The sequence below is a fragment of the Dromaius novaehollandiae genome, chromosome 5 (assembly GCF_036370855.1).
Source record: "Dromaius novaehollandiae isolate bDroNov1 chromosome 5, bDroNov1.hap1, whole genome shotgun sequence".
NCBI classification, from domain to species: Eukaryota; Metazoa; Chordata; class Aves; order Casuariiformes; family Dromaiidae; genus Dromaius; species Dromaius novaehollandiae.
The window spans coordinates 61,526,101-62,498,600 of NC_088102.1; the positions used below are offsets into that span (position 1 = coordinate 61,526,101).

The 972,500-nt window shown below is 40.7% G+C and overlaps 16 protein-coding genes, 5 long non-coding RNA genes and 3 other non-coding genes across 64 annotated transcripts in view; 16 read left to right on the forward strand and 8 right to left on the reverse strand.

Moving 5' to 3' along the window:
* LOC135328515 (uncharacterized) overlaps positions 1-7,530 on the forward strand; it is a 10,693-nt gene extending 3,163 nt beyond the window's left edge. The window contains exon 3 of the long non-coding RNA XR_010389491.1: positions 7,310-7,530. This is a non-coding gene — a long non-coding RNA (uncharacterized LOC135328515). The remainder of the gene's footprint in view (positions 1-7,309) is intronic.
* SWAP70 (switching B cell complex subunit SWAP70) overlaps positions 1-36,183 on the reverse strand; it is a 41,526-nt gene extending 5,343 nt beyond the window's left edge. Inside the window, exons 1-9 of one of the 2 annotated variants that reach the window (XM_064513026.1) lie at positions 35,980-36,183; positions 28,267-28,407; positions 21,616-21,789; positions 11,307-11,534; positions 7,560-7,706; positions 7,018-7,126; positions 5,690-5,871; positions 1,720-1,827; positions 253-419 (exon numbers count right to left, since the gene is read on the reverse strand). In XM_064513026.1, the coding sequence (XP_064369096.1) occupies positions 253-419; positions 1,720-1,827; positions 5,690-5,871; positions 7,018-7,126; positions 7,560-7,706; positions 11,307-11,534; positions 21,616-21,789; positions 28,267-28,407; positions 35,980-36,078 (1,355 nt within the window). In that variant the 5' untranslated portion in view covers positions 36,079-36,183. The remainder of the gene's footprint in view (positions 1-252; positions 420-1,719; positions 1,828-5,689; positions 5,872-7,017; positions 7,127-7,559; positions 7,707-11,306; positions 11,535-21,615; positions 21,790-28,266; positions 28,408-35,979) is intronic. The other variant, XM_064513027.1, reaches the window with a different exon arrangement.
* Positions 36,184-44,594: 8,411 nt separating this feature from the next.
* Positions 44,595-56,589, reverse strand: WEE1 (WEE1 G2 checkpoint kinase). The gene is made up of 11 exons (XM_026104398.2): positions 55,756-56,589; positions 53,334-53,542; positions 52,760-52,826; positions 52,506-52,678; positions 51,406-51,527; positions 49,886-50,032; positions 49,355-49,450; positions 49,185-49,270; positions 48,718-48,888; positions 48,483-48,628; positions 44,595-45,963 (listed from the first exon to the last, which is right to left on the reverse strand). Exons 1-11 carry the CDS (start codon positions 56,311-56,313, stop codon positions 45,813-45,815), a joined length of 1,926 nt encoding a protein of 641 aa, XP_025960183.1. The 5' UTR covers positions 56,314-56,589; the 3' UTR covers positions 44,595-45,812.
* Positions 56,590-57,075: 486 nt separating this feature from the next.
* ZNF143 (zinc finger protein 143) lies at positions 57,076-106,056 on the reverse strand. 9 transcript variants are annotated; one of them, XR_010389489.1, is made up of 20 exons: positions 105,940-106,056; positions 92,645-92,775; positions 91,763-91,855; positions 91,163-91,246; positions 90,874-90,957; positions 89,573-89,769; positions 85,212-85,286; positions 80,372-80,491; positions 79,066-79,141; positions 77,520-77,645; positions 74,231-74,410; positions 72,798-73,025; positions 71,366-71,514; positions 69,519-69,680; positions 68,545-68,691; positions 67,193-67,311; positions 65,749-65,910; positions 61,623-61,688; positions 57,917-61,208; positions 57,079-57,839 (listed from the first exon to the last, which is right to left on the reverse strand). XR_010389489.1 is itself a non-coding variant. In XM_064513024.1 (17 exons), the coding sequence occupies exons 2-16, from the start codon at positions 92,766-92,768 to the stop codon at positions 67,228-67,230; spliced, it is 1,929 nt and encodes a 642-aa protein (XP_064369094.1). In that variant the 5' UTR covers positions 92,769-92,775; positions 105,940-106,056; the 3' UTR covers positions 62,770-65,851; positions 67,193-67,227. The 9 variants fall into 9 exon arrangements, 6 of the variants coding, with proteins under 6 accessions (XP_064369094.1, XP_064369093.1, XP_025960278.1 ...); XR_010389488.1 differs by having other exon boundaries at positions 57,076-57,839; positions 57,917-61,688; XR_010389487.1 differs by lacking the exons at positions 57,079-57,839; positions 57,917-61,208; positions 61,623-61,688 and adding an exon at positions 62,770-63,266.
* A 2,627-nt stretch (positions 106,057-108,683) lies between these two features.
* Positions 108,684-147,636, reverse strand: IPO7 (importin 7). The gene is made up of 25 exons (XM_064513028.1): positions 147,403-147,636; positions 138,531-138,612; positions 136,430-136,583; positions 135,884-136,042; positions 132,937-133,093; positions 132,225-132,314; positions 131,701-131,795; positions 131,524-131,608; positions 126,984-127,118; positions 126,028-126,127; positions 125,000-125,076; positions 124,501-124,617; positions 123,602-123,691; positions 122,902-123,067; positions 122,168-122,328; positions 121,136-121,264; positions 119,541-119,607; positions 119,334-119,459; positions 118,915-119,012; positions 117,368-117,463; positions 116,105-116,325; positions 115,800-116,005; positions 114,438-114,644; positions 113,950-114,066; positions 108,684-111,642 (listed from the first exon to the last, which is right to left on the reverse strand). Exons 1-25 carry the CDS (start codon positions 147,484-147,486, stop codon positions 111,545-111,547), a joined length of 3,117 nt encoding a protein of 1,038 aa, XP_064369098.1. The 5' UTR covers positions 147,487-147,636; the 3' UTR covers positions 108,684-111,544.
* Positions 123,221-123,402, reverse strand: LOC112985723 (small nucleolar RNA SNORA23). Its single transcript, XR_003259814.1, has one exon. It is a non-coding gene; the product is annotated as a small nucleolar RNA SNORA23 (small nucleolar RNA).
* Positions 147,637-147,837: 201 nt separating the features above from the next.
* On the forward strand, positions 147,838-180,184 carry TMEM41B (transmembrane protein 41B). 3 transcript variants are annotated; one of them, XM_026104429.2, is made up of 8 exons: positions 147,838-148,101; positions 157,947-158,056; positions 169,133-169,250; positions 170,494-170,622; positions 172,736-172,829; positions 173,707-173,811; positions 176,272-176,410; positions 177,294-180,184. In XM_026104429.2, exons 3-8 carry the CDS (start codon positions 169,213-169,215, stop codon positions 177,461-177,463), a joined length of 675 nt encoding a protein of 224 aa, XP_025960214.1. In that variant the 5' UTR covers positions 147,838-148,101; positions 157,947-158,056; positions 169,133-169,212; the 3' UTR covers positions 177,464-180,184. The 3 variants fall into 3 exon arrangements, with proteins under 3 accessions (XP_025960214.1, XP_025960212.1, XP_025960211.1); XM_026104426.2 differs by lacking the exons at positions 147,838-148,101; positions 157,947-158,056 and adding an exon at positions 167,568-167,839; XM_026104427.2 differs by lacking the exons at positions 147,838-148,101; positions 157,947-158,056; positions 173,707-173,811 and adding an exon at positions 167,567-167,839.
* Positions 154,247-167,475, reverse strand: LOC112985653 (uncharacterized). Of its 5 annotated transcripts, none has more exons than XR_010389494.1 (6): positions 167,235-167,475; positions 166,688-166,770; positions 161,060-164,021; positions 160,758-160,978; positions 157,697-157,980; positions 154,247-156,413 (listed from the first exon to the last, which is right to left on the reverse strand). It is a non-coding gene; the product is annotated as an uncharacterized LOC112985653 (long non-coding RNA). The 5 variants fall into 5 exon arrangements; XR_003259796.2 differs by having other exon boundaries at positions 154,248-156,413; positions 166,688-166,902; XR_010389493.1 differs by lacking the exon at positions 167,235-167,475 and having other exon boundaries at positions 154,247-156,410; positions 166,688-167,206.
* On the forward strand, positions 170,629-172,628 carry LOC135328516 (uncharacterized). The gene is made up of 2 exons (XR_010389495.1): positions 170,629-170,865; positions 172,564-172,628. It is a non-coding gene; the product is annotated as an uncharacterized LOC135328516 (long non-coding RNA).
* Positions 180,185-186,170: 5,986 nt separating the features above from the next.
* On the forward strand, positions 186,171-256,834 carry DENND5A (DENN domain containing 5A). 2 transcript variants are annotated; one of them, XM_064513030.1, is made up of 23 exons: positions 186,171-186,501; positions 207,485-207,556; positions 208,166-208,275; positions 209,012-209,672; positions 217,155-217,342; positions 226,047-226,364; positions 228,320-228,535; positions 229,428-229,662; positions 230,133-230,283; positions 230,853-230,946; positions 234,262-234,393; positions 236,082-236,234; positions 239,417-239,501; positions 240,622-240,706; positions 241,734-241,862; positions 246,330-246,451; positions 248,689-248,834; positions 249,419-249,537; positions 250,670-250,851; positions 251,701-251,783; positions 253,029-253,152; positions 254,187-254,355; positions 255,073-256,834. In XM_064513030.1, exons 1-23 carry the CDS (start codon positions 186,186-186,188, stop codon positions 255,254-255,256), a joined length of 4,074 nt encoding a protein of 1,357 aa, XP_064369100.1. In that variant the 5' UTR covers positions 186,171-186,185; the 3' UTR covers positions 255,257-256,834. The 2 variants fall into 2 exon arrangements, with proteins under 2 accessions (XP_064369100.1, XP_064369101.1); XM_064513031.1 differs by lacking the exon at positions 207,485-207,556.
* A 7,277-nt stretch (positions 256,835-264,111) lies between these two features.
* Positions 264,112-311,415, forward strand: SCUBE2 (signal peptide, CUB domain and EGF like domain containing 2). 4 transcript variants are annotated; one of them, XM_064513034.1, is made up of 23 exons: positions 264,112-264,346; positions 266,962-267,084; positions 268,702-268,827; positions 271,913-272,047; positions 277,792-277,917; positions 278,309-278,425; positions 279,540-279,629; positions 281,287-281,403; positions 282,414-282,536; positions 284,335-284,451; positions 287,799-287,921; positions 288,443-288,559; positions 289,167-289,253; positions 289,997-290,101; positions 291,368-291,523; positions 291,887-292,090; positions 298,127-298,297; positions 300,470-300,637; positions 303,250-303,411; positions 304,618-304,815; positions 305,830-305,982; positions 307,157-307,236; positions 307,945-311,415. In XM_064513034.1, exons 1-23 carry the CDS (start codon positions 264,244-264,246, stop codon positions 308,095-308,097), a joined length of 3,054 nt encoding a protein of 1,017 aa, XP_064369104.1. In that variant the 5' UTR covers positions 264,112-264,243; the 3' UTR covers positions 308,098-311,415. The 4 variants fall into 4 exon arrangements, with proteins under 4 accessions (XP_064369104.1, XP_064369103.1, XP_064369105.1 ...); XM_064513033.1 differs by lacking the exon at positions 298,127-298,297 and having other exon boundaries at positions 264,190-264,346; XM_064513032.1 differs by lacking the exon at positions 266,962-267,084 and having other exon boundaries at positions 264,192-264,346.
* Positions 311,416-324,777: 13,362 nt separating this feature from the next.
* On the forward strand, positions 324,778-338,488 carry NRIP3 (nuclear receptor interacting protein 3). Its single transcript, XM_026104377.2, has 7 exons — positions 324,778-325,005; positions 331,945-332,115; positions 332,765-332,847; positions 335,197-335,336; positions 335,682-335,734; positions 335,837-335,934; positions 336,463-338,488. Exons 1-7 carry the CDS (start codon positions 324,832-324,834, stop codon positions 336,476-336,478), a joined length of 735 nt encoding a protein of 244 aa, XP_025960162.1. The 5' UTR covers positions 324,778-324,831; the 3' UTR covers positions 336,479-338,488.
* Positions 338,489-344,517: 6,029 nt separating this feature from the next.
* Positions 344,518-351,149, reverse strand: LOC112985638 (uncharacterized). Its single transcript, XR_003259789.2, has 4 exons — positions 350,550-351,149; positions 348,493-348,570; positions 346,874-346,935; positions 344,518-345,992 (listed from the first exon to the last, which is right to left on the reverse strand). It is a non-coding gene; the product is annotated as an uncharacterized LOC112985638 (long non-coding RNA).
* On the forward strand, positions 351,084-362,075 carry TMEM9B (TMEM9 domain family member B). Its single transcript, XM_064513039.1, has 5 exons — positions 351,084-351,293; positions 353,762-353,853; positions 357,517-357,625; positions 358,610-358,744; positions 360,893-362,075. The coding sequence occupies exons 1-5, from the start codon at positions 351,210-351,212 to the stop codon at positions 361,046-361,048; spliced, it is 576 nt and encodes a 191-aa protein (XP_064369109.1). The 5' UTR covers positions 351,084-351,209; the 3' UTR covers positions 361,049-362,075.
* A 1,147-nt stretch (positions 362,076-363,222) lies between these two features.
* Positions 363,223-366,857, forward strand: ASCL3 (achaete-scute family bHLH transcription factor 3). Its single transcript, XM_064513040.1, has 2 exons — positions 363,223-364,930; positions 366,287-366,857. Exon 2 carries the CDS (start codon positions 366,304-366,306, stop codon positions 366,844-366,846), a length of 543 nt encoding a protein of 180 aa, XP_064369110.1. The 5' UTR covers positions 363,223-364,930; positions 366,287-366,303; the 3' UTR covers positions 366,847-366,857.
* Positions 366,858-366,960: 103 nt separating this feature from the next.
* AKIP1 (A-kinase interacting protein 1) lies at positions 366,961-382,155 on the reverse strand. Of its 3 annotated transcripts, XM_064513037.1 has the most exons (8): positions 382,055-382,155; positions 381,807-381,884; positions 381,471-381,593; positions 379,838-379,948; positions 379,476-379,526; positions 378,457-378,552; positions 375,127-375,368; positions 366,961-374,185 (listed from the first exon to the last, which is right to left on the reverse strand). In XM_064513037.1, the coding sequence occupies exons 1-7, from the start codon at positions 382,124-382,126 to the stop codon at positions 375,363-375,365; spliced, it is 537 nt and encodes a 178-aa protein (XP_064369107.1). In that variant the 5' UTR covers positions 382,127-382,155; the 3' UTR covers positions 366,961-374,185; positions 375,127-375,362. The 3 variants fall into 3 exon arrangements, with proteins under 3 accessions (XP_064369107.1, XP_064369106.1, XP_064369108.1); XM_064513036.1 differs by lacking the exons at positions 366,961-374,185; positions 375,127-375,368 and having other exon boundaries at positions 378,135-378,552; XM_064513038.1 differs by lacking the exons at positions 366,961-374,185; positions 375,127-375,368; positions 381,471-381,593 and having other exon boundaries at positions 378,135-378,552.
* Positions 372,636-374,923, forward strand: C5H11orf16 (chromosome 5 C11orf16 homolog). The gene is made up of 3 exons (XM_064513029.1): positions 372,636-372,852; positions 373,478-374,248; positions 374,727-374,923. Exons 1-3 carry the CDS (start codon positions 372,636-372,638, stop codon positions 374,921-374,923), a joined length of 1,185 nt encoding a protein of 394 aa, XP_064369099.1.
* Positions 382,156-382,435: 280 nt separating the features above from the next.
* Positions 382,436-571,521, forward strand: DENND2B (DENN domain containing 2B). Of its 8 annotated transcripts, none has more exons than XM_026104458.2 (21): positions 382,436-382,660; positions 427,911-427,999; positions 467,878-467,982; positions 496,310-497,527; positions 501,738-501,874; positions 516,284-516,432; positions 518,911-519,126; positions 522,494-522,590; positions 523,557-523,601; positions 525,934-526,118; positions 526,780-526,889; positions 528,520-528,589; positions 538,413-538,490; positions 542,573-542,713; positions 545,768-545,916; positions 565,213-565,390; positions 566,499-566,540; positions 567,579-567,690; positions 568,608-568,847; positions 570,281-570,367; positions 570,746-571,521. In XM_026104458.2, the coding sequence occupies exons 3-21, from the start codon at positions 467,903-467,905 to the stop codon at positions 570,778-570,780; spliced, it is 3,369 nt and encodes a 1,122-aa protein (XP_025960243.1). In that variant the 5' UTR covers positions 382,436-382,660; positions 427,911-427,999; positions 467,878-467,902; the 3' UTR covers positions 570,781-571,521. The 8 variants fall into 8 exon arrangements, with proteins under 8 accessions (XP_025960243.1, XP_064369118.1, XP_064369115.1 ...); XM_064513045.1 differs by lacking the exon at positions 382,436-382,660 and adding an exon at positions 385,697-386,181; XM_026104457.2 differs by lacking the exon at positions 382,436-382,660 and adding an exon at positions 425,550-425,617.
* Positions 571,522-573,453: 1,932 nt separating this feature from the next.
* RPL27A (ribosomal protein L27a) lies at positions 573,454-576,733 on the forward strand. Its single transcript, XM_026104463.2, has 5 exons — positions 573,454-573,601; positions 573,817-573,880; positions 574,271-574,346; positions 575,173-575,347; positions 576,540-576,733. The coding sequence occupies exons 1-5, from the start codon at positions 573,599-573,601 to the stop codon at positions 576,666-576,668; spliced, it is 447 nt and encodes a 148-aa protein (XP_025960248.1). The 5' UTR covers positions 573,454-573,598; the 3' UTR covers positions 576,669-576,733.
* Positions 574,692-574,823, forward strand: LOC112985724 (small nucleolar RNA SNORA3/SNORA45 family). Its single transcript, XR_003259815.1, has one exon. It is a non-coding gene; the product is annotated as a small nucleolar RNA SNORA3/SNORA45 family (small nucleolar RNA).
* LOC112985725 (small nucleolar RNA SNORA3/SNORA45 family) lies at positions 575,701-575,832 on the forward strand. Its single transcript, XR_003259816.1, has one exon. It is a non-coding gene; the product is annotated as a small nucleolar RNA SNORA3/SNORA45 family (small nucleolar RNA).
* A 3,683-nt stretch (positions 576,734-580,416) lies between the features above and the next one.
* On the forward strand, positions 580,417-636,398 carry TRIM66 (tripartite motif containing 66). 7 transcript variants are annotated; one of them, XM_064513044.1, is made up of 23 exons: positions 584,152-584,285; positions 586,878-587,106; positions 589,132-589,209; positions 590,313-590,596; positions 594,672-594,775; positions 599,127-599,274; positions 605,569-605,701; positions 607,203-607,319; positions 608,120-608,234; positions 608,723-608,869; positions 609,015-609,132; positions 611,162-612,042; positions 613,249-613,410; positions 623,248-623,520; positions 623,724-623,952; positions 627,118-627,178; positions 627,954-628,128; positions 628,963-629,267; positions 630,889-631,012; positions 632,587-632,661; positions 633,499-633,651; positions 634,246-634,464; positions 634,783-636,398. In XM_064513044.1, the coding sequence occupies exons 5-23, from the start codon at positions 594,767-594,769 to the stop codon at positions 634,840-634,842; spliced, it is 3,504 nt and encodes a 1,167-aa protein (XP_064369114.1). In that variant the 5' UTR covers positions 584,152-584,285; positions 586,878-587,106; positions 589,132-589,209; positions 590,313-590,596; positions 594,672-594,766; the 3' UTR covers positions 634,843-636,398. The 7 variants fall into 7 exon arrangements, 5 of the variants coding, with proteins under 5 accessions (XP_064369111.1, XP_025960241.2, XP_064369114.1 ...); XM_064513041.1 differs by lacking the exons at positions 586,878-587,106; positions 589,132-589,209; positions 590,313-590,596 and adding exons at positions 580,417-582,705; positions 583,029-583,091 and having other exon boundaries at positions 584,111-584,285; XM_064513043.1 differs by lacking the exon at positions 589,132-589,209.
* Positions 636,399-636,532: 134 nt separating this feature from the next.
* On the forward strand, positions 636,533-713,623 carry STK33 (serine/threonine kinase 33). 7 transcript variants are annotated; one of them, XR_010389499.1, is made up of 24 exons: positions 636,533-637,190; positions 642,448-642,489; positions 642,585-642,677; positions 644,323-644,465; positions 646,064-646,261; positions 648,277-648,362; positions 652,437-652,464; positions 666,875-667,232; positions 667,990-668,125; positions 671,681-671,860; positions 675,980-676,096; positions 676,746-677,164; positions 680,256-680,372; positions 682,815-682,928; positions 684,219-684,323; positions 685,527-685,665; positions 686,714-686,802; positions 690,099-690,177; positions 696,302-696,377; positions 700,608-700,720; positions 701,001-701,086; positions 708,205-708,450; positions 711,055-711,241; positions 712,295-712,459. XR_010389499.1 is itself a non-coding variant. In XM_064513056.1 (24 exons), exons 13-24 carry the CDS (start codon positions 680,256-680,258, stop codon positions 712,460-712,462), a joined length of 1,416 nt encoding a protein of 471 aa, XP_064369126.1. In that variant the 5' UTR covers positions 636,533-637,190; positions 642,448-642,489; positions 642,585-642,677; positions 644,323-644,465; positions 646,064-646,261; positions 648,277-648,362; positions 652,437-652,464; positions 666,875-667,232; positions 667,990-668,125; positions 671,681-671,860; positions 675,980-676,096; positions 676,746-677,213; the 3' UTR covers positions 712,463-713,623. The 7 variants fall into 7 exon arrangements, 6 of the variants coding, with proteins under 6 accessions (XP_064369126.1, XP_064369121.1, XP_064369125.1 ...); XM_064513056.1 differs by having other exon boundaries at positions 676,746-677,213; positions 711,158-711,241; positions 712,295-713,623; XM_064513051.1 differs by having other exon boundaries at positions 711,158-711,241; positions 712,295-713,623.
* Positions 713,624-811,637: 98,014 nt separating this feature from the next.
* Positions 811,638-972,500, forward strand: part of LOC112985718 (uncharacterized) — a 176,130-nt gene continuing 15,267 nt past the window's right edge. The window contains exons 1-4 of the long non-coding RNA XR_003259807.2: positions 811,638-811,704; positions 897,193-897,286; positions 946,210-946,291; positions 962,586-962,653. This is a non-coding gene — a long non-coding RNA (uncharacterized LOC112985718). The remainder of the gene's footprint in view (positions 811,705-897,192; positions 897,287-946,209; positions 946,292-962,585; positions 962,654-972,500) is intronic.

The following is a 972,500-nucleotide window of genomic DNA, read 5'->3' on the forward strand; positions in this document are numbered from 1 at the left end:
AGAGAGAGGAGAGAGAGGAGAGAGAGGAGAGAGAGGAGAGAGGAGGAAGAAGGAGGAAAGGAGAGGAGGAGGAAAGGAGAGGAGGAGGAAAGGAGAGGAGGAGGAAAGGAGAGGAGGAAAGGAGAGGAGGAAAGAGAAAGAGAAAGAAAGAGATAAAATCTCTTAACAATATGGCAGTTAGTTATTCATTATTACTTGGTGGGGAGGAGAGGAAATCAGTAGAAATAAGTCTCTGCTAAGTAAAAGCCCTACCTGGCTTGAAGTTTCCTAACAGTCTCTTCATCTTGACGTGCCTGTTTCTCATCCTCCAAAGCTTCCTGTAGCTGCTTATACATTTCTTCCAGTTCACGTACTCTCTGCAAATACTGTTCCAGTTCAGACGACTTCTGAGCAACCTGCTCTTCCATTTTTTGTCTTACCTGGCAGCATAAATTGAGGACACAGATGAGCTACCATTTAACTGAGGTTTCCAATTTTTAAAGGAAGTACCAGGTTTCCCTCAGATGAGATTTTGCCAAAGACAGATCTTTTCCTGCTGCCTGCAGAGCAAGACTGGCAAAGTGTGTGATTAACAGCATAAAAAATTGGAGGTCGCTTGAACTGGCCAACTTCATGCAGTGCAGGATTTTTACAGTGGTTTAAACCAAACTTCTATGACTATGGTCATGTAACTTTGGAGGAAAAAAAAAAAAAAAAAAGCTGGTAAAGTGTCCAGAAGCAAAGGTCAGGCTGGTTTAGTTAGGCTGTTTCAACTCCTTTCCTCTGGCAAGCCCTCTCTCAGTAGTGTATGTCACAGTTAAATTTGGATGATGGCACTGCAACTTGCGATGGATAAAGGGATTGGAAATCCGCTATGGAGGTAAGTGACAAACTGAAGGTGAGGAGGTGAAGGCCTCATATTTAAGGTCGCCCAGGCTCCTCCTGTCCCACCCTTTAACCGATCAGAGCAGGACAGACACAAGGATTGCTCACAGGGTGCCAGAGCCATCCTTTTTATGCCTGAAAAAATCCTTCAAGATTGAAAGTTAGTTCTTTTGGAAATCTGGATGTAAATTACAAAATAACGGCATTTTTCAAGCTACCATGCTTTTTTTTTAATATATAATATATATATGCCCCACCCATATATAAGTTTAAGAAGCATGGTAGCCTTAAAATGCTGTTACTGTTGTTATATATATTATATATATATGTATGTAGGTGTGTGTATATACATATACACATGTATATGTATATACAAAAAATACATCTATACATATATAAAGTTTGAAATAGATATATGAACCACATGACATAAAAATCCAACAGTTTTAAAAATATAATTAATTCCAAAAGTTCCTAAAATGTGTTTTAATGATGCCTATATTCATTTTGCATATTCACCTAATATGTAATGGCCTTAGGTTCTCCATCTTTGAAAAGTGGAAGGATATATTCAGTCTGCATTTATCTTGTAAAACAGGTCATTTTATTCCCAATTTTCTAATAATATTTAAGCCTTGAATGTTACCCACATTGTATGCAGGCTGTTCCACTATTTGTATTCACTAGGAAAAATATTTTATTTCTGTATTTCTAGTAAAGGCAACCCAGGCTGCATTCTGATACCTCCTGCAAAATCCATCTGAATCCTTTCAGTGATTGCCTATGAGTGAAGTCACTGCTGAAAGCACTGCTCGCTATGTGTAATCATGGCAAAAAGCCACTTGTGCTACTCACCATTTTTTCTCTCTCCAGCTCTAGGCTGAATCGATCTTGTAATTCCACTTGAGTCTGAAGTCTTTTCTTCTCCTCCTCAGCAGCACGTGCAGCTGCTGCTTCCAGTTGCTGTGGAGAGAAGGGGGGAAAAAAAGGAAGGAAGGGAAAAAAAATTGGTCAAAACTAAACAATTTTGGGAACATGGAATTTCATTTAACAATTTTTTAAGGAAGAAATCTTCAGATTTGTTTTCAAAAAACAGTCCAAGTCTATTCTCAATCTCTAAATATCATTTTAAATATAATTTTTATTATTGCAAGCTAATTTTAAATTTGCAAATTAAAAATCAATTACCAGACCTCCTCCAAGTTACCTGAGTTCTGCTTTGCATAGCCAACAGAAATCACTGTCTTTCCTTCTCTAATTCATATGGGGTAGGATACAGTTATGGAAAACCACATCCCATTCATTTGCATGCAGGACTAGACGGTAATTCCAGCAACAGTGAAACCATGCCGGAACGCACAGAGCTCACACAGGAACAGAAGTGAGAAGCATTAAGTTACTATGGAAAAGCAGAAGTGCCACAAAGTTTGACTATAATAAGCGATTATGCTATTGTGAATCACATCCCCTTAACATCTCCAAAATGGCCATGTAAGGTAAATAAAATTATAGCCATTAATCACCACTTGAAATTAGGGGAAAAAGAGTAGCCTAATCAGAGTTTCGGACGGGAGAACCAAGATGCTGGTACCTTCATGACTTCTCACAAGTTACTTAGCTTTTTTTTGCATCTTCATTTCACAAATAAAGATGGTAACACTTTCTCCTTTCATCAGGAGTTTGATAGCGTGTAGTGTTAGAATGCTTTGAAGGCTAGAAATGCAGTACTAGTGTCAGCCAAAACTTTAACGATACTGAAAACAAAAATAATCCTTTTGCAGAATTTTCCTAAGAAATTGACCTAATGCTTAGGAGCAAGCAGAAAATAAAAAGCAAGCACCTTTTTGTAATATGCGAGGCTACTTCTGCAGGCGTTCAGCAAGAGAAGAACACCCACCTTCCTTAGTACTTTGGAAAGGTCCCCACATTTAACTCTTCTTCTTCACACAACCTAGATGAACTAATTAGAGGTCTAAAGGATCAAAAGTGCCAAGTCAACACTTTTATTCCTGTAAGTGCTTGCAATATCACTGTAGCCTGAGATGGACAAACTCAGAGAAGGAAAGAAGAAGAGTTTCTGGTTTATGTTGTAGAAGCTAGTATGTACTTACTTACAGAACTGCTGTCCTTGAAAAGACTAAAATGATGCTACTAGTTTTTTAAAGTTCCTCCTCTGCCTCCTCCTAAGCATATAATTATGGTCAAATCCAAGATGGCTATTTACATGAAGTGTTCTTTTCATTTCCTGCCCCACTTCTAAATTAAACAAACATTGCCAGTTCTGATCCGAGATGGAGAACGTGCCCTCACAAAGTCCCTGGTAGACTCCTGCTAGAGAGCTCAACAAGAAAATACACTGCAAATACAAAAAAAAACCACTCTTCAAAGAGTGAAAATATACTCTTTATCATCAGCTGCCTGATTAATTCATGCCAGAGGACATCAATTCCTGGCGGGTAAGGTTATGGGTACCAGGATAACTATACAGTTTAGGGAAAAGCCCCAAAATGTGGGTCGGGAAGGGGTGTCAACAGGCCCCACCATTACAGCAGCAGTTAGCAGAGCGTCTGAATCGCATGCAGAATGCCAAACTGAAACAGAATGGGTGCACATGTCTCCTGCATGGCTGCTTCATAACAAAATTTACCTTCTAAGTTTGTTCAAAGTATGCATCTCCAAAATTCTATTAAAAATATGAAAACTAAAACCCACCTCTTTTAGACAAGCAGTCTCATGCATCTGACATTTTCTGCAATAGGAGCTATCAAAGCGGAAGCCAGTCTCAGGGTGCACTTTGGCAGCTGCTGTGGAAGTGCTGGCTCACAGCCCTCTGGAGCAAATCAAACTCTAACACACTGACACAATTCAGTTTCCCCCAACCATTCTCATAGCCTTTTCCTTGAAGCACATTTTTTTCTAGCTAATCAAACACAAAATTCCTCCAGTACAGTAGCTCTCCAACACTTCTACTTAGCAGAAGTGCAGTAATTCATTTATTTTCCTTGAGAAATCACTTTAATCCAGTTTAAAAGATGCTTCTTACCTCAGTGCTCTTTAGTTTACCAGTTGGGACTTTCACGAGCCTCACTGGAGCCTGTCAACACCCTACTGCGCCTTCGGGGTTGCACTCATCTTATTTCCCCTCTTTCTCTCCACAAAGTAAACTTTACACAGCAAGCCAGCCCTAGGATTTCTCTTAAGAGGTATATTACATACCAGTAACGAGTAAGTAACACAGGCTGTCCTTTAAAGCATCTTTTATATTCTGAATCTTAAACATGTGGTAGAATATAGGGGCTAAAATGAAATCAAAAGATGGTTTTTCCCCAGTGCTAGACTTCATTTAAGGCAAACAGAGCCCACACCAAACACTGTCAACTCAAGCTTAATTAAAAAAAGACAACAAATTGTTCCTTGCCACAAATTGTGACTTAATGACAAGATTTTTGAAAAGATATGGTTTAGGATGTTTTTCATTTGCTTTCTGGTGTCCACATCAACCTGCTTTCATTGTATTTATAGCTGTCTTCTCAAGATCATGGGTTTTTTTCTAATTGAGGGCTAAAATTAATATTTGTCATTTATGAAAAGCACAAGAAATGAGTAAGAATTGTTGTAAATGGAAATGAAAGAAATAATTAATTTAGGACAGTATTGAGCAGAACACTCTTTAGACCAAGCATAGAGTGAAGATCTGAGCTGCTAGCAGCAGGGAGTCTTCAGCGGCTGAGATGTTAGGCAGCAGCAATGAGAAGAGTCTGATGGCACTGTAAGCTATTTTCAAGGGATACACCTCATTAAAAGGCATCACAGCAATAAAAACAGTAACTCTTCTTGTAAGCTTTTTCAAAAGAAAATTAAAAAATTGGAAAAGACCGTAAAATATAAAAAAATGAAGCATAGCTGAACACTAATCAAGTGTCTGTGGAGAGTTACTTCAGAGATACCAGCTGTTCCAGCGTACAAAGCCCCACCAGCATCTTCACTCCAGTCAGTGTGCAGCTACAGCAAACGCACCTTCATGCTATTTGCAGATATTCTGCCAGTCTTCAGACTTGGACTAAAAAGCTATCTATGAGATAGTGAATTTATTTAGAATGCCTTTGCTAATACTCAGATTTCCAGGGCAAATATCTGGCTTTGAGAATTCAATACAGTATTTGTGGTATTCAAACAACTTACAAATGGTTATGTTTCTCAGCTCTATAAATCTCCCCCCAAACTACCCCAGTAAAATTATACATTTACACACACACACACGCAAAGTGTGATTTGGCATCTTTGGAATCTCTGGAAATTAAACTTGTATCTCTGGAAATTAACTATGTGCCAAGAGAAGTGTTCCCCCCCCAGTTCACACAACATAACAGGAAGACTACCTAAGAAAATCTTAATAAAAAGCACTGTTTGTTAGATATGTCCAACAGGAAAAACACAAAACAAAACCCTCAATTAATTGTGCATACCAGATTCTCCAGTCCCTGAACACCAAACACACAGCTGGGCTTTTCTTTGCTTAGAGGCTACACTAGCTTACAATACCTTCACATGAACAGGGGCTAGGCCAGGTCACTTCCATAATCCAGGGCCTGATGAACAGTCCTTAGAAACAGTTGCAGCCAACACTTAAGGTTTCACTGCAGGCTGAACAAGCAGGTGTACTAACTTAAGGCCTCCTACAGATACACGCTCGCCTCCCCTGGAGCAGTTTGCTCAATGTGTCTGAACAGCTGAACAGCTAATAGATGCCTAATATACTTCAAGAAGCTCACATCAATAACGAAGACTGAGCTTGAAGGTTGGCAGCTCCCACTCCCACTCTCACCTTTCTCACAGTCTCCAGCTCCTTCTGCTTGTTCTCGTTGGCCGTTTGCAATTCTTTCATCTGCCGCTCTAATTCTTCTTGCTCGGCTAACAGTTTCTGGCGCAATTCTTTACGTTTTTGGCGTGCTTCTTTGTGGGGTGGAGGGTTCCCCCCTCTAAGCAGGTTTACAGTGGTCTGTATGGCTAGAAAGGAATGTACAAGACACAAAGGAAGAAGAAAAGTAAGAGAACACCAGGGAAGGGAAATGCGAAACTTTCTGGGCAGCCTTGGTAAATGGCTGTGGGGTTTTTTTTTTATGCATTTATTTTAAAATCAAAAATAACTGTGTGTGTTTTCCTAGCTGTCAACACAAAACAAAAGTAAAAGACACTTGGCATTCAGTGTTGTCTGTGTCCCACATGAAGACCATCAGGCAATTCCAGTGCATTACGTCAATTCTAACATTGATTTCTTTCTAAAAGGCAGTGGACACACTAAGACATTTTGAATGCAAATCATTTGCACCCCTAGCTAGGAAAACCAGCTCCAAGATTTCCCACTACCTACATTCAGTAATTCTAATTGAGAAGTAAAAAATGTTATCTAACATATAAATTCACTTACTTTCCTATAACCAACCTTTAACCTTTTTTTTTCTTCTTGTCATAAAATGGAAAAACTTTCTCTCAGGAAGAAAGTAGTTCTCATTTGTTTATATTCAGTGAGGAAATATTCAGAAAGCAAAGTTGAGAAGTGGTAAATTATTTTGATATTTTATTCATCTGGCACAACTGTGAAACAAGATCTAATTTTGGAAGCCAGTAATCATTACTCATACATGAGACTTTGGTGTAATTAAACACATGCTTCCGGTAAAAAGGGAAGAGTGAATGAAAGCATGCAGCTCTAAATATTTAAATGCCATACATGTTTCAATGGTATTGCCCACACTGTCTTTGCAAGGGCTTCTACCTCACTCTGCAAAAGACGTATATACCTATCACTCAGGATGTATCTGGGCAAGGTATCACAAAAGAAATAACTTCACTAGGGTAACAAAAAGGAAGCCCCAATATTCCCAGCCTTATTCTGAGCTCAGAGGTACAACCATATAGAAAAAGCAAACAATATCCATTTTCTTTTCGGTTTTGGCTGCCTACACTGAGGCACCTGATAAAAGTTGATTCCCATCACATGGCCTCCTCAAAGATCTCTTTCCATGTGTTCAACACGGAGACACCCAAAGATCACAAGACCAAGAATTTCATACTTGAGTAAAGCACGTCCTAAGACTTCAGCTTAGCAAAACACTTAACTTTGACGTAACTTTAGAATTTCTGAATCCTTACCTTGAATCCACTCCTGCTTCTTCTTTTTGTCGGAGGCACTGATCTCAAAACTTTTATCAAGACATTTTATGAGAAAAAGGCATTTCTTTCCATCTTTATCAGGCAAGGCCTAGAATGGATAACAAAGGATTATGCTTCCAAACGTTAAATTCTATTTTATATTGTTAAGACCCCTCTATTCAGTGTTCTGTTACTATCTACAAATACCAGCTTTAAAATAGTTTATAAAAAGAGTGTTTATGGCCTGTTTTTCTATAAAGTATGTTTATGTTATGCATAATGTCTTCAACAGGAAATCATCAGATGATTTTCTCATTTTGAATGCAAGCACCCACTTCAGTACCAAGAGACACTCTTAATAATGGCTCTTTATTCAACAGAAATCGCAGGACAGATAACCAAGCGAGCTACTTATACAAAAGGAAAAAGAAAGTAATGACTTCAGTGTTAATGATAGATATCAGGAGTCCATCACAGATGCACACACAAAAAAAAGAATAAATTCTTATCTTTGGAGAAATGTAAAATTTTGTCATTTTTACCTCTACACAACAGTTGCCATCCAGCATGATGTCTCCCTTCTTGTCTCTTAAATCTTCACTTACATAGTAGGAAATAATATTGGGTTTTAGCACAAACCATCGTTCTGTCCAATTTTTCCTTTTGTGACCTTTCTTCAACATATAGCCCTGCAAAAAGCAAGGGATCGACTGAAATGCCTGGCCTCTGTTGAGCCACTTGGTCTTTTAGTTATGTGGCTTAATGACCCATTGTGCTCAGAAAAGTTGGATCATAGTCCTAAAATGCTTCACCTAGACATTTCCACTCCCAGTACCAGAACACTGCTGTTTGTTGTTTAGCCCATAAGAAGCCATGTACCATTCTTGTGTCCTATTTTTAAGTAACAGGGTCATCCGAAGAACTGAACAATTGCTATGTAGTCTTTGGATCCTCTTTGATGACCTTTACAATTTAATTTTCTTCTACTCATCTGTAGTGCTGTAACGATAGACTTTATTAAAACAGTCCCCCATGGATGCACATCCTACTGATAAAAGTGGGCCTGCAGCGAGGCACCGTAAATCCAGCCCTTTATGTGCCTAAGCCCAGGGCCAAAGCGAAAGCACCTCTGGCGGGGGAGTGGCTCCACCCAGCCAACACACTCACTGAGCCGCACCTTGTTGAGAAGTGATCCCACACGCGAGTAACAGCAGCTACTACAGTTAGCGCATTAGCAAAAGGGATAATGGAACCGTACTCCTGGAGTCCTCATGGGATGGGATATGGGAACACTGGTAAAGTCTGGATTTTGCCTTAGGCATTGTACCACTAACTTAAATAATACCACAGTATTTTATTTTTCCTGACAGATGATTCACTCAGCTTTCTGTATGAGACAGACGCTTGTAATCAAGTCATGGACTTTGTTATTAACCAGAATATTTCAAAAGAAGGAAGAACATTGCTGCTGAACTTTATACAAACAAAAGAATAACAAGTGTGATGTTCTATAATGAAAATAATTAGGCCTGATTAAATCCTCCAAGTTTGTCTCAACTGAATATTAACATTTACAAAATATAAGCACCAATATTAAGTACAGTAACTAATAACCTTAATCGAAGAACCACCTTATTATACTTTATTCCGTGTGGCTACAGCAATTCAAAAATGATCCCGCAGCAAAGAGAGTGCACAGTGAATGATATAATATTTGGACATTGTCAGACATTGGATTTTTTATCTGGCCTTAAGTAGGGGAACCTGGCTGAAATCTAGTCAGTTTGCAGGTATTTCAGCTATACCTGCCATTTCTGCAACCGCATTCCCCCAGTACTTACATATTTTTGTCTGACTCATAATTTAGAAGAAATTCAAATCACAGAAGAAACTGAACACCTATATCAATTTAACTTTGAACCAGCCATACAGAAAACACTGCCATGCTCAAAGTATTCCAAATTAAGAGGATCGAAATGTTGGAAAGGAGACCAAGGAACATTCTTCTGTAAAGTCTTTTAGCTATAGTAATTTTGGACACCAGCAAAAGAATAAAAGTGCTGTGACATATTTAAGTCAGAGGTGCCTTTGTAAAAAAAAAAAAAAAAAAAAAAAAAAGTATGTACGATATATACACATTATTTATGTATATACATATATATATATATATATCTGCGTATATATATTTTTATATGCGCACACACACAAACACATATATCTGAATGAAACAACCCCCCACAACTTGGCTGTGCTCAGCTTTTCTAGTCAGTTAAATGTGGCCGGAGCCAAGGCCGTGACTATTCCCTTGGCACTCCACCCACTTGCTCCGGATCAGGAATGAGCAAACAGCTTTGCCTCCTCTGCACTCAGGTCCACAGCCTGGGTGGTCATGTATGGGTGTGCGAAGGATTCCCACAGTTTTACTCTTTCATGTCTTGCACATTCTAAGTCAGAATCAGGTGTTTTTCTCCCTCCTTATATATTTAGTGAATTTGCTTTCAAGGTCAAGTCAGACTAATATCTTCCCCTCAAAATTTATGCTAAATCTATATCTATTATTTTTGTGCATAAGCTTCTTCTCATCTTCTAATAGCCCTCTGGCAACTCTTAGGGATCTCTTTTCACACCAGCTATCACACGAGGGATAGATGCTGCTCAGAAAACTAGAATATCACAAATTTAATTATCATTGCTATCCATCACAAGGCTTGGAGATTACAGGACAAGCGTTCAATAAAAACGGTAGTATGAGACTTTGCTACTATATGGTATATCATTAATTAAACATTGATGTAATCTTATACTGCACTAAACACTCATGACAATTCTGTCAGTCAACAAGCTATCAGGGTACAAGCTGGGACAGAGCTAGATAGGTGCAAGTCACTCAGAGAACACCATTTTCCACTTGGCCACTGGCAGTCCAGGAGGACTTGGGTCAAATCTTGACGCAATCTATTTTTACACGTCAAAGATCTATTTTTAAAGGTACTCAGACATCCTTGAAAAAGAAGCCTAGTCACCAAAAGAGGAAAGAATGGAGACAGTCGAGTTAAAAAAAAAAAAACAAAAAAAACAAAAAAAAAAACAAAAAAAACCCCCACAGAGATAATGCAGCTTAAAAACTGAAAATGTTTTACACTTCCAAAGAAATCAGATTTCCTCACAAGTTTCAAGAGGAAGGACTGACCTGACACTGGTTTCTTTATTTTGATGTTGTTAATAAGCAGAATGACTTCATTTTGTCCTCAACTGATTATGTCCCCCCTCCCAGCCCTCACCTCCAATAAGCAACGAGGAGTTAACAAAAATAGACTTTTGCATTGTTCTGTGGATATTCTGAAAGAATTTCCTGTGCCAAGACTTTCTGATGATTTCTTCAGAATGGTTTTGGAAAGGCTGCCAAGAGAGTTTTTGTTTCTCTCCTACTAAGAAACAAAGTTGAAAAAAAATACTCCATCGGGTAAAAGTCAAGTTCAACTAGCTCTCTAGGTTAACTTGAGCTGTGACCCCTTAGAGCTTTAATATATTTATACTTCCTCTGAAAAAAAAATGCAGTTTTTAAAACCATTCGTAAACTTATAACCCATGCACTGGAGATCTGAAACAAGAGAAGATTGATAGAAGTTTGCTAAGAATATTAAGGCTAACATTACTTTTCATATTTGAATACAGGAAAGTAAGTCACTAGTCAAATAGCCTGCTAAGCAGAGTAAGAAACAAGCCTTGGAGCTCCTGTGTATCTTTCTGCCCTGCTAAATTGTATCAACTTAGAAGCAGATACTCCAACCTTTCTCCTGACCATGTTGTATGAATATAAAAGTTGTATCAGTACAATCTATCGTTCATTTGCTACAGTCTAACTGCAATCGGAAAACAGCATTTTCAAAAAATTCAAGAGTTGTCATAAATTTAAGAATTGGCAAAAAAAAAAAAAAAAAAAAAAAACAACCATATGTTGTAGCTATTCTGTCAGCTACTGAGTAATTGACACTGGTATTTAAAAAAGGTTATATTTGAAGTCAGAAGCACAGTTCCTTTACTTTCTAAAAACAAGTCCTCCCAGTGAGCAACTCATTCATAATACTGTGACAATTACACCAATTTTAACAGCACCACAACTTCTCGAATAATAAGGTCATATTATAAAGAACCCTTAGAAGTAATTTATCTAGTTTTCCCACTGCTATTTACCCATCAGGTAAGGAAATGTCAGTACTAAGTTTAACATTTTCTAATTATTCAATAATTTGTTCTCTTTTAAAATAATAGCTCTCCATGTTTCTTACCTGTTTGAGTACATCTAATATAAGCTCATTAAAGACTTCATTAATTGCCATTGATACTGTCTGTCGGTCCATCCCTTTACTGAACTGTCCGCTTCCGATGAGATCAATCAGCTGCCATGCAGAAAGACCTTCTCGACTGGTGTTGAGAGCAATCTTATAGTGGTCAAACTGCTCTTGCTGCCAGCCTGCACCCATGGCTTCAGTGAGTTTTTTAAGCAAATATTCGATCTGTACAGAAACATAAACAGAAATTAATAATTTTCAGACATGGAAATGAAGTGTTCCAGATCTGTAAACTAAGCTTCTTTAGAGGCTATTTTGTATACCCGGCTATTCTATAGCCAGGTTCCTACACTCACATTTAGGCCCCTAAATGTACAAGGTCTACTGAGCAAACAATTTAGGCTCCTGTAGCTTTCTGCCTCATGAGGTTGAACTTTTGACTGCTGAGCCCATCTGCAGCTTCTCTGTTCATATGAAAGAAAAAAAAATGACTGAAACAGAGAGCCTCTCTTCTAATATTTCAGATTCCTACAGAACACGTGGGATTTCTGTAACAGCTTCAAAACTGTGATGACTGACGTGTGAGAAAGCAGGAAGTTTTAAAAATCCTTCTTGTAAAATAAAAAGCAAACAATTAGAAACAGGAAGAAGAGTATGATGACAGCTTGGACAAGAAGTGAAGTGAAAAACTACCAATATATGTTAGACTTCACTTGACACCTCTTCCCCATCTCTACCGTGCCATTACTGGACACAATCTTGGCAAATGTATCCAGAGAGGCAAAAGGACACATTTTTCACCTCTGCTTTCATTGCTTCCAAAATAAACTCTCCTTTTCCTTTCATCTTTCACCATTCCATACACATTACCATACCACAAGCTAATGCTTCTAACAACACTAGTCAAAATAAACCCAAGAATGAAAAAGAGGGAAAGAAGGCTGGGTTGTTTGTCTAGTTTCTATTTTTATTTGTTTTTAGCTTACCACTGTTTGCTCTTTAAACAACACAGTATTTTAAATTAAGCCCATCTGCAGCTTTAAGCACGCATAAAACATTTTAAATGGGTTTTTAACCAAAATAATTTGGGAGAGCCTTCCTACAAAGACCTCTATACAATGAAGCCAAAGCTACACCTCTGAGTTTCTATGACTGTAGTCCCCTGATGCCAATTACAGAGTTTAACCATTCTGAAGACAGACCAAGTCAATGTCACCTTCTGCTATTTTGGGTAACAGGTCACTGTGTTTCCTCACCAGCTTCACACCAAGGTGCACAAAGTCACACATCATCTCCAGACTGTCCCCTCCGACCAACCATGGCACTGACAGCGAGTGCACCTACACACTCCTCTGGGAAGCCCAAGCGAAGGCTCCTCAGCAAGGCCCACCTGGAGCACCGCTCCCAGCTGGAGGCCAGTGCAGACAAAGGGGAAACCAGCTTCCCCAAGGGCTGACCATTTTCTCTGGGGACAAAAAAGCCAGCAGAGAACCACTTCCTTTTACTTCAGTGCACCCAGACTTCAGGCAGCGGTTCCTCCAGCTGCCCCCTTTCCTGCATGCAGCAGGACTGCAGCTCCAAAAGCGGGACGCCGGGAAGGGCAGGCTCCAAGGTGCAGCCCAGGAGGGAAGGTGGCCTGACCCAGCCAGGTTCCCTTCTGTGCACACAGAAGTGAACACGTCCCAAGTGCTGCGTTTCTGATGGTTACAGCCATAGGTTAACTTTAAGTGGACTGATTTTACGTGATGTTTTTGGAAACACTACATGGTTTGGGAGTTTGAATCCCATTATCAAAAATGACAGGGTATTCAGCCTGAATGTGCCTTCTTGAAAAGTGGCAGAAGGTGAATGCTTTCAAAGACTTCATTTCTTCAATCACTATGCTGGTTCACTTCCCCTGCACAGCAGTGCCTGAGAACAAAATGCAATTTCTCCTGTGGACAAGAAAATCCTCAGCTAACAGAGCCAGAGGATGTTTCATCACAGATTAAATGAACTTTTCAGCTACATTTTATCATCACCTTTCAACTGGTCTAACAGGCTTTTGAGAACCCAGCAGTCTCTACACAGAAGTCTGGGCGTACAAAGAAGTGAAGAAAAGCTTTTCCCCACACATTTCACCACAAGGACTCCCAGGCCTCAAGCATTTGATGCAGTATACATGCTAATTTTGTGGCTGCAGCTTCTCTCTTTTGCAACTGGTACACACAAACCCCCTCCTTCCCCTCACATCTGTGATCAAGAAACACAAAGTATGCAGCAGAGCACACTCATCTGGCAAAGCACTAAATTACTGGACCTGAAATTCACTCTACAGATGGGTGACTTATTACTCCTATTTCGGTTTGATAACTATTCTTAGTCTTATAGCCCCTGTTCTAATAGTATGTGAGTTAGGGCTAGGGCAAAATGAGGAAGCTCCTTAAAGCCACTGTACTGTCTAGAATAAAAGTTCCCACTGTAAACGGGCAGGAAGCACATGCTCCTCTGAGACGTGGCTGTCATCCTCCTTGTCAAGAGTATCTTAAGAGAAGATATAGTAGCCAGGCACAGAATATGTCTTCAAGGTTGGCACAGAAGCTGTAGATAAGTGTTGGTTTTCACTTCAGCTTCACCAAGTAAGGCAGGTAAGTTTGGGGTTTTTTTAAAGCTCTGAACACAATTCTTTTTAGTGAAGATACAATTTGAACAGAGGCCTTTGGAAAAAAGTGACATTTACATTTTAGACAAGTGCAATGAGCTGAGGGTATAGAGTGGGATCCCTAAAGCTCAGCCCAAGCAGCTGAGCTCGTAGCAGCCCTGGGCTGCTGTGGCCATGGGAGGGAGGGCCGTGCTGCGGACTCCCGGCCCCGCTCAGCACCGCTGCCGGGGCGGCTGGAGGCGCCCGGGGCCCAACGGGGCGGGCTGCCTGCTGCACGCAAGTACAGGCCTCGGCTCTGCAATACTCACTGCTGTAACTGTTCGTTTCGCTACGCTGCATACGCGAACGCAACAGGCTGTTCGTAAGAACAGGTCACAAAACTTGGCTTTTCAGTGGTTCTATGTACAGCTTTGAATCATTCAAGGTAAAATAGTCAGAGGATAACATGAAAATTTTAGCATGCCCTCCCCCAAGCTACGCACTTACAACTTGTATTGGATCTTTTTTTAAAATTCAGTAATTAATTTCTTTTAAAAATAATGAAAATATGTTTTCCTGATTTCCACTCTCAAAAGTCCTTATGATAAAAGAGTAATCTATGTACCACTAAGGCTGTTGAGCAGCAAATACCACAAATCCTCAGCATTCGGTTAAAGGCAGGAAGCAGCTTACTTCCTACTTCCAGACAACTTTTACAGAATGGCAAAAAAAAAAAAAAAAAAAGAAAAAGAAAAAAAGGAGATATTTCACAGCATGCATGAACAGTAGCACTGACCACTTGTTTCAAAACAAGACTCCTAAAACCTCAGTTTGGTGAGCTGAGCTCTGGCATCAAAACAGGAGCAATCTTTTTCCCCCTGTATAAAACACCTTCTGCCCCTCACAGCTCAGGCTCTCTGAACGGCATGCATTCTGAACAGCGATCCTGAGCTTTAGATGCAAAGGAAGTGAAAATAACTAAGGCTTAATTAAGCCGGTGATATCCCTGCCAAGATGCAAAACAATAATAAAAAAAGAAAACTTAACGAATTTAAACTTTGTAATTTATTGTTCCAAGATTTCACAACTTCTTACACTGTTTAAGGAATGCAGCTCTCAAATTCCTTTGGTTAATTATTTCAAAGTACTAGACTCACTAGCAGAAAAGGGACAAAAAAAATCCCCCACATATTTGAACAGTTTTTTCCTCATTTTTCTACTCAAACCGTGTCAACAAAATGTACATCAAACTAATGGGCTGGAAGAGGAGTAATGCAAACTGTTGGCTATTACACACATCCTGTAATGCACTAACATAAGTCAAAACACCCTTTAGTTACATTTTTACTGTATTTTTATTCTCGGAACAGATTTAAACACTAATGACTACTAACCAACTATCTACAAGTCACTAACATCACTGCGAATATCCTAAATCCCATTAGAGTATGTAAAATACCCAATTATTTCTAACTACATCAAATCTTCTTATAGGAAAAAAGGACCCATGCATATTACAGTTTAATTTCTAAAATTACAAAAAAATTTAAAGGCTTTATCTTTTATTCAGACAAGCACATGACTAACCAAGGTCTGCACAGAAATTTTGTCCAGTATATCCACTCTATAGTGACAATGAGTGTTAGGGATGGAGGGAATATAAATGTAGAACAGTGTGAGATAAACGAAGAAATGCGTTGGATTTGGTAAATATGGAAGCAAACAAGAGACGATTCATTTTGTGCTCAAATGAGGAACCTCTGAGAGCAAACTGTATTTGCCCTCCTCCACAAAGAGACATGTCAACTCAGCAAATAACTGACAAATTAAGTCTACTGGCTCAAACAATTTACTCTTGTGGTTAAAAAGTTGAGTGTCAAAAAGCAAACACAAAGCAACATTTGCTGCTATTCTGACTGGACCTTATTCCCTTTTTGATACAGATGTAAAGACATAAGGCTTTTGTTTTAGGAAGAACTAACACTACACACACCAGTATGCACCAACTGGTACCACCAGTATGAAAAACTGGTTCCATCCCAAATCAACAGAAACTTTTCAGCTGGAATTAGAAAGAAAAAAGAATATAAAGAACAGAAGCTCTTTAAAAGGAGATATACAGCCTATTTAGTATCTTTTCAGAAGATAGTTTCTTTTCCTTCACTTCAATGCCTATTGTCTTTCTTTTCCAGGTATTCTTGGCACCATTCTCCATGGAGTATGAAGTATCATACCTGTTTCACATATTTTTCTGATATACAAGTGGGTCTGTTAAAGGATGAAAAATTAAAAGCCAAGGCTAAATGTCAAGGAGGCTTTCACGCCCAGCAGAGCATGGCGGACACAGCTATTCTGGTTCACACCATTCAAACAAGGTTTGCAATATTAACACAGCAGACTTGAAGCATATCCACATTATACAAAATCCTGTGGGAGCACACATTACTCGGCAAGAGACATGAAAGCAATTAGATCTCATTTCACAATCATCATCAATTCCTTTTTTCCCCACCAAAACGTAACTTCTTCTTAACTCAATATTTGTTTCTTCCTTTCCACCAATAAAAAAATCCCCATACTAGAATTTATTAGACTCTTGCGGATAACTACTACTCTGGTTCAATTGATTTTATTAAAAAAAACAACTGTATTCATTGTCCAGCCTAAACCATTACTTATTTCTGTAAAATTACACTTGCATTAAATAGTACATAATAAAGTACAACTGAAAATACAATACTCGTGATAATCCTAAGGACAACCTGCTGCATAAACTGAAAATTCTCTTGCTTTTTGCAGCAATCAAGGAATAGAGTAGTGAAATGGGAGGAACTGACGCAAGGCATAAGTGACCAAGCATCTAATCCAGATCAATTACGACCCCACTCAAGTGGTTTTCGTTCTAGTTATATCAGTTTTGATTCTATTTCTCTATATATAATGAATTATTTAATTAATGAAATACTGGGAATTGTATTTAGCCTATTTCTGATATTAGAATACACAACAGGAAAGCAAATGCGGTCAGAAAAAAATCTTTTTCTCCAAGAAATGCCTCTAGAAGAATCACCAATTCTGTGAATCAAGAATTACCAATTGGTAACTTCAGATTTTCATCTCCTCAGTCTAAAAAGGAAAAAAACACCTAACTTTCAAATGCACAGAAAACCCACACAAGATTTGGACCCTCTTTGTCCTACATTAGGAGGGTTAGAAATGCCACTTGTTAAATGTTGGAGGATAAACAGAGAACTGTACAAATCTTGCTTCCTCAAGAAGCCAAGCAAAAACAAAACAAAACAAAAAAGACAGTAAATGTATTTGGCTTATTTAAAACAAGTTACTGGTATGCTCCTTGGGTATTGTAATACAGCGTTCAGCTTGCAGCGTACAGCTCTGCAACTTTTACGATTAAGGACATCCCAAAAACACAGCTAACCACATACGACAGCTTTCAGGCGATAATGCCTTCCCACAGCTACAGTCACATGTTCAGAAATAAGGAAGGGGAAGTGTTTGGAAACTTTTTCATAAAACAGAAAACGTCTGGTTAAACAATACCAAAGCATACAAAGGAGTCTAACAACTCAGGCGGGAGTTGTAAGGAAAGCTCATGACAAATTAACAAGTAGAAACTTTTTTCTTCTTACAACTACAGATGTCTCCACCTTTCTTCCCTCTGTTTTTTCCTTCTCAAGACAGAGAATCAGAAGAAAAGGCGCTCTGGATGCCCACATCTCAGACGACCTCGAGGAAGAGACTGGCTTTGGGGATGGGGGACAGTCCCAATCTTGGCTCCCAGTTCAGAGCACACTGCAGATATTGCTGCTTTTGCAGCCCTCCCCATGGCCACAGAAGACAACTGTGTCCCTAGCTAAGGATTCTGCTAATTCTGAAAACTGTCCATCAGTTGAACAAACTGGACAAACTCATTTTAACTTGAGCAAACAAAACACAGTGTTGCTCTTCTCCAATCTATCTGTAGCTCTTCAAAATACCACCTTCACCCAGTTTTCAGAAACTTTTCGCTCTGTGCAGTACGAGGGCTCTCACCTGAAAGAAGAGAGCTTTCAGACTCGGTACTGCTCCCCTCTGTCCTCAGAAGAGGGGACATTTGCAGGCTGAAAAGGGGACATATCCACATGTCCCTAGGGACAGGAACACCTTTGCAAAGAGACTTTCGTGGGCCTGTGTTTCTTTCCAGCTCTCCTGCTTGTTCTCAGCCACCCACCCGCAGCCAGCTGAAGCGGCATCAGAGGCAAGGCCGTCACCAGCTGAGCACAGTGCCCTTCGTGGCCAACCCAGACGGACCAGCGCTGGGCCCTTCCTGTGCACGGTTGTACTGACCTGATTCCCTTGCATCTGGGCCTGCCCTGCCAGCTGCCACCTCGGGACTTCACCCAAATGAAACAAGCCTCAGCCAAACAAGGAACTGGGCAACTTCTGTCCCTCATGCCCTTGCACCACTGCTTCGAAATTCCCACTTTGTCACTGCTTTCCTTGCTTTACTCTTCCTAAAGCTTTCCTCAGCCTGTGTCTCTGGAGCCTTTCCAAGGGAGCCTATTTTCCCTTTTCTGATTAAGGAGCAGCTGCAACACTCCAGATTTGCTGCTGTTCATCAGCTGGACAGGGAATCATGCCTTAACACTCTGCAGGTGGGAGGCACACCACCGCCATAACTAGCTTTCTAATATGAAAGCCTAATACAGTGGCCCTCAAGCAAAGGTACATAACACTGGCAAGAAGGAAAAAAAGGAGCCTCAACCTTTAGTCAGAACAGTGCAAAGAAAATGAAATTGCACCTAAGCAGTAAAGATATCCAGGTATGTAGTTATTCAAGCAAGTGCAGAGACAGCCTTCACCATTAAAAAAGAAAAAAAAAAAACCCTCAAGGAGCAGCTCCTCCTCTGAGGAGGAAGAGGACACATCCTTAGTGACATGAAGTTGTATCAACACACTGCAGACCCAAGAAGTTCCCTCCTTCCTATCAGTCAGATTTTCCCATCCACAAAATGGGATGGAAAATCTTCAAGGGACTGATCACCTTTCTCACCTGAAAGTATGAGGCATGTTTCCTAATTACATAAAAGGAGGAGGGGGAAAAAAAAAAGGAAAAAGACTAACAGGTAGAAGGGAAGGAGGAGGGGAAACGGCTGGCTTCCACACAAAGGAGTCTCAACCACAGCCTCCAGCAAACTGTGTGTTGCAATATTCTCAGCCAACGATAACAGAAACAAACAGGGAAGAAAGGAAAGCTCACTCCCTGGCTGGAAAATCATACCAATTCATGAGAGAGGTTTACATCTGTCTTACCAAAACATAAACACAGAATTGCAAGTTATCCTATCTGTAAACCACTTAGCAAACAATCCCTGTTCGTAGCTCATTTAAACACGATGTACAAACCATTTTTTTAAAGTAAATGACAGAAAACACTATAAGTGGTGAAGACTAACTTTATAATCAAGCTTTATTATGAACTCAAGAGGCATAAAAAGTAAATGGAAAAAAAGATACCTTAACAGTATTGTTCTGAATACTACTGAAAGGAATTATTTTCAGCTAGAAATTCTCAGCACTAGGACCACCATTATCAGTTTGTATAAAAAAATGCTTTGAAAATTTCATCTGGCATTTAGATTTAGTTTTTTTAAAAAAAACACACAAAACAACTTCAAAGGCTGATATGAAAGGTCACACAGAGAAAAAGCAAAACTGACCGAAATTAAGACTTCACATTTCTATTTTTGGAATCCTGGGTAAAAGGATAAATGTGGTAAATGTGAAATTTTTCAGAAACACAGAAAACCCAGGAGGCCTGGTGCAAAACAGAAAGCAATGCATTCAAAAGACAGCATTCCTCCACTGACTGATTACATTACCTGTGTGGTCTAAGGCAAAAGGTTAGAGTGAATACAGGCATTGTACATGATAAGAACAGAGCGGCCTTTCTTTGTCAGGCTTTATAAGCTTTCTGTAAACTGTATTGCACAACTTAAATCCTGCTGTAATCAAGAAGACACAGACACAGGTTCGCTTTAAGAGATTTAAAATAATCCAGGGGAAAGAGCAGTACAGGTTAACCCTGGACCTCAAGGATGGGAAGTAAAGAATAACGCCAACTCTGAAACCTGGAGAAATTCTTTCAGGCCTGACCTGACTCCGCAGCCCATCCGACAGCAACAGACACACTGCAATTACCCAGCAACACCTACCTATGGCAGCATGAATCTGGGGGTTTCTTTGGTAGAGGGAGAGCAAGTGAGCAACACCAGTGCCCAGAGTTGGCAGCTCTGAAGCTTTTAATCAGGCCAATGGATAATGAGATGCGAAATACCTACCCCCCAGAAAAGCCAGGCAGCCCTGTGGAGAACACAGTGACACACCAGGGAAGTGAATCTGAGTCCCAGGTTCTACATTCATGGTTCTGACCTTCTACCGTGGCCAGATCTGGCACCATTAAGAAAGGAGCTGTCTTAACTTTCAAAAATGTTGTCCCCATCTCCCAAAAATTACCAAAAAAAAAAAAAACTGTCCCATTTCTCATGGAAACAGAAGCATGCCAGGTAGGGCCCTGTCATCACCAGTCTGGGTAAAATCTGAAATGTTACAGAGTGAAAGTCTCCTGCTCAAAAGTAAGTGATAAGGCAAAGCCGAGCTGCTCATTTTGATAGGGAAAGGGAGCTATCTCTGCTATACAGTTTGGCATAACAGCTTAGTCACACAGTTATGCTGTTGTGGCACATAAATCAGACTGTTTTGATCTCTGTCTCTTAAGAGTTCACAGAACGAATTAATCAATACTTTGGTGCTGAACTGCAGAGCCCTGGGATTTCTGTATAGGGTTTTGCATGAGATTATTTATGCCTACAGTTCTGATCTTCCCTGTCTTCCCTCACCCCTCTCCACGAAAAAAGCACTAAATTCACCTCTAGGGTTAAAATTCCTATTTGAGCTTTGCCCATACTTGTTCATGCACTTAAAGTATAAAGAGATCTCTCTGGTGTTCTGCTCACTACTGTTATTCCTTCAACCGTTTCAAGCAGGAGGAGTTCAGAAGCTGTTTGCTTTTGATCAGAAACAAACATCATCAGAAAAGTTCATACTTCTCCTTTTCAGCAGGAGGGTGACATGAGAATGAACACTCATCCTGCAAATCATGATAACACAGAGCAGAAAGGAGAAAATTTTTCTCCAGAATCACACCCATGCGCCAACCATGCAAAACACATGTACCAACATATAAGCAAGTGCAGTGATTTAGAGACCACACACATGCATTATTCATTAATGAAATGACAACCTCAACAGCTTGTGATTTGAAGCCGAGTGTGGTATTGGAGCTAGCCTCTCCAACATCAGTCAGTCTTCACAAAATGCAAAATGAGCTCGTTACTAGGGCCAAGCAGCACGTCCTGTTTAGTCTAGGTTGTTTAAAAGATAACAATATCTAAAGTGTCCTGTGGGGTTTTCCCCATATGCACCCTGGAAGAAAAAAAAAAAAAAAAAAAAAAAAAAAAAAAAAAAAAAAGCACTTGAGGCCTTACATTATTAAAAGAGAAGAATAAAAGTTTTACATTCAAAAATTATTTTCTCCTAAAACTCTAGAGAACAGCACACACTAACATAGCTCAAATGGAACATTAAACAAACTGGTGTTAAACAGCACAAGATTTTGTTTCTTACCTCCTCAGGCACAATGATTAAGGGGTATTTGTCCTCTGACAAAAAGTTAAAGATAACCCACACTTTAAATGCATCTTCATCACTAATCAGCAGAGGACTCTTAGAGAGGTTCTTTTTAGCGCAGAGCGTCCAGCACATCCTATTGAATTCGACTTTGTCAAAGTTCCCTTGAACCTAAAAATGAAGAAATTGAAAAAAATATTTTTTTAAACATGCACAGACAGACTCATAGTAACAGACAGACAAAGTCATACAAAAAGCACTGAGGAAATTCCAGTTTTCAAGAAAAGTTAAAGCCCAAACAGAGCACTGTAGCAGCCTTGTCTGACTTCCTAAAAGGGGTAAGCTGAAGAATTTCTTCCAGCAAAACCTGCATCCAACCTCCAACTTCTGGTTCAGTTAATCACACCTTGCCTTTACGTGAAGCAGGCTACACTGTATTCTGCATTCACTCTAGCACATTAGCTTTAGCTTCCAAATCATCATCATAACTCTCTTAGTTCCAACTGCCCTTCTGTTACACTGAGTTATGGAGATATAGTGGTTTCCAAATTTACTATATTAAAACAAAAACTACACGTGGCTATACTAAAAGTAATATCGGAGCAGTAGTTGGGAAAGACCTTTATTATATTTTTCTACTTTATATTACCTTAATGTAACTATTGTAGGAAAATAGTTACAAACATGTAATCATTTTTTCTTGAACAGCTAATCCACTTAAACTCTTTCATTTTTCGCAGACTCCCAAATCTTCACCTTAACTGATTTTTAGACACTTGTTTTTGTTATCTTTTATCATATCTAATATTTGTACATACACATCTGTGAATTATTTACATATGCAAAGCTTTCATTTCCTCTATTTTGTTTTAAACCCTCATTTATGTTAGAGATGAAACCTATATATCTCCCTACAGCTCTGCCATGCTATTTCTTCGCCAACATGAAGCTAAAGGCATCCTTTGCATTGTAATGGAAGTCTCTTGCGGTTTCGGAAAGCATGCATAAGAAACAGGTTCTTGCACCTCTTCTGGTAATGATACCAGTAACATTCAGTGCAAATCTTCTGAGAGACCAAACCACGTTTTAAATGTGTGAAGGACATGATCAGTGAACTGTATGATTTCCTATCCAGTCTGGTAAGTGGTCAAATGTAGCTGAGGATGAGCTACACTGGCTAGCCTAAAGTTTGACTAAGGAAGTGGATGAACTGATGTGGGAGGAGAGAAAAGGCAGAGGTAAACAGGAAACCAACCCTATGCCAACAAATACTTCGAATACAGTTTCCAGGACTAAAAGTGAGACCATGGAAGAAAACCATAGACTTTGCATGCTGCCAGAGTCAGATACCAGCGCAGGTGACACTGCAAGAGGCAGGCCACAGGCGACAGCTGCCCTTTGAAGAAGGTGGAAGCTGCAGGAGCTCCAGCTTCTACAGCCACAAGTTCAGCATCCAGGTTATTCACATGAGAAACACAAGGTTAAATGAAACACTGGCTAAGCAAACTGCAGAAACACTCTTTGAAGGCAGGACCAGAACCAGGGTTTCTTTCTATGTCCTCCCGTTTGCCAGTGCCTCATCCTACAGCTGCATTTGCCTGTGCTTTTCCCTGCCTGTCCTCACTACCTAGCCCAGTGAAGCTCGACTCCTTTTCTAAAACAGTCGCACCAACCCAGGTGATGAGCACTTCTGCCTTGGAAATGCCTTGCGGTTATGCTGCTCCCAAGCAATATAGGGGTGGAGTGGGAAATCTCCTTTCCTAGAGCCACCAGCTGGCAAGTGCTCTAAGCACCATAAATACAGGGTGCCTCTACAGCCAGCTCGTATTTTGAAACAAGGTAGCTATCAATGATCCACAGGGAGAGGGTAGAGAAATACCTTGTGCACGGACCCCAGACCAGTGCAGGGTAACCGGCTGCTCTGGCCTCAGCAGGAACGAGGTGGTTGTTATCACATGGCAAAGCAGGACCAGGCACACCTGAGCAGCTGCCATTGCAGCCCGAGTCACCCGCGGTGTGCTACAGCCACCAGGGCCGGCAGCAGCCAAGCAGGAAGTCTGAGGATCATTTTGCTCCAGGGGACTAAGTTCCACCAGAGCCTCAGTTTAGGTAATAAGTCCTTTTCTCAGAATTCAGACTTGATTCTGAAATGAACTCAGGAAGAGTGTCAATGTGGCATCAGTAACAGAGAGACTATTTAGAAATTATTCAGGAAAAATAAACAGATTAGTGCACAAGCCCAGCTCTCCAAAATACCTATGATTCACCTCTGTTTTTTTTCTAAATGATTAAGCTGGCTGTTAAATAAAGGATATAATTCCAACATTGTTCTGGCGTGCGTGGAACTAAATAGTTCTCTTTATTGAAGAAGAAAAGTTTTCCTCAACAATTTCATGTAGCAATGCCAACTTCTTCTGGTGTACCATTTCTTCAAGAATATTTGAGGGGGTGGGAGGGGAAGGAAGAAGAAAATCCTACAAGTAAAAGCAAACTAAAAACAAATCACTTCAGAGCTAACTCCATAGTACAAAACTCTTGGCTGTGCTACTTTGACCTGCTTGGCTGGCAATGCTCCACTCTACGTGGCTACGCTATAATCACTCTGAAGTAACAATTACTCTGAATGAATAATCTCTCCACATTTATGAGAGATTATTTCTAATCACCATTTTATAAATTGAAGATAATTGGATAGATTTTCAAGTTACACTTGAAATTATTCATGAAGGTACCTCTAACTTAATTAAGAAGCTTTAAAGGTAGAACACTTTATAAACAGGAGGAACTGAAGGCAAAAGAACACACAGCCGCAAAAGCATACACAAGTTGCCTTTTCATGACATGAACAAAACATGTATTTATAAATTCAGACTGGGCCAGAGACAATCCTGGAATTTCAATTTAAAGAGAATTATAAAAAATAGCTTTGATTACTATGAGACTTGACTATGAACCTTACACTGAAATCATCTTGATTTGAAACTAAAATATTAGGTTGATGAAACTCTATTGAGAAAACAATATTTCAATTTTATTTGCGCAGAATACTCATCCCGCTTGCAACCAGTATGAATATCAAAGAAGTCAATCACTTGATTAACAAATGAATCGAATCCTTGTACAAGAAATTTTTACCCTGCACTAGTACATGCTTTTTTTATTGTACTTCATAGGGTTTGTCCAAACTATTTTAAGTCTCTGTTTCATCTGAACATTTCTATAGTACCCCACACTATTAACTGTATAGCAACGATCACTTATTTATGTATCTGTCCAAATTATGAAACATGCAAGATGAACTGATCCTTCCAACTCCAAAACAGCATAAACTCATAGAGATGGAAACACCGTACTTAAAAGACACCTACCGTCCCTTTCCAAGAAGTTTCACAAAATAATCACAAGAAAAATACAACAAGATCCATAAAACTTAACAGATCTTAAATTTATACTGCTATGCAAAGTATAATTTACCAGTATCAGTATCTTAACCAAATAATTCCAAAATATAAAGAAATACAGAAAATATTTGGGTTAAGTACCAACGATGGGATCAATTCCAAAAATATACTAAAGATTGGTAGTATAATTAGTATTCAATAAGTTGTCTGTAAGATGAAGTAATCTAAGCTTTAGAAAGATGTTCTTTGTTTGCCCCCACTATGCCTGTTCCCTGCTAAGTAAGGTATGTTGTAAAATACCACCATCAGCATCAGTGTAAAGGAAACATTTTTAATTGGTACTGAACAACATACATTAGAAAATGGAACGTGTTAAAATACTTATGAAACAGAGTAAAACAAATCATGAAGACATGACATTGGCAAGTGACAGTTCCCTCCTGAAAAGGACTCTTACAGGAAAAGAATAGATTTTATTTCAGACGCAGGAAAATCCCAGATACATCTATCTGCCAAGTAACAAGCAGCATGGTACTTTCAGGCATTATTAGTTATTCAAATTCCCTATTTGAATAAAGGAAATTAGTTGCTACGGACTTCCCTTTTTGACCTACCAACTTGTGCATTTCTTGATGATTCTTTGGCTCTATATAAAGAAGCTTTATTGCAGGCTAATGCCATCACTTTAAAAAAAAATGACGCATTTGCATTCAAGTGCACAGGAGGAGATATTTCAAAAGGTTACAAAGTCCTCTCAGTGAAATTATACAAGTTGAGATGTTATGTATCTGTTTAAAAAGAAATGTAAAGATTTATTCTGTAAATAAAATCTTTTGCTAAAGTTTTAAAGCAAAATATCTCGGGATCAAAAAATTCTCTCATGAGAAGGCTGTTTTTGCTCCAGTCAGTAAGAAGCTGCAAGGCCAGAAGAGTAACACACAAGAAAATGCATGACTAGAAATTGAGATCTTTCTCTGTATTCGTGGGTATAAAGCACTGATCCTTCTTTAGTAGCTTCACTTAGTAGCACAAGTTAATAAATTTTGGTCTGGGATCACCCCACCTAAGAGAACAGATTACTCCTTGGAAGAAAGAGAAAAGAGGGTGTTTCCTCTGTGCTTTCTTTGTTTGTTTTAAACAAAGGAGTGTTTGTTTGTTTTAAACAAAAGTCTTTTGGTACTGATTTAAAATCATCTCTAAAAGATGACATGTCACAACCAAGATTTTTACAGTCCACAAAGATAGCCTTGTATATACAGAATTTGACTAACTTATAGTAGGACATATCTAAACTGTTTGAAGACGTTTAATCAGGATTAAGTAATGTGGAGTTACAGGCAATTTAATTCTGTTCCTTAACATTTTCATGTTTTAAAATAAACTAACGGTATGGGTATATGAGCCAACTATCATAAGACAGATTAGGGTATGAATAAAACAGCTGAAGAAACTACATGCAATCATACTATTTCCATTGATGAAAACAGTAGCCTGTCCTTTGTTTCTACCATGGGGTAAGAAGGTATGCCAGAGCAGCCAGGAACTGTAAATTCACACTTTTGCTCACTTAAGTTAGCTTGTTTATGTAGCCAGGTCTTTCATTTTCAATTTAAAGTGTTATTTAATTAACAGAATCGCTCCTCATTTCCCTAACTCTCTCCCTATTCATCCTATAAACATCCTCTAACAACAAAGCATGTTTATATTCAAAAAAGCCTTCCATCTCCATCCTTTTTTTTTCTCCTTTGACTTAACCGCTTGCTATTGCCTACGAATGACATAAAAAAAACCCCTGTGGTTCAGACTCTACAACTGTCATCCTTCAGTCAAAATAAAATAAGGCCCTTTCTTCGTCTACAAAGTCTGATCTCAAGAGAATCTTACAGGAGCTCGGATAGCCAACGCTAAGTGGAAATGAAATGATAGACTTCATAGGGACTAAGCAAGGTGCTTCAATGGCAAATAGCCAAGACAGTAAATAGGTATCTTTATGTGTAGTAATGGCCAACAGCTCCCACGCATAAAACAGGACACTATTACTGAGCATGAAAAGAAACCCATGCTAGGGAGGCAGAGGTTGATGACTGGTAAGAACAGCACAGATGGGCAGAGATAAACCTCACAGCTCACACATCTTGGCCAGATATATGACGCTTCTCCTGTTTCCAGGCTGCCAGACTGCATCTCAGGTATGTATTGCATTTTTCACCAGTATTAAATATTAAACATAGACTAAAAACTTCAAGAAGCAGAAAAATTAGCAAACTAGGTTAAGGAGTTAGCATAATCTGCAACTGCCAGATAGAACTTTTCAGAACAGATCAGTTCAGGACTTTTTAACATTATAAAAGAAAGCATGTATATATCTCTGCAGCCATAGCATCAACGTTTGAGGCTTTATGGTGTCAGTCCCCAAGTGTAACAGAAATCAGTGGTACTGAGACTGATATGTTCCCATCAGCTATTTTCTACTGCTTCCACTAGTCTCTTATTAGAGGTTGTCAGACAAAAAAGCAAAAAGGTCATTATTTACTTTCAAGAAATTCAACCTAAATCTCAAATAGAGAGCTCCCAGAGAGCAGCTCTGGGCCAGTGACCTCCTCTGCTTAGGATGAGGTGGAGAGGGGAATGGGGGAATCACTGTGGCTTTCCAGAGCTTCCCCCAAACAATGTACAGTACAAAAGCACAGACAACTGAACAGTGCTCAGACACTACAGGAAAGAACCTGGAACACCAAACTTACCAGCACTCCCTGATGTCACCCGCTATGACTATTTTGGGGGATCTGTTAATCAACATAGTTTGTGAACCCACATTAAAGATATTTCTGTCCTTCCTGTTTGCAAAGGAGACTATGACACCACTCTATTAAAACCACAGCATAAAGCAGGACAATCTGTAGCTCCAAGACACTTTAGAATACATTCAAACTGAGGCTGTTTAGTAACATGAACACAGTTTTGCATGAGCAGAGCTTAGAGAATAACCAGATATAACAGGAAATAAAAACCAAAGAGAGAGAGAGAGGAAAAAACAAAAAAAGTATAAAACTATGCAATCTTCCATTTTAAAGTGGAGACTCTCCTGAGTATTTGTCCTGCCCTGACCAAAACAGACACGCTCACAATTAGATTTTCTTCAGATCGGTACGCCTCCTGCGAGTAAAAGTCTATTGTAAAGATAAGACTCTGAGTTAAAATACTAACACAAAGCCTGATCAGAGGAAAACAAGAATCCAAAACTTACCTTTTCCAAGATGAATTTATTTAAATATGGCATATAACCCTGATTGGAAACTGGTCCTTCATCATCATCCCTAAAGTGCTCTTCCAAGGCCACTGGGTCATGGGGAACATTCAACACTGTGCACAAATTGTGAGAGAGGACCTAAGAACAGAACAGAAATCAGTGATACCACTGTTGACCTTAACTCCACTGCATTTCCTCCACAGTAGATCTGTGATTCCTGAGACCACGCACAGAAAGTGACACCTTCTTGTCAGCATGAGTTTTTGCCCTGGGTAATTTTGTTGGAAGGCAAAATATAACTTAAAAAGTCAACTTCTAAGTATTCAAATGCTTCACACAGTTACACTTTTACAGAAGCACTGTGATTATGACAGGTCCTTTACTACATAGGTGCAAACATACCTACAGAAGCCACCCTATGTATGCATATACTAACGCATTTGAAAACCTGAAATATGCAAAAACACCAAAGTAATATTTGCACAATGAAATTAGACACTTGGGGGAAAATGACTAGCAACCTCTAGCCTTTGAAATTATAAATATTCATTATCTAGTGAAAACTAGTCATGAAAAAAAACAGTTCAATATGTTCCTTTAGTTTACAAAGAAATGACCATTCAAATTAAATGCTTGCTTTTTGATTACTTTTCAACATTCACGCTGTGTTTCAGTCGGTAGGGGAAAAGCAGTATCACAAAAAGGGGAAGGGTTTAGATGTGCTTCTTAAAAGTTTTATTTTAAAAAAGTATTTGCATGAATTATGCCCACCACCCTCAAGCCTTTCTTGAGAAATGACCTTCAAGAAGAGGCTACATGCTTGATTAGTTTTAAGGAAGTACAAAATTACTGAAAACTGACTGGTAGTCAATGCGTCTTAAGTTCTTCAACTTAGGCTGAGTTTTGCACACACAAACTAACACCTTGATACCAATGACAGGAACGCAGAACATGGAGAATAGCTATTTCTGTGCCACTAGCACATTTATAAGACAAGGTGACCCTCCTTTTGTTTTTCACACCTTCTTGAGAGTTAGGTTAGTCCTGTGACCTGCTCCCTAACGGGCCTTAGATGTGCCAGCATTGAGGACCTCTCACTCTTTGGGATAATGCTGGGCTAAGCCTCTACAGACTATGCACCAGCTACGGGAACTGGGTTAAGGATTTAACCTCACATGTCCAAAAATGGGCCACGTTACAAAATGTAATGAAGCAGCAAAGGCAAAAATAAACAAAAAAAAAATATGCAGAAGTAAAACAGACTGTATTGTTAAAAATACATGTTGCTTCTTACATTTTTTTAAATCAAAAACCAGTGAGAACAGACTGCAACTGAACATTTAGTATATTTTTTTTTCACTGTGTAGTGCAGAATTCAAAAAACAGGTCCAGATGAGGCAGAGGGAAAGCAGTAGAGAAGGGGTAGCTGCAAAACAAGTGGAAGATTAAACTCTTCAGAGCCTAGAAAAACAGATGTATGCCACACACATAAAAATCTGCTTTTTTCCAAAATAAAACAAATCTCAGTGTAAATTTACTTTTCTTATATATGCTAGGAGACATGCAAAGTCTAAGCACTAATTAGCACAAAAAACTCCAAAGCTAGCCCAAATACCAGTTCAGGGGACCATTCCTCTACACACACCTCCAAAGCAGCATTTTCCTTTAGAAAAGCACACATTTCCACGAGAAATATCTATTTTCTTACTCGTACAATAAAATTAAGCCACTAGGTCTAGCCACATGCAAAAATTTAAGAACAGGAAAACAAGAGCATCAGCAATATTACAAAAAAGCTGCATTTTCCAAAGTAGTAAAGTTTTATCAATAAGATTTCACATCTCACACTTCTCTCCATCAGGGGTCTAATCCCCTTCAATGTATCCTTATTTTTAACAAAAAAATAAATCAAGCATTTGAGTCCATGTGATTTACATGTGGAGGGAAACTGTATTATTCCCTGCTTTATTTAAGGCTTCTGTTGTTATTTATGGAAGATGAACGGATTCTTGAATTTCTGTGAAATAAAGGTGAACTCAGTTTTGCTGAACTAAGATGTAACTAATAAAAATATTTTAAAATGTAACTGATTTATTAGATTATTACCAAAATTCCTTAAATTCTCAATAAAACAATTCCTCATTGTGTTCTTTCTACCTATTTCTCTTCCCTCCTTCTTAGCTTTCTTGCTGGGCTTGGACTGTCAGAAACCTATGTGGTTTCAGCACCAACCAACTAATTACCATGAAAGAATTCCACTTTCAATCATTTTCTAAAATCCACCTTATCTGCAATCTCTCCTATGCTCAGTGCTCTCTTTTCATAACTCAGGAAATTCCTCAACGCCTGCCAAAGCTTGCCATTCTTTAACGCGGCCAAGCTCCAACTGAATTCTTCAGGTTAAGCTTGAAAAATTCTGCACTGAGTTCTCCTTTGCTTTTCTTTTTTTTAAAATCACATTATATGGACGATCATACAAGCCATTTTAATGATCAATACTAAAAGAAAAAAAAAAAGTAACAGTTGAAAACTAGTTTAATTAGGGTACACAAAATTGCCTTGTCTTGCAGAGGTTCTGTTGATCATGAGGAAGTTTTCCACCCGTAAGGATTATTCTCCCCGTGCCCACATGGTTGCTAGGCAGCTTTTTCTTTCAGCACTTATTATGCTCTGGATGCCACGTTCAACAGTCTACCTTCACACCAGAGCCAGCTCATATCCTAAGCCAGAAACTTGTCTCTCTGTGCTGCAAGCAAATTGTAGTCTATAAGACTACACAGTGTGGCCTGCAAAGGGTCCACAAAAACAGTGTATTATTGGCACTGTTTTTCCATTTTCAATGAAAAGTTTCATAACAAAGATGCCTAGTGGTCCCCAGGAAATACTGAAGTTTGTCAGTGTTTTGCCACTCTGCTGTAAGCAATCAGATGAAACAAGTAAGCTGAACACCAAAGGTTCAGAAAGCACTGTGGCACCTTGCTACAGACTTTGGATCTACTTTATTTATTCCCATTTTCATGCTGCTCAATCTGGAGCACTGAACACCAGCACAACTCTGCTTCTCCACAGCTGCTCCCTTCTGAACTCTGATCTTCCAAGACGTTATCTTCCAAAACTTATAAACACATGCTGAATTGTTACCATCTGAGTAGTTCCATTTAACCTTGTCCATAAAACTGCTCTGCATTTCTAAAAGGGAGAGAAAAGTCTGCTAGACTATTTATTGCTCACTGACAAAAATTTGGCCCAAATCAGAGCATGATCCTTAACAGATGAGATTAAAGGTACAGTGGCTATTGACATTTTCTTCAGTACTTTTTTCTTTTTCCTTTCCATCTTTCAGGGGCGTCTCCTCCCTCCCCACCTCTTTTAAAGATTTTAAAAAGTCAGTGTTACAGAAGCTGACAGCTCCATTCAGTGGCTCTGTGCGAGTTCATTCCAAGACATTCTTGGCTCATCTCTCCACGACATCCATGTCAGCAGCTAGCCAGCCAAATAAGCCTACTCACAAGCAGTTTCCCTTTTCCTTTTTTGATCAGAGTGGACACCATCACCACGTAGGCCCACTAGCACAAGCACAGGCTCTTTTCAATCATATATCTAAGCATTCAGTTTCTTGCTACGTAACATGTCTAAGAGACAGCCTTCTTATCCATCCATGTAGCAGACACTTTACTCAGACTTCTCACAGTTAACATCTGGGTTTCTGCGATGTCCTCTTTTCTGGCCCTGCAGAGTGCAATCATGCCCAGGCTCTGCCAGCTCAGAGCCATGAAGCTAGGGCCACTCTCCTCACCTCTGCTGCCATCACCCCACCGCTCAATTCCTTCATTTGCTCCCCCTTCTCTAGGGCACTCATAGATCATTTGCCATCATTTTCAGCCTCACCCTTCCTCTTCCCCCCCGCCCCCCCACCAAAAAGCTTTCTTTGGATCCCCATGATACACTGGTGCCAGTTTGCATCTGCTGAATTGCTGTTGGAAATGCCTTTCTCTTTTACAGCTTCTGGCACTTAGGAAGAGCTCCCAGTAAATATCACGGATCTAACAGGCCTTTCTTCAACCTGTTCTTGGAAATCAGTTGACGAAACCTCAACAACAAAGGTTAAAAGGGCTACTGATCTACCAAAAGCCGTTCCACTCAAGCTCAGTAACATGGCCCCATCCTTTCCTAATGCTCCCCCTCATTCAGTCTACAAGCTCTCTTCATTTGCAAACTCTTCTGGATGTGTGGCATCCCTCCGCAGTACATTTGCATGGCACCTAGCACCTTATCACCAGGATTCCCAACTGCTACAATACTACAAATGCATTTGATCCCAGTTAATAACATAACAGTACAACTCTCTCATAATGAGTCATAATGACTAATTTCCTACCATCCTTCTATGTTGTACAAAGTCAATTGTCTTACCGGGGTCCTGCCCACTCGTCATAGATTCTCAACCTTTCCAGTTCTTTACTGCATTGTTCAAGGTCTTCCTCTCTATTTGGACAGTCTCTCTTGCTCCTGATTATACCATTCTTCCTCTTTCCACCAACTACTGACTTCCCACTTATTAAAAAAGCAAAACAAAGATAAGAAGCATAATAAGCCTATATCATCCTACATACAAATAAAGACTAGTTTACGTTTTCTACACTTGACTAGTAATTTTGGTCACCCCCATTTTATGGGCTCGAATGAGATTGGATTTTCACAGGGTACTCACCATCCACATTCTGCAGCTATCAAATTAGGAATCCCAGACTTTGAAAATCTAGCCCAATGGTTGCAAACAAAACACAACAAGAATGGCCAAATAGTCCCACTGCCAAAACATAGACAAATCACAAAGCAATGCAAGGAACAGCTCCCGGAAAAAGTGTAAAAATGATTTGGTATGTATTATTTCCAAGATCCAGTCACGCTAATATACTAGAAGGCCACTAAGTGTATTGACATTTAGAACTATAGTAAGCATTTCAAGATCTGGCTAAAAAGCAGGCTGAATGTTGACACATTAGAGAAGCTTTTAAAATAAGTCATATTTGAAATTGCAGATTGCAAGAAAGGTGAATCCAAGTTAAATACAGGAACACAAGTATTTGCATGTAGCTCATACTAGAGCCATGACAGCAGCTATAATTGCATTCACAAAAATTGTAACTTTAACCTTGCCATATCGTTGTTTGAAAGTGCTCCTGAAACACACGGACAAAATAATGATTGTGTTCATATGTAAACATATGATTTTAGATGCACAACAGAACACAAATGTTTCTGCTGATGTAAAAAAAAGGATAAGATCTGCAGCCATTGTAACATTAAAACTTCTGGAGATTACTGATTAGGGGGAAAAAATCAGTGCACACTGGAAAAAGATAATATTCAAAATTACACAAAGAACTGATCTTGCTGTCTTTTCTCTTAGTAAGTCAGACCAAAGGATACGAATGGATAAAGGACATCTCATGAAATTCTTATTATTCCAAGCAAGTCCCAGTTTTTCCTGCAAGCTTTTGTTCTATCTCCAGACTAAGGAACAGAAAGAATTTACTTGGCTTCATCATTTTGCTCTAGGTACATTAAAAACAATGCATGATTTAAACCCTTCATGGTAGGGTCTCAGCTGCATAACACACACTGATTTTTCTCATAGCATTTTAGTGCCATTTCATGAAAGTGATTCATTTTCACAGGAGAACCACAGATCACTCTCTAGGTAGAGAAAGTAGAAATAGCTTTCTTTAACAAACACCATGTTATAGTTAGGACCTTCTGTATGATATGATCGCAATAGCTTATACTGGATTATACCACCCAAAGATCCAGTCTCAGTAAGTTTTCTTTTTTTTTTTTTTTTAGAGTGATGAGGTGACAGTTCAGCAAGTCACAACATTTTCATGCTGTTCTCAGAAAGCAAATTCTAACAAACTTTTTGATAACAGAAGTTTCACTAAGTTATTAAGCAATTATTTCTAATGCCATAGATCTCTACTAATTCATTCATCTCCAAGCCTCATCGCCAACTCGTATGGGCAGTACATCTCACTTGTGGTAACACGGATTAAAAAAATGCAGTATTGTGAAATAACTTCTCCATACAATATAGCTATAAGTCACCTTGTTGGGAACTTCTTTTTTGCTGTTCTGCCCACCCTTTCTGCTGTGTCAAGTGCAGCTACTACCATAACAGTGCACTTTGTTTCCGCTGTAGGAAAGTCAGTTTGACACTGACATTTACCATTTGCCATAAAAAGCCTACAAGAGAGGACTCTCTATCCCTTCCCGTGTTCCCTGAAAACTAATTCTTGGTAGCCATGGGGAGGAGCCTCACTTCAGAATTGCTTCTCCATTCCCAGATCCTCCACTTGACACTTCCCTCAGGAGCATTGACACAGTAGAGAAACCCACACTAAGGCTCACTATTTTTTCCCCTTCTTTCTCTCTCGCACACAGTATGAAACATCAAAACTGTTTAAAAAGATATTTGGTGGGTAATAAGGGGACCTATTTCATTTCCTCTCTCCTTTTCATTTTTTTTACTTTGTTTAAACACAAGCATTTGTAGACATAGGACTCTATTAAAGACAGCAAAACACGACAAGACAGATACCGTCTGTGCTTCGGTTGGAAATACAACCGTTGCTCTAATCCAGCTAGTTCATCCAACGATCTTAGAGAAGAAATAACAATACAGTCATCAGGACAAGCTGCACAAGCCCACCAGGATCCTGACTTCTTATTTAACCGTTTAATTCACCCCAGAGCCTGCATCACTGAGACAGCTTCTTCATCGACTGGCGTGCAGACACGTGCGACACGCACCTCCTGCCTGAGCACACAAACCAAGGCAGCCCGTGCAAGGTGTGGCAGCAAAACAGGAAAACACAATTCCTTTAAAAAACATGTATCTCCGCAGTCTAAGTCAGTCCTACAACGCTGCAACAAAAATACTGACTTTCATGACGCTATGGACTACGAAGGGCACGATGGGCCCAGGGCTCGCATTCATTTTTAGCCTGAGCTCACAGCCAAGTCTGGCTTTTATCCTCCTCCCTGCCCCTCACGGCTTCGGGCCAGGTGAGGTGGTATCGTGCGCCCCTGTCACTCGTGGTGAAGAAAAGGAGAAGAGGAATGGGTTGCTTGCAGCAACCAGCGTGTTGCAGGCACTTATTACACAATGCCCCGAGCGGAGCTCACCAGCAGCCAGACAGACCCCTCTTCGAAACACCGCCGCGGCCACCCTCGCTCACGGAGTTCAACCCGCCGAGTGCTCCAACCTCAGCTAACCGCCGCAGCTCACACGAGTGCCCAGCACCGAGCACGACAGCCCGCGGTCTCAAACGTCAACAGGTGCCGAGCTCTTACTCCAAGTATTTACCGAGCGACATTCCTGCCGCCAGCGCCGGGCGGAGGCAGCGCCGCGGGCACCCCGGCGGGGCAGCCTCCCCACCGACCCCGTCCGCGCCCGCGGGAGGCAGCGCTGCGCCGCCCGGCCGGCCCAGCTGCGCCGAGGGGCCTCACGGCCGCCCCTCGGAGGCCGGGGCCAGAAGGGCACCGGGAACAGGTTGGGGCGGGGGTGGCTGCGGAGCCTCGCGCTGACCAACCGCCTCGCGGCGCCCGCAACGGTCAGTAACGGCCACACGCCCCGCCGGGGGGGAGGGGGCAGCGCCGCCGCTAGCGCCACGGCCACCCCGCCGCGCCGCCCCGGGCCGCCGCGCTTGCCTTGAGCTGCGACTTGGAGACCTTGCCGCTGCGGTCGAGGTCCAGCGCGGTGAAGGCGTGCCAGATGGACTTGAGCAGCTCCTCCTTGAGGCCCACCATGGCTGGCCCGCCCGGCGCCGCCGCCGCCCCGCTCCCGCGGCTCCTGCGGCGCCTCTGCCCGCGCCTCTCCCGGCGCCGCCGCCCCCGGGCCCGCCCCGAGGCCGGTCCGCAGCGGGGCCCGCCCCGGCGGGGCAGGGCGAGCCGGGGCGGCCCGCCGCGGCCCGGGCGCCGTTCCCGGCCCCCCGCCCCTGCCCAGGGAAGCCGGAGCCCCGCGCCGCGGCGGGGCAGCTGCACCCGAGGTGAACCGCGTTCAGCTGAAAGCACTCAGGGGTGCCCTTCCCACTGCTGCCACAGCGGGGTTGGTGCAAGACACCCCCCCTCTTTTTTTTTAACTTTTGTTTTGAACCTGACACAACCCTTCGTAGAAAGTGCAGGCTCAGTAGAGGCAATGCCGAGAGCCAGCAGTGCTGTGGGACCTTAGAGGGCTCGAAAGTCTTGGTGCGTTCCTGCAGATCTTGAACAACACCTTCCCCTTCATGATGGGGGCAGTCGCAGGTAGGCACGAAGCAGAAAGAAGATAATGGTACACGATATAGGGCTTTGAATGCACCGCCGCATCCAGCTCCTGGTCAAATAAAAAAAAACACCAGCCACCCACACCACAGAGCAAAGCCCCAAACAGAACCATTTTAAGATGCCTAATTAAAGGCACCTGGCAAAGAAGAAAAGGCCAAATTTTTGGCTTGTGTTCAATTTTAGCCTTCATTCAACTCCACTGTCAGAACAAAAAAAGAAAAAGGTTGTACACCACAAATGAAATATTTTCTGGTAGACCAGATATTGGTATTCATTGTAGGAGTTGCTTTTAATTTTCAGGTATAATAAATCACAAAATGAGCAATTTCTACATGTGCAACCCTGGAAACCTAGAGTTATCCAGAGATTTCAGATGATCATTTTTATTCTCTAGTATTTTCTATTTTAGCTCAGAGCAAGGAAAAAAAAAAAAAAAAGGAAAAAAGTATTTTAGCAATGCAGACAAGCATAGTAGTCTCACAGTAGCACAGTGAAGTCAAAAATAACCTGCCTTGTTCACAGGAACTATCCTAGCAGCTCCCCCCCCCCCCATTTTTCTTAACCCATTTCCCCCATTGTGGATTCTGAAGTCTTGAATACACTAACAATTATTTATGCCATCTCCTCAAGATAGATGGTATGAGTTACACAGTCAACATCTACCAAGATTCATGAGGAACGGGAAAACATTATGGCTGCTGATGTTGCCAGAAACATTTATAATCTTGAAATACATTAGCATTTCTCCAATTTCAGTGACCACAGCTATTCCTCTTCAGCAGTAAGGAGGCAAGTTTTGAATATGCCAATAACCCACCAAATCATCGTATTTGGTAGCTGAGCAACCACACGGTTGTCAGTAAATACAGAACATCTCCGTTAGAGTGTGCTAAATACAGCCATGATCTGTTAAATCTCACTGCAGAAAAGCAATTTGGAGATTTGGACCCTTGTTCATGTTGTGCAGGAATCTCCTCAGGGCAGGGACTTATTTTCCATTTTGCACAGAGTTCAGTGATTTTTAGCAGCTCATTTTTACAAAAATGATAGAGTGGAAAAATGAAAACAAAATTCCCCATAGAAAATAGTTGTAAGGAAAAACCCTGCATGCTTCTTTTGGTTCTTTTTGGTGGTTTCTGTTATTTAAGTTACATATGCTTAAATCCTTTGCCAGAACAGGACTTGTTTTCCATATAGGTAGTTTCATTCAGGTGAATAGGGTTATAGCCCATGTTTAAATGTTTCTTTAAAATTAAGTTTACATAAGCATCACCTACTCCAGCTTCTGCTACATCAATCAAAAAAGTACGTAAAGTTATTATTAAGCTAGTACATGATTTTTATATAAACATTCATTCCAGATTTAAGTTTTTCATAGCATTGAACTGATTGAGCAAAAACAAACTGAAATTCTTTAGTCTAGACACAAACTTAGGCATCCACTGAACAAGACTTTTTGAAGTTTTCTTGTAAGTTAAAAAAAAAAAAAAACCACAGGTTTACCTGCATCTACACCAAAAGTATATCTGTATGGTATATTCTATGTAACTCACCCATTTTAGGGTACTAGTCTGGATTTTTTTCATATCAAACATTTGACATGTAAAACCTTTTAAGGTAAGATTGACCTATAATTTGTAGATCATTAACAGTAATCACACTTAACCACAAAGTCCTTAGCAGCACTATGTAACAAGCTTGAATTTCTTGTGTTATTGATAATACAAAAATAAATTCTGATGCAACTTAACATACTTCTGCTTTTCTTGAAAGTTCTCTGAAAGCTCAGCAACTTTATTTCAAGTCTCTGCTTACTCACATCTTGTTTGCTCACTATGGCTAAAAACAGGACTGATGGGCAGTGGGGAGATGAGGTAGGGAGAGTGGCTCAGTCTCAGAGCAACTCATCCTCTCATGAGGGAGCTTTGGTTAGACCCTGCTGAGCTCAGCCTTAAGATGTCAATCACTTTTCTCCTCCTCTCCCCACACCTCCCCCCAAGAAGCTTAATTCCTTTTTTTTTTTTTTTTTTAAGCCAAATAGTAAGTATTTGCTAGGCAGGTTCTAATCAGGAAAAAAAAAAAAAAAAAAAAAAAAAAAAAAAAAAGAGATTAAACATTTTCTTTTCCTTTTTTTTGCCACAGGGGTACTTAAATTGCCACGGAGGATTTGGATTCATCAGCAACTTACAGTTTGGGATCATTATTACCCCGAAGAAAGCGTTCTTGAACTCTGGCTAGAACAGTGCTTTTCCTTCTCCACAGCAGAGGTAGACTGAAGCAAACAAGGGGCAGAGGGGAAGACCACATAAGCCAACTTTGCAGCCTTCAATGAACAAAGTTGCTTCCACTATCTGTCATTTCACATAAATGTTTGATTAGTAAATAAGACAAATACCAGTGTTAATGATCAACACATTATACTTGCAGAGCAGATTAGTCCTACCCCAAAACATCAAGAAAGTACAGGGGCAGGAGGTTTTTTAAAAACACCCCAATTGTTAAGTGTATTCATCGTTAAACAATAACCTAGTCCTCTTACTCTACGTTTGTATTTGACAAGGTATTTCTCACCAAGGTTACAGATTTCAGCACAGCACAGAATTTTTCTTCCTTTCTGCAAGTAAGGTGGCTGTGGCAATTAAACCCCAGGTGTGCTGCATTAACCACCTGATACCATATCTTGGGAGGGGATCTGCAGAGAGAACTGGGCAATGGAAAAGCTATGTAAGCAAGGTCAGTGTAGAAGCCGATCAAAAAATCTTAACCAACTGTCTACAGGACCAAAAGATTATAGTCTCTTTTGTTAAGGCATGGAGCAAATACCTGGGAGAGTTGACCCTAAACATCCTGACATCTGATTAGCTGAGAGTAAAAAGCAGCAAAAGGAAACAGAGGTAGAAAGACTGAAAGTAAACACTTAAGCAGCAGTGATTAGCAAGAATTAAAGGGGAATTAGGTCGGGAATAGGGTGTATTTCAGCCATGCCCCCTATCTCTGTCTTGAAAAACATCTTGCCTCAAATACATTCATTAATGGCACATTTTTGTGTCTGTAAATCAATACTCAAACAAGATCTTTTTCCATCTGCTTCTATGCAGAACATGCAGAATCTTTGCCCTTGCATAAATAAGAATGGTAACTGTGTAACAGCAGCAATTTTTATGTCCATTAGCCCACCTATCTTGCAGTAATCATGCTAAGACAGAGAAGATCATAAATTAGAACTAGGCCAATTATTCCACTTTTAGCTTGGATCAAACAGGGAAAACAATTCAGATTAGCATGGCTAAGTATTGAAGCTACATGTTCGAAAGGAGTCAAATTATTAGGGAAAATGAAGATCTTTGAAACTGATTCTGCTGACTCTGGAAGGGTATCCAGATTCTCAGGTTAAGGCTGTACAAACTAGGTCTCTGAGAAACATGTCAAGCAGTAATGAACTGCTTCCTTTAATAAGGCATGGTAGTATTCTCTCCTCGGAGGACCTCCCTTTTCCATACCTCAATCCCATTAGACTTCAGGGGATAGCATCTTCACCCAGTTACAACTTTTCAAACCTCAAAGAGGTCCGTAAGTTCCTGTGTACTGGCCTGGCCAGTCACACCCTCCTTTCTCTCTGCAGTGTTTCTTCTTTAAAAACACAACTAAGAACTTATCTGTCAGGTCAGCAGCCTCCAACTGGAACAGCAAGCAGTTTTCTCTTGGATAATTTCCGCGTTTCAGTGACAGAAGATAAACTTTGGGCAGAGAAGTGCTATGCTTTTGACTACTACTGAAGCTGAAGGGCATTGACTTAGACCTGAGCCAAAAGCCACTAACTGTAATTAAACATAATTAGAGTAAGGGGGGGGGGGGGAAAACCACATACACACACTCCACCCCACCACCACACACTCCAGCCTGCTCCTCCAAAGTTACTTCAGCTTCTCAATTCTGTGCCTTATCTTTACTAAGTGCCAAACAGTTCCATATCCCGCTGTCTCATGCGTCTTAACGAGAAAATGCATCCCCAGTAGAACAGCTTTTGTTTACTGAGACATCCTTAGAAAAGAAATATGACACTGCCAGCTCCAATGCTTGCCCCTGATTTTCCAGCCAAACCAGAGAGGAGAGGTCAGTGCAGATAGACTCATTTCTTCCCTAGCACTGTCACCACCTCAGAGTGGTTATTCAGGTAACCTGGAGCAGCTTTATGCTTCTGCTCTTTCTGATCAAGGTGGCACCACTAAAACCACATACATGCCAAATCGGGGATGGAGAAGAGCAATCGCCAGGCAAAGATCAGGTTCTTGTACTGCGGAGTTTGGTATGCCAAGCCCTCCAATTGCTTTTGATTTCATTTTATGTTCAGATCTTGAGCTCCCAAGCACAGCTATAACAATATTCATAGGTAGCGTATGCATGTACAGAAGTATTAAGCCCACATTTGTTATATACCATATCACATATCATAAGAGGATTCCTTTTCCAAACCCTGGGGGGGGCAAATCAACACTTACCTATGCTACTGTTGGCAAGAATGCTGAAGTCACTACTGCAGATTAAGATAAATACTTTTAATAATCTGTGTAAAGTGTCATACTGGCATACAGACACTTCCTCTAAAGAAAAAAATAATTAGTTGACTATTTTGTCCAGCAGGTGTTGCTGGAGACTGAGCACATTAACAACAAGATCAGGCTGGTCAGCTTCTGGCAGGGTGTCACAAAGACCACTTATTCAACAGGAAAAATAGGGTGACAGTTAAAGTGTACTTCTGTTTATGAAATATTTAGGTTCTATAGTCTAAAGTGACATTTAGAGTAATGTAATCTATTAAATTGAAAATTTTTTCAAATATACAAGCAGTGCCTACCTCCATTGCTAGGTGAGGGTGACAAAGTTGTCTGACTTCATAAGAAGCTAAACAGTCAATAAATTTTTCAGGTTCTACATCTTATTACAGCAAGATTCATCCTAACTGAAATAGAACATATTATTAAAACAGCAACTTTGAAGTTTTTAATTAGGTCTGTGGTAACCAACAACTTGTACCAGGAGTTTGAAAGAGATAATCATAGTGAGTTGATAGGTCTTGGAATCTACAGAAGAGTCTGGAAAAAATGCTAAGGTATTAATAACCAAAAAAATGAGAGTAAGATGACTTTGACAGTGCAAGATCACTGGGAGTTTGATATGGAAGATACAAAAGAATGACAGTAATTTCCATCTACATAGCAGTTTCCAAATGGAAGGTGCTAATTTCTCTTTACAAAACTACTACTCTTCCATTTGTTGGCCTTCATGGCTATAATAGGCCAGCAGTATAGCATGAGCATCACTAATGTTTTCTGGAAAAAGTCTTTTCTAAGCAAAGCTGATTTTGTTTAAAGATGAAAGTTTAGTAATGGCATAAACAGAATCCAAAATAGTATTTAAATACTAAATAGCATTCTGAAAATAAATATTTTAAAATATAGCATTTGATTGATTACAATGGCTTGGTTCACAACCAATTATGTGCCAGTGATGTTTCCAGAAGCATTCCATGGAAAGGTTTTGGTTCACATGATCTATTACGCAAAAGTTATATCAGTCTGATGCTAGAAATTTACCTTAAAAAGGCTTTGGGGGTTTTTGGTTTAAGATAAATTTCAACAAGAACTGGTTTTGTACAGCCAAGAGGAAGACAATTCACCTACAAATCAATCATTTAGGTGAAACAATAAGAGAATTTTTTTTTTGAAAGAAGCATTTATCAGTGTTTTAAGTATCACATCTCAATTGAAAATTAATTCTGTAAGAGCACTAGCCCACCACACCACCCAACTTTTGGGCAGAAGATGTGGCAACACTAAGCAAGACTAGACAGATTGTATTATCTAGTAACAAAACAGTAAAACATTAGAAGACAGATTATAGGTAATAAATTTAGTTTCAGATATGAAAGACAGAAGCAGACATGTCTAGAGAATGTAGGTATCTAAAATACCTGGTTTATGATTATTTTTAGTTTTTCATTTTATGCAAGTTTTTCAAGAAGTCAGGTACTCCAGTCAGGAAGTCAAGGCACTATGAACTTCCTCATGCTACCTCTGAACAAGAAAACAAAGCTAAATAAATTCACATGACAAATGATTAAAGTTTAACATTAAATGTAGCCATTTAAAATAACTTGTAGCTCTCATGAGAGCCATGTAGCTCTCATACTTGCTTTTTAAAAAAGAGAGATACAAGGTTTTCTTAGAGTACTGAAGCTCAACTTGTTACACCAAGCTTAATAAAGTTTCTCCAACTGACTTCCATATTTTTAAAATATTTTGCAATAGAGAAGTCATTATTTCCTAGACTACCTGAAAAGATGACTTGCATAACTATGTACAGCTTTTAACCAAATGTTTTTGTAGTAAATTCATTCACTATTGAAATTACTGTAAGACTATTTCCATTTAAAAAGGAAAAGAAGAAGTCTTCCAAGGGCTATAAAACAGATACCACTTCTGACTTGGTTACCATCTGAACCATATATCCCTGTATGCAGGGAATGGTTAAAGGAAGCATTAAAATATACTTTCCAAATTCTCAGGCTCATCCCACTGGCCACTGTTGGAACCAGGATTCTCAGCCATACCACTGGGCTGACTCAGGAAAGCCATTCCTATAAAAGTTTTATCTCAAACTTCACCATTTTTACAGCTCCTGCAAACCTCTTAAAAATACTGAAGCTCATTTTTAAAAGTTGTCACTGACACAGGAAGAAGTTTGAACAGCCAAGACCATTTCAATCAAGTGGTTTTAGACTGGGCATCCCTCACATGGCAGATATAAAACCTGTGGTCAGCAACAGGCTAAGTCACTATCATCTATGCCTTGCTAATGCTGCAGGACCTGTAGTGATGGTACAAGCCTCTGAAAATGAATGAGGCAAGAAGAGACAACAATTGTGGTTGTATCCAATTTACACTGGGCCGGAGGGATCGCGAAGTTTGTTGATCCCCTACTAATTAATAGGTATAATCGTTTAAGAGTATGCTTTACAAGAAGCCTCACTTAGCATAAACACTCAATTGCTCCAACAAAACTATATGAGTTACACTCTTTTTACACTTGGGTATTCACACAAACAAAACAGAGGACTATCATACAACGTCAAAACTTCAAGGTATTCCAATTTAGCAGCTTATAATAGCAAGAAGTGCTTATTCAGAGTAAGATTACCCATAACAAGCATCTGAATTTCACTGTCTTTTTATAACCAGCTTTATAGATATTCACACTTAAAGCTTCATGATTGGACAAGTGCAAATACATGAATAGCACTGAGAAACCTCTCAAACAGGAATACTTGGTTTCCATTTGCTAAGTTAGGTTTTGTGAACATCCATTCAATTCAAGTATCTTTAGTCAAGTAAAGAAGATAGTCACTTGCAGCTCTCTGATACAACAACAAAAGAGCTACCTTAAAGAGGCCAGGCTATTAAGTCTTCTCTATTAATTTTACTGTATCTTTCCTCTCCTACAAGATATACTACACATGCATAACTTCTTTACATCCACACCACAGAACATGCTATCATTGCATTCCAGGCTACTCCATTTATCCCACCATTTTCTACCCAGCTTCTAAATAAGCAGTTCTCCATTAGCAAAAATGCATTACTTTTGCTCCTTACCCCAGATCTAGCAGGTCTGTTTCTTCATGTAGTTTCATCTAGTCATTCATCTTCACAGTCACAGGTTCCACTGCAGGTCTTCCAGGGAATTCAGCTTTTCAGCTTGCAGTACCATTTCCTAAGTGGTAGAGCCAGAGCACTGTAGATACCAACTTACACAGACTTTTGTGCTTCTCTTGCTCAACATAACTATCAGTGAATATGGTGCTCTAGGTCCCAACCCCATGAGAGGGAACCACTGGCATTAAGCAGGAACAGGAAGCAGATCTAATCAGGGCTTGCCATAGTACAATCCTCAATCAGCATTTTATTTCTACAACTATAAAGTTAAGCAAGTGTTAGACACTATTAAACACAACTTTTAACTTTAATATTCAAATTCAACAATAGTAGAACAAGTAAAGCACAAATGGGAAACATTGCTGGTTAAGCCAAAATTAATGGAGACAAGCCAGTAATTAGATCGGTTCTATTTTTTAGTAACATCTGTCAGCCTAAATCCAACATCAGTACAAGTTTTGATGGCCACATTCTATTCATTTCAGGACTTAGAACTGAAGAGTTAAGTCTCGTCTGTTGGCATCTCAGACTGCAGTTTTAGTATAGTATACTGTGAGCAAGATCAAACTTATGTACATAAACAATGAAGAACCTGAACACTTACACTAAACAATTATTTACAAGTACTCCAACATAAAAAATATACAATAGCCACAAAAATGAAAAACTGAAGAGAATACCAACATTTAGAGAACCTTATTAGAAAGAATTACAAAACATCAATAGCCAAGACATTAACAATTGCACTACACTAATACAGAGTTCAAATATTAAATTGGTGCATTATTTCACAATGCACTAGCTTCAAGAGAGAGATGCTGCCTTCACTAAAATGCAGCTTAGATTTGTTTCACGTAATTGTTTTAACAAGAAGCCTATTAACACAATAATGATTGTTTTAATGCTACAGTTTACAGCGAGGACAAAAAACTAAGATAGCAGCAGTTCCACATGGCACTTAATTCCACAGGTTTCTAAACTGTGGTTTATGCAATGCCTACAAAGTGCTCCCAGTTGAATATACAAATAAATTCACAATAAAAGTTTACCTGACATCAGGTACATTGAGTGTAGGTGGCCTTAAAGCCTGTCTTCCAAAATTTATTCCCTCTGTTCCAAAACCAGTAACTAACCAAGCAAGGCCCCCTCCCTCCCTCTTAAAGATCATTAAGGATATTACTTATTACAATGCCATAACACTAAAAAGCAGCACACCACTATAGTGGTTAACCCTGGGATGATGTAACATCTAACAGTGTAACCAAAAGGTTTATGGATTAACATCCAGGATCCTCTATAGACAATATAGTAGAGTCCAGTATCTCAAAGGGTTAAATACAGCTAATCAGCTGTATTGTACAATTAAAAAAAAAAAACTGTAAAACTAACGACACTGATCAAAGACTGGAAAGGAGACGAGGAATTGAATGCTTCCTTCAATTCCTCAGCCTTCAGTCCAGCAGAGACCCTATAGACATCCTCAGTAGTTCTTTTGGACTTCATAGTTCAGTATATAGTAAGACTAACTGAGCGGTTCATTTTCTTTCCAATGAGTCGAGATGGTCTATTCTGCGTTGTAGATCTAGTTGTCATTCTGTCAGTGAACAGTGCTCGCTCCTCAGCTGCAGCCTTTGCCATTTGTGCCTTCTTCAGCTCTCTGCAAGACATTGAAACAGTCACACAGGTGCAGTGTATCAGTAAGGACTACAGCTGTATCACAGCAAAAATATTTTAGAGGAGTTACAGCAGTTCAGAACTTGAGACTTGCCATCAGTTCAGGTCATACTACAAACGTCATTCACATCCACCTGTTTACAACCCCTGCAGGACAGAAGTAAGAAGTTCATTATCTGTCTAAATGTTCTTTCTTTTGAGAGAGAAGGGAAGGAAGTGAGATTCACACAACTTATATTTTGAAATCCAACCCTTTATACACAGCTCAACAGCTTTAAGCTGAAAATCTGTGATAACTACCCAGTGGCACCTGCTGTTGCTCATATTTGCACTAGCTGAAACATTAACTATCACTAGATGTGTGTATGCAGTTAGCACACTGGCATTTCTAACCTTCAGTGACTTCTCAACTCAATCTGTCACCAGTGATAATAATAAATAAAAAATAAGTGGTTATGTTTTATGCTTGGGGGGAAGGGGGTAGTGAGAGGAAAAGAAGTCACTCATAGTATTTGCTGAACTCAGATCAATAGATTTTATTCCCATTCCCTTCTCATGCTGCAATTACCATAACACAGTAGGATGCTGTTTACTTTCCACAGAAGCCTTGAAAAGCCACTCAAGAACTAATTACAGAGGTTTGCCCAAATGAAGTGTTCAGCCACAACTGAAACTTCCACAGAAGATTTGGGCAAGTAGACACACACTCAGATGAACATAACTGGCAACATACAACTTGGGCAGCATCCTTTTCTTTTTGTACACCCACATCGAAAGTCTATCACCAAAGTCTTGTTTGCCTAACATAACCTGAACCCAGAACTGCAAGGCTGAGTCACTGAAGAAGGCACAAGCCGTTACCCCTGTTCAGCATTCTATCAAGTGTTCTGTTTCAGAGAAATGCCAACACTCAGCCTGTAGAAGTAGTTAAAATAAAGTTCTCAAGATAAAGTTATGAAGTAATCTCACTAAAGAGCAAAGCTTTTTACCCCCGTTATCAAGGTTTTTCCCCTCTTCTCCTTTCCTTAAGGAGACATATATGACTAAGCATAAGGATCTCCCCTCCCATACCCTTTTCCTTCCCCTGTCCCAAAGTACTCCTTATGGAATTTTCTCTATCCATAAGAATGAGTATTTTTTAATCTCACTTTGCACCCAGTCTCGAAAGCAAGAGCAAGTTTCATAGAATAGTTGTATATTGGGGTAGGTGTATTTAGTTTTAAGTTATCACTTTGGCTTACAAGAATAGGGGTGTCTGATTAAACTAAAGTACTATTTATTAACACCAGTGCCCCAGCTAATTCTCTCCATTATGTCAGTTCACTACAAGAGAACGCAATCTGTATTTAATCATTTTTCCTAAAGACCAGAAGTCATTTATATTTTATATATATATATAAAATATATATATATATATACACACACACACACACTCCCCCACATCGTATCAGAAACTACTGCATGGATAAGTATTTTTCTAAATTGTTCATTGTCTTTATATGAGCAAGCAAGTTATCTCAGCAAGTCTGCCCTTAAATACCTGCTGAAACTGTCAAATTATTCTTTTTGCAGTAAGTGTAATTCATAAGGGGATTACAGATAACCTTCCAAAATTGCAAGTCTGGCTACATTCAGACTGTAGCAAAGACAAGATAAGTAGGTAACAATGGAAAGAGTCTAAGAGAGAAGGTACAAGAAATGTCACATCTTCATTCAAAACAAGCCAGTCTGAAAACAGTCAGTGTTCTATGTTCCCTTAGAAACTGCTGTCTGTAACGCATAATATATGCAAAGCTACTGCAGTGAAAGACTCAAATGATGGATTTCTGCCATGTTTTAGAGAATGACCTAATAAGTTAAAAAACAGACTTTCCTAAAGGGAATCTCTTCTTTGAGGCCTTAATCCAGTGTTTACTGTTTGAGCAGGAGGCAGGACAAGGTGACCAAGGTCTCTTCCAACCCGAATAGCTTAATTGTATACAAATCGAATACATCCAAAAACATTCTAGACATGCCATTTCATTGCAGTTTAAGATATCTGAATTCAGACATGTTTTGCGACAGTCCAATTTACAAATGACCTAGGAATCTTCCACTGAAAATGCAGACACACACAGCGTAAATTATTATATATGTGGCAAAAGTATGTATTGTGCTTAAAACATTCCAAGAAAACCAAAGGCTTTGTATGCTCATAGTACTAATAACGTAGTTGAGATTGCTTTAACAGCGTTCAAGTAGTTCCTTCATGAGGAAAGGAAGTTTCCTTATGAAGTTACATAACCTCTTTATACTCTCAGGTACATAAGGAATGTTTGAACCAATTATACTTCTTTGAAGGCCTCTGAAAAAAGGAATGCAATTTTACATATGTAGATGCATAAAGATTTGTGGACCTCCTGTTTAAACAAAGAGGACAGTCTTGAATTATCATCACTCTACTTCCACATGAAAAATCATTAGAAATTGAGTTATGTTTAAGAACCCCAAGGAATTACTTACTTCTGCAAGAGAGAGTTTTTGAATTTTTCAGCATTCAGTTCTATCCGCAGCTGTTCTGCGCTCTTTTTTGCAGCGGACAGCAGCACTGAATGCTTGACGAGTGCCACAGCTGAAGGCCTTTTCTCAGGATCAGAGTTAATCATAACCTTGGAAAAAGAAAATAAGGTATTTTAATAAAGGCCAATAGTACAGGATATCACACTAATCAATGGGCCACCCATACAAGAGTTCTTACTTTTAGTAAGTCTAGTAATTCTTGAGAAAGCACTTGCGGTATTCTAGGAAGTTTTCCTTGTCGAATTTCGTGCCATTGGTCCCCATTAGTTGGAAGCGGTTCAGCACCAGCAGCACAGACGACAGTCAGAGCAAGAGCAAAAATATCTGCTTTCGGCAAGTGAGTGTAGTTCTTTAAAAATAAAAAGAAGTTTATTCTACATACCATACAGTATTAAAAAAAACAAAACAAAAAGCCCCCCAAACTACACACACATACACACACCACAGACAGACAGACAGCTAGACTATTCAGCAATGAGCACATCCAGAGTATTACCTTCCCATTTAAGTACTACCAGTATTTCAGGGATTTACGATACTGTTTATGAAGTTTCTCCTCCAGCAAGGAGGAGGCAAACAGCGATGTATTCTAAGAAAACAGCATGCAGACCTAAAATTAATATCTTCCACTAATAAGAGAGGTACCTCTTGTAGGACTTCATTTGCAAGAAAACGGCTGTCACCTTCCTCCACTTGTGGACTAGATACTCGAGTTACATGACCAAGATCACCTTCAAAAAGAGGACAAAGTTATTTTTTAAGCAGACATATATAGGCAACGTAGTTCTTTTAAGCACAAGCATGCTACTCCTCACCTATTTTAAATATAACTCTATCAGATGACCAGTCATCATCATCACCTTCTTCTGAAGTTGTACTTGGGACAGATGTCCTAGATATGAAAATATTACCTGGAAAAGAGCAGAAATTTAGAATGTGTGCAATTTCTACCTCATCTGGTTTCACAAAGTTTGCTTTAGCTATACAGAAGTTGCAGTTACATAGCCAGCTCCTAGAGCAAGACACATAAATATGTGCGTTAGAACATGCACACAAATATGCATGCACACGCACACACACACACACACACTCTGCCCCTCTACTGGAAGGGGAGCCAAGTATTATGCAAGTCAGTCAATTACACAAAAAGGACCCAAGACAAACTCAACAACAGCTTAAGTTTGCTAGCCAGTTTTGCAACTGACATCTTTGCTTTGCTATTTAGAACTTGGACAAAGAATTTACAGTTAATAGGGTGTGGCAAACTGCTCATTTCTCTACAACAGATTAAACCAGCTGAGGAAGCTGTCAATACATATTCAGAGTAAGGTAGTTTATGCACTTACTAGGTTTGATATCCATATGTACCAGTGACATTGAATGAATGTACTTTAAGCCCCGAGCCACCTGAAGTAGTAGGTCTTTCAGCTCTGGTTCAGTAAAGTAACGCATATTCCTGTAATTTTCACTTATGGCATCTGCTAAACTGCCACCTAAAAACAACATTACACAAAGCAACTAGTTATTTTACATCGAATATTTCAGGAAGCAAACAGAACTTACTTCTGAAGGTACTGCTGACTCCTAAAATTAGCAGCACATGTATCGCTAAGATCTTGCTGATGGTCCACAGGAAAGGTGAAATCAAATGCTGCATCTCTCCTTTATAGCCATACAGTGTATTAGAGTTACTTTACTCCTGTAAAGTCTGCTGCAGTTGCCATGCAGATTAATAGTATACCAAGTGTGAAGGGAAAAGCCTCCCCCTCCCCTCCAAATCTGCAAGACCTTAGTATTTGCTAAAACCAATTTAAAAGGCCTCTGGGAATACTCTTTACCCTTCCCTCAACCTTCACTTACTTTCTCAGTAGCATCCCTTAAGCCATCCTTCTCGCACTGCATAGCTCAGCTCATGGCCACTATAATGCTTTTAAATACAGGACAAGCATAATAGCTGTACCTTTCAAACAAGTGTCTCAGTTTTGAGGGCACTTTCATTGCAGAAGAGGGAGGCACATGCCTTCGTTTTGTGACCACTCTAAGTGTTCACACACACACACAGTCTATGAAACATGTATTGTTTTACAGTGAAAAAGGTCTTTCATTCTGAGGCAAAACTGCAAGTCATACCAGAAAAAGAGCAGTCTGATATGACAATACAGAGAAGAAACTGAAGTTATGGTCATCTGACATCCACAGCTTGAAAAAAGCTGTTTCTGAAGGTAACTGAGTAAGGAACTCTTACCTCTGAGATTTTAGTCAGTTTAAATGCTAAAACACCCCCTACACACCCCACCCTATTCATAAAGGTTGTCCAAATAAAGTGGCTGGAATAAGACAGATGAAGGAACAAGAGAGCATGCACTTTTTTATTTCCCTCAAATGGGCAGCAACAGTAATATGCTAGCATTCCTTGTCATATCCGAAGCACGTACACATCTTAACAGATAAAGATGCCTTTTGGTTTCTTAAACGGGACAATTTCCCCAGGTATATGTTATTCAGGAAAAAAAGCAGTAAATATTGCAATATTTTCCTTGCTAAACTATGACTGGTGGTACCAAGCTGAGGTTTCTACTAGGCAGAAGAGAAAGAATAGTCTCACTGCTCATAAATGCCTTACTGTACTTCCAATATCCTGGAACACTTAAGACGTTGTTTGCAACTTAGCAATTATTGATTTAAATATCTAATACAGCTTTTCGAACAGAAAGGAACATACAGGTATATTTGAGACAAAGACAGTAGGAGCTACCTGTAGGGCAACGAATTCCTACTTAGTGCTAGGAACGTGTAGAGATACCTGTATATCTTCAAAATTCTAATTTTTGAAGCAAGTGCAGAGTAAATGATAAGCTTTACTTACCATTACAATATTCATTCTGTATAAGCATATGATCATCTTCTGCCCATGCAGAGTAGTATCTTACTACATGAGAATGCTGTCCCAGAACTGCATGTGCATAGACTTCTCTTAAAGCATTTTGCCTATTACAGTCACACACACAAAAACAAAAAATGCAGGAGTATTGTGAAGGAATGTTAGTACAATTTCAGCTTGATATAAACATTTAGAGTATCACATCCTTCTGCAAGCTGAAGTTTATAATCAAGTCTTCATATTTGGTTCTTTGACACCTTAAACTATCTTTGTATTCATATCCAAACATAAAGCCATTTACATTGTATTAAAAGACTAAATATATGGAAAATATTGAAATCCCAGTTTTGCTGCAGATGATTCTTGATAGAGCTGCCATATCCATTACATGCTTTCCAAGCACTGTCAGCAGCAGGCTTTGAAAGGAGTCACTGAAGTGTTTTAGGAAAAACTAATGATGATGATAAACCAAGAGCATGACCGAACTTCTGGTGCATGAATATGACTGAATTCAACTTCTTAGCTTGTGCTGTTAAGTCTGGTACGTAATCCAGAGCAACACAGACATCCAGAGTTTTAGAATATAACCATATTCTATTAGAACATTGGAGGAGGGAGAGTCAGGAACCCCAGGCTCACTCACAAAAGCCAAAAAAATCCCAAACTGACTTAACTAATTTGCACATCACTCAAGTTCAACAAGGATGAGGACTTTGTTTAGAATTTTGTCTTCCCTTCAGATATCTCAAAGGATGATCACTGCAGAGCTTACTCCTGTAACATCTCCTTTCGTTACTGCAAAGGAGTGTCATTCTTACAGATGAGAACCTGATCAGTTTTATATAGAATACTGGGACAAATCTGTGTTAGAGCCAAGTAGCCTTTTCTCCCCAGTTTCTTTGCATAGTATACAGGAAAAAGTGATGCAGAATAACTTCAACATTTTATCTGTTTTACATTTATTAAATTGATGCATATATATGTTTTTTCTCTTAAATGCATTCTCTAGACACAAACACAAACAAACATGGGAGAAAAAGCATAAAAGAGGTGGCTTTTAACTCTTAATAGCAAGAAATACTCACTCATCCACTGAGCCAGCTAAGGGTTTCTTGGACCGCTTTATAGCATAAATACAGCCATCAAGCCTTTTCACACATTTAAACACAGAACCGAATTCACCAGATCCAATCTTCTCCAACTCGTGGAATTCAGTTGCATACCGTGACTTCATATTACTTTCTGTTATTGTAATCCTCTGCAAAAGTTAAAAAGAGCAATTTAGATCTGCAGACACACAAACTCACAAACTTAACACGAAGTTCTAAAAATTAATTACCTTAGCAGGTCTGATAGTTTCATCTTCAAGCTCTCCATCACTTGCTTCCATGTCCTCTCCACAAGAGCTGAAATTTACACCAGTTACTTTTGCAAAATTAGTATAGTTCTGGCAGCTGTTTGATTCCTCCCCCGCCCAGCCCCCCAAGATCCACTTTTCACATTCTACTTGTGTCTAGTCTAACTGAAAGCCAGACATTTGCAGGGACAAAGTCATAAAATAAAGGTATCATACTAACATCTTTGTCATTTTTTTTTAAATGTTTCAAGCTAGTATTGTTCTTCCCTCCTCAAGAAAGTCTGCAGGCATAGTCCGTTCAGTGAGGTAAAGAGCCCTTCAGACACAGTTAAGTTTACCCACTCCATATATAAGCCCAATCAAAAGATCTAGTACTAAATGGTTATTTCATAATATCGTACATCACAGAGCAGATAATTCAGATAGTTGCATTTTGCAACACTAACAGATTTGCAAAGAAAAATACTCTCACAGAAGCAATTGGTACCAGAACTTTTGCAGCCAAAAGTAGTTCCAAGTGTAAGCTTAAATAAAGGAAGATATTCAAGTTACTCACTCATTCCAGTGAGTTCTCTTTCTCCGACGAACTTGTCCTTCAGAGTTGTGAAGGAACATGGAATCAGGAGTGAAGGGATTAATGTTCACATGAGGTGTTTGTCTAATATCAGAATCTTGCTTCTCAGATTTCCCAACATTCATAAAGAGAGAGCCACCTCGAAGTTTAACTGAGCTGGAGCCCATCCCTTGTGCTTTAGAAAGCAAACTCTATTAAAAAAAAAATTAAAATAGACACTTATAGGCTCAATGTTGTTTGAGACACAAATAATCAGGTCATGCTCAGGTACATTTCTCAGAAAGCCATTACTACAGTATTGCTTAGTCAAAATTACCATGAGTTGATTAAACAAAGCATGCATTTCCATCAAGAAGTTCCACAGAAACTATTAGGCTTTACTTTGACGGCTTCTGCGTGGATGTAAATATTGCATGTTAAAACCATAATTTAAGCTTTTTTTTTTTGGGGGGGGGGGGGGGGCAGTGTTTTTCTGTCTTTATTCAAGCCATCACCTAACATTCCTAAAATGAAATCTTGGACCATTCTGTACTACAGTGTGACAATGATTTGCACATATGGAAGTAAGACCAGACACAAAATATAGATTTAGTAGCTTAGTTGACAAGTTTGAAAAAATTAGATTTGATGCACAGACTCCTCTTTATGGGCCTAGAAAGAGCTGCCTAAGAATTGACAGCACTTTTCAGTGCTGTCAGCCTCTGAAACACCACAGGACAATGCATATTTGGGGTGATAATCTGTCAGACCAGGCATTTTCCAGGCACATGATCAAATCTCTCCAGATCAGGTTTGTTCTCGAGTCTCTCATATCCTGGTGAGTATGCTACTCACTGACAGATTGGATCAAAAAGCAGGAGTATCACACCTCATCCTAGCAACGCCTTACAGAAGAATTGACGTATCTAAGGCCTAAAATATCATGGGGAAAGAGAACTCATACTTGGGAATCTTGACTGTACTATCCACATCTAGACTAGATGAAAATCTTTAAGTCACATTGAGGTATGGAGCCTTAACACACGTTAGTATTTTCATTGGCTACCTTAGAAAAATGAATTTGCAGATCCCTAGGTGCCAGCTCTCCAAAATAACCCAAAAGGAAACTGGGCATGTAATTTAGGAATTCCTCAGTACCGCACAGTGGTTAGACGTTGTTTTTACTGTCCTAACAACATCTCTAAAGTGACTGATCCTGAACCAGCAGAACACCACCTCCAATTTTACTTTTTCTAAACAAGGCTAGGCTATCAGTAAAACCTCATTTGAGGCAGAAGGCTGAAGAAAGTCAGTTAACAAGTACAGGTTGCCTTCCTTGCACCTAAATTCAGTTGTTTTCAACCTGTAGTCTGTGGACCCCCCAGGAGATTATCCCTGGGGATTATCCCTGGATTACTTCTAAAGGGTTATATGAAAAGTAAGGAAACAAAGCAAGCCTATTATCACTAAATTTAAACTCGCTATATAGTATTTCATATGAGTCTGAAGTCAAAAGCTGTAAGTACTTTCCAAAATCTGTTATCCTCCTAAGATCAACCTATCCTTTTAACATTTAACAGCACTGACTACTCAGACAGCCTGCTTTACATTTGATGCAGAAAAGCTCAGGCAGTGAACTTGTTTTGAGCGACACTGTGGCACCGCATGCCAGTACAAGACAGAGCAATTTACTGATTAGATACGGAGAAGCAAATTTCACTTTGAGTTAACGTCTAGTTATAAGCACGCAAATACCCTCATGATAGTAAAATACTAGGGCTTTTGTAGGAGTTTAATATTGTACTTCCGTGGCCTTTTTTGAACATTTTTATGCGTTTCAAAAAATACAGAAGTTTCCTGAACATGGGGGGGCTCCTAGACGAACATTGCTCTCAATCTTCTATGCTCCGGGAGCAACACTTCCCTTGGAAAAACGTCAACAAAAGAGGGAAAAAAGAAAAAAAAAAAGAAAAAAAGGAAAAGGGGGGGGTGGGGGAAGGAAAGCAGGAAGAGTGGCGGCGGGGGCGGGGCAGAGGCCGTTTCAGGCGCCTGGTGCCCAGCGGCCCCGGGGGCGCGGCACCGCCTTCGCTCCCGCGACCGTTTGCGCCGCCCGGGTTCGCCGCGGGGCCGCCGGCCCGGCCCTCGCTGCCCTCCGTGGGACGGCGCCGCCTCCGCGGCCCTTTAACTGCCCCGGCCGCACCCGCGCGCGGCCGCCGCCAGCGCCGCTGGTTACATAACGCAACGGCCGCCGCGGGCGGGGTGACGCAAGCGGCCGCCCCGCGCGGCCCCCGGCGGGCCCAGCCCCCGCCGCCCCGCAGCGCCCGCGTTTAAAATGCCGGGGCGGCGAGGCGTTCTGCGGCGGCCCCGCCCGGCGGCGAGGGGCTCCCCGCCGCCCACTCCCTGCGCGGCGGGCCGGGCGCCTCACCTTGGGCGTGTGCGGCGTGTCGAAGAGGCGCAGCTTGCGGAAGGTCTTGTGGGGCGGGGTGCCGGGGTAGTCGGGCAGCGGCGAGCCGGGCTCGTCGCTCCGCACCCGGTAGCCGCCCGGCGCCAGGTGCGGCGGCGAGCGCCCGCAGTAGCGGCGGCCCTTGTGGGGGGGCGGCGGCGAGGGCGAGCCGGCCATGAAATAGGCTCCGGGCGACTTCACCGGGGACGAGCCGAACCCTTCCTCCTCCCACGAGTCCCCCTCGTCCGGCAGCGGCGCCGCCGCCGGCTCCATCTCCTCCTCCTCCTCCTCCAGCAGGGGCGGATCGCCCCGCGCCGGGGTGCGAGCCGCCGAGAGCGGCGAGTCCGCCTCCTGGAAGGCCGAGTCCTCGCCCGTGCTGTTGCCACTGCTGCCGCCTTCCTCCTCCTCGTCGTCCTCCTCCTCCTCGCAGTCGCTGTGGCCGCTCAGGAACAGCAGCTTCTGCCGGATCGGGGCGGCCGCCCGCCGGGCCGAGACCCGCCGCGGCGGCGCCGCTGCCTGCTGCAAGCTCAGGAAGCTCATGGCGGCTGGCTGCGAGCCCCGCTCTCGGCCGCTCCCGCCGCGCTGCCCCGCGCCCGCGGCGCGCTGCGCCCCTCGCTGCGGCTCCGCACGGGCGCTGCCCCCGGGCACGGTCGCCTCGCGCTGTTCGGACTCCGCGGCTTTCCCGCGACCGTTAGTCACGTGGCACGCACGCCAGCCAATCACGCCCGCCCCCTCGGTTTGAAAACACGGAGGGCGGGGGCAGGGCCGCACACCTCCGCGTCACGGGGCGCTTTGGCGCGAACGGCGCGAGCGGGGTGCGGGCGGCGGGGACCGCTCCTTACATGGGCCGGGCCGGGGGCCGGGCCGTCGCCATTGGCGGCGCGGCGGAGGGGGGCTGTCGGAGCGGGGGCTTGGGCGTCACTGCCCGAGACCGGCCCCGAGGCGGCCATGTTTACGTATGCAACGCGGGGCGCGGTTGCGCGCCTGAGGCGGTGCCCTGTGACTTGCCGGGGCGGCCGCGCACCGCCGCGGGGCGTTGGGGTGACCGGCCTCACCCCGGCTCTCGGTGCCGCCCGCCTCCATGTTGTGGCCCTCGCCCGGAAACGAGCTGGCCTTTAACTTCCCGGGGGGCGGTAACGGCGGGGCGAGGCGCGGCGCCATCTTAGCGCCGGCGCGGGGCGGCTCCCGCCCGGCAACGGCCGGCGCGTGGCGGCGGGAGCGCGCGGCTGTTCGCTCCTGCAGGGCAGGGGTTGGGCTGGGAGGGGGCTCCTGAGTCACAGCGCGCTGCGGCTCCACAGGCGACAGGAGCTCCATTTTAAAGCGAGCTTTTTTGCTCCAGTTTGGTCATTAGAAGACTGCTCAAGAACCCCGATTTCACATACCCTAAACCAACAGTAAATCCCTTCGGACTAACTAAAGACACATTTTTCAGTTAAAATAGCAAATATTCAAATACACTCCAAATGACTTGATTCACAAATTTCACTCAGAAACACACCTCAAATACAGCAGCCCAAGTGATTAATAGTCACTTCCGTAAGAACTTCTTGCACAAACCAAAAAGTTAGAGCAGAACAACTATGATTTATAGTGGATGCCATTAATCAGGCTCTCTCCCTAGAGGTGCACTCAACTCTGCCTCTCCGCTTCATTTCAGGATTTGTACTACCTTTCATTACATTTAACCCAACAGCCTCTGTTAGCTCAGGACCCCTGTCAGTGTTATCCCCAAATCACACTGGCAGATAAAAGATCAGTCTGCAAATGTAACATCTCTACCAAGAAAAGCATGGGCTGACTCCGACTCCAGAAGTTTATAATATAATGAGTTAAAACATGTAAGACCCAGTCAATAAAAAATAAAGTTTGTACTTAACCATGTTTCCGTTGCTCCCTGTTTTCCTGTGGATGGGCGACTGGTCCTCGATTCCTAGGAGCAGAAATCTCAGATTTCAGGCACTTTTTACCTCACACTTCCACTTTCTCAAGTCAGGAATATTCAACGTTTCGCAATTCTGAATGACCGTAGCCAACAGCAGGTCTCAAAGGCTCTTTTCTGCGGCCAGCTGAAACAAGACACCTGTATTTGTAACAGGTAATGATTTTTAGACAGATTTTGCATTGAGGCCTAAACCAAAATTACCTGGATATGTGTTTCTCCTCTTTTCTATGCTGTTGCTGGTCACACAGCTGCTGCTCTCCCAGTCTGTATTTTCGAGACATAAGAAATGCCACAGGGACACTGGTATCTCAGGCTAGGAGTGGCCCCGTTCGCATTACCTCCACTTCTGTTAGCGACCAGTCCGTTCTTTAATCTTGTTCCCCGCAACACCTGTTGCTGTGCGGAGGGCGGCCGAGCACCTCGGTGCCGGCGCGGCACAACTGTCACCAACTGCTGCAGGCTCGGCCGGGCCTCGCGCCCCCTGCCCCTCGCTCCTCCGCCGCGATGAAACGCGCACCTACCCCGCGCCTTCACGTGCCGACAGTACTGCACAAACCTGAGAGCGTTTTAAAGCAATGTGGCCGGACAGGTCAGCTGTCTACTCAATACTTGCTTGCACTGCCGGCTGATGTGCAGGGGAAATGGTTTTCCTTGAAGCACGGTCATCACTAGAGACATGGGTAATGAGTCTTTTTTCTCGTACGGTACACGTAGGAATATTTCCACTTAAATACCATATACCTATGCATTTCTCGTGCTTCTGATGGCCTGAAAACTTAAGAGAGTTTTTGTTTTCAGGACGAGCAATGGCAAACCACAAGAACATAATCTCTGAGATTATAGAAGCCTCTTGAAAACTGTAATTTCTGAAAACTGGAAGTAGCCAGGTAGCCAATAAAAGCTATGAAAATGAGACAGGATAGCATTTGGAGAGAGATGACTACATCAAGCCAAGTGTTATAAAAATGTCTGGCTTTCAATAATTCAGAATCTCAATAACATCACATTCAAAATACTAATTTAAAAAAACGAAATGCACTGTATAGCAAATACTAGCTGAAGCATTCCAGTTTCAGGACAGATGATGTAAGAAAAGGCTATTACAAAATGTAACCTCCATCTGTTGCTTAATTAATAGCCGACAGAGGAAAATGCAAAGAATTCCTAATAAAGGACTCAAACATCCTAGTCGCTAGCTTTGGCTTGCACGAGTCATGTATGATGTTTTTATTTTCTTAAAAACAAAGAGTTTAAGCTTTCGGTAAAAAACTTTTTTTTTCCCCCTAGAAATGTCAAAGCTGCAGAGTTTCCTTCTCAAGCTCAATGTAAATGGAACTGGTGCTGCATTGCTTTCTGGAGTCTATAGATACTGCCATGCAATGAAGATAAGCAGCAAAGCAAAATTCAGAAGTCCTGTTGTATAGACTTTAACTGTTGAATTGCTGATCACTGTAACAGTTTAAGTGGGACAAAAACAAATGACACAATTCAGAGTTTCTGCAGAAACAGAAATACAGAAGGATGAGAAGACAGTAAAAGAGATACAGGAGGAGACAAAGGAATGCAGAAAGAAAGAAAGAGCAGAAACACAATAGTTTAAAAAGATAGTTTATTTCCAAACTGAGACCAAATAAGAAAATGAAGTACTGAATAAATATGTAAATATAACAAAATGTGTAGTTACTCTATGAAGACCTTGTACATCAGCTCTACATATGTGCCATCCCGCATTTACACCAGTTCTTCTTTTGCTATCATTTGAAGGGATTACAAACTGTTGTACTGAATAGAAGATGACTTTCCCCAAAAACAAGTATGGTAACTGCGCTATCCTGACCACCATGAAAAAAAGTATGACTAGCATTAGGATTCCTGTACACAGCCTGACTAAAAAGCACTGCAGAGCAAATTCCCTTAGACAGACACATTAACAATGGCGATTGAGGAACAGAGGAAGTGGGGAAGAGCTGTGCAAGCTTCCACTGGTTCATACTGACTGAGCCAAAATAATTCCAAATTCTCTGGTTAAATTGCATCTTTGATCCTCTGTAGATCTTGCAAACTAAAGCCCTGATCCTGCAAATTGATTTAACAGTATGTAATGTACCTTTATGTCAGGCAGTGCCTGACTGATATTCTTAGAAATTTGGGTGGTTTAAGGGGTTTCAGAATATATTTGCACATTTTTTAAAAAAATACTTGATTTTAATTTAAAGTATATGCAGTGTGGTGCATTGAAGCTTTTGCTACCAGAAATACTTATCTGGGGCAGAACACACTCACTGGCAAATAGCTACTTTTAACTAGGAGTTTTCAAGCTCAAGGGGAAACAGTTGTTCTCTCTTTTGTGGGTAGCAAGGGAACCCAAATAATGATGAACGAGAAAGAAATGAAACAATGGGCAATTTGTCTGGCTGTCAGAGGAAACTGCCACAGAAGTGGGAACACTGCCATCTTGTCAGGATTTCCTGCACTTACAAGTTCAGCTACAAGACCCCCAAATCATTTTGATCAAATTAAAAGAGTTCTGCCAAAAATCCATTCTACAGCAGCCAACATAAACTTGAAACTGGTTGAACTTATGAGAAACATAAATGGAGTTAAAAAGCAAGAGAAAAGAGGAGGAAGGTCAAGCTACTAATATGAAAATCAGGAGCAACTGGCATAAAAACAAAACTCAAATTCCCAATGTCTCATAAAACAACAAAAAAAATGTTTTAAATGGTCCGTGCCTGTATCTTAGAGTTATACAGTGCCTTAAAGTCTCTTAGGAGGAATAACAGACCAGCTTACTAACTAGAAGTTTGAAATCTGTTCCCCAAAAGATATTTAAAAAGAAGGATGAAGCTTCAGGAAACAGAAGTTAGTTCATGCTCTCAAGCACCAAAGCTTCTGGAGAGTATCCATGTACCTGTTCAGAAATATCTGCTACAGTGCTATTTAAGCCTGTGATGCTACAACCAATTAAGTCCATAAATGACTGGAGACTGGTACTAAGAATATGGTTGCTGGCCAGCACAAGGCTTCTGAGAAAAGCAATGGAGCATTATATTCTGTTCTGAATGTATGAGCGTTCTTGACACTGTCCATGCCTTAATGGATGATATAGTGGTGGAGTCAGTTGAAAAATTATTTTTTTTAGAGGTCAAATTCCTTTGGACTGTAGATCCCAAGTCCACTTAACTTCCTTTTGTCAGAATTAAAACTGTAAAGATTTTACCTTGATTCATTTGGTTACAAATGTAAAGGAACTCCTTTGCAACACTAGTCCTGGTTCCTCTTCCTGTTCCTTCCTGAGTTTCTTTCAACAGCTGCCTGAGGATAGTCTCATTATCGGTTGAATTGTGAAAACTGATAGAAACCTAAAGGTCATTCAGTTCCAGGAAGGAAGCTGGTAGCAACGCAGGTGGTCTTGGAGCCAAACTATCTGATATTCGTGCAGAATGTTCCCCTACAGCTGCTTGTAGATCTGGAGCATGTTCCTCTACAGGTACTGCTGAAGTAAAAATTATCTAGCTAATGATGTTTCCATAAGCATATTCATAGCATTAACGTACAGTTTCACAGTCACTCAAAAGACAATCTTTCTTCTCCTGACATGGCCTAGGCAAATACGAATCCATCCCTACAATCAGCAGTATATTACAGTTTTCTTCTTCTTTGTTCTATTTTGCACTGAAGGTAGCCTATTTGTAATAGAGGTTGCCAATTCAAAAAGTTTCAGTGTTTAGAAATTAAAACAATCTCCATGCCACCTATATGTAAGCTAATGAATACATACAAAGCTTATAACTTACACAATTCTTAAATATTTCTCTGTGACTATGATAGCACATACCCTAACAATTTTTAATGACTCCATTTGTGTCTTCATTTCTGCCTCTTAACACTTTAAATCTTTACTTACAAAGAGAATGGCAACAGGATCTGATCCTGAAAGTCGTATTCAGATCAGAAATTTCTGTCAAAAATCCTAAAAGTTGAAGAGAGAGAATGATTGTCATGGCTGAAAACAACAGGTACAATTAGAATGCTCCATTCCTCTGCTAAAGCGAGGTTAAAATGATAGAAATCAAGACTTCATATCTGCAGTTAAAACCCTCAAAATGTCCAATGCACATAATACTAACTACTCACTACTAATTTACTGGTATCACTAACCTTTTTCTTCTTTTCCCTCAGGGTATATGCAAAACCATAAAAAGGGCATTTTACTTTTTTCAGATTTACTAATACTCATTTTAATCATCTCTTAGGCACATCATCTAAAATAAGACATTTTGCAAGCATTTTTTAGAGATGCAAGTCAGAGCCTTGTAAGAGTTTCAAGAAGCTCAGCCACCTTCCTCCCATTAAAATCATCCTCAGAAACCTATGTACATTCAAAAATTGGTCTCTTAAAGCAAATAGCAGCTAATCCTGTCTGCCCCACAACCATTCTTGTACTTGCTGATTTTTCAGAGTCATTACAACTTATATTCAAATCTAAATTAGCTCTACATCGAAGCAAAAAACCCACTGGAGATATAACTTTGGAGCATCGCGGTTTCTCCAGAAGCTTTCTACAGCCATGTGGTGGTTTCTTTTATGCCAAGAGACCATCCGGGTTTCAGGCCGTCCTGTTTTCCTTATCTTGCCTCACTTAGATGCCTGCTCAGAATCCTCTCAGCCAAATACTACAAAACACTCAAAATCAAGCAGTAATTTTGATGGAGAGCCAAAAACTCCCCAGAAAAACAAGTGAAATACAGCAGCCAATCAAAGAGGCTTATCGGTTTGTTAAGTCTCAACCGAAAGGCTGGTGAGGAACTTAAAGGACAGGGTAACATGCTGGGGCTTTGACAGTAACATACAGGACACTTCTTTCTTTTAGAAAAAATTGCGCACCATCACTTGTGCCCTGAAAATGTAAATGTTTTGCTACTCCTTTGGGAGCAGCAGAAATGATCCAAATAGAATCTGTTATTCCTTCAGAACCCGAGAAGAGGGAGATTTAAGGCGGTAACATTTCCAGTAGAGAAAAATACACAGAGAATGGAGGACAGAATGCTCGCTTGTTGATATAAGCTTTTATGTTTATTGGGATAATTGAAGTCTTCTTTGATTATAAACCTCAGTTGAAAAAGTCTAGTATCACATTCCTGATGGGGTTAGGTGTCAGCCGGTTACTATGGTGACGGTCTAATTGCATTGTCTCCTTTGGACAAGTGAACTTTGCTAGCAGAATCAAAAATAACATCAAAGGAATCTCAGAACTGTTGGCAACACCTGAGCTACCTTTTTAAATACACATGAAACATGGCAAGAAAAAAAATGCTCATTTATATTCCTTATGTACAGTGCAATTTACTATTTATGTATGACAGACAAGAATTTTGGTAAGAGACTGGCTCTTGATTTTTTGGTCTCTTGTCACATTGGTCCAAACTTCAGAAGGTTTTTATCATTGCAGGAAAAACATTTTTTGAGGATCTGATGTTGAAATATACATTGCTTTGCAAAAACAGGAGTACCTCAATATTAACAGCCAGCTGGAGTTTAAAATTTGCATCTGAAAAAACAATGCGCGTATTAATTTTTATATTTTTAAAGACAAAAATGATACAGGCTGAATAAATATATTTTTCAAGTTTCAAACAACTGAAAAGTGATAGCTGAACAGGACACAAGTTACCCTTCACTTCCATTTTCTTTACTCCTTATTGCTTACGAAAATCAATTTGCTTCCCACCCAACTGTCAATAAAATTTCAGATTTGTATTATATTTAATAGCTGAAGAATTTTACGGAACACTTTAATTCTTCTGTACATTGAATGATAATTCAATGACCAAGTGAGAGCGACAGAATTGGAACAGGTTGTGTCACAGGGCACTTCTGCTTCTTGGTATGTAGGACCTGTGGTCAACCTAAGGTGCACTGTCTTAACTGAGCTCAACGGCTGTAGATGCCGGATTCAGAAACTTTTCCTCATACTCTTCCCTCCCTACCATCTTCTCCTGGTGGTTAAATACTGATTAAATAGCTTCCTGTCCCTGGGGAAGGCTCACCGACTCTGCACTCCGGGAATAACACAGCATACAGAATGATTTTTCAGTAATATAGTACAGCATAATCATTACACAAAAAAGCATCCAGTCAAACTAACTTCTCCCTGCAGTATGACTGAGGGTTAGGAACTAAAATAAAGTTTAGGAAGAACTGCCTTCCAAGCTGAGACATTTTATCTGGACTATTAGGTCTCTCTCTGTTGTATGCTAAGCAGACACCACATGCCTTTTCTCCCACACTGTGCCTGAATATCTCTGGTATCAGTCAGCTGATTTGTTGCTGAGATTAATTATGCCATCAGGGATTATGGCTTTTTAAAACTTTGTTGTCAGGCTTCAGGATTTACTCTTATAAAAACACAGTCTCCCAGCTTCAGCCTATTCATGTGTGCTTTGGCATTAGCTCTTTAAGGTAAAAACTGCCCTTTTGTTATGTGCCCTGTGTCTGGCACAATAGGTCATCAGCCGGGAGCACCAAAACAATTACCTCTCTCTTTTTACTATCAAGACAGGCACTAAGCTACTGTAAAAGCAAAGCCTGGAGGTGGTGAAAACCTGTAAGACCATTTAAAAGGGAAAAGCTGATTTTAGAAGGGAAAAGTTGAGTCTAGAGATGTTTTATTTTTATTCTTTTAAGGGATGAGTTGATGTAGGCCTGGAATTTGAAAGGAAAAAAAAATTGAGAGTGGGGAGTACTGTAAGTGTGGGAGCCGATTTCTAAGAGGGAGTGATACAGTAAGTTGCTTTACTTCATAGGATCCCTCTTTTAGAAATGAATTGCTTCCCCTACTGTGCCAAAGCATTCACTTTGAGACAGAACTTTCAATAAAGAGGAGTAAAATCTATGGGGAAAGGCAAAAGTTTTCTACTGCCAAACACCCAGTCCTTTCGGGAAATTCTTTGTTTCCTCCTCCTGAAATACTTTTTGCCAGTCTTCCTATCTAACATAATTTCATTCTGTATGACCTCTGCTGCAGAACCTCCTGATACTAACAACCAGTATCTTCTTACTCAAAAAAGTTCCTTCCGTTCCTGTCAGATTGGAAGCAGGGAGGAAAAAAATCACACAATTTTCTCCACAATGAAAATAATATTGTCTATTATGCATACAGACCTCACAGCTAAAATACATGTAAGCACCTCTGCTTCTCTTTAAACACAGAGCAGTCTAAGTTGGCCTGTCTTTTTTATTCAGCACTTAAGTTTGTTTTCCTTTATAGAGGTAGCTAACAATATGGAAGCAAAACCTGTGACTTGGGAGTTTTAAAAGAATAACTGATAAGATACAAGTCAGAGAAATCACTTAAAAGAAGTTACAGCTTTTCCTAACAGAGCTAAATTTGAATGCCTTGCAGCAAACTAATTGAAATATGAATGAGGAAGGAATATTCACATTGTACAGTGATCAGAAAAACTCTTGGGAAACAAGAAGAAATAAGGACTGAAGTTACTTCTTTGCTAAATCATTTCCAGTCATTTCCAAAAACCGTTAGCAATGAAATTTAAGAAAAAACTGTTTGAGCGTTCATGTCAAATATTACATCTTTAATTTATAAAATGAGCTAAGAAACTAATCTAGTTGACAGGTAATTAATCCTTTTTGCATAGTATATTTATCTTCATGGGATATCAGATATTACCTAAGACACTTCAGGAAAACTAGTGCTTAAGTGAGTAAGCAGCCTCAGTCCTATACTTAAACTGCACATTTCCAGGTTTTACTCTGTAGTGGATCCAGACAACAGTCTTTGTTTTATCCATATCTGTCCCACTGTACTGTAAACATTCACTGCATTTTTCAGTTGGCTATCTGTATGAGAAACCCAAAAAGCTATAACCAGTTTTGATACAGTTAGTCACACTAAATCAGCTACATACTATTCAATGTTGGCCTTTTTGAGGTCAAATACTTCTAAGTACATAGTTAGGGACTTTTATTTTTATGGTAAAATGTGTACCTCACAATACTTATAAAATGCTTACTTGATAAGCACTTCATCCGGAAGATTTTTAATTCTTCTCTTGAGACGGTAAAAGATGAGGCTTCAGTTTCAGAAGCTGCCAGACTTGGGCTCTTGACACTCATCTAAAACAAACACTGAATCTTACATGAAGCCAAAAATTTTGACTTGCTTGACGAGCCTACTAACAAGACAAGAATAAAGACATTTTTTGGTATAAAAAAGTTTAAAAGGTACCTTTTACTGTATGTGTTAGACGTATCTACAATGTTTTTTTTTCCTTTACAGAATGATAGGTGAAGAGCGCTGTACTAACATCATCATTAATTAATCCCTTTTTTCTAGTAACTTAGGTCCTGATTTTCAAAAGCACTGATTATCGGCATATCCTAGGTAGTGAATGGTGGCTGCAGGCACTCATAACTTGAAAATTAGACTATTAGTGCTTGTACTTATCCGGCAAACACACCATTTGAAAATACTACTTTTAATAACAGGTAGTTTACTTTCTTTGTCAAAATCAGTTGACTAATTACTATGTTAATCATTCTTGTAGTGTTTTAGAATGCTTAAAATTAATAGCCATTAATACTAAATAGTTAACATACTATAATGGATTATGATCAAAATTCATATGCCAAAAAACTAAGCTTACGATAAATAAACTTTGGAAAAATTTATACAAGGCCGTAAATAAAAACTTCATTCTCACTAAAAAGTAAAACTGTATGTCACATGACAGTATCATCCTATCTAGACAATATAATCTTGTTATACTTATTGCATCATAATTTGAGGGTAACATTTGAAGTAAAATATGTAAAGAAACGAAATCATTAGATTTACTTCCTTTAATATTGAACAACCAAAGTTTCTCTTTTGTACATAATCCAATTTAAAGATAATATAATTAGCACTTCCAGCATTAACAGTCTGTATTTACAATGAATGAGATGGGGTGGATAATCTAAAGAGTATTCAAATCTGTATGAAACAAATCAAAATATGAAGATTTACAGTAGGCTCAAAATCCAAGACTCTTCCATTTCTGGAAAGCAATTTAAAAGGCTTTTGTCTTCTTTATTACTTGTAAGGGTTCCTGAAATGATGATTTTGTTATAGTATTTTAAACATTTGAAATCTTCAGTAATGCCTTCATTATTTGTACATGACATTAAAAATTCATTCCAATACTTCTATTTCACTTTTCACTTGCTTGTAGACCAGTCTGAAATCTGATGAAAGGATAACAAGGAAATTTACTATGTAATCCTAATTCCATATTCCTGAATATACAATGGTTGGAAGTAGATGATGTCAGTCCATTCCAAGGGTTATGTACACAAAAGTTACAAAATGTTCTTCGCTCTTGCATAAAATGTGTACACGGTATCAATGAGCGGGGAACTTCAAAGTTTTTATGGATTGCTGCTGGCATGGACCTTTGTTGATTGAAAATAAAATACCTTTCAATCTATTGTTCTGGTAGCAGTGTTAGAAGTTAATCATCAATCCCTGGTGTTTCACCCTGCTGTATTCTGGAGGCTATTCTAATGGCTTCTTCCAAAGACTGCTGTTCTCCAAGCTGAAACAAACGCATTTAAACATAAATAAATCCAAAATGTTGCATAAGATAAAGGATATAAATTTATAAGGAAAAATTAAAAATGAAACCAAAGACCTAGATACCAATCGATATTTTAACACAAGTAAGCAAGATCAGTTTTGTCACACCTCTTTTGAGTAATATATACTAGCACCTATCTAGTCAGTATGAAAATACAGATACCCTCTGATAGCAAAATAAACTGAGTTTCGATACATCTACAAAATACATTTTCTTCAAAGAATTTAATTTAAATTTAATTTACTATATCTTCTAGATTTAAAATTTGCAAAAGCTTCTACTTACCTACCAATATCATATGTAACAAAAGTAATATACAAACACAGTTAAATTGTTTGAGGTAGCATACTGTCAATCATTTACTCTAGATGTTTCCCTCAAGCTTCCAGTCAAACATGATTTTCTTCCCTCTAAAAAAACTATTTACAAAAATACTTGTCTTAGTTTTGTTTTCAGTTCATTTCTAGCCAGAAGTCCAATTTGTCCAATTGTGCTTGGTTTCTACCTTTTTCAAAACTGGACCAAATTAAATTAAACTTCTCTTTCATACCTAGAAATTACTTTCATTGCAGTGTTTAGACAATGTGAGGGACTGCTTATGGAAACTGCTGCTTGCACTGTACTGGTTACACAGAAAAACAAAAGGTGACTTTCCAGAGATTTTTTATTTTTAATCTTTCTGCATAACTGCTTACGTTTTAATTTTCATTATTAGCACTTCAGGCTTCAAATAGCACAGATGCAGTTTGCCAGATGACTTGTTTTATCTATATAGGTAAATTCATAGCAATTTTCCTTTGAGAGTTTGGCATTCCTGATCAGCTTAATATGCAATGTTGAAGGATGAATGAAACTGCTTTTCCAGTGGAGACCTATGACTCTGAAGTACCATCTCACTGAATATATACGTCATTCTTCCATAAAAGATTCATTTGGCCTCAAGTTCGGCCCTCTGCCCCTTTGTTCTTTTTTCTGATTTTTTTGTTTCTTTTGAAGTTATACTAGTTGATTTGGAAAATAAGGTGCTTATTATTCCTCTTCCTAACCCTATATACTATTTAAAATATAAGATGATATGGTTATGTGACTATTTTAGCAGGGGAGCCAGATTTATTAGATTCATTTTGTTACATGACTAGGAGCTTCTGTCTCCAGAAATAAGAAACATTCCAAAAAAGGTCATCATCTTACCTGTACTGCAATCTGCGTCCCATTGGATGTAGCCAACAATGTAACAGGTCTAGTTTCTGTAGTCACTAAATGGTGCCCATGTTGCTGATGTCCCATTTCAGATGAGGCACTATGAAATGCTGCTAAGTCTTGAGCCACAATAGCAACCTTCAAGACCAAAGGAAGAGAATTAACTGGGTTATAGAACTGTTACGATTACTGACCTCATACAATAGTTAACTTCAAAGCTACCATTATTTATGAGAATAATTTTATTCTGCAAAACACATCAATTTTTAAGAAAGGTTACCATCATGTTGTTTCTTAAAGTTATCTATTAGGTCTCAAAATACAAATATCCTCAGAAGTTCACAGAAATTCAGTATCTGTGTCTGTAAGCCTGTGATTATGTATGTGTACAGAGCATGCTGACTAACAAATACTGTCATTTTCACATGGCTCATTTTTACAACATTGGAATGAGTTTTAAATAAAAGAGGGATTAAAAACTGTATGACTGTTTCTACTAAAAAGTAAGCTACTGTAGCTGTATATTAAAAGCAAAAATGCAAAAAATATACTTACAAAAATGTTTCCTCTCTGCCAAACAAACTACAGTCCCATAATGATAAGTGATAAAGAGCGAGGATTCATACTGGACTGCGTTTTTAGCTCTGCCACACATTTGTTTTGTGACTTAGGTAAAATGCTTAGCATCTCCATGTCTTATTTCACCTATACCTAAACGGATTATTTGATTGGTACCTAAGAAATTGTTCTTGTTCTTAATGTTTCTAAAAAATTCTGAAATATTCTGATGTACAGCACTAGAGAAGAACACGTCATATTATTATGAGGAAAATGCTAGGGCCAGGTATGGGAGACTGCTCTAATTAAATAGATCTATGCGAATGGTAATCCTGTAATTGTTTAGGTGTCTATTTTATGTCATATTACAATGGAACATTACATATATACACAGAAAAACATCTGACCTGCTGTCCTTCAGTGCCTTCTGCAGTAACCATTGCTACAGAATGTGTTCCTGAAGAAGAGATGACGGCATCATGGGCAGGGACTGTGATGGTGGTGCCATCTTGTGTTACCATAGTGATAGTATTTCCAATGGCTTGCATATCAGCCTGAGATATGTTGACCTGAAACACAAAATCATTTCTGAATTAAAAAAGGTTTAATTGCTGCTTGAGTCACACCCGAGTTTTAGCTTTCGGCAACATAACATATGTTTATAGGTAAAAACCCAGGATCTGTAAATGTTTCTATATAAGTTTTGAGAAAAGATGTCACACATTTAAAATATAACAGTATTTATCAAATAAAGTCCTGCTGGTTGGTAGTGCAGTTTCTTCATTTGAAACAAAATGTGTAACAATCCAGCATGAAAAGGCAACCTGTTCATTACAGCACTGATAAAAATATTGTAAGCAGTGTTTTCAAGTAACACATTGGCTATTGGCTTTAATAGCTACTATTCCACTTCCTGATGGGCATGCTTTCATGTATTTCCTGAGAATCACAGTCCCTCTTTGGCCTAGTCTTTCTTTCTTGAACAAAGAGCCCTCACCACATTTATCATACTGATGGGGATCTACTATTCCATGATCATTCAGACACATAAACCTGTTTATAGAAATAAAACTACGGCTCAGTAACAGCAAAACTAGGCATACTTGTCAACAGAGTCTACAATTCCATGTTCATCAGATCATATCCCAAATAACTGCATGAGAGATTATCTATGGGTATGTCTTACATAGTGGATAGTACAACTCACAGTAGTACCACGTGACATATTTTTATCTTAATGGAAATCTTAAAAAGGCCTCTATTGGTTTAGAAGTTAAAACATGAATAAAAATAATGATATGAATTTTTTATGTCTCCAGTGCAAGATGCATTAGGGCATCAGATATGATATGTGATTTGACATGATGTATGATTTATAAGGCAATAAAACATCACAGAACTAAAGTCAAGCTGAAAGGTAATTTAAATAAATGTAAGAACTCCATGTTAAGGATTCTGCAGGCCTTCATTTTAGAGTGGAAAAACGCTGGTTACTTAGCACTGCTGCAATGTTTAGGGCCTGTAATATAACAGCCCCCCTTAATATTTTGTCTCTGATTCTGATTTAGAAGACATTTTTCATATGCATTTCAACTACTTTCTCAGCTGAAAGATAATTTTTCCCCATACGCCAGGGCTAAACAAGACGGTAAACAATTATGTCTGTGTTGAAATCCCCCTCAATGAAATTGCATATAAACTCTTTAAAGAAAACAAATTTTCCATAGGAATTATCACAGCATTCCTTATCCTGGTCCTCTCTTGTTTATGTTAGAAATGGTAAAGGACTGCACACTAACAAGCACCTTTTAAGATAGGCAGGTGGGCTAAAAGATTTTATCTACCAAAAATGTGTGCAGATAGATGACAGAGAATATAACAACCAGATATTAATTATTTAGGGAATTCTGGGAAATCTCAGAAACTAGACTGTATACATAGCAATTGTTTTAATAGCCTACTGTGTGAGCAAAATGGACTTGCAGAGTTTTCAAGACTGACAAAGGTAAACATGTATAGCGGAAAAATCTAGCTTTGTATTAATACAGTTTCAGATGTGATATATGGCTTAATTTAGGTACTCCAGAAGAAGCCCAATCCTAACATATGCTGACCCAGCTCCAAAACCATAAGAAATCTCAGTATGTATTTATCAAGGATCCTAACTGATGTTAGAGAGCAAGTGGCGTATCTACAAAGAGCAGCCTCAGTTCTCAGGGCACTGCTGCCGTTCTCCAGCACGGCGGGTACTTACATGCTGGGTTCCATCCTGGGAAATGAGCGCTACTTGTTGACCTAAGCCTGACTGAGTAACTGTAGCAACTTGTGCAGAAATGACATCTTCTCCATCGACACCTGTCACATAGGTTATCTGGGAGCCTTTGAGAACATCTTCACCTTGACCTATTTGATACAACAAAGGCAAGAAGGTAGTTTACATACTCTAAATACTGGCAGGAAAGCTAAATGACAAGGATTAAGTGGTAGTCTGGGTTGAAGGTTTTAAACGCTACAGTGGAAAAAAGAGGAAAAAAAAAGAAGGAAAGATACCAAAATCAAATCATAAAGTCCCAAATGACTGTTTTTGGAACCTGGGGTATAGCCTTTTAGCAATGAGTTATAATACATATAAATACTACACATTAAGAAAATATGTATTTAGTTTATAACCAAATAGCAAAATGGTAACAAACATTTTGGATGAATTCATTAAATGTTAACTTCTCCATACTAGAGGCTTCTTGCAAGCACAACTGGCAGCTTATTAAAAGAGTTATTCATTAACAAACATACAGAAGAATACAGTGATGCCTTTGTGCGAAGATTTAAATAAGTTTACTATCTTAATAAATGTTTAACCTCAGCAAATGCAAATCTTATCACTCCCTTAAAAGTTGGCATCAGAATATAGCAATTTTTTTGCTTAAAAGGTATGCAATGCAGTTTCCCAAATACACGCAGTAAAACCACTTTTCAGACCAAAACCGTTTACGTATGTTTTTCCTATCCTCAGCCACATCTAAAATCAGATTTTGGCAAGTTACATTTCTTCTCTCACAATATATTCTTCAGTCTGATCTTTTATGATCACAGAATTCAATACCCATGATACCATGAAAAATATTTTCTAAAGAGTACTACAGCACGTGAGATTATTTTCATTATTGCCTCTACAACAGTCTATAGAAGCTGCTATTAACTTTACAGCAAAATAGCTCAGTATCAGAGTGCTGCACAGACAGATTTTTCCTTCTCTCAAGGCAGTGCCTTTAAACCTGCACAACAGACTGTCACCAACTATGGTGTTATACATATTCTTGGAAAACCCACTCAGAAAAATCTGGTATACTGCAAGTATAAACACTTCAGACTCTTGCAGGTTCCTTCCCACGTTCATGTTTATAGCAAATCTGTTTATAGCAGGTTTGCTGGGACCGCAATTTAAATTTCTCTTGTATCCTTAGCCTCTTACAAACTGAGTTTATGATCTGCTCAATTACTCGCTCAGTTTCTGTTTACAGGTTACCTACCATATTAAAAAGTCCCATGAAGAAGTTAAATAACTTTATTAAACACTTCAGATTTTTATCTGTGGTTTTCATTTCCTTGGTTATGAAGAACAGCAAAATATTATCCAACTCATTTTTACTGTTATAACAGGAGATTCAAAGACTACAAACTCTAACCTGGAGGTGGCTCGAAAAAGGCCTCTTGTTCTTCTTCAATGGGCTCTGTGTCATTGTGTGCTGTTCGCTTGTGCATAGCAAGTGTGGAAATCTGCTTGTATGTTTTTCCACAATGATTGCAGTTATATGGTTTGGAATGAGTATGTACAACATGGTGTTTGTATAAACTGGAATACTCTGTAAAACGTTTATCACAACCAGGAACTGTACAGACGTAGGGCTTCTCCCCTATATGAAAAAACAAAAGGCATAAAAACAACTTTATCTAGGATACACACAAAAAATTGTCAACGAATTTGTAGGCATTTAGTGACACACCTAAATTACCAACCATACTCCAATTTCAGTGACAACAGTGAAGCTCACCAAGTACCAGCACAGCATCTTGCTGTCTCTTTTTAAAACTACTGCCAAAAAAAGTTGGGCCTTTTTCTCTCCCTATCATTCCATCTAAAAATGTCCTTCAGATGAAGACAGAATGATAGTCTGAAAGCTGCAAATTACAGAATCTTTAGAAACTGACACTAAAGATGAAAGCAGATGCAAACTGCTTCACTGAATGACACAGCACTCCGGCCTCCTGCGAAGTCAACCTTAACATCAGTTTGGCACAGTATTGACAATTTTGTCCCTTCTATTCTTGGAAGCCCCATACTTTTCCTCAGTTATCAGCTACATTGTTACACTAGCACAATTTCACTTACTTTTGAGACTTTATGCTCTAAAGAAATCTATAGGAAGCATATGTTTCAACAATTACGGTTTAATATAAAAACTTAGCACTTAAAATCAAGGAAACAAATGCAAAAATACATTATAAACTAAAGACATAATCTGAGATATAAAACTTATCTCCATTAAACTTGTCAGTGCTTCTGTAAAACATGTAAGGCTATACAGATGGTGGCTGTCACTAACTTTTATATTTTAGAGCCTTCTAATTTGTGCATAAGACTCTCCCTGCCAACCAAACCAGGTAATTGTTTTCACCTCTAGTCTAGGAATGTAAGGTTTTGACCACCACTCCAGCAGTAAGGAAAATATAACTGGAATGAAAGAGTGACTCACAAAGGCAAGCCAAATTCCAGCTCAGACTTGTACTTTACTGTTACTTATTTAAGAAACAATTTACAGTAGAGGCAAGCCCCAAAACCATATTAAGAATTTAGCCCAATGTCCACCGAAGACAAGGTTTTGCATTGGTTTTAAAGAGCTTTGGATCCTAACCAAAATTATTCTGCCTTGAGAGCAAGGTGCGAAAACTAACTGCTTAACTACAAGCAGTGGAAGGAAGATGAGGCCCAAACGAAAGCACCAAGCCAGGACACATAAAACTGTCTATAGCCCAGTTACAATGCATCAAAGTACTGCTCACAAAGGAGAATGACACAGCACATTGCACTTCAAAATACTCCAAAACATAACTCATATACCTGTGTGTATTCTCACATGATTCTTATAATTAGTTGCACTGGCAAAAGCTCTCCCACATCCTGGCTCTGTACAGTAATAAGGTCTTTCGCCTGTATGTGTCCTGATGTGAACCTTTCTAATATTAGATGTTGTAAATGACCTGCCACATCCTTCAAATGGACACTTAAAGGGTCTTTCACCTGGGGGAGAAAAAAAGAAAGAAAAAGCACACATGCAAAAGTTATAAAAGAACACAAAAATTATTAATTACACTTAGACTGAAGGCAGGAATCTAAAGCTATGTAGTTCTCTCTTTGAGAGTCTCCATCAGAAATACCATGAACATGCCGCTCGAGACTGCTCTACTTTTTAGCCAAATCTGGCAAAGCTTAGGAAAATCGTACAGATGGTAAGCTAAATTATCATGCATTTAATTAGTATTTTATGATGTATAAAATAGACTCAATTGTTTGGAATAGCTTCCACACAGTCTGTATTCTAATGTGCATTTAACTCCCCCAAAATTCATATACATATTATACAAAAGAAGTGTATCACACCATTTGTACATTTATCAATTTTACTTCATAACACGAAAAGAATCCATTCATGATTTAGCATATAACCAAAATATGGACAGATTAGTAAAATTCATTATAGAAAGCACTTAACCTACAGAAGCAAAACCAACTTTTTAAAAAGACACAGCCCAAAACTCAAATTTCAAACCCCCAAACCAAATCAATTACAATTGTCTTTTTTAAAGAAATCTATTTGTGTAATATAGATTTAAATACATTAACTTATATCATTCCACCAAAGCATTTCATCATGAATGATAAGGCTGATCCCTGTCTACTATACCCTTCAGCTCTATCAAACCACACAGAATCACCCACACGGGGCGAGCGCAGGGGCTTAAGGCAGAATCCCCACCTGACATGCTACCCCATTGCGATTTCACCCTTCCCAGAGCTAAGTTCGCTCCACTCACTGTACTGTTTACCAAAATGAAGAATCTGAGAGCAAGAGAGGGCAGATCATCACTACAAATACAACATTAAGTAGTTAAACACAGAAACAGAAAAGTCCTGATAGAGACATTAATACCACGAAACTCCAAAGTAGTTAGCTTCTTGGCAGAGGAAACTATAACTCACTCCTCAAGGCAGCTATTAGGGAAAGGTTTTTCAGTTTCCTGCCAAGGCGGTGTGCGTGTGTTTAAGTGCACACGCCTCAGTGTTGTGTTGCCATGGCTCCCCTAATCCCTGCTTCAACACAGAACTTCAAATTACAGCCCGCAAGGAGCAAGGCTGTGCAGTCCACCCTGCGCAAGGCCAGCCCCTCCCCGATGGCTACAGCAGGGTTGTTCCTAAGGGAGGCCTGCAGGAATGTCACCCGGCAGGTCTGGGAAGCTGGCCTCATCTTTCTAATGCACTTCTTAGAAGAGTGACCTGTTTCCAGGTGACTGCAATTTCTGGTAGTAGAAATGCAAAGCAAGTCAAAACACTTCCAAGCTCTACCCAGGCCCAGCTGCAACACACAATAGCTCAACACTGATCTCTGAAGACGCACTCTGCCACGTGGCGCAACTTCCCACACGACTGGCTTTTCTGACACTAGGATGTACCAGAAGACAGGGGGGAGATATGTCTGGGGATGTCGTGGAAGAACCTGATGCAAGCATTTAATGGCAGCAGAAAGTGATACTGGACTGCTTGTAACAGAGAGGGAAAAATCACTCTGGGCTCAAATGGGCAGAAAATCAAGAATGCTAACGCTGCTCTACATGATAAAGGAATGAAAAGGCTCCAAAGCCAAGGCAGAGAGGGGAGAGAGCCCAGACCTGTTTGCCTCCATCAGCTGCACTGTTGCAACCTGCAAAGCGTACAAGTGTACATTGCTCCATCCATCCACAAAAAGGACTTCGTGCAATTTTTCTCTTAACTTCTTGAAGAAATCCCTGAATTCTGATCCATGGACTGCTGGGAGTCCATGTTTTACTAATACTGTTCAAAGGGGTGAATGGTAATGTAAAGCTGGCTTAAGTCTCATCTCAACTACTAAATTAGAATAAAGTGTATTAAATTTCCAAGTAAACTTGTATGATCATAAAAAAGTTAAAAAAAAAAGTCTACAAATAATCACTGTTGTCTATACTATAGAAATCTTTCAGTTTATAGTTTGTACTTGATCATACTACACAACAACTTCAAACAGTTCTGTTCTACAATTGAAAAGAGATGATACTTTTATGTCCTCATCCTGATGTCCAATTTGACATCAACATAGCACTAACCGCAACAGACAGTCTTTAAATATGGAAGTCTAGGAAAGCAGAATTATGTTAATGTAATCAACAGCTTTTATAATTTTTACTGCTTGCATTCTTTTGTTTTTTCCCTGGGCATTGCCCCTCTGAATCTGAGAAAAAACTCTTTCTTTCATTCTTTTTTTTAATCTCTAAAATTCAGAGAGATGAGTGGAAAAACTTGCAGGTGTTCTAGCAAGCTAGCAGGTGAGTTAATATACTTAATGGAATAACATAGGTTAGTAAGTAGTAAGAGGTTATTCTTCCTATTTTTAGGCTTTTTTGTGTTTTTTTTTTCCAGCTCTCAGGAGCAAAGGAGACATTGCACAAACTTGTTTGCACATATGTTTGAGCGCCTACAGAGTTTTGTGGAGTGCAGGATATGCTATCCAGAATTTATTTCTGTCTTGGCTTTCAAGTGACTTTAATTAGACAAAACATAAGATTTTATTTTTTATACAATTTGGAAGTTTTAATAACAGTTGTTTTTGCATTATATTTGTATTCATTTTTCTGCTGTCAGAAGATAAGGGAAATCAGGATAATAGCAATCTGAGAACTGTCAGACTTCATAAAGCCAGCATGCAAGTTATCTGAAGACACCAAAACGTAAAAATATTGATGGAATTTCTAAAAGGCGAGCTGCATTACTGAGGAAAAGTTCCTTGTTCTGTTACAGTTGCAATATGAATACCTTCTATCTACAAAGAAACTACAGAGGCACCAAGTGACTCAGTGACAATGCAAGGGTTACACACATTGCTCAAAGTTAGTGCGTTTGTAATGGCAGTGTGAATGCTTAAGCACTTTTCCAAGATACACTGCATGCTGGATTTGCAGTAAATGCTTACCATGCTGAAATGTTGTTGAGCTCACTGGGCTTCAGAAAGAGAATATACATAGACTGATTTCATAAGTATAAAGTTATAAAATGATCAAAGAGAAAAAAATCCACCTAATTTTAACCAAACAAAAAAAAAAGCAGATGATAATAGTACCTGTGTGTGTTCGGATGTGTTTCTGCAGGTCTCCTGAAGTCTTGAATGATTTGGTGCAATTTTCTTCTGTGCACCGATAAGGTTTTTCACCAGTGTGTGTTCGGACATGACTTTTTAGCCCATACCCTGAAGATCAGAAAGGATGTTACAATAGTATACATACCAAATTAAGATACTCAGAAATCACCATGATCAAAAGCTATGCTTGCCATTCCAATCAGGAAGCTCCCTGATGAGTAAAATTTTTTATCCTACTCTTCACATGCTTTTCATTCCACCACACAGGACTGCAGAACTTTACACACAGTTTGGAAATTCTTTCTTCCTTTATTTATGAAGAAAGTATACTTCCATAATGCTTCTCCTTCCCTTCAAAGGGATACATTGTTATGATTATAACATGTAGACAAATATTTATTCAGTCTTCTGAAGAATTTGTGTTTTCACATGCACTTTTTTTCTGTCTCTTACCACTTCTATCATCAAAATGGCCTTTAATTATTAGCTCATACAGCGATCAATACCATTAATGAGTCAACAGTAAGAGTTCTACTGCTATCCAGGCTCTGAGTCTATTCTAATTTTTCTAAACCATATTATTAGCATCATCACATATACAGCTGCCAACAGACAGTAGTCATGAACAATCTTTAGCTTTAAAATTACTTTCAGGAACTCATCATCAAAAATACCACTAGTCTCAACAGGCTAAGGCCCCTGTAAATTATTTTGCAGAGACTATTTTACCAAGATCTTCCCTTCTCTACTTTTCGGGAAAGATTATGACCAGAGAACCCTAAAACAGCCATTTAAGAAAAGGAATTTGAATCTTGTGTCCACAAGTGATTATATATTTCTACAAGATAAAGTCAGTCTGTAAGAAGATGGCACCTGCTTTAATTTCACAGTGTGCTCTCAATACATCCCTATAGCAGCTGAAATTTTTAGTTCTGATTAGTTATTAAAAACATGAAGGATGTCTACCAAGCTGCACACACACATCTAAAATGATCCAACCCAGTAAAGTTTCTGCTATTTAACCCAAGAGCATTCAGTACTTAAAACGTACTTGATCAACAGCAAGGACTGCTGATCTAAAGTGGCACAATAGCTCTCCTCAAATGTATGATATTAATAGACAGAAAGGTGGTTATAGCCATACACCAGTCTGCTGCAATGGGAGATCAGATATTTATCCACAGCCAACAGGTTCAGCTTCCTATTATCACCTCATTTAACTTATGCCATTAGTTTCATGTCAAAAAAAACCTGTTTCTTTAAACTGATGGTAACATGACAGGTGAAAAGTAAGGAAAAAAAGTGTTTCACCTCCTTCCTTCTCCAGTAACTAAGAGTTAAATCCTCTGTCTTTTCTATATACTGCATTAGCTGGAATGTTGACTTTTTTTTTTTGCAGTTCTCATAAATGAACCCCAACGAGGAACACGTTCTTTACCCAGCAGTTAAAAAAAAGGCAATATTAAAAACTTATTTTTTATAAAGACAAACACTAACAGACAGGAGGAACTAGTGTACAAAACATTACCTGTTGCAAATGCTTTACCACAGCCTGGATGTTCACACTGATATGGTCGATCTCCTGTGTGTGACCTTTCATGCACCTACCAAGACATCCAATACACTGACTCAATGAAATGTTTTATCCAATTCCATCACCCCAGAAACCTTATTCTCAAAGACAATATATTTTGTTTCTCTTCCTAAGATTCATATTCAAAAAGCATCTTCTTTTTAAATGGATGATAAAAATTGATGAAATAGGATAACAGTGTTTTCCCTAAAACTAAAAATGTCTCTTTTCAAGGTCTAACCTAATGCTTTCAAGTCCGTTTTACAAAAAACATTTTTATAAATACATGCAGAGCAGCCATCAAGCAACGACATTAAAGACAGCATGCATGCATGCCACTCTGATTTTTGACTCCACTGAGGCCTTCTAATGATCCTCTTGTATTGCATGAAAGAGTGCAAAGGTGTGCTCTACAGCAAGCACACCATTTTAATGTATAATCCATAAAGCGTCAGTTACTCACTGACTGCAGACAGTGTTATCAGAGGCAAAGATTCACTGCAAGGAGTTTACCTCATCTGCATGTGATTAGCTCAGCCTAAACTGGTATGTGGACTGCTCTACAGCTTTACTGTTTCGGTAATTCCTTTACTGAATTAAAAAAGAAGGGAACTAAGGAGCTGGCAGCTGTAAAGAAAAAATGCTCCAGCTTTTCACTTTGAATATTGGATTGGTTTGAAGAATTAAACTTCGTGTTATGATGATAAAATCTTTCAAAAATTTGTAATTTTTGCTGGATCATACAAAAATGTAAATTAGAGCTAACAAAAAGTGAACACTGAATTTCCAAATTTCTGTGGCGCTGCTGTCAGAAGCTATTTCAACAGCAGATTTCTTACATGCTGGCAATATATGAGCTGAACATAATGGTCACGTATCTGCCTCTATCCTGCTTTGACAGCCAAATGAATAACATGAAGAGTCAACATTTTTTCCTCATCATTCAAATTATGGTGCGTGTGTTTTATATGACATTGATAGGCAAAGAGGGTATTTTGCTTAGTCAGTGAATGTAGTCTATTTGATGATCAGTTTTCAAAACCAGCCTCATCTCAGAACACTAAGCAAAATCAGCTCAACAACTGGGACAATCAATTCTTGTAAGATCAGCCCAATAAACATTTCACAAAACAGCATCATTATGACTGGCTCTTTGTTCACTTTCGTAACTTAACCATATACTTTGTAAAAACAACAACAAAAAAAAACAACAAAAAAATCATGCCTGCACAGCACCAATGCTCATTTTACATATTGTCACCTTAAGATGGTGAGCTGTTGTGTACAGTTTTCCACAGCCATCATATTCGCAACGAAAAGCTTTCTCTCCACTCTGCTGAGATTTTGCAGTCACTCTTGTTCCATGTCCTTGCAAGACAATCTAAGTTTAAAAAAAATCATAAAAATCAAAAGAACAATATAACTGATCAGAAGACTCATACATTGTTATTTTCTAGTCATGTCAGAGCTAATTCTAACAGGTTTCTTTTGTCTGTCTTTGCTAGGCCAAGTGTTTCTTAGTCTTCAAGAAGTAAAATACTTTTGTTTTTTTGGTCAGCATAATTTTTAATGAAAGGAAACAGAGAAACTGTAAAAAGTAAAAAGCCAGTAAATTTAATTACATAAATTAATTAGTCAAATAACAACAAAGACAAAATAATTTAAAAAATAAGTCCAGTGGTAAGATGACCAAACTAGTAGATAGAAGAGTAGATACATCTACTGCACAGGTTCAGTTCCTAAGGCAGATCAGCCATATTTCAGAGCACCTTCACAGATAAGTTCATGCAAAGGCCAAACAATAATTAAATGAACTTAGAATGAGCATTTTTTGAAAATGAAGGAAAGCATTCTTGTACTTTGTCAGTGATGCATGTGTTTTGATCAAAGGAGAGTAGCATGTAGCACAAGTTACTAACTGTAATAATTACTACAATTAGTAATTTGTGCTACATTCTACTCTCCCCTTTTTTGCATGTTACTTCAGGAAAAATGTAGGAAACATTCATACACTGACTCAAAAAAGAGGCAGAAGAAACCCAAATGTAAACATTTTAATTCAACTGTACGCAAAGTAACCAAAAGAATTTTTAAAAGTCTATCCTTATTTTAAACTACACCCCTTTGCATGGATCTAATTCCATTCGAAATTGTCAAAAAACATTTCACAGAATCACAGAATGGTTGAAGCTGGAAGGGACCTCTGGAGATCATGTAGTTCAACCCCCCTGCTCAAAGCAGGACCAACCAGAGCAGGTTGCCCCATACATATCCAGTTGGATTATGAGCATCTCCAAGGATGGAGACTCCAGAAGCTCTCTGGGCAGCCTGTTCCAGTGTTTGACCAGCCATCCTGGACTCCTCTTCTATCCAGGACCTATCTATCCAGGATCCATTCTATGCCATGGGATTCTTCCAAACATGTCCCTGAACAGGCCAGAGTCTGCTGTCCCGAAGTCCAGGGCTGTGATCCTGCTATCTGCCTTCTTCCCTTCTCTCAGGATTGTGAGTGCCACCATCTTACGGTCACTGCACACAAGGCAGAGCAGAGTTGACCTCCTCATCCCCAACTAGTTCTTCCTTGTTTGTAACTATCAGGTCTATCAGAATCTCTTCTCTTGTTGGCTCCTCCATCACCTCTGTTAGGAAGCTGTCATCCATGAACTCCAGATGCCTCCTGGATTGCTTGTGCCCTGCTGTGTTGCCCTTCTAGCAGATATGGGGTTGGCTGAAGTTCCCCATAATGCAAGACCTCCTCTGGTTGTCTGAAGAAGGCCTCATCTACTTCTTCCTGATCTGCGGTCTGTAGCAGACAACGTCACCACCCACATTGGTCTGCCCTCTAATCCTGACCCCTAAGCTCTCAGCTGGCTCATCACCCTTCCCCAGGCAGAGCTCCATGCATTCCTGCTCCTCTCTCACATAAAGGACGACTCTCCCTCCTTGCCTTCCTGTCCTGTCTTTCCTAAAGAGTCTGATCCAGCCGTTGCAGCACTCCAGTCCTGTGATCTATCCCACCCATATCTCTGTAATCCCAATGAGACTGTAGCCCTGCAACTGCACACAGACCTCTAATTCCTCCTTCAGATAAATCAGAAGTTTGAGTCAATCTTAAAACAACTTCCCTAAAGCATTCTTCAGAGAAAGTTGCCCTAACACCTTCACACTGTTCTTAAGACTAAAGATGCAAAACTGATTAAGAAATTTGAAGTCCACTCAGATGTACAGCAACAGTTCAAAAAAGCTTCTCCTGAACCACAGGGAAAAATATAACCTCATGAATCAAGAAATCCATTACTAATACTACTATTTAACCCACAATATCATTCTCCATTAATCACAGAAGTCACTTTATTACATAAAAGATACATGGAGAAGATGCACTGGTAGTGCACTCTTGGTTAAACAACTGCACTTAAGCATTTTTGGATTTGACTTTCCTGTCAGTAAACTATCTGGTATTTCTTTGCTGTTTCAGTATATAAAAATATTTACATAGCTAAGATCAGCTATAAAGCTGAAGTATTCTAAAGTTTAAAAGAAAACTAAAATATTTCTGTAATCAATATGTTATTTCTAATATCTGTAAGGAAATAACCAGAAATATTTTACCAATATTAACATGGATACAAAGAGCAAAAAAATCTAAAACAAATAGAACACTCAGGAAAAAAATCATTTGGAAATCATGAGCATTTGTTTGTTCAAACAACTATCTGCAGAAGTATGCATTACCTTTGTAATACATTAGTTAATGTGAGTTGAGGATTATTAAGAATTCAGTTAGTGTTATCATTCAACAAGGACAGATGTAGTGTTAACATTATTATTCTTAGAAGATAATTCTGTCTAAAGAAATTAAAAAGTTCACGTTAGACACAAAATCAAAGAACACAGCAAATAAAGCACCTTTATAATGTGAAACTTCTCAAGAGGAACTGTGTCCTTCAAAATACTTTTAAATGGATAAAACAAAAAATAATTGTAAAAGAAATCACAAATACATCCTAACTGAGTTCAGAGAGTTAACAAAGGAGAAAAACAACAAAAAATACAAAGATCTCAAACAAGATTTTTATATTGTATACATATAAACGTCATTTGTCTGATTCTGCTCTTATTATGAACAGATGGGTATGACAGCCTTGAAAGGAAATAGCGTATCATATACATTTGGTCACACATATTCTTTTGTCCTCACACACACATATCACACTAAGATTCACAAAGAGGTTTTCTATTTTTCCTTTGGTGTGAAACCTAACCATATGCAAGAGGTTTGAATGATTACTCTGCAGCATGACATCTGTTCTGTTCTTGTGTTACTGAGGACTTAAAAAGTTTATAAACTTATTTAATATTATATCTAAACATAAGATTATCTCAATATATTATCTCAAAAGCAGGTACAAGTAGATATCTACTTGCATTAAGATATAATCATGGTTAAGATTTTCAGAAATTACTGAATTACTGAATTTTGGGACACTCAATTTTTGATTGGCCAACTGAGGTCACCTTATTGGGTAAGAATTTGAGACTAAGCCTCAACATCTTCTGAAATATTAGATCTTTTTCTGTTTGGAATACAATGCTGCATAAGATTGGCACATTTCCATGTGGCATACGGCTTGCCATATATGCATAAGATTAAGCAACCTCCGTATTTACTTTAATTTGTGCTGGGGCTGAGGTTGGAATCAATGTGTAACTGGATATTAGTTACAAGTCACTGTGCTTAAGAGGGTCTTATTACTTTTAGGCAGAGCCAACCAAGACCTTATCCTACTCTTCTTTGAATTTTGCATTTTGACAGAGTTGTATCCCCATTCCAACTGACAAGTGTGCAAAACCCAAAGATTTCTCAATTTCATTTTATGGAATATGTTCCAATACCGTAGATAAAGACAACTGCACAGCAAAATGTGCATGTGTTAGCTATTCTGTCTTTTCACTTTCATGCCACACAGCCAACTGGGGAGTGTCTTTAGCTTTAAACACTGTGGTACCTAGATTTTTAAACAACTTACAGAAAGAGAATTTTGAAGTCACTTTCAGAGGTTAGCCTATAATTCTTTCTTGGGTACTGTATCATATTTTACCTTGGAAGAGAATTCTCCTTCCTACCTAGTTCATACCCTCATAAATTAAATGAAAAGGAAAATCAGGGCTACTTTGATGACCAAATCTTTCTCTGTGCAATTACTTTTTCTCCTTTTGATTTTGCCATTTGAGCATGTGAGGGTAGAAGGTTTTTTGTAATTATTTTTGTTGTTGTTCATAATTCTTTGAAGACAAGAATACTTTTTTCTTTCTTTTCCTTTTATAGAGTATTTTATGATAACAAAGACCGCTTTCCTTATGTAATTTTATGGATCCCTGGTAAAAACTTGAAACTTCACAAATTTCACCTGAATTTTCCATTACCCTTAGAACTTTTAAGTTAACACCTTCATGTTGAAAAACTGTTACAGTTCTATAGTAACACCACAAAGGCAGCAAACAGAACTGGAAGTATTGCCCTGCTTCTTTAAGGGTTTATTGGGAGCAACATCCTCCTCTACTGATGACTTACAAAACCTGCAATAGAAGTGGGGGATTTAACAGAGCAAATGGAATCAAAATAAAGCACCAAAGAAAGAACAGTTGGAGGCATATGCCTGGAATTGGGTCTCTGAGAAGAAAATAATTCGCTAATTGATCCAGTGTTGCTTATGGTTTAAGGACTATAAAAAGTAGGTTCATCCTCTGGAAAAGAACTTTTGCATTACTTAACCTCTCATTGATGAAATTCTCAGGGGAAAGAGTCAGCCTGAAAATCTTGGAAATTCAACATGATTTTTTACTTACCTTTCAAGAGAAAAGAAAAAGAACAGAAAACAAGAAGTATTTGAAGATCTTTATAAAATCCTGTGAATGGATATTCCACAAAGTGAAAAATAAAACCTAGCTGCATAGGTTTGAGGTGAAAAATTCCTGAAGGGTAACAGCAGACCCTAGTTCGTGGCTAAACAGAACTCCTACTGTACAGGTTGCTGGGCACAGAGAAGATAGAAGAAATAGATATATTTGAATTAATTATTTTGTATTGTGCTACATACCTGCATTTTTTTATCTTGTTCATTTTCACCTATCATTCCTGTGCCACTTACACTGTCATTTCCATCAATAGACACCTGAAAAATGAAGTCAAGATGGCAAAAACATTTACAGGCTATTTTTATTTATCTGAAAAACAGAGGGTTACAGACACTTCCTAAGGGCTTACTATTCCACAGCTCTCTAGCTCCCTCTTGAAACATGGTTATCCTATAGTACACTAACTTTAATGAAAGTCATCACTTTGAACAGCTGCATTATATAATAGGTATAAAGGTGAGCATCTCAAGGTTGTCTTAAAACAAGGAAGAAAAGACTGCAGGAACCAAATGCATTAAATTAACAGACTGGAAAAAGTATTATAATAAATTAATAATACCGAGTTCTGATGGGAAAAAAATTATCTCTTTTAGAAAAGGGATATATCTTTCATTCTCTGCTTAGCAGAATTTATTTGTTTCAAACAGCACAACTCCTTTGGAATCAAAATACCTGTACAATATATTACATCTCAATTCAAGATAGTAAAATTATGACAGCTAAGTAAAGACTCACACATTGCTCCAAAGATTTATTTTTTAAAGCAGTCTACATGAAGAGAAAGATGCCTCTGCTTTCCAAGGAGCTTATAAAAATATTGAGTATTAGACATTAATTTGAAATTATTCCAATAAAAATATAATTGCCCTAGTTAAAAAAACCTCTCAAGTACATCAGCTCAAAGAGCAATGTCTTCTTAGTCACTGTAGAAAAAAATAATTTAAAGTACACTTTACACAGTTTTCCAATCCCTTAACTGCCTCTGGATTGAATACAGGCTTTTACAATACACTATGCATTCATTACACTGAAGGCTGAGACTGCTGCATCTAAATCTAGTCTAAGTGATCTTATTCTCCTTTCAGACAGTTTGGCAGGAATGCTAGCTCAGCTGGTAAGCCTATGCCTTTTCACTAAGGAGGTCGCAGCAGGCTTCTGAGAAGCTTAATGGTTGTGTAAAGGGTCCGCTCAAAGCATCAACTATCAAAGTTTCCCTTGGAGACTGAAGATGAGATTGTCCAGTAAGAGGTTCTCAAACTGCAGAATCTTTCTAAATTAGATGATTTTGAGCAATATTCTTTTGCTTATGGAAGGGAAGTATGGATTGCAACTTTTTCACAGTTTCATTATATATCCTCTGACTTGTTCAACTAAGAGCAGTAATCTCTTTTCTTCCTCTGGTTACTCTGGGAGGAAGGTGGCATTGCCATAGCCTCAAATTAAGAGAACTCTAGTTAAATCTCCTTTGCTCTTCAAGCGTTACACCTAAAGCAGAAGGAAGAGGCAATGAAAAATGTACATGTTCCAATACTGCCAGTGAGCTTCTGCGTAGCCTTCTTGGCTCTCTCTGTACGCTCTCTCTCACAGAGTTCCTACACTGATCTTGTGCTGCCCACTTATCTTTGCTGTTTCCACCTGTTTTGTAAGGAAGGAGAATGGAGAAGAATCACTATCCTCCAAATACTCCTTATTTTCTTCAAAGTGGTTTTTTTTTTAATTTTGAAGAGAAAACCTTCAAAGCTAATGAAAAAAACAAGACACACATGATCTTAAACCTTTCTGTAGATTTGGGAGAATTCTGCCCCAAAGGAAGACCTCTGTTTGCTAGGGAGATAGTTGCTATCTGAGAAATTTAAAGAGTTCCTCTTAAAAGACTGTCTTAGATTCTGAAGAAAGATTTAGTCTGCCTTCAATTAAGAACAGAAGAACAACTAAAGGTCCATCTAGTGAACCATCTTGCTTTCAAAAGCAGCCAGCAGCAGATGCTAGAGAAGAGTTTAAGAACACGCCAAGCATATAGTGATACATTCCCAGAAATATTCTCCCAACCTTCAAGCAATTTGTGGCTTAGGAACTTCCTAAACTACAAGTCACATGTTTGTATTTAACAGCCCTGGACACATTTTTCTTCTATGAATTTATCTAATAGCTCTTTGAATCCATGTTAGCATCCACAGTATCCTACAAGAAGTAGTGCCATGGCTTAACTTTGTGCTGTTTGGAAAAGCATCCTTCCCTTGTTGCTCTTGAACCTGTCATCTACTAGTTTCATTTGATGTTTCCCAGTCCTCATACTGGTAAATAAAATGACAAGTCACTACCCTTCTCTGTGCCACTTAAAATTATATCCTTGCCTCACATATTCCGCATGTTTGCTCATCATTGTTGTCCCTTTTTGTACCTTTTTTGATTTTCCTATACTAGCCATGATGAATACTATACACTACCTCACCATGAATTCTACATGGACATAGAGTACAATCATTAAGCCACATTTCTCCTTATAAAGAAAAGGGGTATGATAATTGAGGTATTATTTGGTTTTTCACATAACACAGATGCAGTATGAGGAAGCTCATTTCTACTGTCTTTCCTTGAGGAGTTATAGCAGTACTTTTCAGAGTAAGTCTCTTAGATGAAAGCTTAAACAAAACAAATACAGTTTTTCCTAGATATACATAAATACACTTCAGAATATAAATTCACACTACAGAATTCAGAAACACATGTTGCAAAAATTAGGGCAAAAATGCAAATGTGTTGTTTCAAAATGCAAAATATGTCTGTTTCTTCTCAAAACAAAACCTTATTCCTTATTCTTACAACAAATTAAGATTAATATAGCTCCTTCTTAAAAAAAAAAAAGAAAGAGTAATGATTGCTTTAAACCAAAATGAAAGAACAGATGGGGAATTTGTAAAAGTTTGTCACTACAGCTCAGCTGTGCTTGAGTTACCTTTCCGTTTTATGAAATCTTAAGGCACAGGCAAATGTAACACAATCTGACTGGCTCTCTTAGGATCTCCTCAATTATAGCAAATAGAAGCATAGTGTTAAAAACAGTGTGTCAACCATTTAATTTTCCTAACTGGCCTTCTACCAAAATTTGACAGTACTGACTGATAGTAGAAGACAGATTTTAAAACTAATTCTACTCTTTTCCAGAGCAATATATGCACTGATGGTAATCATCCAGGAACTGGGACACTGGAAAACTAAAAAGTCATGAAAATTGCACTGCCTATTATTACAGTTACATCATGATTTACAGTTGTCCTTAAAGTATAAACTTTAATATGAGAAGTGCCTTGGAACTGCTGAAGTTCATTAGCAAACTACATGAATTTTGAGCACAACACTACACTTTTATTATGAAAAGTATGCATCAAAGAAGCTGTTCCAAACTCAATAGCTGACTAACCATTTATTTTACACTTTGTATCATGTGTTGTCCTTGTCAAATACACCAGGCCCTAGTTTTCTCAATGAAAAAAAAAAAACCTTAAAAGCTTTCTAATGGTATTTTTAGAGAAAGTAATTTACTTTTCTAAATCACTTTTCAAGTTAATCTGAGTCCACATCATTTCAGTGTTCAATTCCTTGATCCTTTTATGCAACACTGCACACTGGAGCTGCTCACGACAATGAAGCACTGTCACAACAATTTGGTGTCCTCTCTTTTGAGTCTAAATACACTCTTAATTGTCCTTTTATTTCTTAGTGTTATGGAAATTAGGCTTGTTGGCCACCATAACAGGGCCCAACCCTAGGTTCCCGCAGAAAAGTTCAGAGCCGAATCAAAGCAAATTAAATAATTAAATTTTAGTTACACATGTGCAGTAATTACAGCTCGAGCTGGGTGCCTCCGAAGAGGGACCCCACCAAAAAAAATTCCGGGCAATTATAGTTTTTTCAACTTAAGTTTCCCACACCTCACGCGGTAGTTAGACCAATAGTAATTTTTAGGTCTGGGGTCTCCTGCTCCTCATTGGATCTCATCGTTGTTCCTAGGTAAGCTGTTTTTCTCCTTATCTTTATTTTTTGCAGTCTCTGCTGACGGTTGTACCTTTATTTTTGTTGGGTCTTACTGTTTTCTCTCAAGGTCCTGAGGAGGAGGAGGAGGTGATTCTAAATCATAACAATTAACACTGCCCCAGCAGTGAGCTAAGGCTTTGCCCCTCAAGGTCCTAATGCCCTGCACTGGTCTTATTTCAAAGCCTTGACATCCTCCCTTTTGGAGTGTGAGACACAGGAATGCAGACTGCTTGTAACTTCCTTATCCTCCCAGCTGGAACCAGCTCTGAGGCCCTTTTCTTACTGGATTAAGTAAAAGTTCATTATTTTATCTAAGTGCGGCCTAAGGCTTCAGCAAATATAGCTACTCATGCTAAGCAAGTTTTATGTAAGTTGTGCTAAGCGGCTACCTCTAGACAGTTTCAGTTCGCTATTCTTTAACACTTATATCACAACTGGCGCTTGCTGCCAAGTATCTTGTGATGCTACATTAAAATCTTATGGATAGATAAAAGGCTTTTTAGTATACCTTTGCTGCATATTGCTCCAAAGCACTGATGGTATCTGGATCGATGGCAGCATCTCCTGTATGAAGACCTGCCACTGTGCCATCAGCCTGAATAGCTAAAATGGTATCTGACTGTGGCATTTGCACTGTGTGGTGTATGTAGGCGGTAGTACCATCTTCCAGCTGGACGGCTTGTAATGCACTCTGGTCATAACTGTCTGAGAAATAATATTACAAAATGTTACAAAAGAAAAGGAAAAGCTGTGTCTGCATGTCTTCAAAATAAAGATGTTACAGGAGAAATAACTGTTTAGGAAAAGGTCTCTGAGAAGTATAACCACTTAAAATATTGCTATCAATAGCACAGATTACATTTTTCAGAACAACTCTTCCCATAACTTTTATTTCTGTCCACTTATAAAAGTGCAAAACCAGTTTCACGTTGCTCTAGTTACTTACAAAATATACTTGTTACTTACAAAGAAAAACATGTACACAAATATACTTTCAATTTCTTATTCATTTTCAATAAAATGTAAATAATATAACGTATGTACTAATGTCTATACTTCAGATTTTAACCATTTTAAGAACTGAATCATGCAAGTAACACATATGCAAAAGAAACACATAAAATATGAGATGACTTTTAAGGAAGAAATTCTTAAAAGATCATTATATTTGTTCCTCTTTGCACTGCTGTGTGTAGAACATAATTCTTGTCATACCGATTTAAACAAACTTAAAATATTTACTTGTTCACTTTTCAATGAGAAGTGGGCCTATTTCCACGACTAGTGTCACCAGCTTCTGCAGAAATCTAAATTATCATTTAAAATAAATACATTTGCATTTTGGACTGTTAGCTGTGACATTTTCTGCATTCATTACCACTTAATGACAAAATCATCAGTAGCATGATCTTTAAAATTTAACTCAATCTCTACATTCTTCAGTTCAAGACAGATTGATTTTTTTCTTACTTGCTTTCTCTTCTCATTTTCACATGCAGTCATTACTGAAATCTATTCAGGGGTTTACATTTCTATTAACAGCACATCTACTTACTTTACTGAGATCCTGGACTAAAAAATAACGAAGTATGCTGGCTTTTATTCTGTTTATAACTGCTATATAAGGTCCAAATGAAGAACTGAACTAGTCTTATTTTAATAATTTCCAGATGTCACTAAGTAAAAGCAACAAGTAATCTACAATGGGAATCATATTAAATGATGTCATAGTCTAAATACAGTACCATGTTTTCTATTGCTGAAGTTCTGTTGAGCTGTAGTAACAAATCACACTTCAAAAATATTTACCTTTGGAAGTGTGATGAATAAATGCTGTAGTTCCATCTTCCAACTGAACTGCTTGTCCGTCTTCCAGACGCAGGCTGTCTCCTGCTCAGAGGAAAGAATTGCAATGTTTCAAAAACAGTTTGAAAAAGCCATTAGTTAGAAAGATTGAACACTAAATACCTAAATCTCTTCAAGATTGTTTGCATTAAAATAAGAAATCAAACTATTATAATGACAGGTTATTAGTTCATATAAATATTTATCAATAATACAGTATTTTAAAATATACTTCTTGTACTATTACACTTACTACTTTTAGGCATGGGTACATGTTGAACATAGGCAGCAGAACCATCTTCTAGTTGAATCACCTGGCCATCCATTAATTTACCATCTGAAATACATCATTAGATTCCTAAAAAATATTCTGTATGACACATCACACTTTAAACACATAGGTGTTAATTCCTGGATTAAAATGACAGTAAAATATCACAGAGAAATAATGTTTAGGGAAGAGTAAGCACAGTATGACTATGTAACAAAGGTTTTAAAATTCTGAGATCGAAAAATGGTAAAAAGTCTGATGGTTGAAGTACATGTACCTCATTTAAAAAAATAAAAACTCTATGCTCTCTCCAGCATGCAGAATGTTTGGTTTGAAATGTAAAAATCATCTCATTTGGATTGACTTATGTTCTGTATTTGATACCTGCCTCCTATTAGTAGCAGGAATAATTATATATTTTATAATGTTACTTTAATATCCTAGCTGGAACTGGAGCTTCATGAGCCTCATACAAACATGAGAAACATATTTTCCCTGCCTTTAGGGGTTTACAATCCAAAGAGATGGTTAAAACAGGGGAATATAGTGTTAAGACAAATCAACTTTTAGCCAATTACCTACCTTTAGAATTGTGCTGTATGTAAGCAGTGGAGCCATCAGCAAGGGTAACTGCTTGCAAACTTACACCTTCCATATTTTCTAAGTTGTCACCATCTAGTAAGGAAAAAAGTTCATATACATTATTACCAGCATCTAACCTTAAAAATCACAATTTAAGCACCTCCAAAAATTATGACAGCCCCTTAAAACACAATGATTTTAGAAACAGTGGTAAGTAATAGTTTTTATTTGCTTTCTGGTTTTTGAACCTTTAAAATACACTAGGGTCACATGTCAAAGATTTTGCTATACAAACATGAAAGCTAAAATGTTATTTTAAGTAAAACAGTGAGAATGCCATTAAATAACTACAAAATTGAGGTTTTAGGACAAATATTAATTAGGTCATGAATCCCAAAAATGAAACCATGATATATACTTGTATCAATGATTTTGTTTGCGCACTGCTACCTGTCATTAATAAAAACAAAACCACTTAGAATAAACTACAGAACTAGGAAAAATGTTTTATCGCTTAAAATCATATATGAAGTGTCAGAAAACAAAAATTTAAACCAATCCTAAATCACCAATTTATTTTAAAGCTCAACTAGTTTAATACATACTTAGATGTAAATTGAAGTTACAAAGCATAAAACAATAAAATGACACTGAAATAAAGTCAGATTTTATAGTTCCTATTTTGGCACATTTGTGCTCTATTACTTTAATTAAGAGATCACTTAGTTCAGAATTAAATTAATGAACTTAATCAGTCTCAACTAACCAAGAGTAATTTGCTGACTTGTGCTAGATTCTTCATTTAGAATACACTACATGCATTTTGGGAGATTTATCTGAACTTCAAACATAAGAGACACAATGATGTAGAGATATTTTAACCTGAATGTTCACCTTGCACAGCTACAGCTTCTGTTAAACAAAGAGTCACATGCTGGGCCTCCATTCCTCCTCCAGAAAATTCAGTCATTCCTTGAGAGTCTCGATTTATCTGAGCTAATAACATCGTCTACCTATAGAGAAAGTATACACAAAACATAAACAAACAATTCAAATACAGACCTAGAACTAGTTAAAGACAATCCAAGTTTAATTATATTTTTATGCAGCTGTTACAGATATTTTATGTTACCTTCTTCATAAAGATGATACAATGAGTGATTGACTTATCTGGAAAGTAGTTCAAAGAAAAAAAACATTATTTGAAATGTATGTTATTATTACCTCAATTGACTAAGCTCTTAAGAACTTCAGGTAGCAGTTGCTAAATTGTAAGTGCATCAGCCACATTTAGATTTCAGTCAAATATGAACCCAGGAAGGGTTCTATAAAAGAAAATGTACCAGCTAGAAAACAATAATGTACTTCACAATAAAATGTGCTAATAAGAAAACAAGAAAGTGACTGGTGAGTGAAAGTTACAACTTTCTGTTTCTGATAGAACCATATATAACCATCCCACTGGATATGATTTTTTTTCCTCAGAAATGTTTCACTATGGGATATTAGGAAGCCTACTGAATCTGAAAGGCTGTTGCTAACTTTCAGTGTTACTGGATTAAGAGGCTATAAAGGAAATATAAAACATTGCATTCTGCTAACTCAGATGTTGGCTTTCATCACAGATATAAAAAAAATGAGTCACTGAGTTCTGCAAGCCCTTTAGTTAAAATCATATACAGAAATACGTGGATATAAAGAAACAAAAAAGCCACATGGAACTGTGATTAGGCTATGCAGCATTAAAAACAACTTTTTCCCCCAAATCTCCTTAGTCAACAGGTTTGCTTTTTTAACAGTAAGTAGTAGTTTAGATAATCTCACAAAAAGGCTACAGGTAAACAATCCAGTCTTTAATCTTAGTATGGTTCTATGATCGACTGTTTTGTAATCCAAGGCTGAGAGGAACAATCTAAGAATTTTAAACTATTTGTGATTATATTTCTGAATAACTAAGCTATTTTTAGCCTCGGCAGTCTGGAAGTATGCCTTTGGATGAGCAATTCATTAACGGTCTCACAGACCACTGAGAAACTCACGCTTATTAGTTGAAACTAGAGAATAACCAAAACACAATTAGACCATTTATATACTCCAGAATGCCTGCAGTGTTTAAAAAGTTCAGTACATTAATTCAGTACTGCCAAACTGAAAATTATATCCAAATAATATTTACAGAATACGTCCAAGTGACTTCAGAGCAGATTCCATTTCCTAGAGCGGCAGGCAGCTACAGCAGTCTCTTAGTCTCAGCAGAAAAAGTTAGCCCTCTCTGAGCTGCTGCAGCTCTATTATTTTCATTATCTCAAGTAACTCTAAACCTGAATGCGGTGCACAAGGCAAACATATCACTAACTTACAGGCCTCACTAACTTTTAATGTGATGTTATACCAAATATCCACATTACTTCTCAAAAGTAGAGCTGGACTCTAAGTCACCTTGGCATGCATAAGAATATCATCGACAGCTTGGTTAAGTTTCCAGTTAATGGAATACATATAGTTTGATAAAGAAAGTGAAAGGAATAGCTTTAAGAAGGTTCTAAGTTTCTTCTGGAAAAGCTATTCTTTTCATGTGTTACTTTGAAAATTGTGCAAGAAAAAAAAACCACCACTAGTGATCAATACACAACTGAGCAAGAAATATGCCTTCAAAGATTAAAATCTTACTTATTATCTAACTGGAACATCAAGGAGATAAGCTACAGGTCTGAAATAGAGAATCTGAACCTTGAACAACTTTGAGCATCAAAGAGAAGATACAGTTAAAGTGGAAAGAAAATAAAATTCAAAACAGGTGCAAGAGAGAATTTTTGTATCCAAGGGAAGATGGGATAGTCTATCCTCAGCATACTTTTCAAGAAAAGTAGCTTTTATAGAAAATGAGGTCTTGAAAAGATATGTAATACAACAGAAAAACATCCAGTGCAAAGAAGCCATTCAGACTAAATAGCATTCATACTAGGTGTTTCTGAAGAAAATGATATAGCTCCATTCTTTCAGACAGTATAGCCTAAGGGACAAGGAGTTGTACTAAGGCATAACAAATCTTGAGTTCAACTCCTTGCTGTCATCTCCTACTTAGTGACTGGACAAGTAACTTCCTGGCTAGACCATTGTATGTATTGGAGAAGGAACGCTACACAGCATTTGTTTTCGACCAGAACTAAAGTTTTGAACTAATTCTAGCTGGGACTGGAACTCAAAGGCCTTCAGCTCTGCTCTACTTTGAAGCATTCCCTCTCTTAGGCAAAGTATCTTTTAAACTCATTGCACACTGTGAAAAATCAGAGTGAATTGCTGCATTCACCAGCAGAGTATTCATCACACTCCAGGCTCTGAGTGAGCATGTCCCCTCATGGACACAGACTGCTTTGCCATTTTCTCCCCAGTTCTGACACCTTTCACATCATCCCTTCCAATCTATCTTCCTCCCAATCCTCCTTCCTTCCACTATCTTCTTATCCCCAACTCCGTTCCATCTCCTCCAAGTACCAGTTTCTTTCTTCAGCCAGTCCTATTATAGTACCAAATTTCCAGGATGTCCCCCTTCCCAAACATAATCCCATCCTTCTTGTCAAAATAATCCAGAATACTCCTCTTCCCCCTCCAACTCCTTGTGCAACTAGTCCCCAAGTCCTCCCTCACTGCCGGTCTGATCTGTGTCTCCATCACACCATTGCCTCTCAATGTTCTGCCTCTTTCTCTCAAGACAGTCCTTGATGTTTCCTTAAAATGGTGATGTGCAAAGTAACTGGAATTTTTCACAATACCAAAGTAAAATAACACACATATCTCACGGGTGAGAGGAGGAAAGAGTTCAGACCTGTTCAGACCCGTCCGCCTGCAGTGGAGCCCGCAGCAGAGCGGCGCTGGGAGCCTCTCAGACAGCAAAACCCCAGCCTTCACTCGCCTCTCTGCGATGCAGTGCTGCGGTGCAGGCAGGGAAAGGAGTGCCTTCAGCCAAAGCAGGATGTGTGGCTCACTCTCAGCCTCTCTTCCTCCTCCTCACCGGTGAAGAGAGGCTAAAGCAGATAGCGCTATGAGCTCTGAGGAAGACGATGCGGAGAGATCCAAGGTAGACATAGAGCGGGCCTATGTTGTTCAAAACTGGGTCAGGCTAGCGCAGAGAAAATGTTTTACAGATACTGCTGCTACAGCACCACTGTCTTATCTTTTTTTTCTATGAGAGTGGTCAAACACTGGAACAGATTACCCAGAAAGTTTATGGCATCTCCATCCTTGTAGGTGTTCAAGACTCAGCTGGACAAAGCCCTGGGCAACCTGGCCTAGTTAGACCTGCCTTGCAGGGGGAGGTGGGGTAACACTAGATGACCTCTGGAAGTCCCTTCCAGCTTAAACTATTCTATGAGCCTGTGATTATCTGATCATTTTGATACTGCATACATTTAGAGCAGTATCACCATGCTGTTCATACATCATCTATCATCGCTCTGCAAATCCAGTCGCCTGTTACATTTTTCTTCATTCACCTTGCTTTTATAAAGCATGTCTCTTTGACATGCTCAAACTCAGTCTTCTCCCTTACCTCATAATCTTGAGTCATTTTTTCTCCCTCTTTTCTGCTAACTGGCTTATACATTGCTCTCTCCTCAGCTTCCAGTAAATTTGTCTTCACCCTTCTTCCAGCCCAGATCTCACCAGCTTCCTCTCCTAATCCACCTCCCAGCTTTTATTTCCATGCATTTGCATCACCAAGTTTTCTCTTTAAACCTGTCTGCCAGGAGTTTAGTCAGTGAGAACCTGAGAGAGAAAGATTTCCTTTACCCATGTCTAATATTGCACCTTGTAAGTCAAAAAGCTGTTGAAAGCAGCTGTTTTTAGGAAAATATATGAAGCCTGGTCTGGGGCCTATATGGCTGTTCAGTGAGACTGATGCATGTGTATTCTGGTTGATCTCAAGAGCTCTCCTAGAGAAAAGACACAAGTACAGCCCTGCTCACAAGGTACTCACTGAAGCAAGAACTGAGGCTTGACTTGGTAAACTCTTGCAGATTTTCATAGATCATGTACAACTCGTGATTTTCAAAGGCACATAACTTGATGATATTTGGGAAGACTTTCACAAGGACACTAATGCATACTGCATTCCTGACATGATCGATCACTGAAATATTCCTATGGTACTCACAAAGACAAAATCTTACTGTTTTTATTGGTTAAAACATTTTCTAAAGAAAAAAATCAGCCTGAGACAGAAAGCATTGATTAAAATCTGACAAAAACACTGAACTGTAAAGCAGGCTCTGATAGAGAAGGAAGCAACAGCCAGCCTCAAGAAGTGACATTGAAACAAGCCTTGTGCTCCCACTTAGGAAGCAAAAGCAGTGAGTTAGTGACATATGCTATTGACTTTAAAATGCTTTTTGGCAAAAGCTGCACAGAAATGTAAAACTCCAGGATAACTTTGATAGATAAAATATGCCACCCACTAGGGTACATAGGTGCAACTTTTTATTAAAAAAAAAATTCCCTCCCCACCAAAGCACAAAAGACTGTAAACTCAAATATGGGTTAGGTTCTGAACACTCAGAAACCGTGGGGGAAAAACAAACAGGATTTTTCATGAAGTTGCCTGTCTAGAGAGCACTAACTTGTATTTTTCCTTCCACCAATACTCAAGCAAACAGCAGAGTCTTTCAGGTGCTGTCGCTTGTTTTGGAGAAAAGATGAATTGCTAACAGACATTTTTATGCAGACTAGATATAGCTGCTGGAAACAGAAGTGACAGCAGAAAACTAGGAATCAAGCAACTGTGGAACAGCACTTGCAATTTAGGCAGTCGAAAAGAAAAGCAAGAGCTAGTGGAAGGCACACTGCAATGGGACAGAAACTGAGTCCTGGGCACTTGGGAACTCAGGCAGCTGAGAGGACAGCATGACGGGACCCTATGTAGTTCAGAGCATGGCAAGTAACAGATGAAAAATAGCTGGCATTTTAAAAATGACCATACCATTTTTTTGTTGGACAAGGAAAAAGAGGTGTAGTAACAGTAGCAGGAACTCCTTAGATGTGGGTGGTTGTGGGGTGACACTTAAGAGAATGATTAATAGAAAATTAAATGAAGTTTGTAAAAGAAGCCATAGAAGAAAACTTGCAGTAATAATATGTACAGGAAAAAAAAAAAGAAAGAAAAATCTAGCATGTGCAGGAAGAAAAAAGAGGGAGAAGTCAGGAAAAAAAAACTATTGCAAACGTTAAGCAAATCTCTGATTGTTTCCCTCCTGGCGCAGACAGCACTGAGAAATTTGAAATAATATCAATTTATTTCATTTGAATATAAATATTACTTTTATTTAAAACAAACTTCTATTAATGTACAAAAATATTGTAATTTTATAAAACTTATAAAAACAACAAATAACAAAAATCAAAAAAGTAAAATGGCAAATGACACATAACCCTACAGTATTTTCCCTACAATACTGGTGGAACTTTCACTAAAGATTTTTAGAAAACTGCATTCCTTACATTTGACAAAACTGGATCCCAGAATCAGTGCAAGCATGTCTGCACACTAAAACAATTATTTTTTTTTCTGAATTAAATATTGGCTGCATTACAGTCCTTACCAGCTGATATGACTGCAAATATCAATACAGTAATTTCCCAAAGGGAGCTTCAGGAACAAATATTGGAGAAGAATCAAAATGAGTACCTACAGTTAACATTCTGGTTAATTAAACATCAATTTACAATTAATATGCACTACAGCCCCCAGGTCTCAATGTAGAAAATGACAACTGACAATTTACGGACTTGCACAGCAAAAGTTAGTGTTAGAGGACCTAACGATGGCTTACCAATTGCAAAAAATCATCTGACGGCTGCAAGTTCAGAAATAGGGACATAGCAGAACTAATGCTCTCTAAAAGCTTACTTCTGTTCCTATACATACCTGTATGATAATCTTTCCCAGTGTTACACTGGAAATCTGTAGCAGGGTCAGAAATGAAATCCAGATCCTATGGATGCTTTGCTCAAATGCTTCAGGATGAGACATGGATTTCTTTCTCCTCCAACAGCCCTTACCGCTTTCAGTACTTTACTAGTGCACTGAGTGAGACATGGATTTCACACTATAAACCCAGGGAGGTCAGGTTCACCTTTAGTGAATATACATAACAAACTACTTATTGTTAGGCATTTCCCAACTTCTGAGTGCTTTGGTTTATAACTCTAACGTCTTTTACTATATTTTTTCTAGTTCTTGTAAAGGCTACCAAAGCCTGATTATATAGCAGTTCCCATCACATCACACCAATCACCCACTGCATAAGATGGAAACAAGGCTGAAATCCAAAACAAAAACTTTTACTAAGGAATCTGGTAACTACAATTGGGTTCAGATAGACTGGTCATTAAAGAAGGTGCAGATAAGCAGTTTAGTAGTATATCATAATTATTTTCTAGATAGCGAAGAAGTGTAGCAAATTATGAATCACAGATTCTAATCCTGGCCCTGAAGAGGAGCCTAATCAGGACAGACGGCACCGTCAAGTGCATAAGCATGATATTCAGACTCTGAATGGCAGCACAGCTAGCCTGAAAAGACTCATGTCACCCAAAGCAGAGGCTTGTAGTCAAACTCTGCACTCCATACTCTTTTTGCAGTATTTCAACCTTTCTGTTCCACAAAAGATGCATCTTAATTATGATTCAGTTCAAGACAAATTCATTACCACAGTCTGTGATATCTCTTAACAAGTAACACGTAAGTGCAAGATCAAATTTATCACTGCCATAACCAAATGCGACTCTTTTGACTTCTGTGTGAGCACTGAGAATTGCGTTTAAGCCCACATAATTACTTTGTGTTCCCGCTGCCTTTTTTTTATCCCTGCAAAGACTTCACCATATATTCAGTTTACACTGTGAATCACATCTACTAACTATGAACGTACAAGCACTGCAAGTAGTCAGTGCTTGCATTTTATCAAAAAATAACAGGATTAACCAGTGCAAAATATGATTTACAAGTCCTCATTCTAATCAGTATGACATAACACATTTATGTGTAGTTTTACACTGTGGCAGTGCTGAGAATGCTACAATTTTCAAATAGGTGGCATTTAGGAGAATGCAGGCAGATCAGAAAGCCACCCACCCACAGAGATGTCCTACACATGTGGAGAAGATTCAGGTTGATCCCAAAATCAGACTACTTACTTCACACCTTTCTTGAACATATTAGAGAACAAAGAAATTACTGGTTAATCAATGCAGATCAGAGTAGTTCTATCACTACATTAATTGTCAGTGCTGACAGAAAAATAACTAAACTCATGGTACAGCTCTGGGACGAGCACCTCACCAGCAAGATGCTTAGTTCAATGATCATATTTGCCTTAGGTGGCACTATTACAACAGTACTGCTTCTAGGTAACTATCCCAGTGACCAGCACGGCTTCCTAAGCCAGAAACTTGAAATGGATTTTGGAAGACTTTCTGAGATCAGATTCCGAAAATCCTTCATGGAAGGTAACGAGTAATTGAGATCCATAAAAGATAAAGCACCATTTGCAGGGTTGCATAAACCATGATTCTGAAAGCTGTATAGAAGTACAGAAAAGTATACCACGCTGCTGGTCAATGATCAATACACGAAGGAGACAGCTATTCTTACTGTACTGCTGAACAGACGCAGCCTGAGAGAGGGCCATGTAATCTGTATCAAAACATCAAATTCAAATGAGACTGAAGACACCTATGTAATACTTGTGGGCACGCATGAAACGGTCTACAGGTATATAAGAATAGCAGCAATGTAAATCCATCTAGCAAAACAGGCCAGCCAACTTCTCTGAAGTCAGATGGTCTTCCCTGTTCAAAGTTAAGACAGATTTCCCCTTTCCCAGACAAGCTTGTTTTACCAATGCTTATGCATACATTATTTTCTAAAAATAAATAAATAAAAAAGACTGTTGCAGGCTAATAAATTAATTTTACTAATCAAAGAACTCAAGATAAATAATAATGTGCAGACCCAGAAACTATTAGGCCTGAGATCAGAAAAAAGCTGAACTATGGTAGCTCATCTGATTTTCCATTTTATACCGGAAAAAATTGGAACATGATTCACAAAGCTAAAAACAATCTTTTAATAATTTTTCAACACACATGTTAATGAAATAGAGCACTACACATTTAATTCCAAGCGGAATTTTCCTGAGGAAGTCACAAAGTGAGAAAGACAGGTGAATAACTCGATCAACCAATGAACCACTGTGTTTACATATATACTACTTTTGGGAGGTTTTACAGTGAAATATATACACACAAAATACTGGCTAGATAAAAAAGGCATCCAGATGACACACACGTCAAAATCCTGTTCAAATTACTCCTAGAAATCAATAGTAATGCCTCTATCTGGTAAAAAAAAAAAAAAATCTACTCAACTTCTAAAGCACTTCAGGATGCTGCATCTTAATACGTCAAACATAAGAATTTTAGTTATATCCATGAGTTAGAGAAGTTAATATTTAAAGAGGTGAAAAACTGAAAAACACTGGACCATCTATTTCTATCAGTGTTTTACTTTTGTGCCAAACAGACTCCCAAGTCTCATAATTGTCAAGAATTCACAGAAGTGTCCAATTTGAATCACCAATACAATTAACACTGGCTTTGACCGTTCAAATCCTTCAATCAGCTGAAACAGCCAAAAAAATAGGGAATCTTGACTGGGTTGTGTTGTGTGATATGAGTTAATTAGTAATCTCATAACTACATTACAGAAGCATCAGTATTAGGCATGACAGTTAACAGTAGTGTTTTAGCCCATGATCTGTATTTCAGGAACTAATCAGTCTTCTGAATCGTCCACCTTTATCCTTAATTTGAAAAAAAGTGATTATGAATGTAAGTTAAAAACAGTACATCTAAATATATTTTAAGAAACTGAGTGCAATTCTATATTATCTGAGTATGAATATACCTAAGATAGGGGCTACACCAATGAACTTGCAAACATAGACAGGCTGTCTTCCAATTCTAGAGGTCTGTCATCACTAATGAAGTCCAAAAGCATTAAGCAGAAAACAGAATATTCCCTCAGCAAGAGTTTATAGAACAAACCATTCAGTAGACAATTAAAATACAGACTGAAGAAAGCAGTAAATAGTTGTAACTGTAATTCTGATGTCAACTTTGAATACTGCAGAACTTGATGGAACTGTAAATTCCCTTCAAAACTGAGAACTTCAGTTATTTAGCAAGTGTCATCTTGGTTGACCAAAGTACAATCCTACTACAAGATTAAGAAAGCAGTGTAACACAGAAAACTTTAGCAGACCAAGTCACTGGAAGCATTCACTAATTTAGTCCAATTCAATTTTTGAGTAACTAATCAGTAACTTCTGGTGCGCAAAGCACACTGTAAAAAGACCAAACCCATGATTCCCTGAGTAGGGACACCTAAGAACACATTAAATTACAGAGATCTGCTGCTTCTAATTCTCTTTTCCAGGAGCCCCATAGATGCCAGTTGCGCCATGACGGGCGCACATCTGCTCATGTCAGAAGGCTTCCTTCTCCCCTGCCCTGGAAATACGATGCGCAGGGACAGGCACCCCCCTCAGATCTTCTCACGCCATCCTCAGAACAATACTCATACACATCTCAGTTTATGGAAACTCGTGTATCAGGGCTAAAATCTCATATTCCAGAAGAGAATCCATCCGTTGGGATCAGGATCTCAGGAATCCATAAGCTGAGCAGAAACCTTCCTTCAATATATTGATACCCTTGTGCCACAGGGCACAGAAACAGGCTACTCATTTCGATGTTCCCTTTGCCAGGTCTGCAAATTTCTTTGCAGCACAGAAGAAAAAAAAAATGGCCAGCTAGGAATGGGGAAAGAGCAAAAAAGGATGCAGATGAACTGCAGAAATGTGGAAGAAAGATACAACAGTACAAGTCAAAAGCCAGTGGCAAAGAAAGGCAAGCAAAGGTTGGCTGGGGATGCCCTGATTATCAGGAACGTGCCTGTTGCTTTGTGTGTGGAAACTCATCCAAATTCAGCTGAGCCGTAAGCTTTGGAAAACAAAATTAATTTCACACATGCCAACTAAAGACTCAGAACTTAATAACAATGTTCCTCAAAGACTCCACCTATGCCGAGCATGTTTTAACCCAAAACTCTAAGGCCAAGACTTGGATGTGACAGCAAGGAAAGATCAACATCCTGCACCCTAAATGAAGCCCAGTTATACTGGGAGAAGCAGCCCAGGTCAAAACTGTTTTCTTTTTAGCTTTATTTTAAAGCAAAACAAGATACATCTTAAGAGATCATTACAATAAGCCTGCAAGAACACTCCAAATTTAGCAGTTACTAAAGTTAACTGAATCTTAATTCAGACCCACTTGTTCATTACAAAAGCTAACTACAAAAGTGTATATGGCGCACAAGGACACCCACTCTGTTAAGAACTATCCTACTCGGTCAAACCAATGGTCCAGCTGGACCAGTGCAGTATCTGTTCTAATCAGTTTAATATCTGCTAGGTCCTTGCTATGACGACTTGCTATTAAATTGCTTTGTGGACCCAGATGGCCAAGGGACAGGCTCAAGCCAGGTGCTGCACTACCTCACTAACGTAGTGTCACTGGGTTCACTGCCCTGTCAGTAAATATGTTTAGAAGTGCTAGGACAAACAGTTTTTTCAGGAGAGCACATTAGCTTGGCCACTCTCTGCAGTGCAGTCCCCCAAATCCTTGCATAGGCTTAGGCACATTATGGGGTACACCCCAAACCCCTTCAGTATTTGCTGCTGCCTGTTTTTGGCTACTGACTTGAAGACCCTCAAAAACAGGCTGAAGGTCAGATGAATTGTTCTGATGCTTCTAAATATCTTTCCCAGATGTCCAATAAATTCGACCCTGTCAAGTAACAGATGTACGTTTGACGTTTTAAGGCAGGCCCAGAAAAGACAGTGTCCAGGGACAGACCACAACCACCACCAAACTTAGCTGATGCACCCTCAGTCTAATCCCTCTGTGCATGTGAACAACCTCTCGGCGGGCAGCCAGCCCGGAGGCAGCACGTGGACCAGTAACGCAGCTGTGAGCAGGCCCGGGCAGCAGCAGCCTGCCGTTCACATCGTGCTCACTGCTCAAACTCCCATCAATTCCCTTCTTCTGCCTAGCAGAGGACCATAAAACACAGGGCAGCAGCGATCAGACATACTGAAGCAGTGTATGATTTGAAATATTATAGAGAAAAAACAAATGTACAAAGCCAGCCTAACTTGGGCACCTATTATGAAAGAATATTCATCATTTTATTCTCTCTGAAAGGGGAATACCACATCATGGCAAAAATATTTTGATGTTTAAGTATTATATGCCACACAAGCATGAAGACTCACAGTGAAGCCTGTATGACTTTTCAGTTAAGTAAACTTCTACACTTGCTTAAGCATTTCCTTTATTTGAGGTTGACAATGTAAAGCAAAGTAAATCTTGCATAGATCAGACACTAGAAATAATATGTTATTCTATTACTATAAAGAGAACAATATATGTAAATTATGTTATCAACTTCAAATACATCTCAAAAAAAATGTTTATTTTACATAGCTCATTTACACTGCAACCCATTACCAAGACAATCATACACTATTTGACTACATACTCCTGAGTTTCACTTTCTGTAGTGATTCAGATGAATAGCTTCTGACATATAAACAGCATTAAAGCCTTGATCTTCCAAGCATTAAATACAAAGAAATAAGCCATAGAAGATGGTTACGTTGTACTCTGCCATTCTAAAACTGCATGGCAAGTACACTTACACAGAGATAAAATATACTACACACATGCTCCTTCTCTTTGAAAAAAGTACTACTTATGACAAAAACATTTCATTTTCCAGGTGCTATCAACTTATACAGTCCTCTAAAGCGCTACAGATTTACAATACCCGAAGCAGAATTTTGAGAAAGCTTTATGATGGAGAATATGTTTTGTTTGAAAGACTGTAAGGTTGCAGCTTCTACAACACTGGAAACAGGAATGTGTTTTGTTAAAAGCACTACTACCACTCTGCATACAATGGCAAATTTAAGCCTTTGGCCATTCAAAACAAACCTTTAAGAAATTTTGTACATGACAGCAGCGGCCAAACTGGATTTTTTAAAAGAATATTTAATTTGCATGAAATGCACCATTTTTTCTTGATGAACAAAAACCACAAGCAAGAACTTACAGAAAAAATGAAAAAAATCTTTAGGTTACTGCAAACGTGATTTTTCTAGATGAGTATCTTCTAGCTACTTTTGTTCCATTAAAAGTTCTAGACCAGAAAAGCTTCCCAAAAAGGAAATGACAAGAGAGAACAGGTTACAAAGCATGTAAAATAACTTGGCATGCTATTGCAATGAGTTGAGAGGGATGAACTAAAATAGATCATTTCACAGGCTCAGCCCAAGGACCTTCGCCTGTGCTAGCACAGCAACAGCCACACGTGTGCCACTACGCTACAGCAACATTAAAAATAAGCGAGTTCACGTTTGAATAGCAAAGTATTCCTTCCCAAACGTGTCTAAATCGAGCCCCATCTGCCAGGGCGAAAGAGCTCGGCACCTAAACGTTTTTCCTCGAACGCCGTTTGGCGGGCTTAGCTTTCTTGAAAACAGGAATTTCAGGCAAAAATAAAATAAAGAGTAATTAAAAAAACAGGCTGGGGGAAGGTGCGCCCAGCAGCGAGCCCTCACCCCCCCCCCCCGCCGCCCCCAGCCCCTCCCGAGCCCCCCCGTGACGCAGCGACTAACGGACGCCCCCGCGCCGGGGCCGCGCGGGGTCCCCGAGCGCCGGGGCGCCGCCGGGCGGGGAGGGGGCGCCAGGGGCCGCCCGCCGCGCCGGGATCCCCGCGGCGGCGGGCGGGCGGGCGGGCGGTGCGGGGCCGGATGGGCAGGGGGAGGGCCGCGCTGCACGGCGGCGGCGGGCGGGCGGCGCGGCCGCGGCTTTATTCGTGTCAGTCGGTGCCGGCGCTGCCCGGCTGCCCCCGCTCGCCTGCCCGCTGCCCCTGGCCACCTCCCCGCGCGCGCCGCGCAGGGCGAGGCCCGGCCCGGCGGGTCGGCGAGGCGGCCCCAGCCGGAGATGGCGGTGGTTAGAATAAGGCACACTGGGTAAAAACACATTTATATACTAACCTCGCCGAGAAATTTTCCAACAATTCCTCCGTCCGACCACCATGCACCAGGACAGGAAACGGCCGCCTCAGCGCCCGCCCGCTCCAGCACCGCCCCGAGCCGCACGGGCGGGCCCCGCACCGAGCACTCCCCGCCCTCCCATTGGCCGCGCCGCGCCGCGCGCCGCCGCCTCCGCTCGCTATTGGCCGCCTCCAGGCCCCGCTCCAGTGCCCATTGGCTAGGCGCCCAGGGCCCCGCCTGGCGGCTTCATGGCGCCTCGACTATGCTGGGTTCGGGGCCGCCGCCGCCGCCATTTTGTACCGCGGGCGTGAGGCGCTCCTGCGTCAGCGAGGGAGCGGGGCGCCATTTCCTCCTCCGGGGAGGGAGCCGCCGCCGCCGGCGATGGCCGCGGCGCTGGGGGCCGCCGGCTGCGCTGCCGCGAGGCGGGCAAGCGCCGCGGTTCCCCGGGCTGTAGCGGCGGGGAGGGAAGGGGGGCGGCCCGAGGCCGGCTGCCCGCACGGCGGGGCGGCCCGAGGCCCCCCGCGGCGGCACGGAGCGGCCGCTCTCCCGCGATGCCGGAGCCCCGCGGGGGCCGGGCGCCGGCCGCCATGTGCGCGGAGCTCCGCGGCAGCCGCGGGGCCGCGCCGGCTCTGGCTGCGGCTCCCTGCGGCGCGTTATCTGCCGCCAGCACTTCAGCCCGGTCCGAGTAGATAAGAGCTCCGTTTTTATAGGAGCGCTTGAGGATACGTTTATCCTCACCTGATTTTAAGTACAAAAACATGCCCTGGTCCAGCTAAAGGGTATGAGGATTTTTCAGTAGGTAGTTCCTCAAAAAAAAAAAAAAACAAAAAAACCTGCATAATTAGGCAAAATTATTATAAACTGTTAACACTGACATAGTAATACGCTATCGCGGAGCTGTTCGAACGTGACAGGTTTAAGAGTATTTAGGATCTCTTGCCTGGAACTCCAGAATACCAGTTTTAAGGTCCTGCAGTCATAGAAACAGCCAAAAATAGATCCATCCTGAGCAGGCCTTGTACACAGGAACAATTACAACAAGCAATTTTCCTTCTGTAGTTTCATGTTTTCTTAATGAACAACTTTCACCCAAAGTACAAATTAAAGCCATCCATTTAATCTGAGCTCCAGCAGCAGTATAATACCCAGGACAACTATTTGGGGTTTACCAAAACCCTTGTACTTCAAGAGGGATTGTGTGTTTACCAAAACCCTTGTACTTCAAGAGGGATTGTGTGTTGCATCCATCAGATCTTAAAACAGTGTTTCCTATTCTGAACTGCTTTTTCCATTTCTTGTGTCAACAGCTGAGAACATGTGGTTATAAAAAGCAAAACTATGCAAACCCGTGACTTACCCATGACTTAAAATACCACTCATTGATTGCAAAGTACTTTATAACCAGGCTACACAATACCAGACAAATGGACCTTTTTAAGGTGCATGGTTGAATATACATGAAAGGTACCACTAAAAACGGAAGAGAAAAACTAGGCTCAAGGAACTCAACTCTTCATGTTTTTACAGTTCATAGCAGCACAATAATCAAGCCTCCAAGCTCCTCTCATCTTTTTTTTCTTTTATAATGCTTTCAGGTTATTACTTACATAGTGGATTGAACAGAAATGCAGAACTGTAGTGCTCTTTGTGACTACATTTTTTAAAATAAATCAAGTGCTCACTGCTGTGTAGATTTTCAGAAGTTCACCCGGTCAGAACATGCTGGTGATCACATACCAAAGATAAGAACCAAGTTATGAGACCCCAGTTAGGCCTTTTCAACATGAAAAAAACTGGACCAACATATCTGAACTTAACGAAACCTGTTAAAATCTGTACATAGACAAATAGGTTTACAACTAATATTGAGCTAGGCATCATGTCAGTCATGACTTAGGGGATTCTTAATGCATCGGCTATGGACCTGGCAACTTCGATGCCTTGTTCTGCAGATTCCCCCCAAAGTGACTGGAGTTGTCCATATGGATCCAGTTGCTGAGACTCCAGAGGAAGGAGGGAATCATTTATCAGGGTGGTGAACACCAAGGGTCACCTAGGAGTTTGAGTATAAACAGTTTACCATTTCTGAGCAGTATTCTCAGGGGAGTTAAAAGGGTACAGATTCAGGCACAGAAAACAAAAGTGATTAGCAACAGAGAAAACACATGAAGGACTGAAAGGGAACTTGACAGAAGCATGCAAAAATAAAGATACAAAGAAGATTAATGATGTTTCTATTCTCAGTGCAAGACTTGACAGTCACAGAAGGAAAAAATACTTTTTTTAGAATAATACAATTTAATCTGTAAAACTTATTACCAGGTATCAAGAGATCCGTTGCTGGGCAGTTAAACACCTACATGTTTATCATCAGGTATTCTGTAATTAATCCACTGCAGGCTTCTTGAATCTTGCAGGAGTAATTCTAGGTTACTTACAAGACATTTGAACACAGCTTTGCTGCACTATGCCAAATTAACATTTCAGTAAGTATTATCCCTATTAATATCTTTTAAAGTGATTATCTAGGGGGAAAATATTAAACTTACCCAACATGTCAACATGAAAAAATCATATATAGCATTAGACTTCTGTATTTAATGCTTGTTATTGGTTGTGCCTAAAATCTCTCCTTGAAGAAATACTTGAGAGGAAAAATACAAATCTTAAGTAACTAGAACAGGACTCACATGTACTGTAAGAATACAGCTACATTCAAAACAACACACTGAAATAAGTGAAGATAAGGATTTGCTTTAGATGTTTATTAATCCAAGGAGATCTTCCATAATAGAAAAAACAGAGGCTTTAAACTTCCCAACTCTTCCTTTAGAGTTGCATTATTCTTGAAAAATGGAATTGGATAACTGCAAGTTCCAGGAGGAAGATCAGTTCTAAATTTGACAGAAGTGTATCACTGAAACTGATATATTGCATCACAAAATGCACTATCACCACCAACAACAATGCAAAATTGTTTTGCAATTTATATAAATACATTTCTTGGAGCAAAGGAAAGCAAAGTTCTAGTTCCATTCTTAAAAAAAAGATGCTCCTTGTTAACCAGTCTAGCAACACATAAAAGCACCCTTGAAGTAAGACTCTACTCCTCTCACAGCAAGATAAAATTTCTTCCTTGACTGGTGACTTGAAAAATAACTGTTCCAGAAATGGCCATGGCACTAAATTGTTAGTTTTCTCTCCCCCACCCCCATCTGTTTTGTATACACAGCCTTCTCACTGCTGCTCTGTCATATCTTCTACCATGAGGCAAAAGTACCTGTCCTAAAAATTCTCATTTTTTTGGGGAAGCATAACAAGATAAGCAGTTATGCAACACGTAGATGATCAGAAATGATTTATGTAAAACTGGGCATTTTCCAAGGTCAAGGAATGCACAAGAAAATGCATGCTGTACCTATGTCACCTTTTTCTACAAAAATAAAACCTCATCTAGAGATTATCTTGGGGCCAGAGTACACATATACGTGCTCATGAGTTACACATTTAAAAAAAAAGAAAAAGCTTTGCTATATGTACTTGGCCAGTCAGCTAATGAATTGAAAGTACTATTGTGGTTCTCATACCACTACTATAATGGATACTCAGGTTCAAGGCTAATTTTTATGCTTTTTCACATCAGGTGCAATATCCATCCTTTTAAATCCACAATTTGCTTTAAAGTATCCCTTTGGTATTCAGGTAGGGCAACATGGCATTTACAGTCCTGGCTCAGTCTATCACATTTGATCCCTGTGCGCAGGGAAATGTATTTTCTAAGAAAGGCAGTCCAGAGAGGAGCGAATGGAAAAACATGTTATATTTGCTTAGAGAAGCACTAGGAACTGCATAACAAATGGAAGGCTGGGAATTGTGCTGGACAGCTCATCAAGGAAACCCCAAACCACACATTCCTGCTACTCTGCTGATGCAAAAAAACACACCACACAAACCAATTTTCTGAAGACTGCATTTTGAGTATCATAATATATATATGTGCATTTCATTTTTTACAGATATAAACTCAGTTTATTTTTAACCTGTATTTAAATTTTGGAGGCTTACATTAAATTAAGGTAGCTTGTTTAATATCAATTGTAACAGCAGGTGACATTTTTATATAAAAACAGCCAAAAGAAAAAAAAACATTTGATTTAAAAGACCTGACACCAATGATCTCAAGGCAAGATCAAAAACCTATGGATTTATACTTTCAGAAAAGAAAAAGGGGGCACTTAAGCCAACCCATTCACAGCATCTCCCTGCTGGCTTCTTCATACAGTGGTTTTGATAGTGGTCCCAGAGGGAACTGTATTTTGCCTCTCTAGCTAAAATACTAGTTACTATAGCAACTTTGAAGGAAGAAAATCGTGGCTTCAAAGATTGGCAAAACTTCAAATACACTGTCTGGATCAGGCAGACAACAGCACGCACTAATGCTGGGAGTGCAAAAAGAGGGGCAATGAAATGCAAGACTAGTGCACCTGCAATGCAAGGTGCCAGGAAGAAAAAAGCATTAATTGTTCTGCAAAATTAGGGGAAAAACCCTGCATTCATAGATCAAGCCCAGGTTAGCCGAATTAATTTTTTTTTTAATAGATTCCATATATAGATGTTTCATCCACATACTTCAATCAACTCCTTTAAGAGCAGAATTTAATATCTAATTTACATGCTTCAGAGAAGGTAATTTTCTCAGTGCTTACAATAAATGTTTGTATCCAAATTTCCACTTGTACAGTGAGATCTTTAAGAAAAACAAAGGAGACAGAGGGTGTTGCTTTTTTTTTTTTTTTTTTTTTTTTTTTTTAGCAGCAATGAAATATCACTAACCCCTTTTTACATAACCGAATTCAAGTCACAACCAGAGGTGACTGCACCACAAAGTCACCAGGTACAAAACTCCTAGTTCATTTTAAATTAATAACTTGAAATTATTTTCCCCAATACATCCCTTTTTTTTTTTTTTTAATAAACAGCAAACATTTTGCTATTTTTGTACATAGGCTAGCAGGCTTGTTTCAATATGAAAGTGCTAATTCATTTACAGATTTCTCAGTTATGTAGTGCTACATTAAGTGTCCGATATTCTACATATGAACAATCTGGATAAATGGAAATGATGAAGATTAAGTAAGGCTATCTGATTACCTTATCTTATTTACATTGAAAGAATAGACACCCAATAGGAAGGGAGAACAGGGAAATAAATTGGGCAAATACTCATACTGCCACAGGTGTAAAAATTAAGTCTGCCTTCTAGCTTGTACTGTAAATGAGACATTTTAAATAGTCCTGCAGCCCATGCCTATTTTTTTCCTCAGAAAAAGAAAAGCTGCCTTCATGACATCCCCTCTTGATTTCAGATTTCCAAAGCGTGTCATTTGAAGCTTTAAATTCAGATTCTTCCTATCTTCAAAAAAACCTCTGGTTTGCTTTCCAGTATTAGGTTGCATGATCAGGTCCCACTTCTGGGGCTTTTGTCCAATCTATTTATCAATTAGTTTAGAGTGAGCTGTAGATAACATGAACCAGTTCTGGAACCACTATTGGGAGGAACACAAGCTCTTCACTACAATCACACAGTAGCAGGAAAAGTGATAATTCAATTCATTCCTGGGGCAGGGCCTCCAAAATTAAATGAAGTTGGCACAACTGGAGCATTGAATTTGTATCCTCCATGCTTTTCAATCATTTTGGATTCTAAAAACAAACAAAAAAAGATTAAAGTTTTGTGACTACATAGTATTTTGATTCTCTCAGTGATAGAGGCTTAACCCAGTGTAAAACCCAAGAAAGCAACCAGGACCCACAAAGTGGGTGGAAGCGCGGCAGGCCCCACCAACATACAGAATGAATTTAGGAAGTTTCTCAGTATCATTACAATTGTGTTTAAATGCAATTATATTTAAAAAGAAAAAGCAAATCACACTTTAGCTTTTGGGAATGAATATGTAATTTTCACATTTCAGAACAGGACCTAAACAAACGCTGGATGTCTAAAATTGCTAGCAGATGCACAGTGCTTTCTGATTAACACTGATAGACTTTTCAGTCAAATCAATAAAAGAACACATGTACACTACACAGGTATTAGTTAAATTTTCAGCATTCCTGTATGGATTCAACAATATGAGCAGAAATAGTAATAAAGCACCATCTATGACATGCCATAGCTCAGTGTATATATGGATACACACTAAAATTCCCTCCAAACTCAAGCATAGTTTGGAGATGCTAAGCAGTTTTGAGAGGTAACACATAACTCGACATAGTTTTGAGAGAAACCACTAAGTCTGTCACTTTTCATTTTCAACCAAACCTTGGAACCTTTAGGCATTTAAGGTCCACGTTTCCATCACTAACAATTATAGTTGATCTCTCTCTGGTTTTACTAGCTACATATTATGGCCTGCAAGGATTACCACAGGGCTGACTTTTTTTTTTTTTTTTTTTTTTTTTTTTTTTTTAAATACAAGCTGTTACACACCGACAACTCAAAAGTAGTCCACCATTCCATCCACCTTTACTACAGTCTAGATCATATAGCAAAAGTGTTACATTGTTCCCCACTCAAGATAAGGAAACTTGTGAGCTTTTCCTTTCCAAAATGATCTTTCTTCTCTCTGAAAAAGGTAGTGCATTTAAGACTTTTCTCCTACTTTGACATATTTGCAATCTCTCTCTTTCTGGAGATATAGGACAGCTCATATCATCTACAAGATCTGCATTTTGTCCATTTCTTTGGAAACACGATACAAAAATGTTGCCATGGAGGGGAAGCAGGGGAAAACCTGGGGAGCATCATCTTTGTCCATTCCCTGCCCCCACAATTTACAAAAGTCTCTTAGCTTATGGAAATTCTTATTATCTAGATTAATGGGAGGTAATTATATTCCAAATCCTTCTAACAGGATGTGTCCATGTGTGGTAGGTGGCCTAGATGGAGTATCAAGATGCTCTGATAATACCAAGAATTTCCTGTAAGGATCTAGTTGCTTAAGTTAACCTCCATAATCTGAACCTAACTTGCTCTATGAATAAGCAGCTGAAAAAAAAAATGAAGAAAGTTCATTTTCAGAAAATGCACAAATAGTGTATAATCTCAGTGTCTAGAGCTTGACAGGGATCACAGTGAGACTGGATTTTATATCCATTAAAAGTGGATCATTGTGGACATTTAAAAGCTTTGAGATAATTTAGGCTGTTCTCTGACATAAAATACTTATAAAATGATTATTCAGAATACCAGTCTTTTTACAGAAAGGTTTCTGAACTTCTCTTTTGAAACACCTTCCATTAACTGCTCCATAAGGAGCAGGATATGAGACTGGACAGGTGACTGACTCACAGTTCAGCCTTTAACCCAGCTTGACTTCAGAAACAGTGATATACATATATACACATGTATATACGTACACACACAGGCTTACCCTCAAACACCTGGGAAAACTAATGGAAAGAAATGAAGAAAGAAGATTTGCCCCTTTTCTGCATTTAAAAGCCTTAATCTATAATATCTGTATTGAAGAATGATAACCTGAAATATTTTATAGGCATAACAATGTGGCTTTATAGATGGATACTACATGCATGAGCTGGTATTTTCCCATCCACAGAATCACTGGCTATCCCAGGTGGCCTAGGTCACATCAGGAAATAAATTATCAGCCACTTAACGTGTTTGTCTGATATCACATGCAGTCCATCTACCTTTAGGCCATCAAATCAGTTGTTCTCAGATCCATGCAATTCTGACAAATATGCCTTTACTTACTGGGTCACTTCATTAAGATATTCCTACCATTCCTTACATCATACGGTATACAATTTGTGCCTTGAGCCTTTGCATTACCTGACAACCTTACGTCTCTCAAGTGTAAAACAATCCTGCTTTGATGAAGACATTATTAGACTTGAATTATAAGCATTTTTGTCTTGTGATTCCTGAGCACGTTAACAGCATTTAAAGAGCAAAAAGCAATTAACAGTATAAAGAGGGGAAAATACCATGTGCTGCCCGCCTCTGATCTGCCAGAGTTGCTATGTCCTGCAATTGTTTTCTTTGTTCTTCATTAAGACCCTGTGTCAAAGTTTGGTACCACACAGGGTTACGATTCTGAATTGCTGCAAGAGAAGGAAAATGTTCATTGAATATTCCATAACTCAAAACTTGTTAACTCACTATCGTTTTAATCAGAGTAATATTCTGATCAACCCCATTATTGTTACATAATTTAAGAAATTTAAAAACACTAATATAACCTCTAACACTTCTTCCTTCTTTCCAGAAATCTACTCCAGTGTCTCCCCCTGCTCTAAGAGTATGGTGCTCTTTTTCCCTTTCCAGAGAAGGAACTCATTTAAAATACAAACTGGAAAGCCTGCTTGGAAGCTTTCAACAAGCTCTAGTTTACAGTACTAGTCCTATAGCTGATTTTCCAAAACACTAAAATTAAGTTAAAATATAACTTTTTGGCCAGGAAAGAATTACTTACTCTGAAAAATTGTTTTAAATATTTGATATTCATCAACAGGGTTGTCCTCATCATCAATAATTGTTGAATAGCCTTCCAAAGCAGTCTCTTCAGCATCATCTTCTTCCCAGTCTTCATCATCTCCATCTTCACCGGCCTGTTTTGCCAGAATCTCTAGATATTCTTGACCATCTTCATCAATGTCATCTTCATCACTCCCCAATTCCTCTGAGTTAAATATCACACACACACAAAAGTTTATCCCAGTAGTAACAGCAACTCTTTAGGAAGTTGCCTGATTATGTGAAACAGGCAATGGCATCAGACTAGAAAGGGAGAAGCTCTTTTAACAACTCTCCCAGTGCCATGGTCTACTCTACTGTTCCTTACTTAAAGCAACAGTGTAAGTGGGAACAGGAGATTTTGTCACAGAAACAAACAGAAAAACGTGTATACAAATAGTTTGAAAGAGTACTTCGTGCAAGATTAAGCAAGGCATCATTCCTGCTCAAAAAAAGTCTGAAATAATTTGATGAAAATGGACATTTAAAGGGGTATTTAAAAGTGCCAGGAAAAGAATGCTTGAGAAACACAACATGTAATGGCATGAACAAGTTATAACAAGAATAGCTTGGAGCCCAGAAGTCATTAGCAGAGATCAAGAAACCTCGCTTAAAGTAGATGGAAGAAAACCAACAGGTATTTTTTGTATGAGGAAAGCTGTTCCAAATAATCATTCCCAAAGACACAAGCTGATGATAGAAAGACAAAAATAGGGAGTAAGAGTGGAAAGCTTATGCAGACTATAGGGCAAGGTGGACAAAACAGAAATACAGGGGAAGTGGTACATAATGTTGAGCTTCATATAAGGATGGCAAAAGGAGTGGAAAACTTGTGAAAAGACTTTATGGAGAAGAAACTCTATAAAGGCTGATGAGGTTGAGGTTAAATTAGTCCAGAAAAAGTTACAAGAACTGTCATTTTCAATACACAGCTAAAAACCCCAGCAGTTCACATGACACTTTGTAATATATAGTTGAAACTGTGCAGTGGAGCAGGATTCCTGGAAACTTCTTCTAATAACCCATAACCATCATTCAAATGGGAAACGTACCCCAACAACAATTCCTTTCAGAAATGACAGCAGCCACACACAAAAGTTAGCTTGACAGAGCTTCAAAGAAATTCAGTTTAGGAAACTAGCTTGTACAAGAAATCAGAAATAAGTCAAATATGCTTGAAAGGCATTAAAAGGATGCCCCGTGTCTTACCACATGGTTGCCTTTTGGAATTAAGGAACTGTGAAGAGTTGCATGAAAGAACTGATCATCTCCAACAGGAAAAATAAAAAATAGAACATAACCGATATTTCGGTTTCTGTACCTGTTTCCTCATCTTCTTCAGCTTCATCATCATCATCGCTGTCATTTTCATGCTCTGCATGACAAGCATATGCTCTTTTCAATCCATTAAATAAAAGAATAAAAGCTGGCAGGATCTGTCCAGCAACTTGATTTAAAACCTGTGGTATTTGCTCCAGATCAATAAGAGCACACAAGCCAAGCACACACATTTTTCTGTCATGAAGTCTGCAAAACAAAATAGTTACAAATTTTGTTATGATCTAGAAGCAGGTAATATAGTAATACACCACAGAGGATAATCTTCAAAATTAGAAACACACTTACCCCAAGAAACAGTCTACATCATTAAGCCACTGTGTTATGAAGTGATTAGTGACAGGCTCCACATTATTGGGAAAACGAAGATTTTCCAAGGTATTTAATAGTAGATGAGGATTGTAATACAAAGCAGCTATGGCAACCTGGAGGCACATTGTTCGCAGTTCACTTGTTTTCACTTCTCTGGTCAATCTCTCTAAAGCAGCTTCCACAAATAAGGGTATGCACTGGAAGAGTGAGAACCATTACAACTTTAGTACTCAAAAATCAGTAATCAGTTCTGTAGTTCTATATTTCACACTACAGTTGAAAGGTGGCACATAACCAGTCTGGTAGATGAAAATCTTTTCCCCTTTCTAGTACATCTTCATATTTGACCTGTACTAGCAGTTAAATATTATTCCAATTTTACATTCCCTGTATTTATCTACCAATCTACTCTGAGGACATGGGTTTTGTGACATTATGCACAGTATGTTTAATTCCTGGTACTGTAATTCTGCATTTAAAAAAACAGAAAGAGAAAAACCTATAAACTATGAACTCCAGAAAAATTATTTTTAAATATCCACCCCAAAAAAGAGATGGCATTAACATAAGCCATTCCAAGAAAAAAAGCTATTCAAAGGAGTAGCCTCTTCAGATATGCCATACTAAAAAAAAAAAAAAACCATCTGCTATAGAAGTTTTTGCTTCATATAAATTAAAAATAAGAATTTGCAGGGAGCATATTCACAAGTATTAAAAAACGCATACAAAAAATGCTCAAGTATCATACAGAGCTTGGCATGTACATAAAGGAAGGGCAGGGACATTTCTCTCTCAAATTCAAACTTCCATATGTGCTTAATGAAATCTGATTCCCTCTGACATTAACTGGGATTCTAGGAACTTCATTTTTATTTCAAAGTTAACAACTTGACAAATTCAATCATTTTCATGAATATTCACTAGAATCAATTTAGAATATAATTAATCAAATTTTAGAATTAATATGCTCCTAAAATGGTACTCTTCCAGATTCAGGCAAATGCTTTACATGAAGAGTTTTGTAACATTTTAAATTCTGGAGGCAAAGTATGCAATAACCATTTCTTCAGTTCTATTACTGCACAGTAGTACTTGCAACACTGAAGTAAAAGACAGGATTATTAGTCAAACTGCAAGAACTTCTTCTTAACAGAACTCTTCATGTTAATGCATAATCAACTCATATTGAAAGTACGATTCTTTCATATATTACTTACAGTAATCAGAGTTGTTACTAACCTGATCAATACCACGCCCTTTACACTGAAGAATAATTACTTCTAAAAGCTTTGCTGCATGACATTCTGCATCTTCTCCAGCAACTCCTGTAAGGACCTGAAAAATAACAATTATTGCTGATATCGCTTTAAGAAGTATTTTATATATGCTGCATGGCTTTGAAAAACTGATACAAATTTAGATCCTCTATTACAATACTAGCATAAACATCCATCAGTGAAGAAGCCAGATCTACAGCAATGGCTCAGTGTCACAACTACAGATTGAAACATTGCTCAGTGTGGCTGCAACTAATCTACCTGTACAAATATTAAACAGAATGGATACAAAGCTTACACTAGTAACTGTTTAAGCATTAGCTGCCACTTTGAAAGGCTTTATTTTCATACATAGAATGAGAAATCTTAAGCATTCATGTATCAAATCTTGTAGAAACTGAACTTGCAGTATTTGGGGAATTCAATGGGAGACCACACAACAGTACCCTATAATTTCTGTGTCAAAGATTTATTGTGCTCAGGTAATAAAACATTAAGCACTAAGGCCAATTTTTTTTGTTGTTTGTTTAGTAATAAAGTTTAAGTATTTACAGTTGGTCTAATCAACCTGGCTGCAACTTCTTTTCAAATAAAGGCTGGCAAGAGTTGTTCACAATAAAATTCAAACATCTTCAGAAGAATTATTATGGAGAGGGCAGGTGACTGTTCACCACAGAGTTAGACACATGACATACTGAAGTGGAAAAGTAAAATCCCTACAGATTAGTATTAGAGATTGTAAAATATTAACACCACCTTATAGAGAAGCATTCATATGCTTACATAGGGCTAGCATTCTGGAAAGCTTTGTCCTCTATGTATCAACTGGATAAAGAAAGCTCACTTGGCAGCTGCCTATAACATAACGGAACTGAAGAACTAAGTTAAATACGGAAATACTGCCCAAAGTAGTCACTGCACTGAGACAGAATAATTGGATTCTGCTCCAAGCTTTAGATACTGATCTGGCATGAGCCCGGGAAAAATAACTCCTTATTCCTATGCCTCTACTTCCCACCCCTACACACTTGATTTAGAGAATAGATTTAAAATCTTTAGCATACATATGTGGTGTGGGGTATCACAGCCATAGTGAGGCTACAAATCTCAGATAAAGGAAAGTAGCTACCTTTTGCAATAGGCATACACATCTTTTGCCAGCCCATATACGTATGATGTGTATTACACAAATATATATACACGAAAAATGGAGTGTTTAATTTGCTTTTGTTGTATATGATTTATTTTTCCCTTTTAGCAAAAACATACTTCTAGAATTTGATTTAACCTCTTTTCATTTCTCTGTAATAGCTTCATAATTCATGGAATCATAGAAGATGCTAAATAGCATAATGCTTTAAGAGCAGACATCAAACCTCTCCAGTTTTACAGCCTGCTGTTATGAAATAAAGTACCCAGTCTAACAATGTATAACTTCAGAGATTGCAGGTTTGGTATTTTCCTATTCCCTGAGTAAGCATCTTCAGATAAACAAAGGAATCTACTTACCTTCTTGCACATACTGTAAATCATTTCAAGGTATTTTGTGTCTGACAGAAGTGTATCTGTATCAACAGTGACATAATTATGCAAGAGAGGCATCATATCTGTATTAAAAGAAAAATAATCAAAGTTAGATACTGTTTTCACATTTTATGAGGCCAGGTGTTAAAATCATGTTGAAAGCTATATATTAATAAATTAACCACAGTTCTTGCTTAGTGTTTTTCAAGATAAGTGTGCATCTAATCATAGATGCCTTAAAAATTCTGGTTGCTAGAACAGCAGAATAAAGTACTGCAAATGTAACCTCATTTGAATATTCTCCTAACATTTCAATCAAGATGCAATTTATTTTATGCTTGAAATCAAATATATGAAAACATTAATTTTATTATATATGAAATAAATTTATTAGTATTCCTTACCAGTAAAATAATCAAAGCCATCCTGCTGAAAGACTTCAAAAACAAGAGGAAGAAGCTGCCACATTTGTGCAGAAACTTGTTGACAGGTCAGGCTATGAGCCAAGGAAAAGATCTCCTCATAGAACTCTAAAACATAAACAGAATGACATTAAATTTAATGTCAATCACATACACTTAAATAATTAAACCAGACAAAAGTATACATACCTAATACATGCTGCTGCAAAACTGTTCCAATCACTTGCAAACAGATCCCCTCCAGCTGCTGGGTAATCTGAAAAATGAAATTTATGTCTGTTTTCAATCCTCTGAAATTGGAATTAAACACATTTTAAATAAAATTACTCAAAGCTGTTTCTCTTTAGAGAATATTCTAAAATAACATTGAAATTTCTATTTTAGAGCACTAAATGTATAAGAGCAGCACTTTTAACGATCTGTAAAATAGTTTAACATGAGGTGTTTTTGGAATACTTTGAGTATTGGAAAAATCTCATTTAGCAGTATACTAAAAAAAAAAAAAAAAAAAAAAAAAAAAAAAAAAAAAAAGCCCAACAGTAACCTTACACAATGCTTCATCCCCACTAAAACACAGTCAGTGTTATGTCAGCCATGTAAGCAATGAAAGTTCCAGGAAGTATTTTACTATTCCAGAAAGTTGAGATTTCAAAACCCCCAAAACCTAATTTAGACTGATTGTCCACATACCATATGAACATCTCAAGTGCTCATCTACAGATTCAGACACTCTTCCTAATGAATATTTATCTGTGGAACAGCTAACAGTCAGTAACCCGATGGCTAAGGCACTCACCTTGCACAGAAACAAATAAGGGTTGAGTTCTGGTCTTAGCTAGATAGAACAGGATTGGAACACTGGTCATCTTGGGTGAGATGTCCCTAAAGCTAGGTATTTACTGATCAACTTTTTCCAATCAGGTTCATCAGGACAAGCACATTGTTACAAAAACTCTCCATTTAGATTAAGAATTTGTTGACAAAAATAAGTACACAAAAAAATCTGCTGAGCAGCTTTAGCAAGCATGTCAATAGCCAAACTGTTCCTTGGTTTGTTGCATGGCAGCACTCGGTTCTGACCCTGGGCACACAGAATTCCCACTATGCTTCCTTAGTCAAGCCTTCAGAGCTCTCAGAGAAAATCATTTAGTTACTGAAAAACTGTAATGCATTTATCAAAAAAACAGTAGCTGACTTTGCCAAGAAGCATTTTGACCAGCCAAAGAATCTTTTGAACAAGCTATATTCTGGCTAGAAGTTAGTCTGCTCAGTACAATAAAACTAAATAATACAGTCTGCATCACACTGGAGAGTTCAGCAGTACAGATTAGGCAGGTAAGCTAAACTGTCATTTAGCATAGTTACAACAGCTATTTTTGCAGACACTGATACTGTTAAAAAGAACAAAATAAGGAGTTAATACTCAAAACTAACTGAAGTTTCATCTCTTTTGTTTCAAGGGCAGACACTATCAAATCAGATATTTTTTCAGAAAAAATGACACAGTTCCATTTGCTAGAGACAAGCTGATGAAAAACAGCTTCCGTCCATTTGAACGAGAACCTGGATTTTTACAAGAAATACTGAGGCAACATTTATGGTGTCTGTGACGTGAGAAACATGATCCACTCTTACATCTTTGTGGCATCATAAGTACTTCACTGTTTTAAGAGATTTTTGGCTGAAAGAACAGATTTCCAGATAATGTCATGTACACAGTAACTACGAAAGACTTTTCAGTGTCTTAGACAATGAACATTGGCTTTAAAGTAATTTTTACTCACTTCCTTGTGATCTTCAACTACACTTAGAAGTGTGTCAATAGTATTCAAGATTCCCATTGCTGTCACTGCTTTGTCATCACTGCCCTCTTCATCTGGTCCAGTTTGTATCACCTGGTTAAATGTCATTGCCTAGATGTAACAGGAAAACAACCCATAAATGTGTCATTCAATGCGGATGTGCTTGAAGATGAAGAATGATTGCACAAGTCTGGTATTCTACACAATGAATTTAACAAGGACCTAAGAAAATGTGCATGAATATTAGAAGTTCACTATCTCTATTCCAGAGTTTGTTTTTGAAGTTGATAAAACTTGAAAATTAAACCATTTGCACAGTTACCATTTATCCATACATGAATAAGAAGATTTGCCAACTATAAATGGCATAGCTTTCCACATAAAGGAATAAATTTTCTACAAGTAAATTTTTCTGACACAAGGTTTAATTCGTAGCTGAACTGCACCACTTTGCAGGCATTCCCAAAAAGGATATACAAACAACTTCGATGTAAAGGCCTTTTATAAATAAGCACAGAGCTGACCTCTCTGCTTTTGAAATCATTAGTACAACTTGCTAGATATGGACACTCAAGCTCTGAATCTCTCCTGCAAATAAACTTCATATTCAATTTTATTTTCACATTACATTCAAGATCACATTATTTTCACACCAAATTTGTTATTAAAAATCTGTTCTTTATTTCTCATTTTAAAACAGAAAAAGTAGCTAAGTCATATCAGAAAGATTATCTAAAACATGCTACTAAAATTCATTACTAACACTGTCAGGATAAAATAAGGATAAGGCTTTCTTGTACATTTCTACTATCATTCTTAGAAACTTCCGTTTAGTTCAAGTTATGAAGCCACCTTTGAGCAAAAAACAAACTAAATGTAGAAGAAAACTTCCAGTATTAATGCATTTAACCAGGCTGGCTTGATAGTAACTAATGACTGACTGCCAGCTACTTCCATTTTAAACACCAATCTCCCACATATTAAACAACTTTCCAAGTCACCAGAAAGTCTTACCAAATGCTGTGTCATTTCTACAGCAATTGGGGTAACTTCTTCACTGTATTCACAGATCATTTTCTGAATCACATTAGTAAGATCATCATTTTCAGTCTCCCTTATAATATGAAGTAAAGCTTGCATTACAGGTCTAATGAATGGAGTAATATATTCTTTAGCTGTAAAACAAATAGAAATTAATGTATGAATTGACATAAATCTTACAATATCACAGTATCGGTATAAGAAAGTCAATATAAGCATTTTTGTCAACTTAGCCAAAGCATTTGATAGAGAATTTATGCTTGCTTCGTGGATTTTATGCCATCTTCAGGAATACTAAGTAATGAAAAGCCTGCCAGAACAAACCTTTCTTTTCTTAATAAATTTGGACATGAAGAATGAATGTATGCTGAGTTAGATACATTCATATGGCCACTATATTTCTGATTCAATAATTAGGAGGTGTGAAACCAGATATATTCTATCATGATAAATTTCATTCATCTGAACCTTAGAAAAATGATTTTATTGTTTATAAAAACAGCAGCCAGCTGGAAAATTACAAATAAGTGACTACAAATTACAATTGTGAGGAGCGAATTAACATCACAGAACCATATAATAAACCTCTCTGAGTGTAGTTACATTAATGCCTATTCCATTAAAACAATGAATTAAAGTAGTGTATGTTTCTAAAGAAAACATCTAAGTACAGTAGGTTTCCTGTGGTTTTATGAAAAGAGGGATACCTTTCTCTTGATTACTGATGAGAACTTGAAGTGCTATGGCAGCTTCCACTTTCACAGGCATTTCCCTATCATCTATCAGACATCGTCTTGTGAGTTCTAAGGCTGTCTGAAGATTCTGGTCACTCTTAAATTTGACTTCGCAAAAATAATGAAGGACCCAGCAAGCCTGAAAAAAGACACTGATTGAATTCAGAGTTACATAAACTACAAACTGGATTATGACTATCTGTATACAAAACCAATAGCCTAAGCAATTTATTATTCAATTTGAACTACAACTATGGCTAACTAAAGATACTAGAAAGTTTTTAACAGATGAAGATGTTTGAGAGTTTGGAGGCTGGTCAGTGGGAGGCTTGTCTTTCAGACATCACTAGACCAGTACTATGATCTCAAGCTCATCTTTGGCCACAGGTTTTGTGTGAGCAGTACGGTCTAAATGCAGAACACAAATAGACCATACCGCTAGACACAGACAGAAAACTATGCACACTGTTCTGCAGCCATTTTAATGCTAAAACAATTGCTATTTAAAAGCACGCTATGTATAAAGACTGATAGTAATTACTGAAATAAGCATACAATTTATTACAAAAAAGGTGCAAATAAAAGCATCTCTCAGAGGAAAAAAATGATTAAGGAAATATCCCTAAACTCTTCAGTTGGAAGAGACAGTATCTTAACAGTAGATCTTTCTTACCCGCGCTCTCATGTAACCCAGCTCACTGCTGAAGAGAGGGAACACATGATTCTGCAACATATATTCCATCTGATCTTTGTATATCTTCTTCTGTCAGAATATCAACACATCAGTTTGTGATTTTACAGGCAAATGCACTTCTAATCCAATAAATAATGACATATATTGACGTGTGAACTGCGTAACAAAACCCTTACACTTTTAACCTCCCCCCTTACTAAAAATCTATTAAGCAACATTAAAATTCCACATCAGTAATTAAACTTGAATGCTACATGTTTGGAACTGACCTTCATCATTTTCAACAAAAATAAACACATTATTTTTCCTCTCATTTTTGGACTCCTAAAGACAACTTTTGCTTGGCAGTATGCTACTCTGACACCAAAAGCAAAAGTGGTCAGAGAAACTTCTAAGTCATGGTCCAAGCAACACAAATCTATGACCTTCATCTCATCCACTACCATTCTAATTCAGCAATGTTGCTAATTTTACTTTATTTCCCCTCTTCTATACACAGAAAAGATCTCACTGAAACATCAGCTTCTCAATGGATCTTTTTACTTCCTTCCACTAAAAAAAAAAAAAAAAGTAGTTAAGTAGGACAGGAAACTGTGCAGCAATTCTTATTAGAAGCAGCACATAACTTAAGAGCTTCAAACAACAAGTCATCTGTTGAACAGGACCTGATAAAACTTATGTAATTAAGCTGACAATGTTCAAAAATGAAATAATAAAGTTCAACAGCTAAAAAAGAACCTGTGATGTCTGTTCCAAAAGTTGTAAACTCAACATGCTGTTCTCACTTCTTCTAAACCATTAGGAAGGAAATTACGTGGAAAAAATGAAAGAAGAAAAATACAGAGAACCAAGAGAATCGCCAGACTGATTTTGCTTACTTTCAGGAGAATTTCAGCCAAAGAGCCGATCATATGTAGAGCACCATCCTTCTTACGAGGGTCAGCATTTGGCTCTGTAAGGATCTGATAACAAAATCCCATTGTCTTCTGCAAGACCTAGATTATATGCAAGGACAGTTAGTCAAAGTATTTCAACTAATTGTGTCATGTACCATTGGAAGCGCTCTCAAATGCTCAAATTGTGTAAATCTAAATCTCCTCCAAGCCCAGAATTTGGCCAGCACTTTATGTCTCTACTATAACACACAAGATTGCTGATATACTGGCCTTAGGGGAACTGGCAAACACAAACTCAAATTCACATAAATAGACTAGTGCCAAATAAATTTGAGAAAAATTATAGATTTTAGTGTATTATGATATGACATACAGAGCAAAAATTTTATCAATTGCTCTTTCAGCAAAAAAACCAGAGAATATCAGCTAAATCAGGGTCACATATGTGTTTAATGCAAAGTGAAATACTTGAATAGCTTACCTCTTTCCTTTTACTACATGATGTAAACAATAGTGTCTGAGCAGCAGTTGTTGGAGAAATGAAGTCTTCAAATACATCTATTAAGTAAATGTAACAGGTAAAAATTTTTGTCCTTTAATACAACTCATGATGCTAAAGTCATCTAATAGTCTAACGTAAAACAAAGAAGCAATAATTTTCCAGGTTGTTTAGCTGGTTAATTGTGCTTTCCTATTACAGATATCAAGACCAAAAAACTGTGACACAGGTTTGGAGTTTTATGACATACAGCTGTTTCATCTTTTCCATGATCACTGCCTCCACGTCTAATTTCAAATTGCAAGGCTTCCCATTTTCAGAATAAATCTTTTGTAGATATAGAAGCAGACATAGTGATACACTGAAATACGTTATTTGCTGTAGTCAAGCACACAACTGGTTGAGTCAAAAATGCTTGGTTTCTTATTTCTCTGCAAAGAGAATTATCAGAGCCCTGTATAATACCTGTACTGTTTTATAAGTCTGCTCCTGACCTGAGGGCAACCCCCCTCCCCTCCAAACCCATCAAGATTCCTTGTTTTAGCCACATAAAAGTCCTAACGGAAGGAGGACTATTGTGGTATTTTATTTACCATGATGGTAAATCTATTCTCACCTATGCCACATTTGAAATTCCTTAATATAGTAAAAAAAATATAAGGCCTGAAAAGCTACTGTAAAAATTTAATAACATTAAACTTATGTAATTACTGTAAGCTAGACCTGGATTGTTTATCTAATGAAAACTACATAATAGTCAAAATTAGCTACTTTTTCAAATGCAGAAACAACTGTACCATGGTTGAGACGTAAGTTACCTGTTATTCACACCAGGATATCCAAAGTTAACTACATGAAACTGTATTACTTGGTTAATACAACCCCCCCCCCCATTTTTTTTTTTTTTTTTTAAGGCTTAAGTTATCTTTGCTTTCACAAAAAACTACAGAAATACTCTGGCTCTGTGTGAAGCTGTATTTTAACATGAGAAGTAGATTTTAAATTCTCACCAAATTTCATGCGAATATATTCATATGGATCTTCTTGCCAAAGCTCTTCATCAGCATCTGTATAGCACATCAATGGAAAAATAACATCTTGGATAATTCCCTGAAATAAAAAAAAAGTTGAAAGCAAGCTAGTTCTTTTTAAAGCAATCTCTATATTCTGTCCTGTATTTAACACAAACCAGATTTTGTACCATCTATCAGTTTTGATACAAAATGGTAACACTGTGAAATTATTCCAACATACCATTTTATGTACTGCCTTAAAGAAAGAGAACCCAGTATATTTTAACTTTAGGTAGAAACACAATACAATGCAGACTATTAGGTTTGCTTTGGATAACAGCACGTAGAGATGATTTAATGACATAAATTCAGTAGCTATAATCTTCAAATTTGCTGTGTTGTTCTATTATATTATATAATCCTTAACAGTAAAACACCAAGGATTGACACCAAATCATTTAATTTGGATGTCTCATGTACAGTGTCAAGTTTTACTTAAAATTTTAAAACTTTGGAGTACTTCTCAATCTCTCTGCTCAGGCAGCAACACTACTTTGATGCTGCAAATATATGTTGAAATTCTGTTCAAATTTCAAGAGCGCCACTCAAACTAAGCTGTATATTGGCTAATGGGAAAGTCTTGTTACCACAATCCCACTAAGAGACAGAACAGAAATCAATGATAGTACTTAGAGCACAGATATAAGCATCTAGAAATAATTGTATCTGCACAAATGTTTGCAAGAAATATCATAGTTTGATCCAGAGAAAAGTAAATAGACACCTTTCTAATGTATCTAGATAATCTTCAAACAGGTTTAAACTCTCTTCATCAGTAATTTATAATAGAAACCCATAAAAACTTAAATTCTAGCAAGGCTAGAGATACTGTAGAATAGGCTGACTAACGTACTGTTGAGTCATTTAAGTATTAAACCCAGAAAATGGTTTACTTGAATATGAGGTTTCAGATTCTTCCAGGTGACAGCATGTGACACTCCTTGATTGATGTAATTCAGCGTTTGCTGCAGAACTCTAGGAGCCATGTACTGCTTTTCCTTGTACTGATACAACACCTTCAGCAACACCTAGAATAAAGAATTCATCAATAGCTTATACAGCACACAGACCATTTTAACCTGAAAAATTCCACCCTCCCTTACAATCCAACATAACAGCCCTTCAAAATCCAACTAAAAAAATTGTTTACATATTAGACTAAAACAGATGATGATTTAATCCATCAACTAAATGCCACTGTTTATTTTACAAGGCAATTCACAGCTCCTATCAGGAGCTGTGCCTGTCTGCTGGACAGGCATCCCTTAAGAATACAATCCCCTATATAGAAAAAACTCTAATGCTAATTCATTCCTACCATGGTTCAAAGGGTCTGTCTCCCTGACGTTTATTATTTCTTCTTAATTCTTTGAGGGCAGATATACATGCCTAAATACTGGATTGGTAAAACAGTCCAGACTCTGGCAGTCTACCAATTCATGCCTATGTGCAGCATTACAAAGGTGACACCAGGTTACGTATGAATAATGTCAAACCAGCCTCTTCTTTGCTTTCTAACCCAAATTTTTCTGCTGAGGCAGATTTCAAAATTAACTACAGGGATTTAAATTCTTGAAATTCCATGTCTCTCCACAGATAAAGACATGTAATTCATGGAAACATTAGTATTTAAATTCCATCTCATTGGAAAAGTTTGGTATCAGTATAACAGGAGGCTTCCTTGTAGCCCAATCCAAGCCAGTGGCAATACTGCTCTTCAAGAGAAGCAACACAAAACTGGAGAGAAGTGACCAATTCAGTTTCTGTGCTTCCATTTAATTGTTTACGTAAAACAAAAACAGTGAAAAGACCCCAAACTGAAGGCACTGAACAGACATATCTATCAATCTGTAGTATCACCAAAAATATCTGGGGAAAACGTGATTCATTATTTTGTAAAGTAATTACATTGATAAGATTTATTACAAGAGCACTGAAGCATTTCTCCCAGACGAGATGCTCTGCACATGAATTTAAAGGGGAAATGTATCATGTATTCATTCATCATGAATGTCATAGCTTTACAAATGGTTTTATGGTGGTTCTAGATCCACATATTAGTCCTCAAAGGATAGCAAGCCCTGATCCACTCATGTTTAAGCATCCTGCCTTATGAAAGCAGTTATCAGTTGTTACCCCCACCTGAGTAAAATGCTTTGGTGGCATTAGATACTGACTTAGGATAGGACAGGACAAGTTATTAACTGCTCTGAGACTTGAAACTATTTGAAGTTTATCAAAGAATATATATGCCAGAATTACTCTTTTTGTCTCTTGTGAACTAAAAGAGAAAATTTTCTGCAAAAGAGACCTTGAAGTGACAGATGATTGCTTGCAATGTTCCGAATTAGTGGAACATTAATAAACGATGAGACTAACATGCTTCTTGAAGTTACAACAACTCAGCAGAATGTTAGTCATTAAAAAAATCTGAAATATCTGCATAAAAATTGATAAACTAAACACCCAAGTCAGGGGCATACTTTACTGCCCTGATTTTATGCCTTAAATATGATCTTTCCAGAAATAACTTGAAAACTAAGGAAGACTGAAAATCCTCGTTGTATTACATTGAGTACATTACAGTACATTTTACAAATTGGTTGCCTGTATTTATAAATTTCAGCATAAGCCAAGACATGACCATATTAGTAACATCATATACTGAATTTTTATAGTACATGGATTTGAAATGGGCTGCATTGCCTAAGCCATACCACAGCAGCAGCTCAAGAAAGGTTTACAATATAAATTGGAGGTTCTTTATTCTAGGCAGCCGAAATCATCCTGTGACTTAAGCAAAGTAAAACTTCATGTATAGTGATACTATCTTTTCTGTGGGAAAACTTATGCAAGAAGCACCAGTTTCCTGGTATATTTGAATTTTAGAATTATCTGAAGGAAAATAAATTTTCGTGTTTTGAGGGGAGATCCTTGAGTGTAAACAAGACAGTACAGAAAAAAAGCCTGAATTCATCAATATTTAATGAAAGAATGGGGAACACTCTTCAAAAATGAGGACAAATCTGTGGCCCAAGAATGGGTCTTTGCAGTCATATTTTGAATGAAAATCTCTGGGAAATAATTATTTGAATGGCATACAATATTTTTCAGGCTTAAGAAGTGAGCCTGAACAAGTGTTTTGAGCCTCTCTCTCCACAGATATAAGCAGCTACCTTGTATGGTTCAGATGCAATAAGAGAAGAATAAGAAAAGATATAAGAGCTGAAACGAGGAAAAGCAGGATGTGGGATGCAGACTCTAAGACAAACAGAAGAACAACTTCTGCAACTCTGCAAAGGAACAATAGGGTGTTACAACCTGGGCTCAACTGGGGCTGAAGTTCTGGCTCATCGGGTCTTTCATAATGAACAAAACAGACTGCTAACATGAGGGAGAAGAATTGAGGTGTTTCAGCTAGGTAGCTTAGCCTGTTTTGGCCAAGCTTAAGAAAGTTCGTCTAGAACTAATGGTGAGTGCACTAGAGTTTTCTTTTTTTTCCACTGGTGACAAGCCCATATAAAAGAAGATTTAGGACAGACAGATGAAAAGAATAATGAGAAATAATCATAAAAAACAACATAGTAGTATGTTTCAAGTTTATACTCAAACAAGCTGCGATTCCACACTGCATATTTATCTATTATTCCTTTGGTAAGAGGGTGTGGGCACTTTGGAGAATAAAGAGAACTCAGCTGAGCATATTATCAGGTCGGAAATTATATTCTTCTGTATTTCAGGGATCTCTAATTTTTTGTAAAGAAATTCATCCTGTTTCAAAATCTTCCCTAGTGTTTATCTGAAAGATTCAATTCCTTGAGTACATGTCCAAGATTCACGTTCTGCTCAGAAATAGAGAACAACACTTTAAAAATCATTTGCATCTATTTACAGCTTACATTATTGTATAGGAAGAAGCTGTAAGGACTCTAAAACGCTGCTTTGCAGCAATTTTCTTTAAAGACTTGAATTCCTGGTGTTTCCTAGATACAATAACAAGAAGGAAAAAAATTGATTTCAAATTAAACCCAGAAAAAAAAATTGTTGTACTGTTTATCTTTTTGAAAAATTTTTTTTTGCATGCAGTCTTTCTCAGAAGTGGGTATTATCTGAGAAGAACAACACAACCAACACGTTTTTAAGGATATGTAATAATTCTCTGCTAGTAGGATTTCATCCACAGGTACCAGCATCTCAGGAGGACACAGACTCCACTTGTCTGAGTAAAACGTTGAGACTTGTTTCCTAACATCCAGCGTTACAAATTTTGTGCTCCTTTCAACACTGTGGATGACCTTCAGAGTGCATGTATATTTGGAAAGAGTTTTCCCTAATTTTTCTCTTTTAAATGCTAAGTCCTGTAACTTCTTATAATTTCTTTCGGAACGAAAAAAGTTATTTAAGAAACTGAACTAAGAATTATTCTTCTCATGATTAAAAGGTCTTTTAGGGAAAGATTCAGCTCCTTGTTGTTTTCATAAGTGAATTGTCTGTTTACATTTACAGTCTAACCACCTTCAAATAAGCAGATTTATGAGCCAAGTATAAAAATTTTTACAGAGCTACTTAAAGTTTTATGAGCAAACTTGTTTCAATAGAAGAGGAACCAGCAGTACAGCCATGAGCTGCAAATCAGATCTGTAATTTTCCTGATTTTCACAGGAATTTTCTTGCTAGTTCAAAATATTCAAGTTACTGACTCATAACACATGCACTCTAAAGAGAGGTAAGGTGAGAATTACTGCACCACCAATCCATTCTGCCCTTTTCCTGGAGGTTGATGATATAAGCTAGGGCTGACTGTATCCTGAAGTTACTCCAGTAAAGGTAAAGCAAGGGTAATTTGGCATTACTTTAATATTCCAGGTTATAAACTGTCATGGTCCAGAAGATACCTTGTGTATAACTCAGCTCCTATAAAAGTGTCTCTAGATAACGATAAGGGTGAGAAGCAACCAGACTTACCTGCTTGTATACTAGCCCCTCTTGGACCAGGCCTTTGTAGAAAGCTAGGAAGCTTAGTATCAACGAACAATCACTGACTTAGAGTCAAAAAAACCCCCTGTATCATCTGAGCTAAAAGGAGTAGCTAAGAGGGTCAACTACACCATAAATACTATACCTCTCTCTTCCAGAGAGGGGAAAAAAAAAGATAGTCCTTATCTAAAACTCATTTGCGAGCCAGCATATACTCTATTTACAGATTATCCATGCTGCACAGGCTATTTTCAGTGGATTGTCCTAGGGTTCACATTAAAAAGCTTTTTTAATTTCTTCACTTTTTCCCCACAGACACCAATGCTTCCAGTAATATCCCACTAACAAAAAACAACTCTGAAGAGCAGCAAGAAGTTTTTTCAGAAAATAAGGAAAGAAGAAATCATTATTAACTCTACATTTATCCTAATATCCAACACATTCAGCGTTTCTTACTTGCTGAACACCAACAGCAAATGCCTTCAGGAACACTTCAGCAAACTCATTGTACTCCTTGGAAACATTACCAGGACTTCCATACCTAGAATTAGAAGCAAGTATGGAAATTCAAGTGTGCAGCAATGTTACCAACTTAACTGATCTTTTGTTTAATAGTAACAGAAGAGAAATTACCTCTCAAAAAGTCTAGCCAAGATATGCAAAGCCCACTTCTTGCATTTCCACCAAGGCAACTCAGGTCTATCATCTTCATCAACTTGAAGGGTTTCCTTCAGGAAGAAGGCATTTATTTACCTACTATTCATTAAGAATTCAAATTATGCTATCTAGTTGCTCAAAATGTATGTGTTTGGCTTTTCTTTTACATTGACAGTTGTATATATTTCTGGCTTAACGGAAGTATAAAGTACAGCAAACCTACAATAAATCTCATGATACATGCAGCATAAATAGTCAACAAATTATTTAATCAGGAAGCCAAAATAAATTATGCTATTATTCAAAAACAGAACTACCATTCAAGCTACATATTTTAAAAATTTATCCAGTCTGTTTAAATCACCGTATTTAGATTACAATTTTTTTTCTTGGTATCTATAGAGAAAACAGAATTCACAAATGAAAAGTTAAACTTTCAAAATTCTTAAGAAATTAAAAATATTTAGGCTTAAAGAGATAAATATCCAAAAGCCACTTACAGCTGGTACATCCCTATCCACAACAGTCTTCAGGATTTCTATCCATTCAGTCAGGTTTTGCTGATTTATCAACTCCAAAGGTAACGTATACTTATTTTTAAAAATAACAAAAAAAGCAAATTAAATTTAGTAGAAAGCAATTAGAAAATGTTTTTCAGTTTTAATTTTAGCTTTTTCAAATATTTGTGTATAATTAGCTACCATGAAAGATTAGCAAAGCACCCCAAAAAACACACTGAAGAATATATGCAAACTATTCTATATCCTCAATAGTGCTAGAGAGCTTTACTCCAACTCTGCTTCTGCAATGCTAAGAGAGTACTTAAAATGGATGTTACTCGAATTTCTGAAGCAATCAACAGCATATCAACAGTTTCCTTCCAAACTGCCGCATTTACTTGGGTAATTCTATGTAGGCTGGCCTCTATGATCTGGCATTAGAAAACTGATTTTGTTTTCTAGCAAACACTCTGGCTTAGGGGATGGCATGCGTAACTTCTATTTAATGCCTTACTAGGAAAAAGTATAGTATTGATTTCACAGCACAATTAATCATACCAAAAACCTGCTATTCATACCACAGTGGAGCAGTAGTGGAAAGTGACTCAGATGTAATTTAATATCACTAACATTTCTATTATTTACTACTTAAAGGAAAAATAGTAAGGCTTCAAATTCAACTACTGATCAAGAATATATGATTTATTTTTACCTGGACAAGTGCATAAAATATTTTAAAGATCTGTTTCTGGATGAGGACAGACTGATCAGATGGATCACTCAAGAGCTGAATAAAACTGTCCTTCAGAACTGGTAGAAAATGTTGCATTGCAGCTATCAAAGGACTCCGCTCCTCTGGTTTCTTGTACCTTTAGACAAGACTAAAGTTAGTCTTACAGATCTTAACAGCTTTTAAAAATTTGAAGCTCTATTTTAAATGTTTTCTAAATTAATGTTTTTTAAAAGTTCACCTTTCCCCAGCGTAGGCAATAATAGGTCACACTACAGTTCATAAGAACATAAGATTTTAAAAACCCTAACAACATCTTGTTACAGAACTTGAAAATTAAGCTGTAGCCAGGCAACATTACTGTCAAAAAGCAAGTAAGAAAACGGCTCGGCTTCCATTACTCTGCTATAGATTCGCATTAGTCTTCTGCTGGTAATGCACTCCTGCTGACTTACTTGGAATACTACACACCATGTCCTGCCACACCATTACAATGGTGAAATGCAATCGAAGCACTATAAAAACTGCAAGCAAAAGAGACACATCTATAGCCAGGGATGGCAGATGTTGGGCTAATCGGTAAAATTCCAGAAAGACATTTATCCAAGTGCAATTTACCAAAATATTTCCAGAACCTGGATTACCTCACTGAAACTGAATAAAGTAAACTGAGGGGTCTTTCCCACACCCTACCATTTCATTTGCCCAACTCTAAAATTTGATAGAGAATGAAGGCTTTGAGGGACACAGGGCAGCCTTGTATTTAAAAACACCCTCTGAAATAGGACCCCTGAGCCTTCCACACCAGTGATAGTTCACCAGTTTGCCTATGCTGAAAGCAGGGCTCCATTGCTTTTTTCAGAATATTTCAAAATTTCTGAAAGGAAATGAAGCCACATTTTGAAATCTTCTCCCTAACTCTTAACTTACAAAGAAGAAAGTCTTTAATGACTCTAGAGTTAGCACAGCAGACTAGGATCCAGTCTGTACCTGTGATGACAGTAAGAACAAAGTAAAATACCACTTTAAAAATGTGCAGCTTAATTTTTTTGTTTAATCAATTAATACTGTAACAGTCTTTGGTTCTTGTGGGAGGTTTTTTTTTTCCTCCCCACAAATGCATTTTTGGTAGACTTTCCACTAATAAACATTAATCAATGCTCAGTCTCCTACAGTGCCACCATGGAGAAACATATGATAAATTCTATTTGCTCTCCTGCCAAATGGCATGTTCTGTTAAAACTACTACAGAACAGAGAGCTCCAAAATCCTGTTCAAATAATATAGTTTCTACATTTTTAATGAAACAGAAGCCTATATAAAAAGACTAAATGTTGCTCAATAAACTCAATTCCTAATTTCCCCAATAGATGTAACTAAAAAAAACAGGAAAAAAATGACTCTACAAAGAGTCGTTTGAATTTGTTTGCTGGATCTGGAGAAAAGATATTTAGAAGTCCCAACATACTTACCTTCCACATTAAGAAAAAGGCGGGGATGGGTTTTCAACAGCAAAAGATTCTCATGACTCAAGCAGCAACAACTTGACCCAAGTCATAACATTATGCAGAAAGTTTTGTTTGTTTGTTTTTTCCAAAAAAAAATTACATGGATTTTACAGACCTGCTTACACCCATATTGTCCCTCAATAAAATATACATACTGGTACACAATTTGCAAAACTGACCCTTGTTGCCTTCACTAGAAAACTAATCAAGTACAAATGGTTGTTGGCCTCAGCTAAAGTGTTTGATCAGCTAAGATTATGAACAAACCTGATAACTACACTTAATCATGTGATGACTGTGCTCATATCAAAATTCTTCCTTAAATAAGGATTATGGTAAGCTTCATAATTCACTACCTTGCCAATAAACACTTGATGTTTTATATCTCATAGATCTCTGCTGTGCATTCATATAAAAACATTTATTTTGAAAATCAAGTGAGAAATTATGAAGTTTATTTTCCTTTCCTAGCAGAACTTGCAGTTTTCAGCACCAGAAAAGACTGAAATGTGTTATTATGGTCTTTATAGCATCCCTATAAATAAGGATTTTTTGAGGAATCAATATTCATCTCTTTTACACTAATTCACATGCAATACGACATTTTAAATAAAGTATCTGAAACAATAATGTTACATATAACAGTGTTTCAAATGATTTTAGGTTGTGGACTCCTCCAGCTGCACTACCACAATTCCCAGACTCCAGGGCTGCACCTCTTCTCTCTGAATGAGCCTCCTACATGCCAGCAACACCTGCTAAGCTCCACTTAACTCCTCAAAGAGCAACTTCATCTTTAGAGCTCTGAGCAACCACAAAATACAGAGCAAAGAACGTCCTCCTGCATCCCCGCCCAGTGCCACGCATATAGGAGAATGGTGGGCTTTGATATAGATTTCCTATGACAGACTGGATGAGGCTATCAAAACATATGACAGAACCAAGGTCGGAGTCAACTAATTCTGACATTTCTTAGAATTCGAGATTTCACACTCTGAAACCTTTATATGTTAACATTTTCTGCAGATACCTAGAGTACGAATTGCTTAAGAGTCTAAAACTAGTTTGAAAAAATAACTGTTTTCTGTAAATGTCATGGTTTTGAGCAGACTTTCTTATTACTATGCAGCTTATATTAATATACCACTTCAATCCATATAAAGCAATTACCAAATTACGCTTTCCAGACACCCTTTTTTTCTGTTCTCAAACCTTTACTGGAGGCATTTTTCTGGACTCTCCTGGTGGAGACAACGTATAAGCCAACATCTGTGTAGCAAGTAGTCAACAGTAGTTACTAAACTTGGACTTCTATCACCTTTGCTCAATCCAACATGCAATTTTACACTAATATACATACAGAACACAAGAAATACACAAGCGTATCCATTCTGCTATTTTAATTGGTAAACACAACTTACTCATAGTTTTTCACAAGTTGATAAAGACAGAGAAGAATTCCAAGCCAACAAGCACTGTTGTCAGACTGAAGATAAAAACCAATTTTCTCCACAACTGCAGTCCAACGACTAGGATAATCATGCTTGATAATATGGTGAATGCAAGTAGTAAGCTGTACTCTGGAAATCAAATGCACAATGGTTAAATTAACTCCTACTATTATTTTAACAATAATTTTGTGGTGATGAAACAGATAATTTTGCCTGAATTCAGACTTATTTCAAGTTTTGTTTTGAAGGTGAAGTTAGTCCCCCACTTTGGCTTCTGCACTTTATGCATTAATCTCCATTTGAGGAACTTCATAAAAGGAAGTGATAGAGAGTTTAAAGGATTTTGTATTAGTAAATTTCTATATCCTGCACAAACTGAAAAGTGTTTTTCTGTCTACATTATTTCTACGCTTAAGATACAACAGTGTATGACAATAATACTTTAAATGTAGGTGATCTTAGTTACAAAAAGGTCCGAAACCATGACCAATTCAGAAAAAGGTTAAAACTGTATACCTAATCAGCTCGGGAGAGTGAATAATGGCTTCTACAATATTTTCACGAATACAGTGTCTATCTTCTTCTGGGATGGAGTAAGGTGGAATCTCTCCTGGTGCAGTTTCCCGATCGGGCCAATACTGGGTTATCATATTTTTCAAGTAGATAACCCCTGTCAGATAAAAGCAGCAAATCAATCAATAGCCATTCAAAGTACAAAAAAAATCACTCACTCTGCAGATGAATCTATTTTAAAACCAAGCATATTGAAACAGGCAACTGCACTGGCCATTTCTAACAAGGAATACATATATAAATAAAACATGCATACAATACATATATACATAAAACAAGCAAATTATTAACCTATTAATTTACTATATTGCTATTTCTTATCCATTTATTGTGATGTCTACATATTTAGTCCAGTAAAGAATGCGTTTTAGTATGAAAATACTAAACATTTTGCTTTCATCTGTGCTACAGATAAAAGCTTGTGGAACTTTGAGCAATACACCTCTGTAAAACCGTTTATAATTATTTTCTCACTACTTTCATTAAAACAAAGCTAATGACTATCTAAAATATTCCCTTTTATTCTGTAAGCAAAAAAAGGTAACTATATTTGGGATATAGGAGGGAACATTAGAGAAACAGAACTGCTCTATACAAAGATTATAGGCCACAGCATTTTGTAGCAATCAGTTTGCTGGCATAAACGCCTGCTTTTGCCATTCGTCAACCAAGTCCAAACTGCTTATGTGGCAGAATATAGATTACAGCACTTGAAAAGAAAAGGACTTACAAAATGCAAAAAGAAAACTCAAATTACAAACAAACTTGTAGCAAAGCTACTATTAATCTAATTCTATATACAAATCCATAAACTGAATTCTCTTCCCAAATTTTGCATGCAGTTATTTCACCACCATAAAGATTCAGAAACCATGCCCTACAGTTCTGTTCATGTGGAAATAATGCAGAAATTAACCTTTTCAGCAGTTAACATGCTGAATCAAGCCTGCCTATGTATATCTGCTTACAAACCAAAATTCTCATCAAGAATGTTTCTTCTGCTCTTTTCACGTTTTCTGCAACTAGGAACCACCCTCCTTCCTCAAAACAAACTGAGCTACAAAAGAATATATATAATGATCCAAGTCCCAGAAATACAGATCAGAGGTTAATTAGTTCTAAGTTAAAACTAAAGGTAAAAAGATCAAAAGAATCAGAAACCTCAAATACAAAAAATATCCAAACTTTTTCTGAATGTGAGTCATTCTAAATTTCACACTAAAACATAACCACAATCATGCACTGCAGTGCAAAAGATAAGAAACACTCAGCAGATATGTGCCATGACAACATTTAACTGATGCAGACTTCAGTTTGTCCTCAGTGGAATTTATCAAGCCACTAACTGCTTTGCAAAACGTGCACTGTTTGTAAACAGTGAGTTATATGAGTTGGCTCCACTCTCTACAGACTGCTTCATCTTTTAATTGGCTTACAGTGAGAGTGAATTTTCAGAGCTTTTTTCCAAATCTCCTCCTTTTTTTTTGCATTTTAAATATGTTAATTATGGACCCTTTTGACACTTATCTTCTAAAAGCTATCCGAAAGTAATAAGATAAAAATGCAAGCTAGGCTCATGTTACAAACTAGAATAGTTTACTAGCTGGAAGATCCAAATAAGTGACCAAGATCACATTACCTGAACTGTCTGAAACCAGAGTATTGTATTAGAAATCTCCAACTAATCCTAATAGCTTTAAGGTGATTGCTAAAAATTGCCAGCATTCAACATCCGATTTTGCTGATGGCTCATGTGCAAATCAACAGGGTCTCACATGACAGAATTTTTTTTCTTCTACTTCTAATATTTGAAAACATTGAAGTTGCTAGTGCAAGGTTACATTACCTTCCTGGGCCAAGGGTAGTGTCATTCTGTTTTCCCAAAGATCAGAACTAGTTTCTGAGAAAGACAACTAATTCTGACAACTCCTAACTTTTGAGTGTTTGGGATTACAACCATAAGTGTTCTTTAAACTGTATCTGCATGTGTACTTGTGTGTATGTGCAATTAAGGGATACAATGAAAAAAGATTTGAAAACTTGCCTGCCTGTCTCACTGGTAAATCCAGTTGCTCCGACATAGTGATCTGAAGCAGAGTTGAAACAAAGTTCACCGACTTATGAGCCTGCAGAGCAAAACAAACAAAGTCAAAAAAATCGAAACATTATTTAGTCATAGTTTGTCAAGTTTTAGTTGTAGAACGCTCCTGTAAGCTTTGCAGTATTTTTATAATGATGTAGCGCAATCAATACAATACCAACAATTCAAACGACATCACAGTTCTTCGCTGACACACAAAGCATGCCAAAATTTTGTGCTCACTATATTCTGAAGACAGAGTGGTGGTGGAAAAATCTTACTGCTTAAGAGGTTAGAGGGGAAGAATTCACTAAACAGGCTCCAGAATTCAGCCTTTTACAGTCACTGAAAAAGTTCTTCATTCGGAACAAATTCTTGAAAAAAAATATCTAAATAGCCACAAAACCCCCAAGTGTAGCAATTTTACATTGTGACCTTAAACATCAGGTGAATTCATTATATAATAATCTAAGCAACAGATGGCAACTATGTTTAAAAACTAAGCTCAGCCTTAACCAAGCACATCCAACTCAGTTCATCTTGCTGATAAAAATGGCTTCAAGTGACCATCAATGTATTACTGAGGTAACTGTTAGGATTCCTATACAAGGGCAAACCAACAGTATGGAGGGACATCAGAGTGATGAGTTTGCAAGGATTTCCAACAGTTCACTTAAAAAAACATAACGGGATTTTTCTTACAATAATGAGAATGTCACTGATACTCCAAATGTTCTATTCTATTTTCAGTACTAGGAAACTAACCTTAACATTATTACAGCATCCTTTACTCTCTTTTCATAAGCACCAAAACCACAATAGATTAAACGAATTTCCCTGGAAGAAGTGAATTTTAATCCTTAAAAAACTTCTATAACATTTTATACTTAGAAAGCAATGTCATCTTCCTCAATGTCAACAGGCAATGGACGCAAGCTGCTGCATAGAAAATTTGGATTTTACAAAAAGAAAAAATTAAAATCTTCACAATAAGACTGGTCAAGCACTGAAACAGGCTGCCCAGAGAGGCTGTGGAATATCCAGCCTTTGAGATATTCAAAACTCAACTGCATAAGGTTCCTGATCAACCCCATTCAGCTTCAAAATTGTCCGTGCTTCAAGGCATTGGACCAGATGATCTCCAGAGGTCCCTTCTAACTTAAATTATTCCAGCATTCTACGATTCAAATCGCCAAGATACATTTCTGCCTTCAGTAATTTGTCAATATGGTTTCACATGTTCTTCGAAGCACTTGTATCAGCGTAATTTCATAGGTCTAAACTCCTTAATCCATGAAATTCCTAGGAAAATATCTCTTGCCTACTTATTATTCAGTTCATTGCTTCCTATACCAACCAAAGGAATTAGTACTTTGAAAACCATCAAAATAACACTATCCACTTTATCAAAAATAAAAGAATGTCTCAGTTACTGCAGCAGGGCAAATCAACACCATAAGGAGAAACAGACAATCAGAAATTATCGTTCCCTTCCTTTAGGAGGACTAAGGACCCTTGTCCGTATCAAACGATGTCGACATCCCTCCTAAGCACGTGGAGGGCCAGCAAGCTCCTGCAGCACCAGATGTTTCTCTCCAACCTCAGCTTCCTCCAAGAAGGATCTCCTAAACATTGTAACGTAGATGTATGTAAAAGGGACAACACAGGACTTGAAATTCCTTCACATATTTGTACTGAAATTAGTTTAATATAGCTTGTCTTCTAGTCATCCTCCTCTCATTCAAAACCGATTTTAAATGAGGAATGAACTTCACTTTTAAAAATCTCCCTGAGATGCTAAAATGGTGTTTTGCATATTCATTACATGCACTCAAAATCTACAGACTACAGAAAACCCACAAAAGCAACACTAGCATCTGGTGCAACTGAAATGTTTATTTGTAGAGTATGCCTTGATGAATTGGGAGTAACTGATACTGCAATATGAGCATGCATCTTTCTGACTCATGTCTCGCTGATAACCCCCATGTTCTGAGAAGCAAATACATTTTCAAATGAAAATAACCGTTTGCTTTGAACTATCAAGGAAATGGTAGAATAAATAAATTTTGAATAAAATTACTTGTACGAATTTCTATCACAACTCTAGTATTGGTCAGTTCCTTCTCCACTTAAGTAGCATTAAGACATATTTCTTTTACAACATGTACCAAATAACATTAGACTGTAATTTAGCATGGTACTCAAAATTACATAACTAACATTAATGTGAATGGAAGTGCTCCTGTACTTAAATGTGTTATTATGATCTTGCTGAAGCAAGATTTCAGTTTCAATAACCTTTAACTCACCTATGACTAAGGTCATATTACAGTCTACATAAAGAAGACTTAAAACTGCAAAATGATGTCTTTCCACAATGAATGTGATAATCTGACCAGCTACTTTTTTAATAATGAAAATTATTTGCAGTGTACTTCATGTTTGGAAATTAAAAAGGTTATACTGTTATTTAATCCTAGAATTTTGAAAATGAAGGATTCTTCTCCTTTCTTTGTGATGAATGACAATTATTCTTAAAATTAAAGCTGCTATAACAGGGCCGTTTCAATGAAAATTATGGAAATTACTTAAGAGCTATCAAGAAACTAAAGGGAAAATAGAAACAAACTGAACACAAAAATTTAAGTGCTTCAAAATTAAAAAGCAACTAAAAGTTAAGACAGCAATGTGGAAAGAAACTGCCACACGCTGAAGTTTAATACTATCAATACCAAAGAATAATCTTTCCTTCATTAAAAAAAATCAGGACTGAGACTACAATTGTAGCAAGCTGCAGAAGCTTCCTAAAATACTGATTATATTAGAATGTGGAATTGATACATTTTCACTGGTTTCTATGAGCTATAATGAATTTAAAAGGCTAGCACCACAACATCTATACCATCATCTTGCTTTTCTAAAATCTTACAATTAGCATCCTTATTAACATCTGGAGCAGCAGCCACCAAACCGACCAGGAAGCTGAGCCACCTTATCACCTTTAAAGTGGTTCAAAGTCGAGATTCAGACTAGATGCGACTTTAATCCAAGATGACATATAAGATAAATTGTACTTTTCAAACATATCTCCTCTTAATCCACTCAGTTCATAACTAAGTTCAGACAGCTACATGACTTCTATGCATTCTTTGTGAATTATAAAGGATTCCCAAAGTCTCCACAACAACACTTCCCATACCACTGAATGGAACGTAGATTCCCAAACAACAAATTTGGAGAGGAGTAAGGACCACTACTACAATTTATGAAGGTACACGTGTACTGAAAGGTCAAGTTAAACCTCTGACTCTAAAAAACCAGTCACTCGCTCCCTCTCTTCAAAAAAATCAAACTGGAAATTACCAGATCAGCCAGCATTTTCCTGGTACTCAGATACAAATCAACTGTAAGATGAGAATCACCACATACGTGCAGAGTTCATAACTATGGCATAAAAACTACTGAATACACATCCATTTTAGCCATTGTAATTTTTAGAATTTTCACTCTCCATGGCTGGAGAGACGGCTGCCTCTCAGGATACCATGTTCCTGTTCACTGACACCATTGCTTAAAAAAAAAGTTCTGTTTTAGGTATTTATTCTGTACAAATACTGGCTTTTGTTTTAAGAGCATGTGATCAACCAGGATACATGATTAAAAGCAAGGTGAGCTGCAAACAAAGATGCATTAAATGACCATCAGGCAACTATCTGCACATAGAGGATTCTGCTGGCATATAAGTGCCCCAGTCTTCAGAAGGATCAGACACATTGATAGCACAGAAGTGAAAGCCACTGGCAAGTACCATCACTCTATACAGAATTTGCATGGCTCCAGCAAGCAAGAATTAAAACCAGGATTTCACAATGGTTTCTATTACATAACCTGAAGTGTATAGAGAACAGAAACAATTTCTATGACTTTAAAGTTTTGGCATCAGGAAAACTTCATCTCTTATTCTCATGTTCCTTGTTAACAGATACCCTTTACATACATGCATTTTATATAGATATATATAAAAAATAGTACAGTGAAAACTGACTGTGGCAGAACCATTTTTCTTTTTTTCAAAGTCTATTTCCTGACATGTAACTCAACATTTAATAAAAAACTGATCTAAAGTCTTTCCCCCTTACAAATGCTCCAACATGCCGTGTCACTGGTATGACTTTCTGTTGTCTAAGAGCCAAAGAATTCAGGGACTTTTCCCAAGAGCAATCTTTGCTATGCAGCCTTACCAGCTGAGGAATGTATTCTATCAGACCACAAACGTTGCACCACTGACTGTTAATATCAATCAGTTTTCTAGAACATACAATCTTTGTGCATATTTCATTGCACTTTTTCCTAGCAGAGCTGGTTCCTTAGGTATGTGCTAAAACACAATTTTATTATGACAATTGTCATGCCAGCTGCACAATCTGAAGTTTGAGGGAAATATTAAAAAGACCAACATATGGCATACATAACTACCCACAGTCAATTATGACTCACAAAAGCACCTTTCCCACTAATGATATCCACTAAAGTCAGTTACATTCATCTTTTATACCAGAATTAATATTTTACACAAAGCCTTCATGGTGCTAAATGATAAAAACAAGCAGCTTCATCTCAGCTGAAAGACCTCCATGTGTTCTTCTTATATGTTAAGTATCTAACATACTGTAATCAGACACCCCTATAGGTATCTCTTCACCTGTTACCAAAAAAGTAAATCAGAGAGGTACTAAAGTATTTGCTATAGGTTCCTGAACTTGAACACTAGGTTATTTACACAGTTATTTCAAAGTAGCACACATTTAAATAGAGATTACACTTTTTTTAAGAGACGAAAAATACTAATCCAGTACATCTCCTCCGTCCCAATTCTGAAAAGTCTACATGAAATATTTTATCTACCCCATAACAGTACTAGGTGAACACAACTACTACACTGAGATAAAACAGTTTTGTTTTCTTATAGCAAGGTAAGGTCAGGAACTGAAAGGCCATGCTGAATCAGCAAACTACGCTTTCAGTTCTGTTTTAAGAACTCAGCAGGTATGGAAGTCATTCTGACCTCAGGTTTTCGCAAGCCATTTCTGCCAGCTCCTATGCAGCTACGCTTTATATGTAAAACAAAGTTTAAGGTCTAGAAAACTACACACACGCATATCAAATCTTGCAAATATATTTGATGCTCATTTCACTGAAATACTGCCTGCAAGTACTGAAGCCTGTTAGTTCTTCTGTTCACAGAGGAAAAGGAATGTGCTCTTCGCAAACGCCAGCTAAGCACACACAGCAACTATTTGCTAAGTTATGAGAAAGTGACAAGTTGCCCTGTCTCTGCTAGGATTTTACCTCGTGCTGGCTAACATGAGTCAAGAAAATAACTTTTTCCTAATGAAGACAAAGCTCCTTTGGTTCCTTACTGCCCCCAAGGGGATTTCTGGTGTTGGACCAGCCTTGAAACGCACAATCTTCAAGCCATTTTTTCCCACCGCACCTCTCATCTAACGCATACCAAAACATATAAACGGAAAATAAAGGAAGTGAAAATAAGGGAAGTGAAAACAGTGAAGTATTTTTAGTAACATGTCATGCTAACATCTTGAAGGAAAAAAAATGCATGATCTGAAAATCAGACAGAGCCTGAATACTCGTGCTCTATTCTTGGTTTTATATATACTATAGTATGTAGCTATAGTCATACCTGAAAACCATGTTAAAACTCCCACGTAAAATAAATGCAGACAACGCTACAAATACCTAACCCAAAGTGTCCGAAACATAGCATTTGGTCAATATTTGGAGATTCTTGGATGAAAGTCATGAAGAAAGGAGCTTCCTTTTTCCCTTTTATAACCTTTCACTCCAAAGCTCCCAATAGCTAGAGTCCAATCACTTTATTTAATTATTCCACCATTCTGACATTTATATCAACAGAGCAGGAAATAAAAGACACTAAACTAGACCCTGCAGCACTCTGCTAAACTGATAGCATGCTATGGTGACCAGTCAACAAGCTCAAGCATTTTTCTTTCCCCTGTTGCTTGCATTTTAGAATATGAAAAAGGCAATATATAACCTCTGAAAAGTACTTTTTCAGTAGAGCAACAGAATAAGTTTCCTAAACAAACTGTTAAACTTTGACTTACCAAAACAAGAGTTACAGGCAGCTACTTTTTTTAAAACAAACAAAAAAACATTATCAGGCACAAAATTTAGGTTGCTACTCTAAAAGGATGCCTTAGTAGCTCCTATGCACAGGGGTTAATCTCAGACACTCACAAAATTTACATAATAGCTAAACTATATATATAGTGTGTGTGTGTGTGTGTGTGTGTGTGTGTATATATATATATATATATATAAAGTAATTAGATTAAAATACATCATCAATAATTCTCTGGAATTACAATGTAGAAACCTGCAAGGATGGTACTGTCTACCAACTACATCTTCATAAATACGTTGATATGAAGAGATGAAACAACACTGTGTATTGTTTTCAGAGTGTCATTCCATAGCTGCATTGTTAAAAATATCTATTTTCATCACCATTTCTGGGAAACACTTTATTCACACTGTAAAAAGACTGTTTCAAAAGGCAATGAAGACTTCCTGCTGCTTTCCAGTCACTTACTTGAAGAGTCTGCTTCTAAGTCCCTGTAAAACATAACTTTCCTCTAATACAGAGACAGGCAAACACCCAACTCCTAAGGGTATACCATCAGCTGGCAATTAGATGAGAAGCTGCAGGATACAAAGGCTAGTAGTATCATTCCCTAAGATTATTTTCCTAGTGAAGAAAGTAAAACCAAAGAAATTAAGAACCCTGATACCTGCAATTTTTTTAGCACCTTTCAACTCTGAAAGTTCTCACAGCATCTTACATTCAGTCAATAGAACTCAATAAAATTTAGTGGAAAAAAAGAAGAAAGCATAGAACAATTCATGACTTGGCCAAGGTCAAAGAAGGATTAACAAGGCCTGGATGAATCAAAAAATATACACCCCAGTCCCTTTCTCCAGTCTTTGGAAACTTTGCTGGTTGACAGGATACAATGAAGGCAGAACTAGATATTTAACTCTTCCACTAATTAGGAGTATCAATTATTGACTGAAACTCATTCTCTTTTCTGATAAGGTAAAACAATCATTCTACTGAAAACTAGTCTCGTCAGCCCATAAGAGGCACTTCAGCCAAATTAAAATGAAAGGTCAACTAGCAACAACCATTAGACTTAAATTACAAAAATGCTTGTGTGTCCCTGCTCACCTGCAAGAAGATTGTTCACTGCTATATGATTTCATCTTGACAGATGAAATTATTTATCTAAAATATTAACTGAAAACACAATTGCTCTAATGGGAACAAAGTTAGACCAGCATCCTGCAAGCAAATGCATAGCTGACTTCAGTACAACTATCCAAAACCAAGACCACACATGAATAAAACTACACACGTGTACAAGAGCTTGCAGATTTAGGGTTTAACGGAACTATTTTTTATCACAAAAGCTCTGTGAAAGATCAGTGAAACTACATTTTAAATTATAAAGGATTTTTACACACTGATTCACTGATGGCCAGTGTTTTTAAGGAGGCACAGATATTTATACTTATGTACCAATTTAATACTTTTGTAGTACGGAATAAATAGACGGCCATGTTTTCATCCAAAAGTGTGGAGAAAAAAAAGTCAGTTGATGGTGAGCACGATGCTTCGCTGAAGAACCCCAATGGCAGAGTGTAATTTCCTGAACGTTCAGCAACTCAAAGCCTGCAGAAAATAGCTAGAATAGATTTGAAGCAAGTTACTATGTATAGATATTGACATGCATGGAACACACACTCCAAAAAAAAAAGCATTCTGGAGACAGTTTAAGTTTTTACATACATATTATTTGTCTTCATAGGCAATTATACTACTTTCGGTTTAAATAAGAAACACTAAAATGGTTTGTACACAAGTAAACGGAAAAGACAGCCAATTACTTTATGCAAACCTAATGTAGTCACTGAATAGTTTCACAGCTACAGATTTCAAATGCACCTAGCATATATCTGTCACTCGCTTATTAAATGACTCGCAGGAGATTGGCCTAATTACTCTTTCCCATAGTGTGAGGAGCAGCATGTTCAGTTTTTGAAAGTTTTCCTACTGCCAGCAGATCATGTGGCCCACTTTTATCTGCACTCACTAAACATCTGCTCCACCAGAAGTACGCTGCGAGGCCCGAGGTCTGCTCAGGACCAACAAAGAACAGCGTTTATGGAAGAGCCCGACCAAAGGCAACACGAGAGCGGCCGCACGGGCTCAGCCTTGATCTCGGCCGCCGCCTGCCAGGGCGGGCACCGGAGCGGGGTCCCGGGCTGCACCCCGACCGCGGAGGAAAGTTCTGTCTCTCAGGCGGAACGACACAAAACGGAAAGTCCTCCCAAACCCAGACCGCGGGACCGGGACCTGCCGGTTTCGTCACGGCCCAGCCCCACGGGGGAACGCGGTCCGCCCGCATGACACGTCTGGCCCGGGCCCTGTCCGCGCTGCCCCGCACCGCACCGCACCGCACGCACCGGCGGCGCCCGCGCCACCGCACCGGGCTCCCCGCGCCGCCGGCCCAGCGCGGCCCGGCCGCTGCCATGTGCGGGGACAATGCGCGCCCCGCCGCGCCGCGCCGGGCCCGGCCGCCGCCGCCACACCAGGCCGGGCCCGCCCGCCCCCGCCGCGCCCCGCTCCCGCGGCCTCCGCCATCCCCGCCCGGCGGGCCGCGCCGCGCCGCGCCGGCCTGCCCCGCGCCCCGCCGCCCTGCCCGGCGCGCCGGGCCCGCGCCGCCCTCACCTCGTTGAGCTGCCGCTCGGCGGCCTCCCGCAGCGCCGGGTCCATGGTGCCCCGCAGGGCCTCGATGATGGCGCTGGGGTCCATGGCGGCGGCGGGGGGCGGCGGGGCGGAGGGCAGGGGCCGGGGCCGGGGCCGCGCCGCGCCGTGCGCACATGGACCCGCCGCCTCGCAGCGGCCGCCGGCGCGAAAGGAAGGGGAGCGCCAAAGGCCCGGATAGAGCTGCCCCCCGCCGCCGCCACCCGGCGACGCCCCTTCCGCCGCGCGCCCCGCCCCCCCGCCGCGCGCGGCGCCACGGGAGCTGTAGTCCGCGCGCGCCCAACGGCCGCCGCCGCGCGCCCAACGGCCGCCCGCTCGGCCAGCCCGGGCGGCGGGAGGCCGCGGGCCTTGTAGGGGGCCGCGCCGCCCCGCCCGCGCAGGGGAGGGGGGAGGAGGGGAGAGAGGAGGGGCCGCCGCCCTCCCCCGCCGCCGAGGCGGCCCTGGAGCTCCGCGGATGGCGGTGCGGCGGCGGCGGCAGCAGCAAAGGAGGGGAGGCCGGGCTCGGCGTTTAGCGGCTCGGTCACGTTAAGATTAAGCAGAGCCAGGCGTTTTACCGAAAATACCGCCCGCAGCAGGTGTGCTGGGCGCGCACGCTGTTTCCGGAGTGATTTGGGGGAGTTGTGAGGAGAAAGGGACGTGCGGAGGCACAGGTCTCCCCTAAAGGTATGTGCGCAGGATGCAGACAGCTTTGGAGCGTTTCGGGAAGGAGATCTGGCGTTGTGTTCTGCTAGTTTTAACAAAAATACAGAAAAAAAAACCTTTTAAGATCACGAAAATGCGTCATAGATTGTGAGCAAAATTCAATAGAAACAGAATCATGATTTCCAGAGGGGTTGAATTGGTCAGAAACTTGGAAGTGGACTACCTAAACTGTTCCTCCGTGGGTCACCTCTGCAGCCTTTATACTGCAAGCATTTAGGCACTGAGCTAATTTTACTTACATGAGTAGTCACTGTTACACAAGTAAAGCTATTTATGTAAATAAGTTATGTGCACAGCTATTTCTAAAACTGGTCGTACACAAAGTCATTAATGTATTATTTGGAGGATGACATTCAGCGATATACTTGAAAATTTTATTGTTAATTTTGTGAGAGGAGTTTACTGGACAGTTAGATAATACAATCAAGAAAAAAAGAACTGTCACTAGAAGCTCATCCCGGAAGAGCTCTCAAGTGAAGGCACACTTATTTATAAGAAACTATGTATAAAATGGAGAAGCAGAAATGCAGGTACAGATAGGAATTAATAACCTTTAGAAGTGATACAAAGTAGAAAATTGGTAAAGGACACTACCGCTATACTAGTTAAATTAAACTCAGCCTCAGGAAACGCCACAGTAAAACTTGATTGCCTTTATCGTCCCAACATGCTAGTGCTCTTCCAAACATTTCCCGTACATGGAGCTAGCATGGGCCAGGGGCCATTCCCAGCAAGTACTCTGGATGTAGTCAGCCTGCTTTTGAAAGCCATCCTCTCTCCGTTGGCCTCCGTCCCAGAGAATGGCCTGAAACTGGGTGACTGGTATCATCTCAGCCAGCAAAATTTGCATTAGTCAGGTTAATCTAGAGTTTCCTTTGTATATGAAACAGCTTAATGGAGTTTCTGTCGTATGTAACTTTTCTGTGATTGTTGCTGGACTGAAAAATGGATTTCACAGTTTCTCTTATTACTAGATTTATCTACATAATGCTAAAAACTTCTGCAGTTTACACTACGTAGCTTTTTTTTTTAATTGTAAGTATGAAAATGAGTGCCTCATTTCTGAAACTAAACTGGTTTTTGAAATAAACTCAGAAAAAAACATACATGACAACCAAATTTAGCAGACCCAAGTGGTAGTGTAGCATCATTTCAGGACATAATGTCATACTCTTCTGTGAGCTGCCCCGATCTACAGTCACACTCCAATTCTGGATGTTGCCAAAAAATTAAGTAAAAGTGAAAGACTGTAGATTCAATATCGACACAAATGCTACAACAACATTTTTTCCATGCTTTTGTGTCACAGCACTGATAACAAGATCAAATCTTTTCAGTGCTCATTCTATGAGAAGAGCAAAGCAATAATGCCTGTAACTGTGGAGAACTTGCTTAGACTCTAAGCTGATCAACGACTTATGAAACAGAATATATCTTCTCTCTCTCAAAAAATATACTTCAAAGGACAAGGGGCTCGTGATGCGCTGGCTCTATGTGATTCTTCATCAGATATACAGATGTGAAATGCTGCAAAGACAAGACGCACAACAGGGCGCTAACCATTGTTAGCAGAGATGCTGTGGTTGCAAAAGCTTATCACTAAAGCCATTGCCATTTCTACACAAAAGTGAAGAGGACAAAAGATAACTATGCAGAAGATTGTGGAAGTAGTTGTCCAGAGTCTGAGTATTCTGAAGTAGAAAATACTATATGTTAAGGAATGCTTGCATTCACAAGAATGTTTGCATTTGCGTCTTTGCCAGCCCAGAAGTAATTATAGTGACTAACCTCACAGCAGGATTAAATGTATAAATGGTTCACAGAAATTAATAAATACAAGACTCAGTCAGGATGGACATTTTGTGTGGATTGGGCACCAGCTCTAGAAGAAACATCCATGAGGATAACAGGGAATTTATCACAAATCCAAACAATTTGTTGATGGATTATGTTTGCCATGGGTAGCTTATTGTTAAAGAGGGAGATGAAATAGTAAGTATCAAAGAAAATACATGTCCTAGCGGTTAGAGTGGAGCAGCCTAACAGATGACAACCAACATCAGAGTATAGGGAATTAGTGAGCTGTGGCATCCTAAACACGCAAATTTTATCAAGATTGAACGTACGTGCTTCTGTCGGATGCTTTCTTTGTATCGTATTAGCACAACAAAATAGAGACTTAAGCTTAGCCATCAGGGCAGAGCAATTGGTGAATACTTCAGCTAAAACAGCTTATGCAGTCACAGAAAGGGAAAAAATCTCCTACCAAAGCATAAATAAATATCTTGCAAGATGCAACACATCATTTGATATAGGAATTAATTTAAAAAACAAATTTCAAATCCCAGGACTGAACAATGGAGAAAATTGTCCCTTAGGCAGTCAGGCCTCATCAAATGCTTGGTCTCAGAATGGAAAAAAATGCATACATGCTACAGAGATTAGCCTGCCTGATAACGTTCCCTGTTACGTGTGAATACTTGTAGATAACCAAAAAGTGCTATGACAGAATTACTGAACTTCTCAAATTATCTCATAAAAGATGGACATGTTATGCTGCAGGCCTTAAACGTCATGTACAAATTACACCTGAAGATACATATATTCTCACACATTGTCTTGGGATTAGCAATCATGTCTTTTTCCCAGAAAGCTGGAACAGTAACAAAGATAACAGTCATCAGCTTTAATAAAGTGGCATACTCCCTTGGAATTGACCACAAAGCGTTGGCCTGTATGCCTTTCTGGGGTACGACTCGGATCTCTCTAAAAAATTTTGGAGAAATTTACATGCTATCTACATATTCAAAAAAACGTAGTAGCTGATAAATGCTGTTATCAGTTGTTCTGTGCCAAAAGGGGTGTTTTGATGTCAGCCAAATAGACTCCAGCTATACAAACACAGTGTACTTCTTTATGAACAGCATGCAAAATATCAAGCAGAAATTTGGAAAAAATCCCTACAATGTGGACATACTTACCAGGTCCCACAAATCCAAAGGGAGTTTTACATTAAGTGAACGGCTGAATCACGAGCACCCCAACCTATCCTGGAGCTAATTCTGTTAAATCAAAGATGATAATAAAAAGGAAGATGGTGTGCACAGAAATATTGTGCCAATATGCAAAGTCTGCAAATAGAATAACAAGATTTATCCTCATATCAGTCACAGGAAAAAAAAAAAAGGAAAAGCTTAAATAGGATTCAGACATGAAATTATAAAATGAAATCGATGTTAACACAATTTGATGTAAAATAGTTATCATAAAACAAAGGTAATTAACCGTTTGATGAGTTTTCAAGTTTGGGTGATAAAATGGTGCAAATAAATATAGACTTCCTTGCATTAAAAATATCACTGTAGGCTATAACCCTGACTATACATTTAATGGATTCAGAACTGGCTAAATTACAGTTCTCAAAAAAAAAAAAGTGATAAGTGAAGAATGATTATTTAAAGGACCAACTTCTATTGGATTTCTACTGGTATCACTAGCAGAGTCTTTGCTATTTGATACTTCAAGCAGTCTTGAAATACATATAAAGTCACTGCAGCAAAATGTGAGGATGACACTAGATTAGCAAAACGGCTCCATATGGATGCAGCAAGGTGGTAACTTGAACAAAAAACAAAAGGCACTTTTTAATACAGCAAATGCAAAGTTAGATATTTAAGAACAAAAAGTGCAGGCAAGTTCCTCTAGACTGAAAGGATTGTCGGGGTACAGCGGGCATACAAAGTGACATGAGCTCTCGGTATAATGTTGTGGCCAAAGACCTAATACGATCTTTGAGTTGCAAACAGAGGTCTGAAAAGTGGGAGTAAGGAAGTGATTTGTCCCTGCCTCTGATGTTGGAGAGACAGATGCTACATTACCAGAGCATAGCTCTAGCATTTACATTTTTTAAGCATTTACAACCTACGTTGCATAAAATAGCCACAAAAATTATCTGAGATGAAGAAAATAACCTTAAAGAGACATATTTGAAATGTCCACATTTGATTCAACATAAAGGTTGAGAGGAGTCTTGATTATTGTATATCACTAATATTATGGTTAAATAAGGCAGAGATTTACTGGACAATTTAAGGGAGGATCTTTCCTAATGTCTCTGCTCTGATGTTAGGAGAGGATGATGCCATAGCGCGCCCACTGTGTGGTTGCACAGCTCCTTTCAATCCTCCCTAGTTAGTTTGGAGTTGACTTCACTCCCAGGTTAAATTTTGCTCAAGTTTCATTTAGGATAAATACAAAGAAGCCACTAAGTTCCTTCATGTAGCCATGAGCTGAATAGTTCCCCTCCCCATATTATTCCTCAAAAAAAAGGACAAATCACACCTCCAGCCAGATGGCAAGGCATGAGCAGATGCTAAACCTCATATTCAAACCAGTTTCCCAGGGGACAGAGATTGAAAACACAAGATTAGGTCATGAATCGGTGGAACTGGAGTATCAGCGTATGTAAGTGGAACAGCAGGAGTGGAAATGCTGAGAGATGATGCAGCAGAGAAACGCTACTCACTGTAACAGAGCCAGTGATATTAAGGCCTTGAGTAAATGCCAAGAGGTAGAGCTTTTATAGAGCTTTTAGGTCAAGGGCTTATCAAAAGAAAAAAAAAAACAAACTTGAGCAGCGTGTTTAAAAAAACTGTAATGTCTGATTCTCCTGAGTTCAGGAAAACTGGACTTTGAACCTTTTTTGCATAAACCTCTTCTCAAAGGTACAAGACTCCGTCGTCAATTCTTACTTTTAACAGAGCTAACTCTGGATAGCAAGCTGGGGAATAAAGAGTGACAGTATCTCCCAGGAAGAAAATGCTGGGTACTAAACAGCTCTTTCCTGAAGAAAGATGTAACAGGATCAAATATCTAACAGATGAAACCAGAGAATCATTGAAACAAACTCCCAGTGGAAGTAACCAGTTCTTTATCTCTTGATGTCTTCTGACTGAGACCAGACGCCATTCTAGAAGATACATTTCAGTAAAAACCACAAGCTATGCTTTAGTCAAATGAACAAGATTAGAGTTTTAATAGCGAATACCTGGATAACACTTGAATTGTCAGTGTATACAGGATGTCAGACTAGATGGTGTGATCTTAAACTGCATGAAGGTTTGGGGTTTTTTTGCTATGGGCTTTCGAGCTGGATGTATCTGTAAGTGAAAGCTCTGTTTCCACATTGTGGAAGTGCAGCTCGCTCCACTAGAGCCTGCTTCAGGCTCTGTGCAGCAGGCAGTGGAGCAAGACTGTCTGTAGCCACAGCAGTTCATCTCCTCCTACCTCATGTACTGTTTTCCAGCCTCTGTAAGTCATGTGCCTATGCTTTGAACTTCCTTTCATTGCCATGTGGAAGATCTGCTCTGCTACTCTCAGATCCAGCTCTGTTACTCCAACTACCCCAGCCAAGCTATGCAAAAAATGCACAGTAACCAAATCTACTTCCCTCCATGTGGGGAAGATGAAACAGCAAGTGGCAGTTTCAAATAGGCCTCAGTGGCACAAAGAAACAGAAAATGAAATGTCAGACTCTAGAAAATAGTGAATTCTATGCAAAAAGCATTGAATTACGTGTCCATTAGGAAAAATGCCAACTTACAAAGCTGCAGAATGGTGGATCTGTGGCACCCAATGATAAGCAGGAGATAAGACCAGCTACTTGTGAAAACTGGTAAGATGGCACTAACAGTTTATGCTCTTTTCATGTTTTTAATTCATTTCCACAACCATAAAAGTTAGAAGTGTATCTATTGTGTATTTAAAGGAATGTATTGTATTATTTTGAAAAGAAAAATCATACTGAAGATCACAGAATTGCTGCAAGTGAATACAACGTGTCCTCAGAATGACTATGATCACTACGCTCTTCAACAGTGTTTCCTCTTTATATACATTATAGGCATGGTTTACTTTATTTTTGCAAGAAAACCAGTATGCCCTGTTCTTTCCTTACCTTTCCTTAATTAGGACCCCATGGGCATCCCATTTTTCATGCCTGCACCTAAAGTGGACACCCACGGATCAAATGAAATGTAGACTTTAAATTCTGAGGAAGCAAATTTCTAGAAAACCTAAGTATAGAGGATGTGAATCCATGATTTATTAGTGTTCAAGTGAAATCTGATTTTAAAATACAGGCTTTCTGTTGTAATTTTTATGATTAGACATAGCAATAAACCGAAATTGTTCAGGAATAATTGTGATAATGTTCAAACTGGAGAACATGCAAAAATTCTGAATCTTCGTAAGAGTGAAAAATTACAGTTCAGCTGTTACTATAGTGGCATTATTAATAATATGTGGTGAACTGAGGCTTAAATAAGCTATATGTAAATTTAACAAAATATAATATTTCTGTCTATTTAATAAGACAGAGAGGTCAAGTTAGTCCAGTTTGGAGTAATTTTAGTCTTTGTAATCGTATACTGCTTCCATTGAAATTTATTAAATGACAGTGATACAATAGATCAGGACTAGAATTTTATTATATTAAAAATTCTCTCAGCACTTAGGAGAAGCTTTTCATTTGCAAAGAACTGCATACATACATTAATAATTTTAGTAATTTAGTAATGTAACATTCAGTTTGTTGAACAGTTCTGGTCTGTACAGTTGTAAGCAGTTCCCTCAGTGCACACAGCTGCTTGGGAAACCTTCTGGCAGGGCCCCCGCCAGCAGATACAGCTGCCCGTAAAGCACCCTGCACGCTGGCACCGTGGGGCCTCAGGAGCACCATGACTGTGCCCCAGAAGTCTCTGATATTCTCCCGCTGCCCACACGCCTCGCCATCAATTGGCAACGCTACTGCTAGGGAACACTTTTTTTCTACAAACCAGATCAGTGCTTTGGGAAACTTTGTTTCCTCTCAGAATCTTAAATTGTCAGTAGTTATTTAGACTATACAGAGTTTTCCATAATGGTGAGGAGCACTGACATAATCAGTAGCATGAGGATGTATACGAGAGGGGAGAGGAGAAAAAGATGACTATGGAGGCAGCAAAAAGAGAAAAAGATGGAAAAAAGAAAATAGAGGTGGAGAAGAAATGATGTATCAAGAGAAAGTATAAGAAATAAGGTAGAGGCAAAAGGGATGAAACTGAAAAAACAAAGTTGAAGAAATCTGTTACAACTGTTATGCAACTTAAATGATCTCAAATGGCTGTGGTAACATTCATCTAAGCATGAGAAATTAATAACTATGATCAGCTGCTACTGATGACCACTACCTTATTTTCATGAATTCATCTATTTTGGATTCATTATCTATTTATTCAAAAAAGAAAAAATATATATATTTTTGGCATAATATGATATGCTTTTTTTTCCCTTCTCCAGCTTTTCAGATCTGCCTTTCTTTCTATCTTTTCTAAACTTTAGGAGATAGTTATATATACAACTAAGTCAATATAATGAGTATAGTGTCATTTTTAAATAAAAATCTAAGTTCACATCCTTAAAAGTTTCCTGTTTAATCTTCACAAATAACAAGTTAAAGATGACAGTCCAATGCCAAGACAGATATGCTTAAAATCCATTTTAATCTGAATTTTTCAGATTAAAATTTAGGCCAGGCAATTAGGTATGTTCTTTCTACTCCCTTCCTGATTTGATATATATACTTTTGTTTTAGAAAAGTAAACTGAATGGAATGTACAGTTACCAGATAGATGAGTATTACTGGAGAACAGGTAAAGTGATATCGAAGCAGGTAGATAGAAGAGAAGCCTTTCATTCAGGAAAACTGGAAATTCAGTTTTGTTCCTGTATGGAATATACAGTTGAAAACAAAGGTCCCATGCAAAGCTGATGAAGAATCTGAGCTGCATGGCCAAATGCATTTCTTTGGGTCTGAACTGAAATAAAGGAGACTGACTATTGCTTGGTGAATTCTCTGTCTGAGAGAAAAATTGCTATTAAAGCATAATAAGTGCATCAAAAAAATATGCGGATACAGGCAGGGAGGCACTTAGAGCTAATTGACTGGGAGAAAACCGAAGCTATAGAGAGCTTGTGAGTAAAAGATAAACTCGAAAGTTGTTTACAAGTTGTAAAAGAAATATATTATCCCTTTCTATTTGATTCTAGCTAAACTAAGTGAAACAACACTTTAGATACATATTTTTTAAATAAATAGGATTTCATGAAAGTACCTCAGGCTCTCCTAATATACCTTGATTCTGGCTTGCCAGGACTCTCTCTTGTACTCCTGGCCTTTCCTGAGCAGAGTTCCTCGTTTGAGAACGTGAAGTGGATTCTCATTTATATTTCTGCTGGGGTAACAATATAAAATAAAGAATTACTACAGCTGAATCAAGCTGCAAGTTTATTAAAATATTTGCATGAAATTATATCACCAGTGTAGCAAGTAATTCCACATTAAAACAATGCTGGTTCAGCAACCATACAGTTTCTACATAATAATGACATATCAGAATAATGACATAACAAGCTTTTTAGTTCTTATAAAACAGCTTATCAGTGTTTCTGCGGATTCCTTTTATTTTCTATCTTGCTTATTCAGAAATTATTACATCATATTAATTAATAGCAAGTCTTTTACAAGCATCTGACATTTCTTTTCTGCAGTCATTGGTTTTAGTCTATTTTATTGTGGGAAGTGGGCCAAAAAGCTGGTCCTGTAGTCTGTTCACAGGCAATAAGGAACTAGTACCATGCACAGTAGAAAAAGTGTGTCCTTAATCACAGACATTTGTAGATCTGGCTTTCTGCATTCAGCCAGGCTATTCAACAGGAAACTTGTCTAGGACTGGATGCATAATGTTCAAGATTAGAATGATGAGGTTTCCTGCAAAGGACTGCCTTCGATAAAAACAGTCTATACTTATCAGACCATCCCCATTTAATCTCTAATCCTGATTAACAACTGACTCTGTGATGCTCGTTATTACAATAGTGCTATCAGTCATATTATAGCCTTTTCAATTAATTTAATAATTTCCCATAGGAATAGATGTATAGCAATTCATTCCTCAGAATGTTGGCAGATTTTCTAAAATGTTTCAGTTAAACACATTCTGACCCCTTTGATGTTGCCCTGAATTTTAATTATTTTCTGTTGCAGAATTCTGGTTTAATGATGACCTGAATATATTTCTTAAAAAGTAACTATATGTGAGGTTGCAAATAGCAAGGATGAACGGTTTGTTCATTATGCATTGGTTATCAGCCCATTTGTTATGACTGGTTAGTTCCTAGAAAAGCTTAGACCTTAAAGGCCATAAGAGGAGAGGTACTGAGCACTCTCACTGCAGATTTTTTGTATCTCACAGAAAAAGCAAAACAAAGGGAAATTTGACATGACATTCACATATATTCTGATTAGACTATGCATTAGTGAAACACATTGGAACAGGAAAAAAAAAAACATTCTACTAGCCTTTCCCCTCCAAATCTCAAATGCATTCGTGCAATTGAGCTGAAGGTTTCAGGGACACCTCACATGGAAATATTAGCTTGGGAAATATTTAAATGTTTTTAACTTTTCCACTGGAAGTTTTGGTTTTCTGGGAAAAGTAGTATCTGTTTTTCTTACCCTTCCCTCTTCTCCAATCTGTTTCACACTCCCACTGCACCGGAACACACTTCTCCATCTTTCTTTTCCCTGTTAGAATTTTTATCCTAATCATTTTCTTCACGAACCACATGTCTACCATTTTGTCATTTTTTTCCAACTCTTCTTCTGTCTGGTTTCCACCTCTGAAGGTCCCAGATTTTTCATCTCTTCTTCCTCTGATATAGAAGAAATCTTCAGTCAAAGTAGAAACTCTGACCTCTCTCTTCAGATCTTCTAAAGCTTCTGAAAACCTCGAGGAACACCTGGGAATAAAGCAAAGGAACAACTAATCTGCCAACTTCTGATGGCTGACCACCAGCCAGTGGTTCATTGACTACTGTGAGTAACTGCTGATCAGGCTATTTAAATCTGATAATTATTAATTCTGAAACGTAATGGGCATTTAATTGGAAAGGAACCATTTTGATAATCTTTGTTTAAGTTTCCATTGCAAGCTGGAAAAACCTGCAGAAATAACCCTTCAGCTACCTGATCTTACCATTTTTCTGCCGTATTTCAATACAGCAGGTGCTTTTGACAGACCACTTTCTTTCCTGGGTGGGGGCACCACCTCTGGTTTAGTCCTTTTTGACCACTCCATCCATTCTGTGGCCACTGGGAAGAGGAGAAGGAGTCTCCATATTTGTATGACTGTATGATGAACTACATATCCCTCTCTTCATATCCCACGTGTGTATACACTTTCCAGACTGATGCCTCTCCTATGATCCTCTTCAGCAATGAAAACAATCTCTCAGAGCGTGAGAAGAGAATGTCTTTGATCATCTAGTGTGCTGCCATTTTTGGGGTGCGCTGGTGACTAGAATAGATTCAGTAGCAACATTAAAAGCAGCAGAACTCCAAGCTGATGATTTTATGAGGGCTGGAAGAGGGATGAGTAGCCTAGTGCCCCAGTCCTTGATAGCACTGCCCAGTACGGGTATGCAAGGTCTTGTGTCACAGAGCATGCTGCTTCTGCCACCAGACCAGATGTGTGTTCTTCCGTGTGGCATAACATTGCTTACCAAGGTATGTAGGTAAGAGGGAAAAGTATTCCTGGAACATAAAACCCTAAGAACACAGTGTTTTATGATACTGTGCTACACTGGGACATTCTGACCCTGGACTTGAGAGAAGTTGAGGTCAGAAGTCAGATGCTCAGCATTTCTGAAAAGCTCTATCTTTGTAATTTCTCCTGTGTCAGGAGTGGTTACCATAGTCTGGGTCCCATTTCTTAAGGTCATTCTGTTGTTTAGGTAATTAGTGAGAAGACATGCAGACTACTTCTTGTAGAAAGTGTTAACTTTATGGTTTACTGGTCTGTTGTAAAAGTTCACAATTATTTGCCTGTTTGGTAACTGTACTGCTGACTTGCTCATCCTTTTCCAAGCCAAACGTGTTTAACGCGTAACAGAAAAGGATTATTAAAACTGTAGTCAGAGTACAACATGGAAGATGATCACTGATAATTGGCCACATGACTGCAGTACCATTAGGAAACTGGCTGTTGACATAGCCTTTTTGCTGGTAACCTGGTTGAGGGCTGGTGGCTCATTGTGTAAAGACCACATTCCAAGAGAGCTACAGAATAAATGAGGAAGCTAAACTGGTTTCTGTTCAGATCACAACAAGTTCTCCTTCCTTTTTATCTTTCAGTGTTTCTTTTCTGGTTTGTATTTTACTAGTTGGAAGTTTTTTTTGATAAACGTATTATCCCCTTTAGCTTCCTATTTTAGCTTTAGAGGATACAGCTAGGACCTCAGTTCAGGGCAAATCAGAATAAAGAACCTTTCTGTATGACAGCATAACCTGCTTAGCCTAGTTACAGTGAGAAAGGAAAATGCAAAAATGAAATGCCAATAGACAATTACAATGATCTGGCCTCTTGTCTACTTTTTAAGAACCTGGGAGCAAAGGGAGATCACTTAGGTCTCGGTGAATTCCACATGGGTGGTTCCACTTGGGCCTATGTGGACTAGTTGAAAAAGCAGCTTAAATACACCTGATCACACTCTGCAGCATTAATTTCTGCCATTACTCCAGCACATTAGACACTGTCAAAGCAACACACCCCAGTATGTGTTCAGTACTGGGAGGTGGCATGAAGCTGGCTCTCCAGATGATCTCTGTGGGTTACCTTCATGTGAACCCCAAGCTTTCCAGATAAGGCAGTGTTACAGCCACATATGCAATATGGTTATATCCGGAAAAATGACCTGGCTCACAAAGGTGGCTGTAAATGATGGGGGTGAGATTGGATGAAATGAGCCACAGACATAGGCTGTCTAAACAGGCATAAGAAGTCCCCACTTCTGACTCCTTTTTTCTGCCATCATACCATTCCCACTGTTACATTTAAACTCTGTGTGGCCATGCACTGAGCCAGTTTGAGAACTAGTCCATTAACAAATAAACCAGCAAAAAAGAAGCAAAAAAAAAGATTATTATTCAGTGAGATCAAAGGTCCCTGCTCAAGTTCCCTATTCAGCCCACCCCCTTAAATTCATGTGCCCTTGATAGAGCACATGAACAAGAAGTTAAAGGCCAACCCCACAGTATATAACTAAAGCCTCAGTTTAATTTAGCTGAAACTCCAATTACCACATTTGTAGAGGTAGAATCTGTAAAAACAGTCTGGAAAAGTATGTAATGGCATTAAAGAGAAATTAAAACAGATCTTTGATCAAATCAATGTTTTTATCAGCATGGAATAACTTCAATTTGGGGACTTTTGGCCTGTGGACAGGTATGTCCAACTGTCTTATGGCTGTAAATGGGAAGGGACCCTTGAAGGAACACATTCCTCCTCTGTAGGAGGAAATACCTGAATTTTCAGGTACGTTATTTTAAAACAATTATAAACTCAGCTGCAGACAGGATAGAAATTTGATCATTACATTTAATCCTAACCTAGTGTTAAATACAAATAATGGACTAATGGGTGTATCCCAGGATATTGGCACATACAGTCTCTGCCTCAAATTTACAAATGTGATAGCTCTCACAGGCAAAGGAATAAACACCAGGAGATTATACATACCTCAACTGCAGACAAGTGTTGCCTGGCTGAAGTCTTGCACAGCTGTTTTTCAGTCAAGCAAGTACCCTCCTTCTCGCAGCTCTGCATATGCACTCTCTTCTTGTGCCGTATCCCAGTTATCTGTCCGTGATTTGGACCGTTGTTCATGTTGGCCTCCCCTTGCAGCACCCTGGTCTGTTAGGCATGGGCTGTGCTGTGCTTCAGAAGTGCCTGCTATGAATCTGAAGGAGACATTGAGCAAGAATAAGGTGTTAGGAAGATTTTCTTGCTTTGGAAAGATTTTTACTTCCATTGCAACATACCTTAAAGAGCTGAAATTGGCTGAACTTTTTGACATATTTTCTGCCTGAGTCTGTTCCCAGAACTCAGATGCCAAAGGCTGGACTAGAAGTTGGGATGAAGCAATTGGCAGGGTGAGGTGGAGTTGTTCAGCCCTCTTCCTGTTACAAATAGTAAGTTTTTTATTTCTGTTAGAACACTTCAGATTCCTTACACTGTGATGAGAACTCCCTTCTTTTCTTGGTATTTTTAATCAGAACTTTGTCTTCTTAGAGGGAGTGCTTCCTGAATTTAAAAAAGGAATGGGTCTGAAGTAAGACCTCTGAAGGTTGCCCTGCATTTATGGGACCTGACGGGCTTCCATGAGGCTTAGTTGGGATGGTGTAAGTTTATCACAGAGTAGGTTTCTCTCTACGATTTGCAGCAGGACAAAATAGCCCTTAATTCTTGCCTTCTTCCATTAGAATATAAGGTATGAGCAGGCTAACCAGAAAAGTTTCTTTCCTTGTTTTCTTGTTTCACCATTGGAGGATGCAGTAGAAAAAATGTAGGTGGCTATTTAAGGTGATCTATGAAATATCAAAGAGGAACTAAAGAGCTCTATCAGAGCTGAGAATCTGGCCTTTATTTTTACCTTTTGGGATAGAAACATCATAACTATCTATTTTACTGTGTTTCTAGTTAATGAAGCAGTAATGAAAATATGTACATGCAACTAAAACCAGAAATTGCCTGAGTTATACTTAAAATGTATATAAAATTAACAAACATACCTTCTATAAATAAACTACTGGGAGAGAAGCAAATCTGAACTTTTATGATTCCTGAGCTCAGACTCAACTGATTTTAATATTTGAAAGGTTTGCCCTCACTTGCTGTTTAATTCCTTTTTCAGCTCTTGCCCTTGAGCACTGATTTTTATGAATAAAAGCTTTCATTCACCTATGGGTCTGGCTCCAAGATATTTCTAATCCTTCATTCATATAACCAGAGCTATCCAGCTACAAATATGTGCTCATTTATATTTACCTCACTTGTTGGTGACATTTTTCTATTAATTTTTATCAGTATATTCCATCCTAACTTTTCTTCCTGCTTACTCACCAGTTATATCCTAAAACTCTTTACCATAACTAACAAAAATAGGAGGTATAAGCTCATCAGAATACCCAAACCCATTCTTTACAAAGGGCAAATGTTTATTTGGTTTAAATTATAATTTGGATAGAATCACAATCACATAAATGCCAGAAGTTTAATTTCTAACGCATATTGCTTAGTTTACAAAGTACTCCAAGCATTTTTAATTGTATCCCAGCAAAACCATACTTAAGAAAACTGTGAGAAGCATACTCTTTAAGAATTCTTGACTCTGTTAAAGCTTGTTTATATACAAACATTGCACCCATATAGCTAAATTAATTTAGATGTGCTTTAATTACATTAATGCCAGTTCCTTGGAAAGATGTTCATATACCATACTGATAGTGTCTTTAAACAAATTAGTTGAAGTTGGTAAAAAATATCAGTAAGGCTGTACAAACCTAGGAGTAGTTTACCAGTTACATCAATATGGTCATATACATGATTTTGTTGTCTTATTTGAATTCCTTCCCAAGTGATATAAATTACACTGTGGAAGGATCTTCTTCTAATACAAAAGAACACCTCTACAAGTTGGGGAATTACAATGATGCAACTCTATTAGTTAAGATTTATGCCCCAGATACAGGTTTCATAAGACTGTAAATCCTTCTTTAGCACCTGCAGAGTTGGAATAAAAATGCAACTGCCACAGAATACAAATTCCTCCTTTGACCTAAAATGGATCTGCTGGTATAAATTTGTTCAAAACTTTTCAAAAGGTACTCTTACTCCAGCAGACCTCTGGGTATTGCATATATGCACTGCTTTACTGCAGACCTCCTGTAGCTGTCTCAGAATGACTGTGCCAGCTTCTTCTTTGCCAGCCTCCTTCCACATCTGTGCTCCAAGAGCAGGGCCTGTGGCTACCCTCCCTTTGGAGCTGGTTCAGGCAGTACTCTCTCTCTCATTAGGATGCTTGTTGGATTTTCACCTTTCCTCCTTGCTTCCAAACTACTACTGTTCCAATCACCTCAGCACACAGCAGCTGAATTCACCCATTCTGGGAGACAAGTTGGCACCATCACTCCATCGTGCCAAACCCAGAGCCTGACTCAGAGCCATTTAGATAGAGATAATATGCTGAGTGCTCATAACCTTCAGACCCTATCTGTCACAATCTTAACCAGATCAAGGAGGAAATACTGGGAAGAAAACGTCTATGCAGAGTCCTTTTTCAGAAACATAAGGAATGCTGTGACCTGTTGTGCCATCTCTGCACATTTCCGTTGGAACAGTGCTCAGGCTCTGTGATCGCTCACAAGGGGCGTGCGGGCAGCAGCGGGCACTCTGCGCCTGGCATGTTGTCCAGCTGAATGGTAGAGCTGGGTCCTCCACCACTTTCCTTGGAATAGTCTCAGGTGCTGACGTGAGCTCTCCGGTGTTTTCTGCCCTTCAGGTTGTTACAGCTTCTTTTTTCAGCCTACTACCTCTTTGAGCTATCGGCAAAGTTGCTCCCCATTCTGCTTCCAGCAAAACTGGCTGCATTATTCTAAACTTTAAACTGTTGGTCCAGAGTAATTTCTTGCCATGTCTACATACCATAAAAATGCTAAAACAAGAACAATTCAGTTTTCTTTGCAGTGGTCAGAAAGACGACAATAATATGGGAAATGATTCTAAATCTGCACTTCTCCACCTCAGGAAATGATACCTATGATGTAGCTATTGATTAATTCTCCTGGTTTTGATAAGGTTCAGCTAGAATCTCTCAGGAGCAGGATCACTCTCTCCCCATCTCTCCTCTTGCTGACAGTCCTCATGACTCACTCTGCAACGGCATCGGCAGTGTCAGTGACTCAGCCATGCAGCACGTGATCCATCAGTCAGTCTAGGCGTGATCTAAAAAAGAAGCAAATATAAGTTTTGTGTGCTGTGGGAAGCCAGCTCTTTCAATTTGATAAAAATAAAATGTTCCATCCAATCACCCACAGAAGGAAGTGACTTCATATAGCCGACCACTTAGCTACAATTACCCTCGTAATTGTCAATGTATTTTGTTTCTTTTGAGCAGGTCAGAAAAGGGTTTTCCTTTTGGTGCTCATATATTTGAAAGATCTCTTATGTTCCCAATTTAAGGTATATTTTCCAAAAAACAACTCATGTAAAGCTTGTGAGTACTTGCCTAATTCAGTCTATAGGGATGGAAAGTGCTGTTCCCACTGGCAAAGCCAGTGAGCAAGCTCTAACTGGAGACCAGAGCACTTTTATTATTCTTTCTCTGCTGAACTAAGTGCTGTGCAGTATGTCTCCTATATCAGGAGGTGTTTAGAAAGGAGCTCCAAGACAGAGGAGATTTTACATTGTAAGAAGCACAACTGAACTCTGCAATGAACTTTGAAATTATATATTGTCTATAGGGGATACTTTATACATGAAAAGAGTAAATCTGTTTTCAGTCCACAGCTATCATTCTCAGCACCTTGTGGAGTGAAGCTGTTTCCAGCATTGCTGATCCTAAGCACATGTTGAAAGAGTTGTCTTGATCACTCATTGAGTTCCAGTTAACAAATTCCTTTCTCCTTTGAACACTAAGAGATTCTCAGGCTGAGCGGTATTGTTTCTTTGCTTTCTTTTCATTAAATGAACACAATTTAACCTTTTGTAATATAGGTTCTGAGTTATTTTATTTACAGAGTGAATCTTAAGGAACATTCTCCAGAAACGTCTCATTTTTTCTTTGTGAACACAGAGGTTCTGCAGGTATTTGATGGTGTGGGCATTTTTGGAGGTGACTATTTAACTTGTCAGCAAATACTAAACACCACTGACAGTTTCAAGGTTTTGTAAAATAGCCAACACATTCACAACAGCAGTATCCCCCCCCCCCAAGAAACCAAGAACAGCATAAAACAGGAAGTCTAAGAGTTTTCTGATAATCTAGTCTAACAAATACCACTTATGCACTATAGTTCGACTTCAAAGTGATCTAGTTAATGAATCCTTGCATTTCACGCTGGCAGCAATTCAGAAAGCCAGAGCTCCGTAACACAGAGTTGGTTAGATTTATCTTCTCTCTTTTTAATGAGATATATACTAACACTGGGAAGCTACTGCAGAATCAGTGTCCTGGGAACCATCTGCAGGCCATGCATTTGTATTAAATAGGAGGTAAAAACATGGAGCAAATTTGTATTACTGTAATTATTTGTTGTATGTCTCATGGTAGTGTCTAGAAAAATGGAAACTGTAGGAGGCTTTAGCAAGAGTCAGTTGTTAGATTAGGCAGCCTAGCCTGTGTTGTTAGGTTACCTGCATTTATTTAGGTAATAAAGAGGGGCTACACAATACAAAGCGCATTAGTTAGAAGTCAGACATCAACTGAAGCATGCTCTGTTTGACTCCTTTGTTCTGAGTGATTATTGGACAGCAAACATGCCAAACTGGTATTCATGCCCCACTGTACAAACTACTATACCAAAATAAAATAGAAGACAGCACTTGCTCCCAAGTGTTCAGAACCTGCTCTGTGGCTCTTAAACCATAGGCCGCATTTTATTTACCTCTTTTGGTAAATGCTTTTTCTTTTCTGTTAAGGATGACTTGGGATAAAATTTGCTGTATAATAGTAAACAGATTTAGAATTTTACTTCCAACATTTTTCAGTTTAGTATCTATTTCATGTTATGTCAAAAGTTATCCAGAGAACAAAGAAGTCCCAGTGTTTGAATCATTTTACCCAGGGTACCAAAAGCAATGGAATAATCAAAGAGAGATGCTGAATATGATGTGCATTTACAATGGGGGAAAAAAGCTATCTATTATGGTGTCAGCAATTCCTATCTCACTAATATGTACACTTTTCTAGTGGAAGGGCTTGAAAAAACAAAGCATTCTCTCATCTGGGAACAATGCCCAGAGTAACAAGTCCCCAGTCCTGACTGGCTCCATAGGGCACTACTGTTTTGCAAATATCAAATAAAAATGTTGAGTGAATTACACAATTTAATGAAATCATATGAAATAATCTGACTCTAAGCATCTATGAAATTCCAAGTAAATTAAAGCTTTATATGGAATTTGGTATTTCTCTTGGAATAGGATCATAATTTGTAGTTTGGATTATTTCCTCCCACTGAATTTGGCAGGGATTGTACTTTGCACTATTTAGATCTTAAAATAAATAGCTTCCTACACAAGCGTTTTTTTAACAATGTAACAAAGCAAACTAAGAGTACTGCCGTGTGCTAAACCAAATCTTCTTTACTGCTTTACAAAGATCTGTGATCTCAGGAAATACTTATCTGTAAAACACTACTATAGAATTATTTATCTGTTGTTTCCTTTACAAGCAAGCTCAAAGGACGTGCTTAGACCTGGTGTGAAGTTAGTTGCAGCCAGAGTACGGGGACAGATGAGGCCGAGGTCGGGCCTCGGGGCAGGCCCCGTGGCCTCCTCAGAGATTCCCCCTGCCAGAAGGCCCTCAAGCAGGACTGGAGGTTTGCGAGCAGGTTCAGCCAGGCAAGGGAGAGAGGGTGCCGCACCAGCTCGCTCAGCCAGCCACCCACCTAAAAGCTTGTGCAACGTGTGTGGCCAGTTGCATAGCCTTTTCTCTGGAAAACGCCATGGCACTTCTGGCTGGCAGGGAGAGCTGAAAGGTGAAGAGGTGTCGCGTTGCCAAAGGATCGTATGAGGAAGGAGGAGCTTCAGGGCCAGGTGCAGCTTGAAGGTCAAGGAGCCCATGAACACCGGGACGTGACCCTCGCGTTTTTCAGAGGAATTCCTGACTCCCCACCGACACAAGAAACACGAACAAATCCGGTGGCAGCTTGGCGAGCTTCCCCCTTGGCCAGGGGAAGGGAGCGCAGGGGAGGGGAGAGCAGCCCAGCCCAGCCCAGCCCAGCCCAGCCGCGCCGCGCCTCCCCACGGCGCCAGGCCCAACGGTCCCAACGGTCCCAACGGCTGCCCGAGCGGCTGCCCCGCGTGGCGGGTGCCCCCGCCCCCGCCGGCATTTGCAGCCCGCCCCAACGGGCGCCGCCACTCCCGCGCCGCCACGGCACGGACGCAGCCGCCGCCGGAACCGTATTTGCCCATAGTTAGCGCGTGCCTGGTTACCGTATATACCCCTACGGATAGGCAAGCCCGGAAGGACGTCGGCATAAATACGGCGTTAGGCATGCCCTCTTCCCTCGCGGTTACCGCGCTCCCTGACAGCCTCGTTTCAGCCTGCGCCTATACTCAGAGCGGGCCCTGCTGTCCTGATGTGGTTAAAACGGTTTCGGATGGGCGGTCTCGTATTTATTTCGAAAAACAAACGGCTACTGCACTGGAACAACGCTTGCTTTCACCGTATTTACACTCACTTATCGCCGCCATTTTGGAGGCCGTAAAGCAAAGGGTAGGACACGTGCTACCGTATAGCATGGCGCTTAAACGCAACACCCTAGTGCGGCTCTTATCCCGGCCCAGCGGCGGCAGCGCGCATGCGCGGCGGGGGCGGGAGCGGGAGCGGTGGGGTGAGGTGAGGCGAGGCGAGGCGAAGAGAGGAGGAGCGGCCGGTGTCGCTTCCTCCCGCCGCTCTCCGTGCCGGCGAGGCCTGGGCTGGGCCTGATCCGGCGGCTCCGGGTAGCGCGGAGCCATGGCGCAGCGGAGGACGGCGGAGCGTGGGCCCTGCCAAGCGGCGGCGGAGGGCGCCAAGCATCAGCGGCAGCTTCTGGAAGGTGCCGGGCGGGGGGGGCGGCGGCGGGGCCGGGGCGCGCGAGTCACCTCGTCCGGCTAACGGCCAGCCGCCGCCGCGGGGCCGCGTAGCGCTCCCTGCCAGCGCTGCTAGAGCGCTAAAGGCGAAAGTGGCAGAAAGTGCGCTTCGCTGTATTGCCCTTTCCCACCCTCTAGGGTCTTTTGCTCTAGAGTGGGTGGTATTAAAATACCCGGCGGTGGAGCATTCGTGCTTGTAGCACGAAAATAGGCGGGATGGTTGCGCCAGCCTCACAGCGAAAACCTGAAAGCAAGTAAAATCGAAAACGAGACCTACGAGCTCTGCCTTAGCTGGGCGTTTCGTCATCTCGTCGCTGCCTTTCACAACAGGGAGATGGCAGTGCCACGGCTTGGACGCTCCACGTGAGCGTTGCAGCGGTGCCGCCAGGGTCCGCAAGTGAAAACACCGCTTCGGCGGTTTTGTCTTGCTCAGGTGGCTGAGTCTCACTGAGAAGTTGAGCTACCCTAACAGTGTCCGGAGGGAGGGAGTGCCTTAATACGTATGCACATGCACACCCTAGTGTGGATGCAGAGAACACGTGTTAAGTTGTATCTGTGCTAATCAGTAAATTACAGAGGTGGTTATATTGCTAAAATGTTCAGCGTGAAAGAGACCTAAAATGTAATTGCAGTTATTTATGGTGTTCCTGTAAATTCCTCTGCACAAGGTTTGAAAACACGAAGACTAATGTTTAGTTACATACATATATGTGTATATATATAAAAAGTATAAAATATGCGTAATTCCCAAGTCTGACAAAGTGGAATTTTTATATCCCAAGTTGCTGTTGTGTGTATACATGTTTTCTCCTGGTGTCTCCTACCTAGTTGTGGCTGGTGTTCATTCTTAGGAAACAATCTCTTAATAAGCATGTTTCAAAGTTGAATTGTACATACTGAAATCTTAACTTCAGGTGTTTTCACCAACTTTTTGGAATTAACTGGACTGGCAGGTGACTTCTGACAAAAAGAAAAAATACATAGAGTTTTGCTGTTCAGGCTGTCTTTTCCCTTTACAAATGTAATAGAGGGCTAAACTATTTACGGATCAAAGAAGTTGACTTTTGTGGGATGTTTGCCTATTTAAGAAGTTCAGATTTGTTTGAAAGCTTTCACAGAATGTGAGCAGTATATTGTGTATGTTATGGAAACCATTGGTGGGAAGGTTACGTTCACAGAGAACTTGCCTTATTTCTTGGGAGCATAACTTTGAATTCTGTTGCAAGTTCTTTCTTAACTTTGGTTTTGTTTAATTTCAGGGAAAGCCTATGCAGAAGGTGGATCAGCTGGAACGTCTCTTCTTATTTTAGTGTGCATCTTTTTATCAGCTGCTTTCCTTATGTTTTTGGTATATAAAAATTTTCCGCAGCTTAGTGAGTAAGTATGTTGGGAAAGATTAACATATTTGCTTTTCTTTCAACATCAAATTGTAGAGGAACCTACATGGCATTAGTTGATCATAAACCGACATGAGTTAAATAAATTATAGACATAACTTGAATCAATCTCTCTCTCTCTCTCTCTCTCTCTCTCTCTCTCTCTCTCTCTCTCTCTCTCTCTCTTTTTCCCCCCTTCCCTCTTAAGGGACTTCTAGGATTCCATCTACAATATCAGAATGCAAAATTTTATATAGAAATACACACTAACTTGTAGGATCTATTTAAACACGGAAGTTTAGTTTTAACTAGTGTTCCTATTGTGTAGCTGAGAGATGATGTTCTAAAAAGTTACCATTGTCATATTGGAAATGGTAACTGGCAATGTTGGTTCTTAGCCTCCCTCAGCTGAGGGGCAAAAAATGCTATGTTAGGGCTAGATTTATTTTAAAATTCCTGTTACTCAGGTGTAACTGCAGGCTGACACCAAAAGGGGACATTCTTCTTCCTTCATGACCAAGCTTCATGTTCTATTTTTCTCCCATTTGTTGTATCTAGTACTGATGTGTCAGGAAGGTAGGTAGTCTGACAAGATGAAAGTTTGCTTGTCTGACAGTTTTATTTTCCTTTTACTAGTTAATTTGCTGTCTGGTTAACTTGCTCAACAAGTTCAGTTTGTGACAGTCTGTGTATTACGTCTAATACAAAGGAGGAGGGAACACTCCACTCTGCAGCCTGGAGTTGCACCAGAAAAAGATGTGGTGTGGAATTTCACTCTTAAAGCTTTGTTTATTTGCTAGGTGAAGCTCCACCTGTGTTCCTGCACTCTAAATGTTATGACTTTATTATTGAGGCAGTCATACTTGGGTTTTGGCTGAAATATTGACCACTGCACAGTTGCCAAACTTAGGTTTGAGTAATTATTTTGTTTTGAACAACTTCTTTTTGGTAAGAAAAGAAATCTTAGAAATAAAACAGATTATTTAATGAGTAGCAAAAGAGATGGTTTGCAAACTTCTAAAATAAATAAAAAACTTTATAATTAAAAAAACACAGGTATTGAAAGAGTTTATCTGAGACTGTTATCGCAGCAACAATAATGTGGTTTGTTTGCAGAGATTATAGTTCACTGATTAAGTACATCTTACTATCTATATATTCAGCAAGTAATTTTACTGTAGTGTTTGCTTACCTTTCCCTCATTCCTGATTTTTTTTTTGTTTGTTTGTTTGTTTCTTTTTCAGAGAAGAAAGAGAATTTATAAAGATTCCTAGAGACATGGATGATGCAAAGGCCTTGGGAAAAGTCCTGTCCAAATATAAGGACACCTTTTATGTGCAAGTATTAGTGGCTTATTTTGCCACATATGTTTTGTATCCTTTTTCTGATATGAAAATCTTTTTTTGATATAGTCGTATTTCTCTGAAAGAGCTAAAGGAAGAATACAAAGTTACTTTAAATTCCTGGTCAAAGATGAGGGAGACTAACTAGCTAGGTGCATTTATAAGATGCAGATATTCCCAGAACTCTAACTTAAAAATATTTCTTCTGTGTCACAGTGTACTTCTTGGACTGTAAGGATGGACCGCAGTAGAAGGAATTTGAATTAGATGCATGTACGGTAATAAGTACTATTGAAGGGTTTCCTTGCAGTTTCGTATTGACTGCTTCTATCCTGGAAAATATTTTTAACTTTGCTACTAGACTGTGTCTTATTTTAATGTTACGCTAACTTTTAAAGTTATCTTGAATTGCCAGTTGGAGATTACTGTTAATTCTAAAAGAATACTGAAACTACTGCTTCTCTATTCCTGGGACATTCAAAAGTGCCCAATATGAGAGTTGATTACAGAAACTTTTACAGCACTTATTAAGGAAAGCATTTTAAGCCTTCTTCAAAAAACAAACATCTTACTCATTTTTTAGAGAGAGCTAAATTTCTGAGATACTTTCTGCCTGAGGAGACACACAGGCTGCCTGTGTTCTATGTGAACTTTTTTCTCCAAGTGCTGAATATATTAATTAATCATTAAGCACACTCTTCACTGGAACACTTAACTAAAGGTTAATAACTTCTAAAAGGTCGAAGACTTTATAGGAGGTCTGCTTCACAGTTTGATGCAGGAGGCTTTCTGTAACCCATTGAAAAATCAATGCCAAATGCAGTATGCACTAACTTGTGGCTCATTCTTTTTGAGAGTAGTTCAGGACTAATAGATTATATATGAAGAAAACTAAAATGTTCTGTTTTTGTTTATACAAAAACTTTAACACACTTGACTGTTTAATAAGCTACTACAACAGCTGATGCAACAACATTTAATGCCTTGGAATTAGGAGCAGACTGTGATCAGTACACAAGCATGTTGTAATTATCTGAAAACTTTGACGCTTGCTTAGAAAAAGCTGTACCCTTAGTAATGGACTTCATGTAAAGGAAGATTGTTTAGCTTTTTGATACTTTGGTCGATTCAGCTCAGACAGAATAGTGTTCATGAATTTCTTTGCTTTACAAGATTTCCATTCAGGAAATGAAATTTGCATGGTAGTCCCAGCTCTGCTGAGCAAATCTTAAGCTCAGCAGTCTGTTCTTGTGCGCTGCAGGATCTCTGCCTCTTTGAAAAATGCGTTTAGATACTACACAAAGCCTACAGTGAAACAGTAATGTCCTAATCTGTCTCTAGGGTTTACTTGGCCATATTTTGGCAGCATGGTACTTTAGCCCAGGTCTAAGAGTAAGCAGGAGTCTCTTATGATCAATGATCCAAGAAAAACATTCTGACTGAAATTAGTGATCATGTAAGATAGTTATCTAGTGGTTGCACCATACTTGTTTATAAACTGAGTAAATTTAGTGCTGATTTATAGAGATAAGTTGTAACCTTATATACTTGTTTTTAAACTAATTTCTGGAAAGACTTTGAACTGAGTTCTGGGATGGATTTTACTGAAATAGCAGTCTTTAAAATCAGTAATGTTAATAAGGAAGTAGCAGTTTCCTTGACATGTCAGTCTTCCATGAAATTCATAGTGGTTATGGGCTCTGAGGGGAGTTTTCTGGATCTTTCAGAGAGAATGACTGAAATCTGGGTGCGTCTAGTCTGCATTGTAAAATCAGAACTACATGTTCCCTTTGATGTCACAATAAATCTCCAGTGTCAATTGTAGCACAGAGATAAAGGGAAAAATGTAGTACAGCTTCTATTATTTGGTGACTTATTCTTTTATCTGTCCCTGGAACATTTACCCCTTGTTGTTCGTTCTTCTCTGTTTTGAATCACCATACTTGGATTTCACTCCTGTTTGAGGTGCAGCCGTGTTTGGGCTTCCTGTGCTACTCTGCAAAGCTATTTTGAAGTAAAGATCTTTTGAGTCTGTATGTACTTATTTGTATTTTTTCACAATTGTAATATATAGCAGGGTTTTTTGTAAAGTTGAGTAGCTTCTTAAATATATATTTTTTTCCCTTAACTAAGATGTATCCAGCTTGCAAACATTTGCTATCCCTGGGTCTATATTTCTCAGTATCCTCTCAGGGTTTCTCTATCCCTTCCCACTGGCCTTATTTCTTACTTGTCTGGTAAGTATAGAAAATAGTTTGAGAGGGCATATATTTCTATCCGTTTGGAATACAACCAAGCATCCAAACGGTTTCCTGTCTGCCATGATCAGAGACCAAGTGAAATAGCCGAGTGTGCTTTAGCCTGAGGAATGAATGAACGAATGAATTCCCATTGAGCTCCATCATGAGAATGACATTACCCACAAAATCCACCATAACATTGGGTGATGGTCCAAACTACTAAAATGTTTCTCCAGGTTTTCTTAATAATGGAGGCAGATGGAGGTATATATAATGGAGGTACTACAGTTGTCTTCACTGTAGATTTGTCTAGCATCCACCAGAACCTGACTGTAATTTCAGAATATTACAAAAGTACTACATTTTTATTATTACACTGCAAGATGCATCAGTTTTTAAATCACTTAAATAATCAAGAAGCTTAAATTAAGATATGGAATGTATGTTACTGACAAATGTCAAAAAGTCCTGTCAGAAAGATGCAGTCATAGAGATCCTTAGTACTAAAGAACTAGGTAATTGAGTCAGTATGGAGGACCAAGGTGATGAATTTTTGAACTTGAATCTCTGAGTGCCATTCTGCCCCTTATTTGCAAAATTTTCACTGTTTAGGATCTTAAACTACGGAAACACTTAATTGATGAGTAGTAAACGTGGTCTGTTTTGAACATCAAGATTGATCTAAACACGTGGGAATAAAGAAACGTTTTTGTATCAACAGCATTCTTAGAAAATGGGTACATACTGCTGAAGGAGAACCCTTCAGCCTAAATGGAGGGTTGCATAGAAGCAGGCTGCATCTGGCTACTCTAACTACAGGGATATAATACTAGTATTAATAAGAGCTTCTGCTCATTTGTTCATTCTTTTGCAGTGCTCAGGACTCGGAGCTTCGTTCTGCTATATGCTTTCATACCTAGTGGGACGGCCTGTTGTATACAGATATTTATCAGAAAAGGCAGTGAAATGGTCAGATCAGGTAGAGTTTCTATAGATACTCAATTTTATGATAGAAAATGTATAGTGGAATAAGATGGAAAACTAGGGGGTGTCATGCTCGTAAATATAATTACAAAGTGAAGATTCTGTCTCCTTTCCGACACTGTATAGTTACCTTCTCTGAGTGTTCTTAAACAGTGGGGAATATTTGAGTTTATAGTATTCTGCAGTGTGAATGAGAATAAATTAGACATAAAATGAATTAGTCAAGCTGGGCTAGAGATGGAAAACAAATATTACCTGTAAGCAACTTCAGATAAAGCAGTTAAATAGGTAAAATTTTAAATGATTTCCTGTTGGGAAACTCTTTTCATGTAGGAAAAGTTTGCAACTGATACATGCAACTTTTTTAATCTCCCCAGGTTTAGCTAATTGGGAAGAGTAAACCTCTTCAGTTTCAATTTAAGTAAACAGGCCTATTAGCATCACAACTAATGAAAGCTATTTTCTTTCCCTGTGTGGGGGGGAATAGTTGATGTCTGATTGCAAGCTCTTAATTTGAAGATGGCATTTTGGTTGAAGCATTTATTAACTTGAGGTGGGTTATCTGGTGTTTAATAGCATATAAAATTCACACAAAAAGGATATGACTCCTCCCCTCCCCCTGCCCCCAGCCCACCTTGGGGTACTTAGAGGGTCTCTTCTCTGTCTTACTACTGGCTTGCATGAAATTTACAAGAACTTTAATTACCTATAAATTTTTGAAATTGGCCTTTTCTTACTGGGTATAGATAGGTAGTTCTGCACCAGCTGCTTAATCCCATAATTTTCATTTCCTTGTTATGGCAAAGGACAATATCTGATAACATAGCTGTCAGCAAGTGTTATCACTGGATGAAATCCATTGGCAAAGACTTTGCTATACAAAATCAGAGCATGCTTAGTATTTGACTTGTGGTTCCTGGTTTGACACTCTTAAACAGGTTCAAACGAATTCTTTGGCAAGTGTGAACCACAAGTTAATGGACTGCACTCTGTTCAAGATTTTTAAATCATATGAATATTTTAAACATCTTCCTCACTGGTTGAGTAAGATGTCTGATCTCTGTTGGAATGGAATAGATTAAGTTGTTATAGTCAGTTGTTTAGCTATAGTGTTCAGCCTTTTTGTATTGCTATTTCAACACTGTTAAGTAGGTGAGGATCTAATTACAGAGTACTGGTTTAGTAACTTCCATAATGGAGTGTAAGAGAGTTGTCCTGCACAGTTGCCTTTATTAAGTAATAAAATAGTATCTTGGATCTTGACCCAAATAAATATTAATATCACAGTATAGTCTTGAAGTTATTCTCTAAGTGGCGGCTGCTTACTATTTCCTTTAGTAGGACTGGCTATGTGATAAATAATTACGTAAATGGTATGTACAGCTCAGATTGCACTGGGTAAAGTGGACTATATCACACTTGAACTATATGTTATGTGCAAAACTAAGCAAAGTAGAAATCTTAGAACTTCATTAAGATAGAAACTGTGATTAAAACATTAACTCTAGTAGGGCTACTGGCTTAGTTTTACTGTGGCAGTTAGAGCTGAAGTTGGGAAAAAACAGAGGGTTGGGACTGGGGTGAGTTGCTGGACTAGACTTCAGCTGGAATTAAAATCAGACCTGATATGGTTTGGACTGTCTGGGGCCACATGACCAGGCTTAGGCTTAGTGAAGGGCTGCCAGGATAGGTCAGAGATGATGGGATGCTTTGCTACCATTAAAATTTGGTTTAGAGTTATGGTTCTTATTTGAAAGGTCTGATGTGCTAAAGCCAGGCTGGTGTGAGAAGAGGTTTTGATGTAGTACTAGCATAGGAAGCTGGGCTAGAGTTAAGAATATAATTAAGAATGCCAATAAAGTTTGGGCTATTACAGTTGCTCCTGGGTAATATAAATGCTAGGTGTTATAAAACATGCAGGTGGTTAGGTAGACTGTGCTAGCAGTGGCTGCCTGACTAACTTTGGAGCCGTGAGTTTCTGAGCTAGGATACAGCTGTGTTTCAAGTGTGATTATAACTTAGGACAGAAGAGGCTGAGGAACAACTTCATTGCTAGTTTCTGCAAAAGATTCTGTAGTAGGGCAACAAGCTGGTAGTGTTGACTGGGTTACAGTTAGGTGGAGGACAGGCAGAGGTCAATGAGTTAGGGTTAGACCTGCCGCTGCGCAGAATTACTTGTTTAAGTTAGCTGAATCAGACACATTGTCAGCATACTCTACCACAGACTAACTTATTTCCAGGTATTTCCGGACTAACTTTAGTCCTATTTAACAGATGATTCTGACTGTTGCTCCAGTCAGTCACTGCTTAACTGATTATTTTTTAACGTTTACAACTTGTAAATTTCTACAGAAGATATACAAAAAACTAGTAGTTTCTAGTAGTGAAATTGTTCTGTATTTTCAAGGCAGAGGTTTTATTGAATTTTCTTTTTCTTTTTTTTTTTTTTTGGCAGGTTGAAAGACACAGAGAACACCTCATTAACTACATAATATTTCTGAGAATAACGCCTTTTCTTCCTAATTGGTTCATCAATATAACATCTCCTGTAATAAATGTACCATTGAAAATATTTTTCATTGGCACTTTCGTAGGTAAGAATTCTGATCAATGACCTTAAATTTTGGGGCAGCCAGAAGGGTTATTGTTGCTTTTCTCTTCATGCATTGTATAGCAGATATCACCATCTACTGGATTACTGAAAGTTTACACAAATGCATTATTTCATTCTTCTTGGTGTGTGAAACTTAGTGTCAAAAGGTTTCAGTCTTCAGGACTGTTATGATGTATTAGATTTGGGTGTAATGAGAAGTGGCTAATTTACTTGTTTAAGGAAACATGCCTTCTATGAACACATTAGTAACCTCCTTTGTTCCAGTCCATGATTATTATACTTGTATGAAGTTTTCTATTAAGATAAGAAATTCCTTTGTTGAGTTCAGCTTAATTGTGTGCAGATGTGTGTGCCTTTGTTCAAAGGATTGTTTCTCCTCTTCCCTCTCCATCTTTATCTTTCTCCATCCTCTCCATCCATATCTTTCTGGGAGTAAATTTGTAATTTAATTACTGTAGTGCTAAATATTTTAGTTTTGTATTTGACATTTTTAAGATACTTTTTAACCTGGTTAGGAAACCATATATATTTTTTTTATGAACTTGAATAAGATTAGTTTGTAGAGAGAGGATTTGAAATCTACACAGTCTAGATAGCAGGGATTTTCTTCCTGGTGTCCTGTGTTTGAGTTTACATGAAGCAGTATAAACATAGCATAAAAGCAGTTCTTACGATAAAGGGTTCTTGTTTTTGAATTTTGTATTTACAGCCTTAAAAAAAACAAAAATACGTAGAAGGTACTGAGGTCTGAAACTTTGTTAAAGTTAGGTGACTAATTTATGATTTTTTTTTGTTTGTTTTCCCTAACAAGCTGTTTTGTTTTCTTTCTTCACCATCTTACCCTTCTAATTTTCCCCCTCCAGGTGTGGCACCACCATCTTTTGTAGCAATTAAGGCAGGAACAACACTGTACCAACTTACAACAGCAGGGGAAGCTGTTTCCTGGAACTCTGTGTTTGTCCTCATGATTTTAGCCATCCTCTCCATCCTACCAGCTGTCTTCCAGAAGAAACTGAAACAGAAGTTTGAATAAGGATCAGACTGGATCAGAATTTCCCATACTTCATCTCAGGATCAGCACTTCTGATATTTGTATGTTTGCTTTTCTATTAGATCTTCAGCAATTAAAGGGGAGGCTTGCAGTGGATAAGAATGTCTTTAAATGAACACGTGGCCTAAAATTGAAGAAACTGTGTTCAGAAAAGTACTACACATAGTTTTGTAACCAAAGCATCAGTGTTTTACTTTGGGGAGAGGGGCAGGATGAAGGAAGAGAAGACACATTTTGCTCTAATTATGTGCAGAGCAAAAATGGTAATGTGGACACAAACTACAGATACTGCTTTCTAAAACTTGCAAAAAATCCTCAATTGTTCAGTCCAGTTTTGTAACACTACATGTCTCATTTGCATGTGATCTGGTCTGAGTACACTTTTCGTCAGAAATATTTTTCGTTTTGCCTTTTGTAGTTCCAGAAAAATAGCATAATGTAATAACAACGCTCACTGAGAAACAAAGATTTTTTTCTGAGCATTACTTTAACTTCAGTGATATTCTTGACATCCTGATTGTTTACTTCTTTATTTATTAGTGCTGTGTGGATTTAAATACTTGAACCTACATCTGCTTTACTAACTGGATTAACAAAGGCAGAGGAGTGTCAAATCATTCCTCCTTGTCCTCTGTAAATTTTTATTCTGGAAGAGGATATAGGAAGGGCGAGAGCAGGCTAAAACTCAGTCCTGGCTGGCTGATGAATTTAAGTTCTAATCTTGCTTAAATTTTTATGCTGATTACTTTTCCAATATTTCACCTGCATAGATTTTTTTTTCTTGCCGATTTAAGACAGTTATTACTATTAAAAAAAAAACTTCAGTTCTCAACTGATTTAAACATGTATAACTTTAAGCAGCTTATTACAATTTCTCAAACAATATGTAAAGTGTATAAAATCCTCCATTGCAGCTTGATTGGCTAGAAGAAATATCTGGTACACAGACTGGTACACATACTGTTCAATGAATCATGTAACAAAAATGTAATATGTCACTGCATATAGATTTAAAAAGATGATGCCCTTTTCTGATAAGTCAGTAACTGGTGATGGGCAGTTGGCTATGATTTGCTTTTAAGGAAAAACATAATATTTATTTTATATATATATATATATATATATTCCCTAGATAGGGTATATGATACCCCTGCTTGTATAGTTATAACAGTTGCAGTCTGTTGTATTGTCAGTAGCATCCCATAAAAATTAGGTCCCAATCAGCAAAGAACTTGGGTGCATGTTTAAGCTTATCCTGCTGAAACCAGTGCTGCTTATATGCTTTAGGTTTCTGTTCCTCTGAAGTATCTTTCAGAAATGGGAGTTGACACATTAGCTCCAGTTCAAGGGTTTACTTGTCTATATCCTTATGTTAACTCATCATATGATTAATCATTTTAGATGTAAGAGAATAGTTCCATAAATGTGATAATATGAAAGGTCCTGGTACCTTAAAGAGTTTTGTTCTTTTTGTAACATAATCTTGATTGATCTCTTCATTTTATCACAGTATTAAATGTAAATATATAGTAAATATTATTGATATGCTATTTTTGTCTTTTATTTAAATCTGGGCTGCACATTAAATGGTATTTTTATGTTGCTAGATAAAGGAACTCGTATAATTTACCTCTGTTTACAAGTTTACTATAAGAATGCTTAGTTTCAGGAATTGGTTTCTTTTTTAGAATTGACTCTAAACCTGTACTTTATTGGCATTCAAAACTGAACACTGATCACTTTTATTGCTGTAATTCTAATCTTGGAGCTCACCTACCTGGGGAACTTACTCCATAGTAAACTAGGGTATGAATTTAGCTGTTGAGAGCTATGTATCCACTGGATTATTGAGTGAGAAGTAGCTGTAGGTTTATTTACAGCCTATTTTTCTGCAGAATAAATTGCACTCTTATTATTGTAGTCCAGTGGCTTTTCTCAAAAATTCTCACTTGATTTTCAGTCAATAACAGATGCTGTTGTAAAATTCCTTCTACACTATATAAAACTGATGTTTTGGTGCAACCTTGGCATTAAAGAAGGAACTGAATTACCTTTTGATTTCACATAAATCATGCTATTGCTATCGCTTCAGATTTTCCTTTAGTTGTATTTCACTGTGTGGATGGGATCAGGCTACCTCGTGGGAGAAAAAAGTTCCGTTTCAGCCATAGTCAGTCAGACTAGCTTCCCCACACAGTGGCTTTTAATGTCACAAATAAGGTTCTTTTCTTTTGCAAAACCTTAGGTGTTTTTAGTTTTTTTTTTTTTTTTTTTTTTTTTTTTTTTTTTTTTTAACCCATCTCTTCAGTTTTTTATCTGTAGCTGCCAACTGCCTTAGGCAGTTTCTTATCACATGAGAACTACTTATGAGCATTCTAAAGCATAAGGAAGGCCTTGTGCAAAAGGCAAAAAGATGTAGGGTAGAGCTCTGCTGTAGAATATTGTACTAGCCCATCCTTTCCTTTATGGGAATCTAGCAAATGATCCAAGAGATAGCCATAACTTTCTGACAGGAAAACAGTGTCTACCATGAAGCAAACAGGGAAATCAGGAACATGTAGCTTTTTTTAATTGCAAGGAACTTTGAGGTGTTAGGTGACCTGTTCATCTTTTAGAATTTTTTGTAAATGATGATAACTGCACAGCATCATTACTAAATGTCTCTTACCATTTGATAATAAAGTTATTATAAAAAACCTGAAATCTTGTATTTTTTGAGTGAACTACCCTGAACTTTCCCCTAAGCTAAATTTTTTGATTAATCTGTTTACAAGGGATGAGTTCTTCTAACATGGTGACTTAAACTAATGATGTGGTGATTACATTTGTAGATGAGATTCATTCTATTTGTACTTCTGCTATTTCAGAACATCTAGGTAAGCGTGGCTTCCTTCTCTGTCTGAAAAGTACTTTTTTAGCATGTACAACAGTAACCTTGAAGAGCTTTTATACTTGGCACAGGAAGCCAATTGCATCTGGTTTTATCTCCTCAAATTATAACTGTTTGCATAGTTTGTTATGGTTTTTTTCCATGAATTCCTGATGGAAGACTTGCATGCCGAAGTTAATACTACAGCCTCATTCAGATTCCCTTAATGTTACATCAGTGATGGAATCCAGTTTGTGGGATCCTTTTTTTTTTTTTTTTTTTTTTTTTTTTTGCATTCTATAGAATGCTATCAATGCTGTGTGTTGAAAGCTTGCCAAAAAGTTAAGTTTTTTTCTTTTAAAAAAAAAAACACTTCTGCCTTTAAAATATCTCAGACAGTAAACTATGCTATTGTGCAAAGTCAAAGATGTGGGTTTTGTTGGCATATATTTTAGATTTTTTTTTAATATACCTTTCCTGGAAATATTTATGATGTATCGTTTCTCTGATAACAGATAATCTAGTCTTACTATAGTGAATAACTAAAATGCAATGTGGATGAAATATATTGTCTGCTATGCTTTGTATTAGAATTGAAGTATGCTGCCTGCATCATACTATACAATTATTTACTCTGGATTAAACTGAAGAACCAACAGAATGAACTCAACCAGGTAGCTGATCAAGGACAGAAATATCCAGCTGCTCCTGCAGGAGTGTTTCTTACAAAAAGCAGCCACTTCATCCCTCATCTTTCCTGATCCTACAAAACATGTTGTAAAGAGCCTGGGAACCAAAATTTTTGACTGCTGCATACTGAAAACTAGGGACTTCACTGAGATGACTGTCTCAAGACAGTGCAGTCTTCCTGTCATCTTACTGGCTTTGCCATGTTCTACGCTGTAAATTCTCTTGTCTCTCTCTTTCTCTCTCAGCATCTTACTGTCATCTTCCATCACTATTAACATTCTTTCAATTACATACTTGATTGAGTTGTATTTACTTGTGACCTTGGGTACTTGTATTTCAAGCCTGAAGAACAATTTGTACTTCTTCAGGGTTAACTTTTTTTAAAAAAAATATTATTTCCTAAATATGGTAGAAGCAATAAAACATGTATTTACCTGTGAACATTGTATTGATTGTAACATGTTAATGTGTACTCAAATTATACTTTTGGAGCCTGTAGAACAAAGGAAAGCTTCCCTTCTGCCCTGGAAATTACCACTCTGAATTATATATAGCAGGGGCAACTCTGCAGTATTTTCCTGTGATGATTTGGTGATATTTTATTAAAAAGTTACTGTAACTTTCAACTCAGTTTGAATTTTGTAGTTGCAAGTATGTTATTGGTGATTTGGGGCAGGGAATGTCACTTGGTGTACGTGACTTTGGTCATTCTACAGATTGGCACTGTTCCATGAGTAACAGTTGATGCTGGAATTGCAATACAAAGATAGATCTATTCTCTTTTTTCCCAAACTGAAAGGAAAAAGGTGTTAAATGCAGGTGTCAGACTTTTGCAAAATGTTTAGGTTAAAGCCTGCCCACTGGATTATTGAGTTTGAAGTAGCTGTAAACTTATTTACAGCCTACTTTCCTGCATAGTTAATTTTTCATGCAGATGAACTCTCAGAATAAATTACACTTACTACTGTAGTCCAGTGGCTTTCCTCAAAAATTCTCACTTGCCTGTCAGTCAGTAATAGATGCTGATGTAAAATTCCTTCTCCTTTGCTGTTAAGTTCAGCAGATATGACTTATACAGGTATAAATTTGCTTCCAGAAGACATCATGTTAAGTCGGTTCCTTAAACATAACTATACTGTAGACTGAAGGACTCATGTCTAAAACACTTTGAAAGAGTGAGCTGATATATTTGCCTTTACTTCATATGCCGTAGGTGTGCATGGGTTTTTGATTTTTCTGATGAGTTTGAGCAGATACTGTAACTCTAGACCTTGCTGTTATAAATGGACATTAAATTCTGTCATGTGAGGTACTGCTGGTGCAAAAGAAACAGTATTAATTGGTCTAGTTTAACTCTATTTTAGGTATATTGTATGATGCAGCTGAAAATGCAAGTTTGAATGTGGTATGTAATAAGGTAATTGCTTCTGTACTTAATGGTGCCTCCAAAGAACAGATTCCAGCACTGCCAGTGAAAAAGGTGCTTACTGGGCAGGTTGACGTAAATCCCATTACCATGGCTTTGCTAGCATTTGGAGGGAGTAGAATGATCTAATCCTCCAGCCACATATGGGCAACATATAATCCTTTAAAAAGATGCAGTACTGAAGATTATAGGAGGTGTTAAGAGAGAAATTGACACTTGGAAATATCTGGCAGTCTTGCTTGAATAGACTTCTGAGATTCCTCAAAGCTGGATTGTCTGCAAAGCACATTGATGCTAAAGCACACTAATATCTGTGTGTTCTCAGGGCAAGAGCAATATATCCCCTGGAAGAATGATCATAAATACGAAGATGAAATATAGCCAAAATAAAAAAAAAATATTAATTAGAGAAATTTTGTATTAACTAGATTATAAAATGCAAGAGTGTCTTTAAAACTTGTAACAATTTTAGCAAGGGAAAATTGAGGAGTTAAGTAATCTTTTAATCTGTGGACCAGTGCGATAACAAAAACACCCATGAATATTGCAGGGAAAGCTAACTGTGATCTCTGATGGTGTATACCAAGAAAATATAATGCATGGATATCCCTTATACCAAACACACTTTCATGAAAATCTCATCCAGTCTCAAGTGTCCAGTTGAAAAGATTGCTTTAATGTTAAGTGCCACTGATTTTTAAGATGCCAGGGTAAATCTCTTAATCTAAATACTTAAAGACGCTATATAACTAGCACCCCTACAATCGTAGCAATGGTTTTGATTTGAGCTCTTTCACCTTTCTGAGCTTCCTTCATCTTGAAAAACAGCCGCACGAAAATAGCGCAGATGCCCAGGCTCAGACGTCTTCATTCCTCTGAGCAGTGTTGAACAAAACTGTAATTTGCTGTTTGGGTATTTTACTGTTTACTAAATGAACACAATAATCATGATTGTGATTGTTGGCAAACTACATCGAAATTAACTACTTTTAGGAGTAATCAAGATATGTTCACATTGAGTTCTGATTTCACTATTTCTCTTTTTCTTTTTTTTTAGGAAAAGATTTGATTTACTCTCTTGACGACTTAATGCTTAAACTTGAAAATCCCAGCCTTTGCCATTGAAAACAGCCACTGAATCAAGAGTGAGAGTCTTGCCAAAGACAATCTTTTAAATCACTGTTTATTTGCTAATGTGTCTTTATGATTCCCTGGCTAAACAGTCATAGTTTCCACAGATATCAGACTTCACATACATTTTGTCAACATCACAAAGAATTACTTTCAAGAATTTACAATACAATTTTGTGTTACCTTACTCAAGGAAATCTAGTCAATTTACAAGGCCTACTGACAAAATTGCCATGTGCTTCTTCTGATGGGAACAAAGCTCTTCAAGACAGCTGATAAAAGAAAGCTACTGGCCTTTGAATTAAATGTTACAGATGTTGCTTGTGGTCACTTGGCAAGGGTATTCCAGAAATGAAATATTCAGAGAACAAAAAGGAACAATGGAAAAGAGACAGAACAGGAGGAAAGCTCTAGCTGTTTGGACACGGCTCTTGAATGCCTAGATTTAAGAGAGACTAGGTTATCAGCTAGCTGTGAAAGCAGGGAATTTATCTGACATTTATCTTATTCCTTTCTTGTAGTAATTCAAAGCAAATCTGAACTTCTTAGTCTGAGTCTCTCCTTTTCTGAAACTTTTATTTTCCCTTATCCTATTGCACAACAAGGCATGTCTCCTATTAGATACTGCTGTTCAACAGCAATTGTAATAATTTTCTACTTTCTCGCTGGTCCATCTAACTTTATTTATAAAATCTGCTAAATATATGGTTAGTTATAGCTGCAGCAGTTGAAGTGCCAGCCTAAAGAAAGATTTTTATTTCCCCATTTCACTATTTGACAAAAACAATATCTATTCTACTTCCTAATTTACACATGAGACTTTCTTGCAAGTCCCTGTAAGACCCTCAGGCTCTGACTTTTGTTTATGATGGTTAAACCGCAGTTCAGTCTTACTCAGATAAAGCTTACCACGTGCTGAATTGTTTGCCCTTCACCCACTTTGAAAGAAACAGATGGAGAAGGAATACATGCAGGAAATGGCTAGAGAACATAGCAGAGTAACTATAGTAGCACTTCAGTGATGTTTGAAATACAGTATACATCATTTGAGGAGACAGAAGCAATCAGTTCTACCTGCTCTGTTTTCTGTTGCTGTCTAGTAGAAACGACCAGGTAGGCTCAAAATATTCTCAATGTATGTGTTTACTGTAGAGTTAACTTGAGACTTTCACTCCAGTATTGCCCCTAATTATCCTCCCTCAGGTTCAGTAGTCGTTTAAAATTGAACTACTACAACTGTCATTCAAACCTAAGCAAGATTCCCATTTATGGATAACACATTCTGCAGACTATACAGCCTTAATCGGGTGAAAAATCATAGCACCAGTGACTCTTGCAGCTTTTCCTGTTTCTAGGAAGGAGGGAAAAGCTCTCCACATTTCACTGGGAAAACTAGTAGAAGTGCATAGTTACTGTACTGCAAAAGCCTGTGGAATACTGACAGAAAAGTCTTACTGTCTTTACCGCCCACAGGGAAACAGTAATTCAAGTTTGCAGTGTAGCTTCAGGTATGAGATGTTTCAGATATTTGTTAGCATGTTAAGTTAGGCTGGCACCTGGTTAATTCATCATTATTGATGCAACCTTAACTGCTTGGGTAGTCCTAGATATATATACATATATATAATATATATATATAATCCTGTCAGATAGGGAAGAACTCTGATGTGAAAGCCAGAAATAGAGAACTGGGTGAGGAAAGGAAGAGGAACTGTTCACTGAACTAATTTTAGCCTAGCCCAGCTCCCTCTATGGTCAGTGGAAAGACAAGCTCATACCTCAGAGAATGGGTACACATTATTAGTCTCTCTGCAATGGACTTGGTTTAAGTCAAAGTCATTCCCCTTCTTCCCCCACTCCCCAGGGGTTTGTTTCCCTGCTGGAGGGGCCATCTGACTCAGCTGTGCAAGCTCAGCTGCTAGCAGCTGCATTCATGAAATTAGTTCAAATAGAAAAAGAACAACCCCACCCCAGCCGTTTCCCATACCAGCTTCAGGGGATGGCTGCTCCCCACAGCAGTGGAGTCGGGATAACCAGGACAGCAACTGGGGCAGCAGCCCCGTGGGGGTGAGCAGCTGTGAGGGAAGGGGGGACACTCAGCCCAGATGTGCTTTCAGAGGGCCACCAATGCTAAACCCTCCTATGAGGCTCCTGGAAGGGCCTCCTTGTCCCCTCTAACTGCGGAGGCCAGAGCCCCTCCTGGCTGAGGAGAGCCTTTGTCGGAACCCTGTGAGTGGTGCTGTAGCCAGAAAACAGGCAGGGCAGAGCCGCTGTCCTGCGGGGCAGGCGAGACGGGACCGTGCGGTGAAACCGCATCCCGGGGGCTGCCCCCGGCCCCACCATCCCCGCACAGGGCGGGCGCGCGCCCCGGACACTCCGGCCTAACGGCCGCTGCGCGCAGGAAGCACCCTCTCCCGCCTAACGGCCACCACGCGCGCGAGACGCCCCCCTCCCCCCCCCGCCTAACGTCCGCTGCGCGCGCGAGACCTCCCCCGAACCAGCCGCCCCTGCGCGCGCAGCATTCTTCCCGCCCCCCCCCGCCTCAGCTGGACCAGCAGCATCACGTCATTCCCTTGAGCGCAGGGCGCATGCGCAGCATTGCGGTTTCCCTGCCCAGCCCGCCGCCCCCCTGCGGGAACAGCTGGGGGCCGTACCCACAATGCCGTGCGGCGCTGCCCGCTCCGCTCCGTCATGGGGAGAGCGGCCGCAGCTGGCGCCGCTGGCGCAGCCCCGGCGCCTGCCGCCGCCCCGCGGCCCCGCACCCCGTGAGCCCCGCGCACCCCTCGGGCTCCAGCATGAGCGGGGGCGGCGGAGGCGGCTCCTCGGCACCCGGCCGCTTCGCCGACTACTTCGTGATCTGCGGGCTGGACACCGAGACGGGGCTGGAGCCGGACGAGCTCTCCGGTGAGTGGCGGCGGGGAGCTCGGGCGCAGCCCGGCCGTTGGGAAGGGGGAGGGGGAGGGGGAGGGGGAGGGGGGGGGGCTGCCCGGCCCGCGCTCTGCCCGCGCCCTGCCCCGCGGCCGTTAACGGCCCGCGCCGCGCCCCGGGTGCGGATCCCGGGGGCCCCGCGTGCCCTGTCCGGCGGGTGAGACGCCGTTAGCTGCCTGTACGGGCCGGGCAGCGGCTTGCGCGGCGGGGGGAGGCGGACGGAGCCGGCGCGGGTGGCTCCCGGCTCGCGGGGTCCCCGGGCCCGGCAGGTGTGCCCCGCAGCTCCAGGGCACCTGAACAGCCCCGCGGCGCCGGCACCGGGGTCTCCGAGCTACAGAAATGCCCGTCCGTAAATAAGCATGAACGTGTAGGTCTGTGTGTAACTCCTTTTTTAAAAAAGAAGTGTTTTGAACAACACTTTCAAAATCAGCGTTGCGTGGTGGTGGCGTCATTTGCAGCCGTACCTGTCATTGAAGTGGCGTACTTTATTGCACTCTCTCTGGAGCTTGGTTGCTTCTGTCAACTTTCAGTGAGGTGCCTGGACGCTTGAAAAATGATGGAACACTTCTTGGAAATCTTAATGATGCATCGCGTTTTGGAGAGAAAGTGAAGATACTTCTACTTGTTCTGTGTTAAATCTTGCTGTAGCCTAGGATAAGAATAGCTGAAAAGAAATCGTGTTAAAAAGCATGTAATTATACTGTTAGATGAGAATGATACAGCTTAGCTGTGTTTTTTGTGTGAACAATCTGTCTTACAAAGGTGTGTCAAACCTGTGTTTTTAAGGGTCTTCTTTTTAGTTGCATCTTATTTCATCTTTAGTTTCGCTGTACTGGTTTTAGTTGGCTTAGGTTTCTGTTTAGCATTTTCATGTGTTCAGAAGGGTGTAGGACTGTGGTGGTGAATCCCTGGCCTGACTTCAGTGCTACATCTGCGTATGTGAGCTCAGAATCTGACCCGTTACATGCTTTTTTCATTAGCTCACTTTTATAATGTGTCTTTTTTTTTTTTTTAACATGATTGTCTTAAAAAGAGCACTGATTCTGAAATGAGTACTTATTTCTTGTAGCATGAAATCCATATTGATTAGAACTCATTCCTTACATTGGACTTTCACAGTTTTGGTTATGATGGAAACTTTTTTTTTTTTTTTTTTGGATATTAATCACTTCCTCATCGTGAGTAGTACCTTACTCTCTGAGAAGTCATGTTTAATTTTCTCTTAAAATGTTAAAAAAATAAAATAAAATGAAAAAGACTATAGACTAAAGTATGATACTCGGAGAGTGGATATGGCATAATGTGTTATTTTTTTACCATTAAATTTGTGCTGTAGCTTTAAATGCAAGAAATGAAAATGCAATATAATTCCATTGAAGAATATGTGAGATTTTCTTAATTAAAATCATGTGACCAAAATTTCTATGTTGAAAACAGTTCAAGCTTTCTGACATTAATTTTTGTAATTAATTTGCTATATATCCATTTGTGCAATGCAGTGCAAGGTATATTCATTAATACTGCCTGATCTCAACAGGAATATCAATAGCTCTCCTCTCAGATTTAAATTTAATAACATCAGTGTATTACTTCACGCTCGCTATCTAATATTTAGTGAACTGGAAGAAAGATTGGTTACTTTTTTCATATTCTGTCTGAATGTGCAGTCCTGAAGGTTGGAGCGTGATGCTGTATATTTACTTTCTGTGTCAAACACTGCGAAGATAGTGCAAAAACTGTAGCATGCATATATGCAGCACACTGGACCCTGCAGTTCCACTGTGATACCCTCAATAGTGTTGCTTGTGACAAGGTATGGGTTTGGGGGGATAGGTTTTAGTATTTATGGGGGAGACTGATTTTTTTTTTTTTTTTTTTTTTTTTTTTTTTTTTTAAGATTTGAAGAAAGGATTAAAAACAATTGAAGCACATTAAAACAAGAGGGAGGAGGATATATTTGTGATAACATCACAGCATATGAGCTAGCTGGAATTCCAGTGTGTCTTGCTGAGTTTGTTGTGCTGTCAATAACATACAATGGTGTGACTGATAATGCTTTCTAAATCGTATCTTAGGTTATAGGCTCCTCCAGTGTCCCCTGATATAAATGGAAAGGATCTCTGTTGATTTTGGTGGTTTTGGATCAGGCTTTGAAACACTTTGTACTTCCCGCAAGGCTTTCGTGTTTGAGTGAAAGGGTTATTGTGTAGTGTTTTTTCTTCCCTCCTTATTTCTGTGTTGAAAAATACATTCTGAATCCTCATACTGTTGAAACAAATTGCTGCATAAGTGCCCATTGTTGGAAGAGAGACACTGGCCCTTCAGCTGGTGCGTGCAGTGGTGGGGGAGCGGGATGCTCGCCCAGCGCAGCCGGGCCCTGGCAGGGGCCGTGGGGGTCTGCAGGGCTCCTGCGCCGGAGCGCAGCCTGGCATGATGTCATCGCAGCCCCCCCCCGCACCCCAGGCTGCCTGTTGCTGCCGGGGCCCCCTGGGATGCTCCTGGCAGACTTTGTTCTTATTGGGCTAGTGAAATTGTGCGTCTCAGGTATTCAACGGTAATGTGGATAATACGGCATTTTCTGCAGACTTATAAATGAAGCATAAGATTAGAGCTGATGCTCAGTCTCGTTACTTTGCTGCGAGAGAGATCTCTGATTAGTGTTTTTCCTTTGTATGTGGGAAGCTTACTAAATAGAACAGCTCCAATACCTCTTCCTGAACAGGTTGACTGGCTGATGGAAAGTGCACAGTTGATGCAAAAAAATATATTTTAAAATCACATTTATTTTCTTGTAATACGGTGAAAAAATACCATATTTAGGGTTTTGTGGTTAGCATGGTTTAAAGATGATATGTTCTCTATTACCATTTTTTGTTTTATCCCCAAATTCGTATGTCCTGGCTAACTGGGTATCCTTTATTTTGATGATTGTGATCTCACTGGATGTCCTGTTAAACCAGTTAGAAAAATTTTACTAGTTGGTGGTAAAAAAGACCCCTGATATCTTGATCTTATTGAAGTTCATCCAGAGGTGGCTGTGATGCCAGACAGGAGAGGAGCTGAGGTACATTTCCACAGGTGGTGAAAATGTGCCGGAAAGGATGATAGAAGATTTCCTAGGTGCTTTGCAACAGTCTGTTACAGAAGCTTTTTCTTCACAGAGGAAATGAAGTAAATCAGCTGCCAAATGCTTCCGTCTATAATATTACTTACCATAATGCTGCAACAGTATGATAGGATTTCTTAATTTGGGTTGTATGACTGTGCCTTGAAAAGGTAATGAGGAGGAAGTGGTGCCTCATCTTTTGGCTGGAATCCCTTGTGTGTTGAATTGGTTGGATGTGATCTGAATGATAGTGAAAATAGTGTTTGCACTATACGGAACTGTTGGAGTTTTTAGTCTACCTTCTTTTTCACTAAAGATTTAATTTTCTTTTCCTTCTCTGATATGTTAGTTTTTAACAATCACTTGTCAATATTATTTGTTTATTACGTAGTGGCAAACCAAAAGATGAACTTGCCATTGCATTACACCTATGTTTAAATGTAGTCTGGGAGCTGCTGTTACATAATGGGAAACTCCCGACCCAAGTATCTGGGCACCATCTTCTAATTACATATTGTCTGTGTTGCACATATACTAGATCTCAGTAGTCTTGAATGTCATCAAGTTGGTAGATATTTCAGGAATCACAGTATGCAAAGAATAAGTAGTCAAAAAAGTGAAAATGCTTATAGTCTGTGAAGAAAAGATTGTTTTAATAATAGGACTATTAAAATGTAATCTCATTCTGGAAGACCAAGGCCAGTGATCCGTCTGTCACCTGCATTTCTTAATGCCTTTCTTCTAATCTGAATTGGTCTCTTAAGGTTTGGTCCAAAAATTAATTTATTCAATAGATGGGCTCCTGTTCCTCTGCCAAGGTCCATATTATGTTGCTTTGAGTTGTCTGTCTGATCATAAGCTCTATTCTTAAGGAAGATGAAAATGGGTGTTAGGTGACGCCCATGTATCCAAGAAATGTCCTTTCTGTGTACACCCTCCACATACCTCTTCAGAATCCATATTAAATAACCATTCACTCCAGTATATGATGATGTGACACTATTTTAATTATTTTTAGTCTCCCCTACTTTTATTTGCATTTTGTTTTTAATGGTGTTGAGGAAAGGTCTGTGTGTTTGTAAATAGTGTAAGGATAATGGGACTAATTCCGAGTAAGGCATCTATATGCTCTCATACCAGCTGCTTTATTAGTGCTGACGTATGAAATTTTAAAGGAAGAGGATAAAAAACCCTCCCTCCAAACAGCCATCACATATTGAATAATATTCACTTAGATAATCCCTGGGTGTGATTGGGGAGGGGATGTGTTTAAGGAAGTTGTGGGGAAAAAAAACACTGTACAAAATCACCTTACTTAAACTTTTTTGGGGGTGGAGCTCTACTTAAATTAATTTGACAGACTGATACTAGAATGACTGTTTCTCCTCGCCAGTAAAACAGAAGTGTTCTCTCGCCTCATATCTCTGTCTATAATGAAAATGTGTCTATTTTTGTTGGCTTCAGCTTTAAAATGGCAACTGATCTTCAGACACTACCTGTAGGTAGTGGGTTGTTTTTCTTTTTTAAGCTATTTATCAATATAAACTTTTAGAAAATTTGGTGAGATGAAGTGGTTGAAGGAATTAGTTATGTATATAAAACAAAAAAATGCTTAATATTTCAGGATCAGTATGGCAGTTTCCTTTGTTGTGGTAATGCTGCTGTCAGCACCTGTGTTGGTTTGCAAGTTCAATGCACTTTGAAATAGTTACAGGCTTTTATTTTGCCACAAAGGTATTTGTGAGGGGCAGCTAGAAGGAAGGAGGAGGAAGAGGTTCAAGCTTTATTTAGATTGGCAGATATCCTTTTCCATGTATCTTCTGTTTTGTATTTACCTCTTTTGGTGTTTTTCTCCTGGAATTAGGATATGGGATTTGGAGTTGGAACCAACTGTGGTTCTTGCAGTGAAGCTGTTTCACAGTACTGTTTATTTCTTGGGCTAATAGTGCATGAGTAAATTTCTCTAGCGACGCTATGGTGGTGGTACCAACACTTGTAGCAGAAATAAGTTGCACTGGTGGGAGACAATGTCCGATTTTTCCAAAGGCTGAAGTATTCTTTTTTTCTTTGTCCTTAACGTGGATTGTATCAGTGGAAACTTCCCACAGTTCCCTAAGGGTGTGCTTCTTCCCTGGGGGATTTATGCTGCGGCTGAAAGGGAGGTTCGTCCCTTTCTTTGTTTCTCTGAGATTGCAACCAAGGTGTTGACTCTATGTGGGGGGCCTCCCCAGTAACACCAGGGCTGAGACCACACACTGTTTTCACACAGGTCACCATGGATGGGCATTAGATAGCAACAACTTTTGGCTGGACTTGTACTGGCACATGTGAAACATTTTAATCCGGTTAATAGTTTATTCCACTCCCCCTACCCCCTCCATCTTTTCCCAAGAAGCCTGAGTTGTTTGCCATGTTTGAGTGCCAAAAAGATCTTTTGTCTCTTTGGGAACTGAGGCAGACGTGCTAGGGTAGCTGATATGTAGAGTAAAGAATGGGAGGGCTGATGTAAGGGACAAGCAGCTGTGCTTCACTAAACTACATTTGAAGCCACAGTTTATTAGGTGAAGTTTTTATAATGCCAATTTGTGATTATCGTATCTGTATTTTAAGTTTAACTATGGGCTGTGTACTTCATAAAATCCTCCTCCCCACTAGAACTCTTCATTCCCTCATCCTCCAGTATTCAGTTACGCATTTGGCTAATTTGGAAAGGTCTTTAGAAAGGCGTGGGGGAGGGGAAAACTTACAGATTCTGTTCTTGGTTAAAAAGTGGGTTTAAGATGCTAAAACAATTTCTAAAGAGAGAAACTATGGAAAGAAAACCTCTTAAATGGATTGTATGGGAAATACTGCCATATGCCAATAATAAAGCAATTTTTTTCTAAAACTTCAAACTATTGATCTTGTAGTTACAAAATACTACAGCTGTCTTTATCTGCTTTTCAAATTAGTGGTGTCCTACTTGAGTGTTCTTGGTGATGGCTTCTCATATTTATCCTCTGAATTCCCTCTAACCTGCAGGGCTCATGTGGCAGAAATAATGCACGTGAAGTGACAATGTCAAAAGCAATTACTTATTGATGTATGGTGTGCAGTAATTATTCTCTCTAAACTTCTTGACAAGGCTTTTGGATTTGTTTTGTAGTCAAGGTTTAAGTGAACTGGAATATTAACCTTGGGAGGAAAAAAATTACTGTACAGAGAAATTGTCAAGCATTCCAACACAAACTGATGAAGAATTTACTTGGAGTGCTTTCACTCAGAGCTAGTTTCTCAGTCTTTCCAGGAAATTGCTACTTTTTCTTATGTTTTGATGGACAAGAGACTTTTAGCTTCAAAGTTTGCTGTAGTAGTGTAGAATATTGCCTTTTTTATTTTGGTTTTTATTTTTACTGACTGTGACTGGTATGATCAACCATAATCGAGTACAGTATGTACGTGTGTCCTGAGTTATTTACATACTGATACTGAAGCATCTTGAGAAAGAAACTTGATAGCAATTCATGGATACGTACTCTGCAGTCAGGTAACATGGCAGTTCTATACAACCTTTCCATTTTCAGATGTAGCAACAGTTTAATGTTCAATTGAGTGTGTGTGGGGGGAAGGTTAGTTTCACAGAGCCTTATTCCTCATTACTTTGGATGTTTTTTAAAAAGTCTTCTTACAACAGTAATTTCTGCTCATGTTTACAAGTGCACTCTGCAGAATGATGTGGGCAGGGGTCCTGAGGTTGCTGCAATGTGCTGATCAGTGTATTGCTTCTGTCCTCTGCAAATATGATTTTTTTTTTTTGTGAGCTGTTCTACTATTTGTATACATCGCTTGTTCCTCCTTCACTTGCTATTGTCAGCAAACTCCCTTACCAGCTGTTGTCTCATGATTTTGCTCCTCCAGCCCAGTGCTATCTTATTGAGCTGTCATCAGAATCACATGGGAAAAGGGGAAAAAGTCCCTTAACAAGGTCTGTGAGGGTTCTAGCGTAAGTATACCATGTCCTTTTCTGGCTCGTTTATGTGTGTGGTCTGAGATTGAAATGTGAAATACCTTATTCTAAAGTTTCACTGAGGGCTGATTAAAATTTCAGCTCATCAGTATCTTGGTCACTTTTGAGAATGAAACTGGTTGAGGTTTTATAGCAGCCCAAGCCAACCTAACTGTAGGTCTCCCATTCCCTCTCCTTTCTGTGGTCAGGTACTTCTGTCCTCTTCCCTTGCAGGAGGACTAGCTAGTCCCCTTGGAAAGGAGTCAGGGTAGCAGGTTCCAGGGAACACCAGACGTTGGTGTAAGGAAGGAGGTTAGCAGTGTGCAGCTATTGATTATGTTAGCATAGGCGCCATGAACCACAGCTACATTGGGGGGCATATTCCAAAAGTCCTTTGGACACTGAAATCCATGTGAATGATCTGCAGAACACTGACCTGACCTGTAAGGGAACTTGTGATCCAGAGGGTCTGTGAAGTTTCTTTAATGCTTCAAGTTTGTTGCATGTATTGAGCATTAGATGAGTGTCACACTGTTCACCTCTCCCATGGAAGTGCACTTGAGATCCACGAGCTAACTTTGCCCACATGGAGGTCTGCTGTTGCAAATGTTAATAGCCTTGAGAGTGGCTGCCATTTTACAGGCGATGCCTTACAAACAGGGCCTAATTTTGTCTTAGAAAACTGAGGTATCTGTACATACCCTTACTTCACCTCATTCAGTAGATACATCTGATAATTCATTCCATGAAGAGGCCTGAAGCTATCATGCATGAGTGCTCTGTGAAGTAGCTACTTTTGTATGTTTCTGGGTTTTTGCGTGGCTTCCCACCCCACCCCACTCCAGGCAATCAGTGTTTTATTTTCCTGCAGCTCAACCAAGTAAGGGATTTAACTCATAATCTTGGTTCTGTGGAAGGAAAGCTGTCTGGCTTTTAACAGGTGATACACAGTAATAAGGGGCCAACTCAGACCTGTGACTTGTTTTATTTAGGACTCAGTAAAAGCACTAGGCTTTGTTCTTTCTAATTCTTCTTTCTAGTAGTTCTAATCACATTTTCATGTTGGAAACACTTTTTTCCAGACACAAATCATGCCTTGTGGAGAAGAAAGGTAAACTTGATATGGTGCACATAAAAGGAAGAAAGCCAGAAAAAAGTGGCTGGTGTGATGATAAGGAAGGGTATCTGTCAGAGCTAAGATAAACTTGAGTTTGTCATATCCTTAGATCAAACTGTCAGCAAATTTGAATCAGTTAGGATACTAAAAATAACCTGTATTTTTAAAAGTTAAACACCTCAAAATCATCTGGTGACTTGGTGATTTTCTTACAGGCATTTTGTTTTGGGTCTGTATTAAGGCAGGTTGCTGCAGAACAGTGTTCTCTCTTTTCCCAGAAGGTTAAATAACTAGGTGAAACACTGGACAGAACTCGTGCTGACACAGTTGTATATCTAAATTTGCTATATTTTTCTGACTTTTGTAGATCATTTGAACAGTGATTAAAAGCTCTTTGAAAGACTTCATTTGCATTTTAAAATACAGCTTTCCTTTTCTGTGTAAAATCTTAGTGGTACTCTAGAAGAAGTGTAAGTGCTTGGTTAAGGGACTGTCCAGATGCTTAGGTAACGACATTTGCTCCTTGTGTTTTTACAGGCATATGCTTCCATCAGTCCTCTGATCTGGAATTGGAGGGTAATGGGAATGTGAAAAGTGGAGACCTTTAATTGTATGGGATGTTTCACTGTGAAAGGGGATTCACTGTGGTTCAGGAGGGTTGCTTGAGACTGTGCTTCTGTTGCTTTTCTGAAATGTGTCCACTGGGCCTGTCTTGATGGGGAGAACATGATGAGAACAGCTAACTCCTGTATTCAGTATACTTAAAATATTTTCATCTCCACTTCCATTTTATATTTCTAGTACATATAGAAGAGCTGCTTTCTATTTGGAATATAGGCACTCCTTTCCCTTTCTTAGTGTCTTACCTTGCACATATTTCAGATTTGTTCTATAATATAAATGCTCCCCCACACACACTGTGACTGAGAATGTGCCTGTCATTGTAACTTTGAATGCTGCGTCTGTTGTTTAGTTGGTAACAGAACTGAATATCTTTTGATAAATCTCTTTTACTGTGGCTAAAACAGAAAAATACTGTTCTGAGAAATAATTCCTTTTTTAAAAACACTTCCTTGAAAATTTTTTACAGGGAGTGTTGATTTACATATATTGTGCCCATCTGCTATCCTGTGTTCCATGCAAAATAGTGAAAAAGAATAAATGGGTTTAGGATGCTTTTAAAAATGAAAACTGAGGGTTTTGTTCTTGTTTTGTTTCTTGCCTTGTCAGCTGCTTTAGATTCTTGACAGTTTCTCCTTTCTCTTCCCTGCCCCACCTCTTCCTGCCTTCCTTGAAACCGCACCAGAAAAATAAAACCAAAAGTCTTTGGCTGCATGACTTTACAGTCAGGGAATGCAGATATATTTTCTGAGCTATTGTTCTGTGGTGCTTTAAATTCATCACTACGGCATCCGAAATTATTCCAGAGTGTGCGGCAATATATTTACTCATTAACGAGGTGACAACTGAAACTTAAATTTTAAGAAATTTAATAGATGTCCACTTATCACTTTCATTTGCTAGAGAGTTCAGAAGAATTTGCTCCACTGAAGCCATGACTGCTGAAGATATTACTTCTATCCAGCAGAATTTATCCTGAATATCCAATTTCACAAATGAACTCTATTTCAGTCCACAGTGAGGTTCTTCGTGTTACATTTTTCTTTTCATTTCTTTAGCAATTGCAACAGGAAAATAACAGAACCTTTACAGTCAACAGATCAGATTTAACTTCTTTTTTTGTCCTTTCTGTCTCTTCAGTGTCTGCTATAGGAAGAATCATATGGTCCACTGGACATTCAAATATATGTTGTATGCTGAAAGGAGTATGTTCTCATGGGACTGGGATAAGGGATTGCTACAAGTTTGGGTTCCTTAGATGACAAACAAGCCAAAAATAAATTGGAGCCTTTCATCATACTAGCTTTCTTTTTTCCTTTTTTTTCTTCTGGTTCCTCTAATAAAAAAAACAAAAAAACAAACAAACAAACAAAAAACCCCCCTAAGCCTTTACAGATGGAAGATGGCACTCCACCCAACATATGCTTCAGTTACACTTAAAGTAGATACCTGAAGTAGAGAGCAGGTGTGTCCATATCATAAATTTACATCTTTGTTTCAGAAAGACAGAGTGGACCCCCATTGTCAGGGAAAGTAGAACAGTAACTTGCATTAAAAAAAGTATATCTTTAGATGAAGTTCCAGATGTGAAAATCATAGGTTATAGATTTGTTACAAATCCAGCTGAGTGACAGTTATTAGAGACTGGATGATACTCATGATACCAGCTGTAAAAACAGGAGTGCTGCAATAAAATGAATGTGATCTTGATGATGTTCTTGTATGGATAACCTGAGCTTCTTTAAAAGCTGTTATAGTCCCTGTTCCAGCAACGAGTTAACTGGTCTGACCACCAGTTCAGCTTGTGCTAGGCCTGATAGTCTTGCCAAATGGGGTGGTGGGGAGGGAAAAGAAGTGCAGGATAGAGCATTAATGTATTATAGGATAAAAGGGAAAAATTCCTTTTCTGTGTACACCCAAGAAAGAGATTGGCTGGGGAAGGGAGTCCGCTCTAATGAGAAATACATACGGTCCTGCTTGAGGAGGAGAAATTGGAAGGAAGCAAGTCATAATATGAAGGCATTTGTCCATTGATGGAGTGGCTGTTTGCCTACAGATCTGGCAGCTGCAGCTTTCCTTGAATCATGGTTTTTGTTCCAAGAATTCTTGTTTAGTGCATTTCTTACCTTCATCTCTGCCAGACTTTGGATGCTCATTTCCTATGTAGTAGAGGGTGTTTTTTTTTGTTGTTGTTGTTGGGTTTTTTTCCCCCCAGTTATGTACAGTTTAACATTTGTTAAAGAAAGAATCAAAGGAACTGATTTTTTTCAGAAATAAACTTTGGCTAATTATTAGTATATTAATAGCTGTCTGGCTTTGTATTGAAAGGGCTTGTCTTTAATATTAGATCACAGGTTCCTGAAAACTCCTGTTAACTAACGTGCCTAACATGTTTTTTGCAGCCAATGTAAGCAGGAGCTGGTTTTGCTTGTTGTCGGTTGGTTGGTTTGTAGATTTATTTCTTATCTTGGGATATGCAAGTTAATTTGCCAGTTTAAATGACTTAAATCTTATTGTAATTATTAAAAATCTTTTAATGTATTTATTTTGATAAATATAAATATTTATTAGTAATTCTAAAATTATTTGGATACAGTAAATTTTTTTAAAAGTCTTCTTTAACAAAGCGCCTCTCATCAAGTTGCATTTATGTTACTGAGCCATTTGCTTGTGTGTATGGGACTGGTTAGTGATCCAGACATCTGGCTTGAAATAATTGTGTATCTGAAACAGTATATTCGAATCTGGCATGGTCAACTATGAGGTAGAAACCTCTGTTTTGTGGGAGTAGGCTGTTGTAGTATTTGACTGGTTTTATCGTAAAACTGGTGTACTGGTTCATAATTGTTGTTAGTAATAAAGGGACGCTTGAGAGCTAGTTGACCTCCAGATGTGGCCAGCGTGCACTTATTTGACATGCAAACCTAGGTTCAGTTTTGTATAATAGTTATAGTTACATCCATTAAAATGCAGTTCACTAAAATGACAGCCTAGTGCTAACCTGATGCTAGTTACTTTATTGCCTTCCATTCCAAATGCCAGAAAGCAAGTGGGTGTGAATGCACTCTGTGGTGTGCAATTCCCTCTCCTTTCCTCTCTAAGGTGTTCCTCTAAGAGCAGTGAACACCTACCTCCTGCCTAAATCTGAGGGGGTCTTCCTCCTTTTTAGGATACTAAAAATTACTTTGCTGGGAAGAGAGTTCAGTTTAGATTTTATTTCCTTTCCAGAGCTTATTTTTATTTTTTTTGAAAGGTGATATTGTGTGCATCCTTCTTGAGATAGGAAGGCTTTCTGACAGAAAGACAGGCACTTTCCATCTTTGACATTTCGTCACAATGGCATTTGCAGACTTAGGCATCTCCGAGGCCTAGCCACTTCTGGGAGAATGGGATCGCTCTCCAGAAGATTAGGTTAGTTTTTTGGTCCTGGTTTTAAGGACTATAATGGATCAACAGGTTACTATCTCATCCAACGTTTTGTACAGTGCAAGCCATATAATTGAATTTTCTTTGGTTATCCCAATTTTGCTCATAGGACTTGCGGAAATAGACTTGACTGCTTGTACTGGCAAGTGGATGTCTTATTTTTAACAGAACTGTTTCAGCTTTAATTTCAAGATATTGGTTCTTGGCATGACTGTCTTCCTGTGTGCATCTTTACATTTTGAAAGAAAATACAGGTTCTAATCAGGTCAATTATTGCTCTTCTGTCAATTTTGCTAATCAAAGTCTTTACATCTCTCAGTATATACTGACTTCTTTCCCCTGCCATCCCACTCCCCCACAGCTTGCTGTCATTCCCTCCTCACTTTTTCATCCTTTCTGTGGTGTGGATTCTGGAACTGTGTGCACTATTTGCTTTGCCGGGTATCTATTTTTTACTTAGACTTGGACCATGGATTTTAGAGCTGAGCAATTTCATATTCAGTAAATATAATCTGTAAGGATCACATTCTTTTGAGAAAATTATTTATCTTAATATCTACATCCTTACTGTGCATACTGTGAACATGATTGCTGGCCGAATGGGGTTCCTACTGCTGTTTCTGACATTAGCTGGTATTAGATTAGACTTTGTTGTAAAGTGTTGCAGATAGTTGCCATTCTTGTACCTTTGGAAACAATTCAGACTTTTTCCTGTATTATACCCTTTAACTGGCATATTATTGCAGTTGCTCTGTTTTCACCTAAAACCCAAGAATGAGAGAGTTTCTTTTCAAAATGTCCAGCAACATCCATTTTCACCTCAGTACTGCCTTGTGTGCTTTACTATGTTTTTTGTTGAAAGCAGGATAGGATTAGCAGAACACCATAAAATAACATCTATATTTGAAACCTTCTGATAGTTTTGGGTGGTATTCATGGACGCTATTGAATTACTGTGTGTAGTATACTTGTGCTCTGTTAAGGCAGTGACGCTCAACATTTTGCAGGCACTGCCTCTGTTAAAGGTCATCTCTTTTCATGCATGGCACCACTTAAGATGCTCATTTCTCAGACAGTGTTTGTGTGCATTTCTTTGGCAATGTGAGTTCAAGAAGTCCTGGCTTTTTGTTCCTGTCTCTGTGCTGTGTTGTTGGAAGTTTTTGTATAGGAACATCCTGAATCGGATGGGAGAACTGATCCATTTGGGAAAGAAATTCTGCAAAATAGGAAGAAAAAAGTATCTATCCATCTATCTGTGTATATCTACATGGATCTATATCCATCTATGTATAAATTTATATTTTTTCAATAGATCAGTCCCCCAGTCCGGTTTGCTATGCAGTCTTTCAAAGCATAGTGTAGATGCAGGAATGAGGTAGCTAGGCTGTTCTCTGGATGATATTCATTATACCTGCTTTGTTCAAACCCTCCTGTTGACTGACTGACTTCTGACTTGCACCCCACACTTTGGAAGACCCTTACTCTTGGGCTGTCATGGTCAGCCCTTTCTCAAGCTCCCATCCTGCACAAGCTGGGATGGTTTCCACCACTGCAGGATTCCCTGAACCGTGGTATGGAAAGTGCTGAGGTAAAAGGGCGTTATAGGTTTGTGTAGGGGAATGTTAATGTGAATTCTAAATCCCATTTCTCTAGTATGCCTCATAGCACAGGAGAGCTGAGTGCATGGCTCATAACTTCTGTTGCTGGTAGAAAGTCTCACTGTTCTTGTTTGTTTGTTTAATTACAGCACTATGACTGTTTCATGTTTGAGCTGTTTTGTATTTATTAAGTTGTAAGACATTATTTGTTTTAGTGGCAGCAGGAATTGCATATACAGCCTCTGTATGCTAAAAGATCCTTGTAAGCATGTCTGTGTGGAAAATATAGACTTAATGTTTTGATCACATGCTATCTCTAATACAATTTTTCATTCAAAAATGTTATGTGTACAGTAAATGGACTTCAAGACTGAATGAACTGGGTGAATAACAGGCTGTATCACAGGAATTTAAAGAAAGAAGCTGCTTGGCAGCGTGAAAGCAGTGAACCACTTAATCGGAATCAATAGGCTTTCTGGATGTCTTTGTTTAGTAATTATATTGAGCAGATCAGCAGACTCAGTGAACAAACGAAGGTGGCAGTATTAACAATTCTTTAAAAATCAGTGTTGCATGGCCATTCAGATTTTTTTTAATTTTAAGACTTATTTTCTGGTAACTAGGGTAGTTTCTTCTTATTTGCCCTTTATAATTATAGAGGGAAAATTGAGCCAGATTCTACTTCTCGAATAGCTGTTAAAAGATTTTTCTAGCTAGTCCTGCATAATATTTAAGAAAAGTTGTAGCACTGCAGTCACTTCCTAAAAGCAAAATGTGAATTGATAGCAAATATGGAAGGTTGTCACTCAATTCTTAAAACAGCTTTTTTTGCGAAGTATCCCTAACGCTTTTTTTCATCTGATTTGTTCCCTCTAATTGAGGACAACATAAGCTATGCAGTGGTGTTCTGTACTGGATAGAATTGTGTTTCATGAATAGAAACTTTTCATAGCAGGGTGTAGGCTACAAAGAAGAATGTTATGTTGACAAGATGAAGAAAATCCTAGGGGTGGAAGCCAACTGCAAAGAAATGAGCTACTTAAGAGGGAAAGTTGACCTGCTACAATCATGAAAAAGTTTTCTTGGAAACTTGTACTAAAAAAATGCAGGCAGTCTGTCTGGATACCTGTGGCTTTTGTTGCCATAAGCCACCTGCGCAGATGTATTTGATTAGCGGACATAGCTTGAATTTACTGTGTATATGTTAAGAGTTTCAGTGCTGTTGTAGCATATTTCATGACTACACATGACTGACAGGAAATAAGTTCTCAATTACCATGGTTAGGTGCAGGTAATAATAGTGACACCAGCCAAGAATTGCTCTCGCCTGTGGTTCCAAGTTGTAAATACAGCTCTGCAAATGCTATAGACAAAAAGAGAAGGGAATGGGGGGAGGGGTGGGTGCGGTGTTTGGTAGTGGTAGTGTTTTAACTCTGAATATCCAGTCCTTCAAAAGAGACTAGTCTTCCTTTTTTATTTTTGAGAATTCAAAATGTCATCTTTTCCACTTACTGTAAATCCACTTTTCAGTTAAAACTTGTAATTGTCTATATATTGGTGGGATGGGAAGGTCATGAGTAATTGAATATGCAAGTTGTAGAATTCAAAAATTTTTTTTATTAGTGTGTTGGGAAGACCATCTTTTCCTTTTCCAAGAGGAATATGGAAGGCAGTTCATCAGATTTTTCTCTGGGTAAATCAGGAAAGAGCTGAAATTAGGGCTTTCAGACTCTCTCCTTTTTCCCCCCCATCAAAGTTGAGGAAGGCTTGGTAGATAGTGTTGTTCAGGTTTATGGAGTATGTTTTGCTTTACTCTAGTTTCTGTAACATTTTTTTTTTTCTGGTATCTCCACACCTAAAAAAAGAAAAGGGGTATTCATTGGTATGGATAGTTTCATGAAGATGTTTCCAAAGGGGTGCTGTGTCCCACAACTTTGAAACTCCATGTAGCATCTTGGTTTTGAGTGTGTGAGTTCCATTTCTGATCAGACATAGCCATAGCCGTGGCTGTCTTCTGCTAGCACAGTGAGATGCAAAAAAACTAATGCAGGCAAGAATAGGGTGGAGAATAAAAAATGAGAGCCAGAGAGGCTGCCAGCATACGCTACAGATCTGCATCGTGATATGACTTGTCTTCAGTGTTAAGTGACTCACTGAAGTATCACTGAATTGAAATGAGGTGCAGTTGTTAGCTCAAAGGCATGTACTCATTAGCTGTTCTAATGCATTTGTAATTAGGAAGTCCAAATTATAGACACATAGGCTGGAATCATTTAAGGTGATATAGCTAATGTTAGAACGGGAAGTTTGTCAGTGCCTTATGGTTCCATACACTGCAAACTATTAGATGGCTGTTAGAGGAGTGGTGTGAGCTTCAGTGTCGCTGTGAAAAGGGGCAGTTTTTGACTAGATATTCCAACTGAATGTAATGTGGTTCAACTCTTCTTTGGTCCTCTTGAGTAGCTTTGCATGCATAAAGGAAACTACGATGTGATCCATCCAGTTGAGTTTACTGGAAGAGAAGGAAGAGGGAGAGGCTGGAGATTTCTGTCTTTTGTGTCGGATGGAGTCAGGTCAGTATTGAGTGTACCTTATTTCAGCTTGAGAGGTCTGAGCTGAGCTCTGCATGTAGCAGTAAGAGATGGGCCATGCCAGCAGGCTAGGTGGGGGCATCTCTACATCTAATGTACTGGAAATCCCTCAGCCAAGGAGACTGCTACAGAGATGAATCCTTGCTGGTGACTTCCTTTTTGATAAGCAAGTTCTTGCTAAAAACTTATTTGTTATCAAGAAATTTAAGAGATTTAAAAAAAAAAAAAGGAGAGTGCCATGTAGGACTGTAATGAGGCTGTCTGCCTACATAGTATAGCAATGGGAATAGCTTGTTTTTGACCCAGTTCCGACTGGTAAAATCTTTTCAGGTCACTGACTGCTGCAGTGTCTTCACTCCTTTTTCACCTTGTGGTGGAGTCTTAGGGGACTGATGAAACGTGAATGAAAGGAGAGGATGAAAAGGGTATTGCCAAAGTCTGGGGTACGCTGTGAAGCTGGGTGGTGCCTGGTGATACTGAACAAAGCTATTACCTGGAATGGTAAAAGCCAGTAGGTGGGTAAGCCAGGCTGTGGTTGCAGGAGGAGGAGTGCCTTAGGAGTTACTCAGTTACCCACATGTGTTATTAAAACTCTGCTATAATCCCGTTTTCTTCAATGTTGAAACCAGTTTAAGAGCCTCTTTGTCAGTAGTTTACTCCCTGCTCCCCTCTCCTTTGGGGGGGATTCCTATATGCTAACAAAGCTGCTTTTTGGGAGCATTAGCTAAACTGGATCAGTGAAACAGATTTTGGTTAACCCCTTCTTCGTTGCCTGTTTACTCATTTTTAATACAAATCATTTCACTGGTCCTACTTTGAGTGGGATCCCGCACATGCTGTTTTTCCAATGACAAAGTTTGAGATTATCTGCTTCACTGCCCTCCCTCTGCTACTTGTAACACAGGGCCTCTATTCTATTCTTTGTGTGTTTTTGCAGTGCCTAATACAATGGTGTTTCTCTCCACTTTTGTGGTATTATTTATATTACAGTATATAATGGGAGGCTTATTATTTTGAAGATTTGATGCTGAGAAGCATGTTGACCTGAAACTACCTGGAATACTCCTTTTTTTCCCAGAATTGTTTGTTTGTGGATTTTATGTTTTGTGTCAATTCCCAACAAATATTTTATAATTGTAGCTAATCTGAGTTTGGGATTTGGTTACTGTTCCTGCTTTAAGTCCACATTAGTAGCGAATCTGTAATCCAGGGGTAGTTTGCAACTTCATTTTTGTAGAGCTTTTTCTGTACTTTAACCAACACCTGAGTGGTAATGACTATGTGAGGATCATCAAATGTGCTTGAAAGGTCTTCTAGTCTTCAGCAGGCAAAAACTTCTTCAAAGCAGTTTGTTTATTTTTTAAGAGCATCCATTTTACATGGAACTTGTACAAATGGGAAAAAATATTTATCTATAAATAATCTTGTTTAAAGACTTTTACTGTAACTCAGATCAACAAGGAAAGCACTTTGTAGCCATAGTCCTGCTAGGGGACAGGAACCTTATGAAAAGCAAAATCTGATGATGGCTGTCTGTCTTAAGTGTGAGAACATGGATGTGACTGAAAATGTTCTAAAACTTGTACGGTACATTATATTTTTATCAGTTATCTTCTCTTGCATCCTCATTTCATCAGTTCTAGAATAAAACAATGCCCATTTTAATGACGGGTTTGTTTCCTGCATTCATTAAGCCTGTTCTAGTGTCCTTCACTTTTATCAAAACCCTTTCAATTAGTATGGAATTAATCGGATGTATCCAATTCACGCAGAGACAGATTTTAAAACCTTGAGTTATTTTTGCCTCTTGGAGATATGCAGCAATTAGTGTTTTGTGGGAGGTTGGGGAAGCTTTGAACTGATCTTGAATTTAGGGTTACTTACTTTTCAGCTCTGGGTAGAAGCAAATATTGTTTGTGGATTTTTCTTTTTTGTGTCTGTTGGCGGATATCTAGTGATGCCACTAGCTGTTCAGTCGGAGAAGTGAAGGGGGAACCTAGGCAATAGGCCTGCTAGTGTTCAAATTCTCATTGGTTGCATTGTCAAGGAAATAAGGTGGCCACGGTCCTGGAATTGCGCAGGTTGCCTTTGGGTTCCTGGATTGAGCTTTGCACAGATGAGCAGCGTGGTGAGTGAACATTTGAGATTCCCTGCCCCCATCAGCTCCTTTTGAAAGCAAGTTTGCCTATTCTGAAGGCCAATTGTAAGAACCTTTTTGTCTGTAATACAGTGAAGTAAAAAGAGATACCTGTAAGATGGAAAGACCTGCTGCCATTGAAGAAAAGATGAGCACTATGCTCATGCAGAAGACTGGAGAGCAAATGTAAAATCAGAGCAGAATGGCTCTGGGAATAGAAGTGTAGTATGGAGGCACTCAAACAAGAGCAGTGCCTGTGCAATAGCTGCATTATTTGATAAATTGCAAAAAGGCATGTAAGTATTGTTTTATGCGTCTGTCTGGATCAGGATTTGGTTCAAAAGACATGGTTGGTTTCTAGAAGTCAATTTCAGTACTTTACTGTTGGCTATTTTAAATTTTAGACAGACTTTAGGGCTAAAAAATTTAAGTTCCTGTTGTTGGAGAGAATATCCTGGGAGGAGATGGAGCAAGATTTCTTATAATATGTTTTAAGTAGCATCCATTCCATGTTGTGTTTTCACATGTGCCATCATGCATTTTGCAAAATTAATCATCTTAATGAGAAGGTCCTTGAGTTGCAGATTTTTTTTTTCCTTTCCAAAATATGCATGACCTTGCATATAGGTGAATCCAGTAATTATGGTGGGTGGTTTCCAAGTTCAGGAGAAAATTTTCTTCCTCAATTATCTAAAAGTTGACATTACATCATCTTCACAGATCTAAATACAGAAAATGATAGGTGTGTTAAACCTCTTGACTTATTTTTAAAACCTGTTCTACAGAGGACTCTTTAATGAGTGTGTGCTTGTGTCAGTAAGAAGAGATGTGGCATGATTTTTTTGCCTTTTTGAGAGATTTGAAGTTTCTTTAAATGCCTATTGTCATCTCTTGAAAATTTATTTCTGGCTCTTCCATAAGTGCTGTTATTGCTAAGTGTTTTCTGTTATTGACTCTGATCTTTCCAAGGATAGTTGTATTTCAATGAAATTGTGTTCCATTTTTTTTTTTAGCCTGAATATCCCTCTCTAAATACATCTTTTAAACTTTCCCAGATTTCTGTGTTCAATAATATCCTTGTTCAGAGAAAAGAAGTAATAAATATGTAGCTGAATAGTTCTGTATGAAAATCAGTTGTTGTTGTTTTTTAAAAACAAAAAATCTGTCCTTTAATTTCAGTGCCTAAAAACTGGGGGTTTAATAAAATGGATGTGAATATTTTAGGTATTGCAAGTCCTGTCCTAGGTCCTGATTCAGGATGTGTTCCCTGTTGGGTGTAATATTTAAGGCATGTTCTTTAAACATAATCCAGGGTTACATGACTTCTCAACTGTTGAAAGAATTCTTTAAAGCATACCATGGGAACAAACTTTTGTTTACTCTAGTGTAATATGTTTGTTAGTTTCTCTATTGTGTATAGCTGGTGCTATAACTATCTCTACGTATGGCTGCTTTGTGAAAGTAAATGTCATACAGAATAAGGATGATAAGTTGGTTTAGAAATTGAATTTTAAATATTACTGTAAAAGTACAGAACAAACCCAACCAATTCTGAAATCAACTTCTATTGCTGTGTAATTGCTATGTTTAAGATAATAAGTGAGGAGTTGAAGTGTGTGTTTTCCCTTTTGCAGGTGTTGCTGAAATAGTTTGATTTATTTAAAGCATGTGATTTCATGCAATTCTGCCTGATTGTTATTGCAGCTGTCAACAGCTGCATGCTCATTTTGCTAATTGTATTCTAGTAAGATAGCAAAGATTATTTTAAGATAGGCAGTTCTTGGAATTTTTTTTATTTTTAATCTCCTCTACGTGTTCAGAGGAGTTACTGCAGAAAGTTCTGTGCTGTCACTATGAGTGACCATTGCTCTTGAGGAAATAGGAGAGGTTAAGCAAGGCTGAACCCATCTTTCAAGCATATGGACAAGGTCTGCTCTTCAGTGAAAAGCTATGACCATACCACTTTAATATAGTTCTATAGGCCCTGAAATGAGCTTGTCCTTGGGATTAATTTCATCATCTGCTCTTAGGGAGTATTTTATAATTTAACTTCTAAAACTTTCATCATTTAACAGGTAGCTGATTACTATTGCTGGCTTGGTATTGTGGTTATGCATATAGGAGCCATGAGCTTCTGTCACACGCATAGATCTTTTCCTTCAAGAAATATATATCTGAAATGTTTCCTGTGAAATTTCTGTAGCTCATTCAGTAAAAGAACCCTCGGTATGTATAAAAACATATTAGGAGAGTAGGATATTTGTTATGTATGTTAATTCTATATAAAATACTTGTTGTTTACTCGTTTCTGCTAGCTACATAATTACAGTCAACAGTATGAAATTTATAATGCAGTGTTGTTTTTATTTGTTATATAGCTTTATGCCAGTATATACAGGCCTCTAAAACCCGAGATGGTGCCGGCTGTTTCATTTCAAGTGCAACAGAAGGTAAAGGAAAAGGTGTTGGGGGAAAAACACAATTTTTCTGGTTCTTCTGGTACCCTGTCTTCATGGGCATTTATATGGTTCTTAATCTTTTAACCTTCTAGATTTTTCTCTCTTTACAGCTAACTTTTGTAATAGATGGTGGATACCCATTCTAAGTCTCAAAGAAGAAATTAAATGCCACTTGTATGTCTGCCTTAAACTTGCATTGTCTTTGCATCTTGTTTATTTGTGCTTTTCTTCAGTAACAAAATGGAGATTCCTCTGAAACTTAAGCTGTAGCTATGTTTTAACAAGAGTCTGAAATATGTGGAGTGTAGCTTAGAGAATTGCTGTAATAACTACAAACTCATATTAATATAGTCACACTTCAGGAAGAGCACAGATATGTAATGACACAGAAAAATTACAATGCTAATCCTTGCTAATCTCTGCAGTTTGATTACATGCTTAACTAACTGTCTTGCATTTTCTGTTTCTCTTAAAGGGGCTGTGTGTACTTAATTCACTTTTCCTCACACCTGCCTACTGATGTCTTGCTTTTTGGCCTTGTTCAAATGTACTTAAAAAGAGAATGAAATACTTAGTTCTGTATTTTTCTTTCCCCTGCAGGGGAAAACTTTGAACAGACTCCATTAAGGCGCACATTTAAGTCCAAAGTTCTTGCTCGCTATCCTGAGAATGTTGAATGGAACCCTTTTGACCAGGATGCAGTGGGAATGGTCAGTATCACTTAATGCAATGGCTTTTGTTCTTAAGGCACAAACCTACCTTAACAGCTGAAGCCATCCATCTGTGTTTCTCATGACAAAAAAGTTGGAGTGCAAAGTCCGGTGTAGGTTGGGCAAACATCTGTGCATTGCTCTAAATTGTGTAGGCTGAAAAGATCTTTTCAGTTAATGGGAATACTACTTTTTTTTTTTTTTTTGAATAAATTTAAGTTAAAACTTAAATATGATGAGTCTGTAGGCTAGTTTTTTTGCTCTTTTATGACTTCTTTTATTACAGCCTAGAAACCTGGTACAGAAATAAATTAGTTTGTGATTAATGAATCTTCTTTGCACACTGATTCTTCCTGTTAATTGGAATGCAGTGTGATTTCTTAGCTCAGATTAGATATGTCACTTTTCTCTGTTATGTTTCCAGTCTTGATGATCAAAATATTTTTCTTTATGCAGGTTTGAATTTTGCTGTTTTGTTCCTATTGAGATTAGTAACAAAATGCTCATAAGTTTCAATAGAAACCAAATACAGCACTTCCAATGTGCTCCTTCAGGTTTTTATAACTTTTTGCAGTACTGTGTTGTGCAGTAATGTAGTGCTCAATAGAATTTTAAAGTGAAATGTGATGGCAGCCTGTGGATTCTAAATCCTATTTTAACCAATGTTTCTGGGGGCAGAAGGAGAAAAAAGTGATCTAACTAATAGTATTCTCCCCTCTCTCCTTTCTTGTTGTAGCTATGTATGCCTAAAGGACTTGCTTTCAAGACACAAGCAGATTCCAGAGAACCTCAGTTCCACTCTTTTATTATTACTCGTGAAGATGGCTCGCGGACATTTGGATTTTCTCTCACATTTTTTGAGGAAGTTACTAGCAAACAGATCTGCAGTGCAATGCAGACATTGTATCATATGCACAATGCTGAGTATGACATTTTTCATACTCCACCCACAAATGACAAAGATAGCTGCAGCAGCACAGGAGACTGCAATGGCACTTCTGTTTCAAAGCTACAGCGTTTTAACTCATATGACATCAGCAGAGACACACTGTATGTCTCAAAGTGCATTTGTCTGATCGCTCCAATGTCTTTCATGAAAGCTTGTAAGAAAGTACTAGAACAGCTTCACCAAGCAGTGACTTCACCTCAGCCACCACCTCTACCTTTAGAAAGCTACATCTACAATATTCTCTATGAGGTTCCTCTTCCTCCAGCAGGAAGGTCATTAAAATTTTCAGGTGTTTATGGACCGATTATCTGCCAGAGGCCAAGCACCAATGAACTACCGTTATTTGATTTTCCGGTTAAAGAAGTTTTCGAATTGCTTGGAGTAGAAAATGTGGTTCAGCTCTTTACCTGTGCCCTGTTGGAATTTCAGATACTACTTTATTCACAGCGTGAGTACTTGCTTTCTATTGTCTTATCTTGTAGTTGTACTGGCACAAGGGGTTTTATTTCTCTCATTTATTTCTTGAATGATGCTTTACTACCGCTTTTTTTAGAGTAGCATTGGTATATTAATACAGTCAGATGGATCTGTGTGCAGATTTTAATGTTAAGAAAAGTTCTGTAGCTGCCAAGAGATCCTTGCTTTGGCTTCTGTTTTTAGACACCTAAATTTAAAGTTTTGGGCTTTCATAGAGTCTCCCATATTTGTGGACTGATGAGAGAAAAAGAAAACCTGTCCTCTTTATTGTTATCTCTGGAAAAAGTTCTGCTGTTGGATAGAGTATTATGCTTTCTCCCGTGGTCCTCTCCAGCTGCTTAGCTGAATTCTTCCTCTATCTTTGCTGAACTACACGTGCATTTTGAGAAGATACATAGTTTGGGAGGATAATTAATGGTGCAAATATAATTTTCCATTTGTTGCACTACAGTTTTTCTTTCAAAAGAAAACTATCCAAAAAAGTTTGATTTGAATGAACTTAAATCCTAAATCTCTGTTAAGACCTTAAACAGTTATTGCTGAAGTCAAGTAAATTTTTTTTTTTTGAGGGTGGGCGGCAACTAAGCTGAATTAGCATCCATTTATCAGTTAATATGGTAGTGATAGTCCATTTGCTAAAGTTGGCTAATGTTAGTGCAAACCCACTCATCCATAATGGTGTGGATTAAAGTAGACGGATTATCTGTAACTTGACCACTATATTGTGTAGTAATGGCAAAGAAACCTAGAAGACCCTAAAATTAATTGTGGGATAGCCTATGGTGTTACTTCCATCTGTTATTTTTCAACATTTTCTTTCATTGAGTTATCATTATAATGTGCAGAATACAAGTGGGAACTACTTATATATCCTATAATGATCAGAATTCAGTGCATCTATATCTGAAATACAGATGTGTATGCCTGTTGAGATGAGTGCATAGGGTAAAGTCAAAGACGGGTTTTGTGTGTATGGTCGAGGTTTATCAAAATATTGTGTTTGTATTTTGTCTGTATGGTCAAGGTAATCAAAATATTGTGTTTGCATTATGGCAGCAAAGCATTATGTCTAAGGTGTTGCACTGTATAAACTCAATATGTTAACTACCAGAGGAGAACTGTAGTTACTCAAACGCAATGAAAAAAAAATTCTTATTGCACTCTGTAATGGTTACTATTTTGGATTTAAAAAACAAATTGCTTTGTTTATTATTCTTAGAGTAACTAGAAGTACTTGCCTAGTAGACAAACTTCCTTCTGTGGTTTCTCCAGAAACGGGCTAGGTGTTTGTGTGTTTGGGGTTTAGAGAGAGTTTGTTTATGTGGATTTCTCTGTCCCACCAAAGGATGATTCAAACATTAACTTTCCATCTGAACAAGGACACAATCAAGTTGGCCTGTAGTCGTGCGGGAGATGGGTCCTGTGACAGGTGTGTGCGTGTGTGCCTAGCCTGTTGGAAGCACTACAAGAAAAGCAATACATGCATATTGAAATGGTGTCCCTTGATCCCCTTTCAGGCCATCACATTACGTGTCCTCTCTTCTTTTTTCACTCAACTCACTTGGGGATTAGTTTTCTGTATACGGAGTTCTGTTTCCAAGTGGCATTAAAAGGTTCAACCTTTTTCTTGGCGTTTCTTTCCAAGAGTCTGACCAGTGGCTAACTTAAGTAGCTTAAAAAAGGTCATGAACACATATATTTCTGTCACATACACTCAGACATAAGGAAATCAAAGGGAAGGGATTAATGCGGCATAAGGCCTGTAGGCCTGGATCTTTACGATAGTTTGCTTCCACTATTCCTCTTGCCTCACACCAAACATTGAGTTGGGCTGCTGTACAGCTAATGGAAGAGTCTAGTGTCAGTCGATAACTTTTCACCAATAGTTTCTGTGTGAAAAATCTTTTTCCAGTAGAGAAAGAACTTGTTTCCTGACTTCTGGCCTTCAGTTTTGGCATACTAGTTGTGACACTTAATGCATTCCTGGTAATAGTAGCTATGTCTTTTTGAACTTTAACTTCTCTTAAATATCTACTTTAAGGAAGGTAATTTCTGACCTCTTTTATTTTTTTTCCTGCCAGTGTTCCTTAACAACCACTTTTGATGCAATTTGCTAATAGTCATTCAGCATATTGTCAAAACTCCTAGTCTACAACACTTTCTGTTGTTAAATCACTGCTGGAGTTGCCAACAGCCAAGGACTCGTATTAAAATGCTTTTGATGCAGATGTACTTCATTTTATTATTTGAAGTAGGAGTGGAAAGTATTTTGAAGTTCTTGAAAGTCAAGTTTTCTTACTGTAACATCTATTTTTTGTCTTTTGTAACTGTGATGATGTTCTGAGTGTTTTCTTCTATATGGCAATGAATTAGAAAATTGTTTTAGTAAAGCGACTGCCTGTTGTGATGCTTAAAAGGATGTTACCAATAGGAAAATGGAACTTCCTTCTGAGGTTCTGATTATCTATACATTTGTCTAGTGGTGTTTCTCTTTTGCTTTGCTTCCTTTATAACTGAATATGCTTTTAATACATTCTGTTTGTTCTTCTCTGTGGTTGATTAGCATCCCTTCTTGCTTTGTAAAAATGGGGAGCTTTGAGTGTAGGTGAAGGTGATGGCGCACTTAGTTCTGAATGGAATCAGGTATTGCTTAAACTTTTTTTAAGGGCTTGTCTATGTTTTTGCATATACAATAGTGCAAGGTTATCCTTGTGAATATATCTTAATTTTTTATGTCCTTTGGCTTTGCTAAGTCTTTCAGTTTTCTAATCTGTGATAGTTAAGATGGTTCGAATCATTTCTCATTTTTCTAGGTCAGATGACATTACCATACTCATTGGGCAGATTTTGGTTTAGAACAGTACAGATCAGTATCAGAGGGTTTGCTCATGAGATTACATTATTTTACCCTTGGAGTGCTTTGCAGCCATATGCCATTCTTCTGGAAACAAATTATTTAGCATCTTAAGTTGCAGTCAGTCCTTGGAGTAGGAGTTGGCAGTGACAGAGTTTTGCTTTAAGATTCCTTTGCCATGTGTCTGACTTTATGCTTCCTGGAAACTCTTCTCTTATCTCACTGTATTGGCTCAGCTTCTGTTTTGAACAAGTATAAGCCAATTGCAGAGAATGGTTCGTCTGTCCTCTTTAGAGAGCCGTGTCCCCATGCCCACTTGAAAAAGTGTTTGAGGAATGCGAGACAATGCTAAAACAACCAAAGAACCTGAAGCTGCTGCTAGTGCTGAGCCAGCACCAGGGAATGCTGGCAGAAATACCTAAAGACAGTGGTGCTGAGTGAGTGAGGCCTTTAGTAGTGCCCTCACTAGGTTATTTTGTGGGAGCAGGGTTGCATTCCTGCAAATTATATTGCCATTGTATCTGTGAAATGAATGTATTCTGTATCTCTCTGTAGAGCAGTGAGAACTCTTCTGAAGAGTATGCACCGAGTTACGACAGCTGTGGGATCTGGTTGGAGGGGACTTTTCCAAGCAGCTAAAAACAATGAAATGAAAAATAAAATGCACCACTGCCACAGACTGTAATCTTAGGTGTTTTTTTTTTTTTCTGGGCATTTACAGTCTGCTGCCATTTTTTAGTAGATTTAAGTATTTCTCTGACTGCTTTGCTTTTAAATCACTCCTCCCCTTCTTTTTTTTTCCACTTGCTTTAAATGATATTCACTTAGATTTAGTTTTATTTCTTTACAATATTAGTCCTGTGTTGGCCAACTCTGTAATCACTTAGGTAAGAGGTTTTCTTCCCATGCCTCTGGTGATTTAGGAAGCTTGCTCCTTGATGCAGGCATCTTTAATCAGCCTATCAGACGCAGAAGTGAACATGAATTGGAAGTACTTCAGCCCACATCAGCTCCTACTGATGAGCTTGCTGTTACCGAAGTTACATTTTTTTCTGAAATGAAAGGCCTAGTTAAAGAAATGTGTGTGTTTTCTAAGGAGTCTGACATGCCAAGTATTTATGCTTAGAACAACTACTTGAAAAATATTTCTATTACACCATATTTTCTGCTCTGAACAGGTATGTCTAAAAAGGAACGTAGGTCAAGGCAGTGCTTTATTCTGATAGCTGAACTGTATTGCATTTCACCTGTCTACAATGAACCCTGTGCAACTTTTCCCCTTTTGTGTCCCTTCTGTTTAAGGAGGGGCTTAATCCTGGCAGATGGCACATCTTCTTGCTTTACCCACTTTCTTTGTCAAGATCTATGGTAATGGTCCTTCCCTGTTGGGCCAACTCTCTCTGCCATAAAGCAGCAATATGGGAGTTGCTGGCAAACTGGAAATTACTTGGAAAATTTAGCAATATTTGATTGTGATCCCTGAAGTAAGAAGATTAGGAGAGAAAGTTATTCCAGAACACAGTCCTCTGGTTGTTTCAAATTTGACGAAGTCAAGGGATTCCTGTAGGCCCTGACAGACTTCTGCAATGTGATGTGAGAGTGGAGGTGTGGAGCGATGGGTCTTCGTGGTCTTTTGTAGAGCTTACAGCTGCCACCTTCTTCCCATCCTGCTCTTCTCCTTCTAGACCCAAGACCCCTCACTTCTGCTTATCTTCTCTGGATTTGCTTGCTTTTTACACATCAACAAAAATGTCTAAGTATGCTAGCTAAAGATAAATACTGATGTAAATTCCTTCTCATATGTGCAGTAAGAGCTAATATAATTGCATGCAGCAATTAGAAGAACAGTTCAGCCCTTTCTGTGTTCTTAAAGCATGTGGTCATGTATAAGAAGTAGTGGATTTTAGTCCTTGCGCATTGCTCCTTGCACATTACTCTTTGCATGGAAATTACTTAACTGATCACACTAGTAATAAGTGATTTTTCTATCCAATACAAAGCAGAGTACCTAGGTTTTATTTGCACCAGGAAATTTTCCATAGCTAGCATATCCCAGTTTCAGAATAAGAGCAATGCCACTGCTGAAACATTTCTTCCTTCTCTTTTTCTTTTTAAACCCCTTGTAGCACTTTGGTACTGGAAGTGTGCTGCTGCTTTCTTTTTTAAAACCAAAACAAAACCCCACACCCTCTCTGGATAGTTACAGCATAAGAAAACACTTCAGTTATTCTGATTCATGCCTGAAGACTTCTTGCTTTTGTCCTTTTGCCAATAGCTCATAAACCGTATAAAGCCTGCAGGACATAGTTATTGTTACTTGAAGGCTGTGACAGTGCAGGCCAAATAGTTTGGAAAAGCTTAAGCCATGTGGCTATCCAGGATCAAAGAGCTGCATTTTCAGATAACTCAGTTGCAGGAGGTAGCTGTTAAGTGGAGAGAAATCTGAATTATTGATGTTGCTTTGTAATTAATTTGAAAGGCTAATACTAAAGTTAGCATAATGACAGAGAGAGAGAGAGAATTTGTTTTTAAATTAGCCAGCAGGATTACACAGGGTTTTTTGTGTAGTAGAAAATCACTGTTTCTATTCTGAGACTTGTTCTTTCAGATAAACAAGCTGAATATGAACCAGCTGAAATGTTTGTGCATATATGGCTGCTTTTAAAGTTCTTTTTAAAGCTGAAGAAAATAGAGTATGGAATGAGATTCTTCTTCCCAAAGCTTATAATTAATTCATCACTTCTCTGCGGTCAGGCTGTGATTAAAGTTGCAAGCCAATGAGTAACTGTAGGCAGATCCCTGTGTCCATGCAGAGTAGGGGTGTAGATGTGCACTTCACAAACAACTCTGCTATTGAAAGTGGTTACCACCTGCTAGTCCACCCTCACTTATGGTTGTCTCCTCCAGCTTGCTGCTGGTGGTGGTTACTGGGTTATTCCCCAACTTACTTCCCTTCAAGTGAGTTGTTAGCAAAGACTTTAAATTGTCTAAGCTATCCCAACTCCTTTTGATTGAAGGAGCACTTGAACAGTGGCTCAGGTGTGGGGCAGTGACGAATAACTCTGTGCAGCAACATTTTTCACTGGCACAGCTTGATCTGAAATGAAAAATCAAAAACTTAGATTGCAAAATTGTGACTGAAGTTAGCAAAAATCATACTGAGTTCCTGTTGGGTTGTGGCACTCTTTGCAGACCCCAAAGTCTACAACTTTGATCTCAAACAAAATGAGTCATGAAATGCTAGGAACTGAATTTCTTGGCCCTCTATATTCTGCCACCTGAAGTTTGAATGGAGGATGGCTAAGGAGAGAATTAAAGCCATAACTTTGAAATAGTGCACAATTGAGCTTAATTTTTCTCTGGAGCATTTACTTCAGAGCAAATGCTGTTTTGCAGCTTTCCCTCACCACTCCACAACAGTGTATAACAGCTTCAGAAACCTCAATAGCTGAATCTGTGTTCAGGTGCCTTTCATATTGTCTGGTGTCTTATGAATGTGTTAGGAGAAGACACCCCCCCACGCACACACGTAAAGGTTACTGATTTCTCTTCCCTTTGATTTCCCCCCCCCCCCCTTCTTCCCTCTGCTTTTGGCTAGAATTAAATATTTTTGCAGTATCATGAGAAATGCATCCTATATTTATAGCTTGAACTGTATTTATAGCTTGACTCAAGGTAGGAATTGTTCTAGTCTTGTGAGCTTCCTTTTCCAGCCTGGCTGCAAGAAAACCATCTGAATATTTTAGCAGTTGTTTGAATTAGATCACACACTCTTGGTGTTGCCTCCTGTATGGTGCATATATATCAAAAATCATTAGATGTGATTCTGTAGTATAAAAGAGGAGGTGGAGGTTTTGGCCCAGTGTACTGCTGTGTTAACGGCTCTGGACACTAGCTGCTGAATTGAAAAAAAAAAAAGAAAAAAAGAAAGAAAAAAAAGAAAAAAAGAAAAACTACTATGCATATTGCACAGGTGCAGTTAGCACTGCTGTTAAGTTCAAATGTAAAAACAACTTATTTCCTTGTAGAATTTTTGAGGAAAACTGAGACTTTGGTCATACATTGCAAAGCATAAATTAAGCTGATCCCTTTTCATTTTTAGTTATTTCAGTCCCAGTCCTGGGTTGCCTACTATACAGCATTCTTTATAGAAGTCTAAACACTCATTTAAAAAATGTTTATTTGAGAGATACCAGATGCCTTGGGTTTCATCCAAGGCTTCCATAGAAAGATAGAAGAACAGAGAAAATAATGCATTTCCGATTTATTTCTTAGCCCACTACAATACTGCTTCCATACTCAAAACGGTGTTCCTGAATAACCCTTGTATAAGTAGCAGAGAGTGACTTAATGGATGCCAAGAATTAATTTGCTCATTTCCATATGACTTGCAGAATGACCTACTTTGTGTTCAGCTCTCTTTGTTGCTTCAGCAGAATGTGCTTTGGTGCACAAGTCTGGGCTTTCATTAAAGATGCTGCTCAGCTAGCACTGGTTTTGTGGTTTCTGTTTTAAGGCAAACTCTCTTTTGTTTCTTTAACTTAGATTCATTTACTTAAATATGTTTGTGAAAGAAATATTTTTCTTGCTCTTTTTCAGATTATCAGAGACTGATGACTGTGGCAGAGACCATCACAGCACTAATGTTTCCATTTCAGTGGCAGCATGTGTATGTTCCTATCCTTCCAGCCTCCCTCCTTCATTTTCTAGACGCTCCTGTCCCTTACCTGATGGGATTGCACTCTAATGGGCTGGATGATAGGTCTAAGCTGGAACTGCCTCAAGAGGTGAGAGGAGCTTGGCTCAACTGATTTAAATATTGTATGTTACTTTGAGGGAAGTGAGAAATGAACTGAAGGATTAATGATACCTCTCACAGCCATTGCGACGTTCCTGTTGGCTGTCATTTGAGATGGTTCTTATTTATTGGAGATGCTGGAAAAAATCCAGTGAAACTGATAAATAAAACCCTTTTCTGGAATTTGTATGCTGTGATAAGGTTAAACTTCATAATTTTCCAGGTATTCTTGCAGCAGGGTTACAGAAAGGACACTTGTGCTGTGAAACAGGCTGTCATAGAGACACCACAGAGTGACAACTTATTTAGCCCAGTCATGTTATGAAGTGCAGGAAAGTGCAGTGTGAACTTACCAGCTTGGGCCAAAAAGCCACACAGCTTCTTCTCTGTGGTGCTGAGTGAGCAAGACTTATTGACAGGCTTCAGTGCTGTGCTCTGCTTGGGCTGGTTCCTGGTTACACAGCAGTAGGCTGGGTTTCTCTGCACTGCCTTTCTGAATTGGGACTGGTTTACCTGGAACTAGCCTGGCAGATGTCTGCCTGAAAACTATTTAAAGTTTTTCTTCTGAAATGCATACTTCAGTCTGCAGCAAAATGTCAGCATCTTCTTGGGCAAACTCATGTTAACTGTGGTAGTGCTCAGGAAGTCCTCCCCTGGAGTGAGGCCCTGTAAACACCAGACACTGTATAAACAGAGCAAATGGTCCCTGAAGGCTCTGCAACTCATACCATGGGGCTGGGGCTACTTTAAGACATTATGTATTTTATCTCTATTTCTCACATCAAAAATACTCTTTTTAGGGACCTGGCAGGAGGGAGTTTAAGGGCTGCTTGTGAGGGTCAGGGAGCCAAGAGCTATTGAGCACTACCTGTGGCAGCGCAAGATGTGTCTGCAGGAGCCAGTTATAATACAATAATAACCATTATATGACTGTTATATGGTCTGGCTGTCTGCTGTTAGGAAGCTGGACAGCTCTACTAGGTAGCCCTGTGGGAAGCCGAAACTAGTGCCTGCAGAGTCCTTAGCTCTGGCCCCTGTTAGAGTCTGCCTGCTGTTTAGTGTGGGTGTAGCCTCACAGAGGAGGGAACAGACAAATAATGGAAAACATGCTACTTACAGATTCCTGTTAGTGCTATAGTTGGTCGCTTTCTCTGGTTGTCTGTTTTCTTCTATTGTCATATATATTACCAGAAAAGCAGAAATATTATTGGGGGGGTGGGGGGGAGGAGAGAAGATTTTTCAGTATCAAGCAGTGCTGCAGCATAGCTTGACATAGAAAACTTCTTTAAAAAGCTGCATGAAATTAAAGACAAGATAATTTTGCGAACCTCCAGTCTGGTCACCATGCCAACATTGCTCTTTTACTCAAAACCATATGCTGATAGGCTGATAGTTTTAATTTGTTTTCCCTGGCAAGTTCAAAGGAAAAATCCTCTTCAAATTGTTGCTGTTGTTATTCTGTTAAAGCTTTTACTAGTCTCTTGATTTCTTTATTTTTCCCCTCTCTCTTTATGCACTGGCATCATCAATAAGAGTAATGTATGTTCTTACCATGAAAACAGTCTATTGCTTTGGTTTACTACTTTTTACAAAATTTTGGGTGCTTTGACAGGGCTAACAAATACAGGTTTTTTGTTGTTGTTTAAGTTTTATAGAGGGCAGTTGGTGGAGTGTGCATAGCATTAATGTGCCATAGATGTTTTCATTATTATAACAATTTTTTTAAAGACTGTACTCCTTCTGTAAAGAGAGAATTTTATCATTTTAAAATCACTATAATACTTCCAACTAAATTAACATTTTATTTAAATTTTGAGTGGATGTTTCAATTATTTAAAAGGTAAATGTTTTTGAAGAGCTTTATCAGCTTACCTTGGAAGTTTAAACAAAGGTAACTGATAGCATTTTTAATATCTAAAAATAGATCAAATTGGAAGGTGGAGGAGTAGATTCTTGACTATTTCAAATTTACCTTCGTTATCATTAGGCTTTCAGATAACATTAATTTAAAGAGTCAAACACATTCTATACTTAATTCCTGATGTAGAAACTGACAGGGAAAGTACATAACGTGTCACCATGCAACAGTAAAAGAGGACATGTGGATTCTATTATTTGTACTTAAAGACAAATTTATTATCAGCAACAAAAGGGATATTAATACATAATGCTGGTTATTGCCAAAGTTTGGAATGTATGTGATACCGTATGAAATTTGCAGGCTTATATGAGGAACTCATTCCCAAGTCCTACTTCTAGGTGCTTGATTCATAGCTACAGTAAGTATCAGAATTTTCCTCGCTTACTGCAAAGCGTATGTAAAAAGCTGTTCTTTCTGATCTATTCTGAGTTCTGCAGAAAAAATCTGAGTTTTTGACTGTCTTGAAATTGCATAAACTGTATCTTTAATCCATTTACATGGATAGATGGGACAGCTGAGATTACAGTAGTATCTAATTTGGACAAGCGGTAGAAAAGTGAGCTTCATCAGAAAATGTCATTATCTCTTCTGTTGAAGGGCATTGTGGAAGAATATAATACAGCTATCTAACACAGCAAGGATGCCTTAGTGTCACTGTAGGCTTCTTGATTGTCATTTTGTAATGAAGTTTTTAAAAGATTTCATTTGGTCTTGCCCTAATTGCTTGTAAAGTGTTTTAGGTCAATATGTGTGAAAATACTTTCTGTCCTAACTCAGTCAGTTGTTGGGTTAAGTCTTGCTTATATGTGCCATGAGGTTTTGTTTTGCTTATGGTGGCAGTCTCCCCCATGTTTTGGTCCCAGCCAGTGCTTGAAGGAATGCTTTACCATGGGAATGTTTTGTTTGCTTGTTTTTGTTTTTTCCTATATAGGAAACGCAGCTGTATCCTTGAATTTCATGTTTTGGCAGATGATGATTAAAGGCTTAAGCAAACTAGCTATGTTAGTACAAAATTCAAGTTTAGGCTAACCCTTGAGTGCTTCTGAAGAGTGCCTGATGGCGAATTTATTGAAGTTCACCAAGGACTTACTTATGGTCCGGTAAAATTTGAGAAGAGACTCAAGGCTTACTGTAGGGTTGAGCTTCTTGTATGCATTAGTAATACAGTACGCTTAAAGTTGAGCTTGTGCTTATGTGTATTTCTGCTTTGCTGAGGGCTCTTTCTGTATGTATGACTGTCCTTGTGGTTTCACCGATAGCTGCATCTGAGGCCGCTCAGGAACTCGGAGGAGAACGGGGGCAGGCAGAAGTGGCGCTGGAATAAGATTCTGCAGAAGTCAAAGGGGAAGGGAAGAACATGTAGCTGTTTCAGATGTTGCTGGCAAGTGTGGTTTGTTTATCAGTAAAATTGATCAAAAAGGTGGTTAAGCTAGCTGTCTTGCAGATCATAAACACAGCAAGTACTAAAGAAAGACAGTTTTTTGATGCCTCTTTGAATTTCCTTTTAAAGAGACTTTTGCAATATAATTTTAACAGGCAAGTTAATCTGGGCCACTTCATGCTGCTGGATTTGCATGTGTGCATCTCGCTATTCTAATTCAAGAGAATGGAAATTAAGATTAATTTGAGTGAAGAGGAGAAAAAACTGAGTCTTCTAGCACTTGTTAAATCAAAAAAAAAAAAAGTATCTTGTTAAAAAGGTTGTTTTTAATGAAGTGATTCCAAGGATATTGGGCTATTGCCTTTTCTTTGAGAAAAGTTAAAAGATGGATTTTTTTTGCATTTAAAAACTAAAATTTATTTCTCTGCTAATATAAGAAAGATATGGATCTCAATATTCTTATTTTAACCATTTAAAAGCTGTTAGTTCATGCTAATCCATAATAAATGCTATCTTTTACTTTTGTGTGTTTTAGAAGAGAAGAAAAAATCTTTTGAAAAGCCTTTCTTTCCTGTAGATGCCAACACATCTACATCAGCCTGACCAAGATAATTATTTTGAATGATAATGGCTGCTTTGTATGTGTTTTCACACTCACCTCTGGTGTGATACATCTTTGATAATATGGCAGATTTATTGACAGACTTCAGTTTTAAGTTTTCCTGTACTTCAGTGTTAAACAACCACTTGGGTAGTTAAATTCATGTTTCCGATAGCTGCAGCTGCGAGCTATTTTCCATCATAAATTCTGGTTTGGCTTGAGAGCAGTAGCACTAACAAATGCAGAAGGTCACCATGTGCTTGCAGGAATGGCACAAATGCTTTCCTTAGAATTTAGGACCACTGTAAACACTTTCCACAAGCCAACCTTGTGACAGTGTGTGTGTAAAACAAAAAACCCCACACATGCATACTCATAGGTATATGATTTATATGCATTAAGTGAAGTGCATGGTTATTTGCAAGATTTGGAGATAAAGCACAAAGGTGATAGGTACTGTAGAAATGCTGTCAATGAATGGCTTTGAGTCTTTCAACACTGAGCAGAAAAAGTAGTCAGGATCATTTTTCAACCTGATTATCTAGGAGGGGATCTGAAAACCTGAGCACCTGTGATGTACAGAACTTGGCTGGCGGTGATTGTGGTATCAGAACCGACTGCTCTACATTGTTGCAGGCATCCATTTGTGTACAATGTAGTTATGTATTAATGCTTAAAATAGAAAATATTTTCTCTTTAGGATGTCAGTGGGGTGGGGAGCTTACTCATTGTTCAGTGAATAAGCTGTTTCTCCTTAGACGTCCTTTTGGTAAAACCTAAATCATTTCCTTCTATATTTTTAAATGGAGCTGAAAGGAAGGATGTGGGCTTCATTCAGGCATTGCTGGATGCATATGGGGTTTTGGCTCTTATTGTCCTGGAGGTCAAACTGAAGAATTACAATTGTCTTCTGGCTTTGGAGTTGATGGGTGTAGTCTGGAGCCCACTGAGCCAACTGAAGGTTTTGCTGTTGACCTCATGGGACCAGGCTTTAGCATCTGATATAGGAACATTGACTTGCATGCACATGTCTAAAGCTTGTAAGCCTTACACCTTTAAACCCTGTTATTTATGATTATGAAAGTTTCCATATGGTAAAGACAAGTGTTTAAGATCGGGATATGACACCCTTGTTTCTTAGCCTAGTGTCCCAGTAGAATTGTTTCATTGTATGATGATGTTACATGTCTCTGTTTTAACAATCTGCTATTGATTTGGGATGTAGTGGTTGGAGGTTTTCTTTTAGTGAGAAAACTCATACCTCAGCAGCAAATGAAAAAGTGTTTGAGTGTTCTGTAGACCTCAAATAACAAGTAACTAATTTCAACATGCTTTTTCAGTCATATCACTACTAAAACTTGTTGCTAATATCTTACCATTATTTCACTTTAATAACTTACCTTTGTGTATAAAATGGTCAGTGTATCCATAGAGGTGTAATTATGAAGCCTTCAGCTCACTCGACCACTCTGGCTCCAGAAACAAAATGACTAGAACTCATTTGATCAAAGAACTTCTTTATTTTTTTCTACTTTATGTACTTGCTCAGTTCCTAGTACTCAAAATACTTTTGATGGCTGTGATTTCATAGTGAATAGGCCCTATTTCTTTTCTCTTGCTGTATATAATAAAGACAAGGGTCCCTCTGTCCTCACTGGTGTTTTGTTCAGTGGAGTCCATAGTGTGATAGCATTGCAAGACTTGCTATTTTGCTCTCTGTTACTGACAATTTATTTACCTCAGGTTTCATTTCTTTAGAACTTTGATTTGGTACTTCTTGAAGGACTTATGAAGTGAGGCATCTTAGCCATTTCCGTTTCCTGGGGAATGTGGCCTTGTCAGGAGAAGTGCCTATACAGTTTTTGAAGGTGACCTCAAGTTTCCCTGACTTAAGAGAGACTTAAGCCTTCTGCTGAATCTCCTTTGTTTATGCTGCTCTAGGTAGTCCTGTCTCGTGGGTTATGAATCAGGCACTCAAAAAGTGTAGAATGTCTCCAGAAATATTCTTTACTCCTTTTTAGAGTGTTATTGCACAGCACTTGCATATTTACTTTCTAGGTATCTATGCAAGACCAGAAATGTAACAGTAAGTTGTATGGCAAGTAGTCATCGTTAGTGGATTAGAGCGTTTAAACCGTGTGTATTGCTCTTGGGAAGAAACTGTTCAGAAAAGATATTTAATTGTTAGAAGAAAGCATTAGTCAGATGACCCCAAATATTTGCACATAGTTTTACAAAGCATTTAATTTGGCCTTTCTGTCATTGGCAAGGATTTTATTTTCAGTGTGTTATGGGAGAAGACCAGAATCTGCCTACATTAAGTTTAATGTTCGCTCACTTTCTGGCTAAATGCTTTTTAGATATAGTTCACCCAAGCTTAACCAAGTTGGCAGGTTATGTTTTGTGCTGAATCTGTGCTAAGCTATAATAATCACTGGAAAAAAAAGGGGGGGGGGAGTTGAATGACATCAATTAAATAGTTTGGGAAGGGGGGGGACAAAAAACAAACAAAAAAACCCCACAATTCAGCTCTTGGAAGAGTTTCTTTGTGTGTCCGTCTTGCCATTTCTCAGACAGCTTGTGACCAATTAAAGTTTTTTTGTTTTTCCCGTAGCACGGATTGGTGGGCATTGTGCCTAGTCTCAAGGCTTTATTTCCTTAATGTCTGGAAGTGCCTGTAGTATTCCTGATAACACTGGCTGGCTTAGTTCTTTGATGATTAAAACTCGTGCATATAGCAGGGTCTTGGGAAGTTCCTACATTCAGGCGCTTGCTTGAAACATGAGAGCTCTCCCAGTTGTGCGCGCTATCCTATTGCGCAGAATGTTTCTTCGGATGAGAAGTGATGGCAGGCAGTGTGCAGCCCTAGCCTACCACTGAAGCTGCCTTGCTAGGCACCTGCAGCACTTGCTCTGTTGGTACTGGGGGAAGCCTAAACCACTACATCTGCCCTGCACTATTTTAAGACCCTCTTGGCCCCCCCGAACCTACTTTGTTTTTAGGGTACACCAGAACTTGCAGAATCAAGGTCTTAGTTGTCTTTATTTACTTTGAATTCTTTTGAGACACCTGGCTCAATATACAATTTAGCTTATAGGAAAGAATCCACTACAACAAAGAGCTAGTAAACTGTTTTACACACATTCCTTTGAGCATAAGAGAGAAATCCTAGTATAAGAATACTAAAATATCAGGAAATGGAGAACTGGAGTGCCTCTACTCACCTTTGTAACCATAGGTAATATCATAGCAGAGTTTAAATTGAACTTTTTCATTCACGGTTCTTGTACAAATCTAGTTTAATATGTCCCTGTGAGTTCTGCTTTAAGAATTGTAAGTATTTGCATCTTTTTTAATGTTGAAGTTCAAGAAATCGAACACAATAGATAAGTACTTTAAGGAGAATTGACATCCTAATTCTGTTCTATAAAAAGGCTGAGAGAGCTGAGTCTGTCACAAGTATTAGGGGCATGCTTTCACAGCAGTTTACTTAAATAAAAGGGTCTTACCAGGTGCAGCTTATCCTAATCTGCCTGTGATTAGTCTCACAGTAAAATCCTACCAAAACTACTGTACTTACTGGTGTTTTACTGATTGTGCATTTCACTCAGATTTCCAGGATTGTCCGTCATTCATTCAGTGTGAGTTAACCTGTTCCAATTCCATCTTTCTCGTTAAATAGTGAGAGCACTTTCATCCTTCTGGGCTTACTGGGAAATCGTAAGAAATAACTGAAGGTCTGTTAGCTCTTGTGACTTAGTCTGTGCTGCAAAGCTTTAGTGAAACCTGAGTGTGCCTTCTAGAATAAGGTGGTGAAGCTGGGTTGAAAGTACCCCATAATGTGGGTGAAGGGATTTTAGAGGAGGACAAACTAAACAGTAAAGTGGCAGTTACCTTAATTCTTCAGTGAAGAAAAACTGTCGTTTCTACAGAAAATGATGTTTCTCTGTTCTGCACACTTCATTTTCCAAGCGGAATTCACATGCTAATGGGATTCTTGCTATGATGTATGTAATATCATGAAAGCACTTGATAGAGATTTTTGCAACGCAGAAAAAAAAAGGGGAGAAGAACCTACACCAAATACAGGGTGGTATAAATCTTTGAAATATGCACAGCTTCTTTGGGGATCACTATGGAAGCTAAGTACCTGTTTTTCTCTCTTCTTGGCCTTTTTTAATGCTAAATGAGATAAAGATTGGGACAGGAAAATAAAATTGAAACCAGCTGAATTTTCCTTTTTTTTTTTCTTTTTCTTTTTTCTTTCCCCCCCCACCCCCTTTTGGAAAAAAAACTTCTAAAATCCTTCCTGGAGTCACCTTAGCTTTTAAGTGTTTTAGGGGAAACATTTTTTTTTTACTGCAGCTACTGTAGTTTTAGTGGACCCTTTAGAATGATGGTCACCAAACCTGTTAGAAGAGCTGGCTGATCTGAGTAGCAGGCAGTCACGTGCTATGTATGCATGTGTGTAAGATGTTGTGCTGTAAATATCTTGTATTAAAATGTAGCTGTATGTGTATGTATAAACAAAATCATTACAAATCTCTACCTAATGTATGTTACAATCTATTTAGTACCTAGTAAGATACTTTAAAGTAAGTCACCTTAGAGTCATTTCCATGAAAGACTTGGAAATAAAGGCCTTGCGGTGCTTTCTTCAAAGCCAACCAGTTCAGTTGTGGTTGGGGCAAGTCTGTCTTGCAAAAAAACGCAAAACCCAAACACGAATAAAACATGACACTTATGCTTGGTGATGTTCTAATGGTATCCTGTTCTAAATTAAATCCCAGGCTAACCTGTGCTTTGTGGATGTAGACAACCATTTCATCGAGTTGCCGGAAGACTTGCCTCAGTTTCCAAATAAACTTGAGTTCATTCAGGAAATATCAGAGATACTGATGGCTTTTGGAATTCCACCTGAGGGCAACCTTCACTGTAGTGAGAGCGCCTCCAAGATGAAGAGCCTTAGAGCATGCGACATAGTTTCTGATAAAAGAAATGGGAACATAGCAGGATCACCTTTGAATTCCTATGAGCTGCTAAAGGAAAATGAGACCATTGCAAGACTCCAAGCCCTTGTTAAAAGAACAGGTGTGAGTCTAGAAAAGGTAAGCTATGAAATTGTGTTCACTCTCTCTGGAACTGCACTAGCAGACTGTCTGACGTTATGGTCCAAAGACTGGGTTTCTCTTCACTGGGAAAAACTTTGTTTAACCATTGCAAACCTTGTGAACATCTGTGGAGGCAAAGGCAAGCTGAGGGGGGTGCGTGTGTGTGCGCGTGTGCGCGCGCACATGCGCGTGTGTATATTGGGCTTTTTTGTGTTTGTTTACATCACATTTTTGTGATTAAAAACTTTGAATAAAAGTTATCACCTGAAAAGAGCACTGTAAAGTGTGGATGTGGTGTGGTGTTTTTGTTTTTTAAGCCTCTGTGGAATGGAGTGAAGATTTGCTCCGCAAGGCTTTCATTTCTTGCACATTTAATTTATTCTGATTCTTCATTGCTGAATCTGATTCCTACCCATTGACTGAAACTTGCGCTGTGAATAGAGCCAAACAGAGGCAGAAATTGTGTGAGCTGGACTAGACTGGGGAGGAGAGCAGCTTTGCAGGAAGGGGACTGCATGGGGGTGTTATAAGAAGAAGCATTTGGTTACTAGACAGAATTAGATGCTTAAATCAGCTGTGTTCCTGTTCTCAGTCTTTTTTGCATTGTTTTCTTCTTGTTCAGGGCAAAATTGGTAAGAAGTTTCTGTTCTTTTGCTCATTGGATTGGGAAGTGATGGGAGAAATGCAGGTTGCCTTTATTTCTTGCAAGTTTTTGCACATTCAGGCCTTATCTATTCTCTCTTCCACTGTAGAGAACAGTTTAAGTCCCGTTTTACTAGCACTTGCGTGATGTTGGGATTGTATAGGTTATAATTCTGTCAAAATTTGTTTTTCAAATACTTAAATAAAAATCCTGCTTAAATAAAAAGCCCCGTTAATGGGAAATGTGTAGTGTTACTCATGGGATGCAGTTAGAGGCAATGGCTGAATAGCACAGCGCACTCCATTAGAGAGTGCAGCTGTAGGATGCCTGTTTGCAGCTGCCCTTGGCCTTTGTACCAGGCACTGCAGACAACTAGCATAGCCAGGGTGCTTTAAGCATGGGCCAGCTGCAGTGGCTGCATCACTGTGCAGATGTTGTGAGCACTACACATTGCAGCTTGTTAAGTGTTGCAGTGCCTCTTACAGTAATAGAGGCAGGAGCAGCAAACGAATACAATGTTCAAAATGGTGCATGAGTGCTTGTGGCTAGGATTTTTTTCCTGGACACCCAATTCCTGTTAAAATTCATGTTAACTGAATATCTGAATCTCATATTGCTGTTTTGGGGTTTTTTTTTGTTTTAATCTTGGCCCACATATTGTCCAAAAATGCTTTTTTTTTTTTTTTTTTTTCTTCCCCCCCCCCCCCCCCCCCCACTAAAGATTAATCTGAGCTATGTAGTGATAAATTGTGTTATGCTGCTAAGGACTTAGGTTTCAGGAAATTGGCTACTAGACATGTAACTTCTTTTGACTGTGCATCTCTATTCATTTGGAAGCTGGTATATATTAAATTTTAACAATACTGAATCTGGATTTTTGTTGCATAAGAAAGAAATACATCCCTACCTAATACCCAGAGATGATAGAAAACCCCGAGATCCTTATGCAGATGACTAAAGGGTAGAATAAAGTAAACAAAGTATGCGGTATATGTGGGCTTTTATATGGTTGTTATCTACTTTTTTTTTTTTTAATTTCAAGTGTATCCAGTGCTACCAGTACTAAAGTAGGATATGACTGCTTGAAATGATAACTTTTTTTTAGGCAAAGAGGTTTTTTTTCTAGTTTCTTTGATATTGCTGTTTTTATTGCAGTGCTTGAAATGGCAAGATATGCTTTTGGGGCGGGGGAGATGGTTAAAAATACTGATTTGAGGAGTAGCAGCTTAATGGCAGATTAGATCTTATATACCCAGAATACCTGACCATGCAACAATACTGTGTGTGTGTGTTTTCCTTATTCGCTCAGTTGGAGGTGCGAGAGGAGACTAGTAGCAAAAAGGATCTTAAAATTCAGTGTGATGAAGAAGAGTTCAAGATTTACCAGCTGAATATTCAGATCCGTGAAGTTTTTGCCAACCGCTTTACACAGATGTTTGCAGATTATGAAGTATTTGTCATTCAACCCAGTCAGGACAAGGAATCTTGGTTTACCAACAGGGAGCAGATGCAAAACTTTGATAAAGTAAGTTGAAATGAGAAGACATAAGTCAATTTAAAAACTAAAAGAGTAATCAAACCTTAGACTTTGTTTACTGGGTCAGAAAATGGAAAACAGTGCTGTAAAAAATGTAAGTTCTTTCTTAAATTTCAGCGAACTCTTAAAAAAAAAAAAAAAAAAAAAAAAGATTATGCAGAGAAATATACACACACCTAGAGATAAAGAGAGGTGAAAATGCCCTATTAGGGATGCTGTAGAAAAGTATACACCTTAGCCTCACTTTATGGCTAACTTCTACATTTACATTAAATATTATTAGTGAAAATGATACCAGAGGAACTGCTGAATATGTGCATGAATGAAGCCGTGATCCCACAAAGCATTTATTTGCATGTGTAGCGAACATTCTTAGCCCTTTCTTAGCAAAACACAAGACCCAGTTCTTCAAATTTTACTGATATGTTCTTTACTGGAGATCAAACCTCAGCAGGATAGTTCATGTGGTCGCGGACTATGTTGCAGCACTGCATGCTAAAAGGCTAATTTGATTCCCCTGAAATTCTATGAAAAGATTCCTGTCAGCTTAATAAACTGTAAACCCAGCCACAAGTATATGATGTCCACATGTGCAATACTGTTTTTGCTGTTTACTGAAATTCTGTTAAAATTGTTATAAAATCAAGAAAATGCTAGTATCACAACTTGATAATTATTGTGCTTTAGTAGATAATTGTCATAAAACTGAGGATTTCTCATAGGCTGTCTATTTCAGAGATGGAATTAGCATGTGTAATAATACTAGGCTTTGAATGGCTCCAAAGCACATCAATGCATTCTTGATCAGAAAAATTGGTGCTTTTTTTGGCCATATCTCTGCAGACTCCCAAACACTCTTTTATCTCTTCTTGTCTGTTAGGCATCTTTCTTGTCGGATCAGCCTGAACCTTACTTGCCTTTCCTCTCAAGATTCCTGGAGACCCAGATGTTTGCATCTTTTATTGACAATAAGATTATGTGCCATGATGATGATGACAAAGACCCTGTTTTGAGAGTGTTTGATTCTAGAGTGGATAAAATTAGGCTGTTAAATGTTAGGACACCAACTCTGCGCACATCTATGTATCAGAAATGCACAACCATTGATGAGGCTGGTAAGGGTAATAAGCCACTTTCTTTGATACTTAAGAAAATACAACTATACTTGTTGGTGCTGTTTGTTGTATACGTTAGGTTAAAGTTAAGTAACAACTAATTCTTTAACACCTCAAAAAACAGGATTGAAGAAGCTGAGGTGTAATGCTTAAGTGCGGAACTAAATCTCATGATGGAGGGAGTCTTGTATAGGAACCTGAGATGAAATTCATGTAAAGGATAATTCAGCTTTTTTTCTGCATGCTTAGTGTGGAAAATACAGTTTGAGTTTAAGAAGGTGAATGTGTTTTTCTCCTTTTGGTGGCAGTTTTGATGTATACTACTCTCCTGTAAAAGTGTCCTTGTTATGGTCAATAAGAAGCTTCCTTCTCTCATAAATTTGAGATCTGCTTTTAGTTGAGGGTGTTTGACTATAGATAACTTCTGTTTTTAAGAAATACGTTCAAGGAATTTAATTCTCTTATTTCAGAGAAAGCTATTGAACTGAGGCTAGCAAAAATCGATCACACTGCAGTTCACCCCCACTTGTTGGACATGAAAATTGGACAAGGAAAGTATGAACTTGGATTTTTTCCCAAGCTTCAGTCTGATGTCCTTTCCACTGGACCAGCAAGCAACAAGTGAGTAAGCTAGAAGAGCTGGTGTTGGTTGTGAGATCTACGGAATAATGCAGAACCTGAGGTACTAGAAAGCAAATCCATGTTATTTTTTTTATTTTTTTAACTGAGAAAATTCAGAAAGATATTTTTAACATCTGGACTTGTAGAAGCAAATTTGCTCAAGAAAGCCATATTGTGGATAAGGTTATAACTGAGGTAACTTTTAAGGATAGTTGACATAAAAGCACATCCTGTCGGATCTCGTTTAAGAGTTAGCGAATGTTTTAGGGGTATCTTCTTATAAAAATTTTGAAGAAAGAGGAAAAAAGTGCAAATCATAACATGATATCATAAAAGAAGGGAACAATACAAACCAAGTGTATGTGACCTAACTTTCTGTGAGATCCTTTGGTTGTCTAAGGTTAGCTGCCTCTACAGAGATTCTTTGTCTGTTTGCAGCTATGTTGTATCTGGTGTACTTGATGTTGGCAAGTCAATAAACAATAAGATATAAACTTCATATTTCTCCCATTGCCACTGCTCTTCACCTAACTCTTGATATCTGCTAAATGATATTCTTTTATTTGCAGGTGGACAAAGAGAAATGCTCCTGCACAGTGGAGGCGGAAGGATAGACAGAAGCAACACACAGAGCATCTGCGTCTTGACAATGACCAGAGAGAGGTAAAAACTGTTTAACTGTAGAGATCTCATTTTTATTGCATAAATAATACTCTCTAACCTATACAAAAAGCCCAGGCAGTTACCTGCCGTTCACTTCTGCTCCCCCTTATTTGTACTTGATACAAATGAAGTTCCTAGTCCTTAGCTGACCAAAGTAACTTAATTCCCTAATTCTAAAAGTTATGCCAATTTTATACCAGTTCAGGACAAAAATCTTATCCTAAGGATAAAAAAAAAAGTCACAAAATGCATTAAAGTATTAAAAAAAGGGAATGGGGAAGGTTAATCTTAGGTTTTTAGCCATCTGTTTCCTGTGTCTAAATAAGTTAGTCACCCTATGCTCCTTTTGTAGTTATTGTGAGGAAGGAAAAGTGCCTCCAGAGTGATTGATTTGATCCTAAAATCAAAAGAATTGCCTTTTGGAGTTGCCTGTTTCTTTCTGTGGACCATAAAAGAGGTCTAAGGTGACAGACTGACACATGAGTTCATGCTAAGGTGGGAGTGTGAACCCCACCAGTACTGCCTGGTTTGTGTGTCTGGCTGTCTTTATACAGCACAGCCTTAAGTATTAAGTTTTCTGATGTGATATACAATGGGCCTTGCATGCAGAATGTTTCCGCTTTTATAAATACTTCTGACTCTGAGCTGTTGAAGAGGGCATCCACTGTGAAAGCAAGAGATTTGGGGCACACCAACCCTGTATCATTGCAGTGTTGCTCTAGAGGCCTAGCTCCACTTAAATATGGTGCATCTATAGAGCACAGGCCAGCACTGTGCAGAGATACTGGTTGGGTTTTGGAGCAGTAGCTACAGCTCTGAGGCTGCTTTACCCACCTTCCAAACTGATGACTTCTCTCACCCGTACTTCTATAGCTGATAGGGTTGTATTTTGTTGTGAAGGTGCTTTGAAAGGTCCGTGTGTGAACTAGTTACAATGCAGTTTGTTCTGATTTGCACAATACAGGCTTTGCAGACTGTTACGTTGGGTGTTGATTTAAGGGTAATTCTGAGAATATTTGGGTTTAAAATACCAGAATTGATTTGTGCATGGTTACTTTTAAACAAAAGTAAAGCTTTGGGTCATGTTCTTCGTTGAAGATGGTATTCTCTTGCCTTGTTAAATAATCTTCAGAAAAGTTTCAGTTTGATTCTCAAAGTAATCTTGTGTCTGTTAAGACAGTGTTTTCAAAATGAAATATCTGTTTTTTCTAGTTCATTCTTTTTTAATGATGAGTTGAATTGTACTTCCCAGTATACTCGTTTCCAGAGTTTTCTCCCCATTTTATGCAAGTTTTACTGAAGTGTCATTTGTGTCATTTATAACCACATAGTAGAACAAAGTCTGCCTAATTCAAAAATCTACAAGTAGTTTCTGGATTTGATGTGCTCCTTATGCTCAGATAACTCAAAAGTACTTTTTACTTAGAAGCAGAAATGAGCAGCAGTTCATTCGTAACCTAACTATTGCTTTCAACAACTTTGATGCTTAGCATCTGTAAACTTCTAGGATTTCAGTTAAGTAATTACAAATGCAGCAATCTATTTCTAGTCTCTGTTTTTAACTGACTGTTCACTAGTTGATTATCCTGTAGGAGTTACTGTGTCACACCAGGCAAATAATTTCTTAAGAATAAAAGTTGCAAATACATGCACAGGTGAGGGGTATCAACTGCCAAATTAATTTCTGCTGGTATTTAGAGTTTTTTGCTGTATCTTTTTGATTTTACATAATACTGTTTGTATAACGGCCCCTTCTCCCCAGGTGAACCAGAAACTTTCCTATGAAGTCTGAAAGAATGGGGAGGGAGTCCTTCTGATGGGCAGATAAACATGGAGAATTGGGTTGAGCAGGAGGCAGTGGTTGCAAAATGAATGCAGTGTTGCGAGTTTTAGACAAATTGAGGTTTTGGGACAATCAACAAAAATCTGTGGCATTGAGGCTGAGTGGCTTTTAAATTGCAAACTTTTTGTGCCGAGTGAAGGGCAGAGTTCACACCGTCTTTGTTTTTTCCTTTCAGCTTCATTACTTATGAATTTTTACTTTGAATGTTTGGGAGTTCTGCATTGTATTGTCTTCACTCTTCTCCTTTTCTGTTTTGCATGCCTGCTCTTACTACTTCATATGTGCTTACCACTTTCACTTAACCTGATCTATTTGGCTTTTGGCTACCAACTTGTCCTGCCAGCACCTGGACTTTTCCATGTCAGAGCTTCAGTTGCAATTATATTTAGACTGGGACCAGCATGATTGGCCTTTCAGGCCCTCTATAAAATCTATGTCAGAGCATTATCTGGTATGTCAAACGCACAATATGACTATAATCATAGTTCTGGATAAAGATGCATAGCGTAAATGATACTAGCATAAATGGCATAATAGCTATTTAGTGCCAAGCTGATGAAGAAAGTATCATTTTTCCCTCTTTGCAAAGATCATATTCTGTTTGATAAATGCAATCCTATTCACTGACTTTTCAGCTGATTGTTATTTCAGCATCAGCTAGGGAAGTTACCTACTGATCTGAACTATGTACTGAGTATTTTGTCAGAGCCTGTACGGGCTTTTCCCTTTATCTCTTATTCACAGCTTGCCATGCCCCAGCCAATCTATTGGCATTTGGGTTTTTCAAAATATTTTTTTTAAGTTCTTGTCTCTGAGGAGAAAACGATGATTCTTTGATGGAAGTAACAAGAGCAGAACAGCTCTTCCAAATATCGGAAGTTCAGGAAATCGTGTTGCTCTAAAATGCAGATGGTCTGCAGCTGAGAGCTGCTATAGTAGCATTTTGCAGCTGCTTCCTGAGAGCCTGGGAAGATGGTAAGAAACAGCAGATCTTCAGAAACACAGGGCATAGCGCAGATCTTGGATTTTGTCAAGGTCCAGGCAAAGTTTTCTTGCAGTCCACGTGCAGACCAGAGGCAGCCATTTGAATAGTCTTGGTCTAGGTAGTTATTACAAGCTTTCATTTTATATGGGAAAAAATAGCAAGAATATTCTCAGCAGTGGAGGAAGAAATTAAATCCCTATGCATCTAAATATCCTTGGCAGTTTCTATTGTGTTTGTGGTGTTCAGCAACCTATGTTCTAATGTTAGCAGACAAGGTAAATAGGATTTGAACTCCAATGAAAGTATCTCGGCCCAGTATTGTTCTGGATATAAAAAGAGGGCTCTTGTCAAAGATAATGCGATTCATTCCTCATGATTGCACGGGGGGGGGGGGGGGTCGGAAAGATAGGTTTTTGCAATTCAGTTATGTACAAAGTTTTTCATTTGCTCTTTTATCTGTATTTGTAATTTTTCTACCCCAATACAGAAATATATCCAAGAAGCCAGGAATCTGGGCAGCACTATTCGGCAGCCCAAACTGTCTAACCTCTCTCCTTCAGTAATTGCACAAACAAACTGCAAGTTTGTGGAAGGCTTATTGAAGGAATGCCGAAATAAGGTAATATACGGAGAACATTTCTGCTCTCTTGCACCTCATATGTAGCCTTGCTGAACTATTTTGTGGCTAATATAGTTGAATATCCCCTCCCTTCATTTCTGCTTTATGCATACATTCAATTTATTTGCATGGTAGTGACAAATTAGTGAAGAGATGCATATTTAAAAATCTGCAAGGAGCAGGAATTTTATCAAGCAGATTTATGATAGAGAATATAAAATGACAGAAAGAAAAGACTGACTGTTCTGGCAGGTCTTTATTATCCTGCTGCCCATGTATGTTTTTAGCATGTTTCAGTTATCTGTAATGAGACTATACAGGAGTGAATATTCCAGAAAAGGAGGTAATGGTGAAAATCTAGGAGCTTTTCTCATAACGAAAGGAAGTGTGTTAACAGGCTTCCGAAACACACTTTTTCAAGAACTTTCCAAAGAAACTTGGCATCAGTTTGTAGATTTGCTTGACCAGTATATTTGACTGTATATTTGAGTATGTATTTGACTGAATTAAATGTTGCTGTTTATACTGATATAGTAAAGAAGTATTCTTGAATAAATAGACACATTCTCATTTTCTTGCCTGAATTCAATGGAGAAAATATAGTGATTGTATACAACTGTTTTGTAAAGCCATATATTTACATTCACTTCTGATTTCACTTTAGTTCTGTATGTATGGAGTTTTCCAAATCTCCTTCAGTTAATGTAGGCATATGACAGTGAAAATCCGTGGAGATAAACTTTACCTTTCACTGTAGGAAATTCTAGTGGCTACAGTGAGCCTTCCATTAACAAAGAGATTAAAGCACTGGGGAGGAGAAGGGCAAAAAGAAGCAACTCGGGAGTGTCAACATAAAATATTGATAGTGTCCCAGCTAAGCCTGTGCATAAGTGCCTAACGGAATATTAATCCTTTGAGATTGACTTTAGGTAGCATCAAAGATGAAGAATGGTGATGGACAGTGAGAGATGAAAAGTGATCCTTTAGTCATTTTTCCTTCCAGGTAGCTGTATGATTAATATATTGTGACTGGGAGACTGTAATTTATGAGTTGGTGAGAGATTTTTTTGACCAACGTGAAAGAGTGTATGAATTCTGTGACTGCAGCTTGGCTTACTGGAGAACTCCCAAGATTCACTCCAGAATCCAGAACTCACTTGTTTAAAAGCAAATACCCTTCTGACAGAATAGGATCTCGCTGTGTCCTCCTATTATTGCTACTCAGAAGTAATTCTGCAGGTTCACCTTCTCTAGAAGGTAGACATTGTATACTGTCCTGATCCAGCACTCACAAGGCTTCAAAAACACCCAAGGCCTTTGATGCGGGGCCTTGCTGTTTAGCCCTCTGGCTTGTCAAGTAGTGGCTATTCCATGTATTTGGATTACTCTCTCAAGGCTAATGTACCCATTTGCCAGCCCCTTGGTAGAGAGATGGAAGAAGCTGTAAAGTGATCAGTACTGGTCAGAAATACTGGTTTAAAAGCAGTGTGATAGAAGAAATGCAGTCCTGTACTAGCTTTGGAGATACTGTATACATATACACACAGTTGTTCTGCCACATAGTTACTATTGTGTGCTTCCTTGTTTGTTATTTAAAAAGTGTGAATGATCTTAGACATTCCTGTATAAAAAACTCTTAATTGACATAACTCTTTCTGACGTAACTCTTTCGTCATGTTCTCTTTGAGACCAAGAGGATGCTGGTTGAAAAAATGGGGCGAGAAGCAGTGGAACTAGGTCATGGTGAGGTGAATATCACAGGTGTGGAAGAGAATACCCTGATAGCCAGTCTGTGTGATCTCTTAGAAAGGATATGGAGCCACGGTCTGCAGGTCAAACAGGTAAGGAACAAATATTCCTGTGTGGTGTAGAACGTTACTTTTTTTTTTTTTTTTTTTTAAAGTCGTGTTATGCCCTTCCTGCCTCCGCTTCCAGAAGTTAACCAGTGTGTGTGTATGGACATGTGTTAAATACTTGTACGTCCCCAGCCTTTTGTATGTCAGTTACTGTCTCCTTGTCTGTCTCCACCTTTTGTTCAGGGGTATATGCAAATTTACATGCAGATGTGCCTAACAGGTAACTATTTGGAAAACTTTATTTCCATTTAACTTTTTATTATTTTTAGTTTTTAAATAAGATGATAAACCTATTTCTGTATTCTCAATGCTTTCATCATTGTAGGTGCATAGGCTTTAAGGTAGTGTGCGGTAAAGGTGCAGTTGATGGGTTATGGTATGGGGAATTTATTCTCATGAAAGATAACTTCATTTCTAAAAGTAAAACATTTGTTGCTTTGGCTCTTCCTGAATAATGTAGGGATAGTTATGTGGCGTTTACAAGATCACTAGTTAGAGGTATTGCTTTTCATATGAGAGGAATGATTGTTTCTTTTGCTCTTCTGTTTGGAGTTGTTTGTGGGATTAGATGGAGTTTTATCCTTTCTTACTTATTTGTACAAAGGAATAGCAAGAAATAAACGTACATAATCTAGGCAGCCATAGTTCAATATCTCTGTCCCCAGCACCCAAGCACCGGTGTTTTGAAAATCTGCTCTCCTTCAAACTATATAGCAGTAGTTTCTTTATGCAAAGATTTATCATCTGACTCTCTCCCTTCCCTCTTGTATATCACTTAGGATAGAAGCTGTACTGCTTTCATCTTAGAAGACAGAGCATCAGTATACTCTGCTTCAACTCAGATTTGGGCCTTTCAGACCACCAGACGGCCAACCCTACATAAGGTTAATGTTTTGGATTGATTGCAGATGTTGGCAAGCAGTGCTGAATGGTCTGTTGTGGTAGAATAAAGAGAGGCCTGATGGAGGAAGTGCAGTGCATCTAATACTATGATCCACAGTAAAAATGCACTACTAATTCTCTATGTACTCTGGCCTTTATTAAATATGCAAAAGCCTGCTGTCTTATACATTGATTTTATTTTATTTTTCAATAACGAGCCAAGGAAGACTCTTCTTTCTCAATTGACCATAGTAATGAAGATGGCTTCCCTTCCACCAATCCATGCTTTTACCTCTTCCCTGCTGATGAACCCTGTTACTCCCGTATTAGCTATGTGAATTGACGCCCTTTCTTTACCCATGCCGCTGCAGTACAGTTGTAGGGTCTGATGAACCAAAGTAGTCTGAACTTTCAGAAGGTCTTGGTTAGTCCCTTGTGTGTTCTGTCCCACTGCTTTCCTTCGGCTGTCTTCCTTTCCCTTTTAGATACAGTTTGCATCATCATTGCTATTTGGTGAAGTTAAAGGAGAGTAACATGATGGTAAAGGAAACAGATATATGCTGCATGAGTTCTTACATTCATCATGATTGTTGACATCTATTTGCTGCAGGATCCTTTGTTTGCTGTTTTATGTGATCTGTTGCAGTTCTCCTGGCCACAGCAGCAAGTTGCTGAACCCTAGAGTGTGTGCATGTGTGTGTGAGCGTGCGCACATGTGTCTGTTTCTTCCCAGAAATGACATTTTGGTTGTAACTATACCCTGGTTGATATTTTTGTGCTTTCTTTTTATGTTTTTGTAAGACTTGCATTGTGGGTTCCTATGTTGGGTCTGTCAGGTACATGCATAAGACACAGAGCTTCTCTGTTTGTTTGTTTGTTTTTAATTAGCCTCACCACCAAATGTGTATTTTTAATAAGTTTCTTGCAACACAAATGTAACAGGTGCTTTCGCCTTTATAGTCTGGAGATATGCCACTTCATCTGGGTAGGCATAATGTCTTGGAGTAATCCCCCGTGGCCATTAGTTCTTCGTGTTAACTTCAGTGGACTGTAGGATTGTGTGTTGTTGGGGTTTTTGTGTGTGTTGTTGGGGTTTTTGTTTTTTGATTTTTAGAGTTGAACTGTAATTACTACACTTTCAGTAAGTACGGGTATGTTTTTAATTGACATTGAGAGTGCAGAATTGACAGCTCTTGCTTTACTGTCATGGCTTCTTTTTGCACAAAGTTGTAAATACAAATACTGCCTCGTAATATGACCGTTCTTCTGAAGTGCAGAGTTACTAAACTTTTATTCAGATTTCCAATTAATAAAACAGCTTAAGAAGATGATAATAACCAATACTGATGAATTTCCTGAGTAAATCATTACAGTTAACGTGCTAGAGAGCCCCTGTGCAAGTACTGATGCCTTCTGTGGCTTTACTAGCATTTGATTTATTGTGCAGAATATTTTAGGGTGAATGCAAGAATTCTTAGTGTACCAGAGAACAACTTCCTCATTTTCTATTTAAGCCACCAGAGATTTAAGAAAGCAACATAACGAGTGAGGTTTTAACCTTGTTTTACAGACTTATCGTGGCCTAAATACTTCATTCCAAATTTTAACTTGTAAGTTCTTTTTGTAGCACATAGAATAGAATATTCTTACTGATAAGCTTTTGTTGTTTTGTCTGTGTTTTGGGTTTTCTTTTTTGTTGTGTTTGTAATTATCCAGGTCCTTTGCCAGAGGAACTTGAGGGAGATCTTTTGAGGTTCTGAAACTTGACAGCATGTTTCTGTAGCCCTGAATCACCCTGAAGGGAATAGGCGTGCAAGACTTGGTCTAGGATGGTTTACTCAGACTGGTCCTGTATCTCTTGCCAGTTCACTGCTGGAGATGCAGGGAGAAAGAAACATAGTTCAGGTTACTGTATTGGACTGAGTTGAACTCGCATGTACAGTTTTATGAGGCTTTAAAAGTTCTGTTGTCATCTTAATGAATTATGAGAAATGAAACTTGGCTGACTTTGTCCTGTTACCAGAATCATTAGATTCCAGTAGCTTTGACTGCTTTCCTTTCTACAATTTCATCCTCTTTCCGGCTCCTGAGCACCTGCAACCTTAGTTTCTCATTTTTGTTTTTACCGGTGACTTTAATAGGGGAAAACATACATTAAAGCAAGCTTTTGTTGTGGCTGGTGCTTTCAGAGATGATGCATACTTTTTTTCTTTTATGCAGCTGATAGATTTCTTTTGAATTGGAATCTTGTGTTTAATAGCAACTAATTATATTTTTAATTTTAGGGAAAATCTGCTTTGTGGTCTCATCTGTTACATTACCTAGAAAACAGACAGAAAAAAACTACGTCAGGCAGCTTCAGTTCCTCAGGTAAGATTGGATTCTACCAGAAGTTGATTAAAAACTACAAGTAAGATCTGTCTGCAAATTTGCACCATGCAAAAACTGTTTCCCTGGAAATATCCTTCCTCAACGTAACTGGATAAAATATTCTATTCCCTTCAGAGTTAATGTGAACCTGATGTATTGTCTCAAGATATTTTGTGCAAAATAAACCTGTCTGGATTAACACTTGTTCACAACTGTTATCAGACTGCTGCAACGGTTAATAACTGGTGTTTCAAAGATAAGCCTTAACATGGATCTGCTCTGATATGTCATCCTCCATATGACACATAGTCACTCATGACTGGCTAAGATTCTCCATTCAACAGTGACAAAGCATTCCATGTCATTGCTGGGGTGGATGGGTAGGGGAATACACTTAAGCATATAAAATTGTCTTGTACATCCTGAAGTTACTTACTCTCTTAAAAGCCAGCAGTGCAGTAGGCTTACTGTAGTAAAAAAAGTGATTAAAAAAAACACTTCATGATCATATTTTAATGTCTCATATATCAAGTATTGCAGTAAAAGTTATTGCACCTAAAATCCATCCATTTCTAAATCCATTTCTAAATGGATAAATACAAAATGTGCTCATTTAAGTAATAGTGGTGTTGCAGAAGTGTGCAGAATGGTAGATTAGTTAAGCATTTGGTGTGCAGTGTACTAAGTCATGTACCTTTTCGAATACAGCATTCCAGTATCCAGTCAGTTTTTTATCACATGGGTAGAAATAAGGTCATTTTTAGAAAATAATAGCTGATTAGTATATATCTTAAGCCATTTGAGTCATACCAATTCCAGCTGAATCAAATCTCATGTGTTAATGTTCAGTGTGTGCTGATCTGCATCACCATCCATGTAGCAGCATATCAGATTGTTATGTGATCGAAATGGAAATATGCCACAGTATCTACCTAGAGCTGTGAGTCACCAGTAACGGAAGAGTGGAACATGGACTGCTACTTGTGTGGGTCTAATAAATCCCTTTCTAATAAATCCCCTTTCTACATGCAATTTGATGATAACTGACTTTTTTTTTAATTGATTTTAAAATCTTTAGATGGATTCCTGTTAATAAGAAATTCTGTTCTTCTGAATTTAGGTATACTTCTTGATTCAGAAAGGAGAAAGTCAGATGCCAGCCCAGCCATGTCACCTCTTAGAATCTCTCTCATCCAGGATATGAGGTTAGTTTGAATTATTAAAAACAAAAACCTATGAGACTTGCATACTTATTTCTGTGCATGATGTAGATAACCTACAGAAAAAGCTGTGTGTTTCATATGAGGCATGGGAAATCATCTTAAAGTATATAGTGCAACTTTTTTCACTAACCTTTGGGAAACAATGTTTCATACTGAGTAGATTTTAAATTATCACTGCTATTAGCTTATAGAAACAGCCTGACACATTTTTTTTTTTTTTTTTTTTTTTTAAGTATTCTGTATTGCCTTATTTCCAGAGAGATGTGGGAGTAGCTTATGTGTTTTCCTAGTCATTGCCAAGCTGGCTGCATAGCTCTGAGCTCATTCTTGCTTCTTGGTGAGGAAGGCTGTTTAAAGAACTTCTTATTTTAAAGAATGCATTCGTCTGACACTGAGTGTTATAGCATGAAAAAGTATGTGTAACTAACTTCTGTTATGTGTGCTTTTTTCAGTATGTCAAAAACTCTCACTTCTTAATTCGTTTTGAAAAGATTTTTTTTCTTTCCTCTTTTTTCTTGCTAACATTTAATATTTTGGGTAGGGAAGGAGTGAACTGAGGATTTTCAAGGGACATGCTTGTCCTTTTCAAATATACCATTTATGATTTGTGTGCTAGAAAAACTGCTACTGAGCATGCAAAGACAGTATTTAATTTTTCAAAGCGCTCAGCCATAAACGTTGCAGTGATAAGGTCCAGAATGGTTCTTAAATCATGTGGGCAATGGGACTGGTTTAGAATTTTGTAAATAGAACACTGCATTGCAGATGTTTCCTTTTCAGTCTCTTGTTCTTTTTCAACTAGATATGCAAGGAATTTAGGTACTGATGAATACTTAGGTGACTCCTGCCTCTTTTTCCAGTAGTTTTCCTTGTTTTGCATTCCTGGCAAAACTCATTCTGCAGCCAAGTATGGTTCAAAAGCATCATCACATTTTGAAAACACTGGGCAGTGACTTTTTTCTTTCCTTTTTTGTTTTGCTTTTTTGTTTTTCCTCCTTTTTCCTTTCAGGCACATACAGAACATCAGTGAGATCAAAACGGACGTTGGCAAGGCCAGAGCCTGGGTTCGGCTGTCTATGGAAAAGAAGTTGCTCTCTAGGCATCTAAAGCAGCTGCTTTCAGATCATGAACTCACCAAGTAAGACTGTTTATTCTGAGCAAGGCTTTTAAAAGTTAAACCTGTTTAGTTGTTTAACTTCAAAAACACAGAAGTGCCTATTTAATCCGCTTAGCGGTGTGCAAAAGGAACAGAACAAGCTAGCCTTCCAAGTGTGTCTCCATACCTGTGTATGAGCCATTTGGTGGTTCTGATCCAGTGTTGGGATTCTTGAGATACAGAATCAGTTCTGTGTCAGCAGGAGACTTTCTGCAATTTTGGGTTGAGATCTTCAAAAATTGCTAGGGATTAAGTCCAGTGAGGCTTAACTCCAAACTTGACTACTTTGCTGAGTCAAACTTTTTATCTTGGTCCCCTTTCTAACTGTGGGATATACTGTTTTGTTTTCCTTGGGTGGTCTGTGTTTTCTCAATACACGGCAAAGTACAGCTTAGATCCTGGTTGCAGTTCTATCACAATACAGACTGTGAAGGCACATCCAGATCTGCTTCTGTGGTTCTGGTTAGTATGACTTAAAAAGTGACTGTTCTTTACTTGACTTCTGTCTCCACAGCTGAAACATTTGCTGATTACTTTCTCCTAACCCCTTTCACTGTAATGTAAAGTAATGTAGATAAACCACAGCAGAAGCTGGTTTTAAAAGAGCAGATAAATATTGTACGTGCAATACCTTGAAGGGGGCAAAGAATGCTGTGATGACCACTTCTTGCATCTCATGGGGCAGTAAGCTCAAGATGAAGTCTGGTCATATCTTAAAATTTTCCATCTAAATATGCCAGAGCATGACTGTCCTTGTCACTAGATAAAACTGGCAGTATCTCAGCTTTGTTTGCCCTCTCCTCCGCTGTCAAGGTTTTGCATTTATAGCCTGCTTAAGAATATGTAGTTGAACTGGTTTGGTAATAGTCAAATATCTGACTATGATCCTGTTCTTGTTTTTATTTCTCCTAGACATTTCAAAATATGACTTATCAGTTCCTCATATATGAAGTCAAATACATGTTACGAAAAGACCCAAACACTGAGACAGAAAATTATCTAAAAAATATTTAGAGTAAGATAGAAAATGTGAGGACTGTATGATATGCAGAGAATGGCTGGGTGGAGGGGGTTTAAAGCTGAAGGCTTGAACCTGGAGGAGTCCCAAGTTCTGCTGGCTTAAATTCTGTCCAAAATTCTAAGCCTGGTATTTTTTATAGGTATATGTCTTTGAAAGGCAAAAGGAAATGTTTGGCGCAGGGACATAACTACCATGGTGATGTCCAGAGAACATGCTCATTATATTAACTTTGGAAACATAAATAATTCGGTTGTTAATAGTTGCACAAATCAGATTACAGGCCATATTTAGTACTAATCATATTATTTATGAATACTGTCTGAGGTTTATTTAGTAATGTTTAGAAAGAAAACATGTTCATAAAAGTGTCTGGTTGAGAAGGTTGGGTTTACTGTATGAGAATTAAGGGTTTTCTTGTTTGGGCCCTAGTCAAAAGCTTGAATCAAAGACTTCTTTCTGGAGACACCTTCACCTATGCTGTCTGTTCTTCCTTTCCTCTTGTCCCAGTCACGTCACCTTCCACCAAATGGCTTTGCCTTGTTCCCCAAACCCCCTAATTGCTACTTATTTGAGGTTTGCCTTGTTGCTATGCTGAAGTTGCTGATGATGCTATGGCCTTCCTGTTTTCTTTCTAACAGCCAGCAAGGAAAAGCTGAGGGACAGATCAAGGACAGCTAATAAGCCTATCTCTAAGTTGAAGTTGGGCCTCTCCAGTGAAGTCAACCATCTAGATCAGGTTAAATTTGTTAGTGTTTGCCCATGCAGAACAAGTGATGCGAGAGGACATTCCAAAAAGAAAAAAAAAAAGGGGGGGGGGGGGAAGGGAAGAAGAAAAGTTCTCAGCACTTGCCAATGCACTGTTCATCAATCAAACAGATTCTGTTTTTTTTAAACACTTAAATATGTCAGCGAGAGACAGCAGTAAAATATATATTTAAATGAAAGTGACAAGCAAAGGGGCAGCTTGCATAGAAATGACATTGATTCCACGTAATCCTGAGTGTTTTGTACTGCATATTTAGATAGTCTAGTTGAAGAAAGATTATGGCATTCGAGACAGCATGAATTAAAAGTGTATTCCATTACGTGTTTATAGAGGGAGTAGTGCTAAGTTCAGCAAGGTACTAAGAATAATCATGTTTGTCTTTTTATGGTTAACTTGGTAGCTTTTTTTTTGAAGCAACTAACTGTTAAATATTGTAGTTAACCCTTTTTCTTCACTTGGCTTTTGCTAAAAATAGAAGAAAACTGAAATACATTTGGCTTCTTTCTAGTCTGCAAAGGGACTGGCATTGGGGAACAGAAGGAAATCACCTAGCTTCATTCTCCTGATGTCTTGATGTGCATCTCTGTGCTAGTTATTATATTCAACTTGTTTATTCCACTGGTAAATGAGGCCTAGAAGAAGGAAACGGTCCTTGTTGCTTTACTGTTTTGCTGATCTTGCTTCTTTGCTACTATGGAGTTCATGCAAGAGGTTGTTGAGGATGCTTTTTTAAATATAGAAGATACTTTATGACCATCACAGCATGGGTCATTCTAATAATCTCTGCAGAGCCCAGGAAATGCAGCGAGATCATGCCAGTCACTAAGCAGACCAATGGATTCTCAAATTATTGAGACTTCGGAGTTCCTAAGTTTAAGTGGAATTTATTTGCTTACCTATCCATGCTCATGTTACCCTGTTTAGGTGATAGAAAAGATGTGTCCACATGCACATATTGATCCAGTCAAACAGCTTTCATTTAAAACTTCATCCTTGTTCTGAAATCTTGAGTACTGATGATCTTGCAAAATCCTATTCACTGTCATAATGTAGAAGTAGCTGAAGTTGGTAATGTATGTGAATTGTACTTGGTAACATATATGGATTGAAGTGGGTAACATGGATTCTGACAGTCAAAAAGACAGCACTGCTAGGTTCCTGTAAAGAATTAGGAAACACTGTGCATACAGAAAGGCCACAAAAATGTGCACAGGTCAGCTGAAACATCTGCTGTTTTGAAAAGCCAGGAGAGCACAGTCTTGTGGGCAGGCTGTCTAAGCACATGGTTCAGATTGTTCAAATGAAACAAACTCAGGGACCCATGGGGACCGTCATGGATTCACCTCTTGTGTGGCTACAGGCAGGTTATGTTGATTTAAGACTCTGTTTTTATATTTGTTGAACACGTCCCGTTAATCGCTGGTGTTATGTTTGTTATGTAAGTGAGAATATGTGTGTGTGCTAATCATTGATTTGTTTTGCAAATTTCTGACTTGTGAGCCACTTGCTGGGTTTTTTTTCCATGTTTGATATCTGAAATTGAGGGGAAATATCAGGATGTCCTCCTGACAGGAACAGTCTGTGCATGGCTGCGTCAGCGTTACTAACGCTTGCTTCTTACAATGTTTTGGATTCCTCTGGCCTCAGTTGGATTTTGATGCATCTTGGCATACTCTTTTTATGATTATTCATCAATAGTGGTATCACTGATTGGTTGCAATAATTAACAAAAAACAGTAGTGATTGCCACATGCAAGTGAGTTACTCTAAGACTATCTGTCAGTCAGAATTTTCACTTGAAAAGGTTGAGGTTGTAAGCTCTGGTCAGGGTTTCTCTGTTGCAAGTCTTGCAATGTTAAGCTCTGTAATGTACTTGAATGATGTCAGTAAGTATAAAAGATTGTTTACAGTTCATTCTCTTATATTGGCTAGTGTCTCCTCCTATGAGCAGCCACTGAGCTGCATCTTTTGATATCTCCATGTAAAAATATTTGGGGTTCTGTGTGATGTTACAGGTCTAGCAAAGTTTGCAACCTTGCAGAAAGGGAAATAAGAGGACTTTTGGCCACCTTTGCATGCTGGTGACTTTGTTTCAGGAGCTGCCTAGTGTCTACACTGAAGCTATACCCTACCTTAATATATGGGTTGCTGTAGGTCCTGGGATATCACCTATAATCTGATACAAGTAGATAGCCCCAGAGTTTGCCATGTTATCCTTTAAAAATAGCCTTATAACTGTTCTGTGCCATGTATGTGCTGGAGCACTTGCCCCCAGGTCCACCTGTTCAGAAGCAGCTTGCAAGAACTCTTACTTCAGACACTTCAGTGTTAGAAAGAGGTCAGAGAATCTTATCCTAGAGGGTATAAAAGTCCTTTCTCTCTCTGATTTCTTTGGGGTGGAGGGAAACCCTTAGACCAACCCAAACCTTGCTTTTAAGTGGTGGAAAACAGTGTAAATTGAACTCTTGCACTCAAGAGACTTCAGACTTGCTGTGTGTCTGCATATCTTGGCAGATTAAATACTGTTGGCTCTACAAGTATCACTTGTCACTTGTAATTGCTTGCACATTCTTCATAGTTTACATAATAAATATGCATAATAGAAAACATTTCACTGAAAGCATCATGTTACTATGACAGATTATTTGTTTTGCTTTGTCAGAAAACTCTACAAGCGTTATGCATTCCTCCGCTGCGATGATGAGAAAGAACAATTCTTATATCATCTCCTGTCATTCAATGCGGTTGATTACTTTTGCTTTACCAATGTTTTCACAACAGTCTGTAAGTATTTGCTTTCCCTGGAACTCTGTTTACCAGAGATGGTTGAGTCCTTTATACAGATTTCTAAACACTTTTGAGCAATGTTCTGCTTTCTTCCTGGTATCCATCTGCGTGTGCTATATAACTATTTCTAATATCCTTTCTGAAGGCAAGTAGTGTGTCTCTGTGTGTGACTGAAGGCTTTTGTTTCTAACTTAGTAAAACATGCGCATTAGTGGCAGCTTTGATTCTTCTAGCTGGGTGGGGGGGGCACTCAGAAGAAAATTTTGTTTTGGACTTCTGTGTAGCATACTAAACAAGCAGTATAGGTTATTTGTTATCAAAAATAATAACAAAATAAGAATATCAACTCAGTACATGTTAGTAATTTTAAAGGCTATTACTTTGTAAAAGACCTTATGACCTTCTACTTTTGTGTTTTAATGCTCGGCTCAATTTGCCACACATCCATCTCTGAGTTTGGGATAGCCAGTGAAGTCCCCGCTGAAGACTGCACCAGAATTCTAACGCATTTAAGTGGTAGTTTAAAAAAAAAAAAGGGGGGGGGGGAGCACCCCATAGAAACTTTTTACATGTTGTTCCTTATTACTAACACATACATGCTACAGAGTTTTCAAGCGTTTATGTGCCTGCTGCCACAGTACCACTCTAGTAAGGCAAAATGATAAGGAAAGACTAGTAAAGTTTATAATCTGGGGGGGGAAGGAGATGGTCCCCTCTGGCCCCAAGGTAAGAGCTATCCTTGATAGTATGTTATGATCCATAATTGTGTGTATAAAAGAGAAAGGAAGCGGAGGTCTAAGCAAAATATTTTTTCTTAATTGCTACTTTGTAACATAAAGTGCATATATTTGCTCTATAAATGAATTGCAGAGTGATTTAATTCTAACCAAATCCTTGGTTGAGGAATGACTATCTGAATCCATATAGTCATTCCTCAGCCAGAAGTATGGACAGAGAGATGATGAGAAATGACTCCATGTAACACGTCTTGTTGAGGGTAAGTTATGGACAATGCTAAGGTCTGGTCTGCTGGATGATGTTAAATTGTCACTTACTTTAAGACTATTAGCACAGAAAATAAAAAGGGAAACATTTTAATTCATTTTTAAAGGCCATAGGCATGAAGCTTTTTAGAAAATCCAACCACCGAATACTTTCCTGAGGCCACTGTCAGCTGAGGAGACATTTAGGAAGAAATGTATTAAATGCCTCAGCTGAAAAGCTATAACTATAACCCATTTATGCACTATAAAAGAAGGGCAAATTGCCAAGAAGCACAGTGACCATTCAGATAATTGGATTTTGTTATAAAAGCAGTTTGGTTAATAGGAAGCTGTCCATGAGATGCTAGGTAATGGAAGAGCACATGTATTTCCTTCTGCCTCCTGAGTCAGAGTAGGGGCTGTAACTCAGGTGAGACTATGCTGAATTAGTTACTGGTAAACCAGGGGACCAGAGGGTATTTGGTGCTCAAACACTGTGTGTGCTGCCAGGTGCGGGGCGGGGGGGGGGAAGTGTTGTTGTGGTTTTTTTGTTTGTTTGTTTGTTTTCTCCCTCCTCTTTCAGATCAAGAAGTCATACGGTTAGCGTAACTAAAAGCAATATGGTACAGAGAAACTTGCAGCACTATAATGTATTTTCTCTGAAATTGTTCAGTCACAGTAGTGAATGTTGCCACGAGTAAGCACTGCAACTAGAGGCTTCAGTTTGTAACTGAATGGGAATTAGTGTTAGGGAGGGGTGTATGTGTGTGTATGTGTGTGTACACACACACACCCATAAACACTGGTTAGGAGTTAAACTTTGAGTTTCATGCTGAGCTACAGCTTAGTGGAGGGTACATGAATGAACTTCTCTCCTCCCTTGTCTGTAAGCTAGGGATAGGTAACCATCTTCATGACATCTTGAGACTGGTAGGCAAAAAAAGATTACACTCATTTAAAGACATTACTCCATGTATATTTCTTTGTTCATTTGACATTGTTTTGCTATCGACTCTACATCTTAATGACTACTGTGTGTACACTAGCATGTCTGTGCATTCCTGATTGTCAATCAGTGTGTAGCACAGAAGTGTTAGTGTGATTAAATAGCTCTTTTTTCTTTTTCTTTTTTTTTTTTACATTTCACGATAGTGCAGTATTATTATGATTTATCTTTTTCTCTCTTCATAAAAGAGGTTACATGATTACCCTTTTTTATTTTTGAAGTTTTATTTTGTCTTGTGTTTGCAGTGATACCATACCATATATTGATTGTTCCTAGCAAGAAACTTGGTGGCTCAATGTTTACAGCCAATCCTTGGATCTGTATCTCAGGAGAACTGGGTGAAACAGGAGTCCTGCAGATTCCCAGGAATATATTAGAAATGACATTTGAGGTTTGTATTGCTTGATACAAGAACATTTTGCTGGGTGTTCTACTTGTTCAATTTTAAATTCGCCTCATGCTGTAGCATCTTGTATTACATTTCACATCTGTATTCTGTGCAGTTAGTCTCAAATACTAACTATGCCTGTGCATAGCAATTTTAATCTGTATTTAATAACACGGAGAGCAGAACTGACAAATCCTTTGGGCAATGTAGGACAAGACTTCTGTCTTTATATCACAACTTCTGTGCTGTTCTGGTGGGAGGTGTCGTACCCTCTTCTTATGGGATACAAAGACGGAAATGGTTCTGCTCTGATTTTTTGACTATTGGGTAAAATTGGATATAAAAATCTAAGTGATGCTTTCTTTGTTCATCAAAACAGTACTAAAATAAAAGAAAAACAATCCCCCTCCCCCCTTCCCAAGAAAACCCAGTCCCCTAATTTAAAAAGCCCAGAATCAGTCATGCAATCAGAACAGGAGATGAGCTCCACATTTCTGATTTCCCATCTCAGTAAATTCTCCAATAGTTTACTCCTCCAGCATACCACTCTTTCAGTTTGCTCTGATGAACTTTGTTTAATTTTGCAGTGCCAAAACCTGGGAAAACTAACCACAGTGCAAATAGGACATGATAATTCAGGGCTGTATGCGAAGTGGCTAGTGGAATATGTTATGGTCAGAAACGAAATAACAGGGCATACTTACAAGTAAGTATCATCCTGACATTTCTTGTTGGGTAAGTAGAATTTCTGCAGGGAGCTGGCACAGTAGAGCTTGTTTGCTCATAAAGGTCTTATGTCCTGGGGCTCTGTGACTACACATACCATTACCTGAAGGCATAGAAAGGTCATTTGGCTTCTGGCATTAAACAAGTCATGATTCTTACAAAAGTAAGCAGAGTTTTCAATTTGCAGATGCTCATGTCTGATCTCCAAATGTTGGTAGAAAAGATGAGTTGACAGTTAAGCATCCTAAAAAAAAAAATCTGCTTTGAGACCAAGACAGAAATGATAATTTAGAGCTTGTTGCTTACCAAACATAGCTGGTATTTTGTAGTGTTATAGAGAGAACTTTGGACGCAAGCTGGAATAAAAGGGCTTATGAGTGTTAGAACTCTGTATTTGCAGAGTGAAAATACTAAGAGGAAGAAGATTTATAGCATGATTTGGTGACCTTTCCTTTGTCTAGAGAAACTGTCATGCTTGTGTTGATGAGAAATTGGTGGGCATGTCCACTCAGTTCTGTGTGCCAGCTTGTTTGTAATTAAATGAGGCAATTCTCTTTTTGGATGCTGTTCAGTTTTCTGACTGAGCTAGTTAAGCTGACATCAGCACTGCTTTGGGGAAAGTGATAAAAAGCAACTGAGCATGTGTGCTTCCTAGCGTCTGACTGAGTATCCCAATTTCAATAGATGTGTTGGCGTTTTGGCACTTAAGTATACTTGTTGTTTCTTTTATGGCTGGCCTACTATGTAAAGTATTCAGTAAAAGCATAGCTATATTTCACTATCCACCTATAGCGTACAGTGAGCCTTCCCCTTCTAGCTCTTTTCCCTCTGCAGCCCTTGAGCTGTGTTATCTTGTGTCCCACATGTAAAATCCTTCACTGTTTGCTCTGTACATCACCCAGTGCAGCATTTATTACAAAACTGAGCTGAAAAACTGTTTCATTTGTGCTCCCTCTGCTGGCAGAAGTGTTAGCTGCTAGATGAGAGCAAAGTATTTTTTTATAACTGTGCTAGTAGAATGTAGTTGTTAGCAACTATAGTTGAAAGTCTTTGGCATGAAACTGAATCTGGGGTTGAAGGACTTGATCGAAACACCTGCTTTATATTTTCAGGTTTCCCTGTGGAAGGTGGCTTGGAAAGGGAATGGATGATGGCAGCTTAGAGAGGATCCTAGTGGGAGAGTTGCTGACTTCCCACACTGAGGTTGATGAGCGGCAGTGCCGAACTCCTCCATTGCAGCAGTCGCCAAGCATGATCAGAAGATTGGTCACTATATCGCCAAACAATAAGCCAAGTGAGTGGTGGAAGATGTCCTGTACTGTTTTGCCTCATCTTTTGCAGAAAGCTACTCACAAAACAAATCATGGGATTTTTCTATTTTAGAGCAGTAGGTTGGAGAGGACATGTGAAGCTCACTTAGTCCAACCCTCCTGTTCAGAGTTTGGCTTACTTCAAAGTTAGAACAGGTTGCTCAAGGCTATGTCCAGTCAAGTTTTGAAAGCCTCCAAAGCTGGAAGGAATGAATCTCTAAACTCCTGCTCCTGTGCTTAGCTGCCCTAGTGGTGTTTTCTGCGTTCTTGCCCTTCATCTGTGGGATGAATACTGTGGAGGAAGATAAAAACTTGTCATCCTCTCTTGTACCTTTCTTTCATGGATAAAAAAGCCTGCTAATGGACATTAGTCTTCTATTGAGACTACTATTTTGGGGTTATTTTATTCTTGATAAATCTACTGGTTACTTTGCTCTCAAGCATGCTTGGATTTACAGTAGAACTATCATAGGAGGTGTTTCCAGGATTCCCAGATTCTGTGGTCCTAATTAAAGCACATCTCTTTATCTTAGTTTTGGGCCCTAGCTTGAAAACTCGCATAATACTCAAACCTACCTTTCTTCTTATTGTCATATTAAAACTGTGGTCTTTCAACTTTGATATATCAACAAACCATTTCCACTTCCTCCTCCTTCACAGTAAATGAAAATAGAATTGGATTTCTACTGCCAACGGTCCAGCACTTTTTTGCCAAAGTATAGATTATACCAGTGCATGTTCTTTTGCTTCCTTGCAATGTGCCTTATCCCTCATGCACAGGTACTATCTCTAAAGCTGTTACAAAGTGAATGGCATTATCTTGTATTTTGCAGAATTAAATACTGGTCAGATACAAGAAGCTATTGGTGAAGCTGTCAATGGCATTGTCAAGCATTTCCACAAGCCAGAGAAAGAGGTAAGGTGTTGTGTTGTCAGTGTAATTGCACTCCAGTCTTGCAAATTGTATTAGTAAGCATTGGAGGATATATATGAGAAAACACTAAACTGAATGAACAGTAATCTCTGTTTCAGAATTCCTTAATGGAGCAAAAATGAAATGCTCAGACTACATTGATGTAAAAGTACATCTTCAAGTACCTAATTTTTACTGCTACCTGGAATATTCTGTTAATTTAAATTCAATATCCTAGTATTTGATATTGTGTTATGAGTCAAATTCTGCTTAGGATTTTGGTTGTATGGCTGTCAAGAGTGTTACCACCTATTCAGTGTGTTCTGAATTAGCTGACATTTTGTCATCTACGTTGAGTACTGAAAAGTTTTTGGTTTTGTTTTTTATGCCTGTTTTGCATTATCCTGGCTACTTATAACATGCAAACCCATGAGCTACGTAAAGTCGAAATGCTCTCAAAGTCTCCTAGTACGCTTTGGAGTTATGCTTGTTGTAATGTAAAGATGATTGTCTTAACTGTCATAGCAGTTATTTCATGGGAAAAAAAAAAGAATTTGAGAAGTGCCTTTGTCATTACATCGAAGTTCAGCCCTTGCGAGCAGTAGTCCTTGAAAGTCATTAATTTTTATGTGTAGGTCCTGCCACTTCTTCTGCATCTACCTTTTCTAAGTTCAGGGTAATGTAGCAAATTCATGTACAGCCTAATTTCTGTTGATGTGCGTATTTAAAGAATAATCCCAAGACCTGACACACTGTTTTTGCAAAATAGAATTTACCGTGATCTGTAGAAGAATTTGTTTTTTTTCCCAATATTTAAAAATTAAATTAAATTTTGTTTTTGTTGACAAGCAAGCAGTTTGAGGCATGTGCTACAATGGACCTGTGACCTTTATTATTTAGAGGAAGATATTCTCTTAAAATTTCCTGTACAGTGGTCATTACTATGAGGCAAAACTTGCTCGTGATCTTTATGTTGGTCCTTTTGTGGCAGCTTTTCAAGACAAACTACTGGAGTCCCTAAGACTGCTTTCTTCAGCCTCATTCTTTGGGAGGTTAACAAATTGCTGGATGCTCAGGACTGTTGAGAACTGGGCCATCCTGTCTGGGGCCATTGCTTGGCACTGGACTGTAACTTTGGGCATCTATTTACTTAAAAACTGGTTTCAATAATAAACATATATGACAGTTTTGTGTCCAGGCTGCCAAACTGAGCTAAATGTTTGTACTTTTTCTGTGTGTGCTTGGTAGAGAGGCAGTCTGACACTGTTGCTGTGTGGAGAAAGTGGACTTGTTTCAGCTCTTGAGCAAGTGTTTCAGCATGGATTTAAATCACCCAGGCTCTTCAAAAACGTCTTTATTTGGGACTTCCTAGGTAAGCATGAGGAAAACATACTGGAGCCTGTTTGTCTTTGAAATGTATCCACCTGTGTTCCTTTTTATCATTGCCACTGTCTCTGTTGGTGTGAATAGCATACTTGCTGGAGGCATCTCAGCAGCTGAATTAATGTGAGAGCTCTTACCTCCTGGTACTGTTGAAAGAAAGAGAGCATCTGTCTTCTGCCAAAGTTGACACTGTACTTTTATTGTAATTGGACTATGTCCTTCTAGCAGAAGTAGTGCAAAACAAGCTTCCCTAGTGAGAAAGAATTATTTAAATTAGGTGGTTAGTTGTCATATGGCAACCTTGTTTTTAACTGAGCATTGTGAAAGCAATAAAACAATTAAGAAGTTGAGTTGCCTCATAAAACACAAGAAATCATGGATCTAGTGCTATTGGTACTTGCTGGACATTGTAATAAGGGGATTATAAATATACATTTGTAACACAGCCGTTAGTTTCTTTGATTTAAAGACCTGAATAACTCACCTGAGTACACTAACTCATCTCTTAAAAAATGACTTACCTTTAATAGCATTTCCGTGTTATGAGTAAGTATTTGACATAGTTCTTATTCTTACATCATCATATTACTGTGTCATGTCAAAATGCAGTAGATCTTAAAACTGTTTTAGCACTGTTCTGAGGAAAGGAAGTAGAATTCCCATTTTACAAATGGAGAACCCAGGAGGACAGAATCAAACAGGAAAAAAAAAAATAGATGGAACCACTCGGGAAACTTGTGGACAAGCTTTGAATCAAGGTCTTTTGATTGTAATTGTCCTCTCCATGACACAAACATTCCTGCTGATTTGCCAGCTGTCAGATGTGGGCATTGAATAGCTTTATGGATTTGAAAGCAAGCTTATGGGGAAAGCATTATACTGAGGTATTTTAAAATTTAATTATCTGGATTTGGAGGTCATAGTCCCTAATTATTTTATTCCAAGCACTGGAGAATGATCTTGCAGAGATTTTAGGACTGTTACATGCACTGATAAAACTTCGTCTCCCATCATTCCTTTAAGAAAAAGCACAAACATATTATGAGACCCTTGAGCAGAATGAAGTGGTCCCTGAAGAGAACTGGCAGACAAGGGCCAGGAATTTCTGTCGCTTTATGACTGCTATCAACAACACCCCTAGAAACATTGGGAAGGATGGCAAGTTTCAGATGCTGGTGTGTCTTGGAGCCAGGTATTTTTATTATTATTATTTTAATAAAATGCAAAAGATGTTACATATTAGTAAAATGAAGTCAGTCAACTGCTGGTTTCTGAAGTTTGACTATTACTTCTAAAATTCTTTGACATTACCAAAGAAGGATCAAGTGAACTATGTCCCGATTATTTGAGTTCTTAAGCACATGAAGTGTGGGAAGTCTGAGCTGTGGAAAAAATGAGGCAATGCAGAGCACAGAGCAGCTGAATCAGGAGAGAAGAGTAGGAGATTGGTGTGGATAGCTTCCCTCTCCTGTACATCTAGCAAGGTCAGGAGAGAAAACAGAAAACCAGGAGTCAATGAGGCCTCTCCCATTCCTGCCTTTGTGAATTCCCTGCCTTCTCCCTCTCAATTGTTGAGAAGGGTAAGAGAGAAATTGGAACCATGTTGGAAGCCTCTGACACGACAGGAGTGGAGCAGGACAGTGAATTTGGGTCTGTTTAGGGCTTCCAGGCCTCCTGGGAGCTGTACCTTTTGATGTGAAGGGGGAAAGCCTAGAAATCTCTCTCTCTCTCATGAGGATGCTCCCTCCTTGAACAAGTGTCACATGCAATTGCTCCCATTTCCCCACCTTATTAAAGTACATGAAGAAGATAGTTCTATTTAGAAGGCAAAGAATAAAAATTATTTTGAAAATGGGAAATTAACTTCACTTTATTTTTCTTTCCAAATTGTAAAATGCAACTTTGTCAGAGACCACCTTTTGCATCATTGGATCGCCCTGCTTGCGGACTGCCCGATCACAGCACAGATGTATGAAGACATAGCACTGTTTAAGGACCATACGCTTGTGAACTCTTTGATTCGAGTGCTGCAGACCTTGCAGGAGTTCAACATTACGTTGGAGGCATCCCTTGTCAAAGGAATTGATATTTGACCTCTTGTCCCATAGATCAATATCTTAAAATAAAAAAAAAAAGGGGGGGGGGAGGCAACAAAGAGTCAATCTCATTAGTATGCAAAAGTTCTGTCTGCCAGTACATTGTATCGTGAACTTGTTCATGGCCCCAAAATGCAACTTTGACTTTTCTTGAAGGAAACTCCAATAATAGTACAGGCAAAAGGATAGAAGCTGTAAACTCAATGTAAAAAAGAGGATTTTGGTATAAATCTATTTTAGAGTTTATTTGCTGATTTGCTTTTTACACACTTTCATGTGAAAGAGATAGAGATGAGTATTGTGCAGCTTATTTTAAAGCTGCAATATTTCCTTGCCATAGAAAATGTGCAGTGAGCCTTTCAGCATTCTGTGAACTTGCCTTCAGATATGCTGTATGTCATAGACCCCAATGTATACACTCCATATCTGCTAAGAAGGTCATTCTATAGTTTTTAAACTAATATTTTATATATTAACATTATTACCAATGTTTAATTTTTAACATGTTGGGTCACTGTTCTACTGCAAGGGAACTACAAATTCTGATGTGTGCTTTTTTTAATAGCTCCAAAGCACTGATTTGTCAACAAATTGCTTTTTCCTTTATTTTTTTTGTCAGTATTATTTTTAGTGAGTTCCAGGAGACTGAACCATGAAATGTGCAGAGATCGAAGTAATATTTTTCATATTGGTACGTAATTGCACAGAGGAAATTAAGCGTGTTTTTTAACTGTTTTTATTTATTTAACCTATTGTTATGTTTTGTAAGTTTGTCTTTAAAAAAAATCTTCTATGATATAACTGGCTATATTGTGTTGCAATTCAGAACTTACAGTGCAGCCCACTTAAATGAAAAACCTGGAATAACTGTTTATAATGCAAAAAATATTTCCACTTGAACCAGCCTTTCGAAGTTCGTTATGTGGTTGCTGCTGGTAATTCTCTTAACTGTGAATAAAGAGGGACATGGGTTCCCAAAGGCCAGATGACTAAATAAAGACAACTGTGCCACAGTGGAATAATGGCAAGCCTTACTAACAAATACCAGGATTTCAGGATTTGTTAACTTTTCTAAAGAGACAGAAAGAAGTAATTTTTTTCCTTTCCTTTTGACTTGATACGCCTTGGGTCCTGTTATTGCAATCAGCTTCATTTGGGATGCTTCTTTTTTTCCATAGAAAGTTTTAGTCCGCTTGTACAGTAAAACACAAGCATTTTGAAAGCTTAATTTATTGCAGAGCTGGAAATTGGCAAATACCTAGAGGCATCTCTGTTCATTTGAAACCTCTAATAAAATCACTTTGAAGTGCATATGTGACTTAAGAACAGGCCAAGTTTCAATTGTCACAGATTACCATACAGAAATTCAGGGCTGTGTATTTAAGAGGTCTTCACTGTATAAACTTATCTCAGTATTGTCTCTCTTCTAATGAGAAGCTGAGTCAAAGTTTTTTTCAGTTCATACAATGTTGTAGCACCTTTTCTTTATTACCTACAACTTAGTGACATCTTGTGATAGTTTTATTTCCATAATTTATAAGCATAGCACATGTATTAAATTTTTGACTATTTTTACTTTTGTCCTATTTATTTCATTATTAAACAGAGAAGTTCCTTTGTCACTACTTTTTATCAGAACAAGATTCTGTTTTGATTTCATGGTAGCATTAGCAAAATGCAAGGTGATGCCCGAGCCACTGCTCATGCTGAGCAGGGCCTGCATTCTTTCATTCTGCAGTGTGTGTATGTGTGTGTGGTTTTTCTAATCTTGGAGGGGGAAAAATAAAGCAGATGTACTTTGTTCTGAAAATGTCATGTATTCAACTTAATACATGGAGAGAATCTTACTATTCTGGCCCCAAATTGCTCATTTGTGTAATAATAGTAAAAAGACTTTACAGCTCTCTCCATTATATTTAAGACCATTTTATTAGGTCTGTACATTTCACAGTGGATGTCTGTGCTAGAAAAAGAGGATCGGATTTAAACTTTTTGACCTCATCAGATTAGTTGATCCTATTAAAATCATATCTCTCCTACTGTTAAATGTTTTTGTTTTGGATGAGGTAGCTCACCCTGAACTAATGCTCAGTATCTAACACGCTCACTTAATATGGCAAGTTAACACTGGTTTGATTACTCAGTTTAGTATGGATCTTTTGGGCCTCTTCATGACTAAGTATTAGAGATACCTAGGGTGTTTGGACATAAGCTGGGGTTTGATGACTCCCAAGTTATAGGTAGATAGCAAATGGTGATGAAGCTACCAGTCCACTGGATGCTAAGTGCGACTTGGACATATGGAACAGTCTTATAGGTGTAGTATGTTTGCCGAATTGCAATAAAATTTAACTTTTAACATGAGAAATAGCATGAATGTGCTATTTTCAAAAGCCTCTAACTGTAATTTGGCTAATCATTTTTTTCCTCTTTGCCAAACTGTGGATATGTATAACTCCTTGGTGTCTGATTTCAAGTGAAATTCATTAGAAGCATGACTTTCATTATCTTCAATATATGCTGTAGCAATTAAGAATATTACATTATCTATACAGGTAGTTTTTTTAGCATTTTGAAAATAAGTGGTTCCTTCTCCCAAACTCATAGTGGCAATGAAACCTGAAACTGAACACATTCTCTGATATTCTCTAGTAATACTTGTTGAGGATGTGTATGTGAAGTATTGAATTTCTTACCTAGACTAATCTTTCTGTTTTGGGAAGGACTTGGTTTGCCTCAGACTTTTAATAATAATCTACTATTCTTTCTATACTGTGTTCTTTAGCCCTTCTTTCCTGTGTTGGACCTTCTATGAAGACCTTCTGCACTACTTAAGGGGTATATGAGGTTTACAACATTACTGCCAATGGATTAATGAATGGATCTAATGGGGATTGTTAGCCTTCATCTTTGTGTATTCTTCTTTATAGGATCTATTCTTCAAGCCCAATTCCTTATTTGTGGATTAAAACACCCCCTTTTGTTTAGTGGACAAGTAGTCTTAATGTTAGTGTATCACCTGCATTTTGAATGAGCATCAGAGAGTGTGTTTATCCCCATCGCCTTTCGCATCCTGTGATTTGGGATTATATGTGTAGCTGGAAATACAAGCCCAGTTCACATCAATAGGAGAGAATGTCTGGGTAGACGTATGTATTAAAACAATCCCTATAGAGTGGACCAGAATGGTGTCCAGCTACCCAAAACCTGACTTTTAGATATGACCTAAACTCACTTTCTGCATTATACATTGTTCTGCATACATCTGTTCAATGAACACCTGCCCCAGCGTAGCCTTGTTGCAAGCAATTTTTGTCAGTCAGGTGGCACCATCACTGGAAGAGAAGCCAACTCTGTAATCGGGGAATGGGGAAAACAAGAAGGCAAAGGAACTAATATAGGTGGTATTGGAGAGCATCTGTGAGTACATATACATACACACGCATACGCTCGTATATCTGTTTGCTTTTCTCCTGTCTTAGAATAACTTTTGATCCTAACAGTTATTTAACAAAATTTGATGAAAGTCTCAAAGTGTTAAGTTCTAGAAAATACAGTTAATATAGTTAATCAACCTTTCTTTTTATGCAAGAGCATCCATGCAGAAAACTAGTGCTGATCATGTAACTATCTGATTCTTCAAATGTAAGGTTAAGTGAGAAAATATCTCTGTCCTCCATCTCGGAGACTCTTGACTGTAGCTTCATCTGTAGCACTCATACACACCTGAGCATTGTTGCCTATATTGCCTGTCTCCTACTTGTGTGTCCCATCTTTGCTGAGGTTATGGCCTGACTTGGCAGATGCTGTGTCAGTCCCAGACCTAGAATTACTAGGAGGAGGGGTCGTACTGAGGCAGAGGCAAAAGTATGGTTCCTTCCCTCTCGTTTCACTCGCTGTTCCAATGATTTGAAGTGCATACTGGTGTAGCGGAGCCCAGTATAATCGTCATTCCTTAGATATTGCTCTGCTTATCTCTGCCTGAAACTGGTTCTGCCTGCCTTACTGTATGTTTAATCTAGTTTCTAGAGTTAGGTGAACCAGTAAATAAAAGTGAGTGTAGTTAATTTTAATAATACTTTTGGTAACTTTTCTGCTGCCTATGTCCTGAATGTTTTATGTCAGTTATGTGATATGTCTTCAGGTATGTGATTTTTTTTTTTTCCCTGTATTTTAGAGAGCTACCATCTCTTCTCTCAAGTATAGCCAGAGAGACTTGCTTATTCTGACCAGTTTTTGAGCAATGGCTAATGTTTGCTTTGACAAATTTTTGTTTTGAAGCCAACAGATACAAAAAGCGATTTTCTCAGCTTGGGAACAGGGGATCAAGTTAGGACTAGCCTGAAATTGATGGAGCTCACCCTGTGTCAATCTGTACGAGATCATCACTGAATGTTTTATAAAAACAGGAAAAATAGCAAGAGATTGATCATTACATAGAGATATTTTGGTTCTGCTCCCTCTCCCCCCCCCCCCCCCCCCCCCGTCTGTGTTGGAGGATTATTTTGTTTTGGGTTTTTGTTTGCTTGCTTTAAACAAAAGCAAAGCAAACACCTCTAAGATCCTTATTAGTGGAAGCCCTCCAGTCCTCCGGAGCTGACGAGGACTGCGCAGCACCGGGCGATTCGCGTTGTCCCCGCGGCCTGGGCGAGCGCTCTGCAGGGCCCGGGCCCCGCCTGGGCCGTGCTCGGACTAGGTGGCGCTGTTGAGCTGAGGCTCCCCCGGGCTGGGGGTTTGCGAGCCGTGAGCTCGGGGCCGGCTGCCGGGCGTGCAGCGCTTACGCAACGTGCCAAGCCTGCGTCTCTAGCAAACAGGCCACCTTTCCCCTTCCCTGGTTTTATTAGATCTGTTCATCCTAATTCCTCTGCAAGGGCTCTGCGAGGATGGCCGGGGGGGCAGACGTGGATGGAGCTATGAGGTAAGCAGAATTTCAGAAAAGCATTTATTTCATCACTGATGGTCTTGAATCTTTCTAATTCCCTGCAAGTGGAAGGAGCGAAAAACAGAGGTCTTGGTAAGTAAAGTGTGTTGAGCAACTGTTGGCTCCTCAGCACTTTTCCATATGTCAGGTCTGAGGTAATTTGATGATAATGCTTATTAGTGTCGGTGAGGAGAGTTTGAGCGCTAGTCAGGCTAATGTTTGTCTACTGACTGACTGGTCTCAGCACCCTGTGTCTAGAAATGTACTTGCACTATAACTGGCAATGACTTGGAAAGCACTTACCTTTTATTAGAGAAGTGCGGGATGTCGGTGCTGCACCAAGCAGGTCTCTGTCTAAAAAGAATTTCATGTGGGGAAAAACTTTTTCTGTTAACTCAAGAATATATGTTCATTAATGAAACATAATATATTCAGCCCTGAAATAAACAGAAACAATTCTTCAGTTCAGTGACAGTGGTATTTTAAGATAAAGATCTAACAACATTTAAAATATAATCAAGGAATCTGATGTTTATTTCAGAAAAGATTTTCAACCAGAGGCATAAAAAGACTTAGACAAGGAGTATAAATTACATGTGAGGTTCTTCTGGAAAAATTACCCAAGATTTCATCTGTGCTTGAGATAAGCCATATGCTTGTGCTGGTCCTGCTCCCACTGAGAGCCACTGTTAAATTGCCAAACAATCCTGATTACTGAAGCTGTGTTATTTTGTGTTGATCCGCACAACCTGATTAGTAACTTGGAAAACCCTTGGATACTAAGACGGAAAGTGTAAGTGCAAAAGTCTGAGTGATTCATCTCAATGAAAAACAATCGTTCAAGACTTGATAGGCATATGGAAACGAGCAGGACCTGAAACTGAAGCTCTGAGTCATTATACGTGTGCAAAACTTTAGCATAACTAAATATTTGAAAGTATTCCTTCATTTGTCTGTTTTCTCCTTTCCCTTTTGCCTTTCTAGCATTGCTATGTTTTTTTGTTTTTTTGTTTTTTTTTTTTTTTTTTTTCCCCCCACCATGTTGTTTTCAGTTTCTGTCACAAACCCTTGTTATGCCTCCTCGGTTGTATTACATTTTGGGTCAGTATGGTGCACTGTTACTCAGCCCCAGCAGACCCACTAAGGTAGTTCTCACAATATTCAAGTAGAAATGAAATAGCAATCTAGATTTCCTCAATTAAATGTGTGCTTATAATTATTTAATAAAAATTAACAAGAAATATAAAGCATAAAGCAGTTCTTATCCCAGATTTTCAGACAAGTGTGTTCAACTCTACTGAGGAGATCAGGTACACAGTTTCTGGAGCAGTTTTTACGTCGTAATGTCTGATATGAGGAAGACTGTTGTGTGATGGCTTAGTCTAGACCTTCATGTGAGGCAGCTTCAAGCCATATTTAGTTTAAGCGGAGAACTGGGGAGAATCGTGGATCTTGTCTGCATCAAACAGTTTCTTTGGACAACCAGACTGTGTTCACAGTGGTGGTGTAGTCCTGGTGGTCCAAAAGGTTCAGAGATCAATTTGCAGGAAGAAGTATTAGCTTTTACAAGATTATAACAATCAGAAAGAAAAAACAAACAAATTTTCAGATGTGCAAGCCTTTCTCCAAGTAGGAAACATAGAGCCCACCCTCACAAAAGCATCCGTGAAACATAACTGAATGGGACTTTGGTCCACACAGCACTGAGAAAATGTAGTTCAAGACTAAAATGCTGTATAGTACCTAAATAAGCAAAAATCTTCCTATTGATTTTAGGATCAGTATGTATACTCTATAAGGATATCTTGTTTACATATGCTTCTTGTGAAATTTGCAAGTAGCTATTGCCCTGCCACTAAAATTCTGTGATTTTCTTCAGCTATTTGGGGGGGGGGGGAGGTTGTTTGGGGTTTCTTCTTGCTGGACTACCTCTAGTATTTTTTCTTTCATTGTACTTACTTAAATTTTTAAGGCTCAACTTCAGCAACTTTTAGCTGCTTGATGTTGGTAGAGAGTTCCTACTACCCAGTACTGACTATTATGCTCTGGTCTTCATGTCTCACTGTGACCCTGCAGTTTAATAGAAATAGTTACATTAAAGAAGGCTGCTGAAAGATGCCTGAGCTGAAATCTAAGCTTGTTTTGTGTCTGTTAAGAGATATGTTAATGGCAATTCTTCATTGTAATCAAAAGTATTATATGTTAAATTACAGTTAAGAACCTTCACAAAGCACTTTAAGATTTATGTATAAGGAAAGATTTCATTAACTAAGATAAATTTAATATTTGTCCTGTTTATCTTCAGAGCTGTCTATTGAGATCTTTTGATCCAGCTCAGGCATTCCTAAATATTTGTTGCTGGTAGCACTGGTGGTAGTGATAAGCTGGCAGCTTCCAGCTTTAAAATGAGCTATGTGTCACTTTATATGTTAGTTTATAGAACTGAATCAGGTGCTTTGCTTTTACTGTTTCAGAATGCCTTGGTGGTTCAGGTATATGGCTCTTTCATTCAGTGTCTCACTAGTTTCCCACGACATTTTTTTAATAGGTAGATTTTATGTTGTCAAATCTCATAGCAGTATGAGTTTTAGTCAAATTAATGTTGGTCAAGTTCCTTGAGAGAAATCTTGAGTGGAAAGTGCTGGAAGTGTTTAACAGCTTTTAAGACAGTTCATAGTTATATGCTTTGGGAATACTGCTTCTCTGTTTGTTTAGGACAATTGTTTGTAAGGACACCTTGACATCCCTAAACAGAAAGTGCTGTGGATGTGTGAATTTCCATCATAAATATGATTGTTTAGTTGCAAAATCATAGAAACTGTCAGTGTCTTAATTTCTTATTACTTTCTCTTGGTAAGAGAAGGCTGGGGATATGGTGTGGTGCTGAAGAATCCTTCGTGTGTTTAATGAGCAGCTTTATGCATTTATGGAGGAGTTTGACCAAGGCTGAAAACGTCCAAGACATACAATAGGTTGTTTCTCATTGGATTTTAAAGGAGAATAACTTTGATCATTTCAAAAGCAATGAAGCCTGATGCTCCAGTGAGAAAGGAAAGTGGTGTAATTTATAGCTACCATTAAGGAAACAAAGACAAAGACTGAGGGGAAAGTTTCACTCTGAAGATTTACTAATGTGTATAAACCACTCCTAGGACTAGAAATAGCTGAGTATTTCTCACAGAACAAAACAAAAGAGAAAAGAAGGCAAAATGGGGGTGGGGAGAAGTGAGGGAGGAGGGGGAAAGAATAGTGCCTGCCTTCGTTTGCACCCTGAAAGGGCTAAACAGCATTTAGTAAATTATAATTTCAGCAAATACTCCCTGGGCTACTTTTACCTGCCGCAGGAGCCAGCCCTGAGCAATGCCCGGCGGGGAAGGGCATGGGACTGGGGCCAGAGGGCGGCGGTGGGAGGTGTGTGGCAGGCGGGACTCCATGCCCTGCAGCGTGGGGTGTCATTACTAGTTAAAAATCGCAGTACTGTGTTTTTGAGGAAAGAGGCAAGGCTCGAGTTGCTTATGGTCTGTGACAGTGTGCGGATACGTGCGTGCTCTGCTTGCAGGACCGTTGCAGGAGCTTGTCTCTGCTAGAAAGAGACTGTTCGGGCCGTTTCGGAGACGGGAGCACCGGTTCAGATATACGTGCCGCTGCCCGAGTGTGAGGTATCTTTACGTACCTTCAGGAAATACCAGTGCTGTGGGACAGCTGTGCCGGGGCACTGCGCACGTGTCTGAGCATTTGCGCAGGGGCGGGGTGCACTTGCGCTGTGGCTTGTGGCGGGTTTTAGTGTGGGCCGGGCTGGGAGCGCCGGCCGGCGCTGAGCCGCGGGGCGGGGGTTCCCGCGGGGCGCAGCGCAGCCCTGCGGCGGGGGGTGCAGCCGGGCCGCGGGGGCGCGGGCGGGCGGGCCCGGGGCAGGGCCGGGGAGGCGGCGCGGCGCGGCGCGGCGGCCCGGGCTGGCCCCGGTGTCAGTGCGAGGCGGGCCGGGCGCCCGCAGACACCTCCCTCCGTCACCACCGCCGCCGCCTCCTCCCGCCCGGCGGCGGCCGCAGCCGCCGCAGCGCCATCGATGGGGTCCGGCGGCCGCCGCGCTGCGGCGGGGGCGCGGGCGCTGCCGCTGCTGCTCCTGCTGCTGCCCGCGCCGGGCGTCCCCGCTGCCCTGCCCCTCACCGGTGAGTGACCGCGGGGCGCCGCCGCGCCTTCAGCCCTGGACAGCGGCCGCCCCGGGGCGTCGGGGCCGCGCTCGAGGAGCCGCGCTCGGCGGGGACGGAGCCAGCCGCCCGCGGAGCCGCCCGGCGGGCGCCTGGTTGTCCCGGCGCCTGCGAGGGGGGTCTGTCCGTGCGCCGCTTTAAAGGCGCATCGGCGGCGGGCGTCGCGGTGCCGGGGGCCGGGACCCGGGAAGGGTGGGTGCTGGCGGGGTGGCGGCCGTTGGAACTCGGGGAGCCGTTGGCGCGCGGGCGGCCGTTGGAACTCGGGGAGCCGTTGGCGAGGTGGCGGCCACTCGCGCGCGGGCGGCCGTTGGAACTCGGGGAGCCGTTGGCGCGCGGGCGGCCGTTGGAACTCGGGGAGCCACTGGTGAGGGGGCGGCCGTTGGTGAGTAGCGGCCGTTAGCGAGCGGGGGCCGCAGGCGCGCGGGCTCGGGGGGTCCCGCCTGGCGGGGCGGCTGCGGGCACCTCTGGTGACTTCTAAATGTTAATTTGCACCTGGGGCCGCCTCTGGAGCGGGTTGATCCTAGGGGCAGGACAGCTGGTTAACATCTCACCTCCGCAGAAAAAGCGGGGATGTAAACTCTGCATATATCACAGCTTAATCTGCGTTCAGTCGCTGAGGAGTAAACCTAGTAATTCTTCCTGCAGCCTCCTCCACATCCGCCTCGCTGCCAAGTTTAAGGCTGCAATGTTTGCTCATAGTCTCTGTTCCCCAGGGTCTCTCTTCAGCTCAGGCTACTGTCACTGCAGGGGAAGTCTTGCTCTATGCACCCAGTAATTTTCTAGCCCTCTTTTCTGCATGCATTAATGTGTGCTTCTGTATGTGTTAATGCTGGGTTTTTGCTGCTGTTCTTTGCCACGCGCCGTGTATCACAAGGATTTAGTGTAAAAGGTAAAACACAGCCATAGAACAGCCATCATGCCAGATCTAGTTGATGTCTGCATGCTGTGGCTTGGACAGAAACCCCTTCTTGATGTTTCTTGGCTGGGAGCAGCCCTGCTGTGGGCAGGTGCATCCCCCTGCCCGGGCTGGGGAGGGGCGACTTTGCCGTGTGTGGCTATGAAGGCTGCACAGATGCAGTTAATGTTTCTTTCTATCTACTTTCTTTCCTTCCCTACCCATCCTTTTCTCCTGCCTCATCCATCTGAATCCTGCCAGCTGGAGACCCCTCGGCAGTTCCCAGCACCCTCCCTGTGTGACTGTTCCCTCAATTTGCTACCGTTTTTTAATGCCTGTCTTTTCTCACTAGAGAGGCAGATTCTGCTAGTCTCTCCAGCTGTTTTTCACCCTCCCCTTGTTTTCTGATGGCTATGTCTGTGGGCCCCCATGACAATTATCATTTCTGCAGGCACCTGAGCATCAGGAAAGCACTGCTTATATAACACTGGCTTATTGCCGTGCTTTCTGCTGCCAAGCTCCATTAGGAGCTCAAAATACCTGAATACTTTCCGAAGCTGGCAGCTGGTGCAGTACCTACAGGCATATTTTGTGATTGCAAATAGAAAAAGAGATGAATGCTGTAATTGTAAATGGGAGAGGTGCTGGCTGAAATTCCCAGTTAGAAAGTGATCCCCACCAAAAAAAAAAAAAAGTTGACCGCTCTAGTAGTCACCTTCTGCTGATACCTCTTCAGTTCATTCTGTCATTCTAGCATTCATTTTTTTGTACTGATACTGAGTGGCTCTTCTGCAACTGTTCCTCTTAACCAGTCACTGGAAGTCTTCCTCTTTCTGTGTTTGAATTCTCCTCTGCAGTATGAAAAACTTCTGCTGATGCCTTCTGCTGCCTGTAACTCTTCTTTTTCTGTCTATACTTCTTCATCTCCAGGACTTCCTCCTGTTGGTGTTTCTTTTTCTCCCCATTTCTTCTGCTCTGGAGTTTCCACCTGGATATTTTACCTCAGTACGCTATGTGTTGTGATGGCTGGCCAGGTGATTTGGCGACATTGCTCATCAGATATTATTTTAATATTAAAAATTGGAATTATTAATAAATTAACCATCTGTTTAATGGTAAGTCAGTCTTTCAATGTATTGGGAGTGGTAGTGACTTTGAAAGTACGTTTCTCTAAACTCCCCTTGCTAGCTTAAAAGTCATCATGCTTCCTTACAGTTACATCATGGCTGTGACCAAGCACTTTTTCCGATGACTACTTTTTGTTAACCAGGAAGACTAACAGGCTTTTTCCTCTCCTTCATGCTTCTGTGGAGAGAGAAAGTCATATCTTCTTCTGCTGTAGATTGATGCATCTCTGTACAATTTTGTCAGCTAAATCTCATGGAGGATCTAGCCCATAGTGGATTGATGTAGATGTGTTTACAAGTGGGAGAAAAACTTAATACAAGCTTATCTGAAGTCACACACAGATAAATATACCCATATGCAGGTACAGCTATGATACGAATTGAGATTCAGCTACTGTCTCTGTATGTTTCAGTTTGACTTGCACATGCATATGCCCACGTATGCACTGCATGCACACGCACACAGAGCCTTACATCACCTAGTCGGTGATGTGCCCAGGTATTCCTACTTTGCCCCTGCTGACGTCCCTTCTGAATCTAGTGTCTTTTCACAGATGTGGACGAATGCGCCCTTGGACTTGATGACTGTCATCCAGATGCTATTTGTCAAAACACCCCGAAGCTGTACAAATGCATGTGCAAAGTGGGTTACACTGGTGAAGGGAAGAAATGTGAAGGTAAAGCGATGGAAGCACGACACTCTGTCTGTGCCAGTCATGTCTCTCTCCTTCCCTTCCTGAAAGGTTCTGAAGTGCTTTATAAGACTGGTACAATTAACAAACCAAAGTTCCTTGTGCGAGTGGAGGGCAGTTGCCTCACAGAAGCACAGTTTCTGCTCTCTGTAAGATGAAGGCAAACGTCAGCTGGGGATACTGGCACAAAAATCTCATTTTCATAAAAGATGTCGTGGAGGTCCTACGTACTCCTGTGCTTGAAAAATCTTGGTCAGCACCAAAGATTCCTTGCCTTGGCCAGCTGTATTAAAATGAGATGGGTATCCATCCACTTTTAATTGCAGTTGGATTGGTACCCAGAAATAGGAGACTTGATGCTTTACCATAGTCCTTGGTTGCTTCTTGCCACTTCCCCTTTCATAAATGTAACAGGTATAAGTGAAGGTGTTGAGCTTCAGGGCTGGCAGCTGCTCAAAATGTAACTGTTTGCTGGAGGAACACAGGGAATAGTTTACAAGATCAAAGCAGCAATAGTGTGTGTGTTTGTTTTTTAATTTCCAAAATCTGACTAGTAGACTGAGGAGGGGGAAAGAAACATTGCAGTATGTGAATGTGTGTGATGCTGTAACCACAGGAGTTTCCTGCCAGCATTAGAGGTAGAACTTGTTTTTTATGAACAGTTCCCTATGATTTTCCAGTCTAAGATTTATTTTCTTTAACTTTTGCTGTTCTGGAGTGGATTATCCATGCTACAAGTAAATTAGCACATGCTATTTTTTTTGATTACTGTGAAGACTTTTGGTGAGAGTGATATCATGCAGCAGTGAGTTCCACAGATCAATTGCTTGTATGATATATGTTCATAGGAGCTTTCAGTTAAAACGAATTCTGCCTTGATGAGGCATGATGATGACTTGCTGGTATTAACTTTTCCATTTGTTATTTTGTGTGCTTTTATCATGTCACCCTTTTACTGTATCACTTTACATATGTCCATTGAGTCCTTACAGAGAATGCAGAAAAAAACTTGATTTCTCAGTGTGCCTTTATACAGGAGCTTTTTCATTAACAGCCCCTCTGTCATCGTGTGTGTGTGTGTCTGTCTGTCTGTGAATCCTCTTAATCATCTGGTTGCATTTTCAAGATGAGGTTGCTAAAACTGTACTTGATATTATGTGTGAAAGCATTAAGCATTTCTGTTAAGACCAGGATGGAAATTTAAAAGTAATGGTTTAAAATATGGAAGCTAATTTATTCCTTAGGCTGATTTTAAACAAGACACTCTTTGTCTCACCACCTGATTTATTTCTGGTTTATAAAAGCAAAGGCGAGCCGATTGCGTTGCTTTCATCTAGTACTATCACTTGATCTAATAATTAGATTGTTGTTTAATCAGCAGCCTTAGAAAGCTTAAAATATAAGGTAAAACTACATGGGAATCTCCAGGAATTTTGTTACTTTTCAGAAACATTCAACAGGTGATAAGTCAAGTATAGTCTATTTGCAAGACAATGATGACTTAAGACAGCAGTTGCTGTTAACATTTACAGGTTTGCATCACAACCTGTCTATAACTCTCAAGCAAGCATCCATCATATTGACTTTTGCTTTATTCTGTAGACATTGATGAATGTGATAACGACTTCAATGGTGGCTGTGTGCACGAGTGTTTCAACATTCCAGGAAATTATCGCTGCACTTGCTATGATGGCTTCATGTTGGCTCACGATGGCCACAACTGCCTGGGTAAGAAGTGTGCTCATGAACATTGCAAGTAGCGATGCTAACTTAACCCTTTAACTGTATCCGTGGAAAACGCTGTGCTGAATCAGCTTAGCTAGAGAAGAATGTTACACCGGGGATTAAGGAACTCCAAGTACTGAAGTGCCGTCCCAGGGTGACTGTTTAGGGAATCTCTTTCCCCATCTGTAAAATGAGAGGATAGTTGTGCCACCTTTCTGGCAAGTGTTTTGGATCAAAATGTGTGAAGTGCCACCTATTATTATGCTAAACATGTTTCTAGAAAGGAACATGTGGTATCATTGCCTTTTCCATTCCAAAGTTAGTTTAAGGTCAATTCTCAGCTTTGTTTTCGGGTTTAGAAATCTTTTCGCTCAGATGTAGATCGAGGTGTATAACTTATGCACTTCTTGCTCTTATTGTGTCAGTTTCTTGTGAGATGTAAGCTGTAAGGAAGGGACCCAAGATTTGTAGTGTATAGTCACTCCCTTTTCTTGCTCCCTTTCTGGACCAGCAGATGAAAATCTTTAGAAATGGGTAGCAAGGCCTTGTGGCTTTACTGTGGTAGTATTCTTCAGCACACAGTGCGGTAGTGTGCAGGAGTGCATGAGCTGCCAGCCTGCTGGCACAGGCCTGGGACGGAGTCTTATGGGGATGAAGCTGTCCTACTTGCAGGACCCAAGCTGAGTATCCCGCCCTGCACTTTGGTACCTGTCCCACTTATTATTTCAGAGATGGCTCAGTTTCTTTCCTCAACTGCACTGTGTGTGAATTGCCCTGGCAGGCTTCCGTGCCTATGTCAGAGGAAACTTGCTCCCACAGCATACTTTCAAGATTGCAGTTAGCTTGGCTGGGGTGTTTCACTAGCATATGGAAGATCAGGTGGGGGATCAAACCACCCCTCAGCTGTATCTTGCACTGGGACAAATCAGAAAAGCTCTGCTGTGAGACTGCATTGAGTTTCACCTAGCGGGAACCTGGTGCCTGTGTGCACAGACTAACTTTGTTACAGTGTAGGCGGAGGGGGGGTGAAGTCACCAAGTATTTCACTAGAGAAAGTACACAGAGAGATAAGCAAAATATCTGCTGATGCTTCAAAATATTAGAAAAAGGATCTTATTTTTCTCTTTGTGTAAACATACAGTTGAGTTCAGTTGAGTTCAGTTTGGGTTGAGGTTAGCATGAAGGGCTAAATGTGAGCCTCTTATAATGCCACCAAAGGGTGTATTCTCTTTCCATCCAATAGCCCCTCTAGAGCATACTTCTGCTGACTGGTTTGCAATCAGTTAGATATAGACACAACTTAGACCAAAGTCTACCCCCTATTACATTGCTGTGAAGCTGCTCAATATTGCATGGCAGACTTTTAAAAATAAAGATGTCACTGACATAAAATGAAGTTTTTATCATTGACCAGCTAATTTTGAGATGTGATGGAAACTTCAAATAAATATTTTGGCATACAGCAAATTAGATCACATCCTCTCTTAATCTGTTTATTTACTTCGTTCACACTATGGTTGCCCCCCCCCCCAACTCTGATTTTTGAAGGTCTCAGCTGTGAGCCTGGGTTTTAGCCAAATAGACAATTACTTGTTGGAAAGAGATGGTATTCTGTAAGCTTTCCAAGGTCTGTGAGACAGAAACATCTGCTGGAGTTCAAATCTGTAGTACTGAAGACTCATGGTGGCTGTTTATTCATGATTGTTTGCACATTCACATCACTGTAGACTCTAAAATACTCTGCTTCTCTGTGATGGAGATATGTCAGCCGCTTTTGTTGCTATGACAGGTCACATTCTTTTGCATCCAGTTGGCTTACTCCTTGTCTTCAGTAGAAATTAAATCTGTTTTAATGCTACATTATGCTTCTCTAAAGGCATTCGCTTTCTCTATTTTTTTTGGGGGGGGGGGGGGGGGAGACAGCTGTTTTATGCCAGAAATGCTTAAGTGTTAATTTAAAAACACTGTACTGTTAGCACAGGAACAATGAACAGAACAGAGAGCGAATGTGGCATTCCATCTGAACTTGCAAATGAGACCAGTGCTTTGCCTCAGCAGTTTTTTATCATGTTTTTAAGGTACTAAGCATTTTTGCTTCCTTTTCAGATTGCCATCTCATAAAATTGGGGTAGGAAAATTCTTTGGTAGAGGTTACAAAAATCTGCCATTACTAAGGGATAAAATTCAGAAGAACTGGAGGCTGGGATCAACATCTGTAATTCAGAGGCTTAGCTGAAATTTTTCTGTTCTTCATTTCTCTTGGTTATATTGCAAGCAGAGACTTCCTATATTCTCTGGTTTTGGTGAATCTCTGAATATTGCAAAATCAGCACTACTTAAACTATTTCAAGAATTTCTTCTTTTGCCCTTGACTACAGTTAGGCGGCACAGCAGCAGCCTTAATATAAGTGATGATGAGCTAGAGCTGAGGGAGGAGAATGATAAATCAGCCCAAGCATCAGAACAGATGTGGTATGTGATTTATAGCTAGAGTGAAAGTCGGAAGAAAGATGAGAGCTTTATATTTAATCTAAAGTGATGTTGAGGTTGGTATTTTTCTTGTTCTATTTTTGCCTCAGAATGCAGAGCTTCCTGAAAAAACACCTTTTGTTGCTTGGAAGGGTTTAAAGCCAAGGTGTGTAACCCCGAGCAAGACAGAGCCATGTGTGGATGCCCAGCCTAGATGTAAAGGTGCTAGCTTGCTTAGTGGCAACAGTCTCCAGCCACTCCGCAAGGCAGGGTACCTTCTCCTAGGTGGAGTTGCTTCTCCAGGGCAGTTGCTTCTGGCTCCTCCTGGGCTACTCCGCCTTCCTGGTTAATTGTCCAGTTTCCTTGGAGCCCTGTGACTGATCTGGCAAACTGTGTGAAGAGGGGAAGAGAAGCAACAAGAATACATTTTTCCAAGGGTAGCAAAAAAGCAGTCTGGCTCAGGGTGTCTAAGCTGTCTGGATAGTTACGTGCTGAGTAGGTGTCTGCTCTGCATGTTGAGTGGCCTCTGCCAATATGAGGTCTTGGTGTTAATTTGTAGCAGTGGCTTCCATTGTGATGGGGCAGAAACACAGCTGATCTCTCTCTCTCTGTCTTTCAGATACAGATGAATGCATGTTCAACAATGGTGGTTGCCAGCATGTTTGTGTCAACACTGTGGGGAGCTATGAATGTCGCTGTAAGGAAGGCTTCTTCCTAAGCGACAATCAGCACACCTGCATTCACCGCTCAGAAGGTATGGACTGCTTTCTTCCACGCACAGAGCAGGAGTTTTTCGCAGAATCTTGCTGCAAAATCTCTAAAGCAACTTCAAAAGTATTTTTAGTTTGAGTTTTTCAAAAATGGGGAGGGATCTTGAAGTTCTCACTCTTTTTAAAAGGAACTGTATGTCTGGATCTTCTAAGTGACTTAAAAAAACTCTTCACATCTCTCCTGCCCCTTTGATCCCACCCTAATGTCTGTAGTGTTGTGCTTTTGTTAACAGCTGCACTGCTGTACTCCCAGTGTACTTTGTGCTCTGTTGTATAGCTGGGCTAACTTCTGATTCAGAGAATGGCCACATAGTGCAGAACAGTGAGTTCTGACTGTTTCCATTGACTTCAGTGATAGGGAAATAACCTTCAATACCTTCAGGTACCCTTTAGATTCCCTATACACCATTTAGGTTTCAGTAAGGAGATTTATTGTTTGTCAGCCCCAAGGGTATTGAAATCTTGTTCTTTGTTTTGAGTGAAGCCTTTATGAAGTGATCTTTGAGAGATCAGAGAGCCTTGGATGCCTAATTAGATATTGGGTTGAACAAAATTATTTCGGAGGCCCTCAGGGAATGCTTTAAAGTGGTTGCTCAGATCAGGGAGTTGTCTATTGAACTGTATAGTGAATATCATACTAAGAAATATTTAAAGCTGCAAAGTTTTCTTTAATCTAAGGCTTATCGTTGGCATGACTATAAGAGGAATCTGAGCATGAATAAACAAATCTCACTTTAAAAATCCCCATGGTAAAGAGATCAGCATTTATAGACATATATGGCCATCCAGAGATCAGTGTGCTGAGGTGTTTGTCATCTGACATAGCTGAACCGATCTTCTGTTTGAATTAAGAATTTGTATTCTCAGCCTCTCTGGTACTGGGCTTGGTCACCTGAGGACCTGCTCTGATACATCGTGATCTCTCAGGCCGTTGCCCAGCTTGCTACTGCAGGACCTGAGCCAGGAGTGGTGATAAGTGAGAAGGCTGCAATGGTGGGGCAATGCTTTTCCCTTCATGTTTCCTTACTAGCAGCGATGTTTGTTTATGTGCATATATGGATGATGAATCTAAGGGTAAAAGTCAGTTGCTTGAACTCCTCATCTTGTCTGATGCCATGAGAGGAAAAGCTTCCAACTCTTTTCTTCTTCTTTGCCTCTTCTTGAATACACTCTACTATCTCTTCTCACTCATCTTAACAGCAGAAGTATTTCCTTGCTTTTACTTTTTGTTCCCTAAATTGTCCCTTTGGACTTATACCTCTGTTCTGCTTTTGGGCAAAAAAGAGTTTTGTCCACTTAATTTAGCCATTTTTTCTTTGAAAAATAAAAGCAGGAGGGAAATAAAATGCTTGTTTTTCTAAGAAATATTTAATAAAATGTATGTTTATGGAAACCATTTTTAAGAAAAAAACCCTTACTGTTTTTTCCTGAAATGTGTCTTGATACTAAAACACAGAAATGTTGTTTTTGTTTTTAAGGCCATATTTTTCAGGTCGTTACCCTATTCCTGTTTTTTCACAATTCTTCTCACACTCCACAGGAGTCCGTCTTTTTTTCTCTTGAGTGGGCAGGTCTGTTGTAAGCCAAATCTCATTGTTCTAGCTCTCCCCTCTCTTTGGTCTCCTCCCCTTTTCTGCTCATCTCTAGGTCTTTTCTTTTCCTCTGCCACATATATGCCCCTCCCATAGAATACACCCTTTATTAGTCCTCTTTCACTGACCTCATAGCATTGATCTAAACAGCATTTGGCACCTACCTCCTAACCCATCTATTCAGTTTCATTTCTTCTCTGTGATACAAGGGGATATGTCCTTCCCTGTCTCCCAGCTGTGTTGAGTGCTAGAGAGGTCCTTCCTAGTGGCCTGAAATATTGGCCTTCACATACAGAGCTGAAGAATGAACTGGAGTTGAGAAAGGAGAAATGTGGAGGCTTGAGGCTATTGTATAGCTCCTGGTGGCCAGTGTAATGGGGATGCCTCAGACTCACCTGCCTTTCCAAGTCCATCTGCTCTTATCCTCTGGGTTCCTTGTCACCTATCCCAGGACTGTGACATGGGACTCGAGGTCACGTAGCTATTAGAAGAGAGTTTAATAATTAAAGTTGATCTTCATTTGATCATGTTGGTCCAAAACATAGAGATGCTTGGAGGAGGTTTGATGGTTCTGCCTAGCCCCTGCTTAAACCATATGAGCTCAGTGTGTCTTGAGTTGCACGCAGTCCTAATTTTTCCTTGGCTCTCTGGTCTCAGTTTTGGTCTCAGCTTTTCTTCATCTAAATGTGGGAGGATTTATTCCGGGAGGCTGCTGCTCAGGCCAGCAGGTCAGCCATGCCCGTGCAGCTTGTTTCCATGTTTGTTTAACTTGCTGTTTATTAGAGAGTATGAAAATTTAAAAGAACACATGGAGTTTTCACTATTAGATGTGCACCATGTCTTGCAGCTGCTATTGCTATTCATGACAAATCTTGCCACTCTCATGCAATATGTCACAGAGCCATAGCTATTTAGTTTTTGGGCTGAGACAATGGGAGTGATTTGGACCTGCAAAACGAAGGCCTCATTTGAAATCACTGCGTGGACTGGTGCACAGGGCACCCTTTCAGTTGTTGCCCTTGAACTCCTTCTGTCTGTGGAGAACAGTGGTAGTCAGAAAGCTTTTTGCAAAAGTGTTGCCTTCATGCAAGACTGTAGAAAGTATGCAAAAAGGCTAAAGCATTTCTGAGATGCCCTGCTCTGCTGGCTGTACTCCTTGACCTTGGGCTAGCAGAGGACCACCTCTGAGAGTCTCTGGTAGCTCCTGTATAACTGTCCTCTTTCTCTGTCTTACTAAATGCCTGTCTGCAAGTGTGCTAACTGGCACCTCAATGTTCTCAGCAGACTATTGCCGATGTCCCTACATCTGGGTAAAGACAACAAAGATGCAAACAGAGACGATAGGCATAAATGGTGAATTTACTGTGCCATGGTAGGAAAATACCACGCTGGCTCTTTGCCTATGCCTTGCTATTAATAGGAGTGCTCAGATCTCATCAAGGTTTGGTGGGTAACTTCACAAATGTCCAGACATCAGAAAGGAGCACCCTGGCTCAGGCTCTGCTAGGCCAGGCAGCATCTGGACTCTGCTCTCTTGGCTGGGAATGCTGCATCAAGAGGCTTGTCCTTCTCAAGGGACTTGCGTGTTAGCAGGGCAGATCTCCTGCACGAGAAGCTGTGTGTCTGGGAAGTGCCTGGTAGGATCTGAAAAAAATTTACTTGTGCTTTGGGTCTGGACCACAGTCTGCCATTGGAACAGCGTGGCCTGGGAGACCCTGTGTCCGTGAAGGAGTTTGCAGTCACACAGCATTTACAGTTGCACTGACGTTTCTGGGAAGCAACCTTGTGAAATGGGGCTGAATGGAAGATAATAATCTTCTGTCACCTTTAGAAACGTGCAGCAGCTTCACAGTAAATGTTTGAACATGCAGATGTCTCTCTCTCCTGTCAAATGCTCTCTTTTCAGTCAGCTAGGCTTTGGTGGTTTCCATCATGTATCTTGTTATGCAATGTGTGCTTTGTTATTACAATGTGCCCTGTTTTGGAAAGTGGATTTTTAGCTTTCTGTGGAGCAGTGATTGAATTCTGCTCACTCAGAACTGAACAGTCCCCAATTCAGCATTTGAACCATTTGTTTGATATCAGTGGACTTTACCAAAGTACCTGCTTTGAACAGTTTTCCCTTTGCTAGCTCAATAGAGACAAAAAATAACTTTGTTAACAGAAACTAAGCTGCTAATTCTCTTAATGCTTTCTAACACCTCTGAGTTAAACATGCAATATGATCTGGTCTGTTAAGGACAGAAATGTCACAAAATCACAGGAGTTAATAAGGCTAATTTGTGATCTTTATGGATTGCCCTGTTCTTTGAATGACAGCACAATAACGGATGACAGCTTTCATGTGGGCTTCTTGGGCTGTTTCTGTGTGCTGCAGGATTTGAAGTGTCATTGTCTTGTTAGACTTCTACAGAGTTCTCACTGTGGGAAAGGAATCAAAAAGCCAGTAGAGCAGAATAATCTAGGCTCTGCAACATCCATTCTTTTGTTGCTTAAAGCTTTCTTAATGTAGGGAGAGTACTGTGGCCTGTGCCTGGGATGGCGAGAATAGCTGTGCGCAGAGCAAGGACCTAACTGAAGTGTAATGGAATAATGGCAAGGAGCTGACCTCTACTTGCCAATATAGTATTTTGTTTCAATTAGTAATAGGGCTGCAAAAGGGGCTGTGTATGTCTTAAAAACGTATAGGGTGTGGAATTGTTCTTGTGGTCCCTTTTTAGCAGCATGGTCACCCTGTTCATTCTCCATCTGATCCTGCTTCTGCTCAACTCAGTGGAAGTTAATTCAGTTAATGCAGGATCAGACCTTCAGTGGATTAAACCCTTGTAGCCTAACTACACCGAATCTGAGTCTACTCACATTAAGTGTTCTTGCCAAGAAGAAAGTGTTTTGGTGTAACATGTTGTCTTGTAAAAGCCAAATGCCCAGCCTTGGTTCATTTGATGGTGAAGGTGTGCTCTCAGTATACCTGAGGGGAACACTCAAGTCTCCTTCTCTTCTTTCCCAATTCTGTAGCAATATAGAAGGTTTCAGCAAGAATTTGAGGTGTACCCTGGTCTACTATTAGAAGGAAACTATTCTTTTATTTTAGCCTAATGATCCAGTTTGATAACTCAGCCAGCTGCTGTGTAGTTTTAAGTTGTGTGTGTACAAAGCATGTTATGATCTCGCCAATGGCTAAGGCATTGATTTAGCTGAACCACTGGGCAAGGTGAAAGCGGTTTTTGCAATAATTCTAGGAACACTTTCTCCCTTCTTAATTGGCTCTAACTTTTTGCAAGGGCCAGGCAAGACAAGGAAGTGGCTGAGTGCTGGTGTGTGAAGGGCTTGTAACTCTCAGAGACAAAAATGACAAGATGCTTTTATGAGGTGAACCAAAAGGAGGAAAGTTGCTAGTGTCACACCGCTTTTTTGTTTGGTTTCAGTAGGCACTGGTTTGCACTAAATTCTGTTCAGCTAGAGAAGCACGCAGAGAGAGAGAAATGGGTGATAATCCCCAGCAGCGTTATTTTGAGAGGTGTTTGTTGAAATTGGAAAAAATGAAAACAAAGTGGTACAAACAAAGGAAAACTGAGATACAGCACAGGTACAACCTGCATGTGTTTCTGGGTCACTAGGTCAGTGCTGGGGCATCTGCTGTGTAGGCCAGTAATTGAAATGGGGATGATTTTTGTGTCTCTGGCCTAGGTATTGCTGTGTCTGGTGACAGCTCTTTTAAGCAGAGAGTTAAGAACTTCACACTAGGCTTTGATCTTGCCAGCTGTCAGCCACCTTGCAATTATTGTAAAAGGAATCAAGAGGTTTTATAGATAGTGATAGTATTGACCGAGAAGACCAAATGAGAGTGCAGGTGCTGTACAAATCTAGGGATGTTGCATTTTGACCTTGCAATCAAAGGACATGGGAACATATAAGATCACAGCTGATGAGCCCTGAGGGGGCACTGGCTTTGCAGGATTGGACTTTCTATGTTTCCTGTCTGTCAGCTGATGCTTTTTGTCCTAACGCTGTAGAGCCTTCCCAGAAGTAACAGGTTGTTTGCTGGGTGTATATTGGACTGACATTTTTATCTGGCTGCTGCCTGTGCACAGAGATGCTGAGGATGCTGATGGTCTTGCACTTGTCCTGTTTTGCAGAAGGTATGAGCTGCATGAATAAAGATCATGGCTGTGCCCACATCTGCAGAGAAACGCCCAAAGGAGGGGTTGCCTGTGAATGCCGACCGGGATTTGAGCTATCCAAGAACCAGAGGAGCTGCATTTGTATGCAACATTCTGCATGTTCTTATGGTTTCCCAAACTGAACGAATAGTGTTCTGTTTGCAGTGGTATGGGATTTGGTATGTTAAACTGGGATGACATATCTAAATTGTGTACATTTGAATTAAACCAGAATCAGTGGCTTTGCAGGACACTAATGCGCTAACCTATTGGTTGCAAAAATATCTGTAGTTTGGAAGCTGCACCATGATTCATGATTGTAGGAAGTTCAGCTCCACAAGAAATCTCTGCACTGTTTCGGTCCCATAGAGTCCTTGAGGGAAAGAGGCATGTTAGGAAGGTGTGTTGGATGGCCAAACATGGACAAAGTTGGGCATGGTCTTTCAAAGGTGCTAGAAGTACTTGTGAGATGTAACATGCATTTTCTTCCTAGTAACATGTAATCATGGAAATGGTGGCTGTCAACATACATGTGACGATGCCGATAATGGGCCTATTTGTGGATGTCACCCCAAGTACATCATGCATGTGGATGGGAAAACCTGCCTGGGTAAGTATACAGTACTTTTCTGTTGATGATGAGATGACTAGCGTGTTCTGGCATTGCTGTGTATGCATGACTGGTACTCTTCTTAATAGTACAGGCAGAAAACATCAAAGAACTTGCAACTAAAAAACCTGCTTGAGCACAAGTGAGTTCCTTGGGTCCAGGTAACTTGTGCTTGCTACAGGATGTCAGTGCAGAAGAAAGGTCACTCTGGTTGTGTTGCTGTACCCTCTGAGCTGAGGAACTCAAAAATGTGGTTTGGCTCCTGTCACCATCTCCAGAAATGAAAACAGTACGAACTGTTTTTCTTGACTGGATGGGCCAGTCCAGAGCATGCAAAAGAGAACTAGGCATTAAAAAGGCTTGCAGCAGGGGAACAGCTAGTTGTGTTATTCCGAGATACCTTTACAGCAGTAGAGTCCCAAGCTGCCCTTAGGGGCTGCTGTCTGTCTGCTTGAGCTGTGCTAAGGCTCTGGCCGTGAAAGAAAAATATTTCCTTGTATAAGTAGCTACCTAGTGCTACTGTTGCCTGTAATTAGTGCTGGTCTCTCTGAAGCACTAGCAGGCCTGTCACTAATCAAAGAAGATTCCCTTCTCCTCTAGGATATTTTAAAATGAGTTTCTTGTATAACACAGGCCATAGAGTGTAACCAAGCAGTGCTTGTGTTAAATGCAGAACTTTGAATTCAATTGAAGTATAATTTTTGCAAGGCAGTTATCCAGTAAAGAAAAAACTTAAGATCTGTATTGTTGCCTGCTGATGGAAATCAATGCTCAGGCATAACTGGCCAGTCCCTATATTAGTCTGTGATAGATGATGACAGTGTGCTCTTACATAGCAATTCATGACAATTTGATTAGTTCTTTCATCTTGCTACTGTTCACCACATCTGTAATACATTTTCTGTTTTGTCAGACTTAAGAATACTGGAGCAAACATATGAGTTGTTAAGAAGCAAACGAAAGCAAAGTATTCTCATGGTTTTGACTGAAGGATTTGACCGAAGGGTTTTCATGCTTATTTTCCTCCCATCTCCTCCCTTCTCTTCCCTGGATATCAGATGAGGTTTCTGGGCAGGGCACCTTTACTCACTTGCTCTTTCTGCCTTTTTTACAGAGAGGGAGGAGGCTGCCCTTGAAATTTCTGAGGGGAACACTACAGCAGGAGCTGATGTGGACAAGAGGGTAAAGCGACGATTGCTCATGGGTAAAAGTGCCTATCTGAAATAATTTTGCTGTTTGCTAAAATCTTTTATATTGAAGAGTTGCTTTTTAATGTAACCATCATAGCTCTGGGCTGAATTCTGCCTGGGAGATGCTCCACTTCCTTTTAAGGAAGAAATATTATTCTGCGATGTATAAGAAGCCATATCAATTGTTTGTGATCGTCAGTATGAAGTGTTAGGAACTTGCTTTCAAAGTACCATGTGTTTCCAATGCTTCTACTTCATCCAGGGAATGCAATAACATCCCTTCTGAACTCCTGCTTTGGCCAAGTGATGGTGAGGGATGCAGTGTTCTAGCTGCTTCTCTTCAGTTGAAAGTATAGTTCTGCATGGAAGAGGAGAGTTGGGCCCACTGACTGGTTGTATCTGGAAAGGCATATTAGGATACATGGCCATTTCATTCTGCACCGAGATGTTCACATCTGGCCCAGAATGCCAGGGTGTGTTACTACTGGGAGAGCACTGGCATGAGAAACAGACCGCTGTGGTCTCAGGCAGTGGATCAGTGGATCTCTCTCTCTCAAAAGCCCTTATTCCAGGTAGTCAGGGTGACTTACTGTGCTTGTTGGTAATTGCTGCAGAAGGAGTAAAAAGCGTCGAGGCTGAGCAAGAGAATGCCAAAAGTATAGGGCCTAGCACTGGGCAGCTAAATGCATATTTAGACACCTAAATCAATAGCCTCATTTTCAAGAGCATTAAGTTTCTATGGAAAAAGAAGAAAGTTGAGGCACTGTCTTCAAGTAGAGGTTGGATGCAGTACCCCAATATTGAACGTGAGATGATAGAGATTAGATGGAATAAACCAGTAAAAGTCTCAGAACTTGAGAATAAGTAGCATATACTTGATGCAGCAGAGAACAAGAGGACCAAGGAGAGGTGCAAAGAGAGGATTTAAAAGAAAAAAAAAAACACAGACAACTAAAATGATCTTTATAGCAGCTTTCAGAATCAATAAGCACTGGGATAAAGTTGTTTCTCCAGCCAGAGAAAAGATTGTTAGACTGACTGGAGCACAAGAGGATGGGTGCCAAACTGAGTTATTTCTGTTTAGTTGGATAGGAAGGGCTGCATTTTAGGGGTGTTCTCTGGAGGGGTTTGGCAGGATTTAGACATAGTTTGCATATGGGAAGTTAGAAGAACATTCGTATTTAAGATGGCACCTGGGCTACAAGCCTGAAGGATGACCCACTGTGAGTGTGATCCACAGTGACTGAAAGCACAGGTAGCATGCGATGGTGGGTAGGTAGGAATTTAAGGTATCTGGTTTAGGAATGCTGAGTGTAACCAGCTGTCCAAGCGTTGGTAGGAAGCGTCAAAAGAACAGGCCAGGATTGAGTGTGGGCATAAGGGGATAGACTGACAGGAACAGATTCATCATCAGGGAGGTGGGAGTTTAATTTGCGTTTAAGGGCAAAAGTATCCAGAGAGAACGTGCAAGTCTGTAGAGTCTCCACAAAAAAATGGAAATAGCTGAGGGAGGGATTTTGCCAACGGAAATGTATTTAGTAGTTGCTCATGTGTATTAGGCTAAGTGTGGCCAAATAGCAGTATGCCTGGAACCATGCCTTGTATCACATGGTATTTCTTGTTTCCCTTATAATATCCCTGAGCAAACGGTAGCCTTAATTTGTCCGCTAGAAACGTGCGCAGTAAATAATGGTGGCTGTGATCGTACTTGTAAAGATACATCAACCGGAGTTCACTGCAGCTGTCCAGTTGGATTCACGCTCCAGTTTGATGGGAAAACATGTAAAGGTGAGTTTTGTGCTTGTGGAACATGCACATACCAACACCTTGCTGTAAGTGTATTTATCTCCAAGTGGAAGTAATCCAGTGCCCTGAGAAAAGCTGTCGTGCATAATTAGATATGAGAGAGCACTGCAAACAGGTAAAACTGCACGGTTTCCTTGTAAGGACATTCCACTGTATCAAATGCATCATATGCAGAGCATCTCTGCTGTTCTGCCCCCTCCCATTCCAGATGGCCTCATTTTGGGGAGAGGGGGTGGGAGGCAGTAATACAGGTCTGTGGTATAGCAGAGGTGAGTATCGGGAGACGTAGGCATGTATGGTTTTATAGGCATACAGTCCCATAGTCTGTATATTTCCCACAGTCAGCTGGGTATTACAAAATTTTGTAAGGGGTTCATGAAAGTGTAAACACGGAAGTATGAGTGGAATTATTATGCTGGTCCAAGCAGCTCTAAGGATACTAAGGGTACTGGAAATGAGCAAAGAGACTTTGCTTTGGTAGTATGTTAGAATGTTTTCCAATAATTAGATGTTAGGCTGTTCTGCCAGGCAAAAATTTTGGAATCTCCATGCCTGACTTAATTAAAATTGCACAAAGAGCTCAGTCCAGTGTTGGTGTGGAAAGGACAGGTTGTCTTAAAAAGTTTCCTCTGTCTGAGATTTCTGTAGAGCTTAGGAAGAGGCAACTGCAAAAGAATTTTTTTAAAAGCTGAAACCTTTTATGGAACACTTAAGTCAACGTATTTCTAAACAGAATTTAGGGAGGTGTTCTTCTATGAATACACATGCCCAAATGTAGTTGACAGCAATATGTTAAATGAAAGCAAGTAACACTGTCATGGGGCTGAATGGGCAAGATCATTCTTGGAGGTGGATCTGAACTTCCTCAAGATTTGTAGTTTTGCTAGATTTTGTTTCTCCAACCAATTGGACGTGACTGTCTTCTGGATCTGGCAATGAAACTAACTTGAATGTACTCTGTTTACTTGCTGAAATGCTTCTTTTTGTTACAGATATTGATGAATGCCAGTCCAATAATGGAGGCTGCGATCATTTCTGTAAAAACACTGTTGGCAGTTTTGATTGCAGCTGCAGAAAAGGATTTAAATTATTAACAGATGAGAAATCTTGTCAAGGTATGTGCACTGGGGAGGCAGTAAAAGTAGGACAAATCAACTTGGCTTGGATACCTACTATAATGATGAAGTGATAATGGACTCCAGAATAAATTCCATGCTTCAGGTTTTTTCTTTCTAAAGCAGCTGCTGAGTGAATTAGATTGGCTTGATACTATGGTACGAGGTATGTTTAATGACAGAGTGAACTATTATCTGGAGGCAATACAGATAGCATCACGTTAGAAAGCTCTTTAAGAGGATGACACATTTTTTTCCATCTATTAATGATCCTAAAACAATTTACAGGGAGAAATACAGTATCTCTGTCTTATTGACTAGTTCACCATTTACAGTGAAATTTTTTTTTTCTTAATGGGACATTTAAATGACATGGGTTCAATTTAAAAAAAAAAAAGCAATATCATGTGATCTATGAAATCATAGGCCTGTGGACAGAGACTGGATTCACTATTCCCTAAAACACTATAGGAATATTTGATTTTTAAGATGACATGGATCTCCCCATGGGGCTTGCAAAGCATATTTGGTTTTCTATATAATGATTTGTGCATATAGAGTGGGCAAACCTGTTTAGGCTGTTGAAGTACATTAAGAAGTAATTATCAAAACAATCTTTGTGGTTTTGTCAAAGCTACAGTATGTAACAATATAAAGCTGATCAGTCACTTGAGCAAGTGAATTTCCTGGACAATCAGCTGACGTTTAGTGATAAATTTCAGGAAATTGAACCAACTACCAAAGAAGAAATTTCACCCTGGTGTTTGGTGCTTTCTCATCTTTTTTAGATCAGACTTAAAAGGACAAATATTTATAGAAAGCAAACTTGCTATAGAAGCATGGAATTTTCAAGATTTTTATATGGAAGCTGCTTATTAATTTATTTTAGAGATTTACACCTCTGTTCTGTATCTATTGCTTCTGTGACTTTCCTTAGATTGTTTTCAAAGTGGTGTTTTGAAGTATGCCTGAATCTTTTTTTTTTTTTTTTTTTTAAGTATGGTGTAGTGTCTCAATGATGTTGATGGGGAATTTTTCTTTATCAGGGAACATTGTTATATAGCATGCTTGATGTACTCACAGAAATTTAGATGCTTTTAATGGTATAGTAAACATTTAGGGCCTGAGAAAGTAATGGGAATTTTATTATTTTACCATTCAATTCACTGAGATCATGATTAGTTTGTTATACTAACTATACTTTACAAAAAAGATGTATGCAAAATGATAATGCCAAAGACAATTTTCACTGGAGAAAACAGATATCTCAGCAGCTTTTAGACACCTACATTGAAGTCTAAATGTTCAGTACAATGGATCCATGGGGAAAAAAATCACCAAATTATTCCAGTCCTCTGTCTTCAGGTGCATCTCAGAAGTGCGTGATTTTCAGCAGACTTGCATCAGGCACTGCATATTACTGTAGGGTTAAAAATTTGGCACCGTGTTTTCGCCGATGGGGAAAAAATAAAGGCAGGATTTTTTTCTGGTAAACCTATTTCCTGCAGACTTTACCTGGACATCGCTTAAAGAAATGAGTTTCTGCCGGCACATTTCTTTCCCCAAAGAAGAGAAAATTTATTTTAAACGTAATTGTTAAAAATATAACAGCAGTTTTCAGGTTTGCCAAGAAAAAGCTTGTTTGGCAAACTAACTGTTCTCTTAAAAGTTGTTTCGTTATGTTAGACTGTTTGCTTAGTTTACATAAATCTGCACATCTCTGCATCCAGCTTAGCTAGCTGATAAGTACTGCCTTGACAGGTCGAAAGTTGCTAATGTATCCCTTTAAAACTTGCAGACGTTGATGAATGTTCTTTTGAACGGACGTGTGACCACACGTGCATCAATCATCCAGGCACCTTTGAATGTACTTGCAACAAAGGATACGCCCTCTATGGCTTCACACATTGTGGAGGTGAGTTAAAAGGATACTATAGGCCATGCTGGTAGATAGCTATTGCTGCAGGTCTAATTAGTATCTGGGCAAGACATATGTCTGTGCAAGTGCAGTAGGCATATACAGTAAATGTTACCCTTTGCCATTATAGAGAGACACAGCAAAAGTGAAAAGTCTTTGCTCAGATGATTTTCCCTTCTATCCCTGCATTAGAAAGTATCTGTGACTATTAGAACAAACAGAGACATTCTGCACCTAGGTTTGAATGCCATAATTTGACAGATTTTCACATGCATAGTCTCAACTTCAGTGAAAAGTCAGTGGAATTGGGTTTTAATAACAGAACGCTCTGAGTGACTTAGAGAATTACTGTTTTGCAGGTGGTTCTTTTGTATATGTCACATCCTCATGTGATGTCATTGATAGTTAATTGATGCAGTAAGGCTGATTTACGTTGGCCAAGAATCATGGTCCTGAATATTTTACTTCTCTCTTAAGAGAAGGGCTCAATGAAAGAGATGTAAATATTGATAGGAGGCTAAATGTGTGTCAAGTGCAAATATTTCTGCTACAAATTCCCAGAATTAATATGAGAAAGCATCAGCAACTGGACACTAAATGGAAATAAATCTATTTTATATAAGCCCCAGGAAAGACCTAACTGACTACATATGCTTATTTCATTCTGAGGCAGAATGAGCACACTTGAACTTGGAGATAACAATTCAAAGGTCTCTGTGTGCCTGGTCTGTTCTAACCTCTGCCTCTAGAGAAGCTGCAAAGAAGATTACAGGGATACAACATCACTGAGTTTTATCCTGCTGAACAGGGGAACCTATTTGATTGGACAGGGAGTAACGTTGTTCACATGTTCTAATTGTCAAAAGAAGAATTCATCATGAATTTCTCTGTGTTAGTTCCACTTCTTTTGGCCACTAGTGAAGGAAAGGACTGCAATTTTTTGCATGGGTACTAATCCTCCTCCTCCTCCTATTATATTGCTGTGCAGAAGATGTTAATCCTTGTACCACAAAGTCCTTCATTTACTGGCAATCACAGGCTGTATCAAAGCTGGTAGGTGTACTGAGTATATGTGTTCTGGCCTATATGCATGAAGCCAATAAGTGCTGAAGACAGTAGGATGCCACTGCTCACAACATCCTACTGAAAGGTCAATCAAATCCAAAGATTTGGCTTGATTTTGTGCTCTCTTAGGCAGCAGTACCAGTTTAAGGTGGTGTTGTCTTTATGCATCATTCCTCTGCTGCTCATTCCTACCCCTGCTGTCTCAGTTGTGTTAGTAGCATGTTTTATTCCTGAAATCAGGTCAATTTCGTAATCTGTTTCACAGCATTTTCTACTAAATGATTGCTTCTCTAGAGCAGGGAAGAAGTGAAGAGCAGTGATAAGAACTGGGAAGAGCAGTGATAAGAATTTACATTGAGAAAAGTGTATGTAGGAGGGGGTATCCTCAGTTGCACAAACTTCCTAGGACTCGCTGGGACTCACAAGGGAATCCATGGTGGCAGCTTTGTAGGTTTATGTATAACTGCCATAAAGCTATTGGGGGGGGTGGGGGGGGAGGAGGGAAGCAGTCATGAGGGTGAACCTAAGAAGCGGAGACACAAAAGTACCAAAGTCACAGAATCACTGAGGTTGGAAGGGACTTCTGGAGATCATCTAGTCCAACCACCTGCTTACAGTGGGGCTGGCTGACTAGAGCAGGTTGCTTGGGGCCGCATCCAGTCATCTTTTGAGTATCTCCATCTCCAAGGGTGGAGACTGCACATCCTCTCTGGGCAGCCTATGCCAGTGTTTGATCACCCTTACAGTCAGAAGTTTTTTTTTTTCTTATGTTCAAATGGAATTTCCTGTATTTCAATTTGTGCCCATTGCCTCTCATCCTTTCAGTGGATATCACTGGGAAGAATCTGGCTCAGTCTTTTTTACTCCCCTCATCAGGTATTTATACACATTGATAAGATCCCCCTGAACCTTCTCTTTTCCAGGCTAAGCAATCCCAGCTTTCTCAGCCTCTCCTAATGTCAGAAGCTCCCAGCCTTAATCATTTTTATGGCCCTTTGCTGGACTCACTCCAGTATGTCCATGTCTGTCTTGTTCTGGGGAGCCCAGCACTGGACACAGCACTCCAGATGTGGCCTCACCAGTGCTGAGTAAAGAGGAAGGATCACCTCCCTTGACCTGCTGGCAGCACTCTTCCTCATGCTGCTGAAGAGGCTGTTGGCCTTCTTGTCTGCGTTGCTGGCTCATGGTCAACTTGTTGTCTACCAGCACTCCCTGGTCCTTTTCTGCAAAGCTTTTTTTCCAGACGGTCAGCCCCTGTGCTTGGCAGGTTATTTCTCCCTAGGGGCAGGACTCCGTATTTCCCTTTCCTGGAGTTCAAGAAGTTCCTTTTTGCCCATTTCTTCAGCATGTCGAGGTCTGTCTGAATGGCAGAACAATCATCCGGTTATCAGCCACTCCTCCCTGTTTTATATCATCCTCAGACTTGTCGAGGGCACGCTCTATCCCATCATGTAGGTGTTAATGAAGACATTGAACAGCATTGGCCCCAGTATCGACCCCAGGGGCACACCACCAGGGACTGGTCCCCAGATGAACTTTTTGCTGCTGGTTACAACCCTTTTAGCCCAGAAATTCAGCCAAAGGTCCCAAAGGCATCCTAGTAGTAGTAAGGGGGGGAACTGACTGTTTATTTCTGTGCCAGTAGAGTTTGGGGTGGCATCATGTCAGGTATATTCTGTATCAGCAAGCAAGACTTCACCAAAGGAATATATTGTGTTGTGGGTAGTTTTTCCTCCTGTTGGCAACTGCTGGGCAAGGCCCCTAAAATTGGCTAATTGACTAGAAGGGACAACGGTGATACAATGGTCTTATTTGCCCACTTGCATTTCTTTGGAGTCAGATACTGTTCTGATGTAGTGGTATATCTATATGAACATTTTGGAGGATTGGTCAGTATGAGTCTTGTCCATGGCATCTGTTTTTTCCAAATTTGAAATATTAATTAGCCAGATACAGTATATTGCAGATTTGATTTGGTCTCCTTTGGTCTCCTTTGAGTTAATTTCTTATCAGACTGCTGAGACTGGATCTTTTTTTAATATGTGATTAAAGACATACCTACCGTCTCTCCTCCTGCAATATTTCATTCATTTTGACATTTAGCAAAGGATTTCCATAAAAACATAACTATTTCAAGGTGTGATTCCAGATAGTGTTCCCAGAATCTTTTCTAAACCTCACTAAGCAGCATTTGTGTACACAATTATCCAGTGGTCTTTATCAGAGTGCAGAACTCCAGCAAGAATTACTTTAAGAGTATTTTTATCTTTCCTCTATAGATATTAATGAATGTAGCATCAACAACGGTGGTTGCCAACAGATATGTGTGAACACAGCGGGAGACTATGAATGCCTGTGTCACTCTAACTACAAATTACACTGGAACAAAAAGGATTGTGTTGGTAAGGTGCATAGAAACATATACTTGCTACTCCTGATGTGTCTGACAGCCATGCAGTTATAGTCAAATCTGAAAATCTTGATCTCTCCAGTGAAGTGGCATGGATCATCACTCCCTGTATTCTGCTTTACTTTTTAATGAGGCACAATGATACTGAATTTGAAACTGGTAAAAAAAACAAACAAAATGAAAAAAAACAGGAGATACTTTGAGATGCTTTAAGGGTCTTTGATGCTTTCTTTCTTGGGATTTTATCTAGCTCATTTTTCTATTTTCTTTTTTTTCCCTGCGTGAGAAAGTTTGCTGATGATAGCCTTATCTGAAAGGAAATGACTTAGCTTGTGCAGCCCTCCTGTGATTTTTGTTCTGCCTTCCCTTTTTTCTCCATACAGAATTAATTCTATACAGAATTGCATGGGTTCTCTCTGGTACCAGCTATGTAAGCAGCTGCATGCCCATTTCTTCGTAGGGTGTATGCAGATGTTTCACTTTTCCCGCGAGTGTTTGTTTTATCCTGTTTAGAGATAAAGGAGCCCCTGCCTGATAATATGTCACCCGAGGTATTGCTGCACTGCATTAAGAGTGGTGGGAGTGACAGATGCTTCTTAAGCTGCTTGTCAGATGTCCAGGTAGTTTCTGGTAAGTCAAGAAGAACAAAAACAAGCATGTGATCTGTAGAGAGTACAGGAGTAGCAAACCTCCTAACCCTCATGGAAGCCCCAAGAAACAGACAATGAACAGGGACCTTTCCTCTTTCACTGTAGATGAAGGGCTATATCCCTGTCAGTGTCCCAGGAAGCCCCCCTTTCCCTGTCTTTTATAACCATTTTCCCCTCAGATTCCCTTCTCATGACAACTGTCTTTTCTAAGCTGGAGGGGACAGGGCAGAATTCTCCGTGCTTCCTGGGCCATTCCTTAATTGGCCCCGAGACCCGCTGCTGAATGGTGTGAAGGCATTCCAGCCCTGCGTGGGGTCCGAGCTTCTGCCTGCACAGCCCCTCCGCGGGGGCAGGACACGGCACGCAGGCTTGGCCGGTGACTGTGGGATGCATGCTTCTTTTCTTCCTGAACCCTTTAATTGCTTAGGAAGAGACAAACTAATTTGGAGTATTTTATGGGTATCATAACTGAAAAATGTGAAGATGATGATTCAGATCAGCAAATTAAAAATGTCTTGTATATCATAGGGGTCTTCAGTCTATGCATAGAGCCTGTGTCTTTACTGTCTATGTGGTCTGTCTGTTAGGAACACAAGATGCCTACACCCTTACCTGTGGCCGCTCTTCTCAGCTTAAGAAAAAGCAGCAAAACACAAATGCATCCACTTGGCTGGGTAATTACTAGATTTACCTGTTGCATGATTTGACCAATGTCTTTTAATAGACCACTGAGAGAGGGGTATTACTGTTAACTTTCTGTCTGTTTGCCTTCTCTATGTTGCTCACTCTGTTTTTCTTCCTCTTCTTTTGTAAGCAAGTGAAGACAATTCATGATTACAGCAGGAAATTTCGATATTCCTTATACTGCTTCCGATACTGCTTCATCAGCATCACCTGAGCTAAGACTTAAAAATAAGAAAAGTGAAAAGGATCAGTAGTGAAATGAACAGCTAGGCCCAGAATGTTATGCCTGTTTTTAGACACCCAAATTGGACAGTGCTGGCAGCAGACAATGTGTGCATATATAGGTTGAGTTGTTGGACAGCAAAGTTTAGAGAGCATTTGAAACTGAATGGATAAAAGGTACTATTTTATATAAAAATAAACCAGTTTTTAAACTGTCTGATTTAAAATATTTCCTTTCATTTCAGCCAACCTTTATTTAATGTACTCAGTAGCAGATCTGGACTTCATCTCAGTTTTAAAAAACAAAAAACAAAAAAACCCACTTTGTTCCAATTCCAGTTGTAAATCAGCTTCACAGCAGAAAGAAGCTGGCATCTCTTTAGGTCTCCTGTGATGACCACTTTTCACTTTATAGCCGCATTTTTTGAAGTCATCATTATGACGTGACATTAGGGTTATCCAACTTTTCTGGTAATTTTTGAAAATAACATGCCATTATTTCTTCCTGAAGATACCTCAGCCATCAAGATAAGCGTAACCTTTAAGTTAAATGAAGGAAAATGTAGTTTGAAAAAGACTGACATGTTTCAAGAAGGTCTGGAACAGATGATACCAGGTATGAGTATAAAAATGCAGGTAAGCAGGTTAGAGTCATAGCTCAGGGGTTAAGTGCTTTCCAGGTAGGAAGTGCACTATAAGCAAAGCATTAGAGGGCTGCAACCTTTCTCCTCTTTACTGTCCTCATGAACCATGCTCCTTCCCAGCCATAATTCTAGCAACAGTTTGGGATAACAGGGCTTTCCTGTGACAACCATAGGGGTTGCTTATATGGGGAAGTCTTGCTAGGAAAGTCCTTCTCCTTTTTTGTTTGAACCACTTCTAGTAAAGTGTGTTCTGAGTAAAATCAGCCATGCTTTTGATTTATTTCTTTTCCTTCTGTACCCCTTCTTTCTCTCCCTCTTCTTTTCTTTTTCCCCCTCTTCCTTACTGCCTGATGCCTCAGTGAAGAAGCTCCTGGCCTCTTTTCTTATGCTGACTCTGGTGCCGAAATATCATTCGTCTTTTCTTTTCTCTTCCTCTTACACTTCAGAAGCCCCGGATGGACACAGTGAGGTCAGTTTTTCCATCTGTTTCAAGGCAGAAAGTATGGGAACTTACAAAGTCAGCAGAAAATGAGGAGGAGCACACTTAAAAAAAAAAAATATATATATATATATATATATATATGTATATTAAACAATATGATGAATCAGCATGTCAGTTTGTTTGTCCTTAAAAGAGTAACAGTGGTAAACTACGCTAGATGCTCAGTGAAGAATATGTATTCCAGAACTAAAGCTTATTCTGGATGTTTTCATTAACTAAATCTTGTTTTCTCATGCAAACCTTGACAATAGTCTCCAAATGTCCTGTGTATGCAAGCACTACTTTGTTTACACACCATTATAAGCTAACATGTTTTTCACATGCTTCATTTGAGTGCAAAATTTTTTCTCTCAAGTGGTCTGCTTGGTGCAGGCAGCGTCATGGTTTTAAGATGCTTTGCACAGTGCAAAGGCAATTTGTTGGAACCCTGCTAGCAAAACCCAGGGGAAGAGGGCTGAGCCCTGCAGCTAAGCTCTAATCCTAGCAGTGAATTGTGCCTTAGACCTGGTGCAGCCAGGCCCTCAGCCATACAGAGCACCTGTAGGTGCGCCAGAGTCAATGATTCTGCATGAGGGTATACCAGTTAAGAAACTGCCCAAATTTTTTGTTCACTGGCATCTGGAGTTAATTATTTGCTCCCCTTGAAGTTTTTAAAATAAAATATACTATGAGCACTAGTGAATGTCCAATAATATAGCTGGCCAAGCTTTTGCTTCCTTTAATTTTGTTCATACAGAGAGACATAATTCAGTAATGGAGAGCTTCTACTATGTAAACCTAACATGCAGCTCTGGCAAGAAAGTTCATGGACCCTTCAGTAGACTGCCAGCGACTAGAGAAATTTTTATCACTGCGGACTTTGAGCTTGAAACAAGCCATGAAGAGGTGACAGGTTGGTTGGAAAATAATCCAAGGTGCAGTTTGAAGCTTCTTACCATTTGCTCCTTAATTTCTGTATTTTTCATTTCTGTCTTTATGCAAAATAATAATAAAAGTATCTCCTGTTTTGAAAACTAATTTTTCTGCTTCAAAAAGGGTGAAGGATGGTGATAGTTTCTAAAATCAAAGAGATGCCCATAGATTAAAGGCTTCTGGTCTGATTAATTTTCTTCTGGCCTGCTGGTGTTGTCCTTAAGTATTTCAGACTTGTTCACAGAAGTTGCCTTCTCAGTGATATGCACTGGCTGGTGTTTTCAATCAGGTGGATTTTTGTGCATGGTCAGTTATAGCAGCTTTCACCCTTGATACTTTTCAGATACGTGTGATGTGCGCTGTGCACGAAAAAAGACTGAAAAGAGGTTCCGTAAAACCATTCGAACTTTGCGGAAGACAGTCAGCAGGGACCATTTCCGTGTTCGCGTCTCTGGCGTGGACCATGAATTGGCGAGAAAGTCTCTCAAGCTATCAGAGCCACAGGAATCATGTGGTGTAGGACAGATGCATGTGGTTAACAGATGTGGTGAGTAAACATAAATTAGGAATAAACCATCATATCTGTTTTGCTTGTTTTGCTCAGGTCTGATGAGTGTGAAGGGATAGCTGGAAGTCTGTCCAGGAGAGAGGACAGCTGTGTGGAGCAGTAGGGGTTGCTGTTTGCACTACTGATAGTCCCTCTCTATCTGTTTTACTGTTGATAATTGCCACGTTACAGAGTAGAACAAGAACTCAGTGCTCTGCGCTTTGTTATAAATGATGCACAGCCCACAGCAAGCTACAAGGTAGCAAATTTGGGTTAACATCAGATACCAATTGCCTTGAGATCACCAATGTTATTTATGAAAGACTGCATTTAATACGTAGTGTGACACTGTGCTTCTGGACTTGTGAATATTTCATCTCTCCCTTGTTCCAAAGAAAAGGCTGAGCAGATTTTGCTAGCTGCATTCTCTTTGCTGATTAAGCTTTAAGTGCTAGAGAATCTTCATGACAGAGTTATAATTCATGGGGGATAGAGGGTTTTATAAGCCAGTACTGAGCAAATCTTAATTGTCATGGCACTGGAGGGCACCACCATAATGCAGCCCATGATAAATGCTTCCAAAGCACAAAAGTTAAGGAGAAGGGTCAGATGTTATCTTAACAGGGGTCTAACAACCATGACGGCTAATTCAGGCTGTATAGGGTGTGCAGCATGTAAGTGCTTTAGTGAATCAGCAGGCCTTTAAAATGCTTGTCAGACTGAATTAGCACATCTTCCAGCAGCAACCCATTCGGCCTCAGAATAGATTTTCCTATCTGGTTTTACTAATTCTTGAAAAACTTGGATTCCTGTAACAGAAGAATTAGCTGGTTATGTTTGAAACCTCTGCCAAAACCACATCCTTCTCAGTGGATTTGCTGTGATCAAATGAGCACGAAACTTCCATCTCAGCCTTTTTCTTCCTTGGGCACTAAGAAATTCTCTCTCCTTCACTTACATGTTGCCCACGTATTTTGATTAAATGTATAGAAACTTAGTATTTTTTTAAACCTCTCTTTCTTCTTTGTCAAATTGCTGGAAGTTGGACAAAGTTCACTAGTTGCTGAGGAGGCGTAAAGTGCACACAGAGGCCGCGTTATTACATAAGCCTCATTTTCTTAGGAAAACTGTCCCAGCTTTATGGTAAAGGCAGTGTGAGGTGGTGGCTGCTGCTGCTGCTCTTACTGCCAGTCAGAAGTAGCTAAGAAATAGAGTGGGAAGAAGAGAATAGAATGGAAATAGTGTGGAAGAAGAGGAAGAAGCTAGCTCAGGGATATGGGTGGGAGAGTAAGTTTGTTTGTTGAATCTGATTGTTTTGCAGAGCTGCTGAGAACTTTTGGACAGGATTGAGCCCCTGTTTATCTAGACATGCTAATGATTCTAGGGAGAAGATGACTGTAGCAAGAGATACCAGGTCAGCAGGTGGATTCAGAGTGGTTGGTGGATGTGATCTCAGGACAGGTGGAGAACTTTGGCAAAAGGATTTTGCCTAGTCTGATCTGAGGAGCAGGAACCACTGAGGGAACAAAGTAAGTTTAGGGTCTTGCAAGTCTTCTGTGATGCAGACAGTGAGAGAAGTATAAGATTCAGTTCACTTTTTTCAAATATATTTTTTAAAACAGAGTACTTGGAGTCTGACAAGGTTAGATATAGCTTTATTGATTCAGACAGTCCTGTACTGGTCCTCTTCCTGTGACAGATTCCTCTTGGCAGAGCACTGTCTGCAACATTAGATGCATCTGTGTAAGAGAGAAAGTGCAGCTCCTGCTCTGGCAGCTTTTCTCTTAGGGAACTGGCCTGCAGTCACAGCACTCAGCTAAACTGCATTTGGTATCCCAGGTTTAGTGAGGTAGTACTTTTCCTAACTTCAATGTTTTAACTCTTACTGACCACAGTGAGACACAGTGCAGAACAGAAGTTCCATAAAGGTACCAGAAACAGATTAGACATGATTTCCAAGGTAGTTCATCTTTCTGAATATGTGTATGTCCCGTGTTCTTTAAACAGCTGTCGAAAGGGAATTCACTGTTGATTTCAAATAATGGCATGTTTTATTTCAAGTTTGCTGTTTAACATACTGTTCTGTCTGGGATTTTCTGATGCCTTTGAGGTCCAAGTATTCTGGTTGCATTTGTCTACTTTGTCACATCAGAGTTCTGTATTAATGAGTAGGCATATATAGCACTGGCTTATGTTAGTTAATTCTGTGAAGTCCTGTGAATGGCTTCCAAGGAACAGTCAGCAGTAGGTCTCTATTAATTTATATCACAGAAAATGTATATAGTAAAATGGAACCTTCATCAGCCTTTCCAGAGAGTTGGACTGTCATAGCAGGAGGCCGATCCTTCCACACTAAAGTAAATCTTACACTAAAGTAAATCTTGCACTAAAAAACATGCAGTTTGGACTGAGAGTGCTTCAAGACTGAACCCTCTAGGAATTCAGGAAATGCTAAATGTTCCTTTGAAAGGTGGAGATTTGTCTTGGGGAGCAATAGCCCTGTCTTTTGAAGAATGAAATTACATCCACTGACTTGGCTACCATTATTGGTTCCACAGTGTGAGCTAGATTTTAGACAGATTTCACAGCCAAAGACCAAACTGTTTAAATACTGGCAATTTCTTATTGGAATCTGATTTACTAGGAACATCCATACTGAAAGAGATGAAGCTGATATCCTTTGAGGGCCTTTTGTGCCCCAGCATTTTCCTCTGAGAGAGAAGCAGCCAAGCAATTTAACTGCTTTTTCTGTTGCTTTTTACACTGCAATACATTGGTCATATCCCATGTAGCTGAAAGTTTTGTTTGGTGTTTTTTGTGTTGGATGCACGAATACTTTAAGTGATGGAAGCAAGGCAAAGAAAAATACCATTTCCTGACCTTCTCACTGTGTAGAAGGACACGTAAGAATGCCCTTGCTCCACTGTAGTCACAGGTGGTTTCATCCAGAGAGCTCAGTCACTTCAGAGAACAGCAAGCGTGATCAGCACTGGCATAGGCACTGCTCTGAAGTACAGGTTGGGCAGCTTCATTTTGTGTGGGAGGTGTTGATGCGTTTCATTGCTCAGCATTCAGCAATTTTGTCCCCTTAGTTTAGAGAATGCAAACAAAATATCAATATTTTATACAAAAGTGTTTGTTAAAGTTTGGATGTGGTATGATACTGGGATTACAAAAGTGTGAAAAAGACGTTTGTAGAAAAAGGGAAGTGCTGCCTGTCTTTGCAGCTGTTGCAGTTTGTAGTTGTGTTTTCACACAACAGAGAACCATATGTTGCATTTATTTTTTACTTTTTTATAAAATCGACAAGAAAAAATAAATAAGCTATCAAATAGCAGAGACATCGCTATTATGTCTGCTAACCGCTTGCTCTCACAATCATAGATTTAATACATAAATCCTTAAGATACATCACTATCTCATGTGACTGAAGTGCGTGAACTGCTAAAAAACAATACCTTCAAGGATGCCGTTTCAGCATCAATTTGCCTCAGTTGTTTGTGATTTTGCTTATAAAGTCAAGGCATGGTTCTTAAGAAAATGGTGAGATGGTGGATCGTGACCTCCTTTATGAGGTTCACCTTCTTAGCCGCTGAGTACTACAGCATTTGTGTATAGGAGCAAATGCTCAAAGGCTAATGTGTTGAAAAGAGGGGAAGAGCCTTTAAATGTCTTTGTAACTATTAATCCTGGTTCCCTGTGGGCCTCTCTCTTTTTTTTTTCTCCCCTTTCTTTGCTTTCTTGTTTTTGCATCAGAAAAGCTTTCACATATTCCCCCCCCACCAAAAAAAAAAAAAAAAAAAAAAAACACACCAAAAAAACCCAGCTGCATGAGATTCAGGATTGAGATTTTAATGGGTATTGAAGACAAACAAAGACAGTGGCTGCAGAAATGAAGTCTACTGGAGGCAATTGGTTCTTTTGTTCATTTGAAGAAAAACAAGCAGGTTGCTGAAAAAGAGCAAAGTTAGCCAGTGGAATTCTGATTTAATGTTGTTATTTGCAAAGCTTTAGCTCTTGTTTCAGACTGGGCATCTCCCATGTGTCAGGAGGGACCATGCAGTTTCTAGTTTTGTGAAATGAGGCTCATAAACTTTTTAGCTTCATTTAAACAAATGCTCTGACAAGAAGAATTTTGAATTTGCCTTAGAGGAGGGTTCTTTGTTTTTTGTTAAGAGGGGACTCATTCGTGTCAGACTAATTCCATGCACATTCCTATGGATTTCTGTGGGATGATTTCTTTGCTGATGAACTGTCTCTGTAATGAATGTTACTGTAATTGAGCCTAATGCCATCTATATCTGTTTGTTACGGTAAGTTGGGCCCTGGTAAGTGCTGTGAGTTTCTAAAACATGCTTTCCTCATCGCCTCTGCTTTGTGCTTGAGTGGGTTTAGATGAGGTGTTTGGAAGATCTCTAAGTTGAAGATGGGGAGGAATTAGGAGCAACCCACAGGGAACATGTTTGCAGATCAAGCTGTCTGGACACTTGTACCAGTTATAAAAGCTTGGTTTTATGTAGTCATGTAGAGAAACTGGTGTATTTAAGAGCTTGAAGCATTCAGGCTTAGGCATCACTTGGAGTAATTTTAATATTTAGATTGAATAATGGTATTTTTTAGACGTAGATAGCTAAATCTTTATCTGGAGGTATTAACCTCTTTTCTCATATGCGCATAAGATCTGTTAAGGCTTGAAGTGTTTGGCATACTTCAGAAGTCATGGTGGAGGAAAGACAGGATTATGCATTTTTTGCATTAGGCAGTCCAAAATTTAAAACTTAATTTTCCCAGACCCTGTATTTCATATCCTTTACCTTTATAGGACCTAATCTAGAGTTCTTTTTAAAATTCTCATTGATTTCAAATAAAGCATGAACACTTAATACCCTTGTGAATCAGGGCCATTACTGCAGTTAGTAACATCAGATATGAATGTGTGTGGAGTACCCTCATAGGCCTATTCCATCTCAGTCAGGTCACTGCAATTGCAGGAGACACACCACAAAATCCATTTAATAAACTAGTGACCTCTGTTGTAAAAAGTGTTGCCCTCACCTAGCCTGTCCTGGAAGGCTGCGCTGTAACTGCCGGGCTCTGGTAATGACCTGAACTGATTTCTGAGCAGAGAGCAGCCGACCACCCCTTGCTAGGGTGGTGGCACCCTATTCACCAAAGCCCCATGGAAGCACAGAAAAGCCTGTTGCTCATCCAAATGCACTCCACTGTCAGCCCAGCTAGTCTCAGGCAAGCTGCCACTGCCGGTGCAGATTCCTGGTTTTAAGCATTACTTCCTACTGAAACAGCCAGGTAGTCACTACTTGGCTTTGTTTCCATGTTGGGCCAGTCCCTCGTCTTTCCTTCCCTTTAATCCTTAACTGATGTGCTTTTTTCTTTTTAAGCTCTTTCAAAACTGTAACTGCCATACTGTACACAGCTTTTGTCAGCTGGTTTTGCACATTGCATTGGAGAGTAGCTAGTTGGACACTTTTTACTTTTTGTTGTTGTCACCTTTTAGGAAAATCAAAATGAAATACTTGGGTTGATTGATTTGGCTCAAATGGAAATTTTTTTTTTTGGCTCAGGTTGATTTTATGCAGTTTCTGCCTTTTGCTTCTGCAGTTATAACATGTCACAGCTTTGTGTTTCTTCTGTGGGCACTGCCACTGTTGTACCCTACTGTGCCCCCAGCAGAACTGACACGGTGCATCCCTGGGTGCCCTGTGCAGGTCAAGGACAGGAGGGAAATGGATTCAACTGAAACAGTTGAAGTGTACCTCTCTTGCAGTATGGTAGCTGCTTCCTAGGCCACAGATTAACCCTGAACAAAGCTGAAACAAAATTTCAGCAGTCTTTCAGTTGCACACAACCCCCCAAATAGCAGAAGTCCTGATATTTGATCAGCTCTAATACTGTTGTAAATCTAGTCCTTGTATCACCTCATAATTCATCTTCAGTAGTTTAGCTGCTGACATCTAATTTGGCTTTGAACCCACAGACACAAAATGGTGATGACTTGATATTTTCTCTTGTTGCTAGTTAGCTGCGGTGTGGGAACGTACTATGATGGGGAACGAGAAAGCTGTGTTTTATGCCCTAATGGAACTTACCAGGATGAGGAAGGACAAATAACTTGTGACTCTTGCCCCAGTCCTCAGAATCCTGGAAATCAAAAATTAGCTGGAGCTCACAGTGTGTCTGACTGTGGAGGTAAGGCACAGAAACAGCCCCACCTGATGCTTCTGCCCCTTCTTTCTCTTGCTTTCAGCAATCACATGTGCAGCACATGTAAGGATGCCCCATGCTTGGGATCTCAGTGATGCCTGAGGAGAACTGAATAAGTTTACCTCCACAATGCAGATCTCCAAAAATTAGTCATTTTGCTAAATATTTCTGCAATATTTAGATGAACTCAGTTTTCTTCCACAAGGAATTTTATAATTTTACCACATGCGGTTTCAAGGCAAGTGACATGCAAAAGGCAAAGCTGTCAAGGAGAGATCTGATAGGATAGGTTCTCAAATGTAACATTTCTATGTAAGTGGTGGGTTTGGTTCCTGCCTGGGATGCAGGACAGATTCCAGCTGAGCTCTGTGAACTAACCTACTGTTATGCTGCACTCTGAGCATGGTCAAGAAACCTGAAGTACAGTTTAAGGTGGTATTTGTGTTTTTACATGTGTCAATGTAAAGTTGCATTCTGTTCTTTCTTAAAAAAAACAAAACAAAACAAAAAAACCCAAAACAACAACAACAAAAAACCCCACACCCACCAAAGATTCCAAATCTGAATGTGTGATTAGAAGGAAGGCAGAAGGCAGTTTATGAGGAGGTAGCAGAGGGCAGACAGCCTCTAATGAGGCCTCTCAGAGCTTGCCTTGGCTGTATAGCTATAGAGGTTTTTTTTTTTTTTTTTGGGGGGGGGGGGGGGGGAAGAGACTTGCACTGGACTTCTCATTAACTCTGGCCTGAAGTGTCTGTCCTGAAGTCAGCAGACACTTTTCAGAATAACCTTTACTAACCTTGATGTCTTTCCTTGTCACTGAAATGAAAATAGTGCTCTTTCCCTACCTTATTGGAAGTGTTGCAATGAAAGACTTAATTCATTTATGTTTGTTGAGCTGCGCAGAGAGTACAAAGATGAGTGTTCTGTAGGAATGTTTATAAAATAAGAAAGGCTTGAAAAGCTTGGGAGCAAATGAATGTGTCTCCTTATGAGAGCAGAAGTGATACGTGGTGGAAAAGTCAGAACCAAGACCTGAGATGGTCTCCTTCCTCGCTAGCTTTCGTTGATGAGCTACAGAGCATTGTTCACCTGCTGTATTTTATTTTTAAGCTAAAGAGGAATGCTTGCTATTCCACCAAGTGTATCAGCCATAAACTAAATTCTTCATCATTGATCATGACCTGTAGTTAATGCCATGCTTGTTGTTAGTCATATATCCTGAAATGAAGCCAAGGCCAATTTAACTTCCTAACAAAACAGCTATTCAGTGAGTGATTTAGTGGAGCTATAAATTAAAACTAACAGTTTATTATCGTAACAGCTCTTTAAAAGGACAGGATTTTTCAGCACAGCTGAACTGCAGCAGTATTTTGCACCTTCCAAAGCAGGGCAGTTACTGAGTACTGACATGGAAATTAGTTGTTTTGTGAAAAGCTTAAAAAAAATTTTTTTTTGAGGTACCCATAAATATTCCTATGTCTGTTACATAATACCGGGGTGTGTATTTAAATAAAATCAGTCTGATTAGGTTAATGGTATCTACATACCATACCAAAAACAGCAATTCAGAGTACAGATAACCGTATCTAAGATCCAGTACCAGAGGAATGGCAAGAGGATTTCTCCATTTAAAGTCTCTGAGGCATGTGTTATGTTTAGGTTAGTAAGTTTGCACAAGTCTTTATTGTGCTTGAGGTTTTCACACAATTCAGCAACATCAGTGTTTATAATATTCCAACAATCATTAAGATTAAAAATGCTTTTAGAAATCTGTAAGTACATTTTTGGTACCTCTGTTTCAGTGCTAAATTGTTTCATTTTGGAGTAGTCCAAGAGCTCTTTAGCTAGAAAGGGGGGATAGTGACTATCTGATCACACCATACAGATTAGCGGAGGTTACTGGGCAGGCCTGGTGTGACAGCCTTGCAACAAAGCATGAAATCCATAGCAGTTCAGATGAGTTCACCAGCACCAGAAGTTATCAATGTCCAGTGTATGTATTGAGTCCTATGGATTGCTTGCATTTCATTCTGAACCCCGCTTCCCCAGCTGAGACGAGAACAGTTACATCGTGGAGTTGCAGGTCCTGTGCAGGCTCACTAACATAACCTGTACCTTAGGGGTGAAGGTAAGGCAAGTGTGTTTTTCCTCCTCCAGACCAGTGCTCACCAGGTGAATATTCCCCCGATGGCTTCAAACCCTGTCTGCCATGCCCCCCTGGAACATACCAGCCTGAAGCTGGGCGGGTGTCCTGCTTTCCCTGCGGAGGAGGTCTAACAACAAGATACAGCAGTGCATCCTTGTTTCAGGACTGTGAGACCAAAGGTAAGATCAAGATATGATGAGCTGCACTGCTTTGAGGCAAAGCTACAGCTTTGGCTACAAATGGGGCATTGCAAGAAGGGTGCTTCTCCTGTCAAGAATCTCTCCTGCCAGGCTTCTCGTAGTTAGCTGCCCTGGCCTGGCTGCAAGGAAACTCAGTGGAGCCTCAAGTCTTTTCATAACTGATTTTTATACAAGACTCAAGGAGGTGCTGGGAGATAGGTGGAAGTTGGTTGGTGAAGTCACTGATCTGTGAAGAGTTACAGAAAGGAATTCTGGAGGAAAAAAAAAGTCTCAGGGGAAAATCAACAGCTCTATGCCTTAGTGACATTTTGATTTTGAGCACAGCAGCCTGCTTCAAAATGTGAAGGAGGAAATTGCAAACCTAGAGGATAAGTAAGAAAATGATTTCTTCATGTTCATAATGAGAAACTGGCTTGGATGCCCTGGGAGATGTTTAAAGAGCCAGCATTCAGCTTAACTCTGCAGTACCTCACAAAGCCCTCCAAACTTGACCAAATGGAGCTGCCATGCAATTAGCTCCCAAAGTCTGTCTCGCAAGAGTGAAAATCAGGTAGGATCATATCTTTAAGAATGGAAGGATATCCTGTTTGCATTTTAGTTATCTAAAATCTAAAAAGCTAAAAGACAGCTATAAAGTTGTCTTTGAAAATGCCAATTAAAATATGTGTCCATAGAGAGAGATGAAAAGTTAATTGTTATAATTGCCTGGTATCTTAAGGCATCGATAAAAGACCATCACTTTTATCAAAATCACCATGAATAAGAAGTGGTGATAGAAAATCTATTGGGATCGAGTAGAAATAAGGGACAGAAATAAGGTCCTGATACCAATATTTGGTGTTAGTTTAGCTAAACAGACCTTTCTGGTGTCTGTTAAGATATGTATGCTATTGAGAACACTGAGAATTGCAACATAATAGAAGAATCTTGCAGTACGGTTGAATAACTAATGCTTTTGGTAATAACATGATAGTTAACAGATTTCTTCAATGAAGAATCACTGAATCCACAAACACTGCTGTTTCATACTCAATTTTGCGACGTTAGAACAGTTAAAAGTAGTCAGAAAAAAAAACACTTCGAATCAAGATAAGAGGAACTGATTTCAGATTTATTTAACACAGGTAAACAAAAACAGGTCTGTCAGGTTCAGTTTTTGAATTAAAGTAGAGATTAAAGGAATTTTTATGTCATCTGGAATGAAGAGCTCAGGGACTTGCATGTATAAGAGGTCACATGAGACACTGAATCTGTTTAAATCACAGGTGCAAGAGCTTCTTGGAACTTGTATCTGAAGCATTTGGAGGGGGGGAAAAACATGTAGGGAAGCGCTCCAGACTGAGCTAGCCGAATAAAAGCCTCAACAAGAAAAAGATTATTTGGGAGCAAGCAAAGACTAGATGGAACAGAAAAAGGGACTGTGCAGCACAGAAAACTACATCTGAAAGGCCAGGTAGTGAATTATTTTTAAAGTCAAGCTGAGAGGGGTAAACTTGCCAAGTGAGGTAAAAGGAATGGGAAAATGTTTTTCAGTCCCACAAATTAAAGAGGGCAAAGAAAAAGAGGTGGGGGTGGAGTAAACAGCTAAGATAATCTATGGCCCATGCTGTTGACTGTTTTCTGTCAGGTTTCAGTACAGATGATGATGGGCATAGATGCAGAATAGCTAAGCAAAATCGAATTAAAACAATCATATTAGAGATGTAAGCAAAGCTGTTGGAAGTCTTGTACTCTCAGATTGCAATGAGAGAAGAAAATCTTCCTGTCTGCATTCCAGCAAACTGGAACAAGAAGTTGCAAGTCTGCTAGAAAGGATTTTTTTTTCCGTCTTGTGTTTATCTGTCTCATGTCTACATCTTCCATAGAAGTTGTTATGTCTAAGAAAGCTTTTGTATGTCAGGGTGGGGGCTGGCTTTGGTGACACAGGAGGTACCTGCAGCAACCCCTGTGAGGGCTATAGCTTGTGTGTCCTGGTAATTTGGCTGACATGATGAAATAAAGTAGTAGCAGATCTGGGGAAGGTGACTGTACCATGAGTCATGGCTTGTTGTTGTAAGATAGTGTGTGATTGTGAGAGAAGAGGGCAATATACATGTTTAGTCACTAATATTGGTACAATGTACAAATTGTAGAGGGCCAAACTCTTTCACCTCTGTTTGTGGTGAGCTGATCACAGGGATCTCCTAGGATTCAGCAGCAGTACACCTGCTGCTCAGTGTAAGCTGGGCAAGACAGAAAGGTTTAGTTAATATTTGCACAAAAAGTTCATCTTCCATATCAAGCACTTGATAATACACTCTTCACATGAATGTCCTGCTGACAAAATCATGCTGCACTTCCTCACTCCATCTTATTTTTTATTACTGCTTCCACACACTGCTTTATAACACTACATGTGGGTTTTCTGAACTTGGACAAAGTGATTTGGCAAACTGAAATCTGTTTAATTAATTCTGTTTTATTACCTTAGTAGTTCATGTAATAGCATAGCAGGCATTGAAATTAGAATATGCTCTATAAAAGTGCATAAAAATTAAATTTTAATGTGCTACTGCCACTTTAACTATGCTGCCTCTTTAAATGCCTTCCAGTTCAGTGTTCACCTGGCCATTTTTATAATACTACAACTCATCGGTGTATTCGTTGCATAGTTGGGACATACCAGCCTGCGTTTGGACAAAATTACTGTATTTCATGCCCTGGAAACACCACTACTGATTTTGATGGGTCAACTAATATAACACAATGCAAAAGTAAGTATAGCAAGATACTTTGACAGTCTGTTACAAGTGAAAAGGCTGGGTCATTAACATTCAGAGTGGCCTTAAGGGCAAAATTTAGCTTTGCTCCAGGGAGCTTGGAGAGAAGGCAGTGGTGTTGCTCCTCTTTTACTGCCTACCTGCATCTCATCCCAAGTGACTTACCGAGGTCTGTGGGAGACCACCTCTGCAGACTGGTTCCACCGTTCATCTGAAGGAAAGTGATGATCGTGTCTTGCCACTGCGTGCTGGGTCACTCTGGGTCTTGCTATTAAGTCTTTTCTCCTGTGGTGCAGCAGAGTGAGTTTGTGTTGTCAGCATCCTGATTTTTCCCCTCTATCAAAAGGAATGGAAGCTGGCTCACAAAATCTACTTGGCTCTAGTAAGCACTTTTTCTTAATAAACGCCTCTGAAAGAAGCAACTGCAAGGAGAGCCACTGTTCTAGATTATGGTAGCTGTAGTTTGGGAAGTCAAGGGTAAATTAAAGAAGAGAAAACAGAGGGGAGACTCCTCAGAAAAACCTCTGGAGTAACTTGTATATACACACACATATGTATACATTACATACACATATAAACATGTTTCTGGAAACTGCATGTGTCTCACTTGAAAGCTCTGCTCCCTGGGCATGTCACACTTGCACATCCATGTTATGGTTCTGCAGTACCCAGACAGTTGTGACTATGCTGAGTAGGGGAGTATGGGCAAAGCATCCTGCACAGGGGCTCACCCTCTCCTATTGAAGGTTATGGCATTGTATCCGTGCTGGGCTGCTGATCTGTGCAGAGGGAAGGCCTACTCTCTTCCCTGTTTGTGCTGCTGCAGACATGGCATCTGAGCAGAGCAGATTCCAGTTAGACATTGGAGGATATTTCTATAAAGTGTTCTGTCTGGTACAAGCAAGTGAAGCATCCTCACTTGATTTTTATGTCCTCTTACAACTGTCTTGCCGCTTGGCTGTGGGTTGGTCATTAGCAACTCTTCTACGTTAACAAGGATTAACCTGTATTTTATTTCTCAACACTGATTAAACCACAAAGGCAGAAGCAGGCGGTAGTATGAGGTGAAGCTGGTGAAAAGAGCTTTAGCTGCACCAGATGCAAACAGCAAAGTGTGTGTGCCTGTTACCCAGTGACTGTAGAGAGAGCTGTGGGAAGATCTCACTCTGCCTGGTCCTGCATGCTGTATTGCTTTTTCAGATAGGCAATGTGGAGGTGAACTGGGAGATTACACTGGATATATCGAATCACCAAACTATCCGGGGGACTATCCTGCAAACGCTGAGTGTACTTGGAATATTAACCCACCACCAAAGCGCCGTATTCTGATTGTGGTTCCAGAAATATTTCTGCCAATAGAAGATGAATGCGGAGACTACCTGGTGATGCGAAAAAGCTGTAAGTCTGAAATATTTACTGAGGCTCATGGTATCCATCTCAGTATGCAACACAGGCTTCTCCTATTCATTGTTGTTAGCACTAACATTATTGTTAGTTAAACTAAACATAGCCCAGCTGTCCTGTACTTAAGAGTAGAGCTCTACAGGGCAGGACAGTTGATTTCTTTAAATGACAAATTGAGAAATCCTATTTTGCAAAGCTTCTCCATGGATTAAGGAGAATCGAGGGTGCAAGGCTATGATGTGTCAGTGAACTTTGTGAGAAACATTAAGAGGAGGTAGATGGCTCAAGCTAACTAGTGGTGAACTATGCAAAGCATTTCTAGCCTGGATTAGGAAAGAGGAGATACTTGCTAGACTTGAAACCAGTCCCTGCAGGTGCTTGATCTGTGAATGTATAGCTTCGGCCTCTACTATAGGCACATTCTTCAAGGAGTAGACTGTTTTTGTGAAAAAGGAGAATATTCCTGGACCGAGCAGTAATCCATTGATGGCCTGCCATCCACTGATGGCCTGCCTGGTTATGAAGAATAGTGTTTTATTAACACCAGGAGGATGTGGGTGCAGGTTGGAGTGTGCTTTCTTTCCTATTTGCTACATATATTACTCACAGATATGAAAGGTGGTTTATAGGAACTTCCCTTGGGCTATACAATATCGATTGGATGTGAGTTCTCCTACTGTGAGATCAGAAGCATATTGCAGATATTGAAACTTGGTTGAGCACGTTGGGAGAAGAAGATGCCTGCGTGTTGAGGGCAGAATTTGTTCCGCTCGATACAATTTCAGGCTGTGAGCAAACTCCTAACGCAGTCATGCTTGCAGAACTAGATGTGCAACTGTTTTTGTTTGACTGTCACAGCATGATGCCTACAAGATGCAAGCATTTCTTGATTTGGTAGTTTGACCTCCTTTTTGCTTTTTGGTTTTTGTTTGGTTTTTGTTTGTTTTTAATTGCTGATTACCATGAAGTTTTGTCAGATAACTGGCTATTGTGTGTTTTCTTGGAAAGCTTCTTCCAATTCTGTGACCACGTATGAAACCTGTCAAACCTATGAACGCCCCATAGCTTTCACTTCGAGGTCTAAGAAGCTGTGGATCCAGTTCAAGTCGAATGAAGGGAACAGTGCCAAAGGATTCCAAGTTCCCTACGTAACGTATGATGGTAAGTGGATGTGAACAGCTGAGAGTAGTGCGGACTAGTGCAGCTGCAGCAGCACACAACTCCTTGTGGGCTCCTTGACCCTGCTAAGAAGGGGTAACTCAGCCCTCTTGCTCATGTCACTGTTAGACTGCTTCTGGTAGCTGTCTTCATTTAAAACTAGTTTAAGGATCTCTGTATTGTCCTGTAGTCTTAAGTGCAATCACATTTCCAGTCTTCCATAGACTTAAACAAGAGCTGGGATTCTGGGCTGCAGCTCACAAAGGCAAAGTGCAGAACTCACAGCCTGAATGTGTTTTATGTCTTTTTATGTCTTCCTAATTCTGGGTTGCTTCAAGGGCAGAGTGTCCCCAGTTAGGGGCACTGGTAAGTGCTGCTGTGATTTATTGTGTTGCTGCTACCAGCTGTCATCTGGTAGCAAGAGGTGCTCCTTTCAGGTGAGGCCCCTCAAAGCGCTCACCCACAGGGCTTTGCAGGCTGGGAATGTTGGGTGTTCCCCTGTGACCCGGTCTGGATGCTCTGGACCCCTGTAATGCTAGGCAGTCCAGCACTGGCACTGCTGTTATATCTGATTCTGGGACATTTGTAGGCTCCTTAAAGGCTCTACAAAGCAGTGATGTGTGGAGACTTCACTACTACAGAATAAAACCTCTCGAAAACTGCCTCCTTCCAGATGAGGTACTCTGTCTTTTCTGGAAACCTTTTGTGAAAATGCTTCCTTGACCCACCATTTTCAGGTCATTTTGTGCATCCAGGCCAGTGCTGTGTTATCTCTATGAGCTGTCTTCACCATACGCATTTATCCTTCTGCACTCAGAGCCAGTTCCCCTCCCCTACTGAAACAAAGATAGGAGAGCTCCATTTTTCTTGTAGTGCTGTTGGATTGAGGCAGGCCACATGGTTACAGCATGTGTTACAATCTTAGGTGCCTTATGATTTCTTTTGCTTTTGACAGATTGATGATGAGCAGCTCAGCAGAGTACACTTTATAGGCTCATAGTAAACAGTGTTTGCAGTTTATTTACAGAAGAGCATTTGGAATACTTTCCAACTGCTAATATGAGAGCAAAGTACCACTGGTTCTGTTGGGGGTAGGATTTACATATGTAACCAAGGGAGATATTGAATATGTAACTGAAATGAACCTGCAAATGACTGTCTTGTGCATTCTCAATAGAGGATTACCAAGAGCTAATAGAAGATATTGTTCGGGATGGTAGACTTTATGCATCTGAAAATCATCAAGAAATACTTAAGGTAAATTTCTTCCACTGAGAATGTTGCTTTTAATTGTAAATGACTCTAGTTTTTGCTAGTGAGGTTGCCTCCTGCTCTGTATTGGATTTGTTCCTTGGTGCTGTAGACATGCTACTACTTCAGGGAAGTGCTAAATCGGCACATGCCCCACTTGTGCAGGGCAGTCAATAAAAGCCCCATTGTCTAGGGAGATTAAAGGTGGGTCAGACCTACTAGGAGCATGTGTAATTCTTTATAGTAAGGATAGCCCCTCGTGTTTCACATAGACTGTGTAGGAAGGAATCAGTGGAGCAAACTGAAGGACATGGGATTTCATCTCCTGGAGTACAGCTTAGTGCTGCTACTGTAGCCTGTAGATTAGCAAGGACTTTTCCTCCCTGGGTTAGAGGACAGTTGCATGGGCAAGTTGACCGAATGTCATCCCAAGTAGACCTTTCTTTTGCTGGATATTAGCCCCAACTTTTTGCTGTTCTTGAAAGTAAGAGGAGGGAGAAAGTCCTGGCACCACTGTTCAGAGTGACGCTCGACTGACTTTCTGTGGGGCCTGAACATCAACCTCGCTCCACTGATCTGAGAGCCCTTGAAACATTAGTACTTGATAAATAAAATGCTCGTAATCTGTTATGAGTGAACTGGTCATTAAGCTTTGTTTATTCTTACCCTAACTTTTCTGTGGTATGACTGGAAAATCTGCTTCCCTTTTTCTAGGATAAGAAGCTGATAAAAGCCTTGTTTGACGTGCTGGCGCATCCGCAGAACTATTTCAAGTACACAGCCCAAGAATCAAGAGAGATGTTCCCAAGATCCTTCATACGTCTGCTGCGTTCTAAAGTTTCCAGATTTTTGAGGCCTTACAAATAGTTGGTGCTGTACTTAAAGTACTAACCAGCCCTGGGCACGCACAGAGGGGTTGTAGTAGGTGGGGCTGCTTTCTGTGTTTTACTCAGTGGTGCAGAGACTCTGGGGAAGCTTACTAGCCAGCTCTGTTCTTGGCAGAGTTTGGCTTTCTCAGTGCATACAAATATTTTGATGACCAGAATTTTGATTCCTTTCCAGATAATACCTTTTGGGTACCCAGGATACTTCATGGGAGTGTGTATTAGAGACTGACCATAATTTCTGTAATGGGATGGTGCCAGCAGAATTTTGTAGAGCTCTGCCCTGATGCTTCAGCAGCAACTTTAAAAGCTAATGAGGACAAAAGCTAAGTAGTGGGTTGCCATAAATGCACATTACTTCAACAAAGCTGGTTTCATGTTCAGCCTCATTGAAAGTGAGGACAAAATTGGTATCTCTCTTAACTTTTGCTGTGCAGGAAATTCAGAGCTAAGATTGATTAGATTTTTAATCTAAACCAGTGAGTCCAAGAATTGCACAAGATGTCATTTTTCCCTGAACTATGTGTTGTATGAGGCATATGGAGGAATAAACAAAGTGTTGAATGTTAGCTTGAATACTCTGGGTCTGGATCACACTATATTTCTCCATATTCATGCTGATGATCCACTGGTTTAAATGGAAAAACACCAGGATGAAAGTCGGGCGCCACAGTAATGGAAAACAGACCCTGACCCACTGCATACTTCCATTTTGGCCTGACTGCAAATGCTACAACGGAACGGATCCTTTGCTAAGTCCCAGCTAAGTCTTTCCCTGTAGGTAGGCCTGGGACAGAATGAGGCATCGCCTCTTCAAAGTTGTATAAAATTCTATCTTCTGAGCACCCACAGCTGAACTCATAAGCCCCATTTTGAATGCAGGCTTTGCATGCAGATTATGCTGTTGTACATTACTGTTTAAATCTGTATAAGGTTCTTATACGGCCCTCAATCTTTATGTTCTTTATCTTGTCTGAGCACCTTGCAATGACCTTGTTGAGCAGAGCAGGGCTGCTTTCCCTGTCTTGCTGGAGAGGAGTGGATGGGTGGAGATACTCCTCAACCAGTGAAGGCTATTCTGAAAGGGCCTGTAGGGACAACTACGATGCTCAAAATGTTTTTGTTGTCTGAATGCTTTTCTGCCCAGTTATGTTACATCATTGTCCTCTGGCCATGCAAACTGTTTCTGCAGTGGGGTGTACTTTCTGGACCTTGTGTCTGGAAGGGAGACTGCCTCAAACCTGCTCTCTTGTACTTACAACCTGTTTCTTTCTGAATAGGTCACCGGCAGTGCTCTGAGTGACGCAGCGGGTGCACAACTTCCTCTGTGCCCCCCCTTAGGAAAGGTACCACAATTCTGCAGTGCAGCCAGGCCAATTGTTCCCTTTTGTAGGGTTTGGGGTCAGAGCTCTTTGGGTTTCATTGCACTGGCATGTGGTATTTAACCGTCGTATGTGAACAATACCACATTCGCAGTATGACAGATGAAACTCCCATCCAGAACCAGGGTCTGAGTCTCTTCCATACATTGCTAGGAGCAAATGAATGCCACCAAAAGCAGCCTTACTGCATTGTCACACTATGGGAGTCTCATGCTGCAGCATGCAAGACAGTGTAGCTTGTCACGTGGTGAGGGATGCATCTTGCTCCTGGCGTGATGGGGAGGGGCAGCCCTCAGGCCACCGTTGGGGAGGAGACCCTCTTGGGACAGGTGATAAGATGCTGGGTTCCCTGTGGTGCTACTCAGAAGGACCTGCCGCGGTCTGGGTGGAGGAGAGGAGGTGCTTGTGCTGGTGCCAAGAGGGAGAAGTGTGTCCCGGCTGGCTATGCCGGGGCTTCTGCTCTGACTCAGGCACTGCTTGTGTGTTCCTGCTGGCATGGCGGTAGGTGCCCACTGCAGGAACTGGGCTGTCAGGGCTGCGGCAAGGGACAGCTAATGAGGCCGAGGGCATGAGGGAGGCTGGGGTAGATCAGCAGGACGGAGGGGAGGGGACCCAGGCCCCTGTGCTTGCCTGGTTGGTGAGGTCCAGCCTGAACAGGTCCCCTGGTGCCAGATGGGGAGGGACAACAGGGGTGATCTAGAAGGAGACAGTGGAATGGCTAAGGGATGCTCAAGTGAGAGAAAGGGTGATGGGAAAGGCATGTGATGTCTGTGGTGAATGTATGCTGCTGTGCTGAGCTCCCAGCAAGGCATTTCAAGATAGCCTCCCTTCTGACTGCAGGGCCTAGGAGTCTCGTGTCCATGGCTCCCTGCACCAGGTGCAGCGTGTCAGTGAGTCACGGTGACCCACAATCACTTGTGGGTGGTGCTGGAGCTCCTCGACACAGGCGAGAGGCTGCAGCAGTTGCCCTGAGTGGGTGGGTGCTGCATGAGCTGCTTGTGGGCACTGGAGTGGCTCGGCTGCACTCCCCCAGGGAAGCAAGCCGCTTCTCACTGAATTCCCTCATGAGAAGGCTTCAAGTTTGAACAGCTCTTTTTTGTGTTGCCTAGTGACACACAAATTGGAGTGACTGGTTTCAACAAGAGCTTGAGAAAAAAGTTGCGCAACATCAAAATATTGTTCATCAGTGCACTCAGGATTTGTTGCACTGCACTCATCTCGTAGGCACGCTGATGTTCCAGCTCTGCATGGCTCCTCTGTGACCAGGCTCTCATCTTAGGTCTGCATGGTGGATCTCAACTTTGCCTCTCTGTTGCTCCATGGGCATGAGGCGTTTTTGCTGTTGTCTGTGGAAGTTTCAGGCATGCGGAGGGAGAGGAATGTGTTACTGGGGTGTGCGGAGCAGAAAAACCTGCTCTTTCTTGAAGAAGAATCCTTTTTGCTCCGCAGCCTTGTTTTTTGTAGGTAAAAAGTAAATGTCTTGGAAGCTCTTCTGTTACCTTTGATATGAACATTACGAATAAAAATTCCCCTTTTACCGTAGATACTGTGTGTGCGACACAAAGTGAAGAGGGAATTTTTGCCATCATAAATGTTGGAAGAAGTGATAACTATGGCAGATTGTTGTAACGCTTGGTATTGTAACTTCATAGCAATGGTAGTGGCTCCTTAGAAATTTGAGTTTCTACTTTCTACGTGGTTGTAGACTGATCTTATTTTTTGGCAAAAGATAATTCAAAAAATGTTTAACCTTATACAACAGGATTTAACTTTTGAAATAATTAGCATTAACTGGATGACTTAATGTTGCTGATGTGAAATACTCATAGGGCTCTCTTTCATGACTGTAAATTAGTGTAAAATGTTTGACTTACTCTTAATAAGAGAAATAAACCAGTGACCTTTTAGTTGCAAAAGAACATTGGATAATATTTTCAGTTGTCTTTGCTGTGCTAAATAATAGTTTTGTGCCCAAATTAAGGGCTGTGCCACAAGTTACCTCATATCAGATAGATTTTATATCCTGGGAACACCTACTTACCATATTTTGTTATATGTAATATACTATTAGCATGCATCTGTACCTACATAGATAGAACTTTCTGTATATTTAGTGGTGCACATATTTCTGGCTACTGTAAGACCAGAATTATCCTGATATTAGTTAATCTAATAATTATGCTAAAAATAATTCTTATATGGACAAGACTGACAGGCTGTATCAAGACAGAATGAAACACCTAAAATAACTGTGAGGTATTTTATGGCTTTGTGAATGACCCTCAGCTTGCTTTGATCACAGTAACAGGAACTGATTTGTATTAAAATGAATGTAGCCATCCAGGTTCATTTGGTGCACTTCTGGAAGATACAACTGTGTAATTCAGTTGTTAGCTGTTGTTAGCTGACACTGGTCAATATGAAAAGACAGCAAAGTAAACGATGTACAGGACTTTGGCAATTGTGGAAAGGTACAATGACTACAGGCTAATTGCAGCCCAAAACTGTGGTGTTCAAATATTCTTCCCGATAGTGTGAATGTTAGGCTGCAGTGATGGAGATGAGCGCTCAGACACCCTCCAGGACAGGGAATGTCAATTTGCAATATCTTCTGAACTCCCAGAAGAGTGGGAGCCAAAATCCTGATTGGGACCTTCGGATGTCTGCATAATGGAAATAAGTAGTAGTGAAATACAGAGAGCAGGATCTGAAGCTTAGTTAAATCCGAGGAATCAGAAGAGGTCTAATGTGAGTAAGCAGGAAGGAATGGTATTACAGTAATCCTTGGAACAGACTGCAAGGATAGTGGTCCACAAATATTTCTGAATTAAATAAATTAGCAATGCAAATGCTTCTTTATCATGCATGTAGGTGACATTCTGTAAATACAATAGATGCTGAAAATGAAACCTGTCACAACTGAAATGTACATAATACTTCCTATGTTCCCTTTAATGCTGCTCCACTCAAATTTTGTCTGTCTCTGCCAGCAGCAGCCTTGCACGTGTAAGTACTTTTAAAAACTCCTCAGTCAAATCCAGGCCTGGTACAAGTAGGTTTGCTTCTAGGCATCACTGGACCTGAATTGTCCTACAACGGGTCTTGCTACTGCCTGTTAGTTTGAACAGTCCTTTTGCTTGCAGGGCCGACTTCCACTCCGTAGTGCGGAGCTCTGCTTTCCACGACGTATGTTGCGCTCATCAGTGTGAAACGCCCCTGAGCGGTGATGAAAATAGTGCACCTGCAGGGAGGAAAACAGAAGGAGTTAGAGAGTATTCAGGGGACATAGTCCACCCTCAGGTCAGGTTGTCCAGCTTCTCTCCAAGTCAATAGAAATTATATGACTTTCTGCATGTTGCTGTTTTCTTTTAAACTATCTTATTAAATCCACTTCAAGTGTTAAAAAGAAAGAAACTTTCCCTATTTAAATAAGTATTTGTTACTGCAGCTGTTGCTCTGATTAAACAAATTTTGAATAGTAATAAAGTTTGTTGAGGCCTACGTAACAAAGCCCATTTAGTACACATGCAAAAAATAAACCAGAAAAAAAGACCTTGAAGTCGTTTTCCATATTGAAATGTGTGTATAAATACAGAATTCATTCAAGAAATTCCCTCATGCAGGCAAATACTGAATTTGACAACACAACTGAAGCCTGCTTTTTTCAATGGGAAGTTTGCTTCGATAGGCATTGTAGGTTTACAAACCTGGATTTTAATAATCTGCTATGAAATTTCCCATCTGTGACCATTCTGGGGATCAGGAAATGAGGGTTTCTTAGTTTTAAGGGAGAGAAAGTTGCATTGGAAACTGTGAAATGCTCCGAAGCTGTCGCTTGAGACACAAGCTGTTATATGGTAGTTCTTAGTTCAAGTGTTTCATATTGTGCCAAGATCACTACAAACATCCATGAAAAGTTTAAGTACCAAGTAAGTTTATGCTTGACTATGCTTAGAATAACAGTTTTCTCTTCTGTGCCTTGGATCTCATAGAGCAGTGGTAGTCTGAGCCTGTTTTCTGTGCCTTCTTTCCCACTTGCTGTGCTAGAAGAAACGGTGCAAAACATAAAGTGCGGACAGGAGCCCTGAGTTTCCGTACGGATGGAGAATCTCTAGCTGGGATTAAGTTCAGGAGATGGAGAAGCGTAGAGGTATGTGACATACGTGCCTCTGTGTGTGTGATGAGAAGGAGAGCCGTTTGTGAAACGGCTCTCATGAAAGCCGTGTGTACAATACAGGCGTTGTTCAGTGAGAGGAGGGGGGAAGAAGAAAAAGAAGAGGCAAGCCGACGGGGCCGGGAGCCCCGACCCCGAGCGCGGTGCCGGCTGCCTGCCCGCCCCTGCCGGGTGCCGCCGGACCGGCCCCGAAGCAGCGCTGCCGCCGGCCCCGCTGCGGCACCGGAGCGGCGGCTCCCCCTGGCGGCGCGGGAGTGGACCTGTGCGCGGCGGCGGCGGCGGCTGGCAGGAAGGCGGGCACGGCGCGGGCCCGGAGCCGCCGCGGTGCCCGGAGGGGCAGGCGGTGCGGGGCAGGGCTGCGCTGGGGGACTAGGCGTCCTGCTGGCTTCTCGCTGCTGTAGGGCCTGAGCAGTCGTGGGCACTTCACTTGCATTTTTCTATGAGTCTGCTTCCTGCCCCAGAACCAGCAGGCAAGAGTTGGGGTCAAAAGAAAAAAAAAAGGGGGGGGGGGGCAAAGCAGGTTTCAAATGCACCTTTGTCTTTGGAGGTGCTGAGAGCCCTTTACTGCTGTTGGCTGTGGCACTGAAGCATGATGGTACTGTTGGGCTGTTTGCTGTCAATGCAATGCAGCAGGGAGCTAGAGTTTGCTCTGGATCTAGGGCCCCAGGTTCACGTTCCCCCTCACTACATTGGCACTAGCGTTTGCCTTGCACCCTTGTCCCTCCAGGGACTATAGCTACATGTGTCCGTGCTGGTGTTGGAAGAGCTGTTGCAAAATGCCAGCTGGGGCCTGGAGGTCCTGCCGAGGGCAAAACCCAGAGCATCTTCGTGTCAGGAGGCAAGGCATAGATAGCAGCCTGGTATGAAGGGAGAGGGGATCACGATTTTTCTGGGCTTTAATGTGGAAATTAAGAAGATGCTCCAGAAACCTGGGAATTCAACATCTGTGCGTTCAGTAGACAAGCTTTCGTATGGCCACAACCTATGTGTAAATCGGGATGGCCCCCAGTTTGCATTTACTGATGCAGTACTAGTGTGAAGCGTTGTGTGGAAAAGCAGAGCAGTACCAGTTAGTGAAAAAAAAAATGACTGGCCGAAAAGTGCTCAGGAGGCCTATCTGACTTACATAGCACATCATTGCGCCCCTGCTCCTGTAGGTGCTAATTCTCTCCATAAACTTACAAAAATAAACCCCTGAAAAGGCTTATCCATGCTGAGAACAGCAACTTCATTCAGTAGAAGAATGAAGCTTAGCTCTGGTAACTGAGCGCTCAACACTGCAGGCATTGCTATCTCCGTCTGCTGGTGCGTAAACCCCCAAGCCAGGGCCAGTGGCTTTAGATGAAGTGGGCATGTTACAGACAGCTGTCACAGCGCTGTACCAAACACGGGTCTGACTGGACTGTGCACCCTTGGAGCGGGTGACAAAGGCCTGTAGCTTTCTGGCTTGGCAGGATCTCTCTGACCCTGGTGCAGGTACACCTCATTCACAAAAGACCCCACAGGTAGCAGATGTGGGAATTTGCTCTTAGCCTGCCCAGGACTGTGCTATTGTATACAGTAATGTAGGAGTAAAATTTGACCCTGAAGATTGCCTGGCTTATGGCTGCTGCTGCGCTTAACAGCCTCAGGCCTTGTGCCTCCCTCAGACACCTGCCAGAGAGCATGCCTGCCAGGTGTCCTTGGGCTGGGGGAGGTAAATAAGACTTCTGAGGATTTGGGGAGCCCCCATAAGGAGGGTTGGGTTGCAGTGCCCTGTGCGAAGCAGCTGTTCCCAGGATGCTGGCAGCCTGCAGCTGCCTGTGTTCCCTGCCCCATCTGTGCCAGCTGTGCCAAGGCTGCGGTGGTCCTGCGGGCTGTGGCACTGTCTGCAGGGCTCCCCATGAGAGGGCAGCATGTGGCCCTCAAGAAAAAGGCTCTTAAAGCCCAAGATGCCAAACAGCTATGGGTTTTGTTTGAGATCTTCTGCAGCAGGAGTCTTAAAGCCAAGTGTCTGCTGAAACTGGGGGCTTCGTTACCAGAACGGTTCAAGCGTGCTTCCGTCTTCCTGCACAGACACGTGAACGTACTGAGAAAACACTTCCCGCTATCCAGCGCTGGCTTCAGCAGCTCTGGTGGAGTCTAAATGAGTATTCCCTGGTCCGCTGCAAACTCTGCAAGATGCAGGAGCCAAAGAGTGAAATGTCATTGCTCATACTTTGCATTATTTTATACTTACAAAATGCAGACGTGGGGCCTAGAAAGGCCCATGCCACTGGGCCAGATACTGCTCCCTCTTCAGCTTGCAGTGGGAGGAGACCCTCTCCTGAACTGCACACTGTCCATCAGGGCTGTTGCCCTTCTCTCTAATTGCTAGTGAGGAAATGTGCAGGTTGCAAGTTATGATTTGCAGGCAGCATAAACCGCAGAGGAAGCTGGAGGAAACAGCCTGTGAATACGTAAATTCAGTGGATGTTATTTACTTCTGAGGACAGCGAGTGATTCTGGTGACCTGCCTGACCTGTTTCAAGCCCCATCCCTCTAGTTACTCAGGTCTTGCTGTGGTCAACAGTGGCCTCTGAACATTAGTTTTAGGAAATAAAGCTGTGCGTGTAACCAGCAACTGATTTCCTCCATCTTTTCAGGGAAACTCAGCTTTCCTGCTCAGCTAGATCACAGCTTGACTCGCGTCAGTGGCCGAGCAGGCGTTCTTGCAGCCAGTTAAGCCTCAGGGAGAGCAGGAGCGTCTCAGAGCACAGGTAATCAATAGCACCATCTGTCTCCCCTGCCACGCACGTGCTCCTGCTCTCCTGGGGAAGTTGGCTTCATTTTCAGAAATAGTGTGAGCTAAAGTATCTCTCAGTTCACTAGACTTGAAGGCGGAGATATTTAACCAAACCACAACATGGCAAACACAACCTTTCTGTTAGGAGAGTTGCACTGAAGTACTGTTGATGATTCTGTGCGTTAGCAAATATTAGCACTGAGTATCCAGTAACACGTCTCATTACATCTTACCAGTTATGAGCTGCTGCAGTTTTGTGAGTGCTGTGTGGAGGGGTACAATGGTCATCACTTAGACTTGCCGCACTTGAGAGCGTTGGAGTCTTGGCTTCATAAAATAAACACAGAAGCGCCACAGAGGTGAGAGATCCTGTGTTTGACTAACGCCGTGGTGACCTCTCTGACATTGTTGTAAATCACATTTTTATCTTAAATGGATAGTGTAAAATATCTTAGGCTCAAATTTTAATTTGTCTTAAAGACATTTTGGAACTTAAAGCAATTCACATCCTGAGTTCGTTGATTTTTTTTTTCCCAATGGGAAATCAGAACAATTCCAAGCTCTGTAAAGAACCTATGAAAAACAACCTACTCCCTCTTCTGCCCTCCGAAGGAGAGGTGCAAAGCTGTCTTAGGTTTGAACTCCATAAGAAGGTGGAAATATTTGTCAGATGAAATCCCTCTGTGAATACGCCTTTAACTGGTAGAGGCAGAAGAGGTTCACAGTCAGTCTTAAAATATGCAATAAGGATGTTTCTTGGTGAATCCCATGCTGGCATAAGCTGACATAAGCACTTGTTTTCAGGGCTTTTTTAGAAGAGCTGGGAAATTCTAATACTGCTCAAGTCATTTGCTCATTTTGTCACTGGAGATACCTTGTTATTTTTGTCCCCATCACCTGGTAAACAGAGTCTGCAATACAGGAACCTTTTGAAAAGCAGTGCTGTTTCAGCACTGAACTTACTAGCCATGTTCCAGAAACAAGGTGATCATTTTTGCTAAACTTAAATTTTGTCCTGAGATTTCTGTTCTCCAGGCAGTAAACTGTGTAGATCTTGCCTGAAGAGTTTCCCCCTCTCCCCAAGTGCTGCTATTCAGAAATCATAGTGCTGCAAAGCATCTACAACGAGAAATATCTTTGCAGTGGCTTTATGCTTGGGTAGAGGAAAATTCTCTAGCTAGAAAGCAGAGTATTGAAGATCTCTAAAAGCTCTCACAGCACCCATTACAAAGCTCCAGTTATGCTAGCAGCCAGCAGTCTTGAGAGCTTTTAAATGTGAAGGCTTTTACAGGGCCTGCATAACTCCTCCTAGGGCTGAGCGTTCCCTCCTGCAGCCAGGGGCCTTCAGGTGCCCTGTGCTTCACCACGGGGACACTTCCATGCCAGCCCAAACTCCTCTTCAGGCCACCCTTGTTTATCCCCGTTGCCCTGCTCGTGTTTTCAGAGCTGTCATTGTGTGGCAAGAGCAGAGCGCGGAGCCGCCGGCCTCAGACACTGCCATAGCAACAGCTTTATCCTGGAGCCAGGCTGTGCTTTGCAGCGCCAAAGACACAGGGCTACATGTCTATGGCAAAGACAACCTTAGCTAAAACCATCTTAGCTAGCAGGGATCAAGGCACTTTTTAGATGCTAGTGGGAAATGAGTTTGATCTGATCTCCTAGTCCACTGTGGGCATCTGCCCATGGTGCCACTTCTTTCTGAGAGTAATTTATTAATTTGGAAAGAAAGTAGGAGGGAGGAGATGACAGCCCATTGTTCTGTGTTTATGGCAATCTGTAGGTAAACGCTTACAGCTTCTGGCTGCCAAGTTAGAAGTTCAGTAAGCTACTTCCATGAATGTGGACAGGCGTAGATGTCACTCTGGGCCTCACATATCCCCTCTGCATCTCCACTGAAGTTCAAGGTGTTGACTCAAGGACAAATTTGGCCAGCTGCCTTATAACTAATTAGCCACATAGATCTAAAAGCAAACAGAGATCTCTCAAGTTTCCAAGGGTAATGTATACATTAAGCACTGAAAAGGCCTTGCTTCAGTACCATTGCTTGAGCTACAACTACCCCGTGTAGTTTTGTGTGCATACGGATATTTCACAGACTAAGGAGTGTGCTTTTTTTACCATGCTGGAAGAAGGAGTTTTGCCCAGAGAGCTGTCGCTTATAACCCCCATTCAGCAAAGCATTTAAGCAGGTGCCTAAGTGCACCGGTGGATCGTTGTAGGGGGCATTTAGTCCAAGAATGGACTCCTTTGTGTCCACAAAACATTGAAAAATTGCTGCTGCCTGCTGGTGTCACTGGGGCTTTGTACGGGGTGTTGTGCAGCGTTTGTCCCTCAGGCTGCAGAAAGTGAGAAGGTTGCTGACTGGGCAAGGAAGATACGTGGGGGCGAAAACAATGACGTTTTTATCGGAACAAATTCTGTGCAGTTCTTGCTCTTGCAACAGCTGGTTGCCGGTATCAGCAGTATCTGCTGCTTAGATACTCTGCTGTTTAGAGGCCATTAGTCCCAGGGCTAATGACAGTGGAAGCGCTGCAGCTCCCTGGGGTGGGGAGTCCATAACCACTTTGTTCGAGGTGGCTGTGAACCGTTTTGAGAGGCCACCGAAAGCAGAGTCGGCAAGAGCGATGCCGCAGCGTGCGGCTGCATTGTGGGAGTCTCCCCAGGTGCAGCCCGGTGCTCTGTGTTTTACCGTGCTGCTGTCAAGCTCTACCTTGCGCAGGTATTTCTGACTTTGCTCACTGCCGGAGGAAGCCTTGTGGGCTCTCGCGGGCAGCCAGCAGCGGATGCCTCGCTGTGCGGCACCGCGTGTCTCCTGCTCCCGCACAGCCAGCATCCCGCCCATCTGCCCCTGCCTCTCAAGGGGCAAGGGCAGGCTCCCCGTTATTCCTTGGCAGTTTCTGCCACCCCAGAGCAGGACCTGATGTGAAATGAAATGAATGAGCGCCCTCTTTCTCCTGCATTTAAGAGTTCAGAAATCTCCTTCAGCAGCACTGGAGTTCCTACATCTCCCTTGCTGGGCTGCTCCCTGGTCTCTCCGTGTGTCAGGCTTGTGGAAAAATAGAGGGGGAGAGGGAAAATTGTGTTTGTGTAGCATGAAATGACTCGCACAGTTTTTGCCTTAACTTTTAACAAGATCCCTCCTATATCTTTAATGACCTGAATGTAAAATTTATGGCGTGGAGTGCCCCAGCAGCGGAGGGAGCCTTTAGCACACAAGCTGCCTTTTGCAGGACAGGAGGGGAAGTGAAATCTGCTGAGATTCGGGAAGCCTGAATGATGTAGTTATGGTTGGCGCTTTGAATATAGGTGTAGCTGACTTCAAAATAAATATTTGCACTTCAACTCGGGCATACATGTAGGAGGGTGAGAACTAGCATGTATTAATATTTCTTAAAACGAATGATTTTGAAAATTGCATACTGGCATAATGATGATATCGCACAAAATAAGCAGAGCACGTATTGAGGAGGGAGCGTCCCCTGCCCTCTGCCTTCCAGCAGCTCCTGCCTGGCGCGGTGCCTGGGGAAAGCCAGGCCAGGGGCATCTGGGGGGAGAAAGAGGTGAGAGCTCATGTCCCTGCTTGAGAAGTGTGAGGGAGAACAGCTCTCTGCGGTGTTTTCAGCTCTGCGGGAGCCCTGTGGGGACCAGCAGCACAGTCTGCTCTTGCGAACGCAGCCGGTTGCACAGTGCTAGTCCCGTTTGGAAAGCATCTCCCCCGCTGCTGGCTTGCGCGCTCACCGGCAGGACGTCTCCTGACCCTCCGCCGGCCACAAATAGCTTGAAGCCACAAGCTGGCCATCACTGAGGTCCGCAGTAGCCACTTCAGAAGTCTCCCATAAGCCTCCCAGGAGACATTAGGACACACACCACTGTTTTCCTGGCCCAATGTTCCTGTGCATTCGTTTTTGAGAAGTGTGTTTCAGCCTCTCCAAACCAGGAAAAATATAAGCAAAGGAGCTCTTGCAAGACTTGGCATTCTGAACTCTGTTTCTGGCATGCGTGAAGTTTTCTATTCCTGAAGCTCTCATCCGTCTGTTGGTGCTGCATGCAAAGGGAACTGGAAAGGCAAATTAAGTGCAGACCCTATGGGAAGCTGCGCAGCATCCGAGTCGTGCTTCCATCCGCCCCGGCTCTGCCGTGCCCCACCGAGCACGTCTAAGGCAGCGGGCACGCGGGAGGGAAGGGGGCTGAGCCGCCGCGGCGCAGGGACGCGTCAACGTGCCCCGGGGTGGTGCCTGTGGTGGGGCCCTCGTCCCGCACCACCCCGGGAACGTGGGCAGCGGGTGCAGAGCTACTGTGCGGAGCGGGCTAAGTCTCTTGGGAGTTCCGACCTCCTTTCGGCTTTGTATATTATGGGATTTTTCCAGCTCTATCAATACTTGTGTTTTTTTCTTTTTGCTAGAAATGATTACTGTGAAGCTCTCTGAATCACTCTGGATTTTTCTGTCTAACTCTTTTAGAAAAAAGTGTTTTACCGTCTCTAAATTATTGCAGTTATTTGCCTGACTATGGTAGAGCTGACCCTTATATCCTGCTCTGAGGGACAGAATAATTTATTTTTCTACACCACTTATTGCGGTTTCATTTTCTCAAGCTCTTCACAGTCTTCCCTCTAGAAACTGACTCTTTCCTCTGAAATTTTGTCTTTGTGCTGGGATAAATTATTCTTTCTGGGACTCTTGTCTGCTTTTCCTGTTTCTGTGAAATTATACTGCTCTGTCCTTTCCTCCTCCTGAGTTTTCTGGGGCATCTCTTCAAGATATGGCAAGTACTAACAAAACACTTCTTTTTAAAGAAAGATGAGAAATCATTTAAAAAAGAAAAAAGGGGGGGGGCGACCCACTTCCTCCTCCATCTACTTGTTCTGTTTTGTTCACTGAAAGTGGTGATGAAACGCAATTGTGAGCAAAACTGTCTAGCTTTTCTTCCCTTACACTGATTAAGCTACAAGTGAGACTGGGTACTATGCCAGTGGAAATCAGCCGTGAAGTCGGGTATAAAATTGCTGGGGCTCAGCTCCCACCGCAGGCAGCGCGGCTCCTGCATGCAGGCAGGGCGCGTGGGTCCATCCCCCGGCGGCGGCAGATGAGCTGCGTGGCTGCTGCCCTCCTCGCATGGAGGCTCACTCCTGCCGTCAGCACTGCCTACCCACGTCCTCCAGCCGCGGTGCCGGGGGGGGTCTAAAAGCTGGGAGAGCTCTTCTTCCTTGGGTCTTATCCTGGGGATTGGTTTGGGAACCGAGGTAGAAGCGCCCCGTCCTTGGCTCCGCTGGGCCAGCAGGTGCCCGGGGCCCTGGGGAGAGCCGGTGCTTCTCCCTCCTCCCAGCGCAAGGCAGCTCGGCTCGCCGCCCTGCAGCCGGCTGGACCCAGCCCCAGCACGTGCTGTCTCCAGCATATGCCGTCCATCCGTCCGTGCCTGCGGCAACAAGTTCCTCGGCTTTCCAGCAGAGCAAGTCTGTCGTGGAAAGCAGGGCCAGCTCCCTCTAAATGAGAGGAATTTTCTCAGATCTGGACTTTTGAGTCCTCCTGTTGACATCAGCCTCGTTGTTATACTGTGTGGAGAAAACGCACGTGCCACTTTGGAGTTGGGAAACAGATTTTCTTGTCTACTGGGGCTTTTCTGGAGTGAGAAGTGTCAGCCAGGGACATTCCTGTCTCCAGCGAGCAGGATGAGAGGTTTTCTGAAGCGTGCTCTGAGTTAGGCACACCACCTCGGGAGGGAGCAATATCCCTGGCTAATCTGTTGCAAGCAAATGACCAACTTGAAAGTTAACCAGTGGGTTCAAAGTATCCACACCGAACTGGTGTTTTATTGTGGATCCTGAATAATTTGAGCAGATGATTTACTGCTCCTCCTCCTTTTCTCCTTCCCAGGATTAAACATCAAGATGGGAGTTAGGGTCTTTATCTCATATAATACTCTAAAGCACTGGGCAGATTTTCTTCTTATCTGTTGGCATAAGGTGTATTTATAACATATGGTGGAAGTGAAATTGTAAGACTCTGATAAAAAATGCTTGTTTGCTAAATTAAAACGTAGGCTGCATCTTGCTGCTGTAATATGAAGAGCACTTTCAGTGCTCCCCCTGCTCTTGAAGCTTTACTCTGCTAGCTGGCTGAGTGTTCGCTAATAGGCCAGACAGGCTACCACTCCACCGTGGACCTTTGTATTAAAAATTATCTTCTGGTTTCAGCAGAAGTCATTCTGTTTTCTTCTGCTCTCCCTTGCCTTTGGGAGAGTGTGGATGCAGTCGTACATCTTTGTTTAATCAAGTGGATAAGTGCCAAATACTTCCCAAGGTGAAAAATAAGGTGCTTTTATCATCTGGGGCATGTTTGCCTGTAGCAGAACAACAGCCCTCCTGCATGATGAGCCAAGCCAGTGCAGGGAGGAGAAACCACGTCCCTGCTCAAGCTGTCGGCCTCGTTATCACTCTGTAGATGTGGGTTCAGTGTGCGTGAGACAGCTTGGGTGCACAACGGCCTTTCGCGAGGCCGTGAAACCACGTGTTCCTGTGTTATCGTCTGCTGTGCCCTCTGATTTTTCCCTTTGTCTCCAAGGCCGTGCACGGAGGGGCCGAGCGTGCGGCTGCAGCCAGGGCAGCAGCTCATCTCTGGAAGCCTCTGTGCAGTGTGCTGCCTCCGCAGGCTCCAGGCGCTGCTCTCGGAGACCCTCCTGCCATGGGCTCCTCTGATGCCCTCGTGTTGACTGAGCTCGATGTCTGAGATGCGTCGAGATGCAGCAGTAGGTGGTTGGTGCTGTGCCTCTGCAGCGGGCCCAGGGGTGAGGGTGAGGGTGCGAGAGCCGGGCTGGCTGGCCATGGGCACGGGGCTGGATCCGTCCCGTCCCTGCTCGGCGCGGTGCAGCAGCCCTCCAGTGGGGAGGAGGCAGCTCCAGAGGACGGGGAGTTTGTGGCTCTGTGACTTAAAGCCACTCTGCCTTTTTGGCGTTTTCATTACTTGCATGTATTTAATTTTTTGATATAGCTCAATTCTTACAAGAAGAAAGGAATGTCTTTCCCTTGCTGTTATCAAAGGGGGCTGTTTTTTCCCCATTCTCACCCATCTTAATGTTGGTCTCTTTCTGAAGCACATTTCCCTGGCTCCCCCGTCCCTTTCCCTTGTGAGGCACCCAGAGACGGGACTGTTCTTCTGAAGCTGGCCAAGCCCCAGTGACATCTTCACGAGCAGAAAGCGCGAGCGTGGGCTGCGTCCGCGGGCAGAGCGAAGGCAGCATGAGGCAAGGGACGCCTGCTCCTCCTGAAGGTTAGATGCACCCCAGAAATTGGGCGTCACATCAATGCAGGGCTAAGCCCTGCTTTCCTGGTGCTTCCTTTCTATCACATTAAGGAGGACCTTTGGTTTAACGAAAACCGAGCCAGAACATGGAGGTGTTTCCAGACCTATACAGACAGGGAGCAGTACCTATTCTTTGCAGCAAATTGCTTGAAAACCAAAGGGTTCATGTGAGTAACTTAGTCTGCTGGCCGAGCTGCGGCATTCGAAGTGTTTGGGTCCTTTTGACAATAAAAGCTGTTTCTCTCTGGTAAAAGATACAGCATGTAAAAACTCGCTGTTCTCCTGCAGGCAGCCTCCAGGCGCTGAGAGTCCTGTGGGGAACCGGAGCAGATGGTGACAGCATGGATCCACATCTGTGGTGCTCAAGGAGACCCGAGGTGCTCGGTGCCCGACTCCAACGCTGGCGCAAGCTCCTGGGGCCTGCGCAGGGTGGTCGTGTGGCCGCAGGGCTGTGTGGCCGGCCATCCCTGCATCTGCAGCCCAGGGGTCAACACGTGCGCAGGACGATCGCTGTACTCTGCGAGGGGCCGGCCACTGTGCCCAGCTGGTTGTGAGCTGTGCCGGCACTCAGGGCTGTGCCTGGACAGTGCAGCTTGCGCCATCCTCTCTGACTGCCCCACATGAGCATAAGCTAGCTCCCTTTGCTCTTGGCAAGGCTGCGGGGAGTTTCAGGGAGCCACCACCAGTATGTTTGAAGTCTGCACGCCTGCCTGCCCCTTTTTGGATCAAGTCTACATAAAACAAACCGGTTCCCCTTGCAAAAGTCTCCTGGTGCAAAACGGCCCTTTGCTAAACCCCGCACCGAGTTGGAGAGCGGTGCAGGAGGTGCCTGTGGCTGATTGCTGTCTCAGAAGAGCTGGCGAGGAGGAGCAGCACTGACTGTTCCCCACGACTGAGCCCGAGCTCGCCCGCGGTGTCTGTGCAACGTACGGCAGCGTGCCTCAGCCCTCCTTCCCCGCGCTGCACTGGCTGGAGCACCTGCTGCTCTCAGCGCGTCACCAGGCGCCAGCTATAAAGTGCAGGCGGCAGAGCTTTTCACGGCTCATTCCTCTCCCGGAGGCGCATCCTCAAGAAGAGTGAGGCAGGCGCAGAGAGAGAGATGTTTTATTCAGGTATCCTGACAGAGCCGAGCAGGAAAGAAGTGGAGCTTCGGGAAGCCGCATCCCTCCGGCAGCAGAGGAGGATGAAGCAGGCGGTGCAGTTCATTCACAAGGACTCCGCGGATCTCCTCCCTCTGGACGGGCTGAAGAAACTGGGCACTTCGAAAGATACTGTAAGATTTATTCTGTTTGCTGAAAGGAAATGATGGGATTTAAGAAGCTGGTGTGTCGGTGTCTGGGTTTTTTTTTTCTTTTTTCCCCCTCCCCCTTATTCTTAGTGTCATTTTACTGTTAAGAGTGTAAGTTTGCTGCTTGTGGAAATAAGTGGAAATTGGTATAAGACTGAGGCTTTTGTATATAAAGAAAGGAAGTGGAATATGATGTTAGGTATTGCCAAGGTTGCTTTTTTGCTAGTAGGTGCTTTCAGATGTGTTGGGCACTCTATTTATTTATTTATTTTTGCATCGTTACACGAATGTCAGAAAATGGGATACAGTTTTCAGTACAAAAATACTCCCTAAATCACAGTAAATCAAAATGGCTTCATATAATGCATATACATACACACGTGTTTGCCTGTGATGCATATATATGCACAACACATTCATAAAAGATTCAGTAAAATGCAGTCACTAATACTTAAAAATATGAAATTGCTAAGATTACAATTTGATAAAGACTTATGCATATGTGTTTTTTAATAAAGGTGCTTAATTCTAGCTTTTAAATATATGCACATGTGATGATCCATGTGATCCTGTAGCTGGCATACAATATCCTCCATCATGTCCAGGGGCTAGGGAGCTCTTCCAGATACTAACATGCACAAATTTTTGAGCTTTCTCTAATGGAAAATGACGCTCAAGTGTAATATCAAAAGTTCTGGTGGAAAGGAATGAAATCGAGGAAATATACCGTACAGGGGAAAGCTCCTTTCTCCTCTCCTCCCAAATTCTTTCAAAATTCTTGCCATTTGTAACATAAAGTCTGTTTACTTTCTTTAATGTTTGATGTAGATTTATTGAAAAGGGTGACGCTTTTTATTATTAGTAGGGTCGTTCTGTTCTAGCACAGTCTTCCTGCTCAGCTGGCTTTGACTTGGATCCGTCCATGTGTGATAAGTGGGATGAGTTTGGCGTTCTCTGCATTGCACACAGCAGCATATTTTTGACATCAGAGATGTTTTGCAGCCCTGGGCCACGGAGATTGCTGCCGGGGGCAAGGCTTGGCAGGAGCTTTGCTACTCACCGTTTCATTGCAGCTGCCTGTCAGGGAGCTATAGCGTGCCTTTAAAGCGCGGTGGTGTCGTTACTGCTATTCCTTGCAGGAGAGCAGTGTCTAAATAACCCGCGTGGGTCTGCGACACAGGTTCCTGTCTGAGTGGCCAAGCAGGACGTGGTGGCAGGGGCAGGCGCCGGGCGGCCGAGTGGGATCCCAGGCTGGCCCCGAGCCGAGTGCCGGCTGCGGCCCTGGCCGCCTGCCGGGGGTTTCCCGTCCCACGCTGGGCACTGCTCCTGCTCTGCGCTGGGAACGCCGGAGTTTCCAGAGCATTCGGAGACCCCTCCCTGCCCGTGACAACATGACAGCATCTTCACGTCTCAGTGCAGGGCAGCGGTGATCGTGCAGGTGGAACGGCTTTTGGTGTAAAGGGATGATGTGCCCAGATAAGTATTTCCCATTATCTATGTTATGCCTCGGATATTTTTCAGTATAATACTTTGGGCTGGACCATACGCTTGTAGCTGCTAACTCTCTTCATGTGTTATGTTTGTCTGTATAAAATGAGACCGAATTATAGCGCAGCATACATTGGATTTTGGCAAATAGATGGTTAGCTCAGTTCTGAGCAGAAATATTTTTGTTGTGATGCCTCATTATTAGCCACCTTCCTGAAGTCACAAGTACTTGGCTTGTTTGACTTCTCCTATGGTGCGAGAGGCAGCCAGCTTACCCAGTGCTATATTTTTTTCTCCGTTGTCCAGAAGACTTTCTGTTTTCAGGGCAGGGATGGGAAGTGCTTGGCCTTGTTTGTGCTCTTCCCGCCAGGCTGACACTGCTCTGCACCACAGGCACTCGCTTCTTTGTGCATCACGTTTTTGATTTGCCTGTTTTATAAGAAACTTCCCTCAGGCCGGTGAGGTGGAAAGCAAGTCCTTGCTGTGTGCTGAGCAGAGGCAGCAGCTCTGGGACGCGGCCTCCCCCGGGCTCCCGCTCCACCTCGGGGCTGGCATCGGGAGGTGGGTGCTCGGGGAAGGCTCTGCGTATCGCATTGGCAAAGGGCGGAGCGGAGAATTGTCCTGCTTTGCAGAATTTCCTAGTGTCAGAGCCTATCTATGGTAGTTAGTGCCAAAGGGGGTGTGCGACAGCCTCCAAGAAAGGCAGAAAAAGGTGCATTTCCTTTCTGAATTGCTGGAGAACTGCTGCAGTTATCGCAATGCATGTGCAGAGGCGCTGTGAGGTATTGAAAGGAACAGCCCCGAGGTGCAGTACTCAGCTCTGGCCTTCCCTGGGAACGAGGGAAATTCCCTGCAGGTCGTGCTCCTGCAGGGCGCCCCAGGCCCCGTGCCCCCACGGTGGCGGCCGTCCTCGCCCTAGACCCAGCGCCGCGGCTGTGAGCGAGCGGAGGCCGGATGAGCCTCTCTGCCTGCCGGGTGCGCCTTGCCCTGGGGCAGGCGCAGGGCAGCGGGGAGCGTCACGGGGTGGCCGTGGCGGGCAGGGGCAGGCTGCCGGCGTTGCAGCGGCCCTGTGCCACGCTGCGGCATTCGCCCGGCGTGCTCTAGGCGGGGGAGACGCGAGCTTTGCTCCCCCACGCTGCGGGCACGGGCCAGCAGCTAGTAACGGCCTGAGGAAAGGCCGGGTGAGGAGAGGGAAGGAAAAGCTGCTTTTGCAGCATCTTGGATAATTTATTTAGATGCCTCATTGCGTTGAATTTTTGCTCTCTGCCCTTTTAGCATATATAGATCATTTTCTAATTTACAGCCCATTTGCTTTTGCTCTGAGAGGCCCTGGCTCATTCTGATGTAGGAGATCCCTCCCTTTCCACCCGCGCAGCAAAGCTGGCAGCTTCCTCCCGACCCTGGGGAAAGGCATGGGGGCAGTCGGCTCGTGGGGCCGGATACCCAAATTTGCCTGCGTGTGCGGCAGGTGTCCACGCTTCCTCTGCCGTCAGCAGGGGCCAAGCTCTGATGGAGCTTGTGGTCCAAGGCCCGACCACTGTCCAGACACCCGGGCGCATGCGGGGCCGCCCAGCAGGCACCTCTAGCCAGCGCCCTCATCCTCAGCCAAAGACGCTCGATTTACTGCTGATAAATCAAACATGAGAAAAGTTAATACAGGAACACTTCAGTAACGGTACGGTAATTAGCTTTGCCTTTAGCAGCTCATAGACCCACACAGGGTGCAGGGGCGTAATGCATGATAAAAGCAGGAGCGGGGCACCTGGGCCGAGTGGATCTCCAGCTGCACCACGACCAAGCTGGAGATGGGCACGATCCCATGTCGCGCTAAGGAGCGAAGCCTCCAAAAGGCGGTGACGACACTCAGGCGGAGGCTGGTGAAAGGAGAGGTGGATTTGGCTGAGGGATGGGAAGAAGAGAGAGAAATGGGCTGTCTCCTGCGAGGAGCCCTGCTTGTCTGTTAAAACTCCTTTATTCTTCTATTCAGGCGCAAAAGAGAGGACTGGCCTGGTGCGAGGCTCTGGGAGGGGAGGGACCGAAATCCTCACGGGGCCCCGACCTTCACCTGAGTGAAACCACTGTGAAGGGTCTTGTTGTTCCCAGATCCAGCCAAAGCAATGGGGAGCCCTGCCGAGGAGATACGTGCTGCAGGCTGTGACTGCTTCTTTGTTTATGAATTACAGAGGAACAAAATCGGGCTAAGTTATTTATGGTTTTGATGGACACACAAAAATTTCTTTTAGGCTTCCACTGTGACTTTTTTTTCCCCCCTCAAAGCTCTCAGGGATGGAGAGGGAGATATTTTAGGATAAACATTCATGGTTGGTATTTATATTGTGTCAAACAATACCAGGAAATAACTTATTTTTTTGATTTACACAGTGGCATGTAGCATTTTATTCTTTCATAAAGCTCTTGAGTTCTGTGCAATGTGTAGAAAGATAGTACTTGATCATCTGGGTTGCATTAAACATTCACGCCAGCAGTACCAACACTAGATATTGCCGACCTAAACTAAAGGAGACCACTACTAACATACAGATCTCCGTTGCTGGAGAGGTTTTCCTTCTTTTCTTTCCATAAACGGTCTGCTTGCAGTTTTTCAGCAAAATGTGCATTTGCAAATGTCCCCTGGCACATTATCTGTTTACTGAAGCAGGAATCCATCACTTGAGTCATCTCTGTGACTAACATCCCTCACTCTGTTACACACAGAAGTCAAGGAAAATACAAGTTAAAGCAAACTAATTAACAGCCTTAGACAGAATGGTGCTGCAGGGAATCATTTCAACTCCGTTTTGCTAGATTATTTATGTATTGGAGCACGATGTGAGCAACATTTGTCCCTCTGAAGGCAGGAATCACAGGGGCTTTCAGAAGAACAAGCATCAACAAAAGATGGTCCTGTTTCTGGTGGCAACTCGTGTTCGCTGACTGTGGGATTTTTGTTCTTTCAGTGATGGACCCTGTATAAGATTCATAAAACTAGACCCTTACCACAGCTCAGGCTGTGACACAGCACCTGTATTTTTCACTTGAGAAAGCCCATAAATGGAGCTGGTTAATGACTGGTAGGAGAACTTGTAGTAAGAATTTTTTAGGTTGAAATCAGTGATAGATCACAATCTAAACAGCAATGATGAGTACATGGTGACTTGTTCTTCTCTAGCATGTTCTTGCAAAGGAACTTGGCAATGCATTTTGGGCCAGGCAGATCAAAAGAGCATCCAGACTGCCCTGGATTATGACCATTCAGAAATTTCTGTCAGTCCTAATTGCAGCTCACCGAGGCTGGATGCAAGGTGGTGACAAAAATGCGCCAGGCTGTCTTTCGTCCAGATGGGAAATTCATCCATCTTTCCCCAACTCTTTTATTTGATTTTTTTCTTTCTTTCTTTCTTTTTTTTTTTTGGGGGGGGGGGGGGTAATGTGAAGAATAAGTCCTCCAGATGTGTGTCTGAATGGCAGAGAAATATAAAGGATTTGCCATATAAGGACATACCATCCACTGTCAGCAAACCCCATCTTGCTTTTTTGCTCAAGTGCGTAGCCTTGCTGGTGATAACTGTGCTGGTTTTGCACGTATCGCTCCTGCTTCATTCATTTCTGAATTGATTTTCTTCATCCTTCAGTGCAGAGTTTGTTCCATTAATAGTGAAGCTAGTGTGCCTACTTTTAACCAAGTTAAGTAATAGCATTTTCTGTAGTTTAGTCTCATTGATTTTACTGGGAAGAAGGGAGTTCACCTGAGCAGTATGGTGATGGGATTTGTTGATATTTTTTGCGAGTAGAGGAGACAGCATACTGCTGAATCTGATCCCCCCTGCCCCGCTGCTGTGAGCACAGTTACGTTATCTCATTTACACAGTATCTGCTCTCAGGAGTGCCGGGCAGGGAGAGCATCTGCAACTGAAAATCATGATGAAGTTTTATTTCCTTCCAAGTCACAGAAGTAGGAACAGTGAAAAGTGGGGGAAAAAAGGAGGCTGTATGTTCCAGGGACCACTAGTATTTACTGCATCTACCTGATCTCATCAGTCAAGTCCGGTGTAGTTATCAGTGTTATGCCTACAGCAGAATCTGAAGCACCAACATTGCTTCAGTTATTTTAGGAAGATGCCAAGTTACATTAGTCTCTTGTAAGTGCTGTTATTTAACGTGCTGCGCAGCACTTTTCAGAGATGAGGCATTCAGGTCAAGGGTGCCTGCTCAGCGAATGAGAGCCTGTGGTTTTCAGAAGTATCCTAATCCCACTGAAATTCCCTCAGAATTAGGGGGCTTATTGCTTTAGATGCCTTTGTAGGTACACAGGAATATTTAATATGAAGGCAAAAATTCAAGAATGAGAAGGTAAGAAGGTCTCACCATCATCAAATTAAAATCACAAGGAAAGGGCAGCGTAAAGGGAGGAAGCTTAGCCAGGCAGAGAAATAAGCAGATCACCAGGCAGAGTCATTTCACCCCCAGCAGGGTACATGCATCTGTCCATGACTAATGTTAAATACAAAAAGGCTTTGGGAAAGCAGTCAGAGGCGATTTTGAGAGGGAACACGCTTGTCATAGAGAAAGTGAAAATGACATTGGCAGCGAGGAAAAGACCCGTGAATATGGGGATTCCTGGGCACATTCTTTCCTCGGGTGACTTTCCCTCTCCCCCTCCTCTCCCGTGGCAAGGCCAGGCACCCCGGGCTTCTCCTGTTTGCTCGCCCCTGTCAGCTAAATCGCTATGTGGAGGCAAGAGAGGCAGCGCAAAAGCCTTATATTAGACCAGATCCTGGTCCAAAGGCCAGACCAGGTCTGGCGATAGACAACATTTTTAGCCATTTTCCTGCAGCTGTGCCTTGTGTGCTTGCCCCCGTAAGAGCCGACGTACACACCCCAAATCGGCTTGTTCAGCTCTGCATCAGCTCGTATGAGGAGCACCGCCAGAGGCAGAGCCTGGACTCCGTTATGTCATATATCAGCAATAGCAGTGAAAGCCTCCGTGTGCATTCAGTAAGTCAGGAAGCCTTTCTCATAACTACTTGGTGCATGTAATTGGGAAGGTAATTTGTTACCTCTTAACTTTTCACGTAGTTGCAGAATTCCTGATATTCCTATCAACAGGTCGGGGTAGTTTCAGCTGAAACAGCATCTTTGAGAACCCAGACTTGTTTGGATTCCTGTTTAGAAATCTAATGTTGAATCTGAAGGGGGAAAAACATAGGCATCCCTCCAAATTCTGGTTAATACTTTAATATTTAATTTAACATTTAATATAATATTTAGTCTGAAATGAGAAAGTTTCTAATCCTGGGGAGAGCAGGACTCTAGGGCAGCGCTCGCATGAGAGCAGCAGGTCTGGGGCACCAAGGAGCCCACGGCAGGTTGGCAACGCGCATCACTGTTACTTTCCGCATGCTTTACCCTGCTGTCTCTTTTTGTTTGTCCTTAAAGCAACCGCATAATATCCTGCAGAGACGCCTAATGGAAACAAATTTATCAAAATTACGAAGTAGCCGAGGCACCTGGACTCCCAAGAACGATATCCCCAATAAGCTGAATCAGACCAAACTGGGCAGCTCCAAGAGGACGGAGGAAGAGGAGCTCATAGTGGTGAGCTGCCAGGTAACGCTCCCTCCCGGACATCCAGGGCTTTTCCAAATCCTATTTCTGACAGTCTCAAGCAGTGCTCCCATTTTCCTTGTTTCCCCATTTGGGATGCGAGCATAACACGTTATTTTGGCACAGCCTTTAGTTATCTATTAATGTCTTTGACAAAGACATTATTTGGACAAATCTCTGTTTAGCTGCAGAAGAGAAAGTAGTCAGTTGTAACGGCGATGAAGCAACTTGCAGCAGTTTAGCAGCCATCTTCCTCCCGCGCAGGTTGTGACACTGGTTTGGCTGCATCTGAACTTTGCTGCAGTGTTAAGAGCGGCTGGGGGGCCGTGTACGAATCCTGCGGTCCATACGTCAGCCACGGCATCGGCTGCTGCTTGCCCCGGGCTCATCCCTCCCTGCGGGCTGGCTTCGCCCCAGCAGGGATGCCGGGTACCACGAGAAGTTGGGGCTGCTGGGGCGGGAGGCAGTGAGCAAGGGTGCGGCGGGGGGGTTCAGATGCTCTTGGGTCCCGCCACCACTGCGGGTCGGACCGCGGGGAAGGCTGGCGTTTGCAGGGTGGCACGGCATGCTCCAGTGCGGACCTGTAACCGTGCGTCCCTCCTCCTCCTCCTCCTCCCCTCCCATGTGCGGCTTTTGCACTCTCCCCTCGCAGTGCGCTGGCAAGTTGCTGAAGGCTGTGGTGGACACCGGCTCGCAGTACAACCTCATCTCGTCTGCCTGCCTTGACCGGCTGGGGTAAATATCCGCTCCATGGGGCTGGATTTCTGTCTTGTGGTTTTGTTTTGTGGAAACCAGTGATGCCTGGCAGCGTGAGCAATGTGTTGTGGGCTGCATTTCCTAAGGGAGAGGGTCGTCCTGGCAGAGGCCAGGCATCCCTGCGAGCCCATAGGCCTCCTGTTAGAGCTGAGTTATGACTCGTTTGCTTCTAAATAACCTTGTAGGGAGCTGAAAAAAAGAAAACCACTTACAGCAACCTATTCAGCCTCTGAATAAATCCATTTAGAGGTTTGAATACATTTGTGATTTTTCAGTGCCTGCCGTGTTTGACTGTGCTCCTCATGAAATAACTGCAAGTCTCCCTGGCCTTCTGCGCGTCCACGTAATGCCCAGCACAGCCCTGCAGATCCCCGCTGCGAGGCACAGCCCTCCCATCCCTGCTAGGAGTGCTCCCGGCACCTGCAGGGTTTACTCCAGCACCCCGGTAAAGCAGCTCTGCAGTTATGCACACGCATGTGCTCCGGCTTAGACAGCTGCTGCTGCTCCCAGTGGCAAATCCTTCCTGTTAAACAGAGGGAATAATTTTCCTGGAGGAGCGGGGGGATACATTTAAGCAGTGGTAGGGAACCGATTCACAGCCATTCACAGCAAAACTCCCATTGATTTCCGAGGAGCAGAATCAGGGCATCAGTTCAGAGGGTATCAAAGAGCTTTTGGTGTTTTATGCCCCCAGAGGCATCGCTTTTTACTGCTGACTCGCAATGATTATGCAGGTGCGATTGTTCCCTGAGCGGTCCTGCGGGACCTCGAATGAAAAATGTCCATTTTCTGTAAAGACTGTAATTACTTATTTGCAGAATAGTCTGTAGTGGCTGGAAAGTGGCTGCACTTGCTACAAACCTGCCACAAACTAGGAAGCAGCTCAGCCTGGTTTACAGATTGTAACGGTGCAGGCAGGAGGGGGTCCATCCTGCACGACATTATATTGGCTGCTCAAAATGTCTTAGGCACACGCTGACCTGTGACACGTCATACGCCGTCCGCGTTACTCATTCGTGTCCCGTGTACTTGCTGCATCACCAGTCTGCTTTAAAAGTCCTTCCCTCCAAGGCGTGCATAGGTCTGAGCTGGTTTCTGCTCCCGGGTTCAGGGGTTTTCCTGCCGGCCTTGCGCAGGAGCATCGTTCGGGGCCGTGAACTAGGCCAGCCCTCCGCCAGCTCCTGCGGCCCCGCTGCAGCTCGTGCGTGCAGATCAGCAAAGTGGGTTAGAAACCAGAGCTTTGATGCCCTGCTTTTCCTGCCTGCGCTGCGGTAGGTCTCTGTGCAACAACAGAGCAGCGCTCTGTGACGTTTTGCTTCAAAGCAGCCTGGTGCGTGCGGCAATGAGAAAACATGGGTTTTGTTTAATCCAGCCGAGGATGGCAGCGGGAGAGGAGCTGTGCTGAGAGCGCTTGCTCTCGTCCCTGTCAGGGCAGGGAGGGCCCTGCCCTGTACTTCAGGGTATCGTGGTCTGTTTTGCTGGATGCTGCCGTGTGCAGCCTGGGCTCGGAGGCGACGGACTTGCCTGGGCCTGGGGGTCTCGTCACCTCGCAGCAGTGTGTGCCTAATGCAGGCCGAATGCTTCCTTTCTTTCTAAAACCCTTTTTGTGTTGTGTCCTGGTGCCCTCCAAGCTCATCCCCTCACCTCTGCTTAGACAATCAAAAACAAATACAGCTTTTAACCGAGAGAGGAGTTATTGCCTCTGACTGTATTACATTCTAGTTCAATTTAAAACACAAACTAAAGCTAAATAATTCATCAGTGTTACCAGAATAGTTCATGGAAAATAGACAGCAGAAATTACTGTACTCAAGATACCCTTTTTTTCCTCTTCTGAGGCTGCTGGGATTTATGTCACCGCTTCCTCTGAAGAAAGCCAGCAGTAATAGCCGCTAATAAGCGAGAATTGCACACACTGCCCTGGCTGTAAGGCACAGAGACAAAAATGCCGTTAGCCCAATGAGGGAAGTCAAAGTGAAGTATCGCTTGCTCCCATCAACACTAAATTAGACACAATTGTAGATTAGCAGCTTCTGAAGTCTTGAGGAAGTGTAGAAAAAGATTCCTCAGGTAAAGAGAAAAAGCGAGTCATTAATTACATTCAAAGCTCTGCTTTGTGCAAGGCCTCATCCTACCCAAGGCTATAACCTGGAAGTGTGTTATAATCTGAAGTGGATGTCTGCTGTTGGCTGTACACAGATCATCACAGAAAACTTGCCAGGAAAGCAGCCTCTGGTGGCAGCAGGGTAACAGGAGCAGGCTGAGAGCCCTCAACGCTTGAGTCCCCTTCGGACGCAGTTTTGTACCAGGACTGTTTTCACTGTGTAGGTTAACGGAGCATCTCAGGGCGTTCAGTAACGACGAGGAGAGGATTTCGTTGCCGCACAACGTGCGGGCAATCGGCCAGGTCGACCGGCTGGTCCTGGTGGTGGGAGCCGTCCCCGTGGAGTGCGCCGCCCTCGTCGTGGGTAAGTGGGCGACTGGTGATGGGCACTGGTGTCAGCCGCTGTCCCCGTGGGCGGCGTGCCACCGCCTCCCAGCACCATCCACACTGGGCGCCACTGGTCCGGGCAAGGGGAGAAGCTGGTCGTGTGAGCCAGCTGCCGGCACCAGGCTGCTTCCTGGCTGATGCAACAGCCCCGTCGCCCTCGCAAGGGCATCCTCCTGCTCTCCTTGTTCCCTCCAGCGTAACTCAGTCCCTGCTTAAACTGGTCGGTATTTAGCAGAGCAGCCATCAAGGAAGGGGGGTGATGCTTGCAAAGAACACTGGAGACCATTTTGCATGTATAAATCTGAATATATGTGTTTTTCAGAAGACAGTGAGAAACCCTTCTCCTTTGGGCTGCAGACGCTGAAGTCTCTGAAGGTGAGGAGATTTCTCCACTGTGGCTTTTACTGGTGCTGGAGAAACTGAGGCCGCTGCAAATTGCAGTTTTCCCCCTTACATAAAGACATTTGTTCTTTACAGTGTGTCATCAACATGGAGAAGCACCATCTCATCCTGGGGCAGGCCGACAGGGAAGAAATCCCTTTTGTGGAGGGTGACGCGGCTGTGGAGGACGAGCGGTAAGTCCGTTGCAAAGCTGAGCTGAGGAGGCACCTCAGCTGAAGGGGACAGCGGCGCCGCCAAGCCGGGCTGCGCCAGCCCCGCTGCACCCGAGCTAGAGCTCGCCGTGCAAATAAGGGAGCGTTTTCATCAGTTTGCACGCTTCTGCATCAAAGCCCCCGGCCTCTTCCAGTAGCCACCTGCTGCTTTTTCTCCAGTAACCACGGAAGAGTGAAGGCGGGGTGTTTACAGAGGCAGCCTCAGGGAAATGCCTCAGAAAATGTATTTTGTGGAGGCCATCAGGAAGACCCCGCGTGGGCTGAAACCCTGGCGGGCTGAAATCCTGGCAGGCTGAAAGCCTCTGCGCAGACCAGGACCCTGCTTTCTCTCTCCCTTGAAATATGAGTGTGGGAGGCGCACATCGTAGCTCTGCCACAACCGCAGTAACAAATTATTATTTCTTGCTGCTGCATTCAAGGCCATCCCCCCCCCCCCCCGCCCTGTGCAAAACTCCTACTAAATTAATTATCTTTTCTTTCCCATTTCAGCACTTCAGAGGCATAAGGAGAAACTGAAATGCCCCCACACGAGACCTTGACATCAAAGACCCTCTGTGCAGCTGTTCCAGATGAAACAGCAACATGCTGCTTTGGAAACATTTATACTAGGCTACAGCTTCAATTTAGCTAAATGAAATCCTGTTCAGTAGCCAGTAACTTAGAGATATTGTCATGTTTATCTATGGGTTTTGAGAAACAAATGTGTGCTTATTTTCTGGACTTTTCTATATACTGCCCTCTTTATTACGAACAGTCAGACAAACCTTACAAATTTCTCCTGATGAGAAAAATACTTTTTATAGTGACCTCCTATGAGTAATTGTATTCAGCTGTGATCAGAGGCTATCAGAATGAGATTTTTATTAATGATTTTTCCAGAGGCTAAGAGTTTATATTTGCTTAATTGATATTGCCACATTCAAATGGCCATTACTGGGCAGTTTCACAGCAACGTAATGATGCTAATACCATCCACGGGTTACGGTTTGTCCTGTTAGCCATATAATGAGGGCTGCAGCTGCCAGCTCGATGAGGAGGAGCGATTACAGCATTATTCGGGGTGAGGTTTGTCCTTGGTGGCGCAGAAGCAGCCCCACAGCAGTGGCGGGAGCGCGTGGCCGGGGGCGATGTCACCAGCTGCGCCGGACAGGCAGGAAAATTGCCCATTGGACTGAGCCAAAAAGACGGAAACAAGCACAAAATTTTACAGGTTGGAAAGCAGCAGATGCAGAGCCTTAGTGGTCTATCGTGAAGCAATGCTGTATTTTTATCTAGTTACAAGTCGCCTGGGATCTGTAAGTACAAGACTAACCTTGCTCACCCTCAGGACAAGTGGGAGTTTTCCCCAGGACCAGCATTTCCCCTGCATTTCCGCCCTGCAGCAGCAGGTTACTGCTTCTGCTGCTTCTCCCTTGCAGACCAGAGCAAATGCGCTGTGCTGCCTCGAGGAGCCTGGCCTCGTGTAGAGGCAGCTTTCTGGGTTTTTAAAAGCTAATGGGAATTAATTCCTGTCAACTGCTACAGCGGCATCTTTAAAATCTGGAATAATATCCTTCTGGTGAACAGCACCTGCTGAGGCGGGGCAGCAAGTCCCCCGGGTAGGTCTGCAAGGGGCCCCTTCAGCGCGGCGTAGCCAGGAGCGCTAACGCTGCGGCTGCCGCTTAGCGAAAGCACCTAGCGGCCAGTAACACCGTCAGCCATGTTCAGCCACCTCACACCTCCACTGGCATCACAGCTGGAGCTTTATCTCCAGCAGTGGGTTTGAACTTTTTTTCAATATTGGGTATTACTAGCAGATCTGGAGTATCCGTATTTTGAGCTATTTTCTATTTTGGTGATATGTTTCAGTGCTTTCTCTACATACAGTATTTTATATATTATAGCTATATACACACACACACACACACATATATATATATATGTACACACACACATACAGGGTTGGGCTGCCTAGGGCATCCCATCAATTTGTTGTAGAAATATTTCACTAAATATGAAATATATTTGATTATTTTATATGTTATGGGTTTGGTATTTTGGCACTTCATTCTTTCTGTGCTTATTATTGTGCTGAGTATCAAATTAAATCTAAATAAAGTTTGTTATTGCTGTTCATTTGCTTGTACCCTGCATATGCCAATTATTTGTTTTCAGTGAACATATCTACAGAGAATAGGAGTTCATTTTAATCTTCAGCCTGACTAGCCTCCACAGAGCTTTTGTGACTGCTGGGAATTGATCTTGTACTGTATGGAGACTGGCAGCTTCGCCACGCCAGCTAAATGGCATGCAGGATTTGTGGTAAAATACTAGCGTTTGGACTTCTAGTCTTTTGTTGCTGTGCATCTCTCTCGTGAAGAACACGTGAACTCCAGCATGCAATGTTTGAACTCTACCCTTTAAAAAGATGAGTTTGTTTTTGTGGAGGTTGTCTAGCTTGTTGGGACAATACAAGGTGGCTTAAGGTAATATGAAAGAAACTTTGTGAATTTTATGAAACTAGGAAAAGAAAGTGATCAGAAAAAAAAAAATCAAGCAAGTCATGCATATTGGATAATAGGTATGCAGCCTGAAACACAGTAATAAAAGAGAGGATGCTTAAGAGTAAAGTCTTCCCCAAAGCTTTTAATTCTGATGTAGATGCTTGCCATATCTGCAACGTGGGCTGGAGGTTGTTTAAGAGTATGTGGTTTCTCACTTGCTGATGAGAAATTGTCCTAGTGCCTGCTCATAGCTCCGCAGGGAAAGGCTTTGGTCGTGCAATAATACTCCAGCCACAGCAAAAGCTGCTTTCCTCAGCGCTGCCATGCCCTTCCTACCTGGGGCACGAAGAGGAACCAGATTCCAGCAATAAAGTGGAAGAAAAAATAAGGAAGAGAAATTTACTGACAAAAATAACTTCTCATTTTTCCTAGAGTTGTTACAAGTTTCCAGACTCGCTCAGATTATTTCTGACGCTGGAGAGCAGAGCCCTGGCAGGCGCAGATGAAAAACTGATAGGCCAGCACCCTCGGGGAGCCTGGCCTGCACTGCTTCCCCCGGCTGCCGGACACGCAGGGAAACCGTGTGGTGCCGCACCGCCGGGCCGCATGCAGAACCCCTGAAAGACCACAAGTTTTCCTGGCGGTGGGTCAAGCCTTTGAATCATTTATTGCTCGATTATAGCCAAAGCCAAATTACGTTCACTAGGACAGTGGAGGTGGAAGGGACCTCTGCAGACCATGGGCTGGTCCAACCTTTCTGTGGAAGCAGGACTCAGAGGCGATTACCAGGGCCTCATCCAGCCGAGTCTTGAGCATTTTCCAAGCGTTTCTTGAAGCCGACACGATGCGCACAAAGAGGAAGACATTAACAGGAGCCCTAGAAGGTCCATCGCAGAGCCTGAAGCTCACTTCAAAACCCAGCAAAATGTTTACAGTCTTGAAACCTAGGCTCCTACGATTAAGATGGACCAAGTGATTTAAGGCACCAACGCTCGCTGAAATCTTCAGAGATCTGGACTCCTTTGTGAGGATGGTCATCAGGCTCCCAGTTCACCTCTACGTTTTGGGTAATCTCAGGGAGCGTGACGTGCCCAAGGCCAGGCAATAGCGGAGGAGCGCCTTGGCTGCAGAGCAGGGCTTCACCGCTGGCTTCACTGCCTCCCCGCAGCGCTGCAGAGCGCAGTGCCTGCAGCATTGCCAGCGCAGCATGTCCTGCCCATCCAAGGGGAAATTCAGGGGACGTCTCCCTGCAGCGACGTTGTTCATGAGCATTTTGTACCCCGCGGGGGTGTCTCTCCACGCAGAGACCCCATGAGCTGCAGGGGACCTGTCCCCGATAGCTCTTTGGGGAGGCTGCTCTTATGCACCTTTCTATCACTGTTTTGCTGATGATGAAACGATGCTCAGCATGTTGTGAAAACAAATCTGATTCTGGTCTCTCGGAAGCAAATAACTAGATGACTTAGTTCAGTATAAATGTACAGGTTTAGGGTGGTATGTTGGTTTGTTATGCGCGACAAATCTCAACGGGGGTCTGTAGGCCGTTATTGCCTGCTCATTTAATAGAGGAGGTGAGGTACTGGCTTTCCAGCAGCTGAAAGGCTCGTTTTTACAGACTGGCTTTTCTCACGGCTTCTCTCCATGGCTCCATGTGCTGTCCCCACCGTGACACGAGCCCTTGCTTTGGCTCGGCCCAGCGATCGCCCTCTTTCACACATTCTGTGCATCACTGTTTTGCTTTTCTACAGTTTTTATACCTTTCCCTCAAAATCAGGTTCCTGGTTCCCAACCGGCAGCATTACCCCCTGAGTTTTACACCCAGCTCAAAGCAAGCCAACCCACAGCCCATGCGGCGCTGGGGCTAGCTCAGCCACGTGCTGCTCTCCGCCTCCCCTCCACTAATAACCACACAGCCGCCGAGAGGCCACGACTCTGGAGATGACGCTGCAGTGACATTTCACTAGGGATGGTATCGCTGAGAAGCCAGTCGATGCAACGATTTCTTTACCAGAATGATGCTGCCACTTCCCTGGGATGAGACTTCATCGTTATCAAAGTGGGTGTGAAGGCAGTTGTCAACCTAAAATTATGGGGAGTGTAGAAAAAGTTACACCAGCAGGAGAAGCACAGTTGGGGGAGTGCTGCTATTTTTTCTTACATGGCAGGATCAACATCTGCGGTTCATGATACAGCAATGGGCGCGGTGGGTTGCCCCTGCGGTGATACGCCATCCATCAGCTCTATGGAAAGCACCTTGCCTTGCACGGAAAGAAGAGGCCCAAAAATATACACTTGTTATAATGCTGCGGAGTATCCTCGAAACGGGTGTTATCTCTGCAGAAGATGGTGAGCTCCCAATGCCATCTTGGCCCCACGGCTGCTGCGTTCGCAGCCGTGTGTGCCTGGCCCCAGGGCAGCAGTGGGGCCAGCAGCTCCACCACTCTCCTCAGACACTTGAGAAACAGGCGAGCGAAGATCCATGGTACCAATCGATACCAGTCAATACGCCCACATCTTCCAGGCCTCTTATGTTGGAGACCATCTAAATGGTAATGCAGTTAATAATGTTGAAAATGGTCATTTAACTGAAATAGGAATGCTGAGAACTGTGTTTTCAATGAGAAAAAAAATACGTATTTTTTAAATGTTACTATAAACTTGAGTCCTCTGTTCCTCCACAAACAGATCAGATGGAGCGAAGAGTGGTATCAGGCATCCAATAATGGCAAAACACGCTGCGTCACAGGGAGCTCACAAAAGCTCAAAGGCAGATAGGCGCCATCTGAGAAACAGCAGCTGCTCCGGCTATTAATTTAGAAAGAAAAAATACAGTTTGGGGTGAATCACTGGTCATTCCTTGATCCAAAAAGCATCTCAAATTACTTGACTGGAACATGAAGTCCAGCCCGAGCGCATTGCAGCCTAGCAACCTCTTTTTATTCAGGGCAGTAAGGACCAAGACATCAGGAAAACGTTCAGGATTTTTTCACGGGACTTTCCAGGTGCTGACCAGGTGCCAGGCGCAGGGAAGCCGGGCGGCTGTGTGCGGTGCTCTGCCAGGCTGCTGCCTCCCGGGCTTGAAAGAGGAAATTTGCAGATTTTTAAGCTCCTTTAACTCACAGAGAGTTTCTCTACTGAAAGCCCTGTATTGCCTCTCGATTTAGGCTTCAGTGACATTTTTAGGATTGACTTTTCAGGCTAGCAGAAGGGAAAAATGGGATTTTGTTCCTCCAGAAGGAGATGGTAGTGTATTTTTAAAAACAAATTATGTATGAGGGCTAATTAACTTGGCATTTCCAACATAGCATTTTCCTAGATGAATCTGCTCCAACCGCGATCACATTTTGTTGGAAGGAAGTGTCTGCGTACCATATCTTTCCACCTGCTGCTTCGTATGCTGTGATATTAAGGTCATGAGCCATTTTCCAATGTCTTGTGCCTTCCAATTAAGCAAAGAGTGAACCGAAGATCCCACGTATGCTTTAGCTGTGAGGGCTGAGACGTCTTGCAGCGCGGCTCCTTACGGCCCAGGTCACTGTTTAACAGCGAGAAAGTGCCTAGCAGGAAAGGCTCCTCGAGGGGTTTGCTGCAGAGAAACGATTTAACCAGCGGAAATGCTGTTGTTTCTGCTCACCGCAGAGAAGAGCTCTGAGAAGGTCACACTAATGAGGGGAAGGGCGCTACGTGGTGAGGGATTCATTTCCTCCTCCCGCTCTGCGGCCGGGCTAATAATCTGTGCTCTTGCAGGCTGTGAGCGCGGGTGACGGCTGGCAGGCGCGGGGGCCAGACACCCGGGCGAGCAGGCAGGACGAGGCAGGCAAAAACCCTTTGATAGGGCCGGGGTGCCCGCACTGCCCGTCCCGCTGCCGGCTCCAAATCTTGCTTCCTGGTGCTGTGTGCTGCTTGGGGGTCACATCATGCACAGGGGCGCTGCTCCCCCGGTTTGCCGGGGAAATGCAGCTCAAGAGGGAAAGTATAAGCTTGCTTTGACCTGGGTGGTTATTTTACACTGATGTTATTTCAGCGTTATTTAATTCTCAGCAAAGTCCTCCCTGCCCTGCCATAACTGCTTCCCGCCCCAGCTGCCTTCCCTGACCTCGGGGGGTGTCTGGAATTGGCGCCCGGTGGATCTCCTCAGCCAGCGGCTCATGGCTGCGCTGGGCCGTACCAAAGCCAGCGTCGAGGCGACACAAACCATGTCCACTTGGGGACTTTGTATCCTCTGAGGCTTTATCCTAAAGAAGAGGAAAGGGGTTTGCCTGTATGTAGCCAGAGAGCGCTGAGCAGCGGCGGCTGAAAGAAACTGCTTGCAGAAAGCACTGAGGCATTGAACCAGCATAGTCTGTACCAAGGAGGAGTTAATGGGCTGTTCTCAATCAAAAATCATATTAGTGTGTGCTGATTTCAGCTAATAGTGAGTCCATATCAATTCTCCTCCCTGCATGTCCGCTCGCTACCGCCCTCAGTTGAATTAAGGTGATCCAGAGGGGCTTCGTACTGCTTTCAGAGAGAATACGTCTTATTTTTTTTTCATGAGAGTCACAGGTAATTCATGCAATCTACGCCAGACACAGAAAATTCAGACCCAAGTTTTCACCCACTGTGAAATGTTGTGGTCACTCTGAAATCAGTGGAATATACCCGTGGGCCCAGCGCAGATGTTCGGCATATAATTTCGGAAGAGAAACTCTCAAGACTTTGATAGGACAAAGGAATAACAGGCACTGACCATAAAACCAGCCTGTGGGAGGGCTGCAGTTCTGCATGGCTAAGAGTATATATGCAAACTGAAATCCTGAACAGCTTTCATCCCTTCAGCTTTTCTTCCCTTAATTTTTAAGCCTCAGTTGACACATCTTCAACTAATGAGCTCTGTTATCCATTTCCCCCACTTATCCAAACGATAAGCATAGGTTGGGGGGTGTGTGTGTGTGTGTGTGTGTGTGTGTGTCAAAACTAACAAACCCAGCAGACATGAATGTGAAAACAAACAAAACATTCAGTTGTTGTAAAGCCTAAAAGCTCTAATTAGGGTTCCCGTATATTAGACATGATACAAACAAAACAGAGTAAGTCTCCTGCTTTTGAGGCTGTTCCAAACTGCTCTCAGAAAAAGCCACGCTACTCAGTTCAAAAAAGGTTCCAAATTTGGGTTTTTTCTCTTGATGCGGCAAAGTGCTTTTCTGCCCTTGAGCTGAGCGAGGCGGGTGCTCCCCAGCCGGAGGACAGCCAGCAGCGCGTCGCGGGCTGCGCAGCACACACCGTACTGAGCTCCTTGGCTTCTGCTAATGGTGTTTGATTAATTTTCATTATCAGTGTGAGCAATCTTTGGGCTTTCTCTGCATCTGTCTTATTTAGAGTTGTCTTTTCTTTCTCAGTTAAATGGCAGCTCGTACAGACAGTGATCTAATTGTCCCTCAGCGCCTGCTCGAGGCAGTCAAAGTTAAGGATGGTACATGGTACAATTTGCAGTCCATGATATATGCTTCTTAAGGCTCAGATCAAATAAAATGGAATAGCAGATTAACCAGTAATTAAATTAAGTGAAAACGTAATGTGCAGGCTAATACTGAGGTCACAGAAATGTTTGGGCTGGACAACACTAAATAATGTAGCAAATCAAAATATGCATGTTGCAGTCACAAAGCTGCAGGACTAAGAGCCTTCGCGCAGACACCCTAAGCTAATAACGTGCACTGCTGCTTCCTCTCTGCCAGGGCAACCAGCCTGGGCAACGGAGACGTTCACGGGTTTTATCCTGCGTCTTTGCAGGGCTGTAAAACTCAGACACGGCAGCCAGGGCACGAAGAGCTCCCTTTCTGCTGGGGGCAGGGGAAATGCCCAGGGTGGTTTCAAGCTGTTCCCCAGGGACCTTTCAGCACTTTCAGCTGCGGAGTCGGAGGTGCCTTGTGCCAGGCAGCGCGGCTGGGGCTGCCACAGCCGTACGGGGACGGAGACTCTGCCGGCTCTGGCCCTCTGGGGAGGCCCAGCAAGGAGCCCAGGCCCCTCTTAAATGTCAAGCTTAATTTCCACCCTCTCCTATCCCTGCCATCCCCTGACCACAGCATGCACCTGCCAAGGCAAGTCTTAGAATCTGTAGTAGAAAAATTTAAAAATAATTTTAACTAAAAAAAAGAATACTGTCCTTTTACCCACGATAGCGCTGCACTGGGCTGGCACCCAGGAAACACCAGCTTGTTCTCCTCCACTGCTCCCAGACTCAGTGCCCTGAGCTCATCTTCGTGCTCCCACTTCTCAGCTATACAGTGAAAAACATCAGCTCTGAAAACGAGTATTTGGGGAACTGCTGTATTTGCCCTGTCAGGCTGTCTCTGCGCTCCCTCACGCCTGGGGCGATTCCCAGAGGTGCGTGGCTTTTGGAGAAGAGGCAGGAGGAGGCTCTCCCCTAACCAAAGCAGACCTTCCTCTCCACAACAGTCAGTCCCGGCAGCTCACTGCCCTCTACTACACAAAACCAGGAGTTACTTGAACTGCGGTTATATTTTAATTCACTGCATCAGTGAAAACAAACACGGTCCCTGGAGCACAAACAAAGTCATTCCCAATTACATTAGCAAGCGGCAGCGCACAGTGTGAAATGGCAGCCCAAAATCAGCCGTCCTCCCGTGTTTGGGCGGCGGGGAGCTTCATACTCCCTGTTTTGACAAACAAAACATCGCTATTTCAGTTAAGTATTTTTTTTTCCTTGTAAAACATTTTTTGTTAGTTGGTAGAAGAGGATTGTCTGGGGTTGCAGGTGGCGCCCCAGACCGGCTGTGGGATGCAATGATGCAGTCAGGAAATGGACACGGAGCTGCTTTGCAGAGCGTTGTCATGGGAACGGAGCAGCCAGGGCACCGGTGGGCCCTACACAAACTCTGGCAGCGTGGTGGCATGAAATCAATACCGTTCAGCAGCACTAGGACAGCCAGCTATGAGGTTTTCTCTAGCAGAGATTTAATCTGAACAAAACCCAAAGGCCAGAACTCGAGTCTGTGGGAAAACGTTGTCGCTCCTTTTGAGCAGAATGAAGCCACTTGATTTCACACAATGTGAGACCTCAGAGGAAAGGACTGAGATTAAAAATATCCGGTAGAAACACAATGTCATCCAAAACCCTCTGAAATAAGGGAATGTTAGAAAGCAGGTTTTGAGGTCTTTGTTTACTTACATGATTTTGTTCACTTGACTTTCACTGCTTGTGCCCATATTAATGGCCTATTAATTTGGCATGCACAACAGTTAACTACAGAAGAAAAAGGGTTTAGCCCTATGTGTAAACCACCGCTGCGTACAAGCTAAGACTGCACAGTACTGCTGTAATGTCAGTATTTGTGGTCATCTGAGATATCTGATCAATGTTGTCTTTGAGTGTAACTGATCTCCTTCGTGCAGGTATATGAGAATTTTCCTTACAAGAAATACCTTTTGTGATCCTGTAGTTGCGAGGGATGAGCAATGGGAAGAAGGATTTCCTGGGTAGAGAAGAACACAGAGACTCCTGCTCTTGCAGTTATAAAATAAGGAGTGGTGTATCTAGGGAAAAACAAAAGAATACTGTTAATGCTACAACACAGAGACCAGCCAAAGTAGAATCAAATACAACATGTGAGCCTGAATCTGGGAAAGGTTGAAAATCTTCACCGAAAAAAGTTAAAAGAGCAAAACTCTACTGCCTCCAAGCTTTCATTTTATCTTGCCTAGGTTTGCTGACAAAGTGAAGAGCTCTTAATTAAAGCAGGCATCTGCAGCGTAAGTGCGTGGCCGCTGCTGACCCCGGCCAGCAAGATGCTGCGCGCTCGCGCCTCATTTCCTACGGCCACCCCAGTGTGAACGACGGGGCCCCACATCGCAACGGGCTTCCTCGATGTGTGTGCTGGGAACGTGACCAAAATTTCAGGCAAGGGAAGAAAGCCCCCAACGCATGGGGGCGTCCTACATTTACTTGTTGAGGTTATTGATCAAAGCACCTCTGATTAGCAACAAGCTTGAGAACAGTAAGCATAAGCTTTACCACAAAAAGGCCTGTCATTGTATTCTAATCTTAGTCCTGCATTGCCTTTGATACATGTCCCACTGGCTACGGTGCTTCCATGCAGGTTACAGCAAAGATTTGACTGAAATGGATTAAATACACAAACGCAGAAGCAGTGCGTCATGCTGCGAGGGACGAGCTCAGAGTCACAGACTTGAAGACTGCGACTGAGCAGCTGCGGACCCCTCTCCGTCTATGGGCTGCCATCCCTTGCGCTTGCTGCACGTCTCCTTTGCTGAGAGAAGGGATGTGCACGAGATAAGCACACGGCATGTGTCACTAACTGACACCGTACGCAGAGCGCTGCAAGCTCCCCACGCGGGTGCTGTGCGGAGCCAGCTGGTGCTAACGAAACGCTGCGGTGATGAGAGCACAGACTGACCTTGCACTAGCAGGGAAGGACCTTGAACCCTTACAGCTGCGGAGGTGTCTGGAGTGGATTCACTGAAACAGAAAGACAAAATAGATGTACAGCTCTTTCGGCACTTCCCTCCATTTGCTTCATGTCATAAATAGCAGTACAAATATAGAGCTATAGAGGGAAACACAGTTTGTCTAGCTTGTCTTTTCCAAATGCGTATCTGTCTGTTGTGAAAGGTTTTACATAACTTCTTATGGAAGATTGCAAAATAATGCTTCAGTCATGAAAGGATTCCACCAGCCATTACATTACATTACCGTAATGGGTCTCGGAGATGAAGTATATTGGGAAAGCTCGCTTTTACTGTAAACCTTGTACCCCATCCACGCACCGGCATACATTTCTCTTTGTATTCAGCAGAGACCAAAGACCATTAGACCAGAGTACCAGCTAAAGCTGAATGGAGCCACTGAAGTTTTGGCTCAAAACAGAAACTCATCAGAGAAAATTGTGCTGTTTATTTCAGGGGATTCAGTACCGGTGACAGAATGTATTCAAACGGATACTGATGACCAGTCTGCTGAAAGGTGAATTTTCTCGTTAGCCTACAGCAATTGACATTGTAATTAATTGCTTCCCATGCTTCTTTGCTAAGTAAAGGCTGCTGTAGTAACAAGTATTGCCATCAATGTAATTTTTTAACCAAATATAGGAAATAGACAAAAGAGAATCTGTACTTTATTCTTCTTTCTGTGCAAGTGTTATAAGGCTGTCATGCTGGTAATGACTGCAAAAAATGCTGATTCAATTACTTATTTACATAATCCCTTTAGATACTCTTTTATATAACTCTTCATAATGAAAAGACTTTTTCAGCTGAGAAAAGGCACAGAAGCAGGCAACTTCTGAATGTGAGTAAGCTAAACTGACATAAAAAGATGGTAATTTGCATTAGTAAGAAATAAGCGTAATGTAAATTATCATAATGCTGTCGACTCTGCCTGCCCTGAGGATCATTGCCTGACACCGAGTGCCTGTTCCGGTGCCGAGTGTGAAGCATACACCAGGCAAATTGTCTGATACAGCACAGTCAGTCCAATGGCATCACTGCTCAGCGTATAAAGTTATTTTACAGGTAAATGGGTTTAGGACGCTGGTATTCAGATGTGACTCAGCGCAGCACTGTGAGGCAAAGTAAAGACAAAGTACCGCCGGGGGGCTGGGGGTGTGAGCGTTGGCAGTGGAGACAAATATCACAGCCGACAAAATTATTAAAAGACCACCTATAATTCCACACAGTGTACTCAGAGCAAAGCATAATATTTAGCTTAGAGAGGCTGGCTTGTACTTGCAATTCTCAAATCTTATTATTAAAGCACATTTTATGTTATTTTACATCAGCAAATGACAGAGCTCAGATCCATTAGCTTTAAGAGGGTTTATCTGGTAAGGGCTGAGTTAGGACTGCAGGAAGCAGCCTCCACTTCACTAAAGCTCAGACACCACGGAAAAGCCTTTGAGAGAGCTCTTGAAGATGAAACCCCTCTTCGGCATCCCTAGAAGATTACACAGCTGAAGAACAGCTGCAGATAGGGCTGTTATAGTCAGGACAATCGTTTTTTCATCAAAATCAACCTTACCTTTATATTTTTTAAGAACTGGATGATGACCCATGGTTTTTACTGTGGTATAACAGTCTTGTTTCTGACACTGGTATGCTGAAAAATAAAATTCAAAACTGAAACTGAAAAAAATCTAAACATAGAAACTTTCAGTATTTTTTCTTAATAATTCATCCAGCAGTTTTGCTTACTAAATCACTGCTTACTGTTTTCTGGGGAAAGAATGGGCTCTGCTTCTAGGAGAGAAAGTCTCTACCTCCTGCAGTGGCCTGTTGCTCACAGGCTCCCCTTTTCTTAGGGGTGACCCTGGATTTGAAGAAGCTCCAAGACAGGGCCTGAAGGTACCAAAGGCTGTTCCAGCAGCCAGAAAAGTTTAGTTATTGACTGTGTATTAGGAATCGTTCAGTGTGTTAGAAAAAAAAATATAGCCTGTTAGAAATCTTTTCCTCACAGTGAGCCGTTCCAAACACAGAGTGATTGATGTCTCTGGAACTGCATGTATTTACTTCAGCTGAAAATCTGATCCGTGTTTTTCTGAAGATGCAGTATGTTTTTCCAACTCAGCAGTCAATTTGCCAATCACAAACTATGAGCGTGGGTGGTTAGGAAGTCAGAGAGCCACCTTCATGCTTCAAAACACTTTCAGTGCAGATACAATCATTAAAAAGATGATTTGTTTGGCTAAGGTTGAAATCTGATCTATGCTCATTGTACTACTCCGGTGGCAATTTCTCCTGCATTTTAAATAAAAGTGTTTGTGTTTCTATAGTAACACAAGTTACTTTGCTGAGATGCCTGATTCATCATTAGTATTATGCAACCTACTGAATTAAAACAAAGTATAATAATACAACTAAGCTATATATAAAGGATTATTTTATTTCCTATGAAATTACAGCCACTTACTGGAGGGTGGAGAAGAAAAAAATAGAGCAACTCTTTGACAATGTACAGTGTTGCTGCTAAGCAGTTTAGGACAGAAAATGGATGTAAAAAAGATACAAGATATAGTAAACAGTGGAGGGAACATGGGCAAGGAATGTGACTAAAACATAATGTCTGCAATTTCTCCTGAAATCCACTGGAGAACCTGAAATGAATACAAGCAGTTTCTCTGGCTGGGCTCAAACACCAGTTCAGCACTGACTCCTGTGCAGGAGAGCAGCTGAACCCAGGCCCAGCAGCATCAGGCAATCTTTGGATTTTCCTACCCAAGGACAGGAAAATTGAAATGTGCTTGATCTGTCAGGTCCCAAAGGACTGCAGCTGAAAATGCCTCTTCTCCTGAACATTTATTGCCCCTCCGAAAGAAGGTGAACACTGTTCTTGGATGGAAAAAACTAATAACCACAAGAAAAATAGGGAACGCCACTGTATTTTAGGGACATTATCTTGGGGAAAATCTGTCTGTCTATCTATCTGTCTATCTATCTATAAAATGTTAAAAATATATGTACTGGCCTTCTATGTTCAGTTATTGAAAAACTCATTACCAGCAACTTCAACGTCTCATTTAGAATGGTATTTAGTATCACTTTTAACACACTTCAATACTTTTGTGTTTTTTTAACCAACCCATGACATGCTTTATAGGCATAATTAGCATGAATTTTATTTTTAAGCTTAGCTTTAACCTAACCAATTGAGCAAATTTTTTTGACAATTTGTCAGAGCCTTTTGACACAAGGAAAATATTATTCTTGGTGCTGTGCATCAGCAGGTCTGCATACAATAATTTCTACATGTTTTGGGAGAGTGAAAAAGTAGGATAACTAGTGTGATGTTATATGTGGCTCTCCATATGTTCTCAATCATTTAGTAATCTGTGTTCCCTCACCATCGCTCTATGAACAACTGGGAAATTTCTTCTGCAAAAAAATGCAGCAAGCCTTATGGAAAGTATTACTATTTTTGTTGACCTATGCAAAATAGTTTCTTTGCTTATTCTGGAAAGCATTAAATATGTCTTGTTAAGGGGTTTCGCCTTACTTGCTGATGGAATCTTGTCATGCTGTCAAAAGCTAAGTGGTAACTTAACAAAATACATAAATAATGCACTGGCGTCAGGACATTACCATCATCTGCTGTAAATCCCTCGGGACAGTAGACACGAGATGGTGCACCCCACGCAGTTAGCATTTGCTTCGTAGTTAATAATGGAGGTAAAATCACCTTTATGCTCCAAAAGACTGAAAAATCTTAGATGCAATCGCTTTTGGTAGATCAGAGCTCAAACTTTTTTTTTCCTTTGTATTTTGAGCGTGGCTGATTATCACTTCTGTGGGTAGTGTATAAAGAAGCACCGAATCTGTTTTTTAAGTGTTTCATGACTCTAAGAGATTGGCGTTTGAAATCAAACACCCAAAATATGATCGAGAAGCAACGGGATGATCCAAAAGGTCGAGGAGGCCCTTCACCAGGACCAGCCCCGGCTCAGCCAACGACGGTCTCTCCGTGACAGGCCGCGACCTGCTGGGCAGCCCTCGCTCGCACCGCTGACGCCTCTCAGCACGGCCCACGAGCCGCAGCCGCTGCCGGCGCCCGCACGGCGGCCTCGCCGCCCGGAACCCGCCGGCGGCGCCGCGGCAGCCGCGCGAGCCGCCTTCGCGGCCGGACGCCGCCTCACGTGAGGCCGGCGGAAAGCGGAAGTGATGGCGGCGGGCGCTGGGGGGCCGGCGGCGCGGCGGCGGTGGCGGCGATAAACGGGCGGGGCCGAGCCGAACCCGGGGCTCGACATGGCGGCCCGCGGCGGGGGCTGTCTCTGGCTCTGCTCGCTGCTGGCGCTGGCCGCTCTGGCGGCGCTGGGCGCGGAGGCCAAGGTGAGCAGAGCGGGGCGCGGAGGACCGGTCCCGGTGCAGCCCCGCGCCCCAACGGTCGCCCGCGCGCCCCCGCCCGCGCGCCCCAACGGTCGCCCTCGCGTGCCGCCCCTCCGTCCCCGCGCGCACCCCAACGGTTGCCCTCGCGCCCCCCCCGTCGCTCTCGCGCCCCCCCCCCGCGCGCCCCAACCGTCGCTCTCGCGCCCCCCCCCGCCCGCGCGCCCCAACCGTCGCTCTCGCGCCCCCCCCCCGCGCGCCCCAACCGTCGCTCTCGCGCCCCCCCCCCGCGCGCCCCAACCGTCGCTCTCGCGCTCCCCCCCGCGCGCCCCAACCGTCGCTCTCGCCCCCCCCCCCCCCGCGCGCCCCAACCGTCGCCCTCGCGCTCCCCCCCCGCCCCGGTCGGCGAGTGAGTTGGCGCGAGGTTATAAGCCCCCGAGGTGGGACGTTGGTCTCTCCCGGGGCTGTTTTCTGGGGCCTCGGCTCAGCCTCCCCCCACCCCTTTTAATGTGGTTGCTGGTACTTCAATTGCGAGACTGCTGGGTTGCTTGGTCAGGTCTTTGGCCCCGATTCCTTTAGGTCTTTGAACTTGTTCTTATTAACTTTCCTAACCTGCTGGTGGAAGACCTTAGCTGTGAACACTTTGCTTGTTTGTTTTGTTTTTTTTCTTTTGCTATCCCACAAGTACATCAATTCACTATCATGTATTTTAATCCTTACTTTTGTTAAACTAGAAAAACACAGATGACAGGAGAGTCCCTTCTGAATATCAGGGAGCAGTCTTTTGCAAAGCAAGGGCTAGGTATGTGACATTTGTTGTTGAGCAGAACATAGCAAGAATTAGAACTAATTGAGTTTTATCTGTTTTTGTTTCTGTACAAAGCTTAAGTTTTTAGCATTTTATTTAGTTTTGAAATAATGCTTTGAGATGCTGTCATATGACAGCATCTAGTCGTTGTTGCATATTAATTGAAAAGGTCTTGTTTGAGATAAAACTCTTCTTCTTTGGCTGACTATATAAAAGGAAATTGGGATCTGCCAGATGTCTTATTTTATTTTCAGCTTGGTGCACTACTTCCAGTCAGCATTACATGTCTGAGTGCTTTCATCTTCTCTTTTATTCCGTGGTGGCTCTTCTGGCTTCTGCTGTCTTACCCTAGTGGAGTGTATTTAAATTTTCTGTTGTTCATCCTTGTAGCTTAACATTTTAGGCTATAATCTTATTGTCTCTGTGACTAACTGTGAGAACATAGTATTTCCGAATAGCCAAAGTCTTCCAAATTGCTAAAGCACCTTTATATCTAGGTTGTCCTTCTTTTTAATGCTAATACCATTTGACTTTCCTATGGCAAGACCAGAAGTACCTTGGTACATAGTACAACTGAGGTTTTCCAGCTGACCTACACCTGTTTAGCAGGACTCTGACCTGACTGTTCAGTATAGGTGTTTATTTATCAATAGTTCTTTTGACAGCATTATAAGAGATTGTCTTAAGTTGCCTTGAATTTCAGATAAGCCATGTTTACCTTTTGTGTCTTCTTGTTATTTCCTCAAATATGTTATTCTGATTTTGGTTTGAGAATGCTCTCATCTGTAACTCCTTGCCCACCATCTCTATTCTCTTCGTGGGGTTTTCTACTCTTGTACAGTTTGGGAAAGGAAGGGATTATCTTACTTGAATATACACTAAGTAGTCTCTTTCTGGAATTCCTTTCTTCCCAGGAGTAGTCTAAATGTGAACTTTGGATGCTAATTCTTTCTCACTTCCCGTAACTGTGGGATGTTAATTTTCCTCACTTCTTTTTTCAGTGCCTGTCATTGCTTAAGCAAGTCTTAGAATTGTTTCCCTAAAGCTTGCTTTCCCAAGTTTGCATCGTTTTTCACATTTCCTTCTCCCATATTTGGTATTCCAGTTTGTACTTCTCTGTCTACCACACAGTATCCTGCTGCTGTTTAAGATAAGAGGGCCATAGGTTATTATGGTCCGCCTAATAGTTTTCCTTAGTAAGTTGTTTTTGTTGTTCAGGAACAATAGTAAATGAGTACAGAATTATCCAGAAAGGCTTCTTTGCCAGCCTCCATTTGCAGTTAATATTCTTTCATTCATTTTAAGCTAGGCACTGTGTCTATATTATACATAAATTGAATAGCCGACTATGCCAACATAAGTAACTCCTAAAAGTATGTTAATTGTTAAAAAAAAAAGTGAACTTCAACTGCAGGTTTTCTTTGGAAGAATGTATTTGCTATCTAAAAGAATAGTATTACTTGAGAAATTGCTTTGCTTACTTCTTTTTTTCAATAATTTTGAAGGATTGTTCTTAAATGTGAAGGAAATTCTAGGTAAGAATATTCAGAGATGCTTGCAAGTAGTTTGTGTTAAATATTTCATGTATTGCATCAACATAGTGCTTTCTGTACCCTGCTTTGGTCACTGGTGATAACTTGTGCTAAGCATGTTGCTTATTTTTCAGAATTCTGAGGATGTCCGATGTAAATGCATCTGTCCTCCTTACAAAGATCATTCTGGCCATATTTACAACAAAAATGTTTCACAGAAAGATTGGTGAGTTTGTGGGGCATCAAAAATTATAGTGAGTTCTACTGGTTAAAGTTGTATTCCGCTGTGATTATGTGTGAGTCTTCTGTAATGAGGCCAAGAAATTACATCTTGTGCATAACTTATTGGTACTTTACTTTTAAAAGTATCCCAGAGTTTGTCTCCAGCCAGGAACAAGGCCCAAACCCCGTAATCCTTGCTGTGTCATCTGGTTTTGTTTGCTTGCATATTTAGTTATTTATTTAGACTCAAAAACAGTAGCGGAGAAGGGGGTGTTGTAATTGAGTTCAGTGATTTGAAATTGTCTGTAGAATGGCTAGGAAGCGTGGCCTTGGAACCAGGACTCAGGAGGGTTGTCTGCTCTCTCTCTCCTCTTAAAACTTGCCATATCATTTGGAGATTATTTCTGGAGATTTCTGTTCTGTTCTATTTCTGTGCTGTTTCCACAGCCGGAGAGAGTGCAGATCCATGAGACAGCTTGAGCCATCTCACAGCACATTGTTCCTGACATTGAGAAGCCTTTTGCTTCTCTGTGCCACAGCCATGCGCTCTGCTGTGGCATTTGTCAGACTGCTGTCAGAGCTGAGGAGTGGCATATGCCTGGCCAGGGATGAGGGGCTGGGGGAGAAAGGGATGTGGCAATGACTTACTACATTGGCCTAGCTCTCTTGTGTAACTTCACCTCGAGTGTTGTTGTCTATGCGAGTGATACAAATGAAACACCACGTTTTGAGCTCAAGTTGATGTCGGAAGTGGTCAGAAGTTCTTGGATTAACCTATAAAAATGTGAAATACTTCTTGGCATATTAACTCTTCTTTTATGAGTTCTTAATATATCTGAAGACTTATCAGTCTGATGAGCAGCAACAGGATAGCAACTTGATTCTGAAAAAGCTTCATGTCCCTGAGTAGTCTAACTGAAGTAATTATAGGAATAAATTTAATGATACAGGTATGTAGAGCTGTGTCTTAATTTATTAAATTACTTGCAGAAGAACTATGAGAAACAACATTGTAAATTTCAATCTAACCTAATGAGCATAAAATGCACTGTCTAATAAAAATTATTACTTGTGTCCCACGTGATTAACTTAACAACATTAGTCCTACTATGACAGTGAGGAAACATGATGAGAGAATTCCAGCTGCAACAGGCATTTCAGAGTAGCAGTATTACTGGTGTTGTCACTGATTACTCCTCTGCAAATGGAAAATGCATTTTTCGGTGGGTGTTGATTAATACACGACTTACTGGCAGAAAAGATCCTGCTTCCATTTAGTTCAGTGTTGGAACTGACTGAAGGAAAAGCTAGTTTTGAAGGCTTGACTAATTTTGTGGTGAAATACTGATGCATACAAAATCTATTTTCTTATCTTAAAAGCCATTTTGTTGAGATCATGTCTTAGGGGACCATCTGGGAATATTTTATGGCTTTGATCTTCTGTTTGAGATGTCTTCTTGCTACTTATAAAAGGCTTGATTGCTGGTTCATGAGCGCTAAAATAAGGAAATTTAGTGCTGTACTTTGACTTCTGCATCTGTGTAAGTGACTTATTATTGAATAGAACAGGCTGATAAACATCATCCTTTTGGTATTAAGATAAGTCATTCGTGTGAGACGAAAGCCAGATTGATTTTTAGTGTCTTTATGAATTATGCACAGTATAACGATGACTTGGCTGTTGGCTTATCCTGACATAAAATTAAAAATTAATTTTTAATACTGAACCTGTATCATGCACGATGACATTCTTATTTAGGTGTTACAGTCCTTTGGCTTGAAGTGCTCAGTTCTTCAAGCTTCAAAGACTGGCCGATGGTGCGTTATGTTAATACCAGTATGAGCTGATGGTGCTTTGATCCCATTAAAAGTATTCACTGTTCTAGATTAAGGCTAAGAACTATCGCAGGCAATGCAGTCCTGACAAATAACGCACTAGGCAAGCATAGTGATGTCTAAGTCTAGGCACCTAGCAACAGTGTGTTCATTTAAATAACCCACTTTGAAAGAAATCTATTGGTGTTTCATGTTCAGAGGCTGGCTGCCGTGACAGTGGTGGATTTGGAGGGGAGGGAGGACACCCTGTCTTCTAGCTGAAAAAACTGAAAATCTGTCTGTGCAGAAGCTGCACTTCTGACTAGCCTGGCTTGCGCAGGAAGAAACACTTCCTCAGTGGTGATATTGTAGGCACAAATGAAAGGGTGGGAATGCAGAGGCAGTAGAGTGGGAATATCCTTCAGGAGAGGATCATCTTTTTCCACATTTTCTTTTAAAATTACCATAGAATTGCAGTCCAAGGAGATATATTAAAATTCTGAGATTTTAATAGCTTTTACACTTCCTAGCAACTTGAAACACTGAACTAGAGAAAAGAATGCTGATCTTAATATTTGGTAATTTACAGTAACGGCCTTTCCACTGTTCTTAAGCAGCATACTGATGTAAGCTTGCAGTCTTACGAATTATGCAGCAATTATGAAATTGCTTAAATTATAACTTGCATGTATCTGATTTTGTAGTTTGAATGCTGCACTCTGGCATGGAGACCATAATTGCAATCACAAATAAGTGGAAAAAATAAATCTTCCATTCCTCTTGAGAGACTGGATTAGATGTTTAATAGTTTTAGTTTTGAAGGAGAAATGCAAACAAAGCAGAAGAGTTGATGTCTGGCCTCATGGCTCTGCAGCGTCTTCATGTAGCGTGGTACAATGCACCATCATAAGCTACTGCTGTCACATCAGGCACTTTATTACCTGCTTGTGACTGTACCAACACTGAGTTAACCAAGGTAAAGGCGAAAGCTGTTTTCTTCTGTAAGGGCTATGCGCTGGAAAGGAGCTTGGGATGTGAACTCTCAACGACCAATCTGAGTCAGCAAAAGGACTGGAATTACATAAGTTACTGGCAGAAGTAGTCTTGTGACAGCTGGATTTAGTGCTGTGGTATAGAATGTCCACAAGACTGTCAGTCACACTTTTTGGCATGGGAACTGACTTATATTTTGTAATCTTTTAAATCAAACTATGTGTTTGCATCCTGCTCCAGTGCTGAAAACTGAATGCTGTTTGTACACTATTATGTTGCTTGAAATAACAACCCATATGACTTTTTTTTTTGTTTGTTTAGTGCCTGTAACTCATGACAGTAAAAACAAGACTTCTGTTCATGAACACCAAAAAGAGATTAATCTTCCTTCAGACACTGGAGGGATAGAATAAAGCTCTTAAAGTATGATGAAGAAAGAAGTGGGTTATAGCTGGAATTTACTTTCATCTGATATCAGTGTCGAATGATGCATTTCTTCTGGGATTCTACTAAGTTCTGAATGATGAGCAAGCTCAAATCCTTGAACTTGTTATGCTAACAGCTGTAACATCTTGTATTTTTTAGTGAAAACAAAAACATCTGCGTTTAGTTAAATTTTTTACAAAACTTGTTTAGTAGCTTGTCAACAGCCTCTTCCTTAAGTAAAATAATTGGGGCGTGATAATTTGTTAAGTCTTGGGAACCTATAATTAAGAAAAATTTTAACTTAACAAAAGGCGACTTCTGAACTCATGCAACTGGAGGCTGCATGCATCTGAAGCTGTGAGATTTGTCTGCATAGTAGAATAGATAGGGTAAAACCAGCCCAGAACTGAGTGGTTTTTTTTTTTTCCTTCAGTGACTGTCTTCATGTGGTTGAGCCTATGCCTGTCCCTGGGCCTGATGTAGAAGCATACTGTTTACGTTGTGAATGCAAATATGAAGAGAGAAGCTCTGTCACAATTAAGGTGAACAATATCATTTTGTTGGTATATATTAAATATTTAAACCAATTAGTAAATAGGTGTGTCGTATTTTAGAGGACTCTTCTTTTTAGCAGGAAAAACTTTTCTAAAGCAGAATAAGATTTAAGGGTTCCCCCCCCAATACAATTGTTCACAATTTAGCTTGAATAGTAATGATAACATCAAGGTAAAACTGAAGGAGCAGGCTTAAGAACTTTTGCTGAATATCTCAAATCTTGAGATGAAGCTTTATACTCTGCTGAAATTCTGAGTGTTCTCTTTTTTGTCAAGCTTTGGACTTGATAATTTACAGGGTCTCTTATTATTCAGCTGTCTTGCTTAGTAGAAATTTCCTTTGTATGCTGGGAAGCTAAGATGAGGAAAATCAGCCATGTTTGCTCTAATTTATTAGAATTATTAAATTCCCTGTTCTTTAGTTTTCTTATCCCTTCAGAGACATTGTCTCCTAGGCTGGGGTGAATAGATTATGCAGTTTATCTTTTCTTCTTTTATAGCTTAGATTGCATTTTCTTTTTGGTTTTTTAGAAGTTTAGTATGTTTTTTGTCCGCATTTTTCTTGGTGATCTCTGTGGATGTTTGAGTGCAGATCTATGCTAAGTGTGAAGGAACCCCTAAATTTTGTCACTTCAGTTTAATGCCCAAACTGTACAGTGGTCTTGGTTGGGGTGAGATTTATAACACCAAGTTGTATTGAAAGAGATAGCAGAAAACTTTAGCAAAGCCTAGCTAAGGCAAACTTTGTTTCAAACTGTATTTCTCTGCCTTCAAACTCTTGTGATATTGTGTTCATAGTTTGGTGGCTCTACTTTGTGGGTTTTTAAATTGTCTAGTTACACTTCCAAAGATAAACAGGCTTACCACAAGCTTTGCACATGCCATTCTTTTAGTCCTTGCTGCCTGCTGAGAGACTGTGAAGGTAATGTCCTAACACTGGCATAAACTATGCGTATGTTTTATATTGTGCAGGTTACAATCATCATATATCTGTCCATTTTGGGCTTACTTCTTCTGTACATGGTTTACCTTACATTGGTGGAGCCTATACTGAAGAGACGTCTCTTTGGACATTCACAGCTTATACAGAGCGATGAAGATATTGGGGTGAGTTCACCTGAGTGAACACATACTTGGGATGATGTAAAGATTGGGATGGTTATTTGTTAAATAAGTTCTTGGGATGAATAGCTTTTTGCCAGGCACTTAACTTCTTTTCCTGAAGGGAGAGGATGGTCTTCACAGGGTTCATAAGGCTGTATAATGACTTCTCTGAAGCCACTATTTCATTTTTTTCACAGGACTAGAAAGTAGTAAGGTGAGGAGTGCTTACTCTAGCTCTAGACATGGACATTATTTTTCAGAGCAGAAATAGTGTAGTAAAGGAGGTAAGCTCATATAGGAGGCACATCTTCTAAAGGGCTAAAGATTAACATGGTCTTGCTAGTGATTGCATTTTATGTGAATTACCTGCTACTTGGATTTCTCTCTACAAAGGGAAGGTATACATTGAGGGATTACTGCCTCTTTTGTACTCCAGGTTGAGTTTGTTGGTGCTAAAAATTCAAGAAGGAATTATTGTAATGAGGTAATATAAATTATTTCAGCATGAAGCACTGTTAGTATTGCAGCTAGAAGCAGAAATGTGATAGTATATTCCCACAGATCAGAACAGCCTTTTAGAGGAGGAAAAGGGGAGTAGTCCATTGATGACAAATGACAGCAGACTTTCCTCTCTCTTGCTGGCCTTCTCCATCTCTGACACAATGTTTTTAACTTCTAATGAAGACAAAACAAAACTGTCTTCAGTCCCATTGCAGGAAGGGCATTTAAGACATTATGAAACCTGGTAATGGAAGCAGTGAAAGGCTTTAATGCCTGGTCAGCGTTGATAGGGAAGACTGGCTGATGGGAGTAGGTCATCTTGCACCCATGTACCAGTACAGGTTGGGAGCCCACCAGCAGGAGAGGAGTTCTGTATGAACTGATGAACATCTGTAGACCTCTTCCTTTTAAATTTTCTTTGCCATGTTGTCTGTGCAGAAACTGACAGTAGTTAGTTAGCCTTTGAGCTGCGACCATTGCTTGTCAGGCTAGGCAGTACTATCTAACTTTTCCTGTGCGCTTTTTTGTCTCTGTGTTTCTTGGTGGAAACTTGCTGCTATTGTGATTTTGTTTCACTGTGAAGTGATTTGCCTCCTATTAACTTCCCATTATAGATATATCCAGCTGTATAATCTTTTTATAGTGAGATTATAACCCTTTGGGTCAGGGTTGTCTTTTGTTCTATATTAGCACACTTCTTAGCCCAGTGAGGCCCATGTGTGTCTTTGGCATCACTCCAATAGATATCATTAATGATGATCTGTGTGCTACTGAGAATTATGATTGAACTACTCAGCATGTCACAAATAAAGCATCCGTTAATGTAAACACTTTAAAAAACTTTTGGGAATAAAAAGGAAGATGACGTGTAGACATAACACAAAGGACAGACAGTTACTTAATACAGGACATATGTTGGGTTTTTTTTCATTTGCACTGTACGTTGCATACATGAGGCTTTCTGACATTAGCTTTAAAAACATGTCTTTGTAGAAAGCAGTCTGACAAACACATAAGAGGTTCCATTCCAACTTTTACTGTTTATGACTTAGATTTATTTATTAGAAGAAAATACAGCTTTGCAGGTATTGTTAGGAAACAGAGTAAATATTAAACAAGCACTCAGTTATTGTTGAGCTCTTTGTCACTTAAACAGCTGTATTTACACTTTGCTTTTAGACAGCTTAGTACAATGGGTTTAGTTTGGTAAACATCAGAGTGTGTTGGTTTTATATAGAATTTTTGTGTGAACATCCCAAGCTGCCTTACAGTAAAAGACTGAGAGTTGGCAGAGCACCAACTCTTTAATTCAGTTTTAAAGTAAAGTGCATTCATGATGATAATGGGAGGGTCCCAGTGTCTGGGTCTGTTCTAGGCTTTTACCCCAACAGCTACTAATGGATGCAAAGCTCTAGGCATCTCTAGGCAGCAAGTAATTGTTTGACTGTGTAGTGAAGTTTGGTGTACTTGGCAGACCTGTGGAAGGTACTTTGAATGAAAAATGGAAGTACATTTCTAACTGTCAAACACCTGTGTTGTCATATTGGCTGACTAGCTGGTTAAATAGCTTGTATTTTGCCTAAAAAATTATTTTAATGTACTCGCTGAGTGGAATTGTTGAGCTCTAACTACTAATTTTTGCCATTTCAGGATCACCAGCCTTTTGCAAATGCTCATGATGTGCTGGCTCGTTCTCGGAGTCGTGCCAATGTCTTGAATAAAGTGGAGTATGCCCAACAGCGATGGAAGTTACAGGTCCAAGAGCAACGCAAATCTGTCTTTGACCGTCATGTTGTGTTGAGTTAATTGTCTGTCTCAGTAATAACTGCAAGGAAGGACTAATTGAAAGAGCTGACTCATGTCTTCCTGATCTTACCACTTTGAAAGGGTTCTCTCTAATGGTTCATTACTGATAGAAAAAAGTATTTGAACTTTGAAAGAATGTACTGGAGTGGAAGCTATTAAAATAAATTTAGTTAACCAAAAGCTAAAAATCTTTACATTTTCAAATGACTTTTACTAACAAAACTTAAAAAAAAAAAGAAAAAAAAGAAAAAAAAAACCTACAGAAAACCCTGAGGTATCTTGGGTTGTCACTGTGGTACCTTATTTAGAGTTGTGACTTTATGGTGATTTTTAACTATATCTTTCTCTCTACTACTTATGTGGTCAAAAAGTACCTGGGAACACAGTAATTGCTTAAAGCTCACTAATCACTTTATGTAAAGACCTTTGTAAATATACTTGGATTTTCTGCTGTCTAATGCTAGGTACTAGAAATCTAAATCTTGCAGTGCAGTTTTTCATATCAGAGAATGAAATCCTGATTGGATGTGTTAATCATTTGATTTCTTGCATTCTTACTTTGAAGATGCTGTACATCAAGTGATGTTTGTAGATTTGATGCAAAACTTAAATGGACACTGACTCTTTGAGCTGCATACTTAAAGTACTGTGATGTAGATAAACTCCAATGCAGTGCATATTAAGGCAGTGTTGGCATTTTGTTCTGTTCTGCTCTGATAGCTTAATATATTGTATGTGTGATAACTCTTAAAATCTGCTCCCTTTCTTTTCATGGGTAAAGTCTCAGGAGTTAGTATATGATGAAATATTTATTATTAAAAAAAAAAAATCTTTCTGCATCTGTGTGCACTGATGGTATAAGGCACATACTTTCTCTAGCATGTGTCATCCTGGGAATTAGGTGTATTTTTTTTAATCTGTGATTCCGTACTCATCTCTCTAAGAGGTATACAGTTGCTAGATAACTGGCTTTCATATATCCCCTTTGGAATGTAACAATTAAAGATAAAACTGATTTTCGAAAAAAGGATGTGCAGTATCTTTGTCGTCATTTCTCTCCCTCAGTACCCTGCATGTAAATTCCATATATAAACGCATTTCTCTGGAAATGCTTCAGAGTAGAAATATGCAGTGTTGTTCAGTACTTGAGTAAGGGAAAGAATGGCTCACCAAATGGCTGATTGAAAAAAGCAGCTTGTAATCCCTGACTTAAATTTAGCTATGCTTATGTAGTTGTGACTAATTGTCTTAAAACAGCTTCAAATTCCAGTGTCAAGGGAAATGGTATATAGAACAGTGCTCTTGGTTGGGAACGCCAAGTGCAGTTTTGGCTTTCTTAATCAGCAGCCTGGGGGACTGGATGGATGTGGAAAATAAACTGATTGTACCTGGGCAGGTAGTTCTTTCACACCAGGGATGGAAACATAGCTGCCCCATAACAACATTTGCAGTAACTAAAACTAAAAACTGAATTAATTTGAACAGAATTTTAATGGGTGTCTTTAATTGATGGGGGTACAGGATTCTTCCTCTAAATAAAAAACAATAGAGAGCGGATTGATAGGACAAGAAATCTGGACTTGGGTTCAATTACTGTACTCAACATCCAACCTGATGAGTCAAGAATCCGTTATGACAGTAATGCACCTAGGATCCCCTGAAGAAAAATAATGCAAGTTCATTGTTGTGTGCCTGTCTACCAGTTCTAGTAGATGTTCAACTTTTTTTAAGTTAGGTGTCCTGTTCCCTGGACAAGTATATAGTGATGAATATATAGAACTACTATATAGATTGATTGCCTCATGCTTTGATTCTAAGTTTAAGCAGAGTTTTAAAACATCTGTCTTACTGCTGTTTGCTTCATGTTCTCAATTTTTCCCTTGTAGACCTCTATAAAGACTTTTATTAGAGGCCTATTAGAAAGCTTTATACCCCTTAAGATTAAGGGAACTTTCCCAAAATTAAAGTGGGCATAGTGAAGATTAAATTTGAGGATATTAAGTTGACTGCGTGTGTCCCCACCTCTGTTTTGGAGATAAATCCATCCCAAATTCCTTCTAAATAAATATTGACTTTCTGCATTTAAAATGGAGGCTATGAAAATGTGTGTGTTTATGCACTGACATTCCAGCTAAAATGTGATATTGGTACTAGCATCAAACTCATTTACTTGGTACAAGTATCAGTAACTCGTTTATCATTGTTAATATGCAGTAATATCGGCTTGAAAAAGCTGTAGACAAAGGTGCTGCAAATCAGCTGAGTCTTTCCAATTCCTGGCTTAAGCTTAGAGACTAGTCACAAAGCACGCTGCTCTGAAACCATCAGGAATGCACCTCTTCCCTTCTAACCCTGAAGAGGGTTTCTGAGCAGTTTCTTCTCCCCAAATGGCATGAAAAAGAAGGAAAAAGGGTTAAGACTTGGGTTCAGTATTAAGGTTTGGGATAGGAACACAGAACTTCAAAGTAGTTGAAGTAGATCTTGTGATGCGGTCATAAAATCTAATAGCAATTTAACCCATATTCTTATTCAAACATTGATATGTGTGTTCACTGTAATGATAAACTCTTAACTAAATTCTAGCTGGTTGTTATATTCAGACGTTAAAGTTCAAAATTCCAAAAAAATGACAATACCATTTTAGCGAACTGCAAGAGAATGCAAACAGGAAGTAAACAAAACACATTCCTGATTACTTTCTGAGGTAATCCAGTTGTGTTCAACAGAGTTTTAAAACTTCTAGTTCTCCCTGCCAGGATTTGTTGCCATCATAGGTATGGTGTGGGTGGAAAAGCCAAACCAGAAATGAGCGGGTCTAACTGTAAGCTACTTTGCATATTGTCAGTTCACTATAAATTACAGTAATCACTGACTCAGTGGAACAAGCTACATAATTCAGGTAAGAGACTTGCATATTGCTGTATCTAGCAATAGGTCTTCACTGAATATCCGTGTTTCTGTAAATCACTTCTATCAGCTATTCAGTTTCAATGCTTCCCTAGCTTTTTAATGACTTGTGTCTAGTATGACCTATTATTTGATTACATGTGATGTATGAAAAATGGAAAATATTAACTACTTTTCTTTAATATCATTCAGATATTATTCATCAGTTTTAAAATAGCACGCCTTGTTTCCTTGGATTTTACTTTCATCTGAAGATTGGTGAGTCTGTAGTCACAGGAAGACAATTCTAGCACTTGAATTTTGCACTTTGTACAGACAGTAAGGTGGCAGATTTTGTGGAATGCTGTTGTGCTGCAGAAGTGTGAGTGGTAAGCAACCAATGCTGCAAGTATTGCTTTTTGAGGGGGTTTTGGTTTTTTTGCTATATAAAAACACCTTTGCTATAAAGGTTTTTTTTTGCTATATAGCAGACTTTATTCTGTGGTAATGTGTTTACGTTATGTTACAGTAGAAAAAAAGAATAACCCAACATGTAATATTAGCGAAGGGAAAGATGACTGTCTACTATTTTCTTTTTATAATGAGTATATGTGTTCACCTCTGATCTTTCTGTATGCATAGTAATTTATAATGAATGTGTGTTCATGCTACTGGCCTACAGAAGCATCTGTTTTTAAGATGTATGTGACTCTTGTATAACCACATGCTATAAATGAATACGCAACTCACAGGATTTCTGTATTGAGATCCATTGCACTAGAGAAATGGATGACACTGAATACAGACGTATTTTGATGGAATATGGTATGAGGATAGGCCAACACTGAGTGACAATTCTTTCCCTATTAAAACTGGCAGGTGTGAAATTCTCAGAAGGCTTGTTAAAATCTCTCTGTGTCATTGTGAAGGATTAAGGGAATCCCGTTTATGTTGTGGAGCTCTGGTCTGAACATTTGAAGCTTTGTTCAGGTTCTTGTAAGTAGTGGAATCTGTCTTTCCAGTAACCTACTTAATGTTCAGGTGGCTTTTCTGTTACAGAGGGTGTAATAAAACCTAGGTGTTTTATAGAGAGCAACATATAGATGAGAAAGTGAATGGTAAGCAAGAGCATGTCTGGCTGGATTCTGTGTAGGCAGGTATTGCTCCCCATCAGGGAGGATGAATCACACTATTTTTTTTTTTTTAAGTTAACATTAGCTATTTTGCATGTATTTTTAAGTAGCTGTTAGGTAACAAAACCATCGTTACGATATGCTGAGATTCAACTGTTATATAATGTTATTGGGAAGGCACTGTAAGGTAGCTTCCTATGAGACACTGAAAAGTTATCTTTCTAATAAATATGTGTGATTTAAGTAGTTATGCCTGCTGTGCTGCTCTGAAGAGAGGGTATGTGTTTTTAGTGGGCCACTCTGAATTACAGGTTTCTAGCAATGCTCTAAGCACTGTGTAGAATCCCTTCTCCTTAGTAAAACAGGTTATAACTGGAGGAATGTGATCAGGATGTGATGTTTTTTGGGGGGGGGTTGCATTTAATATCAGCTAATAAATTGATCCTTTTGTAATTAATCACTTATCAGTAGTATCATATTTAGTATTTTATATCTGTGTTTAATATACAGGTAAGTGCAGGAACATGGGGACCCAAGGATATACCAGGTTTAGCAAGAATTCATCCTTTAGCCTTTTTGTAAAACTTTTTACATAGAATGGATGCAGTACCTGACAGGCATAAGATTAAGATTGTGATCCCTTCCCTGCCCAAGCTTTCTATCTACTAAAGACAATGAGTGAGACATCAAATGAATAGAGAGAAAAAGTAGTGTGCTGTAAAAGGCTTTTGGTAAGGGTAGGGAGTTTCTTACTTGAACTGTTGACTGGATTTTTTTGGAGAGAGGAGAAGGTAGAGAGAACATCTCAGATGTTGGCCTGTTTTTTCTGGGATATAAGTTTTAGTGGAATCCGAGTAAGCAAGATCTGTGTGGGAGGTATAAAGGAAGTTCCTCTTCCTTTCTAAATCTGAGGTCAAGGGAGACTTTGCTGTGTCCTTTAGGAGGCTTTGATGGCTTTATTTTCTTAAAATCTGTAGTGAATTTTTATCTGTGGTGCTGGTTTGCACCCTCCTGTATGTTCAAATGGAACATGGTCTGCTTTATGTAATGATCTTCCAAGATCACTCTGAAATGTTGCAAATGCATTAAAAGTCTGTCCTGGAAAACATCAGTAATGCCAAGTGTTGCTAAGTCCAGCTGAATGGGGTTTTTTTGTTTTGTTTCATTTTCTTTACTGTTAAATGTGAGTTGTTAAACTTACGTAATTATACATCTCCAGGTAAACTGCCGAACCTGATGGATGGCAAAAGCTACTGTAACTTCATGGACAAGTTGTCCATCTGTAGTGACACTCAGCGCATACAGCTGATGAGGTCTTTCTGTGCAGACCCCGTGGTTACATTTCATGTGTACCCAGAAACAGCAAACCAGGTCACTTGCTCTGAAGATTTGTCATTCCTTCCTTTCATGCCGGAGCATCTCATCACGGAGAGCTTCTACAGCGAGTCCTGCACCTTTCCCTATCAACTTCCCCATGCCAGTTACAGCAGAAGTGAGTACTCCTACGGGCCAGCTTTCATCAGAAAGAGGAATGAAAGGGAAAGGCAGAGAGTTAAATGTGTCAATGAAGGATATGCCAAACTGAGGCATCATCTACCTGAGGAATACTTAGAGAAACGACTCAGTAAAGTAGAGACACTCCGCGCTGCGATAAAATACATTAGCCACCTACAGTCTGTTCTGTACAGTGAATCTGCGGTGCCAGAAAAAAGGATCATGGAACCAAGCCAAGCACCCAAAGCAACTAACAAACAAAACCAGTTTTTGAAGACTGTCTAAACTCTTCCAAACCAAGCAAAAGTTATCCTGTCCAGGAACCTAATAACCACTATATTATTAATGGCATGCATGTTCTTCACGCATTTTAGGAGCAGATCATATCACACATCAGTATTTAACCTGAAGAAGAGTTTTAATTTCACAGATAGTAACTACAGTTAGCTATAAAAAAGACAACTGGGGAAATAGCATCTGGGTGGCTTAAGTTAATTCATTGAAATTGGAAAACATGTCTGAAATTCTTACCAAACCAAAAATGCATACCTATACAAGGAAAGTAACTATATGCCATCACACCCTGCATGTTTTTAAATAAAATACATTGTTTCCACTGGTGAGACTGAGCTCCTTTTGTTTTCAGTGATGTTATTGGTTTACTCCTGCATGCAGTTTCTTAAAGACTTTTGTTCTAATTGCCAGTGTTTTTCCTACAAAACAAGGAGGAGTCTAAAAGTCCTTAGGAATGTTGTTAGAAGTGAGCAGAAAAGATGAATTGGTTTGAGGGGAAGGAGGAGAGCAATTCTCCGAAGCATGGTTACAAGCTTAGTAAGAGCATAATGTCTTGCAAGTGCAATTCTATCCTTCTTATTAACCAATACTTTTATTCATTAAAAACTGTTGGCTTGTCTTAATTTCTGTTGAAAACTGGATTTTTCTTCAGCTCTTGAGTGCCCTTACAAGTTACTAGAACTGCTCACACAATACACAGTGTGAAGAGGGTTGGCAAGAGCAGGTCTTGAAAATTATATCCTGCAACAGAAATTCTTCAGCACTTTCACTGATAATGGTTGAGGTCTGGGGTGGTCTTTTTTCTCTCTAATCTGTTTCTTTGTGCTATCTACTGACGGTTTCAGCCAAGTGATCTAGAGCAGACTTAGGTGAAAATGGTAAAGAGTTTATCTCATAACTTGCAAAGCGTTCTGAACATTTGCTATTTGTAAGGGCTATGTTTTATTGCTGTTAAACAAAAATGCAGCTGACCGCATGAGAGTGGTTAATGTGTGGGTGTAGCAGAATGTAGAGAAAATGGTGACAGACTTCTGCTGCTTTATCCTTGTCCCTAAATGCAGCCACTGATCTCCTCTGTTCTGTTGCTTTTATAGAAGTGAACTGAAAAATGCCTACAAAATGCAATTAATCCCCTCATGCGCTAGCATTTATTAAGGAGGAAAAAGGGGGATTAGAGACCACAGCAGAGATTAACAGGAAAATTCCTGCATGATATTCTGGCATTTTTTGATACATACTCTCTTTGAAGAAAAAGAGAATTCTTGGATTTTTTCCTGTTATTATGAAAAGGGAAAACTTGTAGAGTGATTTGACCCCAGCTTGTCTCAGCATCAACCCTTCTGTCCACATTACAAACCGATATACTTGTAATCCTACTTTTTTTTTTTTCAGCTGAATCACAGAGTTTCATATAATGCTATTTTGGCCATGCAAAAAAATGCTAGAGGACACTATACCCTCTCATGATCCATTCTCTGCCCCTGGCAGACTTTGATGGGATATCTGGATCAACAGAAGCGTGTATGGGAGTTCAAAAGCGTGTAGATAAGTGGCAGACGAATGGTCACCCTGCAGCTGAGTTCCCCTCGTTTTTAACTGTTAAGATCAACACGTCAGTTCCTGTTAGCGATGGCTATAGCAACCTCCTTGGTAACTAGAGAACAGTGGCAGCAAAAGGTTTCTTGCATCAAACAGGCAAAAGGGCAAGACTTTTGCGTCTGGACTACATCCAAAGTGATGAGATTTAGCGTTATCAATAGCTGGTAAGTTCAAAATACTGCTGTGTTTAAGTGCTTGGAGCTATCCAGAAAATCTCATAAAGCGCTACAGATTACCTTTGCCACAGTCTTGTTTTATACATAAATAAGGGGACCTGGCTCTCCTCAGCAGTTACAGCACTGAAAAGGCTTGAAAGTGGGCTTAAATGAATTGACACTTATATGTATTCGGAAAGCATTACTGATTCTAGCTTGTTTTGTTTAATAGCATGGAAATTTGTGTAGTTGTGAAATAAGTGAGCATACTGTAATGATTTTCTCATTTAAAGACGCATTTTACAGCGGTTAATCTACTTGTAGTTCTTGTTGGGTTTGGTGTATGAATTTTTTTGAAGTTGTGTGTAATGAGTTTGTAGAAACTCATAAAAAATAGTCCTAGTTCATATCTTTCTTTTTGCTATCTAAGAGACAGAATAATATTCAAAGCTAAACATTTTCAAAAGTGCCTAATATGAAAGCTTAAACTATTTTTTAAAAGTAAATAAGGCACTTCAAATGTATATCTCATTGAGTTTCTATTCCAAATTTTACCGTAAGCGTGCTAAGCATCTCTAAGCAATATAAAAAAAAAAAAACGGGATGGAACCCTGTCTACTAAATTTTTTCAAATTAGCAGACGAACCTCACTGTGACAGGCTCTGAATAGTTTCCACTTGTCAAAGCTGTGCGTCTCTTTCTTTCTCATGGCAAGCCATAATCTTGCTGTTATAAAACCTGACAGGACAGCTTGAAGATCAAAATATTTCTTCTTAATACATCACTATAAATAAAACAAGTAACAGGCAACTGTAATCTAACTTTACATTCAGAAACAGTCACGTTTACTCAGCTATGTCAACTCCAGCTGCAGTTTTTGCTACAGCTTGTAAAACAGGGAAGGTTTGGCTGGGACAGCATAGAAAGAAGCTTTTGAGGAGAGCGTAGGTGTAAGAGAGGGCTGAATGTTACAGAAGGAAACAGAAGTTGGAGGGAGGAGAGGACGTTGCTCTTCTGGAGATTTCATAGCATTTCTAGTTTCTCTGGGTGTTTTTGTCACTTTACCATGTAGGGGGTTGAGAGACTGAAGATCACTGACGTTGATGATATGGGTTCATCTGACCAGATTCCAGTCTGGATGTTTTGCATTCTTTCTTTTCACTGAAAACAATCAATTAATACAAGTTGTGGAGTCCTGAGGCACACTGGGAAGCATTTGCTGGTGCTGGAAATGCCGGTGTGTAGTCTGTGTTCTTCTCAAGCACCAACAGATCATGGTTTAGTTTTGCAGGTAGCTGCTCCTGCAGGAATGGCTTGTTCAAAAGGATTTCTGCCTACAAATCACAAGTATTGCAGTGCGATGACAGCTCTGGACAAATTCTCGTGCTACAATGTCATATCTACTGTCAGTCCCTGCTGCAGGAACTCTTTGTTAGTGCATCCTGCCTGGATCACCAAGCCCCTCACCCCCTGGAGGTAAAATTAAGTTCTTGTTTTGATCTGTGATTCGTTCCTTTTCATGATATCTAATAGGATAAAAACAGACTGGAACATGTCAGGTTAATAAAATGTGACCACCATTTCCCCCCTCCTCCCCAGCGATTCTTTAGATGGTATTGACTAAAGTGATTTGCTACCCTGGAGATTATGAAAAGCAAAGCCTGGAGTAAGCCTGCTATCAAAGAAACATGCCTTTATATTATTCAGATAAATGAAAGCATCTTGCATCAGCAGCCATCTTCTGTGAAATTGTTCCAGTGCTTTGCGCCAGGTTTTTTTTGTTGTTGTTGTTTTGAACCTGTACCCGTCATCAACCAGCAGCTTTATTTTTTACTTTTCTACTTTTCTGATGTTCTCTGAATGAAATGCCCTGTGATAAACCATCAGCCATAGTACTCAGGTGCATCTAAGCTGTGCTCTTCACTGCAGGCGTATCCTTTCTCTCTCCTGCTCTTAAGGGCTCCTTCGGCTTGCCACATAAGTTGCAAAGCAGCTAGTGTAGGTTATGCTAGCCTGGGATTCCAGCATCTTCCTTGCACACTTCCTCTAGATCCCAAGCCTAAGAGGTCTGCAAAAACAGGCACTGGTGGTTTTATTTCAAGAGCAAGGCATTCCCCCTGCACAATTAAGCTTTCCATTTCTTTCTACTTGCTGTGACCTGCAGGAATGCTACAAAATCAGGCGCAATGATCCAGTTCTCAAAGATTATAAGATTCCTTCACTTGACCTATAGAAGTTACTTTCTCTCAGTGCTGATCCATTTTCTTTTATTCAAGGTGCCAATGGATTAGCCGCTGCCTCCTTTCCCCTGATGCAGCGTGGAAGAGGCCGAGTGTATTGGCGAGATCAGCTGCCTTAGCTAGCAATGTCCCTGTTCTGGTGCGAGGCGAACGCGATGGATTTTATTACCGTGGTACAGTAAAAGAGGAGCTAGAGGTGAGTGACTGTTGCTCTGCGTGGCCGTGTCAGTATTTGCAATACGGTGTGCACAGTGGGAGGCAGGGCTATTCGTCGGAGGAACCAGGAGGGTCACCCAGTGAGCTCTGTCAGAAGAGCTGGGTAGAATTCACTGCGACCGCATGGTCCCCCTTGTTAACGCTCGCTGCACCTCTGAGTGCTAGGAAGGACTGAGCGTGGTGGACGTAGTCCAGCAGCAGTCACGGGAGCCATCAGAAGCTCCTTAGGCATCGCGTGGGGTTCAGCTGCTGCAGGAATGAGAGAACAAATCGCAAGGGCGGCCTCCATTCGTGATTACGTTGATTCTGTGCATTAAAAACCCCATAAAGGGGCTCCTAATGTGCCTGATTCCAAGCTGTGCTCACCCGCTCCTTAACGGGAGGCGCGTGTCAGGGGTCGTTAGCTTGTGCAGAAGCTGGGGGCCTGCCCACCTTTCTATAAAGAAAAGCGGCTATTTGTGCCAGAGGGGCTGCTAAATCCCTCTCGTTTTGGAGGCGCCAAGTATGTTGCTATTTCTGGTTTGGAGACTTCATGAAGATCTTGCGTGCTTTCATCAGGCTGGGCTGTCGTGACTGTTGCACTCCCTGTCGGGATTCTTCGTCCATCCTGTCACTCTAATTCAAAGTGGGCTTTAAGTGTCGGGTGCACTGCTGCTCCCCTCCACGTCTCCTGAGCTCAGCTAGGAGATCTTTGCTTTTAAACCTAAGGTTTGTCGCCACCAGCTCTTTGGTTTTGGGGAGCTTGCCTTTTGCCCCTCTTGAACGTAACCCGTGAGTGTCCTCAGCCTCTCGGTTCTGGCGAGGGCTGCGTTGCTGTGCGCCTTGCCAGGACAGGCCATCGGTTTCTGCTGTGCGGGGTGTTCAGCCAGATCCAGCCAGTGTCAGTGTTGTTGTGAACAGCGTACCAGCTACTGTTGTGTATAGACACATAACCATCAATAGCACAGGAAAAGCGTAAGTGTGTTATGTATACACTTCCAGCTCGAGTCAGCTACAGACCAATGCCATGGCGTCTTTTCAGAGATGTTAGTGAAAGCTTTAATTCATTTGTTTGTTAGCACTTCAAACTTAACAGAAAAAAGCCTATTCTTTCTCGAGAACAGGGCAGTGCTTCATTTCGTTGTTGATGGAAAGCCTCTGGACAGGCCTCAATTTCAATTCCTCAGAAAAGCGGTGAGTTAAGGCTGTATGTAATGAGGAAGGACGTGGGCATGACTGAAGAGCAGGTTTGAACAGGTTCAGTGTCCCTTGTTACGTGGTGCATGCAGTGTGGTTTGCGAAATCCAGTTGTACTCATTTGGTAGCATTTTCTTTTGGGGAAGAAAGTACAGATCCTGGCTGTTGTGAATCTGTAAGTCTGCTTGTAAGTACGCTCCATCTGCTGTCCGGTGAGCGTCCCAGAGCGCTCTCTGGCTGCCTCGATTCAGGACTGCTACCACGCGCTGTTTAATTAACGTTTAGGCTTGCTTGGTGCTCTGCCTTGGCCTAAAAAGCCACACAGAATGGTTTGCTAATGCAGTGTTTTTCAGAGGAGCTGTTATTTTGATCCTGGTAACAGAGTGAAGGAGGAATGTTCCTGGTAGAGTTCGCCAAACCACTTGTGGCACATGGGAAGTGTCCAGTATCTGTGCAAAAAACAACGCAGGATGATATTCTGGAATACGTGGACGGTATGAAGCACTCCTTACTCCCTGGAGACAAAGTGCTGGCCCCCTGGGAACCAGACATGGTGAGGTACGGCCCAGGGACTGTCCTCATGGGCGTTGAGACACGGGATCCCTTACGAGGTAAGGAAGATGCTGCCCTGCTCCTGCTTGCCTTGCTCGGGAAGGTGAGTGAGACTCAGATAAAAGCAGTGGTGGTGCTGAAGCACCAGTGAGCAGTCCACGGTTTGTTGTTGAAGCCTTCCAGGAGCTAATGTGACTTGCTGATAGATACCTCCGTGTAACCTGGCTAGTTTACCCCTAAGGAAGCTGTGACCTATAAAAACGTCATCTTCCGTCTGCTGATGGGTTATATCCTGTCTGCTTGAGCAAGGGTGTGTCTGTTGTGTGAAGGACAACTGCCTTTTCCCGAGGGATCCGAATGCAGCAGCTCTCGGGAGGCATCCTCTGTGCTATAATGCTTGTGTTTTACTTAATGATACACCTCGGGGGTGATTTTATCATCCAAGCATGCGATTTCAACAGCTCGTTCGTTTTCCCATACTTGACAGTCAGGCTCCACTGACTTATCAAAATACTGGTAAAATGTTCTCTGAAAGTTACTGCTAACTTTGGCAGCAACAACAAAAATTACTCAGTCAGCGTTTACTTGCTCATTTGATGAAAAATTGGGAGGAAAGATGCTGCCAGGCCTGTCGCTGCGCTGACAGTGTCTTAGCTGCCACGCCACCTCCGATGACATTGCGATGAGGCGCTGCAGAGGGAGGGGGGATAGCTGGTTCCTCTGCTGACGGGAGTAGAAAGTATGTGTGCGCCACAGGCAGACCAGCTGCTTACGGCCGCGTACCTTTTCTTTCAACAGCCTCAGAAGATGAAGAGATTACGGTCCGGTTCTGGAACGGCAAGAAACGGAAACTCCCACTAGGTGTGGCACTGTGGATCCCTCCCAGCCGGTGGGAGAGGACTGTAGAGATGATCCACATGCCCTTCACCAGCAGACTGAAGCCCAGAGAAAATCCTGACGCTAACTCTTGTATTTTTTCCTGCAGTCCTGTAACAGTCCCCATTCCTCTTTGTACTGTAGATAGCCTCACTAAGCGTGGCTTGCTCTGCTGGCCACATTTTCACTGTCACTGTGGTGGTGGTATATGCTGCTCATCAGTACCCACAAGATGCATCTGCTGCTGCCATCCCCATGCTGATGCCTGGTGGCCTCTTCCTTCCCGGTCTTTGGTCCTTCCGAGAGAGAAGGAAGAGGCAGAGCCCAGCAGGAAACCCTCTTCATGCCTTCTAGGCCTGGAAGGTCCCAAACAAGAAGAAGCAGCAGCAGCTGCTGCATCTTCCCTCTCTTCTGATCTGGAGCGTGACCTGGAGCCGTTCCCCACTAAGAGCACTATGATGGACAGTGCTGTTAACACCGACTCCAGTCTTCTTGAGAAGCCCAGGCTAAAGGAGTCTGCAAGACCAAAGTGGAAATACTGGAAAAGGAGCCACCACAAGTCCCATCCCAGTAATTCAGGTACCTTAAAACACACAAACAAGCAGACTCATAGGGAGGAAGCAGCCAGAGGGAGGTAACTGGTGTGCTCTGGTGCCCCTTCAGCTGGGCAGTCACTTCGCCTGTAGTTAACTGGTATAGATATTACAAACTTGCATATCAGCCTCTGATACAATATATTTCCCTCCCCAACACTTCTCCTGCATCCTAGCTCTTCTTTTGGTAACTCATCCAATGGAAAACTACCAGAAAAATGAATTGTATTTGGAAGTATAGATATGCCACTCTTGAGTTCCTTCCCCATCATCTTCCCATGCTTTTTATGCTGCTAACTTCTTCATTAACCTTCACAGCTAGTCTATGCAGAATAAACCACTTGAAAAAAATTCTTTTCAGGCTTAAAGTGCATTTTCTTCTCTTCTTAAATGAATGTTTCTCAACTGCAGTTCAGGTTTTATTCTTCATAAGGCTTAGACGTATATAATTTCCCTCCCTCCAGGAATCAGCACTCACAGCAGCTCATACGCAAAGGGCGAGCTGGAATGCAAAGGCATCGCTGCTGCGGACAGGTCCGGTGCTACCCCAGCTAATCAGAGTGCAATGTTTGAAATCATTGAGCAGCCTCCCACAGGGCAACTCACAATGAAAGAAATCTTAACCTACCAGGATTTCAAACCACCATCGAAGGTAAGGTAATCTGTATTAATACTGTATTTACTTAGGCATTTCATTTGTTTGAATGGAAGAAATATTCTTGTTAAGTGTCTGAGGCTTAGCTGGAAAAAAACATTGCCCCAAGTCAATTGTCTGTTAAAGCCATCCCTCAATTTTATAATGGGGAGGGAACCCCACTACTACTACCACCAGAAAACAAGAACAAACAAACAAAGAAATCCCACCTGTGTGAGCATTCAACAAAGACTGTATCTTCAGAAACCAGCCAAATGCCCGTTGACATCAACCCAGTTAAGGCCTATGGGAAGCGGGGACTCCTATATAAGTGGCCCTGAAAATGGACAGCTCTGACCTTCAGCAGCAGTAAAACACAGCGGAAGAAAACTTATGTGCAGTAACTCCTAGGTGCAGTCTGGAAGGGTGCTGGGCTCTGTTAGTCAAGCTCTGATAGTCATGGCCTCTATTTCTGAAAGATAGAAATACCTATTTTTAGCAAACAGTTTTTACCAAGTATCTTCTCTTCCTCCCTGACAAGCAGCAGGCAGACAGAAGATTGCTACTTTAAAGGTAGGGGATTCGGAATAAACAAACCGTATCACACCTAAGAACAAGGACCTGTTTTTTAGGCTTTATTTCTTTCAGCCACGAGGCCCCTCCTGTTTTAGAAAAACTTGGAAAAAAAATCAATTAGAACATGAATGCCAAAAAAAGCATGCACTGAAAAAAGGAAGAAAAAAGCTAGGAGGAAGAAGGGGAACATGAAAGAGCATGGCAAGCTGAACAGAAACACTGCTCTGCATAAGAGCACCATATTATACGTCATATTACAAATTATACGTCAATTATACGTCATAAAATTATACGTCATAACAAATTATACGTCACAACAACAAATTATACGTCATAAATCATGTATTAGCTCCTCTGTTCATTTTCACCTTCATTTTCTTGCTACTGTGAGCTGACTAGAGTAAAGCTTTGAACTTGCAAAACTTGCATGATTTTCTTCAGGAAAAGATTAATTTGCTCACAGTGTGACTTAGTGAACAAGAATACACGAGTATGTGCTCTGCTCTCACAATTATACACATTAATTTTGAGCAGAACGTTACAAACTTCTTAATTGCACATTTCCTATTCTATTATTTAAATGATCATAATATATGCATGTTATACGCTTTTGTAACTAATTCACTTTTTCTAGGAACATGCAACTTTTATGTCAGTTCGAAACCCCAGACAGACATCCTGTATGTTAACAGGTGTCATATCTGTGTGCTGAAGTGACATGCTTTGCCTTTTGGTAAAACTAAAAAGAAACCAGAGTGTCTTCATTCTAGCCCAGGCCCTGCAGCATGAATCACCACAATGGACACAACATGTCCGTGCAGTAAGAGGACAGAGCTTAAAAACACTGAAGGCCATTTAACAGGAATAAGAGTATCTGAAAGCTACACAGCCATCCCTTGAGAGAGCAGAACAGTTTTGTCTTGTAACACAGACTGCATCCACAGCAACTTGATTATCTTTTGGAAATACGTAACACAGCACTTGCAACAAGCAAGCCTGGTTGGAGAGCAGGCTTTCCAGAAGTGCTCAGTGCTGGCTAGTGTCCTCCCGCTGTCATCAACAAAAAACTCCCACCAACTTTCACAGGAGCAAAGTTTGGTCGAAGCCTAGCAGCTTCTGAAAATCCTACGGTCTTATCAAAACATATTTGTATTTCAGCAGAACAGTTTGCACTAGTATTAGAAATTATGCCATTATTAAAACTATATATGAGGCAGATGAACCTATTTTACAGCCAGGAAAGCAAAAGTTAGACACTGATGCTTTTTTTAGAATAGACTTCTGGAAGATTTGTTTCCTGTCCTCCAGGAAGGTTTTGCAGCATCAAGAAAACAAAGATACAAAAGCGCAAGACAGAGTCAAATGATAAAGGCAAAACAACTTGCGCAGGAGAGGACAAACCTGAGGCTACGGACCTTGTCAGAAAAGGACAGACAGGAAAAGAGAAAAACAGCAAAGAGCTCACTTGCAACAAAGCAGAGAAAGACATGATCAACAAGAATCTAATAAATGTACAGCTGATGAAGTTAAGGAGCTGAAATTTCAGGCGGAGTGCATGTAACTGTTACTTAAGCAAATAAAGTCTATGATTTAAGCACTCCCTCTGTAGGCAGCTGTAGGCTCCCTCTCTCTAGAATAGCTTTGTGGATAACTATCACTTTAATAACAGAGAAACTTGCCATCCACAGGGGATTTCAGCATCCTCATTCTTTACTCTAGAGGTAGGCTAGTGTTACGTTAAATTCCTAACTATTTGGACTTGAACTCTTTACAATTCTGGAGAGAGTGGGTAAACAGCTATTAGCACCGAAAGCTTGACCAGATGCAAAGCAAGAGCCTAATAACCCTCCAATTTGTCTGCAGTCCTCTGGAGTCAGCCAGAGGAATGCAGCATAGTAATTTCTTTTTGTAGGAAGCCGGAAGGAATAGAGGAACAATACAAGCAGATAGCTGAAAGTATTTCTTTCAAGATTGAAAACAAAAGAGAAAAGTAAGCAGAGAGTAAAGGACATGCTACTGTGGAGGCAAACAACAAAATACTCAGAGTTGGAATTCAAGCCACTGAATTTTATATCCCTGTCAAAGTTAACTGAAACCTTAATAACATTAGCTAAGATTACAGATGTATAGATCATGTGACTTATTCTAAATGTGGAATCTGATTGCTCAGGAGACGTAAGCATCCAGTGAGTCTCATTAGTGGGACTGCTCATGTTTTTATAGCATATTAACTCAGAAATAAGTTGCAGCGTGCAGTTGCTCAGCAGCACCTTCCCCTGCAGGAAACACAAAGCAACTCAGGGTACCTTACCTCCTACTGAAAAAGGGCAGGTTAGTCTAGGCAAGAGCCTGCACAGAGGTAGGACTGGAGTGGGTTGCCTGTCAATAGTTTACGTGCCTATACTGAACACTTGGCATATTTAAGCACCTTCTTGAACTGGGGTCCCAGATAGTGAACTGCATTAGCACTTTATCAGAATAATTGAAGTAGAGAGATATGGTACGCTGTGAGCCAGATCCTCAGCTGCTCTAGAGTCAGTGCCAGTCCACAGGAGCTCATGCACATCTGTATTCATACTGCAGGGATTTGGCTCTCTGTGTTCAAGAACATGACATAGAGTTTCTGTCTGAGGATAATACAAAAGAAGCTGTCATCACAAAGTTGTGTTTTACACCACTGATTGCATCTTTAATTGGAATTATACAGTCACATAATTGGAATTAAGGCACACAATGTACAAATATTTATAAAATCAATGTACAAAGTGGGCTGTATATATATTTGCATTAGATATAAAATATACAAGCCATAAAAATGCAGATCCAAAGTAGAGAATGCTGTTAAAGTGCTAAAAGAGGGAAAGATAGGCATAGTTCACTGTATGCATTAAAAAGCCTAGTATTTTATTCCTGTGATAGACAAGAAACAACAAACATCATAGAACAAAAGTTAAATCAACGCTTTGTCCTGCGCTGACATTTACCACGTGGGTTTGTTTCACCATGTCCTCTGAGGTTGCTGTGATAGAGTAGGTGCCAGGAGAAACTTCAATGTATATGTCTTTGGAAGCCTTCCTGGTCTTTAAAGAAAAAGAAAGAGTTTCATTACCGATTGTGATCTTAAATTTTCCCCCAAAACAGACATTTTGAATTTTGGGTAGAAAAATTACATTTCAACTGCTATAGGGACATATTAAGATTTTTCAAAATATACAGGCAGCATGGCGGGAATTGTAAAATGTTTCTATCCAGTAGAAAAAATAGCAAGTGCCATATTGAAAGTCTTACATCTAATATTTTTATCAATGATGATAACCAGCATGCTGTAACCTCACTCACAAAACTGAAACTTGTCAAAATAAACATTTTTGAACATAAACCTAGAAAGCATCCACACAACAAGGTACTTGTATTAATTTGCATGGTGGCACAGGTTCCATGTTTCTCATCTTTTGCAGCTTAGATGCTAATAAAATTGATTCAGTGAATTGTTAGCCTATGAAAAATAGAAAGGTTTTCCTCTCCTTTGAGGAAAGAGGAGTCTTCAGAGAGACTGTATCAGGGCTGAGCACAACTGGCTAACTCACTGCTGCACACCTTTGCTGCATGCCTTTCTTCAGCACAGAAAATTTGTCAGGGACACAAATGAGGTGAGGCGGGAGGACTACTACATCATCGTTGTTCATGCAAATCAAAGGGAGCCTAAAGATCATTCGCTCTGCTTGATGTTCTGTACCAGTCCAAAATATAAAGTAGACTTAGTCAATGATGTGCCAGAATGTTATAATCTGGTTTATAATTGTGCAAGTCTCCATACGCAAATTCTGCTGCTCACCTATACACCAGGATTGTGAATGCATCAGCTACATCACTGGTGTATCTTCTGTGCCATCACAAAATCTCTTTGCCTGATCATAAATTTTAAACTACAGTTTGATGCAAAATGATACGGCAATGCTACACCTCCATTTAAAAATTAAAATCAAAGTATCTATAAACTTACACGTTGTTGGCAAGTTCTAGGTTGACTGCACACTACAGAGGCTGCATTTTTCTGGAAAGAAAAAGATACTGTTTTCTGACCGTACCCCACAAATGGTATACTCAGCCCTTGAGAGAGGGGCTGCTTAAAGTCTGTGAAACTTTTCCCCTCCACAGAAGGGCTGAAATGACACTGACTGGTGCCACTACGAGTTTACTTCGCCCCCTCCACTAACAGGAAGGCTCAGGTCGCTCCAGGCTTTCATGTCTGATGTCAGACCCCTTCTATTTAAACGTAAATTTGCGTAAGCAAGGATCACAGATGCTAAAGTACCCCATGTTACGGGAAAGAATAACCATGGGGACAGGGGAGAAAGCACTTACTTTTTCTGCAGCCTCCAACACTTTTTCACCTGCTTGCTTGCTGTGGTATCTGCAGATGTGTTTGATTTCGTGCTCTTTGCATCTACAGGCTGGCACCAAGCTATAGTACTTCTGGGCAGCAAAGGGAAAGGAGAATATTAGGTAGAGAAACATCCCAGCCATTCTCACGACTCCAGATCCACGACTAAACGGGGAACTGCACAGCTACCGACCTTTGCATTAGTCACCTGGCGTGCTCTCACTGAGAGTGAAAACACACCCTGATGCCCCAGGACACCTTGCCGTCAGCCCTGGTTTCAGATGCCTGTCTCCCCGCACCGCACACGGGGACTCTGACACCTCAGAGTGTGGTTCACAGAAATATCAGACAGCGACTGCGGTTTTGTCTGGAGCAAAATCAGAAGGGTGGCCGTGGACAGGGCTGCCTGCTGAGGCCCCTCAGGCAACGCGCAGCCTGCGGGCCCTCCCAGCGTGCATAGGCAAGCTAAGCACTTTGCAGCAAGCCGAGTGCTTTGCAGCTTGGCCAGTGAAGACAGGGTCTCCACGTGCAAAAGCAGCACTCTACAAGCAGAGCAAACGTTAATGCTGGAAAATTAGTTGGTGAGGAAGCTAAAGCGCCTTCAAGGCTGGTGCCAGTAGCACAGTGCTTTCGAGAACTGCATCTCACTCCGCAGAAGTCCTTTTCTGGCTCTGCAGCCAAGCTACGTGACCCTTCTCCCCTCCCCGCTGCAAACGAAATGCTTGAGTACAGCTCGGCTGCCATCTGCTGCCGCCACGCAGCTCTCCGCAGCGTTACCTCTGATCAGAGGGACCCAAAAGTTCCCAAATACGTATTCCATTTCCATCATGAAATTTTTCCATTGTATTTTCCTTCTGTCTGATTGCCAAGGCTAAACATAACACAGATAAGGCTGACAGCAATTCTCATTTCCAAATCTATTGCTCTACTTTATTCCTTGCGTTTATGCGTGCGTCAAGAGGCTTGGCTGTGTGTGTTGTGGTTTGCTGTGCAGTTATGCCCCAAAACACCTCAGGTGCTCTGAGCTACTGGGTCTCACCTCGCAGGGCGTCCCTGTGCCACAGGAGCCAAGCCGGATTATTTTACGTGATGGCACAGAGCAAAGAAATGAAATCAAACCTTAGGTAACTGTGTCAATATCAAAAGCATCTTCCTGCAAGAAATGTGGATAAACTTTGGCTCCTAAGTGATTCTGAGGAACTCATCCTAAATCACACAACTTTAATCATTTGCCTTCAGTCAAGTGCCTAAATGATTATGTTTTGCTGTAGGTTTTTATTTACCTTTGTAAACTAAGAACTTATGAGTCAAAGAACTCCCCCCATCCTTTTATAACTCCTTCTTCTCTGGAGATGACGTTGGAAATGGTACCGTCTAGGCCGAGGCAAAAGGGTGGGAGTCGTACGCCTCTACTCCAGCTCTGTTATGGATTCTTAACGGGACGTGGGACGAGTCTCTAAACATTGTTGTATTTCTATTTCATCTCGTGTAAAACCCTGTTCTGCTGAAATTGTTTCAGGATTAACCAGTTACTGTTTATGCAGCGCCTGGAAATGGTAAAGGTGTTATGTAAGAGCTGACCGTCTGGTACGTGCGCAAGCATTTTTCCCTCACCTCACGGCGGGCTTCGCCTCTGCGGCTAACAAGCTTGCTGCCGCAGATGTAGAAGGGGGAGGCTGACCCCAGACCTGAAGACGACGTGACTGACACAAGGCAAACGGGGTCCTTCCTGCTTTGCTGGAGATTCAGACTTGCCCTGAACCCGCAGCACCCCGCGCTGGCAGCGGAAGCGCCGGGTTTCTCCCGCTCCTGCCTCGCGCCCCGAGTTCCCCTCGCGCCCCCCGGCTCCCACCACCCAGCGGGCCCACCCGCCCGCCGCCACCGCGGCTCCGGCAGCCGCTGCGCGCGGGGGCCCCGGCCCGGCCCGGCCCGGCCCGGCGGGGCGCTCACCTGGCACTGCCCGGCGGCGTGGCCCATGAACTCCGCCGCGGCGGCGAAGGCGGCGCCGAGGCGCTCCGGGTCCGCCTCCTGCAACCAAGCACAGCGCGGCGCCGCGGCTCACAAACGGCGCGGAGCTCCCGAGCTCTGCCTACCCCGCCATTGCGACCCGCGCGGACCGGCCTGGCCGCGCGCCGCTGCCCGGGCGCTCAACCGCAGAACAGCCCCCGCCCCCCGCGCGCCCCCCCCCCCGCACTGACCGCAGCCGCCGCCGCGCCCCGCGCGCGCTCCAGCACGGCCCGCGCCAGCCCCGCCGTCCGCGCGCGCTCCATCCCCGCCCGCCCCGCCCCGCCCCGCCCCGCCCCGCGCCACAGTGCGCACGCGCCGCGCCCCTCCCCCCCCCCCCCCCGGCCGGGGCAGCCGTTAACGGACGCAGCCGTTAGGAGACGCTGCTGCGGCGCCAGTGGTCGGCGTCGCTGTGCCCCGGTTTTGGTGGCTCCCGGGGTGCGTGTGAGACATGACAGATAGATAGACAGACAGACAGATAGATAGATAGATAGAGCGCGCGCGCACACACACGTGTGTGAGTGTGAGAGAGAGGAAGGGGAGGGGGGAGAGAGTGTGAGAGTGTGAAAGAGTGAGAGGAAAGAGTGAGAGGAGAGAGAGTGTGAGTGTGAGAGTGAGAGAGCGTGAGGGGAGAGAATGTGTGAGTGTGAGAGGGTGAGAAGAGAGTGAGGGGAGAGAGCACATGTGAGAGGGAGAGAAGAGCGCATGTGTGCAAGAGTGTGTATGTGAGGGGCCTCTGTGGGGCCTGGTCCCGCAGCACCCCACGGCGGGTCAGGCTCTGCACCACGCTGGGCCCTAAGGTAAAGCACAACCGTCCCCGGTGGGGGTGGGGCTTTTAAAAAATGCTTTTCTTTATGTTATCGGTAGTGGTGTTAGGGGGACTGAGCTGGTGCCTTTTTGGTGGTGCTGAGCTTGTGAGGCTGTTGAAAGAGCAAGGTGATATTAGATTATTCTCAGCCTGGCTAAACCCAGAAAAAGCACAGGAAAGCCAAAAATTGCTGTTTCAGGCTTGGCATGAGATATAAACATGACCAGGATATCTTGGTGGAGGTATAAACATCATCTGGTGATTGGTATCAGCATACCATAAGGGTTTATATCTCAGCATCCAGACTCCTGAAAGACCCTTGCCTAATGCCAGCTCATACTGTTGCTGTGGTGGAGTATGACAGTGGTGCTGCCGTTTTGGGGGCATTTTACACTCTCTTCTGATGGCATGTCTAATGGAAAGTGGTATTCCCATTTAATTTACAAGGCACAAAATAATAATTACAGTATCTAATGATAGGTGGGTGAGTGAAACAGGGATTGCTAACAGAGGAGGGTGCCAAGTGACCAGCAAGTTCAGCTTGCTTGGAAACTGTCTATTTTTGCATGTGCTCTCAAAGGAAAGTCCTTTAGTTTTGATTAGTAGAGAGAAAACGCAAACCATTTTGGCCTCTGAGGCACTACTGCATGCAAGATTTGCCAAGTAAGCAAGTTTGTTCCCTTGAAACCACTTCTAGCCTGGGAGGGTTTTCCAGCAGGGTAGAGGCGTATGTTTGAGGCCTTCATCAACTCTTCAACATGTGAGGCTGCAGTCACTATTCTGAGCTACCAAACAGGCTTGGAAAGCAATTGTGGCTAAATGTAAATTAGAGCCACTCTATGGCTTTTCTAACCTTGCTTACACTGAGATCATACTAAGGACAAAACAGGCTCAGAAACTTTCTTTATTTTTAAATCCTATGGTAAGTGCAGCGTGGCCACAGTCGACAAGTAGGCATGTTGGCTCTGATTTTTCAAGTCCTTCATTCTTGTTTATGGAGCTCTGCTAGTTGTAATCTGTCTGGCAAGCAAGAAAAATAATCCTTCTCTAGTTTACATTTTATTATCATCTTCCAGTTGCTTAATTAGAGCAGCAGCCAGCTCCTGTAATAAACAAGCTGTTTGCAGGCCGTTAGTTCATAAAATACATTGAAGGCCCCAATTCAGTGTTTAAATACAGGCTGAACTTTAGATCAGATCTACTCAGTGGAAATTTTAGGTGGTTGCTGAGGTGCTTAACTTTTGGGGGACTGAATCTAATATGAGTGGGGAAGAAAAGTAATATTTGATAAAAACAGTATGTTTGAGTCATTTCTTTTACATGATGATGAAGTAGTCAAAATAGACTACTTCCTACTTAATTAGAGGTTGAGCATCTTTCTTTGAGCATTCTTCTTTTTTATTGTTGGTCTACTAGTGAGGTGGATGGGATTGGTGTCTTGCTGCATTTGTAGAATACTTGAAATATAGGATGGATATAAAGGCCTCCTATGTCATTTTCCTAACCGGGAAAGAAAATTGTATTTATTTTATGTTCCTGCCAGGTATTTATAGCAGTACCTTGTTGTTCAGGGGGTAAATTATTCCTTGTATGTCGAAATTTAAACTCCCACCATTTTTGATGTTCAGTGACACAATACTGCTTTTGCAGCTGAGTAAATACATATGCCCCAAGAAGGCTGACAGCTGAAATAGCTTTTGCTTTGAAACACACATTCACATTAGAATCTAGATGAGAGTTACTCTTACTTCTTTTACACTCATTCTTTGAAATACAATGAAGGTTTGTGAAATGCCAGACATTTACACCAGATTTCCTTGTTGTGTGGGATGACAGATCAGAGTACCTCAGACAGTATACCTTATTTTGTTTATGAGCTGGGGAAGGCTAAGGAAAGCCCTTTCTCGAGTGCTTGGATGTGGATTGAGGAAAGTATCCTTGTGAGGGAGAGCTCACAAGTGTTTGTCTAAGCACCATTTAGATTCCATTTCGGTCGATGGAAGGAAAGTAAGCATGTGCTTAAAATCCAAGAAATGTTTAATGTTGGTATTTTTATTTCCAGTTATGGAGTATGTGACACTCTTCTCTTTATATTTCTTCTGTTCCTATTACCATTTGCTAATACATTGCAATGTGATTTATTTCATTAATGTTTACGTAAAACTTCAAGATTTAGGTGTATTCCTTGTATTCTGTAACACTCATGACCATACCTAACAGTTAGGTACAGTCCTCTTTTGTATGTTTTTTATATTATTTGTATTATATATCTTGTGCGGAGTTCTCATCTGTTAAACTGGCAGAAGTACGTGGAAGGGCGTACCCGGGAGCTGGCCCAGAAGATGCAGTTTGTGCTCACACTGGCAGAGTATGCGTTCATGGGGGTGGCAGCCTTTGCCTCTTGTGCCGTTCAGTGACCTCCTTCATCCTCTGGCGTTTGCACTGCAGTGTTTCCGCGGTGTGCGGGACCCAGTGGGCTGGCAGAGGGAGCCCGGCTGGGGCATGGCCCTAGCTGTCGACACCAGAGGGCTGTGGACTCCAGGTTGGACCACTCGGACTGTAGTCCCCAGGGAGCAGATCATTACAAAATCGGTATCAGTAAGATCGATCCTCGCAGGCTGGATTTGACTATAGCTGCCGGAATAAAGCCCGTATACGCGCCTCTTCCTCTCTCTCCCCTGCTCTTTCTCCATAGATACTATTACTCGAAAACTATCAGTAGGAGTTGAAAAACTCAAAAATGCAGTGCAGGAGCGGTGCAGCGCTGGCACCCCGCGCCCGCCGCCCTCGGGGGGGCTCGCACATCCCCGGCCCGTGATTGAAACCATCTGTCGGCGCGGGCCCGCCGTCCGTGTGCGCAGGAAACTCTTTCTTTCTCTGTCTCTTCCTTTCTCCCCGGCGAGCGTCTTTTCTCAGAGAGGAATCGAGCAGTGTTAGTTTTTAAATAAAAAAAAAAAAAAAAAAACGATACCGCTCAGCTCCTTGGGGGGGGCGGGGGAGGAAGACCGGTCGGACAGTGGCCGTGGTCTTCCCCTCGTCTTCCCGCTGCCCCTGCATCCCCCCGCGGGGCGGCAGCCCTGCCCGGCCGGGGGCTGCTCCGCGCCCTCCCGCCCTGCAAGGCCCCGGCGTGGGGCCGCCGGCGGGTTGGCGGCGCCCACCCCTCGGCGGGGCTGGGGCTGGGGTTGAGCGCGGCCGGCGGTGGCGGTGGCTGGGCTGCCCGGCCGCGGCGGGGCTGCGGCCCGGGCCGGGGCTGCGCTGGGGGAGCAGGTTTCTTTGTTGGCTGTCGGGTGACTGGTTCCCATTAATCTCCCGCACTGGCCGTGGCCGTCTCCACTTCCTGCCTTTGCATACTTCTCTCTCCCTCGATCTCAGTCCCTTCCCTCCTCCTTCCCTCCCTCCCCCCCTTTTCTTTCTCTCCCTCTTCCCAGCTTCTTCAAAAAAGCTGCAGCTGCCCAGGCTGCGGGACCAGGGCTGCAGGCGTCCGGCGGCGGGAGCGCACCCCTGCGCGCCTCGGTAAGAGCCGGGGAGCGGTGCCGCTGGGTCGGCGGCCCCCTGCCGAGACCCGGTCGCGGGGCTGGGGGGGGACGAGGGGTCTGGCTGCAGCCCGCCGCGCGCGCGCCGCCCGCCTCCCGGCAGCGGGGCGGGCCGGGGACGTTGCGGCTGCGGCGCGGCGCGGCGGGAGCCCCCGGGCGCGCCCGGCAGCGTCAGTTCCCGGCGGCCCGGGCCGCGGCGGCCCGGCGGCGGGTCCCTGCCTGCCCGCCCTCCCGCCCGGGCAGATGGGGCGCGGGGGAGCGGGGCTGGAGCTCCCGGGCTGCAGCCGTGTGCCGCTCCGCACCGCCGTTCCTCGGGGGAGGCCTCTGGTGCCGTGGGGGAGCGGGTGGAGGGACCCCAGAGGGACAGAGCCCAGGAGACCGCCGCGGCGGGACCGGGCTAGCTGACCCGGGCTGGGGAGCCAGCCCTCCGGGTTTGGGGCTTTGACTAGGAGAGACAAACAGAGCTGTAGCACTTCTTTTATCTTTCTGTGCCCACTCACGTCGTCTGTCCAGCTGACTAATATTTGCATGCACATTGGAAAGAAGAGCCACCTGGACTCCAGCGGAAAACTTTAGGATCCCAGGATAGATTTAGCTGAAGAGCTGAGGGAGTCACTTCAACAGTTCACTTGGTGGGAAAATCAGATGTACTGCTCTTGGCTTGGTACCAAGCGCTTGCTTTACTAAGGAGCAGTAGGTCACTGCAATCAAAGAGTAGCGGCTGCATGTTAGAGAACCTCCTTATGTTTACTCCATTTATTTTCACTCGAATGTACTTTGAATCATAGTAGTCAAGCTGAACAAATCCAGATGCATAACATAATTAGATAGAGTATGTTAATAGTAATGTTTTTTCCACCCCTGTTTTACTGTTGCACTGACTTTGGGGAGTAGGTTTTCTTCTGTCTTACTCTGTAATAATTTAGGTTTTAACTTTGGCCAGATACTGAGTAATTCAGCATAAAACACTCAGAATGATCAAAACATTGGAAAATAAAGGATGAAACTGTTAGTCATAGTCTGATTTCTGATAAAGGAAAACAGGATGAATTAACCAGAGATTGACTTGCATTTAAGATTCGATAATGTTTTGATTACGTGTGGCTAATATATAGTTAGTAGGTGAAAATATTCCGTATTCTGAAAGAGTAAGTTAACACAAAGCAGGAGTAGAAGTATCTCAGATTTAAGATCAGATTTCTCAAGATTGTCTCAGATATAAGAGCAAGTCTGTTCTACGAATATTTAGGAATGTCAAAACCTAGCTTGCATTTTCACGATCAGGTTATGCAGGTGGGGTGGTGGAAATCTTTTTGAAGGTTGAGGGATGAAAATAAGATTTATGACCATTCATTTTCATCTTGCTTTGAGATTAATTATTTAAAGGAAAACTGCAGCATGTTTAAATGATTATGATTACTTGATAAAGTTGCATAAGTATATAGCTAGGCACCTTTATAACGTAGCTATAATCTGTGTGCTATTAAGAGTGGTTAGACTGAAACCAAACTGCCATCTTGCTTATGTGATGGAACCAGGTGCCTCTCAAAGTATGGAGAAGTTGGGGAGCACAGCTTCTTGGGTAAGGATGATAGGGTAGGTGGTGTGAAGCCTCACTGGGGCATGGATGCTGTCAGTCTTCTGAAAATGTATAGCATGTTTTTCTGTGTCCTAGGCAGAAATAAGGGAATCCTGCCTTGCTTGGCTTTCTTCTGCTTTCTTCAGGGTGATAAACTCCACTAGCCAGCTTGTTCAGTAGAATCACTGCAGTTCATAGCACTGGGAAGGAGAGGCACTGTCTGTCCTTTGCTGTCCTGTGTATGCACGCTGCTGCTGCCGGTATCTGCTCCAAGGGGCTCACAACCAAGCACTGCAATTTCCCTTTAAGCAGGTGACTTTTAACATATACCGTAGCTTTTTAAGGAGCGTGTGACCCCTTATTATTGGTGACCCTGTAAACCATTGTGTAATCTGTTGACTGTAATGTACTATGCCAATTTATTCTTGGTTGGGAAGTCTTGCCAAGGACTTGATGGAATAGCATGATTTTATCCACTTTATTGTTTTCATTGTGTTTCATAAACATCTAAGACCCTCTGGGAAGAATCACTGGGGCGGCTGGGCCTCCTTATTTTAATTGCTGGTTAAATAAATGTTGCCAGTTAAGAAAAAGAAAAAAAAAAAGTGGTATGCAGGATCTCAGAATGCCTGGAACTGCTAAACATATTCATGTTTAGGAAGCAGAACTATTTTTAGTGTAGGGGCATTTAAAGAAATGATACTAGTCCCTTCTAAAGAGGTCACTGTTAAGTGTGCTGAAGAGCCTGCTTTTAACTGTAGGACAAAACCAAGTTTCCCACAGCCGAATAAAGCTAAAGAACAGGATCTGTACTTTCCCACTCAGCTGAAGAGAGAGACGTTGGACTTCTTGTTAGTTTACAGTGGTGGGAGGTGAGTAGACCTGAATTCTTACATACAAAAAAACTCCTGCTCTTGGTGAGATGCTTAACTTTCTGATTCTCTCCTGCTATAAAGAGCACAGTTCTCTTGAAACCCTCCAGTGAATGTCTGCAGTGGGGATATGGAGCTAAAACACTTTCTGAGAGGGGCTGGGAACTGGCAGCTGAGAATACCATGTACCTCTCAGGATCAGTACTTCTGGGATGTCATGACTCCCTTGAATGGATCCCTGGCTGCCTTCCATATCCAGAGCTAAAAGAACAGGGGTAAAATTTTCCAAAAAAACTATAGGTGCTTTAGAAGCCACGTCAATTTGGGATCCTAAATCAATTTTGAATAGGGGACTGAGATAACTCAATTACTTTGGATCCACTGAAGATTTTCTTCAGCTCCTCTGCCTAGAAAATAGAGACACTTGCTTTTAGTGGCTTAGCTGATGGCTTAAGAGAATGTGGTTTAGGTCCAAATTACTACTGTGTGTAAGATCCATTGTCTAGTTATGGTGTCTTGATTAACCTGGATATGGTTAATTTAACCCAGTTTCTTGCAGGACAGTGGATCTAAATCTGGACTGATCAGACTCTTAAAATGTACGAAATGATAGCTGAGTTGAATCAAGTTTCAGTCCAAACTTCATCAATGTCTTGTTTAACATAAGTTCCATTTAGATTACAAATTACTTCATTTTTTTAGTGCTGAATGCCATGTCTGTTAGTTTTGTCTCTGTGCTGTAGTGTGTGCAACTGTTGCTATTCATATTTTTTGGTCTGCATTTGGGATTTAGTTGGCAGTGTTGATAGAGGCAAGTTTGGGGAACTGAATCCAAATATTTACATTCTCAATTTGGCCTAGTCCTTGTGCTTGTAAACACTCATAGTCATATTGAACTTTGGTGAGGTTTTAAGTGGCTTTGCCAGACCTTGTAGAGTCACACCCTACAAGAGCTGAAATTCCCCCTTTTGGGAAGGGTTTTGAATGCATTTTTCAGGTGTATAAATGTCCGTTGAGAGTTGGTACTTGTCACTCTTACCCCTAATCTGACTCTGCAAAATCTCTTGCTGTATGATGCTGCTTTTTCACGCAGGAATGTCATATGCTAGGGAGATGTGTCAAGGTAAATGCTATGGAAGAGAAGGCCTGCCCACCTAGGAGGTGCAGCACAGACTCCAGAAATGCCAGCCTCCTTTGCGGCCTTCTGCTGAAGGACCTCCTCCCTCTGTAGTTAACATCCTCCTGGTCCTTACTTTTTAGGTGGACAGAAATAAGGTTTGAGGAGGGATTTGAATGATGGGGATGTTTGTACATGAAGAACTGGATTTAAGTCCCGTTTTCATTCATATAGGCTTTGAACAGCTGTCAGATTTTATTAGCAAACTTTTAATTGATGGGGACTGTTTGAGCCTTAATGTTTGCTTCTGCATTAGAAGTTGAACTTTCTAAAGTCCATTTTACTACAAACTGTAGAGTTAGGAATCAACTGCTAAGTTAACACTTTGTGGCCAAACTGCCCTATAGCATGGGAATGACCTTTCTATGTGGGTCTGTTGCTTTGTTAACCAGAATTTGAAATTTGAAGTGATAGTTTAGTAGCAAACAGCTTGAGACTATAGATATAGGTTACTGAGTTACAGTGAGAGCTACTGCTCCTCAGCTGTGTTCTGTAACCATGTCTGTGTCCTTAGCCTGCCTTCGTTTTGAAGACTACTGCATTAGCTTAACCCACAAAAAAGTGTTTAAAATAATCTAACTTTACTTTATATCTGGAGTATATATGCAGATAGTTAGAACTGCTCAGATAAATGAATGCTAATTCACACAGCCACTGCTTTTTGATACATTCTGTTGTAAGGTTCTAATCTTGAAGATACATTTGTTAGGGTTGAGGAGCATAGGACAAAAGTAGGTGTTCATTTTAACACCATCTTTCACCATTCTTTGAAGGCATGTTTGAGTCAAATCCCTCTAATGAAAGCTTGTCAGCCACAGCAATATAGCTGAGACTTCACTGAGTTTGTGCAGATGGAAAAGTCCTGAAGGACACACTGAAAGCACAGTGAGTTTTTGTCAGAAATGAACACTGTGTGTGCGTGTATACACAGAAACAGGATGTTATTTCAGTTTAAATATGTCTGTCTCCTAATTTCTCTTTAAAATGAAGATGTAAAAATGCTTGATGTGTGGACATACAGTGTTAGCGCTGGTGCCAACACAGGAAACTAGGTCTTTGAGTTGAAACATTTAACATTATTCCCTAACTCCCATGTTATTAAAAACACGCATTTTGTAACATTCTAATACTGTTCCTCATTTCATTATTTTGACAGGGTCATCACACTGAATTAATAGTTTGCATTTTTTCCCCTAGAAAAAGCATTAGTTGCCTTCATGGAGCATCCAGTCACAATCACAGGAGACAGATGGTAATTGAATAGCATTGTGCAAAGTGCCCTGCTTGGTCTGGTATTGCAAGTATTAGTGCAGAGATCCAACTACTTTAGGAGAGTGGCCCTGAAAGATCTTGCAACCCTTTCTGCAGTGAGGGTGTTGATCCCAGGAAGGAGCAGGATTCTGCAGGCAGGTGTTCCAGACACAGACTCTTTTTGTTGTTCTAAGAAGTACTTCATGCCAAGAGATGGATCTGTCTCTTGACATTTTTTCTTCCAACGTTGTTACTTCTTTGAGGGAGTACAAACAGTTTTTGCAAGAAAGGGTGGAATGTATAAGAAGTTCTAATGATTTTGATCCTGTGTCCTGGTGGAAACTCTTATCACTCAAAGTCACCGAAAAAGGAAATACATTTGGCCTGGTGTCATGCTGTTTTCTGCATGGGCAAAGTGCGCTAAAGAAAAATGGAGAGTATTGACTGTGCGTATGTGTATGTGTGTATGTGAGAACATGCTTGTCTCATCTGTGCTACAGATTATAATGTTTGGTGCTTCCAGAGTGTCTCATCTCTTAATCCTGGCTCTGGGCTTACAAGATCCTTTTAGCCAGTGTTGTTCAAATGAGTTTTGTAATTGGGAATATTTTGAAGATATGGCAGATCAGCAAAGTGCAAAAGCCTCCCAAATCTTCTGTATGATGTCAGGATCTGATTATTTCCCTGTTAAGTAGCAAATTGGACAGCAGTTCCCCATCACAATATGTGTTCTACTGCCTATAATGTTCCATTTGTCAGCTTTAGTCTTTGACAAAACATCCCTCATTCCACCCAAACTGAATAAGAAGTGGATATCTTGAAAGAGAGGTGAGATCAGAGTGGGAAGGGCAGAAAGGGATCAGAAAGAGAAAGGGCTTAAATCTTCTGAAACCTCCTGTAGGCTTTATGTAAATGATTACTTAATCTACAAAATTATTAAAACAGCATTCAATACTTGAGGGTGCAAATCATGCACCTTTAGGTTTGTGTGTGTGTTTCTGTGTTAGTGTTTTACAGATATATCCATCACTATTTCTCCTGTAGAACTGAGTAAATATCCTGAATTAATTAATTGTGACATTTAGAAAATATTCCATGCAGGGAGTGATTGCATACGTGAATATTTTCGGGAATTTGCTCTGCTCTACGCTTATGCTTAAACCCAAGTCACACCAAACAGACTGAAAGAAAGAAGGTAGTTGCTCTGACTTATCCAGGGTCAGTTAAGGCAGCCATTATTCTGTAGCCTGATGCTTAGGAAATAAGAGACACTGTTATGGAGTGATAAGTGTCCATAAGTGCAGTCACGTTGTGCAAGTACCTGTGCCCTATCATGTAAGACCAGAGGACTCTCTTGTTCTTTGCAGTAACTCTAAAGGAGCCGCTCATTTTATACTCAGAACAAGCATAACGCACACTGCTATTTCAGTCCCTCTTTGCTGCCCTGTTGAGACAGAGCGCTTTACTGCTGTGAGTTTATTCTGTTTGGCAGTTGTTTGGTGTTTGTTCACTGTTCTGAATAGCCTGGATTGCTTCCCTGAAAATGTTTTTGCTTGCCTTGCAAGGGCTGGATTACATCCTCTGTCCCCCTGCGCTGGGGATAGCACTGCTCCAACTTCTGTTCTTTTACACCTAGAACAAGGAAAAATCAGGACCTTGCTCGGCAGAGTTTTCTGTTTGAATAAGGAGGCGAAGACTGGGTCTGGGCTGCCATGGCTTGCCCTTGGTTGGTATTGTCTATGTTAGACCTTCTGATGTCATCTTCAGCCCTGGTGAAAGCCCCTGAAGCCCCGTGGGTCTGAGTTTGCTCTTCTGAGAAGCACACTTGGAACTGACAGCATTTTCTGTCTGTTTGGCCCTGGTAAAGAAGAGAGGTGTCAGGCCCTTTCAGCCCAGGTGAAGTGTGGGGTCTCCCAAAGAAAGCCAAGGATAAGCACTATGAGCACTATATTGCCTCCACTCCAGCACCTGTCCTCTTTGGAAGCCTGCATGACACCCATGGACATTCCTGGGCTTTAGTGACACAACTGTGATTGTCTTGGTTTGGTATTGGCAGACCTGAGGGTATCTTCCAACCCTCCTTCCTCATTTCATCCTCTCAGGTGTTGTGCTTCACTCTGCCCATCACCAGTGCCAGGGGTTGCTGCTGAAAGGTTTCCTACTGGCTCAATACTTTACTATCCCCTGAACCAGCACCTTGGCAGTGGGATCTCCAGAGGCTCTTGCTGCCATAGTTGTAGAGCAGCCAGCAGTTTTTCTTTCAAGACCTCTTCATGGGAAGGTGAGGCTTCTCAGGCCTGGGGAGCAAAGGGAGATACCACTGCCGGGTGGTGGAGGTACCTTCTCATCCAGTGCCACAGTGAGCTGCAGACTAATCTTTGTTGGTCTGGCCTAATTTCCTGTGGCTACATAATTTGGGCAGCACAGGTAACCCAGTGGAATAAATGCATTCAAGAGAGTAAAGGGCCCAGCAGTGAAAATACTCTCACCTCAAACTCTTGCCATTTTATATGTCAGTAATGCTTCATCTAAACCCCTGTGCTTCAGGGAAACTTGGCTGTTAACTCCCAGGAAAACATTTGTCATTCTGTTCTATTTGGCTTTTCTTTTTCTTCTCCCTCCTTTTCGTTCTTGATCCTCCCTCTCAAAGCACTCCAAACCCAGCAGCTGGGCTTTGAAGAACGGTATGTGTCATAGCCTCTAGTTGTGCTGCCACTATATCTGGGCTGTGTGTGGATGTAGGATGTAGCTCTTGTGGATCCCATTTTAACTTTGGCTTGTGGTTCATTAGGATCTACGAAAGGGATAAATGGTAACAGCGAGGTACTTCTCCATTCACCTGTGAGCATCACTGTTTCATGTCCATCATAGATATTCTCTGATAGCAGCTATTTGAGCAGCAAGAAGTCAGCTGGTGACATATGCCTCTGCTTCTGGTCAGTGTAAAACATTATAAAGATGGTTGCTTTGCATGGAAGTGTTGTGGTTACTGTGGACTCACAGGAACTCCCTCCAAGTTAAAGCTCTGGTAGCTGTAGAGCACTCAATAAATAGTTTGAATTTTTTCACTTTACTCCTTTTTTGCATTTTCAAGCAAGATCACAAGTGCTAGGCCGGTTTTTTTCTGAAGTTCAATTTTGCATTTGCTGAAGTGCCAAGAAACATGTCAGATTGTGTGTTGCACCCTAAAACCAGTATTAGATAAGATTTGATGAAGAGTCAGCTTGAATTTTGGCTTTGTTTATCGTTGAGTTCTCTCCGTGCAAGACAGTTAACCTCCCACCTGGAGAAGCTAATGGGGATGTTAATGAATGTGGAAATAAGATGTTGTCTCCCAAATGAAACAGTAAGAGAGCTGTGAGATTTTTAGTGGCAAGCACATGCTTCAGAGTGGGAATAATAGTGGAGGCTAAAATGTTGTGAGAAAAAGTCGTTGTTTGTTCATCCATCCACCTCTATGGGATTAACTGCACCCTAGGAGGGATCAGGATATAAGGCTGAGGGGAAATGATTGTCTCTTCTTTTCAGCTGGGTGGATCATTGTACACTGTTTTTTTCTGCCAATAGAAATACTGAAGAAGTTAACACCTAGCATAATAGCACAAGCTATAAGAAAGATGAGTAAATTTAGTTTTTGCCCTGGATGAAATTGACTTCTCTTTTGAAGAAAATGGTTCAATTTGTTGCCATTCTTTTTAGCAGAGGGCACAGTAAGGCACAGAAAGTATGAGATGAACCAGACTGTAGTTTTTGGCATACTAGTGTTGACCCCGAACTTCTGTGGATAGACAGTGATGTGATGGACTATTCTTCTACAGGGCTTTTTGCCCTGTAGACATGTATCTGAACTACCAGGGTGGAGGTGTGCTCTGGAAGCAGAATATTTAACTTCAGTGATGCATTCATGTAAGAAATTAAAATATGTAATGAATTTTGAGGAACATGCATATTCATGAGCCCATGGATAATGGATAAAACAGCAGGAATCCAGCTCTGGATAACTTACTGCTTTGTCTTGGACCAAAGCTTCCATTTCCCTTTCCTGTATGCTTTGCAGCAGAACAGGTTGGCAGCTGTGTCTGCTTGTCCAGCCCAGATAAACATGTAGTCAGAAGGTTAGCTGGGGTGGAGACCACACAAAGCAGTGTGATTTGGACCAGGTGAATAGGCAGCATCTATGTAACTCTTGCTCACCTAGCACTTTACTCCTGGCTGTGACTTTTCAAATTGTTTCCAAGTCCAGCTCTTTTTCATTTCTTTCCTAGTTGGCCAAAAGGTAAAAGGCAAATACCTGTCATCTTTTTTGAAGGAAGTTTTTTTTCTCAGAGGCCTAAATGTTGGATGATCCTAAATGCTGGATGTTCAGTGTGAGACTTTTTGATCCAAGCCTCATTGACACAAATGAGATTTTTTTTCTTGATACCTAACAAAGGGACTTAATTCCATAACCTCTGAAAAGCTGGGTGCAGGAATCCTACACCTGGGGCTAACAGGAATATGTTAGTTTCATCTCTGGACTTCATCCTGTGGATTTTAAAAATCTGAATGGTGAGGGCTCCTGAAACAAATTAGGATTAGTGGTTTCTGGAGCAGAGCAAATGACGGAAATAACTGAAGTTGAATTCAGATACCTAATTTAAAGTGTCAGAAAGATGATGAGATTCTGCAGCAATGTAACATCTTTCCCTTGTAAAACTCAAAGCATTAACAAAATGATAATGGATGAAAGAATATGCTTGCGGGAGATGAGGGAGGTATCAATACAGATGAAAAGGTACAGGAAACTGAGATAAAACTTTTTCACTCCATTTTCATTTTTAAGTCTTAGGAAAATCAGACTCAATTTTATAAGGCAAAATATTTTCTCTCATCTCGAATTCTAAATACCCAGAATAGTGCTTTTGAGATGCTCCTCAGTCCTTCAGAAGGCTTTTTTAGACTAGAAAGAGATTTCAAGTCAAGTTACTTAATTTCAAGATTTGTGTGCTTAAGTAATGAGACTAGCAGGACAATTTAGGCTTGTAATACAGTGTTTTCTTAACTCCTTAATGTCAAATTTGTGTTAATGGACTAATATATATATAGAGAGAAGTCATATTAATAGTCCATTTTTTTCTTGAAAGGCATGAGTTCTGCATTTATGTATGTTTGATTTTTGAGACCATCCTTTTCAGTTACAAGTCAGCAGTTATGCTGTAACTTCTATTTTTTCCTTGCTGTAAGGCTGTGTCAAGAGGCAAAGAAGCACTCAAGTACATTAATGTGTAGCCCAGGTTTACCTCTTATGTAAAGTATATTTGTCATTATTATTCAAAAGATAGTAAATTAGCGATATAATTTCACAAATATTCCAAGCAGCATTTTCTGTATGCTGACCAAGTTAGCTGTAAAACCCATTTTCTTAATGTAAACAGAGGTTAGCTTTGATACATGAGTTAGCATAGCAGATGTTTCAGTTATTCCCAAACTGCATTTTGGCTGGGGAGTGGAGGAGACAAACATCCTTTCTGCCTTCAGAATTCCCTGTGTCTAATTATCGGTTCCCCACTTGCTACAAAGCCCTAACAGATTCATAAATAGCATAAAAAGTGCTTGCTTTTTGTACAACACTGCTGAGATTTCCTAAGTCACTTAGGAGAATTAGATGCTCATTTTCCATTAAAGTCAGTTTGAACTAGACATAGATATCCTCAGTGTCGCTTTGGCGTAATTGTTTAACAGTAAAATATCTACATATTCTTCTTGGAGGAAACTCAGGATCTGCACATTAGGAATATGATGATTAGGCTGAGCATTACAAGCAAAAGTCAGCAATTTATTGTTTCAATGCTTTCTTTGCATTAAAGGTATTTACTTAGTTACTTATTCATGTATACACCTCTATTGAAACAGAAAAGTACTTCTTTCTTAAAACAGTTTTATCTGAGAATAGGTGCTTTACTTTTGTTCTCATCTCAAACTCAGTCAGAATAAAATGGTTTTAGTCTGTAATTTCAGTGATTTTATACTCTTATCCCTTTGATTTTTATCTGCTCTGGGAAAGCTTACCCATAAAGATGAGCTTGTTCATCTTTTCTCAGAAGAGACTCATTTCTTTTTTAGAAGCAGCTACTATCAAGTACAATGTCTATAGAAAGACATGAACCCAGGTAAAGAGACACTAGCATGCAATTGTCTGATGTCATACTGCTTTGTTGTTGACTCACTAGGAGGTCCTCCCGAAGTCATTTCGTTGCCTGTACCTTGGTTTCTATAAAGGATGCCTCAGTTTTCTGTAAAGGGTTTCTGTAAAGAGGGTAATTGCTGTCTCTGGATGTTCCTGAGATCTGCACATTAAAGAAGATCTGCACGTTAAAGAAGCATAAAGTTACTGAATGTTTGTATTAAGCTGTTTATTACGATGTGTGTTCTGCATTTTGTTGCATTTCTTTCCTAACCTGGAAAAGATGTGATGGCCTGAAATAGCCCTCTGGAGGCTGATGGTAGTTTTACTGTTAAGTTTCAGTGATCAGGAGACTGAGCCTGAAAAGTGCACGTGATTCAGGGAACTCTGAACCTAAGAAGGCAGTACCTCATGTTTGTTCCGCACTGACACCTCTTGCCAAGCAAAGAAAAGGTGTTGACACTGGAAGGAGCTGCAGCTGTGCTCCTTAGCCAAATGTGAGGTGAAGCCCTGAAGGGAAGGAATAGCAATGATGCATGACCCAGAAGAGAGTATTCAAGACTACTCCCTCAGAGTAGCTGGACCCTCCAAGGCACCTGACAATTCACTGACTTCCAGGTTGGCACCCCTGCCATAATCTGAAAGCATATAGGCATTATAGGCCTCTTAATGCAGGGCTGCACAAGGGTGCTGTTAAAGTATTTCTGTGATGCAGCAGAAGTTCTGACTTTCCTTTTTTTCAGCACAGTTGCACTTTCATTTAAAGAAAATAGTACAAATATGTTTATAGTTAAACACACTATGCGAATACCTTATTTCACTACTTTATTAAATGTGTAACAGGTCTGTTTGGCAGCTACCTAATAGGAAATGGTGTACAGGTCTCTCTTGCACATACACTGCTCTAAAGTTTTCAGGCTAAGGTTAAATTGGCTTTTAGGTAACGCTTTCTCTGTAAGACTTTTCAAATAACATTATTTCTTTCTCAGTCCCTTGGGTTCTGTAGGAATTGTTTATTAATTCTGTATGTATGCAGCCTGTTTCACTTGCTAGAGCGACTTCAGTCCCCTGAAGCAAAACTAGCTGCAGCCTTTGCAAAATACATTTTTGTACAGTTGCTCTTGAGTCCATCATTTTAACCTATGTGGATAAAGTACAGACAAGGAAGCGAATGAGCAGGTGAAGGAAGCCTTGTTTACCTCCTCAGCTGTGCTTTGGTTTCTGCAGTGTCTTTTTACTCACGATAGGCACCACAGCAGTCAGCTTCTCTCCTGTCCCCTCTGTTGTGGAGGGGATGCAGGCTGACTGCATGAGCTGCTCCCTCTTCCTCCCCCAGTCACTTCTCTGGTCCTTGTCTACATTGATGTAGACATTCCTCTTCCACAGAGCCTGTACCATGAGCTGAGCTGGGCTGATCTTTCGTGTCAAGACTTTATTGTATTTACCAAAAGTTTCTTTCTGTACCAAACTAAATTTGTTGCTGCTCTGCGCAAACTCTCTCCTTTCTTTGGAAACTGATAGCAGGAGATGGTGTAAACAAGAGGCCTATCTGACTGATAATTCCTTGCTCAGACGAGATACTAAAGGGGCAAAGATTTTTGAAAGTGGTCTCAGCTTGTGCATTGTGAGACCGTACATGGGTGGTTTTGGCATACGTGCTCCTGGCTTTATTGCTTGTCTTCCTCAGAGCTGTTCTCTGGCCTGGGGGAATCACTCCTGAAATATCTCCTCAATGTAGGCAGTTTCTGACCTGCCCCCTAACCCTGACCCCGCAGCGGCTCACTCCTTAGGCCATTTGGGCATGTCTTTACACCAGGCCAAATGCCAATTGCATATTTGGGACTGAAACCCCATCTGTTTTCTGAGTCAGAAAAAAGCATTCCTAAAAATGTGACTTTTGCATTTTGTAGTGAGTGTTGTTCAAAATAGGGGAAATAGAGGTCTAAACCTTGAGCTGTATAAATACTTGAGGAACCTTTGCAAAATGCAAGTGCCTTAAAATCCAGGCAACCAGCGTGACACTGTGCTTCTTAGAAGAGGATAGTGAATGAAAAAATGAAGGTGCAAATGAAGTTAGATCTTCTCAGTGCTTCTGTTTCCAATTTGGAAACCTGACCCAGGTTCTGTATGATGCTCAGTAGCAATACCAAATGATGTGAAAAGCAGGGACAAATGTATGTTTTTTCCACAGTTGATACTTTTTAAGATCAGGGTTATGTATCCTGCTTTAAGACTGAGTGATGCCCACTTGCTGTTCACTTGGGAGTGCAGTTATGAGAGACTTTGATGCTTTGGGTTTCTGCTCTGTTTGTGTAGAAATCGGTTCCCAGGGAATTGTTCTGTGATGAGGAGATTGCTCGTGGACGGAATCTGTAGATGACTGCCTACGGTGCTCTTCCTTACAGTCAGGCTGAATCCCAGTCTTTTTTAAAACCATGTTTGAAAGACTGGTGAAGAAAGCCTACATTCCCACCCCCCCTGCATCTCACAGTACTCTTTACCCTGCTGAATGCAAAAGGGTGAAAAAGAATCCCGGTTTGGTAGCATTTTACCCTTGTTTAAGAAAGAATGCAAACTCTTCTGCAGGCTGTGAAGCGGTGTGGAGTCTGGCTTTGAATTAGGAGTGGTGGGTTTGGCAAAGCAAGGCATGTGATGTGAAACTAGTTTTTGCAAGGTCCTCTAAGACTTCCTGGCTAAAGAGTTTCTCATGGGCTAAACAGTAATGGGAAAGGCTCTCTGTGTGGGTAGGAGACCTCCCAAGAGCATGTTTGGTTCTGTGATTCAGTGTATGGCATCTGTCCCCCCTAGATGGAGAAGATGCCAGTCAGTAGCCCAGCAAGGAGCTGAGGTTGCAAGAGATCACAGTTTTCAAATGAGATGTAGATCAGGTACTAGACCTGAAGTGACTTGACACTCTTGCCTTTCTGCCCGAGGAGTTACTATTTCTCTTAGATTTAAACGATAGTTGTAGGCCCTCTGAGCTTACAAGAATGTAATAACGATTGCCCTGCAACATTAAAGTGTCATCTAAAGATAACACAAGCTCAGCCCACCAACACTATTAAACAATCATAAACAGTACAGATTAAGTTAGCCAGTAAATCAAACCAGGGAAAACCACCCTTACCAACCCCTACAGAGGATGCAAAGCTTTTGACTCATCCTTGGAAGATGACCAAATTTGGAAATGTGGGATATGTCTGACCAATTTGGCATCAAGCTCAGGGTACTGTTTAAATTCTGGTGTGGTTAACTGCACTTTTGCCTCCACAAACTTCCCCTCTTGCTCTAAATGGATACAATAATATTTTTTTTCATTTGTGCCCTCTGTACTTCTGTGGCTTTGTACTGTTAAATGGGTATTATGCTTCACTCCAAAGACAGCTGTATTTCAGCAGTAGATGAAGCAATTTGTGTGAGTGCATACTTTTTATTACTTATTTTTGAAGGTGTTGCAAGGCCCTTAGTTATTATTATATTCTTTGAAATTCTTCCATGAAGAATATCATATGACTTGAAGCAGTGTTTGGTTCAATGAAGGTGTAATAGATGATTCTTGCAAGTGTTTTGAAGTCTTCAGTTCATATTTGATAATAATACCTAGCTTATGTATAGTGCTTTTCACTGTAATTCTCCACAGTGTTTTACAAAGCTGACCAGAGCCATTACTCAAGCTAGTTGGAAATTTTTGATTAAATGAAACATGATTAAAAAATGCTATTTTGATGATGCTGAACATTCTGTGGAATTAGGTTTATGCTAGAAAGTTTCTTAAGAGGCCAGAGTGAAATAGAGGAGCCATTAAAAAAGAAACAAACTCAACAAACACTTTTCATGGGGAAGTGGACATAACAACACAACTCTCTTCTTGCAGAACAAGTCCTTGGTTTCATTCAAACATTAAAAGGAAATAATGAAACTTTGAATATTGTGCTGTTCTTGGATGATTTTAGCTAGTATCTCCTTTTTGTAGATTAAGAAATTGAAGCAGAGGGAAATAAAATTACTTGCACGACTTAAGTCACCTAATATGCCAGTGAAGGAGCTGGGTTTCTGAGTACTCCAGCCACAGGGCTACCTTACCTTACAGTACTATGATACTTTGCCATAGTTTAACATGGTGCTTACTTTACCACTTTTGCACAGGCGCTTTTATTTTCTCCCAGAAATTAAACTTTTGTGAAGTAAAAGATTTTCAGCTTAAGAAAGATGTTGCAGCTTTTTTAATGCAATTCTATCCAAAGTGAAGTCTGCTGATAGATAATAACAATGAATTTCTCCTGTTCAAAGAAAAGGGAAGATAAGGCTAAAGGTAGACCTAGTGCTTACACTTTAAATGATAGCAAAACATTAACTGTTTCTCTGTTGATACATTGCAGCAGTCCAGCTTTCTATGATTATAATAGGAGTTTGGAAGCAGAGGTGGAATTGGAATAAATTTCCTCAGTTTATGAATAGTAACACTGTTTCCTGCTGTTTATCAGCATCTCTAACAATGCAAGGACAGTACCTGTTACTATGTTTCAGAATGGATGTCAGGAAAATGCTAAGATGTACCTGTGGCAGTATGGATTTCATTTTTAAGCTTTAGAAAGGAACTAGTCTAGCCAGACCATTCTGTGCTGCCCCACTCTGCTGTCCTCCTTTAGGTCAGTCTAAAAGACAATGCTTACTCTGCGTGGCTTTTCTGTTTATGAAGTGAAGTTGTTATTGCCTTGAAGTCAGAAAAGGCTTTCCTTTAATAAACAGCAGAGATGCAATGCGCCGTTTATTGTCTTGACATTTTGTTTTATCATTTCAGTTTACAGAACAGTCTCCAGAGGTTTGTTAAAGTATGCCTGATTAAGAAAAAATGCGCTTCTACTTTCTTTTGGGAACTTAGGGGATTTCAGCTTGGAAACAGGCTTGGCTGTCCATCTAAACCCCTCTCTCTCATTCCTATTGGCATTGGCAGCAGTCTGGCTGGGACAGCACTCTCTTACCTCTGTCTCCTACTTTTTCTTGCATTTTGTCCCTATGCCTACTTTCATTATCCATTCCATGCTGTTTGCTACCAATTCCGCAGTCTCACTAAATGTTTTTTCCCTTGGCTGCCTTCTTTACCTTTATTATTCATGTTCCAGTGTTGTCTGCAAAACCCAGTTAGCTACTGGAGCCAGATTTCTTGTTCTCTCTACATGCTTAAACTGGTGTGGGGGAATACAACAAAGGTCCTTTTTTGACTGGAAAAAGCAGATACGAGAAGCAGACAGGAGGAGGGGAAGTGTGTGTTCACCTTGATCCATGTATTGGTGGTATACTAAAAAGTGGCCCAACAGACAAACCTCCTAACTGTTCTCAAAGGCTGTGGGGTGGCTGGTCTCTACGCATGTTTATGTAGCATTGGTCTTGGAAAATTATATATGGGAATCCTCATCGCACATGGGAGAAAAGTTATGTTTATATCCTGGAATATAAATGAGATGCTAACTTGAATAGCTTTGTAGCATGGAATGTCTGTCTTTCCTTCTTAGCTTTGCATAGTTCAGTGCTTCCCCTTCTTCATTTCCTCATGCCCGAAGAATGCAGACAAATGGCTGAAAAAGGTTCGTCTCTAATGCTGTTAGGTCATTAAGGTTCTTGGCCAAAAAATATCCGTGACCTCCCTGGCCAGAGGAAACCTCACGAGCAGCAATAGAGTTCTAAGGAGATTGTAGCTAGTGTGTCTCAGCTGTTGTGTTGGAGGCCTAAGGATACCTCAGGGGATAGAGCAAAATCTGCTGTAGGTCTTCTCTTTTTTTTTTTCCTTGTCCGTAAGCACGCATCCAGTGAAAATCTTTACGCTTTATTTAATGCAAGGGCGATGCCTGCGGAAGGTGCAGAGAGGCATTCTTCCTGTGTCTGTCTGTTTGTAAAACTTCAGAATAGCTATTTTCATTTAGGAGTCTGCCATTCTAGATGCTTATGAAAATGTAATACAAAAAGTTGTCACCTGCTTCAGTGACTCTACAAAGTACATCTAAAGCGAGAGAGGAGATTCACAAGGCAACAGTACTGGTCAGCATGATGGTCATGGCCATGACAAAAGACTGTTTTTACCAGTGTAATTTGAAGAAAGGTAATGAAGTAGTTTTAAAGATGTTATTGGGGACAAAGTACAAAAACGCTGGCTTGGAAAATTTAGAAAACAGATGGTGGAAATAGGAAGTAAGAACTTGGAGACACATTTTACGTACTTAAATATGTAGGAAGGACAATACTATATAGAATGGGTCCCCAAAACTTAACCTCAATACAAGGACCAAAGGAAAGCTGAGAACCTGAATTGGCACCAGTATTTTGAGCTGGAGTGATAGGTAGGATGCTGCTGCTGGTATCTTCTGTATCCAAAATGTTACCGTGGAAGATTGTGGAGGGGTGTTTATACAGGTTGGAGAGGAGAGCATTACAAATGTTGTTGTTAGCCAGGTTGAACTTGGCAGCTGGTAATGTACAGGCCAAAAAGTTAGAGGAAGCTAATAAAGATTTTAATTTGAACAGAAGGAGACAAGTTTCTGTTATTTGAAGGGCATGTGCTACATTGTTTAGAACAAAGGAAAAAGAGAGACAGGTTCAGCAGCTCCTCACTGCTCCTGGAGATGCTGTTTGCCTCAGGACTTGTGCGCTCCAGAACAGTCAAGAGATTTTTCCACAGACAGCTCTGTTGTGCTGATTGAAACAGAAAACAGTTGTGTTCATACCACCCAGCTTTGTCTGTTCAAGTTTTGTCTTGGGGTCAGGGAGCTACCCTCAAACAGCTGCAATACTTGCTGTTTTGATTGTGTTTCTGAGAGAACATAGTGGGGTTGGACAGTTATGGGGTGTTTCTGGGGGCTGCATGTCACCACACTGAGAATGCAGGGTCTGCTTGCTTCTCCAGTTGAAGAAATTAAGCTGTTTGAAGGAGCTGAGCGCCAGTTACAGTAGCGTGTAACTGATACTGAGCTGATTATACTGCACAAGTCTGTGCCTTTCAGATTCCAGGGCAAATCACTTCCAACAAATCTATGCATGTGGATGTGAAGTGTTTCTCAGTCTGTTGGGGAGCAATCAGCACAGCTTTCTGCTATAGAGCTCCTCCAACAGATTTTCCCTGAATTGGAGCAGTTCTTCTGGCCTTCCAGCACAAGTGAGCCTTTGACAGATGTGACCTGAGGGAGGCCGTGTTTATGGGAGACGCTGGAAATGTTGTTAGGGCAGTATTGGGGGAGCACCTGGAAGGTTGATACTTCATCAGGAATAAGTGTGAAGAGCCAAAACCCAGGATCTCAAGTGGTAGCTAGCACATCAGAATGTCTGCAGGAAGCAATAGAGAATATTGTGGAAATCTGGGAAATCTTCTGAAGTGTGGCAGTGTTACTGAATAGAGTCAAATACACCAGATCATGTAGGCTGTTTGAGAAAAGGTTGGTATGAATACAGTGTTGGCATATGCCTTTTGTCTCAGTCTTCCTCATAGAGGATGTTCCTGTTCCTTCACTGTTTTCGCTGACCTTTTTGGAATTCTTTCTGCATTTATATCTTACTGGGTTTGGTGCTTAAGTTGTGCTTTAACATTTGGGACTCAAAACTTCTCTCATTAGATTTGATGGTAAGAGGGTTTCTTTGGGAGCAGTTTTGGGTTTGCGAAAGTTCTGTTTCTGTTTTCTTGTCTTGTCACTCACGTGTGGGCACAGACCTCTTCCAGACTGCTTCAGTTTGACTCTTTCCTTGTGTTTTCTGTCATCCTTCTTTTTTCCTTTGGCTTCACACCCTTCTGAAGAATATTTTCTCCACACCCTCCCATTTCAGTTGGCTCATGCACGTGCCCTAGTTTTTCTTGTGTTTTTTTTTTTATACAGTGAGGTTTTTAAAAAAGATTTATCAAGGAAGTACTTAAATCTTATTGCTTCGTTGCAAAAGCACTAGTCCCAAAGCTTCTTGTGTTGTCAGTCTTGTGAGAAGGTTTGTTTGTGTGATAGGCACAGGCTAATCTCACCAAATCCAGAGAGCTAACGATTTAAACTTCTGGATTCATTTCCAAATGGCTTATGTTCCCATGAGGCTTGTGTTCATGGCCAAGTGTTAGTTTAAGTATTTTCTTTGTAACGTTACAGACCTTCTGAATGTGGTCACCATTATGTACAAGTATTTGCAGATCAGAACATCCTTTGGGGTAACTGAGTTTGGTCCTTCAGGCAGCCATTCAGTTTTGAAACTGAGCAATGTGGACAGATGTTAGAGCCTAATGGCCTCTCCATGGAGAGAGCATACAAGAACTCTTCTTCGTGGAGATTTCCTTCCTGAAAGGAAGCCTGAACAATCTGTGGGACTCCCAGAGCACCCATAGCAGCCCATTTTTGCCTTTTATTAGTATCTCTCTTACAGTTTTCACATAGAGCATGAGCATATCTTTTGTAGGCATGTGGACCAGAATGATTATGAAAGGCTCCAGAGGCCAGGGCTGGTAAGCAAAGCCCCCTCTCTATCTTTTTTTTTCGGGGGGGAGGGAGGGGGGCAAAAAAATAAAAACAAAAACAGAATATGCAGGCAGTGACACTGCAAGACTTTTTGCGTGGCTATTTACAGAGACAACACATTTCTTAAGCTTCTTAACTGTCTTCACTTTAGTGAGAAAATAAAAATTGTCTAGATTTACCAAGCAACAGTGAAACCTGCCGGTGTCTCCTGAGACTGCTGTGTGGAATGGTATGTAGAACTAGAAGACAGCATTTGAGCCAAAGTCTGTTGAAATAAAGGGCTGTCTTTCTAATGGTTTGAGTAAGTAGACTTTGAGTGAAGCTGCTAGTAAACAGTGATGTTGCCTGCCTGAGACTTGGAGTATAATTTGTTTTCTTTTAATGAGCAAGCCTTTCTCCGTCCTTGGCTTTTCTTTTTGAGAAGTGATGTTTGCTGTGCAGGATATGAATTATGAATCACTGCAGATGGACTGGTCATTCATTTTAAAGGTGTTGCCTTTGTTGACCAAACAAGTAAAACTTTGCTACCCAGCTAGGCGGTGTCTGAGGTTGTCACAGGCCTAAGATGTTTAATGAGATAGATTCAGTTTTTAGCACAGGGATGTTTTAGTTAAAAGGTAGTGTTTGGGTTCTGTGTGTGCCCCCTACTGCTAAATGCAGGAAAAGTAGTGAGGTTAGTGCCTCATGTAACCCCCTCACTGATTTTGGGGAGTTTTCCCTATCTGAATTGAAAAATACGAAGGAAAATTCATTTTGAAATAACATAATATAGATTTATTTCCTTTCTTCCTGAAATGAAACATAGATCATTGTGTCAAATGAAATGTAATTCTCTTTTAAATTTTGAAATTTTGGCTAAACTTCAGAGTACAGTGTTTGTTTTGAAAGGAGATCTCAGTATATTTTTTATTTTAGAAAATGCTGTAGTAAAACATGGTCTTAATTATTAACAGGCAAAATATTTCAGGGCGGATTTTGTACCACCTAATCTCTACTTTTTGATGAACAAAATGTTTGAAGCAATTCAGCTTGGTCCAGTATTCTTGTCCATTTTAATAGTCATGGAAACATTTAGATCATCTCGTCCCAGTCTCCCCTAGACCTTAGGCATGGTTATTTTCCAGGCAGTCTCTGCTTTATGATTTTTTTTTTAAAGGCACGAATAATGCAACTAGGTTATTTAGAAAGTAGAGGGGTTCAACCCTCTACCAAAACGAATTGATTTCAGATTTATCTCCAGAAGCTGTATGTTGGCTTTCTGCTGGCATACAGTATACAAAGCCAATGCGAATATGGCTGTGAATATGGCCATATGAATTTTATATGAACTTGAAAAAACAGATTTGAAACTCACATGCTTAATTTCTCTATTGACCGTATGTTGCATTTCTGGCTTACATAATTTTTGCACATCACTGTGTAACTCTGCAGAACCTGCAATAATTTCTGAAAGCTCATATGTTGCACCTGGTTAGTGGTGGTTAGTCTTTCTTTAGCTGAAATCAACCCTCATGATTTTTCTGCCTTTATCTGTGAACAGAAAAGAAATAAATCCAAAATTTTAAATAGATTTCTATTAATTGAGGGTACATAAGAAGGAGGAAGGAATCTCCAAACCCTGACTTCAATTTTCTGCCAACCTGTGCTCGCAACAGAGTAATATGAGGCCAGAGTGTTCACAAGGATTGCGTATCCCAAGGGAAGCTATCTGTTGTAGTTCCAGTTTTTCTATGGGACAGTGAAGAACCTCCCTGTCACATTTCACTTAACGAAACTAGCAAACAGTTTTGGAAATTTGATTCCCCGAGGATAGTCAACTTAAAATATGTTTTTGTTTTTAACTTCAGGTTAGTTAGGAAAATCTGTGTAGCGGAGGATGTTGCTAAGCATGAATAATTGAATTTACCCATCAAGCCTCTTGGAAGCAGGAAATTGTATGTTTTTGTGATGCAGTGTTTCTATTCAAAGGAAAGATGCCAGCTTGCAGAAGTGCCTTTCCTGTTCACTACATCAGTTTGTGTAAATAGGAATGTTTTGAACTCTGTCTGAACCAGATCAGTATCCCACCCTGAAATCAATTGCCAGGAAAACCAGTGACCCAGTTCCCAGCGCTGCTCAGATGCCAGCATAGCTGTTCCTTCTTAGGCTTCTCCATAGTCCAAAGCAGGATGCTGACTGCCTTTGAAAAAGATGTTCACATACTTCTCCTTCCTCCAAACTTTACCTCCAATACCAGTTTCCCTCGCTATGCTGGGACTCTTGTGCTCATGGTACTTCAGGGTGCATCAATCTAGGGGGTGATAAGCAAATGGAAACAGTCGTGGTGTGCTTCACCTAGGAGGCTTGGTACTGTCAGAGAGCAGCAAGAGCGGGGCTGCCCCATGAGGCAGGATGAGCCCGGAGTTGAGGGTGACAGCAGCACAGGCAGGACAGCACTGTTGCTGGCCAAGGCACAGTCCCACAGCACTCAGCCAGGCCTGGTTGGTGGCAGTGACAGGTTTCACTGGCAGCCCAGTGATCACTGGACAAATGCAAAGGGATGAGTCAGGTCCAAGGTGAATCCAGACAGCAAGTCAGGCCCAGCAAGGGACAGGGCTGGGCACAGGTCAACCTGCAACATGGCCTGGCCTGAGCTTCAGTAGGGCTTCTGGGCCCTTGGCAGCGGGTGCATGGGTACAGATCCCAGGTCAGGCTGGTCAGGGCAATTACAGCCTGTTGACACACTCAGGGCCTCAACAGCTGCTCTGATATATGCCAAAGTCCAGTTGTGCCGATGGCACATGTTATTTTACTCTGTAAGATGTCCTTCTGGACTCTGAGACAGGTCACTGAACACGATGCTACTGAGTGCAAGTAGGGAACAGTAGGGCTTCCTTTCGGGAGGCCAAACTGTGAGTTATGAGTGTACCTCAAAGCCAAAGCAAAGGAAAGTACAGTATTTTATTCCTTGAGGGGGAGACTGAGCTATGGGTTGTGATTCTTGATGGATTGGAGTTGCAGTGTTGATGTCCCCTGCAGTCCCAGCAGCTGTGGTGGGTGATCCTTCCTCTCTCATACAGTTATCCAGGAGTGCCCAGTCTCTTCCCGTGTGAGCAGGAAAGGAGATATTGACTTAGCAAAAGGTTATGTCTCCTCTGCGCTGCTCATAAAGGCATAGGGAGGTAGGAAGGCCTTTATGCACCTTTACCTGAGCAGCCATTCCAGCTAGGTCTTGTGCTACCACTTTTCACTTGCCTAAGTTTGAACTGTAAACTACTCTGCTGGCATACAGTTGCCTGCTGAGTTATGGGGACTGCCCCTCTGTATGGCCACTCACTAGTGCAGGACGGGCACACGCTGCCCTGCAGCATCTGTAATCTAAAAGTCTCCAGGCATTGCTTCTGTGTCATGATATAATAAAGCTTTCCATTAAGGAAGCCTCTCTTCCCTCCTGCCTTCTCTCATGCACTGTAATGGGGTACTGGTGGGATGATTCTTAAAGGGCCCACAAGACTTTGCTTGGTAGTGACACTAGCAAACAGTACAAAGTGAAAACCATGTCTTGTATTAGTAATTTCATGGCATCCTGCTGGCTTATCCTTTGCATGCTAATTACATTTGTGTGTACCAAAGATGGGGACATGTCTCATGAAGAGTTTGGGTGAATGCAAGTTTTGGAAAAGGGGGAGAGGAAGAGTGTTTTGCCCTGAATCTGTTTCCGTTGACATTCTGCACACACCCTAAAGGAACATAAAAATAAATTCAATTCAGTGTGTGGTTTTCTTTTGAATATTGCATAGAGATGCAGAAAAGCCCACAGGCAGAGTCCATGTGGAGGACAAAGCTGGGGAGGGAGGAGCATGGTCTACTGACCCAAGCATCACCTGGCAGGCAGCCTTTCTATCCTATGATACTAGCTGCAACACTGACTTCTTTGGTGCTTGGCAAATTGCCAGGGACTGGTATTTCCAAGCAGCAGGAACTGAAACACCTCAGCAAACAGTGTCTCTCTGCTCCAGTTTCTTCTTGTTGGGTGCTGGGATACGCGGCACTCATAAGCTGTCTTGGCAAGAAGGGCTCTCAGAGTGTGGTGAAAGCAGGCTGTGGTGGTGGTCGTCAGGTTACCTGCCTGCACTGCAGCAGTGCCATGGTGTCCTAGGGCTGCGCACATCGCCAGAAGGGACCTCTCGGACTGTCGGAGCCAATGCCTTGCTACTGCGGGGTGGCCACATCCCTTTCAAATGTGGGAGCAGGTATCATTTTGGCCCTATGCTTCTGCTTGTTGTAAAGCTATTCTAGCACTTCACTATTGTGGTAGTTAGAGTCCTTTTTCGAATTGCCAGCCTAGGACTATTCATGGGCAGTTTCTGTCTAATTTGTCCATTAGTCAGTCAGAGGAAAGCAAATGATGAGTGTAGTGAATGAGGTCTGCCTTGAGAGCTTGTGGATAGGGCTTGCTGAGCAGGTCGCTTTGCTTGTCTTGCAGCATTAGCCTGGTGGCTCCACATTTGACTGAAAACATTCAGTGCAGTTCAGATGGCCTGTAAAAAGAAGGAATGTGAGTCTGGTCCAAAGCTTGGAGAAGCCTATTAGAAAGCCCGTTTTGACTTCAGTGGTCTTGAGAATTGAGCCTTATAAGGCTTGCATAGAGCTGGCGCCAGATGCGTCTCCCACCCACAGTTCAGGCAATGAACATGTGTGCAAAAGGCTGGTGCAATTATGAGAGAGTTCAAAGGGAGCTTTACATCCACCAAGAAATATTCGTAGACTGATCTGTGCTTCAACAGTAAACTTTCACACAGCTACCATCTGTAGTGTGGCACCTCTCCAGAGAAGGGAACATCAGACGTGCCCCCGTCCCCCAGCATTATGGGATGTACATGATGTTCTCTGGGGACTTGGATGAAGTTACCACATGTGGGGTTTTTGTGTGTTTTGTGATGTCCTGATCAGGTTGTTCAGGTTAGGAGCACACAGCAGCTTGCTTGATTGCAGTTTGATGTGGAAGAAAGATCTTCGTTAGCGTGCACTTCTGCAGTCAAGAGGGGTGTTTGGGGGGAATGAAACTGATGTGTAAGCAGCACACAATGATGTATGTTGAAATAGTAATTGCAGGAATGGCTATGGATGGAGAGGGCTGTGAGTAGAACTAGTGAATGGGAAGAGGATGTTCTCAAACACCATAACCTGTTGAGAAAAGCCTGATATGCTGATGAATATGTTGATATTTGCTCCAGGAAGGTACCAGAAAGTTTTGATGGTATGAAATGTCATGCACTGGGTGGGTGGATCCCTTCTGCTAAGCTGTGCTTTGTCTTCAGATGCACTATCTTGGGGTTATGACTTCACCTGATTTCTCAAATTTAGTAAGTGTGGGGCAGAGGAGTGCTGTCCTTTGGTAGATAGGATGTGGTGTCTTTGCAGAAGATGGAGTTGGTTGCATCCTGAATCCCTGTCTCCCAGTGGAGTCTACATGTGTGTCAGGGCCCCAGTGTGGTGGCAGTGGCTTGCCAGAAGCAGCTGTTAGCTTTCATGCAGGAAGAAAAAGATGTGATTCAAAGTACCGTGGTCATCAAAAATGTCTCATTTGTGTCGCTAAATATCATGCTGCAGGCACTTGAGTAGCAGTGTGCTAGTCTGGCCTTTCAGGATTCAGTTTCCAGTCTGGTTCATTTCTTCCCACTCTCCTTCATTTTTATGCATCCTTTAAAGGCTGCCATGTTGTGGTCCACATGCTGCTGTGTTTCTCTGGCAAATGAAGCAGTTTGTGTTTGCTCTGTATATACTTATAGTCGCTAAGAATGTTTCAAGTAGAGCCACGATAGTGTGATTTATATAGTGTGATTGCGTGGGAGACGGTGAGTGATAAATGTAAAAGAAAAAAAAGAATCTTCCTTCTCTTGTCAGCTGTAGCAATTTTACTGTGAATTTTTTTTATGCTTGATTTCCCCCCCACCCCTCCTTTAAGGCCCAGGTTCCTGGAGTTCAGTGATTATTAGAAAATTTTGACTTTTATTTATCCTTTCTGGCTATTGGCATACATAGGAAATCTTGAAAACAAGAATCCCAAAGTCTTGAAGTATAGAAAGCTAACAGAAGGAGTTCAACCTTTATTTATATCTAAAAACTTGTGATTTTTTAGGTCATATTACAGTGTCTCAAGGCCCTGTCTAAAGGCATTGAAATGCTTAAACCCAACAGTACAAATTTATTTTTATTATCACTGTCCATTTGCTAGTGTGTTGCCTTAGAGAAAGTAGGAGATGAGACTGTGGCTCAGGCCTTTCTCCTATTTGATGAGCACTACGGAAGAAGAGATGCATCTGTGCGGAGTGGTGAAGCAATTACTCACTGCATGTAAAGGAGCCAGCACCTGTCTCCTGTGGAGTGAAGTGATACTTCATTATCCTTAACATGGATGAGTATCTGCAAGAAACAACTGAGCCCACAGCTGTGAGTAAGCATTATTATTTACAGCACAGTTACTTCCTGACTGATGTCACTGGAAATATATTCAATATTGCTATCAACTCTTAGTATTTCAGTAAATCTCTGAGACTGGAAGCTGGAGGACTTGGCATGACAAGCAAAACCATCAAAAATGGCTTTTTTTCGTTTGTTTTGCATTTGATTTTAATAACAGACGAAAGTTTCCATGCAGGAAGATTGCACATACCTTATGCAATTTGTCTGCAGAATACTTTCTCTACAGGAAAAAAAAAATAAAAAAGAGGAAAGGAATAACTTTTTGCAGAGAATCTCCTACTGCTTTTGTCCTCCATATAAAATGAGACACTAACTAGTAAGCTGAAAGCTTTTTTCCTTGTCAGAATGACAGAGCTTTATCATCATGCTCTCTACTTAGCACTGTTACAGGAGCAGGAGCAGAAGTTTGTGATGAAGATGAGCTGGGGGCTTTGACCAGGTCGTTTGCTACTCGGGAGCTCCTCTGCTGTAACGTATGCGAATGTAATGGAGCAAAGCTTTTGAGGAAGTCGGACTTGATTGTGCATTGAGTCTTTTTCTCCCTGCCAGCCACCCAGGTGGGGCTGGTTCATTTTGCTTCAGAGTGTCTTGCTTGGAATGATGTGTTTTGAAGTTCCATGTTCTGACCCCTGGAGGTTTGGTTGCTCCTTGGTGCCTTTCAATGCCCATTCAATGCAAGCTGTGGTTGAAAGCCCTGAACTGTTTCTAAAAACAACAAAAAAACTACCAGCAGTTTCATGGAAGCTTGCGTGTTGATTCAGACAAAATGATATACAGGAAGAAGGCCTTTGCATCAATAATAACTAGATTTCATAGGTGGAGAGAATGGAAGGACCACTCTAGATAAGTAGGTGGTGTATGAAATCAGGGAAAAGGGAAATAGAAGGGACTGGTCTGTTCTTGGCTTGACTAAAATTTACAGTCAGTGCAATGATTTGAGTGAAGTGGTTACTATTTACACTAGTGTAACTGAGGGCAAGGTTTCAGCCATAGCCTATACAGTAAGCTGAACTATTCCTGAAGGATTCAAAATGTATGGTGTCACGTTCACTACCTGGCTAACTTGGCTGGTTTTGTACTAAGTAGGAGTGAGTATTTGTCCTAAAGGATGGACTTTAACACTTTCGAGACAAAATGAGCCAGAAATTAAATGTAAATACAGAAGCGGTGGAGTCACACCATTTCTTTTTGTTCTTGTGTTTTATAACAAATGCACAAAACTCATGTACTGAAAGCAAGAAGTAATTCTGGGGTTAGTCTTTAAACAAAATCAAGCCCTCTTTGGTCTGGTGAATTGGTCCTGATACTACCAATCATCTTCTGTTCACCTTAATTTATGAGGGTGAAAAAAGCATGGGAACTACAGACCAGAAGCTGATTCGGTTTTTTTTTTGTTCAAGAAACAGGCTGTCCAACTGGGAAACGCTTGTGTCATTGCCATCCACTGCTGCCACTCAGATGTGGACAAATGAGTGGGGTGTAGCTGGTGGCTCTGCTGGGTGGTTTTCAAACAGCCTGTTATTTGACTGCTTGGTTACAGTTTTTAAATTGGGCAGATTACCTGTTTGTTGTCTGTATTTACATTGCTGAATGTTCTGCGGGTCAAGCTGAGAGCCCAGGTGCTGGTGTTGTATTGACATTTTTGTGGACACATTAATCATAGGAAAAATCTTTCCTCTTCAAATATTTGTGGATAGAATTTCTATCAGTTGTTTCAGCACCTGATTAGCAGGTGCAAACAGATACTTCGGCATCAAAAACCTCAGCTAATTGTAGGCACAAACTGTGACTTCAAAACCAGATACTACCCACTTAACAAAGTCTCTGTTTGATAGTTGGAGTACCTCTGCAGAGATGTAGCGAAATTTACCTTGCATTACTTTAAGGTTTTTAAGGTTACAAGGTTAACGTTGTATTGCCTAATATGCGTTTGTTTTGTTTTAGAAAACTTTTACAGGGCTTTAGTTTTTTCATCATTGCTTTCAGTCTGCAGGTAGTGGTCACAGCTTTAGGGACTTCAGCGGAGCATTAGTGATCTACAAAAGGTAACAATCTGGCTCATTAATAATTCACTGTATCTTTATGACAACCTATGAATTAGGCAAGCAAGTACTATTACTCTGCACTGAAGCATTGAGAGTTCGGTGTGACTTTGGGAAGGTCAGTAGTACCATGTTATTATGAAAATTCAGAATTCAGAAGTTCTCAATCTGACCACATTCACGCCAGTATACAGTAGGCTCCAACAGCACTGATGTGAAATGTGCACATGCAGGCAAGTGGCGTAAACTGGATTGTAATAGGGGTGAGAGTTCCTGGTACCCAGCTCTGTGCTTGCCTTTAGATGACCCTTCTTTCTAACTGAAGATTGCACTATCTTATTTTGCTGATATCTACTGCTCAGTGACTTTGAGGAACAGGGTGCTTATCAGGCAGCAGATCAGGAGAGTTAAAATAAGCTAAATATAAAACTGTCTGGAATCAGAATGGCTTTACTTTGCCACAGAAGAGTCATGCTTCACATGTGAGTGATCTTTCTTTGACCTAAACTTAAACCATGAGTTCAGGGAACAAACATTTATAGAACTGGTTAGGTCTGTAATTCCCTGTGTGAATAACAGAGGATGGTTTTAAAGAGAAAACAAAAGACCTCACTTCTCGGCAAAGACACAGAATAAAAACTAGGAAATTCTCCTGGGTTTTCTTGTTACTGTTCTTTTTTTTTTATTATTTTTTTCCCTTTCCCTTGTGGAGTAGACTTGGTGGGGTTTCAGAAATACGCTCAATCGGTGTAAACCATTTCCTATTGTGGCTGGCAGCTGTTCTTTCAGTGCTTGCAGATGTGGGACACAGCAGCGCTGCTTAAGAAACGATTGCCTGTGAAGAGCAGATGAGTCTGTCTGATTTTCTGCCTAAGGAAGAATGCACCCTCCATAAATTCCTGGTTACTGTATATCTGGAATACTTTTGTAGCCTGTCATTGGAGCAACTGCTGAGTGGGATTCTGCATCCACTTGAAAATGGCCTCACCTCAGCCAAGTGCTTGAACATGTGCTCAAAAGCTAAACATTGAGTTCAGCAGCTTGCTTAAGGGCTGACTCAGGATTCATGCTGGTCTGGAAGGCTGCAGTAGTTCTTGTAACTGTTCGCATATGGTGTTTCCTCCTGCAAGAAGTGAGAGGGGACAGCAATATTTGTGTACTTTCTCAGCCTGTGCAATACAATGGTCACTCCTTCCTTCCTATCCATGCTAAAGTCTCTCTTTTGCAGTGCTAAAAACACCCATTTATTATGTGGCTGGATCACTGGGGGTGAGTGTGCAACGTCCGCTGATGCTGTGGTTGTTGATCTGGAGTGAGCTGGCCCAGATTCACCTTTGCTCTAAGTCCACCAGTTGTGCGTTATGGTGTGGCTGTGTGCATGGCACCAGGGAGTCGAAACAGAGCAGGAAGGGAATGTTAGTATCACTGTCATCTCAGTAAGGAAGGAGAGCTGAATCGCAAGATACAAAGATTTTTCAGGATTGAATAACGCTTGTTTTTCCATCAGCACCATCTGAGACTTGTGAAGTGCACTTAGTCCAAAGCCTGCTAAGCAGGATGATGTTTCGTAGTCACGGTGCCTCTCCCTAAGTGGGCTGAGATGTGGTGTTACTGTGCTGCGCATGGATATTGCCATAATTCATTGTTTTTTCCCAGAATGTTGTTTTATAGTGTTTTCTTAAGAGGAAAAGAACTAAATCAGCTTTAACTTCTTGATGATCAATGGACACCCCAGAAAGTCTAGTTACTGTAAAAGGTAGGTACTTTGTGATGTTGGGGTCTGTGTAGCTGTAGGATAGTAGACTGACTGTGACCTATTGAATATAGTTCTGCTGACTCAAGTCAGGTTTTCTTACAGCTTTCTGGGACATCAGATTTACTCTGCATGTTTGTTCTTTCTTTATTGGTCCAGAGTGTTAAAGTGAGGATAGTTTAACACAGAGGTAAGAAAGGGAAAAAACAAGGACAGACACTTTGTCATTTTTGACAAAGATACCTGTACAGTGTAAAATGGTTCCCATAGCTGTACAGCCCTGCCTTTGTGTTTTGAGAGTGCACATGATTTACTGCAGAAATCAGTTTAGCATAGCAAGCTGTGCAGATTCAGCAGGACCTACCATTATCTTGTCATGTTTTTTAGCAAATTGACTTTTATAAGGCAGCGGTTCAAAATCATTAAAGAGAAATGTGCTGAAAAACCCATCCCTTCTTCCTCCCATCCAGTGTTTGCTGGCAAATCTGATGCAGCTGCACCCCCGGGCACGGTGGGGGTGCTCAGCTCCCCCACTTGTGGGCTCTGGGCATTCTGTACGTGAGCTGCTACAATGGGTCTCGAGTTTATTATTGTGCTCTAAAACTCCCAAGTTGCTGGCTTTTCTGCTAAGTATGGCGGTTCAGATGTGGCCTTCTGTCATGTTATGGATTTCATAGCATTTCATTTGTATAGCAAGAATAACAAATGGACTGTAGCAAAAGCTTGCAAATCTTTCTGCTTTTTAATTCTGCTTACCCACAGCGTGTGTTCTCAAACGGACAAGGAAAAATGGACAGAAAGCAGCTGGTTTTGCGGACTCACCCCAACTAGCATTGCCTTTGCCACTGTTGAAGGGGGAGGATTGAGCAAGATGTGTCGGTGGTCTGACCAAGAAGTGCATTTTCTGTGTTCTTAAAATAAGCCTCTCTTCCAGTGTCAGCACTGACGTAGCCATGGATAAAGAGATTCTGCGTTCTCAGATGTTTGGCAAATATACCTAGATTTTTTTTTAAAGGGTTAATTTAAAATGTATAAAATTTTCCTGCCTTCTGAGAATTTAGGGCATTCAGCCCACGTGTGCTTCAGCAAATAGCTTCTATTTAATAACATCTTTGTAAATTACCATTAAGAGATGGCTATCTAAGCTATGGATGTGCCCAAGGGTGAAAAAGAACAAAAAGTAGGTTTAGAGGGAGGGGAGAGGGGAGAAGGACAGTTCCTTGTTTGTGCAAGGGTTTTTTCAGTGGATGATGTGGGTAAAGGGTATTGGCGGAGATGCTCCAAGGAGCGTTCTGAGGTAGCAGAGTAGCTGGCTTTAGATTGGAGTGGCTGGCCATCCCGCCCCTGCATGTGCTGTCTCTCTCCGTCTCTCATGCAAACCAACTAGTGAACAAGCAGCAGCGTTTGTGAGTAGAGCAGGGGTGTGCACAACCCCTTCTTTTCTTCTTTCATCAGATTTTGAGAAGAAACACCAGTGTTAGTGGTGTTCATGGGGGCGGAAGGGAGGGTGTCACTGCTGCATGAACCTCAGTGCTCCAGAAACCCTGCCTCAAGTCACAGCAGTCATTTTCTTGAAGACATGACTGTTTCCTCAGTAGACATTTTCCTCTGTAGAAAATACTTGTTTCCTTTCCTCAGCAGAAACTACTTGACACTCAAAAGACCCATCAGCTTTTGAGGATTACACGGGCAAAACAGAGATGCCAGTAAGGGAGACCCATCCTCTGATGCAGCAGGTTGAGATCCTCTTACAGCCCCTTCCTTGGATAGATTTTATTACCTGTCACAAATAAGGTCTTAAAAGCTTTTGAATAGCTCACCCAATAGAAAAATCTCTATTCTGTACTGATGGTTAATAGGTCTATTCTAGCAGATGTAAAATCCAGTGAAACATATGCAGTTTCTTAGGTTTTAACAGGAACAGATGATTTAATAAGCAGCTATAAATCTCTTTGGAATGTACAGACATAGTCAAACAACACCCTTCTGCCAGATTTTTCACTGACTAGACTTACAGCCTGTGAGTCAGAGCAGCCTCTGCCATTCTCCACCTCAGATGCCTTTGGCTGTCATTTTTTGCTTTTAGAGGTGCTTGCTCCATGCTGCTTATTGTGGCTTTTAGCACCCTCTCATGTTAATGAGCTTGCTTTTTCATCCAGGAGGTAGCATTCAAACTGTGCACTTTTGTTTTCTGTGTGTGCATGACAGAGCATGACATTTCTTTTCCATTTCATAGCCCAGCTTGTGACTTTAAAATTGTCTAGTGAAAACATTTCTGAGGATTATATTAATACAGCCTCCTAAATGGGTTTCGTTAGTGGGAATTTGGTTAAATTAAAAGAGGCATAGTCAGCTTCTTTCTTAAGAGAAATGCTTTCCTTGCAGTGATCTTAGGCCAACTGATGAAGTTTAATAGATTTATCCTAACAATATTTCTAGTAGACTTTATTTATTATCAGTTTTTTAGAGGTGAGAAAACCAAGAGCAGAAAGCTGATTTAGTTAAGTGTGGCTGATGATGAATGGTAGGGGAGGGTTACATTTCCTAAAGCACCTTGGTGACATTCAAAAAGGATGTAAAACGGCATTGTGGTTTTACAAATGGTTTTGTTTGTATCTTGTTGGTTTGCGGGATTTCCATGAGGCTTAAGTGTCCTAGATGGCTAGAAACTGGGAATGTAAGCTTCTATTTTGAAAATTTTACTGTTGGTTCACAAACTATATGAATTACACTTGGGGGCCATTACAAAGGAGGTGAGATACTAGATTTGTTAGGATTTCTTCCAGATCACACCCTGGTAAATCAGAGCTGAAATTGGTGATAAAACAACAGTCTTTGTAGGAAACGTTTAACCACTGTGCAAGTTCTTGTGCCACTGTGCAGTACAGTTTATTTTGAACCCAGCTGAATGGAGGAGGTTTAAAAAATGGCCTATAGTGCAGACTTTTTTTAATCTTGCAATGCAAGTGTCTAATACTTTAGAGTGTGACCAGCTACAAAATCTTCGTCGAAGAAAAATAATGCTAAGTTCTCACTTCATGTCATACACAGGCAGGAAAGATCAGGGTCTAAATCTTTCAGTGGCCCAGGACTGCATTTACTTTTGTTGAACTATGGGACTGTGTGTGAGGAGAGTTTATAATTTCGGTGGTTAGGATGATGAAGAAAACCTGTCCATGTGTGGCCTTTTGGAGGCTGGGGGGAATATCACAAATGTGTAGATATGAAGCAGATTGAGAAACTGGAGGCTTGGAGCCTTCAAGCTTGATTAATGTACAGAATTGTATAATGTGATCAAAGATGTATATTGATTGAAGTTTATGGTGAGATTACAAGCTACTACATGGTCCCAGTACTACTTGGTTCTGATTTGCCAGTACTTCAGAAAGCCGAACAGGTATTACGTTATTAATGAAGAAAGTTGTCCGAGGTCGTATCACTGGGTGGTGACAAAATCAAGAAAAACGTTGAATTCTTCTGGCTGATTGTTGGGTCGCTTCTCCAGCCTGCTTTCTTCACAGTGTAGATTTCACCTCTGCGTGGATGTGCAAAACCCCCCTCTCAGATCTTTCTGGCAAACTGCAAATTGCTTTATGCTTTCAGTAAGTACAGAGCTCGCATGTATACTGTGGGACTTTCACACACATCAGGAAATTAGAAAACTGGAGTTGTAATCGGCATGTCTGTTCTTGAACAGGGAATTTTCCCCAAAGCAAACTGTGATGCATACTGTTAATGATTTGAATCTTACAGTTCAAATTTTCCATAAGCTGCTTCTAGCATTGTAGGCACTAACCTGTGTTTGCACAGCCACCCACCCACCCCCCTGCCACCATAACATCTCTAAGTTATATGTTTAAATCTCAGCATAACTCCATGTGGTTAGTTGGGAATGGCCAGTGCCTTTAGAAGCCTGGTCCTCCTGTGGTGGTTAGTTAGAGATGTTGGTGCAGTATGCAATGCTCATCATGTTGCAGGCCAGGGAAGGGCTTAGCTAGAAATCAAGACTTTCAGCAGAGCTTTTGCTAGCACTTCTTCACTGGCAGCAAGATCTTTTGCAAACTTTCTAGTGTATTTTTGAAAAGCTCATGTGTGGTCTTTGTACACTAAATGGCTAACACTCAACCTATGTTGCAGGATTTCACCATTTTCACGGTATCAACACAAAGCAACAGTTCCAGAGAGTTAGTTGTCCATCCCCTTAAAGCATAGTAATGGGGAACATCATGTGACTACCTGGACCTTATCCAGTGTTTTAAAGGAAAAATATCTATAACTGTGTCCTGGCCTATATAAGCTGTATAGTTTTCCCAGACTTGGGAGAAAAGTACTGGTACTTTCCCAAGTTCCACCTTTTTCAGTTTGATGTAAAAAATTGTTCATTCTTGCTTTACCTTTGTCTCTAAAGAGGGAAATACTGTAATTAAAAGAAAAAATCATGCTTTTTAATGTCAGGTTGCAAAATCTCATCTCCAGGCCATCTGTTTTGATGACCGTAAAGCAATATCTACTTCTACTTTTTTTTTTATTTTTAAAAAAACAACAGCCTATACTGCTAGTGGTAAAGAGTGAAGGGGAGCCAGGTAGGTGTGTGATTCCCCAACAGACCGAAAATGGGTGTGAGGAGACTTCTTCCTCGGGTGACAGGCTGTTCTCAGAGGCTTCCCCTAGCTCTGTTTGGAAGAGTGCACAAAATCAAAGCGGGAAGAATGACCTTGCTTTTAAGGAATTCACTTGGAGTTCGGGAACTTGGATCTGAATCCCCGGCGCTGAGACTAGCTTCCTCTGTGATGCGAAGTATGTTGCCCAGGGGATGTCTATGCTGCACAACGGAGCTCAGCACAGAGCGCCCTGGAGCTGCCTCCAAGAGGCTGGCACAGCCCCACAGCGTGGTGGGGTGCTGCGTGGAGACACAGCCTCGGTCCTAGAGAAACACAGCTGCACTGGTTCACACGCTGCCCTGTGCTCCCGTGGCTGTGCTGCTTTCAGTTCTTTGGGTTATCGCCATTGCAGCTCATTTGAGCATCTCTGTGTGATGGTTCACAGCTAAAACCAGGAAGCACTGAAGTGCTCAAAAATATAACAGAAAGGTCACCAAATGGTTTTGAACTGTCTGCATAGTCTGGTTTTGGATTTCTTTTGTTTTGCACAAGCTCATCCTAGTCATTCCACTATCACTGACTTTAACTTCTTCCATGGCATTGGAAACCAGCTAGAAGGAAAGCTAAATTTCAGCTGTTTCCCATGTCCAAGCCAATTGTTTTCCAGGAAGAAAAAAGTTCAGATATCCCTCGGAGTTCAGCTGACCCTGACTGCCTTCCAGGCTCTAAATACAACCCCCTGGGAGGCTGCAGAGCCCAGTGGTCAGAGCTCAGTCACACACACAGTTTCTGAGGGGGCTACTGTGTGGCCTCACACAGAGCCGCTTAACTCCTTTGTTCCCACCAGTCACACATGGGAGTGACATTTACCCAACTTTGTAAAGTACTCTGAGGGCCATGAATGAAAGCATGAAAGGAACTGTGTATATTTAAAGCAATATTTTGTTTATCTGCTCTATCCAAAATAGAGAAGCAAAAAGCTTTATTGTCTGTGGCTTGAAAAATCTTCCTGCTGTTATGATTACAGCAATATGCAAGACAAGCTGCTAATATGCCTGAAAAACCACATCCGGTTCCTGGCTTTAAATTCTACAGGGTGTAGGTGATATGAGGAGTGCTGAGGTGGTGCTACAATACCCTTCCTTCCCAGAGATGTTAGGCAGGGTTCACAGGCATCGCCCCAGCATGTTGCCGACAGTTCACAGGGTCTCCAGGCCAACTTGGAGGTTCAAGTTATGACTAAAATAAAGGAAGCCAACTGCAGAAGTTATCCCACAGATAAGTCACTGCTTTTTGTCCAAAGGAACGTTAGGCTGACCTTTTCTTTTTAGAGCCTTTTGGCTAATAGGCTTTGGAAGATAAGATCTATCCAGTCAGAGGGGTTTGCATATACTTCCTGTGAATTTCTTATAGCTGATGATGAAAAGGAATCACAAAACATGTTGTCATTATTTATCTGTCTATCTATCTGTTTGCTTATTTTGATATTCAAAGGGAGCACAGTGCCATCGGTTGTGATTGTCTCATGAAAACAAAGTTATATTTCACTGGACGCTCAACCTTAGGCCCTCCTATTTTCAATTTTGACTTTAAATTATGAGCTCTTCTTGGAGGGTGACGGGGGGGACCAACCACCATCCATGTTCTGCTTCAGAAACCGGTATTGCTTAATTGAATATACCCGTCCTTGTGTCCATTGCTTTGCTATGTGATGGTTTTCCGTTTATTAATTCTGTAGAGCCAATGTATCAATAGAGATGGTTCTTTAGCAGCATGTTTCTCCTTTGCACCGCTACCCAAGTAAAAGCCCTTTTTTTACAGAAAGAGCTACCTTGACAACAATCTGAAAAGTACTTTTTCAGGTGGAGATTTGGCCTAAAGGATCTGTGCTCTGAGAAGGATTCTGCCCCTTTGCTCCCATTAAGTCAGAGTTTCGTAGCACTTGCTCAGCTGTGCACAAGATTTAGTCCTCCATGAGTTATACTCTTCTGAGTCCTGCTTGCATTACAACTTCAGATGTGAAGGGCTCTGTTTTTTAAATTGCCACCTAGTCCCACAAGAAGCATGTTGTATTGCAGGATGTGTGCTGTGAACAAGGGCGATAGAAACTTGTCCTTTGGCTTTAGTTTATTAATGTTTCTTTTAATTAAGACACATTGAGCTATCTTACATTCATGTAGGATCAAATCAGAATTCCTGTGTAATTTCAAACAACTCATTAACATCTTTTCTGATACGGTCGGTTCCCAGAGGAAGCCTGCTTGTCTCATTTGTCTCTCTTCTCAGGCCATAAATCCAGGCTTGATGGGGATACATGCAGTTTAAAAAAAAAAAAAAGTGTAGGAAGGAATTAACACCTACAAAGGACAAAATTTTCTTGTTTTGTCCAGACAGAATAAATAGTGTTCCCACAGGGGCATCCCCCCTCCCTCCAATTTTGGTCTTACATTTTCCTGTCTTTCCTTTTCAGGCATTCCTTGGATACAGCACAACTACACGTAGGAAGGGTGTTGACTGGAGTGCAGATGGGTTGCAGACAGGGCTGGCTCTGGAGAATTGAAGAGCAGAAGGACTCATTTACATGAGCTTCCCACCTTTTGGTTATCCCTACAGCTCAGCCTGGGTCTTGGCCTGGTGCCAGCTGAAACAGTTTGCAGCGCTGGGATGTTGAGGGCTGGCTGAGTTGGCCGCCTGGGCCTGGAGCCAGTTTGTATGGCTTGTTTGGCTTTGCACTGCTTTCCTAGCAGGGTAAGCTGTAATATGTGTCTACTGCCATGAATCAGACCATAGGTATGGATAATTCTCAAACCAGGCATTTACATGAGTTAATTCTACATTGTTCAGGTTTAAAGTTGTTTTATTAAGGAATTATTCAACTCATTGCTCAGCTGTTTGCTTTCAACCTCATTAGTATATTTAGCATGGGGAGTGTGACCAAACAGCATCTTAAAACCTTAATTGCCAAATTGCCAAATAAGAACTCTTTCCATCTGTCCATTCTAAAATATGCAACACTACTAAGGCACCACTTTGATAAAACATTTTAGCACCCGTTTAACATATTTTTCAGTTCTTTTGAAGTCGATGTTTTAAGTACTTTGCTGAATCAGGGCCTAAAACAATAATCTCCACGAAGTAAAGTGAGTTTGTTTCTGAATATGAGTGTTCATACAGGAGTTGAATGTGTGTCGACTTTTGTCATGACTCCCCAGGTACAGATGTGCTCTAGTTTCACTCAGTCACTTAGCAACTTTTGCAAATTGTTATCATGCACCCGGTGGAGAGGTCGAGCTCAGACCCTTATGTGACAGGCCGGCCTTTGCAAAATGAGATCAAACTGGAATGGGATATAGGGCCATAAAGGGATTGGCAGTGTCTCAAAAAGTGCACAGCTATGATTAGTCATTTCCTACACACACACACGTACGCACGTGTATATATACCTTTTTTCTGGGTTAGTGAAATCAGTACAGTGCTTCAAACATGATCCTCGTTGGGCTATTAAAAGATGTCATGAAAACTTTTAATTGTCCTGCTGGAAATGAGAGTTGTGGAAGTATTATGGGTAATGGATCTGATGTTGAAATGGGGGAAGGGAACAAATTTACAGCTGACTGATTCTAGACCTACACCTGTGTCGTCCCACTGAAATCAGGAGGCCTCTCACATGTTGGGTCACTCCTTTGCTTAAATGTGTGCAGGGTCAAGATACACTTTGGTACTGCTTATTGTGATACCACACATCTAGCAAAGCATGATTTAGCTAGGCCAGATTGAAGTCAGTGGAAGTTTTATTCACTTCAGTAGAGTAATGTTTTGGGGATCAGAGGTGTTATTTTGTGGCACTTGCATTGCTATGCTGTTGTGCTGGAGTGCTGAAAGATAAAGGCCGATGCTGCGGACCCTCACTTTGCAGACCTCTACGGCATCACGGGACTGCTTGAATGACTGTGGTACTTGCTGGGCTAAATGTCTTTTGCTTGTCCGCTGTGGAAGTCACTGAATGTCCTGAGCAAAGGTATGGAGTATTGGGCCTTTAAACAAAGAGTAAGGCCCACAATTTATCTAGAGCAAGCCGGGTTTATGTTATGAGCTGATGCCTTTTCCTTTATTTCCATATCTTTGCAAGTCACTGCCTGGTGATGAGGAAGTACTAACTAGTTCCTTGTCTCTGCCAGTGAGGTCAGCAGGAGCTGCAGGCACTTGCCTTCTCACAGGATCAGGTTAGAAAAGTACCTGAGGACAAGGGTACTGAGGCTTCAGGTTTTGCTATTTTGTCTTAAGTTTATCTAAGTTTAATTAGATATGTAGCCACTGAGGTCACTGAAAAGATAGTAACTGTGGAGTACAGATGACAGTAGAAGGAAGAGAAATTAAAAAGTGTTCGTCATCTTCTGTGGGAAAGGGGGAGAGGCACTTGTGGAAGGCAGAAAGGTCACTTGAGGAGGGGGAAAATTCAGTTATATCATTTTACATGATTAATTTTATATGGAACTAAGTTTTCTTAAAAAAAAAAAGATGCAAAGGAAAATGTCACTGAGGTTGGTGCAGTGATTGATCTCAGTTTATACCTACTAAATATTTGTGCTGTTGTTGCGGATGCATTACTCTGTAGCCCATCTCTGTTCTCTTTTTAAGTCCCGAAGTTGATGCTGTGTTTTTACCTAGCAAAAGCAGTAAGATTTCATGAGCCATTTAGGAGCAAATTTGATTTGTTTCCACTCCTGTTCCTGATGACGGCTGCTTGATTTGAAAAGCATTCAGCAAAGAAACTCAGTCCCTGCAGCTTGTGGAGAGAGCAGCTCATATTTCCATTTCCACTCTCAAGGGCACAGACACCAGGTGCGCCCTGGCGAGGTCTCCCTTGCTGTGCGCTCATCCTTTTCAATGCATGTCTGCTCCTGCGTATGTCACGTGCCTTCTGCATCCTGTGCTCGTGGCCGCAGAGCATAGGAACGAGTCAGAAATGGGAAGCGTATCGGAAATAAGAAACCTCAGCCATGTGTGAGTAATGGATTGTTCTTCTACTGCAGGGGGTAAGGATACATATTCTAGTACTTTTTGATCACAGTGTAGCCATGACACTTTTTTTATATATGTTTTGTAATTAATTTAATATAAGCTGTTCATCATGTCCTCTCTCTGTGATCCTAAATTCTGTCCTGAGGTGTTGATGCACCCATGGAAAAACCTAGTCAGGAAAAAAGTAAAAGATGGAAGGTCCTTGTTTCACCCCAGCCAGCCTGAACAAAACATTTTGGCCTTTGGCAAGAAATCGATGAGGGGTATATTTATGAGGCTTAGACTAGAAAGGTGCTTGTCTGGGGGTCCTCTGTGGTAGTTTCCTGCCCAAGACCAAAGTTTAGGCGGTACTGTTCATGACTGTGTTTTGTACTCAAATATTTGTGCATAAGTAATACTTTTTAACTAGTTGTGTTTTGTCTGGAACTCTTGACTGTAACTGGATGTATATGTAATGCAGTGAACATTTTTAGCTGTTTACAAATGCTGAGGTGCGTGCTCTCCCCAGCCCCTTGCCACAGATGCAGATGTGATCTGTGAAGTGCTCAGAGCCTTGTGATAAATTCTGGAGTGGTGTGTCATGCAGACGACTGCTGACTACTCCCGTGCTGTCAGTAATGGGATCTACAGAAATTGTGAGATTGGCAGACAAGACTTGACTGTTTCACCTGTCCGTTGATCAATACTGAGGTTTTTTTATTACTTCCACATCTTTGAGTGCTCCCTTTCCAACAATGTAGAGGAAAACATTCCTTTCTGGGGAGGAGTTACCTGCCTCCCGTTTCCCTCAATTACACTGCTTAAACTGCCCGCTCGCAGCATGCAGTGAGTTTAACTCAGTCCTGCATCAAAGAAGGCTTTTTAAGGCGAAAATGTGTCACATTTTTTTCTGTTTGATTCCTGTGGTTCTGCAGGGATTCACTGGCATGTGAATCAAAGGAACTTAGCATGAACTTGCAGCGTTAGTATGTGCCGCTTCCATGTCTAGAGAAACTATTTAATGTGACGTTATTTCAGCTCCTTCTGGATTCTTGGCAGCTGGAGTAGCTGTCTTGCATTCATCTACCTGGGAATAATCTTAATGCAGTTTTTGACACCTGTGTAAAATACTTCTCATGCAGTTTTTGGGTGGTATTTTCGACACAAGGAATGATGTAAGGTGGCTTAAGCAGAATGACCTGTGCAGTCCACTGACAGCTTTGTTATTGACAAAAAATGATAACTTTCCAGAAGTATAGTCAATAGCATGTTCTGGTGTCATTTATGTTTTATAATAGCTCTATGTAGAGACAGGTGTTCCCGTAAGACACCAAAACGATCTCAGACTCTCTCGGCTTGTTTTATGCCATCTCTGTTATAGAAAATCCATGCTACAAACATACCTGGAAGAAAAATATGTTGAAACTCCTCTATATCTCCTCATATATAAACCTAGCTGTGTTGGTTATGTAACAGTATGTACATAAACATTTTCTTGTGTTATGTCCCCTAAATATGGTAAAAATAGTTGTAAATGTTCATTTTCTTTCATGTTGCTGATAATGGCCTGTATTCTTTGGACTGCAGGAATTGTTAAGGATCTTTGGTAAATGTAGAGATGGAATATCATGATAGCATGGTGAAGTGGATGATGAAGAAAAAATGGATCGGGTGATTTCCTACTTAGGCCTGCATAGTTATTATTTTCAGCTTTGTGTTTTTATGCCCACTAGGGGGACTGTTGCTTATACTGCATGTTGCAGAAAGCAGAATGATGCAGTCCCTTTAATATCTTTTATGAAGTTTTAAAACTTTGAATGACTGACTCTGGTTAAATCCTCTGAAGAATAGCTCTCCAAGCTATTTCCCAAAGTGTAAAAACTTTGGACAACAGTGCTGTTCCTCTGAGTCCATGTGCTTTTTACTGTATTTTCTTACTAAATGTTCTTTTTCCTTCTTTTTAAAAAGTATTTTTTTCCTCCTGATTTATTAGTCCATGCTTTCCTATATGATGTTTCCAGGGATTAACTTAGAAATTTTTTGTCACGGGAAAAAATGTTGTGTGTCTTTATTTATGTTTGGAATTAGTTTTGCTTTGCAAGCATGGTGCCAGTGAATATGTTAAATTAATCAGTTTTTGTATTCTCAGATGTCAGTGAAATGGGTTTCTGCCTTAACTGAGAGATAGTGGGTTTTGGGTAAGAGGCATGTAATGTTAAAATTGTTAAGAGAGAACTTCCAAACTTGCCTGTTTTTTCTTGTTTGGCTGAGGGATTGCTTTTGTTTGTTGCATGTTCCTGACCTGCAGATTTTTCTGCTTAAACACAGAAACATGAAAGAATACAGGAAGTCCTGCATGACCACCATGAATACCTGCGCTCACTGAGTCACTGGCTGGGTCCTGGAGGAACAGCAAGGTAAGCAGTCAGGCCATGCCAGGAGCATTTCATATAATCTGCATGATTGTATTTCAACAAAGCTGTAGTGCTTTCAGATATCGAATTCATAACAAGCCAGGCAAAGATAAACAGCCTGCAGGTTTGAATGTAATAGATTTGCTTTGAGTTCAAAGCTTTGGCAAGCAAACTTTTCTGTTTTCCTTCCTGGGGGAAAAAGTACAAGTTCTGTGTTGTTTTTTTAAAAGGCAATATCTCTTATTTCAACAATCGATTCATGACCAAAGCTCAGCTTCCTGGGCTGACTCAAGGGAGGGCTTGGAGGAGGGGTGGAATGCTTCAGAAACTTAGCTGATGAAAAGGCATGCTGTTTTGTGGATGCCTCCCAGAATTGTTTAAGTCTGTATGTGTATGTGTGCGTGCGCGTGTGTATGAAAAAGAGAGAGAGAGAGAGAGAGATCTCCATGACAACTGGCCCGGCCAGTCTGTGTTCTCTGCACTCATTTTTGCTGGAATCAGTGCTGTGAAAGGTCATATGAAGGAGTTGTGGGAAGCACAGCAGGTATTAGACGCTAAGCGACTGGTTTTCCGATTGCCTCAGATAATAAGACAGAATTTTGTCTGGGAAATACAAATCTGAGAATGGAGTGGAAAGGGAAGTGCTCCAAATTTCAGGTAACAAAAATTGCCTTTTTTGTGTTATTTCTTCTCACTTTGAGAAGTTTTCTTCTGTAGTGTTTACTTTCAGCCGACCGTCTGTGCTAGCTTGGATTCCCTAGCTCTGGGGAATGATGTCATGCGGCAACAGTTGGATTCTATTAGCCAGGGAAAGAAGAAATATCCAGTGTTTCTGAAAAAAAGATACTTTGGCTCTTTGTTGCAAATCCTGTGCAAAGGCTGCAAGAAGTGCTTAAAACATTTCTAACATTAATTCCCAGAAAGTTTAATTGAGACCTAGAAAACACCAAAGTTAAAACAATACAATTATTGCTGTATTCAGGAAAATAGTTATGGAAGTGTTACAGAATTCAGCAGGCGTTTCTTTCTTTTTGGGTGCTCCTGTATCTATCTTTAACGTGAAAGTTAATTGCATCTTAATTAAGCAGAGGATTTGGAACCTCCTTGCACTTGGAGCCCTTGAGAGGTTGTTTGGAGAATGTGCTGCGAGAGAGTTTCTTCTGGGTTGGGCTCTGTCTCAGATTGCTGCTTATGAATAGATGACGCTGGCAGCGTTGTTCTTAATAAGGTTTTCAGTCGTGGACTGTGTTTCTCATAGTTTTTTTGGGGAAGAGGGTGCAGAGAGGGAGAAAGTGGAAAACTTTTAAATTAATAAATCCAGCAATTGAAAGAGGCACTTTCCCCCTTTCCTCTGACATGTTTGCTAAATGCTGTAATCGACAGTTGACATTAGGATGGCATGCATAGCATTTTCAGTGAAAAATACCTAATGATTAATGTACAGTTGCTATGTCCTAATGAAAAGACTTAGAAAACTGATACAATTCTCCTTTCTCAGACATCACAAAAATACACTGAACTGATAACCATGATGAGAAGATTAGGTCACCCGTACGTTGTTTAAAACTCTCTTCTGTCAGATGCTTGTTTCTACTTTTATGTTGCTTTGCTTTCTTTTGTGCATTTCAGGCATGATCCAAAGCATGCCGGAGTCCATGGGAGTTTTCCCCTCAACTTCAAAGGGCATCAGATCAGCCTCTGCTTGAGAACTTCTTGGCCTCTCTTTCAGCCTTTTGACTGCAGGACCAGGCCACTGGCTCTCGGTTTTCTTTCTTGAACTTTCCAGACAGAGGGTCTTTTGTATTGCACCAAACAATGACAGACACTGCTTCAGCATGCCTGCTAGCACACATCGGAGATCGTGATGATGCTTATTTCCCCTTTCTGCTATAATCATTCTAGAAGGGGAAAAGTGCAGGGAACAGAAATCACATCCCTCTGTCCCACCTCTCCTTCCCACAAAAGGCCATTACTTGTGCGTGTGCATGTGTGCATGTGCATGTGTGTGTGCACACAAAAATTATTCCTTGCTTAAAGGACATTATCAGCTGTGCTTCAAGGATGAATTCCAGGAAGATTTTGGTGGGGAAAAGCTGTTTTCACTGTGATCTGTCAGTAGAGTACTTCATGAGGGAGAAACAGGCTATTATGGAGCAGGTAATCTTGCCACACCATATGCACAGAACTGACAGCTGTCTGTGATTTAAGGCTAATCAGCACAGTGTAACATTTTATGTTCTTCTTTCCTACCAGATTTGACTAGCTTGATTTTCTATAAATAAAATACTGCTGCTCATGAATACCAATTAATACCCTGACTAAGGAAAATTTAGTAATTTGACCAGCTCTTTGATGGTTAAGAGTGATTAAATAAGGAATCCTTGTGCCATTCTTGAACAGAAATGAAATATCTGCAGAGCTGATGTCCTAATTTGAACCATCCCCTTCTTAACAAGGAATGCTGTGCTAATTACTCAAGTTTAAGGCGCATTTGGGGAAAAATGCTATTAGTCACCGAAATTTCTGAAATACAAAATGATTTGCAAAATCGTAACCTCTGCTTTTAAGTGCTTACATTTTGCTGACAGGCAGTTTGAACCTCCTGAAAGATCTCTTCAAGCTGTTCCAAGCTGGGCATTCCCAAAATGGAGGAATCCCAAAGGCAATGGTTGCTTTTTGGAGCTTATCTGTCCTGTGGTGCAATACAGTAGGAAGTCTGGTGAATTCTCTCCTAGAGTTTCTGGCTGAGTGGCATTTCCCATAATGGTCTGTATTGTAGTATTTACACGTTACTTTGAAAAGTGATACAAGGCATCACTTCCATAGTCCTTTAATATAATTTCCATATGTCCTCGCATTCTGAATTGGCACATTCCAAATTAAGTCTGCATGTGTTATATACTATAACCTTACCAGTGGGAAATAAAAAAAACATTAATAAACCATAGTATTTTTATAATTACACTCAAAACAAAAGGTACCTACTAGCTTAGCTGTTATGGCTGGGTATAAATGTAGCCAGCAGCACATAGGCATTGGCAAACTGTATTTTTCATTCATAAAGGGAGTGAACAGAACTCAAGAAGGCTGCTGTTATACCAGGGATGTGCATGGAGTTCTTCAAGCAGTCTGTACAGACATAGTGGCTCTGGGGGTCAACTACTGTATTGTCCTTAGCCCACCGTTTGCAGCCCGCTGGAGTTTCCACTTTACAAGTGTGTTTGTTTATGTATCTTGAAGAGAGCTGCATTATGTTGTTATCCTGACATAAATCTCCTTGTTGGGCTCGTGGAGCCACTTCTTTTGTGTCCATGGCTGTTTGCCCACATTCTGTCTGAATAGTCAGTGTGTCTCAGTTTTCCAGAGGTTAATGTGTTTTTTTCGATAGGATTAGTTGTGTCTTCTGTTGTTGCACTTAGAAGGAAAGTGTATGGACATAGTGGAAATATTTTTTTTCTCTCCTCAATTATCTAATGAGTAATTTACATATATAATGCTATAATGAGTATAAGAGCTATAATGTTTTTAATTGCTTGGTTTATTTTGCTTAAGATTGTCTTTTGTGTAACTGCTCATCCACAGACTGGAAATATACTTTGCCCTATTGTGTCTTTGTTGCACTGAGTTCCAGGTTAATTGTTATGTTGACACATGTTTATCTTTATTAGCTGGAAATACGCTACCTTGTTGATGAATATGTTGAGGATTTTTAGGAGCCCAGGACTGACTTTCTCTGTGTTATTCAGTACTTGTTTCTGCTCTTACTCCGTTCTCTAAATAACTCCATTCTTTTCAATCTCTCTTCCTACGGAAAGTCTATTTAAAACACTAGAAAAATACTACAGTTGTCTCTGTTTCTTCTGTTGTCTTTGAGGGTGGGGTGATGTTAGCAGTGCCTGGTATTACAAGTATGGGCAGATGCACCATTGAATTCTTGAACATGAGACTGGTATTCACTATATGTAACCGTATGCTTACAAAAAGTTGAACTAGTTGATTGAAAAAAACAATGTTTTGTGTTTAGAAGAGCTGCCTTGAGAATGCTCAAACCTTTCCTTCATTTTGTTTAAGTTAACTTAAATTCCAGCGATATGAACAACTAGTTCTTGCTATTGTCTCCTCTCAAGTAGTTCTCTGGTCATGGTGACTTTGAGTGACTTTCTAAGGTGTAGAAGTCAGAAGTGCAAGAGGATTTGTTCTGGGCAGCACACACTGGATATGAATGTGGCTACCTTTAATTACAGCAACAACCTTGAGATGATTGCGCTGTTACTCTGCTCTGCAGTAGAGAGTCTCATTAGTGCTAATCAGTGATCTCTGTTCTGCCTTTGCATCTTTGACCTAGTTACTTTGCTGAACTTAACACTGTTGCTAGCATGACACAAAACAGACTCTTGGCACAGCACTGATCACAGAGCAGGGAGAGATCTGGCAACTTTCACACAAATCCGTTATAATTAAGGCTTCCGGTCTGGGATTTAAACTTCATCTTGCTGCTAAAAGCCTGAGAGGCTTTTTTTATTTTTCAGGCTGCAAGTGAACCTATTGCCAGTGGAGACTAAGTTCTGTGACAGTACTAGCTGCAGGCAGACCTGGGAGAGGCAGGTGCTCTGCTTGCTACTTCTGCAGCTTTGTGAATGCACTTCAACCCTGAGCTGTTTTTGAACAGAGCCTCCCAGTTGTTCCCAAGTCTCACGTGACAACAACAAAGTACCATAAGCATTTAGTGGAGTGTGGCACAGTTGGCTTTCCTCCAGCGAGAGCTCTTTTTCTGGGTTAAGACCTCATGAAGTGTTAATTCTCTGTGCCAGCTCTGAGCCAAACTGTTGTATGCATGGGGCTGTTCAAAGGAGTCCCATTTCCCCATCCAGTCAGAGGCACTGTTCCTCATTGGACCTTTTTTTTCCTATCCTGTGCGTTTATCCTGTTGCAGTTTGATAACAAGAAGATGAATCGGAGGCTAAAACTTCTGCCAATGGCAAGAATGCAATTTGGCATCCCTTGTGCAGCTGGCATGTGAAGGATACAAGCCATCAAATTATCCTGTGCTCCTGGTCCAGCTGAGCCTGTTGGTTTGTGACCAGAACACTCCTCCTTTCAAACACGCTTAGAAGTTGAAAGGCATCGCTGAACATTTACCATGTTATGGACATGCTGAGAACAGTTGGACAATTTTGACAATACAAGAGCTGCTCCCTGCAATGCTATTTCATGCCCCCTCAGTGGAGAGCAAAAAGCAATTGAAAGCTGCAGCAGTATGGTAACGTTTGCAGCTGCACAGTTCATATTCCTGTGTTTGAGTCTCACATGGGTCCATGCAGACCTCCTATTACTAGTTTTAAAAGGAAAATAACTGAGAGCTGATTAATTTGAGCAGAGTATTCCAGAGAGAGCTGTTTTATGACTGAGTTGTCAAGAGCGGCAAGCCAAGAAAGTACTGTCTACAGTTACGAAGAACATCTCTGTGACGTAGAGCACAATACTGTTTATCCAAAAGATTTATCCGTCCTCCTACCACTCTGTTGCCGACATGTTCAAACCCATGCTCTACTCAGCCCGTTGCATTCATCTCCTGGCATTTCCTGGCAGAGCTCCACTATGGTTTCCTGGGGTGCTGTCCTAGGGAAGGGGCCATATCACAATTCAGTCTTCAGAAATCTGCCTAAAAATTAATTTCAGGTGACTTATCCTGGTGCTGTTTCTTGGAGAATAGGCAAAATGGTTTCAGAAAGAAGAGTGAAAAATATTTTTGGATAGTGAATATGTTTTGTGTGATCAGCTGATGCTCTGAATTAGACCTGCCCTGTCACACATCAGAGACTGGGTTTCAGCACTGCGCTGTCCCCACTATACTTATGCTTGGGGCAGCAGACTGGCTTTTGGGAACATATGAAGACCCAACAGCAAACATTGTTTTTTCACTGCTCTTTTATTATCAATAGCAAGTTATAGTAGGTTGCAAACAGAGTGGTTACACCCCCTGGACTTGCACATACAGCTTCCTGGCCACTCCTTTCGCTTCCCGCAAAAATGTGTCCCTTAAATGGTGCCTGGAAGCAAGACAGCTTGCTCCCCAGCACTGGCAGCTGAAGTACAGCTCCTGCTAGAGGTGCTCTTTCCCTGATCTGAGGCTCCAGTGGCAAGGGACAGCAAGTCCTGTCCCCGGATTTGGGTACAGTATGATCCACAAGATGTGAAGAGCTGGTCCCAAAACACAAGCAGAGGTGAGCTCCTTACAGACCCTGCCTGTCACTGTGCACTGCCTCTGCCTTCCACTTGAGCACTTTCTTCACTGGGACTATGGAGGGTTGAGCAGGGGGGATGGAGTAGATCTCCAGAGGTCTCTTCCAACCTCAACCATTCTGTGTGAAAAGAGGCTGCATTAGGTGAAGTGCTCTCGTGTGTCAGACCCTTGCTGGTTTGTGTCAGCTGAAGATCCAGCCCAGAGCTTTGTTCTGCCTCATCTGCCAGCACCCTGCCAGCGTGGTCAGAGGGAGGTGCCCTGCCCTTCTCCCGTTTGTCGCTGCCCTGGCAGTACCCCAGCTCTTGTCGCTGATCTCTGCCTGATGCAAGCAACCTCAATAGCAATTGCAGATACCGCTCTCTTGTACTTGCTTTGTCCTTGCCCATGTGAAATCAAAGATCCTGTAATGCTCATGTGGGTAAGATTTGTAGCATCACTTTGGCAGTTGCTCTGCTGGTGAGGTGTATGACCTTGCATACAGGAGCAATGCACGCTTGGACTTACTGATATCTGAGATCGGACATCTCCTGCCCCATCAGGGACACAGTGGCCGGACGGACTCACACATGGACCAGTACTCGTGGTTCTGAGACCGACAAGTGCTTGCTGTCTGTATTGGTGCCAAATAATATACTGACTGGCAGAAGTATTAAGATGTTTACTGTCAGAAAACATTTGTCATGGGAAAAGGAGAAGTATGTCGCTAGCAGTGGGGGAACACTCAACAACTACTGAGCCTGAGTAGAAAAGGGAGATGCTAGGAATAGATGGGAGAAAGAGTGAGGAAAGAAGCCAGCTGCTTATCCGTGAAAGAGGAAAGAGCACCTTGTTCAAAGGGACTTAGTCTTCTGGACAAATGGTTGGCTTCCCACACGGTGCGCAGAAGAGGAGCGAGGTCAAAACCCAGACTTCTGTCTCAGCATAACACCATTTCAACATTTGCTTTCAATTTGATCTAAAAGCAAACAAACAAAGCATCATTGTAGATGGGGGAATCCTGTAAAATATTTTTTTAAGAAACGTGGACTCTGCTGTTTCCGAAATAAAACGTTCTAGGACCCGAGCAGCAGCTGGGTGAGACTGAGAGCCGACTAGGCCATTTCACTGCTGCCCACTACTGAACAGGAGCAGCAAATCTGTCAGCTTGGACAGATTGCCCTTGTGACAGTGGCTCATTAACAGTTGTCTGATCAGTTATGTGTCCATGACAGCCTCAGGTCTGACAAACGTGACAAAGCTGCGTTTTATCAGCAAATCCCCTAGCAAATCCCCTACTGGCCCTAGTCTGGAAAGCATATGGATAAGAAGAGAAAATGATTCTTCCTGCTCTTTGTTACTGACTGATTCTGTTCTTTGTATGTGAACCAGCCGGCTAGGACTAGTTGCATTCCTCTGTAATTTGCAGCAACTCCTGTATGTGGCTGAACCAGGTTAACTGTTGGAGTGATGAATTTATGCCTTTTTTTTTTTTTTCATTTGTTAAGAAGTTTTTTCAGCAGTCAAGACAATTCCAAATGTCAGATTGAACTTTTGGGGAACCTGAGAGGAAGCTCTGGTGTTCTGATACTTACTTAATTTCAGTACAGGCTTGGTTACCTTTAGATCAATTTGGCTTTTCTGTGCAGGGGATATGAGGATTCAGACAGGTATGTAGGCTTCTCCAGGAGAAAGACAGGCCGGGGTTAAACCTGTGAGGTACACAGTCAGACATGTTTTGTTGCAGTTATAAAAAGGAGAGGAACGTTTTAGACATTTTTGAAGGCTCGTGACCCCTTGAAATTCCCTGTTAAACACTAGAAGATGAAGAAATCTGCAACTGTGTGTTATTTATAGGTCATCTATTAATGTGTTGTATGCCAAATCACACGTGTAAATAAAATGAGGAGAAAAAATAAAATCATAGGCATTCAGAAATCTCTTTTCGCCACCAATGTGTAAATCTTGAAATCTAGTGGCATCTGTAGTATCCTAAGCATTTGCCTCTCTTACGCAGGGAAGGTAAAAGAAGTGAGATATTGGACTGATAAAATACTTAATATGACCTAAAAGAAGAAAATGAGGTGGGCTTCAGAGCTCTGTAAGGTATGATATAATTGCCTTCTCCTGAAAAGAGTCTGCTTACGAGCTTTCAGCCTGCCTATAGAGGAAATCACAAATAGGATGCAGCCTTGCTTATACTGGTGGGTAATGGATTTTTTTGCCTCAAGTGATAGACCCCCCAGGCTTTGTACCAGAAGATTATGAGGTTGAATCTTGGTTCTGCACACTGGTGTTGTGTAGTTTAGTTGATAGCTCTGTGTGTGTGCATGTGTGTATGTATGTATGTATGTATGAATTACTATACTCTGCCCACCTCCACTATCTATGTTAACAGACTCCAAGTAGTAAAAATATCCTCAGGAACATTTTAGCTCCAAACCAGGTAGAGGGATACCAGTTTTATCCAAGAAAGGTTTCCAAGAGAGTAAAGGCAAGTCTGCTTAGATCCTGGGACTACGTTCTGGGACTGACCATCTCTTCTGACTGCCTGAAGCCTGTGCACAGGCAGTACTGAGTAACTCCATAGCTCGAGATTACCAGTATTATCTCTGAAACAGGAAATGATGATGCCTCAGCTGCTCACTAGTACACTGATGTTCACAGTGCCACAGTTGTGTAGTTTCAAACTTGAAGGTGATGACTTTGACTGAATCACAGATGCTGCTATAAATTAAGTAGGTGCTTTTTCAAGTTGGAAATTCTGGACAAAGCTGCCAGGTGAAATATGTAAGTCCCATTTTTACAGCCCGCATCTGCTAGGTGCAGAGGCAGAGGGGGAATCTGAATAAAAAAAAAATCAGGATATACCTCAGAAAGATGAAATTTGCTGTGTACTAATGGCAAATGATTACCCTCCTGATCTCCATGTGAGCAATTGGACTTGCACTGAGGGAGAGAGCAGATGTCTTTATGACCGGTCAGGCTTAGTCAGCAGAAGAAGACAGAGTGGGAAGCCAGGGATGGAAATGTGCTCATTCTCAAAGACTGCTGTGCTCATTCTCAAAGACTGCTGTGTTGTCTCAAGGGTGGACTTCTCTGGTGCGCTGCAAGAGTTATGAACAGGAGAGATGCTCATTCTACTGCAGATTTTGAACCTCAGCATAGCTGGGTCTTTTGCGAGGGAACACCTTCTGGTTTACATTTTCAAGCAAAAGCAAATCAGAATCTATGTTTTGAGAAAGAATTAGAAGACCTAGTAAGAAGTGGAAGGTGATGCCTAATTAATGAAGTATTTGTCTGCAAGATCAGACATTCTCCTGTGTCTCTGACACTGAGACTAGGAGGGGTGTCACTAGGAGGACAACTGATCAAAAGGAGGTGACAAAAAAGTATGATCTAGCAGGACAGTATCCCTGGCGATGGGCGGTACTGTGTGTACTGTGTGAATAATCTGACTGGCTTCAGCATGACTGTGTCCAGAACTTCATTCAGACTTCAGTGGGGAATCTGCGTACGGACAGACCCAACTGTAGCAAGTTGATCTGAGAGTCTCTCTGCCTTTTAGTGTGCAGGGCAATGCCGAATTAAAGTGAAGCAAGCCTTGCAATGGGAACCGTTGCTGTGAGCTCAAGGACAGCTGGTGGCAACGATATGTAGCATTGCCAGGTCTGTTGTGTATATTCTTTTTAAAAACTGCAGCAAAACAAAGAGTTAGTTGACTCATGAAGCTTGCTGTAAAATTTCTTCCTCTCCCAGCAATAGTCAATCACAGCAAGTTACCTCTTCAGTTACTCCCTTCTGAAACGTAGTGGTCATCTAAAAAACTGGGTTAAAAACATCCTTGTAAACTCACATTGTTACAGTGTTTGAAGGGAAACTACTTAAGAGAGACTTTTTTTTTCTTGTTTTGTACAGCATTCAGTACAGTAAGTCCAAGTCTCTGGCTAAGTTTCCTGGATAGTAAGTGTAATAATAATTGTATTAATAAAAATCAGGCCTGAAAGCATCACTGTTGAACTGGATAGATAGATACTGCCTTATTATAGCTATAGCTCTCCAAAAGAGACACATGATTTTGTAATCTAAGAGCCATTAAATATCTTTGGTTAAAAGATAGGAAGAATGAATCAGTAGATATCCTTTGCTCATTACTTTCAGTCCGGCCACAAATCTGGGGCTAAAAGATGCAGTACTGACAAAATCTCTTCATCCTGTATCTCAACAGGAAGTTTGCATTTCTGATCTGTTTCCATACCCAGCACGTTTCTGCAGGCAGTGCAGGAGGGGGATTGGAAAACTGGCTTCTTGGAATTGTAAGGAAGTGCTTCCTCTCTCTTACCTATTTGCATGTTAATTTGGCATTATTGTTGTGATATTAAAAGCATTTCCCAGAAAAATAAGTTTGAAGTCCTCATAGTATTCCCATATAAATGACTGAGTTATGTTCCTTGGGAATTGAGGGATTGCTGTCTCCTGGAGTAATGGCTTTAATAACTAAGATAACTAGATAAGAATTTGTCATAAGCTTGTATTATGCCATTAATCATTGTTTCTCTTAAGTATAGGCATACGGGGGAAAAAATGATGTTATTATTCTGAGACAGGTTTTCTTTTGATTGATATAGTAGCAGCCAAAACAAAGAATGGTAGGATTCATAACGAATAAGGTGGAGAATTCATATTCAGGCTGTTGTAATGCTAGTTCTGATAGTCCCTGTTGTAACCTGTTCTGGAGTAGCCTGAGAAAAGGCTAAATGTGATGACCCAGTTTGGAGGCAAAATCATTCCTCACGTTCAGAAGCGCCCACAGGATCAGGGTTGCGATGTATTTAAGCACTTAACTGCACAAAGAAATTAATAAATTTTAAGGAACAGTTTTGATTTCCATTGAAATAAAATGAATTTGGCTGGCCAGATGAATGTGGAAATTCTGCAAAACACTCAGATGCCTGGAAATCTCCTCTAATGGTGTGCTCTTGGGGGTCCGAGGCCAATGTTCGCAAAAGCCCAAAGGTCCCATTGACTTCCAGTAACATTAAAGTCCTGAGTGCTCTGAAAGCAGAACCCAAATTCTTTAAGCACCTTTACAAGTTGTTACTGCATGTATACTTTGTGTTTTTGTGTGTGCTAAAATACTGTATCAGCAAACTGGTTTTAAAGACAGGTGGGTTAAAAGAAATTCTGTTTAGTTTTTTCAGATCAGAAAAGGGTTTTCTTTTTTCTTTTCAGACAGGGCTTCATAGCTATTTTACTGCAGTGTGAAATGTAAACAGTTTTCATTTTAGATAGGAAAACTGAAACCAAGATGTCCTGATCTGTGGGGAAATTGGCTTAGCAAGGGCAAAGTGAATAGATTTGGGACTCTGGAGGCTTTGAGTGGCATTTCTTTAATAATAGCGTACTGAAGAGCTGTGAAAAGCAAAGAGTGAGAGACAAAAAAGTGAAGAAAGGAAAAGGATAAGGGGAGGGTGTCAGTACTGTATGGATTAAGAGAGACTTTCAGTAGAACAGTAGTTGAGAGGGACTTTCTTTTCCCTCACCATGATATTTTCCAACTAATGCACTTTTGGAAGCACTTCATATCTTACAATTAGGTTTTAAGTTTCCCCTGTTTAAACACGGTTAGATCATGTATTTGTGGTTTCATGCCAGAGGCTCTATTAATAATCCTAGATGCTCAGGTGAATGTAAATGTGACAAATACATTTGTGAGAGTTAATTTGCCCCTGCAACTTTCTATAAAGCTTTCTAGCTTTCTTTTTCCAGCAGAAACAAAAGTCTCTTTTTATAAAGAGTGCATGTGCACATAGCTGCAGACAGGGTTTTAGACTGTCAGGGTCTTAGAGCTGTGGTGTACATAGAGCAGCTGATCAGGTCTTAGAACAGTGAGTCTCTGAGTAGGTGACTATACAGATCTCTTTTTTCTTCCCTCACTAATTAAAAAGTGCGTATCCAAAGGCTGTACAGTGCATTCTCTTTAGCTCTCTTCTCAATCCAAAAAGCTGTTAGTGGGTGGGAAAGAAATTGCCTGCACTTTGAATTGTAGGAAAGATGTGAAAGCTAATGACCTGAGGGGAAAGAGGTGTGTAAGGCTGTGAAGAAATGAGGAAGAATAATAGAAGCCAGGAAATGAAAGAAAGAAAAGGAAAGAAAAAAAGGAAGATGCTTTAAAAATAATTTGATAATTAGACCTTATTCAAAGGATGATTCACAGAACTTGGTCTTGGCTGTCTTTTGAAAGAAACTTTGGAAGAAGTAGTAGCCAAGAGAGGTGTTCAGCAAGGCGACTGCAAGTGCACCAAAGGTCTTTGGCATATTGCCTTTTGGAAATGCAAGGTGAAACTTCTCCTGGTGGGGTTAAAGCTGCCGTGCTCTCTAGTTCACATAAAAGCATAAAAATATTTCTTATTTTAGTCACAAATAGAACTGCTCCAAGAGCTGAATAAAAAAAAAAAAAAAGGTATTCTGCAGCAACTGTGGTCACAACAGGATTCATTTTAAATCCTGTCATCTAACCTGTAAAACAATGCACAGTGTCATCCAAATACAATATGAAGACTTGATGGGATCTGGACTGATTCACTGTGCGAATTATTCAATGACCAAGTAGCTGAAATGTGAGAACGTTAAGCAAAGGAGGCATGATGGTGTTTTTACACTTAACAAAATATATGCTTTTAACGCATCAAATGGAAACCTTTTACTGGCATGTGAGAGTTAGGTTAGCAGTTAACATATGAATTGCCATATCTCATGGCAATCATCATTTCCTGTGACTTCATTTGATGGTTTATGTCAATTGAAGTCCTGTCCCTACTTCACCAAGTGTTGTGGAAATCTGATTTTGGTGGTGTGTTATGAGCATATTTTGATCGAACTACAGAGTTCTGATGCAATAAATTACTCTTCAAAGTAGTCAAGTAAAATGAATATTTAAAAATGGCATGGCAGGTCACAGGTGAGACGTCTGGATTTCATGCTTTGGCTGAAGGACCACATTAACAAATTAGTTTATTTTAGAGGATTTGTGCTCCCCACCCCCCTTGCTATAGATGGAAATCATGCCAGTTCAACAGTCGATGGGGGGTTTTGCTGTTGGTATTTAAATTGCTTTTGGTTTGTGGTATCCCGGCACCTTGCTACATGCAAAGAACCATTGGTGAAAATTTTGTGAGCTCTGTTGCAATAGCATTTTTGCTGTGGTCTTGACACTATTAATGAAATATTTTAAGACACTGAAAAACAAAATGGAGACAGTGAAAGATACTGCAAAAGCAGAATTATTAGTGAGCCTATAGGTTGAAATGGTCATAACGACCTTGGACCACTATTTCTGCTTAATTTGAACAAGGGTAGTGAATCCCTGAAGGACCTAGGGAGGGTCCCTAGACAACTCTGAAAATATTATTTGTAATGTTTAAATAATCCTGCACCTCTGTGGCAGATCTCTGCTGCAGAATATATAATGAATAGAAAGCACTGGTTGTTTATTTCTTGCTCGGAAGTTGGCAGGGAGCATTACACTGACACTACACGGGAATAACAGAGCTGCTGTGCTGTACAGCTAGTCTAGGGGGAGATAGAAGCAGAGCTACGGGTGCAGTTGAGACCTGGCTCCCGCTTACGTTGTAGCTAACCAAAGGACCTTTCCGATGCCTTTCCGAGCTTCCATCAGAGCTGATTGGAGCTCTGTGTACTCGGTAGGTTTCCTTTATTTTAGTCATGGAACACATAACTGGATTTGCTTCTTTGTGTCTCCAGGCAGTTGGATTCTGTTGCATTTTCTCTTTGTGTACGATCCTGTTTGAGAAGTCTGCTAATCTCCATCAGACTTGACAAGGAAAAGTATTAGAGATATGGTTTTGAAACTGAGAAAAGTACAGCTCTGTAATAAACAGTGGTTCCCTGGTTGAACACGAGGATAAAATTCATTCCAGACTCTATATTCAAGTGGAACAGTTTATGAATGGAAACGCAATCCCTAGATTGTATTTCAGCAATAGTTTTGAATTGTGCTATATCCAATATATAGAAGGATATATATTCTATAAGCTTTTCTTCCACTGTTCAGATTGTCAAATATAAAATCTGCTGTGCTGCAGATGGGTATGGAGTACTTGCCGTAGAAATAACAATCTACCTGGGGGGAAAAAGGTTAGTAACTGTTGTCTGCAATTTACGTATTGAAAATCTCTATATTTAGCTGAAGGAGAATTGTCTAATGCCCAGAGCAGAGAGGTATCACAGTTGTATTTCCACTTTGCTTCTATTTCTCACAGTCCATGTCTCGTTTTATAGCACTCAGCTGTACCTCAGCTCTGTCGCCTGTTAAATGGGGATAATTCTGCTAGACAGCCTTACAGCCGTGGACATGGCTTATTATTGTCTCATGCAGTCAAATGCTTAGATGAAAGATCTGCAGTAAATGTAAATTAGCAACAGTTATATTCAGATGGACAAGCTGGAAGACAGTAGTGTCATAGTTACTGAAGAAACAAACAACTGAAAAGAAAACCTGCTTAAACAGCATGCATTAGGAAATTGGGAGTCTTTGACTAAAGTCTATAAACTTTCTAGCTGTTGCTGCAGAGAAGCAACAGCTGACAAATAGATGCTTAAAAAAGAATAAGGAGCCAAAACCTCCTGTCGGTTAACTTACTCTGGTTTCACCCACTGCTTAAAACCATTTACTTTTAAACCTCTCAGATGGATTATGCTATAATGTTGACAGAAACAAAAATGAGTTGCAAAAGTCTAAACACAAAAGAAAAGCTTAGGCAAAATGTTGGAGATGTTATTTTACAGCTGTTAACTGGAAACTTTACATTTTTTATTTCTGCTTTCTCGCTGCCTTATTTGACGATGCTGAACTCCTGTAACTTTGGCTTGGGCAAAGGTAAATTGAATTTTAAGGATATATTTATGTATTTTTTAATTCTTGCCATTTTTGTAGTAGGTCATAGTTTTAAAACAGAAATGTCAGATTTCTTTCTTTAAGCTAATGAAAGTATTTTCTAAAGAACAGTGTATGGAGTTTAGAACAAAAACTGAAACATGGGCTAGATTTTCAAAAAGCAGTTGTTGGAGTTGTACTGGAGACAAGTGGGATGGTAGGTGCAATGTAAGCCGCCCATTTTGACCAGTTTGCTGGCAGTGTGTCTGTGTGTGCTGGGCCCCTGGAGATAAATGACAGATTATAAACTAGACTGTTGAAGTATGCTGGCTTACTTCTGCAGAGATATTCCTATTTCCCTGTTGTTACAAAAACACTGTTGTTGCCCATCTGCAGCAAAAGTCTGGGAGTGAATTGTTTCATCCTGTCTTACTCACGGAGTTGAAACTACCTGTCCTGAGATCAGCTGAGTTAGTCTGCCTTTAGTCCAGATCGGTGAAAAGAGAAGTTGCTTTTCTGTGTTTCAGTTTATGCTAATATTATTAGCATGGATTCTGATGAAGTTCAGAATAATTCTTCAGAAAATGCTAGTTTACAGTCCGTGCATCATCTTTGCCGCAAAATAAGAGAAAAATACTGCTAATAATACAGGGTCTGCATATTTATTCATGTCTGGGAATTTCTTCATCACTGAACTAACAAGAGAGAGTTTTGTTTTTGTTTTTGCTTTGGTATTAGTAATTAATAAGGAGATGTAGAAGCTTTGGTCAAATAGAATACCCAAGTAATCTTTTAAAATATCAATTAATCTTTTTTTTTTTTAAATAGGTGGAAAGACTAAACAAAAAAGAAAGGCTCTGTAATAAAGAGCAAATTGTGATAGACCTATGGCAGCTAGTTAGTAGTATGGGCTGGGTAGAGGCAGACAGGTATCTAAATATGAAGTAGAAATTTCTGTAAGTTAAGGGCTCTACAACCATCAGGAATTTGTATCTCAGGAAAGAACTCCTCATGAAGAATCACAGAGAAGAAAAAGGAAGAATCTATGATCAAATGAGAGGAAAACTCATTGGGAAATAGAGATTTTGACCAGTTTGCTGGTCTTCAAGATCAAGAAGCATAAATAGAAAGTGAGGATTGCCAGAAGTTAAATTGAATTAGACACTGCTAAGGATATTAAAACAAAACAAAGCAGGGTCTTTCCCAAATATTTAAAACTATAAATAGGAAAGAGGCAGGGAATAGCTATGGGAAGAGAATGGGATAGTTACTAGTGACTGTACAGACTAGACAGAAACAGAATTATGCTTGGCCTCCATTTCCAGCAAACTGGGTAATATGGTAATACTGAACATGGAGGCAAAGGAAGTATAATACTGGAACATAAACTAGAGCTTTTGACTTGGACATTCTATTTTTTGAACAAAACTTACTAATCATAGAGTAGCTTCTTCTGAAACTAATACTCGAGGGTCTCTTCACTTTCTGAGAGATGAGATGTGGAATTTTCTTTGCTTATATTGCCCAAAGAACTTAAATAAAAAATAAATCATAATAAAAACAGCCCAAAACCCCAGCAGCCCAAAACCCCATGCTCTGCCCACATTCTACCAGATTACTCGGGATGTTGGTGACAAGAGCAATGTGAAGCAACTGAGGCTAAAAGTGCTGATGCACTTTCAAGAAGAGATCTGTACAGAAAGCAGGAGCTTGTTTTAGATTCAGTCAGTGGAAAATTGTCTCTGGCACATCCTTTCGAGTATAATTCTGATGAACTGCCTGCCTGCCTGCCTGCTGTGCCCATAGGAAGCAGGCGCGCTGGTGTTCCCGCACCCATCCACGTAATTCATCCTCCAGGTATCCTCAGGAAGACCCTTCCTCACCCCCCCGCCGGCACCACGTTTATGTGGAGCCTTTCATCTCACGCAGCCCAGAGTGAGGACATATATTAAAATACTTCATGGAGGCGAAGACAAGGACTCGAGTTACTTGGCCAGCCTGAGCAGGGCCTTTGGATTCTTTCATTGAAAGTCAACATTTTGTGTCTTTCCCCCTTCCTCACTTCCTGCTTTTTTTTTTTATTTTTGAGCTTGCAGAACTTGCTGGTGCTATTAAAAATAAGCCTTAGAAATCTCATTTTACAGACACAAGAACACGTCTTCCTTGTCTGAGCAGACTGAACTATACAGTGCTCATGCCCTTTGTGTTAGTTTTAGTATCATGTATTATGTTAAAAATGTGATAATCCTCTGTCCGCAGATCTTCACTGTATTTCTGCTCAGAGCAGCATCTGAGGGTTGAGGATGTTGGGTTTTCAGACTGAAAGAGGAAAGACAAGGCCAAGATGAATAGTGGCTGATGCTTACCAAATATTTTTCAGTAGGAAATATGTGCAGTATTGTTTATAGAAAGGTTTTATCTACAATGGAGAATATTTTATTAGCCTTAACAAAAATAATGCTTGAATAATTTTAAGTCTATTCAATGAGCAATTCACAGGAATAATAGATACATAAATGCATAGATACATATAATGAATCATGTCTTGCATGCACAGATGAAAATTCTAAAGCAGCACAGATTCACAGCACCTGGAAGGTTGCCTGCAAGGCTGCCTGTTATTTCTTTTTGCTGAGAATAAGGTTCAGACTAAAATACAGTGGCCCTTGGCCTTAAGTCCAGGTGACTGAACTCTCTTTGACATCTAGTGGAAGCTATATGGGTCCCTTAATTATTCATACAAAACTCCTGAATTCAGAAATAAAAGTACTTCAGGATTCAGCCTGTTGGCGCAAAGAGGATATTCTGTTATAAAAGTTACTGTCAAATAGAGAGGTATAAGACTGTACCTCTAGGAATTTCCTATGTGTGAACTATTATTGTTCACAGGAAAACTAAGAGAATTTCAACTTCCGACTTTGAGTATGGAGCAAGCAGACTAAAATGCTTGCTTTCTAAGCAAGCTGATTTGTGCTGACAGCTTTGTATATAGGGACAATTTTGGAAATGAAAAAGCAAGTAGTTCTCAGCTCTCTGGGTACAGTGTTTCTCTATCATCCTGTCCATGTTCTTTTCCCATCTTCCTATCTCTGTAGTGATCAGTTTCTGAAATACGAACCTGTAGTCTTGAACTCAATAAATGATTTAGAAGGAAGGTGCCTGCTGTAAAGTCCATTCACAGACAAGAGTATTCCTTATTTGCCCTTTATTTCTCCTTAGACGTTTGAGTTTCCAGGTGACTGGACAACTTGGCCAGTAGTAATGACAGAAGTTGGAGCTTTTGCAGTGTGTAGTGGTAAATAACATAAAATAACAAACAAAATTGATAAACTTCTTGGCTTTATTTGAAGCAAGTGAAGCTCTTACCCCAATTAGACATGGGGTAAACACTCTTTACCTTGGTTTACCCTTGATCATACCACTGAATTTTTCAGATAGATTACTGTGCTAAATCTTCTGTATGATCCATTGACATCAAGGTGATCTAACAGCGTGGTGAATAACGGGGCTTGGCTGAAGCAGGGTAGCTTTGAAGGAGAAGACTTAGCTGGCCAGTTACTTTTATTTCTTCCATGGGGAGAAAAAAAAAAGTTTTCAGTGAAATAAATGGTCTGTCCTTAGCATTTTTGTAATACATTTAAAGAGGTTGCTAAGGTGTTTCCTCGTGTGGAATTTTGGCTCAGTGTTTTCTGTCTGTCTTCACTGGACCTTCACTTCTGTAGTTATTCTGAAAAGATGCTGTATTGAATGACATACATTAAAAGGCTCCCTCTTGTTTCTCGTAAGAAGTACAATTCCTTGTTGATGCCTGAAAGCTTCATTCTGTGAGGCAGTGGTGAAAAATATCTTGTGAGAAATATGAAGCTCAGTGGATTCTCTGTAGAAGCTGCCTGTGTACATACAGTCCAGGCTGACCGCTTAGCTTAGTGCTCTTACGTTGAATGAACTGCCTGCTTAAAGCAGATGATATTTGTTCTGTATCAACTGTGTTGAAGGTGATTCATCTTTTCAAAAGCATCTAGATGATTCATGCAGTTGCATGCTATTGACTTTCAATGACACTTAGGCGCCTAAGTACCTGAGCCATTGCTGGGTGTTGGAATAAGACTTGTGTTAAGTGTTTCTGAGAATTTATGGAGGTAGTGTTTAGCTGCTGAAGGTTAGTGTTAGCTGCTCAGAGCAGTGGAGTCTGGTGGAAGTCTGCTTTGTTTTGTTTTGGCAGGAGAAGAGCAGATACTATGCACCAAATCAAGTGAGTGAGAAGGAGATAAAAGCAAGAGCGATGAGAGGCCGGAACAAGTAGAGCATGGCTCTACTCCATCTGTGAGCAGACACATGCCCTTACGCATTCCCTTGATGCAGAGCTGCTGTACTTACCTCTGGGATGCTCCAGCTGCCCATACAGTAGTTCGTGCACAGAAGGTCTGTTCGAAGCTCTGAAAACTGCTTTCTGAAGAGTCTTCTGTGCCCTGCATACAGACTGTACTGTGTGTGTCAGCAAGTCAAAGACTCTGGAAGCGTCTCTAGGTTGGCACAGGTATACTCCATCTCTTGCACAGCACTGAAGGCAAATGCTCACTCTAGCACTTGGGTAGCACTGTTAGGTACTAGTGATTCACAAAACCCAGAGCAAACTATTATCCGTTCCCTAAAAATTCTGTGCAGGGAAAGGACTGACTATTCTCAGTAGTAATTGGAAAGTAGAAAATGCTGGATACATCATTGTGCATTAAATCTTGTTACTTACAGATTTGTTAAGTGTAGTAGTGTCTTCTAAAAGTGTAGCCATAATGCTAGCATGCTAAAGAACTCCCCATCAATGGAGTTGTTCAGTTTCAGCTACATTATTTATTAGATTCCTTCCTCCCTCCAACTATTTCCAAAAGCTGAAGGACTTTGTTTCAGTTTATAAACACTTATTTTCCTGTTGCTCGTGCCTGCAGCTATTTTCCATGCCTAAATATCCAACTGCCCAGGAAAAGAAATCCAGACCCTATAAAAAAAGCCCTGTGGAATGATCTTTGAGGAGAAAGTCCAAAATGGCACAATATTTGAATTGCAATCTGCAGAACTTTGACAGTTGGTATTTTTATGTTGGAAATCTCTAGTTGGGATATTGGGCATAGAGCAGAATATGAGTGGGCTGTGGTTACATTACCAAAGGGTTCTCAGTTTTGCATTGTGGCTTCAGTTTTCTCATTAAAACTGGAAGAGTCTACACTTGCTTGTGTGAGAACTGAAATGAGCAGACACTTGATATTTAAGAGAATTTGTCACTCAAAAAAAAAAATCCCACTGAACTGGCTTTTTCATAGGAAGACTGGTCAAATGGTGCAGAAAATACTGATGTCTGGAAGAGCAGAGATAATACCTTGAAACTGTGCCATAAAATTAAGCTTCAATTTGGGGGGAAAAAAGGAAAAAAAAAAAAAAAAAAAAAAAAAGACCCACCCAAACTTCAGTCCCATCTTCACACATATATTTTCTTTAGAGCCCCACCAGGAGTACAGCTGCTGTGAAAGATTCAGTTAAACTAATTTTTTTTTTCTCACCCTTAGACTTCCTAGGATCAGAAAAAGGATCTTTAGCATGACTCGTGCATCTAAAACATAGGATAAAGAAAAACCCTTGTTAGGGTATATGGATGTCCTACTGTGAATTCTTCCTTCATGTAAACAGGCAAAGATTTATCGGGGGGGGGGGGGAATGAGGTGGGCATTCAGATTGTCACAGATATTAAGCACACACCAGAAAAGATGCAGTAATTGCTGTCAGGAAACTGTTGGAATCTGTGGTCTGTAAGAACCTGCAAATCCTGGGGAGTTTGTAACTCCCACCAGCTTCAAGGCAACATATTAACCCAAATCATCAGCTGAATAGATAGCCACAAAAGGTATTTGAAATGTATTCATAATCTCTTAAACCATTACCTTTTGGTGACATAAGAGACATTTATTTTGTTCTAGAAGGATGAAATCTGCTATTAGATTTTGCCTGCAATGCACTAGGCACAATTAGGATTCTGTCTGCCTCTGTAATGCTAATCATAATCTCAGCATCATAAACAGTTTCTCAGGTATTTGTCTACCTTTTAGAGGACTAGAACTGAGTTTCAAATGAGCATATGCCAAGTTTGTGGTATCAACTGGAAACCATGTGAAATTTGGTAACGCAGACTTCATGCCAGACAAAACTCATTCATTTCTATTCTGAATGTTTAGATTTGTTCATTAGTCAAACCCAGGAAAAAATATATTCACAGGAAGCTGAAACCCAAAGAGTTTTCACGTAATAGATTTTGTAAGCCTCAAAGGCCTTATTTATTTTATGATGATGGAATTTTTAGTAGAAAAGCATTATTTATACTGTGTCTGTATATTCTAGTCAGTTTACTTACTGGAAGATAAGTTTTGCTTGTGAAGTTTATTAACAAATTGTGTACCACACAAACCTGTGTTATCTGTAAGTTTTATCTACTTGTGGATGCACATTTTCAATTCTCTGCTTACTGATATTAGAAAGATAGGCGTGTATGCAAGTGACTTGAAGGAGGAACAGTGAAGGCATAGGAGACAACAAAAGTCTGGTGCGTGATTTGATTTCTGATATCATTGTTTATCAAGACTAGCAAAGAAGTCTGACACTAGAATTTAGCTGACAACTGTATGACACAGAATAGAGTTAAGGTTTGTGCTTTAGTCACCTTTATGTGTTTACCTTTATGACTGATCATAATGAAGTCTTGTTTTGGCATTTTTGTGTGTCGATGAGATGTGTTGGGAGTAGACGAACGTAATTCTAGAGGTCAGGTTTATACAGGGCTACTTTTCTGGGGTAAACCACATTTTAAAAGACACAGTAAATATTCTTGTATAGGTGGAAGCAGATCCAAACTAGATCTCCACAGTATTAAACCTAAATTCATAAGAACCACGAAAAGGAACATGAATGCCAGCTGCTGTGTCAGGTGTGTACAAGATTCCCACTGGGAATTCTGTTGGAGTATGTGCTTCCCTTGAGATGGGGAAAGCCAAACCTTTGGTGTAGGCTCACTCACTTTTGGAATGAGAGAGTGTATGTGTTTAGATAACAGTTTTCCATCCTGGTCTTGTCTTGAAGAGGATATTTGCATGTGGGCGCTATACCAGCTTACCCTACCAGCAGCTCGGCCAGCAGTACCCTGCAGCGTATGGAATACTCTCTGTCTGACAGGAGGCCAAAACATTTCACCTAGGGGAAAAGGGGCTGAAATTGTATCTGATCCAAGTGTTAATCTGCTGTCCCTCAGGCTTATCCTGTGGCCGTTTCTATGTTGCAAAGGCAGCACTGGATATGCCTTTTCAATGAGATCATTGCAAAATCAAATCACTATTAAATTATATTTTACTCACAGTTTTGAGAAGAGTTAAAGTAGGTCCCCAGTGCTAAAACTTAGGATAGAAATAGTGGTGCCTGAATGCCACTCCAAATGCTGCCGGGATGAAATTAATCATTTCACACAAATACTTAAAGTTCATGTTACATGTTTTAGTATTGTTAAACATAAGTGATAGCACATTACAGCACTGCAGCCAACTTGAAAACAAAAGCAGGGACCCTATTCCCTCCTGTCCTGGCTACTTGTTCTTCCCTGGCACAGTCAGTTGGATGGAGTGGAGTTGTGCCTTATTCTCGATACATTTTTGAGGCTGTATACTCTCCTGCCCTCTCTGGAAGTAAAGCTGTTAAGACTTGCTGTGCAAGCAGAGAAGTGGGATTTGAGAGGCCTGAGTCACCCCGTGCAAGGTGCAGTGTGGGAGCAGTCTGTATGAGGCCGTGTGAAGGGGGTCTAGGTTACAGGGATCCCGGGCAGCAGTGCTTGTCTGAGCACCGCTGTGGGGCTTGGTCATCTCCGATCAAAGAGCAAAAGGGTTGAGTCTGTAACATTGCTCTGCGTCAGGTTTACTCCTGTTCTGCAGACTGTGAAGAGAGATTGTTCCCTCCGCAGAACTCACCAGTACAGTGGGTCTGTTGAAGCCTGGATCTAGGAAGATAGTTCCTTAATTTATGAAATTCCTGTCATAGAATCGTAAGTTCTTTGGAGCAGCGACTAGACTCTTGAGAGGTCTCTAACATATTGTGTACACAGCAGTACGTAAACCATTCTAATGAAAGGAAAGAGGAGAGCCTGTATCAAATCATCAAATACCATCTCCAAGCCTGGAAAGGTTTGAAAGATATTTGATATCATTCATGGTTTGTTTGTGGGTTTGTTTTCGTTTTGCTTCTCTCTAAAATCCCCTCACTGTCATCTGCCATTGTGAATAAGATATACATGCAAACAGAGCTAACCTGTCTGAGGCCACTGTCGCAGCTTCCTTGCTCTGCTGGGAATGGTGGTTGCTCCAGGAAGCTTCAGCAGAAACCCTGTCTTGGCGGGAGCCAGTCCACAGTGCTAAGGTGGCTGCTGCAATGAGCTCTGTAGGGTGCGTGGGTGTTTTGCTGCCTCGGACTACAAGGAATGTTAAAACAGGGTTAAGTGTTTCCAGTTGTTTTACTGTCTAGTGGTTGGAGGCCTGATGAAAGGGGATTTGTTACGCTTTTGCTTGTGATAGCTTGTCGAAACTTTCTTTTAATGAAGGTGACACCGGTCAGTGCTGTGGGAGCTGTACTCTCTTCTTGAGGAAAGCATCTCCTCTTCTGATGGCTGTGTATGCCTGTGACTAAGCAATAGCTGGACGTTCTCTACACATTCATGAGCTGGCTTGTAGTAGTAAGGCAAGAAAGCTTATTAAAAAAAGCAGTTATGATGCCGGTGGATGTAATGGAGGACCGTGGCACCATTTTCTCTGCTGTAGGTTTGATTCTTCATCATTTTAGCATATAAAAATATCCCTTCTAGCAAAGAACAGCTCCTTCTCTATTGGAACTTATTGGTGGTTTTTTACATTTGTGAAGGGCAGCTCTTGAAATTCCTTATGTTTCTTCTAATGGCTTTTCAGTGTTGATTCACACTTTCCCTTTTTGTTTTAGTATGGAAGAGTGAAATTCCACCAAGGCCAACTTAGTGAAAACTGAATTAGTGTTGATGGCTGGAGAGAAATGTAACTTGATCTTCTGTCTCCAGTGCTTGAATCAGGAACTGAAATAATTGTTCTAAGACCCTCGTGGAGTTGCCAGAAAATGGAGCAGGGCTTCTGCCAGAGTCACCGCAGAAGTGCCAGACATTCCTTCCCTCTTTGAGCTCAAGAGAGTGTGTATTTGAGAAGGAAAACACACGCAGGCAGCGGGGGACCAAAATGCTTTTCTGTCTCTGTGGTACTGCTGGGTGTGCAGTGTAGTGCAGTGCCACCGGCAGGGCCCTAGGAATACCACTGTGTGATGATCAACAAGGGGTGTATGCACAGAACTCAAGTAAAGGAGGTTTCCCCCCATTTTCTTTGTTGAGCAGTGGCATTAGTCACCCTGTCACATGGCATGTTGGAGGATCTGCAGTAAAGCCACCAGATATGGGACTGAAGGGCTTGTCACACAGCAAGGCCAGCTAGTTCTGTCCCTGGGGAATTCATAGCTCACTGGAAGAGAAGATGATGTTTGCCAACTACTAAGCCCAGCTGTACTACTTAATGATTCGTTCCTTTAATTGAAACCATTGTGTGCTATTATAGCCCTGCCCTGTGGGAGCTGCTGGTGCAATAAATCTTGATTTTTTTCCATATTAGAAAGCTATGTCCTTTTGGGATTTTAAAAGGTCTTTTTTTTTCTTTTTCTGTTGCTATAGATACTATAATTTTTGTTAACAAAGGGTTTAAAAAGTAGTTTGCCGCATTTAGTTTACATTATCATGACTCTGACATAGTTGCCAATACTCTCTCTGTCCCCTCCCCTCTCCCCTCTTTTTTTTTTTTTTTTTCCTCTTCCCTCTTGAGTCAGTTCTCTAAATAAACTAAGGGAGTCTGGGAACTGCTAGACTCCTCAGTCATTAGAGGGTTGTATGTGCATGGGGTGTTAGGCTTCTACCTATGAACTGGGGACTCAAAGTTTGAGTTTGGATTTGAGTTTGGGCTTGTAGTTTGAATGAGCAGCTGTGCAGAGTTTGTGCACTTCCCACACTAGTGGGGTCAGAGCTGCTTTGCAGGCCAGCCAGAGTTCCTGTCTCTTACAGTGAAGCCTCACATCCAACTGTCACCGTTTGGAAGGAGGCAGACTGTTATATTCAACAGAGTATGGCAGGTCCATTTCTCCTCAGGTGTCTTTGGGAAAATATAAAGCTTGTTGCTTGAAGAAAACTTTTAACCATGAAGTGAAAAAGTCTCTGAGCTTGAGAAGAGATGAGCTTCTTCCTCTGAGGAACGCAGGGAGCTTTGCCCAAAGTGAAGATTGGAAAGAGGAACATGTTTCTCTTCCTTCCTGGAGTTTCTTGCTGCCGTTTTATTACTTCTTCAAAAAATCTTTCCTCTTCGTTTCCTTGTTTTTCATCTCACTTTGTTCTGCCAGTCTTCAACTCTTCTGTATTTGTCTGATCATCTTCCCTCCTTCTCCTTTTCTTCTTTACCATTTGCTTCCTTGATTTCAGTGGCACAGCTAAGAGGAAGGTTGCAGTTCACTCGTTTTGCTGGCACCATGCTTCTCTTCTTTTTGTGTTTTCTTTTGGTCTATTTGGTCATCTGAGCTTGGGAGATGGAGCTTAGGCAGGGAGCTGACCAAGCTCTCTGTCAGCCATAGCGCTTTTGCTCACACTCCACTGTGGTTTATAGTCACGGCAGCACAGGTATTTTGGTTTTGTTTGTTTTCGTTTAAAACTGGTAAAGTTTGAGGCAGAGGGAGGCACTAGCCAAGAGGCTCGTAAATATGAAGGGAATCTGAACCAGAAAACCACTTGCACAAAATAGGTGCTTACTGCTCAAAGATATATCAGTTTGGAGGAGGAAAGACTCAGCAGATAGGAAGGGGCAGCTCCTAGTGACAGTAGTAGAAGCTGGGGAGGAATGGCTTGTCTCTCTTACTAAGTACTTGCCATTAGTGATAACTGCATGTCTTGGCCCCACCATGTTTTCTGAAGAATTTGTACATACCGATGAACATGTCCTCACAGTCTCTGTCTGAGCTGAGTCATAGTTATCCCTGGTTCATTGGTAGAGCAATGATATCTCGAGAGATGAAGACACAGATTTCTGAGGTGGAGCAGCCAAAGTAGGAGTAGCTCTGGGAAAATGGGCTGCTCATTCAAATACCCAAATGTGAGCTATGGGGTTAAAAATCTCTGGCACTAAAGGTTGGCACTAAGTTTGAGGATCTCACCCCTAAGCAGTGTTCCTGAGACCACAATAGAAATAGGTCCAGATCTTGAACTAAGCCCAGAACTCCTGAATCCTGCAGTCTTTGCTTTAAGCTCAAGAACATCCTCCTCCTCTGAATGTAAACAGGTATTTCTGAACAGTTCTGGCACAAATGCCTAATATAAACAACAGACTTTCTTGCCATCCAATTTGCTGCTGCTAATACCTGTGTCCAGGATCACTTTTGGATGTACTTCGCATACAGGGGAATTGAGATCTTCTCTGTGCCTTTCTACAGATTCCCTGGGTAACTGCCAAGAGCAAAAGAGACAGACCCAAAGTTGTTCTCATCTCTTTGTACAAGCCAAGACAGTTTTGGCTGATATTTTCTGCTTACATTCATGAGATCTCCAGCCCAGTTCCTCATCCTCCCGGGATGCTCTTATATCATCATACTGAGACAGCCCATCCAAATTAATAGTTGCTTCACTTGAAGTGTTAGTTTTGGCAGCTTAAGTATCATGGATCAGATCTGCTTCTTGGAGATACTGACTCAGAACAGTAACGTGATTAGCAGCAGGACATAGTGATCTAAACAGAAGAGGTTCAGAGTAAGACAGCACATCAGTTCCGGACCTTACTGAGGAACTAGTATCAAAGACCTTCATCTGCTGTTTGAACCTTAAAACAGCACCTTGCAACAATGTCAACTTGCCTTCTGTTTATGTAGATGAACGTGGTTTTATTTTACTGTGTAGTATGAGGGAGAAATCAAAGGACAGTTGCAGAGGACTGCAGCAGTAGTTGCAGTCACTTAACTTCTGCCGAAGACCTCTATTAATCAATCCTCCTGACACTCATGAAGCATCCATTCTGCATGCCTTTCTAGATGCTCCTCACCACCTTTCTCTGAGGGAAATTTCCATTGGCCGGGAGATTTGGTTATCTTCAGATTGTTTTAGCTGGATGCTCCACACAGCCTTTCTTGGCAGTGAAACATCACTCAGCTCTCTTCCCAGATTTGATCTTTAAATGGTCTCAGATTTCCATCTAATTCAGTTAGCCAGCTTGCTTGTTTTCTTCTGCTTAGTGCCAGGGGAAAGGAAGTTGAACACACTGGATGTTGATCCAGGACTTTTGCTTTATTGCTCTAACTTGACCAAAGTGGCCACTTTGTTCCTCTGTATATTTACAGCCAGGGCCAGCATACCAAAGGTCACGTCATCTCTTAGCAAAGCATGCCTGAATAGGTGATGAATTCATCTCCCTGTCACCTGCTGGCTGTGTCTCTGCCAAGGAATAGCAAGGCTCTGTTTTAGCTTTCACTTTGAGCACATGTGGCATCTTTTGCTTGCTTTGGGGTGCTGCATGTCAGAAACCTTTAAGATGGCAATATGGAACAACTTGCTGATGTTTGTCAGCAACAAAGGGCCCTAGAATTAGCTGCCAGATCAGCCATTCGGTTTAAAAAGCAACTGTTATTTGGTTGGCTGAAAATCACTGTTTTCTCACTATCCAAGGGGATGCGTCTTGGTCACCCCTGTGGTGACAGCACGTAGTAACAGGTACTTCAAGGAACAGTTTAGTTTTCTGTGTAGTAACTGTGGTCTTCAGGATGCAGAGCTCAGTGGAGGCTCTATGAACCTTTTCCTGTTCTTCTTCTCAGAGCTGTAAGCTACTGTTGGCTTCGTAGCATGCGAGAACTGAAGGGGATTGTTCTTGCCTCGTGCTCGATGCCCTTGGGTGAGAGCACCAGAAAGCATAACTTCAGCTGCTGCAGGAGGAGCAAATGGTCTGGGAACTCACAAAGCTCAGGCCCGCCTCCAGCGGGAGATGCACTGGCTGGGACGTCCCAGAAAGCCAGTGTTATGGTGGAGTAAATAAGTACGTTCTTCTCTTCTTCCCAGGGACCCGCGTGCAGCAACATGTCCACAGCCTCTTGTGCCAGCTCTGATGTGGACCTCCCAGGGGAGTGACCTTTTAATTGCAGAATTGAACTTTTGGATGTTTTGGAGGAGTTTATTTCATCTGAGAATAAAATGCTATTGCATCTCCTTATTCGCTCTCCCCTGTGCTTTAAGAGAAGAAAAATGCTTTTGGGTTGTATGCTGGAGACTTTCACCTATTATAACACTATTTCCCATGTCTTTTGTGAAATGGAATGAAGGTGAAAGGGGGGTGGATTAATCCAGAGTATAACATGCCCTGACATGAATGACAAAGCATCCAAAATAAGTTTGACTCATGCCATTCAAAGTGAGGGGAATTCCTCTCCCTCCCTTCTCCTCTGGTGGCAGAAAAAAACTCCCTTAAGCTGCTTAGCCTATTTGTGCAGATGGGCAGGCCGACTGTATCTTTTTACTTGGCTTGTACTGTGGTACAGTGTCTGTCCCATTAGAGTTCAGGTCTGTTGCTGGGGCTTTTGGGCCCTAATACAGCACGGAAGATGAGAAGTAACAAGTCAAGTGAGAAATCCCAAATGGGAAGGGAGACAAGATTTCTAGAAGATAATTTGACTGACTTTCTTTCTGGTGGACTGCTCCTTTATCTACTGTCCTTAATTCTTTCACTTGTAAACAAACGTACGGGGCCTTTGTCCTTAATTCTTTCACTTGTAAACAAACGTACAGGGCCTTGTGCTCAGTGATAAACCTCTCCAGCTGTAGAGCTAGCAGCATGGTGTCTCGCTGCCCTAGCCGTGAAAGTCTGTGATAAGAGCCTGAATACTCAGCATGGCAGAGAACCTAACCTGCCTCGCTGGATTCTGAGGTAACATTTTCATTTATCTTTGTTTTATTTCTCTTTTTACTGATTTGTTTGCTTTTCTACTAAAACCTTCATCTTTTCTTCCCCACAGTGACACTTCTGTCTTCCACTTTTTCCTCTCTTTTTCAGCTTGTTTCCTTTTTTTGCTGCTTGCCCTGTCAGGGGGAGGGGAGTCAAGCGGTACCAATCTCTCTGTCCCACTCCGCTCCCTGTCGTCACTGACATGGGAAGAGGAAGAAGCATTGCTGAAGCATTGCTGTTGTCTGTGGCGGGGGGTTGATAGCAAAATGGCTCCATGGCCACCCTGGGCTTTGGCCTGTGTTTTTCCTCCTCTTTGCTCTTAGAAAGGGCTCTGCAGAAGGAGTCTGAGGCAAACAGGCTAAAAGGTGTCCTGTGGCCTTCCGAAAGTGGATGAGCTGTGGAAAAAGTGAACTGGTGAGTGCCACAGGCTAAGATGGCCAAGATGGCCACTTAAACCCCTTGATCTGCATGCCTCCTCTTGCTTTTTGCTGTTTTCCTTAGTGGCACTATTTCCCACATTGTCACAAATAGTTGCAAAATGAAAGACAAGGGTTTTCAAGCTTTGGGAGTGTAGAATTCGTTGCTGTCTCTTAGGGTATCAAAGAGGAAGCTCAAGAGTCTGTTTGCACAGTCGGTGGTAAGCTAAGTTACTCATTTATGGCTCACTGCCTGCTATGAGATAATTCGCTAGTTACCTACATACTCCTAAGCATGCCTTTATACAAGGTCGTTTGGAAAGTTTGTTTACCCACCCTAAACACGTACTGAGATTATCTGCAGGGAGAGTTAGTGTGGAAAAATTAGGATGCTGTAAATTCTCCTTGTACAGACAAGTTCTGATTTGTTTCTGCTTTACAGAGTAGGAATTGAGATATGGTAGTTAAGGTCATTTGTCTATACTGGATAATTCAGATTTTAAGTACAGTATAGTGCAGTATAACAGATATTCTTAAGCCATCCTCTGTATGGCTGGGGGTTACTTCTGACATTCCTAGTTAGCACAGCCCACTTTTAGAATAAATGTCCATACACAGAAGTAGTTGGGAAATAGCCCAACTAGAATAACTCAAGCAAATACCCAGGGTCTCATAGGAAATCTGTACCAAAGTGAAGACCAAATCCCTCTCTCTGAAGTCTCAGTCCAGTTCCATTGAGATCCTCTTTCCTCCCCTCATATATTATTAAAACTTTGTGTAAATCATAAAGTTACTATTAATTTTGCAGTTTTCACTCTAGTGGTGCTGCGATTGGGAGCCACCTGTGTGTGGCAGGAAGGAAGTGAGGTGCACTAACAGTACTGGAAACAGCAGCTTGCTCTGTATTATAGCTCTGACCTGTGTTTTACCTTGCATGGTGCTCTCATGAATCAAAAATTAAAGTGGTTGCAATTTCAGGATGCTTCTCAGCTCTCCAACAGACTTTATCAGTCAACCTTGGGGTGAGGAAGGTGAAGTCAGTAATGTGGGTTCTGCAGGGAAGTTCCTTTTAAGACTTTACTAGGACTTTCAGCATAGTTGTTCATTTTGTGTCTTCTCAGCAGTCCGTTCTCCTTGGCGGTCTATATTAAACAGCGAACTGTGCTTTGAATTGTATTATGATGTTTTTAGGAACTGCTGGTACCCTGTGGGAAATATTGAAGGACATTCTCTTTTGAAATAAGTTTTCTTATGAACTATTTCCCCCCCTTTTTTCTCTTGTCTTTTGTCATGCAAAAAAATTTAATGAAAAAGACTCTTGGCTTGTAAAGCTGATCCACTCCAATTTCTCATCCCTTAGCAAAATTGTAATCTGCTTTTTGTGACATAAGAAACAATCCATTATTGTGCAAATGGTTTTGATGTTGCAAGTAGAGGATTATGATTTCATTGAGGAATAAGGAACATGAGCAGGTGAGCTCCTGAGACTGGAACTGGTGTTTTCATGCAGATGTCCTGAGGTGGAAGGGAAAGGACAAAGGAAAAATAATACTGTGAAACTGTGCTATGTGTTAGGCACAATTTATAAATAGGCTGTTCTCATACAGATGCGTGGTCATCTTTGAATTGTTCGTGTTGCAAAGGCCCAAAGTACGTATGCCTCTGATTTTGTATTAAACCTTTATCACAAAATGGATGTTCACTAAGTCTATTATTAGGCTTACTGAGAGGATTTATCAGATTGTGATTTATACAGAAGTACAGCAGAGGGAAACAAGAAGTCACTTTTCTGTAGGAAAGCCTGATCCAGATCTGAGATATGCGCATCTCTTGATGAAGCCGCATAAAATGTGGCTTCGTGTGGATGTTCTGCATCTAAAGACAAATTTTAATGCTTAATCTATGTAAGTTTTTTGTTGCATCAGGTATGTTTCTGCTTCATTCATGTCAAAGAGCAAAATCTTGATGAGTGTTTTTGTCCTTTTTGCCTCTTTCTGTTCTCAAAAATTAAAAGCAAAAAATAGTTTGCTGACTTGCAAATTGTATTTTATATACTGTAGGAACATACTTATAACATGAGTGCTGTCCACAACCAAAAAGACTTCTGTCTTAAAGACAAAGCATGCAAATATTGTTTACATCAAGTTTCTATAAATGTCATAAGGACATACTGTTTCCTTTTAGTGTTAGCACAAAAACAATTTATTTGGGATTGGTCTTCTCCACTCCAGTATCTCCCCTTTCTTAGATTACAAGCTAAGCTGTCCCTGCTTCTAGCTTCCTGATTTTAGTGTTATGTAATACATATTTTGAAAGCACCGTTTAAATATTTTTCCAGACGGACCAGAAGAATCCAAATGAATGGCTGAAAACCAGCCCTACCGACAGAAACCAGCAAGTGGTTGGTTTTCAGGTGAATCGGTTCCCTGCACCAGATAGCTGCGTGGGTTAGATGGGGTGGGAACGTGTGCTCAGGGCAGGGGGGAGAAAGTAAGACTGCGGCAGTTGAGAGTGAGGTGAGCCGCAAGGGCAGCCGGCGGGATGTTGCGTGACTGGCTGGAGCCACGCGAGTTCGCGCTGCTGCTGGAATGGCTCTGCCTCCTGCTCGCCTGAGCTGCAGGGCTGCAACACCTGCCCGAGGTCGGTCCCACTACCCGTGTGGCTGTATAGCACAGCTTCCTGGAGCTATAACAGTACCAGGTAATGTCGCTGCAAGTATTCTAAACTCTTTCTACACTGATGTTTCCAATCAAGATAGTTAAGCTTGAATTAGTCAATATACTTTTAAAATCTTTTCTTCAACCTACGCAGGGAAATAGTCACTTCTGATTCAATAGCAGCCATGTAATTTTGTTACTGTCTCCTGAGCTCCCTGGGGAGCAGTCACTTTTAATGGAACCTTCCGTTTCTTCCTGTTGAATCTGTCTATACACGTGGACCTGTCGTGTTCAGTGAGAGCTCTTTAAGCACTCATTTAGCACCAGTAAGTCAGTAAAAGTCACAATAAAGCTACTTCCCTGCTGGTACAACAGTAGTTATAGTTTATCGAAATTGAAAGAAACTCCTGTATTGGCTACTAGCTAAGTGAAAAGTGGCTGTCAGAGACTGTACTAACTGTGGCACAAATCAATACCTCTTTCATTCATGCAGAAAGAAAGAAAGATTCAGTTCAAAGCTACTTCAGCTGAGATAAAGTTCCAGTGACATATGAGAGCAAAACACAAACAGAAGCTTACTAGTCCTTTTTAATACTGCAGCAATCAAGATAAAACAAGCACCCTAAGTGCCAGAGAGTTCCCATAGTTCTTTTCATAAGACTTTCAAATTCAGTGTGCCTTCCATAGCCTGCGAAAGATGTTCACCCCAGTATTAGTGCAAATTCTATCATAAAGGACAAGCAAATAGGGATGGTAACACTGATCATCTTTGATTTTCATGTTGTTTTCTTTCCATTTTGAAGCTGTGATTGCCCTCGTAGCATCGAAGGTATGAGAAAAGTTTATCACTCAGTTCTTACATTTGGACAGATTTTGGGCTGCAGTGTGTTTCAAGTGAGGTCTGTTCTCTCCAGTAGGTGTGGTCCATTTTTAATTCAAGGGTGAAAGCAACTTGAGGGCGTATAAATGAGGTAGTGTGAAGAGATAAAGAAGGGTGAGGAGGACAGAATGAGAAGGGCACAAAACAGGTACATGCGAGAGTAGCAGAAGAAGGTGAGGGAGTCTTGGCTGATAGGGAGACAGGAGGGAGGGTGAGGGGTGACCGCTCTGAGCAGCAGGATGGCTTTTCACCTGCGCAGTTCTGCGGCTGCATGGAGCTGCGTGCCCATGCTGGGGGAGCTGCCTTCCCTTCTGGTGCGTGCCACAGCATTGGCTTCTTCATGGCATCAGTTTTGCTGAAATGGTGACTGACTGCTGGGAGAATGGTTGGCACTGTGGTGTTGCCATGGCCAGTCCCACCATCACTTGCACCAGCCAGGTTATGATAGAAGAGTCTGTGCCACCTAGCTGTGAAAGGCTACCAGAGAGACTGCTGATGTGATGGGAAACAGGCTGTGGATTTTAAGGAGTGAAACTTTGGATGTGGTTGTGGAGTCAATACTAGTTAAAATCTGTGCCTTTTGCAGTGTCATAAAGATGAGAAATTTGACAAACCTTCTTTCTTTGCATCAGTTACCTGCAAACATTGCTGCTTGTTCTCAGTCAGGCAGGGAGGGACTTGGCTGTAAGTAGCTGTGTTAAAGGCTTGATCTTGTTTTGCTCCCTAAGAGATTATGCTAGAGCATAATACAGCTCCAGCACGTAGGGATCACAAGGTCTGTTTCTCCCACCTTTAGGACTAGCCTCCAAGGCACTTGTTTCTGGTGTCTTGCAAGGGACCTGTGATGTGATCACAGGTTCTCTGCACACTGTAAACTCTGGATGAGAGAGTTAGATTAGTACTCGTTGGATCTCTCCATGCTGAATCCTTGCTGAACTGATCGTTTAGCTCTTTATGATAGTGTGTGTGGTACTGTATGGCTAAACTTACGGTGGCCCGGTGTACCTGACAGGCGTACTTGATAGAAGTACGGGGTTCTTACAAAAACGTTTGCTGGAGTGTCTACCGAAGCCCTCTAAAGGCAGAAATCTCTAAAGACTTTCCAGTTCATCAGAGCTGACATTATTCTGGGAGGACATAACTGTCTGTTTTACTGGAAGGGAATAGGCAGATTGCCAGAAAGCCAGACTGTGTTGCTTAAAAAAGTTTAGTATACACCTCTCGAAATGTAGGCAAGATTTTCTTAAAGCACTCAGAAAAACATGTTGTTATTTTAAATTCTCAATGCCTAGAGACATTCTGCTGTAGCTACTGTTCAGAGAACAATTGTGCAATAAATAGACCAAATTCTTTATTATTAATAATTTATTTCTGAGATTTTGTCTTTATGAAAAGGTGGTTTTTCAAGAGCATGAATGGATCTTAGTAGCTTGTAATGTTTCCCTGTGATGTCTTCCTGTTAGGTCTCCAGCTTTCTGCTGCATAGGGCAGGTCCAAAGCAGTAACATTTCCTCACATTTTCTTGATCAATAGAATTTCAGGAGGAAAATCACCTGCCTTAAAGGATTTTAAAACATGCAGATCTCAAGAACCCAGATTATACTTGATAAAATTATCTTGATTGCAGTATAGATTGGTTCTGTCTAGGATAGTTTATAAGTGTTAGTTAATCTTTGCAACACAGGAGACAGCAAGCACTTTCCATACAGTGAACTGCCACTCACAAGCTTCACTCAGAATTAACAGCAGAAGTCTGGTGTGGAGAAGTTTTGTGAGCATGCTTGACCTGCTTGCTGGGCATACAAATATTGCTTGAAGAATTTGGACCTGTGTTAGTGATAAAGTCAGGAGAGAGCCTGGGAGCCCGCACTCAAAGGTCCCCTTTCCAAGTCACGAGAAATGCTGCATTTTCTTCCTCACTTCTGCTCTGTGTTGCAGCCTGGGTCGCAGCGAGTGCCTGGCTTGAGAGGGCTAGGTCCGTGCGCGTGTGGAGTTCTGCTTGTGCAAGGTCAGTGTTCACCAGTGAACAGCAGAATCTGGACTCCTCTTTATTAAGCTGCCAGATAAACAGTGCTAATGCTCTTGACGTTCAGAAAGCTGGCTTTGAAGGGTTGCAACATGTTTTAAGGACTTTTTATTGGAACTGTATATTTAATGGAAAATATGAGTTAGAAATAAATGCAAAAACGTGGAGTGCAATGAATCTTTTTTAAGTCTGAGTAGGGAAAAGGACCATATGGATAGGAAGAGATACTGAGCAGGGCATAAAGAGAAGGAGAGCATGCGTGTCTGCTGACCTGAAGCAGCTTCAAATGAAAAGTCCTCTTCTGTTCCCATTATACTAACAGAATTGGAAATGGAATGATTCAGTTCGGGAATATATGTTCTCCAAGACATCTGTTGATCTAAGACATCTATAAGGCATCTTAGACATGTCCCCTAAGACATCTGAGCCTAGACATATGTAAGTAGGCTCAATGATACTTGGCTTACGCAGGAGAGGAGTCGGTTCTTGCAATGGATACATTTTGTGTGGGAAAGCAGAAAGGTTTCTTGAGACCTCGGAGACTCTCAGATGGCACAAGTAAAGGGCCCCTGTCTGGAGTGACTTGTCACTGCTTGCTCCAAGCCAAGCTCCAGCCCTGAGCCACCTGCAAAGGGGAGTTGGCTGAGGGAAGATTTGCGCTGGGGTGCGGCTGGGAGCAGTGCTTCCCAAGTCTTGGGATGCTTTAGGAAATGAAGAGTAATTTTAAACTCACAGGGAGGAGCTTAGGATTTAAACCTCACCTGCTAACATTGTGCTGTATGGTTCGCTAGTGCAAAGCATGACTGTTTTAGTGCCTCAGCTGTGCATAAAAAGGTTCCAGGCCACGCTTGTGTTTGTACCATTTTGGAAGTGGAAGGAGACCTTTAAGAGGGGGGACATAGACCAGAGGGAATATGCTGTCTTCAGGGCTTCCTGAGGTAATAAAAATCTTTTAGAAAATATCTGCTTTGGAGCAATCATTTTCAGTCAGGATGGTGAAAGCTGTCTGGTGCTAGCAGCAGGTCCCATGTTGCCATCACACCATTTCTTTTATTTCTCTCTCTTCTTAACTCCTTTGATACTGCCAAATGGTGCATGGAGGTTGCAGACGAAACATTTAATAACGAATGATGTCCAGATTCTACCAGCCTGGCTCAGAAAATGAGCACTTTGAGAGTTGTTGCAGTGAAACTAGTGAGACTGCTTGTGGAGTAAAGCACAGCTGAAGCCAAGTTAGGGTTTCAGAATCGTTCTTTAAATTTACAACTAAACCAGAATTCTGTGTGTCTTATACAAAGTGTAGTTAAATGGTTAACTAGGCAATGCAGACACTGAGACATGACTATTTTTGGATTTGTTTTTTACAGTATGTCACAGTACTTGAGAGATTTTGTTTTTCATTGCTTTGTGAAGAATAGTATGCAAATACTGTGATGGAGAATGCTCTCATGCGAGCCCATGGAATATGATTTTTACCATACAATGACTCATATAAACTTACAGGGCTGTCAGACTTGTTCAAAGGCCCTGCAACAACTTGCTATGTGATGACAAAACTTAGTTTAGTTTTTTTTCCCCTCTCTCTCCCTTTTACTTTGAGTTGTTGTTGTTGTTGTTGTTATTAAGCCCTTAAATGACTTAATGCTTTTAACTGGGCTTCCAGGCCCCTCAGTAAATTGTTGATTGACGTTTTTTCTGTTGTGTTCCAGTTACTTAGATTTTCTCTGCATAGGTTGGGATGATACCAACATCACCTACAGTAAAATATTCATGCAAAATAAACAGTAAAGAAAAAGCGTATAGAAAAGTCAGATGACATCACTGTATATATCAGCGTCTCAGCTGCATGATGCAGTTCTGTCACTAAATTTGACATATCTTGTGAAATTTCCTTTTAGAACTTGGTTCCTCTTTTTCTGAAAACAAACCTGTTTGGTCTATTTGGCATTCAAGGTAGCTTTGAAATGTGGAGTTTAAGTAGTCAATTTTTTTTTTGTATTGAAAACAATGATTTTATCAAGCATTTGGGAAACTGAAATTTCAGAAATGCAAAGCTTCCAGAAAAAGCAAACACCTTGTTGCATGTATGTGCATATTTTTTCCTGTTGGGTTTTTGGATGTGGGAGAAGTGGAAGCTGGAATGACTCTTACTGTGCTTTTGTGTTGTGGTTTCCTATCTTTTGTGTGTGCCAGGTCAGTATCCCATATTTTTGAGGATCCAGTCAGCCTGTTTTGGTCTTCAACAGAGAAGTAAATGTTGCAAAATGGATGTAACATATGCATGCTAGTAGCTGTCATTCATGCCACGTTTATCTCTCTTATTTTTCTCACCTTGTATGAGTGATTAAGACAGATTTAACACAGGAAAAGCACTGAATTGGTGCCTGGAAAACATTACAAAAGCTGCTGGTTCCCTGTGGAATGTACAATCCTAGAAAGCTTGGCCGGTGTCAGAGGATTTTTTTTATTTTCCCAAGCAAGCCCTTTTCCAATCAGAACAGGCAGTTCTTTGCAGTCCTGTTATCTTGCTAATATAACAGTAACAGTAACACTGAGACACTGGAGAAGTTTGGGGAGCTTTAGTGTAGGAAAGATGTTACCAACTGGAAAAAAAGTCTCCACTCAATCTCAGGAAGTCGGCAGGCACAAGACAGCCAGAAAACGGCAAGCGGACCTGGCGTTTGTGGTCGGCATGATTGATTCTGCCTTTGGAGCTGCATTCCACAGGAGGTTTCTGTGACCTTATTTGCAGTAGGGCTGTTTGGAGTAAAGTGGTTCAGAGAATGTCCTCCTCACTCTGATGGGTCTGTTTGTACAAGGATTTTATGTGTTGCCAGTACCCAGCTCAGTTTTCAGCATCACATTGCAGTTTGCTTTTCAAGCAGCCTGGATTTACTGTGGGTTTGGGTAAACAAGAAGTTTTGTAATACTCCTTATTTTTGCTTTAACTATGCCACTAATGGTTCTAAAAATTGGTAGTTCTGGTCAGATCCTGGGTGGCAGTTTTGCAAACCAAGGTACTTATTTTAATCTACAAACTAAGGACCATCTCAGAAAGTGCACTGGGAGTGCATTGCCAGGAGAGCCACAGAAGCCTCGGTGAATAACCCGTGTAGAATCAGGTGGCCTAAGTACTGTCCCACTTCTGTCTTGAGGGACGCTGCTGGCACGTCAGAAATCTTCTTGTGGCGTTTATAAAAATACATTTATCCCTTGTTTTCTGAAATGTCCCTCGAGTGTTTACAATGATAGAGGAAATAGCAGTAGTGAAATGTGGAGTCTAATTAACAGAGAGGCACGGTGGTAGAGGTGACCACTTTTACATCCTTGGGATTACATCCTGGCCCATACCCTTAATGGTTGTATTCTCCCTTAGTCTCAGCACAAAATTCCTATTGAGATCAGCGGGATGTGGGCAAAATAAATCTTGCTCCTGGGCTGTTTCTCAGCTTGTATGCAGAAATGTTACAGAAGTAACACGGCCCCTCTTTTGGGCTCCTGGGAGCACAACTGGCTGCTCTCTGCTGTTCCTTGCTCACATATTTGTGGGGTTTGATTTATGGGATATCTTGAAAAGGTAGAGTTGCCAACTGCTTCCTCTCCTTCCTTATCTGGGAGGCTTTTTTCCAGAATGTTTTTTTGCTCAACTACTGCTGGTTCCACACCCATTTATAGTAGAGAATCAATCTGAGGTACATGTTTACTGTTTTTATAGGCGGTGTGGGAATCCAGTTGCAAGGATTTCTACATACTGTCTGCCATTTCCATTTAGGCTTTCTTCCATGCATCTGGTATTCTTTTTGCCTCCCAGGTGTACAGCAGAACAACCAATATACTTGTCAGCTTATAGCAGCATTTTAATTTCTCTTCTGAAGCAGACCATCAGTCAGGAGTTAGTGCAGTCAGGAAGACACTAGGCTTGCCTCATACTGGGAATTCTGGAAAGTATAACTGGATGTATATGGCTTTTATTATGGCTGAAATTTAATTTACAGCTTTTGGTTCATTACCAAATCTCATGTCCTGATATTGCTAAGAAATAAGGAGGAATTAGGAATGATACCTTATATTGCCTGAGGTCTTAAAAGTGTCATAAGGCAGTTTTATTTAAATAATTTTATGGCTAATAGAGGAAATAGGCTAGAAAACATTTGTAGATATTTTCACGTCACAAGCGGATTTGAAAACTACTCTTTGCAACATAATCACTATTGAATATATTCAATATATTTCACAATGTCAATATACTTGAGTAATATACTCAGAGATGAACTTTAAAATAAAAAAGTTTCTTACATTGCTTGCAAAAGCTTTTGTGTGACCAGAATGCTAGTTGTAGCTATATTATTTGCAAGCATCCCACAGTGCATTTATTGATTCTCCAAATATATTTAGGGATGGAAGAACCGTACCCAACTTGTGACATTTTGTAAACTCAGCATCATGCTCCATTTCATCAGCTATGCCAGAATCTGAACCATATACCTAATCCTCATAAAATCTCGCCCATTGATATTGGGCTCTGATAAAATGAGATGTGGATGTGAACCACAGCGGTGGAAAGGTAGGTAGGGTTTAGTTTTTCAGAGTCATAACTAGACTGATTTCATTTTATAGTTTGAAAAGCATCCATAGTTCTGCTTTTCCCCAGCATGGTATCTTGGAAATATTATTCTGGCAATCTTGAAAGGTTGATTGTCATTTGGATCTGTGAAAGCTTAACTGACTTTTCTTCTTGCAGATATCCAGATTTCTAGAAAGCAGAAATGACCATGACTGCCAACAAGAATGCCAGTGTCAACAGCAGAGCTGGAGGGAGTAAAGTGCCACAGGACACTCTGGATAGGTAAGTGAACTGCAGGTTTTGTAGATCCAAGAAAGATTTGTCTGTGTTTGAAACAGAGTCTTTGTTCAAAGACAAGTAAACTCTCTTCTGACACAGAGAGAGCTTTGCTGGGCTGAGCGCCGTTTTGGGTAGGAACTGGAGGAATGAAGATGTGAGAAAAGGTCCATTTCTGACATTCTCCTGTCAAGCTGTTGCTGCTCTCTGGCTGGTTATGGTGAGAAGTGATTGCAAGGAAGGACTTGTGTTGAAGGCATTGTGTAGGCCACAGAAGGCTTGAGCCAAATTCCTTAGCCATATGACCGCATATCTCCTCTTCTGCGTTGCCAGTCTCCCGTACTATATTTTCTATCCATCTCTGTCTGCTTTGACAGAGTGGGCAGAGACTGCCTCATGTTGCAGAGCTGGGGGTAGAGTACAAGGCTCATTTTTGTTCCTGTGCTTATTTGTCCTCCTTTCTGTAGCATTAAGTTGTTTACAGAGTAAGTAGATCAACTTTACCGTTCACAGACAAGGGAAAACAAATAGCCTGTCCCACTACCATGTGACATGTCCTCTAAACTCAGTATCGTAGCCAAGGACAACTTGAGTCCTGAAACCTGGCAGTCCTGAGGGAATCAATCTGTTTAGACCAGGGCAGAAAATAAAGTGTGCTTGCAAATTTGTACATGTTTACTGGTGGCTAAGAAACACTATCCTAATAGAGCTCCAGTCCATCAGAAGGCTGTGATGCGATTGTACAGAGTAATACAGATGCTTGTAAGTAACAGATAGCTTTCACTCGTGAATTAGTACATTGAAATGACAAAAAGGGTGGTGTCAATTGTTGCTCCCTTTGCCTCTGCTTTGCAATGATCAAGGATGGCGTTTGGGGACCAGAAATTTTCTTTGGGGAATTCTGCTTAGGGATACTGGTTTGGAGTACAAATAAACAACTCATCTGCAGTCACAAGTTCACAAACTCAGAGAGAGTCTTGTTCTCAGCCCCAGCCTTTATGAAGTAGTGCTGACTGATCTAGCCTGTGGTCTTCATGTAGGACAAGCCCACCGGCTCCTCTGGTGCTGGCATAGGGCTGACAGTTCCAAAACCCTCACTTTACCCTGTAGTCCCACTAGGGCAGCCTCAGTACACTTTGGCTTGGAAAGTTTAGACAGCCATCCAAATAATGAACCAGTATGAACTAGCCTTTGAACACAGGAGCAAAGCTCTAGAGCTAGGATGTCATCTTAGCAAGGTGTGCAGAAAGCAGACCAAACTGTGCAGGGTTTTTCCTCAAACGCATGAAGCGTCTGTTGACTTATCTCTGTGGTTGTCCCTGCTGTAGCATTTTATCCAGCTGTCTAGGGGATTCTTATCCAGGTCTATTGCCCTATTCTGTTTGGAGGGGCTGTTCTACTCTACCTTGCCCAATAGCGTGCCAGTGTCTTCATTATTCTTGTGTTTTGGCTTAAGACAAGACTTTAACCCCATTGTAAACAACATACAAGAGGAGCGTGCAGGTAACCTGCACTGACCTTATACAGCCTCTGTACTGCACTAATACTCGTGCTGTGTGCTGGACATAGAAATAAGGAACATAGATACTCTTTGCGTTAGGAAGTTCAAAATGTCACTCTTTGAGGCTTTAAGTAGGCTGTGGTAAAATGGGTGGGTGCCCAAAAAAGAGTGTTTTAGAGGGGGGAAAAGCAATGGAGGTCCTATTTATTCATTGAACGTTTTGGAATGGGAGTGTCGGTGGTACCAATGTGAATGGAATGCTCCAAACATTTTGGCCAGGCAAGTCTGCATCAGTTTTAGCCATGCTTGAGTGAGGAGCGTGCCTGACAAGCTGTACCAATGTAAGCCGTAGCAGACAGCAATACAGCACGTGCACAGGAAGGTTATGTTGGGAAATTTGTGCTATTTCACATAAATCAGTAAAGGCTGTGATTCAGGTGAGTAGATCTGACATAGTCACAGATTGACTTATCCACTGGAAAATGAAATGTCAGAGACAAAAGTCCCTGTATTGGCAGCTGGCAGGTAGAGTTAGCCACCGTAGATGCAGAAGTTCAGAGGGAGGGGGAAACTGCGGAGAGCTGGCTTGGATCCTAGCAGTGAGCTGTATGTCAGTTTGGAAGTGATGTCAAATCCTAGCATGGTTTGGGACACCTGCTGTTGTGTTCTGAACTTTTCCGACCACAAACATAAAAAAGGGAAAATATAAATGAAGTTCTGAAATTTTGAAGGTGGAAGCACTGGAAGAGATTTTTAGCAGCTTATTTCTCTTCTGTTTTTATTTAAAAGAAAATCTATTTAGTGCCATGTCTCTGTTTTGTGTTTAAACACTCTGGTTTTGTTCTCAATTTGGGTCTTCTTTCCATATTTGATGTACAAATGTCTGCCTCTGCATTCAGACTTCGGTGTCTAATCATTCATTTTTCTCTTTCTGCTCTCTGCCATACCTTCCCTCTTGTCTACACTCTGTCTCTTTGAATCATAATTCAGGACAATTTTTCTGACTTGAGTGAAATGGCCTCATCCTGGCTAGCGCAGGACAGGTTGGCCTATGATGTAATGGTGAATTAACAATCTAGAGCCTTGGGTCGAAGGCTGCCCCCAGTCCTGTCTCTGCTAGTGACCTCCTTAGTGGTATTATCACGTCCTTCCCATGTCTAAATCCTTCATTCAGTTGATTTGCCTTTCATTTCTTAAGTTGTGCAGTTGACTACTGATATTGATAATGTGCATCCATTATAGTGTCCTTACTTGTCATATTACGTAAGAGTAGCTGTGTTAAAACTCAACAGAAATGGACTCGATATCCTTGTACACTCCCCAGTTTGTTAGTTTGCATACTTGGTATCTTTTAGTATAAAGTAGTAAAAAACATAAATAATGGGGGGGGGGGGAATTTTTAGAGATATATACATAATGTGGATATTAAAACCAGATCCCTAATGATATTTGACACTCCCATGTCATTTATCATTCTTTTATCAGCACAAAGACAAGTCTGAGCTGGGATCTAGACTTCAGTAAAGTTTGGACCTACTCTTTTCATTAAGGAATCTTTTCCATTCTTAATAGCTTAGAAAGTACTGTGGGATGCTAAGTCACTGGATAATAACTGTCAAACTGTCCTTCCTTATCATCACCATCTGTTCTGATTAAAATTTGTCAGGAGAAGATTTTGTAAGTACAAGCATGGACCTGACACTAAGGAAAACCTTGAGTTGCAGTTGCCTGACAAGTGAGATGAATAAACTGTCATGCACTACTTCTCCATCCGTTATTTTGCCTTACGTAATCTTCTTCACCTGTCTTTGTGAACCCTTGTAAGAGGATGTTACTCGAGTCAGTCATGCAGATTCTTCATCGTAGGCAGACTGTAAATCACTGGAGTAAGTCCTGGCATAGTAAAAGTTTGATTTAAGCCTTGCAATATTTATTGCAAACATGCTTACAGATCAACTTAAACTGCACAGTCATTGTCTCTGTTCAGTATGGGATTTGACTGGAGATCTGGAAAACTGCAGTATGTGCTTTCTCTATAATTTGTGGGGATAGAGTTTCATTAAGTGCTGATCCTGGCATAACACAGGTGTATTTATCTCCTGGTGACAAAGGCATCTTTTTAGTGTTATTTTCATTTCGGTGCTAGTTTTGGTGTGGTTTATTGCTGCAAGATGGAAGGCGTGTAACAGTTTTATAGTGTCACCATCTGGTTAAACCTTCTGTAATTCCTTACGGGTCAGATGCAAAGCGCAGTAAAGTCCATGCAAGTCTTTCTAATTACTTTGACTGGTTGTGAATCAGACCCTCACAGATCATAGATTTATTTTAATCATACAAAATCTTCTGTGGGAAGGAGGTGCCTACAAGTAAATGTATACGCAACTTACATTTTGCAAGTGTTGAGATTTCTTGGTATATCTAAGATTTCCGTGGTCCTCGCTGGAGTGTGGTACCAGTGGCATGAAGTACTGCATACGATTTGCTGTGCAGAGCTGTGCTAATGGCAATGTAGGAGCTAAGGGAGAAGCGGAGAGGAGAGTGGGGGCATTTCTGGGGGGAGTGTAGGTCCTCCGCCAGAAGCTTAAGAGAATGACTTTGAGTCTCACCTAAGAGGATGGTTGCTGGGATTCACAGGTTTCTGGTGTGAGCACAGGAGAAGAAAAACTCTAGGTTTGAAAAAAGTGAGGTGATTTAAATGAACATCCACACTAATTCATTCTTTCTGAAGTTATTTGAAGTTCATCTTCTAGGTGTTACAAATGGACATTTATGTGGCACAGTCTTTAGGTGAGACAAATTTGACTGTACTCTATGGAAAAATTATGTTGAAAGACGACAAGGATGATTGAAGGTATGGAACATTTTTACTACAGGGCAAGAACAGATTGACAGGGGCTCTTCCATCTGGAAAGCAAAGAAATGGAAGGGGAGAAGGGGTAATAGGAGTCTCTGAAATTATGAATGGAATAAAGAGGGTGAATAGGGAAAACATCTCTTCCCGTATAAGAATGAAGCGGATCAAATGAAACCAGAAGAAGGCAGGTTGAAAGTAAGTTGAGAAGAAGGCACTTCTGTGCAGCATGTCTTTAAACTATGGAACTCACTGCTACAGTATGTTGCAGTTAGATACATTAATGGAAGAAAAATCTACAAAAGGCTGTTAACTACAGAAACTGTGGGTCAATGGGGGTCTAAGCCTTTGACTGTCAAGCTGTTGGAGTAGCACTGCACGCTTACCTGTTCTTACTCCCTGCCCTAGGCACCTGCTCCTGGCCATGGTCAGTGATAGAGCCTGGACTAGGGATATTCTCTGGTCAAACCCGGTGGGGATGTTCTGATGTTCTTTGGAACAAGAGTCAATTATAGGAAGTGAATATTAGAGAGTTTGCAAAAGTTTTGTTATAATTGCAAAATGAAACTTTCCAGCTTTTCCTAAACCTCAAGGACAAGATTTTAAGCTTTCTTTGTGAATCTGAGGCATGACCTCCATCACTGATGTGAAAGCCAAAAGAGCAGGAGGTTAGGAAAGCACCTTCTGTATAGCTGAAAGTGTCTTCTTGACAATCTGGCAGGAAGCAGCTCTGTGAAATCTTATTAATTCTTCTGGGGGAGACAAAGGAGCCCACAGCACACTTGCAACTGGTGCGTGACCCTTTTGTGCCAAATGACTGCTTGGTTTGATTGCAACATACTTATAAGAGGATCACCATAGCTCGGAAGAAACCTTAAGAGAGCAGAAGTCAACAAAAAGGCATAGGAGTGTTTGTACCTCTCTCTCCACAGTGTGACTTGCTTTCCCTTAGTAAATGATTTAAAAATTATCTGGAGTCATCGTTTTTAAAGCTAACTCCATTAGTGATGTTTTAGGCAGAAACTTTGTTTGAATTAATTTTTAAAGTATTTGTGCTAATCTTGTGTTTGCTCTAGTGCAAAGTTAAATATAGAAATAACACTATCAGCTCTGTTTGATTAAAAACTCCCACTATACTGTATTAAAACAGGCCTGTACTTCGCAAAGTATAGATTTGATAATTTGTAGTCTCTTTAGTCTAACAGAAAAGGAGAAAAGGAGAAAATTTTCGGAACAAAATAATTATTTACTAGTATGTTATTATATCTTAAAATTACAACATAGTTAGAGACACTGAATGTGACAGGCACCAATCCACAGCTGAAAAACACAATGTTTAGAGTAAGTATGGCTACATAACTTCTGTAAATCATTGCCCATGCCTTCACCTCTGATATCTGTGCCATCTCTTAGCTCAGGATCTCAAAGCATATTTTATATACCTAACTTGAACCTTCTCTCCTACTGCAGTGTACTACTGAAGTCCAGGAAGTGTTTGTTTTTGGAAACAAGTTCTGCGTATTTATACTTTTTTATCTGAGGGTGTTGCATGAGATGTAAGTAAGTTTGGAATTTGAAGGTACAGACTTCAACTAACATATTTGGAAGTGAGCGACAAGTATTTACATTATCTTCAACCTTTGTGGCATAGCCTGTGCCTAAGGTATGAATCCCGTCTTGTGAGCCGGATGCAGAAGTGGAAATAGGAGAACTGTGCACCTGCTAGGCAGTGTTGCCCTGAAACAGGCAGTGTTGGAAGAAGAATCAGAATAAATATTACTAGACACGTTTTCAAAAAAAGATCCTAGAATAAAATTATCTAATTAGAAGTATTTAAAGGTATGAGAGGTGTCCTTCTGCTGTAAGCACAGAATATATCCTTGCAAGCAGGATTATTTAGACTTTGGTTTGATATAATTTCTCCATTAATAGCTTTTGGCTGAATTTCTATTGATCTGGAACAATTTTATACACAAAAAACATAATTAATATTTATTTTCATAAATGGAACAGTGCGCACAAAAAATAGGCAGATATTTTGGTTAATTAAGTAATACATACAGTTTATAAGATACCTTAGAATAATGTCATTACAGTTATTCTCAAGTTCTGGAAAGGCATATAAAGGTGATTGTCCTCTAATTTCCATTCACAGAACAACAGAAAATCTTTTCTAAATACAGCACATTTTGCATATAAGTTTTATAAATCAAGACTTAGGAGTGACCTTTTGAAAGCTTAACCACATTTGCATACTATTTACAGTGAACAGAAATGAAGTTCACTGCAAGCAAATGTGTTGCTAGCGTGGTGACTTTGGGGACTGGCATAAAGAACTAGAACAAAGATTATTTTAGTCTAATGTCCCTGGGCTGGTTTTGGGGAGATAGCCAAAGCAGAAACTGGTCTTGGTACCAACTGTGCAAAATGACTGTGTGGCTATTAGTCTGAGTAAAACTACATCACTAAAACCGTGTTAGTTTTGAGAGGGGTTAGATTTTGTGATGTGGGCTGTTGTCTTTCTATCCAATCTGTGTTGGAAAGCTGTTGCCCTCGCTGAATTGGAGGCCATTTTCCTGCTGAACAAGTGTGATTTAATGACATGACAAACTGAGGCTGCTAATGTCAGTGTGTCATATGTAGCAAGGCATCTGGAAGTGTGCTAGCAAAGGATTACATCTGCACATTGCTGTGAGCACAGAGTGGCAAGCTTTTAAGTTATTAGTCTAACAACATTCATAGCACTGCTCCTTTTTAAGTATTTTAGTTGGATTCTTGAATCAAATATACTACTGCTTGATTAAAACTGAAATCTGGGCTGATGCTGATCCCCAAAACCTTGTTGTCTGCAAAGCCTTTATTTCTGGTTCTTTCCGTCTGCTTTAGTCTACTAGTATCTTTGAAGGAGTGACTTTTGTGTGCGTTACTAATCAGATTTCCATTAGGATAGCTTTGATCTCTGAGTTGCATTTCTCTCTTTTCCTGGAAAGAACAGGAAATAACTGAGCTGGGTACCCACAAACCTCTAAATATAGGCTTTGGTTTTTATCTCCCAGCAGCGTGTGAGGCCATTCCAACTGTCGCCAACAATTTGTCGGCTCCATTAGTCTGACTGCACTGCGATTTGTTTGTACTGGCTTTGTGGCTCAGACATTCTTCACAACGTAAGCTAACGGGGCAGAGCTTGGGTTGGTGGGAGCTGGCTTACGTCCAGCGGAGGCACTGGAGATGCACCACCTAAACCAAAAGAGTGTCTGGACCGCTCTGACGCTAGAGGTAACTAAGGAGTGTTTCCGCTTAGTGGTTTATAATTCTGTAAATATCAAATAAAACAGTGACTTTTATTTCCTAACCAAGAGAGCCCATGGGGTAAGGTTGTGTCCAAGTTTATCACGAATCCAGGATTATTTGCTGTTGTTATTCATAGGTAAAATCACTGTTTGAAATCCTGAGAGAAGACTTTTTTTGCCTGATGCATCCAATTGCTGCTAGCTAAACCAGAGGTCAGATCTGGGCCTGGTTCCCCATGGCTTTGGGTTCTGCGTAGCAATAAGTACTAGTGTAAAGGGGATGCTGGATGCTCTGCTTTTGGAACAATGGATTTTTACATGCATTTTGTGCTTGCTTCAGGGTCTTACAGCTGACTGTGGGAGCTACAAGGACTACAGAGGACTGACTCTCAAAGACAGCTTTGAGCCAGTAGAGTCCTGGGGCACTATTTTTGTATTCAGCTTCCCATATTCAGCCTGATTCTTTTCTTTGGGAACCTGGTAAATAATAACTATGTTTATGTAAGTGAATAAAACATCTCCTTTGCATTTGTTTTAACAGCAGTTGTCTTGATGTTTAAGCATGGTAGAACACAGCAAAACTAGGTGTTGGAGAAGCGTTGGGTTAGATTGGTTCCCGGTCCCCATCATGCGTACATGTCCATCTCAGCTAGTAGGTGCGTGCCTCAAGGTGTTATGCTTTATTACCATGCTTCTCTGATGAAGGCAGAAACAGTAAGAGCTTTGAGAAAAAAGTCGTAAGTTGAAGAGAGGACACCATGTCCTCTGATTTTGGAAGTGTTTCAGCCTTAGAAAACTGACATGTAGAGCCACTTCCAAAATCAGTCCTAGTCAAGCCAAATTCATCCAGTTTTAAAACAAGTATCCCTTCTTCCTGCTCCTTCTCTTCCTCCTCGGCAGTTACTGGTTAGTGCGTATTTGGGTGAACAAGTTCTCATTTCCAAGGCGCTCTGGCTGGAGTGGGCTGAGACATGGCAAGAAGAGTGAACTATGAACTCCTGAAGCAAATACAGTTCTTAATTTGCACTTTTTAAAGTAAAAGGGTTTTTTTTGTTTGTTTGTTTGGGTTTTTTTTGCTCCACCAGTTGTGGGGTGGCCTGAGCTAAAGCAGCTCCCAGTCCCCGAGTTAGCATCGCCCCTGGGACTTTGCCTGGTAGGGCTTGAAGGGGAGAGTTCAGTTTGGCGCGGCAGCAGCTAAGGTGCTCTGTCTCCCTGGGCCTGGTGCGGGGAGTGTGCGGGTGGTGAATCCGTGATACAAAATCCTTAGGAATTGCTAATTTGTTGCTTTAACAGAGAATCAAGTTTGAATATTTTGATAGAGATCTTGAGAATAGGAAGATTAGAGGATAAATAAAACTCTGCTAAGAGTAACCAATATGTCAGGTTATTGGAGCCACGATGAGATGTTGCTTTTTTTTTTTTTAAGCTGTTAAGGTCTAGAAAGCAATACAAATAGTCAGTCAAACAACTGTGGAAACCAAATAATTGATGTGCAGTCTCTTAGCAAGTATTGTACTCCTTTAAAAGCAGAAATAGCTTGAACTGTACGGCTGACAAATTTTCAGAAAATCAGTTCCCAGCAGAACAAAGTTATGTTTGATTTAGAAAAGAATATAAAGCACTTTTTACAGTGTGAAGCTAGAGGTGCATTTGGGACACAGAGCCCTGGCAGCTCTGCTCTGAATGGGGCCGTGGGAGGTAGGAGGCTGCTCGCTGTTAGCCGGAATAGAAACATCAGCAATGGGAACAAGCCAAAGCATTGATGCCAATGACCCTGAAGCTGGGGAGAGCTTGAATACAGACTTGAGCTTCATAGCTGTCGTTTACCTCTGTAAGAAGCTGTGGTCGGATGCTGATTTCCTGCGATGTGAGGAGCGAGTTCCATCCTGATGTCTCCTCTGTTCCCCTCTCTCGCCCGGTTCAGAAGTGCCGTCTAGGGAGGTGGGTCAGAGCGTGTATGCCCGAAATCTCTTTCACAGGGTTGTAACCGCAGTGATTTAAAGCTATGAGAGAAGAATGGTTTGTAAGAAGAGCTAATGGCTTTTTTATTAGATCAAGAGAGAGAATTGAAAAAATGGACCTACTCTTGGGCACGTCCTTTGGGCTTCCTCAAACAATTTGTGGCGAAATCCCAAGATGGGGGATTTTGCTCTTCCATCTCTGTTGTTGGCTAATTTTGTTTCATCTAAATTTTATATTTTTTCAGTTCAGAAAAAAGCATTACTTTAAATGAGCTTGTCAGTCAAGCAAATCTCTCACTTTTTTCCAGTTGGAATTTCTGTTAATATATCCCTTCCACATATATAGATTTTTAAGAACAAAAATAAAAAGAATTTTGATTACATTTGTTTCATGTAGCATCAGATCAAGTTTGCTTTATTATTACTTGAAGCCTGGAGGAATGTATCCTGCCAAATTACTTCCCAGTGTAATTTAATTCTCATGGCATTTTGAATACTTTCGTCTGCCTTTTATGTGCAGCAAATCATACATCATCATTAAAATTATCTTTTCTAATGGTGTTTATGTTTGCTAAATACACGGAAAAATAACTAAAAGGTGAAATGCAACATGTGTTTTAAGAAGCAGAGGATTGTAGCTGACATATAAGACCAAAAGTGGAGTTTTTAACTGTGTACTCTTCCAGTACAAAGACTACTTAGAGTAACACTGCAATCTCTGTGTTTCATCACTGATAATTTCTATTTTTGCATTAGTGTACTCAGTAGGACTAAGGTTTGAACTAACCTGTTATATATTTTTGCAGCAAATTATTAGAACGGCATGGATTTGGAAATGTTTCTGATGCCTTTCTAGTGCTTTTGCCACACTGAAATTTAGTGAATAAGGGCACTGAGTGAGGTATTTACGAAAGCATTTATGGAAATCCCCGTCACTCCAGTATCAGCAAATCGAAGCAGGAGTCTTAAATTTGTTGCAGGGTAGTGATAAAAAGTGACACTTAAGTCCATTGGGGGCATAGCACAGACATGGCATGCAAGACATGTTTACATCACAGTGCCAGTATTTCATTTTTTTCTGGAGGAGCTTTTTTCTTAGGAATGAAAATCCTGTTGCTTCCTGGAGCACGAAGATCCTGGCAATCTCACTGGAAAGACCAACGGAGATACAAGTCACGAGCATTACTGATGATGGTTCATATTCTGTGCATATCTGTCCGTTAGGAGCTGGTCTCTTTACACTTAGGCCATTGAAAAGCCATCACTGTGGGAGAACAATTTCTGTTCAGTGCCCTAATCAGTCTGGATTTAAATCAGTGGTTTAGCAATGAAAGACTCTGTGTTCTCTTACCAGTTCCCTGCTCTGTTTAGTTATCCTAAAAAGATATTTTCCAGTTGAACAGAACAGAGAATTCAAAGAAGATGCAACAGAATTTGATAAAGAGTAAGATTCAAAGAAGATTTGAACATACTGAAGTAACGTGAAAGAATTATTTTGTGTTTCTTCCCTGATTGGAAAAGACTCTTTGTCCAGAACGCCTGAGCAAGAAATGAATTGACATAGCATTCTCACGTTCATTTCACAGGGTTTATCCTGTAGCTCGTAGAATAACTATTCACCGGATAATATTGTGTATGGGCGCTGGGCATTAGCCAAATGCCTGACTCAGTCTCCACACTGAGTGCCACCCTTGTATCGGCCCTTGAGGAACATCAACAGCAAATGCCCTTTAAAAGCAAATGAAACAAAGTATTTTCTTGCAAGTAGGAAAATAGGAGCTAATGGAAGTATACATAGTCCGTATTATTACAGTGCATATGTGCAAAAAATGCCCATATTGCCTAGGAGACTTAAAGCGAGGGAATGTTTAAGTGAGATGTCTTGGACAGAGCCTGGTTGGCTTGAGGCCTGGCCCTCCATCGAGAGCAACATGTCTCATTCTCATAGTGTTGCTATCCGCATAAAGCCAAGGCCTTGCAAAAGTGGGTATGTAGGCTTTAGCTATATACGGGACTTCTGGGTCAAGATCCACCCCCTGAAGCTGCTGACCACAGTGCAGCTGGTTCATGCTTCTTGTGGGATGAACTTCTGTATTGAAAGCACAGCTAAATGTAATGATTGTAAGAGGTAAGATATTCCCGATAGCCAAGTATTGCTGCCTTTTTTTTCTTTTTAATTTGTTGAGCTGATTCATAAAATTCCATTCAGGTCAATGGGAATGTCAGCTCCTGCGACAACCCACTGCTTATTTGGCGCATGTTTAGGAGTTTGTTATCGTGCAGATGTAGGAATTTTGTCCAGGGTGCCCAAATGTTGCTCATCAAGCACTGTAAAAAAGCAATCTAGAAAAGAGTTAGTAGAAAAACAAAGGAAATATTTTATGATTGCTCTATTAATGGTGAGCTTTAATGTGTGTTAGTATTTTCTCATGAAGAAGCTGTAGAAAATCCCTGGAGAAAAAGATTCATTTGTTTTGTTCTCTCCTTAGATTTAGGAAGAGAATGGTAGCATTGCAAAGCAAGGCAACTTCGTGTAAGCCCTCCACACCACTGCAGCTATCCAGTGAATATACTTTTATGCTAAACAGTTAACAGCAGCTAATAAATGAAAATGGTATTTTACATGTTGGATTCATAGAATAAGCCCGTTTTTGCATCGGAATTTCTCAGAGCCTTTTTTCAGGTAATTCCTTTCATATTTCAACCCTGAAAACAGGAGCCAGTCAAGTGGCAGTAGCATAAAATGCTTTGTATTACAAATCCTTCTCGGAAAATCTTCGAAGGTTTTCCTGACGGACTCTGGAAGGCAGCTGGATTGCTCATGCACGGGACCACTGTGGAACGGGATGGGGTGCCACTGGCAATGTTCAAGTATGGGAAGTGCTGGTTAGTCCTCTTACATTATCCCAGCCTAGGTAGCTCCAGCCAGCTCACCCTTTTTTTCCTGCATAGAGGGACTTTGCCAGGGAAGCAGCTGTGCCTCTCTGCAGCAGGTGAGGCCGTACGGAGGGCTCATCAATACAGCACACGGGAGGCAGATTGCTCTCATTTGAAGTGTCTACTCCCTTGATTTGCTGCTGGTTTGGAGAACCACTTCATGTCAACGTGGGCAAACAGGAGAGACGGCGCATAGGCTGTGTCCTTTGGAAACTGTTGGAAGAGACTGGAAGGAATTTTAATGTGGATTTTTAACCTCTCCCTTTTCTCTCTGGACAGTACTGTCATCTGTGTGGACTTCAAGATATGTGTTCAGTCTGGCAGGCTTGTTCAATATTTCTGTGTGTTTGTGGTTTGGTGTAACTAATACAGCTTGCACGATTTCATTAGTAATATACAGCCAAATTGCCTCAGTTCAAAGGTTGAAGAATGAATTGTAAACTGTTGTTTCCTGCAATTAAAAAACAAAGCAAACAAAAAAAACCCAGATGTTTTCCAAGTCCTGGGCAACTGTTAGGAAACTTTTGGCTTGCTAGATTTCTAACACACCTGTCCCTTCAAAATCAGCGCATCAGGTTGCAGAGAAAGGCTTTGTTAATGTTAGTCTTGTTAAACATTAATGTTAGTTTCCTCCCTTTAAGCATACAAAGGGATAGAGGCTTGACAAATGCAGTCAGACTGTATGTCATCGGTTGCTTGAGAAGTAAGGTGGTAAGTTTTCAGGAAGTACCGAGGATACAGCAAGGCACAAGGGACCGAAAGTGCAATTCCTCCATTTTCCTTCTTCAGTTTTACAGGAGAGAAGAACTTCTGTGTAAGTTTGGAATTGGTTTGATGAAGTGCTTGCAGTGATGGGTGGTGGCATGCTTGTCAGAGACACGGGAGGAGGAAAAGAAAGAAAGCAAAAGCAAAAGGAGCATGAAATAGTGCAGAAGTGATTTCTTTAATGTTCTTTCCTGTAATCAGTTTTGTAGCTGGGCGTGCTTGATATTCAGTATTGTGTCACTACTCATATGCGGGAACTTAACACCAGCTTTCTGCTCGCTAAAGGTGGTGATAGGAATAGCTTTAATTTCAGAGATTGCAGCTGTGTGTAGGTATAGAAACAAGGGACTTTTGGGGACCACAACTTGATTTACGCCCTTCCCTCCCAGCCTCTCTTGCTCTCAGGCAAAACCTAATTTCTGTGCATGACCAAATGCGTGCTTCCTGTGTATTCTGATGAGAATCTGTATTTTTTTTTAATCTTACTGCGTTCTGCCGTTGCCCTCTTTCTCCCCAGAGGCACCCCTGGAAGTATGCCGGTGTGTGTGAGGAATGACAGCCCTTATTCCTGTGTGCTTGGGGAGCATGGTTTGGACACGCTGAGTTAAATTGGGTTTTATTGTAAGGAAAGTGTTAGTCCGCTAGAGAGATGCCATCCTTATTTATACCTCTGCTGAATTTGTTGGCTGACAGTGCCTGTCCTTCTCTAAACGTTGGCTAACTGTGTTGAGGTGGAAGCCCAGAAGCAAACGCTGGCGCCCTTTTTTTATGTTGTGTTGGCTCTGATGCCTGCTTGTGTTTTTTTGAAATGTGTTCTAAGGAACTTTCTTTCTGAGGTTAGAGACAACTTGAGGTTTTTTCCATTGAAAACAGCAGAAGTCTTACAGGTTTGTGCTTTTTAAAGAAATCGGTGTTGTGGGCCAAACTCTCTGTGGCTCAGAGGGATGTAATGGAGGGTCAGAATCCGGACTTCCAATTTGTTCCTCCACATATACGTTAGCTGAGAGTCTGTGGATTACTGCAGTGAGTTCCTGGTTAGTTTGTCGTCTTTAGTGAGCAAATATTTTCACAGCTGGTGAACTTCTAAATGTTGCTAGTTATTTTTGCTTGCTGCCTTACACACACATGCTGTTGCAGCCTCATTCGTTCCAAATCATTTTCATTTTCTTGATGTTTTGCCTGATGCCACCCATGTACCTTCCTGTAGGGACGTATGGTTTGTCTTTGGCTTTGCCCTGAAAGGAAAGGATGAGTGATAGAAAGCATGTGTAGTTGCTGTTGGTTGCTCTAATACACTGTGTATTAAGTAGCCTTGCAGTTCCTTATTACTGTGCAGTGCTCCTATTGCCTGTCAGTGGAAGCACATCATTTTCATCCTCTCAGTTATAATATGTGCAAATTCCCACAGAAGAGATGAAAAATATATGTTGGCCAGCTCCTTACAAAACCTAATAGGCCAACAGAAGAGTGTAAAACTAGATCCACAGTTTTATAAGAAGCCAAGGCTCTGTGAGGATGAAATATTTGTAAAGGATATATGAATCCCCTAGATACTGTCCTGATTCCAGCTTTAGGCTTGAGATCCCACAGCTCCTGTAGGTGTGGTGGTAAAATGGTTGAGGAGGCTCGTTGCAGCTTGGTGAGTAATGTATACCTTTACATTACCCTGATTGTGGTGAGGAAAGATACCATGATACCAAGATACCATACTTTCCCTGACCTAAGTCTCCTCCTGTTTATGTCTATGATAAGATCTTGGTAAAAAGCAGAGAGAAACCAAGCTCAAATCCTTTGGAAAGTTTCCCTTTAGCTCATGTTTTTGAATATTGGTGTGCTCAGTGCTTGAGGACTGGCTGATCCGTGCTTTACTATCCAGTGAACTTGTTCTGAATTAGGGCCAGATGCAGCCTTTGATTCCGTTCAGTTTGGCTTTGACTGGACTATTATGTAAATGAGTATGATAACAGCAGACATCACAAAGCATAGGTTGGCTGTTTTCTTCATCTTCTTTTTTTTTTTTTGTTTCTGTTTGCCTGCCAAAAGATGCAGAATAAATAGATCAAAGAATTTTTAAAAGTTGTGTTAAACTAAAAAAACCCCCGACAACTCTTGACTGGCAAAGGCTTTCATATGACGCTCAGTTATGGCTAAGCACGACATCCTTCCTTGTTTTGCTGGCTTGTTGAAACAATGTAAGACGAAGAACACAATTAACAGTCAGATACGGTAACATAATTTATTTTTCAGTGAATATTCTGTTATTTAGACTGAAACCATGCTTTTCCTTAGCGTTCATTTGCTCCAGTTCAATGCTGTAAATCATCCTTTAATAACAAGTTTTGCATCAGTTTATATCTTCAGCAACTTCTCTTTGGTAACTCTTGATTTGTGCTGACCTAAGTGAGAAGAAAATCAAACTCCAATTCATAAATATTTGAAAAAAGTGAATGAGAAAGGGCCATTAATGAAGTTGAATTAGAATTTCCTCTTAAATGGGCCATTAATGAAGTTGAATTAGAATTTCCTCTTAAATTCAAGCAAAGTATTTCATTTCTCCTTAATCCATACAAGTCTATGCACACGGTAAAACATATCAAGGGTCACAGTGATCTGTCATAGTTGGAATCTATTTTGCATGCCGTAAGGCTGGAGCCTCTAAATAAAATTATGCTGATAAGAAAGGCCAGGGTGTAATCCTTCAGATCTGTCCTCCTGCAGAGGCAGAATAGAGCCTCCAAAGAGGGGGCACGTTAGATGCTCAGTTCACACGTGCAGGGTAAACTCTCAATGTGTATTTGATGTTATTTTGCTTGTAGTTAGGTTGCTTTGCTCCTTTCGCCATAATGTCAGTAAAATGTGGAGTGTGTCTGTGTCCGTTATGCAGTGCAGCTGCGGTGTGTTGCAGGTGCCCGGCTGGGTGCGAGAGGGCTGTTGCTTCAGCATGTATACGTCCCTATCGGGCACGGTAAGTCACGGCAGGGATGGCACCTTCCGAAGTGCTGCCTGAGCCCTCGCTCTGCGCTCACACGGCTGGCCTGGGCCACAGCCTTGTGCCTGTGCATCTCTCTACTAGCCATGTGGGAGAAGGCAGACCCAGCAGGTTTGCGCTGAGCATACAACGTCTTGCATATCGCTTCTGCACCTATTTCTGGTGTCTGAGAAGGCAGCAAGTGTTCGTGTGGTCCCTTCCTTCTGCATGGCTTCAGCACTGCCACTAGTCATATTTCACCTGTCAGCTGCTGCTTCTCTTTTCTGCTTTTTCAGGTGCTGAAAAAAATCCTGCTTCTAATTTTGTTCTTGTAGTTGTTTACGTAAAAGCCAGGCTTTCTCGTGGATAGTTACTAGTGTTCCCCATCACGGTGTCTGTTATGAATCTTGGTGGTGGTGGTCTTTTTTAGAAATAAATGTGCAAGTTTTGTTAGGAAAACTGTTGTGGCCGTTTTCAAAGGTTGCAATGAATGTGAATATATGGATGAGCGCGAGAGAGCTGTCTGGGCTTAGTCTCATAACTAAGTGACAGGGAAGTTTGCAGAGGGAGGTAATATCTTTTATTGCGTTACTTGATACAGTTGGAAAAAATGGTCAGTTTTAGGTGCACAGACCTTCAGAGCTCTAGCCAGGTAGAAGTCGTCTCTTCTGACTGCCGAGGGACAAAGGACAGAGGCTAAAACTTGCGATACTAAGCTAAAGATGAAGAACAAGAGTGCATTTCTCTGGTTACATCATTGTAGGAGTAATACAGTAGCAAACAAAAGCTGCCAGCTTGCTTTATCTTCAATTATAATAGGAACAGAGGTATAAAAAGTGCCATTTTGAGGACAAATAAACTTTCTTAGAGTCATGTAATCGAGCGTGTATTTACATTATGCCACCGTTTCAGTTTTTTTGCTTACGCAGGAGAAGTTTGCACAAAGTTGATCTGAGTTGTGTTGGTTGCCTGGAGGAAAGGATGGCGCCCAGCAAGTGATCAGATGCGAGACCACTCAGGGGTCTAAACACTCTTAAGACGAAGTTTGAAATCAGAATTACTCCTCCTTTTCCTCCGTGCCACAGAGCCCAAATTACATGTGAACTGCCTTCACGATAGCTGGATTTCAAGTGCCTGGGGTCAGATAGGCTGACCGCACGCGGGCTGGTGTTGCGGTTGTCCTGCGTTCAGAGACAAATAGTGCAGGAGCTTCCCTTGTGCTGGGAGTTTTTTCCCCCGTGCAGTGCAGTAAGTGCAGAAGCAGCACAGATATTTTCAGGTCTTTTAAATCACTTTGGTGTTATCCTGTTGTGATGTATTTTATTTTCTTGCTGGGTCCAAGTGTCTGAGGCCTCAAACTTGCTGGACTGTGATATTAGTAGCTATAATGAAGACAGAAATTAAGAATGCCTGTTTCATAACAGACGGATGGATAACAGTTTTCAGTTTTATGACCTGCTCTTTTAGGATGCTTTCTCACTGCGTTAAATAAATGATTTAGTTTTTGAAAAAAGAAAAGGGAAAAAAGCCAGTCTATACCAAAAGACCTCACTGGACATTGACAACACTTCAAGTCTCAGTTATCTCTAGTACTCTGCTCCTTGGGATAATGAAGTACCTTAACCTATACATAAAACAGCCACTAAAGAGGAATTCAACATCTGCTGACTGATAGGTTACATGACATCTACAGCAGTAGAAGCTGAGGACCAGAGCTAGACTGGTGGGTCTGGAAGGAAAACACATCCTTGTGGATACAGGTAGGAAAGGCAAATAGATGTATTTATTCTGAAAGCAGCTTGTTTGAGTGGGTGGGATTTAGAATGATTCTTAAAGATGGGCGGTAGAGTCCTAGATTCCCATTTTTTTCCTGTCTCTGTTACATATTTATTCCTAAGTCTATTTGGTGAGGTTTTGTGTGGCCTAAAAGTTAATTTATATGTAAAGCAGGGAAAACTTGGTGGTATTCTGTATTAGTGTACGATCAGGACTCATGATTTGCTGGCTTCCAGTTCAGTTCTTTTTCCCTTTGCCTATAGAATATTTCAATAAAGTAGAGTGTGACCTCATATTTTCTGACTTGTGACAGCAGAAAAGGAATGAGCCTATTTTACAACAGCTTTTCCAAACCAGCTCTTCCAATTCCAGACTTAGAGGTTCCTGAACCCAGAATTGCCTCAGATGAGGAGTTAAAAACTAAATGTCACAGTTTATAAAATCATTTTATAACCCATTCCAAACTGTGTGCGTATAAGCTTAGAATACTTGTGAAGCTGTAACAGAATTGGTTCCAAAGAGTTTATTATTTTGAGATTCCGGGGAAGATAAACAATGCTGAAAAATTACTTGTGCTTTGAAAAAGCAAAGCTGAGAGCATCCATGTACATTGGGATTTTCAACAGTCATGTTTAAACATGCTGTTAAAGAGCAAGTTTCAGGGACTGGTTGTTCTTAAATAAACAGATTGGCGCTTGCACATTCTGCCTGATTTAAGAAAATGCTATTGTTTGCTGTGTTCCCACCCTCCCTCTAAGGAAAGAACTAAGATCTTAAGAAAGGCAGGTGAGACTAAATCACTCTGAACACTTTCCAGATCATCATAAAAAAAAAAGACAAAGTGGAGACATAACACTGGAAATTTCTATTGCATAAATTATTAGTCAGAATATGTCATAAGAAAAGAGTAACTGTGAGGGAGGCTTCCTTTCTTCAATTTTTATTCATATTATTTCTTTGAGGAGGAAATGAGGGCTGGTCCTATGAAACCAGTGCACTGTACTTTAGGAGAAAAGAGAGAATAGCTGTGTCTAATATTTCAGTTCCTGCTTTAGATTTTTTCCATGTGCAGTCAGCTGCACTGACTTTGTGATGCAAGGTACAGTGCAGACTAGTTAATCTTCTGTGCCTGATTCCTTGTGTTTTAGGTAGTTATTTGTACCTGTACAGAGGGGGTGAAAAAGCTTTAAACATGGCAATGTTTAAAAACCATGCTGCGTTTGCCTTGTAGCAGAGCAGAAGACTGCCATAAATTCAGAGCAGCAGGGAGTCTAGCCCTCTCAGTCTAGATAATTTCACAATTTCCTGTTATCTTCTTCACCCTTAGAAATTTATTGGCAAAGGCATGTACCTGGTACACATTGATTGATCACATTTTATTTTATAGTATCCATCATTGGCAGATTTTCTTGCTGTCTTTTGCTTTACAAATCCAATCTAATTCAAATATTTAGGATCTGACTCATCAGCTTTGATTTATTTGCAGGGTTTTGTACAATCGTAGAGCATAGTTGCCATTTCACATAACTTACTTAAGCGGATTGACTCCTGCATTACACTGGTGTACCTCAGACGCTTTGCTTATAAGCCATAAAACCTCAGTTTAACTGCAGTCAGCTGAGTTCCTGTGTATTTCTCTTTATGAATTGATTAGCAGGATTCGGAACTCTGAAGAGCTTTTTATTTGTAGAAAAGAATCACAGCATCCTCTCACGGACGCGTCCCATGGTCATTCTCATTAACTTGGTATTTCTTGAGAGCACAGAAACTACAACTTTCTAAAATGGCACATAGAACTTGAACTTTTTAATTGTTTCACAGGCCTAGTGGCCTATCATTTAGTTCTGATGTGGGTTCAGTTTTTATTTAAATGGCAAGTATCAAAACACCCTGGAAAAAAACTTATAAGAAGTACATGCAGAAAAGGATTTATGTTTCTGGTTTTGTTCCATCTTTAAACATTTTGTCATATTCATCCACTTTGACTGATTTTTATTGCTTCACTCTTCATAAGTGCTAGGACTTTTTCATCACTAGCATACGTTCTTGAGAGTGAACCTATTTCAAGTAGTCTTATTATGCAAATTCACTTTTTAGTTTGGAAAGTATCTTCTGTTTTCTTCTGTCATGATCCCCCAAAGTCAATGATAAGGGGAGGAAGTTATTCAGAGTGGAATTTACTGAGAATTTTGAGCTATATTCATGGTAAGAGCTCAAAAATAATAAAGGGTCTTATGGTAGAGTGGTTATTATGTTGGCATTTATATCACTTTTATTTCAGAGCGAGAGGCAAGATGTGACAGGTTTTACTTCTTGCTTCACTACCAAGTTGAATCAGCTTGAAAACCACCTTGCTACTGTATGTCCAGCATCAGGTGTGAAAAGTTCATCTCCTTTACTCACCGTAAGCTCTTATTTAGATTTAAGATAATTAAATATCATCTGTAATTATCTCCTGTATGTCGAGAATTGCAATAGACTGAATGATCTGCTAAAGTGCAGAATATATTGCAATAGAAAGGCTTACTGCCAAACAAAATTTGCTCTGGATTCAGTGGTCCAGGAGGTCTATTTTTGTCTGATCTTATGTTCCCGTAATTCTTGGTTAGAAGGAGTAACAATGACCTTGACTTTACAGTCCTTTTCTACTCCCCAAACAATTAATGTAACAACAGATTCATCTTCTTTAATGTAGTAAGGAAGGAAGTTGTCCAAGCCTAGATGAATGTTTGTACTTGAAAAGAAAATGTTAAAACTCGAAGTGTCGTCAGTACATGGATTGCTCTTGGGTTGTCTCAGATAAGCAGCAGAGCTATTTCATGCCGCACATTTTAGAGATGGTTGTGCATTTGGCTCTCGTGCTAACCCAGTAGTAACCCTGTAGTAACCCAGCCAGACCAGTCTAGCTACCTGAGCTTGTCCCTGAGCATTCGCTGTTAGTGCTTTGCAGCGAAGCAGGGAACTCGCCAGCGAGGGCATGGTGTAGGGGCAGAGAGACAAAAGGAAATGGCACAGTGTCCCAAGCCAATGGTGCTGAATCTGTGCTTCTCTGTCTAATGGGTTTCTCTCGTCACTCATCTCCAAATGCAACCAAACCACTTGCTGGTGGTGTTTGACAGCTGAAATTGGACTTCCAATAGCTCTTTGGAGAAAAGTGCAGAGGAAATTATTCCTAGTTCTTTTGTAGATAGAAGAAAAAAATTCACTGGAAAGTGTCCCTCCGCACTGCTCAGAGTCATTACTGTCTTGTGGTCTTCTCTGAATTACTCTGCTGCTTCTTTGTACCTGAAGAGACATGACTCTTGTACTGCAGATCGTTGTAGCGCAGTAATTCTTTCAGTCCTTATTTGTGTAAAACTACTGATTAGTAGTGTGAGCTTTCACAAGCGTGTTTCTGACGGAGGAAGGAGAGCCATTTTCTGTTTGTCTGTTGGGCTATTTCCGGGCAACCTTGCCTTACAGCCGTGGGAGACTGCACCAGCAACCTGGAGCTGCTGGGATTGAACTTTTCCAGAGGGGCTCGTTTTGTGCAGGTAACAATAGCAGTGATGTGAAAACACTGGCTGTAGTTTGAGTTTTTGTTGTTCGCTGTGCATTTTCACTTCGCCGCCACCATTGTGAACAGTGTCATTGTTACAGCGGTTGAAGATACGGACGCAGATAAGCTCATATGAGCACATACAATACCTCCCCCACCCCAGGATTTAGGTTTTTTTCAACATTCACTTACAAAAAGAACGGCAGTTTTTCATCCTGAAATCTGAACACATCCATGTTGTTTGCTTAGTAACCAGAGAGCCTAACAAGGTGCCAGAAAGGTGTGAACTTTCCTGTTCTTTCCAGTGGAGTCCTAACACTGGATATCTGAATTAGTGTTCCAAGCGATCATTTTTATGCAATCTGTTGCTTAGGAGACGTTCCTTATTAACAAAAATGGGGATCAGTTATTAATTATAAAATATTATGAATTTGTAATGTCATATGAACTAATTTAGAATGGATAACTGAGGATTTCTTAGCATTTTGTCTTACAAATTTCCAGAAGAAATTTTAGAGTTTGATCCACAATTACGTGGAATTAGTGTGGCTTTAGTGACCTTACAGGAGCGCTGTTGATTTGCATCATCCTAGGATCCAGCTGGAGATGGATATTATAAGCAGTTTAATGAATGCACATGCATATCTTCAAATCTTTCTTGAGAAATATTCTTTATACTCAATTACTGGGAAAACCAAATGTTTATTTTAGTTCAGTGAATTTTGTAGCTCCTGAAAGGAGAAATTTCTATAGCTTTTTATTCAGATCGCTATAAATGTTGGATAGAGTAATGATAAGTCTCTAGTTTTCTGAGTACACAAACTAGCTTGTTTAAGTCACAGTTGGTTCTGATTTTATTATTGTTATTCTGAAACAGGTTAGGTTGTCTTGATAAAATGGCATAATGTGCTGAGAAAAATCAGGGATAAGCACAAAACTAAATAAAATAGTAAGAAATCCCTATTTTCCTAGCAAACAGAGCAAAAATCCTGAGGAATGAAAACAGCGCTGTGTGACTTCATGTGAGCTCACCACACATCAGCGTTACAGTGCAAAGACAGGATCTTGTCAGCAGGAGCCTAGAAAGACCCAGTACCTTTCTGTCATCACGTTCCTCATTTTTTTTTCGGTAAATGGGCTCCCAAGGGATTGAGCATGTTGAAATGGGAAATTCCCTTGATTAGTAAGAGCCCAAAACTGTGTTGTTACTCTGGAAGTGTTGATTTAAGCAGGGTGGATGAGATTTGCAAAACTGAAAGAACTCTGAGCGGCTTCTCCCGACTTGTCTTTCTTCAGCGCAGGATGCTCTGTGGAGTCATTTTTGATGCTTGAGGAGAGCTAGAGTGGTGCTGTGGAGTCTGTACTGCCTAGTGCCGAGCTGGGAGCTCGGAGTAGCGTAACTCTTCTGTCCAAGGCAACTTGACCACCTTCCAGTCAAATTTAATCCCCAGTCTGAAATACAACTTAATATCGATTCATTCATGTTTGTAAAACACTGGTGGACTGTGGATGCAAGCTCTTCAATAAATGCAAGTTCTTATTATCCACCTTAATCTGACATCCGAAAGAAGTATAAAGACAGCTCTTTGGCCACCGTTCTGGCTGCCTCCTGTTGTTGAAAGATACCTAACAAAATTGTTGCAGTTGTAAAGCCAGCATTCAGTCTGCCACTCGTTTCTCCACCGTTCCAGAGGTGATACTTTGCAATGGAAGCATATAGGAGCTGGGCACCAGGTATAGCTCAATTTGTATAACTCATCTTGTATTGCCTGCTTTCAAAGTCTTCTCCAAAGATTAAATACTGCCTCCTCTCCACGCAGCCAGGTGTGTGGAGCCATAGATTTCTAGTGCAAGGCAGCCTTGTTATGGGCCTCACAATGGTGGCAGGAATCCAGTTTTTTTAATCTTCTGCTTTGTAAGGTGTAGGGTGCAAATTATCTCCAGGCAGTGTGGCAAGTGATCCTCTTCTCTTTTTGCAGTAAATGAGATGCGTCTCCACTGTTATCCACAGATGTTCATTTGGTACAGGTAAAAGGAGATGGCTATTGATACTGGGCTTCGTGATGATGCTAGGCTTTGATATGAATACATACATTGGTCTGTGGAAGCCATATCTTCATCTGAGAGCTGGTCTGGAAAATTAAACTTTTTTGTGAATTGGAAGGTTTTTTCTGTGTTTTGATGAGAAAAAGAGGAACTGGAGAGGAGAGAATGAATCAGACTTTAAAGCTCAATTGTATCTATATTTCCAAGTCCTACAGGTAGTCACTAAAATTACCATTTTTTTCTTACTGTGAGTACTTCTGGTGATTTCTCAGGGAACAACTCACAGCAGTAAAGCTGAGCACAGTCTAGAGGGTTGCAAGCAACCTCTCCGATTCTGTCTGCTGCCCTCGCTGTGCAGCAGCAAAGCCCGGCAGGCAGGCAGGCACTCGCAGGGTCTGTGGCCTGCTCGCCAGCCCTTCTGTGGGCTGCCTGATTTCTGGGCTGCTGCCACTCCGTGGGGCTACGCTGAGACTGCAGTGTGCTCTGCCTGCTCCGTGGCTGGAGAGCCCGAGCGCTGGAACAATAGTCTCATCACACAGGGAATCGGAGCAACTTGTCTCAATTTGTTTTGTGAAATGCCGATATTCTCAAAGTGATGTCACTGACTGGGAAGAAGGTTCTCTTCAAGTGAACTTGTTAAGAAGTCTGAATTTGATTCCATAATTTTGTTTATGCTGTGTATGCTTAGTATTTTGAAGGTGTGTGATGATAACGCTTTGTAAGGTGCTGCATGTATCATTCTGCATGTAGAAAACTTCAATAAAAACATTTTGCTTTACAAAAAGATTACAAGTTATTTCATTATGTTGTCCATCCAATAATACTAGTCATAATGATTGCAGAAGTATTGTGCCTTCAAGAGAATATTCTTCTAATGGAAGTGGATTTCTTGGGGAAGAGCCATCTTACCCGTTGTGCAGCTTTTGGACTGTTTTTTGATTCTGCTACTTGCCACTGTCCATTGAGAAAGCGTGCCTGAAGCCATACGTACTTTTTTTGTTTTGCCTCTCTTGCTTGCTGAATTGGTCCTATAGCTTCTAACTGGATTAGCTAAGATTACAGTATGACTCAGTGTAAGGCAGATTCCTTCTGAACAGCAGTATCACAAGTACTTCACCGCATACACCTCCAAAGGGCCTGTTGTTCTACAGGCCCAGTCTTGTATCGGGGAAGTGAGTGGCAGTAAGTGACTTCAGGGGGTTGAAGATCGAGCCGTAAGTGCAGTTAGCGTACCAGGAACCTGGGATTTAAAAGAACGGCTCATACTTCTAAGGAGACGCATTGTGCAACTTCTGTAAGTCATGCACTTCATGCTTTCCCTTCTTTCCTCCTCTCCTGATGAGTCAACAACCCTTTTCCTGACGCTGAAAACAACGGAAAAGTTGTTCTTCAGCGTGTCAGCTGATGAGGGACTATTTCTATCAGGAACATAAATATTATAAATGAAAACTGCAGTGGTGTTCAATCGGAAACAATGTTGGATCAGCAATTGCAACTGGGGGTTAGCGTTCCACCAGTCCTCAGAGGAGTAGCTGGTCCCTTTCCAGGCCCTGTGTGCAGTCTGACTTAACATTTGCTATTGCAGGGGATCCAGATGTTCTGTGCAAGGTGCTGTGAGTGTTCTGCCTGATTTTTTTAATTGCCGTTTTAATTAAAATTAAAAGAGAAACAAAAGTACAACAGTCAAAACAACAAACTGCAACACCTGTGAACAAGACATGGTAGAATTTCTAAACAGTAGTATCAGGCAGATTGATACAGTCTGCATTAATCCTGCAGAGAAGTTAGCCTGGTGGGTCTAATATAAGGTAGGAGCCTAGAAGTGTCAATCCAGTAATTGTGAGCTACACCTTATTTACCTTATCCTAAAACAGGGCTGAAATAATTTGTTGACTTCACAAGACTGTTCACTTACATAGTGCAGTGATTAATGTGCTAGGTTTAGATGGACTATCCTGAAGTAGTTAATAAACTATATCTTAGAAGAAAGGCCTTTCTCTCCTTGGAGAGAGTTCTTAGATTCAAGTTTTTTTTCCACTGGATTGTATGCTCTTTGTAGCAGAGTTGTCACAAACATACTTCTGTGATACCCAGCAGTTTGGGCTCCTGGTCTGATTGACATCTGTGTGCTGCAATATAAGGCAGAAACACTATGAATAATGATAGGAAGATGACTTTGCACATCATACAGTGAGTGGAGTGGAGATGATCGCAGCTTCCCAGATGAAGTAAAGTGAAAGAAATGCTTACAGTATTTTCTGCTGTATAGTGAGTCAAAGGCAGAGAGAGGACTGTCAGCAGGATCTTGCACCTCTGCTGTCTCGTTACTAACTAGACCCCAGTCATCTTGTAATTTGTTCTTGCTATTGTCGGTATAGATGATCATTTGGGGTCCAACACATTCTTTTAATTGAAAAGGGCCTCATTAATTTGGATGTCAATTTTCCTGTGGTGGAGAGGGAAGAAAAAAGGTTTTAATGTGTGCTCCATATGCTACAGAATTGCACATGGCTTCTTTGCAGGGCCTGTCTCTACCCTTTTGCTGGGTCCTGACAGTGCATTTAGCTGACAGGCAACTTCAAAGGCAGCAGTGTGGTTTTTGTATGTAAAGTACATTTCAATCAAGTTATACTTGCTTCATTCAGAGAAATGTTAGTGTAGCTCTAGAGCAGGCCTAAATGACATACAGAAATTTGGAGAACGCAATCTCAGGTTTAAGCTAGTGGAGTGAGTGGTAAGGATAACATAAGTTTGGGGACTTTGTGGTATTAAACAGAAGAGATCAAGAAGGGGCAGAGGGTAATAATGAAGGGTCAGGGGAAGCACTCTTCCAAGTCTGTGGAGACTGATTTAAGGTGCATCTTCAGGAGCTGCTGAGGTAGGTGGGCCAAGGTCATTCTAGAGAATTTGCTAACTTCATGCTGAGACAGACAGCCAGAAATATTCATCACCTGTTACCTGGTTTTGATCTTTTGAGATTTTCTGTTTAAGACACCTGGCTAAAACTGTGTAGAATAGCAGGGAATTTAACTTCTAGGACTCAAGATGAATTGAGTGTATTCTGGCATGCATCCTCTGTCCTGAAACGAAGACAAGCTTTCACTGAGCTTGAAGTAGCTGTTGGTGAACTATTTGCCATTGTCTTTGGCATGAGATCTATCTTTTCCTACGGACACATTTATTTTTCAAAATGATGAAGAAACAGAACACACCAAGAAGTGTAACTTCTATGCAAGAGAGGCTCGATTTATCACGGGACTCAGAAAAAGAGATAAGTTCACTTTTGTGATAATTTGATTTTTGTTCTTTTCTGACCAGAACTTTTCTCTTTCATAAAACTTCTGAGATTTGCTTGCAAAGCCTCAGCTTCAGGAAGCTTGGATGAATCTAATAATTTGTTTTGGGGATGTGTTTGAAGGGGAAGAAAAATGTCCTGTCTCAAAGTAAGTTTTGCAGAAATTCCCTCGGTGCTTTGGACTTTCACATCACTGCATAGAACTTAGCCCCTGTGCTTGTGAGGCTTGGCTGGTGTTAGGCGTGAAAGCTGCAGAGGAGTTCAGACTCTCTTCTGCCTTTGTTGTAACAGAGATATATGCTCCCAGGATTTCTTTTGGTTAAGTAGTTCTTCCGTTTGGATTTTATGATTATAGGACATTTTTTTTAAAAAAAAAAAAAAACTGAACAGCATATGCAAGGCATTATTTTTGATCTTTCCTCTTCTTTCCTTACTGTTTGAAACAGAAGGGTTTCTAGGGCAAAATGTCAAAGGAGTCCTTAGTATTTCTGCTGTATTTTGTACGCGTGTATTGTGGCAGAGCAGTAAAAACCTTCTTTTTAACATGGTTTTGGCTTAATTTTCTTATTGCTGGCTCATCACTGATTAATGTATTGCTTAATTTCCGTTTCTCTTTCTGTTTCTAAAGTCTTTGTAACAATGTACAAAAGCTGAGGAGCAGTGGCTAATTTTGCAAACCATGGCAAAAATGTATTCTCAGGGTTTTTTTCCAAGGTAACGTTGAGACCTTTCTGTATAGTTTATGTTCTTCAGTGTGTACTGTGGGAAGATTAAAATGTTTTTTCAGTCTGTAGTATTCTTTTGATAAAAAATTTTATCTGTTCTCCTTGATAAGGAGAATTTAATCTTTTGGCCACAACATCAGACCAAAGACAAAACAGGTCTTCCTTTTTCCATTTTTTAAATTTACTGTATACATGAGGGATTTGAAATGCTGTGGCTAAAATACCACAGCTGCTGGCCATGGTGATGCTTTGGTTCAAATTTTATGAGTTAAAAACTTGCATCTTTTTAAATTGGTTTGCTCGCTGCAGCCAATGAATAAACTGTCTTCCTTGTTGGTCAGCCTTTCCAACTTTTGCTTCAGCAGGAATCTTCTCCCTGAAAATGCCCTTTTCCTGCAGAGGAAATCCTTAACTGTGAAGGCCAGGGAGTTATTCTGGTATGTGTGGTAGATGAAAAGGAGGTAAAAAGAGATGAGGAAACTGGCCTTGTGAGTGGTGAATGCTTTGCTCATCCTTGGCTAATTGCTGGTCCCCCAACTTTGTGGCTGAATGGTGTTTGGTGACGCTTTGGGGTAGTGTGATGAGCAGACATCCTCTGCTTTACCTGCAGTCAGAAGAAATGTGGCTCCTAACTCCAGTTTTTCCCAAGGACTTGATTTTTTATTTCTTTCTGCTTCTAGGTGTCAGTCAGTCTCTCCACCACCTCTTTTGTCCCCGCCAAGAAGCCCCGCCTACCCCCTCAGCGACAGCGAGGACTCTTGCCGCTCTTCTCGGCTCACCAAAGTCTCCAACTCCAGACTGCGTCTCGAGGACTGGAGCAGCCGAGCGTCTACCTTGCGAAGCACCTCCACAAGCCCCTCGGACACTGACTCCCCAAGCCACCCTCTCAAAGCCATCAGCGTGGGCGCTTTGGATAAAAGGCTTTCTGTGTTCAAGGCAGAGGACCACAAGGAGAGCCCTAAGGAGGCTCAGGATGGGGACGCGATAGGGAGCCATCCACTCGCCCGGAGCACTCTGTCCTTGGGCACTGCTGCAAACTTGAGGAACCTCTCCCTCAGCCGGGCGAGCGTCCGCTCGCAGGCGCTGGACATCAGGCAGAAGATCACAGAATGGGAGTGCCGCCGGGAGCCTTCTCCCAGGAGGAGCACGTGTGCGGACAAGAGGGATGCTGGGGAGAGGTCGGGCAGTGAGAGCTGCCCTAGCGTGCTGACCTCTCCGTGCAGCGAGAAGACGTTTGATTTCAAAGGGTTCAGAAGAATGAGCCGAACGTTTTCCGAGTGTTCTTACCCGGAAACGGAGGAGGAGGAGCTGCTGGACAGAGATTCCTGCCATCGGTTGGAAAAGAGACCAGGCAGGAGCGAGCCTCCTTCTGCTGCTTTCCTCAAGGGTCACATGAGGAAAGAGTCCTCTGCTGTGCTCAACAGAATACAGAAGATTGAGCAGGCACTGAAAGAGCAACCTGGCAGAGGCCTCCCCCAGTTACCGAGTAGCTGTTACAGTGTTGACAAAGGGAGGAAAAAGTCTCTAACTCTGAGTACTGTGGAGGGACTGAGTGAAAACCTAAGTGATAGCAAAGGAGGGAATGTTATTTTGGGGAGTGATCCAGAAACACCTACTGAGGCTGAAAAAAACAGTAAGACGAAACAAGGGGTTACTGCAAACTTGGCTGGCCCTAAACCACTCCTTGAAAGCCCAGCTAACACAGCGGTGAATCCTGTCCCCAAGCCCAAACGCACCTTTGAATACGAAGCTGACAAAAATCACAAAAGTAAAGCGAGCAATGGCCTACCTCTGTCTCCTACGCCTGCTGCTCCTCCCCCCCTCCCGTCCACCCCTGCCCCCCCTGTGACCAGAAGGCAGAAGAAAGAGTCACGCTTTCACAGAAAATCCCAGAATAGGTAAAATCCAAGGAAATGTTTTGTGCTTGATTTTAGAATGAATAAATACAATGTCTTTTTTAATAGCAAAAATTAAATTTCTCCCTCTAATGTGATGCTTTTGATCTGAGAAATGCGAGGAATCTTTGGTGAGATGAGTGTTTTTTCCCCTGGGCTGCCCTGATGGGATGCACTGGTGCAATGCTTTTACATGGCTGCAATTTTGGAGCTCTCCAACCTGCATTCCTCAATCCGTGGAAGAGGCTTTAGATCATGTGTGCTAAAGGTTATCTCACTCACTTTGGCACAAATGCCCTTATTTGAGCTGTTTAATGGAGCGTAATTTCATTATTCTCTTGTAGCAGGGCCATAGCTGATCTGTCAAAGTCCCGTCTGCCTGTTTACTACAAAACGTGGTGTCAGAGGATTTGTGTTTCCAAAGCTTGCTAACGCAGCGGTTGTGTCAGTTTTATGGGACACTGGTGATTTTATTTAATTAAGTGCTTAGAAGTGTTGTCGTAAGTAACTGTCAATAGCTGTAGAGGATTAATGTTGAGAAAATCATGCTTTATCGTGGAAGGGCCTTTATAATTTTCCTGAGTTACAGATGAGTAGAATATATGGCTGCTTTTGCACAGCAGTCTACGGAGTTTGCGTTGGTTTAACTGCATGATTCCCATTGACTTTTTGGAAATGGTAAAACTCATTCTACTCATTGCTTGGAAAATTTTAGGGATAGTTGTTGATAAACATAAAAGTACTACATTTTTGACATGTTCAGCTCTCTGTGTATGTGTAGAACACACACACACTCAATATTTAGCAATGAGCTGCACAAGTAACTACTAAATGACATCTTGAATGCATGCTGTGAATTCAGTATCTGGTGCTGGATGTTGACTCAATTACAAGTTTATGTCGGCACAACCTGACCTGAAGTATACTGGAACGGGAACAGGAGAAGAGGAGCCTTTGCATTCTTTTCTTTACTTTCAAGAAACACCTGCTTCTGAAATGGATCAAACAGCTCCACTGGTGTGTGTGGTTTCTCTGAGAAAGAAAGGGGGAAATGTAAAAAGCCAAGCTCTGATTAGCAGTGCTCATCTCTGAGTTCGGGCAGTAATGTCAGTTAGAGGAAACAAATCTAGATCTTGATAAGAATTTGTGAAATAAAGCTAACCTCATTTTGTTCAGCACAGCATTTGTAATGTACAGAAGACAAAAAATAATGTTTAAATGTTTGGATATAAATGACATCTTTATTGGATAATTGAGGGGCAAGTGGAAAAATGGTCTGTGTAAAATGGTAAAGGGGTCTGTGCAATGAGTGGAGGAAGTAAATGAATAACAGAAGAAAATATTTGCCACAGAATCACCTTCTGACCTACAACTAAGTAATCAAAATTAGTCTTTGAGTATGCACTTGCGTGGCATTTGAGACCATAGTCTGGTCTAAGTCATCTAGGAACCACAGTATTTTGTTACAGTTTTTTTTGAAAACTCAGTCTCTAAAGTGTTCTTTTTTTCAAGAAGAGATGTAATTCGTGCTTGTACCTGCTCTTGTGTGAGTTCAGTCTCTGTCATAGGTGGGTTAGACGACAAACTCTTGTGAGCAGCACTGTGCAGCAATGCACAGTGAGGGAGGCAACCTCAGTCCTGGCTGGGGCTAGTAGGTATGAGCCCAAAATAAAAGCAGTATTTATCAGTTTCAATTACGATTAGTGGAATGTAAGATGTAGGATTTGCAGCACTACCATGAGTATTTCATGATTCTTGCAAATCATTCTGACATTTTATAGGATAGGTTTCTGTTTGCTTGTAGCAGCTTTACTCCCATATAGTTTAGTGTTTTTCTCTGGAGTTAGCTCTGATTAACAATGATGTAAGTATAAATCATCCCCCCAAAATCACAGCTTGCAGGCTGACTCCCAGGCTAGGTGGAAGTTCGCTATAAAATCTTAACTTTATTGTCTTTCTTTTTGTACTTCCTTTATTTAAAGTAAGGATAACTCCAACATTTACAGACAGTTTGAGACCATACAATTCATCTAGGAGCCACAATATTTTGTTGCAATTAGTTTTTGAAACCTCAGTCTCTAAGCTGTTCTCCTTTTGAGAATAGACATAATTCATGCTTGTAGCTGTGTGTTGCAGGTTGAGTATACATGTGGCTTTACACTGCTTGGGAAGTCATGAGAATATCTGAGGATATTTATTGTGCCAATATTTTGTTCTAAAAGACTGTTCTTCTTTCTGGTGTCTAATTTAACATTATAATGAAATGGAGAAAATCTTTCATATTTGTTGGCTAGCATAGATACAGGGTGTATCCAGGGGAGCTGGTGCCCACTGTAGCTTCCACACTGCGAATCGATGTGAGCTGGGTATTCTCTAGTGGTTGGAGATCCTCTGGCACAGATGCAGAACAGGAGAGGAGAGTTACAGGGTAGTCTTCGGACACATGGAGCATAGCTGAGTGCTAGTCTACAAAATCATTCTGTGGCCCTATGCAGTGTCATTGCATAATAGTGTTGCCTTGAAATCTGTGAGAGCTGGGTATTTAACGTGCTTAACTATGTAGTCTCATTTCAAATACTGTTATGTCATCATTGCCTAAACATCTTTTAGAGTTGCTGGTAGGTGGTGAAGAGCTGACATGTGGGTCTGAAACTCAGCTTGTTTCTGTCAATATCCTGGTGTCTGTACCATGGACCTGATGATTCTTAAGATTTGGGAAAGGAGGGAGACAGAGCGCTTAAGCCTGCTCTGGACCCATAAGTCTGCTCTAGCAGCTGAATGACTGGAATGCTCCTGTCAAATACAGTGTACAATAGTTTTTGCACCGATTACAGCCTATAATGCTATGGATAATGGATATGCTCGAGTATGTCTCCTGAGCCTTGGCCACTGTCAAAGTACGTTTTACTCCAGCTGGTTAATGGCAGGATGATTTACTATTTATCTAGCTAGTCTGGGTATCGGTGAGTGAAGTATGGGCATCAGCACAGCCTGTACAAGCCTTGCAGCAAACCTGACTTTGCTTTCTCAGGTGAGCCCATTTTTCACACCATTTCATCTTCAGCACTGAATTACATTAGTGCTAGCCCAGGTAGAGCTGTCAATGTAAGCCATGTACCTCTCCACTTCAGTATAGATATTGCCTCAGAGAACAAATGCAGGGCAAACTGGAGAATGGGGAGGGCTAGGGCTCTTTGCCCACAGTCTGCACAGCAGCACTGGAGCTGCTGTGAGTGAGAGAAGCTCTTTGAAGGCTGCAGAGAATTGCCTGTCCCTAGAGTGCCAGGGTGGGAGAAAAGTTGCATTGATTCTCAGGAGCAGTCTGTAAGACGGTATGGCTGCTGGGCGACTGACCTGTGTCAGCCCCATTCCAGCTTCTCACAACCTGCAGGTTTATCCCATATCCGTTTTGGCTGGAGGTATGGTGCCAAACTTCCAGCCACAATGATGGGTGACAGCACAGGCAGGAGGGGCCAATATTCCCTCTCAGCAGTGAGACATCTAATCTGGCTGTCGCTCACCTTCCTGCCACACAGCCCGAACCTTCAGGGCCCCAGCTATCACCCCAGGTAGCTCCTTCGCTCCACACAGCCTTAATATCCTGCTCGCATACTCCTCAGCTGTCAGTGCTTGATGCAGGGTGTGCAGGGGAAATAGATGATTCCTCCACATGTGAATCTGCCTTTGGCATTTGTACACTGACCTTTATGCAGGGACATAGCTGAAGATTCGAGACCTGAGAGAGTTTTCAAACTAATTCCTAAGTCTCCCAGATCAACTGGTGGAAGAATACTTTCCAGAGAAATGTCTTTTCTTTGAAGAGAGAAGGCCACATGTTTCCAGGGCCCCTGGCAAGGGCAAAGCAATTTCTAATCCCAGGATGTTGCTGCTCACTTACTCTATAACTTTTGAAAAAAAAAAAAAAAAAGAAAGAAAGAAACACATACTTTCTCTGTATTTTCTCCCTTCCTGTGTAATGGGGATAAAATACTTCACAACCTTGTAAGAATGTCAAAAACATTTGTTATATTGAAGACTCCTGTAAGTACAGGATTTGAGGCTCCTCTACAAGTTAGTCAGTGGGTCATGAGGTGGGTTTTTTTTTTTTTTAGTAATTTTATCCACATTGCTTAGCAAACACATGCTCTGCTAAGTATTTGGGTCATTTTGCATTCTAGTTCCTAATTATTTTACTTGTTGTTTTAAACTTCAGAAAATCCTTTGAGTTTGAGGATGCTTCCAGTCTGCAGTCCTTGTACCCTCCCTCCCCAACTGAAAATGGGACTGAGAGCCAGCATAAATTTGGATCCAAGAGCACTTTAGAAGAAAATGCCTATGAAGACATTGTAGGTAAGGACCTGTTGCAGCACATGCACTCACAGTGGGATGTTGAGCAGTTGTGGTCAGAAAGTGCATGGGAGGACACGTCCTGTGCAAGAACATTCAACTGCTGTCAGTAAAGAGGGTTTTAAATGGAGGGTAAATGGGCTTGATGCATCAGAGTAAACATGACTCTCACTCTGCATGCAGGAGGTCTTGATTGCTTCAAACCTCATTGAGAAGTATTAGAAACAGACTGTTTGGTCAACTTTTTGTCATGCTTTTCAAGAACTAAATTGTTCTTTTTACCAAGGTCTTGGCTTGAAGCCATGAGTGGTGTAAAAATGTAAAGAAGTGGAATAGATACAGAGTTCACAGAACTATCCAATGGCAAGGTTATCCTCACAGGACTTGTGTAGTCAGCCTGAGCTTTTCAGGCTTTCTCCGTGGACTGCACCAAAGCGGTTGTCTGCAGCACCATTCCTGGTCTGCTCTCAGTCCCAGCTGCTGGTTAAAGAAAAATTAATTTCCTTTAGCTATAGAGCCATCAGGAATGTGCAACAAAAACACTGTTTTGATTAAGCCTCACAAGAAAAACATGTTTCTTTTGGTCTTAGAAGGAAATGTATGGCCTGTGCATACATTCTTTCAACATAAAAAAGATTTTATAATTACTGAAAATTGGGCAGCCCTTCAGAGCACAGATTTTCCACTTAAGTGATGAGTATCTGCATTGTTTTTAACTCTTTCAGTGTTGTATTATTACAATGGCTATGAAGGGTACTTTATTTTACCTCGAACAATGAACTTCATCTGTGGGAATGTGGAAGTCTATCAGGATGGTCAGAAGCCTAGGGAACATGTCCTGTGAGGAGACACTGAGGAAGCCGAGCTTGCTTAATCTGCTAAAAAGGATGCCCAAAGCCAACCCAATAGCTGCTTATAAATGTTTGAAGGGCAGAAAAGACAACTGAGCCAAACTCTTCTTGGTTGTGCTAGTTGATATAGCAAGGGGTATGGTCACAAATTGCAGCTTGGGAGGTTGAGATTGGACATCAGTAAGGACAATTTCCTGCTGGAGCCCTGGAAGAAGTTGCCCAGACAGGCTGTGACATCATCATCTGTGGGGTTGTTCAGGATGTGGCTAGATCAGCCATGGCTGTCGGCAGTGGTCTTGCTTCAAGCGGGAGGTTGGCCTGGTTGACTTCCAAAGGTCCTTTCCAGTGAGTGTTTTGATGATTCTGTGATGCAGCTCTGGAATTAGTGACTGTGACAAAGCACACCCCAGTTTCATTCCTCCCACCACTTCTCACTGGTACAGTAGTTTCGACAGGTGATACAGAAGAATGGGACTCAAGCAAGCAAGAACTCTCTGGATTGGTAGCATCCTTTGAAGTTGAGAAGGTGTAGGGGCATTGAGGATAAGGGCCGCTTTGAGGTTTTCCTATGGGGAACCCTCCTTATTCTTGGGATTAGTCACCAATTTTTATTTCAGAGCACAGTCTTGGGGTTTTTGTTGTTTAGGTGCATGGGACATGCTTTGGGACATTGCAGAAGAGATGCAGATGGAATTATCCTTCCTCTAATTTGTTTTGAAAGCCTAGGTCATATGGGCCTACTATTGAAAAAGCTCTTTGCCGAATTTAGAGCTGTGCTGGGTCGAGTGGAGAGTTCTGGATAGCTGTGCCTGGCAGGGCAAATCACAGCAGTGGACACTGTGATTGCCTTGCAATGCCATTGGCATTAGTGGGACTCACAGGAAAGAAAGAGAGCTCTCCATAGAAAACCCTGGTAGCCTTTAGGCTGTAAGTGACTCTTTGTCCTTATAGATGAATTCTGTCTCTGACTGGTCACCTTCAGTGAAAACAGGACTTTACTCTTTCTGTTTTAAGCTGTGCCCTCCTTCTCTCCCATTCAGAAAAGATGCTTTCTGAACACCGAAAGTGCTGCTGTTCAGTGTCTGTTAATAAAAGTATGAGAGCTTAAGCAGACATTAATATTATTATATTTTTTTTTTACTGTGGAAGGAGTCCTTATATGATCACCAACCTTCTCCATAAACAGTGAGACCACTGTGCAATCCACACTGGAAAATGTATTGTGCGTTACACTGCTCATCTCTGATCAGAGACTGTCAACTGCCAGATGTTAGGTGGTAAGGCTTGTTTTCCTTGGTTTGGTTTGTTTTTATGTTAGGAATCAAAATGAAATGCTCAGTATTGGTATGAATCTTTCTTCAAATGAAAAGAAATGTTGGGTTCAATAAAACAAAATCATAATGGGCTCTTCCACCTCGTGGGAACTATAAGCCTGCTCTCTGCAGATTACAGTTTGTGCGTTTTGGCAGGGCGATGGAAAGAGAATGCAAAATAACTGTGGACAAACACAGAACTTCATTGTTTTGTACTGCTTTTTAACACTCTCTTTCCAAAGTGCTTCATTCAATATAGGCAGTGTGGGGGGAATACCAAATCAGTACAATTCTAATAATCTGTCAAGCATGATTAAAGACAAGCCAAAGTAGTTCAATCACTGGCGTTAAAGAAACTATCATAGTTTTGTGTATCGCATCTGCGTAATTTATACCAGTAGTGCTAGACTCCATTCTCTAAGTAGCACTTTTGTACTCATGGAAACCAGGTGCCTGTAAGAGTGAGTTTATTTGATAGATTTACATGCTGTTTCAAAGCTAGAAAGGACTTTGTCATTTCTGCTTTGGGTTTTCTACGCAAATAATTGTCCTAGATGTGGTGGGGGTTTTTTGGTCTATAACTGAATTTCCTGCTTACCTAAATGCTTTTAGGTAGCTCGATCATTGTCACTCTAGTAATAGATTTAATAAAGCTTTTTTTTCCTGGAATTAATACTTTTAATGTAGTCAGTGTATAACCCCTCCCCGCCCCCCTGCCAAAAGTCTGTGAATCTTGAGCATTGCAGTAAGCACTTCAGTGTGAGACTTAGAATCACAAAAAGTTCAGGTTGGAAGGGACTCTGGAGTCAGCTGGCCCAACCTCTGCTCAAGGGAGGGTGAGTTTCTCAGGGCTGCGTCTGGTTGAGTTCTCAAAATATCCCAGGAGGGTGATTCCACAGTTTCTCTGTGCAGTCTGTTCCGGTGCTTAACCACCACTGTGAAGATTTTTTTTCTTTATATTACTATGAAGGACTTTTGCTCTATATCCAGTCAGGATTTCTCAGGTTGCTATTTGTGAGCATTGTCTTTTGTCCTTTCACTGTGCACCTCCAAGAAGAATCTGGCTCCAGCTTTTCCATAAGTCTTCTAGGTAGTGGAAGATAGCAATTAGATGCCCCCTCTAGGCTAAACAGTCTCAATTCTCTCAGCCTTCCCTTGTTTATGTTGTGTACATAAGTACTAGGACTAAAATAATTGTTTTTGAAGCTACTACATGACCTCCTTGTCTGATGCATATGCACACTAAACCTTTGTCTTTCTCCTTGTGTCCTTATAGCGTTTACTTCTTTAATGAAGAGAGCGATGATGAGCTACTGTGGGTAGTTTGTTATTTTGAGTGATGACTTTAAAAAGAGTCTCAAGGTATATTAAAAGCAAAAACGATTGTGCTGTGAAGTCCAGTGAAGTTGTGAACAAGAGTCTTTGTTTAATTTTGTAATATTTTTGTACATTTTAATAGATGAAATATCTGTATGTGAAGTTCAGGACAGATATTGGATTGGAAAATAGTGATCCATTCTGCATTAGTCAAGAAGCAGTAGTATGAAGGGGTGCACATTCCTAATACTAATCAGAGCTGTATTCCATGTGCAGGGAACCATGTGGACTTCATTCATCTTCTGTACAAGCACTCACAGGAATGTGGCAGTCATAGTAAACGTAACATTGTTTTGTTTCTTGTGGTTTTGAATGGCTCTTTAATCAGACCAAAATTGATGTGGCTTTATGGATACAGTTGGGGAAACCATGCTTGGCTTTGTGTGAATTCAAGAAACTATCTTACCATTACGAGATGTCTGAGACAGTTGCTTCTGCTGTGCTTGTGGACAATGGTATTTCCTGTCATATGTGCCATATGGTTTCAGTTTCCCAGTGTGTTCCCCTAAATTCAGTTGAGATATTTAAATATTGTTATTTAATCTCTGATGTTTCTGAGACATTTTTCACCTGACATCTAGAAGAAAGCACTTATCATCACCAAAAAATGGTGAATGAGAATAAAGTGAAGGCAAGGTTATGGGCACAGTGGTAAGTTTGACTTGGGAAAATCTGGTAAAAACATGTTTAATAAAACAAGCAAACAGGTAAATTATAGTTCATGTTTGTACAAGAAATTGCATTCACAATTCTGACATTAAATACAGCTAAAGAGATCATCTTTGCTGAGGAAAGTGCTTTTACTCTGTTTGTGACTCATCAGAGTGCTGGGTGCAGCAGCTAGAACAGGTGGAAATTTCCTTTAAGAGGACACAACGTAGATCTGCAGGGAGCCGTTGCTCAGCTGGGCTGTGTGTGTTGTGTCTTACATTGAGAATGTTTAACTCGATGTTGCACAGCTCCATTTGCCCTGTCCAAGCGAGAACCTTTTGCTCTGATAGCTGCCCAGCCCTTGCTCCAAAACACTTTTTTTCCAGGAAAAAGGAAAGCAATTAAAATGCTTTTCCTCTCTGAAGATCTATGAACAACAATCCTGTAATTAAAATTTGTGGGATTTCTTCCTCCTCTGCTATTCTTGAAGACATGGGAGGACTAATTTAACACATAGCCCTGGTGTATGTTTATTAGATTATTTGTCTTTTAGCAGGTGTAGTCCTTTATTGGTGGAATAAAAAAGCTAGTGTAAAAATGGGTTTATTTCAGCCACATGTATTAGTGCAGAGAGATCGTGCACTGGTAAGGTTCCTGCTCAATCTGAATGGCTCACATGCAAGAATGGTATCTGCTCTCTAAATTTCAGTGGTCCAAAGTGGTCTTATAACTCAATTAGTGAAAAGACAATACTAATGAATTAATCCTTTAGAGTCCCTGACTGGTATTAGATTTCCTTTTCCTTTGGGAGAAGACAGACTTGACTTTGTGAACTCTCTTAAGTGCTCACCATGCTGATAGTTGCAGAGGACAAACCCATGCTCCGTCTGGCTTGGCTGCACGCCTGGGCTTTTGAGTGCCCTGCAGTTTGGGGTGGCATTATCCCTTCCTCCAGTTCGGTTTGCAGGCTGCCTGCTAGGGCCTTTCCCAGTACATAGTTCTTTTGCCAGAATAGCTCCAGGGCTGAAATCAATCTTTTAGTTCGTTCTTCTCCATCAAATTCTAGTGAAGAAGAACATAAGTGTCTGCTACTACCCAGTGGAAATATTGGTGTTTCACTGGGATCAGAGTCGCTAGGAATACAAAGTAGGGGGACACTGGCATATGCTAGGACTGACATAAGCCAGAAGTTGGGTGCCTTGCCAGAGGCATAATAGGCATCAAAACTTGGATTAGAGCTGCTTGGTGGCAGGTCGCAGTGCTGTGCTTAGATCACTAGGCCATCTCTCTCTCTCTCTTAATCCTATAGTTGATATAGTCAGCAATATGGGGCTCTTTTGTTCATAAAATACCTTTTCAAGTGACATTTTAGAATATACTGTGGGATATGGAGTCCAACAAATACCCACTGGCAGAGGAAATGGTCCTCTCAAGCAGGCTCCAGCAGCTAGAATGGGAACCTGGAGAGCTGCCTGGGTAGATGGATTAGCTATTAAAGAAGAACAGATAACCTGGGCAAGAGGAAGGGTAGTCAAAGGTGTAAGGTTCAGGCAAATGGCACAGTTTCCTGTGAAGAACTCATTCCTCTAAGGAATGCAGTGGTTACTATGCAAAGTTGAAAGCTGAAATGTTTTTATTTTAAAGCTGAGGTTCAGCTGTAGAGTTCTGGTCCAGCTCTGGAATCTAAAAGAGCGTAGACCTTTGGATGTGGGGTTTTGATACCATCCGTAGTGATAGAGGCTAGCTTGAAAGTTTGGCTTTGAATTCAGTTGCGTCTTCTTCCTGCTTCTCTCTGCTTCCACAGAGAATTCCATGAGAATTTTCCTGTGGCCTATTAAGGAGACCAGAGACAGTAGCAAATGCTTGATGGGGATACAGACTTCTCCCCAGCTCAGATGTGTTCAGACCCAGAACTTGAGTTAAGGCTCTGGTTGTATTTATATATGTTGAGAAATAATTAATGAAGCCAGTCAGGCTGCTCCTCTGGAGTCTGCGAAGCTCTCAGTCGGCTGAGTTAGATTGTTTTAGATTGGTTTTAAATAAAAGGTGATGGTTAAATTGTGTGGAAAATCTGGCCTTCTGTGGAGGAGAAGAAGCAAGAAAAGGAGACAAACAGAAGAACTGAGATGGATAAAGAAGAGGCAGCTGCTGACAGCTACTGTGTCTGCTTTGACAGCTAGAGCTGAAGCAGTCTGGAAAGTTAAGCAATGCCCCCAGAGGTGCGGCTGTGGGATCTCTAAAACTGGGATGAATTTCTGAATGGGACCATGCTGATCGGCTCCCATTGCAAAGAGTTTGCAGAATGCTCCTTGGAATTCGTGGTCCTGGGGCAGGTGGCGTTCTTGGGGAGGGCTTCGTGTGTACCCTCCGGCTCTCTGGACCTGTCCAGAGTCATGTTTAGGAGATTTTGAGCCCTTTCAATAAGTGGATGCCTCTCTTAACAAATATTTATAGCACTTTACGAGACAGTAGAGAGGTGATAGCAACTTAATCACTGTGCTTCTGTAGGAATATTGTTGAAACTTCTTGTTACAATTCACATCCAAAGTGAATAAGTTTAATTATACAAAATCCTTTAGCTATTTTCCTTTATTCATCTACTTGAGTATTTCACTTCACTTTGGGGAGAATCTGTTATTTGCTGCACTAAAATGGGACAGCTAGTTCTGTGTTTGCATTGGTCCTCTTCATAGCCAGAGAATTGGGTGAAAACTAAATCATTATAAAATCCCTAACCTCTCAGATGGGTACTAGGCCTAGAAAAGTTAACTTTCTGGAGTAGAATTGCATCCCCATAAAATTCGTGTATGGGTTTCAGGTAAATGCAGGAAGAAAAATGTTCTCCTTTTCCTGTGCTCAACTCTCCTCAAAACTAGTGAGGGACAGGTTGTTCTCGGGTGAGTACAGTCTTTTCCAAAGTGCGGAGGAGAAGCTGATAAGGATGGACAGAGCTGGGTCTCTCAGCTATTTCACAATATATCAAAACACATAAGAAGGGAGACGGAGCAATATGTCTCAAATCAGCATTATTGGTGGAGTGTCGGGGCAGGCTAACCCAGGTGGGTGCTTGAGCAGTTGAAATAGGCAGGTGCGGGCTTACAAAAAAACTCCTGGGCACAGAGGGAATGTCTGTGGTTTGACCTTCCTTGCGGAGTCTGGTTCTCAAAGACAGTGTTGCTCCCTTTATCCATCCTGGTAAGGCACCTCATCTCTCCTAAACCAGTTAGTTGTTTTGAATTCCGATGTACACAGGACATACTGTGTATCATGTAACAGATGGATGATTTAGTTCTTTTACTGACTCCTCCATTATGAGTGCCAAGAGCTGCAGAAATGATGACTGAGATCCAGTTGGAAGATGCTTCAGCTTGACATTGCTTCCAAATTAGAACATTTGCAAAGTTCTTCCAGTAAATGTGGAAAAGGGTTAGAGAGAGAGACCTGGGGCTCTTGATGTTTCCAGTAAAATTTCATCATCACATGCCACATTATCATCGGTCATATTATCATCTTGTGTCATGTCATCATCTGTCATATTATCATCTCACGTCAAAACAGTCCTACAAATCTGGGAGAAAGTGGAATTACCAAACTGCTGTGAAACTGAAGCAGACTTGGAGAGATTGCACTTCTGTCAGCAGTGCTGTGCTAGTCCCTTCTTTCAAGTGATACTCTGGGCTTTTAATCAAACCCTCACCAGTAAGTAGGCCTCTAGATAACCTGTTAGTCAAAGACTATGAGTGATTCATACAAAATGATGATGCAGGTGGTGATCAGGGAAATGTATGTTCCTGTCTTCTAGTCTGCTTCTCAGTCTAAAAAGCGTAAGAATTTTTGGAAAATGTAACTGTGACAATTTTAATAATAGATAGTGTAGGGTAATAGCAGCCAGAGCACATTAAATGAAACAGTATCCATATGTGTTGTCAAAGAAAGGCCAAATATTTTAGCTGTCTCATCCTATTGATGATCAGCCTGATGATTTGTTGCTACATCAAGATACGTGGGTTTCAGTTATTTCTAATAATCATCCCAGGTTTTATTCAGATCCCTATTTTTCTCCATGGAGTCCGTCTCTCAGCAATATAATCCACTGCAACTTCTTTTGAAAGTCTCTGCCAGCCTAATGACCTGGTTTTCTAGTCAACCCTGTAAGTTAGTAAAATGGAGATTAAAATGAGCATGAGGCTGCACTCCTGTATCCTAGCCTAAATCCACAGGGACTGTGCTGAAGTCAGTGGTGTTAAACCTCAGTAAAGCTCAAGCAGCTTAGGCATGAAGATTCTGTACTGTGCTAACAGTTGTTCATCGGTTGTTTTCATTCACATGATTTTGGACTGAGTGTTAGAGGGATGATTTCCTTTGGTGAAATGTTTTATTCATTTATCAGGCATGCTTATTCTTCTGCAGTTAATGCTTGGTTATGATTACAAATCCAAGTTCTTGCAGTCCCTTGCAGAGATGGCAGGGAGCTGAAAGTCTCTGCAGTGTTTCTGCTATTGATCACACAGCAAAGCAAAGCTGGAAAAGTTTAGAAAGTACAGTCTTATAACTACAAACTCCTCAGACCAGGGCTCAAAAGGCTGATTGCATTTGAGACTTGTTGCCCTGCATGTTGCAGATGCTCTACTTCTCTGAGAACTTGGTACTGATCTGACCTACTGGGTAATAGGATTATAAGCAGGTAATGGTCTGTAACTTATTTCTGTTCAGAAATAGCTTTTCAAAGCAGCTACATTGTGTCTTTGCTGTAATTTGATCCTGATGTAGTTCCTCTCTCTACAGATTCCTGGGGTAAATTCCTCAGCTGAGATAGGCAGAAGCAGCTTCTCTGATGTGGAAAGAGCTCATCTAGGTGCTACAGATCTAAGTTCAGATACTTTATGAGACTGTGGAGATTTTGTGGTTTTTGTCCATTTGATCTGAACATGCTCATAAACATTCCAATGGCTGAGTTTTCCCCCAGCATTGGTGGTGTGGATCTGTGTTTATGTAATTTTATGAATAAAATGAATGAGTAATGCAGGCACAGAATGCACCTGGATCTCACCATTGAGCAGTTCTTTGGACTTAAGTGGGCCAAAGATGCCAGGGGAACTGTAAATCTGCATAATGTGCAAATCCCATGCTATTGCCTCATACAGTGCAAACACTCCCAGGTTCATTCCCATCGCTTTGTCTTCAATGACAGCAAAAGTAGAGTTCCCCAAGCACCTGTCTCTGCCTGCTTCCTGTGTGTGCAGTTGTATTTTGTCTTAATCTTCTGCAAGGGCTTGTGTGCACTAGATGTGCATGAGCTGGCTGAACTGGACTGTATCTGCAACTTAGTGGAGATCATGGGCAGGGGGTGAAAAAGATGCTTCAAGAATTTGTATATGGTATCAGTTGGATTATGTCTGGGAAAGGAGTTGATGTTGCCCCTTGTGTCTGATGTTGCAGAAACACTGCAAAAGGTTTAGGAGATAGGTGCCACAAGCATCAGAAGTACTTACAGAGCATTCATTTAGGTACTTCTACTTGTCTCTTATTGAGTCTCAGTTGCCCCTCTTTGTGCCTCTTTTCCTACCCATGGATTGCCACTATTTTTCCCCCTCTGCCTCCAGAGGTATGTGCTGCTTTCTCCTAATCCTGTTCTGGGTTGGCAGCTGAAGCTTTGGTTTCCCAATTCATTATTAGTGTAAAATAAAGTAATTGCCCTATATTTTGTGTATATGCTGTAGCATATAGGAAATACATACATGGTTATTTGTTGGATGCTAAAACGATCTCACTTCAGTTGTCTAACTTAGCTATACAGATCAGGAGCCTGGGCTTCCTATGCAGCCAGGGGAGAAAGCTGTAGGCTGTTAGCCTGCGTGTTCAGCATCACTCTCTGGAGACACTATCTTCTCTCTGTCAGCATTGGCTCCTAATTTAGACACCAAAAGTTAAGACAAATATGATTAGCCCTTCCTCTTATTGTGTATCTGATGTTGATTTTGTTCATTTCATGGTAGTGCAGAAGGCAGTAGTTATAGTCAGCACTCAGTGAATTACTTGGTTCCTCTGATAATTCTTTCTCCTATCAAGAAAGAAATGATTCATTTCCCTGCTTTCTGCCATTTATAGAGAACTGTCTGTCTGTTTGGTTTTTTTTTTCCCCTCAATTTTATTTTTCACTCCTTTCTCGGAGTGAGACAGGCTTGCTGAGTGTGCCTCTGCTTCCCATTTGCCACGTGTGAAAGGCAGAGCAGAGGAACATTGTGTGCTGCCTCAGGACTCGATGTGGCTGACTTGCAGAGCATCACAGCGCAAGGAATTGCAACTGCTGGAGGAAATTCATCTATGCGTAAGCTCAAGGCACTGCATTCCTCATGACTTTTCTAAAGACCACTGGTTATTTTGTCTTTTTTTTTGTCTTTCCCCTATGGACCAATCATTGCATTGCCTGTGAGATCTTCTGAAGATAAATGTCCTGTAGATAAATGTCCCGTGTTAACTCAGCAGTTCGGTACGTAGAATTCAAGAGAATGGGAAACAAAAGTGCTTATAAAGAGGACTGATCTGGAAGCAGGGATGGTGATTAGAAACAGTATTTGCCAAAAGGGTAATATTGAGTGTAATCATGTGTGTTCCAGGATCTAATTCAGCTTCCTTTGAAGTCAGTGATAGTCTGCTGCTGTCTGGTGTGGTAGTTGGATCAGCCTCATTAAGACAAGCGTAACCTCTGTACTGCACAGTGTTTCTCCTTTTGGCTTCCAGGGGAGACAGACATATGGAAGGAACAAGGAAGTCTCGTTGTTCTTTCATTGTAAATGTGTTCTCTTTTTGCAGCAAATCCTAATGAATGCAAAAGCACTAGAATTTGCAGGTTGAGAACATCCCTTGCCTTGGTCTCTGGGACCAGGAGAAGTGACGGTGTTGAGACACCAACAGAGGAGAAATGCGGAGACTAAAGCGGCAAACCTCTGGAGTCAACCCAACTATATGGAAATCTTCCTCATTTTTATGCTGCTGCAGCAGCAGCTGTTGCTGCCCTTCCCCAGAGCTTCCCTGTGGTGCAGGACCCACACCGGCCGGTGGCCACTCGCTCCCAGTTCTTGGTTCCTGTAGAGGGGAGCCACAGTGCAGCCATTTGGGGTTATATGCTGCTCTCAGGCAGTCTAGGGTATCCTCACACATCTCTTTGAGCTTGCTTGCAATCTTGGGTTTCTTGTCACTTGTCCTTATTCTTGACGCCCAGTAACCAGTGTAGCTGGGCTGACTAGTGCTCTTTTTGCATGTCTGGTGTTTTGTGTCTCTTCTACCAGTGAGAGCATATATGCTAAAAAATAGTGGTCATGTAAGGTTTGAAAACTGGTAAAGACCTGGGCAAATAAATTATCTCTTTTAGTTCTCTGGCTGAACCAAAAACTTGGTTCAAATACCAAATCAGAAAAAACAGGTTGTTTCAATTTGATCTGACTATTTCATTATCAGAGATTTGGGAGAGGACGGGTTATTTAAAAAAAAATCAATCAATGAAGCATATTTGATCTCAAGGCATCATTTCAAGATGAAAAAACTAAAATAATTTGATTTTAAGCAAAAAAGAGAAAAATAAAAGTAGTATTCTGCATAAAGCAGCTTTTCTTGAACAGTAAATCTATCTTCTGACAAAACTCAAACAGCTCTAGGCAAAGGGTTAAAATCCTTCCTTTAGAGTCTCCACTGACCTCCATGTTACACTGAAGAGGAATTTTGGCCTGAGCTTTCTTTTGGTAGGGAATCTGAGTCAGAAAAACAGCCTCTGTGCATGGTTCCTTGCTCCTCCCTCTTCCTCCATCCAAGACTTCTCTGGGCCTGTTTCTATACTTAATATTTCAGGTCAACGTTAGTAATGTTAAATTTAACTGGGTTCAAGCAATTCTGTTTTACATTGAATCTTGGAAAGGGACTCAACCTAAAATTTTTAAGTACTTTACATTTTAAAAAGGTTTCTCTTCAATTATGGACTTGTTTCTGCTCAGGAGTTTGGATACTGTACAGACTAATGTAATAACATTTTTTTTCACAAGGAAGCATATGTTTAACCACTGTCTAATGTAGTCGGGTATTTTGAAATCTATTAATCCATTCTGAAATGCTTGCTTGACCTATACTTGACTTGGACTTACAAGAAATTTTATTATGCTAGCTACAGTCCAATTAGCTGTACATAAAAGCATTTTGCAACATTTACTCTTTATTGCTGTTATGATTATGTTATCTGGAGCTCTAGAGCTTACAAGTAACAACATTAGTGTGCAATTATCTATTTATTTTCTTTATTTTCTTCCTGCAGAAGGACTCAGTCAGTTCTAGAGTCTTCCCAAGACTCTTGTAGCTTTAATGTTGTTTAGGAATATTTGTTGCTTTAGATTTATCCTGTTCATTGCATTCCTCAGAAAGCCTTTCCTCAAAGTACCTCCTGCACCTGAAGGTCATCTTTCCATGCTGTCTGTGGATTGACTGTGATAGCACAGCCTCGAGAATCGGATTCCCTCTGGATGAGATAATAAGCTATGGCTGCCAATTCAAACATTCTTCAAGAGCAGCAGTTATCCAGGCTTTCTAATTAAAACAATGTTAAAACATTCACTTGGGCTTATATTTGACTAGAAATCTTAGTGTGATGCCCTGCTGAAGTAAAATTATATTTTTACTCAATGCTTGTAGCATGTGAGTGTGTGAACTTGCTAAGCAAAAGCTTTTATCACCATAATCAATGAATCGGGCAGTCCCATGTTTCCAGGCTTAAGAATAAGGTAGAAAGCTCAAACTGTTTTCTTGTGTCTAAAGAGGAAATGAAACATTCAGTCTAGAACAAAAAACTGGTAGTTGAATGTACTAGGTTTTAATCCAGGCCTTACTCTCACTGGAAATATCTGTTCCTCAGTTGGCATCTGTATTGTGAATAATAAACCATGCTATACCTTTCTGTCATCAATTCTCAATTAATATGATATGTAGTACAACTGGAGTTCTTTTAAAATTTATATTTAATAGCTTGAATTGGTGTATATGTTGTACTAAAACTATGGGTTTTAGAGTCATCGTTAGAGATAAAAACAAACGCAAGCTGATTCAGAGGCTTTGAACTTCCTGCATGTTTGAAGTTTCTGCACGTTGCAGTCTTGAATTTGGGTAGGTCAGTTTTTTGGGATGATTATCTATATTAGATGGATGCAAAACTGGAATGAAGCTGTGTTTACAAACCTGAAGTTATAAGCCAGTTGCTGCTGCTGAACTGTCTGAAGAAATGGATACACAATTTTCCATTTACCGATGTTCATTCATCTTCATGTTTCTTAGTTTAGTGATAGGTTTGGTGAATTCAGAAGCTTTGAGAAGACAGCGAGTTGTTCCACTGATCCTTAGGTAGAAATGCCTGCTGAAGGATAGTAGATCTCGTACGTGAAATCTAGCTCTACAAAATTTGTAGATCTACAAATTCTAACATTGTGGATCTAGAGCTGCAAAATTTGGTTCTGGTTTTCAAACACTAAAAGTTCCAAGATTGCAATCTGATTTTAGATACATTTTTTCATTTAACTCATATTTAGGGATTAACTGCTCAAGTGTCCATATGTTACTAGTTAGATGAACACCCTTCTGGGAGCTACTGATTTTAGACAAATTGAAAGGAATAGCTGCTTAATTAGAAAGCATGATGTACTTTGAAAGAACACTTTGAGGTCACAGTTTGGTTGGCGCAAAAATTGTTACCTCATCCTTTACATTTCTCGATCTACTCTCTTGACACTGCTGACTTGAAGTGTTTTTCTTTTCCTCTCTGAGGGAAAGGGAAAAATGAAGGTAGCGTCAAATGAAAGTTGTCTAATCTTCTGTAAGGGTGGTATGGTAAGAACAGTTATTTACTGCTGTGTGTTTCACCTTGTGAGCAGCTGCTATAGATTTATAAAATCTAGTGAAATGCTTTAAAGTAGTTATATGTCTTTGTTTTTATTTATCAATAAATTATGCACAGCTGTGGATGCTCAGAAGCATGTCTTATGAAATCTTTGCATTTTATTAAAAAAAAGAAAAATAAATTTGTTGACCTCATAGCCAAGTCCTAGTCCAAATACTTCCAGCTGCAGCTAGAGGCATGAGTCATGCTGAAAGCTGAGGAGCTTTTACAAAAGCCTTTCACTTGGTTCACATGATTTTTTTTTTATTCTTACATTCCTGTCTGTTTTTGTTTCAAAAAAAATGTGAAGGCGAGTCACCCAAGGAAAACCCGTATGAGGATGTGGAGCTGAAAGGCCGTCACGCGGGCCGAAAATCCCATCAGCTCTCGGAGAATTCCCTAGATTCCTTGCACAGGATGTGGACTCCGCAGGACAGGAAATACACAGCACCTCCCCAGGTAACGCGACCGGCGGCGCTGCTCCGGGCAGGACAGCTCCTTCCATTCTGTGGCAGAGGCTTAGTTAAAACCCTTGCAAGAAAATCGATCATGGCAAAGGAGAAAGAGCAGCTGTACTGAATGAGAAGGGAAAAGCAGAAAAAGAGTGTGGTCAAATACATAAACTGTTGCTGCGAATGCTCTTGGCAGCTCTAAGGCAGATTCCTAGCACTGCATTGCAGCAGCTGCTTGCTGTTTGGCGTAGCCCTGAGGAGTGCTGGTTACAGCCTGAGGTGTTTAGTCAGAATCCTTCCACTGGTTGTTCAGGGAGCTGAATCTGACCCTAACTGTTTCATTTGATTGAGCCTCTTTGTGAATTGCCTCCGAATTTGCAGCTGGACTTTTAGCAAGGACAGGAGGGAAAGAACTCAGTTTCTTGATCTTGCGAATGTATTGTTATGTGAGGCCTATGGTAACTCGGTAACGTGCGGTGTGTAATGTGGCGTGTTTTCTTGTAAGATGGAGTAGGCCAAGCATGCCCCCCTGCCCAGAAATAAATAATTGATAAAATAATCAGAAAAACCTGACTGTCTGCATTTAACTAAGGCTGCACAAGCTCTGTTGACAGCATAAAGCAAAGAGCAGGAACTCGGCAGACTTTTCATTTTGTGGTGAATTTCCAGAGCAGTCCGGTTTTGTGTGAAAGCTGTGAAATGTCACGTTTCTTTGTTGTTTCTGGGATCATTGTATTCATAAGGAAAAATATAAATTTATCAGGTATATAATTTTGAGATTCAAAACTTCATTTAGAGGAATTTCATTTTGCACTGAATCAGCTTGGATAAAAGGTCACAAAAATTTACACTGTGGTCTTGTAAAGTGACCTAGAGCAAAAGTAAGTATTTCTTCATTTACGTATTGTGTTTGGGTGCATGTGAGCAGCGCAGTCCGAAAGCCAAAAGTATGATCAGGATTCTTAGTATACCTCTGGCACATCATTTACAAAACAGGAATATTTTCAGCAAAGTTACTGAAAGGGGAACAACAGGTGGAAAGTGAGTAATCAGGCAGAATGAGGAGAAACAGAAACTGCAGCAAAGAAGATAACTTCATAGTGAGAGACACATCACACACAACAGTTATTTTTGGCTGTACTCTGTGTGCATGTGTGTGTGTTAACAGACACTGCAATAGCATCCAGAGGATCCAACAGGATCCTGTTTTTGCTAAAGCAAAAGTGTAGGGCAGAGGATATCTCCCTTTTACTCAGGATGACCAAAAGATAAATAGATTTAAGTGACTTCTCTGGAGTTAGCTGGTAAATAAATAATCTCTGGTATCTTAGCAACAGGGCTATCTTTATTGTGGTAGCTTCTTTTTGAAATGCGTCCGGGAGTTTCCATCGGTTCTGCCATAACTGCACAGTCATTTTGCTGATATATAAAGCAAAGAGACACTAGCAGCAAGTCAGCTATGGGCCTGGGTAATTCTCCAATGACCAGAAATAGAAAAGTCTCCATTTCCTGAAGAACGGCAGCTTTGGCAACCGTTTATCACCCAGTTTTTCCAGCATTAGCAGCATAGCTGGATTAGCAACATGACTTTTCAGTCATGGATTGTGATAAACAAGATGGAAGAGATCAGAAGGTCAGCAGACTTTTGACAGTCATCTCCAAAAAGAATTCTTTTCACTAAAATATACACTGCTGCGGATTTTCCTGGCATGCAGACCTGGGGTAAGCAGAGACCTCAGAAACATTGGCTTGTGGTCGGTTTGAATCCCATTGTGTCTTCTCCTTTCCCCTTGGTTAGTTTCAATTTTGAAGTTCTCAGATATAAAAAGAATGTTTTATTGATGACGATGTATTTGTGATGGAAAACCCACACATACAGAGACACCTAGGTTTAATCCCAGGTTGTATGGCTGCAACTGGGGAAAAAAATACACAACATGCATATATATAAAAAATATATACCTGTACATACACACGCATATATATGTATGTATATATATATATATGTAAAAACATATGTATGCCCTTTAATAGATTAATCTTGCACGTAGAAAAAGTGAGGCATTTCCTACTGCAGGTTTGTGGCTAGTAATACTAGCCAGAGAATATTGGCAAACGCCAATTAACCGTTGCTTGACTGAATGGTACTTTTTGCTAGACATATCGGTTCAGCTTCTTACAATGTTTGAGGTAGATACAGGAAGGCCGATTAGGTGTACAAGCAAACAGATAGAGCGAAGTGGAGGAAATGGCTTGCTCTCTTTCACTTAGATCGCAGCAAAGCAAGCTTAAAGCTTAAATAAAGTCTTAGATACTGACCCTTATCTTTTCATTTTGACCTTGAACCCCCTGTTCCTGCATACTCCCTAGAGCAGTGGCTTGCCTGGCATGGTGTCCTTGTGTAGCCACCACTTGCTCACCAAGAGCTGCTTCTGCTGTAATGTTGCTGAGGAAGGAAGAGCTCAAGCTGTTCTTGTTCCTGCAGCTGCCCTCCAAGCCCAGCAGCCAGTCTCTACGCATTGGGAACTGGTCGGAAAGGAAGAGCCACCGCTTGCCGCGGTTACCCAAGCGGCATAGCCACGATGACATGCTGCTGCTGGCACAGCTTGGCATTCCCTCCTCCCCCTCCAGCCTCAACGAGGACAGCCTGAGTACCACAAGCGAGCTGCTGTCTACACGCCGGGCCAGGAGGATCCCAAAGGTACTGCCAGGGTCATCTTGTCCCTGCAAAGCATCGGAGGGGTCCCCCCTTGGGTTTCACCAGTGTTAAAATGCTAGGGCAGAACAGCTCACTGACCTGTCTAAACTGGCCCTAGAGGGACCAATATTATGCTGTGGGGATTGTTACCACCACGCAATAAACAGCCTCGCTTACATCCCTGCATTTGCCCACAGCCCAAAGGAATTGCAAGGGCCTATTAAAAATAGAGGGGATCTGATTCAAGTTAAAGGAATCTGAGTCCTCAGCGGCCCCTTATGTTTGACTTATGGGCCTCAGAGATGAAGATAAAACTGATTTCAAGGCCTCAGCTACAAGGCTTATGCTGAGGATAGTTCACCTATCTGAAAGAGCTTGCCAGCTTCTCTACAGCCTTTACCCATCACTGAAAGCTTTTTTGCCTCCAAAAGGAAAATTGAGATCCAAACAGAAACAGAAATTCTTGGAAGCCAAGACACTTTTCCTTTCTACACCCATCCATGGTGTGGAGATCCCATCTCTAGAAGTGGGTAACTCTGCATTGGCCCAGCAGTAGCAAACACCTGATAGCCAGCTTTGCCCAGAGTTGGTTTTAAACCAGCTCTGTTTTCTACAGCAGTTTTCTTTAAGCTGCCTTGGCCAGAGCCTTGTTTTGTAACTAACTTGACAATTTTGAATGGGTGATGGCTGAGCAGTTATTTATACTGTGCAGCAGCATCTGAAGTGTTTTTTTTCCTCATTTTTTTGCTGTTCTCAGGGAAATAGCTATTATTGACCCAATATATTTCCTTTTGTTTTCTGACAACCTGCCCCAACCCGATAACCCTGTTGTCTTGATGGGTTTGAAGTAAAAATTAATTTTCTATTTTTCAAGGAGTTCAAATTTTCCAAAGTGGGATGTGAAAAAAACCCAAGCCTCTTCTAGTACAATAGCAACAGAGGGGAGAGAACTGCCAATATGTTTATTTTTGGCTTGTGAACAAAGCTGATTTTTACTCTTTCCTGTTCTTACTAGAGGACATATTTTAAAGTACATGGCTATAAATACTGTGAGTTGAGGGAGATTTTTATGTCCCTTTCAATTAGTCTGAAATTCTGTCTAAGCAGGAAGCAAACAAAAAAGAAGGAAATTAATCATATATCCTTAATATTTACTATATTTTTATTTTCTTGGAATATATTATCTTACTGCACAAATTAGCATACATCTGTGGCAGAAGTTATGGAGTCATTCACAGAGTAACTTACTATTCAGTGCAATACTTGGAAAGTTTAGCTATTGATTTTGTACCCAAGTTTCATTTTTTGTCTGATTTAAGAGACAGACATTCTCCTCATATGGAATTATGTTTTCAGCATATGAATGTTCATAGTTTTATCACAAATCTCATGCTAATTTATATGTTTCTGACAGCTTTAGCTCCCAGAATCACATATTACTGGAAAATCTCATGCTTTTATTAAGAAAATAAGTTAGTTACTAGAGGAAAAGAAAAGCTTGAACTTCAGAAACTCCCATTCCTCCCCATCCACTCAGGGCCTCCACAGATGCAAAACACGAAGAGAAGATAACGGGTGCTTTGTGAAGCATCATCTAAATGCCTTAAAAACCTGGGCTTTAGTCACCACAGTGCAGGTATTTTATTCATGGTGAAGCAGCTCAAGCAGAGCAAGTGCGAAGCAGCATGCCAAGGGGAGCGAGAAATCACAGTGGAGCCCCTTGCCCTGCTTCCCGCTGCCTTGTTCAGCAGCCTGCGCTGCTTGGCTGAGGCTGTGCTTACGCGCGGGCTTTCTGGGCCGGCGTCCGTGCAGGAGCCAGGCAGGATTTCCTCCCGCCGGCGCTGCTGTGGCGGCGTGCGGATTCCCAGCGAGCAGAGCCAGGGCATGGCCGCAAGCAGCGAGCTTCCAGCTGAGCCTCTGTTCACCAGCGGGAGATGGGTTGCACATGTCTCCGTCAGCATGCAGAGGCAAAATCCCAAAATACCTCTTCAAGCTGGATAACAAGTGAGGATTTTAACTCTTTAAACTCACTGTTCTGGGTCAGACTCTTTTCATCACCATGGAGAAGGTGCTGTGGCTGTACGTTGGTGTAAGTGTGAAGAGAATTTGAGCAGTTAATTGTAAAATTTGCCATCAGAATTGGATACATGTTTCTGACACCGTTCCTAATAAAATATAGGCAGCATGATTCAACCGTGGACCAAACGGAGGGGTTGGATGGCTTGGTTTCAGTCTGTGCACTCTTCTTGACCTTCTACTGGGCCTAGGGCAGATTGGTTACTCTTGCTGAGTTTATTTCTCTCTTCAAGCTGAGGTAAAACAGCTTTTGTAAGTTGTGCTATAATTCTATGAGGAAAGCTGCTGTGGAATGAAATGTGCTGTTTCTGACTCATAAGACCATTATGAAGATTAATTGCTTCATATTCAGGAATTATTTCATCAGAAATAATAACATTCTGTTTAATTACTAATTCTTAGTAATACCAACCTCTTGTTAAAGTCACTAAACACTAATTAATCTGGTTTGTATTTTCCATCATCTCAGATTCTTTTTTTTTTTTTTTTTTTGATAAACAGTTATTAGCTGGATTAGCCCTGCTGAGGGAGGTCTTAAAGATAATTACCAGAAGTTAAAAGTCTGTTTTAGTTGGCACTAGTAGCTGACTTTGAAACACTTTGGTAGGTCAGGATAAGTTTGAAGAAAGCAGATAGAGCACCTCTGAAGGTCAGTAAACACAGCACAAGGTGGAAGGGGGAGGGAGGAGAAGTCCGTATGGGCCAGGTCCTCAATTGATATAATCTGGATTCAAAGCCGCTGATTTACTCTGCACCTGAAAAGGCTGTGAAAAGCTAGGACCAGCTCCTTCTGTCCTTATTTGAACACACTAAAATTACAGTTCAGAGAGCTGCTAACAGATGCTTTACTCTTGTGTTCAAAATTTGTTACGATCTTAAGGTCCATGGGAGTTTGGCAAAGCTGGATATGGCTAATGGATCACTGTGTTTAGACAGTGCAAGTGAAGAGATAAACAACAGCATAGAGGGGAATGAGGGATAACATTTCCAAAATGTGCGTCTGAATGCTCAGCTTCATTGCACATTTATTACAAATGTCTAAGTCAGTTTGAAAATAGGATTTAGGTTTCTGATTTGGTTAACTGTTTCTGAAAATATATCCATGGGTAAAGATGTAAAATGTCGCTGAGGTCCAAAATAAGAGAGATGGGACTCCACTTTGAAATAGTAAAGGAGTTAGAGAACACAGCTGGCCTATTATCCATGGCCAAATTTTGCTTCAATAGATTAATTATTTAAAAGTTTCCTAGCAGAAAAGTGTTTGTTTTCTCTGACGCATTTTCTTCTTTTGCAGCTTGTCCAAAGAATCAATTCCATCTATAGTGCAAAAAGAGGAAAAAAACGATTGAAGAAACTTTCTATGTCCAATATTGAGACAGCATCCCTACGAGGTATGACAGAACCATTAAGGTTCAGGGAATCCATTTGCATGTTACAGGATCACTAACTACAGATTTCTTTCTTTCCTCCACTACATCTACCCTGTGCTCTTCTTTGTATAGAACGTTCCCGTATTTACAATGATAGCTTTGTGTCTGCCAAAGGAGAAAATGGGGTGGACTAAAAAGAAAACAAATCTCTCAGCAACATCCATGCTATTAATCCCATGACTGGCTAAAGACTCACCCAGCCTGTTACTTATTTAACTTTTTCAGTAGTTTGCATCTGTAAGTTTTGTCCAAAATTCACAGTTTTGACCCTGTAATTCATTCATTCCTTTTCGTGGCATGAACATGTGAACGTAATTCATTCCGGGCTTCAGATTGCTTCTGGAAAAGCATGGGTCCAGAGAGAACATCAGTCCATGTTTGTAGTAGCAGTACAGTGGAGCTTTAAGAGCAAGTACACCTCAGAAATTTGTCTTATCATAAGGTAACTTTTTGCATGTTACTCTCATTCAGCATGGTGAGTTCTGCCAATTGAAAACCTTGCCCGGGGAAAGCTCATAAGGCTTCCCTTGACTTCCCAAGTGCTGTATAACTTCCTTTCAAAAAATTGAAGTCTGAAAAATAAGTGAAAGGGTTAAAATTCATTTTCCAAATGGAGCGTTCACCTCTGTAGTTTAGCACAGATGAGGGTTCAGTGCAATTTTTTGCTCCAGTGGAGAATGAATACTGCACTTTCATCAAAGGAAAGCTCTTATTTTCAAGCAAAATTGAAATGTCTTCCAGGGAAACCACAATCTAAGAGAGTCATTCAAACTGTTTATTTCAGTATGTTTTAAAACTCAGGGGAGAACACGTGAGGATCACAAGGCTCGGTGTGAGATATGATTCTTTCCTATTTTCATTGCACTAAACCAAATTCTTGTTTGCTTTGGTTTTGCATTAACTGATCCCTCTTCATCTCCCTTGCAGATGAAAACAGTGAGAGTGAGAGTGACTCAGATGACAGGTTTAAAGGTAAGGGATCAGTCTTCAGTGCTTCTAGTCAGCCACTGTCACAGTCCCTGTCAACATACCTTCTTCTGCTACTGCACATTGTTCCAGCCCTTGGATTATGTTTTCCTCCTTGAACTATATTAACTCCATTACAGTAGGGCTCACAAAGTTTCTAACACAGGAGCATGAATGTGGAAAGCAAGGACAAAATGACCTGTGAGGTTCTGACAGGGATTTGGCAGCTGTGTCACCTAATCAGGAACAGTTGAACCTTTGACAGATTTGCTTTGTCAGCCATGTCACAGATGCTGGTGTTTTCCAGACTGACTGCTGGGTGCAAACTTAGAGGGATAGAGTTGGATAAATGTACTGTCTTCTTATTCATTCACTGCTCTAAGTGTTTACTGCTAGCTGCTGTTGGAGGCAAGATACTGGGTCTGATCCAGCATAGCAGTTCTTATATTCTTTTATAGGTCTGCAGTCTCCAAATTGTAGGAATTCCTTTATCAGTGCACAGCACCTGCACAAACTCTGCTTGAACCACGCTAGTGATTGAGTCCCTCATTGTCAAGAGTCCTGATACACAGAGCAATAAAAAAGAGAAAGGCAGCAACAGCAGATTTTGTTATTAAAAAATCCTCACATCTATCATGTTGTTGATAAGTGAGAAAAAAAGCAGGAGTGCAGAGCTATGATTATGAGGAGTAAGTGCTCTTATCTACCTACTGCAGGTGTCACCTGCTTACTGTTCATGTGGGAAAACTTGCTGGAAAACATTGCTTGAGGGGAAAAAGAATTATTCAGGTTAAGTGGCAGTAAGACATATAGCACCTCACCCAAAACAAGCTGTAAATGACATTACACGGTGAGGCGGTGAGGCATGAGGAAGAGACTCATTCTTCCTTTGTAGACAGATACTACCCCAAAAGCGCTTTCAGTTCTGTTTTCCTTTGTGTCGAAAAATATAGAGGTTGCTCTTGCCCGTAGCTCATGAAGGAGGACAGGCAGGGCCTGGCCTCTCTTGTTATTGAGAAGGTGCTCTGGTTGCACTGGGAAGCTTTTCCCTCGTTGTGGAAAGGAGGATCCTCATTCTGATAGTTCCCCAGCTACCTGCTCCTGTCTGACCATACCATTACATAGATACTCCCAGGGCACCCTGAGCCAAAGGTCCAGTTGTCACATGTAGCTTGACAGCCCCCAGCTGTTGGGGTGGGATGGGCTGCTTTTTCTTATCTCTTGCAAATACGAAGCACTGGCCAGCAGTGTGGGACTATCTCAAAGCAGGACAGACGTGTTTTCTTGGGATTTGGCTTCCCTGGCTGTGCAGGCACACCGAGACCTGGAGTACGTTATCAAGTTAACTGTTAATCTTGGCGTTGTTGAACCAGTCTGTGACAGCTGATCATCAAGGGGGTTTCACCTACTTTCTGTTGATTAATTACTGCTGTGATCAAGTGCTTGTGACATCTTATTTCCCTACCACAAGGGACAGTCTGCCTTTTGCTAATTATGGGCTGTGTCAATGAATACATTCCTAGGGGGTTGACATGCACTGCTAATATTTTGCCTGCCATTGCACAGAGATCCTGCTGTGAAGAGGTGGGAAGAGGATGCAGGCAGCTGTTTTCACTTAGCTTCTTTTTACTTGTTGGTCTACCAGAACTGGTAATGATGTGACTGACTAACTCTGCCTGAATGGTCTGGGGACAGGTCATTGGACTGGGGAGTATCTTTGGATCAGGACTGGATGTGGTCATGAATCTGAATCTGCCCCTCAGGCTGAACTGGCACCAGCAAAGCAATTCTGCAGGAGGCATTTTGCACCTCTTTTCTCCTTTCTCCCTTCCTTCCTTGGAGATCGTTTCACAGCTTGCAGGGACTGGGCTTGTGCTGTGGAGGAGGAGGAAGTACACCTTCAGCGATTGTCAGCGCAGGGCTGTGCTATGTGGGCTGGTCATAGAGTTGTTTTTCTCCAATATAAACCAGGTCCAACTCAGGCCAAAGGAGGTGTGCCACACTGGGGGCTCTAGTGCATTTGCATACTCACATAAGGCCTTATAATCTAGCCCTGTGTGCAAAGAAAAAGCAGACCTCTGGCAGAGTTCCGGTTATGAACTGCAAATGATTTCAGTGGCTTGGTGTTGCATCACTTCAGTACTTGGAGAGAGTTTTGATTTATGGGTAGAATTAGTGAGGGAGACTACAGTATGAAGGTCTGCTTTTGAGAGGAGAACATGCGTGGAGTAATACACTGGCAAATTGAAAGTTCTCTGTGAATGGCTGTGGCTTACACATATACATTACATTCCCAGGTAATGATCTAGCTCTCTTTTCGTTTTCTTTGAAATGCTAGCTCATACGCAGCGTCTAGTGCACATCCAGTCGATGCTGAAAAGAGCTCCAAGCTATCGAACTCTGGAATTGGAGCTGATTGAATGGCAGGAACGGGAGTTATTTGAGTATTTTGTGGTGGTGTCACTGAAAAAGAAGCCCTCTAAAAATACTTACCTCCCAGAAGTGACATATCAGTTTCCCAAGGTAAAAGAAAAATTCTTATGTACTGTTTATTCTAAATGCTTTGTAAGATCATTTTGGCTAAGATCAATAAAGTAAGTAAGTGGGAAAATTAATAGAAATCTGTTTCTTAAATGAAGTCGATCATTCAGCTTTCAGATTTTTTCCAAAGTGCTCTGGTATAAAGTGAAGAGCACAGAGAAGGTGATTGAGTGCTTTCCTAATTTACAAAATTGCCTTTCCCAGTGCTGGAGAGTTTGGCCTGATGGTAGACAGTTTAAATACTGTGTTTAAATTCAGTTTCTAAATATTTCACTTTTAACTCAATTTGGCTGTATTAGGATTTGTGCCAAAAGCCACTGATGTCAATGGAAAGACTTCTGCTAAGCAATGGCACTTCTCTCATGCTCTTGCAGCAGAAAGGAATTTGAGATAGGACTATGTTTTAAGTGGCCATTGTGCAACAAAGGAATTTCAGGCAAAAAAAACCTGTCAGTGATTATTTCTATTGTGCTAGCATCTACAAGCCTCAGGCCCGGGCTCGCGCCTCCTTCTGCTAAGCACAAACAAAGAACAGGCTGATGGGTCCTTGCTCCTCAGAGCTCATCAGTAAACCCGGGTCCTGAGAGCTGCTGTGAGGCTGGCACTAAGGACAACCCAGTGAACCTCAGTTTTTCCACTGCAGCTAGAAAGACCCACCAAACAAATGCGTGAAGCAGAGGAGCGACTCAAGGCTATCCCTCAGTTCTGCTTTCCCGATGCCAAGGACTGGCTCCCTGTCTCCGAATACAACAGGTAAACTCTCTTGCGCTCCACTGCTGCTCCGTGCTGATGGAGTGCATCTGGAGCAGCCACAGGCTCGCGTTGCCCAATTAAGGAAGCAGCAGTTTGAGTCTTGGCCACTTCAGACTCAAGCAGCTGTATTTAATTTTTTTAAGTTCTGTATTATTTTTCTTCCCCATTCTGTCTGGCTCACAGGCCTCTGTGGCTGAGGGGAAGACGTCTGAAGGTTCTTCTCTGTGCCAAATCCAAAAGCATAAATGGAAGTATTTAAAATAAATCTCAAGAAGGCCAGGGCCCTGCCCACCACCTGCCCTAGTCATTTACCCCAGAGTGCTTGTGTAACCTTGCAGGGCACCTCTTGGACCAGCTTGACTCAGTGCTGTTCTGAAAGTCTATGCCAGCAGAGGAACTGATCTGCCTTCAGAGGTGAATGACTGCATAAAAGGGTCAAAGGAAGAGAGACCCAGGCTCACATTTTCCTTTTCATTCAAAAGAAACCTCAAAAACTGTATCTGTTTTTTTTTTTCCTGCATTAGAACTTGATGATCTGAAGGGGTAAAAGTAGATCACCCAAAATATGAGGTGGCTTTTTAAGATGTGTGGCAGGAGATGTGTGTAAATGAAATAAGCCATGTTCAGAGCATGTCTAACAGGACTTTCAACTGTGACATGGAGCTAGCGTTCACTTACAGGAATTACTGCAGCCAAAAGTATGTATGGAACATTTTATTAGCTTTCACATGGCACATACCACATAACCCTACAGTAATGCTATATGCTGTGTTGCTTGGCTGTATTATTCAGTACTTGGAAGCATCTGAATAATGAGCTATTGAAAACACTGAAGGAGAATCAGAGAACCGTGGGCATCATCTGTGTAAGCATTACACAGCTGCGCTTGCACAGCATCCACTTCTTCTGGTGCTCTCCTAGGCAGATTTTCAGCCACATCCGTGGCATATGCTGCTGTAATTATATAAACCCTGGCATTGCAGCACAAAGAAATGTTCTGTATAATGCCATTTCAAACTTGCAAAGCAATCAGCAGTGTTTGTCAGTCCTGGCACAAAACTTAGGCGCCCACCCCTTTACCTGTGCTGTAATTACAGCTTTAAAATGTTTTCTGTCATAAATGGTACTTATCCCAGATGAGGATATGAAATGAGCTGGATTTTGCAAGGCTGTATTGTTTCTGACTTAGAAGGTAATTTCTGTGCTCTAAGAGAATATCTGTGGTTCTGCCTGTAAAAGAACAAAGCACTTTTCATGGGCCAACGAGAGGATCTAACTAAAGGGTATTTGAAGCATTTGAATACTGCCCTCAAAATCTGATCCTTGTGTTCATTCTACAGTGTGAAGGGACCATCATGTCACTGAGATTCAGCACCCATCTCCTCTTGTAAGAAGATAGCTAGGTCATCCATGGCAATGCAGATTTTTTTTTTTTTTGATGGAATTTGGCCACACAGTATGTCCAGATGATGGGAAGAAGGCCCTCCAGTGGGGTAGAATCTCTCACTGGATAAGGAAATACTGCTTTTTAAATGACCTACCCCATAGCTACACTGTATAAAGATATAAGATAGTAATCCTATGTAAGATGTGTAAGATAGTAAGACCTAGACAATTTACTTTCTTCTAGTGAGACCTTCTCTTTCATGCTGACTGGGGAAGATGGAAGCCGGAGGTTTGGTTATTGCAGGAGGCTATTGGTAAGTACATCACTTTCATCTCAAAATGCAGAATTCTGTAAAACAGTATCTCAAAACTATAATCTGAACTTTAAGGGTGTCTCTTGTGGTTTTAAAATAAAACTAAGTTACTCACTCTGAAATTTGGAAATTTAAGGACCTCAAGTAAAATAATAATTTTTAACGCCTGTCTGAATCAAATGGATCCTGAGTCTTTTAGGAAATTCACAAGAATCTAGAAAGTTTCTTGTGTGGGCATTTAATTTTTAAGTTTTTTATATTGCTTTGTTTTAAGCAGAAGCAGAAATATTACAACACTGCAAAGAAAGGCAAATGTGGTATTTCTAAACATTTTGGAGTAGTGTTTATCTCTTGGACAGCTGCTTACATCTCTAAAACACTGTGCCAGCACTGCCTCGTCAATGTGCAGCACAGCTGTGATGCAGGTAGATAAGCCACCCTTTCCAGCACAGGGGCAACGAGAGTGGAGAGCAGATTTGCTCTGTACCACACACTAAGCTGATGCCGGTTGCAGGAAGTCTGGGTCCTCAGGCTCCTTTTCAGCCCTCATGATGAGGGTTGGTCAGTTGGTGGTGTGTGGGCCCAACTCAGCCTACGTATGCAGTTTTGTCTCATCACCTGGAAAATGGAGGAGTCAGTTGGCCAGTGAAATTGAGAGCATGGCTCTGTGTATGTGTCATGGGGGAAGGGAGTCACATAAAGGCTTGCAAAGTTTATTCAGCCAGGAGAAGCACAGTGCAAATATGTTTTTTTGCTGTCTGTCCCCACAGACCTGACTGGATGGCAGCCAAGCATACAGCAGCTGGCCATCCCTGCCCTAGCTGGCGCTCCTCTGGTGTCACATAGGTGTGGAGCTGATTGTGAGTGACTAGCTTGGGAGCTGTGGCTCCTGTACTGTTCACGTTGCAGTTACCTACGCTTGTCGGGAGAGCTTATGTGAATATTAGGTGCTGCAGAAGCCTTTTGCATGTTCTGTGTGCAAAATGAATTTATGCAGCAGCATTGCAAGCTTGAAAATAGGTGCCTCCTTTCTAAGAGAAAAGGACGTTGGCACTTTGTCTATCCCTTCCCTCCCAGCATAATTCCCCATCTTTCCAAGCAGGGGAAGCCAGAACATGGCTTTCAATAGACACAGCAACTTGCTGACATTAGAACAGCATCCTCCATCCTGCATGCTATCTGCACCTGACCCGGCTCTAAATCAAGTCTCTGTCAAAGCTCTTTGTTGTGAGGACAGGAGATGCTCTGTTTGGGAGTATTGCTGTGTATGTGGTTCCTATATTGGTAAGAAGTTTTGTTTAAATTAATCTGACAGAAAACTTGTTTATCAATTCTGTGGGCAATATTTGCCATAGGTAGTATGAGAGCCTTGCTCACAGAGCCTTGCTTACTCTGTATGAAGTACGTAAGTGTGCGCCACAACAGCAAGGTTTAAATGTGAAAAGGAAATGTCAATGAAGGCTTGTGTTGCTGTAAATTTAGGGCTGGTCAAGGAGTGATTCAGAGATAGGTGGAGTACCTAGCATGTATGTATTTATGAGTGTAAATAAATGTGGCAAGATGTAGGGCAGCAGCACTATTCTATTACTTTTTTATGTGTTGTCATTTAAAAGGATAATAAGGTATAGTTGTGGAAAAGTAGCAAAACCTCAGAAAATGTTGGCTAGAATCAAATTATGGAATGTTTTCACTGTACCAGATAAAGGTGTTTTAAGACTTCTGTATTTCTGGAAATGTCAGCAAGTTTGGAATCATGCACAGAGGTTACTTTTGTGAAATGGAAAACAGCTGATCCTTGATCAGGTTGGGACTGAAATAACAGACACAACAAAAAAGATATATATACAGGAATGTTGAATTAGTTTGTCAGTGAAGGATTAACACGGATTTTTTTTTTTACTCACTTAAGGTTCTGTGAAATCCACCCTTAAAGGCAAGATAAAAATAGAATGTGGACTTTCAGCTACTGCACAAGTTAGCATACTAGGCAATACTGGGAGCAGAATTAAATCAATACTACACACTTTGTATAAGTAGTGGTTTGAAACAGCATTGGGGACTGTGTTGATCTTCCATTGGCTATGGCAAAAATGAGTCAATAAGATAGCAAAAAATAATTTGAAAAAAAAAAAGGAAAAGTACTGCTCTGCTAAATTTATCTCGTAACTATTAAACCAGTTATGAAGCTGATCTGCTGCTGCCACAGCTGCTGCTGCCCTCGGAGATCACTTCATTCAAGAAGTTTCATGTGGTTCCAAGAACTAACCTGCCAAGGCTGGTATGCCTCAGCTCACCGGTGCAGCCAGCCCCGCAGAGGAAAGTGGGGTGATGAAGGGATATCAATATACTTTGCGAGGAGGTGGCTTTCCCCATTATGGGGCAAATCCTGCCCTGCCTTCTGATAGCAAAATTGGCACAGTCCAGGGCTTTGAAAGAAAGAGGATTTTGGAAGCTGCAGAGAAAAACCACAGCATTTCTCTATGTAGAGAAACAGAAAAAGTGGCAAAGATCTGCTGTTACTTGGATCCTGCAACCTCCGTCTGGCCCACTGGGAGAAATGGTGGATTTGGGGCTGTTAAGTCAAGTGCCTTCCCCATAGATTTCTTTCATTCCCACAAAGATTAACAGTTTCTCATTTCTGCAAATGTGGGTGCATGGGTGGAACTGCCTCCCTGGTGTGTACCTCAGTATGATATTTCTATTTACAGTTATGTACATACTTTCCTATTTTGTACATGCAGATACAAAATTTGTACAGGCAACAAAGAGCAGATAAATTCTGTAGGTGCTGTTTATATGCCAGAGGTTTTTGTGTTTGGGTGTCCAGCTTCCTGAGCAGTTTCTGAAAGCTGTGTCAGGGTGGCTCTGAGGTCCAGGAGGGCACCGCATCTCCGCTGGCGACTGGACCCATTCCAGAACCGCAACCTCTGTCAAATATGATGACCATAATTCTGGAACTACAAGCAGTTTTTGGCAAGTATTACATTATGAGACAGATGGGGCCATACTGTGCAGTACAGAACTGTTAGGAAAAAAAAAAAAAACACCCTCTAAAAGCATTATAAACCATGCTGTTTCAACACAAGCCAACTGCTATGAGGAGAATTTCTTAGAAAATATCTCTTTCATAATATTCAGCTAAGGGTTTTTCAAATCTTCCTCTAAAGCATTTGGCAGTCATTGACAACAGGCTCCATGGCTAGATGGACCAACAGTCTAGGTCTGTGTGGTAGGTCCAATGTACTATTCGTGTCCTTTTGCAGAGTTTGGTGTTCTGATTCCTTGATTTTTGAGATAATTACTTTTTTGTTACTGAACTTCTTGTCAGCCTTGTTTTTCTTTGGATTACTGTGATATGAACTGCTCCACTTTTTCTTTTCTGCCTTCAGATTGTTCCAGTCCTCTTTTTTTCTTCTAAAACCCTGCCAAGAATACCTCAAGGGATACAGTGACAATTATGTCCTGTTTGTACAACAAATCCTATGCAGTACCTACTTTGTATATATTTATATTATTTTGTTTCATTTTAAAACAGGATTAGAACGGAATGTAACCTTATTGTACTACAACAAACAATCGGCACTTTCATAGATAGCATAAAGTTTTCCAGTTATATCTTGATACCTTCAAGGCAATCATTTAACAGCTTTCCTAGTGACTAGATGTGAGAAGTATGCATTTTCATATGAAAGGAAATGGGCCAATATATACCAGAGATACTAGCTCTCACCGCTATCCCATTTTACTGTCAGTGATGCATTTCGCTTTAATGACCCAAAGTAATTTCGCTTTCTTTTCCGTGCTGATTAATCCACCAATTTGCTAGGCTTTTTTCTAGAGCTGTTGGGCTGTGGCTCTGTGATATGCGCGTGTCAGTGGTGATTTGAGCCGGTCCTGCCGAGGGCTCGGACTTGGCCGGCAGGCTGCTGCCCTTTCCGGCTGCTGTCACGTCCCTGATGCTACGGGGCAGCCTCACCAGCAGCGTGGGCAGGGCGGCCGGGAGAGTTGGAGTACGGGACCTGCAGAAGCACACGGCAGGGAAGGAAAAGAATTGAAGGCAGTGTATCATGAACCTGAGTGTATGCTGTAAAATACAGAACTTCAATTTTTAAAATTTGGGTTAGTTTATCATTTGATTTTATTAATCTCCTTGATTTAATATGTTAAAAAGTACTTTATAAAGAGTGTGACTTAAATCCCACCCATTCTCGGTCTGTGCAACCCCCTAGGCTTGTGCACAGTAAGAGCATGGTGGGTACGCAAGCATTGCAGCAGGGAAAGCAGGGATGCTCTCAGCAGGCTGCTGCTGACAGAGCCTGAGCTGTGAGGCCCTCAGTGGTGGAAAATCTGCAAAATTTTCCTTACTGTGAGGCCAGGAGCTGGCGTGTGCAGCCCAGAAAAAGGGTGGAGACAGCCAGAGAGACACCAGGCCTGTGTCCTTTGGGAGAGGCTTTGGTTCCGTGCGGATCCTGGGCAGGCTGGTGTTTTAGGGGCTTTACGGCTGGGATCCGCAGCTGTGCTAGCCGATCCCCAGGGAGAGCCATGGCGTGTGAGCTGCTGCTTTATAGGAGCTCCACAGGCAGCTGGGGCTTTTCTGCCATGAGGGAGTTGCTGCTGATGCTGATGGGTGCTAAGTCTAGCTAGTGGGGCAGTACTGGAGAACCCAACACCATAGCATCCTATAGATGGCAGCTGGCTCATGGTAACAACAGCAGAGACGAGCATTTCTGTCTTACAAGACAGATGTCTTAAAAGACCCTATTCTCAGAGCACAAAGCCTGACAGTATCAGGATTTCTTGGCTGGTAACTTGGTGCTTGCAGAAATAAAGCAAAAACTCACAAGGTCTGTTTGACCCTGTCCTACTTCTGTCTTCCCTCTCACCTAAAAAATGTCCCTCCAGCATTTTCCTAGGCAAAGATGAGTCAGGGGAGGAGCAGATGTGTGGACATGAAGTGTATACAATAAAACGTGAAAACGGTCCTTAGGTGGGACAAATTCATCTTTGCATTTGCTGGGGCATGGGAGGGAATTTGCTACAGCTTAGAGACAAATCTTGTGTGATGTGGGCTAATGTTTATGGAGCTGCGAAGAGCTCGTTGCGGAAGCTTCCTGCCTTGCCTGCCTGCTCCCCCTCTAGCCTGCTCTCTCTCTAGCACTTTGACAGCTCTGGGCACATTGGGTGTTCTGGCATTAAAAGTTTATATTGCACATGTAACAAAAAGATTTTAATACAAGCTTTTGGACACACATTTAAAACACCTACTATTTTTTCATGGTTTCAGTTTGGATTGGCCCTAGCAAGGACAAAGAGCTGTCACAGAAACATGCTTGTGACCCAGATGTTAATTTTAAGCTCGTAGTGCCTGAGTTGTTCTGATTCCTGGTGCCATGGAGGCACATCTGTGGTTCCGGGGATGCTGGTTTGCTGGCGAGGCTGCAGCATAGTTTTTGTGGCCATCGGGATGAGACTGTGCTGAGCTTAAGAGACCAGTGATCTGATATGGCACAGTAACCTGAATTCTGAGCCCTGATTTCTGCAAACCTGCTTCTCAGTCTCCGCATATATGGGACTCTCATTCTTTAAATCAAGCCAGCAACAAAACACGAGACTTCCCAAGAAGGAGCCTCACTGGGTTTTCAGTCTGTCTCTTTCTCTCTCTTTCCTGAGCTGCCAAGCCTCACGTAGTGTGTGCAGAAAAATGATCATGGAAGGTGTCTGCTTTATCCTATTGGTGTCAGCCATTCAGGCCACTCACACCACCAGCCTGTGGTGATGTGACTGAGCAGGTGAAATGTGTTTCTGCAATATCTTGTGGAAAGTTACTTTATAAACTCTTGTTAGCTGGACAGGACCACTCCTGCTTCCTGGGGTTCCCCTCCTTCATCCTGATGTTTCTGTGTTCACGTTTTGTCTTGAGTCTGCATCATTCATTGTTCCTGGTTCAAGACAGTCCTAGAGCCGGGTAGGATTAAAATAGGGCCTTTTTCAGTCTCCTGTAGAAGGGAATAGACATGCATACCATGTGCATTCATTGCAAGAAAATGGCATGTGCACTGCCATTTAGAATTAAGTATTTTTATGTACTATCTCTTTTATGTGGTCATTGTCCTAATTACAGCTAATTGCAAATGAAGCATCCACAACTCTGGTCTCGCAGGGAGCCCAGAACATTAGAGCTTACCCAGAGCTGATCCGTGCGCTTGGCAGAGGCTGTTTCCTTCGGCCAGCTCGGCTGCTGCCGTGTGTTTGTGGAGGTCCTTTTTCACCTGGTCTGTGGCAGTCCTTACTGCTTCCTCGGATTGCCCTAATGGTACTCTCCGGGGAATCATCTCGAAGAGCACAGACAAAATGTCCTGGCCCACTTTGGGGTGGGAGGAGTCTTTAGGTTAATGCAAGTCCGTTTCTTGCTGCACTCCTGCTTCTTTGGGATGGGAGGTACGGCCATGGTGCATGCTTCTCTTCCTTGCTGTGCGGTAGGTCTCTTTCTGCTGCCTTTCCTCCCCACCAAGGGTATCTTCTTGTAGGTGGAAGAGGCTGGGAGGAGAAATGCAGGAGAAGAAATGTTGCCTTTGGTCCCCACTGCCGTGTGTGCTCTGATGTGAGCATGCTGGGACAAGCATTCCCCAGTTAGTTCTGGGGCTTTCCTGACACCCCCCTCCCTGCCTCCAGCGCTGCCTTTAAAAACCCGGAGAGGTGAGTTAGGTGGCTGGACGGGGCTGGCTGGTGTGCGCGCTGCAGGAGGGGAGCGCCGGGCCTTGAAAGCAGGCGCGTTCGGCTGTGGGAGCCCCCCAGCGCGGGGCTGAGCTGGGCTGGGAGCGCTCTGAACGCCTCCCCTGGGTCTCAGGCACCTGGGCAGCGAGGTCTGGCTCAAAAGGGAAAAGTGGCAGGCTGTGTTGTAGGAGCAAAGGCCCTGGCTTTCCCCTGCCAGAGGCAGCATGTGCAGCGGGTTTGCAGAGGGCTTTACTCAGCAAATGCAAGATTAAACTAACTGTAAGAAGACTGTCCTGAGCTACTTGCCAGCCTGCTCTGATGCAAATCTCAGCTCTTCCATCTCATAGCTAAGTTCTCAGCAGTTTATGTTCATCTTCTTGCGAGTCCATCCCCTATTACCAACAGAGCTCATTAACATTTTTGTTAATGATACTGGATTAAGGCTGAAAATATCCTGGACCCCAGGAAAACAAATTGAAAACAAAATGCCAACCCCTTCAGCCCTCTGCTTCCAGGAGGGAGGCAGCATGTGCATCGAGGCAGAGTCAGCAGGATGCCTCTCAGGCCCTGAGGACGGCCTGTTTGCGGTGTGCGGCAGCGAGCCGTGGTGACACGATTCCCAGGCTGCAGCTGCCTTGTAGAGCACAGCCTGCATGTTAGAAGTACCCTCTTCTGGAAGGAGGGGAGGTTAAATCAGCCCTGTTAGCCAGCCCCAGCCCCCAAGTCTCCACGAGTGGGGGGAGATGAGTCCAGGCAGAGAAGGGAGGTGTGTGGCCAGGAAGGTTAAGATGTGAGTCATGTCCTGTACAGCATTTTTCTGGGAAACAAACTGCAGTGTGGTGAGCAGGTGTTTTGGATCCATCTTTAAGGCATATAAACCAAGCCCCTTCATGGTGTAAATTAATGGCTGAGGGAGGAGGTCATGAGAAGAGTTCCTGGTGTTAGAAATCTGAGAAATCCTGCCTCTCAGAATAGCCCTGCTTGAGGCATTTGCTTGCTGCATCTTACAGATGATTTGTATGCACACAGGAGGCTGTGCTGTTTGCAAGAAAAAGTCTCTGGAATAATAGAAAAGGACATCCTATACGAGGATTGCAAGGAGGGAAGGATCTCAGGGACATGTAGCTTTTACGACGTTTGAAAGCGATGATATTTCATAAAGCAGAGTCTTTGAGCAAACGCTGAGCAGTTATTGTTTCTGGTCTTATAGATGACCCAGGAATGCGATGTTTTTACTGGCACTCAGTAAGACAGCTCTTGGTTGGGAGCTGTCCAAGACTCCTGGCATGGCTTCGGCATTCCTGCAGATTTGACAAAATGATTTTAACCAAAATCCCACATGCTTGATATAATCACTCAATGCCTTTAGAAATGGTTTTATACCTAATATGGACAAAAAAGGGTTCTGCTTTCTCAGAGATGTGACGTGTAGTGAGCAGGTTTGGATCCAGAAATAGACTCATCTGTATTCACTTAGTCTTGGTATTTTTTCGTGGTCTTGATTATAACTGCCCAGGCACCTGCTGGCTGTCCAAGTCTAGGTTGCAACACCCAGATTTAAAAAGCACAGCCTATCCTGCAGATTCTCTTGATTGACTTGTGTGTGGCATATAGCTATCAAACGCTGTGGGGAAGTTACTCACAGTATCAGCAGATCAGGCAAGGAGAAAAGGTACTAGCCTTCTATGTGGATAGAGAGGAGATGAGCGGCCGCTTTGGCTAAATGTCCAAGTGGGCAGAAGCAGTTGGAAACATTGACTCCAAGCTCCTTTATCGGAGCGTTGTTATTAATGGGGATGATTCTGTCACTGCTGCGTACCAATAATGTACAGCTGTACAATTGGCTAAGTGACACCAAGTGATTCTCTTACAGCCACTTTTTACTCAGTTTTGCACAAGCACAGCTGATCCGCAGGATCCCAGGGAGCCTTGCCCAGTGCCTCAGGCCCTGCTTTGAGCTTTTGCTCCTGGGGTTTGCCAGCATGCCTGGGCCACTCTGTGCCATGACAGGCGTAGTTCCTGGGCTAGGCATCGTATCTTGGGAGCACATCTGACAGCGTCTGAAGTCAGCAAACTACCTTGTTAAAGTAACACCCTCTGGGAAGTGTGTGCCTGCCAAACTAGTGAAAATCAGCTGCAACTGCGTAAAACAGAAATGCTGCATCCCACCTATTAAAAACACAGTGGGAGGCTGTTCTGCATGCCCAGGACATTGCAGCCATCCATGTGCCCGGTATGTGTGCAGGATGTATCCTTCTGTGAACCCTGCCAGTGAGGGGTTTCTAAAGTGCTCAGTATTGGCCTAATTCTGCTTGTTTTCCAGTAAATAAGCTAAATCCAGCAAGCGTTGTGCCCTTCCTTCACACACAGTTCTGCCAGGCCTTTCCTTGCTGTGTTATGGGCAGGGTTGCAGATTCTGGTAAGCCAAGGCAATACACTTCAGCCCTGCCAGGTTAAACCATTTGCCTCTCTAGGAAATATCTTCAAGAGGAGGGCTGCAGAGAGTGGTCTTGATAGTTTTGTGGGGGAGATGCATATTATAGATTCATACTTGCCACTGTTTATGTTATTTAAGAGTTTCATGTTTACCATGCATGAATCTGAGGGAGTTAATGATTTAGCTCATGCAGCCTGCCTTTGTTTAGCTCTCTGAGCTTGCTTTCTGCAAGTTATGCTCTCTCTGAACATGATGGGGTGAGTGGGGGACTAAAGCCACCATAACCTCCCCTTAGCATTCTAGTGCTCATCCCCCAGCACATGGCCTCAGGGTGGCCTCACTCTTCATGCCATAGCAGGAGCAGAGGACAGTGATAGCAGAGACATAAGTTACAGTCGTAGTTAAATGTGCTTTTATGGCTGCAAGTTGGAGCAATGTTGGAGTACAGCTCCAATGCGCTGTGATTTCCAAAGTGGATAAGCACTATTTATGCTTTTTAGTTTCCTGTCTTATGGAAGAAATATGATGCTTTTCCAAGAGTAACTATTTTGATGGAGAAATGGATAGTGAAAGATGTCACATTATGGCCAAGTTTGTGATCAGAAAGATAAGTGTATTTCCTTATGGCTCCAAATTAATATGTAATTTCACTCTCCCTTTCACTGTTATCAGCCAAGTGGAAAAGGCCCACGCCTACCTGAAGTTTATTGTGTCATCAGCCGGCTGGGGTGCTTTGATTTATTTTCCAAGGTAAGATTTTTTTCAGTATTGCTTTTTAAATTGACTGTTTACTGAGAAACATCCACAGAGATGAACCAAACAAGGAGAATTTCTTCCTGTGATGGGAGATAACCATATTTTACAGTTGCTGTTTTGGATATTCCATCTCTATTATTGGGTTCATCAAAGAAGGTCCTATTACTTCTGTGACTGAGGCAAAACTTGATTCAAAAAACATCTGGGCGTCTGTATGATTTGGCTGACTGGAGTTTTTTCCATTGTTTTCTAAAGCCATTCTGTGCTGAGCTGTAATTCTTGGCATCCACAATTTGAATGATGGGCCAGTACCACTTTTATTCCAATGCTCTGTGGAATAATGAAGTTAAGAAAAAGATTACTTGATAAGTGAATTCTATATGTTTAACTCCATTGGCATGGGGTTTTTTTATCTTAAGAAGTTAAGAAAGTGTGGATAATCATTTAACTGGCCTCCACGTTAATGAATCTGGAGTTGCATTATATGCTGATGTGGTTTACCTAAGTAATAAATTTCTTGACACAGGAGCTCTGAGACAGTAAGCGGGGCATTGCAGCTAAACTGAGGCACTGAATAGCCTCAGAAGCAGTTAATTGCAAGTCAGTTCCAGAGCCCCAGGCATTATTCTTTTATAAGAAAAAAGGTTATTAGGTACACTGTTAAAAATGTTCCTGATTGATTAACATTCGAGATATCTCTCTGGCTGCCACCTTACTGCCCCCCCGTCTTGCAAAATCCACTGAGTGCCTCACTGTACTATACAGGATTTGCAGGTGATCCGTGGAGGACAATGATATGCCTGATTTCAAATGGCTGCCTTCCCTTTTTCAAATTTTGATACGTTGTTCACAGAAATGTTTTTTTTTAATTCGCTAGAGATTTTTGTTTCAGATACCAGGAAATCTCGTAGAATTTAAACAGATTTTTCTTGTTCATTTATATAGAAATAAAGTTGAAACAAATATGTAAATTATTTAAGTTAATGGAAGTCATGACATTTATATCAGTCATATTATTTAATCACCATACAGAATGTTACCTTTCATCAAAGCAAGTTTCAAAGTTTGCTAGATAAAACTTTGTTTAACACAAATCTTGTCTGAAGAAAAACAATTAGGTTGAAATAGTTAATTGCAGTTCTGCTTCTGACATCTTTCATAAAGCTCTGAAACCAAGGTTTTGTAACAGTGACTCTTAGACATAATATGTATGTAAACACAGATATCTGTGAGTGAAACAATGCATTGTTCTGGGCAAGATGACATAGCTCACAAAAATGATGATCTTGGAAGCTAATGATACGGAGAGAAGTCCTGGGGCTCTTCATTTGCTTTGATGTTTTTATCTAATTTTGCTAGTGCCCTTATTTCCCAAGGAAAACTTGAGAGAGAGAAAAAAATAAAGGAGAAAATACGAAAATTGGAAACTTAAGTATCCTGCTTATAACCAGCTGGTTTTAAGCAGCTGGGGTATAAAGTCTGCAGCAGACAACAAAGATCATACCAAGAAAGAACAGTGACAAGCCAAAATTGCAAATAATCTGCTTTCCCAGTTAAAACCATAATCTGAATGAAACAGTCTGATCATCCAGTCAAACCAAACCAGCGGCTGACTGATGAGTGTAATTTCACTGGCTCCAGTAGGGGCTGTGTCCTGGGGTGGGAGGAGAGAAGGTGCGGTAGGCAGTCCCCGCTCAGGCCTGAAGCTCTTCATCTTGGTGCAGATAGGAAGGCTCCCACTGAATTTGTGTATCGGGCCCTGAAGGGGGGTGTCACACGCCTATGCCCTTCTGACTGTGGGATCACTGAGGGGCTGGGCCACAAAAATACCCACCCAAACTGAAGTTTAGAGACAAACAAAGTCCTGCAAAGTGCTGGGCAGCTCCCGAAGGTACCCGCATCAAGGGAGAGCAGGGTGTTTGGCAGTGCATGGGGCTGACCCCAGCTGTAGGCTGGACATAGTACGTTTCTTAAGCACATGCTCCAAGCACCACAGTTGTAAAGGGTTTGGATGAAACAGCTGTTAAATGAAAGAGAAGAGCGTTAGCATACCTGTGGGTTTTGAAGACAATGTAGTGTGGGTGCAGAGAGAAGTTCTTAAGAACTTAAGGAACAGTCTCTTTTTCCAGTCAAATAGGAGGAACTTGGGCTGTCCTAACCGATAAATCTAATGAAAGAGAGGAAAGTGATCGTGATGGTGCGCTTTGCCAAACAAGACAAGCAAGGAACGATTGCCTTCACAGAAAAATGTGAATGATGAAAGACCATGAGATATTAAATCTTGCATATTATTTATCAGAGAAGCAAAGAGAGTCCTTTGTTTTAAAATGTTTATCATCTTGTTTTTGATATCCTGCATTATTTTCATATTTCTTGAATCCTTTTATGTTCACTGCTGTAATACCTACTGCTAAAACAGACTTGAGAACCATAGATACTTACTTCCAGACCCAGCCAGTTCATCTGGGCATCTTTTGTTCACTTTAAATGCTTTTTATTTGTATTGTGAAGTTTGTTAGGACAGGGATATGACACACACATAAGGTGACACACTGCCTTCCACAAAGACCTTTTAATTGAATGTATCCAAACTGAAGCACAAGGGACTGATGTCTTTTATACATAGCCACTGATGCCAGCTATGTAAAGTGTCGCCTAACGGCTACAAGGGAGATGCATGTTGGGAGTGTAACGACGGCAGGCTGGCAGCCTGCAGGAGTACTAAGGAACCCAGGGCACAGCCTTGGTTCATTACTAACTTCTTGTCACCAGGACAGCTGGTTTTGTTTGATTAGAGTGATTGTTGCTCTGCAAGTTACATTAAGAATGAAATCCATATATTCATTTATGGTCATCTGCCATTTCCACTACCTGGAATGCAAGCTATGTATGGTCAGGTATGTTTTAGAGATAGGCCTTTGCTATGTTGTAGAGAGGAAGGGGAAGCTGTGCACCAGTGAATGCCTCTGTTGGCATATGGTGTCATTAGCGTCCATTGTAACTCACCAGCTTGTGCTTAAGCACCTTTTAATATTCTGTTTCAATGAAAAGCGCTTCCAAGAGAAACAAGGGAAAATGCTTGGCTCAGACCCACTAACTCTTGTATGGCCTTTTGCTCTTGAGTGGTGGTTAAAAGATCACTCTTTCAGGTCAAACCACTAACTGCTTTGAAGCTTGCTTTTTCTTCTTCTTTAGGTTTATCATCTATATGGTCTGTCTAATGTGGGAAAACTTAGCTGTGATCTAATTTATGTCGGCCCACATGACAAAAGAGGGATGAAAAAAAATCCTTTCTATCTGTAAGAAGTTCCATCTGCTCATTTTAAAGCTAGATTGCCTGCTCTGTGTCATGTCAAACAGAAAATGACCTTAATGCAGGCATCCATTGTTAACAGCTGGGCACACTTCAAGAGCCTGCTCATGGCTGGCTCCAGTTCACCACGGAGACTCCAAAGTGACTGCTGTGACCGTGGCCAGGTCTCCTCCAGGAGCTCTTCCCTGGTAAAGCGAAAAGCAGAGTGTGGCAGGGTTGTTCTTCCTGCTCATCTGTCTTTTCCCTGCCCTCTCAACTGAAAGGAAGGAGATGCAGCTCTGTTGATACTGCTTTGTCATCCAGCTTGGACATTTGTAAGTCTGGAGATGACCAGCATGGAAAAAAGCGTTTCTCCCTAATGCAGATCTCAGGTCTATGACTGGGACCTGGCACTCACATGGCCTGTGATCATGGGGTTTGCCTTGATCTTTCTCTTCTCCAGCTGACTTGTTCAGGCCAAATCCCAACACTACTGTTCCCTTTTTACCATGTTGTGTCTTATCTCTCCTTTCCAAATTTGTTATTTCTTTCTTTGTCTCTCTGTTTAGCTGCATTCCAGAAAGGGATTCATTTTCTAAATGGAAAATGGATCATTTTCAAGGTAGGGTCAAATGTTGTGGCTGCAATGGTAGTGAAGAAGTGCATGGCAGAGAACTGAACTTAGATCTGCCATGTGCTAAGGCACACATGGGACAGAAGGTGCTTCAGAAGTGTACGTTGTGCTGACATGTTCTCTCTCTCTCTTGTCTGATTAATGGATCAGATCCTGGATGAAGTTGAAAGGAGAAGGGGTATATCTGCTGCCTTGGTTTATCCATTCATGAGGAGTCTGATGGAATCTCCTTTTCCTGCACCTGGAAAGACAATCAAAGTCAAAACCTTCCTGCCTGGAGCTGGAAATGAGGTAAAAAAGCAACTGCAAACATTAAAAGTCAAAGCCTTCTTCCTCACCACTCCAATAATAAACAGCAAAAGAGAAACAACTGGAGGAGACATGTGGGTATGACAAGTTGTGTGAGGTGGCACATCCTCGAAAAGATCAGTGCAAGAGCTGCCCCTGTGTTGATTTGTTAATGCTAATTCCCATTGATGATTATAAACTGATTTATGTTAATATATTTGTTGTTTTATCTGTATTAACAAGTTGTGTTTAAAAAAAAGTCTGTATTATGTTTGGCCTAGTATAGTTAACAGAAGTACAGGCAAAAACTGCTAAGTCTGTACTAGTAGGAGCTACAGTGTTGCTGAGCTTTGTCACAGTGCTAAAAGCTAGCATCAGTCTCAGTTTCCTGTGTCAACTGTGAACAGTCAAGCAAATGGTTGTTATTGCAATCCTGATTACTGCTGGTCACGGCATCGGTAGCAGGAGTGATCAGCAGCATTTTTAAATGGCTGTTTTCTGCAATACATGCCCTGTACCTGGCCCGCAAAGGAGTAGTCTCTATTTGGAAAAGCAGGTGATATAAAAGCTTTTTGTGTGTATATGCACACATATAATAGGTTTAATTTCATTTATTACTGATTCAAGTAGCTAGAAGCCTAGCATTACACAACAAATGCCTCACTGGAAAATGGCAGCACTGGTAGCTTGCTTAAAATGTTTTTTGTAATTTGAGGGTTACTAGCCATTTGACACATCAAATTCTGATCTCTGCATGTCCTGCCGTAAATATATGGTAACTTCACTCAGATGAACAAATCTATAGAGAAATTACATTACTGCAAGTGGGAATAAAATTTGGCCCAGTTAGTCCAACCAGAAAAAAAAAACCCTTCTCAGAGTCAGTTTTACAGTCATATCACTACTTTTTATGTTGAATCATATTTCCTGTGAGTATAATGCCACTGACTTCAATAGACTGGGCCTATAATGTCACTTGGGATGAAAGGTAAAGGGTTCCTTGTAAAAGTGACTTGCAAGGCATGTTTAGATTGCGTGCATTTTCTTCTGGAGAAGCAAAGGAAGATTGAGGGGCTGGTATGAGTAACGGTTGTAAGATCTGATAATGCCTTTTTGATGTGACTCTATCTGGGAACCCTGGACCTGCAACTTCTCTGTCTTCAGCTCAAGCTTCTGAACTCTCCCAGAGAAAAATATTGGAGATAATTCCAAACAAACAAACAGCCCTATTTTGGCTCAACTCTGCTGTCTGTTATGCTAGTACAAACTCGTTATTTAAATGGAATGCGCTGGCTTAATTAGGAACAGAATCTTGTCCTTCCATTGTGGCTCCTCTGGCCTAAACAAAGATGATGATTAATTGGGAAGTAGACAGTATATTTCTTTGTTAAGAGCAAACTGAAGCAGAAAGTTTGGCCAAGCAACAGAAAATATCTATGGCATTTGTAAAAGCTGCTGTAACTTGCAATGCATCCTTCCCCGCAGCAAGATTTCAGTGTTGGAAATTTTGCAGCAAAACTAGCTCCTTATGATTAGGCACATAAATATAATTTGAGCTTTCAATCACACTGCTAAGGAAGGGAGGTCGGCACCTCTGCTGAATGTGAGAGAGGGCAGGCCGCATTCCCCAGAGATGTATTAATGGATCGCCATCGTTCCATGTTTGATCCTTACTGCTGTTTGGAGCAACAGCAGGGTGATAAATATAAAATGCTCTGGTACCATAATGCTCATGTATTTCAGGCTTTAGAAAAATTAATCTGTATATAAATATTGTTCTAATAGTGACTTTCTTGTTACAGTTCTGTGTCAGCAATCACAAAACAGTATTACAATTTAACTGGTATGAACTGGTTTTGTTTCCAGTATCCTGCGGTCTTGCTGCGGATCATAGCCTTAAAACATTGTGTTTGTGAGGAATTTTGTGAGGGCTGTTCAGGCTTCAGCCCAATACAGCATGCTAGTGGAATGCAGTGTCATTTGCATGAAAACATAGAAGTGGTTTAAAGCAATAAAGTGACGGTGATTTTTGGACATATGGAAAGAAGGAGATGTATATATGTTACCGTTAATATGTCTTCAGAGATTTCAACACAGCTTTAAATTGGCCAGCTTTTCCCCTTTCCCTTCTGTTTCCTCAAATACCTCAGTAGTTCATCATTTGCTGTCTTGCACTTCATGTATTTCTTCCTCTATTATTCTCTTCTTCATGTTATTTTTCCCTCTTTTCTTTTTTCTGTCCTCTGTCTTCAAGTTCCACATCTGAGCATGTCAATTGCAGAGTAAAAGGAAGATATAATAAAGGAATCAAGCGACAGGCATTTGAGAAAAGGAAGGAGAGGGCCTGAGGTCATGGATGAAGTGTGAAAATTAGACTTTAAAGGGATGTCAGAAGTCACCATCTAAGACCTTGTCCTTACTCCCCAGTTAAGTATATGTATGTATATATCTGTATGACAAAAAAGGCTTTGAACATTAGACAGTGAATTACACTTAATAAAGCAGTTAAAATGAGGTAAATTGGGTTTTAATTTTGCTCAGCACTTAAGTTTAGTCCCTGACTCCCTTCTAGGTGTGAATTTGAATCATTAGCCAAGTTAACAGCAAATTTACATTGCCTTCATGGCTGTTTAAACGCAAACTAACTTGTATCAGGTTAGCCAGTGAAGAGCGTAGCTGCCCCTTCTAACCCTGTAGGCTTCCATTCCCAGTGTTTCCAGTTTGTTACTTGCTTCATGCTGTTGACTTAGCCAAGCTGTAGATCTCTGACAGGGTAGTTAGAAGTCAGAATTATGCCTTCCTAGGAAAGGATGGCGGATTTAATGCACATAATTATATTCTGGGAAGAAGAATGATTTGACAGTGAATTGTGCAATACACTGTTCTGTGGGGTGCTGTGACTCCAGCCTCGGTTGGCAAAAGAGGCTGGGGCGGTTCTCCGTGTCCCTCCCCAGCGAGAGGGGAGCAGAGCTGGAGGGCAGGGCCCCGGTGCCAGGTGTCACTGGGGCGCTGCAGCCTGCCCGGGGAAGCTCACTGGCTGTTGTTGAATGTGTGCAGGTGATTGAGCTGCGGCGGCCCATGGACTCGCGCCTGGAACACGTGGACTTTGAATGCCTTTTCAAGTGTCTCAGCGTACGGCAGATCATCAGGATCTTCGCTTCTCTCCTGTTGGAGCGGCGTGTGATTTTTGTAGCAGATAAGCTCAGGTGAGTGGCGGAGAGACCTGAACCACCACATGTTGTTCAGGGCAGTACTGTCTCCTGAAACAAAAGGCTGTTGGAAATGGCCAAGAGGTTTGTTGGATGTGAGAGTCCACTCACTGCAGATATTTGAATAGTTTTTATATCAGTGGCAGTTATTTGCATCAGGTGGGTAACACATTCTCCAGCTGTCACTAGCTACAAGCCACTTGTCCTGTCTTATTTCCATTTGTAAAATGGGGAGGCCAATACTTATCTACTACATATTCAGCTAATGCTTGCGCAGTGTTTAGAAGCAATATCGTCCTAGCAATATTTCATTTCTGTTGTGGAACAGACCTCTCATGAACAGCAGCAGACATTGTCACTGAAGTGTTCCCCCTGGTGGCTGTTGGTTCCTTGCAGCTTAGCAGGGCAGTGGGGTGCTGAAAGCTGCACCCTGATTTGCTCCATGCAGTATAGAGAGTCGGCAATAGGGCGAGGTTTGAAATCCTGCAGTAACCAAACCTGTGCAGTGTGGATGTTGAGAATGCCTTCCCAGCTAGTCAGGATATTTTTTCTGGTGCTCACGTGACCTGAAAACATTTCCTTTCTGAAGCTCCGTGTTGGATTTCTTCAGCATACCTCTAACTTCCCTGCTCTGTGAGTGCTCTCTCCTCCTTGCCTGCTCAGAGGCTCGTGCCCTCCCAAAGTGTAGGGAGGGAGCGCAGCAGGTCACAGCTCTGCACAGGAGCTCGGTGTGGGCTGCATCCCTGTCCTGTGTGAATCAGCCCTTTTTGGGGTGCTTGTGTAATCCATACAGAAGTGTGTGGACATTTTAAAGCTGACATGCTTTGCTGTGGCATGATAAATAATAAAAGATGGCAAATAAAAATAAAGGACTTAATGTATTAGATTCAGGAACATCCAGCATCTTTTAAAAGGACCCAAAAGACTGTATGGATGGTTAAAAACAGATGGATTGACCCAAATAAACTCTGTTAAACGCTTTATCAGCCCCATCCTTCTCTGAATGCTTGCCAGAAATAATAGCTGCACTTAGTGGCCGCCAGTGTATACAACAGCAAAAATACTTTGCATAGTAAAAGCTTTACAACCTTTAGGGGAGAATTTCTTAAAGCTGTGGACCCTGTTCAGGCTATAAAATGACTTCCTTAGAAGTCTTTCTTGTTGTCTAGAGCAACAGGAACATTATATTTGATCTGTTTCCCTGTCAGTAACCCTTAGTTTGATTGACCATTTGGGATGACTTAATTTCACATAAACCCCCAGTGAGAATTGTGCAGCTAGTCAGGGGTTTCTGCAGTACTTTAGAAGATATGTGAGTCACTCCCAGGGATATTGGGGCAGGTGGCTTTTGGAAATATTGCTGATGTGTTCCTTCTGGCTGTTTTTCTACAGCAATTACATCGTTCTGCCTGTTTCTATTTTGCCGTTCATTTAGCAGAATTAGTGGCACCCCCAAGTCTGACTCTAACTCAGAACGACTCAGAATGACACAGTTCTGTGTGGCTGGACGGTGGTGCTGCCAGCTGCTGCTCCTCTGCGGAGTTCCCAGTCACTCCTCTGAGAAGTTGTCCTGGTTGGCAAAGTACCCAGAGCCTTCGATCTCTTGACTGCAGGGGCACTGCTATGGGGATGGCTTGCTGAGAGAGACATCCTCCAGTGTAGGGCTGAAACAGAAGGCCTTTCCCTGGAACATTTCTTGGGGAAAGCTGGCCTAGCCAATGTCATATAATGCTTCTGGGCACTACTAAGTGAAAAAAAAAAAAAACATTTAAATCTACTTTGACAGGCTTCTGGCAGCTCGGCGTGGAAAACACCCGTGTTGCCAATGCTGAGGGCTCGTAGTAGCCCAGGATTTGATAGGGCAACCAGGGTTTTATACGTAGCGCAAGTCTGACTGGATGGTAACAGCTCAGGCTTGTCCATGCAAGGACCTGCTCCTGGAAGCTGCTTCAGACCTAGAGACCTCAGAGCGCAAGGGTTAATGGGGACTCCTGCCTAGAGACAAAGAGCTGCTGCTCTCCTTTTTGGTGTGCAGAAACAGGGCACCGGGACCTACAGGAACTAGAAATGATAAAGGTGCTTTTAGTGTTGTTTAGATATGTTTACCTCCCTCCCACTGAAAACATTCTCCAGTGAACTCTTCTTTCTGCTGTAAGAGCCATCCGGTTAGGGGCTGTTAGGTACTTTGAGAAAGGAGAGGATTCAGACAGATCAGAGGCCTGAGAGGTTTTGTGAGAAGGGACAGAACCCAAGCAGCATCGGCTGATGGGCACTCTTGGAACTGTAAGTGTACCTGTTCATATGTAAAAAGTTAACTTATTGTGGTTATTTTATAGACGTTGTTTTGTTTTGTTTAAAAAAAAAGACTATACTGTAATCTGACCTGGTAGGTAAGGCCCTGGATTAAGACTCAGGAATCCTGAGTTATCTTCCTGAACCCACTGACCTGTGGTGTGACACATGCAGGAAACTTAGCTCCTCTCTTTCTTTTGTCCTTCTCTTCTTTTCTCTGGTCTGTCTGGGATTATTCTGAGCTCTTCAGGATGGAGACAGTTTCTTGCTCAGTGTGTGAACACAGTTATACCTGATATAATGTGGCTCCCTCTCAGCACAGGGAGCTAGGCAATGCTGTAAAAAAGAAACTAATAATGAGTCCTTTGACAAAGGCCTGGAGAAAGCGACAGTAAGAAGTGGATTTAAAATCAATATTTACTGAGGTTTTCATGGTTTAAATGGGGATGAAGTCTAAAATGAAACACTCCAGCTTTGAGCTAATAACTGTCTGTCTTGGAGCCTTTGGCTTCTCTGACATGAATTTTGTTTATGGGTACCACGGCTGAAACCAAAGGAGTTTACCAGTAATGTAGAAAAAAAAGAAGTGAAGTATTTTACAGGTCCGGTCTATGGGCCTGAAGAACCAGAGCAGGAAATTAAAAAGATTTTACAAGGGTTTGATTTCTGTATGTACCCACAAACTAGCTTAGAAAGAAATGATGTTGAGGTTCAGGCTTCAAACAATGAGATGCAATGGGCTTTTGTGGCTGCCTATTTTACAGGTCTCTAAGCAATAAAAGATTTCACACATTATACAAGTTTGGGAAAGTCAGGCCTAGTAAAGTGAGATTCATTTAATAAGTTGTTATTTATGGTGTATACAGTGCCCAGAATGTGAAAATCTATAGTCCTTGATCTTTGCTCAGAAGAGGAGGTTGCTGTTTTCAACACAAAAAGCGATGCTACCAGCAATGAGGAAACAAGATTAAGGTTCGAATGATAGGACTGTGAGTTTGCCTTGGTTATTTATGCCTATGTGCATTTAGGGATTTTTTTTTTTTAATAGGCTGCTTATGTCTTTTTTTTCTGGTTGGAATTGGATGAATAAATCCCTGCAGCAATTTGCTCACCTTCAAAAGTGAATTTGACTCTACCAGTGACCTTTCAGTCTTTTGCTTTCCATTAACAGTCAATGGAGAAATGATGATGATAAAGAAATTTGGAATAATAGTAGTAATAGTAATAAACAACTCATAAAAGAGCAACTTAAAGCTCCAATTCCTCAAATGTCTGCCGAAAGCACAGCTGAGATGATATAGCCCATCCTGATCCAAATCCTGGTCCCAGTTGGGAGCTCCTATTTCTGTTCCCAACGTTCTGCCTGTTCACCCCAACTCTGAGAAGTCCCATGACTCTGCCAGCTGCAGACGGAGAGCTGCGCCGGAGCAGCCCCCTGGGGTTTGAAAAGACTCGGCAGCAGATGGAAAAGAAGTGGGTTCTATGGCTCAGGGGACCTTGATGTTGCTGCAGGCACAAAGGTAGCAACAGAAAATAAATAGAAGGCAAACAGTGGAGGAAAAATATTTCTCTGTTTGTTTTAGTTTTATGCTGAGGAAACAAATTTGTGGGTGTATTTGCTGAGGGGGTAATGTATCCGTGCCTGTGAGAACAGTTTTTTGACTTTTCCCCTGAATGTTTGGAGAGGGGGAAGGTAAGTCCGTGGGCATCTCAACATCCCTTTGTTATAACCCAACTTTTTATAAATAGAAAACACTCTTGTTGTAATCCTCTATATTGTGAAGAACACTGAGCATATTTTTCCTGCTTTTCACATGTGGGTCCAATCCAAAGCCAGCCAGAGTTGGTGGGAGCATCTGGATGAGGCTTGTCTTTTGCTGCAGGTTTACATCCAAGAATATTCCTCTTCAGTGCCCTTTATGAAATTTTAGGAGCTGTAAAAGGTGTCTATAGAGTCCCTGCTCTTGTAAGTTCTCATTGTTGTAAATTTTTCTGAAATGAGATATTTCAGATACTTCTCAGTGATGCAGGAGCATAGGCCTCAAGGAAAATGCCTTCTGTTGGTAGCAATGGGATTTGTGCTCCTAAACCATTTAGGAAAGCTTGAAAATATACCTCAAGGCAAAGATATGACAGGCCTTTCTCCAAGTGGTAGTGCCAGCTCAGAGAGCTCCCCTCCTGCTTCCCGCTGTCTGTTGCTGCCCTGTCCCATGTCCTCCCTCAGCCCCGGAGGCTGTGCCGGCCCAGCCACGGCAGGAATTACTCATTTTGCTGAGTTTTTCCAAGCCAGGGGAGTCCTCACAGCTAGTCATAGCGTGAGCTTGCGTGCTGGGACGGGTTAGAGCAGGGCACTGGGGCTGGGGTGGGCGGTAGGGCTGGGACGGGCACTCTTTAAGCTGGTGTTGCCGCTGAAAGATGTATCACCGACTGACCTTAGGTGTGAGCCAGGTGGCCTCAAAGTATCTCAGGCCTCAGTTTTTCCCAATTCCAGCAGTCCAGAAGTCAACCCACAAGACTTCACCTGTGTGCAAGGCAGATGTGAGGGAATGAGGCTGAGGTAATGCTGGGCGTTACGACAGAGAACTTCAGTGCAGGTAAAGCTCCCGCACATCAGGGTCTTCCTCCCTTAGGGATGCTGCAGACAACTCCGTCTCTCCAAGGAGAGGAGTGTGTTCTCCGCCCTGGTTCTCTGGCAGCTGGCTTCCCCCCGCCAGTGTGGGGGGAGCCTGGCCCAACACCGACAGCAGTCTGTCACCTGCTGTGGTACGGCCCCACGAAAGCCGCTCTGTAGTGCTCTCCCCATAAAGGCAAGAGGCACTGTTGTTAGTAGTAGCTAGGCCCCTGTGAGATGGGAAGACTTCCAGTAAAGGATAAAAATCTCTGTGCCCCTTCCTAAACTGTTTTGGACTGTCAGGAGAAGTCTGTAGTCCAGCACAACCGTAGAAAGCTCGGGCAGATCCTAAACCTTACCAAAGGTTATAGGCTCCAGACAGGAACACTGACTAATACAGGATAAAGGCATAAATATGTAAATAGTGGGGGAAAGTCATCCCGCAGGCATGTCTCTGTTAGCTTTGTGGAGCAAAAAGGGAGCAGAATGTACTCGTATACAAGGGCAAAGGCTTTCAGAACAAACAACAGCTTTTCCCTAATCTTGCGGACAGAGATGGTTTGGGGCTGTCCTTGTTACATTCGGGATGTCCAGAGAGCCTTGTCGCTTGTCTGCATGTTTGAATCCATTGTTCTGGGAGTCTTGAGGCCAGGCTGGAAAGCGGCACCTTTAACGGTTAGGGGGCAGCGTGGTCCCAGTCTCTCACTGCCTATCTGGAAGAAGGATTTTAGGGTCCTTTCTTCCAGCAGACAAAGTCATAATATGATCTCCTGGCTGGAATTAGCAGTTGCAAAACCAAATGGGAGATAGGCTACAACTTTGTGGTAGCAGGAGTAAATTATTGTTTCTCAGCCCTGTAGTGAGGTCAAAGCTGGAAAAGTGGCAAAGCAAGAGCAGCTAAACTTTAGGGCAGATTACTAAGGTGAAAGCTCTTTCCCTATTTTCCGACTTTTTTTTAATAACAGTACAACATAATTCTTACAAACTAATCCTGCAAATGATAGGCCTGACCAGGCTCACCTGCTTCCTGCTCCTTTCCAGTAGTCTGTCATACTGTAAAACTTGTACAGCCTTTTAACCTGCAGGTTAAGAGGTAAAAATACATGTGCTAGGGCAAAGAGAGAATGTGTGCTCAGTAAACACACAGTGAGCTTTGGCCAGTAATAAAGATTCCTTTACTTTCCCACTGTCACAAAAACCTCCACAAAAAAACGGTGAGACAAATTTGACCATAAACACATGCCAGAAGCCCACTCGCGAGGGAGAATTTGCTGTGGCTGGTGTCCAGCTGTTGCTGTTTATTCCTGTTCTGTGCCATTTCTCAGGACAGATTGCAGGAGATGTACCCAGATCACAGCTACGCCTTCTCTTGGTCACATCTGGCCCAGCCCTATGTTGAGCTAGAAGTTCAGTTCTTTGTTTCGAGGAAAACTTTTTTTTTTCAGTTATCACAAGTTCATTGAAGAAGATGTTTAGAAATGCAATCCAGCTCACCTACTGGAATGTGAAATAGCTCACAGATCTTGCATCTAAACTGAAAAGAAATCAGGATGACCGTCTGCTGCTGGTATTTTTTTATCCAAAGATCTTTAAGTGCTTTCTGAGTATGGTCAAGATTATTATGCTTGTCTGGTCTGATATGCTGAACACAAGCTAGGAAATTTCTCTCACTAATTCCTGCAGTGGAAGGAATGATCACTCATATAATTATCCAATATGTAATCATGCCCAATAGACAGAATGTATTCAATGGCAAAGATATCCAGTTCGCATGTAAGTAAACATAGTATTTTGATTTCCTCCAGTGAGAGCTGGATCAGCTGCAATTGTTGAGTGATTTAGAAACCAAGGACCACCCGTTTTACTTAAGGTAGAGCAACTTGCAGCTGCATTCATCTTTTGTATAAAAGATGCATCCTCTGGAGTCTGAGTCTGTGTTTTATTTCCTGCAATCACTTTCCTTTTGTGAGGCTTTGATTTTTCTCAGTCTGCTTGCATTATGAAGCATTACTAAGTGGAAATATATATTCTTAAAAAAAAGAAACCTTAGACCCTCTTTAAAACGTTTCTTTGCCCCAATGTGGCTGTAATTTACTCACATTCTGCTTTCTTCTTTCCCGCCAAATGTAGCTGTATTCTTCTTTGAATGGGTTGTTTGAATGTAGCCCAGTCCTGCAAGATGCTAGTGCCTTGTCTTACAGTCTATGTGCTAGAATAAGTGTTCGATGTGACACGAAATTAATGGTTTAAGGTAGCTAGCAGAGCTGTCACTTAAGATTTTTGAGAGAGAATTTTTCCACTTTATTCTCCCCCTCTCATGAGATACTTATATTTTGTACCGCTTGGATTATGTTACTCTGGCACACACATTCTGTGGTGATTGAGGCCAATATACGAGCTGTACATTGACAGTATTTCAAACAGATTTTCTCAGGAAATGTGTGTCAGGCAGAAGAGACAGCCTGAGAAACAAAATGAGCTTTCTAAGTCTCTGGCTTGTTTAAGATTCAGCAGTGTCAGAGAAAAGCAATCGAATAATGACATTTTAATATGCAGTAAGCTTTGAGGGCATTTTTAGTATGCTGTACCACAAAAAGGGTAGACTTTTCCTCCTTTTCCTCCTTCCCTGCTGCCCTTCTTCATTCTACACTTTGGTCAAAGCTCTACAGTGGAAAAACATGATCATTATCCCATTTATGACTTGTGCAGTGCAATTTTTCTCCTTCCCCATGAAAGAGAATGGGATAAGAGGACGACTATGTTGTTTGGTAGTTCTCTTCTGGATCGTTTATTAGTGCAATAACTGTATGGCAATAATTTGCAGCATTTTCCCAACTCAGCCTCCAGCTCCCAGGAAGGGGATTTAGAAAAGTTCCCTGTTTTCAGCTTTTGAATGAGAGGGATTAGGGTTTCTTTTGTCCTCCTTTGTTACTGACTAGAAAAATTCTTCCTTCTACTTTACAGCCGTCATATTTTTAATAGTGCAATGATTGCCTGCCAATCTGAAACCACCAGTGTGTGTGTTAACAAAGCCGAGTGGAAGCAAAGGTCTTGGTGTGGAAAAAACGAGTAGCTAACACTCCTCTGCAGCACCTGGGCAGAACTGTGTTTGTTATGGATTTATGCTAAGAAACTGTCATGTAGGAAGGACCTGGATAACTCTGTGGGCACTAAGGATAACTTTCTGCTTTGAAATGCTGTTTTTTCTTTTAACCACCTGACACAGCTTGGGCAGGTGGCTGATGTGTCCAGTGAATGATTTCTTGCCAAAAATCTTACTTGCTTGAGCTTTGTGGAAAGTATGTTTGAATGCCAGTGACTTGAAAAGCCAGATCCTAGTCCTGAAGTGCACTTTGCATGTCTCTTTCTCCAGGGCTTTCATATGTCTCCCTCCTCATGCACTAATATTACCGAAGCCAAAAAAAATGTCACGTTCCCCTTTAATCACCTTTTCTCTGCTTTGTTTTAAATGAAATATTTCAAAGCTATTCTCTGAGAGAGAGAGCTCCTGACAGTGCATTCCCCTGTCTGCAGCTATCGGTTCCATGTGATGCGTGACGAATTTGTATCATCAGCCAGGGTTGTGCTTTCCTCAGTTATCTGTAGGAACTTAGACTATCCGTTAGTCAGATATTCCAGACAAGCAGGCGTTGAATTCTGAAGATGCAGTTCTTAATGAAGGAAAATTAATTACTTAATTAGTGTAAAGCCATGATAATTTTTGGAAATTTTGCATAAAATATTTGTCTTCTGATATTTGGATGATAAAAAAAAGCCACCTCTAGAGTCAAAACGAATTCTGTACTTGGATACTCTTGGAAAGTATACCCTAATGAGTTGTGTAACTATAAAACACTGACAGTCTGAATTATTTTAACTAGCCAACAAATCCAGTGGTTTTAAAGTAGGAATCTCTGAGAGCACATCGAACTTGTGTCCCTCTCTGTTTAGCTACGAGGCATCCTCCCATCAGAGTAGACAGCTCTCTGGCCTTGGCCATTCCTGACCTTGTCACCTCCTGCCTGCACTACGGCATTGTAATGTGCCTGCTCATTCCCAAGCCGTCAACCTGTAAGCCGCAGTCAGCACAGATTGCTGCAGCAACCCGCCGTTGTCACATGGGCTGCCGTAAGCATCACAGGCATAATTTTTGCTCTCTTTGTTGTTGTCTTAGAAAATGCTAAAAGTTAAGGTCCTTGCCCTTGGCACGTGTCTTAGCACAGTGCCCAGCATATCAGCATAGTACCTGAGGTTCTGCAATATTCTCTGTTCTGGTATAGTGGAACTTTTTATCGTGATAGAAAAGCTTTTCTGTGCACATGATTCTGGAAGAAACTTCTGTGGAGGAGTGATGAAAGGACAGGCAAGCGCCACCATGGGCTCTCACCCCTCAGTCTCGCGTTCTCTGGTGTGCTTGTAACGCGCCATCGGGAGGCATCCAAGGAATGACAGTGAGGCTGCAGGTGCAAGCGTACTGGTAGGATAAGATAGCACAAGATAGGAGAGGGTTTTGCAAGCTTCAGTTACAGGGATGTGCTCAGAGAAGAGTTTATGGATGAAGATGTCACCCACTTAATTTTCTATAAAATAGGGTGAGGAAGGACCAGAAATGGGACACAGACAATGGCAGAAACCTTTGGGCAAGTCTGTTCCATGAATTGTACTCACTGACACGGCAGTGTGGACAACTATGGCTCCACGAATTAGAGAAAAAAAAAAAATCCAGAAACTGGGTTGTGACCACTATGTTAATAACAAAAATCACCTCCCCGGAATCATTAATAGCGTGAAGAATTCAGTGTCTGAGCTTCCCATAACTCACCTTCAGGAGCCATTGGAGTCTGTCCCAGAACTACCTGCGTCACTGGTGACTCATTGATAAGGAACTGCTGTGCTGCTTTAGCCAGACAGGTGAGGCCATGTTATGGTTCCTTCATAGGTATTGTACAGCCTCTGTGTTTCTCAAACTGCCTTGTAGAAAGCTCGGCTTTGAAAGCTGTCTGCAGAGTGCTGCACCAGATAAAACCTGAAGTGTGACTCATCTCTTGCAAAACACGGTTTGTGTTGGCTTGTTTTCATGGGGAAAAAAACACATGATTCGAAGGGTAGGGGGGTTAAGCAGCTACAGTCTTTGAGTTGTAAGCATAGCTAAAACAGTTCTGTAAAAGAGGATAACTGATAATTGGGCTGATGTGATGTGGAAAATATGCATTTCCTCCTCATTTGGTGCCTCCTCTCCCTCCTAGTGTTATCACTGAGGCCTTGTTTGCGCTCTGAGATATCACAACACTTGCTTGAAGCAAACGTGTCAGCATTCAAATCAGGGGAGCCACTGTGACTTGACTCTGCCTTTCGCACTTTGCAAATTTGCAGTTAGGGTCTAACTTTTGCATCAGGCTGCTGCTGCCAAGAGCTGGAAGCGTGGCTTGAAAAGTGAGGAAACAGTGAATGGATCCTTGAGGCAAATGGGCATGTTGCAATAGCTGCGCTCTTGGTTTGTGGAATCAAGTCACCCACCCTGGGAAGTGTTTGGTTCCCGATTAATATTTTTGCCTATGTCAAGCTCCTGCACAGTGAAGGATTTGCACCTGCTTCTGGGCTAGGAATGAGTTGTTAGCCCTCTGCTAATACTGGGTAGTATCTGTTACAGCCCATCTGTATTAAACAGAATGGGGAGATCTCTCATTTTTGTTTTAGAAAGCTATTTACCTGGTTGCACAGATCAACTGTAGCAGTTTTTGTTGTAGTGTGGGTAGTAATTAAGTATGAAATGGTCAAGACTGGCTACCAAGCTTGAATTAGCCCAGATGGACTTGGATCGCCATGATTCTCACATGAGCGATGCATGCAGGGTCCTGTTCTCTCCCCACATTTTCCTCCCATGATCAAATTTACACTAGGGAATTCCCTACTTTATTTAGATAGGATGAGCAAAGCTTTCTATTGGCAGATCTGCACTGACATCCACAGAAAAAGTAACCTAAAATTCGCACATATAGATTTGCCAATATTTCCTTAGGAGAAGGAAGGCAAATTTTGATCCGAAGTAAAGTATTAGCTGCATATTTTAATCAATCAGCTAAAGACCTGATGTCATGACTCTTAGTTTACTTTGATTCTTACTTATGTGCTTGCTGTAAAAATATAAATGAATCACAGTGCAAAGTGTTACTCTGGCTTTTACAGCAAAGCACACTCACCTTTCCACACAATATGTAACCACCAGTCTGATTTTAAATGTCGTGTTGATTATTCTAGAGGAAAAAAGAAAAAGTCAGATTTAGCAAGCAGAGGAAACTCAGAAAGTTCAAAACTTACCTTCCAGTCAAGTAAGCAAGCACTTCATCCTAAACTCCCTGGTGCTACCCAGATCTTCGCAGATTTACCTGAAGGTATTAAGATCAAGACTACTGCAGTACTTTGGTATCTGCACCTGCAGTGTTGGCCTGAACAGATTCACAATTAATGTAAAGGCAAGAGGCAAATAACTTAAATACAGCATTCTAACTTTACAGCCACTTAAACAGCTCTCTTTTCCACAGCGGTCAGGGTACTTGTGGTTCAAAAGGGGCTGTCATGTCTTTTGTGTGTACTTGTGGGCTTATCTGATTAAAATAGAAGTGCAAGAAGGTCATTTAGGCTTCACTTCAGCAAAATACTTCTGCACAATGAAAGTATATTAGGGTTGAAATTTGTGCGTAAGTACTTTGCTGAATCAGGGCCTAAAAGAGTATTTTGCTGGTTTCCTTATGCTTGTTTTTTATTTTGTGAAGCCAGATGTGAACTAACTATAATTCCTGCTGCTCTGTAGTCATTAGAAATAGCTTTTCTGTCAGTGCCCAGACAGATTACTATATTAGAATTAATTTGTAGTTGAGTCAAATGACAATAAACTGAGGATAAATTCTGGTGTTCATTTTGATCATAATTTTCTCTCTTTCACATGTAGGTGTATCATTGCTGTGGAGGAAGCTTGTCTTTTCAATTTGTAAATTCTTCCTGATAGAAGCTGTGGTTTTGTGTATGTTTGCTAATCACCAAGCTGCTGTGTAATGGGAGGGACAAGAGTGGCATAAGTGTAAGAGCTTTGGTTATATCTGACCTGCTTCTGCATCAGGAGTTGGCTTTGGGGGTTTGGCTCTCCCATAGCTTCAGCTACACCAATATTGGGCCCTTCCCTTGTGCTGCTCCCATCGATCTCAGCCCCGGCAGCAGAATGAGGATGGACAAGGGGAATTGGCAGCTCGTCAGTCCCTGCCTCTGCCAGGAGGAGCAGGGAGGGCAAAGCTTTGCAGTGACCTTTCCATTTGTCTTCTCCTGCAGGACGCAGCCTTTAGCCATGTTCACCTGCGATGGCTTTCACTGGTCCTTGCGTGGTTCAGCCCAGCCAGTCACTCTCCCACCCTTCACTCTGCGTCCCAGTCTCTTTGCCCTCAGTTCACTTTGCCTTTCCGTCTGCTCACCAGACTCATTTTGTGTTCCTCCCCTCCTGTTCCTGCCTTTGGTTTTTATTCTTTAATTTAATTCTGCATTTAATGCTGCCACCTCCCTTCCTCCTCTTACCTTCCCTAGGGTTCCCTGCAAGCACAGGAGGCTGCTGTCTCTTGGATGCAGACTTTCTGCTCTCAGCTGCAGTTCCCACTGCTCAGTGTAGCCCAGGGCTACGACGGCAAGGAAAGTGCTACTTAGTGTGGACAATTTCTTCTGAAGAAGTTAGCAGTGAAAATACCTCTCTGCTTAGTATGCACAAAATTATTATAAGAGGGCTTCTAGCATAACCAAATTAGAGTGAGTTTACACATCAGTAATCGATGTCAAGTCCTTGGCATGCAGGCCACCACCTCCTGCCAGCCTTCAAGTCTTTGCCACCAAAGCATGCCACCTTTTCACGGAAAAGGGCATCAAAGATGTTTTATATAGCAAAATAATATCTTTTTTATTTGGCGTTGTTCCTGGAAGCAACCTGAGCTAATGTTGAGCAAGGAGGTAGGACCAGATGACCTCCTGAGGTCCCTTCTCACCTAAATTATTTTATGATTCTATATCATTTTGCTTGAAATTGGAAAACAGAGAAAGTTATCCAGAGGCAGACACACAAACTTAAAAAATTCAGGGGAAAAAAGTTAAATTTTGAATCCTGCTCGTGTGAAAACAGTGCCTTCCAAAAGAAAGCTACACTGCTAATAGGCAGGTTTCCCAGACCCATGAGTAATTGCAGGTCTTATGCACGAATGAGTAGAGGTATCCTTTTAAACTCTCATCAGCATTAATATTACCCATGACAGCCTTGATTCACAAGCATCTTCATTTCAGCTTCGCTTCAGTATTAAGTTACAAACACAAAGCTATTTACTGCCTCATGTTGTTCCTGGGGAGAAGGTTACCCCGTACGCTTGCTGCAGTTGTCTCCTGTGAGAGCCGGCTCCCGGCCGTGCCCGCGCCTGATGCCGCGGTGCCCCGAATGTCACTGCTGTTCGGGAACGCCTGCACTAGCGCGTTCTGCCACTCGGGGCCTTTTCTCACGGCCACAGCCGGGCAGTCGCGTTGCTCCACCACCATGCTTTCTTTTCCTGCAGCAACAGTGACTCACATGATTTTATTTTGAATTGTTCTTGGGGTTGGTCGTCTTGCTAAAATTCTGCAAAACATGTCATTTCTTTGGCTTGAGTCAAAAGAAATGAATTCCAGATTTTTTTTCCTTTTCAGTGCCCTAGGGTGATCCAATGAGACACAATCAGCAATAATTTTACATGTGTAGAAATGCCAGCATGTCTGACAATTTAATGTTGGCTGCAAAATGGAAATGTCCTGCACCGTTGTATCAAAGATGGAAAGCTGAATTCTCTTTGCTTCCTCGCCGGTCTGTTTGGTGGTATCCTGGTTAAAGAAAATGCACCCTCACAGCACAGCAGTCGCTGGAGCGAAGCAGAAGCCGTGGATGCTGGGGGCCCTGGGTGCAGCGCAGCCTCAGGAGGAGGCGATGGGGCCGGGGGCCTGCAGCTGAGCGCACGCACTGCGCGGTGCGGGGCGGGCGTCCTCACGCTGACTGCACCCGCCGTGCGCACGGGTAGCAGCCTCCCCACTCGCCCAGCTTTTCAAACAGCCTGGGGGTCTCCAAGTGCTCCCTTTAGGAGCTGACCTCTGGCAGGAAGCCTGCAAGAGCTGGTAATGGCGAGGCAGCTAGGGTAGGGATACTGATATATTTTCATTTATATCTTATCCTTGATGCTAGTACTTGGTCTTATCCACCTGAATAAAACTGCTGCTCTTACTTATCCACTTACTTATCTTACTTTATCCACCTGGAGCTTTCCTGGAGAGAAGCCTTTATTTTCTCAAAGTGCAGATGTGTGCAGTGTCCAGCGCAGGGGCGTTCTGCTCTAAGCCAGCAGGAGTAGTAACAGCATTTTTACATGCATCTCCCATCCAAATGGTAGCAGTCTGCTTCAATTTTTACTTCCATTTTCCCCTCTTCACGTGATGCCTTTTGAGCAGTCTGTTCTGCCCTTCCCCTCTGCCTCTGCATTTTGTGTGTGTTGGAGGAGGAGACCGCCTGACTCAGCCTTGTAATCGTTTCCCAGCATCTTTTAGAGAGTCCTCTGCAAATCCCTTAGAGCATTTTATCTTGCAGAGTCGTCACAGATCTCTCCCTCTTTCTCGGAGGCTAGAGTTAATCCAAGATTTAGAGGGGTGTTGAGGAGTGCAGGAGGGAAGTGTCAAGCAGCTGTTTCTGCTACAGTTTATCAGTGGCACCAGGGCGGGAGGTACCCCTGGAAAGCACTGCCGTGGCCTGCGATGGGACAGGGGGTGTGCAGTATGCCCCTGCGCCAAGGCGTCGCACCTGGAAACGACGGAGCCTCCAGGCTCCAACCCGCGGGTGGGGACGGAGGGGAGTGGGCAGGGAGGTAGCTCGCTCGTGGAGCAGTTGTGGGTTGGAGCATGTGTGCATTAAAAGCGACGGATGAAGGGGTTCAGTAGATGTGGAGAGAGTAATAAAATCAGCAGGGAGAAGTAAGAAACATGAAAAGCTTGTGGAAAAGTAAACACAGGCAGTGTTTAGTTTTATGAATTTACATTTTTGGCTACATTCTCCATTCAAGGAAATGGACGGAACCAGATTCTGCTAATCGGTGTCAGTCATGCGCCTGGTCCGGAGCATCTGCATAGCATAGACCTGGCACCAGCCGCCAGGGCACCAGAGCCGGCGCAGGGTTGTGCTCTGATAACATATTGGTGACTAGTTAGTAATAGGACCTAGATTTGGGGTTATTTGTTGGTTGACCGACGCAGAAATTAATGGCAGACGTCTTCCTGGATAGTAGGTGTTCATTCTCCTTGACTAAACTGATTACAAAGCTAGCATCTGGCAACACCAAATTCAGTATTTCCAGAAATACAGGGTTTTTTTCACTGAGGAGTAGCTGAGAAATAGGTATATCCTCTAGCCTTAAGAACAGAGATGCTTCAAGAGCCCCTGCATAAAGAAGTGGTATGCCTTTCAGTGTGGCAAAATCTCTCTTTGTTGGTGTGAAGTCAAACTATGGCAGTTTAGCCAGCTGCTGGGCAGTGGCTGAGCTGTAACAGCAGTGTATGTGCTGCAGTCTGTGCAGAAGGCGAGTGGTAACGTCAGTTAGATTATCTTTCTTCCATTAAGGGACATAGTTAAGTCACATTAACTTACTTTTGACATGGGCCTAGGCCATTTTCACAAGCCATCACCACCATTTAGCTGAGTCACGGTCACTCCTTAAATTCCCTGTCAGTCTGAGCCTTGGATCTCTGCCGCCAAGTACAGGACACGGAAAAGTCTGTACGTGCTATCATGAGAAAATGATTTGGAAAAAAAAACACCCCAGAGGAAGAGAAATCAGCTTTGAGTGGGAAAGAAGTATTTTTAATCTAGTAAAGAAAAGGCATAGCAAGAACCAAAACCTGGGCAAATTCCAAACAAAAGTAAGCACACATTTAACTTTTTAACAGGGTGATAACTGTGGAGAAAAAGCAGAAGTGGAAGTGGTGGATTGCCTGTCTTTTAAAATCAATTTTAAACTCGATGTTTTTCTAGAAATTCTTCACTAATTTTGCTTTAGCTGAGTGAAAATTGCTGGGGTGAGTACAGGAGTAAAGGGATGAATGCTGTGGCCTGTGCCGTACGGTAGTCTGACTGTGTAATATCTGTACACCTCTGTATGTGTGAAAATGCCCTTATCCTGCAAAACTTACCAAGACAGTCACCTTTACACAGTCAGTTATCATTAGCAGATGCAGTGCGTGCAGCTCAGCGTGTGCAGGACAGCCTGTACCCGACAGGCAGACAGGCATGCTGCGCTTGCACTGAAGGCAGCCTCTTCCCCAGGGCAGCTCAGTGGCGATGAGGTGCCTGAGGCCGGCAGAGGCCGAGGGGCGTCCCCGGCGCGGGGCAGGAGCTCGGGAAGGAGCCAGCCCTACGCCGGCGTCGGCAGGCGGTGCTGGGACTGGGGGCACAGCTGGCTCCCTGCCGGCACGGGGTGGCTGGCCGGCCGCTAGCATCATACAGCATCTCCCCCTTGCACATGGCTCCTGCAGCTCGTCCACCCCAAAATAGGTGATGTTTTATGCTCCTTGTCAGTACGTGACTCATGCCACAGTTTCGCTTCTCGTGCCCATGTGTAAACTTACCTGCAAATAGGTAATATAAGAAGTGTTTTCCAGTGAAATGACAACTAGAACGTTATGCAACGTTCCCGTAAAAATGCATAAACCAAATGAAAAAATCCTTCTCTCAAAACCTTCTCTCTGTATTATCGAAACTGCCCTGGACTATTACAAGTGAAAATATTTAAAAAACCTAATGTCTGTGAGTATTTGCTTGGTTTACTTTTTGTTCTTCACCCACCTTAAAGAAAACAAGCTGTCTGATTTTACTTTGCATTTCTCATAAACAAGGAGAGTGGGACAGTGTGTGGGTTGCAAATCTTGAAAGGAAGAAGCGGCGCAGACTTCGTTTCCCAGGGTAGGGCTTTCTTTTTAAGTTACCAAACGCATTTCTCACGAATAATATCCTTTTAAAAGGATTTGAACAATATTGTAGAGATTTAAGCTAGAGGTCCCCTTACAACCATCACCTCTGAATTTGACCCTACATGCTGTAGAGGTATGCAAAGACTCACATGGGAGTCAAAGAAAGAGATGTGTCCTTTCTAATTATGGTTCTTGCTGGCTACTGTAGCGGCCGGGGCACTTTTGTACAAGTGAGAGGGTTTGGTTCAGGAGGCAGGTAAGCGTGCGTGGCTGCCCCGACTGCTCTGGGAGCAGCGCACGCGAAGGAGGGCGCTCCGGGGTGCGGGGATTTGAAGGAACCTTGTGGGAGGCTGAATTTAAAAGCGAGTGTTTCGCGGGTGGGCAGCCTGGGACTTCCCACGGGGAAAGGCTTTCCGAGGAGGTATTGTGAAGGCCGCGTGTGCAGAGCCTGCAAGGGGACAGGCTGAGCTGCTCGCGGGGCAAGCGCCTGACCTGCGCCAGGCTGGCAGAGCGGGGCTGCTGCGGGACGACCCCCGTGACCGCGAGCTGCGCGCCGCTGCCGCCCTCTCCCAGCTGGCTCCGGGGAGAAAGCAGTGTCCTGGGCCAGAGCCCGAAGCCTCCCCCGGCCTAGCGTGGGAATAGCACGCACCAGAGGATGTAGGGGCTGGTTTACGTCACAGCACTGCATCTGAAAGGACAAGTTACAAAAGGGCATTCTATAGAAAGGAAAAAAATACTAACTAAATATTAGAAGAATGTTTGTCTTCCTGCTTTTAGCATAACGTGGTTCTTTTTTTAGTCCCTTTTCTATGATGACTGAATTTGTAACAGTTGAAAATACTGCAGAGTCATTACAGTGAGCTCGAGAGTTGTGCTGAGAGTCTCTGTCATGCTGCTCCACAGTTCTTCAGAAACACAACATTATGCTTGCAGAGACCAAAATGTGAGTCAATGGCAGCACCATCACATGCTGCATAAAAAATTATAAAAACATCATTTTATAAGAAACCTGTATCAGGCTGCATGTATTATAAAAACATGCTGTGACTGCTAGATCTTGAGTAAGTATCAAGTAAAAACCCTACAGATTATTTACAGTAAAAGACAAACATTCACTCTTCCCCCACCCTCTCTCTTTTTCCTCTTATTCTTACTTTGACCATTCAGTAAATATCAAAGGGTAATCATTAAAGCAAACAAGCAGGTGAAACAGTTCTCCTGTCCTTGGAATAATCCACAACTAAAAAGCCTTGTGAGAGTTACTCCAGTGGAGATCTGATGCCACCTAAAGTCCCTGAGAAGTCTTGCAGTAAGAGAGCTCAGCAGTTCCCCCCAGTATCCTTGAGCGCTAATAGCTCTGAAGTTACTAGTTATTTATAGTTCTTTGTGGCTACATTAAGCACAGCAGAAGTTTGCACTGTGAGAAAATTAGCTCAGTCACGCTAGGCTGGGTAAAATTCCAAAATTCTGTCATCTTCAGCTTGCAAAAAGCAGACATTGTAACTCCGGCCAAAAGCAAAGCTTTGAAAAGAAGAGCCTGTCTTTCTTCCCCTGCTGCTAAAACTAGCTTGATAAGGATGTTCCTTTATCTTCAACTTCTGGAAACCCCCTGACTATAAAAGGTTCAGTAGATGGAAGGACAATGAAATGGAGATATTTTCCACAAATGATGTGAAGCCTTGTTATTTAGGGGATACTTACAGGTTTATTTCAGAGCACTTTACTGAGCAGGGTTAAAACCATTATACCTAGCATTTGGGCAATAAGCCTCATCAAAATGTATTGCAATAACAATATGCTGGTTTCACAAAAATATACATGCTTTGGAAAGTGTGTTGCTTTTGCTATATTTCCTTTGTCGCAAGTATTGAAAAAATGTGGTAGAATTTTTCTTTAGCATATTTTGTTGCAGTTTTGATTTTTTTTCATTTTTTCTTATTTGTACATTAGTGCTTGACATAAGAATATCAGTATTATGCATTGTTACTACTGACATGGCCTAACAGCTAAGAACTGAAGCTGCTTTTTTATTTTAATCATCATTAAAAGTTGCTGCTGTTTAGGGCTGTTAGGAACATCAGCCTTGTTTTGTAGATTAAAGCGTTTCCTGTCTGCTGTAATGAAACAAATTGACAACAGTCTTTTAGCTTCAGTTTCAAGTCACGTAAAGGACAGAGGAGGAGTCACCATGCAGCACAGTATAGATGGGGTACGGCCTGGAACAGGACCCAGCACGTCCTAAGCCAGAACTGGCACACCGAAAGGTGTCCTGGGAAACGGGCAGCCAGTGGGGCACTTGTGTTTTAATATGCTATGTTTATCAGCAGGTGGCAGGTGTTTTGGATTAAGAACCAGCTATGTTCTTAACATTGTTGTTCCTCTCTCTTCAGCACCCTCTCCAGCTGTTCGCATGCTGTGGTGGCTCTGCTGTACCCCTTTTCCTGGCAGCACACCTTCATTCCCGTCCTGCCTTCATCCATGATAGACATCGTGTGCTGCCCTACCCCCTTCCTGGTGGGACTGCTCTCCAGCTCTCTGCCCAAGCTGAAGGAGCTGCCCGTAGAGGAGGTAGGAGCTGGCACCGGAATTGCCTGCCTGGAGTAAAGCCAGTCTCACTCTGCAGAGGGTCTGGCATTCTCACTTGCGTCCTCATATGTTTAACTTTTAATTTGCCTCTTTGCTTCTTCTCTGCCTAATTCTCATGTTCAGCTACCACTTGGTAACATTGCAATAGAGTGCACAGATGTTAAAGGGTTTCGTTTTCTCTCTATTCCAACTCCTTCATATGTCTGGCATCTTGCCAGAGAGAAGTGACTGTTAATCTTGTTAACAAGTAAGGACAGTGTAAATACTCTGATTTGTTCTGATTGTCTCAAACCTGGAACAACGTAATGAAGTGACAGAGGGAAGATATGAAATGCCAACTGCTACGATACCTGTTAGTGCAAATGGAAGTTGTTCATGCAGTCATAGGCAGGAGAGAAAATAAAACCTTTAAGGCCTATTTTTGACTTCTAAGGCCCTGCTAACAGTATACTGGAAATTAAATGAGAGTCATACATCTTCAGTTCTTCTAGAAAAATACCACCAAAATCCTCACAGCCACACTCTCTTTATTCCTTCTGTTTTCCTGTCACTTTTCTCTTTAAATTTTCTTTTCTTGTGCTCACTTTCAAGGCTCTCTATGCCTCTGGCCCTAGTAAATCTCTGCTCTTTTCCTCCCACTCTCCTAATATTGCCTTCCTACATCTTCCCAACTTCTTCTCTCAGCTTTGCTGCTTCATTATCATTAACATTTCACACTTTAACCCTTCAGAAGTCTTTGAAGACTTTTCATGCCTCTGAAATACTTTTCTTCTGGACACTAACAAAAATGAATAGTGACAACTTGCGTAGGTTAAAAAAATGTCCTGCCTAACCTTTTAAGCTTTTTTGTGTATTAACCTTTATATGAGGTCTGTTGTACCTGAATTATTAAATTAGATTCTAAGCTCTAAAGAAGGAACTTCATTTTCCTGTTTTAAAAAGCACACAATTTGGGTTTTTTTTACAGTAGGAATTTGATTCATGTTGAGACTTGGTACCATTCAGATAGTCCTTCTCTTTGTAAAGGTACACAAAATGAATGTTGCCTGACTCTAAGCTATATTTCACTTTACTGTTCTCTTTTCTTTAGGCCTTGATGGTTAACCTGGGATCTGATCGATTCATCAGACAGGTAGAGTACAGCTTGAAATGTTGCCATCCTGTTTAGCAAGCTGTTTAGTCCTATAGTATTGCTAAGTTTCTTTGATCAGAGGCACTTGGCAGGAACTGTGCAGTGGATAAGAGATTAGGAAAAAATGTACTCACATTTTCTGTTTCATCTGCAAATAAGTACTGCTCCTCAGGTGTGCCAAAGGGATTGAGGTTGTTACTGTCAGAAGAAATGAAAAAATGTATTCACAGTGCAAAGAACACATCCAAACATAACATCATGTTAGCAAGAAAACTTAGTATTGCTAGAAGTGAAAAGGACAAAAATTAAAGAGGAAAAGTCACCAGAGCGAAAGAGGAAAGGTGAAGAATAGTTTAGTGGGCTAGGAAAAGTAGGAGCCCTGTGAAAAGGGAGAGGAAGGATCACCATCTCCTGAAAGTAACGTGGCTCTAGATAACTTCAAAAGTGTTCTATCTGCAGTTTAGGCAAAGAGTTAGTTCTTTTCCTAGGATTCCTTGGAAGATATGGCTGGTGAATAGTGGTTGCACCTCTAGCATTCTTGTGTTTGCTCACTTTTCCTGAATAAGCTTTAAATAAGATGAAGAGAGCAGCAGGGGAAAAACAGGAAACAAGATATACCAGAAAATAAGTAAAAGGAACTACCAAGAACTAAAGAAGTTTTCCCAAACCAACTAGAACAGCTGTGTATACATGTAGCTAAGCTTTGCATGATGTGTATTTAGTTAAAAACAACTATTTGGACTCTACTGTACCTGTGAGGTTATTCTACATTACATTTGTCGTGTAAAGAGCTGATTCCAGGCTTATATGTATTTACCTTGCTCTATGGATTATCTTTCCTGTCTTTAATGTCATTAAAAGTGACATGAACTTTTATTTGGAAATATGTGATAGATACACATAGGTTTTCATTATTTCATTTATGTAGGCATGACAACAGCAGACGCAAAATGCTTTGCTTCAGAATTCTAAACCTCGAAAAAGTATTTGCTGCAGTTACTGCACGGTTGACTGATCTAAAGATTTTTTTTTTGTCAGATGGATGATGAAGATACACTATTACCTAGAAAATTGCAAGCAGCTCTGGAGCAGGCTCTGGAGAGAAAGAATGAACTGATAAATCAGGATTCAGATAGCGATTCAGATGATGGTAAGTTCATTTGGAAACAGGATTCGTATAAATAGGCAGGTAGGTAGTATTGTGGCTCCATCCAGGAGAAAGACAGGCCTTCAGTACTCAAATACCTTTTGCAACATCAAAGATAATCTCAGAACATAGGGAGTGGGACTGATGGCATCAACAAACAGTAATCCGTTATCAGCAACCTATTCACATTTCTTTGTGAATGACATGCACTCCCATGAGGACTTCCAAACCTTTACTCAGACAGAGGTTTGTAGTCAACTCGGCCTTAATTCAGACGAGATAAGTATAGGTGCTTAGGTGTGCATCGGAGTTCAGAGAGAAGCAGAGACCTGCAGAAAGCACTTTGTGAATGGCTGAATTTCCTCTGCAGGTTCATATTTCTCTCCAGCAATTATAAAAAAAGCCTACAGTGAATTCAAATGCCTGTGGTTAAGAGGTATGAAACAAGCCTCTATTCAGTTTTTAAATCTATTTCTACTTGTCTTTGCTATACATACGTAAAACTATTTTAACATCTCAAAAGTGATAAAAAAGCAAATTCTATATCCTTTTTGATCAGTTCTTGGTAAAGGTTTATTATCCCCAAAGGAAACATTTTAGCTGTCGGAACTGTTCGGAAGCTTCTCAAGAACACACCGATTTAAAGTTAAAAGCAGTGGTACAATTTTGGTGAAGCACTGGCAGCCTTTTTAATTTCCTGAGCTATCTCCTGAGAATCTGTAGTTCTTGTTGATTCTCGGTTATGCTTTTCCCTATCTGACTGATATCTAAGGCTTCAAGGAGTTGGTACAACTGCTTTTAGTTATTAGCCTAGCATCATTAACTGCTAGATGACCGTATCTGGCTCAGAGTTGGATGACAATGCTGAGAGCTCTTGGTAGTGGCTGATTTCGGTGTCTTCTCGCTGCCTTATTTTGCAGAATGTAACACCCTGAATGGATTAGTGTCTGAGGTGTTTATCCGATTCTTTGTGGAGACAGTTGGCCATTATTCCCTGTTCCTAACCCAGAATGAAAAAGGAGAGCGTGCCTTCCAAAGGGAGGCTTTCCGCAAATCTGTCGCCTCCAAGAGTATCCGCCGCTTCTTGGAAGTTTTCATGGAATCCCAAATGTTTGCTGGCTTCATCCAGGATCGAGAGCTGCGAAAATGCAGGGCAAAAGGTAAGGGTGCTTTTCCCGGCTGCGGTGCAGGCTGTTTGTTGTCTTTCACGGAGATCCAGCAGTTAGCATCACTACCCACCATCAGAGCCACGTAGGAGTTCTGTGTGGTTAGCACATCTCCAGAAACACATTGCGCGCTTCTTGTGGGCCTAGATGACAGCAGGAGTAGTGATAATAGAAAGGTTTTAGCCAGAAGGATCTTCCCATCTGAATGTCTTATAATCATTCAGAGGAGAAATGGTTTGTGCCACAGCAGGGAGCGAGCCTGTGATGGGCGCAGCGCACGGGGACGTGAAACTGCCCGGGGGGTGCCTGCCAGTGCAGTTCAAAAGGAAAACGCGAGAGCAGTATTAAAATAAAGCTCCGTTAATCAACAGGTTAATTTAAATTCATTTGAAAGATTTTCTTGCGTGAGCTCAGGCTGCAGGCGGTTTTCTCCTGCAGGAGCAGTCTGCCTCAGAGGCAGGCATGGGCGGGCAGCGTGCGGCCGGGCCGGGCTGGGCGGGCTGCGAGCACTGCTGCCGCTGCTGTGGGGAACGCGGCCGCTAGCGGCACGGCAGGAGCCGGCAGCGATGGAGGCGGCGGCCCAAGAGGCCTCAGCCGCCGCGGAGGTCCGTGGGGCTGCAGGGCGCTAGGCGGGATGTGCAGCCCTGCCTGTGGCCTTGCTGTGTCTGCGGGGCGCGCCACGGCTTTCCGCAGCGTGCCTGCGGGGTGCTGGCGCCGCGAGAAGCACGAGCAGCGAGGGCCGAGGAGCAGCTGCAGCCAGCCAGCAGAGCAATCGTGCACTTGCTGCTGCTGCGGAGGCAGCAGCCTGGGGCGCCGGGCTCGCCCTGGGCTGCGCACAGCCGCGGCCTTCATGCTGCGAGCCTGGGCGAGCGAGGCCTTCCTCGGGGGGCCTTCCTGCGGCACCGCGGGAACACACGCTCGTCGCCCAGGAGCGCGTGGTGGCCCAGGTGACCGGGAGAGAAACTGCCTGTGTGAAGACCTGTCCTGACTTTGACTGAGACGGCAGGAGACAGGAGGTTGTAGTGAGGGAGTGCAGTCCAGCTAGCTGGCGGTGCGTGGGGCAGGCTGCCGGCAGGCAGCTAGCGTGCTGCAGTGCCCAGGGCTGCGGGGCCGAGCTGGGAGGGACCGGCAAGCTGCGGGGCCCTGCGCACCTGCGAGGTGGGCGCAGCAGTGGCAGGGCTGCTGCATGGCCTACAGGGAGCAAAGGTAAATCCTTTATCTTCGACATAACATCTAAGGTTCTTGACAGCAGCCTCAGTGCCCTATTAAACCTAAGGGGCCCTTACAGCGCAGTGAAATTTCTGAGTACTAGAGGCAAAGACAAGGGACTGTAAAAGTAAAAAGTTGGGAATGCATAAAGGAAAGAGGGAAACTGATTCAGCTTGACAAAGCTTTTTTCAGTCCAATTTTTTCACTCTCTTCTATAGGTCTCTTTGAACAGAGGGTTGAACAGTATTTGGAAGAACTTCCAGACACTGAACAAAGTGGAGTAAACAAGTTTCTGCGAGGCCTTGGTGAGGAAAATCTTTGCAAGTATTTCTGAAATGGATTTTCATGGGTTTTTTTAAATTAAAAAAGCCTTACCTGAGATGAAGTCAAATAATCAACCAGTGGTTTCAATATGTGATAAGAAATATCAAAAGGAAAGCAATGAAAATGTACTCAAAGCTGACAAAAGTAGATTTAATTATGACCCTTGTTCACACTTTCATTGCCATTTGGAAAACAAGCCTTTGGCCATTCAGGATTCTTTTAATTGGATATCTCTATTTGTATTAAATAGAAGATTCACTCTGTAACAATTACATTAGAAACTAGACACATTTGGTAAGTGAGTTTTGACTTCGCTTGTTTTTTCAGTATATGTTAATGACTTACACTGTTTTCTTTAGGAAACAAAATGAAGTTCCTTCACAAGAAGAATTAACTCCTTTCTGCCAAAACACCAACCCAAAGACTATTTATGACACTGTGCGTGAGACACCTGCAACTTTTCAGATTTTGGTGTGGGAGGAGAATGAAACAAGCTGACCACAGCTTTAAGTGACTACAGATGCTGTTAGACAGTTTGCCAGATGATGATTCTTTTATGTATTTGGATAGAATTTGTAAATAATGTGCTGTAAGCTTTTGTAACTGATTTTGTAATGAGCAAGGAAAACTGTGGTAAATATTTGTATATTCCTGAGAATAACAGGTGCTTTTTTTCTTCAGTATGAATTGAGTTATGCTTGGTGCAAAATTGAATAGCTGATTTTGTGCAGCTGACTGTCTCAGCAGAACCACTGACTTCAAGGGATGTTTATGAGAACTACACTGATGCCTGAATACTGCGGTAATGAATGAACTCTGGGGTACATGGGAGAGATTGTGTGCAGGGGGGCTGGTTTCATGTTGCAGAGTTGGTATTTCTTTCCTAATTTCCTTCTAATACATTTTAAAAGAAAGAAATAACAAAGTTACTTTATAATAAGGTACTTGGTTCACAATACAAAACTTCCACTTGGTTTGAACTCTGGTCAGTAAACTACTTGTAACACATTCTGCATTTAGGACTGCTAAACATGAGGAAATCTCAGTTCTTTGACATGCAAGCTGCAATGACTAGGTACAGTACATCCTTTACTTATGTATGTATGTATGGTTTCTAATAAACTGTGTAAATATATCTGTTTGTTTATATTCATTGGAAACCTTTGCAGATTTCTGCTGTTGAGTAGGTACAAAATCAGAGTAAATTTTCTGTTGTTTTTAATTAATTTGTAATTAAAATACAAAATGATTATTATGAACCTGTCTTTTAATAGGTTTGCTGTTTCACACATGTAGGGGGTTTTTTTTGTACTTAATGTTATTCACTAGGGCTGAGATGACATTTTATCACTTCTCTATTAATTTAAAGCTAACAAAATGATCTCTTTAGACTTTTTTCTTTACATAGAGCAGAAAATTAATTTTTGCCATTGTTAATATCATAAATACTATTCCTGAACTGTGATATTTTCAGGTTGATTTTGAGCTATCTTGTTTAAATTATTTGAGTAGAACAACAAGAGCTTGTAGCAGAGCCTTTGCCTAACTTTCTGATGAGCTGATGACCTATCTTTTATGATAGTTTCTTTCTGTCCAGGTGGTGCTTTCATCTCAGTGAAGACCATTCAGCAAGACAGAAATGGTTAGTTCGTGCATTCTGCAGGGCAGTGAGTATTACTGAAGTATCTTTAGTCTGGTAACATAACATACTGTGATTCTGCTGCTGTGCTGTTGTTATTCTGTAAGCTTTTCCTTAGTTTGAAGACAAAAGCATAAAATACTTGAAAATACTTGCAAGTCTGCCAGGTAATGAAAATTCCACCCCTTTAGAAAAAAAAAAAAAAAAAAAAAGAACGAACACTGGTTTTTTTTCTATTTACAGCGTCATTTCTTTGCTTAATCAGACTGGCTTTGAGGCTTGCGCAATTCCTAACCTGGCAGTGGTTCTGGTTTGCTATCAGCCTCATAGAACAATATTGAGGGTTTATTCACTAAAAAGGTGAAGTCGTTTCCTTTTTCTTTTTCTTCCCTCACACTCATGTATATACAATAGCTTGTTAAGCATATGTGAATGCAAAATGTAGAATACCAAGTGCCTTTGATTCATTGAAAATGTAATGACAAATGTTCATTTCTACTGTTGCTCTGTAATATGCTGTAAATTACAGAACGACTTCTAGATTTAGTCCTCACGCCAGAAAGAATAGCCTTCATTTTCATAGGTAGAATCTGGCTATTTTATGAACAACAGCTGCTGGTAAATAAACGGGGAAACGCCAGATAAAACATCATCACTGGCTGAAGGAAACGCTGCTGAGGGAACCGTTGTTACAAACGCAGGAACGAGATGGCCGTAGGATGCTGATGTACGAGAACGTGGTGGTGTAAAACACGGCTCCCATCCGGGAGCTCTTTTCCTCCATGTGCACTTTAAAAATCTAAGCAGAGAGTTTTCAAATAATAAATTACCCGTCAACATGTTGTTCCAGTTTTTGTAAAGTGAATTGGAGAAGAGTATCAGACGAGATGAGGTCACGTGTCTCAAAAACTTGTAGGTGCCTTCTTGATTCTCAGTAGCGTGGCTATATATGACAGCCCTAGTGTTAGCCAAAGATGTGTTTCAAAGCATCACATGAACTAAAATACAGAGTATGTTATTCCACCCTGTATAGTGTTTGTGAAAGCACTATTTGCAGTTGCAAGTACACTGTTTAAGAATGAAATCCTGAAGAAAAACAAGCCCAGTAGCGAGACCTGGGCTTTAGAATTGGAAAAGATTTGTATAAAATCTTTTGGTATAAAACATACATAAAAAACAAGTATGAAAAACACTAAAACGCTGCAGGAAGTGTTGCTCCCGTGTGACAAAGAGCTGTGTTTAAGTGCATAGTATTCACTCCCCATTATCAGTGTAGGAAACCGTGACAGACCAGCAGATTCGCCCCAAACTTGACAGCAGATCCCCAGAGCTGGCGCAGCGAGTTACCCCTTGGGCTGCAGAGCAGAGCGAAACGCAAGCGGCGGGCGGCCGCCCCGCCCCGCCCCGCCCCGCCCTCTCCCCTCCGCGCCGCCGGGATTCTCGCGAGGCCTGGCCCCGCCCCCGCCGCCTCCGGCCAAATATCGCGAGAGCTCAGCGTGGCCCGCCTCCCGCCTGGCTTGCCTGGCTCTCGCGAGCGCCGCGCTCTTTCTCTTCCCTCGCGGCCGCCGAAAAGATGGTGGGTGCGCGTCTCCACCGGCCTGCGGGCCTCCGGGGACCGGCCCGGCCCGGCCTGCGGGCCTCCGCGGCGGGATGCGGCCGGGGGAAGGGGGAGGAAGGCAGGGGCAGGGGCAGGGGCAGGGGCCCGGCGCAGCCTCTCGGGGCTGCGGGGCCCGCGGCGGGGGGCGGGGGGCTCGTGGCGCGTTTCGCTGACGGCCGCTCTCCCTCCCGCAGCCTTCCCGCCTGCGGAAGACGCGGAAGCTCAGGGGCCACGTCAGCCACGGCCACGGCCGCATCGGTAAGTGGGCGCGGCGCCGCCGCCACTCTGCCTGCGCTCGGCTGGGCGCGGGTGCGGGCCGGGGGCGCTCGGGCGGCAGCTGCCCCCGCGGGCGCCGGCTCGGCCCTGCCTTCGCTCTCGCTCCTCACCCGTCCGGCCCGTCCGCGCCGCCTCCCCGGTGCCGTCGCACGTCTCGGCCTGCTACGCCGCCCTGCCGCCGCCGCTCCTGCTGGGTGGGCCGCTTGTGGGCTCCGCTGGTGGAACCGGCTCGTACCCGGGTGCGGTGCAGGCAGCAGGGGCAGCGCTGCCGCCGTCGGAGCAGTCGGCTTAAGCCGATGTTGAACATACCTCTAAGCACAAGTGTTTTATTTATAAAACTTTTAGTGTAATGAAATTAATTTTTGTTTTTAGGCAAACATAGGAAACATCCGGGAGGCCGTGGTAATGCTGGTGGTATGCACCATCACAGGATTAACTTTGACAAATAGTAAGCTAACATTTTGAATACATACTAAAAAAACATGTTTTCAAAGTAGTAACAACAAACTTCTGTATGTAAACATCTAAACTTCCCTACAATCCTGTTTTTTCTCTCTGGCATGTAATGTTATAGCTACAATCAACTTGTATCCCCATTTCCTCTAAAATCAAAGACCTTTTCACTTAAACCAGACATCTTTGAGAGCTCAGTGTGGCATTAAGTAAATTTACCAAACTTGCCTGTTACAGTCTGGTCCATGCTGAAAAGATGCACACGCAATGTTATGTAAATCCAAACTCCATCCTATTTAGCTGTATGCCGTAAAGGTAAGAAATCTTGGTTTTAGTTAACGCCGAGACTAGAGTCACATCTAGACGCTGCCTGTTGTCCTGGTGTGCTAGAGTACTCGGAAAGTAAGAACTAATCTATATTCACTGGCTGTGACCATTCTTGATTCAGTCAGTCACCAGGTTAGTGACAGGAGGTCTGGAACTTCTCATGCAGCATCATCCTCCCTGGATTCAGTGAGTTGGGGTTGTCTAGGAGATACAAGGTGGGACCAGACTCAGCAGAAGAAGGATCGAGTTGCAAGTTCTACTAGGGAAAATAACTATTTTCTTACGAAAAATAATTTTCCTTTGGTTTGGATGGTAATGGGTATTACACTTTAATGCTGTATGTATTAATATAAAAAGAACAATATGAAAGTAAGATAAAATGATCTTTCTATGATCACTTTGAACAAGCAATACATTTGTTTCAGTGTTGATTTGTAGTGCTGTTTAAGATGAACTAAAAATGTGGTTTAATGGGGAATATATCTCTTTCACAGTCATCCTGGTTACTTTGGAAAAGTAGGCATGAGGCATTATCACTTGAAGAAAAATCAAAAGTTCTGTCCTACTGTCAATTTGGATAAACTATGGACGCTCGTTAGTGAGCAGACTAGGCTCAATTACGCCAAAAACCAGGCTGGACTAGCCCCAGTCATCGATGTTGTACGCTCAGTAAGTTTCTGCTTATATCAAAATCTGCAATTTGTTGTCACTTAATGTGTAATTTAGCTTTGCATATGTGAGTAATATAACAGCAAACTGCATATAAGCTACAGTGCTTGAATCTTAGTAAGCTTCTCAGGACAAATACATGTATCTTAGCATATCAGTAGTTACACGAGTATTTTTGCTGTTAAATCTTTTTTTCCCCTGCAAGAAACTCTTCTCATACTTGTGAGTGATGAATGACAAGGACTTCACTTATTATGAAAGGTGGTGAAAGATTAGTTGTTTAAATTGTTACTGAAAGCATGTATAAAAACATGGTAGAACTTTTCTGATTTATATAAATTGATTTCTTTGATATCGAGACTAGAGTCACATCTTAACATATTTGATTGTCTTGATGTGCTATAGTTCTCGGACATAAACATCTGATCACTATTCACTGGCTGCGATGTCTCATATCTCAGTCAGCCACCGAATCAGTAACACTAACTAGTTTGCCTAGTGGATGCGTTCTGCATCCCAAATTAAGATGCCTGTATTGGCATCTTTACTTCTTTTAAACAAGCTGTGACTTTAGAGGCTGTAGTATTAATGGGCCTTTTGCCATGAGTGTGCCTTTAATATAAAGGACAGGAGCAAAATGAGTGGGAGAGGACAGCTATTGCTGTGAAACGTGGAAGACAGGATAAAACACAGGTGCCTTGGCAGTGGTGTGGCCCCTCACTCCCTTCATTTGTATGTGTAAGATGCAGAGAGTCCTCTGCTCTGTTCAGAAATACCAGATGTCTGGGCTCATGGAGCAGGAGTAATTGGGTGGTAGTTAGTAGTGGAAGCACAGCTGACTGCTCTGCCCTTTGGAAAAGTGGGGAAAAAGCCAGCAACTTGGTTTTGAGCCTTTGCACAGTCATCTTCTGTATATGGAGTACTGGAAGAATTCCAGATTCAAATATTCAAAATTACTGAAAAAATTGTTCAATTTACTGTATAGTTTCTACTTTTTCTCTGAACAACTGTAACTCCTCTATATCATGCACAGTATTTTTCTTTCACTTGTGTCAGTTTTATATTGGAGATGCAGTTACTAAACAACATCAAGATGTTTCTGATTTGGGTTTAACTGGTGCATGCTAAAAGACAGGTCTGAATGTGGGAGCCTAGAAGGATGATTACAAACATGGATTTTTTTTCTTTCTAGGGATACTACAAAGTCCTGGGCAAGGGGAAGCTGCCCAAACAGCCAGTAATTGTGAAAGCAAAGTTCTTCAGTAGAAGAGCAGAGGAGAAAATCAAAGAAGTTGGTGGTGCTTGTGTACTTGTGGCATAAAGGCCTTCATGTTTTATTCAACTTTTGTGAATAAAGACAATGTGTAAAATTTGTCGCCAATTTAATTTTGATTTATGGAAGTTTCTGAAATTTTTTTCTTGGCTTTTCCAGACACTGTTCAGACTTAAGTCTTGTCCACTTAGTGATTACTGGCTGTTTTTGTTTAGTGGTTATGATCTGGAGCTGCCTGGTTAGTGTCCAGCATTCAGTTCTTATTTGGCATGTAATAATAAGTTGTTATTTTATCTTTACAAGGTAGTTAGGTTCTTCCTGTATTTGTGCAGTTTTCGATTGGTGATCCTCTTCACAGCTCTATAGGGTGACTTATTTTCTATTGATGAGACTTCATGTATGCTAAGATGACATCTAGATGAAATCTCTTATAGGGACCCTACCTTGGCTTTGGGGGATGGGAAAATTAGACTGAGGACAAAGTATGAAATAATGTGGGTAACAGTATAAAAACTTGCTGGGTGAAACAGACATAGCGTAGGCAATTATTGGTAGGCCCCAGGCTTGCTTTTGGGATTGCACAATTCTAGCTGTGTTTCCATCTAATGGTGGAGGTAGGGTATAACAGGGAGTCGGGGGAAATAGATGGGAATTAAGCCCAAGTTCCTACCTCATTTTATGACTGCCAGTCTTTTGTCATTAGAAGCACCTGAGGCAGGTATAAAGATCCATTTTTTCAACAGATGGTGCTAAGGGGGTCTGTCTAGCATACAGCTGTCATGAGCAACACAGCTTCTGAGCAGAACAGTCCTGGGTTGTGTGCCCCTTTACAGTTAACAGCACTTGTGGTTGCAACAACAAAGTGATCTTCCCTCTTTTGCTCCATCAGTATTATGCATTAGCTGTATTTTGAGCTTTGTTCAACAATGTGGTCAAATTCTTTGTTTTAGTGGTATTAATGAAATGGCTTTATAAATGATGACTTCTGTATTTGTCCCTACAGTGCTTTGATTGCTGCTGTTAGGCTAAATGCACGATAGCTGTCTACCTTCTGACAACAGTCAACATGTAAAATGCAGTCTGTTTTATGTGCTGTTCTAGAAACTACTGCTGTAATACAGTGAGTACAAACTGAGGTGTTTGCATATAGTCCTAAGAGCATAAGGCTTGTAGTCGTATATAGTGCAAATCGTATCTTCCTTGTGAATATAGCACTATTTTTTCAGTCTCTTACCTAGGCCAAACCTTGCTGTGAATATACTGAATGCCTGTGACATGGGGCTGACCTCTTCTACCACAGGATCAAATTGGCCTGGCAGAATACTAATTTTGAATTTCACTAATTCATAGTGGTGGTTATGGCAGTATACTGGATCTGTCCTATTGGTAACATGGCAAACTAGTTAGCTGTGTTAGGATAAAAACTTTTAAAGCACCTTGTCAGAGTTAGTAGATTTATGGCAGTTCCAAGGTGGTGTGCCTTTAGGGGTTAGCAACAGTATATTGCTATCTTCATGGAGTCACAGTCCAAATATTCTTTCTGTAAGATAACAGTAACAATGTACTGAAACTGTTGCTTAAAGTCTGAATTAATATAATAACTGAATTAACTTTTGCAACTGATACTCTCCTCCACAAATAGGATACACAGTTCCTCAGTTTACCATGTGAGAGACAGCAGCGCTGCCTGCTAGCTCTGGCCTTGCCTACAGCTGATGTAAAGCAATGGCATAGCTCTGGAGCTGCACTATATAGCAACTGAGTTTCTGATATGTTTGCATTTAAATGACTATGAAAAGCATTGCAGACTGCTAACCTCAAAACTGGACCTCTGTCGTTAATGCAAAGCTTGGCCCTGTGGGCTGAAGCAGAACCTTTAAAGGTAAAAATCAAACTATATTACTATCACTATACTATAGTGAGCAGCTTTTCACCACCTATTATTTTAAGTGCCTGACAAAAAATGTGTAGACACTGTCACCTGTTTTGTATGCTTACTAAGAGTCTTAAAGTATTGCTAATAGCTACAAATTACCTTTTGTTATGTGTGAAACAATCTTGGTCAGTGAATTGCAACCCCTTCCACCTCTTAACCTAGCACTTGCCAATTACTAAGTTTTGAGCTGACATGCATTGCTTTAATTAAACAGTTCATCTTTGCTGACTGATACTACTGTTAGTTGTGAAGAGTGCCAATTCAAGAGTAGTCTGTAAAATACTGTGAGGTGACAGCATGTGAACTTTCTTTATCTTGGTGACTTCTGGGACCACTGTCTTGTAATATGTGATCCATTTTAACCACTGTCAAAGCTAAACACTAAAGCTCAGTGAAATGTAACGGTTCACTTGCGTTGTAGAAATTGCCTTAGCACGGTACTGAATTGACTAACTACTTTATCGTAAACTGTTTTCATCAGGTAGAGGTTGGGGGTGGGAGGGTGGAGCAAAAAGCCTCACCCAAGAACTGTAGAAGCGGAGTCCAACTCTCAGCACATTTCAGGCAGTGAAGACAGTGGTTGCAAGACAAGGAACAAGAACAAGAGCAACGCAACCAGAACCTCTGTCAAGCACTCAGTTCAATTCTCAAAGGTAAGTTATGCAGCACTACAAAATAAGAGACCTTTATTACTCCTTCCTGTCAGTAATCTGATGCCTGACCAGATCATAAAATCAGTGAAAAGCTCGAGTTACACTGAAGTACTCCCAAGTGCATGACAATAGGCAGGTGTCTGTAGCTCAGAGGTACACAGAAATAGACACAGCTTTTATGCTTTGGGACTTAAAGTAAAATACATAGATATTTCGTATAGTTTTCTGTCTTCTGATTAGAAAAGTTCTTCATGCCAGAAGCCTGTGGGCTCTACCAAATCTGACTGTCTGCTCTACTGAAGAGCTCTGCTTTAACAGTTGACAGTCTATTTACAAAGTTTCCCCATGCCTATAATAAACTTAATGATTAGGTTAAAGTTAGCAAAAAATCTCTACTTACAATGAAGGCTTAATGAGGTGAGCACAATGTATCTTGCATTATTTGTTTACAATGTTATGTTTGTCTACAGTTCAGTAATGACAACTACAGCACGATACTCACATTTTTTAAAAATCACTGGTAATGAAATGCTACATGAAATATTGTTGAGTTCACATCCCAAAAGAATTATTCTAATGACCTAGTTTAACTCTTCCTTTTAGTTTCCGATAAAAGTTTCTTTGATTATCCCTGTCTAGCTATTCCTTTATGGTACTGGAACAGCTATGCATGAAGCCTCAAGAGCAACTGAGGTATGGCTAATACCTAGTGGCTCAAATTCTTGTTCCTAATTTGCTTCCTTTAATTGCCTTTTTTAATTAAACAACCTGTTTTATACTCAGATGTGTTACTGGTCATGTGATGATTAAAGCATGAACAAAGTTAATGAAAAAAAGATGAATATTTTTCAATAACTATAGCAGAGGACAACAACTGGAAATGGCAGGATGTGACTTCAGCCTCACATGCAGGAAAAAGCCAGAGCACCCTAAAAGAGATGGGATTAAGTTACTTAAGTCTTTCCCTATGATCTGCAAACAGTATACAAAGAAGCATACAAAAGAAGGTGAGGTAAAAGTGAATGAAGCATGTATTCTACTGCATTGATGAAGCAGAGCTCAAAAGCTAACTTAAAGCATAATTACACTTTCATCCTGAATTATTCACTTAAGTGAATGCAGGCCTATAAATATTATGCAAGGATTAACAATTACAGCTGGACAGGAGGAAAAGCAGAGCCAGTGTGAACAGCATTTTGGTGAGTGTACACCACCAGGGATGGGCTGGGCCAGCTTTGGTGGCTTGCAGGGAGTTTTTTAAGGCAGCTGAGCCTTACCTGCTCACTAACCTGCCCTGCACCCTACCTACACTGAGCCTGGGCTGGACTGTCTCCTTCCTCCTCGGTTGCTAGGGTCGTGCCAGCTCCCCCCCCAAACAGCTGCCTGCTCTGGAGGAATAAATGTTACTTTGGTGACCTGAATTGTTTAAAAGGCCGTTTGAAGAGCAGCTCTGCCAGCGCTCAGCCGCGGGGCAGCGCGGGACGTGGCGCCGCGCGCCCCAGCCGCCCTGAGCCGCGGCAATGGCTGGCAACCGCTTCCGACGGCCGCCGCCTCGCGACCTCTCGGGGCGGGCAGCTTCCGTGACGTAGCACAGCCCCGCCTCGAGCGCCCGCAGGACGTCACTCGTCCTGGGGCCGCGCCCCACGAGGGGGCGGTGCGGTGCGGTGCGGTGCGGTGCGGTGCCGCGGCGGCCGTTGGGCGCGAGGGCGTCTCCTGCCGCGGCGGCCGTTGCGGGGGGCGGTTGGCGGTTGGGCGCGTGCCCTGCTCGCTCGCTGTGAGGGGGCCGGGAGCCGCCGCGGGTGGCCGTTTCTGTGGTCAAAATACTGGCAGAGAGCGTTTCCGAAGTGTGAGAGCGAAGTATAAACAAGTGAACTACCTTTACTGGCAACTCTGATTACCAATATGCAATCGATTTACCCAGTTTAGTTGATGCTTTTGTTTAAAATAGTTGAGTATTTTGCACTGGGGTACTGGGCTTGATTTAATGATTGTTGAAGAAAAAAATGACATGGGATTTTGCTTTGTCACTTTTTTTTCCTCATTTGTACTGAATGTGTTGAAACAACTGCTTTTGAGATTGTTCAGGTGAATTGTTCAGACTGCTAATTAAGTAGACAAGTATCACTGAATTCCAACTGGTGACATTTCTGTGTTTTATAGTGCCTTAACAAGAAATTCCTGTGAATTCTAGTAAAGAAACCCAAGGATGACTGTCAACACTAACTTTCTCTTTACTCCTGGGAGGAGAAAATGTCCCAGAAAAGGATTTTCGTATTATGGTCATCTGCAAAATCAGAGAGCAGGAGCAAGGAAGCTAAAAAGAATGAAGACCGGCTAACTATAAATGTGAAACATGTTTGTTTTGGTTATTTACCTGATATATCATGTTTTGGTAAATGGGGATAGTTTTGTGGTTTCAAGTAAAGTAGAATTTTTGGCAATTTAAGATATTGCTAATGAAGCAATTATAGACAAAACTGTCAGAAATAATGTAATAACTCTTTAAAATGCTGCAATGCCTCTTGTAGCAACATCCAAGTTTCACAGAAGGAAGAAAATACAAACCACCTGATTAAATCTGAGCAAAAGGAGGAACACAGAAAATTGAAAGACTTGCATAAAGATTTTTAGCCCTAAAATACAGAAGTAGTTATGACAATGTATCTTTTATTAACTTCTCTTGTATAAAATAAATTAATGCTTTACTAGAAGTTCCAATCCTGTTACATCTGGATGCTTCTCTATCATCAGTGTTGGGGCTGCTGATGCCTTACAGTGGCCCTGACTGATCTTCTGGTCTTGAGGGGACACCCCAAAACACAGTTTCTTTTCTGTCCCCACATTTGGGCAGGTAAGTCGACTGCTTGGTGCTTCTCTTCCTGTTCTATGTACGCCTCTCTGCCTGTCACCTGCCTACCCAGCTCTCTCCATCTTTATCTGTTTTCTTTCCCATGTCCTGCCTTGTGACCCTCACTTCACGTTTCCAAATGCAGCTGAGTTTATATTCCTCATAATCACTGCTATTGGACCTGTTTCCCAAGTAGCCAAGGTGCTGGTAGTGTAGCCTCATTTGCATACCTGGCTCACCAGGAAACTAATGTTTTTTCTCACTCTTATCCTCTGCTCCCCCTGAAAACTTATATATAGTTTCAAAAGTTATGCAAAAAGCATGAATTAAAATGTATGGTAACCCACTTCTGCACATTCGGCCACTGGTTTAGCATTTATTGTGATACAGCATTTCCCAATATTAGGCTTTGTGTTCGCACAAATTCTCTGTGCATTGATGCTTTGGTGCTGGGATGTGGTTTCTCTATCTGAACAACGTGTTTAAGACCTCAACTTCCTATTGCACAAATTGTATGTTTCTGTAGGTGTTAATTTGTCGTCTTAACTGTAGTTGCAAGAAACAAAGGAGACAAAGCAGGATGAGAAGCCACACTGCCCTAAGGACATTTGCCTCTGGAAGATAGTTGATGAAGATGCGCTGTAAAAAGTGAGCTCATACAATAAGCACTGTTACAATGTTTGTTAGTTACATCACAGGTACATTATCACAGCTCATTTTTAAAGGGATCTCAAATTTTGAAATTATCAACTGTGAGCTTTATTGGTAGGTTTGAATTTGATAAATCAGTAAAGTTGGTGGATGTCTACCTATTTTCCTTTGTTCCTACAAGTGGGTCTTGGGTATAAAATGCAATACAGACTGCAACAATTGGTCCATTTGGGGGGGGGGGGGGGAAAAAGGACTTCAGAATGCAACACTTAAAAGACTGGTTGTGACTTTGAGATATTCGTAATTTTGTTTCATTATAGAAAAAGACCTGATTACTAACCATTTCCACTGGATTCTGCCTTGGGACAGAATCTCTCAAGAGGGTATGTGTCCCTACGACTAGAGCTGTTTTCCTTCTGTGCTAGGGAAAATCTAAAGAAAATATCCGCAAGATACCTTCTGCTGGTAGCAAGACCATAATGCTAAGGTGATGGGCAGCTAGTTGGGGGGGGCTCCAACCCTGGGAGCTTCTCTCAGCTGGAAGGCTGGTTCCAAGGGAGACAGGACTGTATTTGCTTTTCCTCCCCTCGTGCTCTACAAGGAAAAAGAAACTGTGAACTGCAGCTTGCAGAAGTTTCCTTTTGCAGGTTATGTCTGATAGCTATAAAAATTTAAGAATCAAGGGTGGAACACGAGCTGCAAAATACTCAGTTGATCTTGAAGAGCTCAGGCTGGCAAGAGGAACACTTGAGCCTGTAGAAAGCTTAGAGTTAAGCTATGTTTTGATCTGTGGACATCTTGACAGGTGAAGTTTAATCACTGTGAACTGCATTTTATTTCTGCAAAGATTAGCAGAAAAGTTTTATGTTTATCAAGGCAGCTTTCTAACAGGCATTGCTGAAATGATGGTGGTATGATCAGTTATGCTTATCGTTATTTGCTTTACCTGAAAACTGTAAAACATTGAGATGAAATTATAAAAGCAGTAGGGGAATATCATCATTTTTACTGCACAGTTTGAATGCTTCTAGCAGGAAGTGAACAACATGTGACAATTCAGCCTGGTAACAGCTTTGTAAATAGATCCATAGAACAGATTACTTCAGTTTTTACAAAAGTTACAAGTACTATAGAGATAGTGGGATCATGGTTTATAAACCTTAAACCACACTTTCCTGCACAACAATCTGCAAAGATGTTCTTTCTTTGTAAAGAGAGTATGTGATTTTCAGCTGCAAGGAGCTTCCTCTTTCTTCAAAAGGACTAAACAAATGTTATTTCTGAGAATGCGCATCCTACAGCTACCTTGTAGTCTGCACTTGAGTGATCGAGTGTTTTGTTAAGTGAAGGGGCTGTCATGAGCCATTTTGTGACTCTTCATGTTCTTGATGTCAAACTTCAGACAACAGAAATGGAGACCCTGGATCTGTTGAGGAATTGTTTGGTGTGCAGATGGGACCTGCGGAGGAGAAACCCCAGAATGCTACCTTGTCTTCATTCCTTCTGTAAGGACTGTCTTCCAGATTTGATTCAGGGATATAGCTATATTCCCACTGGCTATGAAGTTATATATGAAGGTAATATTTAATAATCTTTTTTTTGCTTATGCTCTTTGTAATGCAGTATTAAAATAACAGGAGGACAGAAGTATTTTTTGTAGCATACTCCTTTAAAACACTAATTTTAAAGAAAAACCTAGGAGACTTGAAATTTGTATAAGCAGAGGGTGGAATAGGAACAAGTCTCATTTGTTGTGTTTTCCATCCAACCATAATGTTTTGAATATAAATGATGCAACTAGGCAATGTTTTAAATTTTCCAGAGTGGGCTTGGTTTCAATGACTTATTTTAAATGAGTGTAGTATTATGAATATTTGCTTTGTTTTATGAATAAATGCTACAAGGTAGTTGCTAGGCTACATCTTTATTCAATCTTTTGGATATATTGGAATTTTCTACTGTACTGATTGTGGTGACAGATTGCTTTACTCATCCTTCTCTTCTGCGTGCCCTGGCCTGCCCCGCCCCCTCCCCACCCACACCACAGCAAACACTGACACAAAAACTTCTGGTTCTTTGCTCCTAGCAGAGGTCACAATAATTATTGTTATAATATGTGTATTCTAGGGCACTGAAACTCTCTTGCACTTTCATTATATCTCATTGTAAAACTGGTTTTGCTCTATCTCAAATCTCAAGACTCTAGGATATGTTGTAACTCACTTTCACAAGCTGAGTAAAGCTAGTGACAAAGAGAAGCATTTCATGACTGGCTTTTGGAAATCCTGAACTTGTACAGTTTTTAGTAATGTTAAGAGAAAATACATAACTTTTTGGAACAAGATATGACTTAAATCACAGAAATACATTTTATTTCATTTCATTTTTAACTGAATGAATGAGTCTTATCATTGGGAAGCATTCCAGATTCATTACTGATCTACAAGAAGGCTAAAGGCATGAAGATTACTTGTATTTTCACAGGGTTTGAAGTTGAGATGAATAAGAGACATAATTTATTATTTCTTCCATACCAGATTTTAGAAACATGTGGGAAGAGAAGAGACCTTCCCTGAGGTGATAATCTAAATTGACTAGATAACATAAGCTGGGCAAGTTCAGGTTTGAGAACAAATGAAAACAATTCTAGGAGAGGCTGTTGAAAGACTAGCAGAATACAGGAGAAGAAGGAAAAGGGGATAAATGCAAGAGGATGCATAATCCCTATTCATGCATAGGGAGTTAGGAGGCAAAGAGAGCAAAGCAGTCATTTCAAGTAAATGCCTCCTTAAATTTTTGAATGTCCAGTCATTGTGGGCTTAAAGTCTGAGGGAGCTATTTCATAATAAATTGCTGTTCAAAACACCCACTACATTACTACTTATGTATTCCCATGTGGCCACTAAACCATTACTCTCTCCCTCTTGTTTCTGTTTGTCAAGTGGAAAGTGCATGTATACCACTTGGTGAAGTGCAGCTAGATGTTCTTGTGAGTTGTTACAGTATTAAAATAATAGATGTTTCTTCAAGGTCCTGAGAGTGGATCAGGGATTATTTGTCTATAGCAAATTAGAACAAAGATTAGTTTCTCTGTATTGCTGAAGTTTCTTTAGTTCTTTCCTCACTCTTTTATAGATTGGGGTCTCTTATGGGGTAGAGCAATATTGGAGAAATAACAGAGGAAAAGTAATGAACAGTGATGACCCAGTAAATGAAGTGAGACACCAGGTGCAAATACTCAGTTAATATATGAGCAACAAGAGTGGCAAAGACAGCACATCTGTGTCTCTTATTTAAATCAGTGACTGAAACTCCAGCCAGTGTGGGTCAGCCAGGATAAAATCTGAAATCATCTGATGGCAAGATGCTAAGCATTGCTTGTCTTATCTGCACTGATTACTGAGTTTTGGCTGCTGCTATGTCAACTGACTAGACTAGACCAACTTTTGGGGTTATTTTTTAGCATTATTGAATATTTATGCCAATAATAAACTGTAAATGCAAACAATGCCAAGCCACTTCAGCTGAGGAAACAGAAAATATTGCCTGTAACAAGAGTGCATTCCTTGCCTACTATGAATCCTCTAAACAAAATATATGAATGGAAAAAGTGAATATGTTTCCAAGTGAAGTCAATCTGAAATCTGCTACAAGTGTATTTTATCTCTGTGTTTCAATATACTCTAAGTAGTACTATACTAAAATTAAGCTGTCTTCTAGTTTGTTGTTGTTGTATTAAGACTACTGAGAAGATGGAAGTAAGTGTCCTTGATATTTGACTGATGTTGGACACTTGCTTTTAAACCTGTATTTCAGTGTTCTTGTTTAAGAGGAATCATTAATGAAAGCGCTGAGATAGCCTGAGCTCTTATGGAAAAGCTGCAAGCGCATTAGAACTTACTACTGTGAGAACTTGCATTGTTTGGTAAAAATTCACAAATTTTAAAAAATTACAATGTTACATAACTCCAGGTTTGGTGGTAATTTGAATGAACTTAAGACAATGCAAGTTTGACTCCTACAGGTCTTACTGATATGAAGGGGACTTGGAGATCACTGGTTTGGAATTCACTGCCAGTAATTTGATGCTCAATCTCTGTGCTGCAGTCCAGTGTCATTTTCCATTTTTCTCCCTTCGCATAAAAGCTAATCCAGATTCTTCTCTGCAGGTCTGCATGGTGTATGTTTGCGGTCTGTTTAGTGCATAGGAAAGAATAGGTTTTTTAAAGAGAGACTGAGGAAGAGAGAGGTGGAATTTCACAGATCTCCAGAGATGAAAATTTCCCAGATGAAGACTTACCCACGAACCTACATGAGTTCTGCCTCTATGAATTCCCATTCACAGTACAATGTGCAAACATACGAAGCTGGCTTGTGCGTGCTGCCTTGGATCTGAAGGTATTCACTGTGTTCTGAATACCTTCACAAAATTTCCATTATGTTTCTTGTGCTTATGCCTCTTTTCTGTGTTGGGGGTGCGTGCCAGAATAAATTGGCCTTTATCATATTATCTGTAAATCTTCTCTTTTAGATGTTTGATTTAAATTGTTTAAATATATTAAATATCAGCAATGTGATAATTTAGAAAATAGCTGAGTTAGGAGCAGCAGAGGTTCATGTTTTTGCAAGACTGTCTCAGCTCGAGGGTTGGGGGGGAGGCTAGGCTTTTTTCTGTCCGCACTTGAGTTATGTTAGCTTTCTATGTGTAAAAGAGTCTGAGATCTCCACTTAAATGCCAAGAAATATAACAGGGTTATGTATTAGAGAAATGTGAACTGAAGTGATAAAACTAAGTGAAACCAGATCATTAAAGTTCATGTCACTTCAACTGTTGACACGTGTCCACTTGCTGCATTTCATTATTCTCAGCTGAAAATACACAGCCTTCTTTAGCTTGTAAGGTAGGTGTTACATATACCTATGGATTTCCCAGTTGTGAACTGCTTGCTGACAAGGGACATCCGAAACGCAGCCAAGCACTGGTGTCAGGCTTGCATTTAATGTGTTCAGAGATATCTTCAGGAGGTTTTATTTCATGAAAGAGATTGAGCTCTATGACTCTAGGCTCATTTTTCATTATGGTGTATTGGCATAAATAGTATGGTGTAGTGGCATAAGGAGGAGGCTCCAGGTGCTGACATGCAATGCTCTATCTTACACAAAGTTTGTATGGAAGAAATAAGAATATTTGCAGACCTCTTTATCCTGTTTTTCCAATGGAGTACAGTTTAGCCTTGTGCGTTACAGCTGTTGCATCTGCAGGCCTCAAATAACCATGTTTTGATGCAATCACATAAGGCAGGTGATGCAATGTATCACATCTATTAATTCTGAAGGGGAAATACCCATTTGCTTTAATTAGATCCGCTTAACACCAAATACATATTTTATTTCCAAAAAGGGAAGTAGAAAGCTTATTCCAAACAGAGAAACAACATATCTACTGTTCATAATGTATATATTTAGTCATCATAAAATGGATTTAAAGTTACTTGGTGGTTCTTGCTCTGTTTACCTGCCATATTCAAAAGGCAAGTGAAACAATTGGGTTTGGTTAAATATATATGAAGATGCAGAGTGGGAGGTTGTCTTCAGAACTGTTCAGCTGTCTCCTATAACCTATAATTGGGTCTCCAAGGAAGTGTGAATTATGCCTGCAGCTTGAGCTCTAGCTAATGCTCTCTGAGAATAATTATTCTGATGGTTGTTGAAGGAAAAAGAGTGGAGGAATAGGTGCAACATGTGGACAGCAAATATGAATGCAGTGTGTATGATAGCCCCACTGTTTGCTTTATTATGCTAATCAATTCTCAGGGTAATAATGGGTTAATTATCTGCACTGATTTATTTCCCCGACAACTAACTTGAGTGCTCTTTCTGTTTAAACCTGACCAGACTGGAAGACCTTGAAAAAAAAACTGTGAGTTGAGGCTTTTGATGATCAAAAGGGTTTTGTACTCCATTTCTGCACACAGTGCAGAGGTTGCAGCTTGTTCTTTCAGAGATGACTGCTGCACATTATCCACAGCCCTGTCACTTATAAATCAGATTGCTGCAATATAGATGGAGCAAAAACCAAAGGACCCTCAGAAATTTCAGCTCTTTATTTGTGCTTCTCTAGAAGAATGCTCTGTACTGAGGTCACTGCCTTGATGTCCACTTACTATTTGCTGGGTGCAATACAGCGTGGCAGCTTTCATTAACAGAAGTGAAAAGGCTGTGTGTGGGAAGTGAGAAATCTGACTTGTGGGGAATTAGGGCTTGAATGGGATATGCTTTAGTGGGCTTTGGTGGAAGAACCCTGTTTTTCTGCAAGCTGAATTCCAATCTCCACGACGTGGGCTTGGAGTGTTGAGGTTGGGTGCCCATGTCTGTGGGATCCACTGACTTTGAATTTCCATTTTTCCCCAACCTGCTGTCTAGTTACTTTTGCTGATGAGAGTGCGAGAGTAGAAATGAACACATGGCTTTTGAAAAAGGGCTGCAAACCAACTCAGCAAAGTAAGCATCTGATGCTGAAGCTTTTCAGGGCTCAGAGGGGTGTGTGTGTATATAAACATATTCATTTACATATATATATATATATATATATATATATATATAAATAAAAAATGTCTATTGCTCTGTACTGCTGTGGCTTTTGTGGTGCTGTTCAGGCTCGGTAGGCTGCCATAGAAGGCTGTTACGGGAGTAGTGAAGCATTGCAAGGATGTAGTTGTAGGACTATTTCTTCACATTCTTCATGTGATGAAACTTCCTGGGAGCCTGTTCAGTACCTTGTGGTCTTCACAGGTGGTTCAGTACTAGCTGATAGATCAGATACATTGAGAGTGGCTTAGACATGGTTTATTCTGCATATCACACTGAATCAGGGTTTAAATCCAAGATTAGGATCCTTGCTAGCCTTTCTAAATTCATGATCATCTCTTTAGCAAAGAAGTATGATGTCATAAATAATGATTTCAACTGATAAGCAGGAGATAATGAACTCCTTAAAAAAATGATTTATGCAAATGTTACTACATCCTTCCTACCACAAAAATTTGCATACAAAAATAGAGCATGTTGACAGCACTTCTGTCTTTTTTTATTTCTAGATATTTTGATAACAATAATGGACCTCATTCTGACATCATGACTGCAGCAGAGCTGAATTTGGGTCCTCATCTCTTAATGTGTAAACTCTGTTGTTTGAATCCTGTAATTCCATGTTGGATTGCTATTTAGATCCAACAATTGCATCATTCTCATACGTACAAACAGTGATTCTCTAGGGCTTCTGACTACTCGTCCCTTCACCCACAGTGCTGTAATAATATATTTAAATGAACAGTCTGTAAAGTATGGGTTCTTAAAACAAATTAACGCTGTTATTTAGAGGCAGTGTTGAGATAGGAAGGCAAGAAACATTTTAGGGAATGGTCTGCACAGCATACAGTGGGAGTAAATGGCTTTGTAAGACCTGCTACCTGAATCCAGAAAAGCTCTCTTTACTTCTGCACACTTGTTCCAAGTTACTCTGAGGAGTGAGAGAAGACCTAAGCGGAGGGAAGTAGGGTGCTGCTATTCATTCTCACTATGGAATTTTTATTTCACCACTTCAGGAAAAATTCAACCAAGGCAACTTAAGAGAGGCCTAAAAGAATCTCGGGAGGCGAGGGCAAGAAGGAAGGCAAAAGAAAAACATGTATCTTGCAGTGGCCCAGTACAGCTCTCTGCCCTGCTGATTTGTCAGCATTTCTTGCTGAAGAAGGGGGAGCAGTCCCAGATACTCTGCGAAGGTGTAGCTGCTTCCATCTGCAGTACGGCAAAGCCTGATGCCAGGGAGCATGCTGTGCATGCAGTTCTGCTTAATAACCATCCACTTCCCAACACAAGCGACTGCGAGGTGTGTAGCTCTCTAAGTGACTGTTTATCCAGAGGACAGGTAAGGGGTTTCTAGGAAATTGTACTTCAGTGGTGATTTGCACTCTAAGCATAAGCGCAGCACAGTGTGCCCACTTTATATTGTTGAAGTATCTGCAGCTTGTGGCTATTTGTAAACACGTGTGTAAGGTTTGCTGAATTTCAGGATGATTACTTCATAAGCCATTCTGTGGTGTGTTTATTATGCCAAAATATCATTAGATTCTTTGGGGAATTTATATTGAAAAAAGTGGGGCATTTCCAGGGAGCACCGGTTTTTATTTAATGGGAAAGGAAACAAATGAGAAGCCCAATTAGCTGATCAAGTGTGATCTCCAAAGCTACCATATTCAGAGGGAACCCTCCTTCAGCAAGATGCAAATATGTCTCCTTGGATCTAATGAAGTTATAAACATAGAATTCAATGTTAGGACAAGTGAGAAGGTGCTTACAGATTAGTCATTGTACGAGTAGGAAGCTACTTTCACTACAGATTGCCATGGTGTTCCTATCATTTTTTTCTGTTAGCTATTGCTCTTTTTGTTGTTTTGTTTTTTCTGGCAGAGAGCTAGACATGTCTTGTTCATCTCAAGGGCATTTTAGGTTTGAAATAATTGTAATTCAGTTACACAAGTCATGACATATCCAGTCAAAGCTGTATCTCATTTGATTGTCTGTGGTAATGAATTTAATACAGTATTCTGGCCTGTGCGTGCATGCAACTCACTCTGCGTGTACTTTTGGAACAACATGGATTTCAGTAGCATGGCTAGGATCTGAAAACTGGGAAATACTTGCTCCATGGAATCTAGGGCAGTGCTTTTAAATGCCGCTGGTGTTAATCAGCATACAATCATGGTTGTTTCGAACTTAATACTATTCCGTTTCTCAATATATATAAAGAGGCTTTTGTGTGTAACTGAAATTCATGCATGAAATGTTTTCTTAGAGTATTGAAATTTTCTTTATTAAAAAGAAAATAGTACCTGTTGTCAAATTACCGCATTCTTTATATAATATATTTTGTTTCACTGGTTTGTAACAAATTAGCGCAATTCAAAGTTCACGTGAACCTGTCTGAGGCCATGAGCATTCTGTTAGATATCATTCAATTGGTATAATTTGATTTAATGTTTTGCATGAACTGTGTAGCATTGGAATGTAATAAAATATGTAATTTCAATATTAACTTCTTTTACCTCATGTGGTAGATGCACAGAATTTGCCCTTGCTATGGCAAAGTACAGGGCACTGCTTTTTTTTCTCAGTAAGTAGTTGTTCCCAGAAATGTTTTTTGGAAAACTATATGCTCACCAGTACAGTGTGTAGGTGAAGGAATAACTGTAAGAGTCATGCAGTTCTGCTTCAGAAAGTAATCTGTTGCTAATTTCCTCGTTGGTCAATTTGCGACATCTTATGTAGTCTTGGTTTGGAGGTTTTCTCATCTTAGCAAGATCTAGAACTAGCACTGTTTGAGCAATGCTGTTACGGGAGTAAGAAACTGGTTGAAGGTCTTGAAGGGCTAGAGACAATTCCCTGTAAAGTCAGTAGATGGATTCCTGGCGACTGCAGCAAGAATTAGAGCAGGACCTATGAGACCTATTTGAGAAGTGCTTGCAAAATGTGTTTTGCTTCCTAGCTTATCAATCAAAATGCATCTATTTCTTTATTCCTGCTGCTATTGTTATAGCTGTGATGCTTTGTAAGGTGCTCACATGGAGACTTGAAAACTGTTCCTCATCCTAGGATTTGGCACTACAGTTCACTGGTGCTTGTAGTATGCAACATTTAAAAGGATTAGGAGGGCACTGTCTGTATAACATCTTGCCTTAGCTAACTACAATGCACCTACTTTAACATTTCTCTAGAGAAATGAGCCGTTAACGGTTTATCTACAGGACACACAGAACCATAATTTGGGGAAGCGCAGGGAGGTTTGTGTGACTAATATAAAGGTGATTAGCTACAAATATTGTAGGTAAACAGGTTTTTCAGCTGCACTTACGGTACTAAGGATGCAAAGGAAAGGGTGAGTTGGGAAGACTTCTACAGCTTTCTGCCATCACGGCATCTTTAGCATCTTAATCAAATGAAGCGCCTTTGTAACTGGCATTTTTAGCGTCTTAATCAAATGAAGCCCCTTTGTAACTCCCATCGCCAGAGCCAAGCTTAAACAAATCTCAAGTTACATATGCAAAGCATAGCCAAGATGAGCAAAGCATTGCCAATTGCTTGCAGTCCCTTTCCCCTGGGATGACTCGTAGCTGAGTAGCACAGCCACCTGTGGATACTGGCCTGCTCTTTCTCACGGCTATGTGAACACTCAGTGTTGTATGAAATGCACAGTTAAATAAGTGTGAAGTAGACCTTAGTTTGTCACATGGACCCCCAAATCACTGTTCTGTTGTGAATGTGACCTAGGAAAATCGTAAACAATACACTTCTCAAAAGCTTTTGCTTTTATTGCAGGAATAGAGCTAAAAAAAGGTCTTAACCTTGTGAAAAGGTTTTAACCTTGTGAAAGCGATTCTTCGTAATATGCCCTCTTCAAAGGAGATGTTACTGAACTCAAATTTCTTTTAAGCATTTATGAATAAAAGTGAACTTACTCAGCCATCTGACTGCATGGTGCTTTTGTTGAAAGTGGTAACATAGAAAGGGCTTGCGTGTCTCTGTTAATGCAAAGTACTGTTGTTAAAAGAACAGTAGCCCTGTTCTGAAGATGAGAGGCATTCAGTATTGGAGGTTAGAATTGTGCATCTGGTCAGGAGCTGCAGGAGCCGTGTCCCAAGGGCAGATAAAGTCAAGCACTTGGAAAATATGAGCATCTCTGATAACCATCTAGATAGTTCCAAGAGTAATGGACAATTTAAGATTTAATGATTCTACAAGCCACTGTTCTTGCATAAAAATAATTCTAGTTAAGGAAAAAAGCAAATTGAACAGTGTTAATCCAGTAGAAAATTGTCCTTGATCTTTTAAAAACTTGCTTTAAGTGAGTTCACTTCATTTAGCCATAGAAAATACTGCTTTTAGTTATCATAAACTGATTATTTGGCAAAGTGAGTGTAGCACTGAAGTTTTGTTCCCAATAAAATGGAAAAACTTAAATTAAAAAAAGAAACACTTGATAAAGTAAATACAGACTGTACTACCATCATCTCTGAAGGACTGGATTCAGATCTATAGTAGTTTAGAAATGTGGTCAGAAATATGCATAGTCCTTTTGAAAAAAGCGCTATACCTTTCAGTAAGTGCAAGACTTAGCCCAAGAAGTCTGGGAATGAAATAGCAGAGATGCAACAGTGCAGTCATTGCAGTCATACAGTTATGGACAGCTTCTTCTCACACTGCAGTGTTAGTTCTCAGCATGGGCAAATACTAGAACTCATTCCAGTTATGCACAGTAACTAACAAAGGCAGAGCCAAGTTCTGCTGCTCAGACTGTTCTTTGCTTTGCTTCAGGGTTTTCTCTGGGGAAAAAAAGCCTGGTCACGTTTTGCCACCTATGGACTTGCAGTAGATGTTTTGCAATGTCTGTTAGAAACTTTTGTTCTGTCTTTTTACTTCTGGCAGCTTAATACTCCTCTTTGACTTCATAGTTGAAGCATAGCATGCTGCACTGTAAAACTAATATCAGGCAATGTATATTTTATGCGTGGGTGTACCTCTGAGAGTAAAGTTCGTCTAGAAGAACAATAGCTAGTATGCAAAAATACCAGTAGATCTGTAGTAAGATAATTCAGCTTAAAATGCAGATCAGTTTTTTTTAGAGCTGTAAGCCCTGATGAATTTGTGGGAATTTAGACTGATATAAAACTCAGAACCATAGTGTATTTCTAGGAATATTATTGCTTTGTTTCTTTTCTTCCCTATGTATTTTACTAGATCTAGCCACAAGTTACTTACGGCTTGAAGAATACCTTAGTTTCCTGGAGCTAAGCGTGTTGGTGTGATGTGTAAAAGCTAGCAATAAGTGAAGTGTGGTTTATGTCATTTCCTGATTCACATGGCTGGTCTGTGCTCTTTCTTTTATTTGTTTATTTTTTTAAATTCAGGTATCCTTTCCTGCCCTGTATGCAAACAGACCTGCTTTGCAAGAGATGTAGTTGAAAATTTTTTTCTCAAGGACTTTCCCACTAGAAATTCAGCTATGGCAAAGGTAAGTGAAAACCACTAAGCTGGGTGCCTTGTGAGTTGTTAAAACACTGCCGGATGGACACTATTTTATAAACAGACCAAACTTCATGTTGAACAACATGAGTCTCTTGCATTTTTCTTTGCAGAACTGTAATTACTTTACCCATAGAGATGGACATATTGCCTTCATAGTACTTGTCTTTATTTGAAGAAGGTGTTTGACTCCATATACTTGAAATCAAAGACATTTTAAATATCAATAGTAGTGGTGTAGGACTGGATCTGTGTGACAAACAATATGCTAGGAAGATGCTGAATCTCTTGGATTCCTCATTATCTCCTTTCTACTCTCAACATGAAGTGAGCATAAACAAAGATTATTGGCTGGATGATTATACCAAGATTATCTACTTGATCCAGGTGGATATTGTTTTCTAGTGGCCCGTTTTAATGAAGTGATCACATCACATTTCAGTTTTCCTTGGTAGAACAAAGGAGAATTGGAAGGCCTAAGGTTACCACCTTGGCCCTGTACTGATGTTTGTAGAGACAAAGATGGATTTCACCTGCTTTAAGTATCTGATTAACAGGCAGGTCTACTCTCACAGTATTGCTGATTTTTTTGGAACCCCAGGAGAAGTAGAGGAAGGTGTGTACATCTCTCCCTCTACAGTATTGTATTATCTGCATTAGTAAGAGATTTTAGAATGTGGTAGTGTTGCTGATAATGGAGTTTAAACAGCTGGAAACATGTTAAAACCAGTCTGTAATTTGCTGACTGTTTTATCCGAAGGTAAGAATTAGTATCAAAGAACTAGAGATTTGGGGCTTCACCTTCTGAACAAGATAGTGGTCTCTTTTGTGCTTTTGATTCCTAAGGAAACTGGATAGACTTATTGGATATTCATTTTCAGAGCCTTTGGGCACAAGGGAACACTTTTTCCAGAATGCAGGACAGAAGATGTATTTTTCCACTCCTCTGCACTCCTGTAGGAGTAACAGTACTTTAGAGATCAGTTCTGTCCCACAGAGAAGGCCTGAGACTGCTTTAAATTGTGACTAAGTGATTAACCCAGTGATCTAGTTGCAAAAAAGCACAGAAGAGATGTGCTTCTTCCCTGTCACGGTAGACAGTTGCCTGTCACAGTCATTTTCTCCATCTTTAAAAAGGAAAGAACGCATAAGCTAATCCACAGAGTGCACTGGGGGAATTTGGTAACTAATGTGAGCAAAGTGTGTTGACAGCTTCAGGTGTAAGGTACTTGAAGTGCAGTATAGCTTTATGTAAAGCAGAAAGAGGCCTCCTCACATGCACTGTTCAGAGGGAAGAGCAAAATTCACAAGATAGTTTTGCAGTGTTTAGAATGCCCTTGTTATATTGGGATTTCTTAATTACCGTGACTCACTTCATTTTTCTTTCAATGAGAGTTGGTGTAGAAAGGAAATCAAATGAGAATATTTAATGTCTTCAGAATCACTAGATCATTTTTCAAATCTTTTAAAAGAAGGTTTTTCTTCTCTATAATCCCTTAGGAGTCCTAAGAGCAATTCAGTAAAAGCAGAATTCTCCCTGGAGCATAGCAGTACCCTAGAGGGACTGGGGAACCTTCCTAATAGCTTTTGGCTTGCTTCCTTTCTATTAACAATCAAGTCATGTAACAGTAAAGCTTGCTTTCTGTCTTAAAAAAACACCCCCCCCCCAAAAGAAAAAAAAAGCTAAAGCAACAGTCTTACCATCAGTGATAGCAAAGAGGGAAGCACCCGATCATCCAAATGAGGCAAAGCTGAACAGCCATCATTTTCTTAATTTATGTAATGTGTTCAAATGGGAATCTGTCAAGGCTTGTAACAAAGCATTTGGAAGCAAGCTGTTTCTCAGTGTACACGATAGTGAATCAGAAATGATAGAACATGCCCTATACCAGCTGGAGGAATCCCAAAAATATGGGATTCATAATCTATTGCCCATTTCCCCGTATGATTCTGGGAACACTCTGTGCCCTGCTGCTTAAAAGTAATGTTAATGCAGTACAGTTCAGCATGAACTCTACTCGGACTGTCTGACAGCCAGTTATGGGTAGACCTGTGAGTAGGCAGTTTGGGTTATTACAAAGAAGGCAGAGCATCTCTGAACTTGTGATGTGTCCCCCAAGCTGGCCCTTCATGATTACCTTTTAAATTGGCCATTTCTCTCTATACAACAAGGTTTGCTCCCCAGAATAAATATCCTTACATTTTGGTTATACAAGCTTTTTCAGCTGTTTGGTTCAAACTGTTGCATGTACCTTTTGGAAAACATTACTGATAAGCAAACAGCTAAAATACCAGAATAGCAACACAAATACTTCCCAGCCTAGACTAAGACATTTAAAACTGTGCTTTGATGCCTTATTGTCAAGATTTGCTCAGCCTTTTTAGAAAAAATATTAGAAATGCAACTCTTGAACAGTGAGTTGATAAGGGACCTGTTGTGAAATTCCAGCCTCACTGAAGGGAATGGTAAAACTTGCATGAATTTCAGTGGAACCAACATTTTTTTCTTGGGCTGAAGCGAAATCTTTGGGCCAAACTTGAGCCTCAGAAATTAGGTAGATACAGATGTTCCACTTAATATTTAAACTGTGATTTAAAACTAGAAAGACCAGCAAAGGAAGAACTGTAATTTTTCTCCCCTTAGGCAATCTAAAGTCATGATCTGAGACAGGGGGAAGAGAAAATCCGTTACCTTTCCCAAGGCTTGGATCAGGGCTTATGTGCTGAATGCGTGCTGTTGCATCCTTCTCTTTGTGTTTTACATCAGAACAGTTGGAATGTAATTTTAACTAAACTGGATTGAAGCTGAGCTGCTGCCCAACAGAGAGGACACCATAGGAGGTCACTTTGCCATCTCGTATTAGTTGCTCAAGTAGCAGTGATAGTAGTAGCAGTGCTCGAGAACTATGCATAGTACAGGAGATATTTTCTAAACTTGTAGGAAATGTTTGAATGCAATGATAAGCTGGTGACAAAACTTTTAATGCTTTGATGGTAAAATTATATCACAATGATCACTCTGGGAAATTGTATGATGCTATGGTAAGTCAATAAATATTGATATTAGGAATTCTCAGACAAGATATTTTATGCCTCGTGCAAATCCTTTTATAAGTGAAGTATCATCATAACTATCTTGAAATACCTCTTGAGTTTGTCCTGCATAACAAAGAAATCAAATTACTTACCTCCTTTAAGTGCTGCTTTATTGGTTTCACGTTTAGTGACTGTTCTAGACAATATGGCCTATATAATAAAGGAGAAGAGGGCATTCCCTGAACAGTCAAATCAGTACAGATGATAGTTAATTAAAAGTTCCAGTTCTTCTCATATTCCCATGTCTGTCTTATCTCTCCTCACATTTGATATCAATATGTAAATTGAGCTCATCTTTGATCAAATCTCTTTTAGGGAACAGGAACTAAATTTTTCATTAATAGTATGTGGGTGTCTCTCTGTTGTTTTCAAAATTGCCTTACCATTTGGCATGTTTTATTGCATTTTTCTGATAGTTATGCTGTATCATGGTCAGAGTTGTTCATACAATCCTACAGCCAATATAGTAAACTCTAAGTAAACAATGGGGATCTGGAGTAGCTCTACTGAATTTGCTCCAATTTAAATTCATATACATGAAAGTAGATGAGGACCCCAGACTACAAATTTTGTAGCTTATTGAGAACCTCAGAAATGAGTGAACGACACTGAAGCAAGATAAGGTAAAATGCTTCTTGATAATGTTGTCACTTGGGAGGAAATGTTAGATTAAAAACTTTTTGATGGCTATCTTTGACTCTCCTTTAATGTTTTCTTTATTTTGCAACCTAGACAATCTTTGAGATTGAGGTTGCGGTCTAGAAAATATTTTTATTTAAGAAATGGGTACACTAATTTCCTGTGTTAAAGCCATCAGTAAGTATTGCAACACTACTAGCAAAAGAGTAAAAAGCACACCACTCACTTTCAGAAATAACTTTCACCAGCTTTCCTTATACTGAAATCAGGCAAAATTCATGGATTTTTCAGTTCAGAAGGAAGTCATTGTGATTATTCTGATCTCATGTGCAGCACAGAACATTTTACTGACTAGTTCCTGCATAATGTCATAATTATGCTCAATTGTGCTAGACCATAGAAGGGGACACAATTTGATTTAACAGCTCCAAATCTTTACTTTATGCTGATCCCTTTAACAATAACAGTATTCTTAATCACTTGAATCACACTACTTGGAGGGAAAAAAAAGATCTCAAGCTCACCAATCTGAATCACTGTCTAAGATAACAGTATCTACAAGCCAATTCATTATCCTTGTATTTAATTGCACTTTTTGTTCTCAGAGTTGCTCCACATGTAAAGAGAAGAGACCTGCTCACAGTCTCTGTACAAGCTGCAATAAGTGGCTGTGCAGCTCATGTACAGAGGAACACAGACACAGCAAGGAAACTGGAGACCGCTTCCTATCTGTATCCATGAAGGGCTGTTCAGGTACAGAAGATATACTTTGAAGTTTTGTTTCTTCTAGTAACAGTTACTCAGTTGAAAATGGGGCAGTCTCAGGCCCTGTGCCAGAGACACCATTCTCCATGCGAGTCTGACTCAGAAGGGTTTGTATATTTGAATGAGAGATTATGCCCTCTGCTGTAATATTAGGGGCCTGAACCTACCCTCGCCAATATCAGTGCTCCATATTATCTGACACATTTCGGATATGAGTTTCATGGAGGTACAGTCTCTTCCCTGTGCCTTTTCATTCTGCAGAGCATCAGGTTAGGATTTGGTAGGCTTCCATGGCAATAGGCCTTGCCCTTTTGGTATTTCTGTCCCTTCTCGGATACTTGCCTTCAGGAAAGCACCAAAGCAATACTTGTGCTTGCAGGCAGGGTGAGGGAGGGAGGGTCACAGAGAGGAAAAGACTGACTGCTGTAGGATGTTCCTTCCCTAAGCCTGGAGTGAAAAACAGGGTTCCTGAGTGCAACCAGCATGTTACGGTCAGCAAGCACAGCTGGAACCTGCTGACAAGTGCGTGCCTCATCGCTCTGCAATGATGATCCACAGAGAAGGGTGGTCATCTGCTGCTGCTGTTCATTATTTTCATTGCTCATATGCCAGGTCTGCTGATGAGTATGCTAACCTAAACTTACATATGATATTTGTAATCTAAAATACGAGTTTTGCAATTTATATAATGATTTAAGTTTACATTTTGTTCACATGTGAAATTATTTGTACTAGATAGTGCTGCACTATCTTTGTAAGGAAGATGAAAGGCAGAACAAGGAATAAACACAGATACAGCGCACTGATTATAATGGCTTTTTTTCTGTCTTTAGGATTTTCCATATAGAAGCCTCTACTTTATTTTTCACAGAGTTCTTAAGTCCTGAACATTCCTATGAAACACAGTTTGAGGCATTTCACATGAGACATGATACCCGGTTGCCAAATGGAGTGAAAACAAGAAAAATAGTCTCTAAGAATTAAAAAAAAAAAAAAAAAAAAAAAAAAAAAAAAAAAAAAAGCACAGATGACAGATTTAAATGTTTTCTGGGTCTTTTCTGGAGAAAATATAAACTGAAACATCCCCACAAATACGCTGATTGGATGGACAGTATGTTTTTCTTCTTGAGTTGATGGCATGATAAAGACTGTGGTTTTGAGGTTCTAGCTGTTTATAATTTCATTTCACTCTTGAATAAGGCTTACCAGCTCATTTTTGTTGACAATGCTAAGAAAATCTACCTGTGGCTTAGTTGTGGTATTGTTTGCTGTGTAAATAAAAAGATACAAATACACTTTTATACTAAAATGCTTTGTCATCTATTTAGTCCTAAATACTCTGCTGAAACAAAGAATAATGAACAGAGAGGTTAGTAGTACATATAGGCTAGTTAATCTAAAACACAATTGGGGATGTAAAATAGCTCCTCAGGATATTTCAGAGAAAGCAAAAGCTAGGACATATTACAACTTAGTCTGAGATCTTTTTCCTTTTCCGGAGTTAAGGCTTTTTCTGCTTTCAGGTTCAGTAACCTTTAGTCTCTGTATAGTGCTTCTGAGCTACAGCTACCTTCTTCTCTTTAAGCTCTTGCACCTTTTTAGAGACTCTCTATCACTCTTGCATCTTTAAACTGTTGTAACTTTTGCCATTTTCTTTGCAAGGGACAGACTTTTTCCTCACCTGAAAACTAAGATTCACTGGTTCTGAAATGAAAAAAAGTAGAAGCCCAGCCCCCCGCCGATTCTGTCTATTATTCTGGCATTTGTACAATTTTGATAAACAAGGTCTTCCCTGAGGGGGAGATCTAAAGGAACCTGGCTTCCCATGGAAACCTCTCTTTCTGCTTATTCTTTTACGGTATCTGTCATTCTGTGTAATGCCTCTGATCTCGCTTACCCCACCCTGCAGAATCTGCAGGTCTCTGTTCCCATCCTTCCCTGGACCTCTTACCCCATGAACTACTTGCCCCATGCTTCCTGCCAGGGCCTGCAGGACCCAGGTCATGCAGCTGAATGGCTGAGCTGGCTACCTGGCAGCACCTCTGGCCTCTTGAGGTCATGCTGCAGACCAGTGTGCCAACTTCTTGCGATTTTTAAGATTTCTACCTTCAGGTCAAATTTGCGTTCTAAAGATAATACGTGAGGGTTAAATGGGGCAGGACTGGACTGGGACAGAAAAACGGTAGACTGCAGAAGTTTCCTCAAGAAAAAATTTAAAAGGAACCTGTGGACGGACTCATCTTTTGGAATTCTAAAGTGAAGATCCGTAAGAAGAAATGCTGCTGTCAGGGGTTTCCCTGTGAGGGCTTCTTGGCATTGGAAATTCCATTCTTGGTTGAAAATAGCTTTGTTTTATTCACCTTCAGCATTCTGTGAGGCACTAGAGATGTTTAGTAGCTGAGGGTTTTTTCTGGCTAAGTTAAACTTCATTGTTTTGAATATGTTCATGGGGAATTGAAATGGTTTGTGTCATAGTTGTTTAGCTAAGAACACTCACTGAACTCTTACACTGAAAAACAGAACCTTTTCTTTTCTTTTTTTTTTTTTAAGCATAAAACCAGATAAGTAAAAAGCAAGTGCTGGACATCACTCTGACTTAAATTTTTTCCACCTAGTATGTATATATTGTTAAATTGCTCCAATATATTGTTTTTGGCTGAACCACTTCCAGAATTTTTGATAGTACCTCTGTTTCTAACTTAGGAGTGCGAGGCTAATACAGCTGATTATGAATAAAAACTGATGCTGAGATGTGGTTAGCAGATGGTTAAATGATGGACTAAGACAGGAATACTTTTTATGTAATGGTGAGTGAAGGAGGCAGCCTGTATACAGCAATATCAACAGCATCTTTTTCACAGCCACTGTATTTACCTGATAGTTAAAAAAAAAAAAAAAAAAAAAAAAAAAAAAAAGCTTTCTGGATCTATGGCCAATAGATGTGAAAACTTTAAAGTCTGCTTGTAGAATGAATGTGATGAGCATCAGACAGTGCCAGGGTAGGCATTGGGACATAACGTGGGCAATGCTTTATGACAGAGTAAGGAACTGTTCTGGAGGAATAATCTCTGAAGAGCAAGCCTTTCACTGGAGGGCTTGGCATTAACACTAGAAATAAGCAAATCTCATTAAATGCAAAGTTCTACTGTGCAGACTATTTAAATTCAAAAAATCAGAACTTTTTTTTAGTCTTAATTTTCTTAACTAGGATCTAATCCATATTAAAATTGAACCTCCTTTTAAAGTGGAAGCCTGTGCTTTGCATCTGAGTAGAAAAAGTGCTTTTGCCAAAACTACACTAGAACTAAATGAGCTGATACTTACATACCAACTATTTATAAGCCAGTTCACCCACTGAATTCTTTTCTCTTTGTTCTACTACTCTTTACTTCTGGTCTCTCAAGGTTGAATATGAACCTAGAAAATCAAAGTGCAAGCCATTGCAAATTATGCAAGTTGAGGGAGAACTGTATTAGCCAAGATGAGATTACTCTTTCTCAGTTGGCACCTACTGCTTAGAATAAGAGATTCAAGACTTCCTGTTTATTATTCTAGAGATTCACCTGAGAGAGGAAAATGCAGACTGCAGGAAATGGTGACTCAGGTGATGCTAATTCAGAATTTGGGGCAACTGAACTTTCCCTTTTCTTCATGTGATGTTCTGCTCAGGAAACTAACTTGGATAGTTGTGGTCAAGATGTCTGCTCTTAGAAAAAACAGGTTCATGTGCTTGTTTAGCTGCTGATTCATATGAATTCAACTAATTTTAAAACAGAAGAACCTAGCTCTAAGCTGAATATAAAGTAGGTCTTGAATACCTACTGCTGTGGTTTAGTAGCAGCTCACCCTGATATGTCATTGAATCCAGGGAATTACTAGAGGCAGAGACTGTGGGTCTGTGTTGTAATTAGGTAACACTGATATTTTTATCCTTCTTAGTTTGCATTTGAAATGTGCTTGTCTCTTACATCTGACACAGTCCTGAAAAAAATACTGATTTCTTTGGGATGATTACAGTCACCCAAAGGCTAAAGAACCCTTCATGGAGAGAAGAAAAATGGAGAAGTCATTACATAAGATTGTGAACAAGCTTCATTATACTTGGACCTTAAAGAAAACATGTCCTTATGAGCAGGAGCTGTTTAAATATTTCTGCAAATACACTTTTCATGGATAATTCCATCCTGAGTTTTCAAAACACAGCTTTCATGCTCTGCCGGGGCTGGGAGATGGGCACAGAAGACTAAGAGGTGCTTTACCATCTCAAGAAAATTAAGATAAATGTTTTGGAGTTTTTATTCTTTCTGGAGTTTTTCTTTCAAGATTTGATATCTGATGTGATAGGGGAGGAAGAGATGATCTTTGGCGTACAACTGCTTGGTTATATATCATTTGCCTTGTCTGCTGCAGTTTTTAATGCAAAAGTGCATACTTGCAGTGCAATCAGAGAAAATTTTGCAGTGGAGGTGAATAATGTAGCTGGATACAAAAATATTGTTGACATGGGCTAAAAAACTCCCCAAGTTCAATATCCATTTTTAATAATGCTATGTATTAGGTTTTGATTTAACGATAACATAAAACAATATACTTTCCTGAAAAATAAAGTGTGATACTTAAGTAAGTAAATCATAAAATGTAAACTACGTAATGCTGTTACATAAAAATCTTGACCTAATCTATCTGAAATTATCTTCTTGCATGTTAGATCAAGAAAGGGGAGAAAAAGCCAGTTGAATGGGGGGAAGTAGAACAACCAACTCAGAAATAGTTAGAGTAGACAGCAATCTAAAAAGTAAGATGCTTGGCTTTACTTGCTCAGGTGAATATTTTCTTTATAGCGTGGCATGGATTTTCTCCATACTTTCGTTTTCTGTCAACTCTCAAATTTTCTTAGCCTTTCTACTTCTGTGTTGTGCAGTTTCCAATCTGAAAATAGACTGAAGTGACTGAATTAGTATAGCTTGCTGTACTTTGTGTCTCTGTGTCGTTGTAGTAGAATCAGTTCAGAGGCCTGATTATATAAAAGGCTCCATTTTGCTACAGGATCAGGTGTGGTCCCTGCCACAAGGTTTTCTTAAAGTTTAGATAAATAAGATGGATTTAGTGTGGGGAAATGGAAGTGTTTTTCTCATTTTTATGAGCAAATAATGTTATATAAGTAATTTTAAAATTTTTATTTAAAGTTTGTATAAATGTTGATCTAAAGGTGATTGCTTTGTTGAATTTCTCATGTGTTAGTAAAGATGACAGGATAGTATCATTGTAGGAATACTTGGAGGACACAGTTGTGTGATTTTCTTCTCCCTTATCCTTCTCTATGTACTAATAATGTAGATGGTCCTGTAGGCAAAGGTTTTGAACATTCACCTGCATGAATCTGTCATGTCATCTGTACCTTAACACTGCTTGAGCTTTCAGACCGTTTTGAGCAAATGATGGGTTTCCCTAATACTAATGCTGGGTGGTCCTTAACACTTTACACTGATAAAATACTTGTCTCTGAAGTCTAAGTTTTGGGGATCCAAGACAAGAGGTTTTTCTGAACTTTTTAATTTTCTTGCATTCTTTCATTGAGTGTTCTTTTTTTCCCCAAGCAATTCTGCCATATCCAAGAAAAAAGGCAAGAATAGATTAAAGAGGAACAATACTTCCACTTTATGTTTCTGCTGTCCATCACTTACTCTTCATGACCTCACTCTTTTAAAAAACCCTTATTAGAAAATGTATTAGTGCATATTATAACCTTTTAGTGCGTAATATAACCCTTTAGCTGCTGAAGTTTATGTACTGTATTTATAATGAAACCAAAACAGCTTGTAAAAAAAAAAAAAAAGAAAAGAAAGAAAGAAAGAAAAAAAAATCCCCCACGTGGCTTCTTAAGAATTAAGGATTTCCTTGCTTCTGCTGTGACTTCAAATTTATTTCATTTTTCTACATTTTAGAATACAGTTTTGTTGACTGGTTTGCCAACCCAGAGAATTAAGTCATGAGGCAGGTTCACAAAATCATGAGATATTTAAAACTTTTGTGAATTGAAAGGACAATATAAACTGGGTTTGATTACTTGTTTCTAAACCTCTTTGATGTGCTCAATTTGTAGGATCTACAAGACCAGTAAAAATCCCAAACAAACCCAGCTTCATATAATCAGATGGTTCCAGAATCTGGGTCTTTAAAAATAACATCAAGACTTTCAGTAAAATTGTGAGAATTGGCAACTCTCTTTTTGAACTGTAATAGTAATTTCTTTCAATGACACCATTGCTTTGTATTCTTCAGCAACTGAAGATGAAGCAAGTGAGTTTTCCTTATTTTGTCCAATGCATACTCAAGAGCCGCTCAAGCTGTTCTGTGAGACGTGTGATACCCTTACGTGTCGCAGCTGCCTTCTGACAGAGCATAAGGAACACAGGTACCAAACACTAATTGCTCAATATCTATTTCATAATCCTATCTAAAAACATAGCTGATTTAAATTTAAGACTGTTCATCTGCATTTTCTGTCAGCTGAAACTGTAGGCTAGTCCAAATTTACAGGCAACAGCAAGCTCGGTTCAGTTGTCTTATGTCCAAGCCGTGTGACACATGGGTTGCTATCCTCACAGGATCGTACACTGCTCTCAGCAGTGCACACCCTCCTGGTTGTATTATCTACCTCAATACTGTATATACATGCATCTCGCTCCTTTTGGTTGTGCTCAAAGACAGAAGCTGAACGTGGTTCAAATCCTTGTATTTATCTTAATCAAAGACACCAAGACTACACAAGGTGACAGTTACCAACACTGAAGTTTGCTGTTTGCCTGCAGAAGTGTGTGAGCCGTGTAAGAAGTTGTATGTAGACAGTGACAGGGTGATTCCTTACAACGTAAGCCTGTCTTTGTGGGGTGTGGTAATGTTTGGGATAGCAGTCAGAGCACATTTGTAGGAGGAAAGAAGAAGCTGCTGACTGGGTCCAGACAGACTATAATGCAGCTGCTCCTCTGAACTGTCCATCTGACAGTAACTGACTGGAATATGCCTGCTTCTTCTGCTTTAGGCGTGTAGCTTCTGCCGTCAAATATAGAAATCCAGAATCAATCTACAGGAGTTACATTAGAAAGAAAACAGAAGAAATTTGGGAAGAGCAGTACCTGTGGCAGCTGAAATGGATTGCCAGGGTTACAGGGGCCAGCTCCTACAGTTCACACACTGCAGGCAAGGTTGTTAGGTAGCAGATGATAAACATGTAAACAAATAATGGCCCTATGTGAGAATTCAGTGCACAAGTACAGAGGCTGAAGTCCAGCTAAGGCCCCTTTGAACATTGTGAGGAGGTATGAGCTCCTTATTGGCATGGGCTACCACTCTTCAGTAATGTAAATGATGTATTTTTCAGGCTGGCAAAGAATGTTTTTAAACACAAATTCTAAAAGATTCAACCTAGGTTTTCTGGCAATCTACCAGATGTCTGGAATGGCCTTTTTCTTAAATAGGTAGGTCATCTATGCCTTTATACTTCAACCATTGCACAGAGACAAGGAATGCTAAGGCTCCCGTTTGCATAAGCTGTATCCAATAGCAGGTCCAGTGGTTAGGACAGCTCCCTCTTGGCTCACTGTGGGATTCAGGCTTTACAAATAAAGCAAAATGGAGTCCTCATTGGATCTGTCTGGCTGCAGAGAGAAACAAGCTGTACCCAAGGGAAACATGGAGTAGCAGGTGAAATCTGGCAGTGCGCAGTTTTGCTTAGTGGTTCAGTTTTGCAGCAGCCATGCTAGATTCAGGACTTCCCCTCTAGCTTGTAACATCAGGAAGTGCAAACAGTGCTTTATTTGAGCATATCAAAGAAGAACACAGCCACTCTTTAACTTCTCAATAGTCATTTGTCAACAGAAAAGAACATGGTGTGAGAATTTCCCTTCCTTTCTCAGGTTCAGACACCTTGATGAAGCTCTGCAAAATCAGAGAGTTATCCTGGAGAATGTCATAGCTAAAGTGGAAGAGAAAAAAAATGGGATTCAGGTTTCAGCTAAACAGATTGAAGACAGGTAATTGTTATGCATTAATTTCATGAAAGTGGATGATCAGTAAATATATATTATTTTCACAAAGTGTAGGTTGCCAGCAGTAATTGCAGATGCTATGTTTTTTCTTGGAGAGCAGGAAGTAGTAAGAAGATGAAAAATACCACATTTATCTTTAAATGGTGCTCACATGTCATGGTATTGTACTGTAGGGTTTGGTAGTCCATATGAAGCATGTGACAGCTGACTTCAGAGTTTAATGTTCTACTTCTATAATCTACTGTTTCTGAACTAAATTTTAAAAAGACGAGAAATAAAGATAACTTTGAAATAGCTTATTTCTTCAAGAAACCTCAAAACAAGCTACTGTTTTAGTCAAGACTGGTATAAAAATGAAAATATTTCATTATATGAACTAGATTTCAACTACTGATTATGTCTTAGCTGTCAGTTTTATTAATGTGGAAGAGATACTCTTTCAGGTGTTTGAAATAGGTATAAATCTATTTATACTCTAGCATAAAGTGAAATCATTATGTAGAAATTAATTTTTATTTCAACTCTTTGTCTTTAACTGGCTGTCTGAATTACATGAGTTTTGGATGTGTCTTCTGCATGTGCTTGTTGAAGAAAAGCTTAGACTATTCATAGCATGATGTTTGTTAGTGTCAATCAGCATTAGCGTGTTTGAAGAGAAGTGTAGGAAAACTTATGGGAAATGATACAACTTTCATTGAACTTCTCTGCCAATACTTAGATCAGTTCTTGTAACAAGTAACTATCAAGCACTGAATGACATATCAGTTGGTTCATCTTCCCCATAGGTTGCTTGAAGTAGAACATTTATACAAAAAAGTTGAGAGTCAAATCAAAATGGCCAAGATGGTTTTGATGAATGAAATCAATAAACGAACAAACATCCTTCTTGAACAACTTGAAGTAAGTAACAGTAGTTTCTTTGATATCTTGGGAAATTAAACTAAATTAAAATTAAATCCCAGTGCCAATGGAAAGAATACAGATTGTGAATGTTAGTGTCCCTTTGCTTAAGTTTTTCTACCTTTTTTCTGTTTTTTTACCTTTTTCTGCAGTTGTAGGTTGGATCAGTGGTTGACAAGGATTTATGATAACATGACAAAATGAATGCATATCATGAGTTAATCATGTTTTCTAATGCAGTTACAGAGAATGTGTGCATGTTTTGAGTACTTCCAAAACAAACCAGCTTCTCGTTTTCATGTTTGTTGCTTTTCCAGAATTCAGATGTATCAGCTGAATAGGGTTTGCTTTCTCTTTATGATTGGTAGTTTAGAGTTTCTACATAACAGTGCCAATGCAAATAATGCATAATGTAATGCCAATGATTGTACGTGTTATGTCTGTCTGAATGATGACAACTACCTCCTACTGTTTCACATTATTAATAGAGAATCACCAGTGAAAGGAAGCAGAAATTGGAACAACAGATGCAAGGTGTTGTGGTTTTAAGCAGACAGGTTGAACATGTGCAGAACTTCATCAGCTGGGCAGTGTGCAGTAAAAACAGCATCCCATTTCTCTTCAGTAAAGAACTGGTAAGAGCAATACTTGTTTTCTCAGTAAAGTGAAATTGTGCAGTGAACGTGAAAACTGTTTTAATGATTTAATGTTTCCCAAATGAAACACTTCTTACAGTTTTGTAATCATGAATAAAATCATAATCATTCGGTTTGTCACCAGATTGTATTTCAGATACAGCGCTTGTTAGAGACAAACTGTAATACAGACATCGGCCCTCCCCTGAAGATCAGATTTACTTGGGATCCCTCCTACTGGACTAAACAGCTGTCCAATTTAGGTAAGAAAGATAAAGTGTTTTTGTTTATTAGGCAAGTGCCCAAAACTAAATGAGACAGATGCAGAAAATACAGCACCTTCCTTAAAGTGCTCTTCTTTTTTGTTTTGACTTCTAGTTTAGTTCCTCTTGTTACAGACCTGAAGAAAAGCTACTGTGACCAAAAACTTTTCTGTTTTCCCAGTTATATCAACTTGCCCATTGAAAGACATCGTTATATATAAATATTATCCTATGAACATTACGTATATATGTACCATGTAAATATTATCTTTGATCTTAGAACATTGCAGTGTAAGAACGCAACTACTAGTTTAGTGATAATACTGTACAGGGCTTAAGTGGTGCAAAACATATGATTTCTAAGCACTATTTCCCTGCCCTAATGCATTCTTAAATAAATGAAAGATGCTGTATAATTAACTTTTTGTTACGTGACATACAGTATACAAGCTGGCCACAGTGCAGCTGCTAGGCTGTCCATGTAAAATTCATAGAAATTCTTATTATGATAGTGGTAGAATTGCTTAAAGATAAAAGGTTCCTAAGGTTGATAATACTGACTTGTTTAGGTAGAGTCACAACAAAACATGATCATAATTGTTCTACAAAAACTACATAGTGATTTAAAAAATGTAACTGGATTACTCCAAGTCTGTGAGAAGGATGGGTCCTTGGTCCAAATAGCTAGAAACAGTTAGAAAACAGCATCCCAAACCCACAGAACACAAAGGAGCGAGAGTCACAGAAAGACATTTTAAGTTCTATAGCAACATTCTTTTGCGTTATTTTTGTAATAGTGTGCACAGAATGCATTGACATAGCACCCCTTTTGCTTTATTAGCTGATGTCACTTTACAACACATAATAAGACTTCAAGCTGTTTGTTAAATGGCTTTGACCTTGTTATTTTAATATTTATTGTGAGAAGAAGAGGCTAGGGATAAGTGATGGACCTGTTGTTGATTTGCAGGAAACTTTAAATAGGAATTAATTAATTACAGTACATAAAACCCTCCCACATTCTCTAGTTAACAACCAATGTTTCAATTGATGTTTTTACGTTATAAAACATTGAATATGATCAAGTATAAACTTCTAACTGAAATTACTTAGAATGTAGTGGTACTTGCTGTCCAATAGCCTTGACTTTGCCGATTTTATTTGAAATTCAGTTCTGTGTCAGCAGGTGACAACTCTATAACTACAACACTGTGGCTCTGACAGTCCTGTCATGGGTTTCCTAGGTGAAATGGTGAATCTGCAGTGAGCCTTGTGATATTTCCTCTGCCTTACCCAGAGTGAGCTAGGCCTCAGCCATGTCTGCACTCCACAGATCCTCTAGTATCTCAACTGCCAACAGACCTGAGCTGTGCTTGAGACACTTAAAATTAATGGTCACAAAGATGGCTTTAAGACAGTGGCTGTATAATATTGACTCTTATTTTTATTATGTATGTGCATACATTGAGTTTGTTTCTCACCAGCTATTATTTTCCCAGCTATAGTGGATTTCTACAGTAAGTTCAGTTCAGTGTACAGATCAGCAGTCTAAAATGTTGGTTTTCTTCCCATTTTAAGATATTTAGAATTAGATGGAGTAAAACACTAGGTAGAGTATTACAGGGAGTAATATTATCTTGGCAAAGAGCACGGACAATATCAGTTCATTGGTCATTGCTATTTCTAGCTTCTGTGACTATGACTCAGTCCTACCTAACATAAATCTGTTTTATTTTTCTTATTTTCATCCTGAAAGCAGTCTTTTCTTTTGTACCTTTGCTTATAGATGAAAAGGTGTGCTAATGCTTTAGTGAAAAATGGAAGCATAAGCCATATCCATCAATTAAAATAATGTAAGCTGAGGGTACTTTATCAAAACATTGACTGGTATTTCAACCATGAGTTCCACTGACAACAGCAGGAATTTGGTTTGACTTCAAACCACACAAAAATCTTGGAAAAAAAGCATCTTGAAGGTATCTTGAAGGACTGTGTGAACAGGATACTCATATATATAGTTGTTTTACAGGAGGTTTCACTATGGAAGGTGGACACATTTCTCATTCAGATGTGCTACTCTGTGGAAATGCACAAGGATTACAGACATCCTCGTATCATGGGCACCATTCACCAGCGTCACAGCTAGAGCCTGCGAATAGCCAGCCACATCAGTTGCCACTGCCGGTTCAGTGTCCTACACCTGCGTGTTGCTCGCACTGTCTCAGCGTACCTCACCTGAACAAAGCTCCGCCTTCTCACCAAAACATGAACCGTCATCATAATTTTCGACAACCTTCCGAACCTCATAAGCAGCATTTTCCACTGCAGTACAACGTACAGCAACATGACAAAGAGCAAAGGGGCACCCCCCCGCCTCTGAAACTAACACAGTCTGGGCTGGAGCAGCGATCTCTGTCAGAGCCAGAGAGTGTGTCTGGGAGGATTGGAAAGCATTTACCAGCCCAGCAGCTGCAGCAGACTGCACCTCCTGGTTATGCTGTTGCATTGCATGAGGCTCAGCAAGTTCACACAAGCCATCAACAGCCATTGTGCACACAGGCTCCTTTGCAGACTCCAACTGTGCAAGTGCAACTTAGCCATCTCCAGAAGATAAAGCCTAACCACTTGCAGCAGCCTCAGCAGCAGCCACCAGCATCACTGCCATCAGGTCAGAATGAGAACACCCACAAACAAGTCATCCAACAGAGTCTGGACATAATGCACCACCAGTTTGAACTGGAAGAGATGAAAAAGGATCTGGAGCGTCTTCTCCAGGCTCAAGGACAGCCCAGCTTGCAGCTGAACCAAGCCAAACCACCTCAGCATGTTCAACAGACCATAGTTGGTCAGATAAACTATATAGTGAGGCAGCCAGCCCCAGTTCAGCAGCAAATCCAAGATGAGGCACAAGTAAGTTCTCTAGAAATCATTTCCCGCTGCATTTAGTCAATGTAATCCCCAAAATGGGAGACACCTTTTTGACTTTATATATTTGGTTACTGTCCTCTTGTCTATGTTTGTATTTCAGCAGAGGCTTCAGGCCTTATGGAGATCATGCCATTATTTTCTGTAAAGTGCTGTATAAACAATATGTGTGCCAAAGATCTGACTGTCTAAATAGACAAGGCAAGCAGAGAGTGGGAGAATAAAAGCATTATCGCTTCTGTTTTGTGGATACGTAATTAAAGGACAGACAAAAAGAATGCCTGACTTTAGTTTTACAGCAAAGAATGAATAAACCACGTCTTTTGAATCCTCCTAGTCCAGTGTCCTAGCAACAGAACTGTTCATTTCATTTGTTATCTGCTACAAGTAAACGGACATTCAGAGAAGTTAAGGAAACAGAGAGGAGTCATTCAGGTTAGTTTATGGGCTGCAGTAGTCTCATTGGTCATCTCAACACTTTTTTTTTTTTTTTTTTTTTTACTGGAAGCATCCAGCCCTGAGCCCTTAAGAGAGGCTTTTTGATTCTGGCTGAGCAGTGGAAAGAGAATGAAGAAACACAGTTTTTTCAGTCTAAGAGTTATTTCCCATTCCACTAATAACTGCTCTTGTTATTGAATCACATCCTTTCAGATTTTTTTTTTGCCATCATACCTGCTGGAGTGTTACAGTTTTGTCGGCAGGGCTAATTTCTCCCCTCTTCCTCTGCTAGATAGAATTCTGCTATTAGAATAAGGGGCAGTGCCTGGTGGTGGGCATCCAAACTCTGTGAAGCAGATGAGGTGGTACAGTAAGGTGGCTTTGCAGCTCATTCAGAGCACAGTAAGGACTCTGGCAGATCTGAAGAAAGGTGGTTGGGATTTTCCATTGTGTAAGCTCTGTGGAGTTCTCACCTTGCGTAGCTCTCAAAGTAGCTTAATCATAGGGGCAGACAGCAGGCTTCTGAAATAGCTGTCCATTTCAACAGTTTTGTTCCAGATTTTTTCCACGAAGTGTTTGACAGAAATGTCTTTCTCTACTTGTTTCTCTCTCTGTTTAGCCAGTTTGAATAGCTCTGTTTTGTCAAAGTCTTTTCATTGTTGTCATGTTGTATATGCTGTGAGTTGATGTGATTTTGCTACCATTTTACCTTCCGAGATTTTGAAAACACTAATTCTTCATCTTTATTTGTAGATCTGTGAGAGTTCTGCTGAACTAGATGACCAGAAGCCTGTAATTCCTCTTGATAGAAGTGATACTCCCACCCTGTCGCAGTCATTGGATGAAGGATCCAGTGTCAGCAGTCACTCCTCTGAGAGCACATTGCAACAATCAGCTTTCCATCCAGTGAGAAAGGTATAAAGAACTTTTTTAAAAAAGAAAAAAACAACAAATTAGAGAACATGATTTCATAATATTGAATGTAATACAACATTGGAATTTGCATTCAAGTTGAGAAAATTAAAATACAGTAAAAGTTGACAAAATGGCTTGTAAATCTTGAAAGATGGTCATAGCCTAACCTAGTTTGCATCCCTCCAGTAATATGATTATACACTGTGCTGTAGCCAGGATTAACAACTGTTCTATAAGCCAATAGTGCCTAGGTGTTGCTGACATGATTGTTAAGTGTGTACTGGTAAATAGATACAACATCTCTTTCTTCACAGAGTAAATTCAGTCCAGTCTCTATCCCTAGGGATTTAACTATCAGCACATGCTATTACCATATTAGCAGCAGATGTATTTTAAAAAGAGTCAGGGATTCTGATGGTATCAGGCATGACAAACGTCCTTCAAAATAGTTGCATTGGAAATAACACTGATTGTTACTGAAGATGTGGTGCTTGAAGAGATACAATTGTCTGTTATGGACTCTTTTTCCTTGTGTGTATATAAGCAGAAAAATCAGATTTTTGTATCTCTAGAATATTTTTTCATGTAATAGAGCGACACTTTGAACCCTCAACCTAGTGGGACCCCCTTACTATTGGAGAAGCAGCATAAACAAAAACAGGAGAGCTCATATTCATCAGTAAGTACCTACTGGCTTTGGATACCACCTGTGCACTTGAGGCAGGCAAACTGCCTTCTGCCTCTCCTTATGGTTTGTTTAAAACACTCCAAACAGCACTGTACATCCTGATTGCTCACATCTGTATGGTACTTCTGTGCGTGACTCATGTTTGTGGAGGTGGTCTCAGAAGTCCTTCATGGATAATTTTTTCTTAGAATTTGCATGTGGAGTATTGCGGAAGAACTTGTCTTTCCATAACAGCCCAAGAAAAGTTATGTTACCCTGCATTCGTACCTAGCTTCGTGGACCTAATATATTTATGATGCAACACTAATTCAGAATTATTGGAGATACTTTTGGGAACTGTAGAGACGTGGAAAGGTGATTACTGAGGATGTGGAAGAAATGTGCAATGTGCAAACCAGTTTGGGAAGCCACAGGGAAATCTGCAATTGTTAACTTAAACCTATAGATGTGATAGCATTTCTGCATCAGGCTGGTGGGATCACAACATTCTGAGATTTGACCCTTTCTGGATCTGAACTTTCACGTGTGGAAGCAGATCTTCCTGGACCTCTGATGATGGAGCACAGGACTGAGGAAAGCTGTGCAAATTCAGGATTGGGCTACCTTAGGAAATGACTATAAAGATTTCTGAGATATGCATTTAAGATCTGAGCAAGAACAGGAACCTGAATGTGCACTTTTCTTGCAATGTAGACACACCCCAAAAGTTATTTGTGGAAAAATAAAAAGGGGAAAGGTAACCAATTAGCTTTCAGAGGCTCTTTCTGCATATGTGTTCAAGAAGTCACACTTGTCTTCTGAACCTGCAAAAGAAGTTTTCTCTCAAGAGCTAAAATGAGAAAAGTTGGAACGAGGGAAGAAAGCAGAACCAGATGTGCAAGAGAAACTAGTGTAACTGGATGGGGGTTGGGGCGAGAAAAAAAGAAGAACATCTGATTCTTTGCTATGTAAATTGAGAAGAAGGCAAGAGCAGGATACTCCTAGGAAAAAAGAGGGAAATTTCTCTGATGCTGAGAATTATAGATTCTTGTGCACAAAGCATGGTCTGTGTTTTTCACTGGTTTCCTGGTAGCTCTGGAAGAAATGGGAACACTCAACAGCTACAGCGCACCATCTTTGCCCATGTTTGTCTCCTGTAAACTGCCTGTTTGGAGTGAAGTCTTAATATAGTGAGGGCAAAAGCTTATTAGGAGTGATTAAAGGAAACTGCACATTAAGGAAAACCTGCAAATATCCTTCATGAATGCTGTTTAAAGGTGTATGACTGCTTTTGCTGGCAATGAGACTAATTCTAGTTTTGAACAGGAGACTAATTCTTATACAAGAAGAAGGGGATGTGTCTATTCATTCCCCTCTCTGTTTCACCTGATTATTTAGATATTCCCGCACTCATCTCCAGACAAACATTTCTGTACAGATTTCTGTCCTTTTACTTTTGAATGGCCTGTGTTCAGAACATTTCATCTCTGTCATAAAAGTTCTTGAAGGACGTCACAGAATGTGAAAATAATTAACTGTGCAGAAGTCTAAAATACTCCAGTCAGAAAACATGGCAAGATAAACTTTTCTTTCCCGGAAGAGGAATTTATTCTGCTTTTTAGACAGTAATTGGTGTTGGACTTCTAAGCCCATGTTTTGTTGTTCTGCTGGACTTTCTGACACCCCTCCTTAAGTGCAACATTCCTAGTGGAGTAGGTGGTTCTCTGCCTGTTGAGATTCTTTCATTAAAGAAGAAGCAGCGTGAAGCAGGATGTAGCAAAACTCACAATTAACAGTTTAGATATATGTCAAAAAAATTCCATTGCAGCTACCAGTAGCCCAATGGTTTCTTCTTTTGTAAGCTTTGATTGCTTATATGATTAAACATCTGTTTTAATTTCAAAACATGTTTATGGGTGCATTTGATATTATTGACTGATAACTAGATGAATTGTGTGTATATGGGATCATATTTGTTTGTGAAACGATATAGAACAGGTGCTACTAATAGTTTGGGATCTCTGCATTGCTTGCAAATGCTGAAACCACAAGTGCATTATTCAGAGCTTTCCAAACAAGTGCTAGTGCAGCCGTTACACCATGGTGCTAGGTACTCATATGCCTGGCGTGCATTCAAGTTCAAAGAACAGGTGTTAGAGTTACTCTGATGAGTACTGTTATCTATCTATCATCTTTAAAACTGGTTATTGATTAAAAAGAAAAGAAAAAAAGGAAAGAAGCAATGATGAAACACCTCAAACTTGCAAAATGTCTTCAAGTCTTGTATTTCACCATCTGTCAGGACAAGAATTAAATGTAGCTTCACTGAGCAGGCAGAACTTTGGCTTTCTAGTAGTATGAAGTAGAGATTTCTAGCCAGTGTCAATCAGAAATGTGGCATCTAAGCTATTGCTTTCTTAAAGTTCAGGGTAATTCCCATCTGTGCCCACCTGCTCTGTATGCACAGGTATAATATAGTCTTAAACGTGTAACTTAAGGTATGTCCGGGCTTGTTTTCCTTTATTTCACTGTTTTGGGGACTTCAGTGATAATATTTTATCAGCTTTTCTGTCTTCCTTGTGTACGTCTATTATTTCTCTGTGAAGTGAGTTTTATGCAGAATAAATATTTCTGTGCCTAGACCACTGAGTGTTTGATGTAAATCTGAAGTATTGCACATAGCATAATTTGAGGCATGGTTAGCACCTCTTAAGAACATAGCATTAAAAAATGGAATATTCTTGTCTATCTGTAAAATGGACATAATTTTCTCCGCATGCTTTCCCGTGAGTATGCCTCACTTCTCAGCTAGCTGGGACACCTGCTTTGAATGGAAGAGTTGTTTTGTCTCCATGCCTGCTGAATAAATGACCTCTCTAGTGAGAATGCCAACAAGGCAGAGAAATAATCTCAGGCTAACTTTTATAATACTGACTTTTGTCTTTGGGGGAATTTTACCAAGCTCCAGCAAACAGATTTTATATGAGCCATTGAATTGCTATGTTGCTGTGTGAAGGAATGAGTGCTCAATTAGATTAACAATTTTGTGGAGAAGGTTACCAACCTTCTGGAATGATATGGTCCTCCTGTTGCTTTTGCATAGTATGCTGCTGAGTTACTAATTTGCACACAGGACTGGAGAGGTTGTCTATTCTGGAGCAGAAGCAAGAGTATTTTTGGCCTAACTGTGTTTTCAGGGGTAACAAAAGGCATGCAGTCCTTGTTTTGCTTGCATGTGCCTAGTTGTCATTTGTGGCTGTGATGAGCAAGAAGTCTAAAGGCTGTACCAAGCATTTGGAGAAATGTCATAATGACTGTACATTGGTAGGACAAATTTATAGTTTAAGCCTCAGGTAGCACAGCAAGAGGCTTTGCCATTGTTGCAGGGCTAGCTGGACCTCTTCTCCTGACACGAAGTACACCCCTTTCATCACTTCAGAGCTGAGCCTTTATTTCTGGGAGGGAGGATTCCTTGGCTTGTCCAGCTGTTGGATCAGGCCCTGTACTGTGGTATGCTCCATGCCATTCCCACTCATCTCAAAAACAAAACAGGTTTCGGCACTCATGGTTAGGTCTTCTGGGACACTGTGATCAGTTATGAGTGTATTGAACACCTTATGTCTGACTAAGGTTTGGTTATGTCCTTTAGCAACCATTGAGGGTTTCTTTCCTTGAGCCATTATTTCATCTCTTATTTTAAAATAAATATCTGAATATGCCATACATTGTATTAGTAAATCATTACGGAACATTACTGACGAGCTATATTTGATCATATATAGCTGTAGCCAATAGCAGATACTTGGAGAGTGGTATAAGAAACAGGTAAATACTAACTAATCCTTTGCTGCTGCATTATCCCAGCTCTTGGAAACCAGTGCTTTACTGACTTCCTGAGCTGAAGGTTGTAGTCAGACCATTGTGTTTTGCAGCTTTTCATAGATCCCTTATCTGTGAATTTCTCTAATCCCTCTTTTGAGTCCATTTTTATACTATTGGTAGTACTGGATACTCAGCATCATGAATTTTGAAGTTCTTTTGCTTGGTTATTTTAAATCTGTTGCCTGATAGTTAAATAGGATAGCTTCTAGCTCTTGTGTTAGGAGGAACAGTGAATAATCATTCCCTATCCACCATCTCCATAATATCCCTGATTTTATAGATCCCTATTGAATTTCCTCTCAAACATTTATTTTCAAGGCTGCAAAGTGATTGCTAGTCTTTTCCATGTCTTTCTGCATGGAAAGCCATTCTGTGCTTTGGTTCTTTATACTCATGGCTCTATTTTCTAGTTTTAATGTATCCTTTTTGAGAAGGGTGACCAGAACTGGTAAGTAAGGGTTGAGCATACTGAAAATGTATATAGTACTTTAAGGATGATTTCTGTATTATTTTTTTGTTTGTTTGTTTCTCAGTAAGTTCTGACTTCTTTCTTATTTGAACAGCTCTGTGTTTGTCTCTCAGGCACCATAGAGTACCAGAAACAGAGAAATTCTAGAAAATGTTCCTTGTCAACCAAGGCAAGGAGTGCTCCTCAGTGCATTGAGAGACGCTTCTGTTTTATTCCGAGTACATGCAGTGTTGTCGTTTCATGTAATACTAACACCTCAACAGTTTGCGGTGGAACCTCTTTACCTCTCCTGAGACATAATGAGTATGAACTTCTCTAGTTCTGACGTCCAAAGGCCACCTTCAGCTCACGATTATGAAAGAGAACAGTAGATTTCAGTCTGCTGTAGGTGGCACCGTTGGGTATTTTGCCCCAATACTTCACATTTGTCCTAAACTTTAATAATGACGGCACTTCCATCTTAGCAGCAAGTGCTTACATAGTGGTATTTTTTTCTTTCAAAAGCAGTGCAAAATCTGTGGAAGAAGGGGGTCTCGGGGCAAGGGATAGGTTTCCATTTGTGTTAGTGTTGCATTGACTGCGTTGTCACTATTCAGTGTTTGAAAACAATAATTTAATACCTGACCTAGGACTTTGAATCTTGGTTGTGGGGGGCGTGTGGTTGTGGTGGCTGATTTTTATTAATTTTAGCAGGATTAGCAGTGGAGGAAATGATGATAATAGCCTGGAATTTAGGGTCCTGCAAATTTCTAAAGTATCAGAGTATTTTTTGACTTCAAAGAATTGAGCTGCTTATAGCACAAATGTGTACATGCTTAATGCAATTAGGTACATTTCCCAGAATGTTAATTTAACAAAACCTTTCGCTTTGACCTGGAAAAGAGGATAAATAAAACATGATGCTGCTTGCTCCATGCAGTCTCTTCCTTCTTCCGCTTTAAGCCAGCTCCAGTTTATTCAGACAAATGTTAAGGAAGATTTGGATTCTTTTTCTTATGAAAATGGAAAGGAAATCATTTGGATTCTATTCTGAAATTGGGAAATAACACAATCTGCAAATGCTTTCTATGTGTATCTGTGCTGCTGTGTGTGGTGAGTTAAACAACTGGATTGGAGTAGTACATTTGTTTAACCTCCTAGCATAATGAGCTGCCAGGGGGATTGCTCCACTTAATAGCAGCTGTTCATTACTCTGCAACCATTTGCAGTGTGTTATTTCTCTTATAGCAAAGAGAATTGGCGGTTCCTAGTTTTAGCTTTCTTTTTCTGTGACACATAGTGTCAACAGCCTTGAGACTTGGCCAAAACAATCCTAACAAATCCTAATCCCAGTGTTTCAAGGTAAGTATTTGTTTCTCAGAATTATTCTGTATTAGTGCTGCATGTTTGCACTGGACCTTTTTAAATGCAACAGTGGTCGAAGAAATACTTGAGCTGAACAGTATGTTTATTTTTTGTTCTTTGAAGGCACTTTGCATGTTCTTTATTCTTACCTTTCACTACCATAGCTATGAAATTTGTGGTAGAAGGCATTTTTGGGATGGTAATGATACTGCCATTATATTATAAAGATCTTCAGACCAAAATTAATTATGAGACAATGAGAATTCCATTTGTAATGACACAGATGTAGTTGGATATGCCACGCTGTACATTAAAATGTCAAAAGTTTCAAAATTAACCAGCAACTGAAGCCACCCTCTACCCAAGAGCATAATTAATGCTTCTTGTTGTTCAAAGGGTGCAATGTAAGAGCAGTAGAGCTTTTATAAAACAGATCAATTCTTTAAAGGCATCCCATTTTCAAACACTAGCTGAACTGTCAAGGGAAAAGAGAAATTTTTGCTAATGGCAAAAGAAATGATTATTTTAGGGAGTGAATTAATAGGCTATTAATGAGCCTTGTTCCCAGTGCATTGTTCACTTCACACTTGACAGCAGCCTCATGGATCAGAATGGAATGTGTCTGTTCTTAACTGCGAGTTTTAATATTTTGCACTGAAAGATCATAATGTTGCTTCATCATTAAAATAACCACAAAATTAACTTTTGCCCCAAGGGAAAGACAGATAGCAGTTTGATGACCTCATTATTCTTTTTCTTTTTTAATAAGAGTAAGGTTTTATATTGGCTTATATAATCTGAAAAGATCTCTTTAGAAACTGACGCTAGCTAGAAGAGTAAAATGATATAGCCATGTAATGTAATTTAATTTTACCTATCTAAAAATATTAGCTATAACAAGGTCTCATGCATGTGTTTTTCTTCTGCAGCAGGAGTAGTCCCAGTGATTACTTACAGTAAGTAAACTTGGCTCACTGAAGCCTGTAGTAATCCTACCATTATCTTAATAGGGCTAGCGTTTCACTCACAGTGTATACAGTTACACATAGACGGCTCTTTCCAGGGTCAGGCCTTAATATGTAATAGGCAATGGCACACTCTTGTAATATGAGTAAAGGAAGATGCATGTAGTGGTTAGAAGAGAATATTCATAAGGTCTTCTGTTAACTTGCTATGCAGCTCTGGGTGATGTACTTACCATGCGTGTGCTTCAGCAGGCCCATTTCCAATGGAGCACAGCGTTAAGTAGTTCCTTCTGACTCAAATAAGAATTTGGGATGCTTCATGCTTTTGAGAATCTGGCTAAATAAATATGTGCCCACCTCACAGAGACTTAATTAAAGCTTACAATGGAGTTTGAAATAAGAGGAAAAGGTAAGGTTGATTATAGTCCATCTGTTCAGTTCAAGCAGGAATCCTGCTTCTATTTTGTTTGGTTTTCTGTTAAGTGATATAAGAACAATCCACATAACTTATTTTATGATCTGAAAAAGGCATGCGAAGAAAAGGAGTGATGGAATGAAAAAGAAATGCATACTCAACAGGGCATTCTTACTGCCACACTTGTCACTGCATGTGCAGGAACTGTCACAAGCAAATTATTACAACAAGTAAATATTTCTGGTCATTATGGTCGTCTTTAGGCTGTGACCATGAAGGCTCGATTCCGTTTTGCTCTAGATACATTCCTTTGGTTTGAAACTTCAGCAATCTTAGGATTGCTCTGTCAGAAGGAGTATATGGGAAATGGTGTCTCCATCAATGCATTATTTCTTCATTTGCTGTGTTCTAGTTTTCAAGTCAAATGTAAGGCAGGAATAAGACTTGTTTGACTGATTCCAGCTAGTTCCAAGAAGTTCTTATAGCCCAGACAGCCTAGATGCAGGGACAAGTAGCCTCAAGGGGAGGAAAATGGCCCATATGGTGGCAACAGAGACACAGTACTGTCTGGAGTTCCTGGTACATTGCAAGGATCCTCTGGGACTGTTTAAAACAGCCTTAGCAGAGCACCCTGTGGTAGAATGGTGCAAACCTTCCCTGGCACTGCAGATGGGCTGACCTCCTTCTGTCTCTAATGCAGGCTATTTCCTCTCATTGAATGTGATCCTGGATCAGTAATCGCTGTTCAGGCAAAGCTCCTGCTCTAGGGTCTATTACAAAGCAAGGAAAAAGAAATTAAATTACATCCTCAGATGGAAATTAATGTCTGTGGGCAGAGTGTACTCTTAGCACATAGGTGATATGCATCGTAAGCAGAGGAATTCGAGACTGACTTCTTTGGCATTATGTAGGATTTACACAGGCTCAACTGACAGCTGAATCTAGACTACTGCTCTTTGCTACTGCCTGATTAAGAAGGAAAAAGTTGTCAAAATCCAAAATAGAGTAATAGCTGAGAAAAATACTAATTAAATCTACAACATAGGTCCTTTCTGTTTCACTTAGAAGTTGCAGACCAATTATGTATTCATAACAGAAAAAAAATCTGTGCAACAATGAAATTAAACTCCAATTGAGATGCAATCAACACATTTCTTTTTGTCTTCATTTATATTTTAATGAGTACTACTTACTGTATTGTTGTCAAATGAAAAGGATTTATTCAGTGAATTATCAAGGGTAATGAAACACCAATGAACTATGATAAAGTAAATGGAAAATTACATATTCAAATGACACAGATCTGCATACCTTTTAAGGCTGCTTATATTTGCCTCATATGGGCATTAGAAGTGTCATGATTTCACTTGTCACACATTCCTCGGTGTAAGGCAGCTTAAGGAAGTCACCTAGATGGGTGGATTTGCTTTGTTTTGCATAACAGTATTTCTGTATTTTTGACAGTGACAAATCATGAGGCAGTAGCAAATGCATATTGCTAAAATTATTTCAGACTTTGGTAAATAGGCTATTCCCTTTATTTGAAAACTAGACAAGTGCAGCCTTTCTTTATTAGTATCTGAGATGTTTTTCCATTTACACTGTGGTATTTTAAAGGGCAAGTGCCTTAAGTTTTAATGGGACAGACTCACTCAGTAGCCTAAAGTATTCAGCATCATTAAAGTAATGACAGTTTTGTCCACTTAGGTCAGATCTGAATCTTATTTCTCCTTTGGAACAATTTAACTGATGCTAGTAGGATTTATATTAAGGATGGATTTAGTACAATATTCTACATATTGGATTTACCATTCACTGTAAGGAATTAAAAATGAGGATCCCTTGGAGTGATCAAGGAGAGACAATTTTTGTAGCTCACAGAAGAGAAACTTAGGCATCCCCTTTTCCAGTTTTCAGCTTTAATGGTAGAAACTGTAAAGCTTTGGTAGATGGTATGAGATTACAATAGATACTTTCAAGGTGTTGTGACCCAACTGCTTCGTTAGTCGTGACTGAAATACAGTATCTCATGCATTCTAGAAGTAACAGCACCATTTGCTGCTTAAAAGCTGATTAGCTTCTTTTTTCCCCCCAGCGTTCGTCATCGTTAAACACTGTGGACTTTACAAACGGTTTAGAAATGGAATTACCTTCAACGAGGTTATCTAGGTCAGCTGATCCACAGATGCAAGGTGCAGCTGCTGTAACGCTCAGCCCGTCCCAAAACACCCTTCGTGACTGTAATACACCACCAGTCTCAGTGCCCAGCTATCGCTTGGCCTTGGGCAGAGCTCCAGGTGACCTGAGCCCTAGGGCAACCGCCAGCCTCGCACCAGGTGATGCACTCCAGGGCAATGCTAAGTGCAAGGTAAGAATCACTAAAACTCCTTTATTGCTGGGAAATCCACAGTCAGTGATAGCACTTGTTACGGTTAGAGTCAGTCAGCTAAAGGCTATTTCAGTAAGTAAAGTTTTGCTCCTCTACTTGTACTTGAGGACTGATTACAAAGTATTTTCTTAAGGTAGAAATAAAGGAAATGAATAATAAAACTTATCTGTTTTCCCCTGAAGCTGGAAAATGAAGATTTCAATACTGTGGATCATCCTCTAGAAAACAGCTTGGCTACAGCTGGGCAAGACGTTGTAAATGAATTCACTCTTTGTATGCAAAAAGTGCTGGAAGAACCTATCAATCTTTCGGTCAAAAAATCTCAGCGTTGTGCTTCTCCTTCTGAACTGCTCAGCAATACTACTTTCCTGCCACTGAATGCCAGAATGAGACAACTTAGAAATGAAGAAGGTACTAGGCTGTTTGTTATTTCATTTAAGTTTGGGGTCTTTCTTAGCACTGTACATTGCAAGCATTGCAAAGCAGCATGCTTATTAATATACTTACATAAATTTGCTTCTCTAGTAAGCTTCAAATATTATCAAGTACTTAATCAAATGGAAAAGAGTGCCTGATCTCATTTGTGGAGAAAAAAAAATGGAAATGATATGCCTTGAATTTGTAACATCCTTCATCCCTGAACCAGAAACTAGCATGTCTGTGCAGAGTACCTGGAGTGTTTGTTCTCTTATAAGCACTCCGGCTAATGAGACCTGCAGTTATTACTATTGAAGAGCTGGTTTGAAGAATCCAAATTAAATTAAAAAAAAAAATTGCTTCCAAAATATAACGTGCCTTCTGCTAAGTCCTTCACATCAGTAGTGCAGCAAATTTTTGTTAGGTTAATATTTTGCACAGTATGTGCTTCTCCTTGACTCTGACTACTGTGGAACATTCCCTTCAGCCAAGGCCTCTTTCTTCAGTCTTAATGGAGAATTAGACCTTACTTTACTCTGTTCATGGGCAAATTGCCAGCATCGTTGTGCTACACTATAAAGCCTCATTCCTGCAAACTCTAAAAGTCAATGGGACTATTCATGCAAGCAAGGGATTGCAGGATCAAGCTGTTATTCTGTGGCTTATGGCAATATTTGGCTGCTTTTCTCTGTAAAAGATGAATTAATATTTCTATCTTTGTGCCGTATTTATATTCAGAGAATTCTAATTAGTACAAAGAAGGCCCAGCTCAGTGAGCCAAGGAAATGTATTTGTTTTCTCTTATGTACACTAAGCCAAATTGTGACAATTATGCCACAATCATTTGTATGGGTAGGAAGGATCAGCAGCACCCCTAAAAAGAGTGCTGAAACAGTTGTACCTTAGTCAAGCTAAGTCTCTTTGAAGGGAGCAGCTTTGTAGTATGTGATTTGGATCGTGTGACACTACTACAGACGACAGCCCTGACATAGAGCCACACGGTCCGTAACAGATTCTACAGATTTGCTCCATTCAAAGCGCTAGTCCTGTTGTACAAGAAGGTGGAAAGACAGAAGCTTCAAATGCAGTGCTGCCCCCCTTTTGTAAAGAAGGAGCAGTAGTGAACGACTCCAGTCCTGCTCTCACTGTGAAATGGAGTGCAGCGTGGAGGTCAGAGATGATGCAACCATGGCGAGCAGTGTGCACCAGTGAGAGAGATTACCTCTGCTGCAAAGGCAACGTATCTTTGCTAATGGCTCTCAGTAGGACTTACTGGCTTCAGCAGTGCTGTGCTCCCTAAATACACTACTTCTGGTGTACCTCTCCAGTGACTCATTCTTTTCTAATATCTAATCTAAACGTTTCAGCTTAATTTACAGCAAAATACTTCTTATCCTAACCCCAGGGGATGTGGTAAAAACCGTGCATCATTTCATCATTTTCTCTCCTATAGCTTTTCTTTCTTTCTTACTGGAGCTTGTGTCAGTCCCCCTCCTTACCCCCCTTGACTAAATAAATCTGATGATTTCAGTCTTTCCTCATGGATCAGGTTTTTTTTTTTTTTTTTTTTTTTTTTTTTTTTTTATGCCACCTGCTATATGTATTCTAAGTTCTCTGCAATTAAGGAGTGTTGCCCAAAAAACAGTGTTGTACCTCAGGCCTCCAGGGTGTGAAGCAGAGTAAGGTGTCGACTTACTCTGTTTTACATTCCTTGCTACTGGCGATATATTGCAGGTTGACATTTGTCTTTTTTGCAGCAGCATTACATTATTGACTCATATGTAGTTAATGGCCAACTTAACCCTCAGCTCCTTCTTGGCGTAACACTTCTAGTCAGTTATTTTCCTTGGTGATTTTTGTGCATCTGATCTTTTCTTCATAAGTATTGTTCTTACAGCTGTCTAATAAAGTTTTACTGACGTGGGACATTTTTTTTTCTCTGATATGTTAAGATCATTTTCAAATTGTAAACATTCTCTGAAGCACTTGCAACCCCTCTGGCTAGGTGACATCCACAAATTTTATAGGTACTCTGTTTTGCGAACCAAGTTATTGATGGAAATACTAATCTTAGGACCGCCACCACCGAAACATCCTCCAGTTTGTCAGCATGCAACAAGAGCTGCTCCTTCAGCTCACTGTGCCGTCACCTTTCAGTAATTCTGTCCAGATCCATGACTACCAACCTTCATCTGAGGAACAATAGCAAGTGAATAACACATTGGGGATGACATGAAATACACCTTTCCTTGTCAGTCTCCGTTGTATTGCATTTCCTATAGCTGAGAAAAAACAACAGGCTATCTCAGAAACATACTGCTCTCAAGCCATGAGGTAGGGTTCCCTGATCTGAGCTAGATTTTCTTTAAAAAAGCATTTTTTCATGGCACTCACATGCCTCCATAAAGTCATGGTATTTGTTTTATTTTCTTGTTAGTAAACTAGTTCGTAAGAAAGGAAGGAGACTGCGGAGTTTGTCAGTGAGCTAGCCTTAACAGGGGTGTCCATTGAGGCGTTCATCTCAACCCAATCCCATCTCTCCAAAGTTGTTTTGTTACTCTTGTGTCTAGTCTCAGCCAGGAGCTTTAGTCACTTACATGCTTATGTACAGTATAGATTTGAATTGATATGTTTATATGGCATATCTGTTGGAAGGTATAAACGAATCAGATGGGAGACAGAATTGCTCTCCTGTCATTGAGTAACTAGAACTCTCCAGAAGCTTCTTAACATGGAGTAGGACACTGGGGAGACTTCCTGAGCCTCCAAGGCTCAGACCTCAGTAGGTCTGTTACTCTCAAGTAACAGCTGTATAGCAAAGAGGATTTACTTACATAGTTCCATGTATTTGGGTGAATGTGGTATGTCTGTGGAAATACAGAATTCCATGGGAATGTAACCATTTTAACAAAATATTTTGAAAAGGCTCAGATTCAAGACCGGAACTGGGATTAAAAAAAGAGAAAGACAAAGACTGGATCCCAGAATAGAAAATAGCATGCGCATTTTATATATGTATATAGATGAAATGATTCCGTAATTCACTTATAATATCATATTAAACACCAGTCAGAAGTACATGAATATTGAAGTACTTTCTACCCTAATCTGATTCTGATATTATAAATATTTTATTCATTTTCTTATCTTCTTTTCCAGATTCCAGTAACTGTGGAAAGGAACATGTTGAAATGGGTATGAAAAACAATCAGAATGTCAGGTAACAGTCTTTTTTTATATGGAAGCACTGGCCACAAAATTTTATGCATGTATTTAGAAAATTTGTCATACTTAATGCTAATGGGAAACTTGTTTTAAAAAGAATGCAAGGTTCCTTGTAGATAATAATTCTGAAAGTTGTAAAGTATTCTCTTAAACTTGAAAACAACAATTTAAAAGAAGTGGCAAGTTTATGCATTTCTATTAGTCTGTTGTGATTTTCCAGAAAATATCAATATTTACAAACTTATCTCATTGAACAACTAGAAATTGTTTAGCCCCAAATAGTTATTAAAAATACTGAGTAGGGTAACATAATGAGAACAGGATTAAAACTACCTCAACAGTTTTATAAAATTTTGTTTTCAGGTATTGCTTTGCTAATATTTCAAAGTAAAATTGAATGATCTACTGTGTTTCTTTTTGAAGCTAGCTACACTGGAAAGTACTGAGCATGTCTTGGACTGGGATGATTAATACAAAAATATATGGGCATAGTAAAGGCAAATTTTTAGAACAGAAATTAGTCATGTGTTTACACACATAATCAAAATAAGGTGATTGCATTCCCATTTCTCAAAACACTCCCCCCCCCCAAAAAAAAGTGGGTGCAAAACTCCCATTTTTACAGCATTTAGCGTGTACTTCAGCTTGAAGAGTCACAGTTACTAAGACAAAAGAGCACAAACACATTATATGAAAAATGTTGAAACTGGGTGTGTATGGGGATTTTGTAGAATACGAGTGAATTTAACGATATGTCATTTTGATTGTAGAGCTGGCACTAAGGAGCTGAAGATCCCCTATGTGCGACTTGAACGCCTGAAGATGTGTGTGTCAGAATCGGGGGATCTCCCAGTGTTTAAGCTGCAGCCACAGGAGAGTGAGCAGGAGGGTGCTTTCCTCCTGATAATTGAATGTGGGTCTCAGTCTTCCAGTATGGCTATAAATGTGAGTGGAATTTGCTTGCAGCTTTATTTGCTTTCTCTCCCTTTTCCCACTGGCTTGTACCTGCAGTTACTGTTACATACTAAACAAATCTGTTGATTACTTTCAGCGTTAGACACTTCTGTGATGGGCTGAGTAACATCCAAATTTAGAGAGAGGATGCAACTTTTATTAGCTGTGTAGCTCTGCGTTACTTCAATTTCTGAGAAGTCAGTCATTGGGATTGGATAGCTGTAATGGTTTTGTATTCTAACAACCTGATTCTTCTGTCTTGTTACAAATATAGGATAAATAGCTTAAAACTGACCTGAATGCATATTCAGGCATCATATCTTTGAATGATCGAAGTGATTCCAGAAATTAGTATAACAGATTTTTTTTTTTTGGAAGTTTAATCTTCTACCACTTTACTAAAGTCTTGAATGTGAACCTCTTTGCACAGAAGAAAATAGGAATTTCAGGTGGGAACAAAGACTGTACTTTGTTTTGAACTGTTTCTTGTAAAACTTGCATTTGGCAGAGATGCTGCATGGAATATAGTTATCATAAAGAGCAAATATGATTGCCAACTATCCTATTTCTGTTTCCTGTGATATGAAACGTGTACAGCTGTCTCACAGTGCTGTTACACTGTGACATATGGAGGAACTGAATTGACCAAGCTGACTTGGCCAGCCAGCAATAGATGCTGAGCTCAGCCCAGACTGCTGAATTCCAGTGCCCTCTCTACCAGAGTTCACTGCAGAGAAACCATTTTGTCTGCAGATTACCGCTACTGTTATATCCTTAGATATGAAAATGATGATGATCATGACTCCAAATTTTTTTCCCTTCAAGATAAATAAAGAGAGTCCATCTGAAGGACCAAAATCCCAAGAGGACTCAGAGGACAGAGAAGTTCCCATTACCCAGACTGCAGGACACATACTATCTCCTCCAGTAGATACTCTCTCTGTTGATCAGAAGCTCAGCAATGGCATCTCCCTCATGAAGAAATCTCCAGTTACTCAGGAAATCAATCCAATTGAAAATGAGGATTTCTGCGCTGTGTGTCTTAATGGAGGAGAACTATTGTGCTGTGATCACTGCCCCAAGGTGTTCCATCTCTCATGCCATGTTCCAGCCCTGCTCAGCTTTCCAGTGTGAGTAGATGTGACATTTCTCTAATGTGTTCAGTTTCTGCTAACCGCCTCGGGGCAGAATATATTCCTCAGGAATATATGCGTCAGTGTTAGAAGGATAATGACTGCATCTCTCACTTGCCTTTTTTTTTTTTTTTCCCTTATTTTTCTTAAAATGGGAAGAATTGTCTGACATATTAGGAACTAGATGAATTATTAGCAAGAAATATTTCCAGCCGTATGTGCTCTTTCTGCAGTAAGCCAGCCAGTACAACAAAGGATATGCAGACCTGAGCTTTAAAAAGACCCTCACAACTTACTCAAGACAAGTAAAGTTCTAATGATCATATGACATCTGTGGTGTAAAGGTCAGCTCTTCCCTGCAAGAACAGAGACTAGCAAAAGGACAAGTACGATCAGTGAGCTCCTGTTCAGTTTTTCCAGCCACATTTTTCTTCTTCATGCATCAAAACATAAAGCTTTAGATGACCTATCATCTTAAATATATGCGAGGTCACACTTTTTAGGAAATTTTAGGGAATTTGGGGGGGATTTGTGCTAACGTTTAGGACATAGGTTTCCCTAAGACAGATAGTCACTAGCAACTTGTTACAGCCAAATTGTGTGTGACAAAGATCCAGAATTAGGCACGCATTCACATATGAGACTTGAAAAGTGAGGCTGGGTAAATAACGTCTGTTACTGGTGTAGCATAATTCTGAACTCTGTTATAAATCATGACCAGGTGGGATCCAGAGGGTACTCCATTTATGCCAAGCCCAATTAACTCTCTCAGACGAGCAAAGTGCCTTGTGGGGTACTAGCTTAGAGATTATGGTTTGTTCTTTCTGTTCAAAAGACAGGAAGTGCCATCTTTTGTCCTTTTCCCACTCTTCTCAAAGAGCTAAGTCGTTATTAAAGCTCTAGTTTCAAAATACTGTGAAAAGCAAGTTTTCCTTGTAAAATAGACTTCGTAGGCCAGGTTAGCTTCTCAGGAATTAAATTAGTTCCTGTAAGTAACCTTTTGTATTCATATTTCTTTATAATCCTTAATCTAGTTATTCAGGCTCTGATCTTGCAGAAGTTGCATCACTAAGAGTTTTATGAGGACAGAGGGGTTTCTGAAGATGGATCTCTTGGCAAGGACACTTATGCCCATGCTGAGTTGTATCTGTTTGGCTGGGGATTGCATGCGCTAGCACATCCTTTTGTAACAATCTTGATTTCTCTGGTAATTGATATATTTATTATCTTACCAGATCCATTTTTCTCCTAAGACCTAACTGTTGGCTGGTTTCTGTATTGCTCGCTGTATTTTCTTTCTTTTAATTTCATAAGAAAGGACACTTCAATGTGTGCAGCTGCACACATAGTTCGTGCATAGTTTCAAACACTTACTACTTTTTCTTTTTCTTTTGCTCTATATCAGAATAAGTGCAATGAGTAGAAGCTGAAATATTACACTTCTAATTAGATTTGAATCTCTTGGAGAGTGCCTAATACAATGGCCTGAAGACTGCCTGCTATTCTAGTACCAATTAAAAATGAGAATTGTTTCCAAATACAGAGATTCCTGAGGTTTGTTATTTGGCAAGGTAGCTGACAAAATTTGACAGAAGTTCTTTGCTTTATTGTTTTGCAGGGGAGAATGGGTTTGTACACTTTGCCGTAATCCAGTGAAGCCAGAGGTAGAATATGACTGTGAAAATACACGTTACAGCCACAGTTACAACGCACAATATGGCCTTGATGATTACGACCAGAAGGTGGGAATAACTATATACTGTACTGTATAGAAAAAGAACATATGATCTCAGTATACAGCTTTGCCTCTTCATTGAAAATATGACTGTTCTGACTTGGTTGCTGCTAGAACATTTCAGAGGACAGTAAATACAACAAAGGCATTAACTTTATGTTCAGTTATATCATTCTCTTCTTTCTAGAAATTCTTGTTTAATTTTATAATGAATGCCATGTTACAGAAAGATGAGACTGGCAGATCTGGAATCCCTTTCTCCTCTGAACAGGGAAGGCACACTCAGCAGCAGCAGAGCAAGCTTCTGTAAATCAACTTTGCCTGGCTCTCTGCCGCTGAAACTTTTCCTTTAAGACTTGGCATCCTCTCAGACATCTAGTTAGGCCAGTTGCAATGATATTTTTGTGATGTGGACAGCTTTTGACCATCAGTTGGATTGAAATCATCAGTTCACTTCATGTGGACCATTAGTAACTTTTAAGATGACATTCAGGTGCTGTTAACCCAGCCAAGATGAAAGCTTGTGCTCTTTGCATCCCCATTGCCAGTTTCCTCTAATAAATCTTTCCTGAAAAATAGCTTTTCTTAAAATCCACTTGGTACCAGGAAGCAAGAAGTTCCAAATACGTGTCCTGTTTATGTGAGTGACAGCTGGACAGGGAGGCTAAGTCCACACAGCTGGGTGCACATGCTGAGCTGGCCCTGCACTAATTAAATCTAGGATTTGATGTTAGTCTAGTCTGGCTTTATACATAAAGACAAGAGCAATGGTTCTTAAAGCACTGCAGCCCCATGGCAAGGCCTGTGAGCCAACCACAATACCACACAAATTCGTCCGTTTCCAGACATGAGCTACTGTGTCCACATAGGGTTGAGTATAACTTCTGAACTTCAATGTAATCCCTGTCTCTATTGCATTGGGTACAACTGGCCAGAAATAGCTGTGATCTGGGCATTGATTAATGAAGTGTTAATTAGAAATTCCCTTTCTCGGTTAACAGTCATGGCTTATGATTTGCTTTGCAGCACATTTCTTGGCCTCAGTGAAGAAAACAGAGGAAGAGTAGCATAAGTATTTTGCAAGCTGATGTTAGTGATGAATGATTAAACATAACCATTTTCATACAGTGCTGCTAACTACATAACTTATACCTGTTTGTATGAATGGAATATGAACTGAGTGAAACATTTTCCATTAAATTGTTTTCACGCTGTTGCTGCTGTTCTTTTAGTCAAGAGCCAAGGAAGAGTGAGTACAGAACTGGAGCGCAGAAAGGAGATAGGGATGAATTCCAAAGAGTTTCCATCTAATAATAAAAATAAATTTTCAGGAAAAATGCATGCATACAGAGGAAAAATCAGATAATCCTCCTTTTCTTCCCTATCATTTATTATCCTTACTTTCAAAACTGCTAAAATGCTGTATGATGCCCCCAAGTTAGTGAGGTGTGCCTTCTTGCATCAGAAAGGCACAGGCTCCATAAAACACCCTTTATCATTAGTATAGCATGGATTAGGTAAGGGTAAGGGCAAAACTCACTTGCTTTGAATTAAAACGTATTTCAAATCTGGGTTTTACAGAAGTGTGAAAAGTTGCTGCTTTCCCTGTTCTGCAGTAGCCTGAGCCTCCCATTCCATGAGCCGGTCAGCCCCCTGGTAAGTCCTGCACATGCATGGGCTGGGAGAATCCAGGGAATACTGTGGTGCTGCTCACAAGTTCTTCCTTTGTCTTCTGACAAGACGTTCACTAACACTCTTGCTGAGCAGTCTTGCATCCCAGGGGTATGTGCATCCCTCTTGCAAGCGATGTGAAGGTGCCAGTTCAAAGCCAGGTGAATACTAGCAAATGTTCTTGGGCCAAGTTTGGGTGTTAAAGATGCTTGTAGGACACTAAGGTGAAACGAGGTGTTCTGGTGATTAAAATTGTTGACCTGCTGTGTATATGGAGAGTGTTACAGTGCCGTAAGAGGTCTGCTGTAGAAATAACCCTGGCTCAAGTTTTGATCCAGAAAAATTTAAGGAGTGGTAACGGGTGCCCATCGAAATAAACTTTTGCTGGACTTTAAAAAGAGAGTATAGTACCATATTTGTAGCCACTCTAGGCAGACTACTTCCCACTATCAACTGCCAGTATCTCAGCACATTATTTTTATATTAGCTAATTGTCAGTGTTGCATATATTATTGATTACGGTTAAATGACAACAGTTATATCATAGGATAAACTTTAGGAAGTGCAAATAGCAGAATAGTCACTGACGTCTGCTGTTTTCAAGATCAATCTTGCAAGCAAATACTTTTTTAATCAAACCTAAAAAGGCAAGCAGGAAGATGATGTGTAAGTGCAGATGCTAAGAGACTAGAGCTCTATTCCTTGCTCTGCGAGGAATCCTCTGCAGTGACTTCTATCCAAACTTGGATAGAAGTCACTGGAGATGAAACGTTTTAATTAAAAAGGTTACCTCTGTTTACCTGCATTTTATTTTTATTGCAGGCTCGGCATTATTATCAGATCATAAAAAGGCCAATGGATTTGTCAGTCATACGAAAAAAGCTGCAAAAAAAGGACAAATCCCACTATTTGGCTCCTGAGGAACTTGTGACTGACGTGCGTCTCATGTTTTGGAACTGTGCAAAGTTCAATTATGTATGTATCTAATATGCATGGATGAGAGCATATAAACTGGAGGGTTGCTCTTTCAAGCTATCACACTGGTGTAACTCTATTGGTTCCACTGACATCAGATGTATGACTAGGATAAACAGAAGGATTAATCAGTTTTTTTAACTCTTTGGAAATTATATAGATTTGTAAATGACAAAAGTGCTGTATCTGAGAACTGGAGCTGTGTATGGTTATAAAATTAAAGAGGGATGTCTTAGCTGACAACTTTCTGGAATGATGCTGGTCTTACTGTGAGAAGCCAGGCATATTCAGCAAAACAGCTAGCAGAATGCAGGTGCATAGAAAGTCCTAAGCAATGAAGACTGCTGTTCTTTCTAGTTCACCGCACATCTCTTTTCTTATAGGTGCAGAAATATTTCCCTTAATATCAGCATCTGGTTTTTACTTATGCTGTAAATGCAGAGGGCCTAATGGGCTGTAGAAAGTGCATAGGAGACTAACGGGGATGTAGTAGACAGAACCAACGCGAGACGTAAGGGTAGGGTAGGAATTTGTTTCTCATCCTTGATGACTTTAGAGTGCAATAACACTAAATGATTGTTTATTCTCTTACAGCCAGATTCAGAGGTTGCTGAGGCTGGACGATGCTTAGATGTATTCTTTGAGGGCAAACTGAAGGAGATTTATCCAGATAGACATTTTCCTTCGATGCAGCAAGAGGACTCTGATTCTGAAGAGGTGGAGAGTCAGAATAACAAAATGCCCTCCAAAGATTTCCAGTGGCCATCGTACGGACAGGAGTGTGTTCAGCCTAAAAGGAGACGGCGCCATGCTGTAAGAATGCAAAAGCAAAAGCATTTGGTTGCTAAATGGCCACCCTGCTAATTCTGTTTACAGCTACTGATGGGAAGTTCTGACAGTGCTGTGTGGGAAAACTGTCAAGCTTCTATCCCATAGATGTGATCAGTTCTACAACTTTATGTCAAGATCATCTTAGTGGAATAAAGTGTCAGTTGGGTATAAATGTGTGAGCTTGAGCAAGTGAAATCTCTCAGGCCACACAGTTATCTTCTTAGCAGAAAACACTGTCAAGTTTTTTTTAAAAAAGACTAAACCCTCTAGCTATTCACTGTTTGTTTCCTTTGTACACAGGGAAGTGAAAAAAATAAAAGAACGATGTTTCAGCCAGCTAACAGCCTTCCTCAGGTATGACCTCGTGAAGATACCAGATTTGCTATGAGGAATCCAGCAGCAAAACTGACAGAGTTAAGGTGTGTGGGAGGAAAGCAAAGCACTCAGGCTGTTAACTTAACCTCTCCTAATCTGCTGACCATATGCCTTATTTCTAGATCTTACGGATAGATAAGAGATCCAAAGTGTTTGAACCTGTCAATATTCCATCTGTTAAATCACATACATGTTTTGCAGTGTTTACACTGAAGTACTAATGTTCCGGTGATAGTCTATGATGATTAATAATAAAAGTAACATGTTAATAATATTTAATACTCCTGTACCATTTTATAATCTGTTTAACATGACATTTTTATAGAGCACAGGTAACCATGTAATAATCTTATAACCCCAATGTGAATGTTGGCCATGGTTTATGATAGATACGGTGTGTGGTCATAAAAGACTTAATCCTGTTGTTTTATTCAATGATTTTTCTGGGAGCTTAACTAAGGCCTATGGGATAACAGTCTAATGTGATTATCTGATTAGTTGTTTCTTTCGAAGCAGAACATTTTCATTAAATCACAAAAGAGCAAGTGCTAATAGCGCTAATATTAAGGCTCTGTGTGAGCTAATTTTGAGTGCATGCTGGATGCTCTGTTTGCAAAGAATGATTCTTCTAGTATCTAATTCATGCTCTGTAAAGTAGTGTGGGATTTCTTGGGTCTCAAAGGCAGCATTTTTATACAACCCAAACCAGTTGCTTTTCTTTAAAGCAGCTTTGGAGTTTAGTAAATTAACTATGAAACAATTTACATGGTTATGGAAGTGCCTATAAAATAATCATATACTCCCAATTTTCTCTTTGGTTATTTCTTGTAGTTGTGATTACTAATAGTGCTAGAAGATAATGATAATGTGTGTATATAGAAGCTCATACAGAATGAAAGGATGTCTAAGCCTTTGTTTTCCTAAATTACACAATCTATCAGCAGAACAACACCAAGGGCTGGAATAGCAACTTCACAGTTCACTTGAGCAAAAGGTTGCATGTAATTGTAAAGACCAAAGGGTGGGATAGGTAACAAAACATGATGCCTGATCAGAAAGTGATAGTTTGCAAGCTGCCTCCCACCTCTTCCAGAAGCAGGTGAGCAAGATCTCTTGGCCAATGCTTTCTTCCTCTGTGTGTGTGTGTGTATGTGTGAGTGTGTGTGTATGTGTGTGTGGGGCAAGGGGGGTGCTTCCTCCTTAGTTCTGTCCAGTGCTGTAAAGTTGGGTGGGCCATGGTCTGGCTCTCAGAAAAAAAGAGTTGTTGCAGATACCATGCACAGTTAATGCTCGTTTTGGTTAGTTTCCTGTAAATAAAGATGATATTTTCTGCATAGTTTATATGGGTTATTTGGTCTGGTAACCATGTATGTTATTTTAGATGACACTTTAAAGTAAAGGTTTATATATGAAATAATAAGACTTGAATGTTATATTCTGCTGTCTATGTGACTTATTGTTTCCCATTAACTTGGTAGTGAGCTGATGTTTTCTTTGCTTTGAAAAAATAAAGGTCTGGATATTATAAGCTGACTGGAAAACTGAGAAATGAAGGGATGCCCTTTACATTTTCCAAAGGCGAATTCCTCATGTGTTTGCTTTCTGTCAAATTCATGTTCTCAGAACAGTAAGTGTCTTGCCACAGGGAAATGAGTGTGGGTTTGTGACTGAATTTATCACCCATATCTGTGCCACAGGTATTACCTTTTCTCAAAGGGTAATTAATTCCTCCACCAAAGACCTCTTTTACCATTAACAGTGCAAAAATGATTTGCTGTATAGCCTTCAGCTGGAGGCAGAGGTAAAAATGGGAGAGACTATGGACTTATCAGTTCCTTTTTCCTGCAAGAGCAAAGTCAACAAGAGCCTGCTTCTGTTTCTTAAGTGCTGTAGATTTGTTAACTGTGCCATTAGTTTTGGAGAACACCTGTTTTAATCAAGTTTATCCGAGGTATATTACACTTTTATTAAAAATGAAACATACCAATTTGCTGACATACACAGACTATCCTTTGAATGAGTTCTGGCAGGATTTTAAGGCTTGAGCACCCTTAAGGCTAACTTGGTTTCAGTTACTTCTCTAAGACATAGCAATAGTTTAAAAAAAACATTCATAGGCTTTGTGTCATGCTAGGAAGCAGAAAAAAACCTGAAGTTATGAGCGTCACTCTCAAAACCAAATCCAGCGGTCAGCAACTTCAGCATGCAGCATGTGTCATAAGACATAACATCATCTATCACAGAGGGTGCCGGCTTGTGATGTCTGTCTGCTGTGGCGTTGTGCCTTCTCTGGATGTTGAAGTCCAGCTACACACAGGTACCGGCACTGACAGGTATGAAAGGAAGGGTGTCTCTTCTAAAATCAGAGCAGCCTGTGTGTCCCAAACACAGGCGAAAGGTTTGGTAGTTTGTTTTTCTTCTGTCTCACAATCCAGAGTATGTAGAAAAGGGGGTGGGGAGGAATCACTGAAATTTTCCCTTGGAAGTAAGTATAGCAGAAACATCTGCCAGGAACACTGTGGGAATCCCAGTGAATGCACTAGGCTCCTGGTAATGCAACCAAGGGCAAAATTTTTCTCTTTGTCTTTGGTAATGGGTTACACATAGAATGGGAAAATCCTCTTCATGCTTAAGCAGTTGGAAAAGAGATTAGTTACACTTCAGTAACAGGTCTGTAGAAGAAGAAATGACAGCTATGAATTTGACTTTCATTCCCCTACAGACAATTTCAAAGTTGTGCTTCTTCCAGTATGATTAAAGCAGAATGAATGACATTAGAGTTAATACAAACAGGTGTTTAACAGTTCAGATTATTGAATGAATGCATGTTTATATATGTAATGTGTTTTACTGAACAATAAAATTTGTGAAACGTATTTTTGCACATCAATCTGAAGTTTTTGCTCTAAATACTTTTGCTTTCAATTAATATATGGATTATATAACAGCGTTTAGCACGCACGAGCTCAGCTACTGATAATTAGTGATGGCAAAGCAGAATGATTATAAAAGCAGTTATGCTAACACAGGCAATCAGTTTTCTATATTGTGCTGGGATTCTCAATGTCAGTTAGATATTTTTGCCTTTTGTTTTTCAGTTAGTACAAATTAGTGAAAACCAAAGGCACTATCCACAAGTAACAAAAAGTGTTTGCAGTTTACATGTATGTATGCATTAAAATGCCATGAAACATTACACTTACTAGTAAGATGAAAAAACTTTTCCAGTGTATTTGATCAGAAGGAATCAAAAAAGGTATTTTAAAATTGAAAATGCTGAAAGTTGAAGAATTATAGAATAATTTCAAAAAAGTAGAACAAAAACACGCTATTAGCAAAAAGATTAAGCAGCCTGCAAATTTTTTTCTATCATTATTGGTTCTTCCCAATTTGTGGGAGTATAAATCTGTCAGCACAAACTTTCTGACCTGGCAGCCTAGTGGCTTGAGGGAAAAAGAATCCTTTCTCTGTTTTTTTTAGAGCTGTAATGCTCTTTAAGGCATAGTTAAGACAGAATTTGTAGATATAGGTAACTTTGTATTTAATATGTAAACTGGAAAAAATAGACAAACTTTTGGGCACACAGCTCCTTCAAGTGTGAAATACAGGCAATAAACTTCAAAACTAAGTATCAGCTGAGTTTCTCTGAATTTAATTAGGTATCATTGAGACCATCTGAGGAAAAATAAAGGTAATGGATAGCTGTGGGGGCTAAGGAGGATGCACATCTTTTGAAACTACCTTGTAGATCAGGAGCAAGAAATGAGAAGCGGAGTGATTGTTTTGTGAGAAATGTTATTCTGCTGTGTGTTACTGTCCTTTACTAAATGCTTATGAAAGTCCTTTTTAGCATGTAGTTATGTGTATTTTCATCTGCTGAGTTTTTATGAGAGCATTTAGTAAACTGGATGAAGTTTATACTGGGATGTGCAACTGTAGGAAAATGGGATTTGGCTGGCTCTGTTGTTAAGAGTGTTTGCTGTGCTGGGAGTACTTACTGTGGAGATGAGAAATTGCAGTGCTCTAATCTGTTGTCAATATCTAGCTCCACTTGCTCCATTTTTGTTCATTGTGTTTGAAAATGAGGTATTTTTCCAACAACTTCTTCCTGGCTAGGGTGTAGTTTGCAACAAGGTTCTGTGTAAATTCTGTGTCATGGTAGATTTTTGAAAGAAAAGACCTTTATAGATTAAGGAGATGAGATATGCAGGTGTTATCCCCAGAGCAAACAGGGTGGTGCCTGAAGGATGGGGAGTATTTCACAGCTTTTTGAGATTGTTTCAGATAGTTCATAGTTTTGCTGAAGTAGCAATACTGATTTATGATTGTGCTGTGTATTGTAGTTTGTAAGTTACTATTGATGACCTTGATTATAATGTTTAGGAAAACTTGGTCAGCACAGAAGCATCCCAGAGGCAGCTTGACACTGAGGTACTGAGGCAAAGGTTATTAAATTTGCTGTGGAAGTCAATGAGGGAATCCAGGTTTCCAGCACAGGTGATAAAGATGTCACTTAAGTATTTTAGGCATGACATAGGTGCTGTGTTCCCATATGGTCTGTGCTGATGTAATATATGCCCTTTATTGCAGTGCTTGCTTACTTAATGTTCTGAGGTGAGTATTGTTTACCACACTAGAATGACTTTTTGACAATGTTTCTCATTAACAGAATTGTGAATTCACTTTAGCCTTTAAAAAGCTACCATTTTTTAGACAGTGACGTTTGGGCAGGAAATGAATCATACTTCAACATTTTTTCCCCATCTTTGCTTATCAGCCTGCTCTTGCTTCTGACAAAGATAAGATCAGGAGTAGTTCTTTCAACTCTTACAAACTCAGTACTTGCTCATTATTCCATGATACCCTGCTCTGAGAAACCAGCATTGGTGCTCTTTCATTTTTTAAAGTAGACTTGGTAGACCTTCTTGACAGAGCACAAATATGGTGGGAAGACCCCTTATGGGAAATTTACAGTGAAAACATTGTAAAATATTCAAAACAGAGCTGTGTGGACCATAACTCTGAAACTGGGTGAGGTTTCGTCCCATGGATGGACTTTATTATAGAGGTTGCTGGTTGCCAGGTCTTGTGCTGACTGCCTGCACTGGGCTGAACTTCTCTCATGGCTGAATAAACATACTGTTCTAACAGTCTTTCAAACATTGAATTATTCTCAGAGAAACTGATAGAGCTTGATCTGGTTTTAGATTAGACCCAGCAAATGTCTGTACAGCGCAATAATGAAAAAGCACCAGAACAGTGCTATCTTTAGACACTGAAAGTAAGACAGATAAAGTGTGTTATATTAGGCAAGATAAGGAATTGGAGTGGTGGGATATTTTACGTACTCATTTCTGGATCATACTGTACTTTGTAAGTCAGTATGTTCACTCTATAGATAACCATACTTTCACTCTTTCTTATAGTTATTAATGTTTCTTGCAGCAGCATTAAAACAGACCTAAATTTAACCCAAGGAAACAGTTTATGCTCATGTATATACTATATTGTATATTCTGTGGTGCATGATGCAACACTTCTGAATTTACAGATCACTGGACCAAGCTAAACAGTTTTCTCCTGCAGCTGAACAGCAAATGGAAAACACCTATAATCTCTAATAATGAAAATATTAATAGAATGTGACCATATCTGTAAAACCAGCAGGCTTTGCAAGTGTTCTGTAAATCACAGAAATTAAAGGTAAACAAAAACCTTATAGGATATTTTTTTCTGGAGTACAAATAAAGCAACAATATAGGACTTAAAGTGAAAATCCATTCAGAATTCACCCTCACTTTCTACTTGACCTCAGCTCTGTGCTGCATCTTAGCACATAGTTGTAAATACCTCAGGCATCTGCAGGGCAGTATATTCAGACATACAAATGGGCTTCACTTTATGAGAAAAAACATTTAAAAAATTCAGTGCCTTAAACATCGGCTCCTCTGTTTCTTTTCTGCATGGTCTCTGAGGGCTTTAGGAACATTGGCAAAGTGGCTTTCACTCATGTTTGTGAGGTACATAGGAAATATTTCCCACCTACAATTGTGAAAAACAAGTGTGATCAGCTAATGGAGCAAGTGAGAGGCAGAGATGTATAGTGAATATGGCCCTCTGCACTGGTTGCAACATTAACCTCTAGTGCTGTTGCACTGAACTGGTGTGAGATGTTCGGGTCTGGGGTCCAAAGCCAAAGGTATTTCTTACAGAGGAGGGGATTCAGCCCTGGCAGTGCGCTGCTGTGCTCTGCAAACAGCTCGCGAGATTTGTGTTTCCAGCTCTGGAGTGGTACTGGGAATCACACAAACCTTTTCTTACCTACAAGAAAGTTGTATCTAGTGAAGGGGAAGCAGACAGCACTCAATACACTGCTGCAGAACTGCTTTACAGCTCAGGAGCAGCCATGCTGGCATGGGCAATTTGGATACTACAATGATTGTCTCCAGCTGCATCAGGTTATCTCAGGATAATTGCAAGCAGAATGGATTTCCTTCAGAGAATGTGCTCATAAAGGCTCCCTCGGAGTAATATACCCTTCCAGTAAAAGGAAAGGCTTCATCTCTCTTTTCTGACCTCACGATGCCACAAAAACCTCGGCAGCGCTGTGCTGCTGACTGGTACGAATCTGCTGGGTGCGGGACTGCTGTTCGGAGCTGCCTGCCTTGCTGCCTGGTCACAGCTCTTGCATCATGCTCTGAGCTGGTCCCTCACCGCTTGCGCTGCGTCGCGTTGCATCATGCCAGTCCGTGCCCTGCGTGTGCGGTATGAGGGAGGCCTGTGATCCCACAGGCACTGTGCAGCCTGGCCCAGCGGCGTCCTGCTGGAGGGAGAGGAGCACCTGGGACACATTCGGCCCTGAGCTGGGAAAAGTGGAGCCTCCGGCACACCCTTCATCTGCTGTCTGGATGACTCATACAGCAGAGGCCTACTTAATGGAAGGAGAATTTTTTTTTCTCTCCTTTCACTGCTCCTAATTAGGAAATACTGTAAATATCTGAGTACATTTATATTTCACAGAACTCAGCCTTGTACTTCTCTGGCTAGAGTAGAGAAGATATATCCAGAATTAACTTGATTCTGGGCTTACTGTATTTTACTACTTCCAAATAATGTATGTGCACTTTACAAATAAGTTTATATTGTTCGCTCCCTCTTCCCAGCTGTCAGTCCTATAACATCCTTCTCATTCCGAGTTAAGGCCTCCTGTGTTATTGATACCGCAATTTGTCATTAAATGATCAGCTGATCAAATCATTTCCTCAACAGTAGATGTGCAAATGCAATGAAGACTGACTGATTTAGCTGAAGTCACTCAGCTAGTTTAGCCTTCAGACCCTCCATTATGAAGGCTGAGAAATAAGGAGAGAAGATATCAGGAGGAAAAGACTCTTGGAACTGGGGTCATGGGGACTGTGTATTCTAATCTTGGGTATGTTTTATTTTAATTCCCATGCAACCAAATGGTTCTGGAGCTAGAGACTCCAAAAACATACTCTCCTTTGTTCACAGTATTTTACAGTGTCAATACTACAGTTCTGATTTTAAAATGCTTCCTGATAACTAGCTGGTTTCTGCTTTGTGTTACAGTGTCTCATCACGTAGGAACAAAAGAAGAATTCAAGTGTAAAGGTAAGTAAATGCAGAAGGGCAATGCAATGGGGATGGTACTGCAATATCATTGTTTGAATTTTTTTTTTTTTTTTTTTTTTTTTTTTTTACAATAGTCAGAGAAATAAAACACTGTATCTGTGTCCGCAATGGTTTGAGCAAAAGTGCTTCCACATCTCATACGAAAAGATTAAGATGCTCACACAGAGGTAAGGGGCGAGGGGGGAAGATAACCCTTTTTTCTTCCTCAGTTAGCTGTTTGCAACCAACTCTGTGTTTTCCCAGGGTCCTCAAAAGCGTTTAGGTATTGCTCACTTCCGGAGATGGTGGCGCAGCCTGGATGGGTCAGTGAAGTTGCATGATGCAGCAAAGCTCAGCTTTTCCCAACAATCCCTTTGGACCAAGTGATACCCATAAGGCTATTTCTATCCATTGTCTATCTGTTACCTATCCCCCGTTACTGGGAGATTAACCCCTTTGCGGGGAAGTGTTGTGCAGGTTTGGCATGCAGGCTGTTAAGCAGAGTTGATACCTGTAAAACAAGGCAATTGGCTCCCTCTGCTGATTTGCAGCATGGTTTTAGTTGCTGTAAGCAACAAGAACTCTCCTCTCTCAGGTCCCAGAGGTTCCCGTATCATTGTGCCTTTTAGTTTTAATGTGTTTTCTTTCCCTCTGAAGTAGCTACCAAGCTGTATGTTCCCCTTTAGCTTAAAATTTGTACAGACCTTTACAAAGATTAATATATGTATTTATAACAGAGAATCAAACTGTAATGTGGCAGCTGAGTATAAGCATTTTAGGTAAGACCTCCATAAAACCACAATTACATCTGTTTCCCTTAAGAATCCTGTAGAAAACAGTTAGAGTTTATGTATCTTGTGATAGCTCTCTCAATCTGATACTATGGGGAAAGAGGAAAATTACATTTTTAGAAAGTTTTCTTTCTAGCAAAAGATAGTGCTTAAATTCAAATATATGACAGAACCAAACTGAAAGCATTTGTCAAATAAGGTTACTTTGTATATGGCTAATGTCAAAACATAGCAGAGTTTTCCAAAAGTCTGTCTAACCCTTATGCACCAATTATGGAAAAGACAGAGTAGACACATTTCTAATAAAGCTGTGGCCATATAAATAGACATATAAAAATAAATAAACACAACAGGCTTTTAAATATACTTACAGTTGCATCAGAACTGTTGGATATAAAAATAGCTTGGGAAATAGCTGTAAACTGAATTCTTCTTGAGAAGATAAACTAATAAGCTTTACCATTATTGCCTGGCTGATAGGTGATCATTTGACCAGACTCTCAGCTGGGCTAAAGCAGTGAAGACTTCAGTGGGGAGCTCTGAAAGGCCAATCCCTGCTGTGGCAGGACTGACATACTGACTTGCAAAGGAGTACTTCTCTAGAGCCAGAAAAGGAACTGATCTGAGACACTATGGAAAAAAGAAAACTGGACCAGGGAACTTGTCTGTTTGTGGGTTTTCTTGTTTAGTTATTTTTTTTTTTAATTAGACTTTTATTGATAACCATCTTACAGGCATTAGTGTTAGGATATTTGATATTACATAGTTCTAAAAAGGGCAGCTTGCAAGGATTTGACAATCAGGGCACAACTGTGTTATCTAGTGAAACGTAAGCTCGTAGAGCCTTTTGAAACGTCATCAAGTATCCTGCCCGCCTCAGTGGCTGGCGACGAAGGGCTTGGGTTTTCTCCAGGTCCTGTGTTGTATCTGCCCACTCCACGTAGCTGTTGCAGGTATGTTAGGGCATCTCAGATGTCACTTGGCATGACTTGTGTGTTTTTGGATGGTCAATAACCTTGTCCCTAACTGCTTTTCTTCTCAGGAAGAATGCGTGTAATCCCTAGTTACTCAGAACGAGCCTGTGTCACAAAGAGGAAAAGCAGCCTAATTTAAATGTGAATGAGGACTTCCGTAAATGCTTGGAAGTTATTGTGGATTCTCTATGGGTTTTGAGCACATTTGAAGGTACTTGAGACTTTCAATAGCTTTATGAAGACAACATGTTTTATCTGTCTGGTAGATACCCACATGTTTGTTGGGGCCTTTCTCACTGTGTGGGCTGATTAGATCGGCTGGTGGATTAGATCAGGGCTGCCTGACCAGGTGTTCCAGCTGCAGACATCATTAAACCCCGGTACCAGTCGGTACTGTCATGTAGACTAGGATGTTCTGGCTTTGCAGTAGCATCCTGGAAAGGATCACGCTAAATGTGCAATTCTAGGCGCAGCTGCATGCTGGCTGTCCTGTGGTTTGTCCTGGGGAATATTGCCTCCCTGGCAGGCTCTCTGGGCCTGCTACAGGCATTGCAGATTACTTGGTACCAGTAGATGGAGCTAAGAGACCCCAATCACTAAAGAAACAGCAAAATTAAAGTTGAAGATGAAGGCCAAGATTTTGCCATTTTCTTGTGCTGCTAATATTTGCCCTCTGTTATGACATTTTTTCTTCTCGAATGAACCTGCAATGAGAAAATAATACAAGTGCAGCTCTTTACAAGCTTTGAGAAGTCAGGTTGTCTAAAAAAATTTAGATGAGCATTTCCTGGTTTGTGCCTTTATTCAAAGGATGCTTCCTGAATTTCACCCGCTGTGATGACACTGTTAGTGTCACATTGTCACTGTCATGGCAAATAGTTAAAGATACTGGCGTTTTATAAGCTCATTATGCTCTGTGCTGTGAAGGATGTAAAACTTCCTGTGCATCTGTAAGTGGGCTTTTACTAGATTTGCACCACCATATGATAACCCATGTAATTTTCCACCTCTTGCAATTGTTTCCTGTGGTGTTGCTACCAGTATGTGGGGGCTGGTGTTACTTCATCTACTGTTTCTTTAATGCCACACTTATCAGAGAAAAAATAACTTTCTGCAGGTGCAAAGGAGAAAAGCATGTACATTAACACCTCACAACACAACATAAATATTTAGATAAATTGGAAGGATATCTAAAGCTTTACTGTGGACTTTCCTTTAGTACATACTTATAGTGGATTCTGTTCAAAGCACAGCTAAGGGGCACAGAGGAGTGAGAGCTCTCAAAAATTCCCCAGCCAGATAGAGAAATTTAGATGTCACATGTCAAGCATAATCTGACCTCAGTGGTTTCAGCCTATTTCTTAATAGGCATTTCTCACCCTTGAAAAAAACTGCTCTTTTGAAACAATGCCTTCTTTCAAGAACTTTGGCTTAGTATTATGGCATAAAGGTCAAGATTGTGTTGTACTTACCGAGAGGAGCACTGCAGCTTTCTCAGTGGTTCTTTTACTTTATATGTGGCTCTTACTTGTACTTAACCTTTTGAACTGAAAAGATGAAATATAGTATGAGAAAGTATCATATTCCGTGTGAGGCTTTGATGTGTTTTCTCTTTTTGCCTTACTCTTGTTGTTGTATTGGGTTAATATTGAATGCTTATTCTATTAACTGATGCAGTTTATTTGAAAGAAAAATTTTCTTTCCTGCTGCTATTGGTCTTCAGGTTTCCTGGCAAGCAAACAGATAATTTCAGCTTGAACCTTTCAGTGGAAGGAATACAGATGCATTCAGTGTGTTTCCTCTCTACAGGCTACCAAATGGGATAAACAACTGATGGGCCTGTATGAGACTGTGAACTAGCCGGGTCAGCTCAACTCAGACACAATGGAGGTGAATTACAACACAGACAGGCTGGGAGCAACCACCGAGAGCTGGGAAAGGTTATATTAAAACCTCTCAGATCTGAATAGAGGGATTGCTTCTGGTCATAAAAAGAGGCTGCACATTGTAAGTGTGCAATTACTTCAGAAAAGCAATGCTGCTCTAATTGACCCAAAAAGGCAGTTAGCTAGTCAGACAGCTGGCCAGGGACAAAGGGGCAAAAAAGCCCTGAGAACGGCCCTGCATTAGATTAGATTACGTATTTTGTTATCACCCATCCTGGACAAAGCCCTCCTGCCCTTGCTCGAGGTGGCTTTGGTGGCTGTGTGAGTTGGCTCGTGGCCTGCTTTCCTGGGGGTGGGAGAGACATGGCAGAAATAACACAGTTGCACTGCAGCTGTGCGTGGGAACAGCAATCTGCACTCTAGGTATCTCAAAGGAGTCACCTGGATGATTCACAGTGGTCAAGCATGCAATTTTTCTTCTGTAACTGGCAAGTCAGGTACAACCTCTCCTCCAGGAAGTGGCCTGTCACAGATGTACCTATGTCACTGTCACCTCAGGCTCTGCTTGATCTATAACATATTTTTTGTTGAACTGAAACCGAAGCCAGGCTGGAAAGGATGCCTGAAAGACTAGAGGGATGACTTAAGGAACTGGGCTCTTTCCAAACTGGCCTTGTTTCTAATTAAATAAGCCTTTGTTTGAAGAAAGCTCTCTTAGCATTGATACCCCTGGTCATAGCTAGCTGTTGGTAGGGGTGGAAGTGGAGGAGCCGTGCCCAGGTTAGACAGAGGAAGGCCGAAGCTGGGGCCTCTGCCCTGCAGCTCGTGCTACGCAGGGAAAAACGCTATGCAGGGAAAAACAAGATACCCCCCACCCCCTGAAAAAGGACAGCACAAGTGCCGAAACTTCAGTGGAAATGTCCTGAAATTGTTCCCAAAAGGAGGAGAAGCATGGTTTATCTCTAAACTGTGACAGGAGCCAATTTCGCTCGTTTTCAGATTATTCTAGGGCTGACCAAAATACAATCCCATGTACATCTAGAAAATGAATAATCTTTCTTAAGGAAAAGATAGCCATGTCCACACTGTCATAAAAGGAATGCATATTAATTTGTGTGGAGTAACTGATTCATCTATTACCTTAGTTCTTAAAACTTCAGGTATTAAATGGAGCATATCTGGGGTCTAATATTAAACTCGGGAAATGTGGCCTATCTATTTGAATAATATTAGTTTCAAAGGCCAATTTAATAAGGTGATAGTGATGCTTCTAGAAAATATTTTTAAGGCTGGCTTTTTAAATTTCCCTTCTTAAGGATCAATCCTTACTGAAGTTAGAAGTCAACACTCATTTCAGTGGGAGGTGTCAGGCTCTTAGAAAGATACGCAGAAAGTCAGATGAGCTAAAAATAAAAATAAAAAATAAAAAAAGCCATTTGAAAGATTTTTATTAACTCTACTAAACTCAACTTACTTTCAGCTACCTTTTAATATATATTTGCATAAATCCAGTAGTTTTCCTTTTCTGCTCTAGTTACCTCTTCTTTAGTATTCTTTTGCCCTCGCCCCTTTATTTTTTTCCTTTTTTTCCCCCGCCTCTGTTCAGCTAAGATACTAAAGCTCTAAAACTGTGTACTACATGTACTGGGAGAACCTTGCTGAAACTATTGTGCCATGTACTGCTTAGCAATTCAGGAATTCAGTTCTTTCTAGTAGCCTTATAATACTGTGTTTGTTTGTCTGCTGCCTGAAATGTAAGCAAGGGTGCATTCCATCTTGTTGGGTCAACACAAATTTTAAACATGTATGACAAAGGGAGAGGCCACTGAGGTGAGCTACTTGCACTCAGTACAAGCTGAGATTCCCCTGTTACATTACTTATGATACACTGCAGTAACTTCAGATATATATTTCATAAGGTATAATGAACAGGATAAAAGTGCTTTTTAAAAGAAAATCATTTTCCTTTACTTTTTATTGGAAAATAAAATACACTTCAATCAGATACTTCAGATATTTGTATCCATGAAAGTGAAATGACAATATTTTTAGCATAGAGAATATTACTGCAAAATTCAGAAAAGAAAATGTAGAGTTACTACTTTCATGTAGCTTTTAACGCTCTAATCCCCAAAGGTGCTGTCTCTTGTGCTGAGAGCTAACTGCAGGAATAACCGTTGCTATGAAGCTGTGCACCTGCTGGTTTCACCATCTCTCCACTGGTAAGCAACTTCAGGAAAACAATTGTAATTAGTTGAAGTATTATTATATGTGATGTTCTTAACAAATGTTATCATTTGAGAATATTACTTATATGTAACATGAATACTTGTATTTAAGAATATTGTATTTTTCTGAGATAAACCTATCTGGGTCTGAATTAATCTGCCAAACACTATTTATTTTGGGCAGGCCAGGTGGTAACTCTTGTAGTTCAACTTCTTCAACTTTATGAACAGACCAGAACTTATTAACCTACAATATTGGGCCTGGACTCACCTCTAGGAAGTATCCCACAGTCATCAAAGAACAATGCTGAACAGCAGCGATGCTGTTATTTAAATAGAATGCCAGTCAAGCAGAGTAGGTGAATTATTTAAAGGGAATGCCAGTTAAACGGAGTAAGTCCATTTGCATATTTATAGCAAATCAGATATAGAAGTGATTGATCCAACGCTGGGTTGGGAATGGGGAATAGAGTTATGGTTCAGTTACTACCCACGCTTTAGTGATGAGATGTAGATGGGACAGTAGCAAATCTCTGAATGGGAGTTTTCAGGGGAATGCTCTGAATTTCAGTGTTATGGAGTGGTAAGTAGCAACTCCTAACAGCAAATGCCTACAAAACTCCTATAGCAGCAAACTGTAAGTTTTTTTTTTTTTTTTTTAAAGCAATAGCTGTAGCAACAACTTGAACTCCACAGTAAGTTTAAAAAAACCTTTTTTTACTCTTTACTGTTTAGTTTCCATATCCAATACAAACTACTTTCAATATTATAAAATTTTGCAGCTATTTTCCAAATAGATTTCCTCTTATCAGAAAATCACTGAAATGGCATTTTCCCTGTTAAGAATCAGAGAAGTGGAGTAAAAAATTTGCATGCATCAGAACCAAACAGTACTGTAACCACCATGTAAAAAATTACCGTTTCCAGTTATGCGTGCAACTAGTTTGTAGGTAAACGTCTAACTAGTGTCTAGTTGTACATGTCTGACTGGTTTCTAGCTAACGTGTGTGTACCTAGTTTCTCACTACGTGCTGAACGCGATGGTCACCGCGGTCCCCTGCGGCCTTTGGCTGTTTGCGGTGCGATACCGCGAGTCCAGCACGCACGACGGGTGCGAACGGCGGTTGCCAGCCCTGCCACCTCCCGACGAGCCAGGCCGGTTTTGATCCGCCACCTGTAATAGCTGAGCAATTAAAGAGCGCGCGTAACAACTGCAGTTACCAAGGCAGATGTTAATAAACAGAGCGCGGCGCCTTTTCTAATTGCTGAGCAATTACCGAGCGCGCCTCGCGCGGCGCGTTTGCCTAGCGCTCCGACGTGCCCGCTTAGCTGCTCGGGTGCTGGCAAAAGCGGGGAGCGGGCTGGGGATGGGGGGTCTGGGGAGGAGGAAGGCGCTGGGGAGGCTAAGGGGGGATGCAGGGGGTTTGGGGGGGGAAGAGGGGGGTCTGCGGAAGATGAGGCAAGGGCAGCTGAGGGGGATGAAGGAGGCTGAGGGGGATGAAGGGGGGCTGCAGGAGGCTGGGAGGGATGAAGGGGGGCTGAAAGGATGAAGGAGGCCGAGGCCCCTCCCCGCCCCGGCGGCGCTGTCCAGCCCCCCGGGAGGGGGGCGGTGCGGCTCCGCGCCCGCGGCGTTTGTCCCCGCGCGGCCCCGGTACTGCCCGCGGGCTGGGGCCGGGGCGGCGGCGCGGTGAGTGGGGGGGCCTCGAGCCGCGAAATGGCCGCGGCGGGGCGGGGGCGGCCGTTGGCGGCCGGCGCGGGGCGCCCCCGCCATTTTCTGCCTCGCTGGGGGCGGGCGGCGCCCCACCGCGGTGAAGCCGTGGGGCTGGGGGGTGCGGGGCGGGTGCGCGCTGCCGGGCTGCGCCCCGAGCAGCGCTGGGGAGGCGGCCGGCGCCCCTCTGGCTGCCGGCGGGCGCTGTGCGTTGCGCGAAGCCCCCTCCTGGGCTCGCAGGCCCCGGGAGCCCCGCGCCCCCCGCCCGGCCACGGCGCCGGCAGCCGCGTCGACGCAGAGCGCGCTTGCATGTGCGGGGCGATGTGTGCGGTGCAGGTGGTTCCGAGCCGGGTGAATTCGCTCTTGCAAATTAATTTATCCTTAAATGAGTAGATTTTTCCACTGTCTTTTCTCACTTAGTAGTTGAAGACCTTGATATTCCTTAATAGTATGTCTGTTTTCGTTATTATGAACTGAATTTGCCATAAAGCACAGGTGTCAATTTTGATATTAAAAGTATTCTTAGGTAACATATATTAACTTTCTCTGTTTGCCCATACTATTCCGGTTTATCTAGAGATTACTGGAAAGGTCATCTAAGAGTTACTTCACTGAAATAAAGTATATTGGTGATATTAAATGCTAATTTACTAAATCAAGCCATAAATATGTCCTTCAGCTTTACAGCTAGTTCTTTTTTTCTCTTTCCCAATAATGTAACTGTCTTGATTATATTGCATGTGCCATTATGGTACGGGCATTCACATTCTTTGATCAAAGCTGCATCACCGTTGGTTAGACCCTGATCCTACAAAACCCTTGCGTTCTTTACATGGAAGTTTTGTTCTGTTCTGTATTACTCATTTAAACACAGAAGTAACAGTTTACAAGTAGTTTATTTTGATATTCTAAAAATGGGGAATAGTGTGTTTGTCAAGGCAAGGCTCGTGGGTTAGCTGGCAGAATCTCGGTTCCATTACCAAAGCTGTTCTGTGGTTAACATACAGATTTTGTTTTCCAGAACTCTTTCTGACATTGTTCATAAACACTAAATTCAGTTAAAAAACCTAGGTAATTTAAAACAAACACTTTGATTTATTTAATGTCACGGAAAAGGCAAACAGAAGGTAGGATTGCAGTTGTGTTTTATGACATTGAAACTGTGGCAAAACCATTGCTCTTCAAGTGTAAATGCTCTTTCTAAAGTACATTATTTACCAGAGACATAGAAGATAAGGGAATTCCTATTTGTACGGTAGTGATTCTAAACCTCCATCCGTCACCTCTAACCCCCAAGTAGCCATTAATGTATTTCATATTCAGAAGGTCTTAGAAAACACTTAGGATATCTAAAACATTAGATGGTTTAAAAAGAACTTGGTAAAAGAAAGTATAATTATTAGGTTTAGCTAGAATTACAATAAAAATTTTTTGACTGCTTTCCAACAGGACTCACAAGCTCAGACTTGTCTGATCTATTTCCACCCAAGCTTCTTCGCAGTCTTTTTTTCTGATTCATTTGGGAAGCTTGCTTATCTGTGCGTTGCTCAGTAAGGGGTATGCCATCTGCGTATTATTGTAAATTAGAAGAGTCATCCATCTACTATCTTAGATGAGTATGGCTTTCCTGCAGGAATTTGTTAAATTGTATAAATTTAATTCTCATATCCCTTCTGGAATATTGAACAAAACTCATTTTATGACTTCAGGGTTTTAGAGCAGAAGGGGCAGTAAACTAATATAATTAATCATTGTGTCATTGCTACAGAATAATGGACTAATTCTCTTCCTAATTTCCAGTTACTTATCATTTTAAATCTCATAGGGAAAGCAACACTGTATAGAAAGCAACAAGGAACAGCCAATTAAAAAAGATGTTTTTTTGTTTCATCTTCTTAAGTATCTGCAATGTGCTACAGAACTGGGAAAGCTCTGGTTTTGGTTTAATAGTTACATTTTTTGAACGGTGACATACAATTGGGTATTTCACTGTACTTTTTTGCAGGAGAAATAATGTATTTCCCCATATTGACAAAATAATGTATTTCCTCATATTCCCCATATTTTGTGTATTGAAATTACATTTTTAAAAAACATCCAAGTATATAGAATAGTTGGCTTGAGTTAAAATGAACACAAATCAAGCAATCTAAAACTCTTTTTAGCTAATGAATTTTTAAGTCAGCTGTGAAAAAATCAAAACTGCTGCAATTACAAAATTTCAGTTATAATCTGACACTCTGTCCTAATTCAGGCCACTTAAATACTTATATTTTATTTATATATTGTTTATATATATACATTACTTATATATTGCATATATATATTACTTACATATATGACTTATTTTTATTTCACAGCTGAACTCAACTCTGCTGTTAGAGGTTGGTGAGTATATTCTTTACCAAGTGATCATTTTAAGTGTGTCTGCTACCTGTAATTGGTTTTGGTACGAGACTGTAGGCTCTCCCAAGGCGAAGGTTGCCTTTACGCATTCAGGCTTAGATTTCTGCAGTGAAGACAACTGGTACCTCTGGTATCTCCCACTGGGAATGAAATCTGGATGCTTTTAGAAAGATTCCAGTCTCTTCTGCTAGAGGCATGCAGAGCACTAGGGATATCATGAGAATAACAGAGAACTAAAAGGAACAAAGTGCTGAGAAAAATTAGTTGAGAGATAGCTGTGGAAGAAGCATAAAAAGGATCAATGCAAAGGACTGGCTGGAGCCTGTGAGGATGTGGCTGAATACGGGATGACAGAAAGGAATGGCAGGGTGGGAATGTAGGAGGGAATAGGAGGTCATTGGTGGGACTAGAGAAGTAAATATTAGCACGTGTGGGAGATAAGACTCTATGAGATGGGTAGAGAGGGTTAGTAGCATCTGACAGGACTGAATAGAAGATGAGGATAAATTGGTAGTTCCTGTCCCTGCCTTATGTAGAGTTCAGTGCCATTTCTAGCAGCAAGTTGGAAAGCATTAAAGGCTGAGCTTTTAACTGAGAATTCTTGTTATGTTGAGGCCAAGTAATCCTATCTGAAAGGTTAGAAAAGAAAACAGTAAATAAATCAGCATTTTTTTCTACTGGATTTGTTGTAGGTAAAGTGAAATACTGGTTTGAACCTTTTTTTTTTTCTCTTCTTGAACTGTAATTCAGTGTGAAGTGTTACTTTGAAGTTTTGTTAAACTGGAACAAGTTTAGTCACTGTTGAACCCTAATTAGAACCTAAGTGAATAATTAACGTGTTTGCCTCTTTACTTGAACATAATAGTGTTAATATCAGTCTCATAACTTTTTGAGCTCTGAGTCACTTTTTTTTTTTTTTTTTTTAACCTTTTATGATGCACAGTACTGTTTTCTGCATCCTCCAGTTCAATCCCACTTCTCATTTCTTCTGTCCAGATTGCTTCCAGCCTCCTGCTTTGAACCGGATGGTATAACAGGTAGTAGAGGTCCTTCTAGGGGGATGAGTTGGAGAATACTGGTAGAGTTTTAGCCTGTTTCAGTAGCGTTGCGCAGAGCTCTCTTTTTTGGGACATTTCTATTATTGCGTCCATCCTCCTGTCAGACACCCTGAAAGGTACAGAGGAATGACGTAACTGCCTGTCAAACACTGTGGAAAATATTTCTCTATGTTCAGTTCGACTGCTAAGCTAGCCATCCTCTGTGCCTGGTGATCAGAGGAGCACTGCTGTGACAAGCCACTTGGATTGAAAACAGAGTAACAGTATTGTGTGGGTTTTTATCTAGAACTGGTTTCAGGTGTTTAAAATGTTTTAAGGAAAATGCTAGGAAATTCATAGAGAGGGAAACTGCCATGCAACAGTCAGTTCATGCCATTTATGTTGTTGGTAAACTTAAATGCTGCACAGGCAAGCTTTTTGAGTTTGAATTTATTTCACTCTGTTTGTCTGGAGAACATGTGTCAAGTGCCCATTTTTTATTTTAAGAATAGCCTTAAAGACTTGATTGCTCTTTGATCCTAATGTTGTGTTGAAGGTAGTTCAAAGTTACGAGGAGTTATGTATGCTGTATCTTAATGAAATGCTTGTCTGAAATGGTACTGATAGCCTGCTGTGAAAAAATCAATTTGCCATCAGCAAACTCAATGTACTTGATGCTCAATTTAGTTCACCCAAGTATTTCACGTTCTGTCCTTATAGTAAAACAAAAGGGTCCTGAGAATTAATTACAGTGCTAGCATCTGCTCGTGGCAGTCTTGCTGATATACTTAGTAGGAGAAGATAGTTAAGCCGTGAGAGAGATGGAGTGTGAAGTTTTTACCACTACTATTTCTTATGCAAATATCTTTTAAATAACAACCCTCTTTTCTGATTTCTGTACATACTGTTTTTTCTTTGCGGCAGAGTACCTGCTTATATATAAAATCTGAAAATACTGATGGCTTCAAATAATTTGTGTTGAGCCAGTTTTTCATGGTGCATATTTCTTTCACCATTGCTGGCAGCACAGTGGAGCACTGATTATCTGAATGCTGAGTAATACCATTTCTTCTGTTAAAGTAAATTCCAAGCTTTTTGTGGGTCAACAGATGAATGAGAAGTTTGTTGAGATTACAGATTCCTGAGATTCTTGGTTTTGGATCTTTTATTAATGTAATTCCAACCTGCTGTGCCAAGTACACTGTGGAGCAATCTTGAATGCTAGACAAGCAAACTTTTGTGATGTACACAATCTCCCGTGATAGTTTCATCTTTCTTAGCATCAGAAGATGTTAGTGCGTTAACACGCCAACCCAAAATGAGGTTTTTTGGTATGAAATGTAGACTGAGATGCAACACAAGTCCACAAAATATTGGTAATTTTAGGATTTTAGTACACTATAATTTTGTATTCTGACACATATTTGTACAGTGTTTTAGGTAAACAAATTTCTACTACTTGAGACAGAAATAAGATCAAGTCCTGTACTTTCTGTCTACACTTGTTGCCAACAGATCAGAAGGTATAAAGTATCTTTCCTGGAATGCCTGAGAAAACATGATTTCCCATATCCGATAGAGATTAATTATTCTCAAATTCTCCATGATTTCTCTTGTTGGTTTTGAAATGCATTTATCCATGCCATTGAATGTTGAGGGGGATCATTTTAGATCTCTGGGAAAGTGAGTCAAATTCAGTTTTGTCTTGAATGACTGTGATTCCAGTAATGGAAATAGGGTTATTCCATTTGCATTGGAGAGCAATTTTAGTTCACATAACTATAATAAAACCCCTAAGTTTGATGAAGAACAAGTTCATTCTCTTGAATAATTTGTTATTCGAAAGAGGAAAATGATGACTAGAAATAGTAGGAATTCTAAATGCTATTATTATTTATAGATTCACATTTTCTGACAAGCTGTAGGAACAAATGGGAAAATGGCATATTGTGTTTGCATATCTGAAGGTGGAATATATCCTTTAAGATTTTAGAAAATTTGCATGTGGCCCGTACCTTTTGAGTCATAGGTTGTTACTGAAGAAATAAAACCCAAACTTTCATTAGATCATGCTTTTTCTTCTTGAAGGCACTTGAATATTCTTTATGATATTATTAGTTCATTTCATTCTTTTCTGTATATGCACAATATTATCTTTAATGTTTTAACTTTTATATTCCATACAGTTCTTACTTTTACGTTCATCAGTTTGCCATATACCGAATTCTTTTAACTTCTTAACACATACAAAAATTGTTCAAGCAGTGCCTGGCACTGGTCAAATGCAGTGATAATTAACGTTGTTGTGAAAAGGAAAATATCTAAGTTGTGTATTTCATAAACTAATATTTTTATGAAATGGCAGTAACATAGTATGACATTTAATGTTCATGCCTGCGCATCTCATTTCTTCTCTCAACTAAAATTTCAACTGAGCAAGGTTTGAAAGAGCAGATCTTTGTTCTCTGTTGGCCTAACAATTGAAAACCATTTCAGTATTGTAATTTACTTTATTAGAACATCACGTGGCATCAATATTATAACTCTGTGCACGTATCACAATTTTTGAATGCAAACGTGCCATCTAAATAATACCACTTTTGGTAAATACTTTGAATGAGTCCTGAGTACGTTAAGAGAAACCTTTGAACATAAAACTTCAAGTGAGACAAAAGCACAGCTAAGCCCATCAATAACCTTGGCAATAAAAGGACAGTCTATCTGGACCTCAGAACTGTGCTGCAAACCCCCTTCCTTTTCTATTTGTCAAAAATACACTGCAGTTCTGCAAACAAGGAAGCCTTAAAACTAACAAATCACTTTTTAAAAAACTGCACTAAATCATGTTCTTCCTTCCCCAGACCTGAGAGAGAGTAGAATTTGCTGGTCACGTAGGGAAGTACGGTTAGCAGATTACTGAAACCATTACACTTTTTTCTGCCCTCAATTTGGACATATTTAATTAGCAAATATCATAAATGCAAAACTTATAATGGAAAAAATCATTTTCTTAGTTTAAGCTTCTTAAATATTTAGCATATACGGACTAATACCTGTCATTAGACAAAGTTATTTTGTCTGTTACATATAAAAAATGTCTTTGTCCTTCAGAAAACCCAATTTCTTATATTACTGCCTTATGAAAACAGCTTCTTATTTTGAAATGTTTTTGCTATTACCTTTCTTTTCATCACAGCAGTAGCTGCCTTTGTGTACGTAAAAACATAGCATGTTAAACTTGATAAAGTAGACTGAAAATCTTTCTGCCTTTTTATACAAAACTGTGTTACTCTTTTCTTTCATTGTTTATCATTTTAAACCTGCTTAGAAAAGCCATCATTATTATGGAAAAAAGTCTCTTTAATATTTCTTTATAAAAGCAAGATGGCTTTTTATTCAGATTGCTGGTGCGAATGTTTGTGATTCCTTTAGACAAGAATAAATACTTAGATGAACTGAAAATTAGTGTTTTTTATGGTTCCTGAATATTGATCCAAGCAAGATATATGTTTTATTTGTTATAACGGAATTAAGGAGAAAGAAAATGTGAACAACATTTTATCATGCTACAATGTTTTTTGGCGCACGGTAATAGTTACCTTGGAAGTAGTCAGGATATACTTTTGCATAAACTGCAAAACTTTGAAAGCTGTTTTTTTTCTGGTAGACTTGGCCCAGGAGATGTTTAAAATTTTATGATCTTAATTCCTTATCTTTATGTGAGAAGTAATTGTCAGAAAGAAATAGTTTTTGAATACTTCAGCAGAAAAGAAATGGAAACTTGTATATAATTCCTTACTCTGTGCATCCAATTTCATAAAGAACAAAATCAATTTAGTAAGGTTTATTTGATGTGGGAAAGGCATTCCTGATAGTCTTATATTTCATACAGTCGTGAAGAAAAATTTTAAGTTTTTACATAGCTTACCACATTTTTCTAGATGTTGAAATTTTTTTTTTGTAATTGTGAAAGTGTTACTAAAGTTGTTTCTCAGGTGCTGACAGCAAGGTGTTCATATCCATTTCTGACACTGATCACTGCTTTCCTTGTAATACTTTAATTTTATAAAATCATTGGCTTTAGCAATCACAGTAATTCATGTATTCTTCTTATCGTGGGTACGTTTTTGGTCTTCGAAGACTCTGCTCTTTATACTTGCTTCTTTTATAGACTCTTATATTTCCTGTTGGACTTACTAAACTTATTAAATATGGGGCTAGATACGGCCTTTGATATATTCAGATGTGTCTATGGATAGTCAAACTGATGTATTTTTGCACAGTTTTATGAAGAAATCCGGTAAATAATATAGATACGTGTGAGCTGTGGTTTTTGAAATGGCCAAGCAGACTTAATTCTGCTTTTCTGATAATAGCAGTATAGTTTTTTTGTCTTTAAAATAGATTTTAGACTCTATTTATCATGCTAAAATAATTCCCCATGAAGAAGTTACTTCAAGCACTGCTTTTCTTGCAGTTGCAGCACTTGATGTACAGAGAGAGCCTGATGTTTGCTTGTGTTCGTGCTGCTAGGGGCCCCGGGGTGATGCGTTAAGGGGCAGCCGAGTTCCTCCATGCGGCAAGGAAAACCAAGTTCAGGCTGTGTGATGTACAGGCACCCAAATCTGCCTGTCCTTATTCTGAACTGGCACCTGGCAATACAATGCCAGGGAATGCAAACAGTTTGGGAGAAGGGTATTTGACTTTGTAGCCATGAGCATATTCTTGATAAAGGAGAAGGGGCAATTTTCACTCGCCTTTGGGTGGTGAAAAGTGCTTTGCATTTGCCTCAGCATATTTTTTTCTGAGGGAAATTGACGGACAGTGGAAAGGAAAAGGTGCTTGATGTTAAATTAAAGTGTATCTCTAACTAAAATGGTCTAGAAAGTAGCTGGAGATGCTAGCTTTTGTTAAATGGGTATGCTAGAAGCAAAGTTTTTTTGAAATCTCGTGTTGATTTGCTCCCGTGATCCGTGTATTTATCCATGAGGTCATTTTTTACTTTTGCTGCCAGTTCTCTTTTCATGCGCTGCTTTTTTGGTAAGCTGAAAATAGTGCTTGAGGTGAACTTTTAACTTACTCACATATATAGATAAATATTTTGTAAAATTTTACACTAGAGAAGCAGCTGGCTTGATTTTGGGGATTGCTGAAATTGTTCGAATGATACGCAAGTCATAGAAAGGTATATATATACGTACATATATTTTCTTCCAGGTAGTTAACAAGAAACTTTTACAAGAGTTTAGAACTTTGCAGTAGTGTGAGGGATTCAGAAAACACCCTGGGAGGTGGTGGTGGTTGTAGTGTCAGGGAATGACTGCGGAAGAACTGGAATAAAGGAGAGTGAAATAGCACTAGAGGATCAATGATAATCTATTGATAGATACTGCAGCAATGCAGGACATATGCTTGTTACAATTTTTGATGCTGCATAGTGATTGTTACTGCATGTAATAGCAGAGTGAAGTAGCTATATTGAAATGTTGTTTTATTTAATTTAAGGCATTATCTAATTTCAAGAAGTGTTATTCTGATACTGTGTCAGACTTTGCACAGTTTAAAAAAGATTTCATATCCTTTATGTTGTTTTCAATTTCTGTATAACTGAATTTAGATCCTTAGCTAAATTAATTTTTTTAAGCTATGTAGCACTGCACAAGCAGCTTTTGTCTTTTAAACCTCCCTGAAAAATGCTATCTGTTCTATTAATTTCTTTGGTGACTATGTTTCAGCTCCTTTCTCAAAGTCATTCTTTTTAGATAAGATCTTCCCAGTATTTGATGATAGTTTGGTTTTCTAATCCCAAAATTATTTTGATGGTTAGAATTTTTCTTGAAGTTGTGTAAGGGAGAGCTGCAGCTGCCTTTAGTATATAATTTCTTGTTTGTTTCCTGGTTTGTACTGCATATCAGTGTTGAAATATGGTAGGCTTATTTAAAATGACTTTTACTGTTTAGTCAGCAGGTAGATTTTGAAATTACTAAATCTGATGGATGAAATTGTATCCCTCCCTCTTGACACTCATTCACAAACACTCATGCACAATTATTGACTGTTAGCGCTAATCTGTAGCACATAACAAAAGCTTATCTTTCCTTTTTTGATATTTTTAAGGATAAAATGAATATCCTCTTTGGGGATAATCAAAAACATATATAAAAATAATTTTATAAAACTACAGTTTTCCATGGCATCCCTTGCATGTATGCGTCATGGATCTGTCTTTACTGGCAGTCTGCTACAGGACAGGTCCTGTGTCATGCAGTGCTGGCTAGTGAAGTTACACAAGGGACCAGCGTTCAGTTCAACATACAGTCATAAATCTAACCTGCCCTGATTTTTGAGAAATGTCCTTTCACCACAATACATTGTCTTAGTATAGGTTTGTTTCAGAGTATTTTATGTATGAGACATGTATGTTTTCATTTGGAGAAGTAGCATATTTAGTGTCTTGCATTTTTCATTACAGATGCTAATTAGTAATAGCTAACAAATGATGATGTTATGTAGTAATACTCAGAAGAGTATCCAGGAGCACCAAGATGAATTGGAACCATCACTGAGATGGGCATGCCTGCTCCCAGAAGCTCTAGTCAAAATACCAAATGCATAAAGAGATTTGAAGTCTCTTGGCATATAGCCAAGCTAATTCTGCTGTGATTAGCATAATTTATTTATATAGAGTCTTAAATATGAAAAGTGAAAAGAGTAGAAGTCTACCAGAACATGGTAGGAAGGGAAGTTTTATTTAATAATTTGTTCTTGCAGGAGCATACGATATTGATCATCTCTCTCTTCCTTTGATATATTATAGTTGATATTTTTGGTTAATTTAATTAATTTCTACAACGGATATTATGTCAGTTGCGAGATTTGAGAAATGTCCTCTGACTCGTAGGGTGTATTTTGGCATATGGATTAGCTTGTAAGCACTCTATTATGGTTGCCTGCAATTACGTCATTAAAATTCGTGATTCAGGTAGTCCCTTCTACTTACAAGTTCCGATGAAGGGGTGAGGGGACTAATACCTTTACCCATGCTTAATATCAGTAAAATATGGAATATTTTGCTAGAAGTAACTCCTATGTAACTTCCCTCTGAAATGTTCCAGTAGTTTATTTTTCAAACCACATTATTGTTCTGACCCCTTACTAAGGCTTATTATTCACCTCTGTGGCAAAGCAATGTTTCCTGCAACTTTTAAGGCCCTCATTGCTTGTGTTTCCTTGATATAAGAGAGCTAGACTCATCACATGGTAAGCCTCACCTCGTTTTGTTAAAGGTTTTCACGTTCACCTTCCAATGCTTTGAGAGTTTAACTCATGTATGGTAAAAAAAATGTTCCACAGAGGCTGTTCTTTCAAATAATGCTCACTTTTTTTGACCATGGCTAGGTACATTAGGGCAATTACACACACAGGCACGCACAAAATCTCATTTCTTCTGTTCTCATTCTAATCCAAATCATAAATTTGACAGGTATTAATCTTTTTTTAGTAATTTTTCAAGTATTAGGTCATAAATGCAGATTATGGTTATTATTTTTCAGGTTACAGTGCTGCTGCTGCTTCTTTTTTACTCCTGTACCTGCTGCAGAAAGACCAACCAAATGGACATTGTATACTGCTTTCCAATAAAACACTGTATGTTTTCATCTACTTCCTTCCCCAAGGCTGGAAAGTCTTCATTTGAACTTGTCTAAATATCCATGTGATTTTAGAGTGTAGGTTCTAGAAACGTTAAGGTTTTCTTCAAGGATAACTCATGAGATGATTTATCTTCAGTGTACTGTAGGCCAAGCGAGAAGTTTAGAGGGAAGGTCAGAATTTTTTTTAGAACAAGTTTTTAAGAAACCATCACAACAAGTGATGGTTGATAACAAGGATATAGTTTATTACTGAAGGTTATTTCATTGCCACGGGCCAATGGCTAAGATGAGTGTTTATATAAGAGGGTACTTTTTCTCACATACCTTCTTTCACCTGTTTTTAACTAAGAAATGAATTTCATACACACTATACAGCAGTCTGTGAAATTTCTAAAATGGTTGTGTCATTATTGGAAAGTTTGTAGGGGTCTTCAGACTGAAGAAGTTTGGAACTACTGCATTAAATTTAATGTTAGCTACTCTTTAAGAAGATATATAGAAAGTTGTGCTTGATGGGCAAAGTAAAGTAACTGTAAGAATTAATTTGTACTCTTGACACTTCTGTTCAGTAAATACAATCTTATAACAGTGCATATAATTCATATTCTCCTGTTTGTATTCTTAAATCCTGATAGATTTCTAGTTTTTATGACTGTTCAAATTGCATGTCGATGGCAGTATAAAAATGAATGACATTTAATTTAGTACCACTGAGTTTTCATTTTCAAGAAAGATCTAAGTAAAATGCATGAATGTGATATATTATACTCAAGAAGATCCTTGGAGTGGTTTTTCCGTAGACTGTTTCCCCCTTCATAGAGCCGGTGACCGAAATCATAGTTGATACTCTGGAACTTTTTTGCAGAAAGTAGCTAGGTTAGCATATGTTTATGTGCACATAACTATGCGTGTTCCTGTGAATTCTCTTTTTATTTAATGTAAAAGAAAAATTGGTGCTTTCCCAGATCAAGATAACGAAGTATGGAATTCAAGGCATACTTAATTTGATTCTGGCAGAAGACCAAACACAAAAGAACAGTGGTAAATCAAGACAGCAGTGTTAACATAAGTTCTAGATAGAAAGGCATGTTTGATTGCTTATCTTTTTCCTTTTCATAATATAATTACTTTATTTATGGCTTGCATTAAAATGTGACGATGTCATCCAAGAAATCTTTGTGTTATTTATGATTAATTTTTAATTACTGCTACAGTTAGTATATTTTTTGCAGCCACAGTATAATCTGTAATTGCTCATTTTTATAATTTATTTAAAATACATAATGATATAAATATTTACCCGTGTAATGTATGTATTAATATGTAACTTCATATTGCACAGAGTACTTTCTGGCAAGCACATATTTAGCTAATGGTTGATTTTATTTTGTAATGCTAAATTTTATATAACTTTTAAAATTCAGATCTTTGAGGGTGAGCATTGAATGATTTAAGTGCTTTTATCAGTATCAGAGTAGCTTAACCTATAAATCTAGCCTTATACAAGTTTATAGAGTTTTCATTTTTGAAGCTTTAATATTGAGAATACTGAGTATTAGTACACAGAATTCTGAGATATTTTCTGCAATCATTTAGAAAGCAATTTGTCTTTTATATTTAGTAGATAAGTGGAATTGGAAAAAGGTTGAAATGGAAACCATGACTTGCAAATTGGTTCATATCTAAATGGTAAAATCAGTAAATGTTTGATTGTAAAGGAAGAAATATTGCTGATCTCTGCATACAAACTCTAACATGTCTTTATACAGTGACCTCCCCTTTTCAGCTGAGGTTACAGTATTTTTTATAAATGATAGGTCAGTCCCATCCAAGCCATTAAAGAAAGAAAAAGTAGAATAAAGGTGCCACCTGGTGGGTGAAATGAATGATGCCGTAGACATGGTTCAGAATTACTCATTTGCCAAATAGATTGTATTATCTACATTTGTGACTGGCTGCTAGAATTTTAGATTGTATTTATCTTAAACATTTACAGTTATTTTTTGGCTTCACATTCAGTATCTTTGTATGAAGTATCTAAGTAACTGCAATTGGACCATTCTGGTCTCGAATGTCACAAAATGTAATTTCATTTGTGCGCCTAATCACCACATAATTTTGGCATTAAATTCAATGTATTGTTCTTAATGTATTGAAAGGCAATTTTAGTGCACGCCCTCCTAACTTGAGCAGGTATCCAGAATTCATGACTGTGTAGGTTTTTCCCTTTAGGAAGTCAAAATGATGACGCATTTAGGCTTCTGTGCTGGAATTCTTTTCATTGCCTATCTGGATTAATGCATAGCATGTATTAACTCGTCTGTCTTAGCGGCACTTTGTGCATTTCCGTGGAATCGCCAGGTTCTGCAGACCTCAGTGTGATGGTTTTTAATCACCTTTTTCTTCGGGAGGTTTATGTCTTGTGTTCTAGGTTTTGAGGCCTTTATTATTTCAGGTTTTTTCTTTCTTTCAGTAGGTCACGGTCTTTCGCAGCCTCTTAAATACGGGGGGCACAGGAGTGAGGGAAATGATATCAACACTTAAAAAACAGATCAGCAGAATGTTGCTGAGTCAGCTCATTAGAGCTCTCGGCTGAAGGCAGGAATGTTTCCTGTGTGTGTGGACTTCAGAGCATATTTTTTAACCTTTTTTGTTTTTTGATGTTAATTACAACCAAGTGGCCGCAGCAAATCTGGGGTGATAGTTGCTGAAAACTAGGAGTCTGCTGATTTCTTTTTTGTTTCCTGAATACCTCAGCTATTTTGTGGAAACATCTGCACACAGACCCTCTCCCTGTGGCCCAAATATAAACAAATGAACGGTGTGCCTTTTTAAGTGACAGTGATGTTTCTTATAAATGGAGTGCTACACTTGTGCTGGGGTACTCTGCACACTCTGTCCTGCGTTACTGTACTTTGTTGCTGACTTTTAGATGAGGGGCTAACCTGATATTTTTGTACTGTCCTCACTGTTAAGTTTCGTGGAAGTTTCATACAAGCAGTGATGCAAAGCTTGGTGTCCTTGCCAGGTTCCAGATGGGTACCAGCAATTCCCCAAGCAGTTTCAGGTAGAAATCAGATTTCTGTTCCTGTCGTATTGTGTGATGTTCAAGTATTCTGTTTATACGGCTTCCCCAGAACGTCAGAGCTCTGTGAAGTCCTTTGGATGAAAGACTCTATATAAAATCTTAAGTTACTCTTACTCTGGCAAGCTAATCTGAATTTACTTGTCCACTTTATTCTTTCAGGGGTTCTTTGAGATGAATTTATTTGGGTACTTTGCTTTGAAAAAAGACGTTTGCCATTCTGTGTAGGTTTATTGCATAATAAGCTCATAATAAACTCTTCAGGTTCAGCGGAGCTTGTTGTGGCATCTTGAATCTTTGATGTTACACTGGCATGGGGAACGCTTCCAGGTGTCGTTTAGAATTTTTTAGAAGTACTCTTGTGATTACATGCATTACAAGATCCTTTTTTTCATAGGCCATACTTTCTAGCTCAGAGTTGTTTGGCCCATACAATTCTCAAACAGTTTAAGTGGTGTTGCCATGCAGCTTCTGGTTTTTGTTGGTGGTCAAGGGAGTATGCATGTGAAAGGGCATCTGGATTATCCAGATTTCAGATGTGGAAAGAAGTAAGCTAATGTGGGTTGGGAAGACTGGTATCAGGTTGTCCCAGAAGCCAGCTGCAAGTCAAACTCCAGCTGGTGGTGGAGTCATCTACCCTGTGCGATCCCTGGCTGTCATCCACCTAGGAAGCAGGGCTGGAATTCCCGCTTACCTTGGCACATTGTGTTACGTGTCTCGTAGTCTTCGACAAGGTTGGTAACTCTTAGATGTTCAAATTTTCTTTTAATGGTGACACTTACTTATTCTATTTTCTTGAAAATAGAAGGTAATCTGTTAGGAGGCAAAGGTTGATTTTTGCAGATAGCAAAGTTTAACCACATGTGCAACTGAAGATTGGCATTCGCGTACCCCCAGACTAGTAACTTACCTCACCATGACCCGGTCTGAGCTGGGGAGCAGAAGGCTGGTGCCGAGTTCCTGGCTCCTGGCGCACCCCACGTAGCCCACAGCCCTGCCTCCCCCAAGCATCCATTGCCGTGGAAACCTCTGGGTCTGCGCTGCGAAGGAGCCGCGGCATGCTGCAGTCCAGTTCCCAGTTTGAATTGTTGGAGAATCAGGGCATCATGGTGCGCGGGAGAGAGTACTTCCACCTCAGTTTGGACACTGAGTCTGTGGCCTCAGTAGTATAACTGGTAAATGCATTTTTATTGTAGTAGCTGTTTCCCGTGGTTTTCCATTGCCCAAATTTCAGACAGAGCGTGATCCAGAATCTGTGTTACAATTCTTTTCAACATAGTCAGTGGAGAGTGAAATATATAAAGTACTCTACTTTTCCACTGGACCATACAGTAATAGACTTGTGCCAAATAGATAATAGGTCCCTAGCTTGATGTGTTTATAACCTTGGTGCACAAAGGAAAAATGTGCTACACAAACATGGCACGTAACAAAGAGAGGTCTTGTGACTGCAGTTCTAGTATTTCATGGAGTAGGCTAGCCAGACATTTCCTTGAGAGAGGCTGTAATGTTTTGATATTGTTGTTTTTCATCTTATGGTCTTAAATGAGGTCTTTCAGTCACATTTCGTCATGCCATGTGGGCACTCAGAGGGGAGAAGTCTGCTGTCTAGCACACCGCCGTTCCCCCTTTGTCTTGCGTCTGTATCTGCACGGATGTCTTCCTGCTGTTGTGGCTCTGCTTTTCATGTCAGGAGTGTGCAATTATCGGGTCAGTCTTCTAAGTCAGGCACCCATGGATGGGTGACATTCACAATATAAGCTTACTGTTTTCTATTAACTAGTCAATGAACAGTCCCTTTGCACCCTGCAATGTTCTTTTTCTATTATTAGCAGTTATGCGTTAGCCAGACAGGGCTTCATTGAATTTAAAGAACCTGGAGTGAGCTGGCATTTGATACTGATTTTTCATTTCCTCATAGTTAATCAAACATTTTGACTAGTTAAACATTTGAATGTTTCTTCTAAGGGTTGTTTAGGCCAGTCTTTTCTTTCTCTTTTTTTCTGCAAGCCTTCTTTCAAAGGTTAGTTTTAACATAGTTTTTTTTTTTCTTTTACCTTAGTGATTCTACACTTAAGACTGCACTGCATTTGAAACGTATTATGTGTACCTCTGTGTTGACCACAGTCTTGGACTCTAGGCTGCTAAGCTTTGTAAGCCTCTAAAGGAAAGGTTGAAAAACTCCAAGCTCAATTAGGAGGAAAAAAAATACTGTTTGAAGCTGCTTTATTTAGCCACAGCTTAAAATAAAAATGTAGTACTTGGACTTTCTGTTTATTCAAAGTATCTACAAGCAACAATGTTTCTTTGGCTTAGGATTCAGTTTGTGCTCATTAGTCTATAGGTTTCAGGAAAATCGTTACTATAACCTATACAAATACCTTCCTATTTGTTCTTTTCCATGACTAGCTTTAATTCAGGTTAGGCAAAGAGGAATTTTGTCTGCTGCCTTTCTTAGGGACAACCCTGATTGAAGTAGTGCGGATGGGAGTTGTGCTGTGCGGTTGAACAGGTCCTAGGTGACAGTTACTTTCTCCGTGTCTGGCATCTCAGATACGTATAAAAGACTGGGTTTAATTCTAGGCAAGTGTTGGAATTAGACCTTCTCTATTTCACAGATGGAAAAGGAGTGGCGTGGTGTTCCGTGTTCCTGGTTGCAGCTCAGCAATGTCCTGCCTAGTGAGAGGCCATCGTAGTGCCCCCACCGCGGGAAGCCGGCGGCTGCGCACTCCCCGGGTGCCACACTGGGCCGAGACTGCGGTGCCTGCTCCTCTCGGGGCTCTCTTCGGATGATGGGGGCGGCTTGACTGGTGTTGACCGTAAAAGGCCATAGGTTTAAAAAACTCCGTTGCAACACACTAAAAAAAATTCCTAGTCTGAAGATGTTTTTAGCCTGTTCTCCATTATGTTTCAAGTTAGCTGGTTTGTGTACCGTTAGGAACTAATCTGTGACACACGACTCACCCAAAGACCCAGGTAAATGCTCGGGTAACTGTCATATGCAGCTTTTTTGTATGTGATTGTGCACATCCTTTACACATACCAAGTTCTTTGTTTTGTAATCCCTCAACCTGTTATTACTATCTTGTTAATGTATGTTTAAATGTTAACATAGTGCAAGAAAATAACACTTACTGGTTCAAAATATTTTACTGCAGGTATCTATTTGTAAGGTCCTATAAGAGTGTGTTTGTTATGAAAGATACCTCTTTACTATGGCAGCTTAGTATTCTGGAGTTCAGAAGTTACAGGGTATGTGCAGCATACTCTGAAAATTCATTCAAACCTTTAATACTAATTATGTTCAGGAGAGACAGATTTAAGATTACTGAGGTTTCTGGATGAAGTACTTCAAGCAGAAATCTATACTCCATTAGGTTTTGTAACATTATGTGACCTTAATTTTCCAGGTATTTTGCCCTTTAAATTGAAGATAGTATTTTAATACTATTTAAGTATTCTGACAAGGTTTGTAATTTGATAGGCCCAAGCTGTGAAACATTTGAACAAAATGGAAGATATTAGACAGGATTTTGTATTTTTTATATATAGCAACATCAAATAATATATTGAAATAGCTAACAAAAGATTTTTTTGGTGTATTTATCAGCAAAGTTATGTGTACATTTACTCAGCCATATTTCCTGTATGAGAGTCTTACTTTGCATTTGATTACTTTAGGCAAAGCTGTTCCCAGTGCTTTGAACTTAGGGATTTGTCTCTTACATTGCAGTCTACCGCAAATGAAATTCTACCTGGACAAGAGCTATGATGCATTATCCCATCTTAGCAGAAAAAGTAGAATTGTAGAGACTTGTTGAGAAAAGATCTGAAGAATTGTTTAAAGAAATTTTACAGAAGAGTGACAGGTAAGAAACTTTTGTGTTCTTATTAATAAAAGCAGTACAGACTTTTAGTAATATTAAATACAATGAAACTGAAATTGCCAGCATTTAATGTTGTGCCTACATCCTTAATATGTTATAACTGGCTATAATAAATTATAGTAAGAGTTTGTGGAAACTTCTAATTTTTTTCTCTAACATTTTTCTCAGGCAGTCAAGTAGCTTTGTGGTATGACATACTCAAAACACATCACTTCCGATAATCTTGAAAAAAGTAAGGGTAGCGTGTATTGAAAGAACGTAGCACTTATGCTAGATGTGCAATTATATGTATTTATATGCATATTTGTACATTTTGTAAGTGCGTATCTTGATGGTTACCCTAAGTGTTATTATTTTTTCTGTCTAAATATCATGTTTTATTCATATACACCAAAAGTATCAATTACTATGCTTTCTGTAACTGTCTACAACACTGATTGATACTGTATACTGTAACAACTTAGACTAGCTTTCGTTATTTAAAGATTTTCATTGTTTTGCTGGTAAAAACAAAATCTTATTCAATGGAATGTCCTTTTTGCAGACTTGTGTGCTGATAAATGCCTAGCAAATTGTATGTATGTTACAATGTCAAACAGAATTGCTTGAGAGGTGTGTGTTAATACTGAAACATTTTTCAGTCACAGCTTCGAGTTAGGTGTTCTAGTTACAGAGTACAAGAAGGAATGTGAAGCGCAACTCAGCAGGCAATAATTAATTCAATTTTACTTGTCTGAACTGTTTGTTTTTTGTTCTTGGCTGCCAAAGAATGAGATTTTTCCATGTATTCCATTCCATCGGACTTATCTGTATCTTTAATATACTGCTCTAATTGTTTCAAATGTGTTGGTAGAGGCTACCAAATTTTGTCTTACTAGCTGCTGCAGTTTTGGTGGAGTCAGAATAAACTTCTTTTGTTGCTAAGACTTTATGTTCTGGTTTTTAAGCATCGCAGGCTGCCTTGGCACTCACTGAGTGTGAACATTCACTCTACCTTCCTGCCAAACTTAGAGGAGGGCAACTGTGAGTGCAGAAGGGCAGCCACAAATCTTGGATCAGGAGCTGTGAAAAATTAAGTCCCTTTTATCTGCACTTCTCGGCTCTGTTTTGCCAAAAACTACCAATTTAGCCTCTGCTTTGCTAAATTTTAATAACTGTTAAGTGCAGATAATCTGAAAAAGATTGTTCCAAATAATAAAGATTGCATCCTCGCTGATTTTTTTTTTTTTAACTAGAAAGCCGTGAAGTTTTGTGTCTAGTCAGAATAATTAGCTGAGCATCTTAGCATGCTGAAATGCAGAGAGCAAGTCTTCAGGAAGATTGCAGAAAGGAAATTGCAGTCGAAATACAAGAAGATTAAAAACATAAATTTACAATGTTGGTGGAGTTGAGGAAGACAAATCTTTAATAAGGGTTGAGTTCACAGGCAAAGATAGAAGTGACGGTGCATACTGAAAGTTTGAATTAATAGCCTGTCTTGTAATCAGCTTACTAAGTGAATATTATGACAACTTCTGGTGTTTAGTTTATGTAATGAATAAATAGTCAATACCCTTAGCTTGGATCATAGAAATCTAACAGGTCTTTGCTGGGTATCTGGAAGTTCCAAGTTCACCCCAGGCCACACCAACTTACGTCACCTCTTAGAAGTTTCCCCAGCCAGAATTTTTATGAACTTGTTAGTCTTTATTTAAACAAACTTCCCCCTGAACCTAGAAGGACAGATGTGGTCTTGCGGCTTATTATCTCCGAGAACTAAATGAAGTAGTTGGCACTGTTTCTGCCATTTGCAGAATCAATTTACAGTGTTACCTCAACTGTATTGGTGGTGTCAACAGCGTTATATTCTCTGGTGGTGTTGCATGAGAAGTACTGTACATCATTTGTAAGCAAAATCAAGCTTGCATGTTCTACACGCTAACTACAGATAAAAAACAATTCTTCTGATAAAATATAGCACAAGAATGTTTCTGTCTAGCATTTTCCAAACAAAGAACAGAACTTAGTTTCAAAATTGAAGAAATGATATGGTGTTGTCCTTTTAATTGAAAGAAAAGATCCTTTGCCTGTGAAAATTAAATCCTCCACAGTTCGCAGTTGCTTTTCAAACTCTGCAACTTGTCAGTGAAATCGTGTAATCTGGTAATAGCATGCCTGAGGCTTATTGCATTTTCTTGGGCAGTGGTATCAGCAGATGATGTGCTCTGTTGATTTTAATCACATTGAGTTTGATCCTGATCCCACTGACTTGGGTGTAAATGCAGAGTATTTTCATTGACTTTCACTGGAATTGCCATAAATATCTCTTAGTGTAAATGGAATCCAAATTTAGTTCTTTGCATTTATGGTTCCACTGTAAGATCTTAAGAAGTCACCAAAGAAAGGAAGGTATGGATGACTTTTTCCATCTCTTCATGACAGCTTACTTATTCAAATAGCATTCCTCTTTGACCACTTGTTAAAATTGTCATGTTTCTGCTTGTGTGTTTGTAGTGAAGACTCAAGGTCGTTGTGCTAAATGCACACAATGGTTGACTTTTCGTTGTCTCATAGTCAGTTTGAGTTTCTTTAAGGTTCCTGCAATTTATCACTAGAATTTCTCATTATTCATAACCTTTAGGAAGCACTCCAGAATATTTTTTGGTAAGTGGCCATAAATAAAAGTAAAAATTAACTATTGAAATGTAGGATCTCATCCTGCAGTTGTTTTTTCCACCTCTGCTATTGTCAATGGATGTTCTGTCTTCATAGCAGGGACTAAGATGTTAGCTTTGTACAGAACGGAAATGTAGCTTGTTCACAGCAGATTGTATAGCACAGGTGTCTTTAGTGGTACACATGTGAATGTTTGCTATTTAGTGAGGACTTTTGCTTAACACTGGAAGCTTGTTCTTCAGACTTGTGAGCCAAACTCTCCACAGAAACCATTTGGTAGGGTTTTTTTTTAATGTGATAAGACCATTAATTTGGTACTGAGCCTGATGTGCTTTTGCTTGTGGTATTATGGCTGTGCTCAAATCCTACTAATAATGCAAATCAATGGGACATCTATGGCTGTTTTTCACTTGTGCTTCTGAAAGTATCCCATTTCAGTATTTTAAGATCTTGAACGAAAGGTACTACCTGATGAAGGTCTGAGGTATTTCTGTTAATAACTACTAACTGTCACAAGTAACTAGTAACTAAGTAGTAACTAGTTTCTGTTACCCCTGTTAATAAATTGGTCTGGTGTAATTTTATGTATCCTCACTGTAATTTAGAAATAATAATAATATAAAAATGTAAAAACCAATAGGACAAAAAAAGAGGAGGAGTATGGAAAAAGTGAGTATGAGGTGTATTTTTATATTGAAAATACCTGATAATTGTAACGTTTTAACATGGTTTATTTGAACCACTGTCATAGATTTGATTAAGGTATAGATTTGGAGAAATATGTAAGTATTTCTAAAGCACTGAACCACTGGCATATTTAGGGCTTGATTGACTTAATGTCTTAAATATTTCATGGTCAGCACTATATCACTGTACTTGTAGGTGCATAACTTGTGGAAGAGAACTTAGGATGTACAGTCTGCTGCTGCAGCGGATGGGAAGACGCGTCTGCCTGAGAAGGGGATTGGTCCCGCAGGAAGGGATGTGCCTTCCCTCCTGTGTGTCCCCAGCGCTCAGACTGCAGCGCGGCACCTCAGCTGTTCCCCGCAAAGCCTGCAGAAGGTCTTTAACTTCCTTTAATGCATAGCCAAATGAGGAGGTGTGTGGCGCGCTTTTTAAACAGGCAGAGCAGAGGAGGTGGTGGAGTCTGTCCTGATGCCAGATAAGCCAGGAGTGCCATGCCATCCTTCCCAGTGAAAGTGCGGGAGGTGCATTTCAGCCCCTCGAGGGAGAGGGGAGGTTTCTGTGCACGTCCCCCCCCGCAGCGGCAGTGTAAGGCACGGCACCCTGCTGCTCTAGCTGGCGAAGGACGAGGGCAGTCCTGCAGAAATGCTTTGGGTGCTCTCTGAGCATCCATATCGGAGCAGTCACCAGGGAAGGGTGCACTGGAAACCTGGTTTGGCTTTAGATGCAAGGCAGCTTTTCAGCTGCTTTTTCCGGGCATGAGTGTGGCAGTGGGGGGCACATGGGAAAGCAGAATTTGGGGCATGTTCAGACTTAAAGTGCCGGCACTGCTAGGTAGTGAAGGTCACGCTGCCTTCTGCCTCATTGGTGTATCTGGCCCCTCGTGACTGCAGAAAAACCCAATTACATTGGTCTAAAAGACGGAGTCCCTGCAAGTGGTTTACCTGAATGATGGCTCTTATCTGTCTTTGCACTGCTAAGTTACTTTTCTTATTTAGAGAAGGGGTGATAATGTATCCTTGCACTGCTGGTCTGTGTGCAGACAAAAAGCGATGCAATTGTTAAAGGTAGACTCTAATGCTTTGTAGGAAAGACCTGCAACCTCTAGGAAAGTCTCCATGTGATTTTTAGGAATTTTCCATGAACTTGCTAGGAATTCACCCTTCCACTTTCTAGCAATTTACCTCCTACGTTCTAGGAAACCTCGCCTTCTGCTTTCTAGGAGTGCTTCCCTGATGCTTTCTAGGAGTGCTTCCCTGATGCTTTCTAGGTGTTTTCCATGTGCTTTCTACGATTTCCCCCTTTACTTTTTAGAAAATTCACTGCTGCTATCTGGGATTTTCTCTCTGTCCTTTCTAGGAATTTACCTTGCACGGTTTAGGAAATTTTCCACGTGTGTTCTAGGTTTTCCCACTCTGCTTTCTAGGAATTCGCTCATTTACTTTTTAGGATTCCCTGTCCCCTTCTGCTTTCTAGGGATTCCCCACCTGTTTTCTGGGGATTTTCTTTGCATTTTCCAGGTATTTTCTCCTTGCTTTCTAGGGATTCCCCCTCTGGTAAGACATTTTCTATGTCTTTTCTAGGAATTTTCCACATATTCTCCAGGAATTCCCCCTCTTCTTTCTAGGAATTTATTGTGTGCTTTTTAAGAATGTGATCCACTCTACTTCTCCATGTGACTGAATATTACAGTCTTTTCATTTAAATTGAAGATGAAAACATATTCTTGTATTAGCAAGCTGTATCCTGAGCTATAACTCAACAATCTTCTTTTAGAAAAGAATTTGTCTACTTTTTAAGGAACTTGCTAATTTAGAGAAGAAGATTACAGGCCATTAAGAAAACTGACTAATTAGTAGCTAATAGTGGAGAAATACTGATGTGTATTCTCTAGAAAACTTACGTTTTGGAACACTTTGGAAAGTGGTGTTTTTAGATTTTTATACTAGTAAATCTGTCCAGTCCTTATGAATGGTTGTGTATAAATTTATTAACTAATAGGATCAACTTTTTTGTTTCAGCATTGAGCCCTTTTGTTTTGAGCCTCAATTTTTTACAAGAGGCTGTGATTAGTTCTATTTTTTCTTTCTAAAGAATCAGATTTTGGGAAAACCTACGTAACATAAAAATATTTTCGCTGCTTTAGTAGAGCAGTTCAGAGTGAGCTATGTGTAGGCAGAGACTGTCACCTTGCTTTTGTATGCACGCTTTGCCAACTACAGTGAGGTCTTGGCCTGGAGTTTGTGTGTTCTAGGTCTTACTCTTTTATAAGTAAAATTGCAGAAGGAGGCTATGGTATTAATTCATAGCTCTTGCAGTGCATGTCTTCTGTTCAAATGATTTTTCATATATTAATATTTTACAACATTAAGTGTGGTAAGTGGCATTATCTGAATTTAACAGATAAAGGAAATTGTAGCAGGAGGCTGATGCAACTTCTCAAATCCCAAAGGAAGTGTTATGTCTGAGAGAAGATTTAATTTTTGACTCAGTTTAGAAGCAGATGTGCCAAAAGTAGAAATAGGGTAATCACTAAGGTTTAAGACCCCGCATTCTGTTTTTTATCAAGTTTGAGTATTGTAGATGCTAAAAATCATAGTGGAATTGGAATAGATGATGATCCAGGTTGTTCGGTTGTGACATATGGGCCAAGTAGCTGCTACCTTTCAGCACCAGAAGGTTGAAAGCTGGAATTCCTGGTGTGTGAGTGTCCTTGATTCCCTGGCTGTTCATGTATCTGCCTTGGCCGGTAACAACTAAGTATATCAATGTGAACTCGCATTCCTCTTGGATCCCTCACCATTGTAACTTTGGTCAAAAGGACCAAAAAATACTTTCAGGTCATGAAGGAAAAATAACTTCAAATTATTTTTGATCACATTGTTAATTTACAGTAGAAAAAGAAAGCAAGCTGCAAGTATGATAGGGAAATGCTTCTAGGTGGCCAGAGGTGTCATACGACAACATTTCCTCTCTTCGCTATTTTCTTGTTTGTGTCACATGCGTGTAATATTGTCCCTATTTATTAAAAACAAGGTAGATATTTATCTGCTCCTCCTGTACAGCTTTTTAGTTATATGAAATGTGCATTTGTCATTGTTATTTAGTTAAAGCAGTTAAGGCAGAGAATTCACTGTTTGAACATATTAGACTTTGGATATTTATTACCCGTACTGTGTGTTCTTGCTGTACAATGCTGTACAGCAATTCTTATTTCTTTTTCTGCCCGTAAAGCTTACTGTCATGCTGTCTGTTCATTCTTTAATTGGTTAATTAAATCTGTTGTTATGGTTCCTAGTTTAAATGATTAATAAAACATTGCAAAATACTCTGTTACGTGTGTGTGCAGACGTTGGCGTAGGGTTTGCCTGGTGTTGTGGCCTGTTCTACTGATTCCGTAAGGTATCACATGACTCTCAGAATATGATTAAAGTGTAAAGAAAAAGAAGTGTCAAGCAGAAGCCAGTTGTAGGATCAATTTGATTTTTACTTTTGGCAATATTTTGATTTAAAGCAGCTGTAGGTGCCTTTTTTTTTTAAGCTATGCTTTTAAAAAAAAAGTTGTACTACTTCTGGCTAGACAGAAGGGTTCACAAAGGTTTTCTGGAAAAGTAATCCCTCCTTTTTTGCCTAGACTTGTTGTTAATATTAAAAGAAGTTTATTGATTGGTCAACAGAAGATTTTACTCTGTTCAGTACCATTTCTTAGGATGCAAAAACTTTGTCCAGAAACAAAACACAAAAGAAATTTAGAATTTTAGCCTTGTTTTATATGTTCAGAATCTATCAAGAGAACAAAAATATTTCTACATATCGTTAAGCTCATCTCTTCTTTGGGCTAGTCATCACATCCCTTTCCTGGTAAGTTTCAGAGGATCAAAGATTGTAACACTTCTATCATATTACAATTAACAAATTCTTAGATGGTAGGAATGAGAGTACTAATATTGTCAGAGACTTAAATATGGAAATAGGGTATTAATCACATTTCATTTAAATTGCAGAATGTAGGATATCTAGTGAGATTAGAAACTCTCTCTCATTATAAAAGCAGTATATCAAAAAAGAACATACTCCTAAGTACTTTTTGCCCACATGTAAGGATTTTATATTATTGTTTTCTAAATAAGCCATCTGTCATTCAAAAAGAAAAGTTTGAGATTTGGGAAGTGAGAGGGTAGGGAGGAATCAAAGACTTAAAGATATACAAATGACATTATCTTTTCTCTGGGGTGCATAAGCAGTAATAGAGTGGAGGATATATTGCAAAATGCATACTGAAAATTTGGTGCTTGCTTTCTGCAGAAACAGAGGCTGTACACTCTCAACTTAAGGCAATCTTATCTATTTTCTTGAAACTTGTATGCTTCTTTTAGCTCATTCGTCTCTGTCAGTCTCTAAAATGCCATCTCCCTTATAGTCTTCAGCGGTTTAAACCCCAAATTGCCTGAGACAAGGGATGCTTCCTTTCATAACTGTTGGCATTTCTCTGGGCAGGGCAGCAGCTCCTCAGCTGCTTCAGCATGAGGAGTAAGAGCTCCGTATTTGATGACCACAAGTGCAAGTGCTCATTTCCCTGTCCTGAAGGAAGTGAAGCAGTGTCAGCAGTTACAGGTAGTTTTCAGCTCCTCACTAGCGTTAACCCTCTGGCATACAAGAATATGCAGAACTCCTCCGTCTTAGTTGGACACCTTCAACTTGATGGTATTCCAAGAATTAAAGGTAGCTTATAGTCCCCTAACTAATCCCCTAATACTTTCAGGTATTACCTCGTCTCAGTCCTCCAGCTTGGAGGAGTTGAGCCCTGGCCTTCCTGCCTGAAAATGTTTAGATAAGCATGCCTTTTTAGTGTTTTTAACCCCCTTTGAGCATTTTGCAGCTCCTTTTTTGAGAAAAGTAGACTTTGAGGAATCATGTCCAAACTAATAGCTCTCCAGTGGAATTACAAGAGTACCCAGAAATACTTGCTTTCAGTATCACCATCTTGGCAGTAGTCTTGAATTATGTTCTCACATGGTACCAGTTAGAAGCAAAAGTTCATTTTTATTTGACGCTCCAAATTGACAGCTTCCCAGGTTTAAGGAACTATTTTGAAATCCTCCAAAAATGTGTTACATCGCATTTACTTTGAAGGAAAAATCTGTTACAGTTTTGTACTGTCAGGTGGAAAAAATAATATTTTTTCCTGTGTCTGAATGCCACCGGTAATCTGTAGATAGACAAGCTGAAGTATAGTGTTTGACCACATTTTTTCTTTTTGTAGATCGGCTGTTCAAACTGGTATGCTGTGTTACCCAAATCTGTTTCCTCATCAGAGCGGCAGACAGTTGTAGTTAGGATTCAAGGCTTTTTCTTCTACCAGCACCGCTTAGGTTTTATTTTGTTTCCTCAAGCACTGGACACATTCCTGCCAATCTCTGGGTTATTATTTAATTTGGACGGAGCATATATAAGACTGAACAGATGGCTGAAAGCAGTCAAGGGAAGACCGTAACATGTTCCTTGTGCTTTGCCTCATTTCAACCAAGCAATGTCATGGGTGTTTGCCCCCATTGCAACCAAAATCCCGTGTGTTCTGGGGGTGTGTTACCAGAGACGTCTGAGCAAGCAGCCAGTGACAGCACAGCCCCCCTGGATGCCTCATTGCCTCCCCTGTTGAAAGAATCAGTTTCTATGGAGGAGGTAAGCAAGTTGGAATGGGACCTGCCATGTTCTCCTGTTTATTTATGAGGTTTGTATTCAAGAGTAGGTATTCCTTCATAATCTACAGTTGTTGATGCTCATTTCTCTGTAAAGTGAGGATGAAAAGTGATTTCCCAAGGAACCCTTTTAAGAAGTATGTAATAGGGATGGCTATGTGAATTCTCTTTCATAGAGGATGTTTTTTTGAACTCTTGCACCTAATGAGAACTTGACCTTATTTTCAGTGGTTATAGAAAGCACTTGTTCCCTAGAAATTCCAGAAGGCACAGAGTGGTAATTACAACAGCTGTGTAGGACACAAATTCTACAGCAGAAATATTAACTGTTTAAAACAGTCTATTCATTAGAAGATGTGTTCAACAAATTAACTTAAAATATCAAACTTTTAAAAACTCTTTCGTTTTAGAGACATAAAGCATTATTGTTTTACCTCAAGGTGATATATGAAATGGCATGAATTAAATAATGTTTTGAGGTGGTGTAATGGTTTCTGGTGATATTCATGTGATGGTATCACATCTTAATTCTTAAGCTGTTATTCATTCAGAAGGTTTGTCTATAAGCCCAAAATGTATTTTTACCACTGTGTCAGCTGATGAAGAAATGTGTACTCTAAAGGGCTCTTTAGTCCTGTAGGAGACCAGTTAGCAATAGCCTAATGTATGTTAGATTATGCTTATAGGCCATAAAGTTATAAATTAGCCTAAGGAAGTAAGTCTGGCTAACCGTACAGGCAAAACTGAAAGTTAAAGAAGTAAGCAAGATTGTTAAATCTACATCAGAAATAATCAGGTGATACCCAGAGGTTAGTCAGTCCCAAATTCAATGAATACATGTGCTATGTTTTCTGAATTTGGATTATTTGTTGACTCAAGCCATAGAGAACTGAACTACGAGGTCATAGGCCTAATACCTTCGTTGAATAATATTTTAAATACAACTAGCCTGGTTGTTAGATATACTGGGAATGCACACCTTCAATTCAAGTTAATGAAATATGTGTGTTCATCACATTTTCAAAACCAAGCTTTTGATTTAAGAGTCAGATTTTGGATGTGGTGGGCAATTTTCTTTTTCCTACCACCCACTATACCCCCTGATGTCTTTCAGACATGATGCTCTTCAGCTATATGATACTGTGTAAATAGTAACACTACACTACAATAAGAGTAGGTGAAAAAACTCAGACACAAGTTGGATTTAAAGTCAATTGTCTTTAATGTCTCTGTAGTCCGTTCTTATTGATGTATGGAGTCTATTTTCGTATCATTCCTGCAGTAGTTAATGCATTGATTGGAGACATGTTCATCTCATATCGTAATCTTCTCTTTAATATTATAGGCTCTAAAATTTTACAGTTGGAGCCTTTAAAAGCTTTTGTTGGAGGAGTTTGTATTATATATACAACTGAAAAGAATAAATTGGAAAAAACACTTAAGCTGAAATTTCAGACTAAAATCCTCCATTTGGGATATTAATGTAAATGGGTCCCCTTTCAGATGGCGTTTCTAAATACATGGATACAAAGTGACTGTTATCCTAAATTAGTAATATCTGAATATATAACCAATTATTTGTTTTTGTGAGTTATATGAAAAATGTGGTTAATAGGAGAATGAAGTAAGAAAAGTCTTAACAAAGAAGTTAGAGACATAGATATTTGTTGCTACTGCAAGGGAAGTATCACATTTTATTGGATAGTCACCCCTGCTCATCCTAGGAATTGAACATGTGGTAGCTTTCTAGTTGGCTGTTTGGCTGCTGGCATCTGGACAGTACCCACTTTTAGATCTGGTAGGAGTTACATGGACATGTGTGGGAGATTCGGTTAAAATAGCACTCTTTTTTGTAGAAAAAAAAAAAAAGCAAAAACCAACTTGTGTTCAGTATTACGTTCATGGAACACCAATTTATTTAGAACAGTTTTTAATATGCAAATCCTCAATTACAGACAAAGTTTGTGACTTCCCGTAGGCATCGCAGAAGCTTTTTTTTGGTTTTATTTATCACTAGCACTTACATACTGTCTGTCTAAACTCACCATCTCTGAATTCCCGGCAGAGTCGTTATCCCAAGTTGACCAGAGAAGTCAGTGGGTATTTGTTTGGCAGTGGATAAGGCAAGCCTTTTTCTGTATTTGATTTCCATCTTCTTCAGATTATTCCATTGCCTACTGCAATTTAAGAGTTTGCTTCTCCCTCCTATTCCCTTCTCAGCCTTTTTAGTACCTCTGCTAAAGGTGAATTGTCATGTTTAGCAAAACACTTGCAACCAATAAAATTTTGGATACTTGAATATATGCTTAACTTTAAGTAAGTTAATAATACAGTTGACACTACTAAGGTGTCTCAGATTTTGTTCATAAATGTTCTGCTTTTTGGAGCATGTAAAAAATACAATTAAAATTTTTGCATTAGTTTTAAATGGGTTTTATTGGTGTTCTCTGTATTCAGCCATTCCAGAAAGTGATGTATAGTTACTGAAAAATGAAATTTCTAGGAATGTAGGTGTCATGATTTCTTTTACATATCTTTTGAAGAAAACTTAACAATGTAGGATAGAACTGACACTATGCTATTAAAATTGAATGTGGACTATTTATAAAATATATTGGCAACACTTTTAACATATTAGTTGAATTAGCTATATAGAAATCTGCTGCTTTGACAAATGTAATTATTAGCCTTAAATAAGTCACTTCATTTCTAATTCATCCTGTGACCAAGTCATTTCATTTGGCCATAACGCAATACATCCAATTTACACTGAGGTAGAATATGGACCACTGAATAGAGGCAGCAAAGCTCTGCTAAAGATAAAAAAAAATTCTTGTTTCTTACAGAATTACGGAATAGGGTTTTTTTTAAATCTTTCACAGCTTTCTATTTGTTTTGGGCTTACATGAAATTAAGCAGTTGATTAAAACCCATGTATTTTACATCTTGTTCCATATTTAGTCTGCACTATTATATGTTGCACACCTTACCATGGATTGGATTTTGATGCATCTGAAACAATGTAAGAATTTTTGAAATAGTGCATTTTAATAGTCCTTCCTTTTTCTGTAAAGATGCCAAAATTGGAGCTAAGAGAACCTTACAGAAAAATATTCACACAAGCAACTTGCAGCCATAGTGCAGAAGTCAGAATTCCTCATACACGAATAAGTGATGGAGCTGCTATTCAGGTATGTTGAATTTCTGACTGTAATAGATACTAATGGACTGTGGGTTTCATAGTTCCTCATTAGCGTGGGCTCCCCCATAGGAATTTTTAGGCTGCCAGAAGTCCTTGGCAAATAGGTGAATACCTGAGACACCCTCAGTCCACCCAGTCCTAAACATTTCTTGGTAGAGAAAGAAGATACATGCAGGGGAATGAGGTGGTAGCCCTGTATCAGCTGGGAGGGTGTTTGGATGGTTTCCATCGAGGTAAATGTCCAGAAAGCAGAGAGGGCTTTCCTGGAAAGCACGGGGAGAAGTCCATGAAAAGCAAAGGAAAGGATTTGTGGAAAGCAGAAAGTCAGTTTCCTGGAAAGCAGAAGTTGGGGCGGGGGGGAGGGGAGGGGAATTTTCTGCAGTGTGGAATATTTTCTGCAAAGCAGAAGGAAGGAATTCCTAGAGAGCAGCAGGGGAAAGTCCCAGAAAGGAAAAGGGGGTTTCCTAAACGCAGGTGCGAAATTCCTGGAAAGCAAAGGGGGGATTCCTAGAAAACACATGAGATGTTTTTTAGAAATGGAAGGGGAGAATGTTTAGAAAGCAGAGGGAAGGCTTCCTAGAAAGTATATAGAAAATTCCAGAAAGTAGAAGTGGGGTTTCCTTGAAAGCACCTGGGAAATACGTAGAAACAGGAAATTCCTGAAAAGCAGAGTTGGGATTTCCTAGAAAGCATATGGACACTCTCTAGAGAGCAGAGGTAATTCCTAGAAACACATGGTTAATTCCTGGAAAGTTATGGGGCGATTTCTTGGAAAGCATAGTGCGAAATCCTAGAAAGCAGATGGGATAATTTCCTAGAAAGCAGAAGGGAGAGTTTCTAGAAAGCACGTAAGAAATTCCTTTAAAGCAGAGGGGTGAAATTTCCTATGAAAGAGGAGGATTTCCTAGAAAGCTAAGGGGGTATTCTTGGAAAGCGCAGGGAGAATTCCTTCAAAGTGCAAGACAGATTTTCTCAAAGCGGGAGGGGAGCCTGGAAAGCAGAGAGGGAATTACTACAAAGCAAGTGGGCTTTTCCTAGAAAACACTAAGAGAAGCCTTAGAAAGCTACAGGGGGATTTCCTAGAAAATATGTTGGAAATTCCTAGAAAGCTGGAGTGTGACTTCCCAGAAAGCAAGTGAGAAATTCCTGGAAAGCAAAGCAGGGATGCCTAGAAAGCATGTGGAAAATTCCCAGAGGGAAAATTTCCTAGAAAGCTGAGGGTTAATTCCTAGAAAGTAGAAGGGTATTCCTGGAAGGTAGCGGGGTGAACTCCTGGGAAGCAACTGTGATGTTTGTGGAGAGCCATGGGAGAGTTCCTAGGAAGCACATGGGAAACTCTCAGGAAGCAGAGGAGGATTTCCCCGAGAGGCTGCGGGCATTTCCTAGAAAGTAAAGGGAGGTATTTGTGGGTAGCACACGACAGGGCTGCCCAGGCAGTCGCAGGCTGATTGCCGTGGAGGTCTAAGCAATCGTGACAGAGTTGATGAGGTTATGACAGAAGAAGTAATCACAGCAGGACTGTTGTAATCGTGACAGAAGTGGTATAATCACAGCAGGGCTGATGGTACCGCAGCAGGGATGCTGTGGTCACGGTGGGGCCAAGGGAGCACAACACAGGTGTTGTAATCACAACGGGTCAAGGTAGTCGCGACAGGGGCGTTGTTGTTGTGACGGGGAGGTGGTTGCAACAGGGGCACCGTAACTTTGACAGGGAGAGTCACTGTGGACAGGGTGATGTAATTGGATGCGATGAGGTCATCCTGATGGGTGAGGTAGTTGTGGTGGGGCAGGTAATGGAGTAAGGGGTTCCAGGTAACCCTGACAGGGATCTAGGACCAGTGGCAGGGCCTTGCAGCAATTCCGGTCGGCACTGAGCTGTGGTCGACATGCTGTGTGCGCAGGCGTTCGCTGAGCACAGATAAGCAGACTTGTGAACTCCAATCTTACCACAAATTAGGACTGACAAGTTTTTTGTTTCAGAAGTCATGTTTAGGCTCTTGTTGCTGTCCTAAATCTAAACTGTCACCATCTGTGCTAGCAATTTCTTGGTATGCTGGCCATGTTGTTCTTAATATTTCAAAATTGCCCCTTGCATGTTATTTCTTTGGGACTGTGGTTACACACAGTATAACAGCACAGTTACAGTTCATGGTGCTTTGGAAAGTCAGATAGAAAACTCATACTAAACTTTACCAGTTGCTGGTCTTAGATCTTACAACAAGAATGCATGAAGGCTGGAAGAAATATTCAGTATAAAAACCTGTCAGTATTTTCACTGAACGATCGGACTGCCTCTCTCCTACTACAGACTTCTTTTAAACATTGAATTGGAAAGTCTAGTTGTATAAGCTATAAGTTCTTGGCTAATAAATTTAATTTATTAAAACTTTTTTAAAGCTGCACTTTTTTTATCTTTCTCTTGTTTCTTTAGGAAATCTATTCCTTTGGAAGGAAACTAGGACAAGGCAGCTTTGGGGTGGTAATTGAAGTGAAACACAAAGACACTGGCAAAAAATGGGCCATTAAAAAAGTGAACAGAAAAAAGGTAAATAGCATGTAGATGGGTGATTTATTTTAAAATCTTCCTTAGCTTTCTTTTTTTTCCAATCTCTGAGCACCATGATGTCATATTAGATCCAGAATTTCTCTTTTGACCTATGTAGATATGTATTCTCATTTTTCAGGTACTACTCTAACTGTGTGTTCCACATCGTCCCTGTAGCAGAAACTAGAAGCAGTATCAGTTTTTAAGATACTCAAAGTATTTAGTCTAACCAAGTAAGTTAGGGTTCTTATGTCTTCATGAAAAAAATAATTGAAAAGAAGTTTGCAAGTTAGATTCTAAACTAACCAAGTATGATTGAAGAATAAATTCAATTGACAGGTTTCTATTTTGTAAGTTTCTCTTTTAATTTTTAGAAAACAAGGGATAAATCAGGAATATGAAGGTTTATAGTCAGAAGTCAGTATGAACACAGGGGTATAACTTTACGCTTAATATTTCAAGCATGCATGATGAATCCTGAAACTGGCTCTTTATGAAGTGAACAATTCAGATACATTATTTTGCTACTCTTGATATTTTAAAATTTGCAAACTGTTAAATTGGCAATAATAATTTCTTTTAAATTTTGGGTTCTTAAACAAGTTAGAAAAATACTGTACTTCAGTCCCTGTCATCACATGACAGCCATGGTAATATTGGACCCAATTGTGTTTAAACGGGATACTGTCATGAAGGGTAGATTAAATTCTTTCATCTCATTGATACCAAACCAAATCCATCATGTTCTTGAAGGGTACAGGAATGCTTGGTGCTCTGTAAAATAATTTTCCTGCTCATTTGTATTGTTTATATATTCATGAGATTATGGATTATGGAATATCAGCTCCACTGAGCTAGCCAGCTTTCAGTATGAATAATTACATTTTGTTTAACTCTCTTGCCCCATCAACTTTATTTTTTGTTGATTTTTAAATGCACATTAAATATCACCTATTCTTTAAGTAAAGTCATTCTCATTTTTGTTTCGTAGGCACATGGTGTATTTGGATAGTGTGAAAATGCTTGTGGTTGTATGCATAGATACTCTTTCAGCCTAAAGGCTTTCAAGACATTTCGCAGAATTGCATATTTGAAACTGTAAGATGTTAGAGGCCAAATTTACTGGATTAATGGAAGCAATCCTGAAATACAGTAGGAATTACTTTGTAGTGATGTTTTGAAATGTAATTTTTAAAAATATATCCTATCACTTTTTTTTAAAAGAAATTGCTGTTGTTTGAAAATGAATATTAAGATGTCTGTAAAATGTATTTCCCATAAATAACTAAGGCTGGAAGCTCTGCTATGAAATTACTTGAACGAGAGGTGAGCATCTTAAAGAGAGTGAACCATGACCATATAATACACTTAGAAGAGGTGTTTGAGACCCCAAAGGTAAGATTTCATTAATTGCAACACCTAGTATTAGTACCAGTGTTGGGAGAGTGAAAAACAAACAAACAAATGATCTCTGTTCCAAAGTAACTCCTCATCACACATCGTATTTAACAATATTGTCATACGGGACAAATCTTACAACTCTTGACCAAAAGATAGTGGAAATGTTTATATTTTATTTTCCTTTAAATTCTTTCTAAGCCCCTGCTGCCAGAAGTTTAAACTGGTAGTTAAACAGAGGACAAAACCAGTTTACATCATGGGAAATACCTGACTAAGCTTGCTTTGTTTGCAAGTGTCTGATAGGCGGAGATAGTTACTATAGTCTAGGCTTTAATTTTTTCCTTCTTTGAGTTCTCAGCTTAGTTTTTTCTTCTGTTCTTTCAGAACCATTTCAACAATAATTAAATACTGTTACATTGAGAGTCTTTTTTTCTTTACTCTGCTTGTTTGTGTTAGCTTGTATAAGGAAGTCACCCTATTGTGTGTCATTAGGGGAAACATCAATCCAGAGGCAGACTTTCCATTTTTTATTTGCCTGTTATTTCAGAAATAATTAGCCAAAGAATGATGAAAATGTTGTTTTTGAGATTAAATTATTGGTATTTTGTCTTTCACTTACCATATCATTGTTTGAAAAGGTTATTGCTGAGTTGAATGGAAAAGATCTCAGGACATTATAATGATTTCATCATATGATAAGTATTGCAGTAGCAAATGTAAACTAGTATTTGTTGTTAGCATGTATTTTATCTTGCAGTATTGAATTGGTCAGAAATCTGAGTAGCATATTGTAGTTTTTATTCCTAGTTGCTGAGAAGTTGTATTTTATCTTTTCAATCATTGGTACTTTCTTAGGCTTTCTGTGGAAGTCATCGATGATGAAATTGAATGGAACGGAAATGGTTTTATGCTAAATCCGTATTTAATCCATATCTTGAAATCTGTAGTATTTTTATATGTTTTTTAAATGTATGTGTTTTGAAACCTTGAGAGTTTGTTGTAGTACTCCAAACGTTGGTAATATTTGGGGCAGAGTAATTGTCTTTTTGCCTTGTATTCATAAAATCCTAAGTGCATTGTGGTTCTGGGTCATCACTGCATCTGGAGCACTGCAGTTGTATGTGTTTTTATTACCTTAAAAGAAATACTAAACTCAGAAATAAGAAAGTCATTACTTTGTCTCTTTATTAACATTAGCGGATGTATCTTGTAATGGAGCTGTGTGAGGATGGAGAACTTAAAAAAATTCTTTATAGTAAAGGACACTTTACAGAAAATGAGACAAGGCACATCATTCAGAGTCTTGCTTCAGCAATAGCATATCTTCATAAAAAAGGTAATTAAGTTCCTCTGTCTCTCCCCTATGTTCATCAGTTTCGAGTGTCCGTACATTCCACAACAGTTACAGATTGCTATTCTTATCTATTACTTATTTCACAGTATAAAGATATTCCAGTAAAGAAGAAGTAAAATATACTACACAAATGCTTTTTAAAAACTTTATTTTTCGTATAATTGTAATAACTACTACCATTTTCTTCTATTTCTCTTTCTGTACCAGCTATTGGATAATAACATGTCTTATTATTTCTTAATGTGTAACTGCTTTGCATTATAAAATTAATTTCTTTTAGTAGTTAAGTATATAGTCTATTGCAGGAGGGAAAAAAAGCAGAAGTGGAGTGCTTTTGAGACTTTTTAGTAGCCTGTCTTGCATTTAGGATTCGGTAAACTTAAGCATTTTCATCCACTGCATGGAAGTGCTACAATTCTGCACAATCATGACAGAATTAACCTGTTCATCTAAAAATTTAGAGTTGGCTTATACTAAAGGATTGTGAATACTTCTGGACTTTTTTCTACAGAAATTATTCATCTTTGTATTCCAGCATAACTTGTAGGAGAATCCTTCATCTACCTTTTTTCCATACAGATAGAGGGTTCCTTGTATATGGAATGGTGCCTTGTTTAGGGCGCTGTCTGTTCACTGTAGCTGTTGAGAGGGCAAAACCACTTAGCGCTTTTGGATATGAAAATGAATTGTAGTTATGAAAATACATGCAAATTTGATAAGCATACAACATAAAACCTACTTTTTGTTAGATGGCAGATGAACGGATATTTAAGACTGAAGCAATGTGAACTTTTCCCATTATTACAGGATTGTGGGGAGGAGTGGATACAAATCTGATCCAGATTTGAAATATCTTTCCCATCACAGCCAGGGAGTCGTACAGATGCTTTTTTTTAGGTTTCCAGTAGTTCAGAGTAAAATACTCTAGACTTGCTCAAAGAAATTGTTCGATCAAAAGAGTTTAAAACATTTCTGTCAGAAAATCTTCACTGCAACTGATAACATTTTGTTTCATATTCTTTCTTGGCAGATATTGTTCACAGAGATCTAAAACTGGAAAACATTTTAGTTAAAAGCAGTGACGTCGATGAAGCAAATGAAATGAAATTAAACATAAAGGTATGACTACAATTGTAGCAGTTCTGCTTCAAGCACTGGTTTTAATCTCCAGGTATTACTGGGAGACCTGACTTTGATACCTATTAGCAGCTTTTGAAATGAGCTACTAAGTGGTGTTATTAGGGGAAAAAATCATTTTGGAAGCTAAATGCTACTGTTAAAAAAGTAAAATCTTTGTAAAATGATAAAAGAATATTTCTAGGTCAATTAAAAAAAAAACTTACAGTAAGCATATCTTATCCATCTAGATCTACATTAGGATAGTTCCAAGCCATTAGTTACAGTAAGTCAGCAGGAACTCTAAGATACAATTAATTTTGAAATTATCCATATTGTCAATGTAATGTAAATCCATTAGTAGTTTAGAAAAAATGTGTATTTAGATTGTGCTGTTGATTTGAATACAAAACATATCACAGGAATTTTTGGATGTTAATAAATACTTACTACCTAAACACAATATGCCATGTGCTTATACCTTGTTTTCACTGAAAGAACTGGTCCTTGATGCTTAATAAATCATGTGATTATTATCTATTACTGACTTTAATAGTTGTGAAAATGTATGCATCTTTTAAAATAACCGTGTCAAACTGAGGTACTGGATTGTGGATGTACTATATTAGGTGTGTGTTGAGAAGTGTTTTAGCCACTGAAGAGTATGGACAACTCACTAATTCATGGTGGAAGAATTCCAGGGTACAGAATCCAGTTTACTATGTATCTTAGAGCCTGTATATTTTTACATAATTTTATATTCATTTTGAGAAACATAACTTTGAATTTCCAGATCTCGTTTGGTTTGGGGCAGTTTGTACCTTTCTTCCTGCAAATGCTAGAGGTAGTGAGGACATTGATACTAATCTTCTGGTTTGTCAACAGACTTTCCATCTTTATACTCAATATGCCACTTCCATCAATTCTTCCATATATGACATGTCAGTACATGGCAAAGGTGCATATTAGCATGGAGTTCAGAGGGAGTTTTGATTGTAAGTATAGACAGACCTTCAGTTTCACCTGCAGGTATCAGGACATTCCTTGCCAAGTTCAGAGATACTGACAATTTCTCTCACAGACTTGGAGATGGAAAGTCTAAAAGTGTAGTGAAGAAACTGGATTCTATATGTAAATATTGCACCTGAATAAGGTGTTACTATCAAGATAAAACACTATCTATCCATAAAAATGCAGCATTTCTTTACACACTTTGAAGTGCTGTCCCACATGAGGGATGAAGTCAAAGCCCAAGGGATAAGTCCTAATTGCTTCCAGTTTTTGCAGGAGAAAAGGTACAGTCTAAGCATTTCTTACAAGGAATGGTGACTCCCAGAAAGGGAACAACCAGGTATCCACTTTTCCATCAGTGAATACGTGGGGTATTATGTCTGTACAGAAGATGCTGTGAATGATTGTTTTTTCTCAGTTTAAATATAAGGGCTCCTCATGGTTTCAGTGCATGGGGAAAGAAAGGGAGGGAGGAAGTGGGGTTAGGTCATGACAGCCAGTTCCGGGACAGCCAGAGTGCCTGCAAGGGGACACAAGAGAAAGCTGCTAAACTTTCCTCCCTTTTTTTTTTTCTGGTAACAAAAAAAAATGGTGCAGTTGTTCTCTGGAATGCAGAAAAACTAAAATTTTGACCAGACCCTCGTTTACCTCATCATGGTGCGTACAGCATGGCTCTAATATTTTAAGTCAGCTTTTCTCAGTCCCAAGGCTTTAATATTGTGTTGCCCCGCATCTTGACAATTGCACGTAAAACAGATTTTTTGTCTGTCACCTTACAGCTAACTTTTAGAGGCAACGATAATTTGGTCCCATTTCATTTCATTTATATCTCGAAAACACTGTGCTTAATGGGATTAGGAGACAGAAAGTAATAGTCTTATTTCTTTATAATGTGTTAACTAATGTGAACTTAAGGAAGTTCTTCTCACTAATAGACACTAGTAAAATGCAGCTACGTTTTAAAAAAATGAAAATAAATGCTTTGTAATTAAAACTTTACCACTGTAAAAATCTTGCCTCTAATTTCCTTGAAAGGTTTTTTTGAGGGTTGGGAGGGAGCAGACACACAAATGTCTGTTCCAGTGAACGCCAGGATGATAGATAGGACAATATAATACGAGTCGCAACAGAGGACAAGAGAAAAAAGTTAGTTTTAGAACACCCAAACTTTCTAAAACATGGGTATATTTTCTCGGTCTTTTTTTTTTTTTATCTGCTCACTCTTACTACTTCCATGTAGAATAAAATTCATTTGGTTCATCTTAAACCAAAGCACAAGTTACTCTCTTTATTTTTTAGTTCAAATTTTATAGCCTTTACCTTTTGGTTGAATGTTGGTGTTGTCTCTGGTGTCTGGTTCAGTATAACAACACAGAAAATTGCCTCCAGCAGGTGGAGTTTTCCTTTTTCATCCTCTTTTCCTTAAAGACCAGCTTGAGAGATGGGGGGATCCATGTCAGTCTAATGGACAAGTACAAATACATTCATGCAATATAAAATATGAGACGCGTATTTCAGTGGACCAGAGCTGTTGACTCACTGAGCAGTTAACCCTGAAATGCTGCCGTGAGGAAGGCGGAGGGAGTCCTGGTTTTGTTGGGTTTGGACCCTTGCCAAGGGTCATCTCCCTTTCGGGTGGGGACCACGGAGGCATATTTTCAGCCATTTGTCTTTCCTGCTGCTACATGTCCCTGCTGCTGTGAGGAAAGAATGGATCCACGAACTGTAGTCCTAAGTTGAGGTGTTGCCCATATTCTTTTGACAGTCTAGGTTTTATTTAGGTTCTTAGCAAGCAGCACTCTGACTTACCAGCAACTTGGTTTTGTTTCTCTTGACCTTCTAACTTCTGGCTCTATCCCTGCTTTCCCACAGCCATGTAGTGTCTCTACCATCAGTATGTTTTTTGGGGGGAATTTCGACCTGCTTTATTCACAAGAAAATGTAAAATGCTAAGTGGGAGTTTGCCCTGTGTCTTTAGAGGACACTTAGTTTAATGTGAATTTGAGTGTCAAGGAAAAGAATGTTACAGAAAAAAAATGCTTAGACGATAGAAAAAATTGCCCAGAAAAGTAATTACAGGACAAACGTTAGCAGTGTTTGACACGAACTTGCATGTCTTTCTGAAAGAATGGGGAAAGGAGAGACTGAAGATCTTTATATGAAAAGCACACTTCTACTGATTTTTCTCTGACTTCGTTTTCACTATGAACAGTGAGTTCTAAGCTGGACAAAAGAACTAAAACGTTCCATCTTTACTGCTAGTTTTAATACTTTATTTTTTCTACTAGGTGACTGACTTTGGGTTAGCTGTGCAAAAGGCTGGTGGTAGTGTGTTTCAGTCTGTTTGTGGGACTCCTATATACATGGGTAAGTGCAGAGCTTCATACCGTTTAAGTGCTACAGCTCACTAGGTCTTTCCAGATCACAAAGTCATAAGTATCTTTAAGCTCTTCCTCTTCCTCTTCTCTTTTCACAGGAATTGTCATACTAGCTTAAAACTGGAGATGTACACGATATCTCTGAGGTCCAAAGCTTCAGAGAGAGAGGTGCAGCTATAACTGATAACAACCTTTTAGTCGGGTTCATCAGTTCTTACGGAGCTGTTGTGGAATAAATTGTGCATCGTTATAAGGATTTACGTTTTGTATGCATTTTGCATTATATAAATGTGATTGTTCGTAGTGTGTTTCTGATGGATCCATTATACTAAGTTCTCAGCTTCTATGTAACAGTGATTCCACAGATTAATGCTTTGTTCCCAGTGTAATGCAGCTGCTGCATTCCTGACACACTGTTCACGTGCATTCATTTTCTCTCTCTCTCTCTCTCTCTCTCTCTCTCTCTCTCTCTCTCTCTGACTGGTGGGGATCTCACTGCAGATTTTTGACAATGAGTATTGTCATCTCTGATGAACAAGGACACTAAGGGGTGGCTCCCACTAGACACAAGAAGCTGAATGGGGGAGAGAGAGAGAGAACAGAGAGAGAAATTCAGTTAGGATTCTGTTCCTGAGTTCTGCTCTGAGAAGAGGAAGCTAAGCTGTGCGCCTTACAAGCTCTTTAGAAAAATGTCATCTCTTCAGCTCTTTGTAGCTTTTGTGGAATGGGTGTGGAAACCGCATATATTTCAACCCTCCAGAATTTCCGTTTGGGTGATACCTCTATCAAACCATGTTATGGGATGACCTTCCCTGGGAAGTAATTGTATTTCATTCTGCTGCTATTCATTAGCTTTCATACTTCTTTTGAGGAATATATGTCTGGCAGATAAACAGAGCAACTGCATCGATGCTTTACATCACTTCTCAGGGATGGATAATGAGTAGCCCTTGTTTTGGTAAGGCTTCTTTTAATAGTTGTGGGCGTTATTGTTTAAATCCATTGGTTCAGCAAACTGGAGTGTAGATAAATGAGCCTTTGAAGAAAAGAAACAGTGATTTATTTTGAATGAACTTTGGGTGTATTTGTCTATATGTGTTCGTTCTTTCTATTGCTGTTCTTGCTTCTTCATTGTTTAAGGAACTGAACAGTATTCAAAATGGTCCCATCCTTTATGTCCTCCTTGGAGGTTCATGGAGATCAAAGCCCAGACAAAACTGACAGTAGATGCTACTGCCCAAAGAGTCTGGACTCAAGGGCATGTGATTTTTGCAAATGTGCCATCAGTGGCCAGAGGTGATCAGACATTCAAACAGCCATTTTTTATTGTGAGGTAAATACTTCTCAAACTCCCCTCTGCACAAGGGAGATGGAGTGACTCCATACTTCTCAGCTATGCTTGGGAAAAGACATGTAACTGTTGTGCACCTGCTGAGGGCCACTGCTGCTCACCACATGGGACAACCAACTCAGGGGATCCTCTCGTTCCACTCACCATCTGGTTCTTGAAGGAAATGAGCAAGGGAATCCCTACAGTGAGGACAAACAGCAGTTCCAGCTTATTGTACCACTTCAGAGTGCAAATAGAGTGACATGCTGTGTCATGGAAGGAGTGACTTCGTTATGAATAACTACAAGCTCCATGAAATGAACTCTATGTCTACTACAAAGAAGGAAAGCAACAGTTAAGCAAGATGTGATCAGATCTTCTGCGTTGCTATAGAGGAGTCTGAGTTCGTACTGTTTTTTTGCCCTGATGCTATTGCTTGATGATGCTGTGCGGTTCATTGATGATGATAAGTCAGGCACTTGTTTTCTACTATTTTTTTTTTCTTTCTGCTCCCCTAACCCATCAGGTACTCTATGAAAATCTCTTAGGTTATATGCAGAACTGATTTCTTCTTATTTTGTCTTGAGCTTTGTCATATCCACCACACAGACAACCCTCACTTCGCCTTTCCATTCTACATGTTGTTGTCTTCAAACTGCCTCAGTCTGCCTTATGTTATCACTAATTTAAGTTCAATGCAAATTACATATTCCTTTGTTACAAGGTCAGCTGTTGCTCTGTTGCACGTTTTCCAGTTTACTTGGCCAGGTGTTTTTGAGGCCTGCAGTGCTGTCTGAATGACAGTGTCTCCCGCTGGTTATAGGAAGTACCTCTAACTTCTGATGTGCTGCAGAAGCTTTCAGGTGTTTCTGTCTATACAATTGGGTTGTTTTAAAATGGTTCTTATTAGAAAATTTCCATTGGAGCAGTCTGTCTACTCTAGTCTCTGACACTGACTATCATCTGATGTTCAGAAGGAAGTTGAAAAAAACATGAAAGCAGGTAACTAAGACATAACCTGTGCATAAGACACATTTCTCAAAATTCCTTTTGCCTGTTCAGGCAGTGAATGCTTTGCATTCCATGCTATAAGGGTTTTTACCCCTTTCTGATTTATACTGCATGATACACTATACCTCAGTTATTATCCAGCGTATCGTTTCTTTTTGACTTCTGCAGCGTTCTTTTCCTCAACGGTACATAGTAGCAGTGCATTTCACAGCTTGCTTATAACAGGCTGAAGCAAAAAGGAAAATCCTTTCTGAAGAAAGATCATTAGTCCTTCTGACATTTTGATTGATGAAATAGTAGCAGTATTAAATAGTTCTTTAAGTAAGGGGGTTGCAGGGGATGAAATTACTTTCCGATTTACTAATCATGACAGAAACACAGAATCTTAGCACTGGAAGGGACCTTTGAGTCCTTTGATTTATTTCTCTGTCCAAAGAAAGAAGCACCTGTACTTAAGTCATTTCTGATGAATGTTTGTTTTAAGCGTGCTTTAAGACCTCCAGTAGTGGAGAACCGATAATCTTCCCAGACAGTCTCTTCCAGTGCTTCATTATCCTGTGAGAAGGTTTTCCTCATGTCTGCCCTGGATGTTCAGTTTGACAGTCAGCTTAAACTGATACTTACAGGCCACAATCTGATCACTTTTTTCATTGTGAGATTTCAGTTAACTCACCTGCATTCACATAATTGTTAGAGCTGACCTAAGGGAAGTGGTGGGAGCATATGCATGGGAGTAAGGGAGAAGGTGGAATTGCGCTTCGTATTTTAAGACTATTTCTTGCACTACCTGTCACGGATATGAAGAACAGGTAGCCACCTTCCTTTTTTCATCAATCTGATATCACGCTTCTCCCTTGGTCTTTTGTTCTTCAGGTTGAACAACATGAATTTTCTTAGTCCTGTGCTGCATTTCTGATCTTTATTATTGATTGGCTGGCCATGCTCCATTTGGTACGTTTTATTTAAATGGAGTATCCAAAGTTAAGTGCAATATCTATTCAAGGCCTTACCAGTGCTGGGCTGAGTGGAAGGATTATTTTGTATCTATTGCAGATGTATGCTTGTGTACGTGTCGTCTTTTTTCAATTTCACGACTCTACATGAAAGGCATTTGGGCTATTTAAGGACTCTGAATCCACATAAGAGAATGAGATGTGGGTGCTGGGAATCAGGCTGTTGGCCTGTTATTTTACCTGGCATATTTAGATAGACTTCTAACCCTTCTAACCTAAGAAGGAGGAGGGAGTGTTTGCCTTCGCCTCCTCAGAAAAGGCAGATGTACATGGGGAGGTTTTGTACCGGAGCGGCTGTTTTACTGTCACCCTGCCTCATAGAGGCATTACCAGGTTGTGCTGAAACTGTTAACTCATGTTCAGCATGTGATTCACGGGAGTCCTTGAACTGCTGCCTCACCAGCTGTTCTGCATGTATTTGCCTGCGGAGCTTGCCTTTCGATACACTTACAGTCATTCCTGGCTTGATGTTGTCTTCTGATTTAATAAGCATGTTCTCTCTTGGATTGTTTAGGTCATCAATTATAATAGTATCATGCCTAGGAGAGACACCTACAAAACATCTCTTGATACAGCCTTCTACTTTGACTGTGAGCAAGAAATAGCTGCTTTCTGAGAACTGTTTTTATAACCACATGTGCATTGTTCCTGTGATATTTTCATAGAAAAAGTATTATGACAAAAGTTATGTGAAATGTATCAAAAACCTTCCTAAAATAAGGACATATGATATTTAGTGTTCCTCTTCTAACACTGAAGCCTGTCAACCTGTGCTACAAGGAGATCTTTTCCTGACAAGTGCATAATGGTTGTTATTTACCTCTTTGTTTTCTTCTAGGTGCTTATTATTTCAGGTATTTTCTTCGGAATTAAAACTAATAGGATGTATCTGTAATTCTTTGATGCCAGCTTTTCCACCCTGCTACAGATAGATACCATGATTGCCTGTTTCAGTCTTCCAGTGTTTTTCCTGTCTTCCACAAGTTCTTGAACCAATAATAGTTCTGAAAAGTCTTGTCAGTTTTTAAAATACTCTAGAATTAATTTCAGCAGTTACAGTTGATTTTAAAATTTCCAGCCTAAGTACTTGCCAACCTTTTGCTTCTCTGTAAAAAGCTGAGGTCTTGCCCCTTTGTCATTGATATTGATTGTGCTGTGCCCTGCTTGCACTTGACATTTTGGTTAAGATTGATGCAGGAAGACATTAAATACATTTGCCTTCTGAGCATCATCTATCAATAGCTTTCCCGGCTGAATACAATACCAGCCTCTTTATTCATTGCCTTTGTACTACTTTTATACTTACAGATTATTTCATTCTTAGTTATGTGCCTTGCTAGTTGCTCCATATTTTTCCTTTCAGATTTTGCCCCTCTGTATTTATGTTTTCCTTCTATTCTTACTTCCACCTCTTGCATGCTCCCTTCTTGTGTCTGAGGCCTACGGAGATTCATGATTTAACCAGCCTGGTTTATTAATAGATTTGCTATTTTTTGTATCCATTCCTTGATACAGTATCTTTCTGGAATTGCAACCCCTCTTTAAAAATGTATGTATTACACACATGGACATATTGTGAGGTGTAAGTTTTGGTAGTGCAATTCCAGTAAAATCAATGGAATTCGATCAGCTGAGAATTTGGCCTTTCATTATATTTTTCTGGAGACTGAGCCATAGGCATTCCCTAGCTTAGTAATTTTATTTTGCATAGTATAAGTATTTCACCCCTGGTGTTAATAGCATCAGTTACTGCTAGTTTAAAATGTTCTCAAAATAATATATTAAAAATGAGGTAATATTTGTATTTGTAGTTCTTGGTGAGTTTGGCATTATTAATAAGAAAAATCTCCTTTAAAGTCTTGATTTAGCAGTTGTGGTGTTATCAAACCATTAAGTATATTTTTTAGTTGCTTGACCTAATAAATAAATGCCTGAAACTTGTTACCTACATAAAATATTAAAAACTGAGATGATAGCTAACCAAACTTGTTGAGTTGGTGGGAAAACACCAAATAAAATAGTTCATGTCATTAGTGCTTCTCTTATGAAAAGGAATTAGTTTTCTGTTTCTTCCTGGGGCAAAACATGTTATCTTCCTTGATTCTGGAAGTGAAGACCACAGGCTTTGCTGTGACCTCACGACCACATTTACCATGATATAGGAGATAAAATATTGGTAAGATGGCCCCAAAGCAGCATCTTTGACATGTGACTGAAACAATATAAAACGATTAGCGAATAGATTATAATGTGTGAATTTTTAATCTAGGATATATTTATATAAATCAGTTTGAATATTTTTTAGACTATTTTGTCATTGATTTTGTTCATCGTGTGATGTATTCTAGCTAATAAGTGCAAACAGAGGCTCTTGTGTCTTGCAAAAAATGGGTATTCTTACATGCTGCACTTATTTCTGGGGAAAAAATGAAGTTCATGTGGTATCTTGCAGTCCTTCAGGACAGCGTTTTATGAATACTGCTGTAATAACTTATGATGGGGAAAAACAATACCAAGTTTAATCATACAGCTAATGTCACAATGTCACCGCCCCCTTAACAGCTAAATGATAAAAGTTGAGGACACATCAGCATGAATTGTTAAGGTCTGTACATTATTCATTTAAACATCTGCTGTTGGTTCCTCCTTACATATGGGAATAAATTATACCACATCAGCACATTCTTCATGGTTCGTGTTTAAGCATTTAAAAGTTTTTTTTTGTATTATTAATACTATTTTTTCTGCTTGGTTGGCAGCCCCTGAAGTTATCAGTGCCCATGACTACAGCCAACAGTGTGACATTTGGAGCATAGGTGTCATTATGTACATGCTGTAAGTAGCTTGTAAAACTAATATAAAATGTACAGACCCATTTATAATACAAGTACTTACAATTTGGCATTGAAATATAAAGTAAACCTGTGTGCCAAACCTTAACAAATGACTGTACTCTTGTAATTGCTTGTATGTAAACATTACAAATTTCTATTCAAAAGAAAGTAAAACATACAACTTAGTGTTAAAAATTGAGTGTGTGATTTATGAACTGTTTATAACCCTGAAATAACACTGTATTACAGAATATTGTAGTGTAGTACTCTAAAACTTGACTGAGAGTTTAGGCCTTTCTTTTGCATATGTTGGCTGGAGGTATGTATGGGAAGTAAGTTATTGATTTACAGATTATTGGTCAAATTCTCAAATGGATTGCACAAACCAAGCGTTCAGCGTAAGGGTTTTTCTTTTTATAGCTGAAGACTTTGGACACAAGCATGCAGACACAGGCGTGCAGTTTCATAACCTCCTCTTTTGGGGACTTTCTGTGATTTTTTTTCCCTCCCACTCTATATTGGTTCTTCAGGTTCTTTTCTGTACAATTGGTGCATTTTTCTTCAGGTGTCAGCATGATGAAGTGTTCATAGCTTTATTGCCTTTATTTTGTGTATTTCTAAAATTTATGCTGATACGAAATGAGTTTTATTGTTGTACTTCATGATATTAATGTTTGCATCACGGTAGCAGGATTTGCACAACATAGTACAACAGAATATGTTATAAAATGGGCAGTTGAAATTGGATGGTTTGATTGGCTAATAAGAATCCTGAGCAGTGCCTGCAATCAGCACATTTCCTCAGGACTTGTAAAATTCAGAGCAGTGAACTGTGTTGATTGCAGCCAGAGCTCAGAACTTCTGACCTTCTTCCTTAATTAGCAATATAAATATTTTTTTAAATTAGCATTTTGTAATCACAATAGTGTCACAACAAAGTACCATTAATTCACCCCTTGTTGCGTCTACTACACAAGAACGAAAATACTGTCTATGAATTAATAGAATACAATTCACACTGCTTTTTATTACTTAATTTGAAAATAGTAATACAAAAGCCATAAGATTGTCTTCTGATTTTAATTCTGTTTTCGCAAATTACTTTTCTTGCTTTCCTGAATAATAGCTTGAGCTTCTGGTCCTCCTCTAATGGGCTTAAAGATGCTGTTACAGCCATTATTGCTACCATCACAACTTTGACCTTTCCAGGCTACAGTTAATGCCTCCCTAACAATTTGCTAGCTGCCAGAGCGCTCTCTGCAGTGCAGATGGCATGTTCCGTCTTGGTACCGAGGGTGTTGTTGCCACGACAGGCTCCCTCTCTACCTGTCTGGGGAGCAGGAGCCCTGAGGTGACTCATGAACTCTGTTTTCATGAATGTTAATGCACAGGGTTGCCTCTGCATAATGGGGCAATGCCAGCATGATAGATTTTTATATGTAATTTAAATTGAGGTGTACTTTATATTTTCCATTTCATTTCTATTTTAACGCATACTAATAGAAACATAAACAACAGTAGCCAACAAAAAGAAAATCCATTAAAATATGAAGGTATGTCAGCACACTGACAGAGTAGATGAGCAAGAGTCCTGCTGCCTGGCACACTTGAGAGTATGGCCCAAATGCTGATGTCTATTAGGAAAGGATGAGGAGCTGCTTTTTCCTGTGCACTCTACACTGCTGGGTTTCGCAGTAGTCCTTCAGCGTGTGCTGAGAGACTCTGGCCCCTGGAATACTTCTCTAAAACCTTGGTGTAACTGGAAAAGTCTCGGATGCCGGATAAATTACTTCCTACATTGCAGTAATAACAAACCTATTAAGAAAACACAGTAGCTTTTGCTGCTTTCTAAAGACGAAAATTTCTTCATGGATTTGCCAGGTTCTGTGTGATGCATTTCACCTGCTTAACTTGGTATCTTTAGCTGAAGTTATCCATTGTCTGTCACTGCTTTAGGCTGGAGAGGATTCAGTCCTGTCTGTGCATAGCAGAACAATGGGCTTTGTCACCAGCCAAGACGCACAGGACCGTGTACTGAAAGGAATGCATTCTTCCCATTTTCATTTCTTTAAATTCAGTTCCATGTGGATTTAAGTCCTGAGGGACACTGGGAAGGAAAACTGGAGGATAAAGAAAGTGGAAAGTAGTTTTTGTTAAAAGTAATTTTGAGATTAAAAGTTTGGGGGGAAATCTGCTAGAAAATGAGTTTTTATGTTTTAACTTAAAATTAAAAATTGAAGTCCAGTAAAACAAATTCCAGAGTATTTTTGTCTTTTCTTTGATATAAAGTGACAGACATCCTTCACTAGGATGTGACAGCTACATTTTCAGTAGCTACTTCTGTGTTTTGAGAGTAGAGCTAAAAACATAGTTTGGTGCAAATAATTTATTTGATGAAGTTAGGCTCTTCTTTGTTTTAAATGGCCACAAATAGGTGGATTCATTTCTTGAAAGTATTTGCTGTGTAGTTTTTGCCTGTCAGTTGTGCATGAGTAGTTCGATGTAAAATCTTTTAGAAATTTAATCTGTCTTTATTTGTTTTGATTGAAAACACAGATCACATGATACATTTTTTCATTCATGATGTGATTAGTAGAACACAGATCAATATTTACTTTCAAAGAATATTCTCTAATAATCATTTATAGATTATGTTTCTATTAATACCTCTGTTGGTAAACAGTAATAGTCACAGAAAATAAATACAAAGCAAGTAGAAACATTGAATTTGGTGTTACCACAAATATTTTCTTAAGAATGCATTTAATTTAGTTTCATATATATTACCTTTTTATTGTTACCACATAAATATAATTGGCACAAGGGAAGCAGAAGATACAGAAAGAGTAATTGAATTAACAGACATTCTGACACCATATTTGCTTAAGTATTTTACTCAAAATAACAAGAAATACATACAATGCAATAATGCAATCAACATATTTTTATAAATATATGTATTCTTTAATATGGACACTTGGGGTATCTCTTAGAATGTTTCTGATATTTCCAGTATATTTTCTTTTTTATAATTATATTTCTACTGGTACTTTAGATTATACCAGTTAAGGTAATAGTCACACTGTGTAGCTAAAGGAGATGTTGCTTGATATGATAACAAAAAGCAACAAGTTAAAAATGATTTTTTCCCCCAAGTTATTTTCTGCTTTACATTTCCTTTCTGAAAAACACATTTTTGTAATAGTAATGGGATATTATATATATCTCTGTTTTCCTTTGAATGACACTCGCTTTGATTTACTACTGTCCAATGAAGAAAAGGGTTTTTTTTTTCTTCCCTAACTATAGACTGAGAATTGCACTAATACATATTTCTTAGATTGTAAGGTCTTGGGACTGAATTTATCACTTTTTGAACAGTACAGCAGTACATTTGAACTTAAGGACACAAACATCCACCGTGTATGACCAATTTGACTTCTTACGTAAATTTTATTCTACAGTCTTATTTCGAGTAATTCCTATATTGAGCCAGTGACCTGCAGTGGATCCAAAAAGTGTTTTTTAGAAAGATAGCTGATTTGGATTTAAATGCTTAAATTGAGAGAAATATGTTGTTTCTTGTTGTTGTTTCAGTTCTTCTGATTGATACAAACTCAGTGGAGGGTCACTAATCTAAAAAGAGTGGGGGCACAGATTAGTGATAGTCATTACTGAAATGTAATGGGTTGTTGGGATAGAATTGTTGATTTCTTTTTTTAATGGAAAGTAATATTTTGGCATAAAGCAAATCAAAAGAAACAGTAAGTGTGAGGTGTACGTAGTAAACAATTTTCGTGACAGAGATACTGCACATGTGACGATGGATTAGCTTTTAGTTAACCAAGTGATTTGGATGAGTGAGTTACAGAATAGCAAAATACTGTATTTTCAGTTCAATTTCACTTTTTTTTTCTAGCTTCTATTTTCCATACTTGGATCTTTTTACATCTTTGACTCCTAGTTTAAAAATCCATATAGTATCAATTATCTTCTCCCTACGTGGATACATAGTGACCAAGATAAATCACCTTTTAACCTCATAACCTCTTTCCCTTAAATCTCTCTGAGTGACGTATTTTTCAGAACTTGAGTCACTTTTGTGGAGTTCTTCTAAAGCTTTGGCAGTCATGCTAACTTTTTGATTTCACAGTGATCCGATAATATATAGTTTTTGCCTCACCAGTGAAAGATAGTAGGTTTCCATTCACTGACCCTAATTTTCTTACAGACTGTGTGGCGAGCCTCCTTTTGTAGCAAGCTTAGAAGAAAAGCTTTTTGAACTAATAAGAAAGGGAGACCTGTCCTTTAAAAATACAGTTTGGGAAACAGTTAGTGAGGCTGGTAAGTACACAGCGCTCTCACAAAACAAATGCTGATAGTATTGCAATGAGTTCCACAAATGTAGTTTTGATCTCTTTTTTTGCCTTTAAGTAGTGTGCCTTTTCTGAAAAGTGAAATTGATGCTAAGAAATAAATTCACATAAATGATATCATCAAATAATTTCATAGCATTGTAAGTTAAATATTCTCTGCTGAATTAAAGCACTCGGTTGAAAGCATATTGAGTTGTTATTTTTAACAGAAATGAGATGTATCAAAGGGTGTTTTTTTTTTTCCCTAGCAAAACAAGTATTGAGACTACTACTGAGAGTAGATCCTGCTCACCGAATCACAGCTAACGAATTACTTGATAACCAGTGGATAACAGTGAGTTTTGAGGAGTTAAAATTTGTTCATCTCGTCCTCTACCCCTTACCTATCTGGCCTTGTATGTAAGGATGCTGTATTGCTTCCGTGCAATCCAGTAGGGTGAAAAAGAAAACAAAACAAAACAAGCAACCTGTAGGGGCCTTATCCAGAGCCCCAAAATCCATTGGGATGCTTTGTTTGTATCGCATGGGCTTCTGATCAGCTCGATAACTAAAAAAAAGCTTTAATACTGCATGACATTGAACCCTTATCCAGACGGGCTTCACCTGACTTTGCACATGTTTTAACTTAATATGGAAATATGGGTTCAGGTCATGTTTAATTAATTCTCACAGCATTCCTGTAACTATAATAACTTTTCTTTCTTTCCAAATTTACAAACAGAGGATTGAGTTATGGGGAAGTTTGGCTGTTTTGAAGACAAGTGAATTGTAGTTCTAGAAGGGGACCTGTGAGTTCCTGCCTTCCTGGCTGGGGTGCAGAACACAGTGCTGTGAGAATATTGAACTTTCAGCTGTTTTTTGAAACAGTTGCCCTATTTTGCAGTTTCTTGAGATTAAAACAGCAGGAATGGATATGTGTGCTACTCCAAGGTAACAGTGATGATAACAAACCTTAATTTCTCCTGTAGGTGGGTTCAATGCTGTGTAGAAAGAGAGTGTGTGTGAATCATTTGGAAATATTCTGGTATGTGGGAGGAAAAATCTCTGTATTGTTTAAAATGGACCACTGATTTTCGCTCACACCTTCATCTACAAAAGAACCATTCTGGACTAGGATACCCATCTTTCTTCTTTCCTGCTAATTGACTGTAGCTGAACAAAAAGCTTTTTCTCAGAGTTTCCATGCATCCTTATGGGAGAGAGAGAGGCCACAAGCAAATATGAAAACTCTAAAAAGGCCTGAAAAATGAGACAATATTCATCCTAGCTCTGCCCTGCCATACTGTGGGTACCTTATTGTCCTTGCTTCATTAAGCTGCAGGCATGGAAAACTACCATTCATGTGATTTTATGACGTATCACCACATATATTCATGAAGTTTGAGAGTAAATTCCATAGGATAACGTAACTACATGTAGAACTAAAACAAAACCTTGCTGTAATTCATAGTAAGCCGTTCCTCCTCTTCGTATGATACAACAGTTCAGGCATGGTAGATTTTAACTTACTATGCTTTTCTTCAATGAAAAAGTAGGCTGTAGCCCAGTTAACTATAAAATATCTACAAACTCAAGTCCATGTTAGTTGCCTTTCATTTGCACTTTCACATGTGCAACACCTTTAAACATTAGTTTTAACACAGAGCAATAATTTAGATTGTTCATCAAGTTTGGATGTTTACAGATGTTGAGATGTTGCCATGGTAGACTGCTGACAGAATTCCCTTGCACTGGGGACCCCCCTCCGAAGTGTGGTGTTACGGACAGCATCTGCAGGCGTTCTTTGGTCAGAAATGAATTCATTCAGAAAGGAGCTGTGCAAATACACTGACTCCATTTGTTCCTCCAGCTGCTCTGCTCCTAGCACTATTTAAAGGTGATACCTTCAGGGAGAACTTTGTGGACCAGACAGTGCTTCAGACAGTGATATCTCCTTCCCACTTCTGGCTTGCCTGTATGTGGCCAGTCAATGTTTCCTCTTGCCGCAGAATTGCAAGGAGACATTTTCATTTCTGAATATCTCTGTGCTAGTGCTAGTTGACTCTCTGGGCCATTTTAAGGCATAGGTTGCTGAGTGTCCAATTTGAAAGGAGAGTTTGACAGCCATCTCCCTGTGAGCAGCAGCTCCAACCTGCTGTGAACGCATTGTGCAGCCAGTCTGCTCGTGGATGGTACTTGGCTGAACTTGCTCGGTGGGTTTCAGTGCTGCGCATGCACACCTGCCGTGCCCATGGCTTCCTTGTGTCCTCCTGCAGTTCCACTAACTTGCCTGAGAAGTGGTTTCAGCTAACGTGCCTGTTTTCATAAATACAAAAGGGGCTTGTTTAGCACTTTAATTATTAAATGCATTCATGTCTCTGTTCAGTACTGAGACTTGAATTTTTTTATTAAACTTTTTGTTTCATTTACATCAATTATTTGTTTTGTATAAGGAGCTAAGAACATCGGAATGGTTGTACAAGTTGGTATCAAAGGTCTTTCTCGTCTGTCTCACATCTTCATTAGTGGCCAAGATTAGATGCTTAGACAAGCGTTCAGTGCTGGAATATTATACCAGCTTTCAGTCACTTGTTGGTCAGGGTTTCCTGAACCAAAGGGGAGTGTTGGTAATAAAATTCAGTTGACTTTTCTTTCACTGATTTGTCCAAATATATTTAAACTCATATAAAAATTAACTTGTGGCAAAGAATTCCACAGCTTCGTTAGGCCGTCTGTGATGGAGAGGCTCTGTTCTTGTTTTGTACCTTCCATCTGCTTGTTTCAGTTGAAGCTCCCAATTGTCTTACTTGCCTTCTACTGTATTGCTTATGGTTTTCATATGTATTACTTATAGTGATGTTAGAAGTGGTAATTAAATACTTTTCAATTTCTAGTAAGAAACTTAGATTTTTAACAGGGGTACAGAGAGAAGAAACAGGGACTTTAAGTGAGAAGTGACACTGGGCAGAATTGTCTGACAACTGTCCCTTAAGATGCCTTAATGTGGCCTGGTTTTCAGAACCACCGAGCACCTGTGGCTCCCATCTTATTTCAGTGGGAGTTGCAGATACTTCGTACCACTGAAAATCAGGACACCAGTTTCTGCTGCACGCTTGTGCCTTCATAGCCTTTGTGATTTTACAATAGCCAGATGGGGAACACGAAAGTGCATTATCATGTAGAGAATTCTGCGTGTAAAAAAATTAACCCCTTGGTGCCAAGTGACACATGAGCTTTTGCATAGAAGTTAATGCATTTGGCACCACAGTCTCCCACCAGGAAATCCCTACCATCTGTACCAAAAATTTATAAAGTCACAAGTCACTCTGTATAATTAAAACTGACACTTCAAACATAGATGCAGCAGAACTTATTCCAGAACTATACTTCAACAATAAAAATTCTCATTTAAAAATTACAGTGTACTTATAGCTAAACAAATGACCTCAAGCTCTACTTTAGTTAGTGGTTACCTCTAGAGGTTTATGTGTTGTCAGTTTGAGACCACATACAGTTTTGGCTGTGGGTTGTGCAAAGAGTTGATGATTAATTATTTACCAGAAATACTAATTAATGCAGTTCTGTTACTAGTTTTGATTATTCTGAGCTTTATACCTGTTACAACTTTTCCAGACACATTTAACTTTTTACAGCTGCAAAAAAGTAAAAGCAAAAAAGATGACAGGATAGCAGAATATCGTTAAGAAAGACAAAGATCATAGTACCACTAGGTGTTGTTTCTGCATGATCTGCAGAACTGTGGTTTTACTTACTAAGTATAATATTCATGAATCATAGGGTAAACCTCATTTTTCAATGATTTTATATGGATGCATGTATTTTGGTTTGACAGTATAATTTCCAATCAGATATTTTAAAAACTGCTGTATTCCATTTTTTCTACCTAATACTACATGTTGTATGGATCATGATGTATTTTAAGTGTAAGACTACTCTATCTCCTTTGCTTCACTTCCCACAATAAAAATGTAATATTTTCTTGGGGCTGGTATAAATAGAAGATGGTGTTTTCACACAGGTAGCGAGGTTGTTTTGTTTGTTTTTTTTTCCTCTCCTACTAATTTTCTTCTTGGAATAGCTTTTGAGCTTGTCGAAGGTGAACTCTGATGTAGAATGTTTTGCTTATTGCTGTGATTTTTGGTGAAATTTACAAGTCTATGAGTCTGCTTGACTGGAGAGTAAAAGCGAGATCCTGAATATAATGTTTATGCATACAGTGAGATTTCTTATTTCTTTGCGCATAGATGGACATTTGCAAGCAAACAAAACACCAAAAGACCAAATCCTTTGTGTTCTGACGTATAACCCCAGTTCAGCAGAAAGCATATATGTATATTCCTGTTTTGCAAATTATTTAAGTATGTTTCCAAAGTTATGCAAGGATTTTAAAAATTTGGTCTAATGAAGAACTTAGGTGCCTAAGGATTCCTAGTGATTCTGAAAAGAAATCTTCTTAGGACTCTCCCTGTAACAAGGAAACCTCTCATTTTAAATTTTCTTAACTGTCTGGAGGTGCATCTTTTTGTGCACCTAGAGCTCCCTCCCCAGGCGGTGCTGGGCAGCTCAGAGCCGAACTGCAGCGAAGCCTGATTAGGATTTAGAAACCCCAGACCTTCAGAAAATCACACCGCAGTCACTGATTTGATCCCTCTGCCTGTAGAACACAACCGATGAGTTTCTGTACGGAATGTAATGAAAATCACGGCTTTCTTTTAACAGCTGGCAGAGATGTGATCCTTTTGCGTGGTAGCCTGGTGGTCAGAGTATTTAATGAAGATGCAGGAGACCCAGGCTCAGTATACAGTAAAACTTTGTCTGGAAGCAAAGGCAGAAACTGGATGGGAGCACAGCATTGCTTTTTTTTGCCCTTGACTGAAGCGATGACAAACGGGTTGGATGACATACGAGAAGATCACTGCTGCAGTGTTTTCTATGATTCTGTACAGCATGCATTTGAAAAGAATGATAAGGACTAAAATATTAAGAACACAAGGGGATTTAATCTCTCACATACACCTTAGCTCTGTACAAAATATGGATCTTGAAACAACTTCAACACTTTTGCTTCCAGTAAAATAACACATTCTGCTTTCATATCTCAATAAAATAAAAAGCAATTATGATGCACTCCGCAATATTTTTCTAAAACACAAGTTCCCTTTTGTTTTTATAATCTATAATGACTTGTTGGTTGATTTTCCATTTCTGTGGATCAGAATCACCTTTTCTAAATTGACAGTTGTACTCTAAACTAAATTAAGAGCATTTGTCTTTAGCTTTGTTCCAAATAGGAAAAATCAAGAAAACAGGCAAGACAGTTGCTCCATTTTGCCCTGTCTGTAGTTACATTGTTTTTGTTTTTCAAATCTGGGACCTTTCTGTATGTGTCAAGACTTTTCTCTGCCTCTGCCAGCTTTCCTCATGACATCAGTAGCACTTTTGAGTATTTTTTCAGATACCTTGTTCTTCTGTTTCCTGTATACCATACCTAATTTGAAGGCTCTTCTATTTACCTTTACAATATTTTAATTATTTCAGTAGCATGTTTATTTGATTATAATGTCACACAGTGAGTCAAGAATTTAACAATTTTGTTGCATGCTCTTGGTTTACCTGTGTTACCTAAAATCTTTTTTTCCCTAATACCGTTAGCCAACTTTTGGCCCTTCCTGTAACACCTAAAATACTCTGAACTAATGCTCTGAACAGCTCTTGAAAATGATCACTTCAGCCTGTTGTCTGTGGTATCTTTCAGTTGGTGGATGTGCCACTAAGAATAGCAGAATGGTGGTGCTTATCAAACTGAAACTGTCTGTATTTCTGGGAATATTAGATGTGTTCAAGGAGAAAATACTTCACAGTCTTTTCCAGAAATGGTTGGACATCTCTGCATTTCTTTCTTGAATCCTGCTAAAATTTGCTTCCTAAAAATTGAACAGAAAAAAGCTGACATGGAAACAAAAGAAACTGAAACAATAGAGTCTGTCAGTTAGTAAACCGCTATCCTTTTACCCGCAGTTGGCATCAGATGCTAGTGAATTAAACTCAACAGGTGTTCAAATGAGCCAATGCAGATAATTAACTTAAATGGTTCTGTTTTCTTAAAAACTGTCAGGAAATAAACTCCCTCTTCTCTTTATGTGGTGTACAATTATCTGGCGCCCTGTAAGGCCTAGATCTTTTAAAAAGGCCTAAACTCAGCCTCTGATTTTGTGGGAACAATTCACTGCACTCTACATGTTCAACTACATAATTGTTCTTGCAAAAGAGGTAGTTAAAATCTGTGTCATCAGTTTTGCCCACAGTTAGCATAATTGCAAATGTAAATTTGCATCTGCAAAAGATGTTTGTTTTTTAAAATCAAATGCTACATTTCTAACGGATGTGAATGTTTCTTCCTTGATCATTTGGTACATATATATACATAGCCATCTATTTAAACAAAGGAATTATTTTGTAAGTACTATTCCTTAGGTAAAAGAAAACAAAACCTAGGTTTGAGGTAAGAATTGTCAGGCTAGTAATAAGATGGGAGAAGGAGCTCTGAAAAAATGTCCTCTATTGCTGACCTGCTTCCTCTGTTGGATCCACTGTATAACCTCAGAAAAGGACATATTAATTCTGTTTTCTATGATGCAATTTACCAGTCTGTACAGTGCAGATAACAAACTATCTAGTAACTGTGTAGTTAGAAAACTATCCTTACTGTTAGTGAAATGCTCTGAGATCCTTGGAAGATTGGTGGCATTAATGCAAATTATTATGCCTTAAAAATAATTAACAGGCCATCTCTAGCGTTGAGAACAAACTTTGCGTGGACTATGCACTTTCATTTCTCTCCAAACTCTCAGATACATAATTGCCAGCTTTACTGAATGACCAAAGGAGTCAAACAGAAATTATTTCAAATCATATCGTGTGAGCGGAGAGGACAGGAGCCCAAGTCTAACAAAAAGTGTTGCCTGTGTGAATTTTTTTCTTCTGAACCCATGGATTGGTTCACTGCCCATTCCAGATCAGGCTAAGTAAAATGGGAATGTAGTCTAGACGATGTTTGCACACCCTATAGCATAAAGAAATACTGATGGATACAGAAACATGGGCAGTGGAAAAATCCCAGAGCTATGCTCTGGCTCTTTGGTTTTGTTGTTATTGTGGTTGTTATGGAAAAAGCTAGGAAGAATTTGTGCTCAAAATTCCTTTGCAAATTTTTGGGATCTGTAGTTGAAGGAGTTGTAGGGGAAAGATCTTTCCTCCTGACTTTAGGAAAGAAATAGGATGTTAGGACTGCGTAAGAGATGATCAGCATTTGGAAAAGATTTTTTGTTTCTGAGTGTGGATTAAAGTGCATGGCTTATAACAAGTGGGGCCACTACACTGATTTTACGTTTTTAATAATATGCCCTAGATTCGGTAGAGTCAAATATTAATAAAATCTGTTCTTACGCCTAGGGTGACACACATGCTGTCCAGAGACCATGTAACGTCTTGGAGTTGATGAAGGAATGGAATAATAATCTGGACATTGGCGAAGTATGCAGTGTAGAAGAAGAATCAAATAACCCAGCTACTGCATGCCAACAGAATGAAATCAGTGAAGCACAAGAAAGCCCTACCAGGAACAATGGTAACATAAAACTCGGTGCAGAAGCTGACACACAGAATGGGGTCAATAAATCCTCCACAGCAGTGAAACAGGTGAGGCTGAATGCAGTATTTTAAAAATACAAGGCAAAGTAAGTGGTAAGTAGAATTAAGAGTGAATTAGGAAATGTTGGGCAGGACTTGGTGCAAGGGACAACTGCTGGTGTCTGGTGAAACATTTATATGTAGTATAAGAATAGAAATAAATATGAAGATATGAGGTGAAGTCTCCACTGTACGGTATCATTTAAGTGCTATGTACTTCGTGAAACCATACTGACCCAGAAGTTCCTAACACAGAGACTTCTTCATTCTCTTCAGGCGTAGGTGAGTGTTTGTAGGAATGTAACAGAAAAAAGTCAGATAGCAATATTCAGGGGCAACAAAGAGGAATCTTTTATAGACAGCCCATATGTATTACCTCTGAGTAATAGAAGTAGCCATCTTGGGATGCTAATGGGGGGGAGGAGAAAAAAAAAGAAAATGATGGTTCACAAGCAACAAATGTATAAGCCACTATTAATAACAAAGTCCAAAGTTTAATATTTGGGATAGTCATTTGATTTCTTTAGGCAATTGCCCAAGATACTGAATTTTCTTTCATAGTGCCTCTCACAATCCTTCAGCTGAAGCAAAGAAAAACAATAATGAAAATACTAAGGATTCTGCATTAGCTGTGACCTCTAAGGCTCTCAGATTGATCAGTCACAAGGCAGCAAGCTACGCCACAAGCTGAAGGCATCATTGTTAATATTGGATGGGTTCTGCTTTCAAAAAGGGTCTGCTTAGCAAAGAATGAGCTTCTGATATGAAGTAATAGTACATATCTTTTATAGCTGAATATTATTATGTGGATTAGAAGTGAGGGGAATATATGAAAATAAAAAGAAAAAAAAAAGACAAGTACACTGTAGATGCCAGAATCAAAATCACAGTTCTGGAAATTCTGATACATGGCCATTCTAACCGGAGGTACCAAAACTGCTTTCTTCACTTTCATGATCCTTGGGCAACAAGATTTTGCGTGCTGGGCATGCCCAGAAATGTCTAACTTTGGTAGGGGGATGTTTTTCTACCGAGGTCCCTTTGAAGGGCTAGGTCAGGGAGTGTTTCCAGACTGCAATAGAATAAGATTTGTTTAAAACATGTTGAAAGCTACTTTTTCTTAGAGATGGGCCCTGAGGAGGTAGAGGTGGTGATACTAGTGCTCTTTTCTGTGCTAGCCTAGACACGGGATACGAGTTGCAGGGGACTTTAGTTTCCTCTTCCTTCTGAACATGCTGTCTGCAGGCACTGCCTTTCTCAGTGAGGACTATTCTGGGTGTCCTTCAGGGAACCCTGGTGCTCATTCCACAGATAGAGGCCAGAAGCTGTGTTTCGAATTCCGCCGCATGGACCACATACATACAAGTAGATTATGGCAATGCTTGTGTTTTAGGGTGTTCTTTTATTGGAGTTTGCTTATCTTTCTCCTCTCTTCCTTCTTTCTCACACAAGATAAAAGGCAGGACTTTTAACATAGGATGCCTCCCTAAGAGCACTATTTCCTTCCAAATAAATTTCATAGGAAGTCATAGAGGCGTTGTGAAGAACTGATCTTCCCAAACGTTGGTCTCTTTTTTTGTCTAAGCAAAACAGACAAAACCCAAGAATGTACAAAACTGCTTACAGGGTCAGATCATCTAGCTTAGTGCTCTGTCTCTGACAGTGACAACAGCAAATGCTGTTTAGGGAGAATGTGCAAGCCCAGCTGTTTCCTCCTGGGTAGTAACCTGGCATCCAGAATTGTTCATAGTGTTGTTAGAAGGTACCTAATCCTTTTAGAATTCATTTTGGACCTGTCATCAATGAATATGTCTAGTTCCTTTTTGAATATGCTGATACCATCTGCCTCTATAGCTGCCCATGTCTGCGAGATCCAGAAATGCACTGCTTTCTTCATAAAGAAATACTTTTTTTTCGTGTTTTAAACTGATCTTCTATTAGTTTCATCAAATATGCCTTCGTTTGGGAAGTACAGGATTTGGTGAACAGTTCACATTCATAATTAAGCAAAATCTCAGTCATATCCCTCCTCAGTCACCTTCTTGCCAAGTGGAAGAGTTCCAGCCTTTTAACCTCTCCTCATATATTGGTGCTCCATCAGTTCGATAACTGCCGTTCTCTATACCTCTTCTGACTCCACTGTGTCCTTCTTGAGATGTGGAGACCAGAACTGCACGCAGCGCTAAAGATACAGATGCATCAAGGTTTTTTATATTACCAAAATGGTATGTATTGTCTTGTTCTCAATACCGATCTCAACAATGTTGAGCATTTTGTTGGCTTTTTGGCTACTGCTGCTTGTCCAGCCAGCGATTCCAGAGAACAGTCAGAGCTCAAGATCACTTTGCCTGTGTTGTAACTGTAACTGCCAATTCTGAATTGAGGATCATATAGACCTGCTTTGGATTATTTTCCTCTAAATGCTTTACCTTTTTTCTTCCTTTTTCCTTATGAAGCTTGTTTCTCTGTGTTCTGCAATGGAGAAGGAATATATTTTGCCCAAGGGAAAGAGTGTGCTTAGCACATTTCCAGGAGCTTAGCTGTGTAAGAATTTTACTGATGATGAACATACAGATGTTGTCACTTACTGGACTTTTCCTTTCCCACAAATAGATCCATGTTCACACTTACTTCATTGATGCAAGTCCTCTAGGGCCTTTTTAAGACCCAAAGTATATCAGCTTATTGCTTCAGCCCCTTCAGTCTTGTTTCACAGATCAGCAAGAAAAAAAGTAGCGTACCTGTTTTACCAAATGGAACGCTTAGAAAGAAGACTATGACCCTCAAGACTTCCAGTGCTGTGAGTAGTTTCTCAAGTGCCCTTGCTAACACTTTCTATTGAAAGAATTTTTTTTTAATTAAGAGATAACGTAATGTATAATTAAAGACTATTTGTCATATTTTCCTTGTAAAATAGTGTTTAATGTTCAGGCAGGAAACAGAATGTTGAGGACCTGCTATTGCCTTGGAGGTGACAGGGGCCTAGATATTTGGGTTTCCACCTGTAGATTTAGGAGCATGTTTTTAAGCTTTAAAAATATGGGACTACTTAATCTGTTAGTACTTACTCCTTGTATTACAAGTAGCAATTTAGAGAGTGGTATTTTTGCAAGTCAAGAAATTGTCATTATACTGAAGAAATAAAAAGGCTTAGCTCCTCAGTAGGTATAAATCATTATTATTCTACTAAAATCACCAATTCTTATCAATTAAAGATATGTACCGAGGAATATTCAGCTGTTTTGGTAGCTTTGTCTGGTTTTCCAAAGTAATAAATCTTACAGCAAGATGAGTAACTTGTAAACCAGAAAATAAATCTTGGTCCAATTAAGACCATTGGTAGGCTCATATATAGGCTGAGTTTTAACAGACAAAAATTTTTACATTTATAGACACAAAACAGACCAGAGAAATAGATACCAAGGAACAACCTCATACTTACCAAAAATGAAGATACAATTTAAAATTGTATTTGAATATTGTGATGAATTAATAACTGTGATCTTGATTCAGTAGCCTAGCTAATGAAGATTAAAATCAGAGATATAGTCGTATACAGTTGTTAAAACAAGAAAGTTCCTCTCTTAAAGATGGGATTTAAAATTTAAAGGTAAGAAGCCTCTCTCTGTGTACCATAAAGAGAGATTAAAAATATCTTTTATAATACAGTTCTTTTATTCCTTTATGATCTTATATTTACATTTTTTTATGATATATACTACAGTGGAGTAAAACTGGCATAGTATTTTATTATTGTTCTCTGTTGCACTACTTTGTTCATATTTGTGTTGTTCCCACCTTTCTAGTGAGTATAAAAAGATGTAGTCTTTAATTTTGTTGTTTTAAATTACAGTCCCCTGCGGGTAGATCAACATCTCCAGTATCAATTTCAAAGTGGAATCTGGAGTGCCAAGAGAAGAGGGGAGAATTGGACAAGTCCATAGGGCCTTCAACCCAGGGACTGGGAAATAAAAACGTACAGAAGCCTGCTGTCGCACTCAGAACCAAAAAGAAATCATAGGATATCCATCAGCTCTGAACGACTTCAGAGTAAACAACTATTACTTGTGCCAAAATGAGCAGAATTTATAGGGACGGACAAATATATCCTGAACTGTTTGTCTTTTTACTTTCCTGGACCCTTTAATCAGAAAGCTTTAGCTTTCCTTTAACACTGAAGAAAATCTAACAGCAGTGTGAACTCCTAACCTGTAAGAGGACATCCACTGATAGTATTTTTGTCAGAGTGCAAATTATAGAATTGTCTAAAAATGTATGTAATTTATTTGTTCTCTACTAACAGGCACCATGCCAGGTAGGCAGTTTGCTTTCACAAATCCATTTTCCTGTGTTTTACTTGCATTTACTTTCTTTAGTTTTGTCACAAACATTTAAGGGGAAAAATGAGGCCAGAATCTGTAATAGGGATTCCTGATAACTGTGTGCTTTACACTATGAGAATATTCTAGGAAATTGCTTATAAATTTGCTCTAGGCATTACGGAACAAGTGCTTCAGTCTGGAATTTGTTCCTGCTATTTTAGGTTGCTGTCAATTGCTTATTTTTAAGCAGAACTTATTTTAAGCTTGACAAATGGGAGATGTATTTTTAAGTGCAATGGAATTGCTATGGTTCTCGCTACTGAATTTCTGGTGTGTTGATTAAGTTCTTTAAATAAAACAGGTGTTAGAATAATGGCCTTTACAAGTTAGTTAATCTTCATTTTCAAAAGGATGAGCTACTGTTAAGCTTAGGTTTATTATACATATATATAAAATACAATGTGATTTTCTGTTCCAAAGACAATGCCATTCTCTGAAGACAGATCTTATTGGTAGACTGGCATTGCGGTGCATTATGTGAGCAAAATGTACCCGCTCTTAGTTGGTTAGGAACAATTTCCTTCAATATATGTACATTCTGGGTTACGTATTATTCGAGTAATTCTGCTGAGAACATCAGTCTGAGGAGACACCAACTGCTCAGATCTCTTCCTTTCTCCACAGTAATCGTAATTCCTCTTACAGTTGTTACAGCCTTGATTTCATTTAAGGGTGAAGTAATTTTATTAAAAAGCCAAATTCTTTCTTTGCAGGTACCTAAAAACTTGGAAAGATCTTATTTACAATAAACTAATTAAGAGCTTTTTGACATCATGTAATATTAAAAGGGTAATACATCACTCTCATTCTCACCGAAGAATGTATTTGTGTGTATGATCAGGCACCTTTTTGGAATACTAATCTTCTAGTTTGTGTTTTTCACCTTGCAAAATGCAGCAAGTTTAAGAAGGTCACAATTTTCTGTACTTTTCTGACTGAATGCAGTAAGAATTTCACTTGAAGCAGGAAGTTGTCCTTTCCTTTTCTTTTTGTTGTATGCTCACACAGCAGCCAAGTCTACTTCACAAACTAGCTCTAATAGTCACACTGTTTTTATTTGAAGTGGATCAAACCTTTTACAAAGTCCAGACTGCTTTCTGGTTCTCATGACACCGAAACGTTAGGTCAGACTGTGGCCTAAATAACTATCTCCTCAGCTGTTCACTGACACCGCTCGTTCTGTTCATTTAGCGAGGCAGTCACTCAAAGGGCATGGCTGGACTCACTCTATTAAAAACGGCGGCTGCATCGTTAGCCAGCCTCAGGGCAGTCCCACCTGATTGCTGTAGTTGCAGAGCAGCAGAGTGCTTCCCCTGATGTGGTACAGTGCTGAGGGTGCAGGTATCCTGTTTTCAGAGGCACTCTTTTCTAGCACAGATGAAGTTTTTAGAAGCCCAGCAGACATGCTGAGATTTGCTACCAACACTGCTCTTTTGAACCAAGGAAGCTTGAAAACATACTGCTTCACATCAAAGGGTTATGTCATTTCCACAGCACTAGCAGAATACAGTAAGTATAATTTACCTGTAGAAAGTGAGTTATTTACTTGTCATGGGTGCATTCTTCTATCCTGAGATATTATATCTTTTTCAGTAGATCTTAAGATATTTTAGCTAGAACACACCTTTTGTGGCCAGCTCCTCAACAGACTTCACTTGGATCTCACCTGTTCTGGTTTTACCCTCCTTTCTCTGCAGTTCTGGATTTGATTCATATGTTGTCCTTTTTTTCCACAGCTTGCTTTCTTTTCTGCCACAGACCAGATGTGTGCCCCAGTCCCATCTCCGTCCATCCTAGTGTGTCCTGTGCACGTGCGGGCTGGTGTGGGAGAGGGCCGCAGGCTGCCAGAAGGGTTCCTGCCGGCGCCGGGTGGCTTCGGGGAAGGCCGCAGCAAGGAGCGGGCTGTAAAGCACTGCAGCAGCACTGCCGCGGGGGCCTGGGGCCTCCCTGCTGCTGCAATTCCCAGCCAGGCAACGGTTCTTCCCAAAGGTTGCAGAAGAAACTTCCATTGTATCAGTGACTGCTAGCATTAAACCTCTTGTTAAACAAAACAGAGCTCTCACAATAAGCTCCATGCATTTTTCCTTTTTCTTCCTTATCCTTTTCTTTATGCCTTTTCTCACTCCTTTTCAATGCCTACATTTTCTCTGTTGATTTTTTTTCATTTGTCAAAAGATTTTTGTTCTTCTTCTGCAAATCTCTTTCTTGTTTCTCCTTTTGATGTGGCTTTTCTCTGTGTTTCCCTTTCAACCCTCAGAGCTTACTTTAGTCTGTTCACTGTATTTGCTACATGGAGGAGCCCTATTTAAAAATTAAAAGTAGATTGCATGGGAATTTCGTATTTCTCCTTGTCCTCTAGGACCCCATTTCTCTTCCCTCCTAGTTCTATGAAGTTTACCATCCTCAAATGCTCCCTTCTTGACTTCCACATTATGTTACTCATCTTTCTCTCTCTTGCTCTGTCTTTCTACTTAATCTCCCTCTTCACTTGTTGTTGCTTGATATTTAACTTCTAAGGCAGAATGAGAATCTGTGGTAGCATTCAGATTACCCTGCTATGCATAAATATTCTGATCTGTAACTCAGCTTTCCTGACAAACACTAGCTTTCTGACTGCATCTATATTGACTTTTTCTTTCATTTTTTCTATCACGCACTCCATAGCAGTAGCTAGGTTGGTAATATTAACTGTAACATCCATGTTATAACCACAGTAACATCCATGTTATAACCACAGTCTTGTATAACCCATTACAGCTCAGGTCTATATGACATTGTAATTTAAATGATGGTGGTTGCTGGCAGCCCATCTTTGCTTGTCCTCCTATTATTACAACCACCAGTAGAGCTGTTCTACAGGGAAATTTCAAGTGTAGACAAAGCTTTAATCAACAGTAATCTGATCCTTTAAAAATGCAACACTAATTCATTTATTTCTCATTTCACATATGAAATTTTAATAGGTACAATCACCCTTAAGGATGTTTCAAATATTAACATTATGCACAATTACAAAACAGAACCTTTTTTCTGTATGAAACTATCAGCATCTTTGAACCAAGTAAGTAGTTTTCTGTGCTGACATCAGGTTTACTATCAATCAGAAACTTATTAACAGCTGTGTTAGCCTTAATTAAGTGCAGAGCAATGGCAGACTTTTTAATTAAGTCTTATTTTCCTAAGAGGAGACTGACTGGTGTTTTTTCCCCCTTCTCTTCCCCACCTCCATCCTTATTTACTGTGTAAAGCATGCATTAAAAATAACTGGGACACAAGATGGGGCCATTGACATGGGGCCAAAGACACCAGAAAATGTCTCCTTTCCAGAATGGCTGCATGATTATACTTGGCATATTTTGTCCGTTTGGCTTTTAAAATTCCAAAAATTTTGAGTGTTTCTGCAGTGCTTTTTATTTGGATTTTTTTTTAATTCTCGTCTGAAGAGACAAGTGTTAGCAGAAGTATTATTGAAATTAATTTTAGTGTATAAATTAATTTGAGAGAAAGTGGTGACACATGACACCATGTGCTCCAAATAAAGTCCTTGTTGCCCGAGTAGACCTCTAGGCATGTACCAGAAAACACGGCACATGTGAACGGAGAACCTGGTTGGTAGGAGAAAGAACGGGCCTCACAGGTAAGTCAAAATCTAACCGTCTATGTGAGCGTTTAATTTTCTGTGTCCTGAGCCACTCTGAGTGGTATGTGCATGCTCCCAAAGGAGAGATACGAGTACCTTGAAAATGCTCTTAATCTGCACTTTCTCCCTGGCACTACTGAAACAGGGATCTTCTTCAGCAAACCACAAACAATTGTGGATCGTTATTTTGCTCGCAGAATAAACAGCAAACTAATATCCTACTGCTTCTGACAGGGTAACATCAAGCATGTACATTTTTATTCAGCACTACAAGTACAAAAATGCATTTACCTGAACTGTATTCAGTTTATATTTTAATCTCAGAGACAAGATGACTTGGGGCAGATTCTGACCTTGCTGTGCTGCCAGTTTACAGCAAGGACTGCAGTGAAATGCTGCCAGTTTACACTGGGTGAGGATCTGTCTGTCAGGTTTTAACGAGAAGGCAGTGTCAGCCAGCCTGAGTTTTGGCACACCCCATGATACGAATTTAAGGGCTCGTTTCAGGCAGAGAGCTGCTGAGTTTGCTTTTGCACTTTTCAGGCAGCAGACTCTTTTCCTTTCAGCAGAGTGGTTGGCAGGAAGAACTCAATGTTTTCTTGGAGAGGACTGCTCTACAAGTCTTCATTCACAAGCAAAACAACAACAACAAAAAATTTAGGAGGATCAAGCCATAGGCCAGTGAGTTCAAAAAAAGCAGCAGCTCACTGGAGCCTAAAAGCCATAAGAACTAATGGTATTGCCTCGCCAGCCTTAACACGGTGAGCTCTTGGGGGCAGGAATGGTCATTTTCTAAGAGTTTACAGAATGCCTGTTGCAACCTGAGCTAGCCTGAGCCTAAGGAGCTGATGCAATATAAGCGCCGAAGACAGTAAACGCTCAGTAATAGCTGTGATGGTCAGCAGCAGCTTTAAAATACTATGTCTCAATTATGGCAGTAAAACTGGGTCTAGATATAGCAGCTCTCCATTATGGGCATGAAAGTATGTCCTAATTGTCTGCAATACATTGTTCAATGGGGATTACAAGAGCATCACTATAAATCCTGCCTTGTGAAGCAGACTAGTTCGTTTTTTTCAGCTATACATACTGTTTTGTTCCTGTGTTATTTCCAGCATGTGTCTGTATATTTAGAAGTTTCTGTTTAGTAATTCTTATGGTGGTATACTCTATTTCATTACATTCGTCGGCATTAATGAATGACTACTGTTTATACATTGTCTGGATATTAAACCTTAATCCAAATTTCAGTCTAACCCCACTTTTGTCTCCAGGAAGAAAGCAACTGAGATAATGCCCAAGCATATTTAAAAAGAGAATAGGTTTATTTGTAATGTTTATGGATCATTTTCATACTTACATTATCTTGACTACATTGGCGCAGTGTGCTTCAGGAGTGTCCAAGTTTGATTACTTTCATAAAAAGCAGAATAGGCTCATGAATTTCTTTTGCTTCTGCTGTTTCTCATCTACTTACATTGGGCTTAGTTTCATAGTGGAAGAAAAGTTTATGTCCTCTGAAGATTAATTGAAAAAAATGCCATTTTAGTTCTTCTGATGGCAACAGCAATAATAGGTCAAGGTGGGGTTGCTGACTTCCAAGCATGGTGATGCCAGATGCCCCCTGAACCAGGCTGGTACCAGAGGCCGAGCACGTGCCAGCAGTGCTTTGGTAACGTGCGCTGGCACAACCCAGCTGGAGGCCAGGGCCACAGGAGGGTCTTTGTTGGGAGCAAGGCTGCACTTTCCATGAGAGTAACTAGAAGGAAGAAAGCACCACTGATTGATCCAAAATGCTGCTTTTTGACCTCTTGTTTGTAGTGCTATTATCCTCATTTAAATACAGCAGAATGATACCTTAGCAAAATTGCAAGCAGGGATTTTGCTGGAAAATTTCTACACATAGAAGAGCAACTGTGTAGCCGAAACCCTGAGCTCTACGCAGCTTGGTGGAAGTGATTCCCAGATAGCAGCCACTTTGTGTGCTTGCCCCGTTTGGTCTAAGTGAGGCTTTGGAAGGAACTTTGTAAAAACCACTAACGCCGCAATAGTCCTTAAACTTCTGCTGCTTTTCCATCTAAAATACCTGCTTTCCAAAGGTGGAAGTGCGTTGTGGTAACGCCTGTATTGTTAGGACGTCCACAACAGGCAACATGGTTGAGTTTTCTATGTCCAATGTGGAGTTTTCACTGTCAGAATTACTTTGCATTTCTGTCCCAAATAAACACTTTGAGGAGCACCATAGATTATGCAAAGTTTGTTTGAATAACTACTGTTTTCTGGTAATGTTCGAATTTAATGAGAGCAGTGAGGTTTAATAGGTGTTAAAAGTGATTTTATCTTTTATGTTGATAACTGTAATAGTGCAGCATGGCTTATCATGCCTGTATGTTTATAATCTGCATGAAAAGCAGACAAGTACTCTGCAAGCATTATGGTTCAGGGTCTGTTAATACAAGACAGTGATTAAAATAATTATGCCCTTGCCTTTCCGTAAGACTTGTTTTGCTAATTATCTATAAAGATACATGGACATACATAATCTAAGTATGACTATCTGTTGAAGAATGCATTACGGAGTTATTGCAAGGGTCTTAGCATTAACAAGGAAACACTTTGAAAAAGATGGTGCATCAGTACATACTATCAAAGAAAAGGAGACGGAGGTGAAAGAGCAGGAGGCGGAAACAGCAGCAGGGGTAATTGCTATTACAGGTATCATCTGATAGGGAAGGAAGATTGCACATATCTGGCATGAAGAAAGTCAGAAAGAACATCTTTGAAAGAGACAAAAGGGCTCTCATCTCCCCTTTCTCCCTTTATTTATTTAGTGAATTTAGTACTCGCAGAAAGCACCTGGTTGACAGCTCTGTACCTTGTAGTCTTGAGTTTATTCCCAGCAGAGTATACAGTACAGAGATCTACAGCACGAGCTTCCCTGCTTATGCTCCTAACAGGTAATGTAGGGAGCACTTTGATCTGCAAGGAGCGTCCTTCCTGGGTCTGCCTGCCCCCTTCGCCAGCGGGCTGCACCGGTGCAGATGCGGGTGGGGGCAACTCACGGGTCACGCGAAAGCTGTCCTGCCCCAGCCATCGTCCCCGCCCTTTGGTGGATGTTGCCACCCCTGAGGCAGCGATGTCTGATCCACTCATGAATCAATTATTGAACTGTCACATTTTTCAGCCTGGCCTATTAAATTAAACTGACATGAGTCTCATTTCACAAAGACATTAGATAGTGATGAATTTCAGGTACTGTTAACCTGGTTTTGAATTGGCCAGCTAGAGACAGATAGATTCATTTTTCACTCCAGCTGTCAGAACCACTGTCGTGTCCTATCTTGCCATGGTTGTTGTAGCTTGTTGATCAATGGGTGGCTTTCCTTGCTAATTCATGAGGGGGGCAATTTCATAAGGAGAAGGGGAACACAAGAGGGCCAGAAAGGTCAAAAAGTGGTTGGTTTTTTGTTAGAATCCTGAGGAAAAAAGTGCATATGTAAATGGTGAAATTGGCTGGCTGGTTGAAGCTTTGTTGGAAGAAAAAGCACAGTGCTGCCTACACAGACTTAAAAAGGCACTGCATGGAATAAGTAATGCAATACATGTTGGGGGAAAAATGGAAAAGAAATAGTCCATGCTGCCAACAGTGTTGTTTATAGCTTCAGGCACAGAGAGTATTCTAAACCTTCCCACACTGCATAGACCTTGTTTCGCCTTCGCTCTACTTCCCCTCACTGGGTGCTCTCATTAAGGAAGCTGGAAATTATCTTATTGCCGCTTGTTAAAAGGGGGAGCAGTCTGCAGCCAGCTCTGAGCAGAACCTGTACATGTCCTGCCTTGTCTAAAGGAGTTCCCTTCCTGGATTTTAGCTTTGCCAGTGACATTTCAAATATTTATTTCAAAACAAAACTAAGTTCAAAGTTGGCTGCTCCTTCAGTTTATTCTGTTTTCACTGCCTAGGAGTGAAAGGAGGAGCCAGTGAAGGTCTCTGTGCTGTGTTTCCATGCCTCATGGCAGGATGGAGCTGCAGGAGACCTCTGTGGCACTGGCCAGAGAGGCTGGACACTGGTTTGCAAAGCAGGATACAGGCACATGCTGGTGCCCTGCAGCCTGCCTCAGTGAACATGCTTCCCTCTGACTGCACTGCTTCTCCTTTTCACTGTGAGACAAAATCAACATGAAAATCCTGGCAGATATTTCCTGCCTACTGGAGCTGGGCATTCATTACTATTAATAGAACTCTTAATTGGCTACTTGGTAGCACCTATAAAAATTGATTAGATGCATATGAGGAAATAAACCTGGGTTAGACCATAGCAGTACAACAGATACGAATTTGATGACCTATTAGGACTTTTACATGTCTAACAGAAGATTTTTTTAGTAAACATTAAACAGCCCAAATTCTGCCCTCCAGCACTTCTCCCAGTCTAATGAATGTATAATGAAAGCAAATATTTGATATCGCAGAAAAATCCTGATTTTTAAATCTCATTCCTGTGTACTTTCAAGAGGTTAGCTTACTTGACATGTAAAACATCTATGAATTTTAAGTGAGGCCAGATTAGTAAAGCTCTATAGTTGGTCTTTCATCTTAATGTGACCAAGAATGTCCTCTAGCTCACCCTATTTACTAAGAAATTAAAAAATATCGAATTGCACATCATCTCCTGCCATATGTCCATTTCTCTCCTGGGCTCTGCTCTACAGCAGTGTTAATTGACTTTCCTAAACCCTCTTCTCCTGAGTTGTGACCACTCCTGATGAAACAATCAACAATGCTGCTGAGCAGAACAGGAAATGAAAAAAACAAAGCAAAACAATGAGACATTAAATACAAAGTCATTTCTGCAAAATAAAAATAAAACCAAATTAGTGACATATAACATACACTTAGAACATGTTAAGTTTTGAGCGCTCATGTAGAAAGCTGAGTTTTCAAGCTCAACGCTACCTGAAAATCAAAGACTTTTTAAAAGCATTTTACATTGAGGAAACAAAATCATTAGTGAGTAGAAAACATAGACTGTCATACACATTTGACTCTGTTTTAACAGACTTTGAATGAGGTCACAAAATTGAAAAACCTTGATGGCTGTTAAATAAAGACCATATATTCCCTTATTGGGCAAATGAGTTATTAAATCTCTATATAATAGTTCAATTGGATTAGATGACAGTGAACAAAAAATAAGAGCCATACGTTAGCAGTAAGTTACTTTTTAACTTTTCACTTTGGTCTTCAGAGAACTACATTAAATTGTTAGCTTTGTGCTTTATGTGAATGCATAGTATTTACATGACTGTACATTACCCCATGACCCCTTCCATTCCCCACTGTCTGCCCATTTAAATGCTGGTGAAGGCACCTGTGGGCTGTGGGCCAGCTGAACCCAGTTTGCCCCAGAGCCTGTGGGAGGGTGGGCAGGAGGATGCAGCATGCTGCCCTGGTTGGCCCAGGCTCCTGGCCCAGCCCACATGGGAGCTGGGTGGCCACCTCTGTGCTACGCCAGCAAGGCTGGAGGCTGGGCTGGCCCTGGTGCCCTCGTCCTGCCCTGCCCTGCCGGAGAGCTTGGTGCCCCACCGCTGGGGGTCTGCTCACCTGGTAACTACTGAGTACACCTTCTACCCCTCACCTTTGTGTGTGTGCAGGCTGCTCCCTTTCTGAGCGTGCTTCATCCAAACCTTACTCTGGTGATGGGATCTCTCCATTTCTCTGCAGCTTTCCTGTGTTGCTGCCGCTGTAGCAGTTTAGTGCTTTATGTGTATTACTTCAGGTAGTGATATCAGAGTCAGGCAGCCTCTGATAGAGGTGTATTAGCCCTTTTTTGTTCCCCTGACTACTGAAGCATACTGACAGGGAAAGAAAACCCACTGAAGAGGTAAAGAGGGTTGCTCTGTGCAACTTCTTTTTTTTTCTTTTTTTTTTAAGAGCCTTTCATGTGCATGCAAGTCTTGCTGCCATAGTGTCTGGGAGTACCTGGCATGTGCATTTGTAATGGCTGATGAACAAACACTATCAGCTGAGCAATTAAAAAAAAAAAAAGAAAAAGAAAAAAATGCAACCACCTCTCATAACTCTCTTAACAAAACCTTCTTTTCTCATAAGCTTAACTTAGATTACATGATTAGCTCAGAATTGCCTGAACTTTTCCTTCATGTAGATTAAAAAAACCCTAGCTCTTGTGGTTGCAGAGAAAACTTTGAAAATCTGAAATCCAAAGAGACTCAGAAAGGAAAAAGCAAACATAATAACTATGAATTCTATTATCGTTAATACTTTGTTCATTTTCTACTAGTTTCATGATTTTTGACCTCTCAAAGCTGGCAGTACTGAAAAATGGAGCACAACTAGGGCAGACTTATTTAAAGCTTCCTTCGCAATATTATTTATTCAGAAATACTACAAAATAGCTATGAAGTTAGAATTTTAATTTTAATAACACTTTTTTTTTTAGGTAAGGTCAATCAATCTTTTTATTATGACAAGTTATTTTAAACTACTTGGTATTCAGGGTATTTGCAGCTGCAATGAACAAGTTCATTTAAACATCAAATCAATCAGTATTTTCACTAGAGGGAAACTTTTAAGTACCAATTAAGAATGAAAAAGTGATATACATCCTTTAATACAATATTAATGTGCTGAGGAGGGTGATCCCAACTGCCCAAGAAAAAAATGCAGCCGTGCATATGCTTGTCTTAGGAAAGGGGGTATTTCTGTCACTTAGAATAATTTTATGAATAAGAAGTGGTTCTTTTATTACTGCTAATGAATGGAAATCCCATCAAATTGCAAGGCATCGACACACATGACACTGCTCTTTAAAAGCACAGTACATTTTCACAGTGATAATGGAGGGTATGAGCACTTTGTACGATGGATGGACTGTACTTGTCTTACTATAGTATTCTGTTACCTCTCAACAGTGCATAGATCACAGTTAAGAGTTATGCTAGGCACTTAATTCTGTTGGTCTCTTTTGAAATATCAACCTATCTGTACAAAATGAGTGTGTGGGGCTTTTTAACTGCAGAGACACAGGCAAAATTATGTCCTTTAGGTCAATCAGAATGTGAGGTGATCTCCCCAAGGAAGTGGTGGCAGTCTTGCTGATGCAGTAACTCAAGCCCATGCTGAGCATAGCAAACAAAAACATAATAGTGAGAAGTACCTTGCTTCGGTGTGATGATCTAGTGCCATGTTCTCTTCTGGTATCTGCAGTTCTATTTTTGTTTGCTCTGAAGTAACAGGTGCAGCAGATGGAGTGACCTAAGAAGAAAATACAAAGACAGGAGTAGTTCTTTAAAGGAATGAGCCTTAGATGGGTGTACCATGCTTAGGTGGGGGTAAGGTGATAGTGTTGCATGGAAAAAGTATTTTACGGGTGTCCAACAATGACTGGAGGGCTATGTCAGGAGACCTTTACTGAAAAGGAAGGTGATTTAACCAGAAGGAATTTTATCACCTTGACTTAGATATCTTTGTTTCGCCTTAACACTTGCTTGATTTTACAGCAGTTGATCTGCAGGAGATGTCACTGAAACAATAAGGTGACAACCTCACCCTCTCAAAATGACATAAACAACATTTCCTTTATGTTGTGTTTGTACTTGTCATACCATAAAGATATTTTCTGAGTACAGACACCTTGGGGAACATCTGAAAAGAGGGAAAGAAAGAAGGGGGGGAAACCCTAAAGTTGAATTGTTGAACTAAAGATTGCCTAGTCTCTCTAAGGATTTCATTAGTTACTTTCCTGTGAAACAGTTTTAGAAGCCTGTTTACAACAATTTTGGTTTTCTTGTTCTAGTGACTTTCTTGCATTAATTTCTGTAAATGCTTTTTTTTTTCCTGTGGTATTTCTATAAGTGTTATCCAAATGTGCAATTTAGCAACTGAAAAGACTGTTTTAACTGTTTTAAAACAGCATCCTTATGAAATGGATTTTTTTTTTTTTTAGGATGGTAAAATAGATAATCCCATCCTGATTATCTGAAAAAAGATATTTATTACTCATAAACACAAAGGAATTTGGCCATATAAAACTAGATCCAGTGAAGTTAGCTTGATTTACACAAGTTTGGAATCAGTCCAACTTCTTGAAATGTTTGTTTTGCAGTTTTTGCATAGAGAATCTGAGTAAAACAGTGTAGCTTCTGCTGCCTTGCTGGGTTATAAATAGTTTATACATTAGGCATTTAGTATTCATTTTTTAATAAATCATCACATGTCCTGAAATTCAGAAAGCTTTGATCTATGCATGTTTTTGCAAATACATAGCACCTCTGTGGTGACCCCACTGCTAATAGCAAGCTGAACATAGGGCTCTTCATAACAATATTCAAAATTTTTGCTGCTTGGTCAGCAACAGCACTGGCTGTATGCCACATCATTTTCTCTCCATGCACCACTGAATGAGTCTTGTTGGAGACATGACAAAAACAGGCTCAAAATTATCATGAATAGCACAAAAACACCTTTGTGGATATTGCCATGATAATTCCAGCCTCGCAAGGTAAAACTATGTATACAAGAAGCCTGCAAAGCAGAGAATGGGGAATGTAGTAATTGGGAAAGTGAGTGGAGTCATGTGGGAAAATATTTGTACCAGATGATTCTTTTCCAGCACTGCGGATGTTACATTAAAGAGCTAATGTGTAAGTTAATGCTGCCTGAGGCAGGATTAACTTCTAATGTGTAGGAATTGAAGATTGCTAATGGCCTAGCTAACATGAAAACCAGCTGCTACAGGCAGGTGACTTAGCAAGTGCGCTCTGCTTGTACCTGCTATTGGCCATTGCCAGGTGTGTTATTCTGAGCACCTGCTGCCAGTCTCGCAGCCCGCCTTACTTGAGCGGGAGCAGGGTGGGTGGTGGGACTGGCTGTTGCTGGAGTCAGGTACGAGAGGCCAAATCAATGCTTCCAACTGATTTCCTTCCTGATCTCCTTCTCTGCTGGAGCTGCTGGACTGGGCACTGAAGGGCTTATGCTCCTTCCCTGGAGCAGGTGTGTGGCTGGTGTAAATCAGTGGTATCCCAGTGAAAACAGCAAAGGCTTGCACCCAGTGGGATATAGCAAGTCTGGTTATGCTTTGCAGTACAAGGGAAGATGTGCTCCCGTGTTGAGATCCACTTTCTTATTGAAGTGCATGCTGTTTCAATATTGCTGCATAACTCTCCTGTTAGGATAAAACGGAATCTTAAAAATGGATTAAAAGCAAGAGAAGTGGTAGAATAAATGTCTTCCCCTCCTGTTCAGAAAACAAGTGTTAACTGTGGGTCAAACAGTGCAGCCCTTGCTGAGGGAGAGCATGTATAGACTCAGCGGTGTTTTTCTCTGAAGGAATTTTCCCAATCAAGACCTCAAGATTCGCACCTAAAAACAGTATTTTAAAATGTAATGTGTGTATTTCTACTAGTCTTCTTTATGTAAGTATGCTGTCACTCAGCTGTTGCAGAGGCAATAAGACCCATCAGTATGTGTCAGTCTGGTCTGAAGGAAACTTTTTGGTTGCTGTATTTTAGAAATTTCCGCCGGTTGTGCAGCTTTTGGGCTGAGCGCAGTACACGTGCGTGACAGCTGTGTGAAGAAGGGGAGGCAGTAAGCAGCGTTAACGAGAATCCAAGGAATTTCTTTAGCAGCACCAGGCCATGTTCTCTTCCCAGCAAACATGGATAACTCAAGTTAACGCTAATGGGTGTTATGCACAAGGGAGAGGATGATCTATCCCACTTGGTGCACTGGGAAGTGCAATTCAAAGCTTTCCTGAGGCATCTTAAATTAGATTTCTTGGAGCGCCTGCCTTCGAGTTGTCTCATAAGCAGAACTCCCACTGACTCACCAGGGCTGCTTGTGCGCACAGATCAATGGTGGGGGATGTCTCCTTTGTTTCTTTTCAGTAGGTGTAAAATGGATATAAATTGCTCTTATTGATACGATATGCTTTCCTGTTCGTATGGTACTGATCCACTTCAAGGCAAGCACTTCCAGCTTAGATGAATGCCAAAACCCTGGGAAAACACGTCCTTTAAAAACTGATAAGGAAAGCACTTCCTTTAAAGCCAAAAGAGCTTATTCTGTGGCCTCGATTTGCTGATGGGAGCTGAAGAAGCATAGATTAGTCAGGTTAACTGTAAAGACTAGATGTCTAAATGACTAGCAAGGCTATACAGATTTGCCATTGTGAGGACTATACAGGCCAAAGCAAAATTCCCAAGGCACTAGGATATGAACCAGGGGTGAGGAAAAGCCCTACCCATTAAAAAAAAAAAAAAGGGTTCTGTAACAGCTGCTTCAGGGTTTCTAGCATCTTTCTCTAAAGCATCTGGTATTAGCCATGGTCAGTGGTTAAAATATGGGATTCAGCTGGTCTCTGAAGTCGACTGGTTCCGATCTTAGTTTTATCCAACGGAAGATAAGTGGTTGGATGCTTTTAACTCAGTAGAAGTGGCTTGTACTATTGTTATAGACGCACAGTGTGTTTGGCAAGATCGCTTGCATTTTGCTTATTAAACGAAGGAGGCAACGTGTGAATTGTTTTCTTGAAACTAAGTCCTAAACTGAGCTAAGTGGAGGAGAAATATTGTCAGAATAATGCCATCATATGATGCTGGAGTCTGCAACGCCAAACTGCCATTTCACAATTTTACCTTTTACTTTTCCCTCTTCTGAACACAAGGGGAATTTTAAAAGGATATCTTTCTCTTAAACAGCTTTTTGAAACCAGTGGGGGTTAATTAAAAACTAAATATGGAATCTACAAACACTCAGAAATTATTTACACTGTTGTTAATTTCTTCTTTAATATTCATAACTGTTTTCTCTTAATTAAGAAGAGAGGGAGAACATGAAGAAAGGCTCAGAACAAAAGCAGTCTGCATACAGATAAGGGCCTGAGTTCTCAAAGAATGAGACTAAATGCATACTGCTTGCACTGACTGAAGAATTTATATGCAATGAATGTGTACTGCAGCTGAAAAACTGTGTAAACGTATGTATGAATCTTACTACATCAGCATTCGGCATCATCCTCTTCTCCACCGCTGCAGCTGTTTTCCTGTTTTCTGGCATTACGTGTGCTGCAGTTCTGGGGCAGTTTAATTAGGTCTTAGAAAGTGGGGCTTGTAGTTGGGAAATACCTCTAGCTTTTGAAGTAGTGTTATGCAAGGCTTTCGTAGGAAATAAGGCTGCATAGCTCAGAATAGGGTGCTACACTTGCTTTACACTGCAGAAATTATGAGATAGCTGCTATTCTTTTCAGAGATTAGTCATATTATCTTAGCAGCATCTAGAAGCTGTGGTCAAGGTCAGAGTTTCACCATGCAACCCATTTCACATAAACATAGAGTCATTTTCCTCATGACAGGCAGTGTTGGCCAGACAGGCACAGGAGTTGTTAGCTCCCTGTTTTGCTTGCAAGTCACTTCTCTTCCTCATCTGTAAAATGGAAGTATTTGCAGAATCTTCTAAATCCAAGGCCTTCACCAGCTTCTCTTTTGTTTTTAGTAACACTTGTGTCATTTCACGCCTACGAGTGCGTTTGCCTTTTGTCTTGAAATGAGTCTCTTATTTGAGCTGTTTTGAATAATGGTCTGTCTCTGAATTGGGCTGCTATCTCTATTCCATTTTGCACCACTGCATGCTGTTTGTCATCTCGGTAGGAACTAGGTGAGTTTTAAATAATGTATTTTAGAATATATTCATGAATAAAAGCACTGTATTGCTTGGTAAGTTTTGGGAGTGCTGTGTTATGTGTGAATATTAGAGCAAACCTGCTCATTAAATGCTCAGAAACCTGAAAGTTTCATGAATATTAGTCCATCAGCTTAGTACAATCCAGCTGACTTTTTTTTTTCCAAAGGGATAAGGGAAGAGATATCACTTCTAGCTGGAGGTCAGTTGATACCTGACTCTCTTTCCTTCAAATCCATTTGAAACCATGGTCTTAAAAATCATTGTTTATTAGTCTTCTACTCAAGATGTTTGACTTTGCCAAGCAAGATGCAGGAACAATTCTGTACAATGTAGTTGACTAAATCACATGCTTCTGAATAGCATATGATTGATAGAAATGGTTCATTTTTGGAGGCAGAAAATCTAAATAATCACAAAGAATAAATAGCTTCAAGAAAAATAGGGTAAATTACCTTTAAGAGAAACAGCAGCTTTCCCTTCCTCCCTTCTCTACCCATACCCTCAACCCCTTGTAATAGTAAATAACACATTTCATAACACATTTAATGCACTATTGTATCTGTTGACCTAAATGTGAGGTTAATTGAGACTGTTTATTTTAGTGTTGCTTCTACTGATGGTAAGCAAATGCAAAATGTCTTTCAACCAGTCAAGAGATTTTCTGCTGGATCCTATCTGCTAAATATCCTTTCTTTTATATATATGTTTGTGTGTGTATGTATGTGTATATATATATATATATATATATATATATATATATATATATATATATAAATAAAAAGGTGTGTGTGTATATATGTATAAAATAGCCTGCAATATGAGGAGATGACAGTTAAATGAAGAGCCTGGTACAAGATGCTTAGTGAAAGACAATCTTATTTTATTCCCTTCCCTTTTTCTTCACCTCTGTATCTCAGCAGGTACAGTTTGAAAAATTTAGAGTGTTTGCTATTGTGAAAGTAGATAGCTAGTACTCAGATGAGGCACATGAGAAGAGAAGACCATAGAGATATCGGGTGGTTAGTACAAGCCAGGATCATTTCAGTTTACTCATCAGTATATCATGCAAAGGAGGAGGATCTCTTGAAATATGTAATGCAATGTTCTGACTTTGTTAATGATAAAAAATCACCTTTAGGCCTACACACAACTGGAGTTCATTCAGCCAGAAGGTTTATGTGGGACTTAATGCCTGTGTTGACTGTCGGTATAGGGATCAAATTGCTGAAAGAGTGTTAGGACTAAGCATGGCCCTTAGCTGAGGGTAGATTTCATTTTGCATACTTAATATGCACCTGTGTATGATCTGTTCCACAAGTGGGAAACAGGGAAAAAAAACCACAGATTGGTATGAAGCCCTCTACACCACATAGCTTGCATGATCGGCATTCCTGGATGGGCGCTCGTTTGCTGTCCGAAGCACTATCAACGCAGGCCCGTTTTCAGGTTTCAAACTCCACTGTACCTATGGTGGAGAATATCTCCACACAGAATAAGCTGTGTGGGGATAACAGAAAACTGGGAATAAGGAAATAGCAGCTTTAAATGAAAAAGGAATGGGATGATGGAGTGTATTTGCTACCTCAGATGAAAGGTAGCAAAAGTTTTTCTCCAAGGGTGGAGATCCAGGAATGGAGCTTGGGGAAGAAACGGAATTAAGAGAGAACCTGAGTTCCCCTGTGGTCCCGGGATGATGTTCCATGCTCCAAGTCTTATAAGGCTTACTGTATTCAGGATCTTAAGCTGTGACAATAAGGTTAAAGACAGCAAAAACGATTTCAGGAAAGATCTATGGAAGAAATGCAGAATATGCAGCAGTGATTAGAAGCAGACTTCAGGCTCTGGCAGCCTGAACGCAAGTTAGAGACCTGGGTTAGAGATGAGAGGAAGCTGTATGTACAAATAGATGTCTGTGATCTTTTTGATATGAAAAAGATCACAAATTATATCAGAAAATACAGGGTCAACAGTAGCAAGAGTACCTCGAGGGAGACAGGAGTTACAGTAATATCAGAAGACAGCTGGTAATGGGGCAACAGCAGATTCCCCCCCGCCCTTAGGGACAATGATGGAACAGTAATTACCGAGAAAGCCAGAAACCTGCAGAGTGTAGGAGTGTCTTGCTTGCAGTTAGAGATGCTGAAATCTGGCATATGTAGGAATCAAAATCTGATCTCTGAACAATTGAATCTACAGATGGTGAATAGGTGAGAATGCAGATGGAATGGGGAAGGGGGACAGACAGAAATGAGTACTGCAAGACAATCTTCCTCAAAGCACTAATGCACTCTAGTCATGTCCTTTTAAAGGCTCATTTGATAGTGAAATTGCATCTTTCTAACCCGAATCTTATCTAAAATTGAACCCATGAATAGGAATGGTCTGGATATAAATGCATGCAACTGGATCAGTCTGCTATGTCTTCCAGAAAACACAGTATAGCTGTGCTCTTTCTGTTCTTCCCCCATCTCCCTTATGACAAACTTGTGCTGGTCTAATGGGTGGGGTTTTGTTAACCCTTGCTGATGTTGAGTTTGCAGACTGCATTTATGTGGATTACTGGTGTGAAGATGAAATGGGTTAACTGCTCTAAGTCATACACTGCAAGGTAAAAGGCGTAAGTCTATATTGTGTGAAGTGACACTGATCTAAGGGTCTTGAAGCCCAGCATGAGAAACCTGAAAAGGGACTGCAATCTGTGGACTGCTTGGACACTGCTAAAATCAGGCTCCTCTGCACTGTCCCAAGGAGGTGACTTAGAAGCAAGAATTTTGGCTTTAATAGTATCTTGTGTAAATGAAGGCTGATTTGTTTTAAAAATGCTGTCTCCTAGCAAGACAGTTCAAAGTGAATGCCTAGGAAATAGAAAGTTTTCTTGGATGTTGCATGTTTTGTTTTATAATGATTTCCGTGCCTGGAATTGACTGTTGTTTGTCTCTGTCCTCACCAATTTTTCTTTCTCCCTTCCAGAAGTAAATATAGTTTCTTTGGGGACTTTGTTTTGTTTTTATCTGTCCTAATGAACTCCAGTGTAATCTCAGTGTCAGAAGAACAGGAAACCTCACATCTGAGTTCAGTGGAAAATCCTCCTTCCCTCATGTCCTGCAGCTGCCTCTGGTATTGGTCATGTCCAGCTCCTGGTGTGCTGTGGGCACCCATGTTCGCTCTGCAGCTATTGAAGCTGGGTTGAGATGGAAGCAAAGCCTGGGGGGAGCAGGGTATGTCTCCTGTGCCTTTTCAAGAGCTGACTGAGAGCTTCAAATAGCTTCTTTTCTGCTTAACACCTAGGGAGTCTTATGTGACTTGGAAATTTGTTATACTGTATTTCTAGGTAAGCATGAATCATTCCTCCGTCTTTGAATAAGATATGAAACAAGTGGCAATGCAAATGCAATTGGAAAAAAAAATCCTAGAGTTGAATAAATACTGTCCTTTGCATATTAATGATGAACTGATGGGATCAGCAGAAGATACTGCAGCAGAAGAAAAGTGTTTGAGTGGGTCTGTCCAACACCACTGTGAGAACCTCAGAGGGCAGCAGTTAAATGCATTTACTGTAAAACAGAGTTTAAATACCAGAGATCTAAAAATTGCAGCTTTTTTTTTTTTTTTTCTTTTAAGCTACGGACAGAAATAGTTTAACATCTACATTTGTCTGCCAGGGACCACTGCACGCTCGTGCATGCAGCTGAAACCTACCAATACACTTTTTCTGTTTCTATAAGTATTGAGTAGCTTTATGAAATACATTTTTTTTTTAACTGAGATCTTTCAAGAGGCAAAATTAACTGCATGTCATGATTTACTGTTCTGAGAACTCGTTTAGGCCTGCTGTGGATGTAAACTCACTCTCAATTACTGTGCTACTGGGCCTGATTCAGAGACAACTGAAGTCAGTGGGTCTTTCCAAATACTTTTTATGGGCATCAGATCAAGCCTTTAATTAATGCATCGCAGAGTGCACAGGCTCATTAAAAAAATTCTCAATTCTAGATATAATACAGATCTTTCAAAATGTCATTGTACTTTAAAGCTGTTCAGCTCTCTTGGATGAGAAGTTATTTACACTTGTGTGAATACATCTGATATATTCCTACTTTCCTCACACCATAATATGCATACGGTATGTGTTTTGATATATTATGTGTATCTTTGAATACATAATATATTACCAGATGGTATGTGATTAGCAGGGTACGCTAAAGTAGAAAGATGTATTCTGCCCTGGGTACATGTACACAGTCTGGTAGTGTACATATTTAAAGTGAATATTTCAGAATGTATTTTTAGGAGACAATAATCAGTTGATACATGCAAAAGTTCTGTGTATGTAGTAAATTAGCTACCCGGGAAACTTTCATATCTAATGTGCTACTTGAAGTATTGGAAAACTATCTCCGGTTCATGAGCTTAGCCTGATGAAAGTTCAACTGAAAAGATTTACTTTCAGATGTCTTTGGCATCTTTTCAATCCCAATAGCTTAATACTTTAAATTTTAGTTCTCAGCTGTTCTTAATTTGTAGAGGAGCAAAAAAAAAAGTTTCTGACATGAGTTACTGCCTGGTTGGGTTAGAGCATTTAAAAGTCGTTTCCCCGCCCTCCCCCAAATAAGCAAAATACCAGCTCTTAGATTTTGGGCTTGTAAATAAAGCTCCACTGTTGAGGAAAACTTATGGATGTTTCAAATTCCAGAAAACTCAACATTTTCACTGGAAACATTGATATAGCCTTATCTGAAATTGCATGACCTGCTTAATAATTAAGGTTGGTGTTACGAAGAAACTGAAGTCGTGGCCACCTGTTGTCAGGATAGTTCTTAGTCATCAGAAGTTAGAAATAAAAAACTATATAGTGAAGAGAAATTATAGCCATTCCAGAAGTGTACTCTTTATGGGTCCATTCATATCTAGAGATAGCTTTAGGTTGGAAACTGACAGAAAAATGGTGCAAGAGCTTTCACTCATGTAAATCAATAGGGCTTCCCCCCCCCCCTTTTTTTTTTAAATGGGCTGATACCAATTTATACCACTTGAAGAGCTATTGCCTAGATTTACGGTCTAAATAATATAATTACTGTGACTGGTTTTGCTTTGGTTCACTGAGCTGGCAATGAGCAAGCTTTACAGCACTGTCTTTTTGTTCTTGCTTAAATTGTGTTTTTAGTGCATGGTAGAAGTTAGATCCCAGACCATAGTTTCTCTCCCAATTTGCTGTTTTAACAGTACTGGAATATAAAGTAGACACCCCTGCAAAATGCAGGGCTCATTCCTACAGGCCCTGTGTACTGCAGAGGTGGCAGGGAACGTGGGAAGGTCCATTTCAGGGTGCTGTTTGGCACAGCGGGAGCCTGCTGACTCAGCAGTACCTGCAGGAGACTTGGCGCCTTTCAGTGATGGTTGCTATTAATGGCTGTAATTAGGCTTTGACGTTATTGTACCTTGCATTAGGCTGACTGGAAGAGTCTAGCAACTTGCTAGATATGATTGGAGCTTGCTGGCAGAGCCCAGGAAAACAATGAGACATCAGCGTATTGATTCACAGAAGTGAGGCTAGCTTTGCAATCAAACAGGCTAGAAACATTTTTAAAACTAAATATTAAAATCCCAAAGAATACAGTGAGCTCTCAGAATAGAAGTGAAGAAATATCTGAAATCGGGTTGTTTGCTCAGACCTAGAGACTGTGGAGAGTGGAGGATGATTACCACAACAAAAACAGAGAAAGTAAAAGCGTCACCTTAGTTTTTCCACTAAGTTGCATACATTTTGTGTCTCTGGCCGCAAACCTTCACAGATGCTGAAGTACAATGTCAGCACAGGCCTCTTTTTGCCTTGTTGTGAACTATCGTTTAATTTCAGTTACTCTTCCTCTTCTCCATTTGTGCTGTGATGTCCCTGCTGACAGCTAATCTCAGTAAAAGAATCAATGAAGAATTATTAATAATAATTAAAGCATGGATGGTCCATTATACCGAGTGGTCTTATGCCTTCTAAATACAGGCCAGATTCTGCACTCAGTTTTGCAGATGTATCTGAAGAGACCAGGGGTAACTTTAGTGATCTCTGGATGTAGCTGAGAGCAGGATTTGGCCAGTGACTCTAGGAGCTGTTCTTTTCACTTCCTTTTAAAAGCAAGAAATCATGATTTCTCATACTGAGTGGTTGAAATGCCATGTAACTCAGGAGTACTGTGAGGAAAAGGGGCTGACGTGAGTCAGCGAGCAAGCTTTTCATGCTTGCAAAAAAGAAACTTGTTTTCAAGTGTTCTTTATGTCACAAATAAGAACATAATAGTTTTGGTGCCAGCATCTCGCAGTCATTTTCCACAGCAAAAATACGCGATAACTTAGCATGATTTCTGTGCTCTTGGGAGGCTCAGGACTTAAATAACAAGGGTGCTCCAGGTCACAGCTGAGACAAAATTAACCCTGAGATTGAAGAAATGCCTTTCCACCTCCTGGAAGGATTCTCATTTTGAATAGCTTTCTCTTAGTTTTCCTATGGGAATGATGCAATACTGGCAGTATTTTTGAAACTAATATGACAGTGTTAGCCAGGGATCAGTTTAGCTCTAGGTCCATAACACTACTCTGGTCACTAAGCGTTCTGCATGCTTTGAATTAGGCTCTGAGCATCTTCTCGCTATCAGGAAAAATTTCTGTCCTTCTGCTATGGCAGCCATTCTGTGTGGCAAAAGAAATGTCATGTCCACGTTCTCTTAAGGGGTGCATTTGTGTTCATCCAAATTGTGTTTGTTGTTGCTCCTTAATTCCATGTTCTCTCTCAGGTGACATATAAAGCTAATAATGTTTTCAGCTGACCTAAAATATTCAAATGTGTTTGAAATTCCACAAAACAAATTTATTCATATTTAAGAAATAACCTTATAGAATAAATCATTGAGTAAGAACACTATTGGTTATTCAAAGTCATAGAGCTAGTGTTTCTAGGAAAACTTTAAAAGCTTGAAAATGATCAATTACGTTGGAAAACAATTAACTGCATTTTTTTTTAAATTTACTGTATACTTTTTTACCCATCTGTAATTTGCCATGTATGAGGTCAGAAAACCACTTGTCAGCTTCCTGTATACTCTGAATTCCTTTACCACTCTCTCAGGCATTGGTAGTATGTTGTCTCCACCACTAAATCTAGACAAGTTGGTATATCAAAATTTATCATCCTGATTACTACTTAATATGACTTATTTTCTTGTTGTTTTTATTTTTGCATAAAAACTTTACCCCAAGCCCACTTCTGTAGAACAAGACGGAGATCAAAAATGAAATAAAATAGGGAAAATGACTACAAAAGAGACTTGGTTTGAGGACAGAATGCTTTAGTGAATTTGGAAGAGGTCCCTTGGGCTGTGGAAAGTAAGCATGCTTCCACCAGAAGATGATCCTGGTAAGGGCTATGTTCATCTGCATCAAAAGCCAAGGCTAAAGGAAGAGGCTCACTTGAGTTAGTGCTTGTGAAATCTTTATGAGACATGGTCAGTGGACTGAGTCATGGATACATGAGAACAGGATTGCAGTGAATTCAAGCTGCTTCTGTGATACAAAGGTAAAACAGCATTTGTGACATGAAGTGATGCATGTCTGCTGGCTGCCAGCACCCCCCTGCCTGGCACGACTGGAGTCTAGCCTGTTTGGCTATCCAGGACTGGGAGGTGGTAAAGTACTTCTTTCACGTATGAGGAGATTATAGGCAGTGTTGCCACTGGCTCATGTTATCTTTGTAAAGCATAACCTGCAGAAACCCGTAGAACAAAATGGGGCAATATTGAAACCAGTGAGATGTGGCTGTACTGATGAGGACAAAAATGATAGCTGTAAGAGCCTCACAGAGGCACTCTGGCTCATCAGGCACTGCATGCTGTCTTATATATGTGTTTAGGAAGGGATTATTCCTAATGATCAGTTCTCACTGTAAATACCTGGTATGTCAGAAAGTACTCGGAGGCATGAAGAAAAACATACAGAGGACAAACTTTTTAGCCACATGAAACTGAAAATAGTGGGATTATTTAGTTTTCTAAAGGGTCATGAGATGGGTATATAACGTTAGGACCTCTTATTTACGTTTATCATAGAGATCATCAAATTGAACAGCGAAGTTGGCCTTGTTTTGGGGTAAGGGGATTTGGACCAGATGACTTTCTGAGGTCCCTTCCAACCTAATCATTCTTGGATTATCATTTTGATAAAGCCAAAAGGCAATAAAATTTTAAAATATCTTTTAGCCTGTGGAACTCATTGGCATAGCATACTACTGTGTCTGTGATGTTAAATAAGAAAAAGGGGAGTAGATGTGAGTATAGATGAAACAATGCACAGTCGGGTTGGAAACAGTACCTTTTCCCAAGGGCTGAACGTTCTCAGGCCAGCATAGCTTGCAAGGATTTGTAAGATAACTTCCTAATAGGTAAAGAGAGGTTTCTGTCTGTATAACAACTGTGTTGGCTGGTCTGGAGCATAGGTGCATGGGCAGAGAGAACTCCTCTGGTTTGTCAGAATGTGCTCTACGCTAGGTAAGGTTCAGCTTTTAATTACAGGAGTATAGTTACAGTAACTTCAGCATCAACAATTTCTTTGTAAGGCAGAGCTGATATATTTTATTGTTTTATTTTTATTTTTTAATATGCAGTTATCAGGTTTGGGGGGGGAACTCGCATAAAGTTGATTCTGGATTTAAAACTTGCATTTTGCACTGAAGCCAGATATGCTATCCATTGCATGAGTGGAGAGAAGATCCAGTTCAGCCATATTTATCAAGGTAGCTGTGGTGGGCTAAGAAATGTACGAAAGAATTAACTAGGGAAATGCTTAAGTCCTTGACTTGTAGAGGATACAGCTGACCTTATTACGCTGGTCTGTGACCCCTAGAGTCATGTTATCTCAGGTGAAGTCAACAGTTACTTATTTTATTCAAACTAGGCTGACAAATTCTTAAGTGTTAAAAATATTTCATCACTTCCTGACTAAAAGCAGATTAAAAGAAGCTGGTTGGCTGTTTTCTACAATAAAACCACCAACCTGTGCTTGTCCAGAATTTATTTCAATAACATGTTCAAGAGTGGGTAATCAGATTATTTTTGAAAAGTAAGAGGAAAAAAATCTAAGCCTGAAAGAACTACTTTTGTTAGTGGTACAATATACATCTGTGGCAAGGTTAATAATAGTTATCTGTGTCGATAAAGAAAGGAGCCTGACAACAGGGAAGAAATCCAAATGGGTTTGAGTTCCCTGCATAATTGTTGTTTTAATTGTCATGTTCAGAAGAGTCTTCAGAGGTTCCCCAAACACTGCTCATCTCCAGATGAGATTTACCAGTGCACCACTCTCAAGCTTTCTTTCGAAAAGTCACTTTCTTGTTTTATCATGTTTACAAAAACTGAAGTGAAAGTTAGTTATGAATCTTCTGTTACTATGTGAGTCAATGGCAGATGCTAGGATGGCTTTGCTGTGTGATAGAGTTAAACTCTCTGGGACTGATTACAAAGAAATTCCATTAGCAATATTTAAATGCCATCTTTGAAAGGCACTCAATAATATGTGTGTTGGCGCTGATCAAGAATAGTACCTTTTAAAAATGAAAAAGTAATGTGACTGTTAGTTTAACATAAAAATGTCAAACTGTGGGCAGTCTCTTGTCAATTAAAGAATCTGGGCTATTCCTAATGGGAATAAGGCTGGAGAGGGGGTGGGGGGAAGTGGGTACTAAAAACTGCAGATGTGCAGAACCACTCAGAGATAATTTGTGCTGGCAAATAACACTGTTAGACAGTTTGGGAGTAATACAGGCAGCTTGATACCTGTTCTTCCTGAGCCACCTTAATGATTTTTTTTTTTATGTCTCCTCTTTAAGAGCTAGCAAGGCTTTACAGCAAGCAGGGCTGCATTAATGGTGTGCTTAGCGGAGGTGGATTTGTGCAGATTTAAAGAAGGTGCTTTAGCTGTTCATAAAATGTATTAAAACAGAGGCTGCTTGTTGCCAAGTTGAGGCATGTACCTGTGAGTGGGGAAGGAGGGTCCTTGAGCTTGTGGAGCTGATGCTCAGAGGAGATGGATGAAGGAGATGTGCATCTCTGTTACCCGTCAGTTCCTGTTAAGCCTATGTCTTAGTATAAATAAAACACAGCAGTCAGCATCATCCCTTGCCTCACCTGAAAGTAGCTTCTAAGAAAACAAAAGTCTGGTAGAAGTTCACTGGGAGGGAACATCGTATAACAACTGTGTTGGCTGGTACATGGGTCTGTTGCCTGCTTTTGGGAGCCCTGTACCTCTTTTTCCTGTTAAATTAGCATTACTTCTATTGTCATCCATCTAGAGCATCCCACTTTCTCTTTTCAGCCAGCTTTAAACTAGGCTATGTATTTAGTGTTCTCTTTACCTGGGCATGTTTCCAGTCTCCTTTTGCTGTCTAGATAGTCACTTACTGTTTGTTCCACCAATGCCCCACCTAAAATAAGGCCTGTGCAGCAGAAGATGCTGTGATGGTATGTGATATACATAAAAATCAGTCTTTGTCATGATTTAGATGCAAGTTAGAAAGGAAGCATTAGCATCTCCATTTTGCAAGAGGGGAGCTGAGGGTTAGAAACAGTGTGATTTGTCCAAGACCATTCAGAAAGTCTGGCAGAACTAGAAGTTAAACAGCAATATCTCAGTCTGGTGTGTGAGCCCTAAGACAATCTTTCATTTTAGTCTTTATACTTTAATGACAAACTCGGATTCCTTCATCTAATCAACTACCCAATCTGAAACTGATTCCTTCTTCCAATTTTCTCATGTGGTCCTTTCCTTTATTCTTCCTCCATTTTTTTAAAATCCTTCTAAATACTATTTATAAATTGCATACCATGTATTTTCTCTCCTACACCCTATAGTTTGGATCTTCCTTTTTTGTTAGTCTGCTCTTTGTCCCTTAATGTCTTGTTTTAATGCCTCTTTTATCCCTACTACTTAAAAGCCTTTCATCCGGTGATTTGATGCATTCATATCAGCTTAATATTTTGCCCTCGCTCAGGGCTACCAGTTGTTGGTTCATGGTTTTTGTCGTGGCTAATTGTTATACTTTTATTGCTGTGCCCTCCTGTTGTCCTTTCCCAGTACCTTGCTCAAAAGGGCTATATAAATAACTTAAATGTAATGTAATGGGCCAACTGGAAAGTAAATCGATGTAGAACCTTGCTGTGAGGACAAAGCCCAGGGGCTCCTAGTATTGTGCTGCAGAGGGTTGGCTGAAAGGTGAGCACCACTTTTTCTCTTAGCACCACCACTACTGTCTATCAGAACTTCAGTGTTGCTAATCCCTAACATTAACTGTTTTATAGTTCTCTAATGCAGAGAGACACAGGATGCTTGGAAGATCTGACAGAAATGAGGCATGTCATTTAGATTGCAAGACAAGGCTTTTCTTGACATGCCCTTAAAAGGGATAAAAATTCCTGAGAACATTAAGGGCCAGACGCAGGAAGGTGTTCAGTGACCAACTATCACTTCAGACGGTAAAGGGAATAGTCATTTGAGGAAGCTATGGTTGAATTATATATGCAATGAAGTCACCTTAATCAAATTTCAAGCTCTCTTGCATCTACTGTCATAAGCATGTGCCTCGCTTTTGATGGGCAATTAGTGTGGAGTACTCTAGGTTTGCATGTTACCCAGATGGTAAGTTAAGGTGGGGACACATGAACAAGTACCCCATCAAGATCCTTAAAACCCTATCCAATTCTTAGCTAACACTGGAAATATTACTACTCTACCTCACCTTACTGCCTTTACCTTACTACTACCTCACCTCTCATTTTCTGCTGGCAACACAGTAACTACCCTGCTTGTAGTTACTGTGTTGCCAGCAGAAAATGTCTACATTTCTTGCCTGTGCTTATCTGCAGAGTAGTCTCAGGGCCCGCCTTTGGCCACAGTGGATGAAAATACCCTGCTGTGGCAGAGAAGGGAGGCCTGAAGCTCTGGAGAAGGCTGTCTGGGTTACCACATGTAGTCTGGGGCAGGAAGCTTTGGCTGAGACTCCTACAGATGTTTTGTGCGTTCCTGCAGGCCAGTGGAGGTGAAGGAAAGGTTTCAATAATTACTGAGGGTTTTTAGCACTTTTGTGCTTCAGAGGTCAGTGCAGAGTGATTTCACTGAACAGATTTGTTGGACTTTGTTAGTGTAATTGGATGATCTAGTGATTTATTCAGCATCTTGGGACAAAAACATTGTCTGAAAGCAGATGTACCTTAATTTTGAAAGCAAGAAATAAATAGTATTTAAAATAAGTAGTCTGAGACAAGATCCCTTAGCTGGACAAGATCCTTTTAGGCTGTCCAGCTAAAGGCAGAACAGTCAATCTTATGGACATGTTGTCTCAGAGTAATTTTCAGATCCAAAATGTGAATGGTGTGATACTAGGAAAGCTAATACTCTTCAACTTTGTAAGTCAGTACTGGAGAGTGTTTTTGTTCTTTCCTTTTCAGGCACAATAGTTTGCAAGCAAAGTAGCCCAGAAGTCAAAAATGTGTGTTTTCCCATAATTCCGAAATAAAACTTGAAGTGCTGAGAGTCTAAATTTATAAATCAAAGTTTAGGGTTGGTTATGCATAATCATCCTCACTGTTGTAAAGCTGCAAATGCTGCTTTTTAATGGTTGGAGCTACTTTCTTTTAGGGCAAAAATAATAAGAATGATGCAGGGATTATAAAGATCTTAGGCACATAAGAGACTGTAATGTGCAGCTGTAGCACAAATTCGAGGATACTAGGTCATAAATGGGTAAGAAATGTGGGGGAGGGAAGAAAAGAGAGTTTAGCTCTTAGAATTCAGTATCATCTTTTACAAATTTATTTGTCCAAAACAGCAGGTTTTTCTTTGGTTTTGGGCTTTAGTTTCATTTTGGTTTTTTTTTTAAATCCCTGCCTATTGGACTAAAGCATTAATTTTGTTTCAGCTAGCTAAAAATTGAAAATGTCAAGAATCAGACAAATTATAGCTTCAATTCTTGTTTCCTGTAGTTGCTGGCATATCATGGGGCCATGGGAGATCAAAGAGCTTGTTCCACCGTGAGACAGCTGCAGCTCCAAGAAACGTCCACGCAAAAACAGTTTGAGGGGGAACCATTTTTGCTTCTGACTTCAAGGTCAAGGAGAGGTGTTTTCAGCTACACCAGGAAAGAGAATAGTTGTGAACAAGTAGTGCTTCTGTGGAACTTAGTGTTTGATATATACCACAGTTATTGATATATTCACATAATGGCTGTGAGGCTGTGCCTCCTGAGGTGTGCCAGTAACACTAAAGCTGTTGATAAGACGTGAGAGAGGGCTGTGGTAGGACAGTGCAGAGTGTTTTGGAAGGGCACAGAAAAACTGTTAGAGCTGACTTACCACTGAATGAAAGTCAGAGGCAGAGGTATCCTGAAAGGTCAGCACAGCAAAGAAATGCCCGGAAGTCTGAGAGGGATCCAAATCCATTTCTGAAGCTCATCAGTAATAGGTGGTGCTGTGACCTCTCGCATGCTGTGAAAGCCAAGGAGAATATCAAAACGAGGTACAAATAATCAGGTTCATAGGAGGCATATAAGCATGTTCATTTCTTTAAGAATGCAGGAGGTGGCATCAATTTGCCTTATTTATAGGAGATCTGAATCTGGATATTCAAATGCAAATGAAGTTCTCCCAGCATTTGGAGCTTGTCAGAGTCAATGTTTCAGAGCAATGAGAGGAAGCAGTGTGACTAGGCATGGGGCAGGCAGTGGGTGGTTTAGATCTCTTTAGCAGATTGGACTTCTACTGAAGTTTAAGATAATTCTGTAACTTTTGCAAACCCTGAGTAATCAGTAAAGCAAAAATATTTTTCACATAGCTGAAACTTTAGGTAGCTTCTAGGAGAAGCAAAATGTACCTCATCAATTTGGTACAGGAAAATGTGAGTCTTTAATTAGGGACTCTCTAATAAGAGCAGTAGCAGACTTGCCCTGGTGTAATTGCTGTGGTGGAAACTTGTTCTCCCGAGTTCTAGATGTGTGCGTTTTTTTAATGATTGCGTTTTATCTTTAAAGAGGGAATAAGTGTGTTTATTAAAGTGGTTGTATTTACCCTTAATGCAATGCATTAAGCATCTATTTATTATAAAGCAGTCTGCTTTAGTAGAGTGTGTGCTTGTAGAAAAGCAGAGCTATTGATTAGACTGTTTCTGAGGCACTTTACTCTCATTACAGTTAGAGCAGATTTGGTGTGGTGTATTCTGGTTTCTATAAACAGTGTACTATGCATGCATGTTTTGTTCTCTGGATGTTTAATGCTTGCTATTAGAAGCGATTTTCTGTCTTATATGGCATTGGTATTGCTTGAATGGTAGTGTTTCCTCATCCTTTCCATTTTCTCTGTTAATGATGATAATTAACCAGCTCTCTGCTTTCACTTTTATTAATATATTGCTCACTTGAGTATCATAAATGGGGTGTCATATATGTACTTTTGCATGATGTGACACTTCCAATAGCTTTAATATTCATCCCCAAACCAAAAACTCAGCCTTGCAGCACTGATGTTTTAGAATTACTTATGGGGGAAAAAAGTTTTGAAATCTGGACACCAATATGACTACAGGGATTTTGTAGTTATCTGCTCTGTGATGTTGAAAATACATAGAGGCCCAGCCATGATTTGTATGTATTACAGCTTTCACAGTTAAATTCCATTGAGGAAAATTCTTTTAATTTTGTTAAATTTCTTGATATTTTCAAGATAAGGAAAAAACCCTGGAAAAATAGTTTATTGTCTTCAATTTTTTTGTTTTAGTTTGAGATGATGTTTTGTTTGTAAGCTGACTTTGATTTAATTTTAGGAAGAGTTTGCAAAACCTCAGTCTGACATTTTTTCCTCTTCTGAGCTAAACAAACTCATGTTTACTTGAGAAAGCTGAAACAGGGTTGTCCTCCCCCATCCTGCTCCTAAACCACCTTCTACTCCATCCCCTACCCCCAGTTCAGTGCAAAATTAAATATTTGCATGTCTCTAATTGGAAGTTTCATTATTTAGCTCCCTCACTTCCAGCCCTTTAATCCAAGTTTCTACAAGTAATGGAAGTGAAAAGAAACTTGTTTCATGAAGAGTTGAAGGTTTCCTTTATGGGAAATATCGATACACTGGTTTATAACAAATTTAGCATTTCTGCTACTTGGTGGAAGAAAGAAAGAAAGAAGGGAAAAAAATCAAAAACCCCTTACATTCTTATCTCTAGAAACTATGAGGATTGGAGTTCATCTTAGCAGACCTCCTTTCTTCTTCCTCCCTGTCTTTCCCCAGAACACAGCACAAGCAACAGTAGCAAAGTCGGCTTGTGCTGTGCACAAACTTGCATGCGTGGGGGAATCAGAAATTTAGCACTGTTTTCCCATATCTAGGAAGCTATATGCAGTACTCACGTCTTAGCCATTTCACCTCCCTTCTATTGATCTGCAGCAGCAACATCAAAGGGTGCAGAAAGTAAAGGTTATAGTTCTTAAAAAATCAGCCTTTGCCTCACTTTTAAGACGCATCTGGTAGATGCTGAGCAGTAGGGTGTCCCATGAGAGTGCTTTTAAATTCTTGTCAGATATCTTGGGAATGCTACAGCTGTGGGCAAGTTTGTAAACAAATAAAATTTAGCCTCTAGCAAGCTTGAAAATAAGAGCTTTGGACAGTTTCCTCTGAGTTAGAGCAAATAAAGGAAAAGAATTAAAATTTAAGTCGAGTTTCCTTACCAACCCTTTATTTGCAAGATGTGTGTGGATTTTGTCCTGGGGAACTACTTGTATAACTATCTTCCCTTGTGCCTTAAAACTGGGGTGCAAATGTTCTCTGTGCTATCTTCTCAGCCAGGCAATATTTAGGTGCTGGTGTCTGAACAGCTGCAACTTTGCAACTACTCTAGCAGGACTTGGGGTTTGTCACAAAATCAAGGCTGATCATAAAATCAGGGCTGTGCCTTTGGAAAAGCTTTCAACAAAACATGTTTTTGACCCTCCAGTGAGAGAGGAAAAAAAATTTTTTTTTTTTTTTTTTTGAAGGGAAGTGTTTTAATTTGCAGAAAAGGCAGGTTACCAGTAGAGGTGGAGATTATTGGTGGCTGTTCTTTCCCTGATCTAAGTAGTTCCTGTGAACTCTTAGCTGAGGAGCAGAAAACTTCTTTGTGGTAGGAATTTCAGAGTATAAGGAAGAGGTGCTGCTCCCTTACATTGCTTAATGTCTAGGTTTCAAATGGCATAATGAAAGAGAAATGTAGGGTGCAAGAGGAGTTAGTAGAATAAGGGAATGAAAACCCATAATTTAGGAAAGTAGAAGCCTGCCTTGCTATTTGCATAACCAGTGCTATATAAGGTAGAGGTAGAGATGGTCTGTACTGCTCAGTAAGCTCAGGTACAGGCGCGTGGTACTTTTTTCCTTTTTGAAGAGATACATTCTTTAACCAGGTACAATTTCCATGACTGGACCGAGTGTTAAACCAAACCTTGATAATTTTAGTATGTCAAGGCAATGCAGTAATAGGTGACTGCAGTAATTGCAAATAGATACACCTAGCACTTACATCCCTGTCATATTTGGTATCTTCATGATACTAAAAAAGTTAATTACAGAATCACAGAATGGTTGAGGTTGGAAGGGACCTCTGGAGATCATCTAGTCCAACCATCTAGTCACCTAGAACACGCTGCGCAGGATTGTGTCCAGGCAGGTTTTGAATATTTCCAGAGAACAAGACTCCACAAGCTCTCTGGGCAACCTGTTCCAGTGCTCTATCACCCTCACAGTAAAGAAGTTTTTCCTCATATTCAGGTGGAACTTCCTGTGTTTCAGGTTGTGCCTGTTGCCTCTCATCCTGTTACTGGGCACCACTGAAAAGAGTCTGGCCCCATGCTCTTACACCCTCCCTTTAGATATTTGTATACATTGGTAAGATCCCCTCTCTCAGCCTTCTCTTCTCTAGGCTAAACAGGCCCAGCTCTCTCAGCCTTTCCTTGTAAGAGAGAGGCTTCAGTCCCCTAATCATCTTCATAGCCCTCCGCTGGACTCTCTCCAGTAGTGCCATCTCTCTCTAGTACTGGGGAGCCCAGAACTGGACACAGTATTCCCCCACTTCCTGAGCTTGCCTGCGAGGATGTTATGGGGCATGGTGTCGAAAGCCTTGCTGAAGAGGTAGACAACACCCACTGCTCTCCCCGCATCTACGCAGGCAGTCATCCCACCCGAGCAGGCCATCAGATTGGCTAAGCATGACTTCCCCTTGGTGAATCTGTGCTGACTACTCCTTAGCCAGGAAACCATGTGTATGGGAGACCGGAAGACAAAAAGCAATCCTAACCTTGGGATATCTTTTCTAATGATTAATATAGCTTTTTCCTTTTTTCCCCTCCATTTCTTACTCCAGAAATGGTATATCTATTAAAAGGGCAGAGATGGGTGCGTACGTGCGAAGCACATACACACAAGGGTTTGTCAGTAAAACTGCAGAATCACTGACGTGTTGGTGTGGTGGAAGCCTTTCAGGCTCTCTGTGGCAGTGCTCGTACAGGTAGTTAATGGAAAAATGTTGACGGTGCTTATATGCGTATTTATCCTCAAAAATCGGTCTGGATCTGGTTAGCCCGCGTATTTCGTGCTTACGTGGTGGCGGCCATTTGGCTGGAGCGGAGGTGCAGCTCGCGGAGGTCTCCTCGCTGCCAGCTCCTCTGGTGTTAAACTTCTCTCGCCTTTCTTCCAGGGCCGCTACTGGTCACGTTTTGGGGGAGGAAGCCGGGTTTCTGGGGCTGGGCGCTTGGATCTGCAACCTGGGGTGGGGCAGGCTTCAGCGCCCTCCCCCCCCAGCTCTAGAAGGTTCCGTGGGGGGGGTGGCTGTTCCATTCCCCCCCCCCCCGCCCTGCCTGGGCTCTAGAATGTTCCACGGGGGGGGCTGTTCCATCCACCCCCCCCACCCTGCCCCACCTGGGCTCTAGAACGTTCCACGGGGGAGGCTGTTCCATCCACCCCCCCCACCCTGCCCCACCTGGGCTCTAGAATGTTCCACGGGGGGGGGCTGTTCCATCCACCCCCCCCACCCTGCCCCACCTGGGCTCTAGAACGTTCCACGGGGGGGCTGTTCCATTCCCCCCCCCCCGCCCTGCCTGGGCTCTAGAACGTTCCACGGGGGGGCTGTTCCATCCACCCCCCCCCACCCTGCCCCACCTGGGCTCTAGAACGTTCCACGGGGGAGGCTGTTTCCCCCCCCCCGCCTCTAGAACGTTCCACGGGGGAGGCTGTTCCCCCCCGCCCCCAGCTCTAGTACGTTCCATGGGGGGGGCTGTTCCCCCCCCCCCCCGCGCCCGGGCTCTAGAAGGTTCCACGGGGAGGCGCCAGCGCGCAGGGCAGCGAGCGCCTCGCCTGTCCTGTCGGAAGGTGCTTGTTATGGCTAAAGATGTCTCCGAGGCCCTTCGGAAAAGGGTTTCAAAAGCGCTGGGACCCAGCCGCGTTTGGGGGAGAAAGCGTGCTGTGGCTTTGGGGGCTGTTGGGCGGCGGGGGCCCCCTCGCTGCCGTGACGCCGTCTCCCCGTGAGGGCGGCCTGGGGAGGGAGCGGTGCCAGGTAACAGGCTGGAAACGGTAAAAATTAATGCCAGGCGCTCCGGGAGCTGAAAATGCCCCATGTCTTTGTGATGGTGGCGCCTCGGGGCGCTGGGTACCCCACAGCCACGAACGGGGAAAGCTCCTGACGGCAGTCCCAAAATGACGCTCGGCGTGGGGTGAGGTGGGGAAAAATATCTTCAGTTCCCTGAACTAGGTTAATACCGCGTCACTAGCTGTCCTGTCCTTACTGATTCTTGAAATTTTCATTTTTGGGGGTTGTTTTTGAAGATTTAAAGACTTCTTTCTCTCGTAATTATCTTCGGAGTTGCAATTGAGGAGACTTATCCCCCCGCTCCCTTCTGGTCCCGGCTGAGGGGCTCTGGTGATAGACGCCAGCCCTGTGCTGTGGGTCAGAGAGCAGGCACGAGAAGGGCTTCCTTTTGGCAGAATCATATTTTATTCCACGGGGAGACAACATTTCTTTGCAAAACACTCCTCTGACTTTAAAATAATACATAATAACTATAAAATTACCAAATGTCAGGTAAACAAAAAGTTATTAAGGATGACCTTATTAGTTCTATCTGCAATTCGCAGAGCGAGATAATTGTCAAGTCTCACTGTTATTAGGTTGAAATAATAGTTTGGGGACCATCAACATTAAAATTTCATTATGATGGGACAAAAAGGCTCATGTATAATCAATAGTAAGAATCCATTATTATTGACTTGGAATGAATGAAGCATGAACGCATTTGTGCAGATATGAACAGTTAGCAATCTTTTGAATAATAAAGAATTAACACTACACAGATAATGTCATTCTGGGAATTGGCCTCAAACCTAAATTGGTACATGTCTCTTTGTAACAAAGTCTGATTCACATCCCTTGGTATCTTCCATTAAGCTGCTTCTCAAAATACTTAGTGTGTACAATCTTGTATCCATCAGATCTGGATTGCAAGGGAGGCAGGGAAGCAGGTCGGGGGTCCTGGAGGAGCATGCTCCGTTATTTGCCAGGTTCAGCTGCGGTGCTGGGCAGTAGCAATATTGCTAGACTGGGACACTTAATGCAGTGGACATAAATAGGTGGGAGCAGGTTGGGAGGGTGGAGTTGCTTTCTGCCTTCCTTACCTTGGCAGTGGTGCTTTAATGAGCAGTGTACTGCTGATTGAAATAGGTAAGGGACACTGCGCACAGAGCCTGGGGAGTAGCGCGCTGGTTCCTGGGGATGTGGCTAAAGCTGTGGACAATGTTACCTTACCTGTTGTACATGATACGTTGAGACAAGCTGTTCCCAGCATGTTCTTTTGTGTTGCTGTGGAATATGTCACATAGAGTTAGTCTTTTATTTTCCGCTGTGGAGGTGGACCTAAAACACTTTTTTTTAAAAGTCCTAATGTGATAATTTATATATTTTATATATATGGGATAGGACATATTTTTTCAGCTTCATCTGCATTTCTATAAATGAGGTGCCCTTGAAAGGTCTTAAGAGTATTTTAACCCTGCTTACAGACTGACAACTTGGTTCAGAAGACTGACAACTGCTTGTCAGTGTTATCGCCTGGCTGTAGCTTACCTGCTCCCTTACTCTGGTCTGCAGCTGCTAAGATACCAGGAGTACTGTGAATCTGAGCTACCAGTTGACTTTAGACGGATATTTTATGGGGAAGAACGCATGAGTTGCTACAAGCCTGCTTCCACTATTATAACAAAGAACCTTGGATGTACAGTGTTGCTGTTGTGGGTTATGAGTGCCCCTTGATACAACTACCCTCATGTCTTTCAAATTCACAGTCATGGAGCACTACAATATAATTTTTATCCTCCTGGAATGAGGCATCCTTGCTGCACGTATTCGATGTACAGCCTTGCAAGCCCTCCTGCACTTGCTGACCTAGTCTGAGAGCACCTAGAAATGTTTTCTTCCAGAATCCCCGATTCATCAAGTGCTCCCTGGCTTCTTTCTGTAGCATGCCCTGTTTCTGAAGGCATTGGGAGAGTCACCTGATGCCTTAAAAAGGAGTAAAGAGATCTTGTGGCTGTGATACTTGACAAGCTTGAGGAGACACTCTGGAGAATCTGGAAAGTCCCGTCCCTCTCTCCCCCCGCCAACTGTGAAACTTCCTTAGCAGAGAGGGAATATAATTATTTATTACTTGTATTACAATAGCATTAAGGACTGATTGGGCTGAATGCCCAGAAAATGGAAAGTTATTTAAGGAATTAAAAGTGTACTTTTTTATATTTTGAAAGGCAACAACATTACTCTAGATGGGAGCCAAACAGGCAAATGAGTGGCATACTGTGGTGGCACCTGCTTTAGTCTATTAGAGTGGGTATAATTATGAGAGAAAGAGAACAATATTTCCTTTCAGCTTATCAACAGTTTATTTCTTCTTCCCTATACTTAACTTTCAGCTGCTTTTCAGGGGTAAGAGGGGAAAACAATTGAGACAAAGGACTGTAGCTCAGCTGAGCAGCCCATCTGTGGCCGAGGGGAATGGAAATGAAAGAAGGTACCATCAGCAGGGCCCTTAGATTCTGTTCCCTCTGCCACGCTGTTGTGGAAGAGAGAAAAATCTGGACCTCTTCCCCAGAGAGAGGGAGGATTATGCTGATATATTTCCTGTGTAACCTTCTTTTGGAAAGGGGACTCCTCAGAAAGGGAAGGAAGCCCTTAACCTTTCCAGCAAGAAAGAACAGAGATCCAAATGGTCTTAAAGCACATCAGCGTATAATTAATTTGGTTTACTGACCACAGCCTCTTTGACAAAGTGATGTGCATTCGTTCTTATTCCTCATTCGCCCTTCTGGGAGCAGATATAATGGAAAGACTGAGATGTCGTCAGTAACAGTGACTGAGGTGAACCAAAATTATGAGAGGTACTGAACCTTTTTGGCCTGCCTAAGACATGAGTCATTTTCACATCTGCATTTTTTTGTTGAAACGTGATGCAAGTCTTTGGCATTTCCTTTACCTGCATGAGGTTAGAAATAAAAAATAATATATAGGCATTTTAAGTTTATGAAAATATGAAAGAAGAGGCAATTTACATGATTTTTTTGGACTGTGCCTCATTTCTGAAACTGTATTCTTCCTTTTTTTAAAGTAGGAGATACATGCAGTGCATATAAAAACATTAAAAAGGTTCTACAAAGTGCATGCCACAAATCAATGAGCAAGTTGTTCAGAACAGCGCTAACAATGAATAAAACTGAGCATGTATAAATCTAGGAAGGAGGAAACTTTTTTTTTTTCCTCATCTTGTCAAATCTCCTGCTGATTTGTAAAATAGATGAGTTGCCAGAAAAATCATCAAAGTATGCCCAGGAATTATACAGTAGTTTAAAAATGTGATGCTATTGTATTCACAACACAGAGCATTCATCACACATACAGCTCCATAATTATAATTGTTAAACATAATTCCCCCTAACTAAATCTGCTACTTTATTAGATTGAGTGATCACTGCAGAGTCTCTTTCTACCCAGAAAAATCCTATTTTTCTCCCACTGAGTTGCCTCAATCTGTTTTCCTTTTAGTGCTAAAACTAATTTGAAGTAATCCCTTTCAAAACTGATTTTTAGCATAACTAATTTCTCAGTTAAGTTGCAGTTTTAAACCTTTCAAATTATTTTTCTTATTTAAAACTAAGAAACATGCATGCTATAGAACTTTCAGATCTCCTCTTGTGCTTTCTTTGGGTGTCTGCTCTTTCCTGCTGTGCTGTTTGATCCTTGTTGACTTCTGCGAGAATGTTTGTTTGCATTTGTGTGGTAAAATTCTTTTTGTACCGTTATCAAGAACAGGTAATATCTGGGAAGAGAATTACATACTTGAATTCTTTTCATGGGCAAAATATTTCAGTTCTGCCTTTCTTGTAATTTATTTCAGAAACTTTGAGGCAAATGATAAAGGTATAGTGCCTACCATAAAAAGTAACATTTCAAGTAAAAGCATTTACTTGTAGGTCATAATTGTTTTTAAGTAGTATTTATAGGGGCTAAATGCAGTGCAATTTACAATAGTTTAAACCAACCATGAGAATACTTTTTCGCTCATAAACTGCATTTCACTTCTAAACTGTTTTAAATACCCAAGAGACAATGAATTTGCACACATACATTTTAAATTCTGGGTTTTCTTTCTTTGCGTGCATGGAAATTTCTTCCTTGCTGAATTTCAGTGCCATGTTTCTGGCCTTATTTTTGTTGATATAGCATGCCTGCCCCCATATAATTGCAAGTATTGGCAAAGTCTAACTTTATTCTTCCTTATTCTTACCAGCTCGTAAACATGTAATACTGCTGAAGAGATGCAAAGAGAAGTTTCCGTTCTATTAAGGTAAGAGCATGTTTGAACTCAATAAAGCCCTTGTTGCATGACCTCTTCACTAGTGCAGTCCTTTGGATTAGAGAGAAGATATCTATAGATATCTATATATATCTTTTTTTAAAGCAGTAAAGTAACCTATCCACAGAACTATTGGTACTGCTATTTCTACCTCTGGATAGAAGCCAGTATAGTGAGAGAAACAGTAATTTGTTGCTTCTGTTGGTTTATTTTTATCAGATGAGAGAATTTAGTCTACAAGTTCTATGTGTTCCAGCATCCTACATATATAAAATGAGCAATGACCTTTCTCACCTTCCCCCCAAGCTCAGACAAAAACAATTAGCTTGTTCAGTTGGCTTTTTTCAATATAATTTACAGAAACCATTTCTTTGTATTAAAATGAGATGAGGTGATTGTATTGATCCAGTCTGAGTCCATGGAAACAGTTCTGAAGGTTTCATGATGATTCAGATCAAGTTGGCAAGAGCTGCCATGTTAAATGTCCTTCAAATGAGGAAGAAGTGTGAGCCATTGAGAAATGGAAGTCTAGTCTTCAAAAACAAATCTGTTTGATTTTTTTGAGTGTTAAAAGCATCTTAAAAAATTTAGCTTCTATTTCTTTATCACTTTTATAACTTATAAATGCTAGGCAAGCATTCCTGAATTTTCAGACTCTACCCTTGAACTGAGAGTCTTTGTGAAGCTTACTAAATTCTGAGTGCTGATAGGAAAATTCTAAAGGTGGATACTTCTGTTCACATTACCTTCCAACAGTGTAGGTCTTTGTTTAAACTTCTTTCAGTCTTTGATCTGGCAGATGGAGCAGAAGTCTCCTGGCATTTGATATTTTATTTTATTTTAATTTCTGCCACTGCAAAGATCTTGTGAGAAGATCTATTTCACTCGGCTCTTTTCCCATCTGCTCTCAGAGAAGACAGGTGATTATGAGAGAGCTTGACTTCAGTCGAACCCAGATCTTGCATTCAAAAGCACGTGTGATGGAGGGAGTTTTCCAGAGTATTTTGATCATAAGAATCTTATTGGTCAAACTGATGTTTTTGGATAGAGGTTTGTCTTACCTAAAACTGTAGAATTCTGTAGCAACTTCTTGGAATAGTGGTTTCTCATAAATACTTCAGTTGTTTATATCCATTAGTTATAATTTAATGAAAAATCATAGTGCCTGTTATAGGTAACTGTTTTCCCTGTGATGTTTGCACTTCCATTATGGCATTCATTATATCATATATTATATATAATATGAAGAGTTCTCTGTAATTACATTTTGACAAATACACACTTCACATTCATAACAATATATAAAATAACTTGCCTTTGCTTAACTCCTGAGCTTTGGTACTGTTCTGTTATGCAATATTTGATCTTACTATCCATGGGCAGCTTTCTTTTTTTAGTGAATATATGTATGCCACAGGCAAAAATGAGTGCAATTTTATGCTTAATGTGTCTTCATATTTGTCATATTCACAGATCAGAGGCTGAGTTGCACATGTGTTTGACTGAAAGTTCAAAGATCTCAATGGCTGTGCCATCACAAATGTATTTATTTAATGGGGTCTTTGGGTCTTTAATTCCCAGTTTATTTTTAACATATATATATAAAAAAAAACCTTTTAGCATGGGATTCAACTCACTTAATGTACCCATCAAAAAGTAAAGTGCCTAGTCTAAGCAGCTCTCCTGAGCTGCCTGTGAAGACTATGGATGTGAAAAAATGCTTCTAGATTTGTGCAACTTCAGAAACCTTGTTCTACTGATTCCGCTCCAGTGCTTATCAGGGAAGCATGACGACAGACTTGTACACCTAAATGTTAAATGTAAACATCTAACTTACACTCTTTCACCTCAGAGACAAGTTAAAATAACATTTAAGATGCAAATTCCTTTATATACAAATGCTACCACCAGGTTTCTGAAAATGATGACAATAATAAAACAAATATTAATTATGAACATTTTTTCAGTGGAGATCACAGGATCAGTGAGGGCAGGAAATATAGTTGCAATGGGAATTTCAGTTTTCCCATTAAACAGTGGTTGAATGTCACACAGAGAAATAATGCAGAAATCAGTTTTAGATGCTGTCCGTGACTTTCATGGAGCAGCTGTCTGGGGATCCCAGAAGGGACAGTGCACCCTTGACTTGGTCTTGAGCAATGTTCCTGAACTGGTTCAAATCTTGCTCATGGAGAGCCACCGTGTAAGCGGTGACCACAACATATGTAGGTTCGGTATTCCTGCAGGAGCAGCAAAGACCAAAAATCCATTAGAATTGTGCTTCTCTTTGAAAAATGGGAATTACATGCAAATGAGGAAGGTCATTGAAAGGGACAACTAAGAGAATTAAATCCCTACATGCAGCCTGGATGCCACTTAATAACCTATTGCAAGCACAGGGCCAATGCATAATGCCTGCATGGAAAGGTTTGAGAAAGGACAAAAGATGCTCAGAGTAGCTCAACACTAGGGCAAGAACGGTTGCTAGTAGCAAACATTTTTTTTCTTCCCCCCCAAAAAAAAAAAAAAAGGAAAAAAGATTGTGTCCAAATGAAGAAAATAAAAAGCATTGTAAATTCTGGTGGATTTTAAAACAGAATGAGGCAGGCTAAACAAGAGATTAAGCTGATGTGTCCTCCAAACACACTAGGAGGAGGAATGTTTGCTGATGATACAAAGCCATTCAGAGTAATATGGACAGGAGCTGACTGCAAGGAATTGCAGAAGGACCTTATGAGACTGAGTGACTAGGCAATAAAATGGTACATGATACAGTAGATGGGGCACATAGGGAGAATAATTCATTTTACATTTAATATAGTAGGCTTTGAGCTGACTGTTACTACTTAGGAGAGAGAGTGGCTTGTCATATAGCTTCTGTGGTGTGAGGAGATCACCACACTCTTACTGGTCACTCGGAGTCCTTTCTGGGATGACTGAGTGCTTGAGGGGTCATTTTTTTCTGGTGGAGGAAAGGAGAATATTGTTTTGAGGACCTCTTGTTGGATATATGTATATTTTTTTGTTCTTTTTGTCTTCACTCAGTTCTCCAGGAAATAGGTTGCTGCTCTTTATCACTGTATATAAATTCTATTCAAGCAAGCCAGTGTGTAACCAGAGTTTGTTTTTTAAGGGAGAAAGATTCCTATTGACTAAGATTGGTGTCACTTGGAGTCACCTGAAGCTTAAGTGGTGTGTGGCCATCTTTGCAGACTGCTGGACAGCAAAGGGTGTATTCTGTGTTTAATCTGTAGAGTGTTAAAGGAGTTAATTCCTCAACTGAGCACAAGGATAAAACAACATGTCAGCAGAATCCTTTAAATCCTTATTTTATAAGAAGGTGAAATTTTAAAAGTTGCCTGTATTACTCAGGTTTCTGTTTCTCAGTATTTTCTGCTCATCCAGATGCATTAGACTGTTACATGATTGGTGAGGATTTACATCATTTTTCCCATTTATTTTGCAGGAAAATATAATCTTATGGTTTCTCTGCTTTTAAAAAAAAACTTGTCAGTTTGCTTTTCCTGATTGCCTTCCACTCTTCAGATCATTCATGAATGAGGCCTGATAGGGCTTCTAGGACTGATACCTCTGTGCTGACGATGAATGAGTAGTACTTGGGTTCCTTACCATGTGTTTAGTTTTGAAATCTGTCTCTGTTCCCACAGAACCAACTGTTTCAGTCAGCTCTGTCCATTAACAGTAGACCACCTTGTATCCTATTTATTTAAAAAATAAATGGGAATATTGTTAACCAAAATAGCAAAATTGGAATACATTCAATCCGAAGAGATTTTTTTTCCCCCCTCTGCATTCAAGGCATCAAAATTATTCTTCCATCAAAACATAACAATTGTTATGAATGATATCATAATACTGTGAACTGCTTAAGAGCTTCCACTTTAAAACTGTAATGGGCCATGCAGACAGAAGGGGGAAAAAAAGGCTAAAAGCATAAATTGAAGATAATCAATGTGAATAGACCTTACCCATTGTGCAGTTTGAATAGGATAAGCACACATTATCTGGCATAATTGGTTCATGTGATTTTCTAATTGAAGAGAAGAAGTAATTAGAGCCTAATTGAAGCAAAGTAACACAATGTCTGTCAGCATTTCTCCATCTACCACACATTATATTATTACCTGTCATCTTTTATGTAAGTGGAACTGAAAAAAGAGGAAAAATTTTTTTAAAAATCTTTGGAGTTTTCCTAGCCAAAGCAAAGATACAGATAAAAAACATTAAAAAGCAAATAAGATTGGGATTAACTATGCACACTCATAGGTGCTTCCAAACCAAGAGTGTTCAATTTGCCTAATTAAGAAATGAATTGCATTTTGTAAAATGAAGTTATAAATTCAGTCTTATTGAATCTTGGGGAAAAGAAGAATATTTAAAACATCTTTTATTTAACTCAGGGATCTGTACATTTCACTTTTTTGTAAGTGAAGTTTTGCATTTTGCAGCGAAAAAGGCAGTGTTTGCTGTTTTTAGCAGAATGGAGGAGAACATCTTGCAGCTGCTTCTGCTAATTTTTTTTAATGGAACAATTTTATTCTAAAAATTCTCTAATATGAGGAAAGCAATCACTGCTAATGCAGAACAGAGATTATACTTGGAAGTTGTCTGTGAAACACTTTGAAGGAGTGAGAGGACTTTCCAGGATATCCCCCACCTCTGAGGAGAAGAAATGCATGCTCTGGTGTGTGTTGTGTGGGTGGTTGGTGGGGTTGTGTTGGTTTTGTTTTGTTTTTGTTTTTTAATTTTCTGGGGGCGAGAAGGAAGCTAGGCGAAGGAATACTTCTTTATAACACTCCCTACGCACAAAGCTTTGGGTTTAACTTGAAAACAAAGTTTCCTGAAACCAGATTCAGTAATCCTTATTCAGAGTAGGTGCTACCTGAATGTAACAGGAAGTTACATTAAGAATATTGTTGGTAGAGGAGTCATACCTCACCTCTGCTTCTCCTGTTACCATCCTCATATATTTAGTGTTGTCCTTGCAAGTGGAGCAGAATAGTGAAAATTGGAGAGGGTCAGTCATTTTCATGTTACAAGGCCTATCAGATTTCTTGCTGGTCATCCTGTCATCAGTTATTCACCCATATTGTTAATAAAAGTTATTGCTTCTCTGCCCTTTGTAGGCATATGTAGCTGCTTCTCTCTCTTGCCTCATATGCTGGATTCCAAACCACTGGGAATGTTGTTTTTGGGCAGCTTTCCAGACCAAAGGTGTATTATCCTCTTGATTTCTCCTTGCCATAAGCAGGCCTACCTGTTGTTAGTGCAGAGAGAATGTTATCATGTTTTCTTACCCTTATCTGAAGGGAAACCAACTTCTGTTTTGGAAATAATGACTGTTTTTATTGTCTGCAGTGCACATGACTCAAAGATACATTACAAATATGCCAGCAGCCCTGAATGTCTGAATTGACACTGTCTAGTGGCAGGCTCAGGTGTTTAAAATGGCCACAGATGGCCTGGCTTGGATTCTTATACAGTAGTTTCTAATAAGAGTTTGTCACAATTGTATTTTGCTGCAATTAATTGCACAAATCTGAAGTGCTTTAATGGTATTTGCCATCTCGGGTCTTCTAGCAAAAGCCTCTGTCCTGATGTTGAGTTGCTGTGGAACTCATTAACAATTTGTGCTAGTCAACGTGGCCACTGTTTCTACTTTCTTCATCTGCTTTCTACCACAGAACTGTTTTCTGTAGTTTTTTCAAAGTTCTCTGGGTGTATCCTTTCTCTGAAATGTGCTTTGTCTTTGCAGAGAAGAAAGGGAGCAGTTAATGAGGGTGGGAGATAGGGAAGGTCTGGTCAGCAACTGTGCTTTCTAGATCTGAAAACCCTTTGCTTGGAAGTGGTGAGAACAGAGCACTGAGAAGAACCTGTTAACTATGACTATAGCAAAGAAGCCAGTTTGTAGCCTGCAAGTAGATGGAGACCTGCTGAGGTGTCTTTCTAAACTTCAGTGTGGAGTAAAAGAACAGCATTTAGGGAACTAGAGAAAGGCAGAGTGATTCCTGAAAGGGTTTTTTTTAAAACTTGTCTACTTGAGGGGCCTAAATCCATGAAATTGAATTGAAAGGAATTTGTTTTCATCCTGATGGAGTTTGATATTCAAATAAGACATTTCCCTTTGTATCTATATTACTGTTTGGTGAAAATCATGCTGTTCTGTGCTGATGCTCAGTAGAGTTGTGCCACTCAGCAGAACATGAAGTTTTACTGAGAGCAGTGGGAAATGGTGGAGGAAAAATTGTGAGTAATAACAAAAATGGTTAAAGGTATATGCAGACTTGTACACAACTCAAGGATATTTGGAATGGGGTGATCTAGCTTGGAGCTAGGTAGACAGGTAAAACTGAATGAGTTATGCAAAGAGAAGAAATGAAAGTGCATACTTTTAGGTCAAAATGCTGAAAAAAACCAGCTGTATTTCTTAGTGAAGCCCTTTGTGGCAACTCCTAGCTCTACTGAAGAGGAATAATATTGATGGGAAAGTTTTATGGCATCTTTTTCCTGTTCACTTTCCTGTGGTCACAACCTGGCACACAGCCCCACAATATGTCTTGGAAAGGTTAGAAAGAGATTGCCCAGAAGCATTGTTCTTGGTTTAGGGCTTTCTGTTAGTTGTTTTGATGGTGTTACTGATGATAAAGCAAAAAAGTCAGGGGTGGTGAAGGAGGAGGAGAGTCTGCAAACTAGTCAAAAGTCAGAGTTGCATAAATTCACCTGACCTGAAGCTTTGACTCCACTAAAATCCTTCAGCCAAGTGAGATGCCTTCATCAGGGGGAGCTGGCCTTTCTTTGGTTCCTTGTGCTGAAACTTCATTTTCCTTGAGAGGAAAGATTTAAATTAGGTTCTCCAAACTCTTGGTCAAACTTTGAATTTAACTTTGGAGCTGAAATTTCAAGAGTTTTGTAACCTGTATTATCATCATCTCAGCATGGCAATGATGGAGAGCTCTGGATGCTATCAGTAATATCTTCTGGTTTTTCACATGTACTCACTTTCTCATTCCATGTGGTAATATTGCAAGATACAGTCTATTACCCTCCCATCTGCTGCTGGCCACTACTGGGGCCAGGCTCATTTCTGAATGTCATATTTACTATTCTGAAGTACATGTTTAGCAATGAATCTGTAAAAATGAATTGCTACATCATGTCACTTTTTCAGAGGTGAGAAAGAATTACATTTTCTAAATAAAACACTTTAGACAAAGTAAATATTAAAATAGTAATGCTCCAGATGCTGGCACTGTCAAAGATGTGTCCATTCCATTTATAGGTCTTTCAACATGAGGGCTTTTTTCTCCTCTCTGTCTTGAGTAACTGTGGTGCATTTTGTCTGCATTGAATAAAAATTCAACATAATGGCATGCTTTGCACAACCGGATCAATGCAAAGGAATTGAATGTGACACCTGCCTAGGTGGAAATTTCCGGTGTGAGGACCTCTAATGCTGAGCCAAACACAGCCAAACACATGACTCTAGCATCATCTCTTGTTTGCTCTGAACTCAGGCATATGTTAGTAGGTGAGTGTTGGACGATGTCTTCCTAACCTGATCAGTGAGTACATTGTCTTGCCAGCTGATAGCAGTTAGCCCTCTTCCTTCCTACTCCCCAACTGTCTGTTGCCTACGTAGGGCACAGATCCTCCCTAAGGAGTGAATAGTTGTAACCACCTCTCTGACAGCCAGTACCCATGAAAGGCATGGTGGCAGTGTGGGCTGTACGGGCCTATCAGATACCCTGCCAGCTTACTGCTTACCCCGAGCTTGCATTAAGCCTGTTCTACTGTGTCTTCCCTTCTGTTGATTAAATTAGCTTGATTAAGGCTAGCGCACATATGACTGTGCATTCCAATCATATATCCTGGCTGATTGCAATGTCAATATGTTTGTAGTTAAACTCCCTTTTACTTTGCTTAAGCACTGTGAAACTTTGACTGAATTTTATCCTTAATAGCTTTACAATTTACGTTCATTGACAATAGATGCAAAACAAAATAAAATTCAGATTGTAGTGAACAGCCTCTCTCAATCTTTGAGTTTAATTAAATGGTTCTTTCCAGGAACACTAAATATGAAAAACTTCTTACCAAAAGAGACAAGGCTACCAATATATTATGAAGGCTGCATACACTGAAAAGTGAGGTTCTGATCTTTGTGCATGTTCTTTTTTCTGTTTCACAATATATCTCAGTAAGGTTTTACCACCAATGCCATCAGTTCTCCTTGAGGCATATTGTGCTGATGTTCGAATGTGTACTTACTTAAATGCTTCTCTGCCTTGTTGGTCTTAAGTGTGTGTGGAGATGTGTAAAGATCAAACTGATATTGTCTGTGTTCCCTGAACGCTTTTCATCTAATTCTTCCAAAGCTTGCAAGAAACACTGGTGAGGACATTAATGTGGAAGAGTAATCTCAAAGGAAGTCAAAGGCCAAGCTGTTTTTATTTTTCAGTAAAATGAGCCTTATTCATTTGGAAATGATGGAAAATTAAATTAAGCATTTGCATGTACTTTAGATTGATGGAGGTCATATTTCCAACTCACTTTACAATTACTCTTACATTGCAGACTTCCTTATGAAGCAGATAAATACTGTAGGTAATCTTGCTTAGGGCAGATGTGGCAAGGATAGTTGTTTGCACATGCCTGTTGTATTTAAGTTATGTTTTTTCAGCACAGAAATGCCAAGAGCCAAATCCTGAGCTCTAGGAGTACCCTACCTCACCCCAAATAAAGCTGCACCAGCAGACAGAGCTTCTCTTATGGCTAAGTAAGGTTAAAGGTGTTTTGTACCTACTCAATTACAAGTTAAGACAAATAACAGGGTCAAGCTATAATAGTAAAATAAAAGGAGAGAGGGTGAGACAATCTGATAGCAGTGACTGGATTGTAAAGCTCCCCTATATGCATGTCTTCCCCCTCCGTCTCTTCCAGTGCAGTAATTAAGGGGAATTGAATAAGATTAACAGCAAGCAGACTGGAAGCAATCAATGGTGATGTTTCTTTACACAGATATGTAGGTAAGCTGCAGAACTCACTGCCACAGGATGTTATGCATGCTAACAGTTTACAAAGTTTCAGAAAGTGGTTCAGCAAATCTATGGAACAGAAGTCCAGTCAAGACTAAAGAATATCAAGAACAATTGTTGGTTCAGAAAATTTCTGGAGATGCAATGTCTGGAGACTGTGAGGGACCTCTGCAGATATCCTTATCCTCTTATAGTCTCCCTTTGGCATCCACTATTGGTCAGAGTTAAAGACAAGTTACTGATCTAGCTGCATCTATATCTCTGAGCTGGTATAGCTGCTATTAGTTAAGTTCAGCTGGACACCATGGTAGAGTAGGTGCTATTCTGTCTGAATTTAAAGACATCCTTCCTTCTCATGTTCCTTTCTGTACTTTTTCCTATTAAATAAATTAACCTGGGGAAATAAAAGACAGGCTTGTAATTTTGCTGAGAACTTTTCTGCTGAAATTAGGTTAACCATATTTCCATGATAAACTAGTATGGCTATGGAAATAATCCTCACCAAAGGATTTGATATTTTGTTGGCTTGAAAATTTTTTTATACCAGACCTGGTTTCCTACCAGTGGACAGAGGAGGATCCTATTAATCTAAAGATGACCACAAAAATCCAGGAGATAATTTAGAACAGTTAATTTAACATCAGCTATGACAATACAGTTCTGGAGCCTTTTGAAAGCAGCAGCCTACAATGCATACTTTGATTTTTTGCATACTTTTACAAAACTTGATATATTTTTTTTTCTTCTCTTGACTTGCTGTCATGGATACAGGATGACTTTATTTTTGTTCTCTTGAAGGCTGTATATTAGACACTAAAGAATAATTGGAATAAAGTAAAAATTCTCTGAGGTTTAATGGTTAATGCTGCAGCATACATCAGTCTTGTCCTGTTGAAGTAGTGGCTGTTGTACAACAGCATCCTCTTTGGGCTAGCTAAGACATTAAGCGGAGCCTCTGAACAGTGTCATCCAGGTCTTTCCAATGACAAGGGCAATGGCTTCATTGTCAAGCTTTGGCTTTTAGAATTGACCTTAAATTTCAGCAGTGGAAGGGAACAAATTAAACATCCCTTGGTTGAGTGTCCTGCATCTCATGTCACGCATCCTACTGGGAAAGCGGCCTTGTTTCCCTCCCCAGCAATGGAGGGATACAGCAAAGAGGAGAGAATCCAGTTTTGTGCCAGAGGCATGTTTGGCAAATTTGACGGCAGAATGGAAAGAGAGTGAACTTATCCTAATCTTTTTCTCTGATAAGCTGAGGACTGTTAGCTTATAAGGTTCTCTTATGGTAAAGAGCATGAAAGGGAAAATGAGAGAATCTTGAGTTGACAGAGAGGAATCCTTTGCAGTGAAGACTGATATTACATCGCTAACTCACACTTTCGTGAGCTTGAGGGTGATGAGCTTTTATTACCTATTACTTGACTTATACTGCTTAGTCATACCAAATTAGGAGTACCAAGTCTAACTGTCCTGTGTTTTTGAGTCTCAAGTTAGACATCTAGGACTACAATTTCAGTCTAGCCTCTAAGTTATAGTGAGGCACAATCATTGTTTAGCCATCTGTGTGTGATAAATTGTGCCAGCAAGTAATTGCATGTGCGAAAAAAATGGAAGCCAGTGTTTGAAAACCTGGTTCTCTGTTGTTTTGAAGTTATTTCCCATTTATGAAATATAGTAGTGTAGTAGCAAGTGCATGTTATCAAAGCACCAAAGGTGCTAATCAGATCCAATATTTGGCTATTAGCACTGTTGTTAAAATGAAAAACAGCTCTCAAATAGGATTTCTTTCTACTATTTGCATACCTATGTGTAACTTTGGCTTCTAGACAACTGATTTTTATTGTCTTTGCTTTTGAAGATACCTCTGCTACCAAAATTTATTCTTCATTTATGTACTTAGACTGATCATGGTCTACTACTTAGCCTTTTCTTGTTTAGCTGCAGGTTCATCTGCACAAGAGAGATGACAGAATATCCTCCAATTTCTCATTATTCTTGAGGCTCTTCTCAACTCTAATTTATTAATAGGTTTTCTGGTTTGTGGTTATGAAAACTGAATTCTGTATTCCAATACTAACATCCTAATGCTACACTAAGGGAAATATAGCTGCTTGATTCCTTCTTGGTATTGATTATTTTCAGAATATTTTAGGGTCAGATTAGCCCTTTGGCAGCAGCGTTGTGCATAGGATCTATGTTCAGCTGATTATTAACAATGATGCTGAAGTCGTAGTCACAATTTGCACTCTGCAGTGGAGAAGACCACACCCTGCACATCCACACTCTCTTCCCAGATTAATGCCTTTAAAGGTGACATTAAGGTATGTTCAGTGGGCAGTAGGTTGTTTGGATTCTCTAACACTAGAGGTAAAGATTTCAGCTCTAGATATAATATAAAGTGAAATGATGGAGGCCTTAAACTATGAAAGTTGAAATCTCTGTGCTGTAAGTCAAGGTGGTAATATACCATCCCAGTGCCAGGAACTACCTAATTGGTATGCATAGTTGCTGCTAATGACTCCCCTTCTCCATTTCAGGCCAATTCAGCAGCCGTACTGGTGTCTCACAACACCATGAGGAAAGTTTCAAACTGAACATCCCATCAACAAACACCTCTGAGCTACCATCTGTTTCATAAATGAGGAAATCAAATCTTTCGTAAGAAAATAAAATAGCACAATATTATAGATAATGTTATGCAAGTTGACTTAAAGCCTCTCTCCCCTTCTAAGGATTTCCCAGTTGGTTGTTCAAAGCTGAAACAGATACTTCACATGAATGTTTTTGCCTTCCTTGCTTTTTGTGAGCTGGGGCTTCAGCTTTAAAAAGTAAAATAAGGATGATAAACAACTACGTCAAAAACTCCTTGCGTGTGGGAGGCCTTTGCAAGGTATTTATTGGTTCTTTTGAACTCAGTCCCACCAACGCTGCCTGACTGCTGTTGTTACTGTAACTTGTGCCTCCTGTATTTCATGTCTTGAAATTCTTTAAAAATGTTGGCTAAAGACTTTTCCTGAAAGGTCGAGGGTTTTCTGCAGTGATGAATAACTGCAGAAATAAATGACACAAGTCTGCATTTTCAGGACTAGATATGATCAAATGCCTTTGGATTCTTCTGTGGCAGCTTCATCTCTTTCCCTTACTATCTGTATGATAGGCTGCAGACACCACACAGAGGCCCACATTTTCAGTTGGCCCATGTAAACCATTGAGCAGCATAGTCTAAAAGCAGCTGAAGATCTGAACTTGATTCAGGCCAATGCCTGTCTTGAGATTTAGCTTTATTAGTAACTCACATAAGAATGCAGGAGTTTGTTGCCTTTGTAACCTCTGTGGATACTAAGTCTTGTCGCAGAACTCTCGCTTACTCTCCTGCAAACAGATATACCTCGCACCCTTGTCCTGAATGAAAGTAGGTGCCTCTTTCTAGGGAAATGGAACACGGATGGGCCAACATCTTTTCCCAAGGTCTTACTCCTGCTGTGAAGTTGCATTAGCAGAAGAGCCTTGATCCTTCTTTTGAAAGGTGACAATTTTCTTGGGTAAATAGGAAGTTGGACAGAACTCAGTCCCTGGACCTATCCTCAGTTTGCATTATTTTATTATATAATCATACAAGCTAGAGGATTAAAGGCAATATTTTTGTTCTTCGCTATCTCATATTTGGCAGTGGCATGGGACAAACGTACCACAGCTTAAATACAGTTTTATGGGTTTTTAACCAGAAACCAGTTTTGCCAGAAAGTGGCAAAACTGCATATCACAAGTTCAGTCTTCTGTAATAATGATTCTGCCCTTATAAATGTAGGGAGAACGATGTATGATGTTCCAGAAACCCTAGAAAGGCTGAGGGGCCTCATAAAGTATAGAAGCTAAGCTCTAGTCAGTTACAAAATGAATATAGTTAACAAGACTGTATCAGTAATCATAAATTTTAAAAAGCCAAGGAAAAATTCAGGGTAGATGTGTTTGAGAAGAATCAAAGCCACTGCATTTGGATTTCATGCATTTTATATTTAATTGCTCCCAACATAAGGTGAACAGCTAACATAAAATATATAACTATCAGTAGTATTCCTGAGCTTTCTCCAGAAACAAGTCTAGGCAATGCTGATCTGTGATCTCCTTTGCAACAGTGTAAGTCTGGAGTCAGTTACTGAAAATTTAGATTTAAACTAATGTAGAAGAGAGCAAAATGTGTCCCCAAGGGAGCCAAATGATACTTACAGGGAGTCTAAATTTCGTAAAGGCATGCTGTCTTTCATCTCCTGCATTATTAGCATTATGGTCATATGTATTTCTTCTGTGCTACCTGCTATCAGAGCCTTGTATTTCCTATACTTTCCTTGGCTGTGCATTTACTTACAACTGTTTAACTTCCACACCCATATCCAGAGCTGGCTCTGAATTTGGCCATTTTGTCTTGCTTATTATTTTAATTAACCCCTCTCCTTTTTTTTTTTTTTTTTTTTTTTTTTTTTTTTTTTTGGCAAATAGACAAAAAATCCCTGTTCATGCTTATTACGCTTCAGTCCCATATTGCCTTTCTCTGTTTTATATTACTGGCTATGGAGCTTTTAGATTATTGGAGCTTTTCCCTCAATCTCGATCACTTCACTACCTTGAAGTACGGAAGGGCTAGTGACCTTCTTTTCTCTTTGACTCACAGGTGAAGGCTCTGGGGACAATAGTGCAAATTATGCTGATAAGTTAATCCAGTTCCATCAGTAAGACTTGGTATTGATACTATGCATAGAATGACTCTATTAAGTCAAAAGGAGTAATATTTATGAAAATAAAGCATTTACAGCAATATTTTGCCTTAGCATCAACCAGGAAATATATTCATGTAGAGTGACATGACATTCAGTGGAGTGGAAAACGGTTTATGTAAAATTGTCCTTACTATGAAATTGTATCAATACACAGGGAAAAAGTGAAATTTTTCAAGGTAGGAAGGAAGCAGTTCCATTACTTCATGGAAAGGTTTTTACACGTAATTAAAAATTAGTTTAGACAGCTAAGTATAAAAGCTAATTTGCAGGAATTGCCAAAGAAAACAAGTCATAGGTACTGCAAAGAGGTTATATTAAGGTCAGGACCTCATAAATGATCATGACAGGAAATCGTATGCTCTTCTGTCTGACCTGCATGAAATATCCATATGTCTTCCTTAACTCATAAATGATATTAACACTGTAGTGCATTTCATTCAGAAACCAGTTTTTGATAATAGTTACCATATAATGACATGCTCTGATGGATGGTCATTATTTCCAGTGCTTAGAAGACAGTAGTCTGGTGTTTTGAGCACTTCTCATGAGGATCATCTCTTCCCACAGAAACAGGGATGGTACAGGATGAAACCGTTCTGTGTGTACACTTTATTCCTGCAAAAATCTTACAGGTCCCTGGGGCTGTGTGGAAGGTCAGGTCTGCATTTCAAGCCTGTATTCTCGCTGCGCTTCTGGATCTCTTGAGGTCATTGCAGTTGTAGCTTTCTGAGGTTCTTACCAGCTGCTGTTATTGTTCCACTCTTTAAAGAAATCTGAAAGGAGGTATAAAGGTGTTACCACAGCCCCAGTTTTAGGCCATGTGGCTCTCAGCTCTATTCACCTGCTTTCCCCTTTTAACTAGGCCTATAATCCTCAAACTTTCATCTTTAAAGAAATGGTGCTGGAAAGGGCATGGATGCATGTGCAAAGGATTGTACACTCAATTATTTTTAGCCAGATGGTTTTTGTGAGTCATGAAATCCCAACCAGTATATGGCAGATGAAGTGTGTGGGGGTTTTGGAGTTTTTTGTTTTTGTTTTTAAGTTTTCTGTTTTGTGTGTGTTTTGTGTGTGTTTTGTGTGTGTTTTGTGTGTGTTTTGTGTGTGTTTTGTGTGTGTTTTGTGTGTGTTTTGTGTGTGTTTTGTGTGTGTTTTGTGTGTGTTTTGTGTGTGTTTTGTGTGTGTTTTGTGTGTGTTTTGTGTGTGTTTTGTGTGTGTTTTGTGTGTGTTTTGTGTGTGTTTTGTGTGTGTTTTGTGTGTGTTTTGTGTGTGTTTTGTGTGTGTTTTGTGTGTGTTTTGTGTGTGTTTTGTGTGTGTTTTGTGTGTGTTTTGTGTGTGTTTTGTGTGTGTTTTGTGTGTGTTTTGTGTGTGTTTTGTGTGTGTTTTGTGTGTGTTTTGTGTGTGTTTTGTGTGTGTTTTGTGTGTGTTTTGTGTGTGTTTTGTGTGTGTTTTGTTTTTCTGTATTTTTTTGTTTTGTTTTTTTTTTTTAAAGTCAAAGATTATTGCTGTATCTTTGTAATTATGATGGAAGGGTCTCCAGAGAGACCCCTGTGCCCTGAAAGAGTTCTGCCTCTATATAGCTGTGAAAATATAGTGGTCTACTACAAAAGCTAAAACTGTGAGGGAGTTCTCAGTTCTGATATTTTGCAATTTGCATGCCCTGTTTTTTTGGGTTTTTTTACCAGCCTTTGCCATGAGGGGCTACCAATATCTCATTTTACATGGGAATTCTAGTTAATGTAGAAGAGCCAGCTTTCCAAAGTTTAGCACAGAACCCTGTGGTTTTATATAAAAGACATTCTTAATCTGGTGGGTCGTGTGGTTTTTTCTGTTTTTTATTTTTTTACAGAAAAGCAAATCTTTGAACTGAAACCTGAAGAAACTTTTTTCCCCATTGCAACAACTGCATTAGCTAGAGGATGTTCTGCTGGTGTCTTACCAATCTCATTCTAAGTTTTTACTACCTGAACTTTTACGTGTACTCTGTTATGTAATGACTTGGACAGCTATTCAATCTTTGACTTCTCTGAGTTATGCAAGTACAACGTCCAAACTATCCTCCAGTACAGTTAATATTACAATGCACTCATAATCTCAGAAAGTTCTATTAAGATTCAGGGCTGTATCTCACGCTGATATTTTCCATAAGCTGATCTCTGGCTGTATTTGATAACAGGGCTTGTAGGTTGCCTCCACACAGAAGTGAAGTGACTTTTTTATTTAGGTAGAGGCAAAGTCTTTGAACACCTAGACATTACCACCAATCCAAACTAAGCACTGCAGCATTCAGGGTTGAACACAAGTTTCCACCAGCCTACTGTTTTCATTTTGGTCAGTAATACCACTTTATAGAGACCTTTATAATACTTTCTTAAATATGACAGACCAGGTATTTTGATCCAAGAAATGTTTTGTAAAGAGATGATTGCTTTTTACTGGCAGTTCAAGAAAAGGGATGGGAAAGTAGACTCCATTGTCTGTGCCCACACAGCACCAACTTTTATGTCATAAGAAGCACTATTGTAGCTTAAAATCCTTCTCCAATGAATGCATATTCTTTGCATGCTGCTCCTGGATAGGTCTGTACAGTACAAAATAATTTTTTTTTGGTAGGAATTGAATCAAGTTTTTATATAATTTCTTTCTTTTCCCTGTACTTTGTGGATCTGACATTATTACCGTAGTGCTACCTTTTTTGTACCTAACAATGCATAGAAAATGCAAAATTCCCTTTCCCCACTTGTCCTCATCAGTATAGTCAACTGCAAACAATGTCTAGGTTATATACATCTTTCCCTTTAAAGATCTCAGGCTGAAGGTAGCTTTAATAATGAAGCATATCTACCAGTGAGTAAAGAAAAGTTTTAGAATTTTTAAATGGTTAAGAAGGAAACCAAATTGCCTGGACTGGTCAGAGGAAGATGAGGAGGCAGGTGAAAAGAGGGACATGAGATTCATTTTCCTTTTCATGGGAAACAGGAGGAAGAGGGCTGCTAACCCTCTTAGCAAATGACATGATGGATTTGGGTTGAAGTGTCTAGAGTGAACATGGCACAGCCATCTTTGGGAGTAGAACCTGTGATGCTGTAGACACCAAGGTTTAGAAGAGGAGAGTGAAATGGCATGCCATCTGTACCAGGATTTAATAAGGTGCATAAAGTCAACCTTTAAACAAGGGAAGATTTAAAAACAAAACAACAAAAAAGACCCCTTTTCCACAAATTGATTAAATGAACTTTTCTGTGAAAGGCAAGGGGGAGAGGTGATCAGATCAGCAGCAGTGCTGGATCTGATTCTTCAGAGGTGGTCAGCACTCTGAGTTCGTACCTGTTCCACAGAATCTTTTTCCCCCATCTGATATCGGGGAGGTGTTAGAATATTTTCTTGTTTTGCATATTGTACAAAGCTACAGATTTACAATGACTGTAAAACACCTGCTTGGTAATGAGGAGACAATGGTTTGATATCCCTCCATGATACTTGAAAATAATATGGGAAGATAGGGAAAAAATCTTGGTCATACAGCAAAATTGCTTTTTACAGCATAAAAGTCCTCAATGTATGAAAAGTTGTCCCCAGAGAGAAACCTAGGACTGATTCACTCTTGCTTTAACCTTCTGTGCTGAAGGCAAACAAGCTTAAGGTACAAACAGATTGGGAATTAATTGGTGTAATTAACATTTTGTGATTATAATGACTTCTAATCAATACCTTATGCAAATAGCTGTATTGATGTGTTGAACAAAGGCTGCTCATTGTGTTTGGATGAAAAAAAAAAAAATAAGGCCCTAATGAAATTCAAAATATTCAGCTCAGTTAAAGTTCTGACCACATCTTTTTCAAGGTAAAAAGAAGATCCTTTTGTGACCTATTTAATTAAAATAGCTCTGATACAGCTCCTGACTAAACCTCATAAAATGAGGTGACTGTAGGATGGGACGCATTCCCCTGCCCCCGTTTCTGTCTGCTAAACCTCTGCATTACATCAGGTTAACAAAGCAAAACAGAAAATGACCTGATCCAAGCTCACAGTAGTGAGAGAACCCTTCCCATGACTGGAATAGTCTGTGACTCTGTTCAGATGCCAAAGAAATGAATGGCATATTTGAGAAGCTTTCAGGGCCAGGAAGAATGAGTTAGTCTCCTTTTAGATGAGTGAGTGGGATCTAACTTCTTTCTCTGAGCCTCTGGAAATCACCTTCTGAATTGTTCCTCAGTTCTTTTTCTTTCTGAAACCCTGCTTAAGAATGCTGGGTAAGTCAGTCAGAAAAGGTTAGACAGGGGTTATCAGTTTTCCTACGCTCCATCTTTTAACATCATATGGTAAATAGTACCTTTAGCAAGCCTTATTTGCCAATGGTTCCAAATTTTTCCTATTTCAAATTAGACGAGCCTTGGTGTTCAGAAGTAGCAGGCGTGAGTTTGAAATAGTGATTTGTATGTCTACAGGCCTAAGGAAGCTTCAAATATCATGGATGTAGTCCTTTGCACTGAGACACCACCATACATAAACAGCTTGTGTCAACTGCATTGCAAAGCCTTCAGTTTGGGTTCTGATGGACAGTGGACAGGAGACCATGAGTGACAGGCCTTGTTCAGGGCAGTCCAAGGATTGTGACAAGTCAGGATTGACAGGTGTTGGCAATACTATGTCAGGAAGACTGTATAATATATTTTTGTGCTAACTGTACCTTTGACCAACAGTTATTAAAAAAAAAAAAAAAAAAAAAGAAAAAGAAAAAAGAAAAAAAAAGCTTCATCTATCCAGTGTTAATATTGTTTATAAAAGTGGAACAAAAATACTTTTCTTACAGTTTTTGTATTTTGAAAGGAAAAGATGCCTTGGTGCTTACTACTTTGAATTCTTAAGGGATTGTTGGACTTGAGCACTAATGTGTTACTAGTTTTGTAAAATTTGCAAGCCTTGCAGAGAGTCATAATGAAGTGCTAACCTTTTCAGGGCAGCCTGATAAGCAAACTCCCTTAGTACTCAGAGAGGAGGTGGCTCGTGCCAGGTATTGGCCAGTAATAGCTGGTTGGGATTTCACCCAGTAGGTGCATGTCTCATCAGCATTCTGCACTGCTGCCAAAGTTTAGTACAGCATGAAGGAGAAAAAAAAAGCAAACATAAGGAGATTGGGGGGCGAGGGGAAGGAAAATACTGAGAAGAAAAATAGCTTTTTTAGCTGTTTGTTGGAACTACTTTGGTTTTCCAATGAACCTGAACAGCATCTTAGCTGATGATGTGGGGAAGTTAGCATTTTTGGCACCTGAATGGGAAGCACTTGCAGTCTGGGCATCCTGAAAGGAGAGAAAGGGAGCTAGTTTAAGTGCTTTGCTGAAGAGGGGTAGAATGAAGTGTTTTGTACGTGCCCAGTGTCTTGCTGAACTGGGACCTTAGTTTGGCTCTAGAGATAAAAGTATCCAAAGCAAATAATGAGTCTTACATTTGAACTGCTGTGGACCACACTCCCTCATTTTACTCCATATTAATGAAGGGCTCACACTTCATACATGTACAAAAGCCTGTTTTAACAGCTCTGAAAGCATAAAGGGACATTAAAGTGGCTGTAAAAGCCACATGGCACAAAGACTTTTTCCTTAAGTGACAATCAAACTGTGGGTAGTTTTGTTTTTATGGTCTCTTTAGCACAGGACAGCATAGAGTGCAGTTGTGCAGAGAAAAGCATTCAAAGGAAATTCAGGAAGAATGCTGCCTGGTTATACCTTCATCTGACATTGCTTTCATCATGTTACTTGGAATAGCTGATAGTGACTCTCCCTCTAAAAAGTCTGCCTCTTATTCACGAGTGATTGAATTCTCACCATTATGATAAAGCTGATAGAGATACTCTGTTAAAGTCAATACGCTAAACCCCAAATCAGCAGAAAGATGCCAAGGTGTGCGTGACACCTTTTAAAGATGTAGTCAAGCTGAGAAGTTCAGAAAGTCAGTTAGCAGGACATGGATAGCAGCCGTATGTTCCTTTTCCTAAAGAATCAGCTCCTGTGAATTCCTCTGTGTGGATACGACCTTTTCTGTTCATTAGTCCTCTCATTCCCTCTCACCTGCCAGCAGCTTTTGCATTAAGTGGGCAGTTGGAAGCACAGTGGTCTCAAATACTAAGCTCTTACAAATTCCATAAAAACAGACATTGCTAGTGCCCTAACAATCAGAATGGCAACCATGTTTCCTGCTACGCTTTTACTGTAGAAGCATGAAATAGGTATCCTGAGTTTCAGTCATACATGTATTTTGTGAACACTTCTGAATGGCCGCGCTGGGAATGGGCCTTCTAAGACATTTCATTTTTGATGTTTTTAAATGATGTTGCTTGGTTCTTATTTATTTTTGCAACCCTTATCACATAACAAAGGGTCTTCATAGCCAAGGCACTGTATGAACTGTAGGAGAAATGGTTTGGCACATGATCAACTAGATGTGAAGGACACAAGTGCTGGGCAACTTTGACTCTCTGCTTCCAGAACTGCTTGTCTGGAGAGAGGGGAAGTGCCTTGTGCTTCTTATCGCAGATAGACTAAATTAATTTTCTGACTCCCCAGTGTGTTATAACGGCCCTTTACCGAATCAGTGTACAGCTCTATCTGTGATGTTGCTATTATACTGTGGTCTAGCCTGACTGTGAAGTTCTAAAATTCTGTGTGCACTTACTCTGTAAGACAGAGATTTGACTAATAGCATGTTTTACAGTTTATGGGCCCTAAAGTATGATGCAAAACTCCAGTTGCTCAAGGGGCTCTTCTGCTTTGTCCTTAGCACAGCATAAATCCTTTTGAAGGATGGGATCTTGCTGAAGGCTCTGATGTTTCAGCTTTGTTTAAAGGGGACGTCTAAGAAGTCAAAAAGCCATTTTTGGGGAAGGCCTTTTATATGGCTAAGGAAGTGGAGAGTGTGCTATGTCTACCTCAATTCTAGTTCTGCAAAAGATGAGATAAAATGTTTCTACCCTTTGTACCTGTAAAAGATACAAAATTGAAATATGAGGAGTCCCTGTAGACTTCAGGAGTATTCCTCAGACTGTTTACTGCCTTAGCCTCTTACTCACTTTCAAATTTGCTTTGTAGTTGGCTGAGATAAAACTGGCTTAAAATTAAAATACTTTGAATACTCCGTATCAATAACTTGCTTGTGCCTCTTGTGCGCTACTTACCTTCCAGAGGGTTACAGCCATATGAAGTCAGATGATTGTTTCTGCTGGCTTGTGGCATGAAATATATTTACTTCTAGCAGCCATGACTCTTGACAAGCGACATTTATTTTTGGCACCATGCCTCCTGCTATACTTTTTCTTTAGAAGCATGCAGTAGGTACCTGTATTTTAATTGGATGTGTAGTCTGTGAGCACTTCTGAAAGGCAGGGCTGGGAATGGTGCTTCTAAACCAGGTTGGTATTTTTGATATTCTTAAACAATGTTACTTGGTTCATATTTATTTTTGCAACAACGATCCATGCTATTGTCAGAGTCTCACTGGAAATAATAGCTATGTTAATAGCATCAACACCTTTTCAAATCAATTAATCCCTTTGAATTCTTTTGGGAGGGAGCAGAGAAGGGAGGAGAACAGCAAAGCCAAATATACTCCTTTGAAAAGAATTAGCTTGAGAACATAAGATAGACTAAAATCAAACAAAAGAAGAAGCCTGACAAACTGTTACTGGTTAAGTATAAACGTACAGTATCTTGCAACCCATAAAGAGCTGACAGGCAGGAACATTGTGCTTATGGTGCAGAAGCTGGAATTGTGAGCGTGCGTTTAGAAGACGGAATGAATCGGTGTTTGTGACCTGGTGCAAAGTTCACAGAAGCCAACCAAGGCAGCTGGCCAGAACAAGGTGTTGTGCGGAGTCTGTGCACGTGTATGCTCTGTGCACCATTGTCTCACTGAGCTGTGTAGATGACGGGTCACTAGGCAGTGTGACTGAGACAAACATGCAGGTGAGATGGGATCTGAGAATACTGAAAGTTAATCTCAATCTTATTTACCCCTTTTTGTTCGTTGGTCTTAGAGATATTGGAACAATGGCCATGAAACCTTAATGGTTCACTCTGTTCTGCTGCAGGTTGTCTCTTTATTTGCCTTTAGATAATGTCAGGTCTGGGAAATAATTGTGTTTAAACCACTGTAATCCAAGTATGGGCCTGTTCCTCCATTTATCTCTACATTTTAAGAGCTCCTTTTTGTGCCCATCTGCCCATACTGTTAGGACTGTACAAAGCCTATTTTTCCTTTCTTCCTTTTCTGGATGAGGAAGACAAAAGGCATTTAGCTAAGTTGTTGCAATACCTGGTGTGATTCCTATTGCTGTGGTATCCTTCTCCTCCTGTCCCCACCTGTGTTCTTTGCCTATCCTGTGTCAATCAGATATTTAAAAAGCTGACACTCAGTCCTCTCTTGTCACAATAAGAGTAGTCAGTGGATCTTTGAAGAGGCTTCAGTAAACCTGAAGAGACTTGAGAAGCTGGTGTTTACTTAGACCTGATGTGTGCACAGATTGACTGGTAAGTCAGCCATCTAAAACAACATTTAGGACTTTCTAAATATTCCTGTTTGTCACTTTGGCCATGTCATGAAAACATGTTAGTCTGTTTCATCAGCTGAAGTTGTGTGGGACTGTTGGCATCCTGATGCTCTTTCTCCACTAGGAAAAGATGGCATCATGACTTATATTTGAACTTCTCAATGGGATTGCGTCCATTCCCTTGTTCTGCAGTCGCAATTAGAATGCTTTTAAATATCTTAGCTTGGAAAAAAAATAATGAAAGGCAATACATAGTTTTCTCCTTAAGTGGTCAGTAATTTGTGGTGTGCTTTTGTTTTTGTGGCAAACATATGAACAGATCAAAGATGATTAAATAGTAAGGCCTCCTTCGGAGAAAGAGGAAGAAGGTTTATATGGTAGACTGCTTAGAAATGGATATCTTTAAATTGTTAATCAGATGATGCAAATCCAGGGAAAATGCATTGGATCTGATTCCTGGCAGACAAGTTGTTTACAAGGTTGCTCTGTGTGTTCTAATATGCATGGGATTTTTTTTTTTTTTTTTTTTTTTTTTTGGCTAAAACTTACTAAATGATGAAATGATACAGCAAGTAGAATAGAGGCATTTGTTAAAATTCTGCCATTTGTTCTTCAAAATATAGTTGATTTAAGGGATATAGGCCTTGGGAAAAAATGAAAACAAATGAAAGTCAGGAAGTAGCCAAATAATTATTTGACTGCTTCTGTTCAGAGAAACCAGAAAATTCTTCCCAGTTGCATTAAAAATTAATTATACAAATGACGGCCTCTGTCCTGCAGATTCTTGGGGGGTGTGTGAGAGAGAATAAGCTATAAACTTGCCTACTTGTCTGCAGGAGCGAAGCCAATAGAGGTCAGGTTTAACCTTTCCTCTTATAACCAAAATCAACATGTTCTGAATGAATGCTGAAAGTGCCACTTACTGCACTTTCACCAAGTGAGATCCTTTGAGCTAGCTGATGATTCTAAAACTAAGTACATTCCCAATTATATGCTTATGAATATTATTAATAAATTATTGATCTGCATAGCCCAAGCATACAAAGCATCAACCTGGATTAATGTCTTACTGTTTCAGGGGTTATATGAACAGAGTGAAAAAGACAGACCATAGTAAATATTATAGTCTGAAAGAGGAATATGGTACCACAGGTAAGTGTAGCAAAATGCTGGAAAGAAATAGGGAGGCTGAAAAGAATGCAGGTGGTTGTTCCATGAAGTTGCATCTTGAGGTCTATCTGGTACAACACTGCATGCTTCCAGAGGATGCAGCTTCACTGAAAGATTGAGCAGTCTAGCTGTCAGTAATAGGATTTTTGAGACTCCGCTCAAGAAGACCTCCAAGCTTTTCTGAGAAAATGGAGAACTTAATCCTCAGGAAAACATGAGTTTTTTGGTGGTTAGGTATATGGGCACCCAAAATCTGAAGCCATGGTTTGGAAAAAAAATAATTTGTATGCTTAGACACCAAAAACTGGAGACAATTCAACTTGTCTTGGAAGCCCAGACTTGAATCAAATTATCCATTATGAAACCGGGAGTTCAGAGCATTTTTAAGATGAGATCTCTAAAGTTCTTTAATTTCATTGCCACTAAATTTATATGAAAACCTTTTGAGTGTTTATAGGAGGATTGGCAACAAGATACATTTTTCTATCCACATAGGATAAGAGGTAATTAAATTTATAGCGAAAGCCTTTACAAGATTTTGCCACAGTGACTTAAATTATATTGAGCCAAATTCACGTGTTGTACAACTCCATCTGTATTGGTGGTCCTGTACCTCTAAGTATGCAGAGATGATAAGTCATCAGGAAAGGTATATTTTAACAGAAACAGTTGGAGGGCAAATGGATTATTGTAGTACAAATATCAAGCAAGTTTCTAAAAATTACGCATGACAAGAGATGGTGCATCTTCACATTTTCCCATCTGGTTAAAATTTAACTGAATGATTTAAGTTTCAGGAGAGAGTGTATAGGGTTTGGTCAGAACTGGTGTAGGGAGGGGAAACCTTTCATAAAGAATTGCTAACAAATGGGATTCAACACTCCGGAGGCTCAGATGGCCTATTAATTCTGCTTCTGGCTTTCTTCCAAAACAACTGTGCTTCTCTTTTAATTCATGGCTAATTTCTATCAGAGATACCAAGAGACCATTTCTTTTTTTGACAGGAAGCATCCACATTGCTTAAATGGATTCATGTGAGGGGCTTTAGTAAGCAGACATTGATTGGCTCGTCTCTGGGGCCTGGCAGAGGCCTGATGGGTACTAGTTTGACATAGGCAGCAAATGAAATACGACCTCCTGTAAACAGGCCTGAGCTTTTGGGCCTTTGTGGAATCCAGTAGCTAAGGACCTTTTCAATCCCTTTTAATTAATGAAGTGATTTGACTTGACTGAGATTACACTTACAATAATGAATTAAAAAGCAATAAAAAGAAATCTCTTAACAAATATGCAACAGGGAACAAGGACCAAATTCACTGCATATCTTATCCCCATTGTATATCTTGTTTCTCTATGCACTTCAGATCAATGATTTTAAAAAGGAGGCTCTTATTTTCCAAGCACTGATATCTGCATACCTCATATTTTCTAGTGCTATTGTATAGGAGATTAGAATTATGATCTCATATGCCTATATGACTAGTCCTTTCTTATCTCTAGTGTGCTAAATCTCTCTGTTCCTCAGGACTCTGCCTTCTTAGCCTGGCCACTTTCACTCTGTACTTTCTGCTGTGGCATGGCACGTGTTTTAGCTGCATTTTGCTGAGTATCTATTAGCAATGATCACAGCATATGTTTTGTAATAGAAAAGCAGTTACCCAGTGTAATTTCTGACCAAAGTATGACACCAAGTATGAATCTATGCCCAGCCCAGTTCAAAGGATCCCTCTCCATACTGGGTCTGAAATTGGACTCCTGCATTTTTTTTTCATATTGTATTTTAAGGTAACATGCAATACAATGATTCTAAATCGACTTAGAGAGCAGACACATTCTGAATCTGTTTATTGGGGATGTTATAATTAGGAAGGTGTAGCTCACCATTTTTCCCAGTCTGTTTTGGGTTCAGGTGTGATTTATGTTGGTATGACTCTAGAAAATCTCCAAAGTAATGGTTAGGGTCCATTCTGATCCAAGGAAAGAACAGTGGCTAGTTCAGGCTTCTCCCTAACGTTGTGTTTCGAAGTGTCAGAAAAGTCTTGCTTAGTAGCTGAGATGGTACTTCACTTAAAGTCTTGATTTAAATGCTCAAACCACATCAGTTGCTGAAACTGAAGGAAAGCATGTGTTGATGTAGTAAATGGATTAAAACTTCCATTTTCTTGGCTAAGACTATGTGGAGTTTGGGAGCTTCCAAGAATATCGAGTAAATCTTAGGGTGTGGATAAGGTAAGCTAATTGTCTAAGCAAAATCGTGGAGGAAACTTCAATATCAGCTCACACATCAGAGTTACATTTGTCCCCAGTGTTGTGTTTGATTATGGATGCGCTATGCAATACTATGTGTGAGCGTACAGTAGTGAAACACAGCAGATGGTTAGGTAACTCATGGAGGCTTCCATGTGCTCCTACCTTCCTGCATGCAGGAAGCGCAAGAGACACTGTAGTCTCCTCTCCTGTACTATTACATACGCTTGACTCTTCAATTAATTCAGTGTCTTTCCCTTTATCACAGCAGTTTAAGTCCAAAAAAAAAAAAAAAAAAAAAAAAGTTTTGTCTTGTGCCACAGCATTGATTTATTCTATTTGCCAGAATCTGAAATTTTTTATTTTGTATTGGCTGTGGAAGCTGCCCCTTTTTTTTTCTGCTGTGAAAAAGAAACACAATCAATTTAAACTTGAAGCAGAAAAAGCCTCTTTTTTTTTAATAACTATTTCATCATTTGACAGATTAGAGTGAAAGAGAAGTAGAGATGTCATATAAAAGCCTTGGGTATGATCCACTGGGAGCTCACTGAAAAGCAGTTATACTTAGATACTATTAGGTTTTTAGGATGCGTAGCATCTTAACATGTAGACAAAGTGGACTTAGAGTGGTAAACAATGAGCAGTAGTGTGGTAGGTTAACTAATGGGCCACAGTTTCTATTAAAACTCTGGCTTTCAATATTTACAGTTTAGTTAAGGTGATACTTTGTGACACACGTTTGGAAGGGAACACCTTAATTGTTAAGGCAGCATGAGAAATCACTGAGATGGTCATCTTCTAGTTTAGCTTGCTCTCTATTGCTTAAAAGTGACCTAAAATTAAAAAACCCTCCTGCTCTGCTGAGAAGTTTATTGCAAATTTAGGCTTGGGATGCTGTCATTTTAAATATGTGTATAGACTTTTGGACTAACTTAAAGTTAGAAGTCATCGATAAATTAACATCTGTGTTAATACATGTGATTTTACTGGCCTGAGATACTTACCAGCATAGGAAGGAGAATTAGTCCACTTTGTAAAGATTTAGAAATATTACACTGGGTATCTCTTTTTACCTATACTTGCCCTTTTTTAAACTTCTTGTTTTCAGTGCTTTTAAACTAATACTATGCAGTTAGAAAGCATTCTCACTCTAGGTTTAGTAACCCTGTTACATTTCATTGTTGTTTTACAGTACATATCAGAATTCAAACTACTGCATGTAAGTATGCAGTAAATCCTGATTGCTGCTTTTTTGCAGTTTGTATTTTTGAGGCTGATCCAACAAATGCGTTTTGTTGAGCAAGTTAGTTTCCTGGGCAATTGTCCAGATTTCACTGAGAATGAGTAAGAAACATTGCATCTGACTGAGGGTTTGGAGGACCTGCCTAAATTTACGGCTGAAATTTGTACTGAATTAAATTTGAAGCAGAATTGGGCGCACACAGCCGAAGAGAAGCTGTTACGTTGTTGAAATAGGTGTACCCCTGCAGAGAAGCAACCTGCAAGCCTCTGCAGTGCCGCAGCAGGTGGGATGCGGGGCAGCGTGTGTGTGGGGGGGGCGATGTGGGTCTGGGGGACCTGATGCGGGGCGGGGGCCAGGCGGCGACTCGGCGGCCCAGCAGCAGGTGGCAGCACAGCCCTGGAGTCGGGGGGAGCCACAGGGCGCTGCGGGGCAGACGGGCTTGGGGCCGCCCGCCCTAGAGCTGTGCGCCAGCCTCTAAGTTTGGAGGCAAATCTGATGGAAATACCAAAACTACGACAGGCCTCAGAGGTACGGTTTTGGCTAGGACACGCGGCTCACAGATGTCATTGCAGGGTAGGTTGCTGGCTGAGCATTGTTTGAACTGTTTTGTTTGGGCGGCCAGTCAATTTGTGAAAGGAAGGCAAACAAGAAAGCATCTAGTGATATCTTGGTGTCTTAGAAATATTGAAGTCAGCACTACTAAGGTGCTTGTTATAACAACAGTTGCTACAGAATTGGTAAATGATTCAAGAAAAATTTCACAAGATATTTCTGTTTGGAGGAGATGACAAGTTGACTTGATGAGCAGGGGAAGGTGTAAGTAAAGTCAGGAAGTGGAAGATGGTCGTAAGTTACAGACAATCATATGCACACACACATTCACATATGATTGCTGTAACTCAGTTTAATTATCCATATATTCTGGTAGCATGACTTTTCTGTGGAGTAGGAGCATACTGGTTTTCTGTATGTGATTGGGTTTTTAGAAGACATTTGAATGAGCTTGACAAATGCACTTCAAAAAACAGAGAAACAAGCCTAACTGGTGGCCTGGAGATATTGGGAAGAATGGGGAAGAAATGGGAGATGTATCTATTTGGCAGACAAAGCAGTGAGAGGATAGCTTGGCTGGATGCCCCCAGAGAAGGCAGTGAAAGCAAAGAGGAAATTTTTGAGCTTTAAATATAATGCGGTGGAAAAGTGGAGAAAATGACAGGGAGGGGAATGTATGTGTGAAGCTATCTCAGAGTACTTTATCAACAGCTTTTTTGACAATCTACATTTGAGGAAATGACTGTTTGACTCAAAAAGACTGTAGAAGAAAAGGTGGCAGGAATGAAGAAATAGATGAGTAAAAACTACTTTCTCTTCGAAGATTAGGGAGCAGGGAGAGGAGAAGGGCTGGGAGGCAGGAACAAAACTTTACGAATGTAATAGAAACCTTGAGGTATTATTGAAAGTAAAGCCTGGAGATAATATGGAAAGAAGAGCTGAAAGATTACGCTGGGAATGAGGGAGGACCAAGAAACAGCAGAACAACAGAAACGTCTTCCAGGAAAACTGGAAGAATTGCTGGCGATGCCCATTAGGGAGGCCCCTCCTCAAAAACTTAAAGTTCCTCTTTCTTATTGGAATATATTAGCAGGTGAATTGCAGAGGCTTCAGAGAAGCTGTCAGTTTTTGATATTTGGAAATTGAGATCCCATTTGGAAATGTATGCTTTATTTTCTCATGTGGAAATTTTCAAGTGGGCTCTGTGACCCATGTACCTTTGATTTTACTTAAATCAGTTCCCTGGGTGTCACTAGACTGATGTTTTATCTGAGATTTATTGATGAGATTTGTGCTGTGCTGCCATATTCCAGTTCCAATGTGCTTTGCATTTCCTGGCAGTATGCATTTCTGTGATACCTCCTAAGTCCTATGAGAGGGTGATGACAATATTTCACTAAAAAAGTTTCCCTCCATGGACCTAATAACACTTTATGAAAGTAGTGAGCTTCCTTATTCTCACTGTATAGATGGAGACTCTGTGCCAACGATTAAAGAGTCATGAAAATTAGGTCCTTTAGTCACTATTCAGCGTTACAGTCTGGATATATAGTGGTCTAGGCTGGGAAACCTCTTCCTTGGTATTTGCCAGAAGGTATACCCAAAGAAAGATTACTCTCAAAAGTTTGCTTCTCTTGACTGGTGAACACACCTTGCTGGGCTACATAGGCTGTAGTCTGACCTAGCACATCCATTCTTGTGACATGCAGAGAGGAAAGCGACTTCATGATGTCTTGATTTCTATGGCTCTAGGTTATGCACATTTGTTTCTTATAATAAGCAAAACAAATGATTTTAAAAAATAACAAGGAGTAACACTTTTGAAAAGCTTTACTGCAGGTTTTGGTGAATTATTGCTAATTCTAAATGCATTGCCAGGTCACAAAATGCTTAATGCAGCACTTAACTGTGACAATATTTACCTTATGTTGCATCTTCCCTGCCTAACGTCATGTGACCATCTCTCAGCACATTGCCCTCTAGTATTGTCTAAATAAATACAAGAAGAGTCAGCTATAGAAATTGAGTTACTTTTACTATTTTCGTGTAATAACTGTGTGCCCTGCAGGCCTAGTGCTGGCAAAACACCATAGATTTGTCATTTAGAAATGGAATTTTCTGTATAATTTCCCAAATAGAATTTTGGTCCCCTCTGCTGTACTGGATTTGTTATTGTTGCATGTTTTTCCTGGTGTTTCTAATGAGCTGTTAATGAGCTGCTTACTATGTATGTAAATTAAATGAGTTAGATGTTGAAAGGTTATCAAGACATAAAATGCCCTATAATACTTCAAAATGTTATAAATTAACGTCTTTAATTTTGTTGGCACAAAGTTGATATTTAATAATCTACTGCCTCAATTCTCCTAAATATGTTAATTTAAGACATTTCCAATATGTACTCTGGGTGACATAACAAACAAGTTCTTTCACTCACCCTTTGTGGTGAAGATCTAGCTATATGGGGATGTGTGTGTGTGTGTGTTCCTGTGTGCCTCAAATGAATGATCAAGTTATAAAAGATGCAGTTCAAGACCACTGGAGCTTATAGTAGATTTTTTTGTTAGTTTTAAATGGCAGGTAAGAATGCGATAGTGATCAGTGCTTTGGCTGTGAAAAGCTCTTGGAAGTTATGGAAACTGGCAGCTCCAGTTATCTTGCATGTAAATTGTGGCTGGTAAACGTTGTGGAGCAGGCTTTACACAACAAGGTGGTGCTGCAGAGCATGTGCTTAGTGCAGGCTGCTGTAACCCCTGCAAAGAAGGGACAACACGGGCTTTCCCTTAGTGCCACAACAGACTGGTATGGAAAACCTGGGGGGAGACAGCTCTGGAAGTTCACTGGTGAAGCCAGATGTATTGTGCAGATATTAAAGTTTCTGTCAGCTGTATTGCTACTGCAGGAAGAGGGGCTCCTTGTCCTCTCTCCAGTTCCGCTTCTCAGTGCTGGCCCTATACCTCACTACTGAAAGCTCAAACGGCTTCCTCATTGCTGGAAGCTGACCTTCACCAAAGGTCAAACCGTGCAAGCCTTAGTTGAGCTAAACAACCAATGTGCTTTAATGCGAGTTTCACCTGGAACTTGTAGTATATGAGACTACTACAGAGCAGCAGGTACTGTACTGAGCAGTACTACGGCGCAGTACTGTACTGCTGTTGGCATAGGCGGGTGTAACAGCAGTCTAGCACACAGGCTCAATTTTAGTTTGGGCAACTAACAGGTTGGGAAACACTACAGTGCTGAAAAATCTAGGATTCCGCAACACAAAATACAGTTTAGTCATTTGTTTGACAGGTGTAGTTTAGCTTAAATAATTTACAACACTACTTCAGAGTATGCTAGCAAATGTTCTGTAGTATGTTTTATGAAATTAATGAGGTCTTGGTAATGTGAGACCTCACTACCACATTTTGCCATTAAATGTTTGCTGAGAAGTAGGGCAGCATGCAGCTCTTCATGGTGAGTGACTCATGGAGAAGTGTGATTAGTTTGATGTGAAAAAGCAATATTACTCCAGACATTAATGTAACTGGGTATTTGCTGTGTCATATTAAATACTCCTGAGTTATGCACAGAATGTTTAAACTTGAAAGGCTTTTCTTTATCATGATCTGAATTTTTAAAGATTTTGCTGAATGTTATAATTAGATTAATAGTAGTATTTAAATAATTTTGAAAAACAAAAGAATTATTAGATGGTAATAAAAGAGTGTATTTAAGTATGCTGTGTTTGCTTGTCTTAGTTTCACCTAGTAGCTGAAGGAATTTCACCATATTCAGTGATGTCACATACCACACCATATTTTATTGCCATACCTAGCCCACAAGGATGGACGTGTTCTGAATTTCATCAGATTTGGAGGTTTGAGGTTAGCTCCTTCACTTTGTTTTTCAGTGCTTTCATTGAACTATACAATATGTCAGTATGTGGCACTGAAGCAAGGGTAATCTTCCTCTCTCCCCCATGCCCTCCTGTGCTATCAGTGCTGCTTGCAGAGAATACAATCCTAAATTTAGGTTCCTTTCCCAGGAGACTTACAATTTTGTCCTAAAAGGCTGTAGGAACTCTAGTACTCCAAAGTCAGCACTCCACAAAGACTAGTAACATAAAGCAACACTCCATGGTAGACAAACTAATCCTCCAGTAGTGTGTCATTCAATCAGCAAATGTTGCAGATTGAGAGTTTTATTGCATGCCTGCATTTTCAAGAGATTATTGTGAATGAACAGTATTTTGCAGTGAAAGGTAATGGCAAAATGGCTTACCCATTTAAATGTTTCCCATGGTAATTTTGCCCTAAATGAGCAAAAGTTGGAAAAAAAAGTAATTTTTTGCTCTGTTTTAACCTTTCTGCTTTCGAGCATGTGAATAAAAGGAGTTGTGAAAACAAAACTACTACTTGTGGCTGAAACTTCTGAAGTCAATTTCTTTCATATTATGTGGAGTTGGTCAGTTCTAAAACTGATTAGATCCTGAAAAATGTATCTGTTTTTTGTCTTGGACTAACTCTGAAAAAATGGCTGAGAAATCTTAGTGATACATTTGAATTTTGTTTGCAACACTAATCTCTAGAAAGCAGCAACTTTTTCCCTAGCAAATTTTTCCTCTTCAAAATCAATGCTTGACTGGTCTTCTCCAGGGGACAGTCTTCTCTAAAATTTGTCCAAAGTAGTATATTTTCTTAATGCCAAATCTTGTTTCCCATGCTGCTACTGCAGTGGAGTGCCCATATCCTGTTTTTAGATGCACAGGCCTGTGCGTCTGTCTGAAAGCATTCATGTGTGTCCTGCTGACAGACCTGAAAACTTAAAAAGCAAGATCTGTCTGCAGAGAGGGGATGACAGTGTGGCTAAGGCTTCCATGGAGGAGATTGTGGGCCAATTCCTTCTACTGCTGTTGCCTTCATTAAAGGCTTGAGGCTGATCTGAAGGGACTCATGTAGAGTATGAGGGGCATAGCCTTGTGGTGCAGTCTCAGGACAGGATGAAAGTTACTTCAGGTTCTCCTCAAGAAGCCCTTTGGCGAAATACATAATGACAGGTAATAGTCCTATTGTTGCTCCCAGTGAATGTGTTTTTTCATAGCAAAATCTCCAAACTCCCCAGAGTTACTATCTGTCACTGAGGGGACCCTTAGAGTTGGGTGATAGTCACACACTGCTGGCCAGAGCTGTTTGGGGCAGAATGGCTTTTTACATAGAGAAAGCTAGGCTTATTTGGTGAGCCTGTTTTGGCAAAAATTGGGAAGTTAGAGTGGGAAGCTGTCAGCAGATGCTTTTTTCACAGGTCTGTAGTCCATTCTTAAAAGAAGAAAACAAACAAGCTAATGAAAGCAGACAAATAGTTAATCCAAAGCCAGAAATGTTTAGGTACCTCCTGAAAGCCATGTTACTGAATAAGCTAATGACACAGTAACTTTTAACTATGGAGTGTGCTGCTTTATTTATGTCTTACTGCTTCTTAGCAATTAAATGTTTTGTAGCTAAAGTTCAGAGCCCAGCTTCATAGAGCAGAGGTGAAGTTTCAGTCTAGATTAAAGAGGGTTTTAGTATGAGGTGCCATCAAGTACTGCTGCACTGCAAATGGACACTTACAGCTTATTAAACTGGAAATAACTCCACTGATGCAAGCCATCCCATTTGGCATTTTATATGACTGAGATTGAAGATGAGGGGAAAATAAAGGTGTGATAATAATGAAAGCAGTGGGAGTACAGAACTGGTGATGATAAAATGCTTGCACTTGTCATTGTTTTCTGAAGAAAACAAAATGAAAGGGGGGGAGGAGAAAAGAAAAATTAGTGAAATGTGCAGTGTATTTATGAACTGAAGCCTCCTTTCTGTAAAGTGAGAGGAAAAGGGGCCTTTTTTGCCAAAGGAGGTCATTCCATGCAAACCTCTCAAGGAAAGTGGATTTTGTAATGATAAAAGGAGGGGAGAGTACGCTTCTTACACTTTAATGATTTCTTTGCTACTCACAGATAGGCACTGGAACTCCATGCTATTAGCCACAAATGGCATTTTGAAATGACTTTTTTTTTTTTTTTTTGGGCAAACCCAAAAGACATTGCTAAGATTTACATTTTCAAATATATGCTGACCTTTTTTTCCTCTTTCTTTTAGTTCATTTGTCATCAGTATGTAATTGAATCAATATATTTCCTGATCAACCCAAAGATTGAATAAGGTCATGGGAAGCCATGTGTGGACATTAAAAATCATTATTTTACTCAAAATGAGCAGAGATGGCATAGACCATTCAGAGTTCCAAATGAAATTCTATTAGATTCTATTACACTTTTACAATTATAGAGACGTTCCAATATTACAAGGGGAAATGAAGTCATAATAAAAAAGCCCAGAGGTGTATTACAAAGAAATGGGCATACTATTTTTCTAGTTAAAAACTTGATGAAAGGAGCTCTGCTACTTTTCAGTTGCTGAGATGTGACCTTGTTCAAAAAAAAAAAAAAAAAAGCTTCCTTCTTACTCACCCTTTATACTTTTGGTTTCACAGCATATTTTTAAGAAGGAAAGGATATTTAAGCTGATTTTTATTATAAAAAATATTTAGGCAAAGAGGCACACATGTAAATATATCAAGTTTACTGTATCATTGCAGTATCTTTCTTTGCAAAAGTGGTTTTGTGGAACTGCTTGCCTGTTTCATGGTAGCTGAAAAGTTAGGAAGTTTTGACACATAAGTCAAATTTGATGTCTACTTTATATACTTTCCCTAAATGTTGCTCTTTACATCTTCCCTCCACTCCCGTTAAAATATAAGATTGGTCAACCTAGAAGTTTTCAATTCTGAGGAGAACTTTTTCTATTAGAATTCTGGGGAAATACAGTATCATAGTGTCCATAGTAGAATCTGTTCCTAAAGCTAGGAGTGTAAAGTAGTGCCTTGACCTACAGCTAAGGATGAGATTACTGTAGAGTTTCAAAACCACAGTCATTATCTGACCATAGAGCTTGTTACCTCTGCATTAGCATTGCACGCAGGAGAGTGGAAGCAAGCAGTTTGCTTTACAGTTTTGTTTTGTTTTGTTTTACTCTAGGCCCACAAGAACTGGGGAGGATTTGAGTGTAACTTTTTACCAAGAATCAAACACATTATTTGTTTGTAACAGCTGCATATTTGAACGTTGACCTAGATGTTAGAGAACTGCTTCTCTGTTATTACATCCAAAGAAATGGGACAAAGTGTTAGGATTATTTAGAGGCAAGTTAGATGAAGCAATGAGACATGCTGTCTGAGATGCCCAAGAAATGGAGAAAGATATAGCTTATTCAAATCTCTTACCTACATAATAAAAAGTTACTGATGCAATTGTAAGGGAATATGAAACTGGGAAAATGTGGCAATATTTATATACCACTGACCAAGCATAAAGTTGGAGTCCTGCTCCTTACATATGGCCTTCGGGCATCTCCCAGGAGAACGTGGGCTGTGCTGGGTGATATTCTTTGGTACATAAAGAAGAGATGCAGACAGCAGGATGAGAAATGGAATATCTGTTCCCAAGGTTTGGGACACTATCAGAAAAATTATGGAAGAATTCATAATAATTAGGTCACCACTTGTCTCCTTTCTTCATGGTTAAAGGCATAAGCTGTGATTCAAGATGCAAAGTAGTTGAGAATCTCCTGGTAATGGCAATCTCCTCTAATGTTTCAAATATTATCTTTTTACGATATTCCCTTGCTACCTGAGCTTGTTTCTGCAAATTATAGAGTCAGCGTGCAATCTAGGGACCCTTGTGGTACTTGGAGTATTGTTGCATGCTTGCACAGCCAAGGTAACAAACTGTGACCGTATTTGCAAAGGTAGCTGAGCCCAGTACCATGCTGTTGCGTGAGTACTCTCTGACTACATTTATGAGCTGATCTTTATTTTTAATCACTGTAAATGGGATGTCTTGGGTCTAATTTCAAGGTATAGATCAGTTTACTCTGGTCTCTTTGATGAAGCTACCAAGAAGCCTAAGTTTGCCACAAAGGGTAAAAGCTCTCTAATCTGTTTCAGTGGTACCATTGTCTTTTTTCCAGACTCCTGTTATGTATGCATGAGAGTAAATATCCTTTGGCTGCTCTTCACTGTTTTGCTTTCAGAGCCATAGCTGTTGTCTTCTTGATAGCCATCCTGCATCTGCCATTTTGACCTCAAATTGCAGATCTATTTGTCTTTTTTTTTTTTTTTTTTTAGTTCCCCTTCTGCTCAGTGATGGTCCTTCTGTCACCTGGGGGCAGGAAAGAGACTTCCTAACTTCTTGGTACTTTCTGGCATCTTCTCAGGACTTAGACTTGTTCTCGGCTTTCAATCAACTAGCTGCAGAATATCTTTTAGCAGTACAGTTGACTTTTGTAAATGAATACAAATCTGGATTAGTTTGCCTCTCTCATGGAAGTAGCTTGTAGTGCTAATCCTGATAATGTATCTTCACTTTTTTTTTCTTATATTCATCCAAACAAGATGCTTTATCTTGAACTGGGTTTGGTCGTATACACCTTACAAAGTCCTGTTGTAAGCCTGACACGAAGCGTTAGTATAAAATACAATGAAGGTGAAGTAAAATCTCTTACTGAAGTGTGCTGTCTGTATTAAGTCAGGCTGAAGTCACCTCCAAAGCAGGAGACTGATGTTGAATCTTGAGCCTAGATTTCTGAACGGTACAATGCTACCTCAAGCTGGGCAGTGAGGTTTATCTTATGCCTGTTGTATAATGAAAATATATGCAAGTTTCAGAGCATCTTTGAAACGGGTTAGTAATAATTGATGAAGCAGTCAGCTGCTAGAATGGCCTCCCAACACCCTCCTAGCAGGTACTGAGATGATAGAGCAACTGAGATGGGATCAAGCTAGTAAATGAGAATTTGCGTGCTGTCTTCTCTGAATGATTTCCAGTCTGAGCAACTATTTTGGGTCTAACGTGTTGTGCAGTATGTTTGAAAGCAAATGCCTAATGAAAAACTGCATTTAAATGTAATGATTTTTAGGGGTATTTTTTTAATTTAAAAATATTTATACTTTTGCCATCATTCTTTTCCCCTTTTGCTCCTGTATTTATTTATTCGTTCTCTGTGGGTAAAATGGGGAAAAGGATAGAAAAATTCAGAAAAGGGACGTAATGTTTGCAAAACAGAAATCCTTGTGTAATGAAAAAAACCCTTAAAACTTGTAAAGGCCTGGGGTTTTTGGGGGGGGCAGGGGGTGTTTTCTAGCCAAAACCTTTGTCCAGTGCTATTTAGTATGCTTCATATTTAAAGTTCTTCCCAAATTTAACTACAGTAATTCATTTTGGCAACCACCTTGCGAGAAAGTAAGTGAATATTTTACGCTAATTTTACAGAAGTAGAGTGATTTGAAGGGCAAATTTTGCTTTCCTCTCTTGTATTGAGTAGTACCTGCCCTTCTGCATGAGAAGAGCTATTGGAATCTGACCTTAGATGATTTGTTGAAACCCAGAATAGGAGTCAGTGTTAGAGTAGAGGAATTCTGGCTTCTGATCGAGAGTTCAAATGACTAAATCGTATATCTGATAAAATGAGACTTAAACCTGTGGTACTGCATACTGTACAGCACATTTAAAATGCATTTACTTCCCTACCCTAGGAGCCTCAATAGCTCCAAAATAACTTTTAAAAATAAATTGTTTATTGAAAGATTAAGAGCATTTTATTGACTTTGCAGTTATGGCCAATTTCAGTGCATTTCTGTGACAGTATCTAGTCACAGATAGTCTCTTTCCTACGTGTGATGGTTTTATTATGTGAAAGAAGCCTACCTCCTGTTTATCCTTCCCTTGCTTTCATCCTTACACTGCCTTCCATGTTTCCCCAATGCTTTGTATGTCAAATGATCTCCCTGTCTCAATTCAAATCCCTCCTTAAGAGATTTCTTCTGTGCAGATTTCCTATAATGATCCCCCCAAGATATCCATACTGATTTGACATAGGACTTTCATCTAGTGTAGCATGTGTGGCTGATGACACAATTTCTGAACCTGATACTGCTGTGTTCAGAATGGTTTTGAAAAATCTTTAAGAAAAAATCAAATACCTTTTTTCTTTTGCTTTTATTTTTTATTTTGTGTCTAACAAAAAAAATTACTTTAAAAGCAAGGTAAATCAACAGATCAACTTCTAAATATGCAGAACAGATGACAGTTAATCTGCAAATAATGTAAATACAAGCATATTTCCCTATTAAAAATCTTGTTGCACCCTCCACATGCAAGTACATGAGGAAGTGCAGAGAACCTGAATAATATTGCTATAAACCTTAGCACTTGACTGATTCTTGCAGCCTTCTTGAACTTTGCTTTCCTGTTCTTGTAGCACATATCCTTCTAAGCTCGGGGCAGGTGTTCAGGGCTGAGGGTGCAGCTGAGGTGCTTTTGCTGCCCTTGTCCACCTCAGGAAGAGCAGCAGGAGGCTGCCCTCAGCACAGGGTTCCTGCTTCTGGAGTGTGCTTCTGCTCAGTTTGTTAAAATCAGTTTAGCATCTTGGAGTGTGGTGTCAGCTCTGCCTATTTAGCTGAGCCTTTGAAAAAACAAATTATGCTAAAATATTTCTTTCTTGCTTAGCTGATTTTCTTCTTTCCTTACTCTCCTGATTTCTGTACTATCACATAAGGATTTTTTTAAAGCTAATATGGTCTGCTCCCCTTTTGCAGTCATAAGTTGCACAATAAGTTGTGGAAATAAGGGGTGGATTTTTTGGTAGCTGCACATATGAGTTTATTGAATGGTCTTCTAAAGCACCAGTATACTGCTCATTTCTGCAAACGAGACAGAATTAGATGACCTTTGGTCTGTTCTGGTATGGTGGTTACTGTGTATAAGGTACTTTCTGGCAATGTGCTGTATGAAATCACAACAAATGAGGGGGGGAAAAAAAACATTGAAAACATTTTTATTCTGTTAGTTCCTAAACTGACTCTTTATTTTTTTAATATGTTCTTTACAATTGGGAAAAAAATCTGACCAAAAATAAGTGATGCAAATGGCACCTTATCCTAAGATAGATTGGATATTAAATCCCTAGAAGCCCAATAAACTTGAAAGTGTTCTGAAAAATGGCAGTTTTGTTGTGCATCTGGGTTTGGGACTTGAGTGCCATGCAAGTATGAACAAACAAGCATATATAGACTTTGCAGAATTTGGGTTTAATCATGAAACCCAAGAAGGTCACCACATTTCAGTCCAACCTTGTTGAATTTGGACTTTTGTTTTCCTATGGCTTCAGTTTGGAATCGTGTAACAGAGGTGGTGTCATAGCTTTTCAGTTCCAATCCAAGAAATGTTAGCCAGCTTTAGTCAGGTGGTCTGAAAACATACAAACAAAAACACTCTTTCAAAGAAACCCCACACATTCCTCCCTCCCCCCCCCCCCCCCCATTTGTTTAGGATCCTTTGAACTGGAACCTCTGAGGTAGTATAGCTCTATGTGTATTATGGTTATAGATTTATAATCCATGACCCTATTACAAATGATAAATTAATATTTCCAAACCTAATTGCCTCACTAATGTGCACCCACACCTGTCCTAACCTACTTCCTTCATTTTTCAAATTGCCAGTGAAAAGCACTGGTCACTGCTCTCCTCTGAAACAAATCTACATCTAAGCAGGCAGAGTGAAAAACAATATCCTGCTCACAAAAACCACCCTTATGAAATGTAAACAGAAATGGTTTGAAAGAAAAGTTGTCTAACCTTTGATCAGAAAGCTCTTTAACTTACAGGCTTCACAGACATTCCACCTTGAAGCTAATGGACCGGCACTGTTATAAATGAGAGAGAAAGTTGGTCATTTCTGTCAAAATACACAAGACCTCTTTTCTCCTTGTACATATACTGGTTTCATTCCGCTGACGCCTCTTGTGCTTCGCATCCTTCTCTCAACCTACTATTCCCTTAGGCTACCTCCTCGCTGATTCCTACCCGTGCTTCACTCAGGCCACTCTGTGGCCTCTATGTAATATTCAGGTGATGCAACAGGTTTCGTGGTATTCTTATTTCTAGGTTTCTCTTTCAATGCGGTGATCGGTACTACTGTGGTAAAAGAAACAAATGAATACTTTCCTCATGCTTCCACCCCCACCCCAAGGATTCTAACCCAGATATCCAGAATACATTTCAACTCATTCACACTTGGTCTGTGTAGCTGCTCCTCATACACACAAAGTTTCAGTTTTCTCTGGTTATCTTCATTTCCTAAACAAAGTGATAACCTCACTTTGCAATATTTTCTTTAATACTTTTTATTCTTATAAGAGCTAAGTGATTTCAGCAATGTTTAGTATATATATTGGTTCCAGTACTTGTTGTGTTTGGGACAAAGTGCTAAATGGGCATATATGGAGTAGGAAAATGACTTAGCTCTAATTTCTCAAATCCTGTTGAATAAGAAAGATCACTGTCATGGAAGCAGGATAGGCTGTTTTGAATACACTTAGGATTCTTTTGTAATCCCAGTTTCTTGTTGCAGAAAATAACATAGTCTATTGCTGGTGATACAGCAGGGTGGCATCTCTTCTGTGTCTTCAGATATCCCTCCCGAAATCAAACATGTATCCAGCTTAAGACACAGAAAACCAAGCAAAAACTCCCCCAAACACAAACTAAACCACCCTGTGTTATATTTAATACTAATGCTGTAGTTATTAAAAATAATAATAATTTTTTAAAAAGAGAGAAATCTTTTAAAAAAATCAAAACAGATGTGAAATTAGAATTGGGTGGAAAATACAGTAAGTAGAGGGTCACAGCAGAGAAGGATAGGGAATCTAATGAGAATTCCTATAAAGAAAGCTGGTGTATTTCCAGAGGCATATGATGGGCTGTTATAAAAACTGACATGGAGAGCAAACAAGATAGGAAAAATCAGAGCAAGAGAGTTAGAATCCTATGTGTAGAAGCCACAGCTGAGTCTTAAGAGACAGTAAATTAGCTGAAGGATCGAGACGAGTACTTATTGTTGCGGAAATAGCAATGCCTTTCATTTTCTTATAAGTTTAAGTGAAAAAATTAACTGAAAAGTAATGCAAAGAATAGGAAGATAATTGTGAATTAGGAGCCAAATTATGCCAGGCACAATTGAATAAGTTCTGACTTTTCTTACTGACAGACATGTATATTAATAGTTGGCACTTATTGAACCAAATATGAATATTCATCTTCATTTATATTTCAAGGCCTTTCATTCCTCAAGGACCACAGTGCTTTTGACCAATTTTCATCCACATTACTAAAATGACAGCTTTCACTCCTGGGCCCTGACAGAGGTCTGCAGAATTCATTGGAGGTCCTGGGAGGAGGGAACTAGCTCCCGCTCCCAGCTGTCCACAAACACTCATTAAGAGAGGCAAATATCCAGCAGAATCTCTGTGAGAATTTTTAATCACGCAAAGGCTCTGCTAATTAGGTAGCTGATGGGGCATAGAGAGCACAAGGACGAATTCTTTAAACAAAGGACTAGAAACTTTAAGAGCTTTAATTACTTGGGCACGGAGTTCATTTCAGAACTTGGGAGCAAATTATTCTAATAACAATAAGACTAAGTAGCAGTCCATATTAGTGAGAATTATGTAAAAAGTTCATTTCTGTGGGGCTGTCACAACCATGATTGGAGCCTATTGGAAACTGAGGGGGTTATAAAAATAAATAGATTTGATGCATGCAATTTCCTATAAATGTGCATTCTGTTCTGCTTTTCTATGAGTACCACTTTGCCAGGGAGTATTGCACCCCGTTCTATACCTCAAGTTGCTCACATGGCTCAATAAGTGTATTCTTTTACACAAATGAAGAACAATAGTTATTTTCAAAACTGAATCCCACCTTTTGTTTAGTGCGGGCTGTATCCAAAAATTGAAAACTGGAAAATTCTTTACTTTCTTGTAGGCTAGAAGAAAACCCATTTTGCCAGTTGAAAATGAGGGTTTGTTGTTTTTTTTTCCTGTTTGCTTTGTAAGCATATAAATAGCATGGCTGTGTCATATAACTTCTCCCAAGACACTGTCTAGGCTAGAACAGTTTCCAGGATCCCTACCTTCTAGGTGAAATAGGGAAGAGAGGGGAAATTGCTAAGGAAAAAAAAAGAAAGCTTGAAGGATTCAGACTAGGAAACTATGCTCTCCTTCCAGTCAAGAGGAGAATGTAGAAGGTATAGGGCTCTCCTTCGCTTGGAAACTGGCTAACAGCTGATGGGCTACTCTTACCATTGCAGCTGAGAAAGGTTAGCAAGCATGCCTGTATCCGAGTGCAGGGGCCATGTCCTGCCTGTATATTGGATGAAAGAGAATTTCCTTTGGGAAGGAAATTGGTGTGGTCAGGTGGGAAGGAAAGGAGGCAGTTGCTGTTTGCTACAAGAGGTCTGTTGGCGTTGAATAACCAAGCAGTCAGGACTGTGGAAACCACCACATGGTATACCTCCTCAGCAGATTAGATTAGATTAGATAGCTTCAGTGAAGATGCATGTTGGATTTCCTTCTTTTTTAGGAAGGACTAACTTGTCTGGGTGTCAGATCCTGACAAGGGGAAAGGTGGCACCTTTAACCATGTATATTAGATTCTAAGCAAGAGGTGGATTTGGTGCAAAGCATGTATGGTGATTGCTTTTGTGTTAAACAAATCCTTGTTGAGACTACAGTGTTGGAGAATGAAGCGTTAATTTTACAGCAGAAGGACTATTTCCCTCCTCACTGCTGCTGAGGAGATGGGCTTGGACACGTCAACTGGACATGCAAGATGTTCCAGGGATGTGCAAAGGGACAGGTGAAAATGTAACTGGTGATAATTGAAGGCTAATTATGTTCAGTGAGCAATTGGTGATCTGGTGTTCAGAGCTGCAGAAAGAAGAAATTGAAAAAGGAAGGAAGATGTGTCTGCTCAGAGAATTGGTCTAAGATAAAGCTTCAGGATTAGCCTTGAAACTTGAACAACTCTTCTGCTTGCGTTTGGTGTCATTTTTACTGCATGTTTTATCCTCTGCAGAGGGAAGGAACTGCTAAAGGGAAACTGCTGCAATTTGTGGTTGTAGACAAGCTCTCATTTTTGTGTGGACTTTCCTCACTTGAGTAACCAGAGGTCTGAGTGCAATAAACATAGCTGAGTAGTTCCATTAGGAAGTCATTCTGCCCAATATGGTCCCTTTCTCAGCCATTTGTGAAAGCTGCTACAGTAAAATGTAGCTGTGAGAGAAGAGCTTTTCTGTCTTGTTGCTTTTTGGTTTTGTTTTAATTCCCAGGAAAACATTCTAAGCTGACATTTCAGTAATACTTCTGTCACCTTAGTTCCTAGTATTACTGACAGCAGTTACAATAGAATAAACAAATATATGAGGGGGAAATTGTGAAAAGAAGGCAGAGGAGAGCCCCCTATAGTATATTCTTTTTAAAGAATTCCTTTTGTAATGTTAAAAAACACTTAAGGCACTTAAGCCTCAGGTACTCTGTGCTGCTGTTCTCTCCTGCATCCTCTGGAGGAGTGGGCGTAAGTGCAGTTTGCTCACTTTGTGTGCTGTTCTGTTTTTCTGTCAGTAGCTCTTACCCACTCACAAGTCTGGTCTTGGACATACAGCACATAAACAGTGCCCTCCCCAGTTCAATCACACTGCATTGATTTAAATAAATAAAATTATGTGCTTTCACGGCTAGCATAAAATGCATATGCTTTAGCAGCTCTGTAGAGTTAAAAGCTCAGAATTCAGGAAAATAGCTGAAAGTAAGGTTTTCCTTTTTGTAGAATTATATGCATTCTGTTCCTCTAAAAATAAGCACTGCTATAAATATTCCTCAATGCCTTGGTCCCCAAAAAGGGTTACAAGGCAAATGTTGCAATTACTTTTAATTTTTCTTTTTTTCGTGGTGGGGAGAAGGGAGGAAATATGGCTTGTGGGAAAGGTGAATGGTCCTGGGGCTTCAGTTTAGCTGATATGACTCAGATCAGAAATAAAGTTCCAGCTTTTCAGCAGCTCTTCCATACATCATTATCTCCTTACAGTTTCTTCTCTGTATAGATGTAAACTGGATCTTTTTTTTTCTCTCTGCCTTTGTTTAGTATACATTAGTTGCTTATTTCATAAATGTATTCTGAGGCTATGTATAGAGATCCTTAGCAGAAAGAAAACACAAGGTAAGGCATTCAAAGGGGTTTGTTGGCACTGCACTGAAGTTTTAAGTGAATCCATATCGGACATATTGTCAATATCAAGATACCAAAATATGAACACTTTTACCCCAAAAGGTAGCTATCTGTACATATATGTAATATTTGTCAAATGTTACCAAAAAAAAAAAACATTTATCATGCTACAATTGCCATCCAGTACAATGCTGACACAGAGGCTTAACCATTAATTCGTATCTGTCCATGGATGTCACCTCTGAAGATGAACATAGTTTATTAGAAAACAATAAAAATATTCAAATAGTTATACACAAGAGTCTCTAGAACCACCGTCATGTAATTTTGAGGGAATTTCCCCAGAAACAAGAATGTGAAAGAGCTAGAGTTTAGAATTGCTATGTACCGGGGCAAATGACCTTGGAACTGCAGAAGCTACTAACGTGTATAAAGTGAGATCTCTTAGCTGGAGACGGAAGTAGATGAGAGAGTGATTTCATGCGATATTTTTAAAGTATTTTGCTGGGTCTATGTTAAGATCAGTACTGAGAAACTTCCATCATGCAAAAAACAAAACAAGCCCCAAAAGAAACAGCCCACAAACCACTTTAACAGTTGAGTTAGCTTTTCTGCAGGAAAAAGTGTAGAAATTATGAATATTGGCAAATTCAGTGTTTGATAGCAATGTTGAGTTGAGCGAGAGAGATCAGCAGGTTTGGATTGGCAAGGCAGACCTAATGGAGCCCATAGTGATGATTATGCACTTAAGATGCTGATTGAGCAGAACTTTCACCCTAACTGATGTGATAGTCCTATTCTTCTCTGTAGGATTTCCTTCTTTCCATTTTGAGCTGTGACCGGGCCTTTGACAAATGCCCAATTTGGAGTACTCAGGCTTAAAATGGAGACTTTTTAAAATCTTTAATTGGCACTAAGCACTAGTCCCTCATGCAATTCATTGTTTGGAACAAGGAAGCAGGACTAAAGAGTTAACTGCTTCCAATTGTAAATACATCAGTGGCAGGCACTACAAAGCTCTATACAATCCCGTAGAGTAAATGGTGGACAGCTCATCACAATTAGGCATGGCCATAATGAAGAGCCAGAAGAGAGAAAAGAGGGCATGGGGAAAAACAGACCTTTTACAAATGTTTTTCTATGAAGAGAAATTACAGCTAAAAGGGATAGTTAGTTTAAAGAATAGGTGGTAATGCCTTGTCTTTGCTGAAAAAAAATTTTGAAAGCATGGAAAATGAGGGAGCTTATAGCTGCTGATCTGGAAAAGGAGAAAACAACTGACAGCAATACTGTATGTGGGTGTGTCTCGTAAGAGATTGTGGTGGGGAGCATGTGATCTGAGTAATTTACTCGTAGCGGAGACAGTAGGCACTGTTGGGTTACCAGAGACCCTGCGTGTAATCTTGTTTTCACTGGAACGCATCGGTATTGTTACAGGTGCTTATCAGGGACAGGGATGCTTATGGCCTGTTTTCCTATCAGGGACAGGGATGCTTATGGCCTGTTTTCCTATCAGGGACAGGGATGCTTATGGTCTGTTTTCCAGCTTTACATATTGCTTAGGAAGGCAAGAACCCATCTGGCTTGTGCTGAGAAGATTGCACGGAGGAGCAAGGTTACAGTCAGGTTTGTTCTCTAGCCTTCTTGCAGTGTACTGACTAACCAGCCACCAGTTAAAACAGTGTGCACTCTGAAATATGCTTTTGAGGGGAAAAATAATGAATAGCAGTAATCTGTGTCATGATCCCTTTGAAAAGCTGCTCATACAATCTATAGCAGAGTAGTGCCTGTGAGCTACAGCTTGTGCGACACTACCTGGAGATGGTGCTTTTCTGGCAGCAGTGAGGTTTGAAAAGATCTCTTCCCACCACAACTCCCATTTGTGTGCTTCTTGGACAAGAAGGGTCAGTATCTGGTAAATAGGAACATGTACTCTGCATACAGACTTTGTTTGGGTATGTGTACATTGCGGTTACTTCGCACGAAAGTAAATTAATTTGTTCAGTGTCATGCTGCTGGGACAAGCTTACTTCTTCTACAATTAGCTCAGCTATTTCTATGCAATGCCACAGCTATTTCTGCAAATTACAAAGTAGGCACAAATTTTATCTTGTTGGATTTTGAAACTACGGTCATCACTCCCCAGGACAGCTATGGAAACAATGCTGTGGGTTAACACTGTCTCACGCTGTTATGTAGTGTGAAAGAAATTGCATTACAGTGGTGAATGGGATAAGATTAACATTTGCCAACAGTTGCTCCACTGTAGTGTTTGTAGGATTCCCTGTGCTCATATAGGGTAAATACACTTGTAATAAGAGCCTGGTGCTCTGTTGGTAAGTGTTTGCCTGTTAATGGGTGACTGTTACAGGACTGCTTCAGTCTCTTGTCCCACAGAGAGAAAAATGGCCTGCGGAAGTTGAGGAGATTGGTGTTGCAGTTGTGTTTTATCTCTGTCTTCTGGCTCATCTCAGTTCTATTAATACCCCTGCGACCTAGCTTTTGCAAGTTGCCTACTATCACTATCTCCCTCAGTGTCCAGGTGTAAATAATATTCAGCTACGTATCTCAGGAGTTGTGATATTACCTCAACAACCCATGGTTTCTGTTGTGTTTTGTGGTTACAGCTGGGATATATAAGACAATTTCCAAAATAACTTGGTATTAGTGTAGCTTTACTGCTGTTGAAACTAGTAGTAAGACATGTGCAAGAACAGTTAGGCCTGTTTTCAGCAGTTGCAAAATCCTTCCTGTAAAATATTTCTTCATTTTTTTAGTTTTACATATTTGCTTGCCCTGGTTTCATAGACAATGCTGTATCAAAAACATTGCCCTTCAGCATTGTACTCTCACAGACCTAAAATCAACATTTCTGTGACACCCCTTTCCATTAAATCTTCTCCAATAAAATCTACTTTAGCATTTGAATGTGTGCAAATAAAATGGATTCATGCCCCCAGTTACATCTGTCTTGTACATGAACAAACAGCAGAATTAGAAATTTAAATGATAAAACTTGGGTCAATGGCATCATCAGGATATTTGTGAATATAAGCCCTTTAAAAATTGCACTTTAATTGCTACAAATGGATGGAGAAGGGAAACCAGAATCATAGCAAACAGATGTACTGCTGAATGCTCAGGAGGGCGAATACAGGAGTGTAAAATTGTAAGTAGTATCCAAATTAGATTCATCGCTTCTTTCCAAACACTTCATAAATTGTGTTTTATAGGAGAAAAAGATATTTTCTTATCACATAGTTTAAAAATGAAGCAAAGCAACAATTGCTGGGGGCTTGTCTTAGCTTGGATTTAATATAGGGCTGATGTAGGCTGTGTGATATCAAAAGGGAGAATGGAGGATGTGCTAGAAGGATAACAGTCACAAAATGTTATTCTGAAAGAGACTTGTGTCCCTAAAATAATATTATGCACATAAAGCATTGCAAGAAAGGACTATGTGAAATTTCAGGAAGAATGAATAGGATTTTGTACCATATTAATACAAATAAAATCCTATGGTAAAATAGGAAGTTTGAAGAAAATGTATTTTTCCACTCAGCCTTCTAAAAGTAAATTATTGTTGCTTTCATATCTATGGTTATGTAGAGACTACAATTTCAATAATTTATTCAGCTTCTCTGCAGAAAGTTATCCTCAAGCTGTGGGGAAAAAAAAAAAAATCTCTTTAACTCCAGTCTTTGGGTAGGCGGTGCATCCATACCAGATCAGTCCACTTCTGTCATTTTAAAGAAAATATCCCTCTCAACTGGAAACTCAACACAACAGAAGGAAAGCTCCTATAAACATTACCGAAGGGTTGGGACAGAGAACTAAATATGTTTAGAAGACTGATTTTGTGGGGTCTTTTAACCATGGAGTTAAAGCAAGCAGATGAAGTTGGAGGTGATGCAAACCCAAGAACATGTCCCAGAAATTACCAAGGCACAGGAAGGCACATGTTTTTGAAAGAGAGATGGGAGAAAATAATGAGAAAATGAAAATTTTTAACGGTCTTAGTGAGAAGGTGAAGTAGTAATTGAAGAAGACCCAGGGTTAAAACACTTTTGTCAGGTGTCAGGAGAACCCTAGTGACGAGGTGGCTGAGATGAGCAGGTTGGTGCAAGGCTGCAGATACTGCCTCTGTGGATAGCAGCCCCTGGGGAATTGCACCAAAGCTGTAGACGATTGCAATGCCCAAGTACTCTGGTTCTTCTGGAGGGTTATTTGGTACTGTTGCACACAGCAGCCTGACCATCTTGCCTCTGTTGTGATAGGTTAGCATGTATGCACTGTTTGTTGTGCTGTGCTGTGACTGCACCAGCCTTCTTGGTGGATTGCTATTTATGTACACGATAATATTCACGTCAAGCTTCTGTGTCTGAAAGTACTAGCCGTGTTTGCTAGTGTTCTTTGTGACTAGCCATTTTTGTCACATCAAACCCCATCAAAATTGTTTTAATTGGAAGATTTATTCATAATTGAAAATCTGTTTCTTAATCTAGAGTTTAAAAGCAGTTATATGTGCCAACTTAAAGCCACAAAGTAGCCTAAGAATACAGAATAAGCAGTATGTCAGCTAAATTTTATTGCAGGTCCATTAGTATTACCACTAAGCAGCAGACTAAAGGTCACAATGAATACTTACTATTTATATCACCCAGGAGGTGCTAAGCACAGCTGGAGTTCATTTCACTACTTGAATACACATGACACTCAACAAATTGTTGATCAGTGGATATGTCCATCTTATCAAAGTACTTCATGTCTGCCCAAGTATGCAACAGTTTTTCTAGTGCATATTGCATAATAGACTCTACAATAAGAAAGAAAAATGTTCTTATTAAATAACTAGTTGTTAAAGTTCTATTTGAGGTACAGTTTATAATTTTGTGGTTGCACAGCTATTTCAGAAAACACAATCAGGTCTTACATGACTTGCTGACCTGTTTAACAAGAGGAATGCTCAAGCCAATGGAAATTATACTGGAGATTTGATTATATTTATGCTTTCTTGATATTTTTCCATACTTTTTCAATCATCTCGTATTACTCCTCCTATCTATGTCAGATTTTGCTGGAACAAGATTACACTCTTATTGTAGGTTTTTTTAACAGCTATTGCCAAATAGTCCTTGGCCCTTCAAAAATCAGTTCTATGCAGTTAGAATGGAATTTTAATTTAGAGGTTGTGAAATATTTACCAAAAGAGATGGCTTAATTTATGTAACTATTTTAAGTTCTCTTCTTTCTTGTGGGAAGATGAGTATGGTCACGTGGAGTTGTGTGAGCAGGATGGACTTGGGATTGGTTCAGCTGTTGTTACTCGCCTAATGGGTTCTCTGTAGTTCAACGTAATTTGTGACAGGGAAGCCCTGACTTTAGAGTGAAAGTACTTGATCATTTCAAGTACTAGTATCTGCCATTTCCAGTGGATTTTGCAAGTACACACGCCTACATAGGACAAAGGCACAACTCCTCTATGAAAATATTCCAGTCATCTGCGTTCTATTTCTTTGCATTACAGAAAGTCTGTGAAACTTCAGACTACATTCAATTTCACATTCATTTCAGCAGCAATGATACTGTAAACCTCATTTCTTGCAGGGCTTTTGAAATATGTATTTTAGCACAGACATTCAGCAATGACTGACTTCTGATCTAAAATGAACTAAAAATATTTTATCATCAAAAATTGGGTGTGCCTGTGTAGGCGAGTAAAGGAGAAAAGTTAGCCTTCAGCTTTGTTTTTCTGGAGTGTATTTTGACTTTAATGTCTTCAAGAAAGAATAATTTGCACTCAAACAAGGTTATATTAACAAACAAAAATAGGATCCTCATTTGGAAGCTTATGCAGTGAAGCCCTTAGGTGAATGAATTTCTTTCCTTTTTCCTTTTTTCACAAACAGAAACTTTCTTTTTTTCGTTTCAGTCACACCTCTTTCCTCTTTATTTCATAATCTCTAGGCAAACTCTTACCATTAGTAGCAAATTCCAAGGGAGGAAAAACTTAAATTTTGGCAGAAGAATACCTCCCTGGGTTTCATCAGTCTAAGTTATTAGGTAATTCAGCCGCCTCAGTGCACAGTGAGTTGGTGCTGGAGCATTGGTGTTCTCCACACTTCGTCCTGGCTGAAGCTGGGAATGTAACTAAGGCCACAGAAGAGCAATGCCTCGGAGGTATCTTGAATCTCAAAGTTAATGCCACAGTGTGCGCTTGTGCATCTCTAGAGGTGCACAGCAGAGCTGTAAGTTGAAATTTTGCTTTTCTGCAAAGGGACAAAATAGATGCATCTTGTCCTTAAATCTTTCTTCCTCAGCAGGCTGCTCTAAACTGGAATATTTTAATCTGGCAAGAATGGAGAAGCCGTATTGAATTATGAGAAGCAATGAAAATTGGAAAATGTAGGCAGAAAAATGAGAATGAAAATTTGGAGTTATTTTAAGATTACCAAGGAGTGAAAAAACCAGGAGTTGTTCTCTGTATCAGACAGAAATAGAAGCCACATTTTGAATAAATGACTATATTATGCTATATATGCACTTATATATCAGTAAATATCTCTATATAAGTTCTCATAAGCTAGAAGTAATGAAATATTAATACTGAAAAGGGAAGCTGAAGACATAAGGAATACTGCTGTCAGGATCAAGGACAATAAGTTTTCAAGCATATTTAGGGACAGAAAAAACAAACTACTCTCAAACTCCAATAATTGTATAGACCCTTTAGTAGATGGAAACTTAATTTCTTAATACTACAGAAGAAAATGGACACAGTTAAATAAATACTTGTGCTGCATTTGGAAAGAAAGAGAGTTACGTATTAATACCATGTCAATGCAATTAACAACTTTTAAATCCATTATTAGCTAAAGAGATTGTTAGAGAATGTCTTTTGAAAATAAACTTTTTTTTTCTTATTTTTTTTTTTTTTAGTTTGAGCAGGCTTAGGTGATTTGAATGTGAGAGTCCTAAAGGACTTGACTGACAAGATTTCTGGTCTGCCTGTGTTTGTTTACTAAATTGTGTGACTTTTGTGGATATTTCAAAACACAGAGGAGTAACAATGTTGTGCCAGCATTCAGAAGTGCAGGCACAATGGTTTTGATTTGTACAGATTAGCCAGCTTGCTATTGATTGCAGGTAAACTAATGGGAAAGCTGGTAGTGAATTCAATAGACAGAGTTAGAGAATGGAAGCCTAGTTAATGGCTGTCAGCGTAGCATTACGATGAAAAGACCTTGTCAAAGAAGATTTCGGTTTTCTCATGTGATTACAAGTCTAATGAATGAACTGTGTAGACATAGAATTTTCAGACTTCAAAAAACTTCTGATGCAAAGTTTGGATTAAGTGTCATTGTAGCACTTTGCAGTGTTGCTGCAGCATGCGATAAATGGATTGAAAACTGGCTCACTGGCAATGCCAAAGACCAGTTGTCAGGGGAGAGTCCTCGCTGTGTTGGGTGACTCGAATGGCGTTCTGTGGGGATTGATTCTGGCAATATTCAACATTGTCAGTGATTGGAAACCAAACACAACACTATGGCCAAGAAAATTTGTAGAGGGAGATTGATGGTGGTAAATTATGAGGGAGGGGATGCCCAGGTTTGTGTCACTTCATATCCTGTAGACTTTACGTTCTTGGAATAAAATGCATTTTGACACCCCCAAATATAAGTTTGTACAAAGTAAACAAGTGTTAACAGAAATGGCAACTGCAACCTGTGAAACAGTCATTGTCTTAAGAATTAGAGGTCACAGTGGAGAGTGATCTGAGCTGGAGCTCCTAGTGAGATGTTGTGCTAAGAAAGGCCGGTGTGACCCCTGGATGTTTGAATGAGTTGGGAAGTGGCTGTAGCTCTTCAAACTGGGTAAATGTTTCCCACTCAATACCTTGCTAACTGTTCTCTTACAGATCCTTAGTATCATCTGTGGAGGCATCCTGTCTCTGTCTTGTCTTCCGTGCTGCTTTTACTTGGTGCTGTGCACAGAGTGTTATGAAGCAGGAAAAACAACATACACAAGCTGTTCATGAGAGAGAGAGATACAGAGAGATACATATACAAAAACATTGCCCTGAGATGGTTTTCTGGTCAAGGTAGTAAAGTTAAGATTCAAGTGTCCTGTGCTGTCCTGGAGGCTTTTGCACAGGTTTTCTGTGTGAGTTTAAGCTGTTTTTAACATCTTGGAAAGCGCAGCACAGTCAAGGATGGGGAGGGAAAGATGAGGTCCTCATCTCTACTCCTGATGTGGCTTTCCTCTGGGACATGGTAGAATTCATACCCTACGCATTGGCTTCCCATTTCTAAAAGTAAGGCCAAAGCTTCCTCCCCTGTCGCCCTCCTGGAGGCGGTCTGAAGGGGAATGCACTAATGGCCGTGTGCGAATGCTGCAGTGGGGAGCACCTTGGGAAAACCATTGAGTAAATGAGACAGAGCCATCATGTGGGGGACATAAGGGAACCAGCTGAAAGAAACCTTCTCCTCACAAACGTTGCAGAGAAATACCGGTCTACCTGAAATCTGATTGCAAGTTTGTTTTAAAGATATTTTTTAAATGCTTAAAACTTAATTTTGAATGTGTTGACATTTGCATATTTTAAGTGCTTCAGCTCTTTTTAAGCCCTGGGTATCCATTTACATTCAAGAATGTATCACTCCTTTAGTAAATATATACATTGAGATCCTAACGTGCTGGCTCCAAGTAGCAGTTCTACATTCATGTATACATCATCCCTTCTAAAACATTTAGGTCTGTGTAAAGCATTTAAGTCCCTTGCTGTCTGTAAGTACTGTGCTAGCTACATGCATAGCTAGAGAAGACAAAGATTAGCTGTTTATCAAATGTTAATTAATATTTTAAAACTCATTAAGCCTTTTAAAATGATATAGATGCAAAGACATCTTAATACAAAGAAGCTTTTGTATTAAATACCGTTCCCTGGAAAACAGTAAATCTATGTAAGTCTTAAAACCAGAATAATGTTCAAACTGGTTAAAATAAGTTTTTTTTTTAAAAAAAGAAAGGTTTGCTAGTCAAAATGCTAATATTTTTCTTTCTTTTGGATAAACTGATTCTTCTTGTTAACATTTTTCCAAAATTCTTTACAAGGTGTAGTAGCTAAGTTACCAGATAGCTAACTGACAATAATTAGCCTATTATGATGATTAATGCTTATTCAGGACATTTAATTTGCATGCTATAAGCACAGCGAGACCGCTAATTTGAAGTTATGCCAAATACAGTATTTAGGTTTTACATACAACATTTCTTTGGCTTTCCAAATGTGAAATAATTGACAAGAATAATCATAGCCATGGCTGTTAGGTCAGCAAGTTTTCATCTCTCCTTTTAATAACAATGATGTGTTACTTAGTGAACAAATTATCAAGGTAAACTTTACTTGCATTAAAACATGCATAAGACTAAGGAGGAATTACTAAATTGTAGTTAATGGAATGTCAACCAAGATGCATATTCTGTCATTTTCATCCAGGTGAAAACCATCTGTCGTAGACAGATAGCATTTCTCCAACTTTTCACAAGGAACAGGGACACAAGGTCATTTTTATGTACCTTGTAAGCAGGGTTGAATTTATATATTTATTTTTTGATTTATGAAAGGCAATTAAACTATCAGGCCTGAGCCATAGGTTCAAATAAATAGACAGTGAAGGAATAAATTTCATCAGTCATGGCTACAACTTCCCTCCCTTTTCTTTTGTTAAGCAAAAGCCTATATATTCCTGTGGACCTTGCAACTTGTTCAGCGTGCTTGGAGGGGCAAATCCACTTTGAAGCTTCTGGTTGCCAAGGTCCTTTGGTTTAATTAGCAGAGCATATTCTAAAGCTTGACACTCTTTACCAGACACTTCGGTGTCACTGAATTTGAAACTAAAGTCTCCCTAAGTGTTGTCTGAAAGAATGAGCCAACAGAGGAAGCGTAGGGGCCTGTAATGAAAGGCAAATGTTCCCAATTGTGTCTGGAAAAGCAATCTCTGGAAGCTATGGGAAAGGCATGTTTATTTAGCATAACTGTTGATATTCTATTTGAAGTTTTCATTGGATTTCAGCTTTTGGGACAGAATACATTGCAAAAATCCTCTGTGGACACAGAAAAGTAGATAACATGGACTAAATCTACCTAAGAGAAGAAAACCTGCAGCGTAATCATCTCTGATTAATGAACATCTCTGCTTGTTTTTACAAAAGGCATCTCTGACTGTTTTCTCTAGCTAAGCAAACAGCAGTGGCTGCAGAGGTGGATCACTGGTGGTAAACAGAAGGGTCTATTTTTGCGAAGTTCTCTAAATATTTTTTTTTACCGTCTATCAACCTCAAATTTGAGTGCCTGGGATATGCTGCAGGGTATTCCTTATTGTACGTGCCATTGTTTCATCAGTTTCATCAAACTGCTGAGAAAGCAAAGTGTTTAGGTGCTTTCTGATAAGCAAGAGGAGGCAGTTGTTCCCCTCACAGAGGCGATGATGAAACCCAGCGTCTCTGGTCACTTGCACAGGGTCTTTAGAACCTGCTGTTATTCTGAGGAAGCTGGCACTTTGCATTAAACGGTACAAAAACAGCGTTAACCTGTTTCTGTCCACTTGACCTCCCCTACCCCAAATGGTCACAAGGTAACAACAGTGTGGCTTATAGCCTGTAGGTATCCCAGCACTCCTGCCTGCTTGCTGAAGCACAGTCATAGCATTTACCACTCACTTGCAAGGAGCCAGTTAGTGTGGCCTAAATCCCGTCAGAGTAGAACATAGTGGCTATGTCTACACTAGAGCAAGGCAAGCAAACCAAGTAAGGCCAGACAAACTGAAACACAGCGCTGCCAATGTTCATGGAGTTTCACTCCTGCCATATTTGTAGCGTGGTTTTCATTTATGCCAACTAGCCCTTTCCTAGACAATGCATAGGCATGGGTCAGGAGGTTGCACAGGCCAGAGACTGCTTCTAATAAACAGTATGGATGAGGCCACCATGTCTGGGGGGAGAGTGGAAAATGGGAAGTTTAGTGCATGGACATGAGCCATGCCGTACCGCTTAGGCCTTTGTCCATTTTTATTTGCTATTACAGCTTTAGATAAATGAGAAACCGTTCACTCTCTTCTGGAGAAGGAGCATAGGGAATCATTGGGTATCCACCAACCACTTAGACCTTATTATTTTATTTTCTATTAACATCTCCCAATACATTGTTACTGGTTCCGTAACTTTAGAAGAAATTGTGGGGCCAATTTAAAACTCATTGAGAGAGACTTTGGCTGACTGCAGTGGATCCTGGATCAGGGCCAGGGGGTAAAATGCTAGTGGCAAGTTTACAATAGTGCTCCCATCGTGGGTTCCACTGCTGGGAGTTTCTGAGAGGGCTGAAGACTTTAACAAAAGTGTTTCTGCAGATTAGTCCTGTGACAAGCTGTGAGTTCTCAGTGGGAATCATTCCAGATTTTTAAAAACAATTACAGTTATTTATTCATGTCTGCTGGACTGTCATATACTTCCAACATGCAGAAACTTGAGAGAGGCTATGCTGAAGCTCCTTCTGTCTTTGTACTTCAGTTAATCTAATCAGAGATTAATTTGCTGCTTACTTCATTAGGTCTGTATTCACACACACACGATATAGCTATTTTGTGAGCTCACTTCTGAAATAGATTATAGCAAGGTGAAAAAAAAATTAGCCTCCTAACATTCCAGATATATCCACTTAGTACTACACTAGTCATGCATTAAAAATACTTCTGATCTGGTATTACCAGGGAAAATTGAACTGCAAGGAAAAGTGGCACATCAGGCTTCATACTCAATCCTACTCTTTCAGTCTTGGATTTATTCAAAACTACTAGCTGAGTAAGTAATTTAAGTACATTAGTCAGTAATTCGGCTCTACTTATACACAGGTAAAATCACAGTTTTCTTAGTTCTGGCAGGTGTTTGATAAAAATAGTTCTGATGGAAAAGAAAATCTTCAGGAAAAGCACTGACAGGATTTAAATAGTCAATTCCATATTTCTGATCATTTATATATGGCAAAGCGCTACCCCGGTTAAACCAAAACAATGAAACATGCTGCTGGGAGAGCAGCTGTCTAAGAAAAGGTAGGTTTATGCTATATTATGCTTAATTTTTTATTGGAAAGCCATAAGAGAACATTACTAATGAATAAATCAAATTGAGTTACTGCACCAAATTCTTTTTTTGTTTGTTTGTTTGTTTGTTAAGTGGAAACAATCCATGTTTGAAACGTGGAAGTTCAGAGAGTAGGGTTCACAATAGGCTTTCCTATGAAAGAATATTTTATTTTTTCCTTATGGATGCAATCGTTTGTGTTGGGTTTCTTTGTTGTAACTTAGCTTAAACTTGCTTTTTGGAAACTTGAAATTGTTTGATGTAGCTGTGCAGCCTTTAATTCTCCACACACAACCTAAAAACCAATAACATGAAAGTTGTAGTGGTGATTTGCCAGTAGTCAGTAGCTTGTGGCTTACAAAACATTTTTACTGTATCATTCGTGGTTCGCTACAGTCAACTCTGGTCTTTTTAAATACCATGTAGAGGTCCCTCGTTGTTTGTGTACTGCTGATACAATTCTTTTGCAACAGAAAAACAAAAGACTGCACTAGTGCTTTGAATAGAGGGTGCCTGATTGATAAGCTAGTTGCAGCCAAACCTGCTCTGGCTAATTGTCTTTCAAATGCCCTCATTAATCAAACAGAGGAGTAACTCTGACAGGAAGGCTGTCACTGTTTTCATGATTTCCTACCGCTCACCTCCCAGTGTGAGGCCTGGCTGCATACCCAAATCATGGCCTTTAAAGCAGTTTTAATGCCTGCTCACTGCAGAGCACACCTGGCTTTGGTGGGACGGAGGCCTGCCCAACTCTGAGGCATGATCTATCCCTGGAGACCAATTTAGCAGTTATTTAATGATTCATAGCTTGATGTCTGGAAATGAGTGCTCCACACGATAACATACATAAACAAATTTAATTAGTTTTCCCCTTTTTTGCATAAGTAGCCACTAGTGTATTAATGCTGCAAACAAACCAGGTAGGCTGCCTGAAAAGTCATTGAAGCTACTTAACAGCCGATCTTTGAAAAAGACTATGGTGATTTCTTTCATCTGCTGATAGTCATTGATGCCTGTTTGGTCAGCTGCTAAAGTTGCCTGCTTAGCTGATTAAGGAAGAGGGAAGTGGCTATCACAATTATCTTCTACCTGGACTTAGAGTTTTTTATCAATAGGAAAATCTCCAAACAGTCTATTGCTGCTTCAGTTCAAAGGCTACGGAATATAGAGCTTTTCTCCCCCCCCCCCCCCCCCCCCGCATTCAAGTTGAATATGCATGAAATTGTAATAAAATTAATTTGTTGTGCTTCTGAAAACAAGGCGACATCATGTTAAGAGTAATAAGAGAATGTTTTATATGAAAAAATTAGTGTTGTGTTTTGTATATATCCATATTATGTGAAATTTTGACTTGAATTAAATTTCACAGGGCTGAAAATTATTCAGTGAAGCACTAAATATGGAAAAGTTTTATATCAGAGTGATCTGATGAACTCTAGACAACAGGCATTATACAAATTAGAACTGCCTTGTGGCTGTTCTGAGTTACACATGGGTTTGTTTTAAGGCCTGACTGCTGATCACCTGCACTAACTAGATCTGAAATATTTCAGTAAGGACAGAAACAGTGCTACCATTCCAATCCCATGTGTTTTGATAAAGAATTTCTTGGTAGCTAGTCCAAAATGTTGGTTAAAAAAAAATGTTTATTTCAGGTGGCTTATTATAGGGATGCCTTTCATTCTAGGATTGACTAGAACCAGCTAATGTGTGTGTTAAATGTGCTGGCTTGCAGTAGAAGTGATGCTCATCTTAAAATTGTGAGCATTAGTTAGTAAGCTTCCACAATCCAAGTGTAACCTCTTTTCCTATGAGGGATGCCTTTTACTTAATTAGGGCAGTTCGGTCATAAACTTTCGCAGGCCTTGGTTTTAGACTGCAAACTGCCTAAAATAGACATCTTGCTTTCCTATGTATGAACTGGAAAACTATAGCATGGCACATGTAAGTTCAGGTATCCTCTCATCATCACTTTATAAACATGCTGGACTTCAGACTTGATCAAGGGGGACCAAAACTTGATTTGAGATATTTTATTCTCCACAAGTGAAATCGTGTCTCCAGCAAGTTCAGTGGAAATTGTTACTGATCTCAGTGGGGCCAAATTTTGCTCCATGTTTTTACTTTTATGCAGGTAGTGCCAACATGAAAGCACTTTGGATGGTGAGAGAAGGTGGGCACTGGGGATGAGATTGCTTTTGACCTTTTCTTTTTAGAAATTTGACAGAGACCATTAGCTCATTTGTGCCTGTACCGCCAAACAGCTATCAGAGAAAGTATTTTCTCTTAATTGTTATTAATTTTATATCAAGACATTTTATTTTACTCCAAGAGCCAAGGTTCCAAATGGTGTGATTTATAGGATGTGTATACCTGAGCAGATACTACCTCCTCCTTTCTCTCCTCAGTAACCAAAACCCAAGAGCTTTGCAGGGATATACAGACATTAGACACCTGCTCCTATGACTTTACTGTCTTTAATCAAACCAGTTGCTTGGAAATAAACATTGCCACATGCTCATGATTAATTCTGGGGACTTACTCAATGCCGTTAAGTTGTACTGTATGGACACTCATAAGCATTATTAATTAGTGTCAGCATGCCCATTATAAATCTACTTCTCTAGGACCTTATATCTTCATAATAAAAACTTGTCCTGGCATGAAACTTGACTTGAAGGTCTCAGCATAAGGGCAAAATTCTTATTTTTACTGCATTTGAAAAGCAATTCTCGCGCCTTGCCCCCATTCTTCAGAAACATGTTCTTTTTTTTTTTTTTTTTTCCCCTCTGTATAATATAAACATAGTAAGTTTGTGGGGGTTTTTTAATTGAAATTTGTAGTCTATTAGCTACTAGTATATAGAATGTTTGAAGGGGAATCAAGTCTAAATTAATCTATAAAAGTAAAGCTATGAACAAAGTTGCTGTTTTTCTTAAGAAAATATTTCATGGTGCTTCAGAGCTTGGAGAATATAACACCTCCTCTAAGAGAGGGAAATGTGTTGAGGGATTTGGGAACGTATAAAAGAGTGAGAAACCTTAAGACAAAGGAGCAATCTCACAGAGTTCAGTTGTTAACTTTAATTAGACAATTTTAATCAGTGTGCGCTTTCTTTTTACTGTTGTTTATTGTGGGCTATCCAGTTACAACCTAGTAACGGTCTTTGGGCTGGCCGTGGTGACCGTTGGCAGACTTATTCTGTAGGGTTCTTGCTGGGGAAAAGCTCTCTGTTTCTGCCTCTATTCTTGTCAGCTCTTTCAAATTTAGCTTCCCAAAACTGAGCTGGCTGTTCAAATACAATGAGGAAACGAAATCCACCTTTAAGCAGTTTTTCAAGAGCAAGGAGCTTAGACCATTCTAAGTGTTAAGGTATGGGTTTTTCAGGTGCGTGGCCATCTGAAGCTTTGAAACTGTTGGCTTCTGCTGATATGTCTGCCGAGGACCATAGAAATTATTATACAGAATCTGCTAAATAATCCAGTGTGATCCAGTGATCCCGTTCCTGTTCTCTTTTCAGACTGGTCAGAGCCTGATTTATTTAGAGTTAGTGCAGGTACCACCTTGACAATTCTAGATTGCTGTACCTTGTCATCAGGGAAGTTTCTAACTGCTTTGAAGGCAGTGCTTCGGAACAGTGCTTGACAGCTCTGCCTTTTATATAGCAGTTGATGTTTTCAGTATCCAGGTAAATGTACGGTTTGTTTCTGTTCTATCTGGTTTCCTAACTTCAGCGTGTAGTGGTAGTGATTCCCTATGATAACCATGCAGCCAGTTAAATAAAGCATTTGCTTTAAAAAAGAAATCGTTAGTGATTTATGTCTTAGATCTGGCTGTAGAGTATATCCTATAACAAAAATAACTCATTTTTGTTTACCAGGAAAACACCATGCCATTCCCATCTGAGATAAGCCATGGGTTTAATGCTAAGCCTGTGTTTAAATACTTTCCTTGGTGGGACTGCTATTCTGAATCATGGCCAAAAATTTGCAGAATGCTTCCAAAAAAGTACTTTTAAGTGTAGCATCTGATTGCAGGTAGTTAAACAGCTATGGGAATGTACCAAAATTCAGGAAGTAAATAGGGCATTGGTAGATGACAGCTCCAGTTTCAGTTAGACATCTAGTGATATCATTACTTTCAGCTTTATGCAAACTAGTGATCTGAGTCTTCCTTCACATGTGCATGAGAGGAGAATCGGCTACAGGGTTGCTGCAGGAAGATCAGTAATCAGATACCTAATAACTTGACGGACTGCTGCAGGCACATTTTGGAGCAAATGGATTGCAACGTAACAACATAGTACAGAGTGAAATTGTAGGTTAGGCAGACTGAAATAGATAGACTGGAATGAAACTAATTAATTTTCTGATTGTTTTAGCTGGTTATGTGCCAAAACTTATTTTCTTTTATTTAGTGATAATATTGTGATATATTAAAAAAAGAACAAGATTATAAAGGATCTCTCTTTAGCAGTGAATACAGAATATTTCAACATAGCTTTCCTTTTGTTTTCTCTTTTTTTTCTTGTGTATCATTTTAACAACTATTTTAATAGGTTTTTTTTAGGTATAACTTTTTAAAAAATATCCAAAATGTACTTAAAGTAAACAAGATGGTTATATAATACTTTAAAAGAACATTTTGCTTGTGTGTTACAGAAATAATGTTGCAAGTTCAGACCTGGTAGGGGACAGATGAGTACGTCAGTGGAAAAGGACATATATGGTAAGAGTTTGTCATTAAAGGAAAAACATACAGGACTGTTATTAAAGTTAAGTGCCAATGTATCATGGATTATATTCTATCTGAGGGCTCATTTAGCCTTAAGGTATAGAGTATATCCGTGCGTTCAGTGCTGATGGTGGGTATTGCTCTAATGGATCATCTGTCCAAAAATAATAACTGAAAGGTCCTTTCTGAATGTGTAACATCAGCTTATCCCATGGGAGAAGTACGTAGCTGGAAAACCTGTATCATAAAAGAGAGGCACACTGAACAATTTCTCTTTTGGCAGAGTATCCTGTACTTGATTTGTATGTTGCTATGAAGTTACAAAGGCTTAAAACTAAAAATTGAAATTCCATGTCAGACTGTCAGGAGGAAAAATGTAGTTACTGATGAAAGATGCTTGCTGCATTTGCTTTTATAATAATAATAGTATAGGTACTGAAAGTGCTTCACTGATGGTTCCAGAAAAGTTATTCTGTGGAAGTTAGCTCTGAATAGGACAGAAATAACGAAGCATTATTACTGAAGGAGTTGGAGTTAAATTTATTTTTTGCCTTTTAATTTTTTTATTGTGGCATCTTTTTGGCTTGACATTACAAGCCATTAAAACAAAGCCAGCATACCTATAAGTGACAGGATTGTGAAAGCTAGCAGAAACATAATCTGGGAGTTTGGTGTAAGAATTTCAGTTTCACAGAACAGATACTTAACCCTGCTGATTTGTCAGAAATGTTGGTTTGAACTCTGAAAATTGTGGGTGGAATTCAGATGCCTTCATCAAAAATGTAGATGTCTAAGTCTGGGGAAGTCACCCTAGATTCACTTTACAGTCAATGGAGAAAAAATGGGCACCTTTAGGGAGTGATTCATCTCAGCCTAAAATAAGCAGGTCAGATGAATTGCCCCCTGGAGATGCCTGTTTCTCTCCATTGACTGTAGAAGAGCCTACAGTGACACACAGAATTAAATGTATAGCCTTTTAATGCCTAAAGTTAGGTTAGATGAGTCTCAGCCTGTGTTAATAAGGCTGGACTCTGGCGGCCGTACTACTGTAGCGTAGCACCTCACTCCAGGGGTAATCTAGTGGGGCTATTTCTGGAGTGAATTGAGAAAGTCTTTGAAATTCTGGGTGTCCCTAAACAGAATGATCCTAACCCTGATTTGGCCTGTAGGTTTTGGTTTCCTTTGTAGGTTCATTAGTAGTGGCTGGTTTTATTTTAATTGGAAAAAGAAAATCCTTTTTTTTTTTTTTTTTTTTTTTCTTTTCTTTCCCACCCCCCCGGTGGAATCATCAAAATGAAGATTTAGTTTATTCTGTGCAGTGACAAAGTTGCTGCGTAACTTTTTCAAGAGCAGGTTACTGCCTGGTATGTGTGGCCCAAAATTCCCTTTCCCTTTTTATTGTGTTGCAGAGCAAATACTTGCTACCTTATTAGCCCAGTAAGTGTAGTGGAACAGAACCTGAGAAGAGGGAGCTTTTTTTAAAGGCCTGCTAAACACCCCACTCAGAATATCTGTGAAGCTGAACATCTAGCTCCACCATACTCAAAGTTCTTGCCATATTTTAGAAAACACTTTGTAATCTGGAAAAAGTGAGAGGGACGTGGGAATAAGTGCTGTTGTTGTTTTACATATCACATTATTAATGGAGCCAATCCTGGAAGGATGTAATATTACAAAAGGATTTAGAGAACAGTTATGGTCTTGTGTATTTTGCAAATTAGAATAACAAGAATAATCAGAAGTACTTGAAAAGGAAATAGCTTGATCATTTGACTGTTCCATGATAGAGTATTTTCAGCCTTTTAGGTCACAGGCTACTTTTCATGCCAAACTACTGTAAATACAAAACATCTTAAACATAGCAGAAGCAAGAGTGCTTTTTGCTACTGCCAGAAGTCCCTACATGTAGGAGAAGTTAAAAGTCTCAGGAGTATCTGCTGCTTCTTGTACATTTTCTGTTGATCAGAGAACCTATGAAGCATATAATAATTAGAACTTTGTGCTTGAGGTCATACTGGTTCAGTGAATTTATACCTGAGCTGATGTTTTCAGTTACAGCTGGTTCAGAATTTTCTAACATTCACAGATTGGCCAGAGTGGCTCAGTGGTTCATCATGCTTGTCTTGCCCCTCCATCCATTTTTCCATGTTTTGACAAACTTTAAAAATAGGATGTAAATTGCACCAGCATCTTGAACGTACCAGAGGACTTCATTTGGAGAGGGGGGAGAAGAAGAAAAAAAAATACAGAGAGGCAAAGCTTAAACTTTTACAGACTCTGGAAAATTCAAATCTGTGTCTTTTCTCGCTCAGATATCTGCAAAACTATGTCCTTTCATATTTAATCGTTGCCCAGTGTTAGCTACCATGCCACTCTTTTAAAGAGAAATACAGTTATGAGTTTAGATGTTTGTAATTTACCAAGAAAGCAGGAGGAAAATGCATAGAAGAAAGCAGGCTACATGCTTCAAACTGGATTTTGCACTGATTTCAGCAATAGCGATAGGATCTCTAAACAGACAATGTCAATAAATCTTTGTATAATTTTAATTTAACCAGGTATATTGTATAACACTGTCTATCAATGAGTAATTCAGAAACAAGATAGTTCTCAGTACATGCCTGCAATTGCGTGCAAGTTGTCGGTCATTCTTGTGTGCATAACCATGTTGTAAAAGGGAGCCCCTGAACTTCAGTGAGGAAGTCCTGCTTTAGTAAGAATGCCCAGCAGAACCCTTTCTGTACGATGGGCTGCTAGACTTCCACTGACTTTTGAGTTAGACCCATGTGAAGTCTGCAGAAACAGTCTTCGAGACTGTTCCTCAATCTTGTCATTGCCCTGCAATGAAAATGACTGGCTACAAAGAGAACTAGAATAGAATTCAGCATCTTCTATATAACAGCTTTAAAAGCTGATAGAAAACTGGCTTTAAAACAGGTATGTGATAATGCTGCTGTTATAAGGCACCTTTTGACTGCATGGACAAACAGCAGAAATATAGTCTGGCTCTCTAACTTCTGTTATTGAATCTGTTTCTTATCATACACAGCCTTCTTAATCAATGGGGAAAATCCCTCATCAGAAATACAAAAAACCAAAACCACGTATATTCATCTTGTGAAAGGGCAAACTTACCTATACTTTTATAGTCATTACTATTTGCATTTTGGAATCAGGTAAGACTGTTGAAATAGAAACATTACTTTTCATGCAAATGAAAACTGGAGGACTAGGATAAGTTTTTCAAGAGCAGTGAAAAACATTTTATCTTAACTAAAAATTAGGGATTGTTTTCAGTAGATTGGGACTACTGACAAATAATTGCACATACCTGTTTTTGATTCAGGTCACTTGGAGTATGATTTACTTATTTGGAAAGTATTTGTATGGAAACACACTTGAAACTTTACAGCTAGTCCAGAATTTCAACATACAGATGGTCTTGATGGAATTCTTTCAGGACTGCCATGGTCAGAACAGGTGGATATTCTGTAAGATTTGAGTTTTACTAAACATCTTCCTGAATTCAATTCCAAAACCATCACAGGGCTGTCACGCTTTGAAAATAGTATGTATTTGCATGGTGTTTAAGAGGGGTTTCGGCACCTAATACCCAGTGAAATTTCTGAGGCTGTTGAAAGGATAGTTTAACTGCCTGTTTTAGAAACTCACTTAAAGTAAGGCCATGGTTGTTTTTGTCCATAGAGGAATGACAACCTGATCAGCCTGCTGAGAAGTCTGTGATGTCACTAGGCAGATACTGCTTTGTTGTGGACTCTCCAAGACTTGAACTATTCTGCATTTTGGGAAAATACTGAATGGATTCACCAGAAAGTTTGGTGGTCTTTTTTTTTTTTTTTTTTTTTTAATGTTGATGGTAATTTCTTTCTATCTCTTCTATGTTGATTCAGTGGCTGCATGTGATTATTTTCCCATAAATTCCTTTCTAAGTTCTTTCATTGTTTAAGTGGATTTATTTCTGTCAGGGTAAAGAATGATATCTTATGGTTAGAAGTAAGAGCATTCTGGGTTTACAGATTGAGTGCTTGGACTTGACAAGGTTACCCTGAAAAAATTGGATACAGCATGGCTGCTGGCCTAATTAGCTTGTTCTTGTTGAATTCAAATGCTATAGAGAGTAACAGACAGTGACTTGAGCAAACACAGTGGGGATTTTTTTTGAAGAATCAAGAGAAGAAGTGAAATGGAAGGACATACAGTTGCTCATATGAAAGCAGTTCTATTGAAGGCAGTATTTAAATGTTGACAGTCTTCCTCCTAAGTCTCGTAATTCTCTCTAGGGATGCCTAGTTCCCTGTCAGATAAACCAGAAGAGGAGCATGTGTAGTGCCCTCCCTCAGTCAGTGGGCTTCAGTCTGTGGGAACAGCCTGGAGCTTCTTGTATGTAGAAGGCCCAACGCACCTGTCTGGTTGCCAGCTCCTCAGAACCTGTTGCAGTCCACAGACCTGCTCCTGTTGTACTGCTTTACTTGCTAGTGTGGACAAAGCCTAGGAGGCTGGAGTGAATTTAAAAAAATCTAATAAAAGAGACCTTACCCTGTAGTAATAACTGCCACATCTCATTCCCTTGCTGCTTAGCAAACAGTCTCTTTGAAGGAGAGTCATCTGTCTCAGTATGAGTTGTGAAACATGCCTGTGTCATTCTAGAAGCACCCTTGATAAACATTTTAACTGGTAACTGGGGATTGCAGGGTGCAGTGCATCTTGGCACTGAAATTTGTCTGTAGCCTTTCTTCATGCAAAGCAGAAAAGTTTCTTATGTTCCGTTAATGTTCAGAGAATTAGCAATTTCTTGGACTTCTCTGAGAATAATGATAAAAGTGCAGCTTTGGAGTGTTCTCCAGGAAAATGGTCAGTGTCCTCTCTTTCTTGTACAGTAAGGCCAAAGGGTGAGAAGGCAGGTGCTTCTTTTCATGGTGGTCTTCGTCAAGCAAAAGTCAGCATAAACACACACTATCAGTTCTTTAACAAGCTAACTTATGTAAGTACCTCGCTGCATATATCAAAAGGTTTGAGTTTGCATTCACCTATTCTGTATACCTTACACTTCAGTTTGGACTAGGGAAAATGAGCCCATAGCCCCAAGTAGTGTAAACAGAATAGATTTTAGGAGTAAAATTTCATAAAATGAAAGTATCCTTTAGAAGTTCAGAATTACCCCAGGCAGAAATGTCTCCCTTTGTTTTAGATGAGGCCTTTGTGCTCCATTGTCTTGAAGAAAATACTGCTGGGCCTTAGAAGTAGTCTGAAGCAGTTATTTGTCCTAGCTGAAAAATATTAGTGGTGATTTTTTTTTTTTTTTTGGTAGTGCTGATTTTTGATGCACAATGAGATGCCGGTCAAAGTAAATCATTCAAGTCTTCATAACACATCTTGCTTGCTTGCATTGATCAGCAATGAAATGGCTGCATTGCCATTTAAGATAGCTGTATTAGAAATCACAGCCAAGTCTTTGCTGAGATGAAAAGAGAGTCATGCCTGCCATTCCCTTATTTCAGGTGTGTGCAGACTAAATTGATGTTCAGGAGATTTTTTTCCTAATCAGCTTTAGAAGTTCTTTTGAAAAAGGAAATCTATTAATAGACTACAAAATGATCATACGAATTGAGAGGCACCAGCACGCACACCAGAATCTCATAAAAATACCAAATTTGTGGGCTTCATGGTTAAAATTCTGGGCTTACTGAAGTCAGCAAGAGTTTTTTATTTTCAGGATTGCACAATTAGGACTTCATTCAGTTTGGGGTTTAAAAATTCAGTTTAGACCCAATATTGACTATTTAGTTGAAGTGTGGGCAAATAAATGAATTTTAGCTTATTTAACTATAGTTCTAAATTTCTGCATGCTCTCAGTTTGTCAGTGAAATGCTAGGTGTCGCTTTCCTACAGAAACTCATGCATGTGTTTATATGTAGTCTGCAGTTTAACACACTGTCCAAGGATAGAAGTGCTGCTTCCTTTGACAGGGTCAGGTTGAAAAGGTGGCCACATTCCCTGAATAAGAAAGCTAGGAAGCCAGAGCGTGCCATCTCATTACACAGCCCAGGACCCCTCATCACAGAAAAGGAGGGAGAATGAATGCTATGAAATTTAAAATAACTATTTCGTCTCTTCTGTAGCCTGGAAAATGTTACTCTTGGGCAATATTCTGTTAATGACCACTGTTGGGCCAGATGTTCAGCACAGGTAAATTAGCGTATTTCCATTGACTTCAGTGGAACTAGGCCAGCTTACGCCACCTGAGAATCTGTCCCCTCACCTTTCTTTCTAAGCCAGTAATGATTTTAGATCAGGGTGCACAATGTTATCTTTCTTAGTTGCAGTTTCCAGCAGAAGGAAAAAGAAAATTAATGTTTGTATTCACCACATCAATATGAGAAGAGACTAAACTTTTGACAAAGAGTCAAAGTAATTAAAATGATCAAATTTAAGAAAACTAAATGTAACAGGCTAATTTTGTTTTATTTTGCAGTGGGTATTTTCTCTGTCAAAACAAAACTTCATAATTTCTGGATGGGCCTGTTAGTTCTTAAAGCTCCTGATATCATTTCTGACTCTGGAGTGGAATAAATTGAACATATTAACCTGAAAAGGATCCCAATTTTTTGTTGTTTGCTGTTGAGTTATGTTTATCTTTTTTTTTGTAATTAGGACTTAGTAGGGTGACTCATATGGGGTTCTAAGCAATGGGACAAGCTTCGGAACTGGGTGCATTCTTTCTGCCTTTCTATTCTGCTCCCATTCAGCACTTATAATGGTAATGAAGTCTAATTACAAATGCATGTGACTGCCTGTTGTAATCTGTCAGTGTGTTTCTGAAAAACCTTGTGCCAGTTCAGTATTGGTCATTAGATAATAAGGATTGATAAAACGTAAGGGGCAAAATGTTAAAAATGCTACTATCGATTAGAACGCACCTTAATAATGAAACCATGGGCCTGGGGACGAAAGCCATGGATCATTTTGACAATTCGGCCTTAGATTGTGGATGAGACAGAGTAGGGACAATTAATCCCTCAGAGCCACAAATCACAAATAAAGTAGTTGCAGCTCATTACAACCTGACCTTGCTAAACGGCCTTGAAAACATAAGTGACCTTCCAGTATTTGAAAAGATTACAAAGCTCTATTGAGAAATATATATGTATATCTAATGTTTGGGAACAACACGACTTAATTTTTAACAGGACTATCTCAATGAAAGAAGCTTTTAACTTCACCACCTTTCATGAGCCAAATTGGTAGCGTCTCATGGAACTGATGGCAATACTGTAGGGGAATGTTCAGGAAAGATCTTAAAAGTCGAAAGTCTGGCTCTGTGCAATTAATCAGTAGAAGATTGTGCTACAAGAGCTTTGAAGAGACAATAGTTTTAATGAACTATCTAGTAATTCCAGTTAAGGCTTTTGTAAGTGATCTGGGATTACTGGAGCACTGTATAATTGCACAAAAACATACTGCTTTGTCCACTGCAGCCAAGTCCTATCCCAAAACTTGGGAATATATTTAGCAAAGGACGTTGCATTGAATTCTCCTAATGTTCCCACACACCCCTTTTATTAAATGTCCTCAAGTGGCAATGAGGAGAGGGCACATGATTTTGCATTTCTGTCCATTCACATGCACTGCAGATGTTCTTCAGCTAAGTGGAGTTATGACTTGAATGTCTTGTCATGGACTAATGCATATGGAAATCACAAAGCATTAAGTTAGCTTACTGCATGACTAACCAAAGGTCCCATGATAAATAGCTAGATTCACATCCCTAAATATTCTGTTTAGAACTATACACAAGGAACTGAATTTCTAATGAAGTAGTCCAGTTTATTTTGATGCTTAACACTGAGTCAGAGTCAGCAATTACACCTTTTTCCTATTGACTGTGCTAGATGGAGACATTCCTTTAGCTTGTTCCTGAGAAGAGGTAACAGTCACGATTCCTGATGTTGTCATAAATGTGCAACATATTTGCAGTGCTGACTTCAGTGTGCTTTGGACTAGGCCCATGTGTGAATCTGCTTATTACTCTTTCTTCCTTTCAATTTATCTGAATGATATGCTTCTAAATCCCCTCAAAATAAATGAAATTAAGTCTTTCCTTAACAACACATCCACTCTAATAGATAATGCAATTTCCCTGAAGATTCCATTTCTGCCCTTGAGGATCAGTGGGCTTTGCCTGTTCTAGACAAGAGATAGGCTCTGTTATAGTGCTAAGGGCTACGCATTAAGAATGCTCTTCCCCCACACCTCACTGGTTTTGGTAAGAGAGATGCAACTGGCGTGATTTCAGTGATGGCTCTGTGGCTGCCAGAAAGGGAGAGTCCTTCCTGTATTTTTTTGTGTGCGTTTCTTTTCAACGCATTAAGTGTCTTAATGTGGTGTGGAACCAGTAGGTGATCATAGATCTACTGAGGCGTGCTGGCCCTGAGAAGCCTCACTCTATAGATGATGATTTCTGCAACAGTGCAATTTTCAAGATAGCCCTAAATTCCATCCCCACATAGCGGATATTGCAAGAAACTGTCCTGAATATGTCAAGAGCACAAATGAACTCTGTGCATGAGGTAAATGGTTTCAGTCCCTTGGCTACATAGGAAGCGAGGTGAAGAATGTTTCTTGTGCAGCTGCTAGAGGAACATCCCACAGCAACTGGATTCCGGTACAGCTTCCAGCTTGTATCACTCTGGTCTTACCAGGCCTGAGTTTCAGCCATCCTGGAGCTCTTCCTTGGTACTGAGCTAGATGATAGAGGGTGCTTTCTGGATTGGGTGTGACAGGGAAGGCTGTGTGGTATCACCTGATGTAATACATTGATATCAGCTCTCTGGCTCTGTTAGTGGCCTGGAGAATAAATGAACCAAAGGGATTCCAGTGAAGCTCCACTTGACAATTTCCCAGGGACAGGCAGTGAAAAATGGCCAATCCCATAGATCTAGTAGAGTGACTAGTTATGGTCAGGAGGCAATGCGGCATTTTCAACAACTCAGTGGCTGACGCTGCCTCACCTTCCAGTGGAGGAACCCCAGCTGCTCTCCTGAGACTTCTCCACAAGAACTTCAGCTGTAGTAAAGTTCTCAAACGGTTCTAGTCATGGCCATGCACTTCTAGGCACGTACAATGGGGCATGGCACAGCCTAACTACTGGAAGCATGGAATGGAAATCAGTTGGAATAAAATGATTCCTTATATGGTAAAATTGTTTAACCATTCATGTAATAAGTACAGCTGCATGTAATCCAATATAGAAGCATGTTACAAGGCCAATTGGAGCTACTCCTCTGACCCCTTAAACTGTTTCTTTTTGTGTGAAGATTTAAACAGGGTTTCTGGTATCATCAAAGGTGATTTAAGAATCAAAACAAGTTCCGTTTACCTTTCTTACTTAGTAGCTCCACATAGTGGCTACCTGGATAAAGCACTGTTCTCATTAGAGTCTGCCTTACCTGGTGCTATTGCATGCAGTGCTTTTTGTCTGAACCCTTGTGTCTTCTGCAGACACATGGTGTTGTTGAACATTGCAGTAGTGTCAAAGAGTGAAAAGTGCACTAACTGCAGAGTGGAAAAAATCCCTGCTGATTCTCTGCTGAACTGATTAATTGTCATATCAAACCTTATCCCTATCAATGTATCTGTATCAAGTTCTTTTGTAGTTCTAGCTTCCTTTGCAAAATCATGGGTCCTATGGATCACTCAATCATAGCAGCCCCAGCAGCGCAGCCTTCTTTCCTGGATGACACTACTTGCTTGGATTCAGTCTGGCCTCCTTTGCAGGCTTTCTGTTGCTTGAATCCTTGCGCTGTTTCACTTGATCTCTAGCTTCCAGAGGAGAATCTGTCTCCATACATACTGCATTTAGTAGGGAACCTGATTTTTAGGTGATACTAAGCATGCTTGAAGAATGCTTTGGGGACTGAGTCCTTCAGAGGGACAGACAGTTTCTGGATTCAGTGGGGTGGGATGCCAAACTCTAACCTTCATATAAGAAGTCTGAAGTACTACTTCAGAGCTAAAAGAAGTAGAAATAAGTGAAGCAGCTGATGAGTTTAGGTGCTTCCAACATGTGGAAGCAGCAGAGAAGTGATTTCAGGTGCAGAGACTTGGGCATAGGTAAACACGGTCCATCTCCAGTCTTTCAAGGATGTGGTGTATAATCCCAGCCCTAAACAGGCAAACTCCTAATATCTTTCCTTAGGAACTGGTTGTCTAGAGAAATGGAGTTAGCGTTGTAGGCGTACATCTGGCATTGGCTTGCAGGCTCTGTTTACTCATGCTGTAAGTAGAGCTGTGTTTGGCTTTCTTTCTAATATGGAAAACATTCAGAATATGTTGTGTGTTTAACACAAAATATTTGGAAGTTCCAGAGGCTCTGTAAGTTTCTGTAATGGAAACGAATGACCTTTCCTTTGCCTTTAAGCAGTTGGCTCTCTTGTAATGTGATGAAGCAGGACTGTAAGAAGTTCCAAAGTCTGGTTATGTGACCATGCTAATTGCTTTTCTGGATCATAGTGTCTCAGAGGAGCAGGGGACTGGCCTGGAGGCAACTTCCCTGGCTAGCTGTGGGACCTCACTGGCTGAGAGAGTTGTAGGAAGAGTGGATGCACTGGAAAAGGTACATACTGTCCTCATAGGCAAATCGTAGAAGTAAAGGTGAGCACATCTCTGGGGCATACATGTGACATACAGAAGTTTTCCAGTCTTTAGCTGGAGCTTTTCCGTCTTTTTGATTTGATTTGATGAAGACCACATCAGTGTGCTTAGCTGCCCATAAATGTACATTTAGCTTTCTAAATGCATAAGGTCTTGCTCACAGAAGCTCCACTGCTTCATTTAGTTTAGCTTCTTATATTAATCAGCGTTACATTCATTAAACTTTCCTATCGCTATAACATACTCCAGTAGTTGTGCAAGAGGAGCCTTGATTTAGCACAGCTCTCTTACAGTTTGTACTGGCCTGCACACTCTTGTGAATTTGATACATCTTATTTTCTGCATGGTTTGCCCTTCAGCCCACCCAGTGCTGTCCCACTGATGTGCAGGCATCATACCTGAGCAACTGCCCTCCAGGACTCTCTTAGCCCAGGCAGCTGGCCCTGTTGTGGCTGCACTTGCAGACTGCATCGCTCATGCTCACTCTGTGCGTTTCTGTCACTGCAATGATGGTAGTTTTTATACTAGGAGGTGGGGCCACATCATGAGAGCACCCGCTGTCTGGTGGGTCTCTCAAGCAATTCAGATATGTGCCTAAATGCCAGCGATATTCCGGCTGTGGAGTAAGCACTTAAGTATTCTGGTTCTTTGTATCTATAGAAGTATATTTTGTTCTCATTTCCCTCCATTTTTAATAACTGAAATATGTTCTCATTCACAATCTGAGTTCCCAAGAATACATTCTATATCCTTTACGGTTTAGAAGTCCAATAATGTTTCTCATAGTACAAGCCAAAGATGATTTTTAGGCTTTTCAGTTGGTATATTGAGCACTGACCTGCATGTTCAATTGACATAATGAACAACATGGATCTCAAGCTAGGTCTAGGTTATGTCAAATGCATGTTCTTGGTACCTAGCTTAGGTGCTTAACTTACATAAGGCTATAAATACCTATATAAGTTCTTCTGTCTGGAGTAAAAGGAGCCAATAGTGTAACACGATATTGTCTTAAGTGTTCCATTTTAAAACCTTGCTTGCAGTTTTGTATAATTTTATCCACTTTTTATTTATATAATTTCAGCACTATCTGTGCTGAAATTTTCTATTCTCGATGCCTGCATCAGCCCACTTTGTTTCAAAATTATAGAAAAATGGTCCTGTTCTTTCCAGAAAAAAAGAAGGGAAAATACATTGTGTTGTGTGTTCTTTTATCTGCCAGGTAAGTTCCATCACATTGTTCTTTAAACTCAGTCTAAAAAATTTTGTGGGAGCATTGTTTTTTTTTTGCTATTCTAGCAAAAATCCATTAGGGAGAAAACTGAAAAATCTATTTTTTCACCTGAGCAGTAACGTGGTGTTAGAATTCATTAGCTAAATTCACTGTACAATATACACCAAGCACAGTATGGTACAGGTTAAGCAAATCTCTTCCAGGGTTATTTTTTGGGCTACTGTGGCATCAGTCATAGGTCTGTGCAGCACAACTCTATGCAGCTCTGCGGCTGCTGATGGTAACTGCGTCAGCTTGGTGCCGAATGCAGTGCAGACCATCTCGGCTGAAAGTAGAGAGATGCTGTTGTGGTTTCAGGGTTCTCTTTACTGTAGCTCAGGCCGAGGAGGAGGAGAAGGAAAATGTACTTGACTGCAGGGTTGAGGGTCTGGAAAAGGAGTTGGCTAGGACTGGGACCTAAGAGTGGATAAGAACGAACTTGTGGAAATAAGGACAGGAAATGCTGATGTCGGTACAAGGGATGGCAGGACAACAGGAGTGTGGAACATAAAGAAGAGAGGCAGGAGTGGCAACATGAGGGTAATGTGTAGGAGAGAGACTGGAAGGAACAAATGAGAGTAAGAGGAGGGGTAAATACTACTTGGATGAATCTGAAGAAGTCAGAGCAGAGTGTTAAATGGAAGGCTGAGGTGGGAAATTTGGTTTGGGAGGACTGGAGGAATTTAGGATTGCATGTGCAAGGAGGTTGGCATGAAGACAAGGACTGAAAGTGGGGAAGAAAATGGGAGATAAGTATCTGCAATGGAAAGTGGTAGATGGTGACTAAAGGATATTTGTCTCCAGACCTGAGAGGGAATGCCAGGATTCATGGTGCCCCCAGCGTTCCTGTGCTGCCAGCAGGCACCTGTGGAGCCTCTGTCTCTCTCCAGCCATCCTCTACCAGATCCTCTGCGCAACCTACTGCTGCTATTATCACGCAGGTGGCTGAAACCCCTGCTATGGACCATGAAGCTCCAGCCCTGTATTTTAGTGTCAGTACAATTCCAGACAGTGGACTTCTTCAGGCTTTCTTTTTCTCTCCCCTTATTTATTTATTTTTAATAACCTCTGAAATTATACATAAAAAGGATACAAAAACAAGCATTGCAGTCAAACCAAGCACTCCAAAGTTTTTTTTTTGATTTTCTTTTTTTTTTTTTAAAGGCTGTCCATGAAGCCCTAATTGGGCCTCCTTCTGTGTATACATTTTGATACTGTCTCTAATTACATGGTCACACACTGTTTTTTCCCATGGACCCCTGCATCGTTCTGTGTGCTCTGTAGAAGGTGTTTGCTGAATGAGTACAGCTCCAAAATGTTTTTATTCTTGCTGTGGCTGGTGTAGTCCCAGGCTTACATTACTGCACACTGCTCAAGACCAAGACTAAGCACAGAATTATTAATTTCCTGCTGGGCTTTTCTTTGTTATCTGTTTTGCAAAGAGTAATATATTTATTTTCAAAACATACTTGCTCTGAGATGACTGGGTAAGGCTCTTCTACTCTCACATGTGGGGAATGGGAGCAGGGAGTGGCTGAATTCAGAGTCTGAGACAGGAGGCATCTAATGTTTTCCCAGTACTCCACAGTGCTAATCAAGCTATATGTTCACACCAAGCTGCCCACTGACTCCAGCTTGCTGCTGCTGAGTGCAGTCTTCTGTGCTTGGGTACTCTTTCTTGGGTACTCTTTCTCAGTACATAGAAAGTGAAGATACTACAAATAAACACTATGAAAAGGCTAGTGCAAGTTACTTGCCTGGTATTTTGTAGGAGCCAGTGGTGAAGACTGACCCAAATCTTCAAGAGCAGAGTGTTAACCCTGTGACCGTCCAATCCCTGGATTAGTCCCTTGCCTTATTCCTCTCCTGTTTCCTAGTCTCTGCAAGCAGTAAGTGAAGATTCTGTGGTCAGGCTGGAGTTAAAGCATTGGTTGGGATGAATGTTGTAGGGATGGTCGGGGAAAGGAGGTCACTGTACAGTCAAACAGCATATCATAATGGACATGCACAGAGCTGGGGCTTGAATTAAGATTGCACAAGGGATCTTAACTATGACATTTTGAAACTTTTGAATGCTTCACTCTGCAAACTTAATGCTCTTCTTATGTAGATTGTATATACGTGTTTAATATATATTGCTTTTTCACTCATGAAAAGATGCTAACAGGCTGAACTCTACAAATACTTTTATAAAAATTCTGAGTTTAGCTTTCTGAACAGGTTTTTGAAATCAATACAGAGAGAGGTGCTAACAGGAGGTAAACTACAAACCACAAACACTTTCAATAGGATAGCTCTTTTTATATAACATTTGATATCATTTTCACAGCATGATTTCTATTTTCATACTGTGATAGCTTTTACCTGGAGTTTAGATGATTCATTTTTGTAGTGGATACTTAACTTTTATATGAGGAAAATGCAAGAGAAGCCAGCACATCATTAAATGAACTACAGTACAGTAATAATGTAGAATGCTCAGATCCTAGCTGTCACACAGGGTTGGATTCATGAATGCTCTGCTGATCCATAAGTGAGGAGATATGGAGGCCTGGAATTTTTCTCACCATCTTTTTGACTTATCTAATTCAATTTTGAAAAGTAGATTGGACACTCTGAACTTGTTTAGTAATTGTCAGACATCTTTATAGGGTTCTGCTTGAAAATTAACTATGACTTCCTGTTTGTGTGTCTTGAAGGATCATGTGACTCTAGCAGTGTTTTTTTTTTTTTTTTTTTTTTTATCTTTTCTCTGAAGTTTTTTGAAGGAATTTAAAGACCCCAGCTTTACGTGAACTTCTGTAGTAGTTAATGGAGAGTGGGCATTTTTTTAAAGTCATTTCACATAAATGGTGGTTAATCTTTCAAAGAGACCCAGATTTTTGTGCAGTGTGTAGGGAGTGTATGGAGTGAATGGAGTGAAGTCTATATTTTGACTTCCCTGGACAACAAATACTGTGGTTGAGGTTGTTTTGGGCTACCCTGCCAAGCTTCTGTTTTCACATGCTTATGATGTCTTACAAACAGTTTTTAAATGAAGAAGTTTTCAGTTTATGGACCCAGACCGTAGTTTAAGTGAATCTCTCATGTCTGCATATTTCTGAATAATGCAAAAATGGAAAATCAAAATTGTCGTAATCCTGCTGCAAAGTGGTTTAAAGATAGAACCTTATTTCCTCTGTTCATCCCATCATCTGCCTCCTTTTCCTCTGGTTTCCATCACTCTTTCATTTCACTTGTCCTGCCCAAGAAACATGCATGTAAAATCTTGGCATATCACCTGATAGTTGCATGCTATTAGAAATATGTCAAATGCAGGACTAATCATTAGAACTCATCTCTTCAGCGATCTCTCTTCTTGCCGAAAAGAAAGAACAAACTGATTTATAACATAGGTCTGATAGAGTTGGCCTGGACTCATTTTTTTAATCCCAGTTAGTTTTGTCTCTAATTTAATTCTTGCTTTAGAAACAAACAAAAACCCTTTCTTCCTTACTCTAAGCCAAACATCCCTTATTCCGTTCCAAACAAACAAAAAATCTCTCAGCTCTTCTTCTATTTTTATAAACTAAGGACGAAGCTGATTCTATCACAGTATCTTCCAAGACCTGCATTGCATTCAATCAAGATTAAGGTGTTCAGCCGTTCCTACATTTGTCAATTAAATATTTTAAATTCATTTTAAAGTGAATGAGACAATTGTTTGAGTACTACCAGCTTTGCTAATAGGTGATGAAAGGTCCTACCCTGGGAAGCCATTTGAAAGCAACTACCCTTGATGATTACCTCCTGTACTTTTCTGTACTGAAATTCCATGCATACTGTGTGGAATCAGTATTTCTACTGCTGCCTGAGGTTCTTAATTCCGTGTTCAGAAAACTACATGTTTTGTATTCCTTGAGATACACCCTACAAAAACCTCAAATACACACACGAGAGGGCCCCTGCTTGTACCCCCAGCCTGCAAGAGCTTATCTCTGAGAATGACTAGGCTGAGGCTTGTTTTGCAACCCAAACCCGTTGTGCATAGGCTCTTTGGGACTCTGCTTTCCTCCCAAATTAGCTCCACTGTCAGGACTCTTCTGACTCTCCCGCTGGAGCTCTGGGGAGGGGTTTTACCTAAAGCGTGTTTTGCAGTGCTTGCATGACTGCAGTGCATGATTCTTCCCACTCCGCTGTTTAAGAATTGCATATCTGAACTTATTTCTAGGAGGTTCAATTATTCCTAACCTTAAATAGAATAATGTGCTTTCCGCAGCCTCCCAGCATCATTTTTATTTCTAACAGTGTAGGGATCCTAGTCAAGGTCATAGCCTGTGTATGCTAGTTGCTGTACAAACATGTTATGACAGTTGCTCTCCAGAGAAGGAGCCACAGCTCCTAAGAAGATTGCTGACAGTGTTTTAGGGTTTCTACCCTTAATGTAAAGGTTTCAATGCAAGTGCTGGGATCAGTGAAGCAGGGCTGACTTACTTCTGCTGAGGACTCTGCTCAAGAATTCAAAGATATATTTGAGATTCTCTCAAATCTAGATTTGTTTTTTTTTTAAAGGAACAAGTAATATTCAGGATTTTACAGATTTTTACACTGTAAGGTTTCTTAAATGGAAGTTGTATCCATTTCCATCAGCTTACCTTTTTGTTAAACTGCATGAATTCAACAAGATTTTTCTGTGTATGTGGATCTTGCCATATGTTTAAACATTATAATGCGGGGACAGGGAGGAAGACAAACTTCTAGGATAAGCAGATACCAGGTTTTCCAGCAGTCTTCTAGCAAACAGAGGTGGGTTTACATTTCTGATTCAAGAAGTTACTATGTGTGGCAGATTTAGCATTTGTGTTAGGAGGTTGTCATCAGTGCACTCCAGAAACCTTCTGGATTGCTTGTGCCCTTGTAGCAGATCCTGGAGTGGTTGAAGTCTGCCATGAGGACCAGAGCCTGCAAACGTGAGCCTTCTTCCAGATGTCTGAAGAAGGCCTCATCTACCTCTTCCTGATCAGGTGGTCTGTAGCAGACAACCTCAACAACATTGCCCATGTTGGTCTGCCTAGTAATCCTTACTTTTAAGCTCTCTACCTCATCATCCTTTAAAGAAGCTAAGATATTAAAAAAAAAATTTTTTTTTTGCGTTTCCTTTGGTTATGTGGCATGTGGAGGAGCTGAGATAATAGGAAGTGAGAAGCTGCAGGGATCTACCTGCCAGGGACTTGCAGGTATATGAGATATTCTGCCTTGCTGAATGGCCTGTGCTATTTAGAGCTCTGCTCTGTGTGGCTTATGGGAGCCTAGAAGAGGTTGTTAATGGAGCCACATCAACTGAAAGCAGCCAGTTTGAAGACCTGTGCTCAGGAAAGAACGTTAGGGATTATTGCGCTAAGTGGTGAATGCTCTCAGAGAGAGCACTGTATGAAGCAAAAGCTTATAAATAAAAAAAATATAAGTTACTGTGCTTGGAAACAAAAACATAACTCCGAGTTTTCTGCCCTGCTGCAGAAACACTCGATGGCAGCTACCATCTCCCAATGGAAGCTGAAGTCAGAAAGGAGCCTTGGTAGGGAAAAGGCATGCCTGAAAAGGCATGGGAGCTCAGGAACTGTGGTTGGAGCTGCCTGCTGTTGTACCCTGAGCCTTCTGCTTCCACACTTCTTTTTCCAAGTGTACAGCACAGCAGAGTGGTATTTCCCAATAAAGATGCATTCAGATCTGAAGGTTGGCGATGTCCCTCTGTGATGTTTTTTGCATGAGGTAGGGAATCTAGTAAGAATCAAACGTGGCCAGAGAGGAATCCCAAAGCTTTCACATCCTAGAGTCCTGAAGTGAGACTTCAGTCAACAGTCTTAACTTCGAACAAACAGGTCAAGGAAGCTCCCTGTGAAAAGCTTTTCATTTAATTAGACCTCTTTATGTGATTAAAACTGCCTTTGAAATAGTTTATTAACAGTTTCTATCTCAAGTTAACATCTTTCTTACCTGTATACATTAGGACATTCGTCTCTATCCCTCTCCTTTTATGTTAAGAAAGATATCAAGTGAGTCATCTTCTTGCTGAGCAAGAGGAGAGAATGCAGGATAAACTAAACATCTGCTTTTAAGCTCAATGAAGAATAGCTGCTCTGACCCTAAGGGTTAAGATGTGTTTTTGGTCGTATGCAAGTATTCTGTAGATGATAAAACTGTCATCAATGAAAGGATAGAGTTTGCCTTGTTTTTTTTCCCCCAGTATGAACACTGGAGCATGCAGAGGCCTTTGTTAATTGAGACCCCTATCTGCACTTTTAACACCATTGCTAGGAGGAGTTTCATTGCTTATTACTAAACTATTAAAAAAAAAAAAAAAAGACAGTGGTAATGATCACAGCAGGACAACAGATAAAGTTGTTGAAAAGCCAGATAGTTTAGTCTTATGATCAATAGTAAGCCCTAGTACATGATTTCAGACCAGTCATCATTCGCATATTCTTAAAATCCCAGGCATACTGCTGAGACATGGTAAAGAGAAGGGCCAGGCACAAAGTCAGAATCGGATTCTAGATGCAATTTTGCTTTTATTTTCAAAAGAAGCATGATATTGACTTCGCCTTGAGCTACCGTTTGCTCTCTGATCTGATGAAATCATTCTTTGCCAATAAAATATGGCACTACTCTCCTACCTGCTCTCCTAACCCTAACTGTTCACAGCAGCACCTTGACCTCAGTTGTGGTGTGAAAGCAACTTTTATTTGCAAGTGGAACCTCGCTGGGTTACCCTAGATGATACTCTTAATGGTAACTCTTAATGGTCATAGATGGCTTGACATCACAAATTAAGGGCAGCGAGTGTTTTGCTCTCCATCTTGAATCTGGTGCCATTCGCTGACTGAATCCGAGAATTCAACATTAGTTTAACGTATTGGAGTTGTCAATGTGATAAATAATTAGGCTTCTGTCATTGAGTGAGACTTAATGAAAACACACTGAGAACTGATGGTCAGACTGATTTCCAGTCAGAATTAGAGAAATGGTCATTAGGGTTACTTGCCTCTCTTCTCTCATTTCTTCAAGTGTGTCTTATCACAAGGAAGGGCAGGACAGCTGACAGCAACTCCTTCATCTGCTGATTCTGATCTCAGCAGCCTTCTGAGTGGAGGAAGAAACAAGCATATCTGAGCATTAAGTGAGTTGCAGCATTTTCCAGGATTTAAGGTAGTTGTCTTTCAAAAGATTCAAGTATGAGCAGGTGTTTATGTAAATGAAGATTTTTTGATTTGTCTAAAAGTGTTTTTCCCCTTCCTCCTATTATTCATTTAACTATTTTGCTAGTGGCATCTGGCTGTGATCTAGATTTACAATCAAACCATTTGTTTTAGTGTAGTTCATCAAAGGTAACATTTTATCTAATAAAGTCCAATAATTACATCTATATTTTTCTTCCTGCAAAACCCACTTAAGAGTTCTGCATGTACAAGGAAAAGTAAAAGACTGAGGAAAGTAACAATCAAGATGACCTAATCATTTCAATTTTTTTCAATGGAATAAGCAGCATGACATGTTAGAAAATATAGGAGGCTTTTAACCACCAGAAACTAATGCTTAGAGAAATTTTCTTTTAAAGGGTTTTTAGTACTTGTAGTGAGTCTGAATAAAGATGTTGTGACTAAGCGCATGCTTTAAGTTATATAGCAAAATTAATGTGTCCCCATATCCCTCATAATATCTATCATATTGTACATCATATCATATAGAGTATGCCCCCAAAGAAGAGCAACAGGCTTGAGCAGCTTACTGTTAAGTGGTGACATAGAGGTAGCTTGGCTATCATCTTGTGTTCATTTACCTGAATAGCAAGCAGCTCTTTGGTCTGGCCAAGCTCGCCTTGGAGTCACAGAATCTGCAGTTGAAGAGCAAGTGTGATAAATATGGCTCTCGAGTGTCTTTCTTTAAACCTCTAGTTATGAGGCATGTCAGGGCTTGAATATCACAGTTCTTGATTGTTCTGAGATGGCCCCAAGCCCTATCTGTTCAGGTAGTAGTAAATCTTGGGATATCAGTGAGATCTGGCTGTACGTGCTTTTCCTGATTTCTGTTTCGGCTCTGCAAAAGCGGTGAGTGCCACAGAACAAACTTGGTAGGTTTTGAATATCACAGGACTTCCGAATCAGAGTTGCATCTTGCCACCTGTATAATGCAAGTCAGCCATAGTCAGGGTGCACATTTTGGTCTGCGCTATTCCAAATTTAATTTGATTTTCTACACCAGGTAGCAACTGGTGTGGGGAAGTTGCCTAAGTTAAGCACGTAGGAAGAACAATAAACTGGAATCTCCCCTCTAAGGAACATCTTGTGCCCTGCTTCCCTTTTTGTGGCAGTGTCCTCTGTCTGCAGTGCCACCATCGGCTCTGCAGCATGTGAGCAAACAAGATGGGGCCCGTTCTCCTGTTCCAGCCATCAGTCAGTTGGATCTTAGCATTGTATCCCAGATCCAACGGTTATGCTGAGCTGACCAGCTACTCATTGCATTATCATCCTTTGTCAATACGGCTGACTTTTAGGGCAAGGTTTTTTGTTTTAATATCCAGCTTTGAGAATGTAACAAGTGGCCATTGATAAAACAGAAATAGCAACTGATAATCGTTGTGCTAATGCAACCAAACTGCTTTCACTCACTTTTACCAGGAATATTTCAAAACTTTCATTTTCAAAAAAACTCAACTGCTGCTGCCTGGAGAGATAGGGAATACAACAGAGGATATGACCTTTCTGAATGTTTTCTTATCAGGCGGCGTAAGTACTGTATGTCCCACTAAGCTGCTTCAATAGAACCTTGTCAAGTTATCATGTTACTCGACATGTTGCTGATAATGAATACATAAAAGCTTTAGATATTGAAGACTTGGAGGAAATAAATAAGATCTACGGAAAAACTGCTCAACATATATCCCAGGGCCACATTTTTTTCATGTGGGTTTTCTGCTACCTTTGGTCCCTTGGATAAAAGGATGATGCAAGAGTTTCAGCTTCTTGATATGTGAAGTGCAAATGTGGGTGGGTAGATAAATAAGGAACGTAAATAGCCATCTATCTCCATCATGGAGAACTCAATTACATTGTAATAATATGAGTGTCATTCTCCAAAACTACCTGATGCTTGCCTTTTCTTGTACTACATGCTGCTCTAGCTCTGGCTTGATAAGCAGAATATCTTCTCTTGTCTTGTATTCTTATGAGGAGTGAGCATAGAGGAAGAGTTTATATTTACCTTCATAATTTTACCTTAATATAGTCCAATTCTCCGGACCTTGAGGAATTAAAACAAAACAAAACAAGAAACAAATGCACCAACGCGCCCCCCCCCCCCCAACCCAGCAGACTGAACGGGGATGAACGGCATTAATTCCTTGTGTCACTGTGGTAGAAGGATGCCTTCAGACCTGTGTAGAAAACAGCGCTTGTTGAAAGGGACCTGGGCAGAACAGGAAATTTCAGGTTCCTATGAAGAGGATTATGGTCTCATCAGGAATACCGAGCATTTTCCTTCTGACTTCTCCCCATCAGCTCCTTTTCTTCAATTATGCTTTTATAGTCATATAGCTCTAGCATAGTCTTGGTTAGTTGGCCTTATGTCATATTTAGTCCTGGAAAGCTGTCTCTCTCTCTCTCTCCTCTGTCTTAAAGATAGCTCCACAGGCTGAGGTTTCGCGCTTGCTTTATTAGCAGTCTACCAGTGGACAGTAAGAGCTGACAGTGCTGAGCAGATGATTTGTTGCAAAGAAGCTTCTGAACTTTGGATGCAGTTTTTGATAGCTATCAAGGATTTATTCAACAAGAACTGTTTGTGAGCTTTTGAAGGCAGATAGTAACTTAATACCTTCTGAATCTGATCTCCACAAATTCTGACTTAGAAGAGCTGTAAAATTTATGACAGTTAGCTTCTTAAATAAATACCTAATAGAGTGTTTTTAGTAATCTCTTTACTTCAAAAATACACATGATTTTCTCTCCCTAATTCCTAATTTTTCATGTTTAGATTAAAAGGACTCATTCCTCTAGTGAAGATGACTTTGAGATTTACTTCGAGTTTACTCATTTAGTAGACTACTGTTTGCTTTATGCAGGGAACAAGAAACTAATATTTTTCCATTTTAAAATGACTCCAAGCATGTGTTGCTTTAGGTAAATTATTAATCCAAGAAAAGGTGCCTGTAGAAGTTGATTATTTCACTCTTGTGGTCTGAAAGCCATATTTTTCCAGAAGGCTTTTTTCATTCTGGTCTACCCACTGTATGTAAAGAGACACTCTTATAATCGTATCTGGTATCTTGGCTGGTCGAGGCTTTTTCTCATGTATAAAACAGCCTCTTGTATTTGACTGATCAGGAGAAAAGTGGGAAGCGCTATTACAGCACAGTGGCTCTCTCAGTGGCTGTAAGCAATGATATCTAACAATGCCCTGAGGAGCTAGTTAAAAAGTGCCTCGCACACTCAGGAAAGCACTTTAATGTAACTGCATTAGAAAGCTGTCAGTTGCTTGTTGGGCAAAACAGACTTTTTTGTGCTGTAAGGATTATTGAAGCATTTGTTACACAGTAATTTGGAAATCATAATAAAACATTTCTAATTTTATTTCCCCCAGCAAACAACTAATGGGTCCAGTGCATAGCAAGCCCAGAACGCATGCGGTAGAGCTGTGAAATCTTGTTCATTCTCCTAATTGGGAGGGCAGGGGATAGATGCCATAGCTGTTTTCTTTTTTTTTTAAAGTGTCCTTCCCAGAAGTAGAATTTTCAAAGGCAGAGGCAGGAAATATCTCGTTCGTATCCTTTCTACCTTACTACTGCCTCAAGCTCTTGGTGTATTTCAGCAAATGTATTTTAGTGTTGTTAAAAGGACATACTAAATGCTCATGAAGTGTCAGAGCTCTGGTGGGTGATTTGAATGTTCTCAGTGCTCTCCCCTCAACAGAAGCTGTGGCAAAATGGTTACAAATGAATAGAGGGTTAGGTGTTAGAATAACCTGAGGGTGCAGCTGGCAAAAAAAGCTTTGTAGAGGATATCCTCCAGTGGTCTGTACAGGCCAAAGTCTTACATGATTGAAGAGAGGTGGGTGAAACTTTAAAATTAAAAGACTTGTCTCTTTAATGCATTCTGATTTCCTTCATGAGTTCTTTTTGGAATTTGAGAAATAGAAATCTGATCTAAAAATTGCACTGAAGCTTTTAGTAGCAGATTGGGGTTTTTTCCCCCTTCTTTCCAAACAGCAATGTGATAGGACACAAATGAAAGTTTGAAAATAATGTGAAAGCAGAGAATTAAGCAAAAGTCAGATATTGCCTGGACTGAGCAGTGAATGCAATTGAGCTATAGAGTCTGGCACATATTAATAATTTGTCCCAGGAAATTAGAATCTGAGGAGGGAAACCATAAGTTGCATATTTTTAGGGAAATGGCATTCCCATGCATCCAAAATGTCACAGGCCTGAGGATACAGCAATGGCAAAAGTGCTTTGGGAAGTCTGCTGAATGTGTTTGCAATTCAAGATCCAGAACACTCAGGTGCCTCTGAACAGAGGCTAGTACCTGCTATTCATTATTCTCTACCCTCAAAATTTTCTCTTTAAAAGTAAAGTTCTCTTAAAAAAAAAAAATCCAAAACCAAAAAAGCACCCTGACTTGGAAAGATCATTTAAAAGAAATAGTGATGCAAATCTTTTTTTTTTTGGCAGCTAAGACAAGATCAATTTTTTACATCATATATTCCAAATAATACCTGCATGCAAACTTGCTTTCTTGAATTCTGAGATCAAGGTGGAAATTGTCTCATGTTGTCCATCAGTCATTATATTGTTCAAACCCAGATATTAGATGAGCTGTAGTAGAGTTTGAGTTGTAGACGCTGAGCATGAAAAACTCTGGGCAGCATGTCATGTATTTTAGCTAAAGGACACAAAAACCTTTAGCTTCAGAAGGGCAAGCCTCAATATCTCTGTTTAAATGCAGTCTTTGGCATAAAGGACAGAATTAAAACCTGAGCCAGAAAACCTACAGTTCCTGACTGAGAAACAGTGGCTATTGTTGAAGACTTTTCTTTTTTTTTAATCCGAAACTTTTTAGAAAATCTTTTGTCATTTCAGTTTCAGTCCATCCTTTTCAGTATGGAATTCCAAGTAAGTTAGACTTGAAAACCTTGAAAGTATTCTGTTTCACAAATTGCATGTTTCATGTCAAACATCAAAATGAAACATTGGGTTGAATATGTTAACTTACTCTGTTATTTTCAGTACGTGCTGTTAAACAGTGTACATTTAGCTAACCATGTGATATACAATGCAACATGTGGCAGAATATACGGAAACTTAGAATAAGATGGAAGTCTTGACAGAAAAGATCAAATACCTGATTTTATTTTTGAATAGAAGCGCACATGAGAAGGAATGCTCAAAGAGGGCATTGCTGAGGAGAGGAGGAGGAAAGGAAGACAGAAGGCTCTGGAAGAAAGTGGATCAAGTTTCTGAAAATTGCAGCCTTTACAAAGAAAGTCCTTTAGTTACAAATAACGTGCAGTTTTATAAAAGAGAGAAGTGGGTTTAGAATCAGGAACTCAGAATACGAGTGAGCTTCCAACAATGAATCTTAGCAAAGGAAAAATACCTCTTGCTGTAGGAACTCCAGTTGTGCATTGATAGCACAATGGAGAAAAGACAGAAGTGAAAAGACAAGTCTATTCTTCTTTCCATTCAGGAAAGGACTTGCCTTCTCTTCTGACAACTGTCAGCTAGCTTCTGGGTTTGTGCACTGTTGTAGCCCTTCGTGAGGCCTGGAAGGATGCTTGATGATAAACTGTCTTCAGGAAAGAACAGTTCATTACAAAAAGCTTTAGAATTTGGGCCTCCTTAACAACCTTTCAGATGAAAGGGACAAGCCAGTCTTTCTTATATGATTTAAGTGTGTGATCACTGAATAGATCTGCAGGATGGCAACAGGGACAGGGATTTATATAAGAGCTTTAAGAACAGAGGTTTATAATTAATTAGTCAGTTGTGAATTGGTGGAGCGTTGGGAAGGAGAAGTAAAGGAGAGACCCACAGTGCTGTTTGCAGGTTAGTCTAAAGTGAAAGCTCTTGGGGTGTGGACCAGACTGCCAGAGTTCTGCTAAAAGGGAAGGAAAAGCATTAACCTGTGTTCATGCCTGGATTTAATTCCACAAGACACTGCAGGACCTAAAGCAAACCAATTGGGACCTAAGGTACATCAAGTAACATTTAACCAGTTGTATGTTCTTTTTATGACTTCTGTTTGTGAGGGAGATAAATGCATGTCTTAGGCAATAAAACATTTCCCCTGATTATAGCAAATGGTGTTTCTTTTCCCTCATGAGATGTAATAGGAATATCAATGTTTTATACTTCATATTAAAAAGGCCCAAGTTTGATAAAAAATGAAACATATTTAGTAGAGCTGTTATCTCAGGTAAGGTAAAGTACCATTATCCAAATTCATAAGCACAGAACTAAGTACAGTGGATTTACTTACTCACTGTGAATCCATTCAAACTTCTGCATAGTACATCCAAAATCGAGATGAGCTTGGAAAGAAAGGCTAGCAGCCAGGAGTTCATAAAGACCACTAAATCTCTAAACAAAACCAGGTGATACCTTTATCAAAGATAGCAACTGTCTCAAGAATGCAGTGAATGGAATTTTAAATTGGGATAGAAACTTATTTAAGAGAAGGAGAGAAAAAAGTGACTGAGAAAACAGAAGTGAACCATCTCAGAAAAATAATCCTGGGAAGTGTGTCCAATTTTTCTAACATTTCTAATAACTAACTTCACTGGGGTTGTATGGGTATCTGTGGAAGGAGAATTTATCCTCAGTAGATTTTCAATAGTGTGTTAAGCAGATGTTTTATTTCAGAAATGTAAATATATAAAACAGATATGCCAAAATATTTTCTTTGATGTGGAATAATAAAATCAAAAGAATATTTATACAAGCTTGCCTTTCTCTTCTTTACAGTAAGCTGCAGTTCTGCATTTAGTTGTTTTTTGTATGGCTTCTGGTAAGAGTAGGGAAAGCTTTTCCAATCCTGTAAAAATTTCCGGGTATTCAGATCTTATCTCATTCTGTGCCGTGACAAAACCAAACTCTCCCCGTGAGCGTGTTCTGCAGGTCCTGCAGAGACGCCTATGCTGGAGCAGCCAATTCCCAGGCCTGGGAGTTGGCATTGGGGAAGGCAATCTCTGCCCTGGGTGTTTGGAGCAGGGACCTCGCCCCTGGGGCACGTGCTGCCAGGAGAGTGCCCTTGTCACTGGCCTCGTGGCTGCTCTGGTCGGATCTGTCCATTGGCGACCCGTTGTGTTACATGGAAACAACGGCAGAGCGTGGGTGTGCGTGAGACCGGTGACCGCAACCCGCTGGGGAATGTGTCACGGGAACCTGAGGTTTCCCGGTCCCTTCTGCAATGAACGTTCAGTTGTAGATACGCAGTAAAATAATGCCAACAGTAGGAACTGAGAGACCACCAAGACCTGGTCTTTTTGTTTTGGGCAAAGGACTTGTAGCTAAACATTTCAGGTAGGGTTTTAACAAATGGGTATTTGCAGGAAAAGAAAGAAGGCAAACAATGAAGAACTGGGAGCAGGTCTCTTTAAGGAATTTTTCTGAGTTTTCTTTTTAACTCCCTAAAGTGTTGTATCCTACTGCAGTAAATGAGAAATGTTCTGTATGCTTTGAGGGGAGCTAGTGCTTGACAAGTTCTGCATATCTCAGCTTACTCGTTTTGCTACCAGACTAGTTCCTACTACTTCTCAAAATGCTGGCTTTGAAATATCTGGTTGGATTGTACATACAGCTGTAAACGAGGATTTTGGGTATATCAAGGCAGTGTTTCTGAATGGATTTGTATTTAATGCTGTTTGGGCTGGGATTTCACTTCAAAATTAGGCAGGATAGCTCACATGGTTATTTATTGTTAAAAGGAGGATATTTGGGTTTATTTCTGTAGAATGGCATGTATAGCAACCAAAACCAGATACGATGTGTAAAAAGTCTTTAAAAATAGCATAAAACTGTGGTTTTGGAAGACAGCATGGAATGGTTTAGTTAAAGGCTCTCTTGGATTAAGCGTGCGCAAAGGTAGATACGATGTGTAAAAAGTCTTTTAAAATAGCATAAAACTGTGGTTTTGGAAGACAGCATGGAATGGTTTGGTTAAAGGCTCTCTTGGATTAAGCGTGCGCAAAGGTGCGAGCGGTAGGCTGACGCCAGCCAGCTCTGGTTTGGTGTCTCATGCCTCTGGTGTCCTTTGGTCCTGCCCTGAGTGGAATCCAGCCGGCTCTAATGGAGATCTCAACCTGCCAGTACTTTCTTTGCATTGTTTTTGAAGTACTAAGTACAGTAATATTACTAAAAAAAATTGGATGTAATCTCTATTTTATGGAATATACATGAAGTTCAAGGAACACGTTTTGGGCATTGCACATTGGCCCGATCTATTTCCTTTCATGTTTTCTGTACATATTGAATTCAGGACACTGTGGCTTTACATTTGTGCCAGTTTACATTAGCTGTAAATGTGATCTGGAGTGTTATGTGTGATATTCTGAAGCTTCTCAAGTTGACAATTACAATTTTTGTGCAGCATTACTGTTGAGAATCACAGATCCTGCAAGATAAATTTGTGTAGAATTGTGTTTATCTAGATTTTAAAAAAAAGCAAACCCGTTAGTTTAGCTTATCTTTTGTCATGTTTTCTGCTATGTCAGTTGGACAATTTTCACTGGCAAAAGCTTTTCTTTCTAACAAATGTCTGTCTTCCATTTTTGTGAAAGTGAATAATTGTTTCCTGAAGATTAATCCCCTAAATGCTTATAGTCAAAAAGATCACTTCTGACCTTGTTTCATGGGCTTTTGCAGATCAAAAATTTAAAACCTGACAAAACTTGAAAAACTTGGGGAAGAAATCATGAAAATAAATTCTAATATCAGAAGATGATACAAATATGCAGAAGTATACAGCCACTTTTATTTAGTAATATCATTAGGTACTTTAAGTTTTGCTTAGCACCCCTGACGTTAAGCTGGGTTAAGCTACATGCTATCATATTTTTTAAATATTGTATTTTCACATACATCATACTTTTCAGGTACTTTAAAGCCCCTTAGTACTTCTAGTCCCTGAAAATGCAACTCGGATAGCTTGCATTCTCAGAGAATGCACACAAAACGGGAGGCTTGAAAATAGGATTTGAAAGTAAACTTATTTTATTACCCATAGCTTTGTACTGCTGCTAAATTAAAGACCTTTTTTATTTTAAAAAGATAACCCCATGGCATAGCATTTCTGTGAATTTAAGTATTTATGAAAGTGTGGGCAGGGAAAACCAACCCTTTTAGCCATGTTCATTTTTTACATTGTCTATGAAAATCCTTCATAAAATGTTTGCCTTATAATAGTTTTATGTCATTAGCAACCCTCCAGAATTCACCAGGATTGCTTAACCTCTGAAACTCTCCTGTCACATCGTGTATATATATAAATGCCAAAATAATGCCCCAGATTTTGTGTGACATCGTAGCAATGCCACAGCTATGGCAATAAAGTCACATCAAAGACTTGGAGCTTTGCGGTACCTTTGCAGTCACATCAGAGGCACAATAGATAATAGTCAATTTGTAGTCACAACACACCACAGACATTTCACATTCATAATGCACTGCAGTCACTTCTTAGGACGATCGTAGACATGCTAGAGTATCATTACTTACTCTCTAGTAAAATTTTACTTGCATTGTGTGGTATTTCTGTCAGTCCTATGGATTAGAAGATTTTACTCAAATTTCCTTGGTTTTGTTGCTCTGTAAATAGAGTCAAAAGGCCAGGTAGGAATGCCTTTATATGTAAATCTGTTTTGTTGCATGACATTTCTGATTCTGTTTAGAGGAGAAAAGACATTTCTATTTCAAGAAGTTTACAAAGTATTATAGTGGATTTTTTTTGTTCCTGTATCCATTTAGATATATTTTCTTAAAAAAAAAAAAAAAAAACCCTCACTGTAAAATAGGTTGTCAGAAATTGCATATCATATATCGTAATCACAGATGTTGAAGGCCTGAAGTGCAGTGTTTACAGTTTGCAATTCTATCCAAAAATTAAAGCGAGCAGTGTTGTGTCTAACCATTTTGCATATTTATTAAAACTTAAAACATGCCTTTTTTTTCTTCTTAATGATGTTTTAAAACATTTACTATTGGAAAATGCCCACCAGTCTGTATTTTAATGCAGGCGTGTTTCATTGGCTACTTCATTGGTTCTAGAAGATCAGTATAACTAATATTCCAACCCCACTCCTGCAACATTATTTGATTGTGTCACCCATTTCTTTTTAATTCTATGCAAAGATGAAATACCTATATAGCAACTGTGTACAATACACTTTGACCAGCAGGGTGTCATCCGAGTTACAGGATACATACCGTCTATGGATCGTGTGTGGGGGTTCTCCCTCAGTGTTTTGTTTTTTTTTTTTTTTTGGTAATTTTATTTATATCTTTGGCTGAGATTTCAGGAATTTAAATGTTTATTCAGAAATTAGGATAAAATAGTGGATTTGGGTTTTTTTCTTGTAACTAGTGCATGGAAACTTATTTGCAAGATTGCTGAGTTTTGTAGCAATTCATATAGCTTCTGAGCTCCAAGTATATTAAAATATGGTATTAAGGGGTTGAAAACAAGTGATTAAAACATGAAAAAAGCATGCTTTTAATTTATATTGAGAGTTGGACACTCGCAAGTTAAAGCTCTAACTGTGCAATATCACATTTGGCCATTAGAGTTCCAACAGGTACCACACTAAATCTTGGGATCACTGTGTTAAGGATCAGCTCTACCTTATCCTCCCTAGCAATAGGCAACGCTCATTCTCCAATGTCATTGTTTTCCTTTTGACTGTAGAACAGGGAAAACTGAATCTTAGTCTCCTTTGAAATCACAGGCGGTTGAATATATATATGTATTTGTATATGTGTGTGTACGTACATACATACATATCTATATATTAAAAAAAGGTTTTGAAGTCTTCCTAAAAATGTAAAACAGAAATTCATCTCTGTTAGAGTTCCATGGGACAGGATAAAAAAGTCCTACAGGAAGGCCATTCTTTATTAAATTGCACAGATCTCAGGATTGTTTTTGTTGAAGCCAACTGTATTATGTAGAAGCCAATTTGTGGTGTTGCTATTTAAATCCAGTAGGATTTTGCGTAAAGTTTGTTGTTCAGTGCAGAGAGCCGAGCCGTTGTTAGCCCCTCACTTGAGGGTTGCTCTCGCCCAGTGCTCTCTTCCCCTGCTAATGACGGGATTTTCACATCTCTTGCATCGGTCCCAAGGGAGGAGCTCGTGGGAACGAAGGGGCAGGTCATTCTCAGCGACAGGCTCCTGGCTCTGGATCTCGCTCCTGCCAGAAATCTGTCTGAGCCTGAATCTGGCAAAGTTTAGGAAGCAGTGCTAAATGCACCTCTTTGTTCAAGTCTTCCACTAACGGCAGGCATAAGAATTTCACTTGGCAATTGGTATCCTGGCTACCCTTTTCAGGGTAGTTGTATAGCTGTTTCAATAGCTAGGAGGGACACGGAGTGCTGCTTTTTTTTTCTTTCTTTTTTTCTTTCTTTCTTTCTTTTTTTTTTTTTTTTTTTTTTATGTGTGTGTGATTTAGATGAAAGTTACATTATGTAAAATGCACCCAGGTACTGTGATAATGGTCCCTGATCATGTAAATATATATAGATACAGAGGATATTGGGTGTTTGGTTCTAATTGCAATTTTAAAAGAGAGCCTTTCAGTTTATATGACTTTAGAAAAGTATTTAGCCTGAAAAATATATACAGAGGAATAAGCTGTATGTGTAGTGGGTGAGCAGTTTATAGGCTGCATTTGACTTTTTATTGTGATGTATTTTGCTTTTTTACTTTGGATAAATACTACAACTCCAAAGTAAAGAGAGAATAGGGATTTTTGAAAACAAAGTTCATTATTTAGCCTTAGGAGCAAAGGTGACAATCAGGTATTAGAAGTCTGTTGTCCTTTATTTTCCTTTTAGACGAGAACCTGGATTTTGATGAAGGCATTCATACTCAAAATGTGTAGAAGCTCTTTGCATAGGACAGATTTTCCTATGGGTAAAAACACAATAGCAATTTGATACTGAACAATAGCTCAGAGGGCACCAGACCCTGCATTGGGTGCTAGCTGATTTCATTGCGAAGGACAGCTGGGCTTAGCCCTTTTCAGAAACAAACTGGTGTCTATCTTAATAGGCAGAAGAGTATTGCCTGTGGGAAAGAGCAAGGCAGCTCGTAATGCTCGATTCCCTGCAATGCAGGAGTGCAGTGGAGTCTGGGCATTGGAACAGGGCCCCATGGAGGAACACTGGCATATGTCTTTTCCAAATACCGATTGACTCTATCAATAATATTAACATTTGCTTGTATTTCACAGCTGCTGGGCACTGTTATCGGCAGATATAGACAGAGCTTTCTCCTAACTAGCTGATGATGTTTCCTAGGAAATTAATGCAAGACTTCCTTTTGCACATCGTTGTTGCTTTGTGGTCACTTAGGTGTATTATTAGGTGTACACACCTGAACAGTGCTTGTTCTATTACTCTGCATGTGTATGTGTACTCTGATTAGACAACATGAGAATTGAGAATAAAACCTCAATTCATGTCTATGACTAGACATGTCAGTGAGTCCCACTGTTCCCCGTTCTGAGTGAGTCTACCGAGTAGTGACTGGATAATTCCTTACAGCTCTTGCAATAAGATCTTAGAAAGAAATGTGGAGGAGGAGAGGAAGAAGAAGGAGAGACAAGTACAGGGACTTGAATATTGTTACTGTTTGCAGGGGGAAAATGCCAAGGAGAGTGCTGTAAGACAGAGGTCAGACAAACATGAGAAATAGTGGAATTTCCGTGATGCTGAAGGGAAGCTGCTTGAACTTTGCTGTCAAGGTAAAGAAAAAGCCAAGTAGGAAGGAGAATGTTTCTGGACAGCAGAAAGTTGATGTTTCTGGAGTGATACAAGTGAGTGGAGTGGTACAAGTGAGCTGTTGGGTTAGTGAAGGTGGATGGACCCAAAACTTTCTTCTGAAGTTATAGGAAAATGGCATGGAAAATAACACGTTTCAAACTTACATCCTCCAGAACTCCCTTTTTCCAGCTTGAATCACAAAAGGAGGTTCAGACAAACTAACTTAAACTGGAAAACATTTACATATGTGTCAAGTCATCATGAGGTTTGCAGCACAATTGTTCCGTATCAAGTATCCTTAGATATTCTGAATCTTGAAAAGTTCACCCGTCAAGAAGCAAATGACAAAATCACATTTGCATTCTATGCTTACATCTGTTTTTAAAGGACATTGTTTCTTCCGTGTTCTACTGCTTTTCCAATGGCTTTTTGTGAATGGTAGCTTACCCTCCCATCACAAGAGAAGTGGACTCCCCAGATAGCTCAGTTCTCAGTGTTGACTCCATCCCTATTGAGCCCAGGTACCAGAAATATCACAGTGTGATGAACTACTTGGTTTTATGCCTGGTTGGTAAGAAGATTGTGCCCAGACCTACTGAGTACATTCTTGGTCACGTTTGCACACAGGCTGGGCTATTATAGGTCTTCCTTTCGGAAGGAAACCTCACGTCCAGGACATCCTGTTTGTCCAAAACACTAGCTGCCAAGACGCTTCTTACTGTATTACCCAGCTCTGACTGACTCCTGCTGAAGACAGAATGTGGTTTAGAGCCTCTGCCCAGGTTTTCAGAGCTTTGGTGGATCTCGAGTTAGCTACTTTTGGGATCACATCTTCTTGTGTGAATTTGATCTTTCTTGCTCCGTGTCGCCAGGAGACATGAATCAGACTGAGAGACGTGCGACTCTAGGAGGCAGCAGCTTCCCAAGGGTCCCATCAGAACTGCAGAGCGTTCTGCATGCTTTCCTGGGCTGCCGCAAGGCTCGCTGCAGTGCCAGTCAGCTGCTTGGAGGGAAAGCGAGGCGCAGAGAGACGCTAAGTGTGTTGTCACTCTGTTGACTTATAGGAGGTAGCAAAATGCTGCAGAGATGAAATTCATAAATATCAATCCTTATTTCTGTTTCATTCATTTCACATAAGACTTGGAGGATTTCTTCTTTTTATTTTGTCCGTAGCTATTTTTTAAGGTTGCCTTTCTTTCCTCAAGTAGTTACGCTGACAAACAATGCTAATAAAGCTTCTTACGTGAAGCAGGCTGTCTCACAACTTGATTTTTCTCTGAATTGCACATTTTAATTGGTAATAAGTATTATGAATGAAGATAATTGAAACATTTCATCACTACATATTTAATCCTTAGATTTGAGATGGAGCCTGGGGAAAGAATCTGCATCTAGATCCAATGGCTTAAACACATCCTTGCTTTAATTGTCAGAAAACAATTTCATAATTTCAGTTTTAGGGAGTCTTTGGTTATATGTGCTATTAGAAACCTCTTTATTTGGCCAAAGTTCATATATATGACAATACAATTGTGTTGTCGCATGTGTTCTCATCCTGTTAAATCTCATATCGTTTCTGTAGGATCTCAGTCTAAAGAATTTTTCTCTTATCGTTCTTTGAGCTTAATTTTGCTTTGGAAAATCAAGCCTTGTGCTCTTTTTGTTTCATACCCTGTCATTTAGAATCAGACAACAATAATTCTGGAATGGGAATGTGCTTTCTGTTATCTAGCTGATTTTGATGGATTGTCATGCGTTTGTTTGACTTTGCAGGGGTTGAATGTAGCATTAAAAATGTTTTGAGCAGTTAACTGAACAAACATGCTATGGAAACTAGAGAGAAAGGTCACTGGCACAATGTTTGGTGAGCAAGGCTTTTTTTAAGAAAAGAAAAAACATGAGAGCTTTGAAATAGTGTATTGTAACACAGTTTGCAGATCACTGAATTATGTACTGTACACATGGTTAACGATTTATGGGGCCATGAGTTATTTAATCGGGTAATGCATATACTTTGTACGACAAGCAAGCAGATGAAAACTCTGAATGGAAGAAATTGTTCATCCTCTGAATGACATGCATTATAGCCATGTTATCAGAAAATAATATGACTTTTTCCCGCCAAAAGTTGTGATTTCCAGTGGCCATTGCCTCAACTGAAAACATCAGTTAACCAAAAATGTATAATAAATAGTGCCTTTCATTTAGAGTTTGTTAAGCAAGTGCAAAGCAAAAGAGAACTGATTTCTGATCTCTGGCATTAGGCTCTTGTGTTGTCACTGTCATAAATTTTGTTGCTTTGCAGAAAGCACAGCGTTTAGCCCCCTGGGGCTCTTATTCTGGACTGGGATTTGTCAGTTACATATAAATGAAAGGAAAAGAAAAGGGAGAAAGAGAGCCAGGAGCATGATGAGGTGGGGAAATAAGGGGAACTGATCACAAGGGAAAAGAGCTAAGGTGCAGAGGGGGGAAACAAGGCAGGTTTCAGAAAAGAGATGTGACGTGAAGGGGGACTTCAAAGTCATTAGGCTTGGGAAAAAGCCTGAATCTTCAAAACTGCGTGGGACAAGAAGTGCGACGTGGAAAGGGAAGAGCAGCTCTGACTCTGCCCCAGAAGGCCCTGCTTATTGACAGGAGAATGGTGGGTGTGGAGGCGCAGAGGTCTTGTCTTTGTGTCAAAGAAGGGGTCCCTAAAGGAAAGAAAACAATATCACAGATTTGGACCCCGCCATCGTCCCCAGAAGAGTACCCCCATGGACCCTCGAGGACAGATCACACACAAATAGGCACTCAACCTCCTATAGATCTTGGCAATTTGAATGATTTGCTTTAGATGTGAGTAGTGTAAGAGCAGCAACACTGAGCACTAGGGCTCATGCAGCAGGCTAGAAAGTTGCAGTGAAATGCCTGGCTGTGGCAGATCACATAGCAGCGGTGATATGCCTCTTCTTCAGATATGTGTTCTGCTCCTTTAGTCAAGCCTGAGGCCAGCAGGCTTTTTTTTTCCGGTGCTGTTACTCAGAGAGGCTGGAGGAGCAGGGTGCTCCACCAAGGCTGGAGGAGCAGGGTGCTGCAACAGGTGAGGGGGAGATATGCTGCAGCAGTGCAGCTGAGCGCGGGGCCTTCTCTGGGCCGCGGAGTCCCCCTGGCTCGGCAGAGCTGCACGTGCCCTGCTGTGCGCCCCGCGCCTGTCTGCAAGCAGCTCCGGCTCACGCTCAACCTCTCAGGTCAGGTTTTTCTCTGAAAGCTGGTGTGCCCTTTGGGAAGAGGGGGAGGTGCGCTAACACATCAGCGTGTGTGCAGCTGTACGCACTGCTATTTGTGTACTTTTGGAACATCTCCACTTTGTTTATGTTATTGGAAAAGGAAAAAAAAATCCAAACTGTATTTAACTTCTGAGAAAGCATCCAGCTTTGAAATTTTCCCTATACATGAAGATGCACAAGTCTTTCTTCACTCATATTTCCAGTATCTGACTTGATCAAGAATCCCTAAGGTTTTCTAGCTTCAAATTGTACTTTTACAAATGATGGTGAATCAAATATTCCAAAGCAATTTTAATGTACTTCAGGTCCCTCAAAACGCTGCATGTAGGTCCATGCAACTAGCTTCGGAAAGCCACGTGAAAATGCAAATGTTTGCTTTCTCAACCAGAACTGAAAAATACCAAGCATTTGGTACAGTATGTTCTACTTTTCTTATGTATTTTATAAAACATGTATATATAAAAAAATGAATATAAATTCTTTTAGGAGAAATTGTTTCATAAAAGAAACATGAGCTTGCTTTGGCAAAGATGTCTATGATTTATGGTTCATTCTGTAAACTTGGCCAAACAATTTCCTTCTCCTTCGTGATTGGAGAGCAGAGCTGTCGGGGGCAGGGAGTTACAGGATGGCATCTGTTCTAAGAGCAACAGGATTATGTTTATTCATGATTAGTTTATGCAGAAGATGCGTCAAAGAGTTTATTTGAATTTTTGATAAATTTGCCATGTGGAAAAGAAATATTTTCTTAATTGGACCTTGTAGGAAAAATCCCAGTGATGTCAAATGCAAATGAGAAAGGATCTGAGTTTCAAGAGCTTTTTTTGAGAACCACTAGTGCTCAAAGGAGTGCACAGCCACTGTGTGTCTTTGCACTTTTTAATAAAATTGAGTGTTTTTTCCCCCATTTAGTTCCATATGCAGGTTCTGAAGTAGTATGGAAATGGCTTGACATGTAGCTTCTTCGTATATCTTTTCTGAAAGCAGGAGATACGTTTATCAATATAGTGCTCGCTAACTTTCTTGCCTTCCTTGCTTTTTAGTGTTGAATGACATTTTATAAAGTGCCACCAACCATGCCAGTTTTCCAGATTTTTGACTCTATGCAAATTTTTGCAGAGAGGCAGGGAGAGCAAATGAAACTACTGACATCGGTATCTCCTGAAATGTTCCCTGTTTTTTTAGGCAGCTTGATTTTCCATGTAGTGTTGCCAAAAGCCTAACAGATGATGTTTTCAGGATCAGAGACAGGAGATTGAAATGTTGCTAATGTCTGTAGCACTTAAGTCATAGAATTCTGTAAAGAAATGTGCTGTGATTGATCTGATTAATGTTTTAAATGGGTGGGGAGAGAGAAAGAAACTTCTTTACCAGTACTAAATTCTCATATTTATGTAACTGCTCTTTAGACACCAAACCTGTGTGTCCTTGTGATGTTGCAACGTGGGTGGCTGGCACCCAGCAATTCCAATTGAATTGAGTACCGTCCTTTCTGCTGCAAAGCTTTCTACATCTGCCTGGCTATAACAGAAACATTTTTTTTACAATCCTCTCCCATGAGGGAAGTCCCGTGGGCTCCTTTGTGGAGTGCAGAGCGTTCTGGCGTGCTGACGCACTGTTACGGCGTTGACGCTATCCACTTGGTGAAAGAAAGTTCTCAGCCTATACTCAAACTGAGGATTCATTGCTGAAAAGCTTCAGGTTATATCTCATTATTATAAAGATTAACTATAATTGTAGATGAGCCCTAACACTATAGCTGTGTGGAGGAAGCTCCAACTTAACTGATGGTTGCACCGCTGGTCGTGATCTCCCGCAGACATACTGATCAGTCAGTGTAAGCCCACCTTCAGGCTGACGAACCTGGAAGACTTGGTGCTTGTGCCAAAGCGATTCCAGTCCTTCCTCAGCTTTTCAGTACTGTACTGAAGCAGGAACATACATGCATTTCGTGCTGGTGTCACTGGCAGTAGCACAATTGTTATGGAAGTTTTGGTCTGCTTTTGCAAATCAGGTGAGCAATTATCTGGTAGATTTCCCATGCGGAAGTAGGTCCTTCCAGCCCTCTCTTTCAGCTTCAGAAGATGCAATACTTGATCAGTGGAGCTAAAGAAATTTTCCTTTCCCAAAATCCTTGCAAGTCCTCAGTCTCTCTGGGCAGATATCAGAGAGCAATATTAAACTTCATAATGTACTTTACACATATATGCACAATTCATTATTTCTTTAGGAAGACCATGGAGCTTTTGCATAGGTGCCAGAAAGCCAATATAATGAGCTGTCACCAAGGAGCAGGGCTGGTCAGGCGTTGTTTTATTTTGTGAGGAAAACGACTTTTTAAAAAAGGCTCAGTCATTGTTTAAACTAGTCAAAGAGCAATAAATAAATAAATGAATTTGTTACCAAAATTTAGAAAATTCAAAATGTTTGGTCAAATCTATTAGGTTTTCTCTCATCACACACCACTAAAGTGAACATCCAGAACACTATACATGAACTAATAGGCTTCCATGCAATTTGAGTTCCAACTTTATATGTTATTTATCCAATGCCTAGAATGCCATGCAAAGGCTAAAGAACATACTACAATTAATTGTATCACATTAGAATAAATAATGTCCTAAATACATATTCTGTCATGGTGATCACTGATAAGGAATTTAATTTGAAACTCAGCTCTTGCCTTTTGAAAATCAGCTTTAACTAAATTGTTGCAGTCATTACATGTCATAAAGCCTCTATATTTCACACTTCATTTTCTATCCAAATGGATGACAGACTACTTCAACGGGAGAGCAGTAAACCTGTGGTCGGAGCATTCACCTGAACAGCAGGCTTTTCCTAGGCTCCATGTTGGGCAGTGGCACATGTTTTTGAATTCGTGCAGGTTTACCATTTAATTGGTCAAAAATCAAAGGATGTCCAGTTGAACTGTACCGTCTTATGACAGGGTCAGAGGTTGGGGGATAGTGTTTCATGTGCTACCTTTCCCGACATTTCACTGCCACACAAAAGTGGGGAAGATCTTTCAGTGAGCTTCCCAAACTAGAAATGTTAACTGCAAGTGTTTAAGACTTACAAACATGAAGTTTATATGGATGAGATACAGTTGTAGAGCTCTACTTTTGTGTCCACTAGAGGCTATAGTACAAGTGAAAAAAAGCTGCTAACTTGTAGTTTGTCATAGTCTGTAATATAAACCCAAATTCACAGGTCTTCATTCAGTCACTGCAGATGGTCTCAGTGTGTCTGGTAGGGCTTGATGTGAGGGGACATAACACGATAAAAATGCAAATATTTCAAACTCCAGAGACAGGACCTACATTCCCCTCAACGCTGTCCTTTCTGTGTCCAGTCCAGCAGGACCGATTGTGTTCCTTGTTACAGGCGGCTCCAAGGACGCAGGTCCCTAGATAAGGCCTTTGACTGTTGTGTGTACGTTGTGGTTGCTGAGGGAAATAGCCAGAGATGGAAGTAGGAAGTGTTTGAAAGCAAGCTGAAAATAGTGTGGATATGAATCTGAATGGAAAATTAAGTTCCATTGCCGCCATGAGGTTTGCTGCCTAAATATCTTGGCGAGTTTGTTTTAAGTCGCATCTTTTAAAACAGAAGCATCTTCAGGTTATTTCCTGTCTGCAGATCCCTGGGCAAAGTGCAGCTGGTGTGGCTGAGGACAGCGATTCCAGACTCTCTCCTTTTTGCAACTCCCTTCCTATGCTATGCAATGGCCATTAGCATGCCATAGAGAGTGTGTAGAATGGCTGTAAAATCAAATTTGTAGGGGGACCCAGAAATGTTCTCTGTTTTTAGATTTTATTTTTTTTTTCCCTCTCTCAACTAAACTCATTTTGTTTGGAGCTGGGTTGCAATAGACAGTGCTCTTCAAGGAGCTCAGTGCTATTTCATCCATATTGTATGCAAATAATAAGGACATTGTCACTGCTCATCTGATCACAGATTGATAATTCAGTTTTTTTCAATTTGGCTCGGCAGATAAGATGCAGGAATTTTTAAATTGTGTTTCTATCATGGAACTGGATGCTGATTTGGGCTAGTTATTGGTAACAACATTCATATGTAAATATGTGCTTTTAGAATCACTTGTAATGTTCACATAGGAACAAAGTTTGCTTCCCTTTTTGGAAAAGGTGGGGATATATGTAGATCATCAGAAAAGGATGGTTATGATAGAAAATTTTAATGCTTGCAGTCCAGCAGGCTTTTGGTCTCTGTGAATCATAGGCATGGTTAAACCTGAAGACTGTGCTAAGAGCAGTTACATGCATTTTTGGAGTACATGCTCCAGGAATTGGCCGCCCCAGAGAGGCTGGGTTGTGGCACCTTCCCATGGTGCTCTGACTGTGTTTGTTGAAACGGATGGCAAATGCAGGAATCGAGGCATGTGCTCTTCGCAGCTGTACATGGCTGTGCCCGAGAGGTAGAAAGGAAGGCGAAAGCCAGCAGGGAAGGGGAGAGCAACTGTGTGTTATGGCCTGGAGGAAGTGGAGACGCAGAGCTCTGCTGGAGCCCCAGAACTGCAGAGCAGGGAACTGCCTTTTCTTGTGTCTATGATATTCAGGGAAGCAGATGTTTTATAAAATCTGTTTAAAAAAGTAGGTTTGTAGTGAACAATGTGTGTTAGCGTGAGCTTCTCCTATGCGCTTCATTGAATCAGATGGGATAACAGTATGATTAGAAACAAATAGGTCTAGAAAGTCCAGCTCAGAGGTTTTGTGGGCAAGATGACACACTGTGAAAGATTCTTAGGCAAATAATCTGTAGCAGATGAGTTTTCTAAGATTTTATTCAAATCAAAAGTTGGGCTCTTTCACATATCATTCAATTATAGGGAAAACATGTTTATCTGAAAAATTCTTATTTTCCACTCAGATCTATTGTCCTTTCTCCTTTATCATGAAGTCCAAGTTGTGAAATGAATTGTTCACGTGATTCATGCAAAATTTGAAGTTTTGTGCAGTAACAGATGCTGTATATTCTTCTATTTATTTATTTTTTTTCCAATGTTGCACCAAATGTTTGGTGCTTGTCAAGTTATAGCCATGTATAGATTCCAAAAATCTGACCAACCAAGTACCAGTATGTGCATCATATAGAGAAGTTGCCCTCCCATGCCTCTCTTCTTGCTGTTAGCCACAGGTTTCACAAACAGGTGTCTACACTTGGCTTGGAATGATATCATTATTCTGTAGCAGGTGTCGATATGGAAGTTTTTTATGTTTCAGGATCCCTTGACCTTTCTTCTGGGCATGCATACAGTGTGTTAATGATGAGCAATGTCCACACATCAGCACTAATTCAAACTTGAGCTCTTCCAGAGTTTGAAATATGCATGGATAAAGTCTGTGCAGATGGTCCTGAATTTTAATATATAAAAGTCACAGTAAAACAAAGTTAACTTTTAAAATTCTGTAATAAATCACAAATTGCTGAATATGATCGTCTGAACATCTTAATTAGATGATTTTCTTTCAGCTAATCAGACACTCCCAATGTCAAAGAGACAAAAAGGCTGTGCCTTTCCTAGACACTAAGGCCTGAATAATGTCATAGAGGTCAGAAGAGCTGGTCGAACAACTTGCTATCATTTATGTTTATATTTGGTTGTATTCTTTCTCTGAATAATTATTTGAACATTACTGTCTCCATTTTTTCTCAGTCCCAGTGAAGAATATTTCCCACAGCTATATTTCTGGGCTTCTCACTGCCATGAAAAGATTTGGCATCACATGCATTTAGGGACAAATATTTAAGGAATGGTTAGTTTGCAAATTGAACTTCAGAGATGGGAAATACCAGAATTAAGATTGTCCACATAACCCACTTTCATATGTATCTCTGCTAGGAATCACTAGTAGCAGTCAGAACAGACATGAGAATTTAGTGGTATCCTCTGAGCTGCCAGCTGACGCGTTGCAGTGGTGAGCGGTGCTGACTGCATCTTGCTCCAAGCTCAGGCTTGCGGGTGCCCGAGCTCGCTCAGAGAGCATGGAGAGCTTGGAGACTTTAGCAGCTGGACTTGCAAGGATTCCTAGTTAGTGTGTGCAGGTGGCAGTTTAAAGAAACTTCACATATGGCTAAACTGAGAGGATTTTTAATGAGGAAAGTAGTAAGTATCTGTCTACTTTAGGGTTCTCTCTCTGCTGAACTTCCATGTTACTTCTCCAAATCCTCAAAATACTCCATTTTATTTTAAAAGAATGGTTTGTGCTTGCAATCTCTCCATTTTTTTCTAGCCTTATTGGAAACAGTTGTGAGATTTTTGCTGATTTTTTTTTTTTTTTTGGCTGGTTGGTTGGTTGGGTTTTTTTGTATTAAGCCTGAGGTAGAGCCTGAGCACAGAAATATCAGTTAGCTATAAACAAAGTTCTTGAAGACAGGGAGGAAAAGAGAGAACAAGGACTTATAATGGGAAAGTGTTAGGCGGGATTGACTCTAGGTGTCACTGTGAGCTGTGCCTATAATTCTGCAGCTCCATTTCCATTTTTATTCAGTGACCCCCACTTTCCAGCCTTCTTCTTCTCTCTCTTTCTCTCTCACTCACTCACTCACACGCATACACTCACACACCACACGCAGAGAAGGATACGCAAAATAATAGCTGGAAGCAAGGAAATTTACTGTGACAGTGAGAGGATACAGTATTGATAGAAATTAATAGATATTTAATCAATTAAAATGCTGGTTAACTGAGTAGTTATGATATGTGATATCTCACTTAAATGAAGGCTCAGGAAAGCAAGCGATTTAATAAAAATATTTAGCTAAGCTTTCTTTTTTCCGTTTGCATATGGTTGCAGGTAAGAGCAGAAGATATGAAAATAGCAGGAGACCAGATGTGCTTCCACTCTTGCCTATCTAGATATGGAAGAGGTGGGACTAGATCATTTTAAAATTCTAGACTGGGCGGTAGGCCAGAGGAGGTCTGGTAAACTTTAAAACTCTGTCCACATGTGTAGATACCTGCAAAAACAACCTCTATCTTTTAGCATTTTCTCTTCACTAATATTAAGTTAACTTCTCGATTTAGAATTTAGAATACTTTCCTGTAAGATTCACTTGGAGAATACTAACGAACGGCATACAGTAACATCATTAAATACTTTAGAGCTTCAGGGTAACAGACTACAATGCATCCTGCAAAGTAGCACTCAGAGGCTGTATGAACATATTCTGTCACCTTGCAATCTTTTATAGCATAGCCCTGGGAACGCACAGAGAGATAACGTGCAGCCAAACAGAACAAAGTCTGCCCGAGTCACACTCTTCTTAACGTGAGGAGTTATCAAGATTTCATACGTTTCCTGGGTAGGTCCCAAACACATGAACTTGTGTAAATGAGCAAATTTAAATGCCTCCTTATCACACATAGGCAGAACACTGTTTTCATGTGTTACTAGGAGTCTGATGTTACTTTTAAGTGACTTTGTATGGTGATCAGTACTTTGGCCCTAATTAGTAAAAGTAGCAATAGCTTTAGTTTGAAATTGTAAACAGAAAAATAGGTCATCTAATACTTTAGTTCAACCCACTGCCAACTCTGAATTATTCCTTGATGCATATATTCTAACTTTTTTCATGTACTGCCTTAAATTTCATAAGCAACAGCTTCCATGACTTCCTGCTTTTTCTTTTGAGCTTGTCTTTTCCTACTGGAATTTAGTGGGATTCTTCCAAAGGACAAGGACAGTTTTTAAATCTGCTTTGTAGAATTTTGTTTCCTTTTTGATTTGGTCTCATCTGACAGTGCTGTATCTTGAATTTTTGTAGCAGCTGGTGGGAAAGGGAAGACAATGTGCAAGGTACAATTTCTCCTGACAAACTTTGCTTGTTGTTGGATGCAACTTGTATACCGTTGCTCCTTGGTTTTCATACTTGCCTGAATAGGGGCATCACATACTGTGTGTTCAATCTGGTGATGACTCTGAGATGCACTCTGTCACTAATCTAGTCATTCGTGGCTGCTGTGATTATCCACTGTCTCTATCAAATTACTCTTGGACAATGTCATCAGTGTAGCCTCACTTCTGGATGGAACAGTGGTTTTTTGGTTTTTTGTTTTTTTTTTTTTAATCAGGATTAAGCAGTCAAATCTGATGACACTTCACACAAGTGTAGTTGTTTGAAAACATACTGTCCTTTCAATCACAGTAAGTGACAGTGTGCCCTCCTCCAATGCAGCAGCTGCTTTTGATGGCTGCCCTGATATGCTTTAAGATAAATAGTTCAAGGAAAAATTCTTTTCAGTAGCAAACTACTTTTGTCAAATGGTTATATCTACGTAGTCCGTTTTCCCATTCTTTTTCACTTTTTAAAGGAAAATATAACAAGGATTAAATTGGGGGAGAGTTGAACAGCCATTTCCTAGGATGAATACTTTTTTCCTGGAGACAAACTTAAATTCCTGTATATTTAGAGCAAAAGAGTGGGCGTGAAGAAATATGTTTAAACTTCTGACTCCCATCTCTATGGAGCCTAGTTTCTCTCATGTAGATAAAGCAGAGCCTTTAGCTAGAGGCTTGGAGTGGGAGTTTGGGATTTTTCAACATGTGGAAAAGAGCTAGTGGCAGAAGAAACCTGTGGAGCTGAGTAAACCGCCTACAATTGCCAGTCTCTAATTACTTCTCTCACATTGTCCTTAGTATGGTCAGACGGAGGAGGTCAGGCTCATGGGTTGTATGATGGGGAAGAAATGGCAGCGCCAGGTCGTGGTGGGCAGGCAGGCCTTCTGGGAGAGCTTCCTTCGACCCCAGAGCCTCCCGCAAGGCTGAGGTGCTGCTGCCACCGCCGCAGCTTCCTTCTGTGGCCCTGCAGACCTGGCACACCGGGGCATGCGGCGCGGGTCATGCTGATGGGCCCGGGCAGGCGAGGAGAAGGGGCAGAGCACCTTGGAGCAGTACAAATCAGTCAGATACAAACCTGCTGGGGCTGGGGAGGGACCGTGAGAGAAGAACTGGTTATGTATGTCTCTGTGTGTGAGGGAGGAGTTCCCTCAGGAACTACAGCACACAAGACAAAGTATGGGGATGCAGAGGAGAAACATTGGTTTAAGCCACCTTTTCAACATCCTGGCTTCAAAGATACGGTCCTAAGTCAAGGCTGTTTCTCAGGGCCTGGGGAGCATTTGCACTGCCCGTACTGAACATTCATTGCCAAGCTGGAGCAGAGAGGAAGGATCCTTTCCAAGAGCTGCAAGTCCTGAAGTTCCTGGAAAGAGCTTTAATGTGTGGTAGGAGAAATGTGAAAATGTGGAAGATAATTCTCTACTGTTCTGGTGATGTCTGCATGGCTTTTGTAGCACGTTTGCTCTTACAGCAGAGTTTAAGGATGAGGAATGTTTCCAGCAGGGGAAATGGAGAGGAAGAATATTACTGGACAATGTTCTTAATCATAGCAGAAATTTTCAGTAAGCGGTATTTTTTTTTCCTGTAACGTTTTCTGGTGCTGAGTGCAAGTAATGCAGCATTTAAATTCTCTTCATCTCAGATGATTCACTGAGGGTCAGGTCTCTTGAAGTCGTATTTTCTTTCTTATCTGCAACTAATCAATCATGTGATATATAAAAAGTCCAAGCAGTTGTATCAATGTTTTAGTACAATATAACAATATCAGACCAATCAAAATAAACTAATTGCATATTAGAAATTATTTTAAAGTACATAAACTTATGCACTTCTAAGCTGCAGAAAATATACACGCAAGCTACCAAATCACGCAGATAAAATAGTGCTCATCGGTCATTACAGTAGAGATAGTTGCAGGGTTTTTTCTTCTTCTAGGATATTTGACTGGCTGGCTTCTAATATTTCTTTTAATATTTGATTTTGCCTGGCAGGAATGTGATAAAATTATGCAAAGCTATGATTCACATAGTTAGAACAAATACAGATTGCAAACTATATAATGTTATCCTGGCCTGCTGTTTATAAAGCAATGAATATGCCTGTTTACTCTGTATGCTGATGGTTTTTTAGAGCCAGGTTTATGTCTGGATGAATGACCTTTCCTTTTCCTAATTATTATTTTACACAGGCAAATAATTTACCTTTATAATTGTAAGCAATTGTCAAGAAAGACCCTTGGCAGGTGCTGGCAGATTGTATTGTTCATATCATTTAGTAAATAGCCTTCTTCTAGTTGAGATATGGTTTCTAGGTCTTATATGCTGTTCTGCACAGAAATAATGTGAGTTTAAAATTAAATTGAGATGAATTATCTCAATTTTTATATATGAATTTGCATAAAAGCACAGCCTTTGTTGCTTATACAGAACTATAGGGTAAATAGCCTAATGGTTCAAATTCAGTCTCTGCTCAAGAGCAACTGAAGAAGTCAGATTCTTCTCACCAGTGCAAATAGTTGTTGGCCTTAAGCAAGGCTTTTTCAGGTCTTGGGGAAAATCTGATCGTTTCTCAAACAGTGCACTCGGAAGCGTGTTGTAACCTCCTGGTCAGTTTGCTCAGCCATAGCCAGTTAAGCAGAAGCAAGTGAAATTCCTTGCTTGGTTTCTTCCCCATTGGAGTCTTTCTGAGCGTCTTAAGGGTCAGACTATTTTAAAGCACTTAAAGTAGAATCGCAATGACTGAATTGCTGACAGCACAGTATCCAATCCTGGTCAAGAAGTGTAGCATTAGGTTGGAGATGACATGGGGTGGTTCAGAGGCACGCGAGCTGTTTCAGCAATAACACTGAACTGTCATGCTTCAGCTCTTTCTCATACAGCTGCTTGTTTCACAGACAGGTGTCTAAAACTGCCATGAAAGTCACTTCAGCTGCAGACTGAGCAGAAGTCTGCTGACCTTTGATGTGGTAGTATAGCATCAAGTAATAATGCACGTCACTGTCACTTGGGATTGCAGTTTGGGAACCCCCAAACCTTTCGAAATGAGAAGAGTCCCATGCTGTGGGGGAGCTGGGGAAGAAACCTGCTAGAGGGTGTCCCTCATTTCATTGCGTTTTTCCGCTCTGCTCAGTAGTGCAGTTGCTAACACTGCTAACAGAGAGACTGATTCTGTTGTCCATGTTGCAGCGTTTTTTCCTTTCTGCTTTTCCATCTCAGGAACAAACTCATTGTTTTTCCCAGTGAACATGCAGAAATGCCACAAAGTCTCTTCTCTCAGCAGAATCTGTTCCTGATCTGTGTTACTACATAAGAGTGAATATAATAGCCATGTGACATGTTGACAAGAGTAATTATACCCAGAGGGGTTGGTAATTTATGTTGGGTAGCAGGTGTTACCATTTCCTGGTTAGTCGGTACCCTAACTGGTTATTATCTGTGGCCATCAGCAGCAAGAGTGACATCTACAGAGTAGACTTCTGAGCTAGCAGCATGAGCCACAGTTGTTCCATTTGACTGTATATCGAGGGAATTCCTGCTGTCCTTCATACTATGTGTAGCATAACCTTTGATAACATAGTAGGCGAGACAAGTCATGACTCATCTCATTGACTTTCCCCTCTTGTACATGACTTTTTTGTAACAGGTTATTCTCCACACAGAACGTGTTGTCTACCACTGCCACTGACTCAGTCATACAGCATGCCATCTAAATAGCTTCTGTCCCTAAGGAATTATTTCTTATCACAATATCTCTTTGGTTTGGTATGTTACTTTATTGCTCTCTTCTGAGACCATCACACTGTTTTGCAACTTGTACACATACATAATTAGGGACAGAGTCTTGCTCTGAAAAGCTTATGCCTTTAAAAGAAGAGGAGAGGAAAATGTTAATTCCATTTTGGAAATGGAAAATAGTTTCAATGAAGAGATGAGAAGAGAGAATATTGCCAGAGGTCACACACAAGGGATCTGTGGCAGAGCCAGGAGCTGATGCAGTTCTTACAAGAGCCAAATCCAGTAGCCATAACCACAAATTCATCTGTCTTTTCCCAATATTGTTTTACCAAGACTGTTCTGTTTCTTTAGACTCCTCCTGACTTGTTATATTCCAGCTCATGCAATTCATCACTACTCTGAAACCGTAATATAATCTCCTCAGCCTTGTGAATCTCTCTGGACACCTGAGCACATGAAAATCCACATCCATAGTCATCTTTGATCTTTTGAGATGCTCTGTGAACTCCTCCCATTCCAAATTTTAGCCTTCCCACCACATTTTTTCCCATTCTTCGATCTCTCCCTAATGCTTGAAATTCTAGCCTTTTTCTCCTTCCTTCCTTCCCTTACCAGCCCTGATAATATTGACTTTTTATCATAACTGGTGGCACGAACTTGTTAATCTCCTCTCATATGCCATATACTTTCCCTTGCCTGTATGGTCTTCAGTCCTTTTTGTAAATTTAATTCTCTGACCTTCTCCAAAACGTAGCCACTCATTAGGTCATTCACCTATTTTAATCAAGTGGTAACTCCAAATCTGAAGTCTTGCAGGTTTGTCCTAATCCTGTTTACTTACCTGGAATCAAACAGAAGGAGAGAATTTTCTTGGTCACAGGTCCATAACTCTTTCAGCAGGGGCCCAGTGCTGAATTGAAGTTATTTACAGGAGCTACCTTTCCACTTCTGTGCATTCGCTGCTGCACAATCCTGTGCCCTGTAGCAACACCATAGATAGTTGCAACATGGCCTGTGCTTCTGAACCCAAGCTAGTATTTCTGCTTGATGCTGTTCTCTGCTGGTATGGATATCCAAGCAAGCTCCAGACAAGTATATCTTCTAGGGGCTTGAGCTCTGCCTAAGACCACAGAAAGATGGCCATAGTACTTGAATTATTCTGCAGATGAGACTGTGGTCCCTTAGGTACCTGTAAAAGTTTTACCCTACGTTTCTTGGATGCTTGATGTTTACCTTTTAGAGCAGTAGCAGTTCTTGAGATGAACAATTCATGGCAGGTCATTGCCAGGTTCACCCCATGAGTACAAGACGTATTGTATGTATATTCCTGTACCTCTTCAGCTGTGCTAGAAGAAATGGAATCACCAAATCACCCTTCTTACTATGTGAGTTTTCTACTAGGGAGGAGGTGGATGTAATTTCTGACCAGTGTGTCCTTACCAGATGTTCTGGAGAATGGCGTCGAGTCTCCCTTTCATTTCACTACAGGTCTTCTAGACTCACAGATCAGCAGGCTTGGCTGGGCATAGGGGTATATGTTTGACAGGCACAACAAGTCTGTGTGTGGAAATTTGAATGAAATCTGCTGAAGCCACACATCTGGGAAGCATCATCCACACACAGCAAGACTAGGATGTACAGGAAGAGCTGGGCCATCTTCAAGATCGGAGAATTAGAAATAGGTTTAAATTTGTATGAAGTACAAGGTCAAGCACTTAGAGTCTAATGACAGGAGTTCTTCTGTAGACTCATTAGTTGGCAATGCCAGAGCAAAAAAGAAATATGCAGGTATTTCACAGGATGCACCTTTGTGAAATGGCCATGTAAAAGGCAAATGTGATCTTATGATGTATCAGATGAAATATTTATGTTAACAAAAAGAAAGTGTTAGCGTCATTTAAAGTCCCAGCGTAATTGAGTTTAAAATGGACTGTAGAAGTGCAAGAGAAGGCCGATCGTGATCAGGGAGATGGAAAACCGTTGTTAGTGGTGGAAATAAGGGTGTCTCGTTTGATTAACTTAGCAAAATAACACCCTTAAAGATATTGGTGAATAAAATCAAGGAAGCAGCAAAATAATTAGTAATAGCAGTGGCTATGAGTAAATGTGGTCCCAAGATTAGAAGACCACTTAGCCATTAGAGGATTAAATTTCTGGAATATCTTCTCCAAAGATTATGTCTGCCCCCCAGAAGATGGTGGTGGTAAACAATGAACAAGCTCTAAGAGTTGTGAAAGTGGTTACATGACTTTGCTGCTGTTACTAGAATCTAGACTCAGTGTCACAGAAGACACCATTCTTTTCTGTATTTGCCTCTCTAGTACCGTAAACAGCTTTAGCTTAATAGAAGTAATCCATAACATTCCAGCACTTTCTATTTTCTAGTGCCTCTTTTTATGGATTGAATAATAGTCTTGAATTTTAATGTGAATTAAAGATTTTTCAAGCCAACATCTCCCTTCTGAGGTTCCCCAGTTTACCAGCAGTAGTTAAATGAGCCACTCAATTTTGTCTCATATTCTGCTCTAGTTTTCATATCAGGAGTACCAAAATCTGTACTAAAGTCAGTGAAGATGCCCTGAGTACTTGCTGATAGTACAGTTTCCCACAGGGACCTCTTGTACCCCATCTAGCTGAATTCAGCCACAATCTGTTTCTCAGTTTACAGTTTTTTAAATTTGATATTTCCCAAAAGAATTAGTTATCTAATTCTTACTGAATTGCAATGTGAGCTGGGTGAATAATTTCCTTAGACTTCTTTTGAAAATCTCAGATTCTTATTCTAACATTATTCATACTACTGTATGTGTTTTCATAGCTAAAAAACTGAAGTACTTTAGTTCTTGGACTCATATTAATTACATGACTGTTTAAGATGTCATACTTGTAAGAGGCTTTGCTAAACAAAAGATGTACATACCTATATTAGGTTGTATAGTTTTTGAAAAGTAAGATTGAATATTAAGAAGATGGGCATACTGATTCATATAACAGCTGCAGAACATAAAACAACCGTAATTTCCATAGTACTGAACTATAAATGAGAGAAGGCTTAAAAAGTGTGGCAAAGGACATGCTCTGCAGTTTCAGTGACTGATTCTGTAAATTGGTCAAGTAAAGGTGAATGGCATTTATCATAATACAGAACTAATTTTCTGTCTGGATTGTCCCCAATTAATGATTTCTTCAATGCTGTGGATGAGAATGGGAAATATGTATGTCAAGGGAGTCATATTCCCTTAGCAAAAAGGAACAGACGCCTAAACTATAAGTTTGCATAGCCCTGTTTTATTTCTGTGGAACTCACCAGTTCTAGGGTCAAGGCAGGATGCTAACTAGACAGAATGAAATAGAAAAGAAAGGTAGAAAGATAAAAGAAAGAGAGGAAACCAGTCAGAAAGAATTCAAAATATATGTCCGATGAGCTCTTTTTAGGAGAAAACATTACCAGAGATTAAAACTGATCTGGGGGGGTTACATGCTACCTTTCTGTCTCGTCAGTTCACTAGAAAAGGCTATAGCTGATTCAAAGCTCTGGAGAGACATCTGATAGATGCTATTCTCCATAATGTGCAAGAAATTCTGAAGGAATTAAAATGTTTTTTTTTTTGGTGGTCTGGATTATGCCACATTCTTTTTATTAACAAGAGAACTGGAAGAATTTGATGGTTTCTTAGTGCTTGACTTTTCTGGAAGTTAAGGAATTTTGTGTAATTTGATGTGAAAATAGTCCTGGTCTCTTCCAGGGAGGGTAAGACAGTAGATAAATTACCACCATGTGCTAAGAAGTTTTGGGATAAAACCCTGTTCCCCCAAATAAGAATTGCTAGCAGAGCTTCCGGCAGAATTAGTACGGTCCTTTATTTCCAACACACCGCTGGGGTGATCAAATCTATGATGGTTTATGTAGTTTACAACTGTTCAGAAAGACCTAGCAGAAGATGTATGTGTGACTTAAATCACATCGCTGATAGCATTTTCAGGTTGGAACAGTATAGCAGCTTTGTTCCAGATTTGCAAGGAGGGTGATCAGTCTTACAAACAATGACAGTGGAATTCATCCCACCTAATTTGAGGTATTTGCATAAGCCAGCTATTCAAGTCCCCTGTTGCCACTGCAGAGAGCCAAGCACTTCACAAGCAGAACTTACATTGGCTATGAAAGTACTGCTTTTGAGATGAATTACCTTTGGTGCTATTTGGAAAAATTAGCTTAGATTAGATACCTCACTTTGAGAGGCCTGGAGTAAGGTGAGAGGATGCAGCGCTATCAGCCTGACTTCTTTAGACCCAGGGGACTGGGCAATGCTCACCATACAGATCTACTCGCTGGGTAGGTTCTTACTATATCTGTCCTTTACTGAAGAAGCTATATTATCCAGCCTCTGCCTGACTCATGAATAAATCCAAGGCTTCTATCCTTGGATTTTTTGGCTCACTCCTTTATTGCGCACAAAATGTGCTTCTCAGGGTAAAAGGTTAATGATCTTTGAGCTTGGGCTGACCCAGGATCAGAAAAGCAGGTTTTTTGGACTGCAGTGGGAGGTGAATTCAGGGCCTGTTTTAGAACCTGGTTTTACATGCAGCTCAGGTTCAGATCAGGGAACCTTGTGCAGTGCAAGTCCTCTGTGAAATTAGGTGAGTCTATGTTGAAAGAGGCAATTTTTTGATTAAAAGAAAAAAATCTGATAAAACCATGTGTTTGTTTTTGGAGAACAGCACGACAATGTGTATCGTTTTTATCTGTCAACAGCCATCACCTTGTCAGAGTTTGGCTGCTGTTGATTTATTACAACCTATGTGAATGTATAATTGGTAGGCTGGTCCTCAGATCTGCTGAGGAGAGGCACAAATTTGGAAGCCAGATGTCCCATGGTAATGCACTAAAAGAGAGAGATAATCACCAAAGAGCTGAGGAGCACTTCAACTGCTCATTACTTTTACATACTCTCTTAGCCTTAAGATTTATCAGTGTTTGTAAGGAAAGCATCTAAAATGAAAACAACTTATTAACTTCACTAAAGACACCATCTTCCACTCCCCCCAAATAAATCTTTTATCGTAATCTGCACTGCAGGAGTCCCAGCATTTTAGTCAAAAATACGAGAGGGAATTCACTGAGACATGCTTATTTAGCATTGCAGTCCCGATGCCCAGGATGACCTTGACAAGGAGAAAAGACTTCAGAGTTGGAAATTTCCTGGTGAAATAATGTATGTAAGAAAGTAGTACCATACTCAGTTGTGGATTTCAGGGATTATTCCTGGTGCTGTTTCACTGGGGCGCTCTGCTGATTCTGTGCCTGTACTGAAGTCAGATTGCTCACAGAAGTAAGGTCAGCCCTTAATGTTTATATGATGAAGTTTTAGAGTCTTGATCCAAAGACCATTGTACGTTGTACCTGAAAGTCATATCCCTCAGAGTAAAGACAGAAAAGAGCTCTTGGTAGAGCTCTTCTCCAGCTGAGGTGGAGGAACATTAACATTTTAAATACTGAGTTGTACTATTAACTTGCTATTACTCATAGTGGGTTTCATGGTGTTTGGGTTTCATGAGAAGACTGTGGCTTTTCCAAGGTGATACTAGTAACAAGAAACTTGTTCCTTCTTGGGTTGACGTACTGACTGGTAGAGGGCAGATGAGTGAAAAACTTCAGGAGGCCACAGAGGACTTCCACAAAAACTCACCTTGGAGTGGAGAGTGGGGAGAGGAAGGCAGAACTATAAAGCCCGCCTGTAAATTATCATTTGTCTTTTCCCTCTAATTCAGTCCTGATCTGGAGAGAGGAGAAAGCTATATGTCATTAAATGAGTCTTAGTGGGTTCACAGACCAGGTGATGTACATCCTCTATTTGCCTCAGACAACTACATGTACATCTCTCTAATGTGATTAGGCCATCATACAGGGCACAGAACAATTTATTATTCTGCCCGAGAGCGCCATGTTCCTCTTTAAAAAATTGTTACTCCTGGACTCGGCAATTACTTTAAAATAAATTTACCGAAGACAAAATTGTGCCTCTTGGGTCAGTAAATGACTTCCCTGTTTTTCTTGAAGAGACAAGGTGTTTATTAAAGACCTCCTTAGTTTACTGTGTTGGGTTTTTCACTTTGAATAATTGTCCAATTAAGTATAATTTGGAAGTCCATGCTAACCTACTGCTTGCATTGTACAAGTAAGGATATCTCTGAAAGATGTGCATTAATAAATCCCACTGAGCCCTATCTCTTTTAAAAAATGGCTTCTTTTGTTTAATTTTTAGATTTTTTTTAACAGGGCCCTAAGCCGTACATTTGGAAATGCCGCTGTTTTCACACAAATAATTTATACAGTTCATTCATTCAAATCCTGTAGAAAACAGTTTTATCATTTATTGTAAGTTAGCTTATTTTTTTTTAACATATTGTTTAGATTTGGAACTTATTTTACAGTCTAAAACTTTACACATTCTAGGTCTCTTTTTTGTCTGGGGATTTCTGTATTTCTATTCCTACTTTGCGAGGGGAAAATAATATGAAGTTAAGTGGATTTAGAACTATAGGTTCTTATAACTAGAAAAAAATTGAAATTACTTTTACAAAACACATACATGATGTAGACTTTCTTTTCTTTTTCCTTCTTTTTGTGTTTCCTAGAGGAACATGGTTCATAACAATTCATCTTTCAGCTCTGGTCAGATAGTTTATATTCTGGAGAACTAACAAATGTAAGTCATCAGAATGATAAAAGAAAAGTAATTAAATGTAGCGATCAAATGAACATCTAGAAATCCAAGATGGAATTGGTCGATAATAAGAGATTTGGTAGAAGGATAAATAAAAATGATGTTGTCTGACTTCACCTGTTTCATAGAGATACAGTGATGCAGGGCCTAGCAGTCTGAACGTAACACTGGAAGCAGGACCTCTTATTTTGACTCAAACACTAAGCACATTGAAGTTTCTTTATCTGCAAGGATCAAGTCACTCCAACTCATTTTCTCCTGTGGATATAAGACTTTTATTCCTAACAGGAATATGATGGGTATTGATTAGCTAATTAATCTTATTATTAAGATTTTTGAAACTGGGGACATAACAAATTATATGCGGGAAATTGTATTTTGTTTGTTTATTAAATCACTGACACATTAAAAGTGAGTAGCAATAACTTCCATAAAATGAACCTCTAGAATTATTTTAAGTTTTTGTTATCATATTTACAGTTTTTATTGTAGTTATTGCTTTTATTGTTTTAAAAATATCATTTTGTTTTGGTATAGATAGGGCCAGATATGACATTAAATTGACTTCAGGATTGAACTTAACTGGCTATTTTATGTCCTTTGTTATTCTGGCTGCCTTCACGGGCTAGCGATACATAAAGAGTTGAAAAGCTTATTTGCCTTTCCTAGTTTACCAGTGCACAGGACACCTAATTAATACTGAGGTCAATGATACAGTCTGCTGTTCCAGAAGAATTATGGTCCAAGAACTATCCAGGTACAGACATAAACCCAAGACAAGTATTTTCAGTCTGTGGCATCCAAAACAGAACAGAGCTTAAACAATCAGTACCGCCCTCTTCAGCGTCACACCATCCATGGGCAGGGGGATGCAAATAGCTGCAGTGCTCTATAGTCCATCATTCCCACTGAGATGGGGCAGCTGCTTAATTTCAATGGAGATTGACTGGAATGTCAGGGATATAGAAGTGGACTTTTGTTACCCGGTCGTCTGATAGCGTAATTCTGCAGGAAAGGGTCTCCACAGATAAAAGAGCTTGGTTGCATCATGGAATTAGGGGGAACTGGGATAGCAGGAGGCCAGAGGAGAGGAAAACAGGGCTTCAAATGAGGCGAGTTCCTTGCCTGAAGAGTCCTATTATGTACCTTTTTCTCTCTTTCATAATCCGTTATGCAGAGGCCCAATTCAGTCGTGGTGCTCTAGCTGAAAAGCCTGATCTTTAGTGAACGTTATGACAAAGTATCATCCCCTGCTTTGGGACACAGACCAGTGAATTAGAGGCTGCCATTATCTGAGTGATGCAGAACAATGTTGTGTTGCAGTTTCGGGAATGGACAATAAGATAAAGAGCAGATTTTGAAAAATATCTGTCTGAGGAGACTCTAGAAATGAGGAGAAGTGGAAGAGAAATAAAATAATCTCAAGAGTAAGAGGAAAAATGCTAGAGTTTTCACTGAATGTTTTTAAAAAAGAAACAGAGAAAAGGACTAAGTGTACCTACTTCACCTCCTTTGCTGCGTGCTTACCTAGACAGAATCCCAATCATCTGAATTCTGCTTTGGAATGATGTATTGATTGCTTTAACTGCATTTGCAGGGTAGCTAGCCGCTAAGTATACTCTTCTGCAAAAATTGTCGCATTTTTCAGAAATATTTTTTTATGTTCGTTGAAGAGAAAACATAAACGTAAAAACCCCAAGACTGTGGAAAGGGATTGACTAAAACCCTGCACTGTCTCATTTTGTGAAGATGGGAGCAGGATGCTTTTGGAACAAAATGCTTTCCTGGCTCCTTAGTTGTCTGCCTGATGGATATGAGCAGCAGCGGCACCCCCTTAAAAGCACATCCATTTCAAACAGCAGCTGCAAGGTTTTCACAGATCCCTGCCATGCAAGGCATCCAGAGGGCCCGGCCACCTGCTGGGGAAGAAGTGGAAGCCAGAAGTTTGTTGAAATCATGCCATTTTGTGAAATAGTACAGTGATGATAAATCAGCAGATTCAGGCCATCATTTTATATCAATATTTTTCCAGCCAGCTCCTATTCACTCTCTCTCATGAGCAACATGAGGAAAAACTTCTTCACTGTGAGGGTGACTGAGCACTGGAACAACTAGAGCGGTTGTAGAGTCTCCATCCTTGGAGGTATTCAAAAGCTGTCTAGACACGATCCTGGCCAACATGCTCGAGGTGACCCTGCTTGAGCAGGGGGCTTGGATCAGATGATCTCCAGAGGTCCCTTCCAACCTCAACCATTTTGTGGTTCTGTGAACTTTACAAAATGTTGTACTCGGTTCATGCCATGGTTACTGGGCTAAAACCTGCCTTTCTTCTGTCTTCTACATAAGCATCTACTTTACAGCCATTTAGCCAAGTGATGATAGTCTGAATTTTGCAACAGTGCATAAGCAAGGCTTCATATCTCCATTTATGCTGAAAAAGTCCTGCATGAGCCGTTCTTATGTTAATAAGCTTATCCAGGTTTTCAAAGTCTGGTTAGGTGGATTCTGACAGTGCTTCTGTGAACTGAGCAGCAAGTTTCTTATTTGGAGCATAAGAACTTGCCCATGTTTCATGTCACTGCGATGCACTAAGTACTGTCTGAAGAGTAGCAGCATATTTCCGTAAGAGTTTTTAGTATAGCTGGGGGCTGGGTGGCAGTGATCTCTTACTGTGGAGCACAGATCCTCACTGCCCGCCAGTGTGGGGGCATTCCAGAGGTGTGCCGTGACTCGTAATGCCAAACAGAACCGTCGTCGGTACCAGGAAGAAGGGAACTGGAGTCTGGTTTAATGCGCTGCTTACTTCTCTCGAAGTGCAATTTGTTTCAATGCATATCAGTTCTTCAGGACAACTGTTGTTCCAAATAGACAAGTGGTTTGTTCCTGTAGACAAGACTGGTGTTGAAAATCCTGAGCGTGTGTGTGGTGGTGATTGCTACTTTTAAAAGACTGGGCCAGTTGACAACTTGTAAAATCTTTCAGTTTCCAAATTAGCCCATTCTAAATCAATGCAGAATAGCTTAATGGATACATGAATGGAGACAAGCTTGCTGCTGTCCCATGTTGCTCTTAGATCCACTTATGCAAGGTACTAATATAATGTTAGGTTTGATTATAAATCAGATGATTTAATAATAATTTTAAGTTCAACCATAGAAAAAGATTAGCAGCTAACCAAGGCAGCCAACAGACGCGGTGGTTTGTGTAGCAGCTTGTGCTGAAGTGTTCTCAGAAGGGGCCAGAAACTTTGCTGAGGGCAGTTCACACGTGCCCTGCAAAGGTGATGGTGCACCACAGGGCACAGTCCACCGCACCAGCTGGCGCAGCTATGCTGGGACATCAAATGCCTTGGCTCAGATTGAGCTCCCAAGGGAGGCTGCAGCCCTGGAGCTGCAGGGAGTGCCTGGTGCCTCTCGCTGAGGCTGGGGCAGCTGGAGCTGGTGTCTGGGCCTGCAGGAGGTGTGTGCTGGGGGAGGTCTGTGGCACCCAGTGAAGGAGCTGCAGGAGGAGGTGAGCAGATTGCGCAGCATCAGGGATGACAAAAAGGAGATTGACTGAATCTTCTCTGAGACCCTGCAGATACAAGAGCCCAAACCCCCAACTGTACCGAAGGAGGGGCCACCAAAGTCTGTGCTTACTGGGTGGGGAAATAGAGACTCCAAGGTTGGCAAAGGCTGCAGGCTTGTGACTTCTCTCACCAGGAGGGAAAGGCTCCTGCTCTGCCTGCAGGTCTGCAGCTGCAGAATAGGTTCAGTGCACTGGTGGCAGATGAGGGACTGGGATTTCTGTCCAATGAAGCATCTGAGCTGGCTGAGCCTGAGGTATGTGGCAGCGCCAGGAGGAAGCGGCTAGTGATAGTAGTGGGAGATTCCCTGCTGCGGGGGATGGAGGCCCCCATCTGCTGACCTGACTTACTGTTTTGGAGGTCTGTTGCTTGCTGAGAGCTTGGATCCAGGATGTTGAGGAAAGACGGCCGAGGCTTGTCCATCCCTTGCACTATTGTGCCCTGCTGCTCTTCCACTTGGGCACCAATGATACTGCCACGGGAGACTTGAAGCATAACAAGTGTGACTACATGGCCCTGGGGGTGACAGTCAAGGCCATGGGGACCCAGGTGGTTTTCCCATCAATCCTGCTAGTGAGAGGGAAAGGCCTGAGGAGGAGTGAATGGATCCTGTGGGTCAACAGCTGGTTGTGCAGCTGGTGTCAACAACAGGAAATTGGGTTTTATGACCGTGGGATCCTCTCTGAGGATCAAGGACTGCTAGAAAGAGATGTCATCCACATGACCAAGGGGGGCAAAAGCATCTTTGCCAACAGGCTGGCCAACCTGATGCAGAGAGCTTTAAACTAGAAATGATGAGGTAGGGAGATGAGCCACAGTCAAGGCAGTGGTGGACCAGGTTGGTAAGCAAGGAGTGCAGGATGATGTTGATGAGAGAGACTTCAAAATCAACAAAACAGGACAGAAGAGGGTCTAGCTGAAGTGTGTGTACACAAACAAGGAGGTGCTGAGAAGACAGCTTTATGGGAAAGGCTCTCACACTTTTCTGGGAAATCAGCACAAGTGGGTGCCTCTTTGAGGTGCCTGCACACTAGTACACACAACTTGGGAAATAAAAATGACATGTTCAAGGTTATGCAAGAAGTCTGAGGTGGACCAAAGTCTATGTATGTCTCTGAGCATGTTTAGCTAGTGCTCTGGCTGCTGGGCTGTTCCTCTTAGAAAGGAAAGCGGTCCAACCTTGCTCACTGCTCGTGTGACTCATCCTATGGGATCAGCTGTAGTTTTGATTCTTGAGGAGGTTTCTCAATTACAAAACAGGTTATTCTCTTTGGTAGTTTTCATACATCTGGAGGACATGACTGCCTGCCTAACTGCTCTTTCCCTATAGGGAAAGATAGGTCCCCTTCGTACCTATCCCTTCTTCCTTTTTTCAAGTACTGTGCTATGAACAGCATGGTATCTGTCATTGAAGTGTGTGTGCTGCGCAGTGTTTCTTCTTCCGTTGGTATGCCTGTGGCCCTTCTGAGGAGTGAATATATTGAGTATTCACAGAAATGGAGAGCACATAGGTAATGCAGGACATGGTGCTAGCCTGCTGGGTGAATTTCGACTAACAGCATCATTTACTTGGATGGATATTTGTGGGAAGAATTATTCTCAGATATCCCCCAAGCTCTATTCATATTGATATCAGAATTACTTTGTGAAATGAGGTAACTAGAGGCCAACATAAAACCTGTATGGCAAGAAAGTTAAAATTCCTGATGCATCTTCCAAGATCATGTTTTATGTTGTTCAAAAACTAGTTTTAAATAACAGAAAATACAGTTACTGGTGTTGAAACATCTCACTGAAAAGCATTAAAAGCCTGCTGTTGATGATCTCTTTTTCTGACATTTTATATAGTTAAGCTACTAAAGACCGTCTTTTCCCTTGATACTGTGAAAGCAGTGTTAATTTTATGTGTTGGAGACCGAACTCGGACAGAGAACTTTGCATGACACATTGAGAGCCACTGGAGAAATCCAGCCCATTGCAGTTGTGATGGCGTAGCTCAGTAGATGATAAGAAGACAGTGGTGGGTTTATTAAGTTGGTATTAATTTGCTGGTGCAGTCTGCTGATGGGTGTAATTCAAATCCTTTAACGCAAAACAAAGTCTTTTAAACCCTGTTCTTTCAGCAATTCGTTTAACAAGGAGGAGTGCTTTGAAATTAGTCCTTGGATATCCTGTCTTCAATTTATGTCGTCAGTGCAGTTAGCACTTAATATATCCCTTTCAGAAACAGATTGTCACTGGAAAGTGTCTGTACACAGTCTGTCTAATTGATCCACAGAGGTCCCACTGCATTTCAATTGTGCCTTTTGTATTGCTTTTAGGAGCAAAGCTCAGGGTGCTGCACATTCTTGCCACCTTTTTCCACTTCACTGAAATCATTCACTTGATTTTAAAAAAACCCTACACAACTAAATTGATTCAGTAAATCCCTTTTTCATGTACAGTAAGTGGTTTGGTGTAAGGCACAAAAATCTTTCTACTTTTACACTTCCTTTCATTTCATACAATTGTCCTTAGAAAAGTAAAGTCTATGAATGATAAAAAAAAAAAAAAAAAAATACAAAGTGTAGCCAAGTTGGAAGGAAAAAGTTTTAACTAGCTTTTTTGTCAAGCTTCAAACAATGCTCTCTCTGATTCTGACTTTCTCTTTCTGACCAGTGTCTGTTTACATTCACTCATCATTAACTATATGTATTTACCAGGGTTTGCAGCCATTGCTGGCCCATTTGATACTTCTCTTTTTAAACAAAAACACCCTCAGAAATTGATACCGTAGCCAAAATGGTATTCATAAAAAATTTAAGAAAGAGCTCTGTGTTTAAAAAAAAGATTTTTTTTTGAAGGAGCTGAAAAGAAAAAGGTCTTGGAATTACAAGCAGTTAGACTTGGGTTTTTGCGTAATGACTCCTGGTATCCCACTGTGAGAAGACTTTCCCCAGCTTCTCGTCTGCATTCTTCCTCGTTCCCTGCGGGAGAATGAGTTGGATTTGTCTGCCATATTCACAGCAATCGAGGTGATCCAGGTTGAAAGAAAATCAATAAGATGTGTCCATTTATGCCTCACAAAGGAAGAAAGGTCTAAAGAACAGACATGGGACGTGATTCAAGCACTAGAGACTTAATAAGACTTCTACTTGTGTTTGAAGGGGATGGTAATTTATATTTTACTTTGAACTTTTTTTTATGCTTCATAACTATTGGGATTCGGGCTGACATGGGAAGCAAGGAAAAGAAGGTTTGATGCTGTCTTAGAAGACCTAACCCATTTGGGAAGGCCATGCTCAAAAGTTCAAAAAATTTTGTTTTAAAAAAGATTAAAGAGCCATCATATCATCATACTGATTTATCGCTATTGATAAAACTGGTTTAAAGTATTTTGGATTGGGGTACAATGAAAAAAAGTCTTTCTTCGAGAACAGCTGCAAGTTTCTCATTATTGGCTGTCTTTTCTGTGTGTTTGATATCATTTTGCTTAGAAATGGAGGAGCAGCCATAATAGATACCATGGTGCCACTTGAAGCTTTGTCAGGGCAGCTCCCCCAAAGTGGTTGTCATACTGCTTGATGTCTGTCACATTAACCGTCAGGGTCCTGCTCTCCCAAGGGTGTACACTGTCATCCTTCAGCAAAAATGCTGTCTCTTCTGCAGTGCGAGTTGTTTTTCAAGCCACCCTTGTGGTGTACTTTTGCAAGAGAGCTGCAAGCACGCACTTATTCAGCAAGAATTAGGCCCTGCGGGAGTTCAAGGAACACCCCTCTGCCCCCCTCCCCCCAAAAAACCCTGAAAAGAAAACAAGCCAAGACAGACTGCAGTCTTGAGTTTAGTCATTGCAGTCTTTTTATTTTGTCTTAAAAGACAAAAACAAAAGCAACCCTTCTTACCAAAGGAATAAATGGCCTCAAAAAAATGTTTCAGCGAGCCACAAAACAAATGCTTGCTGATCAGTGAGACAGTATGCTAGCATGGTGGAAGGGGAAATATTCTTTCTATTTCTTCTCCTCCAAGTATTTTGGCAATGTATTGCCATGGAAATACAGCTTAACACTGAACAGACCCAAGATGAAATGTCTGAAATGGAGGTGGTGTATCCGAGAAAAAGGAGCTCATGTTCTGAAATCTGACTGTTCTGGCTAAATAGCTCTTTAAGAAAGTTTCAAGTATAAGAGATCTTTCCAAGAAGAAAATTGTTCTTAGTGCTTTATGCAGGATAAAGTTAAAGGTGTAAAGAGGATCGAGTCAGATTTAGAACCCACTTTAGAAGTATGCAGAGGTTTATAGTTATTAAAACTACCGTTTGTTCCAAATCAGCCTCTTCACTGAATCTTTGGCAGATTTTTGCAGTTTCATCTAACTTTGAGACTTTCCAAAATAAATTGCGAATTGGGTTTGAGAAGCATTCAGACTGTTAATGGATTTTTTTTTAAGGCTTAATTGGTATCAAACAAGATTTTAGTGAGCACGGCCAAGTGTGCCCATTGCATCTTTAAATGAGCAAAGCTAGCATTTAACAGAGATTGACTTACACCACTGTCCTTCACTTTCAAGAATTGTACTTGAGTGGGGTGAGATCAGAATATCAAAGCAGCCCATGTAATGTGCAGTCACAAAAATTTTTTTTTCAGTTTTGTTTGCATGTGTTTCCAAACACAGAGCTATTATGGAATGGCCGCTCTTAAAACAATAAATAAAAAGGGGTGCTGACAAAGCAATTGTGCTTCAGTACGTGTAGGGCAAAGTGGGCCAGGCTCTATTGCCTGGAAAGGAAATGTGAAAATAATCCCAGCAAATTGGAAGGGGATTGGATGGAGAAGCTAAATGGCCTGCCACACAGAATTGAGATTTTTGCAGTTTACGTAAGAGTCCTTTTGCCTTAGAGGATCTGAGAACTGTTTTAGTGTCTCATTTACATAACAAAGAAGGTGCAAAATCAGCTTTGCATATGGGAGACTACACAGGTCTGCAGCTGAGTCGCCCAAGGCAGGAGAGGTGTTGGTAGCAATGACTTTGAGGGGGTAGATCTGCTCACCAGGCTCATACCTTTACCTATCCAGTAAACAGCATATAGGATGGAGGTATGTCGTGGCTATTTAGGGCTGGTGAGCTGATATTCTCCAACAGCTGTTGCCTCTGTGGGTTATATCAAACAAATGTAAAGGGTTGTTCTGCTTCTGCAGAAAGTCACACCAGAGATGGGACCTACTTTCTTGGCAGCTTGTCCTACACTGCTTTTTATTTCTGGGTGGATGAGGTGGATTCCTCTCACACAAGTGCACAATGACAGAAGGGGGAAGCCTGGGGTCATTTCTGTTGGTGGGTGTTTCTGTTGGCTCTTTCTGGAGCTGTTTGCAAAAGTTTTGTGTTTGCTAGATTGCTTTCACTGCTGTGCTGTTTTTCTCCCCTCATCCTGCAGCTGTCCTTGATTTCCATGTAGATCTTTAGAAAGAGTTTCCTAACTTGTGTTGTGGTTAAAATAAGTAACTGAAGAAGCTGATGATTCTCCATTTCTGTCAGTTGCTAAGAGGTAGACAAAATCTGAACGCTGCAACATGTGAGACGTGTGCAGGAGCTTTTACACGTGTGTGTGTCTGAGAGGAGAGAAGGACTCCCGTAATAGCATTAGAGAAGGTTGCATCAGAAAAGGGAATGATATGAGCATCTTGGCACTAATTCACTAGTAGGAGCTGGGAGTCTGGAAACCCCAGAATAATTTAGGAACAGTGTTAAGTGCATTGCTATTTCTGGGTATTTTGTTTATTTTTTGTTAATACTTTTGAAAGGAAAGAACAGTGGTGCTCTGAAAGGAAAAACAAAACCGTGCTACAGGCAAGGCAAGGGCCAGACTGGTGCTTTACTTGGAAATGGAAAAGCAACCTTCTCTCCTCTGTGCAGGTGCTGTGAAGAGGTGACCAACTCTGGTCTTGGCGCTCAGGGGAGCACTGTGTTTGCTGCCAAATTGCTTTCCAGTTTGAAGGGGAAATATTATGTTTTCATGTCGTATTCACCCAGGAAGGCAGTTGTAGGACTCTGTATTGGTGATGATCCATGACTATTTAATTCGTTCTGAGAAACGGGGAGAAAGAAATGAGTGGGTTTTGTTGTGGAGTTTCTTGTTTCGGTGCAGCATTTCTGCCCCAAAGTGGCAGAAACTTTACTAAATAATGATGAATGGGAGAGAAAAAAACAAACAAAACTTGAAGTAAGTGAGTTCAGTTCTCCTTTCCAGAAGAACTGTGAGAATTATTCTTTTTTTATTAAAAAGAAACCCTCATTGGGATGCTAATTTTGATTTTGATTATCTGTCACGGCCTGCTTTGAAGTTTCTCAGACAAAAATAAATATCTCCATAACAGAGGGGATTATAGTAGTCTTGTTTAGAATCATCTGACTAAGAGTGACATCTAAGCTCAGAATATATAAGGTTTTATTGAGGCCACAGAGACTTTGAAAGAGCTTGACTGTCTTCTGTTTTGTAAATTTTCTATAAATGGTTTAATGAGGTTTTTAGTTCAGCCAAAAAAAACCCAAGGACTAAAACATTTCCATCAACCATATTGTTGAAGAAATATAAAAGACATATAATTCAATTTAAATAAAGCTGTAGCTAGGTAATATCATCCTTATCTCGGTAAAAAGTATTTTCTTTCACAATCCTAAATAAATAAATAAATATCTGTGACTCGGCTTTGAAGGCTCTGCTTGGATAAATCAGGTTTTGGCAGCTCTGTAATTCATGAAACAATACCTCTAGCTCTACTGGAATGGGAGTGGGATGTTTCAAGCTTTATGATTCTGTTCAATTCTGGAGCGTTAATGGGGCTATTTGTAAAGAAAGAAATATAATGAGTTATCACAAAACACAGCAAGAACTCTAGAAAGGGGCAGCCTCCCATCCATCACCCATCCTAGCGTATTCACAAAAGAACAGGGCAAGAAATCTTGTGAGGACGGTGGGGAATTTTGCTTTTACTCTAACCTGACTTTCACAAATTGTGATGGGCCTGGAACATTATTTTCTTTACAAAATGACCCCAACACAGTCCTAAATTCGAAATGGGAGAATGCGTGTCACAAAGATTTTGTAGAGGTTTCTTTTTTTTTTTTTTTTCCTTCTTTTACAGTGTGTTTTGAGAGAGTGTTATCTTAATTAAGATTTATGTATGAAAATAAAAGTATTAGATCATTTCTATCTGATATAAAGGCTAATTTGGGATGTTGACGTTGCCATATTTCTGTGGCACCTTCTTGTAGGGCTATAAGTAAAGTTACCTGTCACTTCCATTCAGCTCCCCTCTATTCTGGAGGTTTATGACCAAGCCTCGAAAAGTTCTTATGGGTTCACACTGTGACATATGATATGGGAACCTGAGAACAATTTTTATTTTAAACATTAAAAAAAAAGGGAAAACCACACTGAGCTGGATTTTTTCTTTTTTCTTTTTTTCCTTTTTATGTTGCAGAAGCACAAACAAAACCAGAGCTTTAACTGGTGTGTGTTGTGATGTAGCTGCAGTCCTGTGCTCCCTCAGCACCCTCAGAATCCATAACGAAGTCCAAAGAAGGCTTCGAGTGAATATGGATTTTAAGAAGGACTGAAGGTTTTGCCCCAAAGATAATGAGATAATTAATGTATTTCATAGTGTAGTTCAGAGAGAGTGAAACAGCTCGGAGTAATGAAATGAAACACGCATACCAAAACAAAGGGCACAGCAGGAAATAGTCTGAAGTACATGATAATCAATTTTCACGTTATAAGCTTTTACGTCTCCCCTTCCATACTTCGCATTGTATCAGTGTCTGTTGCTTATTAAAAAGGAAATTGAGATGTCACTAACTATTGAAGAGCAGATCCTCAGGCAGCATAAATCAGTCTAGCCTCACTGAAGTCAGCCATGCCAGTTGTGAATCTGACTCGGGATCTGTTTGGTGTGACAGGCAGTACAGGGGTGTCTCCATTGAAACTTGCTCAGTGTTTTGAAGGCTGGAAGAGCAAGGGAGGTTTGCTGGGGCTACACCATGTTACAGAAACAGCAATTCTGCATACTGACAGCTGAAGCTTTAGTAGGTGGGAGGTGAGCTGCGCTGCAGCTGAACGCTGCAGCGAGTTGGGATGGTCCAAAGCGTCTGGCAGCAGTGTTGGCGCGAACCTTTGTGAGCTGCTCCCAGGCCCTTGGCAGCGGAAGGCTCTCGATAGCATCACTGTTTGGAAGAAGCCCTGGCTTTTTCTCCTCAGCTGTTACTGATAAGAAACTAGATGGATTGTTTTATACGACCTCTTCAAAGATCCTTACGCCAGCACAGCTGGTTCCCAAAGCAGAGGCTTTTACTGTGGTGTCAGGTAGCCCCTGTGCTCCTTAAGCCAGCAAGAGCATGGCCCGGCTTCCTTTGTTCCCTCTTAAGGAAAGAATATAGTGTTGTCTTTAGGCTTTTGTCCTCTGATAAGTGACACTGTGTTGCAGGATCAGTGTGAAGTTCTTCACCACTTGACACAGCAGGCTAGTTCTTCAGCTGTGACTAAGAAAGGCCTAGCAAAGATCAGCAACAGGAATAACCATAGCAACTTTGGGCTTCTTCAGTCTTCACAAACCTGGCTGTGCATCTGCTTCACCATCTAAAGTGAGTCAGAGCAGCCCAGTGATAGCTCCAGCTCAAACCATCTACCAGTGACTACCTAAGCAGTTATGCCAGCAGTGGCCCTCAGTGCGTGAACAACTTCCAGCCCACTACTGAAGCTCAGAGAGTGATGCTGGAGTGGGACCCGTTCAGAGGACCCTGTTACACTGCCCTGCCCTTTCCATAGGGCCATTTCTCTTACTAGACTAGTTCCAGTGCCCAGGCATAGCTGGCTTGGTACCATCTGGTAGATCCTGGCAAAAGAAAAAAAGTCTTTGTATTTCTTTCAGCTTGCCTGTGGGAGAAAATGTCATTATTATGTACAAGGAGATACATGAGGGAGATGCTATTTTTGCAACTGAAGTGCACTTTCATCAGAACATGGTAAATGCCATGCCAATTTCATATGAAGTCCACTGCATTAATTCTGTGCACTAAACCATTTACAAAAAAGTGAAGCACAAAGACTTTTACTGTAGCATTTCTCCATGTGAGATTCTCTTAGCTGATTTGCCTTAGCTGATTTGCCTTCTCCATTCCTCAAAAGTGTTTCCCCAAGCTAAACCAGGAAGCAAAGGGAATAATTCAGCCTCTTACGGTAAGGCAGATATGTCCTGAAGAATTTTAACATATATAATTAAGGCACGTCTGGGATTTGATGGGATTTGCCTGTGCAGTGGTCTCTTGATGCTGTAGTCCTGACTTAGCTTGGCTGTCCTCCCATGATTCGCACTGCTTTTGCCTGTCCTATTCCTTCATGTAAGAGGCAAAGAGACACCCTTGCAAACTTCTCCTGTGACTCCACTGCTCCCAGGACGATGCTGAGACTTTGCCGTCCAGGGTGCGATTCGGTGGTGATCTTGCTGATATGACAGAATTTCAACACATGTGCATTCCTGACCAGTATTTTTTTCGGTGATGAGTGCCTCGTGTTTTCCAACAAGATAATTATTTTAAATTTGGGCTTTATGGGATTACGCTCTGCACTGTAGTTAGGTATACCAAAACATAAATGGGAAATGATTCATATGCTTTGACTCTTTAGCTGTCCCCTGAACACAAATGAAAATAGTCTCAGCTCTCATTTGTCAAGTACTTGACTCTATAGGGGTAAGGGGAATTCACACAGGAGCATAAAAGGTTACAGCAATGTCTTTGGCATGCTGCATCATTTTGGGACAGCAATTTCGCCATGTGCCATAAGACCAAAACAAGATAAAAACAAGTGCAAAACACTTGATTTCACAGTATCATGAAACAGGACTTGAGGCCAGTGCTCTGTGGCCCAAGTTGCTGGTGGCAGTACACTGCCCTGAATTAGGTTGTTTGGACTGTTTTCTGAGGAAGGATACAACTTGTCTTCTACAGCCGTCAAGGCCCTTGGCTCTGAATGGATCAGATGAGACTTCACACTGATTCCTCCTTCCTTTAAAGCAGCAAGCTGAAATCTCCACTCCCTTCTTGCTAGTTTGCACACCTGCAAAGTTATGCCAGTCCTGAAACCACCAGCTATCGAACCCTATGCAGCTCGTGCGACCAGTCTTCATTTGGCAGCATCTGTGAAGATGCTTCAGTTTTGTCTGGAGTTTTTTTTTTTTTTTCCCCTTCAGGAAATGGTTTAAGAACATTTATTTGCTGGTGGCCATTACCATACTATTCACCTTCCAGCCTTTCCTTTTTTCTGGTCACAGCTGAGCTGTATTCCTGGAGTAATTTTGCAGTTTTGCTGCCAGTGTAACTGTGCTCAGTTTAAGCACCTGTGATGGCAAAAGCTTGTGAGCGAGTCACATTGAGGGCTCTTTTCTTGTCCAGAGCATCTCATGCACCATTTTCCCAGTCAAAGAGTAAGGGGAGAAGGAATCCATCTTCACAGAGAGTTGGAAGGAGTCCAGAGTAATACTGTATCTCTCCTATGTCAGATGAAATGCTGATGACTCTGCCAGCAACCAACCTCTTAGAGGTAGAGTTATATAAATCTAAAATGCCTTAGCTACAAAGGCAAAAAAGCAAGGCCATATGCTCAGCCACCTGGCTGTACGGAGGAGTTGCTTGTAAAGCCCCATGGCCAATGAAAGGCGATTGTTCAGGTGGCTTTGAGGAAGAGGCAGGCAGGATTGCCTTATACATTATACATTTCTCAGGCAGAGGAAGAATATTAAGCCTACTGAAGAGAGATTTCCAAGTCAAAGTTATGTTGGTCGCTTATATATATGGTCCATCCTCCCCCCTTTTACTTGCCTTTGGGGGAAGAAATGTTTTCTTCTTTTGCAAGTTTCGAGATACTTTCAGAGCCACAGAGAGAAGCCCTGTGGGATGAGACAGGACTTGGCTGTATTTAGGAATACTACAGTATAAACGTTAGATATTAAAGGATATTCCTCTTCCTTTGATTTATGAGGACTAAAATGTAACTTCTGGCAGCAACCAAAATTTTGAGGCAATTATACAGTACCAAGAGGAGGAAGAATGTACCCTAGCTCTTTGCCCAGATGCTAAGGAATTACTTAAGAGATGCTGTGTAGGAGTTCAGCCCAAATTGTTTAGGTTTTTTCCTTTCAGACTTTGTCAGGGTTTTGAATCTGGTCTGTTGTGTAGCCCTTGTCTCTGCACAGATCACAGTAATGCTCCCAAAGTCGACTTAAAAAACCCTTTGGGGAATATCCTGATGTTTGGTGCAACTGAGCTGGCTCTTCTGCGCTGTTGTATCGTGCCTCTTTCCCTTCCCACAGTATGATGGATGATATGGATGAGTGTGTTTGAAGGGGTGTTTTCAATGAGGTGCAGAGGCTCGGGCAGCACTCTGTTCTCACCTGCAAGGGATGGCTCTTAGAGTTAGAGCTTGGACACTGCTCTAGTTCTTAGGAGCTAGATGAGCCCTGGGCACGCCTAGGCTCCTGAGGGTGACTTTGTATTCATTCTCATCTCTGACGTGCATCAGGCTCGGAAATACCTCAGCATCGAGGCCTTGCTACCCACCCAAATCTCATTCACGCTCTAGGCAAGCAGTGCTAAATCTGTGCCTATACTCTGGGGAGTGCTTCAGCCTGGTGACCTGTGCTGTGTCGGTTCCCTGACCCCTAACTGCTTCTCAAAGGGAGAAGAAACACTTAAAAGCACCTTTCAGTCTTTGAATGTGAAACAGGTACTTCTCTCTTGCTCCTCTAACACTTGTCCCCCTTGAGCTTATGCATGGTTAGCATCAGTGGCGATACCTTGAGGCAATTAAAAAGTATTAAGAAATGGTTTACAGCTGTGTGCAGCAAGAAGAGGCAGAAGGAGGAGCAATGCCTCGGACTGATGCCTGGGCCATAGGTGGCTTGGGCTGTTGGAGGAGCGGTCAAATTGCTGCCCCTGCTGCAACAACGGCTGCAGCTTCCTTGTGGCTCAAGGCGAAGGGGCGGCACCCCTCAGCCTTCAGAGGAAGGAGATCAGCTAGAAGGAGCCTGCTCTGGGTGCAACAGGGAAGAAAATCCATCTGTCTGAGTAGCCTTAATAGGGTCTGGGGACTTGTCACTCTGTCAGCAGAATTCTTGGCACGGGGCTAGTGTTGCCAAGAGCTCCGCTTTCCTTCTGTATGTAGTTGCTAGGAAGACAGCAGAAAGAGAAGGGCAAAGCAGGGTTCTGTATAAATGCTTCTCCCTTAGCTTCCCTCAGTTTAGCTTTCACAGAGTGAGACTCCCAAAGAACTTAGCATGAGTAAAGTTTTCAAAAGCATGAGTAATTTGGGTGATTAGAAGGCATTTTCAAAAGTGATGACTTTTCAAAGTGCCTGATTTCCAGCAACTTTTAATGAGGTTTGGGAATCTTAAATCAGCTGGTTGCATTAGTGAATTGCAGTATAATGCACATGGTTTAGTATCCTGCTTGTCAGAGGTCAGCGTTGAGCGACTCTAAGGAGGGCGTGCAAATCCCCGTCATCACACAATGGCAGGGAAGTTCTTCCTGACCCTTCCTGGAGGTGGCTTTGAGGGCCCAGAGCTCTTCTGAGTTAATGGGGTGGTTACACGGGGACACTGGCAGAGGAGTCTAGTCAGGCTCCTTTCTAAAATGTCTGTTTTCTTCAGGTTTTAATCAAAAGTTCTGTATCAAATATTACTCTAGTCTGAGCAATTGCCTCTTCTTTTTGCTTTTCTGCTCTCTTTTGTTATTTATTCTGTCGCATATAACTTTCACTCATTTCTTTGTTTTGTGGTAGCGGGGCTATTGTGTGTGTGTCCTCATATTCACATTAACATATATAGATAAAATTTAATATATTAAAACTCAGTGTAAAAATTGTAGGTTTCTGAGGTGTTTCTTTGGTCTCTCAAACAGTCATGCGGAGCACCAACTTAAGTACCTTGCTGAACTGTAGGCTCTTAGAGGGGGAGATGCATGTGTTTAGAAGGAAGAAAGGCTCAGCATTTGCATTTGGATGCATGTCTTAGGGCTTCAGAGCTCTTTAGACTCCTGAGTGGAGCAACTCTGAAGTTCAAAGCGGTGTGATTTTTGGCAGGGTTATTTTTTTTCTAAGGCTTCTTCTTCAGGGCATAAAATATTCTGCCCTCAGTGCATGTACATAACTCTCATTGGCCTTAAAAGAAGTTACATGCCTACATCAAAGGAAGGATTTACCCCATAATGATTCATCGTGAGCCTGACAGGCAAACACAACAGTGGAGAGCTCACAAGTCAAAAGCTCCTGAGCTCGGAGGATGGTGGAGTTCAGATCTCTGCTGATCGGCCACATTGCAGCTCTGATTTTCAGCAGTGTTTTTGATTTTTGTAATTGTTTAAGTATAGTAAGGATCAATCCATATGTTCTCCATCTGTTAGGAGAAAACAGCAGAAATGAGGCAAAGGAGATAGCTCTGTAACATCTCATGGGGGAGGTAAAGTAGGGTCAGTTCAAATTGTGATGCTTTTTTCCTGGAAGGTGGAGCTCCTTATCCCTGGTGTGACACTGGAGAGACAGCCACAATAGTCTAAAGCAAATTAGAAATACCTTTTTATTAAAGGTGATTGCAGAAAGTCCTGGGAAGGAACGTGTTAATGACTGGTGATTGAATGCAGTGGTTTGCAAGCTCTAAGCAGCTTTAGTGTCTCCTACCACAGCCCTGATTTAAAATTCATAAATGCTAATCCTCCATAATTTACGGTTTAAAAAGCAGCCCCACTCACAGGCCCTGTGGCTACAGCTCTGTCAGAGTAATTATGCCGCCAAGCTGAAATTGGACTACTAACTGAGATATTAAACAGGGTAGGAAATCCTCTTCCCTGGCAGCCTACCCAATTATTCCAAATAAGCAAACAGATTAGTGAGTAATTTTCCAGTTAAATCTGGTGATTGGTGCCAGAATTGTATGTTAAATATTCAGAAGTAAATAGATTAAAGATGAAATGTCCCCTTTTCTCAAGCTTAATTTAGTGTGTATATTAAAACTTTTAGGGGGGAAAAAATCTTCATTGAAGTGCAATATGCTTGCTTTGAAAATAGACCCTTTCCCTGCTTGTTTGCACTTGGGGCAGTGCCGTTCGTTAGCTGGGGCACGTTGTGCCGAAGGGGCCTTGTGCCACATTAGACACAGTATCAGTCCTGCTGTTCCTTTATCCCTCACCTTGGAGGGTAGTACCACCCTCCTGGGTGGTAGCGCCGTGCGCCTGCGAGCGGCTCTGCTTGGGAGCATCAGAGCGAGTTTTGACGCGGCGCTGGAGGAGGGCAGCGTGGCGTTGGGTGCTTTTGGTTCATTGTTTACAGGAGAATAGGTGTGGAAGGGCCAGCTTCCTTGGCCATCGCGGTGGGCCAGCTGGTGTGATTCATAGAAGTTAATAGTGAGAACAGGTTATTTTCTTAGTTCTGAGGAGGGAGGCAAAGATACTTTTTATTTCTAAATTCCATCTGGATTTCCCCACTGGCTTGCCCAGAGTTCACATTTTTTACCTTCCCGAACATGCCTTGTAATGCAGTGTTTGACTGGGGCCCAAAGCGGAGGTAAGGAGAGGGGCAGGAGGAGGGAAGAAGTGGGCTGAGCACACACCACCTGCGCAGAGGTGGAAGTGGCAAGAGAGGATGCAGGGCAGCTCGGCTGGAGCAGCCCAGAGACATCAGGGTGAGGGCTGTGCCGCTGCTGCTTCTGCACTGCAGATTGCGCTTCATCCCTGCAAAGAGCTGCCTCCATCAGCTGTCCTGGGAGAGACCCTGCTCTGCCCTGCGGATGCCATCCTGACACCTGGACCACTTTAGGAACAGGCCACAGTTTGCTGGATTTCCCAAGAGTTGAGGACGAGCCAGCTCTCGACAGAAGTGCTGGGACGGAGTGAGCTGTGGGGACCCTGGGCTCCCTCTCTGCTGAGAGGGGCCTGCGATGTTAGGAAAGGATGGGGGTGCTGGCAGTTTTCAAAGACTGTGAGGAGCCCAGATGGCACACGCTACATTTCAGAACTGCCCTATGGAGACAACAAAGTTGTCTCTGAAAGCAAGTCTGAGGGAAATGGATTTGCATGCATGGGTCGAAGCAGGGGCTTGTACATGTTTGCTGGAAGCATGCACTTACCTTTCAATACGCAACAGCAGTGAAGAGAGGGAAGTCTCATTTGAGGAACTGGAATAGTTTTACCACATGACAGATTTTACCTAAAAGCTATTCCTAGGATCCCAAATACTGCAAACAATATTCGTTATCATTCCTGATGTTTTCTCTGGACATTAAAAGTTTGTCTTGCAAAGGAGGCGTGCAATCCTCTCATTTTAAGAGTGCAGTGGAATGAGTGGTACCTGCTTATCGGGAAGTTGAGGTATGCCAGCGCTGGGGTTTAGCGCTGTGCGGTGCCTCCTGGAGCGGCACAGCTCTGGACTCCAGGAAAGGGCTAAGCTGAAGCGCAGTAAGGAGGTTAGTGCGATAGGGCTGTGTGCAGTGTTGCTCTGTCACCCCTACCCAGCTGTCCTTGCATCTACCGGCCTTCTCGTCTGTCCTTGGGGAAGCAGAGGGGCTGAAGGGCTCCAGGGACTTTCACTGTTAGTTACAGCTTGCACAGTTGGGCAGGTGAGACGAGCAGTTCATTCTTAGGTATAGTCTGTTTTAAGTTATGACGGAACCTCTAGAGTGGGTGACTTGGAATTTTAAAAAGCAAACTAGCCAGCATTGCCTGCCTTGGAGAATACAAGGCGCACGATCCCTGTCCTTCCCGAGGAAGGCCAGGTTTGGGGGATGGAGTGGTGGTGAAGGGAGCATGCCCCAAACAGAGTAACTTGTTCAGGAAAAAGTCTGCAGCTGTTATGCCTGAAGGAGAATTTGGATCACCCCCCTCTCATTCCTGTGCACCATGTAGCAAAGGAGGCAGAAACCTCCTCGCGTGGGCCCGCAGATTTGGTTTTCCACTGGGGAGCTAAAGACCTGTGTGTAGGTAACGCCAAACGCATGCCTAGAAAGGATTAGCTCAACTCCTGCACATCCCAGAGGCGTTCTCTTCTTCTGCATCCTCCCTGGAGAGGCTTTTTCACCTCAGCCCTCTGCTGGAATGTGCCTTAAAGGCATAATCGAGCTCATAAAAATTAAGTGGTGTGCAATCGTTAAAAAACAAAACAAAAAGACCCTAACTAAATTTTGTTCAATAAATTCTCTAGAATCAATCCAGTTATGTTTTTATTACTGTCAGAGCTCACAGCATAGTTTCCCTCTCTGTGTTTCACAAGGCTGCAGGGGCTTTTGCCTTTTTTTTTCCCCCACATCACTACACATGATAGCAATTCAGTTTTGTACAGAGAAGTGTTAAAGCTGAAACTATGTTTTCTTTTTAGCTTGTGAAGATTCTTCAGATCAAATCCAAAGGCCCAGTTCTTACCTGTTCAAAAATGGAGTAGGATGATGGAAGTGAAGGGAGCTAGGGTGAGTTACGCTGCTGAGGGCAGAGCCCTGAGAATGCTAGGTAGTGGCATAGTGCTAGAAATACATACAATTTCTGCCTTTCTGATAGTGTCACCCAGGTTGCTGTAGGGCTAAAGGTGTGTTTTCTTACTCATTTTTCATAGTAATGATAGTAAAATGGAGGAACTTGTGGAGTGGTCTGTGCGCAGATCTTTACCGTACCCTGCTGCTGAGGTAACCCTGATGGTACCGCTTACGTTGCACCTTTCAAATGGTATCACCTTCTCTGTCTTGGACGAGAGTTGGGAGTCTTGCTGCTTCAAAGTACTCCAAATGGCAGCACGCTCCAGGTGTCTCATGTCTCCTATCTGCTGCCCTGTCCTGTTAACCCACTGATTTTATGTTTTTTCTAAATAAAACAGAAGTTGCTTCAAGGATGCCATACGCTTAGAGGTTTGTCAGTTGGGCTCTTCTTAGCAAAAACCGTTTGGATTCTGTGGGCAGTAAAACAAAATGTTCTCTCTTGGTTCCTTATTCTTTCCATTTGAAATCTTTGCTATAAGGACACTGCTTTCAAATTGCCTGTTAAGCCTTTGTGGTCAGCCTGGGTTTTATGTACTTTTGGTTAATCTTTCCAAGGTTATGAAGGTCCATCGCTTGGGATCTAGCAAGTAAGTGGACCTTAAGCAAAGAGCTGGACCCCAAAATTGACATAATGGAACAGGTCACAGGTCCATTTGCCTGCCCTAGGCCCTGTTCCTGGCTCCCTGAGTGGCTCTTTCTGCAGCCTTCATAAGCAGCTTAAATACACCAGGATTCATTTTATTTTTCTCACCCATCATATTCACCTACCATTTGGTGAATGAATAATTTGTTATTGGTGCCTGTTCTTGTTCATCGATGCCCTGAAGCACAATGCTTAGTGGCTGTTACTGATGAATGCTCAGCAGTGAAAATACTGATCATATTTGATTGCATTCTTAGAGGTGTTTATATATAATCCTTTTTTTAAAAAAAATCACTCATATGCTTTCTCAATGATATCCTGCTACAGTGAGTTCCAAGGGTTAATTATATGTTTTGTTTAAAAGTACTTCTCTAATAGGGTCCTCGGGATGAGGGTTGCTGACCCTTTTAAGCCATGTAGAAAAGTAAACTAAAGCAAACAGCAAAACAGCCCACTGAGGCTATTATCCTGAGGGTGGCTGTTTGTGTCTCTCAATTCCTTTTTATCAGGGTGGCCTTACCAAAAGGCAAGCAATCAGGTTTCCTTTTGGGAAGGTGACCAGACAGTCTTCACTAGCATCACAGAAAGAGAAATTAAGGCAGCAGTTTCTTTGTCTTTTTCCCTGAGTGTCAGTTCTTTGGTTTTGAGAAGATGCTGTGCTGAGGCCACCATTCCTCCCCCCCCCCCCCCCCCCATGGGGACAACCGGGGCTCTGGCGGCCTCTCCATGGGCGCAGGCCACCCCGCGGCCCAGGGCAGGGTTGGAGGGCTGGCCGTCTCGGCCAAGCTCGCCTGCACTCCTGCTTCACCTGACACTTCCCTTTTCTCAGCTTAGTTTTTCAGTGAACCAAAATTTATTCTACATCCAGCTGGCTTTCTCCAGAGCACTAGTTCTTTTGTTACATAGCTGCCCAAAGGTAGGCCTCAGGGCTACATGAAGCCAGTCAAAAACGGGTGTTTCCTCTGTTGAGGAACGTCTTTTGAGGTTTGGGGACAGGCCAAGGAGTAAGACCCAAGCCTTCTGTTATCAGTTACGACCACAGATGCATCCTCTCTTTGCTATGTTTTAAATGCTTCTAAATGTGAATATAAGTAGAAATTATTTTGGAAACCTGGAACAGGATGCAATGAACAAGAGTTCCTTAAAGGGATAAAAAGCATATAATTTAATCTGTGTTTATAGCATTTAATCTTAAAAACCTGCAATCTTATGTACTTTATGTATTTATTTCCCTTGAGGAAAGCAGATAAGGGCATCTAGTGCTTCAGCAGCTCATGCCAGTTAAAATGAACCTAAAATGGAAAACACGCTTGTAAATAAAATACAAGTGGCCAGGACCCGCTCTCTTTAGCTAAGATGTGCCGGTGGCACTGTGACTAGCCTTTCTGGAGCAGGGCTCCACGAAGGTTTCCAGTGTCTCTGGCAACATCACCTGTATGCCAGGCCAGCTTAAACCTTTTGGGCAGGTGGTGCATGCCAGAGTGATTTTTTCAGCCATTGCTCGTTTCTGGCGTCTTGAACGCCTTTCCTGAACACAAGGCCAGTCACAGCCAGGCCCTCTATTGCTAATGTGATGTAAAAGATGGCCCATGAGATTAACCGATGTTTGTCGCACTGAAGAGACCAGCTTCGTATTTCTGCTTGCAGTGGCTCTCTGAAGTGTTGTGTGTGATGGCTGATGAGGACTGGTTCCAGGCTCATGCGTCTCCATCAGAGACAGCCTGCTGTCCACCCAGAAAAGAAAGCAAGAACAGCTGGTGACTCTGAATTACTACAAAAGATTTATAAGGAGAGATGGTATCTCTTAAGTAACTGGGTCCCAGACCATTTAGGGCATTACAGATTTCAATCGGTGCCTTAAAATGTATTTCTAGGCAAATAGAGCCAGGAGTGTTTTGTGCTATTAGGCCAGTTCAGCAAATCACTTAAGCTTCACTTAACACATGCTAAGGCCCCTGCACCCAAGGCAAACTATGGATATGATAAACTCTTTGTCCATAAAATGTCCCCCTCTAGATAATGTAGCACTGCTTTATTGCTAAGGGCAATTTTGCATCTGTCTCTGTCAAAAGCAAAAAAGCTGGTAGTCCAGCCTCTGTGCTGTACCTGTGTTGTTTGTATGATTGGTTTGCTAAGTGCATAAATCTTAAGTGATAGAATTTTGTAATATACGGGATAGCAATTGGCAAGAGTGTTGTACATTTATTTTCGCAAGTGAGGGAGTGACCCATAACTCACATCCATCAGGATGTATGAAAGCACAGCTCACTGTAGTATAGCAAGCGATGGAATCGTTCATACCCAGGATGTTATTCTCTTCAACCTTTCCCCTTTTGTGGACGCGTTCAGGATCTATATGTCTATTTCTGCGTGCTCTGGGTGCTGGCATAGATGTATGATGGCATCACAAAAATTGGAAGGGGAAGAAATGAGATGGGAATGGAAAGGGGAGTGGGTAAACGTTGCCTGAGCTAATAGAAATTTAAGTGGTCAGGCTTGTCAAGGAGAAGGAAAACTGTGCAGAGCTGGGGGGTGACTGAGATTAGAGCTGACTGTTGGAGAAATGGGAGCTGAGATAATACCTTTCAGTTCAAAAAATGCGGGTGATGGCACAGGGTGAGCATAGGCGAACTAGAAATTAAAACAGTAAATAAAATGGAAATGTGCTTGATGTAGGGACTAACAAAGTATTTCATCCTTTTAATTCTGCTCCAGTTCCTCTGTCATTATTCCCAAATTTAATGCTGTGCTTTTCAACACTACCTCCGTGCTATAGTAATTTCTGTGGCAAATCTTCTTAATAAAATGGCAGTAGCAGCTGAGGAGAGACATGAGTTTGGATTCTCTGTTGGTGCTTGGTGCCTAGCTGCTTTCACCAGGTTTGAAGACCTCCTAGGTATTCTGCAGAAAGTCTGTCGTTCCTCTTGATTGTGTGAATAGTAAAATTAGTTTTAATTATTTGTACACTGAGCTGCTGAGCTACCTAGAGAGATGGTGATTAGGCACCTCTTTGCTAGAAGCTGTGCACAGCAAGATGTACCCTGTCCCAGATTTCTGAAGAGGCAGGAGAGGCAGAGGAGGAGATGGGATTGTTCCCTGTGTGGAATGATTTCACTGAATTGCCAAGGGATGTACAGGAATCTTGTGTCAGAAACAAGAAGCGAGTCTGGATCTCCTGAAACCCAATTTAGCAGCCTGACTGTAAGATGTGCTTCCTTCATACTCGCATCCAGTTCAGTCTCTGTCCAGTTGTAGCAGGGCCATCACTCCCTGGGTTATATTACTTTGCCCTTTTTTAATGGAGAGATGGTTTGGGAGATCCCCTAGGGGTGGAGGAGGAGACCACAAGGATAGGGAGCTCCAATGGGAAAGAAAAAGTCTCTGTGTAGAGAAGTTGGGAACTGCTGGCTTGCTTTTAAGAATGTAATTACTTTGTAACTTTGAAAGAGTTTAGGCGTAGGTTGCCCTTGCTTGTGGCCCCTGTTGCAGCGAATGATCCCGCAGTGCTCGAACACAAGGTTTCCCATGCGGGCCTGGGGTAGGAGGAGGTAGCGCCCGGGCAGTTCTCACCTTGATGCTGAGGCAGCCACTTTTCCTTGAGACCCACTTCACTTGCGGTGAGCGTAACCGCTTTGTCATCCGCACCGTACTTCCCTTTGTCATTGCCCTGCCGGATTCGCATCCTTGAACCTGGAGCACAAAAAACTCCCTCTGGTTTTTGAACTGATGGTTTGTTTGTTTTTCCTCTTTGGTCGATGCTGGGATCAGTGATGTCAGCTTGTTCTATTTGCTTTGACAGGAAAATGTTTTCAGAGTTCATTAGGATGGCATCAATTCTAACATTTGGCGCGCAAACATTTGATGACCTTCATGTGCGGGAAGAAATATGTAGGCAAAACTTACATTAGTGTGAAAAAACACTTCCATTTAGCACTGTTTGGATTCCTGAACTGCAGCTTCAACCTGAAGCTTTGAAAAGTCCCTGATAGTGGTCTGCCAGGAGGCTCTAGACATGGAGCTACACTTAAGATAATTAAAAGGTTACTGTTGGATGCAGCTCTGTGTTTAACTGTAAAGAAGATGCTACCATCAGCCAGGTTCTTCTTGAACACGGGCAGTGTGGCTCCCTGGCCTGGCCAAGCCGAGCCAGTAGTCTGTCCAGTGTAGATGAAATGGTAATTGCATCCTGTGCCTCTAAATGCAAAATGGTAATTGCATCCTGTGCCTCTAAATGCAAAATATTGCTAATACTTGGCTGGTAGTTCCCGTCAGTGAGATGGCTTCATCTGGCCACTTTGGACTCCTTTCAGCAATTGCAGGGCACCTGAAAGAAGCCGGGTTGGCTGCAGCTCCAGGTGTATCCGCCGACAAGGAGTGGCAGGCCTTGTTCTCCCCTCATCAGTGCTTCTGCCTGAGAGCGAAGGAGTCGCTGTCTCTGGCAGCTGGAGGGACAGTGAATCTTCATGACTTCCCATGGCCTTTGACACTGAGGGGCCGAGCATTAGCAAGAGCTTCTGCAGAGAAGAAACCTGTTCTGTAGTAGCTGGACTGAGCCCTTAAAATTAATTTCGCACTGACCACAGCACGAGTTGTTGACAGCCTTTGGTTACTACTAGCCTGTAGGATTGAAAAGGACAAGCTAAAAATGAGTGTCCAGCTATTTGCCACTAGTTGTTCTTGAGCCTTCCCGTTCCCTTCCCTGTAACGCTGTGCAAGCACTGCCAAAGCAGCTTGTTTTCCCTCGTGCCTGTCTCCAGCCCTGTCCTCCGACCTACCTTCCTTCCCTTTTACTTACTTTTTTTTAGGATTCACCATGTTTTTGTGTTTTTCTCTCATATCCTGTAATCAGGTGAGAGGTGTCTCTATGGACAGAGGGGATTTGTACTCAGCCTTTGTCTGATGTCTGCTGCTTCCTAGCGCTGCTGCCCACTGTAAGAAAAGCCAAATGCTGTCTGTATGTTGTCGTGCTCCCTTAAATTACGGAGGGTGAACGCTTAGGGCTGCTCCCACTCTTGCTCTTTCTTCCTACGCTTCTAAATAATACATTTTCAGAAGCAATTACTGAGATATGGAGTCAGGACTGTTTTTTGAGGTGTGCCACTTAGGGGCCTCCACATAAAAACGGGAGGCAGGAGGAGGAGGATGGCAGAGGCTTAATGCCATGCCTTGCTTAAGAGAATGTCCTTCAAGTGAACAGAATTCTGCACCTTGTAAAAGTATGACTTTAATTTTGCCTTTCAAATATGAACTAAGCAAGGCTGTCAACACATACTGTGTTCTTCCTTGTCAAACCGTTTCACTTAGTCTGTCAGCTGTAAACAGCTTAAGAGGCATGTCATTCCAGCATTATTATAGCACTTTTAGATTTGTTTTTAGATTGGGTTTGTATCTGTTCCTGCAAAAGGTGTAGATACAGAGATGACATGGGTTATTTATTGTGTTACTGCAAAATGCTACTTGCTATTTTGTGGTAAGCACAGAGTAACTCCATTTCAAATAATGGGCTCTGTGGAGTAATAATCCTGTAGTACCAGAGTAATACTATTGCCATACTTCGTCAAATCAGTTTTGTCAGTAGAGCAGTGTACTTCGCTGTGTGTGTATAGGGTCTCACAGTCGTGAAGTTTCATTTCCCAAGAGATCAGGAAAGCAAAATTAAGATGTATAAAGAAAGAACTCTGATCAGCAGACTCTCTGCTTCTGTTTTTTCAAAAAGTTGCTTTACATATTCAAATAAACAATGTTTAAGCTGTCAATGACAGCTTAACTACTTCATCCCAGAACATTTTGACAAGTGATTTTCAACGTTTTGGTTTTTCAGGATCTTGACAATCCCCCCAAAACATGAATTGATTTCATATGTCACATGTTTAATTTATTTGAGATGCATGTATTATGGTGCAGAAGCAATAAGGAGGGAGTTAAAGGACAGGGTGATACGCTCCATATTTATGATCACCAGCTTCCTCACCATGTCATTACAAGAGAAAAATGTTCTGAGATATGGAGTATGCAAAACAGTCAAACTTTTGCTGCCAACCCGTCTGGATTGTGATTTATGCAAACCGTTGGTGCGATTTCTCTCTGACTGCACTGAAATCAATAGAACCGAACCCATTTTCACAGCGGGGAGTCCTAGTTGCCTCCCGTTCCCTTTGCTGCTGCCGCGTGTGTTGTCTCCGTGTCCTGGCTGAGGTGTGTGTGTAGGGCGGCGCAGAGGGGCTCCCCGCGTCGCCTGGCTCTGAGCAGCAGTGAAACAGAGAGGCGGAGATGATCTCAACAGAAATGGGAATGCTGCCTCTGGATGGTCCGCCAAATTGTCATGAGGAATAACGTGAATGTGTAAAATAATCTTTGTTTTAACCCCAGAGACTGAACTTTTTAAGCAAGATTTGTTTTAACTCTATTTTGGGACTTTTCTTAGACCTTCTCCAGTTTTGAATTCTCTTCTGCTGCTGCATTAAGCAGGAGAAAAGTTGGGCGGGGTTATACCATCCTGGGCCCTCCACCAGCAAGGTGGAAAATACAGGGAGGGAATTTGCTTTTGTAAAGCTCCTAGGCTAAATTAGAGTTTGAGAAATGTGAATAATCTCGCTCAAAACAGTACATCTTTCAGCATCAGACCTCAAAACCTTCTGTGTATTAGCCAATGTCTGCTGTTGTTAGGGTTTGGTATGCTAGCATTTTAGAATAATTGAAATATCCTAGTTTATCCTCTTCAAAACTCCAGGAATTGCTGCCCCTTCTCTACACCAGAAAGTTGGGTATTTTTTTGTGTATTTTTAGTTATTTCCATCAGTACTAAGGAGCCCCTGCCCTTACTAATTTTTAAACTAGGAGAAGCTATTTAGCATTTTTAACTTATTATTTATTTCAAGTTATAACATGTCAATGTAAATTATTGTTTTAAAATATTGATGCATGTGCACCAAGAAAAGCCCATACATTCTGAATAAAATTGGAAACTTCAACATTTTCCGAAACTTTCCCTGAACTGATTTTTCCCCAAATGGACAATATTTAGATTTTTCGCAAAAAAGTCTCTTACAGGCATGATTTAACTGTGGGTTTATGCTTTTTAAGTATCAAAATTTCCCATGAAGTGAAAAATCCCCCAAATCTAATTTCAGTTAATCAAACTGTTAACAATGGAGATTGTAGATGGCTTTTTAGACCTCCTAGGGCCAAGATACTGAGGCTGTTGCAGAGAGACGTTCAGATATTTGAAGATACAGCTCAGATAAATCACCTTCCCTGGACACCGCGTGGGCAGGGCAGAGCAGAGGTACGGTTTGCTTTCTCTACAGTGAGGAGCTGCCGCTCTCTTTTGGTACTTGGCAGGTAGTATTTTCCTGGTAATTTGGGAATTTTCGCAGGTGCTTAGTACCTGCCGGAATTACCTCAGAACGGCCTGCTTGGGCAGGCTGCGGTGAGCTCGGCAGCCGGCCGCTTCCACAGCCTGGAAAGGCAAGCGCAGGGTAAGGAGGGCAGCTGGGACAACAGTTTCGATGGTATCACGGTTTGAGGAGAGGGCAAAGGGAGAAGAAATCAGTAAGTGGCCTCAGCTCACTCTTTAGGACATGGTCTTTTCTGTCAGCTATTGGGGGCTGATGTTTTAGTTAACACAGAGAGGCGGGGAGTTGCTGAGGAGCACGGTGAAGCTACGTGCACGGCGTAGCCCATTGGATGGGTGAGGGACCGGTGCAGTGCCTGTTCGTGTGTAACGACTGCCCCCGTCGGACAAATGTTCCCTGGATCCTAGCGTGAAACCGCCGGAGGAGCCTGCCCGGTGCATCCCTAGCACTGCAGCACAGCAGGGCTGGCGGCCGTGCCAGCCCTGTGATGCCTGCCAGGCACATGGGTGCCCGGCTCATGGGTGCCGTGGGTTATTTGCTGGTGAGCCAAGAGCAGGCACCTTTGGTTTGGTTTTCCCCTAATGGAAAGGAGGAAACGGGTGGAGATGTGACAGCTCACGACAGTGACAGGGAGGTAGAATTGCTTGCGTCAGGAAAAAAATAGCCACTTTCACAAGAATGAGTGGTTAGAAAAACAAAAAATAAGCATTTCAATATATTACAAACAAAATTATCTGCCAAAAGGGCAAGATAATTATCTTAATGTGATTTTTGACCAAGATAAATATATCTTATTTTATAAACTGGGTAACAATTTGAATCTTATGCAAAACCTAGAAATAAATCTAAAAAATATGATAATGTAATAAAATTGAAATTATTAGCAGTCCAAGTGCCATACTTGAGGCAGTAAAACCTTTTAAGTTCCAATGGAAAATAAGCTAGTAAAACTGGAGTAAGTTACTCTACTTTAATCACTTGATAAATAGCTACAATGTTTGGAAGAATTGATAGTGTCATTATAGCAACATCCCTTTTTATAAACAGCTTGGTGCTGATTTGATTCTAATTGCTGCCAGAGGAACAGTATCAAAGTAGTGTTGCTCCGGCAGAGTAACCTGCGGGGTGAGCGGGAGGGGGATTAGCTGCCTGAAATGAAGCAGTGGCATGTTTTTCTGAGGCCTGGATTCTGATTCCTGGAGTGCTGGAGGAGGCCCAGTAAATTCAGGCGTGGAAGAAACTACAGGAAAAATGCTTAAGGAAGAGAAACCATAAAGCAGGTTTAATAGGCGCCTCCATGTGCATGAAATAGTGGAAAACCAGTGAGAGAAATGGCGAGGTTTTGGGTTGAACGCTTGCTTGCTTTCTTAGCCAAAATGGCTCTCCCAGTGGGCCGGTGCGGCCCTGTTGCTGAAACACAGCTCCAGCCTTCCTGCTTTCAACCTGTGGTCTGCCACTCGCCCGATGGCCTGGTGGGAGCCCCTTTACATAAATGGCTTTCCGTTATGGATGCCTTCATTTTTCGCAAGCCCAGCATCAGATGCCAATGGCGTAATTTTTAAGGCCTTCTTAATTATTAAATATGGCTTCCTCCTATACTTGTGGGCACTCTGTCCAAATTTTGGTGCCCATGAATGCACCTAAAAATGAAGACTGATTTCACAAATTTGATCCTTAGCAAGTCTGCGGTTCAGGTCTTCCTCTGCAAATCCTGGATTTGCCCTGTCTCAGCCTGCAGAGCTCCGGAGAGGCACCAGCCTCTCGTGCTGAGTGCTATAACGCTCCAGCGAAATGAATTTGCATTTGTCCGGGAAAAAAGTCTCTAGAATACATGCTTCGAGGCCGGCTCTTCTTCCATAAGCTAATAAGAAATGGTTTTATTTTGTGAAAGGTAGCAAGAAAAGCAGGGTGCCGTGAGGAGTACATTTAATACTTTTGTCATGTTAGCAACAAACACAAGAATCAGCAGAAATGCAAGAGGGTGAGGTATTTAGCTTTTTACACAAATCATTTGATAAGGTTCTCCCGTAAAGACTGTGGGCTAAGGTGATGAGTGAAATATGTAAAATAGCTTGTTGAAGAAAAAATTGGTTCAAGTGGGACTGAATGGCTCAAGAGATTAGTGATGGGATAATAGCTTTTCTCCATTTAACTGATAGACCAGTTCGAATCAATTCCAGGTCTCTAGAGACTGAAAGGTGTTACTATCCAATGGCTCCTTCATAGTTATTTGAAATGATTTTTCAGTCTCAATCCCATCCTTAGTTGCAAGGAGATAATCCCCAACCCAAGCGGCACGGAATTACTTGGTACTAATTGTTGTCTCCTTCCCCTAAAGCTACACAACGTTCAAGGCTGGGCATGGGAAGGGCAGTTGTTTTATTTGGTGTTATATTGCTGGTCAGAAATGTTTGTTTTCCGTGGAGTGCAGAGGTTGCACAAAGGGAGCATGAGCATGATACAGGGGGAAATTTTTATTGACAGAATGTGATGGTTTGTTCTTTTAATGGAGATTTCTTGGCGAACAGGGCTACCTTTAGACAGCTGTAGCTACCCCTCTTGTGCACAGGGCTGCACCCGTCCTGCAGTGCACAGGCCTGCCTGCTGCCTGGAGCCTCTGTCAGGACTTTCCCCTACGTAATGTAAATCATGAAGCAGGGCTGCAACTTAGGAAACAGCTATTGGTCATAAATAACAACTGGAAAATTCAAATTGGCGGCTTGCCCTCCACGATTATTTTGAAGCATCTATTTAATGTGTGAAGCTGGAGCAGTGAAGTGATGCTAGAGATGTGCCAACTTACGGCAGGTCAGAATCTTGCCTGTCAATTTGATTTTGAAAGATTATAGCAAGTAAAATAGCAAACACTGATTATTCTGCCAAATTTAAAGATTAAGCAAACAATAAGAGGCAATGTCACCAAGCTGAGAAGGATTTGGATCTTTTAGTTGGCAATAACAACAAATCTAGAGCTAGTGAACCACAGCAGAGTTCATATTATTCAGTGTACCAAAGAAGAAAGAGACCTGTGGTTATTAAAGAAAAATCCCAGCAGCTCTGTGTGTAGGGCTGCTTGGAAAAAAGCAAACAGGATATTATGACATTGTAAAGGTGTCAGAGAATTGAAATCACATGTCTGTAGTCAAATTTTCCGTAGGACTAATGCAGTATGGATTCAGCTGCAGTGGCCTTGCAGGAAAAATTGTATTTTTGCCTTAGCCCAGACAGCTCCAGAGTTAAGAACACCCGTCAGGAGGGAAGGCTAAAAGGGTTAAGGAAATAAGATGCAATAGAGGTGACCTATGAGAACTTTCATTATTATATGGAGCCTTGATGAGAGAAATGAGAGGAATTGCTCTCCATCATGAAAGGCTGAAATGTCGAGGGAGCAATCACAAATTAATCTATTAAGAATAAGTAGGAGGTTGAACAGCGTGACTCAAAAGGATGGAAATATATGGAATAAATGGCAATGTAAAGTCACAATGATTTCTAAACACATCCTAAAAGACATCCACCTACGATTTTTCAGTGAAGCAGGGAGATACATATATATATATATGTATATATAAAATTTTTATGTACGATAAAAAGTTTCGGCAGACAAAATGGGTCACTTTCTATTCAGCTACTCTCAATATTCCTAATGACCTGGCCTGGATCTGAAGTTCTGTTCTGATTTGTGTGGATTTAACCAGAACAGTGTGCCAGGACACCAACGAAATGCCTCACAAGCAGTTTTCTGTGTGGTGATTTTTTGCTGTGACATTTTTAACTTGAATTTAGTGTTTGTAAAAGGTGCTATTTGACAGCACTGGGTAACTGAAAGCCTCTTATTATTGACAGATCATGCACACTCCAGACTGGGGAAATTTCTCTTTGTCAGCCCGGTGAGGGACACCCGCACAGCCTGAAGGGACCAACTTCCAGGAGGAAAATGGTAAGTTCATGTCAGTCAGTCCAATCTTATGTTAAATGTCGCTGAGTGATTATTTTTAAAGATCTCACCTCCAAAGGATTTAAAGAGAGGCATGAAAAGTTGCCCAGCTGACAGGGCTGCGTAGCTTATTTCTTCTACCTCTCGGTAGCAGATGCAGCTTTCCAGGGTGTTAATGCTTTGCTCACCAGTGGCTGGAGTGCTACTCAACACAGATTGCCAAGCACCTTTTGGTAAAGCCGATCCTGTAGGATGTAGCTACCCATCGCTGTAGTACTTGGGAAGCCAAGGCGTGTTGTTTGCTGAGTGCCAGCCCCTGATGCCGATCTCTAGGCCTCAGTGTTAATCGTTTCACAGAGCTCGCATAGTTTCAGACTTCTACCCTTGCCAGCTTATTATAACCTAGAAAGATGAGACGTGACTATGCTGAGATACAACCCCCAGTGATGGCACTTTATAATACTGTATAACTGGAGGATTGCTATTGTAGGCAGAGAAAAAGGCAATAAAGCAGCATTGATATCCTGCCTGCCCTCTTATAGGAGTTATTGAATCAAACCTACCCGAACTGCCAGACAAACAATTTGCAGCTGCAGTCTGACGCCTGACAATGACACAGAATCAAAAAGAAATAGTTGGAGTGCATGGGCTTGTGAACTCCACTGTGACCCACCACAGCAGGCTCCCTAGGATTGGTCTCCTCGTTCTCGTCCTTTCCCCGCACGATTCTTTCTCTTTACCTTCCTTTTCCTCTCACTCCTGTTTTCTCTCCCAGCTCTAGTCATTTTCAGTTCCTCACACCTTTCCCCCTCTTTTTTTCTTCTCTCTCTCCTTGCATCACCACTTTAGTCTGTCACCCTCCAGTATACCTCTTTCCTATTGTTCATTTTTTTTTCTTTGTGCATTTTATTGCCTTTTTCTCTTTCACATTTTTTCTATTGCCTTAATTCTTTCTTCTTATCTTTGGTTGATTTCACTTTTCCCCATCTGTTTCCTGTGCCCTCCCATATTCTCCCTTCCCTGCTGCACTCCTTTTCTATTTAATTTCCTTCTCCATTTTGCCACCTTTTTTTCTCCTTTTTCTGCCAGTTCTTCTATCTTCATTTTTCTTGAGCCATCTTTAGCCTGTAGTTGAGCTCCATGTTGCTCTCCCTCCTCAGATGTCAGCATTTAAATCTCTCCTGTGCACTAGGATTTCCAAAGTGCCAATCCAGCTCAGCTCGGGAGAACCGATATGGTTTGGCTCTAATGTCTATGAAGAGAGATACTGCAGAAGCCAGCATAACAGTAGCACTCTCAAATGTTGTGTGGCTCTTACCAAATTAATGGGATCTGGATTGGACCCGCAAGCACCATCTTTCACACGCAGGTCTTATCAGACTTCAGACTTCTATTTCAATAGAAATCTCAACACCCTGAGTTTCTTACAGTATACAGTTTTGTCTTGGCTCAGGGCTTTTTTTAATTATTATAAAGCACATACAAATGTTTGTAGGGTTTAATGGAAAGGTGCCATAGTGTGAAATATTTTCAGGCTGAGTTACAGAAAAAAATCACTTTCTAGTTCTTGCATACCCATAACAATTATCTACTCTTTTGGCAAAAATTTTTCCATTCCCTTCTTCTCTTGTAACCAGTGTCTGATCACTGCACTTCTGAACTTCAGCTGTGCGGTCTTCTCTAGGCTGGCAGGAAGATGGACCAGCAGAAAAGTCTTCATTTTTTGGGAGCATCATAAGGGGCAGGATTGGGGTGGTTGTTGTTTTAAGTTCCCTGGTTTACTTAGTTTTTTCGTTCCCTTTCTCCGCCTACTTCAGCTTTTGAGCATTTTGATTTGTTTTTCTTTACATTTTCTCATTTCCTTTTAAAAAGTGATTGCAATTACTTGGCTGTTATATGTTCTGTGGGAGCAGCAACACAAGGCTAAGGCTCCCTCTCGTTGGGAGGCTCCTAACCAGGCCAGCTGCTGGCAGTCCCATTCCTGGAGAGCTCTGGATCTGAATAAGCTGCCTGAGAAAGGAAGCACAGTGCTCATGGCCTTACAGCTAACCACTGGCAGACCTGGCAGCCAAGCTGAGCCCAGATCTTATTCACAGGATGCTGTCTCACCTCATGTAAAATTATGTATATTATGAGAGAGAAAAAAACCTCTTCCTTCCTCTCCCATTTTGTCTGCTTCCTTCTGTCGCTCTGGCTGCTGCTCCTGGGGAGTTCAATGCTGGTGAAAATGGAAAGAAAAGCAGTTCTTCTGTAAGCCAACCCTTTCTGCTCTGATTGGATTTTTCTCCCTTTGTCTGCTTCTTTATTTGATTTAAAACCTTAAACCCCTTGAAGCTTTTCCATTAAGAAGTTGAGCACAATTTGGAAGGGGGCGGGGGAGAAGGCCAGTCAGAGCATTACCTAAAAAGTCCTAGCGTATTTTTAGCTAATGGAAGACTAGGACTGATTGGATTAGCCCAACGCTATGAGTACCTGATGCAGACTGCTATAACCACATCAAAGAGGAAGGGTTAAGTATTCTTTCTTTCCCTTTTTCTCGCTCTCCCCTTTTAACCTCTCCCGCCTTGCCGTTCGGCCCCCAGTGACTGAGACTTGGGACATGGCAGTGCAGATTCCTAGGCAGGTTCTAGCACTAGTCAGTACAGAAGTAAATCTCCCGGTGCCTCCTGCTGTTTTGTATTTGCCACCTGATGGCAATGGATGCCTAGGAGGACCAGGGCTAAGTTTTTAAAGCTTTAGACTGGGTTTTAGCCATGTGACATCTATTAAAGCAATTGGGAGCCAGGTGGCTAAAACCCCGTACAATTCTTTGTAATGGTACCCCTGAGAGCGCCCATCTCCTTTTAGCACTACTATTGATTAGGCAATTCTTGACTTTGAGGGACAAAAATTGGTGTGTGCATCAAGCTTCTTTTCTTCAATTTGGCTTGGTTTGAAATTAATTGCTCACCTTGAGCCATTTTCGTAAGCAGCCTTAAGCTTCAATAAATTTCAGTGCAACTTGATTTTTCTATTGCCTTTTCCTGTGGAGGCCTGTTGCTTCCCAGTCTTCTCTAGGGCATCTCCACAGCAGTTTGGTCTTTATCCCTGTCTCCCGCATTGATCCCTGTACATTGTCCAACGTGATTGTCCAAGATCCGTAAAATGCTGGGGGCTGCAGAAAGGGCAGAGGCCGGCAGTACTGAGGCCACTGGGTATTTGGTTTCCAGGAGAGCAGAATGTGTTTGATGAAGTAGGCCACGCTATATTGTAGAATATTGTGAAGATCCTGCCTCTGTCTTCTCTGAAGTGGTGTGGTGTTCTTAGGGTGGTCACATAAACCATGAGTCAGGATGTCCTTCCTGAATTCAGAAATCCTTCATGAGCATTTGACATTTACTAAGGAGGGAAATGCCAAGCGAAGGTACTTGAATGTATGTTTATGTTTGCGAGAAGGTGAAAATAAATACATAAAAATGAGGGAGACAGTTCCCCAACCCCCTTTCTTTCTGCATTTCCTTTCCAGAATGCTTCCGGTTCCTCTTTGTATTTCTAACATGTGGGAATATTCTGCAGCATGTGGTGTCATCACTTGTGGTGAGAGAGAGCATGCATGAGCAGTTTAGTGCATCGTAATTATTTATAGGGGGTTCCCTATCTGTTTTTTTAGGGTGTTTTATTGTGAACTGCTGGGTGATGCTAAGTACTGCCGGTTGTGAGTGTCTGGCATTGAATAGCTTTTTTCTGCATTAAAACCCAAAGAGAACACTGGGCTGCACCTACATGGAAACAAAGCGATAGAGCCAGTCCTCAAATTCTGTCCGTTTCAGCAGCTAAATAAATAGTGCGTGAAGATATGGGGCTGCTGCAGCATTGCTTCTCTCCGTGCTGCTCCTTGCTGCCTTGTAGCCCTCTTGCTCCTCTGAGTAACCAAGCCAGAGGAGGTGTATCTGACATGACTTTTTGGGGGAAGTTTTGGTCTGGTATGGGATGCAGACAAGAGAATTTGAAAATTCTGGTGGAAAGGATGTTCGGAAACATTTGCTTCTGAAAAATGAGTGTTTCTTATTGCTGTTTCTGTTCAAAGTGGGATGAAGCCTTGGGTTGTCACAGTAACTCTAGGAAGTCCATTTTCTTCTCCTCATCAACAAACAGTGATCTAGGAACACCATGAGCAGTTTTGTAAGAGATTCCTGCCTGTGTTGAGATACACAAAATATTTTTGTCAAAGCCCAAAACATTGTTTGAACGAGGTGGTATACTGCAATGATAAGTTGTTTCATCTGAAAAGTCATAGTCAGTTCTGCTGGAAATTTAGCTCATCGTGAGCTTAGTGTGAAATGCGATGCCAGCGTTACAAGGACAGCGTTCCCATAGGCCCTTTATGGGTCTCAAAGAGGAAAAAAAGTATGCGCCATCTCTCCTGCTCCAGCTGAGTTCAATGGAAGTTTTTTTGGAAGGATAGTTTTAAGAAATCTCAGCAAAACAACAGATTTCAAACTCAGTTATATACCTTTCTTTTGTGAAAAGATGCAGAGCACAGTTACATCAGAAACATAAATAGTGAAAAAACTGAGCTAGGTCACCTGTTCCTATGTAAAAATACATGCAGCTTTGAAGGCCTTGCCAAACTAATGAAGTATATGCCACCATTCTCCTGTGCTCACATACCGAAGTGTTTCTTTAGAAGCTCAGAAGTCAGCATGGGGGGCATCTACAAAGAAAAAGTATTTGATCTTTAAGTTGTTGCTGTTGCAACAAATCACATATATATGCTGTTTTACATCCACAGTTGATGTCGTGTCACAAAGTCTGTGATTTATAGAGCCTTATATTTATACTGAAACCTCCTCTATTTTAACTGAGGTTTGCCACTGGTGTTTTTCCACAAATACTTTAAGTGAAACTAGCTTCTGTAGAACAGAGCTGAAACAGACATTCTCCATGTAGGTAGCACTTGCCATATGGGAGGTATCGCAGACATAAAAATACTGAAGGCCAGAAGGGGAGCCTGGTCTTCCAGTGAGTTCACCAACAGAGCTCACGATCTGTGAGTCTCGCTCTGTTCTGCAGTGTTATTTCCATTTTACAGGTAGACACGCAGGGCCAAGGAGGTTGAGTGAGCAGGGCCATGCTTTGATGGTGGAAGAGGAGAATGTGCATGTAGCTCTTTTCAACTGGCATTTGATTCTTTTGCATTGTTCTCTTCTTTAGAGCTGAATTGCGAGCTGGTTTTTCAGATGTAGTGGGGAGGAGGAGTAGAGATCAATAGTGAAAGGAGAAATTAATAGCAAAATCAATTCTGCTTCTGGTGCAGTCCTATTTATTTGTAAAGAAGGTACAAAGTCCTGTTGCCTTTCCTGAGCATAGGAAAGTAGGAAAGCCTCTACAGTGGTTAATATATTTGGTATCAAGTCTAAAGCATCTTTGAGCCAGCGCTCATCTATTCCTTTCTGGCATTTTTGGTTTCATGTTTTCCCCTCCAGCTCATGCTTTGGTGTGCCTGATATCCTTTGTCCTTTGTTTTGCCTGTTTGAGCATTTGCAGTATCGGTTTCTAAGGAAGCCATTTGGTTCAACTGCTGCTTAAAAAGCCTTGCTGTAGGCCTGGTTTGGGTAGTGGGCAGTTCTGTCGTTTAGCTGGTAACTTAAAGGACCTTATTTTTCCATATATTCTAAATAAACGGTGGTAAACGTGTTCACAGAGCTGAGCGTGGCTTCATTAACTCCTCCACATGAAAATGTTTGATATTGTAAATATATACATTTTTGAGTATTCAGTATAATATAAATGCAAAATAATTGTGTCTAGATACTCTTAGCTAGTATAAAACATTGGTGCTTTCACTGACCTCGATGGAGCAACACCATTTTATGGCAGCTGAGACTGTTGTCTATCAAGAATTTTACTCCAGTCAGTGACGTCTACTTTGGATCGTTGTTTTTCTTCCCCTTGTTCTCTGAGGAGGCTGTTTGGGTCAATGCATTCAAATACAGTCTCAGGAGGATTTCTTTTTAAATTCTGCTTATGAAAAAATTTAACAAGTGGACATCACCTGCTTACAGAAAGAAAACATTTTCTGTGACCAAAAGGCTGCCAACCTTCTTGGTGCTACAGTTATTTTCCGTAAACACCAAAGTTCGTCAGTGATCTCTTTCGTATACTATATTTTATAGTAACAAAAAAGCAAGCAAGTCACAGCTGGCCTACTTGAATTTGTTTCCTGTCCTCTAATCACAGATGTATCTCCCAGCAAAACAGGCTGGGGATGTTTCTTAATAGTTCTGTCAGCAGTTTTCACCAGAAATAGCAGAAGATAGATCCCATACCAATCTGTAAAACTGAAGGGAGTTTTCCCAGAAATGCTGAGGAAGTGGACACCTGGGACTTTCATTATGCCTTTACCACAGAGATAAGGGGCAAGTGTACCAAGCTGCATTTAACACCTGGCACTTGGTTTTGCCAGGAGGAAGCAGAAGCGCTTTTTGGTGCCTTCCAAGGTATCAGGTGTCCCAAATCCTGGGAAGAGGAGAGATGAAGTGAGGAGGCAAGACCATTATACCAGCCTCAGCCCAAGGCATCCAGCTTAAAACAGTGGCTGGCAATGCCAAAGAAAGTAGTATTTTGTGATCTTTGTGCCATGCCGTCTGTGCCTTTCCCCTCGGGGAGCCCAGCGTGGAGGGTGCTCTGGGAGGCATCTGTGGAGACGTCGCCCCCAAGGCCGAAGGCCTCCCTGAGGGATGCCTTCAGGGATGCACTGCAGTTCTCAGTGCTGAAGTTCAGTTTGGCTCCCTGGGGAATAGAATAACAGAACATAATAAAATCGGCATGTTGGAAATGTTCTGTCCTTCTACTCATTTTCCAGAGCTGCTCCCCACCACATGCCTAGAAGGTCCCATTCAATTAGAAAATGAAGACGCCCATGTACAGGATTTAAAGCAGTGCATGGGAGGCTTTTCTATTTCCCAAGCTTTTTAAGAGTGTGACCACAGAGGATATCAACACAGATTTGTGGGATCATCTCAGAAAAGGCTGAATATAAGTTTTGTCTGCAAATACATATGCCATCAAAACTTGATTTGCCAATGCTGTTTACCATTTGATCAGATAAAAAAATATTAGCTCTTAAAAATGAGACGCAAACTGAATTCCTTTTTCAGGGCAGTATATAATAATACCATTTTTCTGTGTGCTTGTATAGTTCTTTTGTCATCAACACAGATGCATGCAAAAGTAGCCTTTGAGCCACTTCCCACTGTTTAAACACACCAGTCACCTAGAACAGTGGAGAGCCAGGTGTGAAGAAGGTCATGAAGCTTTCAGGCATCCTCTGGTGAATTCTGCTTCTGTGGTTTCAGTGCTCCTGCCTGCAGCGATTCCCCCTGCTCCGCTGTTGGCCGTGGCCGCCCCTGCGACCATGCCCAGGAAGGGATGCGTGCCACCCCGAGCATCTCAGCGCTGCCCTGGGAAGTGGAAGAGGCAGGGCCGCCCTCGGTGCGCTGATCTGGCAGCGTCTTGGACGGCTGCAGCAAGATTCCCTGGAGACTGCCAAAATCATTCTGATAGCTCTGTTTTCATACGGAGACTGGGTCCCACACAGCCTAAATCCCCCCGTTCTTCCAGTGTAGCACATGACGATGGAACCGTGTCAAGTCTGGTCCAAAGATCGCTGCGCTGGTGTTTTGCCTTTGACTTTGCTGGGCTCTGAAAGAAACCCAGGAAATGGCCTATGAGCAAAATTATATGGAATGATCAACATGCCACTGTCATGCTGTGCTTGTCTCATGTCGTTAGTCATTAAGAAAGCCTGCATAATTCTGGAGCAGAACAACAATTTCCACATGGCAAATTGCAGATTGTGTTTGCCAACCCGCAAAACATCACAATATTTATTTTGAAACTTTCTGATGCTATCAAGGGCAAATTCACTTTACTAGTACAAATAGCCCCATCAAGACAACTTAGATTATACACACAAGCAAAAGCAGACAGAACTTGACTCTGCGCACAAGAAAAGCAAAGCTCATTTCCTCCTGTGCCGGAAATAGGAAAAGTGTGAGCCCAGAGCCGGAGAGATACGCTACTGGGAAGCATACCACGAGGTACTAGGCGGAGAAGTGTCAGGATGCAATTCAGAAAATGGCACTCTGGCTCCCTGAATTCATACCTTGTTCACTTTCCTACCTGTATCATTTGGGTAGATTACCTTTCCCCAGCCTTCACTCAAAGCACAGCATCCCGCAGTGCAGTTTTGTAGCTCTGTGGATCAAAATGTATCAGTCGTGTGAATGGGTTTAGCTCGGTCAGAACCAGCAGACCCAGGCTGTGGCATTAGACCCTTTAAAAAACTAGTTTGTATGTCCGTCTTTTTATTTGGCTTATCAACGGATTTTTAAAGTTTATTTTACTATTTAAAACAGCACACACCACTGGTGTTTTAGGCTCAGTTTTAGGTGGAAAGGCTTTCTTTTTCTTTTTCTTTTTTTTTTATATTCCATCATCTGCCTTGACAGATTCTGCGTGTGCCAGAGGCAGTGTTCTTAACCCTGGATCAAAACCTAATCTCTCTTGCTTTTGTAAAACCTTTTCCTCTAATTCTCTCTCTAGTAAATTATATTCTGTTCTTTGCCCTTGAATAATTTTAAAATGTATAGACGAACGTGTGTGCGGGGGGGGGGGGTCTGTTCCATTGAACGATACCTGGTAATCAAAACGCGGCGTTCATATCTCGCTGCAGTGATCTCATTTCTATTGGGACACCACTCCTGTGAGCACAGGCCCGTGTTGTGCTCATCCTGTTACAACCAGATAAACTCATAACGTAGACAGATAAGAGCTATGCTCATTAATCTATTAATTGCCTATTGTCAGTTGTCAATATGTTTCGCTTGATGGAAAGCCTGAAGATTAGTTTGTATTATGAGGATGTAGATTTTCTTCTGGATTATTATTATTTTATTTTGATGTGTGGAATACTACAAAATGACATTCAAGCTGGTAGCATCTCCCCCGAACAGAGCATAGCTGGCAGTTTCTGAAACCAGAAAAATGTGATGCCCCAAATGGCCATGAAATAAAAAGCGTATTTTCAATCGCAGGACCCCACAAGAGCTGTGACTGTGTTGAGTAGCACATTTTTTATGATGGGCATTCAGGACATCCTTAAAGTCAACACAGCCTGAGATACCCTGATTTCCCGGGGAAGCTGAAACTCTGTGGGGACTTCATTGTTCGCTGGAAATTTGAGACTGATTTTGTCTGTGACTGGAGCTGCTGGAGCAGGATTTTATTATAATTGTGTGACCTTTAATATACCATGAAGAGATTTCAAGTTCTCTATTTTTCTAGCCTGTAACAAATCAAATGTTTAACTATAATGTACAGTCACCAAGTTTACACCTTAAGAAGGGTGATTTTCAAGGGCTTATCTCTACAAAGAACAGTGGAGCAGAGGCAGTTTCAAAAAAAGGGAAAAAAGGAGGGGAACATCATAGAGGCACTTTAGAGACCTATTTGAATCACAGCTTTAAGTCATTTATATCGTGGCCAAAAAGCCCATCCATGTGAGCATTTAATAATGATGACCAATTCTAACTGGAGACTGGAAATTTTCCTGTCTGTGGCAGGAAGCAAAAAAACCCCTCGCTGTTTCTGAGTTAGTAACCTGACCTGTTTGAAGCATTTTATTGCTTGTGAGACTGTCAGCCAGGCGGCCGGCGTTCGGCCTCTGTGGCCGGATCCTGGGGCTGGTTTTCGTGGGACCACGGCAGTTCAGAGCAGTCGAGGATGAGGCCGCTTAGGCGCTTTTTAGGCACCCGTGGGCAGCTCTGTCTGACAAATGGCAGCTCCTCCGCCGGAGCAGTGAGCTCCATGCCGTTAATGCCTATGGCTAGGATTCGCGGGCAGACCTTGGGCACCGCTCCAGGACAGGCCCCATCGCTACCCGCCTGGCCGTAAGGAGCTGCCGCCTTTGCTTCCTGCCATCGCGGAGGGAAGCAGCGGCTTAGCCCACGGCAGCCAAGGCGTGCTGCTCCCCGGCTGCGCTTACCCCACTAGCTGGGGCAAGGCTCTGCCTGCGAGATCCACAAGCGCCTACAATTTTTGTTAAGGATAGTTGCTTAGAACGGAGTTTAACTGGAAGCATTTTCCCATGGTCGGGGAGAGGGCATTTTCTTTTAATTTTCCAAGGAAAAAAATTGTTATTGAAATGTGTGGGCTTTTTTAATATCTGGAGAAATTCTATTTTCTCTGGCTGTTTTAGTCTTCCGGGCTTGTTTCTTTCTGTAAAAAGTTGAGAAGTAACAAACAAAATTTAAATGAAATTAAATTATAAAGAAGAAGAAAGGAAGAAAAAAATTCTTCTCCCTTTCCACTGAAAGTGTGCCAAACTCCTTTAAAATGAGGAAATTACGCTTCTCACATATCATTAATGTCTTAGCTTCAGTTTTCTCCCAGTTTTGGAAAGTTGCAAGCTTTAGAATTGCACTCTTCCTTTTATACTCTATCCTCTCCACGACAGAAAGGCTTTTTGAACACAAAGCAAGAGCAAAAGGAAAAATAAGAAACAGAAAAAGAAAAAAGGGAAAAATCTCTGGATGGCATTCAGATATCTGTATCCACTGGACACCAGTCAGGTATTTATATTCAGTGGCTCAAGGGTAGAAAATGATGGAAAAGTGTGAATGAAAGTCTAATGCTTTGAAAACTTATTTAAGAATAATAGAAATCATTTTTGCAAAATAGAAGAATCCTGCAAAATAGAAAAATTCAAAATTTGGAATTTTTCACAGTGCTTATCCCCCTATTTCAAAAAACTTTTTTTTATGTTAATGAAGTACAGCTCAGCTGAGGACCCTGGTGTGCTGGGCTCTGTGCACACACGAAGTACATGTCACATCCTCTCCTGGAGTATTTATTTGCTGATGAGAGCTGAATTACAGGGAGATTAGATGCTCCACTTCTGGTCCTGCAGGAAATACATGGCAGAGTCTTGAAATGGCCCCAGCTCTCCCAAGTCCCAGTTGAATGCCTTAACCAAAATCCCACTTTTCCTTATCATATTCTGATATACTTTGACTTTCTTTCTGATATCTTCTCTAAACATTTCTTTTGTTTGGTTCGTCGAGGTCAGTGGTCTCAGCTTGTCGCAAGCACCGCGGACTTTCACCCTTTATGCTTTTTTGCCTTTGTGCGTGGCCCTGTACTGAATTGCTAGCTTTGCATTTCTTCGTGCTCCTGGATCCCTCCCCACTGTGCAGAAGGTGACAGCTCTGGGAGCACGGGGTTTTGTCGGTTTTGACCTGTGGGACAGCGTACTCCCCTCCTTAGCCCGTGTCCCATTGTACGTCGGCCCCTTTGAGCCACCTCCATTCCCTTTTATTGACGAGCTCCCCTATTTCCACTAAATTTTTCAACCCTGCCGCCTGCTGCCTCTGTGCATTCTTTGCTGCTCGATGTTTGTGCGGCAGGCCAGAGCCCGTCGCGGGCTTGTTTGGCGGAGCAGAGGACAAAGCCGGCGTGGTGTCGCTGCTGCTGAATAGGTCGCCGGTGCTGCAACCTGTTCTGCAGGAGTTAGCCCCCACCGACACCGTTTTCTCTCCGCCTGAATGCCAGCTCCTGCGAGTCTGTCTTTAAAGAACCCGGGGTGGGGAGGGCAGAAAAGGGGAGAGAAGAGGAAGAAAATAATTTTACAAATAATGCTGCACCTTTCTCAGTTGTGCGTGGACTTTGCTCATCAGAGTAAGAAGTACTGTGGGTACCCGTAGGTGGGGTGAGTCAAGAAAGCGCTCTTTTGTCCCACAGTGGCCTCTGCGGTGGGAGGCAGTGACTTCGTACCTCCAGGTTCCTCTCTCCGTTGTGAGGTTAGGTGCTGTCATCTTTAGAAACAAGATCTTTTTTCATAAGCTCTTGCCCTTACTGAATGAGATGTACCTGTGACCAGGAGGGAAAATGGTCCATGTCTGGGCCACTGAAGGGGGACCGGACCCGGTGCTGAGCTGGAGCACTGACTCTGTCGCGTCCAACCCCTGAACGGTACTACTGGGGATGGGAGCAGCAGAAAGGCAGGTACCAGAAACCTGAGTTTCCAGTGTTTATGCAATACATATTTCTTGTCTTGAGAAATTTTCTGATTAAACAAACAGTTTGTTACTTATAATGCAAGAGAAAACAAAACTCGTACTCTACGTTTGGATCTCAGTGAGCTCCATTTTATTTAGAGACAACAGGAACCAACAGCCATCTTTGTTAGGGGATGATGAGGCTAAAACTGTTTTAGCCTCATAGGGCAAAATCATTTGAATTGTATATATAGGAAATGATATGCATGACTAAGAAAAACATAGGCTGCAGTGGGAAAGATTAGGAAAACAGCTTTTTCTTTATTAGTTAATTACAAGCCAGTTTCTTCAAAGGGAGGAGGCAAGTAGTTTTAAGTAGGGGGAACAGCTTCACAGCGGATATCCAGCCAGAAATTGAAACAGGAGTGTGAAAGAAGAGGTAGATGCTGAAAAGCCTCAAATCAGTTTTTTAAAAGTACTTTTAGGCCAAATAATGGATTTTGTTGAAAACCTCCAGAAAATTAAATCTTTGTTTACAGATTACATACTGTAAATACTTGGGGGGATACATACTTTTTCCATACAAATAGGAAATGAGCTTTATGTGAAAAATGGAATGTAATTTTAACATAGAGGAAGAAGGGGAGAAATATCAATGTAAGAGTTCATCAGCCAGCATAAATCTGTTTTTCTTTCTGAATTATAATAAAAACTGTGGAACTAAAACCAATCGAAAATGAAATACAGAATTTTCTTATGATCTAGCATAGAGTGTAAGAAGAAAACCCAATCCCACAGTATGCACAAGTATGCATGTATACTAATGTTACATGTTGCTGCAAATCTTACATGGCCTTTTTGCCTTAGAGAATTAATTCTCATAGAATCTTTTCCTGGCTCTGCAAAAACTTTAAAGTCTCTTAATAAATTTTACTTAGTTGACCTTTATGGCAAGATGTATGTTACTTAGTCTCACATTTCGTATTTTATCCTGGATAGTGTCTGCTTTGTTTTATTCAGGAGAAGGCTTTTTCTGTTAGCAAATCGGCTAAAGATAGCGATGATGAGGATGCTGGCGACGATCAGAACGATGAAAGCACTAAAATCGGAAATACAGCATAGCTTTCAAATCCTGTGAAATCTTAGCAAGTTTTAATGTTTTGATGGTGTCTGTTAACTGCATGCAGAGTTCAGCATCACCACCACCAGGATAGGATAGATTTGTTTTACTCTGGGGAAAGACGAAGCTGCGTCGTACTGCGTTCCTTTCCTTTGGGCTTACCGCCTAACTGGGGTGTTGCTGTAGCACGGCTCCCACATTTCACTTCTTGTGCCCTTCTTGTTCCCTCTCCCCTCGCACAGAGACTTGCCAGTGGCAAAGCCACCGGAGCGTCTTCCTGCCGCTGGGCACCGCAGGGCAGGCCTTGGGGGCAGCCCCTGCGGCGCTTCCTTGGCAGCCAGCCGGGAATTCGTCAAGCCCCAGCTCTCCCGAGGGCCTGCAGCTTCCCCTCTCGGAGGCAGCGCCGGAGAGCCCGCTCCGCCCGTGGTGCTCTGGGCCGCGTGGGCGCATGGCGGCCGGCCTGGTGGCCGGGAGCTGGGCTCGCCGTTCGCGGCGCAGCTTTGCGAGGTGCTGCAGGCACCGGCAGTGCCAGCGGCGGGAGCCCCCGGGCCGGCCAGCAGCCGGCAGAAAGCTCAACGTCTGCGTGCCGGCTGACGCAGTGGCGTTAGCCGGCATGGAGGCTTCGCGGGCGGCCCGGGCGCTTCTTCCCGTGCGTTCATCAAAGTGGTGTTCGTTGCTTCATGGAGGCTGCTCTGAGGCTTAATTGCCCTTCACGACCTCCTGCTTTTCTAGCTGACCTGGAGCGTTTTCCTAACTCTTGTTAGTTGTCGAAGCGGACTTTGTGGGGTAGAACCATTTTTTGACAAATTCTAATACTTAATATTTTCCAGCTTTTGAAAATGTCAGGTGTGCGTTTAAATATTTTGGCACAAAATCTTCTGACTTTAGCTTCAGAAACAACTTGTCATTTGAAAATGGAAAACATTTAGAATTAAGTGATCCAGTGGAGGTGAAATGTCTCAAGGTCATTGAAACAATAGATTTTGATTAAAATGATCAAACTAAATAATCATATGCTTTTCAGTTTTTATCCTAATTCTGGATGGAAAAATACCAAATCTCAAAAATTTTCTGAAGGAGAAAAAAACTATTTCCATTGGAGTTCTACTTATCTATACCACTATAGAGTGCTTATAAAATATAACTGTTCTCATTTGTAGCATTTTCTACGTACTTTGCATAGTAATAAGGCAAATATGGCCTTATAAATAAAGATATGGATGTGGACCCTGTTTTGTCAAATTGGGACTTAAATGATTTCAGAGGGAAAAGGGAAAGAGAGAACTAATGCCTTCATTTGTTTTTCAGAAGTCTGATAGTCTTCTGTTTTTACTGAGCTGAGTAGGTGTCATGATCATCTAGTTTCACGTAAGAAATACTTTATATTATGTCCGAATCCAGAAAATTCTTGTTTAGAAACAAGGAGTTGTGTTGCTTTTAAGTACTGGTAACCCAGAATTTTCAGAATAAATCCAAATTAGCACAAAAAATTTGAACATTTTGAAGAAAAATGTTTACTTACATATAAAGTATGGAGGCACATTGCAAGTCTGTCTTCTAGGAGTCCTTTTTGCTACTGCGGTATTACTTATGCAGTTCAAATCACTGTGCTGCTGTTGGCAGGGGATTAACATTCATCTTTCAACTTTGAAATATGCTGTTTAAAATATCTTACCAAATGCTGATACCTTACAAGAAAGCTTGGATAAATACTCTATTGCAGATGGTGATTTTGAATTTTAGGCAATTTATTCTAAAGTCTTCGGTTTGGTTTCATAGTTTTACGAGGATGATTTTTTCAGCATCCCTATGGTAGCTTGTTGTGATAGTAAGCGCAACTTCATCACCCATGTGAGTATAGAGGAGTACAGCTGTAGCAAAGCTTGCAGCTTCATGGCCTTTTTGAGACTATGCTGTCCACAAGTATCGCAAATAAATCATTGTCCAATAGTACCGATGTCTTTAGATGACGCCCATTTGAAACACAGTGCTTTTAAATAAAATAGTTTGCTTTAGCACTTCCACAGTGGTGGCAGGGACAGTGGGTTGTTCTTGCATTCGAGGATATTCTTTGCTCTTTCAGACTCTGGTCAGGGATGACACTTGGGCCTGTATATAGAGGCCCAAACTAAGTTGGTTTACCATTGGGCTGATTGCAGGGCAGACAGCACTGAGGACAAGCACCAAACAGCTTTGTCTATATATTGAGATGTTTTAACAAACAAGATTGACTAGCTGTTAATTTGAATGAAAATATAACCTCATCCTTGCTTTCATGGGAAAATATTACCCCATCCTGCCCAGTTAATATACATTCATAGTAGCTGCTTTTCTCAACAGTTGCCTACTCAGAAAAATAGGTGATGTAATTGTACCTGTCTTTAAAAGTAACTTGTCACCCAGAAATGAGGAGGAATCAGTACTCTATGTCCTGCAATGCCAGACATAGACCTCCCTTAAATGTTCGGCCGTTGGTGGCTCAGAGCAAGACATACCCATGAGGAAACTCCTGGAGTGCAAAGCACTGCATGCTGGCGGTGCCTGTGGGCATGAGGCCTGCTGACCACATGGATCAAAGATGAGGTTTTGCTGACATTTAAATTTAAGACGAGAAGTAAGGCTAAAATTCCTCTGCAAAACTCCATCAGCAGTTACCATTAAGGCTATGTGGTTACACGGCTTCACTGTTATAAAATTACCTCGATAGGAAGGATGTTCAGTAAAGCTCCTTCAGCACCCCAAGGCTCCGTTTGCATGTGTGCAGGAGACCCGGAGCGTTAAACCCACCCTGCCGAGTGGCTTCACAAGGGTCCGGAAATGAGGAAAGCTTATAGCGTTCCTCCGGCCGGTCGCATGGTTGTGAGCTTTTTCCAGTGGAGTTCATTTATAAATACTGGCAATCCTGGTTCTGTAGGAGCAGAGTTCACTGGGCTTTCACATAGATGCAGCATTTTTTGTGGCTGAAAATAAAATTTATAGGAATTAATTTTCCTAAATGTATGTCCAAAGTGAGTTCATTTGGGTCTCATAGCAGAAAGAGATTCAAGAACAAGGCAGTAAGAGAATTAGTCGCTTCTGCAGCCCTCTTGATTTTTCACTAAGTGAAGCACAACTGCGCTGAATTTGACAGAGTAACACCTGGTAGAGAGAACTGGACATGTAGGGAGATGTCTGTTATGCACAACCTTTGCTGAGGTATAATAAAAGTGGTATGACAGCTTACAGTATGTATCAGACAGGAATAGCACTATTTTGTTAAAGACAAGAAGTTGTTATTTCATTTTTCACAGTAGTTCAGGTGTGTCTCAGTCTTCTTTCATCCTTGTCATCCTCTCGATTTGCTGACAGCATTTACTTTCATTATAAAATTTGAAGAGACTTGTATTTTTGTGTCATTCTCGGGTACTTCTGAGGACTTTAAGAGTTTTCCTTCTGAATTTTCAGTCCATTGAGCTGCAGATAGATGTTCTCTCTCGTCTAAAACTCATCACTTCCTTACCATTGAAGAAGAAAAAAATAATTAGGAAATTAGTTTGTGGCTTTCTTCAATTTGTTCCACAGACAACTGTTCATCAACAGTACAGCAGCAAGGAACTGGCATGCAGCTATAACCTTCTCATTTCTTTGTAGGACAGGAAACAAGGAGAGAAGCTGTATTTTTTGAGATGGGGTCTTCTCAAAATTGCTTTGTTTTTTAGTTATGATGATGTTGAGCAGGAAACTCTGAAATGAAGAGGCAAAGTAAAAGTCTGAACTTTCCCACCGACTCTCTCCATTGAGTTTGGCTGTGTATGGTTCAGGCCTTATTTCTGTTTCTCTCCTCTGGAGCAGAGAGGATTGGTTTGTGGTTAGCAAAAGGTAGCTAGGAATTAAAGGTGATCTCTGTGCCTCTGTAAGCAGGTTAAAAATATGAGTGCTTTAACTTTTCTGGGGGGACAAAGGAGGGAGAGCTCTTTGCTCAGTAAATTTTCACCCTGGGCAAAAGAAAGAGAGAAAAAAATCTTGAACCTCGGGAAAATATTTCTCTTCTGTTATTTCTAGGATAAATTTTCCATGCTGTGTCTCCCCACATTCTCTGAAATTTGAAGAGTAATTTTCACATTTTTTTAAAAAATGTGATGTGTACTGTGCTTTCCAAAAAAGCTGCGTGAGGTTTCTGTGCCACGCAGTCCCTGAGTCTCTCGGAGAAGAGTTCTTGTTCTTTAACAAATCCCATTTGGAGCAGGGAATGCGTCTCCTCCTGCGTCTCCTGCCCGGGCGGAAAGCGGGCAGCCCCGGGTTGCGGTACGCCCCGCCTGCGGCACCTCGGACACTCGCGCACAGAGGTGGCGGCTGGCGAGGTCTGGATGCGGCCGGGGTAGGGCGTTCGGCATCCGCAGGGAGGGCACCGAAACAAATCTCCTTTATCTAACGCAGAACCTATTACTGAGTCAAGCGCGGGGATGTGGTGGAGGGTCCAAGTGTGCTTTTAATAATCTGTGTTACAAACAGACCATAATCTGCACAATTAAGCTTCTTGGAGTTGGCAGGATTTTGTGCTGTTGGCAGTTTTCCCCTTGAATAAAGGTCAGAAAGAGGGGAATGAATTAACCGATAAATACCTCTTTAAAGGTATTATATCATTCCATTGAACGTTAGAAATATTTTCTTCGTTGTGCCAGCAGCTCCATGGAGGAGTTGTGTGTCTTATTTTAAAACCCTGCCTATTTCAAGATGCGACACAGCGTACACACCACTGTGAGGAGCAAAGGGGAAGAGGAAAGCCCCCTGTATCGCTGTGTGGGTCGGAGCTGGGTTGACAGCTCATGCTTTCGCCCAACTGTAACGCACTGTGGATCAGGCCCTGGGAAAATCGTGGGAGTATCCTTAGAGTTAGTTGCCTTTTGTAGCCCTCCCTGACTGCGTTCTGGGTGGCAGCATGTGCTTCTAGGCCCCTGGAAACACGGTGGGGAGCTTACCTGCTTCTTCCTGGGTGCCCTTCTTGCCGCCTAGAAAATGATTTCCACCAATAAAAGGGCTTATTCTGCTTCCCGCAGGGAACTAGGTAGAGCACATGCAGTTCTATCCAAATGGATGGTGTAAGATTGCTCTCCCAGTAGGATAGTCTCTTTTCTTGATTATGATGATGAGAAGTGTTTTCATTTAAAGAGGAAAGCGCTTGAATGGTTTTCTCATCCCTCGCCCCTCCTCTTGGCAAGGAAACGCACTGTTGGGGCACCGGGTTTATCACAGGCCAAAGGGGGAATTCTCTTAGGAGCCTCTTGTTGAAATGTTGGCAACACATCACTGAGCAGTTGTAAAGACTTCAGGAAGCCACAAATTTCTCTGAATTTTCCCACCACCAGCCTTGAATGTAGTTGCCTCTTTGGCCTTGCAGACTTTGGGAGAACATCAAGGAATGTGCTTGCAGGCACCTCCGTGGGCTCATCAACACAGGGTCAGTCAGCCCCTCGGGACTCGGACAAAAGCACATTGGAGAAAGAAGCCACCCACATGCTGATCTTTTTGTTTTCCTTAGTTATTTTTCCTTCACGTTTTCTGTCACAAAATACACTTAAGCAAGAGAAATGATTTGCCAGGCTCTTTTCTGGGAGAGCGACCTGGTGGAGCTGCGCTGCCTTTGCTGCGTACAGATTCTCCAAGCCTTCAAAGGGCTCCGTGCAGCCGACGCACTTGTAGCTGCCACCACGGGCTCTCACTTGCTTCATCCTTTGTGCATTGCAGCGACAGTGTAAAATAAGGGGAAAATAATCTTCCTCCTTTTACACTTGAGCATTTTGGGGCAAATTAATTCTCTACTACCACTTAGTTGAAGAGAAGCTTGCAAAATTATTGAGGGAGGTAGGGGAGGAGAGGCAGAGAGAATTTTTTTTTGCTTGGAAATCAAATGAGGTTTGACTGAAACGAAGTCTCTCTCTCTTGTTCTCTTTCTTTCTTTCTTTCTTTTATCTCAGAAAGGTGCCAAAGTTTAAATGTTTGCTGAGTGTAATTTCAAATGACAGTTTCACTTACTATTTTAACCAAAGCTGTAATAGAGAAATATTTTCCCTGCATTGTTAAAATGCAACTTGATTCCTGCTCAGCCTACCCTCACTCTGTAAACAAGAATGAGTATTTGCTGTTGATGTGTGGATTTTTTTTTTTTAAATCACAGAATGGATTAAGAATTAGACTAGAAACAAGATGAGGAAAAAACCCTCAGAGCTGTAATCAAACATCCATTCCAACAACTGAAACATGTTATTACGTCTTTCAGCTGATTTATTGTACCCAAAGAGATTTCATAATCATTCTCAGTATTAAAACAAGGGGAGTAGAGGCACATTTCAATAACAATGATTGTTGTTTGGAGAATGCCAGTCATGTCTAGGAGTGTTATTTACATCAGACAATATGTAGATATTGTGCCTCCGAGCCTATTCCTGTTCTTTTTTGTTCTGTGACTTACACAAATGAATGTTAAGAAATGTTGACGACGAGGTTCAGTAGGTAAATACAATAACTGGGGTCCTGCTGACTTTCTTTTGGGGAGAGAGAAATCTTTACCATGTAAGTAAATCCCCCCGATAGAGGGATAAATGCTACTATAAACACTTAAGCTATCCGTGGTACGAAAGGTGGGGAGAAATTGAATCCGTGTACTAATTTTAATTTGTATTCACACATTAGCTACACCTAATTTGAAAACAATTAAAAGACAGGACTGAGAAAGCCAGATGTGGAGCAGTGGAACGTATTACAGGGAAGCAAGCTTCACTTTGTGTTATTTTCTAACATGCAGTTTTATTTTTGCTGGTGTCTGTCACAAATCCTAAAATACCATTACAGAGTTAGCAGATGGTTCCCAAGTATTCATACCTGATAAAGCCTCCTGGGTGATCAAGCACTGAAAAATCAATATATTTTTCAACTTTCAATGGCTAGCTATTCAGTTTCATTACATCTCGCTATTCCTCCATGGCCACTGTGATATGGACACTTACTTCACCATTGCATTAAGCTCTAATCTCCAGGCCGGCTGATACAGGCAGTTAATGAATAGCTGGAGTACCACCTCGCTATGCTTCACAATCCTTCTGATCTCAGTAGGATGTTTCGAGTACTGTGATCCTGTGTATAGCAGCACCCCACTTCTTCCCCCTCTTCGTTTTCCACACGTGCACAGACCCCTCGCTAGCTGTCACTGTGCTAAGCTCCAGAAGGAAAATTCGGTAAATACACATTTCAGCAGAAATATTTTGCTGTGACATTTGACTCTTAAATAAATAATATCAGTAAGTCTCAGTAAGCCAGGTCCATGCCCCCTGGGTGACCATATGAATCACATTCTTAAATCTATCATTTTCAATAAAGCCACAACTAGAGATAGGTCTTTAAAACGTCCTGTTTTTGTCTCCAGATTATGCACCTTCCCACAAAGTATCTACACTCTCTGACTGACGCTTAATGCTTTCCTTAAATTGTGCTTTTCCCCCTCTCTCCTAATGTAAATGTGTATTATAGAAGAGTTATTTGCAGTAGATGGCAAAGAATGCACCAGCTTAGTAATTATTACAGATACCCAATTATCGGTCTTTGTCACACCTTTTGGCCTTGACTGGGGCTAGACTTCTAGCGTGGGCCATGTCTTTATACTCCCATTTGCAGCAGAGAATAAGTGCAAGTAAAATGCTCATGAATGCATACAGTATGTACATGGACATGTGCACCCTCAGAAATCGGAGTACCCTATATATTTTAATTTTCTATTAGCATTTGAGGTTTTATTGAATCTTGCCATTGCGCTTTATTTGAGGCTGCAGTCATGGTTTGTTGTCATTGTTTTAAACGCACAAGGCAAAGCCGCAGAACAGGCTTATTCTATATGCACCCAGGCACCATGAGACTGGCAAGCCAGAGGCATCCAGAAAACCCATTTACTCTGATTAAGGCATATCTTAAATTTCAAGCCTAGTCTTTGATCCAGTCTAAAGTGTGGGAGATGAGGACCTCTTTGTAGAAAGGGGGAGCATGAATATAAGCAGCATGAATATTTCCCCTCAGCTGCACGAGGAGTAGGAGCTCGTCGTTGCATGCACTACGGCTGTGTACAGAGGAGCTTGTCCCCAGCGAAGAAGAGCCCGCGGGGCGTCAGCGCGTGTAGCAGTGCTGGGTGCTCAGTGTGGTCGCAGCCGGCCCGTGGGAGGCCTCCGTGGCCACCCCGCTCCACGGGGCACGAGGGGACCAGGGCTCCACGCTGCCCAACGCCACGTGCCTCGGGACGGCCGCCAGCGCCTGTCCTCCTTGGATGAGCTCCTCTGCGTCACCTTCAAATGAGCGTTTGCTGCCTTGTGGTTAGTGAGCTTTTTCCTGCCCGATGAAATGCCGCGGGTCCTAGCTCAGCAGGCCGAGCTCCGGCCTGAGCCCCTGCTTTCACACTCAGAAAATTGTTAGGGCGGTGGGAGTTTGTCGCTGAAGTAATGATGCAGCTTTGTCCACCAGAGTCCTTTCCACGCTCGGGCAGCCGGTGCTCAGCCCGTGCTGCCTAAACACAGGAACCAAATAACTTCAGAGAAATGGCAGCGTGTCGTCTGCAGGCAGTTTTATTAGCATCCGAAGCACACGGTTGTGCCGAGCAGGACCCCAGACCACGCTAGAGCCCTTTTATTACCCTGCTACATGGCTGGATTTATGCTGGTGCCAGTCCTAGCTAAAAAAGCTTTTGTACGATGATTAATTGACCTTAACAAGTTTAAGGATGCTTATTTGCACACGGTTATGAAGTGTTGCAATATGTCACAAATGAGAGCAGCTTCTATTATAAACATAATGGCATAAACAGTGAAAGCTGGTTATATTTCCTTAAAAGTTCATTGCAGGGAAATGGGGAAGCTTGAGAAGCTAAACAAATCCAGGCAATAATGGAAATGTAGCATGAAATTACTTCTGTAAACAACAGCCATTCATTATTTGAACATTTTTCATAAGAGAGTAAGCAGACGAGTGTTGATGTTAAAGGGTGTGTGTGGAGGGGGAGGAGGAATAGGAGGGAGGTTATGAATTTCCAAAGAAATCTTGCAGGGTTATACAGACCGACTTACATCTGTTTAAAAAAATAAATATGTAAAGCCCTGATTGATCCCTGAATATTAACAATCGATGCCATTTTCTTCATTAACTTCTGAGTGGAACACAAAGAAAGGTATATTTGATTTAAGGGGAAAAGAAGGGAGCACTATTTAATGTTGATTTGGTGTAGTGAATAACCCCAGAGAGAAATGTAAATACCAGGCTGCAATAACATGACAGCACACTAATCATATTTACAAACTATATTAAATCTGTCCATTGTGCTTGCCTGGCTGCGGATTGGTTCGATTGTAATTGTCATTGTAACCAGTGTTGGCTTATGGGAGAATTTAACTGCAGTGATATAAGGTGAGTGCTAGGCTTATTATTACTTTATTATTACCCGGTTTATGTTTATTAAAACAATTTGTCATGCAGAACAGGAATGGGAGAATGGGAACATTAAATCGTGCTGTACTCAACCTGAAGAAATGAGTTACAATAAAATTAATGGCAGGCAGGCCACAGCTGACACTTGTAGCCGTGTGGAGCAGCTACACACTGGTTCGTTTCATTTGCTGATCGTTTCTTGTTAGGGTCACGCCATTAAACTTACATATTGAGAACTACTGAAAATCTGAGGCAATGAAGGTAAAGTTTATGAAGCAAAAGTGGGTTTTTTTTCTGCTGCTAATGCATTCCTTTCAATTATTACAGAAATCAGGAATGCAGATTGAAAGTTTAAATCATACTGAGTTATTAAGGACGTGTGTTGGAGTGAATGTCCTTCAATTTTACAGAGGCTTAGAGAGCTGAGAAAGAGCTGAGTTTAGGCTAAAGTGAGACCATTCTCTAAAGGCTTTGAGCAAAGAGAACAGCGAGAATAGTGGTCATGAAAGGTCTCATAACAAGTTTAATAAAAGCTGCTTTATTTTCTTTCCCTGAAACTCAAGGGGTCCTTATTTGATATCTTCAAATTTATTTCAGCCCAAATCTTCATTATTTTAAAGTAGAGGCAGGAGGCGATGACCATGGGAATAGCATTGAGCCTCTTGGAATTCAGCAAAGAGGCACAGTGACATAACCCCCTCTCGTGACACAATTACGGAAGAAATTAAAAGTGTCAGGCTCTATGTACTCTAGCTGCATAGAAGAAATCTGGCCTCCCGATGAAACATCTTTGTACATGAAAAAGTAATACCCTGCCCTTGTTTCCCATTATACAACAATGTTAAGGAGTCTTCTGGGGTGATTATTAGGGATTTGGTGAAGCACAATAAATGCTGGAGATTAAATCTGAGCACTAGCAATTAGTATTGGAGGAGGGAGAGTGCTTTCTTTCTTTCTTTCTTTCTTTCTTTCTTTCTTTCTTTCTTTTTAAAAGTATTTATTAATGAAGCTATTTAAAGAAATCCAAGCCAACTGCTGAAGTTAGGATATGTGAACCTTTCATTTTGTTTCTAGCCGTTTTATACTTGCGCAAATCCTACAAAGTCCACGGGGTTATTCCTGATTTATACCGGTGTGAGGAAGTAGAAGATCAGGCTGTCTCTGTGGGATTTTTTTTCTTTTTCCTTTTCTAAAGTAAGATAGTTTTCTAAGTCTTGGAGAAAGCTTTCGGGGCAGGGGAGGGGGGGATTTAGCCGTTTGTTCTCTACCTATGTCCCCAGTCTCAAGGCCTGGACCAAATGTTTAAGAGCTCAGCATCCAGGCACTTCAGCTGAATACTAGAATGGGAGCTGAGCTCTGGAAAATCCAGTTTGATGAAGGGAGTGAAGGCATTTAAAAGATCTTGTTTTAGCAGAACTTTTTTCTCCCTTTTGGTTGTCCAGTAGGGTGAATGGCAGATGTTTCTCTCAGAGAAATAATTTCACATTCTCTCAGTCTCAGTGGTGAAGCCACTGCAAATTCCAAAGGCCACTCCAAACCAGAGAAAAACCCATTAAAAAACATTTTCCTATCCTTACTTAGTACTCTTTTGAAGGCCAATCACTCCCTTGAAATATTGGTGCCTTCTCTGAAAGTTTTCTTTGTGGATTTTTGCCTCCAAGATTATTTTCCCTGATGAGGTCTAATGCAATATGTATAATGCACTGGAATGGCATGGCCCCTGATGGGCCCATGTCTTGGAGCTTTAGGGGCTTGTGGGCTGGTTCATATCTGCCTTTTTGATGCAGAGCTTCAGTTACAAATAAGAGGAAACTATTTTAGGGATGTGGTGAAAGCAACGCGGGAATAACTCTTTCTGGAACAGCAGGCTCTGCTGTTGGTAGGCCTCCGCTGGGCCAACATGAGGATGTTAGGAGGGATGGGTTTGGGGTTTGGGATGGTCGAAGTTTGGACAGCTGGCTGCTAGGGCATGGTGCAGCGGACACACAACACACAGCAGATACCCATATAGTTCTGGCCTTGAGTGCTTTTTATGCCCTCTTTTGCATTTATTTAAAAGAAAAAACGTTTTATTAAAACATGTTGACCTCCATAGCTGGCTAAATAGACTCTTAATTGTCACAGCAGAGCTCTGACCCAGCCTTTTTAAAAGCAGGTTTTCAACGTAATCTTCCATTTTTTGTAACACTCGGTAAACTTGGGGAGAAACCAGTTAGTCCTTTATTCCCTTATGTGTATAGCTCTCAGACTCCAAGTAAAGCACACACTGTAAGTGCCTTGCTGAATTGCAGTCCTTAATATTTGTGCAAACATCCCTTTGACATGAAGGACAAGGATAGAGTATAGAGTTTTGAGTCATATTTATCACTAGGATTATTAATAATAATAATAACATTTGGCATTTTTATAGCACTTTACATTTTCAAAATGCTGCATAAACATTAACTAAATGGTAGTTAAGTGTGCATAAATGATATTCAGAGCCATTACCCTCTACCATGCTAATGCAGTCACTGTAGGTCTGCCCTGAAATGTGTGTACTACTGCTTGTTGGAAAATCTTTACTGCTTATGTGAAGTATCAGCTTTCCTGGAAGAACCAGACTGACCATTTTTCATTTTGTTTCACATGCACCCGAAGGCTTTTGTCCATATTATGGATTAATGGTCTGCAAAATTTAAGTTTATTGGGGAAAAAGAAGTTGTTGATTTTACTTACAGGAGCATAAAAACAAATAAAAATAAAGGACTCGGAAACCAAAACACTTCTCTTTTTTTTTAAATCGCATTTTAGTTTGAGTCTTACCATGGCCATGTATTTTGTGCTCCGTTTCCAGTGGGCGCTGGAGCCCACTTCTGCAGCGGTGCGTACATCCGAGGGCTGGGTGCTCCCGTGCCGCGTGTCCAGGCTACCCGTCTGACCCCCCTCCAGAGCCGCGGGAGGCACTCTTGGGTGCCGAACAAGGCGCTTGCTACTCAGCCTCAGTTGGACGGGCACTGCAGAAGGAGCCTTCTGTGACCTGTTGTTTTCCGCTGACCTGAGATTTGTCACCCTTGGCTCTGAAAATATCTGTATTTGCTTTACGTTTGTCCCCCACAATCAATTTGCAACATACTTTTCTGTAGCCACACTAGCTTATGTTGCAGTAATGCTTCTGCTTTCTTGCTTTAGTGCCTTTCTGCTATTTCAATAAAACAGGGAGTGTAGAAGACTTTAGAAGGGTCTTGCCATCCCTGTCAGTAGCTATGGCAAGTTTGTACCTGAAGACAATTTACTGTACCCCCCCACCAAAGAGGAGGGGAAATCCAGGGAAATGCTACAGAGCAGCTTTTGTGCTGGATTGTATCATTGTAATTCAGGATGAAAAGAATAATTCTACTGTTTCTTAATTCAAAGTTTTAAGATCCTCTGCCTTTGACCTTGTTCTTTAGCTGAGCACATAAAAGCAAAATGGCTTGCTACTTCAATCTGACTTCATGCCATTGCCCTCTGATGAGAGCAAATCCTCTTGGTACTTCTGATTTGTCACTGAAGCGAAGGGAAGGGCTAAGCGCACTACTTGCTCCTATCTTCTGCAGTGAGTCTACCTTGACAAAGTTTCTCTTGCTATCTTTAGTCCTCCCCCTGGAGCATCCGCCACATCAGGACAAGAGGGATCCAAGTCCCACAGCTTCATTTTGGACCTGTTAACTGTAACTACTGATGTCGTTTACAAGGATAAACCCTTAAAGCCAGGCCAAGGTAGACAAAGAAAGAACACTGGAGTAATTCCCTTTGGACAGCAGAGACTGGTGTTCAAGTTATTGAAAATCTGTGTAACTCATTTTCTCTTTTGTCATACTTAAAAAATCCATGAAGTTTGGCTGAGTGCAAACAATAAGCTTTTATTGTTGCTGCCCTTCTTCATAAATGTGTAATCTTCTGGGACCATCAGAAAAGCTTTGGTACAACAAATTAAAAGTCTCTAAACTTTCCTGTGTCTCCTTGGACATTTTGTAGACCTGCAAATATCAAGCAGTAATCAATATAATGCTGCTCTAATACTTTAAGGCAAACTGGCAGCCCCTGAGCAGGCGAGCGCAGAGCAGCGCTCTCGCGGTGAGGCAGGATCCTGCTGGGGACACAGAAGAACAGAGCCGGTTCGCTGGCACAGGGTAGACTGCGCGCAGGAGAGCTGGAATTACAAACTGCAGGGTCAGCTGGATGCAGCTGTGTGTACTAGTTTTCAAGGCTTGCAAATATACTTTCTGTCCCAACATCAACTCCTGTATTTAGGAGGCAGTATTTCAGAGATGTGCCTGAGTTCTGGGCTATTTTTTGTGATCTCCTCTTTCTTTCACGTGTCTGCATGTGCACATTTTCCTGACAAGCCAGTTATGTATATCCAATAGAGTGACTTGAAAATTCTCTCTTTTCTTAGCTTGGTAAGTTAATCTAACTATACTGCCTTAGTATATCCTTTAGTCCGCCTCTGAGAGAATTCTGTGATTTTCTTTTGTGGTAGGGCCCATGGTATTCAATTACAGAGCATTTGCTCTTTCATACCTCGGCAGTGGAACAGTCTTGGCAGTTAAAGGCTTCAGCAAAGGATGTTCATCATGGGCCAGGGAGGTTAAAAATCAAGATACTATTTTCTTATGTCATCACTGATGAGTGAGCACTTGCACTTTCTTCCCAGTGTAGTTACTGTTATACCTGGGCCAAAGAATACCTTTGCACCCACCAGAAAATAGAAACTCGAGGCGTGGGGGGTGGGCGAGGGTTTAGCATTCACTGCCAGCACCCAGCTCCTCTTCTGTTAGCCGACCCATCCCCACCCTGGTGAGCTGGGACTGGATTCCCGCAGGTGCTCGGCAAAACGGATGGATGCAACAACCCAGGTGTGTGCAGTTACTGTCGGGTGCAGTGCCTAAAGATGCTGTGAGCGCGCACCGGATTGCTGGGCAGTCACCGTTCATCCCACCCACCCGTGCAGCTGCGGGAACGGCTTGTGCAAACTGCACCCGTATGCTGCTGTGAAATTTCGCTCCCGGTGCAGTGATCGAAGGCCTCTCCCCTCTGGGTGCTCACTCAGGACAAGGGGATAACAGGTTGGTGCCTATTCCTTATGGGGCCAAAAGGCCCAGTCTGTTGCTGGAGGAAAGGAGGGAAGTTTTGCCCACAAAAAACTTCCCTTAACTTCAACCCCATTTATAACTGCTTCTTATTTTTGTAAGGATTGCTCTTTTCGCTGGCATGGCCTGTTCCACAGCCCATTTACAATAATGTTAAAGCTTCCCAATGACCTAGTGGCCTTTGGATCAGGCCCATAGTCTCCTTATCTTCTTCCATATTACTGGCACATCTTTGCCTTAGGTCTTGATTTCTGTGGAGCTCTTTAGGTCAAGCTCTCTCTCATTGATGTGCTCAGGCTTAAATTGATTCAGAGAGAAACTGACTGTTCTTCTAAAGAAGTGGTCATTTTTCTTAAGAGGCTTCTATTTTTAGATAAAACTCCTTGAGCCAGCAGGCAGCGTTGGTGTCTCGCTGTCGGCAGTTACGATGTGCTTGGTGACAAAACTCGCTTTGGTGCACACCACATCGGCAGCTGGAACAGGATCCCGAGCTACCCCGCCATTTCCTCCTCGGCAGGTCCGTAACAAGACAACACAGCCTGTGTTTTTCTGAATAAAAGCTTAAGCATTTATAACAGGATTCAAATTTTATTTAAGTTTTTAGCTGGGCAGGTACTTAATAATGTTGCCTGTCTTCCTGGAAAGCTTTTAAGTGTGTATCTTTTTTCACAATGGAGACTTCGTTGCTTGAATGACAAATTTAGGACATTTGTATTAAAAGGTCCTTATACAATATGAAGATCGGTTTAACTGTTTGGGCAAACTTCTTTAGCATCTTTTGCGGAGCTAATATGCCCAGTTTCTGGAATCATGGGCAGGCCCTCTGCCAGGCATGAACCCAGCGCGATTCATTCCTCCTCTTCCCATCTTTTCTCATTTCCCGTTTTTTTCTGTAAGGATTACCGGGTGTGGAAGCACTGCATTGCGTCCATTGGGTGAATGTAATCCTGATACACACACTGGGAGAGGGAGGAACCTCATTTCTGAAAGTTTGCGTAGGATACGAAACGTACCCTCCCTGGACGTGGCCCAGCCCCTGAGTCGTCGGGCAGCTGTAGAGGCCGCGACGTCTGCCGTGCCCCGACATGTGCCCGCGGCTGCAGGTACCGCATGCACAAAGGAGAGAGGCAGCAGCACAAGGACTTGAGAAAGCACCGGCTTTGGAATCAGCTGCCAAGTGGCTTTTGTCTGAGGTGCTGGGAGGCTGAGCATCCCTGTCAGCTACCTTTGCCTGCAGTAGCAGAGGAGACTGGCATTTGCTTCTCAAAGGCCGGTACAATTAAAATCAAGAAACTGTGGAACTCATTGCACTTTGCAAAGTTACAATTTGCTGTGCTTTTCATGAAAACTAACAGCTTCTCTGAGTCTGGAGAGGGTTAAACACCTGCATTGACAATTATGTTTAAAAGCTGTGATATCTCGTTCTTCAGTGAAAACCCAGTGGACGCTGGTAGGAGCTAAGGAGTAACTTCCTCTCCAAGCTGATTATTCTGTAACTGGCCACAGCAACATTTCGTGTACATTCCTTCAAAACATTTGCTATTGCCTATTGGCAGAGACAAGATACCTACTTATACCCCAAATGACAGTTCCTTTGTTTTTTAATGGCTTATTATATTAGCACATAGAAAGAAACATAGAAGAAAAAGCAGTAAAGTGGGCAGTAGTAGTGGTGGTAGATTTATGTCAATAACTGACCTTCTTGTGGGATGGAGTCACAGCTCAAAGTGCCTGTATGTATGATACCGATGCAATTAGACTGCTTTGTTGGGCAGTGCCATCACTTGATTATTCTGTGAGAAATTTCAGAAATGCAGTTGCTTTATGAGCCCAACTTCTATGATGATAAATTTCCAAAAGCAAAAACGTGAATTTAAATTATTTGTATTCATGTGAGCGTGGGAGAGATTTTTGGAATCACTGCGGCAAGTTATGGATGATGCATGAAATGAAAAAATCCCTGCCCAGTGCACAAGGAATACAAAAAGTGTTATGCAGCTAACACTGTGCTGTTCTGTGCTACGGGATGTGTGCTCTGGTGAGAGGTATGTGTATTTTCGAAGAGCACCCAGCCATCAGGCCACGTACAAAAGTAAACAAATGATAGAATGAAAGAAAACAAAAACAAATACCACGCTGCCACCCACACATCAGTGTATTATTTCCTTGCATGGCAGAGATGGATGAATCCTGCACATGTGGGGCAGCCTTCTCCCCAGCAGGGTAACTAGACCAGCCTCTCAGCTGACATAAAGATCCACTGAAACTAGTGTCATCTTCTCGTGTCTTTGACTGGGGTGGGTAAAAGGAATGGGGCCTTCCTCTGCTGAGCCTGAGTCCATGCATCCTTCCCTATCCCATTGTGTATTATTATTACACCTTGTTCTTCAAAATATTTGCTTGCTTCAGAGTGGGAGAGGTGGCAGCTGGTGAACGTCCCCTCCATGCCTGGTGTGCCCCGGGTCAGCCGCGTGGCTGCTGGATCAGCCTGCTTGAACTCTTCCCCTTGCTGGGCTCTTTCTCCTGCAGACGGCTGCCCAGTGCAGACAAGACTTTTCCCCTGAGGCTTCAAGAGTTCCTGGTATTACCTGTACGTTTTGTTGTACCTGTTGGACTTCCACCCTCTTGTTTTCTGTTGCTTCGAGATGGCTCACTGCAATATATTCTCCCTTTTCGCTTCGCCAGAGTGGCACAAGATAGATAGAAGAAAATTAGTCTGGGGTAACATGATTACCTCCGCAGCAGTCAGTGGGTGCCACTGCCTCATTTGCTTCTATCCTGAAACTGGCCACATAAAACAGAGAGCACTCAGGAAAAAAGCTGTCTGAAGAAATACCTGAATATATATATTTTTTAAATGCAAGACTAGCATTAGGATCCTCCTTGTCCTCTAGTATGTAGGAAAATAGAGAGTCATTGTGTTCCTGAAGCAGAACTCAGAGCATTACAGTCTTCTAGATTTGAATCTTGAGCTTCTTTGTCTTTATTTAAGTTATTGTACTCTTAACTTAAATAGATGATATCTGCAAACACTGAATGATATCTAACTTCATCTTCCAGCAAAGTTCAGATTTAATGTCTTTTCTAATTCTCCAATGGGATTTTATGCAGCATATGTGTTTTTGGCTGAATACTGGAATCTGTCTCAGTGCGATGTATCCTTAAGGAACCCCTGCCTGTTAAACATGAAATTCCTTCAAATCTATTGAATTTTGTTTAACTGATCGTTTTTACACCTGTTTAAAGCATTTCTATTCTCTGATCCAGCCAGACCCCTTACTGGACTTCCCATCCCACTCATTCATGTCTTACTGTGCCTTATAGGGACATCTATATGTGTGGCCACCATGACATCAAATATGATGATTTGGGTTTTCAAAGACTTGAGTTTTGGTTTTAGTGCTGGGTACTTGCTGAGTGTTGCGCGTGCTTGCCCTGTGTTCCTCGACTTCAGCGGCTGTTTTGAACACTTGCTAATTTATTTCCACTGTTGTAATACAGTTTGTTGGAAATGTCTTGCTGTGTAAATGCATTAAGACATCTGATGTAGAACTCTCTGCTTTCATGATAGCTATTTGGCCAGTATTGTGTTTGTTAGGGGCAGTTCGCCTCCCGTATGGGTTTAGGATGGCCCATTTAGTAAGGGCTAAGCACTGCCTTCTTACCGTTTGTACCCCTTGGCTGGATATGGGAGCGTGATTGCTTCCACACTTACTGCGGACAAATCTGGTCGTTTCTCACATAGGAACAAGAACGTTAGACAAATCTCATTTGTGTTTTGTTGGGTATTAGCAGAGATATTACCCTAATCTCCCAAACCCAAAGCCCGGGTTTCTTTGTATTTTGAGCTAGAGGATTGAGATTTTAATGGGTATAAAAACATAGTAACGGTTAGAAGCCAGAGAGTGTTTGTAGAGTTGGGCCAAAGTCTGTGAGCAGTGAGCAACAGCAAGCAGCCATTACATTTGTAATTAGCTGCGACTCATTCTCTTACTGCTTGCTGATGTTTTCTTTTAGGAAAAACAGGTTTTACTAATTCTGCAAACATCCAGGCCCATTTCGTCAACTTTGCTTTGACCTGTCTTTTATATCAAAGTGTTCTGTCTGCCTTAGTCCATCTGTTCAAGTTTTAAATCTCCATGGATCAAGTGCATTTCTCTGGTTAATAGTGTCATCTGGCAATTGGTTTTATAGCCTGTTCTGGGATAGCATGTAATATTGTGGTCATATTAGCCCATATAAAAGGTTTCTGAATCTGCTGCAACAAGGGAGCCAGAGCTCTAGGTCAAAAGCAGCATCTCCTCCCTGCTGCACAGGCACCTACCAAATCTGCCAGCTTTAGACTACTTTTGTGTTTTAGCTGAAGCTGCATAGCGCGTTCTTTTGACATTTCATGATGGTGTTTTCTAGCAGTTTCTCTTCCCCCTTATGTTCCCACAAGAATGCGTCCTACTGGGCATAGGTGTGTCAAGGACACAGATGTGCTTGTCACCATTAGGGCTGGAAGTGCTGGGGAAGGTGTTGCGCCACCTGAGCTAGTCCCTGGGAGCAGGTAGCACTGAACACACACCTGGTTTGTACCCAGGACTGGCTCGTGCAGTGCTCTGCTTTGCCTGTGGACTGATCCGTTCCGGTTAGCTCCAGTGCAGGCATTTTTGCAGTTGCGGTGTGTATATACAGGTGGGCTCCTACCCTGACTACACCCTCTGCACTTTTGTTGTGGTCATGTCCTGCCAGTCCCACTTTCAGACGTGGTTCAACTGCCTTCATTTGCTTTGTATTTGCTAATGGGTCTTACGTGCTAGTATGAGCCATGTGGTATCAGATAGGCCTGCGAATGGTTTTGGCTTTATCATGTGTACACAGCCAGAGTGCACTGGCTCTGCAGCTGCTACATTTTGTCACCCAGGAGCATTCCTTCACACAGACCCCCTTCTTAAAGCTGCTTTTCATCTCCCTAGCACCTTATACAGCAGAGGTGTGGGCCCAGCATTAATGCTGACAAAGCAGCTACTCCAGAACCACATGTGGTACCTCCTGCCCCACCGCACGTAGGTGGTGGTAGTGGCGTGCTGGAGTCATCTTGGTCCCTCCTATAAATGGGTCCCTATAGCCATTTGCACCTATACCATATAACTGCTGCCTTAAAAAGGAGAGGATTATCATCTGAAATTATTTTGAATCTGCTTTATGCAGGAGTAGATTATCCATACGCGCACCCATAGGCTTGTGTCTCTGCAAGGTTTGCACTGGCTCCAAGTGTTGGAGCTCTTGAGGATTAGTTAGGAGAAGAGCTGTTTCACTGCAATTAATTTTTATAGGCCTATGAAAACCCTATCCATGAAACAGTTAATTAGAAAGTCTCCAATTACCAACTGAATTTATTTTGCAAAAAGTTACATTTGTTCTTCTTAGTGAGAGCAAAAAAAATAAGCAATTCAAATCATTTTGAAGTTCCATTCCTTCATTCATTAGGAGACTTAGCTTGCAAAATCCTAATTAAAAAGAACATTTTGTGTTAATGAAAATGTTCTAATTTTTTACCTTATTACGTTAGTTAAATTTTTTTCCAGAGCATTTGGCAAGAAGAGGTCTCCTTAACAGCTTTGGTCATGTTTATATTCTTTGATTGCAAAATTTGTGAGACAAAAGAGAACTAAACTCATTCTGTGGTGCCCTCCAGTTAACTGCTCAGTTGAAAAATGACCTTCATAACTAAGTCCCTTGCCTTTTCATCGATATCAAGGAGTTACAACTCTAACCTACAGTTGAGGAGGTGGCTTCAGTCTGGTAAACCATCAGAAATTGCATGAGCACCCCGTGGAGTGTAGATATTTATAGATATCTAAGAGGAGTACAGATAACTGAATAATTTGAATCTGAATTCTGAAATAGCCTAGGGCTTTTCTACTGGCTTTCAAGTCCAGCATCCACTTGCATGACATTTTGTCGTTAAAAGCTGAAGTTTGTTTCGGTACCTAGTAATTCTGCATCAGACACAATAACGTTGCGAGCCAGAGATCACAGGAGGTGCACACAGGCTCTCGCTGTGGTGGAACACCTAGAAGGATAGCCCTTTCTGGATGTTTTAAAAATAGCTGTGCTATGTATGAGGTTATGTTAACTGTGGAACACATTCATTGATGCAGTCTCAAGGTTCAGTGCAGAATTCCCTGCTGGTGTAAATCAGTGTGACTGTAAGTCAGCAGTGCTGTACTGAGATATGTTCGCAGAGAATCTGACCCTTAAGGAGTTTTGCACATTTGCTTTTATTGCTTGCATTTGCCACTAATTCAACTCCAGTGGGGTAGCTTTTAATATTCAAAATCTCTCCATAGGCAGAAATTGCTCTAAAAATCTTTCCTTTTTCTTTTTTCAGAAGTATTGATCAGGGACATAAAAATATTTTGGACTTGCTTCAAGCACTTGAAAAATATTTAGTAAAGTATCCTGGAATCTTAGAAATATGTAGGTTAGAAGGGACCTCTAAAAGTCATCCAGTCCTACCTTGTACTCAAAGCAGGTCTGGTTCCAGCAGGTTGCTCAGGGCTGTGTCCAGTTGACTTTTGAATATATAGAAGGGTTGAGATTCCACAGCCTCTCTGGGCAACCTGCTCCAATATTTGACCACCCTTACGGTGAAAAAGCTGTTTCTAATATCTGATTGGATTTTCCGATGTTGTAACTTTTGTCCATTCCCTCTTGTCATCATTGTGCACCTCCGAGAAGAGTTTGATGTCATCTTTGTAACTTTTTATTAGGTAGCTGTAGACAGTATTAAGATCTCTCCTTCACTTTCTCCTCTTTAGATGGAACAAACCTAATTTTTTCAGTTGCTCCTCATCTGTCATGTTCTCCAGCTCCGTAGTCATTTTGGTGGCCTTTGGAGGAGCCACTCCGGTATGTCAGTGCCTTTCTTTTTTGTACTGAGGAGCGCAGCACTGGACACAGTGCTTCAGATATGGTCTTGGCAGTGCTGAATAGAGGGGAATAATCACCTCCCTTGAGCTGCTGGCTACGCTCTTGCTGATGCGGCCCGGTATACAGCTGGCCACCTTGGCTGCAAAGGCTTGCTGCGGACTCATGTTCAGCATGTTGTCCACCAGGGCCCACAGGTGCTTTTCTGAAAAACTGCTTCCTATCTAGTCGGCCCTCAGCCTGAACTGGTATGTGGGCTTATTCCAGCCAAGCTGCAGGAGTACTTGGGGTTTTGGCACTGACTCCAGTAACACTGTATCCTCTACTTTTAACTAATTAACAGCTATTGTTGGAAGTGCTTATACTGAGGAGAGATAAAAAGCCTTCTTCAGCCCTTTGTGTTATTGCTGGGGATTAGCTAATATTTAAAAGCGAGCATCTTTTGGCCATGCTTTCTGCTTATTGTTTGTTTCTCTGAGTTCTTTAGCAATCAACTTTCATGAACACAAGTACATGTAAAAACTGAGTGCTGAACTAGCACACTGAAATGTCCAAACCCTGTATACACATCAAATTGTAGGTCAGAGCAATACTGTTATATATGCAGCTCTTCACAGCTAACATACTCAGATTGAATTTCAGATACAAAGTGTCAGGAAAGCACTGGAGACTCTTCACCCATCAACCTATACAGCGAAAGAATTATGCCATAAAATTGAGACTCATTTAAAGTAATGATCTGATCTAAGGAAATGGCAATCTGTATGCAGACACTTCACAAGCAGAAAAAGAAGCTAAATTCATCAGGTGAATTATTTGCTGCCAATTATTCTCTCAGCTCTAATATTTGGTTTTAAATATTTAGTTAGATCCACTTTCAACCTAAAATTTCAGTTTTCGTTTAACATCGTGACTATATATGTATATATATAGACACATTTTATTTTGAGTACATCTCCTCTGAATGTACTTGAACGGTAGTGTGAATTGTCTGCCTCCATTTTGCTAGATTTTTGGATAAGCTGTAAGCCTTTTCTCAGTGGATTTTGGTGGTTGTCTGAGTACCTCTTTGATCTGAAAGTGACCCTGCCGTGTTGAAATGTGGACTTGGCTAACTCCATGGCAGGACTCTTGGAGAATTACAAGATGGCTGTAAAGATGCACTAACCCTTTTCAGGACCTAAATTAAGCCTTAAATCAAAGCTAACTAGAATGCCACCAAAGCTTTTCCATTAAGACTGGCTTACACACCCTTGCACTGTGATGCACAGAAAACATCATAAATTTTGGACCTGGACTGAAACCCTGAAGCTCTGTCTTTACTTTCAAAGTTCATGAAATGCCTCTTCACTACCAGTGAGCAATCCACTATTTGTGTGAATTGGTTTTTGAGTGTGAAGGCAGATGCTGACCTAGCAGGGTTGACGCTAGACAATTATCACCAGAAGCTGAATCCCAGCTCTGGTCGATCGTTTGGGTTATCGGTGTGCAGGAAATGCTGTACCACCACTTTAAGGCAAAAAAAGATGCAAGCATTCAAGAGGTCACTTTCTGTTAGATGAGCCTTTCTTTATAAAAGATGCCTATAAAGTATTGCAGCTTTATAACAGACCGACACTGTCTGCTTCTTCATATAACATGCTGTACCTGGAAAGCAAGGAATTTTGTGCTTTGTAAACCAAGTGTATGGAAAAATTCTCTGCTTTTTTTCTTACCTAGTGTGTTGCATTCCTCACCAAAGCTAGTGGTGGGAGCTACACAGACAACGAAGTAAGAGATCTCTCTCTCCTGAAAATAGCACTTGCTTAGTCATAGGTGAATGCTTGAAGAGTGCTTGAGAAGAGAGGGACATTACAGCTGTTAGCAAACAGGGGCAGTACGTACATGTGAACTTTGGCACCTAATTCCAGTGGCCCTTCAGAATGAAACTGGACAAGGATCTGGAAAAGAGTCTGAGCTGGCGTACGCAGGGTAGGAAGTGTGATTCAGCAGCTAGGCCCTGTAATGAGGTGGGGACAAGCAGGGCAGCTGCCCTCAGCTCCCTCCTCTCAGAGGGCAAGAGGACCGGTCTCCTTCAGGAACGTGCTTATCAATAACTACTTGAGCTAGGCACCGATGCAGAATTTCCTGGAGCACCATAAACTCGTATTCAGAAAATGCAGGCATTACCACATCATTGTGAAATATCCTGATGAAATAGCCCACCATACTGCCAGTGTTTGGCTTTAAAGCTAGGGCAGGAGAGAAAAAGAATTGCTAACACTCCAAGGAACAGCTTGTCAGCTTGAGGGCCTTCTCTGTGCCAGCTGGATTCAAGTTCAAGGCTGGATTTGATCCACTAATGAAACATCATCCTCCAACAGCTACTGGCTGAAGGTGGCAGACCTCTGGAGACCTAGAGCATTGACTGGAAAGTTGACTCTCTCTTTACCATATGCTCATGTATATGTCAGTTATGAAAATGTGTCAGATTTCCAAGTTTTCAATTAAAAAGATCCTTAGGAAAAGCATTGGCAAAATAGTCACAGTTTGCTCTCCCCTTTGCCATCCCCTTAGTGAAATGGAAACATTTCCATTGATTAGAACAGGCTCTAGGGGTTTAATCCTGCCTTGGCTTTGCTGAGACCAACATTTTGTCCCCCGTGGCTCTTGCATTTAGTAAAATGTTTAAGAGTGGAAGAATGTGACATCTTAATAAAAAAGCTGACTGTATCTGTGAATCTTCCGAAAAGTCTGGGGTCAGTTGCTATGTGATGACAGTCCTGGGCTGAAGCAGACAACATACTTCTGCTTTCCACCCAGTGGGAAAGAAGGCTTTCCACTGACAAGACATAGTTCAAAATACATTTTTTTGTCTATAAAGTAATACAACAGAATGCCTCAGCAACAACCTGGTTTCTGACCTAGGGCATAGATCAGCAGTCGTTCCCGGGAATCCACACAGCAGTAAGAGCGCGCTTTAGGTAGGCTCTAGGAGATAACTTATGCAGCCAACTTGCAGGTGGAACTCCCCTTCCCACCTCCAGTACTCCACTCTCTGCTCATATAAATATTTAAATAATTATTTTTTAGAGATACTGGAAAGCTCTATCAATTTCCTCTATCAGAACCTGTTCTGTTAGCTGAGCAACTTTCTGCCATTATAGCAGCTTTTCACCACTTCCTATTTCATTAGCATTCATTTTCTTTAGACATCTGACACACTACCCACTGGAAATTCAGGCACCTGGGAACATAAAGCTAAAAGCTGAGGTTTGCGTCAGTGCTTGCCAACCCACAGAATTATATTACCTTGCCTACCTTTACCTAAATCACAGAGAAATGACAAACCTTTTGATGCATGTAAAAAACACCCTGAAACAGAGTTAAACTGCAAGCTTGACTGATGAAAAACTGACATAAAGCATCACAATGGCACACATCAGAGACAGATGTTTTCTCCAACTCCAGTTTAGTTGCATTTTTGCAAAGTGCACTACTGATTCGTTAAACTTGCTGTTTGTAAAAAAGGCTTGGGTCTGGAGTTCAAACCCAAATCTCCGTGAGTAATTGGTGAGCTGACGTTATTATTCTCACAGGTGGAAATGGGTAACGCAAATTTTAGAAGCAGCACATCTGTTCTTTCAGCTAATCGGATATGAGCTCTACAGCAATGACCACATTAGCAACCTCAGTGTCGTAACTGGAGGGACACAAATCAACAGCACCGTGCATGCTAATGTAATGGATTTTGAATTCTGAGCCCCAGATCCATACGTGCCTGGGTGACGCTGGATTCTGCCAACAGAAAGTCAGGTACGGGACCAAGAGATTCGCCAGCGGAAGGACTGGGGCAGAAGGCAGTTGCGGCCTCACTTCCAGGGAACTTGGAAAGCTTGGATTGTTTTGCTGGAAACTGGCCCTAGCAATGGTGAGATGCATTAATATAGCTAACTATCTCAAGTGGTGTTGCTTCCCATGCAAGAAGTCCTTGACAGGAGGTCGTGGCACTGATTAAGTCATTAACTATTTTAGGGCTGAATCACATGGTTTATTTTTGTTCGTATTGTTGGCCAAAACCCCCATCAATTTTGAGGTTTCATTGTGCTAATAACCACCCAAACACATACTGCATGAAAATCCTGATCCACCAGAAATAAGTAGGCAAGGGACGAGAAGAAACACAGCATAGTGATTCACCCCAAATCACCTACTAGCAAGGCTGAGAACCCACGTCTCCTGGATCAATGCCTGGTCCTGAAACCGTGCTGCTCCCTTAGGTTCAGATATATAGCGACCACATGTGGGCAGTTGTCAGCTCCTGCTAACAAACCTGTGTTTGGTTATCTAAAGAATTTTATGTCTGTTCCTTAGAACTCCGTGCATAACATATTTACAAATGTGCATACACACACACAGAGCTCTATGGCAGTATGCTGCATATAGTGTTTTAATTTTGCATGTTTACATTTTCTGTAGTCTGTAGTTCATTACATACTTTTCTGAAAGTAAATCTACACATAAAAGCTATGAAATTAGGTCTTGCTGAGTAGTCAACATGCTTCATCATTTGAAAAGTAATATATTTCTCCCTAAATGAATGATGCAGTGCTATGAATTTGGGGAAAAATTCTTACAGACTAATGACAGCAGTTTCTCTTGTGTATTCAGAAATCTATCGGAGATCAGTGGTAGAAAAGCTGACCTAGTAACTTAGGTGTTGTGGCACCTCCAGCAGGGCCTATGTGACTTTTTTTTTTTTTTTTTTTTTTGTGGTGAAGCTGAGTAAGGACCTTGAATTTTGGTTCACAGGTACTAAGAAGTGTCAAGTAATTACCCCCAAAAAATCAGAAAATGTAATTTTTTAGCTTTCAGAATGATTGTTTTTCTTTTTGCTGCTGGCCTGAATGGCCCATCTGAGTGATTTTTTTTTTAGTTCACAGAGGGAATGGTGGCTGCTATGAGCACCTCTTTGGTGCTGCATTGTAGAAAACCACCTGTATTATCTAGTTCCACCCGTGGCTGCCCAGCACCTCCTACAGAGCACTCAGAGTTTACTGAAACACTAGGATTGCTGACGGATGCATTAGCTGGTGCTATGCTTAGCTTTTCAGCAGAAATCTGAGCCCATATCCTGCTTAGTTTTGTGTGGCCCATTGAAGAAAAAAATACCCTTGTGTTCTTTTGGTCTTCATTGCATCCAATCAGAAGGCCAGCATTTTATTCTGCAGATGTTCAAAGTGTCCTTCATTGTATGCAGATGTATCAGTATCTTGTTTCAGGAAAGTAGTCTTAGACCCAATGGACTGAACTTGATTGGTGTTAGGACTTCTCATTAAGGAGAATACATCAGACATATTTAAATCCATTGCTATTCAGAAAAGCAGAGACATTTCAGCAGGTGATAAAATGAAGCATGTACTCCTATAACAAGAAGCTCCTTCCTGAACTGGGACTGGCAAATTACTTTTACATGTGTTGTTGTACCCTTGTGTCAAACCTTGAATTTTGCACAGTGTTACGTCATTTTCAGGATAAGATGACTTTTTAATCTCTTTTTAATTCTTTATCTGTAAAATGGCTTTATTAACCTCTAGTTACTAAGCAGTATTATATCTGATGTGCTCTGTGGTCCTACTTACTTTCTGTTGCTCTCCTGCAAAAGCATGATAACCTCTGAAGAAACTAGGATGTGCGAGACAGACCGATGGAAGACCAGTTTTAACTATTAAGCTAATAGTTTTCACACACCTGTATTTAAATCACTATGTTTCTGCTGCATCCCTCATAGGGTAGTTCAGACATGGTGTCTGAAAACTAAAAAAATGCAGATACCCTTATCAAAATTTACATCTCCAAAGAATACCCTCCATCTAGACTGTTGTCTCTCTCCCAAGTCTTAAACAGTGCAGCGAAATTTGAATGCCATTTTCGTTCCAGAAAAAGTACTTGGTCTGGATACAAGATCTGGCTCAGGAAGGTGTTTAAATTGTTGAGTGAGAGCAGCTGAGATGCTGACCATAATTCTTACATTCTTTCCTAAGAGCTGGCCATTGAGAGAGGAGATACTGTGTTAATTGGATTTGCTGTTTGATCTATCAAGGCAGTTCTTTTGCCTTCAGCAAAAAAGGAAAAATTAGCTTCTTAGATTTCTTGTGCATGTTTATACACTCCATTGCCATTTTCTGTGTCGTTTGCTGCCTTCTGATTTTGTTTCAAAAGAAGAGTCGGGTAGTGTTTATAGATACCCAGGAATCTGAACATCTGGGATCACTCAGAAGGTGCATGACTGTGTGTGGCCTTGGTCCAGGCACCTGTGTCGCAACCTGGTTCCCTTCTCAATTGGTGGGAATCTTTTCCTTGATGGAAGAAAGCCTAGTTCTTTGGCATGCTTCAAAACACCTGGAGTTACTCTGCTGATCTTGACTAGAGTAGGCCTGCAGTCCCAAACTGTGCAGTGGTAGTCCTTCCATTCTTTGCAGTGGTGTTGTGAGACTTAGTTAGTTGAAAGGAATTAATAGAAAGGAATATAAATGGAAGGAATGAAGCAAATGTGAATATTATTATTGTGTGGCAGAGTCTTTCAGTTCAATGTTGAACTAAATGGATCTGAAATGCATTCATGCTCCTGAAGAAAGTTGAAGGGTTAAAATGACCTGATTCAACATCAACTAATACACTCCAATATGCATTAAAGCAGGTAGATTATTTTTTAAACAGTACTATCCTGCTAAGTGATGCACTTGTGCTCTGTGATAGACTGGTTAAAGCTGTAAATGTCGTTGTTAAAATGGGTATCTTTAACAGCTAATATCTATTAAAATGAAGCACTTAGGCACCGGAAAAGACAGTTTTAAACTGTTACGGCCCTAAATTATTTTTGTACAATCAAGATGAGACTCTTAGGGGTTAGGTGGTGCTGTGGGTTAACACATTACTCTTCTAGGTGCAAGATTTACCGTTGTATCTTGCTTAAAAAATACAAGTGAGTCGAGACTCATGATTATCCTCACTTTGGCATGAAGCGATCCAGAGATTTCTTGTGTGCATCCCTTCTGGTAGGATTGCGCGTCAGTGCTAGCAACCTGACGATAAGTAGGTAAGTCTAGATAAGCAGCAGCAGGCTTTGGACACCAACAGAAGCAACCTCCCAAGCAATAGCAAGGTTAGTTTGCCTGAGGTTGGTTCTAACTCTCATTTTCCATTAAAAATTGCATTCAAAACCTTTTTGAGCAAGGGAGTGTGAGGTGGCAGATAACTGTCTGCTTTGTTGTATTCTGCCAAAGACCAGTGTGAGGCGACGCGTCTCTGCTGTTCTTCGGACGTCGCTCTGCAGGACCATCGAGTCCAACCTTCTGCACTCAACGTCCATCGGAAAAGCTACTCAGCCATGTGCAGAACAGGAAGTTCCTGCCACAGGACCATTAAATATATTCATAATTTTATCAATATATTTAATATATATATTCATAAATGTATTCATACTCATTTTTAAGATGAAATATCAATTAAATGGTGCCTATTTCATAGTGAAAATGAATGTTTTCATCAAAATGTGACAGAGTAAAGTACAGGAGCAACGGAGAGTGCTGTTGTCGTTTTCCTGGCACAGGAAAGCTGGAGAGCAGAGTATGTCTGGTTATGTCCTTTCCACACACCAGCCCAAGCTTGGTTGCAGAACAAAGCTCAACTGTCAGCACAGCAGTGGAACTGCTGGGTGTATTTATACAGCTGAACAGAGACAGTGTATTAGACTGTAATGTAAATAGTAAAGATAAATTATTTCCCTATATATAAATACCGCATAAAATGATACATTTAGACACCCCTTGGCAATATTTGAGAGAGCACTGAATAAGTGGCAGCCCACATCTCCATTTCTTTTAAGTGCCCGTTTTAGGATGTCAGAATAAGTTTTCTGGCTAATATAAAATTATTTGTATTTCACATTCTTAATTGATGCTTTTAATTACTCTTCATATACTTTAATAGTTTTTGTATAGAAAACTGCTTTCTGTGCAGTAAGCCGAATCTCCATTCTGCAGCAAAACTTGCTTAAGTCAGGTTTTCACCAGACTCTGCGTACCAGCACCAAATGCTAAATTATATTGGCACTCTTACAACAATCAAGGGAATAATTGTGAAGGCAAAGTTTGTTCTAAGGAAACCAAATTAGGAGCGGAAAACAGCATCATTTTAAGAGAAATGTTTAGTATGAACTAATCTTTTTGGTCCTTGTCCTCCTACAGTAATGACTGTTTAACCATGTAATATAATTATTTAAAACATACTGTAGTTTATGCTGTGTAGATTAGAATCCGGCTTTATTAGAATGCTAAAAGGCCAATCTTCAAAGAATAAGCAAATTAAAGTTCTGTCTTGCTGTTTACATTGCTGGGGCCAGATCACTGCTGTCTCCCAGCTTTAATGCGAAGCAGCCATAAACCCCGTTCGGTTAGTCAGTTAAACAGGTAATGGCTATTTAAATCGACGGGGGTCTTTCCACTCTCGTAGTCACCCAGCAGGCTGCTGCAGAGGCAGGTACATCCCCTGTTCCTATTAGCACTGCAGTTGGTGACAAATCCCTCTCGGTCTTCAGCAGGACCAGGGCTGGTCCCCCTGAAGCGCCACGGGCCAGGGCGACTGTCCCATCCTTTCCCCGCAGTCGCACTTGCAGTGGGTGTTCAGGCTGCTTCAGACCTTCTGAGAGGGGACGAGGCTGACGCGACTCTCCACAAACGATAAGCCAGAAGCATCGGAGCGCTGCGCTAGTGGAGGGGCTACGCCAGATGGGAGCTGTGAATATTTGTGTGATTGACTGATCCTGTCTTTCTTGCTTTCTCCACTGAAGGTTTCCTTCACCTCTGCTTCTCTGGCGTGTCATCTGCCTTATTCCCTCTGCCTCCTGCTACCTCTCTGCTCCATGACTAACAGATTCAACATAGCTATTTAAGGGAGAATGAGGTTTTCTAAAGCGTGCTCTCCCAGCACAGCTAGGAGTCACCTTGCTCAGCTCCCGCCGGTAGCAGCGAGGGCGAAGAGCGCCACCGCGGAGAGCTCGGAGGTGTGAGGCCCTCTGGGCCGCCTCGCCGGGCACCTCTGTAACCGCAGGAGTCGCCCAAGAGCTGTGACGCTTCTGGGCGCTTCGCGGTTGCGAACCTTTGGGGATTTTAGGGGGTTGGGGAAGGGTCCTGCAGCTCCAGGTCTTGGAAAGAAGAGATTTCCTGACCGTCTTTGTTTGAACGTGTAAATAGAAGTGCCCAAAGAGCTCAGAAGCCAGAAAATAAAGGAAGAGACCTTTGGGGTTATTGTTATTTTATATATAATAATTTTAAAGTCACTTTCATGGTTTTTGTCAAATCTGACTTGCTATTTTGGGCAATTTGTGGCTGGTAATGCTCAGTTTTGGAAAATCCACAAGTATTCAGATGATTGTGTGGATTCGTTTCAACTATTTGAGGCAAAAAAAAAGTACTGGCTCAGGCTTTTTCATGTCATTGCTGTTACCTCTCAGTCTTGGCCAGACCAAATATACAGTGAAAATGGCCTTTGTTTCTATATTGCAATGCTTAAGCTTCCTGTCCAATCCAAAGAAATACAGAAAAATAAACAAACAAAAATGGGATCAAATTTAAATGCACAACATGCTTGCAGCTTTGGGTCTGTTTTGCCCATGCTGCACTTTTAAATGTGAAAAGAGTGCTCCCCTGCCCACATGGGGGGCACAGCCGAGCGGGGAACCAAAATGGGAACGCTCTGCTTTCTATCTCTTGCACAGATTTAATAGCATGTTTGTTCTTTCATTGTTGTTTTCTTTAGTCTAAAATAAAGATAAACTAGACAGAAAGCAGAGTGGCCAGGCGCCACTGCACAATTATAATTAATTCACTGTTAATGTTTCAGACATTGGTACAGCATACATTGGAATTGCTGGGGCGGGGTGAGATTAGTGTGAGCTATTCATGTACATACTACAGGAGAGTCGCATTAAATACACACTCTAATTAATGTTTTCAGAATGAACACCAAAGGGAATAGTATGACTTGCCACTTACAGAGAAGTTGGTTTGTGCTTCTGCTTCCCAAGCTCATGTTGTGTTCTCATCCTCAAAGGCAAGGGTCCGAGCACATACCGTGCCATCACCTCGTAGTGCAGATGTGTGTAGCCCATCATTCAGCATCATCGGATCTGGTTTTAGAAGCCAGCATGGAGACCCAAGGCGTAGCTCTGTTTGATAATAAGACACCACTCACCTTGCCAAATGCGATGCTTACTTTCTGCTGTGGTCTTCAGAAGCTGCAAGAGTTGAAGGCTTCATTTTGTCAAGAGCGATAGGGTTCAAGAAACCGAAAGGCCACGTCCTGCAGTGGTTCAGGCAAAACTGTAGAATGGAAAGCTGCTCTCTGCCCAGAAACTTGGAAATAGCCAGGATATATTAAATCCAAGAGCACTCAATATAAAGAAGAGGTCTCAGCTTATGTAATATTTTAACAGCTAGAGGCATGAAGTAGTTTTGTACCTCCAAAAGTATTGCTATTCATCATTTTTCTGCTGCCAAAATGTCCTGTTGAAAATTGTGATCAAATATGTAATGATGCGTGCTATTTATTACACACCTTTTTAATTTTAGCAAAGTCCTCATGTGTGTATTGAGGCAGATTTTTCAGCCTGAGCCTCTGATATTGCATATTTTAGCTGTGTGACTGAGGTGCAAAACATCCCCTTTTAAGTTCAGTCTGAGGCCAGCTGAAAGTGTGCCTCTGCTGGCTAGGTTTTATCAAAGAGATACTGAGCTGCTTAGTGAGAAGTGATCAATGTGTAATTGAAACTCCTTTAAGCTAAATTTTTAGGAGAATTTATAACCTGCAAAAATATTCTCATTACAAATCCTTTTTTTGTCTTCTTTTATAATCGCCTTTAAGGAATGACCTGTCCACCATCAGTAAAGGAGGAAGATTTGGATTTTAAAGCCAAGCAGAGGTTCCTGCAGTTTGGCAATTTTCTGGGGGATTTTGCCATTAAAAGTATTTCACACTATATCATCATTTATGTGAGGTGACAAAATCCACGTTAAGTTTCTGGTGAAACCTGGTCTACTACAGAACACTATTAGAGTACTTATTAGTACTACATTTTTCATCATGGACGTAACCTGAATATCCTAATTTATGACCATCTGGTTGCCAGACAAGAACAGCCCGTATGATCAAACTGCAGCTTCCCTAAGTCAGCAAATATATCCATGCTGTGACTTGGAGATGACACAGAAGTACTCAGCTAAAAACCTTGAACACCTCTAAGGGCCCTTTCGGAAGAGGGGCTGTGGGGGGGGCTCACATTACCCAGCTCCTTCCCCGACGTGCCCAGCAGGGCTCGTCACTGTATCTGGTTATTCATTGGCGTTTGCTAATGGTAACTTTCATTTCATTTAGGCTTTGATTTGTTTACGAACTAATAAATATGATTTATAAAAAGTGCCTGTGGTTCACTAATTACTGCACATATGGCGTTTTCATTTTGTAAAACTGGCATTTGCTTTCTATTATGATTATGTCTCCGTTCACCAGTGCTAATTAGTTTGATTAGACAGATAACTTTAACTATTATTAGGACTAGATTATGGGAACTTTGAATGCAGGGGAATGCAGGCAAGTAGAGTACATCACCAGTGAAGATAGGTCAGCAGCACAGAGTTTGTTCCCCATTAAATATTTTAAAATTACATTTTTTTTTTGTTTTGCACGTATAAGAACTGAGTGAAGCATTCACAATCAGCTACTTACAAAAATCCAATTAAACACAGTTGTTTAGCATGAATTTGTTAATCAGAGTTAATCTTTTCAGTAAATGCATAATTTGGAATCTGTGTCTAAAACGTTCATTTAAGGATAAGCATATTACAGACAAAATAAAAAATAAAATGAGATTCTCTCTCCTTGGAATTGACTACCAATATGGAGAAATATTGACTATTTTGTGTTGGTTGTCCTGCATGGTGAGGGACAGAAGTGAAATTGGACAAGGACCCGGAAATGCCATATGAGAAACAGTGCTACCTGGGGTGGCCTGTGTTTTTCCCAGGAGTCCCTGAAAATTGTTGAATAGTGTAGTAGGAATCTCTACAGAAAAGAAAAGAAAGGAAAGAAAAACTCCTTTTTATCATGAATTTTAGGATATAACAGTTATCCAGGATACCAGAAATTTGGTATTATTTTATTTCTTCAGATGGTTTCTCTATCCTAAAAAAAGAGATAGACACACTTTTTTTTTTTTTAAACCAGTATCTTAGAAATTGTGTTGGAAGACTAAGAATGTAGGATGTAAAATATCAGGGTTCAGGCAGTAGGCCACACAGTTTGTGATGCATCAGAAATAGTTGCTGAACAGGGTCAGTTTTGATTTCATCCTTGCCCTCAGAAAGGAGAACAGCTGATACCCGAATTCAGTAACTGTGGATACTTGTTTCATTAAGATGGCCACACTTCTGACTTCGGACCATTACCCTATGTTCGTCTAGTTTCTACGTACTTATTCTGTTAGGCATCAGAGGCAAAACGGTGCCCTGTTGTGGATGCCTAGTCCTGGTACAGGCTAGTGGGTCCATCCTTGTGGTGCTAATGTGGCAACGTTGTTCAGTTAGTGGCCTTTTCATTTTTCATCTTTCTCCATTTTCAAAGCAATTTCTAAGGAAACAGAAAAGTTCTTTCCCATCTGAAAAGACTTGTTGGAATACTGGAAAAGGCACAAAACTGCTATTGAAAGGGGAGCGCGGAGAGAAGCAGGAAACCAGCCTGTTGCTGTGTGTGCGCTCCCCTTGGCCCTCCTGTAGGATGCCGGCTGCCATGCCTTTCGCAGAAAACCCAAGACGCTTTAAATGTCAAAGTCTCAAATTTTAACATGCATCATTATTGTTGGAAACATTATGCTCCAGGAAAAGTTTCAAAATTGCCAATTCTGTATCGTAGAAGAATGTGAACAGGATGGCCGGATTCTGAGATGGTATAAATTGGCAGAGGTTCCTGCCTTCAGCGCAGTCGCCCTGTTTTACACCAACTGAAAATCTGGCTGTGGAGAATGAATATTTATGCCATGCCAGAGAGGTTTGAAAAGCCTTTTTTTTTTAATGAGAATGAATAAAGAAAGGGCTGGGATATGCTCTGTGCTGATGAACCCAAAGCCAAATATGACCTCCCCTTGACCTTTTATGCATTTAAGTTGAAAAAGGCCATTCTGATACATTCCACTGGAGCTTAAAATGCCTATATTTCAATTCCAAAGGTCAAGCTCTTTTCTCAGTATACTGTATGACCCAGCCTTTGTCTGTTGCCCATTGATGTTGCCTGCTTATGCTTCTTATAACCCATTGACTGTTTACTGTTTTTCTGGCCAATGTAAGTGAAAGAGATAATTGAAATGATTTTGAGCTATGTGTCAATTCTGATTCTGATTATGTCTCCTGTGCTTAGTGCAGCTTTAGTGGCTCCAAACTCATTAAGTCTCCAGGAAATTTTAGATTACTGTGTTAACTATATCTTAATTAATGTATTTATCTTAAATTCCACTCAAGCCTTTTTGAAGTTTTCTTTTATCATTATGTCTATCTCTGATATCATTAAATTAAATCACTTTTCCTTCAACCCTTCTGTTTTCTTTTATCTTTTTTATACTTTTTTTTTGAGAGGCCCAAAGTCAAAGGAAATTATTTCCAAGAAAGCTTCATGCATGTTTAAAAAGCAAATCACCACATCTTTAGTGGGTATAAACACAGCCCCACTGGAGACAAATGACAGGAACTGGCATTTTATTTCCAAATCTGCCTGAAACTTTGTAGCAGTGGAGCTATGTTGATTTACAGTGTTGATAGTATGGTCCAAAATAAAGAGGTGGTCAAGTTGCTTTTGTTGCTAGCGGGGACAACAGCTCATGTAAATAGATGGTGTTCTATGAAAACCAGGGTAGCCGCAATCACATGCACTAGCGGAGGGCTTGGACTTACTTCCATCTTTAGGACTCTTCTCTATATAGTTCAGTTATTTGTTTAGCTAAGAGAGAAAAACCTATTCACCTTGCATTTGTAACTATTGAGTAGGATGGAAAGGACTGTTTGTAATGACAATCCATCCCCAAAACTCAGCGAGTAAATATCACTGAATCAATTATGTGTTCAGCTCTTGCTGTCTCCATCCCCATGCTTTCTCTTGAAGGATGTGCCTGTTGGTTACTCACCCTGTGCCCAGCCTCTGGAGCTCAAGCAGTTCTTGATGATAGCAAGCAACAGGAACGGACTTTCTGAGTACTTTCCATCTATTTTATTTCAGGTACTTCACAGATACCTTGGACTTTCTTGCTGGAACTGTGACTCAACCTGCTTCAGATTTCCTGAAACTGGTAGAAGACAATGTAAGTGCTCATTCCTTCTTTTCTTTGTAGTGCTGAGATGAATTTTACCTGGTATTATGGTAGAAACATCACCATAAACACCAGTCAGAGCTTGGTGGGAAATGGGGTTAACCCTTCCTCTTACCATCATTGCTCTCAGTGCCGAGATCTGGTATGGAAATCGGGTTAAACAATATGAAAATGTATTCCTCTCGCCCTCCACGGTTCATTGTGAAGGGAAGAGGGTTTATAAATGAGTTGGTGGCGTGAGTCAGGGAAGGAGTCCCTTGGGTGAAGCAAGCGACTTTTTCCAACTTTGTCTTGAGCTGGTCTGAAGGAAGCTACTATGTGTTTTAGTCACTGTTTAACTGAGGGGAGTTGTTTAACTTTTGTGGTATTTCTCCCTTAAAAAGGTAAAATACTCCTTGGATTTGTTTGTTATTATTTTATAGCAGCAGCCACAGTGTATGACATGTTTCCCAGTCAGGAGGAGGTGAATTTGTAAAAAGGATTATGTGACATGAAGCCTGCAATAGCAGGGCCAGACTCAGAGATCCAAGGCTGGTCTTGAGCCCCCACTCCTATAGGAGCAGATAATAGGAAAGTAGATAGTATTTTGGAGTTAGCAAGTTTTTTTCTTGTCTGTGATACTTTTATTCTGCAAATTGTTTTTCCTCTCCTACTTTAAAGTCATTTGCCAGGCAGTTCTCGTTTGCCCTTCACACATTGTGTCACGCGCACGGACTCGCGGGCGTATGCTTTTAAAAAGGTTGTCAATCACAACTACCCTCTTGCAGCCATCATATGATTAGCTATAGTGTTTATTGTAAAATATGAATTTAACCAAAGTTTGCTCACAGCGAAAAAGAATCATCAGTAGATGAATGTGCCAGCTTAAAAGCAGCGATGCTGTGTTGTAACATCCAGGCCTTGTTCAGGGCTGACCAAGTCGTAGGGCGTCTAGGGGGGCAAAGAAAAAGAAGTGAAGCCAGAAGCCATGAAACGTCTGATCCAGTGCAGAGGACCTGGTGACTTGGAGCTGGCCTAGTGGCTCCCGTGTTAATGCTCTTTCTTTTCACAAGCTGTCAGTGTTGTGGGTGATGTGGCTGAGAGGAAAGCAGAAATGAGCAGTTTCCTTCCTTTGGCGTTGGGGGAAAGGAGGGGGAAAAAAAGCAACGCCACTGAGAGATGCTCAGGCACTGCGGTGCATGGAAATCTGTTTACAGCCCTTAGAAAAGCCGGGCCCTGGGGAGGCTGCGAGCGCAGGGCCCTCGCAGCCCACTGCCTGAGAAGACCTGCCCCACTGCTGCCAGGCTCGTGCTGACTGCCGGAGGTGTCCCCTGCGGGCTCGCCCTGGCCTCTGCTCCTGCGGGTGAATAAGGTCTGTGGGGGTCTTCAAGGGCGTCTCTCAAACGTTGTCGTGCACACCCCGCCGCGGGGGAGGCTGCCCGAGCACGCTGCCAACGAGGCAGGGCTGCCGGCGTCTCTGGGAGAGCCTGGCTGCCAGCCGCGACTCCTGACGTGTCTCAGTGCTGCCACCTTCTTCCACTCTCTCTCCTGTACCTGAAGTTTGGTGACCAATAAGAGCTGAAAAAGTGGTGTCAGCCGGAGCTGTGAATTGACCTGCTTTTGTCAGTTTGTCACAGCTTTAGTGCTGCTTTAGCACGATGTGTGCAAGTCAAAGCCCAGCGCTTCTGTCGCCTGGAGAAAAGCCTGGCAGGCCCCTGTCCTGAGGGGTGGTTAGCAAAGGCAGAGGGGCTGCAGTGCCCTTTCTCCTGGCCACCTAGTCCAAACTTCAGATTTTTCATTCTAGCCAGAAGAGCAACCCAAAGCCAAAACACCCTGCAGGTGTATCCCCTTGCTGTTTCCCCACATCTCCGATAATATCTGGAATCAATTTACAGTGGTGCTCAATAAAGTTTCCTGTAAATGAGATCAACATTTTGTCCTTTTCTAAAGGTGACCATATTAGGCTCATCTCTTTGCAAGTGTTAAATTTATTACAGGACCAGTAAGGCTGGGTTCTTCAAATCAAAACATCTTGAATGTGAGAGACAAAGAATAAGAGAGAATTCCAAGGCATTTTATGAAAGACTTATCTTAAAAGTTGATTTAGCTTTCTGCACAGCAGCAAATGTATCATACACTTCACCCAAAAGCTAGCTGAATTGTGTGTTTATACCTTCTTATTTATACTGAGATTTCAAAATAAGCTTTTTGAACAAGCTGTGATATTTTATTTGGTTTCCTTAAGCTAAGAGTATTGCAATGTCAGACTCTGTTTTCTTAATTGATTATAACTTTGCCATCCTCATATTGCAAAGCTTATGATGAATGTATAATATGTTGCCCAGCGCCTTTGAAGCTTGGCCCAAAATTTGACTTCGAGTACCTTTTTCATATCTCTGTTTCGCACACGAATACTTTCTCTGTTGCTTCTGATAAATGAATAATTTCCAGCAGCTCAGGACTCTTGAAAAAAATCCTGAACCAGCCAGCATGTCTGAGTGACCCTACAAATAGCAAACATCTGAATGCCGCTCAGCATGCATAAGCAACCCTACAATAATAAGCTAGTGTGTGCAGTTCAGCAGGTGGGAACAATCCTATAATTAAATTATTAAATAAGCCATTGGCGGGGATGGAAGTAACAGCTTTGAGTAACTTCAGAGCTTTCTTAGTTTTACACGTGCAAACGCTGTTTTTTTATTGAGTGGATAACATTCCCTAGATTTGCAGACCTGTGTTATTTTTCATCAACAGCATCCAATCTGTTGCTAAACTTGTTTTTCTGGATCTTGTCCCTTTCTCTCCAGCTCCGCTCCTAACTCTCAGCCATGGCCAAGTCAGCCTGCAGCTCACCCCTTCCCCGGCTGCTCAGCTCCATGGCAGCCTCGGCTGCTGTGAGGGGTCCTTTGGTTCAGGGTCAATGGCCTGAGCCCAAGTCAGGCCTTGGCTCAGGACATCTGGAAAATGCACTTAGCTACCAAGATCTCAGATAAGATCTTTTAGTTCAGAAATCATGAAATCTATTCATAAGGAATAGCCTCAACCCCTGAGTATCCTGCACAATCACGGGACATTAGCAGCTTTACTCTTGGAAGGAGATAAAGTAAGGCTCAGACTGTGAGAGACTCTAAAAATGATGAAAATGTTATTGTTATTTCAAAATGTTATCTCCATATGTTCAGGAAACAGAAAGATGATCAGATTATGTAATCGACTTTGCAAAAACACCTGCTTGAGTAGGTAGAGCAAGGTGGAAGCAAAGGGAAAAAAAGCGTTTAGCTTCAAAAAACTGGCGACACTCATTTTCTGGAAAGCCTGACAAAAGAAATATAAACTTCTGAAGGGAAGATGTGTGATAGGGGATTGCAATGCAATATACCATTAGAATTATGGATAGACACCTAGTGGTGGTTAATGGTGATTGCATTTGTTTGAGGATGAGCTGCGGAAAAGCTGTTCCTTCCAGACAAAAGGCCGGATCTGCAGCAGAGGTAAATACGCGCAGCTTCATCAACATCCTGACTTACACTCGGCCGTGATCTGGTTATAGCATACACTACGCTATGCAGACTTTGTTCAGGCAGAAGGGCAGAGACTAATTTCAAGCAAGCTTGGGAAGGTGGCAAGAAAATATTCCAGCTTAAATTGTTTATATCCTCCAAATTTGGCCCTCAGTTATTCCCCTGCATTATTTTTTTCATGTTCACTGCACTGTCATCTGTCCTGTAGCATTTGACTTCCTTAAACAACCTTTAAGCAGAGATTTAATTGTGCAACAGCTCATTTCCCAAAGTATTACATTTGGCCAGAGGGCTGCTGTCACTGGGGGTATCGCGTTCCTGAGATTTTGTGCCTCTAACCACCTTTCCTGAAGGATTTCTCCAGCCTCTTTGCTGAGCTACAGTCTCTTGAGAAAATCAGTAAAATGGTTGCTGAGAATTAATATAAAATACTTAGTATCTCTGTAAGCCTCATCTGAATGAATGCACTAGTCTAGGCCATAAAGGAGCCTGAGCAATAATTGCATGCAATATGGCAATTGCCTTTTAGATCGTCCTCTGCTCATATCAAATCTTTAATTTCAGCTGCAGTGAAAATACTCCACAAATCTCCAGATTTCCCTCCCCCCACCCCTGCTTGCACCAAATTGGGTATTTACGCCACCCTTCCTTGTCCTTCTCCCTCTAGCTCCGTGTGGCTGTCTGTGTGGCTGGCTGTCTGTCTCACTCTAAAAATAAAAGGCAGGACCGATCTAGTCAAATGCAGTAAATAAGAAAATACTCAGCTATTTTAATACCCTGGAGCTACCCCTTGGCAGCTGAAATGACTGAAATGAAATTTAAAGCACATCTGATTTACCTGTTGTTTGTGTGACTCAAATACCTATGTTTAATTTTGTCTATGGATTGGAAAAAGTTAATTTCAAGCCTTGTTTCTCTTGCTAGCAGCAACAACCTTTTAAACTGAGTATTACTGGTGAACCATACAGAGCTGGTTAAAAAAATGCTTTTCAGTTCCACCATGCAGTTGTTCGGACGACAATTATGGCAGCTGAAGTTTAATCATAGTGTTTGATAGCTCATTTTCTCAATGTCAACACGAGGCACTGTTAAAAAAAATGAATTCTTTCATTTGATAAGCTGGCTCCAGAGCGCTGGGCTCATTCAATAGGAAAACTCTTTCACAGGGCTGCAGCATGCATGGTTTTTCTCTTTCCTTTTTTTTCCTTTTCTTTTCTTCTCTCTCTTTTTTTTTCCTGAAAGCCACCCAAGAAGAGATTAATCACAAGGGGGAAACTCAGCTTCACCCTCTAGCTGCAGGTCGCAATTTTTATTTGTATGGAATTGGCTTTTGGAAAGCTGAAGGCTGCCTGAGGGCAGGGACCTGATATAAGAAGAACCTGAGAATGAAGCAGCGGGGATTGATTAGCCTACTTCATATCCCACACTCCATAAGCACACTCCAACCGCAATCTAACACACCGCTGAGCTGAATAGACAAGAGAAATTGGATTCCTTCCTAATATTTAACCTTCAAGTCAGCTCTAACAGTTGTTGATATGTTGTTCTACCAGCAAGTAACAGTAGCTTTTTTATTCCAGCACCCACCCACACACATATATATACAATTTTATAAGTTATGTGCTATATATTTACATATTTTCCATTTTCAATCTGTTTCAGAGTATGGTTTACCTAATCCATTTCAGTAAAAGTTTCAGGGAAGAACAAACTGACCAAACAATTATGCATAAAATTGTAGTGATGGAAGGTAGGGAAAGAGAAATAAAAAGTAGAAAAAACTCATTGTCTGTTTCATGCCTTTCAAGGTCTTTTTCACACAGTCGTTTTTCTTTTACCCATAATTTTCCCAGTTCATTAATTGTAGGAATTGTCTGGATTATATCTAGTGATATGGATGCTGCTGGCACTTACGTGGCAGAGGTTTTATTTTAGATTTTTATATGTGTACCGGAGATGCATTTTGGGGAAGGCTTTGTTTTTACTGGAGTTCTCTAAACCGAGAGGCAGTACTGTGCTTGAAACCTGGGGAATCAGAGAGAGACCGAATGGAGGGTCCCGCGTGGGCACGTGCCAGCGAGGAGCCTGTCCGCGGCCCCGCGAGACCTGGCGGAGGAAGGGGCCAGGCGGCACCTCTGCGTGCTGCCTGCTGTGGGCGCGCGGGGCGCTCCGCTGCGGCCCCTCCCCGAGCTGGCCTTTCGAGCACGGGAAAAAAGCTGCCGCTTTTGGTGGTCCCACACCGAATGGTCGGGGGAAGGTGATGGTTACGGCAGGGAGCTGGCAGGACTGGGGCCTTGGCGAAAGGCTCCGCCACTGCGGTTGGCCAGTGGAGAGGATTTCTGCTCAGAAAAGGCTGGTTCGGTGGAGTCAAAGCCCCGCTTCTGAAACGAAATGCAGCACGCTGCTTGGCCCCGGGCCGGCCTCGCGGGCAGCCCCCGGCAAGCCGCGAAGCTGCCGCCCCCTGGCAGCCCCAGCAAGCCCCGCCGGAGGCTCGCTCCCTTCTCCAGGCTACCCGGGCACCCGGCCCACGTAGCCCGCCTTGTTTCAGGTGCGGGGGTTGCAGAGCCACAGGCATCCTTGGGCTTGCCAAGCTCCCCGCAGTTGCTGGCAGTCGGGCTGGTGGGCTACCTGCTGCCTTGGGGTCCCAGCCCCCACAAGAGCCTGGGCCGCCAGCCAGCTCGCTCTCTGCCGAGATCCCCGCGCGCTCCTCTGTGTATGTCAGCGTGCAGACGACACTTCCGCTGGCGTTCTCCAAAGTGGACCGTTCTTAAATTCCTGTTCTGAGGCAAATCCACATTTCTGACTCTTCATTTATGAATAAATAAAAAATGAGAAGGGGAAATTTTCCACAAAATGGAAATTATGATTCATGCTTAGTTGCACAACGTCTGTCCTCTTTGAACAACTGAAATACCTTTGCAGTGACTGCTGAGGTTGCCACAGGCCCTGCTGGAATTGCGAGGCCCCTTTACTTCCTTCTCCCACCCCAAAGCCAGGCTACAGGCCCAGTGTGTGGCAGCACACCAGGCTCCCCCTTGCTATGATTTCTTCCTGTTGATCAGAAAACTTGTCCTGACACAGAACTATGCAGCAGAAAAATTATGCCAGCCATAGAGATGTGTGCTGCTGTGCAAAGCAGCGACACGGAAGGGACACAGTGCACCCCGCAGCGACATGCCAGGGAGTTGCAGGGGTGCAAAAGGGCAGATGAAGCTAAACCAGGCCTTTGGATATGAGCTGAGCTTTATTCAGGTGGTGTTGCCTGGGAACTTCAGCACCAGGCACCACTTTCCTCTTTGTAAGTCAGGGACAGGAGTCTGTGCCTCTGCCTGCTGGAGGAGTGCGCATGTCACTCATCTGTAAAGCATCACAGCATCTGCCAGCATAGCACTGCCTAGGATGCCAGTGTCCTGAGCCCTTCGAAGCTAGCTTAAGTACGTCTGCAGGACCCAGCCCTGTGCCCTGTCAGGTGTTTGCAAAGATTGGAAACCTGATGCAGCTGCTGTCTGTATTAACTCCTTTAGATAAAGTGGAAGGCATCTGTGTTGAGCAGTACTGGGTTTCCATTAAAATGGGAATCAGGAGGAAAGCAGGGCTGTGGTAGTAGCAAGGCCTCTTCACCTTCCAGTTGTTTGTTAAAGGGTGTTCGCAGGTAGGTCGGAAGCTTGGCTTAGCTGTCTTTTCATTTTCTGTTGCAAGAGTGTACCAAGTGCTTTATTCTTTGTGGAAAGCACCAGTGAGAAATAGTTGTGATGCCTTCTTACACCACATACTCTGTAACTGGCTTAGATCTTCTAGGATGGGGCAATACCATTCTGCAACTTGTTATGAAAACAGGTTGCTTTAATATATACAGTCTATTGGGAGAATATGCTGCTGCAACAGCTACTGCTGCAAGCAAAGTGAAGTTTTCATATAAACATCTTTAAATATTTTTATGACCTATCAGATTGAGTTTTATAAGTCAATATATGAGTGAATACACAAAGTTTCCCTCTTTGTTTGCGTATCCTGCCTCTACTGAGTTTTAAATGTTCATGCTACATGGACAAAATCCAACTCTACATCTGTTTATTGCATACGTAGGCAGCACCATCTCTGAAATTTTTTCATGTCTAGTTGAGCTCAGAAGCTTCATGAAAAGCAACTTGCAAGACCCAAGGTTGCTTCCCTGCCCCCTAAATCGGAGTGTTCGTGGCACATGTAGCCTGGGAGTCCTCTGGACTTCGTGTTTCAGGTTCTAGTAGAACAGCAGAAAAACTAAAATGACCGCCCTTAAACAGCAGACACATGAAACAGTGCTCTCGTGGGTGACTGGCTGGGTGATAATGCGCCCTTCATCCTACGCTTCTCTGGCCAAAGCCGTGTGGCTTTTCAGCCTGCAGACCTGGTGTCTCTCGTACACAGAATGAGGCCGCGTCCTGGTAAGGTCTACTGATTAACATGGGTTGTCATTAATGAGGCTGTTAGTTCTCCACTAGCTTCTCAGGGAATCCAGGGTCAATCCTGTAAATCGCTGATAGGACAGCATTTCCTAGAGCACAACTTCAGCGCTTCCCAAAAAATCGGTGGATCTGCTCTGTCCCAAGAGTCTTGTCTCTCCACAATCTGAAGTGATGCTTTTAGTACAAAATTTACCCTGATTCTTTTTACCCCTGCTATGGACATAATGGAGCTATTACACAAGGCCAGACCTTGTTTACTAATTTGATTATTTCTGTTGCTGATTAGGGAAAAGAGAGTGCAGGAAAGAGAACGTGTTTTTTATTTTAGAATATTTGGGTGACACAGCATTTGACAACTGATGGAGCACTACAGCTTTCGTGTGGGAAAATAGAGATTCAGCAGCCTCAAAAAAAAATTGTGGGAATAAGCTGATTTTGATCAAGATGTTTGAAAAATCATCATAATGTTTCATTTTGATAAGGTTGAAGTGCTTTCATGGGATATAAAGGCTGCAGTAGAAAGGGAGCATTGGGACTATATCCTAACCAGTTACTTTGATACAGTCAGTCAGATCTTTCTATTTGTTGGAATTTTTGCTTCACAAAAAATTTTGATTTTTTTGTTCTGATTTGGGACTTTCTTAAGGAATTAAAGCTGTGGCCTTTGATCTGCTCCAGTGATATGGGTCAGGATTCACAGAGCCACTGATGGCCATAAACAAAGCAATTGCCTTTCCTGTACTTTGGAAGAAGCTTTACTGTTGGGTTGTTTTTTCAAATGCACTCACTCTGCGTGCGTGTGCGTATACCTTTTATATGTTACTGTGTCTCCAACTTGATTCTGCACATTCCCAACAATCTGCTGCTGCTAATGATTCCCTGTGCTGTGTGAGTGAGACCCGCCAGCTAATTCGGGATTTTTCCTCTGTGAGCATGCATACGTGATAGCAAGTACATAAGACTGCTCGTTTCGCAAAGCCATTTTATTAAGCTGAAATATAAATATATGTTTGTGTGATGATCCCAGCATATTCCAGTACGCTTACAACTGGGGAGAGCTAGAGAGCTACATGGGGGCAACAGAAATTGAATTCCTTTTGAAGGTCTTCAGAGGCAGTATTTTAAAGATTTCCCCCTTGTGATGCATATTATTATTAAGGTGTTGGTTGCAAATTTTGTAACTGGTGGTCTCCCTTGATATTGCTAACAACTTAATGAATACTGTGACAAATATAAATAGCATATCAGTACACAAGTTTCAAGCTGGTTTTAAAAAGGAACAAAAGCCCTCCCTGAAGCATAGCTCCTACTAGGATAGGTGCTGTAAAACCTCATTCGAGGCAGTGGCTTATACCTAAGAGCTTAGAGCCCAAATGGATGAGAAGGATTTCTGTCTTCATTTTTACAAATGAGAAACTGAGGCAAATGAGTCATGAAATGCTGTGTCCAGATTACATGCAAACTGTGTAATAGAGCCAGAAAATGTATTGTGCTATCTTCCTGTCAAAAAGATGTGTTACTGCTCTGACCTTACTGCGGTGGAAACCTTGTGTGAGGTGAGTAGCCTTTCGAGAGTGGCATACCAGACGGTATTTCTTTTTCCCAAAATAAATTTACTCATGCCCCTAGAAGCTCACTAGTAGTCAGGAAACACTGCTTTTCAAGCAGACAAGCTGCTTATCAGGTGGCAGCATCTGTGTCCATGTGGGGCACTAAGTCCCACAGACGGAGCGCAGGAGGAGAGGAGCTGGCAGGGAGGAGCTGCTGCCTTTTGCCGGTCCCCGTTTGAATGCCGGGAATGCCAGGTCTTCGATGATGTGATAAAAATGCTGGGTTTAGCTGGAGTAAGCCTTATGTGGAGCAATGACCAAATGTTGGCCCTAATCTCATCCACTCCCAGATCCTGATGCCGGCACAGTTCCCATAGTGTGGCTGAGCTTTGGTGGACCCAGGTTACAGCTTGGCCAGAGCAGCCTCTCTCTGCTGGTAATAAAATGCTCTACAAGGTGATTCAGTCATTCTGAGAAGCTTAATTTGTGATTTTGTAAAAATTGCTACTCTATTCTAGGTGTGAAACTAACTTGAGAGGATTTAAGTTGAGTGTCAGTAAAGCCACTTCTGTGGCAAAGCCATAATCATGAAGAGAAATAGAAATAGGAAATGAGGAAAATTTTGTGTGGAGCTGGAGAATTCTCCAGGTGCACTGGTAAGAGCATGTTTTATTAGACATTATTGTTCTCTGTGCTGTTTATTCATTCACAATATCATCTCAGTCCTCCATGTCCTCAGCTCATCTGCAGTCACTGTTACCTCACATCATGTTCAATCGAACTAGATACATATTTATTCACGCTGACATAAAACTTACTTTTTGGGTCATCTGTATTGATTTGCTGTTGTTCATTGGGTTATGCCAAACTTCAGAATCAGCAAATGACCAGAATATCACCTTCAACAAAAAATGTTTTTGTTTTATTTTAGCTCAGTCAAAAATCTGTCATTCCTACTGATCTAATCATGTGCCCTGCTGGCTGGCACAGTAGCAAATATGGCCTTTTCACTACAGACCTTGCCAAATAATACAACTTGCTGACATTGTTCTTTCCTTACATCCATTGCTCCCTTGTTTCGTTTCTGTTATGTACCTGGGTTTTTTTTCTGCTCTGTGGAATCTTTTCGCCAAAGGCTCTGCTTCCTTGTAAGGTCCTGTGGTCTTCTCCCTCTGTATCCTTGTCCACGCAGGATGCCCACGAATGACTTACTCTTCACTTCTCAGTTCCACTTACTTTTTCCTATTCTTTCAATCACCAACCTCTTCACACATGCTCTGTCTCTGGCCTCTTCATGTCTCAAAGATGATGCTCAGCACTTGACCCACAGCTTCTTTATTTAGTTTGAACTTAACAGCTTAAACTGTACAGAAGCAAACCGTAAACATCTGCTTTTTTTCCACACCAAGTTCTCTGTGCGTTCTCTTGCCAAGACGCATCTTTTTGTCTAGCCCCATTTCTTTACGCCTCTTTCCTACAAAATTAGTCCGTTTTTTCCCCTAGGGCATACCAGTTTCTCTGTGTCCAGTCACTCCACCTGAGCTCTGGCCACTGATGAAATCTGCAAGTGTACTATGAGGGATTACAGGGCAAATATATTATCAGACATGTGTATTAGACTGTGTTCCCTTGTAGGTTATACTTAAAAATGTAACCCCATTCTACTTAAGGGGTCTTCAGAAGCTGTGCTGAATAGTGACTACATTACATTGCACTATGATTACGTATCTGCACTTTGAAGAAAATGCTGTTTCTGTTGTAAAACTGTTTTCATCCACTCTAATGGCTTTTTTTCCTTAGGAAAGTAAAAGATCAGAATACTTCTATTAACTTAGTTCTCCTAAACATGCAAGTGGTTAATTTCTATGCCAATATATAGATTTGTAAGGCAAAAAGCAGATTCCTTGGTTGGGAAGTATCTGCCAGTTGAGAAGGCTTTATGCATTCCCATCCAGTGCCCACAGCAGCATAATATTTCCATTGCAGTCAACTTACAGGTGCAAATGATCACATCTGCATCTTGATTTATTCCTTCCTAGCTGGAAATAAGCAGTGTCAAGTATTCAGTGAATTTTGCTAGGTCCTAATGAGGATTCAATACAACATGATTCTCTCTGGCTTCAGTCTTGTAGAAAAGTTTTTCTGCCTATCTGTCTTTTCAAATCAAGAAAGATATAGTGTGCTAGTACATATATTATAGTAAATTTTACTTCCAATAAATTTTTAGGCTATGCTAAAGGAAAAAGGGAGAACTGCGCAGTTGTCCTACCACTATCACCCATGTGATATTAATAAGAAGTTGAAAAAGATGGCTGGGCAATCTTTCTTGGTCGAAGACTAACCCCTGGAACTGGCTCAGTCTCATGTCAGGACATGGGAAGTGGGATTCTTAAGACCTTTTAACTTTCTTGAACCAGTTCAGTAAAAATAGAGGGTCGGTAGCAGATTTTAGGCTCCAGAAGGCTACTCCAAATTACTCCTCATAGAGCAACCCCTACGTTTAAGTGGTTTGCTAGTCTAGTGTTATCAGAACATACTGTTTTCTTCCCTAAAGTCCTTCTTTTCTGACCTTGCATGCATTGGAGAGGAAGCAAATAGCACCATTTTTATGGCACTGACAGGCTCCCTTTAGATTGCCGGGAACCTTGGCAGTCTTCGTGGATAACAGGGATTTTTTTGTGATGCCAGAGTGTGTGTTCCTGACCAAATTTTTCACTTACCCAGGCATTTGTCAGTCCAGGTGTTTCAGAACTGGTCCTGCTGCTTGTTTAAAAGTGAGGTGCTAAGAGGTGCAGTTGGTGTTATGAAAAGTATCCACTCTGTTGCTGAGTTCAAATCAGATTGTCACTGATTTAAAATTGTGATATGTCGCTGTCCATCATACTAAAACGTGGTAATAGTTCCTGTAAAGTTAGTAATCCTAGCACTTATGCAGCCTTAGGTAGTAATGCTCCTGACCATCGTAAGCAGGGAGATTTGGTTATTATGTAGAAGAGTTATAATAAGAAATATGACTGCAAAAGCAAAGCAGTCAGTTGAAATTGGTCTATAATTAAATGCTTAGAAAATTCTGTGCTTAGCTCATTTTAAAATCAAGTGCTTCTTTGTAGCAATTTCCTTTCTTTAATTACAATTTCCTGTCTAGTTTGACATTTACAATGCAATCTTGGGGGACATGTTTGTGATTTATTATTCTTGCTCCTATCAGGATATCACTCGGCAGAAATGAGTTTATAAAATAAGAGCTCAAATTATTATGGCCTTTGACCAATAAAGCAGGCTCATAATTTCAGGCCTGAGAAAAGATTAACATTTTTGACAATCAAATGCAGAATTACCAGTGGGGGACAATTTTGAAAACTATTTCAATTTTCTGAAACATTGTACGTTTTTAATAAGAAGTATATAACTGATTATATATTGGAGCACAGGCTTAAGAGTAGAAAGAGCAACAGTGAATTGTAAAGCAAACCTGAAAGGAAGACTTTAACATCTAACATTGTTTAGCTTCCTCTGAATGAAATTGAAACTGCTAAATCAACATTACTTGAAAATTACCTAATGGAAGAGATATAGAAGCTCAGATGAGTTCAGAGCAATGTGCTCTCCTTTTTCTTTAGCATTTCTGACTATAGGCTAATTCATCCAAAGGAGCTGGGAGAAATGTTTCTGTTTGTTTTATTCAAATCCTACTGAACAAATGTTATTTTTAATTATTATTTATCTGCTGGGGTCTCTCATTTAGAGAAACAGATGCCCCTGCTAAACTGCACATTACACAACCTATTCTGCTGTTGCGCATTTTTCCTGTGTCTGTCTTAGTTCCCGATTCAGGAAAATGTCATCGTTCAGGACAGCATCTACATCGAAATGAATTCTCCATTATGCACATGTTTGAAGTGAAATGTGAACTTGTATGTAACACAAAAGAGGCATCCTGCCTTGTGTGTTGTAAAGAGTGGGCTCTTAAAATCTCTATCCAAACTGGTAGGTGTGTTTTTAGTGTTAATTTGATGTAATGTCAAAATGGATGGCCTATGAAATTATACTGAAGGAGGGAGAAATGCTATTGGCAAGGAAGAAAATCTCTGTCTTTGGAGATCTTTAAAACAGCTCGTGTACACATTGCTGGGAAGTGCAAATGCTTAGCACCTTTCAAAGTCAGGCTGCTTTTATTTAGATGCCAACATAGAGAGTAAAGTGCCTATTTTTAAGTACTGTGATTTAAAATCATTACTTTACAGAATCTGTCCTCCCTCATGCCCAAGGAGATGAGAAAACATGGTATTCGTTACTTCATTTTTCTAAGGCAAAAGGTGAGAAACGGTGCCGTAGCTCTTGACCCCAGGTAGCTCCCGGGCTAGCGGCAGGACCAGGCGTCCTGCTGCAGGAGTTCAGAGCTCCGGGCTCCAGTGCAGCAGCTGGATTTCGGTCCTTCCATGCAAGATTTTGGTCCTTCCAAAATGATGCCCTCAGAGACAACAGCCTTCCAGAGGGTGTGTTGCACAGGAGCGATGGGCCAGAGGGTGTGTTGCACAGGAGCGATGGGTTCAACTGTCTGAGGATCTCTCTTTAGAGCACCTATTTGCAGTTTCATGTACTATTCAGTGTGGGGAGGAAGTAGTATGGAAAGTGGATACACTCAGGAAGGGATGGATGGTAGTAAGCATTTGCACTGCTGCCTTGGGCAGGGCTGAGGTGGATTTTGCTGCCTGCATGAGACCTTGCTGGGATATCCTGCAGGAGTGAGGAGCGGCCCGGAGACGCAGGCGGACAGCGCTTCGGTGGGCCTTTCGAAATAAATAGCTCAGGCAGGAGAGGAGGAAGTGTAAGACTGGAAATGCAGCTATTTGCTCAGAAAAATATCTGAGTGGTACAGTTGAAATTTAAAAAGTAGCATCGTGTCTGGAGTCAATACTTGCTAGAAAGAGGAGGAGGAGAGGAAAGTTGAGCAAGTAATGAGTTATAGACCAACATATCTTCATCATCCAATATCGAAACAGATTTGAGTTTGATTTCTGGATATTTGTTTGACTTTTGACCATGACTACTGATGGTGAGTGCAGAGCCCTTTTTTGCAACTTCTTCTGTTGCTTAATTATTCTTCTGACAGTGTTACCTTTGCAGTGAGAAGTGTTTATTAACCTGTCATCTCCACAACTTGATCTTAAGATAGAAAATAATCAGAAAGCCATTATTATCTCATCTAGAAAGGCAGGTATTATGAACTGAAAGTATTTTCTAGCTATGAAAAGGCTTTATGAAATCGTAAAATTGCAGAGTTTACGTAGGAACTGCACATACCAGTACAAATCCACCAAAACTCTCCATTCAGTCAGACTCTGAGTTATAGGTCATGCTCTGTCACCTCCCTTTAGACACTGGCTAGGAGGTGCTGGCACGTCAGTCCAAGGGCTTTAGAAAGGAAAGTTTTTCTGAACTTTCCTAAACTTTCCTGACCTTCTAGGGAAGCTTTCCCTCGTGAGTCGGATCGAGTTCAGAAATCCCCAGGGAGTTCTAATTTGGCTTGAATTCCTACATTGAAAGAATTGCATCGCCTTTCCAAAAATCTTCTGCCATTTCTTTGGGGATTGCGGTGGACCCTTTAGTTCTGAACAGACTGAATTCCCATACAGGAAGAAAAACACACTTATGAGATGAGGCTTCTCAGCTGATGTGAATCAGCAAAGTTTCACTGGTGTCAGTGAAATTATGCCAGTTTATACATGCTGATTACTTGGCCCTTAACATAACAAGATTTTCCCAGAGCTGTGTGTTTTGACTCCGTTAAATCTTTCAATCCACATATGGATTTTATATATACGTGTGTGTGTGTGTATTTTACTTGTGCACAGATGTTTTAGTCCCCGAACAGACACAGCCATTTGGGTGCCGGCGGAATTCCTCTGTGGTAACGTTATTCGTTTAAAGGTCATACCAATTACAGTCTCAGCCACAGCCGGTGACAGATACAGGAATGTAGCTTTGCTCAGGAACATGTCACAGAGAGAAGGAGGAAGACCATTTTGTTGAATGATAATTCCCCCTTGACATCATCACCGTAACAAGCCTGCCATAGATATATGTGTAATAATTCAGTTGTCCTGAGCCACAACTGGTTATTCTGTGGTCATAGCCAACTCTTCTATTTGACTTCGCTGCAGTTGTAGATTTCCTGATAGACTGAATTAATAAATATCTGTAGTCTTCTCTTCCATTCCTACCAATTACCTCTTATCTAGCATCTAGAGTTTCTGCTGCAGAAAAAGAAATGGTACAAATATCTCAAGGTATTGATTCCTTTTTGGTATCAATGTTCCCTTGTCTGTGGAGAACAAATGTAAAAACAGTCTGGTGGGAAAACAGGCTTTCTGCTGTTGTTTTAACCTTTGCCTATAATGCCTTTAGCAACTGCGATATATTGGGAGAACAAGATTTTCAACACAAAATACTTTAAAAATCCTCTTCTAAATTCTCTATTTAGACACTTATTTGTAAGTGGCCTCCAAGAATACCGAGCAACTAGCACCTCTCACTGGTTTCACCTTTGGGATTAGACCTCCTCTTCCAAGTAGTGCTTTAAAAACTCGTATGAAGATCTGCTCTGTGATCTGAAGAACTTGAGTTTTGTTTGTTCTTAACAGTGGAACTAGTCACATTGGCCTAGAAAAAACGTCTACTAGTTTCAACTCCTGAAGCGAATCAAAGCACTGATGTAATGAACTGTTGCACTTGAACAGGGTCTTTTGGATATGGCCTAAAATACTGAGATGGTCTTTTTTCCCCCTAGATCACACATGATGCCTATCTCATCCTATTCTCCTTGGAATCAGTGGGGGTCCTGTCACTACGTCAACAGTAAGCCCACAGTTTATTATTTGTAATGTATTTCTTATTAGTACAACCCAGCACTGTATTTCTTATTAGTACAACCCAGCACTGTCTTTGGTGTTTTCTGAGTAAGCAGTAAGCTCAAGAGGGAACCTGACTGCAATCCCCAGCAAGTTTTCTGTGGATGTAATTCCAGGAGCTTCAGATTCACACCGTTTTAGAGTTCAGAGTTAGGTCTGGAATCCCAGCTCCTGCGTTTCGACTCTGTTGAGCAATGAGCAAATGCAGGAAAGAGGTTGGTGTGTAGCAACCAGCAGCACAATTGGCCTGTGAAGTTTAGCACATGTTTTGCTATTTCCATAATGTTTGTTTGGATTTCACATACTGCCTCAGCAAAATTAATTGCCTGCACATTTTTGAAAATGTAGTCCAATGATCTCTTTTTTTATTTCCTGGACTACTTATGCTTTTGGCTGCCAAAAATAACTCCAAGAGACATGTTACATGGAAGCTTGGATTATCCAAGTAAAGTAATAGTAGTATTCTCATGCACAAAGAATGAGCAAACTGCCAATTGTAATATGTTTAAAGGGTCAACAGAAATCTATAAGTGGTCAAGAAACAAGACAAACATCGGCCACCAGTCTGATGGGAAAAGCAACATCCATTAAGTCCATTAAATTTAACATTGAAATCAATGTTTAAACCACAAGAAGTAATTAGTGTAATTCATATTACAGACCTTTGGATTTTTGAAACCAAGTTTAATTATAGTGAAAAATGACAGCTTCATTTTCCCTCCCTGGGTAGGTTACTGCTGTGTTCCCGATACCTTTATTAGGGCTGGGTGCCGATATCAGGTTTTTAATGACATTAAGCAAAGTAGCATTTCAGCCATTTGAGGAACAATAAATCACTTTAGATTCTTTTTGAATGGAGACAACACAGATCAAGTGGCTTTTAAATCATTTTCCTTTATCGTTTCATATTGTGAAGTAGAGCTGTTCACTTGAAACAGCAGCCTACAAAAAGAAAGAGTGGTACAGTGATATTTGGATTCCCTGGCTGCCTTTCCGTGCATCAATGGACAATTCATGAGCTACTGCTAAGCTCTGGAAAGGTGTCTCTATAATACTTTTGCCAATACAAACGGCATACAACTTTTACAAGGTCTTTCATTAGCAGTCTCAGATTTGAAGGAAGATCAAGTGATACTGTATCTTCTGAACTTAAAACCTTTTGTGTTATAGAAGGTGTTGACAAGGATAGTAAATGGGGCCATGAGAATGCAAACACAGTGTTAATTTTCAGAGTATTTTCATTGCCAGATTTGAGGAAGGCAAAATGTTGGTCTTAATTCTATCACTTCAGTGTGTTTCCACTCTCTTTACTTGTTTCTTTTCTTCTGAACCACCTTCCTTTGCTTCTTCTATTTAATTGGGGATCCTTTCTTTATGGGCTGAATTTTGGCAAGGCTATTCATAAAGTTTCTGGAAAAACTGTGATGGTTTCTCTTTTGGTTCCCATTAATATAAAAATACTATTCGGGTATGCAAATAATTGATTTTAAGGTTAGTACTTCTTGCACTGAGACTGTTCCTAGTTCTACCCTGTATTTGGGGTGGAGGATGGCCTCCTTACTTGTTAGGCACATCAAGAGAAATAGGAATGCAGGTGCTCAGCCTCAGCCTGAATTCATGCCCGAGTATCCTGAAACCACAAACATGTCCTGGTTCTGCTTCTGTGTGTATCTAGTGAGCAACCCAGAGCATTTCAATATCAGGACTGAGTGACCAAAGATTGTGTAGAAAACCATCGTGGGGTGGATAATTATTGGACCTCATCTTGGTGGAGGAGGAGGAGGGAGAAGGTAGTGTGTGGTAATTCATTTAAATTGATAACCAAAAAAAAGTAAAAAGCATTGAGTTTAGGTATCTTTAAATTATTTGAAAATATGACATTAAAGTCCCAGTTTCTCCCTAAATCAGAAAAGAATAATTTTCAAGAGATACAATCAAAGTATGTGATACTTCCTCACGGGCACGATAAGGCCTTGGATCTCACTGTTCCTGTCCCTCTGCAGAGGCTCTGATCGTTTACCGTCTTTGTCATGGTGATATTTACAGGTTTGTCTTTACCCTGGTGCAGTTCGGGGTATAGTGGAGTAGAGAGACCCTAAGAGAGTGCTTTGTTAGGACTTTGAAAGCAAAACATGAAGCTGTCAAGTAAAAAACTGGGAAATATAATAGGTATTACTGAAAAGAGTGGTGATGGGAGATGTGCAGGAACAGCACCATGCCTGACATTCAGCAGGCTGGATCTCAGTGAGAGAGATGAAGGTGAGTAGTGGAAAGGTTCAAAGAAAGGGGGAGGGTCGTGGTGCTGTCTGAATGATGGGACTGTTCTGTCATCTTGTTGGATGAAAATCTTGTGTAAACTGGTAGAGGAGAAAGTCCAGAAGCCAGGACAGAACATTTCTGAACAGCTCCGTGATGACAAGTGACTGTTAGGAAAATGGCAATTCTCTGTGCCATTTGGGAGTGTTTTGCTGATGGCGGGAATGATGAATGCAGGTCCATGATCTCTTTATAGGGTATGGAAGAAAGTCCGTATGTGAGAGGAAAGAGGGAGGGAGAAGATTCCAGACCTGTAGAGATTCCCAGCATAGGTTACTCTCTGGGCATGTTGGTACTGTACACCGTGGGTAGACGTCTGCTCATCCTGCCTATGCTCTTCACTGAAAAAAAAATTCTTCTCAGTAGGATTTATTAGCTCAGGCTTGGTGCCAGTGCAATCACATGGCTTCTCTCAACTTGGAGCGTGGGCAGAGCTTGCTCATGGCTGTTTGCAATATGTGGTATAAACATACCCAAAGAGTAATAGCAGGTGGTAGCAGAGGAGGTGGAGGGAAAGGAAGGCTTGGAACAAAAGATGTTAAGCTTCGTTTGGGATATGATGAGCCAAATTCATCACTGGTGTAACACCCTGAAGTCAGTGTGGTTACAATAATAAAATTAGTCAAAGGAATCATATCCTTCCCTGGCACTCTGTGCAACGCCTTTGATCTCAAGAGGTATATGTCATGGCAACATCTTGCCTGTTGAACTCTCAGCATGATGCCTCCAAGGCAAAACTTTGGAAAAAAAACCACACAGCCGCACAGGGAAGTTCAGATCTAAGTTTTAAATGTACATTTCTGCCTGAAATCCTGGCAGAGAGTTTCCCTTTCCTCCTGCATATTTGCCCCGAATGGTAACATTATAATGAAACCTTTGGCCACACATTCAGTGCTTAAAATGGGATTAATTTCTTTCTGTTTGGCTAGTACAAATAATTGCATACGAAGAGTTTATGCAAGAGCAGAGGGGTTTATTTTGTCTTGGCAATGATTTTGTCTGGAGCAATAGAAGAAACTGAGGTAACATGAATATTGTATTTAGTTTCCTCCCTCCACAGAAGAAAAGCCAGTGTTTCATTTGGCATTCACCACTTATTAAAGTGTTTTTTTGCATTGCTTCCCAGCTTCAGCAGTGGAAGTCCCGAGCAGGCCAAAAACAACCCTGCTCACCTCACTCCTTCTTCCTAAAAAAGAAAAAAGACCAAAATGCAAACTTGATATCCCCAAGAATGAAGCACATTCTTCTCTCTTTTTCTTTTCCATTATTGAGCAAATGCAGTTAGAAGTTATCTTGGTTAAACCAGATCCTTAGTTCGTTTAAACTGACCTAGCTTGAATGAGTTCACTGAAGTTGTCTCAGTTTACAGCGTTTGAGAATCTGGCCCTTATTATTAAGGGGTTTAAGTAATACCGGATCAGCCAGCCTTCAGGACTGTGCTCTGTCTCAGCAATTGGGATTAGTGTCCTAGAAAGCCAAAATTGCTGACCATCCCAAGTGATAAACTGCAAGGAATGGGTGTTCAGGGACTTCTCTGCTAAGAAGCTACAGCTCAGAAGTGCCTTACCCTTTGGACTACTCAAAAGCACATTTTTGGTGTTGTTCCATGCGAAGCATAAGTTATCTTCTTTTTTTCTTAAGTGTTTTTTGTTCTGTGCTAAGGAAGGGATGTTGCAGATGGTGACTTTGCTACATGAAATGTTCTCTGGGTGTAGTGTCCCACACGTGTGGAAACAGATCTGCGCTTGGCCCCCATCGCTACCAGGGAGCCTTGGCAAAACAGCTTCCCCAAAGCACAAGCAGGGTTTCCACTGGAAATAAGGATGATACAGGCATGCCCTCCGGGGGCATGTGGGGGTGTTTGTTGCCCTCTGCCAGCTCTTGAAGCCATTGTCCAGTCTCAGTGACACTGGATGAGGGAGAGGTCTCAAAGGTGTTTAGCTCCAGCTAATTCTGTGGAAAATGCGGAGCTGGAGAAAACAGCAGGCAAAATTCCTACCCCTCCACGGAGCCACAGCACCCAGGCATTACCCGTTCTGCCTGGGCATGGCCAGCAGAGCAGCCAGCAGAGGCGGGTCGGTAGGTAGACAGATACCTGTATCAGCTACAAAACGTGCAGTCTCCCCTCTAGCCAGCTGAAGGAGCCAGGGGACCTGGGAAGAGCTGGTGTTCAGGGACTGCAGAGGCCAAGGGAAAGAGCCAGGGACAAGGTAGTGGACCATACAGCAGACCTATGGCAAAAGTTTTTAAGAAAGCAGGATTTACACAAGTTTTGCTGTACAGCAACAACTCATCGCTGCTGAGGAAGCTAGAGGCCACATACATGTTTTGTCCCAAATAAATTTTAAAAAGTTTTTTTTATTATTATTTTTGTTTCATTTTGCTATTTATAAACTGCCTGCTTACCAGGCAGCTCAGGCAAGTTACTGGGCTTTAAAAAAGCACTGGGATGCAACAGAACAAGTAATTTGCAAGTAATATATCAGGCAAAAGTAGTCACTTTTTTGCTCTTGAAATTTCTCTGAGCAGATCAGAATTTGCTTCTGTGTTGGCTTTTTGTTCAACATTTTTTTTAAAAGTCATTTCATTTTTTTTCAACTTCACTGGGAAGCAATTCGATGCAAATAGCCTCTACTCAGTATTCATGATTTGAGCTGTGTGGCCTCGCTATGATTGGTCAGATGAATTACATGTTTGGATGAGCAAGAAAGCAAGCACATCTGGCTCAGATATCACCTCTGCATTTCAAATTCTTTTCCACTAACAACCACCACATATGAGACTTTGAAATGCACTTTGCACAGTTTATTATTATTCTAATTTGTATTAGATTTGTGCAGAATGATCCCAGACAAGACAGGGCCCAGTATACTTAATTAAGTATACACACCTAATGAGATGCGATCCTTTCCCCTTAGACTTTACAACTGAGAGAGGTAAGAGAGAAGGGGGAAACGGAGGCACAAAGGGATAAAAGGACTTGGTCAAGGTCACATCTGTGTTAGCAAAACTTGATCACTCAAATGTTCGTGGAAAGCAAATATGAAAGGAGAGCAATCAGCCAAAGTAAATTCACTTTAAAACCTGAATGAATATAATCAATAGTATTCACCCACTGTGTCCCACATGCTTGAATCAATTTGATAGCAAACAGTTTGTTCACTTTTTTCAGTTATTTGTAAAGAAGTGGCTTGATTGCCAGTGTGCCTAATTCCAGGCATATGCCAATTCCCTAATGGTAATGGAGCTGCACTATTGCATGCCAAGATTGCTGCACGTAGTCGGCTCTTTCCTGCTAGATTTTTCCCAGAAGATTTGCGGTCAAATCCCTCTGACTCTCAGACAAACGTGCTGCTTCATGGATCCACTTGCTATTCAGCGTAAACACGTAGCAGAAGCTCAGCTCCTGAACCACAGTTATGGCCCTGTTGTGGCACGTGCCTTCGCCTGCCTGCATGTCGCACACAAATTTGGTGGCACTTAGGTGTGTGCTGGGAGTCAGCTATGATGGGAAACCCCAGACATCTCCCCTTTTCGGCAGAGCAGTGTGGCACCATGGGCGCCACAGGCAAGGACTAAGGGGAGGTGGGCTCTGACCGAGGTAACCAGCAGGTGCCTGCCGAGGCCTCTGCTTCTGAGACGCCTGCAGCAACAGCGCTGCTGCCTCTCTTACCTCGAGGAGCCTGTGGCAGAGGGGACCTGTCTCCTCGGCGGCCCCAGGGGTGGCCGGCAGCCCCAGTGTGCTGCAGACTTGCAAGGCCGGCTGCCACTGCCCTGACCAGGCCCTCCCCACTCCCACGCTCTGCCCTCCACCAGGGCACTAATTTTTAGTCAGTTTTTTCTCTTCCTATTAGAGAGTACACTTACATGCGAGAGAGTGAGTTCTCCTTTCAGTTTGGCTGAAATTTTCTAAATGGTCAAATTTTAGTTGCTTTGTCTTAAAACAGCAAGGAATTGAATGTCTTTTGTAGTAGTGAGTATTTGGGTAACAGATACAGCTTCTGTCAAGTTCTCTGTCTTGAAGTGTATCAGCGGAGTGCTGCAAAAATCTCTAGAGAATATAATACTGTGAAGTCATCGTAGTAGATCATTTGGCCCAAAACATTAGACATCAGATATTTCCTACACTGTTAGTCCCTGTCTGCAAAAGAGCTGTTGATTAGGTCTTTGCAAATTCATATTCCTTTGCCCATTCTGCCAGATTTACATCAATCCTATAGTGTTGTTTTTCCCTCCTCTATGAAAAATGAGTCACCACGTCAGTGACTCATGTGGAAAATAAAAACACATACATTTACTCTTTTGGGTGGCTTGCTCAGGTAAACAGCTACCTGGAGCAGAAAGCAAACCAAATTGTGAGGGTATGGAATAACGCTGTTGCTGAACAGGGACATCCTCTGGTGCTGAAACCCCTGGGGAAGAGTAGGAAACAGCCTCTTAGTAGAGCCTTGAAGCCTGTGCTACATGTTTGACTTACATGGACATCTTTATTAATTGAAAGTTCAAAGACAACTGTTTCTTCCTATATTCTGTCTTTCTTCAGCCAGGTACAGGGCATGAATAACCCACTCCTTGCTTCCTTCACATTTGTAACTACCATTGCTGTTACCATTTCCTATCAGAAACCATGGAGCTACATTTTGAATAATTACCACATAATTAAAGAAACAGGATATAAAATACTATCACCATAAGTATCTTCCCTGTTAAACATGCAATGTTCATAAAATATTAAGGGAAGTTAAATCAATCTATTGAAGATAGACATATGAAAGCGTTTTTGTAGGTCACAGGAATTTATAAAAGAACTTGCTGCAATTTGAAGAGCTCTGAGCTGTATGTCCATGTTATTCCTCTGTGAATATGACAAAATTATGCTCACCAAGTTACTGGTGCACAACTGCATCTTTACATGGAAGAGTAAAACTTAGTGTTAAATAATGTCTAAATGCAAATATAAAGCACCTTGTCTCCTTCAAATGGCATCCTCTCAGGAAATGCACAAAAATCAATACATTATAGTAGCTTATGATCTCTCATATAAGTGATTCAAGATGACAAAATTTCAGTCACAACATAACATTTCTTATTTCTGTATCTGCTGAATTGTCTTTTCAGTTCTCTCTGAATGTCAGTGCTAGGTTTGGATGGGGTTTTTTTTCCTTAGGACCATGTTGTGGAGGGAAGTCTTTATCCTGAGGAGAACCTATGCTGTATTAAACTGTTACAGATAGGCTAAGAAATTCATCAGTGCCTTGGACTACTTAGCACTAGAGGGGAGCAGGGAAAGGCCTATGGCTAGTTTACCCCCAGGGATTACGTGGGATTGTTTCCTGCCACAGATTTTCTGCCTTTTTGTCTAGTCTGTTTTATGTTGATTTTTCACAGAACCAAGGTTGCATCTTTCCTGTAGGAGGCACATTGCCTTGCAGCTCCCTTGGACCGGAAGTGTAGACGGCTTACGCTTCCTCGCTGTATCAATTACGCATCTATCCGAATGGCATTACTGCTTTGGCCTCCAGAATACGTTACACTTATTTACATTTGGGCCAAGCGCCGATCATTCTTTCCGTATGGTTTCAGTGCAAAAAGAAGGTGGAGGCAGTGAGCAGATAAATCACAGTAGACACGCTCCATCTGCCTGATCTCTGGTCTCACTTCTGCCCTTTGATATAGTGCAATAGTTCAAGTTTATAGCCTTTCAGATTAAAAAAAAACTTATGTTGTTGACAAGAGAAAATGTCCATAAACAGTGTTATTGACAGTTATTACTGCTGTACCGCTCAAGACCAAGGCTCATTGTGCTAAGTGCTGTGCAGATGTATTTAAGAGGGCTCCCCTGCCATAAACAGCAACATTTTAGATAGACGTAAGTAAAAGGTCTTGTTATTCCTATGACCCTCTTGGCTGCATTTCACAGCTTGAGTAGCCCATGAGCGTGCATGCCTTAGCAGTGGTCAGAAGAACACAACTTTAAACACATGTACATTTTGTCATGTGGGTACTTTATTGTGTCTTTTGTCTGTATCTCATTCAGAATATTGGTATCTTTACTACAGTGGCAATTTATCATATTTCTCACTGTATTTGGAAAAAGTGCCCACTTGAAGAAAACAGAGTGAACAAATATAGATAGATCAAAACCAAACTTTGAGGTCATCTTATTTTTAAAACAAGTGATTTGGATCTAGAGTTTTTGATTTTTGAGGCTACAAGGTGAGATTAATCTGTGAGCGAGTAATGTAGAAGGCATTATAGATATACTGGGAGTCAGGGGATGTCCATAATTGTATTCTAATTAGAAAGCCCTTTCTAATTTACCCTTTCTAGTCTAAGTGATACAGAATGCCCCTAACCAACATGGCATTTTGAAGGGGAAAAAGGCACTGTAAACATTCTAGAAAAATGGTGCTGTGAAGACCTGAAAGATCAGATACACTTTTTCCCCTGACTTTTTCGCTGGGACATATTCCGCCCCATTCCTTTCTTATATGACACCTCTGTTACACATTACAAGCTACTTCTGCTTTTACTTTGGGCAGCTGCATCACCCATGACTGGATCCATTTACGGTCCAGAACTTCTTTCCAGCAATACTACAGCCTGGCCAATTACTTTGTTGTGTTTATGCATCTTTTGCTTTCTCCTTTAATCAACTCTTATCTCACAGCAGCCTCCATGTTTTCTTTGATGCATTCTCTTAAAAATGGAGAATTTATAACCAAGTCAGCATCAATAAGAAGAATGAGTATGGAGTTAGTGGGGTGCTAGTTTGTGCACAGGAGCCTCCTTTCCCTTTACAGAAAGAATCTGTCAGATTGGCTCAAATTTAATCAGGTTTTAATGGCCTTATCTATTAGTTGCTAAGCTTTACTTCCTGAGAGCTAAAAAAGATTGCTCAAGTAGTGAGGTGGCAGTACTGTGTGGTTAGGCACAACTTCAGAATGACTGGATTTGTGTCTTACCTTTTGTGACAGATTAGGACTGCACCAAACTGTTACTCAGTAATATCTGAGTTTAAAATTTGGAGTCTGGATGAGACTCCTGGCTCCGCAGCAGACTTTCTGAGCGCCAGGGGGTGAATCAGTTGCTCCGGCTCTGTTCGAGCTCGCTCTCTCCTAGAATGATTCAGTATTACGTGCCTAATGCAGGTGTTGAGAAAATAAACAAATGGATGTCTGTGGAGCATGCAGATCATTGATGTACAGAGTGGTACTTCTGCGAGACCCTGGGAGAAAGAAAGCTTGTTGGGAAGAGAGGCCGGAGAGTGAGATAGCCATCCACGACAGGGACAGGAGGCTGCTAAAAGGAAGCAGGAAAGAGTTTGGAAGAAGTGAACTGAGACTGATACAACAAAAGATATTCCTGAGCTGTGACAGAAATTATAAAGAAATTTGAAGTTTGGATGTTCCCTTCAAATTTGCTGTCAAATAATCCCACCGCCAAAGCTTCGTAGGAAAAGTCTATAGGAAGACCTC

Excerpts from the sequence above, each read along its gene's own strand:
- C5H11orf16 (XM_064513029.1), top strand. The coding sequence starts at position 372,636 with ATGTTCCTGGTAGAGTTCGCCAAACCACTTGTGGCACATGGGAAGTGT. Across the intron at positions 372,853-373,477 it reads GACACGGGATCCCTTACGAG|GAGGCGCTGCAGAGGGAGGG; the intron begins GTAAGGAAGATG and ends TGACATTGCGAT. Across the intron at positions 374,249-374,726 it reads GTCCCATCCCAGTAATTCAG|GAATCAGCACTCACAGCAGC; the intron begins GTACCTTAAAAC and ends CCCTCCCTCCAG.
- WEE1 (XM_026104398.2), bottom strand. The coding sequence starts at position 56,313 with ATGAGCTTCCTGAGCTTGCAGCAGGCAGCGGCGCCGCCGCGGCGGGTC. Across the intron at positions 53,543-55,755 it reads ACACGCCGCACACGCCCAAG|AGTTTGCTTTCTAAAGCACA; the intron begins GTGAGGCGCCCG and ends TTTTTTTAATAG. Across the intron at positions 52,827-53,333 it reads AAGAGAACTCACTGGAATGA|CTCTTGTGGAGAGGACATGG; the intron begins GTGAGTAACTTG and ends TGTAAATTTCAG.
- DENND5A (XM_064513030.1), top strand. The coding sequence starts at position 186,186 with ATGCGCAGCATTGCGGTTTCCCTGCCCAGCCCGCCGCCCCCCTGCGGG. Across the intron at positions 228,536-229,427 it reads AGATGCAAAACTTTGATAAA|GCATCTTTCTTGTCGGATCA; the intron begins GTAAGTTGAAAT and ends CTTGTCTGTTAG. Across the intron at positions 241,863-246,329 it reads TCAGATCATGAACTCACCAA|AAAACTCTACAAGCGTTATG; the intron begins GTAAGACTGTTT and ends TTGCTTTGTCAG.
- TMEM9B (XM_064513039.1), top strand. The coding sequence starts at position 351,210 with ATGGCGGCCCGCGGCGGGGGCTGTCTCTGGCTCTGCTCGCTGCTGGCG. Across the intron at positions 353,854-357,516 it reads AATGTTTCACAGAAAGATTG|TGACTGTCTTCATGTGGTTG; the intron begins GTGAGTTTGTGG and ends TTTTTCCTTCAG. Across the intron at positions 358,745-360,892 it reads AGAGCGATGAAGATATTGGG|GATCACCAGCCTTTTGCAAA; the intron begins GTGAGTTCACCT and ends TTGCCATTTCAG.
- STK33 (XM_064513051.1), top strand. The coding sequence starts at position 676,946 with ATGGCTGAAAGCAGTCAAGGGAAGACCGTAACATGTTCCTTGTGCTTT. Across the intron at positions 680,373-682,814 it reads GTGATGGAGCTGCTATTCAG|GAAATCTATTCCTTTGGAAG; the intron begins GTATGTTGAATT and ends TTGTTTCTTTAG. Across the intron at positions 685,666-686,713 it reads AGCATATCTTCATAAAAAAG|ATATTGTTCACAGAGATCTA; the intron begins GTAATTAAGTTC and ends CTTTCTTGGCAG.
- TRIM66 (XM_026104456.2), top strand. The coding sequence starts at position 584,066 with ATGAGCCATTTTGTGACTCTTCATGTTCTTGATGTCAAACTTCAGACA. Across the intron at positions 613,411-623,247 it reads CTTTCCATCCAGTGAGAAAG|CGTTCGTCATCGTTAAACAC; the intron begins GTATAAAGAACT and ends TTTTCCCCCCAG. Across the intron at positions 629,268-630,888 it reads GCCCTGCTCAGCTTTCCAGT|GGGAGAATGGGTTTGTACAC; the intron begins GTGAGTAGATGT and ends ATTGTTTTGCAG.
- ZNF143 (XM_064513024.1), bottom strand. The coding sequence starts at position 92,768 with ATGTTATTAGCTCAGATAAATCGAGACTCTCAAGGAATGACTGAATTT. Across the intron at positions 91,856-92,644 it reads TGTGCAAGGTGAACATTCAG|ATGGTGACAACTTAGAAAAT; the intron begins GTTAAAATATCT and ends TTTCCTTACTAG. Across the intron at positions 67,312-68,544 it reads GGACGCAGATTGCAGTACAG|CTTGGAGAACAGCAGTCTTT; the intron begins GTAAGATGATGA and ends CGTTTGTTTCAG.
- IPO7 (XM_064513028.1), bottom strand. The coding sequence starts at position 147,486 with ATGGACCCCAGCGCCATCATCGAGGCCCTGCGGGGCACCATGGACCCG. Across the intron at positions 119,013-119,333 it reads TGGCTTTGATTATTTTACTG|ATATGATGCCTCTCTTGCAT; the intron begins GTAAGGAATACT and ends CTTTTAATACAG. Across the intron at positions 114,645-115,799 it reads TGAAGAAGATGAGGAAACAG|AGGAATTGGGGAGTGATGAA; the intron begins GTACAGAAACCG and ends TATTTAACTCAG.
- SCUBE2 (XM_064513034.1), top strand. The coding sequence starts at position 264,244 with ATGGGGTCCGGCGGCCGCCGCGCTGCGGCGGGGGCGCGGGCGCTGCCG. Across the intron at positions 279,630-281,286 it reads AAAGCGACGATTGCTCATGG|AAACGTGCGCAGTAAATAAT; the intron begins GTAAAAGTGCCT and ends TTTGTCCGCTAG. Across the intron at positions 289,254-289,996 it reads AAATGCATCCACTTGGCTGG|ATACCTCAGCCATCAAGATA; the intron begins GTAATTACTAGA and ends TTCTTCCTGAAG.
- AKIP1 (XM_064513036.1), bottom strand. The coding sequence starts at position 382,126 with ATGGAGCGCGCGCGGACGGCGGGGCTGGCGCGGGCCGTGCTGGAGCGC. Across the intron at positions 381,594-381,806 it reads ACGCCGCCGGGCAGTGCCAG|CAAAGCAGGAAGGACCCCGT; the intron begins GTGAGCGCCCCG and ends CTGAATCTCCAG. Across the intron at positions 379,527-379,837 it reads TGTTGGAGGCTGCAGAAAAA|AAAAATGCAGCCTCTGTAGT; the intron begins GTAAGTGCTTTC and ends TTTTCTTTCCAG.
- TMEM41B (XM_026104426.2), top strand. The coding sequence starts at position 167,758 with ATGGCGCAGCGGAGGACGGCGGAGCGTGGGCCCTGCCAAGCGGCGGCG. Across the intron at positions 169,251-170,493 it reads AATTTTCCGCAGCTTAGTGA|AGAAGAAAGAGAATTTATAA; the intron begins GTAAGTATGTTG and ends TTTCTTTTTCAG. Across the intron at positions 173,812-176,271 it reads CAGTGAAATGGTCAGATCAG|GTTGAAAGACACAGAGAACA; the intron begins GTAGAGTTTCTA and ends TTTTTTTGGCAG.
- ASCL3 (XM_064513040.1), top strand. The coding sequence starts at position 366,304 with ATGGATGGCAAAAGCTACTGTAACTTCATGGACAAGTTGTCCATCTGT.
- RPL27A (XM_026104463.2), top strand. Across the intron at positions 573,881-574,270 it reads CCACGGCCACGGCCGCATCG|GCAAACATAGGAAACATCCG; the intron begins GTAAGTGGGCGC and ends TTTTGTTTTTAG. Across the intron at positions 574,347-575,172 it reads AGGATTAACTTTGACAAATA|TCATCCTGGTTACTTTGGAA; the intron begins GTAAGCTAACAT and ends TCTCTTTCACAG.
- DENND2B (XM_026104458.2), top strand. The coding sequence starts at position 467,903 with ATGACCATGACTGCCAACAAGAATGCCAGTGTCAACAGCAGAGCTGGA. Across the intron at positions 526,890-528,519 it reads CCTGTCTCCGAATACAACAG|TGAGACCTTCTCTTTCATGC; the intron begins GTAAACTCTCTT and ends ACTTTCTTCTAG. Across the intron at positions 545,917-565,212 it reads TTTGTAGCAGATAAGCTCAG|CACCCTCTCCAGCTGTTCGC; the intron begins GTGAGTGGCGGA and ends CTCTCTCTTCAG.
- NRIP3 (XM_026104377.2), top strand. The coding sequence starts at position 324,832 with ATGTTTTATTCAGGTATCCTGACAGAGCCGAGCAGGAAAGAAGTGGAG. Across the intron at positions 332,116-332,764 it reads TCATAGTGGTGAGCTGCCAG|TGCGCTGGCAAGTTGCTGAA; the intron begins GTAACGCTCCCT and ends CTCCCCTCGCAG. Across the intron at positions 335,735-335,836 it reads AGACGCTGAAGTCTCTGAAG|TGTGTCATCAACATGGAGAA; the intron begins GTGAGGAGATTT and ends TGTTCTTTACAG.